The sequence below is a fragment of the Hoplias malabaricus genome, chromosome 18, assembly GCF_029633855.1.
Source record: "Hoplias malabaricus isolate fHopMal1 chromosome 18, fHopMal1.hap1, whole genome shotgun sequence".
In the NCBI taxonomy this organism is placed as follows: Eukaryota; Metazoa; Chordata; class Actinopteri; order Characiformes; family Erythrinidae; genus Hoplias; species Hoplias malabaricus.
The window spans coordinates 23,426,845-24,580,277 of NC_089817.1; the positions used below are offsets into that span (position 1 = coordinate 23,426,845).

A 1,153,433-nucleotide genomic window follows, 5' to 3' on the forward strand; every position below is an offset into this window, starting at 1 on the left:
TTTAGTATGTACATTAGTATTACCATACTGTAAAGTATGTGCCTCACCACAGCACTTCAGTGCATAAATGTCCTGACATCTTGTGCAAATGAAAAATAAACTTGAAACTTGAAACAATGTGAAATTGTCACATCATTTGTATGGGAAAATACTTTCTAAACCTCTAACCTTTGCTTCTAATCTGTCAGATGTGTTATTCCTGCATTGCCCAGCAGCTCCACTCATGACACATTTCCTTTCTGTACCGACAGATGACGCTGTCTCGTAAGTCTTTAGTTTTTCTGTTGTAGTTTACCTTGGAGAAAGCGTACACTTTGCAGGGCTATAAGACATTCATACTAGTGGGTTTTTTTCAGTCTTCAGGCGCTCGATAATGACAACAAATTCGTGCTAAACTCCTTGGGTAGCCCTTGTTTCCTGCCCAAAATAAAACTGCAGGAGGAAGCAGCACTTGCGTCACTTTCACTTTCACTTAACACAATATGGCGGCATTTTCATTCAGGTTTGTACTCTGCTTTCATAAAAACAACACATTACACGCTACATTAGACATACTTTATTCTTTGCCATACCTTTGTCGTTCATATAGTTTGGGCATGTGTTAAGTGTGAATGTATATAGACTTAGATAATGTTAAAGGTTATTTTAAGGCGTTTGTTCCTACTTTGTTTAAGTAATACAGGCTCTCATCTTCTAAGTCGGGTTCACAGTAGATTTTGGAACATGTTTTATAGGAGATTGATTGTATTAAGCCTCAGGAGTAATAGTGAAGTACAAACTCCACTCCAAATCATCTCATGTGTGTTGAATGGGTAACATCACTGTAGAGAACACTGCTCTAAATGCCAATATTGGAAAATTTACACACCTGTAGCTGACATTTTGTATTGGATATGGTGAACTTGTGCTCAGTAGCAGCTGCTCTAGAGTGAAACATTTTTTTTATTATTATTTAAATTAAACCATACAGTATGAGTGTGATCAAATTGAATGCTTTTGGCAGTAATATGTGTATGTTAAACTAGATAAAATTCACCTGTTATGCTGCTGTTAACATTAGAGTGTTATTGTCAAACACTTGTTTTTGAATATCTAGGGTGCCTGTAATTGATTTTAACCAATTTAACCATGAATTTTCCAGCAGATTGTAAGAGAAACAAGATACTGGTCCCCTGTTGGTCTGTACTCCTACTGAAAAGCATTTCTTCCACAATAAGGGGACAATGTTGAAGCTTGGCATCCTCCTTTTCTTTTCCTTCATCCCTTTACTTGAGGCCAAGGAACAGGGAAGCAATACTTCATCCAGTTTCCCATTCAAGATGAGACTACCAGAGAGTGTTAAGCCACTTCACTATGACCTCCTGATCCACCCTAACCTGACTTTACTCAGCTTTACTGGAACTGTAGACATCCAGGTAGAGGTCCAACATGAAACCCAGCACATTGTATTAAACAGCAAAAATCTCCACATCTCCAAAGCACTGCTTTTAGGGTCCAGTAGACACCATCTCCTTCACATCGAAGAGTCTGAACATTTTGAGCAGATTGCATTGTCTTCTGGTAACTCTACATTCAAAAAGGGACTGCAGGTTTTACAGCTGGATTTTTCCTCTAACCTGTCTGACAGTTTCCATGGCTTTTACAAGGGGACATACACTACACGGAGTGGTGAAGTCAGGTAAGAAAACATACTCTTTTCTCCAGTTCAGCTAAATCTACTACACTAAAAGAGGACATGTTTACATACACGGAATGATCACTGGAATAGAAACTACACACATTGTTCTTTTCTCAGCTTCATTTACCATACAGGAGCATTTTGTAGTCCTACAGTTACAGATTGTAGTCCACCTGTTTTTCTGCATATTTTCTCATCCCAATTTCACTCTTCTCTTCAATGGTCAGGACCCACATACGACCACCACAGAGAAGGTATAGGCCTGTGTTGTGGATGATTCTCAGCTGACACTGACTTGGTGGTGGTGTGTTAGTGTGTTGTACTATGAGTGTATTAAGACGATAACTCATCTATTCCTGCACAGTTGGTGTTAGTCATCTTCTAGCCTTTAATCATTGGATACAGGGATGCATGTGGCAATAGCACATGAGTCTAAGGTCAAAATGCTCTATGCCAAGTGTTAGCTACAAGGATGGAGTACAGCTCAGGCATTGGTCTGTGGAGCAGTGGAACTACAGTGATGGAGTCTTTTTGATCCTACACTAATCGTCTAACATCAAAACCTCACTTCACTAATGATCCTGAGGTTGAATGAAATCAGAAACGTACAACAGTGCTTCACCATCTTATGTAAAGCCTTCTCAGAATAGAGGCTGTTATTGCCACAAAGAAGAGGTTAATCTCTGTTCTATATGTTCAGCAAGCTTTTGGACATATGACCTAGTGTAATTTAACCTGCTTGGTCATGTAAGGTACACCAAACAAAGGATAAAGGTGCACTTCATAGGTGAACAATGAATGCAGAATTTGTCAGCCATCCTTTACCACTTTCTACCACAGGACAACATGTTGCATGTTACATGTTACATTGAACATCAAGATGTGAAAAAGACTAGTTTAGACTCTATTAACCACCTTACACCAAACATTTGAGATGACGGGAGGGTACTATCAAATTCCGATATTGAAAATATATCTGTGACAGTGAAATTGCTTGAAAAGTAATTTGGTGTAAGGCAGGAATTAGTGTAATTGCAAAACTAATGTTATTGTCATGTGCAATATTTGTGCTAGTCACCCTCAGTTTCAAAATCTTCAAATATGGCAGTGCCTAATAAACTCGTACTAGTGCAACACAATACATATAAATACCACTTTCATATTTTTATTATTCCTGTGTGGTCCATCACTCGAATATAGGGTTATGGGTATTGTGGTTCTATTCCAAGTGAAGGTGGACGACGAATTGTGCATCAGTGGTTGGAATTGGAATTGTAAATATAACAAAGACAAACTCTCATTGAGTTCCATGTCAGTTGCATGTGAGGTTTTGCATCTAAAACATGCATATCTATGGTAGTTAAAGTGTATGATAAGTGTAATAAAGAAACATCTCAGAGTGTATTTAAAGTAATTTCATTTAGATGTTTCAGTGTAAAATCCACTTAAAAATACCTCTTATGTCTATTTAAGTTTAGAACTCCAGTAAAACTGGATTTACTGGATTTGTCAGGGACACCAGTTTTGATTCTTTATACTCCTTGGCGTGACTTTGAAGCTTAACTAAAACATTGATTTATGTCCATTTCAGAGCATTGGCGTCCACCCAGTTTGAGCCCACACATGCTCGAGCTGCTTTCCCCTGCTTTGATGAACCAGCCTTCAAAGCCAACTTCTCTATCCGCATCCGCAGAGAGTCAAGACATATTTCCATTTCCAATATGCCCAAGGTAGTTTGGGATTGCATTTTTCCCCTTTTGGATTTCAATATCTATAGATTAAAAACACCTATAAGAATTATTTACAGAAGTTAATAATGAATTTTTTTGTCCCAACTTGTTTCTTGATATATATGTATGTGTGTGGTACTAAACACTTAAAGTTTCATGTGACACATATAATAATAAGACAGGGTTAAAAATGAAAGCACAAAAGACAGGTATTAAAGGCAATGTTCGTGATTTTAATCAGAAACAATTTTTATATATTTCTGAGGATATTTCATCAGCGTTTGCTAGCTTTCAGGTCTGTTTATGAAATGTTAGCATTAGAAAATGGTTAAAAACAACAAAGGGTCTCAGTGTGATATGCTAAGCTTCCTTTCTGCTCACGGCAGAGAAATGGCATCTAGAGTTAGTTTTACCTCCAAAAGCAAAAACCAAAATGAAGATATTGCTCTATTCCTGTTCCATAGGTGATAATACCAAATTATTATTGCTGTTTCAGGTTACTGAACTGGCTCTAAATTCAGGAGACCATTAATTGCATGAAAGTAAACACAGATCAAAAGTGCTACAAAACAAAAACAACTCGAGTTACAAATCAGCTTCTGGTTTAACTTAAATAGTGAATAAAAACTTACAGACAAGTTAAACTTCAGCCATGTACAGCCGGTATTTATCCTCAAATGTACCATTTTGTACCAAATTGCTTTAATTCGGACACATTGGAGAACTTCCTCCAATTTCATACTGTACAATAGGCCTACATTTTTTGTATCATGTTTATTTTTTAAGCTGAAGACTGTGGAGCTTGCAGGTGGCCTGCTGGAAGATCACTATGACATGACAGTGAAGATGAGCACTTATCTGGTGGCTTTCATTATCTGTGATTTCCTCTCCATCAGTAAGAGAAGCCAGCATGGAGTTGAGGTATGCTTAATTTCTCACATTTTATTCTGCTCCATTTGGCTACTGCTATCGTTTTTATTAATGAACATGTTCTTTGTGTAGATATCAGTGTACACAGTTCCAGAGAAGATCAGTCAGGCGGAATATGCCCTCAACACAGCCGTAACACTGCTTGACTTTTATGATGATTACTTTGACATCCCATATCCTCTTCCTAAACAAGGTGAGTAACAATATTCTGTTTCAGAGAAAATCAGTCAGGCACAATAGGCCCTCAGCAAGGCAATAGCACAGTTCAGATTATAAGAGGCAACTTGGGTGTCCCCTGTCTTCCCTGTTCACTTACTAAACAAAATGAGTTAAATAGTTATTGCACTGACAGGTGTAGACTTTATCTCACTTCATGTACTGTTTAACCAAAATATGTAAATGACCCCTTGTTTCTACATTCATTGTCCATTTTATCAGCTCCACTTTCCATATAGATTTACTTTGTAGTTTTACAGTTACAGACTGTAGTCTTACCTGTTGTTCTGCGTACATACAGTGTAGTTACATGCACTTAAAGGGAATGTCTGCAATTGTGGGAAATGCTCTTGTCTGCTTTGTTTATGTTCAGACTGTATGTCACTGAAGTTTATCTTGCCTGTACATTTTTATTCAATCTTTGAATTAGCACAGAAACTCGTTTGTTACTCGTGTTGTTTAGATTTGTAGCACTTTCTGTCTGTTTACTTTCATGCAGTTAGTGCTCTCGCGAATTTAGAGACACCTCCAAATGTTGAAAAGCATGAACCAAGATCATGATATTGCTCTATACCTGCTCCATAGGTGATAAAACCATCTACAGCAAAAATATATCAATTTTAACTACCAATGGAGTAGGAATAGAGTAATATCCTCAACTCAGTTTTGCTTTTCAACATTTGGAGGTCCCTTCATTGTCTTCCAAAACTTCCAAAATGGCGATTTGCTGCCGTGAGCAGAGAGAAAGCCTAGTATACCGGACCAAGACCGTGTGTTTTTTTAACCTTTTACAGACACTGGGGCATTGTAAACACGTTAGACTAGTTTCCAGCAAACAAAATGGAGAGATGGCAAATGATGAGAAAACATCCATAGAATTTGATTAAAAATGTTTTTTGATTAAAATGGTGAACCTTTAATAATCTGTTCTAAATCACATTTCTGCAGTCATTCCAATAGTCAAGTGGACATGTAAGCAGCATAATATGATTTCTGAAATCAGTGTAAGGTGTAGAAATCAGATTACGAAATCCATTTAAGAGAGCTGGATTTTAGCCTGATTTCTCAGTGCTCATAAACTCGTAATGCCATTTCATTCAGATTTCTCTGTCTGCACGTACCCTAACTAGACAAAGTCTAGAGATGTGTCCAAAAGCTATTCCAAAGCTCACTGTATCTGAATATTTATTAAGTACCACCTGTTCCCCACAGTCCGCACTGCCTACACGTTTCCAGCAGCTCAGTCGCTGTCTGTAACAGAGGGACACGCACTACGTTTAAACGAAGAGACCTTCCTTTAAAAAAGGCTTGTCTGTGTCCCAGCAGCAGTGTAGAGAAAGCTGTAAGAAGGAAAGCACTCTGTAATATTAGACATTATAAGAAAAGAAGGTCCATATTTGCAGGTAAATTGGGTCCAGGTTTACAAAAAGCAACAACAGGAATTTATGTCACAATTTTCTCTGATATTTCTGGCTGTTGCAAAGCAGAAATCAGATTATTGTTGGAATCATGTAAACTCTGAATTTTGTGTATGTAAATGTGTTAATCAGATTTCTCACAAAATCTGATTTGTTCAGTTATCTGATTATCTGATTATATAGTGCATGTCAACACACCCATGGTTCACCCTGTTCTTCAGTGATCAGGACTAGCACACAGCAGGAATGATTTGGGATGTGGATCATTCTCAGCACTGCAGTGACTCTGATGTGTTGGTGTTGTGTTAGTGTGCATTTTGGCTATGATAATTAGGTAAAAAATCAAAGCAGTGCGACCAGGGAAGCTCGGAGTAACACTGCTGCTCCTTATTGTCAATATGAGCCAAGTGAGTTGGTTCGACCCCCTGATCACCTTCTGTTGGAGGCCACAGCCCACTGAGAAGAGGCCCCAAGGCAGACACAGGACCTGCCCCTGCCTGTTGCCAGCCAACCCTGAAACTGGACTAAGCAAAAAAAGAGGATGGGATGAGATATTATGAAATCTGAATCTTAGGATTTTATATCAACTGATGTGTTAAATTATTATTCCCAGATCTTGCAGCAATCCCAGATTTTCAGTCAGGTGCCATGGAAAACTGGGGCCTGACCACGTACAGAGAATCAGGGTTGCTCTTTGATCCGGAGCGGTCTTCCACTTCCGTCAAACTGGGCATTACTAAAGTCATTGCTCATGAGCTTGCCCATCAGGTTGGTTACTGCAATCTATATGTCTTGATCTGGAGCACATTGTTCTGTTTTTTTATCTAGCACTTCTTTCTTGACCATTTTTCCTCACTCACTTTTCCCCAGTGGTTTGGTAACCTGGTGACCATGAAGTGGTGGAATGACCTATGGTTAAATGAGGGCTTTGCCAAGTTCATGGAATTTGTGTCTCTGAACATCACCCACCCTGAGCTACAAGTGGTGAGGCTAAACAAATTTTATCACCACATTATTAACAACTGACCGACTTAACATGCTTAAAACGCAACTCATTGATGTCTTGAGAGATTGTTTGACTTAAATAGTAAATTTTGTAAGCAAACATTGTCAGAGTTTCAAATTTTATGATTCAGATCCAGGCCGTAGGGCCCATATATGGAAATTAGGGCTGTTATGAATTTGATTAAGGCAAAATACTTGGCCAACAAAGCAAAGTTCATTTACATATACTATATGGCCGACAGTTTGTGGGGAAGTGCTTATTCTACATAACTTATAAAATGAATGGTATTAATAGGTAATTTCTCTTCCACCCTTGTTCTTCTGGGTAGGCTTTACACTAGATATTTAAACATTATTGTGGGGACTTTTTAAGAGATTTTGACTCGGCTGATCAGTTCTACATTAAAAAATATCACTCCAGCTTATACTGTATTGAAAATACACAATTTTACTACTCCACAGCATAGCGCTGGGAGACATGGGTGGCATACTGGGGGAACGATTATCTGGTTTTAGAGAGTAGCACTAATTTAAACGGATAGGAAATATTGAAATATTTTTCACAGCTCCTCTGCCTTGTGCTCGAGAGGGTCTCACAACACATAGAAGCCTGCCACCTCTTTGTGTTGATAAAAAAAACTGTTATAATTGGTTAGCCATATTAGCATTTTTGTGATGGGATCTAATGGAAAGCTGTTAGCACGTCTCTGCTCTTGTGACTGACTCTGAGTGAGTTATCAATAAACAGATCATATACAAGCTTTAGTAATTGTGTTATTTCACTCGTGTTGTTGCGTGAAAGAGACTACATATTATTTTGTCTCATTGCTTTCCCCCTGTTTACAGAGTAAATAATCAGATCCTGTTGTCCCTGCTTTTTGGGAGTGTATCAGACAGTTTGGACAGTCTTATTTCTCTGATTTGGCTTAAAGTTTAATAAAGTAGTTCTCCTTGTCTAAAAATATAACTGATACGTGAGTGATGTATCCAGGCTGCAGCAAAGCAGAGTCCAATGTATGACCACACAGTGTTCGTCGTAAAATAATGGTTTCAGTAACGGTAATAAAATATTTTTAGTGCACTATAAGGTTTATATTTCCCCTTTGAATTAGTTTCTAAATACTGTCTGGGTGCAGTATTATTAGTTTTTTTGTAAAAAAACAGATTTACAAATCTGTAAATTGCACTTTGTAGAGAATTGTATTGATGGAAACAATAAAACACTTTAAACATGAGTCTTTATTTTAGTATATATTTATGTGTTTGAGTAGGTAGGTACCCAGTATGGCGGCCAATATACACAGTGACGTCACCTGCAACCCATGGATCGGTCAAAACTTTTCTATGGTATATTGTTAGCTAAATGCCTGTGTCTGCAGTAGTTGCATATTAAAGTATGCAATCCATCATAAGATGAGATCAAGAAGAGAGCCACAAACATTTGACATGTAGTATACATTCCATGCAAGTATCTTTAAATACGAGTACCTTAAAGAAAGAAAACTAAAGTTTGGATATTTGGCATTTCAGTTGATATATCTTTCTTTTCTTTAGGGCGATTACTTCTTGGAGAAGTGCTTCACTGCCATGGGGGTCGATTCTTTAAGCTCATCCCATCCCATATCAACTCCTGTGGAGAATCCTGCTCAAATCAGGGAAATGTTTGATGATGTGTCCTATCAAAAGGTACAGAATCCATTGTTTTATTCCATGAGTGTTCAACTCTTCATTCTATGTTTGTAGTCAATTTTACATGTACTTTCTTAAGGGAGCTTGTGTTTTGAACATGCTGAGAGATTTCCTGACCCCAAAAGTATTTAAGATGGGCATTATACGCTACCTGAAGAACCACAGCTACCAGAACACTGTGAATACTGATCTGTGGGATAGTCTAACAAATGTAAGTTCATCTGCATTCAGGGATTTATAAATACATTTATGCCATTATGGCAGACACTTTTATCCAGGGGGACTTACAGTTCTAATCATAGGCTGTATTAATGTTGATCTATGTTATGTGAGCTGAAAAGCTTTTGTTTACATGTTTATACACCGATGAACCATAACATTGTGACCGCCTCCTTGTTGCTAAACTCACTGTGCATACTCTGTGTTCCACTGAACATGAAAGAGCATTTGTCGTATTTCAATTTCAGAATATAGTCAACAAGACCATCGCAGGGCAGGTATGATGTGGGTGGTGGATCAGTCACAGTGCTACAGTGACACTGATGTGGTAGTGTGTTAGTGTGTGTTGTGCTAGTACAAGTGGATCAGACACAGCATTGCTCCTGAAGTTTTTAAACACAATGTCCTCTCACTGTCCACTCTGTTAGACACACCTACCTCGTTGGTCCACCTTGTAGATGTAAAGTCAGACATTAGCTCATCTGTTGCTGCGTAGCTTGTGTTGGTTGTCTTCTGGTCCTTCATCAGTGGACACAGGACGCCACCCACAGGATGCTGTTGGCTGGCTATGTTTGGTTGTTAGACTATTCTCAGATCAGCAGGGACACAGAGGTGTTCAACAGCTCGAGCAGCACTGTTGTGTCTGATCCACTCCTACCTTCACAACACACAATAACACATCACCACCATGTCAGTGTCACAACAGTGCTGTGGTGGTCCTGACAACTGAAGCACAGGGTGAAAGAGCTCCTGTGGACAGTGGAGCTGAGAGAATGGACAGTGAGTGTAGAAACAAGGAGTTGGTCATAATGTTATGGTTGATTGGTGTAAGTCATCTGTCAAACATAACTTCATAAATAAATGTTTTGTGGGCTCTTTTCAGATCTGTGATTCAGACGATTTAGATCCCGTGAGAATGAAAGCGGATGGATTCTGCTCGGAGAGCAAGTCCAGAACCTCTGCCACTGTATGTCTATCAAATTATCAATTAGTTTGAACAGCTGTGTAATTTAAAGATGACAAAATAACCTTAAATAAAACAAAATTATACATGTTTTTTGTATAGAAAAAATCCTGTGTTTATTCTTGTATAAAATACTGTAATAATAACTACTCAGTAAACTGATATCATACCTTAAACCTTACTCAACTTTAAATCTGTATCAACAGAAGTGGCATATGAAAGATGACCTAGATGTGAAGGCTATCATGGACACCTGGACACTGCAGGAGGGTTTCCCTGTGATCAGTGTGACGGTTGAAGGTCGAAAGGTCTATCTGAATCAGGAGAGGTACCTCAAAGGGGCAGATCCTTCAGAGAATTCAAGGTGGGTTTATACACTGGGGTTTCTCTTTTTTTATATTTTTACTGTAACTAATAATGTTGTAGTTTTGTAATACATTTTTCCCTTGCACATGTTAAACAAAGCTTCATTTGGCAAGTGCCCTTGACCTACATCACCAGCAACTCCAGCTCTGTCCAGCGCTTTCTACTAAAAACTGGAAAAGGTTTGTGCAATGCCCCCTAAACCGTAATAGTCAATTATTTCTTTACCTTTTTTTTTTGTTTGTTTATTAATGTTTGTCATTGTTTCTGTCACCAGACGTGCTATACTTGCCACAGGAGGTGGAGTGGATCAAATTTAACGTGGACCTGCGAGGGTATTATTTGGTCCATTACGAGGCTGGAGGATGGGACAGTTTGATAAGGCAGCTCCAGCATAATCACACAGTTTTCAGCGGAAATGACAGGGCCAGTCTCATCCACAACATCTTCCAGCTTGTCAGGTGTGGACTGTTTTTACTAGAAGGACTCCTTTCTCTTTGACCAAAATTCTTCAGAGCCTCTCATTTGGTTTCATGCATTTTTGAGGACATTATACAAGCTGTATACAGACAAAAGCAGCCTTAATGGTACCTGACAGTAGTTGGAATATGCCCTAAAATAACTGTAGGTTTATGTGAGTTTTCATAAAAAGCATGAGAAGTTGTCCTGTGTAGACATAACAAGGCTATGAACTGTTACAGTTTTTGTAAGTCAGTATAATTTCAACTGACCAATAATATTTTGCTATAACCTGCCAATTTTAATATTAAGGACTTTTTGATATTCATGTCAGCAGTATCACTTGTCTACGTCTTCTACATATGACGCATTTTGGCTGAGTAGAAATAGTGTTTAATATCTTATACAGTTAAAGAAACACTAGGTGGTATTTTTATCTTAAAGTTACAGCTTCAGAATCATTGTGATGCTTTACTGACCTGTAATAAGGAGAATACAGCCTCTGTCCTTGCTGCTCTGGGCTCATCACTGCAGAAACCGCACTCTGTACAGTTAATTTCACACCAGATGCTGTACTGTGACACCTGTAGCTTTTCACACCATGTGTGGATGAAGTGCAAAAATACACATTGATGTGTGTCAAGTGTGGCTGTCTAGCAGTTTCTGTGATGAAAACAGTACAGAAGTCTGTAATCTTGCTGAATGTAAAATCTAGGCCAGTAAACATGTCAACAAACAGCTGTGTTTTAAACTGTAACAGCATTTCAAGAGTTCAATTTGCAATATGCAAATAATACAGACTTTGAAGTGTGTATATTTATGAGAAAATGCAGGGAATACTGAAACCGCTACATAGTGTTCGGTGTGGAATAACAAGTTGATTTCAGGACAGTGCTGTAAAAATAAATTACACTCTGCAACTGAAGGGGGAGCTCAGGAGCAAAAATACAAAATCATATCTAGTATCCCTTTAACATAACAGAAATTGGGCAATTAGCATTCTCCTTAAGCTGTCAGGTGGAGACACATTTAATATATTCTGTTAATAATATCTGACATACCAACCTGCATCTTTTTTTATCTCAGTATTGGAAAGGTACCTCTGGACAAAGCCTTGAACTTGAGCCTGTATCTGAGGTATGAGACTGAGATCATGCCAGTGACGCAGGGCTTCGGAGAGCTGGTGCCTCTCTACAAACTTATGGAGAAAAGAGACATGAAAACACTGGAGAACAAACTGAAGGTTTGTGGCTGGAGTAATTGCTTTCTTCATTGTTGTAATGCTTTATGTTATCATTAGTAAATGTCCAAAATCTACCAAAGAAATAACCCTCCATAAAATTTAAAACTCCTTAAGAAAGCCAATTTTATGAATTTACAAGGAATGAGGAATTACATCAAGGAAAACTGTAAATTCTTATTCTGATGTTTCTTTCTCTCTCTTAAAGGGTACAGCACAGGGACTATGTATAAAAGCCTTGCTATAGCCTTTCTTTACTCATGCTGAAGTCTGTAGCATTTAAGGTAGCCCCTCGCTGTAGTGTTTATCAACCTAACACTTTATCCTTTAGGCAGGAAACTCGCATATAATCTCACCTGTGACACACTCCAGTTACTTATTCGCCTTTCCTATTTCACTTTAAGTGGAGCAGCAGGTACACTCTGGTTCCTTATTTGAATATCCCCTTCTACATTTTGTGAAGCAGTTACATCCTGTCGCCTGGGTGTGTTGACATTTTAAAAGGCAGATACCATTATCTATGTTATTTAATAGCTATCTACATATCTAACTAGCTAACTTGGTTAAGATATCAGATATATATATATATATATATATATATATATAGATATATATATATATATATATATCACCACCTCCTTAATTCTACACTCACTCTCATTCTCTCAGCTAAACTGACCATTCAGGAGCACTTTGTAGATCTCACTTACTAAATGTAGTTCATCCATTGCATTGTTTTTCCCCATTCCCCCGTTCTTCTAGGGTAAGGACCCCCACAGGACGACTCCAGAGCAGTTATGTTTTGGGTGGTGGATCATTCACAGCGCTGCTGAGTGTGTATAATGCTAGAAAGTGTAACGTCGGGACCAGTGGGTCAGACACAGCAGTGATGCTGGAGTGTTGAAACACTGTGTCCACTCACTGTCCCCATTTTGAGTCTTGGTTCCACTCAAGGTTTCAATCTTATGCTCTGAGGGATTGGCTTTTTCACTTGGGGCTAAGGCCCAAAATTCTGTAAAGCTGCTGTCACACAACTTCAGGGTCTTTTTGGTGTTTGGTTTATTCATTCATTCATTATCACACCAGTTCAGGGTCACGGTGGGTTAGTATACCACTGGGAACACACTTGAGGGGGGAGCCAATCCTTCAAAGGTCGACACACACTCACACCTAGGGACACGTTTGAGTCCCCAAGCCACCTACTAACGTGTTTTTGGACAGTGGGAGGAAACCAGAGCACCCAGACAAAACCCACGCAGACACAGGGAGAACACACCAAACTCCTCACAGGCAGTCACCCAGAGCAGGACTTGAACCCACAAACTCCAGGAGCTATGTGATTGCGACACTACCTGCTGCGCCACTGTGCTGCCCTTGGTGTGTTCTCCTTGTGTGGGAAAAAAATAATAAAAAAAGAGTGACTTGCTTTATGATCATTGTACAATGTACAGTGAAATCTGACATCTGCATTTAACCTATCTGTGGCAGTGGATACACTCACATATTAGTGATTAGGGGCAGTGAAATTTAACACTGAGAAGGTATTTTGGGGATCAGGTGCCTTGCTCAATGGCACTTAGATGTTCCTGCCAGCTGTGGGGATCAAGCTGGTGACCTTCAAGTATCAAGCCCGCTCTTCTAAACATGAGGCCACAGCTGCCGCTAATCATTTCATTGGGTTTCTCTGGATGCTCCAGTTTCCTTCCACAGTCCAAAAACATACATTACTAGGTGGAATGGCCATGCAAATGTGTTCATAGCTGAGTGTGTGTGAGTGAATCTGTGGGTGTTTGATGATCTGTGATGGACTGGTGCCCCGTCCTGGCGCATTATTACACCACGCCCCTGAACAAGATAAAACAGCTCCAGAAAATGAATAGATGACTGAATTATATAATTAATTGAATTGGTAACAAGCACCAGGTTTAACTCTAATTGCAGGGCTATTTAGTGAACCTGTTCCAGAGTTTGATCGATGCTCAAACATGGACTGATGACGGCTCCGTTTCTGAAAGGATATTGCGAAACTATCTGCTCCTTTTTGCTTGTGTACGCCGCTATGAACCCTGTGTGCACAAGGCCCAGGAGCTCTTCAACAAGTGGAAGGAATCAGATGGCACCTTGAGGTCAGTCTTCACCCGTTAGTCCAGAGTTGATTTCTCTAGTGTTCCAGTTCTATTTCACTCTTTAACTTTATTCCCAGGACTCTGCCTACACCCCTTGTAATTACTGAACTGAGGTTCTCATATAATGTAATGTATAATATAGATACATAAATATAAATATATATAAATATAAATATATGAATTTAAATATATACATAACTATAATATAAATACATTGATTCTCAACTGGTGGGTCATGGACATCTTGTAAAAATTAAATACATTTAAAACATTTTTAAATTAAAAAAGTGAATGCTGATGTGATTTTGTACTTATATCTTGATAAAAAAAAGAGACAGAGCATTTATGTTGCCATGGTAACCACAATTTGTTTGCAGGTTACCCTTCTCTTTAAATTTGTGATGTTCAGGGTCGCAGTCTTGAAGACTCCATCCCTCCAGAAAAGAGAAAAGTGTTCAGGTGCTCCACAGACCAGTGACCATACTGTCACTGGGGTGGTACCCAAGGATACATATTCTGTCCAGTTATGATGAAAGTTTACAAATATTTACCTCTTTGTCTGGAGAGCAGAATGTAATATACCTTTAGGGAACAAAACTGGACTTTTAGCTACTGTTGTATCTTTAAAATTACATTTAGACTTTTGCTACCTTGGTATTAGTATTTGGTATTTTATGTACATCTACCATACCTTTTTTTCTGAGAGTGTACCATGCTTGGCATTAAGCATAGTGACAAAACAATGCAATGTCAGTGTCCACAATGGATGCACATCAAAGAAAGTGAATTCACTCATTCTAGGGACATCTACATCAAGTTTTGGAAAAGTGTAAGGGTCTTCTACATCACGTTCTAGTCTCACAAGCCAGACTTTTCACAGTCATGAGGGAGTCTAGTGTTTCACTGATCAATTTGGCCAATAAACCACATTCTCTATACATGGTCTATGTATGTTTGTGATTCGAGCAACTGAGGCTGAGACTAATGTGTGTGTGTATATATATATATTTTTTTCAGCTTGCCTGCAGATGTTCGTTTGGTGGTTTACACTGAGGGGGCAAGGACTGCAGAAGGCTGGGACTTCCTTTTGGAAAAGTATCGTCACACCATGTATCCTTCTGAGAAGAGTCAAATTAAAGGAGCGCTCTCCTATAGTCCACTGGCTGGCAAGCTAAAATGGTTTGTGCCTATAATCGGTATTCATGCTCAAAATTCTCAGCTGAGTTTTTTTTTAAATGTCTGAACGTTTTTGTCTTTGTCTCTGATTTCAGGCTGATGGAGAAAGGTCTAGAAGGAGACATCTTAAAGACACATGAGCTACCATCACTTGTCATAAGTGTCAGTAAAAACCCAAAGGCTTACACACTGGCCTGGGACTTCTTGAGGTCTAACTGGCAGAAACTGGTCAAAAAGTAAGTGTATATCACTGTGACAACTGTAAAAGCAAATTCTAAAGTACCTTAGGCTAATAGAGGCTATTTTTAATAAGAACTTTGGAACAACTGAGAATATGCAAGATGTTGCCCTGTTTTTTTGCCAGGCATTATGTTTAAGCCTCCCCAGGACTGGGCCATGGAGCAGTGGAATTGTATTCACTGCAGTGATGATTAGTTCTGATTAGAGCTCATCACTGCCGTTTGTGATGGTAAATTTTATTTTATTCTTTTTCTAGGTTTGATCTTGGTTCATCCGCTATCTCACGCATGGTTGTCGGGGTGACCAACCAGTACTCAACCAAGGAAATGCTAGTGGAGGTACATACATCTCCAAATATCACATAAGTCAGTTGCATAGTCTTAGACTGTTTGCCTCCAAAAAAAAATTCTTTAGTGCAATATGATTAAAGAAAATGCCCTGCGCAGCATAATCGATAAATCTATACAGATCACAGCATTGAAAGTGTCAATTTAACACTGCCGAATTAGCTGTGGGGGTGAGGTGACTGCATAATCGTCACGGTTCGGATTGAGTTCTTGTACGTGGAAGATAACCAAAGGAAATGAGCAATTGTAGGTTCTTTTTTGAGAATCAGATCTAGGTTCGGACTCAAGTATTCAGGACAAGTGTGAAAACGCTGAATAATGCAGTGTGACATCAGGCCAGTGTGGGAGGGGGGACAACTGTACTCAGACACGGTACTTTTCATCAGGGCCAAGAGTACACCCTAACTGGCCCTGCTCAGGTGCGATGCACAAGATTTTACAATGTGATCTCAGAATAACGATATTAATAACTGGCAACATGAAAAAAGCTGCTTTACACTGACATGCCAAAAGTCATGTTACATTCATTCATTCATTATCTGTAAGCGCTTATCCAGTTCAGGGTCGCGGTGGGTCCAGAGCCTACCTGGAATCATTGGGCGCAAGGCAGGAATACACCCTGGAGGGGGTGCCAGTCCTTCACAGGGCAAGTCATGGTACAGCAGTATGTAAATGAATTATGAAGTGGTGTTACCTTGGGATGGCCCACACCTGTGAGATACTTATATTATCAAAAGATAATCTTTTGAGTGAGGTTGATTAACTGGAGTTTGTATGAGACATGACAGTGGGTGACAAATGCAACTTTGCTATCCCGTGACTTTTGGATGCAAGTGTAAGCTTCTTTGACTCGTTAGCTCCATAAGCCTCATGACGTCTCTGTAAAAACCTACTACCTACATTAAACTGTGTGTAAACTAAACATTTTTATTTAAAAATGTCCCATATGTCCCTCAATCAATTCTGCAGGTGCAGTCATTCTTCCGTTCACTGGAACAGGACATGGGTGCAGGACTGCGCAGTGTCCAGCAGGCACTGGAGAATATTGAGGAGAATATCCGTTGGATGGATGAGAAGATTCCACTTCTCATGGACTGGCTCAACAGCCACACCTTCTGACTTAGGCACTAGATCCTTTGCTGATTCTGCAGATTGTTGAACCATGTTGTAGTGTTAGTGTGTGACCTCAAAAAAAAAAGAACCTAGAATTGCAACTTTGACATGATGCAATTGGAGAATACATCAGTTTTATATCGTCAGCAGATGAGAGTATAGATTAAATAAGCACCCCATGTTGTCGGTGTTAGATTATTCCTTTGGCTGAAAATGACACAATCTGATTCAGTGCCAAATTTAATGTAGTGGGACTGTTGTTGTCTACAAAGAAGAGGGTTATATTATACATTTGTATATAAAAGGTGATTTGTCAATATTGACATGAATTTCTAGACCCAGGGATTGCCAACAGAATTTTGCCCAGTAAATGCCATACCCTTCATAACACGTCCCTTGCTAATCCCTTGCTGTCTTATCAGACCCCGTGTCCATACTGAAAATTTCTGTTCTTAAGCTTGCATGCCCATCCTTTGTGATTTTGACATTAGACAGCAGTTTCATTGACACTGTTCTGCGTTTACACAGCCCTATATGAAGCAGGGTGTGATGCAGTGTAATGACCCATTCTTCCCATTGTCATTGTGTTGGTTTAAACCACACAATAGCCTCATTTGCCCTTATTGCCCAAGACACTGATCTCTCCATTTGCTGGGCATGGTATGTCCCTCCTCAGACTAAAGTCAGTAGGTACACATCACTGCTGACCATGGGGTCACGAGCCTTTTTGTTTACATCCAAATCATCTGGTGCTTCATGATGAAACCTTTTAATGTCATTGTACATTTTATATATACAACGAAATTGGGTAAAGGGTAAAGTCACAGAGGTTTTAATGTTTTGGTTACTCCGTTTTGCACACACTGAAATGAATATAGAGTTGGTAAAGTCTCCCTCAAAAAAGAGATTTTAAACTTAATTTAAACTAAATTAATAAAAAAAAAGTCCAGCTGCAGGAATATAGTCCTACAACCTGATTAACAGAGCAGTAATATATAGAACATTTAAATTAAAATTGTTCCACCAGCATAAGATTTTTTTCCAGTTTTTCTTGTGTGTAAAATATGAGACAGTTTGTTTTCCAGAATAAAAGAATTTTAACTTGTATTATGTAAAACATTTATTTAGATAATAAAAATGTTAAATGTTTCATCCATTTGAAATTTCAGAAATGAGATTTGCATATTTACAGGTACAAACATAAAAATTCTTAAAAACACCATCCTAAAAAAAAAAATCTCATTCTTTCATGTAATTCATTTACAAAAGTTAAGAAAAATTTTGGGCACCAAGTGTTGTACATGAAGTATGTGAAAGAATGTGACATTTTCAGGTTGCCTTTTCACCCATAAAACAGGAAGCTATTATGTATGAATAAATTAACAGAGAAATTTGGAACAAAGTTCCAAATTGAAAACATCAAGAACATACTATACTCTTTGAAAGAACCCTTAGAACCACAAAATGTAACAATAAAAGAAATTGGAGCAGCTTCTCCCAACACGCACATTACTCTCCAAGACTCAGACATAATCTCCTTGTGCTGTACTGACAAAAGCTGCTTTAACATTTATAAAACAATCCACAATGACCGCAAAGAATAAAATATGATCATGGCACAGTGAATGAGTAAATCTGCATCTGCCCTAATGCATCACTAATACCTGATTTTCATAAATGCTTTTAATTTGTTTGGTCAGATATAAGGCCTGAATTTTTCACGTTCTCATTCTCATACTCGATTGTCAAAATCACTGACCATCCTCTTGATGTGGTTCAGCTTGGCCTTGAGGTGCTTGCATTTTCTTTTCTTCATCTGGTAATCAGCACTCTTTAAAAGATATTTAAAAAAAAAATTAATCAATGCACATCACATAACTACAATTTCATACTTTAGACTTTGTACATATAGATGTGATCAAAAAAGTATACATAATGTCTTTAGAAAAAGACACTCTAATTAGTAAGCTACTGAACATCATAGTTATCCCACAGAAAGACCTCCGGGACCACATTTCATTCATTCACATATATATAAATATATATATATATATATATAACCTTTAAAATCTGTCAGTCAAAGTGGTTTGATTATATACAAATATGTTTCATAAGATTTCACACCCTTGTCAGATTAGGACTTTAACAGTGATGGCAGCAGCCCCTTGAAAAAGGTTGCAGGACGACCTTAAAGTCACAGATGAAACAGTTACAGAAGAATCAGCAATGACGTCCAAAACAATCTTCAGTTCTAAACCCTATTTGCTAAAACCAAAAAACATTCTAATCTCACACAAGGAACACCTCGTTACACTATACTGTGGTCAGATTAACCAAACAGAAAACTGGCAATAATTCAACTGATCACGTAACAAAGTAAAGGACATTTTTTGAAAAGAAATGAATATATTCAGCCAAAATAATATTGTTTATACAACAGAATGATAAAGGGGCTAGCATTGCCTAAATTGTAATTCCTTACTTGGGCAAGGGAAGGGAAAAAAGGAAATGGCAGTTCCATCATAAGGGTCACAATTAAAAAAGCCAAATTAAACCACAGTCTTGTGGTTAAAAACTAACATTGTCTTATAGGTGAGCTCTCGGGATTTTCATTACTAAGAACATTCATTAATTTATTGTCATTTATTCATTATCTGTAACTGTATATCCAGCTCAGGGTCACGGTACATTTACGTGGAATCACTGGGCGCAGGGCAGGAACACATCCTGGAGTGGGCACCATTGCCAATTAATGCAATAAAGTATTTCTTGTTGCATTTATAAATATACTTCTAGTCCGAAAAATGTGAAAAGGGTGAAGTGGAGGTGTGCACAAAATGGTATTACACTAAAATGAATATATGTTTATCCTTGCAGTATTATTTACATTTACATCAGCTGTAAAATTATTTACAGTAGACTTTTCTGTCTATGAATTGGAAAAAAGAACAAGTGACTGCATCAGCACTTTGCTGTTTACAAACCTTGGCGTGTACTTTTACACAAAACCATGAGAAACGTTCAGTGTAGTTTGTGCTTACCTTCTTCTTGTCCTTCAGTTCATTGTACTCATCCAAGGCATCCTGTTACAGGACAATTGTGGGTCAGCAAAAGTGTAAGACTTATTTCTAGATTATCATAAATGTGTTTCACATACAACAAAACGTAGAGCAGTTATGCCCCCAGTATGCCTTTATGGGTCAAAATATATGTAAACAAAGTAGTTCATGTCTTGATGGAAAACAAAAAATAGCAACAACAATAACAACTAAACCAAAACAGCTCAGATAATCATGCTTTCATACCAGGAACTGTGGAGTCCCTTCCTGGAGGTCATTCAGCTCACTATCCACCTCAGCCATGCGCTTGTTAATTTCATCCAGCTCTGCCTGGAGGTTCTTGTACTCCTGGTGCTCTCTGTCAAACTGGCGCTTATAACTCTCCCTCTCTTCTACATTGGCAACAGGTGGGTATTCGCTGTGAGAGAGTGAAGGGAATATATACACAGATGGAATATTGTGAAAAATAATTTTTTTTGTTCATGAACTAATTGACATATACTTTTGATCAGTATGGCTAACAGCTCAGGAAAATCAGAAGTCCAGTGTGTCAATTTATCTGAGTAACTTACTACTCAAACAGTATAATTCAAGGTATCTCTAGTTCAGCACACGCAGCCACTATCATGGGAAAGACTGCTTATTTGACAGTTGTCCAGAAGACCATCACTGACACCCTGCACAACGAGGGTAAGCCACAAAACACGGTAATGGAAAGTGGAGTGGAAGAAGAAAATGTGGTACAAAAAGGTACAAAGGAACAAGAAAAGTCGATTTAAGAACTTGAGGGCATCAGAAGACTTCAGCTTGTGTCAGTGCATCAACAACTACCACGCACAGACGTGTCTAGGTAAAGGGGCTACAACTGCTGCATTCCTAATATCAGGCGACTCCTAAACCAGAGACAATGTCAGAAGGGTTATAGCTGTCTTTTAAAATGGTTAGGACCCAGTAAAGCAGATATTTGGCTGATAGATCATTCTCAGCGCTGCAGAGAAAGTGTTGTGGTGGTGGTGTTAACGTGTGTTATGTTGGTATGAGAGGATCAGACACAGCAGTGCTTCTGGAGTTTTTAAACTCCCTTGGTCTCACTGCTAAACTGAGAATAGGTTTTTAGGGAAGGTTGGAGTTGTCTCTTCATTAGTGTCTTTCCATCAGTTTCACTTAAGCATGATTAGAATGTTTAATGCTGTAATGTAATTTGGCAAGTTTGACACTTCCTGTGGTTATGCTGCAATGCTCACAAGCTAAACCAAAATGTATCAAGACAGAGCATGCAGGCATCATATGAATATTGTATATAAATTATATTTGTCATAATATATAGTACAAAATTAATAATGCTTTTCTTTGGGTTATACAAGTAACGTAAGTGAAAAGTATTTTCATGACTTTGCAAGTGTAATTTTGACTGTTCCTATCAAAATTATTGCATATAGAGCTCAAGTCGTGCCTTGGTCTCCTCCGTCATGTTGAACTGACCTGTGGAATTGCTTTAGAGGCAGTTCAGAAAGAAGGCAGCAGATGTCTCAGAGGAAGCATGCGCTTACTTCAACTCAGGTTGGTAGTATGTATAACTGGGCAAGACCTATCTAGCTATCAGGTGGAACTGGCGACAAAATGTTTGGGGTAAAAATATTGGGATAAAATTTAGGAAAAATTGTTGCAGACTGAGTAATTCAACTGGTGACACAGAAGTGAGAAAAGTCTAAAGAGCATTTCTTAAACCTGCTAAAGGCTGCATTTGGAGTTACAGTGTTCTCTAAAATGGGCAGTACTGAGGAAGGTGGAACAGGATTAATGTCTCTCCACTCCCAACACAGCTGGTTCAACTCAAAGGCCCATTGTGAGTATAAAATGGGTGTGAGAAGGCAGTTCATGCAACAGCACTGAAGCACTTCAGTAAAAAGATTAAAAAACATTACAGTCCAGGTCATGCTTTAACTCTTCCTGTTTTCCCTGCGCTAACGGAACCAGTTCATCAGTTCATATTATATTTAAGTGTAATACCCAATTTTCTAGGCACCACACAAGCCACATGTTCCATTTAAATGTCAGTGAGTGCTGGCTAGGTATTTAATTCACCACACTCTTCGATTTAATTCTAAACTGATTCTAAAAATGTGTTCTTTAGATTATAAATGGAACTAGCTTGTAACTCGTTGACACATTCACTAATGCCCTTTTCACACATGAACTCCAGAGAATTTCTAGAGAAACTCCGGAGTATTGGGTCCGGAGATGTCCTGGAACGATTGTTTACACATGCAGCTCACAGTAGGAGATTTTCTGCCTCAGGCGGACTCCAGAACATTTCTGGATTACCATGTATGTGTGACAGGGGCATCAAAGTAATACTCACAGTTACCTACAAGAAAGTGAAGTCACTCATATTACAAAAGGGTATGTAATTCAGTGCTTTTCTACCAAGATATTTTTGTTCTTGTTTTGCATGAAAAAAAGATTTATAAAATGATTTAGCCATGCTAATGACTTTAGCACAATGGTACTGCCAATCCTATAGCATTAAATTTTCACTTACATTAATTTAAAAATTTAAATCTGTGTGTAAAAACATTTTATACATCTGACTTCAGGTGTGTGAGCTCACCTAAAGAAATCTTGGTCATCCAGCTCATCTCCAGATGATGCATAGTCTGTGTCATAATCCTTTCCATCAGTTCGGCGGGGGCGTCCAGCTCGCTTTTTCTTAGGCCGGCTTGCAGAGCTACCCGCTTCAGAACTGCTGTAGTAGGGAGCTGATTTCTGCACTGGAAGAATATGCTCTACCCCCCTAAATCACACAAAAACAGACACTATTGTAGCATGACCATCAACAAATATGCTCCAAAACTCTACACATCTACTTAAGGAAGCCCCAATTTTTACAAGGAACACATTTACTGCTGTAAAAGTGAATTACACTCTGCCAATGTAGGGGGAGCTCACGAGAAAATGACCAAATCTTACCTAGTGTTCCTTTTAAAGCTAAAGAACTGCCAGGCAATCAATACATTCTTATTTTTATACCTGATATTTTTAGATCGTCTAACAAGTTCTAGATCATTAGTTGCGGTTGAAAAGGATCTGGAAATGCATTGACTGGGAGCAGCTGAAAACATAAGGAAGTTATATGAATATTATGGTTAATTTCTCATTACAATTAACACATACTAGTGCGGCGAAAATTGCTAAAAGTTATTGCATGTTAGCACATGTGGGAATTTTACATGTTACTTTTCCTAAAAGTAATTTATCATTTTACCAAATCTGGCCACAACTTCCTCTTACATCTAGTGACATATTAGTGGTTTTATGTAGCAATGTAAATACCGCTACTGTTGACTTCAGAATGTAGGTAATTTATGCTGAAACATGTATCACACACACACACACACACACACACACACACACAAACACACACACAAACACACACACTTTGAATGTTTATTTTCTCTATAATAAACTTAGCACAAAGGAAGGAAATTTGTGTTTGGTAGATTTCTTTGTTGTAACAAGGCAATAAGAAGGATGGATGGAACGCCTGTTACATTTCCCTTTTAAATGGTGTCAGGTTTGTAAGGAACATGACTTTGTGGAATGAGCAGTAGAGCTGAGTATGTGGGTTGTGCCTATGAAAAATTAGCCAAATGTTCTCTGCCAATGCCAAACAGCATGTTTTGTGATGTGTGGGGTGGCATCTCCCTGACAGGAAAAACGAGGCTTGTCATCAGTGGAGGTAATCTCAATGCAGAGAGATATCAAGATGAAATTCTGCAAATGAAATCAGAGACTACCTCCAGAATTCGGGAGTGGAGAAGATGGAATGGCCTGCCAGTGTCCTGACCTCAACCCCATTGAACACTTGTGGGATCAGCTTGAGCATGCTGTTCGTGCGACAGTAACCAACACAACCACGGTGGCTGACTTACGACAAATGCTGGTTGAAGAATGGGATGCCATCACAGCAGAGTGTGATCAGGCTGGTGACCAGCATGAGGAAGAGGTGCCAGGACGTGTGGCTGTATATGGTTCTATCACACGCTACTAAGGCTCCTGTTTGTTAAATGAATAAATTGTTAAATTGCCAATACGTCTAGTTTCTTCAAACTTCAATCATCCAGTCCACCACACACCAAACGAGTCAATGGCAGAATAAGATGTGTGGCAATGGCAGAGAGGATTTGGCAAAATTTTCATGGGCGCAACCCACATACTCAGCTCTACTGCTCATCTCACAAACGTATGTTCCTTACAAATGTGGCCCCATTTAAAATTAACTGGCTTTGCAACTGTATAAGATTTATTGCCATGAAGCATTGTTACAACAAACAAATAATCTACCAAACACAAGTTTCCTTACATTTCGTGCTGTTTATTTTTTGTCTGATGCTAAAGCTCTCCCTGAAACTGTGATTCTTCAGAAAATTAGACTCTAATCTGATAATATAATTGATATATTTAATAAATAAATAAATATAATTCTATTGTGTTTATCTTGAAAGAGTCAGGAGCTTTTAAATGTCCAGTATTAAAAGCTTCAGTCTTAAGGGACAATGTGATTAATCGTTATTAATTTCAGAAAATGTTATGATTATTTTTAAACAATCAACAGCACTAATAAATACACCTGCATGCAAACCCAGAGTTTCCCTTTGTGTCACATAAGAGCTGGACTCACAGAAGGCTCTCCGGGGGTTTATCATAAACTGAGCTGTTGTCATCCAGGTAGTTCTGTGAGCCTCCAAACTTCTCAGGGTACTCGCTCAGCCCAGGCTCTGGGGCACCAGAAACATTATTCACCTACAATATAAAAATCAAAGAGACAAAATATTAATTTTCTATTCACTGCATCTAATAATTGCAAGAATGTAGTCTTACAATCAAACAACTAAATAATACCAGCCTGTGAATGCGGTTTTGCACATAGACTAATAAAATTAGACTCACTTTAGACTAGAGTGAGCTTGTTATTTTTTGCCTTTGGACTAATGCAAGTCAGAACATGTTTTCAAATGTGTACTTGCTAAAAGCAGCTGAACAAGCTACACATGCTGCTTGATGTCCTCAGACAAATCGACAGGAATATTTATATATATAAAAATCGAAAATATTTATTAAGCATTTTCCCTAGATGATATAAAAGCAGTCTTAAAATATACACAATCTAAATCTTAGACTTGGTAGGAGCAAGTTCTAGGTTACTGTCTTAGCTTCTGAGACTGGTTTGACCTGTGTGCCTGTAAAAAGTGTCAGTATTACTGAGTGAAACCCTTTTGGCGCACACATTCAATCTTCAAACATTTTATTTTGTAAAAATGTAATCATTTCAAAATATTTTAGCTCCTTTTTGTAATTAAAAAAAATACAACTAATGTAATAGAATCAAGGCTTCCAATTTGATGATGCTCAGGTCGCTTTAAATTCTATAAAATTTAGAATTTCTTCAAAGCAAGACATAGCAGGCTTAAGCTAGCTCCGAAAAACATCTGAGTGAAACTGTCACAACAAACCACTCCCTGAAACCAAGTATGTGACTTCCCCCTCCCCCACCTGCCACTGAGAGAAACTAGTCTTTCCACTTGTAATACTTCATGAACGATCAACTGACAACAAACTCCAGCAGAGAGTAAGGCTCATAGTCCAACAATTCAGGAAGTGACCAAGGTCCCTACTTTTGGACCTTTGTGTAATGATGTGTCACTACATCATCCAAATACATTCCTGTTCTGTTTTATCTAACTGTGCAGAAGACGAAGAATGCAGTTCCTTTTTCAAGTGTCCTCTTTCAAAACCCAGAAGATTTTATTATGATACTTGTTACTCCCTGTTCACTATCAATCCAGATAAACGTAACAAAAACTAGATAAAATACACACCCAGTCCTCCACATGTTGGGGAGGCTCAGGATCTTCGAACACTTTTTCTCGACGCCACAGAATATTTTCCTTCCCATACATGTTGATTTTCTGACGTGTCTTGATGGCAAACACCATGATTATGACGAGGCATATAGTGACCAGAAACCCAAAAACAACAGCCACTGCCTGTATGAGTAAAAGAGAAGGACAGGAGAGGTCACAGTTTTTCAGTGGATGACTGTTAGACTCACACATGATCACTTAGATAAGAAGTAACACTGATCAAATTGTATGATCTGAGGGATCCTGTAACAATCTTCTTCAATCATTTCTTATTAAATATTTTTCTTACTTAATTAACAGACAAGATAATCAGATTCTATTCCTAATATAATCAAAAAGGGACAATCCCATTTCATGATAAATTAAAATTTCCACATATCTGACAAAGAATTGCATAAAAATCTATTGTAACTTGCAAAGAAAACTGAATATGAAAAGCATAATAAATTACATAGATTCTAACAATTTGCGTTCCTTAAAAATGAAAAACAGATACTAAAACAAGCCACTGGAAACATTTTAAGAGTCAACGTGCAGGTGTAAGATAAGGAAATAAGGCTTCTTGGCAGAAACTCACCTCCTGTGGGTCCACCACACAGTAATGATACAAGTACTGGTTGACAAGCAATTGACTTGAGATCGAAGGGTCCTGGTACTGGGCACACAGGGCTATAACCTGATTATACTGCATCGAGCCTGAAGTTTGTGCCATGGGGTTAATTGCAACAAAGTAGACTATTGTGGCTATGAACATGAACAGGGCCAGGATGGCTGAGACAATAATGAGGATCAAAAAGAACTTTCTGGACTGTGCCCGATGGGAGAGGAGTGCAATGAACATGCCCAGGAGAACAGCAAAGGTGATGATGGCAATTGCAATTATGAAGCCCTTTGCCTTCCGGGGGTCATTCTGTGAGCCCAAAACACCATAGCCAAAGCCAGAATATCCTGAACCGAAGCCTCCATAGCTTCCACCATAGTTTGATCCAAAACCTCCTCCATAGCCTCCTCCATAGCCCCCTGCTCCATAGCCCCCTGCTCCATAGCCACCTGAAAACCCAGCTATCCCTCCACTAGTGTCCCATGCTAAAGTAGAGGCTACACAGGCGAAAATGCCCACACAGACGATGATGCTGATGACTGTCATGATTTTAATGATGCCCGGTGGAGATGACCAGCGGTAGAAATGTTGTAATTCATCTTCAGCAAAATAGGAGTATGCAGGTTGAGGTACCACATTGCTAGAAGAGGTTTTAAAAAAAGGACATGAACATTTGGTGAGCAACTTATGTCCTGTTTTAGAAGCAACAGTAAACTTAATACAAAACCAACCAGAATGTAGACATGTGACATACAAAAAAGTAGATACATCTGGGAGATATTTTGTTGATTTATTTGAAAATATGTGAACACATGCTCTATATGGGGGAAAAGACCTAAGGTATTCTCCTGAAGACTTTAGACCACAATTTAATTTGATACACTGAGGAAAATGAAACAGGAAATATAAAAAGGTGCAAAAGTCATCATTTGAATTAATTGTGCATTAATATTTACAGAAGTCTGCCCTATACAGAGAACCAATATATTAGTCTTTTTATATATACAGCAAACAGAAGAAAACATTCACTATATTGGATAGGATACAATTTGAACAGACCTATAAGAACTAAAGTAATGACACCGATTACACATAATTAAACAAGACCAAAGACTTACTATTCGCCTTCATACTCGTAGGGAGGTGGGCTTCCATTCGGCTTGGAAGACATTGTGTTCTTCGTTAGAAAAAAGAAGAAAATACGAAAAAACGAGGGTAAACAACATTTTAATATTCACAGAAATAACAACATTGAAATGTATATAACGCAAACATCAGTTTTTCATATTGCTTGGTTATTTTCATTTGGAGTGAAGGCCTCTCCTGAAAACTGGTGAAAGTAATGTTATGTGGTTCGAGATGAGCGTGAAGCCATTTTTGATTTTTGTAGAAAAAAACATATCATTTGACTAAATCTAAATTTGATGTAGTCGTCATTCTTGAGTACTGTAGTTTATCAAAGTGTGGTGTTATGATGTAAACTTAAAGAAACTCACCTGTTTGTGGACGGAGAGCTTCCTCCTCCAAGTCACTATACCCCTTCTCTGTCTATCTCTATGTTGTGCATTCTCCTTCTCAGGTGGTTTAGCGACGCCCAAACACGCCCCGCCCACAAACAGCTGACGTCAGCCACCCCACCGAAACCACCTGTTTTTTGCTCCTAAACTCGCCGCGAACTTTTCCGAAAAGCCCCACCCCCTGTGCTACAATTGGCTCTTGCTTCACACCCTCCTGCCCTAGCATTGGTTAGTAGGACCCGAGCGTTTAAAGGTTCTGCTGAATGTTGAGCCCTCAGCCAATCATGCCGCAGGAGAGCGGGGCTTGTCGGAAAACAGGCGGTATATACATACAAATACATTTGTATCTATGGAACCCTATTGGTGAGATCACTTTAAAATAGTAAATTTGACCGAGTGTTAGACATAAAAATGCATGGGAAGCATTGGGAGATATTATACATGTGGAATTTTAGTTAGGTGCTTATAATTATTACAATTACATTAAATATGCCGTTATTATTAAATAGTTACCGTGCATGATTATGGATTATTTCAGTGGAAGTGTATTTCACACTTTAAAACACTAGGTAAAATTTGGTATTTTGATCTTAGGATTCCACCTAGTGTAGTTTAGTTTTTCAGTGAGGAAGGGTTTGGTTTCATATACGAGTTCCTATACATAGGTTCTATTCTTCCTTTTACAAGTTTGTGGCGCATATTTTTTATAACACTCTATTTTTGAGGTATAAATATTATATACATACATTTTCTTTTCCACTTCTCCATTTCAGGGTCACGGTGAGGTATAAATATTGCAATGTTCTTTTTAGCATACAAGCTTATCACTATATGACCCACCAGGGTTCTTGTCAGACAAAGCAATCAAATCCTCATTGACATGTCAGAAATCACAGACATTTCAGAGATGACCTGATCTCACTTCTTGGGGTATGCAATTCTTGGTATTAAACCAGTGAGCACTGACCAGTTCTGATCCATTTCTTTTATTAACATATACTAAACTTTAAAATAAGAAATTATTAAATTAAATGCTCTACCTAACATATTTATGCCCAAATTACAAGTATAACCAACCTGGTAACTGATTTTTTCCTCTGGTCTGCAGTAAAGAACATTACATAGTTAGCATAAATGGGTCCACATCTTCAGCACCTTCAAGTACAGGATTAAATATAGACCTAAAATCCCATTACAGTGTGAGCCTGTGCTGTTTCAAGACAGGTTTGTAACAGAATTGTAACAGATTTTTTCCTTCTTCTATCACATTCTGATGGTGTTTTTATATAGATATTGACCTGCCATATGACAGACATCAACCCTATGTCATCTGTAGTGTCAAAACACAAACTTGAAATGTACCTGAATGCTATATGCTAATATAGCTAATGCTACAGTACACACAAAGAGAATTCAGCACAATGTGCACAGTACTCTAATTCTACTTGTAATACTTCAGTATTTTTGTAATAATACATATATATATACAAAATATAAAATGTTGTTACATATGGAAAGTAAAATAATCTTACAGAAATCCCCCTTACTCATGGTTCAATGACAGACCCTGTAGGTTAAGTGCCAGTCTCTGACCACTGTGCCTAATAAACTGGACAATGCAATTTAACACCATTAATAAGCAAGAATCTATCTGTTTTAAATGTCTGAGATATTTGGCATCAGTTTGAGAGCCTCTCAAATGGATTTTTGTCTTCAATTAAAACAGCTGATATCAAGATAAAGCATAGCATCTCTGAAATGTTAAGGGACGTTTAAAAGGATCACAGACAAATAGTGTTTAACTGTACATTAATTTAACAAGAGTTTATTCTGAGTTTTTTTCTTAAGAACAACAGAGTTAAAAGAAAAAAACAAGCAGCATTGTTTTACATGGTATAAAGGAAACAAAGACTGACAGTGATGTTATGCTTTTGATAAATGTAGACATTCTGACAAACCTTTCAGTAGAATTATTTAATTAATGAAAATACGAAGAAACACTGTTAATATTTTTCACACATGTGAGCTTGTTGTGCAGATAAGATTATTTTTGAACAAATAAAAGATGAGGAGAGCCAGGTATGCACTGTATATAAATCATTAAAATGAGATAACAGAACATCAGGCAGACAATATTCATGCTAATGCTTTTAAACCAAAGTGCAGTGCATTTGTCATGGCCAGCTGAAGTAGTGAAATATTTCTGGGATGAAACAGTGAAACATATACTCGAAAATCACAGTCATAAAGTAGTTTAAAAAGGTACAAAGAAATTCAACAGCAGTTCCGTGCAAGTGCATAAGTTAAAAAGAAAGTCAAACAAAACATAAAAAACACAAAAACAATCAGGCAGCATGATGTATCAAGTCATCCTGTTTGCAACAAGAGGATTGAAAAGGACAATACTATATTTCAGTCAGTGCTCCCATGTTATTGAGCATATAAGATAACTGTAAAATATTGTTCATGTTCCCCATTCTGTGAAGTCTTTCATGAACACCATCTCACATCCTTGTAGCTGCACTTATAATATAATGAGATGTTCCAGGCAGAATGAAAATAAAGGACCGTTGCAGAATGCGCTGTGATCAGCTTGATACATTTCAACCATAGCCATCATTCCATGTCATAACCTTGTCATATTCTTGAATCCGATGCTTGATGTGAGCAAGTTTGTTTTTCAGGTATTCACATCTCTCTTTCTTCTCAAGAAATGAAGGATCCTGTATGAAAAAAGAGAAAACATCTGGTTAAAATCTGTGTAAAGATTTAGCACTGATTAGGAGGACACAAATCCAGAGTGGCCAATGGAGTGGAAACGGAGTCAAGGAAGAGGAGTGCAAGGGCCTGAGTGAATACTGTCATTTCCTTAGTGGAATCACAAATGGCCCAGCCTCTTTCCCTCATTTTCATTCCACCCTTCCTCTTCCGGTCATTCAGAAAATTATGCAGCACAACGCACATCCAAGTGGAAAAAAGATCCGTTAAACTAGAGAGTGGGGGGGGGGGCAACCCACAAACTCAGCTCTACTGCTCATTCCACAAATGCATGTTGCTTACAAATGTGGCACCATTTAAAAGAGAACTTAACAGGCTTTCCAACAGTCAGATGTATTGACAAGAAGAATTGTTACAATAAAAAAATAATATAATTCCTTACTTTTTGTGCTATGTTTATGTAATGCTAGGCCGAAATTTGTTGAATCTGTAGAACTTGTTAATATTGTCACAACTGGCTAATTATAAAAGGCTTTAATAATTACATACAAATATTGAAGGGGAGATTTAAAAAATATATTTATAAAATAAAATAAATTAAAATTAAAAAAAAAATTAAAAAAAGCTTGGACCTGTTCAAGTGGACGGTTTTCCCTTTGATGTTGCCAGGATATTTGCAGAGTAAACACTTTCTACTAGATAATTTCGTTGACAGAAAGCAATTCAACTACACTGGTGTTGTAAACACACACACATTAATTTACATGTGTTTACAGTACAAACACTCAAAACACAAAATGCCAAGCCTGCCAGACATGCACATATTTGTTTAAAAACAATTATATTCAAAAACATAGCTTAATAATGTCACTGACCAACCAGCTGTAGAATATGTACCAACTATTTCTTTCAAACAAACACAGCATTTGTACTCGTGTAACATTTGAACTTGAGAATTCATGGCGTCTAGCACCTCTACTGCATTTGTATGAAGTTTCTCTATAGGTTGAATGTTCTTTAAAATGGACTTGTTACCTTGCTACAGTGGCTACAAATGAATCAGCATGGTTATATGTATATAAGTTAATAAAATACAGTCAAAACTTACATTTTTCTTGCGCTGATATTCCTGAAGGATTCTGTTTATGCGCTCAGATTCCTAAGAGAGTACAGAAAACTGTTAGAGATTCTCATCAGTGTACAAAATTAAGACTGTTTGTGTAATCTTGTTTAATTAATTATTTAATTTTCAAACCAGTTACATGATCTGTTCGGGCAATAAATGACAATAAGATGATGCAAGAAAATTCATTCATGATGTAATGTTGGTATCAGAGAACAACAGACCATTTGACTTGAAGGATGTTGAGGCAAGTTGCGCATCATGCTATCCATCTCGTCAAATTTTTTCTGTGTTGCATTAACTTCTGCGTGCAGTTCTTTATATTCAGAGTACTGATCATTGAATACCGCTTTGTACTGGTCCCGCTCCTCATCTGACCGAATGGCGGGGTATTTACTGCCAAAGAAAATTAAACAAACAGACAATAACATTGATATAGATACACTGATACTCAAATTAGTCAGAGAAATTAATTTCAATTAACTTCAGAAAAAAGGACTTACGATAAGTAGTCAGGCACAATCACAGGTTTTGGAATGTATCCAGAAGGAATTGGGCCTTTAACCTGTTTGGGCTTAGAGGATGTGGGGGCAAGTGTGTGCTGTTTCTCAGCTGGTGCTGCCGAGGAAACAAGGACTGGTTTAGGAATCATTTGTCCAGCCATTGTCTGAAAGAGGAGAGAACAAGAACAATAACAAAAAAAATTGGTGAATGTGTCATACATCCATTTTTTAGAGGAATTCATTATCTGTAACTGCTTATCCAGTTCAGGGTGTTGGTGGGTCCGGAGCCTACCCGGAATCATTGGGCGCAAAGCGGGAACACACCCTGAAGGGGGCACCAGTCCTTCACAGGGTGACGCACTCACACCTGCGAACACTTTTGAGTCACCAATCCACCTTCCATTGTGTGTTTTTGACCGTGGGAGGAAACCCGGAGGAAACCCACGCGGACAAGTCTTATTAGTATATATTTATTGTTTTTTAATGATTTTTGGATTTCAAATATAGTCAAACCAATATTCAAACCAATATTAAATGTAGCATGTGTTGCATTGCAGAAAAGTAATTTGCTGGGTTAGTTGACCCAGAAAAAGAATGCTATTAATCAAAATTTGGCATAAGTGTTAATAAAGGTTTCTTTAAAATACCGTAAATTTAAAGATTTAAACAACTTATATCTAAATATTTATCATTTTCAGTGTGAACTGTTTATTTCTCAGGACCTCAGAAGCACATGGCTTGTTAAGCACCCCTGAATAAGTCACTAAATACTGTCAAAGCAGAGAGCACTGCAGTAGTTACCAAAGACTGAACAGGAACTTCTGAGGTCTGCATCTGAAGGAGGAGAAACAGGTTATAATAATTAATGACTGAACACAAAATTCATTTTAACGCTTTAAAATGTATTTATCTTTCCATACTTTTAATTATAATTATTCAAATTTTAATTATACAGTCTCTAAACACTACAGCAATATATGGTAAGGTAATTTACCATAGGAATATTACATTTGTAGAAGAACATTTATATTTATTATTCTTTTTATTGTAATATTCATCTACTATATCATTATATTTATTATAATATTCATCTTCAGTAATCACTTTATCCTGTGCTGACTCACAGCAGGATTTAATGCTGCATTTACATTGGCAGCTACCTAATGCAACAAAGTAGCTGGGCATCTTTAATTTTCTAACAGAGCTGAAAACAATAAGAAGCAGTCGGAACATTGGCAAAATGAACTGGAGACAATTCAAAAAGTTGAGTAAAGTTTAACTTTATGCAGATTAAGGAAGCAATTACCAAAAGGAAGCAAGCAATGGTGATATGTGCTTCATCTCTGCTACTGTACAGTGTCACCTGGTGTTGGTGAAACCTTGTCAATTAAAGTTGATTTGAGTTAAGAAATGGCCAGAGGTGATGATCGATGCGCCGCATAGGCGACAAATATCATTTTACTTGCATGCAGTTTTGCCAGCAAAAGTAGCTACCCATTTTTTTCTCCATTCTTTCCATTCACACAAAATCAGGGCACTCCTGTCTATTGGTCTATACGGTCTATGCTCATTTTACCGTATTGTCACTTTAGTCTATTACAAATTATATGTGAAACAGAAATTAGTCGCATTATCAATTCCATATATTGTCATCATTTTTAGATACTGGTATCTTTTATTTCAGTGGCATATTTTTTATCTATTTGCTGCCCCAAGGGCACTAGTGTGTGTGTGTGTGTGTGTGTGTGTGTGTGTGTGTGTGTTCACTGCCACATTTTTTTTTTTAATCCCATGGACTGATTTCTTCTAATCAATGTTCATAGATATGTTCATTTTTCTATGAAAGTAAATTATATGCCATAAATCCAATGACATGAAACCTTTCTAGCACAAAACAAATAGGCAGGTCTTTCCAAAAGCTATTAAAGACAACTGATATTTCCAAACACAGATCCTCAACACTTGAGTCAGTAAACAGCCTCACCTCATGTCCATATTTCTCTCTGTAGCGCCGTGCTGCCTCATGCCTCCAAAGTTTCAGGCATACAATAGCTCCGATCAGGTACACCAGCATGGCCACAAAAAGGAAAATGATAGCCGCAGTCTGTCCAGCCTCTGTGCGACAGAAAGCTGCATAGATACCATTATTGAAGGTAGGATGATAGCAAAGTCCGCCTCTAGTCGTGTCCCTGACATACACGATGCCAGCAGCCATATAAAGTACAGCAAGTACCAGGTTGATAATAAATTCAGTTAGAGGCCACCAGTTTGAGTCTAAGAGGATAGCACGATAGTACATGGTCATGCCAAGCACTAGCATAATAACAGTGGATATCCATGCCAGACCAGCCACAACTAGAACAAACGGTGTCTTGGGCCCTGTGTAATAAGTGTCTCCAGCATAACCGCCAGTATATCCACCATACATTTGTGGCTGTGAGTATCCAAACATGTTATACCACTCATTGTCTTTGTGAACGTACGCACACACACAGGCAAAAATTGCTGCCCCTAGCAACAGCTCAATGCATCCGAGAATCCTCAGCAGCCCTGGCCAAGATTTCATGTAGGAGTAACGCTGGTGGTATTCCTCAACTCTCTCACTGTAAGTCATAGCAGTGTGTGCAGTGTGACCAGTCACTGACTCCAGATGGTCCCCTAATAGCATCGCCTCTCGTTCCTTGCGAGAGTTATAGCTGCCGCCAGAGCCTCCGTATTTATCCTGGTATGATCCAGGAACTGAAGGCGAGTGAGGAGGCGAGCACCGGACTCCCTCAGTGGTGGTGTTGTAATTATTGGAGGCAGGCATTGAACTCTTGCTGCTCCTGTTACTTCCACGAAAGAAGTTCTTCCATGAGTCTGGGATAAAGCGATGGACGGGTTTGATGTCGACAGCTGGTTCCTCGTCTTCACTCTCACTGGGGTCAAATTCAGGCCCAACAGGAGGTTGGAAAGGTAGAGGAGGAGGTGGGAGAGGGTCAGAGCTGAGAGCCAGGTCCGAAGACCTCTGCTGAGTTAAACTAGGGATGCTCTCGTTATTCTTTAAGGAGCCTGGGAGAAAATCATCATAATAGGCTGCATTTCCGACGCGCTCAAAGCGGCCGGGAGAATACCTTCCGGAGGACATGGGGAATTAAGTGTGCCCTGGATAGAAAAAAAATTAAATCATGAACAAAATGTAACCACACAAATTATTGCTTTAATATGAGGGAATGTGTGTAGATTTGTACAAGAATTTTATAAAGATGTGTTCAATGTTGATTAATAAATATTAAAATCCCAACACCAAAAAAGTTGGGACATTGGGCAATATGTAAATAAGATGCAATTACGTGCAAATGTGTAAAATCATTTAATCCTTTTATTTAATTTTAATATAAAAGGCTACATTTTATATCTATATTTTTTTTTATATTTGCCCATTTTTAAATTGATGCCATCAACATGTTCTAAAAAGGTTGGGACAGGGGGATGTTTACCACTGTGTTGCATCAACTTTTCTTTTAACAACAATCTATAAGTGTTTGGGAACTGAGGAGACCAGTCGGGGGTGTTTTGAAAGAGGACTGTCTTCCGATTCTTGCTTGTAATAGAATTTTAAATGTTAAAAGTCTCTGCATCTCCTTTATAGTGTTTTTTTTTGTTTAATAATATACCTGATGTTTTCGGGGGTTGACAGGTGTGGGCTATTTTCGCACCTGGACTTTGTTACTAAGAAGCCATGCTGTTGTAATCTATGCAGAAATGGGACTGCCCTTGTCTTACTGAAATAAACAAGGTCTTCCCTGAAAGTCCTGTATATATCGTTCAGCATTAATAGTGCCTTGACAAATGTGCAAGTCACCCATGACATTTTCAATAATGCCTCTCTGAGATGCTCTTTTTAAACCCAGTCATGTCACAACCCTGTTGCCAATTAACCTAATAATGTATTTTTGTAGGATTACACAACTTTACCAGTCTTGTGTTTTCTGTCCCAACTTATTTGGAAGGTGTTGTTGGTATCAAATTCCAAAATGGCAAGAATAATAATAATACATTTTCCAGTTTCAACTTTTGTCTTTGATTTTTAAAATTGTCTTTGATTTATCTTTAATTAAAGATGGGGTTTAAAATTATTTGCACATGCATTTAGCTTTTATTTACATTTTGCTCAGTGTCAGGACTGTATATTCCTTGAGAAGTGAAAAATCTTAGTTACACAAAGACAATAAATAAGTAGTAGACACCACCAGGAAGCAAGCAGAGATATTATTGTCAAATCAAAGTCCACCATGGAAGAGATAATGGATTAGTAAGCAATAAATACAGGCTAGGACAACAGCATATGTCTTCAAGAGCAATGGACTCAAATACTGCCTTCACAGGTTTTCAGAAATCGCCATTTCCCATTTGTCAAGCAGTAAACATATGTTAGGAAGTTATGCAAATCATTTTACACAAAGGTACTTCATGTTTGTATTGTGTTATCATTTATCTGGAATCCCCCTGTTAGAAGACGAAGGTTACGACACCACATAAAGGCAGTAAGGGAGAATTTAATTAGAGAAAAAAAAACACAAACATGAAATGAAATTCCTCATATGTTTTAAAAATCAGTGAATACCAAATGTAAATTAATGTAAAGGAATGAGGTCTAAGTATCAGCTGTAAGGCAATAGGCCTATATCAGACACAGTCCCTCTCCAGCACAGGCTGTCAAGTTCTGTAACATGAACAGACTTGTGATACTACCGTAACCAAACCCCACAGATCCCTTACAGAGAAAAAGGCTGTTGATTCAGCTTGTAGCAGAAAAGGCCACAACCAAAATATTTTCAGAGCAGACAGAATCTAGGAAAAATGTTCATCTGCTAAGACAGTGAGCAGAAAAACCCCATTCAAGTTCTATAGGATCTGATATCTGATTTACGTCTTCTCTTCAGCAGAAAGAGCTTAAAGACACGGGTTAACAACCATGCCTTCCTTAGTTAGGCAGAATTTGCCTGCTGAAATAAAGCAAACAAAATTATTTTCAAGCAAACCATGTTGCAGAATACCTCTTTCACACGCAGTCATTCAGCAAGACTTACATTGGCTTGCAGTTCATTGGGCATACCTTGCCTGGCCATTCATTAACGCAGTGACCTGCGGGAACAAAAAAGCTATAAAAGTATTACCTAAATGGCAATATCGTGAGTTCGTGAATGAAGACACACACTTGGTAGTCTACGGGGAAAATAATAATAACGTTAAACATGTCTGCATTTTTGTGCTTAGGCAAGTGAGAGCCCCCCTCCCCTCCCCTGGCATTCCACAAACACAACAGTAGGCTACTAAGGAGAATGGAAACAAAATGACAACATTTAAGAGGGTAATTTCAATAAGCACATAGAACGCAGAATGTGTGCTTCAATTTAAGATCTCAAAATAAAGAGTAAACCCCGTCTATATCGCCTGTATACATCAACAGAAGATAAAAAGCAGGAGGCAGCCAGAGCCATGCGAGACACGCTACATAAACAAGTTACTACTGGTAGCGCTGTATCGACTGAACGTAAAGTTATCACTTCGGTGTCTTGGAGAGTGAATAAAAAGGTGAACCTTCGCAAGAAAGTGCAGTTTAATGCCGTTAGTTTGTTGAGAAGGCGATACGAAGCTGGAAAGTGTAATTGACAAAGGTTTAGGTGGTCTTACCTTTGCTTTCTGAAGCGAAAATGTAGCGCTACGCCTCTGTTCATGTTTTTTCTCCAGAAGCCAGCGGTTTGGAAACTCGCGTCACGTGACCAGCCTATCCCTGAGCGTGACGTCAGAGAGTGAAACTCGGAGATGTACCTGAGCTCAGCGCTTTCAAAATCGCTCAAACTTGTGATTAAACACGGTGTATGTGGTGCTTATGTGTATTTACTGAGGTGTCATAATGACATTTGGGAGAACTCTGAGTCACAAAGGCAAACAGTTTTGTAAAACAAGTTTAAGCTTTTGACTGTTTTTTTTTATTACTGATGACAGGAAATTACATTAAAAGCAATTACCCAATGAACGAACTGCCACCAGAATAATATCTGTATTTTGCCTCATAGCAAAGAATATCTGGCCCATATATTGCCCAAATGTGGTACATCTGCAGTTCTCTTTTGGCCCAAATTTGGCCTTGAATGACAGTGTTGACTCAGGGTGAGTCTGGCTACCCTCTTATGGGCCAGATTTCGATATTTGGTCCACGTCTGGCCCACACGCCATGTGCCATAACCAAAGTGAAGCCCGGCTCATGACTTTTGGCCCAAGTCAGGCCCACACAACATTTGCCAGTGCCATAACTGAGGTGTAAGTACAAAAAAGGAGAACATTTTGGCCAAAATGAGTCTGCTATCTGGTACCATCTAGTTTTGAAACTGTAGTGAAAGGATGGAATTCAAAACATTGTGTATTTTCAGTTTACAACTCACATGGGCCCTGTTTGAATCCCATCCTAGCCCTATCACTAACTATATTCATCAAACAATAATTCAAAAAGCAGTAGTAGGATTCAAACTATGTTTTGAGGCTTAGACTTTATTGCCATCTATTACAACTTTGACATTCATTCATTCATTATCTGTAACCGCTTATCCAGTTCAGGGTCGCGGTGGGTCCAGAGCCTACCTGGAATTATTGGGCGTAAGGCAGGAATACACCTGGAGGGGGCGCCAGTCCTTCACAGGGCAACACTGACACACACATTCACTCACACCTACGGACACTTTTGAGTCGCCAATCCACCTACCAATGTGTGTTTTTGGGCTGTGGGAGGAAACCCACGCAGACAACGCACCAACTCCTCACAGACAGTCACCCGGAGTGGGAATTGAACCCACAACCTCCAGGTCCCTGGAGCTGTGTGACTGCGACACTACCTGCTGAGCCACCGTGCCGTATTTTAGGAAACTTATATATAGACATAATCTGATGAATAGTCAGGAATGAATGCTTTATCATATGCTTCATCATTACTTTCAGTGTTTAATTCAAAGCTTAATCAACTTAGCTTAATGTTTATTTGGGGATACAATATTGTGATATTGATAAATATCATACTAAAATATTTTTAACACAGAAGTACAGTAAAACAAATTTTAGGTGTTATTCCATTGCATGGTCCCCACTCAACTTGACTCAGCTCCATTGGGATGCAGAGCTGTGTTAATTCCATCCATCCATTATCTGTAACCGCTTATCCAATTTAGGGTCGCGGGGCGTCCAGAGCCTACCTGAAATCATCGGGCGCAAGGCGGGAATACACCCTGGAGGGGACGCCAGTCCTTCACAGGGCAACACAGACACACACACATTCACTCACACACTCACACCTACAGACACTTTTTGAGTCGCCAATCCACCTGCAACGTGTGTTTTTGGACTGTGGGAGGAAACCGGAGCACCCGGAGGAAACCCACGCGGACACGGGGAGAACACACCAACTCCTCACAGACAGTCACCCGGAGCGGGAATCGAACCCACAACCTCCAGGCCCCTGGAGCTGTGTGACTGCGCCACCGTGCCGCCCCTGTGTTAATTCCAATAAAAAAAATATATAAGCAACACATGAATACACAAGTAAACAGCACCTAACTTTAGATCCGCCATGGCTTCGGTTTTTAAAGCACATGGTTCCCATTAGAGACACGGTTTTGCAATGCCACCCTCTACATTTCGTGGAGGAGCTGCGGTAGTGGAAACCAACTGAGGAAAAGTGTGTCGAGCCAGGCTGAGCCAAGCTGAGCCAGTATTATTCAGACTGCTAGCAGTTTTACAACTAGTTTTATGATCTTCATCAATTTAATGCAAAGTCCTGTATGTCATAATCAAATTCTTATTTATTTACTCTCAGTACCATTGTCAGGACAGGTTTGTTCTTGATGGTGTGGACCAATCACCACATATTAAATAGTAGCACGTATCCAGCCATTATTTATTTTTTTTTTTTGTCTGATAATAGTAGAGCAATTGAGTTCAACCACATTGTGAAATTAAATGTCTTTACAGGGAAATGTATCAGGAATCACTGTCAAGAGAGCTGCCCATGGTTATACAGGGCACAGTTACACCCACATCCCTGCTATGTTTGATCTTTCAGCCACTTAGCAGACATTGGTGCTTCTATGATGGCCCACACAGGAACTAATGATGCACAGTTAATGAACATAAACAAACATACAAAAAAAAAAAAACATGCTTAACGTAAATCACAAACAGAAAAAAGTAGTGCTTAACATTAATCTTGGACAGTTTCTCTTTGAGGAAGTTTACTGTCATTTGTCTACATGGGAACAGTTTAATTGTTAGTTGTTTTACTTACCCTAGAGCCATATTTGTTTAAGGTGTGTTGTCAAGAGTAATTTACAGTCTCTTCGCTTTTGTCTTTTAAGTTTATAAGTCTATATTCTAAGTAGGTTACAGGTCTTTATTATTGCTTTTTAATCAGTTACATCTGTTACACAAATTTGTTGACATAGCTTTATTTCTCATAAGCCTTAGTGTCATGGTCAAGTGATTTTCATGGACAGCCATTTTGCTTTTTATTGCTCTTTCTGTATCATTACTGTAAAAAAAAATTCACATCAAAGCAGTCTGAATTCCCCTTGCTGCAGTACCAAAACTGGTCCACTAGAGCTAAAAAGAAACATGAACAGCTGCACTACATGAGCCCAGAATGCACCAGAATGTTAATGTTTGTTAACAGTTACATTTCAAGGACAGTTTTCAGTAATGTTCATCACATTCACTTTCAAAAGGAAAGCAGAGGAATCAACCAACTGAAATAACTGCAAAATCACTTACTGTTATGTATCAGAAAATACGGTAATGATATAGAAAATGTAGCAGGCCCACCTATGAAATTTCCCAGAACAAATACAATCACAATGGAAATCACAAAACAGCCCAAAGTTCAACCTAAAAGTGATGATGAGTCCCAATGACAGAAAGTTATTCCATAGTTGTACGGTTTTGTTTGTATGAGTCCATATAATTGAATTGAATATATATCTAGAAATAGTTGTGCACTATGTAAACTTAAAGTTTCATACCATTAACTCCATGTAAATACAGCCCCCATATGGAAAAATTCTTCAAAACTAGCAAGTTACTAGTTTGTGAAACTGTCATACTACCCTGATGGTCATAGCCACATGAGCTTGGGAGTGATTGGAAAATCATAGTCACATAACACATTCCACTGCTGCATCAAGAAATGCAACCTCATTATGCAAAGAGGAAGCTATAGATTTATTTTGCGCAGAATGCTGTGAACTTCTATGGGACTGAACCGAAAGACACTGGAAGTGTGTTCTGTGTTCAGAGTCAAAGTTTCAGCTTGTTTTGAGTAAAAATGAGCATTAAATTCTAGGTGCCAAACATGAATATGACTATCCAGACTGTTACAAATAAAAAGTGCAAAAATGCATCAGTGTCCATAGCATGGGCCATCTGCTAATATGTGAAGAACCCACTGATGTGAAGGCTTACACTGGTATTTTGAAGAGACATATATTGCCATCTTGTTTTTTCCCAGGACTTCCATGTCTATTTCAGCAGGATAATGCTAGGCTTCATTCTACACAAGTTACAACAGCATGGCTCAGCACTGCAGAAATTGCACTCTGTAACTTTTGGAGGAATGTAGGAAACCACCCACAATACCTCATCCTCTACTTGATTTCATGACCATCCACTGCAGGGGGAGCCTAAGAGCAAAAACACAATATCCTTACCTTATGTTCCTTTAAATTTGAAAAATTACTGAGTGAATACATAAATACATTGTCTTTCTGCTGCTGGGAGTCGCCCTGTAAAGCCTGAAATATTCATTCAAGATCAGTCATCTCAGGGTGGATTTGGCAGGACTTTTTGGATCCCGTCAGGCATCTTATAAATTAATGTCACATGCACATGTTTTTATTTATTTATTATTGACTTTTTATCATTTTTTAACAGGTTAGAATTTGCATGATGTATGAAAAGTATGGAAGTCTCAGTGTTAACGTATACAACATAATTTTGTTAAAATATGCATATATTTGGCATGGTAACATGTGATGAAACATGTTTAGACATAGGTATTTGGTTTGTTAAAATGTTAAGTTTGTGTATTTGGATTATATTTCTAATGTTTTCTCCCTCTAAACAGGATGCTGCCCTTATCATTTCCCCTGTCTGATGATATAAGCTCAGCGAGTCATATGTAAGTGCTCACATTCCAATGTTATGAATAATTCAGATTAAATAACGGGACTATATTCACATAGGCTAAAATTTAATTGTTTGCTGTAATGTGTGATGTAATAATTGAAGGCAATTCATGCAGGTAGGTATGTCTGGATCAGAGGCCTCCTATTGGCAGAGGTTTTATTATTATTATTATTTTATTTTATGTTAAGAACCCAAAGGCCTTACACAGAAATAAGCAGGCAACACCATGGCTGAATATTACTGTTTTGAAACCACAGCGTATTTGAAACCGCAGTGGCCAAAAAACCAAACACAAATGAGCGAATTCAGAGAGCCAGGGTTCCTTACGTCATAAAACTAAGGAACCAATCTTGTCTACTTGCAGGACTGGGTTTTCAAATTGTAGGTGAGTCTGTAGTGGTTGTAAGCCACTTTTCAGGTATAAAGCGATTTGTGGGGGGTGTCTACAGACAGCGAGCATATATCAGTCCACTGGCATAAAAAGGCTGGCACACCACTGACTGTAGACCACTGTTGGTCCACCATCAGACCACTCAGATTACTGTCTTGTACAGGATATAACTCATTTTTAATCTCCTCAAACTGATTTTACATTTACAGAGACTTCTATTCTGGAAAACACACTAATACAAATATTACCAACAACTCTGAGAGATATAATAATGAGTATAAACCTGATATAAAATGATTAAACGCTGAAAATGTTGACACTGTGCTGGATTCAAATTATTCACTAATCTTATTTATAAAGGAAAACAAAAGAACCTAATGAAGGAAAAAAATGTAAATTGGACTGTGAATGGAAAAGTGCTATAATGTGGCATTTTGTCTAAAATTCTGTTTAATCACCAGGGGTCCGCCCGGAAAACGCTGTGCAAAACACAAATGGACTCCAACTTTGCCCTCAGTGGGTCAACAGTGGTCCGCCGTCTCTTTGCTCTCAGGGGAACATATATAGCTAATGTAGATGAACGGATATAGTCCATATTTTACATGATATATTTTAGTCGTATTTTTAATACAGACTAATCAAATCAACAGTTGGAATGATTTGACGATGTTGTGTAATACTGCTTTTAACCCAGTTTAGTGACTGTGCTTTGTTAGCTGCGGTTAATGCCTCAGCGACGTGCAGTGATTTTTTCGAGGAGGAAATACAGTGCTGGGAGTTTTAGTCATGTTTCCGTTCTGTAAATAGTTTAGTGTCTGTGCTCATGTATTCACGACAACGGTTTTGTCGTTATGTGGTGAGTTTGTGGGGAATATAATGTAGGGCAATTAAAGACACTACGCCTTTAAGACAGAGCCTATACTTCTAAGGCGAACACACCGGCGCAAACAGCAGCAGAACTGAAACACTAGTGTAGATTTTATATGTGGATTAAATACAGCGTCAGCTTCAGTGACTCGCTTAGAAGAGGAACGACCGAGAAAGAGGCCACTAAACTATGAGGAATTTCACGGTATTCAGCTCACAAGTCATGACTTTTAATTTTACTGGGCTTTATGTTTATGTGTAAGCGGTCTGCTAACGTTAGCTGAACTGTAAGCGCATGAACAGCTAAGTTATCCTAGCTCGGCTAACGTTAGCTTTGTTAGCGAGACTCAGGAGTGTTTTACCCTAAAAGTAAAGTTAACCACTGGTCTAACAGCAGAAAAAAAGCCTTTACCCACTCAGAAAGCGCTTTTTCTTTAAGTCTCAGTAAAGGCTTGTTTTCTAAAGGTTACATATGCTGATAAAATGGCTAGTCGGCTCATCTGTTAACCAGTTAGTAGCAAACACTTGCTAGCGATTGAGGAGCTGACCGACATCAAATGTCTTAATGTTAGCAGTAATTGTTTTAACTCCTATGACACTATCTGATAGGTTAATTTTGCCAGGGATTGTATAGGTCTTATTCTGAAGCAAAGTTTGCAGTTTAGGTGCTCTGAGAATTCATATTCATACACTAATTGAGAGCAGAATACACTCAGCAGTTAAACTTTTAAGTAGAACTTTCTATATGTTATATGTTTTTATGAATTCTGAGGAGATTAAAATAGATTTTTGTTATTTGTAGTAGCACTACATGGTTAAATCAGCCTTTTTTCAGGCTTTAAGCTAACCTAAAATCACCTAACCCTAACACAAAAACTCACTAATTAAATTTTATGTCCCACAGGGTTAGGTGGATCAAGTTGTACCCCTAGGATGGACAGTTACTTCAAAGCTGCTGTGTGTGACTTGGACAAGCTTTTGGATGACTTTGAACTAAACTCAGGTTTGTAGATTTCTTTTGTGTAGTGTTATGAAACTTGGCCAAAGTTTATTTGCATCAATAACACCAAATGTAACAATTGTTGCAGCCATAAAGTTGTATTTTGATCAGTAATCACTGTCAAAAAAACTCATGTAGCTCTATTGTGTCACTATTAGTTTGCTATATATTTGAAACAGTAGCTGTCAATTTGTGTGAAAAGTTTGTGATGAATAGACCAATAGAAATATTCCAGAAACATCTAAATACTTGAAATAAAATCTTGACTTCAGTTGAAAATTTAAGAAGGTATTTTCTTTCTACTTTTAAGATACTATTTTTGAGATGGTTTTCTTTGGACAGCAACACCGTCAACAATTTTGTAATAGCTGATGAGGCCGGAGAGCATATAATACAGGGTCATAGATCATACCCCCAGGGATGCCAACGTTTAATTTAAGCTTGCGTGAAACATATTTCCAGTGGGGGTGTAATAGTGGAGCATGAATGGAGACAGGCTGGTGAAATGTATACTGTTAGAGAATTTGTCTTGTGTTACTCTGGTTCTGTCAGTGTAAAGTTACACAACTGGCATTTGTGTATAGCCATTTAATTTGAAACACATATGTACATGTGTGTGTTTATATTTGCATCAGTCTTCTATAACATTAAGATATCCTCTTTGTTCTAGACTCACTGTCCATATTATCAGCTTCATTACCATATAGGCACACTTTGTAGTTGTTCAATTACCAGCTGTAGCCCATCTATTTGTGTGTATTCGTTGTTAGCTCCCTTTTACATTCTTATTTTACATTCTTATCAAAGCAGATATCTTTTGGATGGTGGATTATTCTCAGCACTGCAGTGACCAGATGTGTTGTTGGTGGTTTTTTGTTTTAGTTTTTTTTGTGTGTATCTCATTTTCTATTCCTATTATGTTTGGTGTTGAATGGCTATTTATAGTGTGTTTTGTGAAACACTGACTGGTTTCAAAGCTGATTTTTAAAGATTTGCGCTTGTTGAGTGGTCTGTCAGCTTCAAAAGATGTCAAAAGACGCTTTGTCTTTATTTTTATTCTGTATGAAGCAGGAAATATTGGCCTTTTGGACAAGCCTTTAGAATTATAATAATGCATACATTTTAATGGGTGAAGTTTGTTTCACTTGCTAGTATATATAATGTAGCTATATGAAAGTCCCATAAAGTGATACAGCACTACTGCATCAGTATTTATAATGTAGAAAAAAATATATTTTTTGTTCATAATGTCTCTGTTCTATTCTTTTTGATCTCTTTCCAGAGGAGGCAGACAGCAAGCCTGCATTTGCAAATTCTGCATGCCAGGACACAAACATTTACCCTCGTCATTGTTTGAACACGCCATGCTTTAAACCAGAGCCATCCACAGTTTCACAACCTCTACCTGATGTCAATGCCCTACACTATGGTCCATCTGTACCTAGCAGTATCCAGAACCAAAAAGATCAAAATACAAAAGGGAGAGTGTTGACAGGTGTTGACCTTCTGTCCTCTGTGGACAACAGAGATTCCAAAAGTCAGATTCCTCCTTGTCCAGACAGATCTTTGAAACCTGTATGTGATCTTGTAAATGATACAGGATCTGCTAATCTCCCTCAGACAAACAGTCACGATGCCTTCAAACAACTGGAGGTTGCTGAAAAACAGCTTGAGGAGGAGCTATTGGTAGATTTTGACAGTCCTGTGGTATCATATCCAGAACATGGGTTTAAATCCAGTCATGATGAACTACAGGGTTTGGACACTGGTGGGCATCTGGGCTCTTCCAACACTCTTAGTTTGCTTGATGTTATATTACCTGCATCTGTGGAGAAGATTAGAGAACCTCAGAATACTATAGCTGATAACTTAAAACCTTTAGAGACCAGTGAAGCTGAGGTGCCTCAAAGTAGCTGTCCAGAGGCATCAGACTCTTCTGAACTTCACAGCAATTCCCAGTGCACATCGGAAGATGAAATGATCCCCAATAGTCCAAAATGTTTAAGTGATGTTACATCCAATGATGTCAGTACAAGCCTGTCTAACTCAACAGACGTGCAGCTCTCTGGAGACAACAGTGTCAGGGACAAAGAATGTTCTTCAGCTCCTCCTCCCAAAGAAAAGACATCTTCACTTTCCTGCCTCCCCATGGCTGTATCCATGTGTGGATCTCTTGTGGCCTCTTTAGAGCCCCAGGAGACAACGAAGAATGAAACCAAAGAAAAGACTGAAGTCCCTTCTCCTGACTGTGATGAGACACCAGCCACCGAAGAGGAAGAGAGATTTACTGTTCCTTCTGTGAATCTTGGGACTTCCATATGTCTTAGCCAGCCAGAATCATCCCCTGAGGATGATCCAGAACTGGTACAGATAATGGCAAATCCAGAAGGTGCTATTGCTCTAACATCTCCACTCCCTGACAGAAATTTTGATTGCACCTTATCTCTTCCAGAGAACCTTGAAACTGGTGAATATACAGAATGTAACCAGTCTCCTAGCTATACAGGAAGCCCAGACTACCCCTCAGAATTTGGCTTTACCAGTGATTATCTTCCAGAAAGTGAGCAAAATATGATGATGGTGACTGATGAAGAACTAGATGCTTATTTGATGGGGCAGGCACAGAGGAGCAACTCTGAAATGTCAGGAGAAAAATTTGTTGATGATGGCTTTTCTGAATTCAGTGTGGATTTAGAGGAGGAATTACAAAGCTGTCAAGTTACATTTGCTTCACCTGAAAGTGACAGGTCTCTTCAGTTAGAAGAGGGTGAAGGCTCTAATGTTTCTTCCTCATCTCAGGAAAGTAGCCCTTTAAAACTTGACACTACACAAACAGTTAATATACATGACATACCCTCTGAAATTCAGGCTGTCTGCAATGCAAGTCAACGACCATGTTATGGAGGAGCACGACCAAAACAGGTCTCTGGCCAAACAGCAAAATTAATAGCACCACAGGAAGGGCAGGGAGGTGGCTCTCCATCAGAGGAGAATGTGTTGAGTTCTGAGGAGGAGAACAGCACACAGTCTTCTGTCATTCCCACAGTGAGGCTTGCCCCCAGCCACAGTGAGGGTTGCATTGACTATCTTAGTCCTGAACCTTATGATGACAGTTATGGCCATGACGAGCTTTCAGAGCCGCCTCCATACCCAGGAGAAAGTTCTGGAGAAGGAGAATCTTCACTGGAGCTTGATCGATCGGAAACACAGAATGGTGGCCTGGGCTCCAGGCAGCCACCCTGGGTGCCTGATTCTGAGGCTCCTAACTGTATGAAATGTGGGCAAAAGTTCACCTTCACGAAGAGGAGACACCACTGCAGAGCTTGTGGCAAAGTGAGTCCGTTTCTGTGTTCACTGTGACCCTTTTGGGCTCTGCTATGTGGTTAATTTTTCATCTAATAGTGAAAGGTTACTTCATTACTAAGTTATGACCATGGGTCATGTTGCATTATTAACTCTGCTAGGTGGATTGCATAATGATATTGGCTTGAGTGTGACAATGCCAGGAAATATTATTGAGAGACTGAGCTTATATCAGCAAAAAAGTATAGAATCACTTGTTATACAGAATTCTGTAATGAATCATATTCATTCCAAGAACTGGCCTTGTCTAATGTCCATATGTGCTCTTCATTGATGTCACAATGTTATTCTGTTTTTCATGATGTATTTCTTTTTTTTTTTTGTGTAAGAGTGTAAGAGTAGTTTTTAAATTGTCTAATTTGGTCTGATTTGATGTTATGCATTCTGAATGAGCTGAGTCTCCCTGCTGTAGGCTGAAGGCAGGTATATGTAGAGGTCTTTGTGACTTCCAGGACAGTGATGTTAGCAGTGAAAGTCACAACAGGATAATTTTGCAGCTTAATTGGAATGACAGAACTGTGTAGATGAAGACGTGTTTATTATATTCTGATGTTTTATTTAAAAAAGAAATGAGAATATATTTTTCATGAGTGTATTTTAGTGTTGTATATAATAATAATAATAATTTGAAAAATTGCCTAGTTTGCTGAAAAAAATGCTGAATCAATAACAGCAAGTAATTAATGTATAATAAAAGGTAATGGTCTGTTAATAGCAGTATTTCCTCTAATGTTCTTCGTTTCGTCCACAGACTGGAGACTACTTATATATTTGTTAATTAGAAATCTACAGTTTGTTGTACCCTGCCAGAATTAAATACAGAGAAGGACACCTCTTGTTAAAAACAGAGTCAGCAGGTTTTATTTATAGAAGCATTTTATAGGTGCTCTTGACACTGCTCTTCTGCAAAGCTGTTCCACTTGAAATGGTTCTGTTCCAGTTTAAACCCTGTTATAGACAGCAAGTATGAATATAATTTATACACATTATTTAATCATTTTAACTATTTTGACTTTTTCAGGTGTACTGTGCAATTTGTTGCAACCGTAAATGCAGACTGAAATACTTGGAGAAAGAGGCCAGAGTTTGTGTGGTCTGCTATGATACCATACAAAGGGGTGAGTATACAAGATCTTCTGCATTTTTTTCCATTGTGTACTTTGTGGCTGCACACTTTGTCACTTGTTCAATGGTATTATAAATCACCTTTTTGTTTTGATGTTGTTGTCAAAGTATGCTGCACAATATAATTCAAGTATGACTTGTTTATCCCAGTATCGTTTTCAGACGTAGACATATTAGAATGTTAGATCGTTGTTTTATTTCCGTTTGTGGGTTGGTATGCACAAAAATTATTTTTATAATGATTTTTAGTTTAAACACACTATTGTGATCAGTTATAAATACAGTTATGCAGAATTGTTCACAAATAAGAGTTTTTTTTTTCCAATTTAGACTTTGAAATTTGAAATTGTGGAGATTTGTATAAAACAATTTAAATTATTTACTAAATATCATGTAAGCCTCAACTGATATCTTATGACTGACAAAATCTTGTTCACCAGTCTGATGGGAAGTTTATTGCACATTGTCAAAAATGTATTGCACCACTTCCTTTAGATTGTAACTTGTGCGCCATGAATTGTTGTCTTATCATTAATATGTAATAATTATACATTTACTAATGTACTGAGATGTATTACTACAGCTCCGTTTAGACATGCCCCATGGAGCTTCGTGTGTGAACACAAATATCAGAAGCTTTTTGTTTTAAACGGGACAGTACCCGGAGTTTATCCTGCCAGCCTCCTAGTACAAACACTGGGTAATATCTGAATGAGCACATGTGTGAATAAAACAGGTATTTGACCTGAGAATTCACAGTGATTAATTCTGTGCCTCCAGCACACATTACACAGGTGCTTCCACTTGCAAAAAATCACAAACAACTGCGGGAATGCAGCTGACACAGAACATCTTGGGTTGTATGCTTCATGTGTGAAAGGCTGCTCAGGAAAATGTCCAGCTCTGATTCTCCAGATATTTTCCATAGTTCATATATGGAAAGGCTTAATATCACACTCAGAATTTACTTGGTACTAACAATATGTCCCAATTCATGTTAGGAAACCTGAAGATTAAATATTTTAAAAATACAATTAATATTTTATAATTCTAATACTTACTTAGAAAAGGAAATACTGCTTCTGAAATCTTGATTAAGCCCAGCTTTCATTAATTAAATTATGTACAGTGGATTTAATGTTGTTAATTAGAGGATGACATTGATTTTATGCACCACACATGAAGGAAGAAGGAAGTGAATCTGGCCTTCTCGTTTCACTGTGGACGTTTTTCTTGACTGAACTCAATTGTGAGTCAGTTTTGTGCATATGGAAGCTGCACTTTCTGTGCTACCTTTGTTGTAAGGTTTTTGACACTTGGTCAGGTTAGTTTACCCATTGGTTTCTTTGTTTGTGTTTTTTATAAAGTTACAGGAGGTTAGAACTTGTGTTCTCCTTTGAAGTTACTGCAGTGTCATTTGAGTCACTGTAGCAGGTTATATCTGATGTGCAGGGTCATTGTTTATCATGGTTTATAAGGAGGTAATGGCTTCAAATGTTTCTCACAGTATTGTTGACTGAATAAACTAATTAATTAAATAATTACTTAATATTTTGGGATAAAAATGCAGATTTTTTTTTCCAGCATGTGAAATTAATTTACTAACAGGAAATTTTATCAAAATATATAGCGATAACTGGCAAATGTCACACACCTTATGTCAGAGCTTAAGCCAGTACTGATCTATAATAAGAGACGGCCTAATAATTAGTAGAACCTTCACAGGTTTGTAATTTTAGTGAGTCCAGCATTAAAACATTTAGTGCATTCATGCTAGAAGTTTCCCTTTTTATATCTAGGTAAAATAGCCATGCTTCATCTTCAATTGGTTTGTACTTCAGGAGCTGAGTTGAAGGCATAATGTGTTAGATTTACTAACAGCATAAAGAGAAAATGACTGTGGAATCAATTGATTGCATTTTAGTTTCTAAAACATAGTATCTGTTTTGAGAGGAAAAAAGCCATACGATGCTATTTACTCATCCATTTTTTTTTCTTCCCTCCCTCTCCCCCCCATTTAACCTTTATTTAACCAGGTTAGTCCCATCACAAGAGCTCTTTTACAAGGGAGACCTGGCCAAGTATGGAGGCAACACTGGGTAGCATGTAAATTCCTGTCAGATGGTTGCACTTTAAAACAATGGGGGCAGTTAGAGTCCAGGGTGCTTTACTATTTCTGCATATATTGTAAAAGATATGCTAATATGTTGGTTAGAAATTTAATGTAAAATGCATAAAATGTACAGGATTTTTGGCTTCACATGTCCAGGTTTAATGTAGAACAACCAAAATATGTTAATGTACATTGCATATAACATAATACTAGTATCCTAGCAGATACTGTGTTTCAAAGACCTTTTAGGGCCAAGGTTTAATTGTCATGGTTTGCCACTGCTTAATACCATAAACTAATTAGATTATATTGAATTTTATGTAATTCCCAGCTTGCTTTGCTTTGACCAAATAAATTTCAAGGTTGCAGAGAGAGTTCTTAAAAAGGGGTCGCTGATGTTTAGTCACGCTTGAAGTCCATTTGCACATTAAAAAGGACATTCATCACCAAAGTGTCAGAGTTCCTAAGGGCCACTTAGTTCTCTGAGGGAATGATGCAGAGGTGGGGAGAGAAACAGCAAGAGTGATTTACTTGGCAGTGTCTCTGAGCAGTGGTCTATGTCCTTGGCAATATTTGTGGTAAAAAACCCACCTGGTGCATTTGTGCACAATGCTCTGAGAGTCTGCTTCCCACTTTGGGCACAGATTCAGACACACTCTCACACACATACACACATACACATATGTATGCACACACACACGTTCACTCAACCACATACTCAGCGTCTCCCTTCAGGAAAGGGGAGGCATGCATCGCCTTCCCAGGCTCTGCTCAGTACTATTACAGACCGGGGCAGCCATTTAAGCCACACTCCATCTTAGCTGGCATAGAAAGAAATATAGCAAGAGGTTGGAGAGTGCTTGTTTTATTTCAGAGGTTAGAGCCAGGACAAGGCTGGAGGGGGCCCGGGGACAGACGGGACCTCAGCATGAGCAAATGAAAATGGGCCGCTCCCCGTCCTGAGCAAGAGTCCGGAGGCAAAAGGATGCGCGTCCTTCCTCTCTCTCCTATTTTTTTTTTCCTCTCCCCTCTCTCTCCTCATCTCACTCGCTCGTTCGTCAGCATGGGACATGCTCACCCCCTACTCAGTTCAGGCTGAAACACACCAGGGAGGCTACATCTAACACACACCACTGGGCTGAGATGAAAGGGAATTTGTGTACAAGTTACAGCGGAATGAGGTAAGGGATATTACTATTCAAAAGGAAAAAAGGCTGTCTTATGCGGATTAACACAGATATAGTGAAATGCAGACTTGCATTATTTGTTGTTGTTTTTGTTGTTGTTTTTCATGTTACATTTTAGGCAGCAGATCTAGGATTTGTAAAATACCTTCATTGAAGTCTCCTTTGTTGTAATGAAGTGTATACGGTCACTGTTTGTGCTCAGGACAAGGTTAAATTCAAAACGCGCCTGAAGGACACCTAGAGCCTTTCCTGTATACATCTTAGCTTGAAACTGTTTTGATTCATTTTGGTGGCTTTGTTTTTGTATGCTACTGTATGTGAAAATGTTTGTAGATTGTACGCATGGCATTACATGATCACTTGATCCAGTGCCGATGTAATCTGGTTGATGAGGTTGTATGATACTTAATCAATATACTGCAAGGCAAGGCTTACTCAGCACTTTGATAGGAGTCAGCAGCTATGAATGCCGTGGCTGGCACTGGACATTCTGTTTGAAAGCAACTTTTACTTACCTTAATGCACAGTATTGTGGCTAGGTCTGCACATGTTTTGCCGGACCATCGACTTGAATGACCTAGCTTTGTCATAAAGCTAATTGTTTTGCTGGTTTTAGATTAGTGCCTGTGGTTATTTCTGTATTTCACTGATTATTGGACCATTACTATCTGACAAGGGGCATCCTACTAAGTTGTGTTATAGATGTCTCATATTATTGAGGCAAAAACTATTATAAGGATCAACGTTTCTAAGGGTTCTGCACTCGTTTAAGCTTCCTCCTAATCTAGTCCGCTTAATGTCCGCTGTTCTTCAAAGAAAAAACTATAGTAAGAACTTGTATATGAAAATAATTCTCTTCATTGTTTGTTTGTATTTTGCAGCTCAGGCCATAGAGAGGATGATGAGTCCTACTGGACCTAGTCCCAACCCCAACATCCCGTCTGAGTACTGCTCCACTATCCCCCCTATGCAGCAGGCTCGAGCAGCCGGCACTCTTAACTCACCCCCACCCACGGTCATGGTGCCCGTTTCTGTCCTCAAGCATCCCGGCAATGACGGTACACATCCATATACACACACACACACACACACACACACACACACACATCTCTCACGCTTCATTGCGCCAAGCTTGAGTGTGTGTCGAGGACAACAGGCGCAGCTGTGCATCAGCCAGCTCTCTTAGCTTTGTGAGAGAAATTTTTTTGGATTGTTTAACATGTCTTAAACTTGGCTCAGATAAGGTGGTTGTTTAGGCAAATTTAGTTTGAAATGAGACAAATAGGCAAGTGTATGCTACCTTTTAAAAGAGACCTGTAATTTTTACCCAATGTGCACCGAAGAAACTGGTGGCACTGGGCACACATTAGCGTTCTGGAGGGGCTGTGGGTTTAATTCAGCTACACACTGACGATGGGAAGAACCTACCTCATGTACCCTGTGAAGAGCTGGTGATGCAGTGCGCATGAACTGAGCTTGTACAAAGTAACAGCAGCAAACATTTCTGAACTAAGGGTCTTACAGTGTTCTGCCGAGGGGTGGGGAAATAATTTTTCATCAACTCACTTTTTTATAAAATAATGAAAGACTGCCATGTTATACAGAGATCTTGCTTTCCTTCTGTCTGTGAATTCCTTCAGTGCTCCTCTCTTCCACCAGTCTTTATTGTGAAGGGGTTTTGAGTCGCTGAGGCGAAATTAAGCTTTATATCTCCAGATGAGGGTAAACTTTATTTTAAGGAAGAAGAAACACTCAACCTCTCACTGACTGCACGTGAAATCTCTCACTGCCTCTGTCGGCATGTCTTAAAGGGCCGGGTGCCCTGCAGGTCTGACTGTGTCCCTGTGTGAATTGGGTATGAGGACTGTAAACTCCAGTAATGTGCGTACTAAGTGGTACTCTGTACAAATGGAGGAATCTTTGCATGCAAATGTAGCCAATGAGTAGCCTTGGTCGTTTAGCCGGTTGCTAATCAGATCATAAACGGCCACAGCAACTGGTGGTTAAGTGTAGGATACTTATATATTCAACAACAGATGATTGCAGGAATGTGGTGGTTACTGGTAGGAAGAGAGTGAGCTGGCTGCTATGTGAATCTCTAATGGACAGGCATAGGATATTTTATATCTTATCCTGTGTATAATTACAATGATCAAGAAATTGGTCAGCCGAACCAGCCCTGGTATATATGTCTTGTCTTTATTTATTTCACATAGCATGTTAATTTTTTTGTGTTAGGTTTCCCAAGAGAACAGAAACATGTCTGGTTTGCTGATGGAATACTGCCTAATGGCGAAGTGGCAGATACAACCAAGCTCTCCTTAAGGCCCCGAAGAACCTCACAGGAGACCAGTCCAGTTACGCCTGATCCTCCAACGGCATGTGTATAGCTCTCTACTCATATTTTATGTTTGTGTACATTAAGCCAATTGAGACTACTGTATATATTCACATTTTGCACGGTCACTGACTGTTACAATAATAGTTTGTCATTAAATCATTTATCTGCATGACCCAGTATCCCTGACAGCAGTTACCCGCTTAGAATAGTCATGCCCTAGTCCCAGTCTTTCTGAAGAAACTATCCAAAAATCCAGTGAGGTAAATGATGACTAGTTAAATTCTCTTAAGCGTTTCTGTTATAAAAAATATTGATTGTCAAAGTGTATTGCTTTTATTTTTTTTTAAATTGAAGAATATGCTTTTTATTCTGTTAAATTGCAATTGTTCATTTTTAATGACTAATTTGTGTCTAATTTTTTTACATTTTGTTGGCAACGGCATCTGTGCTTAATTTTGGTTGATCAGACTTCTGACTTTGGAGCTTTAATATTTAAGACCAAAGTTATTCAAAAGGAAAACCAAACCAAAGAGATGAAGAGCATCTATTCCTCTGTTGATAGATGCAGGATGTATTAAGATAGTAGCTGTTTTGAGCTGTTGTGTTTTTGTTTTTTTTCTCCAAATTAATGCTGTTCTTTGGGAAGGAAATTTTTACTCGAGTCTATATTTTACTCAACTTACATCTCCTTTAATTGTCAGTGTATTTGAGGCTACTCTAGCTTCATTTGCATGAATGTAAATATAGTGGACAGTATGTACATTCTTCAGTGTAAGCTAGCAACTGAATTCAAAAGGAGAATTCAGTTATCTAATACTCTGTCTGACATGCAGTGTTTTCCTTTCTTTTAGCCGCCTTTCAAATTCCCAGAGGGCAGTGAAGGGTCTGTGGACAGTTCAGAGTGTGGTACAGAAGTGACCTGTAGGGCAGTCAGTGGTCCTTGGGACTATGCCCTGCTCTGTGGGCTTGGTGGCTGTGTGCAGAGGACGACCAGTCTAGTGCCTGAAGATGAAGAGGGGCTGCCACCACTGTTAATTTCCACAGGAGTGGAGGATGGAGGGGGTGAGAACGGTCTTGAGATATTCACAGGACATAGTTAATTTATTAAAGTATATTTATATTTAGGCTAATAGCAGTCAAGATGTAAGTAGAACTTTAGCATATATAGTATTTATAAAGATGACATTAACATTTCAAGATTTGTTTTTATATTTTATAGGCTGCCTATACATGATTCAATATGTAACTTTTCTCCATATTACAGATTTATTGGTAGAGGAGCGCCCTGCTGCCTGCCAAATAATGCTGCTGTTAGAGGAAGGAGGTCCAAGACCTTTGACATTTGTGTTGAATGTCAACCTTGTGGTTAATGTCAAGCTGGTCACATGTATGTTTTAAGCCCACAGAATAAAACTGATCTTTCACTAAATACACCATGTTTTTTTTATTATTTATGTATTTTTTATATTCAGTATGTATTTTTTGTTTAAATGTTATAGTCATTTAAAAAAAGTTTTCTAATGTCTTGTTTTATGTAAATTTAACATCATTGTCTTATGTAAAACACTGCACCTTTCACCAACTGTATTTACAATATATTTTATGAAGTTATAGGATCAATGGTTTTTTGTTGTTATTGTTGTTTTTGTTTTTCCTTTTTACAGAGAACTCTATATGTGTTTTGTGTTTTAGATTGTGGCCAGAAGTGTTGGTGTTTCAGCTCTAATGGTCTGCAGGGATTGGGCCAGAGAGAGCTGGTGTTTGTTATTGAGTGCCTCCCAGAGGAGAACAGGCTGCCTAGAGATATCTTCAATCTTTATATTAACATGTATCAAGATGCTCAGAAAGGTAAACTATAAGTACTTGTCAGAGCATGAGACTTAACCAATCATATAATTATATAATAACATACCTTACATTCAAGCTTCTGTATCTGGATGTTATTTGTATACACATTTTAAAGTAGGACACATTGGTTCAGATGTGTTCAGGTCTAGTTGTCCTGATCCTGAGGTAGTGGAGCTAGCTCTTGTGCTAGATCTGCATGTATGTATTAATGTCGTGAAACTTGTCTACATTCATGGCCTGAAACATTGTCTGTTTTATTACCACTCCTTCCGCTTTTGAATGGACGAGCATCTGGTGTGGAGCACAAAGTTTCATTTCAATATTGTGTAGGAAAAGTGATCCGATCAGTATCTGGATACAGAAGCTACATTTGATAAGCTCAAGTGTAAATGACCTTGATGGATGAGGATCAGATAGCGTGTTTAGATAGTAATGCAAAGTGTAAACAAGGCCTTGAAGTAATAAAGGTCAGATCTGATGTAGGACAAGATTTGCTTTCTTAGTTAGTATGATCTTCCTTAACAGAACAGATATAGGATACACACTTCTACCCAGAGAAGTGTGATCAGAGATTTACAGATCTGTTAAGAAACTGGTTTTGAGGACATTAAAATGTTGTTTCTTAAATTTTATACACTCAGATATTTTTAATTTCAGGAAAATTTACTGAAGAACTCGGGAATGTGACGTTTACAGACAGTTTTCTGGGCAGTAAGGACCATGGTGGCTTCCTTTTCTTCTCTCCAAGCTTTCAGCCTCTGGAAGGACTTGGGCTACCTCACAGCTCCTTCCTACATGGGGTTCTCATTCAGAAACTGGAGGTACCGTGGGCTAAAGTGTTCCCTCTCCGCCTGTTGCTCAGTTTGGGAGCAGAACACAAAGGTAAATTTTCAATGTTTTGCTGTAGCTAAAAAGATATTTGTGTTATTATTTACAATACATAAGATGAGAAGAAAATGGTAACTCTTTGCAATAAGGGTACATGGATTAATGTTACTTAAGACTGTATTAAGTAATAAGACAATATGAATTACTAAATTAATTTACAATTGCTCCTTGCTATGATAGATTAAATGATAGAAACAAAAACAAACTTTATTGTTGCATTTTATTAAATCCTAACAGAATGCTAGTTAATGCTACTTCTTGTTTCTAATCGTTACATAATGATTAATTTTGATTTTACCTTATCATTTAGTAACGGTAACAGTAATTACTGTTTAATGATAGGGAACTATGTACCCTTATTGTAAAGTGTTAACAAGAGAAATACAATTAGCCTTAAGTTAGAGTACTTTTCTCACAATTCACCGTCCAGTACACACTTCCTTAAAATGAATGCTGCTGTTTGGTAAAAGGGAAGTGAATACCATCAAAGACATTATAGAAGGTAAAATTGTAGAAAACTCATTCTGTGAGGTATGACAATTGATTATTGGTGAAATGGAGACACTGGTTGTGAATTAATAATCATGGTAACAGTGAAATGTTCACGTTTTGTTGCTTGGAAATGTGTGAATACTTCCCTATTCCCTACCATAATTAGTAATTCACCACCAAATAATTTTCAGATGGTGCCTCATCTTGTATATCGTTTAAATACTCAACATCCTAATTTTTACATCCAATGCACCGATATAGTAAAATTGATAATGTTGATTAAAAATACTTTGCAAGTGTAGTTATTTATCAGTGGCCTTGACCGTGCTTACGCGCCCTACTAACATTACGTCAGATGAAAATAATGCACAGGTTGTGGTCTGTGGTCATTCTAATTTATGACATATTTGTATTATATTGGCACATTGAATAAAAACTTTTTTAAAACCAATACAAACAATTTACAGAGAAACAGAGCGATTGTTAAATCCATGCCAGTTGTTGACAAATTCCTATTTTAAAAAAATATTGTTTAATTATATCTTTGTGTCCATTGGCAGTACAAGAATCAGTCTGTGCTTTATGTTACATGTGTGTACATTAATTTCTTGTGGCTGTGTAGTAATTTTAAAATCTCTGTTTATGCTTGTAACTACATGTATTTTCAGTGGTTCCTGAAACTGGTCTAAGTTTAACATATATTCTGGCCTGTTTTGTTTTGTACCTTTCAGTGTATCCTTGCCCACTGGTCAGTGTCAGGTTCCGTGAATCTGTCTTTAGGGAAACAGGACATACCATCATGAACTTGCTTACTGTAAGTATTCTCATCACTGAGCATCAAGATTTCAGCAGCATTATATATTAATTCTAAATGATGTGCTACATTCTAGGCAATATGTTGATTTGTAGAAATGTACTCTGTATTATTGGGCTTTCTGAGTAATTCTGTGGTCATGTACTTTTAAATAAATAAAACTATGTAAGTAAAATGTATTACTTAAGTTTAAAAATATACCAGATAATGTACATAATATCAGGTAACGTCGTATTTCTTTACTATTAGTTCTGAGGCATTGCAGAGCTATATACTTGAAATTGTCAAAATGTATGTTCTGCTTCTGCTGCAGTTCAGATTGACAGATTAAATGTCACACTTCCTTAAATTCTGGCAAAACCACTCCCAGCATGTTAACGACTATAAAGTTGGGTTATATTTTAAAATGATCTCGTAATGGGTTGTTTTGTGATGTAGGGCAGTTACGTCAGTGATTGAAAATAGCAAAGATTCCACAATGCAATAAGGTTTAAGCAGCTCCCCAAGTCAAGAAGAACTTTGCAAAGATAAAACAGAGGTTAGCTTACAAAGTATATTGAATGAACGTGTGGACTTTAGATGCATTAACAAACAACAGCTCTCTGACACCAAACAAGTAATGAGCAGAACAATCATGAGTTAGAAAAGGCAGAAGATCGAAACAATTGGGCAGATCCCAGGAGCAGCAAAGCTACTTTTTCAGCTGTCAGGTTTGTTTTTGTGATTAAATTGTGTCATTTTTGAGTATATATAAATAAATATGAGTCTAGTTCTATTTGGATATATCATATCTGCACTTTTCTGCGAGAAGTAGGTTTCCTTTGCACTATCACATTAAACCGCTATGTAGACGAACAAATTTTAGTGTATATGGCCTGACTACGTTTTTCCAAAGTGCAAATGGCATGGCCGGATGAATGCTGCTCAGTGTGTCTAATATTGGTTTTTGACAAGTGTGGGTTTACATGCTGAGAATGTGATGTATCGTCCTACCGCTTTTCATTATAAGACGCAATCATCTCCAAAATTGAAAATTCACTGGAGAAGGGAAAAAAAACCTACTTAACTTTCATTGGAAGTGAGTGTACAAATTATGTACTGGTAAATATGACACATGCTTTATGTTTTTATACAGGATCTGAGGAACTATCAGTATAGCGTGCCAGTGGTTGATGGTCTGCGGATCCACATGGAAGTGGGCAACAGCTACATTGACATTCCTAAGTCGAAATTTAATGAAGTAGGTGTCAGTTCTATTGAACTAGGGGTCTTGTCTTAAAAAAAATATTCTTTTAAAACAAGTTGAAACATTTCTGAATTGAGTTTGGGTTAAGTTTCAATGCTGTGTGCTTTTTGCAGATGCTGAAAGTGGTGAATTCCTCCAATGAGCATGTAATAAGTGTTGGTGCTTGTTTCAGTACTGAGGCAGATTCTCATTTGGTCTGCCTTCAGAATGAGGATGGAGTTTACCAGACACAAGCCAACAGCATTCAGGGAACGACCAGGAGAGGTCAGTTTTGTTATTTTATATACAGTAATAACATAACCAGTGTAGACTTCTGGTGCATTTTAAAAAACATTTTATTATTATCATTTATCATTTATTTTTTTTATTTTTGTCCTATTCCTGAGTTTTTCTCGCGTACTGACTGGCTTCATCAAGAATGCCAACAAAATAATTCTGACATTGCTGATCTAAAAACGATAGCTATGAAACTTTATCATGAAAAGGCAGCTATGACTTGTGATGTGGACAGAAATAAAATTGCAGCTCGGCCTGAACAGTTTCAGCTCCCCAGCATTTACTAGTGGCATATGAAAATGTGGCTGTCCAGTTTGTTGCCGGTGGTGGGCGGTTTACATTTGCTTTGTTGATCAGAGGTGACTTTACACTTTACGTGCTTCACAAAAACAAAGTGGCAGGGTCTTGTGCTCCCCTCACCTCACTCAGAATTAGATTGAATTAACAGTGGCTGACTGGACAGGCCTCTGTACTGTTTGGACCTCTTAGACCTGTGTCAGAAACCCCCAAGAGTAAAGTCAGAATATTTAGAGACATAAAATAGGAATATATAATTTATCAGTGGGAGAAATTTAGTACGTGTTTTCCATCTGAGCCTTTGTACACTGATAGTGGAGCTGGGCCATCGATGCAGAGGGTTTATATATATATATATACCCTCTTAATATATGTTTGTGGCTTCATATTTTGCAAACTTTCAAAGGGAGCTGTGATTGAAAGACACTGTCTTAATCTACAACATTTGTATAAAATAATTTTAATTTGGTTGTTTTGTTTTTGCAGTTACTGGAGCAAGCTTTGTTGTTTTTAATGGTGCCCTAAAAGCTTCTTCAGGATTTATTGCCAAATCTAGCATTGTTGAAGGTAACGTGATTCAATCTTCCTCAGGCTGTAGGAATTCTGAGCATTTTGCCACCAAGAATTATTTAGAGTGATTAACAACACCCTACCTGTATTTCTGTTATCAATGTTTGTGAGGGATCTACTAAAGAACAATACTTAAGTTTAAAAGTTTTTAACAACTTTGTGATCTCGTTTGAATAGCTAAATGTAGCTTAAATTTCGTTCTGTTACTGTTTAGATGGATTGATGGTGCAAATCCCTCCAGAGACCATGGAAGGTCTGCGGCAATCCCTGAGGGATCAGACAGACTTCCACATAACTTGCGGTAAAGCCAATTCCACAGAAGCTCGGGAAAATGTCAGCGTGCGCTGGGTAGACTGGACAGCCCCTGTGAATACTGGGTATGGAACAAATACATTCCTTTGTACATTCATTGAGTTCTTTTGTAGATCAGTGGCCACAATGAGAGTGTACAATTAAAGTAGTCAGTAAAAATGACCCTTTTAATTTGAAAAAGATAAAAGTGTGTGTGTGTGTGTGTGTGTGTATATATATATATATATATATATATATATATATATAAAATGTATGTATGTGTTATGTTCAGTGTCACCAGCCCCATTGATGGGAAGTCTCTGGAAGGTGTGGCCAGTATCCGGATCCAGCAGGACTCTGAGTTTGAGATGGATGGACGAGCAATCAGGTGTACAGAGGTGTGTCCTTCACACACACAACCAACAGTTAAAAAATATATATAAAATAAAAATAGAAAACAAACAAAAAATACAAAACACCAGCAGATTTGGGGTGTAAAATTGTTTATGAATGTGTTCACTCCATAAAATACATTTAAGTGATTGACAATGCTTTATTCATCCTGAAAAGTGAGATAATTATAAGTAATTTATACATAATGTATAAATAGATGTTTTTTGTCATTTCATAAAGTAAAGTAAATATGAAAAGAGATAAATCCTGTTTTATTTTACAAAGATATTCTACAATGGCCAGGACACATTTGTAATAAATATATTATTGTAATATTTCAGACACTTTTCACTTATTAATTCAAATAATTCATAAAAATAATATTAAATAATTCATGTATTTTCTCTATTATCTTAAACCAAATCTCAAATAAAATCAATTAAAAACTTTATTTATACTGCAAGTTTGTTTCCAGCCAACAACTTTAATTTCACTGAATCACTATAAACAATATTGATTAAAATACACATTTGTTAGCCTTTTTTGAGATGTGCCCTGCCCAGTTTCAACTGTTTGTACCCCTCTAAGACACCTGATCATACATGTGAAAGGCTTGGTATTAATCAGAGTTGTAGAAACAGTAAACAATTGAAGCTGTGCATCATGGTGTAATCCGAGGCCATCACTGCACCCTCATTTACCCCTCTTCTATTTCACCAGGTCTTTTACCTGCTGAAGAGCCCAGAAAGCTCTCTCTCTGTCATTCTCCCGTCCTGCAGTCAGTTCCAGAGAGAGATTGCCACTGCAAGCGGCGCAGCACTCTGTCCTCACCTCTCTGTCCTTGTTGGAAATGGAATAAACTCTCTTGCGCTAAGAGTTTCTACAGATACTGACATGGTAACCATTTTGTTGTTTGTTATTATTATTATCATTATATGAAGTAATGGCAGATATATATAAGTGGTGTTAATCTGAGTGCTTGTAAGTGATTTGGGTTTTTCCATGTGGAATATGAGTTTATTGTGTGATGATGAGAATGAAGAGGAAATATAACCACTATCAAGATAAATAATATAGTGATAATAAGTCACGCAGTATCACATGTGGGGATTACAGAGCTTTACCTTATAGTTTAGAGATTGCTTAGTTCCTGATCTCAGTATAATTGCCATCAGATATGAAAAGTAACAAATTACATTTACTCGTGTTACTGTTTTTAAAATCTGTAACTTTTACTTAAGTATATATAGCTTGAAATATTGTACTTCAGTACATTTTAAATCACATCTCTTAATGAGTAAAAATGTAAATAAAAATGCAAGAAAAACAAATGTGCACCGGAAACTACCAGATTGAACAAATGGCTGAAGGGCAGTCTACTGCTAAAATCACAAGAAATATGGAGATGGATAAGTTGGTCACCGGTGCAGACCCAGCTGAGTGCAAAACCCTGTTGAATTCTGAGTTGCTCTGGAAGGAAATTAACCCCTGGCCATGCTTAAGGGACCACTTCGGCTTCAAGTTCAAGAAAGGCCACATCTTTATAATTCTGTGTAAGAGAGAATTAATGGCTTATAAAAACCTAACATCAAACCTGCGCATGTAAAGGTAGTTTAAATAATAGTTGTACTGTTGCATTTTTGATTTAAAAATACGTTTTTAGTAAGAGGCTCAAATGAGCAAAAAATACATCAGTGTGTGTTGGTTGATATTGTTGAACTGTTACTTCTATTTGCCTTTGTTACGACTCGATCTACAACAGTTAATTTTATTTATCTCCTATACATTCATATTCTATGTGTGTATTATTCCATTCATTAAAACCATTAAATAATTATTCCTTCATTCATTCATTATCTGTAAGCGCTTATCCAGTTCAGGGTCACTTTGGGTCCAGAGCCTACCTGGAATCACTGGGCGCAAGGCGGGGACACACCCTGGAGGGGGCATTAAATAATTATTCCATTCATTTTATATCCCCTTGTCCTTTTTGTGCTACACAGGAGAGTCCACCCCTTAACAAACACATACACACACACACACACACACAAAGTAACTTTTACTCTGAGTGCATTTCAAATGCACTACTTTTTACGTTTACTTGAGTATGTTTTTATGCCAGTATTTTTACTTGTACTTCAGTAAAATTTCATCAAATTAACAGTACTTTTACTTGAGTAGAATATTTTAGTACTCTTTTCACCTAATTGCCTTCTGGGCTAACTTGTATAAGAACTTATTTATATTGTTCCTGTTGGAATAACAGCCAAAAGAATGCAAGGAATAATTGGATGTTAATTGCTGTTCACTCGAGCATAGTAAAACTCCTTGTCTTTTGTAGTGTATGTATTTTATTTATTTTTTTAATTATCCACAGATAAAAAAAATTATACACAGACAATGCAAATGTTGAGGGTGCATCAGCACTTACGTTTTTGCTGCATTGGCGCTTTTCCACCAACAAGGCAATTCTATTGACCTAAATTGGTTCGAGAATCAGATAAGTTCATCTGTGGGAGTGTCGAGCTTCAAATACAGCGTTATCAGTGAACCTGGACAGGGTTCATTTACAATGTTTCGTATATATTTAAAAAAAAAAAAAAAACAGGAACACACTTTGTTTGTGTGTTTCTGGGGCTGTGTTTGACGTGAACCCCATGTGTGTTGGTCAGGTTCCTCTGCTGTTCACATGCTCAGCAGGATGACTCAACTCTGCAACATGAAAACACGTATTATATGTCACTCTGATCTAACTCTAACTTTCCTTACTCTAACTAAGGATAAACAATGACCCTGTCATAACTCTGACAGTTTATCTGTGGCACTGGCGCTGCATTCAGCCACAGCAATGCCCCTCACTGATGACGTAAACTTGTAGAAATGCCGGCCAGTCCACTGGAAAGAACCAAGGTTCCGAGAATCAGGAACAGAACTTGTTTGAAGTACCTGAGTTCTTTTGGTAGAAAGAATAGCATTCATCCAATTTTAATATTACAAACTCTATTAAAATTAAATGGCCGCATGCTTCATTTCATTCAGTGTGCTGGTCTTTTTTCCACCTCTAGGTTGAGTACCAGGCGGGTTCAGGTGGGCGTCTCCTCCCTCAGAAATACATGAACGAGTTGGATGGAGCCCTCATCCCTGTCATTCATGGAGGAAGCTCTTGTGTGCCTCACCAAGCAATGGACATGGAGTTCTTCTTCTACATCACTCAGAGCTTTTAAACACACAGGGTGAGAACAGCACCCTCTAATGGAGATAGTAGCCCTCCTTCCAACCAATAAACAGCAGTGCTGAAGAGGCACAGAGCTGTATTTAATACGTGGAAGGTATGCAAAATATGACCTGTTTGTGAGGAAATGTCCAATGCACTTTACAGCAGTTGCTGTAATTAACAGTAGGCCTCATCAAATTTGTCGAGAATGACATAGGGATTTAATGTGTCTTTGTTGGATGCAGTTTGTTGGCATAAAAAGAATGAATTTATTATTATAATTCATATTATAATGAAGTCAGAGAGAACAGTGTTTGGTCCTGACTAAAGTGTCACAAAGCATTAGAAGCGCTGCTTGCATTAATGTGAAGGATTTTTTTTTGAGACCTTGAATCTTCATTCATAGCTCCTTCATTTATAGTCTTTGAAGTTGCTTCATCTGAATCTGTGATCCATCTGACCGTTTCAACCACCTGTTTTTAAGTATGATGTGTTGTGGCCAGTTATTCTTCTCTGGTATGTAAAGTACAGAGAGGGTTACTGTGCACTTCTTTATTTCAAATATATAGATGGAACCATCTCTTAATTCTGCAAAGCTAAAATACTATTTTTGGAATAGTCAAATAAAGGTGATATTTTTGATAGGCAAATTAGTCTCTTTGAAAAAGAGCTGATTTTGAACCACATTTTCACGGGGCTTATTATTTTCATCATATATAAATTAAAATATGTTGAAAAAAAAGTATTTGCAAAATGTACTCAGTGAAAATGGGTTTTTGTTTTTACTGCACTGCAGTGGACGAATAAATAAAAAAAATCTAATGAAAAATATTTTGAGGTATGTAAAATAACACTAGAAGGGAATGAAATGCTAATTTTGTTTCAAACACATTTTAAGCCAATTTGTTCCCTAATAATTTTCAGAAAGCCTGTTTTAATGTAAATGAATGCAATAAAATTAAGTATAACTTTGCCTAAAGCAAAGTGAGTTAATTTTAAAATAATGCATATAATGTAGCTCAAACATATTTAACTTTTCTTTCTTTCTTTATTGTTTTTTTCTGTCACAAATAGAGATTATACATTTGGTTGGGCTACTCTACCATGCCATGCTGGTGTAGCCTAAATTTAGTGTTCTTAAATGTAGCTGATAATATTTTGCGGAACTGAATCTCTAGAAGTTCCTCAAAAGTTCATAACTATATTTTCCACATATAGGATGCTGAATCTGAGGCGGCTTTGTGTTTTTGCACGTTCATGCACCTACTGCATGATTTGTCCATTAGATGGTGCTCATGAAGCTTTTAAGTCTCACTTTGAAACAACATTTTGCACCTTAGCTTATGGTGAATAAAGCTGGTCTATATGTAGTGCCATATGTGCTGCTGTCATGTTTCATGCTGTGTTGTTTGTGATGGTCAGACGTCAGTTTTACGCCAGATGTGAATCTGTGTGTGTTAGGAGAAAAGACGGTTGTCATATTGGAGCTAATTTGATGCAGCTGCATTCAGTGCAGAGAAAGAAGGCCCCGTAAGTAACATGTCAAAACCAGCAAAATTAAGTCCTTAGATGCCAATCATTAACAGGTTCTGAACTCTAGAATATGCACTTTTACAATGAGTTGTGAACTGACTAAGAAGTGATTGTACTTTCTTATTTTATTTCTTGTACCATGTGGACTGGGAATAGTATACTTTTTGTTAAAGTGTGATTTTATCTGAAGTCAGCCAAGTATGATAGATCATATATAATTCAATATACTTTTTAAGGACTGTGTGGGAGGGGAGGGTCATCTCGGGTTCCGCGAGTCTTCACCTACTTCAAAACAAATACTGCAAATGCTGTGTAAATAGAGACAATTGTTATGGAAGGTTTAAGATTAAATGTGATCATTTTGTAGACATCTTAGATAAATTTCTATTCCTTTATATGTGGAGTGAGTTGAATTTTTGGGGAATTTAAATTATTTTTCTCACCGTTATTGATTAATTAATAAATCATCACAAAGTATTTTATGCTTTACAACAAAGCTGTTAAACTGTACCATTTTGCATAATGTATATTTATTTATTCATGAAAACCAGCTTTATTTGGTGATACTGGTATCTGGGACCTAAGGATGTTCTTCAAACATTCATTTCTAATATGTATCACATGTACAATAAAATTTTGATATATATTCAAACATTTTTTGTTTCTTTATTTTAGTATAGTGTACTTAGCATAGCGTCTGCCACTTATAAACAGCACAAATAATAAGGAAATTTGTGTTAGGTAGATTATTTCTTTGTCGTAACATGCTTTCTCTTATACTGTTGGAAAGCATGTTAATTTCCCTTTTAAATGGTGCCACGTTTGTAAGGAACATGCATTTGTGGGATGAGCATTAGAGCTGAGTATGTGAGTTGCGCCCATGAAAAATTTGCCAAATCCCTCCTGGCAATGCTAACCAAACACAAATTTCCTTACTTTCTGTGCTTTGTAAAATTTGGATATGCACATAAACAGTTGGACTACAGTCTGCAATTGTAGAACTTCAAAGTGGTCAATGGAGCTTACACAATGAACAATGAGTGTAGATACAAGGTAGGTGTTCCTAATCTGTAATCGTTCAGTGTATATGTTTAAAGCAAATATAGTTAGTCGTTATGTGTATTATACAAAACCACTTTTGAACCTACAGGGGTTGGACAATGAAACTGAAACACCTGGTTTTAGACCACAATAATTTATTAGTATGGTGTAGGGCCTCCTTTTGCGGCCAATACAGCGTCAATTCGTCTTGGGAATGACATACACAAGTCCTGCACAGTGGTCAGAGGGATTTTAAGCCATTCTTCTTGCAGGATAGTCGCCAGGTCACTACGTGATGCTGGTGGAGGAAAACGTTTCCTGACTCGCTCCTCCAAAACACCCCAAAGTGGCTCAATAATATTTAGATCTGGTGACTGTGCAGGCCATGGGAGATGTTCAACTTCTCTTTCATGTTCATCATGTTTCCAAGATTTGTGTTCCTTGCACCATTGAAACTGACGTTTGGCATTGGCATGAGTGACCAAAGGTTTGGCTATAGCAGCCCGGCTGTGTATATTGACCCTGTGGAGCTCCCAATAGACATTTAATTCTGCCGTGCTTTGGGCAGCCGTGGTTTTATGTTTTGGATACAATCCGGGTCAGCACCCGAACATCCCTTTCAGACAGCTTCCTCTTACGTCCACAGTTAATCCTGTTGGATGTGTTTTGTCCTTCTTGGTGGTATGCTGACATTACCCAGGATACCGTGGCTCTTGATACATCACAAAGACTTGCTGTCTTGGTCACAGATGCGCCAGCAAGACGTGCACCAACAATTTGAACTCTGGTATGTCACCCATAATGTTGTGTGCATTGTAATATTTTGAGCAAAACTGTGCTCTTACCCTCTGCTAATTCAACCTTCACACTCTCCTGTTAATGTGCAAATAATGAAGATTGGCCACCAGGCTGGTCCAATTTAGCCATGAAACCTCCCACACTAAAATGATGGGTGTTTCAGTTTCATTGTCCAACCCCTGTACATGTCACAGATGATTTGGACAAATGGCCAACTGACTTGGGAAGTGTCCCTGTAACTGCACTTTTCACACGTTACGACTGAATTATTACAAATTTTTGAGGCATCAGTAGAATTGCTCTTTAAACTGGGTTAATCTTCTGACAGAATATTAATGCACCATGACAAATAATCATGCTCCAAAGCAGGTGGTTCCATCCCTGCCCTGGAGGACCTTGCTTGAGTATTTAGTCTTTCAGCTCATTTAAAACATTTTATTTAATTCCTAAACTAATCACAGAGGCCTTTATGGGTTGAATTAGCTGCTTCAGTCTAAAAGGTACCCAGACAACTACATACGTGACATAAACACGCAATGTTATCAACTTAGGAAAGTATTGTTAAAAGAATAGAATTCTAACAAATCAGGTGTGTGGAATGAGGACAAATGCTAAGTTTTTTAGTGTTGTGGCTTAATAAGAAGTCAGTTGAGCCACTGGAGTAAAAAATTGGGAGCAAAATTTCTGTAATATAGTGGGATTTATTCAATGCTACTTAGTATCACATGGTTTAGTAGCATCTATAGATGTCAGGGATTTAACAATGCAGTGACGCATCAGGAAATGGAATGAAAAAACATGCAACTAAATAATTGGCACAATAGATTTTTTTGGTCTATATTTGAATAATACCTCCTTTATTCACTTTGCTTCTCAGGTTATAACCAATCGTGACAAAAATGAATCTAATGAAATCTTGATGTAGAGATTAATATTCTGGAGACAGAGAGTGCACTGCTAAATTACATGCATCAACACATGACCGCACATAAATTCAGCTCGGGTGTTTTTTTAATTGAATGTAGAATAAAACTAAGCAGTGAAATATTTAACCATAGATATACATCAGTGTCCTTGCTAGCTCATTTTCACTCTATACATTGGCGATATTGATCTGTATATTAGACCTGGTGAGTAATCAATATTTTTCAGAAAGAATATTATTCATTCATTCATTATCTGTAAACGCTTATCCAGTTCAGGGTCACGGTGGGTCCAGAGCCTACCTGGAATCATTGGGCGCAAGGCGGGAATACACACTGGAGGAGGTGCCAGTCCCCCACAAGGAGACACACACTCACATTCACTTACACACTCAAACCTATGGACACTTTTGAGTCACCAATCCACCAATCAGTTGTTAAAGACAAAAACTGACTGATTAAACAAGTGGAATCAGGTGTGCGTTCCTTGTTTGGAGTGAAAACCTGCATTCACACAAAATCAAATTTAGGCTGTGGTGATGACGATGATGAAGTCATGTTATAGTGTACATTATCAACATAGATTTTTACCGGAGCCACTGTTCAAATTAAAAATATATTAAAAAAAAAAAAGACTGTGCCGTCTTAATGAAACGTTTGTCAGAGTACTAAGGTAAATCAGGAAATATTCCATGTTTGATGGTATTATTTCATATGTTAGTTCTTTATAGCTCTAAGGATGAAGCAAAAATGAACAAAGGATTTTTAAGGGTTTAAAACCTTCCCTAATGGTACCATTGTTGGACTTAGTATTAGAGTCTTGCACATAACACAATTCGATTTTTTTCACTGGTAAAAAGAAATGAGCAAAAAGAATATGCTCAGAATAATAGTTAATAGTTCCAGTACAGCCCTGGCCACTATTGATTGCCAAAATGGAGGCAACAACAAATTTCTTTGTTGTGATGTCATCTGTCAATGACTGATTGTAGTTTTTTCTTCATTTTTAGGTTGTGTTGATCTATTGATTTACACTAAATGCTTTAATTTTATCACATTAAATAGTGAAGTGCTGGACAAAAAGATCTGAATTCACCCCAAAATGTGTAGAAACGTGTATTTGTTGATTTTTGCAATCAGATTACAACATATTGCAACAGAAAAGCACAATAACTCTGCAAACTATTCATAAACATTGCATGGTCCTGCCACAACTGACCTTTTTTTGTAATCTAGCAGAAGCATAGTGATCTGTTTTCAGTTACCTTGCCAGAGGTTAGGTTCGCTTCCAACTCCCAACACAGCAAGACAATCGCATGTCTCAGGTGGAATAGGCCCTTTAATAGAGTTCAGATATGGAGTATCTGCAGAACCTTCAGGAATGTAGTGATTTGATTTAAAGTATATGTAGATGTGCTTTCAAATGTGAAATGTGACTTTCCACTACTTGGCACTTACTGTACTTGCCTTGGTTCTACACAGATCCTTTTTTTTTTTTTTTTTTTGCTTTTCCATTGGGCAAATTTGATACTTGGCAACAAGTAAAGTTGTTTTATTAATTTATTAAATGTATTATTTTATGGTTGATTTGACAAAGCTTTTTACAGAGTGCAAGTTTGCTGAAAGAGCAGTTTCACTTCATTTTACAACTCCCTGTTAATTTTTTATTTATTTTTTTGATGAATTTTTTTGAAGAAAAGTTGCAGGTTGAATCACTAGAGATCAAAGAGAGCACAGTTAAACTCACTCTATATGGATAAGTAGAATGGCCCTTCCTCTACCTTTAACTCAGGAAAATGCTAGTCATTTTGTAGCATGCTGGATGACAAAGAATTTGCACTCTCCTTCCAGCACTTTAAGCCCAAATGAAGTTATATTAGTGACAGTTCAAAAAGAAACTGGGGTTGTCATCACATGTCTTGGATAAAGCATGCGCAACACCATCCTGGTATCATATGGCATTTATCCACTGCATGGTACCTACTTAGCTCAGCTCTTCTCAGAGTTTTTAACTTTCTATTAGACAAATCTGGTCCTTGAAATTTGCAGAGTGCTGACTGGCCACAGAGGGCGGCATGGTGGTGCAGCAGTTAGTGTCGCTGTCACTCAGCTCCAGGATCCTGGGGTTGTGCGTTCAAGTCCTGCTCTGGGTGACTGTCTGTGAGGAGTTTGGTGTGTTCTCCCTGTGTCTGTGTGGGTTTCCTCCCACAGTCCAAAAAACACACTGATTGGTGACTCAAAAGTGTCCATAGTTGTGAAAATGTGTGATGCCCTGTGAAGAACTGGTGCCCCCTACAGTGTGTGTAATTTACAGCATTGATCAGATTGATTTCACATTAATTTTTCAGACTCACAACTGCAGCTTATAAAATTACACCATGGTTATTTAAAGGGGTTCAAATGCTCCTTGGATTGGTGGTTGATGAAAAACTCCAGCAAGAGTATGCAGCAAGGAATGAAAAAAAATTTATGGAAAACTACATCTGAATACACAACTAGTAAACAGCACTTAAAATAAATGCCATTGTGGTTTTCAAAAGCCTGCTGTTCTATTTATAGATGGGTTTTTAGTGACGTTCCAAGCTACAATTTGAAAGAAAGCTAAAGGCTAAAGGAAAAGCACCCAGGGCTGGCAAGCATGTTCAGCCGTGCCAAGCCAGGTCCAGTAGGTACCATGCAATGTAAAAGTGTCAATAGTGACATTTAAAAGGCTAGATCCAGCAAGTGGACTGTAACAGAAATGACTCATTATTGAGGAGAAATTTGGGTATAAAAAGCATAGAAAGAAAACGGTAATACTCATTTTGTCTTGTTTTGAATTGAGTTCATCTGTACATAAGCTACTACACAAAACAGCACAGGTTGTTGACTTCTAAAACAATATAGATATGCCTATTACTTTTAATGTTAAGACACATAAAGATAAAGACACACAGTATGACAGAAGGTAGTATGCTGTTCAGCAGTATCTTAAACAGGTACAGGGAATGTAGACCTTTTACCAAACCCTATCTTGTACATACAGTATATGTTATACAATATTTTCTCTTAATAATTTATGAAACATAAGAAAATTACATCTGCATTTTTACAATACTTCCAAACAATTCAACTGTGTGGTGTTACCATTTTGAAGATTTTGAGTAACTGGTTGTATTCTGATTCTTACATGCCGTCCTGTCACACTGTATTTCTTTTTTCATACAGATACATGACACGATCAGGACAAGTTACTGAAATCCAACTGCAGTTGCAATGTTACAAGCTGTTGCCATGTCTTAAAATAAAATGCTAGGTGCCATATATTGTTACATTGTTTCTGAATTATTATTATTTTTAATATTTGTATGTGTATTTTTAATGAATATATGAATTACAGTGTTATATGTATTTCAGTATTCAATGTCCTAAGATGTCCTTGAAATCACCTAGCTGTTTGATTTGCTCGGTCTGCATGGAGTGCCTTCTCATGAGCATTCTCCTGGTCTTGAGATCCTTTGGGAAGCCAGCAGGAGCTGAGGGGAGATAGGGCATTATTCCTGTCCCCAAACCACTCCCTGGCTTGTTGCTGGAAAAGAGAGCACTGGAGTTGCATGCTCCAGTAATCTGAGGGATTGGAGTGTACTGATTCAGTGGTGGCAGGAATCCTGGTCGAGGGTGGGAAATGGGATCTGTCAGAAGTGCACCAGATCCTCTATGCTCAAGATTAATTGGATGTCTCTTGTGTATATTGGCCAATGAGGCATTCTCAAGTGAATCTCGAGAGCTTATCAAAGTGGAGGAGCGTGAGGTCACAAGTTGTCTCCTCTCAAGCTGTCTCTTTCGTTCCTCTGGAGACTTGCCTGCCAATGACAGCTGGGAATCAGAACTATAGTGGTCCATTCCGAGTTTTCGGCGGTGGATGATGTTGCAGAGGCTGGACACTGCTAGGTTAGGGAGGGACTTTTCAGATTCCTTCTCTGTTGCCGAGACCTCAGCACTGCTTTTAGAGTGAAGGTTTGGGTGGGAGTGAGAGTGGAGTGAAGTTAACCCATCGAAAGACATGTTGCGAGTCAGTGCTTCCTCTGGTCTTAAACATCCACCAAGACTTCTGTTGGTTTCTTGATGCAAGGTCCGGCTCGAACTAGTTGCTTCTTTGAGGTCAACGCTGCAATGTCGTGAGAGAGGAGAGCCAAATGCTAGTCTGTTCGTTCTGAAAGAAAGTTCTTCCTCAGGAGTTATGTCAGGTAGGTCTTCCATGGGAGAGGAGCCTTTGACTTGCTGTTGGGCAAGAAAGGATTGTGGGATCTTAAGCCAAGGTTCTGAGTGTAGTCTCTGGAGATGATGGAGCTTGTTTATTCTCCCATGCACCAAATGTGGCTGGTGAGAAGGAGAAGTTGGCTGGGAATTGGCAATGCTTTGCAGGTCCTGGAATGAGAACATATGCTTTGTAGAACTAGATGAGTCTGTCCCTTGGGGGGATGTACTGAGATGTATCTCAGAAGGAGAAGCGCAAGGTAAAGAGGAGGTGTTCAGATTATCCCTCTGTTCTGTTGTTGCCAGTGGTGGAACCTTAAGACACTGTTTGGCCAACTGCCTTCTATAGGTAAGTCTGTCTGTAGTAATGATGATAACTTCTTTACCTCTGGCCTTACAGGCATCCATTAGCAACTTCAGCGTTTCATCATCACTGGCTTGGATAGCATGGATCAGAGCAGAAGAACCTGTGTGATCCTTCAGACAAGGGTCGGCTCCGCTAGCCAGAAGCAAGGACACTACTTCAGGTCCAGCTTGCTCTAAGCAGGCATGCATCAGGGCAGTCTTGCCACTCTTGTCCTGAATGTTTGGGTCAGCACCACTCTCCAATAGATATCCCACCATCTTGGCCTTTGGAACTCCCTGGTTGTCAGTGTGTCTGCTCTTGCAGGCGATCATTAAAGGTGTCTCCCCACGATCATTGCTCTCATTTATGTAAGCCCCACCCTCCAGGAGAAGGCGTGTCAGCCGAAGTCGGCTCAGGTAAACAGCTTTGAGCAGAGAGTTGCTGTCTGTGTGGACTACCTGTGCACCATTCATCTTCACTTCTTTTACTTTTTTCACACAGATGTTTCCATCACAGCCTGTGAAAATGAGTGAAAGATTTAGTATTGTCATTGTTCATTTATTCTTTTATCCATTTTATTTATTTATTTATTTTTCTTTTTGTTTCTCGATATTTAGTGGACTAGTTTAAAGACATAAATATACAGTCCTTCCTGGAACATGTCGAGACAAGAGCTAGAATCATTGTGAAATTTGAAAAAACAAACAAATAAATAAATAAATAAATGCATGTTTATAAAAGCAGCATCCATAAAAATACTTTCCCTTTCTGAAAAACCCCAGTCTGCCAAAAACCCAAACACCTGTCCTTCACAAGACAAAGCTCACACACTTTTGAGTCACCAATCATTGTTGGACCGTGGGAGGAAACCAGAGCACCCAGAGGAAATGCATGCTGACACAGGGAGAACACTCCAAACTCCTCACAGACAGTCACCCAGAGCAGGACTTGAACCCACAATCTCCAGGTCCCTGGAGCCATGTGACTGTAACACAACCTGCTGCACCACTGTGCCGCCAGTCTGTAAAGTGGCTTTGTGAAAACAGCAGTAAGTCTTTACAAGGTCTATCCACTTGGTGGCCATCTTGGCAACACACCCAGGCACACATAAAAGACCAGGCTCTTACCGCTAAGTCAACTGGCTGTTTTAATCTAAGGGCAAAATTTCATGTTGAGCATTTTGAGATTTTTCATTCATGTTTCAGCAAATGAACCGACCCCAGTTAGCTACAATAAAGATACATCATGTCAGTCAAGTCAATGTCTACGTGGACTGCATTTCCTTTGAGTCATTGATGCACAAGCAAATAAATAAAATGTGATTTTACATATTGATTTAATCCTTAGCTGTTTATTTTTAAAATATAATAAGAAAATAATTGTTTCAAATTTAGTAAACAAAAACAGTCACAATCTACTGCAGAAATGCTCCAGTAAGAGGTAGAAATTATTCACTCCTCTCCAGCCATTTGAAATAACACGGCCCCAAACTAAATCTATGTGTAAGGTACAGCACGTAGGCTGCATATTTATAATCATTGTTGTATTCTGCACAGTGAAATTGCTGCTTTTTGAAGCTGTCCTTGAGCGACAGTATCTGTCAGATAGCCTGTAATGACTGTCTATTTCCACACAGCAAACACGGCTCAGTGTATTAAGGCAATAGAAGAGATAGCACATGTACAGCCTTTGTTGGTTTTCCAGGAATTGGCCTTAATCCAAGTTGAAAGGATGTGCATAACAACAGACAATTTTACCAAAGTTATGTATTTCCCCTACTAAAAAATTTCCCCTCAAAATTTGCAATGGATTTTGTGGTATAAAAAATAATAATTATGTATAAAAATAAACTAATTAATCTGGTAATTTGTATTTAACTACACCATCACGCTTGTTGTCTTTAAAAACATATTGTATTAATTCACTTATTACATAGCACAGATTTTCTGGTAAATACCAAATAGGTTAAGATTTTGAATAACATCCAATTAAAAACAAAAAACTGCCATTCAGACATATTGCTTGTGTTATCTCAGTAGATACAGCCAAGCAATAGCCCAGATTGTTAGGCCTGGAACTGAACAGAATGCCTAAGATGCTGTTAACCACTACTACTCACATAAATATGAGCTTACAGTAAAATAAACCAATATTGTTTTGATATACCATTGCTTGCACCAAGTTTAACTGAAAAATGCTTTACTATTACTGTTGGAGGATATCACTTATTGCTAATACAATGGGTAGTGTGCAAGGACCCTTTGCTGAATTAAAACTGTTGCATACAAATATATGTTAATCTATGCTATAAGCTCCAAATATCTTGTAACTCTAGAATGGGCAAATATATTTAGCACTTAGTGCTAACATGCTAGCAGAAATCCATTTGAGAGACTAGCAGAAATTAGCCTTATAATAAATAGATGCTTTTCTGATTTTAATATGCAGCATAAATGGTAGTGTCACCATTACACAGCTCCAGTTGTGTTCTCCCTGTGTCTGTGTGGGTTCCCACGGTCCAAAAAACACAAACTGGTAGGTGGAGTGGCTATTCAGAAGTGTCCATAAGTGTGTGTGAGTAAATATGGGATTGTATCATGCCCAGTCCAAGGTGTGTTCCTCCAGTGTTTCTGGGAACCACCGCATCCCTGAACAGGATAAAGCTGTTACAGAACATGAATAAATGAAAATACATGCTAAAAAATACCTATAGCTTACGTGTATTTGAAAACTCAATCTCTGTATATGCTGACACTAGTACTGGCCCATATTCTGCTTTACAACAAAGTGCAAAACTGTGTGTGTGTGTGTTAGGGGGTGGGGGGGGTGGGGGGGGGGGGTTATTCATGATGGATATAGCAAGCTTAGAAAGCGTTGCTATTAGCAGTGCACAGCCAGTTTCCATGGAGCACCTGTGCATTACATGAGTGTGGCAGCAACTTATGCCCCTGTCAGCAGTGTTCTCCTGCTCTCAACCGGAAGAGTCTGTAAAGCTTCATTCGTGTAGGGCTTACAGAAGGAACAGCCTGCTCATCAAACCCAGAGTGGAGTGGCCCCTGGAACCTCCTTCTGCTGTTCCTCTACACCAAATCTTCAGATAGAAAGTAAATGATCCAGTGATCGTTCTTGTTTTGTAATGTGCCGGGAGTATGCACACATGTTAAAAGGCATACCGAATGTGCACTTCAGATTTTGAAGAGGTCGCGGAGTGTTTCTATTCTCATCAAGGCACAGCTATTCAAACCACTCTCAATGCTGTTCTCCAAAAACAGGTTTGTGCAAAATTACAGACATGTTTGGTTGCAGCTTTTACATCTGCAGGGATACTGAATAGTGCATAGTCCTATTTCTTCTTCTTCTCTCTTTTTTTGCACATTAAACCATCCTTACTTACAAGCAATATATATATATATATATATATATATATATAAAACAAAAAAAATGCATAATGCTAATAAATGAAGCACTTACCCAAAAAGCTAGTGAAGAGATATCAGGCGTGCTGGTGTCCTGTTGTTATGTTAATGCTGGTTTTGCTCAGCTGGTTTGTCCGAATGTGGAGTAAATGTGATAGTGTGTGTGTGCATAGCAGGTGTGACGTTGGTTAGCTCTGAGCGACAATGAGCAGAATTACTCACACGCAGGAGATCTGTACTGGGAGGGAGAGGCAGAGAGAGAGACTGAGAGAGAGCAAATCTCTAGTACAAATACAATTTCTTGATGTTCTAGTAAGAACCTGACATAAACATGAGATTTATATAACGTTTAGCAAGTTTTTTTTTATGGATCTAACTTTTTTGCCAATTCCACCCACTATCTAGATCTCCCCCCAGTCACATGGTGAAGCCAAGCTTCCTCGAGGATGAGAAGCCAGTGACAGCTTCTTTTTTGAACTGCCAGCTCACACAACAACATTGAAGAGCTCAACATGCTTGGAGGAGAATGCTAACGGTCAAAAACTGTTATGTTATTTTATGTTATCTAACAGACACCCACATTGGCTAGCATTAACGGAGACGGACAGCCATCCTACACCACCAGAGAGAGCGAGTCCATCTGTGGACTCCCGGCCACAGATGGCTAAATCAGCACTGGGAATGAAACTCCTAACATTTGGTATTTTGACAAGTCGCAGGATGACAAAATGGTTCATTTCTCTGTGTTCAATTAAAACCATGTTCATTACACTTTTGTAGTCCTTTGTCGTAGACTAAAAGACTGACCTATGTTGATTAAAGTTTGAAGAAGCCTATTCAGAGTGACTTTTGCTTTGCCCATTGCTGACACAGGGCATGCATAACATAAAACATAGAAATACACTGACCAATGGGAAAGGGACAACCTAAAGCATATATGATTTAAATATCAACATTCCCAGTACCAAGCATAGCCAGGAGTGGTATAAACCTCCATACACTGTGCTGTGGAACAGCACAAGTGTTCTCTGGAGTAATGAAGTAGATGTAAAATTTTTGCCAGAAAGTGTGTGTAATCTGTGCTCATTACACAGCACACAAAATAAGCCTCAATGCATTTATTGGGCACTATATCTCCTTTGAAGCTCTACTTTACTTTGCAGGTATACCGTCATATAAACACTGGTCTATCACAAGTCTTATGAAGACATATGATACATTTTGATACATTTCAACTAGTGAAATACCTTCTTTAAAATACAAAGGTGTGTAATATTTATTGGAGCTTGATATTTTTTTTTGTTGTTAGTTGGAGGTATTTACGATAGTGGGGAAACGCTGTTCCCTGGTTTGTTAACGTTCAGAAGCTCTGCATCAATTAATGTCAAACGTATGTTTAAGGGGAAAAATACACTGTTTGGCTGAAGTTAAAATTATCTGTAAGTTTTTTCACAGTTTGAATTACCACAGAAATTCATTTGTGACTCGAGTTGTTTAGTTTTGTAGCACTTTCAGTAATTCAGTTGCCACTGGAGACCAAGAGGGGGCTGGTTCTTGGGGCAGAATCTGTCAATCATTTTTTGAAATACTGCTATTGGCCATCTATCATATTTTGCATTGGCCAGTCGCACATTAGAATGAGCTGTCTGTCATTTTTTGTGTCAGCCAATCTGGTCAGATTTCAGTCCCCAATGTTTTTAAAGGTTTGTTGATCTGTTAGAATGGGAGGTGTAAGAGATGTTCTAATTAATGTAAAAAAAATGTATGATTAGCAATTAGTTTAGGTTAATGTCTCTGGTTAAGCATTCTGTTAATATGAGCTATAATACATTTAAAGACGTTTAACAAAGTACATTACAACACTTGTACCAACAAATAATCTGTTAAGAGAACCCCACTTTCCTTACACCTTAAAATGTACTTCTGGTGATTCATAATTATATGGACTTTCATGAGCCGGACAGTAACTTGTAGGTGGGGAAATAAGACAGACATTCTGTCATTTTTACTCTTTATTATATACTCTGAGAAGGGCATAGTAAACAAGAACAAGTTTTCAAACATGGGTTTGGTATGTGATGGACTAAAGCCATTATCCAATGTCACTTAAAACTTCCTAATGTTCTGCCCACACCAGCTGGCACACACCCAGCACAAAACAACTAAGATTGCCAGAACTGTCTGCCCCCAATTAATATCTGTTCGACAGTTTGAAATGAGCTAATAAAAAAGTGTTAAATACATGTGTTGACTTTTTTTATTTGTTTCACTCATTCATGCAACATTCATTCATTCATTCATTAGATCTGTAACATATCCAGTTCAGGGTCACGGTGGGTCCGGAGCCTACCCAGAATCACTGGGCGCAGGGCAACACACACTCATACATTCACTCATACACTCACACCTATGGACACGTTTGAGTCGCCAATCCACCTACCAATGTGTGTTTTTGGACCATGGGAGGAAACCCATGCAGACACAGGGAGAACACACCAAACTCCTCATGGACAGTCAGGACCCTGAAGCTGTGTGACAGTGACACTACCTGTTTAACCACCATGCCACCCCCATCCATGCAACATTAGTAATCAATATTTATAGAAATGTTGTAAACTTATTTGTAAACTTAATAGTATTAGTATCTGATTTGGGGTTAAATTATTTTTATGCACTCTGTAAACACTATCTGGCAAAGTATATCATAGTGACATGGTATTTACTTGACATTTTTGAAACCAAGGCAACTGAAGATTGATTTCAGTCATGTCCAGTGTTTTGGGCAATGTTGTAAATAGTTGTTGTTGGTGTGAACACACTGGATTGGGAACAGGGAGTGTGATCCGTTGAAGTAGTGACTGGCATCTGATGGATCAGAAGTTGCATGTGGTAGCCTTTGGCCTCCCAGATTTGCAGCATCACGTGAGTGGTGGAGTCCAGCAATTGGGAGGAACTGGCAATGTTTCACTCAGTGAATGAATGAATCCAATCCAATATAATATAATACAATACTTTACATCACTGCATCGATGGGTTTGTCTCAATGTACTAGTCTGTACGCCAAGTGTCTAAAATTTCCCACACAACCCAGATGACGCAGCTACCATGAATTTCAGAGGCTTTACTTAACAGGAAATGACTCTGAAAAGGAACCTTTCTTCTTTTCTTGAAATAATGAGCTTTGTATATCTACCTAGCAAGCTCTAAAATCAGAGGCAGTTTTTACCATCTACATTAACTGTCGCCAGGTTGAGTGGAAGGTGAGATGGCGTACTTTCTGTGCACTTGAGCAATGCCATCACCATGACAACCACTGAAAGGAACGACAGCCTCACATGTGCCTTGTTTAGTGGGAGTGTGCGCACAGAAAGCAAAGGAAGGGAGTCATTCAAGTCCACCTAACGACTACTTCCACTTTACAGCACGGCGTCAGCGTTCGGCTTTCAGGGTCATTTTCAAATGACAGAAGTCATCAGTGCTTGGCTGTGTTTTTCACTGCCTGTGTAATCTTCAGGAAGTACACGCATATGGTGGTCCTTGGTCTGGTTTGCATCACTACTCAACCTTTACCTTCCTTTACTTTACAGTAAAAATTGAATTTTCAGAAAAATTGCGGCAAAAAATACAGCTGTACAGCTCTAGCTAAAGAAGCTATACGTCTTAAATGGTAATTTGCTAAGATTTCTTTATCCCATGGAATTAATCAGGTTATTGTAATGCCATGGTGTAGCTGTACATGAACCTACATGAATGAATGAAAGCAGAAGAAAATGGTTTAGGACATGTATTCAAATATTTGGATGTTGGGTTTGTGTTCTGAATGTTGATGGTAATGGTTTTGTCATAAATACTGAGAGGGAGAGAGAGAGAGAGAGAGAGAGAGAGAGAGAGAGAGAGAGAGAGAGAGAGAGAGGCAGATGGTCACTTTGCATGGGACAATAAATGGAAAAAATATATACTTCAATGACAAAAGAACCTCTAATAAAGGCAGCCTTCACATGAACATCCAGCCACAATATTTCTTGTAGTTATTGCCATATGGTGCGTTGGAAAAATCAGTTGTTTTAAAAACTAAAAAAAATGTTCCAATACTTTTATTACGGTACTGCACACATTAACCATGCACCGTTAACCATAGAAAGAGATTAATAGTGAATGATGTGAACTACTAGACATGCCTATTTGGATCACTAGTGTTTTCTCACATTACTCACATTCTAGTTCAGGAGTGTCCAATCCTCTCTGCAAAGGGCCCTCATGGCTTAAGGCTTTCATTCCAAACAAGTAGGAGCTCATCTTATTCCATCTATTTATTTATCTGGTCTCAGTCAAACAACTGATGAAATGAAAACCTGCAGCCACACCAGCCCTTTATGGATAAGACTGGACAGAAAGGCTCACTCCTGGCTCCTCCAAAGGTTTTGTTGTGTATGAGAAGAACATCTCACTCCTGTTACTTGAGCATTCATTCATTCATTGTCATTATAACTGCTTATCCAGTTCAGGGTTGCAGTGGGTATGGAACTTATTCGGAACTACTGGCTGCAAGGCAGGAACACACCGTGGAGGGGGCCCAATCCTTCACTGGGCGACACACACTCACATATTCACTCAAACCTATAGTCAATTTTGAGTCACCAATTCACCTACAAACATGTGTTTTTGGACTGTGCGAGGAAGCCTGAGCACCCAGAGGAACCCACTCAGACACAGGGAGAACACACCAAACCCACAACCTCTAGGACCCTGCAGCTGTGTGACTGAGACACTACCTGCTGCGCCAGCGTGCCGCTCTGTTTTTTAAGCAGTTATTCTATAAAAGAGAAACATTTTGATTCAGTTATTTAGCAAATATATTTATATATAACTTACCTCTACTTTGCTTATTGTAGAGGGTGGAGCAACAGGTAGTTGGTGCTGTCACACAACTCCAGGTTCCTAGGGTTGTAGGTTCAAGCCCTGCCTCAGGTCACTGTCTTTGAGGACTTTGGTAGGTTTCTGGCAATGGGCTTATAAATATTGGATCTGGATAATGGAGCAATGGATGAAGGTCTAAAATTTAGTAATTTAATCAGTTTTCAACTTGCCACAAATCCATGAAGAAATGGCCGTTGCCATGACAACTGTCCATGGACACAGTTGAATTGATATTACACTGAAATGCTCTTCACAGAGACACTTTTGGCCAAATATTTCACCTCACTGCTTTTCTGTGAGGTGGTGTGAGGTTACTGTTTACTTGAAAATGGCCTTGGTGTCAATTTTTGAAGAGAGTTCTACAGAGCATCCACAAGATGGCACTGTATGAACGTTATTTAAATATTCAGACGTCTAAATGGAAAGGTGACTTAATTGGCTGGCTATTGTTTATTTATTTGTTTATTTATCCATGTATTTCCATATAAGCCTGTTTCATGTGACAACTGCTTCTTGTCATAAAGATAAAAAATAAAATTGTTGGCAGACCCAAGCATATAACTTTGTGGAGTTTAGGGCTGGAGAATTGGTCACTAGGGTCATAAGGAAAAATCAACCAAAGCAGGTACCTATTTGTCTTTTAGAAGGATGAATTTTCTTGCAGCTAAAAGTTTGTTGGACTCAACAAAATACTTTCAGGACAGCTTCTGTGACATGACCTGCTGGCATTGGCTTAGCTTAATGCCTTTTTCATCTTTTCTATTTGCATCTGTTTAAAAACAAAACATCTACAAAATGGATTGCCATACCAGCCCTATTTTACAGACTTATGAGCATGTAGCTATTTTTGGGATTGACAGACATATTAGTAATCCACCATAATCCCCCAGTATTTGCCTTCAGTGCAAGCACCAGCTAAAAGGGAGAGCTGCCACAGATTTAAGAGAGTATATTATCATTCTTGGAAACCGTACTATTATGTTATATGTTTACCTCTTATGTAATAGTATTAATGATCCTAAACTCACTGGAGTTCATTATTCCACTTTGTTTTTCATGAGAATATGCCTTGATAGTTGTGATCTAGCTGCACAAATTTGCTAATGAGAAACAGTGAAACTGCAGCTTGACTATATGAGTCAATGAAGAAGGCTTTGTACTCTTTGCTCACAGCTGCCACTCTCTAGCCTGCAGACAGGCTGTGCTAGTGTCCTGGTTTCGCCTTTGCTTCAGACAGTGTTCATATTTCTTGTTTATCCTATTCTTGCTTTTCATTTATAGGCAAGAATCACAATTGTAATCAAACACTTTTTATAAAATTCCATATAAATATTTCCTCACTATTTGCTAGCTCCCCAGCAATCCATACAAGCCCTAGTGCCAGTAATTGCGTAAAGAAAATAGTTGCTCTGTCACACATGCTAGGCTTTCTCTTTCTTTGCTGGTGAAGAGCCCTCCAAACGTTGAAAATCATAAAAAGAGACGATGATGTTGCTTTACTCCTGCTCCATAGGTGGGTAATATTGTCTTAATTTTGCTGTTTCAGATTATTTAGATCGGAACTGACTCTAAATTCAGGAGACCACTAACTGCATGAAAGTAAACACAGACCCAAAGTGCTATAAAATTAAATGCCTTGAGTTACAAATGATTTTCTGTAGTTATTCGAGCAGTGAATAAAAACTACCAAATAAGTTAAACTTCAGCCACGTACAAACAACCGTTGTTTTTATCCATATAATAGAAATAATATGAACATAATTATATACTGAACAACCATTGGATTAGGAACTCCAACTTTTTTTTCTACAGTCATTGTTTATTTTATCAATTCCACTGACTATACAGGAGTTCCAGACTATAGTTCATCTGTTTCTCTGCATACGTTCTTATCCCCATTTCATCCTCTACTTCAATGGCCAGGACTCCAACAGGACCACCAGAGAGCATGACTTGGGTGGTGGATCCTTCTCAGTGCTGTTGGAGTTTTTAAACACTGTCCACTCTCTGTTAGACACACCTACCTTGTTTTGTCTAGTTTGTAGATGTGAAGTCAGAGTCAGTAGCCCATCTGTTACTGCACAGTTTGTGTTTGTCGTCCTCAAGTCCTTCAACAGTGGACACAGGACACTGCTCACAGGAAGATATTTTTTGTCATTATAATTTTCTCAATCCAGCAGGGCTTTGAAAACTCTAGCAGCACTCTTTGGGCTAGGCCTGTTACTCCTGTGATTGGTAATGATAATGATACAGTACATAAGGCATTTCCGATTATTTAATCAGTATTATTTTTATATATATTATATATTTTTTTTATATATTTATATTATTATTTTTTAATGGGATATTTAACAGGCCCATATAGATGTGCTGGTCATATGTCTACATACTTTTGGCCATGTAATGTATGACTGATGCCCCAAAAACTCACACAGAAATATGCACATGGTTTGCGTATGTATGGCTTTGCCACACACTAACTGAGGTTTCTCTGGATTGATTGTACCTTTCACAGTATTATGTGTGGGTGATTCTGCGTGACCTAAATTCTTGCATTGAAAAGTGTTCATATTGAACTTTTTCACTATTCTCACAAAGCTTGTCAAAAAATTGTTATCCATGATCAATGTTTTCTTGCAATGAATAAACCTTTGGTAAATGCTTAAATTATACATTTTATATTCCCCTGATTTATAGTAGAATGTTGCAAAAGGGCTTAAGTATTCTAAAAATGTTCACTCTTCACCGGCACACCTGGAGGAAACCCACGTGGACATGGGGAGAACACACCAAACTCCTGACAATGACAGACAATGACCTGGAACAGGTTTCGGGCCCAAAATCCCAGGTCCCCGGAGCTGTGTGACAGCAACACTACCTGTTGCATTACGGTACCGCTCTTCTTAGAAGAATAAATTAATTCAATTTAAAATCTGCCATAATTCAGAATGTGAAGTTCAATACGGGAAAAGGGATGCAATAATAAATAAAATAATTCATTCGTTATCTGTAACCGCTTATCCAATTCAGGGTCGCGGTGGGTCCAGAGCCTACCTGGAATCATTGGGCGCAAGGTGGGGAATGCACCCTGGAGGGGGCGCCAGTCCTTCACAGGGCAACACAGACACACACATTCACTCACACCTACGGACACTTTTGGAGACACCAATCCACCTACCAACGTGTGTTTTTGGACCGTGGGAGGAAACCCACGCGGACACACCAACTCCTCACAGACAGTCACCCGGAGCAGGAATTGAACCCACAACCTCCAGGTCCCTGGAGCTGTATGTGACTGCGACACTACCTGCTGCGCCACCGTTCCGCCCATAAATAAATTAATAATAATAATAATAATAATAATAATAATAATAATAATAAACAGACTGGTAGTGTCAGTGTCACACCGCTTATCGGTCCTCGGGTTGTGTGGGTCAAACCACAACTCAGATAACTAATTGTATGTGAAAAATTTGGTGTCCTCCCAATGTTGGGTTTAATATGGATGTTTTCCCTCTGCCTGCATGGATTTCCTCCCACAATCCAAAAACACATATTGATAGGTGGATTGGCTCTTCAAAATGGTCCACGGGCCTAAGTGTGTGAGTGACTGGGTGACTGTGTGATGATGTCCAACGGCTCCAGGTAGGTTCTGGACCCACTGTCACTACGAACAGGATGTTTATAGACAATACATTAATGAGTGAGTGAATGAATGAATGAATGAAAGATTCCATGTCAAAATATAACTGACTTATCCTTTCATAACATTCTCGTATATAAAATGTTCTTTCTCATTATAATGGAATATTGGCAGATAAGTAATAATTATGACAAATGTCCTCATTATCATTATGATAAAATTGTAAGTTATAATTTATCCGATTTTTTATACTTTCAGGTTGTGGCAACAAAATTCCACAACTTACAAAATTGTCAAAAACTCAAAAAATGCATTATGTATACTTTGCATGACAAAAGAAAATTCAGAATATGACAGAGAGAAATGAAAAGGCAGGTTATCGTTTATTGCGCTGGTTTTATGGCTATAGCAACTGCAGGTTGTTTTCAGCGCTGTGTCTGTGGGGAAGCCGTTAGCTTAGCAATCCGACCCGCCCCTCAGCGCCCAGTAAACACAGTAAACAGAGCGGTCTCTTTAAGTTGGTGTCAAAGCCGATTAACGCTGATCTCCGTCGTGATTCTGTTTTTACCGTCTGTTCACTGGATCTGTGTTTTTCCTTTTTTTCCCTGTTATGTTATAGTTTTAATTTGTTTTTGTTTTACAGTTCTTTCTGAAAGGAAACTCGATATTTTAATTTGTCAAATGTGGTTGAATCTGTGGAGTTAACGGTTTATCTGAGCGCGAGCAACTTTCCCGAGCGTGTTTGGCTCATCTTTATACAGATAGATAACCAGGGACCATGGACACGAGTAAAGCGGCGTGAGAGAGAGGGAGAGGGAGAGAGAAAGAGAGACCTAGGCGGAAAATGCAGAAAAGTGTGCGTTACAATGAAGGGCACGCACTCTATCTGTCCGTGATCGCGCGCAAAGAAGGAGTGAAGCGCGGATATCTGAGCAAGAAAACCGCGGAGAACAGCCGTTGGAACGAGAAATACTTCGCTCTTTACCAGAATGTGCTGTTCTACTTCGAGAATGAGCAGAGCGCGAGACCCACGGGGATTTACCTGCTTGAGGGTTGCAGCTGCGAGCGCGTGCCTTCGCCCAAAGTGTCCGCCGTGGGGCGAGACACCACTGACAAGCAGCAGGTATGGAGGATTATTTTATCATAACATATTATTGACCACATTTAAGCAGAAAGCGGACTATTTTCCTGTTTCAAGTTGGACAGATAAGCGTGTACGCGCGCGAGGAGAGTGGAGTTGCAACCACGTGCGCGCGCCTCTCCACTGCCGCGAAAATCTGTGGGCGCGCGACGAGGGGTTCATTGTTGTACGTTAAAAAGGGCATACACAGAAAAAAACACCATCGGTTTAAGGGAAAAACACAACGACCATCACTCTGCGATTGAGTTGGTGCTATAGAGGACTGTGAGAGAACATTCTGGATTCTCACAGTAGTAGATAACTGTAGCACATATAGGTACAAGGACATTAGGGCCCACAATACAGCAGCCCCTTTGATTCTCATTTTCACCAACATTTACTAAAGTCCAGCGCACATTAGCTAAACATTTTTTTCTGTTTGGTAGACGTGCTTAGAACATTAGAGAGGGAAAATAAGAATTCTAAATGGCCGTTACCCTATTGGATTATACAGTTATTTGGAAGTTTGACTCAATCTTACCGTATATTGTCATTTTCTCAAATTTAGATTTCAGGCAGCTAGTGTGCTTCAGACCATAACTTCATTTTAAAAAATTTCTTTGCAGAAGCCTGCAGGTTTACATACACCATATACACCACATTATGATGAGGACCAACAGAAGACACTGAGGCTGGCAGCAGTCCTCAGTGTCAATGTATAGTTTGAGGGTCAGCTGCATTTAATAGCACTGACAACATGGCAGGCATAAACTAGCATAAACAAAGTTAATATTAAACATAGGCATTATGCTCAAACAACTGTAAACACATTGTTTGATTTATGTTTTACATTAATGTAGCACAAACCTAAACATATCTTTCATTCATTCCTTCAACTTCAGCTTCATCCTCTACAGAGTCATGGTTCCACTCGGGACGGGGCATCAGTCCATTGCAGCATGGCATATTTGCTACCAAAATTAAGATCGCTTCAAACACCATCAAACAGAAATAGCTTGGTGGTGTGCTATGCCTGTGTTTCACTACTAAGATTATATGTTCTCAGTTTTTATAGAAACATAGCAGTTTTATAGAAATTCATATTTAAATATAAATTGTAATTTGTTTATCCACAAGTTGTTTTTAATGATGTTTCTAGCCAGTTATTAGGCATCGCCAATCCCACTTGTCAGTGAATCCTCTCGGAACACACACAGTTTCACCAGCCTCAGGAGTGTGAGGGCGAGCAGGTGCGTCCTCTGGGAGAAACCCCACCATTTCTTTGATGCTATTGCAATACCATGAGCATCTTAATGCACTGGAGGATGATGCTAATTTTCCCATATCTGCCACACCAGACAACAGACTGGCTAGCATTAGTAGCATGAACAGATGGATGTGTGGAGAGGGGTCTATCCTAAACACCCTGAGAACAAGGCCAGTTTTGCTCTCTAGGATTCGCAGCCTCAAGAAGTTGAATCAGTTCAACCCTCTACCACACATTACTATTTTCCATTGAATGCAAATATTGTACTATTATGTAATATACACGTGACTTATGTCCCAAATAACAAGTCATTTTTAAGTTGAACAATTTGTGATATCAAGTATGAAGATTTGGCAATGACCCTCAACCTTAAAGCCACAGATCAACCCCAATTCGCCCTACTATCAGTAATTATTTCATATGACTTTTCCTGTGAGTGCTATTGATAAAATGTTGGCTTGAAACTTGCTGTAGAGAGAATAGGTTTCTATATTCATACTCACCTCTGTCAAGCTACTTAGCCTAGCCTAGTGTACTGTGAACGAGCAGATGTGTGTGCTGCCCTGCCCCCTCTTTCTCTCGTCCTGTGATAGCTCTGAGATTATCGGCCACAGCCTCTCTTTCGGTCTCGATACATTTAAAACCACTAAAGTCCATGTCAGCCTGTATGGTCCATATATTTTTATTTTATTATGTACATACGCCGCTATTCCTTTAAGAAAAGCTGTCTATGGACTTTAAATATCAAACAACAGTTTAATCTAATATGTCATGATACAGGATATTTAGATTTACGTACAGAGAGCACAAGACCTTGTGATTTGCTATGTGGGCTAAAATGGAGGTCTAGTAAGACAGGTAGACTTCAGAAGATAAGCTGAAATCATTATTGGATGAATTTTTCAAACAATATTCTTCCATTATTTTACATTTCCAGTAAAAACTACCATTAAATATGAGGTATTCATGTTTAGGAGATGTTTCTGAGGAGATTAGATAAAAATAATTGAAGTTTCCAAAACTTCAGGTAACATGAATAAACTCTGCCATATACAAGAGTTTAAACACATCAAGTCAGTGTACATGTTGGTTTTTCTAAATTCAAATAAGATAACGTATGCCCTTAAAGAGGAACATCTAGGGTTATGGGTAAACCTATTCCTCTCTGGTTGTTTGCATTCAGTAGCTCAGCGTACTTTACGGTGGAAAAGTGTGTTTGAGGGGAAAAAACGAGTTTGTATGTGGCTGAGGTTTAACCAATTTGTAAATTGAGTGGTTTAGTTTTATGTGGTTTTGAGTAGTTTTGAGTGGTTTTAGTTTAGGTTTAGCTCATTCAGTAATGCGGCTAGCCATCTCTGGAATTCTGAGACATTTAACCTCAACCAGACACCTTAAGTGATCCAAAAGAGCAAAAATAAGTCAATAGTACTCACCTCTGGAGCAGGAATTAAGCAAAATCCTCATGTCATTTTAAGCTTTTCAACATTTGGAGTTCTCTCCATTGTCTAAAAAATTCCCCAAATGCCTCTGCTATGAGCAGACAGACAGAGAGAGAGAGAGAGAGAGAGAGAGAGAGAGAGAGAGAGAGACAGAGAGACATAGTCTAGCATACCAGACCGAGACAGTTTGTTTTTTATTTATTTGCAGACACTGGGTATTTGTAAACACATTAGACAGGTTTCTAGAAAAGTGGGATTACAAACAATTTTGATTACAATTGTGAATGTTGCTTTAAGGAAAGATGTCATTATTTTGCATTGTAGTGATAGGTTTCTTAGTTTATAAATCAATCTCTCTGCAAATTGTGAAATATTGCTATTAGGGCTGGGCAGAGTGCCCCTAAAATAATATTGCATTATTTCCGGGTACTTTTCTGATAAAGGTATTCTTGTTGATATAACAAAACACTCAAAAATATTATGTTAATTTCATGAACATATTATTGAAACCAAATACAATTAATACAAAATACCTTTAAAGCTTATCAAACAGAACAGTCAATAACAAAACATACAAAATAGGTGCTCTGCTGAGTCAGTCTGCCTGCTTGGGTTAGGGCTAATTGGCTGTTCTCTTGCTCCTTGTGGCGTTTTTGATTTTCCTCGTACTCATCTGGGAGCTTCTGCTTGAGATGATGAAAGTTGTGTTTCTCCCTTGTTACAGTTTTCTTTAATATCTTACAGTTATAGTGGTTTGTTGTACATCTGATATTTTGTAGCAAAACCACCTCCACACGACTGACTGACTTGACTATATGGAACAAATGTTTACATCGCAGAGTCATTTTCTGCCATATCTTTGCTGTGCTTGAATGACTCACTTGAATGTATGCCGTCATTACATAGACAAGTCAGAATATTTCTACTATCACTGGATTTTTTAAATAATTATAAAATGATAATAATAATAGTAATGCGGATGATACAATATGGCATATTCCTAGTCCCCTCTTGCTTTATATATGACACATTTTTTGAATGCTCAGTTCTGTGGCTTTCATGGGATGTGTAGCTGCCAGGGAAACATTATTAAGAAATTGTTATATACCAAAAAAAAACTCTTATATAGCTGTCTTCAGTAAAATGGACCCACACCTAATTATAACTAAATCAATATAAAAAGCATAAACTACCAACAAACCAGGTTCTAGCACAGAACTTTGGAAATGTGAAGAAGTCTCTAAAAGCAAGCTGATGCTCATGTACTGGCTTACTGTAATACTGAGAACAAGGCATAAGTTTTAATGGTTGGAGTTCTGTTAATTGTAAAATATTCTGCAATTTTTACAAAAAAATAATGGACATTTCGTTTGGACATGAAATTAATTTAGAGTTTTCCATGACTTTTGAATAAAGCTACAAGTTAACTTGGTAAAACTTGTGCAAAAGATAACATTTATATGATCACACAAGTTAACACTTTTTTAAGGGGTCAATATTAAGTGCTTAATCAGAAGTTGTTTTTTTGCAAATTTATATGATATTTACATGGGCTTCAATGTGGAGCAACAGGTAGTGCCGCTGTCTCACAGCTCGTGGTGGTACCTTTTGCTGTCGCTGTGGTGGTACCCTTAAAGGTACATATTCAGGACCTTAAATTAGGGAACATAATTGTATTTTATTCTATTATAATTGTAGGTATTAAAATTGTATTGATGTAATATGATGTATTTCATCTCTAGGACTTGTATTACAATATTTTATTTTACACAGGGAACATATTTGCACCTTATTCTATTATAATTGGAGATTTTTACATTTTATTGATTTGATATGCCACAATTTATTTTACATAGTTCTTTAAAAAGCTCTTACAGATATTTCACTCTCCTTCTGAAAAAAAGAGAATGTAATGTATCTTTAGGAAACAGAGCTAGACTCTAAAACCACTTTTGTACCTTTAAAGTTACATTTACAATATTTGTACCTTTAGTGACCAATAATGAACCTCTACCGCACATTTTTTTCTGAGAGTGTACCTCTACTTAACAAAGGCCACACACTTTACCATAATGTGTCAGCAGCACAATAAAATTGCAAACAGACTAAGCATCAGATAGCTTTGATTGAATAGGTCTTTGTGATGTGTAAAGTATTATGCATATTGATTACACAGATGTTTAGGGATTAAGCCATTGTAAGATTAATTATAATATCCATCAAAGTACCTTCATTAGCTCAAAGTGCTAAAACAGATCGGCTTGTATTTGAAGCCTTTTGAATACATATATTCAACCATAACATTATGTTCACCTCCTTGTTTCTACATTCACTGTACATTCTCGCAGCTCTGTTGACCCTATGGGAGAACTGTGTTGTTCTACAATTACAAACTGAATGGTGTATTAGTATGTAGTGAATCAGACACAACATTGCCGCTGGACTATTAAACACCGAACAGTAACATTACACAGTGTTCAATCACTGTCCACTCTGTTAGACACACCTATGTCACTGGAATTCAGGTGAATATGATGTGAAAATAAACAAATATATATATAATCCTATGTATAAGTTCACATATATTATTCATATTCACCTGAATTCCAATCCCCATGACTATGAAGTTTTTACATTGGATAAAGAGTAGAGTCACATCGATTTGTTAGAGACAGTCCGTCTCTTTGATTGTACCTGCTAAAGATTCAGATGCAAATGAAATATACTTGACAGAACTGCCAGCAAGCAAATGACTTGGGTTACCATGGAAATCGGGGTTGATGTTATGCTGAAGTGGCACTGTATTATTATGCTTGAAGCACTTGCCACAAAATGTTACGCAAGATATCCCGCCACCCTCCTACCGAAATTAGTGAACTCTGGCCACAGATGCTAAATTGCCTCCTTTGTGGAGAGTTGTGTTAGATTCTGCATTTTATTTGTATCGTATCAGTTTGTGGGCTCCAGCTGAGCAGCCCACTGTAAGGATGGCTTCTTTGTGCACTGTTCCAGTTGACCAAGCTCTGCAGACCGCTAGTAGACTGCACAGGCGAGTATGTCTCTGCTGCACAATGCAATGCTGCCCTACTAAGAATAGCAGCCCTCTTGGTAGAGTATTGCCCCCGGACACCGCCATTTGAATAAAAAAAATGTCTAGTGTCTGTAAAAAACAGTCTGTGTGACAGAGCAAAGGACTAGGCTGTGGATGAGAGATGGAGATAGAACTTTATACACACAGAAGAAGACCTAAATGTGAATTTTACGCTTCAGTGAGTGTTCATGTCTTCCGAGAGGAGTGGTATAGATTTAGTTAGTAGTAGGGCCATTCTATGCAGCCCTGCAGGTGACATCCTTTCTTCATAGAAGTTATGCATGGCTGTAGCTCACTAAGGCATGGAATGGGATGCATGACAATTAAGTTGTTCCCATGGCCTACATCTTTATGGCCACAACTTTATACTTTTCCTCATGTCTCAGGGTTTTCATGCACAGAGAATACGAAAAAAGCTGAATGCCATCCTACATTTTCACGACGCCTCCAAAATACTCTGAAGAACTGGCTTTTTGCATGTAATTTTTCAGCATTCGCCTTTACCAGCATTTTCATTTCTGCTTACTAAATTCAAAATATGGTATTGAAAAGAAAGTGTGCAGATTAACACAATAAAATTAACTGGATTTCTCTGTAATTATTTAGAGTGCCACGAAAAGTGCCAGTTTTATATGCTAGCAGTTCTATGCGTGTTTTCTTTGAAGCAGAACCAACTAATTTATTATTAGCCAACTGCTAACTGGGTAGATTTGATGTACTAAAGAGCTAAAAATCTATTAATATTAGAATATTATTATTAGATTATTATTATTTTTATTTATTTATTATTTATTTTTAATTATCATTATTATTAGATTATTATTATTATAATATTATAATATTAGAATATATATATTCTACAGCAACAATCATGATTATTAAAAAAAAATTCACAAATGGCTGCAATTTATGGATATAACAAAAACACTTCCTATTCTCTTGCTAATGAGTCCAACCGTTCCAACTTCAAACTAAATTGAACCTCAGCAAGCTAACTTTAGCTAGTGTGACCAGACGTGCTCTTTTTGCCGTCCATAAAAATGCATCCGGCTGGGATTTTGCTCTCTGCAGGCTGTCCTCCATTCCAATCCTTGACATAAGCCCTAAACCCTTCTGTAAAGTGTGCACTTTATAGTTGTTTCATAACGTTGTTATAGGTGAGCAAAATGGGTCAGAGAGTTCAAGTGTTCTAGGGACCAGCGTGCTGAGAGCAGAACTGGGACACACTTCTCTTTGCTCATCTTCATGTTTATACAACGCTACGGTTCACTGCTATCAGCCAAGCTCCACTCAACATTAGTGATCCAAAAGAATACCCGTCCCTATAATGATACAAATACACAAACAAATCTGACCGTTACAGACTTCCTGACGAGTAAATCACATCTGTGCAGCTTTTTGTGTAATATTAACTTTGCAGTAAAATAGGTGAAATCCAAAACACCAGAGAGCGAGGAACAAGGCTGTGAAGCACTGTTTTATCAGCCAGATGTTTATATGAAATGTAGGAATTTCTACATAAATGTTTGGGTCCCAGCGATGCCCTCTTAATTGATCAAGTATATTTCTGGGAGATAAAATTATGTGCATCCTTTTAGTATTGTAAAAATATCACCAGTTTTCTGGTGTAAACGTGTCACTTGTATATCAATAGAGTGCTTTGGTTTTGTAGTTTGGTATGAACAGAAAAAACTCTCATAAAATGCTCATAAAGTGTCAGAAATCAGAAAAGAAATCAGGCCACAAATATTAATAATCTTGTTAAAGTATATATATATAGTTTTCCTATGGGGCGGCACGGTGGTGCAGCAGGTAGTGTCGCAGTCACACAGCTCCAGGGGTACCTGGAGGTTGTGGGTTCGATTCTCGCTCCAGGTGACTGTCTGTGAGGAGTTGGTGTGTTCTCCCTGTGTCTGCGTGGGTTTCCTCCGGGTGCTCCGGTTTCCTCCCACAGTCCAAAAACACACATTGGTAAGTGGGTTGGTGACTCAAAAGTGTCCGTAGGTGTGAGTGTGTAAGTGTGTGTTGCCCTGTAAAGGACGGGCGCCCCCTCCAGGGTGTATTCCTGCCTTGCGCCCAATGATTCCAGGTAGGCTCTGGACCCATCGTGACCCTGAACTGGATAAGTGCTTACAGATAATGGTTGGATGGTTTTCCTACTTTTGGAGACTTTAGCACAGAATATTATCACAAATAGATGTCTGTATTCATTATATAACTGTACATTTATGGTCATTAGATCTGCTAAGAGTTAAAAATGTTTTCGTGTGTTAAAATATTTGAGACATTTAATAACATAAATAAAGCTCTCCAATAAAGGCACCCAGGTTATTTTTTGTTTTTAAAAATACTCACTTTGCTTGAGCCTCAAGTAAACTTTGATTAGTGAGGGTCAGGATTTGTAGCAAAATGTCCCCAGTGTCTCATCATTATTACAAAAATGTTTATGGATGCTTTTACTTAATCTAATGAGATTTTAAAAAGTGTGTTAAAAGATCCATATAAGCTTTGACAATAGACAAAAGCCCTCTTGCTTTCAAAACTGACAAATTTATAAACAAAAAAACGGAAAAATAAATTACCCCAACAAAGTACGTATTTGTAGAAAACAGAGGAATTTGATTTAATCAAATTAGGCCTTTTTTCAAATATAAAATTATTAGAAATTTGAACATTGTTTTTAGAAATTGTTTACTTGAGCTGATTGAAGGCATGGCTATTGTACATGTGTATGTCCGTGAGCACACTGGTACCACCACTTCATTTTGAGCCAGGAATAATGTGTCTTACGTGGTCATAACTTCATTTTCATGGTGGAGGTGAGGCAGATTGAGAATTGTGTGTGTGTGTTTGTGTGTGTGTGGTGAAGCTGTGGCTCTATTGTTATCTCTCAGCTTAAACAAGGCCTGGGGCTGAGGACAGCGCATTAAAGGCATAGGAGAGAAGCACTGACTGTTACATAAGGGTGCACACACACACACACACACACACACCAGCCGATCTGCGGTGCAGCAGGAGAACATGAACAAGCCCTTAAGCCTACATCCTATAACGTGTATGCACACACACACACACACACAGACTCTCTCACACTCCTATTTTGTTGCATCAGCACACTTTTGGATATTGAAAAACTCACACCTCTATCCTTGCAAAAACCCCACTTGCTTCATATTATATATTTTGGAAATGATAAACATTGATGAACAGTTTTCCAGGCACCTATATGCTTAAAAATGTCTGAATTGAAGTCAGACTCTGCATAAACAAATAAATACTTATCTGCACTTATCTATGTAAACAAATAACCACACATGATTTACAATGTACATCTACTGACAACTTCTTTGTCTTTCCCTTATTAAGCACTATTTCCTGGTCATTTTTGGCCATGATGGACAGAAACCTCTGGAGCTGCGAACAGAAGAGGATGCAGACTGCAATGAGTGGGTGGAAGCCATTCAGCAGGCCAGGTAGAGCAAATGAAGGCCTTTTTTTCCTTCTGACAAAGAAACAGATTCAGCTTTAGTTTGCTAATATTCCACATGTAACATAGCTCCAGAAACATAACTCTAATAAGAGTATTTGAAACTGGTGTTTTATTTTCCTCATGCACAATATAAAAGACCTTCTAGGCAAAATGTACTGTTTTTAGAGGGCTTTACAGAGAGCAGATTCTGACTTGGACAGCACAGTCAAGAAATATCCGGACTGACAGTTTGATTATCCACCCAAATCCCTGTGTTTTCCCACACATTCACCATCTGTAATTTCCAGCACTCTGCATATAGTGGTTCAGTCTCAGGTCACCCAGTGGTGCTCTGTGATGATAATGTTTAAATATTACATCACAGTTTTGAGGGTGGCATATGCAGTTCATGACCTCTGCAATGCCATGCAGGCTTTTTGCCAAAAACTCCATTATAGGCTCATAAACATTTTTTCACATATTCTTCTATTCTCTTTTCTTTTTATTCAGCAATATCAGAAATGCTAAAATATAACTGCAAAAATAAGACATACATAAAATGTACTATGAGGCAATGGGCACCAAATAGACTAGCCTATATATCCAAAGGTAAACCATTTTCCAGAAAAGTTGGGACATTATGTAAAATGCAATAAAAACAAGTGTGATTTGTTCATTCTCTTTAATCATTGTTGAACTGACAAAAGTACAAAAAATATTACTTGACTGTAAATGAAGAATTTGTTGCTTACATCACACTCCACCAAAGAATGGACAAAGGCAAAACAAAGTTTAAAGAAGTTTTACCATTTTTGAAACAGTAAACTGTAAACACTTACATATACATATTTACTGTTACACTAATAAAGTGCCCCTCTAGATAGCCAAGGATGCTTTACAATCAACACAGAATGCCATTCCATTCAACATTCAGTCCACATACAGACTGGCGAGAAGCGGCAGGCAAATGCACACAGGAAACGCTCATCCAGGAAGGACCATCCACCAAAAATGCATTAACAATGTTAAAAATCAATAATTACCATGGTTAATTTGAGCCCCATATATTATTATCTAGTGAATGTACATTAGCCAGAATAATATTTGGAATTGTATCCATTTGCTTTTCATCAACGTTTGGTTGATATAATTCCGATATTGATATGAATAATATAAAAGCCACCCAAAAACCCAAAAGATCAAACAAGAAACGTGACATCATCATCAAGCATAAGCCTCTTGGCTTTGACAATACTAATATTTTTAAACTAAATTTGAAACTGAGTGAAATTAACTGAGGGCAGTCAATGACCAATGCTATAAACACACACCCCACAGACACACACCTATTGATCCATGTACAAGCTCCACTGGTATTTAAAAGGTCTTGGAGGACTAAATCCCATAAATCCCATCAACTACATGAAAAATTGAGCAAAGTCATGGAGTATGTGCTGAGATTATATTTGCCCTTATAATTTGGTCAGAAACTGATGGGGCATCTACAAAGATAGAAAACTAGACCAAACTGTGTTCAAGGAGAGAAATTTATGGAATTGTGCCCGTTCACTTAGTGAAAACGATTGGTTTGCATCTGTCTTTCTCTGTTTTACAATTCCTCTTTCAACGGCTTCACCCAGCTATTCTGATCTCATCATCGAGCGGGAGGTTCTCATGCAGAAGTACATTCACCTGGTGCAGATCTTGGAGACAGAGAAAGTGGCAGCCAATCAGCTTCGCACACAGCTGGAGGACCAGGACACAGAGATCGAAAGGCTTAAGGCAGAGGTCTAGATACTATATTGTGTTCAAACTTGTCCACGTAATGTTGGTCACTTTCTAATGCTCATATATTCCATATATAATGTGGTCAGAGCTTTTTTTTTCTTTTTAACAGATAATTGTCCTGAACAAAGCCAAGGAGAGAATGCTGCCATTTCAGACCAATCAAGATGAGGAAGACCCTGATATAAAGAAAATAAAAAAAGTATGTTCCATGAATATACTGTTAACATTTCTAAATTGTATTATATACATTGCTGATATGTTTTAAGTTTGCTATAAAATATTCCTCTTTCACCATGTCCATTGGCTATTTCTTTTAGGTGCAAAGCTTCATGCGTGGCTGGCTTTGTCGAAGAAAGTGGAAGATCATTGTGCAGGACTACATCTGCTCCCCCCATGCTGAAAGTATGAGGAAGAGGAATCAGATTGTCTTCAATATGGTGGAAGCAGAGACTGAATATGTGCTCCAACTCTCCATTCTGGTCAACTGCTTCTTGCGTCCGCTCAGAATGGCTGCAAGTTCCAAAAAACCTCCCATCAGTCATGATGATGTCAGCAGCATTTTCCTCAATAGGTGTGTTGATAATGTGCAGTAAACACAAGACACAAGGTTATTAAAGTGCTGTGCATCACGGTGGCTTAGTGGTTAGCACGTTTGCTTCTCAGCGCTGGGATCTTGGATTCAAGTCCCATCTCGGTGGAGTTTCCATGTTCTCCCTGTTTCTGCGTGGGTTTTCTCTGGGGTCTCCGGTTTCCTCCCACAGTCCAAAAACATGGAGGTTAGGTGAATTGGCTTCTCTAATAACTGTCCTGGTGTGTGAGTGAATGAGTGCGTATGTGAATAAATGTCTGTATGTGGGAGTGTGGGACTGCCTGATGCAGTCCTCCAGGTGGACGGTTGTTCCTGGTTGAGAGGACGCTGTGCCTGTTTGGCTGTTGCCTCTCGCCAGTGTGTGTGGATTGAATGTTGAGTGTTGATTGTAAAGTGTCCTTGGGTTTCTAGAAAGATGCTATATTAGTGTAACATTAAATAAATAAATAAATACGATTAAAAGAATGTGAGTGACTGATGATTAAGCTACAACCCATTTCCATCTAAAATTATGTAAAGTGATTTTTAAATTACTGTATTCAATCAACTCTTTTGTGTCTTTCTTCTAAGCGAGACTATAATGTTCCTTCATGAGATCTTTCACCAAGGCCTAAAAGCAAGAATTGCCAACTGGCCAACATTAGTTTTAGGTGAGTGCCTTTGTTTTCATATTTGTTTTTCAGCCAGAGAAAAAATAAATATTTAGTCTTATCTGTTGCCATTTTAATTACTTGGCTCCAGTGGAAGTTACCTCCAATTCAAGAGATGACATCAGACTGTATATATTTCTATATAAAAATCATCACTTTTTCAGCGGATCTCTTTGACATCTTGTTGCCAATGCTGAACATCTACCAGGAGTTTGTAAGGAACCACCAGTACAGCCTGCAGGTTCTAGCTAACTGTAAGCAGAACAGGGACTTTGACAAGCTGCTGAAACAGTATGAATCAAATGCTGCCTGCGAAGGCCGAATGCTGGAGACATTCCTGACCTACCCCATGTTTCAGGTGAGCGACGGGGGCTGAACGTGAGAATCTTTCACAGTCAGGCTGAGCAAAGCCTCAGCAGTCATTTCTCCTCAGCAGTCATTGATAAGAATTTGATTTGATATGAAAAATATCATATTTTAAACTAGTAACATTATTTCTATGCCAGATCCCTCGATACATCATTACACTGCATGAGCTGCTTGCACATACCCCCTATGAACATGTGGAGCGCAAGAGTTTGGAATTTGCTAAGTCAAAACTGGAGGAGCTCTCCAAGTAAGTGATGTGTTATTTTAAATTGTAGTATGACCAGTCAGTAGCCAATATGTTTATAATTCCTCTATGTTTTACATATAATTTGTAATGATTTAAGGAATTCAACTATTAAAATGTTAAAAAAAATCCTGTCCAGCTCAGTTTCAATGGACTACCATTTAACAAACCAGGGCAATAATGCTTTTTACTGAAATACCCTGCAAACCTTAGCAGAAGAAACCAGAACATACACCTATAAACGCTGTTCCTTATTTTTGGGCCTTGTTATAATGTATTATGCAAAGAAGCTACTTGAATGCTGATTCCATTAAAAAAAAAAACATTGACCACTGACTAACATCACTTGTTTATTTAGTGTTAAATTTATAATTATCAGTTTATAAAAAGAATAAAATTGTCTGCATGTGTTTTAGGCTTTTCAATAATGACTGTTTTTCTTTTTCTTTTAGAATGATGCATGATGAAGTGAGCGACACGGAAAACATCCGTAAGAATCTCGCTATTGAGCGCATGATAGTGGAGGGCTGTGATATCCTCCTCGATACTAGTCAGACCTTTGTACGGCAAGGTGAGCCATAGCTGTGCACAGTATTACTCCTTGCTAGTGTTTAAATCAGTTTAGGACCCTTTTTTAATCTACAATTTTATACGCCACATTAGTGAACATGTATCTCATTGTATCTGACACTACTTTGTGCCTCTAATGACAAAATGACAAGTGTCATTTGATATGACTTTCACTCACCATAAACACCTTCTTTACTGGCCACTATTATCAGATTATTGAGTTTAATATGAACATTTGTATTGTGTATATTATCTACAGTACAATAGTATACAGTATAAAGGCTGTGGTTTTAATCCCCACTACAGGTGGACAATATGGCCCTAAGATAATATCACAATATTTCAGGGTATTTTGCCGATAACGATATTCTTTGTGATATGAAAAAACAATTTCTTTTTATTAATTTCAAGAACACACTATTGCAACAAAATAAATGTTATATTAATGTTAATTATATTTAAATAATACAAAAACATTTGACTTTAGTAAAAATCTAACAATTTTAAACATTCAGAAGTAAAATAAATGTGTCAACATTTGCTTATTATGTAAACAACTGTAACTTATCAAGATTCTGACATTGTATAAAAAACATTTAGAATATTGATAATTTATATCCAACCCACCTCCACACGACTGGAGTAAATGAACTCAGCAAATTTCTACTGTACCCGTCACTGTGCCTAAATGACACACTATATAAACTAGTCAGAATATCACAATAATCGCAAAAATTGACCTGGAGGGATGAAATTAACCAACAGATGGAATCACTACCACACAGCTGCATGTCCCATGGGTTGTGCATTCACCTGTCTTGAGTCACTGTCTGAGAGGAGTTTGTGTCCCAAAATCATCTCTGTAAATGTACTATATACGCCATGTATCTTTGTGTAGGCCAGTCTCATCATGCTGATAACAGACTTTTACATCTAGGACTTTATTTTGACTGCTAATGTTTTTACAGATTGACGGTTATTATGATATTTGGGGCGTTGGAAAAAAAAATATGTACAATTGCATTAAACTGGATTTCACTCCTTTACAGTAGTATCCTCTGTCCCCTTGCAGGCTCTCTTATCCAACTGCCCTCTGCAGAGAAGGGAAAACTCAGCAAGGTACGCCTGGGTTCACTGTCTCTGCGGAAAGAGGGTGAGCGCCAGTGTTTCCTCTTCACCAAGCATCTTCTCATTTGCACTCGCACCTCTGGTGGCAAGCTGCATCTGCTCAAGGTGAGTCTGCTCACACAACTCTGCAGTTGGGATAGAATTATGTTGTATACAATTGTAAATATTTTAATAATAGTTTCGCATTCTGCAGTGTAATATACACTATTTTTACAAAATTTGTTAAATATATAGTAGAAAACAAACGGCTGGGTCACAGAAACATTCTCCAAACATAAAGAAGAGACTAGGATAAGTACTCCCTCAACAACGTTCAACACATTTCTGTTCGAGGCTCCAGTAAAACACTGAGCTGCTCTGCGGTGGATGGTGGACCTACAGCGCTGAAGCGGCACGAGCGTGTCCCAATTCAGCTTTTCACTCTCTCTTCGCGCATGCGTGTATCTACATTATGTGTCAGTCAGTCAGGAAGCTCATATGCCTTTTCTAGGCCGGCCCAGCAGGCGGTCTAAAATGACAAATACATTCAATTGCACATGAACTGGAATGTGTGTGTGTGTGTGTCTGTGTTGCCCTGTGAAGGACTGGCGCCCCCTCCAGTGTATATTCCCGCCTTGCGCCCAATGATTCCAGGTAGGCTCTGGACCCACTGCGACCCTGAATTGGATAAGCGGTTACAGATAATGAATGAATGAATGAATGAATGAATGCACATGAACTGTAAATTTTTTTATCTTACGGGTTTTTAAGAATATTGTTGCACAGCAAATTCTCCAGTGTTAAATCAACACTATTAGTGTTAACTTAACACTGAGAGTGTTAAATTATTACATGAACAATGTTAATTTAACACTAGTAGTGTTGACTTAAAACAATTTGCTGTGTGAGCATTTTCTGTATCAAACATTGGAAATCATATTGATTAATCAATCTAGGACTATACACATATAAAAAACTGAGGTCCTTTGCCGATATCTTATATATTTTATGTAAATACCTACTGATACGATACGTAAAAGTTAATACATATATTAGTATTAGTAAAATATTAGTCCATTTGAAACTTCATGTGTTATGTTGTCTGTACCCATACAGATATGTTTATTTTATCTCTGATACAATCTTTATATGATTCACAGTCAAAACACTGTGACATCTTATGAATATGCCCTTCGTAAAACTCCTAATGTAACTTATTATAAATCATCAAGTGATTATTTTTCTATATGTTCTCTTGCTGTGTTTTTTGCTCAAAGTGCACTGTGATTTGCAGTTGCTGGTTAATAAGTGTATAATGACGTAGTACTTGTTTTGTTTTGCAATTTACAGCAAGGAGGCACACTGTCATTAATAGAGTGCACTCTCATTGAAGAGCTAGATGCCAGTGATGAAGACTGTAAGTACTCTGTCAGTCTACACATTTAAGCAGGTGCTAACTTGTGCCAAGAGCATCTTAGAGCTCAGTTTTCTAGGGAAATGACAGATTTACTTTGAAACACCAGCTTAAAACAGCACTCCTCAGTCTTAAAGTAAATTAAAAATGTAGAATACACGTTTGTATAGTTACTCAAAAGGCTGTCAGGATATTTGTGCAGATTAGGTCGTGAACATTTTGTGACTTAAAAGTCATATTGTTATGAACTGGTTTATGCTGCGAAGAGAAGTTTAGTGTACTTTTTAACAGTTCCAACAGCATATAAAAAATTAAAACAAGCTCTGATCTACAAAATATATTTGGATTGGATATACGATTATATTTAGATGAATTGACTGCACTTGTTTATTACCTGGTAATCTCTATTGTAAACCATCTGTGGAGACTCAGGACCCAATGTACTTGTGCCAGTTTAAGATGCTAATAAAATACATTGCACTCAAGTGTCATACATGGAACAGGTTCATTGGCCATGAACATGGAAATACATACTCTGTGATCTATTTCACACACGCACACAGACATTTGAGGGAGGATCATGCAAAATGCCCAGAATATGTAGACTGAAGATACACTATATCCAAACATTTGAAGACTTTTATTCTCATTAGTAAATTCAGCTACTTAAACTTCATGATGTGGACAAAGACATGTAATATTCATAGAAAAACATTAAAGTAAATGGGATGCTGTTAAGCAGCTATACATGAGCTTAAGGTCACTATGCTCACTGTCAGTTATTGGCATGATGGAGCACCATCAAATACCTTTAAGATGAGGACAATTGTGAACAAGATCAACATCTGTACTGTAAATCCTTCACAGAAGAGTAAGGGATTTGGCTGAAACAAAATATACTTTTAACTCAGTTGTTTCTTCGCATGTTTCACAATTGCGCAGTAAGTACTAGTAAAAGCCACCTTTAGTTTTGTTTACCCTCAAATGTTTTGACATATTTTCTACCCTATGGTTTGTCTTTATCACTTCTACCCTTTTAGTAAGTCTCCTCCAATCACACACTGCCATAAGCATCAGGAGGGTTTGGGCATACATATGTTTCCTCTACGACATGTGTTAGCCAAGCCACTGTTTCTTTTCTAACTGCAAAGCTAATGCGACACCTGTAATCAGCTTAACACATTGGAGTAGAATGCAAACTGCCCAGACCTGCCACATCAGCTGACAAATGCCTGTGCTGGCTAGCACCACGATAAGGGAGATAGGGGAAGTGGAGTGAACATCCCATACACCGAGAGAGCCTCGACTGGCTGAGGCATCACTAGAGAAAGAAATTACTAATCTCCTAAAAAGAGTGCCAGTGCTTTGACTGCTGTCCTTTATGCGTATTGCTGTATCTTTAAGTCACAGTTGGTCCTGTAGCTGACCTGTTGTATTTATCAGGTCCCTGTTACAAAAAATTGTGTATAACCTCAAACCATAATCTAGTAAAGCATTGATATTACTTTTCCAATTTGTGCTCTGCAGATAATGCTGCAGGTCAAGGCTTTAGTCATCTGGAGTTTAAAGTGATGGTTGAGCCAGCAGATGGTCCTTCATTCTCAGTGGTCTTGCTGGCTCCATCTCGCCAGGAGAAGGCTGCGTGGACCAGCGATATCAGCCAGGTAGGCCTCATGAAGTTTGTGTTGGTTTGGTTTACTTAACACCGTCTGTCGCTACATCAAAATGCAACCTGTGAAAAATACTTAGTGGAACATCTCACAAGTAACTAAATTAAAACTTAATTAGCAACAGGTCAGTAACGTGATTTCGTTTACAATAGAGGATTCCAAAAGTAAAGATGGAGAGGGATTCACGCATAGCAGAGAAACTGAGGATTTAATCATTTGCAGTACATAGCCGTAGCATCATTAAAAGTTTGAAAGAATCCAGAGGATATGCAAAGGACAAGGCAGAAAACCAGTACCGGATGGCAATTTCAGTGGTATGATGGATGAAAATTTCAGCATCTAGCATCCATAATGGTATGTAGGAGCATTCGTGCACATGGCATGGTTGACTTGAACATCTGTCAAGGCACCGTTAATGCTGAATGATACAGGTTTTGGAGGAATATGCTGCCACAAAATATTTCATTTTTCAAAATACATCAGTTTTCTAACAGTTTTAAAAGAAGTGATAAAACATAAGAAATAAATTTCTTCCACATATTTTAAATGTGCATACATAACGTTAAAGATGGGCATGTAGTTTTCAAAAAATGATTAACATTTTAGATTTAACATGTTGTCTTTATACGGTTTTCATTTAAATATAGGGTTTAAATGAGTTGCTATCCTTACTTTTTTATCATCTTAAACTGTTTGTGTTGTGTTATTTCATGATAAACAGATCAACAGATATTTTCTTTTTCATATAAAAATGAGGATCCACAAAATTTTGTTCCAACAGCAGTGTTATATGAACTTAAAAGAGGATATTTAAAAATAAGTCTATATTATTTCTTTTACTTATTTCAGTATATTTTATTACAGAAAAAAACATTGTCAGTGGAACCTTATCTGTCATTATATATATATATATATATATATATATATATATATATAATATATATATAAGCTGATATTAAGACTTACCTGCCATTTTTAATCCTAAAATCTGTATAATTTTTCAGCCACAAGATTTTCATATTGTTTGGGCTGTAGTTAAACACTGCGTTCCTGTTTTAGAAACCTGACACAGGCTTAAGCTTCAGATTCAGATTGTCAGTACTCAGGACTCCAGAGTTGAACATATACTCTGTAATTCATAAGTTTCTAAATACAGAGGGACTGAGATATGTATTCACAGACTAACAGACACAAATGTATAGAGCAAATAGAGAGTCTAGTAAAACTGAGCACCAGGCCAAGCAGCAGGTCTGTCTCTGGAGTACTGCATGTTTTGCAGTGCAGGCAAGGTTGAAGCTCTGGGGACTTGGAGCTACTTGTTTTGTTGTGAAGAACAGGGTGTTTCCAGTCCCTCCCTCCACCTGCACCATTCCCACTGGGGCCATAACCCTCTGCGGTTTTACAGCTTGCTCAACCATACTCTCATATACTAATATATGAAATTGTTTCAAAGAAAAGTGTAAAGTGGTGCAGTTAGTCTGGTAAACCAGTGTTAAGGTTAAGAACATTAGTGCTTGTTTATCCAATCAGTGATTTGGAAACTGGATGGGGAATTAGTGATTGCTTACATTGAATGCCTTCAATTTCAGAGTTCAAATCCCACCAACACAATGATGTTGTATCAACATAATAAATATCTACTCAAGGACCGGGAGTGTAAGATGAAACCTCACAATTTGAAGTTTATTCAATTTTTTTGTCATTTCATGAGTGCATATAATTGTTTTAAAAACTAATTTCAAATGGCTTACAGGTTAATATGGTGAAAGGGAAGTGAAACATAAACAACTAAATATACCCTATTTTTCTTCCTTTTTATGGGCCATACTTGAAGTGCATTGACAACATCCGCTGCAATGGCCTTATGACCAGTGTGTTTGAGGAGAACTCCAAAGTCACTGTGCCTCACATGCTCAAGTAAGAAATTCAGCATGATATGCATTCATTTTAATTTTTAAAATCTATAACAATCATAGTTTAATTGATGGAGATCATGTTTCAATTAAATTATAGCAGAAAATCTGCACTGTTTTACATAAATTTACTTCAAATTAAAATTTTATGGGTTTTTTTTCCTTTGTACAGATATGTTTAAAATATCTTTAAAAATTAAGCCCTAAGTCATATGTAGATGGTATCAGTTTTTTGCTTTAAATTTTGATTTTAGTTCATCCCTAATATTATCCCTTTAATCCAAAACAAAATTTAACTTTTAGGTCTGATATACGGCTACACAAAGATGATGTGGATATTTGCTTCAGCAAGACACTCAACTCTTGCAAGGTGCCACAGATCCGTTACGCCAGCGTGGAGCGGCTTCTGGAGAGGCTGACTGACCTGCGCTTCCTTTCCATTGACTTCCTCAACACCTTCCTGCACACGTATCGCATCTTCACCACTGCTACTGTGGTCATGGACAAGCTAGCTGACATCTACAAAAAGCCTTTCACCTCCATCCCTGTCAGGTCAGGCCTGTTGGAATAATATCATATTAAAGAAATAGAAATTCTAAACTGCCATAACCAAGCCAACACATCTAGCCACCAGGTGATGTTGTTTATATGTTAGCAATATTAACAGACATTTTGTTTAAATATTCCTTTAATATATTCTTATATTCTCCATCTGTCATTGTGCCAACTTCAATTTTTACCTATTTAACGTCTTTTATCAACATCAGAAAAGACTTCATGTGCTGTTAATGTATAAATGGGTCTAACACAAAGATATGAGGAGTTCTTTTCTGAAGCAACAAATATTTCCCTCTGTACTTTGGGGGCACACTATGCTCTACACATTCATTGGAACAATTATTTATTACATTATTAATGTTTGTTCTGAGTCATCTGAATGATGTTATATATATATATATATATATATATATATATATATATATATATGTGTGTGTGTGTGTGTGTGTATGTGTGTGAGAGAGAGAGAGAGAGAGAGAGAGAGAGAGAGAGAGAGAGAGAGTGGAACAACCTCATTTACTGGAAATAACCTCAGCTGACTGCTCTTTATATATTTTGTTCAGCCAGGTGCTCCTTTCTGGCCCTTTCTTCTTCTTTACACATGTGTTTCAGTTCATATATATTTCTGGCGTGCTTTGCTTGAATAGCTTTACTTACCTTACACCAGTGTATTTCAGTGACACTGACATCAGCACTCTACCTTTCTTAAATTAGCACTCTACCTTTCTATTATTTGGATTATTAATATGATGCATGTCTCAAACACTCAGACTATGATTAACTAAAGCTTTGTGTATTTATAAAGTTAAGACAGCATATTTTAAAAGTAGAGGTTTTTCCCTTTTTTCTATGACCCCACATGTTCAAGGTTTTTCTTATGATTGCACACAGAGATTATCAGTTGTGATCCAGTGCAAACATGCTTACAGTTAAACAAATACATATATGTGAACAATAAATTAATTAAAATATGTTCTGTTCAGATACATAGATACATACATGTGTCTATTACATCATGTTTATACTGCCTGGCCAGAAAAAGTCACACACTAATATTCTACACTCATTGTCCATTTTATCAGCTAATCTTACCATATAGGTGCACTTTCTAGTTCAAAAATTACAGAATATTGTGGTCCGTTTGTTTGATCTACATACTTTTTTTTTGCCCAGTTTCACACTGTTCGTCAATGGTTAGGACTCCAGCAATCCACCACAGAGCGGGTATTTGGGTGGTGGAACATTCTCAGCACTGCAGTGACACCAAATACTACCTGTTTGGGGTGGTCCTGTGGTCCAGACTTTTGAACATTGTGAAAGGGTGTTAACAATGTATGCAGAGCAACAGGTGGACAACAATGTGCAATTTTAGAACTACAAAGTTCAGCTCTATAAAGCTGACAGTGGGCCTCATTGATGAAACGCGAGGAGTACTCAAAATGTTCGCAGGTACGAACAAAATTTACACCTGAAACTCGCGAAGTGTACATGATGTCTGAATGACACTGAAAGTATCATCTGAAATGTCTGAACAATCATTAAAAGTAAGCAGCTAGTGTCACAGTCACACAGCTCCAGGGGCCTGGAGGTTGTGGGTTTGATTCCCGTTCCGGGTGACTGTATGTGAGGAGTTGGTGTGTTCTCCCCGTGTTCATGTGGGTTTCCTCCGGGTGCTCCAGTTTCCTCCCACAGTCCAAAAAACACATGTTGGTAGGTGGATTGGCGACTCAAAAAGTGTCTGTAGGTGTGACTATGTGAGTGAATGTGTGTGTTTGTCTGTGTTGCCCTGTGAAGGACTGGCGCCCCCTCCAGGATGTATTCCTGCCTTGCGCCCATTGATTCCAGGTAGGCTCTGGACCCACCACGACCCTGAACTGGATAAGCGGTTACAGATAATGAATGAATGAATGAATAATAATTCTAATGACATTTCACAAAATACAACCTGTTTTTCAGAGCAAATTTCAATAGCTAATCACTGTAGGTCGATCCCTTATTTAATGTGGATTACCTCAATATAAAAGAGTTTAGGGTCTGTATACCCACATGTGTAAATATCTGATGTTGCGCCGCTGCTGGATTTAACAGACAGATGTCTACAGAGAACTTTAGCACTGTTACAGATGATACAGGTTTTGATCGTTTAGCTGTTAACGATCAAAATCCATTATTTCTTATTTGTGCAACTTTGTAGAGCCAGCTTTGAAAAGAGTGCACATTCCGAGACTGTAGTAGATTCCACGCTGTTCCCTAATCTGTGCAGGAGCTGTCCATGCATGGCTCCTTGGACACTGAAACGTTTAAGACAGGAATGTTTAAGCCCTCAATCATCCAAGCATCTTCCCAGGAATTTCAAGCTATGTTATACTTGACGTACTGATAACTTCATACAAGATAAACTCATTTGAAGGAGTTCTTGCGAAGCAGGTACAGATCCACAGGAATGTATCTCTCTATGAGAGTGTCTAGATCAGTGGTTTTGAAACCTTTTAGACCAAGTATCACCCATTATCAAACCAAAACCTCCAAGTATTACCTATGACTTTTACCACAGAAACATGTGGCCTCTGATTCTTCCTCTGTTCCGGGGGCATAAGGCAAAATCTCGCTTGAATTTTTGCCTTATTTATTTATTTATTTTTTGAAATTATGTAAATAATGACTAAAATTATAGAGAGAATACAAATAACTATAGGCCTAAACTGAATGTTTTAAACATTCATTCATTCATTCATTATCTGTAACCACTTATCCAATTCAGGGTCGCAGTGGGTCCAGAGCCTACCTGGAATCATTGGGCGCAAGGCGGGAATACACCCTGGAGGGGGCGCCAGTCCTTCACAGGGCAACACAGACACACACACACATTCACACCTATGGACACTTTTAAGTCGCCAATCCACCTATCAACGTGTGTTTTTGGACTGTGGGAGGAAACCGGAGCACCTGGAGGAAACCCACGCGGACACGGGGAGAACACACCAACTCCTCACAGACAGTCACCCGGAGCGGGAATCTAACACTCAACGTCCAGGTCCCTGGAGCTGTGTGACACTACCTGCTGCGCCACCGTGCCGCCCCATGTTTTAAACAGTATTATACAATTATGAGAACATATAAAATTTATGGGCAATAAGCGTTTTGAAAGAAATAAAAAATGAGAAGAGGGAAAAAAGCGCACAAACGCTGCCCCCCATCTACCTTTCCCTTACAGACGTAATCAACTACGGATTATGCATAGCACGTTACACTCAAATTATTTTTATTGGGGCGTAATGAAAACTGTGAAACATTATGTAATTTACACATAAAACCTTTAGATTTTCAGTTATGAATAAAATCCTTAATCAAGTAGTGAATTTTTCAAGGTCATTTGACCCACCACCTCTTGTAGCACAGTTTGAGGACCACTGGTCTAGAGAGAGGCAGATTGTGTCAAGAATAAACACAAATGTCGTAGGCCCCTAAAATTTTCATTATTTAAAATGTATCCGCAATAAGTGTGGTACATGTATAAAATTATATATAATTGTAAAAAAAAACATAAATACAGTTCAAGGGAATTTTTTTTTATAAATGTGTTGTGAGCAAGTAAAGAACAAAATTTGTTTCCAGATTCAATTGCTTTTCTGTAGAGATTTTAAAGGATTTTTGCTGTGTTTCCTCAGTCTGAGTGATTCCTTATATGGCGGTCATTTGAAATTCACAGTTGTGGATTATGGTAATATTATGTTAATTGCAAAGAAGTTGGCTAATATTTGATATTCACAAACATTCACATTTTCTACTTAGAAATCTGGTGTTTACACCGCGTTCATGAATCTGACGTTAAGTTTTCGGGAACATCCATTTTACTTGTAAATCACGTTTGCTTGTTTGCAAGGTTTCATAAATGAGTCCTAAAGAGTGTAATATTAGTGTGCACAACATTTTATTTTTGCTAGCCAGTGTATATGACAGTGGGCCCTAACCCAAGCCTCCCTTCCTTCCTCCCCACTCCACTCTCACTGTCACTCACAGGATTCAGTACCACTCATCTGACCGTTTGTCCATCTCCTCCATATGTCCAGACTACAGCCTGAAGATTACAAGGCTCGCCCTGGACCAGTCCAAGTAAACGCATTGTGTTTGTCTTTCTCTTCCATTCCTTCTGTGTGTGCTGTTTCAGAATTTCTATCCTTTTCTCTCCCTTTAACATAGCTCTTATTCTCTTGTTTTTACTCCTCCTGTAACTTCTGACAGCTCTACACAAACTTTTCTCTTTTTTTCATTCCACAAAGAGTATTGTGACAAGAGAAGAGAAAGATATATAAGATTATATTTTGTTCCAAATCATTTGAGCTGTTTCTGTTGATTCTTTCGTCGTAACATTTTGATGAAACGTCTTTTTTCAAATTACATTTAAAAAAATAATACATACAACCGATACAACAATAAACGTACAGGTTTTGTTGAGACAGTGACAGAATTCCTCAGTCCATCACAAAAAAATCATTCCTTCCACACCTGAGCCCCAGCACAGGATTTGAAAATCTTGTTTTGGAAAACTTTATTTGAAATGAATGTGCACTGGGCTGTGATATGTATTCATCTGCCTGCCTTTATTTTTCTTCTTTTCCCTCACTCTCTCCCTACCCGTGTATCTTTTCTTATTCCTCAGGTCTCTTGAGCTGTTCTTTGCCACTAACCAAGGTCCCTGGGGCAGTGAAAACCTGAACAACAAGTCCCCCCGACTGTCACGCAAGTTCTCATCACCTCCACCCCTCTCCATCTCCTCCCGCACCTCCTCACCTGTGCATTCCCGCAAGCTTTCACTCAGCTCTCCAGTCGGAGGTGGAAAGACCGGAGCTTTAGACCTTTCAACCACCACATTGTCCTCTGCTGCCAGTAGTCCCACCTCCACCTTTAATCCTGTGATCTCTTCCCCTCCACCCACCTGCACCAAGGCACCCTTGGACCTGAGCCGGGGTCCCACCTCACCTGAGCTGGCCCCCACTACAACGGAGGAGGGGGGCGAACTGCCACGCATTGATGCTCTATGCGGCAAGCTAAGGAGAAGCATTCGACGGGGTGGGTCTCATTCACATGTATGTACACTGAGTTGCCAGCGTATTATACGCCAGATATTTTATCAGGTACTCTTTACATGTAGGTGCATTTTTCAGGTTTACTATTACTGACTGCATCCCAAACACCGATACAGATACAGATACAGACTAACACGTCATTGCTGTGTTGAAAATCATCTACCATCCTCAATATGTTTGCCCTATGAAATTTTTTCTAAAGATAGACAGGGTAGCGGATAACTACACAGCAAGTTATAGTACGTTTTTGTTTTTGTTTTTTGTTTTTTGATGTTTTTTTAATTCTCAAATTTTGGCTGAATTTTTAGTCATCACCACTTCCACCCTTCAATTAGTGCTTTTCCACTAATTCCTCCCATTCATGACATAAATTCATTTGTGAACCAGAAAAGCTTCTTCCCAGCTGAAACCAAAGAAAAGTTAGTTCTTCAGTGTCATATCATCCCTGGGCGTGTTGAGCTAAAGAAGTTCCAGAAAGAGCTCAAAGCATTAATAAAGTGTTATCGCACAGTGGAGCTGGATGTGGTAAATTTACAGAATGTTATATACAAATTAATGAAAAATAAAACAGGAACATGCTCCATCTTTCTTAACAGAACCGTGTAAATAAATGAGTATAATAAGAGTCCTGGAGATGAAATGTGTATATAAACTCAACACAATTTTAAAATGAACAATCATAATAGAATAATGTACAATTATGTTCCCTAAAGTAAAGTACACTCTCAGTTTGTCTGGCACTAAATTCATCCATGTCGATGCTGGAACCGAGCAACTGCAACGCATCCCACTCATGATGTATCCCATCTAAACTGGTGAAAATGTGCTTCAGTTTGATGGAGTGCACAAAGGTTCCAAGAATCAGAACCGAACTACTTCGAGAACCAGAGTTCTTTTTGTTGAAAAACACCAAATTTGTCTTTGGAAAAATCACACAGCGCCACCATCCTCAGGATGGTGGCATCAAGCACATGATTTCCTCTGAGATTATGATGCCAATCTACTGCTTCTTTTTTGAACTGCACCTAATGCAACATCACTGAAAAGCTTAACGCGCCTAAGGACAATGCAGATAGTCCACATCTGTCACATGATAGTCACATATGCTACAGGAATTTGAAGTACCCTAAATGCTCAAATGCCTCAAAACCCAGGGGATGGCACTTTACCAACCAGGAAATTACTCGAGATATACTCCTTAAACCGCTATGGTGCTTTTTTGGGACCTGAAATTCACTACACATACCACATTACTAACTTGACAATGAACATCAGGAAATACACCCTGCGTCCGGTGTTATATATCACATGCTAAGCTGTCATCAGCTCCACAGTATGTGAAACTAAGCATTGTGTCTAACAAAGTAATGGCTAATTTCTGCATGGTTCATAATTTCTGTTTGGTTCATCCAGTATAAATGTATATTAAAGCTGAGATTCTGCAATGTAAAACCTTAAGCACCATTTCTGCTCTTTAGGCTGCTCTCCTCTGTTTAAAATATGATGATGTAATGCTGTTGTTGCTTTTGATATGTAAAGAATTTAATCTAACTGAGCCAGACAAAATCCTATTCATTTTAAATTATTAGATTTACAAACTTTGAAACCATATGAATAGGAATATATTTAACATTATAAGCCTTTCTTAAGTTTACTCTGATTAAACCAGTGAATTCTAAGCACTTACCAATCCTAATTCCATTCTCAATGTGCTTGTATGCTTGCTCAGAATCTATATCAGTTCATCCAACAACAAATATGTCATGGCGTTTCTTTATATAGTGAACATAGCAGCAAATCACTGGGCGCAAGGCAGGAACACACCCTGGAGGGTGCCTGAGTTCTTCACAGGGTGTCTTACACACACACACACACACACACACATTCACTTACACATCTGGACACTTTTGAGTCGCCAATCCACCTACCAACGTGGGTAGGTGGAAACCGGACCATGGGAGGAAACCCGGAGCACCCGGAGGAAACCCACGCGGACACAGGGAGAACACGCCACACTCCTCACAGACAGTCACCCGGAGGAAACCCATGCGGACACAGGGAGAACACACCACACTCCTCACAGCCCAGGAGTTGTGTGACTGCGACACTACCTGCCGAACCAATATTATTTTAGATTAACTTTAAACTATTATAAAATTAAAATGAATCAGATTTCTACTAAAATATCTAGAACAATTTTGATAATACATTTAAATGTATAAAGAACCTGAACATCAAATTATGGATTTTTAATCTTAAACACACTTGGTCATTTATGGAACTAAAAGTGCTTCTTCTATGGCATCTCTCAAAGAACCCTTTGTAGCACCTTTATTTTTGAGTGTAAATTGAAAAAAAATTTACAGTTATAAAAACTTGCAGCAATGTTGATGGAGTTATTATTCTTTGAGGTTGTGACTTGTTTATTATCTCTGTTTTTGCATAGTTTTTATTAGTACTCTTAATTCATTCATTCATTATCTGTAAGCGCTTATCCAGTTCAGGGTCGCAGTGGGTCCAGAATCATTGGGCGCAAGGCAGGAATACACCCTGGAGGGGGCGCCAGTTCTTCACAGGGCAACACAGACACACACACTCACACATTCAGACACTTTGGAGTTGCCAATCCACCTACCAACGTGTGTTTTTGGACTGTGGGAGGAAACTGAAACAGAGGAAGAACACACCAACTCCTCACAGACAGTCACCCAGAGCGGGAATCAAACCCGCAACCTCCAGGCCCCTGGAGCTGTGTGACTGCGACACTACCTGCTGCGCCACCGTGCCACCCTAGTACTCTTCCTTTTTTTTTTTATTCACTCATGCTAAAGTGTATGTTTTGATGCATATTACTTTTTTTTATTATTCTTTGATCAAGACCATGTTTTTTTATGTTCACATTCACTAGTATGCGTTTATAGAAAAAAATGGTTCACAAAAATGTCTCCCATATTTTCCCATGTTAATAAGAGACAGAATCCTGAATCCTTAATTTTGACACATCATTAATGGTATGTTTGAAGATGTACAGATATGAGTTGAACTTTAATCTTATCAATATGTTCTAATTAAATGCTAAGAGTTTTGTTTTTATGTGCATATCACACACAACCAAAAAAGGAACGAAATGGGGCTCTTAGGGACCCATATTAATCCTGACATTGCCAGAGAAGGGTAAATATCTTTGTGTCTGATGTATTCTTGGAGAGCAGCTCTTCAAGCAATGAGGAAATGTACAAACTCACACACACACATACACCCAGCACCTGTCATTACACACAGTTTTTTGTTGGATGGGGAGAGTAGCTCTTATGAGGACTAACATAACGTGAAGGCTCATGCACCCCTACGTCCTGAGAGGAAAATGACATCTAATTAAATGCAGAGGACCCTTACTGAGCTTTTCAGATCTGCAATGGCTGCCTGAGTGGCTTTCTTCATTCTGCTCTCACTGTTATGATTAAGAGGAAATGAGGACAGCAGTGCTACACCATGTGTGATGTTCTAATGTGATGTTTCCATTGATGTAAATAAGACAGTAGATATTAGCTAAAGGGAGTGGCAGGCACTGTCATTTTATTATTGTTATTCTAATTGATGTCTACATGCTTGTAATATATGTTTTTCCAAGCATAATGTGGTAATTGCCAGTTGTTCTAGAACATTTGAATATACAAAAATAACAGTAACTATAGTAATATTTGTTCTGATAAGCAATTGTCAAGTCACAAAAGGACACTTTAGAATAGAGATAAGAGGGAACGATTTGATTTAATCCATTTACTTTGTTTTCTAACAGCTGTCTTAGAGTCTGTGTCACTGGACAAGTTTATTCCAGAGACGCCCACTTCTGTTGAGGCCGGAGACATGTCCCCCTGCCGCTCGCCAACCACTCCCAGACATCTCCGCTACAGACCGCCAGGAGGTAGAGGATTTAATCATGTTGCTTCATATTTATATTAAATGTACATTTAGCATATACATTTGGGTAGAGTACCTCTTTGTGAAAGATCATTAACTGCTAGATATATCTCTACGACGCACTTAAAGACATTATCCAGCAGACAGACCTTGAGTGGGGGCAGGTTATTGGACTGAGAGATGCAAGGTGGTTGTTTTGATAAATTGCCCTATGTCTAGGCTGTCCCAACAAAGCTGTTCTGAGGTGTTGGGGGCTGTGGTGTCATGAATAAGAAACCTGGATTGGTACAGACTGGAACCACATCATCTTTAACGACAAATCCAGGTTCTGTTTTGGATTAGACGACAATCGGGTTCAATTGTGAAGGCCTCATGATGAGCACTTGATTCTTGCCTTTGCTGTGGGACAACACACTTCCCCAACTGCTGCTGTAATGATCTGGGGAGCCATTGCATACGATAGTCTATCGCCCCTAATAGAGATATAAAGGACACTAGCAGCTCAGTGATATGGGCAGGACATCATGTGGCCAAGATTTGCCACTCATAGCAGGGCTTCCAACTGACATTTTATCAGCTGGATAATAGCCAGGAATGTCTATGCCAGTTTGCAACACTTCCTTGGCCTGCTTGGTCTACCAGATTTTTTGCCAGTTGACGACAGTTTCAGCAACCTACCACTGTGCAGGATCTACAGGCCCAGCTGCAACATCTGTGGGCAAATGTGCCTCAAGATACCATATGTAATTTGTTTACCTCCATTCCTAACAGTATCTCGTCTTGTTTCCAGGCTAGAGCCTCCTTTCAATTGTACAGTTTTCCCTAATAAAAGTATGCTTTGACATCAATATCTTACATATATGATATAAACTCCTCAAATTTCTCTTTGGCTGCCCTTGATAACATCATGAACAGCCTTGGTGGTTTTATTTCTTTAAAAGTGCCCTGTTTAATGACACCCCTCTCCCCTACTGGGATCTGACAGGTCAGACTACAGAGAACTCACGTTGTGCCATGTCCCCCGCCTCCGCCTTTGCCATCGCCACAGCCGCAGCTGGACACAGCGGCCCGCAAGGTCAGACCTCACCAATACACTCAGATAACCTCCCACGGCTTCATTACAGTTCCCCCTGCTGGGTCATTGTCCAATATGACAAGACCTCGAAGGCTGGCTTTTATTGAAACATTTATAAATACAAAGTGTGAAGTACTAAAGTTAAAACTGCTGCATTGCTTGTTCTTGCTAGGTTTCATCAACCCAGAGAAGCTGTACGACAAGGAGTTCCTCATCCGCAGGGCAGCTACAAACAGGGTGCTCAATGTCCTGCGCCACTGGGTTTCCAAGCACTCACAGGTTTGATGCATTTGCTCCATCTTCACACCAAGCTTAGTAATAACACTATTTTATTTTGCTTATCAGTACTTTATGCCATTGAATTACATGACACAGAAACACAAAGTATCAACACTCAAAGCAGCCACCCAACACTTTCCAATATAGAGAATGAAACAGTTAAGTGAATATAGCTTTTTAAAAACTATTTCAAACAAGTACATACTGCCAAATATAAACAGTTAAACTACCCATATATCTAAAATAGCTCACAGTTGACTTCTGTAGAGTAAGGAAAGCAAAAGCTATGATGGGTGTGCTTTAAGATCAGTTTATGATTAAGGGATATATATATATGAAAATACTCATCATCACTGCCCTCCTGACTGCTCTTTGGTGCTGCTGCATTTCTTGAGTCCAAGTTGAAGGATCAAATACGAAAAATTGATCACATGATTTGAGGGATTCATATCTGCTTTCAAACTCTTGAATTAAACCTCTCTATACATCATTCTTGTCACTCCCTGTCAGCATCAGCATTTGAAACAGCCTCTTTCCTGTACTTGCCTTCATTTGTCAAGTAGTTGTGTCAGCTGGTCAATAGCCACCATGAGTTCATCTTTGCATTCACCAATAGTCAGTTTATCTTGCTGGAACCTGAGAGACTTTCAGTTCAAAATGTTTCCAGGGTTAAGCATGTTGGCTAGAAAACACTGTAAATGCTCTGTGCCTTTATGTTTTCTGTCACTGTCATCACATGTAGCCACTTTAATTTGAATAAAAGGTAATAGTCTCCATATTTTTGCCTTCATCTCTTGCCTCCAAGCAGACCATCCAATATTATTAAATTTTCTACTTTGACAAAGGCGGTACCATACTTAGCACATATGTTCTTCCGTTTATCTGTCCTTTTTGAAATCCCTTTCTGCAAATAGAAGCTTAACAACTTTCAAGTGGACTGTAAATATCTCACAATATATGCAAAAGTGAATCCCCAATCGCAAACATTTGATGCAAATTGGGAAGGAACCAGTTGGGTGGCTGAACTGTTTTGTTCCCATATATAAGGCGCTGCTTTTATCTGCGAGACTAGGATTTTCACAGCATAATTTGAACCACATTTCTTTGCAGGCATCATCTGCTTTGAGCCATGCTCCTGCAGCCATTTTTCCTCAAATACTTGTTTTTTACCTTCATTTTCAGTCTGCTGTTTCATTGGAGGTGGTGGAATGCCAAAGTAATTACTTAATGAAGCTTGTTTGTAAGCACTAAGCACTTTTGTAAATTGCTCTGGATAAGAGCGTCTGCTAAATGCTGTAAATGTAAATCTTTCTTGGACATGCTGATGAAAACATAAGCTAGTTATAAAATAACCTTCATATTGTAATGTAGGATATATCTCCTCTTTAAATAATTATATATATATAATAATTTTATATTGATGGGGCGGCACAATAGCGCAGCAGGTAGTGTCGCAGTCACGCAGCTCCAGGGACCTGGAGTTGTGAGTTCGAGCTACGCTCCGGGTGACTGTCTGTGAGGAGTGTGGTGTGTTCTCCCTGTGTCTGTGTGGGTTTCCTCCAGGTGCTCCAGTTTCCTCCCACTGTCCAAAAACACACTTTGGTAGGTAGATTGGTTACTCAAAAGTGTCAGTGAATGTGTGTGTGTGTCACCCTGTGAAGGACTGGCACCCCCTCCAGGGTGTGTTCCTGCCTCATAGCTACAGAATACTGGACAAATGACATATTAAACTCTTGTTTTAGGTGGGAAGACCTCATTACTCTATCCTGTTTGATTTCAAAATCATGTTATTGGCTGAGATGTAAAGTGATTTTGTGCTGGACAGGACTTTGAAATGAGCGATGAGCTGAAGACAGGGGTGATTACTCTGCTGGAAGAAGTCCTGAGAGATCCTGACCTGCTGCCTCAGGAGAGAAAAGCCATAGCCAACATTCTAAGGTAGGGTCATATGAGTTTTCACTCTTTTCATACACCTGCGCTCTAATATTCACCATGCGCTGATTTTATTGGGTACATGCATAGCTTGTACTTATACATATTGGCCATTTTATCAGAAAAACTTATTAGTTTTGAGTGATAGAATTTGTTGCTATGCTTTTTCCTACTGTAGGAGCCACATTATTTTTTACATGTTCCACATGTTCTGCAGCAGATAGTGTCGCTGTCACACAGCTCCTGGGTCCTGGGGTTGTGGGTTCGAGCCCTGCTGTCTGTGAGGAGTGACTGTCTACTCAATATTGTCCGTGTGTGAGTGAATGTGTCAGTGTGTGTCACCCTGTGACAGGCTAGCGCCCACTCTGGGGTGTGTTCTTGCCTTGCGCCCAGAATGAATGATATAAAAATTATGTTAACGAATTACATGTTTGTATAGAAAAAAGCTGCAGCTAATTGGAACACCTCCCAAATGCCATATAGATATTAGTTTATTGGATGCACATAAAGATCATTTCCCTCCACCTGAGCAGCAAGATTGTTATGCTGGTTCTAATTTTGCGGCACTGTGGTGCAGCAGGTAATGTTGCAGTCACACGGCTCCAGGGAACTGGAGGTTGTGAGTTCGATTCCCACTCTGGGTGACTGTGAGGTTTGGTGTGTTCTCCTAGTGTCTGTGTGGGTTTTCTCCGGGTGCTTCCGTTTCCTCCCACGGTCCAAAAACACACGTTGGTAGGTGGATTGATGACTTAAAAGTGTCTGTAGGTGTGAGTGACTGTGTATGTGTTGCCCTGTGAAGGACTAGCGCCCCCTCCAGGGTGTATTCCTACCCCAGTGTTTCCAGGTAGGCTCTAAACCCACCGCGACCCTGAACTGGATAAGCGGTTACACATAATGAAAGAATGGTTCCAATATTGCTGGTAAATAGTGAGTTGGAAACAAACCTAGTTTTTCCAAACATGACTGCTTTACCCTGGGCAAAACATTGTATTTCATAAAATCCATTTCATGTTCAGATCATTTTAAGGCAGTGAAGCCAGTAAGAATTATAGGACAAATTAATTAAATTGTTATGCACATCATTGGTAGGACTGGGTCCACTGCACAGACAAAAGAGGCTGGTTGTCACAATGGCTAAAGGACTTTTTTGAGCCACAGTTAGCAGTTATTTATAGTACTGAAAGAATAATTTCAGCCATCTTCTCTTTCTTCTTACACAGTGCACTTTCTCAAGAAGAACAAGATGACTCTCAGCTTAAAATTGAAGACATTCTCCAAATGGTGAGCACTGCTACCAAACATCAAAGTCTTGTGCTGGTCTATTTGAGGAGAATAGTAATGAGAATAAGGTATAATCCGTCTCTGTTTATTTGATTTGTCCTTGAACTTTGGAACAGAATACTTGTCCACTACGTCACTTCATCGTGGTAAGCCAAGCCATAGTGTCATGAAACATCAGAGCTTTAGATCCTACATTGATCTACCAGGATGTATTATCTCTGAAAATTAATTGTAAAATTTTGCTATTTCAGCTAGTATATTAACTGGCTTTATATACAAATAAAGTAGTACAATATTGCATCAAGTATTTAGGTCATTTAATCTCAGGCAGTACCCTTGTGTTTAATGTAGGGTAATGTGGGGGAAGGGCCCACCCAGGGTAAGATATCCTCCCTACTCATATTTTGTCTCTTGATCAGACTTTGGTGGCAACAAAACAATCTCAACACTGGCTCTGCTTTAATGTGGAGAATGGCATTCTCAAAACAAACAAATAAACAAATAAAATTAATTAATAATAACAACGATAATTTTCAGGTCACCTAATACTTTGCAATTAAATAATAAGGTTCTGTGTATTTAGGTCTGCATTGCCAAAAAAGGATTTTATGTTTTAATTGGGTCGTGGTTATACAGCTATACATTCAGGGGAGAGAAATATTTTACTTCAAAAATTCTGAAATTTGTGATGGTTGGGCCAGAAAGATACTAAAATGCCCTTATTAACATCTGAAAGTCAAATGATACTTTAAATATTTCTATTTTACAGTGAATTGTCTTTTGTCACAATTTAATAAAATGAAGTATTTCAGTTAGTTATTGGAATATTTTTGGAAAATATGTGTATATGCAAATGCACATATTACATTTTAAAATCAATTTTCTTAACACAATTTGTGGAAAATGCAAATATTTGAATTTATATTACCTGAATTCTTAATAAAAAATTATTAGGGGGGCTTCTTACTCTAAGGGGAGCTTCTTGCCCCGATAGTGCCCCTATAAATTTTTTATTTTTCCTTTGTTCTCTAAAATCTAAATTATCTTCAGTTCCATTTTCCTGTCGGTTCATGCCCTATTTTGTACATACTAAACTTATACACAGGACATAATTTTTCTTCACAAAAATTACCTCTGATTTGAATGTGTGCTTCTAGACTGAATTCCCCAAAACAGAGTATTTTGAATCTCTCTCTGCAATGGAGCTCGCTGAACAGATCACCTTACTCGACCATATTGTGTTCAGAAGTATTCCTTATGAGTGAGTATCAGTCATTAGATCTTGCTAAAGGCTGGTGCTATGGAAGCCTGTTTCCCTTGGAAGCCTATGAATAATATACAGGGGAAAAAGGCATTTAGCAGATCATAATAATGAGCTGGTTCCTGTCTTTTGAAATAGAAAGTCGTAATTCAGTTACAAACATACTATTGGGAAAAAGGTCATCATGATCATAAGATATTATTATCATGGTTTGTTTTATGGCTTCATTTTTGCAAGTTACAGAAACAGGCTTCTGTAAGATCCTGTAGTGAAAAATGATAAATAACTACAGTAATGTACAGTTTATTTGCTTGTTTGTATGTCTCCTTAACAAGTGAGGCCTTCCCAAAAGTTGAACTATCATTACTGACCTGTTGCTGTCAACAGGGAGTTTCTTGGTCAAGGCTGGATGAAAGTGGACAAAAATGAGAAGACTCCCTACATCATGAAGACTAGCCAACATTTTAATGATGTGAGCTAGAGTAAGACAGAAATGAAATAGCAAAAAAATTTTGAAACTAATTTAATCACTCACCAGCCTTCTTTCTATCTCACTCTCTAGATGAGTAATCTAGTAGCTTCTCAGATCATGACTCACACAGATGTTAGCTCCAGGGCCAGCTCTATAGAGAAATGGCTGGCAGTTGCTGATATCTGTCGCTGCCTCAACAACTACAATGGAGTTCTGGAGATTACCTCTGCTCTCAATCGCAGTGCCATCTACAGACTGAAAAAGACCTGGGCTAAAGTCTGCAAGCAGGTACATGTAGCTTCATTTATGTTGTGTCTAAGTAGGTTTTTTGCATATATTTATACTAGAGCACAATAAATAATATATTTTTAAAGCTCATAAGTCATTATTTGTATCTAACTGAATAACTATCTAAAATTAACAGAAAGGTTTTTAATTGCTTGAATAAAACCAAATATTTTGCCACTGTTAGACCAAAGCACTCATGGACAGGTTGCAGAAGACAGTATCGTCTGAAGGGAGATTTAAAAACTTGAGAGAAACTCTGAAAAAGTAAGTTACAAAATGAATCATTTATTTGGTTAAATTCATATTTAATTTATCAGTTATATATATATATATATATATATATATATATATATATATATATATATATAAATATCTGATTATTCTTCATTCACACAGCTGCAATCCACCATGTGTACCCTATCTGGGAATGTACTTAACAGACTTGGCATTTATTGAGGAGGGTACACCCAACTTCACAGAGGAGGGGCTTGTCAATTTTTCCAAAATGAGGATGGTAGGTCTAAAACATTTATTTTCAACGTAGAACTTTTTTTTTTACTATTTACTATTTATACTATTTAATATTGTGCCTGTATGGGGGCAGTAAAGTTGTCAAATGTCACATTTTATTAATTATTGGGCAGCACAGTCACTTGGTGGTTTGCACGTTCACCTCTCAGCGCTGGGATCTTGAGTTCATGGTTCATCTAAGTGGAGCTTCCATGTACTCCCCAGGTCTGCGTGGATTTCCTCTAGTGTTTCAGGTTTACTCCCACAGTCCAAAAACATGGAGTTTAAGTGAACTGGCTACTCTGTCTAATCTGTCCTGGTGTGAATGAGTGTTTAGTGTCTAGAAAGGTGCTATATAAGTGTATCTATAATAATTATGTACTTATACGCATGTGCGCATATAAGATCTGAAGATAAAGGGGTTATGGGAGTTATAGTTAAGTATGACACATCTTAGCTTTGCAAAATCTAAGGGTAGCTATGAAGGAGTTATCAGAAGTTAAAAGTTTACTCAGCGGAATAAAAGTGGAATAGCTGAGAAATGGAAATGGGTGAGATGGCAAAAAACTGCACTCACTCGTAATCCTTCAAACAGTTATTTTAACTGCTAATGATATGATGATAAGAAATTAATGAATGGGATATATATTCATAACCCATATGTAGGTTGCTACTGTGCACAAACTTATGAAAAAGTAATATATGAGATAATATAAACTGGGGTAATAGGTAAAAGGCTCTGGAATCCTTCTTGAATTGGTAGTATTCCGACGGGATTACAAAATTACTGAGATAATATAATTATATTACCCAATATCTACAGGTCACAGGTAAAACTAATCCCGCCCAAATAAGGCTTAATCTTGCCAACCTCTTTTTTCATGTTTGAGCTACTCCGCACTGGATTAATGCGCTATTTATATTAATAAAAGCAAGCAACACTTCTGCCATACCCACATGGGCTTATGCTGTGTGCACAAAATTCCAGTCAGTGGTGTATGTTGTGTCAAAATCATATTTTTGCGTTGCACAAAACTGTGACGTAATGAAGATCTCTTAACCACTTTTTTATTTCCTGCAGATTTCTCACATCATAAGAGAGATACGGCAGTTCCAGCAAGCTCCCTACAGGATAGAACACCAACCCAGGGTACCTTCATTTAGACAGTACTAGCTAATGTTTTATAGTTGATAGTGATATTTGCTTGCTCTGTTAGCCTTGTGACAGTTTAATGTAGTTTGGAATTTCTATTTTGAATGGCAAAAACTTTGATACATGACTTCAAAATTCATACCTGCAATTTATAAGCAATTAAAAAGAACAATTAAAAGAATATATATATATATATATATATATATATATATATATATATATATATATATATATATATATATATATATATATATATATAAAACATGCTGTTTCAGCATGTAGCAAGCATCAAAATACTAAAAGTGTTTACATACAAAACATACAATGGTAAATAAAAATATCAGAAATCTTTGTCATTTTTCAGAGGGGTTAAAAAAGAGAATGAAATCTCTTTATTAATTTATCAGATTAATAATTTATCAGATTATTTACATTTTACAAAATCTTCTAATTTAAATGTACTCCTAGATTAACATTTTAAACTATAACAGAAATTCTTCATATTGTCGTAATTTTGAATTTCACCATCATCCTCTTTTCCGAGCAGGTGACACAGTTCCTGTTGGACAAAACTTTTGTTATGGATGAGGACACACTATATGAATTGTCTCTAAAGATCGAACCAAGACTTTCCCCTGCAAACTGACAACTGATATGTCATAGAAATTCTGCTGCGCTGTGCCGGGAAACTATATACAAAGTATGATATTTTCCTGCATGTAAATGGCCTCAGTTTGACAGTTGCTCGTGAACACTTATGTAGGTGTGAGCATGAGCGTTGAATAAGGTAACTGTGGGACCGAGCACTTACAGAGAGCCATGTCTATCATTTCAGTTTGGGTTATGGAGCGTAGGACCATAAAACCATGCTATTCATTATTAAAGCAATATCATTTGCCACCATCTCTCAGCTTTCTTATATGTATCTGTTGATACAAGTTTTTAAAAAATAGATAAAGGAAAATAAACATTTAAATGATTTTTATCTGGTTGATATGGATGTGCAAGTTAAATTATTTTTAGGTTTAGTTGCAATACTCAGGTCATACTGTGCCTTTAACTGAATGCAATATGATCGGCCATATTAAGGATTTTATTTTTTACAGTTGAATAACTTTGTAGTGCTAAAATAAAGTCATGTGGTATGAATGGTCCAGCCTTTATGAAGATGGTCATAAATTAACATTGTTCTTGAGGCTGAAATATTTTATTTGTCAATTTGAAATCACCAAGCAAGTGTTGTGTATGGTGTAATATACTAATACTTGAGACGATCTTAACAAATTCTTTGTGAATACATCTAAAATTACACTACAGTTCAAAAGTTTGGATTGTATAAAATGGATCAAAAAGGTTAGTTTTGTGTTTTCGTAGATGTGGAATGATTCGGACACCAGAAAGCTGTCAATAAAAATTATGAAATTATTCTGAATGTTTTTAAGATCCAAAAATGATGAGCTGGGGGGATTGTAAAATTGCTGAAAAGGCTGTATAGCGCTGATATATTTTTATTATTTTAGCTGCACCACCTAGTAGGCTGGCAAAGAAGGAACAACATGAGCCTGACTGACTTGATTGAGCAAATTATTATTATTATTTTTTTTACTAATTATTGTATATTTACTTACTGTTTATTTCAATACATGGTCTGTGTTAGTCTTTCATCATTTATTAGTCAGAATCACATGAAAAGTTGCATGAAACCAGTTATATATAACATTTAATCTTATGGATTTCTTATAAGAAATATGTATATTGTCAAACCAAATGAACGATTGCCTCCCTGTTACTTAATTATCACTGACACTTGTTACAAATGCTTGCAGCTGATGGTAGTCCAGCAAAACTATGCTTGCCTTGTAGTGTTCTATCTGAGATATAATAATATAAAATTGGACATTAAATCTTGATAAAGATAACTTCAATACAGTATTTTTACTTCGTTAATGAAATGTATATTGCAGTACATCATCTTTACTGTTTAAAATGTTTTTGTTCACTGAAATAAAATATATATATATATTTTTTTTTTCCTTCAAATATTTAAAACCATATTTTTAATAAAATTTTGTTTCATATAAAATAACATGGCAAGTGATTCCAAACTTTTGAGCAGTAGTGTATATTTGTGTTTAAATCATATATTTTAAATATTTTGTATTGAATCATACGTTTGCCTAACTTCAGCAATGACCCTGAATTAATTTTGAATGAAAAAATATTGACTATTATGCAGAATCCTTGCTTTAATTTAGCATGTTTATTTATGTTTTTAGGAATATTACATTGTTTTTATGCATGTTGTTCTAAGACGTGTTTATTTTTCTGCATTCTTCTTTCTTGATTAAGTCACCAAATGCTCTTCCTAATGGATACAATATCTGCAACATACAACATTTGTACTAAAATATTTTAATAAAATTACTGTATCACCTGTGGAAAAAAGGAAGGAGGGAAAAGAAACCTTCAGCATTATTTTAGGTTTTTATAGAGTTTCAATGCTCAGAAATAATCTTTATATTTATGAATCATGTTTGACACTTTTTCACTGTAAAGCATTTTCTCTTTTTTCACACTGTTTAAAATAGATTTTCAATCATGCAAATAAGTGAACTAGTTGAACACAGGGTGTACATTAGTATATTCATTTTTTATTTATTTTACTTGTAAAGTATACAGAAAGCATATGGCGTATCTTGCATAATATAATTGCTTGTTTTTGTACATTGCTGCAGAGTTGTATGTGAGCAAATGCAGTCAGTCAAAGGAGGTGCCTAACAGACTTTTATACATGGTTTAGGCTTTTTATTATTAATATTTATTTATTTATTTTTCTCTCTTTAGGCATCTACTGAAATGTACACAAAACAAAATGTAGGCATTGTATGTGAAATAAATCTATTGTTACTGGTTTTTACGTTTGTTTGTTTTTTATTCATTTAGACATCAGTAATGTAAAGCAGTATCCTGAAGTCAGGTGAAATCAGGTTACATAGTGCAGTTCCTGCAGTGCTCAGCCTGGAGTAACAACAACAGAGGCTCTGTTCTCTCTATTACAGGTCAGTGAGGTATCATGATGATTTTGAAGCTGTAATTTTCAGGTAAAACTACTACCTAGTGTTTCTTTAAGGTGTGCATATTTTTTCTTATATACTCTTATATATTCTCATATACTCCCCTAGCACAATGTTACCTAATGTTACATGTCTATTTGTTACCATCTTCCATGATAGTGGTATCCTCCCAAGATTAATAATAATGCTATTAAAATTAATGGTTACTGGCTTCACAAATCTTGAAGGAGGCATGTGCTAGTCTTCATGCTTTCAGCTGGGAATTTGCAATGACATATATATGTTGGATATTTTGTAGTCATTTTCTATAAAATACTTTTTTAAACACATTAAAATGATTTGCCCTTAAAGGCTATTTTGACAGTACAAAAGATATAAAATATAAGTTGTATATAATATATAACCGTTGTGTGTGTGTGTGTATACTTAAGTATTTTACAGTATTATTTATTTGTAGTTTAGTATTTGTATTAGTTAAATCATCATGAAGGTTTTACACAATGTAAAGAGAAGCTGCTGTGTACAGATAACACTTTATTGATCCCGAAGGAAATTACAGCAATACGTAATGTAGCATTATTCATTCATTCATTAATTCATTATCTGTAACCGCTTATCCAGTTCAGGGTCACGGTGGGTCCAGAGCCTACCTGGAATCATTGGGCGCAAGGCAGGAATACACCCTGGAGGGGGCGCCAGTCCTTCACAGGGCAACACAGACACACAAACACACACACCTTCACTCACACCTACGGACACTTTTGAGTCGCCAATCCACGTACCAACATGTGTTTTTGGACTGTGGGAGGAAACCGGAGCATGTATCATTATTTGCAATTATATTATTATGGAAGTTCTGCTGGTTTCATAATGGTAAAGTGTCTACTGGACACACACACACACAAGTTAATTGCTTCTAACTGGTCTGCCCTTTAACCCTAGAGTGGCACGTTCATATTAATTAAGCCATTTGTCCTGACAGGCCTGGCTTAGACGTCCAGGCTAATAATCCCTGATTGCTGTCTGTTGTGGTTAAGTGGACAATCTCAGTGCCTTAAAGACTGGGGCTATGGAAGACTTCCAGATTGCAGCACATCAACTAGATGCACAACTAGCCACAAAAGGGGGAAAAACCATTAAATATATGTAAGGATCAAAGTTCACACGTATTGCTGTCAGTGAACGGAAGCATTCTCCATGTCCTTCATCTGCGTACAGCAGGAGTGATGCAAAAGTTCAGGGACAAGCTGGATGACAGACAGACACAGGTTATGACCTGGCACTAAGTTAGAAGAGGATTGACCAGCAGGGCAAGGTTTAATCCAATATCTAGGCTGGAGAGCTGGCTCTTTTACAGCCCTGTGCTTCCCCTGAGAGGTCACTGGAGCCAGAAGCGACAGCGACATCTCCACAGGTAACATTCTCCTTTATTATCTTAAATTCGGTTTCTAGAACTGAACTAATTCTGTATCTTGGTAAAAGCTTGTTTATGATGTTTCCTGACTACATTTAACACGACCTTACAATACCAAAAAGCATAAGCTGTCATAACTCTTTCTCAGGTTAAACTGACTAAATCTGCTTTAATGAAAACTAACACTTGTAGGGTTCCATATGAATGAAGACCTACAAGTGTTTTGAGTTATTTCTTCAGCTGAAGTCTTGGAAGGCCAGAGTTTAGCAGAGTTATGTGCTGAAACCAATTCTATTCTCATCTGTAATATCACCTACATAAAACTATTCATTTCCTGGTTTAGTAGATATATTGGTAGGAATCCAATTAAGAACAGCGCCACAAATATTGATATAAAGATGGCGACATTGCTAAGAGTAGCAGTGTTATAAATAGACACTAAAATATAATTGCACAAAAGACTGGTTAACAAAATGAATGACACATATTGCAATAAACCAGCAAAATATATTTTTCTATCAGTATTTTTAGCTTTCAGTTAGTATTTTTAGAACCAAGGACCATAGCTTTACAATGACTCTGTGTGGACCACATGGTAAAGTCATATAATCATCATTGTGCAATGAAAATGTGTATCTCCAAAAATAGCTTTAAAGGAGATGGAAAATCCATATTAACTTTCAATAGAAGTCAATGTAAAATGATTTTATTCCAAATAATTTTAGAGCATTTCTTTTGGTCCATTGATCCAATTCCCACACAATGTGAAACAGCTGCTAAAAATGGACAAAAATGGAGATGTTTATCATTGGACAGAAACAATATAAGGCTTAGCATTTCATATTTTGATCAGATCTGAATGTTGCTTTGGTTCCAGCAAATGTTCATAACTCACTTAAAATATTTTTCAGTACCAAGGGCATCAAAACAGACCTTAAGTGTGCAAGGTGTTGGCCACCTGTTGCATGCACCTTAATGAACGTATTAGAAATATACATACTTCTGGACATGCACTATATTACGCTTGGGTCTCAACAGTCCAAACACTCCTATAGGTCGACATGAAGGGTAATTAGTCAGGGGACATGATTCGAAAGACCATCCTCATTTACATTCATGAGAGATTATTGTTCCTGATGTCGATGGTGGCTATTTCTAACACGTCCTTTAATAGATCGATCAGTATGCTGTATTTGTGTGCTGGCAATGGCAATAAAATTCAGACAATCATTTGAATTCATTGTCACATTGGCCTTCATTCTCCCTCCTCTCCAGTTGATATCAGTCTGACTTGGATCTAGAGGCAGTTAAGATGGCCAGCTCCTTCACCAGGATGCTAACCGGCCGGAATACTGGATTGCTTTTGGCCAGTTTGGGTGCCGGTACCATTGCAGCCGGTTTCCTCATGCGTGAAAATGCCAAGATACGAGCTGCAGAGAAAAGGAGACTCTACCCTCCCAGGTACAAACACATGATCAACATAAGTGATGCGGATTGATGCGTGTCTTTTCTCTAATGTTATGAAAATTCTTCCCATAAAATTCAGCGGAATGCTTCTCAGATTGCTTCTTTCTAACATGTTTATGACTATAAACCATTTGGTGACAATTGGTTTGAGGGCTACTTGCCTTAACACATATTCATTAAGCAATATTTTTTATTAAGAAATTATGTCACTAATTGCAAGAAGATATTTTATCCAGTAACAATGTATTGGCATAATGGTTTTCAAATAAATTAATAGACATTGGTTCCATTGGTAACACCTTTAGAAGTATAGCATTACTCTTAGATAATGGATTTTATAAAGCACTCTTAACTAATATTGTTTTTGAAAAGAAATATGTTTCTACTAGAATATTATACAGAAAATATGCATGTTATTTCTGATGTATTATGTGTAGAAATATGTTTTAAAGCATTTTTTGTGAAACCTATAATTGTAATCCAAAATCGAAACTTTTTTTAGCTTTTTTCTGTCATTTTATTTGAAATGTTGAGTAATTTTTGAAAAGGCAATTGTCATTTTATTTAGAAAAAATATAACCCCTAAAAATCATGTATTAATGTGCTATTTCCATGATTTTGACCTTGATAGCAAGGAGAGGGCAAAGGTGGATGATCGCTGGCATATTGCACAGCGTTTTCTGGGCGGACCACTGGTGATTAAACAGAATTTCCGTTTCCATTCACAATATAATTTACTACTTTATCCTTCATTAGGTTCTTGTGTTATTCTTTATAAATTAGATTTAGTAAATAATTTTTATTATTTTATACCAGGCTTATATAATATATATTATTATTACATCTCTCAAAGTTATTGGAAATATTTGTATTAGTTTGTTTTCCAGAATAAAAATCATTGTGAATTTAAAATCTGTTTGAGGAGATATAAATGAGTTAGATCCTGTACAGGACAGTAATCTGAGTGGTCCGCTTTTTCCTTGATGGAACTCATCACAACAGTGACCACTATATACTTTGCTCTTGTCATTTCCAAACTACTTCATTTTTAGGGTTTTTGTTTTGTCTAATAAAATGACAATTGTCATTTTTAATACTATGCAACATAAAATTTTATCATCATAAAATACAAAAGAGAGGGAGAATGTAATTTTTTTATATTTATTTATGTTTAAAAAAAAACAAAAAAAAACACTTGTACAGCTAATAGTAGTCATGATCAGTGTGGTGTCACATAGGAACTGAGTGAAAGGCTAAAGGGTGAGACAGTTAAGTAGCTTATGTGCAGATTTGCCAGGCGCCTCTTTTCTTCACACGAGAAAGATCACCCGTCCAGACATAAGCTTCACCTCAGAGCCAAGTGTAGACGGGCTTCGTGTGTTTTATTTATTTTGAGATGTGTGAGAGCAATTTTCCTTGTGTCCTTAGTGAGCTTTGCCACTGTAACCCCAGCCTGCCACATGGGGCTAGAGCTGTTTTGTGGGAACACCTGGTTGTAAAATTGCTGAGTGAGTGAATCAATTAACGGGTTAGTGAGTGAATAATTGGAATGTACTTGTTTATTTATTAACATTTACATTTACAGCAGTCCACATAAGCCTTCCCTATAGTAAAATCAATGAAGACTAGCCATGTTTCATGTTGTTTCCCCAAACAGTGCTGACTTCCCCGATCTTCGGAAACACAACAATTGCATGGCCAATGCACTGACCCCGGCCATCTATGCTAAGCTGAGGGACAGGGTCACCCCAAACAATTGGACACTCGACCAGTGCATCCAGACGGGTGTAGACAACCCTGGCCACCCCTTCATTAAGACAGTGGGCATGGTTGCTGGTGACGAGGAAAGCTATGAGGTAAAATATGGAAGCTAAAACAAATAACCAGTTAAATATTTTTTAAAAATGTATAATCAGTTCTGAAAATAAGTTTTTCAACCAAGATGGATTTTCAGCCCACTCAACATTCTGTTTCCACTGCAGGTGTTTGCCGAGATATTCGATCCAGTGATCAAGGACAGACACAATGGCTATGACCCAAGAACTATGAAGCATCCCACTGACCTGGACGCCTCTAAGGTTTTTTGCCAGAGATGTTGTTAGTTATTTATGAGTAGGGGAGCTATAGGGGAGCAAGCTTGCTGGAACACTAAAGGCACAGTATAAATAGACAAACTGATATTAGCTATTAATCCTGGTATTACACTCATCTCATAAATTACATGCTATTTTATTTAAAAAATATTTAATGTTGTTTACTGAACTGTTCGACAAATGGTTTCTCTGGAGCTAAAATTACATACTTCTGTTAACTACCTACTTAAAGGAGCTCATATTGTCTTAAATGTTCCAATGCATCAGAAAAGGAAGAGCTGTTTGTTCTTTGTTGCTCTGGGACTGTGGCTGCTTCTAGAACAAACATTGCGCATTTTACAAGTTAGTTGCTGGTCTGAGGCTAACTTTACATTAGAGCTGCAGAAACACTGTCTGTTATACTAAAAAACGAGTACTGTACTGAATTAAAGTCCTGTGCTTCCATCTATCAGTGTCCTCTATATAGATGACCACAAATATAGCGGGTTAGCCATCTAGCTTTAATAAATACAATATATATATATACTGCTTGGGCCACTTCTAGCTTCCTTTTTCTCTGAGGGAAATGAGTCAGAAGTTGCCTGCTCTGTCTCTCTGTCTGTCTGTCTCTCTCTCTCTCTCTCTCTCTCTCTCTCTCACACTACAGAAATAAAATTTTAGACTTGCATGCACCATATTCAATGCAAAAGGGGATGGTGTGGGAAGAGGGTGGAGAACATAAAGAACACAACATACAGATAAACAGAACTTTGTCATAAAAGATGCAGTATGGTTATTTCTATAATAACAGAGTATAAAAATTAGAAACCATAATTTATTTCTGCGGCTGTTGGAAGCCCCAGGTAGATATATCCAGAACTATTCAGATGCCCCTAGGAGTGGCGACACCAACATGCATCAGCCACTATGACATGAGCATTGTTTCTGTCTCAAACAATCATCCGTCTTAATAGTCTACCATCAAAAATACGAAACAAATTGTGTCCGTTTGTGTTGGTTCAATACAGAACACATGTTTTAGTGTCCAAATACAGGGTGGAGGGCGGGGCAAAGAAATTATATAGTGGCAAAATGGTGCATGCAGTGCTGCTGGGCCTAGGGTTATGGGTTTAAAGTCTGTGAGGTAGGTGGATTGGCTATTTGAGTGTGTGAATGACTGGAAGTGTATGTGATCCCCTTTGATGGACTGTGTGTGTTTCTGCCATGTGTCTTAATCTTCAATTCTTTGTTTAAGTACAGGTTCATGAGTAAATGTAAATCATTACTGCCAATTCTACTTATCATAGAATAGCTCCTCTTAGTTCCACTGCTCTTTTAGGTTCACATGGTTCCCTCTGGTTCTTTCCAGATCTCCTCAGGCATGTTTGATGAGCGCTATGTGCTGTCGAGTCGTGTGCGTACAGGCCGCAGCATCAGGGGCTTGAGCCTGCCCCCTGCATGCAGCCGCGCTGAACGTCGTGAGGTGGAGAAGGTGGTGATTCAAGCCCTGTCGGGTCTGAAGGGAGACTTAACTGGACGCTACTACAGCTTGAGTGAAATGACTGACCTAGAACAGCAGAGACTCATTGATGTGAGTTGTATCTTTGAGACGATTTTTTTACACTCCTGCAGAGTTCTGCAGAGTTAATATATCACACCCGATTCAAGTAAAGAAGGTCTTCTGAGGCATCTGAATATCAGACATCATGTGTGTAAGATCTGAGCTTTCCAGGGTGGGGTAATAGTACTGCTTGAAGACCCTTGATTCCATTCATCAGCTCATTATCATAAATTTAACAAGTTGAATCAGGAGCTTTCCACATGAGCATTTTATTCAATTGCCTTTGCAAATCATTATATTTTACAGCATTATGAATTCAAATTGCTGCTGTGGACTTCAAACAAATTCAGATTTTCACTGATCAGAGATAATTTAACAAAAATTATGACAAAAAATATTTATTAACTATTTTTCACAACAGAAAATAGACGAGGCATCATCAATGTATAAAAACTAAATGATGGAGTGAAAAACTGAGGAATAACATTTTTGAATGACTAGAAAAGTCCAATTCACAGGAATAGTGAAGAGTATTCAATTCCCAAAGAATCGATCCTTCAAGCGTCTGGCAGTCACTCGTAGTGACTGTAATGATTAATAGAGTTGAACATTTTGGACCTGAATATCGGTTTGAAAGCCCCTCCTGCAGTGCACTTTGAACTTAAAATCCTAATGTAAAGTAAATGCAAAATGTATTTGAAGAAATAATGTGGCCGTACTGTTTCCATAAATTTGGATGATCACATTTTTAAATGTAACAATTTTTAAGCTGTTGTTAATGAAAGTTAGTAATAAAATGTATCTGTAAAATAGTAAAATCTTTAAAATATAATTAAAATGAGTTTTTTTTTGTTTTGTTTTGTTTTGTTTGTTAATGACTTAAACCTAGACCACTGTTAAATTCTTAGTACGTCTGATCTGACTTAGAACAAATTCAGATTTTATTAAGGTTGTTTATTCACAAAGTGATTAAAAACTTTCCTTTTCATGCTGCTGTGGTTCAGGAGCACTTTCTCTTTGATAAACCTGTCTCTCCACTGCTCACTGCAGCAGGAATGGCCAGGGACTGGCCTGATGCACGTGGTATCTGGTAAGCTGAACTGTAGAAGACTGAGATAGTACAACATCCTAAAAGATTTTTTTACATTCCAGCCTTCTCTAGATTTTTAACTCCATGGTAGTTTTCATGACATGTTGACTCTTGTCCTGTGCTTTCTTCCATCTTCCTTAGGACTACTTCTTGGTTTACAAAACCTCATTCCCCCTGTGTTGTTATGTGCATTCATAATCTGTGACTCACCTGATGTTAAGGGCACATGCTAGGGTTCCAGATGGTGCTAACACATGCTAACGCCTCAATAGCTATCGAAAATCACTGTGTTGTCAATCAATCCTGACTGCTAGCCTTAGTCCTGGTGTCCAGGTTAATAAAAATAACTAAAGTAGCAGTTTACTTTAAAACGTACTTCAGTATTTGAACAAGTTTCCTGGGAAAACAGCAATTTAATCTAGTTTCCATAACATCACAGACTGTAGGGAACATTTATTTTCCTTTCCACCACAGAATAGAAGCCATGTAGCTAATTTGCTAACACTTTAACATGTTGCCCTGCTCATCCAATGACATATTTCTTTCATTTGAGGTATTCATTGAAAGATGAATGATGATGAATGATGATATAAAAATAGTTTCACTGTTACAGTTACAATAAGATATTTTGCTTTCTGTGTTAGCTATCTCGCTTCCTTTTACATCAACTGACCAACAAATAGGAAAAAGGTTTCTTAGTCTTTTAACCCCAAACCTCATTATTGAGTAAGCTGTTGCCTCTCAGTAAGGTGCAAGTTTAAAACGTGCAAATTTAAGGGTGTAACATTTGTTCTTTTTTGTCAGAGATTATACCCATGATGCTCACAATCACTGATAATACCTAAAATGAACACAGCTTGAGGCCATTGCTGAATTATATAGTTAGTTAAAAACTACTCTCTTTGTTACTAATGTCCAAATTACAACTTTTCCAAAGGCACAACAATGATAAGAACTTCTTGATATGGGTCAACGAGGAGGACCACACGCGCATCATCTCCATGGAGAAGGGTGGCAACATGAAAAGGGTTTTTGAGAGGTTCTGCAGAGGCCTCAAACAGGTATCAAAACAGATTCAAGAGTCAAACAGACTCCAACACTGCCAGTGAAATAAGAATATTTATACATGACACATATGGCATGTTATATTTTCTTCACTGCTTCTCATCCAGGTTTGTCTTGACTCCTAGGTGGAGCACTTGATTCAAGAGCGAGGCTGGGAGTTCATGTGGAATGAACGCTTGGGTTACGTCCTCACTTGCCCGTCTAACCTGGGCACTGGCCTGAGGGCTGGAGTACACGTTCGTTTACCAAAGCTCAGCAAGGTGAACTGCAGCAACCACCAAAATTCTATACCACACATTCTCATTTGTAAAGCTTCTTTAAATTTGTAGTGAATATTAAGTTTCAATATTTGATCAGTATCGGTGAGAGATTTATTTGATATTGGCCCCCTCCAAGGTGTGTTCCCACCTTGCGGCCTGTGATTCCGGGTAGGCTCCATACCCACCGTAATTCACATTGTCTTGAATTCTAGGGGGAGGGGGGAAGGAGTAGTTTCCTCCCCTCTTCCGAAAGATACATAGTGCAGTTTCTGCACTGCTAAGCCCAGAGTAGCAATGACAGAGGCTTTTCTCACTATTACAGGTCAGTGAATCAAAAAAATGATTTTGAGTCTGTAATTTTAAGGTAAAAACACTACCTAGCGTTCTTTTAAACAAACATTTAATAGCTTTAAATACTTCCCCAAAATGTCATTCAAATTAAATTCACGTGTTCATTAAAATTCACTTTATCATTAGTGTCGACATAACTAAGGACAGCATTTCTTGCTGTGAACTTTAGAATTTAACAAAAATTCAACAATGTAGTCGACTACTGGGCAAAAAAATGCTATGTTAATCTTGTGTTTATTACCTACCTCAAGACTCAACATATCTAGGCTGATTGTGTACATCTGGGGTGTGTGGGTTTTTTTTTTTTGAAAAACCATTACTTCATGCTTTTAGGAGTCTGAGTTTAAGACATTTTCACAGTTGAGAACACATTGAGTTGAGTTGGGAATCATCAATCAGCACTGTTCACCTCTTCTGAGCCATTTTAATCCATACTATTTTTCTTCCTCCATCCATCCATTATCTGTAACCCTTATCCAGTTCAGGGTCACGGTGGGTCCAGAGCCTACCTGGAATCATTGGGCGCAAGGCAGTAATACACCCTGGAGGAGGCACCAGTCCTTCACAGGGCAACACAGACACACACCTACGGACACTTTTTGAGTCGCCAATCCACCTGCCAATGTGTGTTTTTGGACTGTGGGAGGAAACCCACACGGACACACTCCTCACAGACAGTCACCCGGAGCGGGAATCGAACCCACAACCTCCAGGCCCCTGGAGCTGTGTTACTGCAACACTACCTGCTGCGCCACCCTGCCACCTATTTTTCATCAGACATAACATCAATCCTAGTCCTACATGCATGTCTCATTGCAATCTACACTATCCAAAATACAAGCTTCTGTGTTACAGGATCCTCGCTTCAGCAAGATCCTGGAAAACTTGAGGCTGCAGAAACGCGGAACAGGTGGAGTAGACACTGCTGCTGTTGGCGACGTGTTTGACATCTCAAACAATGACCGTCTGGGCAGATCTGAGGTAAACTCATAAAGCTTCTAGAGCCATATCTACAGTGGCCTGGAAGAAATTGACACACGCACAAACTAAAATTAATTCTGCCTCTTGTTCTTAAAGGTGGAGCTGGTGCAGATGGTCATTGACGGTGTTAATTATCTCATCGAGTGTGAAAAGAGGCTGGAGAAGGGCCAGGACATCAAGATTCCTAATCCCCTCCCTCAGTTCAGGAAATGAGGCATTTGTCCCTCACTGCCTCCTCACTTCTTCAACCAATCCTACACAGAAGGTCTTATCCAAACCTCAATAAAAATGAACCTTAATGCTATGACTGTTTCATTTCATTTTAACCATAGAAGAACTAGAATGGAATTATTCCACATTTGAATCTGTCAATTACTTACACTACAGTCCAAAAGATTGTAGTTTTATAATTAATGATGATAATTACACTGAACGATCACTGGATCAGGAACACCTGCCATTTTATCAGGTGCATGGAACATTGCACGTTGTAGTTCTGCAATTACAGACTATAATCCACCTGCTTCTCTGCATACTTTATCCCCATTTCACCCTAATCTTAAATGCTCAAGACCACCAAAGAGCAGTGTGGGCAGTGGATCATTCTCAGTGCTGCGGTAACACTGACGTGATGGTGGTGTGTGTTGCACTGGTACAAGTGGATCAGACACAGCAGTGCCACTCAAATTTTTAAACTCTTACTGTCCACTCTATTAGACACACCCACCAATTTGATCCATCTTGTAGATGTTAAGTCAGAGACAGTAGCTCATGTTCTTGCAAAGATTTACTTGGTCATCTTCTAGTCCTTCGTCAGTGGACACTGGATGCTGTTAGCTATATATTTTTGGTTGTCGGACTGTTCTTAGTCCAGCTGACTGAACTAAGACTGAGTGCTTTAAAAACCCACCAGCCCTGCTGTGTCTGATCCGCTTATACCAGCACAAAGCACACAAACACATCACCACCACATCAGTGTCACTGCAGCTCTGAGAATGATCCACCACCCAAAACCATGCCTGCTCTGTGGCGGTCTTTTGGGGGTCCTGACCATTAAAGAGCAGGGTGAAGTGGGTGTAAGAAAGTATACAGAGAAACAGGTTGATTACAGTCTGTAATTGTAGAATGACATAAGGTCAGTGGAGCTGATAAAATGTACAATGAGTGTAGATACAAGGCAAGTGTTCCTAATCCAGTAATCATTCAATATATTTCAGCTACTGTAAGGATTGCAGCTGTGTACACAGCTTGTATCTCCCTAGAAAAGAATAAAACAAAATGGGATGGTCTGGAGCAGCTGCCAAATGTTGACCAGAGAGCATTGCAATTGCTGGTCTTTATTCAGTATTCAGTAAGTTTGGGATGAATTGAAGTGCATTTATTGATCTGGAGCCAATTGTCCAACATCAGTATGTGACATCACTAATATTCCTGTGGGTGAATGACGATAAAATTCTCATAGAAATGTGTCAATTTTTTTATTTTTTTATTTTTTTCTTCTTTTTTTGGCCATATGGGGTGTTGTGGTGCTTGTATCAGGGATCTGTACTTGGCTTTGTCACCAGGAAGCTCCTCCCTGCTGATCTCCCATTAGAGCCTTTAAAGGGTTTAGTGTAGTAACACTGATCAAAGCTCCTAAGACACAAGAGCCCTGACACATACGCTGTCATTGACTGAGACCTATGCTTTCCAAACTGTAAACATGTACTCTTCTGTACTAGGGAAAATTATTTCAATATTAAACCCTTGGGGTTGACTCAGCTGAAAAATTACCCATATTCGTATTCCACAAGGTGTTTAGTGCTTCTGTTTACCTTTAACACCTTTAAAGTCTACTACTATTTTTGAAGGCCTTCTTCTTTCCATCAGTGGGTGGTTTACCTTAACTACAGACTACAACCTCCCATCGTTAGACAGTCTAATCCCACGGGCCTAATTTCTTCCCCTAGAGCTGCTTAGTGACGTGTAACTAATAATGCTAATCTTTGTTCTATTCTTAAAGAAGTGTGTCAGGGTGGGGTCTATGGCCTCCAACATAGTGTCTGCCCAGCTCTGGGTACAGGTAAGTATTGGGAATATTTGAAATCTACCTTTTGAAGGAGCTGCAGAGGCCACTAAAATGTTTTAAAAAGTGTTCCTATATGCTATCTATTTACCTCCTATATCCAAGCAATAACTTAAAGAAATTTGACCAGTGTAACATAACATACAAAACCCCAGAATATTACATTTTAATAAAACACTGGGTTTATTTGTACTCATAAATGTATGCTTGTTTTATACCAAGCTTCCTGTACCATCCTTTCTCCAAACAGTGCATCACTATAATAAAAGAAGGCATTGGTCCCACTGCATTTCAAACACCTGAGTCATAAAGAAATGACAATGTCTAATAAGTATGAACGTACTTTTTGAGAAACTCAGAAATCACAGCTGTGCAAAATGTGAGATCATCAAGGAATGAGCTCTAATGTCAATAGTGGTTTTTGCTTGGTCACAATCACAATTCCCCCTAATGACATTGGTGCTCAAATAATTCCATGTTTTTAGAAAAAAGCTTCTTAATATTTTCCAAAATTAAAGACTACATCAGACTCTCAAGTTTATATATAATCTGGCTGTAAGGGAACAGTAAATAACAAAGACTCACAAAATACACTAAAACAGTCACAGAAAAATAATGCAAGAGGTCCACTAATGACACAACAGGTGTAAATATGTAAAGATGGACTTCCAAATTTGGGAGGAGTTAGTGACTTTTGGGATTCAAAATTAATTAAGCAACACCAGTACCTAACCTCCCTAATGTCCTCTTGACTGTGGCAACAAATCCACACCTTCCAACATCTAGGAGGACAAATTATTATATTAATACCCTTACTTGTAGAAGTAATGTTGTATTAGAATATGTCAGCAAATGTTTTGCAATGTATAGCTGTTGACAGCATCTAAAATAATGTTTTTAACATGAAATATGCATTCATTCATTCATGTCTGTGACTGCTTATGCACTTCAGGGTCATGGTGGGTCTGGAGCCTACCCAGAAACAGCTTTCCATTGCAGGGCGGCTCACAAACATGAAATAAGCTGATTTTATACATTATATATATATTTTTATTGTCATGTTTATCACACTAGTATTTAATTCAGATCTTTAAATTAAATTATGTAATAGACCAAGATAAACACAAACTGCTATCGATGATCTCATTTATTGATGGGAAAAGCTGTTAAATTCTACCTGGTACTACGTTGGGGGGGGGGGGGTGCTAATTTAAACAGAACCCATCTGGCACAATAAGAAAGACCTTGAGCAAAAGTGTTATCCATAGGAAAGCTATAAGGTGCAAACCACTGCTAACCAAACAGGCTCATCTCACTTCTGCAAAAGATCAAGATGACCCCCTAGATTTTGGGATAATATTCCTTGGAGTGACCAAACATGGAGAAGTCAAACATGGAATCTTCTGGAAGACATGCGTCCCTCTACACCTGGTATAAAGCTGACATAGCATTACACAATAAGGATGTCAAACATGGAGGTGGTTGTTTGAGGATCTTTAGCTGCTTTGCTTCTGCAGGATTTGGACAACTTCTCATAACTAATGGAACCATAGAACATATAAATGGGCAGTTCATGCCCAAAACCCTTCAATAAAGCCAAATTAAATCAAAAAAGAAAAGTGGACCAAAAAAAAAAAAAACCTCCACAATCCTAAAGGTTTGATTGCAGTAGTTATTGCCATAGATGGCAAAACCAGTTATTAGACATGAGTCTGAACAAATCATTATCTTCATTAAATGGTATTACCATTTAAAATCTGTATTTAATGTTGTGTTTATCTAATATAAAATTTAAATTAATATTTTAATCTAATAAATACACAAAAAGAGAAGAAAGGGATCCAATACTCCTAACATTTTACTATCACAATAAAGTCTACACAAATCAACTCCTGTGTGGTGTGTAATATTAATTATAAACACACACGTTTATTTAACTATATATGTAATTATTATAAACATCAGTAGATTTTTTTAATACATCCTTTGAAAGTCCCCTCTTGTACTGGTATTTCTTAAAATTTCACAGATACACTACAACACGGATTAATTTTAATTTCCAGAAATAGAATACTGACAAAAATTTTCCCGTTAATTAAATAGAGGACCATAAATCACACATGCAATGTTTTTTTATGAACTGACTATTATGCTGTTTGAGGACTCTTAATTTCTTTTAACGTACAAAATGAAGTTGAAGCGATTCTGACCTAAAGGACAGGGCCGCCATCTTCAGACAACGTGTGGTATTGCCGTTGTGTGTTTATGTGTGTATATATATATATATATATATATATATATATATATATATATATATATATATACACACACACACACACATTTAGAATCTCATATTTTAACTAGTTATTCTATTTAAGACGAACAGCGTATTAACGTAATTATGTGTTAAATGACTTAATCATTATCAGAAAAGCATTAAATAAAAATCACAGATGGAACACCGAGATCACCATTCCCAAAAGCAAGGGTCAGCTAGAGGGTATTAAGCACTGTTTACTTTAGAGTGATGCAAAATCTTCAAGCGAGTTTTGTGATCTATCATCTAAGAAAACATTATTCCATAATGTTTATGTAAATGACAAATTACTTATAAATACCCTGAATTTCAATGGTGATCACAAAGCTTAATATAGTGTAAATAACTACACACCATAAGTAATAAGTTCAGTCTTTTGAATGCTTGCATACAGTTTACAGTTAAGACATCTGACTATTAGTTTAGATATATATTACATGAATAAAAAACCTTAGGTGGTAGCTACATCCCAAAAATATATTGCAAACTTACCAGAATGCCTTCCAGTACTTTATCTGACTATAATTGCTGATCATCCCAGTTCCCCTGTTAACCTCCTCATTGTCAATTAGTAGTTAAACATACAAGTGGCATTTTTCTTGGTAATAAATTAAGTTTAAAAACATGAAGGCAACTAAACTATACTGTATAAATGTTAAGGCAATCTACTCCCCAATGCTTTTGGGAACATCTAGAAGAAGTATACTCCTAATTAAAAATAACTGTTAAAACAGACACAAGGTTTTTTTTTTTCTTTTTTTTTATAACATCATAAACATTATATTGGTAACAGTGACTAAGCTGCAATTTTGAATATTGGATGAGATACAAACAGAGGTTATGAAGAACATAACACCTTGTTCCACAGTATACAGTGCAACCTAAGCAAAAACAAAATAAAAAGAAATATAAAAGAAACGTCTGCCACACACCTTTAGAACATCAATGCATTAAGTGTTGCCTATCATTTAGTAACTGGATTTGGACATGTGTGGAAGGGAAAGACAGTGAAAGGACATATCATAATATAATCAAGTTCATCATAGTACTCTGCTTCGAAAACAGTCGAGATTCATTGCACAGCAAGTTGTGTGACCAGTGCACATCGCTGTGCAAATTAAGAACAAATTAAAAGGAAAAGCATTTCCCCACCAACACCAACACCCAACTGCTGCTATATATTTTTTAAAATCAAGTTTATAATTGTATTTGGATCACATTTCTTTATACATTATAGAAAAATCAGTCGTCCAGGTGGAACCCAGAGGGCAAGTTGACTGATTCAGATAAGTCCGGTAGCAAGGTTGAAACGCTTTTCAGGATGTTCAGCTCCAAGCTCTGAGAGGGTGCTGTGTTTGAGTGTGAGGGCAGTTGGAGGGTAGAGGCAGAGGTTTATAGATTTGGAGGGGTGGGCAAAGTAGAGTGTGGGAGTCACACTCCTGTTATTAGTCCACTGGCCGCTTTTCCCCATGTTTCTTTGTAAACTCTTCTGCATTCTTAAAGAACTTTTTACGGTCTTTTGAGTATTCCTCTGCTAAGTCAGCCCTTAGTGGGTGCTCTGGTTGAGGGTCGTTGACAAGGGCGATGAGAGATTGGATTACTAATTATGGGGAGGAAAAAAGAAAAAAGAACAATGTTTGTTGCATGAAAAAAACATGATATTCTTAATAAATCTACATTATATCCAAATGTTGTGGGGCTTTGGGGCTTGACACTGTACCTTGATCAGTTTTGGTTGCAGGTTTCCAGTTTTCAGCACTTATGACTGGCAGACAGACCTGGCCTTTCTCATCAATATTCGGGTGGTAGATCTTTGTTTTGAAAGTGATCTTGGGAGGTTTGAATGGATACTCAGCAGGGAATATGATCTCAATCCGGAACGCACCTTTATCGTACGGTGGGTTGTCCTGTAATACATTATCATGCATTTTTCAAAAAGAAGTGTTACTTGTTTATGACATAGAAAAAAAGAAATTAATATATAAATAAACAAACAAAAACAATACTCAAACCAATTTTAGTAGATAAAATAGTCCTGGAATATGCCAAATGTTAATCATCTTAATGATGAAGTTCAGTAATTTTCAAGGCCAGGCCTAGGCCCACCATCTACTCTAGCGCAAATTAAGCCCTTAAGCCTGGCCAGCCAGAGAGTACAGGGTAAAAACACATGTGTATCTTCAGGTCTGATGACTCAAAAGTAATTTTTTTAAAACAGTTGCACCAAGTGCTTTTTCAAAAGCCAAAATAAATTAATAAATAGTCCTTGAAAATGTAATTTGACATATGACACAAACACTCTCCAGTCAGCAATACCAAAATTAAACGTGGTGCTAGTGTCACCAAAAGCTGCTCAGATGTCAACACAGACGGGTAAGCTCTAAGTGAAAGTCTTCATTAAAGTTTCAGTTCCTGAATAACAGAATGAAATACACCATGGCCCTTTTATTTTTCCAAAGCTGATAGTTTTTTTTTTGATTATTTATTCATTCATTCATTCATTATCTCTAACTGACCCAAACTGTTCAGGGCCACGGTGAGTCCAGAGCCTACCTGGAATCATTGGGCGCAAGGCAGGAATACACCCTGGAGGGGGCGCCAGTCCTTCACAGGGCAACACACACACACACACACACACACCCCTACGAACACTTTTGAGTCGCCAATCCACCTACCAACGTGTGTTTTTTTGACTGTGGGAGGAAACCGGAGTACTCCCACACTCCCACTCCAACCGGAGCACCCGGAGGAAACCCAGGGACCCAGGGCGAACACACCAAACTCCTCACAGACAGTCACCCGGAGCGGGAATCGAACCCACAACCTCCAAGCCCCTGGAGCTGTGTGACTGCAACACTACCTGCTGTGCCACCCCAGGACTAAACATATTTTTGTAATTAAACGTGTTCTGCTTGTTTCAGATTCTTAAAAAAAAACACTTCCTCTCAGTAAACTCAGGAGTCAGATAGTTTTGATTCAGGAACTTCTGGCTGAGGCTTTAATCAAACATCAATGAGGACATAAACCTGAGTCAAAAGGTGGTCAAAGACCAGTTAGATTAAACTAAACTCCAATCCCATTTCATTATATACTGAAGGCTGACCAAAACTTTTAGTGTGTACATAACTATGTGGACCAGGCATAACAGCACTGCTGGAGTTTTTAAAAACTTCAGGGTCACTGCTGGACTGAAAGTAGTCCACAAAACAAAAACTAATTAGCAACAGATCAGCTACTGTCTCTGGCTTTACAGCTACAAGGCAGACCAAAAAAAATTTAGGTGTGTCTAATAGAGTGGACCAAGTACTTAAAAACTCCAGCATCCCTGCTGGGTCTGATCCACTCATACCAATGCAACACACAAAATCATACCTGCTCTGTAGTGGCCCTGAACTTTGAAGAACCAAGCGAAAGAGAGCCCAAGAAAAATACAGGTCAAAACATGGACTACAGTCTAATTGTAAAACTACAAAGGACTCCTGTCCAGTAGAGCCGAGAGAATGAAGAGTGAGTGGACAAACAAGGTGGCGATCATAGACTTTTTGCTGATCCATGTATGGGTCTATAATCTTCTCTAATATATAGTTCCGCTACTAGTGGCTTTATGCACTGCACCATACAAAAAATCTTCAGCAAAAAAAATGATGAAATGATAGTTGATAATACTCACAGGAACGATAAGCCCTTGCCAAGTCAAAATGTTTGACTCGTCGACCTGAATGTTACGGAAATTTTTCATTCCAGACTTGCGGATTTCATCAAGTTCCTGCAAAGCAAATTACACGAGAGATACAATTCTCTGCATTCTGACATATCCGTGTGCTTATCCCTGACCACCATCATTCTGAGACAACACAAACACTAATTAAATGGAGCATGTTTAACCAAGCAAATTCAGCTTAGGCAGGGTTCCTAACTGAGTTTCAATTTCATAAAATCTAAATAATGCAACTCTGGATAACTTGTTTTATTATAGTGGTTACTGAATTCAATTTGAAAATTAGTCCCTACACCTACACAAATAAAAGTGTGATGTTAATAATGCAAAACCATGCTGAAAATTTAGTTCCATTTAAAGGATTTAACAGTAAAGACCAATACTGCTGCAATTAGCAACATGTTAGAAGTTACTACCCAGTAAAATGTATATGTATGTATGCATAGCAAAAAATAAAAACAAAACAGAACAACAAGGAGAACTATTTGCATCAACTGGCCAAACACTTCTGGTTTCATTTTTAACTCACATGCTTGTTTCAAGTTGAACATAAATCACATGACACAGTTGTCAAAAATGCCTTCAGAACTGGCCAAAAATCACCTTCGAAATTTGTTGCACAATCAATAAATTACACTGTAATGAAAATGACACTAACGTTTAGAGGTTGGTAAAATATTTAGAGTTATTTTATTTATTACATATAACACTGCTTTGTGTATATTCTGTATCTTCCCACTTTAAAGAGCAATGATTTCATTAAACAGAAAGCATAACTAGTCCTGCTGAGCCACTGCACCACACAAGTGCAGTGTGAATAAAAATTTAATTATAACTGTTCTATGACTTTTTCATGGCAGTAAATGTGGCAGAACTAGGACACTGAGCAATATTCATCAAAATGAATAAATATGAACAGTGCTTTTACAGCACAGAATGATGTGTAATAGTTTATTTTCTGAATCAACAGAAAATCTCTGTATATCATGGAAACAAGAAGAGCACAGTTGGTAAATCAGTTGGTAACTTTGAAGAATGAGGTTCACTTTGTCTGTGTGTAGAAATATCATGATTCCTATAATCGCACACTGCCTTGTACCTCCAGTATCCTACCTGCAAATCAGGTTATTGTCTTCAGTCAGTGTCCCATTGTCTCATGTATGTCTATCAGTGAGCTGCTGGTATTGTATGTCCTGCGCTTGTCTTCTGCTTGTTCACTTTCATATATTTATATACGTAGCTTAGTTAAATTTAGTCTATTTTTTGTTATATGGTACTGCATCTTGAAGAGGAGAGTAACGTAATTTCAATCCTTTGTATGTCCTGTACATATGCAGAATTGACAAAAAAAATCTCTCTTGACTTGACTCTTGACAAAGAAATACATACCACCAAAAGACCAATTTTACAGAAGGAAAAAACCCTCTTTACTTTCAGTGGAAGTCAATATAAAAATAAAGATTTTATTGCAAGTCATTTTGGCACATTTGTATTGGTCCATTCGTCATGAAATTTTAAAACGATGTGAGACCTGGTGCTGTGTTCAAATCATGTATTAAACTACAAAACGACAAACATTGAGGCAATTGTTTTTCTTTGAGCACTGACGATAACCAGTATCATACAAATAAGCAATTTATATTGATATGATACTTTTGTCATATTAGCCAAGCGCTACAAACCATAATAAAGCAATTTACAGAAATGAAAGTGTCTAGGAGAGGACAGACTGACGAAATGTCACAATGCGTGTGTTGAATGTAAGGCAACTGACGCCTTCACAAATACCTGACAGCTGACTTCCTGTTACAAACCAACAGTTTGTAGATTTTAAAAACCAGTATAGACAAAACCAAACAACAAAAACTATAATATAAATGCATTTTGGAAATTTTAGTAGTGTATGTACCAAGCGGAATATAGCATTTTATGTTTAGCGTTAGTTTTGTTTTTCGATAAACTTGAAATTTTCTCTCAGGCCATCTGGGTCAGTAGCGAGCTAAGGCTAGCTGTATTAGCCAACATTACAGCATTTTCGTTCTCGGAAGTATTTATAACTGTTGACGTTAATCTGTTTAAAACGATTTCGTGTCCATTAGAGATTTAAGAGCTATAGAAATTTGGAATAAGCAAAAGCTTAACATATTAACGACTGGATCGGTCCTCTCCGGCACATTAGCCCTGTCGCCGGTGGCTGCTGCTAATGGTAACCGACTGAACAGAAACTAACGTTAGCCGGGCAACAATGTGAGCGCTAATATTTTACCAAAGCGAATGGACATATTTAAAATAATACGTAAAACCATACACCGAGTAATAAAATTCAGTACTGGAAATAAAACAACAAGCAACTTCCTTTTACTATTTCATTGTACATAAGTGTCCGACAGTTAATCCTAAAGCGAGTTGATGTAGGAAAAGGCAAATTAAGTAATTTTACTCTCCTGGGATAAATACTTTGAATGAACCAATGCTTAATTTAAAGTGTTTCTGTGCGCTGAACAAGTACACGAATTTTCTTTGTTTTTAATCACATTTTACCAGTATTTTATTTGTTTTAAATTTTAAAAAGGTCTATCAGACTTCCTATGCTAAGCTATTTTAAGGTGGCACGGAAAACTCGAATAAGACACCGAATCCTATAGTTTTATTTTTAAAATGACCTGAAATATATGACAGCAAAGAAAACGGTGAGCCACATCCGTAGAGTACCAGAGCCTGCTGTTGGATTCCTCTTTTTTTTTTTTTAACCGGGAAACCTTCCTCTGTTAACAGTGGTCATAGTGTTAACGGTGGGCGGCTGTTTAGCCGCTGCTAACATTAACCACCCTCCGCGTCCCGCTATGATGAAGCTCATCGCCTCCTCTTCTCCGATCAATCTGTTTGCGCCGTAGTACACAGTTGGTAAACCCCCGTCTTTTAAATCCACGGTGACTGTCTGTATGTGGGACTGAGAGACCTCTCGGTTTCTAAATGATTGGGATATTTACCTTATGCAGCCTCCTGCTTGCCGCCATCTTGGACTCACTGGCTGATTACCCACAATCCTGCGGTGGAGTTACTCATGAGCCTTCGAGAGAGAGAGAGAGAGAGAGAGATCTCTTAAAAAGGTTAAAATCAGAAAGTTTCTGCCGGTTCTAGATTGTCTTATAAAAGAGGGAGAGGGATATGTTTTTTGGGGGTAATTTTTAAAATAACAACTTTTTTAACACTATTCTCTTCGTTAATCGCTTTGTCAAAATTTTGATTTCAATTCATGCTCATAAAGCTGTTTTAAATTGAAAAATTAAAATATTAAATTAAGAGACAGAGTTATCTAAGTGTGTCTGTGAAAGTATTTTTTCTATTTTTAATTAAACTTTTATCATTATTATCTTTAATCGCTTAGGCAAAAAAAAAAACTTTTCAATGCAATTCATGCAAACATCAGGATGCCACTGAGCACGTCTTGTTAAAATGTCAGTATTTTAAGACACCCCTCTAACAAGTAAACAATAATTTAATAAAGCCTTAAATCATTCACATTGTAAAACAATTAAACACTGCTTCTTCTTCTTTTTTTTTTTTTTTAAATAAAATGGACACCCTGGGGTCACTGCTGGGTTTAAATTTGAAACAAAAGCAGTGGATCTTATCTCTATAAAATTAAAGCTTTAGTTGTCTTAATATTTTTAATTTCACATGTAAATTTGAACTTTCACATGTTTTTACATATTATGTTTTTATGTTATTTATCTTTAATACTCACAGAAAAATTTCTTGAGTTATTGGGCGAAACATGGGAATTATATATATATATATATATATATATATATACTAAGTTGTACTAAACAGCCATTTTCTGACTGGAAATTAAATAAATATAGGATGTTTAATAACTTATGGATTCTAAGGTATATAGAAGAAACTGTGAGGAAATGGCTGCTTTAAGAAGTGGCCATTTATTGAGAAGTTCATAAGCCTTTATGCAGTTAGAGCATTAAGTGTTAACTTCTTTTTATTTAAATATCCAAAACATCCATAAACTTGAAACTGAAAATAAATCTTGGTGTACAGGGAGGGGTTTATAGCCAGAGGCAGTTTTCAGACTACATGCGGAACCCGTCAGTCTTTTCCATCTTCCTGTTGGTCCTGTTAGCTTACATTTAGCATTAAAAAGTGAAGATACCTAACATTTGACATAAAAAAAATGTTCTTTATATTTCAACTGCTGTAGCTGTGCTGCTAGAGAATGTACAATTATCTCCTCATTCACTGGTCATTAAACCAGGTCTGAGAGCCCTTCCGAATCTTCACAGGTTTGTTCCCCCATATGTGGTGAATTTTTAGTTCTGTTAGCAAGTGTATGGATTATCCTTGTGATTATTCTGTACCAAAAGTGGGTACAGTAGTCTCACCTTTACACACTAATATGTTTGAGCAAAAATCAACGGATTATGACCTAAAAATACTTAGGAATCCATGATTTTTTATTGTTATTATATTAATATTCAGTTCGCTTTGATACTTAGATTAGATTAGATAATAGGACCAGTTTTCAGAACAGGAAGCAATATCATTTTCACTTTAACTGAGAATCAACATTTATAATCATATCATTTGCGTTCATAATAATGGCCAGAAGGTGGCAGTGGACTACACATTATTCAGGTTTGCCTCTAACAGCGCTAATTAACTAATAACAAGGATCAGAAAATAGTGGCAGTGCAAGCACTGATTTTTAAGTTTTCTCCTGTTCTTGTGAACCACCGCTGTTCTGGTGAATACGCTTGACTCTGCTTAGGAAGTAATAATCTATCTATCACGTAATAATATAATAATAAAGTAATAATATATCTATCACGTATGGTGAAGTTTCCTAAATCAGGGAAAATAACACTGTACTTAAACACCACCACAGGTAATAATGTACCTTAAATTGATTGTCCATTTAAATTGATTTTTTTATTTTTTTATTGATGCCATGTTTTCATTCATTTCTACATTGATATTTACTTCAGCTTCATTTTCAGTTTAACACTTCTGCCCAGGAAGCCTAATCTATGGATTATGTTATATCTAATGTAAAATTTCCAATAGCCATGATAATGATTATAAGCAAGCTTCCAAAGTTGTGGCACAATGTCTTGTGTGGCCATTGCAAAGTGCTGACATTAACACCACTGAACATTTTTGCTGAACTGAACAAGCATGTTGGAGCACGGAGACAAATAAACTTGACAGAACTGCATGAGAGTTACACTAGTTCTGAGGAAATGGATGAAATTCCAGGCCAGTAAAATGAGCTGCTTGTGCAAGCTATACGTTACATATTTGATCCGGGTAAGGCCAAGCCTCCAAATACGATCAAAGTTTATGTCATCTTTTTGTTCAAAGAAAATCTGAAATGGTAATTAAAACCTGAATAAACACTCTTAGTCTTTTAAAAAGTCTCTTAGTAGTTATTTTGAAATGACCAGTTTTAAATTAACAGTAGTGTGCACAATTTTAAATTTTTACACCAATAGTGTTCACTTCACACTTGTGAATTGGATATGTACAGCTTGTGGAAGTAACATAAAGTTTGTTGTTAAAATTGTTTTGGCAATGCATGCATTCAGGGATTCACAAGCATAACAAAATCTTTTTGCTAAAATAAAAGTAGAAAAAATATTTTGAAACCATTCTGGGAATATAGGCAGGGACAATCAGATTTGCGTATTATTGTTTAATATGATACCCGTAGTCAATTTTGGTTGTAAGGTGGATGCTTTACATGGATTGTTAGTTAAAAGGAGGGGTTTATGGCTGGTGGAAAGTTTCAGACACTATTCCTTGTGGAACCTGTCTGTCTCTACCACCACCAGTTCCACCACTAAAGGCCTATCATGAAGTGAATGTATAAAAAGTGCTGTAACATAACGAATATAGTTATAGACTAGCTACAATTATACAAATATATTTTTAGGGAACTTTAAGTAATACCTAGAATGTTACCTGTTTTATACCTCGTCCGAATAAACACATTATGGCTATATCAAATCAGAGTATTAAGTGTATATTTTATTGTACATTTTTGCTTTAAATATGTTCATACCCTGTTTAAAACATAACATCATTTTTACTATATGAAAGTGTTAATATCTTATCATATTGGTCGCCTAAGTGTTTTTTAATCAAATTAAATATTTAATAACGTTATTTTCCAGAAATCAGTGTCGGGTGGAAACAAACAGCTACTGGATTGTGACCGTTAAGCCAATTCCATGTGAAAGAAAAAAATTCTCAAAGTAAACCGGCCTCTCAATGCCCAACTGCTCAAAGCACTGGGTACTAAATATTCATATTATTGGCTCCTATTCAGTTTTTGTTGTATTATTTAACATCAGTGATATTGGGACCGACAACAGTCTGCATGGGAGTCTTGGCGAATACTCATCTAACCCAGAATAACCCGTGCACATTCGTGGCTTCTGGCTGGCAGTTTTTTTCTTTTCTCCCCTTTTCACCCCCTCTTTTACTGGCTTTTATTCAAATTTGGGTCAGGGGTGAGGGTTTTTCACGTCACAAGCTTGCAAGATGGCGCTCGGAGAGCTGTGAGATGAGAAAACAGGATGGCTGTTTGAAGAGCTTCGGTCGATTTTTGAAGGTATAAACGTGTTCTTTCTTCACTCGCGCTGTGGGTTATTTTAGTGAATTTGAGGCTGTACCGATGGGTCACACGTAGGTTTGTGATTTAATGTTTTTCGAGAGAGCTTTCTGGGACTGTTGGTTAAAAGAAAGCCAGGCTGGAATCGCCGTGTGCCCATAGGGGCTTCTTCTCTTGTTCAGGGCGCTGCTAACAGTGCTGCAGGAGCCTGGCAGCGGCGGTGTGCCACACACACACACGGGGCTTTTTACCTTGGAGATCAAATCACCGGTGCTCTGGACAGAAACTTACAAATAAAACCCATTATAATGTAGGGATGTTTTTTTTTATTTAGCGTTAAAAAAGCCAGAATATTGTCTAGGGGGCTAATATGCCTGGGCAGAGCTGGCGTTTGTCGCCCTTTATAGAGACGGTGGTCTGTGTTTACTGTGTGCTGTTTTCCTTCAATTTATTTTATCTCCTGGCATTTCTCTATATTTATTCGACGATATATTGCGGCAGTGCAACGTGGAGTATAGCGAAGGTTTTTTGACACACCAACTCTGTCAATCTGGCATGTGTTTTGTCCATTTTATAATTTAGACGCAAGGTGAAACAGAATTTTTAAAACGTAACGCCTTCGCCTTGTGTTTTTATCTTTTACATGTCTGTCCGCCTAATAAAGACATGCCAAACAATCTCAGCTGAAATTTATCTTGGTGCATTGAGGAGGAGGTATGCGTTTTTTGTGCACACGGGAAGCATTAACAACATGCCACTGCTGGGCATTTTTAGCAAGCTGCAGGAATATAATCAGCTTCACCTTGTTTTCTACCTTTTTCTGTTTTTTAGAGCTACACTTATTCACCTTTTAAGGCTATGTGTGGTTGATTTGTTTGTTTGTTTGTTTATTTTTGGGGAAGGTCAGTTGCCCCAAGAGAAAGTCCCCCAATGAGGTGCATCTTGGAGTTATTACTCTTGCCCTAATCTGCGTTTTCATTATTATTTTGTTCAGAACCTGATTGGATTGTTTGAATGTACCTTTTATCTCATCCATTTCAAAAGATGGGGGAGGGGGCTTGTTTTACAGTGGTCTCTGCCCAGATCTGCTCTCACATAGGTCAGGTAGTAGCTTGCAATGGGACTGTTTCCTTGAAGGAGAAGAAATGAAAAGGGGTTTATATTCCTCTTGGACATATTTCAATATGTGTGTCCTACTGAGAGGTGAATCATACATTGACCCACATTTGTAAAGCATCTAAGTGAAAGAGGTGATCTCTGTAGAATGTAATCACACCTTTCTTTGAGACGATTGATAAATTAATCAGCATGTGCATGCTGCTTGTGAAAGACCAAACCCAGACCAACTCTAGATCATGACCCAGTGTAGTGTGAATATTAGGACTGGTGCACATGCATAATTCTCTTGGCACCAACAGCTGCACCTAAAGACCCTCAGTGAATGTGATTACACATTAACATACGCATTTGAAGTCTGGACTAAAGGGTCAATCAGTGCCAGCTTGTGCAAGTCCTTCAATAAATTGTGGAATTAAAAATTCATCAGCTTGAAGTCATATGTAGTAGTGGTAGGAAAAATGGTTTGGGACAAGGTTCTTGTTTTTTTTGCACTTTTGCTTCATGAAGTAGTAAAAATACCAGTTCCAAGTTGCACCTCAGATTTAATTGGATTATGCAGCATTTAGATTTCCGCCAAAAAGGAGGAGGAACTAATAGTCAAATGCCTTGATTCACATTCCCGTTTTGTCAGTTCTATATTTGTAAATTCAGTTGCATGCATACATATTCTGTATATGCTAAGCTTGTGTTGCTTAAAGGCTTAGTGAAGATATTCAAAGAACCTCTCGTTTTGAGGATATGATCCTGTATTCTTTTGGTTGTTTCATGTGCCTTGAGTATCATATTAGAGTAGAGTGTATACACATAATAATACATGTGTTATAATTTAAAATAAACACCAGGAGGTGGTTTTAGAAGGATTTAAGTGAGATGTTATGAAAGTGTAAATGCATCCTGCTCTTTAATCCTCATTAGACAACCCAAACCACACCTAATAGAGTACGTCACAACACATGCAATTAATGACAGTGAGGTAGCTGAACATGGAGGATACACCAGTTGACCCTGAATTGTATAATACAGGCAACACCTGAGTTTTCTGAGGGGCTTAGTGGAAATGGCTTTGTAATTGCTTGTGTTTTAAAATCTTGTTTTGATACCATCTACAAACTAGTTTCATGGTACTACCTGGTTTAAGCAAGGTCCTTATTAAATTTCTGCCAACAGTATACATCATGCTTTAGTGTTGAAACATTGTGTCTGTGCATCCTATGTTCTTGTAAATCCTTGTATTATGAGCACATGGGCAGCAATATAGAGGTATGCATTTGCTGGGATCTGTATGGTTCCTTCATCTAGATTTCTATCGCAGACAAACCTTGTACACTCAGGCTTCTGTAGTGCATAGTAACTCCTGTCCCAGGTTGTTTAATGCTAGAGAAGAGAAATATTGATGGTTGTCTTAGTTTCATTGTATTCGGGACTCCTAAAATTTCATATTTTCAGTAACGAAACGTAAACAATAAACATGACAAAATTAAATTGATGCCAGCCTCACCTTATCTAAAATAAAACTGTATTAGTAAATCAATTACATCTTATGACCTTTCTTGCCATGAACGTGGCCCTATGGGCAGATATGACGTTAAATACAAACTTACTAACTAACCGACATTTTATTTGGGGGAAAAAACTTTAATCAATATGAGGATAGAGAGAAAACCTTATTTACCATGAAATGAATTTTTGCTTCACAAACATCAGCCGGTCTTATAAATGATGTGCATATTTGCAATTTTACTTTTCATTTTCCATATACCTCAGGTGCAGGGTTTGTTTCGTCATTCTCTTTTGTGTGTGGAACGTCTTAAAGTGAATGAAAATGGGGTTGGGCTGTGAAGGAGGGTTGTTACATTTTTGAGATATGGTATCTTTGGAATTGCACAGTTCTCAGTGGCATTTGATTAAAGTAATGTTCTTGATATTATTGAAATGGTTATTTGTGTGACATTGTGGCATGCTCAGTGTAATGATATCTGAATTTCAGCCTAATTTTGTTAAGCTGAGGCTGTTACTGCTAGAGATCGGTGCTGGAGTTTACACAGACAGGATAACTCATACGTTTCTGTTCCTTGCGTTGATATTCTGAGAGGGGAAAAAGACTTCCAAATTTGTAAAACTTTCCTACAATAGTCATGAACTGAGCCTCTAATTATTTTAATTATTTTTCTATTACATTTTAGTTTCCATTCTTGTTATTAATAACGCAACAGCCCAGCCTGCTGGTTATATTGCATTTGTTCTTGCTCAGAAAATATGCAAATGGGAATCAGTTTTGTCTTGTAAGAATACACTGTAAATTGTTGTTTTCATTTCTGTCTTAAGTGTCATCATTCATAAAAGGTGACAGTGATTTATAACTATAAGTAGTAAATTAAAATAATGCCATCAGAGCTATGTTGAAATGGATAAAGTTGTTTTCTAGCTAGTCACATTCATTGACAGTCTTGTTTACCAGTGTTGTTACTGCCCCCCTGTTCTGCACTTTGGCTTTTTCTTTTCAGGCAGCAATCTTTCTGATTAGGCCAGTTGTTTCATCTCTTTGCTGGTGCAGGCCTGTTCATTTTTGAGGAGGGTTAGGAATGTCTGCAGAGCAATAAAAAGGACCAGAAACACCTTATCATCCCCTGTGTAGAATTCAGATAAATGCTTTTCTTCAGCATTTTTTGCCTTTGGGTTTTCTTTAGTGGGCGGTGGGCTTGGTGTGATTATAAAGATTTGGTCAGACTGCTGTGGTTTGTTATCTGCGCAAACCTTAAACTTTTGTTGACTGTGCTCCAGGGCCAAAATACATCTTTTGAAAGATGGTATCATTTTAACTAGGTTTAGTGTCAGTGCTGGTGTCACGGGCCAGCTAATTGAAGACCTCCATGAAAACAGATTTCAAGAATGTCTTACTGCTGAATAATGTAATTTGGTTTGCCTTAAAGACTGATGATTTATTCAGACCTATGTTCCAAACCTTAAATTTTGCATGGGTTTTAATAATTTGTGGAGTTTATACAAGTACAATGACCCAGCAATGGGGATAAATGGTGAATTGTGACCTTAAATATTCTGATAGTAGTTGGAATAGGCTAGAATTTAGATATTTGATTATGAATATAAATTAGTACATCCCACAAGATCTCACTGGAACAGCTGACTGCCAGCACAACATATTACACACAAACAAGAGGGGCAGCTTAATGATGATAAGGAGCTCCATGTCAGCTTATATCTCCTCCCCCAACATATTTCTGCTATTTTTTATGATTCCTCTGGGTGCTTTTGATGGTTGCTTATATAGAATATGATGTATTTAGGCAGTAATTCCAGAAGACCTTGTTAGAATAAAGCCTAAATAAACCATATATTTAAAATACATTTGCACAATAGTAACATTGATTGCTGAAGAGTGGTCTTCTCTCTAATCAGGCAGTATAGTGCTTTTAGGTATTTTGTAAAGATTTCACCATCACTAATCACAATGACACTTGCTGAATGACAAAGCCTTTTATCTTGCGCATTGCAAGGATTCTGTTGCAAGCCAGGGCCTGCTTATCCAGTGGAAAGTCTGCTGGTTTACCTGTTCTCACCACACCCTTGGTGATCCCTCTGGCTCGAGTTTCATGTTGTCCTTCATGCAAGCCAGCCAGAAATATCCACTGCCCCCCAACCCCCACCTTGCAACAAAGGGTTGACCCTGGAGGTTGGCATTAATGGCTGGTGGCAAGAACGTTAAGAAGAAAAAGAAAATCACAGTTACTTCTGTAGCCTTTAATTTCCCTTTTGTGCTTGGACATTTGTCTGTTAAAATTAGTAATAGAATTATTCTCAAAAGTCCTAGTAACATAGTGTCAGCATGTATCTCCCCCCCCCCAGTTTAAAAGTGTGGCAGGGTCCTGTAGTTTTGTAATTGTTAGAGGGCTTTGTATTTTCATCACAGTTTAAGGGACATGGAATAAATTAAGGAATTATGTTTCATTTAAAATGTGCATTGAGTGCAACATGCTGTAAAGTGGAACATTTGTGTTTTTTGCTTGAAATAAACAGTATACTGAGTTTTCTTTCTTGTTATTTGTATCGTTTCAGGTTTGTAGGTGAAGAAAAAGAGGTTGGAAATGGAATTGCCAAATCATGCCAAACAATTGCTGCTGCAGCTGAACCAACAAAGAGCCAAAGGATATCTGTGTGATGTGATTATAGTTGTAGAAAATGCCCTCTTTCGGGCGCACAAAAACATCCTGGCAGCAAGCAGTATCTACTTCAAGTCCCTCATCCTACATGACAACTTAATTAACCTCGATACGGATATGGTCAACCCGTCAATTTTTCGGCAGGTATTGGACTTTATTTATACAGGCAAGCTTTTATCCTCTGATCAGGTTAGCGACCATAATTTTAATGCCCTCCTAACGGCAGCAAGCTACCTCCAACTCCATGACCTGGCTGCTCTCTGCAGGAAGAAGCTGAAGCGTAACGGAAGATCCCTCCACAACAAACCTACTACCCCTACAAGTGGAAGAACTTCCAGGAACCAAAGGCTGTCCTCTACACCTGTCACCCCAAGCCAAATTTCAGGGTTTAAAGACAGTGAAAAAACAAAGAGGCAAGAGGAACTACTCAAAGATGAGTTGTCAGAGGAGGAGGTTTTTGCTGGGAATGCCCATTGTGCAACGTCAGCCAATTCCCTCAGTCCCTCTACCAGTAAGAATGGGAGCAATGGACCAATTAACAGTGGTGGCCTCCTGGAGCTTGGGCTGGACCTCTCCAAGAAAAGCCCTTCAGGTAGTACAGCCACTGAAGAAGTAAGTCCTAGCAGCATCCCACAGGAATCACCTCAGTCTGCCTCAGAATCCACAGCCAACAGTGCCTCGTTCGATGAGATCACCACCAACTCGCAGAACCTCGTTGGGGGAGAGCCTATGGAATTAGGTGAAGGGGGAGAATGTGAAGAGAGTCAGCATCCTCCGGGCCATGAGCAACACAAAGGCTCCCGTCAGACGACGCGGGCCAGGCGGCAAACCAAGGGCGAGAACCACAAAGGTGAAGATGGAGAGCGAGCTGCTTTGCCCAACGGGGTTGCCAAAAGGCTCAAGATAGCGAGTGGAGGAAATTCAGACCTTTCGTTCCAGTGTAAGGACGAAGAAGAGGGCCTGGAGAACGGCCAGGAACAGAGCGAAGAAAGCGGACAAAGCGAGAGCGAAGGTGGCCGCAACAGCGCCAACTATGTGTACCGCCAGGAAGGCTTTGAGCCTGCCCTCGGTGACAACCTTTACGTTTGTATTCCTTGCGGTAAAGGCTTCCCCAGCTCAGAAGAACTGAATGCCCACGTGGAGACCCATACAGAAGAAGAGCTCTATATCAAAGAGGAAGAGGACGATGGATATCCAAAGGAAGACGAGGCAGAGGCGGAGGACCTTTCGTCCCAGACGGTGCAAGCGCATGGCACAGAGTCACGGCGCTTTAGCTGCACGGTGTGTAATAAGAGCTACAAGGATCCAGCCACACTACGGCAGCATGAGAAGACCCACTGGCTGACGCGACCCTTCCCCTGCAACATCTGTGGCAAGATGTTTACCCAGCGTGGAACCATGACACGCCACATGCGAAGCCACCTGGGCCTGAAGCCCTTTGCCTGTGAAGAGTGCGGCATGCGCTTTACACGGCAGTACCGCCTCACAGAGCACATGCGGGTCCACTCGGGGGAGAAGCCCTATGAATGTCAGCTCTGTGGTGGCAAGTTCACTCAGCAGCGCAACCTCATCAGCCACCTGCGAATGCATACCTCCCCAACATAAGCCAAAGACGCTCGGAACAGGAGAACCTTCTTCAGCAAAAAGATTCAATACAACGCACACCTCTATTCTGTGAAGATGATGGCTGTGAGTGGGTAACCCCAAAGGAAAATTTGCTCCTGACTTGAGTGACAGGAATAGCAGTTCAAAACAATGAAGCCCAAACAGTTAAAAGGGTAATATTCTGAATATTTTTTGTTTGTTTGTTTGTTTTTGATTCCTTTTCTTTTCTTTTATAAATTGCTGTGAATGTTAAATTGGGGTACGGATGCTTTCTCAATATTCTTTGGGATTACCAGACCACTACAAACCAGTCTATGCATTGGTTTCATGTCTTAGTCCACTTGGTCTGAATTGTTTTTGTCACTGAAGTATCCCAAGAACACACCACTTCTCTTCATTTGGTTCTGGAAATTTGGAGAGTTCAGAAGGTATGACGTTATTATACTTAAAATTATACTTAAAAAAATTAAGATAATATGACCATAATTTCTGAACTCTCAATGCTGTTGAGGTATGAAGTTGAGAGATAAGAAACTATGACCATATTGCCTTAAATGTGCATTTGACTGAGAATTATGGTTCTCAAAGTCTTCAAGTGCAAGGTACAAAGTCTCTTGTCTGATGTCTTTATAGTCGTGTTTTATAAAAGCTTTGTGCATTCAACCAAACCAGTTTGCAGGATTTACGCTCTGTAAGGTGTGCCCAGCGGCTGTTTCTAGTAGTAGATGCAGAACAGGGTCCAACGAAGCTTATACACTATAGAGTCTTGAGGTATTTTGGGACATGCACACGGACTCCTCATTTTGATACAGCTTCAGTTATAATTGCTGCATGAAACCAACAGATAAGTGGAGGCTTTTTAGTAGCCTTCATTATGAATTGTTGAGGAACGACAGGCTACTCACCGGTTTAAGCTTTTCACTGTATCTACTGTGCTCTGTTTGCACCTAAACTTGGGCAAGTGAGGGCATGGATGTGAGTGGTTGTAAGTGTCTGTTTAAGCTGTATCGTTTACTCATAGTATATAGATTTACTCTCAAAGAAAAGCCAAAATGAACGGTACTTGGTTATTTTTTGTTTTGTTTTTGTTTTTTCTAGATAACTTATTGTTATACTTCTGTGAATGTTTAAACTGGAAGTCTTTTTGATATTTCTTTGAGGTGAGAAAGAATGGCGGGTTTTTTTTTTTTTTTTTTTTTTTTTTTTTTTTTTGAGGCGGGTGTTGGGTAGTATTTGTTTTACTGAATGTTGATGTTCAAAATTCTGCTGGTACTGATGGTATTTTGTGTTTTTTTTTATTTCTCAGTCTTGTCTGTTTAAATTTGCCCTTCATCAAAAAGACAAGTCTATTTTTCTTGTCACATTTCTACCTCTTAATTCAAAAGAACAATACATTCATTGATGGAAATATGGGGGTTTCTGAATATAGATGTATAAGGTTTGCTGAGGCTTTTAAAATACTTCTGACCTGCCCATCTTTCAACAAAGGTTTTAGGTTTTACAAAGTTTTAAACATATTAAAGTAGAAGTTAGCTAGTTGGACGCATGTATTTAAGGTATTGAAAGATTTATGACAGTGAAAATCCAAAGAGAAAATTAATATTAAGGAGAAATAATGGCTTTCCAACAATTTTGTTTTCTTATGTAGTATATCCCTACCAAAGTTTTTAAAGTAAATATGGAGGAGTAACATTGCAGGCGAAAGGTATTATGAAACAATTACTTTTTTTTTTTTCTTTCTTCTTCTCTCGTTCTTAACAAAGAGCATTGTTGTGGGAATGTTAGCTTATTCTGGACATTTGTACGAGATACCAGTTAACCTCTTTTATGAAACTTCTGCTGATTAGTTGGGCCGGTGGCTTTCCATTTTTGAAGTTTACAGTAGTTGCTTTGTTGTTACTTTTGTCTTTAGAAGAACTTTTAAAGGACTTCAGAAAGACTAATTTATTTTAGTTCAGACCAAAACAAGAGGAAAAAAGAAAAAAAAAAAGAATAACTAAGAAGGAATAGTGTTGTAGATGTTTAACTTGACCACCATAGTTGGAAAGCTCATTCAGTGAGGAATCGATGCACTGGATTGCCTCTGCCTTCAGTAGACAAGCTCTTGGGTTTGTTTGCCCAGCTGAGTTGAGTGGATCACACAAGGACCGACTTAATTGAATCAGTTGACTAAGTATTGTATACATTCTTTGCATGGATCAGAGAATGCATAGAACTTATTCAGAGATACTGGTAGTCTTCTTAGGTTACTGATTTGGTATTAATGTTACGTTATCTTTACGGGCACTGAAAGAAGTACTCATAATTTACTAGTGATGTTTTTGATGCCACATATTCCATAACACATAGGTTAGATGATTTAAAGCCAATTCCAGTGTATCACATTCCATGTTTAACTCTTAAGCCTTTATAATGCAAGTCTTAATGGCATTCCTTTTTGGTTCAGTAATGGTTCTTACTCCAAGTGGTTACTGATGACTCTTGAGTATAGCTATAGTCATTTTCAAATATTGAATACTCTGTACTGGCTTTTCCCCTGGAAATCTGTTGTCTCTTACGTCCAGCAGTTCAGAGACTTGATCTGACCTTATTGATGTTTTTACACTGGAGACACTTTTTGGATCTTATTGTCAGAAAATGGAAGCGCCACTTTCCACACTGTATAGGTCGATATCTCTATGGGTTATTATTTTTTTGTTTTTTCCTTTCCTTTAAGAGATTAGCTTGTGATGTAAGGTTTCCTCACATGATGTTTCACAGACATTAGTGCTTTAAGAAAAAAAGACGTCCAAAATCGAAGTCCTTTTAATGGTTATGAAGCTCAACATGGAAATATCTCATGAAACTGAATGAATGTGTCTGGGTGCCCTCCAGTGTTGATGTACTTCTATCAGATAAGGGAGACAAAATGTTGTCTGTCCTCCTTTCCTCTTGGGTACACCACGCAGGATTCCAGGAAAAGTTTACCATCTATTTCTTGTGTATGTATCAGCACTTAACCAACACAACATCAGTGTCAGTGAAGAGACATGTTGCATGGTGAGGTGATTTTTTTTTTTCTTGATTTTTGCATTTGGAGCTATAGCTTAAAGAACATTGAAAGGATGACAAAGTTCAAACTGTGACAATAATGTTTCTACTTCAAACTTCAGGGACAGTTCTGCATATTTTGAAGTGCGGAACTTTCAACTACATTTGTAAGACTGTCAATACTGTGTCGATTTCTGTATTTTAATGACAAAAAGCAAAACACTAGTTTCCTATGAAATAGATTTTAAGAGTGTTCCCATTTCAATAGCCTTCAAAAATCTAGAGGGAAAAAAAAAATAAAGAAAAGCCAGAGATGTACATGAAGGTTCTACTTTCGAGTTCCAGAGTGTTTTAGAACAAAAAGGAAAAAGAATAGTAGTAAGCATTAAAGTGTATAAAAGAAATAAGATAAAGCTCATACCCAAAATTTCAGACTATTTTCTAAACCAAAGCACATTTTGAATGATTGACAGTTTGTCTGACATAAAGATACTTGTGTATATCTCATTGTTTACATAAACTCTTACAGTCTCAGACCTCAGGAGAGGAGAGGCCAGTGTGAGGGCACTTCTTTTCAAGTCTGTCTTAAGATAATAATAAGATTATAAAAAAAATGAAAAAGAAAAAAAAACAATAAAAAAAAAAAAAAAACCCAAAAAAACCCGAACAACGTCTTATTTTTATAAAAGTAGCTGCATGTTTCAGAAAGGTTTGGGAGATGTTTCTTAGAACTGTCTTAGCTGCTAGGTCTTCGTTTCATGGTCTGCCGTTGGCAAGAAGGGGCGATTAGGGTGAACGCGTTATGTTTTCAAATCATATCTTTGGATGTACTGGATGTATTGGTTAGTCTGCTGCTTCGTTTTTTCCGTTTTTTTATGGGTGTGTATAATTATGTATTAAAAACTACAGAAACATCATTTACCTCACAGTGAGCCATTTAGGAGTTTACATGTTGTTTAGTCATCTAACATTGTTGATTTTGTTTTCCTGTCCTGTCTGTGGTCTATGAAAAGAAGCATCTTAACTGGCCTCTCCTCCAGCTACATTGGTGCAAACACTTATTTACGGTGTTCACTTTTTTTATGAAATGTCTGTCAGTGATGAATGTATTTATTTTTGATCCTGTTTTCACTTTTGCTAGAGTTCACTTTGGGTGAGACGAGGTGTTTTCAGGGTCTTATTTTATTGTTTTTGAATACGCTGAGAATAAAAGAACACAAAGCAAATCTGTTGGTTTTTTTTTTTTTTTTTTAAACCTGTGAAGATGTTGGCGTGAGGAATGTAGTGGTCCCATGAAGTGTTCATATTAAAGTGTGGATGGGATGGGTTTTTTTTTTCTTTTTTTCTTTAATCCTTCTCTCACTCAAAGCGTGCATGTACTCTGGATTGTTAGTTTTGTCCTGTATTGAACACTTGAAGGCTGTTTTCTTTAAATTTGATTTTTTTTTCGTCTGTATGCTTCTGTCTGTCAATATAGTGTGGGACCTTTTTTTTTTTTTTTTAATTCTTTTTTTCTTCTCGAATTGTGTAACTGACACTCGAGTTGCGTTTGTGTTCTTACTGAAAGCAGAGGTGTTGTCATGCTATCATGGTTCAAGGCTCCTGGTTCCTTTTTTTTTTTTTTTTTTCCTTTTCTTTCTCGGGGGCGTTGTTGAGGTAGGGGCTCCTATATACAAATGACCACAAAGCCAAAGCTTTTGTAAGAATGAACTCTTCTATGCTTACCTTCACCTCCTCAGTCTGTAAAGGTGGTGTGCACATGTCACATCATTGGAGATGGAATAATTCTAAGCTTTACAAGATGCACTTTTTCACGTTGTTAGTGAGGTCCTTTTTTTCTTTATCTGTTGTCACTTCATAAACTCTGTGAAGCTTTAAGTAAATTCAAAGATTAGGGGCTGAAGAATGACCTTTCATTTGCTGCTATGACACGTAGCCTGTCAAAAGGGCTATGACAATTTCCTGTGTAGTTCTCATTGTGAATTTAGTGTCAGGTTACTAGGTTGTTAGCCCACCACTTGGACCTCAAGTTACCAAACCAAGCCCTAACTAAACCAAAGCCAGCTTCACAAGCATCTGCATAGCAGGTGGGCGTTTTCCATGTGTTTTTGCTCAAGGCCATATTGCACCTAATGCTGTATTCCTGCTGCCTTTTGCCTGTTCGTTCAGCCAAAATGCCCACCACCTTTCAGTGTCTTCTAGCCACATCCTGCCCATTCCAGTGTCTTTATCTGCCTCTGATTTTTCTGCTCATGGCTTTACGGACCTGAAGGAATGTATCCATCCATCTTGACTGGGAGGCATGTTATAAATTTGTTTAAACGTGCAGAATGTCAGTATTGTCCAGCTTCGTTGATGGAACAACCCAAAGAACAGTCCTGACCCGACCTCTCGCTTTTAAAGGTTTGCTTACCTCTAAATGTATGAACGCAACTTTTTAAAGTTCATATTCTAGTCTTTTTTAGCCTTGAACATGGCTTGCTGACAACACCATGGTTTCACATTTCAGTTCCTCAGAGAGCTTGTATTCAGGGCAGAGCTACACGAAGCTTGCAGCTCGAATTCTGTCATGTGAATAGAAATACGATGTACAGAGGTGATCTCATCTCAGCATTCACGGTCTTTACAGTCTTAATGTACAGCTACAAGAAGTCATTTTAGAAACTTTTCATTAAAATATTGATTAAATTGCTTGGCTTTTGTTGTCTTTTATGCCTCGGTTGACTGTTCCGTTTTGTTTTAAAGATATCCCTTTCCCAGAACTTTCAATTGTGTGGCACACTGAGAATTGAACAGATGTTTTGGACATATGTAGTGAAACTACAATGAAAATAGCTCAGACATTTATAAATAAGAAATTATGACAACACACAAAGCTGAGAGAATGGCTAGTTTACTTTAAATACAGTATTCAGACATGGTTTTAATGGACATTTTAATGTAGCATGATACAGAAATTGGTAGTCTGGTACATCTTAAATTTATTTAATTTTCCAATTCTCCAATGATTCCCATATATCATTTATAGGACTAAATTGTATTGTCTTTTATCAAATAACTTCTCATTTTTTTACCATTGTCAGAAAGCACTAATCAAATGGGGGAAAACATTAGCCAATATCATGGTTCACAACCACCTCCTACCACCCAAACCCACCACGCTACATGGTCAGAAACCTTACCCCTGTTCCACTCCGAAATGCCATGCTCAAAATAAGTTATGACTTAAGATTTACGGTTTTATTTGTAAAATATTGAACAGGACCGGGAATCTGGGCCAACGTGTAGACCTGCGTGTTTTCCTGCTCTTTGAACCACCATTTTAGTTGTGTGCCTTTTGCTAAGAGTATCATATCCAAAGGCTCAGACCTGAGTGGGTGGAATGGGTTGAAGTTTGTGAGGTCAGTGGTGATTGATGACAAGTGGGTGAGAGGGAAAGCACCCCGATCCGGGCCCCAACCAGCCGTGGCACACACACTGGCCTCCGTCTGCCATCTGGGAGCCCTTCTCTCTGCTTCACCAATAAGGGGGCCACCCTAGCTCTCTTCATTTTTCGTCCACTAACGCTCGCTCTCCTCCAACCTCGGCAGCCCATTTAGAACGGCCCTCCCTTTGTCTCCCCCGCCCCAGGCTTGCCAGTGTGTGTCAAGAGGCCAGCAAGCACCTCCCTACCCCAGGGGAATAGAGGGTTGGCATTTTTATGGCCCTTGTGTGCCTGATTCCACGGGGCCATTTAGCCCCGCCTCGAGTGGTGTCACATGCCAAATGACCCTGAATGGGGTCAGTTTCAGGCACAATGAGTTGTATGTTGATGCTGACTCCCCCCACTCTCCTCCCGTCTGCTAAGTATAGATTAACTATAATCACATCTGCGAGGGGGCCAAATCACATGCAGATCTTGCAGGAAGGCGCTGAATGTGTGAAAAGGCGATTCAATTGTCAGATGCCCACGATGCTGTAGCCCTTTTTTTTATTTGGCATCTGCTGCGTCATGCAAATTTCCACTTGAAATTTTAAAACGGGCAAGGCTTGCCAGGTGGTGCCACAGCTGATCACTTGATACATTTGAAAGTCCTTTTTCGCTTGCACTTTTAAAGAAAAAAAAAATCTCACTTTCTTTTTTTTTCCCCCCTTCTTGCCCCTCTGTCTTTCTCTCACTCTCTCTGAAGTCGGCTGTATCGTCCACACTACCCAACAATTCTTTGGCTTGCATGAAAATGTGATTTCTTTCTCTCCTCTTTAAACCAACACTGTTGCACCAGGTGTCTGCTGCATCAGTACAGCAGCTGCCTCTCAAACACTGGATTAATTCAAAAAAAGAGGGAGGGAGGGACGGGGGTGGGGGGGTGTTTTATAACATGCGGGCCCGTCCAGCGGCATTGAATCCATTCTTCTCTTTTCTTTCTTCCCTTCTGCACCGGGCTGAATGTAACGGCCCAGTCTGCCCATGCTGACGGCCAGAGGCCCAAAAGAAATGGCACTACAGGTGGCTGGCACAAGGAGGGCGAGCCTTTAACATATTGATCCTTTCACATAGAACAGTACAGCAAGCGTTTTTTTTTTGTTAGTTTTTTTTTTCCCCTCCTCTCACCCTGTCTTCCCTCTCAGCCCAAGAGGGGCCTGCAGTCCTCCCTCCTGCGTTTGCCCTGTGCCATGACACTATACAAAAACAGGCTTTGGAGCTAGGCATAATGGGCTCCTCAAGCTGAAGGGACCAAGCCACAAAAGACTGGACCATAACAACCAAAAAAAAAATTCAAAGTGAAATCTGACATCTGGGTTGTTGTTTTTTTCTTCTTCTTCTTCTTTTTCTCTCTTCGTCCACTCATTTCATTTCTCTTTGCCAAACAGGATTTAGCAGCGCTAAATTGTATATTAAAGCATCTGTCCAATATGAGCCGGTGTAGTTTAATTATGCCACGTAATTCACTATTTTGTGTGTTTTTGCCAAGTTCCTTGGCAAAAATGGTAAAATAAATCCATCTTCATTTTGTGGTAGAGCTATAAAGCTGTATCCAGTTTGCTCCAAATAAATCAGAGGTTGCTGCATGATATTTACACAGCCTTCCAGGCTTTTAACATGCAGCGAGGGTCTGTGCAGTTTAGTGGTAATAAGTGTACTCTCCTTATACAATATTTTTAATGAAAGCCTGTCAACTGCATTTTATTAACATTAATGGGTCATAGAAACCAAGTCTGTCCTCCCTTCTGCCGAGCGTATGCAGATTTAGAGTGGGTTCAACGGCAAAACGACCCTACGGTGTACCCACACACACACAAAAGCACTGCATCCAAATTCAGAAGCAGCTTTAGGCCCATTCATCACTGTCAGCTTGTATTAGCTGTGTGTGTGTGTGTGTGTTAGAGAGAGCGCAGAGTATGCAGTAAACCTAGTGTCACTACATGGCTCTTGTTTTCCTGCACTTGAGGCTGTTAGGAGAACAGCTGCCAATGGAGCTCCATAGATGCTTCCTTTAGTGATACTTCACCAAGCTGGGTTTTGTTTTTTTTTGACTGCTCTCACTTTTAACCGTAAGACTTAGTTTTGACAGCAGATTTAAATCCAGAGGAAGTTTCTGTCCAGTTCATGTGTAGCTTGATGCTCTGCAAACATATACATGCAGCACATGTGAAATTGACATGGCCCAGAACATCACACACCCTCCTTTGGCTTATTTCCCTCCCACAATGCTTCCTCACGCTGCACTGCACACATACCTAGTCATCCACGTGACGTAAAAGAAAACCGCTCTTAGTGGAAAAGGTGATTTTATTGGGTTGCATGCCAACAAAGGTGCCATAGTAGCACTTCTATCTGTTTGCACCAGGACTACACCTTCTGTTCCGTGGGAACTGATGAGCTTATTCACACATTGATTATTTGATCAGCTCCACCGATATCTGCATTTTGTACTTCTCTGTGCAGGTTTGGTTTGGGTGGTGGATCATTGTCAGCACTGCACTGATAGTGACGTGTCAGTGGGTATTGTGCTGGTATAAGTGGATCAGACACAGCAAGGTCACTGGAGTCTTTAAACCCCTCAGTGACACTGCCGGACTGAGAATAGTCCACTAACCACAAATCTTAAGTGAACAGTCCTGAGTCCACTGATGATTGACTAGAGCAGAGGCCTTTAATTTCGGACCTTGGTTCCAGGTTCCAGGCAGGGATTTTAAAGTGGTCGGCTGGTATGACCCTATAGCTGCAGCTGCTAATGCACCTGACTGGCCACGTATAGTAACCCTAACCCTGCCTGGAACCTAGATCAAATGTCCAGATTTGAAGACCTCTGGACTAGAGGGTGACCAACAAAAACTGTACAGCAACAACAATATTAGCTACTGACTTTAAATCTACAAGGTGAATCAACAAAGTAGATGTGTCTAGTAAGCAGACTGAGTGGACAGTGGAGGGACGCTGTTTGAAAACGCCAGCACCACTCTCCTCCTACATCAACATCAAACTATAAACTAATTGTAACTACACACTTCTAAACAAAAAGCTTATGACAAAATCCTTAATGGCAGGGCAAGAGGGGCAAGATGGCAGCTGATTTGCATAGCCCCACCCACCTCACGGCCCACCAAGGCATGGGGACTGTGGCAGATGCCACAGAACGTTTTTTCCCCCTCCATTCATGAAAGACTGTTGCAGGACATTGTGAGGCAGGATTTTCCCTAATTTACCCTTATTTTTACTTTGTCAACAATAAAGTCTCAGAGATTATTATTATTAGCAATGATCTCTCTACCATATCAGTCCACATCAAACCACTATTAATGACTGTTTACATCACAGATGGAAGTTATTAAGAATTTTATAAAGACTGTCCCTGTGACTAACAAGTGCGGGTGTTAGCTATGCTAAAGGAAACCATCATTATCAAGTTAATTTAGCAGGAGAAATTTCCCAATGTATTAAAACAATGATTCACACCATTCCACGAGCCTGACCAGAACTTCATCATGGTCAGAACAACACTCCACACTAAATTAAATATTTAAATATAGACAACATTAAAAAATTTTAATCAAAAAACACTTTTTATACAATTCTGAGGATGTTTCTTTACCATTTGCTAGCTCTGTTTGGGCACTTGAAACATGTTTATGAAGCCCCAGTGTTTTTAAATGGTTAAAATAACTAAGTGTGTTAGCCTAGCCTGCTATGCTATGCATTTTGGAGGTTTTCAGACAACAAAGAGACCCCCAAATGCTGAAAATCATGATCCAAGATGAAGGTATTGCTTTATTCCTGTTCCATACGTGTGTAATATTGAGTTATTTTTGCTGTAGATTAAAAAGACTGAATTCGGTACAGTGCTAAAAAGTATGAGAGTAAACAGAGCGAAAGAGCTACAAAACTATATAACTCGAGTTACAAATGAGTTTCTGTGGGAAATCAAACAGTGAATTAAAAACTTACAGACAAGTTCAATTTCAGACACATACAAACAACAGTCATTTATTTCTCCCTCAAAAGACATGGAGCTTATGAACTTAAACAAACCAAAGAAGAGTGTTTCCCCACAATTGTTGACGTTCCCTTTAAGGGACTGATGTCCTAGCTTTCCTCATTAAGGTGCTTGTCTATCTAATCTGATTTGACAGGGCCCTATGTACAATCGGCACTTTGGAAGCTTGGGTCTGGGGTAATCAGGTCTGTATTCGAATAACCTTGAAAAGGTGCAGAAAGCAGGCGTAGTCTTCTAGGAGGAGTGTGGACCTCTATGGGCTTGTAAACCAGGCCTATGCTCTAAGCCTAATAAAGCTTCCATGAACAATGTGTGGCCTAACAGCCCTCTCTGCATCCTCTCAAGATGAAACCGACCTCAAAGCTTATAAGCTGTAAGCTCATTAAAAATAGGGGGAACATGACTTGAGTGAGTGGTCTCCTGCTTGAAATCCCCAGCAGATGCACTGCGCTTGCTTTCTATAATCGTCCAAGGATATTATTACCCCAGGTTAAGTGAGCTCATGCTGTTTAATGCTCTGTTAGTTACAGTTCAGAAATACTTAAGTGCATCTGAATCGCAAATTTGTTTAAGGCACAAGAACAGTGGATGCCTAAAGGCAATTTGATAAAAGGAAAAAAGAAAAATTAGAAAATGCATTGGCAATGAGGAGGTTAAAATGGTCTGTCCCACAGAGCTGTAAAAGCATTTTTGTTCCTCTAACTGTGATGAGCTGAAATATCTCTGGGAGGACTGTCAAAGGTAGGCTAGAGTATGGGTGTTGGGGAAGGGGGAGGGGGTAGGCTTTTTGAAAATTGCCCTGTCGTGAATGAAAAGGCATGTTTGAGAAGAAAGGAGAAATCAGTTGCAACACCTTTTACAGCCCCCAACACACACACACACACCCACCCACCCACCCACACACACACACACACACCCACACACACACACCCACTCACTCACCCCCTCCTGGCTGTGCAGGGGGAACTGGTTGCCATGGCGATCCAGTATTTGGCCTAATGTATGGATGAAAGTGGAATTCCTGTAGACAGTGCAAGCTCTCAGAGAATAGCTTCTGCAGGAGGGTATACACACACACATACACACTCTCTCCCGTGCTGGAAGGACCCAAGAGCCAGCAGCTTTTCAGCACTCAAAGGCTCCCCTCTGACCACGGTACGTGTGCTGGTTCAAGGATGATGAACAGGGACAGGGGAGGATAGCGGAACAGAGAGCGAGAGCTAACCTTGGAGATGGGAAGAAATGTGTGTGTGGGGGGTTGGCTGCTGGAGGTGCATTAATGAGTTCTCTGGTGTTTAACACGGGAGCTCCATGGAGGACACTACTCACTACTCTCCCTCTCAGGGATTAGCTCAGCGTTTCTGTGCCACACTACATCCCCCCCAATTAAATATTAATGCAGGACACAGTGTTCAAGTAGACTTCTACACACACAGCCCATGAACAGCCATATATACATATTCATGCATACATACATGTGGGTGTCAATATATATATATATATTATATTGCGATATATATTGATATTGATTTATTGTCCAGCCCTAAGGGTACTACTACAGTGACAGCAAATGGTACCACCACAGTAGCTGTTTAAGTGTACGCACGCGCAAACACACACACAAATATTTTATATACTAATAAATGATTAGTATATAACCAATTTGTTAGAAATAATGACACAGATTTTATTGTATAGAACTTGTATTTGGATTGATGTACATGAATACATTGATTGGACTCTGACTGGGACTCAGTATCATTTCTACAGTAGGAGCACTGGACATGCCTAGTGGTCAGCAAATCCCTGCGTAAACCCAGTGAGGATTTCAACAAACGCTGGTCAGTGAGCTCACAAACAGTAGCAACCACCTCCCTGACCAGCATATAAACACTAGTCCAGAAACACAAGGAGAGTTATTGCACTGCTGAGTAAATACAACACCAAAGAAATGAATGAAACCTTTACTGACACATGCAATATGTGTCAGTAAACTTTTTATGTGATAATCAAGACATTAAGACTTTAAAATTCCACTACAATAAGCTACGAGACCATCCTTCAGCTACTGATCATTATCTCACACGTAAGACATTACAGTATATACACATCAAATTAACCTCACTTCTAGACTATGATACATATACTAAAATAGGTTCTTTTGATAGTCTCTAAATAATACATATAAAGTATCTGACAGACAAATGCTTTGATTAAGTCTGAACGGACCAGATATATGAATTTCTTTTATATCCTTTGAAGGGGAGTTCCAGAAATATTTTAAAAATGGTAGCACTTTAGAATAAGACAACACTTAAATAGGTTTATAAATGGTTTAAAATTAGTTAATAGTTATTAATTGTGTGGTTAATACATTGATAGTAATTAATAATCAGTTGTAACACATAAATAGAAAGGGCAAAAGTGACCTGTTGTTTGCCAAACAGTGAACCCACATCCATCTACAGTTAAACCTCAGATCTTGCGGAATACTGACCTTAAATAAGTCAACATTAACCCTGTCAACTTCATCACATATTTGTTAAGAAATTTAACCATTTAATGAATTAACCACCAACAGAGTGTCTTTTAAGACACTGATGATTACGTAGTGGACCTTAACATGTGAAATGACTACATTCACTTTCTCAGGTCTGAGCTTATTGTTTACCAATTTTCAGTTGGTTCTGACACTTTCAGTATTAGACAAAAAATAGGTCACTGTCACACTTCCTATTTCTGTGTTACAAATGAATATTAATGACCTTTAAAAGTATCTACAACCTAATTAATAACTATGAAATGAACAGGCTTTTAAACCATTTATAAACCATTGTAAGCGTAGTCTTATTTTAAAAAGGTATCAAAAACATTTTGCGTCATTCATTATTGGACACGTAAGCAAAGTATTTCAAAGTGGTTTGATGTGAAATTGATTAATCATGCAAAAGTAAAGGTATCTACATACTGTACTTATGTAATCTATATATAATTGTCAGTCGCCACCTCATGATTTAAAAAAATGGGCTTGGCACTGAAGATTGCCGGTTTGATCCCCACGACTGGCAGGAAAATTAGGAGCAATTGGAGTGAAGGAACAGCACTGTCTTCCTCCCTTAGTCCAAGGCTGATGTGCCCTTGAGCAAGGCACTTAACCCCAGACTGCTCCCTGGGTGCTGGGGATTGTTGCTTGCTGCCCCTGTGTGTGTTCAGTGCCCCTAGTACACTACAGTATGTGTGTGCTCACTGCCACAAATGGGTTAAATGTGGAAGACACGTTTTTTGTACATTGTAAATCACAAATAAATGTATATTTAATAAGTAATAATGCACTTTATATATCTCACTGTACATAAGGATTTTAAATTTCATCTTGAATCTATAGTAAAACAATGCTTAAGAGCATCAAGCAGCATATTTAGAAACATTGTACGCAACAGTTGACTTGTAGATAACTTTTATGCAAAACCACTCCTCATCAAAATTGCTATGAACAATTGAGATCTGCCAATTTTTCCAACATGTCATACACATAAAACCACTTTGAAAGGATTTGCTGATGTTTTGACATCTATTTTGCCAATTTTTGAAAAAGAGGAATTCTCCTTAAACTCATGACAGTACTCTTCTTGAAGCATTTGAACTGAGATGAAATAAACTGTTGGAGCTATGGGTTTAATGGGTTCGACTCTCCAGATCTTTAGCTAAAATTTAGCCTCAGATTTAGCTAAAGTTCTGGTTTAAAGGGAAATAAATATGGACCTCTCTGTTTGATAGCATCACGGCAAAGATGACAAAAGTGCAAAAATACTCCAAGTAAATGAATGTCTTTCAGAGAACGCTAGTTTGCAAAGCTAAATTAATAATAATAAAAAAAATTAAAGTGTTTCTTTTTGGTTGAACTTTTCCCTTTAGTATATCCTCCTATTACAAACGTAACACACGCACAGGCAGACATATTGCATAACGTCCGATTGTTGCAGGGGCACACCATTAAATACAGTACTATCTGTGCCATGGTCATAGAAATGGCTTTTTGGGTAATAAGAACATGCTAAAGTAAACAGCCCTGAAGTTCCAAGTATAGTTTAGAATGCATTAGAATAAGATCAGGAATGTTACCAAAGAGTACGATTAAGAAAGAACACAGAAGTATGTTCACACAGCACCATGTTGGGTGCGTACTTTAAAGGGAGATAAAACATACTCATTGCACATGCAGCGCTTTCTACAGCAGATGACTACGGAAGCCCCATGTCAGCTCTGGAGGATACGGCTTATGTGGACTTTTGCAATTACCTCTGCTGTGACGGGGTCCGTATTATTAATTATTAAAATCTATAAAGTGCTTGTCTTCACGGATGCTCGTCCACTGATATGGCCATTGATCTCGGAGGGAGGGCTACTGCTAATAGATAAAGATGTGAATGGGAACAAGGAGGAGCTGCATCAGTATGGGATCTGGTTTTGGTAATACTGAAGCATGTCATAGGTCTTGCTCCTGGAACACAGAAACAGAAACAGAGGGCAGTCAAGAAGAAGTTCTGCACTTAAAGTGTTGATATATATAATTCTTATTATCTCAAATGTAGTTTTTCAACCAAGATCCCAGATCATTGACACATTTCCTGGGCTGCACTGAAAGCTTCTGTAAAATACTCAATATACAAAAATCTATTACTTCTTTAGAGAACCGAGTTCCTTAAACTATTTTCCTTAAACTATTCATTACAACTAGACTTAGGCTGATCAACTCAACCTTTAATATTCAGTGTTATTCCAATTGAAGTTGAATGATTCAGTGACAAACAATGTACAAATGTGTTTCTAAATGCCAAAGTGTCTGAGTATTCAGTTAGATCTGTCTAAAAAAGTACTGAACCTAGTGAGGGAAGCTATTACAAGAAAATAAATATTGTTTTAGTGGTAATTAAGAAAAAGCTACTTTCTTCCTTAAATATAGCTATATTATAAAATATTTGAGTATATAAAAAAATTTACTTGAAAATGAAAAAAGAGACTGAAAGTCATTGTCCTCTTTGAATGGTCTGCTTTATTTTACATTACCCCTATATCTCCAAAGCCATAATAAAAAAGGTAATAGTGAACACTGACCTCATATTTGGTCAGTAAGTTGGGAAAACCTTAAAATGGAACAAAATAAAATTGGGGTGTACCTGCTGCTAAGGAAGCAACGTTCAATGACTTTGATCATGAAGGCTGCGGCCTCCTTTTCACTCATGTTGGGGTTGAACCTTTGCCTGGAAAAAAGCCAAAAAATGCCAATAAATAAATACATCAAAAATAATTAATTCCAGCATTAATGACGATTATCATCATCTGTGCCAGTAAGGTACATTTAAAACGTGCACACATACTTGAGCAATTTTATGGTCTGTCCTCTGAAGCATGGGAGACCAGTGTCCAACATCAAGGTCACCAATGACACCACAGCATCCATATAAGGCCTTGGAGGGCAGAAAGAAACAGCGAGTACCAAAAGTCATCAAAAGAGAATTAGTATACTCGAGTGGACTTTAAAAAAAAAAAAGCATATGCTGTACAGATTTCTCTCTCACTCACACATACACTGCCAAAAACATCACACTGGACTCTAACCCTCCCTGCTGCACTTACACCTTATCCTGTGTCCCAGAGGGTCACTGAAATATTTACAAGCAGCACATCTCACCTTACTGCGAGGTATCCACGCACGCACATCTCCATGAACCACTTAAAGGGAGTCGCTTCCATTTTGCCCCCCATGATCATCACCATTTCGTCGGTCAGCTTGATGTCTGGTTCCCAGCCCAGGTTACCACCCGGAGAACTTTCAAACATGAAGCCAAAATCTACACACACACACACACACACACACAAAAGTAAACACACAATATATTTGTCTCTGAAAAAGGCACGGTGCAGGTACATTAATTCATTAATTACGTAGTGACAGTGCTGGGTAAAAGTCTAACCACCTTTTTGTTTATTTAATTTGATGCCAGTGTAAGAAAAATAGATTGAATGCATTATTTAAGTAAGTATACTATCAAATCTGTCTTTGTTCACTTGTTTACCAAAATGTTCACCTTCGGATAAACAATAATTAAAGCTTCCTTTTTTGCAAGAGAAAAGCAAGCTTTGGAAATGCCTCTGAAAATTTGCAAAAGTGTTGCTGTCCATCCTTCCACCATAAAAAGACAAATAAATACTATGAATTTGAAAACCTGGACAGCTGTTCAGAAACTTTTACTAAGTAAATAAAAATAAATAAAAATAATGTAGTCTAAATTGGAAACCTTCAGAAGTAAAAGAAGGCAATAAACTTGTCATTGGTTGGAGAAATTAAAGACTGTTAAAACCACGTCTGAAACCATTAGTCAGTGCAAGTTTGGGAATGAGTCAGACAGACCAATGTGAATGAGGTGGCCCTTGCTGTCCAGCATGATGTTGCCATTGTGGCGGTCTTTGATCTGCAGCAGGAAGAGAAGCAGACTGTAGGAAGCCATGCTGCGAATGAAATTATACCGTGCCTGTAGAACACAAGCACAGATAAAAAATGAGGATGTGCGATTTAATCAACAGGACAACTCACACAACACTTTCAAATACAGCAAGCAGACAATAGATAAGAGTATGAACACATTGGTAATGTGTTGACATTGGTAAGCATTAATATCGATGATTTATAGATTTAGATTGTGCACCATATAAAATAAATATGTTAGAGTAATAAATATCCCTTTCTTTTTAATTTCACCTTAACTTAATCACTGCTAAGGGGGGCGGGGGGGTCTTGCCCCTCGCTGCCATTGTATGCTTAGCTGAACTTATGTGTGCTTTTAGGTCCTTTACACCTTTATTTGCTACACAAAACATGGGAATTTCTTTTTTAATTCATCCGAGAACTTACATTGACGTTTCTGCATAGCTGCTCGAGATGAGGGTAGGTACATGAGCTTTGCCTGACGTAAACAAGGAATACTGACTTGCAGACTGACCAATTAAATGTTTACAGTGGAGGTTATCGACCAATAACAGTAGCTCTACAGTCAGACCGTGCAATCAGAAGAGTTTAGGCTACTTCACCACGCCCCCTTCTCACTCAAGCGAACCAAACGGAGTAGGGGAGGGCGGGACTAGTTTGTGAACGAAACGCTTCTCGAAGTTCTATGTAAGGTCTAAAAAAGAGGACATGTCCAGGTAAAAGAGGAGGTCTGGTCACCCTATCTTACCTTTACAGTTAAAATCAGAAAAATAGATGGTCTAAAATGCTTTAAAAGAAAATCTTTTTACAGTATTGATACATTAAATGTAAGAATATTTTAAATATACTTAACATGATATCAAAGCCACCAGAATTTTGCTCTTGACAGATCTCTCTTTTGTTTACTGTAATTCACTTATCCAGTGTGGGTTAGACTTTTTCTTTTCTTTCTTTTGAGTCTTTCTTCCTTTAAATGTTTTCCCTCTTCCTCTAAAAAAGACACTATGGCTAGCCTAGGGCTAGGCTGTTAGAAATTTATTTACTAGCAGACTTGCAGTAATAATAACCATCTGGTTTCCTTCTACATCAGCCAGCTAGTGACAAAACCTAAAACTCATCCACAAAAAGTCCCCAAAGCAGCAGTAGTTATTTAAAACATTCACCTACAAGATACATCCCCAGACAAGGTTTTGGCCTAGTCTGGTCAGAGTGACCATTTAATGACTATTCCTTAAACAGACACCCTCAGGGTGACTTATAAGAGCCCTAGAAATGCAAAGGTGCTATTTCACAATGTTGTAAAAATGGCCAGCCGGATGAATCTGAACTGAACTCGTCTGGATTACACTGGGGTTTAATGGAAGTTTTGAACAGACCATTACCTTCTGGAAGGCTAGTGTAGACTCGTCCCCATACTGGTTCCTGAAGTAGTCATACATGCCAAAGTCTGTTTGTCTGCCCAGCTGGTCACGAGATTTACAGTCTGGAATACACTCAATTACACCACACTGGAAGATAAATAGACAATTTGATTTATTCTTGAATAATTTGAATTGCCCTGAGGTCAAAGCTTTTCCAGTTTATCTATTTCATTATTGTATAATTTACATTTCCCGACAATATATCAAAAGACATTAGTAAATCCTTGATGCACTGGCTGGCCTGCGTTTAATCAATACCGTCGTGACTGCCCAGAAAAATAAGAGGCTAATTATGTTCTTTTTTTAAACTTGCAGTAATGAGTGGTTGAGGCATTGCCAATGACTGACATTCATGACTGGCTAAATTCTCATTTGGACTGACTTCTGCAAGGTCACTTCTGCAAATTCAAATACTGTTATATTTTACAAACAATATCATTTGCAGCCCTATAACATTTGATGTGCTAGCAGAGATTCATATAAAGAGAACTCACCCCAGGGGCTGTGGCTACAACTCTATAGGGGAACACAAACAGATCCAATCCAACCAGCTGGAAGATGTTCTTAAAGAGACCAATGATCTGCAGTGCCAACATGTCCTATCACAAGACACCAAAAGTCAGCTGTGGCGCGAATGGGGAGATGCTTTGGAAACTCCTAAGTTGCTCTGAGGAAGACTAACCTGTCTGCAGTCATCTCCCACTTTAAAGATGGCTGCCTGCCAGCAGACCTTTAAACGGGCTTCTGAGTTTTCTTCACAGTCTTCTACACAGTCAGTGTCGCAGCGCAACCCTGGACAATGAAATACAGTTTCAACTTAATATAAGTTTTAAAATCCATTACAATGTTTATTTTGAACTAATATGACTAACACATTATGATACAACACAGATGAAAATAGAGAAAAAAGAATGGATAGATAGAGGAATTCCTTACAAACCTTCTTTTTCAAGTTCACTAACTCCACACCGCTTGACTTTGAACTTCGCCAGATAAGGAGCTTTGGCAGCACTGCACAAATGAAACAAATAAATAGCATGGAAAAAAGGTCTTCATGACATGTTAATATTGGCACATGAATTAGAGGTGCTTTCATAAAAATGATGCGCAACCACATTTGCATTGGTCATCTGTTTCAAATACAGCACCTCTGCATAGGAGTTCCTGACTTGTAATCAATATCCAGAACAATGGCTTCAGGATTGCTTGGTAAGTAGCAGCCTGGGAAAAGAAAGAAAACAAAATATATTGAGCTATGTCCAGAAAAAAGCCACCACTTCAGCCCTAGAATAAAAGAAACAAATGATAAACTATAAATGGTACCACTTTAGACTATGGCTGCTCTTATAACGCTTTACCATCAGTTTATTAATGGTTATTAATTAGGTTGTAAACACATTAAAAGTAAAACTGATAGAAGGTAACAGTGACCTGTTATTTGCCAAATAGTGAACCCACATCCATCTACACTGTTAAACCTGTCAGATTCTGACCTTACTCTGTGTTCTCCATTAGGCCAGCATTAGGCCTGTCAGCTTCAGCACATATTTGTTAATAAGTTTAACCATTTAACAATCAAGTTTAATCAATCAAGCACTAATAGAATGTATTTTTAGACATTTATGTGTATCTTACCATCACTAAATCACTAAATTCACATATTTTGGTCTTAGCTCATTGTTTACTTTGATGTTTTCAGTAAGTTCTCTGACAAAAAAAGGTTACTGTTGCCCTTTTTATATCTGTATTAAAAATTATTATTAATTGCTTTTAAGGTGTTTACAACCTAATTAAACAGGTTTTTAACTCTTTTATTAACCTTTGTAAGTGTAGTCATTATAAAGTGGTACCCAATAAAACAATGGATATTTTCTAACCTGGCTGAACTTTGATATCAGACAAAGCTTTTAGACAAGCCCTTTTTCTCTCCTCTCCTTTTGGGACAGGCCTGATAAAAGAAAACAATATTAATATAAAACTTGACTTGCATAAACAAAGATACCAAACAACATGGCATGAATGGAAAAGAAACAGAGAAGTTGAACACATGCTGTTGATTAACACTGGAAGAACATACTTTATGATGGCAGAGACATTGGTGATTTTGTTGAAGAAGTCAAACTCTCGCTGGTAGAAGTCTTTGGCTGGGCCTGACAGAGAGCTTATGATCTCTTCCATCATCTGCTCAAGCAGTTCTCCAATGTCCGCTGTGTACCAAATTGAAAGAAAGAAATGTATTATTTTTAAAATGAAGACTATGAATGTTCTATACCAGTGATCTGCAACATATTTATGTCACACAATGTCAGCTGCTAAACATGATAATTTCAAGCTTATTTTCATCAAACTCTAGATTTTCTGCTTCATGATGTTGGATCACTTTTAAAAGGCCAATACTGCCACGGAAGTATATAGAGTACATTTAAGCTGTTCTGGGATAGGTTAACATGGTGACTACAGATCCTAAACAGCACAACAATGATGCTTTAAGTGAATTTACTACATGATTTAGACCCCTTGGGTGAGATACAATGTTTACAGGAAAATCCCTTTACTATACTAGACTCTGGCCTTTTCAGTTGAGGAGTAGATTTACTTTAATAAATAAATAATATAAAAATTGTTTTTATTTAAAGTGGTAACTTTCTGAATTAAATAAACACATATTTATTTTTGTAAACAGGATTCTGTAGGGATGACAAACATTTGTCAAAAAATGCCTGCATTTCTGTAGCATTTTAGGACTTTTCATCATGTGCATTGGAGCCCAGCAGTAGATTTATAGACCTATAAATGTCCATGTCCAAAACAAAATTAAACTTGCACTGCAAAAAAAAAGGATCAAACACCAGCAGCTGCAATTTGTGTTGATATTGTGTTGGTTACAATCCCCTGAGATGCTTTTCCTCTACACTCACGGTCTTTCTGATGGCCTTCCTCATCCAGGTATATGTTGGTTTTCATGTTCCAGATGAACTGGTGGGCGAGAAGCTGGGACTTCTGTGCGGCCCACAGTATATACTCACGTACATATCCCATCTGTCACAGAGGAGAGGAAACCATGAGGTCATTGGAAAGCCCTGGCCCATGCTTTGTTAGGAAACGTGTGCGTGTCTGAACTCTCCTTACCTTGTCATACCGGAGAGCCTGCACAATTTGCGGAATGTAGAACAGAATTGCGTCCTGTCCAGAGGCAACAAAGCAGAGTTACACTCTTTTGCACCATGAGATTTCCACTCAGTGTTATTAGTTGTGGTTTTTAGAGATAAATATTCAACATTGTAATACATTTCTCATGCACTGAACTGCACATTTAAGCTTTGTATCTTAAATGGGCAACATACACTCAAAGAGAATCTAATACGACCACTTTTACTTTAGAGTATGTCATCTGATGTTTTTAGAATATGAAATCGATTGATTTTTAAATGCAACTTAATCAAACAATGTAATTTTTAATACGTTTCTTAATCAGACATATCCAATATATACCCATGAAACTGAAAAAATAAAATAAATAAAAAAATATTTTTTTACACTGTACAAAAAAAGGTCATCTTCTAATATTTATAATTATTCTTTAATAAAAATAATTCTTCTAGTATTCTGAATGTCATCCAAGTTTGATTCGTGACTAGTTTTCAGTCTTTTATTTTGACAGGACAGCTTACCACACTGCCAGTAGTTGCACAATAATCTCGGACACTTCACACTGTCAACATACCAACTAAATTAACACAGATTATTTAAAAAATGCCAAATATGCACTACTAGATAAAAAATGTCAGAAGCTGCCCATACATACGGGAGGGAAGGAGCGTAGCACTTTGACCCCATACTGTGCAGTGAGCGGGTGAGGGGGGTACATGCTGGAGAAGTAGGACAGGCCTGTGGGGGGGTCAGCAGGGGCCCAACAAAGGATGTGGCTCAGTTCAGGTGAGTCAGCGTCTATGGTGTGCCATGTCACAAGGAACTGTGTGTACAGAAACATATGAATGATTAAAAGGAGAACAAAAATAGTTCTGAAAGCTAGGTTATCTGCAAATAACAATATGTGATGCTGACTCATCATTTGATGTTCCCGAGTGATGCAACTGTGAGAGATTTCTTGTTTATCTCTGGTGATTCATTAGACATAAGAGGCCAGCATGCCCAGAGGCCTTGTCCCAACTGGCCTTGCTCTCTCTGGGTAGGTAGGACAACAAGCACAATGCATGCCAACATGGAAACTGTTAACTGATAAATCAGCACCGTGGGCTGTTTGTGATCTTCTCCAAGCAAATCAGCTGTCAAGTGTTGCTGTATTACTAGCATTTTAAAAACAAGCATTGACAGGTTTCACATGTTTTAGAGGATTTTGCCTTTACCCTCTCGGATTTTTAGCTCTGTGTATTTGGAGGAGACCTAACTAAAAGGTGCAATTAGCAATGACTAAATTAGTGAGGAAACTGCATTAACACTCGTGTGCTCTTTGTGTATTTGTTGCTTGCCTAATGTTCGCAGGAACTATTCCAAACATTATATGCAGAATATTTTGTGAACAGTTGGCATCTATTTCTGCAAAATCACACTAACGAATAAAAGATTTTTGCTCTTCAAAGAACATAAGCCAAGCCCAGTGAGTCTCAGTTTTAAAAAATGTATAATTTCTTTAACACAGGTCCCACAGATTTGAACACCAGTGTAAAAAGCAGAAATCATTATCATCTTTTCTGCTTAATGCATTTCATGGTTGTGGTAAACAGTTTAATGAAATTTAAATTTCAATCATTTTCCCCATTCTATAGTTTAATTTTTTTTCTGTATTTCACCAGTCCGAAGTCTGTAATGTTATCTCATAAAACTGGCTCATTTACACACTCACTCTCTCACAGTTAGGAGCTGTATTACAAGGGGCCCTTTCTCTCAATGTGCTTCACATCACTGACATTTTTTCCTTGTTTCTTCAGTTTCACTCTCTATAGACATCTGCTTTCTAGGTCTCCCCTAAATGGATGAACGAGTCTCATATGCATGCATGAGTGTTGGAAGCATCACTGAGAATCAAACATGTTTAGAACGCTATCTTTTTAGCCGGTTGTGCCACTTTTTGTCTTTACTATCATTTTAAAGTAGACTGAGAGGGGGAAAAAAAAAGAATACCATTAAGTCTTTTGTCTCACCTTCACAGCCTCTGGGACGTCACTAACAGCTCCGGGGTCCAGTCGGACCAGCCGGGTCACTTCAGCTACAATTGCCTCTGTGTTTTTAAACCTGTAAAACAGGCCCAAAACAGTAAAACCATCTCTCATCAACACTAGATTTGAGGGTACTGACACAAAGGTGACATCTCTAACATATTTGCCTTTATTTGAATATACCTGGCTGGTAGCTGCAAAGCAAGGTAGGGAGAGATGCTCCAGGCAAGGTTGACATGGTCTTTCCATTGTTTCTCACTAAGACTGATGTATTTGGACCTCCAGTTGGCAATACTGGTCTCCACAGACTGCTCAGTGAAAATGGCTAGCTCCTGTGCGGACAGTGGGTTGTACCAGGTAGTCAGCCGCTCAATTTCACTGGCCTAAATGAGACGGAGGATATCAGTGGCCAGCTTATTTGATCAATAACATAAATTGGCACAAATGGCATGTTTCTTTAAGCTTTTTAAGAAGAGCTTACACTTAAAAAGAGGCTAAAAAAGGGAATGCCTACCAGTAAAGCCAAGAGTAGTGTTCTGCGCTTCATGTAGTACTTGTGCAGCTGAGTGCCTCTGTTACTCTTTTTGGACATTCCTATGTGAAATAAAGAAAAAAAAAAAGGGGTATTCATGGTTTGCATAGATTCAAATAGCGTCTTTGATGAAGCTTTGCTTATGCAAACCTTTATTGTTTACTGAGTTAACAATAAATGAATGAATGAATTTATAAATTGATATAACAGACAAAACAGACACCCTCCAGGGAATATGATAAATTAACTGGCTTGTCATTACACATGACTTGGGCAAGCTAGCAAACTGTAAACATGTGTGAGGCTGCGTGTGTTTGTAGAATCCCTAATCATGTTAATAAAATCTGGGGCTCTTTTTCTGATCTAGCTAGACAGCTAAATGAATCTTCATGTTCTTATTCATGGCAATGAAGTAGATATCAGATGTTACAGTAATGAAATTAATTCATGGTTATTAGTAGAAGTAGAACAAGTTGTATCAGTAATGCTTGTAGTGTTGACAGAAAATATACATCTCCTTTAGCCACTTGAGAAGCACAAATACCATGCAGCCAACAGTAACCCAGCTCAAGCAGACTTGTCTAGTCTTGTCCATTATCACTTTAAACTATAGTTCAAATAAAGTATAACCACAACCACATATGCTAATAACGTACTCACTCCTTTACTACTGTCACTAACTAAGCACCCTGTCTCAGACAAGTCAAACAGTACGTCACATGCAAGCTGATACACAACATCCGTCTCAGACACTCTAGACTTCCCTGGTCAGCAGAGAGTTCAGAGCATTACCTGGAGTGCAAGGCTAATGCAATTATACAATTAAAATGAATCGGTTACGGAGCGGCCAGACCTGATTTCTTGGAAGTTGTGGACATGCCACTGGACAGCGGGTACGTGTTGATCCAGCCTTGGGCGCTCTGCTGGCGGGTGCCCACTGACATGTCCATGGTGTTCCTGGGGTCAGCCGCAGTCATCACAGATAGACTATTCAGTGACGGGTCCTGGTTGTCTGCCAAAGTCAAGCAAAATATTTTTTAGTAACTTTGCTGATGCTTTACTCAATTTAATCTAGGCCTATTTTGTATAATCATGACCCTAAAGACAAGCACTAGGTTCCTAAGTTTTATAAGATCTATCCTTCATTATTTTTCCATCGAAACCGTGGATGTTACTGACGATTCCATGTTGTAATCCAGCACTTTCTTTCTCCTCATTCTCATCAAAAGAATTAGTAGCACTTCCACTCAGTAAATTAGTAATAGCTGCACTACACAATGACAAATATTAAGTAAACAATATATTCAGCTTCTTTTCCTAGCAGACATCACATGTATGGAGAGGTCTTTGAGGGGCAGATGCAGCGAGAATTTGTCCTCGGATATTGAAATGACCATGCATTTTACATGAGTGGGCTAATTTATGGATGAGAGAATGTGGTCCACAATGAAGGTGGTGGTGGAGGGGTCAGTGAAGGTAGTGTCTGAGGGTGGAGGGGGCAGAGCCATTCCTCAATTTGTGCTCTGTGACAAATTGACAGACTGGGCGGCGTGATGACAGGCGTGCACTTTTTTTTCTGCATGCTTCAGATTTGCACAGTGGCAAATTTGAACTGCATCAACATGCTCCTGAGGCACTGTAGTATCCACAGCTGGAGCAAGGCAGGCTTACTTAAGATCGATATCGGAGAAGTGCTGGAAACGATAAGCGATCCGAAAATCCCAGCAGAAAGGGAGCTTTGAGGGGGATTGGCGCCAGGCTCACCCGGTGGCACAAGTTGGCTAGCAGCTAGGTACTTCTTGTCTGAGAGGATGCTGGCATAGAACTTGATCATGACGCAGATGTCCTCCCGCAACCGCTTGTCCCCTTGAGTGGGGAATTTGGACGCCGCACTGAGAATAGAAAAACATTAAAAAAAAAATTAAAATCACAAGCTATGTTACTTACTCATTTTTTCCCCCCAATTATTAGTTATTGCCAAATCCACATGCCAGCTAGTCTCTCCTAGCCACACAAATTTCCACAAACACCAGAAGAATGGAAGCTAGCGCATGTCCCGCCGAAACAAGTTGAGCCAACTGCCACCACTTTTGGAACTGTGGCTATTGCAACACCACTGGACAGATCTATTGCAAACTGCCCACATCTATTGCATTATCTGAGAGTCACTTGAGCTGATCAACACTCTTGCCTAAAATCATGTGGTGATTTGATTTTTATCTCTGCTTTTACACACTTAAAAAGTCTATCTTTCAACAGTGAAAAAAGCAATACCTGAAGTAATCGAAGGCAGTGGAGTAGATCTTCTCTCGGAGCACATTGCGAATTGTGGCATTGGTAACCACATCAGAATGGAGTAGGGCAAGGCCAAGGGTCAGCATCCTGCAAGCAGAGAAAAACTCTCACTTATTGTTTTTTCTGGGTCATGAATCTATGTATGAAACCAAAGCATAGGAAACTGGAGAGCTTAGAGCCTGAAGCCTGAACCTGAAGCGAGGTCCGATGGCTGCAACGTGACGGTTCAGGCCGCTTTTGGGGCCACCCACGTTAAGGGAGAGGGACCTCTGGAGAAGGCTGCTGAAAATTTCCACCTGGTCGGCACTGCAGTACTTTGCAATCTCAAAGCGCTGGACAAGGAACTGATAAAAAATAAACACATTTGAGAGATTAGGCAAAAGAGATTAGTCTTTAGATTGTCTACAATTACAGAAATAAATATATTTATGTTGGATTAAATATTTCCGCAGAGAATTAGATTTACACCACATTCCCTCCACACAAAATATAATTATATCTGACATGAATTAAAACTGTACATGGGTGTAGGAAAGTGCACCATGAAAAGCTCAGTACACACCTTTAACATTTGCTTAATAACTGTAGCATAACATTCCATTCTGTAACTCTGAAGACATGCATTATTTTATTAAAATCAGCCAGCACTAGGTTGAAACTCCATTTAAGCACCAGGCTGAGGTGTCATGAACCAATAACACAGAAGATCAACTTTTGGCTCTCTCAGGACCTTTCAATGAATGTCTTTCTTTAAAAAACATGTTGATAAATGACATTTCTTAAACTGTAACCCCAAGCGAAAATTACAATGTCGAATCCAATTTAGTACATTTTGATTATGCCATAATAAAAATGGTCAGTATTATTAATTATGTAGATATTTTCACATATCATGTATCAAACCTTATCACGTATGCATTTAATGGTGCCAGCATTAATGTCAACATTCAAAATTTAGGTAAAAAATAAAAGGTCATATGAAAAATGATGAATTTCCTTTCCATCTACAGAAATTTGAAACAAAAAGCAATCACAAAAATCTATTTTTATGCCAGTCATACTGTTAGACTCTCTTAAAAAGTAGGCATTATGGGTAATAATAAGGAATTGACCATCAACTTCATGAATAATATGTTGCATGAAAAGGCAGCAGAAGAACAAACAAGGGCTGTAGTCTGCTGAGTTGGAATCTTGAAGGACACTTGGGAAGACACGCTATTTCTGGTGTAGGTAATAAGGAGCTTTCAGACCATGCAAATCCAGCCGAGCCTCCAGGCTGGAAGCTATGGAAATGATCAGGAGCTTATGGGAGTGGATGAAGCGAGACCAGCACCACTGACCTCAATCCAGATGTAGTGAGGAGTGATGTCAGGGGGGCAGGGCACAGGCTGGCTCTCTTCAGATGCGGCCAGGGGGTCTGCTTCCACCTGAGCATCAGAGAACAGCCCCATCTTCAGCTCCACAGTCATCTGCCATGCACCCGCCATCTCACGCATGAACTGCAAACAGAGAGCAGTCAAAAACTCCCATGGTAATCCTTTTCAATGCAAATTTGAAAAGTGTATATATATATATATACACTTTTTTTATTTTTATATATACTTTTTTTTTGCATATACATACATATATATGGCATATGCAAAGTTAATTTTGCATGTTATTAGTCCCCAATATGTTAAACCTAGAAAAAACATCATATTAATATTATCTGAATAGTTTGTTGACACTTAAATTTCAATATTAACTTAAACCCAAAATAAGTGTTTAAACATTTCCATATAACCATATTTTGCAAGCCTGTAAATTCCCTGTAAGTAAATTGTGAAATATAACATACCGGGACCTCTACTCCATTTCTAGCTGCTAATAGCCATTCCCAGCAGGCTATAGCTGTCTCCATGCCATTCTCTGTAAACATCTTCAGTGGGGACCAGCACAAATGATGCAGAAGCTGTGGGTCGCAGTCTGCAGCACATTCAAGATTTACTATTACACAGTGAAAATTAAGTAAACTCTGTCTAAGTGCATCACACAGTCCCTACTTGACCTCAAGTTAATAATTCCTTCATTAGGATGCTTTTAAATCATAAAAATGTTATGTCGGAACAAATATGAAACAGTAAAAACTAGAGCGCTCTCAATTACTTGACGACACTTGATTGCAGTTATTTCACTCTGATGAATCAGAGCTGTGATTGCTTAGCAATCTGCATAATGAGAATGCTTATTTAAATTTCACCAGCTGATCCTTTTTACCGCTCTAAAAAATGAAAAAAGTAACCGTTGCCACATTAGTTATAATCAAACCACCCACAGTGGCACTAAAATTATGTTGAGTGAGATTTTCCATTTAAAGACTAGAAAACACCTTCATGTTTACCTTGATGGTGGGATAATTATCTGAAAAAACTACAAAGGCTTTAGGGCAGATTGAAGAGAATTTTAGCTAACGTGACAATTAGAAATCTAAAATAGTGTGTGTGCATATTTATTAGCCTCTACAAACGGAATAGTCTTAATGGTTGTAAATACTTGAGCAATGCATGATGCCCAATGTAATAAGAGAATATTTCTGTCTGAAATGTCCATTTAAGGCATTTCATCTAGAGAATTATAGGGTCTAGGAGTATGGGCAGTGCCTTTAGAGATGATGAGGAGCGCTGCCAATTTGAACATGGCTTCAGTGAATACTTCTGGTTGCCCTCCTTCCAGAGCTTCATTCAACTGACGAATCATCAGCTTATTCAGGTCCGAGGTGCTCCGCGTGGCCTCAGAGAAGTGGATCATCCCTGCCACCTACACGTAACAAAGACACACACAAACCGTTTTAGAACTGATGTGGGAGTTATTCTGCAGCTTACTGTGAACCCGATGCTGGTAAAGTAAAAGGTTAAGTATTGAGATGGAGAAATCGATAAGGGATTATCTGCACCTCTCCAGCGTAGCGATTCCTCAGGTTCAGGGAGGCCATGAAGTTGGAGTAATCTTTCTTAACGCAAGCTGGCCTCTCCGTGAGTTGAGTGGTCTGCAGTCAAAACACATTCCTTACTGTACACAAGATTCTGACATACCTTTACATTCACGTAAAAATCTAAATAATCTAAGAGATGTTGGAGCCTCAAAACCAGGAACCCACATATGTTGGCACCGAATACTGATCATAAAGTTATCATAAGACTTACCGTAAAAGGTATAATATCTGTATTACCGCATTAATACACAAGTATAGAGTTAATGTAAGATATCACCAGAGATGTTTAATAGTTAAATAATGTTTATGTTTGAAAAAACTAGTGCTGGTATGATTTGCATAAAATGAATAAATAAATATGAACAATGGTTTTGATTTCAATGGGGGCTGTTACCATAGTAACTTTGTTAACCATCACTGGCCACAGGCTGAAGTGAAAATTAGTCTCAGTTAAAGTTAGAGTATGTATGCTGCTGACTCACGCCCAGAGTGGTGCTCTGTCGGTTATAACCAGCGAAGTGCAGGATACTCTCTGTTGCCATGGCAAGACCAGTATGTTGGGATAGGCCTGACACCCAGTTCTGGTGCTTGTTAAGGTACTCCTGTGGCAGAGGCAAAGACGAATAGAGGCTGATGGTATGATGGTATATTAACACACTGAACAGAAGCGAAAATACAGATATTAACTACCTGTAGATGAGATTTGGTGACAGATGGTGCCCACTTCATGGCTTCTTTCAGGATCTCTCCACAACGTGCTGCAAAGTCCTTCACAATGCTCTACATTAGGACAGAAGCACTGTGCTGTCAGTATTCCATTCAGCTGGAGAAATATTTTATGACAGATGGGGCCGAACCGATATGAAATTTTGACAGCCTACTAGAGAATTTAAAGGAGCTGTATATGATTTCAATCCAGTGCACTGCGTATAATATTCTGAAAGTGTTTCTTCACAGTTTGCAAGCTCTTGCACAAAAAATCTGGTGTTCATACACAACCCTGGCTCTGCAAATGGGAAACTACGAGAACCACAACATGATTCCAGCCAATCAGCAACAGAGGGAGAGATGGCCACCCAACAGCGAAAAAGGAAAAGGTCTGACAAACAAATGCTGTATAAAAAGATCTCAGAACGGGCAGGTGCAAAGACATGTAAAATGGAGAAACCTCAGAAGATTGAAGACATGAAAGCGACGAGGATGTTGCTCTATTCCTACTCAATAGGTGGGTTAAACACTGACTAAATTTAGCTGTTTCAAAAAAATAGGTCGATAATGTTGAGTCTGTTTTCCAAATGGGTGTGATAATCATTACTGGTTTACTTGTCGTCCAGTTTGCCAACCTAGTGTTATTACATTATCCATTCTCGTACACAAATTTGGAGAGGGGCTTCTGATGGAGCACTCAAAGGAGGGGTGTGTATGTTTTGCTGTTGAATTTAAATATCAACAACCGTTCTTGAGAGTCAAATGTAGTGCCTTAAATGGCCTGAAATTATTAGGTGTTTTAGTTCGTTAAATTGTGTACTGGCTGACAAATAAACCATAAATATAGCCAGTGGCAAGTGTGTTTAATTTTTAACGTTATTTTCTGGAAACTGCTAGATTGGTGGGGAACCAGCTACTAATAACAACTGCAGGTTGTCGGTTAAAACTTAGTACCATAATTCATAATACTTCAACCATAATACATCAGGCTCTTATGCAAAATCACATTCTGAAAAAGGTGAATTCTGGTTTTGTATTGCTTACATTTTCCCCAGTGGTGGGCAAAATGACAACGTGTTATCATTTTTGCAGTAAATTACATCACAGTGTGCTTTCCAGAACACCCTGAAGATGAACTCAGGATTTCTAGAATGCACAATACCATGCTCGTTAAAAAAAGACCATCTGTAAAGATAATGTTGCATAATGCACAAGCTGCTTTTTTGCATAATGCCACTGTTTTTTTTGATTGTATGTTTTTACTTCTTATGTAATTTTGTTTTTGTTAAAATCACTGTATTTGTACATTTTCAGTTTGTAAATGTGTTGATTTTTTGTTTTTTTTACCAAACCAAATTGACTACAATGTTTATTAAAAAGATGTATTATGAACTTGACCATATTAAATTTTCTAATATGTCACCATCCATTAATCTTTCAATGAGAAAACTCAGCTCAGTGCTAAGTGAGGTTCTTGCCACAGCTTACCTCTCTAGCTTCGTAAGTGTCAGGAACAGTGATGCGGTATGGAGTGTCTGGGATGTCGTAATAAGGCTGATCTTTGTGGATGTCCTGAGGGTAGAGTGCAGAGTGAAACATGATATTTAGGATAATGACAGTCATTGAACATTGTATATTAAAGTAGGAGCTGTGTCATGAAGAGAGGCTTCAGACTTCAGATGAAGAGTAAACTCACTGCACTAAGTGACAATGAGAGTGTCTGTAAGATATCCAGCATGGTCTTCAACACACGGCCGCTCCACAACAGGTGTGGGAACCTGCAAAATATAACACATTCCTTTTATCCTCATATCTCAATACGTTGAGAAGAGCAAGAAAACCTTTATATTTTTGTATATGGTACAATGTGATTATATTATAGCACTGTAATGTTATAATATATCGCCGCTAGCAACGCTTAAATATAGCTTTCTTCTAAAGCCCTGTTCTTCAAAACATTTTATAACTGTCCAATGCTAAAACACAACAGTCACTCTTTCGGGCACATGAAAAAAGCAAAAAAGGTTTGCCATTGGAGCAAGAGAAGGAAAAAATAATTCTCTGTATGTTCAGGTTATAAATATAATGTGTAATAAAACTATGTTCTTACGTTTCAGCCAGGCCTGACAGGTATTTATCAGCCACTCGTCTGATCCTTTTGTGAATGTGATTGAAGTTGACCAAAAGGAACTGAGCGTGCCGTTCCAGCTCTTCTTCGTGGGCCTTTGTCTTGGGCTTGAACAGAAAATTAAACTGTGAGAGCTCAGTAGAGTGGCACTTATGAATAACCTTAACTCCATGCTTATGAGGTTACCTTGTCTGCCATCATTTGAAGAAAGACTTCAAAGACCTTGTCACCAACTGCAATCACACACTGCATCATCCCTGAAAAAGACAGGAGGAAACTCTCTACAAATATCTACAAATACTAATAGTTCAACTAATATAATGCTTAGTGTTTATCCTGATTCTAATATTTACAGTAATTTCAGTCTTTATCCTACCTGATTTGTCTTTCTGAATTGCCCGATCTTCAAAGTAACGGAACATCACCTGAAAACGGTCTGAATCTAGAGAGCGCAGCATTCTAAAATTCAAAGGAAGAGATTTTCAGTTATATGCTGCTATTAAAGTATCAAGTTGATGGCGAGGGTGGGATTATAGATTATATTTCGAAATGGGATGTTCAAAAAGTTAACAGGAGTGAGATGATCAGAGAGCCAGATAGCCCATTTTACTGGCATTTCTAAAGAATACTCAATAGCATAAAAACATTTAAAAAATACCTCATATATTCCAGCCGGTATACTGATAGCAGGTAGGTTGACATAGCAAAGTCCAGCTTATTAATGAGGGCTGCTACTTCAGGAGGAGGGTCCAGCAAGTTAATGATAGTGCTTCTCAAATCATTCAGTTCACCCTGCAAACAATCTCAGAGTTAACTCATCTCAACTCTCATTTGATGATACCCAATTAACACAATACATTTGTTAAAAACTACCTATTTTTGAATCTTCACATTTGGTTATTATATTATTGTGTATCATTGACATCTAACATCAACACAACATATATATATATGTATATACACTGTGTTAAATAATTTATTATATTTTATTCTTTTGGCTGAATATTTAATTCCATTGAATATTACTAAAAGCAGTTAAAATGTTCTAAATATTTATTGACTTGTATCAATATTTGAATCTGCAGTTATGTACATTAAAGGTATTGGGTATTTCAACAGCCCATCATTTCCATACGTGTCCTTTAACTAAAGTGCAATAATGATTCTTATTATTACAAAGCAAATGTCATACTGACACCTAGTGGCCTGGATATATCAGGCATTTTGTATTACACAGCTGATCCCATGCACTGGGTGACCCTACAGAATGGAAACTGGCTCATTTGGATACCACAAAGCAGTTTGAACCTTTGTTTAATGTGAGTTACACTTTACAAAAAAATTATTGGTTTGCTGTTTCTAAGCAGTAAAAACAACTTTAAGAATTTAGCTGCATTGAACCTTACTGGAGTAACAGTGTCGTTCTTCAGAGCGGAATTATATTGTAGCTCTGAACGCAGGGGCTCTCCGCTTGGGAACGTAAGCAGGGGGGATTTGGTGGCAATTTCACACACCCCCTCATACCACTCTTCTGGCCACAAACCTGGAAGAAGCAGCAGACAATCAGAGTAGTTTCAGAGCCATAGAATCACTGTCACCACTGATAAAAATGTGCAATCACATGGGTACTGTGAGACTACTCACCGGAGCCTTCCACAGCAAAGCCCATAACGACAGAATACAGCCAGAAGTCTCTAAAGAGTTTCTGCAGCCTGGGTTTAGCCTCTTTTATCGGTGGCAGACGTCTGGTCAGCTGGAGGTTAAATAAAATTAATAAAGTAAAGCAAGTTTACAACAGAAAATGCAGCATTTGTAAATGTGTGCTTGCTCTCTATTTGACATACTCTACAGTTCAATGTATAGAGTTATATATAAAATATATACAGAAAGACTTTGTACAGTGTTTCTCGAATGGTGGGTGGAGAGCCAAATCTGGGTCAGCGACTGGTAAAGTTGGGCCGTGAGATCAAAAAACTGGTGCTGTATTTATTTTGATAGCTCCAATGTGAGACCAGTCGAGAATCAGTGACTTAATAGATGAACTTAATATTATAAGGGATAACTATAGTTAATTTTCTGCAACTGCTTTATCCAGTTCAGGGTCATGGTGGGTCTGAAGCCTACCCTGAATCACTGTGCACAAGGCAGGAACAGACCCTAGACGGGCCACCAGTCCGCCACACCTAGGGAGTCTTTTGTATGGCCAATCTAACTACTTATGTGGGGTTTTGGACTGTAGGAGGAAACTGAAGCACCCTAAGAGTCTTTCCTCACAGAGAATCACCCAAGGTAGGGCTCAAACCCACCGCCCCAGGACATTGGAGCTCTGTTGGACACTATCTGCTGCGCCACCATGCCAAAATAAGGGACAAATTTCTCACCACAGCAATGACAGGAATGAGCACTCCCAAGTTACCAGCACTGCTTGAGGCCTGAAAGAAAATGGAAATAACATACATTAGGCCTTCTGCCCCAGCCATATTTGTATAAAAAAAAAGGCCTAGATAACAGGGCATGTTGCTTGATCAGGTGGTGTCTATAAAGGACAAATGACATTCATTCATTTTCTGTAATGGCTTATAAAGTTCGGTGTCACTGTGTGCCCAGTGCCCACCCACTATAATTGGGTGCAAGGCAAGAACACACAATGGACAGGGTGCAAGTCCATCACAGGGCATCACACACCACAGTGTGAGTGGCCAATCTACCTTCCAACATGTTTTTGTTCGGACTGTGGTAGGAAACTGGAGTACCTGGAGGGAACCCACAGAAACACTGGGAGATCACTCCAACATCCTCACAGAGAGACACCCCTTGGACCCACCTCAGGACCATGGAGCTATGTGACAGTGACACTACATGTTGCACCACCCTGCCGCCTTGGACATAGGACATTGTAGACATTGTTTTTATGGGTAAGTAAAACTTTGTTCTTACATTTCAGCCAGGCCTGACAGGTATTTATCAGCCACTCGTCTGTGCGTACTTTGACTGCAACAACCAATTTATCACATCCTATTATTGTATTCTGGACATTAAAACCCTTATATGTTACAATCTAGAATCTTTATTGCTGTTTCTGTTATTTAAGAATTGCACTAAATCCGATTATGCGGTCGTCTCTGCAGTTATCTAGTACAGATTAATGCGATTGCTATTCGCACCAGCTTAACCCTCTTTCAGCATGCTTTTACTGAGTTTCTGCTGAGAATCTTGTGTAGAACTGTGAGTACCCCTCCATAAGAGAACAACAGAAATCACTGACTTAATCAACTGCTACCAGAGCATTCAAGCTTCAAGTTGACAACAGCCCACTCACAAACCATCAGGACTTTTTTGGCCTGTTTTGAATTGTGCATGTTAGCTAATGCATATGTTGGTCTATGCACAAGAGATAGCAGTGTATAGGGGCACCTTGAGTGCAGGGCCCTTCTCACTGGCTCTTTCACTGGCCCGCTTGCCCTCAAGGCCCAGCTGCACAAAGAGTTCCAGGAGGTTCACCAGCAGCTCATCCACCATTTGCTCAGCCTGCAGGTTGGCTGCAATGTTGGCCAGAGCGTTGATCACTGCCAAGGAACAGTGTCTGTCCAAAACACAAACATACACCAATGTCAGGATATCAATTCTTTTATTTTCAACCTATTTCTACCATTTTTAATTCCACTTATTATCTAGAACTGTCGCCAACACCTTTCAGATGAGGACAATCATATGGAAGCCATTTTCTGCCTCTTGAAAAAAGTAGTCACATAGTAAGACATAGTTATGAGATGTTCATAATAATGGGTGATACTAAGCCTCAGTGTCCTAAAACTTGTCTTATCCGATAATTAATAACCTGATATTTATGAGTACCTGGTAATTTTGACTTACTATATGAATTTTCAAGTAGCACAACTAGCTTTTATACAATTGTACTCTGGGCATTTTTCCTTATATTTTAAGTCTCATTATATTTTATTGATATAAATAACAAAGTAGATAGAGTCTCAATTACTGTATCCACTAGAAATATTTCACAATAATTTAAAGGAGTTATGCTTTAAGTGTCTGAAGGTTGCTTTTTTCAGTTCTGCACTGGAGCAAGGGTGTCCAAAGCTGACAGTGAGAACCAGCGATTTCAAGAGAGGGAAGTATTTGCAGTAAACCGTTGGATTTTACACTCTTTTTATATCCTGCAGCAGTTAATGCTCTAAAATGAAATTCAGTGGTTAATAAATACAAACTGTTTTCTAAATTTGTGTTTTTTCATATTTTGAATACACTACAATAAATAATTTATGAATAATATATTAGGAAAGAAATACTGGCCCTTAAGAATTCTGATATGATCCAGTTCGGCCCCCTTTGAAAAAAGTTTGGACGCCCCTGCGCTGGAGAAATGTGGGAAATCTATCTTACAAGTAATGGGCCAAAAACTAGTGAACCAATTACTAAGAGTGCTAACTGCAAAGATACTTCAAGTATTTTAGGTACATTGCCCTTGTCATGTGTCATGAAGTACATTAGGGGTAAAGAGATAATTGTGGACATTTGATATCACTTTATAGGGTCATGACCAATAAGGGAGGATCAGCATTATGGAAAAACAGAACATTCTAACTTGCATCCATTTGCAGTTAGCGACGTTAGCTATGATGCTGAAATGACAGAAAGTGAAAGATTACCTATATCCATGGTCTTTGTAGTCTTTGGTGGAATATACCATTGAGCTGGCTTTCACACTGATTTGCTGGAACAAGTTCCAGACCTCCTGGTATATGTATTGCTAAAAAATGTTAAAACATATAATCAAAACAAAATAAATTGTAATGTTATAGTATGTTAAAAATATTACCTATTAAAGAAATATAGACAACTGTTTAAAAGTTAATGTTACTATAAAAGTTATAAACCATTAGCAAGGCAGCACTTTACGGACACAAATGCAAAGCAAATAGCAATATAATAATTTCTCACTCTATTACTGAACGCAGCTTGACACTGCTGTCAGCCAAAGCCTTTTTTCTGGTGAAAGGTAGCAATTATCCTCCACTCCTGTCATTTCTACAGTTAAATTACACACAGCATTTTGACATCCTTACTGAGCTTAAGACAGGTGGAATGACAGGTGGGACTTTTAAATATAGAATAAACACTCTGTGCAAAAGTTTCCAAGTTTTACAATTGTAAAGCTTACATACCCCAATTATGAAGAATATATATTTATTAGGCTTAATTTTGTTGCCTTTTTATTTGTCCAAATTTGATCCTACATAAAAATGTTACATTTTTAAACGCAATGCAAGTAATGCGAGTCTAAAAAATAATTTGAATGTATGCATTGTGTTCAGAAATCCAATAATAATCTGTTCACTCTGTGAATGTAGAGTTCACATGAAACTAGTCATGAATAACACAATTTCTGTGGAGTGAATTCAGTTTTCAATTTTCCTGATGTCCAGTGAAAGCAGGCTCTCAGTGGGAACTCTTGCTTCCTACTTTGTTTTTGCTTTTGTCAGTTTACTGCTCAACTTCCACAGCGCTATCATTTCTTGCATCAATGACACTGCCAGCTCCTACTCCCTATTTAGGACTAGCCATATTTTAATGATAGAATATTTGAAATTTGGAGCTAAATTTAACTCAATCCGACATTAATCTTGTTTTACAATTGTGCAATCTTAATTATTCACAGCAGTATGTTAGAAAAATATGTGACACAATCAATATGTATATAGCCATAAGCAGATGTTTGGACACCCTTGGTCAATTTGTGAAAACTAAATACTGTTTTTTTGTACATGTTGTGGCTGTATATTATTTATATGCTAGTTTTCCTTCGCTATATATCACGTACATAAAATACCGAATATTAAAATACAAATGTGACAACGTCTGATGTTGGAGTCATACATATGTCCCAAAATATAAGTCCTCATGTCCTTACACCGTGTGTGCATGTGGATGCAGACCTACATTTCCAGTGATGACCATACAGCCCAGCTGATCAATGATCAGCACGTCAAGTTGTGATGGAGGCTGGCAGAACTTCTGCTGCAAAATCTGCAGGATGGGCTCCATTACACGTGGGGTGTCCCTAAGTGCCACTGCAATGTGTCCTAAAGCTCTAATAGTGTGATCAGGAATGAGGTGAGCATCCCTGGAGAAAAACGATAACTGTCAGTGACCTTTCTCTCCATTCCACTGTGAATTACATCATTTTGTCAATAATTTTTTTCCCTTGAGTGACTGAGGAGAACCACAGAAGTAAAAATGGATCTGATCATTATTGGCTTTCGCTGGGGACATGTAATGCTGACACATAGTATAACATACTTGTCATTTTCCTGGGAGATGTAGAGACGGTTGGAGAGGCTGGCAAGAAATGCCTCCACAATGACCGCATCCATTGTAAGCCCTGCTTTCAAGCACCTAAAAACATCAGAGAAGTTTTGAGGAAATCAAGGCTATGAGGTTAAGTAAATAAAAACAATATCTACAGAAAAAAAACAAGATGGAAATTTGCTGTTATGCATCACAGTTTATTGGACTGAAACATTCTTAAACATCCTTATAGAAAAAAAATAAATTATTTTATGATCCTTTGAAAACTAGTTCCCTTTGGAAAGTACTTATTAAATGTTTTATATATCAGCTGTTCTGTTTCTTCCTTATAGTCAACCCCCAAACAAACCTCCTCAGCCCTAAATTATACTTTAAATATGGATGTGTTTAATATTTTAATGTCTGTAAAAGTGTGTTACATTCTGTGTGATGCCCAGAATATTGTTTTACAATAGTATTAGCAAAATATATAAAGAAATCAGAATATGTAGATTTCTCTGTAATGCAGCATTTCACATCAAAACACACTGAATGTATCTGATTACAAAAATTATGCTGAAAAAAAATATTAGTGTTAACAACAAAATTCATTATTGCTGTATTTAAGGAATGGTAAAATGCATAATTGTCGATATTGATGTATGCTGTATAGTAAAACTTTGCTGATTCCAACAGAGTGTGGCAACTGATATCTAAAAATCACCATGATGGATGGATTACATGGATGATGGTTAACAGACCACTACTTCCTCACCTGCAGATGTTGTCTATGGAGATATCGCGGAGTTGTTCATACATGGAGGGCTGGCTTTTCTTACTGGAATGAGAACTAAACGTGGACTGGGAATGCTCATTGGTTACATGGATCTTAATATCTCCGGTCCCTTTTCAGCAAAAAGAAAGCAATTCACACCCATTTATCTCATGTTTTGATGTTAGATTTGCATGGAATTTTAATCATAATGGGTCTAATACATTGAAATATTTTCGTGTAAAAATGAAGGCTCACCAGTGGTGTATTGGCTGTGATATTTGTAGAGCTTGACCAACACAGGAGATGGCACAACCAGAAAGTCTCTCAGTGACATAGTGACTGAATGAGCCACTACTGGAAAACGCTCACACAGCCGACCCAGACCCTAGAACCACAGAACACACATTTTCTATTAATCACATTTTGAGAAGGTGATATATTTACAAATATATACTTAATTAAATGGTATAGATGAACATCTAGGAAAATTATTTTATATAAAATGCCCCTGCCTAGAGAGAAAAGTCAAAATCTTCACAATGGTAGTCAAACAAAAATCACCGTTTAAAGCAACGGCCCTAAAATAATTTAATTGAACATTTATAAATTCTGAGATCAATAAACATTTTTAAAGCATCCATTGGGGAAGGAATTCCTAAAACATTCTAACGCAAAATATTATCCACAGAAAATACACTTTTCACTCTTATTTTACCACTGTCAGCATTTCATATTAGAACTCAGTGGACAGATTAGTTCATTGTTGATTTACGATAGTAAAATAGCTATTGGTGTTACCCCACAATTAACTAATAACACTACCTCAATACACATGGATGTTTCTTCTATGAGCATTTCCTTAATTTTCTCCTTATTCTCTCCCCAATATATCAGACTTTTTCAGTGCTACCCACTGTATTACTGAATGCCTAAAGGGTAAAAGCCTGCAGACACATCATCCAATAAATTTGAAGTCTACCAATAGCTGCTTTCAAACATTTCAAAGAAGCTTTGGTCATGCCCTGTCGAGCACATCAGCCAAGAATTCTATGGACAGCAATCAGATCTGACTTGCAGCTGTTGGGGATGCTTTAACAATGCATCTGATCATAGGCACCCTCAGGCAGTTGTATAAATTCATTCATCAACCTCTCTGGAACAGTGACAACAGCACATTATTCAACAGAGGAAACCGATCTGCAGTCGTTTTCAAGAATTCTCTCAATAATATAAAGTCAGCAAACTTTAAAAAACTATGTTTTTTAACTACATTTCTGGGCAAAAATAAAATGCTAATGCTATTTTTAAATGTATACCTTACACAAACAAGGGAAAAGATGTGTCTTTTGTCTGTATTCTAGACAGTCTAGCATACTTAGTCTTTTAACTGCCGTAAATGTATTCTATTACTGTTATAATCATTTTTCCATTAGTAATTTTTTTCTGAAAAATGATTCTGAGCTAAAGGAAACTTATCAGATTTTGGCATTTGAGACTTTATGCTATGAAAAACAATTACAATTATAATTGAGTTAAAGGACATTCCATTGCAAAGATATATTTTAGGAAATGTTGCAGGCATTTAATCATTACAGTTACACAAAGAATAAAGCATTCTATTCACTCCATTCTAGATAAACTTCACAAATTAGTTAATTTATTAGAGTTTAATTACTCTAAAAACTACCTCACACAAAGCTAATAAATAATAAATGTAATAATTAGTTTTTTTTACAAACATGAGAATGGATGCTTAGAACTAGTTGTGAAATATGTTTATAGCCTTAAAACCTGTTTTTAAAATATAAATTAATGGCAGAGAGGTTGTTACCTAATAATTATTTCACAAATTTCCCTCAATTACAATTTACAAAATAATATATATTTGACCTCAGAGGATACATCTAATATTACCAAGCATCTGGATAAAAGATAAAATGACTACAGTTACGTTACAGACACTTTAACCCAGTCCTATCACCATCACATTAATAAAACCAGAGCTGGTAAGTTTCTCAAAAATGAACCACGTCACATGGAAATGTTTTGTTTGAATGACTGTTTACTCATAACCAACTGAATTATGCAGGAACTCTGAAAACTGTAGATATTCTTGGAAAATCAGGAGATAAATATGATTCTTCTGTGGTTCCGTTCTTTCTTTCAGAGTGTGAGCACTAACCTGCAAACAGCAAATGAGGAGAGGCATGTGTGCAATGATGACTTTGCTGGATGTTTTGGACTGCAGCTTCTCTGACAGTTTGGTGCAAAGGTTTTCAGCTCCTAACAGTAACAGAGTGATTGTTTTGAAGTCAATTCCTATACCACAATACTATAAATTAATGAATAATGATAAAAAAATAATAGCATTTCATAAGAAATTATAAAAATAAGAGTGTCGTGGTCACACGGCTCCTGGGACCTGGAGGTGGTGGGTTCAAGTTCCGCTCCGGGTGACTGTCTGTGAGGAGTTTGGTGTGTTCTCCCTGTGTCTGCGTGGGTTTTCTCTGGGTGCTCCGATTTCCTCCCACAGTTCAAAAACACATGCTGGTAGGTGGATTGGCGACTCAAAAGTGTCTGAATGTGTGAGTGTGTGTCGCCCTGTGAAAGACTGATGCACTCTCCAGGGTGTGTTCCTGCCTTGCACCCAGTGATTGTGGGTAGGCTCCGGATCCACCGTGACCCTGAACTGTGTAAGCGGTCCGTAAGTGTATGTATATATATTTTTTTTTTATTTATTTACTTTACACTACTCATGTGATTGATGTTTGTAGTCACCTTTTATATCTAGTGAATTCAGCAACTTTAAGTTGCAGTGAACTGTATTCTCTTGCTATGCCTTGCATAGTGAGATGGAACACAATTCAACACCATTGGGATCAGCCAGAGTGATCATCCAACATCAGTGTCTGACCTCTCTAATGATGTCTTGGCTGTATGTAGATCAGATCTGTATCAGATCCTCAAAGTAAATGTTCCATCATCTTGTCTAAAACCTTTGCAGAAACAGAGACTGGTACAAACTATATATTGTATCGCTTTATAACTGATCAGTAGATCAAAGACAATTTAAATAACACAAAGATGTTCCAGCTGCTCTTCTTACCCTGTTCTTCCGTGACAGCCCACACCATGAGGTCCACACAAGCGGCATTCGCTTGGCAGCGGAGTTTAAGGGGGCTGAGCTCACTGTGCAGATATTCAACATCATGCAGAATGCGCTGAAGCTCTGACTGGCTGCTGCTGAACTGCTCCAACACAAAGTCGTGCACTTCCTTAACAAAGGATGTCTGCAGGTCTTCAAACAAATAAATACAGGGTCAAAACTGAGGTAATAGCAATGTAGTCTGTGCAGCACTGGTTTATGGGTCTATTCATTTAACTGGAGAATAAGAAAACAGAAGAATCTGAAGATGGTTTGTTTCTAAAGGAATGGAAACATTTTTCATTTTAAAATGTATAATCATTTAAACTGCCCAAAGAAAGTCAGAAAACAGTCATAATCCTTTCTGACCAGTTTAAGCTAAGACGTTGGGATCTGTGGAGAGTGGGTTGGAAAGAGAAAATGCTGCTATTCTCAAAAGATCTTCAACCAGCCTGCTATATAACGGGGCTTCTAGGAGCATGTGCATATGACTAGACTGAGATTGAACAAAAATAAACCCTGAATTGTAATCAAACCTTGAAACAGAGAGTTTACAAAATATTTAATAATCTAAAACAAAACATAACAATACACTTCCATATCTTTTTAAAAAATTGTAAATACTTTAACCCATTAGTATAGATTTATTGAAATAATAATGAACATTTACTATCACATGTACTCGCTTTAAATTATGAAAGTATAAATAACGGAATATTGTTTGCAATATATCAGGCATGAACTTGAAAAACCCATTTACCTTTCATATAATACAGGGTGTCCCTTAACATTTTAAATATGGCCACATACAGAGGGTCACTGAAGGTTTTGTAGAAGAGGTTAAGACTTGAATTGCTCTGCAACATAAAGCATAAATTGTAAATCTGAATAAGAATTATAATTCTTATTTTACCTGAAGCTAGGAGAAAAAAATAACTTAATGGGTAAAGGTTACCTCCAAAATTTCAGCCAGATTTTGATCCAAGGTCTTTAAAAATGATTCATTGACAATCTGCTCAACCTGGCCATAAAGAGAAATAGAAGATTATATCATCCATGGGAAGCAAGGACAGCTTCTGCTGAATATTACTGCTGTCAAAAAAACAAACATTATCTCAAGTGGTAATTTTACAAGAGAAGAAAAATAACATATTAGAAGAAAATGTGGTTTATCTAAAGAAATTCTAATCATAAGTCATTTTGGAGCACTTCTACTCTTCTATTCATTGTCTGTAACTCCTTATCCAGTTCAGGGTTGCGGTGGGCCCAGAGCCTGCCAGGAATCACTGGGCACAAGGCAGGAATACACCCTGGAGGTCCTTTACAGGGCGCCACACACTCACACATTCACTCACACACTCACACCCAGGGACACTTTTGAGTCACCAATCCAAAGAGTGTTTTTGGACCGTTGGAGGAAACCAGAGGTCCATGGAACTGTGTGACTGCAACACTACCTGCTGCACCACCGTGCCGCCCTCTACCCTTCCATTCTTCTTCAAAGTTTTTAATCACACTGAATTTAACCTGAATTTATATCATGTAAAAAATACAAAATGGAGAAACATATTTTTGAGCCCTGACCATTTGTAGGAGCTGCCTCAACACATCTAGCGGGACATCAAATTCCTTAGTGCTGCTGCCAGTGAAGAGAGGGGAGACAGAGAAACTGGAGCTGATGGTGGAGAAGTAGTAGTCTGGGTCCACAGTGCTGCCATCAGGCAAGTAAGATCCAGCTAAAACAAATGCATACACAGACTGTATTAAATGAGGTTTAAATGATGTTCCTTTCTTCCCAAATTCCTTGAATATCTTTTAATATCCATTCTTTCAAAAACAAAAATTTCAATATCTGCATGTTATGATTAGAAGAGATAAATCTACATAATAGTTGTAGCTGATAACGTGGAAAAATGTGACTGTGTGGCTAACAATGTAACAATGTGACTGTGTGAGTGTGTGGCTAACAATGTAACAATGTGACTGTGTGGCTAACAAACTAAGCAATTTGTATGCTGTGGAATTACAAATTCACATTTATAACTGTAACCTAAACGTTACCTTCAAAGTAATGTGCAGAAGGATCAGCAGGAGAGCTTGGAGGAAGCCCTGCACGCTCTGGACTGGCCTTATTAAAACATAAAGTAAAACACAGTGCATCAAGCATTAAAAGAAATTAAACAGCAAAGAAAAATTAAATTAAAGGTATAATAATAAAAAAAAAAAGAGTTCAAAGAAATAAATAATAGCTAAAGTAGTTTGTAGCTTAACAAAAATATCCAAATTTCAAAAAGAAGATAAAAAACTAAATAAAATTGTGCCTCTTTGTAAGGACTGTAATGCAAATTGTTAGTGCCTTATAATTGGCCAGGCATTTATCAGCCACAATATGTTCATACTGTCCAACATGTAACAGCAATGGTGTACAACACAAATATGTTCTATTATTTTGCACATCTGTAATTGTTTTTTTTAATGAACTACAGTTTGAAACAGTTAAACTCATTCTAATACACTGAGCGCCCACTGCTGGTGACCATAGGAACTTTGACCAAAAACCTGCTGTGAAATGCTGGATACGCTGCTGGTTTTGCGGCGTAGTGTGTCACTCTGGCAAACAGTGAGGAGAGAGCTGGGTAAGATAGAGCGGAAGTCGTTGAAGGAGCGTCTGCGAGCTGCCTCTGTCTCATCAGTACTGGCCAGGGGCTGCGGGATTGTCCGGGGAAAGAGTTTGGAGAGTAGTGGTTCTTCAGTGTTGCTGTAGCGTCCGAAGGCTCGCACCACACCAAGCAAACAGGGCACAGTGTAGCAGCACATATACTCTAGATGAAGAAATCAGAATACAAAGATTTTCAAGCAACCTAAGCGTGTTGGACAATGCACAATATTCCAGAGCATTTTTAAACTGCAATTTATGTGTTCGTAAAGTTAGTTCTCTGAGCTTTGGAAGGACTGATAGCAGATTTTTAAGCAGTACATGCAGATGTATGACACAATAGCATCTTATGCCAAAGCAATACGGAAAACATGAACAAAAATACATATACAAAATTATAAAATTACATATGTAATGTAAGATTTGGTTAAAATGTCCAATGTGGATTCCAAAACTTTAAACTACCTCAAATTTATAACCACATATGATTGAATTCAATCAGTTATTTTTATTTCATTTGGGTCACACATTAACTTTTTGGGTAAATAAATAAATAACCAAAAGAATGAGAATGTAGACGCCAGAGTAGTGTATTTTTCTTTTTAATCTAATGAAACAAATCACTGTAAATGCTAAGAGAGTAGTTAATTGTAGATACAGACCTTTGTCTTGGTCTTCAGTGTTCCGGCATGCCTCAAGGAGGATCTGCAAGAGTTCCATCACAGCCTCCAAAATCTGCAGAACACATAAAAATCCACAATTTAATGCGACTGTTAATTTTTTCTTCGTTTTTCTGATCCAGAACAAAAGACATCACAGCTTTAGAGGAAATAGAATACTGGTATTAGAAACAGTATTAGTTCACTGGAGTCCTTTAGAAATGTCTTAGAAAATAAACAGATTTGTTTAACCTTAAATTCAGCTGACTAATTGTTAGCACCACTAAAGAAACCTGATTATACTGCACCACAACACACACCTGGATTCGCAAGGACTCATCCCTCTGAGAGACATCAGAGAGCACCGTTACCAAAGAAAAACAGAAGTTCTCTGCGACAGGGAGCGTTTCTGCAAGAATTAAATGCAAATTAGCAAAAATGGTGTGAAAATAGTTTTAAGAAATTTGAGCTCAAAGATTCTGAATGATGAAAATTAAGTCAGTTTCCTCAGTTTATGCATTAGACGCATATTTTAAAACTTTACATTTTCATCTCATCTTCTTTTCCGCTTGTCAATTTAAGGGTTGTGGACTTGAAAACATATAATTCACTCATATATTTACAGTCATTAAGCAGCACATTTAAAATGCACCATTGTTGTGATGTCACAAACCCAACACATTTAGGTTTTTATTCTGTCCATTTGCAAATTTTTCGAGAGAACATTAAAGTCAGATATGGTGGCCTATCAAAACAAGTCATTGGCATTTGGTAGGTTGATCGTACAAAAATAATTCTGAGTGTTTTGTAAACAGTTCCAATTTGGAACCAATTGTGTAAAGCTAAAACGCAAGAAAAATATAGTAAATTCGCTGCTTAAATTATATATAAAAACAAGATCATTCAAGAATATTTTGATCTATCTACCTCTACCCTTCCTCTCTGAGCTCTCTTCAATCCATTGAACCCTTGGCAATCCCTTTAGCAAGCCCAGAAGGTATGGGACAATTGTATCTTTGTGCTGTAGAGAAACAAGCAAAACAGAACATAAAAACACAAATGTATCAATCAATTATAGAAATTATATAAGGTTTTAACCTCAGCTTACAATTTGATTTTTTTAAGAAATATTTTTAAAAAAACATATTCAGTTTCCTTTTCAATAGATCCTTAAAGTATTTGGAGACATTTGGAGAATTTAAACAGAACATTTAAAAAACATATGTTTCACTTTCTTTCAAAAGGCAGGCTGTGTGTTTCAGATACTTGTTTGATGAGATTCTTTGCAGACTTTTGGAATTTCTATCTAAAATGTCACATGTAGTTCATGATCCCAAAAATAAATACAAGCTCATTGGCTTCTTAAAAAAACAGCCTTTTATGTAGCCACCTCAGTGATTTACAGTAAGTTTTACTGCAGTCTAGTTTTAATTTCTCCGTTCTAAGCCTCTCTGAGCAGTCTGATGTTTTGCCAAATGTGCTTTTCTTACTATAAAGTATCCTAAAAAACTTCATCAAATTTTACCAATTGCTATAAAGTCAATATTTTGTGGCCACGTTTTTCCCCCGATATGAACAGGTATAAATATATTCAGACATTGTTGTGTACCTGAAGGTCAGATTCCACCAGAAAGATTCCCAGTGCTATCACAGCATCCCTTCTCCTTTCATCCAGCTGGAAGACACCACGGCAGTCGACCGGACACATGCATTGTAGCTTCTGAACCTAAAAACACAGAGATATTTTTCAATCTGTCAGGTAAAGAAACATTCTAAGGTTCTTCCTCAGAACTTGGGTGGGCCTGGGCATTTTACTAATCAGAATGATCAGATACCTGTATATCTTAAATTCCAGGTAAATCATCAGTGACATATGACTAATGAATATTATATTAAGGATATGTATGTCGTCCTGGCAACACGACTACTCAGAATGGCTTTAATCGGTCTGTAGATCTGAAATTAGAAGTTTATACTATTACAGCCTACATTACAGAAATGTTGATTTTGAGCGTTTCCTCGTAAAAACTTATCAGAGAACTTGAAGCGCTTGTGTCATTTAGGCTAAAACGGCTTGCCATTAATACGTTTTTATTATAGGGAACTGCAGGTCACATGCCGTTGTAATATGACTTATTCTGCCGGAAACGGGCGTCTATAGATATCGCTACGTGTCAACAGTACTTCATGTCATTACTACTATCATTACAATTATTTCCACGCTGTCTGCAGAAAAGGCGTCTTTTTCTGACAGTTTAATAACAGGACATTTAGCACTGAATATTTATAAGCATGGACTGCACACACATTGGACAACCCAAAAGGTTAGGGCTCGGTTACTTCCAATGGGAACTGAACGAAACATTGGCCGAGCTAATCAGTTCAGGCCTTTAAAATGAGCTGTTTTAAACAGGTCAGCTAATGTCCTTTTAATTTAGCGATGGGTTCCGTTCGTATAGAAGAAGGCCTCAGAAGTGCCTTGATTCTAGAGACTGAGTAAAGCACTAAAACGAGTGTAAAGCTGTTTGGGCTCCGTTGTTGTGGTAAGTTATACTGCAGTTCTGCTAACCGTCATCGGGATTAGTTAAAGGAAGCTGCTGTATTCTCGGACTATACTACGTTAACGTTACCTTGTCAATAGGCGCAGGCCGATGAGCTGCTAAAGACCGGGCCAAGGACAGAACCGTGTTAAAATAAAACCCCCTCGTCCCGCCTTTGGCCGACATTGTTGATTAAAAGTGAACAAATTTACAGTTCTGACATTTTCCAGCGAGTAAGGACAAACACAGCCGACTACGGAAAGCGAGGAAGGCCACTCTAATGTAAACGGAAAAAAGCGGTTCGGAAAAAAGTTTCAGTGACTGGCTGCACTGAGCAGATAAACGCAGTAGCGCTCATTTCTTAATACTGTATTTTGCCATGTAATTGAAATGTAAACAAGCCCCTTCAGATTGGTTTATGCCAAAAACTTAAACCAGGCCTGACCACCTTAAATGCTGCGATTTTATATATTTTAATCCAAAAGTTAATGCAATAATACACATGGTTGATGATTTTTTTATATATTTAAAGCTGATGAAATACAGGTTCAACAAATAGTAAGTTTACTTAGGGTACAATTATTTTTTATTCCTACTGGGCATAGTGAGCTTTTATTATGCAATGTTTGCTAGTGACGAATGCTATTTTTATATACTCCTGGGTAGCTCATGGACTGGGCATAGCCAGCTTTAATTATACACCAGCTTACCTCACGGAGTGGGCATTGCATGGTTTAATTGCACCAGGGTAGTTTTGCAGCTATATGGGGAAATGACTTGTAGTTGCATCAGGGCAGCTTACAGACCTAGTGAAGTAAGTTTTAAGAGCTTGCTTACCGTTTCACAACTCCATACCACTTTCACTTTACAAGAATTTTTGGCAGATTCATTCATTGTGTACTGTGTTATTTAAATTTTTAAAAACCATTATGATGAACATATAGCAGTTGTTTAAGTATTGTTTAAGTAAATTATTTTAAGACTTACATCTAAATGTTGGGAAAATATGCTGTGTGAAAACAGCCCTTTTTGAAAACTGATTTTAGGAAAATTGACCACTACATTTATAAATTTATACTTTTTTTTTTTTTTTTTTTTTTTGCATTGAGTCAGTCTAATTTATTTCAATCAATCAAGAATGTATAATCAAATATTTCTGTGGCATATTTCCATTGTGTACATGTGTTGAGTGATAACTAATAAAATGTGAATGACAAATCATAACGTTATTAATTACCATTTCAAATACTTATATTTTCTTCTGAGAATTTATGGCGGGCTTCAAAGAAATTAACCACAAAGGCTTACTAATAAACTTGTATATTTCAGACCCATAAAAATGTCGACCTCCACAATACATCAGAGACACTAGTGTGAGAAATGCTTTACACCCAATAGCAGACCAGTAAAACATGTACATTTCCAGCCACCATGATTTATTTGTTATTAACATAAAAGGCACATTGTGTAACTGATTAAAAATAAACATTGCAATACAAATTAATAGTTCAGCTGTACTGTCTTGGTTGAGCATCATAAATCTACTTTTGGTTGCAGTGGTAATTGAATCCCATTGTTATTATTGACCAGAAATACATTAATGAGACATTAATAATATTTAATTACATCCAATGTCAGACTTCAAATGAGTCATACTGTCTAAACCTAGATGTTGGAAAACCTCATGAAGCCAAAAAAATTGCCAAACACAACCAGTTTGTTTTTACATGTTTTAAAATTACTGTTTAATTCAAAGCTGTAAAGATTTCATGATCATGTAGAACTTGATATATTTGGCAAAAAAAAAGAATGAGCGCTCAAAAGATAGTCAACATCAAGGAGAACTCAATGTAAAGCAATTTTGTTTAAAGGCACAGACAACCATATATTAATTAGGCACAAATATTCTTTTTAACAAATGAACACAGAACACAAGTTTGGTTAATACTCCCAAATCAGACATAATATTTCTTAGCCACACAATTTCTGCATCCTCTCTTTGCATTTTGACTGAAAAATGCAAATCATTTGTATATTTGTCAGAGTATATTGTACTACTCTTCCTGTTTTAATGTAACAATTTATTGCAGGGCACTATTCATAAGGATTCATTGTGCCAATGTAAGCTTTTCATGACAACGGACATAAATATACATGAAAATATAGAAAGACTTATTCCAATAGATGTCAGAAAGAATAACAAAAGCAGACATTTAGAAACAGGTTGAATAAGTCTATATAAATTTGTGTGTGTTTATGTCAAATGACATGAAAAGGCTTATCGAAATGTCATGTATCCTCATGAATTCTGCTTTACAGTAAAGTGTTACTATAAAATGTCTGTAAGCCACGGAGACACTGTTAATCCCAGTATTTGTGAAACGTCTTGCTTTCATAGGCTTTCACCCTCAAATTTTTTGTGTGTGTATTATTTGGAATTTGAGGTAGAAAAAAAAGTTAAACAGTTATGAAATGCAATAATCACAAGCAGCATCCAAATTAAGGCCTATTTCTAGATCCATTAACACATTTTCAAACCTAGAGTTTAATTTGTTAATCTCTTCAGCATTCATAAATATTTGGTTTCTTGCTTATGCAACCGCAATCCCATTCTCTTTCAGGTAGAAGGTGAATAGTCCTCCAAGTTGTGGTTTGGTCTTTGTTAAAGTATAAGTACTATCAACCTACACAGTCTTTACACACAATATTTCACTGTTAGAACTACTTTGATTATGCCAGAGGTCACTGTTGGTAAATTTCTGGAAAGATACACGCAAAAAGCTACACACTAATTATAAGCAGTAGTAAGTACTGATCTAGGCACTTAAAAATAATTTCATTTTTCTCTTAAATTAGTACCATGTCTATTAATGTTCAAAAGTGCATATATTTACTGGAGGTACCAAGGAGAGAGTGTTTCTGGGAGTTAAAGGCTTTGGTGCTGTTTCAAGATGTTAAAATGTTTTGTGCGTCTTTGGAGGCCAGTTCTACAACATTGCAGCAAAATTGTCAAGTAATTACTTTAAAATGCAAAATAGCACAATAGCATAGTCTGGATAAAACAAACTGAAGATATAACTCCACTGAAAAATTTTATCCCTGGGTTTACCTAAGCAACTTAAAAGTTCTTGATCTTACTTTTCAATTTCTACATTTTGAAAGAATACTTAAAACTGCGACGAGTTTTAGGGCCACAGCGTTGAAAAAAAAAAATAAAAAATAAAAAAAAAAAAACAAGATTTCGAGATTAAAGTCAAAATTTCGAGAAAAAAACTCGGAATAATTCTGAGAAAAAATCTCTGAATAATGCCATGGGTTCGTGCCCCGATTCAGGGTTTAAACACTAATTGCACTGTGGCCCTGATGTGGAAGAGAAGAGCGTTTATTCCTGAAATCTATACCATAGCATGACTTAAGCAACACATTGCATTCCACAGTTACACTGTGTCTGCTCCATTATACGCAGCGAATTATTCTGAGTTTTTTTCTCGGAATTCTGACTTTAATCTCTGAAACTTTTTTTTTTTTTTTTAATGCTGTGGCCCTAAAACTCCGTCGTATAAAACTCCCACAGATTGATTAAGGAATAAAATGTAGTAGAGGCCAGTTAGCAAATTATGCTAAGACAGTGGTGCAAACTGGGATATATTCCAGGGCCATACAGTTAATAAGATTAGTATTTTCTCCACCTTCCACTACTCAAAGTGAACTCTAGAAGGCCTTGGCAGAGTAGTAAATGGCTGAATCATTCATTTTATTTAATGAGGCAGAACGCGAAATGGTCTGAAACAAACCTACTTTCACACACAACTTTAAGCTAACTGGCCCTCACTAGATTTACTCCTTAATAGGCCTCTTAGCATCCCTGTATTAAACTGTTCTTATGGAAGTCAAAGATAAGGAATTACGAGCATTTCTGTTATATATTAAAATTAATTGATTAGAAAATTACTATAATGGAAATTTAGAGAAAGAAAAAAAATATCCTTAGGTAAATTTAAAATTGGAAACAAGATTATGGCACTAAAAACAATGAGGCATTTTCTTGTTCTCCTCAATAATGAAGAACCTTATTAAACATATCAAAGTGTGTTACTATGGTATCACAGCAAGTTCACACGGCGTAAAAACACCTGGTGGAAAATATAAACCTGCAAGTTTAAATATTTTATGTAAATATGTAATAAAAAATGTAAATATCCCTCTAGTGAGTGCAAATGTGAAACTCACGAGCACAATTTGCAAGTACTGATCACAATCTTGCTCTCAAACTGTCTCAAATTTTTTCAATTCTTGTATGATTTTTATCATTTCGATTTTAAACTTTCCCTCATAGTCCAAACTCTTTCCCCTCTGCCTCATTCAGAGCTTGGGTTTTGACAGTTTGGGGGCGGTTAGGTGTCATTTCTTTCAGTGAATGCTATTGCCTGAAGTCTCCTTGTTCCGTGACTCCCCGCTTCATAGACTGTATATAACCTGACTACTGGGAGAAACCTTCTACAGAAAATCAAACATGGAGGTATCATGATCATTTGAGTTTCGTTTTGAAATGAGAGAAAACGAAAAAAATAGGAGATGATTCAATACCCAAAATTATTTTTCAGAGTATGGTTCTAAGGCCTCCCTGAAGCATCTCTGTACAGTGAGAGTGGGCGAAATACAAAGTAAATGTAACTAGTGAATAGGAGTCCACTCCCAAACGAATCGCTTCTTTAAGTGTCTGGAATAGTGATCAATTCTTGGCAAATGATTCTGAGAGTCAAACGTGGCATAGAAACTATTCTCAAGCATAGAAAGAAGACTGGGCACATAAGGTAAAGTTTAAAATTGATAGTGTAAAACTATTCAAGAATAAAATAGTAATAATAACAAATTGAAAGCGATATTTTGATCAGTGCATGTGCAGTTCCTCTGTTCTTGCTCTCGAGTTTCATATTTGTGCTTGCAAGTTGGATATTTACAGCTATGAAAAGTTAAAACCTGCAGGTATATATTTTCTCCTGGGTGTTTTGCGCCCCCTACTTTTGATATTGTTGTGACACCATAGTTTTCCTATCAGCTAATTTTCAAGTATTTTTTTGCCTCACATTATTTGGGGACATATTTCCTCTGTCTCGATTTAATTGTTGTACATTAGTAGCCACCTGGTTTTGACGCTCGTGAGCACATGCACTGCCTTAAGCACATATCTGGCCTACAGACGACATGTTCCCATTTGGTGGAGCATTGGGAGGCTGTGAAGGTCAGGCCATGCTCATTAAGCTGCGTTTGCATCACAAGGGCACTCTCTGTGTTAATCGGTCTTCCACGCCCAGTTAAGAACCTTCACCACCTCCTCGTAGATCACGAACACAATGGCCACATCCATGCAGACTCGGCCAAGCCTTGGAATAGTCCCTTTGTAGAACCTAGAGCATAAACATACAGTTATGATAGCATCGACTTGCCTATATAGTTAATAACTAGTTAGGTGTTACTGTATTGCAGCATGCACATGTTCACTTACGCTGCCGGTCCTTCATGTCTCATAATCTTCATAGCACAGTCTACAGTGTTCTTATATTTGTGGGCCTCAAGACCCTAAAAACAGACATGCAGTTACCCAAAAAGTAACCATTTAGAGCACCACAGACTTCCAAACTAATTTCGCCTCCACTCACCTGCATTCTAGTCTTAATCACATCAAGTGGAGTATTACCGAATACACTGGCAGCTCCAGCTATGGCTCCAAACATTCCAGTCACCAGAGGGTTTATGGACTTGTTGGGGTTATCACCTGGTTTTAAAAAGAAAAAAATGGTTTGTTCGGTTCTGCATATTTAAATTCTAGAAGTTTTTCCTGTTTTTTATGAAACAGTTGTTCTAGTCTGCCTTAATTGGCCTATTGTCAGGAAATTTAATCCTGTCAATGCCACAACAAAAACAGTATCAGTATAAATTACCCCCAAAAGAAGTCAATATCAGAAAATAACATCAGCCAACTGATACATAATTAAACAAGAAAACAACTCTTAATGAATTTCATTTCTGACACAGTAAAAAAATCTAATTAAATACAGACCTTTATACCAGTTTCTCAAGGAGGTCATAACATAAAAACGAATAGCTTGGTTTGATCCTTGCTTCAATACTGTTGCTGTCAATCCCTGATATGTTCCCTTAAAGCCTGAAAAGAACAGAACAGTTCATGTTAAACACATAAAAACACTTGATAATAATAGAGGCAGAGGTTAGGAAATGTAAGTACAAATTCTAGTCCTGTTAATTCATGTCCAACAGCTACCATAGGGTTTTATTTATTCATAAAGTAGATAGTATATAGTCCCTGAACATTGGGCTGTGGAGCAATGCAGCAACATTTGATTTGTTTGGGATGAGTTGGAGAGGTGTTTGTGAAACAAAACTAATGATCTAACGTCAGTACCTGACCTCACTAATGTTTTTGTTGTGGAATGTCATCAGGTTCTCAGAGCAAATTTCAAATATCTACTGGAAAGCCTTCTCAAAAGAGTAGAAGCTGTTAATGCTGCAAAGGGGTACAGACTATTTACTAATGTTTAATTAGTATCACTGATTTCAGAAGAAGTGTCAGATGATCAGTTGTCCATATAACACTGTATGTTATATCAAACATTCCTCAAGTGCCTAAGATTTTGCACAGCACTGTATAGCCATCTATCACTATAACTTTTCTGAACAGTACTATTAATATTACTAAGACTTTGTATAATATTCATACATTAAATCAATTATTCATTCATTCGTCACTCATTTTCTGTAGCCAGCTGCTTTTGGCCCAGACCATTAAAATGAAGTATACTTTGCATAAAAAACAGATTGTGACCAGCCCATTTAAGGTTATGACAAACAGTGGTTTATTAATCTTTGTTTTTAAAAAGGTGCACAAAATGACCCTTTGAATTAGCTCCAGATTTACTGAGATTCAAAAGACTTGAATATAAAAAATACATACAGTCTTGTATACATGAAGAACATTCTGAATTTAATGAATGAATGCAAGCTGCAATCTGTTTAAGCTCTGATAGGTGGCAGTGCAGTTAAACTTTACAAACCTTGTGTCCTGACTATTTCCCTTACACCATGGAAAAAGCCTCGATACTTGGGGTTCGCTGAGGTCTGGTCATGGATAAATTTTACCTGAAATTTGAGGAATATAATAATATTCAGTACTATAACTTGAAGGAAACCAGTTCAGAGTCATAATTTATCTGCTTTACATATATACATACATATGTTTACAGCATAAAAAGTATCACATAATTATTGCTTAATTCATCAAATAAGATGGCGACATTCTAGCCCAGCCACTAAAAACCACTCTTTAGATACATTAATGCAATTAATTCTAAATAATCTCTTATACCTTCATTCAGACCTAAAGCGCTTGTAAATGATGACTGTGACTAAAAGCTAAGTGAGAACTACTGCTGAATTAATGGCCCACGATTAATATCTGCACCTCCCGTACCTTTATTGTCTCCATAGGGCACACCACCACTATAGCCTCGGCCACACCCGCCCCCAGACCACAGATCAGCCCTCGCGTACTGTCCAGCTTCCCAGACTCATCCCTCATCTTATTACTGAGGAACTCGAACACTCCAAACCTAAGGAGAAAGAGGAAAACAAAGTGTTCTCAAAGTGTATATTTTTGAACTGGAGATAAAAGGCCATTGTAGCATGTTATGGCAGCATATGAACACCAATTTGCAGTGCAAGAACTATGCATTCTGATGTAGTTATCTATAATGATAAACATAATGTCTTTGACGTAAAACTTTGATTAGCATTTCTTGTGTACTTACGTTACAAGTACATTAAAAGCCAGTTAATTTGTTTTAAGCTAATTATACAATTAGGGGTGGCATGGTGGTGCAGCAGGTAGTGTCGCAGTCAAACAGCTCCAGGGACCTGGAGGTTGTGGGTTAGAGTCCCGCTCCAGGTGACTGTCTGTGAGGAGTTTGGTGTGTTCGCCCTGGGTCCGCGTGGGTTTCCTCTGGGTGCTCCGGTTTCCTCCCACAGTCCAAAAACACACGTTGCTAGGTGGATTGGCGACTCTAACGTGTCCGTAGGTGTGAGTGTGTAAGTGAATGTGTGAGTGTGTGTGTGTTGCCCTGTGAAGGACTGGCGCCCCCTCCAGGGTGTATTCCCGCCTTGCGCCCAATGTTTCCAGGTAGGCTCTGGACCTGAACTGGATAAGCGGTTATAGATGAATGAATGAATAATTATGCAATTAGCTAACTGATGTACATACAGTACTTATCAACTACTTTGTCTCCATAGTTCCAGTGCAAAACTAAATAAACAAACTTAAGTCACAAACCATAACTTGTATAATTGTTTCAAATTATTTTCTTACCATGCACTCAATTTAAAAGTTAATCGAAGGCTAAAATGTGACATTATGTAAATGTCCTCCAGCTGACTCAAAATTTAGAATCAAAATTCATGAACACAACCACCATCTTAATACAGTTACATTTACATGGCTGGTAATGAATAGCAGGATGAAGAATTTAACATGAGACAGTGTGTGTTTTACTGAACTATTACATGCTTACCTTACTGCTGCTTTGGGGATGGAACCATACAGCAGTGAGCTAAGACCCCGGTACAGGCCTTTCACCCCATGGCCCTGGACTGTTTGTTTCACACAGTCAACTGTGGAAAAAAAAAAGACAAAGTTTTTAAATTGTTATAAAAAAAATGTAATAATGAAATTAACTTTAGCTTTTTAATTTTGCTGTTTACAATCTCAACATTGAAGGATCCACTAAGAAACTTTGGGAGATTTAAATTCAAATTATAATCTTCTACAAATGTTTCAGCAACTTTTGAATGACATATGGGTTTTCCAATAATAATTTATTAAAGAAATAAATGGTGGCTGGAAGCACCTTTAAGGAATCTGCAGGAGTGGTAATGTGAAGAACCCCTAAAAGATATTCCAGATATGTTTTCTTTATAGAGTTTCTGTATTTCTTTCAAAAAAGACAACAACAGACAGTGGAGACAGCCAGCTAGACATAGCCAACGTGTCCTATGTAGATTTAAAACATGGAAAATCTTCTACCATACAAATGATCCCTGTGCAATCTGCTTAAAATCCAAATAAAGTTCTAACTCATCAGTTAGTATTATAGGCAGAATTACATTTATTATAAATGGTAAAATATAAATTGTACATAAGGTCATTTTTAAATGGCAACTATATGAGGCAAGTGTGTGATGACATAAAATGTCTTCAATAATAAAATTAATATGTAAAAAGTCAAGTTCTGGCTGACTGAATGCCATTAGACTTGTCAGAATTGTCAAATCTGATCTGACAATCAGGAGACTACTGGTCATCCTGAGGTTTCATTTTGTTTCATTAGAGTTTAACTGCTTGGCAAAAATCTGCAGCATAAGTGGTAAATCATTGATTAAGTCAAATGACCAGAGTGACCGCTGATCAAATGTGTCACAAGAACGTGACAAATCCATTGGCAATGGCACAGTAGCTGCTCAGTGGAACAATCAGTGCTGGCAAACATGTTGTGAAGAAAAAGGGGGCTACTTTCCAAAGTCCAGGGACTCTGGAACACTGATAAAGCTGTGATCAGTGCCGGAGATATCAGAAAGGGGCTCTTGCTAACAGCGCACTTTGTCCTACCAATTTAACATTGCTTCTTTTCTTCGAATGAACCCTGGTACTGTCCCCACCCAAACACATTTGTAGCATGTTCAAACATTTAAAACAAAGGTACAAGTAGTAAGATCTGAGGAAATATCAAGTACCTTACAGGACAAAACACAAAAGTCCAGTAACTGTTCAAGAACTGTACACTTTATACTCATCAGCACACAATGGACACAGAGTGACTCTGATTTTAACACTGTATAATATAAAGTTATTTATCACACTGGAAACAAAAACAAAATCCAGAGCACTATGATGGTGTTTAATCTATTTTTACAGATAACAGCAAGTCAAACAGTTACAAAAAGAACATATAAACCAATTATATATAAAATGTGTGACTAAATTTGAACAAAACTAATTGGGGGGCATAGGTTATGCTAAAATAGGTTTCCGTTACCTATTTTAGCATGAACAAGGAAAAGAACCAACCTCAGACACCAAAAACATCTTTGTTAATCACTATATGCCTCTGAATTTGTGTCACTCTGTAGTAGGCGTCATGACTTTAATGGGAACTCTGGGTTCAGGTAAACATTTTCTATGATAACAATAATTTTGCTGCCTTGTGGAAAGCTAAAATGCTACAAAGCCTAAGCTTTGTCCTGTCACTGGTTCCTCTGAATTACTATCTTTAGCAGTTGAAATACAAGTAATTCTAAATACACAGTACAGACTAGCTGAAATACCTTTTGGACGAGACATAAAATTACTTGTACGTACAATTCAGCATTATGCATTTTCAGCATTTTATGCTGAAAAACTGCCAGTCCCACTCTTGTCTACTACCTCCAAAACCACGTAAATACCACCTTTGACAAAGCTATTTGCTTTTTGTTTGGTATTTTGGTATTTTGTTGATGCTGCTAGTCAGTCCATTGACCTCGGTTCAGTGTGTAGCAGTGTCCACCTGCATGTATGAATAGTTGTAGCTTGGCATCCTAATTCAGAGGATTCTCATTCTGAAGGCAAACATGTATATGGCAAAACATATTACTTTGTAATACACTCATTCACCACAAAGAGATATTGTGGCAGAATATCCTTTTAAAAGCAACACTGTTTGATATGTCACCACAAACATTCATGTAAAACACTATACACACATGAAAAAGGGGTTTGAAATATGATACACACCGATGCCTTTGTAACGTGGGGGGTTTGCCTTCTCATCTAGTTGTAACTGTGTCTTCACATACTCTGTGGGGAAAGTGATGCAGATTTCTATCCCACCAGCAATTCCACCTGGAAAAACAGAGAGAGAGAGGATTCACTCACACCAGCCACTGTTAAAACAAACAATTACACCCTAAAACGTGGAAAATATCATTATTGTTGAAAATATGGAATTGCAGGTCATATCTAAATATAATTTAAAAAGGGTCCATAATCATAGAAAAATATATATATAGTTTTAAAACATACTGGTCGTCCCTCTTCAATATACGGACAATAAGCTGAAAATTTTTGAGTCACAATAAACCCAATGCATTTTAAAAGAATTGCATTTATGCTTATTCACATTTATCACTTTAAAAAGCACCATAACAAAACATAACAAGGGACACAGGTTGGAAAATGATGAAATACAAATTTGTGTTTTTATAAGAAATAAATAATGTAATATTGTATAAACTCGCATAAATTATCTATTTAGGGGAAATAATGCAAGAAATCTGTAGCATTAGTCATGTAAGTCTTTATTTTCATTATTAAAATACGCCTAAAAATGGGTAATATTAAGCTAACCATGCTACAAATGAATATATTTAAACTGAATGTTGGGAGTTTTTGAGAATTTGAAAAATGTAGTGCATAGTTTGAGGCTATTCAAAGGAGGTTCACAATATGCTTGGGCCTCCTTAAATTTTTTCAGCTTTGTGTGTCTGCAGTTAATCAGAAAACATCAAGGGGGCGGGTGCCAGGCTGCTATTGGCTCGGTGAGGTTCTGCCCACTGAAAACTCCCCTGGACTGCAAAGCCCAGGTCCTGCTGCTTAACAGGATATGTGTTTTTTCAAATATTACCACATGCTCTGTACACGTCTAAATTCCTGCTGCAGCTTAGCAGCTGTTAATTACATACCATTCACTGCAAACATTTAAAGAAGGATCTGATCAGGATAAAAGGATCATTGTGTGAATTCAGAGAGTTTTGATGGATTACAGTGACTTGTCTATCAACAAGTCTATCAACAGTCAGAGAGGATAATATCATACAAATGATTGCGTCTTAAATTTATAGTTCTTTACTATAACGTTATCAACCACAATGGGAATTAACTTTCCCTCTTCCTTATATGCATCCAGTGAACCACTCATATTCACAATTAGAAACCCATAAAACAAGACTACAGATTCGTTTCAGTGGAGCAGAATAAATTAAAACCTCTTAATCTTAAACCAGAGCTGCTGCTGAAACTAATGGCACAAGATGTGTAATGTACACAATTTTTCCACAAAAGCCAGAGACTATAAGGACAGAATGTTTTTTTTTAATACCAGAATGACATTTCAGCATCTGTTATCAATGTAAATGAAATAGAACATAAAGTAGATATTGAGCAGAAAACATATTCAGAAATTGCAACAATTAAATGTAAACATTATAATTTTCCACATTATGTATCCAGGCTTTGCTTTCACTACAGATTGATTGATTTTGAGTGACCCACTTTCATTTTTTCTGCAAGCAATATATTTCTAACCTTCAAAATTCAAGGTTCAAGTCTTGAAGATTAGTTGCATTTCAAGCTTCTCACAACCTCAAGCCCTGGGTCTGGTCTCTGGGGTTCCCATATTTCTGAGAACACTAAAACCCATAATATTGCATTTAAATTTAATCTCTCCTGGAGTCCAGTGGAGGCAATCAGCAGTGGGTGTACAGAAGAGATTTGGAAACAAGACAGCTATGGAAATGAGAAGCAAGTTTTGTCTGGTGACAGCTAATCAGATACTTAAGTGTACCACAGACAATGTAGTCAACCCCTGAGTTCTTTTTAAAAGAGCATGTTAACACCAGTGAGGGTTTTATTTAATAATGGCTCAAAAAAAAGTCATAGTCAGTTACTTTTAAGACATTAATAATTGTATATGTATTACTTTGTGATCAGTTATACCAATTATTTTATCCTTTTATTGTAGCCCAAGAAAGTATCAAAAGGATAACAATAGAACCATATAAACTTTAGTTGCTGGCTTGACATCATGAAAACTGGCCTGGCTACGATCCCATTCATTCATTCATTGTCTGTAACCGTGTATTCAGTTCAGGGCCGCGGTGGGTCTGGAGCCTACCCAGAATCACTGGGTGCAAGGCGGATCCAATCCATATCAATATTATCCTCATTCTTCACAATCTTTGTCATCATTCTGCTAGAATGAATATGCAGTTCTCTGACATGGACACACTCTTCTGGCCTCTCAATTTAAAAAGAAAACATTTTCACCCACACAACTGCCACTCATTAGATGTTTTTTATTTCACAACGCGTTCCCTGTAAACTCTAGAGACAATTACTTAACATCTCTGGATGGCAGTTGGAACCACCATGTCTGGCACAAACCATCACAGAATAGACAAATTTCCTAGCTCATCCTGCACTTTATTCATTCTAATGTAACATGTAATATGTATGTTCTCTTGAATATATTTGCATGCTTTATTTTCTGAACAGCAGAAGGACCCAAACTTCAGATGTAGAGAGTGTGGAGAAGCCAATGAACTGCCAGCAGAGAATGCTGTAAGCCCAGACGACAGCTTGTGGCACTCCGCTGCTGTTGCCAGGGGTCACCATCAGTTTCTTACCATGTGTTTAAACCTGGGTTACCTCTAATCTGAGGAAACCTGAGGGCACCTCTAATCATTCATATATATATATATATATATATATGTATAAAATCATTAAGCCGATGATGTTTGAATATGTTTGAAAGTCATAAGGCTGAATTTTGACTTCTTATTTTCCAGATTCTTACCACACAAATTGTCATTAGGTCTCAAATAGGCTTGAAATGATTTCTTATTCTTAAATTATGATATGAATAATCATTTATATGCACATGCCTTTGTGAGGCCTAATGATGATGTGTACATATTAAACAAAAAAAACAAAAAAAATCAAACATTAACAAGTCGTCTGCTTATGCTTTAAACAATATCCCACCTGGCTCTTCAAGACTATATCTGTCTAACAAAATCTGCAAACTTCATATTAATCTAACAGTGATGGAGTAGCTGTTTTACAAGTTTAAAAAACCCAAGTTCTGCAGGTACCAGTATACTTGTTTAACAGGTCTTTCACGGACAGCCTCTAACAGATTTTTGACCTGTTCAGCAGGTTTCTTTAGCAGAGCAGGCAAAGTGTTTTAGGAGGAATGATCTTGAAAGTTGGAATTTTGATTTATTTGTCGCAGTTTGCCTAGAGCATGTCGTGAGTTTTGTAAAGCATTGTGCTGAAATGCTAATGTTCATTAGAGTCAATCAAATCTCAGTATACAAATGCTCCTGGGTAGCACAGTGATTAGAAAATCAGCGGTATTCCCCTTGTGCATTATTCATTACCTAAAACCCTGCTGACTTCAGACTATCAGTATGAGAGCAAAGGTTATATGTTAGTTCTGTGCAACACAAGCAGAATAACCAGGAGAAGTGGCAAATGTAGCAACTTCAATGTTCAGTATATTAAGAAGAATGGAGTACATGCAGTATAACATTTAGTTTATTATTGTGCACGTTCACAGTAATGAACTAATAAAACCAAAGCTCCTGCAAAACTATAGGAAAAGTCCATAGTGTGTGTTAATCACAAATCGTGATGTCTTTTTTGGTGCTGAATCGTTTGATTCACTGAGCCAATGCTGACTGTTCATGTCGGTGTGCAAATGTCTTTACAAACTTTAAGAGTACATCTACTGTTATGTTATCTGAGAGATATCTCATAAGATGTGCCACTAGCACAATTTACAGTTAGTTAATGGAAATATGTATGAAAATAGGCATTTATTTTTTAAACTAAATGGTTCCCAGAAGGTTTAATTCAATATTAGGGATGTAGAAACAGGCAAGTTATATTGTTTTATTATTCAAAGGGGAGTCCGATAAATATTCTAAATTACTGTATCAACTTTGACAAAAAGAAATGACAGGCACAAGACGTCTGACGTGTTTGATGCCTTTGTAAATGCTTTACATACATTTATTATATGAAATAGTCATAAAACAAGAGCACAGAGAAACTAGGCAAGTCTAGTTTTGCCACCTCACCATTAGCCATATTCACCGAGGTGTTTCTGGCATTTCAAAAAGCCCAAAATACACACCCTTGGCATTAGAAGGTCTGGAGAAGCTTTGGTGCCTCATATCAATGTCTTTGTTTACATGTGGTTTTTATTATGTGATTGTGTTTTACAAAAAATATGGAAGGACGTTTTGTTCATAATATATAACTCCGGCATCAGTTTTTCATGTTAATTTTATTTAAAGATAAATACTAAATGATCTACCACCAAAGAACAAAGAAGACCAAGAATGTTTTGTTGATTTTAAGAGTTTAATGTGGCTGTGTGCAGCTATATGGAGTTCTCCCCACCACTTCCCTTTACAATATTTCAGGCAAATACGCACACTCACATGAAATAACACAAATGCATCAGTCCTCCACTCTCTGTGAGATATAACACGTGTGTAAATGTTGTGGAGTTCTAAGTTGTCCTGCTAAGCTTCTGAACTAACCAATGCCGAGCCAAGTCTCTGGCCAACGTAAATGGTGCCACGCCAAACACAACCCCAGAAACACACAAACAGAGCATGTTCCTGTGTTATTTGCTATCATTCAGCCACAGTTCATGCTGAAGAACCTACTGTTCTTTGGTTCCAGCTGGGAATTAATTTTTCTGGTTCGCGAACCAGTTAATGTCGGTGGAAACACGCTGAACGGTTCCAAATTTAGTTCACGAACTGGAATGTTAAATATGGCTGACCTAACAACAGACGGTGTAGTAGCACCACCTTAAGTTCATTCTGTGAAATATGGCTGATCTAACAGTTCCTACTCACTCATACCTGTTTCAACATTAGGAGACAGTCAGTCAGTCAGTCAGTAAGCGAAAATGCCTCTTCTAGGCTGGCCAATACCCAACAAAACTTTATAAGGTTTACATCATAATCATAGTTCATAATCACCATTATATTTTTAAAAAATCAAAAGGCAAGATTAAGTTCACTGGTTACTTTGGACCCTAAATAAAATGGCTATATTTGCATTGTCAAAATAATAAACCAATTTCCTGTGTTCCTTGTATTTGTTGGTAGGTATTGGTATTGTTTTTCCTGCTATGCCCAATTTGACATCAAATCAGCTTGAAAGACTTTAAATATCAGTGACTGAATTGTGTTTGATCAGACACCGCTATGTATCACTGATAGCAACCATTCAGGCTTCATGCATTTTCTTCCGTTTAGTAACTCACAAACCCCATTCCACTCAAAACATTTATGTTCTTCTATTTCTCAGCATCATGTCATTTGGTTGTTCATGCATCTAGAAAAGTCAAACACTTGAACTACAGAGGGGTTAGGAACAAGGCCATGCAGCACAATTGGGGCAGAAAGAACTGCCGTGAAAATGCATTTGGCTTCACACACATATGTCACAATACTAACACTAGGTTTAAAGAATTATCTGATGGACAACTAGAGCTTTGTGAGTATGTTGCATATTTAGAAAGACTAAATACACTGGGACATCAAATTTAGACAGGCACATTATTACTGCATTATTTACTTAAAACAAACAAAAAAAAGTGTTGTTAAAAAAAAAAACATTTCTTTTTAAAAATGAGATTTTAAGTAGCACTATGGTAATGGGTTCCATGCTGCAGACAGTAGTTCAATGCCTGGCCCAGGCAATCACTCCACGCTACAGGACTAAGACTCTTTGGAGAAGCCCAATAATGCTTCACTACATGTGACATGACATGACCTGGATAAGATCATCTGGATACGATCATCTGCCAAATGCATAAATGATTTAAAATACATTTTAAAAATGTCGTTTCAAGACACTGCATGTTCCCTTGAAATCATTTTTAATAGCCCCAAAATAGAGAATTCAGGCAACAAAGGTTTCTTATGTCATAAACCTAAGGAACCAATCATGTCAACTCGGAGGACAGTGCTTTAGAGTTTCAGGCAAGTGGTGGAAGGGTAAGAAGGAATAGCAGAAACGACTAATTCCATACTCATAGATATATACAAAATTTTAAAATGAAACTTTTATGCATTTGAGAGAATTTAGTTAGAGTCTAACGCCTAAAATGCTTTCTAGTGACAGAAAACAAAGTCAAACGTATATAAAACTAAAACTGTTCACGAGTAGGCCTACAAGAGGGACAAAATGACCTGTTACTAGTTTTGGAACCATTCATTTGCGTTCAGACCACAAGGGTATAATTCCACTGAACTTCAAACATCCAGGAAAGCACAGGACCAGGGGTGGGTTACTTCAGGAGAACCAAAACACACTCAGAAAACCACATGCCAGGACACACCATATACTTGCCTGTGTTGTGCTGCTGCCTTATTTGAGACTCTGAGTAGGTTTAAGGGTCCTGTGGAACTGTTGAGAGCACCAGCAGTGTTGCTATTTGCTATGAAATCTCTGGAGATTTCTAAAGCACGTAAAGAGTCAGAAGGCAAAGTAAACCGATAGGTGCAGTTCAGGTGCTGAGAAAATGTTTCCAATGTTTCACTTTACTTAAAAAAATAGGTCTCTGTTTTAAAAGTACAACTTGCAGAACGGCCTTAAGGAGCAAGAAATGTGAGGTGAACTTACCAGCTAAAATGGCTTTTCCAGGGTGCGTTAGTTTCGCCTTGCCCGCCGGCGCCGCTGCAGATAAACAGTGGGGTCTGTGGAAGGGGCTCACGAATTTCCCTAATTTCGGGTCTCCTGACATGTTTAGGTCTTTGTACGGAGATTTGTAAACTATGTCCGACCTCGGCTACCGGCTGACCTCTCAAAACCGTATATTACACACTGCTACCGCGGACATAAACTTCGGTACCGTCTCCACAGAGCAGATTTGGTGTTTTCTTGACAGCCCGAAGTTCACTGAGCGCCCTGTTCCTGTCAGTGTTGGGGCGAAGCGGTTGAACATCATTCTGAGGGCGGGGCGCTTGCTTTCTCTAGCTCCACGTAGCGCCATATTTTTCACAAACAAACAATTTTAAGGTGGACCGACCTCTTTGTCGTTGTCTCTTAAAGACCTCGCCACATCATGTCACATCAAAGGACGTAAATTAATACTTTAATTTTAAATACTTTAATTAATACTTTAATTATGGGTTACGTGTTAAAAAAATGTAACTGTAACTGGTCAGATAAGAGTTACGAATCCAAACAGTCGTGGGAACAAAGGCTAAATGTCAATAATTACAACAAGCAGAACAAACAGATACACGATTTTGCAATAACACAACTATAAAAACATAAATGTCCTTTTATAAAAGGGACTTGTTGCTTATCGACGTAACCTCTTGTTGGGGGGTCATTTTGATGGAAAGAGCGCACCCCCAGATGAAGCTTTCATAAAGTGCATTTTATGTTAGTTCCACCAGTTCTGTGACATTTCTGTGAGTTTAATAAGGTTTTAACCTATAACATGTCCGCATTTTGTTATATTTTGCTAGAATATCTTGCTCAAAAGGAAAAGTCACTGAGTTTCTAATGAAAATGCATTATTTCAAAGACATCAACAGGTGTATACAACCACTATACACCGGATTAAAAAATAATAATTACATTCTGAGTTTATGAAAACACCTTTTCAATATATATCCAATTCTTCTTTACTTAAATCAACTATATAATAGACGACAAAATTCTCTTCACACTCTTTAATATGAGTTTGATGTACATTGTAATTATTTTTGGGGAAAAATATTAATCGTTCACATACATTTTAAACTGAAAGCGTACATCAAACCTAAAACGAATCGATTGATTTCGATGCATCATTTCACATGAAATCACTGTAAATTTTATTAAATATATAAAAATTGCATTAAATAGAACTACAGTAGAAAAAAATATATACAAAGGACCAACATTATTTTATTTAATTAATGACTTTTACTTTGAAAAACCACATAGGGGTTGGATCCCAAATGGCTTCCTACCCCCTCGAGTAGTGTATTATATGAGTTACGAGACTCCGGCTTTTACGTGAATATTATACACAGTGTCTCCGACATGACCAACGTGACTGAAGCCCACAAATTACACATATCATGCAGTGTTAGGGTGCATGAATCATTCAATAAAGACCCACGCAGTGCACTAGCTAGGGAGTAGGGAGCCATTTGGGACTCAATCCAAAGTAACTGGCGTTACCGTTAACAGCTGCCCTGTCCCTGCCCTGTGCCACTGCGCATGCGTGGACCATGTTTATTCTCCTTCAGTGTCCTACAGTGTGTGCTATAAGGCAGTAAATCAGCGTTAATAGGTTTTCCACAGACGAGCAAGACCTTTTTGCGAGTTTCAGCCACTTTTGCAGCACTTTCACTGCAGTTCCCGGTATGCAATTCCCGTTGTTTACCACTAGGAACTTAGTGTTATGCTTTGTACTCACTGTAGCCGGGAATTAGGTTTAAAATGAGACCACTTATCACAGACGCATGGTAAAGTTAAGACGTAATGAAAGATGCGTAGTGAGCTAGCCGTTCGGTATGGAAAGCTTCTAGTCAGTATACGATTGCCATCCGATATTACATTTTGCAGCTTCTGCAAACCAAGTTAGCGTTAACGTATTCGTTGAACTCGTTTGTTTATCTGGAGCCTGTTATGTGTTTTATAATATACAGCTCTGGAGCTAAGGCTGCTAAGTTTGGATAGGCGAGGTATTTCATTACTATATGATAATATGTAGCAAGCAAGCAAACAAACAAATAAGCAAGTGTTCCAGTTTTGTAGCAATGACTGAACTGGAGAGCATGCTGTGTGACAGAGTGGTGGGTGTAACTGCTGTCAGGTTAATCCAGCTGAGCTGCATATGCCCAGCTTAAAGACAATTCAAAGTGGCATTGTTTTTACACTTGGGTTTAGACCAAACATTGGGGTCTGCAGCACATGGATAGACACTAGCTGAAATTTAGAGAATGTAGTTTTTCCTGCAGTAACAGGAAATTTTTTTTGGGAGTAAGGCTTTTCACTGGACGTTGGGATATTCCTGTGAGGATTTTATGGCATTCAGCCATGAGTATATTAATGGAAATGTAATATTCCCCTCTACTCCAGGCTACATAGCCTTTATGAGCTTTATATCAGTCCACAGTGGGTGCACCTTAAACCAGCTGAATTCACTGATTATAAGCAGTGTCTAGAAACCTTTGGACATAGTGTTTATGTAAACATCTAGGTATCATTGATATATAAAAAGAAAGAGTTTTACAGGATATGTACAGTATTTGGATGAAGTATTTTAAAGCATAAAACATATTTACATGCTTCTAAATATAGTTAAATTACCAGTCTCTTTGTTTCTTTTTCTATAATGTATCTCAAATGATGTCTACTTTGTTCGTACGCAGACTGGAAGCCTGTCCTGCAAAACAGGATTTATGAGTTAGCTAGAAAACTAAGGACTGAGGACTGTCCAACAGAAATGTCCCTCAGTTCTGTTCGTCTTTGTAAATTTGATGGCTGAACTGAGAAATCTGGTGATGTGGAATACCCCTCAGGACACGTTATGACAGTGGTTCATCCACCAACCCTCACTGCCATTCTCCAACTACACCTTGCCCCATTAGACTTCCAGCTCTCTGTTACTTTTTTAATTTAATGAACAAGGACCCTTCCTCATCTACTTTAGTGCCCTGTAAATTGTAAATGGTTTTTTATGCGTTTAATCAAACTGTTTTATTAACGTTTACAACTAACACATATACCATTTAAGCAAGGACTAAGTTTAAATATGGCTAAAGCAGGTTTAAACAGACAACTGTGTCTGCTAAGGCGTATTCAGCGCCCACTTGCGGCCGTCATTCGTATAAATGCTGCCTAATGACAAAGATTTACAGAATCGGAAACCTCAGAAAAACTACCAAAAGTACTGTAACGTATTGAAGTATTTTATATATTATATAATTAATAATAAAATAACATTATAGATTATATATATTTGTGTGTGTATAATATATAAATAGAATAACAATGTAGATTAAAAAGTACATATTTTTTAATAAATATATGGTTGGAATCCTGGTGTGCATCATTCGGTCAAAATGTATCTCAAATACTTAAATACACAAAATGCCTAAGTCGCTCACCTGAAACGTCTGGGATTGATTTGTGTGTTCTTAGCGCTTAAGAACAAATTTTGTGATTTATTGGTTCATTTGACTATCTAGTGTTAAGAGTAAGGCATAAGAAAATTTTCAGTGATCCTTATATTTAAGTCAGATCAAAAAAAAAAAAAGGTCTTGACCACAAATTTAATTTTCATTCATTTTTCACTTGGTTTATTTTGGATTATTTAAAGAACTTGTTGGTATTTATCCAGTGCTCCAAATGTTAGTGGAAAAGTCCTTTTCAGAGATGTCTCCTGATTTGCATGTAATATTCAAATGATTAATTCTCTGATGTCACTGCTTCCTTACTGGCTTTGTTGACAAATAAAGATCAAAGCTATGATGTATTTGTACTGCATTTGTTTTGGGTTTGACAGCGAGGAGATCTTTGGGCTTTCTCAGCCAATGTATTTGCAACCAGACCAATGTGATTTGAGGTTATGAACTTAGGAGTATAGTCTCTCAACCACAAAATGCAGGAAGAAGTAGTAATTAATCAAGAAATATTTCCTGAGTACTGTTGCTCTAATATAACTATCCAACAAATGTGAGAGAGCTTGTTTGACTGCTTGGTTTCGATATGCTTTAGTTAGAATTGCATCTCACACAGTCCTGTAAACTACACAGAAAAAAAAATCAAAAAAACTTGTAGAAACAAGTTTTAATGCTACTACTACTAATAATAATGCATTATATTTACAAAGCACTTTCAAGAATCCATAGATGCATACAATTTAGAGTACAACCGCAGGCCGACAACATAATAATACAAACATTTATGGCACTGAGAGGTTAAATGCCAGGGAAAAATAGGTGAATTTTAAGTTGAGATTTTAAAGAGGACAGAGAGTCTGTTTTGCTGATTTTGCACATCTATTCCCTAAGGCTTAGAATTTCTGCAGATTCAGTGATCACTCAAACAGTTACAGAAGGACATCTTTTAGTACAAAGTCAAATGTTTTGATGTAGACGAATGTAGTTGACAACATTTATTTTGTGCTAGATAAAATGGCTGTTCCTCCTTCATACTCTGACCTTGGCAAATCAGCAAAGGACATCTTCAGCAAAGGCTATGGTAGGTGAAATATAGAGCATGGATTTGAAATTTAGTCTGTATTTTACATTTGTGATTTTTTTTTAAACCTTGTGTCATATTTTTATTTGTTTTTAGGTTTTGGAATTGTTAAGTTGGACCTCAAGACCAAATCGCAAAATGGAGTGGTGAGTTAATGGATTCTGTTCCTCTATTATGTTTCTTAACTACTCTTCCTGTTGCTAGTGGTTCAATTTGTCTTGGGAGTTTCTGGTTTTCTGAAGCCCTGTCCAAACCTGATCTGGTTATTGAAAATATCTCCATCCACAAAAAACACAACAGCAATTTTAAAAATGCACACTTTGGGAAAAGAAAACGCATACCACCTGAGTGATGTCCTTAACACTAGAAAACACTTGCCATTAATCAGCAATATTGTTTTCTTATTCAAAATTGCCCTAAAAGTTGTTAGTCTGACCTGGCCTGGTCCAAAAATCACTGTTCACAGTAAGGATTGGATAAATGGATTCAAGAGTACTGTGCGCAGTGCATCTTGGCCCTGCTGCAATGCAGTGTGCAAGTAAAGCAAAATTCAGCTGTAAACATGTAATCAGTCCTACAACTGCAGCTCAAACAGATGCAACCTCGTGGTTCTTCTTGTTACTTTGGATGGAAGCTCTGTAAATAAAGACAAAAACATGAAGATGGAAGGCTTGGAAAATTTAAAAAACTGACATAAAAACACTGTTTTCGTGTGGCTGTGAGGCCAAGATACAGTATAAAATGAAATATATGTTTTGAGTGGATTGGGCCTGAGATGAGCTCACATAGACTGCAGTCTTCACGAATATTTAAAGACACGAATTGATCTGGGAAGCAACATTTGAATACATTTTTATGGGAAAGATACTTATTTTGATTTATAATCAATTATGGCTGGACGATATGGCCAAAATTCATATCACAATATATTTCTTAATTTGGCAAATACGATATAATTCCAATATCGATATGAAAAAAAAAAATCCACTGGAAAACTGCCAAGACATTCAAGAAAAATGACATCACCAACATAAACCTCTTGGTTTTGTCAATATTAATATTTTTTAACTATATTTTAAATTGAGTGCTGAACTCACGACAGTGCCCTATAATGACTGTCATTGAAATATTGAAAATGTGTTTAAAAATAATATCATTGTTTTTGGAACATTATATGTTGATATATATATAATATGATAAATATATATTGAATTATTGTCCAGTCCCATAATCAATAAAGGTAAAAACAAAAATAATGAAGATGATGATTGCAAGAATGGTTTGGATTAAGTTTGGTTTTGAAATCTAAAATGTCTTTAAATTTTTGCTGTTTTTTCCATGTGAAGGATTTGACCTGAATGGCCCACAGTACACATGCAATTAGGCACCTTGTTATGTTTTTTCCATAAAACCTCCACATGTAAGAGCAAGTGATGATGTTCAGTTAATTCTCCATTTTTTGTTTGTCTTGTTTTTTTTGGCGACTTGATGGCAAATTTTAGATGGTAAGGTCAATGTGTTACTGCATGCACGATGCACACAGACCATTTGTGGAGTCTTCTATGTTTATTCATGTAGTTTACCAAACATGTTCCAGTTTTGCCATAATTGGTGATTTTGTCACAGTTCTAAACTTAGCTTCATATTATTTTTATATCACATTTTTATCTCATGTGAATTGCTCCTCATCATCTTTTTGTAAAAGGTATTTGTTTTCTTAATCATCTCAGTAAAAATGCTCTGAATTTTTCTTATGACTGACTCCAGGAGTTCAACACCTCTGGTTCTACTAATACTGACACTGGCAAAGCTGGTGGGAGCTTGGAGACCAAATACAAGATGAAGGAGTTGGGTCTGAATCTCAGTCAGAAGTGGAACACTGACAACACTCTGGCTACAGAGCTTTCTGTAGAGGACCAAGTACGAACATTTCTTCTTCAAATCACCTTTTGTTATGTGATGCTTTATGAGCCCTTTAACCGTAAGTTGTAGTTATACTAGGGTGACGCACAAGACCTTGAGCAAGTTTTCTTTTCTCAACAGCTGGCAAAAGGGTTGAAAGTGTCTCTCGACACATCCTTTGTACCAAATACTGGGTAAGGTATTTATTTATTTTTATTTTATTTATTTTTTTTTTTTAAACTCCATCGTAAATATATTTTACAATTGTTTTTGTTCTGTACTGTACGTTCCTTCCTCCTCCTACTACAGCAAGAAGAGTGGAAAACTGAAGACTGGGTACAAGCGAGACTACATCAACCTGTCCTGTGATATTGACTTTGAAGGCCCAGTGGTGCACTCTGCGGCAGTTCTGGGCTATGAGGGTTGGCTGGCTGGATACCAGTTGGCATTTGATACAGCCAAATCCAAACTAGTGCAGAACAACTTTGCTCTTGGATACAAGGCTGGAGACTTCCAGCTTCACACCAATGTGTAGGTATCAAGAAGCTGGTTTTATAAATAAAATGGCCTCATGATGGAAGATAGTGTGGATATTCAACCACATTCTTCACCCCATTCGTACCTCACCCAAAATGATGATGATATGAATATTCTTGTTTGTTTGTCTCAGAAATGATGGGACTGAATTTGGAGGTTCTGTGTACCATAAGGTGAATGATCAGTTGGAGACAGCAGTCACTCTGGCCTGGACTGCTGGCAGCAACAATACACGCTTTGGCGTCGCTGCCAAGTACCAGCTAGACAGTGATGCCTCTTTGTCTGTGAGTGCACTTATCATATTCTGCTGTTTAACAAGACTTAATGACTAATACTTATTTGTAAAGAAATCCAGAATTTTTTATGGTAATGTTGTTTATTTTCCTCATGAAAAGATGCAACTGCAAATCCAGAAATCATCATAGTACATAGCAAGTAACACATTTGGTTCTTGTGAATGTAAACACGCCAACCTGCTGTTACTACAATATTTAAAGCCTTATGTTCAGCATGAAAAATCTTCCCTCTAGCGTCTCCTGTCTAGAATTATAAGAAAGTAATGTCATTGACTAATAGCTTGTCTCCAATTTTGCACTTGCAGGCCAAAGTGAATAATGCCAGTCTGATTGGAGTTGGCTACACACAGAGTCTGCGACCTGGTAAGCACTGCCTTTTGGTTTGTTTGACTCCTTTTTTGACATTTCTCATTAGTTTAAGTTGCCTTTTGCCCTGACACTTAAGTCTATGATCATATTAGAATCAGGTAACAAATCCAAACCCTAAAATCTAAAAGCTTTTAAACCCACTTAAGCACAAACCAGTAAAAATACAGTACAGGTCCAGCTGATATATTCTAATGTAAAATTTCAAGGGTTAATTTTTTCCACATATAATTTTCTTTGTACTATCTTACAATCTAAGAGTATTTTATAGTTTAAAATGCATGATCTCCCTGTTTCTACTTTCATTTTCCTTTTCATTAGTTCCAATTATCACATCAGTGCATTTTGTAGTTTGACAATTACCGTGTGTAGTCCTTGTGTTGCTCTGTATCATTAATAAATCCCTTTCAACACATTCTTCAATTGTTGTGACCCCACAGGCAGATTTGGGCAAAGTACAGAATGCCATGTAGACATAGATACTCCTGGTGAAATATTACTCCAGTACAATTTTATTTTTATTTTGGTATCATTGTTGCCACACAACTGATAGTGGTCATTGTAGGGAGCATCCCATCTGAACTGTGGAGTATCCTTGTAATATGTTTATTGCCTTAACAAATGGACTCATTGTGTTGGTTTAATTCACCAAAAAAAGGCAGTGACTGGACTATTATGCAGAAAACAAAACAAAAACATTTTCCAGATATTCTATAGAAGCACTGATTATTCAGGCATATTTAGTTATTTCTGGTCTGGATGTTATGTAGTTATTGCTTTTCTTTTGAGCAGATCATAACCTGTAATATTTTAGAGCTAGATTTAGCTGGATTACTGTTGTTCATTTTCAGTCACAGGGCTTAAATAGAAAAAGGTAATTTCTATGATTGAACTGAATGTATTAGTGCTAGGTCATGTAGCAGAAAGAGAACACACACCCAAACCAACATTTACAACTTACTACTATTAATGTGGAACATTGAGTGCAGCACAGACAGATCTCACAGCCCCTTTTCCTTGATCTTTAAGGTTTCTCACAATATGCGGCACAGCCAAATAGAAGAATTTCCATTTTGTTGCTTTATGTTTTACCTGTTGGAAGTTTACAGTGCTCGTCAACCACCTCTGCAGTAGTAGTGGACCTCACTTATTCCAAAGAACATGAAACTTAGCTTACCTTAAGGGCATCTTGTAGGCCTCTGTCCTATTAACTTTACTGGAATTCACAGTTAAAACCAACATTACCAATGAATTGGTGCTGAGGGCCATAATGTCTCCAAACTCCATTTCCGTTTCCTCATTATCAGACCAATCATCTTTATTTTCCTTTGGTCACCCCTTTCAGCAGTAACAACAACGTTTTACAAACAAAATGATTTTATCAGTTGCAGTTCTGACTGTTTTCGCAAGGATTTTGTACTTAAGTCATCGCACATGCCAAGACCTTTCAAAACTGCCTTTCTGATTTTGCAAGGCAGACAGAATAGCCCTTAAAACCACTGAGAACCAGCCAATGTACTGTAAATCTAATAAAACTTATTCTGCTTGTAGTCCATCATTCCGTTTGTGTGGCTGTGTATGCTACCTTCCTCGCTGCTCCCTGCTCCTGCATTACTGTTGCGGCATTATCAATATTATACCAGTATTATAAAGTTGGGTACTGTGGCACCAACCCACTTCTTTATTTCTTCAAGCTTCCTATATTTGAGTTTTGAGTAAGATTACCCAGATTTTAGGCATAAAAAAGTGTCTAAATTATAATGGCCCTATGTTCAGATTGGTGTTAAAAAGACCAACACCCATAATATTGCTGACTAGGTTGGTTTTACCTCTATTACATAATTTAACAATACTAAAACATATATCTTTGAAAAGAATTTAACATTTAACATTCATTCAGCTAATTATTAGTAAACGTATGGAGTGGATTCACAAAGTACCTGGCATCCGTTAAGTTACTTATGAGCAAATAAAACAATTTATCATATCTGACCCTAAATTATAGATGTTCTTGTCAAGACATGTAAACATTTAATTCCAGAAATAATTTTAAGGAAAGTTGTCCTAAGCAAAAAAAAAAAAAAAAAAAAAAAGTCTTAAACCATTTGGGACATCATACACTCATCCCACCACAGCACTTTCCCACAGTCCTTGGGATAATACCATAAACACTTCTGAACCAGGAGAAATATTGGATATTGTACCATTCGCTGATAAAAGTCTGGATGGTCCCTTTTGTAGTTGACACAGAGAACTTGATGTTAATTATTCCAGAGCACAAGCTGAAATATAAACTCCTGAAACTACAGCACACATTTTCATTCTTTTGGACCATCTGAGAGGCAAAATCCTTTTTTGCATAGTATTAAAGTATGGCTTGCATTTCTTAATGCAGTGGCAGGCTGTGATAAATGGCAAGATTTTTCTGAAGTATTCCTGAACATGTGGCTCTTCATTACAGCAGCATAGCAGTTTTTAATGCAGTGTCGCCTGAGGGCACAAAGGTCACACTGATTCAAAACAGTGTCCAGTCTGGCCTTAGACAGTTTGAGATTTCTGTCTAGATTATGGTGAGTGACAACACATCATTAAGTGCAAGACTGAGCCTTTGGTGACAACCCTTTTACCTTAGTATTTACCTGCTTATTGTGAAATGTTTTTAAATCGTGTTTCCAGAATATTCTATAAACATTTCACTCTGGTTTTGCCCATGTCTGATCTAGTTTGGAGTGTGCTGCAAGCATCAAATTCTAAAATTGTATATGTTTACAAAATATAGTCAAGCTGGTCAGTGAAAAATTTGACATATTTACTTTGTACATTTGTCTGTTAAATAAAAGTTCAAGAGAATTCACAAATCACGGGTTTCTTTTATTTCATTTTACAAAATATCCCATACTGATATAAAATGTATCAGCAATTGACATGTTAAATATAAATGCATCTACATATTAAATATAATTTTCCCTATTTGCAAATACATTCTAAGAAATATTTCATATTTGTTTGGACAGATTTTGCTCATTTTTACCTGGAATGTAACACAGTTCTAAGAGGTCTGTGCTTCAAGTCTTAACCTGTTCCTGTTTGCCTTTGTTTAGGAGTGAAGCTGACACTCTCAGCACTTGTTGATGGCAAAAACTTTCACACTGGAGGACACAAGGTTGGACTGGGTTTTGAACTTGAAGCGTAGATGGCCTCATCCATTGAAAATGAAAAAGAAGACCCCTCACAGCCTTCCCGCCACCCCAGTGGTATATTTCCTTGAATACTCCACTGCCCTGTGTATGCCAGCTAGTGTATGCACCTTCAAAAGTGTTGAAAAGTGAAGAAATGATTATTCTTCAATGGGATGCACTCTTTGTTACCTCAGCTGACCTTCTTCAGTAAATGTTCCATGGTGACAAATGGTCCAGAGATGGCAAGAATGTTTAGAGGCACATGTTTGTTTGTAAAACCTGCAAATACACTACTATAAAGAAACTTGATGTGGTGAGAAAGTGTAGCTGGAGCCTTTCTGCATCAGTTAATCTAATTAAAAAATATTTATGTATCCATGGTCTTTGATAAAACATCCAATAGGAAACTTGAAGTGGTCTACAATAAATAAAAAGTGGATCATTCTCTGGTAGCCAAAACACATTTTGGCGCGGCAGGTCAAACCCACATTGATCAGATTTACCCTCATTTATTTTCAAGAGGATGTTATCAAAATTCATCAAAGACACATGCTTTCTTCTGAAAAACCTTGATTATTTAAAGCACTGGAGAACAGATTCTGTTGTTTCATAACACTTTGTTTATATATTTTGACAGATGAAGATCAGCTCACATTTTCAGCCATTCATATCGAAATCCAAATCATTCTACAAATCTCGTAACTTTTCTCACAAGTATATGCATAAACCCTAAACATTTCCTGCTTTCTCTGTACACTGAAGGTCACACTCTAGAATTCATGATAACATACGTCTGTCTCTCTGTACGGGGTCTCTGTGGTGTAACTGCTGGGATGCGTAGGCCTAATTGTATGGGTAGGGGATTTTAGCATGAAAACCTGTTATGTAATCACGTAGGACGCTGCTAGAAAAGCACCTAAAGAGTAAATTATGCATTCTAGAGCTGGAGCACTGACTTATAAACACACCAGTGTGTAGCAAAAGAACACAGAATTCCTTAACCAGCATCCTGCAATAAATTTTTGCACTGTTCAAGAGAGCCGATGAACATCTTGGGTTCATTTTTGTTTGATGTAGTCAATGTGTTGTACAGATTCCTAATCTCTTTACTGTAATAAATTAGTCATTACTAAGCTAATTTTACTATGGGATAGAGAGGCTTTGTTGTTGTTGTTTGGAAATAGACAATTTTCCAATAGACTTGACAAATTATAATAAAATAATAATTAGAAAAAAGACAGTACAACATTCATTAGTAAGCTAACACAGAGATAACTGCAGAGCATATAAACATAATTTAACGCCAAATATTGACATGATGCAAAGATTCAAGTATGAATTGAGGGTAAAATTCAGGCAGGCAAATGACAATTGTCCAGGTAAGTATTCTGACAAACAGTGGGAACCCAATGCAAAAGGGGTTAGATACCTGACAACCCTAGAATTTACCAAAACAAAGATAACGCTGAATTTTTTCACCTCACTTTTTTTTTCAATATATTATTTATCTCCCGATATAGGCACAGATATCTCATCACAGACACTGACCCAAGTAAGAAGAATCTGTATTATGTTCATTTATTCATTCATTCTGTGTAACCTCTTCATCCTGATCAGGGCCCTGATGGGTCCAGAGCCTATGTGGGATCGCTGAGCTCAAGAAAGTAATTCATCCTGGACCAGCGGTGGCCAGTTCATCACAGGGCCTCACACATTCACTCATACACTCTCAAAATCTCTCACGCACATACCTGTGGGCAATTTTACACAGCCAATTGAAATCCCAACATGTGTTTATTTTGGATTTTGGGAGGAAACCCATGCACACTCTGGGAGAACTCTTCACAGAGAGTGACCGGAGTTGAGGAAATTAACCCAAGACCCCTGAGATCCTGGAGCTATGTTGCAGAAACACTACCTGTAGCGCCACCATGCCACCCCAGTAATACACTGATAAGTTAAAATATGCAGCTCCATCCTGTGAATGTTTAAGACAAACCAAAATCAAAGTAAACAAAACAAGTCTAACACTGTGTGTGAAATGAAGTTCAACATTTTCCACTTAAAAAGCTTAAAAAAAAGTATAACAGGAAAATGAAATGTTTCAACACATTTAACATTTGTAAGATTCCTATTCAGAGATGCAAAAGTAACAGGGTCATGTAAGAGTCTTCCTGCCACTTTCACCTAGTACTGGTCTCAATTTCAACATGTTCCTCAAGTAATGCATAAGCAACTGTCACTATCATGACTTCAATAAACTTGGATTTGGCTTCACAGAAGGTTCACTTTTGCCACCACCTGTTTACATCCAGTACGTGAAAACTCCAGTTCACTCACGGAATAGTAAGACAGCTCCTCAGCTAGTCTTTCTACATGGGAGCGTTCTGGGTAGAATCCCTCTCTGGACATCTCGTCTATGAAACATTCTATCACGTGAATTTTCTCCAGTAGTGAGAGAGGCAGCAACTCTCCCTCCAGCCACAGCAAGTGGTGCTTTTTCAGTTTGCTGAGTAACAAAGGTTTCAACTCCTTGCTCAAGCGTGGCCGGCCTGAAACAGCAATGCTAGAAGAGTTCTGCAGGACAAACTTTGTGATCTCCTCATGCTCTAGGTTACTGATGAGGATGTAGATGGCATTTAAGTATTCATTGTTGTCCCGTGTGTGGATAAGTGTGAGCACAGTGTCTAGCAGTTCCCTGGGCATGTGCTCCATTTCATCGAAGATGAAGATAGGGATCTTCTCCTCTTCTTCAGCTTGGGTGACCATCTCAGAAATATGAGAAGTTAGGGTTTTGCTGCAGTGCGGCAGGTCTCCTTCTGATGGACAGTGGTGAAGCACAAAGTACTGCAGGACCAACTGCTCTCCAACTACAGAACGAAAGTGCTGAGCGAGAAGCCTGCCAAGGTGACTCTTCCCAACACCGGTGGGACCAAGTAGAGACACCACCAGAGGTTTACTGTGGACATAGGTCGACAGATAATCTTTTAAATGTACCAAAAGCCCCTCGGTTACCTCTTGCTGTCCAAAAACTTCCCTTTTAAGGGTTTTCTCAAGTCCTTCCAAATCATACTTAAGCACATGGTCATCCAAGTTCTCAATGGCATTGTAAATCTGAAGGAAGACAATGACGCACAGCAGGACCAGGCAGTTCTTGGCCCGGCTGTGCTCCTTGTTTTGTGGGACACGCCGGTTGCAGTTGGGGAATAGGATGCGTCCCTTTTTCCTTTTCCTTTTCTTGCCTACTATCAAGGAATTGTTGCTTGCAACCCCATCAAATGTGAAGATCTTGGGGCTGGTAGAGCGTGGAGGAGGGAGCAAGGGTGTTCCACAAAGTGCAAGTTCCATTCGGCGCTTCTTCATTGCTTGGTACTTCTGACGAATCCTCACCACAGCTCGCACAGTTGAGGAGAACTGGTAAAATGTGAGTGGCTCCCGACTGCTCTTCTCCATTTCTCCGTCTGATAAAGTCTCCGTAAGGTCTTTGTCTCCCATCTGTGAACAGCAACAGTAAATGAATATGTCATGCAATGGCTAAAAAAGCAAACAGTATGGTGAACAAACTAAAAAGGTCCATTCTGAAAGAATATAGACATCTGTCAGCGGATATTAATAAAATAAGCTTCAAATGATAACCATAACATAATGAGTAGCTGTGAACTATTCCTTATGATAGCATATGGTTATCAGTATTTTACTTGTCTTTCTATTATTGTTTACACAGAACATTTCTGTGGTATTTTACACTTATTTTTTACAGAATAGAATAGGATTTCAGATGGTAAATCATATTGATTGATATCTGTATCAGCCAAATAGGTATCAGCAGAAAATATAGGGTTGGATATTAGTGGAGAACATCCAATACATTTATAATGTGCTCTGTAAGGGACTTGAATGCACATCTAATGACTTTGTGGGGTTGACCAATATCTGGTTTCTGCTGAAGCATTCAAAACGGAAGGGAAATTTAGACAACATTCAAATGAAGGGTGTCTCACAAATGCAAAATTCACACCTATTTTCTGACACTCACTCCACCTACTCTGTGGTATTCTCTTTCCCACGCCCCTTTCTAGGAAGATTTGCCTCAGGATCAATGACAGACTCTGACCTTTAGTAAAGACTAAAATGACTCATCCAAAATTAATTATATCAGTACTAAGGATTCAAGCTGTAATTAAAAAGTTTTAGTCATCTGAAATGGTTTTCTCACATAATCATCCAACAGCCTTAAGGAAAAGGTAAATGTATTTTCAAACTCCTGTAAAAGAGCAGCAGGCTCATGTGGGTTAGCACTGTGTCATTTTTATGTGGGTCCATGCAAATGATAGCTTTTCACATGAATAACATTTGCAGTAGTAAACAAAAGGCTCAAGGTCACAGAAATCCGTATCACATTCACATCACAACAAGGCCAGTTACGCAGGTTAACACAATGAAATGAATGGATTCAGATTGGGTTGCCATTTTGTGGCTTACTAATATTACATTTGCAAAAATAAATGTAAAGCAAAAATAAATGACAAAAAATTTAACAACAGGTTAAATGTACATCTGTTTCACAAAAATAACTTGAAACATTTCTGAAATCTACATAGAGCTGATCATAAACATCTTTCTTACAGGTACTATACCAATGTAGCTACAGTTTAACTAGAAATATTAATTAAAATGTTATTTTTAATGATATTGAGTGAATATGAAATTATTTAAAAATTAATTTACTTTTTGTAAATCATTAGAGTGTTCCGATGCCTTTAGCAAGGATGCTATTTTAATACATTTTTTGTCTGATAATAAACCTATTAGTAACCACTTTTTAGGTGGAAAACATTGTAAAAAAAAGGAAATAAACAGTAAAATAAAAAATGAAGATGAATTGAATGAAAATGAATTGAATTACCACAGATAATCATTTGAAACTTAAGTTGTTTAGATTTATAACAAATTCTGTAATGCAGTTCACCTTCTCACGAATTTGGAGACATTTTTACCTTTTTACCTAGTAGTAGGGGTAGTCATTAGCAATATCTTCATTTCGGTTCATGCTTTTCATCGTTTGGTGTTCTCTCCTTTGTCTGAAAAACTCCAGATGCCTCGGCCATGAGCGGAGACAGAGAGAAATCCTAGCATACCAGACCGAGACTGTTTGTTTTTTTTACTCATTTACAGACACTGGCGCTTTGTAAACAAATCAGATGTTTTCAACACACAAACAACCTGCAGAGCTAGCAAACAATAAGGAAACATCTAATGAATTTTATAAAAAGTGTTTTTTGACTACAATCATGAATGTCGCCTTTAATACGTGTGATTTCTTAGTTTAGTGGGTTTTTAATTTCTAAACATTTTTTTGTTTTTTGCAATTTTGTGGTAACCGGTAGAATGTATTTGTTTTTCGATACAGACATGTAGACAGTATACACTTAGATTTTGAAACATTCTGTGCCAACAGAGCAGGTATTATTTGGCTGGGGGAATCATCCTGAACACTGCAATGGCACTGATGTGGCGGTGGTGTGTTAGTGTGTACGGTGCAGGTATGAGTGGATCAGACACAGCAGTGCTGCTGGAGTTTTTTCTGTCAGACTGAAAATAGTCTACAAACCTGTAATACCCAGCCAAAAGTATTCTGTGACCACGGTAGAACGGTTAGAGGATGACCAACACAAACTGTGTAGCAACAGATGAGTTACTGTCTATGAATATGCATCTAAAAGTGGACCAATAAAGGGAACTGGAGTCAAGCTATCCGCACTTTGGAAACTGACGGTCAAGCCATCCGCACTTCAAATCCGAATGCACGTATAGGCGCGTCATTACGGTTTTTCATTGCGGAGAACACCACATCCGCTTTGGTACAGATAGAGAGTCTGAAACACGCGTTTGAGCAGCGATGTCTCTGTTACTAAATAAATGCATGCAATGCTAAAATGGACTAAATGGGCTAAAATTAACAAGCCATTAGGAATATATTTCGTTTTAAATCTCTTTAAAGGGGCAAAACACGCTTTGATTATTTCATACATTTACGTATTTTTTTTTACTTTTCTATAAACACTTAACTGGCTTTGAATAGTAATCCTGGTGGACATGTAGAAATACAGATTACATTTTACTGTCATTAAACAGAGGTAGCTCACTGTATAATATTCTCATGGATTTATACTGAATACCTACCAATATGGATTTCTCAAAAACTACCCATAATGCCTAAACCGTTCCACTGTCATTAAACAGAGGGACCTCTTGGTTATTACCTGTATGATTTTGGTAGAATTTCACTGTGTACTTTTCTCATAAACTCATACTGAATATTACCAATATGGATTTCTCAAAAATTACCCATAATGCCTAAACCATTCCACTGCCATTAAACAGAGGGACCTCTTGGCTATTACCTGTATGATTTTGGCAAAATTTCACTGTGTACTTTTCTCATAAAATCATACTGAATACATTCCAATATGGATTTCTCAAAAATTACCCATAATGCCTAAACCATTCCACTGCCATTAAACAGAGGGGCCTCCTGGCTATCGGCTGTATGATTTTGGTGTAATTTCACTGTGTACTTTTCTCATAAACTCATACTGAACATTTACCAATATGGATTTCTGAAAAATTACCCATAATGCCTAAACCATTCCACTGTCATTAAACAGAGGGACCTCTTGGCTATTACCTGTATGATTTTGGTAGAATTTCACTGTGTACTTTTCTCATAAACTCATACTGAACACTTACCGATATGGATTTCTCAAAAATTACCCATAATGCCTAAACCATTCCACTGTCATTAAACAGAGGGGCCTCTTGGCTATCAGCTGTATGATTTTGGTAGAATTTCACTGTGTACTTTTCTCATAAACACATATTACATAAGTATTGATATGGATTTCTCAAAAATTACCCATAATGCCTAAACCATTCCACTGTCATTAAACAGAGGGACCTCTTGGCTATCAGCTGTATGATTTTGGTAGAATTTCACTGTGTACTTTTCTCATAAACTCATACTGAACATTTACAGATATGGATTTCTCAAAAATTACCCATAATGCCTAAACCATTCCACTGTCATTTAACAGAGGGACCTCTTGGCTATCAGCTGTATGATTTTGGTAGAATTTCACTGTGTACTTCTTTCATAAACACATATTACATACGTATTGATATGGATTTCTCAAAAATTACCCATAATGCCTAAACCATTCCACTGTCATTAAACAGAGGGACCTCTTGGCTATCAACTGTATGATTTTGGTAGAATTTCACTGTGTACTTTTTTCATAAACTCATACTGAACATTTACAGATATGGATTTCTCAAAAATTACCCATAATGCCTAAACCATTCCACTGCCATTAAACAGAGGGACCTCTTGGCTATCAGCTGTATGATTTTGGTAGAATTTCACTGTGTACTTTTCTCATAAACACATACTGAATATTACCAATATGGATTTCTCAAAATTTTCCCATAATGCCTAAACCATTCTACTGTCATTAAACAGAGGGGCATCTTGTCTACCAACTGTATGATTTTGTTAAGATTTCACTGTATACTTTTCTCATAAAGTCATACTCAATATATACCGATATGGATTTCTCAAGAATTACCCATAATGCCTAAACCATTCTACTCTTATTAAACAGAGGGACCTCTTGGCTATCAGCTGTATGATTTTGGTAGAATTTCACTGTGTGCTTTTTTCATAAACTCATACTGAATACATTCCTATATGGATTTCTCAAAAATTACCCATAATGCCTAAACCATTCCACTGTCATTAAACAGAGGGACCTCTTGGCTATCAGCTGTATGATTTTGGTAGAATTTCACTGTGTGCTTTTTTCATAAACACATACTGAATATTACCAATATGGATTTCTCAAAAATTACCCATAATGCCTAAACCATTCCACTGTTATTAAACAGATGGACCTCTTGGCTATTACCTGTATGATTTTGGTAGAATTTCACTGTGTACTTTTCTCATAAACTCATACTGAACACTTACCGATATGGATTTCTCAAAAATTACCCATAATGCCTAAACCATTCTACTGTCATTAAAAATAAAATAAAATAAAATATCAAATAAAAAACTGAAAAGTGGGGCATGCAATATTATTCGGCCCTCTTAATAATATTGCATATTTTATTTTATTCACGATTGTGTCCCACTTGTTGTTGATTCTTCACAGAAAAATTCAAATTTCATATATTTATGTTTGAATCCTGAAATGTGGCAAAAGTTTGAAAAGTTCAAGGGGGCCAAATACTTTCGCAAGGCACTATATATTCTGCTGTTGCATCAGTGGTCTCTTCCCTACAGTTACATAAGTATGGCATGCTGTACTCTGGGTTGCTCTGTAGCGGATGGATGCTCTCATTTGATTGGTTGTCATGTAGGTTATGTTCAAAAACATAGACAGCTAGGGTTAGTTTCCAACCAATACCAAACCACCTCTAACGCCCCCAACTCCAACATCCTGACAACTTGAACGTTAATAATTATCAAAATTATGAAGAACTTGAATTACTGTGTATTTCCAGATTCTGTTTAAAAACAGCTGTGCAGTCTGCCTTCCAAGCATCACAGAAAAACAACTGTAACTCAAATGCTTTTGCCATATGATATGAAAATGCACAAGGTCCTTTCCCATGGGCTTCAGAAAATATCTTTCTTATCTATGCGAAGCATATACAGTGAAATTCTGTAAAAATCATACAGCTGATAGCCAAGAGGTCCCTCTGTTTAATAAGAGTAGAATGGTTTAGGCATTATGGGTAATTCTTGAGAAATCCATATCGGTATATATTGAGTATGACTTTATGAGAAAAGTATACAGTGAAATCTTAACAAAATCATACAGTTGGTAGCCAAGAGGTCCCTCTGTTTAATGACAGTGGAATGGTTTAGGCATTATGGGTAATTTTTGAGAAATCCATATCAATACTTATGTAATATGTGTTTATGAGAAAAGTACACAGTGAAATTCTACCAAAATCATACAGCTGATAGCCAAGAGGCCCCTCTGTTTAATGACAGTGGAATGGTTTAGGCATTATGGGTAATTTTTGAGAAATCCATATCGGTAAGTGTTCAGTATGAGTTTATGAGAAAAGTACACAGTGAAATTCTACCAAAATCATACGGCTGATAGCCAAGAGGTCCCTCTGTTAAATGACAGTGGAATGGTTTAGGCATTATGGGTAATTTTTGAGAAATCCATATCTGTAAATGTTCAGTATGAGTTTATGAGAAAAGTACACAGTGAAATTCTACCAAAATCATACAGCTGATAGCCAAGAGGTCCCTCTGTTTAATGACAGTGGAATGGTTTAGGCATTATGGGTAATTTTTGAGAAATCCATATCAATACTTATGTAATATGTGTTTATGAGAAAAGTACACAGTGAAATTCTACCAAAATCATACAGCTGATAGCCAAGAGGCCCCTCTGTTTAATGACAGTGGAATGGTTTAGGCATTATGGGTAATTTTTGAGAAATCCACATCAGTACGTATGTAATATGTGTTTATGAGAAAAGTACACAATGAAATTCTACCAAAATCATACAGCTGATAGCCAAGAGGCCCCTCTGTTTAATGACAGTAGAATGGTTTAGGCATTATGGGAAATTTTTGAGAAATCCATATCAGTACATATGTAATATGTGTTTATGAGAAAAGTACACAGTGAAATTCTACCAAAATCATACAGCTGATAGCCAAGAGGTCCCTCTGTTTAATGGCAGTGGAATGGTTTAGGCATTATGGGTAATTTTTGAGAAATCCACATTGGTAATATTCAGTATGTGTTTATGAGAAAAGTACACAGTAAAATTCTACCAAAATCATACAGTTAATAGCCAAGAGGCCCCTCTGTTTAATGACAGTAGAATGGTTTAGGCATTATGGGAAATTGAGAAATCCATATCAGTACATATGTAATATGTGTTTATGAGAAAAGTACACAGTGAAATTCTACCAAAATCATACAGCTGATAGCCAAGAGGCCCCTCTGTTTAATGACAGTGGAATGGTTTAGGCATTATGGGTAATTTTTCAGAAATCCATATTGGTAAATGTTCAGTATGAGTTTATGAGAAAAGTACACAGTGAAATTACACCAAAATCATACAGCCGATAGCCAGGAGGCCCCTCTGTTTAATGGCAGTGGAATGGTTTAGGCATTATGGGTAAATTTGGAGAAATCCATATCAGTACGTATGTAATATGTGTTTATGAGAAAAGTACACAGTGAAATTCTACCAAAATCAAACAGGTAATAGCCTCGAGGTCCCTCTGTTTAATGGCAGTGGAATGGTTTAGGCATTATGGGTAATTTTTGAGAAATCCACATTGGTAATATTCAGTATGTGTTTATGAGAAAAGTACACAGTGAAATTCTACCAAAATCATACAGCTGATAGCCAAGAGGTCCCTCTGTTTAATGGCAGTGGAATGGTTTAGGCATTATGGGTAATTTTTGAGAAATCCATGTTAGTAATATTCAGTATGAGTTTATGAGAAAAGTACACAGTGAAATTCTACCAAAATCATACAGGTAATAACCAAGAGGCCCCTCTGTTTAATGACAGTGGAATGGTTTAGGCATTATGGGTAAATTTTGAGAAATCCATATCAGTACGTATGTAATACGTGTTTATGAGAAAAGCACACAGTGAAATTCTACCAAAATCATTCAGCTGATAGCCAAGAGGTCCCTCTGTTTAATGACAGTGGAATGGTTTAGGCATTATGGGCAGTTTTTGAGAAATCCATATTGCTAAGTATTCAGTATAAATCCATGAGAATATTATAGTGAGCTCCCTCTGTTTAATGACAGTAAAATATAATCTGTATTTCTACATGTCCACCAGGATTACTATTCAAAGCCAGTTAAGTGTTTATAGAAAAGTAAAAAAATACGTAAATATATGAAATAATCAAAGCATGTTTTGCCTTTTTAAAGTGATTTAAAACGAAATATATTCCTAATGGCTTGTTAATTTTAGCCCATTTAGTCCATTTTAGCATTGCGTGCATTTATTTAGTAACAGAGACATCGCTGCTCAAACGCGGGTTTCAGACTCTCTATCTGTACCAAAGCGGACGTGGTGTTCTCCGCAATGAAAAACCGTAATGACGCGCCTATACGTGCATTCGGATTTGAAGTGCGGATGGCTTGACCGTCAGTTTCCAAAGTGCGGATAGCTTGACTCCAGTTAAAGGGAGGTGTTTCCTTTGTTTAACACAATGGAATACCACAAAAGAAGAACTCCAGCAGCACTTTTGTGCCTGATCCAGTGCAGCACTAACACAAAAGCCATGATAGTGTCACTGCTCTGGTAGTCCTTTGGGGATCGTGACCATTGAAGAACTGGTTGAAAGTGGGCCAACAATGAATGCAGATTAACAGATGAACTCATTTGTAATTGTAGAACTACAAAAGGGCCCTGCAGTGGAGCTGAGAAAATGGACGAGGAGTAGTACCTACAATTTGTGCGAGTATTAGGAAGTGAACTTGCATTTCCATAATAAAATGTAGTGTATTGTTAACAGGGATAAAAAGCACTTCGACCAATGTAAAATTAAAGCGGGGAAAGTGGTTTTGAGTCACGCTGAAACGTGTCTTCCCGAAACCTGTACAGTTTAACAGTGTCTCTCCTGAGCCGAGGGAATGTTAGCTACAGCTCAGTCTTTTTCCTCCATAAGCGCAGACAAGAATTCCACGCATTCTGTCTTTTTTTTTTCCTTTCTTCCCCCTCCCTCAAAAGCCCTCTGCCCATGAAAGATATGGTTTCCTTCCTGGATGTCCTGTGTTATGCAGTAAAGAGAAATTCACGCATAACACGTCCACTTTAAACGCGTCTGAACGGCTCAATTGGGAAAAAGTGGGGAAAACTTACGTGGAGGTGCTGCTGAGTTTTGCATTTGCTGTTTTCACTTGCTAATTTTTTATTTTTATTTTTTCTCCCTGAAGCTGACCTAAAAAGACGGTCTTCGCTGCTGCTGTGACCTACCGTGGCTACGTTTAAGCGCTCGGCTGCTCTAGATAAACCCCATGTGAAACGGGAAGTTGAGTTAGTGAGAGAGAAAGATGAAGACAAGATTGTGGCCACTGTAGCAGTGATGTGGTAACTGCTGGCGGGGAGAGAACAACTACACAGCACTTCCAACACATGCGAGCGCACGCAACGCTACGAGTAGAGATTTCACTTACCTTTAAGTAATCACTTCAGTCAAATGGCTTAGGTTTAGCCGAATCTCAAATTTCTCAGCCAGCGTGGACAATCGTGCAGAGCGGAGTAAACGCAGAGGAGGTACTTCAGACCAAATACTAGAAGATTCAGAGGCACTGAGCTCCTCCTATCTCTTCTAGCCCACCCAGCTGGCAGAGCTGTCAACCCTCCTTCCTCTATTCTAAAGCACCACACACTCACTCTGATGAGCATACTTAATATTATCTCTCTTTTGGCTGCAGGTGTTCAGTTAAAATCACTAAGAAAGTCTCAGACCGGTGAGAACTTCACTAAAACTGGATTGTTTTCTCATACAACCTAAAGCCATTTTGAAGAACATACCATACCTTGAATGTTTTCACGTGGCACAATTTGAAAGGTATGCATCCTAGGAGTACTTACAAGTCATGTGAGCTCAAAATACATCCCCGAGCAGTTCCATGGAAGGTGTAATGACACTTGAGTAGGTCTGAGAGCCTATATATTGAGGCCATATCAGTGCTGAGAGATCACCAGGGTGGAGCTTTGCCTGGTGGTTTAGAGTTTCAGGAAAAGGTGCTGTGAAAGAACTAGGCTGATCATGCAAATGCCCCTGATTATCCACATTTGAATATGTATGGTACGTCTACACACAGACAAAACTTGGTTTCTTGAGTGGTCTGAAATACCTGTAAAACTAGATGCTAAATAACTTTAGAAGAAGCAAAGAAATTGAAAAGGAATATATATATATATATATATAATTTTTTAATAAAAATCTGATAGGTCTGTGACATTTGTTGATTTAATTTTACACTGGAGCCACTATACACTTAAAGATGATAGATCTATATGGTTCTTTAATAAGGGAATGGTTTTAAATCTGAACCTTTTTCACATCACATGGTTCTAAATAGCAGCTTTTAGGAAAGGGTTGTACATTGCTCCAAAAATGGTTCCTCTGTTGTTAAAAGCAATAGAGGAACCATTTTGGTGCCGTATAGAACCCTTTTCTGAAAGGAGCTATATAGAACCATCTATAGGACATGCTCCATCAATCTTAAGAACACATTCATGATGCAAAGATCATGAAAAAGTTTCTTCAAGTGTTCAAAAAAAAATACTTGTAGTACCATCATTTATAAGTGAGTAGACTAACATACAATCCCCATTACTTGAAACATTGGCACATTTTATCAAATGTCATAAAGACAAGAATCGCTCATTTGTCAATTCTCTCGAAAATGTATTTAAGTGACAATTGTGCAAAGAAATTATTTCCAGAGTTTTCAGCAAATATAAAAAGAGATTTGATTGGGTGCCTGTAACACACTCTACATAGTTTTTTGAGTACTGGCATAGCTTTTACTTTTTACATTTTACAATATTACATTTTATAAATATTTGGGAAATAGGATACAAATTATTGTTGTTCGCATATGGAATTTTTGTATATTTTTGTTTAAACAAGACTTCAGCTGCTCAACATTCAGAAGCCAAGAGGCTCTATTTATCAAGGTAACATGACAAATGCAATGCAATCTGAGGTCTTGAAGGTTGCAATCATTCAACAGTAATGTTTTCAGTAGTGGACTGAGATTACTCTGTGAAACCTTTCATAATGTTATATAGATGATTAAAGAGCTAAATTCTTTGCAGTCATGCTTTGAGAATTTTTTAAAAACGGTTAACAGTTTTCTTAAAAAGTTTATAAAGAAATTGGTGAAGCACAAATCCTTTGCTTGCAAAACGGATGTGGTAGATGCTCCTCTTATACTTGATAAATTCACCTCAATATTTTATAATTTTTACATCCTTATTTTGTACCTTCTCAACAATAATTGATCGGTTGTGGAAGTGATATTATTTATATATATATATATATATATATATTAGGGTGACCAGACGTCCTCTTTTACCCGGACATGTCCTCTTTTTTAGACTTAAAAAAATGTCCGGGCGGAATTTCACAAACGTCCGGGATTTTGTTTTACTAGAGTTTATATAGAACTTCGAGAAGCGTTTCGTTCACAAACTAGTCCCGCCCTCCCCTACTCCGATTGGTTCGCTTGAGTGAGAAGGGGGCGTGGTGAAGTAGCCTAATATCTTTTGATTGCACGATCTGACTGTAGAGCTACCGTTATTGGTCGATAACCTTCTCTGTAAACCATTTAATTGGTCATTCTTCACGTCAGTAGTCGTCAGTAGTATATATATATATATATATATATATATATATATATATATATATATATATATATATATATATATTTATATTGGTGTAGCGATACAGATTGGAACTGATTACATATTAATAGATCCTAATTCTAATATTTTAATAACAGCAATTAGTTTTAGGGGCTCAATCGATCACCGGAGGGGTCTTTAATATAGTTTAATATGCTTTTATTTTGGCTTTATTATAGTTTAACATACTTTTATTTTGAAAGAAGTCTTTGGGGTCACGTGCCCCGACGAAGACGGTTTTATAGCTTCATTCTTAAACGTCACTTGTCTGTCGCGTATTATTTCTTTTAAAAACATGCACGAAATATCCTCGATATTAAAGTAGTGAAATTGGATATGGGCCGCTGAGCTCTAGTTTATTTAAAGGTGGTGTTAAAACCCCTGTCGTCGTTTTAATTCCCTTTGTTCAAAGCGCTAACATTAGCGTGGTTTTGTTTGTGTTTTTACTTTGCTCTTCGTGAGTCAGGAGAAAGTCTTACAGTTTAGGTCCCAGTTTAATAAACGAGTCATATTTCCTTGTCAGAAGAAAGGAATAAGTCTGCCGAAGAGTTAAACACGTGAATTAATCTCTGGATGTCAGTGTAAATTTGCTGTTTTACAGTTTGACACATGAGTCTCTCACTTGTTGTGGTTCGCCTGGAGCTCGCAGACCAGTCTCTTATGCCGCAAGGCTTTCAGTACTGCGCTGGTAAGATACACAGCTTTTAACCTCTGTAAACAGCTTCATGGATTTAAGAGCTTACATTTACATATGTTGCATACTCTAATGTATACATACAACAAAGACTACGTCGTACACATTTAAAATAATACATTAAATATTATATTTACACACACACAGACTTACTGACCCCCCCTCCCCCACCCCACCCCCCCCCATATTTTGCACTGCTGGATAGGAAATACTAGACAGAAATACTAGATGTTTCAAAGTTAAATAGTGTAGAGTGACACTATATTGAATTACGGATGGGCATATGAAAGTATTGTTTCATGTAATAATTATTACATAGAAAATGTAGGGAAAAGTTTACACACACTTGTGTACTACATCCAACAAAACAGGTCATATTTAATGGTACAATATTATCAGCAATTACATTGCTTATGATTGCAATAAAATATCTTAAAATTAGTAAACAAGGGTTAAAAAAAGCAGACCTAACAATCAGGAAGTAGGATCAAATCTGGCAGTCAGTTCAGTCAAACCTGTCAGCGTCTGTAGCAACACAGCACTGCATCTCAGCATCTGAGATCAGGTAATAATTAGTCTCCACTGCTATAAAAAGTTTAAAAACTTTTAAAAAGGCTTCCTAATGAAATTTGCTGTTTTGTTTTGCTGGTTACATGTGTTCTAAAGTTTGAGCTGCTGAGAAGCTGGTGTTTGTATTTCACTAAAGATGCCAAGTGGTGAAAGCTGACCCTGTCTTGTTCCCTGCAGATGAGGAGATGTCAGAAGAGGATATGAGAGAGAAAGCCCTGGGCTCTGCCAAGACTGCACTTGTGGGCAAGACGGAACTGGAGAAAACAGCCGTCCTCCATCAGCATATTGGAAGCAGGGTTATGTCTGACATGGTGATCGAAACCTTGAAGTCTGACCTAGGTTAGAGCTGTTTGTTGTTATTGGTAAACAATTTACTTGTATGTGTTTTCAGTAGTAGCAGCTGAAATACTTGTAATTCCACAAATATAATTTATCATGATTGCTGTCTAACATGTTTTGTTTTGTTGTGCTGCATGAGGGTAATGTATCTGAATGGCATTTGTATTGTTATCAGTTAGCACTGTAAAAACAGCACGACTGAATTATCACAAACTGCATAAGTCTGTTTAAGTGTACATTTTAAAAGCATTTAGAAATCAGTCACCAAACAGAAATTCCATTGTAGATTCGCCAGAAGAGAAGGAGGCTGATCAACCTGCTGAGGACAGTAGCTGCAATGAAATGGAACAGACTGATGGAGCTGCTGTCCCTGAGTCACCCTCCAAACAGCTTCCTGATCAAATCTCTTTTTATAGCGGAAATCCATCAGTGGAGATTGTCCATGGCATCATGCATCTCTACAAGACAAAGTAAGAAGACTGAATGGCACAAAGCCACCTTTCCGGATACAGTTATAAGAATTCACATTTAGTTGCAAAATGCACCACATCTTACAGTAAGCAGAAAGCTAGTTTGCTGTTTCACCCTCAACACTTCCTGTAGTGTAAGGTAAATCTGTCTAGACCATATGCATCGATTACAGATTTGTGTGTTCGGTATACCGTCCGTCCCAGAGATATAGTAAAAGTTTTAATATTATTAAAGCATTTGATAATTATATTTGGAATAATATTCTTTTACAATGTGTCCTCTAGATTTTATTTATTTGTTTTTTTCTTCTCGCAACGGTAGCAGTCACCCTCAACCTCCACATACCCCCACCCACAACCAGTGAAGTGCAAAAATTTGATTAAAAAGTGAAGATGAAAATATATACACAACAATAAATTTAACACACTATTTTCATAAATTCAGTGGCATAAACTGCAGCCTGGCGTAGAGCACTTCATTTTCCATGAATTCTTTAAAAAAACACTAAATATTCTGTGATAAACAAGTTAAAATACTAGTAATTATTTGTATGGGGAGAAATAAAACCAGTACATGCGTAAGTTAGTGTAGTAAACATGACAAACTGGATTGAGGGCATTTTTCTTTATTATCATTATCTCAGTGTAGTTTTGATTATTTCTAAATTTAAAAAATCTCTTAATTTACTAAATAAATATTGGGGTCAAACTTGGTCCTTTGATTAATCTTTGTTAAAAATGAACGTTAGTTATGATGGCACTATTTTAAAGCTTATATGTAGAATCTAAACAGGCTCAATTCATTAGGCCAAAGTAACATTCTAAACGTTTTCAACTGACCTATCAACTTAATGTAAGCTAGTTTAACCTTTCTTTCTTTCCTCTCTATATCTCTCTCACTCGCTTGCCAGGTGTCAGCGATCATTTTTCCACTTCCTGTAGTTCTCACTCCAAAATAAAAGCCCTCTGCTTTTGTAATTGCAGTTTTTTATAATTATTTAAATTCTGATGGAGTGGCAGCAATAAAATACACATAGAGGAAACACAGCTTTATGGTGGAAATAAAGAATCTGAATGAAACATAAACATTACCTTAGTTTATTATCATGGGGTGAATTAGTGAAATATGTGAGCCTCGGGGTTCTATTCATTCATCACATCATCAGTTCTGATGAGGATAGATCTAATGTCTCAAAATTTGACTTCCAACATAAACAGTGTAGCAGACATGTTATAATTATTGGCTGCTCTCAAGCTCCACAGCTCAATATTGGAAGCTTATCGCACTTGAGCAAAGTCCTTTATCTGCTCTCTCTTGGTTAATCTAATGCTTAATGGCTGGCCTTGTGCTCACAACGAGTGCTAACGGATGTACTGGCCTTCACACAGAGAGAGAGAGAGAGATGGAGAGATCTGTAGGGGTGACATCTGTTGTGACATCCACAGGGGTCAGTCACCTCCTAATATAGAGATTCCCCTGCTCATGATTCTATTGCAACACCTACAGTCAATCTTAGTTCTCTTGCTATATCTATTTATATGCATTATCTGATTAATCTAATTCTAATAATAAAGTCTAATTATAGTTTCCTGAAGTAAACACCGACTACAGTTTTTCTTATGTGGTGCAATCTTTATGTAATAATCAAATTTTTAAATGTAACGTCTACAATTCTGGGGAACTGCTGCTCTCTCTGTTTATGTTTAGAAGTTCCGTGTCTTTTGAACGTTATGTCTGAGGGAGATAAAAACGACAGTTGTTTGTACATGGCTGAAGTTTAACTTGTCTTTCATGTTTGAATTACCACAGAAACTCATTTGTAACCTGAATTGTTTAGTTTTGTAGCACTTTAAGTCTGTGTTTACTTTCATGTAGTTAGTTATTTAGAGTCAGTGCCACTTTAAGAAATCTTAAACAGTAGAAATAAATCAATATTACCTACCTATGGAGCAGGAATAAAGCAATATCCTCATCTCAGTTTGTGTTTTTCATGGTTTGGAGTTAGCTGTCTAAACACCTCCCAGATGCAGTTTCTGTTTAATGAGCAGAGAGAGAAAGCCTAACATAAAGGACTGAGACACTTAGAATTATTACCCAATTACGGACACTGGGGTTTAGTAAACACATTAGACCTGTTTTCAGAGACTTGAGAGTTAGCAGATGGTGAGGAAACCTCCTCATAATTTTATAAAATATGTTTTTAAAATCGTGAACCTTATCATTCATTTTAAATCAAACATGCTGGAGTACAGACCCAAAATAATAGCAATTGTCACTCTATAATTAAAGACTGACATGTATGGAAATGCCTTGCATAGCGGACAAAACAATGTGCTCTTTGTTCTAGTAGTTGTTTTTTAGAAGGTGACTCATGCAAATGCATTTTTAACCTTTGTTTACTTTGGGCCGACACCACAGTAAAATGACATCACTGAAGGAGGACGTGAGGCGGAGCGCCATGCTTTGCGTGCTCACTGTGCCCACAACCATGACCAGCCATGACCTCATGAAATTTGTGGCACCCTTCAATGATGTCATGGAGCACATGAAGATTATTCGAGATTCTACGCCCAACCAGTACATGGTGCTAATTAAGTTCAGCACCCAGGTGAGTTCCAATCCACAATACACCAAATCCTTTCACACAAAGTGGTATTTGGGTGTCACTGGCCTGTTGTTCTTTCCCTATAGAAATATTTGTTGATGCTGATTTGCCTAAAGCCATGTTTATGTTTATATGAAAATATATGCACTTTGTCTTTCTGCAGGCTGATGCAGACAGCTTCTACACAGCTTGTAATGGCCGACAGTTCAACTCCATTGAGGATGCTGTTTGCCAGCTTGTATATGTGGAGAGGGCTGAGGTGATAAAATCTGAAGAGGTATAGCTTTGCCAACTTCACCATTTTATTTGATGCATATTTATCAAGTGAATATCCAAGCCTTTCTTTTTGGTTGTTCAGGAACTCTAGGTCTGTATGACACAGTCTGAGATGTGAAGTGCTATTCTAGGGCCAGATTCCTCCACGTAGAAGTAGATTACAGTAACACAGATTTTGCGGTTCGATCACATCATTGAAGTATTACGTTTGGAAACTCTTATAAATGTAAGCAACTCTTAATCCTCTGCCATGGTGGGAGAGGATATGTCCTAGAAAACTTGTTGTGTTTCCTCTTTATTCAAATCGGAAGTGTCATTTTTCGCCCCTCGTCCCCCAAGCCACTGATTGCCTATTGTTTGTGGGTGTTTCTGAACCAGAGTTGATCTTTAATTGTCATGGTTTCATTGATGCACACTGCCATGGTGGTACACCATACTAGTGACTACAAGCATAGCCTCACTGTCCAAAATAAAAAAGGTATCTCCATATTTGTCAATTTGTAGTTCACTACATCATTTGAGGTTGCAGGACAGTATAATTTCTTGAAACTGACTTAGAATGAAATCCTTTTACATTGACTTCCATTGAAAGTAAGAAGGATGTTTTCTCACTGAATACAAAAATGCTGGAGGAAATTACATTCTTGCATAGTACATCACTGTCTGTGAAATCAGTAGAAATGAGAAGAAAATAGTGTTTGATTTTTGAGAAACTTCCATGTATTTATGGCCAAAGCATAAGGGGCATTCTGTATTGGGTGCATGAAAAATTTAGACCCTATTTAGCATTGCAGGCGTAAGTGTATTTGCAAAAATACATAAGAAGGAATGTCGGTTTGTCCTCCATTGATGTATCAGGGAAAGAAATGTAGGAACCAATAATGGGAATAACGTTTTTGGAGTAACCAAGATACCACCCAGGTAGAAAGGAAGATTACTCCATCTTACTCACCATTTAAACTTGTAAACATATAGACCTATCTTGGCAGACAGTAGGTCATCTGTTGGTTCATAGCTTGTGTTGGGCATCAGTGATTATGAGCACACTGATCATGGAAGAACAGGGTAGAAGTGGTGTAGAACAACTGCAGTCTGTATTTGTAGAAATTCAGAGTGCATCTGTGTGGTAAGTGGAATGGATAAAAAGGGACGATACGTGTGGAAACAATCTGTTTACGTGTAATGTTTGCAGTTAAAATATAAAATAATTTTAGGCCAAAGCATTTCACAATAAATCACTCTGAATAACTGTTGACATTTTAATAATTTAATTATGCACAAATTCTGAAAACGTGTTCCACCTTAATTAAAAATCCAGTTCGGTAAACTACACCTTGTTAAATATTTTCATGAATGTGAGCTGTCTTTCAGTTTCCAAATGATTATGCTCTTGGACAAAAACATACTGTTTATGTGTTGAGAGGCTTTTTATTTCATGCCGTCGTCAGATTCCGGATTGTTATTCATCAAAATGTTTTGAAAATTAAATTCTGGGAATTGTATTTGATTAAACATAAACCCCACAATTTATCCTTGTATACTGGACCTTGTGGAGCCTACGGATGTGATACTGACATTTTATGAAATGCCTTGTGGTTTTCATTTGAACATTTCCTTTGTCTCATCAGGGGGCCAGCTTACCAGTGATGGACCTGACTGAGCTTCCAAAGTGCACTGTGTGTCTGGAGCGTATGGACGAGTCTGTGAATGGTGTACTGACCACCCTCTGCAACCACAGCTTCCACAGCCAGTGTTTGCAGCGCTGGGAAGATGCCTCGTGAGTATAACTACTACTCGTTCTCCTGTAAGCTAGGCCGCGGTTTGTCTTTTGGCTTTCTTCAAAACTCAAATTATGTATTCTCTTGGAAAATTGAACTGCTGGATAATTTCAGCCCATTTGATTTAGTCACTTATAGCCAGTGAAGTCCTAGTCATTTCAGTGACTACTCTTTTCTGAACTTTAATAGTCTTTTATATATTCCAACTTGTACATTCCCCTTTCATGATGATGCACTGACATATGACGCACCGTTTACTGTTCTAACATCTGTTGTTTGTTTAAGCTTGTCCTGGTTGACATTTTCCTCCATATTCCTCATTGCTTTGTCATAAAGGCCTGCTAGGTAGTTCTCCATTATTCCTTGTTCTTTTGCCACTTTATTTTTTTTCTTTTGGCTGTTGTGCCATTGTAGTATGTGACCTTTGACATATCAGGTGAGCAATGTGACAATGACATTTCTAAGGGTGCACAATAGAATTGCTAACTGCCAGTGATGGTGCAGTGTTCTCTGGGTGTATTTAAGAGTGCCTATGGGTTGATCTTGCTCTTTAGGTGCCCGGTGTGCAGGTACTGTCAGACCCCTGAGCCAGTGGAGGAGAATAAATGCTTTGAGTGCGGAGTACAAGAGGTAATGAGGTTTGAATGCAGCACATGAAAATGTGACTTGAATCTTATCTTGGTACTTTATGCGCACCTGAGTGCATTTTATTTCTGTTGTTAGAATCTGTGGATCTGCCTGATCTGTGGCCACATTGGCTGCGGGCGCTACGTCAGCCGCCACGCCTACAAGCACTTTGAAGAAACACAGCACACTTATGCCATGCAGCTGACCAACCACCGTGTCTGGGACTACGCAGGGGGTATGCATATCTAGCGTCGGGGGACAATTCTACTTAATTTTCAATATGTTTACAGTTGTAAGCAGAATCATTCAGAGTGGTGAAATGCTTTGTTCTAGAGAAACTCACACAGTCAGGATTGTTCACAGTGGTGGAGATAGGAATCAGACATTTGAAGCTCTTAAAAGCTCAGTGACAAAATAAAAGCTGTTACATTTTATGTGAAATGGTTCTGAAACCCAATGAATCCAGGGAGGTCAAACATACATTCATGACAGAGGTCAGTTCATTATAAATTATTAAATATATTAATTGATATATTGACCATTTCACTCCTCAATTTCTAATCACTGAATTATTTCAAAAAGGATTCAGTGAGAAAATTTGATTTGTAAAATTTACAAAGCCTTTTTATGCTATATTTTTAATATAATTTAGACTTAATGTTTTGAAATGACCTGAGAACTGTTATTGTAATTATAGAATATTAGTAGAGCCAACGGTGATATTCCAAAATCAGTGCTGTTGTTGCTTTAGATCAATGCACGATGATGTATTGATGCACTACAGTGGGGTTTGCACATTTGTTGACTCCTGAGGTTCCTGTTTATTCACACAGTTGAGACATGAAATGAGCCACTTGTTGTTTATATGAGCAGATAACTACGTGCATCGGCTGGTTGCCAGCAAGACAGATGGGAAAATGGTGCAGTACGAGTGTGAAGGAGACACTTGCCAGGATGAGAAAATCGATGCATTACAGCTTGAGGTGTGTTGTACTGGGATAGCTGCAGACTGACACCTCCGTAATTGTTTGAAATGAAATTTGTTCTAATTTCTGGACTCGCTTTCACAGTACTCCTACTTACTGACCAGCCAGCTGGAGTCCCAACGCATTTACTGGGAAAATAAAATTGTCCATCTTGAAAAAGAAACAGCAGAAGAGGTAATATCTACATAGTGTTCAAAATATCTTACGAAGCAAAATAGTTTTATGGTGGTATGCGTTCACTGAAGTGTGAAAATGTGCTCTGTTTTGTTTCAGATTAATAATATGAAAGCCAAGTTCAAGGAGACCATTGAGAAATGTGACAACTTGGAGCTCAGACTGAATGAACTCACAAAAGAAAAGCAGTCCATGGAAAAGAAGTAAACTCATTATTATATTCACTGCCTGTACACTTTCTAGTGGCTATATATTTACACCTAGAAAAGCTAAACAGCCACCGCCAGCATACAGGACAAATGTATGTTTTTTTTATGTGTGTTGATGTGTTTAAAATGGATAACATTCAACAATTTAACATAGTTCTGGTGTCTTAAAAGTTACTAAAATTACTGGATTACTTGTAGCTCCACTGACCACACAGGAGCACTTTGTAGTTCTACAATTACAGACTAAAGTCCATCTGTTCTACACATTCTTTGCCCCCTTTTACTCTGATCTTCATTGGTCTGGACTCTCACAGGGTCACCACAGAGCAGGTATGATTTGGGTGTTGGATAATTCTCAGCGCTGCAGTGACACTAACATAAGTGTGTTGCACTGGTACTGGAGTGGATCCGACACAGCAGGGAGTCCACTCACAGAGAGAGTAGCTCATCTGTTGCTGCACAGTTAGTGTTCATACTCTAGTCCTTCAGTGGTGGACAAAGGATATTTTTGGTTGGTGGACAATTCTCAGTCCAGCAGTGACACTCAGGGCTTTAAAAACTCTAGCAACACTGCTGTGTCTGATCCACTCGCACCAGCACAACACACACTAACACATCGCTACCACGTTAGTGTCATTGTAGTATGGAGAAAGATTTACCACCCAGATCAAACCTGCTCAGTGTTGGTCCTGACCATTTGAAGAACAGGGTGAAATGGGGATAAGAAAGTAAGAGTAAAAAGTGGAAATAAATGAACACTAATCTATCTGCGTTCCATTCTGCAACAGATGCGTGCAGCTGAATAGCAAGTTGTCAAAGCTAGGCCAGGAGCTGAGGGAGGAGCAGGAGATGAACCGCTGCCTCAGAGCCAATCAGCAGCAACTCCAGGGACAGTTGCAGGAGGAGGAAAAGCGAGGCCATGAGGCCATGTCCCAGAAAGACGTCCAGATCGCTGAGCTGCAGGAGCAGCTGCGTGACATCATGTTCTACCTGGAGACGCAGCAGCAGATCAACCAGATGCCAGCTGATGCTCGCCAGGAGATTCAAGAGGGTCAGATAAACATCGCCTCAGCCCCGGCAGCCCCCCAGCCCGGTCCCTCTGCTTCAGGATCTGGAAAGCTGAGTGGCAGGAAGGGGCGGGCCAAGAGGGGAAAGTAGACTGCTATAAATGACAGACGTAGGGAGACTTTCTCTGCTGTAAGACTGAAGTCGCCTATAAAAACTGCTGGTTTGGTTACTTTAGTCAGTTCACTCATCTTCCCTATCAACCTTGTGCCTCTTGTTTCGGTAAGAGGTTGGAAAAGATGCTGGCTGTATGAATAATATTGCACATATCGCACTAATGAACCCTTCACATCAGAATGATATTTTCTGCACTCCTGACTCCTGAGGGTTCTCAACACTGTTTTATCGAGTGGCTTCTGTTTTATTTGAATGTAGTTTTCAGAGTTTTGTGTTCAAGCTGTTTGAGGTCTTTCATGTGGCGACAAATGAAGCCCAAATCTGACCTGCTTTTTCTGTTAAAGAACTTTGCACAGCAACACTAGGAGCAAAAACATGCAGGTATCCTTGTACCTGTTTGAGCGTAATTCTAAAGTTTACTTTATTTGTGCCTAGAGAAGACCGTTTTCATACTTTTCTAAAAGCCAAAAAAAAAAAAAAAAAAAATGAAGTATTATCAAATGCAATCTCAAGCTGACTGCATTAAAATAATATTACTTTTATTGAATGCAAAATGGCTTCTATTCTTGAATTGATTATGCCTGAAACCAAAAAGGAAGGCACCCCAGCAGTACCTCTGTTCATGTGTTTAACCAGTGTAGCATGGGGCACAATGCTACAGCATCACATTCTGTAGTTTTTCCGTTCCAGAACTCACAGCTCAGTAGCAGGAAAATTGAAAACCTGTGTTACAGTTAAACCTCATAAACATCGTTCCATAATTCTACTTAAGTATGTATTTATCCTATCAATGTTTATTCAAAAGCTACCATTATGTTTGATGCAAGAACATTATTTTCCTGTCATATAACTGAATTCATTAAAGAACATACTGGACACAACATGGGCTTCTCTTTATAAATAAGAGTGGAGTGAATACGGAAGTTGACAAATGCAGAACCGTCTACTCATGTTTAGAGTAGATTGTGGTGGATTGTATTATATGAACAATGCTTAAATACCATTCAATCTAATGCAATTTCACTATTTTTGGCTTATATAAGTTTATTAACCTCTAGGTCAGCTGTTAATAAATCGAAATAAATAAAAGAAATAAGTAGTCTCTAGACTAGCACTCTTGCTGTGCACCAGTGGGATCCTGAATCAGTGTGTTTAGTTTACACAGCATTAAGCCCACCTCTGCATGCATATCATGAATGCAATATTTAGTGATCCATGCAGTGCATGATGATTAGAGTAGGTAAAAATATTAAATATTAAATATATTTGGTCTGCTTTTTGTAAATAAAGTAAATTGAAAAATTAATTTGTTACAGACAGCACGGTAGCGCAGCAGGTAGTGTCGCAGTCTTACAGCTCCAGGAACCTGTGGGTTCGATTCCCGCTCTGTGAGGAGTTTGCTGTGTTCTCCCTGTGTCCACGAGGGTTTCCTCCGGGTGCTCCGGTTTCCTCCCACAGTCCAAAAACACACGTTGGTAGGTGGATTGGCGACTCAAAAGTGTCCGTGAGTGTGTGTGTGTGTTGCCCTGTGAAGGACTGGCACCCCCTCCAGGGTGTGTTCCCGCCTTGCGCCCAATGATTCCAGGTAGCCTCTGGACGCACCGCGACCCTGAACTGAATAAGTGCTTACAGATAATGAATGGATGGATGGATTCATTTGTTACAGTATCACACTGCTGCAGGTTAACAAGTCTCCATAATATGGTTTACAATTCAAATATTTAAAAAAAATTGCATTCTATGTCCATGCATATTATCCTAAAACTAAAAATCCTAAATAAATTCCAGAATTAACGCTCTGATGGATTTATAAAATGGGAATTTAGTTAAACCCAGCAATGTATTTTGAATGAAAATGAAAATGTATTTAGGATAACTGCTTCCAGACACACACGTCTGAAAATCAGAGAGCCTGAAGACTAACACTTGAATACCATGAAACTTAAGATGATTTATTTATTATAATGAAGGATTACATTCTAAAATGTACTGGCAAATCAACTGTACACAGATCTTTTTGGTACATTTACATTTTATTAAAAAACATCCTTTCACATTCCAGTGTTTTTATTTTGTTTTCAATTTTCCTAACAAATTGGGGGAGAACAAAAAAAAAAAAAAAAAAGATGACAGATTGTCAACCACTTTGCGCATCTCAAAACAAGCTCTTCAGTCCAGAAATGTTGTCAATAGAGTCCAGAGAGAGTTTGGAGGGCTCGGAGAGTTGAGCATCAGAACAAATCGTTCATTCACACAACCAGTTCTATATCTATTCTCATCAGGTTAAATTGAAAGAAATAAAAATAAAAAAAGAAGAAAAAGGAAAGCTTTGACCCCTCTACCCAAACATAACTCCAAGCAGAGCAAAGCTGAAGACGGCAGCACAACCTCCGACCCAAAGTCTATAAATATGAAATTCCTACTTTTAACCCTAATGCTGTATGTAAACAGTTGCATCTGTTGTTGCACTCCCCTTATTACACAACAAAAAATGAGTCCAAAAACATTAAAACAAGTAAATCTACTTCAGCTGCTTGCGTAACAGTTTATGCTAATTTGTTTTCTTTTATTTTTGGTATATGTTGATTATTTAAATAAAAAACTATCCTCACACTTCTAGGGACCTCAGTGCAATTTACATTTAGTTTCCAAAACAGTATAAACAGTAAACATAATTTGTCTTAAAAAAAAAGTGTTTGTCCCCCTTTTAACTGAAATCAATAATGCAATGCAATAGTTGGCCCCAGCAGAGCATAACAGGGGCCTTTCCTTTAACAAAGCAGATGTTAAATAATGTGAGCACAAGACCACCAACGGAGTAATGTGGAAGGTGTTTCTGGGATTACAGGCTCTGTTTGCACTTGGCATCAACATTCGATGACTCACTCTCATCAGATCAATACACACCACGTCTAACCTTCAGCTTTTCTAATGAAGCTTCAGCATCCAAATACGGATCAGACCTTGTCCTTCTGTTCTAAGTAAACTTTGTGCTCCACAGTTGATTGTCCTCCATCTTCTCCACAGCGAGAGCGCATGAACTGTACTGGAAGACGTCAAGACTATGCATTGGACAAGCCGCAGTGTTTACACAAACGCAGATCTGATCACAACATCTGAATCAGCAGCAAAATCTGAGCACTCGCTTTTAAATTTGTATACAGACGATATCTAGATGCAAGGTAGATTTTAATGGAAAGTGTAAACAGGGCCATAGAGACCAGCCACGTACTCGCAGCAGTCAGTGCTACTTCGTGTAGACGGTTCCTTCAGTTGGCAGGAAAGCTACATCTTGCAATACATAGATGGCCCTTGTTCTTAAAACAGGTTTTCTGTAAGGTCCACACAATGAATCAGTGCCCTACATAAGCTCACCATGTAGCGATACGATAAATAAAAGTGGAAGAGGAATAGTCTATTTTCACTGAAGCGACATTCACTCATTTCTCTTGCCCAAAGGCTGCTGTTAATGCTGTTTAATGCATATGCATGTCAAAACATCGCACAGACTTTTCCACCACACACTACAATGCCATTATTCTTAAGAAGGACTCAGAAAAACAATGTTTTAAACAATAAAATAACAATTGAAGCAATGTGTGGCTCAACAGCTGCCCTGGAAGCAGCACTGAGAACAGCTACATTATCGCCTTGCAATTTCTCACCAAAGGAGCTTCGGTGTCTAAGGCTTAGCAAGTAAAAATGGTGATCACCACTGCCACATGGAAATGCATTACACCCCAGAGAGTGGGAGCGGCAGTGTTGCTTCATTGGGAGCAACTCGGATGGGACAGTGGAGTAGAGGGGCATCTACAGCTAAGTAGTAAATAGTGAGACACTGACATCAGACCGCGACAAAAAGAACAAAGCAATTCACTTTAATTCTTGCAAGGAGTTTCAGGTGGATAATCTTGGATCTTCACACTATGTACAATAATTTATAGAGTCGTTCTTCTAAAATTGCTTATTTGTCTGTCTATCTAGTTCACAAGGAATATGAGGAGCTTCCGTATTCACTTGATCGGTGGCTCAAAGCGCCGCAGATAGTTGTGCTGAAGCAGTTGTGAGTTTTGTGCGTGCCAGCATGTGGATGAGGGGGTGGTGATGCTAGATACAGAAAAGAGAGGAAAGAGAAGTAAAGCACGATGACTGTCCTGAAGGATGGGAGGGTGAGGACGAGAGAGAGGTGTGTGAGAGATGGTGTAATGGACTGAGGAGTTGCAGGGATTGTGTGGGCCGTTGGGTGCGCTGGTCTGAAGACAATGGTTCAGATCTTTAGGGACTTGAATGTGTCAGCTCTTTTCCTCAGAAGATCCCCTACTTCCTGCAGTGACCGCAGATAGCTGCTCTGCACTTTGTCCATTACAGTCTTTGTGAAGTTCCCCTCCTCCTGCCCAAACAAAAGGGTTTCAAATTATCAGCAACATACACACATCTGCAAACACTTGACTAGGCCCATGATAATATATAAATTACAGTCTAAACAATGACTTATGCTTTTACAGTATTATAGCTAGACCTTAATGAGAAACACACACACACACACACACATATATATATCCTGCTGAGCCTGTGGACCAGGGCAGTAACTAAAAGTAAAAAGTGCTACACAGTGAAAATACACAAAGAGAACATTTTTAACCCCCTTGTAAATTTCTTTTAGTCTCTGTGTTCTTCCCGAGCTTCTCATCTCGACACAACAATGGACTTCATCATGGTTCCAGCCAGAAATAAACCTTTCGGCATTTGGAAGCTATTTATGTTGGTAGAAATTAGCTGAATCATTTTAAAATTAGGTTCTGACTGGGAAGTGAATCAGTTTCTTGTTAGTGGAAAAGCACTGTCAGACAAGCTCCTGCAGCCTTGTAAGTGCTGGATGTCACTGCTAGATTACAATGTTTGTAGAAGTGGTGTTCTTTCATGTCTTTATAATATCCATGTCTTTGTTTTCCCTATATTTAAAGACATTTGGCACTCAATGTTACAACAATTAAAAAAAAAAAAAAAAGCACTGCAACTTTTACCATTAGCTGTGAAGCACTCAAACCAATAAGGCACATAATGCACATCCTTCATGTGAGTGCAAATGGAAGGGCTCCAACTAGGCTCTCCTGATAGAACCCCTAGTACTGACCTCAGTTTGATTGACACCCTCCAGAGAAAGGCCTTCCAGCTTCAAGGCTGTCAGAGTGCTCTCCTGGCTCTTAATGTGTTCCAAAGCCTGTGTGAGAAGACTGTGCAGGCTACTTGTAAACTCCTGGAATCCAGAGAGCACCACAGGCTGCAGAAAGAATAGCAGAGAGAGACACCAGTGAAACCAACCTTAATCGAAAGGGAAGACCAATAATAAATATCTGAAATTTAAAATCTCTTACCGTTACTGCACTGGCATCCTTTTTCTTCTTCTTCTTCTTTTGTAAGCTAGACTTAAGCGGCCGGAGCGTACTTGCACAGTAATTGGACACCCATAGGACGACACAAATTGTCTGGGAGAGAACATTGCATCACTTGTTACCAATACTGAAATGAGTGGATTCTAAATGTAGAAGGATGCATTTGTGAAGCTTTTTATTACAAAATAAAATAATAATAAAAAAATTGGGGCTTCATAGAATGTTTTGAGGCAAACCACTCACCTCTATAAAGAAGACTAGATTTTCTAATAGAGAAGGCTGCGTCTTGCACCGGCTGTCTTTTGCTTCCAACAAGTCACCTTTACATTTATTCAGCATATCTAATGTATGAGGGAGACAGGTCTTAATAAACGTTGACTGCTTTTCTTTACTGATACAGTTATTAGGTATAAAATAAATAAGCAAATACCCACCTTGAAGTTGAACTGTTAATGATTTGAAAAGGTTTGATATTTGGGCCTGAAGCTCTGTTGACTGATCTAAAACAAAAGGAAGACAAACAAGGCTGGCACTGACACAGATGACCCCAAAACATACCATAGGCTGTGATAAATTAATTGATATTGTTGTAACAGCTTACCCAAACCAGCAGCCTCCAGCTCTTGAAGGTGGATGGGAAGCTGCAAAGCTGAGAGCTGGCAGTGACAGCTGCCACTGGCCAGAGCCTGGGCCATTCTTGTGGAGGGGGGACCCAAAATAGGGTACTGATGCTTCAAGAGGAATCAACACAATTAAACACAATGATGATGTACAGAATTTATTTCAGATTTAAAGCCCCTGGGAACCCATTTTGAAACTGTTTTTTGTATAATTCTAAACTTGGGTGTTATGTGAAAAGTTCAGCAAAATTTAAATAAAAACACAAAACAGAAATATGAGAAATCTCTTCTCAAAAGTAACCAATACTGCTCTCCTTTCTATGGAGAATGGGCAGTCCTAAAAGTGAAGCTTATGTCACTATTACCCTGACCAATCACAAGGCTACCATAGCCACGCCTCCTCTCTGAGACAAAGAGCCTGTTGAGCTAAAGCTTAGGAGCCATTAGTGAGTGAACTAGCTATCCAGCTATTCACCAAGCTACAGGGAAGGAGTGAAAGACATAAACCGAGCTAACAGAACACAAAACAACACAGAATGAACCTGGATGGATTAAGTCTGTGTACAGCAGAGACAGCAGCAACATTCCATCAGCGTGTTTTACGGCGTATCAGCAGAGACAGCAGCACTCGGCCAGGGCACAGCACAGAGTAGCAGCGGGGAACGCAGACCCACTCTGTCGGCAGTACATGGAGATAGCAGCCGTACTGGGCCAGCATGTACAGCAATGTAGCAGCAGGCATTACAGCCACACTCGGTCGACATGTTTAACGGCATATCAGCGGAGATAGCAGCCGCACTTGGCCAGGGCACAGAGCAGAGTAGCAGTGGGGAAGGCAGACCCACTCGGTCAGCAGTACAGCGGAGATTGAAGCCACACTAGGTGTGTACAGCAAAAAAGCACTAGTTGTGTATACTAGGTGTAGCAGCAGGGATAAAAGCTCCAGACATATAAAAGACATCTGTAGGTTCACACATGAACAGCTGTATAATGCCAATTTTACCCGCCTGTGCATCTTGTGTAGTATCACAACTGCAATTCAGAGTAAACCCCAGAAAAATAACTTGTTTTATTACTCTGTCAAACTAAGTAAGATGATAAGACTGTAACCAGAGGCATGTGCATCAGTGAGAGTAAGTGCATCAAGTAAACTCAATACTCTACCGGTCTTTTGGGTTCCAGCTGACAAAAACAGTGAGAAGCCACACTAGGTGTGTACAGCAAAAAAGCACTAGTTGTGTATACTAGGTGTAGCAGCAGGGATAAAAGCTCCAGACATATAAAAGACATCTGTAGGTTCACACATGAACAGCTGTATAATGCCAATTTTACCCGCCTGTGCCAGTGTATTGTGTATCTTGTGTAGTATCACAACTGCAATTCAGAGTAAACCCCAGAAAAATAACCCCACGACTGTGCTGTTTTGATGCTGTGTTGCCATGGTAACGTAAACAGCATTCTGTTTTTCAGTGATCGAGAGCTGTCAGTCTCGCACGTTAATTAGTATTAGGCCACGCCCACACCATTCTCAGGGAGCTTTGAGGAGCATATTTTGGTCATTTTTGAGGAGAGATCGATCATATTTCTGTTTTGTATTTTTTTATTTAAACTTTGCTGAACGTTTCACATGACACTGAAGTTTAGAATTATACAAAAAAACCCACAAAATTTCTAAATGGGTTCCCAGGGGCTTTAACTGATTTTAAATAGCTTTGCTAACAACTATGCAAAACAAATATAAACAATATTCCAGAGTATATGTTCAGGATAGAACACGAAATTATAAAATATAATATCTCATGTTGGTTTTGTGGTTGCTCACCTGCGAGTGCTTTTCAGTGAACTGCGTCGCATGGCTGAGTGTGCTTTCAAGCTGAGAGAGAAGAGGCTGTAGGGTTGAGGGCTTGGCTGCCACACCATTCTCTGTGGTCTTTTCAGAGTTGCGCACCGCTGGTGGATGACATAATCCAGACAGACTACCTACCAGCCTCAGAGTTAGAGAGCGTATCTTAAGCCACAAGACCTCCTCTTCAACAGAGCGCTGTTGGTGTTCTTCATTCAGTTGCCTGGATGAGGGAAAAAAAATATATGCGAAATAACTACAATATTAAAATCGTATGCGATTTAGACCTGAACAAATACAAACAAAGAGGGTGTGGTTTAAAAAAAACCCGCATCATTACAAATTTTTTTTTAAATCCTTGTTTTATTACTCTGTCAAACTAAGTAAGATGATAAGACTGTAACCAGAGGCATGTGCATCAGTGAGAGTAAGTGCATCAAGTAAACTCAATACTCTACCGGTCTTTTGGGTTCCAGCTGACAAAAACAGTGAGATCCCGGTTGTCCCTTATATTGTCCCAAGGGATGTCATCTTCTTCTGGACATAGAGACATGGCCTTCACACTTTCTTCTAAGGTGGATGATCTGAACATAAAAATAGAAGATGTATAGGTCAATACACTCGCAATAAATGTATTTTCTTGCTCTAAAATGTATCTTTGGGTAGAAATAAAAGAAGGTTGAGTGTCAAGTTTTAAAAAAAATAATTAGGATTATCCCTGTGTATTTTGTACCACACAATACTAAATAGCTTCCTTATTAGTGTCTATATAGCGTTAAACCCTGGACCGAAACTTTAGTGTTTATTATTAGCTTATTATAAGCTTATTATAGAGTTCGACAATTATTTTTTTATATTTTATGTTGTATTGGCATGTTGCTGAAAAGTAGGCTTGAATTTTTGTGGCCCTAGTTTAACAACATATAAGTGAAAGATGAGAATGCACTGCCCAACAGACAACGTCTTGCTGGACACATTGTATTTGTACATTGGAATCATTCATTCATTCACTGTCTGTTACCACTCATCCTGTACAGGGTTGCAGTGGGTCCGAAGCCTACCGGGAATCACTGTGCGCAAGGCAAGAACACCAGTCCTTCACAGGGTAACACTCACTACGGACACTTTTGAGTCGCCAATCCACCTACCAGCGTGTGTTTTTGGACCGTGGGAGGAAAACCACATGGACATGAGGAGAACACACCAAACTCCTCACGGAGGAGTGGGAGCAGGACTTGAACCCACAACCTCCAGGACCCTGGAGCTGTGTAACTGTGAGACTACCCGCTGTGCCACCGTGCCTCCCACATTGGTATCATGTACTGGACAATTGCATATGCAGAAACAAGGCTTGTTCTTGGATAATACTGTCAGCACTGAGTCTGTTTATCACTGAAAGCATGATTATCATATATCATTGGTCGTTAGTTCAATTTCCACAACCGTCAGGGTGACAGGAGGCGGTGGGATTGAAGTAACAGCACTGTCATCCTCCTTGAATGCACAGCTGAGGTGCCCTTGAGCAATTCATCTATCTCCTAATTGCCCATAGTGCACTAGTTTGTGTTCACTGCCACAGATGGTTTAAATGTGGGAGACACATTTCATTGCACGTTATACAATGACCAATAATGGCACATTTGCATTTAATGTTTGTATGAACTTTAACAACTTTATTTTCTCAATGAAACTGGTCAAAGGACAGTGATCTATACTTCTTGACTCTGTTGCTAAATCTACATTAGTCAGTTAACATTTAAGACTCACACTCACACTGTTTTCAGGTTCAGAGTGTGGTAGAATGTCATGTTGGTCTTTCTCAGTTTTACCCTACTCCAACTGCCTTCTGTAAACAAGAATTTCTTGTTGGTGTGTATATTGTAGAGGAGCCTTCATACATAAATTTCATGTTAACTTTTCAAAATGCATTTCTATGCTGCTATTTTTTTATTCTAGATTGTGGATCACAAATTATTTCATTTGCTACAATAAACTCACAAAGAATCAGGAAGTAGATCAGGCTTAAAACTAACTAATACCAGATCCTCCTGATCAAGACATTCCTAAGCTCAAATATGTCCCATTTTTTTACTCATATGACAACTGAGTAGATGTATACAGTAAGAGAAACATAATTCAGAAGATAAAGAAGTCTCACATGTCTGCTTCCAGGTATAGGTCCAACAACATCCTCTCAGTGCGCACCTGGGCAAAGTGCAATGAGTTGTTCAGGCGGTTCCTAAAGGCAATGAACTCTGGGATCTTCTCAAATGCACCGTACTTATATGCCTGAATGATGTATTCTGAGGTCTGAAATCAGAATAAGAGCCAAGCATAAACAACAAGCCCGGAAAACCGTGTCGAAGGATATAAAGATTTTCTGAGTGAAATGTGACATACATCTTTCTGGTTTGAATGAAAAAACCTGAGGGAGAAGTTACAGGACTGGGAAGCAGCAGCAAACTGGCCCAAGGACTCTGCATAGCGAGTCAGTAAGTATCTGTAAATGGACAGAGTTAATGAAAAACAGCTTGAACATCCTAGGATGTAATCTGAAGTAGAGCAGGACACACACCCTATAGTATCGTGCTGAACATGTTTGGCATCTAGACTGGAGTAGAGATCAACCACGGGCTCAAAGGCGCCCAGACGGCTGTACAGGAGCAGGAGCAGCAGCTTGAACTGGGCGTTGGAAGGGCTGTGGGACAGACCTTCCTCCAAGAGTCCTAAACACTGCCAAAACATTTGCTCATTGCCTGTACAACACAAAGAACATAGTAAGAGACGGGGCAAAAAAAGCAAAATTACAAACTTGAAACACATTATTAAAGCTTAACAAAGCTTACCGGCTTCCATCCACAGGTCTATATAGACATGAGCAGCCATAAGGCAATACATATCAGAGAACTGCAGCTCTGTCTTTAGACAGGACTTCCCTACAAACAGAAAATAAAGTGTGATTATTCTGAGAGGCAAATAGTGTTACCATGTAAAGTGGAATTCACTAAAAGACAGTAGAATGACACACAATTATAAAGGAACAGACACATTTGTTTTGTGCATTAGCACATTAATTTGGGCATTTGGAGTGCCTACCAACCCACTAATTGTAAAAAAAAAAAACACCTGTCAGTGGTCTGGCTAAATCAGTTAACATTCAGGTGAGAGTGCAAAAACGTGGATAAACGGAGAGGGGGAAGAGAGAAGGGGAATAAATAATTAAATAAACTTTTTGCAAGAAAAATTCATATTAATTGAAGGAACACAATGTAGTATTTGAACCTTAAAATTACAGCTTCTTATTGATTGTAATGTTCCACAGAGCTGTAATAGAAGAGAGCCTGTGTGGCTGCTACGCTGGGTCCTCTGCACTAAGCAGCTTCTGAATCACGGGGCAGAGGGCTCTTGCGAGAAATGTTTAACACTTTACAGAACAAATCTCACGGGTGGTTACCTAGCTACAAGGAGAATCTAGCTTCTATTCCCGGTATCAACATTACGGAAGAGAGCAAGGAGAATGAAAGAAAAAAAAGAAACAAAGAAAGAGAGAGATATATACACTGTGGTATTTTGACCAAAGTGTATTAAAGATGTTCCCGCTTATCCTGTTAGCGGCCGCAGTGGAGGGGGCACCAGTCCTTTGCAGGGCAACACACACACACACCTATGGACAGTTGAGTAGCCAATCCACCTTTCAATGTGTATTTCTGGAATGTGAGAGGAAGCCAGAGCACCCTGAGGAAACCCACATGGACACGGAGAACACACCAAAATCTTCAGTCACCCTGAATGGGGCTCGAACCCACAAACTCAGGGACCTGGAGCTGTGTTACAGTGACACTCGCTGTTGCACCATCGTGCCACACGTGGTATATTTCCATCGTTTAGAAAAACTGTGAATGCACTCTGGGGGGAACAGAAACTGAAGACTTTGACCCACAACTTTGCTTTTCTGTTAAATGTTAGTGAGACTGACCAGTTTTCGTTTAAGAAAATATAAATAAATAAAATTTAACATGGATGGCTCTAAATCTATATGAACAGTAGTTCAAATAATCCACTCCACTGTTTATGCCTCATTTCAGAGGATTACTGATTTTATGGTTTTGCTGTACTGTTATACACTTTTTCAGTTTTAGATAAGTGCAGAATGTTAATGATACGGGCATTTAAAAAAAAAAAAAGCATCAGTGCATTTGCCCTAATAACGGATTTGTCAATGTAGCTGTGTGGATTTTTTAAAATATATTTATGACACTCCCTTTTGAATTTCAAGTCAAATCATACCAAATTGTAAGCCATGATGGTAGTGGATCTTGAGTTCTCGGACGAGGGCCAATTTTCCATCAGTATCCAGCGCATGATGTAGTCCTAGGGAGCGACTGAGCTGAGCTACACACAGGTGTCTCTGCAGGGCACGAGTGTCTCCTGGCAAGGCCACATCACTCTCGCCTGCTGCTTCAAGAGGTACTACCTCCGTTAGCCTGTTAATGAACTGAATCATGCAGAGAGGAGTTAGAAAAGCAATTCCAGAGGGCCTCATTTACTGCTTCCAGCAAACCACTTGAATACTAAGGGACCTTATAGATCTGTAAATAGAATTTTACATCTGTTGACTGATTATGCTTTGCAGCTAAGCAACAGTGAGTAATATGTATGAAAAGGTAACCAAAAGGGACATTCAAGCCTAATATTATATTGTGATGTGTTCTTTGTTATGCCTGGTAGCATGGGTGAGTTCTATCAGATGGAGGCAAACCATATACAGAGATACACAATACACATTAGTATCGTGACATTCGGCACTCAGGATAAAGCACAGAGTGTTTGTTCATTTAAATTGCAGCATTATTTCCTAAACATTTTACTCTCTTTCACTACTACTTAAATTTCTGATGGACACAACATTTTCTGATGAAGATCACACGCTGCTTAATGCCATAAAGTGAACCTAGTTATTTTTTGTTTATTTCAGCATAAAGTTCCTATGACACAATGTTCTATGATGACCCTTCATGGCATGGCATTTAATAACACATGACTTCCCTGGAATTTACTCTGAATCTTGTCTCCTGAAAATATTCTCTTTTTGGAGTAAATTACTCATCGGTTTAGGGAGGGTTTTTGTGAAAATGTTATATAATTAAATGAATATATAATTAATAAAAAGGACAATTATTTAATTAATTAAACATTTAATTTGAATATTACATTTTGAAATAAAAGCTTACATAATTTGAGATTTAATCGATTGCTATTTAAATGTGCATTTTAAATATTTTATTAATTGTAGTATTTAAATAATGCAATTAATTATTTAACTATTTATATATTTCATGCACCTTGTAGCCTTGCGCTATAAAATAATTAAATCTGTCGACATCATCCATCAGTGGAAACATTTAATTAAATGATTTAATTAATAAAATTAATAAAATAACTTAAATTAAATTAACATTAAATAAATCACAATATTATTTAAGCTTTTATTTCAAAGTTTTATAATTAAATGAAACATTTAATTCATTCTCCTTTTAATGAATAAAAAATAAAAAATATGGGATTATGGCATTTCTCAGTCATTGTTTACCTGGACATATTGGTCTGGTGTGATGAGGTCCAAATAGACTTTCAAGTCTGTGATGCAACATGGCTTGTCTCCAAACTTTACAAAATACTGGAACATCAGCTCAAGAGGCTCACCTATAAGAGTGATACTTATATGAACTTATTTGAATATTGTGGTAAAAATGCATTTTGACTGGATGGTTTGTCAAACAACTGTGATCAAATGTGATCATTTTACACTCCAATTATTACTGTTACCACACCAACAATTTCCATATATCTATCTGTCCAACATGTGCAGCAATACTTTCATACCTAGCTGTTGTTCCTCAGAGCAATTTCTCTCCCGTAGGCGCCGGATGAGCTCCATACGGGCCAGGTACGGGCCTCGTAGTGGCCGTGAGTCCTTTGCGTCCTCTGCTGCTATCCGCTCCTCCACAAAACTGATGGCTTGCGACACAGAACATTGTACCTCACCTTCGGTAGAACTATGGCAGAGGGAGAATTAGTACACACTGTATGAGAGGACACTGCAAGATATATTTTTTGTACTATGTCTGAGCTGTATAGTCTATGCATGCATTTATAATCAATTATTTCTGCCAACACTTTCAGGTAAATAATAAATGTATCTGTGTGCAATGCAATACACTCCAGCAGAGGGGATACTCACTGGTCTCCCTCCTCTGGTGGTGTCCAGTTCTGGTCAATAAGGTGGAATAGGGAATCAAAATACGTTAAGTAGAACTGCCAGTCATCAGGGCTGAAGATGAAAAGAATGGAACAAAAGCTCATTAGTCAACACCTAATCTGAACACTCCTACCTTAGCTATGTATATTTTAGACTTGTTCATTTTGAAAATTTTGTATCCACAGAACAGCCATAACATTATAGCCACCTACATGTTTCTAAATTCACTGTCACTTCCTAGGCTCCACTTACAATACAGGCACAATTTCTACTTTTAAAATTACAGACTGTAGTCCATCTGTGGCTCTGCATATTTTATTAGCCCCAAATATGTTTTTCAAAGTCAGGATCCCCAAAAGAGCAGGTAGTATTTGGGAAGCGGATCATTCTCAGCAATGCAATAAAACTGAGTGTGTTTGTGTGTGTTGCACTGATTGTAGTGGATCAAATACAGCAGTGCTACTGGAGTTTTTAAACCCATCAGTGCTACTGCTTTACTGACAAAAATCCACCAACCAAAATTATCGTCATGTGAGCATTGCCCACTGATAAAGGAATACAGGATGACCAACACCGACTGTGCAGCATCAGACAACTTTTCATCTACAAACTGGACCAACAGTGTGTCTAATACCGTTGCAAGTGAGTGTGTTTTTACAACTCCTGCAGCACTGCTGTGTCTGATCCACTCGCACCAGTGCAAAACAATAACACACCACCACCAACTTATCAGTTTCACTTTAGCGCTGAGAATGACCCACCACCCAAACCAAACCTGCTCTTTTGTTGGCTCTCTGAAGAGCTAAAAATAACTAATTTTGCAGAGCAACAGATGGACCTCAGTAAGTAATAGTAGAAATACAAAAATTAGGACTACACTTTCTGCCAGAAAATGCACAGACATTGTGTTGATCAGGCTTACTTTTTGATGAGCAGCTTGCAGGACAGGGCATTGCATTCAGGCCATCGCTTCAGCTGGCGGTAAAGTAGCATGCACTTGTTTTCCCGGCTCTGCAACTCGCTGGTAAGCTTCTCTGAGGACCACAGGTACACAAAGAAACAACTTTTCAGTCTTAAAGTGATTCTCAAGCTATAAAACCTGTGGCCCAGAAGCAGTCACAATGAACACTCTGTTGTAGGATCTTTTGGGAGTTGAAAGAAACACTGGGGCTGTTTTACTCTCCGCCTTACCTCCGAGCTGCCCACGTACCACTTCTAGTGCCTCTACATACTTCCCAAGACGCTCCAAGATCATGAAATATAGCTGAACCTGGAAGAAACATGATAAAATCCATATTATTCCATGCTATTGCTGGAAACACAGAGAGAAGCTCAGTTGAAGCACATTTTGCTAATCATACTTCTGCTTCAGCCTCAATCTTCTCCTCTTTGACCATCTTCTCCACCATACGCTCAGCAAGAGGCAGGAACATGGTTTGAGAGAGTTTCTCATCTTGTGCTGAGATGGCCTGAACACAGACACAAAACATCAAAATTAGAACCATCTTTTGTATTAGTGGTAGCTTTTCACTGCTGCTGACTGAGGAACCCGTTATTATTATTAGGTTATCAATATTACACAGATGTAACTACACATACCTGCATCACTAAACTCATAACCGACCAGAAGTAATATGGGTTTTTGGGAACAATCTTATAAAGAGCCATTCCAGCCTGTTTCAGACAGAAAGAAAAGAGGAATACATTCACATTTCCTAGAATCTGCATGCAGTTTGCCGGTCACACTGATGTAATAAAACAGGCATTGAAGCATAAACAAGAATGAGAGAACGCAGAACCTGTTGCATTTTCTTGTACTCCCCCACACGTGCATATGCCATGAAGAGATGGGAGTGATAATCTTCACTGGTAGGAACCTTCCGAACTGCGGCTTCATACAGTTTGGTCACCAACTCCGCTGTAGACAGAAAGTGAAAAGACCTCTGGAATTTCAGCATAACACCCTTTAACATACTGAACACTTTCAAAAATCCCAGAGAAGCAATATCCATCACATGAACTATACACATTTTTAAAGAATGATGCAACTGCATGATTTACACTGTTGTTCAATACGTTTGCTGTACACCTGAATCATAATATATATATAAATAAATATTATTATGTTCCACTGTTCATGTAGCCCTAGAATGAAATAAACACTGAAAACTGCAGATTCCACTTACGCCTGTGCATCTCTCTGTAAAGGATAGTGAGGGCCTGGAGAGAGTTGTCATCAGTGGGCTCCAGGCTGGCTACCTCCTGGGCCAGACTGAAAGCTTCATCCTGCTTGCCTGTGCGCTGGAGACCGATGGCCTTGAGGACCTACAGCATCAGAGAAAACACCAAAAGGGTTCTGGCTAAAGACTCTGGTCAATATTTGATATAAACAGGTATCTTAGTTCTTAGAATGCTACCGACCTTAGCACAGTGAAGATCCCTGTGCTTTTTGAGCAGCTTATCCGCTTGCTGGATTGCCATCTTGTTATTGCCATTGTCAAGGTAATCTAGGAGAGAAACATATGTAAATTGTACAAAAGACTATAGTTATTTATATTATTATGCCTTTAATATTTTACATTTTTTTATTACAATAGTACATGGTACTTAAAATATTACAGATAAGTTAATCTGACATTTTATTAGCATTCTTTAATGGTCTGTGTATGATATCAGTTTTGCCTAGTCTGTTTACATTCATCTCATTTAGACATGGTAATTATTTGATGATCTGAATCTGATGATCATGGAAACATTAATCTGCGATGATGTTGTTAAGTTAGACAATCAAATCTGACCCCACCCCCACATATCTTATGCCTCCATAACATCGGCAATGTTTATATTCAGATTTATGACATATTTACTGATATTATAGTCAAAACCGCTGTACCACCCAACATAATATTCTTTAAACTCTACCACAATAATACAGACAGAACATAAAGGCAGTAATTAACATGTGAATATGAAACATGTTAAGTGTAACAAACATGTAAAATATTTGTAATAATAAAAACCAAAAGGGACCTATATTTTAATGATTAAATGCATATATAAAGAACAACTACTGTGATCCTACTGTTAAGTTAATGATATTACTATATAATATTTATATGGATGTCTCATATTCCAGGTTAGATAGCTTCAGAATAAGGGTGGTTGACATCATCAACAGTTTTGCAAAACATGACACTGATTTTTTAAAATCACCATTTTAAACTTTGAAATGATGGCAAATACATATATGATTCCTTTAGCTCCAGATTAAACAGAGATGGATGTGTACAGAGAAAACTGAAAAAATCAGCAGAGGGCAAAAACCAAGCAGAAAATATTTGCAGCTAGGTAACAGCATCAGAATACCACAGAGACTGCTTAAAAAAGCTCTTGTGCACAGGGTTTAACACTGATATGTTTTTGAGCCGAGAGATGAGTCTGTCACCAAACAACACATGATATCACAGTCTAAAATGTACTGTTTTCAAAGAAACCCTTGCTAAAATAATATTTCCTGAGTGACAGCACTACTGCTTTGCTTGTATGACAACAGAGCCCACTCCCTCTGCAAACACCCCCCCACCCCAACTACCAATGGCTACCCTGAGAGGCTTAAGCTGAAAGAATGTATAAGACCATTCTCCATGACAGCTGGCTGCCAAATTTAACTACACAGTGGACAAAGACAAATCACTTAAGTTATGTTATTCCCTTGGCCAGCCTAATAAGATAATACTCAAAATGTTAATCCTGCACCAGCCCACTATATATAGACTGAAGTGGGGCAAATTAACTACCCAAACAATTCAGTTCAATTCAATAAGCAGCACTTTATCACAAAACCTATTGAATAATTACCAAAATCCTGTATACTGGACTGGAGAAGTTTTTTTCTACTGCAACCTCTAAAATATCTAAAGCCACACATTATTCAACTTTTTACTTGTTCTACCAGTCTAAATTGGATTTTGAATTAAAGCCAGCCACATGTCCAAACCCATTAGTCTCCCCCATATCTAATACATCTAACCAGCTGTCATTCTTGTTTGATATTACTGACACTAACCAAGGCTACCAGTTCCTCATGTCACGTTATATCCACACTTCTGCAATTTACGTCTAGCCTTCTTGAAGCCCAAAACAGGTCCTGAATTATGTCCTGTACCTTGACCTTAAGTGCCTTCACTAAACTCTCTATGGCCCGTGTCTTTGGTATTACGGCCAGGCATGAAATTTTGATTAAGTAAATTGGGGAACCCTACGTCTTTCATGAATGTCAACAATTGGTGGACAATATACTTCAAATTGGGTGTTATATGGGGTTCTCAAACACTAATCAGCATGAAAATATCACGTGTGTAAATCTACACATTTTGAATTTTGCAGTCTTGCAAATCAGAACATATTCAGTGTCTGGAAAGATTTTATGTAATGTGTTCAAAAATCATCTTAAAACTAAAGGGCCACCTGACAAACATGCAAACAGACCAATCACAGACTACAATTTTAACACAAATTATCAGACAGACATATTTAAAAACAATGTCTGTGAGAACTGAAACCACGGAGGCCCAAAGTGAAGATGCAAAATTACTGAGCACTGGGGGGTGGGATCAATCCACTACTGCTCCCACTGCATTTGGCCTGAGCTATTTAAATAGAGTTCTGCTAGAGGAAACGCACTGTTCAGGGATTCAAGCTCATGAAATGGTTTATAGGTTGAAAGGCTTTCTGTAAAATGAATTTGTTTAATCACATTTAAGCTTTACTTGCAACTGGTAAATAACCAGTTGTCAAACAAACTTGTTCACGGAGCAAAAACATGAAGCACCATGGGCTTGCATCAGAATCCTCCAGACAGCATGTTACCCTGTAGCAGGTATCCGCTTTCAGAGACCCCTCCACAACAGGACTACTTTAGGAAAAGGTTGCTCCTCCTACCGAGTCCTCAAAAAGACATCCAGACAGATTTTCTGCAGTCCAAGCCACAAAATACGTGATGTAAATTATAACAATAATATATATAGCAAAAAAAAGCATCATGGTATCATTTTTGACATTGGCAGGTTTTTAAAATTGTATAATAATCATATTTAAAAATGCTAAAACAACAACAACAAAAATCACTGCATATTTACACTACTAACTTATTCAGTGCTCCTTTTCCAGTAAAATTGCATGTCCCTGCAAAGAGGTGCTGAGTACCTGTCTCAATTTCCCTTCAGGCCAAATCTCTCCAGACTAGGAATGCGACTGTCAAGCTAAGTGTCTGTTTGCTTCTGTTTATTGTCACACATGCCAGCTTGAGTAGTGCTTTGTCCACTATGGATACAGGACAGCTGTAAAATCAATAAATATCATGCTAGACTACCTGCTTCTTCCTCACTTAAGAGAACACGTACTGTTCTAGTATTTAGCTGTTGCCTAGGTTCAGCACAAGGGCGTGTTGCTCCCAAACCTCTCCCTACAGGACAGCTAAATTTTAAAATATTAACATGGCCTCTTCAGTGTCATCTGTGCAGCCATTCTACGCCCAGCCTTGCACAAACCTCTTCAGGCTGGTTCCCACTACTTTGTGATCTTGGTTTTGTATTTGGTTAGCTATGATAAACTGTGTTCACTCAGAAAATGAATGAAAGTGCAGTTAAATGCTGATTGGAGAGAACTCCAGTTAGTATATTAGGAAATGTGATGTGCCCTCAGACAATATTTTATTCACATGCCAAAGCATGGCACTTCATCACTATGTTGGTTTTGTATTTGTACACCTTTCAACCTCATTAAAAATTGAAGGGATCCCTGCCAATGTGAGGCAAATTTCTGCTTGGCCTATTCTGGCAATTCTCAAAAGCAACCACGAAGATCAACTTAACATTCATTCAATTTATCTCAGTGAGAATGCGGAATGAAGAAACACGGACGCCTTGTATATGAGTGCACTTGAAAGCATTCATTCAAAATGCCATCAGCCGAAAAGAGAACTTGTATAAGGATTTCACAAATAGCCGAAATATATCGACGTTATAATAAGAAATAGGACAGAGATGGTGTTTTTCATCTTGCTGAAAGACTGTCAGCTGTCACTTGCTAGATTTGACATCCACCGTTAGAGTACGACCAAATCGCTAGAATTTACAGTCAAGTACAACTGCATACTCCAAAATGAGTTTAAAATCCATGACCACTGGCGCAGACAGTGCAGCTTTGTTAAACAATTCGAAGTAAAAGCGTGTGTAAGATTAGAGCTCTCACTCTCTCTCTCTGAGATTATGAAAGGGTGCCAAAGCAAATTCCACGGACAGCAGGGATTTTTACTACAATTAAGATAAATAATTGGCCATTGGTAAATACACACAACCATGTCAAACTCATTTAACGATACACAGCACGAGGTTAAGCACAGAAAACCCGTATTGCTCTCCAGTTGAAAGAAGGTTAACGTTAGCTACGACGCTAATTTGACACCTAGCAGTCAGGTAATTAGCTACAAAGGTTCTTCTAGATATTTCAGTGGCTCTTTCAACGCGTAAAAGGCGTTTTTGATCAGTTTTTCAATATCCGCCTCCTAACGGTCACTTCAGCCCACGAAGAGCGGGTGACGGTGACGAGAGCACGGCCGCTCGAGCTCGATGTGTCTCGCGAGCCCCGACTAACCGAGTCCGAAGCTCGCGCTACTGCAGCTCGGAGCTCGCGGGCCTCGCCGGCAGCAAAATCGCCGTCTCCTGCTCCCTCAGACCGCCGCCGTTTTCCGCGTCTTTAACCGTATGAGAGGAAAGCAAGCGATGCGCAAACGACACTCGGTTCTTTACCGTAAATGGGTCTCAGTCTCCTGTCGTTAGGATCTTGCACATGGCCCCTGGCCGCCATGTTGGAGGTTACCGGGATTAATAACAGAGCATGCGCAGAACGGCCTGAGCGGACCTGCGCGTTTCGGTCTCCACAATATTGGCTAGGCACACCGACCAGCCTAACATTAAACTAACCTACATCTTGCTACAGTTATTGGCCATTTCTACAGCTCCACTGACCATACATGAGCACTTTGTAAATCTACATTTACAGACTTTAGTCTATCTATTGCTCTGCACACTGCCATCTTTCAAACTGTTCTTAAATGGTCAGGAACCCATAGGACTAGCACAGTCCAGATATGATTTAGATGGTGGCTCGTTCTCAATGCTGCAGTGACATTGATGCGGTGGTGCTGTGTTAATGTGTGTTGTGCTTGCACGAGTGGATCCGACGCAGCGGTGTTGCTGGGTTAGCGCCTAACAAATGTGGTCCAATGAAGGACAACCAGTGAGCAACTGACACAGTCACGAGTTCTCAAAGCTCATTGATGCATGAGGAATTGCTTGCCCATTTTAACTGCTTCCAACACATAAACCTCTGGCCAGACACAAGATGAAAACCACTGATAGCTGCCACACTAACAGCACAATGTATGATATTCACTTGACCTCTCAATGGTTTAAATTATGTGGATGTTCAGTGTACTGCCTGACTCCAGAAAGATTGTTTTATATTTTTAAGATTAACGTTTTTGGTCTCCTCAATGCAGAAAAGAAATATCAGCGAAATAATTCTTAGTCCATTTATTTTTTTAGCATTAAAACAGTTTACTTTGAATGTAGAGAGGAAAAAGTACAGAGAAACTGCATTACATTGTGAAAACCTTAATTACAATTTGTAAAAATATGAAACTAAATTTGCTTAAAAATAAGTTTGGTACCAAAAATACTTACATTTAAACATAGTAAGGTATTATTTAGTCAAATATAGTGAAATGAATGTTTTAAAAAACTAAATATGTGATGTAGGGAATTAGGCTTTGTACAGATTCTGGCAAAATGTTTGTCAATGTGAGTATTTTTTTTCTCCTAAATATTTATTGCCAGTTCTGCTCGCTAGCTAGAGCTCCACCAATTACAGGAGTCTAACAAACAAGCTTATAGTTATTACACACTTCTTCTAGGACATGTACAACCAGGGCCTGCTCCTTTCTGATCTGTTGCTACCATGTTATTGGACTGCTCTACACATTTGCAGGAGAACACCAACTGCTCTATTCTGTTCTGTTAGCTAACAGACCCAAACACTGGCTAGCATCTTGTGCTGTACTGGAAATGGAGGGTCATCTCACCCACTTCACTAGTTAGAATAATGCTAAATATACTCTGTTAGAGCTCCAGCCTCTGATGCCTGACGTATGACCAGGGATTGAACTTCCATATCCCAACATATTGAGGTTTTATTTATACTTAACTTAATTACAAGTATTAAACATGTTTAGGGAAGGTCTGAGACGGTAACTTGATTTTCCGTCCATACCAAAAATATCTCTACATTCACATTTTTACCATTTGCATATATTAATAAGCACACATGATATGGCCCCATAAAAAGTACACAAAAGCAACAATAACAGTCTATTCACCAACTTAATAATCCTTGTTGATTCGGGGTCTGTGCTGACACAGCATGTAGATGTAGATGCAGTAGAACGTTTATTAATAGCAGGGTCCTATACTGCGTCCCTCTTAGCTGGAATCATGAGAGGGTCCTGATTTTTTTTTTTGTTTCGAAGTCCCTCCAGTACTTATGTGCTTATCAAAGTCTTCCTCTGTAATTTTTCCCTTCTTGAGCTTTTTCAGTAGGCGAGTGTCACTCAAGAGCTCGTTCATGTCTTCATCGTCCACATCAGATCCCTGTTAATGAAACACACATGTTAAGGGTAAAGAAGCATGGGCTGTAACCACTAATGTGTACAGGGTGACCAGTCCTCTCTTCGGGACCTAAAAAATGCGTCTGGCCGGGATTTCTAAATCTCCAAAAACTGTCCGGGATTTTGTTTCCCCCCTGTCCCATTTCTTACAATACGCCACAATCCCTTGCTTGAAGTGTGCACTTCAATGACGTAAGATGACGTTGTTGTGGTGAGCCAAAGGCGCGCGCCGGGATCAAGTGTTCAAGGGGTCGGAGCTCAGGACAAAAATGGAACACGCTTCGCCGCGCGCGCCTCCTTGTGCTTACATCACTTTCAGCCGAGGTCCGCTCCACATCACAGTGTTTTACTGGAGCCGCAAACAGAAATGTGTTGAAAGTTGTTAAGGTAATTTATCATAGTCTCTTCTTCGTATTTGGAAGCTTCTGTGTCACACGAGCCTTTCTGCTCTATATTTTACAAAACTGAAAGTCGTCACTTCTGTCCCCATAACGACACAAATACACGGACAAACCTGACCGTTACTGACATTCTGAGTTAATCAAGTTACATTTGAGCAGTTTTTCTGTTTAACATTGACTTTAGAAGAAAACAGGCCAACTCTCTGGATCATTAAAACGGAACAGGGGAGATACTGAATTATAACTATCACATACAGCACGTTTCTATCAGCCAGACGTTTTAAAATATGAAATATAAGTATTTATACATAAATGTCAGGATCCCAGCAATACTCTGCTCATTTATCAAGTCTGTATTACTTCTGGTTGACAGAATGTGTTACTTGTTTTTAGTAACGTTTAAAAAACGGTTAAAAGATAAACTTTCTGTCATGATCATGAGTTTTCTGGTGTAAACAAGTCGCTTTAACACAGGGCTGCAATTCTGAAGTTTGGTATGAACAAAAAATAACAGGTTTCAATGATAATGAACTGTCAGAATTTTATTATTTTTGCTTAGGGCCAAATGTTGAATGGAAAGGAATCAGTCCAAAAAGGCATTTGTTATTTATCTTGTTAAAGTGTATCTGTTTATGTATTCAATTTCAGCAGCATATTTGCATGGTTATTGAAGCATTTGTGCTGCCAACCTGCCCCATGTGTTCTCTTTTTTGAAAACTCAAATACGGTCACCCTATAATGAAATGCAATGGTATAATTCCAAGCACCTAGGCATGCAGACGGCGTCTACAAACATTTGTGAAAGAATGGGTTGCTATCAGGAGCTCAATGAATTCCTGTGTGGTACCAATGTCATCTGTGCAACAAGTCCAATCATGAAATATTCTCGCTACTAAATATTCTACAGTCAACTGTCAGTGGTATAATAAAGTGAAAGTGATTGGGAACTACAGAAACTCAGCCACGAAGTGGTAGGCCATGTTAAATGACAGCGAAGAGTCAGCGTATGCTGAAGCACATAATGCGCAATCAATCGCTACACACCTCCAAGCTTCATGTGGCTTTCAGATTAGCTCAAGTTCAGTGCGTAGAGTGCTTCATGGAATGGGTTTCCATGGCCAAACAGCTGTATCCAAGACTTACGTCACCAAGCGCAATGCAAAGCATCTAGCAAACACTAGAGCAGTGGAGACATGTTCTCTGGAGTGACAAATCACGCTTCTCCATTTGGCAATCCAATAGATAATTGTGGGTTTGATGGTTGCCAGGAAACAGTACTTGTCTGACTGCATTGTGCCAAGTGTAAAATTGGGTGGAAGGGGGGTTGTAGTGCGAGATTGTTTTTTGTTGTCCAGTGCACAAAGGAAAACATGGATGAGTGAGTTTGGTGTGGAAGAAATTGACTGGCCTGTACAGAGTCCCGATCTCCACTCGATAGAACACAGATTAATTTAAGCAGAGACTGCGAGCCAGGTCTTGTCCAACAGTGTCTGATCTCACAAATGTGCTTCTGGAAGAATGGTCAAATGTCCAATAAACACACTCCTAAACCTTGTGGAATGCCTTCCCAAAAGAACTGAAGCTGGTCTTCTGCAGAAATCATATTAAACCCTAAGACCATACGACCATGGTATAGTTTTTGGTGCCAGGTTGGGTTGATTGATTATTCAAGAAAACTGCTAATCTCTGTTGATTTTGAAGGGTATAGTACAAAAAACAAGCAATTTGCAGATGCAGCAGTTCAGAAATTTGAAAGTACTTGTTTATGAAATTGTTAAGAAACTAGCCAGACTAGCTAGCATGGCACTAATTAATGGGTTGAGGAGGAGAGCCATCCTACCCATCCAGAGAAACCTAAGCCCATTGTGCTCTCCTGAACTCTCTGCCTCTGATGGCCGAGGCATCACCAGGGATCAAGTAGGTAATCTCCCGCTGACAGGGCAAATGCCTAGCTTTCAAGTCTTTGAGCTTTTAAGAGTTTGGGGAGTACAATAAAAAAAAAATAAAAGTCCAGACTAGACATCTAGACTCCTGTCAGCCAAGTACAAGTATCTGGAGCTAGAATGGGCACAGGCTGTTTGAAAAGTTTCAAACTGAGGCTAGAAAAAGTAATCTGGTCTGATTATCGTTGAGTACTGCTGCATGAAAATCATCTCAAACTGGTTCAACGAAGAAGTTCACAATCTTATACCACCTCTGTGGTAGCATGGGAGATTTTCAGCATGAAGGTGCAGCTGACAAATCTGCAGCAATTATATGATGCATAATTCCAGCACCTTGTTTAATTCATGTCATGATGTATTTGATGCAATTCTGACAGCAAAGGAGCCATTTAACCCAGTATTTGTGTTCCACGGATACCAAGACCCAAAGAAAGCTTAATGAACATACTAACCTCATCCACTTTTCTTTTAGCTGCTATCTTTTTCTTCTTGTCCTTTTTAGATTTCTGCTTGGACCAGGCTTTGTTCCTCTCAAAATTCTTCCTTTGTGGGGCTTCCTTTACTTTCTCCTTTTGTTCTTGTAGCATCTTTTGCCTCCGTTTCTCCCGGTTCTTGTCTTTGAAGCGGATGGAGTCTGTGTCTCTCACCTCTTCAAAGTCTGGGAACGTCTTCCCTCTCAACTCTGGCATTTTGGGCATACGAAGAAGAGCAAAGCCCCGAGCTAAAGATGCAAAGTCTAGATCTGACAGATACAAGCGAGAATGTTACAGAAAAACATACTTTTTCCACAAATGGCTTGTAGCATTATATGGTGCCTGTGGAATATATTAACGTGATTTGTCTGTTCAGATATAGTTAAGCTTTCAATTTTCAAATACTGATTAAACTATGCAAATGCAGATATATTCTGGGATTGGTGAATATTTCATAATCTGTTAAATCCCTTGTTTAGTTAAAATCTATATAGTTTTCTCCTTAATTAATTTGTCAACCCAGGCATTGTGTAATGTCCATTAAAAATATCTAAAAACATTTCAGGCACCAAAACAATTACTGTTTTTATTTTAAAGTATGCTAAAATCAAAATTGAACTTTATCTTATTGATGATGTATGATGATGTACTAAGTCATATTTAATAGCTTTAAAATATCAATATATACCAGCATCAAACATGCACTGGTATATTAATAACATTTGTGGTATGTGAAATGTATATATTGTTATATAACAACTGTACTGTTTGCAACAAACAGGTTTGAAGAGTACTTTATGTTCATGAAATGCAGATATCCATGAGCACTGACCTTTGATCCGGAATATAAGACTGCATTCATGCTTAGCATAAGCCTGGACATAAGAGACAAAAGCCCTCATGCCTCTCTCAAACACTGCCCTGTCCCTAAGAGCCAAAGCCTTCAGTTTGGGCAACACATCCACCACATCCTTCACAGTAGCATATGGCTGGAGAGGACACTGTTAGACAAGAGGAATTGTATATTAAATCTATATAATATCTGTGGTTTTCAATGTTGAAACAAACACACATGTCTTCATTTTGTTTGTGTAATTATTACCAGATGAACTTTACATTGTGTGAATATTTCATGATGAACGGACCAACAGAAATTATCTTAAAATATACTCCTGTTCAATTAACTTCCTGATCAAACTTAGGAATGTTTATTTCTTGTCTTGAAAAATTACATTTCGGGTGAAAATGTATTTAATCTGACACATATACAAAATATATTTATAGTAGCACCTGTAGTGGCAACTACTCATTTTCTCTGATTCTGTGTGTAAGTGAAACTTGTTTCTTACTTTTTGATTTATAGACAGGAAATTTACATAAGATTCCTCCATTGGTAGCAGAAAGACAAGTGCATTGCCATGGTTCCCGATACGAGCCGTTCTTCCACACCGATGCACAAAGGAGCTAAGGGACAAAAAAATAAAATAAACTGCAGTCATTCACTAAGCAAGTTGTGCATGACCACTCAAAAAGGTCAATTGTAGCTGCCTTACCTTGCACTGCTAGGTGGGTCATACTGGATCACCCAGTTAACATCAGGTATGTCAATGCCTCTAGCCATTACATCGGTGCACACAAGTATTCCACTGAAAATGATAAAAAAAAATATGTTTATATTCATAATTGGGTTTTGGAAAGCACACTTCTTTGTTGTTGCTGCACAATTTGTGTGTGACTATTTTGTGTAATAGCTATAAAGTTCTAAAGGAATACCTTTAATATACTGTGCTTACTTAGCTACTAATAAATAACAATACAACATAAGATATAAGCAAGGTTACTCTCTCTCCTATATATTTTAATAAACAGAAAACTACCCGTTACCTCTTCAGCTCCCGAAACTCAGAAAAGATTTTGTTTCTCTTGTCTTTCATCTTGCCATGGATACAATGAATGGTGACATTTTTTACTAAGACCTCAAGGGCTTTGCCAAAATATTCTACACAAGCACATGTGCTGTTGAAGCAAGGCAGAGAAGAAATTAAGACCTTCTAAACAAACAAACTAACAGATTTGGCAGCATTAGGATTTTTAATGTTTCACTTCAGTTCCGAGAGGTAAATACCTGAAAAAGACAAGCAGTTTCTCATGCTTGTGTTGTCTTAGGAAAGCCACCAATGTGTTAAACTTATCTTCTGTTCTACATATCTACAGATGTAGAGAAGAGAAAAAAATAAAAATTCATCAAGGCACTGAAATAAGGCACTATGCATGGAATCCGTTAATTCTGTGCGTTTGCATCAGTGTTCAGTGGAAATTGTGCAGGATCATAGTTGAAAAAGTTATTTGGATTTTGAATTTTTCAAAACCTTTGTAGAATTTCACACTGCCCAAGGTCATATGATTTTTGGCATTTAACATGTAGCTATGTTAAATCATTTGTCCATTTGAAATTTACAAATTGTATTATGACACAAATATAAACTAAAGGGTATGTATTCATAGCATAAACAAAACAAAATAACTGGGCAAAAAAGAAGCAAAAAATAAACAATATAATAACATTTATGCTTTGCAAAGCTACATTTGCCATATATAAGAAGTATTTTTTTCCAGTGTTATTGTTCAATTTTGGCTCATTAATCTGGGAAACTCTCTTCTCTTTCTTTTTGACTATGGTCACTCTCCTGAACTCACAACTTCAATATACTGAGACATTTCCAAAGGCATTCAAATCAGGAAATTGGATAGGCTTTAAAAACCTATTTACCTGTCCCCAGATTCATTTTCTTGGGACAATGACATTAGATTCTCCTCTGAATTCTCAGTGTATCATCTAATGTGAGTTTCTCTATTTATATTTCCTTTGATAACTTGTGATTCTCCATTATCGTTAGCAGAAAAGCAGCACATATCATGAGGATCCCACCTCTGTACTGTGAATTTCAGATACAGTACTTGCTACTGTTCTTTATTCAAATATGCTTCACTGAATTAATGCACAAATTTATGTTCTCAGTCCCCTCCAGGGTGTATTCCTGCCTTGCACCCAATGATTCCTGGTAGGCTCTGGACCCACCGTGACCCTGAATTGGATAAGCGGTTACAGATAATCAATGGATGGATTTATGTTCTCATACACTTCTTTATGCTTATGAATTTTTCTGTTCATATTAAACTACAAAGTCATGCACTTACATTAAATAACAGAAGCAGTGTCTCAAGAGCCTTTCCCTCTCTTTATATGAATTTGATAATACTGATATTTGACTCACTGTGTAGTAATTGCTCAACCTCGCTGGGGTCTTCTGAACACTAGTAGCTGCCACTCCTTTTTCTTTCACGGTGATGCGGACAGGGTTGCGGAGGCCAGCCCTCACCAGCTTCTCCAGCTCCTGAGTTTGTGTGGCTGAGAAAAGGCCTGTGCGCCTCTGCTTTGGCAGATACCCCAAGATGGAATTCAGGCTTAGAAGCAAAAGTGTGAGAAATGTTGTTAACCAAGTGGGGACTGATTTCTGAGGGCTGGGTCAATTTGCAGTAAAAGGGTACCTTGCTTCAAAGCCCATGTCCAGCAACCTGTCTGCCTCATCTAGAACGAGTACATCCAAAGACTTCACACAGCTGGCCAAGTCAAGCCCGTCAGCTTTCCTCCTAAACATGTCTTCCAGTCGCCCGGGTGTTCCAATCACAATGTTTGCGCTATGATGCAAAGGCATTTACTCAAATGAAATTAGATTAAGTGACTTTGGATTTATAACTGCCAATTAGTCACAGTCATTGCCGTCATTACTTACCCGTTAGTTTTGAACTTTTCTACATCTTCTATGGGGTTGCTTCCACCAATCAAAAGAATCTGTCTGTAGTGATAAGAACATGTTAGCTTTTCATTGTATTAGCTACAGTTCTTTTTATGGTACACAGTATACTGCAGAACTCTGTCATACCAACCTGAACTGGGGAAACTCTTCAAGAAATTGGCCCATGACTTCACTAATCTGCATTGCTAGCTCTCGTGTTGGTGTGATGATCAAAGCACCAACCTGCAATGATGATAAAGTATTTCAGCAAGCTCAACTTAGATAGGATAATGATATGTATGCATTTCTAAGAACAATTGCAACAATTACTTAAATGAAACAACACATCAGTATCTAAAATGCATTTTGGGTATAGGTAAAGAAGGTTTTGTCTTTGCCCAAACACTTACTTGCATCTTTTTGAGCTTCTCTTCACGTTTTAATAGAATTTCCAAAATAGGAATTACAAAAGCAAGAGTTTTCCCACTTCCAGTTACCTGCAAGATATTGGGTTGATTCTGGTGAAGCTGAACAGGGGCACACTCTATACTTTAGATATGTGTTCATGTTAGAAACATAAAGAAAAGAAAGAAGAAAGATGCTCTTACCGCTTCAGCAGCCACATCTTTATTGCTCATGAAGAGGGGGATACAGGCAGACTGCAATAAAAAAATCATTATAAAAAGTTTCCAAAAAAAAAAAAAAATCTGTTTAATACTAAGGGGGGAAAAAAGGTTTGGAGAAATAAAAACACTCACTGTCCATTCTCTCACATTGACTCACCATACAGGAGCACTATGTAGCTCTACAATTAGAGTGTAGTTTGTCTGTTGCTCTGGACACTTTGTTTTACCTCTCACCTTTTTCTTTAATGGTCAGGACCATTAAATGTATGATTTGGGTGGTGGATCATTCTTAGAGCTGAAGTGACACTGACATGGTGGTGGTGTGTTAGTGTGTGTTGTAATGCTATCAGTGGATCAGACACATCAGAGCTGCTGGATCTGTTAAATCAGAATTAGAATATTTAATTTAGGTCCTCCAGGACCATAGGGCACAATGTTACAGCAGTTGAGAACAGCAAAAAATACACTATGGCTAAGCTGAAACATCCCGAGTTCTAAAGACTGAGAAGGTGCTTGCAATAGCAGTTACTAAGCATTGCACTGTTTAGACACTTGGCATTCAAAGTCTCTCCTAAACCCCTCAGTGTCACTGCAAGAATGAGAATAGTCCACCAACTAAAAATATCCAGCCAATAGCGATAGATGAGCTACTGTCTCTGACTTTACATCTACAAGGTGGACCAACGATGTAGGTGTGTCTAATTGTGTGGACAGTGGGTGGACTCAGTATTTAAAAACTTGAGCAGCACTGCTGTGTCTGATCCACTCAACACACACAACGTCAGTGTCAGTGAGAATGATCCATCAACCATATACCTGCTCTGTGATGGTCCTGACAATTGAATAGCAGGGTTAATCTGGGCAAACAAGTGCAATACAGTCTGTAAACTACAAAGAGGAGCTAAGAGAATGGACAGTGGGTGTAGAAACAAAGAGGTGGTCATAATGTTATGGAGAGAGAGAGAGAGACAGACAGACAGAGACAGAGAGAGCCTGGTGGTTGAAAAAGAAAATGAAAAATTTAGGGACAAGTTATTGTCCCTTAAATATCATATCATATATTAAGTAGCAGAGAGAATGCACACTGAAGAACTGAGTTAGCTACAACATTCTCCAGCGAACATGAGTGTTTCTCGCAGCTCCGAACATGTGTTATCACCTGAACTGGAGTCATATATGTAAATCCCAGTTTCTTCAGTGTCGATAAAACGCCGGCCTGAAGCTTCGTAGGCAAACGCTCCCATGTTCCGTCGGTTATATTCTCCATGTTTACAGCGGGGTTTATTTCTGTCTCAAATAATTCTCATGCTGCAGATGTTGCTGTGCAACAAACTCCTCGGTCCGACTGGAAACCACTTCCAGTAAGAGTGTACCGTGCCCCCTATCGGCTGCGTCTCAAACAGAAGGCAGAAGCCTTGATGCCTTGCGGTCTTGCTGCCTATTTTTTAATGAATAAAAAAATGGTTCTTGTTGATGTTATAACGTTTAAGTCGTATTTTGTATTCATAATACAAAAAAGTATAAAATCTTTATACATTAAAATATATAGAAGGAATAATTGTTACTCCCAAAAACATATCATACATCATGAAAACAATGCTTTTAGGTGTTTAGAAATCAACCCATTCTACACCTGTCACAATAGCCATTTTTTGTGGTCAGTATTGTCCCAAAACAATATAGTGATAAACAATATTACTGTCATTTGAAGTTAATTTTATTACACTGATAAAATGGCATAATACCAATAGACCCTTGAATTTGAACCTTGAGCAATTTCTAGCAAAAATATTTTTATATTAAACATATTCAGACATTGAAACTGGAACAAATATATATCCTAAATAAATAAAACACACACACACATACTTTCAAAAACATCTAATATGACCCCAGAATATAGAGTAGAGAACACACAAGAACACATAAATGATTGGTGATTGATTCTTTTTACATTTATACATTACAAAACTTAAAATTTTTTGTACTCCGAATATATTTAATGATTCAAAAGCAGTTAAATCTCTTTCGCTAAAACGGATGTCTCAAAAGTATAGTGAAACAATGCTGAAAACTTCACGTGATTCTGAATATATTTACATCTCTGTGAATAAATTATGTGAACATATTGTAATACTTTGGGAAGGACTTTATAACTTTGTGTACACAGTGCTGACATGTTTACAAACGGCTTAAAATGTAAACTGCTCAAAAAATACAGAGAACACTAAAATAACACATCCTAGACCTCAATGAATGAAATATTCCAGTTGAAAATGTTTTATTCATTACAGAGTGGAATGCGTTGAGAACAAAATAACATAAAAATGATCAATGTAAATCATAATTATCCCATGGAGGTCTGGATTTGGAATCACACTAAAATTAAAAGTGAAAAATCAAATTACAGGCTGATCCAACTTCAGTGGAAATTCCTCAAGAGAAGTTACAATGAGGCTCAGTAGTGTGTGTGGCCTCCACGTTTCGTATCATCTCCCTACAACTCCTGGGCATGCTCCAGATGAGGCGGCAAATGTTCTCCTGAGGGATCTCCTCCCAGACCTGGATTAAACCATCAGTCAACTCCTGGACAGTCTGTGGTGCAACATGGCGTTGGGGGATGGAAGGAGACATGATGTCCCAGATGTGCTCAAATGGATTCAGGTCTGGGGAATGGGCAGGCCAGTCCATAGCATCAATGCCTTCATCATGCAGGAACTGCTAAAACAATTCAGCAACATGAGGACTGGCATTGTCATGCATCAAAAGGAACCCAGGGCCCACTACACCAGCATATGGTCTCTCAATGTGTCTGAGGATCTCATCCCGGTACCTAATGGCAGTCAGGGTACCTCTGGCTAGTACATGGAGGGCTGTGCTTCCCTCCAAAGAAATGCCTCCCCACACCATTACTGACTCACTGCCAAATCAGTCATGCTGGATGATGTTGCAGGCAGCAAAACGTTCTCCACAGCGTCTTCAGACTCTGTCATGTCTGTTACATGGGCTCAGTGTGAACCTGCTCTTATCTGTGAAGAGCACAGGGAGACAATGGCGAATCAGCCAGTCTTGGTGTTCTCTGGCAAATGCCTATCGCCCTGCACGGTATTGGTCTGTAAGCACAAGCCCACTTGTGGACATCGGCCCCTCATACCATCCTCATGGAGTCTATTTCTGACCGTTTGCGCAGAAACATGGATATTAGTGACCTGCTGGAGGTCATTTTGCAGGGCTCTGGCACTGTGCCTCCTGTTCCTCCTTGAACAAAGGAGGCGGTAGCAGTCTTACTGCTGGGTTGTTGCCCTCCTACAGCCCCCTCCACGTCTCCTGGTATCTCCTCTATGCTCTGGACACTGCTGATAGATGCAGCAAACTTTCTTGCCACAGCTCGCATTGATGTACCATCCTGGATGAGCCGCACTGAACAAATTCTGTGGGTTGTAGACACTGCCTCATGCGACCTCTAGGAGTGAGAGCACTGACAAAATGCAAGTGACCAGAACATCAGCCAGAAAGGATAAGAACAGAGAAATGGTCTGTGGTCACCACCTGCAGAACCACACATTTATAGGGGTTGTCTTGCTTATTCCCTCTCATTTCCACCTGTTGTATGTTCCGTTTGCACAAAAGCAGGTGAAATTGATTCACAATAAGTGTTGCTTCCTAACTGGGCAGGTTGATTTCACAGGAGTGTGACTGACTGGAGTTACATTGTGTTAAGTGTACCCTTTATTTTTTTTGGGCAGTGTACTTGAACAATGTAGAATAAATTATACACTCCTGTATTATATTAAGGGCGGCACAGTGGCGCAACAGGTAGCGTCGTAGTCACACAGCTCCAGGGACCTGGAGGTTGTGGGTTCGTTTCCCGCTCCAGGTGACTGTCTGTGAGGAGTTGTTGTGTTCTCCCTGTGTCCGCGTGGGTTTCCTCCAGGTGCTCCAGTTTCCTCCCATGGTCCAAAAACACACGTTGGTAGGTGACTCAAAAGTGTCCATAGGTCTGAGTGAATGCGTGACTGTGTGTGTCTGTGTTGCCCTGTGAAGTATTAGCACCCCCTTCAGGGTGTATTCCCACCTTGCGCCCAATCATTCCAGGTAGGCTCTGGACCCACCACGACCCTGAACTGGATAAGCGCTTATAGATAATGAATGAATGTATTATATTAGAACACCCAGAAAGATATGTAGATTCACTGGTTATTTTGCATATTAAATAAAATGGCTACATTTTACACCGAGGTTTATTACACAACGGATATTTTCTCAGTTAGTGAGAAAATTTAAGCCCAATGCTTAGAAACATCTTTCAGCTCTTTTTCTGTTGGACAGGCCTGACTATGGGCCATAGTTATCTGGCAAAAGTAAGAAATGCTGCTTTATGGAAATTAACTTGTTAACACATGAAATATAAATATATTTTAGGGATAATAATTTGAAACACCATCTCTGGTCCTTCTAGAATTTTTCTGTGAATTTTTGAACAGCACAATAATATCAATTTCAACTTCATGATAAAAAAATAAAGCTGAGACAAGTCACTGATTACATTTACAGTATTTCTAAGGTAAAGCAGGAAAATTACAAAAGATTTTTAAAAGAATGTTTTATTAAACCAGGTTCATATTTGACATATGAGCATTCTACTTTACATTTTGTACAGTTTTTACCATCAACTGTGCAGTAGTCTTAGCCAATTTTTCCCCTGTATAGCACACATGAGAATTGATGTCCATACAGACTTAGAATAGTACAAAAGTACATAAATTACTCCCTTGTCCTAGTTAACAAAAATGAACCAACTGACAAAATAGATATCCCAGCTACATGTTGGAAAATATAACAAAACCATTTTAATACATAAACGTGGGGTCACTGATGTTTGAAATGCTGTAGTTATGTGCCATTAGCTTAGGATTGCCCTTAAAAAAATTTCCATATTTACCACAAACTGTTTGCATTGGAAATCAACTGCCAAACCATTCAATATACACTTCATTTTCTTTTCAGCCCAGTGACTGAACTACTTTTTCCTCTGCTCCTAGATATCACTCAAAACTTGTGACAGATTTAAGTGAAATTTACACAATACAACCTTCTTTACATTCTCCAAGGAACAGCTTATATATTATCTTTGCCTATATTTTTGTGATACTTTAAGTGTGCGAGTTATGCTGGATAAGAAACAACAGAAGACAACAGGCCTACCAAATGAGAATGAAGAATCTGGGCCTAAAACAAAATATAAATTGTCATATAGGCTTCCCAAAACAAACATATGGGAACATGAAATAAGATAAAATTAGGAAATGTAGGAGTGAAAATGAGGGCACTTCTGAAATTTGCTGAGAGTTGATATCCAAAACTTTCAGAGTGTAAATGGCCATCTTGATGAAGGAGCACTGTGAGACATCAAAAGGAAGCATGGTTTACACGACTCTCCTTACTTCGAAAAATCTCTTCAGGTAGTAAATCTGTCCCAGGGTCATGGCGACAAGCACCAGAGCTTCAAAGAAGGACCAAAGCACCACTCTGCTGTTAGTGTTGTCATTGACTAGAGGAGGGAGACAAACAGAATGTTACCATTAAATGCAGCTGAGATGGAATGCAATTTTCCTATAATCTTCCTGGAAACATATAATCATCATCATCTTTGCCACTTAATCCATTTCAGAGTCCCTTTCTGGAAACGTGTATTAATATTTCAACTACAGGATCTGCCTAGATTAGTGCATTGATCAATTACAGTAATAATCCAGTAATATCAATAATCGTATAGTCAATAAATAGAGTAATATAATTTGAATTTATCAGAATTTCTACTACCAAATGTTTTTGTTTTGCAGTCTAAGAGGGGGTAAGTTAATTTTTACAGTTAAAACATGGCATCCTGTGTGATAAGCTGAATACAACGAAGAAAGCACACAAAGCCATCTATGCCCTCAGTCACTAATGACAGTGACAAACACACAAAACCCCTAGATATAAAATGTTCTTCTCTTTTTAATGCAAATTTATTTTTAAAACAGAACATAAATATTCGCTTATATATGGTATATCTTTTTAAGTTAAGCCAGCATAACGTATGTAGACTTACTTGCTCTGTGTATTCTTTCCCGGACCTCCATGTACTCCTGCTCATGCTTTACAGCTGTCATTGCTACCGCCAGTTCATTGATCATCTCTTCCAATTTGTTCTGGTGAGCTAAAAGAGAAGAGAACTACTTTAACTAATTATAATATACGTGGAGAGCAAAAAAACAAAACCCCCACACTATTACTAAAAGGGCACAATTACTTTTAAAGTTATATAGGTTAATAATTTAAAGTATGTTTATTCATGCAACACCAGTAACACCATTCACCAGAGTAAAGTGCATTTGTTCACACTGCTGTAAATGTGTCACTTATTTAAATATTTTGTACAAACAACATGCGCCAAACTCTTGCCAGGCAAAACACTGAATGTGATGCAGTACAAACAGATTTCCAATTTACTTTAAATATGGAAAGCTGAACTTAAAACAACTTTCTCTGCACTGTACTACTGTTAGATATCTTTGTTCTCTGTACAATGCATCAGGCAACATTGGCTTTCATTAAGAGATACAAACCAAACTGCAGCATAAGTTAGAGTTTAGCTAAGCTTTATGGGGCGGTTTCCCAGACAGGGACTAAGCCTAGTCCTGAACTATATTCTCCTTTCAATGGAGAGAAAAAAAAAATTCACAATTCAAAATGCTGTGCAGTCCAGGACTAAGCTTAATCCCTGTCTGGGAAACCATCCCAAAATGTTTTAAAATAAGCTTTATGCTGCCTATGCCTACCATCCCAGCTGTCACCACCACCTAGGAAGGGGAGGAAGCAATAGTCATGGCAATGTAAATAAAGTTAACAAAACCACATAATGAAAAATTAACTTGACGTATAAGTCGAAAAACAAAAGAAGATGAAAATGAATGAACAAAGATTTTTTTTTTTTTTAAATAAACATCCTATGCCTTTAAAAACAAACAAATAAAAACACACACAACTGTAAAAAAAAATATACACTGCAAAGTAGGGGTGGGTATGGCCCTAAATATGATATGGCCCTAAAATAATATCACAATATTTTAGGGTACTTTCCCGCTAACTATATCCATGGCAATATGAAATATACTTTTATTAATTTCAAGAACACACTATTGCAACAACAAAAAAAAAATTATTACAAATGTAATTTCATTCATTCAGAGCCACTTTCCACCGTACTTCACTGTGCCTAAACGACTCACGTAAAGAATGTATGTCATATTATAGCTAATTGCATGACGCTGTTAGGTAAACAAGATAGAATATCACGATATTGACTTTTTTTATTATTTTAAATATTATGCCGATATTATTGCAAACGATACGATATGGCACTGTCCTACTGTAAGGTTATCTGACTTGCATCCGTATGATGGAAAAACAAATTTCTCTTTTTAATATAATTATTCAAAGAGTGCAATGTGGTATGTAAAAACTGCTAAAGACTTAAACCATACCCTTCCATGCCTAGTCCACTGTCATACCTCTTTTTTCTTAAGGGGACTTAAAACAACCCACTGAAAGTACAACTCTTCTCTCTCCCAGATAGCCAGTCAGTTTCAGTGTATTTAGATGTACAACTTAAAAAGCACATTAAAAAAATGTTTTGTTTTTTTTAATTCTAAAAGGATGAAGGAAGAAAAGGATGAATGGTAACGTAAACGTCATTCTGACTACATTAGGTAGAAAAAAAAGAGGAAAGAGGTACCCACATACTATTCCACATAAATAAATAAATAAATAAAATAAATAAATAAATAACCAACCTTCTGTCTCCATGTCTTGACCCTTAGGAGCCTCGCCAATGTCGATGGTGAACATCACAATTTTGGGAGTCATGGTGGACATCTTGTTGCTGAAGCAAAACTTATAGGTTCCATCCATATGGGCCGCAACAGAGTACTTGCCACTGGACTCACGGTCTCCTTTATAAATTTGCTTTCCATCTGGACCAGTTATCTGCAAATGTGGAGTGAATATAATGATTAAGCCAGACATTCCACAGTAAGAAACATGCATGAAGAGGAGGAATAGGGGAAGGTTGGGTTGTTGAAGTGATTAACTTGCAAGCATGTCTCACACATACACCTGAGCATAAGTAAACGTGCGGGCAAATGAGTGAATGTGACTTCTATCCTGCAGTGTACACAACTGTCCTGGCCTATTAATCATGTGAAATAATTATTTATATATATACACACACACACACAATAGGGAAAATATGAAAAGAAGAGAAACCTTGAATAACAGGATACAACTGGTAATGTATTGTATAAGCAATAAACACAAGCCTTTATTCTTTCCTAGTAGTCTCCAAGGAAAGTAATCGAGACCACACAATTTTATGCGGCAAAAGTTAAAAACATTAACTATGTTAGCTATCAGTGAGATTTAATGAGACGGTGGAAAAAAAAACTTTATATCTCAGAAAACATTTACATTCAAATATAACGTCTTCATTTTTAATTCAAGATGTCTTTAATTTAGTCAGCACTGTAAAATGTTTAATACTTTTTTAATGCAAAAAAAAAGAAAGAAAAAAATAGGACCAACACTACAACCCAAACTGTCCTATTATACAGATATAATTTTTTTTCTAACAACATCTTGCTAGTATTTTGCATTCCATTTTCAAGTTTGAGTCCAGTCATTGATTTAACTACTACAATTAATCTCTTTTCATCAAAATTAAACACTTTTTCAAGGAAACAAATCCTTAGTACCTTAAAATAGTCTCAGTGTAACTGTACGCCTTCAGTTTGTAAACGTAGACTTATCAAAATACAATTAGTCCCTACTTATCTCCACTTACTCCTCCACTAAAGACTTGCAACGCAAAAGCCCCACCCTGCAGGTTGATAGAGTTGGTTGCTAATGTTTATAACGTAAGAAACCCTGGCTGTCTGGATCCGCCCGTTGGAGACTGTTTTTTAGTACACTGCAGAATCAAAGCTGAAATGCTCAGCTATAACGTTGACTGTTTATTTCATTCATGATCGAGTTCTAGCATTAAAAGTCACCATATTGGCAGGTAAGCATTGTTAAAGTGTTGATTTTCACAGGAGGGGTGATTATATGGGGCAGCAGTTACGAAATTAGGATACTGCTGCACATGAAGGAATGGGACTTTGGAAAACGGATTGATTCAGATTACTGGTTTGAATCATGCGAGATGAGAAAGTGCTGAATACGAAGCTAACGTCTGGTGGTAACTGTAAATATTTTCCTTTTATAAACATTTGTAAACCCCAGGTTCAAGCAACTAGCCGATATTTCTAGGTTAAAAAGCGTCGTGTTAAACTCGCTCACCTCCACGTCGATGTCCAAGAATCCCCCCTCCGCCACCTCGAACATGAGGCCCATTTTGGTGCCCGAGTTCACGCTCTCATAGAAGCACTCCTCCGCGTGCGCGTCTATACTGACGAAGTAACCGGAGACCGAGGCCACGAACACGGCGAGCACGAGCGCGATTTCCGAGCAGGTAAACATCCTCCCGGCGCCGCACACTCCACCACCGCGAAGAGAGACGCGGACAACAGGCTTCCGTCCGTAACGAGACCCGTCAAACTACGAGCTTCACCACTTCTGCCACGTAAAAGCTTCTGACGGCAAGCGGGGAGGTGCAAATGCTGCTGAGACGCGAAGGTGAAAATATACACCGTATCAGAGAAGAGCTCGATAGGGTAAAAAAAAAACAACCAAATAAGGATATATATTTTATAGACTCCTACAGGGCGCTTCATGGTAAAATTAAAGTGTGCAAATGTATTTGTTTCAAAAACGAAGTACAAAAATTAGGTGAAAATAGGGCTGGGCAATTAATCTAAAATTAATTCAAACTGATATTCAGCCCATATTGTTTTTTTAATTCTATACATACTTTATTATTATTATTATTATTATTATTATTATTATTATTATTAATGCGAGTTCATATATGCTATTCTTAAAAACACGAATAATCATTAGTAGGTCATCTCTGTTTCCATCAGTTATTTTAAAATTAAAGATATGCTTTACATTAGACAAAAATATCCTAGTTTAAGTAGGTGATTATATCTTCCGTACAAGCCGTGTCAAATATGAAGGCAAAAAATAAAATAAGTGTTAATTTTATTTGAGATATAAAGCTCAATTAACCGTGAATTTGAGGTGATCATATCTTACAACACTGGGTGAAACAGCTTTTTGACAGTACGCACTAGAACACTGCAGACACCCACGATTTACAGCTTCAAGAAGCAGCTAAATCATATATTTAGACTGACATTTTTATAGAAATGGTTAATTTATTTGAAATATATTTGGTCCTATTTCGTATACTATATTCATATTTGATGAATACAACAGTATTATTATTATTTTTGTTACTATTACCATATCCTCTTTTTATTTTATTGAATTTTACACTTGTTTGTTATTTTCTCTGTCGTGCTGTTTTATTGTTTTTTAATTGTTGTTTATTACCCATGCCATGAAGCAATTTGAGCTGCAGTTCATGTATATTTGTTGTGTAAATAAAGTGGTTATTATTATTATTATTGTTGTTGTTGTTGTTGTTGTTAAATGACTGATTATTATTATACGGTAATCTTGTTTGAGGTAGCTTATCAATATTTTCAAATGAATTCTGTTTCCAAAATTCCCCTCCTGTCATTCTTTAAACCCTTAAAAACTCATCTATGTTAATGACATTCACAGTCAAATACAACATTAAAAGTTATTTCCAAGACAAACTCCCCTAATTCCTTACAAGTGGAAGTAATATGTACACAATTTCCTTTCATAATCACCGTCTCCATTACCCCTCCACCACTTGCCTGTAGGTCAAATGCCCTGCCCCACAAGTTGAAGGGGAGTTGAAGTTGGTTGCTTATGTATAATGACGTAAGAAACACTGGCTGTCTGTATTTGTATTTTTGAGACTGTTGAAAACTACAGTTTCAAAGTGAAAAAGCTTACATATTACTTTGACTGTTTATTCTAATGCACAATAGAGCTTAGCATACAAACAACACTAGGACTGCCAGGTAAAAACACTTTCGCATGAGTTTCTTTAAAAGGAAATGTCACATTTTGCGCAGTACACCAAACCACTCCTTAATGTACGCTGGAAGCTCTAATAATTCCTAACCTATGTAGTGCACTATCCAGGGAGCAGGGAGCCACTTTGGGACCGAGCCCTGTAAGTGCACCGCTAGAGGCCGCGGCCGCTTCAGGCAGCTCAGCCTTGTCGCATGTTTGGTGACGTTCTCCAACTGAGTCGATGCCGAGGCCTAGCGAGTTTTGGAGTTATTCCTCTGACCAGTTTGGAGCAAATGTCGAGCTAAGCCCGTTTTGAGCGGGTTGTTTTCTTTATGAGGGAATTTTGGCGATCGTAAGAACCTACACGGGGCAGCGAGCTAGAAGTCGAAGCTCATATCTGGAGTGGAGGAATAGAGGCTTGGAAAGATGACATCTCGGAGGTAAGCGCTGTGGAGATGGAAAAACAAACGATACGTGGGGATGTCGCCTACCCAAAGATAAACTAATGTCATCCTTATTCGGACAGGAGTAGTTGTCCATGGGTGGGTTAAACACGGTTTAGGGGCGAATTAAATTCTAAACAGGAAAAGTTTAAATTGTTGTGAAAAAGCTAAGGCGGTATTTCAAACTTGGTCGCGTTCGCTAGCGAGCTCCAGTAACGATAACATTACTGTATTGTGCTACAGCTAACCAGCTAACGCTTTTAGCAGAGAAAGAGGGACATGCCGAATTGAGTGGCCAGCTGTCAGGCTACAAATACATCTTGTCAGAAACTTTTTAAGTAGCTAGACATTCAGGCATTAACGTTTCGAAGTTCCCCGACGGTGTTTATTTGTCAGCTTTAGCGCCTGCGGTAGTGGACACGTCACAGACCTCCGCTGTAAATGTATCGCCGGTTAAAACTTCGTTTGGCAAATTATTACCCGTTTAAAATGTGACCCGACGAAGCATTAGATGTGAGAAGTCTCGCAGTAGTCCCCGAAGAAGTACACAGCCTGAAGAACCCAAGCTTTATTTGCGTTCCCATGTGTTTCATTATCCACCTTCATACTCACTTTTCTCTTCCAGACAAGTCAGCAGTGATTGCATCTTCAGCGCCCAAATAAAGCTGAGGCTGAGTTGTGTTTTCCTTTAAAATTAAATTCATTTTGAGACATTGAAGTTCAATGTGTTCTCAATTAAAATAGCTCTCATGTAGTGCAGTAAAATAAACTTTCAAGACTTAAAAAAGTCGTTGTCTTGAGATATCTTTGACTGCAGAACATTACAGTCCCAGCACATTGGAAATAGCCTTTTCCAGAAAAATATCAGACTCAGTTAAATCTCTTATACTCTCTGAGGTCTATTTATGTTTATTTGTTAAAGTCTGCTAATGCACCTTTACACAAACTACAATGGAAACATCAATAAACTGTTCATGGTTTATACAGTTGTCATAAAAAATTAATGATATGTAAGAAAATAGCTTAACAAGGTTGCTTTGTCTGTGCAGTGTATTCATGTTTTAACTTAGAAATCCCATGTATTGGCAACTAAAGTGTTTAATGTAGTATACACTGTTAAAATTTCAGAGCGTACCCTCCTTATTCGCTGACCTGAAATTAAGGTTTGTTTTCAAGTGGTGCTATAATATTGCCCATATTTCTCCTGATGGCAAGCTAGCAGTGTTTACCAAATCAACATCATAATGAACAGGTTGTGTTTGACAGAAATGTGACACATCAGGCAGATTCTCACTTTGTATTTGCTAAACCTTCCATCCAGCTACATTTTGAATTATTTTTTTGTTCTTCAGTTATAGAATGACTGAAATATGACTAAAAGTAGCTACTACAAAATAGTTTGGGAGCAGGAAATAAAGAATCTGACCCTGAATTTCCTGTTAAACAGCAGTGGAACTTTACTATATCCAGGATCTCACATTGCAGGAACAGATGTCTGTTAGATGGTATTTTTGTGTTTTTTTTGTTCGACCTTGGATCTAAAATTAAATGATAAATCTTAGAACTGAGAAGTGTGAGATGCAGCAGTCTTGATGCTGTCACCAGCAGAACAAACAGTTTGTGCAATTGTACATTGTTGAGAAACTTACTGGCACAGATTTATTTCCTGTCCAGCGTGACCAGTGAACACATGGTCATTGGTGTCCAGTAAATTGTGTAGCTTTGTTTTTATGTCTGTCAAAGGGGAAAAGCTGGCCTCACACAGCTATGTGGATGGAAACGTCTTCAGGGCCTTTGTGGCAGATTCAGGGTTTTCTGTCTTCACTATAATTCAGAAAGACAGAGATGTGAAGAGGTAGAATGATTAAAATAATGGTCTATAAATTATCACATCAAATGTATTTTGAGTGACATACTACTACTACTACTACTACTACTAATAATAATAATAATAATAATAATAAGTCTAATGAAAAGATGTCATTAAAAATTAACAAAGGATTCTGTGGTTATGCTGCTACCTCCCTATGCAGTAGTTGCCTGTTTTTGTAGCCAAGTACATATGGCCCCCACATACAGGTCCACAGCCTAGTGGTTTTGAATGCTAATTTTCAGTTTTGTGGGTGTTTTTTTTTTTTGGCAGTAATAAAGATTAATGCCTAGTACTCTTACGTTATCTCTTTTCTAATAATAATTAAGCCATTGTCTTTGGAATTGATTTACTAGGTGGTTCCACCCCAATATCACTGGTGTGGAGGCTGAGAATCTTCTGCTTACCCGTGGAGTGGATGGGAGTTTCCTCGCTCGTCCCAGCAAGAGCAACCCTGGCGACTTTACCCTGTCTGTCAGGTGAGTAACGACTTCAAACATGTGCTGACAGACAGACAACAAACAGCACTGCACTGTTCATTGCAAGTAGAGTGCCCAATTATTAGGATCCAACTGAAGGTTGAATGATAAAGCTCTGTTCATGTCAAAAGCCACAAAAAAGGAAGGAGCCATTCAAATGAACTTCATACCCTCTTACTTCTGGTAAATCATTCCAGCAGACCACACACAAATTCCATACCTATAGCTGTACAGCTTCATTGAAAGAACCCACTGTGAAAAGCAGAATTTAAACATGTTCTTTAATAACTGTGTGGGTGTGAAATAGACAGTACTGGCATGTTACAGATTAACATTATTGCTATAGCACTGTTGGTGTACGTTCCATAATTGTAAGTAAAAAGAATGAATAAGAGTAAATCATGTGTAGTAATTGGTCTTGTATTCTGAATGTATGCAGAAGAACTGGTAACCAAGTATGGGAAATGTCGCTCCATGAATATGATCTGTATAATACTTGTTCCATTTCAAATTCCACTTCCCTTTTTACCCCTGTTTCTGCATAGACTAGTCATTAATGCATCCACCCAACATGGTTTTCCTTCACATGAAAGACAAACTGTTCCTTTATTTTTGGAGCAGTACTTGTAATGATTGTCACATGCTTTCACCGTTAGTGTAATTGTCTAAATAGATTTTGAACAGTTCTGTTTAATGTCAGTTTGTTGTCTACATGTTGAATGAGCTTGTTACTTATATTCATGTTTCCTTCATTAGTTTTCAGGCACCCTCAAGCAGATCACTTATTTTATTCCATCTTAACGTGCAGAATGTGTCTAAAGAAAAACATATGGACCATGAGATGATCTTTAAATTTGGGAATCACAACTTTAAAAGTTTACATTAAACCTCCACAATGTTTCTTTAAGATTGTTAATGTGTGTGCTGTTATGTAGTAGCTTCTGGATAGTACATAATAAAGGAAATATTTATCACTAAATATCTGCACACAATAATTGAAGATGTATTGTTTTCTGCTTAGGCGAAATGGGGCAGTCACACACATTAAGATCCAGAACACAGGGGACTACTATGACCTATATGGGGGAGAGAAGTTTGCCACGCTGGCTGAGCTTGTACAGTACTACATGGAGCACCATGGGCAGCTGAAGGAGAAGAATGGAGATGTGATAGAGCTGAAATACCCACTTAACTGTGCGGACCCAACTTCAGAGAGGTGACTCTTCAGCAAAATCCGCTGTCATTGTGCCCCAGTTTTGTGGTCAGGGACAGTCGGTAACAATATTTTATAACTGCTTTTATGGTGTCTGACAGAAATCCTCCTGACATTGTCTCGTTCTCCAAGGTGGTTTCACGGACACCTTTCGGGTCGGGAAGCGGAGAAGTTGCTGACGGAGAAAGGGAAGAATGGCAGCTTCCTGGTGAGAGAAAGCCAAAGTCATCCTGGGGATTTTGTGCTGTCTGTCCGAACCGGAGATGACAAGACAGACAGTAGTGACAGCAAACCCAAAGTCACCCATGTCATGATCCGCTGCCAGGTACATTTATATGGAGATGGGACCAGGAGTATCTTCATTGATTTAATATTTAAGCCTGCTTTGTTTGCACTGAAAGGTTTCAAATACATCTGTCTGAATATAAAACCACATTGCTCTGTTTGTTCTTTAGCACGACATGAAGTATGATGTTGGCGGGGGAGAGAAATTTGACTCCTTAACGGACCTTGTGGAACATTACAAGAAGAACCCTATGGTGGAAACACTGGGCACGGTGCTTCAGCTTAAACAGGTTTGCTGTATTCTCATTTATTCCCATCAGTGAGCATAACACCAGAGCATAACAAATGTCCACTAGGTATTATGTTAGAGTGCTATATTATAAATACAAGACCTAGCAGTTGCCAATATACACATTCGTATTAATCATGCCTGTGAGTGATGGTGGGCAACACTGCCATGTTAATTTAAGGGTCTGTTGAACAGTTTGAATTATGCTAAAGTTTAGACTAGGACTGGGTACAAATAATCAGTATTTCAATTATTTGATTTGGATAGTAGAGCATGTCAGAGCTTCAGGGGGTTGCAGAGGAGAATGAATGAATGTTTAAACTACTCCATTTCACACTTTGACTTGTTCTTGTTTTTCACAATCAGATATTTCAGTAACATTGGTGTGTTTATAATGAACAATCAAAATTAGTGTGACATGAAATTATTTAGCAGCATGGAATTCCAGCTGCATATGGACAAATGGATGTGGAGTGTATGTACCCAGAGCAAGAGCAGGTGTTATATTTATATGTAGTGATGCACAATATATTGGCGGCCGATGTATTATTTGCCGATATGAGGATATTTTTTAGTTTTTGTTATCGGCTAGATATTGGAATTTTAGCCGATATTACAACCAATAATTCTGTGCTTTTGTGCTTTCGGATATGAACTGAAACCTGTAAATACACACCTATGTCTGCCGTGTGGATGTTTTTCACAGTTTCTGCGGAGAACAGCTCCTGAGATTTTTTTTTCTTCGTTGTGAAAATTATTTTAAAATATCAGTGACTCTCAGTACATGCACACACAGACTGCGAAGTAAACACACAAATACATGCAGCAGGTTAAACAACAGAAAGATACATTTAACTACCACAGTGCAGGTGCCCTTCTTATATAATTCTTATATAAATAAATAAATCTTTCATGTTACAAAATAAAATGTTTTTTTTTTACATAAATATATTTTTATGTTTATATAAACATGCTGGTATTTAGCATATTGACAAGATTTATTGTTTGTGTGGGCTTGTTGTATTCTCAAAAGTCTGGCAATAGGTGCAAGGAAAGGTTACCACTGCTTGATGCTTAATGGCCTCAACCATACTGTAGTGATACCAAGATTGTTAGCATCTGCGAGTTTGTTTGTTCAGAATCTACACTGATGCATGAATAGATTACATATGGATATCAGGAAATATAACCACTTAAAACATCTCACATTTTTTTACACTAAGCCCCACCCACTTCTGGTTTGTAATAAAAAAAAGATATAATAAAGTCATTGTCGTAAATTTGTATAGAAATTTGCCTAGGCATCAAATATTCTTGATACCCAGCTTTTCATTAGACCAATGTTTAACTTAAAAATGGTTGATTGTTATATATATTTTAAGCTAAGTTAACTTAACATTAATGGAATATCACCAGTTAAAGAGTTGGCCAACTGTATAATGATTTTATGAGACTGTGTCAGAATGTTGTATTGATTTTCATGAATGCTGCATAACTATGCTATTGCAATATTCTTTTTAAAGCCTCTAAACACCACACGCATTAACGCAGCTGAGATTGAGAGCAGAGTGCGAGAGCTCAGCAAGCTTGCTGAAGCCACCGATAAGGTCAAGCAAGGCTTCTGGGAAGAGTTTGAGGTGAGAACCACCACCTGGATGGTCCACACTGATTGTTTTAATACATTATTGTTACTTTATTATTACACACTGTTATATTTGCTAGATTCTTGATCTTCATTCTCTTGATATTTATCTGAACACAGACACTTCAGCAGCAGGAGTGTAAGTTGCTCTACAGCCGCAAGGAGGGTCAACGTCCAGAAAACAAAAACAAGAACAGATACAAAAACATTCTACCCTGTAAGTATTCATAAATTGTTCTTTATTCTTTATTCCAATTGTCTTATATGTTAAGATTTCTAGAGAGGTAACAGTAGAGTAAGTATTGAGAGGAGCTTCATGTTTATTGAAGGCATTTATTAATTACTGTCTCTTTGTCTTCTTAGTTGATCACACACGAGTGGTTCTTAACGATGGTGACACAAATGAGCCAGGCTCTGACTACATCAACGCCAACATCATCATGGTACTTAATTTATTATATCAACTTTGATAGAGATGTGAAACTCTCGATGCTTGAGAAACTCTTTATAGTATTATAGGTTTGTTATGACATTAGCCTTTACACAACCGAATAAACTGTGAGGGAGAATAAATAAAATAATATAAAATAGACTGTGAACATAGATTGTCTGAGCTGGTCCTGTTTGTGTTCTTTGCAACAGTTCTGTTTTCAGTAAACAGCATGAATTGCACTTCTATCTTTTTTACAGCCAGAGTTGGAGGCGAAATGCAACAATGCCAGATTAAAGAAAAGCTATATTGCTACCCAGGGCTGCCTGCAGAATACAATAAGTGACTTTTGGAGGATGGTGTTTCAGGAAAACTCTCGAGTCATTGTTATGACAACTAAAGAGGTTGAAAGGGGCAAGGTAAGGTATTTTCCCTCTGAAGGCCACCAAAATATTATCTCTGCTTTGTTTACGGGTGTGGTTTGGTTTTTGTATTATTTTATGGAAACTGAATGTATGGGGTCACCTCAGATGTTTTGTTCTTTCTGGTGACCTGTCTGAAGTAGGTGTGGCTGAATGCTTAAACTGAATTTTTGTGTGGTATCAGCTGGTATATGTTATGATCTGATGAAACCGGTAACTAATCTTATTGTATGTCCTACAGAGTAAGTGTGTGAAATACTGGCCAGAAGTGTCAGCACTAAAGGAATACGGGGCCATGCGTGTGCGTAACGTTAAGGAGACCTCAGCTCACGATTACATCCTCAGAGAATTGAAGCTTTCTAAAGTTGGACAGGTAAAGATATCCGGCACAAATGGGATTCATTAATGTAAAACAGACAGTGAAAACAATTTATCATGCTTTAAGTCTTGCAGATTAAAGGGGTGGTCAGTTACCTGATCTCTAACTGTTTAAACGGGACTGAGTTACACTACACAATTACATTTTTATAGAAATGAAACTTCAGAACCCCCCTTTATTTTTGACGGGTCTATAGCTATTCATGTGTAGTATTTTTTGCTAATAAACATTCCAGAACTTAATTTTTTTATATAATAAATTATTTTATTATGTTAATTTAATATAATTCCCTTACAGAGCAAGTTCTGTCTATAACTGTCACTTATTGTTGACTAACTTAGTCAATGATATTGTGATTTTTTTTGTTGTACAGGGCAATACGGAGCGCACTGTGTGGCAGTACCATTTCCGTGCCTGGCCTGACCATGGTGTACCCACAGACCCTGGTGGTGTGCTGGACTTTCTGGAGGAGGTCAAGCTGAAGCAGGAGGGCATTCTGGAGGCTGGCCCCATTGTGGTCCACTGCAGGTAAGAGTGAAAACTTATTTGTCTCCTTTTTATTTCCGTGGTTATAATCCCTATCATGTGTTTTGTGAATAGATCACACATTAGTTGTGGTTTTGTGATTCATACACATATACAGTAACTGTCAGTAAAACCAACCAAGTAAACAATTAGTCATTGATTTGATGATCTTTTTAAATGTTGTTAATTTATTTTCTAATATTTGTTTTTCTTATCAGTGCTGGGATCGGACGAACAGGAACATTTATCGTGATTGACATCTTAATAGACATCATTAGAGAAAAAGGTAATACTGGTACCCCAAAACACTTGGCAGATAATGATGAAACTGGAAGATGTATCCTATAATTTATATTTTGATGACAATGCAACTGTTGATTGTATTTTAAAGGAGTGTAGTTCATTATTCTCCAATCCTGTTCGTTCTATGCCTCCAGGAGTAGACTGTGATATTGATGTTCCGAAGACTATACAGATGGTGCGTTCACAGCGATCAGGGATGGTGCAGACAGAGGCACAGTATCGCTTTATCTACATGGCAGTTCAGCATTACATAGAGACACTGCAGCGCCGGATTGAAGAAGAGCAAGTATGTGTGTGTTTGGCTGCAGAGTATATTGTTTGTTCACAGTTTTGATGTCACAGAAGGCAAATGAGACCTCAGTGACAATGTGCACTATTTGCAATTCCAGTTCCAGATAAACTTATAAGTATTATCATTAATGTAATCTGCGATTTTGGTCCCAGAAGGAATTACACATTACATTATTTATATTATTTTACACTCTCAGATCCCCTGATTATACTGTAGCACTTAGTAGCTCTACAACAGAATGTACTCCATCTGTTCCTCTGCACACTTTGTTTGCTTCCTTTTAAACTGTTCTTCAATTGTAAGGACCACCAAGGTGCAGGTATAGTTTGGTGATAGATCATTCTCAGTGCTGCAGTGACACTGGCATGGTGGTGGTGTGTGAGTTTATAGGTTGTGCTGGTACAACTGGATCAGACACAGCAGTGCAGCTAGAGTTTTTAAGAATAGCCATTCAATCAGAAATATCCAGCCAGATGTTTCCTGTCTGAAGGGCAGCCTCCAGTGACAACTGAAAAAATAGAAAATGACCAACATAAACTGTGTGACAACAGGTGAGTTACTGCCTCTGACTTTAAATCTACAAGGTGGACCAACAAGGTAGGAGTGTCTAATACAGTGGAGAGTGAGTGGACACAGTATATATAAACTCCAGCAGCACTGCTTTGTCTGATCCACTCGTACCAACCCACGACACCATCACCACATCAGTGTTAGTGCAGCACTGAGACCTGAGACACCACCCAAATGAGACCTGCACTGTGGTGGTCCTCTGGATACCTGGCCATTGATAAACTCTGTGAAAGGTGACAAAAAGAGTGTGTAGAGCAACAACTGGGCTACATTCTGTAATTGTGGAAAGTGCTCTTGTGTGGTCACAGAATGGACACTGAGATTAGAAAAAAGGAGATGGTCCTAATGTTCTTACATGTGTATAACTGTGTATAATTGATTCATAAACTAAATTTTCAATAACTGCACCACAAAAAACAAGCCATAAATGTATTATATGTTTTCTGTAAGAAAGTGTAAAACTAATCACTAATTACTTAAAAACCCCTGTGACTTCTCCTTTCAGAAAAGCAAAATCAAAGGGCGGGAGTACACAAACATCAAGTATTCTCTGTCAGATCTGACTGGAGGAGACCAGAGCCCACTGCCTCCCTGCACTCCTACGCCAACCTGTGCTGAGTGAGTAGCTGGAGATGAAACACAGAGGATGCATTTTCAGAGAAAATCACAAAACAATCTAACCTCTTAGGATGGGTGTTATATCCAAAGTTGATTTTTGAATTTGCTGAGCTTTAATTAAAAAAATGCCCTGTGAAGGACTGGCGCCCCCTCCAGGGTGTATTCCCGCCTTGCGCCCAATGATTCCAGGTAGGCTCTGGACCCACTGCGAACCTGAATTGGATAAGCGGTTACAGATAATGAATGAATGAATATATATCAACCTGCTCTGGGAAAGTGTAAGACTGACCTACGCAGAACTATCTTGATTTTCTTTACTTATAAGTATATATATTTGATCTCATTCAATTGAGCTCATTACGTTTCAGCTGGAAGTACAAACTATGTATTAATCTTTGAATTTAGGTGTTTCGTGCAGTCCCATTGCCACAGGTGTATAAAATTCAGTGTCTAACCGTGCAGTCTTCTATTACAAACAATTGTGAATGAATGGTTCGTCCTAAAGAGCTCACTGAATTCAAGTGATCCTGTAATAGGATGCCACCATTCACTAAAGTATTCCTCCAGTGGACTCTGGAACAGTGGAAATGTGTTCTGTGGAGTGACGATTCCCAGCACACATTGTGGATGATTCTATGTCTCACACTTTGTAGGAACAGTTTGGGAAAGTCCTTTTTCCTATTCTGACATTACTGCCCTACTTCACAATGCAAGGTCCATAAAGGCTTGCTTGAATGAGTTTGCTGGGAAGATCTTGAGTGGCCCACACTGAGTCCTGGCCTTCTTTCCAGCCAGGCCCTCTCATCCAAAATCAGTGTCTGACCTCATAAATGCTCTTCTGGATGAATGGGCAAAAACGTCAACAGACACACTGCAAAATCTTGTAGAAAACCTTCCCAGAATAGTGGAAGCTGTTAAAGCTGCAAGAGGATTACCAACTCCATATTACATCCTATGGATTTGGAATGTGATGTGATACGAGCATATTGTCAAATCAAATCTAATTTATTTGTATTGCGCGTTTTACAACTGATGTTTCCACAAAGCAGCTTCAGATCACTATACCTAGTGGCAAAGTTGAACTAGAAGGTGTGTGTGTGTGTGAGCCTATATCATCAATCCATTCAGATGCTGAATGACTATATCTGTTTTCATGTGATTTGCATCAGAAAGGCTCCTACACTGTGGTGGTTGAGAGTATCTTTCTGTCTTTTAACCTGCTGTATGTGTTGTGTATTTACACCAATGTGTGTGTACTGAGCATTGCTGAAATATTAAAATATTTTTCACCACAGAGAATTTTAATCACAGAAACTGTTCTCTGTAGAAACTGTGGAAAAACGTTCACACGGCAGAGATAGTTGTGTATTTACAGGTGTCAGTGCATATCTGCAAGCACAAAAAATGCGCCAATTTATCAGTTGTAATATCGGCTAAAATACCAATATCACACCAATAACAACAAATCCACATATCAGCTAATAGTACGTTGGCCGCCGATATTTTGTGCATTGCTATTGTTGAACGTATGAGCTGATTGTACACATCTTTCATTTTTACTGTGTGTATTTGTAGTATGCGGGACGACAACTCTAGAGTGTATGAAAACGTGGGTCTGATGCAGCAGCAGAAGAGTCACAGATGAGGCTTAAACTCCAGCACTGTCCAGCACACAGGTAACAATTCTTCATTATATGGCACATCACCTACAACAACGAGGAAAAGCTATCCTTACAAACAGTAATGTAAGTAATGTGTGATTGGTATTTATTAGGAAAAAGAGCAGCAAACCTCAAAATATTGCGCAGACGGTGAATGGCATTAATGGCCTTGAAGTTACTGTCCACATGCAACAGATTTTGTGGCTACAGTAGTATGGTTTTCAGTTACTGCCATATGAAATGCGGATTGGTTTTGTTTTCTCATTGTATTTGTCAGAAATGCTGAAGCTAATTACCTTCCCATCTAAATGCTGTTTTATATTTCAACAGGAACCATTTTTTGTTTTCGCCAACCGCACCTGAATGCCTGAAATGTGATCATTGCTACACAGAAAGGTAAAAAAACAAACAAAAAGAAACCATAAAAAAGGAGGAAGAACATGGAGACCAGTCTGTGAGGGCTCAAAAGACATGTGGATGGAGTTAACTTCATTTCTCCGACCTGCAACGCAGCCTTTTAAACCCCCAAGCTAAGAAACCACTGTGAACATCATGAAGCCTTATTCCTGAGTACGGAGACAAGCGAGCCCTTGCAAAACAAACTGCTACGGCTACCAAAGTCTCCACAATCAATTCAGGCTACAATTGGAAAAGTGTAGAGAAACAAAGGTTTAGTTGTTGTTCTCCTTTTTCTGTGTCTTTGCTTCTGTTTTGTTGTTTTTTTATTATTATTATATTTTTTTTTACCAAAGGAACATTGTTTGAATACAGGGCAGCAAGTATGATTTTTCTCAGAGGAAAAGAAAGGCCTGTGCCAAAAACACCCAGCCGCAGTAAGTCAACCCTAATAGTCTTTTCTCTTAGTGATATGGGAACAGGGCATAATGGACAGCTAAAGGGAAGTATTCATCACAAAAGCAGTATGTCTTTTTGCGTTTTGAATCCAGTGTTTGAATAGCCTAAACCTGTTACCGAAGGAGAATGTTTGCTGCCCGTCTGTGCCACCTTCATGATTTGACCGACTCAAACCAGGGATGCCTTTCAGTTGCTGACGTGACCAGTATGTGAGTGTGCTGTTATTGAGGGCCCACTTCAGTATGCCCTCCTATCCTAGTGCACAGCGCATACGGAGGAGACAATCCATCAGTTTGCCTTTTTTCGTCCCTTGTGAGAAGTTGAGAAATGTCCCAACAGAAGAAATCCTGGGACTTTTATTAAGGGAAGCCCTTTGTTTTCTTCTTCTTTTTTTTTTTTTCTTGCCAATTTTTATTCCCATTCCCATCCTGATTGTGTCAAACGTTACTGAAGCATTACTGTGCCCATACCATGCCACCTGACAGGCCTAGCTTTCACTGCTTGGCCGCTGTGACTTTTTAATGCTTTTTTTCTTTTGTTTTTGTTTTGTTTTTTTCTTTTAAATATACGCTGTTGCCTTTTTAAAAAAATAATAATAAAAAAAGAATAGTTTATGATGTATGTAAAAGCACCATGTGAGCTTATTTTCTGTTGAAGAAAGTGACTGCACATTAACATGTTGAGCTTCGAAGTGCTGTTGGGTCTTCTATGATGGAAAAACCTTGACTTTTGATTGGAACTTTTATACGCAGCCACCTGTCTATGGTATGTGTCCTTTTTGTTTTGTTTTTCGTTTCATTTCTAACACTAGTTTCACGGGCAGGTTCAGATCACTTGTTACTGTCTTTACTTGCTTAACTAAACCAAAATTTACTGTCTTTTTCCTTTATGGATTTAAGTGCTTAAAATTGTTAATGTTTTTTGTGTTTTTTTTTTTTTTCAATGAAATTCCCACTTTTGTTATTTAATGTATTTTTCACAATCTCTTGGACATTTATTTCCAGCCTCATCATTTCAAATGTGTATTGTTTTCCAGCCCCATTGCTTGCCTCATACACATTTGACAAGCTCAGACTCTGTATTAATAGCCAATAGCCTTATGAATGTAATTCTGCCCATTGAATTATATTCATAGTGTTGGAGATTGACCTTTTCTCTAAATACATTCGCCTTGGAAAAAATGGTCTTCGAGGATATCTAAGAAGCAAAGTGTTCTTTGATTCTATTTTCTGTTTTCTTACAGGTGAGGACTGCCAATTAGGTCAGGGGTCTCATCCAGTGTACTGTAATGTGTCCATTTATTGTACTGTAGCGTGTGCGAGTGTGACTGTGTCTTACTTGTGGAGTGGTTGTGCTCTCTATGTGGGTGTGTGATTGTAAGAATGTCTTCAGAAAACTGCTGATAAGCTGTAAGCTGTCAGCTTCTTGAGGCCTATTTTTTATTTTTGCTTTTGGCCATACATTTTGTCATCCACATGAATCCACTTTCCTGTACACAGACACCTGTCTTTGGCAAGCCCCTGCCTTTATTTCTTCATATGTCCAAATCCAGTACTCTTCAGAATTACTATAATTACATCTGAGATTTACAGCCCCAAGCAAACTAATGTGAATTTTGTCATCCTGAAGAGAATAAGTGGAAAATGAACTCAATGCAAACAAACTATATTTTTGAACTTGTATATTGTACATGAATATCTTGTAGATGAGAATGTACTTACTAAACATATCTAATTGCCAATAAGATATACTGTATGTTTAACCCAGCAACTTTCTCATGGCAGAATGTGAGCATTGCCGAAAGCTAATAAGGGTTTATTGTGTTGTTAGGCTAGCAATGCAATTAACCATTAATCAATTTGTCAATAACAATAAACAACAAGCTCACATCTTTAGTGTTGGCTTTTTATTTTTTAAAGTTCGAAATTCAGTACTGTGAAGAAGTCAGACCGGGTTTTGTTAATTGGGGTGTGGGGGGTAAATACTGATTTGATTACTGTTAATTTGTAGGGTCAAGTTAGGGTTCATTCTGTTCACCATATTATCTGTCGGGCGGCACAGTGGCTCCGGGTGACTTTGAGGATTTGGTGTGTTCTCCCTGTGTCTGCGTGGGTTTCCTCCGGGTGCACCGGTTTCCTCCCACAGTCCAAAAACACACGTTGGTAGGTGGATGGCGACTCAAGTGTCCGTAGGTGTGAGTGAATGTGTGTGTGTCTGTGTTGACCTGTGAAGGACTGGCGCCCCCTCCAGGGTGTATTCCCGCATTGCACCCAGTGATTCCAGGTAGGCTCTAGACCCACCGTGACCCTTTACTGGATTGTAGCGGTTACAGATAAAGAATGAATGAATATTATCTGTCACAAGTTGGGTCAAACAGGGACCTGTGTTGGACCTGTCTTATCACAAAGGCAAGTGCAAAAACATCAGCCTTGTGCCCAAACTCACATCAACTCATTTCAACCATGTGCCCAAAGACTCACTGGAATTTGACTGAACATTAACTAAAATATAGCTCTCAATTTTTAATTAAACACAACTGATTTAATTATTTTCTTTTGGAAACATTTCTTGATGTGACTCTTAAATGGGAGTTAAACATTTGGCATGTAAATTACATATGGATAATTCTATAATTCTAAGACTTTAAATTATTTGTCATGTCACAAATATGACAATTGTATTAACTTTAAACAACACAAAATTAATATATTTTAAATAATCAATTATTCTGTGTGAATGTGTGTGTGTGTGTGTTTGTGTTTTGCCCTGTGAAGGACTGGCGCCCCCTCCAGGGTGTATTCCCGCCTTGCGCCCAATGATTCCAGGTAGGCTCTGGACCCACCGCGACCCTGAACTGGATAAGGGTTACAGATAATGAATGAATGAATGAATTATTCTGTGTAAGGCAGCACGGTGGTGCAGCAGGTAGTGTCGCAGTCACACAGCTCCAGTGACCTGGAGGTTGTGTGTTTGATTCCCACGTGGGGTGACTGTCTGTGAGGTGTGTTTCCTCCGGGTGCTCCGGTTTCCTCTAACAGTCCAAAAACACACGTTGGTAGGTGGATTGGTGACTCAAAAGTGTCTGTAGGTGTGTGAGTGAGTGTGTGTTGCCCTGTGAAGGACTGGTGACCCCTCCAGGGTGTATTCCTGCCTTGTGCCCAATGATTCCATGTAGGCTCTGGAGCCACTGCAACCCTGAACTGGATAAGCGCTTACAGATAATGAATGAATGAATTATTCTATGTTAAATAGATGATTTGATTGGATACTTTCTTTTCCTTGGACCCTGGAAGCTGAAAAATGCCCCCATCTTCATAAAAGTAATGTAACTGATGTCCTGTTGAGCACCGTGACCTTGAGTACATGGGCAGGGGATCTAGTGCATCTTATTTCATTTAATGCTTTTATAAGGTTATATGAATTGTGCATACATGTTTAAAGCTGTCCACCACATGTGCACATTAATATAGCTAAATTCATTGAGTTTTTTTTTTTTTTTAATCTTTATTTCTTTGCACTATGGAAATATACTCAACTTGTACATCGACCCTGTGGTGTCATATGGTCTGTAAGCAGTTATGGAAGCCCTGGTGCTGCATGCTGCAGACTTCGCCAGCAGGCCACAGAGAATGATGGTGAATCGTGTTACAGACAACAAGGGAAAAACATCCTCACTCCAACCATGTCTGAGGTTTGTAGGCCATAGGTGGCGGTGTGGCCCTTGAAAGTCCCTATAATCCAGTTAAGGTTTCTGTGGGAAGTCAGTGGCATAGATATATTGAACACACACACACGCATCATTTTTGCCATCCACCTAGGCTGTACAAACCTTAGGTACTAAAATTCAATGAAGGGTCATTGCCTTAAAATGCTGTGAAATCGAACAAAGAGATATGGCCAGTGTGGTGCTCATGTGTGTCTTAACCTGTCATTATTCTGCCCTTTCCCATAATGGTGCCATATGGCTGTGTACTTCTTCAGATGATTTTAACCAATAGTATTCCATGACTAACAGAGCTAGACCTTAAATTTAATAAACTTGCTGTTAGGGCTATGGAAATAGTGCTCAAACTAATGTTATTCTATCATTTTTCCACTCAAATTTAGCTCAGTTGAGCATTAAATCATATTTGGTTTGTTCTGGCTACCTTCTGTGTAATTGCACGCACTTGCACTTTATCTTATTCATTTTAATGAAGAGATTCGCTATGTGACATGGTATATGATGATCCGTGGTGTGGTGAAATTAAATTTGGATTACATTTTATACTTGCACATTAATCATGTTTAGCCAATCAGATGCTAACAGACTGACCCTTATCTGGTTCTGATTTGTGTATATCATGCTTCTTTTCCTTTGCAACATAGAAATGCTTTTGTGACAAAGTGGAACACAGAAAGAAAATCTACAAGTGGACACGTATCATAATGCTTTCTGTTCAGCCCATGAAGGCCCTAATTAAGGGAGCTTACATTTGTTATCCAAATCTAGAAAATGGGTGTTCGCTGGATACATTTCTATTGGGAGTCATTTACTTTTCCCTTCAAATTTTGTATCCTGATAAATGAAAATACATGTACTACAATGCGCACAGATGGATATATCACATAAAAATAAACTAAAGATTAATACTATATATAATGTAGTTTCCAGAAGTAGAATTTATTCTTGTCCTGGAAATGTACCCTGTAAATTATAGATCCAAACCTAGCTTAACATGCCTCACCCGTAATAAAAGCCTCCAGCAGCTTCTTAATGTTACAAGCAGGTGTACAAAATCTGAGCTCTTTAGAATGGAAGATCTAGATTGGTAGGATTGGATATCCATTGCATAGTTGGACCTGTGATATAAGCCTCATCACTGTTTAGCTGGTCAAGTATGTACAGTAGTGTTGTATCATTTAGGATTTCAGTTGTATGTTTGTATTGTACAGGGTGGGCCATTTATATGGATACACCTTTATAAAATGGGAATGGTTGGCAATATTAACTTCCTGTTTGTGGCACATTAGTATATGGGAGGGGGAAATTTTTAAGATGGGTGGTGACCATGGTGGCCATTTTGAAGTCAGCCATTTTGGATCCAACTTTTGTTTTTTCAATGGGAAGAGGGTCATGTGACACATCAAACTTTTTGGGAATTTCACAAGAAAAACAATGGTGTGCTTAATAACTTCTTTCAAATTCTTTCATTAGTTATTTACAAGTTTCTGACCACTTATAAAATGTGTTCAAAGTGCTGCCCATTGTGTTGGATTGTCATGCAACCCTCTTCTCCCACTCTTCACACATTAATAGCAACACCACAGGAGAAATGCTAGCACAGGCTTCCAGTATCTGTAGTTTCAGGTGCTGCACATCTTGATGGTATGGTGTGGTATATGGGGTACAAAGATAGTGGGGCCATTCTTCATCAATGGAAACCTCAAGGCCACTGGATATGCTTCAAAATGGCCGCCATAGTCACCACCCATCTTGAAAAGTTTCCCCCCTCCCATATACTAATGTGCCACAAACAGGAAGTCACCAACGATTTCCATTTTAATAAGGTGTATCCATATAAATGGCCCACCCTGTACAACTTTCTAATTGTTACAAGTCTTTCTAATGGGGCTTATCCACTGCATGGAACCTACTTAGCTCGGCTTGGCACTTTTGGTTTTCCATTGGGTAAATTTGATATCTGATCGGGTACTTTTCCATTCTTACATGCACCCAGTTCGAGGCTAGCGAAGTAGGGACTAAACGTGAGCTGTAAACATTATGGAGTGCTGACTTGCCAGAGACGGTTATATACACAGTGTAAATATACCCTTGAAAGTACCACCATAGTGACACATTTTCTGGCAGTGTAGGTGGATTGGCTACACATGAAGTGTCCATAGGTGTGAATATGTGAGTGTGTGTTGCCCTGCGAAGGATTGGCACCCCCTCCAGGGTGTGTTCCCACCTTGCACCCTGTGATTCCGGGTAGGCTCAGACCCATCGCGACCCTGAACTGTATAAGCGGTTACAGACAATGAATGAATGAATGAATGAATGAATGTTTACAATATATTTAGATTCTTTATTTGAGATGCCATAAGGCTATGATGATGAAGTCCTCTCATTATCAGTAGCTTTACAGAAAATGCCTGGAAACCCAGCAGTGCTTGGACTGTGGTATATGGAAATGACACCACAAACCAAACAATTTCTTCAAGTTTTCAGTTAGCAATTAACAGATGACTAATGCTTGTGCTTGAGAACAAAAATCTTGAGATTAGTAAGCTAGTTCTGTTTTTTCTGTTATTCTGTGTTAAGTCGATGACTCCTTTTCCTTTTTGAGACATTTGTCACTGCCCTTTTGGAAAGTGTTTGAGAACTAACAGGCTCTTAAAAATCACACCAGGGGTACTGTTTCTGAACATGAGAAGACAAGGATCCCCGGAGAGCCATGAGATGTCATCGACCGCTATCTTGATGAAATGGAAAAGGTTAGTCTGTTTCATGTGTATCCTGCACAGATACTCAAGGTCCTTCTCAAAAAGTCTGATCCAACATAACAACTAAAATGATCTTATGATAATATTTGGCCTGTAATAATAGTCCTCAGAAATGACAGACATTTCTTTTTACTCAAATATGTCGCCAGTTTTATTATTACTAGTTCCACCCTTTAGCTAAACCCCCAGTCACAAAGTTGGGAAGGTGATGGTTAGCACATGCTTCTTTTGAGACGTGACACCAGCTACATTTTGTTTTACACTGCTACTAACATGCCACTGCACACTTGAAGTAGAACACTAACTGTAAGGGTCTGTTATGTCAGCTAACGAACACCTGCATCGTCTATCATCAGGCTGACTTTGTGTGTTTAAACATGAGTTAGCCTTTTCTCACTGTCCTTTACAGTTTTGCAGTGTGTTTATTTACAACTGACGATATTCGTGTTGTGGTAGTCTTCTGTTTAAACAAAACATGACGAATAACGATGCGGTAAACACATGACGTTCAACCAAAGAGGACAGTGTCTCTTTACAGTTATACTCAAAGAAGAAATTAGTAAAATGTCGGAACTATCTGTAAAGTGTACACAAGAATGGTGTTCTGCGCATGCGCCTCCTTAATCGGGTAGCAATAAGGGGGTTATCATGTGACCGCGATTGCTGTTTCAATTTTTAGACAACTTCATATTTTTAATTCTTACACACACACACACACACACACACACACACAGTAGGTTAGTAGGTACACCTACTTTGCGTCTACAATCAGTGCCCATCAGCTCCACTGACCATACAGGAGCACTTTATAATTACAACTACTTTGCATTTAATTCCACCATGGAAGACATCAGCAAGTGGGTTAGAAAACCTCCCTACACTGTGCCTTGGATCAGTAGAAACGTTCTCCTTAGCACTATTTAATGAATTCCACAGATTTGCCATCATCATCCAAAACTAATCATATTTTTTTTCCCGACCTCACCATGCTCTTGTGGCTGCATGCAATCAGATTCTCACAGAACTCTAGTTTAAAATATTCGCAAATAAAACCTACCATTATTTCTAGATGAGAGGTCAACAAAATTTTTACCATAGTGTAAATTATATTTGATCTTGTGGATAGTTTTAAAGTATCGCAAATAAGTTTGAGTGTTGATCGAACCACTACAGGTGAATTAAAAAATATATATACAAATGAATCAATTGTGGCTGCACGGTGGCGCAGTAGGTAGTGTCGCAGTCACACAGCTCCAGGGACCTGGAGGTTGTGGGTTTGATTCCCGCTACGCATGACTGTCTGTGAGGAGTTTATGTGTTCTCCCTGTGTCCTCATGGGTTTCCTCCCACAGTCCAAAAATACATAGGTGGATTGGTGACTCGTGAGTGTGTGTGTGTGTGTTGCCCTGTGAAGGACTGGCGCCCCCTCCAGTGTTTATTCCCAGCTTGAGCCCAATGATTCCAGGTAGGCACTCAACCCACCGCGACCCTGAACTGGATAAGGGTTACAGATAATGAATGAATGAATTGCACATACAAAATTCATCTTTTTAAATGGCTGCCATAAATGATGTTAGCTGGCCAACATACTTTTGCCCCTCTGTGTTATAACTGTGTCTGGAACTAATAAGCAAGTAGGTTTGGGATCACAGCACTGCAAAGTTTGAAGTACACATTTTATGATTAAGCTGGGCAGTTTGTACATTGCTAATGATATATAAGCTTTCAGTTCTTGTGAGCTTCTTTAGCCACGTAGCTGCAGTAACAGCAAACGTAAACAAATTTGGGATTAGTGGATCAAATATTTTGGGAATGAAGCTCTGCCAGCACCAGCAGGAGATTGACACAGTACTCCAGGGAAAATAACACGTCTTCTATGAGCACAGGCAGCAGATGCCCTTTGTGCAGGCTGTCGCTCACAACGTCCAGTGCTGCTGGGCTTCTATGACACTACGAGGAGCACCCAGTTAATGGGCTACAACATCCCTGAGGTACTGAAGTAATTAGCCAGTATTCTGTTTTATTTTTTCCACAAGTTTGCTTGGGCTTTTTGTAGGTGCAAAAGTAATCTAGATTGCTTTCCTTATCATGTTACCTAAGGCACTGTGGTCATTAGTCATCTAACAGCTGTTCTTTATGAGCTCAGTTAATGGGCATGACCCAATGACTTCCCTCATTTCCTGAATGAACAAGGTGATTTTTTATACAGGTGAGATGACATTGTACTTGTACCATAGCTTCGGGTTATATTGCTCTGTATCAAGTTTTAGTACATTAGATTGTATTTGGTTGTGATTAGCATGCTAGCGTGTGTCCATTGTTCGAATTAGATGTCATTAAACATACATTTTATTTAATTACTGTAAATTAATATTTTTGTATAGAGGTGTAATAAATGGAAATTGGAAGCATTAAAACATATTTAGTGAGCTGCTTTGTGTTAAAAAGTTTTGCTGCCATTGTGTTGCCCTGCTGAACCAATTCTATGATGGTGAAATGGGGATACAAAAGTGTGCAGAGACCGGTAGGCCAAGTGTAGATACAAGGTAGGCATTCCTACTCCAGTGGTCATTCAGTACACACATTTCACTGCACACCATTTTCCCCATTTACGAGAAACATGACAGATTATTGCAAACACATGCCGTGGTTAAAGTCTGCTCCTGTTGTGTTTGCGTAGTTACAGGTGGAGGTGGGAGTACAAGGTTAATTATGATTATTATTGGGCAATGAATGCTGTTTCCCAGCCTGCTGGTCCACAGTGATGTAAATTGAACAAGGTTTTTGAGGTGGGCATTTTAATGAAAGAATGCAGAATCATGAACAAAGACAAGAAATGAATATAAAGTGCACAGATTAATTTTGATTTCAGGTTGAAAATTGCCTGAGAGAGGTAAATGTCTGGCATTTCAAGCAACACTAGGTACGATTTGATGTTTTTGCTCCTGGGCTCCCCCTACAGCATTGTCCTGAAATCAAGGTTGAGGTGAGTGGGAGTGGTGGTTTCTTTCCCACCTCCAAAAGTTACATAATACTGTTACTGCAGTGCTGGAGCCAAGAGTAGCCTGTGTAGCGCCTCAATGATTTTTGAAGTGGTAATTTTAAAGTAAAACTTTACACTGTAAAAAAATTCTTGTACATTTTACTGTAAAATACTGGCAGCAGAGTTCCCAGCCATTTACTGTATTTTTACAGGAACACTACTGTACTTCAAATTTACAGCATATTACTGTAATTGAATAATACAATAATTTACTGTAAATACTGTGATTTACAGTAAAATACTGTAGCAGACTCGCTGAAAATTTACAGCATTTTTTTACAGTGTAGTGTTTTTTACACAATAGTATTCCTACTACAACTTTAAATATGCTTCCTTTTGTTCATAAAACATGTTTTGGGCGATAAATTACGCTTGATGGAACTGCATAAATATGATGTTTTTTGTGTGGTTGGGACTTCATTTTAAGGTCAATAGTGCTAATGTGACCTTTCACTGGGTTTCATAAATATCTCTTTATTTCTGTCTTTTACCATGTGGTGGTTGTGGCAGGTCCTCATGTGTGTCTGGGTGAATCTTTAGCTCGTCTAGAGCTCTTCATAATTCTGGTCACACTCCTCTGGCATTTTCATTTGTATGGCCTGGTGAGGGGTTCCTGACCTCTAGCCTGAATTTGAAGGGATACACGCTCCCAAGCCCTGACTGACCATCACACCAAGGAGAAACCAGGACAACTTCATGTGACATATTTTTATCCCATATTTCCTATAAAATTGAGGTTATTAATATGAAATATATATTTTTATTCACTCTTTGCTGCAGAAACGGCTTCTACTGTGTTGGGTAGGCTTTAGACTAGTGTTAGATACTGAATAGAGCACCGTTACCTCAGTATACTCTACAGAACAGAGCTACCGGGGATGTCTACAGTCATTTAAACTTACAGTGTATAATTAACTGATGTAGATAATCTGGCCTTATTAAAAAAAGATAGTACAGACAGATTCCCTTAAACAAAATAACAATATGTAACAATACTGGTTTAAATATTTCAGTATGATTATTATTCATATGTAGTTTCAGTATATTTGAGAAAACAGTGATATAATGAAAATCCCTAGTGTGATCTTAGAATGCTTTCTCTTTGTTGTGTTTTGACCTTGAGGGAAACCTTCGCCTTGATTTGCACCACTAAATTGCATCACAAGCTAAATGCATTTCAGGACAGCCTTTCAAAATCTGATATGACTGATCTGTGCCCCTGACTGGTCTGTATAATTGTGTATTCCAGATTTGTGTCAGTTCATTTCTGTGTAAGATCTACTGCCAACCATTCTTCATAGAAATAGCATGTGCCAGGTTTTATTGCTGTAATGTACAACTGCCACTAGGTGGCAATAAAGCTGTGATATATTGGGGCCCCCTGATTCGATTACTGAACAGCCTCAGAGAAGAATCCACAATGGTGCTGTGTGTATCTGTTAATATGCCCTGCTCATGTATTCTTATAAAATAATCAATATAACAGACAAAGCAACAATATCTGGCATGCAACGACTCCTGGACAAGAAAAGGAAGCACCTTTGGGTACAGCAATATGTAGACCGTCCTTTTAGTTTGGCAGGTCAGTCACTTAACGCTCACCCATTTCTGGCACATACAGTTTGTGTAATCTCCATAGATATCCATTGCCAATAGAATGGGATGATCAGAAGAAGCAGCAATTGTCTTTAAGGTCACCATGCCCAGTTCATTCATTATTCTATGTAACTTCATTCTGGTCGGTGTCATGGTGGGTCCAGATCAAGAGCCTACTTGGAATTACTGGGCAAAAAGCAGGAACACACTCTGGAAAGGGCAGCAGTCTATCACAGGGCATCACACCTACCAGGCACTGGCCTGAACTTGTGTCACTATGGCATACCACATTTAAAAAAAAATTAAATAAAAAATACTATGTAATTTTATAGGGCGGCATGGTGGCGCAGCATGTAGTGTCACAGTCACACAGCTCCAGGGACCTAGAGGTTGTGGGTTTGATTCCCGCTCCGGGTGACTGTCTGTGAGGAGTTTGGTGTGTTCTACCTGTGTCCGCGTGGGTTTCCTCCAGGTGCTCCGGATTCCTCCCACAATACAAAAACACCCGTTGGTAGGTGGATTGGCGACTCAAAAGTGTCCGTAGGTGTGTGTGTGTGTTGCCCTGTGAAGGACTGGCGCCCCCTCCAGGGTGTATTCCTGCCTTGCGCCCAATGATTCCAGGTAGGCTCTGGACCCACCGCGACCCTGAAATGGATAAGGGTTACAGATAATGAATGAATGAATGTAATTTTATCAAAATCTCAAGTGAGATTGGATTCACTTGCTATAATTTCTAAAAGCAAGAATAATAAAATCATATTTTGCAAGATATCCTGGTATTTATATTGTTATCTTGAAAAGCCAATGATACTAAACTAGCCATAGCAAAAATTTAATAGGATGTGTTGTGAAAATGACTTTGCATATTAAGAAAATTATTCTCCATTCTCAAAAAACTGTGCATTAGAACACAATCACCCGCAATCCACTAACATCCTTCCCATAAACCAATTAGAAAGATGGCTTGGAACTGGAGGAATAGAAAAACATTTTCTCTTTTGTTTGAAAACAACATTGAACAGATGTGTTTGTGAGGATCATGTACATGAAAATGAATAAGTTAAAATGAAGGGCTTAGACCCTTGTTCTCCCTTTAATTACAGCGTGAAAGCATGCGCTTCAAAAAGGGCCTATGGGGCTGGGGCAAGAACTGATGTAAGACCATATTTCCAAGTTTGTATCTTGACCATATGGAGGCTGTACATGAGGTTATTCTGAGGGCTGACACCAATGAGATTTTATTTTTTAATCAATATAATCTTCAGTTCAATCCTGTGCCGCTTATGCTGCCAAGGCTCTACTTTTCAGCTGAGTATTTCTGAATCCAATAATTAGATGGACCATGTAGGGTCACTTATTCTGCAGGAAGCAGAGTCTTCAGGAGCGGGGTTGGTGACCATTGTAAATCAAGTAGAACAATCCATTTGGCTTCCCTTCAGCCAACACCGCCAGATCAATTCAAGAAGTCTTTGCTGATTAGCCGATGAAGATGAAAGCCTGTTTCCTCCACTTGAAATAATAATAGGTCCCTTGTTATCTTTTAGAGTTCAGAGTATCTGATTGCAATCATATAGTCCTATCCCACAATTTAGAGTTAAAACCTGTTTTCCAAGGTCCTGTAACTTAGCATGTCATGATTATGACTTGCTAGCTCATATGAGAAGCTATCCTTTCTCATTAGTATTAAATGTTGGGGCATGATAATGAGATGCAAATTGAATATGAATGTGCTCTTTTATAAACTCTAAAAATGAATTTTGTTTATAATCTTAATTGAGACACAGTATATTCCAAACTATCTCACAAATTAGAAAAGTGCATTTTTGAACAAAGCACAGAATGGCAGTCTTCAGTTGTCCCTACGGCATTCCAGGTAGCTGCCAGGGCGCTCCTACATGGTCACTAGGGTGAAACTGTGTTTTGGTGGTTTCTGTGGTATGTTAGATGGTTGCTAACATGTTGCTAATTGGTTGCTCTGGTGTAGCTAATGTTTTTCTAGACAGTTTCTCAATAAACCGAGTGGTGGCTGAAGTGTCCTAAATCATTACTGTGGTGGTTGCTCTGATATGTTTTTTATGGTGGCTCATGCTGCTGTGAACTAATGTGGTTGTGAAATGGCTGCAATAGTGTTGGTAAAGTGTTTTTGGGTGGTCGTTACAATATTCCAGTTGCTATACATTGGTTGCTAGGCTGCCCCAGGTGGTTATTAAGATGATGCTAAGTTGGTGTAATAGTGTGTTGCTAATGTGGATTTCCGGTATTTTATTTATTTATTAATTTTTCCCAATATGTATTTTTCGTTGACAATGTTCCATATACTCCCGGGTGGTTGCTAAGAAGTTGCCAAGTGGTTGTATTAGCGTCTCATGTGCCTCAATCTTGACATACGTTATTCCTATTAAAAATGGCATACATCCAGTCAATACAATACGTAACCCGACAGACAGGGCATTCATAACAAGTACATCCAGGCACTTGTAGAAACTGGAAATCTGTCACAGTTGCAGTGTTTGATGCACCCTAGAGGTATTTTGCCCTGAAGTGTGCTTATTGACGTCACCACAGTGTAGACTTTAGGAGGACCACAGGGCTTAGGGCTCCATTTGGGAGTGGGCTACGTGTGTGCGCTCCACTGAGTGAGGGGGCGTGGTCTCGCCTCTGCTCAGACAGCAGTGTTAAAGCGTGGAGAGCTGTGAACTCCTCTTCTCTCTGCTGCTCGAATCAGCGACTTTCCTGAGTAATAACAGCTCCGGAAACAGCGGGTAAGTTCAGTAGGGGTCAGATTGTTATTCTTGTGCAGGTTTGAGCTGTAGAATAGAACAGAAATTAATAGTTCAGATTTCCTAGATGTATTCTTTGAGATGATGGTGACTAAAGCCACACGTGTGGCACTAGGCTGTATTGGATGTGTTACCCTGGATGTTTTAGTGCTTATTGGGAATATGTTATATCTCTGAATGGAATTAATATACGGTTTTGCTGAAAGCTGTTCTTAAATACAGATAGTGACAACTCAGCTGTCCACCACTTTCTGCTTTCAGCAATTCATTTTATTCTCGTGTTATTTCACTTTAGTGATAGCTTATAACTCATGAGTGCATTTATAACTTGGAAAAATAATCTATTTTTAATTTATTTAATTTTTTCAAAATATTGTTTTTTAAAAATATTTGTTTTTAAAATATTGTGTTTTGGAATCACTGCTGACTACAGTATAATGTGAAACCAAGTTTCTAAAGGGAACAGAACTGGAAGGGTTTGGATTAAGGATGTATTCATATGAGAACAGATGCCGATATTTGTTTTTCATGTGTATATATATCTGCAGATTACTATATGTAAACCTGAATTAAATTAAGTAAATTAAGTAATCAGAACAGCAACTACCTGGAAAATATATCATTTATTTCTATTAGTTTAAAAATGTTTACTATTTATTTATTTATTTTTTAAATTAATTTGTAAATGTACGTCTCTAACATTGTCTCAGATTTAGTAAAATGTTTTTTTCCTTGTCTGATATAATGTTATGGGTTTCCAGACAGGGATGAAGCCTAGTCCTGGACTAAATCCTCCTTTTATTGGAAAACCTCAATACAAAATGCTGTGTGGTCCAGGACTAGGCTTCATCCCTGTCTGGGAAACCACCCCATAAGGTTTTGTTCTAACAGTAATGAAATTCAGTGAATACGCTGAATGAATTGCAAACACTTTAGCATAATATAATAATGCACATATTTTGCTTTCAGTCACAGATTCTGTTAATCTGAGAAGACTCAAATACATTAATGAATGATTTATTAGTTCTTAATCTTATTCACAACGACCACTCAACTCAAACCCAAAGGCTTTAGATGTTGCACTGTTTGTCCAGAGAATGCAATTTCAGAATGCTCTACAGCACCATGCTGACAGGGCTATATACATCTCTGGCTTACACTGACCATTGGGCAGGGTGAGCGTAGGCACATATGCAGCTGCCTTGGAGCATTCCAGCTGTTCCATTCTATTGGAAATGCTTTTGTGTAGAAGTTACACAAGCTGTGTGTGTACCTACTTATGTCAGAAATATCTGCATCTTAAAATTGCTGTGTTCAGTGATTAGATGTCGTGTCCACAAACTTTTGGCCACCCAGTGTGTCTGCCAATACTAATATGACTCTGATGTTATTGTGGACCCATAGTATGTATGTCGTCTGGGGAGGTAAACAGGAAGATGTCTCATTCTTATTCATTGTTACTGAAATCACTGAGGATTTACAGGCGTGTTTCGGAGCAGATCTGCACAAGTAGTTTGGAGCAGCACTACTGGGATCTGCGCACATCTTTGAGAAGCTCATGATGGGTGTATTATATAAGGAGAGCCAACTCCTCTACAACTGCTTAGACCTGGAGCCTGACAGCATCAACAAAAGAGAAAAGAGCAATAAAAAAGCAATTGTTCTCTAACAGGCAAATCTTAAAATAAACCCAGTTATGTGAGTCATAAAGACGAATCATAGTTTGAAAGTCTTCTCTTTGATTTTATCTTTGTTATACATGAATGCCAGGCTTAAGAGAAGTGTTCCAGCATGGATAATAGGCCCCACGTGTCTGTGATGGCCTTGGAAGGCCATGGATGCTCTTCTATATCATGAAGAGCCATCCCTGGTTGAAAGCTTGCTATGTCTGGGTGCGAGAGAATGCAAGTTATCAGCTTCTACCTAGAGGCAAGGTGAACACTGATCTGCTCAGTGGTGGTCTGTGGCTGGTAGTTGGAAAAGACATAATAGTTTCATGCATAGTAATAGGATTTGATTGACTTTAATCACAAGAGCATTAGTCAGGTCAGGTACTGATGTGTAATGAATAGTTATGCATAATATATGGCACTCCATCTCACCCCAAATTAATGAGGCTCCTTCTTTCTGGGATACACAGTTCCACAATTAGCAGTTGAATGCTGGCAGGCTTTATGTCCCACTAGTCAATGATCCAGTGCTGGGAGCTGTATACCCCTCTAGCTGACACTTGACTTTGGATTTTATCCTGAGCTCAATGAAGAGTCTTTTCTAAGCATACCCTGCCAGTGCTTGTATCCTAGCCATGATATGTTGGGGTTCCAGGGAATGTAATTTTTCAGCTTCTTACTAGAGGCAAGGTGAACGCTGAGCTGCTCAGCAGTGGTCTGTGGCTGGTAGTTTGACAAGACAGTAACTTCATGCATAGTAATGACGGGCCTGTTGTGAAACACTGGGGAGATCTAAGACAGTGGAAGTCAGCTGAAAATTGGTAGTAAATAATTGAAAATGCAGCCAAACAAAGATAAAGAAACAGAAAAATACCATAGTCGTAGTGTAGTCATGCTCCCTGGAGCCTCTGTAGACCTTTGCAGATGTTTACAAACCCAGAACTAATTCGAGCAGGAGTGTCCCCAGAACAGGTCATAATTCTGCCCTGTGCAGGCTTTTCACACTTTCTTAAAATGCATCTCAGCATTCTCGTGATCACTTATGAAAGCTTGCATCTTGGATCACTTGGTATTTCACAGTGAATAAGCACATCTTGCTTTGGAACACTTGGTGTTATTGTTTGGCCTGACAGATATTTCAACAAGCCATTGTTAACAACGAAATTACATAATGGTACTAATTTTGAAAATGCTTGCATTTGATGTTTGGGATACAGGGGCAGAATCAGAGCAAGAGCGGATGCAGCTTTGCGACAGATTGAAAATTGGGCGATTAATGTGTTCTGTCTTGTAATGAGGAACCGAGACTGAACAGCTGCCATGATGTTTTGGCTTTTGAACTAACTGTAGGACTGGCCCACTTCAGATAAGAACAGACTCTTGTGTTCTCAGGGCAAACAATCATTTTTTTTTTTTGTTCTAAAGAATCAGAATATGTACTGTGGGGAGGAAGGGGCTTCTCTCTGCTGGTAGCCTAAAAGAGGCAGTGGTAACTTATCAAAGAGAGGGAAAGAAAAGAAAATAGATAAAGGCAGACACAAGGGTAGTGTGTCACTGGGCTTGGGGACAAAGTTGTTATTCTCTATGGTGCTCAACTGACACTTCCTGGAAAATCCTCAGTGGACACCCCTGCACCATTTGAGAGGCATGGCAGCAATGGCATTAATGAACCCAAAACAATCAGATGTGTGTATTCCCCTGCTTCAGACAGATGGTAAGGAACATGCCTCACTGGAGGATATGTCTCTTGTTTTGCTTCACCTGCACGAAGTGACTGGAAAATAGCCCTCACCCCTAAGTCAAATTTCCATTGACTTAAGAGTACACACAGAATGAAGGAGGGCCCAAAACTAAACCATGAGGAACGCCTAAAGGCATAGTCATTAACATTGAGCATATTACTGTTTAGTTAAGCTTTCATGATATAGAAACCTTGTTTGATTGCACGGCGTTGGAAGTGCATACTGGAGTGAATCCATGCTGTGAAATAGCTTTAGACTTAAAGCTCATTTTCATCTGTTGACTCATACAAGAGAGTGTCATTATAGTGCTGGTGAAGGGATGAACTAGTTGAGGTTCTTAGTAAGATGGTAAGCTTCTTCCTTGCAGTGAAGTGGAGCTTGGGTGGTTGATCTGCTCTGTGCTGATACAGATGTTGCATTAGCGAGTGTGAGTGTGTGTGTGTGTGTGTGTGTGGCAGGCACATAAATACCCTCTAGTAAGTATAAGACATTTGAGAAGTGAGGTGAGTTTTAAATTATTATGTATCCCAGGCTGAATCTATTTTTAGAATATATTGAAGGGCATATTTTGAAGTATTTGAAAACCCATGACAAATTCCTCCTCTTTGTTCTCCTTCTCCTACTTTGGGGACATATTCTGTGCCCATATGGATACACACATATTCAATACATACGTACAGAGCACAGTATGAATGCCCTAGAGCCCTTAGTCAGCCCACACAGTCCTGTGCAGCTAAAATGCTTTTTTTTCTTCACATCAATTTGCCATATCTTTCCCTGGGCTAGTGACAGTTTCCCTGTAACACAGTGAGCAGTGGATGCCAAATGACAGGGGCTTTCTCCTAGCAGTGCACTGGAGCAGACCTGGCATCACTGCGCTTTGAAGCTTTTTTTCATAGGAAAAAATTTTTCTTTGTATTACCCCCCTACAAACATTCTCACACACCCCCAAGTAACATCTGGCTCTCTCATTAGCTCCTCACAAAAAATACACTGAAACGCCTATTGTGTAATCCAGTATATATATATATTTTTTAATTCGCTTCTGGAGTTTCTTTGCCTTGAAGTTTCAGTGTTCTCAATGTGCTGTCATCATTTGTAAAGTCATAGTGTTTCTGCATTAGTCAGTTAATTTAATCTGCTATATTAGGTCAAAAAGTAGTAAATAATGCGATTGATTAAAAAAAAAATAGGTAGAACCCCTGAAGACACACACACCCCATAAAACATATCAGTAGGACCCTAACCCTGTCACTGTGGTGGTACCCTCAAGGATACATATTCTGTACCTGTAGTTAGGGAACATCATTGTACCTTATTCTATTAAAACTGTAGATGTTAAAACTGTGTTGATTTCATATGCTCCATTTCATCACCAGGACTTATATAATGTCCTTTATTGTACACAGTTCTAAAATGAAAATGTACAAATATTCACCTCTAATGTAATGTACGTTTTCGGGAACACAACTAGACTTTAAAACCACTATTCTATCCTTTAAAGGTACATTTACACTGTTTGTACCTTTAGGAACAATAATTTATCTGTACTGTAGCTTTTTTGCCTGACAAACCTACGGGGCCGGCCTATAAGAGACATTTTCCCTTACTGACTGACTGACTGACTGCTAATGTTGAAATGCTAATGTGTAAGTAGGAACTGTTAATTCAGCCATATTTCACAGAGAGAACTTGGCTGTCTGTTGTTAGTTCAGCCATATTTCACATTCCAACACATGAACTATATTTGGAACTGTTCTTCGTGTTTTCACCGACATAAACCAGCAAAGTTCCCAGCTGGAACCAAAGAACAGTAGGTTCTTCAGTGCGAACCGTGGCTGAAAAATAGGAAATCAGACAGGACCACGCTCCATTTGTGTGTGTTTCTGGGGCTGTGTTTAGCGTGACACTATGCACATTAGCAAGAGCCTCGGCTCGATGATGGTTAGTTCACAAGCTCAACCGGACGACTCGGAACTCGGCAATATTTACACATGTGTAATATCTCACAGAGAGAGGAGGACTGCTGAATTTGTCTTATTTCACGTGTGTGTATTTGTGGTGGGGAGACATTTTGTGGCATTAGCCTGTTTATAAAACTGCCCATAGCCACATTAAACTTTGTTTTATCTCTGACCACTTACATTGAATAAATAAATACTTGTAATTCTTAAAATCAACAAAATGTTCTTGTTCTTCATTGTTCTTTTATGGTAGGTCATCTAGTATTTATTTTTAAATTAAATGAACAAGAAAAACACTGATGCCGGTGTTATATTTTATGAACAGAACTTGACGTGCTCCTTTTTTCATTTCTACATTTATTAGTCCTCCCCTCCATATTTTCTGTAAAACACAATCACATAACAAAAAACAAATGTAAACAAATACATTGACATGAAGCACCAAAGGTTCACCAGACCTTTCAATGACAATGGGTATGTATTTTGAGCTTTCCTGTTTTTGAAATGCCAGAAACACCTTTGTGAATATGGTTATATGGCTAATGGCGGTCCGGCAAAACCTTGCCTAGGCTTGGCTAATTTCTCTTTGCTCTTGTTTTTCTAAGAGTGTACAGTTCATATCAGTGCTTAATCAATATTGCAGTGCTGCCATTTACATGTTACAAAAGGCTCTACCACTCAAATATTATACTGTATTGTATGTAGCATCCTCACCAACCATAGTTCCAGATACAGAATATTTATGTGAGTGAATGACACAATTAATAGAATTAATAGATTAATAGATTATGGTGCGGTTATGTTCCCTAAAAGTACAGAATATATATCCTTAGATCACCTCCACAGTGAGACCGAAAGGTACCATCACAGTGACAGTTTTTCAGAGAGTAATTAACTGACGATCTTCTGACGTTAGAGTAATGCTGAAACATTTCTGACACTCTGGATTCATTTTGGCAAATGATAAATCAATTTTAAAAAGTATCTCTGGCCGCACTGGCTCAATGTCCTAAGCTGCTCCTTATGAAAACCACCCTTCAAGCACCATGACCAAAAAAAAAAAAGCAAAAACAGTTTGTCCTAAAGGTGTTGTATGGTCTGCAGTTCTGATTGAAACAAATACTGCTGCTTCCAGCCACAGCTTGTATATAATAGTGTATCTCTGACAGTTGTGTACTGTTATTTGGAATGATTTCTCGTCACATCAGTAATAATGAGCTGTGCACCGCTGGCCTTCTCTCTGAGACTCGTTTTGCTCCACTGACTCCACTCTGATGCAATGGCACTCAGACATGTTTGTGTAGCACATTAATGAGTTTAGAATAGCCTTCATCTCGCCATGTTTCCCTCCCACTCACAGAATAACAGCTCAAATTAATCTCCATGCCTCCCTTTTGATCCGTGCATATTGTTAACCTATTTCGTGAGTGTTTTGCTTCAAGCAAAGTAGCATTGAAGTTAGCGGTGTTGGCTTGTGGCTTTAGAATTCCTCTATGTGTGCAAAAGTTGGGGGATCACAGGATGATTTTTCAGCTTTTAGCTAAGAAATAGATAATCAGTTAGTAAGTTTTTAGTAAGATATTGGGTAAATTGTCAGCTGTTTTTTTGTTTTAAAATAAAACTTAAAAGCCTAAATTTTGAGAGTTTGGACTTACATTTAATAGATTTTGAGACATTTTTTAAGTATATGCACCAATATTCAGACTTTGTATATTGTTTACCCATAAATTGAATTTTTTGCTGATGAGCAAGATGAAATTTAGTTGATTTGGCAATGTCAGTGTTAAAATGCTAACTTCCTTATTTCAAAATCCTTATGTCAAAACCAAACTAACCATGAGGCTAATGTTACTAGCATGTAAAATCTAGCCAGTTAGTTAGTGAGAACATGCCAAAATGATCACAGATTTACCTCAACCCTTGAGAGATACATTTGCAATGATTCTATCTAAAAATAATTGCTTCTCTGCTAGAAAAAAATGTATCTTGAAACTTTAGTGCAGATACTTTAAGGTGGAGTATGAGCTGTTTGAAGTGTTTTTTATTTTTATGTAGGAGCTAAAATTATAGCCAAGAAGCAGAATGTGTATTTAGCTTCAACAAGCGGATATATGTTGTGGTCTCAGTGGTTGTACTGATGTAAAATTCATCCTGGATATTGTAGGAAAACCACACTTAAGGACAAAATACAAAATCTTGAATTCTGTCTAATCATCAAGTAGCTGAACCGTTTAGGTTAAAATAAATAAATAAATTGCACTAATTCGGGTGAATATTATGATTTGTTATTTGAATGCAACAATTTTTTAAGCTACAGGTCATTTTTACTAGCCAGTATGACCAGTGTATCTAGGCTTAAAGCTGGTGTGCCCTTAGTGTGCCCGAATTCCCTTATAGGAATAGTGTTAAATGTGTTATAATGAAATAATATAATATTTGACTACATTTAAGGTAAAAAATAATTAATTGTTCTTTGCTACTGGTATATTTAATACCAGATTTAGCCTAGGCTTCCTTAAAAATAAGAAATAAATTGATTGTATATTAAAGACAACATGAACATCCATAAAGCATATACAATGTACTGTCTAAATAAAGTGTTCCAGGTTTTGGAGATGGGGGAATATGGTTGATTAAATGGAGGGAAGAGGAGAGCAGGTGTTGGAGGTAGAGCAGAACTAGACAGAATTTGGGATGCCCTCGGGATTGTTCATACACTGTGGAGTCGGAAAGCTCAATAAAGTCAAGGAATAATATCAGTCTCACTGGAGCAGCTGAGGATGGGGCACTTAGGTGGAGAGACAGAAATGCCGGGGTCATTCAGATGTGAACTCACACACACACACAATAACAATGACACTAGCAAAAAACAGATTGGCCAAATGCAGCTCAGGAGGCAGGAAACGTCAGGGATGACACCATGGTAGAGGTTTAGCATTAGGATGCCATATAATCAGCTGCGGCATTCAGAATGCCTTGTTTTGGCATTGGGGTCCTGCTGTGTGAAATCGTCTTGAAATGGGTACAGCCTTCTCTGGTCTCTGCCAGGGCTAATGGTGTGTAAATCAAACCCCTGTGGCGTAGGTCTGGGTGCTACACCAGAAATGTCCAGAGAAAAGGAACTGAAGCCAGTTTTTTTAGGAAAGTACCAGCATGTTCAGGGCGGTGTTACATTACCATCAAAATAACAGTATAATCTGCATTATTTACATTTGAGTTTACTTCTATTTTACAGAATTTCTACTACTGTTATGATATCTATTACTTTTACTGTTAATATTACTTACACTACGTTTTTCTATTAATAATACAACATATATTCTACTACAACTGAAATGTTATTTCTGCTTGTATTTCTTATGACGTTGCTAAATTTGTATAATTTCTTTAACTTTTACTACTACCACTACAATTAGTGCTACTTATACTGTTTTCATAGTACTTGTATTTTTACATCTGCCTCTTATACCATTTCTACAAATTATACTGCAGTACTTCATTAACCATCAATAAGAATAAATAAACAAATGCTCATAAGACAGTGTCAAATAATGAAATAATTACTTCATTAATTTATCACTGGGTGCAAGGCAGGAGCACATGCCAGACGTGGCACCAGTCCATCATGGGGAATAACACCCTCACACCGTCAACATTAAGGTCTTAAAATCAAGTCTAACCAAAAAACGAATGAACCATGATGTTTTTGTTGCCATATTTTGCAAATGTATTAATGTATTTTCCTCATGGCACGTGATCAGGACTTCAGTGGATAAACATCTTTTGCCTGGCCCACTCCTTCTGCTCCATGTCAAATATCGGTATGTGGAATTGGTGCATTTGACATTGAGGCCATTTTTGAGCCGTTATGAAGCTCATTCACAGATGAATAACCTTAACCTCACATTGCTTTGCATATAAAATAGTGGAGTTCATGCCTGGGTGTCAGTGAATTCAGCAGGGGCATTAAATCTGTAATCCAATCAGTGTCCTGAATGTCTTACGACAGCAAATGACATTTAGAAGAGCGATGTACTGCCCCTTTCACAGCTACAGCTGACCCTGCGGTAAGTGTGAGGACCCAGATCCAATTTATTATCATGTGTGACAATGGAGTCTAACTGGACAGGACTGCATATGACTGATGTGGGAGCCATCCTCCATAAATGCTGGCATTTCTGTAGGTGATGACCTCTAGCTTTCTTAGTATTGACACATATCTGTGCTATGGTGTAACACCCCTATAATTCTATGTACCATATATATACATTCATTAGTGGTCCGTTTATTAGAAACACCAAAAGTGCTGTGCAAAATGCTGATAATTCATACAAGATAATGCATGCACATAGAAAGGGGAAAATTAAATTATGTATGATAACAAAAATATTTTAAGATATAAGGAGATTCTGAGTCTTTCCAAGACTAAAAAAAAGATATTTCCAAACCAAATCAACAAGCTGCTGATATTCTCAGGAAAAACAAATGGCTGACTTCTCCAGAACCCAGACCTCAACAGCATTGTTTGTGATGTGCTTGGAATGACTTCATCATCATTAGGAACAGAAGACACAATCAATTTCTAAGACAGAATGATGGAGGAGTGGAAACAGATTTATTATTATTACTTTAAAAAACTAAAATCTCTTAAATGAATTCGAAGCATTAATAGAGTCACAGTGTGGGCACACTACACTAAGTACTGGAAAAATTATATTTCTTTCAGTTGTTGAAGCTTTTTGGTCATTTCATGTTAAATAAAATTTCCTTTTTTTTTTTAAACTAACTTGTATTTAACAGCTTTTTTAACAGTAATGATAAATTTGACCTTATTACACTGAATGGTCACTGGGTTAGGAACACCTACATTCTACACTCATTGTCCATTCTCTCAGCTTCACAGGAGCACTTTGTAGTTCTACAGTTCCAGAGTGAAGTCCAACTGTTTCACTGTAAACATTCTTATCCCTGTTTCACCCTGTACTTCAATGCTCAGGACCTCCACAGAGCAGGTATGATTTTGGTGGTGGATCATTCTCAGTGCTGCACTGACGTTGTGGTTATGTGACCTTGTTGGTCCACCTTGTAGAAGTAAAATCAGAGACAGTAGGGTTTAAGTCCTGCTCCGGGTGACTGTCTGTGAGGAGTTTGGTTTTTTCTCACTGTGTCCACATGGGTTTCCTCCGGGTGCTCTGGTTTCCTCCCACGGTCCAAAATCACACGTCAGTGACAGTAGTTCATCTGTTGCTGGAGGGTTTGTGTTGGTGATCCTCTTTCTTTTTCAGTAGACATAGGATGCCTTTGATAAGATGCTGTTGGCTGGATATTTTTGGTTTGTGGACTAGACTTGTCAGTTCAGTAGTGACACTAAGGTGTTAAAATATCTAGCAGCCCTGCTGTGTCTGATTCACTTATACCAGCACAACACACACTAACACATTACCACCACATCAGTGTTATTGCAGCACTGAAAAGGATCCACCACCCGAATCATACCTTCTCTTTGGTGGTCGGGAGCATTGATAAACAGGCATAAAGTATGCAGAGAAACAGTTGGACTGCAGTCTGCAATTGTAGAACTACGAAATGCTCCTGTATGGTCCATGGAGGTGATAAAATACAAGTGTAGATACAAGGTACGTGTTTCTAATCCAGTGACCATTCAGTGTAGAAACACCTACAAAAATAGTATGTTGAAGGTTTAGATGATCAAAAATATAGTTACAGCATAGCCTGTGTAAGGAATTCATATGATTTTATCAGGCATATTGAGTTTTTAAACACCTCAAATGTCACTGCTGTGCTTAGAATAATCTGCCAAAATGTCCAGCCAAGAGTCATGTGGTCAGCAACTGATCACTGCTGAAAGAGTAGAGGATGACCAATACAAATTTAGCCTGGAAAATACATGAGTTTTTGTCTCAAGCTGTACATTTACATGGTGTACCTAGAAAGTAAACATGTCTAATAGAGCGGGCAATAAATTTTCAGGTTATATCACGCAAAATGTACATACAAACTAACACCCCTATATACAGGGCTGGATTACAGACCAGCCATATGTACCAGGGGTTTTGATTGTCTGCAGGTGTCTTTGGTTACATTAGATTAATTAATAGATGATGTTTTCTTTTATCAACCTTCTTTATGTTATGAAACAGTCAGTATTTTGACACCTTGTGGTCCAGATGTATACAGATATTATGTATTCTGTATTTTAAACATGGCTGCCATAGACTGTAGACAACATAGACTGGTTCATTCAAAGACTACAAAGATATTGAATTCTTCATTGCTTGTGAGTTGCATGTTTTGTAAAAATGTGAAAGTAATCAATAACCTTTTTCCTATAGATACTGATGTGTTTTTGGGTGGTAATGACTGTATGGTCCTTTTACTAGCTCAGTCTCATACTGAAAATGTGGAAAAAAATCCAGCCTGTATCTACAGTAAAGTTAGTTTAAGATGTGCCCCCTGTATTTTATACTTCATGAAACCTCCCCTTGCCTGAATAACATGATGACTCATTTCTTATAATGAGTGTGCAGTATACAGCAAAGTCCTCTCTCTCCAAATTCTGGAGGGGGACACAAAAAATGATTGTGCCCAGGGGTTTCATAGTACAATGTGTTGTCTTTGCTATAGCAAGCCTGTCAATGTAAGTGCTGTGCTGAGAATGGACCATCATTTAATCATTTGTAGCCTTAGTGGTCTTTTAGGTTGATAAATGTAGGAAGTGGTGACTAATAAATTGCGCAGCAACTGAAACTGTAAACTTACTAGTGATGGGTGGTATCCACTTTTGTCATACTGTTATACCATCTCAAAATATGAAGACAGTATACATTATTACTGGGGTGGACGATGTGCAGTGTCTGGCTGTGCTAATCCTCATTTCTGTCAGCACAGTGTTGAGTGTTTTTGAAGTGCTTGCACACACTGACTCACATGCTGGCGATAAAAACCTGTGTTTAATAGAGAAAAGTCCAGCGACTTGTGTTGGAGGAACAGAAAAGTTAGCAAATAAACAAAATAAGGCAGGTCCTGGTCAAAATAAGCACCTGGCTAGCTAGGTTTAGATAAGTAAGCTAACAAGCTAACTCTGGCTTAAATCACACACATTTATAGGATTAAGTCTGTCAGCACAGTATTGAGTGAAGTGTATTCAGAGTGTTTTGTCTGATTTTAGCTTCCTTCCTCTCTCATTTAAGCCACAATTGGTGCTAAACCCACAAATATGGTGGGTTACTGGACTTGTGTTTTCTTTCACACTCGTTTTCAGAGCGTGATATCACCAGTCAGCGGACTCCCACAGAGCCCCCTACATGTGGCTTTTTTTTTAATGCATCTAAATTGCTTAATTTTGCCTTGGCTTTAACTTGATCAGACACAGAACAAACACACACCATGTCACAGATGTGAAATACCATCCTCATTTTGAGATACTGTCCATATTGATATTATGTAGCTGAAGTTGTGTGCCAGGGTCTGGGCACCGTTGGTCAAATTAAATCACACAAAACATGTAATGGAAACTAGGCATTCAACCTCTTACCTATGACCATATAAGAAAGGTGTTTCTAAATGGCCAATGAGTGTAGACATAAGGTGCTTTGGCCACTATGTGTATAACCCCAGAGCTGTTCCAATTATAACTAAATAGACAAAGACATGAAGACTCTTCATGTAGTAGTCTCATTTGTCCATGATACCTTGTATTTAGAACCTGTGGTTTGAAATTAATTTTAAATTATTTGTATACTTATTTTTGTATGTATTGCCAGCAAGCAACTTTAGATAAGCCAGCTCCAAACTTGTGCTAAAAAGATGAAATGACTCAGAGGCTTTTTTTGCGTCTGTGGTTTATATAACCCCATAGTGTCAGAGGGAAGCATCCAGCTCTATAAAAGGGCAGTGCACAACATGGAGATATTGTTTATGAAGTGACTGCCTTTATCTTCGAATCTTCATTTCTAGAAACCTTTATTTCCTCCAGCAGAAAGGCACACAGTCACACTTTTGGAAGACGAATGTTTCAAATGAACATTTAAAGCTGCAGAGCTCCATTAGCGAGAGCATGAATCTGCACTTGTTTTCTGATGCGCAGGCTTTTGAAAGGCGCTGATGAGATGAATAGTGGCAGTGATGGTGAGTGCGAGGCAGTTTCCGATCATGTGTTTGCCTCTTTCTCTCTCTCTCTCTCTCTCTCTCTCTCTCTCTATTCCTCTTCCTTCAGACAGCAATCAGTCACGTCTTCTGCCAGATCGCCTTCACTGTCAGTGCTCTCTCTCTCTCTCTCTCTCTCTCTCTCTCTCTCTCGACATTTCAATCACCTCTCAGGGCGTCTCTATCGGGGAAAAGGAAAAAAAAAGCAAAAAAGCATCTGACTAACACAAGCCCAGCTGGAAAGAGCAGCCCACTGACTCACTGATGATACGACACACTGTAATGTCAAAAAGCCAACACCACATTTCCATTCAGCTCATCACTGCAGCCACACAGTGCAGCCATGCAGGACCTCAGTCCCTGATTTATTTATTTTTTTAAGTGCATCTGAAAGGGTGTGGAATATTTTTGTAGGAAAACAAATTTAGTTCTAGCAAGGCCCAGGTAAAAGTTGTGAGCACAATGCTATCATGGGGCGGCACGGCGGTGCAGCAGTTAGTGTCACTGTCACACAGCTCCAGGGACCTGGAGGTTGTGGGTTCGAGCCCCACTCAGGTGACTGTCTGTGAGGGGTTTTGTGTGTTCTTGATTGTATCATGGGAGCAGATAATATCAAGTGAGCAGTCTCAATGTTCTTATGTGTTGTAACTAGTGTACAATGTTTTATTTAACTCAGAATAAGGTATTTTTATTTATTTATTTCTTTATTTATTTCTTTATTTGATGCTGGTGAGTTCCATGCTACTACGTGTGCACTAGATTCTACAAGGTGGACACCAGATACTACAACGTGTGTTGCACCTGATACTACCAAATGATACTGTCAAGTGAGCACCTGCACTCCAAAGTGAACATCAGATACTATCATGTAAGCAACCGATGCTAACGAGAGCACTATCCAGTATCCTGCGTATTAACCCAGTGTGTATATATACTGAACAGCAGTTACAATACATTCTATAGTACCTTTATAAGGTCATATATGCTGTCAGACCTCAGTAACACTAGCAGAATAGTCTGTAATATAGCATGCACCCAATCAGAGCTAATGGTGATGGATGTGTTGCAGTCCTATTAAATATGGTATCTGCGTGCATAAGCAGAACTGTCACCTGTGGCAAAACATGCATTGAATTCACATTTATAGGATTCCTGCCCAAAGCAAGAAAGTAAAATTGCCATTTTGTAATATGTAACAGAAACATATATAAAAGAGTGTTCACCACACATAATCTCTTATTTAAATATGTACTATCCTGCTAATCGTTAAACTAATCACTGCTGATTAGTCCAGAAATATTTGAATAAATGTAGTCTTTCTCTTGGACACGTCAACATGCTGAGAGGAGAACACTTGTGTCCCGATTCTGTTGTGTTAAACAGCCTTGTTGGCCGGAATCGTTTGAAGTGCCAGGGGCCGGGAAGGTCAGAGCAACAGTCTAACACAGAGCACCCCTCACATTCACCCACCCACACACACACACACACACACACACACACACCCCATATGGACACTTTTGAACAGCCTATCCATCTACCAACTATGTTGTTAGGCTGTGGGAAGGAACTGCAGCGCACATAGAAATCCCAAACAGACACAGAGAGAACACAGGAAATTTCTCACGCACAGTGACCCGAGGTGGGAATTGAACCCACAATACCATGACCCTAGGATCACTAAGGATTCATTTTCACAACATTAGACAACTGTTTCTTAGATATTTATGCTTTAAATGAATGTCTCTTCACAAGATCAAGCCACTAGAGTAAATCACTAGAGTGCTTTACCCACATTTTTGTTTCAGCTATATTTCATTTTCAAAGTTTCTAGTGCAGTTGCTAAAATTATATATAAGTGTTTGCTTCTCCATGTTGAATGGGTTTGGCATTCGGTGTTATCCACTGTATTCAGTAGGAATAATTCTACACAGAAACTAGCCACATCCAGTCAACAGCATTTCATTCTCAGTGAGATGGTAGCCTGCTAGCTAAAGTGTTGGCTGCTGTATTTAGCATAAATGTGCGTGTGTTTGTGTGTGACCCTTCTGCTCTCTCTTCATGGCTCTAGGACTGACTGTGGGATGTATGCTGGACAGATGGAATGCACTGGAGCTGAGGATCTGACCGATGAGGAGAAGGAAATGATCAACAGCGTGCTGGCCCGCGCTAAGATGATGGAGGCCATGGAGCAGGAGAGGATTGGGTGAGACCTGCTGAGTAGAAGCCTGACTCCTTTTTCTGCCAGTGGGGTACCAACTATCTCAATAAATTTTGGGGAACAACATAAATGTTTGGTGTTTGAAATGTGCTTCTAGCTAAAATGCAATTCATGCTTATATTAATGAGCTAAAAAAATTAACACCACCTGCTTAATACTAGTGAGTAGAGGGAGTCTGATGATCTTGGCAATGTTCTGAGAGGAAACCCTGGGTCTGGGAATGCATGCTGACGACAGATTGACACGTCACTTACCTAAGCATTATTGTAGATTAGCTACAACCCTTCGTAGCAATGGCATTCCCTGCTGGCAGTAGGAAAATGCACACTGTCATTCAGGACATATTTTTTTCTTAATGGTTTCAGAAAAATTTATGAGCTTAAGGAGTTGCCTCAGATTCCCCAGATCTCAGTCTAAATCTAGCATCTGTGTGCTGTCACCTCTAGTACAATCTGTGCTGGTTGCACCTGGCAAATTACAAGATTTAAGACAGGCTCTAATATTGTCTTTGTATCTTGCTAGATACCAGAGGGCTCTGTCTGTCTGTCTGTGTCTGTGTCTGTGTCTGTGTCTGTGTGTGTGTGTGTGTGTGTGTGTGTGTGTGAATGCATTGTGAATAGATCTGCATGTTTTACTTCCTTGTTGTTGATGAGAAAATGGAGGACAAACAGCTGTGAAATACAAGATTAATTTGGAATATTATGTGGAAAAGCAAGATGTTTATGACCACTGAAGCTACATCTGAAAAGGTGTCTTGATTGGATGTAAACATAGCAAAAAAATAAGGAAATTTGTGTTTGGTACATTATTTCTTTGTTTTAACAATGCTTTTTGGCTTTAAATCTTATACCATTGGAAATTCTGTTAATTTCTCTTTTAAATGGTGCCACATTCGTAAGGAACATGCATTTGTGGGATGAGCAGTAGAGCTGAGTATATGGGATGCACCAATGAAAAATTTGCCAAATCCCTCCTGCCAATACCAAACAGCTTGTTTTGTGTGATGGTGTGGGGCGGCATCTCCCTCACTGGAAAAACAAGGCTTGTCATCATTGGAGGTAATCTCAATGCAGAGAAATATCGAGATGAAATTCTGCAACCAGTGGCTCCATCAAACAATGGGATCCATCCCACAGCAGCGTGTGATCAGGCTGGTGACCAGCATGAGTGAGAGGTGCCAGGCTGTTGTGGTTGTGTATGGTTCTTCAACACGCTACTGAGGCTCCTGTTTGTTAAATTAATAATTGGTTAAATTGCCAATACGTCTAGTTTCTTCAAACTTCAATCATCCAGTCCACCACACACCAAACAAGTCAATGACAGAATAAGCTGTTTGGCTTTGGCAGAGAGGATTTGGCAAATATTTCATGGGCCAACCCACATCCTCACCTCTACTGCTCATCCCACAAATGTATATTTCTTACAAATGTGGCACCATTTAAAAGGGAAATTAACAAGCTTTCCAAAGGTATAAGATTTATTGCCAAGAAGCATTGTTACAACAAAGAAGTAATCTACCAAACACAAATTTCCTTACATTTGTGCTATGTTTATATAATATGGTCATGATATTTAGTCGACTGTGGACAAATGTATGTTGCACTGCTGATGTTATGACACAGAAATTCAGTTTGCACAATTCCAATTTGGGGATGTGAGCCATTACCTCACAGCTGATAAATATATGTGAAGCCGAAAACATGATCTGGCTCATTGTTTTAAGGTACGAAGCAATTGTGTATATTTTCAGCTTTTCCATTAAGCTATTAATTAATTAGTCCTTACTGCTAAGCTTGTGATGGAGAGAGAGAGAGAGAGAGAAAGTGAGAGCACAGATGGTAATAGGGCTTCTTTCACACCTCTGTTCTCAAGTGGCAGAGGCGGCAGTGAAAGGCTCTGTGGAGTGATTCAGCACAAGCACATATGTCTAAGTGCTTCAGCTTGCTCGTGCATTTACGCTCCATTACAGCCAATGAAGTGTCAGAGGTGGAATGCTTTGCAGGGCAATAACGGTGCAAATTAAACAACAGCTTTGCATCCATCTCTCTCCCTTGATTTCTGCCCCTACCCCCAGGTCCTCTTGCATCCCTGACCTCAACACTTAGCTGGCAAAATGTACAAATTCTCAGTTCCTTCTATCCAGACCCAGCCGTCCAGAAGTAATTCATGAGTGGTATGTCCGATAAACACAGAGGAGGGGAAGGTGATGTTGATGAGGTGCGCACACAGACAGCAAAAAAAAAACCAGCTACATAAGAAACTAAGCAAGTAATGTATTTAATCTTACAATCAGGAGAGAATCAAAAGGTTCATGAACAGAAAGGTACCTATTATTTATACCGTCATCCCACAATGTAGGTCCTGATAACACTTGACATTAACATTTAATCACTTTGATCTGATCATGGTGGTCTAATCATCATCCAGTCAAGACACCTTTTTAGATGTAGCTTCTGTGGTTTTACGAATCCTGCTTTTCCACATAAGATTCCAATTTAACCTTGTGCTTCACAGCTGATTGTCCTCCATTTTCTCAGCAACAACAAGGAGGTAAAACAATAGGAAGATTATGGTGAGACAGTAAATGTGATCACACTGCATTGTGTTTATACACACAAGCAGATCTGATCACAGTGCACAATGCATTTATACACACACACACACACACACACACACACACACACACACACACACACAGATCCGATTACAATGTGTTTGTGTGCACAGAAAGTTCCAGTCATAAGGTGTTTATATACAAATGCAGATCAGATCACAATGCATGCTGAACTACCTTGGGATGAAAAGCCACTGTAGGCCATAACATTCCAATCACAAACATGATTGAACTTATCTTAAATGATTATATAGGCAACATTCAGAAAGAGGGCTTTTCCACTGCATGGTACCTACTTGACTCAGCTCAAATCTGCTCAATTTTTTGCTTTTCCATTAGACAAATTTGATACCTAGTATATGGTACACTGTAGAGAACTGATTGGTCAGAGATGATTTTTGGTACTGCAGTTAGCCGTCTCTCAAGTTTAGAGACATTTCCACTGTAAGTGATTTGAAACAGCAAAAATACCCACCTGTGGGGCAGGAAAAGCACAATATCCTCATTTTAGTTTGTGCTTTTCAACTTTTGGAGTACTCTCTATAGTCTAAAAACTCCAGATGCTTTTGCTATGAGCAGAGAAAGAAAGCCTAGCATATCGGACTGAGATACTTTGTTTTTTACTCATGTACAGACACAGGGCTTCATACATACATCTAATGTGCATGCAAACGGACTAGAGAGCAAGCAAATCATCAGGAAACATCTTCTGAATTTTATAAAATGATTTTTTGATAACAATCGTGAACAACTTTTAATTTTACCACTGTTTCCATACACACGGTTCCTGTTAGAGATTGTGTTTTGTGATGTCACCCACTACATTTCAGGGGGTAGAGCCAATGTGGTGGAAAAGAAACCAGGTACCAAAAAGCGAGTAGAGTCGAGTAGGATAAATACCATGCAGTGGAAAAGCACCAATAGATATAAAAAAGGACACGAAGAATAATTGGAATGGCAATGCCCCAATAGATAACCCTTAAGCACTGTGCTAGTTCTAACTATTTTAACAAGAATGTTTACATTTCCAATTGGGAGAAGATGTCCTAAACCTGTCCTTTCTGTCAAATCCCACAGGCACCTGGTCAGTCGCCTGGACAGAATGAAACAGACGGCCTGTGGTGATGGCCATTTGCGCTGTCTGCTCTGTGGCCAACAGTTCGGTGTGATGGGCATCAACTCTGTCATGTGTGAGGAGTGCAAGAAGGTAGCCAATCTAGAAGCTTTAGGAGCCTTGCTAATGATTATGAAAAATGTGCATTTGGGGAACTGGAGCTCCCCCTAACTCACACATAGTGAAATATTAATTCAAAAGTCAATTTTTGTGGTATACCAAAAACATAAGTCTGAACAAATATGGTAAAATAACTCGTTCTGATCTTCTGCTCTGAATTCAGACACTTTGGAACTGTCCCATCTTCTTGTCTGAGTTTCTCTAGTCAACAACCTGGACTAGTGCTTATGTCAGAGGATGAAGATGGAAGGAGCAAAGCAAACAAAATGAGCACAGAAAAATAAGTGTACTGGTTAAATATAGTGAAAATGTCAACAAAGAACAAAGAGAACCAAGCGAAAAACCAGCGTTTCTGTTCTTCGCTCCTTACTCCTGGGCTCTCACGACTGAACCGAGCTGGGACTCCCCATGTCAGAGATGTTTCATTAAGACCCCAGAACTTTGTTCACTTGTGAGAAAAGGGGTAAAATATGTCCCATTTAAGTCTGAAAAACACTTTTTTTTGCTTGTTTAATAGGTACACTGCCACCATCACACACAAACTGGATAAGGCCATACATCATCTGACTGTGGTTATAACTTGCTGCCAAGCTCAAACTCGCATGGCTGCAGTTTGTCCACACTCTGATGGACATGATAATGCACCATGTCACGCCAAGTCATGAATCACTAAATGGTTCTGGGAATGTGACAGTAGTGTTGTGACTACTGTTAGTACACGCAGGCCCACAATATTAGGGTGACTAAGCCTATTTATAAGCTATTTTATGCAATTTTGGACTGTACATACTGATATTACAGGAACTGTCCAGTATGGTCATTTCTTCCTGGAACAATATCCTACAACATGTGTATTCTAGATCCATCCATGCATGCTTTTGTGTGTATTTTGGGGCACAGTAAACTATTAAGTATTGTCATAATCAGTATCAAATGTCATATGTGAGCCTCATGCTTCATAAATGACAACAGAAAGCGATTGTTCTGAACACCCCCTGATTTCATTAGGTTCTTCTAGATTTTGAACACATTTCCCCAAATATTGAGCTGTGTCTTCCGACCTCTGACCACGGGCATGCTGACATTCTGTCCCTAAACTTATGAATATAGGGAGTTGAGAATGTACAGTGAATTGGGATCTTATTATAGTAGAATCGTGTTTTATTAGATATTTCCATCTGTTGTAGGACCACAAGTTATGGTTTGCGTTCTGATCTGTGGCACAGAGATTTACAGAGCTACAATTATATAAAAATCTGAGGTTTTCAGGATCTGAGGTTGTTATTTGTGTTGAAATTTCATGATGAATGAAGCAATAGAAGCAGTCCAAAATAAATTCTAACAAAACCTCACTCTTTTAAAGTTTGCAAGTTGAGAATTTGAGCAAGTTGTTATTTTTGGTGAAGTTACTTTTTGGAGATAGAAGGTTAATGATAATTGATCAATGGCATTGCAACTTGAATGAGAATCCTCAGATCAAGCATCGTTTCCCCGTGACTGAATGCACATGCATGCATATGTGGGTCATTATCTCATGCGAATATGAGTCATGTCAGGGCACATTAATGTTCACACTGGATATAAAGATATAGGTCATTTAAACACACACTTATGAGAAGCACTGAGGTGGAAGAATTAAAGGACAAACACACACACACACACACAAAAACTGAATTTAATTAAACAAAATTTAGGATAAAACAGGATTTGAGCCACGTTACATCTGTAAGGTGAATGCACTGAATGCAATTAATTATAAACGTGGACAATTCAGTCGTATGAGATTTACTGTGTCAAGTGCTCCAACATGTGCTGTAGCCTCCGGGGTGCACACAGACTTAACAAAAACATTAAATTTACAAATCTAAAGATATTGCACATATCAGCTCTGCTGTATTGCTCTGTGGTGTGTTATGGAGAATGATGCCATCTGAACTGTGTGAGTAGATTTGCACCTGCACAGCCTCCTGAGGCCTGTGTTTGTGTGTCCTGATATGTGTGTCTTCTCCCTTCATTCCTGCAGCATATGTGCACCAAGTGTGGCATTCGCAGCTACGGTCGCTCCACTCCGGTTTGGCTTTGCAAGATCTGCAGCGAACACAAGGAGGTGAGGAAACTTTAAATAACATCAGCCTCGGACTGGTGGGGTCAGACAATAAGCACATATTTCAGCAGAAATAATGACACAAATACGTGTTGAGCTTTGGTTTGGTGTGAAGAAGTCCTGATTAAGCCATGATTATTTAGTGTGCAAATGGCAACTATGGATCTATCAGTTGTCCTTGAATATATGCTAACTAGGTCTTTGGTCTGTGTTTGATTAAAGCAAGGGACAGAAAATGAAACTTCACTCCACCATGTGGGCGCTGATAATAGACATCTTTAGTGAAAATTCCGTACATATACCTGATACTCAAAACATACCCTTTCAGTTACTGCCAAATGTGAAATAGTAAGTAGTTAGTTATTCAAAGGAGCAATCTGTAATTGAGGAAAGTTGGAATTACACGAATGAGCGCAAGACTCGTTTTTGGAACTTAATAGCTAAAGAAATGTGCCGTAATTAATATTTTTTCGCAGAAAAAGTTTACATAATTTCACTACACCATCCATCTACCTACCCTTGCAAAAGATAATCAAATATTTAAATAAGCCACTCCCATGTTGGACTTACCCTTTACACCATGATGTGTGACTAGAGAAAGGCTGATATTGTCATCCTTATCAATATTTCCCTTCCACATTAAATATCATTTTAAGAGGCAGATGTTTGCTTTTAATTACAAATTTTTTTTGTTCGGAGGAGTTGATGTGTTCTCCCTGTGTCCGCATGGGTTTCCTCCGGGTGCTCCGGTTTCCTCCCACAGTCCAAAAACACACGTTGGTAGGTGGATTGGTGACTCAAAACTGTCCGTAGGTGTGAATGTGTGAGTGTGTGTTGCCCTGTGAAGGACTGTCGCCCCCTCCAGGGTGTATTCCCACCTTGTGCCCAATGATTCCAGGTAGGTTGTAGACCCACTGCGACCCTGAACTGGATAAGGCTTACAGATAATGAATGAATGACTTTTAGTTCCATTTTAAATGGTTCAGTTGACAAGGATAATATTGCAGTTATTCAAAAGCTTCCCATCTGAATTTTCTGTCGCACCTTAAAAAGTGACTATGCAAGGCTGAAATTAGCTTTTGAAAACATTCTTCAGTATGGCATCAGATCCATGTCAAAACCCACCAGTGCGTAAAGGCACTTAATGCGAGGAAGAATCACCGCTCATGAGGAAAAAAACACTACTCGAGTGGAAGAAAAGACCTTGCACTAGGAGAAATACAATTGCGAGATTATAATATGATAATTACTCCCCCGTGGGAGAAAAATATTTATTTATTTATTTACTATTACACTTATTTAACACCTTGCTAGATACTCAAGGACACTTTTCAATCAACACTGCACAGAACACCATTCCATTCACTACTGAAATCAACACACAGTGGCAGAGAAATGGCAGCTAGATGTGTACAGCGCACTCTCAACCAGGAACAACAATCCACCTGGAGGACTGCATCAGACACTAGGGGATTTACCCAGGATAGAGTGACCCATATCTGGGCCTAAACACATACAGAGATTTACTGACATACACACTCATTCACACATACCAGGACAGAGTAGCCAACCTCCTAACCTCTAGTTTTTTGGACTCTTGGATGAAATTGGAGACCCCCGAGGAAAACCATGCAGACACAGGGAGGACATGGGAAAAAAATATAAAACCAACTGGCCCCTCGAGTAAAATATGTTTTGCTTCCTTAGATAACAGATCAAACAGTCAGATAAACTTAGATTATAACTGGAATTAATTAAAGGGGACATATCCTGAACACTTTTTTGTATATCTATAGTGTCAGATATATCACAAACTATAAAATAAAACAACACACACTGTTTTTTCATGGTCTGTCTGAGTCACAAAGCATGGGATCAAACAAGATGTTCCGATTTTACTCTACGTATTAATTAATAAGGGGAAACATTCCAAATAAACCCCCATTTCCTCTGAGTATCTCCACTCAGGCGGCTGGTCCAGTTTATATGAGCTTACAAATGTAGGGTTAAACCACATAAACTGACAGGATGAGATCAGAGAACTGAGACCTGAGCAGTAACAAGAACAAAGAGGAACGAACCCTGAGTAAAAGCTGGCAAAAAAGAGAGCTTTTGTAGTGTGCTTCTCAATGCTGTTCTAATAGGGCTCTGGTGAAATGCGTGGCTCATTACATTTGAAAAAACAGGTGCTGAAAACAGTCATTCAGAACATGGCTGGTTAGACAGGCTGAGAAGTGCGCCACTTTATTTCACCTTTGTGGTATTTTGACCAAAGCATGTCAACATATAAACATATAAAATGGCACCTTTAAAGTAGACGTCTCACTGAACTGAGCTGAGCACTATGCATCAAACAAAAAAAAAAAAAAAAAAAAAAAAAAGGAAAAATAAAAGAATTAGAAGCACTGAGAAAGAAAGTTACACAGTGTACCAGTCTGGAAAGAGTTACAAAGCCATTTCTATGGCTCTTGGACTCCAGTGAACCGTAGTGAGGGCCATTAAATCCAAATGGAGAAAGCATGAAACAGTGGTGAATTATCCCAGAAGTGGCTGGAGTACCAGAATTCCTCCAAGATCACAGTGATGATTCATTCAGTAAGTCACAAAAAAACCCCAGATGAACATCTAAGGAACTGTAGGCCTCACTGACCTCAGATCAGGTTAGCTTTCAAAGATACACCAGATTTGGTATTGTATACATGGGAGAGTTGCAAAGGAAAAAACCTCTGCAAATCAAGAGAACCATAAAAATGCATGTCATATTCCCCACATTGATGACACCAGGCTTTTTCGTAATAATATTCTGTAAATTGGTCACAAGTAGGACAAAGGGATCCCTATAAAGCTACAGCAGAAAGTGTACACAGCATCCCACAATAAAAACCTGCCAGCAAAATAAGGTGGCGGGTATGTGATACATTGGTGTTGGAATACTGTGATGCTTCAGTGACCGTAACTGAGATAACCATGAATTCTGCTCTCTACTAGAAAATCCTGTAGAACATCTAGCCCTCAGTCTGTGAACTGAAATTCAAGTGAATTTGATTCATGCAACAGGAACACGATCTGAAGCATAAGAGCAGATCTACCACTTAATTAAGGTTTTGGAGAGGCCTAGGCAAGGTAATAAGGAGACATATTATATCCCTTTTTCACAAAATAGCACAGTCCCATTGTGTCTTAAGGAAACATCAGTTACATTCTTTGGTCAAAATACCACAAGGCTCTAATTAGACCAATGATTCCAGGTAGGCTCTGGACCCACCGCGACCCTGAATTGGATAAGCGGTTACAGATAATGAATGAATGAATCTAATTAGACAGCACTATTTAAACGGCCCTCTTCAGAAGAGCCGATGTGAGCACCTTTAAATGAGAATGGGCCATAGCTCAAAATAAGCACAAGAGCCCAGGAGTGAGGAGCAGAAACTTATACAAGGTTTTTAGCCATTTTTGCTTGGTTTTCTTTCTTCTCCATTCTCGTTTTCACCATATTTAATCAGTACTTTTATTTTCTGCTCTTGTTTTCATGCTCTAACATAAACACTGGTCCAGTATTGATACTGCAAAGAGTCACACAAGAAGGCGGCACAATTCTAAAATATCGACACTCAATATAAGATGCAGAAGAAAATCAGGATGACTTGTTTTCTGATATAAGCAGATCACAACAAAATGACTGGGTTGTTTTTTTTCACAGTTTGTTGGTTGGTATTAGCTCCAGATCCCCAAATTAATGAGCAAATGCCCTGAAAATTCAAAATATGTCCCCCTTATAGCTATTTCAGCAGTGATGTGAAAGACTGTTCTCCAGTTATAGTTTGCATTTTCTTGCAGTTAAGGTTAAGTTAAAGGTGGCACAGCCAGTTATTAAATTTAGGAGATCAATTACGTTTTCATGTGGGTGATAGAGGTGTTAATATATGACCGTTTAAAATCCTTGGCGATCTCCTTGCCTTGTGTGGCATTTTCCAAGACAAGCTCTTACCCTGTAGTACAAGAAATACACAGAAATGGAGGAAATGATCCTGAACCATAAATAAATAAATAGATAAAATCATGGCATATGAGTTTCACAAGAATATCTCCCTTTAATTAAGACCTGGTCATTTTTAACAAGCTCATGATTCAAACATTTATTCATTTGTTTTCTTTAACTGCTTCATTCTATTCACATTTGGGGTGGGTCTGGATTGTACAGACTCATGGGTGCAAAACATAAACATACCAGTCAAAAACAGTGCAACTCACATATGCGCACATATTCACTCACACTTATGGACACTTTGGAATAGCCAGTCTACCTACCAACAGGGGTTTTTGGACTGTGGGAAGAAATGCACATAGACACAGGAAGAAAACACTAAACTCCTCACAGACAGTGACCCGAGGAAGAGTTTGAACCCACAGCCAAAGGACCCTGGAGCTGTGTGACAGCTACATTATCTGCAGTGCCACCCATGAGTCAAACACATGTCCACAAAATATATGTGGCATATGGAGGGGTTCGCGAAAACGCATGCTGTTTTTTTTCTAGAATTAGAGCAGTGTGCATGCTTGTCTGTTTGTGTATGATGGCGCGGTTCAGCACCTCTGACTTTATGAGGCACTTTTAATGTAATGAGATGATTCATACCTTTGATGATGTAACCCGCGGTTAGTCACTGTTGTCATAGAGCCGCCTGCAGACTGCCTCTTCTAATGCAGCCGGATCATAGAGCACACAGCTCCAGCATTACGTTTGCCTCTAATCCAGTGCATCCTCATCACTATGATGCCTGAGGAATTACAGTTTCATACTCTGGCTTTCAAAGATGGGCTTTAAACCCATTGCTGTTTTCAGTGTGGGTCAACATTACTTAAGAAATATTCATGCTTACATGTTGTAGTTTTGTAGTAGTGTCTCACTCAGGGGCGTCTCTACTAGATACAACAGGGTTGGGGCCTGTAGTACAGAGGGTCCATAGCTATAGCACTCCCAACACCTTTATTTTTAGTTGCTAATAAGAAGAATAGAACCTCTGTCATTGCTACTAAAGGCTCAGCAGACTATGTAACTTTTGGAGGAGGGTAAGGAAAGGAGGAGGTGTGGTTACCTATCCCAACCCTCACCTTAATTTCAGTACAGTGTTATAAAAGTGAATTACACTCTGCAACAGTAGGGGAAGCCCAGGAGCACATTTTAACTAGTGTTTCTTTAAAGGGACCATCTGGACTACTATTTAATATTATATTCATTGATATTGTATCTTTTTACATTCGCTTCCAGCAGTGTACACTTTCTGCATTGGTTACAGTGTAGTGGATAACTCTGCTGCCCTTCTCATGGCAGACTAGGGTTCAATTCTCAGTTCAGATAGGAACACCACACTATACCAGTAGTTCATATAAAGATATAATCTAATCGTGGACAAGACTCCTAACGCTACATTCACCTACATCTGAAATGTGATCAATAATTGTAAATAGCTCTGAATAATTGTGTCTTCCAAATGTTGAAAATGTAAATAGGGACATTGTTCCCATATTTTTTTATAATATTTGAGAGTTTGTTGCAGTTACAGCTTCTACTCTTCCAGGAAGGCTGTACATTAGATGATGGAACATTTCAGTGAGAATGTAATTACAATTAGCAAGAAAACATTAGCAAAGTCAGGTACAGATGTTGGATGTCCAGTTTTGGATCACAAATACCACACTAACTCATCCAAAACATATAGAGCTTAATTTATAGTGACTGCTGTTTCACTGATGCATTGTGGGTGTTTTAAACCCCTCTTAGCAATGCTTAGCATTAGACATGATCTTAAATTAATACGTATACAGCTAATTGCAAGGGGTATCTACAAACCATTGGATGGAAAATGAATGTCAAAACCCCATGGTGATAAAGAAATGCAGTGCAGTAGAGGATAATATATACAGACTTGCTATACATTGTCCAAACTGTGATGTTAGCTAATTTGCTTCCTTCTAAATTAGCCAGTTAGCAAAACAACCCACTTTTCCATCAGCCTACTCCCATGTGTCCACTTCAAAATGATTGTAGTGCATCCTGTCTTCAAAATACATAATCTGAACCAGGCTTTTCTTGTCACATTACTGTGGTGTGTGTAAATATAAATCATATATAAATATTTAATCATTGCTGAGCAAGTTAATCTTTTCATGGCTAAAGTTTACACTTGGATGGACGCTCGCAGCACGATAATGCACAATGTCACAAGACATGTATCATCACAGAATGGGTTCAGAAACATGACAGCGGTGATGTAACTACTGGCAGTAAAGATGGGCCCATATCATGGTGGGGCCTGTTGTCAGCAGACCACCGTAATGGCTTTGCTAGATGTTTTTCATTACAACTTATGCAGTTTTGCACTCATAAGTCATAGGTAGCTGTGGTAACTTACAAAGGGCTTTAAGCATTCAGTAGGGTAGTATGTCTCTAAGCAACAGCCCTTAACACTATAGCTCACCTCATTTCAAGTCTCTTTGTGTAGTACAGTGATTAGCCATCATTAGAGAGCAATCAGAGAAATATTGTCAGCGCTTTTCCTTAAAGGTTTTTGTATAGAGCAAGATTTTTAGGCCTATAATATATGCACCACTGGACTCACCAGTCTGCTTTGTTATGAAAATGCATACTGTGCAGTTACTCCCAAGGAGTTGCTAATATAAATCTCATACCCTCACGGGAAATGTAATTGTATCTGGAGATCATGTTTTACAGTTGTATTACATTACTGCAAATAAAATCTTTAAAGATGTGCCGGGGGGAAAGGCAACTGTGGAAAGAGAACAAATCAGATATTTGAGATAAAAACGAATAGTTTATAGTAGTACATCTTCCCTCAGGCTGTTGGTTGTTTGAAGTCTGGATCAGCCTGTTTCACTGATACCATCAACCAGACAATAACCGTTGTCTCTAATCGTCCATGGGCAAGATAGGGAATCAAAGACGTTCTGATACTTATCCTCTTTAATCTCTCTCTTTCGAGATGCTGAAGCGGTCGGGTGCGTGGTTCTTCAAGGGGCTGCCACAGCAGGTCTTGCCTGCTCCCTTGCCAATCTCCAAGCAGAAACACTTAAACACACCTGCTACTCCATACGTCAACACACAAAATGGAGGTTTGGAGGTTTTTCCTCTTAACATGGCTGACAGTATGTCTCGAAAATTCTCTTAGGTCTTGGAAACCGTCACAGATATCTAAAGAAAAAGTGAATATGCTGTAAAGGTACAGTTATTGTGTAATGCTGTAAATGTCCCTACAGAGGTACAACAACGGTCCTAATGTACAAGTGTGTACCTTAATCTTTCACACTATATCTTAGAGAAAATATGTGCATGTTTAAAAATAAAAACCTAGACATTTCTCATAGTTTTATCCTGTTTAACTTTGAGTCTAGCATGGCCCTCCCCTTCCCTTCATCACACAGCACAATGCTAGCCAAAGTGGTGGTTTGTTAACTGATCTAAAATATTAGGCAGTTATTGTTGTTCTCCTCCAAGTGTGTTAAAGTGTTCAGTGGGGAAAAAACATGTCTTGGAGGAAGCATATGCTAGTGTTTACATGCTTGGTAGCATTGTGTGATTAGGGGAAAATGAAGACCACCCCACTGACAGTTTTTCTGAGAGCGTAAAACTGACCATATTTACCCACTTGTCTTTTGTACATTTGTTCTGAATTTAGACAGTGCTCAGCTTCTCGACAGAGGGCAGCACTTTTCAGGTTAGTGCCTGTTTGAAAATATTTCAGTGAGACCTAATATCACATGAATAAACCTTGAAAAATGGCATATCATTTCCTGTTTGTTCCTACTCAGCAGAAGTGAAGCTTATTGAGCAGGAGGAACACTGTGTCATTGTCCAGAAGGAACAAGTAGTGCTTGGAGCAAGACTGACTGACAGGAGCTCAGATCAAATGCAAGTGGCTGCAGAGAGACAGATTAATCTAACGGCAGAAAAGAAAGAAGAACCTGTCCAGAGATTTAGACCATCACAGCCATCTTCAGCTACCACACTAACCCAAAAAGGTAAATAGATGTGAAGGTAAGAACAAATCCATTTTTGAAATAGTTAATTGACCTTGATTGTATTTCATACAAATAAATAAAGTCAAAAAGCTAAAAAAAAGAGCGTTTGTGTGTAAATGAGTGTGTAAATGTAAAGAATTTAGGTCTTTCACCTTCTACCATAGATAGAATTGATGCTACTGTGATACTGAAGAGTTCTATAGAAAATTATCACGTAACACAGGTTGCTACTGCATCAGGAAATGCAACCTGAAACTTTGTTATGCAAGAAGAAAGACATACATCAATTATATGCAGAAAGTCTGCTGAATTTTCTGAGTCCAGTCTCATCTTAAAAGGTACAATAGACAGTAAAAATGTGCGCAATGGTCAGAGGGGTCCAGCTTGTTTTCATGAAAAATAGACATCAAGTTCTCTGCGCCAAAGATGAAACGGATCATTCAGGTTATTATCAGCAATAAATGCAAAAGCCAATGGCTCTCATTGTATAGGGGTGCATCAGTGGCCATGGCGTGGGTGACTTGCACATGTAAGAAAGTACAAATGGGTTGTGGAGGGCTATATTGGGATTTTAGACACATGTTTTTTTTATGTCTCTTATGTCAGATTAATCTCAAATAGGAGAAAAAGGAAACAGAAATGGAAACCAATGACTGTTGAGCTGCTGAAATCTTGTATAAAGCCAGAATGGTCAAACAGTTGGTATCCACTGTTCTAAAATGATTTAACAGTGTAATTAAAAGCAAAGATGATGTAACAAATTTGGATTGGCAGTTTTAGCAAATGGTTTATACAGGAACGGTACAATACTGTGCAAAAATCAGAGATCACATTTACTTTAACTTAAGGAAAAATATGTCTTAAAATTAGCTTCATAAAATAGTCGTGATGACCCACTGACATGTAGTAGGGAGAATAGAGTTTCTGTCATTGCTACTCTGGACTCAACACTGCAGAAACTGCACTATGTACATGTACACTGAAACTATGCCCCCTCTCTTGATTTAAGGACATTTGTCCTATAAATGTTTATAATGCAGAATTACACTCTGCAACTATAGTTGGGATGTTCTCCCCATATCCGTGTGGGTTTCTTCCAAGTGTCCCAGTTTCCTCCGACGTTGGTGGGTGGATTGGCTACTCAAAAGTGTCCATAGGTGTGAATGTGTAAGTGTGTGTCGCCCTGCAAAAGACTGGCACCCCCTTCAGAGTGTGTTCCCTACTTGCGTCCAGTGATTCCGAGTAGGCTGCGGACCCACTGCGATACTGAAGGGGATAAGCGGTTACAGACAATTAATGAATGAAAGAACTGTAGGGGGAGCCCAGGAACAAAAATACCAAACCTTTCCTAGTGTTTCTTCAAATTAACTTGCAGTCAAAGGTACATTTAAACAAGTACGTATTTAACATTAAACCACACAAAGTTGTCAACATCTAATTAATTAAAGGTTTTTTTTCCAAAGACTGCAAGGACATTTTTCAACTATTACAAAGTTTAGTCTTAGAAGTTGGTTTCTGTGAGACACACATGCTGGGATTTGTTTCAGATGTGAAGCAAGAGTTGACCTTAATTTTGTCCGTTTGATGAAGTAGTGATAATGACTTACCAGGTTTTTTATGGTTGTTTGGAGTCGCATTTTTATTTAATTTTCCATCATTATCCAGTGAATTTTTTTTTTATTTTTTTTATCTTCATTATTTACCTCTTAAAAACGTTCAATATTTTTTTGCTGGGTGGAACAGTGCTGCTTCAGGTCATACTGCTGTGTCCTGGGTTTAAGCCCTGCACGTCTGTGAGGAGAAATATTTGGTAGGTGGATTTGTTATGCAAAAGTGTCCAGTCTGAGTGTGTGAGACACTGGGTGTATTTGTGATGCCCTGTGATGGAGGGTGTTCTGGACAAGCTGCGACCCTGAACAGGATTAAATCAGTTACGGTCACTTATTATTCTTTGACTTTCCCTGTCCTCAACAGAAATCATCTGATAATAAACTGAAATGAAAATGAAAAACTGTACTGAAGTTGTGCTTTGATTGGAAACAAGTCAATGACGCTGTCTTTTAAACAGTACTATGTGTTTAATGGAATGGATTATACACCTGAACCCAATAATGTCTGGTCAGGGGCAAAGACCTGAGGAAGGTGTAATGTGTTTCTATTGCAGTTGAAACTCTCAGTCTTGAGAAAGGAGTCCTGCCAATGGAGAACAAACCACAACTCACAACGCAGAAAGAGACACGACCCCCATTTATGAACAACACCCTGGCTGTGCGCCAGCCCCCTCCCCCCACCACTGAGGAGGAGGAGGATGCCAACAGCTACGACTCTGACGACGCCAGTAAGACACTAATCCACTCTGACACATGCTCGCGTTTCTCCCCTACAGGTTCTTCACTGGACTAAATTGTTTACCATGCAGCTCTGCCCTCCCTCAGAGAATCCTTGCATTCACACAGTGTATGCACCCTCTATGATCCAGCAGTGATTCTCTTTCATCTTGAATCATTTGAATCCTATACCCTGAACAAAGGTTCTTCAAGGACTCTGGCAAAAGCAGCAGTTCTGTATAGAACCAGGAACACAAAGGAGCATTGGGATGAATGGTTTTTGCGTGGTTAAATGTCTTTTCTCTACATTGGAAAAATATCCAGCAAACCCTAAAAAATGCTAATTGCTAACACTGCCATTTGTTCATGGGTTGCATAAATACCATATTGGGGACCGATGGTCTGGTCTCAGAGCGCAGCACTAATGTAAACAAATGGGAAAGATGAAAACGTTCATCTCATACACAGCTCCTCTCCCTGATCTGGAGAGGGTCTCACAACATTCAGAAGCACAGAAACCCACCGACTCTTTGTGTCAGAGGGGTAAACAATCCCACAGTGTTGCATAATGAGGAGAAACCAGGCCGCCCATGTATACCTCTGGTCATAATTTCTAGGCAAGATGGAGGAGAAATATGTGCTCAAATTCTTTTTCTCCTTCATTATTTTAAAAATAAAATCTAAATATATAATGGCAAATAACACAAATATCAATGGCCATTCCTCTTGTTACGGCTAATTACTATTACATAATAAATGATAACTGGACAGTTGTGGTATCCTCTAGGAAGCTATGAAAGTGCCATGCAAAACATACTTTTAAAAAACACAATCCTGTCACTATTATAGCAGTAGAGGTAACTGACCCCAAACAAGTGATTATATACATTTGAGCCCACTTCAAATGAGGGGTGGTAGCAATTTACTTTAGAAATTGTTTAAAAAAAATGGTAATAATATAGAAATTATAATGAGCACAAAGGTCATAACTACTAATCTGTAAAGTGCTACCAGTGTGTTGGACCAACCTTAGAAACATGCAATCACAGGTTAGAATTCTTGTATTGAGCTTAGATTATAGTTTTTTATTAATAAGAGCTGTTTAAACGGCTTCTGCCATCCCATGGTTGTATATATCCAGATGGTTGCAGGCCCTGTTCAACCCCTTCAATGTTACTGTTCAGCCCAAATTTATGCGCTTGCCTCTAGTGTGTAATTTTCATCAAATCTGGCCCATGTCCCTCTGCTGATGTGTTGTGTTGTGTCTCTACCAGCCACACTGGGAATTTTCGAGTTCAGTCTCCTGTATGAAGAAGAAAACAGTGCTCTGCACTGCAACATCATCAGAGCCAAGGTATTGTGTTTCTGTATCTGAGCAGCAGAAATTGCATTAAGTAAGCAGTTCTGTTGAAGTCTATTTCCGTACAAGACAAACTCTTCCTCCAGTCTTTTTGATGGATCGTGTCACATTGTATGTAACCGTAAACCGTACAGCTAAAGTGGCTCCTGAATCCGAGGTGTAGGACAATAAGTGGTGACTCTTTGCTGTTGTCTCTTCGGTTAAGGGCCTCAAACCAATGGACTCCAACGGACTGGCTGATCCATATGTCAAGCTGCATTTGCTGCCGGGAGCTAGCAAGGTAACACTAAGACACCTTCTGTTCTCCCTGCCAAAGCCAATACGAATTTTTCGACCTGAAGTGTGGGTACCACTGGGAGCTATTTCTTTACATTGTAACTAGATGCAGTAGACATTCAATAAGCTCCATAATAACTTTCAGAATTATTGATGAGTAAGAAAGATGAAATGAAAATATCTTGTGTTTAATTGACATCTGTCTTATTTACAGTAATTATAATTAATTAGAGGCGGCACGGTGGTGCAGCAGGTAGTGTCGCAGTCACACAGCTCCAGGGGCCTGGAGGTTGTGGGTTCAATTTCCGCTCCGGGTGACTGTCTGTGAGGAGTTGGTGTGTTCTCCCCATGTCCGCGTGGGTTTCCTCCGGGTGCTCCAGTTTCCACCCACAGTCCAAAAACACACGTTGGTAGGTGGATTGGCGACTCAAAAGTGTCCGTAGGTGTGAGTGAATGTGTGGGTGTGTGTGTGTGTGTGTGTGTATCTGTTGCCCTGTGAAGGACTGGTGCCCCCTCCAGGGTGTATTCCCGCCTTGCGCCCAATGATTCCAGGTAGGTTCTGGACCCACCGCCACCCTGAACTGGATAAGCAGTTACAGATAATGAATGAATGAATGAATAATTAATTTGATTTGTTGCCTTAAGAACATTGCTTTAGAATAACCAAAACAATACCAGGCATGCCTAGGTTTGCCAGACCGGCTGCAAAGCATCTGTCATAAAAGCATGTAGAAGCAGTCATTCATGTGGACCTAAAGCATACTTCCATCTAATTCCAAGCAGTCACCCTGTGAAAGACTGGCGCCCCCTTCATGGTGTTTTCCTGCCTTGTGCCCAGTGATTGCGGGTAGGCTCCGGACCCACCGAGACCCTGAGACTGCTGAACAAGGCTTCCACTTTGTTCCTATATGGGGATTTAGCTTGCAACATTTTATTTCATTAAGTAAATATTAAAAATATAATAAAATATTACTCCTAGGTCAAATCTCTTTACTGAGACTCTTTAGGGAACGTTCAGAACTGAAGACGTCAAAATCTTAAAAGGAAAATATTTCAGTTTTTGTCAAAATTTCAGAATCTGTCTAAAAAATTTTTTTCTATATACCAGTCTAACAAGCTACGCACAAAGACACTTTACAACACTTTGAATCCTGTTTGGAATGAGACTCTGGTCTACCATGGCATAACCAAGGAGGACATGCAGCGGAAGACACTAAGGTAAAAAAAAAAAAATTAAAATGGTTTGTGCTCCCGGTACTTCCTTGCATCAGCTTTGCTGACATGGTTGTTGAGCAACAGATCCAGTAGGGGGCAGTTCTTAGTAAAAATCAAACATGACGACTGCGGAGGAACTTGTTCTGTATTTACTTACAAAAATATGAAAAAGGCAACATTCTACACGGCAGTGGTCTATGAGACCATTAAATACTGCGCAACATTTGATAGGAGAATTTTATTCACTCTTCTTACCAATGAGGGAAATTAGAAAGCTTTCGGAAAACGTGCAAATTACGTACCAAATGAACACAGAGTACAGCCACGAGGTGTCAGTATAAAGACTGTTCCATAAAGCAAAGAAGAATCATTGGAGAATTTGGCTCACTCGATATTCTCTCGTATACAATGAATCTTATGCAATAAGTCTCTTATTCCAATTCTTCTGCATTATCTTGACACTTAGTGCCCAGGGTGAATCTGAGATTGAAAGAGATGAAGTAAACCTGTTTTAAACATGGATGCCCTCATATAGGGGACCCTCTCTGTGGAGTATAAAGTAGCTCATTCAGGGATTAAAGCAAGAAATGAATATTGTTTGGAACTAAAAATGGCTCAGTTCAGCTTTAGCCATAAAACTAAGCTGATGGTAATTGATCATATGCTGTTTGTTATCTTAATATAATTGATCAGTGAATTATTTTCAAACATTTCCAACAATCAAGACATAGGTGTAAACCACAGGATTTTAAATTAATCTGGCGGGCTGGATAAGAATGTTATTTGCACGCATGTTTGACACCCCTAATTTGCACAGTTGAGCTACTTCACAGCTTAATTAAAGGCTTGACATTTCTCAGAGTGCAAGGGGTTAGCAACTCAACCTTGTTCCCTGACAGACTGTCGGTGAGTGATGAGGACAAGTTCGGACATAACGAGTTCATTGGGGAGACGCGAGTGGTCCTGAAGAAGCTTAAGCTGAACGAGAAGAAGAACTACAGTGTGTGTTTGGAGAGAGTGGTGCCGGTAAGCCACATTATATTATTCCTACTATTAGGTTACACGTATTCTCGTAATGTATGTTCTTGAGTTTCACAGCTTGCCTTTGGCCCCCTCACTCCATGTAGGTGAAGCGAATTGCTGCTGGAGGTTCAATCCGTGGCATGGCCCTGTATGAGGAAGAGGTAATTAAATCTCACACAAACACACACAGACACACACAAATACAACCCCAATTCAAAAAAGCTGGGACACAGGATTAAATAAAATTTTCTGTGGATAAGAGTATCTGTTATAAATATAAACGTAATGGCTGACTGGTTCTTTGGGTGGGATTTTGAAGGTAAAAGAAGGAGATGATTCAGAGGAGCGAGGCCGTATCCTGGTGTCGCTCACCTACAACAGTCAGGAGGGCCGGCTCATTGTGGGAATCGTACGCTGTGCCCATCTGGCTGCTATGGACTCCAATGGCTACTCTGACCCATTTGTTAAGATGTGAGTTTGAAGTTTAAAAACTTCTTCAGCCAGAAAATTTTAAGCATGTGTGTCATTTTGTGTCTTGGAGCCATGTGTAGAAATGTATAGAATACTATGTGATACACACATTTTGACTACTACAATTTTAATTTGCTAAATTGATCATTTTTGAATATTTCAGAACATTCTCAAATACACTGTCAAAGGTTGTGAATAACTTGTCATACTTTGCGCTAGTTAAGGAAAAGTCAGATTTAGTTTTTGTTTTCAAAACCATACATAGCCCTACCCTGAAGCCATGCTGTATCTGTAGCCCTCTCATACAGCTCTCTTAATTTCCAACTACGGAAATGGCATGAGATTTTTACTGAACTACATGTCAGAAGCATTATATACTAGCTAAAACCATTCCATTCCATTGATTTGACACTAGAAAATGCTTAAGGGAGAACTACCAATAAATTAATGAGCAGCAAACTAACAAAAGCAATAGCAAAGTGGGATCTGATCCATATTAAATGTGATGAAATATGAATATAAATAATAAGTTATATACATTCATTCATTCATTCATTATCTGTAAGCACTTATCCAATTCAGGGTCGCAGTGTGTCCAGAGCCTGGAATCATTGGGCGCAAGACAGGAATACACCCTGGAGGGGGTGCCAGTCCTTCACAGGGCAACACAGACATACACACACATTCACTCACACACTCACACCTACGGACACTTTTTTTGAGTCGCCAATCCAAGTTATATACAGTACTGTTCAAAAGTTTTAGGTACCTGAAAATGAAATTTGAAAAGCTATTTATATGAACAGTCAGAATTTGATTTGCTTAAAACCATCAAACACACACACACACACACCCCATTTTAGAATAAAAACAAATAATTTTTTTACAGTAAGTAAATGTGTACAAAGTTGCAAAGTTAAATACAGTTATCTTTTGGAAGCATTTGTCCTCTTTATCACAGCTCTTGGGGTGGCTATTATTAGCTCATCATAGATCCTTTTTTGGGAAACTAATTGGACTTGAATGTAGCCCATAAATGGACTGCACGTTGTTGACTTTATTGTTGTCATGCTGTTCTGCAGTTGCCTGAAGCCAGACATGGGGAAGAAAGCTAAGAATAAGACGCAGATCAAGAAAAAGACCCTCAACCCGGAATTTAATGAGGTTTGTTCGTTCTGTCTTTCTCACTAAGACCCATCTGTCTTAATTTGAGGTGGAGCAAGTCCCTCTTCAAAATGCCGCTGACATGACACAAGAGCATTTACAAGCCCTGACACATCAGAATAAAAGAAGGCACCTTACATTCTTTTCATGTCACATAAAATGGGTTCTGCCATTGACATGATTCACACACTGACAGGCTTTTATCCTTGCAGGAGTTCAGTTACGAGATCAAGCATGGTGAACTTGCAAAGAAGACTTTGGATATTTCTGTCTGGGACTATGACATGGGAAAATCCAATGACTTCATAGGTACAGTAAGATTCTACAAAATGTATTGATAAATTTACATATTGATACAATTTGAAGGGCCAGCCAGTAGGTCAGTTGGAGTTAATATTAACTGATATTGAGGTCCCACTGATTTATCAGTATCAGTGGAAAAACATTAGATAGATATTGAAGGCCTTAAGAAAGCTATAGGAAATAGATGAAAGCAGATATACAAGTACACAAATCTTATTCACTGCATTAACTTGTCATTGTATAACATGCCGTGAAATGTGTCTTCCACATTTAACCCATCCATGACAGTAACCACACACACACACACACACACACATACATTAGTGACAGTGTGTGGACACAGTGTTTAAAAACTTAAGCGGCACTGATGTGTCTGATCCACTTTTATCAGCACTAACACACCACAACCACATTAGTGTCACTGAGTGATCTACCACTCAAATCAGACCTGCTCTGTGGTGGTCCTGTGGAATTCCTGACCATGGGTCAGGACAGGGTAGGACATGAACAGGGTAAAATGTGGGGAAAGAAAGTATGCAGAGAAACAGGTGACTACAGTTTGTAACTAAGGAAATGCAAAGTGCTCCTTTATTATCAGTGGAGCTGAGGGAATGGACAAGGTGGCGGTCATAATATTATGACTGGACAGTTTGTATGTGTGTGTGTGTGTGTGTGTGTGTGTGTGTGTGTGTAGTTGCTTAAATCTAAGTACTATATATTGGCCATTTTTACTCAAGCCAATAGAGAGGAGGGCCGTAACAGTGATGATAAAGATGTAGATAATGGTGATGATGATGATAACTGTGAGTAGAAGCAAAAAATAAACACACTGTCTGAAACACAGGTGGCTGCCAGCTGGGTATCACAGCAAAAGGAGAATGCCTGAAGCATTGGTACGAGTGCCTGAAGAACAAAGACAAGAAGATTGAACGCTGGCATGTGCTGTTCAACCAAAACAACGTTGACGCTGAGGAATGAGACCTGTCCATCTCCAGCTCGATCTGTGTGACTCTGTATGATCCTGTCTTCCACCATCTCCCTCCCTGCCCTAACCGTGCTAATAACCTGACTTTGTGCACCGCAGTGTTCTTCTTGCTTTGAATTCCTATGATAAGCTGTTACATAACTAGTGGTTTAGGTAACATGGAACTGAGTCACTTTTAATCCACTATTGTACAAGATGCAGCAGTGCATCATGGATCTTCAGGCAACAGGAAAGTGTCTAAGTTATGAGCATTCATTTAAATGTGACAAACACTATAATATAATCTGGGAATCAAATAAAAACCACTTAATGTAAAAATATGACTATGTTAAGGATTCATTTGCCTGGAAATCAACTCAGCACTATATGCTAGGGATTTGACTCTGAACTACATTTAGATTTTTGTATTTAAATTATACCAACACCAAAAATTAGATGTAACATCAAGGCAATTTAGACTAAATATAAAGATGTATTGACTGTCTTAATGAAGGGTACTGCTTAATCAAAATATATTCTATATAAGTGCTCACATATTTAATATTTAGAAAATGTTCTATGTGCATTTTCTTAAGCATTCTTGCCATTGTTACATTCCTACCAATGATGGAATCTTCAGTTTATTTGTTAAATGCTCGGTCACACTACTGTCTGTGCAATGGGTACAACTGTATTATCTAAATGTAGCCAATAAAATATACATGACACAAAATAACCTCTTAGCCATGTTGCAACGTGGTGAATTCAAATCACTCACAATAACTGGCTCCTTTCCTTGTGTTTGCAACGTACAAGGTCTGTGCTCACCTTCAGCCGTCTCAGAAGATCCAGCACAAAGGTCAGAAAGTGTTCAACAGTGACACCATATCATTTACCATTGTGGAGGGGAATTTTTGTCCGGTCTCCGTTGTCACTAGGATGGTTATTTTTGTGATCAGACATTCTCCAGGTTGTGGTTTTGTGATGTAGAGTTTGGATTTGACATGTTAATAAGACACAAAAGCATACAAAATTAAAATCTCCACAGACTTCTGTGACATCTTTGGAAACATCTATTTAGAGGATGATTGATTGTCATATAAGTACCTGTGTTTAGCACATTGTCTTTCTGTTACAGTTTGTGAGGTGGATCAATAGTGAATTGGATTGGTCTTGCTCTCTCAGAATGGGCTGGATTGCTCTCCTTCTCACCCAGTTAGCCTCAAACTAAACAATGGTTAATTAGTGTTCTCCTCCAAGCAGGTTGAGCTGCTCGATGATGTTTAAAAACAATGTTATTGCTGCAAAGGAAGCATATGCAAGTGTTCATCCAATATTCATCCAATGACTAAAATATAAGTAAGTACAATACTCCTTAGAATTTCTGAAAGAGAAAAAATAACTTAAAAAAACTAAACGTATCTAGTTATTTCACATATAATATATATAATGTATGTATGTGAAATAACTAGATTAACTCTAGTCGTTTAGTTTTGTAGCACCTTCAGTTTGTGTTTACTTTCATGCAGCTACCGATCTCCTGAATTTGGAGACATTTTCACTTTAAGTAATCTGAAACAGCAAAAATAAGGCAATATTACCAACATATGGCACAGGAAATTGTCGATTTCCTCATCTTGGTTCCTGCTTTTCAACCTTTGTAGTTCTCTCCATTGTCTAAAAAATCTCCAGATGCCTTTTCTCTGCTGTGAGTAGACAGAGAAAGCCTAGCATACCAACGTTTACTGACACTGGGGCTTCGTAACCAAATTAGATGCATTAGTATGCAAACAGACTGTTAGCAAATTGCAAGTAAACCTTAAATATTTGAAAAAAAATTTTTTTGATTGAAATCGTGAAGGCACACACAGCTTGTGTAAATGCAATGCCATGTGCAGTGCCAGGTGCTAGCTAGAAGGGAATAAAGCCTTGTTCCTACAGCAAAGCGTGTACACACTCCTTATTCATTCTTTCATTTCTGAATAAACCTTAGATGAGAAGTGACCACAAACATACAGTGCATGATATCATCTTTCTTTATTGACACTCACAGACCAAATGCCAAATATGGGAGTGTATACACAACCTAATTCTTTGACTTTCTGGAAAAAACACGAAATATTGATTAATATGTAGCTTATCCTCAGACATCGTGTTCACTTGTGTAACAAGCTGAGAGAGACGTCCTGCTACAGTTGTCCTTGCAATGTTTACTTTTACAACGTTTCCTAAAACCTGTTTCAGGGACTTTTATGATGCACTGTAAGTATCAAGGTAAGCAGGGTTACTGTAAGTGATATTATACTGCTACTTTATTCAATTTCAAGCAAAATGAAGGCAATTTGGAAAAAAACCCAAATTATACCAAGATCCACAATTTTGTAGGCACCTATTTGAACTAAAGTGCACCCATTGTAGAAACAGGTTTGTTTATGCAGACACACAACTTGTATAATCTGACTAGAAATGCATGAAATGAAATGGGATGCTCTGGAGACCCTGCACATAATTTTAGTTCACTAGGAGTGTATAAACCCCTCAGCATTGGGATGTGGAGCAGTGGAACTGTGTTCTCTGGAGTAATGGAATAAGCCTCCAATGAGCTGGACCAGTGTTTGTTATCCAAAAGTGATCATACAGCATTAGAACCTTTTTAATCCGAAATGTTTCAACATCCAGTTTAAAATCTAGGTCAGAGGTCATCAAGTTGTTGCATCCAGTTTCCAGGCCTGGATTGTACAATAGTTGCGACTAGAATGTCATACCAGGTGATCACTTCACAATCCAATTTATTTATTTATTTAACAAAGTTTATTTTTACTTTTTTTTTATACAACCATAAATATTGTAATACAAATAAACATTCAAGCTGTCAAATAGCCCTCCTCTTTCCTCCCTTCTCTATTTTGATGGCCTCAGACCTAGTAAGAAATATTATTTGAGCAGGTGATCACAATCAAAAACCATAAGTAGTAGTAGCATTGTACAACATTGAAGAAGCTGTTGGGTGCACCCTGCCCTTTTAAAATGCTAGACTTGAGCCCTGAAAACACAGATGGATCAATTACATAGAGAATAAAAGTTAAAAGCTCAGCAAGCTTGGTTTATGTTTACATTGTTTATGAAAACAACAACTCAATTATCTTGACCACTGTGTCCCAATATTGGGTAAAAAAGATGCCTTTGTAATGGAAAGGCATGCCACAAGCAGAATACGGCAGAATCAATAGAAATGTGTCCTAAATTTAGTCTTTTCCTGGAAAGGGAAATAACCTTTGATCTTTGGTTTTATGAGTGCAATGAAAAAATTATGGGCTAATTTATGTTTTTTTTAACCTCATATTTTCTTGAGATTAAGATCTGATTCACTGCACAAGGAAACTTATTTAATGATTAACGTGCCATGCCTCCTGTGGTGATAGGACAGAAAACTTTGGGCAAATCAGGCGAGAGCTCCACCAATCACTGCAGAGACACGCAAGAGAACCAGACTGACCTTTGCATTGCTATGTAAACACTGCAGCCTCTATTGGCTTATCACTGTGGTCATCTTTAAAAGGGAGTTTAACAGATTTTTACAAAATCTGTGTTAAAAATAGATGTCGTCATGGGTAGGTGTGTGTTAATATGTTAAGTTCGACCTTGTCGTTGTTTAAGCCTTGCAGTTACTTCTCGGTGGCTGCTGTAATCACACATTTATTTATCCTGGAATTTGAATCTTGTCTTGTTGTCACATCACGTCATATCATGCAGCAAGATAAGACCGTATTGTTGATATTGATAAATCATGATAAAGATAATGACTAATACATCAATAAACTTTTGATACATCGCCCTACCAGTCAGATTTGTGTCTGTTGGTACTTCTAAAGCTGAACCTACACAAATAAAAGTACTCCAAAAAGGCAGGCCCATGGCCTTCTCTTTCATTAAGTTGGCTGTAAATACTCAGGTTGACTCAGGGCCAAACTATATGGGAAGTCCCCCTTTGGGACTATGGTATAAAAGTGCCCAATGTGCACTGCTCTGTCTCATAGGTAGACCAGAAGTATTAAGACAGGTTTTATTCCTCACTTTACATTATTCATGCCTTCACTTTGCTTCTTCTGGAACTTTCTGAAGTGAAAAATCTCAAAAAGGGAGCATTTCATTCTCAAAAAGGATTCAACAAAGTTTGCTTTTGTGGATATATCTATATATTTTTTAATAAAATGAAAGCTCACTGCCTTTTTCAAGCGGTAGTGTGTCTCCTTTCATTTTTTCTAGATCTTTCTGCAGCTGGTAACTTTCAGACATTTGAAGGAGGTAGCAAATCTTTCTGCTTCTGGAGTAAATCAATCTCAAAACGACGCACACATTTTACGTTCCTTCACCAAACTGGGGAGGTCAACAAGACATCTCTGGTCCTGTTTGACAGTGTCTGGAGCAGGGAGAACAGCCTTTTGGACTGTATTACAAGCAATGATCAATCTGTTACAGAAAGCTATGTGTCGAAATGCTGGGAGGCTGGATCGAGGTCATTCTCAGAGACTCCAGATGGACGCTTTAACATCAGTGAACTGGTTGAACCCGCTGGCCCCTGCATGGCCGTGGGCCGTTTGGCAGGACTTAGGGGGAGGTCTGGGCGCAGGAGCAGGGACCTGGAGAGCATTGACCACAAGACGGCATCCATGCGGCAGACCAATGGAGAAACAGGACTGAAGCTGAGACGCTCAAAGAGAGCGTGGCTGATCCCGGGAACTCTGTGGTGTGGTGCTGGAAACAAGGCCCTCGACTTTGCAGACCTAGGTCAGCAGAACTTGTTGATTGTTCTGTTCGCTCTGTAAGCTACCGACAAACTCTGCTTTGCTTAGTATTTAGTGAGGACCTTTTGTGTTACAACTGTCCTCTCGTGTCATAGGTGTGTTTGAAGAGACTGATAAGTGCTGTAGGGAGCATGACCACTGTAAGGATGCCATCGACTCGTTTGGCTTCAACTATGGAATCTTCAACACCAACATCTTCACCTTATCCCATTGCGATTGTGACACCAAGTAAGTTTAACTTCTTTAAAACTGCCAGGTTCAGGTTCTTCCCTACTGGAAACCTGAGCTCTATTCATCTAAATGAATTTTTGCCCCAAAAATCTTTATACTTGATCCATGTTAGAGACTCTAAAAGACTCTGAAACGCCAGAGAACAATGCTTGTATGTATATGGTTAATATGAAGGATAATGCCAATTCCGACCACACTGGACTTGCCAACAAATCATTGACTGGTTACATAGCCTCCGGTAACCTGAGATGAAACATGGCTAGTTAGCTTGCGGTATCATTCTCTCAGAAGATCAACATGTTGGCGTCCGGTGTCATGTTGTCTTAATGTAATCTGTCTCTGCGCTATCGATTCAGGTTCCGCCGATGCCTTCATAAAGCCAACGATAGCATGTCCAATGTGGTGGGCTACGGCTACTTCAACGTCCTCAAGATGCGCTGCTTTGAATTCTCACATAGGATGCAGTGTGCAGAAAGAACCTGGTGGGGCATGTAAGTAACTCATTTAAAGACATATCTGTTTCATACTAAAAGTAAAAAACAGACACACTACACATGTAATGTTATCACGTCTATTAACCATGAGGTGTACAATGTCTGTATGCATTTTAGCAAATGTGAGCAATTTAACTTGATAAACTGTTAAAGTCACAGAACCGTGCCAAATATTTAGCAGCTCCAATTAAAAATTAATATATCTGCCATATATAACGTATATAGAGTAATTATGACCAGACAGTTCACAGACATGACTCTCTTTAACAGGTGTAAATTCCATCAGCTGACTAAATATGCTTTGGTGAAGGATGCAACATATTACAATTCCACATCCCCTGAGTTAGAAGATGAAATACGTGGTGCCTTTCATCAGATTTCTGCTGGAAACCATACCTTCACTACTGGATATGCAATGTCCTCAACTACTCTCACTGAAGATCCCAGGACAACCCGCGGAGAGCATGACACAGCGTCTGGAGCTCAAACAGCTTACAGCACAATAAACAGTCCGAAACTACACGAAGAAACGATAGACACGCCAGATTTAGAAACAACAGACTCACCACAGACTAAAAGAACAGAGTTATCCCAGACAAAGACTATAGACTCAAAAGAGACAAATACAACAGACTTAACACAGACAAAAACAACAGACTTAACACAGACAAAAACAACAGACTCAGCACAAACAAAAACAACGGACTCTGCACAGACAAAAACAACAGACTTAACACAGATAAAAACAACAGACTCAGCAGAGACAAATACAACAGACTCAGCACAAACAAAAACAACAGACTCAACACAAACAAAAACAACAGACTCAACACAAACAAAAACAACAGACTCAACACAAACAAAAACAACAGACTTAACACAGACAAAAACAACAGACTCAGCACAAACAAAAACAACAGACTCAGCACAAACAAAAACAACAGACTCAGCACAAACAAAAACAACAGACTTAACACAGATAAAAACAACAGACTCAGCAGAGACAAATACAACAGACTTAACAGAGACAAATACAACAGACTTAACACAGACAAAAACAACAGACTTAACACAGATAAAAACAACAGACTCAGCACAGACAAAAACAACAGACTTAACACAGACAAAATATACAGATCCAACACAGATAAAAACAACAGACTTAACACAAAGACCAAAAACAAATTCACCACTTTTACCAAGACCACCACCAACAATAACTGGACATTCACATCAAGCTCCAGCAACGGGGTCATCAAATACGCACCTCCGACCTGAGATACATACCAGACAAAAAGGTACGAAGTGTTTTACAAAGTTATTACTGGCTATCTATTTTCCCCATTGAGAGCAACTCACTGGAGATAAACAATCATACTGTATTCCCCTCCACCCCAAATTAATCACTTCAGTCTCTTAAGAATGGGTCTCATAGATGGTTGTAGCCATGTTTACAAAATGATTAATACAGCATCTCTCATGCACTCAGTCTTGGTGTCATTAAGCTTGCTGTTTCATACAATTTAAAAAACGCTCTTTAAATCATGCAGTACTATTTGAGTAAATTCAGGAAATGCTTATTAATGTGGAAATTTTATTTTATAGGTAAACTGGAAACATGTGCGAGTTACAAAGATCTGGATTCCTGTCGTCATCAGATACCAGGAATGCAGGAAAAATACGGTCTCCGCAACTCTGAATTTACCACTTTGTATCACTGCAACTGCACTGCCAGGTAGCAACATATTTTAACCCCATGTAACCAAACCATATAGGGACTTTTAATTTAAAAACACAGAAAAAGTACACTGTTCTGTTTGTGTCACAGACTTGCTACCGAATTCACTGGACAGGACCAGGCTGATGATGTTCATCTCTTACTGCTGGATTTTGTTTCCCAATTCTGTTTCCTTCTGCCTCAGAACTGCACACAGGAAAGGTTAGTTACACCATATTCCATATTTATACAATTTGTGTGAAACAAATATTTTACATAAAAAAAATAAAATAAATAATAATAATATATATATATAAAATTATGTTTATTTAAAGCTAACAATATATATTATTAAGTGATTTAGTTTTGTTTTACAATATATTTTTCATTTTTGTGACCCATATCCTATGTTTCATGATTGCATAGATACAGTTAAAGGGCAAAAATCATTAGCTGATTTAGAACTTAATACAACTTTTTATCATAAATAACCTCATTTGATATCTACTGTATGCTGTCAGTCTTACCATAAATACTGTAATTATACACATAAATGCCACTACAATATTTGATTTAATATTGGGAAACTCTGATTTTTCAGTGAGCTCTGGACATCTTTCTCAGTTGGGTGCCAAAACCCTGTAGACATGAATTTCAGAGGCCATGGTGTCTTACTGTAACTATAAAATGTGTCTGAATTGTTCCACACATATTTGAATGTAGCTGTAGCTCTCGTGAAAACATTATGTACTACACTACAAATAATTGCAAAGGTGGAAAAAGCCTGTTACTGTCAATAGATTAGCATACACACTCAACTGTTTAATTAGCCAAATACTTAGGCACTGAGACACACCCACTGTGCCATTTTGAAAAATAAAAATATTTTTAAAATCAAAAATAATTATTAAAAAAATAATAATAAAAATAAACATTTTGAAAGCATAAAGGAGATGGTTAAATAAAATAACATCAACACCAAGTCATCGTAAGTCATAACTCATGAAAATATACCATGTTTTTGTGTTTCATCAACTTTTATTTATAATATTATATTTTATTATCATAGGCCCCTTAGCTCATAACATATGAGCATAAGGAGAGACACCCACTTCTCTCCGTTGATTTACGGGTTTTATTGAGTCAATATTCTATTAAATCAGACCTAACTATAGAACACATCTTTCATTTTTCCACAGTTGCTTCGTCTCTTCCACAGAGGCGCCGGTCCTCAGACGCTGGAATAAAGGCGCGACTGAAGGGCGCCCCCTAGTGTCCTCCAAGCGTAAAATCAAGCGCTTCAACTCCAGAAGGTCCAAGAGGAAAGACTCTTCATTCAGGCTGTTCAAGAAGTGCCTCAGGATGCACTCCAAACTCCACAAACACAAAAAAGTGAAGAATAATATCCAGGACCATGGCTTTGTGGCACCACAGCGACAAACTCTAAAATAATGTACATTGAACACAAAGCATGAATATTAGGTGTAGTGAATGAGCTTAGACTATTCATTTCACGATAAGAATACCCCATAAAGTATTTATAATTTAGTCAATTCAGTTTACAGAGGGATTTTTACAACTCGTATTGTCACAAAAAGCTTTTTGGGCCCTCGCTCAAACACAACACACACAGAGATTACATCAATAACCATACACCCACACGGGCCTTCCTGGTGACTAAGCTTGTATCAAGCCCCACTGGCATCATTAGGCCAATAAGTTGAGTAACAATTACTTTATAAATTAATTATAAGCCGTTATAACATAAAAAGGTCACCGTTTCCTGTCAGGTATTGATCCCACATTCATCTACACTGTAAAAGTAAACATACACATATGTGGGTGTGTGTTTGCTTGTGTGTAAGGCTAGACTTATCGTAAAGTGATACTGTAACCTGTCTATGAAAGTCATGAATGTTGATGTTTGTAAATATAATTTAAATGTATTTCTACATGAAAATTCATTGTAAGTATTACTAACAGTGTGTGGTCCAGTCATTTACATTCATGGCCCAAAATAATTCATGGCGCACTCTTTACATTTGTGTTATGGATATTTTTTGCCCTAAAAGCCCTGGATATACCTATGCACCATCATCTCAGGGTTATTGTAAAACAATGTTTCAGACAATATTCATAAACACAGTGGGCTAATTTCCCAGACAGGGATTAACCCTAATCCTAGACTACAAAGTCCTTTCAATAAAGAACCTGTATTCAGAATGCTGTTCAGTCCAAGACTAGAATCCTTATACGGGAAACTGACCCTTCATGCAATACCTTTCTTTCTGTGAGGCAGCTTTTAGAGTCATTGAACTCTTTGGGCAAGTTCCTGTCATCACCACTGAGGACAAATCTGATTTACTTTGTTCACAAATTGAAAATTTCACTTTAAAGCAGCACAGAAAGAGACAATATGGTGGCCACTAGGCCTGTGCGTTCTGGGTAATGACTGTATAGCACTATCACCGGTTTTTAGGGTATTCAGAAGTTTTGCAGTGGAGACAGCAGAACAAAATTGGGATTTATGCAGGATACTCCACACACACATTTATTTCTGTGAATTGTGGGGACGGTATAAAGCCTCCCATTCATTTCGTGAAGACTTACCCTAAACCTAACCATAATTACGACTAGCCTTACCCTAAACCCAAAGCTTACCATAACTTTAACACACGTCTTCATTATAAATTGTAATGATATACAATATGGGGACACGTTTGTGGTCCACAATGGACTCCCAACTGACACACACGCGCGCGCACGGAGTAACTGTTGCTTCAGTAGGTAACTCAACTCCCTCCTGATGTCACGAAGAGTAACTGAGACCTTCAGTGCAACCATACAATTGTGAACCGCCTCTACCCGGAGAGAGAGAGAGAGAGAGAGAGAGAGAGAGAGAGAGAGGAGAGAGAGAGAGAGAGAGAGAGGGAGACCGCTACAAGAGGAAAAATTGCGAGAAAAGCGGATTTGACAACATGGCGTACTTTCCCCGGAATAACTTTTTTCTGAGGAGCTGCTGAGTGTTTCGGCACAGCTCTGAATGCCCTACTTTCCTCAGCTCGGCGCGGGCAGCCCAGTGCTCTGAGAGATTCAACTGGACGCTAACTTTAACAGCGGCCTGTGGCTCTTTTTCTCCTCGTTTCGGACGGACACTTTACCATGGGCTGAAAGTTTGGAGTGGTCATTGTCGGAAAACGGAGCGGGCCAGGATGGAGAAACAAGGGACGAGACGAGAAAAGGTAAAACGGTGTGCAGAAGAAGAGAGGGTCGTGTCTTGTGACTTCAGACTTTTAGCCATGCCCTGCATCTTTGCTTTGCTAACGGTTGTCAGCTCGAGCGCCTAAACTCTTTACCATAGTAACGGTTAAACCGTGCCGTGTTGTTGGGGCTCCATTTAGAGACCGTTATTTTTGCTTTTCTCCATCTTCTTTTTTGCTTTGTTGGTCAGTTATGGACTGTTACTACGCCACCGTCACTTTACACCGGTGCATGTCATAGTTTCTTTACTTGAAAACAGACTACAGTTAATAATACGTTCCATTCTGAAGGAGCAAAACGTAGTAAACAAAGAGTGAAACTTGCGAGGCTGAAGTCGAAACCGTTAGGAAGTTGGAAGCTGGCTCTGTTTAATTTTTTTTAACTGTTTCCTTGTCTTGCCTGAGACAAAATCGAATATGGGCCCTTTATACGCAAATTAATCAAAGCTGTTACCTCATTACACTCATTTACTCCACCCTCTGCTCCCTTCATTTCCCATAACATTAATTTTCTCCATCCTTTGCTCACTCTGTTCCCCATAACATTATTTGCCTCCATCTTCTGTTCACTACATTTACTCATAACATCCATTTACTCCTACCCCTACTTACTCCATTCCCACGTAACATTCAATTACTCCATAATCCACACTCTCCATTACCTCATAACAGTGTATATATGCTCTCTGCCCTCACAACATCCTTTCATGCCATTCACTGCATTCCCTCATAATTGTACTCGATATTCTATCCCCTCCATTCACACAGTGTCCATTTACTACTCACTCCAACCAAATTATTACCTTGTAACATCCATAGTCCATTTGGTCTATACTACATTCATTATATCCCTCATAACATCAATTTATTGCATAATTAATTCACTTCAATCCTTCATAATATACATTTATTGCATACTCCATTCCCTACATTCCCTCCTTTCCCTTATAACATACTTACTTCATACTCCATTGATGACACTCCCTCATAACATTAATTTATACTCGATTTCTTCACAACATCCATACATTCGTACTCCATATACTTCACTCCCTAATAACATCCATTATATTTTATTACATTATGGACAGGCATTTTAAAAAAGAGAAAGAAAAAGCGTCTAAGAGACAGGGTTGTCAAAGTGTGTGAGTCTGGCTCCTGTTTTGGCTGTTTGTCTAATGGTAAGCCTGGTCCCTGTGGAGGAAGCGCCTCAGTGGTCTGGCACCAGCACAGGAGCTGTTTAGCATGGAGTTGTCCTTGTAGCAGGTGCTGGATCTGGTGCAGGATTCTGACAAAGCTTCACCACAGAAGTGTCTGTGTGGCCCCTGCAGTGGTTACTGCAGACTGCCTACCAGGGACACGCTTCCATCTTCGCCAAAGAACAACAGTTGCACCTGTGTTTTCTTTTGCTCTCAGACAGGGGAGACTCCCAAAGGACATAGAACGGTCTCAAGAAATGTTCCTGGGCCAGCCTGGAACTCGTCAGGCATGGTGTTCTTTTAAACTGAAAGCTATTCGCATAGAGCCTCACATACATGTGAAGAACATGGCACATGGTAGAACACAGTTGCCATCAACTACCAGTAGTTGAATTATATTTTATATATATATATATATATATATATATATATATATATAGCCTATATATTAGTTTATTCATATGTCCTTTGGCCTGTTTGCGTCATGTACAGTTATACTAAATTAAGACTAAATTGTAGTTACTTATGTCTGACACGGAATGTGTTTTCAGAGGTGTTGCCTAAGCCTATTAACAATATAATGATATCTAATGCAGTACAAACAGACTCAGATTCGAATAAAATTAGCTACCAAACATACGTGTGTAAACCCAGTTACCCCATGTTGCATGTAAATGTCTTAATGGACCCAGCATTGCTCAGTATAAGAAATATAATATTTTTATTCACTGTAATCCATAAAGTTGGGATGGGATGAATGGGAGGATCCACCTGTTTATGTTTATGTGCTGTTTATGTGAACAAATGCAACCAAATCCTAAGAGCAATGTTCCAGTATCTAGTGTAAAGCCTTTATAGAAGAATGTTATTGTACCAAAGTGGAGACAAACACCTAATTAATCTCCTAATTTTCAAAGAAAGGCTGAGTGAGCATTTGACTGCCAACATTGGGCCTTATAGCATACTTAAGTAAACTGTGTGTCTTATCCTTTCCAAATTTTTTCCAAATATAGGCCTAGTAATGTATGCAGTACATTATTCTTTTAGGATGATCTGTCCACTGTTCTAAAGATGGATGACAAACATTGAATAGTGCTAGTTCAGTTTCTCATAAAGTAGGAATAATGGATATAAACCCTGAAAATAAAAATCAAGCAACTAGATTTTGACTAAATGACGACCAAATGAGGTCAGTCAAGTGAGTCAGCTGGAACTGTTCTGAAGCTTTGCTGAATCAGGATTTTCCTCGCAAATTCTGGACGGCTGGATCATTGCCGGTCATAGGGCTGAAATCAAAAGTATCCACAGCCTAACAACAGGAAGCAACCTCCACTGATCCAATGAAAGGTATTTTCCCACTGTAACTGCCTTAAGCCTTTCCATTCCTCTAGAGTGTGCAAATAATGAAGTAAGTAGTAGAATTTTTATATTAAATATATTAAAACACCAGTTCTCTTCAGAGAGTTAGGAGACTGAAGTAATACTTATTCTCCAGCTGAGATGCTTTTCTGTAGTCCATATTGCTAATAATTACAGAAATAAACAAGTCAATAATAAAATTAGCACTGTTATAATTAATTGATTAATCTTGATTTCTTAATCTACTGTAATCTATTGCAGTAATAATCCGGGTGGGCTTTTCATTTTAAAGATATAATGTTTTAATTTACCTTTGGCTAATGGTTAATTTTATTAACATTAATGCAGTAAAGTTTGTAGGAATCTTCAAAATTATACACATCATTTGATATCAGATTTTATTGTTTGACCTTACAAAAAAATCTAGTTACCTGATTTCTCATTAAAATATTCAGAGCGTTACTCGATTACGAATATAAATGACAGTAACAGCAAAAAAGCCTTATGACTTGGTATTCAGGATCTGATCTTTGTTGTTTCTGTGTGACCGTACTTAAGAGGGACCACTCCTGAGATCTGGGAACTGGTCGAAGAGCTTCCAGAAAGCAGCTGTTGCGCAGACACCACAACACCATGAAGGTCCACCCTAGGGCTTCTACTGAAGGGGCATCAACTTCTCCATCAGCCGCCTGACGCGTTCGTGTCCTGCCAAAGCAGAGGCTTGTTTTCATTTTCCCAGGAATGTGCCGTGGCCCCCTGACCCAAGTGAAGCCAAAGGGGGTAGGAGCAGGAAGGGAAGCCAAAAGCCCTGTGGTTGGGCCACGGAGGTGGAGGACCTGCCTACTTGCGCAAATGGAAATGAATGCTAGTTTCAGTGGGCACCAGGACACAATAGGTGTGGGCACTTTCCGTGTCAGCCAGGACCCTCTTTGTTTGTTCTGCTTGACCTGGCCCAAGAAGCAGGTTGAAAATTCCTTCTTTATGAGCTGAGGCCTGGAGTATTATTGGAAAGAGTCTGCAGTTTGACTTAGTGCCTCGCTCAGCTGTTTGAAGTGGAGGAGGACAGAGAGGGCAGCGATTAGACAGAAGAAGAAGAACAGTGCAGAATAGAACATCACCGCAAGCTAGACATCCAGATATTCTTTGGCTGACCTTATGCGGTTTGCGATAGGAAAAATATTCTAAATATGTTTTACAGCCGGATAGCTAACAGGTGTTTGACAAAGGAAGTAAAATATCTCTCTGTAAATGCATTACGGTCCAAGAATCTACAAGAGAGAGATTCGAATTAGCCTGTATTTCATCTGTTGCTTGTTGTGTCTGCGGGAAGTTTACAGCTGTTATATTTGGATCGTAGAAGGGGGTTTGTGTTCTACACGTGTGGTGCGTGTTTGTGCTTGTGGTGGGTCCATGCATACCCACTGTGATGTATTCTTATGTGCATCTGGGATGTGTGCGTGCCTGCTAGTGTGTTTGTGTGCTGCTGCAGCCTGAGGTTTGTGCTCTGTTGCCTCAGCTGAGGAGGGCTCCAGTCTCTCTCCCTGAACTGCTGTACCCAAATTTGTCTTTTCAGAACGACCTCCACCAAGACTCTCATTAAATCTCCCTGTGCGTCCCATGTGGTCAACAGCCAACAGAAACACACCCAACACTGTTATCTGTGCCTGCCCTGGGATAATAGTACATGCTACTTCAGAAAAGCTTTACAGATGGGTTCAAGCTTCACTGTGGAGTAATAAGACTCCATGATGAGAATGGCATTTTCACTTAAAGGTGCAGTAAACAATTTCAATCCGATATAATTTTACATAATTAATCAATGCGAAACAAATACAACACAAAAAAGAACTTCTAAAGCAAAACTCAAAGGAGAGGAATATCAATGGATGTAGACTGTCAACAAAGACATGTTTGATGCTCAAGTCTTGGTCGCTTGGTGTTGGAGCTGCAAATTTGCCAAACCCCACAATCAGTAGATTTTTAGAAGGAATTGATTTCATCAAACCAACTTCAAATACAGAATTTTATATTTTCTGTTTAAAACTGTTCTGTTAAGAAATCATGTGGATTTTCAACTTTCCCTCTGGAGAAGGGAACAACATGGACCTTCAAAATGGATAACTGGACTTCAAGAGCCCTGCTGGACCTCTGAAGGGACTTTTACACTGTCTGTATGTCAGTAACATTAGCGTCAATAGCATTATTATCTACCGGGCTAACATTGCTGACAAATACTATGTGGGTTGTTATTATTGGTATAGATACTGACTCAGACACATTGTGTTTGAATTGCAGTAGTCATTACTATTATTGGATCATTTGCACATTTTTGTGTCCTGCACACGGCCTGTCGTAATTCTTACAAATTATATGTGCTCTTTTAGTAAAACAAAAACACAAATCTGAGGAACTCTTTAAACCCTTGAACCCTAATGAGTTCAGATCCTCATCCTCAGTGTATATGACTGACTTTAATTTGATAGTTGAGTAAGCTGAGTAAGCAATGATTGTTACAGAAATTAGTGAATGGTACACAAAAATAGATCCTAATAACTGAATAATAAACTTAATGGTTAAGTGGATCTCTAGTTTGAAAACAAAATGAATACTTGACAGCAAAATAGGGGAAAAATGTACCAAGAAGTCTTCATCTCTACTTGTTATGATCTTTATTCTTTTTACTTTGATTGGGGCATATATGGCAGGGTTTGGGGTGATGCAATTAGTTACAAAACACTTGTGCTTTCTTCTGCCTCTTATCTCTCTGCCTGCCCTCAGTCTATGCGCTGCTGTCTCTCCTCCCTTCTTTCCTTCTTCTCTTGGCCCTGACAATCACTTTCATTTTTCAGCTCTTTCCTTTTATTCTCCATGCTGTCTGTTCTTCTTTCTTCCTCTTTGTTGTGTGCAGGAACCCAGATTCAGCTCTCAATCTGCTCTTTCCCTCTCTTTTCAGCTCCTAGAGGTGTTCTGATTCTAACTGTTAGAAGGTGCAGTTTTTGCCAGCAATTAAGGGAGGAAAAAAAAAACAGTTACAGCATTTGGCAGACACTCTTGCCCAGAGCAACTTACAGCTTTAATCTTGTTACAGCGGTAGGCTAATGTGGCATTTGGAGTCTTGCCAAAGGACTCTTATTAGTATAGAGCTGTTTGCTTACCTGGAAAGGGAATGGAACCCAAATTCATGACACAGAGGAGTGTTTGGTGAATTTTATTGTGATTTTTCTGTGTTTGATTTGAAACCCAGGGGTGTGCATAGTCTTAATTTGTTGGAAGAAGAAACATTCTTTAAATCTTTGCCTTATATGTCTCTTTATTTGACATGAAAACAAACATAAACATCTAGTGTGCACTCAGAACTGTTGGTTCAGAATGCAAATCAATTGGTCTTTTTTGCATAGCTCATTGTACTATAAATGGGTGATTACACACATATAGCAAAATGAAAGTAAAAAAAGCAAACAATTAACATTTAAGGGTTAACCAAGGTTCTCAAGCACTCCCCCTCCTTTCTTCGTTTCTGGGTTCCTCTTGGCCTCTTCTCTTTCACTCGTCCCTTAGCTGCAGCTCTAGCTCTCCTCCGTCCTTCCTTTCTTTCCCTCTCTGGAAGTAATTACCCTGCTGCGCTATCCCAGAGTTCCCTTGGAGGAGAGGTGTGGCCTGTGCCAGAGCTTACAGGAGAGCAGAGCTGGGGAGTGGCTCTTTGCTCCTGCCTTTTCTCTCTCTTTCTCTCTCTCTCTCTCTCTCTCTCTCTCTCTCTCTCTCTCTCTCTCTCTCTCTCTCTCTCACTCTCACTCACTCTTTCTCGTTCTTTCTCCATCCTCGTCCCTCCCTACTCTTGGGGATGCTCCAGATGTGAAGCTCTGAGGTGGCTACCCATAAATTTCCTGCATACTCCTAAGACAGCAGCAGCCACTGCTGTGTTCCTCCCTGAGGATTTGGCCTTCTGGCCAAAAAACAGAGCACAGTCTTGCAGCAGCATTGTCCTGACACTGAAGCTCTGTTTTTCTTTTTGTAAATGCCAGCTCCCCACCCCCACTCACTGCAGCTTCTCCCGTTTTCTTGTGTGGAAAAAAGCTTGTCACAGTACTCACCTGTTGAGATGCATTTCAATATTTCTTGCCATTAAAGGGCCTAATCTATCATTTTTGTGGTTCTTTCAGGAATGTTGAGCATTTTGATTCTATCGCGTGAATTAAGTTAATAGAAAAATAAAAGTCATAAATAATGTTTTTTGACAAATACTATTCCTACATTCAGGTGGTAAATATATATTGATTCCTCCCTTACATTTGTACGTACAGACTTATACACCAGACTTGTCTTAGGTAGTCAATGTGTATTTCTTCTCCTGTGTATTTTTTAATATGTTTTATGGTCTGATGAAATTCTGTGCTTGTTTCACAGTGCTGTATCTGAACTGTGCATAGACCTTATTAATGTGCTGTTGTTGTCTGGCATTGTGGTTCTGAATAACAACATGTGATTCCACCTTAAACAAGATATATTGATGTATGACGATGAAAAGGACTCTTGAGTTGATGCTTGACATGGCTCTCATCAAGCAGCAGACTTTAGACTGGAGAAATGTATACAAAGTAATATTTACAATGATAAAAAAAATAAACTACAATAAACTGCAAACTACAATAAAGGACCTGCTATCTGGTGTCCTGTGAGGGTCCTGACTATTGAAGGACAGTGTGAAAGGGGGCAAACAAAGTATGCAGAGCAACAGATGGACTACCGCCTGTAATTGTAGAACTAAAAAGTGCTCCCGTGTGGTCAGTGGAGCTGAGAGAATGAACAGTGAATGTAAAAAGGGGCTGGTCATAATGTAGTGTCTGATTGATTTATATTTCCTGTGCCACCTAATACTCATTGTCTGTCTTGTCTCTTTTGATCAGTTTTCACTGTTCGGGCCAAGGTCACTGGGCAGGGCTGTACATGCTGTGGCTGAGGGCCCTGGTCTGAGCAAGGCTGAGTTCATGGAGAAGGTCCGGCGAAGCAACGAGGCGTGCCAGCTGGGCGATTTCCAGACGGCAGTGAAGCTGTATGGAGAGGCTCTGCGTGCCGACCCACAAAACTGCATCCTCTACAGCAACCGCTCAGCTGCCCACCTCAAGCTGGGCCAATACCAGACCGCCCTGGACGACGCCGTCAAGGCACGCCTGCTTAACCCAAAGTGGCCTAAGGTAGGAGGGATTCTGTGGTTCTGTGGATTTGTGTGTTTACTTTTACTTTCTTAATTGTTGCATGCACACACACAGCCACACTTTTACTGCAGCATAACCCACATATTGTATTCATTTGCATAAATAACTGCCTCCCTGTCAAGGCATTTATGTTATAACATAGTCACCCCGGGTAAGAATACTTAAACCGCACCTAGGATTAATTCTGGGTTGGTAGCAGCAAGAATTATTATTACAGGAGCATTCATTCCAAACCATGGTTTGTCTGTGCAATTCTGCATTCCACTTTCATTTTAAATGCACTTTGTGCAACATTGGAACACCTACTTAATGTTCTCATTTATTACCCTAACCAGCACCATGATGTGCTTTTATTACTACATTCTACATTATACACACCTACGTTTGCTTGAAGTGCAGCCCAAACTGTGATCCAGAGATCGGTTTTATGGATGAACTCACCCAGGTTCAAAGAAACTCTTAACGGAAATGCTCTCAGATTTAATAAAACATAATAAATGTGAAAATTCTCTTAAATACTGCTTACGCATGTGCCCTGTTTTAGCTTGCCATTAACATCTGATCACCATGATGCGATTATGGCGACTGAGTCGTGTTTAAAAAGAGTTTTTCCTCTTTAAATATAGCTTTTACATCCAGATTTGGTTTGGATTTGATGCACAAATAATTTTTAAAGTGGTTAACCCTTATAACATAATTGCCATTAAAACTTCAATCATTCTCTCTCTCATTTGTCTTTTTATGGTGACTGTTGCATAGTATTAAATATGACAAATGATATTTTATTAACTACTAAATATTAAGTAGGAAAAAGGTAAACAAGAAGAATTTATTGTCACTACATTTGTTACAAGAGCCATCAAAAAAAAAATGCTGCAGAAGCATGTGTCTAGATTTGTTCTGTTCTTAGGAATAATAATGTTTCCAAAATATTATCAAAAATGTTAGTGGTTGGGAATGTAGCTAATTAGAATAATAACTAATTTATGTATATATAAATAGGCAACAGTTCCCATGAAAAGGCAAAAGAGTGGAAGAATGTTTGATTATTCAATTACAATTATTCGTTACAAAAAAACACTTTAAAACTTATTTGCACACCTACTATATATTTGCTGTCTTAATGCTGGTGTGGAGCTGAAGCAGAGAAAGCCATAGTTTATAAAAAATATTGCAGTCATGGTGCTGAGCATTCCACACATTTAAACATACAAGGAAAGAAAAGACAGCGGGTTATGTACTTTTGTGCATTGCCAATAGCAACTTCAAGAACACCAGCTGTCGTTGCAGCTGCTTCTTCTTTGACTTGTTAACCCTCTATTTTGCCTATTTCATTGTCATCAGTCAGCTCTGCGTCTTCGTAAGGGAGCATTGTCTGGTCTGGCTCAAAATGTGTACAGAGGATAAAACTATTGCTGCAGTGCGGAGAAAAACAAAGCTTTCAAGTTACAGGATTTACCAGGTTAATTTGAGGAAAAAAAAGATCTTTCTTTTCTCCACTTGCCCTCAGAGAATGGGCATACCAAAAGGATTGTGCCAACAATGAAACTCAAGGGTGCTTTATAAACTCCCCATGTTGAAGAAAAGAGCATTAATAATCACATGCTAAGACTAGATTAGCCTGCATAGAATTAAATGAGTTTGTGGTCTGTGGTGACTTAATGATACACAGCATCTGTCTCGGGAGGCTTCCTTCCAGCTCAGTGACAAATCTGATGTTGATTTAATATGTTGATTTAACAGTGTCTTAACATGAAAGGTCACGAGGTCCAAGCTTCCGAATTCGTTTGTGCATTTGCTGGTGTATTGACTTTCAAGCTCTGAGTAGGTCAGTGTTAAATAACTGACCCACTCTAGATCGCTGTCGAGCTTTGGTTTATGCTACTCTCAAATGCTTCAAGTGTGTACACTCGGATGTAGTGTAAATCTCTTCATCAGTTAAGCTGCTATTAACCCACTGCAATTCAAAGGTTTCCACATTGCTTGTTTAATTTCTCACTTTTCACCCCGCAAGCCTCAACAACCTGGGAGACTTGTACACTCCACCAAGACATTGAGCTGTACCTTACTTTGGTCTCTTTCTGACCACATGATCTTCTCCTCCCTGGCTCAGATCACATGTGGCTAAACCCAAATCCAGAAAGGAACGCTAAATGCCGGCCCATGCTGCTGCCAATCATCTTACTCCAGTGATTCCTATTGGCTGCAAAGGGAATAGAGGCAGGATCGGGCAACTGTTGGATAAAGGACGAGGCCAGAATCATTGGTTCCCTGCCAGCAAACTATAATGTTCTCTATACGCGCATTCTACTTCATTGACTCCTCAGGGAAATGAGGACTCTATGGAGTGAGCCGTAAGACAGAACCGTGGAAGAGGACGGAGTAGGGCTCAGTCTAAGGCAAAGGCACAGGAAGCTTTTGTAGGAGCAGAGCACTCTCGGAAAGAGCCAAGCTCTGCTTCCTTTTAGAGGAGAATAGGAGGAAGCAGTGGGTGTGGGGCAGCGCTGCTACTTTGTTGTGGAAGCCGAAGCCCTGGACGAGCTTACCAGCAAAAACTAGCACGGTGAGGACAATAACGGCAGTGGCAGCAACATTCCTCTGCTTTTTTACTGCCTTTAAAGCTGGATGGGGTTTGAGTTCTTGCTCAATACAACACACTCAGTGTTCATGTCCAAAAACATCAGAAGTCAAGATAGATTATGAAATACCTGACATATTTTACAATCATAAAGGGTGAAGGTCTCAATAACTTGTGTATTCCAGTTCACGTCCATCTGTAAAGCAATGTAACACTGAGGAGAATGGAAGAATTGAGAGAGAGAGCAGCATAGAAAGGCAGTGCCCTTGCTCTTGGTTAATAGATTTGTTTGTCTCCTCCCTGTCATTCATGCTGACACTTTTCAAACCATTGAGAGAAAGGTTATGTGGAGTGATGAATGTGAGGAGGGCGCAAATGAGCACAGACAAGCAGGACTTCATTGACATGCTGCAGGAGAATTGTGTATTTGTGGGAGTGTGTGGGGGCGTTTGTGAGTGTGTGTGTAGGCTGAGTGCATGTCTGTGTGGTCGAGTAAGGGGAGGGCTGGTTGATATGGCCAAATTATATCATGATTACAGCTGTTATCTAAGAATTATGTTTATCCTATCCTATTATGTTATCCTGTTTCAGTGAGAAGTAAATTATGCAAGATAAGTTTTATGCATATAATTTTACTAAAGTCTCCAAATAATGAATGAATTAACATTAAACGCCTTATTTTCTTTCCTTCTTTAGCATTTACTGGCTATTTTTGTTTTACAGTTCTGTATTTTAGGGTTTAGATTCTAATCATTTATTTGTTTGCGTTTGTTGTCATTGTTCATATTGTACTGAGTGAGAGTTATCATATTAAGTCTTAAAGGCTTTGTAGAGGAATCTGGAGAACTACAATTCTAGTAGAAATCAACTCCTCAGATTGAGTTAATTCATAAGCACTGCATATTTTTAATTTGCAACAGTATGTTTGAGTAAGACATCGACTGTAGCTTATTTGTGGCAAAGGTTAAATTGACAGTTTTTATTCATTGTTTGTATCCAGTTTTTTTAGTTTTGTAGCACTTTGGGTATGCATTTACTTTAATGCTGTTAGCGGTATCTCAAATTTGAAGTCGGTTCCACTTAAAGCAACCTGTAACATAAAAAATAAGTCATTATTACCCAGCTATGGAGGAGAAGTGCTTTTCAACGTTCAAGAGCTCTCTATTTTATTCTCCCTATTACAAGTCAAATTGAGTTTGAAGCTATGAATACACAAGTTATGAATACAACCTAGTGTGTTTACATAGATAAAAAATGTATTAATGTTTACTAGGGCGGCACGGTGGCGCAGCAGGTAGTGTCGCAGTCACACAGTTCCAGGGACCTGGAGGTTCTGGGTTTGATTCCTGCTCCGGGTGACTGTCTGTGAGGAGTTGGTGTGTTCTACCCGTGTCGGCGTGGGTTTCCTCCGGGTGCTCCGGTTTCCTCCCACAGTCCAAAAACACACGTTGGTAGGTGGATTGGTGACTCAAAGGTGTCCGTAGGTGTGAATGTGTGTGTTGCCCCCTCCAGGGTGTATTCCCGCCTTGTGCCCAATGATTCCAGGTAGGCTCTGGACCCACCACGACCCTGAACTGGATAAGCGCTTACATAATGAATGAATGAATAATGTTTACTAGATCTAACCAGATATTTGTAAAAAAGTTTTAATTTGATACAACAAATACGTTTTTGCCGAAATCATTAGTCTTCATGGATTCCACCCTCCCGCAATCTTGCACAATGCCACCCACCCTGTGCTTCATTTGACACATATGAAACCAGCCAGTGCCTTTTTTTTTTAAACTGCTGCAGATGTACTGCCCTGGAAGAGAGTGCCAACCACCCAAATCTGTCACATCAACTAACAGACACCCATGCTGGCTTGCACTGTGCAAACTGATGAAGGGAGATGAGGGGCCATCCTACTCACCCAGCGAGCGAATCTAATTGCCCTTTCTTGGACTCCTGGCCTCAGACGACTGAGGCATTAGCGTGTATTGAATTGCCAATCTCCTGATAATAGAGCCAACTTTTTGACTGCTGTAAGCCCCAGCAGTTTTTTGTTAATTTTCTAAAGCTTCGAATAGCTTTTTTGGCTAAAAGCACTGTTGTTTTGTTTAGGAAACACTGCAGAGATCGATGTAATGTTGACACCTGCAACATGCTCAGAAAAGTTTATTTAGACGTCATCTCTCGCATGAGATGCTAGTGCATTGTCACACTGCCCGATGTAAAAGCGACCCATGTGGTTAAAGCCACTCTGTTTACACCATGTTCCTGGTCTGCATGCATTTATTCTTAGCAACTTGCTCACACCACCGTGAGCCAGTTTCCATGAGGCCAATGAGCCAGAAGTTTTTCATTCTGTTGTTTCCAAAACAGATAATGTAAACAAGGCTATTAAAGTTTTGAAAACTCTTTCTTCATGTGGCTGACCATCGCATGCTTGCAAGGTTTTCTGTGAAGAAGAAGGCTGGAAGACAGCATACTTTCAACCAAGGGTCACTTTAGTGTCATTCAGAAGTCTCAGCATATATAAAAGTTTGTTTATTTGATCCCACCAATGATGCCTCTGTGAATTTGTTAGTAAAAGGACATAAAAGGATATGAAGGCCCACTAGAGTGCAATGGAGTGAGGCTACATAGACAAGACAGGCAAGGCGGTGTCATTGCAGTGGACCTGCTGCTTTATTACTGTGGGTTCACTGCCCCAGGTCAGTTTTAATTAAGTCCCACTGACCGGGGGCTCTCTGAGAAGGCCATTTACTACTGCCTTGGCTCTGTAGTTGGCCAGTGCAGCTCAGCGTCTGCTTTACTCTGTTGCCCACCACAGACTCCTGTGTTGGCACAACAGCTACTTCCAGAGCAGTTCCTTTGGAGGGTGAAAGGGGAGTGGGGAACGGTGGCCCAGGCTGCACAAAAGTCCCTATAATGCCCTGGACATTTTGCATGGGAAGTTGCTGTTGTGTTTTTAGTTTTTTCAGGCAAGAAGTTTTCACTCCTTATTCTTTTGATGCCAGTTTCTGTTAAGACAAAACATCTCTTTGTCATTCAGATTAAACGTTTCATGGGTGAAAGCATCTGCATCTAGTGGACATCTACATCCAGCCTGTTCTGTGGTCTCCTTCTTTTCTCCTTGCTTTCTTTGAATCTTAATTCTAAAGGGTAGCAGTGAGTATTTTGGCATTCTTGGGTCTTATACCACACGGTTGCTAGGTTATACTGGTCAGGCCAAATGACGTTGAGGTGGGATACGTGGAGATTGCAGAAATTCTGCCACCTTACTGCTCCTCTGAAGCACCACACTTCAAAGGGTTTCTCACGTCCATCATCAAACGTTTTTCTCAAATTCTAATACTTAGAATTTGCTATTCTGCCCACTTTCATTTGTAGCTTTTTCCTTGATCAAAGACGAGGGCTGTGGCCTGGGCCCGCGCTGTATTGTGAATGCAGGATTACGCGGGAAGCAAAGATAGAGATAGAAACGAGCATGGACTTGCAATTTCAAGATTAAACCAGCAAGGAGAGAAAGGTTGTGTATTGAGTCCTGTCCTGATTTTCAGTTGTGCCAATACTAATGTTGATACTGAGACATGAGGAGGATTAGAAAATGGTTGGGCATCAGTGCAGCATTCTCTGGAATTCCTGCATGTTTCCGTAGGCCAATTTATACTGCAAATGAGAGGGAGTAGTTCTGTGGGACATGATAAAACAACCGAGTCTATTTGTATTTAGGAAATCCCAGAACGAGCAGTGTATTATAGCCAGCAGTGCATATCTTATTGTTGTTAAAGAGCGCATTGTTCTTTAAGCAGTTGGAACATTCACTTCTGAGACTCTGAGACATATTTTATGGTCTCTGAAGCAACAGGAGTCTGGGAAGATCCTTTGTCAGACTACTCTCTGGACCTGATGCCAAGGCAGCAACCCACAAGGCCTGCTTCCCAGGATGCACTGGGGCCAAGGCCTGTTGCTTCTCGGTAACTCTGAGACACTTCTTTTATAGCAATAATGCAGCCACAACATATTTTGTCGGCACAATGAGGCATGCTGAGATGTGGTTTAGAATAAAAAATCTATGCACAGTTCACCATGCATGGAATTTAGGAATTCTGTTCGCTTTCAGAATCCTGGTATACGGTTTTACACTTAGAAAACTAAGGGTGACTCCCATTTTCATCGCGGCCCACTGAAATGACACCGCTTTGCCTGCCTTGTCTATGTAGCCTCACTACAACTTAGCCCTACCCCTCTGTTTTGCCTAGGGTTAGGGTGTTTAAATGACAGTCGTATTATCTTAGTTTAACATAGTATTACCCTTTTCTTCATAACAACCATAAACCATTACTAGAAGTATGCTGGTGTCTCTGTAGTTAACTGGTTAATTTCCAGTCCCACCATAAGTGGTGAAGCAGTTATATTCTGGCACTTGATGCTACTGCAACATTTACAACATTTAAGGTGGAACTGACAGAAGAAAAAGCTGCTGAATACGAAGCTGAATCCAGCTTTGTATCACAGAAGATTTAGGAATGGTTTCTGAAGGCAAATTGAATTGAATTGAATTGAATTTGTTATGTAACTTTCCAGCAGTGTTCCTCTGATATCACTGCAGCACCTAGATAGCACCTCTAGCCTTGCAATGAAGCAGACGTATCAGGCCCTTGAAGGGACGTCCTGTTTCATAGGGGGGAGATTTTAACCACTGCGCTGTACAACTATTAAAAGAGTGAAGATGACACTTGAAAACTAGGGGTAGAGGTTGAAATAAGAAATGGGTTTATATGGAATATAATGGACATTCAAGTATTTAACTTACTCATATCACTGGTGTTTTTGCTTCATTTATAATAAATCGATTAGTTGGGAACATTGTTAAATGTCTTCATTGATAAATGTATGGTTTGTCGGGCTATTGTCCAGTAACTGGATGATTTGTCTGAGACTGTCCTCATTGTTTCATGTGTGTTGTAATCTGATAAGTGGTTATTACAGATGGAAGTGGTAGTAGTTTTTCTATGGTCTCCTCACAGTATCAACATGCCTAGCTGTGTGTCTGAAGGCAACTTTGTGAGTTTCCAAGACTGTGGGTTCCTCCTCCTCCTGCTTTTCACCTTTTCACTCAGTTCACTCCAGTTCTTTTTAAGGGTTTTCAGTCACTGGGTCACTGCTGTACAAGGGTTTTAAGGACTGAACCAAAAGAGGGAAACTTGGAGAGAAGGTTCTGTTTGGCCTGTTGTAAGGCAAGCTTTATACCACATCCATATGGCTGTGTTAATAGGAGTTCACGGGCATTCTAATGTTAATCTGGCCTTTAAGGCCAGGAGAGTTCTAGACTCCAGGCAGTGCTGCACTGCAGACTTCCTCTCTGTCCCTCCCACACGTTGCTTTGTCTGCGTCTCTTGCTTTGGCTTTTAGTTGTTTTTAACATGCATGCCCACACCACAGAGCCAAACCCCTCCAGTCCTGGCACCCTGCTTGGTGCTTGACATTGTGCCCTTGCTGCGAATGGGTCGCCTGCTAAATCCCTATAGACTCATGGGAGAGAAGTTAGTCACACTTCCTGAAAGCTTTGGAGACAAAGTCAAGTTTTCTGCAGAGAATGTGTTAACTAATTCTCTTAGGAAAGTCAGGGTTTATATTTTGTGTTCGTACTGTTGTTCATAGGCTCAAAACGCTGATCCTGGGCTTAATATGGTGGTTCTTAAACTGTTCCCCAGCAACACAATGATAGGACAAAAATGTGCTTGATATGCTCAAAATATTTTTGACAATATAGACACTCAAGGTGCAGTACATTCCTTGGGAAAATAGGGAGTCCTTTCAATCACCACCATTGTGCAGCATCCCCCTGAATGATGCAACATCAGTCAGTTAAATCAGCTATTAGTGAGAGAGGTGATGAGAGGGTGTGGTAAAAAACCTGTAAAATTATTGCTCTAATAGCTGATATTTATATGAAATTTACATAATCCTCTTGTGTTCTTTTTGGTTAATTATGACAGATCTGGAAGGAGATCTGCATTTTTCCTGTTATTAGAAACTAAATTCAAATGTCTATCAGAAAACCCCAATGCAGCCGTAAAGAACATGGTTTCTGATCCACAGCGAATGACAGGCAAGTGTTTGTACTGTATGTACCTGGAGTCTACTACTTTACTAGTTTAATATTAAAATATTTTGGGTTGTTGTGCCTCTCAGCATCAGTAGAATGATCATCATGTATTCTGCTGATCGAATAAACAAAGAATGAAAACAAATATGGCTTTTTGGTCCCAAAGTACATGACAAGAATGCTGCTGATCATTTTAGCCCTCCTCTTTCTAAAACACCTTCTCACGCCTCAGGAAATGAATGTGCTATGCCTTCATTGATGTACTACACATGACCAACACCAGAGGGACCCATTGAACCACGATTTAACAGGGGTCGAGGGGGAAAGAGTAAGGCATGAGTAAAAAAAAAGTTCATAGAATATGAGAGGACAGACTGCAGTGTATGGGATCACATCAACAACATCGTTCTGTATCTCTAATTCTGATCTCACTGGGGCGTTGTCTTCTGACGCCAGTTTCAACATATACTTAGAAGCTCTTCTTCCCTCCACACAGAAATCATGTGCACACATGCATGTGCGCTTCTGTTAGACATTAAGTGCCTGGTTTGTTTACTGCCAGCTACTAATAAACTTGCACTTGTGTTGTGGAAGATTATATATAAAATGAAACCATGTAAACCGTTTGCTAATTGGATAATAAAGTCCCGGCCACAATGCAGACCGAGTCCTTTAATCATTTCAAACATTCAGTGTGTGTTTTTTTAATACATTTCATTACTTTTATTTTTTAAGGAATGTGTAAAAAAAGAGAAGAAATGTCAAACATCTTTGTCAGAGCTGATCCGTATTCTCCTGTTACTGAACAATGGCATTAATACTGAGGGAAAAAAATAAGGGTCTTAGGTCCGGTCACATGAAGATGAGAGGAAAGTGCTGTGCCACTTCAAGCATCACATGAGGATTTGTTTCGCTACTTTTCCCCAAATGAGATGGACGGCTGTAGCCAGGGCCCCGTTCTGAAACACACACACACACACACACACACACACACATACACACATACACACATATATATATATATATATATGTGTGTGTGTGTGTGTGTGTGTGTGTATATGTATATATACACACACACACAACACACACACACACACACACACACACCCCCGCTAGAGTAAGCTCTGCTAGTGGACCGCTCAAGCGTGCTAATTCCCAAAGGCGCAATCCTATGTTTCGCATCACAGGCACACAATGACCGCTTTCAGGAGGAAACAGAGCCTTTGCATTATGTCGAGCTAAACAGTGTGAAATCTGAAAGGTCACGATGTGCGCATTCAGGTTTAAAGACCTCGCATGCGGTCGCTAAAGCATCTTATTCCACAGCGCTCAGAAAACACAGTCATTCAGGAGGTGCAGAGAAGATTCGCCTCTGCTCAAGGTGAGCATGAGCGAAGGTGACGTGTGACGTGACTATGTTTTGATAATGAATGGAAAGCACTTCCAAAGCTTGTAGATTTCATCTGCCGCAGAATAGCTCAAACACCTTTGGAGTAAACCACTCAATTCCTCTCTGTCAGTTGGACACGAAATTGATGGGTTATCTTTGCACAGAATTGCTTCCTACTAGTTCCCTCTTTTGTGTGTTGACATGGATGTGGCATCAGATAGCGGTCTCTCTTTCTTAGGTTGAGAGGTCACTATGCAAATGCAGTTTTGACAGACAAGCGCAGATCTCATGTTTATTTTAAAGAATTGGACACAACTTGACAATCTCTCAAGTGCATCCATCTGGACTGCAACAGGACATTCTGCTTTATAGTGACACCTGACAATAATCTCTGGATTGTAAGAATGATACATCAAGCAGCTTATTATGCAACCCGTTAATTGTTTTTTTTTCATGTTTCTATAAAGCAGGTTACTTTTCCTTTGAATCCAGGCTGGGTTCACTGTACTTCCCTTGGAGTACACAGCCAATCAAGCATTGAGGGGGCTGAGAAGCTGTCAAAAAGGGCACGTTGGCATGATCTGCTTCCTCCAAACACACTCTCTCTGCTCCCTTCCTCTAATTGGCTCAGCTCTGGCTGGTGAAGGAGCAGTCCTAATTGGTTTGAAACGAGAGACGAGGTGTGTTAACTGCGGAGATGAGAGCAGTGCGTGTGTGGTGAGGTCATGCATGTGTATGTGTGTGTGTGTGTGTGTGTGTGTGTGTGTGTGTGTAGGTGGGTGGAAGTAGTGCAGCTGCGTACACTACACACTGGAACATCTGCTCTGGTTCCTCTGGAGCCAGATCTCTGTGCTGCCTCAGCATAGCAGCAGCAGGCGAGGGCTCAGTTCATTCTCCCTATGCGGTCGTTCCGCCTCTGCCTGCAGAGGTGACTAAAGGATTTCCACAACCTCACACACAACTCCTCTCTGCCATTATCAGATTTTAAATGACCATTAATGAGGGCTGGACTGATATTTTTTTGTCAGTGGAAACATTTGTCGAAGTGATGCGGTGGGAAAACATAAACAGTTCTTAGATGCATTGCAATTCTCTTTTGAAAGTTTCCTAATCGATTTCACAAAATAATTCCCGTGTCACATTTTTTATATATTTTTCTACTGCAACATTCATTACAACTGGCTTATAGACTAATTAAGTAATGTGCTTTTCCACTGCATGGTACCCACACTACTCGACTACACCTCCCCATAGAAATGTACCTGGTGATGTCACAAAATGCCACCTCTGATGGGAACATGGTGCTTTTGAAACCACAACAACAGCAGTAATATATAATAATAATATAATAATAATATTAAGCATGGTTTACTCACTGTGTACTGACATGTTGTTGTTGTTTAGGACTAAACACAACTTTGTGCCCAGTTTTTTAGTTGGCCACATATCAAAGGAAAGTTTGACCATGGTGCAATTTTACAAGCTGCCATTGTGAGTCGGATTAAAAACAAATGTGACATCTATTGTAGCATAGAACGTTTACAAATGGCTAGTTTGTACTGGATTTTAAGGACCCAGGTACCAAATTTGCCTAAAGGAAAAGCAGAATAGCAGATTTGAGTCAAGTTGAGTAGTGTTTATATCCTGTAGTGAGAGCCATAATATTTAAAGTTTTAACTTTAATGTCATGCCACTTAAAATTGATATTGATTAATTGCACCATATGTAATTATTTTAATAATATATTTAGATATTTGTTTTGTTTAGTCCTTGGAAATAAGGATTGTATATACAGCCGCACAATTCAGGACATTTTTTAATAATTTAGAAATATTAATATTAATAAAGAGCAGTTAGGTGTTAACAGTAAGTTTATCTAGAGCTAGAAATACTTCTGTTCATACAAATGATTCTACTACAGCAACAGTGGAGGTGTAGTAAGCTGCCCTAAGTATCATATTAATATGCAGCTATAAGTGAATGGCTAGACCTCTGATCCGTTACGGTAAGCAAAACGCTATGATTTGATAGTGATGCAGATGTATAATATCCTAGCCATCAAATGGAAGTCATTGAGTTTTCTCATAGTGTGTCTATTATGTGAGGTGTGAGGCAGTTGTGGTGTTGTGCTGGTGGTGGGGAGAGGAACTGTGGCTGCATCCAAGGCTGTGTGTGTGGTTGTGCCTCACCCCTCTGGCTCCTCTTTGAAGCCCTGGGTTGGGCTCCTGCATGTGGGTAAGGCTCAGAGCAGCAAGGGGTCATATGTATGATGCTTCAGAACACTGATCTAGGGACAGCTTCTCACCTCCACTTGTGCTGTGTTCATTGGTATATGAAAGTTGTAAACAGATCCCAGGTCAGAATAACTTTACTGTGATGGTTTATACACAAGGGTCTTGCTTGCTAACTCTCTCTCTCTCTCTGTCTCTCTCTCTCCCACACACATAGCCATGGCCTTGCCTTCTCTCTCTCTCAGTGAAGTGTCTCTAGATCTGCCAGAACCCGGCCCTATCTCTTTGTTCTTCCCCTTGAAACTAATGCCTTTCGACAGGGCTTCTATAACCAAGTTTGCAGGGAATTTCCCAGCACTTGGAAATGCTCTGTTGGGTTAAAGACATTCAAACGTCTCTTAATGTTGGTATAGCGAGTGCCAGTCTGTGGGAACGTCTCATATTTGTGTGTGTGTGTGGGGGGGGGAGGGGACTGGATATAGGAATAGCTGTAGAAATGGCTATTACCCATGAACAAGGTAAAATTATTGTAACACAGGCACACAGGGGTATTGGGGTTGTGGGGCCTAGCCCTGTGAGGAGTTAGATGTGTGATGGAAGGACTGGCCATGCTATATTTTCCATAGGTGTGAGTGATTTTGTGAGTGTGTGTTCCTGGTTCCTGGGTGTGTTCCTGCTCTGGGCCCACCGTGACCGTGAACTGGATAAGCAGTTACAGAAAATGAAAGAATGAATTATAATTAAATATGGGCCATGCTTTGACAGTACTGACATATTTTTCTTCTAAATGGAAATTTATCTGAGAGCCTCTGGTTTGGTTTGTACAAAGAGCTGACCAGTGTTTTGTGACCTAATTGGGTTCAGAAAGTTGCTGGTTTAATCCACAGGACCAGTAGGAAATATTAGGAGCTTATTTTAAGTTGATGCTGTCTCGAAACTTTGCTGACATAGACTATTTTTAAGGCAGGCATGCACTATACCACAATGCAGTGAGATGGAGTTTGATTCTAATTTTTTTCCACTTCGAATATGTGGCAGTTACAGTGTACAGCACAGAAAATTATTAGAAGTCTGAATATCAAACCAACTTCAGCTTCATTACTACCTGCTTCATATGACATGCAAGAAAAGATAAACTGGACTGGGCATGTCAGTATTGACCATACAGAAGAAGAGAAAAAAATGTAACTGAGAATTAATAAGTGTTTAAGAACTGCAGAAACCACAGTGAAATTTGGAGAAATATTTTGCTACAAACTGGCAGCTCAAACTTCCATTACTGAACCTCTGCTTCTGATTCTCACTGTACTCAGTTCCTGACCAGTTCTGCTTATGATACTGTTCTCAGTTCTTTGCTGGTTCTACCTCTGATACTCACTGAACTCAGCTGATTGATATGCTCCAGAGCATTGCATTATGTTAATGGTTTTAAGTCATTACTTTGCTTCCCCATGATAGTTTTACAAATTTGCTTTGGGTTAGTTAGAGATTGAAACGTTCCACCTGTGTTTGGCTCTGTTTTGTTCTCCGCATCTTCTGTTTTGACATGTTCCATCTGTTTTGTTTTGGTTGTTCCTCATCCTTCTTAATGTATTGTCTACCTCAGTTCTTTCAGCACCTGTGAATTGTTTTTGCAGGTGTTGCTGCTCAGTATTTGGGTTTAAAAGCTCTCTGTGTTATATTTTCTGGTGTTTGTCATTGTTTATATTAAAAGTTTACATCTTTCATGTTTTTCTGTACTTTCACTTTCCTTTTCTAGGTTTGGGCTCAGTGTTTGTTTCTTTGGTTTCAGTTATGTATCCACATGCTCGTATTTTGATGTGGTTTATTTATCATGCTCCGTTATTGTTTTACTTTGAGTTATTTGTTTATATTTAGTTTTGTTGACTTCCCTATGATTTCGTTTGTTTTCCCTTCTCGTTTTTTGTGTTTCTTGTTGTGTTCAGTAAACTTAACAAATGTCACAAATGCATCCAGCCCCTCACCTTGGTAAAAATAACAAATGCATAACAAAACCTTTTTTTTTGCCTCATGCATTATTGATGACCAATCTATCTACCCATTCTAGTTTGTACTGTTACAAGTCCACAATAACAAGTAAAAAGATACACTTTGGTATCTAGTTAGCTACTGGATATGAGCCTCTCTTAACACTTGAATAGGGAATGTCTGCCTGAATAGGGAATATCTCTGCATGTCTAAGCAACTTGCAATTTCAAATGGTTTTGGTTTGCAAACATAGATATAGAAGTGGCTTGCTGAAAAGTAAGAGAGAAAGAAAGCATTCGATACTGTTGTTTGCTGTTCTGACCCCATTTCTCTTATGGTCTCTCACAATGGAAATTTTCAGTTCAAGTTCAGAACAAGCTTATGTACCATTAGATCATGCTAATGAGGATTATAATTATGAAGAATAATACGGTCATAATAGAGGGCCTTGCTTTGCCTGTGCTGCCGTAATTTCCCTCCTGATAGGCACTAGGCTTCTTTCCGCCCCCTTTCCCCCCACCCCTTTCTTGCGCTACTGCCAGAACGACCATTAAAACAAGGTCTCTACCATCTCATGCTCTCTCATCATGTGGGCCGCCGTATTTTTGCAAAGGCACACGCCGAAGAAAGGAAAAACACACTCGCACGAGGAGAAATGTCTGGAACCACTAATAACGGGGTGCGAGTCGCAATTTCCAGGGGAGGGTTCAACTTAATGAACAATCAAATAAAAGATTTGTAATTACAGGCCGCCGGCAGGGAAGGAATCTGAGGTTGCCCTTGGTTGTGAGAAAAAAAAGCTATGGAATTATCTATCGTTTAGAGAGGTGGGCTGCCAGGCCTGGGGCCCTCATACAGGGAGGTGAGGAGTGTGTGTGAGTGTGAGTGTGGTTGCTCTCTTTTCTTTTTCTACATCTGTGAGTCCAGCCCTTTGGCCATCCCCATTCTGGGCTGTGAGCAGGAGAGAGAGAGCAGCTGCCATGGGCATTCCAGTTTTCTTTAAGTCAAATGCTTAATTTAAGTAATTAGTCTGGATTTCAGGCTCACTTAATCTCCAGCCTTTCGCTGTAAGTGGCTCAATAATTGATGACTTGAGGGGATTCCAGAAAGGAACTTTGAATTTAGGACTGAAAAAGGTTCAATTTAAACAAGCCTGGTTTGCTTTTTCTAGCTTAAAGGCAACGTAGACGATTCTGTGGAACTACTTTTCTGCCCCCTCCGTTTTGGTTAAGTTGAAAAAATATTCTTGAGTAAAAAGTAGCTTGTTTGTGGTTGAAGTTTAACTTGCTATTAGACATTTATTCACTGTTTGAATTACAACAGATTAGGTATGGGCAGTACATACAGTCTCAAAATATTAACACAGTATACGGTATACCATGGGGTGGGGGGTGGAGCCTCATATCTGTTAATGTGTGTCAAGTGAAGGGTTTTCGGCGCTGTGCAGTTCAGCTCAGCACAGCCCAACAGTGCACACCACCACACGTGTTGATGATAAAAACATGTTTTCTTCAAATTTCAGCAAACAGAGAAGTTTGAAAATGAACCAGATATAACAGGCTGTACACAGTTTAGAAGCACATGTGGTTTAGCACACCACAGCAGATTATTTTCCAGTGAACTGAGGCTCAAAACACATAATGATTAGATGATGAAGCCTATTTTGTCTGTTTTCAGCTACCTTCCTCTCTCTTAATACAAACAAAATGCTAAACTCACAGCTGAGTTTGGCTGCTGGGCTTGTGTTTTTTCTCCACCTGCTTTCAGTGTGACATCACCAGTCAGTGAGCTCTCACAGCGCCCCTTCCATGTGGCTTTCTTAAGTGCACATAAATGAACTCCTTGGCCTTGTACTGAATTATACAGAACAGAATTTTGACACATCAATAACACACATGCCCTCATTTTGAAATAGTGTCTACATTCTTAAATACTGTGGTATATGGTATTACCATTACACTGCCCAACCCTAACACAGATGCTCATTTGTGATGTGAGATGTTTAGTTTTGTAGCACTTTTGGTATGCATTTACTTTCATGCAAAATTAGCTATGATCTCTCAAATTTAGAGTAATACTCACCTATGGATCAGGAATAGAGCAACATCCTCATTCCCTTTTAAATTTTGCACTGTCTCTGCATCTTAAAAACACCTCCAGATGCTGTTTCTTCGATGTGCCTGAGTAGGCAATGGAGGGAGAGATCTCTTGAGCCAGTTTAGACCGAGACACTGAGGCCCTATACACATGTAACCAGAGATTTTTCTCCCTCCGTTTTTGCAAATACCCATATCCAAAAGAATATGAAAATGGTTGTATTATCACACCGGTCCAATAGGGGCATATTACCACTTAAAGAGATACATTAATATACCATGAAACAAATCACTCCATACTACCTATATAGTGCACTACACTAGAAATGAAATTACAGCATGATTTATATTTATACACTAATTTAGTGCTATCTGAAATAAAAAATGAAATGTGCAATTATTGGTCATTGTACAATATACAACTAAATTTGTTATCCTTATTTAACCCATCCTTGGCAGTGAACACACACACACACACACACATACACACACACACACATACATTCATTAATTCATTTATTCATTCATTGTCTGTTCCACTTATCCATTTCAGGGTTGCGGTGGGTCTGGAGCGTACCCGGAATCACTGGACGCAAGACTGCATGTGTACATTGTAGTTTTATATCTGATATAATTTGCTACACAGTAATCCCTCGCTACTTCGCGGTTCATCTTTCGCGGATTCGCTATTTTGTGGGTTTTTTCAGGGGGGCTTATGGCCGCTATATCGTGGATATTGAGGGAAAATCTAGGAAAAACGTAAGTATTTCTTACGTACCATACATGTATTGTTCATGTCCACATCCGAGTGAAATTTACTTACGCTAAATCACAGCTTAGGAATTACTCTATTAAAGAAACGGGTAGGATATCACATGTAGTTCCAGCTGAAAAACATTATAGAATGACTGTTTAATGCAAGGGCGGCACGGTGGCACAGCAGGTAGTGTCGCAGTTACACAGCTCCAGGGGCCTGGAGGTTGTGGCTTCGATTCCCGCTCCGGGTGACTGTGTGTGAGGAGTTGGTGTGTTCTCCCCGTGTCTGCGTGGGTTTCCTCCGGGTGCTCCATTTTCCTCCCACAGTCCAAAAACACACGTTGGTAGGTGGATTGGCGACTCAAAAAGTGTCCGTGAGTGTGTGTCTGTGTTGCCCTGTGAAGGACTGATGCCCCCTCCAGGGTGTATTCCCGCCTTGCGCCCAATGATTCCAGGTAGGCTCTGGACCCACTGCGACCCTGAATTGGATATGCGGTTACAGATAATGAATGTTTAATGCAAAGGGTGGGTTGCTAACAGTACAGGGAGGGTTTTAAAATCCCAAATACTTGTTAAATACATAAAAAATATCTTTCCTCTACTTCGCGGAAAATCATGTTTTCACGGGTGGTCTTGGAACGCATCCCCTGCGAAAAACAAGGGATCGCTTTATATACAATGATGAGCTATTTGAATCTCAGCCAGAAACAGCATCTTTGAAAAGCACAGTTTTTACAACAACACTGACAGTGCAGATTTCAAAAATCTTTACTTTTGAGAGCGTTTTTTCGAAAACCTCTGTGTGGAGGGGGTGTGGACGGGGTCTTAGTTTGTTACCCATTTACTGAGCCAGGGCTGCATAAAAACACTGGACCCTTTTCCACCACACAAACAGACTGGAGAGCTAAATTTCTTTAAATTTTATAAAAGTGTATTGCACTGAAGTTATAAAAATCATCTTTAAGGTTTATAAATATTAATGTAATCTTCAGAGTGTAGTCTTTACATGAGCATCTTTGACAATATGAACTTTTTATAATATCATGATCTTTCAGGATAAGATAAAAGGGTAAATGATTCTTACCACAGTCTAAGTCTATTTCTTAAGGAAGCTTTCCCATTTCCCACTGCAATGACTGATGCTTTGCAGAGTTTTTGATCCTGTGAACCCTTTGGTCTCTTTAGTTTTCAGAGGTTAAGCTTTTAAAGAAAAGCAGGCTTTTAAAATACCTAAGCTTTTTCATTTATGACACAGCAGTCAAAGCAGAAGTCAGTTCATGTTACATTTCGTCTCCCATACTTTTGTTCAGTATATGATTATGCTCATCACTGAGTCATTTGCCAGTCAGTCACTCGGTATCTGTCTGTGCTATTGGGGCAGCTGACCCTCTGGCCTCTCTGAGCTCGGATGAGTGTGAAAGCAGAAGTCATCTTGGCCCATGCAAAGACCCTTATCTCCTCATCGCTCCAGGGGCTGCCTTCTCTTCTTTCGCTGCCTCAGGGCCCTGGATATCCTCTCCTATTCTTGTCTGCTTTTCCACTCTCCCATCTTACTGATGACATTCACATGAGGCCATGCTGCAACTTTTTAAAGGCACTGGACGTTGCTGCCATTGGAAACAGTGTCCATTTTAAAGAGATAGCTCAACTGAGCAAGGTTAATGCTGGTGCCACTTTAGCAGAGTGTGATACAGTGTTATAGATTTTAGACTAAAATGTTTATTATTTTTAGACATGTCTTAGTCAATGAATTATTACAATTTTATTTGCCAAAATTATGGAAGGAAATTGTCCGTTGTTTTCTTCAGATTTATTTTGCATTTATTTGTCATTAACATTTTTTGTTCAATAGTGCTGCAGAATGTCCTTGCAAGTCAAATTCAAGAGTTTCAACTCTATGAATCATTGGCCACAGTTGATACTAGCAACACCTAGATGCTTGAAGAATTGATTCTTTGGGAGTCGACTCCTCTTCACTGTTCTGTTTGGCTGCTCTTGTTGCCCTGACAAAGCAAACAGCTGGAACATTTTGTTTTATTTCCTTGCGATTTTGTATTAAAAGAAGTCACAGCTCATTTATCAGTCTTTCACTTTCACTTAGTTTTTATTCAGTGACAAAACATTTTGTCAGAGTTCTTTTTTTCAGATGTTTATTTTTTGCTATAGTTTTTATGTTAAAATAGGTTGTTTTCCGTCATTGCTTTTCTTAACACTGGTGTATTTCTATTCCATAAAAACACTCGACTCTTTTCCCTGCCCCTCTTAGCCGCTTGTTATATGTGGGGAGATGAAGATACAGCGGTGCAATGTTTCTCTTCTTAAAAGCAGATATCAGGTTGTGGAGGTTTAACCTTGGGTCCTGCTGTCTGCCCTACGACTTCCAACCAAATCCTCCGGTAGGAATTGTATATGATATAGGATTGTATTTAAATATGTCCAGAGGGGACAAGAGAATGAGATGTGTGTTTTGGAATAGGAAGTGAGGGGTTATTTTGTCAGGGGATGAAGCATTCACATACTCCTTTAAAGGAAGAAATATGTCCATGGCTCAATATATTTTCATAAACAAAAAAATTCATTCATGCTTCCATCAAAAAGACATTGCTTTCTCAATTTATCTCTAAATCATAGGATTGTAAAGAAATGCTTTGACTTTCTCTGCTCAACTATAAGTGCACTTGTGTAAAGAATTGGTTTTTCAAGACAGCCAGCCATTATTTTAGCTCTCATCCTGGAAAACACAACTGTAATCCCATGTTCCATTGTAAGAAAACAATAACTTTACCTCTGAAGTAGCAAGAACCGTGCCAGCTGTTGATAACAATCATTCCGAAGGTGAGTGTTCAGAGCCACTCTGTTGTGTTTGAGTGTCTGAGTGAGATCGCTAAGACGGGGAGTGAAGCTTTGCTCTTTTGCTCTCACTAGCTTCACCTGTCACCTCCCAGTGATGAAAGCTGTGGTTCTGCTGCCCTTCACCCACAGCCTTCAGATCTAATATGAAGTCGAGAAGATTTATTGTGCCGCTTGCCGGCACTATTTTCCGGCGATCGATCAAAACCCTGTTTAACGACCAGGTGATTTTCACTAGAGCTTAAAAAAGAAAAAGAAAAAGAAAAAAAAAAGTTTTAGCCCTTTCTGTCAGACCTGACACTCTCATGAATTCAACAGTCCCCAAAGTGAAAAATAAGCCTTGCAACCAAGCTGTCAAAAGTATATTTAATACAGGCCTCACTGATGCTTGATTAATCTTCGTAGAATTGATCTTGCTGTCAGATTTGCCTTCTGTTGCAGGGGTGGAATGGTAGACCCTAAACAACAGGATTAATATGGAGTGCTGAATGAGAACATCTCTGTGTGTTTTTACAGCTGGCTCCTCAGCAGGCTGTCCTCTTATTGGAGTGTTATTGATTCAGGATACATTAGACGAGCAGACTAATTTTCTGCTTACTCATGCTCTGTTTCTTTTAATCTGCTTTCATCTGTCTGCAGAAGGCCTACCTTTGAGAGTTTTCTTTGTGACTGTTACTTTTTCATTATAACAGATTGATGACCTCAGTCATGGAATGCAACATCATTTGACCTGGATTCTGGAAAGGGGTTTTTTGTGGGTCAGGCAACAGTTATAGAGGGTATGCACATAAGGTCACAGCTGACAGGTGAGAGTCGCTGCTGTTATACGCACTGAGAGGCAGAAAGACTGAGTGGTAGAGCATACCCAGTCATTGTGAATGCAGCACAAAATTTAACAAACATCTAAAACAGAGCAGTTTGCGATTGTGTTTACAAATGGATTCAACAAGAATTTAGAGCAGTCTTTTTACATATGACCAAACGCTCACTCCGAACAAAACTACAGACTTAATGCTGCTCCACGCGAACACATCTCTCCGAGGCCTGCTGCACACGTGGCTGTCAGAACTGTCTCTGTCTTCTCTGTCTCTTTCCAAATTTTCAGTGGGGCTAATTCCTTCTGTGTTTTACCTGCACGGATATCTGAACTTACAGAGTAAGACAGTGTGGTGGATCACTGTCGGGTCTAACTGGTTTTAATCAGGTCGTGAGTTGTTTCAGTTCTAGTTTCATGCTGTTTGTTTTATTTTTGTTTATAAATGATGGATCTCCAAGGGTCTTTAAGTAATGACTGGTTCTATATAGAACCATTACCACTCAACCCTTCGTTTGCAGGACATACTGCATTGCAAAATGTCTCCTCGGACCGTTGGATGATGTACTGTAAATAGTTCTTTGTTGGATCGGTTTTATAATGGTACCAAATTTAATATAAAGTAGCATCAAAAAAGTGTTCTTCTACTTTTTTACAAGCTTTACATCAAATAATAACATCTCTGCTACATAATAGCAAACCTTTTTCTGTATAGTTTTCAAAAACGTGCAATATTGAACCTTATACATATACATTTTACATGAGTGACCTCTCTTTTCACAATGCACAGAAATCTTTTAGCATACAAATTAGTTTTGAGCGCTCGTGGAATGAAGAACCTGTAAAACACTATAGATATAGTAAATGTAGCTGGCGTGTCCTGGATGGAAAATGACGTTAGTACATACCCTCTATAAAAATAAGGTAAATGAATAAATAAATAAATAACAAAAAAGTAAAAACAAACAAAAAAAACCCCAACAAGCTGAAAAACAGCCCATTTGGGTCAATGGTGTGTGCTGCAGCTCACTCTCCTCAAGCAATGCATAAGAGCATCAGTTTAATACACACCCCCTTCTCCAGAGGCAGCTATTTTCAGCCTCCCATCAGTCCTGTGAATGGGTCCTGGGAGAGCCATACTGGGATCAATGTTGAGGGCTCTTGTCCAACTGTGGTCAATAGTCAGAAGAGCTTCTGACTCCTACCTCTCCCATACAGTCTTGTCAGTGCAGGCCATAAGGGTCACTGCCATTGACCTGTGGTCAAGGGGTCACGCTGAAATTAATCAGGAGAAACCACTCTGGCCATCTCTATTGTTTTCTGTTATCTATTTACCCATATGTGTTGGCTGGCGTCATCAGCTAACAAATACATAACATTTGACATTGACTGTTGCACGGCCTGAGGGTCATTGAGTTTTTGGTCAGTTATGTGGGTCGATAGATTAAGACAGTTCAGAGTAAAAGGCATGGGATATTCAGCTCAAGCTCTGAAAGAATGGAATGTGAATAGCCACGGCCCCAGGAGCAGGGTCTTAGGAATGTTTAGATTGAAGTGCCAAGAATTCGGCACCTCGGAAAGGAACGCAGGCTTTGGTCCAACTAATTACTTAAGCTACATTCAGATATTAGTCTCGGCTGTGACCTTGTTTCCTTGAAGATTTCGCGCTGAAAAAACAAACAGGTGGATGTTAGAGATTGCACAAAGTTGAGGGAAAATATTTGTTATTTTTTGTCATTTAAAGTTGATTTTAAAGAGTGGTATTTATATAGTGGTATATCATCATTTCACAAATAGCTCTGTAGTAAGTTATAGTTGTGATATGTCTAAAACTGCTAAACTGCACCGGTCAAGCCAAACAAAATACTATGAATGCAGTTATAGACATAGATGTTTTTATTTTATTTGATAAAACTGAGTAAATGATCATAAAATGGCCCTGAGTGTCATATATGATGCTGATGCAGATGCTTCTGTTTTGATCTGAAATTCATATTTGAGCTCTCACATCAAACAGTTCTGCTGAGTGATATTCCCACATCAAGAGGTGTTGCAGTATCTGTAGAGCAGGCTGCTGTTAGGACAGATGTGTTTGTGTATGTCATACTCCTGCAATAGCAGCTCTCACTTTTACGTCTGCTGTCGCTAACAGTTGGTGTGACTCTTCACATTTCTGGTCCCTATGTTGTATGCTTGATCTCAAAAGATATAAATGACCAAGTTGTTTATTATTTAATTTAAAGCATAAACACCTGTCACTACTGCTGTCAAAATATTATGATAATGCACGCTAACGCACACGTGAAATTCATTCATTATCTGTACCTGTTTATCCAGTTCAGGGTCTTGGTGGGTATGGAGCCTACCTAGAATCATTGGGATGCAAGGCAGGAATACACCCTGAAAGGGGCGCCAGTCCTTCACAGGACGACACACACACACACACACACACACACACATTCACTCACACCTACAGTCTCTTTTGCCAGTCCACCTACCAATGTATATTTTTGGACCGTGGGAGGAAACCGGACACAAGGAGAACACCCCAAACTCCTCACAGACAGTCACCTGGAGCAGAACTCGAACCCACAACCTCCAGGTCCCTAGAGCTGTGTGACTGCGACACTGCCTGCTGCACCACCATGTCGCCCAAGTACTAGCATTTTAACTTTAATTTTGGGATTACATTTTTAATCTATAAACACTACGAATATAAAATGTATTCATTGTGCTGATTTTACATTTATTCTTATAATTTACATCTAAGTATCCATTTATTAAAAGCTTCAGTCTTAAGGAGGGACAATGCGATCAATCCTGATTAATCACAGCACATTGTTTGATTAAATAGTTTTTTTAATTGAAATTAATTGAGAGCCTACCTTTTACATATTGATATGAATTTTATCAGAACAGAGAGGCAGGCGAAGTGAGCCAGGTGAACATGCTTGTAACTCGCTTTGTATGATTACTATAACCATTCACTTCTGGGCGTCATCATCATTATCGTCGTCATTATTACGATCATCACGGTTTCCATGAGCCCCATTGGAGTTATGTTCTTCATTACTGATAAAAACAATCATCATTGTGAAAGTGATTTTTATTTATTTATTTTTTTAATCACTTTAAGGTCATTGGCCTACTGGTGCGAGCATCCCCACTGAAGCAAAATCAATCCCTTCAGACCAATTCCTCTACTGCTGCCCCACTGACTTACCCTTCCCACCAGTTCAAACAAAAAAAGGGAGGGAGTGCATAATCCGCACAGGGCGATCCATCGCACAGGCAGATAGCAGAAGAAAGGAGAGCTGATGGTCTGTCCTGTCGCTGCTGAGATGACTGCACAAGCATATTTGTCTCCTTCAGAATTAATATACTGTTCAAACGCAAAACTCAGCTTGACGTGTGAAGGCTACGGAGCTCGTGTGAATCTCGGCTGAATTGTAGTTTTTCCACAAGGCAGGCATTATTCAGACTGCCACCGGTGCAGCAGCCTGACAGCCTTTTGCTCTGTCGCTCTTGAAAGACCTGCCAGATGGAACGGTGAGATATAGCTTTGCTAGTCAAAGTCACAAACAAGTAGCGCCAGGCTTTGCAGACTATTGCCTGAAAGATGCTTCCGAAGATAAGGATGTTCTTTATATTTGTTGCAGTCTTTCTGAGAACTGGCTTTTTCGGAAGCTCAAATTGCGAACCAAATATAGAGACAATGTTGTTTCTCTTTATAAACCCATTGTTGCGCCACAATCAAGTCAATCCTGAACTGGAATACTTTCAGGATACTGTTGTGTGTTGAAAGCTGAAATGCCAATCAGATTAGCTTTGCTTTAGCATTCTGTTCACCGATGTGTTTCATGTGGTTTTCTTACCACTCCCACAAGACTGTGCAAAATAACGTCTGTACACACTGTTAGGTAGAGGGAGAAAAAGGATAAGGGTCTGTGGGTGTGTGTGTAGGCCTACGTGTGTGTAAGATGAATTAAACTCGTCAGTGTTGTGGTTGAGCAGTGGGCGATAATCAGAAGTCAATGGCACCGTGTTATCAACCTCCAGCTGATATTGATTCCTCTCCCCCCAGGCGATCTACTGCTGTCTACAGTATCAAAGCCCATTGTCCATCTGTAGCACATCATTGGAAGCAAGCTGCTGCTGCTGGCTGATAATCCTTTTGGATATTAGGGGTGTGTGCCTAGAGCCATCCAGTCCCAACTCTCTCTTGACCCAGCATACTGGAAAGGACTAGTCTCTCAGCCTCTGCAGCTTTTGCCATTTTTTCCCACAGAATCTAGTTGCAGTATAAAAAACGATGCTGATACTACAGAATTCTGGTTAATTGTTTTGAATTTTGGAATTAAATCAAAAAGCCATGATTCATGAATTGAATCACTTCACTCTCCCCTCAATCATACACACATATATAGGAACATTTGGGGGCAGTAATGGTAAGAAAATTTCAAATGAATGAGAGGCTAGATCCGTTTAAACATAATCACATGATTACAGTTGCTAGACTAGGCTTGCTTTTTTGTTCAGATCAAATATGTGTTGAAAGCTCCAAAGCATCAAAATCGTATACTTATGACAACACATTTACTAATGGAGGCACTTGCAACAAGCACAGCCCCCACTCCATGGCACCCAATAATAAGGCACATATTCCAAAATAGGGCGGCACGGTGGCGCAGCAGGTAGTGTCGCAGTTACACAGCTCCAGGGACCTGGAGGTTGTGGGTTCGGTTCCCGGTCGAGGTGACTGTCTGTGAGGAGTTGGTGTGTTCTCTCTGTGTCTGCGTGGGTTTCCTCCGGGTGCTCTGGTTTCCTCCCACAATCCAAAAAAAACCACACGTTGGTAGGTGGATTGGCGACTCAAAAGTGTCCGTGTGTGTGTGTGTGTGTCTGTGTTGCCCTGTGAAGGACTGGCGCCCCCTCCAGGGTGTATTTCTTCCTTGCGCCCAATGATTCCAGGTAGGCTCTGGACCCACCGCGACCCTGAACTGGATAAGCAGCTACAGATAATGAATGAATGAATATTCCAAAATAAATATGATAAATTCAAATGGATAGTCTGAAGGAAACTAACAAAAATATTTATAAAATACACAGAATATTACAAAACAAAAAAGGGCACACCAGAGACCAAGTGCCAATGAAGCCTTGAGTCCTATATTGAAGTAGTCTAATGAATTATTAAAAATAACATTCATATCAGGGCAATAAGCAGTGACAGTAAAATTTTAACTGGTATTCCAGATGTACGATTGATCCAGATGTGTAAGAACCTGTAGTAAAAATTTTTGTTTAATATCTTAAATAAAGAGTTAAAAGTGCCATTCATTTTGTCCTCCACAGCAGAACAATCTGCCAAAATGGAGAGTTTAAGAAGACCTTAAAGTAATAGAAGAGTCTATAATAGCAATGCTGCATCCAAACACCCCATTCTCTGTGATGGTGATTTCAAACACACTTTCAAACACACCTTAAGTTCTCTCTGTGAAATATGACTGAACTAACATTTCCTAGTCACTCATACCTGTTTATACATTAGGAGTCAGTCAGTCAGTCAGTCAGTCAGTCAGTAAGCAAAAATGCCCCTGCTAGGCTGGCCCGGTAGGCGGTCTGGCAATAAAAGCCTCTGCCTTGCTCCGTGTTCAAAGGGCCAGCAAGAATGTTTTGTTCATTATGAATTAAACTTATGCTGTGATTCATTACAAAATTAGAAACCGACGAATTTTGATTTACCCCATTAAACAAGCAAGCTTATTTTAACTACTCTTGGATTCATTTTCCATTTGTAGCATTCATGACATTATTAGTAAATATGCAAATCCTCCTTCAGAGAAGGGCCAAGGGAACGTCTGAAGGTCGTATACAGCACATTCACACGCTGCTCTCTCTATTACAGCAAGGACCAGATGCTACACTGCTATTAGGTGAAAGCAGATCTCTAATACTGGAAGGTCATTGTGTTATGCAAACAGTGTTATGATAATTATGCTGCATTTAATGACATTTGTTAACATCTTCACAAGCAATGGAGTCGTCGATGAAGACATATTTGCCATGATGATTGTTTTGCTGGTGTTCATTTGCAGAGTGTGATCCTCTCTAATTGTAAATGACATGGTTTTCCATGGTGTGTTTTACAGGAGCATATTATATAATGATGCTCATTTAGAGACATGACTTGCTACATTTCCTTTTTTAAATAAGTAAGTTAATCTCTTATTTTTTAATTCTTGTTTCAACGTACATTTTTCATTTATTTTTCAAATCTTTACTTTTGATTTTGCTTTTGATGTTTTCTACACATTTTCAAGAGAGGAACTGTCAAGATTTTAATGCTATTTTGACTGAACCTCTCATGTCTCACACTTGCACACAAGCATCCAGTCTGAAATAGCCTTTACAAACATTAATAATTCACTGAACAGGTGTCAATATGATGCTCTGGCTTCAGTTTCCAGCACGGCAGCGTTCTTGGCCATGGATGCAGCCCCCATGGAAGCACCCGGAACAGATGCCTTCAGCAGGCCCACTCTTCCCCAGCAGCTGGCTCTGGGAGCTCCCGTCCGCTCACCAACTGTGCACGGCCTCACCACTCTCTCTTACACTCACAGACAGACAGACACACATACACACACACACCCTGCCGTCTGATAAACGAGGGGAGAATGCAGTGCTGGATCCTACTATGAAGGTCAGTTATTCAGGCGTGAGGTGCGTCAACTTGTCCTTGCTTGACAAGTTCTCATAAACACAAGCTTCCCCTTACTGTTCTTTTGCTAACTGCTTGAGTTTTCCCCTCAGTCTGGGATCTGTGGAGTGTGGCGGATCGGAGATCTGTTATGTCTTTGTGCTGAATCTGACAGATGTGAGGTGCTGACATTGCCTGCAAGAGTGGCATACCTCATGGGAACATGTTAGGGTACATGTCATTTCAAGGGAAAAACCTTTATCCAGCACATATCAGCCATCTTGCCAATTATGCTTGCCCTATAATTATGTGCTTGATTAGCATCAAAGTCATAACCGTTTTTTTTTTTAACATTCAGTTTGATGGGAACACATTTGTTGATGAGTGCCTATTAAACCACAGCATGCGGAGTGTCCGCCGGGACCGCACACCTCTTTGATAAATTCAAGAGCGTCACGTTATTTGTTTATCCCCGTCTCATTACTCACACTATGCAAATTACGAGCGTGGCAGATACATAAAAATATATTTAATGGACCTGTAGCGCCTCTCTGCTGTGACAGTGTAGTTAATCTTAATGACCTAATGACTATGACATTAGCATTTTGTTTCTCTGACTGCCGGCTGGATTGTGATTTGTGGCTATCTTCAGTTCTCTGGATGGATATGAACTCAAAGCTAGCCTTTTGTCAGAATGAAGTACGACCCCTCTATCATGTCGCATAGGTTCAAGAGGCATCAAGTGGTAGGCCCACCACACATCAATCTTCCCTAGAAATGTTGACAAGGTGGAAACCAGGATCACATATGTATAGGGCAGAAGACACAAGTGGCTCTGATCACCTGCTCCCTTTTTTTAAATTGCCATTATTTGTACATTTTTTTCTGCTTTCTTATTTGGTTCATATCTTGTGTGTGTAAAGATACGCTGTACATTAAAACCAGTAAAAACAAGGCAAAAAAATGTATTTTCAGTGGCTTGTCTTTCATTTAGTGTTGATTTGTATATATCCTGATTGTGGCTTCTGCTGTGCCGTTATAAATCCCGGGATGAAGGCTTTGTGTTGGTGTTCAGGTTTGTTTACCTCCGCCTCTGAGCTTCTCACTACAAATGAGATCATTCGTCTTGGCCACGATGCCTTAGCGCACACCCGATGGAAAATTAATTAACGCAGTTTGTCTCTTTCTCCTCTCTTTTGTTTCTAGACCCTTCCCCTCCCTCCCACTTTGACTCGGGGCCCATTGATTCGTTTCTGCTGGTATTGTCTTGGTTGACAGCTTTTAGTTGGTGGCACACAAAACCAGTGATTTTGTGAGGGTGTTTTCCGCGTGCTGAGGGCATGGGGAGACAGACCACTGCGGCAGGGGGCGAGTGGCTCTCTAACAGCCAGTGCTGCAGTGGGAAATAAACGACACTCTCCTAGGTGCATGTGCATTAGACATGCTGTGATGGAGTGCACTGGCAGAACTCAATGAGCGTTCTTTATATAAAGGGGAGGCTGAAGGCACTGTGAGGGTAATGGTAATGCGGTGCTACTGTTGTGCTAGCAACACATATAGGAAGTACAGCTGCATATCAGTGGAAAATTACCTAAGGAATGAAACGCAATGAAAATTGTTGTATTTAGTGTTTCACTGATACCGTAAACACAGTATCTGTATTGGCTACAGAGAGCATCAATACCACAGGTCTGCTGGAAATGGCCCTCTACTCACTATTCCCTACATGTAGTACACAGGGCACTTTTTCGGACACACCCCATGAAGCAGATATTGGCGCGCATGTACAGACTGGGTATTTCACACTGGGTTTTTGTCGATTTTTACAGAGACTGGAAAAATGTCACACACACTACACAACCCCAAACTCCCCAACCAAACATGCAACTTGCTTTTCCTTAGAGACACCGATAAATACGGACTTATAACTTGCTCCGGTTATTGTTTGCACTGCTATTTGTGTAGATCCACAAAACAAACCAAAAAAACACATAAAAATGTCTTTGGGTTGAAGATGGGAAAACATAGTCAGCACAGTCTCTACACACTGCAGCAAGAGCTGGGGAATAGTGAAATTGCACATAGTTGCAGTTACGTTCCACCTGAAATTGTTCAGAAAGTGCGGTAGCTATAGCGCGCACCACAGTGTTGCGTCATTTAAGGTGGAATGGAAAAGTAGAATACAGTTTAAATAAAGGCCGTAACAGCGTGTTTTGTGGTGCACTCATTATTTGAGGACATGTGCATCCAGCACTATGTCATATATTGTAGTTTTTCATAGTTTTACAGTTTAATCTGTCCTACACTGTACGGCTGTTGGAGGGACTCGTTCAGCCTTTTTGAGTTTATGGAGAGGTTGCACTACGCAACTATGTCCAACGTTGGGTTGAAAAAGTCAAACATTTGATATGCTGCAACTGGTCTGAAACGCAAATTTTCAGGCAAAAATATTTAGAATCGGACTAAAAGTCATGTAGTGTAACCCCTGCTTAAGGCATGCCAAAGAACACTGACTTCATTCAAGCTAACACAGGTCAGCAGCAGTCCTTAGAAAATGCATTTCACAGTCATGACAAATACTCTCATGACAGTGTAAAAAGCTATTCAGTCAGGATGGACTATGTCTTCCTACTTGTACTTGTTACTTGTTATTGTGGAAATATTCATATTTTAGTAGCTTTGAAACTTGTAGATAAATAAGTAAATGTCCATTCAAGCTTATTATGTCTTATTAGTGATACAGAACACTGCTTTAACAAAATAAAATCTGTAAGTATAGCAATATAAATATCTGGATTTATAGACACCTGTCTTGTAGTTATAATAAATAGAGTTGGTATCTGTACTCAGTATTGGTAGATACTTGAACATGAAATATCGGTATCACAAGGGAAAATGTGGTATTGGTGCATCGCTAGTTACATTCTATCAATACATTTTTTGACCAAATGAAGTCTTGTTTTGGTCTGGTTCCATTCAGGATTCCTAAACTTCAATGCTGTCCAGAGAACTTGTCCACTGGCGAAGGTTGTGTCCCTTCACAGAGCTGCTGTCTGTTTTAAACAGGACAGTGCCAGAGCCACAGATAGCTGGATAGAAACAGGAAAATGTAATGATTCCATTGATATCCATTGTTTACAGCAGGTTCAGATCATAGTGAAAGTGCCTTGAGTCTAACTGACAACAGCCCAGCAGACAAAACACACAGAGCAATTTCCTGTTTTTATTTCCTTGCAAAATTTATTTTCTGTTTTTAAATTAGAAAGTGGATAATAGGTCTGCCGTACCATCACTCTTTAGTCTCTGTGGAGCTTTAACTTGACATGTCCGTGGACATTGTCATGGTTCGCGCTCTGCTGTATGGTTCCTAGGTTATGTGTGTATGTGATAGAGTAGGCTAATATGAGAAGAGCTTCGGTCAGAATTAAAGTATTGGGGCTTCTAGAATCATTCTCTGTCAATCACATTGAGGACTAACAGTGGTAGGTATAAAATTATAGACATAAATAAATAATATAAAAATCATATATCATTATAAAATCATTTTGGCTGTTGTAAAATACTTGCTATGCTACCACTAATAGCAGGCGTGTTAAGTAACTTCTGTATTAATGCTCTGAGATATTAAAAAATTATTCCTTGTAGGACTAGGCATCACACATGTAAATGAAGAAAATGGCCTGAAGCATTTTAGAACATGGTTTTGTTTAATCCAACAGCCATGCAATAACAAGCAAACAATTAAGAACAAAACAAACAGCATACTACATTTTACATTTCTAAAGTTATCTAACACTCATCACCCATTAGGCCATACATGCCATTGCTTTGCCACAGTTTTGGCTTAATAGACGCTGTAGTGGCTCATGAAAGCTGTTGCTGTTCACCACATCCTTTACTATTTTGCATACCTCTGTGTGATATCACATTGGTGAACCCTTTCATTGTCATAATTATCATCTTAATCATTAAACATCAGATCAAAGGTCAGATTTGTGTGGATTGTGGGAACAGCAGTGGTGCAAACTACACAGTAAGAAATGAAACGTTTTCTTGTAAGTTGTGCAAATCTGCCATAAATGCTGCAGTGTTATGTCATATCTAATTATAAGAGTACACTCTGGCATCAGTGTTAATGAAACAAGATAAATATATTTACCTTTGTTTGTTTCTTTCTTTTGTGTTTAAAAGAGTTTTAAATCTTTTTGTGCCTGCACCTCAGCCTTGAACTCTACTTGAGCAGCTAAACTGGCTCAGTTTCTTTTAACCACACACCCACAAAGTGGCCACCTGTTAGTGAGGTAAGTGTTTTGCTTTGCTGCAATGTAAACATAACCTTGATGGTCAAGGTTTTCGTGGTGGAGCTACCTGATTTCATCCTCATATGTTAAAGTAAAAGAATAAAGCAGCTGCAAATTACTCTGCTTCCAACTGAAGTCAGATTGAGTGCAAACGTACAGTACACACCTCTGTGGTTTTTGAGCTTTGATATGTTTTAACAGTGTTTTTTCCAGCTTTCTTTCAGTATTCAGTAGTAATGTCCGTAAGTTAGTCAGTGACTCAGTGAAATTTGGTGACTCCTATATTCTGTCAAGCTGGCTTACATTTGTTTTTCTTTTTTCTCAAGGTTTGGCTTGTTTTGAAATCAACATATTGCCGCTGTCCAAAGAAAAATGTGTACCTCCATTTTTGTATGTTTTCATTTTCTCCATTGTTTAACCCTTCAGCTGCTCGTTACACTGTATACATACTTCAGAATGAATGGACCAACAGAACCGCTCCAAAACCACTTTAAATAAACTATTTTTACATTAACTTCCATTCAAAGTTAAGAATATGTACTCCTACTGTAAAGTTACCATTTTGGACAGCGATTATATGACGATGATGATTCTGGGCAGGTGCTGTTCTCTCTGGTTTATTTATGTTTATAAGCTATTCATCTTTTAAGGTTGAATGGTATGTTTGAAGGAAAAAACCTGTTTGTACATGGCATGAAGTGTAAATATCTGTAAGTCCTTACTCACTGTTTGGATTACCACAGAAACGTATTTGTAACTTGTGTTATTTAGTTTTGTAGCAGTTTCAGTCTGTGTTTACATTCATACATTTAGCAGTCAGTTCCGTCTTATGTAATCTGAAACAGCAAAAACTAATTCAATATTTCCCACCTATGGAGCAAGAATAGAGCAATATCCTCATCTTGGTTCATGATTTTCAACATTTGGAGGTCTCTTTGTTGTCTAAACACCCCCAGATGCTATTTCTCTGCCATGAGAAAGCCTAGCACTGGCCTGAGACTCTTTGTTTTCTTATCCACTTACTGATACTGGGGGTTTGTAAACATATTAGAATAGTTTCCATCACACAGACAGACTGGGAATCTAGCAAATGGGGAGGAAACTCCCTCGGAATTTTATAAATTTTTGATTAAAATTGTGAATGTTGCTTTTAAATTGGTTTATAGGTTTATATTGGTTTAAAGTTACCTTTTTTTGGGAGACTTTTGTACAGAATTAGAAACATGTATCCCTCTTTATAATTCATCTTGTAAATAATCAAGTGGTTAAGTAATAAAAATCAAATAGTAAAAATCAAAGGATTCTAAGAATTAAAAGAATAAGGAGTATTGAAATAGATTTATGAAATTGCAATTGGTAACTAGCCTTTAATGAATAAATCTTTAATAAAAGTGAGTTAAATATTTTTTGCTGTCCTCAAAGTCTTTTGTAAGACAGTTGTCTGTCTGTGAGCCACTTTGGAAAATTAGCACTCCATTGTCCTGGTTCATCTTGTAATATAATCAGACAGACCGATGACCTTCACTAACACATGGCAATGCAGACAGAACAGATGACCCTGTTTAATGGTCCCACCTGCACAAGATGGTCAGTCTGCGATGGGAAGGTAAATCCCAGAATTGGAGTCCATGGGCAGGGCTGGGATTTGGCTCCGGCGAGGGATAGTGTGTGGGTGGGGCAGCTGTCAAGATGGAGAGTGTTGCGCCCATCTGATGGGAGGATCCATCTGGTGTCAAGGCCACCCCCCAGGTGCTTTACAAATGGAAACCCAGATGGAGGTTTCCTCTCCATGTGTGTTCTCACTTCCTGGTCTAGTCGCCTCTTGTGTGACCTCTTGTTTGGCTCACCCCACATTTTATTGCTTTGTTTTTATAGTGATGACTGAATATGTGCCTTCTGTGTTTGATTGATAATGAAAGCTACTCATGGCATGTTATGAATGGAAGCCATTGGCAGCTGTGTAGATGTATTATTGCTGTGTCATTGTTCTAGGCAGAAAATATTTATAGCCCCTGCATATGGTGTATTGCCATATATCTGTATATAAATATACTTTATTGTGCTTGACTGTGCCTTTGCATTCATGACGTAGCCAGGCCTCTGTGATGGTGTGGCTGGGTTGGAGGTGTTGGAGTGTGATTTGTTGCTGCAGAAAGTAGCGAGCTGGCAATAAGGTGGCATTTCATCACGCCGCCCTGCAGGGCCACTGTCACAAATGTAGCGATACGTCAGCAAATATGACTACATTGGGGATTGGAAATAGCCCGGTGAGTATATCTCACTCTGGGAAGGCTGGGTGTGTGTTTTTTGCAACAAGTCTCTTTTTGCTGCTTAATTTGCCTCTTTATGTAAATCTGAAATCAAAATGGACAATTGTTACCTTGTTAAATTATTTCCCTGATCATACACTATATATGTTTGTAGAATTAGTTTGTATAATTCATCAAGGTTAAAACATACCAATTATGGAGCCACACGATCAGTTGTGCATACATACACCTTATATAATCTATCTAGAAATTAAGGAAAAGAAATGGGATGCTTAAACTTACTAGGGCTAAGCTCCTTCTAGAGGGACGTAAAGCTCCCCAAAACTGAGCTATGAAGCAGAGTTCTCAGGAGTTATGGAGCATTATCCAATGCTTTTGCGTTAATCTTGGGATTGTGATCCAAGATCAGTGGGCTCACTAATGGTTTTCCATGGTTGAATGCTATCAAATTCCTTTAGAATTATTGTTTATATTTAAAGTGTACAAGTAAATTTTAAATCATTTATTGTGAAACATATAATTGTAATTCAGAATTCAAATATTCTCCTGCCCTTTTGCCTTTTTATTTAACGAAAAATTAAGTTAAATTGAGTAGTTTGAAAATGACAGGAGAGAATTATTCCTTCGTCACTGTATTTGTTATGAGTTCAATAAAGGAAAAAGTGCTGCAAAAGCATGTGTATCAACCTGTACTTGGGGATAATATTGTATCCCAATGCGTGTGAGTTGTGGTTTAGATTATTTAAAGATGGTAATTTTGATGTTAGCTATCATGAATGTAGTATAAATACTACTAATAAACACTTTTGATTGTCATTTTACTACTACGCAACAGTCACCATAATGGGAGTATCTTGAATTTTAAATTACAATTAATGATAAAAATACTTTAAAGCATGTTTGTGCACCTACTACAATATTGTCATATTACGTCCTTGCTTCATTTTCCAAGTCAATTAGAAAACCCTCTACAGACAACACACACACATATACACACTGAACATTCACTGGATTGGTAACGCCTACACATCGTTCATTTTATCAGGTGCATTCACCATACAGAAGCACTTTGTAGTTCTACCATTACAGACTGTAGTCCACCTGTTTCTCTGTATTCTTCCTTATCCCCACAGGACCACCACAGGGCAGGTATGATCTGGGTGGTGGATCATTCTCAGCGCTGCACTGAAACTAACGCGGCAGCGTGTACACGTGGATTTGACCCTATATAGATGAAAGTAAACAGAATGTGTCCTATGCACAAACCATAGTTAATTTGCTCCCAAAATGTGTTGATTTACTGTCACTTAAAACATTAAGATCACACTTCATTTGGCTTTCAGTGTTCGTTGTTTACGTGACTCTTTAATGATTCTGTTCCCTGTTTATAGGAAACTGACTGAGATGGGAACCTCAGATAAACTAAGATATTCTTCTTGTAAAATATTTTCATATAATGAGTGAATAATATTTGGCCAACTCCATGCTAAATTGCTGTAATGTATATTAATGGGACACATTCTCTGTGTTATGTGCTTACACAGCCACTGAAATGTATGAGTACATTTATGAGAAGAGGCTCTTTTCATATAAATGAAATGCAGCATTTACATAGCATTTTTAAAGAATGGAAAAATGAGCCTATAAAACCTCATTTATTTTCAGCTGATCAGTAGATCATCAGAAAATCCTCATAGCATCTCTAATATGATTCCAGTTAATACTTCTTAAATCCGTGAGCTCGGTAAAGAGATTCTCAGCTTCATTCCTGAGGGCTGCAGGAAAGTAATCTACTGCTTTCATCTCATTAATAAGGACACGCATGCGATCACACATTCACACTGGAGCTGCCCGTTGATTTAGGGTGTTCAGATTGTGTGGCACCGCTCCTGGCTGCTGTATTAAATAACATGGAGAGCTCTTCTTTATGGAGGCGAACCCGAGAGACAGAGAGAGAGAGAGAGAGAGAGAGAGAGAGAGAGAGAGAGACTCATAAAGGAATGCAGTTAATAATTTAAACCAATATTGTAAGGAGACCAGGAGGTGGTTATAGCTGAACAACACTAGTGCTCTAAATGAAGAGGAACCCAACAAATTCCCACCATCATTTCCCTTCTATAGAGCAATATATTTGGACTTAATGCCGACCAGTAATGAGGTCATTGATTCAAGGGCTCACCGTTCCTCTTGCTCTTCCGCCGGTGTGTCGCCTAGACATGGTAGTCCTACACTGAGGCACTTTAATTTACCAATATACTGAGACTTGCTCGCTTTTATGGAGAGAGAGAGAGAGAGAGAGAGAGAGAGAGAGAGAGAGAGAGAAAAGAACCTCTCCTGAGCTTGCTTATTAAATTTCCAATCAGACTCTGGCAGTGTGATGGCAGGCATAAAACACAAATTCCCTCGGTGTAACAATCCAGGCGAAATAAGGGGTCGTTTGTGGAAATGGAGTATTACTTGGCGCTGATCGACACTGAGAATGGAAGAGAGGTAAGAAGGAAGGAAAAAAGCAGGGGGGGACGTGAAGTGTTAAATTCAGAGCTCCGGCTAAGACCAGGGAAAGCTCTCACCACTCGTCTTTGTGCTACAGACCTTTTCACGAGGCAGCGTGTGTGAAAAAGCGAGGCCTGTAATCGGAGCACAGAGGGGCATGCAGAGCCCAGTGTGCCACATCCTGTCTTCACTTTCCCCCATTTCCCCCCTGATTATACGCCTTAATTGCTCTAATCAAGCCACCAGATGGATTTTTAAAGGGCTTGATCAAAAAAAAAAAAAATAAAAAATTGAAACGGCTTGCTGTAGCTTTTATGGCCAAGACAGGACGTGTTTGAGAGCGTAACGCATCAATAGAGGACAGAGAAATGAACACATGGAGGACACAGTGTCTAACCAGTTTTCAAAAGGCAGTATTCATATTGAATGATGCAACTGTCTAAACCAGAGGTGGCCAACCCCCGTCTCTTTTCCTGTAGGAGTGCCTCTCTTCCATTTATGATAATAATAGAGCTGTGGGGTCTATGTACTTTTGGGCCGTTCAGTTTTCATTTTCCAGTCAGGAAATTGAGAATGCGGGCCTGTTTCTGATTCGTAAACAGAAAATCACAAGGAAATAAAACAGGAAACAGCTCCGTCTCTTTCTGGGGCTGTAGTCAAGGCGACTTGATCTGTGTTCACGTTCACCTTTTCCCACTGTTTTCTCAGTTCTGTTTCTCAGCAGGACAGCACTAGAATCGCATTCTGTAAACATTTTACACAAGCCTCTGCTGTATCTGCTGCTGTGTTGCAGGATTCTGGGGAAGAACAAGGGTTTTCTGTTAGAAGTGTGTGAGATTTTGTTCTAAAATGACACTCTGTTAACAGAGATAGTGAAGAGGAGTCGACTCCCAAAGATTCGCTTCTTTGAGCCTCTAGAATTGAAACTCTTGGAGTCGACTCAGTCTCGGTTTGCCATTGTCATAAAGAGCTGCGGTTGCTTGAGTTGTGTGTCTGCATATTTGTGTGGATCCTGGAAGTAATGTGTTGTTTATTCTGACCCTTTGTGTCTGAAAGTTGACCTTAGTCTCGAGACATTACAGACCTTTTCCCACATAACTGAAAATGTACTCAGAGAAAGGCACCAAGTAGTTGGTATACATGGCCAAGTTACCTCCGGTAATGTTACTATCCTAACCCAGTACCTTGTATCTTTCATCTCCAATATATTGGTGATAATATATGATGAACGATTAATTTTCATTTATTTGAGTAGAGTGTAAGAATTAACTTGAATCTGGGGTTTATCAGCTCTCCCTGCCTTTTCACATTCACTTTTGGGGGTGGAGGGAGTGTGGGGCTGCCGCCTCTGCTGAAAAAAATTCTAGAGGAAACACTGAGCTTTGTGGGATTGTGGGGGAGACTTAGCTAGTGGTTGAAATTGGCAGTGACTGAAGATTGGGTGAAATAAAAAGCCGAAGCGTTCGATTATGCACAGAGGTGATAGTCGTGTTTTCATGTTGTGCACAGGTTTCTCATTATGTTTGCTTGGTGTATCTAAATCGGTTTTGTAGATGTGATTACTTGCCACAGATTTTGGTCCTACCTCCATCTGAAGCTAGAACATGGAATGGCGTATGGTAAATCTTATCACCCTCTGCAGATTTCTGAGAGCATTTCCCAGCAGCATCACATGTAAATGTCACTTTAACTAGATGTTCCTGGCTGCCACAAACCTCTTCTCCAGTCTTAAAGCGCCAGCACCCTCAATAGGCTCATGTGTGTCTGCTCCAGGGTGTCCTGTTTTATATTGCCCCCAATATTCTAGATATCAGAGTGATAATGTTAAACCCATCTTCTTATTTCTACACTCATTATTTATTTTATCAGCTCCTCTCACCATACATGAGCACATTGTTGTTCTGAAATTAAAGACTGTAGTCTGTCAATTGCTCTGTATACATTGTTAGCTCCCTTTCATCCTGTCAGGACCCCCAGAGGACCACCACAGAGCAGATATGATTTGGCTGGTGGATCATACTCAGCACTGCAGTGACAGAGATATGGTGGGGGTGTGTTAGTTTGTGTTGAGCTGGTACGTGTAGATCAGACAGAGCAGTGCTGCTGTAGTTTGTAAAACACTGCATTCTCACTGGCATTCTCACTAGACACATGCACTTTGTTGGTTCATCTTGTAGTAAAAAACACAGTAGGTGATATATTTTTGCTAAACATCCTCTAGTCCAGGGGTCCATAGTTATTTCTCCTCAAGGGCCACATTTAGCCTACAATAAAGTCAGTGTCAGTCAGTCCAATGATTTGATTTTACTCTCCATTCAGTGAGAAACATGACAGTGGTGGGTTGAAAGGAGAGGCAGAATTAGGGTGGTGTTTTGTATTACTGTATCAAAAATGTTTTACTTATTTTATTGTTGGTTATACTGCTTCAATTTGTAAGCGTATGCACAGGTTCATTCAGAGCTTTGATTTATATTGGTTTAATTAATCAGAGTAATGATGCAATGCATCGGATATCACTTATATTCTTATTCATATCATTTCTTGCTCAAAAAAACCCAAAACTCTTCTACGAAAATCTATTTTTTGCTGCTTATGAATCAAACTAAAAACAGGTTAAGTAATTAGTGATCATAAAAACCACTCCGTCACTCTAGAGAACACTCTAGCTGATACTTGGAATTTAGCATGGTGGTCTTATGGTGCTTTTCCACTGCATGGTGCCTACTCGGCTTGGCTTGGGTCTGCTTTTTTGCTAGGCAAATCCGGTACCTGAAACTGGTTCTTTTTTAGTTCTTGCTCATGTGTGGTTTCAAGTGAGCTGATTAGGGACTAAGGGTTAACATGACGCGTTAACATTGTGTAGCACTGATTGGCCAGAGAGACTAGTCAATCACCATGAAATACAGATCTCAGAACAAACTAGTCATCTGTAAAACCTCCAAGCTACAGCAGAGATCACATTTGTTTTTATCCGACCCACAAGGGAAGCTCGTAAATTTATGCCATGGTCTTTTTGGAGTTTCAAATGCTCCTTGGATCAGTGGCTGACCAAAGACTTCAGCGAGAGGTGGACGTGCAACAAGGAATGAAAATACTCTACTGCTTTGTGAGAACTGGGGCATGGAGCAAAAAAACAAACAAACCAAAAAACAAAGCAAAAACAACACATGAATACAAAACCAGTAAACAGTGCTTAAACTTACTGCTGCTGTTGCTGTGTGAGGCATGCAGAACCAAGTTGAGTAAGTACTGTACCATGCAATGGAAAAACACTATTTGACTCAAGTATGGCTTCCTCAGAGTCCTTCATTATAATTTCTTTTTTTCTGCTGTGATTATACGAACTAGAATCATATTTAGGTGCTTCATTAAATAACTGCATTAATCTCTAATTTTAGTGGTGAGTACAAATGTATAAACTTATATTATACACAATACAGTAATGCTTTAAATTATTAGTTTAATTTGATCTGTGACTGAGCTCATAACTCAGTTTACTCGTATATCAAATTAAATTTCATCATTAAAATTAATTTAAATGCTATTCATATGTTCCTGCACCCCACCAAAACAAAAATACACAGAATTTTTTGTTACGTGATTTTAAATAAGAAAAATGTATTTTATAAATAGTAGATAACGTATATAAAAAACATAATTAATGAGAATGTAAAGAAATAAACAGGTTCTGTTAAGTTTATTTACCTTGAAGATCAGACAAAGATGATGGCAGAGGTGGAGGAGGTTGGAGGAGTTATTCTTTTCATTTAACTTACTCGCTACACAGCGATACGGCACAGATACTTGCACGGCAAGATAACCAACTGAACTGAATGCTCACTGGGCTACCTAGTGGCCGGTGGCGTAAGCTTGCACAGTTCGCTCGTAACTCAGACCTCGGCTTGCACCATAAAGCAAAAAATTAACCTAGCGACGGCTCGTACCTCTGAAACGTACGTTGATTCACTCAAGTCAAGGTTCCATGGCATCTCCAAAGTCTCTGAACAGTCAGTGTACTGCTTCATTGTACTAGACCAATTCCAGCAGACTTGCAGTTTTCCAGCTCCTCTGTCTATTATCTATTTCATTCTGTTTCCATTTGTTTGTGATAAAATAGACAAGGAAAATTTGTTACAAAACCATAAACCTCAGGTAAAGGCAGCAAGGCCACAGGGATCACCTCAGCACCTTCATTTTGTGGGATATTGATTTTCAGCAGAGGTATTAGGTCAGCACTTTGGGCAACATTCCAGGTAAAAGTCTTTATATTTGCCATCTGTAAGGAAACTTTAACAACACAGCAGAGGGACAAATGTATTTTCTCTGAAAGGGCTTCAACGGTGTCAGGGTGTTGGGGCCATATCGATCACAGTTAATTGCTTACGATGGAATGTGCCATAGGGACTGGCACAAGGATGCTCTTTCCCTGCTTGCTTTAGTATGCTTTTGGGGGCTTGGATATATGTTGATTTATAGTTATGTCTATATTAACTTAGCAATTTGAAAGCTGTGCATTGGTTTGCTAAGACAGGAGTAAAAAAAAACCCATTGTTTTCCAAAAGCATCTTTCTTGATCTTGATTTAAGAGCTTTTCAATTTACTCACAAAGCATTTGTTTTCATTGTTTCCTCTGTGGAGTTAGGGCTGGTGAGCATTTTACGCTGGGATGTGCTGGGGAAGTGTATTGCATGATATAAAGAGATGATGCAAGATGCTCCATGATGTATGAAGAAAATATTGCTGAGCTTCTTGTTCATAAAAGCTCTCCGGAGCAATGAAAATAAACATCTGTAAAATAGACTTCAAAGGAAATGCCCTGGAACTGTGTTGAAAACCTATGACCTTAGGAAAAAATTGCTACAAAAATGCATCTTTACATTTCCACCTACACACACACACACACACACACACACCTGCCACCAGGAATTCAATCCATCACTGTCTTTGTGTTAAACAACCTTGCTGCCAATAAGCGCTCAATCACAATGCATGTGATCCCTGATATGGCAAAATGGAGAGTAATGATGGCAGGCCACTGGCGGCAACAACCGGGCTGATGGGGAGTAAATGGAAACACGATCAGGGTGACCCTTAACTCCCTAAGACAAATGAGGTGTACATGTGGCACCATACAAGCTTTTCTCCAAGCTTAAAACATGCTGTTCTCCAGACAGAGATAACACTAGGTAATACTGGCTCCAGGGTTCAAATCTGGTCCTCTTACATTATTCTTATGCCTGTGATTGTTCAGTTAGCCACAAAATTGACTTTGAATCAGTAGAGCGATGCCCAAAAACTCTAGAGTCATACATCTTTTAAGACGTGTTTACGTTAACCGTCACTAAATGGAACACTGTCAAATATTAAAGCTGTTAAATACTAAAATTCTACAAGATAAACTTTCTTTGGATTAAATGAGATAAAATACCATTCAAGAACAGCCTAATTCAACTGAGTAAACTTGTATAATGCAGCAAGATCATAATGTTTCTAGGTCTGTGGCATGTCAAGGGGTTGAGAGACAAGGAGCAGGGCCTGTCATGAACAATAATTGATAAACAATGTCATTATTGTCATTTTTTATACCAATGATATAAAAAATAATACAATAGCATTGTAATGAAATCACATTACTTAAACAACAGTGAATTCGTGATAAAAACATTGTTATATTCAGAATATTCAGAAATTGCAAATGGAATATTGATAATCATTAAATATACTAAATAAATAATTAAATTAATTAAATAAAACTACTTAAAAATAATTCCATATAACAGCTCCAGTATAGACAACAGAAAAAAAACAGAAAGCAGGAGAGAGTGAATGGCTAAAATATTGGTGATTTTTATGTAAACTAGCATGGCAATATGCAATATACAGGTGAGAAAAAATTACTGAATTAATGTTCATATATGATTAGTGAGGGGCGTCACAGTGGTGCAGCGGATGGTGTCGCAGTCACAAAGCTCCAGGGACCTGAATGTTGTGGGTTTGATTCCCGCTCCGGGTGACTGTGAGGAGTTTGGTGTATCCATAGGTGTGTGTGTGTGTGTGTGTGTGTTTGTGTGTGTCACCCTGTGAAGGACTGGCGCGTCCTCCAGGGTGTGTTCCCACCTTGCGCCCAATGATCAAGGGTAGGCTCCGGACCCACCGCGACCCTGAACTGGATAAGACAGGTAATGCATGGACGATTAGTGCGTAATGTAAATTTATGTTAAAATAAAATAATGTAAATTGCAGCAGGCCTAAATATTACATAATATTCTATTGAACATGATTGCCGTCCTTCTGTCCAGCACTTCCAGACTGCTATGACTCTCATGTTGAATGTAACACAATGACTGAAATGCAGACATGGCCTTAGCTTCACTGTGGCATGAACTCATCACTCACTGATCATCGCTCACATTGTAAACAAGGAGAACTACTTTATTAAACATTAAGCCAAATCAAAGAAATAATTAAGGCAGACTGTCTCAATACACCACAATGCTCCGAAGATCTGTTACATTACGGACACTTTTACATGGTCAACCCACCCCGCAGTGTATGTTTTTGGACTGTGGGAGGAAACCTGAGCACCTGGAAGAAACCTATGCAGACAAAGGGAGAACACAGCAATCGTCTCACATACAGTCAGCTGAAACCCGCAACCCAAGGACTCTGTTTTGCCAATGTGCAACTCCGTTCCATTTGTGATCTATTATTTAATTGTATTGTTATATAAGATATCTTAACTTTGGGTGTAACCTCTGTGTTATCTGTAAAATGCACAGGGCTAACAGAATGTTCTTCACTTCTGTTAGGGTTTTAAACACCTAGGAATCAGTGTTCAGTCTTGTTCACCACCTCTGTCTTGCCTCTCGCTTATGATTGGAGTTGGATTACAAGGCATGTAAGCATTCTCCCCACTGCCCCATTGTTTACCTCAGGCTAACCTCCTGACCCTTTGAAGCACTGCAGTCTGCTTTTCCTGTTTTTTGTGTAACCTGAAAGCACAGATGTGGGAGTAGGGAACACTCAATTTTTTCTTAACGTGAGAAAAAAGAGAATCTATTACTTTTTAGAGTGGAATGGTGTGAATTGTCGATCAGACATTCAGCTCATGCTGTCACCTCTGGCTGGTTGCCTCTTGGATTCTGAGGTGCTGATAGTATTTATCTCTCATGAACTCTCTTTCTCTCTCCCATATTTCTCTTTGCCTGGGCTTCAGTTCCTCGCTCTTCTGGTTCACAACATCCACCCGCCTCCATTTGCATGCCTCCATGTCGGCGGCGCTCTTACTTGCAATAAATATGCGGTTAACAGCCTTCATGAAAAAACAATGAGGCGGCAGCCACGAGCATAAACAAATAACCCAGCTTCTGCATCATTAATGGACGTCAGGCCATACGCAGTTTCAGCTAGAAGCTAGCCCTCCTGCATCAGCTCTCTGCCAAGGTGGCCATATAGTGTAGTCTGAAGGCACTTTGCAAATGCAGTGGGCATATAGTGGGCAAGCTTTGCAACAGACCAGGACCATACCCTAGGTTTTTCTTGCTTATAGATGTAGTCTCAGTAACCCAGCACAGTCATACACCTAACAGACTATTGCATCAAGCAAAAAGATCTTGTTTAACTTCCCTAATTGCTAGTCATTCTACAGCTTCCTACTTCCCATTCGAAAAATGGGGCAATCTCAAAACGGCAAAACAGTAAGTTTCTAATTTGCAAGTAAGTAGCTTAGTAATGAAAACGTCTTCACTTTAAATACTTTAAATGTTGAAGAATTGCAAAAGGAAGAGCCAGTATTGATTTACTCAGCAAGTTCTATTAGTTCATGGTTTAAAGATGATTCAAGAAAGGATGTGTTTAATGTAATATTATATATTCACTTTAGGACTCCAACCAGGCCAGAACATGGATCTGACTTGTTCTCAGGCCACTTTTTGTGGTTCTAATCTTGTTGAAAAATAACATCACATAAACCTTCATTAATGACATGTACGCTTTTTCTGTATAATTCGTTTATATTCATTCATTGTCTGTAAGAGCTTATCCAATTCAGGGTCACGGTGGGTCTGGAGCCTACCTGGAATCATTGGGCGCAAGGCAGGGACAAACTCTGGAGGAGGTGTCAGTCCTTCACAGGGCGACACACACACACACACACACACACACACACACACACACACACACACACAATTCTATTAAATATTTAATCAATAAAACACTCAAGGTTTGTGCTATAAAGTGAGATATTGGCATTGGTGTGCTGCGATTTTAGGAAGATATGTTCACGCCAATGCTAATATCTCATGTTACAGCACAAACCTCGAGAGTATTTTTGCGAGTATACCACAATTTTAGCATCGTTTATTGTTAGGTATAAGATAAAGATCATGATTCTACATTCTTTATTGTATTAATTTCTTTATTCTAAAATAATTCTATTCCTTCAAACATTCCTTCCATCCATTTTTGACCACACTGTTGAACTGGTTCAGTTTAGGAATTTTGAATCTGGTACTTTTAAGTGAACCATTGTGCATTCTCACATAACACGAACAGTGTCAGACCCATAGATAAAGGAATAGAGTCAGAATGTAATCACGGTTATTCCATAGAGTTGTTTCAGATCATAGTGATGCACATGTGTAAATAATGCAGAGTTTGTTCTGTTTAATTTTAGTATGGCTCAAATGCCGTCCAGCTGAGCTTGTGAAAGAGAACAGTGTAGAAAAGTATGAAAAAACCCGTGCTGGCCCCAGCTACTGAAAACACAAATGGAGCATTTTCATGTTTTAATTTCCTTGCAGTTTTATTTTATTTTTAAAATAGAACGAGGATAAAGGGTCCACTGCCTTTAGTTGCTCTCTTTAGTTGATGTGTTCTTTCTTGAGCGTCTTTAGCTCTACATGCCAACAGACATTCCAACTGCGAATGAACCTTTTGCTTAATTAACCTATTTATGTTGGTGGAAATGTGCTGAACCATTTAAAATTAGTCAAATTAATGAGAACTGAACCAGTTACATATTGTTGGAAAAGCGCTATCAGGCACCCCATGCTCCGTCTTGTAAGCACAGGTGACATTGCGTGTATACAAGTGTATATTGTGGAGTAATACTTGAAGAGCTTTGTTAATTGCGAATACTAGCACCCCTGAAACATTTCTCGGCTGATCATGTTCGGGGGTTGGAACTAACGGTGGTATAATTGTTGTTAGAACCAATAAAATCTTTTTTTTATTCTAAGAAAAACATGGTAGCTCAGTTACATACTGAGGTTGGAAAATCCATTCTGAGAATCAGAACTCAAAGCAATACTTTATACCATAATGCTAACACTAAGAATAAAATAAAACTACCCAGATAGCTTTTGAAAACAAGTGTGAAAATTAGTTGTGAAGCAAAAAAATCACAACGAGCATGGATAAATAAGAGTACTGATTAAATTTGTTGAAAACCGTATTTCTGCTCCATGTGCCTCAGTGCTGAACACTCGGAGTGAACAGGGGCTAATGCTAAAGGAAAGGGCTGTTTAGACAGGGTAGGCAATGTTCAGCATTGTTTGATCCTTGTGGTATTTTGACCAAAGCTTGTCACAGACCTTTTAACCGTGTTAACTTGTGGGAAAGAAGTATAATATATACCTTTAAAGTAGTAGGGTGGGAGAAAGATTCCTGTATAAAGATAATGTGAACTTTTTTGTGTTTTTTGGTTTTGACAGGAATTTTGCTGTATACCCTGTGTCTTGACAGTTGACTCCTCACAAACTGTGACTGCAACATAATAATTTGTCAAGGGCTCAGAACCTTTAAAGCACCGTGACTGAAAAATGGAAGTCTCACCTGGTTCGATGCTTATCTTACTTACCAAGTTGTACTTGTCTCCTTTCTCCTATAGCCACTTAATGATCTTCTTGCTTCTTTGATCGATTCACCCTTTCCAGTCATCCCTCAGTTTCTTCATTGTTCTGGGGGTGAAATGTCTGCCCCTGCTGACATGCCAGTCAAAGAGCACTATCATTTATCCAGAACATAACAGCAGGAGTTTTTTAAGCTTTTTATAGCTTTGCCATTGCAATGCTGTACTGGGTCCTGTCATATCCCCACGGAACAAAAAAAGCTATGACTTATTATGTGTAAGTTTAAGTGCTGTTTTATTATCAAACTGTGATGACATGTATTCAAAAATTCAGTGTAATTCAAGGAAGTAGGGAAACACTTATCAGAGAACAGGATCCCATTTCCAAAAAAAGTAGTGATTTTTTTCAAAACTTAAATAAGAACAAGAAAGTCTGATTGGTTAATTCTCTTTTAGTTCTGTAACATTTATTTAACTGATGAATCTACAAAGAAAATATTTTCAGTACGTTCAGTAACCAGGGACAGAGGCATGTTTTCCACTGTGTTACACCACCTTTGCTGTTAATTCCACTCTTTAAGATTTTTGGGAAGTGAAGATAGCACTTTTGCATGTGATTTTTTTGCACATATTGCTTGAGAAGACTTGGCCGTAATCATCTGATCTTTCTCTTATCAATGCGTCATAGAAGACAGATCTGAACTGCTGGCAGACCTGCCACCTGTCTGTGTCTGTGTCTGTGAAGCTGGTTCCAGCACACGCAGGATGAAATCTGGAGCTATCTTGCTGAAATAACCATGGATTTTTTTGTGAAAAGCATCACTTTGATGGCAGCATGTGTCTCTCTACAATCCTAATATACGTCTCTACATCAGTACTACCTTCACACTTATACCAGTCATCTGTACTGTTGGCATTGACCCACTGCATAGTTGGTGGACTTTGTGAATGCAGATGATCTAAATGACTTTATGGTCTCTGGATTTGTCTGACATGGAAAATTTTTCAAATGTCTTTTGACCCATATATGATGAGCTTGTGCCCAAAGAACTCGGTGGTATTTCTGTACAGAATTGATATACGGATTTGCCCTTTCCATATACAGTATTATCAAACCAAATCATATCAGATTTATTTGTATAGCGCTTTTTACAACTGATGTTGTCACAAAGCAGCTTCACAGAAATCCAGCAAAGACAGAAATTTCAGCATAAAACCCCTAAGTGAGCAAGCCAGAGGTGACAAAGGCAAGGAAAGGTTTCTTTGGGAGAAACCAAGCCTCACAGGGGATTTACATATCCTTCTCTGGTCAAACTATCTACAAATTATTGACAGAAGGTCACTGTGCAACCACATAATTCTGCTTTTATGTTCATGTGCACTGATATAATCAAAGTAGTGATAGTAAATAATGAAAGTAATTATGCTGATGGTCGTAGTAGTAATAGTAATAATAATAATAATAATAATAATAATAGTAGTAGTAGTAGTAGTAGTAGTAGTAATAGTAACTTCAGTGGATGGTAGAGTACTATGTTACATACTTTGATGCATTGACATATATATATATATATATATATAATTACACTACTGAGCAGATGCTCTAATCAAAACTTACACTAATGGAGTGGTAAACTGTGTTAAGTGACAATGGTTTTCTGAAATAAAAAGATCCCATGCGGTTGTATTTATCACAGTAGTGTGACGGTTTCTCTTGTAGTGCCGTCTGAGGGTTTGAATGTCAACCACATTCATCTGTGATTTCTTGCATTGCCCCACATGAAGATGTCTGAGATGTCTCTGGAGTTCCGGAATCTTTTCTTAATATTATTTAGTGCAGATGTTCATTCATTCATTCATTGTCTGTAACCACTTATCCAGTTCAGTGTCGCAATCGGTCCTGAGCCTACCCGGAATCACTAGGCAAAAGGCAGGTACACACCCTGGAGGGGGTGACACACACACACACTTTTTTGAGTAACCAATCCACCTACAAACGTGTGTTTTTGGACTGTGGGAGGAAACTCTTGCGGACAAGTAGAACACACCAAACTCCTCATAGACAGTCACCCGGAGCGGGGCTTGAACCCACTGTCACACTATGGTCCTCTCATGTGTCTGTTTTCCCCACTATGTGCTCTTGTACATGGTTCTGTTTATTATTGTTCCTGTCTCCACCCTAGTCCCACCTTAGCTCCGCCCTCTCGTCAGTGTCTCCTTTGTTGTCCTGCCCCCTCGTTATCAGTCCCAGGTGTTCCTTGTCCAAGCTCTGTGTGTGTATATATAGTCCCTTTGTTTCAGCGCTCCCTTGTTGGTTCTTGTGTGTGTAGATGTGTGTTTCTCTGTCTCTCCCATGTCTACCCCGTTCACAGTTGTCTGTCAAAGTCTTCCTGTCTGTTCCTGTTTCGTTCATGTGGTTAGTATGTGAACCTCCTTGCTAATGTTTTGTTTTTGGTCCTGTTAAAATAAAGTATTCCTTGCATCTCCCTCATCTGTTCTGGAGCTGTGTGACTGCGACGCTACCTGCTGCCCCACCATATCGGAATTTAGTGCAGATGTTGTAAGATTTAAATTCTCATTTTTGCATCGAGAAATGTTATTTTGTATGGTCTGAAAATTCATCAAATTAGACAGAGTTGAACAAGGATCCAGCTTTGGTGGATTCACCATCTATAATTTTTACATTTACCTGATCATCAAGGAATTTTCCACAAAGGTGTAAATTGAATATTCTGTTTTGGTTTCTCTAATATTTCACATTCCTAGGATGAAGTGGCACAAATATAAAGTGATATATATGTGGTCAATGATCAGCTACATATCCAATACATGATCGTACAAGTTGGGTTTAGACTGGTCACATCAAAATTCATGTGGGTTTTCCCACCGCATTTCATACATTGATATAATCGTCCATGAACTCTTCTTGGGTGTCATCATCCACAAACTTCCCAAATGTCATTATTCACAAACTGTTCCTTAGTGTCATCATCTATGGACTGTTCCCCACCGAGCCTTTTCTCATCTCCCCCTTACTCATTTATCTCTAGGTGCAGCTGGAGTATGCAATAGCTGCAACAGCTAACAATCTGGCTTTTTTTTTGGTCTTCTCACCCTGATCTGATCTGATCTGAACTGTTTGCTGACCTCCAGAGAAAATTACAGTGCACACTTGGGCACACCTGTTGTTCATTTTGTTGCTTCCACTATATCTGACATTTGTTGCTTGCTGTGGATTATACAAAGAAGATTAAAATGTGTATGATCAGTTTGTAAACATAAATGGAAACATCAAGGCAGGTCTGATCTGAGGAAAAATGAATTCAGTAATGAAGCTTGTATTGTAAATGTAATCTAATATGAATGAATCATTTAAATGGTCAGATATGTCATCCAAATATGCTTTACTATTATGTATACAAATACATTTTTAGTGTACTGTATAATTTTCATTTAAAATTCAGACATTGTCCCACTTTTTTGCCATTTTATTGTAACAATAGAGTAACACTGCCACAGTACCTCATGGATCTGCGCTGATTCACTGCAAGAGTTCCAACATCCAGGATTCCCTGAGGAGTCACAAGACTCAAGCACCAATCAGAGACAAGGGAGGTGGTGTCCTTAGCTTGGGTACAGATTAGTTTAACTTGTCATATCAAATGAGGGTTCGGTTGAGTTCAGTGAGAATATTGCTATGTGCTTCTCACTGCTTTCCTGAGTGTTCACATTTATATTTCATGTGCATCAACTTCTTTGCTACTGCTTTTGGTTTTCTCTTTCGTCTAACCCTCGGTTGAGTTTGCTTGTTTGATTGCTCTCTGGTATTATAAAGATAATATAAAAGCAGAACCACGCAACTGCAGTGCTTTAAAGAGCAATGAACTTTTAGCAAAAACATAGTTGTTAAGAATATTCAGACGTTGGAATTGAATACAAAAAAATATTTAAATATCTGTAACTGCGGCAGAACAGAGAGACCAGCGAAAACCAGAGAACAGAACAGAGTGAGTGGCTAAAATATTGATGACATACATTATTATGTAAACTAACATGGCAGTAAACACAATGGTCAATCCTGAGGTCAGTAAAAATTGTTGAAGCAATGTCCATATATTGTACAATAAGTCAATAATGTAATTATTGTGACAGCCCTAATTGTGATTGAACTTGTTCCTTAGTATGCATACATCTGTGACTTTCCCTTGTCCCAATTGTCATTTTACTCAACAGAAAAGAACTTATAAAGGCAATCGTCTTCGGGGTAACATTGATTGTTTTGTTTGAATGATTTAAAAATGGTGATTTTGGTGTTAACGATCAAAATCTTATTAATACTTAACTTATATTTATTTATTTTTGAATAAAAACGAAATTATCCAACAGTTTCCATAAAATGACAAAAGATGTTTGACGTTTGAATTATAATTATTTGCTATAGAAAAATGCTTTTAAAGTTATTTGTACACATAATACAAACGTAACCGTCTAATGAACATTTAAATGCATAAGGTTTTGATTATTGCATATGAACCTCGGTATTCATGCTTGTTCAGCTGTCCACAGCCAGGCAGCAGTGTGTTAGCCTGATGAGTCTACTGGGAGGCATTTCAGTTTAGATATTGACATTTAGAGGAAGCATTGCCTATAAATGGTATCATAACTATTACAGGTAACATATTGACACAGTCTGATATACATTATATGGCCAAATGTTTGTGGGCACCTGTTTTTATTCTGAATTTCTTTTGAAATCAAGGATATTAGTTGGTAGTTTGTTCTCATTTGCTGCTGTAACAGCCTCTTGTCTTCTGGGAAAGCTTTACAGAAGATGTTGGAACACTACTTGGAGGATTTGATGGCGTTCAACCACAAGGACATTAATAAAGTCAGGTAGTGATATTGGATGATTAGTTCTGGGTCATAAAATGCCACACTAACTCATCCCAAAGGTATTGGATTTTGGACTGGAGCTCCATCAATAAACACACCAATGCTGGGGGGCTTTAAACCTCTCTAGCTGGGACTTGACATTGAGTATGAAGACTTTATGATCATGGCCAGCTGCTCCAGAGCTTCCTATTTTATTTCTTTGTTTTTCTTTGGAGGTTATACAAGGAGAACATGCACTCAGCAATGGGTGCACTTTTAAGCTGAAAAGGGGTCAAAAACGGGTCTCGTCTAACCTTTGGACATGTGTGTTGTGCGTGTGTGTGTTTGTGCATGTACTTTGTGTGAGTTGATTTGTATTCTGTACTTGTGCCTGAGCAATTAATTATGCTTCCTCCTTTGCTGCACTGTCATCTCACACCTTTTCTACTTGTGTTTTTGCTTTATTAGTTTTATATTAAATAATGTATTTTATACGTTTGCGGATCATGTGTCATTTTTAAAGCTATGAAAATATGCTCTACTTTCAGCTCTATCTGGATATATCCATAAATCACATACTTATATCGACAGATGCTTATTTTACTCATTTCATATTTCAAGTATCACCAATAGCTCTTAAAAATACAAGCAGGGATTGCAGACGTCCTCATATCTGCCTGTTGTATCTAGGTCTCAATTACACTCCACGAAATTCTGGGAACTGGTCTGTTTCAAAGTGATGTTATTGAAAATGTCACGTTTATCCTTTGATCAGTGAGATGTGAGAAACTCTAATGGTCTGAAACATCTTTGTTTGAGCCATTTCCTTATAAAATATTTTTTTCCTCCCTAAAATGGTCTCACCCTACAGATCAAATTTAATCCTCATGTGCTTTCATAAACATAACTGAGTTATGTGGTTTTAATTTTTTTATTAAAGACCAAACAACTGAACACATCTGTCATTTTATTGTTATTCCTTTGTAGTATATATATTAACATGGCAGAAAATACACAAACCCTATAAATACACAATTCATCTGTAACCCTTATCCAGTTCAGGGTCGTGGTGGGTCCACACCCTGGAGGGGGCTAAATACACAATGAAAAGCATAAATATGGACCCGAATGATCAGCTGTTCGGATATTTATTTGTTGGGTAGGTATTCGGGTTTTAATTTTCATATTTAATTTTGATAAAAGCAATGTTCCACCTCGTCCATTCTTCAGTCGTTTAAAACACAAATAAACAAACAAACAAAGAAATGATCTGCTCCCCCAGCTGTCCACCTGTATTCAGTGTATGAACATAAAGGTCTAAAGCCTAAAGACTAAAACAACCTAACACTTCAATAGCCTCTGGATTTTAAAGCAGGTGTCAGATGCATTCATCCATCCATTATCTGTAACCGCTTATCCAATTTTAGGGTCGCGGGGGGTCCAGAGCCTACCTGGAATCATCGGGCGCAAGGCGGGAATACACCATGGAGGGGATGCCAGTCCTTCACAGGGAAACACAGACACACACACATTCACTCACACCTACGGACACTTTCGAGTCACCAATCCACCTGCAACGTGTGTTTTTGGACTGTGGGAGGAAACCGGAGCACCTGGAGGAAACCCACACGGACACGGGGAGAACACACCAACTCCTCACAGACAGTCACCCGGAGCGGGAATCGAACCCACAACCTCCAGGCCCCTGGAGCTGTGTTACTGCAACACTACCTGCTGCGCCACCGTGCCGCCCGTGTCAGATGCAGATTTTCTGAATAATGGCATTATGTACAGTCTTAATATGAGGATATCTTCAAGTATCATCAAATTTAGAACATTTTAGGTTTAAGTTCTTTTGAGAAATCAGTAGTTCCTCAGTTCCCTGGAGGAAGTGTCAGTTCATCATAGGGCACGACACACTCACACCTACAGACATTTTTTGAGTCGCCAATCCACCTACAAACATGTGTTTTTGGACTGTGGGAGGAAACCGGAGCACCCGGAGGAAACCCACGCAGACACAGGGAGAACACACCACACTCCTCACAGAGAGTCACCCGGAGCGGGAATTGAACCCACAACCTCCAGGCCCCTGGAGCTGTGTTACTGCAACACTACCTGCTGCGCCACCGTGCCGCTGTGAATTACATATTATAAAACTGCCAAAATGCTACGACAGCAATGACATACATTCACTTTTTTGACAATTCAGTCTACTCAAGACATCTATTCAATGATAATCAATTGGTAAAACATAGCTAACCTAGTTATTTTTTTATGCTGAGCATTTCAACCTAGGCCTGATTAAATCAAATATTTTAATTCATATACATTATGACAAACATTTACATTTTCTTAATACAATACATCACTGTATGGGATAGCTGTGGCCTAAAGCATAGAGAAGCAGGCTTGGGACCAAAAAGTTGCTGGGTTCTACCCTGTAGTGTGGCAGGAAAAAACTGGGGTGGGGGTGTCATGAAGCTTTGTCCACTAACATCAACATCCATGGCTGAATTGCCCTTGAGCATGTAACCTAACGCCAACTGCTTTCCCGCTGCCCTGAGTGTGTATGTGTTTGCTGAAATGGGTGGGTTAAACATGGAATACAAATTTTGTTGTGAAATGATGAAAACATTATATACTATATATATTTAATAAGTGTGATACTCATTTTATTTATTTATTTTTACAGTAACATTAAATCATTAGCAGCTATCTGCCTCATGTTTACATTTCCTGATGAATGGACTAGTAGAAATGCTAGTTAGGATATTTTCCTTCTCCTGTGAAGTTGCTGTTTTGAAAATGCAAGATGCAATTGGTAACTACAAGTATAAATGCATTGGTGAGATCCAGATGGTGTGGATTTTCTATATTTCAGTGATTCACACAGAAGCAACTTGCTTATAGCTCCTAAACTTGACTTTATAATGGCCTATGTATATGCAGTTTGTCATTCAGATTGCAAACGAATCACTAAGCTGACTCTACCAGAATGGAAATTTGAATTGATTCTGTAAGATTGATTTTAAATGAGTAATCATGACAGCCCTAGTCTGGTTGGTGTGTTTTATTTTTTATCTTTGAGGTTTGTGGCTACTGCTGTTGTTGGCCATTGTAGTCGCTTTTAAATCTGCTTCACAGAGAGAAAGAGATAGAGAGAGAGAAAGCGAACTTCTCTGCTCAATAAAAACAGGGTGCTTGGCTATTAAACTATGACATTCCGTTTGAGAAATGGGTGTCATGTAAAGTTAGAAGGTAGCAAAACTCAGTTGTTTTCTTGTTCCAAAAATGCCTATGACCTTTTAGAGTTCTTGCAACTGTTTGCAGTCGCTAAATGTTTATAGCTTTTTTCCAGGGTTTTCCACCGCAGAAATGATAAATATTGTCCTTTAGAGGAATTATCAAAAGTTGTGCACAGCTGGATAAGTGGGGGCCATAAGTGAGACCACAAAACAGACTTTTATGAGACACCAGCTCCAGTTGGCAACTGTTGTTGTGAATGCATTGTAATAGCCAACAAAACATTTATTGCCAGATACATTAGTATAAACACGAGAACATTGATTTTTATACTAATGTCAACAGTCTGTGCATTAAAGCAAGTAAACATTCTCTCTCTCTCTCTCTCTCTCTCTCTCTCTCTCTCTCTCTCTCTCTCTCTCTCACTCTCTCTTTCTCTCTCTCTCTCTTTCTCTCTCTCTCTCTCTCTCTCTCTCTCTCTCTCTCTTTCTCTCTCTCTCTCTCTCTCTCTCACACACACACACACACCCAAACACACACTACCAAGTCTGTCAATATTGCAACATTCAGCTGTTGAATAAAAAGAGAGGTAACTCGATGTAAACAGTTTAAATTGACATCTGGGTATGGACAGTTTTCCATTTCCATGTATGGCACTTGACAGATTCTCCTATTGCTAGGGGATGATCTCATAAACGAGTCTTGGAGTCTTGCCCAAGGATGTATTATTGGTATAGTGTGGTGTTCGTCTCCAAGCTGGGGCTGAACCATTCAACCACACTCTTGGATATGGAGGACACACCATAGCTAACCACTACATTACAGCAACTTGTTTCTACTTTGCAGTGATTGCCTTGTAACTGACACATAAGGAAATGTGTGAGCCCCCTTTTTAATATTATGGTCATAGCAATATAAGCTGCTTTATGTTACAGTCCCATACTGAATACAGCAGTGGTTTCCAAAGTAGGGGGGCAGAGCTATTGTGGGGGTAACAAGGCAAATGAAAGAAATACATAACACATGTCACTTGTGAAACTTACACAGTGAAGTTGATTTATCAATAAGAACTTGCAGTTTTGAACACAATGTTTAAAATAAATTCCAGTGGTGTCTGGAAGCAGAGGACGTGAGTTGGGCGCTTGAAAATATCCTTATCTACAAAACGGGGGCACTGCAGAAAAGATTTGGGAACCATTGGAATAGTGACACCACAAAATAAAACTCAGTATACCACAGTAAAAAACAGTATAAAGTTCAGTTCCAGTCATCAGTGAAAGTAAAAGGTTCCCTGCTACAAACGCCCCACCAGGCCTTCATTAAGGCAACACATGCAGTATGTGTTTGGTAACTTGCTAGTTTCTAAAGGCCAAGCTGGAGGGTATTTTTTTAAATAAGAAAACGAGATGTTCAATGCCAATGCAAAATGTACAAGGTACAAATATATATATTTTTGTATGTTTTAAAACTACTGAAACCATAATTACATTGGTCACTACTGTTAGGGGGTGGCATGGTGGTGCTAAAGGTTGTGTCACTATACCCCACAATTCTGGGATTCTGGATTTTTGGGTTTAATTCCTGCACTGTCTGTGAGGTGTTTGCTCATCACGTCTGTGGGGGTTTTCTTTGGGTGCTCAATAACTCATGATGGTAGGTAGATTGGCTATTCAAAATTGTCCATACATGTGAGTGTGTGATGAACTGATGCCCTGTCCAGTGTGTGCTCTGGAGAGGATGAAGCAATTACAGAAAAGGAGTAAATTAATGTTATGAAATTAAAATATACTATCACCCTATGTCTAGCTGATATTGTGGGTATTTTATACTCTTTAAAATACTTTAATACATGTTGTTTATTGGCGGCACGGTGGCGCAGCAGGTAGTGTCGCAGTCACACAGCTCCAGGTACCTGGAGGTTGTGGGTTAGATTCCCGCTCCGGGTGACTGTCTGTGAGGAGTTGGTGTGTTCTTCCCGTGTCCGTGTGGGTTTCCTCCGGGTGCTCCGGTTTCCTCCCACACACATTAGTAGGCGGATTGGTGACTCAAAAGTGTCTGTAGGTGTGAGTGAATGTGTGAGTCTGTGTGTTGCCCTGTGAAGGACTGGCACCCCCTCCAGGGCGTATTCCTGCCTTGCGCCCAATGATCCCAGGTAGGCTCTGGACCCACCGCGACCCTGAACTGGATAAGGTTACAGATAATGAATGAATGAATGTTGTTTATTTAAAACCAACAAAGGCAACCTTTTTTTTTTACACAATACGAAAAAAGTCGAGAAGCAATATCTCAGTCATGAATAATTACAGTTCAGATGAAATTAAGGGTGGCGGGGAGGACTAGAGAGTGTCTGGCTCAATGTACGATCAGAAATCATGTCGTGATATTTAACAGTAAAGTAAAATGATAATAAGAGAGAGAGAAAGTGAGGGAGAGAGAGAGAAAGAGAGAGGGAGAGCCTTTTCCAGCCCCGTTCTCTTGTCGCAGGCGCCGCGGGCGACGGGCCTGACTGTTGCCATGGTGACGTGATCGTATTTTTTTTTTTTGTCCCCACCCCTCCCTCTTCCTGTAATGTGATATGTCTTATCGGGTTCGGTTAGAAAAATTTCGCCTCTGCTATTTTATTTCATGCATCGTTAACCATTTTTGATTCCCGCCCCCCTGTCTTTTGCACAAAGGCTCATTCGGGTTTCCCCACAAACATACCTCATACTTGCATCAAAGAAAGAGGGAACAGATGTGTGCATGGATTTAATAAAGACCTTTTTCTGTTCTTCTGTTTTCTTTTTCTTTTTCATCTCAACAGTTTAATCTGGGCCTTAATTTTCAGAAACTAAAAAACACCCACAACTCAAATGCAAGACCCTCAAACCTATCAAATGTGCTTACTGTGGCTAGTTTGATCCTATGATCCTATGAGCCTATGTACACTAGATTAAAAGAAAGTTTCTCAAAAGCTGCGGTGCTGTCACTGAACCTTGACCTGATGTACGTCACATACCTTTAAATCCAGCAAGTAGCAACAGTAGGATTCCATGCTCTGTCTTTGATAGACAGTTCGGTTTCGGGCCCATCATGGCTAGACAGATTGATTTAACCCTATATTGCTGCCCCTTGGCTTCTGTGCCTCTACACCCAACCCTGAAAGGCACCTGTTGAGGCCTGTCTTTGTGGTTAATGGTGGTTGTACAGGTGAGGTTTGTATCCAGGCAGAGGATTTCATCTTTATTTTTTTTACTAGGTTAGTAGGGGGCAGAGCTGTCCTTCCAGCTCTTCTGTCAAACAGAAAACCTTGTGCCCAGAGCCGCTGAGGCCAAACAGACCCAGGATCAATACTGGCATTGACGACCCCTGTGCAAAGCCAAACGCTGTGCTGTAAGCTTAGCTGTAAGAGGCCTTAGCTTCTTGAGGGGCAGCCAGTTCTGCCCAATTAAGGCACAGTGGTTGGGATCGACTCTGGCAAGTGATGGAGCTACTGGAAGGCCAGATGTCAAGCCCACGAGCTCCATCCATAAAGGAACTTACCAACATCGATGGGCGGCCTTCTCTGTCCAATTAGTGCCCAGTTGTCAAACCATAGTTTCTGCTGTGAGTCCTTTACTCTCGTCAATGAGCTGCGATTAAAATGACCGTGGGGGAGAAGATTACATGGAGGTCTGTTATGGCTTCCTCTCGTCTGCCATTTAACAGGTATGGAGGCATAGCTCTGCGTACGAGTGTAAGTATGAATGTGAGTGAGTAGGAGGGTACAGTCTGCCACACGGGGTGTTGTTAAGCTTGCAAAAGCTGATGCAAACTTGCTACATATCTCTCGTCATCTGAGGGGGAGATGGGCTTGATTGTGGAGCTGAATTCTGTGGGTTAGTCCATTCCTCTTGAGGTACTTTTATGGTTTTGTCTCTCTCACTCTTATTCTCTCTCTCACTCTCTCTCACACATTTACCCACCACGTCCTATCTCTTGGCGCTTTTCCACTGCATGGTCCCCACTCTACTCGACTTGGCTCTACTTGACTCTTCTGCGTTTCCATTAGGCAAATCTGGGACCTGTTTTTTGGTGTGGGGTACCGTTTTAATCCCTGCTCACTTCTGGTTCCAGACGAGTCGAGTAGGGAATAAGCATGATGGTTACACATTGCAGAGCACTCATTTGTCAGAGAGACTTGTCTGCAGGACAAAATGCAGACATCCAACACAAAACAGGCGTTTGTAACTCTACAGCTACAAAGCTACAGTAGAGATCACAGTTGTTTTTATCTGACTCATAACACAAGCTCGTAAAATAACACCGTGGACGTTTGAAAAGGTTTAAACTCTCCTTGGATTGGTGACTGACTAAAGGCTCCAGTGAGTGTTGGAGAGAGCAAAATGGAATTAAAAATATTCAGATCTGTCTGAACTGATGAGTGGAGATGCTTTCAGACCCAAACAACAACAACTTGTTACTACACAATGAGTAAACAATGGTTAATGTTACTGACAGCATTGTTTTGGTTTCCAGAGCCTGCAGTTCCCATTAGAGACAATGGTTTTTGATGTCACTGGGGGTGGGGTTTTGGGGTGGAGTTTATTGTGGAAACCAACCAGGTACCAAGCGAGTAGAGCAGAGTACTGAATAGAGCCCTGTAGTAAAGTCATGTAGAGTAGGTAAGATACAGCGGAAAAGCAGCATCTGTTTTACTTTGTTTCACATGTCTATGGCACATCAGGCTTATTTGCCGTGTCAGGGTGTGGAATAGATTGTTTTCAGTCACAGGATTCCAACAATGCTTAATCTAAATAGAGGGACGTAGGGGAAATCAGAATAGAGGAGACTGGGGAGAGGAGCCTATATTGTGTTATATTATTATATATTATGTGATATTAACAGAGAAGTATAAAAAAATATATGCACAACATATGTTGGAAGTAATATTTATTTTATGGAGAACGATGTTTAACTGAGCTGAGCTGATATCAAGGCAGAATAAGAAATCTCAGACGTCCTTTAACTCAAGAACACTAATGAAAGCTCATGAAAGGATTGAGGACATACAAATTGTTTTCTTACCATCCTCCACAAGTTACATAGTGCAGTTTCTGCAGTGCTGAACTCAGTGAAGTATCACAATGATTTTGAAGCGGTGATTTTACGGTAAAAATATTATGTAGTGTTCCTAATGTTCCTAAAACTAACGTTTTAACGTTAGTTTTTAAGTTAATCACCAGTGAACACGCACAGCACTCAAATAAATAAGCAATTTTACCTGCTGTTTTTCAGTCAAATTCTTGCATTATTCTCCCTCATGAACAACAACTTTTGGTACTTGATTCAAGCTTATTGGAAGTGGTTGTAGAAGACCAGAGCAGGAGCTGGGCACAGTCAGGCACTAGATTACTTTCTCCACTCGTGCTGCTTGTGGAATTGAAGAAAAGTGAGACTGTTATTATTCACAGCACAACTGCTTACCTGACCTGGGTCAAATCCATATTTCAGGGACTTTTGGAGAGGAGTGAACTATCTGCATTAGGGAAGCCATTACATCTCTGCAACTTTCTGGATTTTGCTGTTTCATTCCTTGCACTTCAAAGGAGATGCTGCAGGTTCAGTCTCTTTCAGGGATGCGTCCTTATGGTTCAGGGGGATGAAAATGAAGAACTATGAACAGGTTGCGGGTTGTGGAACCAGGGGACAAGAAGAAAGCAGAGTCGAGAGATTTTTTTTTTTGTTCACTCTCCCAGAAGAGTCAGAGAGTGCTTGGCTTCACAGATGGCCCTAATCCGTCAGCAGAGCCTCTGGAGAATTGTACAGGGTGTAAGAGAAAAAGAAAGATCGGCGTAACTCTCTTTAATTCGTCCTAAATCCTGGCACCTCGAGAGACATAATGTGCCTTGCCCCAGCGTGACAGCTAGGGAGAGTGATATCTGAAGGCGTACAATACCTTTATCAGATGCCTAATGCTGCTTTTGTGAAGTGAAGTGCTGTCACTCTCTTTCTTTTTGTATTAAAAATGTAGGAGGCTATGCTGTCATTAAAGCTTTTCCAAGAACCTCTCGTTTACTCTGAAGTACACTAGCTTCTAGACTCTTATAGAGTGCTACATATTTAGGGCTGAAAACAAGTTTTATAATAGTTTCATTGCTAGGGTTGGGTCCGGTACACATTTGAATTGATACAAATACTGGTACCTGTAATTTGGTACTGGTACCCAAAGGTACTTTTTATGGCACTTAATTCTTAATTAAATATTGTGTTTCAAAAGGTGTTGCAGACTATTTAAGTATTTTAGTCATGTGTCACTGAACGACCACTGGATTACGACCTACTTTGAATCTGCACCCACTGTCAATTTTATCAACTCCAGTGACCATATTGGAGCATTTTGTAGTTCTACAACCCTGTGGTGTTCCTGTGTGGGCCCTGACTATAGAAGAGCAGGGTGAAATGGGATAAGAAAATATGCAGAGAAACAGGTAAACTACAGTCTGTAGTTGTAGAAATACAAAATGCTCCTGTATTGTCAGTGGAGCTGATAAAATGGACAACGAGCAGAGATATCCTAAACCAGTGGTCGTTCTGTGTGTATTTGACAACAACTTTAATATTGTGTATAATCTTATTGAGGAGCAGTGGCATTGTCATAGACATTAATAATGATTTTGTGATGGTTTAATTTAGAATATACATGTAGGTGACACAGTTAAACCTGAATTGTTAACATACAAACCATAGACTTGGCAAGCCTGTCTGTACAGTTAAATATATGTTTGTAATATTTTGTGGGTACTGTCACTTTACGACCATTCAGCTTTGGGTTATGCTTTCATTGAGTGTGGCTTTAAGGAGTCAGTGGGGAGCTTTATCTTCTGAGAGCCATATTGTATTTTGCATTAGAAATAACTTTGGACAAAGGGGTGTTTGTTTGGACATATTTGAACCTACATGAGTCAGAATACAATGTCAAAAGTCGCAGGACATCGTTTTATTTCAGAAACTAAATGACATATCTGAATATCCCAGCAAGGGGTCCAGTCTTTTAGGCTATGTCCAGAACATGGCCGCCATCTTGAAATCCACCATATGTCTTAGAAATCGATAGCCGCTGTCAGATTTGTAATATCTCTCGTGGTTCAAAAGTTATCAACCCTGAAATTTCAAAAGGTTTGTTGTTGGTTATAGGCATATTACATGCTCTTTACAGGCTCAACCAGACCTGAATGCTCAGCAGCGCCATCTTTGTTCAGAATGGATCGAAACACTGTAGCATTTTCATTTATCACTTAGCATTTAGGGTGTGGGTGAGCCTGTAACCAACAATAAAATTTTGAACTTCTTGCAAATCTGACTGCGGCAATGGATTTCTGAGACAGTTCTGGTCTTCTTTGATATGCTACATGGCCACCATCCCATTGGAAAAACTTGCCCTTGATCCAAAAGGCCAGCTTTCAAGATGGCAGCCATGTTCTGGACATAGCCCCCTCACCCATTTCTTCCTGGGGTATTCAGATATGTCATTTCCCAGTTCCCTGACACTGTTATTCAGGAACATAAAGTTTGCACTGTGTGATTAGATGTGAGTCGGTTCTCAGCAGTACCGACATAACTCTTCGGTACCCAACCCTTTTGATGGCTGCTTTCCGCCTTGTTTTTCTGTGGGAGAAATGGATTATCCAAATTCTCCAACACCAGAGGATTATTAATGAAGAGTCTGCAGATAGTTTTACAGTGGATCTCATTTGGAAAATATATGGCATACAACTATAAGCTTGTTTTTGAGTTTTTTTTAAACAATACACTGTGGAGCAGTTACTTGGCAACCCATTCAGACAACATATTCAGTACAGCAAAGTAAAAAAGCAGCTGTTTGAAACACAGCACAAATCATAAATGGGTGTGATTGGTTAGATTTAAAATATGTGAACACAATGTTGTTTGTCAGCGGCGTGAGCAGTTCCTGGTCGATCCAGCCGTTTGAATAGAGCCCCATAAATTAATCAGAGCTGTCACCTTTTATTACACTGTAGTTCTATAGAACATGTGCTCTTTTATGTGTGTCTGTGTGTGTATTGTTGCGTGATTATCTCAGTGTGTTTGAAGTTGCAGTGAGATAATATGTATGTGTGTGTTTTCTGGGCATGTTTGATGAAAGCGTAGAGGAGCAGGTCTGATTGATGCTGATCATCGAAGTCACATCTGCGCTTCCTCCTGGGTGCCTGAGGAGAAGCAGGAGTGTGTGTGTGTTCATGTGTGTGTGTGTGTGTTAGTGTGCATGCCATTTGAGGGCATAGAGCAGGGGTGGGATGCACACTCTCATCTCCAAGCTTGGTAGATCTTCCTTTCATCCCAGCTCTCCCTCTGCTCCACTCCTTGCTTTACACCACAGTTACATCACTTCAAGCCTCCTTATCCTGCATTTGAACGTGTACAAAGCTCCAGTACACTGGCCTTTCTCTCAACACCACAAATCCTCACGCTCCAGTCTGACTCTGAATACGTTCCCTCCCCCCTAGTCAAACTCAGGGAACTCTGACAGAAACACACTATGCGCCTTTCATAGCATGGAGGGGCCAGTACACCACTTTGCCAAGGAACTACTTCAACCATGGATGCTGCTGAGGGTGGATCAGGATGAACACGTCATCCAGACGAACAGTGAAGACAGATCGGATGCATGGCAGCCACGATTGGCTAGCAGGCCTTTCCATGCAGCTGTCAGGCCTGGCACTGGAAAACCTAGAGCAGAGTGGTGCGGGGTGGGGCCTGCAGTGATTGATGGTTAGAGAGCGGGTGGAGAGCGGGGCGTGAAATGCACTGTGTGGAGGAGAGCAGGCAGAATTGGCAGGAGCTGAGAGAGCGAGATGGGAAAGCTGGGGGGATGTGTTGACAACGCAGCACCTTTCTGCTGTTTACAGTGGCCTTTATTTCTAGAGAAGTGTATGTGAAGCATGCTCAAGGAAGAGATTGCATATCAGATGCAAGAGAAAAATAATCCTGTCAGGCTTGATGCCTGCTTGGTTGTGTAGATGCTTTTAGATATTAGGTGTAAAGATACGTTTTAAAGTGGTGTGTATGTAACGTAGAATTCGAATTGAAATTTCTCGTCATTTTACAGTAAATTCTCTGTGGTTTTAAAAATGACCGTTGTCATTTTCATTCATTCATTCATTGTCCGCAACTGCCCATCCAGCTCAGGGGCACGGTGGGTACAGAGCCTACTCGGAATCACCGGGCGCAAGGCAGGAGCACACCCTGGAGATCGACACACATCCCCCACAGGGCAACACACACCCACACGTTAACTCACACTTTTGAGTCGCCAATTCACATATCAATGTGTGGTTTCGGCTCGTGGGAGGACACCGGAGCACACGGACATGGGAAGAACACACCAGACTTTTCACAGACAGTCACCGGGAGCGGGGATTGAACCCACAACCCCAGCATGCTGGAGCTGTGTGACAGCGACACTAACTGCTGCGCCAATGTGCCGCCCCAATTGTCATTTTATTATTTGCTCTCTGGTCTGTTTTCCTGCTGGTGTTTATACACAGTCCTGACTCAAAAGGGAAACAGAAACTCTCTTAGAAAAGGTGAGGTATATGGGTTTTTAATTCAACAATGATATTGGATCAGTATGCAGACTGATACACAAAGTTTATATATCGTATCGGAACTGAAAAAATCGGATCGGTGCATCTCTACAGGAGTATGTTTGAATTTTAAATAGAAAATGATATGTTCATTCATTCATTCATTATCTGTAACCGCTTATCCAATTCAGGGTCGCGGTGGGTCCAGAGCCTACCTGGAATCACCGGGCGCAAGGTGGGAATACACCCTGGAGGGGGCGCCAGTCCTCCGAAAATGATATGTTACAAAACATAAAATAAAATAAATGTAATAAATAAATAAAATTTAAAAGATTGAGCTGCTGTATCGATGCATTAACACAGATGCTTATGCTCAACCCTAATTGACTGACTGAGATTACTGATCTCCCATGTAGACTGACAGATCCTGGGTAAGGTGCTTGGGTTATATTTGATCATAACACGACAAAGTAAAACACATATGATGGGGAGTTTCCATTTCTTCCATTTCTTTGCAGCCAAACCAAAGCCTATTCATTCTTGATTCTTGATCATTTTCAAGGCCTAATTCCCACATTTGGACGTCTTTGTCTTTGCTGTACAGTTTACATCAATATTATCCAGCAGTCCTCCCACCACATGGATGCCTCAGAGTCCTGCTTGTGGTTTTTGGGGCTGAGTGCTGTCATGTTCACTCCTGTCCAACCAGGGCATCGCTTCATGCTCCGACAGCTCTGATAAGAGCTCCTCGTGTTCCCTAATCAGGCCCCTTTTCCTCCAGGAGTAGGAGAACCTAGTGAAGGGCAGGCAGAAAAGAGTCCTGCCAGGTAGCACTGGGAGCTTCGACCTCTGCTGAAGCGCTGTCATCATTGTCTGTTCTGGATGCCCCTGGCTGCACCTGACGAGAGAGAACAGGTGATGTTACAAGCAGAAGAGAATGTGATCCAGTGATTCACAGACTGGATTCACTGCCATACAGTCGTAAGCTGCTGAATAATTAGCATGTGATCAACATTTCCCTTTTTTCTTTGGAACAAATGCATTATTAATCCGCGGAGTGGAGCTTGAGCTTTGTTTTGAGAGCCTGTCAGCCTGCATTTGTGGGAGTAAACCCTTCAGGTTGGTATGGATGCAGAAGCGTGTGACACAGAAGGAAGTTGCTACGCAACACATTGCCACACGTGTGGACAACTCAGCGGCTCTCAGCAACACAGGTTAGAGGCTTGAGGGAGCAAAAGAATGAGCCAAGGACCCATGCGGGGCACATGAAGGATCTGCGGCCATTTAGCTCTCAGTGAGCCTCCAGCCTTTGGTTAATGGCCGTCTCCAGGAGTCTCTGGTAATGGCCCTTTCTGGCCATTGAAGCCACTGAAGACATAACGGGTAATTCTGTTTTGACCAAGCACCTCATCAACCACACAGGGCAGCCACAGTGGCCTGAATAAGCTCGTCCTTTCAGTGCTCCTCCAGTCAGCGTGACTCCTTCTCACTTTTTCGACAGCTCTACTGTTTTGCTTTAGTGATAAGGACACTGTTGAAATCACTTTTCCAAAACCGACCGTCTGTTTGGACCGAAAAGGAGAGGCCTCTCTCCAACTGCCAAATCCTGAAAGAAAAATCAGCGGATGGATTAATTTCAGAGGATGATAGAGGAGAGGGAGCCTGAGTCAGCCTCTGGTCGTAATGAGTATGTGTTCCTTTCACGCTGGCGCTGAAGAATCAGTGTGCGCCTCTCCCTAATAAGCGCCTTTCAAGATGCTCTCACTCACAGAGCCATCACTTAGTCATGAAATATGCATAGCGCGATGCCTCTGTTCAGCTCCCACCGGACCAGTGCGAGATAACTCCTTCCACCTGATCAATGCTCATGCAGTTGTAATACGCCTGTTTTGGTGGAGAGAGGGAAAGCAATTAGATTATGGGGCTAGATGTGATCTTTTCCCCAGCTACGCCTTTAGCGGCAAGGCTATTTGTTTAATAAATGTCCTCGTGTAGTCTAGGGCCTCCCGATCATCCTGCTCCCTTTGTATAACTATTTTAGTTAAAGCAGTAAATTAACTACTTGAACTCAAAGACGGATTCGCCTCTGCTTAAAAAGTTTCCATTATTCTGCTTGAGTTATTGTACTGTATTATGTTATTTGTTTTATATGCTCTGTAACAGCTTCATACGTTGTTTATGGCCGACCAATTGTCTTCATCTGTCCTCAGACACAGTACTTTTGTCATTTTAGGTGTACAAGTAAGTTTTAGCGCGACATGGTGGCGCAGCAGATAGTGTTGCAGTCACACAGCTCCAGGAACCTGCAGGTTATGGCTTCAAGTCCAGACATTGGTAGGTGGATTGGCGACTCACAAGTGTCCCTAGGTTTGAGTGTGTGTCGCCCTGTGAAAGACTGGCACCCCCTTCAGGGTGTGTTCCTGCCTTGCGCCCAATGATTTCGAGTTGGCTCTGGACCCACTGCGACCCTGAACTGGATAAGCGGTTACAGACAATGGATGAATGAGTGAATTAATTGGTTTTATTGAGGTAGTAAGTAAGAAAGTAGAGATAAGAAGTTGTTCTGTTTAAGGCAAGCAAGATGGATTTATCTGACGCTGCATTTGTTCTTAGTTTCATCATGGAAAAAGTGAATGTAGCACATAATTCATGCCACCGTGATCAAACCTCATGACAGGTGCAAGACAAAATGCATCAGATGTCTCACCAGTTTCAGTTCAAAGTACATTTGCTTTGATACCCTCCGCATTTTCCATCTTGCAAAGAAACAAAGAACGCTGGATTTTTTTAAACTTTTTTCTACTCTGGGTGACTTTCTGTGAGGAGTTTGCTGTGCTCTCTCCTTCTCTGCAGGTGCTCCGGTTTTCTCCCAAAGTCCAAAAACCCACACTGGCGACTCAAAAGTGTCCATAAGTGCGAGTGTGAGTGTGTGTTGCCCAGCGAAGGACTGATGCCCCCTCCAGGGTGTGTTCCAGCCTTGCGCCCAGTGATTTGTGTGAAAGGGACACGGGCGATACTTGATATTGTTGTTCCTCCGATGTTGTGGCGCCCCCTGCAGATGCAGAGTGTAATTTACATTTAAAGCACTGTCCTGAAATCAAAGAGTAGGGGGCGGTGTTCTCCTCAAGCTCCTCCAAAATTGACATAGTACAGTTTCTGCAGTGCTGATCCTGGAGTAGCAAAGGCAGAGGCTGCATTCTTTCTATTACAAGTCAGCGAAGCATCATAATGATTTTGAAGCTGTATTTTTAAGGTAAAAAGACGACCTAATGTTCCTTTAATCTCTCTTTCTCCAACCCATCAATTAACACATCTTAGTCTAAAGCCTTTCTTTCTGAGAATTTCCATCTTAAGGATCTGCACCTTCTCTTTATCTCTATGTTATTTTTTTTCACATACACTTCTATCATGTTTTTTTAAAGACAGGGAAGGTTATGGCACACTGAAAAACTTTTTGGTTTTCTTTTCCTCCCCTCCACTTATCTTTTCTCTTCTGTCTTGCCAAACATAAATAAGCTCAGACTTTTGTGCTGCCACCCTCCCTCCGTCTTTGAACTCCAGAGCTGTTTTGTCAATGAGACCCGCTTCTACCTTAGAGCACATGTTCTTTTATGTAAGACCTAATACGCATCAAGTGTGTCTTTTCTCTGCAGAGGTTTAAGAACGCAGGCAGAGAGAACAGTAATGGACTTAAATAAGGCTTGAGGCCCTTATTAAAGTCTTCAACCTGATAATAAGTTAAAATCCTGCTTTTGTGGCTTGAAGAGAGATGACTCTTGGACTTAACAGGCATGAAATGTTTCAGCTCACTACGGCAGGCTTATTTGTCACGCTTGTTTGTATGATTGTAGCGCATGAACTTTTCCTTGCAGTTCAGTCCATTTTTCCTTTTTGCAGTGTGCTACAGCAGGATATAAAGCCACTCTGCTGGAGCTCACCTTCTGTTGCCTGTCGTTAATGGCCCTGAAATGAAATCCAAAGTTAAACAGTGTGTAAATATCTACCAGCCTCGTTAATTTTAACTGCAACCTGTTTTGGAGGAACTTACTCATTAGCTGGGTGTACCTGAGTATGCATCTCTATTTGTGTAGCAGATAGTTTCAGTAAAAATAAAAAACAGCTTTTGGAATTCTGTTAAAAATTACACACCCGTGAAAAGTTCAACCTTTTAGACTTGTCCTGAATACACACTTGTCCACACCTAGGACTGATTCTGGGCTGGTTTGCTTCCACACATAAGAGCTTCATCCAAACATCACTTTTCTGTGTGTAGATTTGGAAATTGATAAGAAGAAGCTTCACCATTTTCATGATTTTGCCTGCAGCACTAGTGATAGAGCCACAGTATTTTGCCCAATCTAACTTCCCTGTCCTGATTTCACTCCCAGAGGACCCTTGAGACCGGGGAGGTTAAATCAGGATAAAGAGGTGAGATTGGACACCACACCGGAGCTTGTGAAGACTATCTGATGCTGATTCGCTTGTAGACACATACATGACTGTAGAAAAGTGCTGGTTAATTAATTTTGTTTCATTTTTAACATCCAAAAATAGTACACATTCTATATAGAATTATAGGTGCAGCATCCCGTACCACTGTAAATGGCATTATTAATACATTTGAGTGCTTTTTTCGCCATTTTAAATTGTGAAGAAGTTAGTTCTCCCTTAAACAAAGCTTCATAACATTCTACCACCAACATTATCTTTGAGGTCCACCTTAAATAGTTTAATGTTATATTCAAATGCTTTTTTCTTTGTGCTCTAGTAGCTATTTAAAATAAACATGGCTCTTAAAAAGGGACCTCAATACTGTGTATGCAGCAAATATTTTCACAAAAAGAACAAAATTGAGGGTTATAAATTTATAAAAACCTAAAGCAATCTTAATCTCACATGACTTGTATGTGTGATATGTAAGGCCAACGGGGACAAAAAACATTATTTATTGTTCATTTTTGTTTAAATTTTACTTAAATGCATATATAGTGCTGCTCTAAAACGTGCTGAAATGATTTCAGTTTGTTTATGTGTAATATTTAAACTTTCAGCACATTTAAAAAATATTGTGATAATACCGATAACCATGATTATTTTGGCCACTACAATCGTGATATTAAATTTTCATACTGTTTTTTGCCTAGGCAGGGGAAAGGGAAGTAACGCAATTGAAGCAGCCACATTACAAAATGAACCAATCGCACATCCCCACATTCGGCCCCGAGGGAGGGGAGCTTCTAAACCAGCAGCGGACTGTACCAGAGTCCAGCAGAAGCGAACCCCAGAACCCCAATTTCAGAAAGACCAGGGATCAGTGTTTTGGACTGTGCCCGGGCCTGATAACTGCTTTTGCACTTGACCAAATGTACTGAACCCAAAGAGTAAGCGAACCCCGGGTCAGTAAATAAGCTCTAGTGTAAAAAACTCTCTGTGACAGCTGCTGAAAGTGCCTGTCTCTACTGTCTCAGCCACTTAATGGTATATAGTCGTACCACACATTTTTATTTATTTACTTTTTTGTTAAGCTGGTCTGTTTTACCCAAGGGCATCACATACAGTGCTGTCTAAACCTCAGGATGATAAATGTACATACTAACTTAAACACTCATCTAATCCCCTTCTGATTCTAAATGAGAAAGGCGCTCTTTACCCATGGACACATGCTGTGAGCACTGGCCATAGAGCCATTTCCAGTGTCACATCGGCCAGCTGGAGATAGAGCCAGTTCCAGAGAGCCTGCGTTTGCGCTGCTCCTGCTGTGAGGAGTTATATATTTCACCACTGTATTAATTTTGTGTTGGTACCAGGAACAGACTTAGCCGCACATCATTAGGCTGAATTTTTAACCCGAAATGAGTTGAGAACTTGAGCAAGTGTTTCTGTGTGGCTTGGAAGGACCAATATTCACCTCTCAGCTGTCTTTTTATACTTTATAGCAGTTTCATTTCAGCGCTGGCTTTCTCTATCTTAACGCTAATACACAGACCATATACATCATTATATGCTCATGCACACATACTCACCACAAAGCTGAAACAGTCATTATCTCTGCCAACACCAGGGGACCACACAGGCCCTCTCTCTCTCTCTCTCTCTCTCTCCCTCATTTTCTTTTTCTCTCCCCTTGCGTCTGCGGATCGTGCTATGGCTCCTCTGTGCTATGCTATTATTGATCTGGGTATAGATGAAACCCAACTGCTTTTTAACAGCCATGTTGATTTAAACAGCATGTTGGACTCTGTTTCATCAATATCCAGCGCAGATGAATTATTAAACACAGCTTTAGAGGGCCCGGCGTCTTCTCGCGTAAAGCGTTTTTATAGAAGCGTCCCTTTGTAGATAAACAGAGCCATGTTCATCATAGTAATTGGGACCACTGCTTGTTAGGAGAGGCGATTTAATCAAACGTCTCTATCGCGACTGCTGGGATTGGGGAGGGGACCCAAAATGGTTGGCGTTAAGTGGCGCCAGGAATCTTGTTTCAGTTGCGGAATCTTACTTTAACAGCGGAAGATGCCATGCTCATATCGTTATCCTGTTCCTTCCCACGTAAAGGATTATTAATTCATTTTATTTATTTATTTTCTTAACCTGGTGAAATCACCGTTTGATAGGAGTCAGATTGAAACCCGCCAGAGTCAAACTATTTCAGCGTGTGTTAGAAGAGAAAAGGCCCAATATTCATCAAAGACATTCAGTCTGTTTGTCGTTTCATGAATTTTTGATTAAACTGTTGAATTTAAAATGAGCTGTTGTGCCATGTTTATAGCATACAACTTTCATCAATGCGCCTCATTATGCAAATGAAGCCAAATAGAGGGATATGAATTGAGCATAAGGCTTTAATATCAAAGTAATGAGAGAATTTGCTGAATATAATATAGATTTATTGTAATATAACGCATTATCAACTACCTGCTGCAAACAATATGCTGTCTTTATTCTGTAAATCTCTTTGCCAAGATTTAACTTTTTCCTTTTTTTGACTGTGATAAGTCTCCAGAAAGCTATGTGTCAGTAGAAGTTCATTGTCCTGTTTGCAATGCAGCGATGAGGCCAGTTAGATGGTCTCAGCCTGCCAGCTAAAATCAGCCTGGGTGACAAAGCGGAATTCAGACTTGAGCAGCTCTTATTGAGTTAGCTGGATATTCAGAGGGTAAAGGCACCATTGAACAAAGGCTAATGCTTTGCTAAATCCAATTGCCTGGAGGTCATTTGTGGGCCCTGGGGCTGCTACGGGTGATCTCTGTGTAAGGTCAGCGTACATCTAATATTGGGAGACAGTTGAGTAGTGCTATGAGAGACATAGTCCATCCCCTGAGGCTCATTCTGCTGAGAGTATATCTTCTTTTGGTCGAGCAGACCTGCAGACCCAGGCATGAAACCTCTCCCCTTCAGGACTGCCCCAAAGGGCCTTCCTGACCCTCAGCTGTCCCCCATCCGGACCTTACAGCCCACAGTGACCCATCTGACCCACCCATTCTCCAGGGGGAATTTAACAATGACACAGTGGGGCACCCAAAAACTCTCTGTCTTCATTTATCTTCATCAGAAAGAAGGAGTTCAATAGTAAACCATTACAGAGACACAGAGAGAAAGGTGATGCCAGTGTTTCACCTGAGAAAGGTCTGTTGAACCTTTTATGTGAAGAGCAGAGGTGGCAGTCACTGCTGTGGTGAGCGAGGCAAGAGAAGCTGGAACTGCTCCCTGTAGATAGAGCCTCTGTGGTTTTGAGATAGGCACTGCAACATTAATTAGCAACTGTGATTGTAGCCCATGGGGTCCCATCACTTTGTACGGCAGTATGGCACAGGGTAAAAAACAGACATGTAATGAGTTGTATAATTATTATGATACTAAATGCACAGAGATTTTCTCTGAGAACCAATCACAATCAGTTCTTTTCAGTGGATGTCTTTTTCACCAAATCCATTGAACAACTCCTATCTTTATTTTTCTTGAATAAAAATCTGTGTTAACTCTTTCTATGAAGCCTGTATTTCTCTGTATTTTTATGCCTCATAAGACTCTAATAATGAGCTATAATTTTAAAAACATACAGCAACACACATGCCACTATTCATTATAATGTCTTTTAAATGGATAATGACCAAAATATGAAGTACATATAATACATATTAACAATTTTAATCACATTATTCATGTAAAAAATGACATTATTGTGTGCTTTAAGTAAAGTTATTCATCGTTTTTTAATAATAAACAAAGAAGGTCAACCATCAATCACTTTATTGAAGCACATTATAACATTAATAATGTATTTTTAATTTTTAATATATTATTATAGAGGTTTTATAATTATGTAAGTCATTATTAGTTTAAAAGGCATTATAATAAATTGTGACACTTGTAAGAGTCTTATGAGGCATTATTCGAGTTAAAATGTGGGCTTACGCAGCATTGTTACCAAATTACAAGAGTTATTACCACATTGATAAAGGCTTATAAATATCAGGCTTCATAGAAAGTATTAAAAAAATGTTATTGAAAAAATATTACTGAGCCTGTCTACTGTAATTGCTCTACCATTCCCTCATGGCATAGCTCTCCTATTTTAGTACGCCACAGGTTTCATCTGCCTCGCCTCGCTGTGTTGTCTGCTCTCTCAAACATCACCTCTTCAATGATGAAGATGCCGTTCATGCTTTCATAGACTTGGCCAAAAAAAAAAGAAATGCAGATGCAGTGTGAGACTGGTAAATCAACGGAGAAGCTAAAAAAAGCCCTCTGCCTTGATTTCCTGTGCGAGCCTGATTGCGAAAGCAGACTTAAGACAGACCTGAGCTTCTGGCTGCTACTGAGGAAGAAGCTGTGTTGTTCTTTGATGAAGGCTTGCAGCAGGCTATTTTTTGCATTCTATGTAAAGTGGTCATTCTAATAAAGGCAAAAGTGTCAGGACAGTGTGAATTCCATTGACTGATCAAAGGGGATTGAATAGACAATTTGACTGTGATGCGACTGTAGAAATAACTAAATCAGAAATCCATATCTAGCTCCCGAGTGGAGGAAATAAGTGTTGGTGTTACGATTGGGAGATTGGAGTTCTATCCATAACAAGGGAGTCCAAGAGTGTGAAGTAAGCCTCCTTCTCCCCTCTCCAAATCACACAGTATGATGCTGAGTAACAGGGGTTGGAATCAGAGTGTTAATTTTTCCTTTCAAGCATGTTGAGATGTTCCTAGCAGTTCCAAAAATTGCAACGCTTCTTGTTTAATCACAGCGTTCTAGTTAATTGGAGTATTTGCCACATAATTAACTTGGGAGAAAATTGCTTAAAGGAACACTATGTAATATTTTTATCTTACAATAACAGCCTCAAAATCAGTGTGATGCTTTACTGGCCTGTATTAGGGAGAATAGAACCTGTGCCATTGCTACTTCAGGTTCAGCACTGCAGAAACAACACTGTGTATCTTTTGGAGGAGGGCAGGAAACCACCCTCTCCCTCCTAATTTCAGGAACATGTTGCCAAAGTTAATAACGCTCTGAAAGGAACCAGGAGCTAAAATTCCATATCTTACCTTGTGTTCCTTTAAATATGAATCTTAGCGGTCTACTTACCAGATTTCCACAGAGCTGAAGGTCAAGAGAGGTCAGATGACAGAGACAAATGAACAGATATTTTTCATTCTTAAAGGCGCGGTCTTCATGGTGGACTTTCTCATTACAGAGCAATTTTAAAAACACCATTTTAGTTTTTGGATGCATTATTAACCTACATTTGCTGATTTGCTAAGCAGCTTTGACATGTACATGTCGATGTGCTAACTGCCTGCTGAGAGATGTCTACATTGACATGGACATTTTTTTTACCACCGCTGCGATTGGACCACAAGAAATGAAAGGAGCTTGTGGACATTTTTTTAACCGATTTCAAGGAGAGTTGTTCTGTTGGTCTCTAGCAAATTACATTTAGGTCCGGATCCGGAACAGAGTCCGCCTTTTGAATACAACTGATGTAATTGGTGTTTTTAGAACTGTATATTTCCCCACCACACACACACACACACACACACACACACACACACACACACACACACACACCAGCCTGATTTATTAAGCTTTTACAACACAAAAACTATTAATAGAGTATAAATGATTAGATTACATGCTCACTAATACCTCCCTATAGAGTCTCATTTAGGTTTTCTCTACTGGGGAAACACACACACACAAATACATCTGCTTATAATATAAGCAACAGACTGTTTATCATAATAGCATACTATATCTGGAAGGCAAGCTATTGTTGCAGTGAATTAAAAGGCTGTTTCTGCTGTTATGTGAGCTCTTTGGATTAAATATAAAAACCTTGCTATACCTAACACTTGCGCTTTATATACTTAATATATTTAGTAACCTAATATTCACTCTGTTAAATCATACAAAATCCATTTCTAGAAAATATAAGACAAATGCAATAAAAACAAAAGGCTACAAGCTGCTCCACAGTCTGCTGTCTGATTCTGCCCTTCATGATCGGCCATATTAGGACTGCAGGTGGGCCTGTCAAGCAGACACAATCTGTGTCTATGAAACCACAGTGTTGTAACCTGTACAGAATAAGGCCTGCACACCTAATTCACCAGTCACCTATGAGAGCATTGGCGAGTGTTAAAGCTTTACACCCATGAACACAGAAAACATTTCCACTGTCTTTTGGACCGTCTGAGATGAACTTGGGCCCAGAGAACTCATTAGAGTTTCCTCACTGAATTAATGTGTGACTTTATGTTTGTATAACAGAATTTCAAATGGCATTTCTTCATGAAATGCTGGACGTTATGTGACAAGGGTTTGCCAAAGTGTTCCCAAGCCCACATGGCTATAGTTATTACTGTAGCATGACAGTTTCTCATGCCATGCCATCTGAGGGCTCAAAGGTCATGCAACAGTATCGCCCTACATTTTCAGAAAAACCGTGTCGCTGTTGCGGTACCTTTTGCTGTCTCTGTGGCGGTACACCCAAGGGCACATATTTATTATCTTTAGTAGGGAACATTACAAATATTCACTTCTCCTTCTGGAGAAGAGAGTATAATGTACCTTTAGGGAACAAAACTGGACTTTAAAACCACTATTGTACCATAAAACCACTTGCTCTACCGTACGTTTTTTCTGAGAGATTTCTCCATATTACCTCAGTCTTTTTACTGTTTTATGTACACTTGATGGTGAAATGTATTGAAATCTTGCATTGAACTGTTGAAATATTGTTCTGGAACTGTTTGAAAATTCTCTCACAAAGTTTGCTACAAAGTAGTGAGCCACAAACCCTCGTACTTGCAAAGAGTGAGCCTTTTGTGGAAGCTCGTTTTTACCTAATCATGATCCCATTACATGTTACCTGAGTGACCAGTTCACCTGCTTCTCGTGAAATATTTTAAGATTTAAACGTACCTGGAATCTCCTAAAAACTGAACAATTCATTCATCGTCTGAAACCACTTGTCCAATTCAGGGTCGCGGTGAGTGCAGAGCCTGCCTGGTATCACTGGGCACAAGGCAGGAACACACACTGGAGGGAGCGCCAGTCCTTCACAGGGTGACACACACTCACACATTCACGCACACATACCTACGGCCACTTTTGAGTCACCAATCCACCTACCAACATGTGTTTTTAGACCGTGGGATGAAACTAGAGCACCCGGAGGAAAACCACAGGGACAACACACCAACTCCTCACAGACAGTCACCTGGAGCGGGACTCAAACCCACAACCTCCAGGTCCCTGGAGCTGTGTGACTGCGACACTACCTGTTGCGCCACCATGCCGACCTCTGACCAATCCATTATATATATTTACACAATACAATTCAGTTGTTCAGTATAAACACTGGACAAATTTTCTTTATGATTTGGTCGGTGAAATAACACTTCAAAAGAATGAAAACGTTTTTAGCACATTTTACAAAATTTCCAATTGGTGATAAATCTTTCGCTTTCTTTTTCAATACAAGACTTGATCTTATAAGAGTGTTTGCCGTGTGAGCACAAATGCTGTTGAACTTTTGACACTGGGACCAGACAGACACTGTTAAAACCAGGTCAGGATTAATTCAGTAGTAAATTAGATATTACAATCTGTAGCCGTTTACTGTCTCATAATACGAAAATTAAATTAATGCCTTGGACAAAAGGTGAAGCACAACATCTGCGTTTGCACTGCAGATGATCACCAATTCAGGGTCATTTATATGAATTGCATCTGTTAATGTCATGAGGTTTGACACCTGAGTAATATTACTTACAGGGTTAGTGGTGTCCTGTCCCTGGGTTGACTTGACCTGCCAGATCTTCCACCCACTGCAAGCACTAGCAGCTGTCTGTGTGTGTTTGTGTCTTTCTGTATATGTCTAATTGTGTCCATGCTTTAAAGAATCTGTATATGCACAGATGAAGGAATGGTCTTTTACGACTCTTTTCTTATAAACACTTTAAAAACACTTAGTAAATTACTGATTAGATTACACAAATACAGAAGGATGTCAGTATACAGTAAGACATTCCACAAAATCTGTGCATATGCGCTGAAGCTAGCAGGCTGCTCAGAGAGGGTAATATACACCCTCTGTCCATCTATGACAACTTAGGGTGGCATTTGCGTCTTTTGAAATAAGAGCTGAAGATAATTTTATTGAGGGATCAAGGCAATTTGCCAAGCGTAGACACAGGGACTCCTCCAAATCTCTTAAGCACCATAAAACCTAAGTAAACAGCCAAGGAGATCAATCTTTAAAGGCAACTCGTGATAAAACAAAGCCTACAAAACCAGTGTCATATAACTCGTGCCTATTATCGACAGAGATTGAGGACACCAGTATTTGTTGTGCCCTTTTAAACACACACACACACACATACACACACACACACACACACATTGGCACTGTATGAAAAAGGGATTCCAAAAGAAGCCCACAAACACATGTCAAGTTGAGTCTAACAATTACAGAGATGTAAAATTACTGGAATTCTTCTGAAGTGGATGTAAACAATGGCTGGGCTTTTTTTTTTTGAAATGTCATTGTTTGTTGCCATGTCACCCCTCTTTATAGACAATATATTATGAAAAAAGTACACTTTTTTCAGTGCATCAGCAGATTTATTTTGGTATCTGGAGTGACCTCCAACCAATGTGACAATGCAGTCAGTTTTTTCTGCGTATTTCTGATTATGTGCTGCTTCTACAGTAGAGTTCAGAGAGTTTGTAATGGTCCTGCCTCCTTTTTGAATCTCTCCAATCACAGAGAAAAGTTAATTGGAGAAAAAAAACCTAATGAGTGTGGAGAAATGTGTGTGTTTATTAAATATGGTGAAACGAGAATGTAGAAGAAAGAACACCATAGACTGAAAAACAGCGTTTCTGCTCCTTGAACCTCCTGGGTGGTGTCAGCTGTGATTGAAACCAATTGTGGCTCATTCTCATTTAAAGGAACAGGAACTGAATCCCGTTGTTCTGAAGAGGGTTGTTTAGGCAAAGTAGGAATGGTGGTGTGTTTGGTCCTTGTGGCATTTTGATCCAAGCATGTCAACAAGGTTTCATAAAGACTTGTCACTTGTGGAAAAATGTCAACTATTTCTATTTGCTAGTTTTCTCTTTCCAGATACACTAGATGTGCAGTCCTATCACCCCAGTACTTCCCTGTAAAGTGGAGTAACCATTTATCACAAGACATGAAGTTAACATATTGTATTGTACAATAAAAGTCAACAGTTTTTATTGTAAACACAATACAAACCTATTTTATGTCCATAAATTCACATTTATATCCATATTACATACACAATATGTTACATGGCTGCAGTTCAGTAGATTATCTGTTTATTCAGTAAGCAAAGGAGTGTTCAACTAAATGGATTAAAATGCCTAATGTTAGATGTACTAAACACCACCGCAGTACTTAGAAGTTTAGCTAATTGTGCTGATTTATTTGTACTTTTTCTTGTTTTTAATTTACTTTTTTACTGAAATCCTATTGTTTTTCACAAGTAGTTTACAAATATTACTTTTTTTTATTTTTAATAGAATACTTATGCTATATGCTATTATATATATATATATATATATATATATAGTAAAAAACTTCTTTGCATTGGCTACATGGCTTTTTTTCCATATTCTGCTGCCTTCTAACCTATTGGTGGCTGTGGTAAATTGTGAAAGTAGCTCACTACACCATCAGTTACTATAATTGTCATCCCTGGCTTCATTTTCACTAGCTTATTTTGGTGGAAAAACTGTGAACCTGCCAACTCTGGTAAAGCTGTTTGTCAAAAGAAAACCTGGGACATGCCTAGACAAAGTCTGCATGTGCATTTGTGGATTGTGTGTTCATTGTTTGCTATGTTACCTAGTCTTTTTAACCATCGGTTGATTACATATAGGCAATTACACATTCCTTAAACATGTCTGGAAAAAAAGAGCTAATCACTATGTTTAAATGGAATTCCATTGGTTTCTGTATTTTTCAATCATTAATATGTAGAAAATGTATCAGTCTGACAGGGTTAATTGTAGATAAACATGTCTACCTGCATAATACAGCTTCATGTTAAGCATTTGTTTTTGTTGTTGTTGGTGTTATGAGCTTTTAGAGCAGGACTGACACTCGAGGACCTGGGGCCGGTGTTCTCTTGGAACCAGTCACAGTTTTTAATTTTTTTTGCTGTTCAGTGCAAAGTTATTTCTTTAATTATTTCTGATTGGCTCATTGAGTCATGTGCTCTACTGATTAATAATTATTTCAAAGTGAATTAATATTTTCAACTTTAACTTTGCTACATTTATAAACTTGTTTTATTAGCATTCAACCATTAGCTTTTGGCAACAATTTACATTTTTTTTTTACATTAACATGTTGTTAAGAAAATGTATAACACATTTTTAATGGATTAAATAAATAACTACCACTACCAATGATTTCCTATGTTATCTAGTGCATTTTCTGCAGTGCTAACTTGAGCCTGGAATTGCAATGACAGAGGCTCTAGTCTCAGGTCAGTGAAGCTTCACAATGGCTTTGAAACTATAATTTTAAGGTACATATATTACCTAGTATTCTTTTAACCTGAATAGTATGTAATTTTATCTGTCTTAATCTGACTAAAGGCATGTCCATCAACTACATTTAGCTGCCCCCACAGTTAAAGAAGCCTAGAAGCATTGCTTTTTTAGAGGCCGACATCTGGTTCCCATCACCATTGTTTTATTCATTTCTGACTCATCCAGTTTCACATCAGACCAGTCGAAAAGACTTTGATTTACAGAACGCTAATCTCAACAATTGAGCTCTTCTTAAATAAAAAAATAGTGAAATACCCTTTTAAAGTTTGGAGGAATTGCTCTTTAACATCATTTGGAGCACTACGCATTATGACGGGTTATATTGGATTATTTAGGTTAATATCGTGGTATATACTGCTTTATCGTCTGGTCATTGGTCACAGCAATGAGGGAAAGTGTTTTCTTGTCTGAAATGGTAAACGAAAGCGGCGGCGTTAGGACCCGGCGGACTTCTGCTCCTGCTCCGCTAGTGGATCTCGGCAAGGCACGAAGGAGCGGGGAAGGAAGTCATTAGTGTACTCAAGTCCACTTCGTAGCTGTTGCAGGATATCCTCCGACTCGGCGTACACAAATTCCAAGGATTTTTTTCTTTTCCTTTTGTTTTCCCACTCTTTTCTTTCTCTCCCCGTGTCTAACCTCTGACACGGTCATTTTATACCCCCCCCCCTCTCTCACTCTCTCTCTCTCTCTTTCTGATTCTCCTTCTGCTTCTGCTCTTCGGGATTTTATGGAGTTACGCATCTTCTCTGGAATCCGTGTTTAAGAAGGACTTGGCGATATTTTCGCTTATCTTCGAAGGAACACAGTAGCCTACACGAACTGCTTCACAAGCCAAAAAGTCAACTTTTTCTCCTCACCTCAGCTGACCAGCCGTCATCTATATGACGTTATAGCGAGGCACTGTTTTTCCGAAGCGACCGTTAGGCAAATGTGTAAATATCATAACGGACGCGGTGAGGAAATTTTCAAAACCCGCTGAGCGCTAACGGTAAACTCTCGGAGCGGTGCACCGAGCAGGGACAGGACGTGAAAAAACGGTCGACTGGACGCTGACACATTACAGAGAGCTGCTCTCTCCTTCTCCATGGTCGAGGAGGACAACTCCAGACTCACGGTTTCTCCCATTTTACTGCAGCTCGCTTTCGCACCGCCGTTTCCAGCGCCTGTGGAAAAAAGGACGGAAAAAAAGTTACCGACGTCTCCTCCACATCCCTCCAGACCCGGATTAAAGGGGGCTCCGTGCGGAGAGCGAAAAATGCTGCAGCTGTGCTGAGAGTCAGGCAACATGACTCCGCACAACTCCCCTGAATGCCCCTTCTCTGCTCTTGTCATGTTTTGATGCTGTACATTTTTCGTTACAAATATGATGAAATGGCAGCCCCGAAAGAAGGTAAGGCATAGCCTATATAAACTGGTGTACTTTTTTTCTTCTCGCCGTTCAGACTCCCTTTGATTTGCAGACCCTAGTTTAAGACCTCATTCAATCTGTGCCTATTCCACCCCAGCTACCTATTCAGCTGTATTTGAATAGCTCCATTTACGTGAAAAAGTGATCCAAGCACCTACAAATATTATTCAGTATACGCACTGTTGAAACGTGTTTGTTTATTATTATTATTTTTATTCTTTGCTAAACCGCTGTTTAAAGTTTGCTATTTGCCAGCACTGAAAACTGTTGCTTTGAATTTTCTGGACTCGTACTGTATGTGCACATTAGTGCCCCATGGATAAAATCTGGCATACCCAGTATTGGCATTCACCCCCCACCCCCAACCCCAAAAAACCCCTCAAAAACAGTTAAAGGTAATCACATTCACTTGACCTGGGACCAGTGTACACATCACCATCAAGTAAAGTCCAAGTACTCCCTTTTACAACGCACTCTTAGTATCCTGTGTTTCTGCCTCAGCCTAGGACAGGACTAGCACATGTGTTTGGACTGGAGCAGATTGATCAGATTAACATTAAAAGCTGCTGAACATTCACCGTTCTCCCGTTTGTCAGCTCTTTATGCTGTGGTCATGCAGTGGCCACTTCCAGCCACATGCAGCCTTAGGAGTGTAGGAGTCTTCCCTCTGGAATGTTAATCTTGTGTTAACGTCGTACCAGCCTCATTGTACTCCATGCCGCCTTTGCAGCATGCTGGTGAAACTTGAACGCCTGTTCACAAATCCCGCAGGAGCAGATGGCTGAGGTCAGAAAGGAGAGCGCAGACTGGGTGATGCTGTTTCTTTCAGCAGTCGCCAGATAAGAAAAGTCTCTGATATGTGAGGATGCTTGATCTTTTATGGCTTACAATTGCAATGGAATCACCACTTTCATGCAGCACTATGCAAAATATCATGATCAGGTAATGCCTATTGGTCCCTGTCATTATTGTGGTTGATGTGATGATTGTAAAATTATTCAGTTCTGCAAATGTATGGCCTGGCTATAACATGCCATGACGATAAGTACTGGTGAGGAACGGCCCTGTTTACTCTGTGCAGTGTCTGATCTGATTTCCTTGGACACTGAGCATACCTTTGCCTGTAGGCTGGTGTATTGAATCCAGAACTTGCAGTTGTTCTGTTCGTCCACTAGGGGGCAAGCAGCTGTAGATCAAAGGAATTCTGTTTCTACTTTACAAATAATAAGCAGTAGTATCTTGACAGTATTCCTCTTGTTTTTGAATAAGATTTGATTAGTTTGCTTTGTGCTTTTAACTGGAGTGCACATTCCTTTGAATGAAAAATCCCAGGATTATTTAAGATTCGATCATGAAAATGAGGGGTTTGTAAATAAAAGATCTTGGCAAATGGTGAGTGAGTCATCTATGCAGCTGTAGCACACCTCTTTAAGTGTCTGTAAATAGACCTCCCTGGAGGATTACAGAACCCAAACGCAGCTAGAGGAGCAAAGGCACAATCAGAGAACACACAATCCTGCGTCACTACACAGAAGTGTTCGTCACTGTGATTCTGCATGCCACCGCCTTTGAGTGATGCAACAAAAGAGCAGCAAATGATAACTATTCCTAACAACAGACAACCTCTGTTAAAACTGGGCTCGGCAGGTGTCAGATTGTGCTCTTCAGCAGACTTTCTCGATTACGATTTTCAGGCTTTCTTCCTTGCGAGGCCTGTTGTTTAGGCTTCTCTAGCTGATGAAAGCACTGCAGGTCTCACTCGACTGTGAATGTTTCCCCCCTGCAGCAGTCGCAGGGAACACCTGCTCCTTGGCAGGAGAGGATGCTCTCCAAACTGCCTACAATCAACAAGAGACTTCAGGTGACTTAAAACACAGATGCTGTCGTAAAGTCTAAACAATTATTTTGAGAGTACTGATAATATTTGTCTGCTGCATGGTGCTAAAGCCCTGGTCTCTGAGTGTCTGAGTGAGAAAGGCAGAGAAACACTAAGGTGGAGAGGCCCAAAGCAGGGCCAGTGGGGCCAGGGTTTGGCGCAGCTCTGCATGGTCTGGGCCAGCAGCACACATTCCTTACAGAGTTGTCCCAGCATATTTCCTACAGGGTTTAGTGTTTCCACAATCTCCCCTCTTCAGAGCCAGTCAGTTAGAGAGGCCGCAGTGCTCACTGCCACATCCTTACTTTAGCTGCGAAGGTATTTTAGGAGTAAACATAGCTATAATTTAAAACCTCAATTAGGAATTTTGACGTTTGCAGGCCAGAATTTTTTTTGCAACAACGGGATGAAAAATGTGCAGAAAAGGTTTCATCTAGCCTAGTTTTACAGGGCTATCTGGTAGCAAGCCAGAGGTAGTGCTGGGCTGGCTATGTTGCTGTTCCAGCAATGTCTGATTGGGGCTTTAAGGACAAATCTTACTTGATCCAAGCCTGAAGACGTTATTTGAAAAGCATTATGAAGCCACTGGCCTTCATCCCTTGGTGAAATGGTATCACCAAACAATTTATTTGTTGGAGCAGCTTTCTCCTCAGTGTGACCCAAATGTGTCCCGATGGTCTCTCAGAATAACCACAAACTTCAAACACGACCAAAGTCTAGCTCCCAGCACCATGCAGAAACACATCAGTGTAAGATCTCCAAGTGTTGAAAGCATCTCAGAGTGTGTCGTGATTCGTTACTGCGACTCCTCAGGCTCAACACTCAATAAAAGCCACAACCCTACTTTGATCCAGCTCTCTTTTGTGTGGTTTTCAACTTGTCTCTTCATTTTTATGAGCATTCAGTCAACTCCTCTCTCAGTTCTAAAAAGTTGAAAGTGCAGTGGGGCCATATGTACCAGATTTTTAAGAATGGAAATGCAGGTTGAGGATAGACTCTTTTGTTAATAATGCCACTGATGTGAAAGGATGTGAAAAGGAAAACTGATTGTTGAACGTTTTCTATACTTCTCTATATAGTACACATTTTTAATCTCCATCCTGGGCAGGGTTGTCTTCTTCAGTGTGTCTCTGGATATTTTGTTAGTGCTTAATTGTAAATGGACATTGTAGTTTACAGAGTTTCTTTTCTTTACAAGCTATAAAGATTCTCTCCAATCCTTAGCTCTGTACTGCATCCTCTCCATGCTCTCAGCAGAGATCAATAGAAGCAGCAATAAACACATTGGGTGTTTGCCTGAGACCACGGCAGACTCCTCTGCTTCTGATTGGATTACACTAATATGTTCAAAGGCACTTCATATTTCTCCATGCAGCTGGTTCAAGCGTGCTGATAGCGTTCCAGGGTAAGGCGATTTTGTTTACTGCGGATTATGAGGATTACCAGGCTCTTTCCTAGCCCTACCACCTCAGCAGATCAGCCTCCCCTATCCATTGCTCACTTTTTTCAGTGACTTGGAGGAAGCCCATGCCCTAGAGGTTATCTATTACAGTGGAGGGAGGTGGCGATGGAGACGTAGTTATTTATCATGTCAGGGCCACTGGATCGGGGCTGTAAAGGCAAATCTGAGAAGAGTTTTGGTCCAAGACAGAGAATTGAAATTCTTTAACTACAGCTTTCTGCTTAATGATTTAAGGATGAATAAATCTAGGATGATGAAAGTTGCTGAAAGACAAAAAGCATTTTTTTTCCTGGTTTCTGGGGCAGCATCGGATATATTGTGTCCTTGACTTGAAGACTTGAATAAACTTGAGTTTTAATGCTTTTTGTGAAATGCCATGCAGTGAATGAGACAGATAGTTACATTTTAATAGCCATTTTCTAGACAGCCAAATTTTTCAGGACATTTGGAAGTTGCATATAACACAGCCAAACCTAGATAATGCAGAAACAGGTGAGTCCCACCGGTACACTCACCACACCTCAGCTATAAAGTAGAGGGCAGAGGTGTGAGCATGACTGATCCATTTTAGTGAAGAATGGGGCAATTAGAAGGCCAGAAATGGCCACAGTGACAGATTTAGCCGGGACATTGGTGTAACCATGTGTGATTTGTTTGTCAGGGCAATTGTGCAATGTACCACCAAAAATGGAAAAGTGAAGAAATTGTTCTGTTACATTTCTACCACAGTATTAGACTAGCTGTGTCTGTAGATGGTTTCTTCTGCCTGTCAATGTTAAGGTCTGAAAAAGAAAAAAAATTCTCTTGGACTATATTTATGCTTTTCTTTAACCATGGAATCTGCAGTAGAATCTCTATGAGATCCAGTAGGAATAGCCCTAACATGGTTTCGTTATACACAACCTGAAGTGTTTGAAATGGCCCCTTCTCACTATTCCCTACATTACTCACTATATAGTGCACTATTATAGGGAACTGTACTGGAAGGGGTGTGAATGCCTTTTTGTGACCAGTAAAAAATGTTCAGCTTTATGTGGCAGTATGAGGTTGTCAGGTTTGTTGTCAGGTAGTTTTGTGTAAAATTTGTGAATCCATTGAAGAAGTCACCTTAGCCATCATTGCAACTATTTTCCCCCTGAGAAATTTGACAGGAGTGTATCACCCCGGCTTTTCTTGAGGAAATTTCCAGGGACCTTTTATATGACCTCAGAGAGCCAGAGCCTCAGTTTTATATCTCATTTGAAGGGCAGCACTGTTTATTTAGTACATTGTCCCTGTCACTGCCCTCAGGCACTGGGATCTACATAGACCATAGGGACAGCAACCCCTGTTCATGCCTAAAGCTGCTTAGTTTCAGTGCATTTGCATGTTTTGAAGTTTAAGTGCTATGCTTTATAAAGATTTTAAACGCTCTTGTTTTAGATCACATGTAATGAGCATGCAGTTTTGTTGCTGATGATTTAGAGATGCTATAGGGGAATAATAACTAATTTAATGTTCCTACAGAGAGGAGGAAAGTTATTTAATTATTTTGTCTTATAATTTATATTGCAGTATGACATGATTTAGTGGGGACTTCAGTAGAGTGGGCTTAACCCTTATCTGTGGTGATATTCCTTCTGTGCTAACCTAATTTGGTAGCTCTTAACCTCCTGAGTAGCTTCAGGACCTTATCTCCATTTGATTCCTGCTTTATTTATTCGATCTATGAGAGGAGGCTATCTCTCTTCTGACATTTTATCCATCACCGGAATCACTCATGACTGCTGGCTTGAAAACAAACCTTTATGGGGGAACAGCTCGCTGAATCCATGATGAGGAAGAGACTTCCTATCTACACACTGCAAAGAACAATGGCCGGGCAAAATTCTATTCAGATCCCTGACCTCCGGTCTCATATCTCTAAGAAACGAAGGGACAAATAGGCACAAATAGTGAGGGGAAGATGAAGTGCTTCATGGCCCATAAGGCACTAATGCTGGTGTATGGTGCAAAAAGGTGTTCTGTTGTGCCTGCTGAAATGGAAGAGAGAGAGTGTAGGGAGCCAGTGGATGATTAACTGTAAGGAGTAGGTGCACCTGCTGGGATTTGTGACAGGCCAGCATATTTACAGCCTACCAGTTTGTGCGGAAGCATGCTGAATCAAGCTCACAAGGCAAACAGCCAGGACTGCAGCGGGTACTCCTGGCTCACCCTTTTGTGAGTGTGGTCGAGGAAAGAGTGGATAGAATTTATTAAGAATATCTTGTGGTGGTGCCTTCAGATTCACTTTTCACACCAGAAAAATGAGAACCTGCCCCCTCCCCCTACCCTCCAGTTTCCATAATGTAGATCAGCCAGTTAGATAGCCGCATGTTCTTCTCGTGAAAAATTGGACAGTATATGCATTTACTGAACTGTAAGCCTTTCACGTAATACATAATTAATCTATAAAAATAAAGATATAAAGATATGAGGATTTCTCTGTACCTCTAGTGCTCTACAGAAGGTAAGGGCACATATTGACTAAGGATTATTGTGGAAGCTATATTTTGGGGCATGTGGAATTTTTAAAAAATGTCATCTACTTTATGAAATGTAGATACTGGGTATAAAATCTTCCTTGAGTAGTATTACAGAAACATCTGACATTTATTTGTGGAGTATTACAAATGCAGTGAAATGAATAAGATCCTGATATTTCCACACAGTAACCTTGTATCGCATTAAGGTCTGTGTTTCTGGAGCACTGTGAAGCCATGATCAAATATAAGTATGATGCATTCATAAAACCTAAACATGTTTCTGGCGGAAATGTTTTTTAAATCAAATATTTTTCTTTTTATTACAGTATCCTTGTGCATCTCTTAGGAATATACAATATATTTTTATTTCCTCTGATTGTCATTGTTATTATTATGTTTCTAAGAAGAGAAGACATAAAGTAGTTCAAAAAACTGTGAGCAGATTATTAGCACATGGTTTTACCAAATATATATTCACATTTTGGTATTTGCTAAGTGTGAATATGTATTCTTTTCCTCTAACATTTCCTTGCAGCGCAGGTTGTTATCATTCCTGATGTCTTGTGGTTTACTGCAGCAACAAATCATATCAGCCAAGCACCGAACCATCCAATACGGCCAATAATGCTTTTGATTGAAACCAATTTACACAATTTTGCCTTTACCCCAGGCGAGTGAATGAGTTAATTAGCTGGATATAGTAGTATGCTGGTTTGTGTATGTGCATATGTGTGTGTGTACCTTCACTGTGATGGAATCTCCTGTTGTAGAGCCACATATGTCAAAAGAACTGTAGTGTCTAGCTGCAGTTTTGGAGCTTGGATTTTTCATCACGTAACAGTTGTACTGATTGGTATGATTAGGCCCTGTGTATGTGCGCGAGCCAGGGTACTGACTGCGGCTGTTTCTTGGGCCCCCAGGCAGCAGCGCTACTAGGAAAAGCAGTCGGATGAATAAACATGCAGGCCCAATCCGCAGCATATTTCCCTGTGTGATGAGGTGGAAAAACACCTCAAACACGGCAGCCCAGGAGGACTCAGCACTCAGACCTGCTCCAGAGCCCGTGTTCCCCCCTCTCCAAAGGAAACAAAGCAAAGACAGGCAGGGAAACAAAAGTGAGGAAACCTCGTGTTGAATACAGAGGCCGCCCTAGACGCTTTTGATGAGGACTCTCACCTACTGTTTCACTGCTTAATGGGCTGATTTCTCTGCCTAGATTATGTCTGATGCTGAGTATTTGCCAGCATGTGTCTTTTAGCTGTTTCACTTTCATCAGGATGTATGAATAATGAGGTTCATCTCTAGCTGTGAGGCGGATGTGCCGCATGAAATTTCACAGGTCTGATGAAAACGCTTGTTCTTATAATGGAGGTTGCGGCTTCGGCATGACAGGTATTTATTAGCATCCTTCATCCTCGTTGGATGCTTGTGAGTTCTGCTCTTTTGCAGTCAAAACCTGCAGAGTCAGGAGCCTGGTAAAACATTATACGGCCAAATGTTTGTAGACACCTTGCCCAATATTTCGTTTGACATCAGGAGTATCAGAAGTGTTTTGCTCCCATTTTTGCAGAAGTAGCAACTTCTACTCTTTGAGAAAGGCTTTATTCCAAAGCCATATTCGCAAGTTTGGATACTGATATTGGATGATTACTTCTGGACCACCAATGCCATTCCAATGCTTTTCAAAGTTACTGAGCCTAGCATCACTGTCCAAAAAAGACATTTATGTCCAAAATGGTAGCTTTGAAGGAGACGGTAAATTTTAACGGAAAGTAAAACTTTTTTTACTCAAATCAGTTTTGGAGCATTTCTGTTGGAACCATTCATTCCAAACTACACATAGAGGGTAAAGAGCAGCTGAAGGGTTAAAACAAAGTGGAAAAGTACTAACAGACGAAATGTAGATACATGTATGGCGATGATGTGCTAATACATCATGTTGTACCCTTGTGTTGGCAATGCTTTTTCATGAAGCTTGTATAAAATGAGTGCACTGTCGAATGCCTGTATCAACAATGAGTGCACCTTAAAATAACTGAGATCATTCATTAGGAGAGATTTCTACAAATCTTTGAATTTTGGAGTCAGATCTCCTCATGAATCACATATGTTCTTTCAAGTCGTGCTCAAGATTTAAATGAGGCGATTTATGGAGCTCAAGTGACTTAGTGTATTCTAAGTAGTTTGGCTATTCTCTTTTTACTCTTTAGTAGTTTCATTTTTTACAGTATAAATGTAATGTTTTTTTTTGTTTTGTTTGTGTGTGTGTGTATTATGTGTGTGTGTTTGTAAAGGCATGTACTGCACCAGTGGCTTTTGCCACAGAGATTGAGCAGTGAACTCCACAGAACAGTATTTCACACAGTGATTCATCAGACACGTCGTTTTTGACAGATTTAAGGCTGTATGGCGAGGAAGTTGGTCTTTTGTCTTTAGCACTTATCTGTCAGGGTACACTGGTGGCTGGTTTCCTGCCCTGCCCGTGCTTTGCAGGCCAGTACAGCTGTTCTATAAATGGACACAGGCTTGGAGACACTGTGGCACAGTTATAAACCTGCTGTTGTGTCTACAGTCATTTGATAGCATGTCTGCTTGCTGACTCTTTGACCCAAACATCATTGTGTGCATGTTACAGGCCGTGTTTTTTGTGGTCATGAAATATGCAGTCAGCCGGCACTTAGCAGTTGTCATGTTGAGTGAAAATGAAAGACCTAGACTTAGACATGGTCGCGATATAGTGATGTCAGGTAGCCCATAGATTTATATGTAGAATTTGACTTTCCAAACTATGTTTGTCAATTAGTATTTGTGAAGTTGAGATGTTGTGTTTGAGTAAGACAGTAAAATATTTATAAGATATAATTACAGCATCATGATATCCAGCCTGTTTATAATTCATACTATGTTTAAATATAAATTTTTTGTTTACAATTTATTAAAGTGGGCAGCTCGGTGGCACAGCAGGTGGTGTCCCAGTCACACAGCTCCAGGGACCTGGAGGTTGTGAGTTCAAGTCCCGTTCTGGATGACTGTCAGTGAGGAGTTTGGTGTGTTCTCCCTGTGTCTGCGTGGGTTTCCTCTGGGTGCTCCGGTTTCCTCCCACTGTCCAACAAACACACATTGGTAGGTAGATTGGCGACTCAAAAAGTGTCCATAGGTATAAATGTGTGAGTGTGTGTTGCCCTGTGAAGGACTGGCTGCCTCTCCAGCGTGTGTTCCTGCTTTGCGCCCAGTGATTCTGAACGACCCTGAACTGGATAAGCGGCTACAAACAATGATTGAATGACTTTATTAAAGTTTTCCAAATTACATTTACAATATTGGATTTTTTGAAGTTGTTTAGTCATCAGTTAATATGTTAGTCCTAAGATAATATCATAGCTGAGGGCTAACATGCTAGAAACAATACTATAAGTGTGATACTGTTTAATGCAATGTGATAGGGTTACCTTTGCTGTTACATTGCTATTACATGTGTTAATTGTTACTGCTTTCAAAATTTCATTGTGACTAACGCATTTCTGTTTTGCACCATAATGATTTTGGCCACAATTTCTACAGCAGTGCTACTGCAACCACAGCATATTCATTGAAGAGAGGAGGGTAGAGGGCTCTTGAAGGAGTGAAGAGAATGAATGAGGAAATAGAGTTCTCTACTCACAGACCTGTGCCTGTAAAGCCTGTGGTTTCACCTTGAAGCAGCCTGCAGGCATCTGAGGAAGTGAGAGGAGAGAGGGGAGTGACGCTGAGGACAGTAAAGGGCGAGTTGGGATAGTCTGCCCACTTCCTCGACTGTGATGAATGGCTACTTTGCCACTTAAGGACAGCCAAATCTTGTGAATGGCCTGTTCAGTTTGGGCCTGTGTGGGGATAGAGCAAATAAGAATGGAGGGAGCTTTTTTGTTTACTGTGAGAAATTGTAAGAAGAACCAATGAAAGTAGGGTTACAGTAAACCAAACCCCTGATAGCTCAAGCTCAAGACAGCACAATATCATGTAGGCCTAATGTATCAAGCCATAGAATTGCTTGTATGGTTTGGGATATAGGATATTATGTCATGGCTGGGGTAATAAGATGATGCTAATATATTATTCAGTACCAGACATTTTTGTGTATATCTTGAGAATTTCTGTAGGTTTAGAATAACACACAAGTGAATGTGTCACTGAGATATTTACTTTACACGACATACTTAGTCCAGCCATTCTCATAAGTCCAAGGTCATAAATGCTAGAGTAGTTGTGTAGCTAAGCTCCGGTTTCCTCCCACTGTCCAAAAACACGTTGGTAGGTGGATTGGCGACTCAAAAATATCTCTGGGTGTGAATGAATATGTGTGTGTGTGTGTGTTGCCCTGTGAAGGACTGGCGCCTTACACCCACCGTTAACCTGAACTGGATAAGTGATTACAGACAATGAATGAATGAATGTTTTAAATTTTTAGGGCACCCACTATTTATAGCATTCTTTGACATTTGTCATAAGGATATTGTGAGTAAGACATTCTCTAAGAATGTCACAAGACTGTGTACCTTTTTTGCTAAGTTATATCCATTTTTCTCATGCCGAAGTTCCAATAAATATCTGGCATTTAGTGAAGTTATGTACTGAGAATATTTTGTTTAAAAAAAACAACATTATTTTATATTTTACTATTATAAAGTATTTAAAACATGTTTAATCCCATCGGCACTAATTTTAGTTGTTATAAACACCATTTTTATTTCCTGTAGCCCTTCGGTTGTCATTTCATAGAAAATCTTTCTATAATAAACAGCTTGTTTGAATATGAAGCCATATTTAACCTGACATTGCTGCAGGCTGCAAGAGAATGTCTTTGCAATAAATTACTGTCCGTGAAATTAGCAGAATTGACATGTAATTTGGCTCATGTACGCTTGGAATATTTTATACATATACTTATAAAGATGTTAAAGATGAAAGTTCTGGTTTAAATATTTTTGTTTGTATTGCTTTTCTCAGACCTACATTTCATGACGCTGTATTCTATATTTAGTTAAGGACTAGTCTGTGCCATGTCACCAATTAGTTAACGTGCAAATGAAATGCAAGATGAAGGTGTGGTATTAACTTCTGTGGTCTGTGATTTGTCAAACTAATAGGTGAACTGAGCATTCTTTTAGTTAGGTGGGAGGCGATGATGCATCATTTTCCTCACTCTCTAAGCTGGGCTACAGCCTTCAGTATCTACAAAACTGCAGCTTATCTGCATACTTTATGGCTGACTAAATTAAAGGGACTACCACTAATGGCATACATCCCCCACCCCAACTCTGGTTTGCATTGCCCAATGCCAAACCTCTTGATCCACTGGAAACCCTGTAGGGCCATGTTGCGTTTTTTTCCAAAAAGATTCATTCCCTGCTGTCGTATTTCATTAGATTTGAACACACCAAAGAATGAAATGTCTTGAAACACTATACTGCTACATGTTATAATTATTTTTCTCCAAGCAAAAACAAAAAATGTATCATTATACTCCTAGATTTACGTGGGACAAATAGGTTACTAGAAAGTACATTCCTCCTGCCGTAGATTGCAGTCAGATATTCATCAGCAGAATCAGGAAGTTTGAAAACAAGAATAAACTACTATTTAATTCTCTGTGGCTGCTGGTTCCAAAGTGATGATGTCCATTAGTTAGAACTTAAATGCAATATTTCATTGGGTTTAATTAGCTGAAATATTTTAAAAAGCTAGTGTAGCCAATTAAATACGGATATTTAGGTGAAAAAAAATCAGTGTTTGATTTTACTCCTAAAGTCCTTAGATTCTAACATGTTTTACCAAATTTGTCTATGAAAATTAGTAAGTCTTTACTGATCATTTGAACATAACTTGCGCAGTGAGGTTACTGGCAACCTCAGTGTTTGAAGCATTAAGCGAGGAAACTGCTACTTATATGAATGGATTCTGGCTCCACTGAAGGTCAGATATATACCCTTTCCTTTGTGGATCACTGAGATTAGCGATACAGGTCATTTAACCTCACTGCCACAATGCATACCCTCACCTTCGTAAAATGATTTATAGGGGTAGGAGTTTTTTGTCATGTTAAAGGTGGGTGTTTTTTTCCCATGGCAGAGGGTGGAACATTGGAGAGTACCACAAATGTGTTAAATCTTTCCTGATTTACACAGTCCAGGTAGAAATACTGTTTATACAGATAACCATTTTCATTTTGTGTGTGTGTGTGTGCATGTGTGTGTGTGCTTGTGTGTGCATGCATGTATGTGTATTTGAACTACTGTGAAATACTGCAAGCAGCCAAGCAGAGCAAGGCTCAAGACCTCTCACACACTTAGCCAGTAACTCACACTGAAACTGTGCTATGATGACATTCCCCCTCTCTCTCTCTCTCTCTCTCTCTCTCTCTCTCTCTCTCTCTCTCTCTCTCTCTCTTTCTCTCTCTCTCTCTCACTCACACACACACACCCACACACACCACTCTCACTTTTTATCAAAGGACTCCTGCCCCTCTGAGCTAAAACCAGTTTCCTCCCTTTTGAGATGTGAAAGGATGAAATAATAAGAGGCCATAGGGGCTTTCCTCTCCCAGACTTCACAGTGGACTTTAATGCAATTTATTTCAATTCCCACCACTTCTTCTACACCCATTTTAGCCACCAACTCCCTCTTCACACCTAGAGGTGATGCCATATGTCTCTTGCTATTTTGCGAGTATGTGGATGCATATACGTGTGTGCGTGTACATTAGTGCACATTTGTGAACACTTGGGAATGAGCTCTGAATAGAGGCATTCCAGTCCCCTATGTCAAGGAGGTGTGAAATACTCAATCTCCATGTGTCGTATGGCGACTAGGCACAGAAAAATATTCATGATTCAGAGAGGCTTCCCACTGAGGGGTGTGCTGGCTTGCTGCGATTTACCTGTTGGCCACACAGAGGAGAGGATGCAAGAGTTTTTCACTCAGATTTCGAGTTCCCAATCTTTCAGGCTCCATGTTTTTGTTTTTCCACACAGCAGGATACATATGACTTTCCACATGTTTGTCAAAATGTATTCTCCATTCCCTTTGTACAGACTGTGCAGAGATCCTGAATCTTCCCTCAAGGCACAATTTAGATGCTTGAACTATTTCATCTCACACACCACGAAAACAAAAACACTAGGGACATCTCAATCCAAGTTTTTTTGTTCAGATTTATATACTTTAATACTTAGTATCACTCTATACCAATTCTAAATTAATATTTGTGTTTTCAGCAGTGCTGTCATGTAATTTAGATGCAGTAGCTCTTATGCTTCCCATTGTTGCATTTTTTCTTTTACTATTTATATGAATGAATCATTTTTCCGCCTGGTTATTAGACAGTGAACTCAAATAGCTGGAACATTTGCAAGAACATGCTCACCGTGTTACACCACGATGACTCAATAAAAAACATTGTAGAGGTTGTTTTATATGTTTGTGGTAGCATGACACTCAGTGGGCAACAACAGTGGGTTGGTTATCATTCAATATCTACGCTAATACTAATTAATAATGTCTTGGGGTTTTGCCATTTTGAAGTAGTGTCTGAAAACAGCGAACAATTTTCTGTTGTTCAATTTGCACTTAAAAATTGACACAACCCATGTACACTAGCTGACATTATTGTATATCGGATACCCATAATGCACTGCGTTGTGTATGCATGATGAAATGCCTGGAATCGTTCACTACTCTTCTGAATTAATTTACCTATAGTACACTATATAATGTGTAATGTAGGGAATAGTGACTAGGCAGACTTTTTTGAATACAAAGATATTTTCTATTCCCTTTGGGGAAATTGAGTCTCCACATTTAACCCATTCTTGGAAGTAAAAACACGTGCATACACACACACACACACGCACACACACACACACACACACACACACATCTGGAGCGGCAGGCAGCCAGGCACTGCACCAGGGGAGCATTTGGGATTTAGGTATTTTGCTCAAGGGCACTACAGCTGTGGATATTGAGGTAGGAGAAGGCGCTGTTTCTTTACTTCCTCATCCCCATTTTTCCTGTTGTATCAGGGCCCAGTTTACAGACTAATCACTGTTAATGACATGCATATGCATAGCACCATCCCATCACCAGTCTAGATTTGGAACATGTATGCTTATTGGTTCATGGATCCTAAATGAATACTGAGGTATTGATATTTGTTGTTGAATGATGTAGTATTGAAATAATTATGTGTGTAAACAAGGGTATTTATTTTTGACAACCAGCTGCACACTCTATTATTGCCTCAGTTTTGCAGGCTGTAATGTAAATTTAAAAACACAGCGCTGCACAGTGATTAAAACGGTAGATACATCTGTATGGTATATGTCAGAGAAGTGCCACAGTTTCAATAGTAGCCCAGGGCTTCTGTGATTGAGCACTTGATTAATATTAAAAATGTGATTGCTTGGTTATTGATTGAATTGATGTTGCAATGAATTGACAGGGTATTTGGAGTTTTACATGGCAAAAATTTGTATTTACTTACCCAAAACATAAATATATGCACATCTTTGCTGCTTAGTGTTTTATTTCTTCTGAACGAAGGCTTTATGTAGAGTTTCTTGTTATATCGTTCTCCTGTAAATTGCTTTGGAATCATTGGAAAGACTCCAATGTGTAAGTATAAGTAATCCTCACAAACTTTTTCTTTTTTCTTTTTTTTTTGTTTAGCAAGCAGAGATCACAGTTTTTGTGATCATTCCCTTTGACGTTGTTCTCCACACTGTGGTTTCCCTTAAACTGGCTTTCTGCGGTTTTACTGGTGCTGAAGAATAAACTTTCACTGAAACTGAAGGGTAGCTGTACAGAGGAAGTAGCCTCTAACACAAGGGTATAGGAATGGGCGAAGGGTGGGTGAGTTTTAATTGGAAAGCTTCAGAGGGCAAGTACTCCTGCAGTATGTACGCACAGCCATGTCCCACCCAACTCTCCCATCCCCCTCTTTTCAGCTTTTTTTAATCTCACACACACATGCACACACAAACTGCAGTGTACACACACATAAGCATGTTTCATCAACCCTCTGTTTTTTCCTTTTCTTTTTTTTTATACACAAATTCACTCAGTTCCCCTCTCTCTCTTTAGCTCTCTCCCACTCCACTTCTTGTGCTCTCTCCCTCGCTCTTTCCTGGCAGTACGAATAAAACCTGCTCTCAGAGGACCCATGAAAAACGACAGGATTGGAAAGAGAAGGGGAGAGCGATGGAGGGTAGAAAAAAAATGTTTGTGTGCTGCCTGTCCAGGCATTCGAGCGTGGCTTGTCCCAATAGGCAAGGTCCTAATATTACATGCCCTATTCTAGAACATTCCATTTTTGAAGCAGGCAGAAATTCCTGCCTATATCCACCCAGTACAACCCATTCAGTCGTCCATCCTTGCCATAGTCGCCTCCACTATTTTGGTGGGTCATATGTCAGATTAACTTTACAGGCCAGGTGGAAAATAATAGCCACAGACTGCTGCGCTTAGCATTTCCTCATCCTGGCACCTTATACAGCATTCTTTTTCAAATAGCTCTGGCCTTGAACAGGCAAACCCTGGACTCGTTTTTTCCTCCCTGTCTGAGATGCCCTTTGAACGAATGTCTTCTAATAAATTAGTTGGCATTAAGGCCGGCAATACGTGACGATTGTTTGTTCTTTTGTGTTTTGAGGTTTAGGCACTTCTTCTTATGGCACTTTCCCCAGTTCAGCTGCCCAGTGTCTCTGGGGCAGCTGCAGTGGAGGGCCTCTCATTTTCTGCATTTTTTTGTCTGAGTGGTGGTAGCAGACTGCTCTATTTGCAAGACAAGGTGGCTGGGATAAAGCTGCATTGCTCTGATGAAAATGCTTTATTTTTTGGTTTGTACATTCTTATAATCTCATTTTTGTTGTTCCTTCAATAGATTTGCCTTTTATTATTTTAGGGCTGGACTTTGTCACGGATCACGGAGCGGACCGACTGAGGGCGGACGCACACGCTAAAACACAGTAAATGTTTATTAACTGAAAATAACAAAACAGACTTTAAACATAAGGAAAACAGGCTAAACTAGACACTAAGACATAAGCAGGGTAAACGGGGACAGACGGAAAACAAAGCGAAACGACGAAAGAGGAAACTACGGAGATAGACAGATAACATGACCCACAGGACTGAAGACAACGGAGGAATGAGAAATGTTCGACAAACAGGACGTGAGACAAGAGGGCTTAAATACTGACACAAACGAGACACACATGGACAGATAACAAGGAGGACGGGTTAACATAGGACACGGACGAGGAGGCGGAACAAAGGCGGGACGAGGGCGGAGACAAGGACATAAACAAAACATAGCCATGTGCAAATAAAGCACATGGCAGGGACAACAGACTTGACAGGACGAAGGCGTGACAGACTTGAATATTTGACGGTTTGGATATTCGTTTTTTATTTTTATTTTTTCGTATGAATTAAAAATTTGTGATTAACCCATGCATACACTGTACTTTTGGTGGTACAGCATGCAAGACTGTGAGCTACGGCCCTATGCTGCTACCAAATATATGAATATTTACAGAATTTTATGGCTTAAATTCCAAAGCCCCTCTGGGACATTAGATAATTAGGTAGTTCATTACATAGCATTTACCAGTTTGATCCTTTAGACCATCCATGGTAAACCATCCGTAGTACTGCCGGCTGAATGGCGCTTGTGGTGTATGTTGCTCTGCAGCTGAAACATATTAATACTTAATTTTTGTTAAGTGTTTTTCTCACACTTTATAACACAAAGACAGATACCGCCAGAAGCCTTAAGAAAATTACCACTGAGAGTTGTATGAATATGAATGAGAGGGTTCTGTTGCAGAAGAGAATCAGAGACTGATATATAGACTTGTTGTTATTGAGTTGAGTAATAATAGATGTATACTCGTTAATCTTCCTTTTGGCCTATCTAAATTTTCTGCTTTTTAAATGGCAAATATTCATTCATTCATTGTCTGTAACCACTTATCCAGTTCAGGGTTGCGGTGGGTCTGGAGCCTACTCAGAATGAGTGGGCGCCAGGCATGAACACACCCTGGAGGGCGCGCCAGTCCTCCAAATGGCAAATATATTTTCTTAAAACAATATTTAGGACAGCTGTGGATAATTCAGATTAGGTGAAATTAATTACTCTAAAAGTTTGACAGTCTTAGGTATAACCCATTTTGCTATTCCCCTGTCGTCCTCTCCTCAGCTCTCTGAAATCAAATATCACACATCTCTTGTCTCGCCCTTCTCTCTCTGTCTCAAACAAGAGTGTCTGACTCCTCCAGACTCCGATAAGGAATCGGAGGCAAACGTGGCTGGTGGATGACACTTGTTTTTGCACGCTGTCTGCCGACAGCCTTATCACAAAATTTCCCCCTCCTCCAGACAGATCCCAATTTGCCTCTTCATATCCAGCCTCTGTTACAGATGGCATTGTTTCCCAAACAGATACCCGCTCGAGCTTTGCAAAAGTATGTCTTCCACCGCTGTTAATTGCCTGTTTGATGTAGCTCGTTGCTTATTGATATGCCCCTGTTCGTTGCTGTGTATCGGTGGATGTCTTAAGTTGGTTCCTGTTTGGCGAATTAGTGTCAGAATGATCTCATTTGAGAGCTCAGGCCCTCTCTCATTAATATGATCCCTCACCCCTCTGGGGGGTTACAGACAGAGACAGGATTGGCTTCTCCCAGAAACCTGATTAGAATGCTGTTTCAGTTAATCAAGCCTGAGCTACGTTTTTATGCTCTTCTTTTAAAAATCACATTTGTGTAATGTAATTATGCCATGTCTTTTTTTTTCCCTTTCCCCTACCAGCACTATGAAATTTAATTTCAACCACCCCATCAAGGAACTGGGGAAAGCCAGTATGTTTGGGGCAATGAGCTTTGTTTTTGCTTGGTCCCAGAGTTGCAGTGTGGAATGTGTGGGAACACACTAAGCTGATATAGCCTTTATATGTTACATGTCTCTGGAAAAAAAAAGTAAATGTTGTAAGATGCGCATATGGAAGCGTGGATGGGTCGATGGTTGTGCCCATATGCAATCTTAGGTTTCAAATGTCCTTGTGCTTAGCAAACACGGCTTCAAATGGTGTGATATTTCTATGGTTCTGGCACAGAATCCCAATTTCCCCAGCTATCTCAGCGGAGACGGAGAGATGAGGTTAGAACGGGGCCATGCAGGCTGACCTCATTTCATGGAACTCTATTTGTAAAGGGGGGTTTGGGTATTGCCTTATATTGCTTGCTGTATAATGGCTCTATGTAGCTTAGTAAATGGTATTAATTTCGAAAGTGCTTTGCCAGAATTTATTTTGGCCAGAAAGAAATAACGTTTAAAGTGACAGAGAAGAAATGTAATTCTAGCACCTTTTTATATCATTTTCTCACATCGATTGTCGGCTGTTACGTCTCTCTCTCATACCAGTGGATGACACTCTATGGTTAGTAAAGTGGATTCTTATCTGGGGGTTGCTCCTAAAATTGGTTTATTCTTTCATTTAACAATAAATGTTTAGAGTGCAGGCACTTCTGCTGTGAGGAATATAGGCCTAGCTAGAAAAACCACTTAGAGGTTTGGCTCTGAAACTCCAGCAGAATGGAAGAGCCACAAGTCCTGTCTCATGCTTCTGACACTCAGACCTTTGTGCTATTATCTCTGAAATTGTAATGTATAGCCTCTGACGCTTTGTTTCATTTTGATGTGTGCTTTATCTCTGTCTGGGTTTGTGTCTAGGTTCTCATGTGCCCTCTAACCAAGGTCTGTTTTGCTAGTGCGGTAGGTGTCCCAGATTCTTCCTCCCTTAAATTTAGAGCACTGCTTAACTTCTGTAGGGAGGCAGCTGGAACACACTTAAAATGGGAGTGATGCTAAGGTGCCTCGGCGCTGTTTGGAAGTTTATCAAGCGCTTAAACGCTCATCTTGGTTTCGTCAGGTTCAGTCCCCGAGAGCGGAAAGAAGCATTAAGCGGGTGACCGTAGAGGAAGCTCTTGATTCAAGCTATGATGTTATGAATTTGGATGAATCAAAATGGCAGCTGTGATGCATAATTGTTCAGTGGGATTTGAAGTTTTCAGAAAGACGAGTTCATCCTGCATCTGTGGGTGCCTCTTGTCATTTCAATTGGATCCAGTTCAGCAGTGTGAGAGAGGAAGGAGTTGTTTTAAGTCTATGCTAGCCTGGAGATATATTCCCCACCATCTGCTTATTAATTTCATGCACATCTCTGTGTGGATTTTTAGAAAGATACCATCTGCGGTAGGCTTGTAAGTCCCAATTTAGTCCAAAGATTATTCAGTTCTTTTTATTCGCTCCTCTGTGAGAGCTCTTTTTCTGTCACTTCCCTGTCTTTCGCACACTCTCTCTCTCACACCTCACACCGCCCCCTCAGTATAGGCTGCTTAAATCTACAAAAGATCAAGCTCCCCAGGTGGCTGGAGTTGCATGGCTGTTGTCTCCATTGGCCTTCAATATACAGAGCTCTGAGTGGCATTGAAGTTCAGACATCTTTGGGTTCCACAAGCTGAAGCCACATGAGGGTGTCTGTCCAGCTGGGGCCACATTTGGTACATTTCTCAACATCTGCTCTGCACTTTCCCTGCTCTGTCCAAACTGTGGGAAAAGTATAGAGGTTTACTGGTGCAAAGCGACCAAGTGACCAGATTTTCCCATAGACTTCTGCTGGAATGATGCTCTAGTAGGTCTTCCAGCAGTAGGACTTTCTGAAATTGTGTCTTGTTTATGTGTTTTCACATATGCTCTTTTTTGCACTCGTTAACTGATTAAGAAACCTGAAAGCATAAAGCCAGGTAAACAGTGTTAAATATCCCCATAGTAACTAAACTTGCAACAGACAGCCTGTCTCCCTGCTATGTCCAATCTTTGGTGGAAATTTCAATCTGAACCACAAAAAAGGCAGCATTAAAAGCTTGGTGGTGACCACATCGACGGTGCTGTCTTTCAAGCGGGGCCTGCTGGGAAAGAGGTGGGCATGTAATTAAGGCGCGGGTGGATGGTTTTAGGAGATGCAAAGCAGCGATATTTACTTGCTCCGTTTGTGGCCTTGGGTGGAGCTCCCCTTGTGGCTCAGGACTCAGCAGCTGGGCTGTGGTAGAAAACGGCAATAGGAAATGTGCTGTGGCTCTACTAGCCAGAGAAGTACAAGCCAGAGCTGATATTTTTCTATGAGCATTTTAGTGCTGCCATCTGTTTACACTATTAGAAAGTTTCTTAGTCTTGTACCAACAATCTGCACATGAGACTCCAGGTTATAGAATATAACTGGGGTGATATTTGACAGAGATTCCCTTGGCTCCACACAACATGGGGTAGTTGTTGTCTAAATGTTAGAGAAAGGGGCTTGAGACCAAAAGGTTGCCAGTTCAGTCTCTTAGATAAGCAGGAAAAATTAGGGGTTGGAGGGTGAAAGGAACAGCATCTTATCTTACCTCAACATTTATGGTTGAAGTGCCCTTGAGAAAGGAAACTAAGACCCCAACTACTCCCTGGGTGCTGTGACTGAAGTGGCTGCTTACGGCTCTGGGTGTGTGTTTGCTCACTAGCATGTGCGTGCGAGTGTGTGTATGTATGTGTGTGTGTGTGTGTGTGTGTGTGTGTGTGTGCGTGTGTGTGTGTGTGTGTATGTGCTTGCTCTGTCATGGATAGGTTAAATTCTGAGCCTATATTGCCTCAAGAGGATTAATAAAAAGTTAATTGAGTAGACTTTTTTGGAAAATCAAAATGGGTTGGATTTTCACCTCTCGATTTCCTGTTGGTTATCCTTAGCACAGTTTGGATGCTAGCACAGCATGTGACATTGCTGAGGGCATTCTAAGTTTCTGATGTTGCTGGAATACAGTTACATTGCTTGTCAAAATGCCAGGGCCTTAGTCAGCTATGATTCATTGACAGACTTAATGTTCCTTCTGAATGTTTGAAACATTTGAGGGTGAATAAAATAATCTTATGTGCAACAGATGATGCAACACTTGTTGATGTCCATAATGTTACTAAGCAGAGCTTAGAAAAGGTGCTAGAAAAGAACATGGAGACGTTAGTGTTACTGGAGAATGGCGCTTCATATACAGTAAATTTCAAAAGTTTGGAATCACTTCTCTTATTAGTAATTGCTGTTATTTTATACTTTCATACTAAAACTACTACTGTTACTTTCATTCATTCATTCATTATCTGTAACCGCTTATCCAATTCAGGGTCGCGGTGGGTCCAGAGCCTACCTGGAATCATTGGGCGCAAGGCGGGAATACACCCTGGAGGGGGCGCCAGTCCTTCACAGAGCAACTCACACACTCACACCTACGGACACTTTTGAGTCGCCAATCCACCCACCAACATGTGTTTTTTGTACTGTGGGAGGAAACCGGAGCACCCAGAGGAAACCCACGCGGACACGGGGAGAACACACCAACTGCTCACAGACTACTGTTACTTGCACATTTAATTTATATAGTGCTTTATAATGATGCTTGAAATGTAGTTAATTTGGACAACATAAAATGTGTACCGTAGCGTTATTATTTAGTGTTGCTTTGTGTTTAGTAATTTTTGTTTTAAATTTTTTGCAAAGCTATGGATTCCTTGGTGATCAAGGCTCTAGAGTTTGTGATTGATGTTGGAAATTCACATCCAAATGGGAGTCTCTCTGTCACTCTCTGCTCTCCTCCACACGCACTTGGCTGGCTTTGACCCTGATTGATTGTGATGAAGCCCTCTAATTCAGGGCTCGACCGCCGGCTCCCCTTCCTTGGGATTGAATGTTTAATTATGGTGAATATAGGAAATTGGCTGTGACTTGAAATATTTATGGATCTGACAGTGGAACCGTTGGATGGGACTTAGTCTGTGCCACTCTCCTGTCGTTCTCTCTCCAGGGAAGAGGGAAACAGTGCCAAGCGTGAACACACCATACAGATTGAATCTGGCCATCACACAGAATAGCATAGGCATGATCACAGTCCATTGCTATGTTTGAAACCATGCCATGATATGCGTGACCAGACTTTAGACAGAGGTGTTCAGATGCATTAAGATGCATTCTAGGATTGAGGGCATGCTCATCACGTGCCCATGGAAACACAGCATGTTTAGCGGTTCCCCAGATGTGCAGAAGAGCCTGGAGGGCCTGTTGTATTCTGTTTCTCCAGGTACAACAGTATGCATAGCTCCCACCTCCAAACGTGAGAAAAAAAGAGAAAGAAAACTGGCCTCGAGCAGTAATGAGAATAACAGAGAAAGAGGAGGAGGAAGAAAAGGACGGGTTCGGAGGCTATATTTAGACATGCGGCTAAACCAGTGCCAAATCTCTGGAGGACTGACCCAAACGAATGCTCTGGAAGTTGGCTCCCTTCATCCAGTGTGTTTGCAGGGTCTGCACGACAGGGTTGCTGGGAAGGACTTACCATTGCACAGAGGGTGCAGGCTAAAGATGGCGTTCTCACCAGGTCTTTGGAGGGAGAGGAAATAATTATTTTCTGGCAACAGAGACAGACTTAACACAGTACTGTGTAAAGATCACAGACTCCAGTCAACATGGATATATAATACAAGTTAGTATGTTTTATTAATCATTGTTTCTGCAGATTTTAGGCAAAGGATAATGTGCCAAACCTGTCTACAATTAATGAAAATTAATGACTGTCTGGAAATAAAATAAGTGAAAAGTAGATTCTGAATTCTACACAGTACTGAAGGTTAGCTGAATTGTGATTACGTTGTGTCCTGGGTGTGTGTGTGTGTGAGAGAGAGAGCGAGAGAGAGAGATGAAAATAAGCAAAGAGGAATGTAGCTAGACAGGTCACAGATGGGGACACATAAGAGAACGTTTAGAGAAGGAGAGAGAGAGAGAGAGAGAGAGAGAGAGAGAGAGAGAGAGAGAGAGAGTAAGCCAGTGAAGTCTAGCAGGCCTCCTTTGTTGTGTTTTGATCCTGCTGCCTGTAACAAGCCTCATTTGGGGATGAGGCCAGGATTAGGCTCTCTGGGAGGGCATAGAATTGGCCCTGTCATGGCTAAACGCTCTCCTCAGCAGGGGTATAGTGAGCGGGGAGTACGTTGAGAACTGTTGTAAAGCTATGAAACCCCCCCCCCCACCCCACCCATCCACCCCGCTCCTGCTTTTGTTCTCTTTAGAGGTGATGTTATATACCTCTTTTCCACAAGTTAAAACAGTTCCAAGGGGTCTTAATTAAATATCTGTGACATGCTTTGGTCAAAATAAACCAATGAGTCAAACACCACTGCCCCTTACTCACCTCGTATAAACAGAATGACAAGTTTATGCGCTTGTTCTTGTAAATTATTCGGAGCCACTGCTCACCCCACACTGAGTGTGCAGCAGTGCGAAGTGAGGTGCAGGAGCTTTTTTTCCTCACTATTTATGCTCATTTCTCTTATTCTTCTGTTGCCAAGTATGTCTGTTTTTTGCAGATTAAAAACCAGCATAAAAAAATCACAATAATGTATTATCACCCACCCCTAAATGTGGTACAATTATGTTCGCTAACTAAATGTAGTAAATATGTACTCTTGAGGGTACCACCACAGTGACAGCAAAAGGAGTCACTGTGAGTGATATTACCTACTGATATAAGAAAATTAGCTGAAACTGAACAATGCGTTAAATGCTGTTTTCAACCCAGGCAAACAATCTGCTTAGGTAGTTAAAGTTTTTGGGTTGGTAGACACCTCAGTTCTCTTCAGTTAATGTACACAAGCACTGAAAAAAGTGAGATTAAAATCCCATGAGAAAACACCCACAGAGCTGTACACAGAAGGCATACAGAATTTTTTTTGCCCCTCACTGAGCTACAGTTGAGCGGCACGGGGGGCGCAGCAGGTAGTGTCGCAGTCACACAGCCCCAGGGACCTGGAGGTTGTGGGTTCGATTCCCGCTCCAGGAGACTGTCTGTGAGGAGTTTGGTGTGTTCTCCCTGTGTCTGCGTGGGTTTCCTCCAGGTGCTTCGGTTTCCTCCCACAGTCTAAAAACACACGTTGGTAGGTGGATTGGTGACTTATTGGTGTCCATAAGTGTAACTGTGTGTGTGTGTGTATATGTTGCCCTGTGAAGGACTGGCGCCCCCTCCAGGTTGTATTCCTGCCTTGCGACCAATGATTCCAGGTAGGCTTTGGGCCCACCGCGACCCTGAACTGGATAAGAGGTTACAGATAATGAATGAATGAATGAGCTACAGTTGCCATGTGAGTTTGTGGCTGTGAGTTTGTGTGTTTTTCTCTCACTGTTCGTATGTGTACAAGCGTTGTAATCTTTGTGAAGTTTGCTACTTTGCTTTTTCATTTTACTGCACGTCATGAAGAGTGGATAAAAATCTATTTTCCTTTATGACAGCAGGCAGCCATTAGAAGCAAAAGAGCAGCAGTTAATGGAAAGGCCCAGGGATCAATGCGAGAGGCCACAACACAAGAAAACTGGGAACTATAAACTCACTCTTGATGTGAGAGAAAAAGTAGCAGAAAGATGGAGGGTCTAATGTGCTGAGCTTTTAGCAGCAATTTCAGTTGAAAGTTTGTCGACACTCACTCTCTCAGTATTTCAGATGCATGTTTGTTCCTACTTTCATGCTGTAATACCTTGTACTCATATTTTGGAGCAATGCTGTGAGGACCTTATTGTATTCAGCCACATCTGATGTTTTATTTATTAGTTCTGGATCAGAAATGTCACTTCAGCTCATTCAAAATGTGTTGGATTGAGCCCTTTCACTCCTGTAGATAATGTTCCTCTGCTCTATAGCTGTCAGGACACCTATAATCCACACTTGGAACAGAGCTGCACATGAGCCTAAGGTCACCATGCTGTATGGTGAGCATGCACAATGCTCTATGGAGATTGTGTAAACTGCTGTTGATTATTTATATTATTTGGGGCACTAAAGCTTACAATGACAATAAAGAGGTATATGTTCTGCTTTTAGTTTCTATAATGTGCAAGATTTAAATTGTGCATTTCAGAATTTATTGTATATTGCACGGAATGATCACTGAATTAGGAACACCTACCTTGTATCTACAGTCATCGTCCACTTATATCAGTATGTAGTCCACCTGTTCTTATGCATATTTTCTTATGCCCACTTCACACTGCTCTTCAATAATTAAGACCCCCAGAGGACCATCAAAGAGCAGGTAGGATTTTGGAGGTGGATCATTCTCAGAGCTTCATTGACACTGACGTTTTGGTGGGGTGATAGTGTATGTTGTGGTGGGAAGTGGATCAGACACAGCAGCTGTGCTGGTGTTTTTAAAGCTCTCAGTGTCATCACTGGACTGAGAATAGTCAACTAACCCAAAATATCCAGCCAACATCGTCCTGTGTCTACTGATAAACTAGAGGACGGCCAACACTAGCTGTGCAGCAACAGATGTCTTAGACTTTACATCTACAAGGTGGCTCTGATGCTCTGTGAATGGTCCACCACACAAATCATACCTGCTCTGTGGTGGTCCTGACATTAAAGTTTGCTATTTATAATGGAGACCGATGTAGTCTTGCTTATTTATAAATGCAGTGCAGCAGCTGGTATCGTTTGCACAAAATAGAAATCCACTGACATTTGTAGTTTCATAGTGAAGCATATATATATATATATATATATATTTGCCATTACCAATTCACGCATTAAATTCAGCTCACATTTAAGGCACATGTTGTAGCATGAAGAACATCAAATGCACATCTGACCTAGAGCTTGGATCCAGAATAAGAGCTCAAGGCTCATGCAAGTTGCTCATGCTGTAGTGAGATCTGTCTCATCAACCTGACTCAAACAATAGTGGGTTCAGTCACGGTGTTCAAATCAATCTTCTTCATAATAACACCAGGCGAGGGGAGCAGACAACAGGCCGGCTTGGCGGTCCTCTTCATAAACTCTCCTCTCCCCACCTTTCTTTTAATATATATTAATACACTCTGCACATTAAATTCGGCTCTCCACTTTGGGTTTAATTTAGATGTTGAATTCCATGTGATCTCTCCTGCAAATTGTGATGCCACGGTCATTGTCTGGCAATTAGAATTCAATTTGGGGAGTAGAGATGGCTTGAAATGTGATTATGTGGGGGGAAAATTAAAACTAACATGGTAGCTTAGTGCTGGATATTACAGGAGCGAGGATTTTTTTCTCTACACGACTCTGCGCAGTGATTTTTTTTCTGCAGCCCCACCTGAAATGATGGAAGGTGGAGGCCTTTATGGAAGATGAAAAAAAGGGTTGAAAAAATGGATGCAACCTTTTTTTTAAAAAAAATTTTTAATAAAGCAAGCTTGCTAGCTTCTGCTGGGGGCATTATTTGTGCGTGTGTGTGTGTTTTTGTGTGGGTTTGTGTGAAGGGCAACCACCCATGGGTCGGAGAGTGTAATCAGCCATCGAGCCAGTCTCTTAACCACTGAAGTGGCGTGTGTATGTTTGTGTGTGTGTGTGTGTGTGTGTGTGTGTGGCAAGAGGTTAGAGGACCTCCTGGAGTTGGCCTGAGCCTTGTCATGTCAGCTGAAATTAGCTGGAGCAGCCTGTGCCAGGCCAAATAATAAGCTCTGCTGGCTCGGAGGCATCCACCCAAGACCTCTGCTGCTACTGGTTCAGCTACTGTTGTTTTTACCTTCTGCTTTTAAAAGCCTCTTGTTTTGTTCTCATTTTCCACTATCACTCAGGGAACCATGGTAGGAGTGAGCGATATGGCAACAATATAATACAGTGAACTGGGCTAACCTGGGAAAACAATACAATTTTATGAAGTTTCTGGTACTCCTGGGTGTTTCTGGAGGAGTACTCAAATATTCATTCTCATAAAAACAACCATATTTACATTCCACATTTAAGAGTATTCCAGTTTTCAGTGTGTCAAATATAGTTTACAGGTTTATGCATGCCATTTTGTGATGGATGATACACAACTGCCAATAAGAAGGGTGCACTTAAATGTAATGTCAGAAATGGATGAATTTAAATTGATTTATTCATATTTAGATAGCAGTGAGGGCATAAAATTAAGTTCAGGATGTAAACATTTTTAATAAAACGTGTGTTTTTATAGTGAGATTAACTGGTTTCTAAATGGAAAATCTAAACTCTCAAGATCAAAGTCTCAATATATTTCATACAGTATCAGTGGCTCAAGTTATTCTTTTTTGTATTTAACTCTTAAATCATGTATTTGTGACTTTTCACGTCTTCATTTCTTAAAATTAACTGCACATTAAAAAGAACAAACCAAAAAATCAGCATGTCATGTAATAGCTTTCTGTGATTTAGCATTTAGAGGCAATACATTCTTATATTAGGATATGCAGAAATGGCAAAAATGGGAAAAAATGTATTGAGCTTGGAGTTTGTTTATACCAGTGCATGTCTGTGGTTAACGGAATGGACTTGGAGTGATTTGGAAAGGATGAGTGACTCAGGTGTATTCAGGCAAGGAGTAGAAGTCCTAGTTGGGTCATGTCAATTTTGTACTTCAGATTAAATTGTGTAGATTTAGTAGTAGTGTCAAACATAATACATTTAAAATGCATTAACCCAATAATGTTTTAATGCAGTCAGTGCATTCCTTAGTTTGTCCCTGTGAACCCCTAAGTTTGGGAAATTGATTCATGTACACTTACCTTTTCACCACATTGCATGGCTTTGCTTACTTGGTTTCTTGGTGGTTATGGGACTGAAGCAAATGAGGCAAAACAGACGTCACTGCTAAAAGTTGTCATCAAGATGGAATTCACCTTTGCAAATAGTCAAATGTGTTCACAAATATTTTTTTTCTAAGTGGCCTGTAAGGTAACTGCTCAGTGTTATGCTTCCAAAACATGAGACGAGTTGAAAATATGTTTATGAACTTTTTAAGTAATAAATGCCATCTGATTATGTTAATTTTCTTTCCTCTTTTAAATACACTTATTTTGAACAAAAATCTGTACTTTAAGGTCAAAGACGATCAGATGAATTGCTTGTGATTAATGGCGATTAACCACACAAATGGTATGATTAATCTGGTATTAATTAACTTTGATACCGCTAGGAATTAATAAGGTTTTAAGGCAAGATTTTTTTCTAGACAAACGCATAGCACTTTCCAAGATTTGGAGTTAGTGACTCTTGATACGATCATTGTATAATTATATAGATGATATAAATGTTTAAAGTGCTTTCTAAATCTATTATCAAAGTATTAATCTTCATAATTCATGTAAGACTTTATCTAGCAGGTGTTGCTATTGATTTACTGTAGAAATATTAGAGGTGGCAGTGTTTAGACTCCATGTGCATAATGCGCACTCCAAAATTAAAACACAATCCATTTGTTCATTTAAATACAAGTGTGAATCATTCCAAACGGTCTCTTTGCCAGAGCTTTAATCACCCAGTGCTTTGTTCTTCCAGCATAGGCACATTAAAATTTCATGCTGTCAATACGGCAGCCTCGCGACTACATGTGCATCTGAGTGAGCTTCTAACATGGCTATATGAATTATTAAGCAGAACAAATGACTTGTCACAGCATGTGTAATGGCGTCCAGCTATTTACATATTGCACTTTTGTGTTCACGGTCACCATGACTCATGTCGGCCCCAGTACCAACGAGCACAGCAGGAGGATGTGAGCTATTCTATTGGCATTACTAGCATCCGTAATAGTAGTGGTCAAGTTGAACGTCATGCAACGTGAGGAGAGAATTATGTTAATATATACCATGTGAAATATGACACCACGGAAAGCCAATAGAATAGGACGCTCCGGGGTAGCTGCACATCTGCCTGAGATCACCATGTCCAATGTCAGCTAGAATGGTTTGAAACCCCCAGGACTGGGTTGTGGAGCAGTGGAAATGTGTTCTCTTGAGTGACAGAGCTCCCTCCAGTACCTACATGAAGAGTTGGAGTGGCATATCTGATCTAGAACTGCTCATCCAGTAGGTACCTGTAGTAGCTAATATTCACATGGTTTGATAACATAACGTAGTGTAAAGGCTATATATACATTACCAGACTCAAATGACTGAAATGTAAGCTTATTTGTGTTAATGTGGCTTGGATCTGCTATTTTCAGGGCTCTATGGACATGTCAAATCTGATTTGAGTCACTTTACTATATGATCTTAAATCTGATTCGTATAAAATTTGTGGGCATGCAACATGGATGTGAACATTCAGATCTGATTTTATGCATCTTTTTTGTATGTACACATACATTTATTGATTTTTCTTTTATGTCTTTTCACCCTTTTTGTTAATTCTGTTAATATGTCCCCCACCGTATGTCCAAGCACTGTCCCCTTGTGATTCTGCCCCATCCATTCTGCCATATGAAAACAACAGAGGCCAGTTGAGCAACGTGTGCAGCTTGTGCCAATAAAAAAACAGCTGTCTATCATTTTATACACTACACTGTGCACTACATAATGTGGAGGGATACATTTGAGCTATTGCAGATCCTTTGGTGCAGCAGCAAAAGCAAGCTGTTTTTTTTTTCACCTTCTTGTCCTAATGATATACAAACGACAAGAGAGCAAAATGTGAGGCACGTTTGTTTAATCTCCCTTTTTTTATCACGATTTGAATTATTTTTGCTCAGAGAGAACAGTGAAATGGATGGGGGTTGTTCTGCAGTTACATCCTGGGATTGCATTAATGGGTAAGGAAGGGTTCAAAGCTGCCTTAAAATTTGGCCAAATTAAGCTATCTTTGTAGACAGCATAATGAGATATCTAAGAACAGCCTACATGAGGCAAAATGCTGTCTATGTAGACAGCTCACTGGGTTTTGGGACAGACCCAATATATCAATCCCTGTGTCCGAAATGGCTCCCTATTCACTATTCCCTATTTTATACACTATGTAGTGCACAATTAACGGAAACTGAATTCAGGAGAGTAGTAAACAATTTTTAATTTTTTTACCATACTACACAGTGGATTATGGGTAATCTACTAGTGTAGATAAGTAGTACACATTTGTTTTTTACATTTTGTGGTGTATCGTGTGTGCACTGTAAAGTGTTCACTATGATTTTGGGCACCGATACAAAATGGTGGAACTCCAAAATAGTGCACTATATCGTGACATTACAGAGAGATACAGGTTTCCATTTGTGAATGTGAATCTTCAAAATAGCCAAGTCTGATACATATATGTACGTTTGTGCAGCTCTCTCCTTGGCTCTAAACTAACTGCTGGACTTTAACAATCGTTGACAAACTGCTTTTCCAAAGAAAATCGCCAGTGAGATACCTTTGAATAATTAAACCAAAACTCTCTGAAGTGCCCTCAGAAATAGCCCTTCTGACACACTCACTGCAATGGTAGATCTTAAGATTCTTTGCTTCAGCTCTGAAAAAAAAGGCTTGTAAGGTAGGATTAAAGAACTTTGGTGGGAGGGGGGTGTTTGAGCGTTTGATGTCTCTAGTACAGATGGCGGTGAGCATGTAGTGGAATAATGGCACTCGCTCCTTGAGTGCATCATTAGGCAGGGTGCTCTTTACATAGGCTTATTTTGTGGGAGAGGTGAAGGAATGGAAATTGTAAAACATAGTTCTTTTTTATCACAGCAGGTACATGCCACCATCTGCACATTAAAGACAAAGCTGTAGTCATGCTCTTTGTTCATTCAACCCCAGAACCTAGGCTCCTTGGAAGGAAGCTCTTCATGATCCAATCATGATTGGAGCCTAACAATTATAAACATGCGGCCCAATATTGCTGTCACACCTAATTAAATTTGGGTGGCCTTATCACTCGACTCACAGCCCAAGACGAATCAGGACTTGAGGTTCACGGTGTAGGCTAATTACTATCTTCAGAGATCAGAGATTTCCACCGCATTGGGTTCTGTCTATGTTTGGAGAGCGCCACATATGAGGATGTGTTAGAGGCCTTAAGATAACAAAAGTGAGAGCTGTGTGTGTTGGATTTTCTCAGAGGGCAGATCAAGCGCTGGATCAAATATGTGGGAGGAGAGCGCGTGGCAAGTGTCATTATTGCCTGCGGGCTGGCTTTAGGACTCTGCTTTATAAGGGAAGAAGAAAGTGCCTGCTTTTGAGACTAGAAATGATATGCCTTCTCTGTAAAGACTACTCGGGTCCCCTTATCATTTCTGTGTGAATGATAAGGCAAGTGTGTTTTTAAGACTGAGGGAAGTCTCACTTTAATCTTAAGATCCTAAAATCTTGTTTGAAAAATTGTAAAAAGAAAAATCGATTCATGGCGTTTAATGTTTTGAATAGTGCAAATCAAAAAGGATATCCCTTTGTTTCTAGTACAAAAATGTCTGCTTGGTGTATACATGCATTAACATGAACAATGCTGTGTAAGTTGATTTGTCCTTCAGCACCTTTTGAGCTGTGAAGAGTGATGGGCTATTGTTGTGAGTGGCCCTGGGCAATGACAGAAAGAGAGACAGCCAGAGAGAGAGGGGGAAAAAAGGGGAGAGCGGCAAACAGAATCATTCAGCCCTCACAAGCCTGCATTCATTTATCCAGCTAAGCACTGAAAGCAGATTAGTGGTATTAATCTCTTGTAACCAAAATAAAGTGTGCCGGAGTGGTTTCCATGGGTGCACGGATAAAGCCAAGGACTTTTGTCCTTTCTGTGGGGCAGTACTGAGATTGTTGCCCCCTCCAGGCCCTTCAACTTTCACTGGAGCTCAGCCGTCGTCCCTGTTCTGCAATTCTCCCGGGCTCTCTTTAGCTTATCATATGAAAGCAGATGCATCGTGACAGTGGGTATTTTCCATATGTACCTTTTGGATATGAGAGAGCAAAAGGCTATTTGATTCTGAGCTGGTCCCTGTCTGCATGATGTTCCAGCAGAAAATAGATGTTTTGGCCAGCCATTTTAGAAATTCATCCATAACGTACATCACATATTCCCCACTAGCTGCTTGCTGTCTCGAGTTTTGGAGTGCTGAGTTTTCAGAAGTGATGGGCCACATTTTTCTGTTCTGATTCGTTTCAGATGCTCAACTGTGTATATGGATACAGATTCAGATTCAAGAGGTAGCTTTCCTTAAATATTATCTTTATTTTACATCCTGAGGCTGAAATAGACAGCCCAACACCTATTAAAACAGCAAGAAAAATATGACCTACACAAATGTGGAGTTTTAAAAAATCTGTTTTAATTTCTCTTAATTTTCTCTATTGCTTTTTCTCTCTTTTTGTTTCATTCTCTCTCTCTCTCTTTCTCTCTATCTCTCTCTCTCTGTCTCTCTCTCTCTCTGTCTCTCTCTCTCTCTCTCTCTCTCTCTCTGTCTCTCTCTCTCTCTCTCATGCACACACACAAAAATGGTAAGATGAGGAACGGAATGTGGATCAGTGACATGTCTCTTTACATGATGTAAAGCCAGTTCAAGGTAACGCAAGCTCCGAACTGGAATGTGGATGGATATATGTATCAGCCCTGTCCGTCCAATATCCAATAAGTAAATGATGTCAGTATCTGACCAGATACAGATATAGGATCAGATTGGCCTCGTCTCTAGTCCTTGGATTAATGTGCCGTGTTGCTTGTTTTTATCTCCGCATCCAAGTGTTTTTAAATAGGGTGCATTGGGACAAAACTAGACACTGTGGATCACCAGAAAGTTACATCACTGGGGCTTCTAACAAGAACTGCCTGGATGAACCGGGCACAGACAGCAACTGTCTTTGAAAAGTATGCGTCTTATCTTCTGTTTTGAGTTTGGCTCTCAATAAAGTTTATCCGCTTGCACAACACCATGAACTTGGGCAGCATCTTACTCCCCTCACAGGCAAAGAGCAGGGATCATTCTTTGAATGATAATTGCTCAGTGGAACCGATTCAATTAATATAGGCCAGGGGCGAACACTGGAAAGATGGAAAGAAATTAAATCATAATTATCGGCTACTTAGGAGGGGCTCCCACACCTGAGTGATTTCAAATTACGATAAGCTTAGGTAAGTGACGGGCTGCTTCACCAAAAACAGACGGCGCTGAAATAATTAACTGGCCACTTTTAATGACAGTGTGAATCGCTCAGGTTCACTTACATTTACAGTTACACCGAACTTCAGTGTGGAATATTGAGCACAGAGAGACTGCAATAACATTTTGTTACAGTCATATTGGGTGGCACAGTGTTGCCGTACGCCCAGTGATTCAAAGTAGCCACTGTGGCCCTGAACTGGTAGAGAAAATGAATAAATAAATGAATCAGTCAGTCTTAGTGATATGATGCAGACTGTGCATGTAATAAATGTATGGTTTATTCCTGAGGGTCTGGTGAAAATATTGAGAATATTTGAACCTAGGAACATTTTAGTTTCAACACTGCATTTGTTTGATTTGTTTGAGGTAGATATGTACCCACTGAGTTGGCTGGACAATTAATTGAAAACTACATTCGGATATATTCTTTCATGTCCCCTAATGTGTGTTCATGTACTGTCCCCTTAAAACCATACTACCACAGATGTAGTCACTTTATTCTGCCCTGTTCAGTCTACCACATGGAAGCAACATTGAGAAGAACCTGAACTCAGAGGCCAACCAAACATCTCCAGCAGCTTGCACCAAATCCCATCACCAAATATAAACAGGGCACAGCCCAAAAAATAGACTGACAAGCTCCCAGCATCATAAGAATAAATTATAATTGTAATCGAGATATTGATTTGTGGACATATCGCTCAGCACTGAACACTGAGTAAATGTGTCTCAAATTATGCAGTCTTATAAAAAAAAAAATATATATATATATATATATATATATATATAACCCTGTAAAAGTATTTCATGTAAACACATAGATATTTGGATAGTACAGTTCAAGTGTAGGCCTGAATTTTTCAAAGAATATTTTGATCTCACTTTCTCTCTCTTTATTTCTCTTTCGTTCTTTATCTCTTGCGGCTGTTGCACCTGTATTCCAGCACCAAAGCAGGAGAGGAGAAATGGCCTGCAGTGCAATTAAGAACATAGAGTAAGAGGCTCTGAGATAATTGAAAGGCAACGGGGCGAGCCATTATTCCCTGTCCTTCTGTCTACCAGCCACCATTTCAAGTTGTTAAACAACATTGTTGTCAATTAAAAATTCTTGGCATGTGGTCCTGAGCCAGAAGGAGAGGTGGCAGATAACAGATTTCAAAGTTAAGGCTACTGTTGTATGACACCTGCTGGAATCTTCACACATCCTCCCACAATCAATGTGAACAACATAAATAAAACGGAGGCTTTGACAAGCTAGTGTTTTGGGTGTGGAGTGCAAACAGATGTTTTTAACTTTAAGTCTGTTCTTTCTAAAAAGGATTTCAAGGGTCTGGCCCATGTCCTGCCTGGCGTGAGTCCTGATTTACCTTTCGTACTCTTCTCACAGCACTCAAGCATTCTTCCCTGCATTCTTGTAGCAGCCTTGCCCTTGTAAGTAATAATGTCTCATTGGGTTTTAAAGAAGCTATTTCCCCCCACCTCACTGCAATAATGGAGGTTTAGTGGTATTTTCCTCTTCTCCCCAGCCATGCTATTTCTTTAGAGCACTCTACTCTTGGCAAGGAAGCAAGAATGAGAAGTTGACTGTGACTTGTCAAGTGGTCAAAGGCACAAAGAAGTCAGCAGAGTAGTTTGTGAGAATGCTAGGTAAAATGACCTTGTAGAGGTAAGAATGGGGGAGGGACTTGCTTTAAGAGAGCAGTAGGCAAAGAGAGAAAGTGCAGAACAGGAGCATACGCTAGGAAAGGAAGCATCCCTGGATTTGTGTCATATTCCTGTCTCAATGCAGCTAGAGAGCTAAATAATGCTGCTGGGTATGCAGTAGGCCACTGAATGGGGACCTGATTGAAATGCGCAGTTCAAGAGCTGCGCAGAGAATGCTACTTTTTATCCTCGCACACACATGCACGCTTCCTGGTGTGTTTCCCCGTAAATCTCTCTCACATTGCGGCTGAATATAATCCTCTAAAATGATTCAGAGGTTCCTCTCCTGTGGAGGAACGACTGGCTTTTTGTGTCCCCACACTGCTTGCCCACTCCTGTGAGTGCTGACAATGTCACCGCAGTGCTTTTTAACAGGCGCTCTGTGTGTGCCGATTCAATCCAGCGGTGGGATCCTCCTCTATGGTGCTATTAAAACTCGTAAGACTTCTGCCTTTGTACGACTTGCTCTAGTTTTTGTATAGACTTGGCCAGGCACATTGTTGTGCATTGACCTGCTTTGAGGTCCATTGTATTTAAAAAAAAAAAAAAAAAATCTTTTCTTGAGCTTTGCTTCTACAGCAACTTTGGAACATCGCATGCTAGTGTACTGTATGTGTGCCCAGTGGCCCGTGGGGAAGATTAACTTTTCAGCTGAGGAATTAAGGATCTCTCATCCGTGCCGCTATATTCTTAAGGTCTTCTGGAGGAGGTCCATTATTTCTAGATCCATGTTTTTGCAGTTTAGCACATGGACTTTCCAAATACAGGTTCTAGACCATCATGCGACCCCAATGCTGCAGTAAAGAGAACGCCATATGGAAGTGGAAGAACAATAGTCCGCTGGAATGCTGCATTCCTTCTCCTCTTTCTTGCCATACGTCAGCCATGAGGTCAAACAGAGAGACTTAAAAGAGGAGGGTGAGACTCTTGGGGTTTACAGAGGCAAGAGTGGGCCGAAAATTGCATGCTTTCCATTCATCTTATTTCGGGGACCTAGGACAGTTAAGCTGCTGGAAAAATGAGTTGCTTTTGCTGGTTTGTTCTTAAAGGCAACATCTACGATACAGGGGAACTTCTGCTCTTACTGCTTTGTTTACGTTCAGAAGCCCTGCGTCTTTTAAAGTGGAACGGTATGTTTGAGGAAAAAAAGACTGTTGTTTGTACGTGGCTGAAGTTGAACTTTTCTGTACATTTATATTCACTGTTTGAATTTACCAAACTCAAGTTGTTTAGTTTTGTAGCCCTTTCGGTCTGTGTTTACTTTTATGCAGTTAGTGCTCTCCCATAGGTGATCTGAAACATCAAAAATAAGTTAATATTACCCACCTATTGAGCAGGAATAGAGCATTATCTTCATATTGTTTCATGCGTTTCAAAATTTGGAGGTCTCTTTGTTGTCTAAACACTTCCAGATGCTGTTTCTCTGCTGTGAGCAGAGAGGGAAGGCCTAGGATATCACAGCATGACCCTTTGTTTTTTTACCCATTCACTGACATTGAGTCTTTGTAAACGCATTAGACCTATTTCCAGCATGCAGACAGACTGGAGAGCAGCAAATGGTGAGGAACCTTAGACTTTTTTTAAAGTGTTTTTTGATTAAAATCGTGAACATCACCTTTAAGTGGCTGTCTCAAACTGAACTGTCAAGAAAAAAGTTCATAATGAACAGTTCTTCAGTTTCACAGTAGTCTCCAGCGACTCAGTGTGTCTTTGTGCTGTGTTTTGTCTTATTTAACATATAACAGGCAGCAATCCACACCTGCACATTAAATGTGTCGAAAGATTTGTGAGAAATTGTTCTTTATCCAAATGCAGTCAATTTCACAGTGAGAAAGTGCAGAGGGAGTGGCTTTGAGGGCCATTTTTATGGATAATAGTTCTATAAATGTTTCAGCTTCTTTTCCAAATGCACAGTAATATTAAACATAATTTTGACTAGGCCAGCACGGTGTACAGTCATCTCAAGTTGTTCCCTTTGATCATTAATGTGCAATCCAAAGCATTTAATTAAAAGAAAAGAAATAAATAAAAAAAACGGAAAAAAATGCTCTAAGCTTATTCACAGCACTGGAAACTGATGTCAGTGAGGATGCTGCTGAACGGTATGCAGCCATGGTAGACATTCCAGAATCATTAATTAGTGGCTGCATGCTAATAGGCCGCGCTGTCAATGAATCAGCCATCAGTGGCTTTTTTTCCTTTTTTAAAGTGACAGAAAACAAAACACTTCATTACAACAGAGAACAGCATGTCACACAGCAGAATACTTAACACTTATCTGTAATTACATTATTTTTGTGGTTGCTAGAGCGTGGATTTTACACCTTAAAATATGCAATAGAAATATAAAGCAGTTAATTTGAATGGGACGGACATATGTATCAGCCCATGGGCTGGCGGTGTGGAATGGGGGCTCCCTCCCTGGGGAGCGGATGGGCCTAGATCTTTCAGTTACTCTCAGTAAGTGGATAATTTCGATCTCATTAAGTGCTCCTCATCTGAGGAGATAGGGCAAAGTAGGACTGCAGAGAAGGCATTGGCCTTCAGCAGCCCAGGAGTGGCGGTGTGAGGAAAGGGGCCGGCCGCTCTCGATGCTTTGAGAAGGGACATGAAAAGAAAAGTGGGGAAGATGACAGGGCGTTTGAATCTCTGGCCTCACTCTGTCCTTAGGGACATCCCTCATTAGCACCTGACTTCTAAGCGGCCCACTGCTCCCCTTTCCCCTCCTTAGATATGGATGGGTGGGGGGTTAGAACGGTGGACCAAGGGGCTGCTGCTGCTTTCTTCTTCTCTTTTCTTCCATCTCTCTCTCTCACTCTCTCTCCCCCTCTTTCTCTCTCTCTCTCTCTTTCTCTCTCTCTCTCTCTCTAGTGTCTGCCCTCTCTGTGTTTGTGCTGTTTGATTGATGCCTGGCTGAAGTTCAAGGCATCAGGGATATTTTTTTTATTCAGTTGCTGTGGTGAATGATGGACAGAGCCACTGGAACGGAGCAAACCTTAAAAGAACTTGAAGAAATGGATGAGCGAGGGACCTTTTACCACCACCAGTTTATTCTTCATAGTGTCCCAGATAATCAAATCTTATTGAATCGATCAAGTAGCAGCACTGAGGAAAGGTGTGTGTGTGTGTGTGTGCAATGCGCAGTATATATTTAAATGTACACCTTCAACGTTGTTCCTAAAGTCCACATATAATGTTTATGTATTTTGATGTATCAAAACAGTGTTTATTCAGATTTGGACAGATATTTGCTTTAAAATATTGTCATCAGAAAGGCATTTCTGTACTCAGAAAAGCAAAATATTTTCATTTTATTCATTTAATGCATTGTAGTCATCTACAAATAAACACTACATTTCTCTGTTATGCTACATTGTAAAATGCATATTTTTTTATATATATATTAATGCTTATTTGTCCGTATTACTATTGACATCAACAGATTAGATTCCCAAGTTTCCTTCATATGGGGCCTTTAAAGAAAGGGATGAGTTATTTGTGAAGTTTTAAGGTTTGGAAGATCCTATTCTTGTTCTGTGTGTGTGTGTGTGTGTGTGTGTGTGTGTGTGTGTGTGTGTGTGTGTGTGTGTGTGTGTGTGTGTGTGTGTGTGTGTGTGTGTGTAAAAGAGAGGGTAGGAGTTAGGCAGCCAGAGTAGGCTTTAATTGCCCCCTTATGAAGGCAAGTGCTGTAGAAGATTCACCATGAGCAGTCTCATGCAGAGTGGGGGAGGCCAAGATTTTATGCTCCACATTATGCTTAGACTTAGTGTATACACTTCCTCTGAAATAGTGCTGGTCAGTGTACTGGTTCATTTGGTTTAACTTCGGTATATCGGTTTAAACTTTGTCCTGCGGTTTGCGTTTCTTACATTCTGTAATATCGTGATATACAACAAAAAAATGGAAAGCGTAATTTAGTGCTGTGTAATACACACACAGCGCAAATGATTAGCACTCCTGTGGCTAGTGGCTATAGGCTAGCATATAACTCTCTAATTAGCCCTGGGCAGTTTCTCTCTCTCTCTCTCTCTCTCTCTATCTCTCTCTCCCCCCCCACATACATACACACCTTGGACTATTTTCCATCAGGCTGCTGCAAATTTTTCAGTAGTTTCTGCTCTTCAACACCTTTTTTGTAGTAAAACTAAGCCTGTTTTATTCCCTCATATATTGTCATTTTGTGCAGCCAATCAAAACCTTCAGTACTTAAACTCTTCATTATATAAGTGATTGCGATGTTTGTTTTTTTGTGTAGTCTTGACACAAGAATAAGAGGCAACTCTATTATTAACTCTAGATCCCGGTCATGCCAAAAACAAACAAACAAGCAAATAAATAATAATAATAATAAAATCCATGACATTCTGTGAAACAGCCAGAAACATTTTTCGCCATATCGCCCAGCCCTACTCTGTAAGGTATTTTTATACTTCAAAATATTTCAGTTGAAAAGATTGTGATGCTTAATTTCAGCTTATTCCTCAGTTTCGTTTGAGCTGTGCTTATAGACTTGTTCCATGCGTCTATTTATTTTTTTCATCCTGCTCTACAAGTTTAATGTTTAATGCCTTTGAACAAAGCAGCTGTCCTTCATGTTTTTTGAAAATATCCTGATGAATGGACTGATAGAAATGCTCCAAAATGACTTGGAATCTAGTACATAGACTGCTATTGAAAGTTAAGGTTTTTTCCTTATATAAATGTACTAGTTTGGTGATGGAGTTTTTTTCTGTGGACAGCTATGATATCATTGGACAACTGTAAGCTGGTTAATATAAATGAAGATAAATACTCTACTTCCTCTATCACGGTCAATCTTTAATCAGGACATCTGAACATAGCACAGGTCACATACTACAGAAAAACCTCTCAATGCATACCCCTCTCTTAACCCAAAGGTCATTCATGCGAGCTTTGATTGACAATCTAATTACCCAGTACAACAATGCCAGACCTCTGCTGTAGCTGCAACTAACAGGATTGTAGGAGACGGGAGCAGGACGTTTGTCCTTTCTGCGTCCATCTGCAGCGCCATGGGACCTCCGGCAGACGTGTTTGCACCTTCAAAATGCCCAGCAAATGGGCCAGCCAATCAAGAGCATAGATAAAATGATGGAAACAAATAACAAGGCCAGAGGAGAGAATAGCTCCCTTCCACAGGGGATGAAAAAGACAAATACAGGGTTGTGATTGTCTTGTGTGTCAGTACTGGCTGCCTCAGTTTTTCCTCATTCAGGAGCTGATGGTCAGGCTCCTGGAGGTAAGCTGCCGCCAGCTGTGGAGAGGAGGCATTGTGTTCTCTGTGTGGCACAGGCTACATCAGCCGTCCTTGTTCAAAGGCAGAAAGAGGTCAATGTCCACAAGGACGCTGCAAGAGCGTTCTGCCTCAGGATATTGTTTAAGCCTGGCAGCTCTAGGACAACAACGTCAAAGCCAAAGCTGCATCCTCAAGCACCCGGATTATGATTTAGTGCTGATGTGTGATAATTAAATATGGATGCTGTAATTAAGTAGCAAGTCTTGATTGTTGAAAGGCCTGAAATTGCAGGAAACATCCAAACTGCTATTTTTTAATGAATAAGAATGGGTGAGTAGTAGAGATCTGATGGTGGTTCTGATATTAACAAAATTAGCTTGATCAGATAATTAGGTTAATCCATGGGACAGATGCGTGTACAAAATGTCGCCAAAAGGGTCCTGGGTTTGTGGGTTCGTGTCCTGCTCTGGATGACTGTCTGTGACTAGTTTGGTGTGTTCTCCCTGTGTCCGCATAGGATCCCTCCAGGTGCTCCAGTTTGCTCCCAGGGTCCAAAAACAAATGTAAGTAGGTGGATTGGCTACTCAAAGTGTCCATAGGTGTGTGTGAGTGAATATGAGAGTGTGCGTCACCCTGCAATGGACTGGTGCCACCTTCAGGGTGTGTTCCCACCTTGCGCTCAATGATTCCGGGTAGGCTCCGGACTCAGCCATGACCCTGACCTGGATAAGCAGTTGACAGTAAAACAATGAATGAATGAATGGTTTGAAACAACAGATACAGCAAAATATGATGGTCCGCTGAGTCACATGACAACAACATGTACAAAGCATGCAATTCATTTTAGAAATGCTGTGCTTGAGGAATATGCTTCAACTGGAACAGCGCCATGGTCACATGACCGGCTTTTAGCGCTTCTATCTTATTTATTCACAGGTTCAGCTGCTAGACTTTATTGTTTACTCTAAATATTTAAAAAATAAGATTAATTTCTGTTTGTTTGATGAAGTGAAGCTGTATATTTTCAGATTCACCTGATATATGTTTATTCGTTTTTTTGTTTTGAATTTGAATGCTGTGCCAAAGTCCTGCACAATTGTTAATAATAGTAAATCAATACATTTCTATCCTTTTGAATTTGTTATATTTTCTTCTGCAAAGTTATGAAATAATGTTTAAGTCAATCCAGATGATTTAAGTCTCTCCCATATATCGACTTATGCAGTTTATTTAGTCAATAATAGTATCGGGTTGGTATGCAGTATTGGGTGTAAATTTATGTATCAGTATCGGAATTGAAAAAGTCAGACTGGTGCTTTCATAGTGTGTAGTGATAGGCCTATATCTTCCCAGATTTTGTAGCATAAATCCTGCAAAAGTGATGTCAGTCCACTTGATCACTTTGGCTTTTCTGGCCATGGGAGTGCCCCACAGTTCAAAACTCAAGAGTCCAAAAATAATCATGAGAACCGCCACATCAAACGACTTTGAACATAAACACTGCAGTGTGGCTATAATTAGAGGGGTTAGTCTGGGTGTTCCTCACCGCTTAAAGATAAATACACTATCAGGTATCGTTTAATCTTGTTGCGTCTCCCGCTTCTATTGATTGAAGTTTCTTGAAGGGAATTCCAGTGGGCTGTCAGATGGAGGTGAATTCCTTATCTCAAATACATGTCATCTCTCTCTTGGTTCAATCAATTGTGAAAGCTAAAACATCTTTTTTCTCTGGCTTGCTCTCCCTCTCCTTCTCTCTCCTCTGCTCAATCAGAGGGTCAGAGCTTAGGTGGAGATGTCAGGCAGAAGGAACAGGCACCTGCCTGTTCTGCTGGAGCAGCGCTCTTTGTTTGTCTGAGCTTAGCAGCGATACATTCGTTCTGTTCCGCCAGCCTCAGAGCAGTTCACCTCTCTTGGATGAGCCACTGTGTGACAACAAGATAAAGCCTTTGATGTCTCATATGGAGGAGGGCTAGGGTGTAAATGCCATTTGGTGGTATTACTGCTGGACAGAGATCAAACCCCCAGAATCTGTTGGTAAATCTATCCTGGAGAAGGAAAGAGATTCATGGAAACTAATTACCTTACTTCTTGACATTTTGTGAAATGCAGTGAAAAAAGAAGAATATCTGTGATTTGTTAATTATCTTGAGCCTTTATTTAACTGACTAAAGTGCAAAGTAATGACATTTAATGTTTTGGCTGCCCAGGTAGATTTAGCATTATATTTAGTATATTTATTTATACATTGCAACCCTGAAATGGATCATGAGGGTATGAATAATTGTATATATTTTTAATTTATTCCACCAGAAGTAAGTTAATAGTTTATATGTGAAAGCATCCTGGCTGGGTATTAAAGGAAAAATGGGATGTGGCACACGACTTTGTGCCAAATTTTGTGTGGTACATAAAATCAAAATAATTGTAAAGAGATTCAGACAATCTGGAGCAATGTCAGATTATAGAGGGTAAGGCTGGAAACCACTGTTAAATGTGCATGACCTTCAAACCCTCAGATGACCTTGCATGAGAAATAGTGATATTACTATGATTAAATATAGCCGCAAGGGCTCAGTAGTACTTTGCTGCCTCAAGAAATCCTGCCTGAATCTCAAGGAAACACAAGAAGAAATCCATGAATCGTCTATGCAGAAAAGCCATTGAGATCTCTGGGCTGGAGCTCATCTCATATGGTCTGAAAGACAGCAGAAATGAGTGTTGTGGTTGGATGAGTCAGTGTTTTAACTTGTTTTCAGAAAAAAAAACAGGCATTTAACTCTACAAAGATGAATTGGAGCATCCATTTAACATGTCTCGCTGTGTGGGAGTGCTTTAGTGCCCGCAGCATGGTTGACTTGCATTTGTTTGAAGATGCCAGCAAAGGTACATTGGAATTTCAGAGAAACGTAGCACATGGTTAACTGACAGTCCGCTGCCAAGATGCCTCTAGTTCAAAATGTAGGGTGCAACATGAAGAGAAGAATTAGACAACAGCAACCATGGACTGCACAGATAATGCAACAATTAGTATCCTCAGTTCCCAATTGATTAGAAAGTGTAATTAAAAGTAAATTTGGTATAACACTGCAAGCATGTGTCCCAGCAGTTTCATTGAATTTTAAAAAATTCCCAACTTTTTGCGAAATGGTGATTCAATTTGCACAAGAATTTGTATGTTTGTTATACCTTTTTTATGGAAAAAGTGCCTTAATGTTATCCTTAGAAGTCCATAAAGCTTCAGCACTCAAGGTTAGATCTAGTTAAACATATTAGCTCAACTGAGCATTCAGCCTCTGACTTCTGGATTAACTAATGCAGTGTTTTCCTAAGTAAGCATAATGTGAATTTGGCCACAGTCAATCACCCTCACCCTGATTGTTGTATTTCCTTCCCAGTGGTTCTCTTACACATACACTGGGCAGCGGTGGCCTAATGGTTAGAGAAGCAGGCTTGGGACTGGCTCAATTCCCATGACTGGCAGGAAAATTGGGGGCAGTTGGAGGGAAGGAACAGCACTGCCCACTTCCCTCAATCCACAACTGAGGTGCCTTTGAGCAAGGCACCTAACTCCGAATGGCTCCCCGGGTGTGTAGAATGTTCACTGCCATGGGGGAGTTATGATATATGCAGGATTTCTTGCTTTATATCAGTTGCACTCACAGGAATAAATATACTTTGTTGGAATAATTTTAAACAATATGGCAGCATAATAATAGTATCATGAGCACAGATATTTTCCTGGAAATATGTTATAAAACAGAACCAAAACATTTAAAAAAACAAAATGTTATTTTTATTTATGTTGTTATGTCAGTAGCTTCATTCTTTGTGTCAGAAGCATATCCCCTTGGCAGTTTCGAAGATGAGGTGCGACGGCAAACTCTACCTGCTACAACTTACTCCCATCTCATCGCTCTCTATTTAGCTTAATCTGCTGACTTTTTAGTCAGAGTCAGCAGACACTCGCACCGAGCAAATGATCCTCTTAAATGCTCAATAGAATCAGTCACATTATCTCTGCCGCTGTGAACCTCATCTAGTCAACTCAGCCATCTCTGAATTTCCATAGATAAAACCGAGCCATTTTCACAACAATATAGAGAGGAGCCTCCATCTTTCAGTGTGTAAGCCTTAGAGAAATGTAAATACACTGGATGCAATTAGCATGTGGCTGTAGATGTTTGGAAATGTATGTTGTGTTTTAGTTGGAGGTATCTCAGCTATATTATATATTCTGTTTTTCCTCTCGATGCTAGTGGGATAAAAAAAAATGTCTGAGAGCAAATTTGTGTAATTGCGACTGGAAATATATGACATTTCAAGCAGCCTTAGATGTGTTCACAAGTCCAAAGGCCCCGCTAAAGGTTGCCTCTAATTGCCATAAATTCCTACATTTCTGGATTAAGTAGAGGCTACAAACTAGGTGGAAACAGTAGGCTATGGAGGATGTTGTTTTGGTATTTTAATTTGCTGAGGCTTTTATTTTTTTAGCATTGTGTGTGTGTGAGAGAGAGAGGTGTGGCTGACATGACTCCAGAGAAAGTTTTAGTTTCATGTTTAATTATAATTAATGAGCACGCAAATTCAAAGTGAGGAAAAAAGAAAAAGGCTGAATGTACTTGGCATTTCTTGTGTGCCTTTAGGAATGAGCTTACTTACAATTAAAGGGAACAGTGCGACTCTTAGCTTGTGCTTTTTAATAGCTGGTCTTCCTTTGCATTTCCCATTTGAAAGACACTGAGTTTATTTCATTTTATAAGGGAAGCATAGGCGTTTTGTGGTGCAGTTGAGGACAGCAATGAACTTCTACTCTGCAGTCCAGATATACATATAATGAGCCAATTGTCACATGGACTGCTGGCTCAGTGGACCTTTGCCTTGTGGAATTGTCTTTGAGAAAATATGTGTCATTTCTGGACTAGTTAAAGGTCACCCATTACACTCTGTCAATAACTGCGACACATGTAGGTGAACCTGACTGGAACAAAGAGCTTTGTCTCATCTGTCTGTTGTAGAAATTCATCCTGTATTTTTCTGTAATGTCATATCTGTTTGGAATAGCAAGATGAAGGTAATCTAGTCTTCCATAGTTCCATTATCTGCAAATGCTCATTTACTGTTGACATTTTTGTACATAATATAATGGTCTGTTTGACATAAAAATGGTTATCGGTTTCACACTAAACCACAGTAAACATTCCTGACAGTTTGTGAACCCGTTTTAATGTTAATTATTGTGGTTTAAAACCTCATGTGAGTTAGTGTCAAAATTAGGAACAGTCTCAGAGACGAGGCTCTGCCAGCCCAGCAAATGACATGGGTTTGTGTCTGGGAAATATGGCGCAGTCTCACCTCCTCGTCCTGATCTCACTCCCCAAAACCAACTAATGGTTAATGCTCTTGTAGACACATGTGGCTGTAGAAATCTGTTGGTTTAGTCATTTTGTTTCATTTTTATCACAAACAAGAAGTCTCAGGCAAGAAAATAATGCATTTTAGCCAGAGTTATAAACACGCCACCTGTCCCACCTTAAATGGTGCCACGCTCTGTTCCGCCCTAAATACCACTATAATTGTATTTGAGTACTTTTTTCCCCATCTTAAATTGAGAGTGAAGTTCTGAGATCCTTTCTGCCTTAAATGGTGCTTGATAACAGCTGCCAACATTAACTTCCACCTTAAATTGTGCAAGCGCATTTTCCTTTATGCACTACAAGCTGTTTGAAATAAACATGGCTCTTAAAACAGGACTTGAGTTTCCTCTCTGTAGCAGACACATTTTCACAATAAAATTGAGGTATTATGCAATAAAATTATTGTCTCCATCTTTGTAATGACTTTAACAGCTTTACATATAGAGTCTCGTATGAGGAGGCGGGACAATTCTGAAGTACGTAAGACACAGCTCATACAGTTTAAGAGTTTGTGGGAGCCCTCTTTAAGACATTAATGAAATATTTGGTAAAATCTTATCTTAATATATTTCAATACCAATTTCTCAGGTCAGATTGGGACATTTCAATATATTTATGTAAATTAAATTACATTTTTCCATGCAGTGTGGCTTTCTATTTTACCTACATTGCAGTTTTAGTCTGTATAACAAGACAAAGAATTATCATCCAGAGCATCTGCATACTCTGTCCTCCAGATGAGAGTTTTTATGTCCGATGCAGCGTCTAGTCAGCCCCAAAGGTGACGACCAATGGGCTACATGACCGACTGCTTGTTTGAATTACACTAAAAGCTTAGGAGGCACCCTTACGTCGTTGTTTGCCGGCGCCAACTAGATTATGAGTTCAGTAGTGGGAATGCTCTTAAATCATCAAGTGAGCCTTTTGGCAGGGAACTGTCAGTTTGTCGCCTGTGTAGTGGAGTCATGACTCTGCTACGGATCTTTATCAAACACTTTTCTCAGCTGTAGTGGATTACTCGCCTGGCCAGGGCCACAGAATACCATTTGTATAATATCTGCCGCGTGGCACTACCTGGAAATTAATGGCAAGTTCAAAGAGAGCTGGAGACATAGGAGCCACACATAGACATGACTTCATCACATTGCATCATAACAGTTCTCGGAGTTCCACAGAGCCCCGTTAGTTAAACGCTGAAACTGCTCATGATCAAAAGGCTTGTGCAGGAACAGAGACGCAGACCACCCTCAAGACAATAAGCGCATAATTGCCTCCACTCATCCAAGTTTCACTCTGTGATGTTATTGTCCTATTTCAGCCTGTTTTATCCCGAGCAGTTCAATCAGTAGACACTTTTCACCCCTGTGCAACACATTCTCCGGTGCTTGACTCTGTTAATGGAGTTAATCTCCCAACATGAATTTCCTCCCTGTGACGACTCCAGCTATTTCAAGCAGGCAACGGATGGCTCTCGCAAATCCACTGAAATGTCATTGCTCACCGATGGAAGCGTGGTTTGATTTCAATTACAGTAGGAGTCGTTCCACAGCTCCACCTGGCTGCAACTGCAGATCAGAGATGGAACAGTATTGGGTGTGCCGCTCAAAGACTCCTGCTTCATTAGTGTCAAAGGAATGGGGGTTGCCGTGCCGAACCTCACCGCTGACATCAGCACAGCAGCCTGTGGGGGTGTCAGCAACAGCCGTGCGCTCTCTATGTTCGGCTCTCTTCTGTGCCGCAGCCATAAAGAGGCTTTGAACGCAAACTCTTGTCAGGCCCAGAGGCCCCTTAGTCTGATTCATGCAGTCCGATCCACACGTTAATGGACTCCTCCGATCTCTGCTTTTCATTACTTGTCATCCGCCTACGAATGGGAGGCTGCGCTTCCATGCCAGTTTGAGAGGAAGAACGGCATTGGGGAAAGATTTTGCAGACGTGTTGAGTTCTTGTCTGGATGAGAGGAAAATCATGTTAAATCAGAGGCTGTTTTAGCCACGGGTGCATTGTTTCAAGTGTAACTCAAGGCTGACTGGATTTTTTTCAGCTTTGGCCTAGAGATTGGAGCGTTGCTTTGATTGGTGCCTTTATAAGCAAGAATTCAAGACTAGGCAGAATGCAGTGTCTCTACATTTAACAAGGACTTTTTTTTTTACATTGCCTTGTAATTACATGCTGTCTGTTCGGTTTTTAGCTGCAGAACAATGGACTTAAAATGCGTTGCCAAAGGACTGCAATGTGTACTGAAGCGCTCTAGTTAGACCCAATTGACCAGCGTGCAGTCATAATGGACAAACAAAACAGTTGCACATTTGCTGCCAGTGGTAAATTGAGTGTTTGGCTGGTGTGCAAGGGGTCCTCTATAGACTTTATACACTAACTAACACATTTACAAACCACAGTAGCATGCTTTTTGAATGATTATAGCAGTGAAATAAAATTAAACTCACAAACAGACTAATATAAATACAAATATATGACACAGTGGCCCAGGTGTTGACTTGTATTTGTGTAGTGTTTTTAAATGAATGATTTAAAAATCATTTTCCAGAGTATTTTCGCTCTTTTTCATGTATTTGTATATTGTAAAATAAAATTAGATACGGCAATCAAAAACTGAAAGAAAAACACAAATTGCACGTTATTGTACATAAAAATACAAAACATCTGTTTTTTTATATATTATATTTGAATATATCGGAAGGGATGGGAAATACACTGAGTTCTGTCTGAGCAATGCCAAGTTGAGTTGTACTTGTTCTGCTTTATCTGGGATGGGGAGGGCCACATCTGGATCATGCTGGTTCTGATTTTAGTTGGTTTGCCTACCACAGCTGGGCAACAACGACCTTCATCTGTAATAAGCAGCACTAGGCTGAATCTCAGGCATCCCCAGCTGGGCTTTACTTATGCATCTCACTGCCCAATTATGTATGTACCTGTCAGTTCTGTGTTTTGACCTACCCAACACCTCTGTCTCTCTCTTACTCTTGCTCTCTTTTACGCTGTATTTTCTGTCCTTCAACTGAATGCTGGAGTCGGCAGCTTGGCAGGCTGTCCTCCAGCAAGGTGATGCTGCACTTGTGGGTTCTGTTGGACTTACCAGTGCCTTAGTCACTTTGAAAAAATGTTTGTAGTAACCATAGATTTTCTTGATTTTCCAAAAAGATGCCCTATGCTGGGAATCTCCCGTGTATCATACAGAGAGAAATACTTTGTCTGGTTTGAATATAATTTTATAATCTGTGCACTATGTAGGAAGTAGAACACTATTTGGCACAGAACCAGATTCCTCCCTTTCCATTTCCTGTTGCATTGGCTCTAAGTTCACTCTGAGGATTTTTAGTATACTCAACTTACCATGCTCACTACAAACACAAATGCTAGTTAGAATTAGTATTAAATACACAATTGGGACACATCCTTAGCAAGTTGGACACATCCGTAGTTAAGTGGTCCTGGGATGCAGGGTGGGAAAGTGAGGTCATCCAGTAATTTTTTTTTTGTTGTAGTGCACTTCAGTAGTTTTCTTTTAACATCCACCAGAGCTTGATACATGTGCTAATGTATTGTTTCTTTCTTGGTGTCCCTACTCGTCCTCTTCCTCCCACACACACACACACACACACACACACACACACACACACATAAACTGCCTCTCCTATCCCACCATACTCTCAGCGCCATTACACCCAAGCACAGTGATGAATGACTTTTAATAAAGCAAACAGAGTTCTTGCTTGTCTGGATCAATCTTTCCCTTGGTTGCCATGCCAGCCATTGTCACAAGTAATTGCCTAAACCCCTTGTTGTATGAAATGAGGCTCTTTTGGGGGGAGAAAAAAACAGCTGAACTTGTGGCAGCTTCAATTTCCTACTTCAGTGCTCTCTGTGCTGCAAACCCTGAGCCGCTGGGGACAGCTTGGCTGGATGCTAGCACACTCAATGCCGACACATCGGCAAGGGCCAGGGACCCCTGCAGTTCTGCAAATACCTTCTCACATTGCTAAGGTGATGTTCCCTAGTAGGTCCCTTTTGACATATGGTGAAATTCCACCAGGCCCATTTAGAGTTCTCCAACATGGGAAACTGACCCCATTCGACGCATCCTATTGCAAGGACTGTGTGGTTGTATCGTGATATTCCGCCCTGTTGTTATTGTATTAAGGCTGGTCATGATGTGTTGGCAGAAGAACACAGAGTTTTGGTGAGCAGATCGGCTTTCAAGCCGAAATAGAAATTGATTCCCACTGCGCTGATATTTGTGTATACATGTATGGCTTTGATTTACTGGAATCTGTCATCATTTTACAGCTTGTTTGTGTGTTAGACCACGGCCTCAGACCATTAGGTCATTGGGGTCATACGCCTTGTTGGCTCCATCTGGCATTGGGACGCATTTGTTTGTCCCTCTTGGAACAGTCACAAAGACGAGTGCAACCAGATTAATGACATTTGATTAGCTTCCCACAGCAACAAAGATTAATATTCATGCAGATTAGCCCTGTTATTTTGGGCCCAGCTTTCCTGCTAGGAACAGTTGGCGACCGCGGTTTCAATTAAGGTTTGTTGTTTGCCTTTTAACGCCTTAATCTCGCCGCAGGTGGACACTGAAAGCTGGCTACCTTTAACTGGATCAGTTTGGACAAGACCGCTGAGTGAACCCTGTGGCCAGTGCTCTTAAAACTCTGCTGACGTATAGCGAGAGGTGCTTTATCTGTGAACTGAGTTACAAAAGACATGACTTATACCTCAAGAAACATGCTGAACATACGTGGTTTTGAAGCACCCAAGGATGGCCTCAGCAGGCATTACAAAGGCCCTTTTCGCAGGAGTTGATCAAACACGGAGCCTAGTGAGGAGAACTGTGAGGAATTAGTAAGTCTATATTTGGGCCGGCTGCATGTGTTGTGAATTAGAGTGCGTTTATCTGGTAATCGCCTGGGAGATCTAAGCATCTGCATTCCAGGCAACCTGGAAACAGAGCTGCTGGACAATGACCAGCCATGAGGAGAGCTTATAAAACCCAGCCTTACTTCTCACAGCTCTCACCATCTGTCCATTCTGCCTCCTTTTCTCTCTGTATCTCGCTCCGACTCTCTCTCATGCGTGCTCTCAATTGACACATTGCTTGTTTACTCGTTACTAGACACGAAGGGCTAAACAGTTGCTATTTTAGCATCTTTGTGGGTTTTCTGTTTCTTGGTGTTACTAGGAGTTCTTTTTAGCACTGTGTTTTCCATTATCTTTCAGTCAGTCCTTCTTGTCCTCCTCTCTTGGCTGCAAACACAGCCTTCTCCCTGTGCCTGGGAACAAACAAAGCACTCAAGTCTAATTACATTTGTAAAAGCTCTAGCCTTCACAGTCACCTAGGTTGAGGGCATCATTTTTGGCAACCAAATGCGGTAATAAAATGAAGTCAGAGTCGCTGTTTCACAGGACTCATTTTCCATCTTCTTTTCTCGTGGTGTCCGTTGAGCCAACTTGCTGTCCCTGGTAATTGGTTCAAAGGCCTGCTGTTCAGCTTCGCAAGCAGTTCTTTGAAATGTGCTGTGTATGTACTGACGGTCATTGCACACATTGGCCATTGTTGCTACAAATGCTGATTAAAAGCTAATTTGATGTATGATTATGGAGAGTTTGGGCCATGGGGTAGACATTTGCAGTGAGCCAGTGAACAGAAACTATCCCGTATTAAAGGGAAGAGTGTTGCTGGCAAGAGCGCCCGCTTGTATCTAGTTTTTTGGATCAGGACTTTTTTGTAGTAATATGCTAAAGATGAGAGGGGATCGCAATCCTCAGCCCATCTGTATCCTGCTGTCTTTCCAGATCTGCTGACGATGCTGTCTTGACTCTCAAAAGTGTTTTTTAATACTCCAATTTATGTTTGATACAGCATTTAAATTTAATCAGAACTGCTGATGCACACTTTTCTAAGGATTCTGTAGAAAAGGACTTGTGTAAAAAAAAAATACAAAAAGAATCACTCAACTTTTCCTTTGACATCCTAGTGTTGAAATGATTATGTGCGATTTTTTTGTGAGAGATTAGCATTAGTCTCTCACATATGAAAACGTCCTTATTATGCACCTATAATGGGCTGTACTGTGCTTTGAGTGTGGCAGGGAATCTATGGCAGATAATTCCACACTGCAGGAACATGCATGAAAGTGAATGGTCCTAAAAGGTAACATGGGGAAGGTCGAAGACTTTTTTCCGATCAGCCTGCAGGGACTCGGGCAAAAAGGTTAACATCCTCTTTGAGTTCTCTGCTGACGTGCCTCTGGAAGGCTCTTGCCTGTGATGAGCTGGAGCCCAGAATAAAGGATATTCCTACTCTTCCTGGCACGGGACCCACAAGGTGTGTGCGTGCTTCTGTAGAGTGAGTGCGTTGTGAGGAATTAGCTGGAGTTATTCATGCTAGAATTTAAACAAAAAAAAGAAAATCTCTTCTACCAGATGTACTACCCTTGAGTTGTACATCTGGTAATACTTAAACTCCTCGGATACATACTAATACTTCTTATACACACAGAAACACTCATGTTTTTCCGCCTTGGGTCACCAATGTGTTTGACTGCAGAGTGGTTTGCTTGTCTAGCACTCAAGTCAGAGATGTCTTTGAATAGTTCCCACCTGGCCTTAGTTATTGGAGGTAATGATCAGTAATTGAAGTGTCTGCTAATGTAGCATAGCTTTTATGTCAGTGTATCTGGTCCTGAACTACTTTTTGCAAGTACATTTTATGGCAGTTTTCCACTGCATGATACTTACCCTACTAGACTCGACTGTACTAGGTATTTTGCTTCTCCTTTAATACCTCAAACTGGGTATTTTATTTAGTACCTCATGGTCCCAAGCGAGCTGAGTAGAGACTAAACCGTGAAGTGTGCACTGATTGGCCAGAGAGACTTGTTTAGACAGTGAAATGCAGACCTCCAGAACAAACTAGCCTAGCTACAATATAAATCGAATTTGTTTTTATCCAACTCCCAACAGGAGCTCATAAAATTGCAGTTTGCTTTTGAAGAGGTACAAAGGTTTCTTGGATTGTTGGCTGACTAAGGAATCCAGGAGGAGCTGGATAGTGCAACAAGGAATAAAAAATCAGGTACTGAGCTGTCTGATTTATTGTGTTCAGTCCCAAAACACAACAACACGCGAATACACGATGAGTAAACAGTGCTTAACATTACTGGCACCTAGGGCTGCACAATACTTCAATGTCAGTATATATTTCAATATGAAATGTTTCAATAACAATAATATGATTTTTATACACATTTTCAATATTTTAATATATATTTTATACAGCACCAGTCACTGACTGACGGTTAAAAAAAAAAAAAAGTTAGTTTACAAATATAAATATTGACAAAGCCAAAAGGTATATGTTTGATGGTGATGTCATGTTGCTTTCAGTTCTTGGCAGATATTTTGTGGCTTTTTTTATTGTTCATATTAATATTGGAGATATATTATATTGACCGGAATTAAGAAATATATTGTGATATAAATTTTGGCCATATGGTCCACCTCTACTACCCACAGGCTTGTGGTGCATATTAGAGACAGTGTTTTAAGACATCACTGGCTACATTGCTGGAGGGATGAGACATTACAGTGGAAAATGTACCAGATACCAGGGACCATAAAGCGAGTAGCGTGAAGTACTGTAGGTTTAATGCAGTGGAAAAATGCCATTATTGTGGTCTCTGCTCCAACACACCAAATTCAACTTAAAAGCTGAAAAACAAGCCTTTCCTGAGTGGACCTGGGTTTCCTGGAGCAAGGAAGATGATAAGCTATGCATGGCAGAGGTATTCAGGAATCAGAATTGAGAACTACTGCCTTATTGTGATCCTTTATGGCAGGCAATCAGTAGACAGAAATCAGCCTTGAGGAGCTGGAACGAGCAGAAACTGCAGGATGTTCACTTGATTAGCATTAAAACTTTAGAGCTGCCAGGACGTGTGTATCTTTACAGCGTGTCTTTTCCAGCCAGCCCTCATCAACTTTAAGGACACAATTTCTGGGCTACAAAGAGGCAGCGTAATGACAACAAGATAATTACAGCCAGTGTTTCATCTGGAACTCTACACACCATCTTGTCCTCTGATTTCAAAGCTAGGTGAGGAGCTGATGTCTCGATTGTGCCATTACTACTGAGTGTAACAGTCATGACAGACTGTGAATTCACAATGCGTGTATTGATTATGCTTCTGAAGTATGACCTTTTCCACACACTTCTCCACAGTTTGATGTAGGCCGCCAATCGATTGTGCTTGACAGTCAAGGAAAGAGCTCTCGTTCTGCTTGCACAACAAGTACCTTTTAGTCATCAACTAAGGCATAATTTGTCCAGGTGTGTCCAATTTTATTTTCCTACAAATAAGCACGTTTCATCGTTTATCACAAATCCATTGTGCCCTAAAAAAAATTGACAGTCAGGACATGACCGACGCAGACCAACTGGAAGGTCTTCAGATACCTCTGCAAATTTACGGCAGCTGAGAATTTCATTAATGAGCTAATCGTAATCTCTCCATCTGTATGCTTTAAGTGAAGTGATAATGGAGGTGGCACGGTGAGGCTTGAGGGACTAATTGGACGTGAGTAACCCTGTTGTTCATGGTTCTGTCTGAACGCAGAGATGTCTACCGGCTCAACTGCAAGCCCAGCAGGTGAGCTGCACCAGGGGGAGGCAGGCGTTGCCTGGCGAACGTTGCTAGGCAGCCCACAACTTTAAGAGGTGGACCTGCTTGATGGAGAAGCATGTGCACATAACAACGAGGTGTGGTGTTCACTGATCAGCCATCACTTTAAAATGACCTCTTTGTTCGCTTCACTCATCCATTTTTATCAGCTCCATATATCATTTAGTTTTACAACTACAGACTGTAGTCCATCTGCTGCGCTGCATACTTTGTTAGCCATTCTTCACTGTGTGGTCAGGACGCCCACAGGACCACCAAAGACGAGGTATGTTTTTGGGTGGTAGTGCTTTCTCGGCACAGCTGTGACATTGACGCATGTGTGGGATGTTAGTTTGTGTTGTGCTGTCATGAGTGGATCAGACACACCAGTTTTTAAACACTGTGCCCACTCACTTGCCACTCAACTAGACACACCTACCTTGTTGGTCCACCTTATAGATGTAATTCCAAGACAACAGCTCATGAGTTGCTGCTGCACTGTTTTTTAGTCATTTTGTAGTCTTTCATAAAAACGTATGTTTATATTTCTTGAGATGTGACAGTCTCTTATCTGCACTGCTAGCAGTTATGACTGCCATGTCTAACAGCTGTTTCCTAGCTAAGTTAAAGCTTCAGCCTCAGGTACGACAGTGGTTTTAAGCCCAGAAGAGGGGTAAAGAGTGTAAAAATATAAAATTGGACAATTGTTTTTGCTTTATTACATGTGTTTCAACCAGGCAAATTCAAATAAACAGTGCAAAGACATTACAGTGTGCAAAAGTGTGCTCCCTGTAGAGGATGTGTGCCCACCTGCTTCTGAAGACATACATGCGGACACTGACATATAGATTTGTATGTGTCCGTGCGATCTGTGTTGTACAACCAGTCGGCTGATCCCTCACCAGGCCAAGCCAAGCGGGCTAATGGATCAGTCTAGTGCTACTTAAGTTGTCACTGCTGTACAGTTGTTTGCTCTCACTGTTGAGTGGATTCTCAACAGTGCTGTTACTGCGGAATCATTTTAATCCCAGCTGGAAAGCCCAAGGAAAGTGATTGCCGTTCAAGTGCTGAATTCAAACGTCTAGAAAGCATCTGAACCGAGACGAGCAGTTTGGATGCCGTTGCAGGGAGTCTGGTGTATCTTGTTTGTGTGTTTGTTTGTGTGTTTGTTTACTAGAAACCTGCAATAAACAGTGTCTGCAATATCCTGTAAGATGGGGTACTCCACACGAAGGCGGCTTTAAAAAACCATTAGTGTTTTTCATTGAATATAGCACTTTAGATGTAAGCTTTTGGATGAAAGGAAGAATCCCTGAGTTGTTCAGAGTAGTATCTCTGGAAAGAAGAAAATAGCCAAGAGCTTTCCTTGGCGCACATTGTCCACGTCCACCTTGCTTCATCTTGCTTTTCTGTGCCATCCATACACAACAGTGAAGGAGATGTTTGATTTGATGGTGGAACCACAACTAAGGACTGTGACCTCATTCATTTTTGACGCAATATGTCTATCCATGAGTTCAAGTGACATCACTGTGTATAGTAGCCGCCATATTGAGTGCTTACTCATAATCCATAATTGCTCACAAACCCACAACTTAAATAAATACTGTGATGTTTAAAATGTAACACTGTTATCCTCATTTAGATGTAAAAATTAAGAAATATAACAATGGACCCCTGACTCATTTATTTTCATAACGTTTGTAAACAGAGCTTTGTTCGCCTGTGTCAGTCAGTAGAGTAGCTCAGGCTGCATGCCAAATAGTGTCATACTTTCTGCATAGTGCATATCACAAATAATATAAGTAAAATAAGGCACCCAGACACACTTTGTGAGTCCCGAAATCTTTATTTTATGACCTACCCTGTGCCCTACAGAGGGTGTTGAGAGACATTTGGGATTTTGCCTTGGCTTTGCTGCAATGTGGAAACATCACTCACTGATAATCTCACAATTACAGACAGGGATAAATTATTTATTAAGCAATTTAGGCAGATAGTATTGATCAAACATTATCTTCCAAGAATCTTTTACACTTTCAGAGTGCAGATTACTCACTCAGATTAGGTTACAAAAGCAAAGAAATGCACTAACATTTTTCCATTAGATCCTATGACTAAAATGCTAATATGGCTAAAAGTGCATATCTCTCTTTTTCTCCTTATTACGAAACACTGGGATCCTTTACCCTCCTGATGCATAAGGCAGTGGGGGTCTGTGCTTCTTAGTAATAAAAATGCAATCTAAAAATGATGTACAAATGTATCATACATGAACAAAAGCAGTATATTACCTAAATGCCACAATGCAATTCAGTTGAAGCTTCATTCACATGAAACACCAATAGCTGAAATACTTGAGTATCAGTAATTCCAGTAATATCCAGAGCAGTGTTACTGGAACACAGACCTAACCCAACCATTTCAGCCTTTTAGCTATTCCCCTAACATACCTTCTTCACATCATTAGCTTTTATCATTCTCTTGGGGGCTGAGGCATTGTGTTAACAGTGAGTAAGTGAGCAAATGACTTAGTTAGTTACTCACTGATTCGGTGAGTGAATTGGTTAGTTAGTTACAAACCAATTCCATGATTTGCTACGCATCTAAATACACTTCACATTAACTCCTGTGCTGTTCCACATTTAGCAGTAAATTATAACTAATGGAAGGCAGACAATGATTCTAGAAGAGGTGAAAAAGGAATGACTGTTGTCTGAGTGTCAAGAGGATGAGTCTTTGGTGAGAATTCACTAATAGACCAATTGCAGTTTCTAGTTAAGGGCAAATTGAGATTGGGATTACTATGTTCATCAATAAGCTGTCTAATTTAAAACCAGTGCACTCGGAACTGGAGAAGTATGCGCACTCAGTGTGCATGCCTGCGTGATGTTTTCCAGATTCACTTAATCAAGCAGCAGCAGGAGAAACATTTGCCTAAAATCGTTTTGGAGAAAAGGGACATGAATGGCATGGAAGGCAAGCTGTGTCCTTTTTGTAACATTTCTGACAACAATTTGTCTAAAAGTTCACCCATACAGAAAGGTTATTCAAAGGGGCTGAATACATGTGTGTATTAAACAAGCACAGTCACATAAAATCACATACTACAACAGCAAAATTCATTCATTATCTGTAACCGCTTATCCAGTCCAGGGTCGCGGTGGGTCCAGAGCCTACCTGGAATCATTGGGCGCAAGGCGGGAATATACCCTGGAGGGGGCGCCAGTCCTCCACAGGGCAACACAGACACACACACGGACACTTTTGAGTCGCCAATCCACCTACCAATGTGTGTTTTTGGACTGTGGGAGGAAACCGGAGCACCCGGAGGAAACCCATGTGGACACAGGGAGAACACACCAACTCACAGACAGTCACCCGGAGCGGGAATCGAACCCACAACCTCCAGGTCCCTGGAGCTGTGTGACTGCAACACTACCTGCTTAATTTAATTAATTTTATTAATTAATATAATTTATTTAGATATATTTTGTATTTAGGTCACTGTATGTCATTTAAAATGCAATTAATCTCATGAGCTCGTTTGTCTAAACACAGCTATGGTAAGAACTGACTTGCCTTTTCATTTTCATCATAGGTTCATCAACTATCCAGAGTAAATGTGTGTGGAGAGCTGTAGGTCTGAGAGCTGTTGGTGATGACATTATCTCACACTCTCATGTGTTTGAAACAGTGCAGTGTATTGATATTTTTTAACAACTGTTTTATCATATAATTTTCATTTTAGTTTGAGTTTTATGTAAGACATAGGCCTACTCAGTGATGAAAAATGCCTTCCACACCACATTTCCAACAACCTTATTGAGCTCTTTCCCTCACCAACCCACCATGGTGGTATTGCATATCATGGCTGTTAGTCACCCAGACATTGCTGTGTTTGCCACCACACCAGCCCTAGACCCACACTCTTGTAATACAATCTTTTAGATCAGCCCTTTAGTTTATAAAACTGTGACTTTTCTGTAAATACATGCTACTATGTGTAAACCTAAACTTTGGGAAAGGAAAAGGAAATCTTTATGCTAAGTAAACAACTTTCGACCACCCTCATATCCCAAAAAAAAAAAGGAAAGGAAAATTTGAATGTCTCTGTAATGTGACATTTGATGACGTTAAGTCCCGTAAAGAGAGTATGCAATATGGCAAATAGTTTGTAGACACAGACTCACCACTTACGTCCTCTTGAGTTACAGATTCTACTCGTCTGAGGTTTTTATTACTGGATATTGGACCATTTCTGCATTTCTGTTTGGATTTGAAGGCAGTAAGTTAGTAGTAAGACTAGATACTGTTGTTGGACAATTAGATCTGGATCACACGCACTCCATTACCGCATACGACATCACTACAAAGACCAGTCTTGCTACGCCTCAGGCCTAGAGATTAGGGATAGAACAGTATAATTTGAATATTCAGGAAAGTTTATATATATATATTATACATCTGTATTTAAATTTTATGTAAGATTTAATACATAATAGTGCATGCCTGGGTGGCACGATGGTGCAGCAGGTAGTGTCGTAGTCACACAGCTCCAGGGACCTGGAGGTTGTGGGTTCGATTCCCGCTCCGGGTGACTGTCTGTGAGGAGTTGGTGTGTTCTCCCCGTATCCATGTGGGTTTCCTCCGGGTGCTCCGGTTTCCTCCCACAAGTCCAAAGAACACACGTTGGTAGGTGGATTGGCGACTCAAAAGTGTGAGTGAATGTGTGAGTGTGTGTTGCCCTGTGGAGGGCTGGCGTCCAATGATTCCAGGTAGGCTCTGGACCCACCATGACCCTGATCTGGATAAGCGATTACAGATAATGGATGGATGCATAGTGCTTGCCTATAGTAAATAAAATTTACTATACTACTATAATTTACAAAAAAAAAAAAAAAATATATATATATATATATAATAGAGACCCCACAAAGTAGCACCCACACCAAAGTAATTAAGAGTGAAGTGAACACAGTGGCCGGCAAGTCTCTACAATAACATGGTTAGATGAAAGGTTAATGTGTTGAATTCAATTTGCCTCTTGGTTCGGTTTCAGTGAAGCAGTCTGAAAAGAGAAGATGTCTCTGTAATCAAAAGGGTTGCCCTCCCGTGCGAAGTGAAATTAATTACAGCTGGTCTTCATAAATTCTTTTTTTTTTCCCAGTGCTCTTCTCTCCCTTGTTATCTGGGTGCTGTTGAATAAAGACAGGAGACGGAGGGAGAGAAATGTGTGTAAGATGTGAATAAGCTGCCGTCAGTGGTGTCCCAGGCTGAGCACAGTGTATGTGGCTAGAGACAGAGAGCCCTCTACTCAAACATTAACAGCATAATGTAACATCTCTGAGTGGAAATGAAGTTATTATGAGTAACTCCATCTCTTCCTTGACCTCGGAGACAGAACCACATGCAGAGAGCCTGTTAGCACTCGTGGTAGTTAAAGGGATAGTTCAATCAAGAGAATGTATGCCAACTGGGACCAATAACCTTCATTCATTTGTAGCCATGTTAGCACTGTTTGCACATGTTAGAACTTAGGTTGTATTTCACATGCTTTAATAAGATGGATGCATTTAGTTCTTTTTTTATATAATTGGCTTCTGAGCTCATCATGAATATATATTGTGATTATACACTGAATGGTCACTGAGCTAGGAACACCTACCTCGTATCTACATTCATGATCCATGTTATCAACTCCACTGACCAGAAACCGCTTGGTAGTTCTACAATTACAGACTGTAGTCCACGTTTTTTTCTCCTCATACTTTTATCCCATTTCACCCTGCTCTTAAATAGTCCCCACAGGACCACAACAGAGCAGGTCTGATTTGGGTGGTGGATCATTCTCAGTACCACAGTGATGTGGTGGTGTGTTAGAGTGTTTTGCTCTTTTACGAGTGGATCAGCCACAGCAGTGCTGCCAGAGTTTTTGAACCCTGTGTCCACTTACTGTCCACTTTTTTAGACACACCTACTTCCTTGTTCCAACTTGTAGATGTAAAGTCAGAGAGTAGATCATGTGTTGCTGCACTTTTGTGCTGATGATCCTCTAGTCCTTCAGTGGATACAGGACACCGCCCACAAGACACTGCTGGCTGCCAGTTTTTGGTTGGTCGGCTATTCTCTGTCTAGCAGTGACACTGAAGGCTTTAAAAACATGAAACTCACTGCTGTGTCTGATCCACTCAACCACCATGTCAGTGACACTACAGCATTGAGAATAAACCACCACCCAAATCATACCAGCTCTGTGGTGGTTCTGTGTGGGTCCTGACCACTGAAGAACAGGGTGAACTGGGGATAAAGATGTATGTAGAGAAACAGGTGGACTACTCTCTGTAATTGTAGAACTGCAAAGCTTTTCAGCAAAACCATACATTGTTGACGGTTGATTGCTGATTAAATGGAGAACACCTGCCTTGTATATGTGCTCATTGGCTGTTCTATCAAGTACACTTATTGCCTAGATACATTTTACAGAGTGCTATTTTTCAGTGTTTACAGCCAAGAATTCCACATCTAAAATCTCATTGCATCTCCAGCCATTATTGACTACAGCCCATCTGTTTGTATTCACTTTTCTTTTCTGTTTAACTCTTTTTTTGCAGGCATACTTCCGACAGGGTGTTGCCCTTCAGTACCTGGGCAGACATGCAGACGCTCTGGCTGCATTCGCCTCCGGCCTGGCCCAGGACCCGAAGAGCCTGCAGCTGCTGGTCGGCATGGTGGAGGCCGCCATGAAGTCACCTCTACGAGGTGTGTGCATATGTGTAGGGGCGTGTGTGTGTGTTTTGAGTGCATGATGTCTCTTATATAAAGGATGAATGATGTTTTCCACACATTTTTACACTTCCATTCACTTACTAGGTCTCCTACAGTCACATTGTGTTACCAAGCTCCGAGCATGAAAGCTAGCAGATGCTTCCTCTGAGAGTCTGTGAAGTGCTGCTAAAACAACATTATTGGAAAGCTCAGTACGCTTGTAGGAGAATGCTAACTGCCCAATTCTGTTGTTACCTAGCCAGCATTGTCCAGCATCATAATGACTGATGTGGGAAATGTAAGGGCCACCTTGCCCACCTAGAGATTGCAAAGTCAGCTAGGCTCTGTTAGGCTTCTGGCCATAGACAGCATCACCGCGGATTGAGCTTATGTGATTACATGATTGTGTTTTATCTTTTGGAAAAATGTTAAAAACATTAATGCACATTTTTACATACATGTAAATAAATTACATGCAAGCTTTTTAAATTTAGTAGGCTATATCTGGGTGCTGTGAGACAAAATGGTGGCTGCTCTACAGAGTGGATAGAATTCATACATTATTTCTCAGTACACATTTAGATACTCGGCTTCAACTGCACAACGGAAGGTTCAAGCTTTTTAATAAAGTGGCAAGGGAATGGTTGTACACTATTCAGACATTAGCTGCCACTGCCTATGTATAAATGAGGATTCTGTGGATGTTAGTTCATCTCATTAGCTTAGCTAGAGCAGAGTTTGCTCTTCTGAACTCATAGACGAGCAAAATAGCAGAGGCAGTGTCTGTGTTTACTGCAGATGAGGCCTGCTCACAGGAGAGCTGTCCACTAAAGATATGTTTCTGCAGCTGCCTGTGGCTGGATGAGATCTGGTTTGTTTGTGTGTATCACATTTCCTGTCTGCCTGCCTGTTTCTTGTAGGTTGTGTGTGTGTGTGTTTGTGTGTGTGTGTGTGTGTGTGAGAGAGAGAGAGAGAGAGAGAGAGAGAGAGAGAGAGAGAGAGTAAGATGACTATGTACGCACAAAGGCTGAGGCAAAATATAAATATATAAATCTGTGGCTCTCTGTATAAACAGCCAGATTTATTTGTAGGTAAGTCTGTGACACACACACAGTCTTGGCCCTGGGAGTGTGTCCAAACTGAGGCTGTTTTATCTCTTAATGATGTCCTTTATTTCCGTTTTACACACACACACACACACACACACACCATGCACTGCGAGGACATTATTTTGACTTACATTTACTTTCTGGAGACTTACCCCTAACCTAATACTAAAACGTTGGCCTAACTTTAAAACACGTCTTCTCTGACTTACATGGAACCAGCTTGTGGTCCCCACGAGGAAGAGAAGTCTCCATAATGTGAGTGGGTTTACAGAGTTTGGTCCCCACAGCGTGAGTGAAACCTGTTACACACATGTACACAGAGGCATGAATGCTGTGGAGGAGATTATGTAGAACAGCCCCTTCTAATCAGCCCCAGAGCGAGAGATGATCTGAACCACTGAGCTCACACACTCACCCAGTCTCTCTCACTCTGTGTGTGTGTGTGTGTGTGTGTGTGTGTGTGTGTGTGCATTTCTTTCTGTCAGTCTGCCTCAGTCAGCCTTTCTTTCTTTTGGTATTGGTAAATCTCTCTCTCTTTCTCAATCTCTCTCTCTCTCTTTTATTCATTTATTCTTTTCTTTCTTTTTGTTCCTTCCTTCACCTCATTATATGCCTAATTTGTTTGTCTCGCTCTCTTTCAATCTTTTTCAGTTCCTGCATTTCATCCTGTTGCTTTTTTCTGCCTGTTTTTTTGTTTCTCTCTCTCTCTCTCTCTCTCTCTCTCTCTCTCTCTCTCTCTCTCTTGCTGTCTGTCTCTCACACACACCTTTTTTCACACACCCCATATTATTATTTCTTCTTTCTTTCTTTCTTAATTTCTTTCTTTCTCTTTCTTTATTTCTCTATTTTCTTGTCTTATTCTGTTTCTCTCTCTCTCTCTCTCTCTCTCTCTCTCTCTCTCTCTCTCTTTTTCAGCTCAGTGTCAGTCTGAGTCATCTCATTGCCAGGGATTTGATCCCCTAGTCATTCTTTATCAGTTTGAGCGGAGCTATCATTTTGAGGATTTGCATGCAGGGGGATTACCTCTCTCTAATTTAATTGTCCCCCTCTCTATTGGCTCCGTGGCATCGGCTGTGCCATCCAAACCCTCTCTTTGCACTGCCAAGCCAGAGACAGGAACAGCGCTAAATGCTAAGCAGGCTGTCTGACTGCTCATTGAGGACAGCATTCGAATGCCTTTCCTCACAGAGTTTATGTTCGGTCCCAGACAGAGGATAAACACTTATTTGGTAACGTTTAGGGTTCATGCAAGCAGAATGACAAACTAAAGAGTCTGACGCTCTAGGAATTCAGCAGTTTCTTACAACATACTTATGTCAGAGGATCTGTATCACACACAACTTTCTTGTTCATCCCAGTGATCTTGGGTGGAGCAGTGGACCTCCATCTCTCTGGAAGTGGAGAGTCAGTGGTGGGTTTATTACCACTCTAGTCCATGCTTTGCACTGGGCATGGTGACCTAAAATTCATGTATGCTTTTCATGAGTGTCCCACTCATTCAAACACTTTGTAATCTCAGTAGGAAGTGGATGCTGTGAGGTGCAAAGCTATGGGTGTGATTTTGAAGGCCTGGTTCAGCAATGGGTCCATCTTAAAGTTGAGCTCAGTAATTTGAAATTCATTACGAATTACATCTGACAAATGAAATACAGATTCTTTAATTGACAGTAGTGTATTGTTTTGCTGTCTCCTAGGGTTAGGTGCTGTACACATTTGAAACGGGATCAGTACTACTACAGTAACCAGTAATAGTGCCAGTAACCAGTGATACCTTTTTCGTTTAAGTTTAACTTTATTCTCTCTGTTATAAAATAAAAATTAAATAAATATAACTAATAAAATGGGCGGCACGGTGGCGCAGCAGGTAGTGTTGCAGTCACACAGCTCCAGGGGCCTGGAGGTTGTGGGTTTGATTCCCTCTCTGGGTGACTGTCTGTGAGGAGTTGGTGTGTCCACGTGGGTTTCCTCCAGGTGCTCCGGTTTCCTCCCACAGTCCAAAAACACACGTTGGTAGGTGGATTGGCGACTCAAAAGTGTCCGTAGGTGTGAGTGTGTGAGTAAATGTCTGTGTTGTCCTGTGAAGGACTGGCGCCCCCTCCAGGTTGTATACCCGCCTTGCGCCCAATGATTCCAGGTAGGCTCTGGACCCCCGCGACCCTGAACTGGATAAGCGGTTACAGATAATGAATGAATGAATGAACTAATAAAATGTTTTTTAAGTACACTGAATATTTTTTATCAGGTGCTTATAAAGAGTCTTTTCACAAAAGATGAAGTTAGTTGTTGTTCCTTTAGAATATGCTCTTATCCAGAGTGACTTACAAAAGTGCTTTGTGTCCAGGAATAATACATTCCAGCTACTACAAATAGGTTAGAGTCCAAACTCCCCTTGAGTTCAGATGCTGCCTGAACAAGGGCCAATGCTGATACATAGAAAAACAAAACATAGTGTGTGTGCTATACACAGCATCTGGTCAGTGCTCATACCTAAAAGAAAAGGAGGTAAGCGCAGTATAAGTGCAATGCAGTGTTCTCCTTGCATCCGCGGGGTTTTTCTCAGGGCGCTTGGGTTTCCTCCCACTGTCCAACAAACACACGTTGGTAGGTGGATTGGCTACTTAAAAGTGTCCAAAGGTGTGAGTGAATGTGTATGTGTGTGTTGCCCTGCAAAGGAACTGGTTCAACCCCTCCACCCCCGAGCTGTTTTCCCACCTTGCACCCAGTGATTCCGGATAGGCTCGGGACCCACTATGACCCTGAACTGGATAAGCGGTTACACACAATGTATGAATAAGTTCAGTGCACTATATTTTGGTGTGCACCTAGAATAGTGCTCTTTTAAGTGGGTAACAAAGAGATGGGTCTTCAGTCTGCGCATGAAAACCGCAAGTGAGTCTGCTCTTCGGACAGTCAGCGGAAGTTCGGTCCACCATCTTGGCTCCAGGACTGAGAAGAGTCTTGACCCCCATGTGTCTTGAAACCAATATATGTAAAATGCTAACAAATAGTAAATGACAAAATACTTCACAAATAAAGCCTATAAAATACATAGAAATATAAAAAACACTATCAGAGAAATCTATTTTGTTTTCTTTCTTGGAAGTTCAAGCTTTTTTTTGCTTAATGTTTGGTGATTTTTTTTTTTAGTGAATCACAGTGAACCAGTAAGTGCATAAATTGTGTTGTTTTTCCAAACTTGAAGATACCTGAAGATATCTATGTATTTGTCAATTCCGCCAACTATGAAGCTGTATGTTTTCAACATCGTTCAGCCTTTTTTTGCAGTGGCAGCTGTTGCAGTGTATTAAATATGGTGATCTCTTCAGCTTTTAGATTTATTTGCACATTACAAATACAGCAGAGAGCATTGTCTGTGTCAAGTTTAGAAAAATATAACAACCCTTAAGACCTCTTTCAGCTCACCATTGCCCTGAACTGAAATTAGGCGCTGACTGATTTGACGTAACTCGTCACACCGCTTATTGAATCTCATGAAATATAATGGGATGCTTTGAAGCAGTTATACATGAGCTTAAGATCACCATGCCTAGTGCCAAGCGTGAACTTGCAAATAAAGCCTTGTGGGGCATTGGAACTGTGTTCTCTAGAGAAAAGGAGCAAATTCCAGTAACACTGGATCAAATAAGCAATGACCTCACATGACCTCACTAATGTTTATGTAGATGAAAACCATCAGATCCTCACCGCAATGTTTTAGCATTAGAACTAATGTTTCTTTTAGAAGAGTTTATCCTGTTACAACAGTAAAAGAGGACAAACCCACTGTTATAACCCTGTTTTCAGAAGGTATGTTACTAATACGTGACAGTGTACTGCACTCTTTAAAAGAAATGTAAACCATGAAATCATGCTTCAGGATCTGCCAAGAAATGCTCCGACTGACAGTAGTTTAGGATAAGGAAAAAGGAAATATTCAGCCATTTTTTCCCCAGTTAATCCTTTAAGAAACAAGCCCTGTGTTGTATGAGGATTGGATAGGGTTGGAATGATGAGAACTCTTCACATGACGCGCACGTCCGTGTCGCAGATAAGCAAAGCCCTTCAGATGTGTTGAATGGGAATGTAAATAGCATGAGCAGAAATAAAGCGAGCTCGGTGCAGGTGGGCGTCAGCGTTGTCACTTGCTGTTATTACGGTTTTATTTAGCAGCCCTCCCACGGGAGGCCAGACAGCCACAGCGAAGCGTCCTTTCTGACAGGGCTTCAGCAGTAGGAAGGAGGGAAGCAGAACAGCACGAGGGAGAGAAGGAGAAGAGGGAGAAGAGGAGAAAAGAAAAAAGGCACCCAGAGGCTCATCATTAAATCCTTGCTGTGTCGTCGCTACACTGTGCTGGGCCACTTAAACGATTCTCCTCTCTCGTTCATCATCCTGCGCGCCATCATTAAAGAAGTGCTCCAGATTTTTGTGAACATAATCTGAAAATAATTTAGATGCGTTTTGTCTGTGTTTGGTAAAAGAACAGAACATTCATTGAATAGAAACACATTTTGCTTCTCTTAAGACAAGAACAAAAAGCAGTTTTGGACATTCAGTATATAGAGGCATGTGTTTATTTACGTATTTACATACTTTTTCATTCATTCATTCATTATCTGTAACCGCTTATCCAATTCAGGGTCGCGGTGGGTCCAGAGCCTACCTGGAATCATTGGGCGCAAGGCGGGAATACACCCTGGAGGGGGCACCAGTCCTTCACAGGGTGACACACACATTCACTCACACCTTCGGATACTTTTGAGTCGCCAATCCACCTCTCAACGTGTGTTTTTGGACTGTGGGAGGAAACCCACGCGGACACGGGGAGAACACACCAAACTCCTCACATACAATCACCCAGAGCGGGAATCGAACCCACAACCTCCAGGCCCCTGAAACTGTGTGACTGCGACACTACCTGCTGCGCCACTGTGCCGCACTAATTTACATACTTACTCAAATTTAAAGTTTGGCTGTTATTTAAGATAATAACACCAGCCCTAGCCTCTCTTCGATGTGTGTTGGAAGTCAGCTGGATTTCTGTATTTTGTGACAAATATTTAGTGAGTGATAACTGACCATATAATACAAATAATGAGTGCAAATTGTGGACTATGCCTTTAACCAAATTTATAAAATACCCCCCTCCCCAATATCCCCTTTAAAAAATACAGTAACTACAACAAGCCACATGTAGGATGTCCCCTTCCCAAAGCGTTCTTTCACTATTTATTTTATGTGATTTATAGGATGATTGAGCGCTTCTTCTGCAAAACCCACTGGAGGATTCCTGGCCCCTTTTAGACTTAGAGCTTCCTTTACTTACTTAAAAGGGAAGGATGGATGGATCATCTTTTGGCCTTTGGAAGATCCCAAATAAGCCAATATTGATTTGCAAAAAAGATTTCCAGGATGTGTTTGGTTGTATAATGTGTTTTAATGCTACATTGTTCAGGTATGTTTTCACACATTACACTCTCTGCTCAGCCTCTAGTGCAGTGTGTGTGTTTGTGTGTATGTGTGTGTGGATTACAGGTGTGTAATGGTGTGTGTAACGCGTTTGACAGCCATGGATGGACAGGTTTCCTCTCGCTATAGAAGAGCTATTGTTGTTTTAATGGAGCAGACAAATGCATCTGAGCACTCATGCAGACAAACACACACACATACACACACACACATGCCTCCTTGTATTGCTATCTTTGTAGAAATCTTTCTTTTATAATCCTATTCTAGCTGCCTAGTACAGTCTTTATTTATTATATGAGTCATGCAATCATTGAAACCACAATACATGGGGAGGGTTGCATCAGGAAGGGCACCTGGCATAAAGAACTGTGCCAGATCGATGGTGTGGATCGTGGTTGATCCACTGTGGCGACCCCTGACGGGAGCAGCCGAAAAATGAAGATGAAAAAGATTAAAGTAGCGCACAATAGTTAGACACTTCCCATCACATGTTTAATATCCAGTCAAGACTAATATTAAGTACAGTTTATTCAATGGCATCCAAGGAATACCAAAATACCTAGTGATAAAGGGGACATATGATGAAAAATCAGTTAATTATTTAGTGCTTGAGTACATATAATTGGATGTCTAGAGTGCCGACCAACTCACATACTGTGAAATAAGACAACCTAGTCAGTTTTTAAAACTTCTTAAATCAGTAAATCATTCTGATTTTGTTCTGCTCTTTACGTCAACCGCAGCCACATTAGAATTACCCTCCCTCTCCACAGTGCAAATAAATCCCTATATAGATCGGGTGAATATGTGTGAAGTAGGAAGAGAACCATGTAAAAAAAAAAAAAAAAAAAAACACGAGCAGAGAAGGAAGGAAGAGCTACTGTCTGCCTTGCTCCTCATTGCTTCGCATTGTGTTTGAGCTGAGGGTGAGCTATGTGTGGTTCGTTTTTTTTCAATGGAACAGGCACTGATACCGGTCATTCTGAACAGGTTTGTTTAAACATGAAATTGTGACAAGAACTGTGCTGCATTGTTTGACACTTGTGGTATTTCGACAAAAGTAAATCTTTCATGGAGTCCCCAGGAAACTATGATAACGTGTGGTAAAGGGGTGTAATTTATCATCTTTAATTAGAGAAGTACACAAAAACCTTAGAAGCTTAATATTATATAGAATATTTCAGTATATTATTTTCACTTTCACTTTTAAAATGACGTGATCTTTATTGTTGTGACATAGTGACAGACTCATTTGTAACTCAAGTTACCAAGTATTGTAGCTCATTCAGTTTGTGTTTACTTTCATGCAGTTAGCTGTCTTGTGCATTTAGAGGCAGTTCCCCTTTAAGTGATCTGACACAGCAAAAATAAGTCAATATTATCCACCTATGGAGCAGGAATAGAACAATATTTTCAACTCGGTTCATACTTCTCAAAGTCTGGAGCCCTCTATATTTAAAAAAAATAAATAAAAAAAATCCAGATGCCTTTATCTCTGCTGTGAGCAGAGAGTAAGTATACACACACACACACGTGCATAAATACACATTTATAATGCTGCCTCAAAGCACATACAAATAGTTGTAAAACCTCTTGCCCCAGCACACATGCATGCACACGTTGGTATTGCCTTCCAGTACACACACAGACACATTTGTAATACCTTTATCCCCTAGCGTACACGCACATACACACACACACACATACACATAAAGCATAGGACATTAGTGTATCCCTTCCCAGATAGAATGTATAGAAAGTGCATGAAGGGCAGCTAAAACAGTGTCGTCCATCCCAGCGGGCAGTGAGGGGGACTTTCAGCTGTGGCCTGTGCTGATTTATGACAGTATTTGCACTTTCACTCTTTACCTGTGTCTCTGCCCCTCCTGTGGAGGTCACCTCTACACATATGTTGTCCTTCTTTCCTTGCGCTACCTTCCACTGTCAAGCATGCGCTGAATGCCTGAGTGTGTATCACATCCACACTGTGAAAATAAACACTTTGAAGATATCAGAAGACATGGAAAAATGTAACAAAGACGTGATATATTGAATCTAGTAGGACGCAGAAAGAAATTGAAAAGTTTACTACCCTTGAAAGAACAATGAAAATCTAAGTCAAATAGGTAGCCTTCAATTCCACTCTGATCTGTGAACACAAAAGGATTTAACTAAACTATATTCTCAGCTGTGACTCTTATTCTGTAGTTCCTCCGTGCTGTTGTTTATTAATTGTAAGTTTTAAAAAATATTAAGGGTTTAAAATCGAGGTGTCAAATTATTTCATTATATATCATGATTAATTGTGTAATTTTGTGCACTTAACAGTGGTTAATCAAAAATTGATTTATTTGCTCATATTTGGACCTAAAGTGTAGATTTCCTGTTCTAAATATGTACCTCTTATTATAGACAAAAATGGACAATAGAAAGCCTTAAAACTGTCTTTCCAGAGCCATGCGATGTGGATTTTGTATCGTGGACCATTCTCAGTCTATCATTTCTGTTGCAATATTATGATTATTTGTTGTTTGTGCTCTTGTTATGACTTTCTACATTGAGTTTATTATTAGCAACTTCAATGCAAGAACAATACCCTTATCCTGGTTTACTCTCTATCTTCATGGACAGAGTCATTGGAACCCACATATCAGCAGTTGCAGAAGATGAAGTTGGACAAGAGCCCGTTCGTGGTGGTGTCCGTTATTGGCCAGGAGCTACTGACCGCTGCCCACCATGGTGCCTCTGTGGTGGTCTTGGAGGCAGCGCTAAAGATTGGCACCTGCAGCCTCAAGCTGCGTGGCTCTGTTTTCTCGGCTCTCAGCAGCGCCTACTGGTCACTGGGCAACACGGAGAAGAGTACTGCCTACATGCAGCAAGATCTGGAAGTGGCCAAAACTTTAGGTGAGTGCACATCAAAAAGCATGTCTCCGAAATAGTGATATATTGTTAGAGCTAGTGTATTATTGTTATTATAATTGAGATAGAGTGCATTATTGTATAGAGCTGTATTGTAAACTGCAAATACCACAGAACACCTGAAAATTGCAATTAAACATTTTGGGTTCTCTGCCGAAGCCACTTCATCAGTCTTCACCACAAAGTATGAAATGGAGGAACGCTGGCTCGAAGATAATACGCCTGTATTAAAAAGCTTGTCGCTGTCTCTGCATCAATTAAATTTAGAGAACGGAGACAACAGAGAATGCAAATCTGTATTTGCATGTAACAAAAAAAATAAAATAAAATTCATTATTTATTAATTCATTATCTGTAACTGCTTATCCAGTTCACAGACACACACACACTTTCGAATACTTTTGAGTCGCCAATCCACCTAGCAACGTGTGTTTTTGGACTGTGGGAGGAAACCGGAGCACCCGGAGGAAACCCACGCGGACACAGGGAAAACACATCAACTCCTCACAGACAATCACCCGGAGCAGGAATCGAACCCACAACCTCCAGGCCCCTGGAGCTCTGTGACTGCAACACTACCTGCTGCACCACCGTGCCGCCCCTAAAAATAAGATCTATAATAAAAATATAAATACAGCAGACATTTGCAATTTATGTCATATCTTCTGTATCTTTACTGGTGAGCTACAATGCAGAAATCTGATTACTACCTGACTTATTTAGACCTGGAGTTTAACCATTACAGGGTTCCAGCAGGTCCTTTAAAAGTCTTAAAATTTCTTTAATTAAAACCCTCGTAATTACTGTCTTAAATTTATCGTAAATTTGCTGTAGGTATTACATTTTCAGACGGTGCGTTTAATGCCAATGGGGAAGCACATTGGTCCACCGTAAAACATCTAACATGTATTTGTTTGATGAACTTAGCACAAAGACCGTGTAACAAATGAGAGCCGTATAATATTCGTATTTTCGGCCGTGGCTGACATTGGTCGGCGTGTCGCATTTTGCAGTTGTCGAGGTGAGCGGTAATACATGTTGGGAAAGATGGGAAAGTGCAAATTTAACAATAAATGAATGGAAGAAGATGTATTTAGGAGGTGGTTGGTGCCAACTGAAAACAAAAGTTAGGCAATGTGCAAATTTTGCAAAAATACTTTTTCGTTAAGGACCATGGGGGTTAAAGCCATAAAGTCGCATATGAAAAGAGGAAAGCACCAGCGGTAAATGGCAGCAACTAGCCATAGCAACCCCAGGCTAATTCCTGCATTGTTTGCAACACGACTCAACGTCACAAATTCAGATGCCACCTCTCAGTCGGCTATGAAAAGCTTCACATTAGCTCAGAGTTTAAGGGATGTAACTATTGGTAGTTGTAGTTGATTTTGTTTAAATATGTCGATTTGTGATTTTATGGGTTGTTGTTCGGACAGTTGTACAAGTTTAGCAAACAAACTAGCCATAGCAACAGTAAAAATTCATGTAAGGGCTAATGAGCTGTAAATAGAGATGCAGAATCAAGCTATGTTGTAAATATAAATTAGATATGTTGTATTTTAGCACAGAATACAATGATTTTGTATCTGTATGTGTGTATGTGTATATATAAGCAAGAAATCATTAAAATAACAAATAATAACAAAAGAATAATTGCGTTTTTTCACAATTAGGTGGTCAGGGGGTTTGATAAATGTTATTGATCGATCTCCCTCACCGCTATATAAGCACAACTATTATTATTATTATTATTAGTAGTAGTAGTAGTAGTAGTAGTAGTAGTTCTGTTCTTGTATTATTAGTAGTATTGTTCTGCATCACAATGAAACAGAATTGAAATGATTATTGATAACAAATGGGAAACGTTAAGGTTTGATTTCCAATGCAGGAGAAAATAAATTTGGTATTTTCTACCAAAGAAATTGTCATGACATTTTTGGGTCTTAAATTATATTTACTGAGGTCTTAAAAAGCATTAAATTTGACTTTTAAAATGGTGCAAGAACCCTGCATTATCTGATTACAGACATGCATGTAAATGAAACCATTCTGACAAAACTGACCCATTTGATGATCATGCAGTTATCAGATTATTAAGTACACATTAACATTCTCACTGACAATAATTCTGATTGTTTAAGTTCGTTTAAACTCTGTTTACCAATTTTGTTTACGTCTTTATGATTTAATTATTCATTTATTCTCAGATAGTATGAATCCCATTTCTTATTTGTACTCTAAAATCTTCCCCTGTGAAATAGGACAACTGTTCAACAGTGTGATACATCATCCGAACACCAATTTAAAATAAGCGTGCTTCATTCACAAGCTACTAGCGGTGTCCTGTAGGGAGCTCTGTGAAATTTAGGGCATCATGCCTTAAAGATGTTCAATAATCCTTTTATATCACCCACTTCTAACTTGTCTGTAATATGAAAGTGAATGTATTCCCCTGTTTGGCAGCTTTTTGTTGGAAGCTTCCAGTGCCACATTAAATGTTGCAGTGCGGTTGTAGGGTCGGGTGCCCGAATGTAATTGCTTCACCATTTAAGGTAGTTACTGAAAATTCACTAGATACCTACTGAGATATCAGCATATTATCAGTGATGTTTTATGCAGTAAAGGGTCATAATATATTAAAATGCATAAAAGGAGATAATACAATGGTTATCATAGGTTTTAAAACACAAAATAAGGACATTTGTTTGTTTATTTATTCATAACACTCTGAAAAAATCCCTGTTTCAAGGGCTATATTGCCCTAACCCTTCACCCTTGCACTCAGTCCCGACCAGAATTGAGACCCACTACCCCTAGGCAAAACATGGGGTAAGGCTAAGTGGTAGGGCCAAGGGGCAAAATAGGATTCACCCTTAATCATGTATATGTGGTTTCTGACACTGTATTTCCAGTATACATTCAAAGAATGAGTTACCCAAATACATAAAAACAGCAGTATTCACCATCTTTTGGTATTTGAGGAAATGTAAACTAGATTTTCCAAGGAACTTTTCTCTAACTGAGGAGGAGGGAATGTGGCTTAGTTTGTTCAGTGAGGCTTGACTGGAGAGGATAATGCCTGCCCTTGAGAGATACAGCGCAGGCCGTTGATGGAAAGGCTGAACTGATGAATTAATGTACTTTTGCGCCAGCCCTTGCGTTAGCATGAGGATGATGGACACAGTTCTGACCTTGAGCGCACAGAAATAGTTTGCCATTTCTCCTCAGTGTGAGTCGTTCAGTCGTTTTTCTGTGAGCTAATTAATGTGACCTGAATCAGCCCATTTTAATTATGTTCCACCTTAATTAAGGTAAATGGTACTCATGTTTAATTAAAGTTGGTTATTTGGTTAAGTTTTTATTTTCTTCACATGAATATATTGCAGGTAGATAAGATAACACCAGTAACATTTCTGACCTTGGTCCCCAGGAGGTATTGCATCTCATAAAGTATACATTTAACATAGTGCACGCTTCCACCAGGAGTACAACACCATAAATATTCACCAGGCTCCCCGGATGTCTGTCTTATAGGCCGGCTTTGTTGAGACATGAAAGGTTTTCACAGTTTGAGCATGCCACTCTCCAGTGCTTGCCTCCTGCCTTTGCACATTCGGCGACTGCTGATCCGTGCAAACATGAGTTTGTGTGTTTGTGTGTATGTGTGTGTGTGAATGAAAGAGCTGTGGTTCAACTCACGCATTTAACACATTAGAGTACAGCTCTGGAGATCGAAAGAGGGGCTGCTCTCTGAGTGAGCAGTCAGTGTGAAGGAATTGTGTGTGTGTGTGTGTTTGTGTGTGTGTGTGTGTGTTTACACGGCACACAAAAGCTACTGATATTAGTACTAGGGGTTAGGTTTAAGCACAGTTTGCCACTGATCACATGAAGAGCACACATACAGATAGCTGACAAGGGCAGATTCTTCTAGTGGTAGATGGTATATCATAGAGCAGTGGTTCTCAAACTTTGTAGACCATGTACCACTCATTATAATGATAAATATCAAATCAAAACCTCAAAATACTACCTATCCACCACAGAACTTCTACACAGAAGGCATACAAATGCATTTACCAGTCTCTACGTTGAAGTGAAAGGGCTGAGCTTAGCCATGCAGTGGAAGGGATTAGATCAGCAAGATTTAAACGCAAATCTGGCTCAGCATCCATTTTGTTACAGTACTTGGTCTTGTCATCTCTTTCTTAAGCGGTAAACAAAGTTCTTCACCAGTTTTGTGTGGCTTACATTCTTCTGCAATCCAGACACTAGCATTGTAAGGTGATTTAGAAAGTGGTGTGGCAATATTCTTTATTGTGGATGTGCACTGCTTTGCCCATGTTTTGTTTTTTAATGCAAAACACAAATTAGTTTTATTTCATTACGTGGATTCTGAAACAGACTGTAATTTACGCATGAAAACTGTAGATTTACATTTATTTGATAATAGTTTTTTCAGTGAATGCAGTCAATTTTCAGATGTCATCTGGCTTACCACGTCAGGATGCTTTACATATTTTTCTCTGCAATCTATTTTTTTTCAAAGCCCTAATCTAAGAGATTTTGAAAAAAATGTCCATTACTGGGGACATGAATAGCAAGAGCTTCGGTTACGAAAAACAGTGTCTAGATCTTTAGGGATCTATGTGGGGAGGCACATCAGTAAAAAGGCTTAGACATCATGGTTGCGCATTGGTGTACACATTCAATGACTGGGGTAGTGCACTGTATTAATATGTAAGGAAAAACAGAAGAGTACCTCTCCTCAGGTGATTGAAAATGTAAGTGCAGGATGTGACCAGACTCAGCAAGAAAGGTCCATTTACATCTACCCAGAGAGGGGTTTTATAGTAGGGTTGCGGTGCACCAACCCCTCTATTACGACAAATGCACATTTATGAGTTTAGTGCTGCATAGATCATAGGTCGTGGTCTAAAGAACAGTGGAAATATGCGATCTGGTCATATGATTCTTTGGGAGGATGTGTGAGTAAATCAGGATATTCCTTTAGTAATGGGTTTTGATTCTCGGTTGAAGTTTTGATATATTTTCAAACATATCACAATCATCTTACTTAGTTATGTATTGGCAGTGCTAGGATTCTGATTAAGGGTTGATAAACTAATTTTGAGTTTATGCTTTGTGTCAGATTTGAAGAAGAGCATCTGCAGATTTCGATGGAGCTGGAAATCCTTGCTTGAACTCTGTGATGTCATTGTTGTGTTATCTTCTAACGGAGGGCCCCTGGACAGCTATGTTCACTTTTTCATACGCAGCACAACTTAACGTGAAGACCTAGGGCAAGATTCCTCACATCCAGTCCCTGAAGCAGCTCAGCACTTAAAATGTTTTGTGTTTTCCTGTGCAGAAACAGCTGACTCAGCTCAGCAGCCGGTTGCCAGACCTTTTTATAAAGCATGACAGATCTGAGAAACACTCAAATTTATAAGGTATTGGGGTCCACAAGACTGGGATTGGAAAGCAGTGATCTACAGCCAGTACTCCACATCAGACTGCTAAAGGAAATGCCTTATCCATCAAACTAATCTTGAGAATTATGTGAAAAACTGGGGATAAGCCCTTATGGGGAGTCGGGGCTCATGCCAAAATGTGATATTATGTGTGTATATATTTGTTATAATTATACAGATGCTGATAAGTAAATATTTATAAAAAGTACAATTTGGAACTTGATCAACTAGGATTAGCATACAGAGAACTGTAGTATGTGTTGGTAGAGGTTTAAAAAATATATATAATGCAATGAACATTCTATTTTTTTGGATTAAAAAATACAAGTTCACATGTCAGTTTAAAATATTGATCCAGCATTTTATATCAGCAAATTTTTGCTTTACCTACTAAAATATGGTGGCGCAGCAGGTAGTGTCGCAGTCACACAGCTCCAGGGACCTGGAGGTTGTGGGTTCAGTTCCCGCTCCGGGTGACTGTCTGTGAGGAGTCTGGTGTGTTCTCCCTGTGTCCGCGTGGGTTTCTTTTGGGTGCTCCGGTTTCCTCCCACAGTCCAAAAACACACATTGGTAGGTGGATTGGAGACTCAAAAAAATGTGTCCATAGGTGTGAGAGAATGTGTGAGTGCGTGTCACTCTGTGAAGGACTGGCGCCCCCTCCAGGGTGTGTTTCTACCTTGCACCCAGTGATTCTGGGTAGGCTCCAGACCCACCGCGACCCTGAACTGGATAAGTGGTTACAGACAATGAATGAATGAATAGCAAATGATGTCTCGATTATTTAGCCAAAATTAGTTTTTAATGGGGTAAGTTCTTAAAATATGTGCTGTCTATGTATTTACACACACATGGTACAATTATTATTAGAATTAGAATCACTTTATTGGCCACAGTGCTTGCACTTTGTTCTTCGCATTTAACTGAAACACATTAACTGAAACACACGTGAAGTGAAACACATTTACACACACACTAGTGAACACTAGGGGGCAGTGAGCACACATGCCTGGAGCAGAGGGCAACCCTAGCTACGGCGCCCGGGGAGCAGTTAGGGGGTAGGTGCCTTGCTCAAGGTTACTTCAGTCATAACCTGCTGGCTCTGGGGATCAAACCAGCAACCTTCTGGTTACAAGCCCAGTTCCCTAATCACCAGACCATATGCATTTAGTGCATTTAAAAAAAAAAAAAATTTTGTTGGTAGGTGGTGCAGCAGGTAGTGTAGCAGTTACACAGCTCCAGGGACCTGGAGGTTGTGGGTTCGATTCCTGCTCCGGGTGACTGTCTGTGAGGAGTTCGTGTGTTCTCCCTGTGTCTGCGTGGGTTTCCTCCGGGTGCTCCGGTTTCCTCCCACAGTCCAAAAAAAAACACACGTTGATAGGTGGATTGGCGACTCAAAAGTGTCTGAAGGTGTGAATGTGTCTGTGTTGCCCTGTGAAGGACTGGCGCCCCCTCCAGGGTGTATTCCTGTCTTGCGCCCAATGATTCCAGGTAGGCTCTGGACTCCTGGATTGGATAAGTGGTTACAGATAATGAATGAATTAATGTTTGTTGGTTTGTATTTAATCTTGTTTAATGGTTATTTTTATTTATATATTTATGGTACTCTAGGATTCAACAATGTGAATAGAAATCACTTAGAACTGTCATGAAAGAAGAGCGTTTGAGTTGATTCATGTGACTTCAGAAAGTACACCCCTAGTTTTTAATATTTTTTGGTTTGTAGATCATAAAAAATACACTGACATATGACAGTTGCAAAAGTGTGAGAATGGATCCAGGCCTGTGTGTGTGTGTGTGTGTGTGTATGCGTGTGAACTGACACCACCTCATTGACTCTTCCAGGTGACCAGACGGGTGAGTGCAGGGCTCATGGGAACCTGGGGTCAGCCTTCTTCTCCAAGGGCAATTACCGTGAGGCTCTGACCAACCACAGAAACCAGCTCGTCCTGGCCATGAAACTCAAGGACAGAGAGGTAAACCACGCTGCGTTTGTGTGTGTGGGTGTTTGTTTGTGTAAGTGTCTTTTTGTCGGTTCCTCTGTAAAACAAGTCCTTGCCATAATGTTTTATCAGCGGACGGCAGTTTGTACTGTGGGAGTGATAAATGTCATTGTCAGATCTTTTGTCCGGTCCAGTGGCCATCATGTTTTTTGGCCTCACACTCAGTCTGGCTTGTGTTTCTATATGTTTTTCTTTGCTGCACAAGCTTATATAAAGTTCAGTTATGAAAAAAATATATTAATATTATTGAGTTGTCTTTTAGTATAAAATAAAGCACTTCATAATATTATGGCTTCCATTATTTGGAGCATTGTTATTGGATAAGTTGAATTTCTTTGTTGTTATTGATATTGTTGTTGTTTATCCACTATATGGTAAAATCATTTTTTCCTTTACTGTAGTATCAATTTCTATTGATCTAGCAAAGCTTTACAGTAGATTCTGGAACATTGCTGTGAACAGTTTGATTGCATTCTGCCAGAAAACATAAGTGAGGACTGTTACTGGTGTTGGATGATTATTCTTGATCACAATCGGCACTCTGGCTCATCACTAAGGTAGTATATGTAGCTCTGTCTTGCCAGAGTACACAGTTGCCCAGTGCTGGCAGGTTTTTACTTCTCTAACTGACACTTGGATTTGAGCATGCTCATGTGCAGCTGTTCCACTTGTCTTTTCCATAGAGATTATAAATGCTGTGCATGCTCAAATGAATGTCTGCTCACAGGGGGTGCACCGTAAAAAGCAGCTGAATTCATTAATTGTAAGTAGTGCCTACAGACATGTAGCTTATTAATGTCTCTAGCGCTGTGTAGTCACGGTCATTGGCTGTTTTACTGTTAAAGAAAAGATAAATACTACAGATGTTCTAAAATGTTAGTCTATGAAAATATGTTCGTCCACTCCAGGGTGTATTCCCGCCTTGCGCCCAATGATTCCAGGTAGGCTCTGGACCCACCGCGACCCTAAATTGGATAAGCGGTTACAGATAATGTATGGATGGATGAATATGTTCATAAGTTTAAAGGGTTCTCCAATTATCAGTTTGAAAAATCCTCCTCAGCTCATTCTGTCCAAATGCTCAAGCGTGGGACAAAACAATCCAAAAATGGTGTTGAAATATGTCCTTCCACTATTTTTCAGCTGTAATTTGAAAAAAAAAAAGTTCTTAAGGTGTAACTATGATTTAAAGACATAAGAAACTGTGTTATGTGGAAAGAAGGGCTATGTCTAGTTGGGAGACCCCTCCTCTTCCAGTTTTCAAGAGGTCTGAGCTGTGGCCGATTCTTGGAGGTTTCTTGAACACCAGGCCCCATTCACACATGGTAGCACACACTGGCACCAATTAATGCTTCCCCCATCACACCGCTGCCTCTCCACAGCAGACACCCAGCGCAACCTGCCAGCGCTGCTGCAGCACATGCTGGGAAACGAGGGGTGTCAGATCTGTGGTGCTATACTCAAGCTTCGTAGTAGGAGAATGGATGGAGCAAATGAGATAGATATAGCTTGTGTGGCAGGATGTGTTTGTGTATGTGTGTGTGAGTGTGTATGTGTGTTTTTTGTGTTGAGAAATAGATAAACTACAGCCCTCATCTGCTCCAGTTCATCATTAGTCACTGCTGCCTTTAGAAGGTCACGGTGATGCTTAATGTGACTTTTGTTTCCTCCAGCTCTGCTTTTTGTCTTTTGTCTTTTATCACTGTGCACTCTAAGCACCTCTCAGTGTACACGTGAACAAGGGTGTTTTGATGCAGTTAAATTCTTTTTTTTTTTGTGAAAAGCAAATTGAAATTTAGAACACAATTCATATTCTAATAAAAAAGCTGATAATACATAAACGCAGACAATGAAATGAAATAGATTTGTAAAATGATTACAGGACAGTGTGGGCAACAGTGCATTCCATTAAATCCACTGTCCTCGACAAGAGACAACATTCACTATAAATAACCCAAGCTTCTTAATAAAATAATACATTCCACATTAAACTGCACAGCAGCTATCTTTTGTCACTTAAGCTTCATAATTGAATTTTCTAGTTTCCAGGTTCAGAGGTTACATACTTTCTCAATTCCACCTTAAATGATGCAGCATGTGGCACCTCTTCATCAAAGGAAGGAAACAAACTTCTTTTTTTATCTACACTTTACGATATTTGATCATGATTACTGGGCTAAATAGATGTGTTAAGGTGCACGCATTGCCTACACAGGTTTTCAATTACTTAGAGAAGTAGTGTTAATAGAATGGTGGCTCAGATTACTGTAACCCGTGCGAAAAGTCAGCTGGAGGTGTATAAAGGTCTCCCAACATTAGACTGGTGCACAGGTCAAAATTAAATTCTTAAATGACCACTTAAAATGTTCAGAGAGTTGATGACCTTTGTCAGTGATGTATCAGATCAGTCATGAAAGTAGGTAAATGATTAAACGTGTGGTACATTTGAGGCCAAAATGTCTGCGTTCACACAACAGGGAAAAGTGACACAAATCCAGTCTTTTTCTTCATATGTGACACAGAGGTGCCATTGGTGAGACTGTGTGCACAGCAACGAAGAAGGCATTGCATCTGACATTTACGCCAGTCTGCCTGGACCCTCTGCATATTTTCGCACTGCCAGGAGGCTTTGAGAAATGGTCTATGTATGTTCCTCTGACGCATTTTTGCTGTAATTTAAGGAATTTAGGGAATAGACCCAGACAAAGTCAAAGCATTTTCATGTCCTAAAATAATATTGGGAAATGTGAAAAACATGACATTTCTTAATCCAGGTACCTATCACTACTTTATGAGTAAGTCAACCTCACATTGCACAGTGCACATTGGTATTAAACTTGTTTAAAGAAATGAAAATGTGAAGAAGTGTTGTAATTTTCATGTCTGTTTGAAGCTCATTCTGTTGGCTCTTTTGTCCTCTCTCTTTGGAGAGCCCATGATTGCAAGAAATCTTTTGGAGGTTCATACATCCAGCCTTTGGATATTTACTGACATTTGGAATCAGTTCATGTGCTAATATTCTAGTATGTCTTTATATTAAGTTATGTTTCTCATAGACTATCATTTAGATAAAAGTAAACAGGTCGTTTTTGGATAGAGCACCACACAGTGAAAGAACATTCAATTTCCATTCCTTCATTCAAAACAGAAGCGCTTCAGACGAAACGTATGTACCTTTATCTCAGTGGTCAGTGGGTGAAGCAATGCCTTTTGCACGGTTTAGGAGCATGATATGATCAGACTAATGTTGGATGTAGGTCATATATGTCAAGGTAGTGTGAACAGGGTGACACAAAACTGTGGCGTTCACTCTTTGCGGGGATGTCTTAGCAACGTGCTGCTGCGAGTAGAAGGGAGCACAATTGGATTTGCTTTCTCAGAGTTGGAACATAGGCCCTGAAATTAAGATATTTTTTATTTATTGTGTCAACTCTTAGTTGAATAGTAAATAAATAAAAGTAAATGCAATAGATATGGAAATCCTGATAATGGTGATACAGATATCACTGACTTAAAAATAATCATTAGATTAGTAGATTGATTGGGAAAAATGTCAATAGATAAACCTATTATCGAAGTAATCAATAGATGCAACCTTTGTGTAAGTGTGTGACAGTGATGAAGTGTGTGTGTGTGTCTGTGTCTGTGTATGCAGTGGTGTATGCCTCCTGTTGTTGTGTACTGCTGTGAGCTGTGCTATTTAATGGTATCATCTGCTCGGCAGCACCTGCTCTCATTTCAGAAACACTCTAACCCCATGTCTCTCTAATTACAGCAGTGTTTTCTTCCTTCATCACTGCACAACAAAACTGCAACTGCCTGCACACACCTGCAGCACACATAATACACACACACCTACAGCAGCGCTTTAACACTGCAACAAACCCTATTATTACAGAGTCTGAAGACATTTCATATCTCACTAAAATTGTATGCACGTTTGAAAAAATCTGCTCAACCTTGCTATAGCAATGTATCAGTTAAGAAACCCAAAACGTTCTTTGCTGAACTAGAATGGGTAAAATATATTAGCAATAAGGAAGATGTTAATAAAGCTGATGGCAAAGAGTGAATAATGGAGGTGTTGACATCAAATAAATCCTGAAAATAAATGTAGAGTGTGTGTGTGTGTGTGTGTGTGTGTGGATATAGAATAAGTTCCATCACGCCGTGGTGTTATATTCATGCATCCAGATATTTTTTGAGCATTTTAGTTTTTCTGTCTCCCATCTACTTGAAATTGTGTCATAGGTCACCGAAAACAGAAGCTTTGAAATGGTCCCCAGTGTGGAGATTAGTGGGTTTATTGTGGGCATGTAAACACACAGTGATATTTTTTTTAAATCCTGACATTATGCCATGAACTTGCATGTTGTTTAATGATATTTCATTTATTGAACATACAGAATTCTGTTTAAAATATGGCTTATCACTGGTTTGGGGGTTGACAGCATTTGCGGGTTAATAACGCGTGTAACTGACTTCTCATTTGGCTTTTCATTAAATGCTAGTGCGTAGACATCAGAATAAGCTATATAAATGTGTTTTGAACTTGACTGCGAATATTTAAAAAATCTTAGTGATTATAAGGTTGTGACTTGACAATCATCAACCAAAGTAAAGATGTTAAAAGCAAATCCTAACTTCATTAAGGGAGAAAAAATAACAAATAAACACCCACTTTGATTTCTATGGATGATGAGGATGATATGGACATTTCAGACGTAGCAATGTATCCATGGTAACGTAAACAACTCCATGGGAACTTTCTTTCTATGAAAAATTACTATGAACTATGTGTGACACATTGAACTTTGGGGCTTGGAGGGATTTTCAGGAAAGCATTTATTTTTTACAAATATAATATTAGCCAAGGCCTCTTATACCAATAGCCGAAGTTTGTCACATGCAACCCCTGTTACAGTTTAAACATAAACACACAATAAAATATGCATACCCTTACATACTTAAGTAATCCCAATGTATGTCCTCTCCAGTTCTTTCTTAAATATTCCATCCTTTGGCTTCTAGTCTAACCAAGAAGCACTCTGAAAAGAAAACTTTAAAATTAAAAAACATAGATATAGATCTGCTCCTGAGGGCGAAAAGCTAGATGTGAAACTATTCAGATAAGATTATTTTGGCCCAGCAAAATGAATGTAGGCCTAGTCCAGTTGGGAAAAATTTCCAGTAAAGTTTTTAAAGTGAAAACATTTAACACGGTAAACTTCAACAAAGCATAAAAACATTTGTTACTCATATTTTTTCAGGCGTTTTAGTCGTACAGCATGGGCTCTATCAGTGCCCAGTGCCCAGTGCCCATATTTGAGCCAGCCCAGGCTGCGAGGGAGTGCATGAAAACACATTTAACCTCACTCTTTCTTGGAGGGCAGGATGTATGTGTCTGTTAGTTAACATAAAACAACTGTGCAGTTAACATTTTCCTTCAAGAATATTAAGCCATTCACTGTTGTGTTTGAGAATGCAAAAATTACATCTTAACTGACTTCACATGTCCCAGAGGAAACGTACTAGCCATGAACATTTCTATCAAATTTGATTATTGGTCTTTCATGGCATTAGCCAATTAATAATCAAATTGATTAGTCATTCCCATTTACACTAGTCTTCCTCAATAATCGTTTGGTAGCACTTGCTAATTGCTAATTGCTAGAGTCTTATCTAATGCATAGAGACTTGTTTAAAAAAAAGAAATTAGTTTAAAAAATATATAGAATAATCTCTCTTTTTTGTTTGTTTGTTTATTTTTTTCCCTCATTATCTTTCCCCAAAGTAGTGTAGCTGAAATGACAATAAATTTAATCAGCAAAGACCGTTCATATACATTAAATGTTGAAAATGTTATAATGTACTGTTTTCCATGTGGCCACTGACTCCAAATTGGATACCTTAGAAATAACATTGGGGAGCACATTTAGTAATCAGTTCGTAAGGAAATCATTCTTTGCAAAATTTATGGAATGAGGTAAAAAAGATATTTGATGTGTATCTGAAATATGCGTATTATATGAGTATTATGATGCTTATCTGACCATGGGTAGGCTACATGCCATGCGCCATGGATGTGTTCACTGTATTTCTGCTCTGACCTTTGTGCAGTATTAATGCATTATTGGATTTATTTTAAACTACAGCAACAAACATGTTTAAAATGAAGAGTAATTAAGAAACAGATATTACCGTCTGTGTTAAAGGCCCCAACGAGTATTTGGATATTTGTTTGGAAACTGTTTTGCCTCGCCATACATAATTCATGAATTATCTACCTGTGTCTATGTTCCTTTATGACACTTTCTGTTTATTTATATAACAGCATTAAACAATGCTTTTCTTATTTATTAAAAGTTAATACAAAGGCCATATCAGACAACAATATAAAATATTTTCAAATATTCATTAAAAAAAAACACAGTTTAGGGTTGCAACCATTGTCGTTACTAAGCAACTAGTTCTGAGCTGACTGTGCTGTGTGTGTGTGCGTGTGTGTGTGTGTTCATTCTGAAGGCTTGTAGACACAAATGTTAATTGGTGAGTTCACATATTTCAAGGAGCCAGCTTTCCTGAAACGTTTGTTTAATTACAGTTAGTGTGATCTCCATAAAAATGCATGAAATTAAATGTGATGCATTGGATCATCTGCACATGAGTTAAGGTCAAAATGCCCAAGTGTTCACTTGTAGGATATACAGCTTCTTATGATTGGATTGAGCATTTGAACTGGAAAGATGGATCTTTATCCAATACCTTTAGGGTGAGTTGGAGTGGATTTATGATCGTGGAGATTCAATATTCAAGAATTTTATTGTCGTAAGCACAGGGAAACAGTTTGAATGCTGTGCACAGTAAAGTTCTTACTCTGCACTCCCGACCAGATTAAACATTCACTAAGGACATATTCACACCTGGCGTTAACGTGCATCTTGCCTGAGCCATTCACAAGGGACTGCAAAAACACATAGCTGTTTACACCTGCCATTTTTAATGCATATAGGTGACCACTTTTCACCGGATTTCTAACATTTCTTCCTACCACTGAAGGAAGTACCACACACATTTACTACTTAACTCTACAGCTGAATTTTACAGATTGGTTGGAAGGTGTCACAGATGAGCAGTGGTTCACAAATTTATGTATGTTATTGTCACCATTTGATCAGTGAAGCGGCTGATCTAATGGTAGTTTGTTGCTGTTGAGGGCCTATCAGTACGCATTACCATCTGCACTACGGATGTGATGTGGCCTGATGCCTCCCAGACCACCTCTGTGGGTGATTTGAGTGATAGTATTAAATTGGTTCTTCAAGATGCATTTAACCCCATTCACACTTGTACTTAGTGTTAGGCAATTATGTTCTGATCACACAGGATACATGTTAATGCCAGGTGTGAACTGGCGCTGTAAAAAGAGGAAGGTATAGGACTAAAAGAATAAAGATAAATATTAGTGCTGTCAAAATGAATGCATCAATGCTTGTTAACATGTGGGAATTTAACACATTGACTTTATTTTAAAGGCAATTAATAATTTATCAAGCATCCTCCCATAATTCACTCTTTTTCCCGGGAGCCTAGAGATGTATTAGCGGTTTTATTTTGTGATGTAAACGCTACTGTTGAGTTTTGAATGGTAATTACATTTTATTTATGCTAACTAACTGTCACACTTATACTCTCTGTTTCTCGTTCGCTCTCACACACAACCATACACACACACACACACACACACACACACTCCCTCAAACCCATACATGGAGCTGCAATGTAGCATTTATATATTCCTTTTACTGTTCTATAAATCTATAATCCTTAAATCATGCTAAAACTCACCCTTAAACATATATTAAGCACATTTAGTCTTTAATTAAAGAATGTTTTACACTACGTTGAGATATTTTAATGATATAATTAAAAAAGAATGGACAATGCATTTAATCTCAGTTAATCACAGCATTAGTTAATTGTTATCTATAGACAACCCTATTAAATATGTGTAAAATTAAAACTGTTATTTAAATACATGTATGTAAATGTATATTACATACATGTCATAAATGTATATTACATATTAACATGTAATGTGTATGTAGTGAGTAGTAGCCTGTGCATGAGCTGATCAGTTGTATCAGACATAAATGATAAGTAAACTACAATCGACAAAAATGGAGATACATGTTTTAGTTTGAAGCCCAGTAAACAAGGAATGTCCCTGGATGTTCAAAATAGGTCTAAAATTAGTCTGTCCGTCAAGGACATATTTTAAACATCAATGGGTTTCCAAAATCCATCTTAATAAGTTAGTTAAGTGGTGACCAATCGATAACGTCAGTGGACGTCCAAAATGCGTTTTATACATGTAATTTATTTCGGGACCAATTAATAACGTCAATGGACGTCCAAAATACGTCAAATAGTCGTCTTTTCAATGTCTGTGTTTGGACGTCTTTTCAACTTTCATTTTCAACCTTAAGAGAACATTGATTAGACGGCAGTCATGACGTTTAATCAACGGCTAAATGTTTACTGGGAGGCAATGAATAACAGCTGCTGTACTTTACTATAGCAGCATCTTTTTGTGTAAGGACAGGGCAAAATTGTGTTTATGTTTGGCAACACTTACCATGCTTGAGTATTTTTTGTCTTTTTTCAGCCCCCCCCCCCCCCCCCCTCTCTCTCTCTCTCTCTCTCTCTCTCTATCCCTTCCACCAAGTTTGCCCCTCCCCCACCCCACGTTGCTGTATTAAGCTTGTAGTAAAACGTCAGTAGATTCTTTATAAGAACAATGCCAAAGATTAAAAAAAATGCAGTGCCTGTTCCATCCCATTTTACTATTTTAATATGAACATGATTTTTTAAAATCACATTAAAATTACGTCTGCTTCTACTTTGTCTGTCCTAATAAAACAAAAGTGAACATAGAGCACAAATCCTTTTTTCACTGATATTAGCGGCAGTGCTCTGCGTGACTTCATATTCATGTGTCTTGTCTTGAACTGGTCCACAGGTTTGATCACCACAGCGTGATTAGCGACTCCTGCAGGTTAAGGTCCTAGAAGCCATGTTGTGGCAAGGGGGTGAGTGTCAGGAACCCCATCGCTATCTAAATGCTTGAGGATATGGAGAGAGGGCCATTGAATGTGATTCGTTAACAGTTTTGAACCATCGCAGAGCACTAATACTTGTGGCTTAATTAAGTCAGATCCTCATAGCAGTGTTGTGACATCTAATATAAAGCCTTCCCAGATGAGTAGAGGCATTTGCTGCAGCAAAATTTGGGACAAAGACACAATTACTACTTTTTATTTCAGAAGAAACGTCATGTCAGAGATTGTAGAACTGTATGGAAATCTTAAGCAGGGCCCTGATGCTGCATTACAGTGGAGCAGGGATTTCAGGCAGAGGGATGGGCTTGGTCATGTGGAGGAGCAGCGAGAGCGAGGGTTCATTGTAATAATGTGATGGATTGCATAATTCTCCTCCCTTGTTGAGCGCTTTGTCTCAGTTTAGCCGTGATTTAAAGCAGGTATGAAAGTGCGTGAAATAAGGCTGAGCATCTCATAGCCAGCTTTCTGTCCTGCCTCCATTCCAAAGCTGAGGCAGATGAATGTGGCCAGGACTGAAATAACATCTTCACACACCATGCTCAGTTTGTTCCCCTGCGGCCCACGGAAACCTGTCACGCAGACGCCCGGCAATTTGTGTGATGGCCAACACATTTGAATCTTGTGCCAGTGACATTTTATTTATTTATTTCTTAAGGTATTCATTAGATACATTGCTTTTGAGTGTGACAACAGTCATCACTGGTTTGGTTTCATCTGACTGAGCCCCCCCTTGGCTAAGCCTTCACTGACTACAGCTTCATCTCATGATTTCTGGCCACTGCAGTCAACCTAATTAAACAAAATACTGGAAAGCCATGCTCTGTTTGGGCCCACTTCAGAAGTCTCATCTTGATGTGAGGTAGGCAGCTGAATGAGTTGTGGAGTGTGTTTGTGCGTGCGTGCATGTGTGTGTGTGCGTGTGTGTGTGTGTGTGTGTGTGTGTGTGTGTGTGTGTGTACCCACCTGTGCACTCAGTCATCATTGCTTTCTTGGTTCAGTGTTTAAATTTGCCTCAAGCACCTTCTGCTTGCATCTCACTTGAGACATGTCAAAGTCTGCTTTTCTTATGTGTGTGTGTTTGCATGGGTTCCAGAGGTCATTAGTAGCTGTGATTCTGTGTGTGTGCCTGAGGCAATAGTCCTGGAGGGCAGGAGGAGCTCTTCATTAGGAATCGAACACTTCCTCTGGAGACACGCCTGCTATTACTGACACAAATCAAGAACTGACTCTGTGTGTGTGTGTGTGTGTGTGTGTGTGTGTGAGTGTGTGTGTGTGTTTGTGTTTGTGTGTGGGTTCAGGTTTGCTCTCTCTGTAGGGACCAGATCTTCCAACAAAGAATGTTCAAAATGCTCCTCTTTCATTTGAAACCTTAAAAGGACCAAAGTAGTGCTGGGCGACATGAGCACAAATCAATATCACGATTAATTGTGCATTTTACCACGATTAGGATTAATGAACGAATATTTTGTTTTTGTATTTTTGACCCTCATTGTTCAGTAAAATATGCTCCAGTATTAAATATGGAATATTTTTTTTGATGTTGCTGGAAGCTTGTTCCTCTGTTGTTTTCTGAGCACTGTTTATATTAGGTGTGTGATTGTGCTTTGGTCGCTGAAACCGTTTTTTCTCAGTGTTTATATTTGACTTAATTAAAGTCAAAGCAAAACACATTCAAACCACATTCAAAGAAATTTTTTTTTCTTTGGTACGAGCTGTTTTTCTTTGGTACGAACTGCTCAGACGCTTGGTCAGCCTCGGCATTTAGGTTGCTTCCATGTGGCAGATCGGGGCAGAATCACGTGACTACAGCTTGGTAGCGTGGTTTTAAAGGGGCAGTACATGAACATACAGTGGGGACATAACAGAATAAAAATAATCAATATAATCTTTATAGACAAGATTATGTTGATTAGAAGTTAAGTGCCCAGCCCTAGACCAAAGTATTTTTGTTTCTTTATTGATTTTAATATTACAGTTTGGTTGAGTTGTCATCCCACGTGGCCAGCTTTAGTATTTTAGCTAAAAAAATCATCTTCAATCTTCAAAAATCATTCCTTTTCTCAGTGATATCTTCTAGACAGCTGCAAATTCTTTGAAATCCACATTGAGCTGTGGTTTTACAGTGAACGGATGAACAGGATTTTATTTTTTTATTTTTTTGCATGGTTGTTACTTTTAATATTTCTTCTACATGTTTTAATTCTATTTTAAATTCAGTATTTTTACTTACTTGGTCCCGTTTTATGAAAGTGGTTTGTTTACTGTCACTTCTTAGCACATAAGAGAGAAATTAATAAGGCAGGTAAGGTGTGTTTGTGTCTTTCTGTTTTCTCTAGGGGTGAGGTATCCCAGTTCATGTTGTGAAAGAAGGATAGGGCTATATAACCATGGAAACTGATTTTTCTACATGTACACTTCAAATGGAGCGTTATGAATCAAACAAATCCACAAATATCAGCATTTTCTCCTTAAAATATGTGATGATCACCACATTATCTTAATGTAGTGTTAATGTATTACAACACTTTACTTCATAACAAGCATAAAACATTGTCTCTCTAGGTAGCTAGTAAATTTCCAGTTCCACCTTAAATGGTGAAGCAGTTACATTCGGCCACCCGATGCTACTGCAATGTTTAAGGTGGAAGGTTTGTCCCATTTGATAGGGGAAGATTTTAACCACAACATATTGTAACTCATTTCCAAGGGTCAAGATGATGTTGGAAAACAAGGGGTAGGGTTATAAAAGAAGAAAGAGGTTTTACGCTAACTCAAGTGGAGCTGTAACCCATTGGTTTTAAAATTGTAAGGAAGGAGACAGCAGTGAAGGGACGACAAATGAAATACTGATAGATTTAACATAGCTAGTTGATGCTGGAGACTTTTGTGTATTTTTTTTGGAGCTTGTATTTTTTGGAAATAAATGGAATACAATTTTGCACGGTCCTGCACTTTAGTAGAACCACTCGGAATGGTAGTAGTAATAGTGTGTGTGTGTGTGTGTGTGTGTGTGTGTGTGTATTTATGTGCATATTGCTGTCTTTATGGCATTTTTATGCATATCTGCCTGAGTCTGGCTCTCTACAGCGTATTTGTTTACAGTGTGTGATGCAGGACAGCCAAAAGCCAGAGATTATGGCCCCAACACAGGAATGAATGTGCTGTTGTCAGTTAGATTAATGGTTACTGGTGTATTGACTGCTTGCTGCTTCTCTTTCCTCCAGCCCTTTAACGAAGTTGCTTTCCTGCCTTTATCTCTCCCTTGTTCCCTCGCTCAGCGCGGACACAGGGCCGAGCTGCTGAAACAAAATATTGCTGTTCACAAGAAACCGACCTGCAACATGATAGTGATAGGGAAGCCTTTAGATAATTATTTTCACACATTAAAGCCACCTACTGATCTGTTTTCTTGCCATAAACACATTTTAAGATGACAGACCACTAACGCAGCTCATACTATAAAAGAGAACAAAGTGTTTGTAATTTAATGCAATATAAAATCATTTATTATATCCAGCAGTGCAATACATCTGAAAAATCAATAGCATGGCTCTATACACATGACTCAACTCCACCGGTAGTAGAGCTGTTCCTGTGGTAAGCTTGCTATGAGCTGGCCGGTCCTCCTTGAACACGGGCGGCCAGGGCAGCAGCCAGCCCCCAGCTGCACTGGAGTGGCCAGACGTGGAGTCATTTAAAGGCTTGGAATTGCATCCCTCGCCCTGTGCCGATCGATGCCATGCCTGTCAGAAAGATGAATGGGGGGCTTTGGGAAGTCCATTTCAATGAAGGCAGAGAGGGAGAGAGCATGAGAGCTTGTGTGTGTGTGTGTGTGTGTGCCTGATGTGAGTATATGGTCATGTTTATATATGTGTGTGGAGTGGACACTCTGTTATAGACTCCTGGCCTATGAGGCAGGCAGTTAGAGCTTAATGCGTTGGCTACAGGAGAGTTTGTTTCACAGCTGAGCTAATTTAAAACAAACTACCCGCTGTACACAGTCCCCATGAAACAAAGTCTCTTCTGCTTTTGAGTTGAATTTGAACGTTATTGGTCAGGACTTTTCTACACTTATTAACCTTTGAATTCAGCACCATAATCAGAAGTCATTGAAACTAGAAGAAACAACTCCATGTTCTCTCTCCATGTCATACTTGATACTCTCAAACCACTGGGTAACTTTCAGGCCCCGTCCACATGGATCCAGATATTTTAAAAAAGGGTTTTGTCTGTGTTTTGGCCTCTTGTCCACATGAAAACAGTGCTTAAGATCACTGAAACCTCTCAGAACTCTGTTCTCTCTGGTGTCGTGTGTACGGGCAAAACGCAGCTTTTTGAAAAAACGCTGACGTCACATAGCACGGCTGTCTCTGGCTGAAATTCAAAAAGCTCCTCATTCCATGTATAGTAAATTATGTAGGTCATTCATCTACAATGTATACATGAACATAGCACTAGATTTCAGAATCCCATACATTCATTCATTCATTATCTGTAACCGCTTATCCAGTTCAGGGTCGCGGTGGGTCCAGAGCCTACCTGGAATCATTGGGCACAAGGCGGGAATACACCCTGGAGGGGGCGCCAGTCCTTCACAGGGCAACACAGACACACTCACACACATTCACTCACACACTCACACCTACGGACACTTTTGAGTCGCCAATACACCTACCAATGTGTGATTTTGGACTGTGGGAGGAAACCGGAGCACCCGGAGGAAACCCACGCGGACATGGGGAGAACACACCAACTCCTCACAGACAGTCAGCCGGAGCGGGATTCGAACCCACAACCTCCAGGCCATCCCATACATTAATAAAGAGTAATTATGTTGTATTAGCCCCCTCCAGGGTGTGTTCCTGCCTTGCACCCAGTGATTCCATGTAGGCTCTGGACCCACCGTGATCCTGAATTGAATAAGCGGTTACTGACAATGAATGACAAAATGAATGAATATTGTATTAAAAATACATAATGTAATATTAAGATTCAATTTCATGACTTGCGTAGTGCACCTCATTGGAAACATGGAGTGGCTTGGGATTAAACCACTGTGTTTCTTTCATGCATCATGGTGTTTTGATGCTGGACTGGCACGATAATGGAACTCTTTTCCTATTCGTCTACATGGGGATATTTTCTATAACGGAGGGAGGAAAATAACTTTTATAAAATATATCCAAATACGTATGGACTGGTCCTCACTGTGCACATCCATGCCTGACTGTGGAAGTAGAGCCTATTCTCTGGTCAGTTTGCATTCCTCAGTCTGCTGTAAATAATAGTGTCAGTCTTGTTATTTACAACTGCCTCACCTTCTGACATTAAAACCCCATTATGAGCTTATGTGGACGCTGTCAGTATGGGCGCAGGTTTCGAGAATGTTCTTTATGAAGGACCCAGGCACTGGCAGGAACTGTAATTATCCTGTCAATGTGTTTGTTTCCCCCACTGGTTCCAACAAGAGCGAGAATTGGGATGTCAGAGATTGCAAAGGTTGCCTTTTTCCCTGGAATTCAGCCACTGCTCAGGCTACCACACTGCCCTGAGGGTCCTCCAGAGCTCCTGGATTAATGGAACTTGGGCCATGGTGGGATTGACTCATCAGTCAGTCAGCGTTTAGATGTTTGTGAGGCTGTTTCAATGTCCTGTGAGTTGGGGTGAGACCCTGGGCTGAGAACAATGGTGATGGATGGTTATTGAGTAACTGTAGTGGGGTCAGCACCATGACTTCACTGCCAGTGGGTTGTTGGGAGAGTCACATCAATAGAAATCAATAGCTTAGTCTTCAGTGTGTTTGGTGTAGAATTGGATGTGCTTATATTTTGGCTACATTCACGTGGCACGTAAAAGTGGCCCAAATCTAATTTGTGATCAAATCTGATGTATTTTTGTTCTCCTGTTTATACTATCTATATAATACGACCTATATCTGACATCACTCTGAACAGATCACACACCTAAACATATGCAAAAAGACAAAGCTTCAGGCTCTGACCAGAAGAAATAGTCTCTCTCTTCCATAAAAGGCACTTTCGTAAGGTAGAAGTGGAATGGCACTGGTGTTTCACTGTATCGCATAATGACCCTTTTCTTTATTCCAGATAATTTCAATGTTACAAATAGAGAATAAATTAAAGACTTTAGAGGATATTAAAACATAAACTGATGTTCCTTCCAACATGAGTAATATAAATTGATAAAAAACTACTAAGAAATAAGTTCTTCTCGTGTTTATTTGGTAAAACACAATACCAGTTTCCACAAGAGTTATTTTCTCCTAAATAAGTGACAGGAAACTGTATCAAGAAAATTCACGCCTTTTTTTGTTTCCCAGTCTACGTCCATCTCCTAAAGACCTCAAATTAAAATGAAATTTTATCGGATATGGATTTCAATACGACGTACCAGTTTCAGTTAAGCAAATAATAGTTAGAAAAGACCACCAATCACCAATAAACCCTCATTTTATTGAAACCTTCTTTATCTCTAAGTTTGTGCCAAATTTTCTACCAAATATTTAGTAATTTGCTAATTTAACCTTTCACTGATTGTGGCGAGCAAGTGCTTCCTCCGAGACATGAGGCCAACCACCTGCTTCTTTTCGAGCTGCTGCTAATGCATCACCATTGACCAGCTTACTGTGCCAGAGGAGAACACAAACCCAGATCAGTCACATTAACTGACAGACCCCCATGGTAGCTAACACCATGAGCAGAAACATAGCAGGACAGATGGGCCATCCCACCCACTCAGGCAGCGAGGCCATTTGTAATCTCTAGATCTCCCTCTGAGGCATCACCAGGAATCGAATTCGCAATCTCCAGATGATAGGGACAGCGGCATTTAGACCAGGGGTCTCTCCCGCCCGTGTTGCGTTTTTTTTTTCCATTAAAATACCAGAGACAAGTTGTTTTGTTTTCTAAGTCTATTGAAGTAAAATGAAATGAATCAACACCTAGATATGCCATTCTGAATGTGTGAATGGTTAAAAGGAATGTCTTTGTGTTTATCTCCTCTTCCAAGTTTACACAATATAATAAACATGATTGAAAAATCAAGTGGAGTTCTATTCCATTTACAAAACTCTGCGTATCAAAGCCTGCATGCCCAGATGAGCCCTGTCTGTGCAGCAAGCCACTGTAAAAGCTGTCATGCGTCACTAACTCACAGTAAAGACTGCATCAGTACCTAGTGTCACGTGGCACTGTGAAACTGTCTCTAGCCACGGGTCCGTGCCACTCCATGGCACTGTGCCATTATGTAGCATCGTGGCTCGAGACATATTTACTGCGGCACACATGGCACACTCTCTGCTGTGGGTTAGTGTACAGCGTGTACCCCTTTACAGCGAGCTTTGCACTAAAATAATTCAGAATCATTTTTTTGCCACACGCTTCAACCAATCTATTTTCAGTTTTAGAGCTTTTTTCATTTGTGAGCCACCAATCCAGTTTTTAAACTGTGAGCTGGATAAAAGAGCACATAGTCACATATGCTACAAGCTGAAGTACCAGTGGGTAGGGTATATGTCAATCATTTTCAACTGTAGCCAATCAGATACTAGATTTTCATGGTCAAGCACGTTCTGTCTTAACTGTTCTTCCAAATGAAGGCATGGGTCAGAGTCTAGTGGGTAAAAAATGAATTGCTAAGAACGGTCAGAACAGGAACATCACAGTAGTTGTCTATATGTATTTCTGTGGAGTGTTTGAAGGGTAAAATCTCATAACCCCATGTCCCTTAAGACCAGGGAGTAATGTGCCCCACAGCTTAAAAACCCTTGGCTTAGACCCCTTCACCACTCGTGAGCCCAGAGCCAGATCTATGTCCTTGAAATTTTTCTGAACAAATTCATCAGTGGGTGATGCGCTTAATAAACGTAGTCCTCCTTCTCTGTGTATGTTAAAGGTCTTGATGCTTCTGCCTTTTGAGAGGACCCTTCATCACTTACTTTTTTCTTTTCTATTTCAGAGCCAGCAGTCAGTGCTCTGACCTTCATGAAGTTCAATCATTGCTAATTTGTAGGATGAAGGGGCTTGGCTCTGCGAGCTCTGCCATGAATAAGCTAATTTTGAGCAGACTGAGGGGGTTTGGAGAGAGACTGTTTTCAGCAGGTAGCTGCAGACCATAGCAGCCTGGCTTTCTGAAGAAAAGGTCAGTCAGTGTAGCGTTAGGGTTGGACTTATGCTCTATAAAACGTGAGGCTCCATCCCAGAGGAGGATTTGCATTCTTGCAGGCTGAGGGAATGCTGTTACGCAAGGCTCCTGCTGCTTACATGCCGCCAAAGAACACAGCGGTTGGGGGTCTGCTCCTCTTTTGCCAAACTCTCGCTGCAAACTTTGCCCCCTCCCTTACTCTGTCTCATTTTTGCTCTCTTTTTTGAAGTGTGTCTTCAGTGGTCTTTTTGAAGTCTATCTTCACAGAATTCTCTTTTTTTTGTTTGTTTTTCCTATTCTCTCTCTCTCTCTCTCTCTCTCCCTCTCTCCTGTCACATTTGTGTATTTAAAAATCTTAAATATCCTTCTTCACTGCCCCTATGTAATAGAGGCCATAGAATGATATGCTTCTCCTTATCCCCCTTTCTTCTACACGATAGAGTCATTGGGTGGTAAATGACGCGGAGAGAATTCATCCGTCCTTACCATGTGTAAGAATAAGAAGCGGTGTTATGACCCACTAGCTAGCCTCTGCTTTGCCACCATCCAAATTGATAAAATGGGAACAGGGAATGGAAAGAGAAATGGATTTCTCAAGGCCCGGTGTGTGTCTCTGTAAGCAGACATCCACACAAAGATGAGCAAACCGGATTAGCACCCCACCCCCCCAAACACCCCTCCGATTTGGGTGGGGATAAGCTCTTGAGTGGTTCGTCACGCGGCAGCCGGGTACCCCCACTATCCCGGGCCTCTTTTGGGAAATCAAACACTTGTCAGCGCAGCTGGCCCTGCGCTCCATGTCGTTTTTCCTTCTTCTTCTCTCTCTCACGCGCTCATTTTCCTCTGTTTACATGAGGGGCTTGTGGGAGGGCTACCCCCCCACTTCCCCTTCCCCTCTTTCCCCGCCCCGTCGTGCCAGAATTACTCCAGAGGAATTGCTTTGCACAAGGCAAAAGGGGGGAAAAAAAAATGTCAACAAGATTTTATGTTTTACAGCCGCCTGTCTGAGCACATTACAACAGCCCGCCGTCTGCTGTTCGATTCATTACAGGCCCGCTTAAGCAATTTGTTCCTCTCTGGCGTTTTAAGGAAATGCGATTAGGTGTTCGCTTCCTTCCGACTTCTCGCTGAGGTCAGGATGGAAGTGATATTGTAGATCTGAAATTGTTTTGTTGCGTGTGGGCAGCCCTAAATGAGACTGCTATAGAGAAGTGACGAGTGCTAGCAAGGCTGTTCTAAGCTAGCACAGGGAGGGCTAGCTTTATAGCATTAGCTATAGCTCTCAGCATCAGTTTCAAAGACACTTAAGAAGCTCCCATTAAAGATAGGCAACACCTAGCAGCCAGTCTTCGAGTGATTTTTTTACAATGTGTCCTGCACCATTCCCCCTCTCTTCTCTCACCATTCAGAGTTGATGAATCTAGGCACTTTGTGGTGGCCAGACAGGACCTTCCAGAAAAGCCTATGAAAGAGGACAAGTACAAATACTTGCACATAAAAAGGAAGTGCTGAGGTCAACACTAGCCTTCAGGTGCATTCAGCTGTGAACATGTACACAAAAGGCTGCAGTTTAGTCTGGTGAGGCTGCAAAATGGAGTACTGTTATTCTCAAAGTGGAACTAAGAGGGCATATCTAAGGTATGTGTTCAGATTTGTTGTTTGGTTCACTTGGTCTAGACCAAATAAGAAAATGAAACATTGGGACATTTTAGTACTAGTTTGATTCAGGTTCACGCTGATACTTTTCCAGTCGAACCATAGCAAGTACAAAAGGGACATATGATGCACATATGACTTTAGCAAGGGGTGATAAAATGTATACAAAAGAGCATCAGCAATACCAGTGTTTTCCTGCTGCGCGATTATTGTTGCATCTTGTGATTTTATGTCCTGGGTTTGGTTTATTTCAATGCCTTTGGTTCTTATTGGGTTTGTACATGAACTGAAACGCACCAAAGTTCATTTAGAAACAGAGTGAGACACACCTTCTCAGATGGTCTCAGTCTGCTAGGGCAAACCAGTTTGAAGCCGAGCGTTCACATTTGCTCTAACAAACCACACGAGCAGGCCAGTTGCACCCAGGTTAATTTAATTCGAAACTGAGAAATCTGAACACATCCTAAGCCTGCAGTGCAGGGAGACAGGGCGAGCTTTGAGCAGGCTTGCAATACTCTAAACAGGCTCTGGTTCTGGCAGCGCTGGCACAGTGTCCTGAATGGCTGACCGCCCGGCACCCTCATCTCATCAGGACTGGGCAATTATGAGCGCCATGAGACCACCGTTCTTTCACTCTCCACTCAAACAGCCATTATGTGCTGTAAATTTTGACTAGCCAAGCACTCGGACCAAGGCCCACGTTTATCAAGGAGGATGAGTGTTGATTAAGGCCAGCTCCCACCTGTCTAGGCAGACGTGTTCATGAGGAGACATCATAAAATGATCATAAATCAAATCGAGGTTGATAAATACGCCTGTAAGAGACTAAAGTAATGTTGGTAGAGAGACTAGCATTTAATTTACATATTACAGATGATTTCATCTCTATAGCTCTTTACTATCCCCATGTCCAGAAATGTTTGTATGTTGTGCAAAATATAAGTAAACACAGACCTTGTATTTAATGAAAAAAATATAAAGATATTACTTTAAATGCTGAAACTGATTCAAAATGCTAATTTTGAACTTGATGCCAGCAAGTCGTTCCATAAAAAGTGAAAAAGTATGGTAAAGTTGTAAAATGCTACACACTATCATTTAAAGATTCGCCTAGTCCAGACAATTCTCTCTGTGCAACGAACAAGACCCAAAACCAACATTGAAACTGAATAAATACAGACACGTTTCTGTAGTGGAGATCACTACATGGGCTCAGAAACACTTTCCAAATCCACTGTCTGTTAACACAGTGCATTGCTGCATCCACAAATGCACTTTAAATCTCAAAAATGCAAAGAAGAAACCAGCTACCAGAAATTCTGCCACCTTCTGTAGGCCTGAGCTTATTTAGGATGGACTTACGTAAAGTGGAAACGTGTCCTGTGGTTTGAATCAAAATTTGAAATACTTCTTGGGAAATCATGGATGATGCATCTGAGCTAAAGTGGAGAGGAACCATTCAGATTGTTGTAAGAACACAGTTTGAAAACCAGCATCCTTGTTGGTATGGGGGAGCAACCTGTCCACATTCTACATGTATTACAACAGCATGGCTTCTTAGTAACAGAGTCCAGGTGCTAAACTAGACCAGACCTGACACTCACTAAAAAAAGCAACAAGCTCATTATGAAACAAATACACTATAGCAGAGACCCAAGCTGCTGAGTTTACTATAACATTGAGCAGCGGAAATCCTATATCAAGCAAGAATGAGAATACGTTTCACTTTCACAAATATAGCAAATGTTCTCCTCTGTTCCCAAAGGTTTACAGAGTGTTGTTAAAAGAAGAGGTGATGTAACACAGGTAAACCTGTGTTACATCATTTTCTTACATTTAACAAAACGTCCCAACTTTCTGGAAATGAGGTTTGTTTGTATGTTAGTGTTGTTAATGAGAAATTGTAAAAGCAGTAAGAGGCAGCTTTCCAGAAAAAGTAGGTCCAACCTTTTAATGACATAAATATGTGACTAGAAAAGTATCATTACTAAGAGATTACTACAAAGAAACACCTGAGGAAACCAAACTCATAAAGTGAACCCTGGCTCATGCAGTATCATTCGTTATTATGATGTATTTCCAGTATTTGGGAATCACACCACAGTCACAAGATTTTAGTACTACACTCCAAATCTCATCTGTACATTTCTCCATTAAATGTCTAAAAATGTCCATTTGGTAACTTTTTCATTTTTGTGCTGCCTCTTTTTTTTCAACAGAGTATGAACAGTTTTGTGAAACAAAGGATTTGCATTTTGCATTCATCAATGTCGTGATGGCAAAGCTGCACATTCACACTCATCCCAGCTGAGCCCCTGGGCAGAGGAAAAACTCTGGTTGATTCGTTACCTTTCACTGAAAATCAAATCACACCCATTGATCTAATTACAGGCAAGCTATGCACACTGATGCTAATTGCAAGCTCTGAATGCTTCAAAAGGTCACCTATTCCCCAGTGATCTTACCCTGTGTTAGAACAGTGGGAAAGAAGCTCTAATCTATTACTTGTCTGAGTTTCATGGCTTTGATTTGAGTTCAGCCTCCAGTGGTGCTAAGTAAGGAAACTACTCATCTGCTACTTTCTGAGCAATGGTTAGTTACAGTATACTCACCAGCGCTATTATTGCGCACGATACGATATCGCACAGCCGTACTACTGATCTGCACAAACCAAAAAACATAAGTCAGACAATGAGTGCAGATAAAAAGTAGGTCCAAATCCAGTGATCTTTTTTTTTAACATATATTGTAATCTTAGATTTATAGTACGTCTGTAATCTGCTCTTCTTATTTATGACTAATAAATGTCTGCTCTAGTGCAGTATGTATGCTACTTTCTTACTCGTAACTACAGCAGTATTTTAGGCACATGCTGAACTTCCAAAGCTAGAAAAGGCTGGACCTGAGCTATCCCTGCCTGGCATCCCACTGCCGTCTATCCCCTTCCTCATGCCTAAGCGGGTGTATGCATGTGCGCCTCAGGAAAATGCAGATGCACCATACCTGGTGAGGGGTTAATGAATTGCTAATGAAACAGCTAATTAGCTTTGCCCTTCCCCCGCCCCCTGTCGATTCGTTGAACTTTTGACATCCAGTGTGCTAATCTACTTCTAGTTTTGTTAAGGTGTTTGTTTTGGCTTATCTTACCTTGATACATTGTGTAATTGCTCACCCACCACATCCCGTATAAAATTATTAATATTTACAAATCAGTGGATATTGTGTGTTCATATCGACCAAAATTAAGACATAAATTGTGATAGAATTTTTATTATTTTTTTAATTTCTAGGATAAGATCTGATAAGCTAAGCTAAGTTAATCTCTAAATAGTCTCAAAGCCAGGACATTTACAGTGTTACAGCAGTATACCTATAGCAAGGCACGCAATAAATATAGGTAGCAGAAAAAAACCCTAAATATTATATTAATAGAAATATGATCAGCAATACTCTGAAGTATATTTACATTCAGACATTGCACATAAAACATGTAAACTTGTATGGCATGTATATAACACGTTGGTGTGAAATACAAATGATACTCAAGCACTCTTTGCATTTCACTGGGAAAGTATAATGCACGATTGGTATTAAATGATAAAAACGAGAATAGTTACAAAGAAAAGATGCATAAAAACACTTCTATTTCTTGATTCATATAGAACTTCAAAATGTATATCACACTAGTTTTGTAACGAGAGAGCTGAAAATAAATAACTCATTTGGACTTAAAAAAAAACATTGTGTTGATTCTTAAGTCATAGGGTTGGTTACTAGATATCAGCCCACTCTCGTTTTCCTATTTTTGGGGACACGTGTTCCATCATTATCAGAAAGAGTGTATGTTGTATGCTGTTTGTTAATTTCAAGGTGGATCAGTTTCAGATAGTTCTTTGAAAATCCCAGCTTGCAGAGATGCAATTTATTTTGTTATTGAAAACCACATTCTCAGCTTCTACTGTAGCCTTAACCTTAAGGAAATTAACATGACAACAAAACCAAAATGTTTTATGAAACATGGCCTACTTTCAAGGCCTTCTCTTCTTTTAGCTGTTTTGAAGGTTGAACTAAATGGGCTTGTGCATTGTTCTCTTAGGACTAAAAAGTAATTTTTCTGTCCAACCACAATCTTTTTTTTATTAACCTAAAATCCTGGCTATCGCAGGAGTGAAGAAATGATAAAATGAATGCTGACAGTTCTGACACAGGTCGTTTTCAAAAGTTGGTTCATTTTGAAGTAACCACACCTTTATCTCTCGCTTTTTTTTATTGTTATTATTATTCGGAAAACATCACCCATCTTGCCTCAGATCTGCTTGATGCTCATCAGAAAGGATGTCAATGTCATGTTTCATCTTGAACAGCTGTTATACAAGTGCCCTTGCTCTTCACTGTTACCTCTGAACAAGGCAACTCTCTTGAGTATTTTAGAATTTTTTATTTTAATCAAAAAATAAACACATTCAAATATGTCTAGCATGGAGCTCTAGTCAGTATTTGTTTGGTGTTGCATCAAGAATTGGTGTAGTGCTCCCATGTGGTACAACAATTTAAAGATTGGCCGGCTCATTGGGAAATAATTGAAATGCTATCCAGTATGGATGGTTGGTTGGTTGATTGTTTGGATGGATAGATGAATGGATGGATGGATGGATTAATAGCTAGTGAGCAAGCAACAGACTGCAGTTTGAATCTACTACCAGAAGCACATAATTGTAGCTTTAGTGCAAAGACACAAATGTGCATGATGTATAATATATTTAAGATAATATATGCATTAATAATTTATACACAGTATACAATGTGTGCAAAATGGAAGAGTGCATATATCCCTGAGGTATAATATACCTATGATCATCGCCATCAGTACGGTCACACAGCTCTGGGGACCTGGAGGTTGTGGGTTCAATTCCCTCTCCGGGTGACTGTCTGTGAGGAGTTTGATGTGTTCTCCCTGTGTCTGCGTGGGGTTCCTCCGGGTGACTGTCTGTGAGGAGTGTGGTGTGTTCTCCCTGTGTCTGCGTGGGTTTCCTCCGGGTGACTGTCTGTGAGGAATGTGGTGTGTTCTCCCTGTGTCTGCGTGGGGTTCCTCCGGGTGACTTTCTGTGAGGAGTGTGGTGTGTTCTCCCTGTGTCTGCATGGGGTTCCTCCGGGTGCTCCGGTTTCCTCCCACAGTCCAAAAACACATGTTGGTAGGTGGATTGGTGACTCAAAAGTGTCCGTAGGTGTGAGTGTGTGTGTGTGTGTGTGTGTGTAAAATTTAAATATTTCAAGTAATTTTGCAGCAATAATTGTTACATATTGATACACAGTTTTTTGGACAAAGATGAAATACAAGCAATATAAGAGGATATATTCATTTATTTCTCATTTAATTTATGTGATTAAGTAATAAAGGTTGTGTCAGTGGACAATGATCTGACTGTAGTACAGGAATTAAGCAGATGTTAACAGGATCAGCATTTAGTGTTTTCCTCCAAAGTTTTTCAGTGTTGCTGCGTTAGTGGCAGTTTGGAAAATTCAGTAGTGCTTCGTGTGCCTCAGGGGAAGAATGTGGGATATCAAGCTCATGGGTGCAATTAAATAACGTTTGATTCTGTACTTGTACAGTTCTCTTGCACTTTTTAATGTTTTTAGCCCACCAGCTAATTAACAAACCCTTCTTGGGTTGAACTCAGGTCAGGGAAGGGGCTGAATTATGCAGGACGGCAGTACTCCAGATCATGTGCATGATCATGTTCAACATATTCCACTGACCTGCACTGTGTGTCACTGCCTATTGTGGCAGGATACGTAGAGCCAGAGCATCCTACATTGGGGGGTGGGGGGAGATTGGAGAGAATGAGCAGAGGACACTACTACAGCCATTATATGTGCTCATCGATCCGCTGTCATGTCCTGCTGTGCTTGGACCATCACAGGGACAGGTGTGATGGACAGCATCAGAAGAGTGCACCAGCAGGGGACTGAGTAGCCAGAGGGGGACCATAGTGCATACTGAACAGACTGGAGCAAGAGGAGTAGGCATGCAGGGATTTCTCCATACAACACGAAGGACTTCTTCATATAATGGGCATCCACACACCAGGGACGGGCATTGGAGGCAGATTTGTTATTCGAATTTTCAAGACATTATTCAAAACATATTCAGCGAGATTCCATTTGCACATTCGTGTATACACAGTCATATCAAAATATAATGATGACCTCCTTGTTTTCTACACTCACTGTTCATTCTCTCAGCTCGACTGACCATACAGGAGCACTTTGAAGTTCTGCAATTACAGATTGTACTCTACCTGTTTCTTTGCATACTTGCTTATCACGTTTAAGGGTGGGCGATATGGCCCTAAAATAATATCACAAAATGTCAGGGTATTTTGGCGATAACGATATATAAGGTGATATAAAAAACAATGAAAAATACTTTTATTAATTTCAAATGTTATAATAATATTAATTATATTCAATAGACAATATTTAATTATATTTAATCTTATTTAAATTATTCATTCATTCATTATCTGTAAGCGCTTATCCAGTTCAGGGTCACGGTGGGTCCAGAGCCTACCTGAAATCATTGGGCGCAAGGCGGGAATACACCCTGGAGGTGGCGCCAGTCCTTCACAGGGCAACACAGACACACACACATTCACTCACACAGTCACACCTACGGACACTTTTGAGTCGCCAATCCACCTACCAACATGTGTTTTTGGACTGTGGGAGGAAACCCACGCGGACACAAGGAGAACACACCAACTCCTCACAGACAGTCACCCGGAGCGGGAAACGAACCCACAACCTCCAGGTCCCTGGAGCTGTGTGACTGCGACACTACCTGCTGCGCCACCGTGCCGCCCTATTTAAATTATTTTTAATACAATTTTATTTTAGTACAATCTAATAATTTCATACATTCAAATTAATGTGTAAACATTTGCTTATTTTGTAAACAACCGTACCAAGATTACCAAGATTCTGACATTGAATAAAATAAATACAGAATAGTCCATGTGGTCTGTCTGCCGGGGTCAGAGCTCACATTTCCTATTAAACTCTCCTCGTGGCGTTTTCCACGTACTCGATTGTGTGCCTCTGCTCGAGGTTGTGAAATAGATTAGTTGTGTTTTCTGTTTTGTTGTTACAGGCTTCTTTCATATCTTATAATTACAGTGTTGTGTTGTACATTTGATATTTTATTTCCAAACCACTTCCACACAACTGAAGTCACGCCTCTTGCTGGAGCAAATTAGGGACCATTCTTCACTGTCTAAACGACTCATGTAATGAATGTACACCATTTTACATGTAACTGCATGGCGTCATTATGTAAACAAGTCAGAATATCACAATTTAGATATTTGTTTTCATTTAAAAAATTTCTTTGCTATTATTGTACACGATACGATATCGCACAGCCCTACTACTGATCTGCTGCTGTCTGAGCGATGATGCGTTACAGTATACATCACCATGTTTATTTATATGCAGTGAATATCTATGCACTAATATGAAAAGCAGCGTTACTGATCATGATGCTGTTATGACACTTACACTTTAACCCTGCACTCTAGATTGAATATGTGATCATTGCAACTCTTGCCTAGTGCTATACTTTACATATCTGTACTAGTGCCATATTTACTAGTGCTACTTATGTAATTATCATGCATATGCATTATATCTGTATATAGATATGCATTAAACAGGCACTGCATTAGAAACACCTACCTTGTATTTACACTCATTGTTCATTTTTTCAGCTCCACTCACCATACCAGAGCACTTTGTAGTGCAGACTGGTCCCTCTGCTTACTTTATTTTGTTATTATTACAAATTCACCTTGCTCTTCAATGGTTAGGACCACTACAGAGATCAGGTATGATTTGGGTGGTGGTAACACTGACGTGGTGGTGTGTTAGTGTGTGTTGTGGTTATATGAGTGGATCTGGTACAGCAGTGCTGCTTGAGATTTTAGACACTGTGTCCACTCACTGTCCACTCTGTTAGACACACCTACCTCATTGGTCCACCTTGTAGATGTAAAGTCAGAGATATTAGCTCATCTGTTGCTGCACTTTTTGTGTTGGTCGTTCTCTAGTCCTTCATCAGTGGACACGGGGCGCTGCCCACAGGATGGTGTTGGCTGGATATCTTTGGTTGGTGGACTGTTCTCAGCCCAGCAGTGACACTAAAGGGATCATTTATGATTGTGGGGAAATGCACTTTTAAGCTCCACTTTTATTAATGTAGAATGGTGTGTTTGAACGGACAGTTTTTATGTGGATGACCAGAAAAACCCAGCTGCAGTTAGCCGTGTCCCGAATTTGGAGACATTTCCATTTCAAAGTGATCTGAAACAACAAATATGAGTCAGTATTACCCACCTATGGAGCAGGAATAGAGCAATCCTCATTTCAGCTCAGACTTTTCATCAATGTTTGGAGTTCTCTCTGTTGTCTAAAAAAATAAACTCCAGATGCCTCTTCTATTAACAGAGAGAAATCCTAGCAAAGCGGACCTTGGGACTTCGTAAACACATTAGGCGGGTAACTAGCAGGCAAACGTCACCTGAGTTTTTTAAAAAGTGTTTATTTCAATTGTGAAATGTGCCTTGAGGGCTTTGAACAGTCAAGTAACACTGATGTTTCTAATCTATGAAGGAACACATATGGACTTGTGTAGTAAACAAAAAAGTGATAAACAAGCCAGAATGTGTTTTATACTTAATAATCTTCAAAGTAGCCAAAGTAGCCACCTTCTCTTTTCTTCAGTCTTTATCACATGCTTACATTAGTATTTACCTGAAGTGTCACTTAATATTCATTCATTCATTCATTATCTGTAAGCGCTTATCCAGTTCAGGGTCGCGGTGGGCCCAGAGCCTACCTGGAATCATTGGGCGCAAGGCAGGAATACACCCTGGAGGGGGCGCCAGTCCGTCACAGGGCAACACAGACACAAACACACACATTCACTCACACACACACTCACACCTACAGACACTTTTGAGTCGCCAATCCACCTAACAGTGTGTGTTTTTGGACTGTGGGAGGAAACTGGAGCACCCGGAGGAAACCCACGCGGACACAGGGAGAACACGCCAACTCCTCACAGACAGTCACCTGGAGCGGGAATTGAACCCCAACCTCCAGGTCTCTAGAGCTGTGTGACTGTGACACTACCTGCTGCACCACCGTGCCGCCTCTCACTTATTATCACTTTTTGAATTATACACAAATTTGGACACACACTAGAAACCAGTGTTGATTACTCTTCTCAATCTTTATGCTTGGCATTCGTGTTAATAGGAAGCTGACAGTAATTAACACCTGTGGTCGTGTTACCTGAGGAAAATCCTCAAGTGTCTTCATGGCTGTTATTGACAGTGGCACGTCATGAAGGGACCCCGCAGACACTTGTCTGAGCCTCTCCTCACATGTTTAGCTTCATTTCCAGGGGTTCGTTAGTGTGAGGAGAATGGCAGAGGGGGCCCTATAGCGATGCCGAATGTGAGTTGCAGTTGTTTTTTTTTCTGCTTCAGAGCACATTCCCTCTCTGCGGCCCCCCCAAGGAGAGAGCGTAGAGCACAAACCCACACAACCAGCCAGAGAAATCACTAAAGAACATGCTAATAAAGCCGTTTAAATAATTCATTTCTCCATTCTGCGTCCCCTGACTCCACAAACCTGCTACTGCCACTGCGGCCCCTTGGGCTGGAGCACAGATACTCATCATTCTCTCTGACTTCCTCTTCCTCTCTTTTTCTCTCTCTCTTTCTCTCTCTCTCTCATCCTTTTTTTCTCCCTGTCCCTCAGACTCATCTCCGTCTCTCTCTCTCTCTTTCTCTCTCTCTCTCTCTCTCTCTCTCTCTCTCTCACTCTCTCTCTCACTGTGTGTGTCCCCAGCTCTTCCGTCTTCACCTCTGTGTCTTCTTCCTATTTATTGTGCTGGAGATGTTTTATTTACTGTCAGAATAATTTCCTGGAGGTAAATTCAGATCTGAGGGTAGTTTTCCCCCTGGAGTGTCTAGAGAGTGTGAGTTGTGCCACCGAGCGCAGCAGCAAGCCACGTGATACGCATCACTCATTTGTATTTCTCTCTCTCTCTCTCTCTCTCTCTCTCTCTCTCTCTCTCTCTCTCTCTCCTTCTCTCTCTCTCTCTACCCCTGATGCTCTCAGCCTCGCTCATATTCCTCAGTTTACATCTATCACACCGACTCGCATTATGTTCATTATCAAACTGTAATTATAAACATTATCGTATTTCACATGCTCGCACACCCATCTCTGCAAAACCAGCTTTGTTCCAGAGCTACAGCACTCACTACATAGTGCATAGTGAAATAGCTCATTTGAGTGAGCTCTCCAGCTTCTCATCAGTTTGATCTGTGGCTTTCTCACACACAGCAGAGAGCATTCTGGATTTTAATGAGCTCGTCGTCCTCTCTCTGTCGGGGTTCCTGTCTTTTTCAACTAATGCACTTTATGTAGCCTTCCCACTATAGATCTCCAATGGAGATGTTCTATTGATCTGCTTTAAGTCTCTATTGAACAGGCCATTAATTGTTGCCCTCCCTTTCCCATACAGAAAGCTGTCTCTTCCCGATAATAACACGGTATGGTTCATTCATTTGGTAAAGTAATTATCAGTTAAAGTGAGTAATTCGTTAGGTGCCCCCCACCCATAAACGAAAAACCTAATGAGCTGCGAATGTTCTGTGCTTAAATGCCGTCTTCATTTGTCCTTCTAATTTGGAGCACCTACCCTCCGCTTCCTCCTACTCCCGCTCTATGGATTTCCCCACCCTCGTTCTGATGGCTTCCCGATCAATAGCAATAACCCCAGAATTAATCATGCAATGAACAGACGGTGCTGCAATTACCGGCAGCCTCTTGTAAAGATCACAGGTAGTTGCATGCAAGTAGTTTTGTTCTGTTTCAGTAACATTTCACTTCAGGGTTTATAGTTAGAAAACAGTAGAAACCTGTGTTGTAGCCCTGAAATGTAAAAGCAATAGTTGATTGAAAAATATAAAATATATGATATTTTTTATTTTTAAATGATATTGAAATGGCAGATAATTACTACATTTTGTGATCATTTTACATTTTTTTATATTGCATGCAGGTTGTTTGAAAATATGTATTTAAAAGAACATTGATTCTTTTATTTGTTTGTTTTGTGGACTCATCAGTGGCCTCTTCTGGCCATTATGGGTTTATCTGTACTAGCCTATAATGGTTTAAAGTGTAATGCTGATACAGCAGGAAGTTCACATTGAACTGATAGCACTGAGCATGCCGGTAGAGCTTGTTACAGCCTTAGTCACCAGTGAGGACAGTGTGGAGCAACGGTTGTTGAAGAAGGGGAGGGCTGTTAAGCTAGCTTGGAGGAGTTTGGGTCTGAAACGCCAGACTTCACTGTTAAGCCTTCTGGACATGTTGAGGGCTTAAGCTAGCGATGCAGTGTACACAAGGGCTAGACCCAGTGATTAAGCTTTGGTGTTAGGTTGTTGATCAGATCATAAGCGGCTACAGCCATCCTATTGGTTTGGGTTAGGACTTAAATGGCCAAAGAATACGGGAATGTTATAGTTGCAGGTAGGAAGAGAGAAGCTCTTATGGATTGGAGAGAAGCTCTTATGGATAATTTATATATATATATACACAACTCTCCTATATATATATTTACTCTGTGAAGGACTGGCGCCCCCTCCAGTGTATATTCCCGCCTTGCTTTATATATGTATTTATTTATGTAGACTTAACATTTGTAGTGTCCTGTAATGGTTCAAACTATCATTTTACTTTTCTTCAGTGAGTTTACAAGCAATTTTATGGAAGAAGCAAAGTTATAAAAGATGCCTTTAGCTGTGGTCACACTGGGTTTGTGTCTGTGAATTCATGCACGCAAAACATTCCACTCATTTCCATTCATTTGACCTTGCGACTTTTTCCATTGAGTTAAATTTGGGTAAAATTAGACACGCAAACTTGTGTTCCCAACAATTTGCCGCACTGCTATGTGACCGGGAGTGAACTTGGAGAAATAGCTGAATGTTTCACAACTGGAGATATTAGACAGCTCTTTGCAGATTACACAATACGACACAAGTGACAGTAAAGTTAGAGCCAACAAAACTCTTTTCTGGGGGCTTCTCATTGCCACTGCTGTTACAAAACTAGCGTTCTACAAATGTGATCCTGCTGACAATAAATGGAGGACTGTTTACTGTGATGATTCCTGGTTCTGCTCGCAGCCACGCCCATTTCGACAGGCAAAGAGAAATTCAAAAATTCTAATGTGACTGGGGCTTGAAGTTGGTAAAATAAAAGTGAATAAATTAATGAATTATTTTTTAAATTCAATAATAATGACAAACCATTTTTTTTATCGTGACAAAGACATTTAGTCCTTTACACTGTTAAAAGGTAGAATGTGTGGTTGTGAGTGAATATTAATTAAAAAAAATTGCAAAACTCACTCATTAGAAAACCCAATTTAGCAAAAGCCTCTCAAATCCAGCCCAAAGCCCTGACGGTCTGTCAGGCTTTGAGTACCCTCTGCAGAGGGGGGCAGACATCAACATTGCTGCTTTTTCGAAGACCTCCCTCTGTCTGTGACTATTCCATATATCACTTAGTTGCATATGTGAAATGTGAAAGAGAAGGGAACATACAAAGTTCCTTTTTAAATGTGAAGCACCTGGAACCGGCTTCTATATATATACATATATTTTCCTCAGCAGACACACAACATTTGGACTAAAGAGACATTTCAGTAAATCTGATTTGTCTCTAAACTATCTCTTTAACAGTGCTTAAAGCAAAGGGCGAAATCTGAAATGACTGTTATGTCATGATTTTCTGTTTTCCTTGGCAATGGCCGTTATGGACTTCATCAAGCCGAGCTGTTGGAGATGGGAACAGTAGTGTAATTATAGGTGTCCTCTCCAGACTCAACTTTCCTTCTCCCTGTTCGTTCGCAGATGACTTTGCCATTGGTGTGTGATGGGATGTGAGTGGAGATGGTGATTCATGCTCTCCCAAGAAAAACAAGAGGGTCTGCCAATGGGCCAGAGGACACCAGTGTCCCGCCAGGGAACAAACTCTGTTTACTCAAAGAGTCTTTTGACCGGACTCTGAACACGGACAGTTTGTCTGTGTGTGACTGTTTGTATAGAGAGTATAATGGGAAAAAGGGAGGAAGGACGGAAGGAAGGAAGGATGGAAAGAGAGATAAAGATAGTCTCAGGAAGGAGAGTGAGGAATCAAAGCAAGGAAGAGAAAGTTGTATATCCTTGCTTCTCTGGCACCGTGACTTTTTTGTCTGTATTGCTTTTTTGTTTTGTTGCACCACTATTACCACCACATCAGCGTCACTGCAGAACTGAGAATGACCTACCGCCGAGGTCATACCTGCTCTGTGGTGATCCTGTGAGGGTCCTGACCTTTGAAGAACAAGGTGAAAGGGAGCAAACAAAGTGTGCAGAGCAAAGGGTGCACTACACTCTGTAATAGCCATATACTTTTTTTCATTTTCTGGAATAGTGTTAAAATATCAGCTAGTGTTACTACTTCATGATGAACAGACCATTTTAAATTTATATTCAGTATAGTTTAGTTTCAATTAATACAATATAAATGCGAACTAAGGACAATATCATTTGCACTCCCATGTATGGAAACTTTGAGGGTCAGCTGCTTGGTCTAAAGCCGACCTTCTATTTCTTCCCCATGAGGCAAATCTAAAGAACGACTATGTGAGCTGGTCATCTTTTTCCATACTCTCAACTACAACAACAAGACTTGCTTTTAGTGGCTGTTCCTGCCCGGCACTCTGATATGACTGAGTTGTTTCTTGATGGTCTGTGTCGCCGTGAAGTTTTGTGAGGGAGGATATAAAGGCCAGCCATGTGAATATTGACCTTACCGTGCTGTGAGAGCCTTTATCTGTGTGGCCCACGAGAGTAGATAAAATATTGACACATGTAAAAGCCTTCTATACAATAGATACAATGTTCATATGCACATTTAGCATCTGAACAATTGGGGAGAGTGTCTACAGCAGAAATATGGCTATTTTATTTACTTTCAATAAAAGCAGAAAACCAGAAGTTGAATTAAAAGCAATATTCTCAAAATTAATAATAATTATAATAATAAAAGAAAACATGTTTTTATGAAGTTCTAAAAATGTTTCCTTACCATTTGCTGCTCTTCAGTCTGTTTGTGTATTGGAAACCGGTCTAATGTGTTTACAAAGCCCCAGTGTTTGGAACTGGATTTAAAAACATGCTGGGTTTTCTCTCTCTCTCTGCTAATGGCAGATATATGGCATCTGTGAGTTGTTCAGACAGTGAAGAGATCCCCGAACACGTAAAAAGCTTGGAGTAGGTGTGTAATATTGGCTCATTTTTGCTTGTTTAAGATTGTTTAAGGTGGAACTGGCTCTAAATCTGGGCGGAGCTTCTGAATGTAAACAAACCAGAGAGAACAGGACTTCTCCAGAATCATCGACATTACCTTTAATGAAAGTGAGTTCACCGGCATCTATCACTCTTATTTGTCTCGGTTCAGTTTGAGGTGGGTTACTTCTTAACTTGGCTGATAGCTATGTGCTTACCCTCAGCAGTATCATTTCAAAGAGATTGGTGACCACTATCAGGACTTATCCATGACCCCAGAAGTGGACCCACTGTGAGAGCTGAACAAAGCTTTTTGCCACGATCAAAAAATTGTCCATCCGAGCCTTTCTCAGCAGGGAGAGAGAGAGAGAGAGAGAGAGAGAGAGAGAGAGAGAGAGAGAGAGAGAGAGAGAGCGAGAGCCTTCACACATGTGCATGCTTATACACACCCACACGCTCCCTCACAAACACACACACACACACACACACACACACACAGATGAGCCGCTGACTTAGGGAAACAGGGAAAGAGGGTGTTAAATCCGCCTTTATCGAAAATTGGCTCTCCCAGTTAACAGCCCCTAACAGAAATCCAGTCGGGTTTCCAAGGTAACCACTCCACAGATCTCTGATTGTGGGCCTGGTTGGAGATGAATAGTTTATTGTTGTGAGACACACCACAGCATATGGGGTCTCAATATTAGCCCAAATCCTGTTGTTGTTGTTTTTTTTTTTAATTATCATTAATTAATAATTTTTTTTAATTTGTATCCTGAGTTGAAGAGAATTTTGTGTTCAGGATTGTAGTGTCCAGTTTGTATCGATATAGTCCTGATCAATAGAGGAAAATGTTTTATATAAAATAATTTTAATTATTGTATTAAATAACAATGTATTGAAAATACTGAAATGATTACAGTGTTTAGTCTACAGTATCTCCTGCCAAATACAGCATCTTCAAAAACAGTATGATAGTTCATTCAAGGATATCAATTATATAAATTTTTAGTTATTCTTTGCACTGTAGTACTGTTGTTTGAGATTTTGGCTTTTCAAAATGCACATATTTTTCTTCAGAGCTGACAGGGATCTGCCTCTGTTGTTTTGCTGTATTCTGTGCATTGACTGGGGTGATGTTTGAAGTGGTATCCAGCCTGAAATCATGAAGTTATTGGATATTGTACCTCCTCTGGATATTAGAATCAGAGGTGTAGTGCCTGTGTAATGTCCCTTGTAGAAATTGGTTGCAGATAAATGTTCAACAGACTCATAAAGTGATAGTAATTTTACTTCATCTCAAATCATATGTTGTTGCTGCCCAAAGAAAAACATTTATCTACAATATAGTAATTTTACATGTATAAAAAACCTTAACTTTCAATGGAAGTCAGTGTAAAAAAATTTATTTATATACATTTGTATAGGGCGGCACGGTGGCGCAGTAGTTAGTGTCGCAGTCACACAGCTCCAGGGACCTGGAGGTTGTGGGTTCAATTCCCGCTCTGGGTGACTGTCTGTGAGGAGTTGGTGTGTTCTCCCCGTGTCTGCGTGGGTTTCCTCCGGGTGCTCCGGTTTCCTCCCACAGTCCAAATACACACGTTGGTAGGTGGATTGGCGACTCAAAAGTGTCCGTATGTGTGAATGCGTGTGTGTGTCTGTGTTGCCCTGTGAAGGACTGGCGCCCCCCAGGGTGTATTAATGCCTTGCGCCCAATGATTCCAGGTAGGCTCTGGACCCACCGTGACCCTGAATTGGATAAGCGGTTACAGATAATGAATGAATGTATTTGTATATATATAAAACACTTATCCAGATCAGGGTCGTAGTGTGTCCGGAGCACACCCAGTGATTCTGAATGAATATATATTTCTAAGAACCTATTGAGTGGAGGTATACTTTCATTATAATACAAAGCAACTTCAAAGCAACATAAGTCCTCTATCCATGATATAGATGCATTCCTGGAATTTTATTAACAGTCGGTTTTATTGACCTGCATTTACACTTCAGTAAAGAAGCAGATTTTCAAAGAAAGTATCTTCAGATATTTGGTTCACTTTAGTCTGTAAAGCCAGTAACATGAGCGAAGAAAGTCGGGCAGGATTTTTGTTCTTTTATCATGTTGAGAGATGAACCAAGCAGGTATGCAGCAGTGAGGAATCAAATGGTGCCTGTGAACTCGCACTGGCCCTGATAGGCTATCTGCGACCAGGACGAGCCCAGGCTCCTGATGGAGGGTAATTGCCTCTGCGTATCCCCCTGCGTCAAATCTCGCCGGCGCTCTAAACTGGGGCCGACTGCTGGAAGCCCTTATGTCTGCAGGTAATTGGTTCCAGGCAGTGCCCAGAGATTGGGAGTGAGTGGAGCTAAGGCTGGCCTAGCACTCAGCACCAGGATTAGCTTGAGCTTTAGCGCTCAAACCAAACCTCTTTACCTTTTGTTCTCCAGAGGTAGTGTTTCCAGTGACTCCCATCTGGGGCCACTTGAAGTCCTGCTGGACAGTGGCATAACTGGAATGTAAAAGGCCATATGTCCTTAATGAATATGAATTATACATCATAAATGCCTAGTGCAACATGCTAAGATTATCCTATTGAAGTCCCTTGATCACCACCCATTTTTAGTCATAGTCTAAGGTAGTTCATAGATTGGGCACCCACCTCTTGCTGCTCTTTCATTCCTCTACTTCCTTGGTCAGATGTATCAGATATTAAAGGGGACATATTACACCTCTGTTTAAACAAGTTAGAATAGGTCTATGTGCTAAAACAAAACATGTTCATGAAGTTCCTTGCACAAAATCACTCTCACATAAAGAGATATCACCAGCTGTGTTCTTGCCAGTTTCACTCCCTTTCAAAATGCGCTGTTTAGTAGCTCTGTCACTTTTATGCAAATAAGCTGTTGCTGGCCACGCCCCACCAAGCCCATGCATTTGTCTGATTCGGTAACAGCTGCAGTCTAATCCCAGGTGGAACAGAAGAAAAAGAAGCAAACGTGGCTGTTTATTTTCCAGCTTACAGCATGTATTGTAATAAATTTACTTGTTTTGATTTAATCTAAAAAGATTTCTGTATTTTTACTAATTTGTACCATAAAATGAATAGGTAATTATCAAATAGACAAAAGTCCTCCTACAGCTTGTATGTGGAATTTTTGCAAACAAACTCAATCCAGGAAAACTGAGTGTTGTGTAAAATATAAATGCCCTTCCTACCCTTTAACATCTCCAACCGCTCTTTTTACTCCCATCCTCCAATCCCCAGCAGCACTTGTGGTCCCCTGGGTTCGATCATGTGATCCTTAAGAGAAGCCCCACTCAGGGCTTTTAGCACATTCAGTGTGTGAGAGAGTGTGTGAGTGTGTTTGTGTGTGTGTGTGTGCCTGCCTAACAATCCTCTTAACCCTTGAGAATCCTGATTCAATTAAAGGCTTTACACTGTGTGAAGCACAACTTGGTGTGAAGACACTGTGCATGCTACAGGAGAGCCAGGGTATGTTGCAGGCCACTGGAGAGGGGTTTGTTTGCACCTTGCACAGAAATCGAATGGGCTTCCACTGAATGTGGGTCTCTGGGAGCTAAACGGGGTCTTTTCGGTTTTGTAGGACACATGCCTGCTTCATTCAGCGTACTCGGAGCGGTCAAGAGGATTTGTAAAAGGGACAGTGGTTTATGCCTGATTTTATTCCTTCACCAGTGTCCTATTTTAGCCTGAAATCATGCCCTTAGTCCTTGTTAATACATGTTTATATTCAATTGTTTAAAAATATATTATAGACTTTTGAAAACATCTTAGATCCTGATTAATAAGATCTCCATGCTCCAGCAGGCAGAGAATAATGATAATATTAAATAGTTTTATCCTGCCATTCAATCAGCTTTATTAGACGTCTATCTACCTTTTATTCCTATATATTTAACAACACAGAAGAAATTACCGCTGATAATTGTTCATGTTTACTTTAGTATTTCTGATTTTAAAGGAATATTTCACCCATAGTACTCGTTTGCTTTGAAGTGAATAGAAGACCATTTGGGGTGAGCAGTATTTTCGGACACAACAGCCTCTTTGTTCTCTTGCCAAATCAACAACACTAACAATCAAATCTTATGTGTGTTCCCTCGTAGGCAGCGTCCTCAGCCCTCAGCAGCTTGGGCCATGTCTACACAGCCATCGGCGACTACCCCAACGCCCTGGCCAGCCACAAGCAGTGCGTCCTACTTGCCAAGCAGTCCAAAGACCAGCTGGCAGAGGCTCGAGAGCTGGGCAACATGGGTGCTGTCTACATCGCCATGGGAGATTTTGACAATGCCGTGCAGTGCCACGAGCAGCACCTGGGCATCGCCAAGGCTCTGGGAGATAAGCGTGAGGAGGCGCGTGCCTACAGTAACTTGGGCAGTGCCTACCACTACCGCCGCAACTTCGACAAGGCCATGTCCTACCACACACACGTGCTGGAGCTAGCTCAGGAGTTGGAGGAGAAGGCCATCGAGATGCGGGCCTATGCTGGCCTGGGCCATGCTGCCCGCTGCATGCAGGACCTGGAGCGGGCCAAGCAGTACCACGAACAGCAGCTCAGCATCGCAGAGGGCCTGAAGGACCGAGCCGCAGAAGGCCGCGCCTCCTCTAACCTGGGTGAGCACTTTTATTACACTGAGGCGTAACTGAATCTGTCTTACACATGCAGTACCTAGTCACTGTGTAGTTTTGTTTGCATAAAAGTAAAATAAAGAGTATGTTTATAGGAAAACGAACAAGTAAGTAATTCCAAGCAGGACTAAAGGATCCAAGAACTATAATTATTACACTTTCCTTCAGTACCAGTCATTTATATTTTATTGTGAAGTTGAAAATGTTAGTAAGTTTTAAATATATAAAATAGTTTCACTGGAAAGTATAGGAATAACAAACAGCAAAACTTGAAAGGACACAAAAGGACACACTAGTGTATAGCTGAAGGTTATCTTGTGCGATACAGAAAAAAAATGTTGAATAAATCAAGAACAGCACCAATGATATAGGCAGATGTGTTGACAGCTGTGCCAGTCTGTCAAAGAACAGAGTATTCCATCATGACCTTAGAGGGCCTAGCGAAAAAAAAAAAGTAAACTACTAGAAGACTACAGAAAAGAAAGCCCACACAAAGACTTGTGAGAATGTGAATGAAAGATTAACCCATACCAGAGGAATGGACAAAGTTAAATGTGAATAATAAAAAAGTTAACTATTCGTGGTTCAAAGCCGAGCTCCTCATCCATGACACATGACGGCGTGGACATGTATGCTTGGCAGTGCCGGGACTTCACTTGTCTTTATTGCTGATGGGATGGCTCATGGCAGCTGTGGGATGGATTCTGAAGTTCAGAAAGTACAGTTTCAAATCTTAGTTGATGGTGCTTTCTGCTCAATGGCAACAAGAAATAGCATTTTTTGTTTTCTTGACGATAAAGCCAGTCAACTAACCTGAACAAAACACAGCAAAAACAACTTCTGAATAAAGAGAAAATGTAAACAACTGCATCAGCCTTGACAGTATGTTATGCCTGTGCAGTGTTACAGAATTTTGTACATTTTTGGATTTGTCCAAATACTACATTGTGAACTGTGATGGGAAGGGAGTATGATGAGAAATTGTATGTTTCACATTACATGTTGGTACATATACTTCAAGCAATTAAATATACTGTAGACACTCACTCACTGTCTGTAACTGCTTATCCAGGTGGGTCCGGAGCCTACCCGGAATCACTGGGTGCAAAGTGGGAACACACCCTGGAGGAGGACCTTCACAGGGCAACACATACTCACATTCACACTCACACATTCACTCATACACTCACACTTATGGCCCCTTTTGAGTCGCTAGTCCACCTACCACTGTGTGCTTTTGGACCGTGGGAGGAAACCAGAGCGCCCAAAGGAAACCCGCGTGGACACGGGGAGAACACACCAAACTCCTCACAGACAGTCACCCGGAGCAGGAGTTGAACACACAACTGCAACACTGTCTGCTGCACCACCGTGCTGCCCATACTGTAGACAGACTTGCCAAATTCATAATATGTATTTGAGAATATGGAACAGACAAATAAAAAAAAAACAATAAAACAGTAGCACACATAAAAATATTTTCAAAGCTGTTCAGTTTCAAGATTTTATATTTTTTAAAGACTACTCATTTTAGTTTTTCTTTTTTAAATAATTACCATTTTTCTAATTATGCATTCATGAAATTTAACGTGTAGACACAAGTGTTGAGCTCAACTCATTTGTGTAATCTCCATGGAAAAGCATTGCTAACAGCATTGAATTCTCGGGAGATGCTTCAGGAGACTGATGTCACCATGCTCAGTCCCAAGCATGAGCAAGAAGTATAAAGTCCCCACTGCACTGGGCTGTAGAGCAGTGGAACTATATTAAAATTCCTATAAATAGCCTTGCTTTCAGATGAATTACTGGGTTGAGTGGGTTTCTGAGAAATTTTGACCAAATTTTTAAAAATCTTTATTACATTTCTACAGAACACACAAAGGGTTAAATGCGTAACTTAAGAATAAGATCTGCAAAAGCATTAAATTATGTAGTGCCTGGAGGTGTGTGAAACACGGAATGAATTTATTAATGTTGTTAACCTGGTAATAATGACCTGTTGTACACTAGTGACCTTGAGGACGCGTAGTTCTGATGAATACCCACCCAGTGCACACACTTTAGCTCTTCTCTGCTCCTCCTAGCGCTCCCAATGTCAGACGTTGCATCTCTTTAGATTGTACAAGTGTGTGTGCAATGTAAGTGCAGGACAAATGGAGCCCATCAAAACCGAGTGTTTCCAAGCTCCTCCAATCCTTCACTTTGACTTCTAGTGCTTCACTAATACTTTCTCCCAGCCTGACACTAGCTCCATCAATTTGATCCGAGGCGTGTGCACTCTCCCAAATGAATAGATCAACTCTCGAAAGAAAAATGTTGCCATTGAAAAAAAAATAAAGAGTAGGTGCACCAGATTACAGGAAGCAAAGACAGCTACATCTGGAATGACTGCAGGTCAATTGTTATGTAAATAAGAGCTTTTCAGAACGAGGAAAAATGCCCAGTGCACATCTCTGACTTGATAGTCTTTAGTGCAATTCCTGAGTTTGTTTTCCTTTTGTAGTTGCATTTTCTGAACACTCATTCAGTCCAAAATTCCTGGAACATTTTAATCAGAAGAAAAAGATTAATTGATTTCTTTGAGTTGTTTTGAAAACACTGTTGTGTTTTGTGAAAACACAATTGCTCAAGTGCCCTCCAAGGTTATAGGCGTCCTTGACAAAGATGAGCGGTTAAAGGGTTTGTTGTTGATCATCTGGAGGGTTTTCTAAAAATACAAGAGACATCCAACCATACTCTGTGGTAAAAATAGCTGTAGAAAATGTAAAATAACAAAAAAAAAAACACACACTAAAAAATACACTTCCTTCAAAGTACACACCAATTACTAGCAGCCCTGTAGTTTTTATTTTGTATGCACTGTTTTGGCCAAACTAACAGCTCTGAATCTTCACAAGATAACAGCCATGAATCTGTTGTTGGATTTGATGAGTGTATCAAGGGATTTGAAAAAGGAAAAAAACCTACATCTAAAATCTCTTCCTATATCGTCAGAGTCTTTGGTTCTCACATATAGCTTCTTCACTTCAGTTGATCCCACAGGTTTTCCATAGGGTATATGCCATGGCTGGGGTATTATCAGTGCCAGAGACGGACAGGTTTTGATCTAAAACGTTTAGTACACGTACACTATACCGCAAAAATATTTGACACCTGCCTGGCCACTTTAACTACAGCAAAAATGCATTTTCTCTGGACATTTTACATCTTTGAACTAACAGTACTAACATTAATTATGTGGAGTGGAAAAAAAAACAAAACCCTGTCCACTGGGTTTGACAGCACTTTAGGGACACTTGAATCCATCTGTTTTTGGAGATTCAGTATCTGTGCCTTTCAGCAAGAAGTATGTTTCCCTGCACCTCACACACATTTTTTCGTAAAAACACGATGTATTTCCACAAGTGAAACGAAATTCTGTCCGGTACTTCACAGTGACATTCTTGAAATATTCAAAATATTCAAAGGGGCCTGGAGGCTGTGGGTTCGATTCCTGCTCCGGGTGACTGTCTGTCTGTTGGTGTGTTCTCCCTGTGTCTGCGTGGGTTTCCTCCAGGTGACTGTCTGTGAGGAGTTGGTGTGTTCTCCCTGTGTCTGCATGGGTTTCCTCCGGGTACTCCAGTTTCCTCCCACAGTCCAAAAACACACGTTGGTAGGTGGATTGGCAACTCAAAAGTGTCCGTAGGTGTGAGTGAATGTGTGAGTGTGTGTTACCCTGTGAAGGACTGGCACCCCCTCCAGGGTGTATTCTCGCCTTGCGCCTTGATTCCAGGTAGGCTCTGGACCCACCGTGACCCTGAACTGGATAAGCGCTTAAAGATAATGAATGAATGAATGAATGAATGAATGAATAATTATGACTTTATGACATGATAAACCGTTTTTCTCTGTTTTCTTATTCTGCCTCAGTCCAGCCCCCTGAAAGACTGAAAAACAGTGAGCTGGCCCTTTGGTTAAAATGCTTGAAGACCCCTGTTTTACACCATTGCTGTGAGGATTTGTTCGCATTCAGGGACAGGAATATTAGTGACTAAACTAAAGTCTAAAGGGAAAATGTGTTTTACCTGCAGTTTTTCATGGTCTTTGTATGGGCTTAATCCCATTACAGTGACTATAGGGATAAGTCCTTGTAATTTACAGTGGATTCAAGTGTAAAGCTAGAGATGAGATGGCTTGCCCACTGCTCTCCCTGCTCTCTCACTGAGCAGGCTCTCTGTCGGTTCACACTGTGTGAGCCTGAAACTCTATTGATCAGAATGGTCAATAGCAGGGTGCTGGGAAAGAATGGCAGCACTTATAAAATTAATGATTGCACACTGTGCCTACAACACAGCTGCTTGGCAACAGTAATGAACAAATTGATTGCAGCATCAAAGGGGGGATTGAAGGAAAAAAATAGAAGCAAATATTTATCGATGGAACAGCAAGAGTTGACTGAACAGAGGCTTTACCCTCTAGCTGTTGTTATCACTTGTGTATATAATTTCTGTTCATTTACATATGTGCATATGTGCAAAATGTAATACATAAACAGTTTTCATGTGTCAGGCCACCCATTATGAGTGGAAAACCACTTCAGCTGCATGCAGCTCTGTTAATCCTCAAGCTGAAACAAACACTAGCCCCAGAGACGGTGATAAAGATTTATCGGTGAGCTCAGATTTGATCCTACCTTTCTCTGAGTCTCAGGTAGGAAACATAAGAGAACCGTCTCCCCCCCAGCTCCATAACCGCTCATGTTTTATTCACAGGCGTTTTGGGTTCAGTGGGACGGGCGATATTCGAGCCCTGAGTGTGGCGAATTGGATCTCTGGATGTTATTGCTGAGTGGACGGTAACAGGAGGCACTGCTGTCCAGACTGAGAGCCTGTAGGAGCCGTCCACAATCATTACGCTGCTTCACACTCTCCAGTCTGTTTTTGTCTAGCTCTTCCACAAGAGAACACACAAATACTTTCTGTTTACCTGGCACTTGATACACAACATAATACGAAGAGTGTCGTAACATCCCTCCCACTCAAACAGGCCACAGAAGGACATGGTTATTCCCTCTTTGATACGACATTATATACTCATTAGCTCTGTTTTGTCCCACAACCGCTTTTCGGATGCTTTGACAAGCTAGCCACAGAATTCCACTTGGATCCAGTGAGAGTGTTTGAGGCGCTGCTTCTGTGGATTTTGGATTTAGTGCAGTCTCCAGCTCACTGCAGCAATGTAAGTGCAGCACCAGGCCAAAGTAAAATAGCGCAAATTCTGGCATCTTCTGAAATGGTTCACCGTTTAAGGAGATAATATTGTTAAATGGAGGTTTGCTGGGAGCTATTCTATGTGATTTCTAGCATGACATTTTTTTTTATGTGGAGCAGATTGGCAGTAACATAAATGGTATATATTTCAACCCAGATTGAAGAGTTTGCAGGTTCTGTTGTGCTGACGATATATAGGAAATACCAAGCCCTATGAAGCTGGGAAGGGTTAGGCTCGGTTTGATCTATCTAGCAAGGAGACACAGCTGTCAATCAAAATGCAATTTACCTTACCATTCTCTTGAAGCCAAACAAAGCCCAGACTTTTCAAGGATTTCAATGTAAACAAGTCTGCCATTTGTTTGTCTTTATTTCTCCCCCAAGCTTTGCGGAGTGCTATAAATCACATGATGGAATATAGCGTCTTGTTTAATGTCTGAGTTGTCAGGCTTTTCAATAGAATGAGCCAAGGCAGGAAGCGCTGGAGAAAGGCAGGAGTCATAACAGAGGAAAACAGCTTTTGTGTTGACACCTTCTAAGATGGATGTCTTCTCTCTTCTATCCCTCACCTTTTCCTGAAACATCGTGGTGATCAGCTGCTGCCCGATGGTTAGTATAAATGATGAGGTGGAATGATATGAGAAGGAACGTCCAGAGGTAGCAGAGCATTGATCGAGAATTTTTGTGGCAGATGTGAGGAAATGAAAACACACAGAAGCTGTTTTGTTGTATGTCTGGATTGAATCTGGATATTTTGTCCAGGTTCCTTTTGTTTTGTTTTTGACGTCCGTAATGTGATCAGATCACATTTTACTTTCCCACTTAAAAATCACCTCTACGTGTATATTGTTGATGTTTTATTTCCACTAACCCAAACTACTCTAAACACAGGTGTAATTTGTTGCTTAGAAGGAATTAAAGTTCTCAGTTGCTATGACAAATTTCCATTAACCGGTCAATTCCGTTATGCGGTTGTTGACTCATGAGGTACTGATATGTTGTGGTGTGTGTTTAAAATCTTAATGATGTGTCTGAATAACAGAGGATTAGAAAGAGTGACAGAAAACAGAATTACTGCTTTGAATTGCAAAAAAATTGTAATCTAAAATCATAATAGTAACTTTACAAGAGAAAAAAAAACTTCGGAACTTGCAATGGAAGTCAATGTAAAAAGATTTTATTCCAAGCCACTTTTAGTTCACAGATTAAAAACAGCATTAAAATCATATATAGCATATAATATCAAATCTCTTCCAAAGTATATTTTTCCTTTAAAAAATGATTTCTTAAAAACTTAAAAGTTAAAGCCCTTTTACAATTGGTTGCTGCCTTGGAGAAGAACAGAAATGGTTGCATGTAGCCTGGTGTGGTTGTCATAATCTGACTTGTTTATTAGGTGTTGAGGGCTCAGGATATGCACACACTGCCTACACATTTTTTTTAACCTGAAAACATAAAGGAATTCACACAAAACAACTTTTTTTGTGCTTTAATCAGTGTGTTAGCAATGCTTTAGTCCGTATTAAATATAGTAATTTACTCATTAAAACTCCATCAGTGGAGAGGTCTTTGTGATGCAGCTGCAGTAATTGCTTGCTAGCTGATGTATTTCTGTTTACACTGTACATGTATCTCATCACCAGAAACACATTCTAAAACAACACTTATATTTGGACTGCTCACAGTATTCATGTCAGAAAATTTGAAGTATGTGAATATCTGTGATCTTCAGACGTGGTGAGTTCTGATCATGCACCGCTGTTTGGAGAGCCTAACTTAGATCTCTTTGATCACAGGATCTAATCAGTAGGAACCGAATACTTTCATGCCCCTAGCTTATCTTAAGCTATGTTGATGCCACTAACTCCACTTTGTTGCGCAACTGAGTCTATTACTATGCATTCTTGTGTTGGGAATCCGTTCAGTTCTGCTTGGCAGTGGACCCAAGCAGTTCATAAAGCAACAGCACTAGGCTTCATACACAGAAGAGAAGAGTGCAGACTCGAAGAACAGTCTTTGACTTTGTTTCAAGGAATAAGAACCAATAAGTTTCAATAAAATGGTTTCGAAATGTTCACCCTCACAATTCAAAGAAACACACAGGCATTGCGTTGATGTTAATAATGGAAATGCTTTTCATTATTAAAGGTGCAATGTTAAGAATTTAACACATGTCGCAAATATAATGAGTTTTGGTTTGATCTATTTTCATAAAGTTGTCAAATACATGTCGAGGGAGCCCTAAAGCTTTGATGAGGAGTCAACTCTCCAGCTAATTAATTCAGAACATGGCCCTTTTTTTAATGGAGGGATAATGCTTCAAATACGACAGCTATGTAATGAGTTCAAGTAGGACGTTTGCTTAGGAAATGAGAGAAGTTATAGTCATCCGGGATGGGGAGTAGCCCATTTGAAGCTTAAATTACTAGATTTCGTGTGATATCAAATGGCTCTGGTGCCTGGGGAAGGCAATATTTTTAATTTTTGTTTGAAGGACTGCCCTATTCCAGGTCCACATAGCAGAGCATCAAAGCTGAGTTGCCAATATCTGCTTTTGCAAAAGGAGTCAGGGTTTTATGAAGCCTCCTTCCTGCAGCTTCAGGCCAAAAAAAATGTGTATATATATATATCATATTTTTTTATATTTTTATATTTCATTCATATTCTCCACATGGCGAAAGCACCACCTTGTTCAGACAATTTTAACCTTCTTACTAACCTCTGGCGAGCATCCCAACCTGCTCCGCCTGTGTGCTGTCACCTAGATCTCTGGGGATTTATCCCCACGGATGGGAATTGGAGCATTTCTGCTGTGTCCACAGGTGGCCTAGTAATCCTCATACTCCAACTATGAAAAGGCAGACTCTGCTTTCCAGACATCCCCTTCCCCCTGAAGGAGCTGTATTATGGCATTGAAGTGATATGAACCAATGATATTTGAAAAGCATTCATATAGCTTGTCTTTGTGTTCTTAATAGTGTTTAAATGCATCAACAGAGGAATAGTGGTCAAAGTCCATACTGACAGAATGAATCCAACCCTCTTCACAAGCTTTACTCTAGAATTATTTTCTCTGTTTTTCAAGGCCTTAAACAAATAATGTGCAATTCATCAGGTGAATCAATACTTTAATATACACAAAACTGTATAGGGACTAGAACTGAACATTACTGCAATCTCAGAGAGAGCAACAACACCCCATTTTTTAAATAAGTTCACGTATAGTTCATCTTTGGGGGAAAAAATTGCATGTCACCATGAATCACACATTTTGTGATTAGAATAATAAATAAACCCACACAAACATGCCTTGTCTTTTTAATAGTCTTAGACAGAGAGAAGAGAGTTGATTTGTAGTTAATATAACACTGAACAAATGTAAACAGATTTTTTTTCCAGATGTGTTTTGCTGGCAGATCTACTTATGCATCATATTATGTAGTAGAGTGACAAGATTTTGGTTAATGTACAACTCTGTCTTTTTCTCATATTTAAAACTCAGTGCCGTGTGAGATGGGTGTTGTGATTAGTGGCAGTAATGTTTGTTGTCTTGTTTGCATAGTTTTGGCAGCTGATTTTTGTTCAGTTTTCATCTCATTTTAGTCATTTAATTATCATTAGATTTAGCCTAATTTTAGTCAACAAAAACTTCTAACATCTTAGTCTTGTTTTGGCCATTAAATAATTAAAAAAAATATTTAAGTCTAATTTTAGTAATGTATATTTAAAGGTTTTACTATTTTAGAGGTATGTTAACTAACTTTCATAAGACTCGATTCCCAGGGTTTCAACTCAATGAATCATTGGCCGACAGTCAGTACAAATCAACTCCATTTCATTATTCTGCCTGGTCGCCCTGCTGTTTTATGTTATATTTCCTTTCTCGTTTTTGTTTCGTTTCTAATGTTTGACGAAAAGTGCAAAACATTTCCTTATAATTCTTAGTATTGTTTTTGTCTAGTATCATGTATTTATCTAAGTGACGAAATGGAACTGTCCAAACACACCATGATTGAACCTGCAGGATGACGGTGCTAATTTAAAATGTGATTTGGCCGTGTCCACTGTGCCTTAGACAACATGCTGTGGTCATAGTATTTGTAAATGTAGAGCCAAGAGTAGCCAGTAGAGTAGAAACTGATCCTCAGGGGAGCTTGGGTTTCACTCTACAGAGCTTTTACCACAGATACACAATTATGAGTGTCTGCCATGTTTCACTGAGCAAACTGCCATGGGAATCCCCCTCAAACAAGCTTCAAAACAAGCCTTATCTTTCAAACACTGTTCACTGATAAATGAGGAATCACTAGGTTAAGTATTGATAATTAGTCACACAAGATTGGGGCCATTTAAAAGAAAACATTTGAAAATGAAGAGGAGCTCTAATGGCCCTTTGGTGTGTCTGGGCTCCAGGCTGGCATTGGCCCTAATTGGATTTTCCACATGCTGCTAATCTTGCCTTGGCATGCTCTGATTGACAGTGAGCAGATGGGCATCCCCTGTCTCAAGCTGATGGTCTCTTCTACCTCCTGTTCACGTACACTCATGTTAATGCACACACTAAGGAACATACTCCTTGTCCCATGGCTCTCCCAGTCCACTGTTGTCCCCCTTCAATACCACACCACTCTGTCAAAAATGGCTCCACTGCCCCCACAAGAACCCTTTCATCTCATGTGTATACTTATTCCTGCCGGTATTCCCCTCACCCCCTCCCCGCCCATTTGCAGAGCTCATTTTTGGTCAGCACAGCTTCTTTACCAATTACGTGAGCGTCGCCACCAGTTACCCACTATTGGTCGCACTCACACGTCTTGTTTTCCGCTCATCCCAGCACTTTCCCTGATCCACAGGCACTTAGTAGACAGCGCTCTGGTTTGCGGAGAAAAGGAACCGATTAGCACATGCTGCGATGTGGAAGCCAGATCACATGGACTCAAGATTAATGTCTCCCACCACTCTTGCCCTAAACTTATTTTCCATCATAAGTATTCATTAATCTCCCCCTTGCACACCCCCCTAGCCCTTAGCTTTACTACTCTATCTCCCAGATCCGTTCATGCACTAGGAGCAAAGGGGTGGTACTTTAGTCCCACGATGGTAATGATTATTTTATGGAAAATGCAGAGACAACAGTAGGGAACCCCAAAAGTTGCCAAGAGTTCTCCCAGGACAGACCAGAGCTGGATGTTTTGGACTTTTTCATTTGAAGTTCTTCCGTCCTCTGGGTAAGAAGAGCTTTGGCTTGAAAAGCAATGAGGCTGAGGATAGCAGAGCTAGAGTATTTTTTCATTATTCCAACATATTTTACAAACTCAACCTTTAAATTATTAAACAATCTTTGCTCGAATCTTGTTTTCAGGCTTTTGAGCACTGCTGCATGTTGAGCCTCACTTGTATCCCTTCCCTTTGGAGACTGTGTCTTGTTTGTACATTCTAATTTCCAGCATAGAGACTGTTTTAAAAAATGTGCAACTAATCTCGAGCCTCTTTACAGATAATCCAGTTTCCCCATCAGAGGTTTCTTTGTTATTGTTTTCTTGTTAAGAACGACAGCACTGGTAATCAAACACAATGTCAGTGTTAATTCTCACAGCTTTGAAAATAATGCAGAGCATGTGTTCAGGAAGAGAACTATTTCAAGCCGTTTCTGTTGTTCTTTCAGACTGGAAACTGAGCTGAGTCTTTCTTCTCTTTTCACAGGAATCATCCACCAGATGAAAGGAGATTATGAAACAGCTTTGAAGCTGCACAAAGCTCACCTCTCCATTGCCCAGGAGCTGAATGACTACGCTGCCCAAGGCAGGGCCTACGGCAACATGGGCAATGCTTACAATGCCCTTGGTGCCTTTGACCAAGCTGTGCGCTACCACCGGCAGGAACTGCAGATCTCCATGGAGGTCAATGATCGTGCCTCTCAGGCCTCCACCCACGGCAATCTGGCTGTAGCCTACCAGGCCCTGGGAGCACATGACAGAGCCCTGCAGCACTACCAGAACCATTTGAACATTGCCCGTGAGTTGCGTGATATTCAGAGCGAGGCTCGTGCCCTGGGAAACCTGGGGAACTTCCACTGCTCACGGGGGGAGTTTCCTCAAGCTGTGCCCTACTACGAGCAGTACTTGCGGCTCTCGCCTGACCTGCAGGACATGGAGAGTGAGGGCAAGATTTGTCACAACCTGGGCTATGCACATTATTGCCTAGGCAATTTCCAAGAAGCGGTCAAGTACTATGAGCAGGACCTGGCTCTGGCCAAAGATCTACATGATAAGTTGAGTCAAGCCAAGGCCTACTGCAACCTAGGTCTGGCATTCAAAGCTCTGGGTGATTATAACAAAGCTGAAGAGTGTCAGAAGTACCTTTTGTCTTTGGCCCAATCGCTGAACAACCCCCAGGCCAGGTTCCGGGCTCTGGGAAACCTTGGTGACATCTTTCTGTGCAAGAAAGATGTGCCTGGCGCTGTGAAGTTTTATGAGCAACAGTTGGCGCTGGCACATCAGGTCAAAGAACGTAAGATGGAGGCCAATGCTTATGCCGCTTTAGGTGCAGCATACCGGATGCTGCAGAAATACGACAAGGCACTTGGATATCACACACAGGAGCTCGAAGTCTATCAGGAACTGGGGGACATCCAAGGTGAATGCCAGGCCCATGGTCATCTCGCGGCTGTCTACATGTCCCTAGGCAAGTACAGTATGGCCTTTAAATGCTACGAAGAGCAACTGGAGCTGGGACAACGATTAAAGGATCCAAGCGTGGAGGCCCAGGTGTATGGGAACATGGGCATCACTAAGATGAATATGGGTGTTATGGAGGATGCTATTGGCTACTTTGAGCAGCAGCTGGCTATGCTGCAGCAGCTGAGCGGGAATGAGGCGGTGCTGGATCGTGGCCGTGCTTATGGCAATCTAGGAGACTGCTATGATTCGCTAGGCGACTACGAGGAAGCCATCAAGTACTACGACCAGTATCTCTCAGTGGCACAGAGCCTTAACCACATGCAGGATCAGGAGAAAGCCTACAGGGGATTGGGAAATGGACACAGGTAAAATGGCCCGTTTGTTAGATGTGTTAATGTGCCTTAGCGAATAGCCACCATTTAATTGGAATCATGTGTTTGAGTTGCAAACTGTCCCATAGAGGGCAATTAAATCAGTCAATATGTCAATCCCTTTTCCTCCAATTGCTGTCCTGCATTAATTTAAATAATATTAGCTTGATTTCAGTACTAATCTACAAAGATTTTATTTCTGATACCAGGATGGTTGGTGTGCAGACACATGGTTTTCAGTAATAGCATGTTCTTGAACTCAGGCGATTACACATTTGTTTAAAAGACACTGAACCATCACTGGATTACCTTGTATCTTCACTCTTGTTCATTTTATCAGCTCCATTGACCAACCATACAGGAGCACTACAATTACATCCATCTCTTCATACTTTTGTATCCCCATTTCACCCTGCTCTTCAATAGTCAGGACCCCAACAGAACCACCACAGAGCAGGTATGATTTTGGTAGTGGATCGTTCTCAGTGCTGCAGTGACACTGTTCTAGCCGTGAAGTGTTGTGCTGGTACGAGCTGATCAGACACAGCAGTGCTTGAGGTTTTAAAGCATTCAGTGTCACTGCTGGACTGAAAATAGCCTACCAACCAAAATATCCAGCCAACAGTGTCCTGCGTGCTCTGTCCACTAAAGGACTAGAGGACGATCAACACAATCTGTGCAGCAACAGATGAGCTACTGTCTCTGACTTTACATCTACAAGGTTACCAATGAGGTAGATGTGTGTAACAGAGTGGACAGTGAGTGGACGTAATGTTTAAAAATCGAGCAACACTGCTGTGTCTGATCCACTCATATCAGCGCTGAAAATGATCCACCAGCCAAATCATAACTGCTTTGGGTGGGATCCCGATCATTGAAGATCAAGGTGAAATGGGCATAAGAAAGTCTGTAATTGTAGAAATACAAAGTGCACCTGTATGGTTAGTGGAGCTGCAGTGTAGATACAAGGTAGGTGTTCCTAATCCAGTGGTCATTCAGTGTAATAAAGCATCTACTATATTGGTACCTACTACTATATCACACACACAAACACACCCACCCACCCACACACACACACACATTATTCCATTTACATGCAAATGCTTGCCTACAATGTTTAGAAAGTCTTAATACTTGAATTATATCTGTGAATTTATTAACAAACTTGGTAGCAGTGCTAGAATAGCAATCTGTGCACAGCTGTGCATATCTCATGCAGCCTCTGCATCACACACCACCCATCGACTTTAATTAACATCCAGTCAGCTGCTTAAATGCTCAGACAACATCCCAGAGCCCTCTGTCCATTCTGCTTACCCCCTCCACTCTCCTGTGTAAGTGCATTGGCATCAGGATTTGATGAATGACCTAGTGCAATGACTGTCAAGGAAGAAGCTACCAGTTAGGGGGTTGGGATGTTTGGAAGAGCCCCCACTGAGCCTACAGTATACCAATCCCATCCATGCTATCATCCATCAGACATCCTCTAACCCCCCCCCGTCATCCTGCTGCAGTCCTACAGGAAGCTAAATTACGTTGTCAGCAGAGACAATAAGCCTGGTTTCCCTTTACTAGAGAAACAGCTTTCTCTCCTTGATTCTGGGGAATCAACCAACAAGAGACTCATTAAGGCCCTGCATTAAAAGCTGTTTGTTTCATTTACATTAGACAGAACTAATAGCAGTGTAATTTCAAATGACTGCGCCACAAGGCGCAATGATACATGGTTTCTTAAATAGCAAATGCTTCCTGGCAGCCTAGCGTGAACACAGTCAGGTTTTCTAATTCCTCGCCAAGACAGTTTCCCACTTAGACCTGCTACGATACCTTTCTCCCGCAGGACTTGAGATTATGTGATGATGTGCTGCATTTCTCATTCTAAATTAGGCTACGGGTATTGTATCATGTCCCCCCTACCTTTTACTTTTTCAAATGGTTCACATTGGATATGTATACTCTGGGGTCCCCTGAGATGCCGTCTCTTAGTTCTGCAAAACTGGAGCATTATCACTGCTATATTTTAAGAACCTGTTTTTCCTCTAGTTTATTAAAAGGGTTCAATAAAAACATTCCTTGACATTCCTTTATTCTTTTAGCCCACTTGTTAGTGATACTCCATTAGGTATGTAGAGATTTGTTGCAGAGACCTATAATAACATAATATCACATTGAAAAAATTCAATTGGACCACATTTTTCCAGCATGTTTTCATTCCTAGAGTGAAACAGATCTTTCCAGTCCCTGACCAGTAGGGTGGTCTACAGTTATTAATTTTACGAGTTGGAGTGGTGATTTAATACACTCAGCATACAGTGGTAGGCATAATTTAAATATTGGCATTGGTAATTTTGCAAGTGAAAATAAGTACATTCCATACAGGGTACAAACTTAAATGTGCCACTTTCCTGTGCAATTTCTAATTATTTGCAAAGAGGAAACATTTTAAAATTTGTTATAAATTTTCATTCCTTCATTCACTAATCGTCTTTAACTGCTTATCCAGTTCAGGGTCCATGCTACTAAATCTAAAGCTGTTTTCCACTGATTAATGAGTTGATCAGTTATGAAAATAAATGTCACATTCTCTTTCCACCTACAGGGCTATGGGCAACCTGCAGCAGTCTCTGGTGTGCTTTGAGAAGCGCCTGGTGGTGGCCCATGAGTTGGGAGAGTGCGGCGGGAAGGCACAGGCCTACGGAGAGCTAGGAAGCCTGCACAGCCAGCTCGGCAATTATGAGCAGGCCATCTCCTGCCTGGAGCGGCAGCTTGCTATCGCCCGTGACACTGCTGACCAGCTGCTGGAGGGCCAGGCTAGCTGTGGCCTGGGGGCTGTCTACCAGCTCATGGGTGAATACGACACAGCACTGCAGTTCCACCAACGCGACCTACAGATCGCAGAAGAGACAGGAAGTGCCAGCTGCCAGGGTCGGGCTTATGGCAACTTGGGCCTCACTTACGAGTCGCTGGGCAACTTTGAGCGCGCAGTGGTGTACCAGGAGCAGCACCTGAGCATTGCTGCACAGACCAACGACCTGGTGGCCAAGACCCAGGCCTACAGCAGTCTGGGCCGCACCCACCACGCACTCCAGAATTACTCTCAGGCTGTCATGTACTTGCAGGAAGGTGAGAATGCCAGCTGTTTTCCTAAATTCTGCATCAGCGTTTTTTTTTTTTCTTTAGACAGTTTTTTTATGACGGGTTTTTTTATTTGATTTGTCTACCATTCAATGGCAAAAATGCAAAGTGTGTTTTTATTGAATTGTCACCCCCCCAAAAAAAATATGTTATAATCACAGATCAGCTATAATATTAAGACCACCCCCTTGTTTCTACACTCACTATCCAATGACTGTATATGTACAGTTTGTACTTCTACAATGACAGACTGTAGCCTTTCTGTTACTCCACCCCTATGAACCACCACCCAAATCATGCCTGCTCTGTGTGGGTCCTGTGGGTGTCCTGACCATTGCATAGCCCTTCTGGGATGGGCCCCAAGAAGCTAGCCCTCCCTTGGGCACCTATGGCCCTGTTGCCCATTCAGCAGTTTGCAGGTACTAACCACTGCATGCAGAAAACACCCTGCATGACCTGCGATTTTGGAAATGCTCTGACCCAGTCGTGTATCAGTAACAATTTGTCTCTTGTCAGAGAGGCTCAGATCCTTATGCTTTTTCATTTTCCCTGTTTCCAACACATTAGCTTTGAGAGCTTCCTGATATATCCCATCCCCTGTGAAATGCCACTGTATAATTGATAATCAATGTTATTCCCTTCACCTGTCAGTGGTTTTAATGTTGTGGCTTATCACTCTATACAGATAATTGTTTTCTTACTTCATATGTTTTTCTTTTGTTTTCCTGTAGAGAACTATTACACTTTATATGAAGATGAGTGGAATCTCATTATCTTAAGTGTAGCTTAAAAAACAAAACATTGCTGCAGGCCAAGTTGTCATGAGCTTGTTTAAAGAAGCAAGTGTCAAATTCTGGTTTGACTTTGATATGCTTACCCTCTGCTTTTCACATGCAGTTATCATTTAGATTTTCTAAATGTACCCGACACATTCACTCCTTGTACTGGAAAAACATATTAGGTCTGTCCCAAAAACTAGTGATCTGCCTAAGTAGGCACAGACTATGTAGACAGTTGTTTTAGTAGGCAGCATTCTAACAGACCTCTCTCCCCATGAGGCAGATTGAGACGCTATAGTTAAAGAGTGATTGCATCACGGCTTGTTCTAGCCCACTGCATGCAACTTGAGTTTACTTAGCGTTATTTACTATACTGTTTACTGTTAGTGTTATTTTATATATTTATTATTTTAATAATTTTTGCTCTAGAAGAATTGCAAAATAAACAGGAGTTCTGCTTGCATAGCATCATGGGATTGCCTTTACAGCTGAGGAAGGGTTTGATGCGGCCTTAAAATTCTGCCAGATTAAGGTATCTCTGTAGGCAGCATAATGAAGTATCTAAGAATTGGGACAGCCTATGTTTTGGGAGCACTCACTCTATGACGTACAATGCTCTCTATGTAGGCAAGTTTGGTCGAGCCTTTATTTCAACAGTTCACCCTTCTCAGACCGGTGATTTGCCAGAGTGACTAAACTCCTCATTGTCTTAATATATATATATATATATATATATATATATATATATATATATATATATGAGTGAAAGGCATTTTTTCTGATAGAACTAGCTTCAGTTTCTTATTGTGGGCCATTACTTTTCATTATCAATCTTAATGTTTAGAAAAAAAATTTGTCCTCCCTGGTGCATTGCTTACTCTATGGTTTTTCTACATAGATCAGTTTACTTCTACCCTCTTGGTTTGTGTTGATTGACTGTTTAGACACATTTTGGTAGGTGGTTCATGTACTAGTACTGTATATAGTGTTGATACTGTCACATAGTGTTGATAAATGAATAAACGAGATAATTTCCTAATCAAAACTGACCACAGCACTACCATCCTGTCACCTTGTTCTTAAAGAAGGAGAAATTTACACAAAATATCAGTCATTGCAAGTTGGGTGTGTCCCTGCCTTGCACCCAGTGATTGCGGGTAGGCTCTGGACACACTGTGACCCTGAACTGGATAAACAATAACAGACAGTGAATGAATGAATGTTCCTGAGCGAGCCTTCATTAAATAGTTATTTTTTTCTCTGTAGTGTTCTTCTTTGTGTACTAAATGTCACCAGTAAAGCCCTTCATATGCTATGAAAATTATTTTTTATTATATTTATTTTCAGTGTAAAAATAACATTGCAATACCGCCATAATTCCTGACAACCGCTGACAACCTGGGAGGATGAAGACTAGCATGAGCTTACTTTCCTATGCTGAGGACATATCAAGTGCCACTATGTCTTTACAGACTATTTCTAACACTGTGGCCAGCTTAACACGCTTAGAGGAGACCACTTCAGTCTGCTTTATAGGGAGGGCCATTCTACGCACACATAAAGAGAACGAGACAAATTGTTCAGTCTTGTATTCCCAGTCCTGGAAGGCTAGTAATCACTTTGGATTGAACTTGTAACCTCCCAATAAATGGTGGGAAGCTAGAGATTAGTTTTTAAAGAGACATATATTGCTTATTGTTTCAGCATTTGTATCAGTATCAGAAAAGAAAAAGTTGTGCCATCTCCAGTTGGTCATTTTCTAACAGTTTGTTTCTCTGTCTGACAAACACAGTGTTTGTGTTGTCAGACTGAAAACGATGTGGAACTAGTCTGCACTCTTTAATAATTCTGTAGTCATCTTCAGCCAGAGTCCTGGCCATTACTTGCAGTGGAGGGGATAGTAAAGACTTGTTCACACCTTACAACACACACACACACAGAGCTCCTGTCTCACACCTGCCATACAAGCACTGCATTCCTCTGCCTGACAGCCAATTAGCTGAATATGGCCTCTACACACGTGTAGTCAGAATGTGTCTGCATGTGTGTGTCTATGTGTATGTGCATGCACACCTGTGAAAGACAGCTGTAATTAACACTGTACAGTAGACGGAGCTCTGTTTCACCATTGAAAAGTGTGAGAATTGATTTACAATAAAAATGGCCACCTTCATTTCGACATAATGTGTAAACTGCATTACAGCGTCATTGGCTGCTTGGCATTGCTTGTGCAATTTTAAAGATGGAGCAGTATTAGTCCTCCCAGTGTTGGGCTGTGGAGCAGTGGAACTGTGTTTTCTGGCAGGATAGAGCATCATCTAATACCTTTGGCATGACTTGGGAGTGACTTTTGTGAAACAAAACAAGGCCCTCAATTGGTATTTTGGTAGCCCTTGGCATTGGTGGGGACCTATGAATCTACCACCACAACCACCCCTCGAATCCCCCGCCCACCCCACCATTTTTTTTTTTTTGGCTTCGTGATAAAACGACAATGTAAGAGAACTGACAATTGGCAGTTTGTCATGTAGTTAATTTCCAAAACATGTTATCCATAGTTACAGACAATTTTAGCCTGCTGTTTTTATGATGGACTCATTTCATTGGTGAACTTGGCTTTAAGTGACTTTTGCTTGACTTTAAGTCACTTTAAGTGACACGTTTCTTTAAAAAATAGCTCCTTATGTCCACCTTCTTCTTTTTTGCTGCCATCCTTACTCGCCAATGTGTCAGTAATACTCGCTTGTGACTGGAAAGTTTTCCTTCCAGTTTTAACACTGATAACAAGCAAAATAAAGAGATTCACATGACAGCAGGAAAAGGCACAGCCAATCACACCAGTCATATGCGTTACGGGGTGGTAAGAAGTTTTTTTTTTTTTTTTGAGAGCGTGTCAGAATATTGGTGGGGATAATTGAGTAATCGTTGGATATTGGTGGGGACACGTCACCTCCATCCATGATAATTCTATGCCCTTGCAGTATTTTACTTAACTAATGCTCTTCTGGCTGATTGCTATTAACTCCTCACAGAAATATTTCAACACGGATATAAAAATAGTTGTCTAATTTTAGACACAAGATGTGAGGGAAGAGCAAAACCTTGCCCAACAACTTGTTTCTAAAATTGGATGATCATTTTCAATATGTGTTTCCTTTCGCTTCTGTCTCCTTACATTAGGGACACCCTGTAGAGTTAAAAAAAAACATTTCATTCATGTTAATCACATGGGTTGAAACCTGTGCTTTATCCTGATATAGGTCTATATGCTGGTATTTTTGGATACATGCATATTTGTGTGTGCTTTAGAACAGCTGTGTTCTCTGTGTGAGTAGATACAGAGGCATGTTTGTGTCTAAGGCACCTAAGGGCTCTTCAGAATACAATTCAGAGGTAGAATGAAGAAGAAAATGCTTCTAGCTTCCTACAAGCAATCATTTTTACTCTACTTAGAAACACTGCTTGTAAAAAGGGCATCCAGATAAAGAGGCAGAACAGGCCTTTCAAGCTTGTCTATGTCTTATACACAACTTCTGATAGTTATTTAGCAATGAATAATCAATATAAATCTTCTCAATTAATCAGCATGGAGTATTTGCCTGTTTCAAAGATGATCTCATTTCATTGTAATTCTATTACTGACTATTCTTACAGTACAAAGCAGCTTAATGGAATATTTTTATACTATTTGTACACAACAATATTTTAAAGCTATATAAGATACAGGCATATAAGCGCTCCTATGTGGACGCAGTCACATATATATTTGCTCTTATATTTAACGAATCTAACAGTGACTCTCATCCAGAGAGACATACACTATATTACCAAAAGTATTCACTTACACATTCAAATCATTTAATTCAGGTATTCCAATCATTCAATGGCCACGGGTTTATAAAACTAAGCACCTAGGCATGCAGACTGCTTCTACAAACATTTGTCAAAGAATAGGTCTCTCTCAGGAGCTCAGTGAATTCCAGCGTGGCACTGTGAATAGAATGCCATATGTGGAACAAGTACAATCGTGATGTTTTCTTGCAAGTAATATTCCACAGTGAACTGTCAGGGGTATTATAACAAGGTGGAAGCAATTAGGAACCACAGCAACTCAGCCACAAAGTAGTGGGCCACGTTAAGTGACAGAGTGGGCTCAGTTGATGCTAAGGCACATAGTGCGTACAGGTCGCCAACTTTCAGTCAGTCGCTACAGACCTCCAAACTTCATATGGCCTTCAGATTAGCTCAATTAGAGAATAGGAATCATGGAATAGGTTTCCATGGCCGAGCAGCTGCATCCAAGGCTTACATCACCTAGCACAATGCAAAGTGTCAGATGCAGTGGTGTACAACACGCCAATACTGGACTCTAGAGCAATGGAGACCTATTCTCTGGAGTGTCGCTTCGTGCTTCTCTGTCTGGCAATCCAGTGGATAAGTCTAGGCTTGGCGGTTGCCAGGAGAACAGTACTTATCTGACTGCACTGTGCCAAATGAAATGTTTGGTGGAGGGGGGATTACGGTGTGGGGTTGTTTTTCAGGAGTTAGGCACATTACATGCAGTGATACCAGCTTTAGCATACCAGGATATTTTGGACAAGTTCATGCTCTGAGAGAGCATAGATGTCAGATTAATCAGTAGACACATTTGAATACATGTAAATACAATGATGCTGCTTGTTTCACCATTCTGGAACGTGTTCCACCCTTTGTGACAAAGCAAAGAAGATTCTTGACTTGAGCACTAATAGGTCAAGTGGAGTCACATTGTAAGCTCAAAGGGGCCATTATCATCAGGTAGATAGGGGGCCATTTTTCTTTTGGCTTCACAAGCATCAGTGTTTTAGATTGTATGTGGATAGCTACAGGAAGCAAGTGCAACAATTAGGAATGTTTGATGAACCAAAAATGAATGTTTGTTTTAAAGTTATTCTTCAGAGAGTCAAGCTATGTGTAATCACACATTTGTGTACAAGTACATACAAACCAAATCTATTAAATGAAACAAAATGAGTGTTTAAGAGCCGTCTGCCTGTCTGTCTCAGGTCTACGTCTGGCAGAGCAGCTGGGACGGCGCGAGGATGAGGCCAAAATCCGCCACCGTCTGGGGCTCTCATTGTGGGCCAGCGGCAACCTGGAGGAAGCCCAGCACCAGGTACACACACAGACACGGGCACACACACATGCAAACACACAGCTTCATGATCTACTTTTCTCCACAGCTCTTGTGACAACTGACTACACTGAAGTTGTTATAACTACACTCATACACTCAAGTAGATTTTCCCAAGCTGGTTTAATGATTGGCCCGTAGGCGGTTTGCCTGTGTGTGTGTGTGTGTGTGTGTGTGTGTGTGTGTGTGTGTGTGTGTGTGTGTGTTGTGTCTGTTTTGAATCTTTGTGGGATTGTCATCTCCAGCAGGCCCATCATTCTGAAAGGCACACAAAGAACTGGAGTTTGATGAAGAGGAATGCAATGTTCCCCACCCTTTTGCTCCATTTTAGCCCCTAATAGATTTAGTGTTGTCAGAACAGCAAACATAACCCATGGCTCTCCATCAGTTTGTCTTCTGAAAAACTCCTGCTCAGATCAATCCTAACATTTAAACACACACTTGTACTGTAAATGTTGAGAACTACGACTGTTTAAAATTCTGGTTTCAATTCCAGTTGTTTTTGTGATTTTACACACATTAATCACTGGTATTATTTTACAGTACATGTTTCAAATTCATATGCATTTCAACTCCTTTGTTCAGTAAATTTAGTGCACATTATTTAAACAGTTGTGAATGCCGCCATCCAAACCATAGTTGTCGACCAAAACAACAAATTTCCTGAGACCTGATGTGAAGGATGCTATTGATGTTTTTCCACTGATTGGTCCCTACTCTGCTTGTCTTGGTTCTACTGGACTCTTCTGCTTTATTACTAGGCAAATCTGGTGCCTGGTATTAGGAACTTAGTTCCTGCTCCCTTTTGGTTCCAAGCAAGCAGAGTGATGTTTAAAGATTGCAGAGCACTGACTGGACAGAGGGACTTTGTCTACAAGATGAAATGCAGACATCCTGCACAAACTAAGAGTCATATTTTTTTATCTGACTCACAACATCAGCTTGTAAAATTTTGCAGTGGTCTTTTGAAGAGTTTCAAACATTCCTTGGATTGGTGATTGACAGAATAATCCAGAGAGAGCTGGATATACAGCAAGGAGAGAAAAATACACTGATTTGTATGCGCTGGGTTGTGGAGCTGTATTGAGTCCCAGACAACAATAACAACTTTTTATCAACTTTTCAGGAGTCAGTTCTAGGGTGAATAGTTTTGAATAGTGATTTTAAATGGGTCTGTGTTTATCGTATGGCACAGAAACCACCAGCATCATGTCATGGAAAAACCTGAAAACATCCTGTTTCACACTGATTATTGCTCTGGAACATCAAGACACATAAAACAAAGCAGAGATAAATCACAAGCTCATTTCGAGTAATGTACAACATGCTTCAGAAAATTCGGTGGATGTTGTCAGAGTTACTGCCTCCAAAGCCGCATCAAAATATGTATTCAGTCTGCTTTTTATTATTAATTTGACAATAATTTTTATTATTATCTGACATTCACTCACAGCTTTTGCTCTCAGTGACTAATGTGTAATGGGCCAAAAGAGTTGAAATACAAGTATAAACTTAGAATCATTTTACAGATTTAAATGTAATCAAGTAGGTTTTTTTATGTAAAAAAATTTCTTAACTTTTTAAAAAAGGAAGCACACGCTGCTTTTTAGAACAGCTTCTTGGCGCTTTATTATGGATGTTATTGGGTCGTACGAGCTCTGTGGCTTTCGAGATTGCTTTCGGGCCTCCAGCATTTTTGGGCTGCTTTGGTTTTGACTTTCTGAGAAGCCAGATGGAGGAGCTGATTTCAGAGTGCTGGCTCTGCAATCATCTACTCGTGCCTAGCACTGTGAGATAGAGCTCCTTAGGGAGAAAGGCTGAAGATTGGACTTCCTGCTTTTGCATTTTGGCTATGATAACAGGCTTTTTTTTCACAGTGTCTGTGTGTAGACAGTGGATATCTGTGCGATTACTTATGTACCAAGTGTCTTCAGGGAAAGGCGCTAGATGAGACGATAATGTCTCTATATCATCATGCAGTCAGCCTGGTCAATTAGACAGTTGTGCCGGAGGGGAGGGACGTCCTGTAGCTGAGGGAGAGAGGGGGTGGTGTCTTCAGTCTGTTCTCCTCAGCCATCTGTGAAAGTAGCAGTCAATCACAGAGGTGTGCCATACAGCAGGTCCTATAAAGACATCCACATGCTACTGATAGCGTCTTGCTATGATCACTCACTTAAGTTCTACTCTAAAAAGCAAGTACCCATTACTTATTTTTCAGGTAATATTTCTTAGGCGGAGTGGCACCGTGGTGCAGCAGGTAGCGTTACACTCTCACAGCTCCAGGGACCTGGAGGTTGTGGTTTCGAGTCCAAAACTCCCGTTGGTAGATGGATTGTGAAGGTGTGAGTGACTGTGTGTGTGTGTGTCACCCTGTGAAGGATTGGTGCCCCCTCCAGGGTGTATTCCTGCCTTGCACCCAATGATTCCAGGTAGGCTCTGGACTCACCGTGACCCTGAACCGGATAAGTGGTTACAGAAAATGAATGAATGAATTTATGAAGAGATTAGATATGGCATAATCTGCACAAGAACAGTGACTGTGAAGAACAGTGAAAAATAAACAAATATTAATTCAAATGTTTGGGAAAAATGGCATGTGTAAGTGTAACATAGGATATAGCATAACACATATATGGACCCCCAGCAGAAGAGAATGTTTGATTTGGGTTATGGTGTATCCTTAGTGCTGCAGTGGTGGTGTCATCAGTGGTACGAGTGGATCAGACACAGCAGTGCTGCTTGAGTTTTTAAACCCTGTGTCCACTCACTGTAAACACTGTTAGACGCACCTACCTCAATGGCCCACCTTGTAGATGTAAAGTCAGAGACAGTATCTCATCTGTAGCTACAAAGTTTGTGTTGGTCGTCCTCTAGTCCTTCATCAGTGGACACAGGACGCTGTTGGCTGGATATTTTTGGTTGATGGGTTATTCTCAGTCCACTCTGAGAAGAAAGTTCAGTGTTATGATCTGAAACGCTGCGTATCTGGCTATAGGTTAATGCTGAGAACAGGTAAAAATAATAATTTGCAAATCAAAGCAGCTGCTGGTGTTCTCAGAAGAATGAGCTGAACATCACCCAGCCCAGACCTTGAAGATTAACCTCAACACTGAATGTGTCTTGAGAAGTTAAATTATTATAAACATTTTATTTTATTTCATAGGAAATAAAGGACATGAAGGGTGGGCTATAACACAGGACCTTTTATGGTAAAAAATAAAATGAGCATATCTCTGAAATGGATACTTTATTGGCAAGAGAAACGAACGCTGTTTAATGTTCAACAGTTCATTTTGAGTAATTTCTGTTGGTCTATTCTGTGGTGTTTATTGAAAAGGAAGCGGATGTTCGAATAACAGTAAAGAAACTGAAGAAACACACGAAAGGTGTGAGTGTGTTGCTGTATATGGATGTTCTGAATGGGTGGAAAAACGAAAGAGAAATCTAGTGTCTGTGTGTGTGTGTGTGTAAGTGTTTGTTCCTGAAGAATGCTATAAGTATAGCTGTTCATGCCCCTCCTCCTGTATGACTCAGTATAATGTTTGTGTGCACATGTGTGTGTGTGTGTGTTTGAGAAGGATAGATGACGTTGAAGTGGTCTGCTGCAGATCACAAGCTGTGTTTGTGTGTGTGTTGTGTGTGTGTGTGTGTGTGTGTGTGTGTGCTGCCAATGCATTCCACTCTTAATTGATTGCAGGCTGGCCTTGGCGGATGCTGACGAAAGGAACACTGCATTCCACTGCCGCAGCCTTTCTAGCCAACAGCAAACACACACACACACACACACACACACACACACACACACACAAACACACATCTCCTGTGCTAAAAATGAAACACATACACACACAAAGGTATAAATACAGTTGCATATTTCAGATACACATTACCAATTAATACACAAACAGGTTGAGTCACATGAAAACTAAAGCTTTATATGAGTAATACTCTTTCCCAAGAACACACACGGACACACACGTCTGCTAGTTTGACTCACACTGCTGCTCCAACAATGGAAGTTTTTCCAATACGCAGTCGAATACAAGAACTGTCCCAAACAGGAACCGGCAGTTCAAGACCTAGTTTTATTTTTCACCTGCTTTAAAAAAAGAGCTGGAAACATCATAACCACTTCAAAGCATCTAGTTTGGCTTATTATCTAGTTTTTACTAGTTCACCTAGGAGCTGATATGGACCCAGGTCCAAGCAAGTTACCACGGTAACAACCCCATGGATGGTAAAACTTATTCATCTCATGCACACCATAGGAAGAAAGCATTACTCCTACAGATGAGCATAACTGAACCATTAAACAAACATAAATTACATGTTTAATTATGAAAATACTTACATTAAACATAAATCAGATTTTTCAAGAAATGCGACAGAGCTGCACTCTTTGAACGTACTCAATGACATTCATGTAGATAAAGCTGGGTTTATGATAGTGCTGATGTCTTCAGACCACAGCATCAGCTTTCAGGCATCAGGCAAACAGTTTCAGGTCTTGAGAAAAACACTTGAGAAAAATGATGGCTCTCATACATCAGGTGACGTGTTTCCTGAGATGACTACATCAAGCTAAACTTAGCAGCCTTCCCTTAGATGGTAATATTTGTGTAATATGTACAGTCCCATTCTTATTTACTAGATTAATTATGGCATTGTGGATGAACTGGAGTTGTATTATTTTGTTTACATCTGTAGCTTCTACTGAACTCTATTGTGCCCTTTTATTTGGCAAAAATATTACGTTTTTTTATATATTTATATTATATATATATATTATTTATAATATTACCACTTCACTGCTAGGGATTGTCTCTAAATTCCTGTATTCATTCATTTAGTGTCTATTAACTGCTTCATCTTGATCTGGGTCGGAGTTGGCTCTGAGTCTACCTGGAATAATCTAGTGCAAGGAAAGTACACGTCCTGGTCAGGGTGCCAGTTTGAACCCCATGCGTCCAACACTCACATAGTCACACTCACATCAATAGAGAACTTCACACAGCTAGTCAACCTACCAACTTGTTTTTAGAAATCCATAAGGACACAGGAATCCACACCAAACCCCTCACAAACATAAGGCGAGGATCAAACAGTCATTATGTTTTTTATTGAGATTGAACTGATTTATATATTATCATGCACTAACATTCTTGAGGAACAAATATTATAGTGCACTCCACTGCACTCACACAAATGTCTACAGTTACAGATGAGTCATCTGTAGTAATATTTTTTCCTAGATGGTGTCAAAATATGAACATAAAAACTGATTCTGTGACCACTAGCATAAAAGATCAACCATTAAAAAACAAAAAACTGAAACGTTCGGTCCTGGATCAAAGGCAAATATAAAAGCACAATTCAAGTTTTCTTCTACCAAATGTTCTGGTGCTTTACACACACACAAAGTAGAAAACCCCTCAATGAATAGGGGCGGGTGTGTCTGCATATATATATATATATTTGTGTGTGTGTGTGTGTGTGTGTGTGCATAAGTGTGTGTGCGATGCTGGCAGACAGACAACTGTGGCTCCATCTCTCTGTCTGTCCGACCGAAGGGAGGGAGTCGTTAGTGAGAAAAAGCATGCCATTCACGCCGTTCAAACCTTATTTATTCATGGAGCTAAATGAGAAACAGACTGGTGTGAGAAAGCTGCAACTCTGTGTCTCTGGCTCCATTTGATCTGAGACTCTTCCCCTTCACTGTTATGCAAACATGCTTCTTTCACCTTACTCCTTTTTTTAAAAAAAACTCTCATTAACCAGTTCGCATTACTGCCTGAATTGACATTCAGCGCCTGTTTTATGCCTGAGGAACTCTTGTGAGACAGAGGAGAACTGTGCTTCGTATCTTATCTCTGATGAAAGGAGACCAAGAGACAGGGGGAAGGATGTTCCCTCGCTGCATGGGCTTTTTTTTTTTTTTTTAAAGACATAGAGCCCTGCTGCCACCTGCTGTTTTTGGCAGAAAACTACACAGTTCATAGTAGCAGTAACATGCAATTTCCATATAGAATGTAGTTTTACCATGGCACTCGTTTTTGGAGATGTGTAAATGGTATTCACATTTCTACATGTTATTTCACCCCAGCATCTCAACACTCAACAAAGAGTTGCAACATTTCACACTCAGAGTGGCTACAGTGTCCTAGTCTGATTACATATCCCATTTCCATTAGAAAAACAGTAGAATTGTTTCTAAGCTTATCTGTGTGCTGCTGCACTGATTCTGTGTTTAATTTGTCATGTACTTGATTTAATTTTGTGCATCTAAGAATATTTTTGAGGTTGTTGTTGTTGTTGTTTAATTTTTTTTTTCCCCCCCACAGTTGTACCGTGCCTCAGCTCTGTTTGAAACAATTCGCCATGAAGCTCAGCACAGCACTGACTACAAGCTCTCCCTGTTCGACCTCCAGACATCCTCATACCAGGCTCTCCAGAGGGTCCTTGTCAGCCTCGGTAGGCACCATGTCTCTGCTTCTCTCTGTATAGGCTACATTACAGTAGAACTATATAAATGGGTTTATCTGCTTTCATACCCTAATAACTGGTTGATTACTTGCATCACTACACTAGTGCATTAATGAACTGTGACATCTGCAAAAAATGGTCACAATTACACATTTCTTTCCTTTTCCCCAGATGTAGTCAGTCAGCCAAGACAAGTTTGCTTGTCCAAAGTTTGCTTCTTTTCGTTTGGAACTGGAGCTACAACACTAATGTGATGCACATGCACCACACATTAGCAGTGTACAAAATGAATGTCTAAATTAGAATATAACAAATTGAGTTAAATAAACTCAAATCCACTTGATTGTGTGGTTTCTGCTTTTGTTAGAAATATGACTGCATTTCTAGGATTGTAGGTCTAAGTTAAAGTATGCATTAATTTACACACACACACACACACACACACACAGAGACACAAAATAAAGAAATGAATATTGATTGAAAGTGTGCTGTTTGTTTACTATCATTGGCTGTTCATTCCCTGGGTAGATTTTATTGTGTTCATTTACATATCCTGAATTATACATTAGAAATCATGGATTGTTTTTGCACCATTATATTCTCATTGCTTAATAATGAATGAATGTAATACTTTGCTAGGACTTTGTATTTGTAATGTATTGTTAGCATACCAATCATATGTGAAATTAAGGTATATGTGAATGTAGAGTAAAGTGATACTGAAAATTCTGTGAATTAGATTTTTTAATTTAGTATTTATAAATCATTTAATTATTTCGGTAATATCTTATGTATAATTACATAAATTATATTTTATAAAACAAGAGTTTTCTTATTATGATCCAGTAATAATTCTGTCCTTATATATATATATATAGTGAAATGGGTTGAAAGTGTGTGATATTATATATGGTTAGGCAGTATGGGGCACTGTGTTGATGTGGTTTGTTTCCTGGTCTCAGGGCACCATGATGAGGCGCTTGCAGTGGCAGAAAGGGGACGCACACGAGCCTTCGCTGACCTTCTAGTGGAGAGGCAGACAGGCCAGCAGGACTCAGACCCCTACACACCTGTCACGGTGGAGCACATCCTGGACACGGTCAACAGCCAGCGGGCCTTGGTGCTCTACTTCTCGCTGGCGGCTGGTTATCTGTACAGCTGGCTACTGGCCCCAGGATCAGGTAGGACAACACACAGAAGCACTGAACACACATGGTCATACAGTACTCAGATGCCCATTTGACCACAGTTAAATTATATTGTGAAGCATGTGGAATAAAAATGTTTCCACTGCAACAAGGACAGGACTCCTTTCCTGAATCACAGTGTGATTACATGAAACAACAACATTGAGGCTTTACAGAGAGAAGAAAATGGCGGAAATGTTATATTTTGGATCAGACGTAAGAGGTAATTGAGATTTTTAGGTGCTCTGACACAGAAGAAATGGATGGATGGATGGATGGATGGATGGGTGGATGGATGGATGATCTCTGTGGGGAGAAAGAGGTGTGAGACAGACACAGCTCCCACATTGACATGAAGGCAAGGCTTAATCTGTATCCATGCTGGGACCCTGTCTGGCTATCAGAACTGTGCCTGAAAACACAACAAACACACACACACACACACACACCAAAAAAAATTGCATTTGAATTTTTCATCAACAATAATATATATATATATATATATAGTTATACTAAGTATCACTAAGCCACGGGCAGCGAAGTCCTTGACAGGGCAACATACACTCACACATTCACTCACACACTCACACCTACGGACACATTTGAGTCGCCAATCCACCTACTGACATGTGTTTTTGGACTATGGGAGGAAACCAGAGTACCCGGAGGAAACACATGTGGACACAGGGAAAACACACCACACTCCTCACTGACAGTCACTGGGACTCGATGCCCCAACCTCAGATCCCTGGAGATGTGTGACAGAAACATTATTTATCAATCAGTAAATACATAAAGTGTTCATTTAAGATGCAAGATTTGATTTGGAATAATTTTGGACCATTTGTGTTGGTCTAATCATTTTGAAACCATTAAAAAACCCACAAGTGTTGAATAATTCCAGACATGGTATGATAACATAAGTATAATAAAAACATGTAGGTTTTATTGCTGCCTTTTTTGATGAATTAGTTTAACCTGAAATTTGTCTAGCTTCAGCTTATGTATGTCACATATGCACACACACACACTCACACACACACACAAACACACACACACACACACACAGATCATCAATTTGTTTCAAGAAGCCATATCCCTCACACCTTCTGTTCCCTGCAGCTCTGTGTCGACTGCCTGCTGCTTGGGGGAGCTGGTAAAAAGCTGTGAATTAACGCAAAGCGGCAGTACCACCTGCCTCCCTGTTCTTCTTTCTGCGTTTCTCTCACACTCTCTCTCCCTCTCTCTCTCACACACACACACACACACACGCACACATACTAAGCATTGAGACCAATAAAGCATCTCACTATTAGACACACGTACAGTTAAACAAACACATACTCCAGAGACGCAGCTCTATTGGATTATTTATTTACACTGACCCCATTCTGCTTCCACTCAGGCAGCTTCTAAAAGGATGTGTCTTTGTACGAGATATTGACCCAGCTCAACGCAGTAGGATAGCAGTATGTGTAGCTGTAAATGTCATATGTGACCCTTGCATGTTCGCCATGTCTGTTTAATGTTGTGTTCTTTAACTGAGGAAACAAAAGGAATTGTAAATCGATTGCCGCTCTGCAACATCTATCCATCCTATTTAGACCTTTCATATATTTGTATATAAATACATGACCTTTAAAATAAAGAGCATTTCAATCCACTGCACTAGAAAATTTACCATTACCACTAGTGTTGTGAGTTAGCCCAGATCCACATTAGCATCATTAGTTGTGCGCTAGATGTTCAAATCCAGTGTCACTACCATTACAGTATTAAAACAGAATCTTATTTATATGGTTTCTGAGACCTTGTCTGTGTGCGGTGGTTGGTACACCATGATGGAAAATGTAGGGTTCAATTCCCAGCTTAGGAATCCTAAACTCCCTATATACACAATGTCATTTGGACATTACAGAATGCCCTTGCCCCATGTCTCAGCGTAATGTTATCTATGTTAGCTAGCATAATAGAACCAGGCCGTTAGTGTTCTCCTTCAAGCGCACTGAGCTGTCAAGTGTTGTTTTTAGCAGCAGTTCAAACAGAAGCTCTGATTGGCTTCACATGTCACAGTTGAAGCATGTGCTAAAAAGCTGAAATAGATAGTAGCAATCATTATAAATCCTGAATATTGTCTGTATTTATGTCCATAAAATAAGCAATTTTGAGATTTATAATTTTCACACAATTGTATACTGCTACCTGAAATATAAGCTTAAATTTGTAAAAACCAAAAGACAAGCTTCAGAAATTAAAAATAAATGTCTTGGCTGATCAGCTAGTTTGGTATAAGTTATTTTAAATTATTATTTGGTATAAATTATTATTTTCGAATTTTCAGTTTGAGTATATCGCTGTGTCCTGCTCTGCTCCTCAGGTATCCTAAAGTTCCATGAAGTGTATTTGGGTGAAGGGGCCACTGAGAGCGGGACGTCTGACTTCCAGGAGGCGGGAGGTGGTTCTCTGCAGGGTGGAGGCGGAGGTGGATCTTCATTGGAGCAGCACATTGCTAATGCCCGTGAAGCCTTGGGAGTGGATTCCTACTACAGCAGGTGACCACATATGTTTGATTAGCTTTCAAAAGGTGCAGAATATAGGCTTCAAGGTAGGCCTGGCAATGGTGGGGTCCATTTCCCACAAGCAGGGGAGGAGGAGGTTATGGTGATTTTGCAGTTAATGTGAATCAAAGAGATAAAGACATCTTAAAAGGTTCCCATTCCTGTCGCTATGGTATAAATTGAATGGCTCAATATGTGTAATAAGCCCAGCTGATGACTCTGACAGCTGGTTTGGAAAATAAAAGACATACGTGTGTTATGTGTCCTTTTTTACGTACTTTGGTTTGAATTTAATATGTCACTAGGAACTCAAATCAAACCAAGACTAAAATGTAACAATGTTTGATGCAGACTAGGGATGGGTAGTATCCACATTTTTTATAATGTCTCAAAACGTGTTGATGATAAAAACCTTTTTCTGAGAGAGTAAATTTCAGCAATTGGTGCTGGAAGAACAGAAATGTTAGAAAATAGGCGAAATAAGACAGGTTCTACACTGTTTAGAAGCATAGATAACAGTTTTGGTTTCAAATCTTATCTTAAAGCATATCTTTTCACACTTGAATATAATCTGCCTCAAGCCTAATCTGTTCTGCCACTATGTCCTGTCCTGCTATATCTAGTTCTGTCTAAGAGTATGTATCATGGTGTTCTTATTATGTATTACAAATTGTAAGCATCTTTGGGTTCCTGAAAAGCGCTATATAAAGACAAAATAATAATATTATTATTATTAATATTGTTATTATTATGTTTAGCAGACAACAGCAGATGATTTTCCATTGAACTGAGGCTCAAATCGTACATTTAGAGGATGTAGCCTCATACCTGAGAGCACAAATTCGAGTGAAAAGTCTTTGGGGTATTTAGTATGTTTTTAGCTTTGTTTCTCTCTCTATTAATCCAAACTCAGCGCTAAACTCACAACTGCAGTGGGCTACTGGGCTTGTTTTTTTTTTCCCTACCCATTTTCAGAGTGTGACATCAGCATTCAGTAAGCATCAGTCCTACAGCGCCCCCTGTGACTCTCTTTAATGCACATCCACATGAGTAAAGGGATGTTTTCATAAGAAATATAAAGATTTTCCAATATTGGATTTAAGATTTTCAGGGTTAGAGAAAGATTATCCCTTCATAAAATGCTCTAGGTCACATGGGCCTCTCTTAGCGAGAGAGCTGAGATTGTTCTGAACATTTTGATATAAAACAGGTGGGCACTATATTATAATACAAGGACTTTAAAGACGAATTTCAGAAAATTGAGATAATGTCCCAAAGGGTTAATAGAAGGATGGATGAGGCAGGAGAGATGGTGGACACCTAAAGCTGCTCTAGTTTTATAACAGTCTCTGAGCATTTAAATTGATCTTGATGGATGCAGTCACATCAGTTGGTTGTAGCAAGCACAGCGGGATTGATCAGGGTTTGTTTCGCAGAGTGTGGGTGTGTGGTGGAAGTTAGAAGGCCCTGTAGGGAACACATTTCACCACCCACACTGTGAAACAAGCAGTGGCAGCTGCACAGGAGGGACATACTGACCGCACATTGTGCCAGCTCCAGCTGTAGAGTTCATGGCCTTGAGTATGTAAGGTTAGTTTAAATGCCACTTTGAAGAATAACAGATAAGACTTTTGTAAGTTTTTCATTCTAAATATATATATGTCCAAGTACTGAAATCATAAAGAAAATAATCAGTGTGTTTATATGCACTTAAATAGTAGTATCTTCATTATCTGATGTTTTTAATCAAAAAAGCGATAATTTAAGCCGAGTAGCGCCATGTTATATATTAAATTGCAGCATTTTTATATCAGCATCAGATTTCAGTGGATTTCAAGAGTCAGATGTCAGGTGTTTCACTTTTCCAAACGGAATAACCCCATGTTCACATAACCCCAGCTTCATTCTGACCCCAACTTCCTCGGTCTATCCATTCTATCTGTGTTTGCATGCTGATGTCATATTGAGGCGGCACGGTGGCGCAGCAGGTAGTGTCGCAGTCACACAGCTCCAGGGACCTGGAGGTTGTGGGTTCGATTCCCACTCGGGGTGACTGTCTGTGAGGAGTTGGTGTGTTCTCCCCCTGTCCGCGTGGGTTTCCTCTGGGTGCTCCGGTTTCCACCCATGGTCCAAAAACACACGTTCGTAGGTGGATTGACAACTCAAAAGTGTCCGAATGTGTGAGTGTGTGTGTGTTGCCCTGTGAAGGACTGGCCCCCTCCAGGGTGTATTCCCACATTGTGCCCAATGATTCCCACCGTGACCCTTAAATGGATAAGCGGTTACAGATAATGGATGGATGGATGTCATATTGAGTAATTGTCATATTGAGCGTTATCCTGAAGTAATTACTTAGGTGTGGGAGTTCATTATCAAACTACACTCTCAGAAATGATTGAGCATCACGTCAATGCAAATGTGATTTGTAGAAATGGAGAATTTTGCAGAATGCACATAAAATTTTAGGTGCTCTCTTACAAAACCAGACACCCCATGTTTTAACGATGCTAACACCAAATCACTGGACACCTCAATATGTTTGGAGGAGAACACTAACTGAGCCACTCAGAAAAGTGTGTTAACTAGCAGAAACATGAATTGTAGCATCATAATACTTCTGACATTTCCACAATACACAATGTACATCAGAATGTTTTGTTTCTTAAGTCAGAACTGATGAAAAAGCTTAAGAAGTGCAATTTTAAAATGTAATATGGGGTTCAGAGGCCAGAGGTCCATACAAGAAGGGCTGGCCTTGTTCTCTCTGGCTGGGTAGGATGGCCTCGCCCAATCAGTGTTGTGCTAGGCAGTATGGGTGTCTGTCAGCTAATGTACATAAGGACTGTTACTGTTCTCCTCCAAGCTTATTCAGCTTTTCAGTGGCATAGTTCGTATCAGTGTGGTAAACGTGTGTAATGATTGGAACAGGTGATTGGGAGGAAATTTGTAAAAAAAAGTCTCTTTGCTGTAAAGCTCTGAAGTAGTCCATAAATCAGAGCTTATGACAAATAGTGCTTTTTTTGTCTACAAATAAAATGTATTTGTAATATTTTTAATTAAATATAGGGTTCAAATTATTTGCCAATCAATGCATTCTGTTTTTATTTAATTTTTGCACAGTGTCTCAACTATTCTAGTAATGGGATTCATATGTGAGGAAGTGATGTTCATGTCATTTCCATGAGATACATCTATGAAAACAAATAAACATAATATAAAACTAAAAGTTTACTTGTCAGTTCATGTGTCATAAGGCAGTGGACGCTTGCATCTTTGTGAGCAGCGCACATTTTCTGCCCTATTAGAGCATTGTGTAGTGCTTGAGTGAGGGGCTGCGGGCAGTCATTTCCACTCCACTGGGTGCAAAACCCCTTTGAATAGCTAAACTGTTCTCCAGAGAGTAATGAGCTGGAGCAAACTGCACCTGTGTGTTACAATACCTGCATTTCCATTTAAATAGTTTTGTAGGCTCTGAACTAATCAGTTTATGCTTCAAAAAGTGGGCCTCTCTCATCATGTTTATAATAAATGCTGTATTACTGTATATCTGGTACGTGGATCAAAGAAATCAGACAATTATAGAAATAAAATAGTTTCTGTTAATTGTTATCAGCATCAGTGTTGTAGTTCTAGTGCAAGTATTAAACTTCAGATGCCAAATGTGTCTTGGCTGATTAAGTACGTTTGGGACAGTGGGAAATGATTTTTATATATATATATATGTTTTTCTTTTAACTGAACCACTTCTTTAGAATTAATGAGCAAAGCAGATTTTGTGGACAGAGACTTGTCCTAATACAAAACTAAAAAGGGATTCCAATGGAACATTTCCAAGGCCATGCTTGATCTGGGTCTGGAAAGCTGGCAGTAATACAGGTCTGTGTGATGCAGATCCAGTGCTCTGCTATTAGTTATAATTAGTTTGGCTAATCAGTGCTTTATAATGTTCGCTGCAGATAGAACTTAACAGATCTATACAGTGGTTGGTGGTGTTGAGTAGAAGTCAGTAACGAACATTGTTCTTTTAACTCGCTCACAAGATACGGACTACCTTTTTAATTTTTGTTCTTTTTCATTTGCATCCTAGAACATTTTATTTTTTCCATCATATCATGTGGTACACATGGAAGCGTCCTCACTTGTTATGGTTGTGTATTGCTTGTTACTGTATATTTCTTCACCCAGAATAAATAAATAATACTTTAGTAGGCCACCTATCAGTATGTACGCTACATTGTCTAAACATTGTAGGCACCTACTCATACAGTGTTTCAGTATCAGTATATTTGTTGTAAGTGTAGCCCATTTGCTGGAGTAAAAGCCTCTGTTTTCTAAGAAGGCTTTCTTTATACTGGATGTGAGGATTTCATTGCATTTAGCCTCAAGAGCATTAGTGAGGTGAGGTACTGATGTTAGACAACGCATCCCAAATATATTGAATTCTGTTTCATCAACCCAGAAATTTCTGTTTCACTGTGCAACAGCCCAGAGCCTATGGGACTCTATATCCCCCTAATTGACAATTCATATTGGCCGTAACTTAGGCTCATGTACACAATCCAGTCCTCTTGGCAATGCTTTTCTATGATGATTACAGAAGCTTGTGTGTGTGCGCTTTTGAAGTATGTAAGGGTGTTTTGTGTGCACTTTTATATCCATTTTAAGCATCATAGTAATGAAGTTAGACTAATCCCAGTGTATAGTCTCATAGAATGGAGATGATGTAACATGGTGGGAACAATTTTCAGCTTTTATTTTTATTAACATTAAAATTTTGGTTCAAGTACTAATTTAATAAGGAAAGCATGGCAAAAAGAGAACTTTTACACTCTCTTTTTCCCCTGCATTCTATATTTGTCATTAACAGACAAGTGTTATGCTTTACTTGTAAGCAAATACATTCAAACCATAAAAATGTTTTTAATGCATTTACAAATCAGAATATTGCACCAGTTCTATATAATTGCTTATTTAATGCATGGATTAGTTACATCTTTGACGCTATTGTTGGCATTGACATGCAACGTGAGCAGATAATTCCAACTCAGCAATCTGCAAACATCTGCAATTGTTATTGACGTTTATAAGTTGCAAATGAAGTGGATTTTGCGTGAGGTAATTGAGGCAGATAAGACCCAGTTAAGCCAGCACAACATGGAATACTCCACAGATCTGCTTTAATCAGGAATCAAAGTCTTTTCCTTTTTTCATTACAGCCAATCAGGCAAATTTGTTGCCATGTTCCCTTGTCGCTGAATGATTCGTTTGTAATTATCTACTATGGCGCAAGTCGTAGTTTGATCATTTGTGAAATTGTTTTTGCATTTTCTCGCTGCATGCTAATGGACACTGTGCATAACAAGATGGCATGTTTAGTTGCTGAATGTATTTCCCAGATGCTCTGTGTGTTTATGAGAGTGTGAGTTTATAATGTCATCAACGTAGTGTTTGGTACCCTGTAAATATCTGAGGGTCTGCTGCACTTTTTTATTTTCTACTCAAAATACTCATTATTGTCATGCGCAAGTGCAGGGAGAGACGAGGCAGGTGTAAGTGCTGAAATGTTATTAGACACCGAAATGAAAGGAAAGGCACAAATCTATAACCACAGGATAACTATAACGCACCGACAGGAAGGTCACAAAACAAATGACTTCTATAAAGCAATTTTAGGAACATCCGAGAAGCAACTACAATAACAAATGTGGCCGAGACCACATTAACAATATGCACCTGGGGCTTGAGACAAGCAAAATAACCTAGTCAAAAAAGGAACCTAACGAACATAAATTGAGGTCTCGAGATGAACATAGAGAGGACTACTAAACAAAGACCAAAGTAGCACAGGAAACTGGGAAATACATTAAACTAACACTGTAGACAGAAACAAACGTTAACCAGATTAAAAGGGATACCTAGAACAACAAAGACACATGACACCATACTACAACTAGAACATCAGACTAGACCCTACAATACAAGTAAACAAAGAGCAAGGAAGAAACCATAACAATGGGAATAACAACCTAACAAGGATCACAGAACTGATAATGGACTAAGAATGAATTACAAGAGCAAGACAACAGTAGAAATACGACCGACAACCATAAAAACATTAGAAACCATTTAAATACACAGAGACCAACAAGAAACACCTGCGAACAGAACGTGTGACCAAAAGGGGCATGGAAGTAGTAACACAGAACAACGTGTGAGGGGAAATGACTAAACAAGGAACTTGTTACAAGGAAGTTAAACAAGGAAGACTAAAAACCAGGAAACAAGACAAAAATCATAAGAGGACGGGGAATATCCGACAATTATCATTACATTTCGTTATATTCTATGCTTTTCTGATTGTTGTTCCACAGTGTGAAATCAACTCAAGTCTGAAAAGATATGCAGGTGTCAAAATGTGCATAGTGAGTAAATACACAGAAAAAAAATAAAAAAGCTTAGAAGAATCACAGTGTCATTTATTGTGATTGGAACATAAAAACAAAACCTAATTTTAAGACTGAACTTTTAAGACTTGGAATACTATCCCTGAAGAGTTCTATAAACTGAAAGAAAGACTCCCTTGAAAAAAAAATGGAAGCTTTAATAAACACAAAGAGTGGACTCCCTGCATTACTGAAAAAAATGTGAAATTATATTCAATTTGTTGAGGAATCTTTGTATTTTCTGTTAAATATTGTTTCTGATTCTTTGGCAGATACATAGCTTCAACATAAGGATTTTTGGGCTGGAAAGGATGTTTTCACATATATGCACTCTACTGTATTTATTTGCATATGTCTGTAGTCTAGATCATATCTGTGTATGTGTGTGTGTGGTGAGCTTGTGTTTGAAAGTACACAGGGATCAGTTGGAATGCGCTGTGGTGTTGTGGCTGATCCTACAGGCCTAAAGAAGGATGTTTTTCTCTTGAAGGCCTGCTGCAACCACACACACACACACACACACACACACAAACACACACACTCACACTCAGAGAGAAACAGGAGCCGCATGCATTTCTCTCCAGTACAGTCATCTTTTCCTGACTCCTCTATTCCCTCTTTCTAGCTTATGTTGGCGCCTGGGTACTTTAGGAGCAATCACCATGTGCCGTGTCAGCACACTGTCCCCATCTCTCCTCCAGCAGTCATTAGCCTGAGGTGGCTACATTGCACTCACTCACGTTCCCTACTGAGCCATTACACAGATTAGCACATTAGAGGGTAACTATTAGAAGACACATTACTACTAACACATTACTGCTAGCCTTAAAGTTTATTAGATAAATATTAAGGCTACTGTATCAGTATCATTTTTTTTTAATGTGATTTATAGCTAGCTTTGACTGGACGGATAAATTATTAATATTTACCCCTATCAAGTGAATGTTTACAAAATATCTAAAACTGTTTCAATGTTTCTTCTGAAAAAAAGGTTTTCTTACCTGTGACACCTTTAGATTTGTTTACAGAAAGCTGCAGTGAGGATTTTATTGTACTCATTCAAATTAACAAGTTTCTAAATCTAACAAGTTATCAAGTTATTCTTTAGATCACAAACATCACCCCAAACATGTCTGGAGAAGCAGCCTGTCTTTCAGAGAACTGCTCCACAGTCCATTGCCTGGGTGTGGATGTGTTATGTTATAGTTAGGACAGCACTGTGGCTCACCAGGTAGTGTCACTGTCACACAGCTTCAGGATCCTGAGGTTATGACTTCAAAATCTGCCTCTGCTCACTGTCTGTGAGTAAATATTTACTTATGTAACTTAGCTTTAGTAAATAAGTACACATTTTATTATGGATTTTGCCTGTAAAATTTATCTCCTTTAGTAAAAGTATTAATTGACTAGGTTGGTGTGTTCTCTCTGTGTCCGCGTGGGTTTCCTCCAGGTGCTCCGGTTTATTCCCACAGTCCAAATTAGTGACTCAAAAGTGTCCGTAGGTGTGAGTGAATGTGTGTGTGAGTGAGTCACCCTGTGAAGGACTGCCACCCCCTCTAGGGTGTGTTCTCAGTGCAAACCCACTGCAACCCTGAACTGGATAAGAGGTTACAGATAATGAATGAATGAATGAATGAAGCAGCTATATATGCAATGGACATTTTTTATTTTTTATATTATTTTGTTCATTATTTTATAGTGGGAAGACTCTGGAATAATTCATAAAATGGAACACTAGCTTCATCTATTTTATATCATTACACCTTTCAGCCCTTGGCTCTAAATGTGTGCATTTAGAGCTTAAAAGAGAATGGGACAATGAGGCAGTGACTCAGCTATGCCTATCTTTCTCTCTTTTTGCCCTCACACTAATATCTATTCTGCTCAGGCTGCAGCCAGCTGTCTAATTGACATGCAGCCATTCTTAGTGGGGCGTGGGACATTAAGGCCCTTCTTCAGCTGTTTTGACAGGAGTTGGATCACAGCGGAACAAGGACACAATACAAGAATGATTAACCTTAAAAGGACTCCAAGCCAAAAGTATAATATATTTTCACCCCAAAAAACTAAAAGGAACTGAGTTGTGTGCAAGAGCATCATAGTGATGAATTAATGTGATGTTTTTGTCTGTGGTAGAGCTTGCTCCAGCAGTGAGACAGAAAGTGAGGCCGGAGATCTCCTGGACCAGCAGTTCGAGGAGCTCAACAACAAGCTCAACTCAGTCACAGACCCCACAGGCTTCCTCCGAATGGTGTCAAGGAACAACCTCTTCAACAGGTCAGAGAGCACACTCTGTTCAACATCAATAGCCAAACTTTAAACTTGCAAACATCCCATTCAGATTAATGAGAAATGAAAGCATACAACTCATGAATTATATTAAGATATTTTAGTATTCTATACAAAAGTATGGGTGAAATATATGGGCGAATATATTGGGACACCCCATCTAATCATTAAATTCAGGTGTTTTTTCCATCCCATTGCCACAGGTGTTCAAAATCAAGCGTCTAACCATGCAGTCTGCCATTACATACAAATGTGAATGTATGGTTCTTTCTAAAAGGCTCATTGAATACAAGCATGGAGGTGTAATGGGATGTCATCATTGCAACAAGTCAATGTGTGAAATTTCTTCCCACGTAGATGTTCCACGATCAACTGTGAGTGGTATTACTGAAAAGTGGAAGCATTTAGGAATCACAGAAACTCAGCCAAGGTGGCAGGCCATGTAAAGAAACAGAGCTGGCTCACAGCATGCTGAGGCACACAGTGCGTAGAAGTTACTTATGCTCTGGTGACGCAATAACTGCAGAGAAACCACCTCTGGCATTAAAATCAGCACAAAACCTTTTATCACCGAGCACAATGCCAAGTGTTGGATGGAGTGGTGTAAAGCTACTGGATTCTGGAGAAGTGGTAGCATTCCATGGAGTGACAAATTACAGTGCTGTATCTGGCAGTCTGATGGAAGAGCCTAGGATTAGTGAATGCCAGGAGAACATTGCCTGACTGCACTGTACCAGCCATAAAGTTTGGTGGAGAAGGGCTAATGTTATGGGGTTGTTTTCAGGGGTTTAACTAGGCCCCTTAGTTCCAGTGAAGGGAAAAATGAATCCTTCAGTAAACCAAAACTTGGGAAGACTGTAGGCATTCAACTTTGAGGGAAAAGTTTGGGGAAGGCCCATTTTGTTTCAGCAGGACTGCGCCCCAGTGCACAAAGCAAGGTTCATAAAGGCATGGTGGGCTTTGTTTGGTGTGGAAGAACTTGACTGGCCCCTTACCTTAACCCCATCAAACTAAGATTAACAAGAACAGTGTCTGTGAACAAAAGTCCCACAGACACCGTCCAAATTATTGTAGAGAGCCTTCCCAGAAGAATCAAAGCGGACTTTGCTGCACAGGGGGACTGACTCCATATTAATGCCTATGGATTTAGAATAGGATGTCATAAAAGCTCCTGTAGGTGTAATGATAGGTGTCCCACTACTTTTTGGCTTGTTAAGCAGTGGGACTCTACTTTTTTGTTGTCATTAAGAAACTGTGATGAGTTGGAGTTTCATTTGTGAACCACAAATGCTTAAACAATTACCCTATTCATACCTGACTTCATTAATGTTTCAGTGACTGTATGCAGTGAGATCTTTACAGAGATCTTCACATAAAATTCTAATATTTAGTAGAAACAAGGAACGTCTGGCTTTACAGTTTATATAAAATATTTTGTAGAACTTCTTAGAATATTTCTAATATGGACTAAAGATTTACCTTAATTTAACTGTAAATAATAGAGGGGAGGGGCAACACGGTGGTGCAGCAGGTAGTGTCACACAGTTCCAGGGACCTGGAAGTTGTGGGTTTGATTCCCGCTCCGGGTGACTGCCTGTGAGGAGTGTGGTGTGTTCTCCCCGTGTCCGCGTGGGTTTCCTCCAGGTGCTCCGGTTTCCTCCCACAGTCCAAAAACACACGATTGGCGACTCCAAAGTGTCCGTAGGTGTGAGTGTGTCTGTGTTGCCCTGTGAAGGACTGGCGCCCCCTCCAGGGTGTATTCCTGCCTTGCGCCCAATGATTCCAGGTAGGCTCTGGACCCACCGCGACCCTGAATTGGATAAGCGCTTACAGATAATGAATGAATGAAGGATAATAGAGGGGAAAACAGTAGTATTAAGTATTGATATTTCGTTTTTTGTAAATGTAAAATATTTAAACTACAACCAGCTAGTACTGTTTTTATCAAACCTTTGTGCTACAGCTTCAAAATCATTTTAAGTACATCATAATTATTGTTCTTTTTCAGATATCGCACTAACCTCACTGAACAAAAGATTTTTCACCTTAAAATGGTAACACTCAATGAGAATTGTCAGAGAATGCTTAGTAAAGATTGGAGAGTGGGAAAACAGTGAAGCGATCAATCTGCAAATCATTAAACAATTAGTAAACATTTACACACTAGATGTAGAATGGTCTGCTGATGAGGGCTGCTGATCATTAGGGAGTCAGTGTGGAGGTAAAGTTTGGCATTCAGCTGGATCTTGAGGTTGCTGATTAATTTAGAGACGGAGAGAAACAGAAAAATACCAGTAAAGGTCTCATCAGCGGGGAGAGAGAGAGAAAGAGAAAGAGGGAAAGAGAATTTGAGTACGTGCGGCGAGACACAGCCTATAACATCTTTTAATGAGAGAATCACTCCAGACGTAATCAGGTCTGCGCCGCTCATTACGAGCTCAGAGGAGCTCCCAACTCTCCAGCTTCATTAGCACTGGGTGCCTCTTCACATGCAAAACCACTCCATCCTCAATCAATGCCTCTACTTCTTTCTCTTACACCACCAGCCACTGCAAACAATCCATCCATAGCCATGCTTTGATAGCGACTGTAACTTGTCACAGCTCAACAATCCACTGTCCTGTCTGTGGCTTTCTGTTGGCAGTCAGCTATAGAAAGTTCAGCATGTCCATTAAGGGTTGTTTTGGGTGCTTGAAAATGTGAGCACTGTCTGACCAAAGCTTTCTAACTCCTGAAAAACTTTTTGGATGGAGAAAGAAACATTTCTAACATTAATGGATTCTAATGGAACAGGGTTTTTTTCTCCCTTGTGAAGTTTCTTTTCATCTATTCATCGTTAAAATTTAATGCAGTGTAAAATGCAAATTACTAAAACTATAAAATGAAGATACATTATTCCAATCTCAGTTGACCTATCTTAGCATTCAAACAAACTATGTATTTTACAATGGAAAGTCAAATTATGTACTCTGTTTTGCAAAATTGCTCATAGAAACATCATAGCAACATCAGATGGAACTTACTCAATGTGATTAAAAAACTCATTCATCCCTAATGAGCCATTGTGGCACTCAACTCCAGTTAAACGAATTGAAAGTGTGTTGTTAACGTTGCTGACATTAAAGAATGCTGGTGGCACATTTGCTTTCCGCACACCAATAAGGTTTTGTAGATTTTTCCTAAAGTTGAATAGGGATTTGGCAAAGCTTTGATAATTTCTAAAATGAAAGGTTTCAGTGAAGCGTTTGTTTTTACTGTGGAATCAGGAACGCTATCCTCCTGGGAAGGCTTTACTGAGCAATTTTGTGTTCAGGCCGTAAGGTCAGGTATTGATGTATATTTAGTTACACATACCCCTCTAGCTGACAATTGGCCTTAGGCATTGTGACCTTCAGCTCATGTGTAGCCACTCCAGAGCATCCTATTTCATTTCTTGCTTTCCTGTGGAGATTATATAAGCTGTGAATGCTCAAAAGAAATGTGGTGTCCACAGTAGACACATCTTACATTTTTTTTCACTAATTTTAAGGGGAGTCTATTAGAGTTTATTATGACTCTGATGAAATGCCTGTTGAACAGTTGGAGAACACAGGTGTTTCTCACTACTGCTCAGTTACCATAGTGATTTCACCTTGAGCCTGGGAGCTGCTTGGGTTCTCAACATATTAATGGCTGAATCACAAATTGTTGTTTTATTATTTATTTAATTATTTACACACACACACACACACACACACACACACACACACACACACACACACACACACACACACCCCATTGCCGGGAGCCAAAGCTACTTTGTGTGTGTGTGTGTGTGTGTGTGTGTGTGTGTGTGTGTGTCTGGGTGGTTTCAGCCTTTCATCTCCCTCCACAAAATCAGTTGTGAGGAGAATAAAAAAACAAATAGAAACAAATAGCCTTGCATAAGGCTATCCATGGCCACTGAATCACTCCAAACGTATTATCTGCCCTAGATGATAGAAAATAACCCTCACTGTGCTCTGTTCAGAGTTCGCTGACCTGGCACTGTGACCCCTCTCACTGTTCAAAGCTCATAATTGAAGCTGACACTGATCTAAAATGATGAGCCTTCTGTTGATGCTTACATGGATACACAGTGCCACCTAGTGGGGTTTCTGCAAAGTGTGGAAACCATCAGGGGGTCTCATTAATAAAATATGTATATACATATTAATTTGCTTGTAAAGGGATCATTAGTGGTGCCTGTTTAATTAGTGATTTATAAAGTGTGAATTTGATGTACAATGTGGGTAGGTTGACATAAGTATCCAGTGTGACACTAATAGCAGCTGGCGTCATAGAAGGAAAACAGCGAATGTTGACTTTTTTTAATTCCTTGTACTACTGAGAACAGACCTTAATTACATTTTATAAATGAGGCCCCTGTTGCAGTGGATTCTTATAGTGATCCTGCGCAGCCTTGTGCTGTATATCACCCTGCTATCTTTCCATCTTATGTCCAAACCCCTTTGTACTTGTTTAGAGTTTTTGAGAGATTTCAGAGTTTAAAAGAAAAGAAGGTGTTCACAAATTTGAAAATGCAAATGAAGTTGATAAAGGTGGGCTATTTGTTTATTATTTGAGTTTATATCTGATATATCATGAATTACAACATTCTCTGATACTGTTCTCTGATTGAAAACAACCTATTCTTTGACTGTGCTGTTAGTGGTAAATAATAAGAATAAGAAAAAATATTTGGCAGTGAACAGTGTAACTGCTTCATCCCCAAGCCTTGATTCTGTGATGTATCAGGTGTTTTGACTGTAGTAGGAATAGATTATTACAGCAGGGAAATACTATATTGTGCAAATGATGTGTATTCTGGGATAAGGATTGGGAACCACTGCTGCCCTCCTGGTGGATACTCCTGCTGTGTTGCAGCCGTCCTTAATGACTGTGCACTCCATGTTCTTTGTGTGTGTATTTGACACAGGAGCTGTCAGAGTATGACTAGTCTCTTCAGTAACACAGTTTCTCCAGTGAAAGAAGGAAGCTCCTCTCTGTCCCGCCGTTCCAGTGCCCTCAGTAAACCTCCACTCCGCGCCCTCTACGACCTCCTCATTGCTCCTATGGAAGGGGTGAGACACTTGCCGTCTGTTAAATACATTAAAAGCATTCAGCACATAGGGGGGCACGGGATTTAAGATAAAGTACTGTCCCATTCAAAAACTTGCAGTCAGTTTTTTTGAACATAAAAAGCAACATTACTGAAGAGTTGAGCATCTGTGCTGCTTTGTGATTGGCCACACCCCTGACTTTGAGCTTGAGCATTTGTGTATATATATATATATATATATATATATATATATATATATATATATCACAAAATGAAGGACAGAGCCTAATAAACTTCAATTCCTGGTACTGAGTGTTGCTTAAGGTACTAAAAGTTGCTGTCACCATTCCATAAAGTAGTTTTTTTTTAAGATTCAAGTTTTGTACAGTATTAATCGAAATCAAAAAATCTTATTTAAGGGTTTCCAGAATTTTCTCTCTTTCTCTCTCTCTCTTTCTCGCTCTCTCCCTCTCTCTCTCTCTCTCTCTCTCTCTCTCTCTCTCTCTCTCACTCTCTCTCCCTCCCTCTCTCCCTCTCTCTCTCTCTGCTTAATGTACAATTAAACAAGCAGGTCAATATTTGCTTATATTGCTAGTTTTGTCTGCTATTAAATATTTGCTTTTTCTGTCTGTCCTTGTCCACCCGCAGGGCCTGATGCACTCCAGTGGTCCAGTGGGCAGGCACAGGCAGCTGGTGCTGGTTTTAGAGGGGGAGCTCTATCTGATCCCCTTCGCTTTGCTGAAGGGCAGCTCCTCCAACGAGTATCTGTACGAGCGCTTCAGTCTCATAGCCGTGCCTTCTCTCGGCAGTCTAGGGGCCACAGCCAAGGTCAGCAGCATGCTTTCACATGCACATGGCATAGATCGAGGACAACACTAATAGGACTAATACAATAAAACATTTCTGAACTGGACACATGTAATATATAAAAAGGATAATTGACAAATCTCATGTTTAATATTTCATGTGTGTGTGTGTGTGTGTGTGTGTGTGTGCTGCCCTGAGAAGGAGTGGTGCCCCCTCCAGGGTGTGTTCCTGCCTTGCGCCCAGTGATTCCGGGTAGGCTGCGGTCCCACCTGAACTCGATAAGCGGTTACGTTCAATGAATGAATGTGTGTGTGTCAGCAAAAAGTGTACACACATTCATTCAGTCCTTCATTTTCTGTAACTGCTTCATCTTCATCTGCGTGGTTTTGGGTTGCAGTGAGCCTGCTTGGAATCACAGGGACACACATTCACTCACATATGCACAGGCAGACTTCAGAATAATGTGAATCACTCTAGAAGAGGTGTCTGCAAACTCTTGGGCATTACATTTATTGTATATGTTTATGTTTACATTATGTAAAACTCAGCAAATAAGTCGAAACTGTAAAGTTGTATTTACTAAAATTTTTTCCATGTAAATGACGCATTAACTGAGAAAATAATGGCTTGATATATGTATAATAACGATCTCTTTCTTGCTCACTCTCTTTCCCCATTAGGTTCATCCCAGGCGTGCCGGCCCGGCTCTGTGCAGTGGTGGAAGCTCTATGGCAGCAGTGGTGGGGAACCCCCGTCTCCCGGCCTCTGTGATGGACCGCTGGCTGTGGGGTCCGATGCCCTCAGCCGAAGAGGAGGCCAACATGGTGGCAGAGCTGCTGGGCTGCCAGCCCCTGGCTGGTCCGGCCGCTACAAAGGAGCGAGTGATGAGCGCTCTGAGCCAAGCAGAGTGTGCTCACTTCGCCACACACATCTCCTGGAAGCTTGCTGCTCTAGTGCTAACCCCTAGTCAGGATGTGGGCTCTGGCCCTGGGGCCTCTGCATCCTGTGGAGCATCTGGGAGTGCGGAAGGTGCTGGGAAATCCAGCTACACCATCCCAGAAAGCCTGAGAGTACCGGACGATGCCAGCGACGCCGAGAGCATCTGCGACAGCCCACCACTGCAGGAATTCCTGCTCACGGCCGCAGACATACTGGACCTCAGACTGCCCATTAAACTGGTGGTGCTTGGGTCAGTTAAGCTCAGTTTTGAATTTCTCAGTGTAATGTCATGAGGGCGGCACGGTGGCGCAGCAGGTAGTGTTGCAGTCACACAGCTCCAGGGGCCTGGAGGTTGTGGGTTCGATTCCCGCTCCGGGTGACTGTCTGTGAGGAGTTGGTGTGTTCTCCCTGTGTCCGCATGGGTTTCCTCCGGGTGCTCCGGTTTCCTCCCACAGTCCAAAAACACACATTGGTAGGTGTATTGGCGACTCAAAAGTGTCCGTAGGTGTGAATGTGTGTGTGTGTGTGTGTGTGCGTCTCTGTTGCCCTGTGAAGGACTGGCGCCCACCGCGACCCTGAACTGGATAAGTGGTTACAGATAATGAATGAATGAATGTAATATGATGGCAAAGTGAGGCGACAAGTAGTGTCACTGCCATGCAGATCCCGGGTCCTAGGGTTGCTTGTTCAAGCCTCAGTTGTGTGACTGTATGGAGTTTGGTGTGTTCTCTCTGCGGGTCCTCCCACAGTCACATATCACTAGGTTGATTGGCTACTCAAATGTATCCATGGATTTTAGCCTGGGAGTGAACGTGTGAGCATGGGGTGCCCTGCCTTGAACCTAATGATACTGGGTAGGCTCCAGGCCCTCTGCAACTCTGCACAGGATGAAGCGGTTACAGACGACGAACGAACGAATTAATTCATGTTTATCTGTGTTTATCTGGCTGAAAACACTCTCAAATGGATACTGGGTTCTTTTCATTTTCCATTTTAAAATAGTTCCCCTCTACATTAAATATTTAAAACAGTTTTGAAAGGGAGACTCTAGACAGCGTTAAACACAACAAGCTCTATATGCTGTAAAATATTTACTTGTGTCCTATGGTACAATATTAGTCCCTAGAGTAAGACTGTCTTGTTTACTGGCTACAGACTACTGCATGATATGATAAATATTACACTCTAGTTTAAGTCAGGATCCTCTTTTAACTTCTGAAAGTGCGCTCCAGTACCACAGATGGCTAATTATGTTCATGATGTAACCAGAGCACAGTGTGGTACAACAGCTCTATACAAAAATAAGTAATTATTTAAAAACGTCCCTTAATGCTCTTCCAGATCTGATAGACATCCCTAGTGACCCGAGTGCATCAGCAATGTCATACGTAACTTAAATTCAACAAACCATGCTCTAAGTGCTGCCATGTTTTACACTCTATTTAGGGTAATTGCCTTCAGCTGTTTTAGCAAATTTCCTGAGCTTTTTTGCTAATGTGTTTGTTTTGGTGGCTGTACAGGTCGTACCAGGAGTCAGACAGTAAGGTGACAGCAGACGGGGTGGTTGGACTGACCAGGGCTTTCCTGGCCGCAGGGGCTCAGTGTGTGCTGGTGTCTCTCTGGCCTGTGCCTGTTGCTGCTTCCAAGATATTTGTCCATGCCTTTTACACAGCTCTGCTCAACGGCACGAAAGCCAGCGCTGCCCTCGCAGACGCCATGAAGACGGTTCAGAGCAGCAAGCAGTTCTCTCACCCGTCAAACTGGGCAGGTCAGTGTGTGTTTATACCACGTGGATTAATTAGATAGAGCTGTCGCGATATGGGGGTTTCTTGCATTTATTTCACACGGTGAAACAAAGCCAACAAAATAATATTTGTATTTTTTCCCTCACACTTTACATTTTGGAAGCAACCAAAAACACGATATAAATCACATATCGGCCACGTTTTCTCTTGTGATTCAGCAAATGTGACGGAACATTATGGAACGCACTTTTATTTTGTTGTTTATTTGTTTGTTTTTTGTTTGTTCAGAAGCTGAAAGCTTTCTTAGTTAATTTTTTAAGTCTAACCCTCTGAAAAATAATGTAATAAATCATTATATCTCATTTTTAAAACTGAATCTTTATACTTTTATTGTAATCAATTCTCTATAGGGTTTATGCTGATTGGCAGTGATGTGAAACTGAACAGCCCCTCATCCCTGATTGGCCAGGCTCTAGCTGAGATCCTGCAGTATCCGGACAAAGCCAGAGATGCCCTGAGAGTTTTGTTGCATCTGGTGAGAATCACACGCTTTTGTCACAGATGTAGGTTCTCACTACACTGCGAATAAAGCCGGTATCACACTCCCAGGTTCAGGCCTTGTGAAAATCTAATAAGGATATCACACCTCAAAGTGACAATGTTTATTTTAAACATTTATCTTTCACTAGTTGAAATCATGAATAATTCACTAGTTTAATCAGGAGAAAGGTTTTGATTCTCTTGGTGATACTTCAAACCTTCTAGGTGAAAATAAGTGAACTCACAATTCATTTCCTCCAGAGAATACAATTCAGCAAATGATAGAGTTATTTCTCCTTCTGAAGGGAGTATATGTAGTTTATAAACGTTCATTTGTTATAATATGTGAATTGTTTATATAATATTGATGTTTAAACATTTTGAAACATTATACTACAAACGGTGTTTATAAAATGTAAAAGGGGTGTTCAACAAACGCTTAGTCTTTGAATGTAAAGATGAGATGTTCACTTTCTGTCACTCAAGCAAATGAAAAAAAGAACATTCCTCAATTCAGATTTGCCTTAGAATTCCTTCTTTCACAGTCTAACATACAGCATATTGTGAAAGGTTCAAAGGAATTTTGAGAAGTCATAGTCCGTGTAGGGCAAGGCCTGTGTTCATGGCACTGAGATTAAATATAACCTCATGGTGTATGGAGTACTTCAGAAATCTTTTATCATTTAACACATGGTGCTGCTTCATCTAAAAATGCAACCAGATACAACCCTAGTTCATAAACAGTAAGGCACACATCAGTTTATGATGCAGAGTTCTGCAGAATTGCAGTCAATTTCTCTCTGCCAAAGCTAGGGCAATGGTCTGAAAGACAGTGGAAACGTGCTGTGATCAGACGAGTCCATGTTTCAGCTTGTTTTACAGAAGAACTAACAATAGGTTCTTTGTGTCAAATACAAAAAAGGAGCATCCTAAAGCCAACATCTGTCATGGTATGTTTCTATGATGATTTGCAGGTGTCTAATTTGAATTTTTCTTTATATATTTGTCAGTATTTGTTTTAATTTAATTAACAAATATTCCAGAAGCATGGTTTGTCTTTACATTCGGACCTGGGACACCTGGGACTGGAACTTGACAGCTCAATGTTTGCTCGAGACATGGATGAAACATTTCAGACTTATACATTCAAACACATCTCTCTCCAAACACCAGGTGGAAAAGTCTCTGCAGCGCATTCAGAATGGTCAGCGCAACTCCATGTACACGTCCCAGCAGAGCGTAGAGAACAAGGTGGGAGGTGTCCCGGGCTGGCAGGCTCTGCTCACTGCTGTGGGCTTCAGACTGGACTCTGCTGGCACTGGCCTCCCTGCAGCAGTCTTCTTCCCCACAGCAGACCCTGGAGACCGGCTCCAACAGTGCAGCACCACTCTGCAGTCTCTACTAGGTATGTACTGACCCACACAGGGCCTTAATGGTGTTGTTCTGATGCTTCCAGGGCACAAATTCAGCTTGATCTACACTTAAGACAGGAATATAGCGTCAGAAATTTTGCCCTGAATGTGAGTAGCATTATAGATTTAGTGTCCATTATACCACAGTGAGTTCAGACCACGCAATGTGATTGGCTGATAGAAGTTCCGGGAGCGCCAAAATTGCACGATAATGTCATTCTGGCCAAAGCTCTTCAAGTATTACTTCACAGTTTACATGTAAACTAGCAATGACACCATCACTTATAAGACGTGGGTGTTGGTGTGTGTGTGTGTGTGTGTGTGTTTTTGTGTGTGTGTGTTTTTGTGTGTGTGTGTGTGTGTGTGTGTGTCTGGTCGTCATTTCCACTAACATAGTAATAGTTTGATTTCCATTCCCGCACCTAATTTTAAATGGTTTGGCACATTTCCACCAACACAGGAACCGAAAAGGTTTGCTCCCAGCTGGAACCAAAGTAGGCTCTTCAGCATGAACCATGTGGACGTTATGGCTCAGTGGAGCCATTCAAATCAAAAGAACATTCCAAGCGACTAAATTAAAACTCAGACTCTGTGTTTTCTGCAAGTTGAGTCATGGCTATTTACTGCTCTTTTTCACAAGCTCAGCAGTACGACTCTAGAGCCATACTCCACAATACTCACTTTGAACTGTGGATTAACTTTACATTATCTGTGGCTATGGTGCCGTTTTGGTTAAACGCACAAAAACCACACAGCCATGTTTCCCATGAAAACTGGTGCAAATGTGGACGGGTTCAAAAATCCTACATGAAACCAGTTTGAGAGTGTGATCAAAAGCGCTCGAAACAATGTGCAAGTGTGTGTTGTCCTGCGAAGGACGGGTGCCCACTCCAGGGAGTAATCCTGCCTAGTGATTCCAGGTGGACTCCAGATCCACCTCAAACTGGAAAACCAGTTAGTGACAATGAGTGTCATTGTCTATTTCAAGATAACAGGGCCAATATCTCATGTTAAATCACTCCTTCTCGTGAATTATTGCTTAATTGTTAAATCCTGGAATGGATATTGGGTTGAAAAAAAAATCCAGTTCTGTCTTTCCACTCTTGTCCACTACAGAGAAGTTTGCATTTAAGGTGCCACTCGTGTGGTGCAGTCATTGCTGGAGTGAATTAAAGCTGTAACTTTGTAAATTTGCACATGAGGAAGGGCAGAAAGTGTCTGAATGAACTGAAATCACAGTGTTACTTTGCTTTTCTGTGTCTATAGGACTGCCCCCTCCTGCTCTTCAAGCCCTGTGTAAACTCATCACTGCGTCAGAGACTGGAGAGCAGCTTATCAGCAGGGTGAGGCTTCAAAACGCACCAAAGAGCATTAGTAAATGTTTTAATAAAGCTGGGATATGGTCATAAGGAACGGTACAAAACAGTTTAGATCAAATCTAATTCAATTTCTCCCTACATTCACAGTCTTATAATGGCATTATGCTGTATTTGAAGAGCTGTTTTTGTGGCAAATAAAGGCAACATTAATGTGATAATCATCAGAGGATATGCATCAGTATTTTCATCATGCTGCACGCATCGTGTACTGTTACTAATGCATGCTTTCTGTGGCACTAAATCCTGTTTTCCTCTCTTTTCTTTAACCTGCTGTTTGAAGGCTGTTAAAAATGTAGTGGGAATGGTAAGTGCTACAGCAGTTTCACTCAACTAACATGCTTTTCTAAACATAAATCTTAATAATAACACACTGATAATAATACGGCTCAGTTCAGCCGTGATAACATCCTCTACTCTTTTCCAGTCAATGTTGGAAATGCCTAGAAAAGGCTATTTGTAGGAATTAATATCTTTTTTTTATTGTTTTTCTCGTTCTCTTTCTTTCTATCTTTCTTTTTTCCCTTTCTCTTTCTCTGCAGCTTCATCAGGTGCTGGTCCAACTGCAGTCTGGAGAGAAGGAGCAGGACTTTTCACTGGCCCCTATCCAGGTGTCCATCAGTGTGCAGCTCTGGAGGCTGCCGGGCTGCCATGAGTTTCTAGCTGCTCTGGGTAAGTGCTGCAGCGTGTTTACCCTGCTGTGGAGGTGCTAAATGACGTAATGTGGCTGCAGATATATTGTATAATGCACTGCATGTATCCCCGAGCAACCAAGTATGTCAATTTTGAAAAATATTGTCCAAATGAAATGGACGTAATAAAGTAATGACTGAGGGAAACAGCAAGTAAATACTATACATATAAAATACATATAATGACAGTCAAACACAGTACAATGCAATAATTATATAAGAAATCTAGGGCTGATATTATTACCTCGTATTGTTTTATGATACAGATTATTTTGAAAACATATGGGTTTTGTTGTAGTGATCAGTCACAATCATTTTAACACAGTACAGACATGTGACCTGCGTAACAGTAACTTCTCAAATGAGCCCCTTAGAGGCTCCCATTTAAAAGCTGTATTTGAAGGAGAGTATTATTGTCACAGATGTAGATACAGCATGAGAACGGCTGAAAAGGCTTTCACCACTTAACGTGGTCAAGAACCGCCTACACACACAAAGTCAGCTATTGAGGAAGATGTTTAGAAGAAGTCAATCTTTATGAATCACACCAGACCAGAGCCAGTACAAAATGATACACAGAAGAGCGTATACGTGGATGTATAGATAGCCAATCAGAATAAAGCAGGCAGAATCATGAATGTGAGGCCAGTTTAATGCACTGAAGGTATGTGACTCTCAGGCAACTTGTGGGTGGAGCATCTGTGGCTAATAATCTTGTGTGTTAATATGTATGTATGTATAATTATTTATAATATGCTGGGTTGATGTTATGAAAACACTAAACAAAACAAAGTATAAATAAGCATCTCTTTGTCTATTTCTCTTTCTCACACACACACAGGGTTTGACTTATGTGAGGTTGGTCAGGAGGAAGTGGTGCTGAAGACCGGCAAACAAGCAAACCGCCGCATCATGCACTTTGCCCTACAGTCTCTGTTGGCCCTGTTTGGTAAGACTCATCATAAGCCGTACTGTATTTTGCAGTTACCCTTCACGGATAGGTATTTTGAATATTTATTGCTGATATTCTTCGGTTAAAACGATAATATTATTGTATTTAATTTTTTTCAAATTAAGATATATGTCTGGAACTACACTGCACTGGTTTTAGTGAAAGCACAAGACCAGGAATACAAATATAGGCTTACTCTCTGTATAAGAACTATATAAACTGGGAATGAGTGCTATATTTTGAAACTATGTGCGTGCACATTGCATCAAACTCAAATTTTTTTTTCCATGATATGATCATTTCAAAAACTTTGTCCACAAATTTATAACGGTGCTGTACCTCATGCATTTCACAGAATATTCACCCAGAGCAGATAACTAACACCTCCTCATTGATGCCTCTTATTTCAGACTCCACAGAGCTTCCCAAGCGCCTAAGTCTGGACAGCTCTTCCTCCCTGGAGTCTTTGGCTTCTGCTCAGTCTGTATCCCACCAGCTGCCCCTGGGTTACCCCAATCCCCCCTTCTCCCCACCCTGCCCTGACAACCTGGCTTCAGATGCCATTTCTGTGTATAGCCTGAGCTCCATTGCCTCCTCCATGAGCTTCCTGTCACGTCCAGAAGGTGGTTCAGACATCGCCGGTCACCGTGGTCTCTTTGCCCCCCAGCGCCATGCAGCCGTCCCCCGCAGCCGCTCTTCCCCCCATGGTGCTGCTGCTGGAGGACACGACGACGAAGAGTACGAAGGTTACAGCATCATCAGCAGCGAGCCTCTTGGCAGCCATTGTGACACACTGCCCAGGCCAGCAGGGGCCAGGCACCAACGTGGAGTGACCCGGGGAGGAGCAGGCAGGGGCTATGGGGCATCAGTGTCCTCCAGGGGCAGCGTCAGCACCCCAACCTCGCCAGTAAAGGCCAACCTTGTGCCCAGCCCAAACTCCCCCTTCCAGAAGGTTGGTAAAGTCAGCAGCTCGGACACAGGTGAGTCGGACCAGTCCAGCACAGAAACAGACAGCACTGTGAAATCACAGGAAGAGCGTCCACCCGGTGCCCCTCTGGATCCGCAGGAGCTGGCACAGAAGATCCTGGAGGAGACCCAGAGTCACATGCGAGCCGTGGAGACCCTACACAGGAGCACCAGGCATGCAGCTGCTGGCGATGGGACAAGGGTTGGAGATGCCCCAACTCCAACTGGAGGTTCTGCGTTCCGTTCCTCAGAGACCAGTGCTTTCACAAGGCCCAACAGCAGAGCCAGCATCAAAGCCCAGTCTTCACCCGTCACTCGCCCCAAACCGCCCTCCCGCACCTCCTCCCTCCAGAAGATCAGCTCCGGCTACAACAGTCCAGCCACCTCAGACACATCGCTGAAGGATGGCAGCCAGCCCTCGCCAACCTCTGATGGCCACAGCCAGTTCAAGCTCAAGTACCCAAGTTCGCCATACAGTGGCCACATCTCCCGTTCCCCCAGCAACGTCTCGCCCAGCTCAGGCCATCAGTCTCCCGCAGGCAGTGCCCCTTCACCTGCGCTGTCCTACTCGTCCACCGGCTCCACTCGCTCCAGCCCAGCTGACGCTCCTGATCTTGACCGCCTCAGACTGGCCGCAATTGATGAGAAAGTACAAGCCATTCACAATCTAAAGACCTTCTGGGCCAGTGCTGCTCAGCAGCAGCACTCTGGACCAATGAGGGCCCTGCGGGGCGGAGCCAAAATGAGTCCCGCTCAAAGGGACGTCCTTGGCCTGCTCAACCTGTCCCCCCGTCACGGCACAGGTCAGGACCTGCCCGGACATGAACTGCAGGACATGGGGCTTCAGTCTCTGGAGCGCAGGAACCCACCTAACGGCCATCGGAAAATTGACCCAAAAAGAGTCATCCCCTCGCCCACCACGTCCACTGGGAGCAGCCCTGGCTCCCACCCGATCAGACTGCCCACAGGGAATGGGTATAAATTCCTGTCCCCGGGAAGGTTCTTTCCCTCCTCTAAATGCTGAAAAGACATCTCCCTATCCTTTTCAGATTTTACAAAAAGGGGTCAGAGGTGGAATTTTCTGGTGTTCTCCAATCCTTTGGAGACAGTGGCTAGGACAGACCAGGCTGGACATAGATATCAGAGCCTGGTTCTGTCCATCATTTCAGACTGACCAGAGAGCATATAATCCTTATGCTTCCACCTACACTGTAAAGAACCATTGATATATGCAGACTGACCTTGAGAACTGACCTGTGTCAGGAAAAAATAAAAAATTATACCAAAATGGTATTCCTACAAAAGACGCTCGCTGTTTGTGTTAGTGAAGACCACATGGCTTTGTCTGGTTTGTTTAATTTGATTTTGGTTTTCATTTTTAATATAATTATTGTTATTGTTATAATTATGGATTGTTATTGTTATTACAGTTATTTGTTTTGTAAATTAAATCAAGTGTTTTGCAATCAGTATTATACGTTTTTATATTATTAAAGAGGCAAACCATGCACAAAAACGTTGAAGAAACATTTTCATATTTTTATTGAAATGGTGAAAAAAATGCATCTGACCCAACTTCTATGTGAACTGAGTGTCAGTATTAAAGCATGGGGTTCTCTTGCTATTCAGTGATTCAGTGTCTTTTTAACAGAGATTTTGCATATGTTCTCATCCAGAAATATCTCAGTCATTTCTCAGTAAAATGTCTCAATAAAAGAATTTAATTTACTCTTTAGTTTTCTGGTTTTTCCTTCATGTGTTCTTGCCTCATTAATGAATAACATATAAACCTTTGACATGCTACAGCAGAAACAAATAATGATAAAGTGTTCAAACCCCTAAAGTCCAGTGATGTTTAAGTCAAGAAAATGTTGGGGGGGTGCATACGTATTCAAACATGGGAACGTTAGAGATTGAAACCTCAAATGACAATAGAATATAATGGAACATAAAAACAAAAATATTTTCATCCATATTTACAATAGTGGCGCAGCAGGTAGTGTCGCAGTCACACAGCTCCAGGGACCTGGAGGTTGTGGGTTCGAGTCCCACTCCGGGTGACTGTGAGGAGTTTGGTGTGTTCTCTGTGTCCGCGTGGGGTTCCTCCAGGTGCTTGGGTTTCTTCTCACGGTCCAAAAACACACGTTGGTAGGTGGATTGGCGACTCAAAAGTGTCCGTAGGTGTGAGTGAATGTGTGAGTGTGTGTTGCCCTGTGAAGGACTGGCACCCCCTTCAGGGTGTGTTCCCCGTCTTGCGCCCAGTGTTTCCAGGTAGGCTCTGGACCCACCGCGACCCTGAACTAGAGAAGCGGTTACAGACGATGGATGGATATTAACGATAGTAGTTTACTATTAGTAGTATATTTATTAACAGCAGAAATTATTACATGAGTATAACAAACTCTATTACGATGTTAAATATGTGTGTGGCTTACATTTAGATCCTCCACATTTCCCCTCGAAATTACACCAGTGTTTCAAAGTAATAGATCTGCAGATGTTAGTATAGATGCTGGAGACATAAGAAGACAGTGCACCTATATTATAAATAGCAAAGGCTGAAGTAGTAGCATAAGGATAAGATTTTAATGAGAAAAGCAATGATATAATTGTGTCTTTATAGGCCTCAGGAACAGAAAACCCCTAACCATCACCATACAGCACTGGTGGGGATTAAGGGTGGATGGGCTTTGTGTAGGTAATTTAACAAGGGAAAAATATATGGAACTGAATTTATACCAAGCCATTATAATCATCATTATTAATATCAGATAGCCACTGAAAATCTGGATTGTATATTTGAAGGAAAAATATATTGATCTGATACAAATCTAACAGGAAATGGCATAAATCAAAGAGCTTGCTTTGACATATGTATCTAAATACAGGTATCCCCTTCCAATAATTCACAATACTTAAGTAATAATGTAATGGTTAGGTAATGGAAACATTCAGTAATCATAAGAAATGAGTTAAAATTCACTAACATTTTTTTAAATATTTAAATAATGTTTGTTCTTGTTTCTGTCATTAATTAATGATTAATTGTGACGTTACCTAATCAGTCGCTGTTGTGAGAGTGATGCTGTTTTCACTTGCACAGGTTCAACACGGAAGGGTTAATTGGGGTTAATACTCACGAGACAGCGACCTCTTTTGGAGGGGCAGCACTTTGTGTGTATATAATAGTTGACGTAACATTATTCATTGTATTTACTCTGTGGCCATTTGTGCTGTTTATCCTCGTCAGAGGAATTAATGACATTCTATTAAAAGAGTGAAACTTTTCACATACAATGTATTAAGCATGAGGCTTGTTACAAAAATTGTAATAGGACATTAGAGCTTTAATACTTAATGGTACATAAGTATATTTAAAGGAAAATACCTCTGTAATTTTACTTAAGTGGAGCTCTACAACGAGGACTTCTACTTTCACTGGAGTACAGTGATGTGCGGATCGATACTGAAATATTCATACCTCTGATACCAGACCTTTATTCTCTGAAATTGATTCTCAAATCAAAATATCGATACTTTTGACACTTCAGTCATTTGAGGGTAATGTGTCATTAACAGGAACACGGTGGAGAGTAACTGAACTATTGAGATCTTGTCTGAATTATACGCCGTTTCTGGGAACTACTTTTATGTACGGAGTCCTTCGGTGCTGCAGACAGGCACTATCCAGGTACAGAGGGAGAAAATGTGGAGCGTTAAGCGACACTAAGCACTGTTGCTGTTGGAGTTGTTCAAAATAATAAATATGGTTATGGAAATAAGAAATGAAATAAATCTATGCTTCAACAGATAGCTGCATGAGTTCAGCTCGGAGTAATAATGTGTGTCACTGAGATAATCTCACATGGGCAAAAAGCCTAGATTTAATCAGGTAAGGTTTCTTAAATAATTCATCACTTAAAGAGGATTATAGAGACTAGGTGTAATTAAATTATACAGAGCAACTGAGATAAAACATAGTGAACTTTGAAAAATATATAAAAGAAAGATGGATACAAAATATTTTATCTATAAAATATATTTATTATTTACAATTAGACTAACTTGCTTTAACTGTTAAATATATATATATTCATTATCTGTAACCCTTATCCAGTTCAGGGTCGCGGTGGGTCCAGAGCCTACCTGGAATCATTGGGTGCAAGGGAATACACCCTGGAGGGGGCGCCAGTCCTTCACAGGGCAACACAGACACACACACACATTCACTCACACACTTTTGAGTCGCCAATCCACCTACCAATGTGTGTTCTTGGACTGTGGGAGGAAACCGGAGCACCTGGAGAAAACCCAGGTGGACACGGGGAGAATACACCAACTCATCACAGACAGTCACCCGGAGCCGGAATAAAACCCACAACCTCAAGGCCCCTGGAGCTGTGTGACACTACCTGCTGCGCCACCGTGCCGCCACCCCCCCTTGCTCGCTCGCTTGCTCTCTCTATATATATATCTATATAATTATAATTTATAACATGTATATAAACAAATTACTCTGATGTCTTGAATCATTATGAAGCTATGACACTATTGTTTTGTAGATTTACCAGACACATTAGAAGTATTTGCACAAAGTATCGGTATCGTCGATACCAGCCTGAATATTACTCAGTATCAGATCGGAAAGTAAATCGGTGGCATCGAACATCACTGGAGTAATATTTTACACTGTGCATCTGGACTTTTACTCAAGTACATGGTTGTGCATTTTGTCCAGCACTGGTCTAGAGAGAGGAACTGTCTTTCAGAGAAGACCGTGATTGGCGGAGGGAGTGTCAGTCATATCTTCACCGCCGGTCGGTTCATTCATCCGCGGGCACCGTTTGAAGGTGTGCCCGTTCTGACCAATGTTGTGTCGCCGTGGACGGAGCCTGCGAAGACTGTCGGTAACCGAGGTGACGTCAACGCCCCTGCGCAGCCGCAGCCGCACGGAGAGAAGATGGTGATCATCAAGGAGTAGTGAGTTCGGCTTTTTGAATCTAACCCGCTTTACTCCGCGCCGAGAGTCCGCATCGCTCCGCTGCGGTGAGGGACGGGGTCGGTTCAGGCGGCCGCTCGTGTGCCGCTGGTGCCGGGAGGGACGGGGGCGGTTGTGTGGAGTGAAGTGGAGACCGGCTTCGCTCAGGCCCGGCTTCGCAACATTAGCCTGCTAACGTTAACACCAGCTAACGCGCTAACTTCACCTATCTTGGGCTCGGGAACAGATTAAACAGGAGTAAACGGCGGCTCTGAAAACAGAGAAACCTCGCCAGACTTCATTCTCTGTAATAAGTCTAAATTCAGATGTCGGTTCATTATTCAAAGTGTTCTGCCCCACATTAAATTGTGCAATAAATTACTTTCCGCCGCCCACAGTGTAACGTTAGGACTTCAGAATGAGACGGTTATTGACTTCTAATTAGTAATGTTTGGTTCCACCTTAAACCGAGCAGTAATTTCTTTGAGGCGTGTGGTGTTTTCGTTCTACATTAAATGACGTTACTGCAGCAGTTTGCTTCTGCCGCCTACAAAGTTCAACTTATTCGTGGGTTTCAGTTCCACCTTAAATGCTGCAACAGTTGGGCACTGCCGCCTACACAGTGCAAGGAGGCTTCGTGTTCTAAAGGTGCTGCATCATTTAAGGTGGACCGTTATAAATAATTAGGATAAGAAGCTTCATAACTCCATACTTTCTTAGCTCCGTAAAGTTCATGATTTTAAAAAGCGTACAAACAGGGGAGAGTGGCAGCTGCAATGTTATTGTCATTAAGATAATTACTTACATTGAGTTTGTTTGACAAGTTAGCTGTACTTTTTTCCAAATTTGTTGTTGTGTTTTGAGGAACCGTTAGCTAACGCCACAGCGGATCACTGAAACCGCTTCTTGTGGCGGTTTCTGAAAGAGATGTAGCCGCCTGTAGGAGCAGTTTTGTGTGTGTGTTTTGGGCTACTGGGTTAATGTAGTGAATTATTTCTTACTTTGCCTCCTCCTGCTGCTTTTATGTGCTGCGAACCTTTAAGCTAATTATATTCACTTCAGTCTCTTTAGGAAGTCGGTTATTTTTAGGGCATTGCAGGGCATGGCGCACCTGTCATAGTTTCTGTATTGTAACAAATCATGCATTTTGTCGTCGTCTGAGTTGTGGTTTAACTTTCTGAAACTGCTGATGTTGTGTTCTGCTTCCTTCAATGTATGTTGCAGTAGATAATGTTATTTCCTCAAAGTGATTCTGAGGGAGTGCATGTTTTAACCTCTCTGAAAGCTTAAAGAAAGTTGAGTCATTTAAGTTAATGTATTCAGTCACTCGACTTCTGTAACCACTTCATCCTGATAGCAGTGGGTCTGGAGCCTACATGAAATCATTGGCACACCCCCTGGACAGGTCCCCAGTCCATCACAGGCCACCACACCTTTACCCAGTCCCTCACACCTGTGGATAATTTCACACAGACAATCCACCTACCAACATGTTTTTATGATTGTGGAACGTGAAGATTAAACACAGGAGCTGTGTGGCAACATCAGCAGCAAACTGCTTTTGTCCCAAAGCAAGTCTTCATAGGCCTCAGGAAGGAAATACACAAAGCCTTTCTGAACCACAATAAAGGATTGGTGTGGGATTAATGGTGGGATTGATGGGGTTTTCAGTGATCACAGAGCAAGGGTTTGATATTAGCCTAGTTTTGTTTTTGAAGTTCAGGACAAGTAGAAAATAGAAAGACCCAGAAACAAGCAACAAGCTCTCTGTACCAGTCCAATATCAGCAGAAAATGTCTGGTCCTATCCAGTGAAAAATCTAGCCCATAGTAGGACACACTCAGACTGTGGGGGTTACATTGATGGCCTACTTTTCAATGGCTTTTCATATAAACACATTTTACAACATTTGAAATCTTGATTTTAACACGGAAGACATTATTAAGTATAAATATTGGCATCAGATAGATTCAAGGTTTCAACATTGAGTCAATGTGGAAGAGAACGTGTAGATGATGTCATCTCTAGTGGAGATTCCTTTAAGAATATTGCAGCTTTTATTATTTTTTTTTATTTATGATTTGCATCTGTTTTTATTGCTAAATATAGAGCGCTGTTTTGAAATTCTCATGTACTGTCATTGCTGGATGATCAGGACACCATTTCAACATGTTTTTTTGAATGTCAATATTCTTTCTCTCTCCCATCCTCACTCTTTTTCTTTCTATCGCTTTTATACAGCCGTGTGGTCTTGCCTTGCTCGGTAGAAGAGGTGAGTGCTTCCTTCTCTTGTTTTATGTTTTATATTCTACACTGATCTCAGAAGAATCTGAAATAACGATGGTCAGGTTTTTACATGCACACTTCTTTTTAACTGTCCAGAAGATATATGATTTCCTTTATTTATTTGTTTCACTTAAAGCTTTAAATCACAATTTTTTATAGACTTGGGTCTTTAAAATTTGCTAAAAATCAGACACAAAAAAGTATGATGTCTGCATAAAGGGTAAAAAATACATATATTTCTAGTGTCTTTAATATTATAGAATGTGTAAGAAATCAGTTGTACACAAGGTGACCCAACATCACAATGTTGTTTATTGAATTCAATAATTATATTGAAGCAGTGGCCTAAAATTGTGCTTAATACCTTTTACCTTACACACTGAGCATTATCACCTAAAATGTGTTTTGTATGAGATAATGTCTGACACATACTAAATAGAAATTCTTGAGACCAATTACGCAATATAATGTGGCTCTATGGTTTTTGTGCTGAAATTGTCTTGAACTGCTATTGCATTCGGTGGATTGTTTATAATTTTATATATTTCAAAAATTTCTTAATTTCATAAAATAAAAATTTATTCTCCTCAGTTCATTAAATGCTTTACCAAACCAGAGGCTGATTTATTACTCTCTCCCATTAGAAACTGCATGTGTTGTATGGTTTCATACCTATGAGGAGCAACAGTTAGTCACGTCCTAAAATCTGACTGGCTCTTACAGGAAAACCAACTGGCCTGAATGAAACAAACAAAACATTGTTTTCATGGAGAGAAGGGCATCCCATGTCAGTGATCTGTTTAAATTCTGACCTGATTATTGCACTGTAGCCTCTTCTTTTATTTGTTTGCCATTCTGTTTATTTATGATCATTGATTTTCTTGGGTAACTTGATGGTTGGATGACTAGATGAACACAGGAGCTAGAGCACTGGTGAGAATAACATGCTAATAATTTAGCTTCCTTCCTTTCTTTTCCTTCCCCCTATTGCAGTACCAAGTCGGGCAGCTTTTCTCTGTGGCTGAGGCCAGCAAAAATGAGACAGGCGGTGGGGAGGGAATTGAAGTGCTTACAAATGAACCATACGAAAAAGAAGGAGAAAAAGGACAATACACACACAAAATCTACCACTTAAAGAGGTGAGTAAACCCTGTGTCAAAATAGTGATCTGTCACAATGCTGTCTTTTCTTCTGTGTCAAATTTTTGATGTGGAAATTATGCAAAGCCGTGTTGTTGTTCTTACTTGTACTTGTACATTTTCAAATTTTAGTCTAAAATTCCTTGAGTTCATGGGTGAGGCATGGCTAGAAGTTTGTGTAAATTTGTTTTTGTTTTGCATAAGGCTCTATGGGTTTTGTTTAGTTTGTTTAGAGTACTGCTTTCATTTTCCTGAATCATTAAAAGGTCTATTGTGTTTCTTTGTGCTCTTCACACAGCAAAGTGCCCGGATTTGTGAAGATGATTGCACCAGAAGGGGCTCTAGTATTCCATGAAAAAGCCTGGAATGCCTACCCATACTGTCGTACAAGTAGGTTTGCCCTTATCGTGACCATATATGTTTGTATCAGTTACATAAGTCAAACACTTGGTTTTAAAAGAAACAGACAATGTAGACTAGTTTTTATTAAAAGCTTAGTAATATACATAGAAGGAGTTCTAAATTAAATGATGTTGTTTATGTTCTTTGTATTGATATATGTGTGTATGATATAATCTAGTAAAATCCAGCATATGTCATTATTGTTTTTGTTTTGTTTTGTCCCATTTCTTGTTGCTGCTTGCATTTTCTTCAGTTGTGACGGTAAGAATTTAAAAATCTTAATCTGATTTTAATCAACCCTTTAGTAGTGGTGCATAATGTGTCACTTGCAGTTTGTATACAATCAAATGATGTTGTTTCATCCCATAGGTGTAGTTATGTAATAGAACTTGTTACATGATCTGAGCAGAAGAAAATGTTATATGAGTTGTTATTGGCTCACAGCTTGCAGTGTACATGCAATTGTACATAAAATTCCCAAAACACATCTCAAAGAGTGAGCGCTCCACGGCAGGGAGAGCTTTATTGAATTACAGAAGTCCAGTAGTCTGTAGCCTTGAAATAACAGAATTCAGCTACTTTAGGCTACATGCTATTCATTGCCAAGCATGGGCTGGAGTGCTATAAAGCCTCCCAGGCTGTGGAGTGCATTCTCTGGAGTGATACAGATTAAAGCCATCCCAGAAGAGTCCACACTTTTACTGGAGCAAATGGGGGCAAACATTTCACATTCTTTCTTTATTGTTTTGCTCTGGTGCTGACCAAAGAATGGTTTCCCATGTTGAGTCTTGGCTTCTCTCAAGATTTTTTCCAGGTGTTATTAGGGATTATTTTTGCTCACTTGGTGCTTGGACCATTTCAGTAACACTGCTTAGTGGCAACACTTTCTAAAAAGTGCTCCATAATTTAAACTGAAATAATAATAAATAATGAATAGCCTTGTATTTTTAGACATGTTGGGTGTGTCCAGTTTGACCGTGTAGTGAATCATTTCTTTTAAATTTGAAACTTTTTCTTTTGATTAATTCTCTTCTTTTTTTTGCCTCTGTATATTTTTGCATCAAACATTTTTTTTGTCTCGTTTTGAAGATTGTTCAATATCTTTACAGAACGAATACATGAAAGATGATTTTATGATCAAAATAGAAACGTGGCACAAACCAGACCTGGGCTGTATGGAAAATGTGAGTCCTGACATACTGATTCAAACATTACACCTCTTACCTCCTATATTCTTCTTACCCCATTCTCTGTCGTTTTTGTTTGGATTTGGGAACTATCTTTTCTGTCACACATCAGGTACATGATTTGGATCCAGAGACGTGGAAGACAGTTGAGGTGGTGCCTATCGACATAGCAGACAAATCACAAGTGGAACCTGGAGTGAGTACAGTCTTTAAACAGCAGGCTCAGTATACTCCCCCCACTTTTTACTTTAACCCATATAAAGTGTATTTGGACATTATCTGCCTGATTGGAATATTATTCTTTTTTTGAAAGCCTTCTGACATCTCAATAGCTGTCATTTTCTTGGAAATTAATAGGACGGTATACGGTTTGCTTATTAATCTGCACTCTCATAGAGGATTTTCCAGGTCTGTATTTGAATATCCTGGTCATATGCTATGTATTAGTTTGCTCCTTGGTTGCCAGTCCAAAGGTCTTCTTCTGTGATGTGATGGCAGAGATTAGTGTGCGTGGTGAACACAGACCAGTTCATGCCCTCCCACCTCATATGGATTTGGGTGCACCAGTTTACTTAGGACTCCTCTAATCTTTAAGTCATTGGCATAAAGCCAAGCACTGCTTCAGAGGTGAGATGCTTCACATCTCCCAACAGTAGAAGATTTGAGTTGCTTCTGTTCTCTTTTCAGTTGTCTAAGTTGTTGAGGCATATTCCCTAATATGTTTTATATGCTGTTTTAAAATTTAATTGTGATGGCCATAGTTAATCGAACAACCTGCAGTATACAGGAATTGTTGTGGTTAAGAGTACACAGGAAGCAGTATAGCTTCTGCTGTTTCAGTGCACAAAACAAAAAAAATCTTGTCACTCAGGAGTCAATCACTCCAGTAATAGTAGATTAACTGATAGAACGTATCACTAGCAGCAGCCTTACACAGCATGCAATATGTAAGTCAAACAAAAGAACTCAAATGGCTTTTGTCCTTTCTTGTGTCTTATGTATCTTGCAAACCCAGATCTAAGCACTGTGAACTGAGCCTGTTATAGGGATGAGCTGGTGACTTAGTCAGTCAGTAACATCCTCAGCCCCCTCTGCCACCCACCTCCCTTTGACCCCTCTCTTTGTAAAGGGGAAATAAATGTCTAGTGCTCTGAGGACTACAGTATCTTCTTGCTTTGTACCTTTAATGACTTAAGTGGATCAGTCTTGTGACAGGGTTAATCCTAGTTACCATCTGCACAAGGTGTTCAGTGTATAGGTTTTTAAAATGTAGGGTGTGTTAGCTGTGTATGTGAGGGAGAATCTGGGCTGTATGTGTGTGTCAAGAATGCTAGAATATGATTTTCCTACAGTACATGACATTATTACATTTCAAAAGATGGCACAAGGTGTGAAATAGAGCAACACTTTAGCTGACATTAATTAAATGCAGGTTAGACACACAGTCTACTTGATCCCTCCAGCATACATATCATTTTTATAAAAATTCTTTAATAGAATGTTTGTAATTGCTTCTTAAACGCAAAGTAAATATTTTGAGGTTCACAAATCTGTTCTGAAAACTAGGGGGAAAACTTTGGCATTTTGTTATTATCAGTTTTCTGCATGGTTTCTCTTTTCTGTCCTACAGGACTATAAACCTGAAGAGGACCCTGCGCTATTTCAATCAGAGAAAACCGGTCGAGGTCCTCTAGGCCCAGATTGGAAAGTGTGTCTCCCCCCCCCACCCCCCCCCCCCCCCCCCCCCGTACATCTTTCTACTTTTTTTCTAATTAAGTTTTCTGTATGTGTAATTATTCTGTTTGCTTCTCAACAGTCAGAGCTTACTGAAAAGGAAGATGCTCCACGAATGTGCGCCTACAAACTCGTCACTGTGAAGTTCAAGTGGTGGGGACTTCAAGGCAAAATAGAGCAGTTCATTCATAAAGTAAATGTGTACTTGTATATAAATTTCTATAGTACAACATAAGTAGGTGTGCATAGTATATTAAATGATTTAAGAATTATAGCTAAGTAGTGTTGATTTAAAAGAAGTTATTTACATCGTAACATACTTAAATCCTTACATTCATGGGGTCCAATACTAAAATAGTCTGCTACTCCATCTGCAGCAAGAGAAAAGAATCTTTACAAATTTCCACCGCCAACTGTTCTGCTGGATCGACAATTGGGTAGAGCTCACCATGGAGGACATCCGGCGGATGGAGGCTGAGACACAGAAAGAGCTAGAAGAGGTATGGCTTATGTGATACTTTTAGCTAAGAGCCGACATATTGCATTACCAGAGGTGGAAAGAGTACTAAAATATTCTACTTAAGTACAGGTACTATTACTTTGATGAAATTTTACTCAAGCACAAGTAAAATTACCGGTCAAAAAATGTACGAATGAACTAATTAAATAGTTACCAGCAGGTTGCTAGATGTATAGATCACTTTATGAATCGCTATTAAATTGTTATAGCAGCCATAATACCTCAAATAAGGTAATGTGCAAAATGTTCAGTGAAGTATGTAAATACACTTAGAATACTTAAGTATGGAAGTTAAGTAAAAGAAATCGGTGCAGATCGAGTCGTAAAACAAAGGCCAGTAGAGGTACCAGTTCAATAATACCAACCAACACACTGATGTATTTTTGGTTAAATCGAGCCTCTTACTAAAGTAGAAAAACTTATATTTAACTTTACGACTATTATTTAACGTACTTGTACACGCTCTCCTTGCACAGGTTTGATGGTGGGTTTTTATAAGCTGCTATTTCTCTCTTGGCAAACACAGCTTACACTGAATTATAAAGATGTGGCCTTTCGTGCACTTGAAGACGAAGTGGTGCCTTAAATATGGACAGGGGATAATTTCCATCCAGAGCAACTCCGAGTTCTATGAGTTTTTACACTCCTGGGTCTTTCTTGTGATTTTAGCACTAGCTTGCTCTCACAGATTTTCTTTCTTGCATTTTTATCTACATTTTCACTCAGTAACAGATGTGATTTAAAATTTAGTGAAGTACAATACCTCAAACAAATTATAATTAATTTACAGATTTTAAAAATGACTTAATTTTTAAACTACTCAATTACAGTAACGTGAGTAAATTTAATTAGTTACTTTCCACCTCTGTGCATTACTTTGGTAGTACAAAGCCATTTTATGTTACAACTGAAATGAAAGGCTAATCCCAACAATGTCTGATACATTTTTCTTCAAATATTATATCCATAAATAAAACTATGGTTAAGAAAATATATTTGGTGTGAACAGCATTTACATTTTTTCTTTATGGCCACTGCAAACTTGCTTATATTTGTCGTATGTGTTTTTTTTAAATAAAAAATTTAAATAGCATTCAGGAGCAAAGTGCTAATGCTTGATGGCGTTTATCTAGTGCATAATTCTGTACTTTATCACAAGGATACCAAATACAAGTCTTCAGTTACCTACCTGTATAAAACTAAATCTACACTTAAAATAAAAATTTGTGTAGACATTGTTTTTGTAATGGCACCATTCAGCTGGCTTTTGAGTTAACAAACTGTTGTTACTAATGAATTCCAGATCTAGTCTTTGCTCAGTTGTTTATTGTACTTTTTAGATTGAATCTATTGTGTGGACACCTTGCCTGTCCCAGCATAAAATTTCATGGACTGTAATTGTATTTATTTATCACAAAGTAAACTTGGCACATGTTGTACTTTTCTATACAGTAGAGACAATTTGTAAATGTTATAATCAAGAATGGAGCAAAGTTGAAGCCTTTCAGCCAATGAGCACTAAAGAATGTTTAGAAGTTTCAGGAACCACATTTAGGCACAGTGAAGACTTTAAGTTTGAATCAGATTATCTTATGTACTTTTATCATATCTATCAGCACATTTGTGTTCTAACATTCTACTCTTTATTAACTTTATTCTAGTTTTGTAATAAAAGGAGTATTAAAGAAAGACGTTTTTGTGCAATAAATGACTTACAGATATGGTCAGTATTGTTTTTCCCTTCTGGTTGCCACTAGCCACTCTGTAATATTCTCTATTTTCAGTGTGTTTATGTTGAACATGGCCCAACTCGAAGAGGGCTGGTAGTTGGCTCGGCTTCCTCCTTTCAGCCTGTTAGAAATGCGATCCAACCATGTGGCCCCTCCAAAGCTTGACGCGCTCTATGATCATTTTCAGCATGCAGCCAAGGAAAACCACAGACTTTCCATTCCTTGGGAAATATTGATCGATACTTTCTCTTCCAAGTGCCCAAGGCTTTGCCTGGTATTAGTTAAACTCTTAGCTATAGTTTGCCAAAGCTAATAGACTATATTGATTCTTATATCATCAACTTTCAGTCTCATTACAACTAATGGTCTGACCCCTGTAATTTGTCTTTTCATTAGCCCTATTCTGTTATTATCTCAGTTTAAAGGTTGGACAGTGTGTCATTTTGCAAATGTGGCAAAAGTGATGGAAATGGAATCGTGTTATTAAGTCCTATAGTAAATAATTAAAATTTGCTAGCATTACTCTGCCAAGAATAAAATATGCTTTTGGCCTGATTTTTGATTTGATGGTTTACTTTGATTCAGACCCAATCCTTCCAAGATCTACTTCTTTAAAGTCGGTTTGAGAATATTTTTGATGCTGATATTAAACTGTACTCCCTTTTTTAAAGCCTTCATGAGAATAATTAACCTGCTCTGGATCACTCTTTATGTTGTATTAACCCTTTGCTATTTCTCTCCACAGGAATGAGTGTTTGGACTGCACAGTCTATCATAACTTGTTCTGTTTTTTGTTTAGATGCGTTACAAGGGCACAGTAAGAGGCACAACAGCGACAGAAGAGTAGCCATGTGTCTAGTAGTGAAAGAGGTGGAGTGATATCCGTAAGTCCTGCAGGAGTCAGCTCTGATGGGGGACTGCTGTTGTGTTCTCGAGCCTCACATTAACTCAGTCCTGAATTTTTTGCTTCGCAGCACTGTTCTCATTAAGGTTCACAGCCAACAAACGTTAAGAATAGACAAGGATACCCTCTGACAAAAAGGTGTTGTAAATAGGCTTTAGAATTAGTCGTTTTCTTGCATTCCATAGAGAACTCAGGCCTGCTTGACTGTGTTTGGCCCAAAGAAAATATACCACACAACAGGTTAAATCAGAAACAGAACACTGACATCATATACTGTTCATGACTTAAAACACTCACGTGAGAGACAGCTCTTATTGGCCTGCTCCAGCATTTATTTGAGTGTTTTTTTATTTCAGCTGTAAGTTCTTACTACAGGCATGTGGACCAAATGGAGACAGTTTGTCCTGTACACCACAGGTGCTGCTGATGCATGATGTCAAGCGAGTAAACTAACAACCATGTCATCTTCTGGCTTTTATCTTTCATCGTTGCCTAGTTTACCTCAGCTTTTTTTCTTCAAATGCTTTGCTCATTTTTCATCTTTCTTTTCAAGCATGTTTTCAAGTTGGACAGATTATGTTGAGCTTTAGCGCTGCCCTCTTATCTTTAGACTCCCTGATCTCTTAATAGAATCCTTCTTTCTCAGAAAGGAGTAAAATGTTTGGGTGGACTACACTGGTTTCATATTTGACCTATTATTCCTCCTCCCCTGTTTGGCTCTGCACTAAACTCTTTCCAGACTTTTCCAAATGTCTTGTCTGTATTTGTTCACTGTGTGCTAACCATTCCATTTCTCCCTTTACCTTTTTTCCTTTTGACTTGAAATTTTTCTGCATGAGATCTGAAATGTTTATATTCAGGCAATGGATGCATTTGTTGTTTTTGAGTGCACTTGCGTTACTGTAAATACAGAAGAGTTTGCTTTTGCTTATTTTGTGCATCATCATATAGCCTAAGTCTTAAAAAGCAAAACTATTGGAGTTCTGAAATAATGCAGAAATGCCCAATAATAATGACAACTTCCTCATACAGAGCTTTCCTTTTTGCTTTCATGTGATTCTCTATTTATTTCTTTTTTTAAACTACTTTCTCGTTTCTTTCAGCTTCGTAAAACTGGTCAGGTTCGAGGAACCAGTGCTGCGCACGAACAATGACACAAAACTAAAGGATCCTACTGTAATGCTCTGGCAAATGAAACAAGCAACACAAACAAAGCTGATCAGTGATGTGCAGTGCGGTCCTGTCCTCCACCTGCCTGAAGGAATGTCCTATCAATCAGTAGTACTGTACCCAGCTCAGCGTTACACCCAGCCACCCTTCAGCACAGACAACGGCCTCACACTGACACGGAGAGACTCTTGCCTCTATATATAATTTGCCTACAGTGACATTAGTGGAGAATTTTAGGAAATGGTGCTTTTTTAGGAGAGAATTTGCAGCCTTTTAGGAAAAACTGAATAACTTCTTTGGCAGGCATTGGACCAATTTTAATGTCCTGGCTTAGTAAGTTCATAAATTTGAAATGGGGATGTTTCTTTATCTGGGTAATCTCACCAGTTAAAGTGCAAGTCTTCTAGTACTGTACCATTTTACACCCCCAGAATTAGCACTTATCAATTGAACTGAAATGTTCATATCTTTAAATTATTGTTGTAATCTTTATTATATTTCAGCTTATCCATTTAATTGTATTAGTTTTGCCTTTATTGTCTTATTGGATCTAGAACATGTTACGCTACTGCATGGAGGTAATATTCTTAACTGCAAAAGCAAGCACATCAGCCACCCAATCAGACATTGATCACATTATCCAATGGGTGAATGGGTGAATGGTTTTGCATGAGCTCAGCTATACCAAGACAAAGTGTGTGTTTTTACTGTTTTTAAGTAACATGGAGGTCTGACTTCTCAGGGAGGCCTCTGTGCTCAGTGCTGTGCTGGGTTAGAAACAGAAAGGTACTGATACTTTCTGAGATTTAAACTAGCTAGCAATACAATCACTGCTGCTTCTCTAGAGTTTATAGAGCCAATGCTGCTAGATCTCAGCTGTACCTGTATGCCAACATGCATGAATAAAAGACAAGCCCGTTTATAGTTTTATAGAATCATGAGAGAGGGCTATGATAATGTAGTCCAAGGAAAAAAAGAGACCTTTTTCAAGATATGAAGCTGCAAGAGTGTACATTCATACTCCAGACCAAGTTAGAGATACATGAGGACGTTAAGGACTGGGGGGAAGCAGATACTATGTTCCTCTTGTACTCTCAGTTCTACATTCAGGTATCCTCAACTCTACCTGCACGCACCAGCCTTTCATCAGCCAGCCTAGCAAAAACCTAGACTCATGCTTATTTGCACTGGTCACATGAGACTAAACCCAAATTATAGGGCTGAGAAACATGTAGTTATGTTAAAATAGCATAGCATGCATTTATTTCTTTTGTATTAAACATCCATCCCTACATCAAATATGTGAGACTTGTACATTTGTTTTTATAAACGGCTTCAAATCAAATCAAATTTTGCAACCACTGGGATGCATTTAGATGATGTAATCTAAAGGGTTTCTCAGACAGCTGAAGGCTTGTTTTTGAGGTTACAAAGTGTGCCTGATGTTGTGTAAAACCCTGTACACTTGCCCTTATCTGTAGGAATGAGACGTTTTATTTTTAAAGCAAATCTTCAGAATGGCAAAGCAAAATTGGTGCATTATTTTTAGCAACTTGTATATTTTTTAAATTGTCATAGGAATGATATCCTCTCACATTTCGAACTTTGTGAATGTTGAATCAGTCACTGCAGATGGTGACATCTGTTCAGGTTCAATCACTAGTAGAGTGCCTGCCATTTCATCAAATGCAGTGCTTGCAAGAAGAAACGTCATGTTTTCGTCCTGACTAACCTGCCTGTGTTTACTTATTGTCTTAGATACCTCTGTTGTAGTTTACCGGTGGGGGGTCTATGAAATTAATTTTGTTCCAGTAGGACTTGGAAAAGGCTTTGTAAAATTCCAAAGGTTTTGTCATATATTCAGTGATGAGTCAGAGTTTATTTGATACCTCAGTGTGTAAGGTTTTGGAAGTGAATTAATGCCTACCCGTTTTCTGTAAAGTTATATTATCAAGGCTTAGACTAATTCACATTATGGAAGAATAAAAAGTCCTTTTGGCACAAAAGTCACTTCATAGTTCCTCTTCGTCAAGTCTGAATCTCTTACTGAAACCTAGAATAACACATGGCTGAAAAATGCTAAAATGCTCTCTTAGTTGATTGGGTCTACTTTTGTACACTGAAGTTGCTCTTGGATTATCAGGGGAGGGTGGGTAGGTAGGGGTCAGGTTTAAGAAAGAATGTATAAATCAGAAATACTGTAATTATCTAACCACAAAGATGAACTTGCAAAATATATTGTTTTATTTGAAAACCTGCATTTTTTTTTTGTTTGTTTGACATTTAAAATTCAGGGGAAATTGTGAATGTACAATAAGATTGTTTTGTTTGTTCCATTTTCTGTTTTTACAGCTTTGGACAAAAAATCCTGACAGTTGATAACAGAACATCTAATAAATTTCAACATGAAACTTTTAAGTGCTTGACTGGATTGCATCGTCTGTGTCCATCTGTAAAATTTGGGGTGTGTGTGAAACCACACGCACCTGTATTTTATAAACACACAATATATGGCACCACTAGATGGCAGTATTTGGCTTTGTGAAACCGTATTACCTATTTTTTTTTTTTTTTAGTGAAGTAATCTTACAGCGTACAGCTGCAGGGATAAGTTATTTATAGCTATTAAATCTGCTATGATTAAAAGATGTATTTCAAGAAATAACTGCAACGTCACCTTAAATGTATAAAAATCAGAAAAAAATCTTAAATATTAATATGTATATATAACTGAAAATTATTAGTAGAAAAAAGAATTAATACTTAAATCCCACTTGAGTCACGAGTCACAGTAAGGAACAAACTTCAAGTTTCCGAGTACGAGTAAAATAGCTATAGTTTCTTGCGTACACAATTACAACTCATTTATTTATTTAAAATAGTTTAAAGTCCCCGTCTTTCCCTCCTGGTCTGTGGGCGTGGCTGCGTCAGGCCCCGCCCCCTGTGCTCCGTGGCTGTGTTAGTGAGCGCTGGGCGCTGGTGGAGATGAGTGAATGTCAAACTTGTTGCCGAGTGGCGAGGGGTAGGCGTCTAGTCTGGAGATAAGCGGCACAAACTCACGGAGCCACTCGTTTTTCTAAAATACGGCGAATTGTCCGCGGCCAAGTAAACGGACCTCCCGCAGCCGGTTTGATGTATTTCACCCAGTGAGGAGAGCCTGGGACGTTCAGTCCATTCAGAGCGGGGACCCACAGAGTGCTCGACTTTGACGAGTTGATCCTCTGTCGGATCTGGAATGAACTCTTACAGCGGAGCGCGTGTGGAGTTTGATATTTGTGCATTTCGTCTGATTTCTCCAGAATGGGACTCGGTTCTAGCTCCACGTCTTGTTCTCTGCAACGCGCGAGACACGCCGCCGCTCCCGGGAACGACCCGCCTCGCAATATGAGCGTTAACTGAGCGTTTATGAAGATGTGCGATTATCAGGATCAGCGGCTTGATGCCACTTTCTTGTCCTCGTCTTCTGAAAAGGGACCAAAGTTTTTTGCACTTGGTGGACATTACGCTGACTGTCCTCCTCATGCTTCGTCTCTGGATGTTTTGCCAATTAACGTCATGTCTTCCCATTTGTTCAGCATATATCTGTGATATAAATAAGACGGCCATTTTGATGATTAATATTTGGATTTTTTTTTAAACGAGATTTTTTTTTAAATGTTAGACAAAGTGACTTTATTTTGTTTTCATTTTTCATAGTATGGATACTGATGGAAAGGCAGAAAGTAAGAAAAAACATCTGCAATTACAGGAAATATTACTGACCATCAGTTTGGACTATTTGCTTTGATAAAATAAAGACACTTGTATGGACAAAAGAATTGCACAAGCCTTTGTGCAGAGTAACAATGAACACTAACTATAACACTTCTGGATTTCACATGAAAGCGCCATCAGTAGCTGTAGAGCCAGTCTTGGGTCCTTTGAATGAACCCCCCATGCAGGGTCTCAACTTCATGCCGGGCAGAGAGCAGTATGGATTCCAGCCTCACAGCCATGGGGATATGCTCACTACAGGACTACAGCAGCAACATCAGCTCCATATGCCGCTGCCTTTCAACAACCAACAGCTTAATCCTGAGCAGCCTTCACACCCCTACCAGGACGGGGTCGCTTCGTGTTTGCATGGGGACAGACAGGTTGGCTTCAGTGGCAGCAGTACAGGCCAACAGCACATGTTAGAGTCTGAATTTGGTCAGCTCGCAGAAGTCCAGACACGAGAATGCCTCTCACAGCAGCAGCAGCAGCAACGGTTGGCCAGTATGCCTGATTATCACCTCCACGGACATCCTAACAATAACCATGCCGTGCCAGCCCCATGTCTGCCTCTGGACCAGTCTCCCAATCGGGCTGCGTCTTTCCATGGCCTCCCGTCATCTTCTCCCGAAACCAACAGACTGGAGCACTATAGGCTTTTCCCACAGGGACGGGTGGGTGGGTCACAGTACTGTTTCCCATGTGATCCTCTTTCTGGCCATTTGGATATGGCTGGATTTTCTACTCCTGATTCCACAGAGGCCCGATTCTCCTATTGTGAAGCAGGAAGCCAGATGGCCGGCAGCAATTTTTTCAACCATGGCGGCTCCAGAGCTATGATCGGTGGTTCTAAAGTGGACCAGCATCTACCTCAACATAACATATATTCAGAGAGATTTGGAAACAGGGGGGAATTTGAACCGGGAGTCTCTTCCAGACACCACCTTATGGCTCAGCAGAGAGGACCCATGGCTAGACAAAACCCTGCATCACCTGTCCTTCCTCGGTTGTACCATCCGCAAAATTTTGTCCCAAACAGTCCAGACCTGCAAAACAGCAGTGCTGGGGTCCAAGCTCAGCATGGCCAGATGGATCATCCCATGCACAGATTAAGTAACCACAACATGCATGCTTTTGGGGAGCCTATGTTTAATGTTCCCCAGCATGGACCTCAACCACCCCATCAGCAGCACCTCAACTCCTTCCAATATTTGAATGTGGCCAAGAGGCCAAGGTTTGATCTCCCAAATGGATCTGGTGAAGAGGGCTACAGCCCCCTGAGCAGTGGCTTACATAATCGGCAAGGCCTTGAGAACCACCTCTCACCCTCTGCCTTCCCCTCTCCCATGGGGGACTTCCCAACTCACGTGATTGATGGTTTTCCATCAGGACCCCTGCCATTGAACTGCGGCCCACATCAACAGCAGCCACTGCCTCAGCGGCAAAACGCAGCCATGATGATCAAACAAATGGCATCCAGGAATCAGCAACAGAGAATGAGGCAAGCAGAGCTGCAGACATTAAGTAACCCCAGGGACATTACACCAAATGGCATTGTTCAGAGAGGGCCACTAAGTAGTATGTCGCAACTAAATTTTGACAGGAAGCATAGTTTTCATGGCAACATTGAGCCTCAGAGTCCCCACCTACCTCACGAAAACCCCTGGTTTTCTGAATCACACCAACAGTGTAAGGAAACTAGTATTCACACAATAGAGCAGACACAAAATGGACATAATCTTATGCTTAGAACTGGCACAGTCACAACAGGGGTTATGCAGTCTTTAAATTCCCCTGGGCCACACAATCAGTTTGAAAATGGGATTAATAATCCTCTGCAGGTACAACTACCCAGTGATAGAACAGTGCAGTCAAATGCACCCCTGGACAGGAGGCAGAGTGAATTCAGAGGAGCTGATGTGAGACGGCAGCACAGCTTCCCTCCTGGGGGGCCAAGTCAGCAGGGAACCCCCCAAAGTAATCCTCCTGGCTTCAACTCCTCACCAGGGAACTATCAATCTCATACTGAGTACCTCTCCAGCCAGCACCTGTCAGTCAATAAGCTTGGGGCCCTCTCTTTAGGGAATTTAAACAAAGCAAGTACAAAAGACAGTGTGTTTGGTCAAAGCTGTCTTGCAGCTCTCTCCACTGCCTGCCAGAATATGATTGCCAGTCTAGGGGCCCCAAACCTCAATGTGACTTTTAATAAGAAGAGCCAAAATGAGGCCAAACGCAAACCAGGTCAGGTGGAGCAGGACGTAAATAGCAGTGGTGGTGGCGGGGCTTGTGGCCCAGGGGCAGAGTATTTTCAGAGCAGTACTTCTCAGAATAGTCAGACGCCCTGCTCTGGGAATAACAACAATATGACAACAGGTCAAAGTGCTTCTGGCCCCATGGTGAAAAGGGAAACTAGCACCCTCTCACCACACAACAATATGGATTCTGGGAATGAAGGAAAAGCAACAGGCAATGTCAGAGGGAAGGCAAAGCGAAGACGAGACAGTGGGCACATAAGTCCAGGAAACTTCTCCCCCTCGTGCAGTAATAACCCTGTGGTTAGTCCAGGACAACAAGCATCTTCTTTGAGCTTTGAGGGCCGAGGCAGGACACCTGATGGCTCCCTTGTCTCCCCTTCCTTTGGAAAACCTGATCTTGCAACGTCTATGGACAGTGGTATTCAAAGCGTGGGAAAATCTGATGGTGTTTCACCTTGTATGGATTATCTGGATGATGCTAGCCCTAACTACAGCAATGAGGATTTGAGGACCAACAGAACAAGCATGAAATTCAATTCAGATAACAGAACTGGCTACCCTGACGCACCCTGCATGGAACAGGTGAGGACGCCTTTAGGTAGCTCAGGCCAAGACGAGGTGCATCCCCTGGAGATTCTCCAGGCTCAAATCCAGCTGCAGAGGCAGCAGTTCAGCATCTCGGAGGACCAGCCACTCGGAGGGAAGACTAGCAAAAAGCCGGACTGCCAATCTGGACTCAATGGAGACTGTACTCTGGCAACCTTCAGCCCAGAGTCAGGAAAGGGCTGTGTGAATACTATTGACCTTGACTCTCTCATGACAGAGCAACATGCCACTTGGTATGGCCCTAGCAGCAAGGCACTGACAGAGGATCCTGGGAATGGCAAGTGCATGGGGTTCTGGGACAGGACAAGAGGCCAGGGTGACAACAAAGAAGGTAAATACAATCCCCTCGTAGTGAGAGCATGATGAATTGGTGGTTTTATGGACTGTTGAGTTTACTGTGATGACTTAATGGCTGGATAATGAACAACTTTAGGTAGCTTAACCTTTGGGGGCTTTACAGCTAATCTTTCTCTTAGAAATTAGCTTTAATTAGCACACTTTCCTACACCCTGTCTGGAGCTGACAGAGGAATGTAAAATGGAGAAAAATGTGGTGCTCCTTTTGCTGTTATGCAACAATGTGCACCATATTCTGATCTGGTTTTAAATCAGAAAATGTCCAAGGCCATTAAAAATTTAAGGAGCTTTTTAAAGATAAGATAGATGACAACAAAAGAGAAACTTCTCTTTGAAAAATAATTTTTGAAGCCGCTTGTATGTTTTGCATTATAAATTACAAAACAAACAAACAAACAAAAAACACTAAAAGGTATGATGCGTTTTAAAAAAATATTGTTCACATAGTATGTAAATGCAAATGAAAACTCATTGTAGAATATTTCACACAAATGTGGATAATTAAGAATTCAAGTCTATAGATATGAAATCATTAGTTTATTATTTAACTGTTATTATTATTTGTAGATATAGTTTGCTATTAATATTTACCTTGGTATTAAGTACGGCCCTATTTTAGATGAGAACACTGCGGAATTCGGCGAGGACGACTGCAAAGACCCTCTTAATCAATTATTATATTATTAATATATATTTTAAGTAATTCTGTTACTGTTTAGAAGTATTTTTATACCATGTCTGTGTGAAAATGAAGTAGCGTTTCAAAATGGCAGGAAACTTAACCGTTAACTTTAAAGTGTACACAGAAATTAGACACTGAGGTAACCTACCTCTGTGCGCTGGCTAAATTGGTCCGTGTCTTGAGAAAGCTTTTAAATAAAACACACTGTTTCTGGGGAGTGTTTTGGTTTTTATAGGGCTGTTTTAGAGAATGTTTAAGTGACTGGTGAATCAATTTCAGCCATAAATCTCCTGAAATGTTTCTCCGTACTCTGCTGATGTTCATTTCTCTCTTTGTCTCGTTCTCAAAGCCCGCGAAATTCAGAGTAACGGACAAATCGCGGGTGCATGTAACGTGTGTGTACCTTTTTCCAGCAATTTTCCAGGGACACATTTGAATAGCTTTCAGTCGATGAATACACGCTGCACGTCATATTAAATGTTCACCTGATATTTTGATAACTAGCGAAGTAGTTTGACATCAGATAGACGAAATAATGTAACACAGGTTTAAATATGTATGACTTCAGCCGTTATATCACCACTGTGGTAAATGAAGTGATTAGTTAAGACTAATATTCAGCTGATTTAAGAATGTCTGTCTTACCTCTGGGTCTTTAAATCATTTATTCCTGGGCTCTTAGTCTCTGAAACAGTTTTGAAGCTAGTTTTGTTAGTGGAAGTATTCATTTGCTTTGTGACATTTTAGGGAAGATTTTGAATCTGCCATTTAAGTGTCCACAATTTCTTGGTAGGCTAATTAAAGAGTAATTCCATATTTTGAAAATGTTCGTCATCCTTAAATCTAAGATGCAAAAGGCATTCAGAGAGGTTTGATGGTTTTAGTATTGTTCATAATAATAGTCATAGAAACCATCTAATGTGTCTTGTACGTGTACTTATAAGGTTTAGTTTTATTTTTTTTTTAAATCTGATAATCGTGGAGAGGTACATGTGTGGTGCTTGAAGGGGAAAAAAAAGCCTAAACGACATATGCCTCCTAATCTGTATATGCAATGCAATAACTTCATAGAAGTTAAAAAATAATAAAATTATTAATATTATTTAAAATAAAAATAATGTAATAGAAATCATTGGAGTTATAGGTAAACAATGAATCAACACTGATATATGAGTTTTGTTTCTGACAATATGAAAACCTAGAAAACATGCAGGTTCTCTTTGTTTTGAATGAAAACAAATGGCTGAATTTGCATTGTAGACATCACAACATCTGGTTCCTATAAACACCACTGTGAAATAGCTATTTCAAATGCACTATTTCTCATCAAACCATTCTGAATGACTGCATTTATATCTTTACAATTGAATTATGTAGAATGTTTAAGAAATTGGTAGGATTTCATTTGTATTGCATTCATCAGGTAAAATCATCTGTGTAACAAAGCAAATTACAACAGTGCAAATGGAATTAGGCTTCCAAAAGCCTGAGTGTGTCTGTGTGTGAGGGAGAGAATGACAAATGCTCAGCTGTAATGTTATGCGCGCTTTCAGAGTTTTGCCTAATCAATGGAGAAGGTTGTCAAGAGCAGTACTTCCAACAGTAGCTGTCGGATATTCTGACAACATTGAAGCTCAGAGAATAAACACTAAGGTCCAAGATTGGAACCATACAATGCAGTCTCAGCTCTCCCTGGGGAACGCAAAACATCGCTGACTGGAAATGCTAGGACAAATTTAGTCAAGCAGGGTTTTGTGGTGTAAGAAAATAATTAATGCTCACTACTAATCTTGCATTTACTTGAATTATGCATTATTGAGTCAAACCGACAACATGGACAGTTGGCACAAATCTGTTTGGCTAGAGTAGACAATTCTAATACACTGATATTATATTGCTTAAAATATTTTGCTTGTTTATTATTTAAGATTCAAAAGGGTTTATTGTCATTTCAGCTATATACAGAGTAAACAACATTCCTCCTGGAGCATAGTGCAACACAAAACATGAGTGCACGCAGAAACACAATACAAGATTTGAATGATATCTGCAAGATAAGTCCAAGAATAGCCTGATGTTAGTATGTAAAATATATGTGAAAAAATATATAGAAGTTTCTTATAATTAGAACTTTCAGCTATTTTAAAATGGACTTATTTCAGACACATTTAATTTTGAATACAGAGCATTTAAAATCTCCATGGAAAAGCAAAAATTAGAAATACACATGAGCTTAAGGTAACCATGTTTAATGCAAAAGAGATATAAGCCCTTTAGCATTAGGCTGCAGAGCAGTTGAACTAGGTTCTCTGCCGTGAACTTGATGGAGTGGCCTTACTATTCTTTTCAGAGCTAACAGTTATCAAATCTTGACAGAAATGTTCCAACGTCTAACCTAAAGCCTTTCCAATAGAGTAAAAGCTATTATTAGCTCTTATTAGCACCTTCAATTTCAGAAGAAATGCTGGATTAGCAGGTTTCACAAACTTTTGAACATGTTGGGTGTTTCACTGTTTCAGTTTCTCCACCTAAGCGACATCTGATTTGGTTTCTGAAGCCTGGGCCATTTTCATTTTCTTCTTTGCGCTGGTCAAAAAACTTCCTTAAGCACCTTCAGCCAGAGTGATGTTTTCTGGACTTCACTGTAATGTACATGAGCATACCTTTTATGGGAGTGTTTGTCTATCAGAGAGAATTAAGGTGTCTGACGTGGTCTGCCAGGTCTCCTCCTGTATGGGGTACGTTTTTCCATTAGGAACGTAAGGAGAAATGATGATCTTGTTTTGGCATTTCCCGCTCGGTTGTTGCCAAAAGGGAGGCCTGTGCTGTTGAAGATGCATCAGAGAACTCAAAGTCTTTGCTTTGATTTATACATCTTCCCTTTCTGCAACACCCTCTTACTTATAAACCAGAGCTGTAACTGCTTCAGTCCTCTAGTGTGCTCTTGTATGTCTTGAATAAACAGCATGGTAGAATAATACAGTGGAAAGATGAGTGAGTTTAAAACCATAGTATTCTTCCAACCAGTAAATGTTCAGAGAAAAGACTGTTTGTATAACTACTAACACACTCTTTGAACTTCAAAATTCCAACTGGTTCCAAATTTAATTAAAATGGGATAGATCTGTGGCTCCTTGACCCACAAATATTTATATAAAAAAAGCACCTTCTGACTCGGGAGATCATTTTGAGTTTTGAATGGAAGTTCTTCAGAACTTTAAGTGTTTCTTCTAGCGCAATGTTTCTGAAACGCGTCCTCGGGGACAACCAGAGGGTCCACATTATCTTTGGATATCAGCACATAGGTATAAAAAGGGATGTTTTAGGGGGCCCCGAGTACCTATTTGACAAGCACTATGCTTGTAGAGGTCCAGTTGTATATTTTGTAATTACTCTTGAGACACTACAAGACCAATCAGTTGCATTAACATTTTAGTTGACTACCTGTGATTATAAAATCCACAATTGGAAAATAGATTAGAATAGTGTAGCCCTCAAATTAACTATTTAAATTCACTGTATCTTTTTCATCCAAAGGCAAAGTTAAAAGTTTAGAGACTTTGTGAATGTGTAAACCCATTAGTAGCAAAGTGTCACAAAAGGTAGTGTTGCTGTTACACACTTCCAGGGTTCTGGGGTTAGGGGGTTCAAACCCCATCCCGGGGCCTGGAGTTTGGTATGTTGTACCTGTGTCTTTGTGGGTTTTCTCCGGGTGCTCTGGTATCTTCCCACATATGAAAAACACATGCTAAAGGGTGGATTGGCTATGCAAAAATGTCCATATATGTGAATATGGGAGTGTGTGAGTGCCCTGTGATGGACTTGTGCCTTGTTCAGGGTGTGGTCTTTCCTTGTGCCCAGTGACTCTGGGTAGACTCCAGACACATCACAGCCCTGAACATGATAAAACAGTTGGAGAAAATGAACAAATGAAAAAAAAAAGCCATATAGTGTCATCATCAGTCCACAAAGTTCCGCCGTCACTTAAATGCTGAATGTAGTAAGCAGGTGAACAACACAGTACTGCAAACATTTGCATGGTACATAGTGTTTTATTGCAACTTCCATGCAGATCTTTGTAAGTTAGCCCAAATTGTTGTCATTTCTTCCATTTCACCTGTCAGCCTTTTTATCATAGGCATGTTTGAAATCACAGAAGAAGGCTGCACTCTTGAAGTTAAAGAATAGTGTATGAGAGTGTAAGTTCTGAAGTTCCCTTCACGAATGGAGTTACTGGTCCATGTGTGGAGGTTTTAGTGCCTGTAGAGTGCTGGCCAAAGGGAGTGTTTGAGAGCCAGACGGAGCAAGTCAACCATCCAGACAGCAGTGAGCCATCCGCACTGGGCCCCACAGCTGGCCTGAGTTCCCAACCCTTCCTCTCCCTCCATCCGTTCGTGCTTTAGCCCCTAAGCTCATGAAGGCAGGCCCTGTATGTCGCAGTGGCTGCAGAGTGTTGGGTGGGGGGGTGTAGTGGTTGTGGGGGCTGAAAAGGCCCCAGGGCTCAGATGTGAGACTCCCTCAGTGCTTTTCGGGCCTCCGAAAAAACTGTGAAAAAGCCCTTTCATAGCCCTCAGCCTTGCTCCCCGCTCACTCTTTAGAATATTTTAGGATAATTTCATTCGAATTTGTCAATGGAAATTCGAACCATATAACAGCATATAAAAAGGGCTCCAAGAGGGACGTATTTATGTATAAAGTGAGTGCAAGTGCCAAACTGTTTCTGAGCTTTTGCTCTTGTATGGGGAGGCGCCCTCCCCGCAGCTCTGTTGGCAGGTGCTTAGAGGTTTGGAACAAAACTACGCAACAATGTCAAATAGACACTCCAAGGCTTGAGTAATGAAATCATGCCCTGCTGCGATGATTTGCAAGATTGCGCTCAAATAGCTGGAATGTTCTAATCCTAATAGGTTTGCTGTTTAACCCTATGATATGATCCTAATATCCACTCTCTCTCATATTTTCAAAGGGCATGGGTAGCAGTGCTTTTTTGGATGTCCCTCAAAGGCTTCTCAATGTATCACTCAAAAGGTAAAGGCATTTTGAATTGCTTTTCTTTTTTTAATTGCCTTTTATTTTGAATGGTTGAAGGTATTTGAAGTGTCATTTAAACTGCAATATACTTTTATATCCAGAGGAATAACTGGTTGCATTTACTGAATTATGATTTTCAAGAGACACTCCAGACAAAAGCCCTCTTCAGAAGGGATTAATTTTACATGGGGAGCTGGAGTAATATCATTTTAATATCATTTGTCACTACTGTTCTGAAACCAGCCCACCCACCAAAATATACAGCCCTTAGTGACCTTATCTTCTAATAGATAAGAATGAGATGGCAAAACCTACCTCTAGCTACCAGACATTTCTCTCCACTGAGTGATTCTTTTGGTTGTTTTGTGTATTCACGCGTGGTCTGTGGTTGAAGTAGGTAAATGGAAATATGACTGAAATGGTTTGTCAATACGGGATTAAGACTACTCAAATACTGCGGTAATAATTACATTATCCCATGTCCACAGGTAAGACTAATCCTCTCTGAATGGGGCTTAAGGCTATCATTTATTGTCTACATTTTTGTGGTGGAAACATTGTGTCCCTCACACATTGTTTTGACAGAATTCAGAATATATTATCCTTCGGAATCTGTGGTGATCAACAAATTCAATCAGCTTGCTAATAAATAACTTACAATAGTGATACGAAACTAACCTCGGTGTCTTGACAATAGAGTTTTACTTTTATATTAAAAAAATAATAATGATTTAGCTATCTAGACATGACATAATTTCAAACAGGCAGCTCCCAAGTAACTGCCCAAAAGCACTTCCAAAATGTACTTACACTTTCAAGCTACATCATTAGAAAGGGTTTTCCGCCTATAAGGAGGCAGTAGGCATGTAATTCAATTGATGTGGCAACAGTTACATTTTTCATGTTGGCTGGTGTGTTACTTTAAGTCAGCTTTGGGTGGGTTTCCACCTATAAAATCAATTTATTCTGTGAAACCAGCTCTTTGGCAGAATGACTGACACATGTCTGTTCTTCAGGTGCTGCTGAAGCTCAGTGTGGGAATGGGGGAGGACCGAAAGGAGGACACCCACAGTGCCTGTTTCCTCACTGCACAAGAGGGGGGCTGGGGGGATGAAGGAGTCCCTCAAAGCTCCATCCCTGTCCTGGGGCACCTCAAACTCAGAAACACCCAAGACCCGTTCCAAGCATTGGGAGGGGGTTGGGGGAAAGAACCCCTGCCTGCTCCCACCTGATGGGTGATGGTTACAGCCCCAGTACATTTTTTGCTGGTAATTGGATACCGCCTTCATCAGGAACAGTGAGGCCACCATCTCTCTGTGTGCGTTCAGTGCTGCTAAGAGGCCACACACTCAAACCTCGATAGGAAACTCCACCAGTGGACAGCTTGAGGACTATGGGATTTGGAAAACATACACACACAAGCACACCAGATTGGAATGTTGGACAGCATGGTTGAATTGCTTTGAGCAAATATTTTTTTTAATCCTTTTTCACCATTTGCCCTTTTTTCTAGTTTTGTTTTACCTCACTTTTAAGATGGTGAAGTGAGCATCAGAATAATTTGAGACCTTTTTGCGGTATGTCTTTCTTGAATGTAGAGGAAATGGTGAAGAGCTGAGCATATTTCTCCTCACTGAGGGCCAGAAGTACTCAGTTTTTATGGCAATTTCAGATGCAAAACAGACAATTTCTGACTATATTTTATGCACAGAATTTGGGTTTGGGCTTAAATACACAGTTGAGCCATAACTGTACACATGGGAGATTTATGCAGAATGTGTGGCTGAATTTATGTTCAATTTACTAAAATTTTGCAGGTTGTGGTGATATGTTTTCCATTAAATTTACTGTATTTTAAAATCTGGTTATATGTAAAATTGCATTAGAGTTCTCAGAAACCTTGCTGTAAAGACAATTCATTTAACAGTGACGACAGAGAACGCACATAGCCAGAGGCACAAGTTTTGAACACAGACTGAATCAATGTTTCCCTTCAGAATAACACAGTTTAAACTCTTAGGATCATATGTACATTTGTAAGAAGACACGCTGCAAAATTTGTCATGATGTTTCCACAATTTGGCCGTATTATTGTTTCACAAACTCTGTTTTCTTAGCTGGAGTAAAATGACACCGCTGTAGACTGTGGAAAAGAACTTAATTTATTAACACTGCTATCTCTTCGACAATGTATTTTGAGTATTTTCTTCAGTTTGTAGATGACTCTTTTATGTGCAGTCTCACTGTACCACACTCATTGCATACTGTGGTCTTAGTAAATTGAACAATAATTGCCCACGTAGTGTGGACACACTTTGTACACCCATTAAAATGTCTGTGTTTGTAGGTACATCTGATTTTCAACATTCAGCAAAGGTCTGTTCTTGGTTTCTGATAACGTCAGATCAAAAAAAATGTCTGGGTCAGTATTATGTTCCTCAAGATATTTCATCTGTTAAATCACAGTGACTGTCATAGAGGTTTCCATGTTTACATATCCTATATCCAAGTCCCGTTTATTCCCAAAGAGGACTGCTTTTGCATTAAGAGAGAGACTATTCACACCCGAAGAACCACTTTGAGTACTGTGTGTTTTAAAAAAAAAAAACTCCTGGCAGTTCACTTTGGTCCTCCACACTAGGATTCTCTGACTGTGGTGGGTCAACCTTTTGACTTTGAAAGGCCAGTGGGGGTTCTCTCCTCTCCCTACAGCTTTTGGAAATCTGATATGTAGGCTGAGCTCATCCCTTTGTGGCCTGCCTGGCCAGCGTCGGAATGCCATTGTTTCAAGCCGATACTCTTCTCTATTTGGGTTTTCCCCTTCACTCGGCCTTCATTGACACGCTGAGCTTCTCCCTGCTTTTAAACTAACTAGTCCTGAATATGTTTGGCCAGAATTGGCAGCCCATTCAAGAGGGGACAATAGCCACTGACAAAAGACCTTTCCTTTTAAGAAAATGGCTTTCCTTCTGGCGATTAAAAAGGTCTTTGACCAGTTTATTGGTGTTTGACACTTCAGTGTTTCCATGCTCTACCTCTTCCTCTGTTTGAAGATGCTTTTATTATTATTATTATTATTTTTTGTTCAAATTTACTTGACATCAGGACACCTTGTTTGCTTCTTACAACAGCCCTTTCGCTCGTCAGTTTTCACCGTGTGAATCTTTTTGATTGGACTTTCTACATGTGGAAGTGGCTTTTAAAGCCGAGAGCTTTCACTGCAATATGTACACAGATAAGGATGGTTTTCTTCTAGAATTTGCTGGTAATGTAAATAAACTGTATAGCGAATGTATATTATGGATTAATTAATGAAAAATATGTTGTAAAGCATTTTTTTCTGCAACATACACTCATCAATATAAAAAGAAAAAAACATTGAGTTAATTTTTGTATTTTCTCAATCCATCTCTCTGCCAAATGCTTTAACGGCAAAAAAAAAAGACTGAAGTTTCTTATTTGGGTTTAATACAAGTCTATTTGATTAGGGCACTATGAGGATCAGATATAGCCTGAGAAATCCTGGGTCCATGCTTCCCCTGGACTAAACTTATACAGTGGGAAAATAGTTTGAGAGAGATTGTGTTGTTCTGTGAGACTTTGAAAGATGCCTGTGAGTCTGTGAGAGTGCTATATATAGCTATATATAATTGTCATTTAAAAGATTTACTCCCATTTCTGCAAAGATCAGCTCTGTTTTCCTAATTATGGAAAATCTACAGCAGTGACAAAGCTAAAAGGAGCATGTAGGGCCTTCTATACGCAGTTTAATGGAACAGCTAAATGTCTGCAAAATTAAGTGGCAAAGAGCTGGTCATTCAGAGAGGGTATGATTATGATGGGTATGATTATTGATATGAAATGCCCTGTCCTATCAAAATGGTTCAGAGTGTAGGTGATAGGAACCAGACGTTTTATTGTTAAGCATCTGAAGTTTAAATGCTTCTCGAAAGCTGCCGCACAGAAAATTATTACATAAAATATCGTAATGTAATTGTGAGCAAAGGCTTTGTCCTTATTTACTTTTCATAGTTTCATAATAAAACATCATATTTGTTTTGTACTTATTACGACCGATGGTTCTTATCATCAGCACTGTACAGAATCCATTAAGTTTCTTTACACACACACACACACACACACACACACACACACACAACTATTTGAAACACTACCACACACTTAATTGTACAGTATGAAGTCATAGGAAAATGTAATTGATCTACTAACTTTATTAAATTAGAATTCACATTATTTCTAAAATTTACATTTGTAGACCGTTACTTATGTGTTGGGTCTTCCTTGACAGGGGCTTGCGCTACATCAGAACTTGGTGCAGTGCAGAAAGGGTTAACGCTGCGGTGTCCTGAGGCTCCCAAGGGTGACGCACAGTCTAAGAGACGGAATCTTTAACAGGAAAAGCAGTCTGAAAAATGTTCTAGCACAGCTAGGCCGAAGGTGCATTTTCCTTGGCTGCCGCCAGACATTCTTGCACTTGTTTTTCCAATTTGCCGAGCTGCAGCGAGACACTTTTCCCATTTGGAGATGGCTGCAGGTTTCTCTTTTTTCACTCATTCATATTGTCATCGAGGGACTAATTTTCAGCTCTCTATAATTCTGTTTGCTCTCAGCCGTGCCCAAAAATCAAGAAGTTTCTCAACCCCTTTGGACATAGAAACTTACATTTTATTTTATTTTATTGCACCATTACACACTATATTATTTATAATGACTCCCAGCATATGAGGAATTAATGTGTTTATATATTTGCCCAGTCCTAGCAGGCCTAAGTCATTTATTTTTAATGCATTACTTAAAAAAAAAAGTTCATATTTACAGTATTAGCTGTATTAGCATCATCTCATTTAGCTGCTCTGTTTGTCTTTGCTGGGGCTGTTTGAGTTCCAATATTTAGACAAACCGGTTTGTTGGAACACAAATATATTGCAGAGGAGTTCTGGGCCTTCCCTCCTGCCTTTAAGCCCGTAATATTCGTGTGTTTGTTTTAGGCCTGAGGATCGCTTTTCCATTCTTCCGTGTGTGTGTGTGTGTGTGTGTGTGTGTGTTTGCCAAAGTGGGGCCGCATGGTTTGCTCCTTACATACATGTTAATATGCAGGCCGAGTGGCTTGGACATTACGGGCTTTTGAGAGCCCCTGACAGTCTGCCCATTCACTCGGCCCCCAGAGCAGGCTCCTCTATTCATGTCTAGAAGAGCCACGCAGGGATGGCAGAAGGGGGTGGTGGTGGTGGAAGTAGGGCCAATTCAGCCCCTCCTCACCATCCAGAATGGGATTGGGGCAATTGGTGTGCAAATGCCACTGGCTGCCCAAAGCCCAGCCATCCCCGATAGAGCTGGAGCCTTCCGAATGTCCCCTGAATTTTTCATAGGTCAGCCTGCACAATGCACTCTTAAATAGCTGGGACGTACCAATGGAAATCAGCTCTGGGAGTGGGGGTTAAAAAAAAAGATGTGTGGGGGCGGAGACCCAAAATCCACCCTCTGCACAATAAGAGTAAAACAAAGATTTTAGTATCTTTTTAAATAGGCCTCAATCTGCTCGTCCAAAGGGAAGCTCTTTTTTGGATTCTTATAAAGAAAGAACGAGGACTAGCAGGAGTAGGGCTGGGGGTCTGGGGGTGCTCTTGGCGCTTGGGAAAGCCTGCTGCATCTTTTTTGGCCCTTGCGGAGGGGGAGGGATGCTTGCCTGGGTTTGAAATACTTCTCTTTGTACAACTTGTATGGAGCAGGCAAGGGAGAGCTGTGGGTCAGTTCAGGAGGTTGGGATACATTTAATGATTCTTTTATCACTTTGAAAATAAAACCAGGGCTTACCATATGAATGCTCTCAGCAGAGCAACTGAAAGAAGTGTGTCTGGAGGACACAGTATTTGGCAGATACGAAGTATGACAAACAACAAATACATTTACAACAATAAATCCTTTCCTAAAAAATATGAATTTTCTGAAATGTTCACTACTCTCTCAGAAAAACCGTCACCTTTTGCTGTCACAGTTGTGGCACCCCCAAGGTTACCATCTTCTAAAATGAATCTATTCATTGTAGATTTTAAAACTATGTTGATTTCATAGGCCCCTTCTTTTACAGTTTTATAACAAAAGCTTACAAATATTCACCTGTCCTTGGGTAGAATAGGAATTTGGGAACACACCTGGTCTTTAAAACCACTGTTGTACCTTTAAAAGTACTTTTACACTCTTTGTCCTGAAGTGACTATAATGTATCTGTATTGTATTTTTATTTATTTATTTATTTATTTATTTCTGAGAGTGTAGGTCGGACAGGTTGAGAACATTTAAAACTTTTTATTTCATTACATATAAAAACTTGATATTTACATAAAAAATGTAAAACCTTTTTAAATCGTTCCTCGTTTAAGTTGTTTTTCTAGTATGACGTTAGAATTACTTTTCAGAAATTAACCGAGCAAGTACGTTATATTTTGTGTTATATTAGCACTACTGCATTATATTGCTCAGCTTTGTTGTCTCATACTTTAATTTATTTTTCAAGAGTACATTCCCCAAATGTACTACATTACCCATGAACAAACACATCATACAACAACTGGGAATCCATGTTGAATCAACCAACCCTGACTGCTCACTTTGTCACTGATCTGCAATGCTTATTAATACACAGCCTATTCAGTATTGTGTTACTTGTAGCTCGATTTAATGAAATTTAAACAAACATCTTCAATCAGGACAAAGTTGATGCCAGAAATTCATACAGAGTTAAGGTATCTTCTTAAATACTGGTTGCTTTACATGTCCCGGTTTTACTTTTGAAATATATTTTGAATAATGTGGTATTGAGCATGCCAGAGCTAAAGGGGAAGATTTCAGCTCATGCAAATGAAATAGACAGTGAAATACTATAAATGTAGAAAATACTCTTACTCTTTAAAGTTAGCATTTAGTTTGTTTTCATCACCATTTAACAGGTTCTTTTCGTTGTATAAGTGAACTGTTCTTCTCACTGTAAGGTCAGTTTGGACAATTTGAAGAATGCTAGCATGGTTTGCTGCAATAAGATACTGAGATATTGTTGTTGTTTTTTGGGGGGGGGGGTAACATTAGCTATCTAGCCGCTAACGGGGAAAAAAGTCTTTTCACAACATCCTGTCTCCAAAATTTGACCCAAATCAACTACATTTTAATAAAACCTCCCGGCTTCCAAATATAATCTCACTCTAGAGACAAATCTGTGAATGGTTATATCTTTCATGTTGGATTTTGGTTGAAGTGTACCTTAAACAGTGTAAAATCTAACAGCTGTACCAAATATGAACATAGATGACATACAAAATGTAGCAAACATGAAATAGGAGTTTCCTAAATACAGTAAAAGGTGGCTTTATGCACACAAATTAAACCTTGTCCTAGACTAGACTCAACAATCTCAGCCGTTTTGACCTCTAGAGTGATATTTGGATGGGGTGCTCTTTCCCTGTGGAGTGAATTTGACTGTGTATATTGCAAATGTGCGACGGAAGAAGGCAGTAAATCCTGCCGTGTCACATCTGTGTGTGGATATCTGATCCGAAGAAAACCACAAACTTGCATTTGACACAAAGCTCCTCTTTGCCAAAAGGGAGGGCTTCTTCCATTACAGCAGTGCTACTTGTCTAGGCAATGCTGTTGCCTACAAAGTGAGGCGAGTACTAAACTAATAAGTCCTTGTTGACAGGATAACTTAATCCAACAACTGGGCTTAATCTGCGTCCAGGAAAACAGACTCAAATGATTCACATCGACCTATACTCCAAGCCCTTATTGCCTTTGGTCTGCCGCACTACCTATGACTCAACGTGGATAGGGAGTTGGAAACCACAGCCTCTCTTTCTTTCTTTTTTTTCTTACTTTCTCCCAGTTTCCCTTTTTCCCTTTCCAATTCCTCAAACCCCCCTCCGCCAGCTGCTGGCTGGCCTCTGCGGGTCTTCCTGAGAGGACTTCATGAGGTCATCACAAGGGGAGCTGGCTATGATTGACTGAACTGAGCAGCAGCATTTCTACAGTAAGAACCCAAAGACCCAGCACTCTCTACAAGCATCCCCCCTACTTCTCCCTTGTAGTCCTATCCCAAAGCAGCTCACTGTAACCAGACACTAACCAGAGCTCTCTGAGCCTTGATTAGCAGTGGAAAACTAGGCTGTTATCTAAAGTGTATCAAGTATTTGGTTTTTCTTTTTTTTTTTCTTTGGTTATTCTCATGTGATGTTTTTGAATCCACATCATGAATCAGGTGAGCAGTTGTGTGCTTTGAAGAAAAGAAACTAAGCTAAAATATCTGTATTATACATTTCCAACTGAAATAAATGCTGTATTTCTCTGAAGCAGGAATTCAGCTAGAGTTCCATGCAAACTAAAGGACCATGCTTGTTTTATTTACTGGCAGTCAACATATTTATTTTCAGGATAATGAACTGAAAATGCAGAAAACAATGTTTAACCGATGGTTTACACAGTTCCCAGTGATCAGTGTCACTCATTTCTGCATTTTTTCCAGCCTCTATACTTTTTTCTAAAGAAATCTTTCTCCAAACTTTCAAAATTCAGTCTCAAGCTCAGGCACAGTAACCCAGAAATGTTAAGGAGTTTATCCGGAGGAGCTGTATTGTGGGAACACAAACACCCACAACATTTATCCTGGATTTACATGGATTTTATTCCCGCTACTGCCCTAGTAAAAGGGAAAGTCAAAGTCCCCAGAGAACTCGCTGTATCTCCTCCAGCACATGTGCAGCATCACACCTGAAGGAAGCAGAGCATTTCCCACTGTGAGAATGCATCTGATACAAACAAATCTCTCTGTACCTATTTGAAAGGACCACTCTTGGACATCTCTGGACCTGAAACTCTAGAGTTTCTCAAATTGTTTTGACTCAAGATTCTTTGAATGTGGGATGTTATTTGATGATTGTACTGTAGGTGTGGACATAATCTCTATATTTTATAAATGCTTATATATCATCAGTATTCTTCAAGCCAAGAAGCATTTAGGAACATTAATGTTTAACATGGTACTTTCCTTTGTCACGATGATTGATGTTCATTTTTCTAGGGTCTTCTTCATAATGTTCTCTCACACTTTTCGATCTCAAAATCAATGTAAAAGAAGTGAAGCATTTAAGCCGAATGGTTACACACTCGGGTATGGCACCAAACTCTTGGGTTGATTAAAACTTTGAGTGAGCAGCACTCAGAGAGACAGGCGAATGCAAACAGTTCATTTGTCTGGCTCTCGCATAACCCCCAGTGGAGAGGTGCTTGATGATTAATTAATTAGCAAGCTGGCAGTCTTGACTGAATAATTCATCCCGAGTCCTGTCTGTAATTTCTGCATCTCCATATTAGATTCCTGCTCCAGCGCTGTGCCCTCGGCTTGGCGATGAGGTTACCCGATCCGTGGCCCTCCATCATTTAGATGGCCAAAACGAGGGAGGAAAATGAACGGTGTCTTCTTTCTCACTTTCTAAAAAGAATCCGCTCCAACCGTTTTCGTTTATTCCATCTGTTGAGGGAATACTTCAGTGGAACATTTTAACACAACTAATGACGAATTAAAATGGGGGTGTTTGTTGTGTAAATGAGTCATGCTGACTTGTTCACATTTACTTTCCACATAGGATGATGTATCCTTTATGTAGGTGGTGGAAGTAGAGTATGAGACTCCAAGCCAGAATTACACTACATACTAACACCTGCTCACCCAATGTTTCTTCTAAAATCAAGGGTGTCAATTAGCTATTCTTCTGAAAGGGCTTTAGACTAGATGCTGGAACACTGATGTGCGCATTTGATTGCCACATGAACGTCAGTGTGGTCTGGTACATATGTTGGATGATTATGGAATAAGAACGCCTGCAGATTTATGCAGTTACACAGCCCAGTTCTGCTGGATTGTGTCACCTTTACCAAAACTTTACACAATGTTTGGTATTGGGCATAGTGACATATGGCTGTTTTACATCCATTCCAAGCACCCTCCTGTGAATGGCATTTCATGTTTTTCCACTTGTCTTAGCAATGGGTGCACCAGAAGTGTCCAGAAACTTTGGACATATAGTGTAACATTGTCCAAGATTTCTGCTACAAAAAAGATGTCATTCTTCTCATTTTTACCATCCATTTGTATGTATTGAATAGGAATACTATATGGTAAAGTCACTTGATAAGGAAGCTTGAGATGGAGATATGGAACTGATACAGGAGCTGAAGCAGAAAGAGAAACCTATCCCTAACTGGGTGCTTGAACTTGTGGCATGAGATGGAGGCCATTAGCAGCTCAAGGAAAATCATAACAGAACATAATGCGATGGACATATATATTGTTTGGGAAGAGATAAGCTGTTGGTTCCTACATCTTCTCAAGGGTCTTGTTTAAACCCTCACAGGGGCGTTGTGTGTGGAAAGAGCTTAACGTTCTATCAAGTGTAAAGCACTCATGCGGGAGAAGTACAGTAGGATTAGTGTTAGGTTTCCTTTTTCCTCCCCTCTTGCCCCATCCCCCCTCTTTCTGATGAGAGTGGTGGCATTTGCAATGTGTGCACTCTTGAGGAGACTCATGTAATTAGACTATTAGCAGTGCTCGTCTTTCAGGGTCAGGCCTAGCTGAAGAGCAAACCCATCATCTTGATCTTGCCTACTGTTGGAGCTGAGCCAGGGGAAGGTCTGGAAAACACCCTTGTGTGTCGGCTACGCCATTTAGCAATCTGTTTAAACAGGCTGAAAGGTAAATCTGCCACCTCAGACACAACTGTCTCAAGTTTGCCCTGCAACATCTCACCGTTTAGAAATTTCTCCAAGACACTTTTACACTTAGTATTGCCCTCGTAGTAATTTTGTTCTCGCCCAATCAGTAGGTATCTCCCTGAACTTGCCAACCTCTCTGAAATAATTCAAGCAGTACAATTACCATCTCGAGATTACTTCCTCCAAAATAGCAGCTTGATACCATTTAGCGGGATTCTCAGTGGGACGCTAATGAGCTCCAATCTGGAGTAATCCCAGACGGCCAGACGGCTGACAGCCAGCGCTGAGGCTCTGCCGTGGCTCGCTGTGCTGTTCCTCTCCCTTTATTTTTTTTCCCTCCACACATATTCTGACAATTCAGTTCTATTTATAGAGCGCTTTTACAACTGTCGTTATCACAAAGAAGCTTTATAGTATTCTGGATCTTAGCCCCAAGTAAGCAAGCTGAGGTGACAATGAAACTCCTTAAGGACTAAGAAAAAACTGAGAAGAACCAAGACTCAAAAGTGGAACCCATTCTCCTCTGTTCAACACTGGAGCAAAACTGTCAATAAAAGCAATATGATTGAAAAATGATATGGACAGTAAGTACAAAAAATCTATAATGTCATATTAGGAGATATTAAGAAATTAAGTATTCTGTGAGGCTGGTAGAAAATGACCAATGACTAAAGACCTTATCTCATCATCAGTTGGTGGCTGTGACATTGACACATTCTGGCACATGCAGGTGGCTCCACTGGAAGTGAGCAGGAATTCTCAAAACCTTGAGGCTTATTCTGGAACGTGGGTGGAGTGTGTAAGTGCTGCTTCATGGTCAGGGACACCCCAGTCCAGAATATCTTTAAACTGCATCAGGTCAAACACGATGGGAATACATTCTGCACATTTTATCTTAACAGGAGACAGTGACTGAGTCCCAGACATTTACTAGTAGGTTATCCTAAAGCTTGGGGGCTTTAAATAAAAAGGTTAAACTTCTTTCAGTAGAATTAATAAACAAGCAGACTGCATATTGTTGAGCAGGCGCGATGGTCCATAATACAAAATAAGTTCACTCAGGTGCTGAGGGGTGAGATCTTACATATGCAAATAGCAGCATTTTATAATCTATTTGGGATATGACTAGCAGCTAATGTGTTGATAATACTGAAGCACAAGGGTCAAACTCAGTCATGTTCAATCCTGTCTGTTCAAACCTAGAAATAACACCTTGTATTAGTAATGCTTTTCTTAACTTAGAAATGTCAAAAATGAGAGAAAATAGGGACAAAGCTGTTTATTAATTTTACTTATATTTCAATCAAGGACACATCAGATTTAATTTTAATGCCAGGATTATTCATGGATGTGCCTCATAGATCTGGGAATCTATTGAAATTTAGGATCCAATTAGTTTAATTTTAGCATCCCAGAGGGAGAAACATTTGGGTTGTGTGACTTGAGAAGTACGAAGACATCCAGTCTTAAACACTGTCCTCCATATTAATGAATTTGGTTTTATCATTTGGTTTAGCTACTATATATTTGTGTGCCACTGGTGTAATCACTTAAAGATAATGCAAATTTTACAGATTTACCATTCTCTAGTGGTAGTATAAATGTGAATATTGGAGGAGCCAATCATTTAGAATGTCGTTATATCTCATTTGAATAAAGTTGAGAAAATTTGTCGCTCTGTCACTGTATTGTTTGCTGCTTGCCACTTAATTCTGGCTACAAATCTCGTTCTTCCATGGCAAATGACTGGACACTTGTCGCTTTGTTGCCCTCAAAGTGTGACCTTTGTGTGACCTCAGAAATACAGACCAAAATGCACCACATATCAGTTCAAAATGAAACGCACCTTTTAGTGTCCACATACAAGACAAATCCATATAGTACGAGATGGTTGGCGACACTATTCACCATCAATCAACAAATAAGCTGCTGTTCTTCTCCCTGATGCAATATCTTTCCTGAGTGTTAGACTCTCCTCTTTTCCTGCTTCTCTTTATAATGGTGGATTTATATAGAAAGTGGGGTGCATTGAAACTTTTTGTGATACATAGCACCAACTACTGCACAGTAGGGACCTAGTGGTCAATAGACATTACCCATTACAAAATGCAACAGGCATATTTAACAAGACGTTTGGTGTCGTGACATGTCACTCCTCTGGGGTGGTAAGGGGGGGGGGGGGGGGGTCCAGTGCTACCCCAGCCCCTGCTTTGGCTTCACCCATGGCACTGGGATGAGACTTCTTTAGAATTGAGAGAGTCAGATATTTCAGAATGTATTTCGCACCAACCCCAGCGCGATGGCTTTTACCCTGCCACTTAGACGGTGACTCATCAAGTTCCAAATACAGAAAGAAAAAACGGCATCCTCCCATCCTCAGAAATTTGTACTCGCGAGTCAAACTCACCAAGTTTGTACAACCAAGTACGGCAGTTTGAACTTGAAGTACTTTGTGTTGAGAAATAGCCTAAGTGAAATGTAAAAACCCAGTGTGATTGGGGCTTAACGCTACTGGTGCCAAAAAGAAAACTAGCAAACCAATCAATGAGCACTGCCCCAATTTCAGGTCTGTTAAGAGGTCTCAATTGTTTCAACCCACTGCTGTCACTTCTCTCATTGAATGGTGAGTAAAATCAAATAACGGTAGTTAGTTAGCTATTTACATAGACTTAATAACAATCATAATCATCGTCATAATAATATGACTACCGAAATAGTACTGTATGAAATAGTATGAGAATGACACACTGGCCCTTGACTTTGTGATGTAGGTTGAATGTGGCCCTTAAGGAAAAGTAATTTGGGACCCCTGATGTAGGATACAAAAACACAATTTAAATCCTGCCTCTTTCAATATTGGTTTGGTGGTTGCCTTGTGAGCCTAGCATTTAATTAGCATCACAACTGACCCATTTTTAAAAGAGTCTTGCCTCTCTGTTATTTTCCTACAAGTTGTTAGGTCAGGCTACCTGGTAGCACCTGTAACACTACATCAAAAGCTAACTGTCTGAGTACTGGCAAAATGTGGATGTAGGACATTTTAATGCAGAAAAAAAAGCATTAGATTTTCATACATAAGGGCTTTGACAGGACTATTGCTAAAGCTAACAATGGAGCTAGTCAGAGCACAAACTCACCTTTTACACCAGGGCATTCAGCAAACATAAACAAAGCAATACCAAGTATGACACCTGTTTAATTCAAAACCTTTACAGCGTCTGGAATGAAATAAAAACATCAACACCCTCCAGAGGATCAGGATAGTGTGTATTTAGCATTGTTCACACAGTAACACTTTTCAACTTACTTTTTTTTTGCCTAATATTTCTGACTAATCAGGGCTGCTGTTCTAACTGTAGTTTTATCTTTCGTTTCACTAAAGAAGGAATGTTAGAGACTATAAAACATAATTTTCCCAATGTAAATTAGCTAACAGCAGATAATAGCATGATTGTACAGTTTAGTAACCAAGAGATTTTATGATTGGGGTTCAAATATGAGTTAGAATGTAACCCATATTTAGATCATATTTATGCATTGAATCTTATACATACATTTAACCACTGAAAAAAAACCCTATCTCTGATTTTTACAAAGTGTGTGCATGACATCTGCAAAATGTTCATATGCAACATAGCCTCCTTAACACAAATACTTGATCTTTGACCTTTCCTGCCTATGGTGACCATTCTGGACTGCCCTCCTAATAATATATCTCTCCTGGGTGATTGAACCAGTGGAGGAAACTACACGCCTGTGGCAGAAAAACAGCTCTAATTGGACTATTTATAGGCAGGCCAGTAGAACCTATAATGGGGCAGACTGGCAGAACCCCCATCTGCAGGATACACAAATTGAGCTGGCAACCTACACAGTGTGATGTGCAAGTACATTGAACAGTAACATGTATTCCATCAACTAGTCCTGATTGGTTGCCCTTATTTTCATAACTCTGCTACTGTAAAATCATAGCTGAAAACCACAGTATTCCACACTGATCTCTGCGGTTTTAAGCAGGTTTTATGCTGGTGATCAAGAATGATGATGCTGTTTCACCAGCGCACCTGCGGCCTAAACACAGCATAATTAACAATAATTAAACAGCATAAATAAACAATCAGCATAAGAAATTCCAAGTATATTCAAGTATGCTTCCTTTTGGGACAAAATCTAAAATTTCCAAAATGTTGATTTTAAAGCATGTACATTTTTTAGATGGTTTCCCAGAAAAGCATTAAGCCTATTTATGAAATACCCAGCATTTTGAGTTGGGATTTTCCATTGAAAGGAAGATATAGTTCAGGACTATTGGTATTGGTAATTTTCAAAATTTGTCCATTTTTATTAATTTTGGAGCATTTCTATAGGTTTCTTCACCATGAAATTTAAACATGGCGTCAACATTTTCAAATGGTAACTGAGATAATTGTGAAATGAGTTTCTGTTCAGACATGCTGGTTTTCAGAGATACCAGGGATTGTGAGATTGATGATAATGATGTCAGATCCAATTTAGCAGAACAGAGGAAGAGCATCAAGCTTTATAAATGGGCTTTACATTAACCGACAGATAACATACCGCAAGTATCACATTCACGGCAGGACTATAGTGTGTAGTTATGAGAGGCAGACTGAAAATCCGCACAATGGGAGTCAGGTGTCCTCCTCTCCTGTGTCCACTGCTCAGGGGCTTAGCTTCTCCATTTCATTAGCTGTGAGCGTCACAGGAGGATTGTACATTAGGTCTTTAATTTAGAATTTAGCCAGGGGCTGTGTGCGAGCGTGTGTGTGTGTGTGTGAGAGAGAGAGAGAATGTGTGAGTATGTGAGACTCCTTGACAAGCTGTGAGTGTATGCTGGGAAGGAGCTGTAGCAAACGCTTGAATCTTAACAAGGATCACCACAATACTCCTTGATTGAGTTCAGTGTTCAGTAGTGAATGCTGGACAAGCTGCTGTGTTAGCAACAGGGGTCACTGAGGTGGTCCTTTTCTGTATTTTTTCTTTATTGTATATTCTCTCACTGAGTCCAAATATTGTAATCCTTGCATTGCAGGAGAATTCTTAGGGAAACTAATCCATGACCTGCCCACTAATCTATTCTTTACTGTCTTGGCAAAATGTTAGAAAAATATCCATTCAAACTTATGCAGAAATACTATGGCTGTTTTTGAATGTTTTGGTGCGCTATGTGGCACCCCCTTTGGCATGTTTGATGTAGGGTTGCCAACCATCTGGAAAGGAACTGGACACTAAAGACATGTGCTCTTGTTTCGTGTTTCTGAGGTTAGACTGTTAAGACAGATGATTTGTTTGAGACAGACAGAAACACTGCTGCTTTCCAACAGCTGGAGGGAGGAGGAGATATTCCATGACACTGTACATGGGTCATGTATGAGTTGAAATAACTGCCCAGGTGGGTTACCCACATGCTTAAAGAGTGGACAGATGTTTCTATTAGGACTTAAATATATTCATTTATTCATTCATTTTCTGTAAGCGCTTATCCAATTCAGGGTCGCTGTGGGTCTGGAGCATACCCAGAATTATTGGGCGCATGGCAGGAACACATACTGGAGGGGACGCCAGTCCTTTCCAGGGTGACAAATACTCACACATTCACTCACACCTACAGACACTTTTGTGTTGCCAATCCACCTATAAATATATGTTTTTGGACCATGGGAGGAAACCGGAGCACCCGGAGGAAACCCACACAGACACAGGGAGAACACACCAAACTCCTCACAGACAGTCACCCGGAGGAAACCCACGCAGACACAGGGAGAACACATCACACTCCTCACAGACAGTCACCCGGAGGAAACCCGTGCAGACACAGGGAGAACACACCACACTCCTCACAGACAGTCACCCAGAGGAAACCCACACAGACACAGGGAGAACACATCACACTCCTCACAGACAGTCACCCGGAGGAAACCCACACAGACACAGGGAGAACACATCACACTCCTCACAGACAGTCACTCAGAGGAAACCCACGCAGACACAAGGAGAACACACCACACTCCTCACAGACAGTCACCCGGAGGAAACCCGTGCAGACACGGAGAACACACCACACTCCTCACAGACAGTCACCCGGAGGAAACCCACGCAGACACTGAGAACACACCACACTCCTCACAGACAGTCACCCGGAGGAAACCCACACAGACACAGGGAGAACACATCACACTCCTCACAGACAGTCACCCGGAGGAAACCCACGCGGACACAGGGAGAACACACCACACTCCTCACAGACAGTCATCTGGAGCGGGACTTGACCCCACAATCTCCAGGTCCCTGGAGCTGTGTGACTGTGACACTATCTATTATTATTATTTTTATTATTATTATTATTATTATTATTATTATTATAACTGCCATTAGTATTATAAACAAAAACAATAATAGCTTTTATATTTGTTTGACTACAACTATCATCCCTATGAGTTTACTAACAATAATTATGCAATATATTATTAGTAGTAGTTATAGAAGCTTTAGGGATAGTAGTTCTTGGCACAAATATTGTTTTTTGTTTTAGTTGTTTTTTGTAAATTAGCTCTGTAAACCCACAAAATTCATGGACATCTGCAGAAAAAGCCAGTAGATCATTAGTGAGGTAGAAGTACTCATATTTTGTGATTTGTTTGCCCTTCCACTTCATCCCCAATGTATTGAATAGGGATTTATTGGTCTAGAGAATGTACTTCCACTGCTCTACAATTTATATGAAGCACCTTGTGCACCTGGATACGTGTATAAGTAGAAGGGGCATATAAGGGGCATGTGGATACTTATATAGTGTAGTTCAGCTCAGTAGTGTAGTATTTTCAACTTGCACCAGTGTTGTTACCATTGTCCTGCAGAACCTGTGCAGCCTCACAACAGTTGCTATGAAAGTGTGCATTGGTGGGTGGAACCTGCAGGTTAATTATAGAGTCAGACGACGTAATGACTTTAAAATAATCAGCTACAGTGTGGATGATATATAGTATGTTTTGCAGTGCCCATGATGGTGAGGTCATGCTTAGAGCTCTGAAGTCCTGGCTGTGTTGTGTGACCCTGACGGTGTTTTGCAGCAGTCATGAGACCCAGCAGTGGCGTCTCCTGGCTCAGAATAGCGCCGGTTCACCGGGTGCTCCAGTTGGCATGCGGTGATGCAATGGAGAAGGATTAATCTCAAACAGCCTTACTCCTTAGCCACTTCTCCCTCCCTCTCTCTCTCTCTCTCCCCCACTGCAGCTATCTTCAGCTATCACCCTTCTTGAGTATTCCCATTCCTTCAGATTATATCCCCCACTGCTACACTGCATCACAGAAAATGAAGACAACTTAAATAACTCAGATAGCTCTTAGAAATGCTAGTTTTATTATTATATAATTATTCTGCAAATTTATTTGGCTTGTTTATTATGTTGGAAAGTAGACTGAAACAACTATCATCATCTGCTAATTGAATAAGACATTCTCATAATATAAACTGAGTTAAAGCATGCAAAAATGGTCTAGAAATAAGCAGAATGCCCTCAAAGCAGTTGTATATTGAGAAATGTTTAGTACTGCGACAAGATTTAAGATGATTTCACTTGCTGGGATATCATTTCTCTCTCTCTCTACCTCCCTCTCTCCCACTGAAGCTACCTTCAGCTATCTAACTTTTTAAGTATTCCCATTACACTAGATTATACCTCCCCTTTATACCCCTGAAAGGAGCACCTTGGTCTCCTCCCTTCTTCTCACACGCACCCAAAAATACTCAGGGCACATCATGCTCATAAATACACCCTCTCCACACCCCTCTTTCACCCCCAGCAGTGAGGCAAATGCCTGACATTTCTTCCACTGGGACTAAAGGTACTGAAATAAAGCTGACCCATGGGCTCCAGCTAGTTCAGGCCATCTAGCTCACTCTGGAAAGGAGTGGCCAAGGCTTACTTTACTGCTGTGTGTGTGTGTGGACCTCCTGGCTCTGAATCAACAATAATAAGAGCTCCAGTCATGTAATAAGTCATGTTGCAGTTAAAATAAAATGTATACAAGACTATTTACAGCTGCCCATGGTTAGATACTAAGATGATGGGGGAGTTGGACCGGACCATAAAAATGCAATCTTGTTAGTGTGTATAAATTAATATGCTTAGGAGTCAGCAGTTATGGCAGAATAATTACACACAGTATATTCTGTGTATAAAGCAGACAGATTTTAAGCTTGTGAGCATATTCCTTCCCATTACCTCATGTCTGGATTTGCACCCAGACACATTCAAGGTTGCAGATTTGCAATGGTGAGTTCTTTAGCATTTTTGGATATGTTTTAATGCTGCACTATATTCCACAACATTTGTACAACATTCATCTGTTTTAAGGGGCATCCACTGTGGGCACAGGTTTGCAGACCTACAGTCATAATATTAAAGCTAGCTCTTTGTTTCTACACTCATTGTTCATTTTATCAGCTACATTTACCAAAGTTTACTGGACTACAGTCCATCTGCTGCTTTGTGTACTATGTTAGCCCCCTTTTAAACTCTGTTCTTCAAAGCTCAGGACCACCCCAGAGCAGGTATGATTTGGATGGTGGATCATTCTCAGCGCTTCAGTGACACTGACATGGTGGTGGTGTTTTAGTGTGTGTTGTGCTGGTACAAGTGGATCAGACACAGTGCTGCTCAAGTTTTTAAAGACTATGCACTCCCTGTCCACATTGTCTTTAACTGGTTTAACAGTGTTACGTGACATTGTAGCTCATCTACAGGCTACTTCAGAAGCTCCACCTTCATCTGTGTGTTTTTAGTGATGACCACAGCATGGAGAAATGTGAAGAAATGTCTCGAGGTTGATAGTGTGTAGATATGGACCTCAACTTTCTGGCTAATAGAAAACTTTGGATTTTGAATAGTTTGTTTTATAGGGTTCTTGATTTCAGCTGAATACAATAAATGTTCTGATTATTAAAAGTGCATTATATTAAAATGCTAATAACTGAAACTGCTGGGTAATATTTCTATTAATTACCCTTCACTAGTCCCCACAAGACTGGGAGCAACAAAAAGGGCCAATTACCACGGAACCATGTACCATAAAGCCTAAACTAAAACAAATTTCCAATGAGAATTCACCACTGAGACTAATGTTTAGTCCAAGAATAGACTAAGCCAAGCCTGGAGAGAGCTGGAAAATCATTTTCAGAATTAAGGGGCATATGTCTTTAATGCAGTGGTTTAGTTTGACACACTGGGAATACACATGAATAAACACCCACAGGTGTAGACAGAATGGCAGGGTGATATGGCAGATATTGCATTGCCTAATAACAAATCTTGATTTGCTTCCAAGTGTTCCCAAAGAAAATGTACGTCGACTACATTAACAGCTTTATCTTGTGCTTACAGACCATGGTCTCGACTGTGATTATTTTATGGGACCATATCATCATTTATGGACAAAATGACCTTAATAAATCCATGTATACAGTACATACCACAGCAAATATATTTACAGTCTGCTTTACACATCATAAAGGATGATTAGACCTTTTTTGGTGATCGAATAATGGTCAAACCATGTTCGAAGTTGGAAGTGGACACAGAGAGAGATCTTGACCATAATTAACATAAGTGCAAATTATCCTCCACGTCTACAGAATGTTCACTTAAATGGAACATCCACAACTGTGGGGAAATGCAATTCTCTCTCGTTTGTTTATGTTCAGAAACACCAAGTCTTTTAGGGTGGAATAGTGTGTTTAAGAAGAAAAATGACTGTTGTTTGTACATGGCTGAAGTTTAACTTGTAGCATAAAGCCTAGCATACAGGACTGAGATGATTTTTTTTTTTACTATTTATTGACACAGGGGCTTCAAAAACTCCTTAGACAGGTTTCGAGCACGTATATAGACTGGAAAGTAGCAAATGGTGAGGAAACATCCTTAGAATTTTATAAAACATGTTTTATGATTACACTCATGAACATCACCTTTATATGATAAACTAAGAGTTGATGTGCTATTAATTCTGGGAAGTAAAATAAGGTCTCCTATTAGTGGGGGCAGTTTGTATGATCCTAGCATGATTCACAGGTTGATGTAAACTTAGTGTAAGCAAAAACACTAAGACAATGTTGATCCCAGAGATTTCTTACTTAGCCATTTTCTACAAAATTAACTCTGGTTCTTGAACCCTTTCCATTCAGGATTCTTAGAACCTTGGTGCTCTCCAGTGAACCGGACTGCGTTTAGACCAGTTTTAAAGTGAACGGAATAATATGTCATTAACATATGAGCAAGGGCTGAACACAGCCCCACAAAACAGACGCAGTGTTTTCCTGCTTTTATATCCCACTTTTCTTTCCAAATCAGAAATCAGATAATGGGTCATGTTCCATTCTCCAATTTTAAGACAAAAACATGCACAGACCCATCTGGTTTACTAGTCTTTTACTCAGCACACCACTGAGGACACACTGCAAATGACTCCATCCAGCTGAACTATGTGATTACACTTTATTTGAGGCTCTGTGCTCTTTTTGGAGCTTCTTTAGTCTAACGCACCCATTGACATCATCATGGTTTCTGCTGAAATACCTACTACTCTTTGGTTCCAGCTTGGGAACAATATTTTCTTGTTTGCAAACCAATTTATGTTGGTGGAAACATGCCTAATGACTCCAAATTTGGTTTATAAACACAGAACAGGTTCCAAACTGGTGGAACAGGACTAACTATGGGTTTATGTCCATTTTCTTACAAAACTGTAATATGTGTTTTAACATGGATGTAGATGAGGTTTCACAGTGTCCAAGAGTTTCATATGAACCAGGTTCGAGTTCCCACAGTGGAGATGAAGAAAGGGGAGTCCTGTCTCCCTGAGTTACAGAGGGGAGGGGAGCGTGTTTTCATTGCAGTTAGACAACCTGTTTGCGTTAGCTGTCCAAGAGCGTAACATGATGATGATGGGCAACTTGAAGGCACAGACTGTGTGTGTGTTAGTGTGTGTATCATGGTGGCTGCAGTGAAGTGCACATAATTCACTTTTTATATGCTTCTGGTCCATAGGGACGGGGTGACCAGGGACACTGTACTGCGTTATTTCGGGCATGAAAGGAATGTGCTAAAAAATGCATGTTGTCACAGGAGACTCTTCTCCAAACATCAAGTGTGTAAGTTGGTGTACATTCCCACATGCTGAGTAGTGAGGTCCAGCCATCTCTGATTTACTGCAGGATGCCATCAGTCAAATCACCAATCTGGACATTTTTTGGGACAGCAGGAGTGACATCTATAATATATTTCCATCCAAGCGGCATCGAAGCTAGCATGCATTTTAGACTCTTTTTGAATTGTTAATACAAGGAACAGACCTACAGAGGGAGACCCAAGGCAGACAGCTAGATGTATTTATATAGACTGTTGTTTGTGTGTGTGTGTGACCATTAAGACTCCAGTCCATATATGATGACCCCCTCCAGTAACATACTCCACCAAACAGATGCGAGAAACCCAATACGGGGCCCCTGAAGGCTGTGTGCATGTGTGTGTGTGCGTGTGTGTGTGTGTGTGTGTGTGTGTGTTCAAGCTTCCATTTCAGCTAGTTTGCCTCTCACCTGAGTCAACAAATCCAACCATTACATTAACTAACATAATTACTGCAGTTCATTGAAATTGTCACAGGAAACTATACCTTTATCATCAAAAAAAAAAACAAAAAAAAAAAACTGACTCTCACACTGAAATTCCAGAAGTGTGGGCATCACCAAATGGCAGACCTCCATCCAGAACCAGATAGAGTGACATTGTCTCCAGATCAATTAACAATTTGTAATAAATTAATGAGAAATAATATGAACATTTTTGGTAATATACGACAGACACAGGTAATCCAGTTCATACACTAATAGCTTCACTCACTTGAGAAACTGATTGTTTGGGTGCCACGGTGGCACTACAGGCAGTCTCACTGCCAAACTGCTCCAGGGTCCTTGGGTTGTGGGTTCAACCTTGCCTCGGGTCACTGTCTGTGAGCAGGTCGGTGTGTTCTTCAAGTTTTGGCGTGGGTTTCCTCCAGGTTCTCCTGTTTGCTCCCCTAGTCAAAATAAATAAATAAATAAATAAATGTTGGTAGGTGGACTTGACAGTGGTGTGAGTGTGTAAGTGAATAGGTGTGTGTGAGTGTCTGTCTGCACTGTGAAGGACAGGTGTTCTCTCCAGGATGTGTTCCTTTTACCCAGTGATTCCGGGTTGGCTCTGGACCCACAGTGACCCTGATCAAGATGAATGAATGAAACTGATTGTCTATCCTGCATGGCAACTTCACTAGAGAGAGCAAGAATGACATGAGTGTGAGGACAATGCAGTTCCAATATTCCTGTAGCCAGCTCTAAACCCGTGGGATAGTGGGGGATGTTGTAGTGGACAAAATCCAAAATTCATTAATGATGCAGATAAACTATTGCATTTCTTCTGCTTATTTTGAGGGGGGTCCATGTGGTAGCTGGCATTACCTGTGGCAATTACCAAACAACTCAGTCAACAGCCCAGTCAATGGGAATCTCTACTGTACATTAACGACTTGGGAAGCCCACTATTTCAAGCTGTGTGGGCTTTAATTTGGTAACCCTTGTTGTGGCCCTGTGATCAGTCAATGGCTGAGCTTCTTTAAGGTAACCCAGAGAGAGCGCTAACACCTCACTAGCGGTTGTGTTTCACATGCTGTTAAATTGACAGTAATTGGCAACAGCTGGGAGGAGGCTGGAGGCAGAGAAGCCATATTTGTTTTTTTATTCCACCTGTATTCAGACTATTCTCCCCCCTGAATGACTGGACAGTGGTGTTCTGCTTTGAATGCCAGGATTGGCAGTGAGTTCATACTCTTAGTCTGCCATTTTACTCCAAATATTTGCCCACTACTACTACAGTAGGTGAGGATTTGTCTGAAAATAGGTGGAAAATATAAACACGCTGGGGTCTGGTTGTGTATGTGCTCTGCCAGAAAATCACCAACACCTCCCAGAGGACCAATTGCTCTCAGAGATACAGAGCGCATTTATGAGTGTCTGTCTGGACCGAGGTCGAGACCTCTCTCTGTTTCTCTCTCGCGCTCTCCTTCTATCTATTTCTATGAAACAGCATGTGGTCACTTATTCTAGTGAGCAAAGTACTTGCATTATCATTTTTTAATAAATGTTTGAAAGAGTAAATACTTTGAGGAGTTATAAGGCAGTTGATATGTCATTTCAGTAACTGCACTGTACTGCAAATATACTCAGGGACCACTTTTAATTTTTTACGTACTAGTGTCATTTACCTGAGGGGATTAGATACAAGATTCCCTTCTGTAAGGAACAAAAACTTCAGAACACAATAGGGGTTTGAATATTATTCATGCTTTACTGGGACTCCAAAAGACTATGCAAGGCCCAGTAGACCACCAAAATTGAAGTCTGAAAGGATTTGTAGCTGTAGTCCAGCAAAGTATAGCAGAATGTACAAGTCAAATGAAGGAGCTACTTGGCTGAGTTTGAGATTACAATGACTGGTGAGGAACAATAAACTGCAACTAACTTTCAAAACTGAAATTATAACCACTTATTTCCATATTTTTCTTTGTAAGCTGTATGGAATTCTTTAATTGTTGTTTTAAATGTAAAGTGGGTGCTATCTGAATTTTGGACTGTACTATTCATGCTGTCACACAGCTCCAGGGACCTGGAGGTTGTGGTTTCAAGTCCTGCTTCAGGTGACTGTCTGGGAGGAGTTTGGTGTGTTCTCCCTGTGTCTGCGTGGGTATCCTCTGTGTGCTCCAGTTTCCTCACACGGTCCAAAAACACACACTGGTAGGTGGACTGGCGACTCAGAAGTGTCCATAGATTTGTGTGTGTGTGACCTGTGAAGGACTGGCGCCCCTTTCAGGGTGTGTTTCAGGTGGCCTTGCGCCCAGTGATTCCAGGTAGGCTCTGGATCCACCGCGGCCCTGAACTGGATAAGCGCTTACAGACAATGAATGAATGAATGCTACATGCTGTTAAAGGAACACAAGGCAAGATTTGGGTTTTTTGTTCCTAATTCACTTTTACATCACTAAACTGAAATCAATGGGGCAGACTGCCCTTCTTCAAAAGTTACATAGTGCGCTTTCTGTAGTGCTGAGTGCAGAGTAGCACAGACAGAGGCTCTGTTCTCCCTTTTACAGCTCAGTGGAGCATCACAATTATTTTGAAGCTGTAATTTCAGTGTAAAATATTAAATAGTTTTTCTTTAATGTAAAGTGAAAATAACTCGACACAAACTTGACAATAACTTGACACAAAAACACACAAAATAATACCAAACTCCTTCACTCCTTGTGTGCATAACTTTTGTAGTTTATTGTGATTTAATGATGTGAGGTGATGTTATCTTAAAAACGAATCAAATTCAAAGGTCTTGTATTTTTTCTCTTACTGCTGTATATTTTCACAATGGAAACACAGATCGTACCAGTGTCAGGTGATGAGAGGTGTCATAGCGACCTGTCTTTACCTTCCCAGTGGAACAAAGCCACCAGGGTTGCACTGTCAGTTGTGTGTGTGTGTGTGTTTGTGTCAGAGAGTGAGAGCAGACTGGTGGTGCAGAACAACATTCCTCATGAAAGAGAAAGTACATGTTGGATGAGCGCTTAGCAACAGGCCCCAGCGGTCCACCCAAACCCCCCAAGAGCATGGAGCTCCAGCACAGACGCATTCATTAGCCAGGAGGGAATCTCAGGCTGCCTTAAATATTCATGCTGTTTACAAGAACAAAAGCCATCATTAATGAATAAAGGCTCACAGGAGCATTGTCTGTTTCACTGGCCCTGTTAGATATGGGAGCCAGTTCAAGCAGCAAGAGATTGCTCATGTGTAATAATCACCTCAAAACAGGAGGAGCTAGCTGTGAACTCAACCGTATAGTCCAACAGTTTGTGGACACACTTGATTATTTACAAAGTCAATGCAGCTACTTTAATGTGCACTCACTGTGGACACAGACACTCATTTGTCCATGCACAGCTTTCCACAGCAAGTCTGACATCACCGATCTCAGTGCCAGACATCAGGTAGAGAGGTTAATAAGCCCCCTGGAACTGGGCTGAGGAGCTGTGAAACTATGTTTATTCTGGATTGATGGAGCAGCATCCAGTAATTTTTGACATGAGTTTATTGCGATTGTGATTGAGAACCAATCATCTAATATTAGTCGCTGACATCTCTAATGATCTTGATTTTATTCAAAAAACACTTTTTTTAATAAAATTCTGAGGATGTTTCCTCACCATTCTGATGCTCTGTTGCATGCTCGAAACCAAAGTAGTAAACACAAAGTAGTAAACACATTACATTACCATTTTACAGCAGTAAAATTGAATTTTAGAGACCTCCAAACTTTTAAAAGCATGAACTGAGATGAGGATATTGCTCTATTCTTGCTCCATATATTGGTAATATTGACTTATTTTGTTGGAGCTGGAAATAACACTAAATTTAGAAGAAAGCTAACTGCATGCAAGTAAACACAGAGGGAAAGTGCTACAAAACTAAACAACTCAAGATTCAAATGAGTTTTTGTGGTAATACAAACAACTTGCAGACAAGTTAAATGTCAGCTACATTTAAACAACAATCGTTTTTCTCCTCAAACATGACATTACACCTTAAAACATGCAATATTTCAGATTTCAAATGAGAGAACAATGTTTCCCCACAATCGTAGATGTTGCCTTTAAGTTGGATTGCTAATGTTCCAAATTTTAGCCCAACGCGTTCCCAGAAGAGTCAGTGCTGTTAGTACAGCAAACAAACCTCCAAATACTCCAGTGCAGTTTATAACCTAGGAGTTATACTTGATTCCACGCTTAAACAGTTTTCTTGTTAAAACTTAATTCTTCCACTTACAAAACATAGCAAAAAACTGATTATCTCTTTCTGTGTGCTGCTGAAAAACCCATTCACGCATTAATCTCAAAGCGCCTTGGTTACTGTAACTCTCTCTGGCATTAATTCCTCTTCCCACCATAAGCTCCTGATAGATCAAGATTCGGCAGCCCACCACAGAACACCTGTCCTTTATAATCGTCATTGCCTCCCTAATTAATACCACATTCAGTTTAAAATCCTGTTCCTCACATTCAACCTCGCAGTACCATAAATAATTTTCCTATTTTCTTTTTTATGTTGTCTGTTTGGGTCCTTGAGAATTACTATAAATGTAATGTGTTGTTATTATGACAATTAAAGGCAACATCTACAGCTGTGGGGAACTGCAGTTTTCTCTGGTTTGTTTATGTTCAGAAGCCCTGCATCTATTAAGCTGGAATGGTATGTTTGAAGAGAGAAACGACTGTTGTTTGTATGTGACTGAAGTTTAAATTGTTTAGCTTTGTATCTCTTTCGTTCTGTGTTTACTTTCATGCAGTGAGTGCTCTCCTAAAATTAGAATTGTTTCCCACCTAAATAATCTGAAACAGCAAAAACAAGTCAATATTTCCTATATCACATATGGACCAGGGATAGACCAATATCTTCAATGTTTTCCAAGTTTGGAGCACTCTGCGCTTATTCTCTGCCATGAAAAGAGAGAGAAGAAGCCTAGCCTGTCTGACTGAGCCACTTTGTTTATTTATTACTTTGTTAACTGACACTGGGTGTAAACACATTAGATCAGTTTCCTGCACACAGACTGGAGAGCAGCAAATGGTGAGGAAATTTGTTTTTTGATTAAAATAGTAAAAGTTGCCTTTAATTTCCTTGAGTTGGACATGACGGACAAACATGTCTCCACTTACTTCATACTGTGAATGTTTATATTGATGGTGTATTGATGTACTTAAGTTGACAAATATCCAGTCATTGGAGTTTTCCTGTCGCTGATGATGCTGATGATAAATGTAAAAACAGTGGATCTTCTAAATCGACTAAACAGATTAGCTCACACCCAGTGGAAACAGACCCAAGCAAACAGAATCTAACTCTCTCCCTCTTCACACACACACACACACACACACACACACACACACTCTCTCTCTCTCACTCTCTCTGTGCCTCTCATCTACTCTTTCCACTTCTCTCTCTCGCTCTCTCACTTACACAGACAAGTACACAAATGTTGTTTACCTCACTTTTCCTTTTTGTTGCTTTTCTCATTCCTTGACACACTGCATGCAAATGGGACAGGTCATGAGAAGAGAGAGGGGGAGAGAGAGAGGGAGAGAAAAGGCAAATGATATACAGGGAAGGGCAAAATATATAGGGAAGCAATAAAGAGAACTAAAGAAAATAGAATATGAGACATACAGGAGAGAGAGAGAAAAAAAGGATGGGTGGAGAGATGCAAGGGATGTACAGAGAGTGAGAGAACCAGAGATGACAATGGAGAAAGTGTGAAAGAAAGAAGGGTAAGGAGGAGATGGTGAAGGAGAAAAGAGAGCGAGGAGGGGAGAAGGGTAAGGAGAAAAAGACAAACGAATGTGTGAGCGAGAGGGTGTGTGAGAGAGCGGGTGAGCAAGTGAGAGAGAAAGTGTGTGTGTGTAAGAGAAAGAGAGAGAGAGGGAGTTTGGTAAAGGCTGGCTGTTCTTTGTTCTCCCACCTGTGTGTGTTGGAGCATGGCGGGCCGAGGCGCTGCTGTCATGTGAGTGACAGATATTGAGGATAATTGTTCTCTCTCTCTCTCTCTCTCTCTCTCATTGCCAGGGTTGTGCTGTGAGACTGGAGCTGAGTTAAGCAGCAGTCAGGCACGAGAGAGAGGTGCTGAGGTGAAGAGAGTGAGAGAAAGAGAAGGCGGAAGAACGCTTGTGGAAAATGAGGGGGAAAAATCTCAGCAGCGATTGCCTCACATTGTCTTTCTTTGCAGAGATGGACACAAGAAACCAGGAGGAATGTTCTTGTGTGCGTACATGTGTGAAATGCAAGAAAATAATACATGACAAAGCTATATATATATATATAGTTTCAACATAATGGTTCATACATACACAAGGCATAAGTGTACATACAATTCAACAATGTTTCTTCTGGGTTTCCTCCCACAGTCCAAAAAACACACGTTGGTAGGTGGATTGGTGACTCAAAAGTGTCCGTAGGTGTGAGTGGGTGAGTGAATGTGTGAGTGTGTATTGCCTTGCGATGGAGGGTGTGTTCCCACCATTTGCCCAGTGATTCCGGGTAGGCTTTGGACCCTCCACGACCCTGACTTAATTACAGTTTTACATATTTTCAGTAGACTTTCAGCTTTCCAAAAAAAAAAAAAAAAAATCAAAAGGGCAGAAGGCTAAAAGGAAAAAGTAGATTTTTAATATAGTTTTAAAAACAGGAATAGAAGGGTGGAGTTTCTTAAAGCCTATCTTTTAAAGCTGGAAGCATTTAGTACTGTTTATCTGAGTGGGACAGATTTGGTGGTCTGCCAGGTCTTGCATTGTTTTAATTTTTTGAGTTTTGGAAACTCCTGTTTGTTTGTTTTATTTTGTTTCGGTTTGTTTTTTTTCTTCTTTCCTTGATAAATAGGAAGGATCTTATCTTAGATATGTGATAGAACTCCTTAGTCCTTATGAAAGATATGTGTAGGGCAGCTGAGGTATGTGTGGGTAGTTGCTTGTTTGGACGTTAGCATCTCTTGGAAGGAAGATATGTCAGTAACACATTTTAGAAAGGATTAAAATATTAAACTGGACATGCGGTGTTAAAAAGTAGCATGGACAAGTAGTTTCCAGTCATTTTCCAGACTCTAAAAAATGAACACGTTTAACTAAATATCTGCTTTGAATATAAGTTGAATACTTGGAAAGCTGGTCTCTGACATTTGCACAGTACTGTATTTAAAGAAGGAAAAATCAGTGAATCATTGTTTCCAACCTAGGCATGTTATTCAGTTCATATTTTTAAGGAGCAACTCCAACATCCATTTAGCTTCGACTCCCTTCTACACACTCCTTCAGGCTTCTGGCAAGACAATGGTAAGTTTTGCTTTTTTTTGCCATGCCTGTAGGTCCTGCTGACATTATGGGACTGGATTAAATCATAAAACCTTGGTCACACTAGACTTTATTCAGTGAAATTTCACTGTCAAAAAAACCCCATTAATTTTAATGGAGTTTGTAGTGATGAGAGATTTTGCACCACAGACATCTGGGGCTTATATATTTTGCAATAAACTGTTGAGTTTAAATTTTGTGAACTATGACATGTGAATGCGTGTCTTTGACCAGTAGTGCTGCTTCTTTGGCTTCTGTGAGCAGTACTGTAGATACATAACAGAGCAAAAGCTAATATTAGCCATTTTGCATACTTTTTTTCAAGCCGATTATAAAATGGCACATAAGCATGAGGTGGCCTGGTACACAGTCAGTATTAGAGGGTATATATTAGGGTGACCAGATCTGAGATGGTGAAAAAGAGGACATGTCTCAGGGGGGAGTGGAAACATGGGAATTTCTTTTTTAATTCATCCGAGAACTTACTTTTACGTTTCGACATAGCTGCTCGAGATGAGGGTAGGTACATGAGCTTTACCTGACGTACACAAAGACTACTGACGTGCAGACTGACCAATTAAATGTTTACAGAGAAGGTTATCGACCAATAACGGTAGCTCTACACTCAGACCGTCCAATCAGAAGATTTTAGGCTACTTCACCACGCCCCCTCCTCACTCAAGCGAACCAATCGGAGTAGGGGAGGGCGGGACTAGTTTGTGAGCGAAACGCTTCTCGAAGTTCTATGTAAGCTCTAGAAAAACAAAATCCCGGACGTTTGTGAAATTTCGCCCGGACATTTTTTTAAGTCTAAAAAGAGGACATGTCCGGGTAAAAGAGGACGTCTGGTCACCCTAATATATATCTTTGCTGTTTATGGTCGCTGGGTCAGCTGGTTTGTTAGGTAATTTCAACACGTTTGACTGTTTGTGTCACCATTCCTCTGGCCCCACATTGGCCTGCATATTTAACAATTGCAGTCACAATGCAAATGTCTAGTGTGACAACAATGCTCAGTCAAAAATCACATGATCAACCATCATCATATTTATGTTTTTTTTTTTTATTTCACCAAAATTGCTTTTTTAAAATATTTTTTATTTATGATCCTGAATCTAAAGGGTAAGCAGGGTTTATACAGCGATGAGAATGAGAACTAAATAAAGGCCCTTAGGGTTTAAGAGGCTAATTCATTGTAACGCACCATTTGAATCAAACAATTGTATGCTTGAATCCAGCCGGAATTTTTGTTCCTTCAGAACGCAGATGCAATTTGGAATTGGCAGTTTTTTACGCATACATATGCTGATGCTTTTTTTTCTGGGTGGAATAAAAACATATGGAGTTGAGTAGTCTCAGCCATTAATCCTCTGAGAGCAGGTCTGGGTTTAAGGCTGCTCACCTTGAGGACTGGAGAGCTGGGTTTTCCAAAAAATCCAGGAAAGGAATGGGTAGAAAAGCAGAGCGACCCTTTCGTCCCCCTCCCTGGGTCAAGAGACCATTCCCCCATCCCCCATATCTCTCTCTCTCTCTCTTTCTCTCTCTCTCTCTCTCTCTCTCTCTCTCTCTCTCTCTCTTTATCTCTGGGAATAAAACAAAAAAATACTCCTCTGCTGCCAAAGGAAACAGTGTGATTTTTTTTTCTTTTCTTCAGCACTCTGCAGAGTCTAGAGAAACTTGAGCGAGCTCCAGCTCCCTTCCTTGGTAACACTGTTGTGCTCTGAGGCCCAGCCTGGAATAGGTCCTTCTCTCTCTCTACCCCCAACACCCCCCCCCTCCCCATCAAGTCTCATGGGATCAACAGGATAGAAGATGAGAAAATCGTTCCAATAGCACAAGAAAGCTCGCTCTATCTATCTATCTCTCCTTTCTCTCTCTCTCTCTCTCTCTCTCTCTCTCTCTCTCTTTGTGAAAGTTTCTGTGAGGAGGTGAAAACACTTGCAGTATTTTAGATATTTACAGTCATATGCAAATGTTTGAGCACCACTGTTTATGTATGTGTTGGTTTTCTAAGTTAAAAAAAACAGCATAACTCAGCGTCTGCAGGGATACACTTTGACTGCAAGATTTCTATTTGTGTGTGAGGGGGGAAAAGCATTGATTAGAAAAGGTGGCAAAACTTTTGTCCATAATTTATATTGCGTATTTTCCCAATGTATTCAATTCAACCAAATATGTGGCAGCACTCTAAGCCTTAGCTTTATCACTGAGAGTTTCTGGGTTTGGTTCCTAGTGATGTCCTAGGTCTGAGGCCAGGAGTCCGAGAGAGCACACCTCTCCTTGATTTCAGAGCTTGGGTACAATAGCCCTCTTCTGCCCCACAAGCAGTGTCACGCTAGGCAATGTGTGTGTGTGTGTGAGTGTTAGCTGCCATTACAGATCTTGGCAGTAAGCACTTTCTTCTAAGTAAGAAGTTGAGCTTTTCAGTTGTGAGTTGCAGCTGGTTAATGGGTAGGACTGGTAATGACAAAATTGGGTCAAAATGAAAAATAAATAAATAAATTATAAGGGTAGCGTGGTTCTCTGTAAAGAATGTGGATTCATTTTCACCTGAAAACTTTGAACATGAGTGATGAACATTTTGCAAACTACTTTTGTATCATGTTCTATCAGTGGATACTTTGAGACGTAGTTTATGATTGTAGTCAAAAAACACTTTTAATAAAATTCAGAAGATGTCTCCTCACCATTTGCTAGCTCTCCCCGCTACGTGTAAATATATTATGTAGAGCTCTAAGATTCATATTTAAGTATCCCTGTTCTTGCTCTAGATTAATTCCCATGATTCCCATTCCCATTTTATAACAGGGATGTAACCCCTTATCCTCTTCATTTCCTCACTCTCATAACTGCATGAATTATATTAGTTTTATAGCTGTCACTATATAATAAATCTTATGATTAATAACTGAATAATAGGCCCTGGGTTGAAGGAGTTAACTGCTATTGCTATTGTGTTCAAGATGATTCCGTTTGGCTGGTTACGTCTCGTCTAGTCGATCTGCCAAGGTCACACACTAATTGAAGACACGTCGTTTTTCTTCTCCGTTCAGCATTCATCAGTTTGGCTACAGACTACAAGCCTGTATGTTCAGTGAATGAACTGAACTTCATATAAAATATACAGCATGGCACCAACGTTATAGACTCCCCTTCATTTATTTAAAGGACTAAATACATTTTACCAACATTAGCAAACAACATTTATAAGTATAATTCTTTATTATTATTTTTTAAGTACATCACACATATGAAGAAAGAAATTCATTTGAACGCCTGAATGAACAAGTTAAAAAAATAATTGGCTCTTTCTCTGCCAACTCTCTTTACAGATGCATTTAGTTGAACATGTATCATGTGCCAGATACAGGCTCCACTGCCCCTCCTCTTCCCATGCTGTGCACAAGCATGAATGCCCCTGTTACTGATTGGCTGGAATAGTGCTGTGATTCTTGATTATAGCCACGTTATTTGTTTCCCATTTACAGAGTCAGGGCTGAGTAGGAACATGTTTCTTTTTTCTTCCAGTGCAGAAAAAGGCAGAAGAGGTAGCGAACCATGAGGAAACAGACCTTTAATTCTCCATAGTGTAGGTCTCCCACATGTGGGCAGCCATGTTTAAAACAGGTTAAGAATAGAATCTCTGATACACCCAGGCAATTAGGTGACAATATAATGGCTGTTTCATTATGTAACCTTATGAAACAGTTTTATAGACTCCTCTTTTCCCTTTTAACTTACCCCTTACGTATTAATAGGATTACCTTGTATTTTAAATAATTGAGAAAAAAATGCTTTTCAGATCTATTTTCACTGGAAATGAAAGTAATGAAAAATGTTTTTTGACTTTTGCTCCTTGGTGTGGCTATTTTTTTTTTTTTGGTTTCCTGTCAGTTTAGAACAGCATATAAGTGAGAGTGGGTTTTTTTTCAGAATATGAAAGATTTGCAAAAATAGACATATTTAACAGGAAATGCACAGGAAGGGCAATACGCGAAGGAAAGATATGAAGGGCCGGGCTTCCTTCATGCTGGCCAACGGGCTTCATCCACTGGTCCCTTGCTGGCCCCTGTGACCGGATGCTGGGACGAGGAAAGACCAGCCCTTCCCAATAACAATTCATCTTCTCCTCCTCCTTGAAATGAATGGGCTCCAGCTTCTCTGGGCTGTCTAGTAACCTCCTATAAATGTCTGCTTCTGGGTTTTTTTTCTTACCTTTTTTTAGCCAGAATATGGGATTAAAATGAAGACATCAGATGAGGAGAATGTCTGGGGGCAGGTTTGAGTTCTGACTGAGGGTGTTGGGGGGTGGGAGACAGTTAAAGGGAGAAAATCAGGTGACAAAATGGATCTGGAACAGCGCCTCTGTGTGCCTCAGATAAGAGGCCGGCTCTATAATAGAATGGAGAGGGCCTTGTCTATCAGCCCATTTGAGCCCCATTCCTACAAGCCTCTGCCTTTCATTAGTGTGCCCCGTGAATGGTGGTGCTGAATGAAAATTGCTACTTACCCTGTGATTACAGGATTGAAAGGTAGCTGTCAAAATAAGGCGAGCTATAACAAGGGCAAGAGAAGCGGGGGGCTGTAGACCTGCCACCATGATGGGGAGTGTGTTTCTCCAAGATTACCATTGTGTGTGTTTTATTAAAGGGAGAGAAAAAGGGTGGGGGAATGTGATGGATAAAAAGAGCAAGGAGGGCAATCCCTGAATAAAATGGAATGGACTTGATCTAGCTCAGTGATTAGCACTATTTTTACTATTCTTCCGATTGTCCTCCAAGTCCATATCTCTTCTGTGAAAATATTTCTTTGCCTTTTTGCGAGCCCATATCATAGTAGGCCATATTTTGTATAAAATAATTTAATGCATTATAGAAATGCTTGTAATATTTCAAAATGTACCAATAAATTGGGACTTTCTGGAACACTTTCTGGAAATAAGCCTAAACTCACCATGCCCTGTACCAAGAGTTGGTTAGATGTGTATAAAGCCCCTGGGATTGCACTGTGGAACAGTGGAACTGCCTTCTTAGGAGTGGTGGAGCCCCATCTAATACTTCTGGAATTAGATGAGTCAGGGTTTGTGATCCAGAACTAATCACACAACATCAGTACCTGACTTCACTCATTTTTAAATCAAATCCTCACAACAAGCCTACCCTCAAGAATAGAGGCTGTTACTGTAGCAAAGAGCGACAAGCTATCTATTAACACCCTTGGTTTCAGAACCAAGCAGGTGGTTATGACCTTTTGGCCATATACACAATTAAAAATGGTGGTTCTACAAGGGTTCTGTAGTAAAGAAAATGGTTCTACAAAGAACCCTGAACACTCTAACAAACTTTTGAATGATTAAAGGGTTTCTTGCATTGTGAAAGTGTTCTTCAGATTGATGCAGAATGTGCTGTAGATGGTTCTATATATCACCCCTTAGGAAAGGGATCTATATGGCACCAATAACAGTTCTTCTATTATGACAAGCTTGACATTGTAAGTATTGAAGAACCCTTATTGGTGCCGTATAGAATACTTTTCTAAAAGGTGCTAAATAGAACTTAGCGCATATCAAGCTGAAGAACATTTTCACAATGCAAACAACACTATAATCATGTAAACGGCACTTTAAATACTCTTGGTATTATTTCCTTTAATAAAGAACCTTGAAGAACCTTCATTTTTAAGAGTTAAGCTTGGGGACATCACAACTACCAACACAGATGTTGTACAAGCATGTGTGCAAAAGCACTACTCAAAACGGTTCTGGAAGCAGAGGGAACGTAATTGGTTACCAGCCAACAGGCGGGGATGAATCTGATTGGTTCAAACTAGTAAAGCTCTGCCTAGACCCTTGTTTGCCTGCTCTGACTGTCTGCAATATAATATATTTCAATATAACTTTCTTTTTCGCTACTGTACACTTAGTTCCGTTTTAATAATTTGTTGGAGGTGCTGCAAAAATCTCTGTTGCCTCTGAGGCAGATTCTGAAGAAGTATTTTCTGCACATTTGAGATATGCTGCCTCTGAAGGACCTACAGAATGTTATACTGTTATAAGTGGGTACCATGCAATGGAAAAGCACATAGTGAGTGTTGTTAATGCATGTGCACACCACAAATGATGACCATGATAAAGCCACAGGAAGACATTTGTTTTCAGTTGTAAGCTGTAGATGTGGAGTGAGGCAAAAGGTGAGAAAATGAACTTAAGCAATGCAGTCAAGTTCAAACTGTTTAAATTTATGTGTTTGATAATGTCTCAGTTGTTTCTCAATTCCAGTGGAACATGATGTGTGGAGCTGGGTTACTGTCAAATATTTATCTGTACAGTCCTCCACTTTTTAAAAATGATCTGATTAACTGAAAAAATTCTGCTTTTATCCAATGTCCCTCAAGATGTGTTCCAAACTTTACACAACAGTACACTGTCTTTATGTGAAGTTTAAAGGGGACATAGTGTATCACTTTTTCCACTAATGAAGCACCAATGAGGCGGGATGATTATAAAGTCTGCATTCTACATCACAACATTACAACAGCTTGCTTGTTTTCTCACAAAAACCTGACTGGGTGCTAAGGCACTGAGAAAGTGATTGTATAATACTGCACTTTTAAGTATGGAACTCTGAATGGTGCTAGATGACTTACAGCAGTATAGACTGTATGGGATACTGTATGAGAAATGTTGCCTGAGCTCTGTGTATGCTACATCTACAGCAAAGAAGCATTCATACAGTGGAAGAGGTCGCTGGTGCTCTCTACGATGAGATGAAGAATACCTCTGTCCGAGTGTCTTCCATGCACTTCTGTTCATGACTGGCTGGGTCTGAGCTCTCAGCCGGTGGAGACCGGATCAATAGTACTGCAGAAGGAGAGAGAGGAAGAACACAATGGGGTTCTGCACAAAGAAGAAAATGCTTTAGAGGAAGAAGGACATGTTATTATAAGCCATGACTGTGGTTGAACCACTTAGAATAAAAGGAATTAGCACCAGCAGTGTTAACAAAATTCACTCAGACATCTGTGCTACACACATCCAACATTTCCAAACATTTGTAGACACACTTGATTAAAAAGTGACTACGGCTACTTTAAGGAATATGCAGTCCACACTAGTGATGGGCGGTATCCACATTTCTTCACATTTTCCTCATATCTGTGAGCACAAAGTTGAGTGAAGGGTATTTGCACTGTACTGTTCAACTCAGCACACCCTCACAGTACAGACAGATAAAGGTGTTGAAGATAAAAACCCATTTCTGAGAGAGGGTTTAGTAGCATAGCTGGCTAACAGGCCTTTAGCACACCACTAGTGATGTGCGGATCCATACTGAAGTATCCATACCTCCGATACTAGAGCTTTATTCTCAAATCAAAATATCGATACTTTTGATACTTCAGTCATTTGAAGGTAATGTATCATTAACAGGAACACGGTGGAAAGTAACTAAACTATTGAGATCTTGTCTGAATTATACGCGGTTACTGGGAACTAGAGCGTGACATTACTGGTCAGCGAGCTCCCACAGCGCCCCCTCCCTGTGGTTCTCTTAAATGTACATGAATGAACTCTTTGGCCTTGCATTTAGGGAAAAGAGACTTGACACACCACATATTTCATAATTTGAAAATACTGCCTTCATTTTGACATACTTTCCATGTTTTTTATATACAGCTGTATTTGGGGTTACTGTTATACCACCCAACCCTAGTACACACCTTAGCCTTAACCTCCTGCTGCTCGCCTGCAGCTTGAAGCACCACATCACAAGTATATGGGATTGGTTCCTTACGATTTTGACGTAAGTATCCCAGGCTGTCTGAATGCGCTCATAGCCCTGATGGTTGAATATGACCTCTAGACAAAGTGCCTTAGTAGCTGCTCTTCACATGGGAAAAGAAAGACAGACCGCCCTCTAAGGTGCGCCTTCTGGTAATAAACTGTTTTGATATGTCCTCTAGAGCAGAAAATTTGATAATGCGTCTTACTTAATGAGTGCCCTGCTATGGGTGCCCTTCCATCGGAATATGAAGTGCCTAGTTAGGTGCAGTTCTAATGGAGAAGTGCTGTAAAATGTGATGCAGTGCTGTAAATGTGATATCTACATGTGTAGATACACCTGCAGGTATTTTTTCTTATATATTTATTAATTAATAATAATAATAAAAAACTCACACAGCCCATAAATGGCCCATAAATGATTTTTTTTGTTCTGCTGTTCACACTGTAAAGTGACATAGAGTATATCTGACATCAGTCTGAACAGAGATCAAGTGCATGATTCATTGTTTAAATGAAGGACTGGGACCTTCATTTAGGAAAAGGCACCATTCTCAACAGCCATGGTGTGACATAGAAGTCACATGAATTCCGATCCGGCAGTTCACACAGAGTCACAGTGCCACAGTTCGGATAAAGATTTCCATACATTTGAAAGTGGCCCAAATCTGATTTTAAAAAGTCAGATTCAGTGTGATTTTTACTGTTCACATAGACACACAAACGAGACACCTGTGTCAAATGTGAAGAAACAGATCGCATTTGGGCCACTTTTGCCTGCTGTGTGAACAAGAATTACAATCACTTAATTGGCCACTGTTCTCTGTATTTAACCCAATCCGTGCAGTGAAACACACATTTACACGCACATTAGTGAACACTAGGTGGCAGTGAGCACACATGCCTGGAGCAGAGGGCAGCCCTAGCCATGGCACCTGTGGAGCAGCTTATACTGGGTTTAAGGGTCTTGCCACATACTACTGATAACATTCAAAATAGACTGTATGGCGGCCCACAATTTTTCTGCAGGTTGCAAGGGGTCAGTCTGACTGCCTTAAACATAATATTAATCTTTATGAAGGATAACATACATGGTGTGCATCAGAGATTTTTGCGCACTGTCATGCAGTAGGTGCACTTTTTTATATTTTCGCTCCTGCCCTTGGAAATGCAGGAGATTGCTAGTGCTCATGATAAGTCTAGTTGCACATAAAACACACGTTAGCATGATTAAAAATATGATTTTCTCTGGATATAAACAATATTCAAAACATAGATTTTAGTGACATGCTAAAGACATCTGGGTCCTACCACCACCAGTGAGTCAATTTATTTCTATAGAATGGATATACTTGTATTTCAATGGATAATTACAGAATTGTGTTACAGTGTACAAGATGTGAACATTTTTCATGAATATCAATCTGCACTTAGTATATCCCTGTGAAAAGGCAGTGTCAGGTTTAGTCAGTAGCCACAGTGCATTGGAAATCATTAGCTTTAAAAGAGTATTTAACCTCTTTGCTCTGCTAGCTGTGTTCAAATGTCCCATATTGAATTTCACAAGATTAAAAGCACTTTTCCGCTTCTTCAGTTTTGAGTCGGTGTGGTGGGGGAGAGAAAAGGGGGAAAAAATAAGAGGCCTGTTTAGGGCATAATCCTGTTTCAAAGAGGAGATGGGCTGGAGGACAGGCCCGGGGATTGATTATAGCCAAATGGTTCCTGTAAAACGGCTGATTGCTCGGGAAGTTAAGATGGTGAATCCGAGGCAGGGAGGAATTTCGTCAACTTAGTGCAAGCTTTTTGATCCGGTGGGATTTTGCTGCCTCTAATGTCTCCCGCTTTTTGAAACAATACTCCTGTGTCTGATCGCGTTGATCTCCCCACAGTGACCCCTGACCCCTCAAGATGCAGTGAAGAGGGGAGCAGAGGAATGTTGGCGGGTGTGTGTGTGTGTGTTGGGGGGGACGACTCTCTCTCCCTTTCTGTCTTTTCCAAGCTGTGATTTCATCTCGGCCGTTGGAAGTGGCCCACATGTGCAAGCAATTATACCTCGCAATGTAATCATGAGAGAGAAGCGTTTCTAAAAGTTAAACAGGCTCACACACACTCGATGTATACACCCAGTCCTGCAAATCCATGGTTTATAATTTCAGTGTAAAAACATGTCTTTTTATCTTTGCAATGTGAATGTTTCCGTGGGCTAGCAAAATCTACAGGAGACTACAGGAGGTATGGAATAGTTAAATGCTAATCAGGCACAACCTACTCTAATATACTCTTAAAAATATAGGTACAAAATAAAGATGCTTGGATTTTTAAACCTTAAAAAGGCTCTTCACACTCACACATCTCCTAAACAAACACAGTTCTTCATGGAATCAAAAGTGGTTCTCCTATGGTAGCATTCAAAGAACCATTTGTAGCACTTTGTCCCTCTTACCACAGTTGTAACAAAAAAAGAAAACAAGACATAGTTTGTGTCTTAAGTATGCTTTTACAATTAAAGAAACTAAAGGAATTAAGGTAGTATTTTCTACCTTAAAATGACAATTTCAGAGTCATCCTGAAGTTCACTGACCTGCGATAATTAGAATAGAGCCTCTGTGTGTGCTGCTCTGGACTTAGCACTGCAGATACTGCACTGTGTAACTTCTGGAGGAGAGTACGAATACTCCCACTTGATTTCCGGAAAGTGCTGTAAAAGTGAATTACACTCTGCATTTCTAGGGGGAGCCCAGGAGCAAAAATACCAAACCTTACTTAAAGGTTGTTCTGTACAACCTTTTTTCCCAACCATAATTTCTTCTGAAACAAGTGTTTTAATGCTTGTTCCTCTTGCAATAACAGCCTCTAGTCTTTTTGGGAAATTTCCATTTCCGGTTTATTAGCCAGATCAGGTACTGATGTTGGAATCACAATTCACAAATTAAGGTTACCCTTTACGACTGGTCCACACTAGTGATTTTGAGGTGATTGTAAGCGATTACCTTCCCAGAACATCCTGTAGTGTGGCGTGGACACTGACTCTTGGGTGTGAAACGCCACATTATTTTCAGGCCATCGGCAGTGTCTGTTTATATCTACAACAACCTGACTGCAACTTGACTTCATTTGTGGTCTGTAAGCACTTATCCAGTTCAGGGTCGAGTTGGGTCCGGAGCCTACCTGGAATCACTGGGCGCAAGGCGGGAATACACCCTGGAGGGGGCGCCAGTCCTTCACAGGGCAACACACACACATATTCACTCACACCTACAGACACTTTTTGAGTCGTCAATCCACCTACCAACGTCTGTGGGAGTAAACCGGAGCACCTGGAGGAAACCCACGCGGACACGGGGAGAACACACCAACTCCTCACAGACAGTCACCCGGAGCGGGAATCGAACCCACAACCTCCAGGTCCCTGGAACTGTGTGACTGCGACACTACCTGCTGCGCCACTCTGTCTGTTTTGTTTGGATGAGGAAACATTAGTGTACAGAAGTCCTGGCAAGTTGTTGAAATATTGCTGCACTCTCTCTAATGTGACTCAAAAATGTTACAAACACCTTCATTTCAAAATGCTGCATTATAAGACAGCAAGGTATCTGCTTGCAAGAAGCTCCTGCCTGCTCTCATGATGAAGCAGTTTGCGAGAAACTCCCACAAGATTTTGAGGAGCAAAGCTGCCTGTGTGTGTGTGTAATCAGAAAGTGTGTAGTGTTCCTTTCATGGCAACTAGTGTAGTGTGTTGATTCTGAGGATTAACAACAGTCAAACACAGAAAAATCTGTGAAAAATGTTTTTATGTGTAGGGTGTCTCAATTTTTATCATCGGTTAGAGTTTTTAAAATCCTGTGGTGTGCGCCAGGCATTACAGGTATGAGGGGCCTGGCCCCAAATCTTGAACAATAGCCTAAGATTATTATCCCTCACCAACGAACGTCTCGGCTGGGACTATGCATTCTAGTAAGTGGCCTTCTTCCTTCAGAATTCCAGATAGTGAAGCGTAATTAATCACTCCAGAGAACGTGTTCCCTCTGCTCCAGAGTCCAATAGTGCCATGCTTTACATTACTCTAGCCAATGTTTGGCATTCAGCATAGTGACCTTTGCGTGAAGTTCCTTGGCCATGGAAACCCATTTCATGCAGCTCCTGGTATACAGTTGATGTTGCTTTTAGTGTTTGGAACTCGATAGCCATAGATGCATCAGAAGGTTTTACACCCTGTGCATTGCACTACTTCTGTGACTGAGCAGTTGGAGCATATACACATTTCTTATTTCACAATAATACGACTTACAGTTGACTGGGGTAGACATAGGCAAATGGACATTTTCTTAAATTGTGGCAAAAATGGCATCAAATGCATTATTTTTCAAGACACTGGCCACTTTGTTACAAATTATTGTAATTGTAATGTTTGGTTGTGGAGGTTGCAGTATAGTGGGCTTGATTGTAGGAGGGTATGAACAAAGGCAAAGCAATGATGCATATTAAAGATGCATTTTGATTTACTTAAAATGTGAGGAAAATATATTTCTTGCCAAAAGAAATAAATAATTTGATAAAAACAGATTATGAAAGCATTTGAACTACAGTGGGTTTTAATAAGGATGGGTACACACAAAATGTATTATAAATTCTAAGGTACTTCCTTTCTATAATGGTAATGTTCCATTCTAATACATGACACATGCAGCCCATAAATATATTCTATTTCAATCAATAATTGATCATATTTAAAATAAAAATTAACCTGTTATATTTCTTTTGTCACTTCTGGCATCGAATGGTAAGTTCATACATTACAGTTGGGCCCACACTTCCTCTAAACCACCACTGACTCATGCTTCAGTGACAGACCCTGGGAAGCAGATGAAGGAGACAACAGAAATGTTAATTTGATAAAATATTAATAGAAATTGAGAGCTAAACTGTACTGCATTAGACTCTTCTTTACTAGGGGGCACTTCTAACTTTAAAAAGTATTTTTCAAAGTACTTTTAACTTTTGAAAAGTACATATATGTTTTATTGAGATATTATGTGGTCATTATTTTAGTCACACAGCTCCAGGGTCCTGGGATTGAAGGTTTGAGCCCCACTCCTGGGGACTGTCTGTGAGAAGTTTGGTGTGTTCTCCCTGTGTCCACGTGGGTTTCCTCCAGGTGCTCCAACTTCCTACGGTCCTGCGAAGGACTGGTGCCCCCTCCGGGTTGTGTTCCCACCTTGCATCCAGTGATTGAGGGTAGGCTCCAGAACCACCTTGAATTGGTGATGCTAATTCATAAGCATTGTAGGACCCCAGGCATCCTCCAACCTATATTTATGTGCTGGTGCTCCATCATCAGAGAGCTTAGATATGGGAGTGGCTGATACTTGAATTGATGAAATAATGAAGGGAGTCCATAAAAATATCAAAGATATAAACAATAAAACAGCCACAGTATTGTTCATAGATTAGTCCTTTTTTTAAACCACATTAGCATATCCGTTAACAGGGGATTTTTTAAATAACTCAATACAATATGCTAATCTGTAATTAGTTTGAACACCAGTTCAAAACTAGCTGAAAGTTCAGGCACAAACATGTTGGCTGATTGACAAGATTGAGGCTTGGGAAAATGGTGTAAATGAGATTTTTTCACAGAGCTGTTGCTTTACACTCTGAGCAACAAAACTGTGACCCTGACACTTGATTTGCTGTGGTGCGGTTTTAATAAGCCAAAGCTGGAAGAGAGCCCATTAAACAAGGCACTGTCAACCTTGTATAAATTGGGAAGCACTTCTGCTTTTTGCAAACTTGTGTCTGGTCCAAGCAGCCGAGCGCTCAGACGCACCTAGCCAAGAACCTTCATCATTTTTGGAGAAGAGGAGCCAGACGGCTTTGCTTTGCCTGAGGAGCAAGCTGCTGGAGCTTGAGGCCTTTCTCTTCCTCTCTCTGATAATTGCCACAGTGACACAAGCTGCCCACAGACTGCCCTGAGATGTTTATGGAAGCGGCACACTTTCAGAATTCTAGGTTAGGTAAACAAACCCATTAACTGCTTTAAGAGCCTATATTCTCAATTATGAGTTTGACCCATGATGCACTGTAGGACCAAAAGTTATAATGAGTGAATTCAACTACTTTGAGGTGCATACATTGAGGACAATTGTGTGTACACAGCTTATGTGATCTCCACTCAAAAGCATGCAATGGAATGTGATATTATGGGGTGGTGGCACATGAGCCAAAAGTCAAAATCCCAAATGCCAAACATAGGCTAGTGTGTTATAACTCACCCAATTCAAGCACTGGTCAGTTGAGGCAGGGGAGAAGTATACAATACAGCGGTGGTGAAATCAATACTCCAGCATTAGTATCTGAAGCTAAAAAGTTACAATGCAAAGATTGGAATATCACAAATGTAAGCCCTATATACTTTTGGCTCACCAGAATAATTTAACAAGTTACCAGCCTGCGGTCATAAAAACTTTGTAAGCGAGGGTGGGTCTTGGTCCATCACTTTGTGCCAAAATTTGTGAGAGAATTGTCGGCTGGTTCAAAGACATTTTTGTTAAGTTTGCAAAGAATTTTGGTTCATAACCTCATGAGAATATTCAGAGAGTCAGAGGAAAACTCAGTGCATAAGGCCAAGGCCAGAAACCGCTGTTGATTGTGTTTGACCACATAGCCACATGGGCTCGGAAGTACTTGGGAAAATCATTGTTACATTGTTACGCCGCTGCATCAAGAAATGCAACATGAAACTGTATTAACGCAAGAAAAAGCCATATATTAATTTTGCACACAAATGCTGGCAAGTTCTCTGGGCCAGACATCATCTGAGATGGAGTGAGAAAGAGTGGAAACCTGTTTCAGCTTGTTTTTAGGAAAAACTGATGTTGGATTCCAGGTGCCAAAGATGAAAAAGACCGTCCAGGTTTTTACCAATAGAAATTATTATTTATCTTTTTTTATTTTTTAATGTGTTATACTTTTTTTATGTTTTAAACAGTAAAAGTACAAATTGAAGTTGAAGTATTAGTAGAATTACACATAATTTAATCTCCATAGAAAAGCTTTGCCAGCTGAATGAGACAATTTTGAACCTAAGGTCACTAGGCCCAATGCCAAGTATTGGTTAACAAGGTATAGACGCCCCCAATACACACACACACACACACACACGAAAATTGGCCTGTGGAGCAGTGGATCTCTTTTCTCTTGAGTAATGTGCTTCAGTTCTGTAATGACAATAGCTGTAATTCACTATATTTCTCTTCGGGAGCTGACCTCATTGGCAGTTGCAGCCAAAAAGCTGTTATAGCAACAGGTGATTCAAAGTTCTCAAATGTGCTCATGTTTGGTGTTTGCTCTCAGAGTGGCAAATGTACAGATATTAAAATGTGTCTTGCGGCATCACTGGTACTGCAACTGTATACACATTTTGTAAAAAAAACACCTTTCTTTCTTGCTGTGTTTAAGTGTTAGCTTCTGGAAGAGAGAGAGAGAGAGAGAGAGAGAGAGAGAGAGAGAGAGAGAGAGTGTATGGATATATCACAGTATGGATATAATGACTAGATTTAATATGATTCCTTCTTATAAATAAATCCACTCTCTCATAAACCCCACATGGTGATGGCACATGGAGTGTTGCTGCCAAAAGCTTGATCCTTTCCTTGGGTCACTGTCTGTGAAAAGTGTTCTCCCTGTTTCTGCATGGGTTTCCTACATATACTATAGTTTCCTCCAACAGTAGACAAGTGGAGTGATGGTGCAACATTATATGCTGGAGTGTGTGTGTGTGTGTGTGTGTGTGTGTGTGTGTGAGTGAGAATGTTTGAAACTGATGCCTTGTGATGGACTGGCACCCTGTTCATAGTGTGTTACTGTTCCTGTCACCTGCCTTGCACATAGTCCTTGTAGGCTCTGGACTCAGCACAGCCCTAATGAATGTATTTTACACGAAATATAGACAACATTTGAAATTTGAAGTAGAAAGGCAAATTAGATGATCTGCTAATAAACTCGTTGCATAACATTATATATGTAAATTTCAGTGTATGAATATACAAGAGTTCTGCCAAAGCTATGGCATTGCACTTTTGTTCCAATTTAGTAAAGAACACTGTTCCTTTTTCCCCCATTGTTTGCTGAGTGAGGAGCACTTGCATATAAATAAAGCCACTCTCTCATAAACAAACTTACATCATGTCCTGCCCGCTACTTATGCAATGGAGTCTGGAGGGTGGCCAGCATGCGGCGAGCCAGACGTGCCCACAATCTGACAACACCCTCCCCAGCCCTCCTGAAATCTTTATTTACAGCACCCTGCCTCCTCCTCCCTCCTCACCACCAGGCCAACAGCACACTTACTCACTGTCCAAGCAATTACACTACCACACTGCATCTTAAACCCTGGAGGTTCCCCTCAGCAGGATTGTCTCTGGTTGATTCTGTGATATATGTTTTGTTTTTTTAACTTATACTAATAATTATATATTTTGCCAATTTACATCTAAATATTTGTAGCGCTGGTCCCAAAGTCCGAATAAATTGGGAGGGTTACCTCAGGAAGGGCATCTGGCGTGAAAAATGTGCCAGATCAATGGTGTGGATTGCGGTTGATTGTGGTGACCCCTGACGGCAGGGAGCAGCCAATGGAAAAATAAGATAAATATCTAAAGCTATTTTATAAAAAGTTTTATTAATTTATTTGATTAGGGCGGCACGGTGGCGCAGCAGGTAGTGTCGCAGTCACACAGCTCCAGGGACCTGGAGTTTGTGGGTTCAAGTCCCGCTCCGGGTGACTGTCTGTGAGGAGTTGGTGTGTTCTCCATGTGTCCGCATGGGTTTCCTCCCACAGTCCAAAAACACATGTTGGTAGGTGGATTGGAGACTTGAAAGTGTCCATAGGTGTGTGTGTGGGTGAGTGTGTGAGTGTGTGTCACCCTGTAAAGGACTGGCGCCCCCTCCAGGGTGTGTTCCTTGCCCCCCAATGATTCCGGGTAGGCTCTGGACCCACAGCGACCCTGAACTGGATAAGCGGTTTCAGACAATGAATGAATGAGTAGTACTACATGTGGTTCCATATCTCCATTAAAAAGCTCTTCCAAACTCCTTTATATAAAAGCATGAAACAAAGTGGGATGCTTTAAACAGACCCCATATGAGTCTAAAGTCATCATGTCCAATGCTAAGTGTCAGATAATGGGAAAATAAGCTCAACCCAGTATCTTTTAATAGGAGTTGGAACAGTGTTTGTGATACAGAACTAATCATCCTGATTGGTACCTTACCAATCAAATCTTCACATCAATGTTCCAACATTTAGCGTAAATGCTGAAGAAGAAAGTGTCTCCAAATATTTATACAGACAAACTTCATTTCCAGAAAAGTTGGGATGCTAGAAAAACTGAAAATAAAGTCAAAATGCAATGGTTTGCAATATTTCTAAGCTCTGTAAGTCATATAATGCAACAATTCAAGAATTAAGTTTCTCAATGTGAAATAGCAAAGACCTTGGGGATTTCATCATCTACAGTACACCATTAAATGATTCTGAGTATCCACAGAAACAAGGCCCAAAACCAGTATTTTTATAATCTGGCTGTGGTCTTCCGGCACTGGGGTGGCACTGAATTAAACATGGTAGAAGCCTCGATGGTATGAGGGGGCATTAGTGGCACTGTCAATGATGAGTAGCAATGTATACCTGATTGGAGCATCATGCTATAATCCAGTCAATGTCTTTATTGGAGGACTTGCTTATTTCATAAGACAAGGCTAATTAACATTCTGCATGGAATACAACAGCATGGCTCCTTTGTCTGGACTAAACTAGTCACCCACTAAAAACAACAGATACGAACTCAATAATAAATGTGACCCAGCCTGTGCAGGTGAAATCTTATACCAAGCAAAAATAGGACAAATTTTACGGTCAAAACTACAGCAATTGGGGCGGCACGGTGGTGCAGCAGGTAGTGTCGCAGTTACATAGCTCCAGGGACCTGGAGGTTGTGGTTTCGAGTCCTGCTCCAGGTGACTGTCTGGGAAGAGTTGGTGTGTTCTCCCTGTGTCTGCGTGGGTTTCCTCCGGGTGCTCCGGTTTCCTCCCACAGTCCACAAACACACGTTGGTAGGTGGATTGGCGACTCAAAAAAAAAAAGTATCCATAGGTGTGAGTGAATGTGTCTGTGTGGCAATGTGAAGGACTGGCGCCTGCCGTATTCCTGCCTTGCGCTCAATGATTCCGGGTAGGCTCCGGACCCATCACGATTCTGAACTGGATAAGCGGTTACAGACAGTAAGTGAATGAATGAAGCTACAGCAATTGGTCTCCTTGCATCCTAAATGATTACAGAGTTGTTAAAAAAAAATGAGGTGATGTAACACACTGGTAAACTCACCCCTGTCCCAACTTTTCTGGAACATGTTGCTGTAATCAAACTCTGTAATCAAAGATTTTTTTTGGGCAAAGATTTTTCTTTCTCTCTTTCAACATAAATATTTTGTGACAATGTGTAACTTGTATTTGTGTGTGTGTGTGTTTTCATTTTAATGATAAAAAAGAAAGCGATTACATTTCTGGACATTTTACAGCTCATGTGCTGAAATCATTTTTTTTTATTGTTAAACTTTAATATACAATGAACGATCACTGCATCAAAACCTGCCTTGTATCTACACTCACTGACTATTTTGTCAGCTTCGCTGACCATACAGGAACACTTCATAGTTCTACAATTCCAAAATAATCCACTGTGATTTCTCTGCATACCTTCTTATACTCAGTTTACCCTACTGTTGAATGGTGTACCACCACAGAGCAGGTATGGTTTTGGTGGTGGATCACTGTCAGAGCTGCAGTGACACTGACATGGTGGTGGTGTGTTAGTGTGTGTGGTGCTGTTAGGAGTGGATCAGACACAGCAGTGCTGCTTGAGTTTTAAACTCAGCATAATCCACCAATCAAAAATATCCAGCCAACAGTGTCCTGTAGGTGGCATCCTGAGTCCACTGATGAAGGACTTGAGGACCACCGACACAAACTGTACAGCGAAAAGATGAGCTACTGTGTCTGACATCTACAAGTTGGCCCAAGAGGTAGGTGTGTCTAACAGAGTGAAGAGTGAATGAACACAGTGTTTAAAAACTCCAGCAGCACTGCTGTGTCTGATCCACTCATATCAGTGCAACACAGGCTATCACACTACTGTCGTGCTGAGAATAATCCACCTCCCAAATCATACCTGCTCTGTGGTTGTCCTGAGCATTGAAGTACAGGGTGAAATGAGGATAAGAATGATTGCAGTGAAACAGTTGGAATATGATCCTCCTGTACGGTCAGTGGAGCTGATAAAATGGACAGTAAATGTACATAAAAGGTTTCTAATCCAGTGATCTTTCAGTGTAGATTTTAGTTTCTGTGATGCTCTGCAGCTCATATGCGGATCCAGATGTTGACAGAATTGTGTCTAAGCTCCTTCACACATTTTCACAGATGAGCTGAGGATGTGTTACCATGGTGATCATGGTTAAGTGTGTAGGTGATTAAAACACTAATATCAGATCGGCTGAACTCGGTAGCGACATAGCCAAGCAGGATGGCATAAATCCACCGCCCTTGATCATAAATTAATCATCTTTATTTATGGATGGGAAAATGTCATATGTACAATAGAGATAAAAAATGACACACACAGGGTTGACCAGAACAGATTCCCCACTAAGAGCCTTTGTATCATCCTGTTCTCTCACGCATTTGTTTTATGTGTACAGATTTTACTTGGAACTTGAGTAAATTTGTGACAATGTGAAGCTCATTATTTTAGGAATCACACTCCTGGAATAACCAGAGCATTTCTCCTGTGATGTCTGGAATGGTCATCCATTACAAACACCTGGACTTTTCAGATAAGTAGGGTTTGTAAATAAGGAAATTAGCACCAGGCATCAGGTTAGCACCAGTAACTGAAGTACCTCAACTGTCTGTGTACCCTGGGTGCCGGGTGACTGTCCATGAGGAGTTGGTGTGTTCTCCCTGTGTCTGTGTGGGTTTCCTCCGGGTGCTCCGGTTTCCTCCCACGGTCTATAAAACACATGTTGGTAGGTGGATTGGTGACTCAAAAAGTGTCTATAGGTGAGTGAATGTGTGTGTGTGTCTGTGTTGCCTTATGAAGGACTGGCGCCCCCTCCAGGGTGTATTCCCGCCTTGTGCCCAATGATTTCAGGTAGGCTCTGGACCCACCGCGACCCTGAATTGGATAAGCGATTAAAGACAATGAATGACCAAGTTATTACTTCATTAATTTATTGCTTGAACTGTATATATATTCCAAATTTGATGCCTACAAATATAACCAGAATGCCAGAACAAAAACATGTTTACCAATTAATAATTTGTTTTGAGAAACATAAAGAGGAATTTCACCATTTGTCACGTTTGTAATGACATGTTTCTATTCTAAAATTCTTCTAAATGCAGTAAAGCTTTATCAGATTAACTGGTTTTGCATGCTTGTAATTATACAAATGTATTTATTCATCTACCACATTAAGGACTCTTCCTGAATGTGTGTTGACGCTTGCGTTGCTACACGCAAAGCCAAAAAATGATGGATATTCTGATGCAGGAGTTCTTTGTCCAACCTTTTTGGAAAGAGCTTTGCATTATTGTTGCGATACCATTTGCTGTCGTGTTGGGTCAGTCCGCTACAGAAGAGGAGAAATGAATGGGAGTTTAGTCCAGAAAAATTGATTTGTTGGCTGGTGTTGATTTTGGCGCCTATTCCAGCCACATGACTCTGTCCTCCTTCTGGAGTTCCACAGGCCAAATGTGTTCTCCATAGTCTCTGTTTTTATGAATGCCATTGTATGAGAAGTAACGATTTGCGGCTTAAATAAATGATGGATAATTCAGTCCAGGATTTTGTTTTCTTGGAATGAAGTAGGAAAATCTGAATGTCAAGTTCCTTGCCTTGTCTTTTACAATTTAACATCATTTAAGTCGTAGAATCATTACGACTATTCTATCAACTATTCTATTTTTAATGTATATTTAAAATTTTATGAAAATGTATAATTTTCTCATTTTTTTACAGAAAAAAAAGGATAAATGCAAACTATTCCCAAATATTTAATGTAAGAACGTCATGTGGTGTAGCTTCTAGAGGCAGTAAACATTTAATTATACATTTTGCAGAACTTGTAAAAATCTGTGCAATACCAGAGATGTTTTAGAGCAGGTATTAGAGGAATCTGTAGGACCTGGAGATTTACAATCTTGATATTTGACTTTGGCTGCAAAATATCCAACTATTCCCAATGCATTTTGTGAATTACAAAACAATACCTAGACATTCCACACCTGCTCAACTACTAGGAAAGTTTGCTTCCAAATTTCTCACAGTGTACACATGTCCTTCTTGGTGCTTGTACTGAATGTTTACCCACATTCAGCTGAAGATTATCAGGAATCTTCTCAGCCTTACCACCCACCTCCCCCATGCTGAGGGTTCTTAAGGTTTCTCTGAGCTCTGAGTGGAACATTCATCCAGCTCCGTTGTCCCTGTGTGTTGGAGACCCCATCAAATCTGCAGTAAAACCTCTCAAACCTCTCTTACAGCAGTACACTGTCACACCTACGCCCCCTGTTGTTGCCAAAAGTGTCTCCACTTAACACTCTGTGTGTGTGTGTGTGTGTGTGTGTGTGTGAGAGAGAGAGAGAGAGAGAGAGAGAGAGAGTGTTCTGACGCTGTCAGAAGAACCAGAGAAAAACAAAATGTTCCTGTGTCAAAAAGAGCAAAGCAATTTCTTGTTTATTCTGAGATCAAAAGCAGATTTAGATTTAGGGTTAAATTTAGAAACTCTTTAGGTCTGAAACGATGTGTAGCTGTTAATTATTTGTTTCTGAGAAAAAGAAATAGACAAAAATAATATAATGTGCTCTAGATAATTTACTTCTGAAACGTGGAGTAGATTTGTGAGTCTTATTTATTTATTTGTTTTATTTTATTGTATTTAGTCGATTTTTGACAAAAAGAAAAGCTTCCAAAAAGTACCAGTTTCTAAGACGGTACTTTGGAGATAAAATAAAGCGTCCAAAAATATCCCTTTATATGTCTTTGCAAAACTGAAAGCAATGACCCTGAACAGAATGGAAGCAGTAAAAAATGAAAGTTAGAACACACTAATCTTTAAAATATGTTAACGTTCACTTAGTGATGAATTTAATAATAAAAATAATGTATAGATCATACACAGCAAATTCTCCAGTGTTAAATCAACGCTATTAGTGATAAATTATTACACTAACAGTGTTAATGTAACATTAGTAGTGTTTATTTAACACTGGTGAATTTGCTGTGTATGCTTAGATACATATTATATACAATTTTGTTTTGTTCATGTTCATGTTTCATCTTTTAACAAAATTCACACATTGTAAATGAACATATTGGGTGTAATTAAAAATTCAAACATTTTACCACCATTTTGTTATTTTATAGTAACTATTGTTTTATTCAACACAATAAAATGCTGAGTTTTCTCAGAGGAAATGTGCTGCCAAAGAATGTGCATTGATTTGTTCGGTTCTTGGGGATAATTTTTATATTTTCAGAAGTGCATGTGAGTTTTGGTTTAAACGACTTAAAGAGGGTCAGTTTGATGTCAGCGATCGTGAGCACAGGGTAATAATACTATTTTTAGGTTCGTTTTAAAAAACTAAAATGGCAGTTGTCGCACTCAATAGAACAGAATCAGAGGTCCTAATACTGAAATATTGGTAGTGTTCATAGGGTGAATTCACATAAATATGTTTAATATATTAAGCATATTGGCATAACATGAATATACTACTGTTTTTGAGTGTTTGAGAGAGAGAGTCCACGTGAGTGAGGCTGATGTGTGTGTGTGTGTGTGTGTGTGTGTGTGTAGCTTTACCCTGCTGTGTCACAGGAGCTGTTAGAGAGGATGATGATGAAATGTGAGTCTGGTGTCCTGGCTGTGTTGGACACAGTGATCATATTAGGAGCTGCTTGCATCGATCCGTTCTAGCACTTAAATTTCCAGCGTGACAAAACTGGGCCAAATTAATTGTTCTCTAGAATATTAGGCATCAGAGTACATTAATCCTTTCCCGAGCCTCTCACACACCATGTGAATACTAATGGAGACTCCATGCGCCTCCTCCCCTCCCCTCCCTCCCTCTTTCCCTTCATCCCTCTATCACTCTCCTTTTTCTTTCAGCGTGATGCTGTCTTTTTATTTTCCGTCCATGCTGTTGTTCTCACTTCCTTTGTCTTCCAGTGGAAAAGTGACATGAACAAGGCAGTGGAGCACATTAATATTCATGTTCCCCTCATTTTCCCTCTGTTTACCTACTCAGCTTGGAATTTGTACACACTGCAAAAACTGTCTAGTCATTTAAGTGAAGATGACTTAAAAACCCTCCAACAGTGGTTTACAGGGACCTGAAATGACCAGCAAATTTATATCTGACCTGGAACAATGACTTGGGATTGTGAGGATTGAATAACAAAATAGTCAATTCCAGCTTAGCCGCTGGCTGGAATATGACCAGATAAAATAGTCCTTATAGTTGGTTTTCTAATGAAAATAATGTGCGGCAATAATGCCCCAAGATTTCTGCAAATCTCAGCATGCAGAAACGTCTCAGGCAGATATGTAATGATCATAGGTGTGATTAGACACAGGGTCTTGTCTTAAGAGTGCGTAAAAGTGTTTCCCCTTTAAAAAAAGGTCCTCAGAGACTACTATTTGGTAGCATACACCGTGGTGTGAGATTTTTGTCTTACCATCTAGTCTGTTCTGGGAGCTGTGGTGTTGTGAATGAGAAACCCGGACTGCTACATCTTTAGCAAAGAATTCATGTTCAGTCAGTCACAGCAGGCAAACCACGAGGGTCTAGGCGGAGCTTAACTGAGCTACAGAATATTATACAATATTGCTCTACTGCCTCTGAGGCCGGTACTGAAACAAAGTGCAATAGCACTTGATTGCTGCCTCTGAGGAAGCAGAGCATTATTGTATGTCATTCTACAGCCTCTTCAGAGGTATAGGAATAAATTATCCTCTATATCAACAACAACAAAAGAAAAACCTGAAATTTTGCAGCAATTCTAGCAAATTATGAAACAGAGCTAAGTATATAGTAAATTGCACAATTACTGTTCCAGAGTCATTTGAAACAGAGCAGGGAAACACGAGGGTTTAGGCAGAGCTTTACCAGTTTATGGAGCAGTATTTGAGAATCTCTGCTCAGTGTTGTCACGATACCAAAATGATGACTTTCGATACAATGCCTGCCTAAATATCTCAATACCGATACTGAAACGATACCATGGTAACAACCTAAAACATCTGGGAAAGTAATGTACTTTCTCTACAAGCTGAGAGGAGTCGGCAAAATCGCTGGTATCTGTTTGTGAAGTGTAAGGCCACACGTGAGGTTTCGCCATTTCTGGGTCCAGGCGCACCTTCGGACCCATGTCATACATTCATAAGACTTGTTTACTGTTTGAATAAAGCTGAATGCCTCAATCAATTATGTGATCTCAGTTTAGGAATTCAGAAAAAGGAATTCATTCAACAGAAAAAGAGGCAAACCTGTGTCTTTGGCAGCACTTTTTGCACATTCCAAGTTCAGATCTGTGTGAGCTGCTGTGAGGACCGACTGTGCTGCTCCGTCTCTGGAACAGATGAGCTACATAGAGAGAGCTGTCTCTCCAGCTCAGGGTCAGTCCTGGTGTTCTAACGAGTTGTGCTACCAGCAGTTCTCTTCTATACTATAAAGTTGCTGTGACTTGTTGAGAAAGTCGCTGGTGCTAGTCTGGTTTTTGTTTTTTAAATAATTTGCTAGAAGCTCTGAAAAGAGAAGGAGAGGAGGCAAAGTGTTGCGGACATACACTGCCCCCCCTGTGGCACTCATTGGAAATACCGCTCTTATTTTAAAACACTCCTTCTTAAAGTATCGGTACTCAAGATATTGCGTATTGTACAGTTTTTAATGACAAAATATCGAGATGCTTCCAGATCCAGTAGTAGTGATTCTGAACTCGGGCTCCCCATTTCCCCCGGGAGGAGGATGGTGGAGGCAGGACAACTTTGGTTTTCTGGCTTTTACTTTACACTCAGAATAGTTTAAACTCACTCCTAAAATAAAGTTTCAGTTACATATTTAAAAATGATGGTTCTACAAAGCATCTTTTTTAAAGAAAATGATTCTATATAGATCCCTAAACTTGTGCATGATTAAAGGGTTCTTGCATTGTGAATATGTTCTTCAGACTGATGGAGAATGTTCTATAGATGGTTCTATATGGCATCTTTTAGAAAAGGGTTCTGTATGGCACTAAAAACTAGACATCGTTAAAGCCTTTTCTGAAAGGTGCCAGCTTTATTTCAACAGCATCTGAAGAAGGCCTTCACAATGCAAAGAACAAAATAAAAAACCTTTTAATCATGCAAAATGGTCTTCAAATGTGCATGGTTCAATATAGAACCTTTTCCTTCAAACCCTTGTAGAACCATGATTCTAATTGTGTAGTTCAACATAACCAAGTCTCTATTCCTTGTCTCTCGTCTTCCCCTCCCCTCTCTGTCTGCCTCTCTTTATATACTTGTCAGCACACCCTAGGCAAGTGCTTTGCATTAGGAGAACGCTGACAGGTAATGAGCCAGACTGAGTGAGACAAGTTATAAAGTCATAGTCTGGCCTTCTTCTGCATGGTTTAGGGCCCTGGCTTCGAAACCTGCCTCTTGGGTCGAAGTTGTCTCTTCTCCCCAAGCTCGTTTCTTTGCCAGGGAAGTGGGCCTATCCAGCAGTGAATCCTCCATGGGCTCAGGCCAAGGTCCACTTGGTTTATTCTCACAAACGTTCCGATGACAGTGTTTACAGTTCTTTGAATGAACCGCACAAACCAAGCAACAGCAACAGGGTTTGTTTTAATTGAACCAAACCTGTCAGTTGTGGCCACACTATAAGAGGCAAATATAGTAGAGGGCAGAAATAGGTTCCCTGGACCAAACTTTTCCTGTTTGTCTTGCTTGACGTTAAGTTTGCACTAAAACTTATTTCTGCTGAAGCTTGTTCATGAGCAGTTTTCCTTCCTTTTGCTGCAATAACAGCTTCTAGTGTTCTGGGAAAGCTTCTAAACATTTCTGTGAGGATTGGATCACAATTTGGGCATAAGGAGCAAAGGGTTTAGGTTTGGATCACAAAATCCACTCCAGCTCAATCCAAAATATTAGATACACCCACCTTGTCAAAGACAAATGCAGAGTTGTATATATATATATGTACACACACACATTCACTCACACACTCACACCTACAGACACTTTTGAGTAGCTAATCCACCTACCAACCAGAGGACCCGGAGGAAACCCATGCGGACACAGGGAGTACACACCAAACTCTTCACTATATATTTATAATATATGTGTGAATGTGTGTGTGTGTGAGTGAATGTGTGTGTGTGTATATATATATATTCTCTTTGTTTTTCCTTTCACCTGGGCCAGACACAGGCGAGTCCCAACACCACAGCCTTTCTCGGATTTCAGACCTCCACTCCCAAAAAAATGTACACATGGCTAATTCCAGTTTTAAAATCTCAGAATAAACCAGAAAGGATTGAATTAAAATTCCAGGACGAGTGGGGGGTGTGGAGGGGGATAGATTTTCGGGGGGTTTGAAAGTGGCCCCTTCTTCCTTAAGCTGGATTTTAAGTGATCAAAGTGCCATATGAGGCAGCCATCGATGGTATAGAGTTTCTCTAATGGTTGCCATGTGCTTCTTCTGTGGGTCAGCTCCAGGAAGGGCCAGGGAGTGTCAGGCGCAGGCGGTAAAGCAAAAAAGAGAAGCATTTTTGAAATAGGCTTCACTTCAGAGATGATCTGAGATCACAGCAGATGCTGCTTAGCACACAGGCCCAACTCCAAGTCTTTTGGGGGCCATGAGCAGGGGGCCGCATCTGCCTAGTCACTAACATAGAACTGCATAATATACGTGGAGAGAACTTAAATTAAATTTATGCAAGGTATTGTACAAGCACAGTATAAGAAAAATAAACAAAAGTAAAGAATACATAAATAAACAAGACTATTTTTTGTAATTAAGGCCATTAGTAAGTTATTAATTCCTCTTTGCTGCAGCAACAGCCTCTGTCCTTAGAAGGCTTCAGATTGGCGGTTGGAACACTGCTGTCTGAATTTGATTGGATTCAGTTACAAGAGAATTATTTGTGGATGTTGGATGATAAGTGCCACTTCAACTAATCCCAGAAGTATTGGACTGAGCTCAAACTCTCCAGTGATTGTAGTTCCACTGCTCCACAGCTCAATACTGTGGGGCTTAATACCCCTCTAACTGATGCTAGGCACTGAGCATTACATTTTTGTGCTTGTATATGGAGCATGTACAGAGTCCACTAATAAATAGAAGGTGGTATATGCAGCATGTACTGTCACAAGACTGTGGAAATAGTCAACTATGTGCTGGGGACTGTGTGCTTCCTTGAAACTGGTCTCTGATAGTGTGGTTCTTAACAAATACTCCAGCTGTTTCTTGGCTTATGGCTGGAATTTTACCAATGCTCTTGAACCATTTCCCATATTTGTGAATTTTACTCTTACATCTCATGCTTTCAGACAATTCCTTTCAATATGGAGCCATGCTGGACACCATACTCTGCTTAAAAGGCCAAAGCACAGAAATATTCTAGTATTCGCAGGTGTTCTTGACTTGTGGAGATTTAAAGGCAATGTTGGTGATTTTATTATACTTTTTACAAAACTCAGAGAATCTTTCCTCACCATTTGCCAGCTCAGCTCAGGTCTCTATGTCCACTTGTGCAGGTCCACTTCAAAGGAGAATTCAGGTTGCTGTATTTAGGTTGATACAGAGAAAAGAACTCATAATCTGACAATTGCTAGGTGTTAATTAACAGCAAACTGAAATAAGAGCTACAGACACTAAAACATAAAGCCCTGATCTTGCCCTCAGGCAGCCACTTATGCTGCTTACTAGGTAGAGCCGGCACTGTTAACACACTCCCAGCACACAGGATGCAGAAATGTGTGCTTTTATCTGAAGATACCAGGTTTCTCAGGAGCATCCATGCCTCCATGCTGGGCTTTATTTCAGCTCCAGACACGCGGCAGCTCCAAACAGTTAATTACTGATGCATGGCGTCTCTGTTCCCAGAGAAACTGCAGGAGGTGCAAGTAACAATAAAAGTCAAACACTCAACGGTTGCTGGAGCCCTGGTTGGTTATTAGTATGGAAATGAAATCATCACAGCTGCTACGTTCGCACTCGTCTACAGAGGGGGACAGGGTAACCGGGTTCTGATGGAGTTTCTGGGGCAATCGGCGGGGAACCTGCCCACCTCCAGGGCAGAGGCCACACGCCAGAATGTTCACGAACAGCCTGGCCCTGAAAAGATGAAAATGTTGTGTGTTCATGTGTAAGACGGTTAGCTGAATGGCCTGAATGGACCTGGGCCAAGTGGTTTTTGCATGAGTAGTTCAATTCAGTTTGATTTTCTATACTTATGACTTCATAAAATAGACATTGTCATCAAACAGCTTGAACTAAATCTGAGCCCAAATTCCTAATGACCAACTGAGAGAGAAAAAAAAAACCCTGACAGCATGAGAGCAAACAAAACACAAATGTCATCAGGGGTGGAAGCATTTGCAGCTATGAGTTATGTTTAATTTGTACAATGGAGAACAAATATATCATTGCTGTTCAAGGAAAACCATGTAACTTTACAGAAGAAGGAAAAAAACCTTGTTAACCTTTGATGGAAGTCTATGTAAAAAAGATTGGATTCCAAATAATTTTTGAGCATTTCCATTGGTTCATTCATCATGAAATATTCACACAATGTGAAGGATAACCCTGTGTTCAAATGATTTAGTAAACAAAAAATCCACAAAAATGGAGACACTTGTTTTTATTTACACAGTGACAATATACAAAGAATGAAGTTGCAAAGCACGAAGGGAAAAATGAAGCATAAAACAAAACAACAAAAGACACAAAATGGATGACAAACTCATGCTGTGTCCAAAATGGCTCCCTATTTACTATACAGTGTACTATAATATGGAACTGAATTCAGGAGGCCCACGACCCTGAAAAGGATTACACAGCAAAGAAGAAGATGATGATGAACTCAGGAAGGTAGTAAACACTTTTAGAAGCTAATTTAATTTCTCTTTTTTTAAACCCAACAACACAATGCATTATGGTAATCCTCTATCTGCTAGTGTTCATGGGTTGTATACTACTTTTGCGGTGCATTGTGGGATTGTTTGAGTGCACTGAATATTGCCCAATATGTTTTTGGACACAATTACAAAATGGCAGAACCCCAAAATAGTGCACTATATAATACATAGGGCAGACTTTCCGACACAGCAACAGACTCCAAGGACAGGGCTTATATAATGAGACAAGAAGATACACCTGTAAGCTTAGTCACATGACTAATAGTGAACAGGTGTGGGGTGTGGCTAAGGGAAACTTCATGTGACAGGGGCAGGTCCAAAACAACATGGTGGAATCCTGACACCCAAAACAAGAACTCTATACTAAAATCATTTTAATTTCTGCTAGAGGTCCTGTGGTATTTTAGTGCTAAGATAACTACAGTTAACATCTTTTGAAGAAGGGAGACTCTGCAGAACCAGAAATTCTGGATGCGATCCTGCTAAAACTAAAACGGACTCCTCCCTGTAGGAGGTACTACCTAACGCTAAATCTAAACCCAAATTACAATGCAAAGCTTTTGGGTGCTCAACGGAACCTTGTATAAACCAGATGACTTCACTGCATTTGGGTGCTTGGCTGAAGATCCACCCACTGTATACAACCGGTCCCCATAAAGTGATCATAATATTTGATTTTAACTACAAAAACATACATAATGAGACAATTGAAATGAATATTTGCCATTTTCTCCAGTGGAAGAGGTAAAATTTTGATATACCTTACGTCTCGTAAACTCATGTATCATCTAGAATCCCGAAATTACCAGCGGAAAATATAACTTTGTCCTCCGTTCGAGTGCAATTTACAAGTGGGAAAATTGGTGTTTCTCAGTTTCCGACAGCACTCGAATGCAACACAACTATGACCTCCCACATGGGCAGAGTTGGATTCTATATGGCACCAATAAGGTTCTTAATTAGGATGTCAGGCTTGTTACAATACAAGAACACTTTTTGGTGCCAGATAGTATCCTTTTTCAAAGGTGCTATATAGAACATAGTACATTCTCATAGTACATATAGTACATTCTCCATCAATCTGAAGACCCCCTTCACAAAGAACTCTTTATGTATAAGTGCATATATGCATAAGTGTTCTGGATTATATAGAGAGCCATCATTATTTTTAAGTATGTATGTAGTTATGTATATAGTATGTTAAGTTATATAGTGATTCTTTCAGATTCCTGATTTATATATACAAGTGTACAAGTGCAACTATTATATAATGTAGAACATTAAACTAAAAAAAACCATAGAGTTAGGGTTAACCCTGAAAATGTACCTAAAAATAAGAAAATATATATTTTAACTAATATGTTTAGAAAGTTTATAAAGACCCAGGAGACCCTGAATATTCTGATAAAAATAATAAAAATAAGGAAAAGTTTTATAGACACATTTAGCTCATACAAACAACCATGATTGACTTGAGGATCTAGCTACGGAAAATTGTGGCCATGTTATTAAATATGAGCACAAAGAAGAGATTCAGCTTCCTGAAAGGTTAGATAAACTAAAGGCTTAACATTTTAATTTGCAGAGATATTTGTTCAGTTTTCCTGCTTCATCTACTTTTCTCTTTCAATAATGTGAGGTGTCACGGATGTTGTGCATGTACACATGCCTAACAAAGCTAAATCTAAAGCTAAAGGCCTAGATGTTCCGTTTTTGTTGGTGAACAACATGAAACGTGAGTATATACTGATTAAATAAAACAGGAATAAGCTCTGACTAATTCAAACACAACTTTGAATAAGCTCTGGTGCCCACTCAGAAAGCCTTGTGCATTATTTATGTAATGATAGGAGACATGGTAGTACACTGAAGGCTCTGGCAATTTATTTCCACCTGCACAGCATTAATATGCACATACTGTGACTCCTCTATCTGCAGATTTAAACCAAGTAAATAAAAGTTTTTTGTGCTCTTAGGGGACCTGCAGAACCCGATCAAAAATGTTGAATCTCAATGAAATAAAATCCGAATTCCTCAAACATCAGCAAAACAAAAAGACATTTATTCTGTGGTACAAGTAAGAAAACCTCATGGGACCTCATGAGGTCATGTGGTACTTTAACAAATACAAAATATAAAATAAAACAGGTTTAGTTTGCCATGTAAGGTGTTACAAGCCTAAGAAATGAAGAAAGGTGTATGCAGGTGTTCTTACAAGTATTCAAAACAAACGCTAGTTTACAGAGGTTTTAATAGTGGCAGAAATACATTACATACAATGTTTGGGCACTAAAATGAATAAAGCTTTGAAATAACTATGATCACATTAGAAAAGGTTACAGAAATGATCATTTTGTCAGTGAACCAAACTAAGTGTGTGAGGTTAAGGATGTTTTTAAACTTTAAAGTACCTCCACATATGGTGCAACACCAGTGAATGTTTTTTCTAGGAACCAACATCTAAGTGTATAGCTGCAATTATGCAACTGTAAGTTTGTGCTGGATAATCACTGTGCGTGAGACATATGGTCATTTCAGTTTTAGTTTAGAGGAGAAAAGAGAGAATGGTGATTTATATCTGAGATTCCATGCCTCTGTGTTCTCCAACAGAGCCTAAATCAGCCTATCAAAGACCATGAGAGCGCATGCAAAAAGCTCACGTTTACTTTTCCCAAGGTCAGGATTATGAGAAAATTGATTATTTTCCTGGAGCAATAAATAAACACATTCCCTGCAAAGAAGCGAATGATTTTTGCCGTTAAGCAAAACATAGGCGCGAGTTGAACGCTGCCAAATTTCAGATTGAAAATTGTTTCCATATCTGCTCCCTGTATGCTGTGCCCATCTGCTCTTCACTTTGGAGAGTGTGTACCGCGCTCAGCCAGCAATAACACATGAGTAATTCTGTCCTAACATGGCAATAAAACTTGTTTTTTTTTTTTCTCCTTCAATTCCATCAGGGTTACATGCAAAGATTTCAGTGATATGTTGATAGAGTGAAAATATCTTGTTTTGGATTGTCCACTTGAGAATACTAATTAGGCTCTCAAAACACTTTCAGACGCTGGAAAATGTTACAGATGGAAGAAGAGGGCTTTGCGTTAATCAGACATCAGAGGGAAGCGATGGTGTGGAGTGGCTTTGTGTGAGGTGGAATAGCTGCAGTTTATTGTCTGTTTATGCAGAGAAAGCTGTCTGTCGAACAGTCTGGCAAGGCCATCTCTGCCTGTTAAATAAGTAATACACTATAGTATCGAGAAGCAAGTGTCAAATTGTCTGCTGTTTAAATGCATTGAGAGCTTCTGGCAAGAACTTAGGCTTGTCAGAGACCTGAGAGTATATGCACCATTTATGTCAAGGCCAGTATTGATATATAGATTCGTGGCATTTCCTATTTTTGACAGCCTGAAATAATTCTCACTAAAATTGCAAATGGCTTCAAACTCACTTTTTCTAAATATATTCATAAAAAAAAAAAGAACCAGGTCTTGGTTCTGTGGTGACCAGTCATTTGTTTTGAGAAAATGAGCAGCTTCTACACTGAGCGACCACTGTCACTGTCCATTTTATCAGCTCCAATGACCATACAGTAGCACTTTGTAGTTTTACAATTATAGACTTTAGTCTATCTGTTACTCTGCATACTTTCTTATTCCCATTTTCTCCTACAGGACCACCACAGAGCAGTGTGATTTGGGTGGTGGATCTTTCTCAACGCTGCAGTGACACTGATGTGGTTTTGGTGTGGCACTGTGTGTTGTGCTGGTGAGAGTGGATAAGACACAGCAGTGCTGCTCAAGTTTTTAAAGCCCTTAGTGTCACTGCCACCACTGTCCACCAACCATAAACATTCAGCCAACAGTGTTATGTGTCCACTGAAGGACTAGAGGGCGATCAACACAAATTGTGCAGCAACAGATGAGCTACTGGCTCTGAATTTACATCTACGAGGTGGATCAGTAATACAGGTGTGTCTAATAGAGTGGACAGTGAACTCAAGTTGCACTGCTGTTCTGATCCACTCATACCAGAACAACACACACTAACACACCACATGTCTGATGTGTAGATTTTCTTCTTTTGTGTCTATTTCTTTTCGTATTAACAATTTTATTCAGATCCATAGCACTGAGGTTTTTTCTCACAGTGGAACTATGACCAGAAACGTTTTTTTTTTTTTATGTGAAGCAAGATTGGGGTTTCATTTTCTTCTATCTCTCAAAGACGAAAGCTTTAGGTACTGTTTATCTGATGGTGTGTTTGGTGGTGAACTAGGTCTTGCACAGATATTAGGATTCCAGGTTTGTACTGAATTTCAAACTTAAACAAAGCGTAGATTTTGAATTAATCCATGAAATCAATGCTATGCAACTACGGGATTATTGCATTCTAATGACAGCCATCTGCCACATATCATATGCCATTCTGGAGTTTTTTAAACTGTATATTCATTTACTTTATAAGATACATGTTTGCATTGCACACTTTACGTACATGACATGGATGAATGTGTGTGGATAACTGTTCATTTAACATTTCTTCAATAGTCTGTCCCTCCTTCAGTGCAGTGAAAGCTTCTACTTTTCTGGGAAGGATTTACACTAGATATTAAAACATTTCTGTAAGGAATTTATGGCGTACAGCATTAAGAACACTAGTCAGGTCTGGTACTGATGGTGTACTGTAGGTTTAGTTCTTGACAAATTAAGTTTTATCAAATCCATTTTTAAATCTTGACCCCAAGTTTGGGGACAGTTGCTTTTATCATTTAATTATACAGATGTGTACAGAAATTGGTTGAATTAACCTTTGATGCACCTTTATTTAAACCTGAATTCAATTTAAGTGGCGCTATCATAAATGGCAGCATTAATTTTTTTTTTCATTCATCTTTGTAACCTGATTTCTGAATCCTGTTCAGGGTCGCAGTGGGTCCAGAGTCTATCCATTATCAACAATCTGGAAACAAATCAGGATCAAACCCTGGACAGGGTGGTAGCCCCAGAACAGGGCAGCATACAGTCACACCTTGACACACACACACGCGCGCGCGCGCACACACACACGTACACATGTACACATGCAGACACACAGATTCACGCCGGTCCACCTATTAATGTGTGTTTTTGGACTGTGGGAGAAAACAGGAACACCTGGAGGAAATCCATGCAGACACGAAAAAAAAAAACCCACACCGATCTCTTCACAGACAGGACTGAGGATCAAAGCTAATACCCTGTACATACTTTATGTTGATTTCATCTGTTTTGTGCACATCCTTGAAATGCTAACGGAGACATACAGAACAGAGCAGTACCACTGGAACACTGCAGTGCAGCTGATCATTTAAGCAAAACACAACCTCTGATAAAATAAGGGAAAATAATTCTCTGTTAAGAAGTATTTAATGGCCTCACAGACCACTATCATTTAAAAGTAGTAAGTAATGTTACATTATCAGCACTTTCTCCACTGTCGCCATGTTTGTTGTTGTCGTCAGAAACCTTTGACTCTAAATGAGGCACAGACGTCTGAGGCTAATGATGGTTACAAAGGTAGAAATGTATGCATTCACTTACATATGTTTTTATACAGTTCGGAAAATGTTACCTCACCATTTGCTGCTATTCAGTCTGTGTGCTTAAAACCAATGTAATGTGTTTACAGTATCCCAGTGTCTGTAAAGAGAGAGAGAGGGAAAAAAAACAAAGGGTCTCAGCCAGTTAGGCAAGGTTTTCACTCTCTTTCTCCCTGCTCATGGCACAGAAATGGTAATTTGGAGGTTTTAAGACAATGGAGAGAACTCCAAACGTTAAAAAGCATGAACTGAGATGAGGATATAGCTTTATTTCTGCTTCACAGATGTATAATATTTACGTATTTTTGCTAGGTTAGGGTTAAACTAAACAACTCGAGTTACAAATGAGTTTCTGTGGTAATTCTATCAGTGAATAAAAAACATACAGACAATTTAAACTTCAGCCATGTACAAACAATGTTTATTTTTCCTTCTCCAACATATCTTTCTTTCTTCTGAATGTAAACAAACCAGAAAGAAAAGCATTTCCCCACGATCGTATACGTTCCCATTAGGACCCTGGGTACCTCACTGGTGCTGCATCATTATATATTAATTTATAAATTCCAAAAATGTTTTTAAAAAACTGAGAAACAATATTTTATTAATTATGATGGAATATGGAAATAGAAGAGAAGTAAATCTTAGCTGTAGAATGAACAAACAGCTGGTTTATTATGACTGTGAATTGTTTGATTGTGCAAGGTTACACACACACACACACACACACTCTATTTCTCTCTCTCTCTCTCTCTCTCTCTCTCTCCCCATGATTAAAAAACATAATCAGCATCTCATTATATCTGATTTGCATGGTAACAGCATGAATATTATGATGCTGTTTTCTGGGGGAAGGGGTAACTTAATGAATGCAACAGCCTCTTCTGTTTAACTAATTTTTTTTTGCCTCATCCATATTCACATGGCTCTCAGGGACAGGCAGCAGTTAAAGTTTCCAAAAGCTAAAATGATACAAAAGATTGAGCCAAAGAGCCTGATTCCCTCGTTAAAGACCAGCTAAGAGGGTTACAGATGCTTTTGGCTTAGGGAAGGTGTACTTGGGTTAAGCCATATTTAAAGAACTAACCATGAAATCTGCTGTGAAAAGTTTGTGGCCTTCTTTTTTTGTTTGTTTGTTTTTAGCCTGGGCTGGGGTTCCAGTCGCTCTGGTGCCAGTAATATACTTTAAATTACAGCAACCGGTAGGAAATTTTTGATTACAGAATTATGTTCTAATTATGGATTTTGTGCCAGTAATCTGGACTGGATTTGCTCGGTGTTGTTTCTATAAACAGAACCTTGGCCTCTCTTGTGCTTTGCCGCTACTTGACATCTATCAGTTATGGGAACAGACTGCGACTTTACTGTACATATTCACAGATCATGAAACCTTATCAGTTCTGATTGTTCAGCATGAGTCTGGTTTTACTGAGTCACAGTTATTTCCACTTAATTGTGTCCCATGGCAGCAGGAGCCAGAGAATGAAGGGCTTAAAGAATACTGAGTATTTTTCAAGCTGATCCCTATCTGCTGCATCTGTGTTCAATTTTTGATTAGAGGACTGTTCTCCTCCAAGTGTGTTGAACCGTCCAGTGATGTTGTGTTGGCAGTTAGACCGAAAAGAAGTTGTGGCCAGCTTCACATGTCTCAGAGGATGCATTGTCTAGCCTTCACCCTTCCAGATTAGTAGCACTGTGTGATTGGGGGAGACCTTGTAAACTGGTGGAATTCATTCATTGTCTGTAACTCATTCATTCATTCATTATCTGTAACCCTTATCCAGTTCAGGGTCGCGGTGGGTCCAGAGCCTACCTGGAATCATTGGGCGCCAGTCCTTCACAGGGCAACACGCACACACACCACTATGGACACTTTAAAGTCGCCAATCCACCTACCAACGTGTGTTTTTGGACCGTGGGAGAAAACCGGAAGAAATCCAAGTAGACACGGGGAGAAGACACCAAACTCCTCACAGACAGTCACCCGGAGCAGGACCAGAGAATCTTTATTTAATTTTATTTTGTAAATAAATAAAAAATTTGACTTTGCAGGCGACGTGAACAAAATATATTTATTTATACATCCATAGAGGCCTGCAACATGTTAAAAAGAGGGCATGGCAATTTAGGGCAAGTTATGAGATCAAAAAATTAAATAAATATGTGACTTGAGACAGGAGATATCAACAGATAATTGCAGCCAAAATTTGGTATGAAAGCAGTGTTCAGGAAAGGCCTAGTCTTTAAGGAATGAAAGAATCTCCCATTGCCAAGAAATACATGAGAAAATTATTGAGATGTTTAAAAACAATGTTCCTAAAAGATATTTCAGCATCTGCAATGCATAATGTAATCAAAAGTTTCAAGGAATCAAATAATCTGGAGGAATTTCAGTATGTAAAGGACAAGGGTGCAAGCCTAAGCCGAATGACGATGATCTCTGATCCCTCATATGGCACTGCATCAAGACCCATCATTCATTTTTAGTCAATACAGCAAACATGGGCTCGGGATTACTTTGGCAATTTTTGTCAGACACTACAGTATATGTACAGCCATAAATGGCAGTTAAAAGAAGGCCTTGTGTTATGTTAGTCCAGAAGTATTGTCACTATGGTGGTACCCTGAAGAAAACATATTCAGTACTTTTACTATTATTATGTTTATATTATATTCTTTTTCTGGAGAAGTGAATGTAATGATTAAATAATTGCATGATTAAAGGGTTCTTTGCACTGTGAAGAGGTTCTTCAGATTAATGGAGAATGTGCTATAGAAATAAAGAGTTCTGCAGGGTGAGTCAATTGTCGTGGGACACCCTTTTATCTGAGTACATGGAACGTGGGCGCCATCTTGAAAGCCACCATATTGTTTAAAGGCCATGTTTTTCCAGTGGGAAGGTGATCATGTAGCATATCAGAAATAAAAGTGTGTCCTACAACTTTTTAACTCCCCCTGTATATGGCACCAAAAATGGTTCTTATACTGTAACAAGCTTGACATTGTAACAGTAGAAGAACACTTTTTTGTGCCATATGCGAGTCTTTTCTGAAAGGTGCTAAATACAACTATTCATTCATTGTCTATAATCGCTTATCCAGTTCAGGGTCGCAGGGGGTCTGGTGCCTAATGGGAATCACTGCGTGCAAGGCAGGAACACAGCCCGGAGGGGGCGCCAGTCCTTCACAGGGCGACATACACTCACACATTCACTCACACATATGGACATTTTTGAGTCGCCAACCCACCTACGAATGTGTGTTTTTGGACCATGGGAGCACCCAGAAGAAACCCACACGGACACAGGGAGAACACACCAAACTCCTCACAGACAGTCACCCAGAGGAAACCCACGCGGACACAGGGAGAACACTCCAAACTCCTCACAGACAGTCACCCAGAGGAAACCCACACGGACACAGGGAGAACACTCTAAACTCCTCACAGACAGTCACCCGGAGGAAACCCACGCCGACACAGGGAGAACACTCTAAACTCCTCACAGACAGTCACACGGAGGAAACCCACGCCGACACAGGGAGAACACACCGAACTCCTCACAGACAGTCACATGGAGGAAACCCACACGGACACAGGGAGAACACACCAAACAGTCACCAGGAGGAAACCTACATGGACACAGGGAGAACACACCAAACTCCTCACAGACAGTCACACGGAGGAAACCCACACGGACACAGGGAGAACACACCAAACTCCTCACAGACAGTCACACGGAGGAAACCCACACGGACACAGAGAGAACACACCACACTCCTCACAGACAGTCACCCGGAGGAAACCCACGCAGACACAGGGAGAACACACCAAACTCCTCACAGACAGTCACCCGGAGGAAACCCACAAGGACACAGGGAGAACACACCACACTCCTCACAGACAATCACCCGGAGGAAACCCGCACAGACACAGGGAGAACACACCAAACTCCTTACAGACAGTCACCCGGAGGAAACCCACACGGACACAGGGAGAACCCATAAAAAATGCCGCCCCTAAATAAAAGAACCCATAGATCAAGCAAAGGCTTTTTTAAATGCTCAAATATATACTCAATATATACTTGAAGAACTCTAATTTTTAATTGTGTATCTTGAGGAATCAAACCTGGACTTTAAACCACTTTTGTACCTTTAAAGTTACATTTAAACTCTTTGTAGCTTAAATGACAGTAACATACACATACAGTAACTTTGTGTCTGGGAGTGTACAGATCCCAAGACCCTCCAAGAGCCTGGAGCTCACAGAGGAAAATATTTATTGCTCATAAGTTGCTCTGTAATGTCTCAGGAGACAAAACTATGATTCTCCTAAAATTCCTTAGGTGATGAAAATGTGACGAGTCATTAGTGAGATAAAGGAGAGAGAGAATGTAGGGGTTATTTCATCTGGCACAGTTTGTGACTTTACTGAGATCTCTATTAAAAGTTAAGAGGAGACACGTGTGTCCTTTATCTTAGGAGACAAATTTGAGCAGCAGGAGACTTTTGCTAAAATCCTTTGTTATTCCATCTGATCTCATTGTTGTCTGAGAAACTATAGAGACATTAAGGAGATAACCTAAGACTGGAATAGTCAAGTGTTTTGACACTGATATATCAGCAACAACCCAGTGGCTTTTGTCATAAACACAGAGAAATTTATATAAAATAATTGAATTTATTTAGAATCAGTCTATGGTTTCCACCTTTATCTAAATATGCAGCTTGAAAATCAGAACAATATTTCGTTATTAGCCATGTACTGTATGTATGCTGCCAGCTTTGTGAGTAGCAACCAGCTTGTGTTGGCATCTTTTGGCTGGCGAGATGGTTCCCAGCCCCAGTGTCCATGATGAGAAGCACCAGATGGATCTCTGTCACATCCAGACCACTGCCATTAAACGCCACCTCAACACTGATGTCCTACCTGTACATAAAATAGTGCCTGACTGGGCAATTTGTGCTTTTTTTTTTTTCGTTCTCCCCCCACTTTTCTCCCTAAAATGAGAATTACTACTGGGAGGCTCAGGACAATTTTATGTAGGAGCGGAGAACAAAAATCAATATTTAATTATCTGTGAGCTTTCTGTGTCACTACATCTTTAGATCTGTAGGGTTGCGAGGACAGGGTCACCAGGCCTGTAAGCGAGTCCGTCACTGACAGGCTGTCTCTTCCCAAGGCTCCCATTGGCTGCCTTTAAATCACCACAGGAGTGATGACCGACAAGCTGCTTACACCTCACCTTGTCCAGCAGGCCTTCCGAAAAATGTTGCTTAGGAGAAGGAGCGTCGTCTATGCAGAGTTCTATAGATAAGATCTACATTCAAATGACCCTAACCCTAACCATAGCTCACAAATATGGTTTCAATGCCCCATCTAGAGGCAGGAAGGGATCTGTATTTGAGTTTCTGTTATTTGTTATGAACAAAGGTCTGTAGACTCCTATTCATTCAATTTTTTGTTCTGAAGAGTATGACTACTGAGATAGCTTCATGTTCACTGCAGTAACAGCCTCTGATCTTATGTATAAGCTTTGTTATAGCATTACTGTTGGGTTTTGAACATAAGTGAGGTCATGGACTGATGTAGACTGATTTGTTCTGGATCACAAACAACACTCCAACTCATTCCAAATGTATTGGATGATGCTCCATCGCTCCAGGGAACATAGATCCACTGCCCCAGAGCCAAATGCTTGTGGGCTAGAGCGGTGTCTGTGATCAAAATCTAATCGTACAACATCAGTACCTGACCTTGCAAATGTTCCTGTAGCAGAAGGCAGATTCTCACAGCAGTGTCCCTGATGAGCTGAAGAATTAAAGTAACACTAGGTAGTATTTTGACCTTAAATTAACAGCTTCAAAATCATTGTGATGCTTCACCGACCTGTAATATGGAGAAAAGAGTGCCTGTTGTTGCTAATCTGGGCTGAGCACTGCAAAAAACATACTATGTAAGTTTGGGAGGAGGGTAGGAATCTACCCCTCTTGATTTTTTTAGGACAGTGCTATAAGAGTTAATTACTCCCTGCAGCTGTAGGGGAACCCTATAAGCAAGATTTTCAAATCCTACCTAGTGTTGCTTTAACGGGGAAAGCTACCTGTTAATTTCAGAAAACATGATGGATGAGCATGTGTCCACAAACTTATGTCCATGAGTTTCCCAGTTGTAAATGAACCCAAAGGGAACAAGAGGTCGGAGAAGGCCAGGAAAGCAGCTGACCACAGGAGGTGTGATCATCAATGATACCCATTGATTACTTAGTGATGGAGTCCCTGTCACATGGCACATGAAGCACCTGACCTGCAGTAATTAACTCTTCTTGATTTCTCTTTTCCTTTTTTTAAAATCTCCCCTCCATCTATAGCTCTGTCTTTCTTTTCCGCTCTCCCTCCCCCAGCCTTTGTGATGTGTTGGAGACAGGGGACAGAGATTATTCCCTGAGCTGACCGGCAAGCCCCTAAGCTGATGAGAGAGTGAGTGAGAGAGAGAGAGAGAGAGAGAGAGAGAGACTTCTGGATGTCCTCTAGGTTAGGAGTTAGAGGACGCACAAGTAGATCCTCCAAGGTGCCTCTGTGTGAGTTTAATGCTGGCATACGGCCGATCGATACACTTCAACAACAAAGGAACAGAGTTAAGGCACCAAAGGCGCAAACACATTAGCTGTGGTCAAGGCCAATAGTGGTCTGACAGGGGAGCTTTAAAAAAAAATAATAAATAAATAAATAAATACACCATGGGAAAGTAGCTATTCTCCACTTTTCTGCCGGACCTCTCAGGTCGGCCAGTCCATTCCTGTTCCTGCTCTGGAATGGTGGGAGTCACAGTTTGGAATTGCATCTCTGTAATTAAAAAGAACATTTTAGCACATTTTGCTGTGGATCTCTGTTTGCACTACTTCATGACACCTCTATAAGGCCTTCAAGACAACTGATGTATATTTTTGCTCTGGAGCAGCTGCACATGAGCCTAAAATCACCATGCACCAATGCCAGATGTGGGCTAAAGGGGCATTATTAGAACTATTGATCCAAAACTAATACGTGACCCGGCTAATGTTCTTGGGGCTGAATGGCATCAAATCATAGCAATGTTCCAGCATCAAGTGTAAATTGCCAAAAGAATAGAAAGGATAGCTGTTTGCTGCAGAAATGTGGGACATGAATGAATGAAGAAAAAATAATGTTCTTCAAGGGTTCTTTAGTAGATGCAGTGGTTAGAACCAAGAATAAGAACCAACAGTTAGTGATGTGCGGATCGATACTGAAATATCGATAACGCCGATACCAGACCTTTATGCTCTAAAATTGATTCTCAAATCAATATATCGATACTTTTGATACTTCAGTCATTTGAGGGTAATGTATATCATTAACGGGAACACGGTGGAAAGTAACTAAACTATTGAAACCTTGTCTAAATGATACGCGGTTTGTGGGAACTACTTTTTCTACCGCCTGTGTATGTGCGTAATGTACAGCGGCACGCTGCTCAGTCAGTCACTCGGTCTGTAGACCTCAGTGCTGCAGACAGGCACTATCCAGGTACAGAGGGAGAAAATGTGGAACGTTAAGCGACGCTAAGCACTGTTGCTGTTGGAGTTGTTCAAATGAAATATGGTTAAATAAGTAACAAAATAAATACATGTTTCAACAAATACCTGCTTGAGTTCAGCTGGGAGTAATAATATGTGTATCACTGAGATAATCTCGGGCGGCATGGTGGCGCAGCAGGGAGTGTCGCAGTCACACAGGAGTTTGGTGTGTTCTCCCAGTGTCTGTGTGGGTTTCCTCCGGGTGCTCCGGTTTCCTCCCACAGTCCAAAAAGACACGTTGGTAGGTGGATTGGCGACTCAAAAGTGGAGTGACTGACTGTGTGTGTTGCCCTGTGAAGGACTGGCGCCCCCTCCAGGGTGTGTTCCCACCTTGCGCCCAATGATTCCAGTTAGGCTCTGGACCCACCGCGACCCTGAACTGGATCCAAGGCAAAAAGCCTAGATTTATTCAGGTAAGGTTTCCTAAATAATTGATCATTTAAAGTGAATTAAATAGACTAGGTGTCATTAAATTATAGCTCGGCTGTGTTGATTATGAAGCCACTAACTCAATATACTTCAGAGTTTAAAATAAATAAATAAAATGTTGTCTTGTATACTTTATGAAGCTATGATTTGAAATTTGAGATTTACCAGACACATTAGGTGTATTTGCACAAAGTATCCGTATCGGATCGTTATCGCAGATACCAGCCTGAACTTTACTCAGTATCGGACTGGAAAGGAAATTGGTGATATCAAACATCACTACCAACATTTCTATATAGAACAATCTGGCCATATTCAAAAAGGTGCTATGCAGAACACGTTCTCCATTAATCTGAGGAACAATTTCATTGTGCAGAACTTTGTTCTAACTAGAGCCATTGACTTTACTAAAGAACCATAGAAGAACTCTTTTTTAAGAGGGTCCCTATTAATACCCTGTCCATTTTTGGCCATCCGGAATACTTCAGATAGCAGACATGTTTCAGTAAAAGGGGAAAACTGATTACTCCTTTAACCAGAGAAGTGAGGCTGAGGACACAGCGTATAAAGGCAGTGCACTGAGCCTTGTTATTTCTTCCAGCGTTGCTCCCATATGCAATGTGCAGCCTTCTCAGTTAATGCTTACTCTTGCAAGTTCATGTTAAATTAAGTGCCTCATCTTCATTGCCGGCTGTAAGGCAATTGATTTGGTCCTTTTAATCAATTTATTTAATTAGTCATACATTCGTCTCTTTACACGCGCTGCCGTTCTCCTTGTCTCTCCTTGTGGGTCTCCAGAGATTAGTGAGGAAATCATCTAACCCCTGCTGTGAGAGATGGGAATGATAAACAAAAGTCTATTAACTCCAGACTGCTAGTGAGAGATCATATGGAAATGAATAGTTGGAACGCTCCTGTGGCAGTTCTGTGGAACATAGAGTTGTAAATGACATTAAACATGTTTGTGTACAGTATATATATCAGTATAATATGAAGACAATACAACACATCAGTGTAGCTCAAGATATTTACGCTCACTATCAAACCTAACTGGATGGTAGAACAGCTAATGGAGGCACAGACCAATACTAAGAGTTTGAGACAAGACTAATTTGCCTGGAATTAAATCAGGATTTATTATTTCAAGTCTCAGAATGATTAATGAGTTGCTGTAGCGTTAATGGCTTGTGTCAGATATCTGCATTACTTTCCATTTATTTCTAGAACTGAGGTTCTATGAGTAATTTAATTTACTAAAGTCATCTAGCTGTAAAATGTGTGTACATACAATGTAGACCCTTCAGCTGCCAGAACTGTGACATATATAGTGCCAGCTAACATGTAGGGCCAGAATATTATCATTATGCCAATATTCGTTTATCCTATTTACCCCTCAATTTAGTCAATGCCAGTTCTATCCATTATCTAACAAGACTCCCCAACTCACAGAATACTTCCATGATGGGAGGATGAAAGCTGGAACATAGCACCTGCATATTTTTTGTGCACACTTGTAGGAGAACACAAACTGTCCACATTCACAAAGCTTGTTTCCACCCTCATACCTATTATTCCACCCATGTTTACAGTTTTTTTAAATGGTTGTCCATGTGCACTGTTACCCCAGCAAACAATCTGTAGGACCATCAGTGGTAACAAGATACAGGACCAATAGTTGAAAACCTACTAAGGTTAACCTCTCTTCTCTCTGGTTTGGGCTATACCCATATGTCACAGTATGAGCATGAGACACTCCAAGAAAACTCAAGCTCTCTGTCTCTATATTACGCTATGAAATGTTACTGTATTGTTACAGTGCTGTTTACACAGTGTTGGGTCAGTCATCCGTTGCCGTAGTTCCCACTTTTTACCTCATAAGGCACATTTTCACTGCATGATATTGGCTTTACAGATGGCGAGTGTGTGCTGGAGCTCTAAGCACTCTAAAAATTTACACATCATGTTTTGTACCTTCGATCCAGTATCGAGCAGGGACAGCTTTAAGGGACTAGGTACCAGATTTGCCTAGTGGAAAAACAAAAAAGCAGAGCTCAGTATGTTCCAAGCTTTGGAAAAATGCCAATAGTTGATTGTGAATTGCAGAGTATAACAGAAAGGGCGGCTGTGGTACAGATTCAGTGTGAGGTTTCTAAATTGCTTTGATACAAGGTTTACTCAGATATGTACATATAAAAATGTTAATTTGGGGTGTATTTTATCACTGAACCATCAAAGTAGAGTTTAGCTTAGCTAACTAGCTCACTTGCAAAGCTAAAGTAATAAATGTAATATAATTGTAAGTGAGGGCAGTGGGGGTGAAAACCACTTAAAAGAGTAGTTCACGATTGTAATCAAAAAATGTTTTTCTATAAAATTCAATTGTTTCCTCACCATCCGCTAGCTGGAAAGCAGTCAGATGTTTTACGAAGCCCTGGGGTCTGTACATTACTGAAAAGGCTAAACTGGCTCAGTCCATTATACTAGTCTTTTGTTCTCTGCTCATGGCAGAGGCATTTGGAATACTTTTAAGACAACAGGGAGAAGTGAATAGCATGAACAAAAATTAGGATATTTCTCATGACTGCTCCATAAGTGGTAGACATATTTTTGCTGTTTCAGGTCACTTAAGGTGGAACTGTCTCCAAATTCATAAGACGGCTAACTGATTTAATGAAAGAGCTACAAAACTAAATAATTTGTGTTAGAAATTAGTTTCTGTGGTAATTCAAACAGTGACTATAAACTCCCCTTAGCTTAAGAATGTAAACAACCAGAGGGAACTGTGATTGCCCACAGTCATAGACATTCCCTTTTTTATTCAATTAAATAGGCTATGTTTTGTTTGATTGTGTTGCTAAAGGTTAATCCATTAGCCACAAGTAGACCTTGGTCGGCTGATTGTAGTTTGACTGACCTGTGTCATTAATTAAACAGGTCAGAAAACCTACAGTGGGCTGCTTTAGTGAGCTAAACTATCACAGTCTTTTCCTCTGGGGGCTAGATAGCAGGCCTGTAGCATGTTGTTATTGGGGACTTTTCAAATAATATACACAAAAATAATGGTGCTACAAAATTTTTTTTGAGAGATGCCATAAAATAACCACATTTTCGCTAATATGTTAAATAGGTAAATAACCTTAAGATCAAGTAATGGATTTTAAAATCTTTAAAAGGTTCTTCACTTCACACATCTGTTAAGCAAATATGGTTCTTTATGGAACTAAAAATGGTGTGTCTACCCTCTTTATATTCTATGGTTCTCTAGTTAATGTGATTTTCTAGTTAGAACCATGTGTTCTATATAAAACTACTTCCATTCTGAAATGGTTCTTCCCTGATGAAATAGTTCTTCAGACTGATGAAAAAAGTGTTAATATGACTGTTCTGAATAAAATCAAAAATGGGTCTGTTTTTAAAAAATTCCAGATACAGAACCATATACAGCACATTCTCCATGAATCTGATGAAGTATTTCACCATGAAGCTGGGTCTACACAGTATTCATTGTTCTAAGTAAAACCATCACCTTAACTTTTGAAGAATCCTCTTTTTGAAGGGTGTATGTCATCACTTAATAACCCTTTGTAGCACCATTATTTTTAAGAGTGTATTTATTAATATAAGGGTAGGGTAATACTGTGGTACACTTAAAAATTAAGCTGCCAAGAAGTGAGCTATGGCATGTTAGGCTGAAGGGATTTTGAAGATGCGCCACATGATTGGGTCTATACTAATTAAAGGTTTTCCTGATAACCATATGCAAAAGCCACGATCCACTGAGGAGCCTTTTTGTGTACCCCTGTATGTGTATATAAGGGAAGGTTGCACATTAGGTATTCAGCCAGCATATCTGAAGCCCATTTAATCAAGCTGTGATGAGGAAAGATGCAGAAAGGATGAGATTGCCCTTCACACTGATAGGGTCTGGCCAGGGCAAGCGCTGAGCCACCCGAGGTCTAAGCAGGCAGACAGGAACGGCAGAAATTATGGAAATATATTCTGCTCTCCTCCTCTCGCTTACTCCCGTCCCTCTGGTGGAATGTACAATGACGGCCTGTTGTTTTAATCTTGGGGTGGGGGGGTGGCAAGGGGGGGTTGCAGAGTACACCATCCAGGATCTGAATGTATATGAGATCTACCCAACATATGAAAGATTTCAGAGTTATATTAAATGCCCTTGGCTTCTCAGTTCATACTGGCACCAGAGTCTGCCATTAGGGAAGATACCATCCTTAATGCATCAGCCTACGTGTTGCTTATGCAATGATATTGATCGGGTCCAAGGCAGCTGTACAGTCAGTGACAGAGGTGTAAAGCTATTAGAGGTTTATGAAATATACAGTACTGCCTGTCAATACTGTTAGGACCCCGAGCTTTAATACAAAATGAGCAAGGATTCGTTTTCTTGTCTGCAGTCATCCTTTGCCCAGACTTATATGGACCATCTGATTGTATTCAAAGCAGAATACAACCAGAGAAGATCAATGAAGATCTATATTATATACTCTAAGGCCAATAGTTTGTGGTCGCCTGCTCAACCAACATTTTCTGAAAGGTGTTAAACAGAGCACCACTCTCCATGGAAATATATATATATATATTCTTTATTAAATAATCATTTCTATAAAATCATTAACAACTTATGCAACTTCTTATAACAGATTTGTGATTCAGTATGTTACAAATGTAAAAGTATATGTAGGATATAAACTATATTGAGAAAAGTTATGTTGCTATGAGGCAGTGTTTTCATTGACTGCTCCTGCTTGCAGAGGGTGAAATTTTAGGCGCCCACTCTGCAGCTGAGGGAGAATAGGCACGTAGCGACATAAATTTAACCAATCAACCTCTTCGAATCGGACCTCTCTGAGGCAATGCATTGTCTTGCCCCAAACGGTTCACAGTGGAGTAAATATCTGACAGTTATTGATGATTAATCAGGGCACAGGTTTCCTGCAGCCTCCATATTCAACAAGATCTCTCTCTTCTCCAAAATCCATCTGAGAGGAGGAAATTGGTTAAGAAAGTTCAGGTTAAATAACTAGGTTAAATTCACACCAACATGTGCGTATACCAGACAGACACACACACACACACACACTTTTATACAGGTACATCCAGCAATATACAGCACCATAGAAATTCCTAATATTTTCTTATTAATGTTTCTGATATTATATATCTATGTTTCTGAACCGATCTGTAATGTATGATATTATTTTTAATACTCATTCATTCATTAGCATTGGTGTTATGCAATATGTTTAAATTTTGCAGCATTTCTTGGCATTAAAGAAACCCTAGGTGAGTTTTGGTATTTTTGCTCCTGGGCTCCCCCTACAGTTACAGAGTGTAATTCACTTTTACAGCACTGTCCTGAAATCAAAGGGGTGTGTAGAGGGATGTGGGAGTACTTACCTACCCTCCTCCGACAGTTACATAGTGCAGTTCCTGCAGTGCTGAACCCAGAAAACATTCATTCATTCATTATCTGTAACCGCTTATCCAGTTCAAGGTTGCGGTGGGTCCAGAGCCTACCTGGAATCATTGGGCGCAAGGCGGGAATACACCCTGGAGGGGGCGCCAGTCCTTCACAGGGCAACACAGACACACACACACACACACACACCTACGGACACTTTGGAGTCGCCAGTCCACCTACCAACGTGTGTTTTTGGACTGTGGGAGGAAACCGGAGCACCGGGAGGAAACCCACGCAGACACAGGGAGAACACACCACACTCCTCACAGACAGTCACCCGGAGGAAACCCACGCAGACATAGGGAGAACACACCACACTCCTCACAGACAGTCACCCGGAGGAAACCCACGCAGACACAGGGAGAATACACCACACTCCTCACAGACAGTCACCCGGAGCGGGAATCGAATCCACAACCTGCAGGTCCCTGGAGCTGTGTGACAGCGACATTACCTGCTGCACCACCGTGCAACAGAGTGTTCCTTCAAACTAAATGTCATTAAAACAAGATGAACGTTTCTACGATATTTTGATGGCATCCTGGCACTCATGTTGAGCTGTTCCAAAATATCAAATTTCATTTCATGCTTTTCTATGAAGATGATACTCTTCGTGTTTGAAGACTGCATCTAGAAAATGTTGGACATGTATTGTGTATTTGCATAACAGTATGTTTCTGTATGGCAACTAGTGACTGTCAGTCCTTTATCATTTAGGTGCACTTGTTTCTGTCATGTGAATTATAAATGCTCCTGAACAGCCTTCATAAATTTTGTTGTCCTGTGAGATATGAAAATTAATTTAGTATCCATCAGCTCATATCAGACCGTTTTATGGAGTGTAGGAAGATGATCAGTGTTTACAGTACATAGCAATTCCTGTCTCAATATAAATGCTGTCTTCCCTCATCCTTTAATCTGCTTCTGATGATAGTAAATCAAATCAGTTTTGATGAAGGAAATAAGCATATAGAGGCAAATGGTCTCTCTTGTAAGGTTTCATATTTCTGAAATGATATCCTCAGATATACCACTATGAAGAGATTCAATCCCCTGTGATTTCTGTTGATCTGTGTTTTCACATGACCTAAATACAGGTGTTGTTATCAAATTAAATGAGGACCTGACAATGATATCAATGAAATATCTTAATCAATTCGAGTCATCTTCTTGTCGCATTTTAAACACGAAGGACTAATTATTTTGAACAAATCTGACACATTTGTAATTTCCTGACTAAGCTCAAATGATAATACATTTAGCTATTGTTCCTATTACCTCTTAATATTCATCATGGGTCATTAGAAACAGCATTTGTACTGCTTTGATTGGTCACCCAACTGATTTTATTAACGTTTATTATATAATTTTGGACCAAAACTTTGTCAAAAAGAGAAGACCCTATCAAATGGCAGTCCAAATGCTGATTTTTTAGTGAACTATAAAGTTCACTGAAGCTAAATATATTTCCCCCCAAATATGTATATTTCTTTAACCTAAAATATTATTTGTTTTCACTAAGAAAATGTTTTGGCTATTTTTAAATACACAGTAGTTTCTTCACATCCAGTGTAAGTGTAAATGCAGAACTTATGCTGCAGTAACACCCTCTACTCTTGTAGAGTCTTTACACTAGATGTGTGGATCTGATGGCATAAAGCCGTAGTTAAATTCACGCTGTAAGTCTGGTGCTTTCTGGTCTAGACTGCACTGCTGTTCATTATTTGCTAATATCCACATTTTACCATAATGTGTTCCCCAGCAGTGTTTAATGTAGTTTATTGGGTTTCGTGTTAGCATGGTCGTAGTTAGCATAGTACCCACGAAAGCAGTAATTAGCAATGCGAAAGGTAAACACCTCTCTCGCTGTAGCAGCTTCATTCCATTCAATTAGAACGACGGTTACTAAGCTATTTGCATTTTATTTATCTTCCTTTACTCCGCATCATCGAAAATGAAATCTAGCTTCGACTCCATTTCCCTTTTTCTAATGCAGTCAAATAAATGTAACAGTTAATAATTGGGTGAAGAAGATGGAATGACCTGGCCTCAGAGACTTTGAAGGGCAGAGAGAAAAAAAAAAAGAGCGAGCGAGAGAGAGAGAGAGAGAGAGAGAGAGACTCCTCCATTATTCATTAGGACTTGTTAAGCGTCTCAGGCGGCAGAGGTGGATCTCTGCATTATTATGATTCTGCTTTGCCGGCTCCAATAGGACCTCGAACTCCTGCGAGCAGAAGGCCTGACATCCCCCGTTGACTTTAATTATAATTTCTATTCCCCGAGCTTTCTCCTGCTCTGTGCTTTTCAATCATCACACACACACACACACACACACACTGTCGCTCCAGTCCACCACAGAGATAACAGAGAAATGATGCACTCTAGACTCAAACTCAAGTTAATTACACACACTCCATTAATAACAGCTCCTCATGATAGCTTTATGTTCTCCTAACCCTAATACACACACAAAGGTAAAGACTTCCTAGTCCTCTATGTGTCACAACCTGCAGTTAAAGCTAAACTCCGTGAGGCAGTAACTATATTTAATATGAACTCACAGTAATAAAGCAATAACGTTTGACTCTGGTGTAAATGTAGTTTGAGATGGACATGTAGCGTCTTTCAAAGGACAGCACCACCCTCTGGTGGTCAAGATTTGTTCTTACAAGTTTTCGACAAATGTAGAAGTTTATAGGCCTTCAATAATTCTACGGGGATTTATTGTAAACATTTTCCAGAAGTTAATACATTTCACAAGGGTCTTAATAAAAGGTGACATAATTTCACAAAGTTCGAAATAACACAGCAGTGTGTTTTCCCTGTCTCGCCAGCCTGGTTCAGAATGTCTGGTTTCAACAAACACACACCGATATGGACACTTTAGAGTTGCCAGTCCACCCATGGTGGAGTGGGACTCGAACCCACAACCTCCAGGTCCCTGGTGCTGTGTGACTGTGACACTACCTGCTGCTCCACCACGCCGAGAGATATTTTTGATGCTCAAATGATTATGCAAATGCACTGAAAATTTGATGATTTTATGTTTCATAATAAATCTCCTTAAAGCTGCACCCACCGTGGACACAGATGTTCAGTTATGCACACACAGCTTGTATAATCTCCAGAGAAAAGCGTGCAATGAAATTGGACACACCAGAGCAGCCACACAAAGGCCTAAGGTCACCATATTCATTACCACTTGTCATGTGGGAAGGATAGAGGTCAAATTGTGTACCATACATGTGCATGAGCTTTTATTCTGAGCCATGGACAGAGTACAGTGTCTCTAATTCTCTAAAGGGCATTGTTTGCTAAATAGTACCTAGACCATAATTTTGCCTTTAAATTAACTGGTGAGCTGATGTGTTCCATATAATAAAAATATATATCTTTAGAATAATATTACACTATTTTGCCAGAAGTATTCACTCACTCATCCAAATCATTGAATTCAGGTGTTCTAATCACTACAAACATTTGTGAAAGAATCACTCTCAGGAGGCGCAGTGAGTTCCAGCCGTGATAGGATGCCACCTGTGCAACAAGTCCAGTCATGAAATTTCCTTACTACTAAACATTCCACAGTCAACTGTCAGTGGTATTATAACAAAGTGGTGTGATTGGGAACAACAGCAACTCGGCCACAAAGTGGTATAAGCCACGTAAAGTATAAACTATGTGAGTGGTGTCAGCAGATGCTGAGGTGCATAGTGCACAGAGGTTGCCAACTCTCTGCAGTCTCTAAAGACTAAATCGCTACAGACCTCTAAACCTCATGTGGTCTTCAGATTACCCCAAGAACAGTGCACAGAGAGAGATTTTTAAAAAAGGGTTTCCATGGCCGAGCAGCTGCATACAAACCTTTCATCACCAAACGCAATGCAAAGAGTCAGATGCATTGGTGTAAAGCATGCTGCCATGGACCCTAGAGCAGTGCAGATGTGTTTCTCTGGTGTGACAAATCACACTTCTCCATCTGGCAATCCAATGGGCAAATCTGGGTTTGGCGGTTGCCAGGAGAACAGTACTTATCTCACTGCATTGTGCCAAGTGTAAAGTTTGTTGGAGGGGGGGGGGGTTATGGTGTGGGTTGTTTTTCAGGAGTTGGGCTTGGTCCCTTAGTTCCATTGAAAGGAACACTTAATATTTCATCATACCAAGAGATTTTGGGCATTTCCATGCTCTCAAATGTGTGGGAAGAGTTTGGGGACGCCCCCTTCCTGTTTACAACATGGCTGTGCACCAGTGCATAAAGCAAGGTCCACAAAGACATGGATGAACAAATTTGGTGTGGAAGCATTTGACATCATATTAAACCCTATGGATTAAGAATAGAATGTCAGTCAGGTTCATATGCACGTGAAGGCATACTATCGAATACCTTTGGTAATGTAGAGTATCTGTGGGTTTTGTCAAGATTTTTCAATGTTTAAAAGGGAATTTGATAGTAAAAAGTAAAAGTTAAAATTAAAGGCTTCATATAGAAAAACTCATTCCAAGAGGTCTGATATCAAATTCTCTTTTTTGCAAAACTTGTTTCAGAGGTATTCAAAGCAGTGGTGATGAGAACCAGATGCCCTTTTTTTACTTAAGCGATTATATCATCAATCTCAGCAGTAAATAATAATAATAAAATATTTATTTTCATATTGAAACTATTTGAAGAGCACGTAGCCGTCATTTTAATTGTTTATAACTGTAATTTGTATTGTAGATAGTGACACTTGTGTCCTATCATCACCAATGTAAAGATATCTGAGTGAATAAGCCACAACGAACCATCAAATCTGACTACTCTGAATTACCGTGTTTACTTTATAACCAAACGTTTAGAAAATTGAAAAACAGAAGATGTGTATTAACATGCTCCATTTTGGGGTCACAGGAAAAGGACGGATCTTTCATTTAAACGTTGAGAAACCTTGACTTGGAGCATAGTTCCACAGCTTCTGTGTTTCTCCGTCCACTAGGGGGAGCTAAAGACCATTTGACAATATAGTGTGCTTTGTTTAGGACTTTATCGCAAAGTCTTACAATTCAGCTGGCCACAAAAAATAAATATATGAATAAAATAAAAAATACTAATGCATATATATTATGATGGTCCACTGACCACATTTGGATCTGTTAGATAGTAGGTTTCATGTGTGTTTGAGAAGCTAAATCATCAGAATGTGCTGAACTGTGGCCAAACCTGAAGACCCCTACCAATGTTATAAGATCAGAAAGCACTGTATTATCAATGTTCACAGCACTTCACTTAAGTGTAGGGTAACATAGGGTTGCATTTAACCATAAAAATAAATGGCAGTTCCTTAGTTGATGCTAAATAAATTAGACTTGTGCCTTTAAAAGGTTTTGTAATATTATATGTAATATGCGATAATTAGCCCAAAAACTACTAGCTCTGCTGAAGTTATGTGATGTGTAATTATGTGGTACAGTACAATGCACTAGGGTTTCTAGTAAAATTATAGTGAAAATATGTGATAATAAAGCAGAAATTTACATTTTCAGGAAAAAAAAAATACTCTTATTGGTACGTTTCTAAAAGTACAAGCAGTGTAAATGTAATTTTAAATGTACAACAGTGGTGTTAAATCCACTGTGCATTATATTCTCTTCTCCAGAAGGACAGGTGAATATTTGTAATATGTGGCGTATGAAATCAATGCAACTTAAAAATCTACAATTAATATAGATTTTAAACTAATATCTAACGTACTAACATTTCTTTCCTCATTTTTTATTACTGCATCCCACACCACACTGTAGTAATTGCTGTAGTGTTTGGTTTGTCTAGTGGGTTAAACCACTGCCTCCTGAGCAGAAGACGGGTTTGATTCCCTGCTCAGGTAAAGCACTGATCATTAGGAACTGTAATAACATTGCACAAACAATCACAAGTTTCAGAGTAGACGTTCTCTTGACAAAAGCCAGATATTTTTGGTTCAAGACACTTAAGCTAAATGACATGTCAAGCTTAAAGTTCTTTCCTGGCTTAGCTTTTCCTGCCGTCCTCTCTGTCAGCAGCAGTGAAGTTCTCAAGTACCAATAAGACATAATCCTCCTTCTGAGAAAGCTGGAAATAATCAAAGTGACTGCGTCACAGTTTGAACACAGTCATTGTTTCTGGGGTTTTTTTTTCTGTCACTCCTGGAAGTGCATCTTGTGTGTATATAGTAGTGTGTCATGTTTTAAGTCTCCCTCATACATTTGCACTCTCACAACTTCCAGCAAAGCTTTCCATCTGACCTGAAGTGCACTCAAGTCCAAACAGAATGGAGCTTAGTCACTGCTTCTCTAAATGTTTGCATCTTCAAACAAGCAGCACTAATGCTGACACTGCGACTTAATATAAACAGGAAATGTGTACTCGAGAATAAGCCCAGGCCTTCCTCTAAAACCAGGGGGACATTTCACAAAACAGGATTCATCACTGGGCACATAAATACACTGAAATGAGTGTGAAGTCCAAAAGTAGAAGACATTTCTGTTGGAGTGTTTGGGAAGTTTGGCTTAAAAAATCTTCCTATAATTAAAAAATAATCAGTAAGTTCTGTCATCTTTATTTAACAGGATAATTGTTATGCTGTATTTACACTTCTAAAAGGCAACATGCATGATTTTGGACTAATGTTCTCACAGCTAAAAAACCCTGCCCACACCCTCTTGTTTTCCATTCAGAATCTCTGCGTCTTTAAAAGTTTATGGTTTCGTTTTGTAAAGCTTTCTGTATGTATATAGTTTTAATGCAAACTAGCTTTCTGCTGAATTTGGAGTAAGTTTGACCTTAAGTAATGCATCTGAAACAGTGAATATGTCAGTGTTACCCACTTATGGAGCAGGACCAGAGCAACATCCTCATCTCTTTCCATGCTTTTCAACAAGGTCTCCACCATCCAAACGCCTCCAGATGCTGTTTCTCTGCCATGGTCTGTGCAAAAAGACACAAGAGCTAGCGATGGTGAGGAAACATTTTCTGAGTTTCAAAAGAGGGGTATTAAAACCATGATCATTGCCTTCGCGTACAGCAAGTGCCCCAGGCACAAAGGTGTGTATTTTCACAGGTCCTAATCACTTGTGTATGTGTGTGTTCATTTAAAACTACCAAGCCTTTTATGTTTTATAAATATAATGATGTTATGAAATAATACTTGCTTATGTACATAATTAGCAAAGTTAGCAGGGCTAACTGGCCCTCGTTCATAAGTAACTCTCAAAAACCTGATTCTAATACTTTGTTGTCAACAAAACTTGGATTCCCCAGACACAAAGTTTAATTCTGGTCATTATAACCACACAGCAACCAGAGAACAGCACTTATTACCAAAATTGATGTGTAATGCTAAAAAGAAAGCTAATCTTGCTAAAGCTAGGTGCAAACCCTGGCTTATTGCTCAGGAATGCTCAAAAATCTGTTATAATATCTTTGTCAACAAAACGTATCACTAACACCGCACAACATAAAGGAAGGGCAACAATATACTGTTTTTATGTCTGTTTCAGCTCATTGTACTAAGTATAGTCAGTCCGATATTAACTCTTGAAGAGCCGCTCTCAGTCTCTCGCTCCTTCTTGCTCTCTCTGGCATAATGTCCGTACCCAAAATACTGAGCTAGATCCTTCTTGTAGGTAAACACCAGTGAGCTATGTGCCATAAAGTGTTGCGCATTTCTTTCAAGAGACATCTGCCCTGTTGTTCTGAAGTTAAATAGCTAATTGTAGAGGATGAGCCTCAGGAGCAGTGAGAGAGGCACTAGTGTTCCTACTGCAGGTGGGACAAGCCTCACAATCTTTATGAAATTGTCATATTTATGTAAAAATACTACATAGTATTCCTTTAATATTCTATATTTCCAAATAATTTCCTTTAAGTTCAGCACATGTCTTAAAATAAAATAAGTAAAAAAAAAAAAAGAAACATAAAAGTTAGCACCATTTACATAAAATGTACTGTTACTATTATGTTAATGCCAAAGAAACATTAATGATGTTAATTAATGTATCAATAAAATAAAACATTTATGTATAGTAAAATTGATTTGTGTTTATTAACATTTGTGATTAGGAACTTTTAGGCTGTGTGGGACACACTTCGACCAATGGTTAATGTAGAGGCAGGTACCTGTAGCCCAGTAGAGGCAGAATGTTTTTTTTTTTGTTTTTTTTACCACAGTGCACAATGGCTGTTAGTTTTGACAAAGCCATTTTTTTTTTTTTTGTAGAGAAATCTCTTTAGACACAAATTTTCTAATAAGAGCATGATGCTGGCTACAGAATTAGGATACAACTTCACACGTCTGTTGTCTGGCTGTATGCTACAAAGATAGGGTTAAAAAAATAATGGATTTTTTCTTCTGTAACACTCGAGAGAGCTTTGAACCTCCCTGTTTGGATGTGCAAGTGTTGTTTGTTCACAGAGTGACGCACTGCAAAACTCACAGCCCCAAGGCAACGCTCTCATCCTCTATGACCAAACCCATCAGTCTTCACTCCCAGCCATCTGAGACCAACACCTGCGTGCTCTGTCATCGTTTATCAACACAGTTGGCTCTATATGGCCTTGATTTTCCTTCAGAGTGACACGGCAGAGGGCAGGAGAGTTCATAGCAAGGGCTTAACTTTGTTTTCTGGTCACAGTGATACAGCCAACTGTCCTATTGATGAATATAAGGAAAGCTTACACAAACACACTCATCTAATCTGATCTGTGAATCCTCTGAAGTTATAAAAAGAAATATTGAATGAGAAAACCCTGTTTTTTTAAATGGCTGCCTCTATGTCGATGTGCCACTCTATGGAGAATAAACTGGTTCATTCAGGGACATCAAGCAACATCATCGAAAAAATAATGAATATAAATTAAATAATTAAAACATAAATAATAACTCAGGCAGCACACTTCAAAAGAGGACAAATTTGTCCGTTGGTGCACGTCTTGCTGGTGCACCTGTGACCAAGACAGCAAGTCTTTGTGATTTATCGAGACCCACGGTATCCGGGGTAATGTCAGCGTACCACCAAGAAGGACGAAATACATCCAACAGGATTAACAGTGGACACAAGAGGAAGCTGTCTGAAAGGGATGTTCGGGTGCTAACCCAGATTGTATCCAAAAAACATAAAACTACGGCTGTCCAAATCACGGCAGAATTAAATGTGCACCTCAACTCTCCTGTTTCCACCAGAACGGTCCATCGGGAGCTCCACAGCGTCAATATACACGGCCGGGCTGCTATAGCCAAACCTTTGGTCACTCATGTCATTTCAATGGTGCAAGGAGCACAATGGGCTTGGGCTGTGGACAATGTGAAACGTATTATTCTCTGATGAGTCCACCTTTACTGTTTTCCCCACATCCAGAGAGTTATGGTGTGGAGAAGCCCCAAAGAAGTGTACCACCCAGACTGTTGCATGCCCGGAGTGAAGCATGGGGGTGGATCAGTGATGGTTTGGGCTGCCATATCATGACATTCCCTTGGCCCAATACTTGTCTAGATGGGCGCGTCACTGCCAAGGACTACCGAACCATTCTGGAGGACCATGTGCATCCAATGGTTCAAACATTGTATCGTGAAGGCGGTGCCGTGTATCAGGACGACAATGCACCAATACACACAGCAAGACTGGTGAAAGATTGGTTTGAAGAACATGAAAGAGAAGTTGAACATCTCCCATGGCCTGCACAGTGACCAGATCTAAATATTATTGAGCCACTTTGGGGTGTTTTGGAGGAGCGAGTCAGGAAACGTTTTCCTCCACCAGCATCACGTAGTGACCTGCCCACTATCCTGCAAGAAGAATGGCTTAAAGTCCCTCTGACCACTGTGCAGGACTTGTATATGTCATTCCCAAGACGAATTGACGCTGTATTGGCCGCAAAAGGAGGCCCTACACCATACTAATAAATTATTGTGGTCTAAAACCAGGTGTTTCAGTTTCATTGCCCAACCCCTGTAATGTTGTTGTAGAAGTGCTATCAATCCGTCACATACATTTTTCAGCAGCAATTGTAAAGCCTGTAAGGACAAAACCAAAATGAACATGCTTTATGTTGGATGTTTTGGATCTAGAGTGTAAGTCACCCTAGACTTCTAAGGGTTAACTTGTGGTTGAGATGTGTAATAACCCTGAAGTAGCCTTTCTCAGGGGGCTGGAGGTCTGAGAATATTGTTTTCTCTAGTTGAGCTTATGTTTACTACGCTAAATGTTTTGGGGTTTTTTTTTGTTGACATAAAATGATAATGACTCAAAAGTGTTAGTCATCAGTATTTATAAATCATGCCTTATGTAACACTGTAAAACAAACTGGTTTTATATAACAGAGGGTGTCAGGAAAATTAAACTCATTGGAAATAATAGTGTTGCCATTTCTCTTTTATGATTAAAGAGAAAGTAGCGATGAATAGTGTCACTTTTTAATAATTATGATTAGAGAAATGATTAATGAAAATTAATTAATCAAAAAGTGTAAATGATATAAAGAAGTAAATTTACAAATAATGATGTCATTGTTTATACAAAACCTTTTTCGACAGATTGTTGTGAAATGCAATAAAAACTAAAATCTGATTAGTTCATTCTTTTGAACATTTATTTAACTGTCAAATGAACATAGGTAAGATTTCCAAAGTTTTCAGTGACCAAGTTGACAACAAATTTAATGTTATGCCTACAACACACTCCAAAAAATTTATAGCCAATGATATACAGGCAAAATATGAAAGTAAAAAATTGATTGAATATTCAAGTTATACCTTTTGAAACATTCCACTATAAGCAGGTAAGTATAAAAACAGCATCCACCAAATGCTCGGTCTTAAACAATCTTTCATTTCTTTTACCATTAACCACACGTAACACTATGTAAACATTCAGGATATTGGGAGAAATCTCACTCTGTGTAGCTAAAGGCTGGAAAACACTGTTGAATGTGTGCTACCTGAGCCCTCAGACAGCTTTGCAAGAGAAACCAGAATGCTAATGTGTGGAATATACCCACATCTGCTCAGGAATATTTTGGAAAATCGTAGTCATGTAACACAGTCTGCAACAAGAAAGGCAACTTTGCCTGTAAGTTTAGATTCATTGTGTGAATTACCAGAGAAACTCATTTGTGAATTTAGAGTCAGTTACATCTACAGCAAGAAATAAGTCAATATTCCCCACCTAGGGAATAGGAATATAGCAATATCCTCATCTCAGTTTATGATTTTCAACATTAGGAGGTCTTTTCCTTGTGTTTTCTTGCTGCTGTAAGCACAGAGAGAGAGAGAGAGAGAGAGAGAGAGAGAGAGAGAGATTAGCCTTCCCAGACTGAGACCTTTTTTTTTTTTTTACAGTAGAGACTGTAGAGCTAACAAATGGCGAGAAACATCCTGGGAATTTATAAAAAGTGTTTGTTTGTTTGTTTTTTTATTAAAAAGTTAAAGTCGACTTTTATTTCTAAATAAAAACAAATTGTACTTCTGGTTTCTCAATTAAAGCTTGTGTCTGTGCTTGACATGATGTTAAATGAGCCATTCTTAATTTTAATAATTTTGTATAACGTTCTGAAAATCTCCAGTCTGTTTGCAGAATGGAAATAGGTCTGATGTGTTTTTTAAAGCCCTAGTGTCACTAAAACCTTGTGGAAAATATGTGTAATTCAAAATTTAAAGTTATTTTGGAATCACTAATATAACATCACTAATTATACATATTTTAAATGATATTAAGTTATACTTAAAATATACTGAGCATACTTATCACGTTATAATACCCTTCTAATACATTCATTCATTGTCTGTAAGCTCTTATCCAATATGGGGGCCAGAGCAAACAGTGGGCGCAAGGCAGGAACACACCCTGGAGGGGGCGCTAGTTCTTCATATTGTGACACACTCACACATTCATTTACTGACACCTATGGACACATTTTAGTCACTAGTCCTTCTACCAAAATATGTTTTTGAACTGTGGGAGGAAACCGGAGCACCTGGAGGAAACCCACACAGACACTGGGAGAACGCACCAAACTCCTCACAGACAGTCACCCAGAGCGGGACACGAACCCACAACCTTCAGGTCCCTGGAGCTGTGTGACTGGGACACTTCCTGCTGCAACACCGCGCCGCCCCGAAGAAATTTCCTCTAACCAGTTTTTGTGCATTCCACTTTACAAATGTATTGGTTTTATCTCCCTTCCAAAATGTTTTAATTGATTGACATCACTAGGTTAAATCCATCCCAGAAGAGTAGAAGAAGAAATGTTGTATGAGCAGGGGTTCAAACACTATAATATTATATTATAATTCATGTCTTGCAAACCTTAATGTCTGTAGAGTGTGCTTGAAGTCCCAAGATGCTGTGACGACTTAAAAGCATCGTACGTTGTACATTTTCATCCGCTTTAAAATTGAGCTGTGGTTAGTCTCATTGCTTTCCACAAGTTTTAATCAAATCCTAATGATAGCCATACGATACACATTGCTGCTGTGCTCGCTCTAATTGGAGAACTGTATCAAGAGCCTGAGCTGTGTTTTTTTCCCGTGCCTTCGCTCAAGGTTACACGTGTTTAATTACACTGTTCATTAAACTCAATCTCCAGCCTAATTGCCCTGCCGCCTTGTACGGCCTTTCACTGCACAATAATGTGCAACCTATTTAGATCCAGACGATAAAGAACCTTCAAAGTTTAGAGGTTTGAGGCCTGAGAAGAGTGAACACCGGTTTCCTTTCTGGTGTGTGCCTTTAGAGCCATATATACAGCCATCTGTTTTGAACAGTAAACCTTTACACAACGCTTCATTATTCACAGCACAGTGTGTTTAAATGGTGAGTAATAGAGGCAGAGGAGCTTTATTGCGTCTCAGTGTGGTGTTCAAGAGAGTTCTTAAAAGCTGCTGTGGAAGGATGTGGTTGAACACAACATTCAGACTCTCCTTTGTAGCGTATTAACAGAAAGAAATTTCGTCTATTCATGGTCATGTGCAAAGCACCACAGACACTGAGCAGCGAAGTGAGCTGCAAATGTGGAGTAGTGAGGTTCACTAGCATTCATTGTTTTAGCATTCATTACAGAATGCAATCCATATGTTGCTATGCATACTTTGCTGGCCCTCTTTCACCCTGTTCTTTAATGCTTATGTGATGCTGTTAGTTTGTGTTGTGCTTGTATGAGTCTATCAGACACGGCAGTGCTTCTCCAGATCCAAGAGCTCTGTGCAGGGGCTTCGCTAGTGATTTTAGGCCCCAGTAAAGGATATCACAAGGGTCCCTCTGTCAATCGTCCAAACATGGACGACAGACCGGTGGGGGCAATGGAGTAAGCAGGGGAAGTGTGTGCTGCAGGGCAGGAGTGTGTGTTAATGCAGCTCATGTTCAGCACTTCACTGTAAGCCACAGGCCCTTACTATTAGTGTTGACTGGTGAATTAACTGTGTAGTAGAATATTTGTAAGCTTTTATTATAGAACCGTGCAATAATTATAATAAGGGTTTATTAAATATCCTGGACATGGAATGAGGCATAAGAATTCAACACAGAAATCTGCAATTAATATAAAATATGGTACAAATGTGATCCCTAACTGAAAGTACTGAAAATGTACCTTGAGAGTTTTCTGAGAGTGTAGCAGCTCATCATTTTCAGCTACATATCCATTCAAAGCCATTTCATTAATTTTGAATTTTTTTCTCCTCCTAAAACTTGCAAATTATGTTTATCTGATGCTGACAGTGTTTGAGTTCTATCAGATCTCAGCCAGTTGCTAGGAGTCCTGTATTGTTTTTATACAATTTTGAAACCTTCACTGCACCTTTGCTCCATAGCTGGTGGCTTTACATGCATCTACCTGACATTTGAGCTTAAGCATGTAATTGCTCCCTCCTCCCTCATAATTCTCTATAGTGTGTGCACCCAGCTGAACATCTGTTTGCACAGTTGGTGCACTTTAAGGAGACGGAATTCAAAAACATTAGGCCTCTTTCACTTTAATACGACCCTTGTTTTGTGGTGTATAAGTATTATTTCTAACTACATTGCATTCAAATTTGTAAGTGGGATGAATGTTGGGGGAAGGGTTCTGTAACTTTCCGCTTGTGTTTCTCTGGTAAATGTCAGGGGCCTGGTCCTCAGCGTGGGTGATGTTTTCAGAAAATCTCCTCTATAGCTGAAGCCAAGCTGATGAGCCACTTTAGTGTTTACTATTGTTTACAGTGGAGTGTTTATGAAATGTGCTCTCCTCCCATTTCTGCACTCTGGCTTTTTGAAAGCAAACTGATCTAAGAAAGTGACCTAAATGGACTCCACTAGATGGCAACAGAGTTACGTAATATTTTTTTCTTGAAGCTCACACTCACTGACCTTAACCGAAAGCAGGTGGAGCTGGAAAACATCTCCAAGTGCTTTGAATGTGCTCTGGTGCATCAAAACTTGATTATTCAGTTGTTTAGACAAGTCCTCAAACAGGCAGCTGGTAGTTATTGTAGGTCATGTATTGGTGTCAATTTGGAAGCATCACTTTATTTATTCATTCTATCATTCCATGCCAGACAATGTAAACCCACCACCCATCCATTTACATCCCTTTAGATTTGAAATTTGATTTTGGACAAACCCTCTAGCACTGCTGGGAATGGCCTGAACATATGCCATGCACACACTCTAAAACAGCTGTGGACTTGGTTCATGTTTATCCTCCCTTTAATAAGCAATGGCTTTATTTGGGTACAAATAAAAAAACAAGGTGTATGGGCCCTTTAACTACAAAGCAGATTCACTCTTATTGGTTTAAATGAGATAACACATAAATACATATATACATAAAATACATAAAACCCCATGTAAGTGTAAAGTGTAGGTGTCTCAGTACTTTTGACCTTGTAGCATACAGGGTAGTTTATAAGAACAGGGGTCATTTACAGAGAGCACATTAATAACAGAATGCCAGTAATGGTCTTGTAGAAATAAATGGTGGCTGATTTTAAAACATAAACCAAAACATTATCATTAATTCGGTGGGATATTACCATTAAGGTAAGGTTAGTCTGAAATCTATAAAACATATGTATGCAAATATAACCTATGATGAATTACTTATTTATTTCATAATAGTCAATGTGAAAACCATTTTGCAACTCTAGGCCATTATTTACCTGAATTAGCCTCTATTATGGCTAATTCTAACTAGCGTCATATATGCTAACAAATTCTCACACTCCAGGGAAACTGATTAAAGCAGGATTTATGATATTTCATGCTTTTTGGAATTAACCTAAACAGATAGATATTTAGAGATTCCCTCTGTCTCTGTAACATTCATAGGGATGGCCTAAACATGTACCAAACACACCCTTTAAAAGCACTGTAAGAATGACTCATGTTTAGCTTCTCCTTTCATGTACTGTATGATTTCTTCAGAAACACAGGAACGTGGCCTGAGGTGTTGACCAATACAAAGTATTTCAGGCTAATTTACAGCTGCGCCTTTTCAGAAGCAGCTTTTTGTTGATTAAATGGCCTTATTCAAAAGGTCAGATGGTCAGTAGGCCTACTTTTATTTTGAAGCTTAATGGCCAGCTTTAAATAAATAAATAAATAAATGCTTCTTGGCTGATTTCTGGGGCAGCACTTAGTCACGAAGATATGAATTACCGGATTAAACCCATTTTCATTGGGACTGTTTTTTTTGTTTGGACCGGATTAGTAGCTAGCATTCCTGTTTAGGCTTCAAGAAAAAACAATGCAGGCTCTGCACTGAAAGAGTACTGAGAAGACCAGAAGGTGGCCTCTGTGTACGGGAGCACATTTTTATACATAGTCTTTCAAACACTAGATTTTCTGTAAGAGCTCTGGTGATACTGCTTTGTTCTGTGTGCATCTCAGGTTTTAAAGATGCGCTGACAGCAGGGACGTTACTAAAGATGAATGATTAGCGGAGATAAGATTTAACCAGGGGGCTCTGATGTAGTGCCTCATAGCAGTAAATTTCTTTGACGAGGTACAGATTAAGCAAAGCCACAAGGAGCGAAGATAACATTAGCTCTATCAAAAGCAGAGCTGTAGTTCCCTGTGTTTCAGCTCTGACCTGCTTCTATCAGCTCTGACGCAAAACAAACCGCTGTAGGAGGGACTGCGATTCCATTGGCTGGAAACTGAATGATGGACAGATAACTCAAGCTGCTGATTGGCTAAATAAAGGTGATGACCATTGAAAAACATGTTCTCTGTTTCTGAGCTGTACTGCCCCTCACTCCAGCTTCGACAGAGCTGCGTGTTTCAGTCTCAAATATAAACGTGTGACCTCAAAAGAAAAAAAAAAAAAAAGGAACAAAATGCATCCTGTATTGGTTCAAAACAGAACTCATAAAAGTTACATAGTGCTGTTTCTGTAATGCAGAGCCCAGAGTAGAGATGACACAGGCCCTATTACAGGTCTATGGAACATTACAATGATTCTGAACCTGTAATTTTAATGTAAATATACTACTGAGTGTTGCTTTAAATGTCTTGAATATTTGCTCACTTATTGTTCACCCTGCAATGACATCACAAAAGTGTCCACTTCATATAGGCCCCTAAGGTACAAAGCAAAAACTGGGACAGGCCCAGAGAAGAATAATAAGGATAGCATTTGAGAGATCAGAGAGGTCTGTGGGGCTAGCAACAGAGCTGTGTCCAGTGCGGTGCAGAAAAAGCTGGAAGTGACACTCAGCAATGATGTCAGGATAAATGAAATCAGCTCCACTGATCTGGATTTTGCTCCGGGAAACAATGCCTAGTGTCTCCTTGGCTTATGTAAGGCTTTTAAAAACTGATCGATCTTATGCAATTAATATTCATCAGAGGTCAATTGCTGTCCAAACTGATGGTGGACCCCTATATCTAGCCCACATAGTCTTTACCTGAACCATAGGAGAAGATTAATCAGGGAAGAGGGTTTGATTAAATGTCATGACGTACTACACTGGACTGTACTCATTCACAAAAACATACGCATCTGTGGGTGTATTGATTGCATGGAAACTACCAGAGACAGCTGCAGTGTGTGTGTGTTGAGTAGGGGGGGTAATTAGAGAGAGATAGTGGAGAAGGGGAAGAAGAGTAATGATTAGAGAGTGAGTGTGGGAGAGAGCAAAGAGAAAAGAGGAAAGAGTGTATGTGGTGGAAAGACAAAAGGGATGAGAGAGAGAATGTGTGTGTGTGTGTGTTGAGAGAGATAGAGAGGGAGAAGGAGGGGCTGGAGGGTGGTGTTTGGACAGAGATCCAGAGAGGAGAGGAGATGGAGAGCAGAGTCAGAAAGAGGGAAAGGAGAAGATGGGGTGGGGAGAAGGAGGAGAAAAAGGAGGGAGTGGAAGAACAGAGAGGGACAGAAAGGGATGGTTGAGGAGAGAAAGGAAAAGAGTGAGAAGGAAAGATGGAAGTAAGAAGAATGCATGAGATTAATGTTGGCAAAAGTTGTAACGAGGGAAAACAAAGGAAAAAAGATTGAATGAGACAAAGGGGAGTGAGTGAGGGAGATTAGGGAGATGAGATGGTGACAGAAAAAGATAGGAGAGACAAAGCCAAAGAGTGTGTTCAAAGACAAGGTGAGGGAGGGAGAAAGAGAGTTTTTTTTAAAGTAGTTTTGACAGAGGACAGACATTGCTCAAACACACACAATCTTGTATCTGTGAATTGTGGGGACATTTAAATAAACTTCCATCCGCTTTGTGGAGACTTACCATTAACCTTTACCTGTAAATACTACCAGGCTAAACCTACCCCTGAACCTAAGCCTAACCCTAAACATAAACCTAAGCATGTATTTAAACCTTAAAATATAATGATATACACTTTGGGAACCAGGTGGTGTCCCTCAAAAGGAGTACACAAAAAGTCACCACAATGTAAAATATTCCTGGTAAACTCACACACACACAGCCTTGTATTTGTGAATTGTGGGGGCATTTCATAAACTTCCATTCACTTTGTGGATATTCATATATTTTTAACTTCTCCATAACTACATTTTCACCTAATAATATGGTCCCCACAATGTAATAGAATCCTGGCACACACACACACACACAGCCCTATCTGTCAGTGACAGGCAGTGTTCACTATGTGTTTTGGGCACATATCAAAAAGCATTGTCCAGACAGACGGCAAAGATGTCTGGCCACAGCAGACTAAACCTGATATGATCATGATTCAGCCACGATACACAGTTCTGAGGCCTCATATAAGCCCCATAGACAGGCATGAAGTGAAATGGGACAGTGTGGAGCAGCTGCCCATGAGTCAAATGCCACCATGCTCAATGCCACACACTGCTATAATGGTACACCTCTATATAAAGTGTGTTGAAGCTCCAATACATTCGATACGTTGTGTCTGTTTATGATTCAGAACTAATCTAACCTGATCTTGCTAAAATATATGCCATCAAATCCTCACACCAATGTTCCGGAATTAAGTTTAACGACTTCCTAGAAGATTAGAAGCTGTTACTGAAGTAAAGGCAGGGGATAGACTCACTATCCGTACACATAACTTCAAAGAAAGCATGGGAAACGTTTGTCCAACAACATCAAACATCTATTAACTGCATACAATTAAAAGCAGCGGAAATGCCATTTTGAGTTAATCCGGAGGAACTCCCAGAGCGAGGTTTCATCGCTGCTCAGTCGCCGGCTGTTGATTTGGACAACACTGAAGTGATTAACGCCAGGGATGAAGGTCAGGCCGGCTGGCAGAAGAACAGAGGCCTTAATCAATTAAAGCCCCCTCTCTCACCCTCCTCCACCCACCACCCACCACCCCATCCCACTCCCATCTTCTCAGAAAGCTCCAGTTGTTCAGAGGCATCATCCTGCTCCATACTAACCATGGATGAAACTGAGCCAAGAATGGATCCTGCTGCTTGCACAAAGCCCCCTTAGAGCTGTGGGCCTCAAATAGGACCCCCCTCTTCTGAATGTGCACCATTGCTAACCCAGAGAGAGAGAGAGAGAGAGAGAGAGAGAGAGAGAGAGAGAGAGAGAGAGAGAGAGAAAATAGTCACAAGTGTAGCTTCTTTGGTTTGTAGAGCTTTTTGAAAGTCTTTCTCCAAAATGGTGGCTAAGTTGCTATAGAAACTGTACAAAAGCCCCATTCCAGTTTGGTCTGCTCTTTTCACACAGTAAACAGCAGAATGCAAATGGAAAGCTCAGGAGGCATGTACAGTATCAAAGTTTGGGACTAAACATACTCAGAATCTCTCCCCTCTTGGGTTTTGTCTAAAGCTGCTGCTACAATCTAAAGAGTCGTCTCCCTCCCAGAGTAAACACCAATGCATTTCAAAACATAAATAAAGAAATTCACATAGACTGACTATGCTCATTCATGAAAGGAACACTAAGTAAGCTTATGTTTACAGCTTCAAAATCATTGTGATGCTCCACAGACCTGTAATAGGGAGAATAGAGCCTCTGTCATTACTACTCTGGGCTCAGCACTGCAGAAAGCGCACTATGTAACTTTTGGAGAAGGGTAGGAAAACATTTGATTTCAGGACAGTGCTGTAAAAGTGAATTACAATTTGCAACTGTAGGGGGAGCCCAAAAAAATAGCAAGTCTTATCTAGTGTTTCTTTTAAAGCAAGTGAAGAAGAAGAAGATAATCACTTGAATGGTGTGTTGGTCTAAGCAGCTTTTCATGTCTTGGAGGACGCATGTGCTTGCCTACACTCTCCCAGTTTTGTGGCATTGTTTGTGATTGGGGGGATTCTGGTTTCTTGTTTTTTATTCATACATACATTTTTCTAACTGGTTCACATATGAAACTTTGCAGAATCGCAGTGAATTGTGGGTAATAGCCTCCACCAACGTGTGGTCTGATGTGCACTTGTGAGATCTTTAAGTGCTTATAGGGAGTAATAGACCATGCTTCTAAATGCACTTTAAAAGTGCACTTCCTCACTGTCCATTTAGGTAGCACTCTAATACACACGTCCTGTTTATCCAGACACTGGGTTTGTCTCTTAAATCATTTATTCCTCCATCATCCCCCAGGGCACCTGCACAGATCAGGTCCACTCAGTGTTCTCCTGGATTCTGCACCATTTCAGTTCTCCAAAATACAAGAAAGAAGGTGATTTTATACAACCACATTTACAAATCAATGGCATTGTACAAAATGTAATTGAAAACAAAATGAAATTATGTGGAAATTATTTAAGCCTTCTATAAATAGTACAAAGACAACATTTATACATTGAAATTAAAAAAGTTTATTGTTTAAAAAACAAACAAACAAAAACATTTGCCCATTATGGTCATCACCTCTTTTTTTAGCAACACTCTATACGCATTTGGGAACTGAGGAGACAAGTTGCTGTATTTTTGAAAGCAAACTGTTTTCCAATTCTTTCTTGTAATAGCATTTCAGCTGCTCAACACCTTGGGTCTCTGTTATAGTGTTTTTCATTTTATAATGCACCAGCTGGAGTCAGGTCTTGATTGGTTTAGCATCTGGACTTATTTACTAAGGAGCCATGATGTTGTAATCCATGCAGAATGTGAATTGGCCTCAGCTTACTGAAATAAACAAGGCCTTTCCTGAAAAAGACATCTGGATGGCAACATGTTGCTTCAAAACCTGTATATATCATTCAACATTAATGGTAACTGATGTTTTCAAAAACAATAAATTCCCCAGTTTCCATTCTGAAATATTGTCTTTGTTCTATTTTCTGGTATATGTATATATATACCAGTATATATACATATACAAATATATGGTTTACACTATTCACACATCATTGCATTTGGCTTTTATTTGACATTTCGCTCAGCGTCCCAACTTTTCCGGAAATGAATGGGGTTGTATAAGTAAAGTTTTACTTGAAACAACTCTATAATCTCTGTTTAAATAAGCAGTGACCAGTATAATAGGATGCTGGAAACAGATGAAGCAACTGCACATGGGACTAAGGTCACCATGGCCAATGGAGGTCATCGGAAATTGAGGACAGACTATCTCATAACGACAAGAGGCTACAACTTAGCAAGCCTTGGAAATGAAGCTGTGATAAATATGTTTTTGTTTGTTTGTGGAAATAAGATTTAATAATTGGCCATGCATTGGGAACTTATCTCACTGTTTCTCAAGAGGAGGCCTTGCATTTTTATTGTAATGATGAAAATTATATATGTAATTATAAATAAATAAAATCTATAATACATTTATGTAATATTTAACAAAAGATTAGTATTATTATTCATTTGTGCAGTCATTTACCTGTAACTGCATCAGCCTGCTCAATGAGCCTACCCAGAATCATTGGGCACAAGAGACACCAATCCATCACAGGCATCACACACTCACCCAGTCACTCACACACACTCCTCCTAGACACTCCTCACAGACAGTGACCCAAGGCAAGTATTTATACCCAAGGCTCTGTAGCTGTGTGGGACCATGCCTCCAACTGACATTATTATTATTATTATTATTATTATTATTATTATTATTATTATTCCTCTGTATGTCACTAAGCAAATGTCAGCTCTGGCTGATTTCTTTGGCAATGTGCCGTTGAGGGTGGTAACATGCCTCAAAGCTGCATGCTCAGCTGGTAGAACTTAGAGGAGAGCGTGTGAAAACATGCTTTTTCTTATTCCAGAATATTCTGCCTGAGTCACAAGTAAACCTGAATATTTAATTTAACTGTGGGATGTATTGGTAGGATTGTGTTTGATGAGGAGGAGGCAGGAGCGAGGAAGGAATGCAACTTTTGCAGTTGAGCCAAAGCTGTAGAAATATAATGACATGATACGACTTGACTTATTTCACTTACTGCTGTTTATGACTGTGTTCGAGGGCGGCACGGTGGAGCAGCAGGTAGTGTCACAGTCACACAGCTCCAGGGACCTGGAGGTTGTGTCCCGCTCTGAGTGACTGTCTGTGAGGAGTTTGGTGTGTTCTCCCCGTGTCTCAGTGGGTTTCCTCCGGGTGCTCTGGTTTCTTCCCACGGTCCAAAAACACACGTTGATAGATTCAGGTAGGTAGGTAGATTCAAAAACGCCCATAGGTGTGAGTGTGTGTTGTCCTGTGAAGGACTTGGAGATTGTCTCCAACCATTTAGCAATATAAGGTATAAGGGTAAGGTCAGGTAAAGTAGAATTACACACAGTCAATATTGTGACCTTTGTCTAATAATAGGCTGTGATATGTAAATTAGAGCCCTAACCAGTCACATTGTTTATTTCTGTTTGCTGTGACCAATCACAGTGTTTATGTCTGCCTTTAAATTAATCAAAATAATCAAAAGAAGGACATTAGTTTGGTCAAAACAAATTTTTTTCTTAAATGCAAGTCAGTCTTGGAACAAGCCACATTTGTATTACATTACAAGGAATATCACACAGTGTATACAAATATTAGGTTTAAAGCTTTTTTTGTGTATGTGTGTGTATATGTGTGTGTGTGTGTGTGTGTGTGTGTGTGTGTATTGTATAACTGTAATAAAAATTCTCAAGCTCTTTTGTCATTTTAAAGATAACTGTTGCATGCTACTAAAAATCACAATTGTCATTTTATTTAACAAATAACCTAAAAATGAAGTAGCTTGAAAATGGCAAGCGAGAGAGATTCATTTGTCACTAAATTTGTTATGTGTTCCATGAAGGAAAAAGCTCTGTAAAATCATGTGCATTGATTTGCTCTGTTGGACAATATTGTATCCAAAAGAATGTGTGAGTTTTGGTTGAGATGATTTAAAATGTGTGATTTTGAAGTTAGCAATTGTGAACATAGCAAATTTATTTTAATATAATTTGCAGGTTATCTTTTAAAAAATAAATTGATAATTGTAATTTGTAATACTATGCAACAGTTGCCATAAATAACTATAATGACAGTTACCATAATGACCATAATGAGCGGGACAATGCTTGAATTTTAAATGACAATCTAATTTCACATAAACGTTTTAAAACTTATTTGTTCACCTAATATAATTACAATATTAATATTCTGTGTATATTTTCAAATAATTATAATAATGATATAAAGGCAGTAAAATGAAGAAGCAGGCCCAAAAGGTCTCCAGCCTGATCCTTTGGACCAGCAGGAAAAACGGGGGCCAGGGGAGGTAGGGAAATGTGAGTTCATCTCCCTCACCATCCACCTCTAAAGTGAGGCACCTACTCCACCCCCACCCCCCAGCAACCTTTATAGGAGTAAGGATTGATCTTCACTATTAAAGCAAGGCCATGTCTGGTTTTTCAGCAGACAGACAGCAGATCATTGCAATCCACACATTCAGTTTGGCATAGAATTGACACAGAATGCCCTGCTCTCCAATTTACCCAGGTTTTCGATTGGCACTACAAGCACATGGCACATGTGCCCCCAATGGCTGGGACACTCACACTGTCACACTTGTGGCTAACTTTACATGGCTAATCAACTTAACGTTTTGTCTTTGGGAGGAAGCCAAAGCACTGTGACAAACACACCAAGCCCTCAGGTACAGTTACAGAAAGTGGGGACCCAGGGTGCCGGGGTCCTGTGTTCTGGACAGTTTTTTTTTTTTTTTTTTTGTCTATTTTTTACAGCAACAGTGTGTATCTTGCTGGAAGCTGGAGGTCAGATTAAACTGCAGTCAACTGCCCATGTCTCAAGGCTATTTCCAAACCACATCGACCCAGCGGCTGGATCAATGGCACAGGACAGCTGTATTGAATGTAACTGGGAGAGTTCTAACCTACAGCCGGGCGCTGTTAAAAAACGTGTTAAAAAAAAATAAAAAGGACACTTTTTACATTTCAGAAGCATTCCTCTGAGGTTGCAAATCTTTGACCTCGCAAGTGGTGAATTCCTTTACTGTTCTGATGAAAATTCACCACGGTTTTTTACAAGACATATGTAAACACACATTACTGGAGCTATTACATTAGCTGCAGTGAAAAAAAAGATGCAACAGTCAGTATATTTAGCTTCACAGTTTAACTAACATTTTACCTGAAGGCTACCTGTTTAACTACTTAAAGAATACACACATTAGCATTGAATAACACGTTTGCAGAGCAATTCTTCATGAGTCACGAATGAGCAGCTTATGCAAGTGATCCAAACATAAGGTGTTCTACAGATGTTTATAAAGGGGTACCACTTAAAGTTGACTAATGGAGAAGATAAAGTATCTGGCAAAATCTGAGGTATAAAAGGAACATTAGATGTATTTACCTTTAAATTACAGATTCAAAATCAATGTGATGCTTTTTCTAACCAGTTTGTTGTGCACATAAATCTACACATGGGTCTTATCTCAATTCCAAAACCCAAGGGAATATTAGCATTTTCACTTGCATTTAATCATAATTAATCACAGAATGTGATTCAAATTTTTAATCAATTGATTAAATCCACTAGTTTTAAAGTGTTTACCCCCTAATTAATAGTATTGGAAACCTGATGTTAAACCATTTATAAACTGAGGATCCATGCTTTACACTGCCCCAGTAAACCTAATGCTTCACCTGACACCCTGTTTGCACATTACTGTGTATCTTTATAGTTATAGACATTTCCATAATGTGTTCAGCAGGTAATTGGCTATTTCTTTCAGAGACTATGTTGAATATTAATGTTAGAACTAATTCTGTATGCAGTCTGAACTTAAAACTTGCTACATAGGCTTACAGCATGACTCATCACACATTTCTTCCTTTGCATTTGAAACGACAGTCTGCTGTACTGGTGTTACACTGCGCACATTTCCAGTGCATAAATGTTAGTGTTCATTTTCAAAGTTGATCATTTGCAAACTCTATTCCCTCTTTGTTGCTATAGCCACTAACTTTATATTCCAACATCCACAGCCAGATTCTGCCTGCAGCCCTGGCATTTGTGGGATTGAAATGTAAATTGTAGGTTTCATCTGCGTATAAAACTCTTCATAACTGCTCTGGCACTGGTCTTGATTTCTCTCTGTAATTTCTCTGTGTTCTGAAAGATATATTGTGTTCATGTAAGGGCTAATATAAGTTTTATGGCTTGGTGTCATGGGAACATAAGACAGAGTGAAAAAAAAACAAATGATCTGCAGTAATAAGTGTAGAAACTTTTGGATTCAACTCTACTCACGGATGCCAAAACAACAACTCAACACATCCCACATTCCCTCAGTCGGACTGGGATGTTGGGAATTTGGAGGCCAAGTGAACACCTTGAACTCATTTGTCTTGCTCCTCAGACCATTCCTGAACCATTTTTGCAGTGTGGCAGGGGGCATTACCCTGTGGAAAGAGGTCACTGTCATTGGTGGATATGTTGCTGTTTAATATTGTACTTGTTCCGCGTCAATGCATAGGTAAGTAGTATGTGTCAAACAGTGGCGGATGCTGGTCTTTTGAGGAGGGGAAGCTCAATTTCGGCCTACATCATAAAATGTGTCGGTTTATTTATACGTAAATTCTACTTAAACGGCCTTGGCCCATGTGAAGTGTGTCCGCCTGTGTTCCCACGGATCTCTACACCAAAGGATCACTGATTCGCTCACTGTCAATTAAAAAGGGATTCAGCCTCAGACAGATCATCCAATCATCATGCAGAAGCTGAGCGTCCGGGCCAGCCGAGGCCAGCCCACTGCCCCATAGACCCCCAGAGACGCTGAGCGTCCGATGGGCGGGACAAAGTCCAGCATTTATCCAATGACTCGTCTCGTTTCGCTGCACTTCGCTGCTTCGCAATTGAACTCTGTGGACGCTCAGCATCCTCACTGTTTAAAGCACCACGAAGGGAATGATTGAGAGGAAAGCCACGTCTTTACTAGTGATAAGAAGCTGATTTTGAACAAAAGTTGAGCGCGTTGTAGTGCATATTTATTCAGTGACATGTACACACAACAGTATATATTTGATCACTTATTTTTTGACATTTTAGGGGAAGCTGAGCTTCCCTTGCAGTCTTAGAGCAATCGGCTCTGGTGTCAAAGTAACATCCATATGAATGTCAGGGTTCACTACCCAGAGAAACACACTGCACCGACTGCTAACCTTCTTCCTGTATTGCATCCTGGTGCCATTTATCCCCCAGGGAAGCCGCCAAATTTGCACCCAGCCGTCCACACAATGACAAAGCAAATGTTTCATCAGACCAGGCCACCATCTCTGATTGTTCATTGATCCAGTTCTGATGCTCACATGCCCAATTTAGGCATTTTTGAAGCTGGATAGGAGTCAGCATTGGGACTGTCAGTGGTCTGCACATACACAGCAAGGTGGGATACACAGTGTGATCTGACACCTTTCAATCAGAGCCAGTATCAGCTTTTTTTTTGGAGTTTATGCTGCTCTTCTGTCTCCACACACATCACTGAGCTTTGGCCATGACTATGAGCTGTGTATGGACTAGCACCCTGTCCAGAGTGTGTTCTTGCCTTGGCCCAATGATTCCATGTTGGTAACGGAGCAGAGATGGGCACTTGAGTTAACGACTCGAGTCGCATACAGAGAGACTTCAGACTCATCCCTAATGACTCCCAACTGGACACTGACTCGAAGAATAACACATGAAAATAAGTGTCTTGCTCTAAGCAAAGTGATATCACATTTTATTTTATCATTATCAGCTGAAGGCAAATAATGATTAAAAAGATGAAACAGATACTATCATGTTTTGATTGAGGTAAAGTGCATGATTTAAACAAAGTAAATAGCATTAGATTGCAGTATTTTATATATTTCCTTGTCCTCTAAAGGTACAAATTTGGAGAAACAAGCTTTCATCTGAGCAGAGATTTAAAGGACGACATGGACAAGCAGTTGTGAGGAGAACATGGAAGAGAATTCCAAATTTGGGGCCAGCAGCACTGAAAGCTCTGCCTCTCAAAGTAGAGAGTAGTTGAAGAAACAGTAAGAAGACCACAGTTATAGGATCTGTGGGTACATGAGGAATGATACAGAGAAATGAGATCAGAGAGATACACAGGAGCCAGACCATAAAGAGCCTTGATGGTTTGAAGAAAAATTTGTGACTTGTATTTTGACTTGGACTCTAGACTAAAGACTTGTGAACCTCTCTGCTCCGGGCCCACCCTATCCATGAGGTGGCTACAGGAGGTGAATGAATTCAATCTTTAGCATACCATAAAAATTTGCCATAGATTTTTTGTTACATTACAGTGCACCAGGGGGTGGATAACAATATCCATATCATATAATAGCCAATCCATATCTGGGCACACACACATTCACTCACACATACACACTCATTCACTCACACAGCAGGACAGTTATTAGACAGAAGCCAATTCACCTATCCTCCATGTTTCTGGACTGTGGGAGGAAACTGGAGACCCTGGAGGAAACCCACGCAGACACGGGGAGAACATGAAAACTCCACCCAGATGGGACTTGAACCCAAGATCCCAGCGCTGGGAGGCGAACGTGCCAACCACTAAGCCACCATACCGCCCACATTTCTTGCATTACAAATCTAAGCAACTAATACTGTTAACTGGATGGACGGGGTTTTGAGATGAAAGCAGGCAGCCGATGGATAAGTAGATACAGAAACATGGACTAATTGCATATTCATAGATGTACTGAATGTGTACTGAATGAATACAATAGTGTAGTGTTACATCTGAACATAATTTAAAGCATAAGGGGACTTTCTTTTGGAAATAACTTATACATATATAATTGAATGCATACAACTGCATTTTAGTTATATGTTATACTGAAAATATGAGCAGTGTTTTATCACCATTGCTGGAATATATCCTGCTGTCGGCAGCACGGTGAGTACAAAGCCTATTCTTCCCTCTGAACCCGCATTGTTTGCAGAGCTGGAAGCTGTAGAGTGTCAGTTTTCCAGGAACGGTTTGGTTTTTCCCTGATGTACAACATGACGCTGTGAAATGCAGGAACTTTTGTTCGGTGCTCTTTCATGTCCACAGTGGGCTGGAGCTAGGCAGCCATTAGCACATGTTTACACTCATTGTAGAGCCACTCCTGTACTGTGTGCCATGTGGGAAAGTGTCAGGAAAAAGTATAGCCTGTCAATGGCTTTTAAAGCCTCTCAACACTTAGCATTCATCTGTTTAATGCAGTGCAATGCAGGGCATGTGCATACAAGCTCCACGTGCCCAATTATACCAACAGGGGCCCAAACAAATCATTGCTGTTGTGACAAAACTTTGGGTAACATTTCACAAGGCTATGTGACACCTACATAAGCCTTTCTTATCAGCAAATGTAAGCTATTTTATGGGACATCTATGATTTTATGGAAACGATGTTCGCTCTGGTTTGTTTACAGTCAGATACTCAACGGAAAAACAACAGTTTTTTGTATGTGGCTGAAAATTGAACTTTTGAATTACCACAGATACTCATTTATAACTTGTAGCACTCTGCTGTAATGCAGTTGGAGACATTTCCAACTTAAGCAAAACAAAATGATCATAAATAAGTCAATAATATCCACCTATGGAGCCGGGATAGAGCATTATCCTCATCTCGGTTTGTGCTTTTCAATATCTGGAGTTCTCTTCTTTGTCTGAACAACTCCAGATGCCTCTGCCATGAGCAGAGAGAGAGAGAGAGAGAGAGAGAGAGAGAGAGAGAGAGAGAGAGAGAAAGAGAGAGAGAGAGAGAGGCCTAGCATACCGGATTGAGACACTATGTCTATTTACCCATCTACCCAATAGTGAGGAAACATCCTCAGAAATTTATAAAAATAATTTTTCTTTTATTAAAATCATGAACGTCGCTTTTATTCATCCCCTGCCATGTGCACATCTATATTTATTGCAGGTCATTATCTGCTCTCTGATGTCTTGCCTAGTTTTTTACTGCTTTGTGTTAGAATTTATCCTCTATCTGAGCTTGGAATTATATTTGGATCAGATGCTGATGGCCGGCAGCCTCAGAGTGTTCTCCCATGATTCCTCACTTCCTAACCAGTGCACCCCCCAGTTTGTTTACTTTTTCCTAAACAATCTCATTTACCAGCACTTTGTGGGATAATGGCCAGCACTTCTCTTCATAGAGGAAGTGGGGGGAAAGAGAGTGTGTGTGTGTGTGTGTGTGTGTGTGTGTGTGTGTGTGTGTGTGTGTGTGTGTGTATGTGTGTGTGTGTGTGTATGTGTGTTTTGGAAGGGGAGATATGGACAGGGACAGGTTTTTACCATATTCAACCACATACATTATTAAGGAAGAGACAAAGCACTTATTAAATAATAGTAACCCCATGTTTCTCAGTGCTTCTCTCTGTTTTTAAAGCAGCTCTGGACTGGATTTGGTCCTTCTTCCTTGTGTATAGACGTTTCTCTGGATTCTCAGAAACTTTTAATGATATGATGTGTGGTACATGAAGAAATCCCCAGGTTCTTTGGTATTTTACGTTGAGAAACATGATTCATCAGTTGTTTCAACATTTGATAGCTGTCTTTCACAGAGTGGTGAACCCCTTCGCATCTTTACTTCTGAAGGACTTTATTATTAATATTATTTAGTTTTTTTATTATTATTATTATTATTATTATTTATTTATTTATTTTTGAACGTTACATAACTTTACCTGTCTTACAATTACAATTTACAATTTCTCAGTTTTGACATTTGAAATATTGTTGTTGTACTATATTAAATTAAATATATGGTTTAATGATTTGCATGTTATTCGATTCCAGCTCCGGGTGACTGTCTGTGAGGAGTTGGTGTGTTCTCCCCGTGTCCGCGTGGGTTTCCTCCGGGTGCTCCGGTTTCCTCCCACAGTCCAAAAGTCCACAGTCCACTGGCGTCCCCTCCAGGGTGTATTCCCGCCTTGCGCCCAATGATTCCAGGTAGGCTCTGGACCCCCCGTGACCCTAAATTGGATAAGCGGTTACAGATAATGGATGGATGGATGGATTTGCATGTTATTGCATTCAGGTTTTATTCACATTTTGCACAGTGTCCCTACTTTTCTGGAAATGGGGTAAATACAACCAATCTGAAACTGCTGTAACGCCTACCACATTGTCCATAACCTGGATAGAAACCCAGCCAATACACAAACGCAAATGAGCAGCCCAGTTGTGTAACATTCAGTTGTGTAGCATTAATTGCTTTTCCATTATTTTAAATGGGGAAAATTGACTCAAGAAACGAACTTTTCTACTTATGAACCTGGTCACGGAACAGATCAAGTTCGTAGGTAGAGGTTCTGTACATAGATACATAAAATCTATGTAAACTTCAATAACTTGACTCCACCCCTTTCCTGCTTGCCTTGTTTATATTTGGTTTGTGTGGAGCATGGACGTTGTTAGATCTGTTTTAGAGGGACTCTAGCATTATATGTTTTCAACAACGGTTCTCTGTCTCCAGATAGCTGTTGGCTATCCGTCTGTGTTGCTTTCTTCTACAAACACATAGTGTTGGCAACCGTCCGGACACTAAAAGATGCGTTCCGTTTTGAACCGATACAGGGGATGCGTTTTGTTCCATATTTTTGAGGTCACACTTTTATATTTGAGACTGAAACATGCAGCTCTGTCTAAACCGGAGTGAGGGGCAGATGTTCCACGGCTCAGAAACAGAGAACACGATTTTCATTGGCCGTCACCTTTATTTAGCCAATCAGCAGCCTGAATTATCTGTCCATCATTCAGTTTCCAGCCAATGGAATCGCAGTCCCTCCTACAGCGGTTTGTTTTGCGTCAGAGCTGAGAGAAGCAGGTCAGAGCTGAAACACAGGGAACTACAGCTCTGCTTTAGATAGAGCTAATGTTATCTTCGCTCCTTGTGGCTTTGCTTAATCTGTACCTCGTCAAAGAAATTTGCTGCTATGAGGCACTACATAAGAGCCCCCTGGTTAAATCTTAGCCTCGCAAATCATTCATCTCTAGTGAAGGCCCTGGTGTGTATTGCAGGTTTGTTGAGTCATGTTTAGACATTGAAGACCCTGTCTGCATTATGAGATCCTTTACGTTTAACACAGCCCACTTTGAACACAGATCCAAGGGTTGATTTTTAAGAAACCTATCCACTGCAAGACTGGAGGCTTTGGTCTCATATAATAAGTTGGACACAATGGTATCATCACCTCGGAAGACATCAAAACACTTTTGTCCACTGCCTTATTTTTCCGTAGGCCTGATCAAACAAGATAAAGATCACAAATCCTTGAAAAGAATTTCCCCTGGCTGTGTTGTCAGCCTGGATTTCACTTTCATCCGGTCATCTCCATTTATGGGGAACAAAGGTGCGTCTGGAATTCAATGCCTTGCACCATGTAGCTCTTATGGTCTTTTATTTTGCCACTGAGATGAAACACATTTTGTTTTTGTAAAAGGCTTTTAAGTGGTTGATCTCAAACTTCTTAAGGGGTGTGTCCTGAAATGGCCAGTGTCATCTCTTCTGTGGCTTTTATGTTTTAATTGTCAGTTCTCATCAAAGACAACAAGGTATAAGGGTTATCACTGAACAATATTTGGGAAAAAAATATTATTCATTATTTTTATATTACTGGTGGCATCTGTGGTCTAAAGGTTAGAGAAATAGACCTGCCTCAGGGAAATTTCCCTCCTTCTCTCTCTCTCTCTCTCTCTCTCTTTCTCTCTCTCTCTCTCTCTCTCTCTCTCTCTCTCTCTCTCTCTCTCTCTCTCTCTCTCTGTTCTGGAATCTAACTGGAATTATTGGGTCAAGGCAAGAACTCACTCTGGGCAGGGTTCCAGTGGGAGAGAACCGGAGCACCCAGAGAAAACCCAATCAGACACAAAGAGAACACACCTTGTCCTCACAGTTTTCCCTTAAAATATATTTATGGACTAGATACATATACAATACATTTGTATTGTATTGATTACAAGGATTTCAATCAGTACATTTGTATTTTATTGATTGAAAGCCTATGATTGAGAGGTTAGACTTATATTTTCTGTGAGTTACACCAACAAAAAAAAAACTATATTTTTGTTAGCACTTTAGACACATTTGGTATTATGATGTTAGAATGTACATTCTAATGTTCATGTTGTTAATCGAATGTGTGTGTCAGTGAATGTGTGAGTGTGTGTTGCACTGCGAAGCTTGTGTAATCTCTGGTTGTGAGAAATGGACTGAATTTAAATATTTCTCCAAAGAAAATAAATTCCCCATTCACGGACTGTGGTGTAGAACTGTCCTGATAATAAGCTCTGTTTTCTCAAACTGAGTCTCACTGCACCCTGAAATCCTTGTGAGGAATTAAAGTCCTTTACCTTGGGTGAAGGGGTTGTGTTTGACGTCATTGCTTAGCTGTGTTGCTGCGCAGACTAGCAGATGTGAATCGATTGCTGAAATAGCTTTCTCTAGCCACCCCCCAGTCCCCCTACCCCACCACCACGCTGCCAGCCAATCAGGCAAAGTGTCACTCTCCTGGGAGGCTGGCTTATGGGATGATAGGCGCGTGAAAGGAATAGTAAACAGTCAGCCATTGACACAGAAGGTATGAATGGCGGGTTAGTGTCAATCATTGTCGTCCCACTGTTCCCTCCATTCAATTCTGTGGTTAATGAAGTGCCCTTCAGAGTTATCACTTTTATTCCAGCATGACGATGAAGGGAGGGTGTCATCACACCTATGCACCATTCCTATGATTGCCTAAATCGCCTGAGCATGTAGGAAAAAAATGTCCAAAGAGATGATCTCCTTAATGTCTCCATATTTTCTTTGAAATGGAAAAACCAAGGAGACTTTTTAATAAGCATTATTAGTAAGCAATTCTACTCCACTGATTTGTCTTCATGTTATGAAACAGACAGTACGCTGACACCTATAGGCCTGGATGTGTCAGAGGTTCTGCAGTACAATTTTGTTCATAATATATAACACCGGCATCAGTGTTTTACTTGTTCATTTAATTTAAAAATAAATACTAGATGATATACCAAAGAACAAAGAAGACCAAGAATGTTTTGTTGATTTTAAGAATGACAGTTACTGATTGGCGGCACTGTGGCGCAGCAGGTTGTGTTACAGCCACACAGCTCCAGGGACCTGGAGGTTGTGCGTTCAGGTCCCACTATGGTTGATTGTCTGTGGGGAGTTTGTGTGCTCTCCCCGTGTCTGCTCCTGTGTGTGAATGTGTGTGTGTAGCTCTGTGAAGAACTGGCGCCCCCTCCAGGATGTGTTCCCGCCTTGCGCTCAATGATTCTGGGTAGGCTCCGGACCCACCGCGACCCTGAACTGGATAAGGGTTACAGACAATGAATGAGTGAACACTTATTAATCCAAACATGTGAAGTTAAATGTGGCTGTGTGCAGCTTTATGAACTTTTATAAACAGACTAATGCCACAAAATGTCTCCCCACCACAAATACACACACTCACCCGAAATAAGACAAATTCAGCAGTCCTCCTCTCGCTGTGAGATATAATATGTGTGTAAATGTTCCAGAGTTCCGAGCCGTCCTGCTGAGCTTGTGAACTAACCAATGCTGAGCAGGGGCTCTGGCCAATACGCATGGTGTCACACCAAACACAGCCCCAGAAACACACAAACAGAGCGTGTTCCTGTGTTATTTCCTATTATTCAGCCACAGTTCATGCTGAAGAACCTACTGTTCTTTAGTTCCAGATGGGAATGAATTTTTCCAGTTCGTGATCCAGTTAATGTCAGTGGAAACGTGTCGAACGGTTCCAAATTTTTTTTCTTCTGTGGCTTTTATGTTTTAATTGTCAGTTCTCATCAAAGACAACAAGGTATAAGGGTTATCACTGAACAATATTTGGGAAAAAAATATTAATTATTATTTTTATATTACTGGTGGCATCTGTGGTCTAAAGGTTAGAGAAATAGACCTGCCTCAGGGAAATTTCCCTCCTTCTCTCTCTCTCTCTCTCTCTCTCTCTCTCTCTCTGTTCTGGAATCTAACTGGAATTATTGGGTCAAGGCAAGAACTCACTCTGGGCAGGGTTCCAGTGGGAGAGAACCGGAGCACCCAGAGAAAACCCAATCAGACACAAAGAGAACACACCTTGTCCTCACAGTTTTCCCTTAAAATATATTTATGGACTAGATACATATACAATACATTTGTATTGTATTGATTACAAGGATTTCAATCAGTACATTTGTATTTTATTGATTGAAAGCCTATGATTGAGAGGTTAGACTTATATTTTCTGTGAGTTACACCAACAAAAAAAAAACCTATATTTTTGTTAGCACTTTAGACACATTTGGTATTATGATGTTAGAATGTACATTCTAATGTTCATGTTGTTAATCGAATGTGTGTGTCAGTGAATGTGTGAGTGTGTGTTGCACTGCGAAGCTTGTGTAATCTCTGGTTGTGAGAAATGGACTGAATTTAAATATTTCTCCAAAGAAAATAAATTCCCCATTCACGGACTGTGGTGTAGAACTGTCCTGATAATAAGCTCTGTTTTCTCAAACTGAGTCTCACTGCACCCTGAAATCCTTGTGAGGAATTAAAGTCCTTTACCTTGGGGTAGGCTCCGGACCCACCGCGACCCTGAACTGGATAAGGGTTACAGACAATGAATGAGTGAACACTTATTAATCCAAACATGTGAAGTTAAATGTGGCTGTGTGCAGCTTTATGAACTTTTATAAACAGACTAATGCCACAAAATGTCTCCCCACCACAAATACACACACTCACCCGAAATAAGACAAATTCAGCAGTCCTCCTCTCGCTGTGAGATATAATATGTGTGTAAATGTTCCAGAGTTCCGAGCCGTCCTGCTGAGCTTGTGAACTAACCAATGCTGAGCAGGGGCTCTGGCCAATACGCATGGTGTCGCACCAAACACAGCCCCAGAAACACACAAACAGAGCGTGTTCCTGTGTTATTTCCTATTATTCAGCCACAGTTCATGCTGAAGAACCTACTGTTCTTTAGTTCCAGATGGGAATGAATTTTTCCAGTTCGTGATCCAGTTAATGTCAGTGGAAACGTGTCGAACGGTTCCAAATTTTTTTCACGAACTGGAATGTTAAATATGGCTGAACTAACAACAGACGGTGTAGTAGCACCACCTTAAGTTCATTCTGTGAAATATGGCTGAACTAACAGTTCCTACTCACTCATACCTGTTTCAACATTAGGAGACAGTCAGTCAGTCAGTAAGTGAAAATGCCTCTTCTAGGCCGGCCCCGTAGGCAGTCCGGCAAAAATGTCCATCCCTATGTGTGGATGGAGCATAAACTGGGTTGATTATTCAGGGGCTGCTGTCAGTTAGATTTCTTATTCCATGTAAAGTTTACATAAAAATGTACAAATACTAGTGCTGTCAACATGAACATATTACCACACCTTAAAGCATGCAGGGATTTCTTAATGCTAATAATTTTAGCCAATTTGGCCACAACTACCTCCCATTATTCACTCTTGAAACATAATCTAGTGACACAGCTATATCTAGTGATGTAAACACAGTATTCTTGTTATTGCTGAAATATATTAATTATCTTAACTTACTCTTACTCTCTCTCTCTTACACACACACACACACGCACACAAACACACGCACACGCGCACACACACACACGCACACGCGCGCACACACACACACACACACACACACACACACACACACACACACACACACACAAAGACAGAGCTCTTGTTTCCAGGTTTTCTCCATTAAAGTGTCTATGTCCAAGACTAAAGTGCTCCTTAAAACCTTTACTCAGTAAATTAAGAGATTCTAATTAAAAAATCATCAAAACTACACTGAGATATATGTAATGAAAAATAATGGTTTCCTCCAGGCAGATTTTCATGAATATTGCACTACTACACATTTATCTCCCTCCAAAAAATAATAAAAATGTTTTACTTTATGGTTGTTATTAAATTTTTTTAGACACTACTAATATAAATGTAATTGCACTGTACTGATCTTAACATTGATTAATTTATTTTACATATAAATGTCCATTATTTAGAAGACTTAGACTTTAGAAAAGACCTTGTGATTAATTGCAGTGTGATTATTTATTTATTTATTTATTAATCAATTGACAGCACTACAAATAGTAAATAATTTAGTTTATAAATATTGTTTCAAAGGGCTGGATCTCTGTAGGTCAGTAGGTATCCCTGCTGCTACTTCTCCTAAGGACTTTCTTGAGATCTCTTGAGAGATCGCTGAGCATCTTTGAACAAAATGTTCCTCTGGTAGAAGGCCAGGCAGAAGAAGGGATATTTGATCTGACATTTTTTTGCTGCAATACTGATGGTGTTTCATTGGAAACTCTCCAGTAGATTAGAAAGTGTAGAGGAGACAGAAATAGAGGAGGACAGCATGATTAGCCCGCTGCCAAAGCAAAGGTCTGGCTTAATCTTCTACAGAGGGCAGGCGTAGCACTTATGAATGCAGAGCATGAGGACAGCTCAATTAATTTTACATTACAGACTGGATAACTCTCTGCCTTGTCTGAGGGGCGGCTGACCTGCGGAACCTGGAACCTGGGAAAGACTGGAGCATCAGACATGGGTCAAATTACAGAATCATTACGGGTGATGAAGAACGAATATTTGCCATATAAGACAATGACACACGTCTGAATGATGTCAAGCCTTCTTTGAGTCTCTGTTGCCCCTCGTTTTTGTGCCACTCTTTGGCCATTCGGTTAGCATTGCAGGTAGCATCAGATGATCTGTGTCAAATGGGAAACATGACATGTTTCCAGTGAGCCTGATAAGGCTGGACATTTCTGAGCAGGGATTGTAACTGCTCCATTTGTCTTTTCACATGGACATTGTTTGGCATGGTCACTTACCAACCATACTCAGGCAAGCAAGCAAGCACTCTGAAGAGGATTATCTTTTGATAATCATTTTACCAGACCGTGTTCACTCACATTATTCCAGTTCCAAGGAAAGCATGACCTTAAGCTCACTCCAGAACATCCCAGTTCATTTAATGCTATTCTATGGTGATTGAACATGCGATAAATTTGTATTTAACATGCTTGCCCAATGGATGCAACATAGTGGGTGACTTAACTAATCACAAACGTGTACATATAAGATGAAAGGAGCAGCTCAGGTATACATGACATTTGTATATTACGATTATTAATCATTGTTAGCTATATTAAGAAACAGAAACAGTGCTGTAAACTGTTGTGGGAGAATGTTACACAGGAGGATGGCCAAACTTAAGGTTATTTAGGGTTAGATTTATGCTTAGGGTTTAAGTTGATGGTTATGGGTGAAAAGGAGGATTTGGGGCAGGGTTAAGGTTCATTTTTTCATGCTGGGTGTGCGTCAGAATTTGACATGTACATCCAAGAAAGGGTGAACTATATGTAGTACACATTGTTCGAATCCTGGGAATAGGCTTTTAGTTAAATATTTAAAAATTCCCATTGAGATCATGCTTTGCATGTTACGTCCATCAGCTGTAGTCTGTAGTAGAGAGTCCAAATGTCCACATTTGGCAGTTGAGGGTTAATGGAAGAGGACTACTGTTCAGCCTTGTATGAAAGCCAGTTTTTTTTTTTTTTAAACATCACTGCTGTTCAGGACACTGGGGATTTTCTAATTAGAAAATGTGTTTCTTCCCATTGCTGTAAAAACACGTCAGGTGTGCAACAATCCAGTCAACTCTGTTGGAACGCACTCTGATGGCTTTGCTTCATGTAGCCTGTCTGATGGATGGTGAATGTCTATTATTATGGCATCAGACCAAAGAATGTAATTTTAACAAGCAAGAAAATCAGCAGGAGAAAGCAGAGTGGCATTACACTTCCTACAAGTGCTCTCTCTTTCTCTCCATTATTGGTGTGTTTACAGTTCTTGTTGACAACTGTTTGGATGTAACGTGTTGCATTTGTGTTTTATTAAGTGTGCTAATGTCAGTGGTGTAACCGCAGTTACACATTAAAGAGCCAGTGCAATGTAAACCTGGCCCAGTGTCTTCTGTGGGACTGTTACAACATTTAGGACTGAGCCTACTCTTCCATTGCTACAGTGGATGCAGTGGCTAGAAATTATAAGTTTATATATCATAAGTTTATATATCAGATTATATATCACTTTCAGTTATTTCTCAGAGGTAGCAGTAAATTATTGGGAAAACGAAACCCACTGCCTGAGATTCTGTCCCAGATTTCTGGAGCGATAAAAGGTGTTCCACCACATCCTGCCTCAGTTGTCGGTTGTTTTTATCACTTGAACAATTAATGAGGAAGGGTTTCTTTTCTGTTTCACTATGGTTTACTTGTGTTCAGAGGTGGAAAGAGTACTAAAATATTCTACCCAAGTAAAAGTACTGTTAGTTTGATTAAATTTTACTCAAGTACCAGTAAAATTACAGATATAAAAATGTACCAATGTAAAAGTAAAAAGTAATGAATTTGAAATGTACTCAGAGTAAAAGTTACTTAGTTTTCTTTATTAATAGTTTGTGTGTGTGTGTGTGTGTGTGTGTGTATGTGTGGGGTGGGGGGTCTCTCCTGTGTAGCGGAAAAAGGACAAGGGGATATAAATTTCAAACCAGTGGGTTTTATTTCAAGTGATAATTTTAAACATTAAATAAACTGCTCATGGAGATGCCTGAAGTGGGTTTGCATGACTAATAAAATAGTTGAAAGTATGTCTATGCTACATTCAACATCATATTCCTATTAAAGGGATATTTCTGTTTTGAAGTGGGTATGTATGAGGTACTTAGGCCTTGTCAGTGTATTACCTGTAATAGACAGCGTTCAGCTATCTTCTTGATCATAGTCTTTTTCCTGTCTGCTCCTGCGAATTGAAAGACTTCTGAGTGCTGTGTACTATGGGTAATACATCTACATATCATATGTACCTCATACAGACCCACTTCAAGACAACAGAAATATATATATATATATATATATATTAATGTAAGGTACAACTATTATTTACCCTACCTCTACATTTTCCACATAATGTTGGGTTTTTATAAGCCGTTAATTCTCTCTTGGCAAACACAGCTTACACTGCATTATAAAGATGTGGCCTTTCGTGCACTTGAAGCCGAAGTGGTCCCTTAAATATGGCCAGGGGTTAATTCCCTTCCAGAGAAACTCAGAATTTGATGGGGTTTCGCACACAGCTGGGTCTGCACCGGTGACTGACTTGTCTCCATATTTCTTGTGATTTTAGCACTAGATTCTCTCCAGCCCATCATTCACTCTGGTGGTTTCCGGTGTGCAATTTCTTTCTTGAATTTTTATTTATATTTTAACAAATTTAATGAACTACAATAATTCAAGCAGAATGAACTTAAGTAAAAGTAAAGTTAAAAGTAAGTTTAAACTACTTTAAAAAGTGCAAGTACACAAAAAAAAAAAAAAACAATACACAAATAAGTGTAATATGTTGCTTTCCACTGATGCTTGTGTTAAATAAAAACTTCTTCTGCCATCCCCCTCCTGTACAGAGCTGTTGAATGATGGAGCACCATTTACCTTTTGAAAGAGTCAGAGTGGCTTTTGTGATGGAGAACACAAAAGCAGTAGTTGTCCTAACTAATGAACTAAAGACTTAATGTCAGACGAGTATAAAGGGTTTCTGCAGTACAGTGAGGACTAACGACCTATTAATATGCTTATTTTCTAAGGAAAGTATTCTTTAAAAACCTTTTATCCATGTATCTGTGTCTGTCTGACTGCTGAGAACAATAGCAGAAGAGGAATGGGTAAATGAGGAGACCAGAAGTATGTTTAACATGAAATTTGAACAATGTGGTGTTTTCTCCCACGCTTCTAAACGTACCTATTGTCTACATGCTGTATATTTTGTCTTAAGGATACTATCAAGTAATACTACTAGAAAAGCTGAAAATGATGTGGAGACGTGTCCATCCTCATGTAGTATCCATGTATACGTGTATTTTGGTAAGAATCATACGAACGTGACCGGTGGCGCACACTGAATGAGATACGCATTCCATTCACCGAGTCACTGCATCCTTCCCTGGAGAACCAGTGTAAAGGACAATACGAAGACTGTGTGACCTGCCTGGTCTAAATATAAACGCCTGCGTGTGACAAGGAAAGCTTTGGAGGAAGTTGTTCTCATTGTACACATCCCATTCTGTTTGTGCAATATGAGAATCTCCAAGAAAGGAAAGTGGATAAGCTTGCTTTAAATAAACCAGGAGTCGTTGCCTAGGTCCATCTGTAGGCCAGCTACAGCAAATTCAAGTATTTCAAGCGGCACCCATTGAGGACAGCTTTTTTCTTTGTAGAGAAAAGCTTGGAGTGAACTGGGAAGTACTGGAACACCACATGATCACCCTGCTTAGTCCCAATGGTCAGTGTAAACCTCCTGGCACTGAGGTATCAAATTCCATGAAATTCCCACAACAATGTTCCAGCTTACCGCAACCCTGAAATGGATTAAGCCACAAAGAAGAAGATGATGATGATGATGATGATGATGATGATGATGATGATGACGTTCCAGCTTCTAGTGAAAAGCTTTCCCAAAATAGTAAAAGCTGGTAATGGAGCAGGTTGGAGGTTGGAGGAACATGTGTCCACAATATCATCTACATTTTAACGTACAGTTAATCATTCATTCATTCAATGACCGTAACTGTGTATCCAGTTCATGGTCATGGTGGGTCCGGAGCCTACCCGGAATCATTAGGCACCAACTTGGAACACACACTGGAGGGGGCGCCAGGCCTTCATAGGGCAACAAACTCACACCTGTGGACACTTGAGTCGCCAATCCACCTACCAACCTGTGTTTATGAACTGTGGGAGGAAACCAAAGCACCCAAGGAAACCTACACAGACACAGGGAGAACACACCAATCTCCTCACAGACAGTCACCTGCAGTGGGACTCAAACACACAGCCAGATTCAGTGCTTGTTCCTTTAAACGAGAATAAGTCAGAGAGCCCAGCAGTGAGGCACAACGAGCAGAAACTCTAGTTTTTAGCCATTTTCATTTGGTTTGCTTTCTTCTGTTTTTTGTTTTCGCCATATTCATTTCTCTACACTGATCAAATTAGTTTTGCTCCATTTAATTTTCTTTTTTGTGCTCTCATATAAACTCAGTTCCAATTAAGTAATTGTGGAGACCCAGAAGAGGAGGTGGGACATTCATTCATTCATTCATTCATTATCTGTAACCGCTTATCCAGTTCAGGGTCGCGGTGGGTCCAGAGCCTACCTGGAATCATTGGGCGCAAGGCGGGAATACACTCTGGAGGGGGCGCCAGTCCTTCACAGGGCAACACAGACACACACACACACATTCACTCACTCACTCACACCTACGGACACTTTTGAGTCGCCAATCCACCTACCAACGTGTGTTTTTGGACTGTGGGAGGAAACCGGAGCACCCGGAGGAAACCCACAAAGACACGGGGAGAACACACCAACTCCTCACAGGGAGGTGGGACAGTTCTTTTCTATTTATTTAAGATGCAGTACAAAATGAGAACTTCTGGATTTATCCCATGAATCCCATCTCAATTCATATTTAGACAGACCACAGAAATTGACTGAGCAAGAGAAATTGAATTATTTCACAGCTTGAGAGTTGGAGGGCTCCAGATTCACAAATTAATTAGGTGATTTTAATCATATTATGTCCTATTTAAGAAAATATAGTATGCTATGTACTGAACATGTGCAATGAAAGAGTGTGTTTTCCTCTACTTTCATATTACACTGGAGAAAACCTGGGCACGTACTCATCCCTTGAGCCTGTTGACAGTGATTTGTTTGGGTTATGAGGAAACAACAAATTTCAATTGTCGTCACCTGCACTCTAGAGACAAAAGCAGCCGAGCGGAAATACAAATTAGCCGAGCTTAGAGTGGAAAGATATGAATAAGTTCACGCAACTGCTTGGGGCATGGAAACTGTGTTAAGTTGAAAGAGACCCATGAGCTTAGCCTCCATTTGCCTCCTCATACTTCTGTTATTTGCATGTGCATAAACCTCTCGGAAACCATTTATTATGCAGGTCACGATAATGTCTTCTCATTTGCAGTGTGGTGCAGTGGTAGTCCACTAACTGTGTGGCACTTACTTATTCCTTCATTAATAAAAAGGATATAAAAAAAGGAATACACTGCCCAGAATGCTAAATCTGAGAATAATGAAAGAAAGCAGGAAGGGCTATTATGCAAATGAGATGCTAAGGAATCTACATTAGTATTCTTTCACAGACACTTTAACATAATTTATCCTAGCACTTCTTTTAAACTAATTTTCTCTCCAATTTGTAGTTATTGCCAATTCCACACACTAGTTCTCCCAAGCTGACAGGAATGAAGGCTACAACTTACACAACATACCTGGATAGCTGAACATGCTTGGATGAGACCGCTAACTGGCAGATCTCTGCATTAGCTAACAGCTGACTACACTGGCTAGCAAAGGATAAAGAAGTGTTAGCACCTACCCATCCACCCAGAAAAGTAGAGGGCAATTATGTTCCGGAACTTACCACAAGAAACTCTATGTATTAATATGAACACAAACACCTGTAACATTAGTACCTGCCTTTTCACAGACTTTATTCTCTTAGTGTTTACCTCCTAGTAATGGTCCTGGGTAAAGTCAGAGTCAGTGCATGTGTGAATTGAGCCTTTAAAGTTCTGGAGAACCGCACTGTATCTCCTGCATGCACTGCACAGGTGCTGTCCCGTGCCTAAAGCACAGCATTTCCTGCTGCAAGAATGTGTGTGACACAGAAAATATCCCGCCGTGTGCTACATGTGTGAAAGGACCACTAAAGGAAATCTCTGGACTTCAAAGTCTTGAGTTTCATGTGTGAAAGCTGCTTTAGAGAACTGACACATACCAGTTACGGCTGCAGTAGGACTTTTTTAAAGGGTGAATCTAGTCTTAAATGTAAAGGTAATGCTGTGTTATCATCCATTTAAAATTAGTTCTATGGATTAATCGCACACAGGATGTTGGTGTGAACCAACCCTGACTCCTGGTCTGCTCACTGATGTCTAAGCTAATAAATATAATCAAGTTAGCAGAAGAAAATCTTTAACCTCTGAGCAACACACAGATCCAGAGATCTCACCTGTATTCACGTAAAATTACAATGAAAAGCCGTGCAGAGGAACTGGTCGGAAAGGCAGATAGTGTCCAGTGTGTTAGTGTGGGTTATAGAGACAGATTCAATATATAGAGACTTTCAGTTTTGTAAAATATATATAAAAAGTCTCATGGTTCAGCTCTACTCTCAGCTCTCCAAACCTTTAAACACTCCTTCAGCTCTGCCTTATACAGTGTAATTAAACAGCACAATTCAAGGAATGCTTTAGGGCTCAGGGCAGGAATTGGGACTGAGGTGAAACAGCTCTGTGATTGATGGCTGTGAAAAGAGGGCGTTGTGATTGGTTAATGTTATGTTCAGTCACTCTGTGGAAGTTTACTTTTCCTGAGAAGCCAAGACGGATGACCTCTGACCTAGATTTGTATCTAATTTTTTTGTTTATCTAAAAATCTCACCTTTTCACAAGTTCACAACCATACAACCATGCACTGTTACAATTCAAATGTGTTAATTATGCCGTCAGTTTATTAAATGCCATATGAATGATAAGTATATAAATAATATAAAAAATAATATATGAGAAATATATTAAAATACAAATAAATAATATTCAAATATTAAAAAATGTAGATTCATATATTTATGGCATGTATTTAGTTCCATAGATTTTTTTTACATATTTAACGTCTGATTCTAGTGACTACTGCAGCAAAGCAGTATAATGCAAGTACTACTGTTTACAACAGACCTGGTGAAGATTATAGTTTTCTTTCTTCCTGACTGTATAATAACACGAAAACATGGCACATTTATCAATTCAATCATTATACTGTATGCTAGACATTATTTACAATCAGACTTTAATGTAGCACCTTGTGCCTATCACATTTGCTGTATATGCATAACAGGGTGAGGTTTCCTGCTTGTGGTGTCAGGCTTTTCCTCACACTTATCATACGTGTTTAATTAGAGGTGGTGGAGTTGGTTCACACCCTCTGAAAAACTTAACAGCCAAGAACTGCCTGTGAATTCTTTCAACCCCCTGTAGGCCAAACTGCTTCTACATCAGCACAGAAAGTATTTCACTGGGTTTTTGGTGTGGTCCTGCTAGATGCGCTGTCCCACATTTCTGTTGATAGATAGAGGCTGCTCCAGCGGGACCTGCTGTGGGTTTTGGCAGCGTTTCACATCATTGTTCTCCACACTCCACTCTCTCCGGTAGGAAGCCCCCGCCACACTTTTTCCAGCACCCTCCTTGGCCCGCTCACAGCACTCAGCTGCCCTTTCAGGAAACAAGCCCCCTCAACCCCAGTCCCACCCACCCCCTCTACCCAGCCCTCGACATTCCCCTCCCCTCCTTTCACAGGACTTCCTCTGCAGCAGCCAAGTGGCCAAGCTCAACCCTGTCAAGACCCCAGCTGTTTCATTGACTTTCCATTGCAAGAACACTTTTAAAGCGTTCTCTTAATTTTTCTTTTAAATCTAGTGTATAACTGAGCACTATAAGCTCTGCCCACAAATGTGCTCCTTTGTTTGTGTCAGCCCTTGCCAGGTGGAACAAAAAATTGGAAATAAAAGCTACTCAAACTGTAGCCAAATACTGCCAAAGCAAATATCACATTTGACAAAGCGTGTACATTTTTATACCAGCCTTATGACATCAGTAATGTAGTATTTTATTCACTCATTTTCTATAATCTGTAGTCACTGGGCACAATAGATAGATTCATCTTTATTGTCATTTCTCAGGCTTGTACAAGGCCTAGGAACTCAAGAACATGGAGCAGCGTGGCAATACTTGTATGCAACCTGTCATACCTTTTAGCATTTTTTCATTCAGAAAAAAGTGAAATATTATGTATCAGCTTTGGTGAAACAGTAACAGATTGCATGATATTTTTTCTGTCTACTATATATTATATTAGTACTCAAAATTTCCTATGGGCATGAGTGCCAGCTGTACAGGCCCACTAGATGAGGCAAGGTCTGGTTGCAATATGCTGCAGTTTTTACTTATTCCAGCAGATGAATGGAAAGTTTCCACTTTTAATTAGAGTATAACATGTCTAAACACTCCTTGAGAACAAATCAAATGACCATTTTTCAAAAGCACATGATGCACATGAATATGTTCTTAGTAGTTTAAAGCATGTACAACTAATGGCTGCTATAGAGTAATAATTAGCCTGTGAAATGGAACATTTCATCCTGAGCCTAGAATGCAGCAATGGTTTGAAGAGTGAATAACAACATTTTTAAGGTGGATATATAAGAAAACAAGAGTTCAGTGCTAGAAAAAAAACAAGTTTAAAAAGCAGAATGTTCATCTAAAACTTAAAAAAAATAGAAAAGCAAAATTGCTGTATTTTGGGTTAAAAACAGAAAAACCTGGCCAAAATTATAAACTGTGAATGAACAACTGCCATTTAAACTTATGCTTATAGCCTCAAGCTAGTGAGTAGCTACTGTTATCCATTTAGCTTCTATATGACTATACATAGCCAAAAGTTTGTGAACATCTGCTTGACCTACATTTAGTGAAACCGATCAAAATTTGGAGCATTGCTTTGAGGATTTGATATTGTTCAGTCATCAGAGCATTATTTAGGTCATGTACTGATATTAGATGATTAGTTCTGGAGCACAAAACCGTTCCAGCCTTTGTCAAAGCTATTGGACATTGAAGTGAACATTGATGCCCCAGTGCCTGGGGCTTTAAATCCACATAAACAATGTTTGACATTGAACATGATAACTATGATGATATGCCTTCTGCTGACATACAAGATTTGCTTTTGTGCAATTGAATGTCCACAATGGGTGCAATTTAAATAGCTGAATTATCTCGTTATATTATACATAGTATATTAAGATTAACAAAACTATTGTGTATATGTAGATGCTAACAAGTAATGACTAGGTAGCTTATGTATACAAGCAGTGTTATCAGGAGTAACAGTATGCAAAGGGCACCTGGTATGCTGTTTGCCATTTCCTGTTTCTAGCTCAGTCAGGGAATGGAGGCTCCTTGGGAAAACACACCTCCTTAAGTGCAAGGCTCTCAGTGACGTCTTTAAACAGAAAGAGAGGGCTGAGGCCTGGCATTCAAAAGATAAGACAGGAAAAGGTTAAATACCGTAAATGGCAAAGTGTCACGAGATTTAGGGCTAAGTTCAAGCATTTACGTATTGAATCACATGTATTTATTTTGTTAGGATTGGGAACTCCCATTAGTAAACCTCCTTCATAGACCCCTAGAACCCACTTCATAAACATGGCAATTACTATGATGTCAGAGTACAACCACAGTTTGTTACTGATGTTGAGTTTTTTTAAAGACATCTGTTGGTGTTCTAATTAGAGTAAAGTGCTAGAAGTTAGGGTTGAATGAAAGGAAGAAAACATCGATTTGTGATTTTGCAGGCCAAATCTTGCAACCATAATTACACATACAATAATTTCCTATGTGTCATAGTAGGACTCCCTGCAATAACAGGGAGTTCACAATTGGTGCATTAGTGGGTTAATTGCCCAGGCTAAAACTTAAGGTATCTATGTTGTTGATGATGGTAGGTTATTATAACATTAGCTCTTGCAAATTTGATTGTGTTTCTTTCAGCTTTACTAGCACCTAGCAAAAACCCTTTGTCTTATGTATGTTAGCTAACATCTTAAGTTAGCAGACCAAATAGCTACCTAGATTGTTACTGAATCATCAGTACTTGCTTCTTCTTGTAGCAGTGTATCCACAGCTGTGTCCTCTTTTCTAAAATGTCCTCCATAATTGTGGTAGACTTTATTTTGAGGATGGCAGCATACAATTTTGTAGCTGTAGGCTAGCGTCACTGCAAAATCTGAAAAATCAACAGTAGGTGTTATCAAAATACTGTACGGTATAAACAACTTTTGGTAGATGATTGTAATACAAATTAAGCCATGCCTTATAAGGATCAAATTTACACATTTTTAGACAGTGTCTGTATATAGTTATTGATTTAGCCTTAGTCAACAAATGTCTTCCCTTACTGTTGTAGTCTTAATGTCCTGATATCTTTGCATAGCCTGAATCTGGGGTGCATCTGGGGCAAACTGTAGTCTTGAAGGTCCAGAATCCAGCAGTGTTTTCACACACAGACACACAAACACACAAACACACACACACATACACACACACACAAATATATTTCCATAACAGCTAGCAGACTTAAACCTAATGTCTCATTTTTCAACTGTTTTGTTACACTCACCCTCTAGGCCTGCAATATGCATCTACTGCCCAATAAGATCATAATTAACTAAAAATCATTCAGTTGTACAACATTTACTATGTTAATGGTGCAGTACAAATCTGCACATTTATAATGCTGAGCCCTCAGGGTGGAAATTATGTCATTCATATTAATATTTTATATGAATTCATACATTTTACCAATTGTAATGTGGATAGTGTAAGGTTTTACTGTGGATAAAATGTTCTAATACCAAAGGATGTGATTTACACCTGAAGTGTGATTAATTTCTTTCAAAGTCACAGCACGAACCCGAGACTTGGCCATGACTCAGAAGATCAAACACTTTCTGTTAGTTTCCACACATCTGCAAGCCCATGCAGAATGGTGTTAAAGAATTCATGGGAGCACACTTCTTGCTTTCCCATTCTTTTTATCTGTTAATTTTCACAGCACTTAAGCCTAACGTACACCTCGTCTCTTCCTGCCGTCTTCAAACCCATTATTCAGAGACATAAGAGGAGCTGACAGAACATGTGTGAAAAAAAAAAAATTACATTCTCACATTACCTTACCTTCATGACAAAAATGGCACCTAGCCTAGGCTGTGTGTGAACTTTTACAAGCATACAGAATAAATATAATAACATTTTTTTTGTACAGGCCTGTAGCTTGTATTTATTCTTCATCAAGTGTTTTACTCTGTGTAGAGCTGCTAGGGAGCAATGTGGAAATATAAGTGGAAAGGGAGAATGCCCTGCTGTGAAATCAAGACAGACGGAGATGAACAGACATTACATATTTGGGTTTTTTATATTAATGACTTTATACAACAAAAAAAACAAACAAACATTTAAACACAAGAGAAGCATTTGATGTTCGCTTCTATTCATTGAAATAAACCCTTAAAACTTTGATTAAAAAAGTGTAATCAGAAAAATAAAGCTATGTTTACGTCGCCAGGTAAAGCTGCTATAATATGTAAAATGTAAAGTACTTCTCAATGAGATGAATATTTCTTAATTATGTAAAAGGACACATTTGTGGGCAGCATTTGCTTAGGTCAGATGTGTCAGTCTTATCAGAAGACCTGGATTGAATGTTGGAATGGTGAAGGGAGTTCACCACTTGGCCTGGGTTCAAGCATTGCACACAGGACAGGGTTTCTTTATTTTAATTGGCTCGTGTGGATGAGAGAGCGGATAGCTCGGTTGGATGTTATACAGCTGAAAAAGCCATTTAGCTCTAAGCTACCATTTCCTCTTGGACACCTGCTCCCCACAAGCCTCTTATCTCCAAAGAAAACGAGGCCTGAGGAACGACCCGAGGCCTGACCCATAAGGTGCTGGCAGGGGGAGATGTGTGGATAGGGTCCATCGTTTGTTGTGGGATTGGACTTCCTTCATATAGGAATTCACAAAGGCATTTTTCTGCTCCTTTCTTCTTGTCTTCATCTACTCACTGTGAGGAAAGGCACGCCTCGCTCTGGTATCCCACTGTAATATGTCAAACGGGTGTGAGGTGAGAAAATGAGACGGCCAACAACATCCCAGGAAGCCACAACTGACATCCACCCAGCAGATAACACCCACACCTCATCCTCCTCTGGTTTGTTTATTTTGCCAAAGGTTTTTGGACACGAAATTATTGTTAGGGATCTTATTCCCATAGCTGCATGGGCACTGGGAGGTTTACTTGGATATACATGATACATCATTTAGAGAAAATAATATCACATAACTTATAGTATTGTGTCATTTATCACAATACATCAAGTGTTTTCCAAGTTCAGAACAGCAGCATTCTTTCATAAACCTTTTACTCTCCTTCATTGGAATCCGAATTAATGGTGGGTCATTTCTGTGTCAATTCTGGAGTCGACTTAGACAATTGACTCCTTGACTTCACTTGATTTTATCCAAGAGTGTATCACAGCTAAAATAAACAGGAAAACCGTTCTGAATACTGTTTACACACTTTGAATATTTTGATCCTCAGGGTGAATCCCATTTCTTAATGTTACACCTACACCTTGTATTAGAGAGTTATCTTGCCCCTGTGGAACTGAGTTACAAATTGTAGTGTTTAAAATCTTCCCCATGCAATGGAACAACCCTTCAAGAGCTGAATACGTCATCAGAACACACACACACACACACTCACAGAAAAACAGTGCTTCAATGGTCCTCTGCTGTTGTTCTGCAGAGAAGGGCTGTTGGATTATAACATAGTTAATTTTAAGGAATCATATGCCTTTAAAAGTGTTCAACAATTCTACATTATCACCCACTCCTAACTCTCTGTGATATGAAGCTGAATTCAGAGGATATTTGTTTGACGCATCCAGTTCCTCCTTAAGCTACAGGTGCTAGGATATAATTGATTCACCATTTAAGGTGGAACTGGAAATTCAGCGACTTCGGCAAACTACTAGTTATGTTTTCTGCTTGTTATGGAGTAAGGGGATGTAATGCATTGAAACTACAGGGGACTAAGATAATAGAGTGTTAATCACAGTTTTAAAGGAGAAAATGCTGACATTTGTGGCATTCTTTGGTCATTTGCACAGCCACTTTGCCGGTGATTCATAAGGCATTCAGAACCCTTCATTTGAAGTGTGCCCCAGTACAAATCTCAGTTTCAAGACTGAGACCCTACCCCTCTGTCTCATCAAGAATTGAGACACCCCTACCGCTACCCATAGGCAAAACAGAGGGGTAGGGTTGGTGGGAGAAATGGGATTTAACTGGAGGCGACTCTGACTTCCAGACTCTCCAGAATTAAAGAATTAAAATGTTAACAGTTGACTCCTCATTGCTACTTTTATTTGGGAGAGATGTGAGACCAGCAGTCAGTGTTTAAATAAAAGCTGCACTTAGTAATAACAAAAAACAGGAAAACCACTCATAATTAAAAATAGTCTACATGGAAGGGGGCATTTGCACCTCTTGCCTCCCACAAATGTCAATGACTGCAGACTCTTTTTCTTCTAGATTGCTTTTGGAAAATTTGCAGTGAGGATATGATGGCATTCCAGTATTAGTAAGGTCAAGTACTGCTCCATAGCCCAACCCTGGGGGGCTTTTTACCCCTTAGCCAACACTTAGCATTGAACATGCTGACATTAAGCTCATGTTCAGTTGCTCCAGTGGGCCATTTTGTTTCATGTTGTACACAATGAGAGAATGTACTAATTATAAGGTCTGTCTACAACATTCTTGACACGTAGGAAAGGTTTTCCTAAAAATATTATTTTTAAATATAATTTCCAAAAGTCCATTAAAGTTTCCATAGCAACAACGCTGACCACACTGCACCACATTATGATAAGTCTAATGGAAGTGTTTCACAGCTTTGTAGAAAGGGGTAAATATTTGAAAAGGTTACCGGATGACTGAGGCTATTAGGCTTTATTATGTCTGGCCAGCAATGCCCGTCTGGAAATAAGGGAATATATGTTTCTTTAATGTATATTAAAGATATTCAGGGCCTGATAAACTTTAAAAACTATTTCATGAGTAGCTTTGAAGATTAATCCCTGCATAATTCAAGTTAATGCATTAATCACCAGCTTTATGTTGATATAGAAGCGTTTAAACATCAGGAATGTTTTGGTACATGTGGTCAGCTTGAAAATTTGTTAGGGTTCCTGGACACACAATCATCCAATTTCTTGCTGTAAAGTCAAGGGTAGTATACAGAATCTGTTCCCATTTGAGAGTAACAGCTTCTCATCTGGCAAGGCTTAACACTTGATGTACTTTAATGACTTTTGCACCATCAGGAAGACAAAAATAATATTAACTCATTTTTTCAGATTCGCCTCCCTCTCCTACCCCCCATTTTCTCATAGAACTGAAATATTCAGCCAGCTCCAAACTCCACTTCTAATCATGTTTACCTCAAAAATGGAAAAGAAATTGCTATGCTATGCCTCTGATTCAATTTGATGGCTTTTCAGTTTTCTCAAACTTCAGACAAGATTTAAAGGGGTATTCCAGTGTCTCTCAACCAAATCTCCACCTGCTGCCTTTGCATTACGTGGTCAGTTAATAGAGATAATAATTCGCAACTGTCAAGATCATAACTGCTCTGCAAATTTAAATGAAATGGAAAGTTTGAAAGTTTGGGTAAGAATCTTGGGTGCCAGAAGATGACTGCTACATTATTTAAGGTGAAATGGGCAGTTTTATTAAGACGACTGTGCATATGAATGTATTTTATGTACTTAAACATTTTCAGGCTTTTTTCCTCAGAAAACCTGATTTTGAAGTCAGAATTAGTTGTAGCTAAAAAACTTCATTTCACTCCATCCCTGAAAAACTTCACTCACTTATAAAAGAATCCCTTGAACAGGTGCTGGAGCAGCTGCCCACTGGCTTTGTTTGTAAACTTGTAAAAGAGGTCCATTGTGTGTTTGCTGTACCTATTAGAGTTGGTGTCATGTTTTAATAGATGGGCAAACTTTCTCCCACATGCATGTAGTTACTTTGCAACAGCTGTGTGTGTTTGTGAGGGAATTATGGAGGGTGCAGCAGAGCGTGGCTCCAGAAACATCCATCAAATCTGGTCTGGCTGCAGTAACGAGCGTGGATAACAAGATTCACGTTCCGTCTCCATGCGGCTTGATGAAATCAATAACGTCAGAATAAACTCCGATAAACAGAGATGAAATTTCTGAAGAAAACAACCCCCCACCACCCCACCCAAAGAAAAACATTCTCTTCAGCTATTCACTGCATACTGTAAGGCTTTTGTTCTTTAATAGCCTGTTTGCATGGCAATGATCTGTGCTCTGAATAGTTCACGAGGACTCGGGAATGAGGTATACACGTGCCTCGTGTCTCCTCGAATAACAGAGCAGAACTAATAGCCAAAAAAAAAAAAAAAAAAACCCAAGGCCGCACTCAACTGTTAAGACGCATCTCTGTTCACTTCACAACCTTCAATGCCTCAATTATCACATTTTAGATTTTCAGAGGAAGGGTGCAGTGCATAATAATAGAGTTTTATTTCTTTTCTTTTTGAGTAAATGGCTCTAATCGCAGAAACGTGAATCATTAGGTAATTTATTTATACTTACAAAATGCAATCAATATGGCAAGTGCAAATACTGAAAGTCTTTTCTTTTTATTGTTATCAATAAATTATATATAAATGTTTAAAACTTGGGGCGGCACAGTGGCGCAGCAGGTAGTGTCTCAGTCACACAGCTCCAGGGAGTCCTGCTCCGGGTGACTGTCTGTGAGGAGTGTGGTGTGTTCTCCCTGTGTCTGTGTGGGTTTCCTCCAGGTGACTGTCTGTGAGGAGTTGTTGTGTTCTCCCTGTGTCTGCGTGGGTTTCCTCCGGGTGACTGTCTGTGAGGAGTGTGGTGTGTTCTCCCTGTGTCTGCGTGGGTTTCCTCTGGGTGACTGTCTGTGAGGAGTTGGTGTGTTCTCCCTGTGTCTGTGTGGGTTTCCTCCGGGTGACTGCCTGTGAGGAGTGTGGTGTGTTCTCCCTGTGTCTGTGTGGGTTTCCTCCGGGTGACTGTCTGTGAGGAGTGTGGTGTGTTCTCCCTGTGTCTGTGTGGGTTTCCTCCGGGTGACTGTCTGTGAGGAGTTGTTGTGTTCTCCCTGTGTCTGCGTGGGTTTCCTCCGGGTGACTGTCTGTGAGGAGTGTGGTGTGTTCTCCCTGTGTCTGTGTGGGTTTCCTCCGGGTGACTGTCTGTGAGGAGTTGTTGTGTTCTCCCTGTGTCTGCGTGGGTTTCCTCCGGGTGACTGTCTGTGAGGAGTGTGGTGTGTTCTCCCTGTGTCTGCGTGGGTTTCCTCTGGGTGACTGTCTGTGAGGAGTTGGTGTGTTCTCCCTGTGTCTGTGTGGGTTTCCTCCGGGTGACTGCCTGTGAGGAGTTGGTGTGTTCTCCCTGTGTCTGTGTGGGTTTCCTCCGGGTGACTGTCTGTGAGGAGTTGGTGTGTTCTCCCTGTGTCTGTGTGGGTTTCCTCCGGGTGACTGTCTGTGAGGAGTTGGTGTGTTCTCCCTGTGTCTGTGTGGGTTTCCTCTGGGTGGTCCAGTTTCCAAAAACAGTCCAAAAACACACGTTGGTAGGTGGATTGGCGACTCAAAAGTGTCCGTAGGTGTGAGTGAATGTGTGTGTGTATGTGTGTGTGTGTGTGTCTGTGTTGCCCTGTGAAGGACTGGCGGCCCCTCCAGGGTGTATTCCCGCCTTGCGCCCAATGATTCCAGGTAGGCTCTGGACCCACCGCGACCCTGAACTGTATAAGGGTTACTGATAATGAATGAATGAATGTTTAAAACTTCTATCAAGAAGGACTTACAGTTCTAACCATACTACAGAGGTAGGCAGTTGTAGTGTTAGGAGACTTGCCGAAGGATTATTTTTGGTGTAGCATTGTGTGCTTTCCCAGACGGGGAATCGCACCCTTGTCTGCTGTGGTGAATTCAGTTGTGTTACACACTAGACTACACCAACCACATCTAATACATACATACATACATACATTTTCTTTTCCACTTCTTCATTTCAGGGTCGTGGTCCACATCTAATAATACGTACTTAATATAACATATCTCGTGGGAATGGTCACTGTGCACATTTTGAACTGACTATGAAGTAAAAATCTTTGTCATATCTATTGCATCTAAAGCATCATCATCACATCGATTCCTAAACAAACTGTAGTTTAGATTTAATCTTTAATGTGTTTCCTAAGTAAAATGGCAAACCTCTGCCAGGGTTTTTGCTTGGGGGAAGAAAAAAAAACACGAGAAAGCATTCTGTTTACAGTTCGCTTACTGATATGTTGCAGACTAATTGGAGGCTGTTTATAGAATCTGTGTGGTTTAAAAGCTTTGCTCCAAATTACACACTGGCATGAAAACCCATTCCCATCACTGTGCCCATGAACTCTGGAAATAAACAAGATAAGATACAGTGATGGGAAAACTTTCTTTGGAACAATTTCTCTTCATCATATCGTTTTATCTCTGTGAAAGCCCATAGATTCGATAATTTTTTTTTTCTCTTTCGCATTACATTTTTTGCAGCAGTGCATTTGCAGGAATCAAGTATTCACTTATCAGTCAAATCATTAAAACAGCCTCCTTGTTTCAGCACACGCTGAAACTCGTATATATGCACTTTGCAGTTCTACACTTATAGACAGTAGCTCTGCATACTTTGTTAGAACAGGTATTATTTGAGTAGTGGATCATTCTGAGCTCTGCTTGTAAAGTGCAATTAATAAGTAAATTCACTAATTCTGTGATACTTTTTTTCTTATAATTAATAAAATATATTTCAATCATTTTTAATCATTATTAAGTTAATTGCTTTTTCCCCAACACACTCAACAGGAGAAATATGTGATAATTAAGCTACAATAAATCTTTTATTTATAGCTTTTACTGGCTGGCTCTGCTCTGTAGAGTCTCCACCAAGGCCACCAGAGCGAGTAGGGTTTTTTTTTTATCTTATTGACATTGAATTTCCATTTTTGTGTCTGCTGTAGAGCTGAGTATTGACTCGGATCACGAGTGTTGTTTCATGTCGTAAGAGCGTATTAGCAATGCAGAGCAAATAAGCTTTTCAGCAGCCATCATATTGTATTGATGGCAAAGGAAAGCTGATTCGGCACAGCGTAGAACTCATTATTTTGATTTCTCCATCCCACAAAGCCTTGCCACAGGTGAGAAATAGCATTGCATCCTATTAAGCCCGCAAGGATGAGCTGAAAGAATGGTTGACTGCCTTTTCCAGCCTGGAGTAGTGGCTTCTATTTGTGGGCCTTTTTTTTTCTGTCAACTTTCCCGCTTTCCCACTGCTTTCCACTGACTCATTGTCTGTGCCTCCCGCTAGGCATCTGAGGAGTATCTGAGTAGAGGTGGCAGTTCAACTGCATCCATTTTAGAATCAGCGAGGATCAGTTTGAATAATTAAACATTATCACACTAGAGGGAGAGCTGCTATATTGAATATTAGCAAGGGGCCTTGTGCTTATGACCGAACAGCAGCTGTTCTGATATTCAATATAACAGCACTCCTTCTTGTGATACTGCTTTCATACAAGTGCCATTTATTAACTGTAATATGTGAGGACAGATTATGATGTTTATTTAATTAAAGCAGATGCAGTATACCCCTTTTCCACAAGTAAACACAGTTCCCTGGGGTATTAATGAGATGTCTATGGCATGCACTGAGCACCACCGCAGTATTCTTGCCCTGTCAGCCGTGTAACATTTTTAGACAAAGCCAGTAGAGAGTGGGAATGCAAAGATGTCCCACAACTGTAACTTTGACCATGTAGTTGGGTCCTTGAACCACTGACCCAACACTGAATACGGGTCAGAGAAAATCACCCCATCGCTAAGAGCTAGCTTAAGAGTGTAGCACAACATGTCTTTTGTTGGCAAGCTGTTAAGTTAACTGGAGAATGTGTCCATATTCCAATTTTCTGCCACCACCTCTGCCCACAAAACATATGATGTCATCTCTGTTTACAAACACAAATATTCTATTAAACAACCCTGAAGGCAAAGAGCTGGCGGACCACGGTTGGCCCACTGAGTGCAAAATTGGTGGTCCACTAGTGTTTTACACAGGTGGACCTCTGGTGATTAAATAGAATTTTAGACAAAATGCCACATTTTAGCACTTTTCCATTCACAGTCCAATTTACATTTTTTTCCTTCATTTGGTTCTTTTGTTATCCTTTATAAATAAGATTAGTGAATAATTTGAATCCAGCACAGTGTCAATATTTTCAGCGTTTAATCATTTTATTTCAGGCTTATACTCATTATTATATCTCTCAGAGTTGTTGGTAATATTTGTATTAGTTTACTTTCCAGAATAGAAGTCTATGTGAATGTAAAATCAGTTTGAGGAGATTATAAATGAGTTATATCCTGTACAGGACAGTAATCTGAGTGGTCTGATGGTGGACCAACAGTGGTCTACAGTCAGTGGTGTGCCAGTCTTTTTATGCCAGTGGACCGATATATGCTCACTGTCTGGGAATTTTAAATTTGTTTATTAATTGGCTGAAATACAATGAGTGGAACAGGGTATCTGATCTGTTTTTGTATGCTATACCTACACAAGTGCAGTAGCAAGAACAAGACTAAAAGTCATGTTTTATTGAGCATTATTGTGTCACAAGGCATAATATTCGTGCGATTTTATCAGTGATTTAAAAGATCCTCGTGTAAATTTAGGGAGATCAGAAGACGAAGCTAAACTATCCTTCAGGATAAGAAATGAGGACACAATAGACTCGAGACTGAGCTGCGGGAACAACAGTGAGGTAAACTGTGACTGTTCTTCTCGAAGTTGGGTTGTTAATAATAAATAGTCTACGGACCTAGCCGCGGGAATATATTTAGAGGTGGAGTGCACTGCGCAGCTGCTCTACAGAACCTGTCTAGTACTCGTTTAAACATCCTCAGACACACCAGTACTAGGGTGACCAGATCTGAGATGGTTAAAAAGAGGGCACGTCGCGGGGGGTGGGTGATGAGGTCACGCCCCTCGCTGCCGTTGTATTCTTAGCTGAACCTATGTGTGCTTTTAGGTCCTTTACACCTTTATTTGCTACACAAAACATTGGAATTTCTTTTTTAATTCATCCGAGAACTTACATTTACGTTTCGGCATAGCTGCTCGAGCTGAGGGTAGGTACATGAGCTTTGCCTGACGTAAACAAGGACTACTGACGTGCAGACTGACCAATTAAATGTTTACAGAGAAGGTTATCGACCAATAACGGTAGCTCTACAGTCAGACCGTCCAATCAGAAGATTTTAGGCTACTTCACCACGCCCCCTTCTCACTCAAGCGAACCAAACGGAGTAGGGGAGGGCGGGACTAGTTTGTGAATGAAATGCTTCTCGAAGTTCTATGTAAGCTCTAGAAAAACAAAATCCCGGACGTTTGTGAAATTCCGCCCGGACATTCTTTTAAGTCTAAAAAAAAGAGGACATTTCCGGGTAAAAGAGGACGTCTGGTCACCCTAACTAAGTTGAGTTCTTTGAAGTTTCAGTTCCACCTTAAATGCTGCCGCGATATTCAGTCACACTACCACCGGCATATTTGACGTTACACCTTAAACAGTTAAGCAGTTACAGGCGACTGGACAAAACTACTGCATCATTTAAGGTAATATAAAGCTGCATATATTTATAGTTTTTTAGTAAATGTCGTTTGTTTACACCTTATTTGGGTCTGTTTATGGCTCTTTAATAATAATAAAGAGAAAGAGACAGTATAATAGTGGAGAGTCAGGTGCAACTGTCAAAAATTGTCACATTTTGGAGTTCAGGTAAGAGGACCTCTTATCAAAATTTTGCTTAGGGCCCCAGCAAAATCTGGACCGGTTCTGAATATACCATTGAAATTTTTTTTTACAAAAGTTGTGCAACTGTTCCTATGTATTTTTATGTTCATTTTGAATGTAGTGAAGACATTTTAAATGAACTGTGATGAAGAATCATAGTTGAACTGAGTCATTGTGAGGTCAAAAATTTACACTTCTTTGCCCACTACACTGAACTGCTTCTCTCTGGCTTTTACCATTAGCAGTTTGTGATGCAATTTCACTGCCCAGAGCTGTGAGCTGCCCACACAACAGATCCTACCCTTTCAACCCTTGTCATGAAATAGGCCCAAAATGTCTGGCTGGAGAGTGAGAGCGTGATATGCCAATATTGAGGCAACATTTTCTGCAAGACCTCAGTTCTGGAGTTTTGAACTGGGGCTATACATTTTGATAGCAGGTCATTTGGGGTCTCCATAAAAGAGATTTCTTTTGGAGCGTAACGACCCTTTAACCCTCAGGCCAACATCATAGCCTTGCTTTGCTTATCTATCTCTTCCTGTTTAACCCAAAGCATAGATGTAATTTTCTGATTGCTGCCCAAGCATAAAAGCAACTCGGCTGAAAAAAATCCTCAGTTGAAGTCAAAATCAGCTGAAACTGATTGGACCTGCTATTTTAAGCAGAAGCCCTAATACTCATATGTTCCAAAATAAGCCGGCACTAAAGACATCCTACAAAGCAGTGCTGGGCTTGATCAAACTGTCAGCAGCTAGATACGCCCAAAGACATTTCAAAGGACAAGATACTAATTGTAGCCCTGGTTTTAGGCCTATCATTAGTCAAACAAAACCCAATAATCACAAGCCTTTGTGTCACTGGACTTCCTGAAATGCAGCCCACATTTTCGGGCCAAAAGCAACATTAATCTGGGAGCTTAGCGATAACGTCCACATGTCTCTGCAATATTTCTGCATAGTTAATTATGCATCATTCTGATTTAACAGCAATTTTCTTACAGCACACTTCCGCATGGAATGAATGAGATCCCAGCTGTTCCATGAACACTTTCTCCATCTGCAGGATTTTAATACTGAACATGGCCAAGATTGCAGTGCTTTGATCTAAACTAGCCTGAAACGCATTATTGTCAGGTGGAGCATCTGCCTCTAAGAGCCAGTTAATCAGCCTACAGGTTTTGGACTAAATGAAGTAATTTCAGCAGCTGCTGTTGTGATCTGGTTTATTCTGAGGTGTGATAAGACTGTGGTTAGAACTGTGACAAATATAAGAGAGCCCATAAGAGGCCATGGTGACATGTGCCACAGTTAAGGTCTGGTAAGTTCCCTACACAGTGTTATCCTTCACTTAAATCATGATGTGATTTAGTGAACATCCTAGATGCAGTCACATTACAGTTTGTGTATTTTTGTATGTGTGACCTCTTATAAAGGATGACGTGTGCTAGCTGAGTACATAGAGACCATAGAAGTGCTCATTTTTAATAACACAAATGCATTACTAACTTATCCTATGTTACACACCGATCCCATTTCATGAACAAATATTTAAGTACAATTTACAAAATTGCTGTTGTTATGTTTGCTACATTTGGATTTGAACCCCAAAAATCATTACAAAATAAGGAAATGTTCCATGTTTTTTCTTTGATCGGTTTTATACTTTGAATGTGGGCGGCACAGTGGTGCAGCAGGTAGTGTTGCAGTCACACAGCTCCAGGGACCTGGAGGTTGTGGGTTCGATTGCCACTCCTGGTGACTGTCTGTGAGGAGTTTGGTGTGTTCTCCCTGTGTCCGTGTGGGTTTCCTCAGGGTGCTCCACTTAAACCTCTCACGGTCCAAAAACACACATTGGTAGGTGGATTGGCGACTTAAAAATGTGTCCCTATGTATGTATGTGCGTGTCGCCCTGTGAAGGACTGGCGCCCCCTCCAGGGTGTGTTCCTGCCTTGTGCCCAATGATTCTGGGTAGGCTCCGGACACACCGCGACCCTGAACTGGATGAGCGCTTACATTCAATGAATGAATGGCAATTTGAATGAAATATGGGCTCCTAAATATTTTTTTTCTCTAGTTTTGAAAGCCAGAAAATAATTGGTTTGGGAAAAAAAAACACAGACTGTTTTTGGTGATATTTAGGCAGATTATTAGCAAAACAGTGCTACCAAAGGTATCCCAGTTGGTAATCTCACAATCTCAGACTCAGACACTTATAAGCACCTGAACCTGGGCCTAAAGTGTTGGATAGAGCGCTTGAAAATCCTCCAAACATTATGCTAGGGAGCAGCTAAATTGCATTATATCGAATGATAGATCTCTATCAGATTATTTTGGGATGTGCTGGAGAGGTATTTTTGTTTATCCAACATCAGCACCTAACCTTGATAATGTTATTATGTCAAAATGCTGTCAAATCCTCAACAAAAATGCTTCAACTTCAAATGTAAAGCTTTTAAAGTGTAGAAACTGCTATACAAATGGGCCAAACCTCTTATTGACCCACTATATTTTAGAATAAATGTTGGGTGTCACCGCAACCCTGAAATGGAAAAGCGGAAAAGATGATGATGATGATGATGATGTTGGGTGTGCAGGTGTCAGCAAACATATGTCCACAATGTTACAACTGCCTGGTGGTTTAAAGGAAAACAAAGTAGATTTTGTACCTTTTAAATTGCAGTTTCAAAATCACTGTAGAATAACAGTGTCACTGTCATTGCTACTTGGGGCTCAGCACTGCAGAAATTGCACTATGTAATGTTTGGAGGACAGTAGGAAAACACCCTCACCAATTTCAGGACAATGCTGTAAATGTGAATTACAGCCCAAGAGCAAAAGTACAGAATCTTACCTAGTGTTCATTAAAAGCAGTGCTCATCAGATCCGGATTTTGGATCCAGGTTCCAGGCTCGGACTTACTAATGGCAAGTCTGTATGATATTATACTTGGCCAGCCAGGTGCTAGTTTTTGAATTTGTATTTCCAGGCATGGCATGTAAACTACACTCTGTCCCAATTAGCGCCCTACTCCCTAAATAGTGCACTTTAAAGATTTTTAAAGCTAATAATACTGCACCATTACATTGTGTCATACATAGGTTTGAGGCTCTGTGTTGAGTCAATGCAGAAGCATAAATCACTCAATAGTGTCATACCAGCTGGCCATTTTAAAACCCCAGCCTGAAACCTGGATTCGGATTTGATGACCTCTCCTTTAAAGCAACAGTAGGTAAGGTCTGGTAGTTTTTGCTTCTGGGCTCCCTTTACTATAAAACTACCTAGCAGTGCTTTAAAGTTGAATTGTATTTCTGTATATTGACTTCACAAATATTGCCTGTTTATAACATTTAAATATTTTAAACATAATTTACCTGAAAGTTAAAAATGTACGGTTTGAAAACAATAGTGGTAGAGGAATGAAGACAGTGGAGAGTGTGGAATGATATAAAGTGATGGTTTTACTGCTGATGAATGTTTTGCTGCAGGAGGTGTCGGTTGACTGGGTGATTTCAAAGGAGGAATGCAAGCAAGAACGCATTGTTTCTTTTCAGTCTCCCAAGCCCTGTGTTTACACCATTCAAGTTTCGCCTTTGATCGCATGCTTAAAGAAAGCACTTACTGCACTAATATCGGCTTGTTGCTGCATGTCAAGGGACAATGCAATCTTGGAACTCTTGGCTACTGAAGAATAAGAGTCATGAGCCTTGCTTTCACCCAGCACACAGAGCCCTGTATTTTAATGCAGGACATTTTGACACATTGGAAAGCATTTAGCATGGCCAAGCTCCTCCTGAGGTGCAATCTAAGGGTGCGAAGCAGAGGAAGGCTGTTGCGCAAATGCTGCTTCCCAACATCAAGGCTCGGTTTCCTCTGGATGCTCCTAGAACGCAGATGGCTGTGGCTTCCTCCTGGCACACCCACATCCCACTTCCTCATGTTTATCATCAGCCATTTGGAGGAAGGATGCTACACATATCCTTATCCTCCACAGCTGCCTCTAAACGGCCTCTTACTCCAGGCTTTTCTACAAGGCTGATGGGGCCTGACAAGTAGGTGGAACTGACCTGTGAGGAAAGGTCATGGGCTAGAACTCTGTTCCAGAGCTACTGACGTGTTTGAGTGCATGGTTTCTTGGTAGCCCTTGGCCAGTGGAGATGAAATTATCCCTTCTTTCTTAGCTAATGTCACACATTTTAGACACTGGGAAAAAGATTGTCAGGCATGAGGGCAAGGCCTCGGTTTACAAGTTGTTACGTGTCTAAATTCATTTATTTTTATTTAGCATTTTGCATTTCATTGTTCTTAAACATGAGACACAGTTGCTGTATATAAGTATCCTCAGTATGCTGTAAATTAACTCACCTCAGATCTATGAGTTTGGCGTAGTCTCCCTGTGTCTGCATGGGTTTCCTCCAGGGGCTCCTACCTGTGCCCTCCCACAGTTCCAGAACATGTTTTGGTTGGTGGATTGGGTGTGTGAAATTGTCCATAGGTGTGAGTGTGTGGCTGAATGTGTGCTTGTATGATTTCATATGATAGATTGGAGCCCTGTCTGAGGTGTGTTCTTGCCTTGTTCCCAATAGTCCCGGGTGGGCTCTGGACCCATTTCAACTCTGATCATGATTATAGAAATTGAATGGATGAATGCATGAATGTGAACGGTCTCCCTATTTTAGTGTAGTTCATAAATACAATGTGTTACTGAAAACCTGTGGAATTATTAAGACACTTTAATAATACAAAATGTCACAAAGTAGTAATTATTTCCATTTAGTATGTTGGGATTCACAGATCTGAGTGTGTATGTTATGGTCCTCCTTGCTGAAATGTGTGAAGGCTCTTAATTTGCTTAAGCCAAAATAGCTTTCCTTACAGTAACATACATGCCTTCGCCAGGACCCTGATGTCATCCAATACCACATGGCCACACGTTCTATCAGATGTCGAAACAAACACATCTTGCATTTCTGTCCTTGCCTCAGGGCTCAATAGGGGGCAGTGTTAGTTTAAGCCAAACCTGCTGACTCACAAAGGTGTGGAGAGCTCTGAGCAAGCCGAGACTGGAGAACAAAAGAACAAAGAAGCCGTCATCTCTGCTCAAATGTAAAAAGGCTGTTGTCACGGCAAAACTCATGAATACAGTTCCTAGAGAAACAGGAGGGAAAGGTTGCTGAGGACACTTGAAGGCAAGAGGGACACACTTCTGAGAAGTATTTCTAAGGCATGACAAAACAAGTATTTTAATCCAGCTGAATCCATGGAGTTTTGGCAATCAGGGAATTATGCCTGCTTTTTCGCCCCCTTAAAAATGCATGATTGCTCTCAATAAAAAGCACATTGCAGAGTTTAACTGTTTACTTCAATTACCTTGCATACTTTCTGTGGGAAACATTCCTCCCACCTCATCACTCAGTTAAGTAAGGAATATTGTTGGTATGTTGTGGTCATGCCTCAAAACTAAAGTATGATAATTCTCCATGGAATGGTTTCAAGATTACTGAAGACTTCTTACTTCATTCCTTATTCATGATCCCTTATCATTTAGATGCCTTTCGAATACCAGCAGTTGTTACTGTTCACACACTGTCTGCTTTTTGGTTACGTTGGTCATGCTTGGTCATCTCTGACCCCACTGCATCTGAGACCAGAAGTCAGAGAAAACATTGCCACATTGCCTGGTTTCCTGTGGGTGGGTGTGTTGTGGGGGGAAAAATGTTTATACATAATGACTTAAAATTTTAATCATGGCACTTAGGCTTGTGAGTCTTACCCAATGACTCTTACTTGTATAATCTATTGTTCCTGCCCAAGCTAGGACTTGAGCTCAGTTTGCCATGGAGGGGGCAGTGGTGTAACCCACTATGCTTTGCAATTAGTACAGGTCTCTACAAATATTTTGACATATTGAGATGGTTTCCCAGACAGGGATTACATCTAGTTCCTCAATGGAAAATAACAATTCAAAATGTTGTGTAGTATAGGCTTAATCAATTTCAGGGTAGTTTGAGTGTGAAATAATGCAAATGTTAGAATGTAGATTAGTTGATTGTTTGTAGCTGAACTAGATTTCATTTTATTACAGCACAGTCCAACTCAGTGGTGTACAATTTTAAACTCCAAAGTCAGTTGGTTTTGCCATGCATACTTTAAATCTGGTTAAACCTTATTATGAAAGCTTTCATTGGCTAGGCAAACATGGGTCAGTTATTCTTATGCTGCTGCAACAGCTCCAATTTTCCAACCTATGACTGGGACAAATCAAAGGAAAAGCCCTCAACTGGGAATTCCTGTTTGGAAAGTATGGGTGGGACTCTTAATGTTAAATCCACATGTTTCTCATACTCAATCAGGTACCATTTCTCTTAGGTATGTTAATATTTAATCACAGTAGTTGGGTAAATCTATATTTTATTAATTCTATATTTGTTTTTTAAAGGTTTAAACATTCAAATATACCAGGCAGTGCTAATGTTAGCTTTCTAGCCTGTTGCTAACACTCTCCTCTGGAGGCTTCCATTACATTATATTTACAACATTTGGCAGAGAATGGTATCCAGAGGGACTTGCATTTCTAGTCATCACAGAGTTAGAATAATGTAGTGTTGGGAATGTTGGCCAAGGAATTTTATTGTAGTAGCATGGTGTGCCAATCCAAGCAGTGAATCAAGCCTTAGTCCTTTGCACAGTATGCAGCTCTGTTACACTGGAGTTTTTTATTTTGTTTTCTCCAGTATATAACTTGGACATGGAGGTCAAAAATGATGTAATCCCAAAAGTCTCTCCTTCCACTTTTGAAATAAGCTGAATGCAGTGTTAATGTTTGTGTACTTGGGCCAAAGGGCTATCAGTGTTTATCTGTATGGAAGCCCACAGACAGCTAGCTAACAGTGGGAGAGTTTATGTACACACACACACAAACACAATCCTGGGAACCTGTGCTGAGGGAAGCAGAAAGGATGAGTGTTCACTTCCTCTGCTCGCTGGTGTGCGGGTCTGTGCTGCAACAGAGAACAAATTTAAATGCATTAAGTAGATACATGAATAACTAGCTTCAGGGCTATACTGAAATATGTCAGGTTTCTAATGCTTCTGTATTACACCACGCAGCGAATCCATGACTGAATCCCAAATGTCTACCTACACCCTCTGTAGGGCACAATCGATCATAAAATAATGATACGTGCACTTACTTAATATTAAATTTTAGTGCCCTACAAGGTTCAAGTTTCCCTTTCAAATTAGCATCTAATTATGATCTGTATTATTAGTTTTATTATCTGTGATGTGCAATTTGTAGGGAGTATGGCGCTACTTTGGGATGCCGCCTGAGCTCCTCTACTGACTGACACAAACAGAGCTCTGTTTACCACTGTGATGTGGATGAATGGGTCAGGTATCCATACTTATAGTACTTTCATTTTAACATCTAAATGAGAACAAAAGTGTTGACAGTTTTGTTTGAGTAATGAGTAGGTTCCCAATATGGCGGCTACTCTGTACTGTGACATCAGCTGCAAACCATGAATCGCTAACTCTTTTGCATGTAAACAATAGTGTGTCCAAAAGTGAACTGTGAATTTAACCACTTTAAGCTGCACCCATCAGAGACATGATGTTCATTTTTGCACGCAAAGCTGTTCTTCAAAGAAAAGGTAGAAATAAAATGCTCTGGAGCAGCTGCGCATAAACGGACTGTTGTTGAATGCCAACAGTCAAAAAGAGGGGTATAACCCCAGTTCCCTATCAATGATTAGGTAGAAATGCTAGTATATTTGTCTGCTTTGAGAAAAATGATTTTGTCTGAAACATGATGACACAGTATTTAAAGCTGAGTGTCTATAATATCTTCTGAATTAAAATTTATTTGTCTTTGAATTTCAAGGTTGCCCTTTCCTCCTTTGAGGCCCTGCTTCCTAAAATGTCTCTACACAATTTTCTACCCTCAGCACCAGATTCATCGTCACATTCTTTGACTCGTCTTCAACTGCAGCCAAAAGGTACAGTAACCCACTATAGTAAATATCTTTGAAATTCAAATGTGGTAGAAACTGCATGTTGGCACTTCCTTGCAGCAAAGTTTTAAAATGACCTATAAAATGACCTCATCTTCTGCCGTTCTAGTGCACTCTTCAATTATTCATTAAACATTTGTGAACAGATACTGCAGTCTTCGAGCCAGTGGTTTGCCTGTTTTAGTCCTGATGCTGAGCTGTGAATGTATTGTACGTTGCAATGAGCAGATATGCACCTCTAATCTCAGGTAAACTGAGGAGTTGAGTGGCTGAGAAGGGTTAGTAGTAATCAGTCAGTGATTGAAGAGACAACAAGACGGCAGCACTTCACTCTCTAATGGGTTCAATTCATTTTTTAACTGTTGTGTGAGTTGTGTAACTGTTTTCTAAGTTATTTTTCTTTCTCGCTTGCTCTCTCTCTCTCTCTCTTTCCAGACCAGATGGCACACTGGACCAATTATTGTCCTGTTTAGAGACTTCTGTCTGTGTCGCTGTGTCTGGCATCTGTCTGTCACCTCACACTCACATTACACAACCTTTTGTGGCTGACACACATTGTGTTCAAAGGATTTAACAAACCTCACACTTCTAAAAGGTGATATTTCCTGAGATGATGTGCCTGAAGAGATTGTCTGAACTCTTGTTTTTCAGGTTACTACTATACTAAATGGTCAAATGTTTATTATACACTTCAGTAAGTTAACAAAGAGCCAAAGACACTATGAAGCAGGTCATTGGTTGAACATTAAATAGAAAATGTCATGATACTAAACATGGTGTCTGTTTACAGGGAAGTCCTGCTCTGCAATAAAAACTGCCACTCAGGTCAGTAGTAAAACCCCAAGAGGGAAAGAAAGCTCAGTCATTGCATGCTCAATATTCAGAACTAGCTTTATTTGTTTAAATCAGTATATGTAGTTTAGCCTGATTTTTCCAGATATTTCAAATATGTTTTTGAAACATTACAGTGACTTTGTGAACAGTGAAATGTACACAGATGGTGTAAAATGGCTGCCTAGTTGGCAGACTTTCCTATTACTTGGTGCAGTGTGGCTCAAATAATCACTGTATTACAGAAATAATAAAATAAATGTTAAATAAGCCTGTGATTTTAAGGGATTACATTAGTCACTTCAAAGAGAGTCTAGAAAATGTAATTATTGAGTGTATCTATATGTTATATATGCTATATGCTATATCTCTATATGTTTTAATACACCAAAAATGTATCCCGACATAACAAGCAAGTTATAACTTAATCAGCATAGTGCTTTGAGTCCCTGAGCATTATTACTGATAATATTGATTCCAGACATTTGAACAGTGACCTCACACTTTTAACAATGGTGGTTGGAGGAGGCGTATCAAATAAATTTCATTCTTCAGAGCTCATGAGAAAAATCAGTAAACAGCTATTTCCATTGTGTTTTTGAGTCATCTTTCCCAGCCTCTCTTCACTGGTCGTGTGCCCTGAAGTGGCTTCTTGTGGAAGTCCTATGCAAATTCTCTGCATACATTTGAAATTAAAACTCTCACTTCAGCTGAGTTTGCATATACCTCTGTTTTGGATGTTCTCATGGCAGGAGACTTAAATGCTGAGAAAAAGTCGAGGGCAGGAACTAGTATTGTGGACGCACCCAGGCTGGGAAAAATGAAAACAATGGTGTGAACTGGATAAGCTCCGCCTTGTAAAGGCTTGGGTGGGTGGGGGCAAAGGCCAGTGTGTCCCAGGAATTGTCCATTAACCTTTGCAGGAAATTACACTATTGCTTTAGCAGAACCAAGGCACAAGGACCATGTGCTCAGCATAGGTATACATGTCTAAACATAGACTATACACTAATTATTTGTAGCTATCACTTATAATTAGTTAACTCTACTACTAAATGTTCACCCATTATGAACACAGATGACCAATACTGCACATACAGCATGCACTATATTAGTCATAGAATAGCATTAAAGACAGCTGGATGCTTTGGAGCAGTTGTACATTATGCCAAGGTCAACATTGCCCAGTGCCAGATGATAGAAGCAATTCAAACTATTCACTGCTGAGTTCCCCTTGCCAGGTTTTTAACAACTTATGTCGCTTTTCCACGTCATGGCCCCACATTATTCTACTCGGCTCAGCTCAAAACATTACAATGGCTCCCCCATGAAATGCAGTTTGTGGCATTGCAAAAAGCGTCTTTTACTCATCATGAATATTATTGAAACATGACTTTTTTAACATGTTTTTGTATTCGTTTCTTGTTGCAATGTCCAGCCCTCATTGGAGTCTTTAATCAGCCACAACCCCAAGAAGCGTTTGAACCCATTCAAAAAACAGCTTAATTTTACAAGCCTCTGTTGTGTGTCTCTACTGTAGCTTGCAGATTTTACAGACATGTAGTTTGTGATGGAGTTCTGTGTTTTTTCATGATGGACAAGTCTCTTTGGCCACTCAGCGCTCTGCAAGCTGCACATGTCATGTTTAGTTTCTACTCGACTCCCTTGGAACCACGAGTGAGCAGGAACTAAAAAAAGGACCCTATTCAAGGTATCAGTTTAGCCTAGTGGAAAAGCAAATATCAGACATGATCCCGGAAGAGCACCATTTTAGGCCTAAACTACTGGAAATATATATAAAATTCAAAAATTGTCCAGCATTTTTGTGTATTTTTAACTGGCTAATGAATGAAAATAAAGAAAAAGCAGCACCTTTTGTGAACATAACACATGCTCATTCTCTCATTAATAATGAGTCCATATGCAGCCTAAATTCCATGATGCTAAAGTTCTCACCTGACAGTAATTATGACATTTATAATTATATATTTCTATGATGATATATAATTTATATGTTCAAAAATAAGCCTCCTCCAGGGTGTGTTCCCATCTTAAATATTGAATATTTAAAATAAATCATTCTTTCATTTATTTATTTATTTTTTTGTAAACACTTCATCCTGTTTAGGGCTGTGGGGGGTTAAACACAGGGCACCACATACTCCCAAAGTCACAACCACACTTATGGACACTTTTGAATGGCCAGTCCGCCTACCAGTATTTTTATTTTTTTTATTTTTTTGGGGTGGTGATGGGACACTTAGACCAGAGCACCAGGAAGAATCCAATTCAGACACAGGGAGAACACACACAGACAGTGACTTTGAACCAATGTTACTAAATTACAATTACATTGTAAATAATAAGAAAATGCCAGAGTATGAAAATTAAAAAAAAAAAAAAATAAAGCAACTTTAGGATGGAGTTGTTCATATATTTATTTTTTACTCTCTCCCCCTCTGCAGTCTTTTCACACCACTCTTTAAACTTGAGTATGTCAGGGTTAGAGCTACAGAGCACTGTCTATTCCTGATGGAGCTCCATCCAGTACTTTTTTGTATGAGTTGAAATGACTTTAGTGATCCAAGTGTAGCAGGCTGAATGTCAAATTATAGTTCCAACCAACACCTAGTGTATAGACCAAGCTCCCGATAAATTCACTGGATTTTGTAAAAACAAAAAATGAGATGAGCATGTGTCCACTGTTGGCCTGAGACTTTTTATAGCACCTCTTTGTAATCTCCTAATGTCTAGCAAGTGGTCACACAATAAAATAGTACACAAACCCGGCAGACATTAGAATGAACTTTTATGGCATAAACAAAGTAAATGGTTCTTCAGATTGGTAGAGCCGGTTTGTATCTTTGGTGGAAATGGTTCCTTTAGGTAGAGGATATAGATTTCTAGATTTACTGATTCACTTCTTGCCATTAAAAGGCTGTTTGTAAGTTGTTTCCAGGAGAAGGGACATTTTGAGCTGGAGCACAGCAATAGCCCTTTTGAGTATATGGCTTAATTATGCTCCATGGAGGCACTGTCTCTCTCTCGCTCTCGCTTTTTTTCCCTCTCAATTATTTTTTTAAAACACAAAGTGCATATGACAGCTGTTCTTTTCCAGCTAAGAAAAACAAATCACTTGGAACATAAATGTAAAAATGAATATGAAAAACTCATATTGCAAAGTACACTATATTTGAAGGGCCTTTTATTTGTCAAATGCAAAATGATGTAATTCGTAAACAAAATAAATAATTATTTATGTCAATGTCACTGCCATCACAATGCCAAGCCCATGTTTTTTTGTATACAAACAAGAACGTGAAAATTCTTAGCTATGTTTTGATGACTGACCATGCACAAGGCTGAACTTTTTCTCTGGCATACATCAGGTCCTGCCACTCTGGGTTCAATCCCCACCTTGTGTTTGGTGTGTTCTCTCTGTGTCTGTGTGGGTTTCTTCCAGCACTTGGTAGGTGGCTTGGCTGTGTGACCACAGGTTTGAAATGAATATGTGTGTGTGTGTGTGTGTGTGTGTAGCACCCTGTAATGGACTGGTGACCTGCCCAGTGTGTTTCTTCCTAATGGGCAATAATGTTAAGTCCCTGTTGGCCTGGCACATACACAGTAGCTCGGTGCCTTCTGCCATTTGTCAAGGTGGAACCAGCCTTGTCCATTTATATGAAATTGTGAGGTGGTTCACTTGATAGATGGTTCCCAGAAGATACATTAGGAAGGTATAGTTACATATTACATAAAGCGATCATAGAACTGGTAGAACTGAGAATGCATTAACAGTGCCAGTAGGGCTTGGTATGGCCTTAGTCACCAGGGAGGCCAGTGTGGAGTTATGGTTAATAGGATTGTAAAACTAGCTTCACTGTTGACTCTTCCGGACATATTGTGGGCTTAATTCAGTGAAACACTGATGAGGGAAGGTACCTACCTGATGACATCTGTGAAGAACTAGCGATGTAGTGGATGAGGATTGGTGATTGACAACATAGTCCATAGCTATGTCCCTTATTTCATCAGGAATGTGTCTATATATATATATATTTGGTCTCTTCTGCCTCTTTCTCTGTTTTGCCTTCCAGTTATTTTCCTACTATTCTACCATTTTAAAACATGTAAAGTCAATTGCTTGCTAACTGAAGGTTGGAAAATTATTTCTGGTTCACAATTCTGGAGAGCCACAGTACAGTGCTGGGATGTTGACACCCCTTTAGCTTATACCTGACATTGAACCAGAGCATGACTTTTCATCTCATGCTTAAGACATCTTGGATGATCACTAGAAATTTGCCCAAGAGCTGAAGTTAACTATAAATGCCATTTTTAGGACTCCCAATCATTAGTAGAGTATGTACTTCACAAGTTTGGATTTTTTAAAAATATTTTTCATCTTTACCAAATGTGGCAATAATTAACAGACCGCATTGTGGCTGTCATAATAAAATACGTTGAAAATGATCAGTCAAACACCATTCCTATTGGTTCTTTTAGCAAAGGATATTCACGCTGTGAAGTGGCAGCGATGATCTTGAAACATTGAAGACAAAAATAGAAAATTATTTTGAAGTTTATATGAGAAATTACAGTTGATAATAAAAAAACAGTTTGCAGAAGGGAATTTGTATCTGACCAGTGACAAGAGCATCCTTTCAGAAATGTGTATGTGCCCAAGACTGCAGGAGTCACAAGGAACAGGGCAGGGGAATTAAACCAACCTTACACTACACACACCCACACACACACAGAGCTCAGCTCAGCAGTTCGCAGCTCTAACACATCTCCCCACCTTATCAGCCACACTCACATGATTCAAACCTCCATTCTCCCCTGACAGACCACTGATAGAAGCAATTGGATGAATCAAGTGTGTGTGTCAGAGAGAGAGGTAGTGAGAGAAAGTGAAAGAGACACATTATCAGTGACCAGGTAATTGAGGTGAGTATGAGTTTGAGCTTTCAGAAGGCCTGAATCTTGATATACACTAGTATAAAGCTTCAGTACATTGTGCCCCAAAACCCAGCATAAATCTCTCCAAAGCTCAGAGTAGCCTGACAAAATTCTGCCTAAATCTCGTTTGAGCCTAATAAATACCTCTTCCAAAATAAATCTAACAACTTTCTGTGACAACGTATTACACCACACCAGCAAAATTTTGTATTAGGAATCCGAAACACTTTCTTGGGCAGCCCAAGACTGCATGTCATAAGTAAAGCCTCACATATATCCAATATACAGCATCACATTAATAACACACACAAAATAAATAAATAATAATAACATACACACGGCTCACTTAACACAAAATAGGCACAAAAATGTCTAAATTCTAAATCTCCTACCTCAAGGGAGAAGGCTATACACAGAAAAAACAAACCTGATCCAGAGCAGAAACTATTTTTCCCGCTAACATAACAACCAGCTGCTAATGGATTTCATTAAGAGATGCGTGCTGACTACCTCAGATAATTTTCCAAGCAGTTTTAGCGACTGCAAATAAACTGAATAGTTCAGGGCAGTTGGAAAGTTACTCAACCAATCAACAAAATGTGATTTCACCTGGTCAGATCTTTGCTTATGACTACTCTCACTTTAACACAGAGCATATTAAACTAGCTGTGGCTTTACTCTTCTTCATTGTTCATAGACCTCCTCAAGGTGAATATGAGGCCATGGAGGATGGGTAGAAATCACAAGTGTCTTCACAGCTCTCGCACCATTCAAGAGAACACGTTAAACTCTTGCAAATTTATGGACTAGTGCATTTGGTTCTGAATGAGGTAACAAGCAGGCTCTTGTGTGCGGTCAGTTCTCTGACCTGTTTGCTCATTGTTAATCAGCAGCAATCTGGCTTCATTTGATTGAGTGGCCCTTGAACACATCCTGTATCAACACGGGTCCAAAACAGGAATTGTGTCAATGGGATTTGAACAGTTTGATTAGGCTGATGAATCATAGCAAACATGCAGAGCAGCCCTCGGACGGCAGACTCGAAACATGCACTATAGATAGCCTTTAAAGTGAGTGAATTCTTTGTGCACTCATTGTGGGCACAGATATTTAATTGTGCAATCACAGCTTGAATAATGTCCACAGAAAAGCTCGAAATAAAATGGGGATGCTCTGGAACTGCTGTAAATAAGCCTACGTTCATCACGCTCAGAGTAAGTATGGCTTTGATTGGTATTTAAAGTCTCACAGCATTGGGCTGTGGAAAAGTGGAACTGGAGTGGTGGAGCACCAATCAATGTACCTTTGGGATGTATTGCAGTGGCCTCTGGGATCCAGAAAGTAGTCGTCCAACATCAGTATTCACTAATGCTCTTGTGGCTGAATGCCATCAAATGTTACAGCAGTGTCTCCAGAAGAGTAGACTGTTACAATCTTCCTATGAATGTGCTTGTAACTCTGTGCTTTCTAAGGAAGCTGCAGAATGTTCTAATGCTCTGTTGCCTCTAAGGCAGATTCTGGAGAAGTACTTTCCGGCACACTTTATAATCATTGCGTCTGAAGGAGCTACAGAATGTTATACAGTTATACTCTGCTGCCTCTGAGGAAGCAGAGCATTATTGTATAACATTCTGTAGCCCCTTCAGAGGCAGCAGTCACAACTCTAATGTGCAGTAATGTACTGCCTCAGAGGCAGCAGAGCATTAGAACATTCTGCAGTTTCCTTAGAAAGCATTATGAAACAAAATTAAGTGTACAGTAGCAAAAAAAGTAAGTTGTATTGCACATTCACTTCTTCCAGAGTCATTTCTGACAGTCAGAGCAGGGAAATGTGAGGGTCTCTACAGAGCTTTACTGGTTTATGGCGCTGTATTTGACACTCTCAGCCCAATCTGTTTCAACCAATCACATTCATGCCCGTGTGTTGGCTGGTAACCAAGTACTTTCCTTCTGCCTTGAGTAGTGCTTTTGCACATGTGCTATTTTGTGACATTTTCCACTCAAACACGTCTCATCCATTAGTAAGGCCTTCTGTCCACCTCCTGAAGGCATAAATCATGGGAGAGCTAACTTGGCTAAAATCCTAAGGCCTGTTCTGTAGGTGTAGGTGGCCCAGAGGGTCGCCCACTGTCCATATATGGTGCAATGTTATATTTTTAGCAGGTTGCGCCTCCAAGAAACTGTCCAAAACCTGACCTAGTTCCAATACTAAAGTGTCCCTGATGGCTGTTCAGTTATTGTTAGCTTGAATATGTGAAAACACACTGGACATTTTTATTCCTCAGTAGGAAAATGAAGTTTTTTAACAACCAGATATTGGTAAAAATCAGTGTGAACTGCCGTGTGTGAGGTAATTGTGGAGTGAAGCTTTCGCTTCTTCGGGAGGAGAATCTCTGAACCTTTGTGAAAACCTCTCATCTTTGTGAGACTTTGGAGTTTGTTGCCATGGCAATGGAGGAAGAGACAGAATGAGAGAGCGAGAGAGAGATGCACACACACAGAGAGAGAGAAAGAGGTGCACTGAAGTGTGATAATAAGTGCAGCTGTGCCACATGACGCCACAACTGTCTCCACAGCAACATTTTTGGTCAACATTTCCATATGAAAGAACTGTAATAGACTTCAGGCACGGCGCGCACACTTTGAATATTGATTACACCGGAAATGCTCGCAATTGATATGGAAATTTGTTTGGATTCTCCTCTCTTATTTTTAAACAGCCTTTCTACCTCAGATCTTCTGGTGAGCATCGCCATCGATGGCCTGTTAATCTCCATTAGCTCTTTACTGCATTAAAGTTGTAGTTTGCCACAATGCCTTGTATTCATCCCCATGTCGTGGGGGCCGACGGCATTCCCAAATTCCCTCATATATTTCAATGCTGCTTTGTTCCTTTTTGAATTGCTGTTCTGTCCTTGTCCCCCTTTTTTCCCTCACCCACCAGATAATGCATGGAATTACAGACATGACCACTGTCGGCAGACAGTTATGAAACAGCAGGCCTTCTTTACCTCCCCAATAAATGCCTTGAGAGGAGAGTGTCTCTGAAGTTCATTGAATGTCGTAAAAATGGGCCTCCGAAGGCCAGCACAAGGGTCGAGTAATAAACTGTACATGAAGGTGCAGGCCTTTGAAATTCTGTCTTAATCCAAATGAGCATTTTATCCTTTGGAAGCCCCTTAGAGTTTACTTTCCACTTTGCTGTGCTATTCAGACATAATTAGGGTAGTGCTACCAAACAATGGAAACGACTAATCAGGCTTCATTTACAGTTCTTTGATGAGTTAATTTTTTAATATATGGCCACAGTCTATACACCCTTTTTCATTCTGAAATTCTAAAATCAAGAATATTCATACGTTGTTCTCTTTCACTGAAGCTACTGCCTCTGCTCTTCTGGGGAAGTTTTTTACTGGATGTTGAAACATTTCGGTGAGGTTTCAGCCACAGAAGCATTTGTTTGGTCCAGTAATGATGTTGGTGAAACAGTCCTCCAGCTCATCTCAAAGGTATTAAATGGTGCTCAGTCATTTTAAACAACACAGCTCCACTGTTCCACAGCCCAAAGTCGAGGAGCTTTGTTGGGAATGTATTGCAATATGGACGATAGTTAGATATTGATTATTGAGAGTGTAAATACCCGGTTAAGCATGTGTAAAGAGAGGCTTACCAACTAGGGTTGGGCTTTCCAAAGAAATGCTTGCTGAAATATTAACTGTAAAGTGCTACAGACTATCTGAGGAAGTCTCAGTCTCATTTGAACTTCCTCCATGTCCCTGCGGTGTCCCTTTAGTCCAGTGTCTCAGTGGTTCAGGTGAGTTTTGCAAAATGTTACAAATATAAATTCCAGCATCTCTAGCTGAATTCCAGAGTGCTATCACTGTAAGAGAAAACAACTGTTTTTGTGTAAAGCACATTCAATCCGTTTATCAGGCTACTTACACATCTGTATGCACATGACTCACAAAGTCCATTTTTTAACAGCATACCTCACCATTAAGCTTTCATCAACACCCACAAAAGCAGTCTTGACATCTATTTATCTTCGTCTATTCATAATGCATCTCATGGTACCCATATTCAGATTGATCCTTCACCACCTGCAGTATGATATCTTGATATTTATCAGGCTCAAATCTTACCTAGCAGAACACATGAAAGCATTGTTCATTTTTATAGTTTACATTAACCGTCAGGTCTGAGGGACATTAATGGAGACCTGTGTGTATATGTATATATACTGTAGGTTGATTACGAGCGGAGCAGAAAATGTTCCTTCAGCTTTGGTTAAGGTGGCACTGTGGTGAAATGAATCCAATCCCCAACTCAGTGTGGCGTGTTCTCTCTGTGTCTGTTTGGGTTTCCTCCGGGTACTCCGGTTTCTTCCCAAAAACATATGCTGGTATGTGGATTGATTGTGTGGAGTAGCCCATAGGTATGAGTTTGTGAGTGTGTGGTGCCAGGTGATGGAATGGTGCCCAGTCCAGGGTGTGTTCCTGCCTGGTGCTCAGTGATTCCTTGTCCCAGCATGAACTTGAAATGAATAAATGAATGAATAAAACTTGGTTAACATTATATGTAGGTTTTCACAAATTTTAGCAAACATTTGTTCTAATAATATCACATGCATTTGATAACAGTGGCCTCAATGTTAGTATAAAACATCCTGGAATCCCTGAGTCATGATCAGTATGAGGTCCCATTCCAGCTTCATGACTTTCATTAACTCAATCAAATTTAATGAATAAATGTGTTTAATTCAGAAGAATATTTAGGATGTTTGTTGTCCTGCAGTATCTGAGTTGGTAAGAAGCAACATGAAGAGTTAATGACAAAGTACCCTTGCTACACTTTCCCATGTAAAAATAATGCTGACACTTCACTTACGCTTGGAATATGAAAAAACTGAAGCAACAGGAAACTGGACCGGTTTTACAGAGCAGCATGCCTGTACTAATCCACACTTATCTAAAATCACGCATTAACATTGGTATCCTGAGGAAAGAAAACCCTCAACACAGGACGGGTTAAAGCTTAATTACAAGAGGACCTAAAGAAGGGGAAATTTTAGAAGAGTAAGTTACTTTAAGTAAAGCTGGGTTGGGACAGTTTCAGGTGAAACTGCCCTGAGACTCAGTGCTTTGTAATACTGCAGTGGTGTAACTTTACCATGTTTTACCCTTCTATACTGCTCTGCCTCTGGTGAGATATTTCAATTGCTGTGTTTGTGCCACAGCTTTTGCTTCTAAATAATGTGTGAGAATCAGGCCTCTGGGCCCAGGATCCCCTTCACTACATGTATTATAGTATATGTAACTCTAGAAGACAACAGTATCCATCATCAATATCAAAACTTCTTGGACAGATTTCAGGAAATAAGGAAAAAAAAAAAATGGAACCCACTCTGGAACTAGTCTAGACCAGGGGGTCACAAATAGGCGACCCGCGGTCCAAACCCGGACTCAGACGCTGTCCTATACGGACCTGGACCTGTAACTGACAAACTATTAAGAGATGTTTCATTTTGAACAGAGTTCTTGTTTTAAATGTTGTGACTCTTCTAGTCATTACAGTTCAGGTTTAGAACTCCAGGAAATAACCAGACTATTCACATGCGTTTCTGCATATCACACATGAGGCTAATCAGATTTGTGTATTATGATGAGCGCTGTGAGACACACAGGGCAGCACTCCAGACTCAGCTGTCCTGTGGCCAGTAAAAGTAGCCCAAGGGATGTGATAAAATGATGACAGGGTCGTGTGAGTTAAAACCAGAAACTTTAAAAATAAGGGAAAGATAATGGGTTGGAATTCTCTTAACGCTGAACATGGATTTCTGGCCTTCAGTATAAAGGGCCAATCAGCTTGCTGTTAACGGATAAAGTCCCGTGCTCCAGCAATAAGAACCAATCAGATTACTGGTTATGTAAAGCAGTAAAGTCAGTTGCCACTACAAGTCATTAGGGACTTTATGTACATATGCCTTTTATGTTTTCTCAAAATCATTGTTTTAATTGTAAATTCTACTTAAAATAAAAAAAGGAAATTTTATTTAAAGTATTTGCTTTTTAAAATATTTATAAATCTTGTTGTATATGGAAATGTAATTTAAAGGATAATTTTATTCAAAATTTCTTTGTTAACTGCATAAAATGTTGCTATAACTACAAGGATACTTCAATGTACAGGACATAGCAGGTTATACATTATGTTCTGGACCTTGGCTTGAGAAGATTTTCTCTAACTGGACCTTAATGAATTTTAATATTAATGAATTACCCCTGGTCTAGACTCAGGAATCTATATAACATAGAATCTGTGTAGTGTAAACTTTGTAAAGTTTGGATTAGTTTGGATACATTTTATATAGGAATTAATACTTCACCCTGTGCCCAAAAGCTTGTAAAATTGACAACTAGAAAGGGCACCCATCATGGACACAGATATACAGTTGTTAACAGCTTGCATATTCTCCACAGGAAAAGCATGACATGAAATTATGGCACTTTGGAGCAGCTGCACGTGAGCTTAATGACAAATGACATACTGTAGCCGTTTTCTACAATGCTTAATGAAACATCCATGACATGCTTTGGTCAAAATACAACACAAATTAAACCATTCTCAACTTGTTTAAACCGCTCTGTCAGAATGAGAGGTCTGAGCTCCTGTTCCTTTAAATGACAATGAGCTACTGTTGAGCCCAGACCCAAGTGCACAGCAGTGAAAAGTGAGGAGAAGCAGCTCTCACTCTTAGCCACTATTTTAACTGAGGTATGTGCTCTCATTTTATGGTAGAATACCTGATAACTCATGGCAATTTTGTAAATCACATTTTTCTTCGTGCTGTTGCAGTTTAATGTGCTCTATTACCGTTACTATTCAAATTTACTGCTTAATCAAAATTCTTTGAGGAGTCATGCTTGCAGACTCACTGAACCAAACCAAATGACACTCGTCATCTCATGTTTTATACACTACTCACTGGATTCTCACATGTGTACTTTACCATTCAGAAACTCAGATAAGAGTTTAGTTTAATAAAAATGTAAACACTTTACCTCTCAGTTTAAATGCAGTCAGTCAGCCAGGACATGTCTGGTCTCCCAGGTTTTTCATGGGAAATTCAAGGCCAATGTAACTATCAATGGAAGCCCAGTTAGCATTGTTCAAACTGCATGCTTCTAGATGATCACACATTTGCCTTAAGCCACACTGGGTTAAGTAATCTCAGACAGACTTATGAGATTTCTGACACTGGCTGTGATACACAGTTCTGAATATCACGCGGTTTTCACAATATAATTTATCTGGTAATCATTGGGTTTAATTAATTCATTGTTAACGCTATTGACTGCTGTTAAAAACTAATGAAGAACACTTGGGAAATGCAATGTCTTCACTCATCAGCTACAAGTAAGAAGATCTTTGTTTTGTAGTACATCACTGTAAAACATTAAGCAGATAAAATATTCAAAATATTTGGAACTTTATTTTAATACCTCATCTGTGACACTGTGAAGCCTTATGTTAGTAACATTTAGAACATAGTGCTGTTCATTTATGCACAAACAGCTTATACAATCTTCATAGAAATGCATAGACCAAAATAATGGGTAACTGCATGTGTCTAAGGTCATCATTCCCAGTGTCACGTGTCAGCATAAGGGGTATAAAGCCCTGCCTCCTCGCACTGTTTTTTTTTTTCTTCAAGGATAGTTGTTTGCCTTCAGAAATAATTTCACAGAGCAGTGGAATGTGTTGATTAAAGTAATGGAGTGACTTTCTCGATTCAGAAAATATAATGTAACCTTATCTCACTGCTACTGTGGCTGAATCCAGTGAAACTGTCGTAACCTCACAGCAATATTTTGAAGCGATTACTGTAACAAACAGAAGGCAATCTCCTTACTATAATTTATTTATTTATTGATTTATTGGTGGTTGAAATGTGGGGACATGTGTATAAGTGTACATTGCTAGGTGAGTGCTTGGATTTGACATAAGTAAACAATGAGGTCATTCCCGCTGATAAAATCTCTGGTGACACACAGTCTAAGTCCGTCTCAGGTGAGTTATAGCATCGCACGACATGACCATACAGGTCATCTTCAGGTCACCACTGTTAGTCATAAGCCGAGAGAGACTGCAGTCTACAGAAAAAACTACAGTAATGGCACTGTAAACCCTTGTTGTTAACAAAGCCTATTCATTTCTGGCTGCTTCTCTGGCACTCTACAGCATGAACGAAAAAGATCTAATCATATATCACTACGTGAGGAGACGCCAGAACGCATGATCTGGCAAATGATTAGACCTGGCTGAGCTAGACTTAAATTCCCTTATCATTATCTGTGTGGTCATTATCTGGTTAACTGCCCTCATTCCTGTTTGATGATTTATTCATTCTAAGCCTGAGTTGAGAGGTTTCAGATATTATGGCTGTACAACTAAAATGACTAAGAATAAAGTCTCTTTATAGTAAAAGAGCATATGTTTACCTTCAATAATAACATACATAATTTATGGAACTGATTACTGATTATTGTTTTTACATTACTCTGTCAAATCTAACTCACATGAGTTGATTAATATCAAATTGGTTTGTAGTATTTGAATGAACCAGGACCATAGTGTGAATCTCATACATGGGGCAGCCATATATACAATAGTTTAGAGGAACACTAGGCTGGATTTTACCCTTAAAATTACAGTTTCAAAATGATCATGATGTTTCACTGATCTGTAATTTAGAGAATAGAGCCTCTGTCATTGCAACTCTGGGCACTGTGTCATTTTTGGAGGATGATAGGAAAACACACCTCTCTCTTCCCCCTCCCCTTTAATTTCAGGACACTGATGTAAATGTTAATTACACTCTGCAACTGTAGGAGCAAAAATATCCAATTTTACCTAGTGTTCCTTTAAGTTCAGAATCACTGATACTTCCAAGAAACTTGGTGGCCTTACAATTACAGGTAACTTGCATTAAATTAAAAAAGACCAATTCATTTCAAGTTGCCATTTTGCAGATACCTGGGGTTTTTATTATTTTGGGCTGCAATGGTATACTAATTAAGATACACTGAAGCCAACTCACCATTTATTTTAAGGCGGAACTCTCTTTGAACACAGCTGATCTTGACCTCTGAGTGCCTCCCACTAAGAAAACCACAACCATACTTTTCTTGCTCAGTAGTGTCTGTAGTCTCTTGTAAGGTCTAAATACAACTAGAGGCAAAGGCTCATGTCAGACTTTATGAGCTCAGGTATCAGCCTTTTGTCTGCTGCTGTTAAGGGTTTTCTCATTATTTCTCATGGGAGACTATGGGCCGCTGTGTTCCACCTGAGGCCACGTGCAGTGAAGCCAAGTGGAACTTCCAGAGCTACCCTGAGGGTGGAAAGATGGTGTTTGGAGATGAGAATACAAATGAAAATGCACCTTACCTTCTTTACTCTTACCGTTTTTGTAGTGCTTATTTTTCACTGCCACATTTTATTTGTTGTTTTTGCATCCCTTAATATTTATCTGAGTCATATAATATAGCAAATCATTTTATTTATCATTTCTAATTTATAGTGATTTTTAAAAACTGATATGATATCTGCTTCATTTCTGCACAGTCAGTTATTTCATTCATTCATTATCTGTAACCACTTATCCGATTCAGGGTCACGGTGGGTCCAGAGCCTACCTGGAATCATTGGGCGCAACCCTGGAGGGGGCACAGGGCAACACAGACACACACACATTCACTCACACACTCACACCTACGGACACTTTTGAGTCGCCAATCCACCTACCATTGTGTGTTTTTGGACTGTGGGAGGAAACCGGAGCACCCGGAGGAAACCCACACGGACACGGGGAGAACACACCAACTCCTCACAGACAGTCACCCGGAGCAGGAATCGAACCCACAACCTCCAGGCCCCTGGAGCTGTGTGACTGCAACACTACCTGCTGCGCCACCGTGCCGCTTTACAGTCAGTTAATGTAAAAAATAATTTATCCTTTAAAAATAGAAACATTTAAATTTTTGATGGCCAGTACAAGAAAGGAGGTTTCCTCATCTTTAAAGGGAATGTCTACGATGGTGGGCAATCGCAGCTCTCTCTGGTTGTTTACATTTTGAAGCTAAGCGTTCTTTAATGTGGACCAGTGTGTTTAAGGGGAAAAACCAACTGATGTTTGTACAGGGATGAAGTTTAAATTGTAAGTTTTTATTTACTGTTTAAATCACAGCAGAAACTCATTTGCATCTCAAGTTGAGACATTTCCACTTTAAGTGATCCATGACAGCAAAAATAAGTATATAATTCCTAATTATGGAGCAGTCATGAGCAGTATTCTCATTTCGGTTTATGCTTTTCATCGCTTGGAGTTCTCTCCATTGTCTAAAAATACTATAAATGCCTCTGCCATTAGCAGAGGGACAGAGAGAGAGAAAGACCTGACCAAGCCAGTTTGTCTTTTCACTAATTTACAGACACTGGGGCTTTGTATACATATTACACAGTTTTCCAGCACACAAACAGATTGGAGAGCTAGCAAATGGTGAGGAAAAATATTCTGAATTGTATAAATTATTATTATTGTTATTATTATTATTTTTTAAATCATGAACTACACATTTAAACTAAAAACTCTTACTGATGTGGCATTGCTCCAGGAGGCAGGAAGACGTGTTTACAATCGAGTAGTTATGTTTTAATTTGAACAAAAATAGCACTTACAGTTATGAAAATGTGATATATTTAGTAAAATTAGTCAGTGCTCCAGTTCAACAATAATTGTTAGCTTTGATTAAGGACCATAACCTGATGCTCCGGTGGGCAGGAACTGAGTCTTGACAACAATGCTAATGCTTCAAGTCACGCAGTAGCTTGTTACACAATGCACTTTTTCATTCAGCAGCTTGTGATTATAAACCATGCACAACAACTGCTTCTGTGTTTTGATGTGTACTTGACCTCATTTTTTTCCTCTTTGTGTTGGATGATTTTTCCAATCTCTTTTGACTAATAGCTTTTGCAATGTGGGAGACTTGGGCACATCCTCACTTTTATAGTCCTTTTATAATTTCCAAAGTTCTAACCCATATTTAAGGTCAGAGGAAAATACAATTAGCATGGAAGCACAATGTACAAATGAGCTACATGTAATTGAATGTTAGCATGGTGTTGCCTAAGTGCAGTGTCAGTCCTAATGAGAAAAAGTATTAACCCCCTTTAATGTTTATTCTATTGGTTGTTTTACTATTACTTTAAAAATATTCTAAATTATTTTATATCTGACTAAAACTTCATGCTAACCCATCGAGTCAACATTGTTTACAATTTGCCATCCTGCTTATAACAGTGTGCCTGTTTAGCATTATATCCAGTGTCAGTAAACATTGACTTATGATTTGCAGGTCTTGTTTGTAGGCCCTTCACTGGTAATATGAAAATGGGTACATCCTCAGGTTATGACCCAATGTATTTTATAAAGGTTGGAACTATTTAAACAAACAAAAAAAGGATAATGTTACTATGGCAACACCATGGACAATTAGCAGTTCTGCTTCAAACAGAATGTTAGCGTGCCTGTTTAGCATGTTGTAGCCTAAGGACAGAGTCAATCCCAATGAGAAAAATGCTCGTAGTTAATTTAAACCAAATTATATCAGTAAAGTGTTTACCAGAAGAGCACTGGTCATGAGATTAATTAGTGCTACTTTTTCCAAACAGAGGGAGAACTGCCTCAGTGCTGACTGCAGACTGAAGTGACATTTACTTTTTTCCCCTCCTACATCCTGTGCCCTTGTGTTGCTCGTCTTATCTGCTCAGCCGTGTTTGTTTCTGGTAAGCAATTTGCTAAAAATGGCCCCAGTTCACTTGATGTGTGCAGGCCCACCCATCCACTGATTAGATTTTGCTCTCCTCAGCGTTTGGAGATCAGACGCATGCGCAGGTTTTCTCTTTGCCAAAGACGTACAGTCTGATAAGCTTCAAACTGATTTTACAGAGCCCCTGATCTTTTTGTGATTTATATTCTTAAAGGATCACTTCAACCTTCAAAGATAACATAGTTAACATTGAACAGAAGCAAGTTAGCATAATCATATTTGCTTTTGCAAGTTTGCATTGTTAGCAATGTTAGCTCATTTGTGTGTACTCAAGATGAATTTCTGTCAATTTGGATTGTGAGTTCTATTTATAAAGGCAGACTTGTGTACAGGGTTATAAAGGACATGCTTCATGCTAATACACTCCACACACCCCTCAATTTATCCTGACAGTTAGCCACTAATCAAGAGGTTAATTGATACTTCTATGGTGCTAGCTGACAATAGGACTACTCAATAGCACTAACCTCATGACCTATCTGATCTTTTCACTTAAACAAAGTATCCAGAGCACCTTGCACTATGCTACAGTGGTAGGCTAATGCGATATTTACCATACATCTTCTGCATTACTCCTCTTTTGTAGATAAGAATATTTGTGAGCCACCCACTTTAACACACACAGACACATCTGTTGCTCCCAAACTGTACTGGAATTTATTTTCAACATATAACGCACATGTAACTCGTTACCAACTGTAATTTTTTATTGAACAAAACAAAATAAAGTGATAAATCACAGTGGGATTATATAACATACCTTATGTACCTCATTCTCGTGCCCTCTTCCCCCCACCCCACTGCAATAATAATTGCAATTTCCCACTGGGATCAATAAAGTATTTCTGATTCTGATTCACCCGATTAGACCTACTCCCCCATTTTTTTTGAAGGACCTTGTTTATTGAGAATTATGTCCAAGAACTCATATTACCATAATATTTTAATCTGGTCTGGGCTTGGAGTCAAACCTTGATCTGTCACATAGAGGGCAGTACTATCATCCATTACACTATACCAAGTGGCCATAGATATATGATCAAGGTCAGTAGAAGGTGTGTGAATGCCATACTGTATATTTAATAGTGTATTTAATTACAATAACATACACTTCCAGCAGCCAGGGAACTGGACCTGTTAACTGAGCTGACATGCTTCCTCACAGTGACTCGCTGCTCTCATCTGGGTTAAAATGAAACCACTAACCAGAAGGAAGCATCTAACGTATATAAAAAGCAGAACTTTCTAGGAGCTAGGACGTGACTTGAATGCTTATAGCCTCTGCAGCTGAGCCGGCCCACAAGGGAGATGCACCTGCACCGGACCAGAGGAAGCCAACACAATGGAGTTTGTGTCATTTGGCTCAAAGCTTCCTACACTCTTCCTGTTTGTCAGGAAGTCAGCACTCTCCTGGACCCCTGTAAGCCACAGCTCCATGCACAGTCTCACATTGGCATTTACTCTCAAAACTAAAGTTAAGTAAGCTAGGTTTGGTGAGTTGGTCATTTCTGTAATTTAAGCACATTGTGAAACCCAGCATGGAAATATTATGAATCGATGTCAGTTCATAGAGAGCTGACAAAGTGAAGGGCTGCCTGCAGTTAAACAGATATTGATTCTGTCTGCCATTTAAACACCAGTCAGATAACAGAGACGTCAAGGGTTTAATGGAAGGATGCCTCTTTCCAAGTGCTAATATACCATTTGTAACAGCTTAGAACATCAGGAAGTGGACGTTGGTTTGCAATCAGCCACTGAGTGAATAGGAAAAGGCTTTCAGGGAACAATGTGATGACGGGACTTTACCTTATGTCCTCTGGTAATGAAATTGCAAACATGCATACAAGCACTGCAGTAGCTTAATGGCTTATGTAACAAGCACAGACTCCAAAAAAGTAGCTTATACTAAATGTCAATATACTTTGACACTTTGATGCTGTACGGTGTTGGTCATTTTAATATTCTGTTGAATAATAGCTTATGAAATGTGTGTGAAATTGGTACATGCACATTTTCCAGCATAATGTCAAACCGTCAAATGCTAGCGCTAACCCAGAAAAGAGGACACTGCCATGGCAACAATGTGTACAGTTCCCTGGTGTTAAGCATGTCTGCTTAGCCATGAAGTAGTAGAGATAAAAGTAGCTAATATTAAACAACACGTATTAAATATCTGGGTTAAGAGCATACCAGTGCTTCAAACACAACATTAAATGGGACAAATTACATTATATCACTTTTTCCTTAGTCTTTCATTGGAGAGTCTGGTACATTTCGACACATATTGTAGCCAAGAATCCCCTTCAACTGCAGGAAAAGAAACTTGAAGGTCCAAACATAAGTCTGGCATAAATTTTACAAGTAGGCAGTCTTTGATTGATGTTGGACCAGAGCCAGTACAAAACGATACACGGAAGTATGTATGGGCTGAGATACAGAGGGTCAATCAGAATGCAATGGGCAAAATCCTGAGAGTGAGGCCAGATTAATGCACTGAAAGTATCAAACTCCCTGTCTACTTTTGTGGAGCATTTGTATCTAAGATTACCATGCCATTTTCCAAGTGTTAGCTCAGGATTTAAACCCCCCTTGTATTATTCAGTGGCACAGAGCTGGAGTTCTATTTAATTTCTTTGGGATGAACAGAAATGGCATTTGCAATCCAAGGCTGATTATTAAACATCAGTACCTGACTTTACTAATGTTCTCATGGTATATACCTTTTAATTTTCACAGCAATGTTCCAACACCTAGACCTCTCACAATGTAAGGACTTCAACTGTAAGGTCTTCAAACAAGGGGCTATTTGCTGACCCTTAAACTCACCTGAAATCACAGGGGGACAAAAACTGTGCAACAATCTTCTTACTGACATCAGACACTCCAAAATGTGTTCCAAAATTGTATTGTTATTTTCATGTTTTTAGTAGTTCTTAAATTATTTAAGTGTAGGTTTTATTGTGTGTCTCTGTTTAGTATTTGTTTTGTTTTGAATATTTTTGACTGTATTGAATTAGAATTGTACTGTAAATTATTTTTATACTTGCTCTAGCAAAGTGCTACGTATGTAAATAAGGATGTACTTACTTACTGGCGGTTGTCAATGCATCGTGTGACAAACCTACTGATAGCCTTATTTTCAGAAGAAATATTGGCTGTCCACAAAACATATAGTGTTTGTTACAGATGATCAGCAAAATATGTTTCCTAACAGCACAGTTTTCATCTTGCACAGGGCTTAGGAAAGTCTTACAATTGAGTTCATCCACACTCGCTGGCCTAATTTCAATTGCTGTAACCTATATTTAACAAAGGTTGACACTTTCCCATATTAGCAGTTCTGCATGTAACTGAATGTAAGCATGTCTGTTTACCCTGAGGCCCAGTTAAGTACTTAATATGATGGTCATTGCTAACAGTCCAGTCAAGTTCCCTATTAATGTAAAATATAACAAGTGAAAGGATTATGTATGATGTAATAGGTCACTGCTCTCAGAGATTCATCTGGTACATGGTGCTACAAGCACTCAACTCTGTGTTAATTTGGTATTTCAGCCTGAAGAGCAATTTTATTGTGATAAATTAAAAATGGGTCCCTATGTAAATAACATAAGCCTTATATAAGACCTCTGATTAAACACAGCTGCAGATCAGTTACATGAGATGTTCACCAATTTTTCTACTGTTATGCATAATTTAAACATTAAGGTGCATCGTAGTAGATCTAAAGACATGCAGTATGCTGTTATTTAGGAGAATTGTGCTGTTATTAAAATTTAATTCAGTGTGGCTTGATGCTAAATGTGTTGTTCTAGACCAACATACGGAATAATTCATGGAAGTAGCTGTGTGATGTGTGCACCTTAGGTGAATTAGGTGAATTCATGTATCATAAGGAGAGATGATTTTTGGACATTTAGTGTCACGGGCGGCACGGTGGCGCAGCAGGTAGTGTCGCAGTCACACAGCTGCAGGGACCTGGAGGTTGTGGGTCCAATTCCTGCTCCAAGTGACTGTCTGTGAGGAGTTGGTGTGTTCTCCCTGTGTCTGCGTGGGTTTCCTCTGGGTGCTCCGGTTTCCTCCCTCAGTCCAAAAACACACGTTGGTAGGTGGATTGGCGACTCAAAAGTGTCCATAGGTGTGAGTGTGTGTTTTGCCCTGTGAAGGACTGGCGCCCCCTCCAGGGTCTATTCCCGCCTTGCGCCCAATGATTCCTGGTAGGCACTGGACCCACCGCGACCCTGAACTGGATAAGGGTTACAGATAATGAATGAATGGGAAAAAAAATTACAATTATGTTTAATTATGTTTAGGACTAGGCTCAATCCCTGTCTGGGAAATCATCCCATAGTGTGGTACCCAAAGAAAGGTATTTATTTTCCATTATAATATCATGTAAAAACTTGTATAAATAAATAAATTTAAATTTAAAGAATAAATTTGTGAGTTTTTATTAACAGTAAATAAAATACCTTTTGTATTGTACATATACTTTGATTACTAGCACCACCACTGTAAAATAAATAATAATAATAATAATAATAATAATAATAAAGTTGAGCCATCAGAATGATTTTGTTTACATCTGAAAAGCTGAGATATACAGAAATGTTAGTATCTCTACTGTGCTAAAGTGGCCTAAAGTCGATGAAAACCTGACAGAGCTGGCTACAAAGGCACCATTTGGCAGCACCAAAACAAGCAATGTATTTTAATTCAATTCTGGCCAATCTGCCTTCTCAATGCTGAGGGGAAAATCTTTTTCAGCATGATAGCACAGAAGCTATCCACTTACCTAGAGAAGAACAAGTATGTTGATACATCCATACAGAAGGCTGGCATTACTGGATTCACTAGTTGCATGGAGCGTACCTGTATGATCTGGCACCAGATCCAAGCTGTGAAGAAAGACATAAGAGACATCCATGTTATCTTCCTTGACCTGCCCAATGCCTTTGGAACGGTTTCCCATAACCTCCTCTGGGAATCCTTCAACTCCTTCTCTGTTCCACCATCCGTTACTAGTCTAGTAAAAGCCTACTTTGAAGACCTGCAACTGTGCTATGCAACAGTCGACTTTACAACATCATGACAGCGCGTAGAAGTAGGCATCATGGCAGACGGTTCAATTTCACCCCTGGCCTTCACGGAGGCCATGGAGGTCATCGGGGCCTCAAGATGGGTAGTGGGGGGGTAAGCGAGCTAAGAACGGGATCCACCTTCCACCTATCCAATCATTTGAGAACCCACATCACAATCCTCCAGGAGGAGGCTGAACACAGTATGCGGTCAGCTCTAGGCTTGACGCAGGGAAGAGGATGCCCCCTGCATTGCGTAGTCTTGTGAGCGATGCCATTTAAATAACCAGACAATTCTCAGGATTGGAAAGGGGACACAAGGGCGGCACGGTGGCGCAGCAGGTAGTGTCGCAGTCACACAGCTCCAGGAACCTGGAGGTTGTGGGTTCGATTCCCGCTCCGGGTGACTGCTGTCTGTGAGGAGTTGGTGTGTTCTCCCCGTGTCTGCGTGGGTTTCCTCCGGGTGCTCCGGTTTCCTACCACAGTCCAAAAACACACGTTGCAGGTGGATTGGCGACTCGAAAGTGTCAGAGTGAATGTGTGTGTGTCTGTGTTGCCCTGTGAAGGACTGGCGTCCCCTCCAGGGTGTATTCCGGTGTATGCAGGTAGGCTCTGGACCCCCCGCGACCCTAAATTGGATAAGCGGTTACAGATAATGGATGGATGGATGGACAGGGGACACAAGCTCAGTTTTTATCATCCTGTATTTGGCCACCTTTGATGAGCGTGTCTAGTGTTGAAAGGCTGAAACACCCCCAGATTCCAAGGTACACTACTGATGATGTGTCCCAAAATGTGCAGCTTTCCACGTCTGAGATACAGCTCTCATGCCACACTCAACACCAAGGCAAACCTCATGTTCATACCATCTACTGGCGCAATGGACAGTTTACCATGATTCTGGGTTTGTGTTTTTTTTGGCCATTGTTGTTAGGTATATGTAGGACTGTAGGATATTAGGTTTGTAGGACATTTGTAGACTAGCAGGCTAGCTAGCTCTGCAGTCCCAAGCTTTTGTTTCAAGTAGCTTACAATATTTGTTAACTTTTACTGGTAAAATTGATTTTGTTTATAATTAGTTCTTGTTAAATATAAATCAGATGCATTGGTGATATATTCATGGGCTAGTGAAAAGTATTCCTAAACCTAGCAGATTGTAGTTCTTATACTTATACTGAGATTCTTAGAATATTTTAGGATTTATCTTAGGATCATCTTATCCATATTCATTGGTCATTCCCATTCAGTTTAAGGTTGAAAGTTAGCTCCTGAGAAAGAGCTAACTTGGTTTACCCACCAAATATACTGCCTTATTTGGGACATCCTTAAAACATACATTTAAGAGAATGTTGCTGGTAAGCTCAGTCAGACTCAGTCTAATGGAAAACCTGCCCACTGGGTTTTCTGTGAAAATGCTACAAAATCAAAACATGCTTTATTATCAAGTGTCATCCAGAGTGTCTGCTCTCTGGTGGTTTCCTCACCAGTTTTGCTTTCTACTGCCGCATTGTTGATGCTCGCCTGGGGTTATGGCCTAGACTTGTGTATAACCGCAGTTGTAAACAACAGTACACCAATTAAAACAAATTTAAATTCTAGCTAATATATTCATACATATTTCTGGTGGAGGACCTCCCATTTAGTACAAAACTGAGGCTATCACTGGAAGATTGGTGGTTTAAATTAAGGTTTCTCCCCTAACAGTTATCATCATGGTAACCAATGGGGGCATCTATTAGTTCGCATAACAGATCTGGGCATTTGGCATTCTCCTCCAAACGTGTTGAATTATTCAGTGGCTTTCTTTTAGCAGTGTATATTTTTTGGTGTTGAGATGTTTTCTCCTAAGCTTGTTCTACAGCTGTGCTTTGTGAGGAGGTCGCAGAGTTCACCTACATCCCAGGACTTTGCACAGTGAGGCAGCAGAAGAACACACTGGTAGGTTTGATTAAGGGCTTGATTCAGTGTTCAGCCAGGGCAGAAGAGAGCAGACTCTAGGGAACATAATGCTCAAGTGATTTGGAGCTTGGCTGAAACCCACGAAGCCGACTTTTTCTCACACCCACTTCATTAATGGACCCTTGTGTGAAGCGCTGCTAATGAGAGACGCTTTCTCTCACAGAGAGAGTGGGAGAACATTATATTCTGGCTGAGCTTTTGTGCCACAGGCTTCATTACAGAGCTACGAGAGACAATCAGAGCACAGCCATTTGTCTTTTGCACTGAGCTTTCAAATGAGATTATTTTTTTATTTTTTATTATTAATATTGGACAAAAAATATTTCAGCAGTGTTGCTCTGCACTGGCGTGGGAATTCCCATTATGTTGTGACCTCCTGGTGAAGCTAGGGATGCAGTTATATAGAATTCCTGGCTAGAAGATAAACAGTACTTTTCTGTGGTAGATACCACAAACCTGACTAGAAGATAAACAATACTTTTTTTTTTTTTTTTGTAGTAGATACCAATGCTAATAAAACTACTACCTAGTGTTACTATAAGCTAGATATACAAATACAAATGGTGTGAGAATTTGATTGCATTCAGCCTCACAAGCTGGTCTGGTACTGGTACTGATTACTTTGGCATCATAAACACTAGTCAAACTCATCCCAAGAGAATTAGATGGTGTTTTATTGTTCCAGAGAGCACAGAACATTCTTCTTCACAGCATAATGCTGCTGACTTTATTGTCCTCTAGTAAACCATTGGAGTCAGGCATGGTGATGTTAGGCTCATATTCAGGTGCTCCATATAGTCCCACTTTATGGTAAATGTGTTAATAATCTGAGATTATTCAAACTATGTTTATAGGACTATGGCTGTAGTTTGTGGCTGTTTTAAATGATAATTACAGTTGTATGGACCTACAGTGGATATTGTGTTATCTGTTTAGGAGACATGTTAAAATTTGAAACGAAAGTGATCAGCATTTGAGGCATATGTTTCCTCCTCCTTCAAACTGAAAGATTTCCATGTACTGCTGTTTTGGAAATCAAGGCCACATGCCAAAAAGGAAGAAAACATATTTTTATGATAAGCGCGGAAAGATGAAAGGTGCTTTACTTTCATTTCGTTTAAACAAATACAAATATGAGCTGCTGTCCACATTCAGCTCCAGGCTTTTGCAGATGATTGATGAACAGCTGTTGGGCGCAGGTCCCATGGGGTTGACACATTGATGGTATGGTTAAAGTTTATAAGGATATTTCCCTGGGGGGGTATGCAAACTTTCCGATGTACTGTTTTTCTACAGTCATAAAAAGCCTTTCCTGGCTTTGTCAGGACTACTTCTGTCTTACAAATAAAGAAAGAACTGGCTCTGTCAGGTGTTCTGTCACATAGCTCCAAAGTCCTGGGGTTGTGGGTTCAATCTCTGCCTCAGGTCACTGTCTGTTAAAAATGTGTGTCTGTGTGGATTTCTTCTGTTTTCAGCTCTTTTAATGTGCATCCGTGGTGGATAAAGATGTCGGACTGTGTATAAACAGCTTGTTAAAACTCCACAGGAAAGGAGTGGGATATTTTTTTGGAATTGAATGGGATACTCTGGAGTAGCTGCATGTAAGCCTTAGAATCCTAAGCCAAGCTCAATGCGGGTGGTTCTCAAACTTTGTAGGCCACTTACCACTCAAAACCAAAACCTCCAAGTACCACCCTTGAGTTTTATCACATTTTGCAAAACAAAATGAGGGATGGATCGTTTTCCCTCCCTTAAAAGAAAAAAGCAGGGGAACGCTGCCCCACCCCTTTCCTTACAGACGTAATGAACCACAGTTAATGCATGGCCTATGTTGTATTTTTTAACACACAAATTTCATCACAGCATAATAATGAAAACCTGTTGTAGTACTATTTATGATCCTGAACTTATCAACCAACGTCATCCTCTGATACAGTATCTCTAATGTCTCTTCTTAGAGAAAGGCCATCTACTAATACCTTAGTAGAAGAAATTAATGCAAATGAATGAATTAATAAATTTCCCCTATCCCATTGAAGGCCATGATTATTCACTTAGATTTTGAATCAGTTTCATGCCTATAAGCTTGTTGACATACATGTTTAACAGCCTCCTTTGTGCTTTATCACCACTGGAATGTGCCATGTTGCTCTCAGTGAGCTATTACTTTGTTGCTTATTGCTGGTCATGTTTGGGCATGTCTGGAGAAGGTGTTTTCCCTGTGCTCTAAGGTAACCCCTTACCTGCTGTCCTTTGGTTTCTAGATGACTCTTTGTGTTGCAAACTTTGTTTTTCTCGCGTCCTCAGCTTTTCCAAAGCTTGCATCAGTTTCGCCTAGAATACTCAGGTGCCAGGAATGTGAATCCCTAAGGTGTGTCTCAGGGAGTAACTCTACAGTGTGGATTCAAAGCCTTGAAAGCCACTGTGTTATTTGTTGTCACGTTTGTATGGCACTCAGTGCATGGGGTTCCCTGTGTTATTTGTCCAGAATGTCAATAAACCTTTGGCCTAGTGCCTGCTACATCTGGGGGAAGTTCAATATCAGGGCCCTCGGGCAAAATTGGAAAACAAAGAGACTGACGCAAAACATGGACCAGAGTGCATTGGTGTTAGATGCTCACTTGGACTGTGAACTAGTTCATGTTCACTGACATTTCATTTGCGTATTCTAATGCGGACAGATAGAGTAGATAATCAGTAAAAAAAAAAAAAAAAAAAAGAAGCCTATTTTACATTTCTCAACCAGTCTGGAAAACTGCTGCTCTCACAGTAAAACAAACTAACCCAGTGTTTGTGTTCATTCTGAAGCTCTGCATCTTTTAAGGTTGAAAGGTATGTTTGTGTAAGAAACCAACTTTATCTTGTAGGTGACTTAAGTTCAGCATTGAATTACTACAGAAACTCATTTGTAACTTGAGCTCTTTCTCTTTGTCTCCTGAATTTGAATTCAGTTCCACGTTAAATAGTTTGTAACTGCAAAAATAAGTCGATAAGGAATAGAACTGCATGTTCTAAAGTCTCTTCAACATCCAAACACTTCCAGATGCCTTCACCCAGCGATGCAGAGAGAAAGCCTGGGCAAGTTCTGACATCGACCCTATGTTATTTCCCTATTTACTGAGTTAAAGTTGTGTACAAGCACTTGAGATTTATCCAGTATGCAAAAGGACAGGGGAGGTAGCAAATTTTGAGGAAACATAAAATTCTTCGAATGTGCTACAGAATTATTAGCTCTGGATCCCAAACCCACTCTTACTCATCCCAAACGTTTTGGATGGGGGTTCGTCACTCCAGAGCAGATTTGCTACAGCCCAGCTGTGTTCATACATGTTGGCACATGGTTGACATTGAGCATGCCCTTTAACTTAAAGTAGATATGTCACTAAAGGCTAAAGCTGTATACAAACATTTAGACAAATAAATTATTTTAAGGTTGACTCATTGTAAACAAAGATATTTATTTAGTTGTGTACACACCACTTCTTTAATATCCTCAGAAAGGCCTGAAATGAAATGGTATGCTCTAGAGAAGCTAGGCATGAGCTTAATTTCACCATGCATATAAGCAATGGGTTATAGACCAATGCATTTGAAGTGATGGAGCACCTTCCTTCCTTCCTGAAGTAGCATTTTTGATCCACAACTAATCATCCTTTACCTTCATTGATACCATTGAGGCTGAATGCAGTCAAATCCACACAATGTCACTACAGCAAAATGAGGATAAATTATCTATTAATACCTTTGAATTCAAATAATATTTTTGTCTTATAGTGTGTGTAAGTTTGGCCTTGAATTTATAATCACAGTAATGTAAAAATGACTGCTCAGTTTGTACAGCAGTTGTCTGATTGTGTGCCTGTTTTAGTTTCTCGCCTAACGCTCAATCATATTGAAGCTCTCTCTTCTAATTCATTCCAGGGTTAATCATTATTCCACATACAAGAGATGATCAGACCAAAATAATCAGTAAATCATAATTACATAATATCAGTGCTCATCTCACTCTGTTCTGAGCGTGGTTTGTCCACCTTGATTAATTATGCTGCCTATTCATAGAAGACACATCACTCTCCCACTATGACTGAAAATAAAGATACTTTTTTCTTATGTAACACTGGATAGAAACTTGTATGAAGACACTTGTCTTGACATTAACAGATATGACTATGCCTTCAGCCATGTAATTTCAAATGCATTATTGGGCAATGTGGTTCATATCATTCTTCCTCTTTCCTGCTTCCGTAATCACTTGAGACTAATTAATGAATCATATACATTCAAATTGTTTCCCTACGTTTTTGGAACAGTGGTATAAAATGAAGGATATTATTCTACAACAGTTTCAAAAATGCAGGGAAATGATTTGAATGTAAATAGAAACATGCAATAAAATAATAAGTTTGCTTTGACCTGTATGAAAGCCAACTTGGAACAAGTGCAGTTTAGGACTAGGAACCGTCCAGACCGATACAATGGAGGAGAACCTATAAAAGGCCTAGTTGTAGGTCAAGGCTCACAATTTTAATAACAAATGCATCAGTAATGAATGCAAAATATAAGATCACAAGTGTCTTACAGATTTCATTCAGTTGAGCTTGGTCCGGAGAACACTTTTGAGTAGCCAATCCAGAGAACACTTTGAGAAACCCACACTGTCACGGGGGGAACACACCAAACTCCTCACAGAGAGTCAACCGGAGCAGGGCTCAATCCAACAACCCCAAGACCCTGGAGGTGTGTGACAGCAACTCTATCTGTTGTGCCAACGTTCTGCCCTGGATTTCATTCTCAGCATAGCGGAATGCCATTTAAAAGAGTCAAGGAACCTCTGTGTGTAAAGGGCAACCACAGGATGAATGCCAGTGACCTTCAATCCCATTGCATGGGATGCATTAAAAAACAGATCGCATATGTGATAGATATCACCACATGGGCTCAGGAATATTTGTTTAGTTTTGTGTTTTTGCATCGACAAATACAATTTAATATTTTACTGTGCATGTTCTATGCACACCAAATGTCAGCCACATCCAAAAACAACTTTTCTGGCCTCAAGGTAATCTAAAGTGAACTGACACACCTGTTCTATGATCTGAAGAATCAGCCTGCATATCAAGCAAAGGACCATTCGATGGCAAAGTGTAAATTTTACAAGACATTTTTTACGATTTTCATTATAATATTGTTTTAATAATGCCCTAATAATTGTTTTCAAGTTTGATTGCCATTTAAAATAGTGAATTGGATTTGATGGTTGTGCAATCCCCAAGAAGGAACGACACTGTTCAATTTCAGTTCAGCTGAAGTCCTGTCTAAGACCTGTGATTTTTGAGTTTTTGACTATAGGGTAAACACAATATAACAGCCCCTTTGAAAGGAACAACATAATAGTGCACTTTTCATTGTGAAGTGCATACCATTGATTCAGAACCTTTTAAAGGAGCAAAATATAAATTTTTGCTTTGCTTCTTGGAATTGCCTTTGTCAGCCATAAGAGACAATAAAGAAAATATATTGTTGTTTTGAGCACAGTATTGTGCATTACCTCTGTCCCATTTGCAGTAAAGATAACCTTTTGGCTGAAGGACTGTACAAAGCCACCTCATTCTCCAAACAGTACAGCCACTTTGAAAATGGCATTTTCTCATTTTCACCTCTGTAAAACATCCCCTCTCTTGGCCCACAGTTACATCATGCTCTTTAGACTGAAGTGAAGCTCTCTGCCTGCATGCCAGAGCTGAAATCAGCCAACCACCCTGTTTCCTTGCCAACTGTGTACATTTCCAGGAATTTTTTCAAGTCTAGTTTTCACAGCCCTGTCTCCTTACCCTAAACAATGCTGATTCGCTCTCACCAATTGTGCCCCTATTTATTCTGGCATAGCAAAACCGTTAGATTGTTTTATGATATCCTCTGGAATGGACAAAATGGAGGTAAATGGAATGTGGACAGTGAAAGAATTTCACTAAACATTGATCTCAGACTCGATTGCAATAAAGTAAAAATGTAATATTATTTTACTGTGGAACTTGTGCACTAAATCTGACCACTACACTTTTGTGGACATGTCTGTGGAATAAGATTTATACTTTACCAACCCATTTCCAAGTTCTCCTATTCACCCACTGCTACCAAGAAAAGGTTGCTTCCAGCCACAAAATCTTTTCTAATTGCCACTAACATAGTGTCACAGCTCACCACAGTTGATGAAATATTCTAGCTATCCAGTTCTGTAATGTTAGCTGATAGTTGTCCACCATGCATCATGCTGAGTGATGGAAAAGAGAGTGGGCAACAGATGCAGAGGCCAGCCAAATATGCGCTATTAGTCTTCTTTGTCAATTTTACCACCAAAGAGCCAAATAAACAAGTAAATAAAACGATTATATTTTTAAAAGTAAGGATTTATTTTAGCATCAATATCTCCTGTTTTAATTTAGGACCTCGTTTCATTAAATATGGCAACCTACAGTAGATTATTTTACAGTGATAAAAATGTGTTTAATTTCTGCCTCAATTTGTTATGTAGATCAAGCAAGATTAGTGTTTGTATAAACTGCTTAATTTTCTTTGCACAAAAGAAATTAGAATATATATATATAAAATTCTGAGGATGTCTCCTCACCATTTGCTGCTCTCCACTCTCTTTGAATGTTCAAAACCAGTCTAATGTGTCTGTGAAGCACCAGTGGGTTTGGATGGCAGGGGGAAAAGGGTTTTACCAAAAACAAAGAACAGACCTCTAAACTTTGAAAAGCACCAAAATGAGGATATTACTCTATTCCTGCTCCATATGTGTGTCCATATATGTGACCCTAAATTCAGGAGAGTGCTAACTGCATGAAAGTAAACAGAGCAAGGTGCTACAAAACTAAACAGCTCAGGTTACAAATGAATCTTTGTTAATTGAAATTTGGTATTTAAAAATGTACAGTCAAGTTCAGCTTTAGCCACATACAAACAACATTTTTTCCCCCTCAAACATATTCTTCTACCTTAAAATACAGAGAACTTGTGAATGTAAACAAACCAGAAAACAGAATTTCTCCACAATTGTACGTGTTGCCTTTAAAAATTATAATTAAACTATTAGTCCTTGATATTCCACTTGCTACATGCCAACACTAAGCAAATATACACCCTGCTATGCTATGTATGCCTCACTGGCCAGACAGACCATTTTTCCCACCAAAATTAAACAATGATTATGTCATAACAGTGCAAACTTTCATAGTTCTTGATAGCCTTCACTTCCTTAACAGAATATTTTTCTCCTCTTGTCCCTCACAACACCTCTTCCTCACAATGCCTTTTATTCTAATGATATAAAGCTTTCTTGTGAGTCACAGGAATCCATTTTGAGTCACCTCATACTGAGTTTTCTCACCATCGTAATAGCAGTAACTGTACGACATTAGCTGAGGTAATGCTAGTTTGATAACAATGATGTTAGCTTGCTAACTTTATCTTTAAAATTACAAAATTACAAAAATAAAACTGTTTTATTTCTACAGCAACACAATAACTGGAAAGATGTTATCCAACTATGTACTTCACTAACTTTGTTACTTTCAGTCAATGTACAGTCAGAGATGTTGCCCACTTCACAATATTATTGCAACAGTAAATTCAATAAGAGTATTTTACACCGGACTCTATCAGCAGATGTAAACGATTAGAAAAAAAATGCCAGTCAGTTTCCATCCCGCTACAAGGAAAGCCACCAGGGGGTTGCTGAAAGAGGCTACAACCCACAATTCTCACAGATACAACAGTGTTTAGAGGGCACACATTATACACAAGATATTATTGCCATTACATGCACTTAGGCCTACAAAGCTTGCAGTATTCCAATGACTGTTTTAATGTGACACTACAAGATAAACTGGCTAAATAAAACACAAACCACCAGCATGGGGAAAGGACCTGCAGACAAAGAAATAAATGCTTCTTAAAACATAATAACTAAAAAAGGACACTACACTTGTACTCTTCTGAGAAGGTTTAATAGTAGATGTTAGAGCATGTCCCTCAGAATTTGATGGCATTCAGAAATGAAAATATTATTAAGGTTAGAAAATTATATGGTTTCATTTCATTATTGGATTACGTGTGCCAATTCATTCCATTGCAGAACTGAGCTCCATCACTCCAGAGAATGCAGTTTCACTGTTTTATAGCACAATGCTGGAAAGCTTAATTACCATCTATCTGACATTGTTCTGATTACTGGTTAAGCTGTATGAGCACCACTAATGCATGTGTCCAGAATGGGTGCACCGTAAAGTAAAGTAATGGACCAATTAGATGGAGTGTGTCCAAATATTTTGACATAAACTGTACTGAGATTTCATTAATTCATCTTCTATAAGTTCTCCATCCTCATTAGGGTCACAATGGGTCTTCATTGACAACTCTCTATATACTTTTAGGTCTCAGTTTAAAACTCATCTTTTCTCCTTTGCATTCAACTTCCCAGTACCATATGTTTGTTAAATTTAGTTTGTCTTTTTGTTGTTACATTGTGTATATGTAAGCAACTTGGTTTCTTGAAAATCACTTAGTAAATGTAATGTATTTTTTGTTATTAATATTATTGAGCACAAGGATTGAACACTCCCTGGACAGGGCACCCGTCCACCATGTGACATCACACTCATGGGACATCACCCAGTCACACATGCACTCACACATGTGGACAATTTCATACAGACAATCCGATATGGAGGAAACTAGAAAACCCAAAGGAAATCCATGTAAACACAGTGAGAACACACCAAACTCCTTAAAATGACCTGAGGCAGGGAATGAGCTCACAAAGCCCAGACCTTGGAGCTGTATGGTAGTGTTTATGAAACTCCATATAACTGCACACAGTTACATAAAACTTCAACTTTACTCTAACCAGTAACCAGTGAATTGTAATTCTTAAAATATTTTCTCGGTTTTCTTTGTTCTTTTGATTTATATTCATATATATATATATATATATATATATATATATATATATGTACAAAACTCTTTTTATAAAATTCAGAAATTCAAAATTGTTTACTGACGAATTCGGTCAGACACGCTAGGTTTCCTCCCTCTCAGCTCACTGCAGAAGAACAGCAAATAGAAAACCATGAAAAGAGATGAGGATATTGTTTTAATCTTGTTCCATAGGTGGGTTATATTGACTTATCTTTGCTTTTCAGATGATTTATGTAGGATCACACTATAAATTTGGGAGACTGATAAAAGCATGAAAATAAACAAAGCGAAAGTGCTTCAAAACTAAACAACTTGTTACAAATTAGTTTCTGTGGTAATTTAAAATGTGAATAAAATTTTACAGACAATTTATACTTCAGCCACGTACAAACAACAAAAAATTATTCTCCTCAAACATAACTAATCATATTATAAGGCACAGAGCTTCTGAACGCAACCAAACCAGAGACAACTGCAGTTCCCCACAATCATAGATATTTCTTTAAGGACATAAGTAGACTACTTTAGGATGTCTGCTCTAAATTTGCAGCAATTATTTTTTTAGAGTGAATTACGGTAACTATTCCAGTGCTGGCTTTGGATCACTGCTGTATTTTTGTCACGGGTGCTCCTGGTCACAAGGGCATTCCAAGAATAATAACTTAACTCCATGGAATGTTCATACAGTAAAGTGGAAGCTTCTCTATTGAGTGATATTCCCCCAGGGCCAGTGGGTACAGTCCACTGGAAAATCCCTCTGCTTTATAATTAGTAGTGGTCTTTAAACCAGGCACAAGCCAATGAGCATTCATTTTATGACTTTCCAATATGGCTGGAACATAAATGATTCTGATGTACAAATGACAGAGGGTACCATGTAATTTCGCTGTATTTTTCCAGTCATTTCTATCAGGATGTCTGATGGATGGTCTGCCATTTCTGTGTCTTTTCAAATCTCAAGATTAAAAGCAAGTCACCTCTTGTGCCATTGACTGAGCATGTTATTTGGAGAATATTTCACTAGACTGAAGGCTTGGAGAAAAAAGTAAATCCCTTTCTTAGAAAATAAGCCCAGAATTAAGCTTGGTTTGGCAGGGTTTTTAAGATACTGGGATCTTAACTCCCTGCCCTGAAGGGCCTTAGTGCTACTCAGTTTATTATTCCTCCTGATCTAACATCCTTGGTTGAAATCATTGGCTAATTACCAAGTGGAATCAAGGGTGTTAGAGCAGGGAAATTGCTAATGGCAGATTGAAAAGTATCTCTTTAATTCACTCAGAGATTCAGCCGTATAGCTACAGCATATGTCCAAATGTTTACAGACACTTCTTCGGAGTGATTTTCACTGCTTTAAAGTGCACTGACTGCTGACAGGGTTTTCAACTGTGCAGTCCCAGCTTGTATATCCTCCATATGTTCCTCCCTTTTCTATAGAGGTTATACAAACTGGGATTGTACGGTTGAAAACCATGTCAGAAACGAGTGCAATTTACAACAATATTAATCACAAAATTAATAATAATAATACATTATATATATAGCGCTTTTCAAGAACTCAAAGACACTTACAATATTCAATACATAGGACACTGAAAGTCATGCAAATACAGCATACAAAGTATTTACAAACAGTACAGGACAAGCATGAATAGATTAAGTTCAAAGATTATTATAAGCAAGGGAGAAAAGATATTTTTTGAGGTTTTATTTGAATATAGAGAGAGTTGGAGAATGTTGGACTAAAGAGGGAAGAGAGTTCCAGAGTCGCAGAGCAGATCTAGAGAAAGCGTGATCACCATAGCTGTGAAAGCTGAAGGAGGGACAGTGAGCAGCCCGGCTGAGGAAGACCTGAGAATGCGAATGGGTTTGTAAGGATGGAGAAGAGCAGAGAGGTTTGAAGGAGCAAGGTTATTTAGAGCATTGTAAGTGAGAAGAAGTATTTTTAATTGAATCTGGTACTTTATGGGATGCCAGAACAGACGTGATGTGTTGGTGAGAGCAAGTGCGAGTGAGAAGGCGGGCAGCAGAGTTCTGAACAATTGGAAGTCTGTGGACAGAGGAAGAGCTGGTGCCAAAGAGAAGAGAGTTGCAGTAGTCGAAATGGGTGGAGATGAAGGCATGAATAAGGATTTCAGTGGCAGATTGAGAAAGAGTGGAAATCACTCCGAAGATTACTATTAAATTAATAATAGTAGGCAGAATAACTAAGCTATCAGAGAATTGGGATGGTATACGTGTCAGGAGCATGCACACTATGACATACAATGGTCTCTATATAGACAGATTTGAGACAGACCTATAGAATAGGAAGACCTGTAGTAGCTGTACATGGGTCTGAAGGTCACCATGTCCTACGCCAAGCATCAGCTAGAAATTGCTGTGGAGCAGTTGAACTGATGGAGTACCATCTAGTACCTTTAGGGCTGGAATGGTAATACTTCTTCCAAACTCCAATGTAAAGTTTTCCCCAAAAAACTAGAGGCTGTTACTACAAAAAAATAAAAATAAAAAATACAATTGAGTAATGAAAAATAATTTTTTGCAATACTGTATCAATTCTAAAACACAGTATCAATTTTAATTAACGGGTACATGCAAAGATTGGGGGCAGATAGTGGTTCGTTTTCTATTATGTTTAAACTCCTGACGATAATCTTCAGGAATTTAAGGGCGCAATGATAACGTTAGCATTAGCACACTTATCCACCGATATTGCCTATGTATGGCTGAATCTGAAAACCAAGACCGGCTCCTCCAATATACAGAACTGAAGTGTGGGGTTATTATTGATTCCACAACAACAAAAAAGGCAATAAAAAATACATACATGTTCACTTGTTTTTCACTTTTGTTTTAAGAATCCTGCAAGAGATTTTATATGACATATAAAATTCTGATTCAATTTTAACTTTTAATTCCTTCCTTCATATTGCATAAGGATTAGGGTTATGTTGGATGTTGCAGCAGCTATGCGTTTTCTTTTATTAACTTGAGAAAATAAACAGTGGTGCACAATCTACAGCAAAATGTGAACCTTTACAGCAGGATCCAAATGAGCCTACTGTTTTTTTTACTGTGTATACTTTTCTTTTAATCAGAACAGTGATATCTGCATGTGCCTTTTTCACAGTCCCTGTAACATCCAGCATCATGTCATTAATTTTTCTGCAGTCTGAACAAACTAACAGTTGCAATATATTGGTTAAAAAAACAAAATAAATAAATTAAGAACAAATAAAAAATTGCTTGCAGGATTTTTTAAATAAACACATTCAGAAAGTAGTAATCAGTGTTGCTCATGCAGATCCCACTGTTCTGCTTAAAAGAAAAGTGTATCATTATGCACACAGCTTTTATGCTTAGAGGTTTGTTCCTTATACAATGGCACTTTTCCTAAAAATTCGCCTTACATACAGTATATTGATTCATAACCTCTGTATTGTGTTATGTATCATGTCTTCAGGTTATTGCCAATACACAGCCCTCAAATTAATGCAACTTATATTCAAACAAATCCTTAAATTCTAGAACACATTGAACAGGGTGCAGATCATCATAAAGGATATGTTACAAATGCGTTGTTATCTAATCTCACTCCACAACCAACAGTGGCCATCACACAGCTGGAAATAGAAAAACAATACAGTTGGCAGGCTCTCCGAAATTATTGATGAGATTTGCTAATGGTGTCAGCCATGACGTATAATGAGGGTCTTTGGCAGGATGACACCTATTGGGAGTCCAGAACTCCCTCTCCTGCTGATAGTGCTGCTGCTGCTTTTCTACACAGGCCTGCTTTTACCTTTGATTGGCACTGCACTCACAGTTTTGGACTGTGGTGCTAGATACTAATAGTCTGTGGAGTATTTTATAAACCCCCATTTCCAAAGCTCAGCAAGGTTGCTAGTGACCAAGTGATGCAAAGAATGAAGAGACCAAGCTGTGCTGGTTCGAGTTGACTGTTGAGACTGGAGAAAACTGGAGGCAATGAAAAGAGAAGGGTAAAAAAAATAGTGGTTACGTAACTTGTGAAGATAGGTGGAAACCAGTGATCAAAGTCTTCTTGTATAGCACACACTGTGAAGTGGTGTGAAGACTAGGGCATGCGTACAATACGAGAGAAACAGAGGAAGCACAGCTGAAAAACAGCTTTCAAAAAAGCTAAAGGAGAGGAGGAGGAGGAGGAGGAGAAGAGATATCAACAATGGGAGATGAAGGATTGGGACGGGGCTCTTGGCAAAGGAGGCTTACTCTGGAGAGTTTGCACAATTTGTGATAAAGGCATTAAACCAGAGACAATACAACAAGAAAAACGGAAGCTTCTAAAATCTAGGTTCCAAATAGAATAAGCAAATGACTGCTGACATTAGTGGACACTTTATACCATTACTTATACCATGTACTATACACCAGGAGAGAACCAATCCAAAAAATATATAATAATAATAGAAATCCTGATTCTGTTCATTGCTTCTCACCCCTGGGTTCCACACTGAATTCATCGGTGGCTCATTCTCATTTAAAGAAACAGCCTATGAAACCAAGAATGTTTAAACAGGCCGATAATGGTGTGACAGTGTTTAATTCTTTTGGTCCTTTGAACAAAGCATGTCACAGATGTTGTATTAAGTCCAAAGGGAACTGTTGTAACTTGCGGATAATAGTATAATATACCCTTACACCGTCAGAAAAACTGTCACTGTGGTGGTACCATCAATGGTACGTATTCCCTAACTTTAATTAGGCAACATAATTGCACCATATTCTATTAGAACTGTAGATTTTAGAATTGTGTTGATTTCATACGCCCGATTACATCTCCAGGCCTTGCATTATGTTCTGTTATTTTACACAGTTCTATAATGAAATATTACAAATATTCACCTCTCTTTCTGGAGAAGAGAATGTAATGTACCTTTAGGGAACACAACTGGACATTAAAGGGACTGTCTACAGTTGTGGGGCTCCTTCAAAAGAATGTGTTTGAACATGGCTGAATATTAACTTGTCTGCTTTTCTGAACTCTTTCAATTAACACAGACAATCAATTTTTTTGTTTGTCGCACTTTCAGTGATGCAGTTAGCTATCTCCTGAGTTTGGACACATTTCAACATGATCCGAAACAGCAAAAACAAGTCAATATTACCCCCCTAAAGAGCAGGAATAAAGCAATATCCTCATTTCAGTTCATGCTTTTCAACGTTTGGAGTTATCTTTGTTGTGTAAAAACTCCAGATTCGTCTGCCATGAGCAGAGAGATAGAGAGAGAAAGCCTATCATACCGGACCGAGACACCAGGATTTTGTAAACACATGAGACTGGTTTCGAGCACACAAACAGACTGGAGAGCTAGCAGATAGTGAGGAAACTTCTTCTGAATTTTAGCAAAATGTGTTTTTGGTTACAATAATGAATTTCACCTTAAAACCTCTTGTACCTTTAAAGGTACATTTACACTGTTTGTACCTTTGTGACCAATAATGCACTTCTACAAGAGTGTGAGATGAGAAAGTTTCATCACAGCTTCTTAACAGCTCAACATTCTTTCACACCCATGGTGTTGACTGAAAGAATCAAGAGTAACACCTGTGTATTTGAACTTCTTTTGTTTCTCTTAAATATTAAATATAATGGTGGTAGTTTTGGTGGTTTATTAAGTTTTGGTAACTCATTTTATTTTAGTTTCCCCATTGCATATTCTTATATCTAATCTCCCAATTTTACATGCATAGCCATCTTTGTAGATGCTTGTGTGAATGGTAATGTTTAAAGAGTGACTAAGAATAAAGTAATTGATATTGGATTTAATGGTTCAGTACGCTTGCTGATTTCATTCCGAGGTTGAAAATGAATGACCTTTATTTAATCCCCAGCGAACAAATGAAGAATGCTCTGATTTGTGCACAGTCCAGTACTTCAGCAATTAGCTTTTCGTCATTTGTATTGAGATATAGCAAAAGCCAGTAAACAAGAAATATAACCATATTCACAAGTATAATGTTTAAATAGGGGGGCCTTTCTTGTTTTATTTAACTGAGGCTCATAATGTTACACCACCAATAGTTACACCACTGGCTAGGAATGTGTGTGTCCACAGTCCGGATTTGAGCTTGGGAGTTCCTTGTGGCTGGGCAGTTTTGCTAATAACAGTGCTAATAACCGCATTTCCCTTCTGTACATATCATTCTCTCTGCCTAACAATGCACTTCCTATGCCAACACACTGGCCTGCTCTATTAAAAGGAGAACAGGATTAAAGACAGGGTCCACTGAAAGTCTCAAGTTGTAGGCATGTGTAGAGCCTTCTGTACAAAAGCAAACAAGGGATTTATCCATAGAACTGTTACTGTCTGTGTTTTCAGTCCTATCTTGGTCCATGGTTCAATGATTGATCTGTTATCTCTGTCGTTTACCTTGAATTAGCATTCGCAACTTTGAACACGAGATAATGATTACACAATGTTGCTATTTTTAGTTGTTTTCTGAGGTTTCCATTTATAGATGCAATATAACGATTGCCACATTGGTAACAGCAACAACAATGAGGGCATGAACGTGGAGAGCTGTTGAAACTATGGCTGATGTCATATGATCATATACAAATTAATCCTGAAGGTTTTTAGCTTGTGCTTTAGATAAGAGAGTGACAGTTGAATCTTTAGTACATATTCGTACATGCCTTGGATCCAGCATGAATTGTTTAAGTCTGTGCAAAAATGGTGGACATGCCTTATTTTATGAATTTCACTGTTTTTCAGTTAAACACACAGCTGGTATAATATGAAATAATTAAATTATGTACAATGTTCTGAGAGATGAAACATAATCCAGCAGCATTTGGATGAGTTGGAGTAGTGTTTTGATCCAGAACTTATCATTCATTCATTCATTAATTCATTTTCTGTAACCGCTTATCCAGTTCAGTATCGCGGTGGGTCCAGAGCCTACCCGGAAACACTGGGCGCAAGGCAGGAATCACACTGTGGAGGGGGAAAAAAAACGAATTGTGCTATCAGGAAAAATCAGTGAAACTCAATCCTTAACTAGCAAGAAATATTATCACAGAAAAGTCAACCTTATTATTAAGATGTTATGCTGAATTAGCTAGGGATGCCCTGACAAAAAAAGTTTATTTAATCATATTCTTAATTAAATTTTATGTACTCATCAGTGATGTATTAAACACATTTATAGTGTAATTATATGTAATCAAAAAACACTTTCTGAAGATGTTTTTTCACCATTTGCTAGCTCACTGGAAATGTGTTTACGAAGCCCCAGTGTCTGTAAAAGTGTCTGTAAAAAAAAAAAGAAAAAAAAGTGGCTCGGTCAGACATGTAAGGCTTACTCTCTCTCTCTCTCTCTCTCTCAGCTCATGGCTCATCAACACCAAAGAGACTGTTAAAGATTATGGAAAACAGATAATGATGTTGCTTTTTTCATGCTCCATAGGTGGATAATATTGACTTATTTTTGTTGTTTCAGGAACCCACTCTAACACCCAGGCTGCTAACTCCATGAAAGTAAAGTCTGAACATAAACCAACCAGAGAGATCCCTTTAGGTATATTTGGAATATACTTAATCTTTTGCCCAAGATTCTGACCAATATAATGAAGATTTTTGACTCATGCATATGTTTAAGTATAATTGGCTTGTAGTTTGTGGTGGTATAGCTTACAGTACACAGTACAGGCGTGGAACTGTGCACAGTGTTAACCAATTTACACAGAAACAGATAAACAGTTGGCTGATTTTATAGACAATATTCTTCCAAGGACTAAGCAAAATGATTTCAAAATGTAAATAAAATACTAAAAGACCATTAAATGTTGTCATTTGTCCATTGCTAACATTTTGCTTCATCATAACTTGAAGTTATTGTAGTGAGTTCCTATCCATTGGTGGCGCTGTTTCACTATACTCTTACCCAAAGAATGGCTATGATAAACATATCACACAATGCTGTTCTAAGTTTCTGGATTCTCTGGTCAAATGTGCCGGTTAAGTTTAGAATTAGGGTTAGAGAAAGTTTTAAGGCTGTTTTTTCAGCCTTTTGGGGCTGATTTTTTGGGATTTCCAGATATTCATTGTACACAATTTAGGAATACTGTCTTAATATGTATTATGATTCAATTATGAATCCAATTACTAAACTAAATTATACTTATATATTATTTAATTAGTTGTAGTACAAAATAAATCATAGATGTAAACTTGCAGTGTACCCAAGGTTTACTACTCTTACATTTAATGTACACAATAACTATGGGGCCAATTTAGTCCTAAGAAATGTTTCAAACGTACACCTAAAAATGTACTACTAGTACACTGATATAAATGTAGTTACTATATACTTGAGAAACAGACTTTACTGAAGTTTATTTAATAAAATTAAATATAAGTATAACTTTGGGTAAGGTATGAGTCATGAGTGAATAGGATGCTATAACAAGCTAACAGTGCTTCACTTGGTAACTCAATATAAACACTTGGTAACTCAGTGATGTCATATACCCCTCATGCGCACTACAGTCACATGCAATCTTTGGGTTTCCCTGCTCAAATCACATGCTTTGTTGAACATACGTAAATGAAAGAAAGTAAATACTTTTCCTCTACAGAGAACGCACTTAAGAACATTTTAATGCTTCATCACTGTTTATTCTTTGCTGAATTGAACATATTTGGAAACCACAAACCAGTAACCCTTTGCATGATTCTTTAGACAGATGGAGAATGCCTTTAGATGGTTCATTTTAGAAAAGTGTAATGGTGACAAAAATAGGGTTTGTCAATTAATACTTGACATCATAACTATAGAAGAATCATTTTTGGTGCTATATAGAACAATTTCCTTTATAGAGCCATCCGCAGCATATCCATTAATCTGAAGAACCATTTCAAAATGCAAAGAAACTTTAAATCATGTGAAGGTTTTTTTGAGTTTTCAGGGCTCTATACTGAACCATTTTCCATCACTAAAAAAACTCATGATTGTGTTGACGCACAAAGGTGAATTAAAATACATTTAAAAATGTTTTCTATATTATATTTATTATATTAAATGAAATTGTCCTATATTTAGAGCATGTTTACAATGCATTATCTAGATGTTTTGATGTAATTATAAATGTATTTTGTATATTTCATTAGTATATTATGTGACGGGTGGATTCAAATGTACTGAATGTATTCAAATGTAGTTGAAACAAAAACAATAGTAGAAAATATGCACTTGATTATATTTAACTGCATTTTAATTGTATCTCAATATAGAAGTTGTATGTGAGTATATTTTGAATAGCACTTCCTATAGATAATCAGCATATTAAGTACTTAGTACACCGAAAAGAGCACACTTTTAGTACAAAACTCTATGAATTGTTCATTCATTCATTGTTCTGTAACTGCTCATCCAGTTCAGGGTTGTGGTGTGTCCGGAGTCTACACAGAATACTTAACAAATTGAGAAATTCTAATTCATAAAACTATCCTGAAATGTTGTAATTACGTAAAAATGACCTGTCCCGCTCCGGGTGACTGTCTGAGAGGAGTTTGGTGTGTTCTCCCTGTGTCCGCGTGGTTTTCCTCCAGGTGTCCAAAAACACACACTGGTAGGTGGATTGGTGACTCAAAAAGTGTCCATAGGTGTGAGTGTGTGAGTGAATGTGTGTATGTGTGTGTCGCCCCCCTTAAGGCCTTGTGACCAATGATTTCAGATAGGCTAAACCCAGCACGACCCTGAACTGGATAAGCAATTACAGACAATGAATGATATAATTAAATAGTTAATCACGGAGTATCATTGTGATTAACTCCATTCAATTATTTAATCGATTGACACCACTATTATATACCCATCAGCCAAATCAAAATCTGTCAATTAGTTTATATTATGTTAGTTTCAAGTATTCACATATACCCTGCACTGCCGGTATTTTCCCATTTCTCTAATAAATCAATCAGTCACTCACTCACATGCTGCTAGAGTCAGGAGGAATTTAAAAAAGGATTCTATGTTCATGTGACTGCCAGTGTACGTCCATGTGACATGCTCTCAATCTCTCTCTCTATCTCTCTCTCTGTCTGTCTGTCTGTCTCTCTCTTTATCTCTCTGTTTGTCTGTCTCTCTCTCTCTCTGTCTGTCTCTCTCTCTCGCTCTGTCTCTGTCCGTCTGTCTGTCTGTCTCTCTCTCTATATCTCTCTCTGTCTGTCTGTCTGTCTGTCTGTCTCTCTCTCTCTCTCTGTCCATCTGTCTGTCTCTCTCTCTATCTCTCTCTGTGTCTGTCTGTCTGTCTGTCTCTCTCTCTCTCTCTCTCTCTCTCTCTCACTGTTATTCAGCAGAAGAGCAGGCATTAAGAGGGCAGATCCAGACTGCCAGCTCATGCTCTGTCACTGTGCTTCACACTCTCTCATTCTCTCTTTTTCTCATCTCTCATGGCACCTGTGATCTCGCTGCATGTAGGAAAGAGACCTCTTAAACATTTACTATATGCTACAAACAATAAAAGCTTTCATTATTCTAGGCCAGGGTCGTCTGCCATGTCCAGCTACATTTTTCAATATTCACCATGCTGTGTTATGCTAATCCTCAGAGACCATTCTTGCCTTATTCCTACAGTTTATTGACCTAACTGGAGGGCGTACATATGAAACAATGGCATAGCTACTCATGAGTCATTGTGTTTGAAAATGTTAAGGCGTGTGCCTTGATAATGATTAATACATTAAGTCAACATTAGCACCGGAAGAGAAGTCAGTGCTAACGACCCACTGACAGTTTGAAAGGGTCCATGCCCTTTTCTTGGGTTTTATTCCTTTAAGATAAATCATGTGGTGCTGTTTATATGCAAAAAGATGTGTCATGAGCAAAATAAGTAGAGAACCTCATGTCTGAACTGAAACTGCAGTGTTGCAAAGACAGACACAAATGTGCAATTTCAGACTAAAAGTATTTCTTACATCATCCTCTTAAGCAACCAATTCCATCAACTTGTATTGTAGCTTATCAGCATATCATTAGCATAAAACAATGGTGTAGAAGCCAGAGGAGAGGATTTATATCTTCCGCATTTGTCAGTGGCAGTGAACACAACCACAACCACACACACTAGTGCCCTAGGGAGAGGGAGCACACACACACACACACACACCCAGAGCTGTGGGCTGCCATCTCCGGCTCCAGGGGAGCAGTTGGAGGTGCGGTTTCTTGCTTAAGCCATGGATTCAGAGAGGAGGACAGCACTGTTTCTTCACTCCCACTCTCACCCCCAGTTGTCTGCAGGTCTTGGGGATTGAATTAGTGACCTTTCGGATCCAAGCCCACTTCTCTTACCTGTCTTAGGCTTTATTGTCTACTATCCCTCTGTTTCAAGCTAAGGGTATTCACAGCTTTAGAGTAATGTGAATACTGAACTTATCTATGTGTTTATACCCAATCTTAAGAATCATTTCTCGGTTGCAGTTATGAATACTTCAACTACCAGCTACTATAAAAGAAATATGGGAGTTATGTAATCTGTGGTTTTTTAGAGTTCCTTGTAGGGATTGGTGTTTATTCATGTGCACTGAGGCTAATACACAGTAATTGCTCATTTCCACCACTGCCACAACTACAGGGTGAAAGCATATGGAAGAAAAGGGTTCCGGGTTTGAAACTGTCATTGAGCTGGTGTAGTATCAACAGAATGAAAGCCTCAGTTCAGCGCTGTCTGCTTCAGTGTAACTGCTGCAGCATACGGTAGTCTCTCACTGTAAGATTGATGATGTTTACAGGAAGCATTGACATTCCCCCAGCACATGTTCTACCAAGTCAGTGGATTAAAGAAAAAGCTTTTAAGGAGCTATCAGTCATTTTCTCTAGTGTTTTTTAAACCATATTAATCAGCCATTATACTGATACCTAGTGACCTCGATGTAATAGAGATTCTGTATTCAACATGGCTGCCTCTATGAGTCGGTTCTTTCAGAAACTACAAATTAGTTACTTTATAAACAATATAGTTCTGTCAAAATTAAAGTCTTAATATATTAATGGACACAGAGAATTTAAAGCAAAAACCTTTTGAACACTTATGAATCATTTTACCAAACTTCCTTCCCATAATTCACTCTTATGATCAGTGATGTATTAACAGTGTTGTCAACACAGTGTCGCTATAGGTCAGAAGTTCAGACGGTAGATTACATTTTACTTTACTGAAATATGTATTAAATAACATAACTAAGTCTCTTGCTCTCTCTAATTAAAAAAAGTGGTTTCCTAAGCCAATTTGTCATGCATATCACACTACATATTTATCTCTCTCTCAAAAATACAAGCAAGGATTAGCATTTTAACTTTATTTATTTATTTATTTATTTATTTTTAATCAATAGACTCTGCTAATATAAATAGAATTCCATTGTGTCGATCTTACATTGATTATTTATTTTACATTTAAATATCCATCAGTAAAACTTTTAAGTGCGGACAGCAAATTGTATGATTTTTTTTATCAGGAGCCTTAACAAAATCTATAAAATACTAGAACAAAAACTAATAATAATAATAATAATAATAATAATAACTTTAAAACAATGTGGTAAAAAATATCTTGCTCCTTTAAGAAATGCTTTTATGGTCTTGCCCATAGCAATAGATCCAGCTATGCACACGCACACACACACACACACACACACACAGAAATAGGCCGCTCTCTCATGGCCTGCCAGCAATTACTCAATCTGTCAATCAGATTGCAAGAAAAATGTAAAGATTTTATTATGCATAAACAGATCTGTCTTAACTTGAAAATATGAAAGCCTTGCTTAACCACCATTCAAAACCTTAATTATACAACTTCAATTAAAGCATTAAAGCATTGTGTGTACAGAACGTATCCCATTTCTTTCAGCTGCTGCTGCTAGCAAGAAGTAGATTAGATCCGTAATTTGGATCATGATATAGCACTCTCTCACTGATGTCACTATTCACTGAAGTCGATTTCCTGGTTCCTTTTTTGCTCTGCAATATGTAAGACTAGCTCTATTACCCTAAACCACAGAGGACATGTGTGTGTGTGTGCGTGTGCGTGTGTGATAGACAAGGAACTGGATAAAACTAGCCATGCTTCCTTCAAGGCTTTTTCTGCTTGTAGAAGGAGTCAACAGAAGTAAGAGAACTAATCGATAACTCATAGTAAGCAAGATGTCCAAAATTTTCCATATAATATGTTCAAAAGTTTCAGGCCCATCTGTTCCCAAATAGCTTGTTCAAACTCCATACAAAATATTGCCCTAGAGCACCTTCAAATGAGCAAAAGGGCACCATGATTAATGCCAAGTGACAGCCAGAGGGTCATAAAGCCTCCCTGTATTGGACTGTGAAACAGTGGAACTGCATTTCCTGATGGAGCACTGTCAACATTCGGGATGCTTATGATTGGTATTTGTGATCCAAAGCTGAACAGTCTACATCAGTACCTGATCTTACTAATGTAGATGTTGAGGTCGCGTGGGAAGCAGTTGGAGCAAAGAAACCCAGACCTCCCTCACCCAAGTCACCGCCTCCAGCTCCTCCGGGGGTATACCGAGGCGTTCCCAGGCCAGTCGAAACCTGTAGTCTCTCCAGCGTGTTCTTGGTCGGCCCCGGGGGCCTCCTCCCTGTTGGACATGCCCGGAACACCTCACCAGGAAGGCGTCCAGAAGGCATCCGAACTACCTCAACTGGCTCCTCTCGACGTGGAGGAGCAGTGGCTCCACTCGGATGTCCGAGCAAGCGGATGTCCGAGCTCCTAACCCTGTCTCTAAGGGAGAGTCCAGACACCCTGCGGAGAAAACTCATTTCAGCCGCTTGTACCCGCAATCTCGTTCTTTCGGTCACTACCCAATGCTCGTGACCATAGGTGAGCGTTGGGACGTAGATTGAACTGATCCTCGGTTACTGAAACTGGCTTTTGGAATACACAGACACTCACACATTAATATCTGTGAACAATTTTATACACTCACCTTGTCACACACACACACCTACACATGCCCACACCTAATCACACACACATCTGTGGACTATTCCTTACCCAGTCACTCACACATTCACATATGAACAATTTCACACACTCAACCAATCTAGTCATCTGTATCAATCAGTCTGGATTGCATACCACCCAGAACCCCAGGACACTGAAGATTTTTAAAGACCCATAGATCTGGACCTACTACAACCCTGATCAGGAAGACAGATATTTGAACAAACATCATGTATGTTTTAAAAAAATTGGGTGGTGTGCATTGGAATGATATATTCATAAATCTTTATTCTGAAAATGTTATGTTTATGCAGTGTAAAGCTATGTATTATTTATCATTGTTTGGGCAGTGTATTCAGTATTCAGCCATCACTAGTTTATCAAAGTGTTCTGCCCGGCTCTGTGGGTGCCTACAGTATGACTCGGCTAGAAATCAATGCGCTGTTTTTGGGAGAAAAAACCTGCAGTGTGCCCTGATGTGTCCCATAAATGCGTGAGTGGAAACCATAGCTGAGATGCTTTTTCTGCCTGCTGTGGGTTTGTTTTGCCCTGGACTGGATTTTGTTTTGGCATTGGTTTTGCTACTGCATGGATTTCAGTGTAAAATGAGAAGTAATTCAAGAAAGGTTAAAACACCTTAGTCAGTGGCATGAATATGGCATTCTAGGTGGCAAGAATTATACTGTGACTTTGCTAATGAGTGATTTTTGCTACATTATGGTGCACCCATTTCTGGAACAGCCACACATGAGTCTAATTTCACCATGTTTAGTGCAGTGTTAATTAGTGGAGTGATGGATTTCCATCCATCGTAAGTGGCATTGGTGATCAATAACTAATCATTCAACATCAGTAGCTGACCTCACTAATGTTTAAATGGCTGAACAGTCACATCCTCAAAACAATGTTCCAATATCCAGGGTAAACAAATAAATAAATAAATATATATATATATATATATATATATATATGGGGCGGCACGGTGGCGCAGCAGGTAGTGTCGCAGTCACACAGCTCCAGGAACCTGGAGGTTGTGGGTTCGATTCCCGCTCCGGGTGACTGTCTGTGAGGAGTTGGTGTGTTCTCCCCGTGTCCGCGTGGGTTTCCTCCGGGTGCTCCGGTTTCCTCCCACAGTCCAAAAACACACGTTGCAGCTGGATTGGTGACTCGAAAGTGTCCGTAGGTGTGAGTGTGTGAGTGAATGTGTGTGTGTCAGTGTTGCCCTGTGAAGGACTGGCGTCCCCTCCAGGGTGTATTCCCGCCTTGCGCCCGATGATTCCAGGTAGGCTCTGGACCCCCCGCGATCCTAAAATTGGATAAGCGGTTACAGATAATGGATGGATGGATGGATATATATATATATATATAAGCCGTTATGGTCTTGTCTTCAAAGCTCTACACAGCTCATCTTTTCTGAAGACTGGTGGAACATAATCTGGTTTCATCTGCTCTTTCATCCTCCAGAGTGAACCTCAGGTTCATGGCTGTGTTATTACAAAGTCTGAAATTTCACATGGCTGTCTCATATAAGGGGTGCTCTGCTCCCCTTGGCCTTGCCTTGGTGCTCCTCCAGCTGTATAAATAACCCCAAGTTTTAAACTACTTTCCCATTCAAAGGCTCTCTCTGATCCATGGCTGAACCAAATTAAAAGCAAACCCACTGCAAAACAGCCCAGACTCCCTTGGTATACATGACTTAAAGGAATCCCCCTAACATGACACACATCTTCAGAAGCTCCACGACATGTCTGCCTTTTAATAGACAGAGCAGCTGGTAGCTAAGTCTCAGTTAGAACATGATATGCTATGGGGAAATTACTTTCTTTTTTCTCCTTATGCTTGGAGTTTACCTAATTTTCTAGTCATAGCCAATTTTACCCACTAGCTAGGACTTCTTATATTGATTTTTTTTTTATCTTTTCTTGCATATAGGTAGATACAGCCAAGCTAGGACTTTCATTGGTTAAGATCTTAGGAGCTAGCTGAAAGTGTACATGTCAGAATACTAGAACTCACATTGGAATCAACCAATCCAGTTGAGATAAACTCCTGAACTTAGTGAAGATTTATTAATAAATAGACAAATTACATGTGAATAGCTGTTAGCTTAGGCCAACATATTACATTCGATCTGAACCTGCATGTAGGACTTTCAGTGTTCAAGAAAAGCCAAATGGAATGCCTTCAAAAATCAGACTTCCTACTTAGACAGTTGAGGGAACTTCACCAACCCCAATTCAAGATGGCTGCCGCAGTGTGTAAAAGCGGTGGTACCATACAGTTAATTAGCGCCTATATCTATTTGTATCTCATTAAATCATTAAATGTTTGAATGCATTAAATATCATACAATGCACTGTTATCAACTGGTATTGTATACAACACTAACCAGGAACAAACTAACGATAAAAACCTAAAGCATAGGTTTTTCTGAATGTTTACTGGAATGTGGTCAGCTCAGATGTGATGTCATTCCCAGCTCTGACATGAATAGAATGCCATAGGTGAACAAGCCATAATATTAACATTATTTTAATGATATTGAAATTGTTTCAAAATATTTTGGTCAAAATTTACAGCCTAGCTCAAAAAGTTATGGCTTGTTCCTATATTTTATAAAGGATCTACTAATAGATTTATAGTTTAGGTAAGAATCTAAAGTTATTTTGCTTCATCTAATGATTAATATTTATAGTAATATTTAACAAAGAGTCTCTTCAAGCCTTTGCAATGCCACCAAAAGCAGTGTTACATATACAATTGTTTTATATTGTGTGGAAACATATTTTAAAACATGATGCTACCATGCTAGAATGCTTCTTTAATGCATTTGCTTCTTCTGAAAAATGCCACGCCAGTGTTTTTTCAGACTGCCACTAACAGGATTTCACTGGACAGTCCATCATGATTGGAGGAGAATACTAGTAGCCCCAGTTACAGCCGCCATTTCAGCTATCATTAATGGGGGCAGAAGGAGGGCCATCCTACTGACCCAGAGAGAGCTAGACCAATAGTATTATTTTTAATTCCTGGCCATGGATGTCTGTGGTATCACCAGAAGGAGGGTTTCTGTGGAGAAAATCCTTTAAGAACAGTTTTATGAGTCTGCATGGCAGACATGTTTGCAACAGTGTGTAAGCAGATGACAATCTTTGTAAAAAATGCACCACTTAGTAGACTCCCCTTCTGGGACCCTCTAGTTTATAGGGTTCATATCATATATTTTCCCTGAGCTCCAAGCATTTGTGTGATTTTGTGAACTAAATCCTATCTGTATTTCAACCTCTCCTTTTTCTTTATTATTAAAGAGGCTGTCTTTATTACTGTACCTTAAAGACAATTTATGTAAATGACATCTGTTCTGATTAGTTGCCCTGTATTGTGTCTGACTGTGAGCTATTGTAGGGTGCACTCACTGTGGACTCAAATTCAACTGTCAAATCGGACATTGTGGAGCAGCTGCGCATGAGCATGTGGAGGATGTGGAGCTGTGTAAGTGCAATATCTCTGGGGTGATGGAATATAATTCAGTATTTTTGTTATGAGTTGGAGTGTGATCTGGCAGAAAACATTCAACACCAGTAGCATGACCTCACTGGTGTTTATGTGATTTGAATGCTTTCCAATGCTCACAGAAAATGATCTATTTTAAAAAATTCGCCCATTGGTTATTTAATCTTGTAGCTTCAGGACAAAAGTAAAGCACCACAGCTAAGAAGGAAGATCAGTTTGTAGTGAAGTGCAGCATTTTCATTGTTGAATTGAGTGCGTATAGAGGACACTCATGGTATCCCAAAATCATAAAATGATTTCCATCCCTCATGCAAGGGGTGAAGCTCCCTCTGTGCTGCTGCCTACATTTACATACCATAGCATTATAACAGAGCAACAATAATAATTGCCATTCTAAGTTCTGCAATCTCACAGCAAGCTGAGTGTTATTGCTAGATAATAGGCTGGAATGGTTGGAGGAGCGGTGAGATATTGTTTAATGTTATATTTTTTTTAATCTGCTGGTTCACTGTAATATAATCAAAAATCCTAAAAGGCACTGCTGTTGTATGATTAGTTCTGTGTCGCAAAAGCCATTCCAGTTCATTCCAAAAATGAGAACACAGTTCTGCTGCTCCACAGGCCAGTGCTGGGGGTCTTCATGCCACTTGGCATTAAGAATGGCGATGTTACGTGCTTGTGCAGCGGCTTCAGAGCATCGCCTCTCATTTCATGACTTTATAAGGACATTATACAAGTTGTAGGTGCACAACTAGACAATGGGTGCACTTTAAAAAAAAAACATTAGATAATGTTTCCTCCAACCCTCCTCCAAATTTTACATAGAGCAGTTTCTGCAGTGCTGAGCCCAGAGTAACAACAACATAGGCCATATTCTGCGTATGTTACATGGCAGTGGAGTATCACAATGATTTTGAAACTGCAATTTAAAGGATAAAATATATTGCTTAGTGTTCCATTAAAGACACAGAAGTCATGCATTATAAGTATTTACAGACTTCAGTTACTCGGTTGAAATGATTCTACTGAACGTGTCTAATTTAATGCATTGAATGATTAGTTTGGTGTACAGTTGAAAAGCAGAAAGACCCTTTTTTGGCTCTGCATTAAACTGTTAGACATGAGACGGTAGCCTCGGTAGATATAGGGTTTAATTGTACTGGCTCTAATGCAGGTGTGTGAGTTATTAAAATGATTGTTTTGTAGTTTGGCTCCACTGTGGAATGCTCAGTGGTGTGTGGGAGGGTAAAGCCATGTGAAAAAGTGTGCAGGTGTGTGGAAGAATGCATAGGTGTGGTTGTTTTCTGAGGAAGGCGGCAGCGTGTTGACGTCCTGTGGTGTGCTGCATGGCATGAATGAACTAGTCACAGAGCCCACAAAAATGCAACTCACAGCTCAGCACAAGCCTCCAATCCTAAGTTACTACAATAGTTATCACTATATGAGCATTTTGCAATGAGATAATATTGAGAAATAAGTGTTAAAATGATGAAGAAGCCACGGTTACTGTAAGTGTTAGGTTCAATCTTGCAATTATTTGCAAACTTCCGCCAAGGGTTGTCATATAGATTTAATCTGCAGGCATGCATGTCCCCTTTTACCCAGTTTTTCTTCCATATGTAATCACTACCAATTCCACCCTCTTACTCAATCTTAAAATTCAACCAAGCTGGGAGGGTGAAGTCAAGGAGGTGCTTTTTTCTAGACAAGCATAGCCCACAGTGTTATTCAACACAGGTCAACACTAACCAGTTCTGTTATATACTGGTGCTTTTCCACGACATGGTACCTACACTACTCTACTTAACAGTACCTGGCTTTTTTGCTCTTTCATTAGGTGGCTTTGGTACCTGGAACAGGGTACTTTTTTAGTCCCTGCTCACTCGAAGTCCCAAGTGAATCAAGTAGGGACTAAATGTGAAGCGTAAACCTTGCAGAGCTGTGATTGGCCAGAAAGACTTGTCAATGATGACAAAATACAGACACACTGCACAAATTAGCCATTTGTAAAATCTCCTGGCTACAGAAGAGGTCACATTTGTTTTTATCTGACTCACAACAGCAGCTTGTAAAATTGCACCATAATCCTTTGAAGTGGTAGAAACGCTCCTTGGATCGGTGACTAATGATCCCATTGAGAGCTGGACCGTGCAACAAAGAATAAAAAAAAAACTTCACTGATTTATATGAACTGACGCATGGCTAAGCCTTATTCAGTCCCAAAAAACAACACCACGTGAATGCTGCTGTTGTTGACATCACCGACTACATTTCTGTGGAGAGCTAATGTAATGGAAAATGAACCGGTTACCAGGTACCCAAAAGCCAATTAGAGTCAAGTAGTGTTGAGTAGCGCCTTAAGCTAACTGATGCCAAAATTAGCTAGCATCATACAAAGTGACGGTGCGGGGTGATGCTGGGCTGACTTCCAGCCTTAGATGGTCAAGGCATGTACAGAGATACAACTTGGGAGTCCCATTACTGTATACATCATATTTGATTATGTCATAAAAAAAAGCCCACTACCATTTTTGTAGGTGTGCTGCAACTCAAGCAAAACCCTCACATTTCATATTTCACCTACAGCTTGGTCAAGAAACAAAGCCAAAAATAGCTGACAATAAATTCAACTGTAAATTACATGCAATTTGTTTAGGCACCAAGACCAGAATGTAAATTGCACCATTTAACAAAAGACCAAACATAAATGAAAGACCGAACATAAATTTAATATTAGTGGTCTGGAAGACAGGTTGTTTATCTATTCTATTAAGGGCCCATGTATTGCTTCCTTGTATTTTCCCCCACGTACTCCATTTATTTCTGTACAGAAATAGACCCCACTTATCTTGTCCCAACCTGTCTTTATCCCTTAGAGTAAAGCAGGGTGTTTTTACATAGTGTGCTGCCTTGAATATATACATCCATCAACCGTCATTGTGTCTACATTCAGTGTTGATTCTCTCAGCTCCACTGACCATACAGTTGTACAATTATAGGTTGTAGTCATCTGTTGCACCGCATACTTTGTTTGCCCCTTTGACTCTGCTCTTCAATGGTCAGAACACAAGACCACCACAGAACAGATATGATTTGGGTGATGCCCCAAAATATTGTGTACTTTAAGCCAGATTTAGCTATACAGAAAATCTAATGATGTAATCAAAAAAATATGTTCCATATGAAGCAGTGCACATTGATTTGGACAGACAACACATTGGAACACAGGAAGGAAAGAAAAGCAGGAAATTAGGGCAAATATGTGATGCATGCTTCAAATGTAGGACACTTGGACATGATGGACCTTGAAGTGAGTGGCAGATGCCCATTATGCAAGTGTGTGTGAATCACTGTCTTCAGATGGTGTTTTCTAGTTCTTGATGTGTACATGCAAGGGTCATATCCTCATGATCAGACTCGATTATATGGATGAACACTGTTTTGTGTGTTTCTTCACATAGTGTATCATTCTCCACAGAGGGTACAAAGACAAGGTGATCCTGAGAATGTATAAAGCTGTTAAAGCTTAAAGGTGTTGCTAAGACTTAACCACTGTAAACACAGAAAACAGTGCAGACTTAAAGGAAAACCTTCAATATAGAAGCTAAGAAACATAACATTAAAATGATTATATATGTGTATATATGTATATGTTGCTCTGCACACCCTATTCTTCACTGATCAAGAGCCCTGCAGGATTGCCACATTACTGCAGTGACACTAACGTGGTGGTGTATGTCACTGTCCATAGAAAACTAGTGTTTATGTGTGCTCACTGCCAGAGATGTGTTACATGTGGAAGACACATTTTGTTGTACATTGTACAATGACAAATATTGGCACAAACTTCTTTACTTAGACACACCTAACTTGCTGGCCTGCCTTGTACTTGTAAAGTCACAGATAGGGACCTCATATGCTGGATAGTATGTGTTGGTCATCCTTCAGTGGTCGCAGGTGACATTCATCAATAGACACAGCACACTGTTTGTTATTGGATATTTTTGATTGTTGAGCTATTCTCAATCCAGAGGTAACACTGATGGGTTTAAATCTCCATCAGCACTGCTGTCTGATCCACTCTTATCTGAGCAACACACACTTACACGTCAGTGTCGCTGCAGTGCTCAGAATGACCCACCACTCAAATGATAGGATCTATGTGAAATACATTGAAATACATCGGTAAATATGGTTGAAAACTGGTATCATCTAAAGAGACATTCATTTGTGCATGCACAGCTTGCGTAATCTCCAAAGAAAGTCAATGTGGAGGAGCTCCACATTAAGATAAGGTCACTGCTGAATGCCAAGCATTGCTTGAAGGGGTATAAATACCACTAGCATTGGTTAGTGAATTAAAGTACTGCATTCTATGATCCTATAAACCAGCATAACTACCTGAACCAAGGGCGTAGAATTAGCATGGACAGTGGTGGCATGTCCCCACCAAAATCCAGCGATTATTGAATTGTCCCCACCAATAATCGGATCCCTTCCAAAAAATAAAATAAAATAAATAAATAAAAACAATCTGTCAACGTCTCATTAATCTAGAGGTGCAGAAAGGGTTAAATCATGTTCTCTACTCGAGTCCTACCTCCTCTTAACACAATTGGCCCGTGTGATTGGCTGTTCCTTGCCCTGCTGTCACGTGAGTCTCTTTATTTGGTTGTTAGCAGCGCCAAAACTGGAAGGAAAACTTTCCAGTCATAAGCGAGTATTACTGTGCAAGGCTCAGGTGCATCGTGGGTGATACATTGGTGTCAAAAGCGAGTGAGGATGACAACAAAAAAGAAGGTGGATATAAGGAGCTGTTTTTCAAAGAAACATGAAAGTCACTTAAAGTCAAGTTTGCTAATAAAATGAGTCCATCAAAATAACAGCCGGCTAAAATCGTGTGAGGGCGGCACGGTGGCACAGCAGGTAGTGTCGCAGTCACGCAGCTCCAGGGGCCTGGAGGTTGTGGGTTCGATTCCCGCTCCGGGTGACTGTCTGTGAGGAGTTGGTGTGTTCTCCCCGTGTCCGCGTGGGTTTCCTCCGGGTGCTCCGGTTTCCTCCCACAGTCCAAAAACACACGTTGCAGGTGGATTGGCGACTCGAAAGTGTCCGTAGGTGTGAGTGAATGTGTGTGTGTCTGTGTGTTTTGCCCTGTGAAGGACTGGCGTCCCCTCCAGGGTGTATTCCTGCCTTGCGCCCAATGATTCCAGGTAGGCTCTGGACCCCCCGCGACCCTAAATTGGATAAGCGGTTACAGATAATGGATGGATGGATAAAATCGTGTGTAGCTATGGATAACATGGTTTTGGAAATTAACTGCACAACAACTACCAATTGTCAGTTCTCTTAAAATGTTGTTTTATCATGAAGCAAAGGAAAATAAAGGAAATAGGGGTGTGGAGTGGTAGATTCATAGGTCCGTAACAATGTCGAGCAGATCTACGTCATTGACCTGAGCACACCAAGGTTGTGGCTGCCATCAGATTATCTTAGAAGTGTTCCACCAATCATTGCAAGGAAAGTAGAGATCGTTGTGGAAGCAAAGAGGGACTCTTGATTTCAAAGTAACCCAAAAAAGGCTGCAGTACACTTGGCATAAAGTTTGTAACGCATCATCTAAGACACACCTCACTCTACAGACACAAAAATATTTCTTATGCTTTCATTATGAAAAATGTTCCAGTGATAACATTTCTGTCCTGTGAAAGAAACTGCATTGATAACAAGTCTAGTCTTACAGATAGTATAAGATTATTGTGTCTAAGTAGAAACATCAAAGTCTGACTCTTCCAAAATTAGCCCACTGTACACTGTGTGTATTTTCTCATTATGCAGAAGCTAAATGGCAGAAAACCTTGTAACAGATTTAAGGCATAAGAGTCATGTCATGGGAGAACTCACCTAACCTGAAGTCATAGGCAAAAAGTGATTTATATAATCTAATGTGTTTTGAGTAGTATTTAGGGTAACCAAAATGCTTCCTACACAAAACACAGAGATTTTATCCCTAGTCTGGGTAAACATAATATAGCTACAACTAAGAGTAGTTGGGCAAGATTTTTAAGTTCATCAACCTACCCTTAATTGTTTAGAATTGTAAGTCGCCTTGTATAAAAGCCTTCAAAAACTCTAAGAAGCATACCACTGTATAGGGCTGTTTTCTAGCATTCATGTACTATCAAAGGTAACCTGATGTGACTCTTAGATGATAGTAGCTATTTTTAATGTGTTTTTTTTTAAGCTCCGAGCAAGCAGCACAAGGTGTCTTCATACAAGGCATAAGAATTATTAGCTACAGTGCTAACAGTGAGAAACACATCACTGCTTACTGCTTAATGATAATGTAAATTGCTTACAACATTACTCACTTGCCCTATAAATTAACAATAAAATGCATAGCCACACAAAGTGTTTCTGAAAATGTTTGACATCTATGAAAGAGATGAACAGCAGTAACATCTCAAACCTTGAATTATGTAAATATGTAGAGATATGGAGATCATATACTATTGGAATTACCTTTAGCTGAAGTGCAAAACTAGAAAAAGGAGAAAACTTAAGACAGACATATCTTGGGTGATAAAGTATGAATAACTTAATGAATATCTTTTGAACCAATATTAATACCATGATAAATTGGTGCTAGCAAGCAGAAAATTGCTAACAATCAAAGCAATTGCTGCCCACAGAAGTATAATGTGATTATGTCCTTTTCAAAAATAGCCAAGAGGAAATCTTTTGGTCAGTGACAGAGGCTGACTTGAATAAGCTAACAGGCTAACATGAGCTAACCAGTGAAGCATTTTCTGTGGACTTCTTCTCAAAGTTTTTTCTTCAGTGGATGATGTTAGTCAAGGTAGCATTGAAAGACAAATTTTGGCTTTCATTATATTTTGTTCTTTGTTTCTCCGCTAGAGAAGTTAGTCTAGTTACAATGCCACTTGCAACAGATACTTAGCTATGCCACCTCATCGTACATTAATTAGGGTGACCAGACGTCCTCTTTTACCCGGACATGTCCTTTTTTAGATTTAAAAAAATGTCCGGGCGGAATTTCACAAACGACCGGGATTTTGTTTTTCTAGAGCTTACATAGAACTTCGAGAAGCACTTCGTTCACAAACTATTCCCGCCCTCCCCTACTCCGATTGGTTCACTTGAGTGAGAAGGGGGCGTGGTGTCCTCTTTTTCACCATCTCAGATCTGGTCACCCTAGTTTAATCTGCTGAGATTTGGAGAGTATTCCCTCTGATATTCTTCATGCTGTCCTGAGCAAAATGTTATTTCAGAATTTGAATAATGACAATTAGAAATTCAGCACATGCTAGATAGAAATACATAGTCCTAAATACGACTATAGGCCCTGAGGTTAAACAAGTTTCCAAGCCAGGGGTGGTTTGTTAGTTAGGGTGATGGGGTGACACCACCAAAACGAAAAGCGAGGATTTTTTTTTTCTTTCATACTGCTACACTAAAAAGCCATTGCTCTGTATTAATCAAGTCCTGCCTCTAAGTATCACAGTCCAATCAGCGTTAGGTTTTGCTCCGTATAAACCCGCCTCTTTTTTGGCCAATTTCAAGATGGTGGAAAGTTGCCCCAGACTCCTCTTTTAAACTCTCATGTTAAGACTCTTTTTTCAAGCTGCAGAGCCTTCAGTACATTCTCAGTGGGTTCTGGGAGGGCTCACCCCAACGTACTTTCGTCATATACAAGGTGAGGTGTGTTCCAATTGGCCCCCCACTCTGTTCCCTACATTGATCACTATGTAGTGAAGTATATAGTAAATATGGCACTGATTAATTTTGACCAGAGACCTATATGGATACCCAGAGCAGCCAGAGCTGTGTAGAGAGCAGCTAGCAATCTGGTCAGTACGACTTCCGTAAACTTCACAATACTCTTTATTCTGGAATGCATGCACCTAAAATAAAATATCTGAAAAGTGAAGAGTGAAAATTGTATAGAAGTTTATATGAGTAGCAATAAATATGGACTCTCTTCAAAATATCTGTGAGCCCATGGCAATTTATTTGTTTATGACCACAGTTCATTGTTGATTCGCTGTAGAGGCAAAGTAACATTATTAAAGAAGACCTTTATAATAAACTCCTGGATAAAGTTCTCCACAAATACCGTACAGTATGTAGATAAAGAGAAAGCTAGTGGTTACCGGTTTTCTCTTTTACAAGGGAGACCTGGCCAAAAATAGATTACAACAAAGTTAACAAAGTTAACATACCTCAGGAACTCAACCCCTGTTATTCTGAGCCATTTTGGAACGCACAGAACATTCTTGAAGAACATGGCTGATGTCATACTGAACGGTTGAAGAGGTATTTAAAAGCAGTTGTAGTCATGTAGCCAAGCCTGTCTGAAAAGACACTTAAATAAGACTCAGTTTATGTTGTGGAGGCATTGTCATTTACATCATAAACCTAACTTGGTTTTAATGTTTTTTTTTTATTATTATTATTTTTGCTGTTCTGATATTGTGTGGAATTTTCATGAATGCAGCAATAGAAATGGTCAACAATTCCAAACTTAAGACTTTAAATATCTTAGCATTTTGTGGATACATATGTTGTTGTGGCAACAATGAAATATAATTGTTTTCCTTTGTGGATTGCTAAGAATTCATTGGGAGCTTCTTGGTTTGAATCCAGTGAATTGGTGCTAGACTGTATTTTGCACTTGCTCATCCAGCAGTTCTTCTGAAATTAAGGGTATGAATACGTAACATGTCCTTAAAATGTTGGAAAATTTAGGGTAGGTTTTGATTGCATTCAGCCACAAGAATGTTAGTGGTCAGTTACATATGTTCAATGATTTGGATTACTCTGGATCACAAGCACCACTCCTACGTATAGCAAAGGTATTGGTTGGAGCCCCATCTCTCACAGTTCCACAGCTCAGCTGGTGCTTGGCATTGGGCACGATGACCTCATCTGCTTCAGAGCAACCCAATTCAAGTTGTTTTTTTTCAACAGACGATAAACAACCTGTGTGCATAATTGAATGTTGAATGTCTGTGACCCTAATGGGTGTACCTTTTGACATATTAATGCTCCCTAGCAGAGAACATGGAGGTTGTTTTTCTTTTTCATGCTTTCATGAATATTGCTTCCCAGCAGGACAAGAAAATTATATAACTGCTAAACTGTGAACCTCTTATTTGGTGAATTCACACTATTAAGTAATCCAGCCTTGACTCATCAGAGACGAATTGGCCTATATTTTGTAGCTCCAGATGGCATGAGTAGGAACTCCAGTGCGCCAGCTCTAGGGCTATTCTGTTGGACTTTGGCTTACTGACCAAACTTTGCATTCTGGCACCAAAAACTTTCCGCCTCATAGCCAAATGAGAAGGTGCCAGTTGGACGGATACTACAAGGGAGAGTATTTCGGAAGTGACTATGTTCACAGGGTAATTGAGTGACATGATGTAACATCTTTTTATATATGTGAATATCTACTCATTATATGCCTTGTTGGCCCATACTTGGAACTGGAATTTTGGCTCATGTGCAGCTGCCTCAGTGTGTCCCTTTTTTTTTATGCTTTTCTCTGGGAGATTGGTCAAGCCATGTGTACACAAAGTGTAACTTACTGCAGCTCAAGGCTGAAAGTAGCTCAGCATTGGTGACCTTAACATATGCCGTATGCATAGAGAGCATTGAGGTACCAGACCATAGGTTACTAAAGTTCACATAATGCACTTTTGACTGAGCCAATTAACAGTGTAGGACAGATTGAGAATAGACCAGATACAAATAATGTAATCAAAAACACCTCAGGTTTGTCTCAGTAAGCTGTTATCTCACATGAATGGGATTGTTATCTAAAAAGATAAAGGTGTGCTTGAAGAAATATAGCCTCGTTCAGTACAGCAGTGGAGGGAGGGTACTCCTTTGAGACATATTTTAGAGTATGACTCAGCTTGAACCATAACATGAGGAGAGAGTAGGCAAAAAAAATGATATTTATTCATTGCATTTTCTTCCTATCTGAATATATTTATAAAATATGTCCGTCTGCCAGTATTGGCAACAAAAGCTAGGCAATTTTAGCTTTTTTGCAGTGATAAGTGCAATTCAAATGCCTCCATCTCCCCATTTTTTGTTCATTTGTGTGTTTATGCAGCTACTTCTGTAGGCCCCCCCAAGAGATTCATCTGTGTCAGCTGCAATGGCTGGCATTTAGCTAGAAGAGACAGCAGCAGAGAAATATCTCCCTGATTCTGCACAGCCACAACAGCCAGGGCCGTTTGTTCTGGTTGAATGCACTAGAGAATACATCTGCTGTTGTCGCTCTAAGGACTGCATGTTCATACAGCTGTCAGAACTTCAGTCAAAGCCGTTAATCATTGGTAAAGATTAACTGTCACCTGAAAGGACAATTCCAAAAAGCCACTTGTAAATTCAAGGTTATCTTTATTAAATAAATAAATACTGGGTTCCTGTCAAATAAGTTACATCCATGGCACGCTAGCGTTGTAGGTCTCTCCAGTCAACATTAAAGGAAGTGGTCTGGATACTTATCCTTGCACCAAACAGTGATTACTTTTAGGGAAGGGGTGAGCACTATGGCACTGGGGTACACATCACCGTTGAGCCCACTTCATGTTGTGGAATGTATTCACAGTTTTACAGTGGTCTGCTCTACAGAGAGCTACAGATCACCCTGCCCAACTGAAGCCTTTTCCACATCCAACATCCCAGTTAAGCTTCAGCATAGCAAGATTGCCCCAATTTTATACATGGAAAGAGACACTAATGCGTTATTTATATTTCAAGTCCATTTAAGTCCATCTGGTTCCAGCCCAGCTCTCTTGATCTGTTCAAGTCCATGGTCGTAGTCTCCCGTTCCTTTGGGAGCAGACAAATGTTTGTACCTCAAAGCCATCACCACACTCAAGTAGGTTCATAGCCCTAAACAGAAGTTCCAGTGAAGTGTGGTCAGTGGAGCTCCATTAAGTCTGTCAGTAGTTGACAAGCCCATGAATTAGCCCTTCAGCTTGTTCAGTTGCATCTCTGCAGCAGCATGTTGAGGGCGTACTCCATTCGGCTGCGCAAATCTGAAGAGCAACCAGAGCGAAGTAGTGTGCTGAGGCGTAATGTGGTGGACACGCGATCCTCATTGATGTATGTCAGCAGATACTCCTCACTCTGGCTACACAGGATGATCTTGGTGTGGTCGTGGTAGAAGTTCACCTGTGAAGGAAGAGAGGGATTCATTAGAAACCAGAGAATGAGGAATGTGGTGAAATCACAAGATCAGAAGAGGCTTGGGGCCACAAGGTCTATGCCTGGTAGGTTGCTTGCTCATACTAAATTGGCACGTTTCAACTGGGAAAATAAAATGACCTGAGCATGACTCCTAGCATACCTCAGGGCAGATTCCTTCAACTCCACTCCTGGCTTTTGTAGTCACCAGTAGGTATGATACTATTGGGCCAATCAGTGATATCAATATGCCAGTTTCCCTGACAGATTAAGCCTAGTGTATTATATAATCAGTGCCAATGGACAGTTGTGTACAAAATATTTACGTTAGGCTTAAAAATGGCCACAACACTCGATAGCACAAGCAGAACTCTACCTGAAAAGTGCCATCATTGAAGAGCATCATGAGTGCACGGTCAGACTTGAGCCACTGCAGGAGATATAACCTGGGTTTGCTGATGTCCATCACATTAGGTAAGTCACCACCCTGAGAAGAAAACATGATCATTAGCATTTTCATAAACAAGAAAAATGTAGGTTACACTAGATAAACACAAGCTGAGACTTGGTTTCAGTCATGTGAAGATACTCACATCCATAAGGTTTTCCTCCATGTAATGTGCAAAGTACTTGAGGATGGTGACCTGGCCAACAAACTGCTCTGGGGCCTCACTGGTGGAGAAGACTGTGCACTGGCCCAGTTCTGCATAGTAATGCACTGTCCTGAAAGTCAAATGAAAGTGCATTAGTCTCAAAGCTGACTAACAAAACAGATGCTGTTTAATGCACTTGAGGATGTGACGAGGGCACTTAAACTCCTTGAACAAACAGCTGAATGAAAAAGTTTCTTGGCTACTCACTTCTTATCAGACAGCAGGCTCATATGGGTGCCGTTATTAAAAAGGACGCCGACTGTGTGGTCCGATAGCTGGTAGCCAAATCCGTACTTGTTAGAGTAGTCCACCCACTTAGTCACCCACTGGAAACTGCAGCTCAGGCTCTCTTTTGGAATGTCATTAGCTGTGGGGGAAGAAAGAAATAGAAAGTAAACATCAGATGTCAGCAATGAGGCGACACGTTTACCTTTGGGATGACATCAAAATACATACGCTGTTCAAACAGCAGAAAATAGCTTCATGCTTTTGCAAGGAGTAATTGCATACCTTCTGGCATATTCTCCAGGCAGCCTCCGAGTACTCTAGCAACAGAGTCTGCTACAGTCCCCATTGTGCTGTCCTCCAGGCCTGCCATCAAGACAAAGCACAGAAACCCATTAGCCACCACATTACAGCATCCATTAATGTCTAACTCACAAATACATCAGCCTCTTCCACAATCTAGATGCAGAAGACAAGGGGGGTTGCTCAAATGAACACGTACATTCACTGCTGCTGCTACAGCTTCCCAGCGTGCCTCGCACAATCATGCGGATGGTGTCACGGATTTGCTGTTTGTTGCCTCCGTCTTTGGCAGCTACAATTGGCTTTCCAGTAGGTGGGACTGGAGGTTTGTCCTGTGGGGGGAGATTGGAGAAAAGCAGCATTAGAACACAGATCAGAGAACGAAGGCATGCTCTTGTTCATGCAGGCAGCCCTACAATGAGAATAAGTAGCTGCAACCAACCTCAGGAACTTGTCTGCAGGGCTGATTACTGATTGAGGCCTTCATAAAGTCATGTCGCAGCCTTTGGATGTCCTCTTCCTCTTTTGCTAGTTTATCTGGAAAAGGAATTAAAATAATCAATTGGCATGATCCAATACTAAGACATTAGGAAGAATTGGCCACAATAGCAAAGATATTAGTGAACTTACTTAACGATTCAAGGTACTTGGCTTTGTCCTTCTTGCCACCAAATAGAGCAGCGGCAGCTTTCTTGAAGAAACTCTTGGCAGGGCTAGTGTGCTGTAGGTCCGGGGCAGTGTGGCAGCAGCTGGAAGACAGCCTATCTGGAGTGAAACCCTGGAATAAGAAAGAACACGATGACTACAAAGCTTGGTGTGTAAGGAAACAATATAAAAACAAATACTAGCTTGACACCATGTGCAATCTAATTCAGTTAGGATATTAGAACTGTTCCAAAACGTTAGTAATTACATTATATATTTCTGACATAAAATTAAACTGTACTGGCCATCTATACATGGTCTATGATATTTTGCAAGTCATGTTTGTAAAACACACCTGGCTGAAGAAGTCATGTCTGAGTATATCATCTAGTCTTGGTCTATCCTCGGGGCATTTGGCCAGCATGCTGCTAATAAGATGCTTTGCCTGGGGCGTCAATGTGGAGGGCATTGAATAGCGCGCCTCCCGAATACACCGATACGTCTCCTTCAGATTGGTGGTTTCAAACGGAGGCCTGCCCAAGAGCATAGTGTACCTGCAAGGTAAGCCAAGGAGAATTCCAGTCAAGGACAAATTCACATGCTTCTCATTCCAATTCCAGCAGTTAAGTGAAGGTTTAACTCACATGACACAGCCGAGAGCCCAGATGTCTGATTCACAGCCATGGCCTTGCTTGTTAAGGACTTCTGGAGACAGGTAGTTTGGGGTGCCACATATGGTTCTTCTCCGATTCTCAACGGGTTCTAGCTTGGCTGCCAGACCAAAATCTCCTATTTTCAGCTCCATTGCTTCATTAATGAAAAAGTTGCCTGTGAAGAAGGAAAAAACCAGGAGTTAGAAAATTAAGTTTGAAATTGCATATATGAAAACATAGTGCAACCTTATTGGTGGAAACCTTTGCCTACCTAATTTAAGGTCTCTATGGAGGATTTCCTGTTCGTGTAGGTACTTCAGTCCGCTCACAATCTGTCTTAAATAGTACCTGACCTCTGGTTCTGTGAGCACCTTGCGAGCTTTCAGAATGTGTGCCAACGACTGGAGGGAAATGAAGAGACATAAATTAGATAAGAATCTGAAATCATTTGCTCTAGGGCATGCAGTGTCGTTGTCTGTACTGATAATACTCACTCGTCTACTACAGTACTCGAGAAGAATGTAGATATTGTCTTTGTCTTCAAAATGGTGGTAGAACTGGACAATGTGTTTGTGATATAGGGTTCTGTGCAGTTCAATTTCTCTGTCAATCTGTAAAATATTTCCAAGATAAAAGAAGAAGCAGAAATTAAATAAAGTGGTTGGTATATCACAAACACTGCTGGCTTAGATTGCCTGCTCAGACAATTGCACTACAGCATTGAATCAACTTCTAACACTACTTCGTCTTATTATTAAAAATGCCATTCAGGATAATGCCCTAAAACCAAGATAAATATATACGCTCATACCTTTTCCCTTTGGTGAGGTTTGGAGACACGTGTGTGTGGAATGATTTTCACAGCATAGACTTTGCCTGAGGTCAGGTCTGTAAACTCATAGCACTTGGCAAAACCACCCTGTGGACAGAAGTCAAACATTTAGAAGGAGGCTATGAGAAACTTAAAAATAATAATAATAATTGTCACAATGACTAAAACACTTATAAGGGAGAAGATGTATAAGACGTGTAGCCTCTTAGCTCTGCCATGTGAATAACTCCTCTACAATCTACATGTCTAACTTCTCCTGAACATATCTACATACCTTGCCAAGAACTTTTCCTCTGCAGTAGCATTTCCCAGTAGTGGAATCTGATATAATCCGAGACATCTCCTGTGTGGCATGTGAGCTTTCCTCCAGTTTCCCGCGTCTCGTCTCAGAAGCTCTGCTGTGGGTATGTTCACACATTTTGCTGTTATTTCCAGGCTGCTGGGTGATAGTCCTGAGTATATCCATGCTCTGATTTTTCTCTCTCCCGCTCTATCCCGCTTTCTTTCTCTCTGACTACCCTTCTCTCTGAGAGGGAGTAGCGCTGCGCTCCGGGTCTTATACACAAAGCCCCGCCCCTTTATTTTCACTTCCTACGTCACGCCTGTGCACGAGCGGAATGCAAATTTCCTCTCAACTAGAGCTCAGAGTAGACTGTTAGCATTCATGTAGCAGCAAAGCAATAAAAACATGTTTAATTCAAAAAAGCGTGTATAAAGTCTTCATATTTAGCCTCCCCAATAACCCCTCAAAAGGGCGTATTATAATTATTCACTGCATTTTCCCTCAGAATTATTTATATATAAATATATGTTATGTTAATGCTATACCAAAGTACAATGAAATTCGCCTCATATTTTATATCTTTACACATTTTCAAAAGCATTTGCTAGTCTTATATTCCACTTCTCTTTAATATTGTAAAACATTAAGATTTTACCATACCACTTTTCCTCAGAATTTCTTTTTTTTTTTTTTTTAACAACTTAATGCCTTCCACCCACCCATCGATTAAAAGCTCAACTCTGTTCATCAAAATGACATGCTGAGACAAAACAAAATTCCTAATTTGGGAAACCAGAGGACAGCTCGCATATTGTTCAGTATGCATGGAACTCTAGAAATGCAGTCACCTCCTATGTCCATTTACTCCTACGCTGCTCACCTGCAGCTCAGAAGCCTTGCTCCACAAGCTGCCTGGATTGTTTTCCTTAAGTTTATAATGTAAGAGACCTTAGACATAACCACTGCAATTTCAAAACAGAAATGCTCAGCTGTTCATTGTCTGTAAACACTTTTCCAGCTCAAGGTGGCGGTGTGTCTGGAGCCTACCCAGAATTACTGGACAAAAGGTGGGAACACATCCTGGAAGGGCCCCAAGTCCTTTGCAGGGAGACACACACTCATACCCAAGCACACCTACCAGTGTGTGTTTTAAACCGTGGGTGGAAACCCATGCGGACACAGGGAGAATACACAAAACACCTCACAGGCAGTCACCCCAAGTAGGGCTTGAACCCACAACCCCAGGACCCTGGAGCTGTGTAACAGCAACACTACCAGCTGCACCACAGTGCCTCCATGTTGAGGAATTATTTCTAAGATAAAACCAAATTCCTAATTTGGGAAACCAGCACACATAAATCGTTCAGAATGCATGGAACTCTAGAAATGCAGTCACTCACCTGCAGCTCAGAAGCCCTGCTCCACAAGTTCACTGGATTGTTTCTTTAAGGGGGGTGGGGTACGTGAAAGTCTGGCTAAAATCAGAATTTTTACACCCACGAAAAAAAAATGTGCTCAAACCTGAATGGAAGTTTTGTAACTAGTACTGAAACCTATATTTCCAGACCATCAAGCAATTGTCACATAAAGAGCAGCTCATATTTTCATATTATGTAAAAAAATGGAATTAGAGATTTCCAGAGGCACACATTAAAATATATGTTTTAATCTCCATAAATGGGTATAATATTTTATGTGAGATCTCAATCTTGTAACAAGCAGCCACTGACTACAGTAAAACTTGAATCAACCAATGGCAATAAGCCATAGTCATGTGTAAAGTTCATTGGTTAAAAATGTCTTCACAGTGAATAAGGAACTTCAGTAAGTCACTGAAATGTGGTTTCAGTCACCATCCAGCTACTGTGCTGAGACCACATGCTTGACTGTTTAACTCAGCATTCTACATCTTGAACTCAAGGAGACCACAGTGCTCATCACTGTAAACTAAGGTAAGGTCTTTCTTTAACTTTACAGTAAATGTGCAAGGATTAGTCATGAAAAATCTTACACTGAATGGTTTATTTATTTATTAGAAAACACTGAAGCATTTTAATGTGGAGCACATGTAATGCACAATGTTTAAGTCTCTTGGAATATGTTAAAATTCTCCAATATAGTCTCAGCCATCTGTGAATAGGAATGTAAAAGGAAACAACTGGCCTCCATCCCTGTGAAGGTTGAACAGCTGTCTTTCCCCCCCCCATTACTCAGCAACATGCTACCCAGTTTGACTGTCTGATAGATGACATAACAGACCTGGGCAGTTATTGTTCTACTCTTTACACGTTTAATTGTCTAATGATGTTGCACTGGCTGCAGTTTTAAAAGCTCTGCCGACTGGCTTCACATGTCCCTGATGCTAGATTTCACCCATCCAGAGTGCAACTGGGGGAGACCTAGAAGTCACTAAATTTTGTAATCACCAAAACTGAAGAGAATTGGAGGGAAAAAGTAAAACTCAAAGAACGCTTATTGTAGCATCTGGAAAAGTTAAAAATGAAAACACCTGCTTACATATTCTCTTCTCTCTCAATTTGTTCATCTTCAGTCAAAGACACCTACCAGTTTATCAGCCATGAATAACACCAATGGAGGCAAAGGAACCCCGGATGGATTCTGGATTATCTGGATTATCAGTTTACCTGTAGCAGGAGCAGTGGTGTTGGGCCTGGGTATTGGATTTATGGTTTGGTGTTGGAGGCACAAAAAGAGAACCTTTGTTATCCCAACTTCATTTCCCAACACGCCACATGGAAACAGAGAGCTGGAGCATGACTATGAAACTCGAGAGGACTTTCAACAAGCAGATTCTCAGCAAAACTACCATGAAAGACACTATGAACATGAATATGACTCTCAGGATGATGACCAAGAATCTGATGAAGAATCTGAACATGACTACGTGAATGTGTCTGTTCAGCATCACAGGATGCATGAGACCCCTGATAGGAAAAGCACCGTGGGGGGAATTTACCTGTCATACAGTTCGTTGGATGTCAACAATATTTATGTTAATTATGATCCTCAAGAGCATGAGAACTGAATGGCTATCGACCAAGCTTAGATAAAACATCTTGTTGTTCTCCATAAACACCTGCTCTGTTGAAATGGCAACTTTACAGGAGAATGAATGTGCATTTGAAACTGTGAATGGAATATAAATATATATTTTATTCCAACACATGATGTAGAACATTGTAAATCAAGTAATGAAAATAGTTTTTTAAAGCAACAAATTACTTGCTTTGGCTTGAAATGTTCCAAAGCCATTCATTCATACTTTCATGAGAAGCTGAACCATATAATCTAATAGCATAACATAATTTTTCTGAATGTTATGAGCTTGCTTGGAAAACACACTGTGCTCTTTGCAGTTGTGGGTGAGCACATTTCACTTCCATGCAACACATTGTTTTATTGAGCAATGTCCGATTTAGGGCTGAGGTTTCAGAGAGGAAGTGTCTGTTCTTCCCCGCGCAGTGTAGACATCGTAGGCCCACGCTTGATCTAGTCCAGTGCCCTTAGTGCAGCTTTGAGACCAAGAAGGTAAAGGAAAGCGGCACACTACGACTCGGGCATCGCTGGGAAGCTCCTTCAGCAACTTCTCTTCCAGATCCTGCATCTGATGAGACAAAATACAACGTGTTCAATTCAAATTTATTTGTATAGAAGCTTCACAGAAATGCAAATACTATCACCAAGAGGGCAGACCTAGGAGAAAAGTAGTAACTCCTTCAGAGCAAGAGGAAGAAACCCTGAGTGGAACCAAGACTAAAAGGGGAACATATCCTTGTCTGGTCCACACTAGAAACCGAAACATAACACAGCAGAGCATCATGTATAAACAATGATGGACTGACATGAATATTCAAAGCTAAACATTCAATAAAGAAAGCAAATGTGGCCAGATTTTTGATAAGAGTATGTGGCCTGTCCAATGAAAACCAATAAGGACTGAAGAAAGCATGCTTGACTTCAACATAATATAGTACAATATTTCTAAGACCCTGGTTTCTTCTATGACATTAACCACAAAAAAAGTAATCTTGATCTAACATCGTCCAATAGGTTGGTCAAGCATCTTTGCTCATACAACAAACTCAACAAGGAAATGTTCAGTGGCAGAAGTTTGCTCTTTTAGGTTTGCACTGAAGTTAAGGGCTAGTGCCACTGTATTATCTCTGATTAACACAGTGCAAATGGCATGGCTTGATCATCATGTGGTTTTGCCTTTGACTGTGGCAAATTGTTAAGTAATGTCAAATAAACATCTGCAAAGTTGGACAATAAATACGTTGCAACTAAATGTCATTCAACAGGTTGCGAGTAGTTAGATATCACGAATACTTTGCACTGCTCATCTCTTGTACATTGCAAAAAATGTCTTAGCAAGTACACCCTCTTAAATCTAGTCAATGTATGTAATGTTTCTCATCATGAGACTGTTGTGAGAAAATTATAAGGTTATTCAGCCTATTTCCAGAAACTGCTTGTAAAATCGTATTATACAGTGAAAGTATCTTATTCAAATTCTCTAGAAATAAAGGAACTTATAATAAAAAGCTGTCTGGAAGTTGACTGGATAATGTTGTAATGTTCTTTTAACTCACAATTTAAGCAGATCCTATAGTAAAAAATGGAGACTAACTGAAATAAATAAAAAGACAAAATAATGTTTTCCATTTCCAACTGTTAGACACAAATGCTCTGTCATGATTTTCTATTTTATTCTATTTTATTTCATCTACGTATTTATTTGTTTATTTTTTTGGGTGGTAAGTGACCTCCACATGCATGTATGTCTGAAAACAGTAGTAGTGAATTTTGTCCAAACTTTTATATTCTAATAAATAACTACATCGTGCTGTGCACAATTCACAAACACCTCAGTGTATTTAAACACGTGTTATAATAAGGTTAACACTTTGCTAACCTTGTGTCTATATGAAACTAAGTAAGAAACTTGTGTAACCAAAAATGTGTCGGTTGACATTACATTTAGGGGACTGCATAAAATCACAAAAATGTGATTTTGATATCATTTTAATACATTAATAATTAAAAAAATATTTTTGCTATATATACGATTTTTTAAAAATATGGTAACCACTAAAATTTGTAGGTTTCCTTAGTTGAAGGTTGACCTTAGTCTGAAATATGCAGGGTTGAGCATGCTTGTTAACACGGTTATGTAGTGCCCCCACGTGGAAAGAAAGGTTTATTCATCTAACACCTCCCTTTAGAATTGACTTACCACAGCAGGTCCCAGGAACGCGATCACGTTTGTATACTTCGACAGGTCAGTCTGCACGAAAACAAAGCCTGCTGTCATAAAAGCTTAACATTCAATCCACATTTCATACACTAAAAGGACAAACATTTTGTGGACACAATTCACACTTTCTTCTGAAATTTAAAGTACTGATAGTGTACATATCCTTTTTTACCTCAGTAAAAAAATTCTACTCTTCTGGGAAAGCTTTATACTAGACCTTGGAACATTACTCTTATGTTTTAATTGTATTCAGCCATAAGATAATTATAATGGACCACAAACCTTATTACCACTCCTCCTAAAGGCACTGGATGGAGTTGCATCAGTCCAGAAAAGGGGGCTTTATAGCTCATGCTTGGCATTGTTTATTGTGAATAAACATTTAATGGTTTTCTGTGGAGATTAGTTAACGTGCACAACTGAAAGCTGTATTAGCATGGGATGCCCCTTAAAGTGGCGGAATTCACTGTTTGTAACACGTGTCTATAGATGGACATAATGAATACCTTCCAGAAATCCTGGTTAACGAAAGTGGCTTTAGTGTGTGGTATCCCCTTCCACCAAGCTCTTCCTCGAGAGTAGGCCAACAGCATCGGGTTGATCTCAAATCCTGTGCACTGAAATCCAGCAGAACATGCTGCAAACACCTAGAACCAGAAGATCCTTAATGCTGTAATGACTAACCATAATGAGCTGTAAATCAGTTTTAAATGGCCCATATCCTACAAATTTCTTGTATTTTATTTTTCCCCTGAGATCTACTATTTGTGTGGGTTTTGTGTGGGTTTGTGAACCAAAGCAATAATAATAACAAGCGATATTTCATGATGTTTTCCAACATTTTATTACCCCTTAGGATTAAAAAGTTACTCAGTTACTGTGGTTTAATGGTGATGTTCACGATTGTAATCGAAAAACTCGGAAAACCATTTCTGCTCTGGTCGGTTTGCATGCTTGAAATCGGTCAAATTAGTTTACGAAGCCCCAATGTAAGTTAATTAGTAAAAACAAACTGTCTCGGTCTGGTATGCTAGGGTTTCTCTCTCTCTCTCTCTCTCTCTCTCTCACTCACTCTCTCTGCTTATGGCAGAGGTATCTGTAGTTTTCTAGACAATGGAGAGAACTTCAAACATTGACTTATTTTTGCTGTTTCGAATCACTTAACTAAACAAGTAAAAAACTAAACAGTGTTTCAAAAGTTACAAATGAGTTTCTGTGTCATTCAAACAGTGAATAAACATACAAACAACACCTTAAACACAAACACACCATTCAACTTTAAAAGATTTTTAAATGTAAACAGCCAGAGAGAACTGCGCTTCCCCACAACTGTAGACATCCCCTTTAAGGCTGATATATAGAAATGATATCTGGTCAGATTCGCTGATGATTTGTGTGAATTGAAATTTTTAACAATGGCAAAATATTTTACTAGAAAAATTAAAAACAATATTACATTTCATACATATGATATTAATCTCTTGTGTGATTTTCAGTTTATGCGCTGTGCTGGATTCCTGGGGTTTAGGGAGTAGTTTCATTCCAAATAGAACACTGATGGGTTGCAGGTTTGCACTAAGTACAAATGATCATTTGGTATAGGTCATTAAATCACACTCATATGTCTATATTATTAAGTGTACTTGCAGTTCTTTGACCCTTATGTTCACATGCTAGTTTAGACCTCAGTGCTTTAAGGTTAATTTCTAATGTCAACATTCAGAGGGGAACTTGTGTGCTCTCTGTGCACCCTTGCTGTGGTCTTTACCCAAACTTGCTTAACATACAGGCCAGCATTTGCTAAAAAAGCATTTGCTTATTAATTCTCCGGGTCACTGAGTTGCATTATGCATGTAATCTATACTAAGCTACAACAGATAATCAAGTTAAATCACTCAATTTATTTACAACTAAATGTTTTGCATAATTCAATTTGTATATAGGTTTTGATCATGAATCCAGTGCATACTTTTAAGCCAGGCACCAGTGTAGTATCAAAGACTAACATTTAAAGAATACAGTAAGTTTATGCCAAATGTTTCCTATCAAATTTTGAGCATATAGAGTGAAGCAGAAGATGTACTTTTGTGCTGGTATAAAAGCACTTTGGGTGATATTTAATATTATGAGACACAGCATTTGTGATTTCTGTGGGACATTTGTTTGATTTGAAAAAATATTATCCTCCCACAATAGTGCCAATGATGAATGGACCATTCAAAATATAAAAATATAGTAGCTCTAATAAATAAAATAAAATGAAGCACAGAACATCAAACATACTGTGTTTCAACACAGTATGTTTGATGTTCTGTGCTTCATTACTTTCAAGAATTCTACTGTGGCTGAATAATTCAGAGAAAATATTTTAGATTTTTCGGACCAATATTGCAATTGCAGATCCTACTGTAAATATTTTCTGTAAATTAATATCTGAGGGCTGTTCGATAAAATAGGATTCATGAGTTAGCTAGATAAACTAATCCCAGATTTGTAGACTATCATTAAAAAAGAGGATTAAAAAATGCAGACCTTTATATTTTAAAATTTAACTCATACATTTCTAATCGAAATATTAAAATATTTATCTATCAGTAACTAACTATTAGTACGTCACCCAGGTATTAAAAGTGAAATAACTATTTGTTCTTTGTCTGGCTTCAAGATGTAAACAAAGAAATCCAGAGTGGTTTAATGTGATCTACATAAACATACATTGTCAATACAAACTCATGGCAGAGCAGTACATGCATGGTGTTATTAGGCAAAAATATATATATATATTTTTAATTAAACATATTGTACAATTATTAATAGTTCGCATAAAAGTCACATAGCACTTTACCACGAACCCTCTTGATTTTTAACACTCTGAATTACTGTGTTTACATCTTAATTTAACTTTAATAAGACACTATATCCCAGTGCATTTCCAAGAAATTCAAGAAGTAAATGAGACATACTAGTCTTCCATCTCCTGAGCCTAGGTCAGCCAGCTGGCCTCGCCTTCCACTCAGCAGCTTCATGACATTCTGTGTTTGTGCACTTGTGGAGGGCAAAAAGGGCACCTTTAACCGCAACGGCACTTTTAGCCCAGGCATGCAGAACATGGCCCAGAGTCCGTACACAATGGAGAAAACTGCTCCGGTTGCCAAGGTGAAGACGTGGTTATCCTGGTATTGGCGGAGTAATCTTGAGTTCCTGTCCTGGAGGATGACCTCGATAGAGTCCTCCATAGCAGCTGTATACATGGAGTTGGGAAGAGTTACCCACTCTTCCTCTATTTCTAGGAGATAAATGCAAGCTGGTATGAGTATACGCAAACACACACACACACACACACACACAAAACACACACAAACACAAAAAACACAGAATTAAACAGAACAGAAAACGCCTTAATCATTCACAGCTGACCACTTGGAAAATTCTCTGAAAAGTCACAACTCCCATTAATTACTGTTGCTACATGTTTCAGTTCATTCACTCTTCATTTATAAATGCTTCATCACCATCAGGTTTATACAAGTTTAGAGCCTGTTCAGAATCATTGGGCACCAGGTAGAAACACACCCTGGACCAAGATCTCACACACACCCTGGTCCCTCACACACTGTCACAGGAGATTTAAAATATTTTAGACCAGAGTGAGAGTAGGGTTGGGAAATATGGGCAAAATTTATATCACAATATATTTCTTAACTTTGATTGACACAATATAATTCTGATATCTATATGATATCAAAGAGATTTGTATGCTGATAGACTCTAGATGTTTAATGATGTTGTCATAAATTTCTAGAAGATTCTCCGTTTGTTTGTTTGTTTTGTACTCAACGTTAAGAATCAACACTCCTTTTATGTACGGCTTTATGACCTTCTATCCATCGTTGGGAGAAAAAAAGAAATGTGTTACAGGCTATTTTCCCTGTAGTATAAACCCAAACCTCCAGCAGAGGTCGCACAGCAGCAGCGGTAAAGGCGATTTCCAAAGAGGGTTGTTTTAGATATCTGTAGCTTGAAGTGTCAGACGCGCATTTTTAATTCACCAATACCTTAAATCCAAAGTTCTTTAAATGATGCCCATATTACCAGTTCATGGGCCAGAATGCTGCAACTTTAAGGCGGAAATGTAAACGCGAACTTCAAACCTCGTATGAAACGTGCATAAAGTGAAGCGATATAGTTTCACTGAAGAGTGGGATATGACAGCTCCTCTTCTCGGTTTCTATGCGAATGGCATTCATTTAAAACGGATTTATATAAATCACAGAGACGACAACAAGCCTCATGAGTTTCCTCGCCTTATTGTCCACCATGACATAAAAAGCAAGGCTGTTGACATATGCTTAACATTAACCGCTTAATGTTCGTCCATGAGTTTAATCAGAATAACAGTCTGTGAGTAAAACCAATAAAATAAATGAATAATAAGTCCACCTGTGCTTCAACCCCTGTTGCTAATGTTCTTGACGTACTTGGAACAGCTGAACAAATCCGATATTGAGCAATGACAGCACTGACCGTTTAGCAGAGCAAGGTGTCGATTCCTAAAATGAACAGATTCTCCGAATCTGGGCATTGAGGATTTGGGAGTCGATTCCTATATTTTTTCCCATACCAAGCGTCACTCAATTATTTGGATTTTGCTGAGAGTGCGTTTGAAAACCTTTTTGAGAAGGAGTGAAGCTCTTTCTGGCCTTCAATTTAAACTCCAAACACTTCATCAGAGTGAGATATTTGGAAGTTATGTACATGAAGAAAAAAAACCCTAATAATTTTAATGTAATTCTAGAGCGTTGTATTATTTTTGTATGCCCTGATCTATGACTGTGCAATTAGATTTGCATGAAGGGGTATATTAACATGATTAAAAATATGATTTTCATGGTGGGTTTTTTTCATCATACATTGTGTGCTAGGTAGGTCTTTTGACCTGCACATTTGTAGCCAATCAATACTATGTGGGGCACTATGTAGTCACTTGAAATTTAGCCTGAACTGTTTTAAGGTCTTTTTAAGGTAAATTGTTACATTGCTAAATTAATTTAATACACTATTACTGTATTCACATTCTTAAATAGTTTTGTTGTTTGGAACCAACTGTTTGAATCGATTCCTTAGAATCACTTGAAGCGGAGTATAGTATATGTAGTCCTCAAACAAAAAAAAAACTACAAATCCCAGCAGGTGCTAGTGACGAAGACGGTAGGAGCTGTCACGTGACGCTGTAGCTTTGAAAGAGGAGGACGGAGCCGCTGCTCCTCAGAGGGCGCGGAGTAGCCGGAGCATCACACGCTCATTAACGACTTTAGTGCCAAATTAACCGGGCTTCGTAGCATGAGGCAGGACGCTTCAATGCAGGTAAGTGTATTTTTATATTCCTCTAATTTTTTTTTGCTGAAATTCTGTCTGAATTACCGATTATACGGAATATATATATATTTGCTCAATTCTTACGAGGGACCGTATTATATTATTATGTAGTTTCAGTGACCGTTATAAGCGTTATAACGGTCGGGTGGCGTCCTCAACGTTTTAACGCGACATTCATATGTTTACTCTTGAACGTCGCGCGATAATTACACGCCTGAACACCGTTAAATGTTGGTAGAAAAAAACCCTATGCGAGTGGGGGTTGGGGAGCAACGTTATTCCTGTCAGCGCTTTACGGCTGAGGTAAAAGGTTCCTTTAACGTCGTTTCGACGTTACGTTACACAATATTTTCCTGAAATGAAGGGCACATGCATTTCATTATTCTTTTACTTTATGTTATGATTATGAGTAGACAACATGGCAGGATATAACATCAAACATATCTAGGTGTTTGATATGTTACTGTCAGCAATGCCCCATTAACAATGCCTCTGTGGAGTGATTTCTGCAATCATTTAGCTAAATTCACTTAATTTAACACTGCAATAAATTCATTTAATTAGGACTAACTGTGCTCTCTTTGTGAATTATTAAGCAGTCAGTGGCCTTTAAACAACCCCTCCAGTGAAAATCATCTTTTATCTTGTTACCATATATCTATGGTGTTGATTATACAGTATAAGATAAATCATGTGTTAATCCAAATACAGTCTTTAACGGTCACCATCAGACCATTTATGATAAAAAAAAAATTCATAAACATGAGGAACCAATCCATCTTTGGAGCTGCAGGTGTAGATAAAGGTTTGGATCACTTAAATTAGACCTAAGTGCACTGAGTATATGCAGATGTGTAGAGTTATATATGAGCCACTTTTAAAGCATAATATATACATTTGTTATCTGTTTATTTTTTGGAAATAACTGATGAAAAGGTGTGAGATGTTAGGGATTTTATCGATGACCAGCAGGAGACCTGAAATGTTGACCATGTCCATAATGTGCTCATATAAGCATTTTCTAATCAGTGATAATGGTGTAATATAATTATACTGCATTCTTTGAACTGATATTCTTTTCTGACACTTGTGTTGTGTTGTCATCCTTAGTTTTTACATGAACATTTTCAAGTCACTGATTTCGTCGTCAATAAATATAATAGACCTCTGTTCTGATTGGCTGCTTTGTATTCTTATTCAAAAAGTAACCTAAGCCTTGTGATTTAAGTGTAAATGAGCAGGATACGCTGATGCAGGCTGAATATGTGACTTTATGTAAATTCATTAGCTTCTGTTACATCAAAACAGTTCATGGTTTTGCAGCTTAGCTTCTATTTGTGGACTGGAGGTAGAAAACGGGCAGTTACATTTACCACAGTATAATCCCTTTATTTACTGCATTTGATCTGTGACATATTACTGGGCTGAGGCATAAAATACCAAGATATATAGTAAAATACACACTTAAGAATGTTCTACAGGGGTTCTTTATTAAAGGAAATGATTCTATATAGAACCCTGACCACCTGAAAAACCGTTTGCACGATTAAAGGGTCCTTTGCATAATGAAAGGGTTATTTAGAACGATACGACTGTACTATAGATAGTTCTTTACAGCACTGTTTTTGATGTTGTATAGAACCCTTTGCTTAAAGGTGCTATGTAGAACCATCTATAGCACATTTTCCATCAATCTGAAGAACCCCTTCATGATGCAAAGATCTCTTTAAATATGCAAAAGGTTCTTCAAGTGTTTAGGGTTCTATATAGAATCATTTATTTTCATAAAGAACCCTTGTAGAACCCCCATTTTTAAGTGTGTGTGTATATATAGTGACTTAGGCAGGTGTGGACATATCATACACTGTATTACATAATACATACAGACCTGTGTAGTGTACTGTGTAGGAAGTAGGGAGAAAATGGACATTGTTGAGGTGTGCAAAGTTCTGAATGTGTTTCTTAATCAGTAGACAACTGAAACAAATTGTACTACTATAACCCAATATTGATTTGAGTTACATTAGAGCAATAAAGTGTTAAACTGTGTATGCACAATACATTTGTGATATCCTTCAATCCTTTTAAAATGGAGAGTATTATTAGGTAGTTTGTTTTCTTTTTGCTGCAGTAACATCTTCTAGTCTTCTGGGACTAGATGTTGAATCATCTTTCTAGTAATTCGATGGCCTACAGCCATAAAACATTAGTAGGGTCTGATAGTGATGCTGGAGGACTTGTTCTGCATAACAAATGCCACTCCAACTCATCCAGAATGTATTACATGTATCTCAATTGCTTGACAGAACAATGCAGGTGGGCTTTATATTCCTCTAGTCCATGTTGGATATTGAGAATAGTGACCTTCAGCTCATGTACATGATTTGCCCATAATCTTTGGAGATTATACCCTGTCTGTGTCAGCATAGTTTGAAAAGAAATTCACTCATCAAGAGGTGGCTGTGCACTACCCTATGGAAATATTGTGTATTTCTGTCACATGTTCTGAGATCGTTTAGGCTAAGGTTATCTGACTAACATTGTGGAAATGGGTCAACAGACTTTATTGATGTTATGTCATCATTGCTGTGACTGCAGTAGACTGACTGCAACATGCATTCACCCATTGCTAGGAACTGCAGCTCATTTAATATTAGATGCAAATGAAATGGTGCAAATGTAATCTCACATTTGAAATGCTAAACAGTTAATTTGAAAGTGCCTCTCGTATCGTCCTTCTCTTGATGCAGATGGCGGCGACGCAGAAAGAGAGCTCTGACCAGAACTTTGATTACATGTTTAAACTGCTGATCATCGGGAACAGCAGCGTAGGGAAAACTTCGTTCCTCTTCCGATACGCTGACGACTCTTTCACGTCAGCTTTCGTCAGCACAGTGGGCATCGATTTCAAAGTCAAAACCGTGTACAAGAATGACAAGAGGATCAAGCTGCAGATCTGGGTGAGTGGCTTTTATAACAGGACTTCATGATACTTTGACATTTTCTGGGCTATTTTGCATATTGTGTGTGGGTATAGTTAGGGTATAGAAGACATTTAAAAGCACCTGCAAATGAACAAGACTGCAGTTTACCCTTGTAGTTTGCTTACAGCTTAATCTCTGTTCATTTTCATCTCATCTCACCTGACCTCTCACCTCATCTGAATGTGCAATGAGCAATCAAGCAATCATGTATAGCAAAGTCGAAATTGTCATGTTTTATTATCCAGTTGATGGAAATAAGGTCTCATATTTAAATGCTCGCGAGTATGAAAGCCATCATGAATCATGCTTGATGTTTCAAGTGCACAATGAATCCAGATGGCATCATTCAACTCCTTTTGGCTTCACTTGCATACTTTTTGGAACATATGTCTGTATAGCTGATTGTAGATATTTTTAGGATGGTTTTGTGCTTAGTCCTGGATTACACAGCATTTTGATTTGTAATTTTTTCATTGAAAGGAGGGAAGAGTCCAGTAGTGTAGGCTTAATTCCTGTCTGGGAAACCACCCCTTTATATAATATAATGCAAAGTCACATATTAGTACAGTTATCTTTGAAGAATCCAGTAAAAACAGAAATCTAAAAGAATTAGAACTCAGACATGCAGTTATTTTTATGTATGTAATGTGATGTAGATGTTTTGTTCATCAGTTTCTGCTTAAAAAATGAGTCGTATTTGTAAAGCATGCAAAAAGGTGGTCACTGAGGGTATTTGCACACTTGGCCTAGTTGCCAGAGAACAGTTGTCTCCACTCTGAACCCCCCGCCCCCACACTGTGCTCGCACTACGTTTTACCTGTTATCTCAGCAAACACTTCCAGCAAAACCAAGGGATCACTTTGCTGCTGTGTGTTTACAGTGAGTATCACAGCATTGACATTACATTCCGATTATGTGTTGGCCACTGTTAGCTCTCACACTGACGCATAATAAACAGTGCCTGGGCCCCACCTCCTCAAGCTGGCTCTGGCACAGGTTAGCATACGGAGCACTGGCACTAGTCAAACAAATTGGACTTTGGGGGTCCAACGCGTCCAGGCACAGTACAGATTTCCTAGTGTGAGCCCACCCTGAGTATGAACGAAATAGGTTTAAATGTTAATTAAGGGTCACAGTGACACAGTTTCAGACCAGATCATTCCAGTTTACACATCGTAAGTTATAGTATCAAAGCAATACATGAATGTTAGAAGGCTGCACTGAAATGTAAATACAAGAGACTGTACATTGATTTACAACATGGCTCTCATTTATTTCTTTATTATTTTTATTATTTCTCCTTGTTTCTGTCATTCTGCTTTTCTCAGAGTCCAGTCTGAAATTGTAGAGCTCCTATGGGGTCTGTGCCACCTGCCTTTTAAAGACATATGGAAAGTTGCCTGGAGCAAGTACAAAGCCATGGTTTTGATGCAGAGTTGCACTCAGAGCTCAGCTGGACCCACCAGAATTGATTCTGGGAAGTGGACAGCCAATATTAATAGAGACATGACACTAATTGACTGGGTGTTTTAAACACAATGGTTTTAATGAAGCCAGGGCCATCCTTGAGGTTTTTGTTATAATTGATTTCCCATTCATTTCCTTTCCAGTCTTCCTGTTGTCTGCCACAGAGTTCATTATTGTCTATAAATGCACTAAAAAAAGAAGCAGCAGTTTCTGAAATGCTCCTCTAATGGTGCTTTTCCACTGCATGGGATCAGCTCGGCTAGACTCGACATTACGGTGACATTACGAGCTGCCATTGTGAGTCGGATAAAAACAAATGTGGAAGCTGCTGTAGCATTTTTACAAACGGATAGTTCATGCTGGAGCTCTGCATTTCTTGGTGATTGACAACAGGGCCTAAAAAAAGTATCCAGTTCCAGTGACTAGGTACCAGATTTGGCTAGTGGAACAGCAAATAGATGAACCGAACAGAACCAAGACATGTAGGTTCCATGCAGTGGAAAAGCACATAAGTAATCCCTGTGATGTCAAACTAAATGTAAATGTTTAGATTACAAAATTCAAGAAGAAGTTACAAGAGGCATCGCAATGTGATAAAACAACACTATTTAATTGTATTTAATTTTTCATTTCATTTGATTTGTACACATTTAACAAACTGGGGTTGTGGTATCAGTTTTTACTCATATTTAAGATTAATAATGTTTATATTATTCTTTGCTGCCACAAAACAGACCGGCTTTAAATTGATCACATTGTGACTGAAGGATTGAAGGATGTGAATTGTAACTAGGCTATAACTTCATCTTGTTGTCAGATGATCAGCTCCATCTGTTAGCTCTAGTGTTAACCTTAACTCATTCGTTCATCATCTGTAACTGCTTATCCGGTTCAGGGTTGCGGTGGGTTTGGAGCCTACACCAAATCACTGGGCGCAAGGCAGGAACACACCCTGGAGGAGGTGACAGTTCTTCACACGGGGTGACACACACACACACAAACACCCCTACGGACAAACTTGAGTCACTAGTCCACCTACCAACGTGTGTTTATGGGGCGTGGGAGGAAACAGGGGCACCCGGAGGAAACCCACACGGTTTAATTTATACACGATGTAATTCATTTTCACAGCACTGTCCTAAAAATCAAGGGAGGTGTTTTCCAACCCTTTTCCTAAAGATACATAGTGCAGGTTTTGCAGTGCTGAACTTGGAGCAGCAAGTTCTATTCTCCCTGTTATAGGTCGGTGTAACATCACAGCGATATTTTGTAATTTTAAGCTAAAATACCACTCAAATGCAGATAATCAAGTAATAAAATGTGATCACTAGATGTAGCAATATGATTTCTGTGGTACTCATGTTTCTTTTTCTAAGATCTTAAATGATGTAGTTATATAGTATTACAGTATGTGTTCTGCCGAGCATTTGATTTCAATTATTTAACTGTTCAAAAATAAGCACCTGTCACTGCAAGCTATGTGTTATGGTTGGTAGTTGTGGTAGAACAGCCTCATGTACAGTATGTTATGAGGCCATCTTATCTCTCATCATTCAGCACATGCAATGCTGCTTTCCATCGGAGAGAAACAGCTGCCCACTGTCTTTTGTTCCAGCCAGCCGAGCATGCGTCAGACTTGATTCATGAGCTACGTTTGGGGACAGTGGTCCGTTGAGCTTAGTGGTCCACGTCTGCTATGTGTGGCTCGGCTTCTCCGCTTGGAAAAATGGGCATCCGTCTCTTTTAATGGGGTTCCATTCGCAGGACATCTGTCTGGCTCTGACATTTAACAGCAAGGCTTTTAACTGTAGCACAACCCCTAAATGTCTCATTATAACTGCTATAGACTGCATGTTCATCACGGAATGGGAGATGAACCTGGCTTGCAGATTTACCTGAATGAATATAAAATCCCCAGCTGTATGTGACAAAGGTATAAACAAAAAAGAAGAAAAATGTATATGTATGTTGGGCTTATTTGTCTCTATTGTTTATATTATAGTCAAAAAACAAATTATACATGTTATAGTTCGTCTAGTGGTTGAATACCTTCCATAATAGGTAGGACTTCAAAATTGTATCTTGCTGGAAAAACAAAACAAATCAAAAAAATAACAATAATTAGTTAAAACTTTGTTCAAAAATAAATACACAGTGAAAAATAAAACTTTGTTGATTTCCTATTAAAATGGTGCCACATTTTTAAGAAACATACATTTGTGGGATGAGCAGTAGAGCCGAGTACGTGGATTGCACCCATGAAAAAATTCTCCCTTCCAAATCCTCTCTTCCAATGGCAAACAGCTTAATCTGTCATTGACTCGTTTGGTGTGTGGTGGACTGGATGATTGAAGTTTGAAGAAACTAGACGTATTGGCAATTTAACAATTTATTAATTTAACAAACAGGAGCCTCAGTAGCCATACACAGCCACAACAGCCTGGCACCTCCTCCTCATGCTGGTCACGAGCCTGGTCACACACTGCTGTGGGATGGCATCCCATTCTTCAACCAGCAATTGTCGCAAGTCAACCAACGTGGTGGTGAAGGGCACTCTGGCACGAACAGCACTCCCAAGATCTGACAAGTGTTCAATGGGGTTGAGGTCAAGACGCTGGCAGGCTGTTCCATCCTCTCCACTCCCAAATTCTGGAGGTAGTCTCTGATAAACCCTGCTCTGTGGGGGCGAGCGTTATCATCTTTGAGGATAGCGAATGGGTCCCAGACTGTGGAGATATGGGATTGCCACTAGTAGCACAATTTCATCTCGATATCTCTCTGCATTGAGATTGCCTCCAATGATGACAAGCCTTGTTTTTCCAGTGAGAGAGATGCCGCCCCACACACCATCATTTTTTTTATAAATACAAACTGTGATTGGTTGAATCTGCAGATGTGGTGGGTCAATAATGCTCCACTGCTAGCTGTAATGAAAATTAATACATGAATAAATTGTATGCCAGTTACATGCTAATGACTGCTAATTTGAAAAGGACTAATCAAGAGATTGCTTTGTAGAGTTTTTCAGTGTACAAACTATTTATTAATGTCTGTAGGACATGTGCCTTTTATAGGGCTTTATATAAGTGTGTAATAACAATGTGCTGCAGCCCTCCTTATGTAGCACAGTATTTGAATATCTGCTCAAGGCTTCATGTTGAGATGCCGAGTGTTGTACATAATCAAGTTAGAAAATGGCTTGTCTTATTCATATTCTAAAAATGCCTCTTATAATATTTTGTGTTTAAATTCCACTGTATATATCAAGCCCTAAACACTTTCTAGTTTGTCCCCTGTGCTTGATATTGTCATGATACTGTTCAGGACAGAGTTGTTATTTGTCAGCATGATGCATTCTAACCATTCTCTTCACTGCTCAAAAATGTATTCAGCAGCCGTGTGTTTTGTGGCTCGACACGCCACCACGACCAATGACATGACTATTCATCTAGAGCTATTTTTACCCTGCCGTGCTCAACCACAAGGCCTGTTGGGAGAAATCTTCAAGGTAGAGCAAGGGAGGGCAGAAATGGGAAACAGCTGATCTTGGCTTTTTTTTTTCACTTCTTTTCCCCCCTCTCTGTCATATCTGCATCCTTTCATTCAGCATGATTTTAATCTGGTTCTTTATTTCTCTTTTTGTTCTATAATTTACTCTCTAAAATGAGCCAAGTGAATCTGGGCACAGATTTGATGCTGAGAACACTTTTGGAAACCGGTTCCTGCCTTCGAGTGCCAGTTTAAATAGCTGTGAGCCATGTGATAATAAATGTGTAGATGTACCATTCAGCTGATCACTTTTTCTTGCTCCTGATGTGGCTGTAAGTGCTCATGAACTGAATCAGAAACATTCCTTAATATGGGTGTAGTGCCGGGAGATTTTCACAATTAATTTGGTTAAATCAAAGAACGATTTTCAAGCGATGTTCGACATGTAGTAATCGAGATTGTTTTAAGGTAATCATCCATATATGCTATTCAAATTTTCACGCATTTCCTGAATATAATTGTATAATTTTTCATTTAATAAAAAGATTAAGCTTGCTATTTATTATTGTTAAATGGAAATAGTTATTTATTTATTTTTTACAAATTTGTTTAGGTCCTTTGAAAATAAATGTAAAAGTAAACATTATTTGTAAATGTCGATATGTTATAGAGGGCGGCACGGTGGCGCAGCAGGTAGTGTCGCAGTCACACAGCTCCAGGAACCTGGAGGTTGTGGGTTCGATTCCCGCTCCGGGTGACTGTCTGTGAGGAGTTGGTGTGTTCTCCCTGTGTCTGTGTGGGTTTCCTCCGGGTGGTCTGGTTTCCTCCCACAGTCCAAAAACACACGTTGGTAGGTGGATTGGCGACTCAAAGTGAGTGAATGTGTGTGTGTGTCTGTGTTGCCTTGTGAAGGACAGGCACCCCCTCCAGGGTGTATTCCCGCCTTGCGCCCAATGATTCCAGGTAGGCTCTGGACCCACCGCGACCCTGAACTGGATAAGCTCTTACAGATAATGAATGAATGAAGGATATGTTATAGATGTGCTGTTTTAATTATGCAACTCTACTGTCCCTTCTAATAAAGAAATTGAATTAAATTGTGATTTTTTTTCTTGCATTATGTAAGAACAAAAAAAATCAAAATCATTATTAAAAAAATTGAACAAAATCAAGACTTTTTTGTAATATCACCCAGCCCTATGTGGGTGATATACATAAATATCTCTATAATGATGGTACATGACTGATAGCAGCTGCAAATGCTGGATTGGTTATTGATTGGGGGTGGGGTCTAATCAAATTAAATATTTTTTTCTGGGGACATAGTATACCCCTTGTTCCCTGGGGTCTTAATGAATGACTGTAACATGCTTTTGTCCACATACCACAAAGATCAAACAACACAGCACTTTTATTACCCTGCCTAAACAGCCCTGTTCAGAATGGTTGCAGCTCCTGTTGCAAATGAGCCTCTGTTTAAACCAAGCATGAGGCACCCAGCAGTGAGGTGCAAGGAGCAGAAACATTGGTTTTGTGATGGCAGCATCTTTCAAAATCTTTGTTTAGCCTATAAACACGTGTAGTTGTAGTAACCTATGACTTTGCTCTAATTAACTACAACGATTCACAAGTACAAACCGCTCACTAGTGGGCATTGTAACTGTGTTGCAGAGCTTGTTTTAGGCTTTGGTCCAATGTAAATGAGGTTAGTCGAAGGTTTCAGGATAATAAACTTTGAATAAGAATCATTCTACGGACCTTTTAAGAGCACAAAGGCGAATAACTTAAAAGCCTAGTCCTGGAACAGATCTACAGAATGTAAACAAACCACCCTGGAAGTCTAGAGATTGTCACAGGACGTGGTTCTATTTTTGGTGCAGACTATGAGCCTCTGATGTTCAAGCCTTTTGATGTACAGAAAAAGCACCTGAAAAGTTGTCTTTCCAGTGTGGTGTTTTAGGCCCCGTCCACACTTTATCTGTTCATCACTCCGTTTTTGAAAATATCCCCATCAAGACATATAAAAAATGGCTGTATCATCATGCCAGTCCATTAGGAGGCCATAGCACCTCTGAAAGAGAGGCATCAAAACATCAAAATGCATGAGAGAAACACAGAGGTGTTAAACAAATAATCACTCCATACCAGTGGCGGATGCTGGTCTTTCAAGGAGGGAAAGCTCAATTTCGGCCTACATCATAAAATGTTTCGGTTTATTTATACATAAATTCTACCCTCCGTTCCTTTTCAAGAAAATGATCTGTGACCCTGTCGTACCAACAAGGCGTCTTTTCCAGGGACTTGACTAGTGTCCTCTCAATGGCCAGCAGAGCTAGGCTGCTTAAACGGCCTTGGCCCATGTGAAGTGTGTCCGCCTGTGCTCCCACGGGTCTTTACACCAAAAGATCGCTGATTCGCTCATTTCACTGTCAATCAAAAAGGGATTCAGCCTCAGACAGATCATCCAATCATCATGCAGACGCTGAGCGTCTGGGCCAGCCGAGGCCAGCCCACTGCCCCATAGACCCCCAGAGACGCTGAGCGTCCGATGGGCGGGACAAAGCCCAGCATTTATCCAATGACTCGTCTCGTTTCGCTGCTTCGCTATTGAACTGTTTAAATCACTGTGAAGCTGTGGGAATGATTGAGAGGAAAGCTGCGTCTTTACCAGTGATAAGAAGCTGATTCTGAACAAAAGTTGAGCGCGTTGTAGTGCACATTTATTCAATGACATGTACACAACAGTATATATTTGATCAGTTATTTTTTACATTTTAGGGGAAGCTGAGCTTCCCTTGCAGTCTTAGAGCAATCGCCACTGCTCCATACTCATCGTGTACTGTGCAAGTCATGAAATTACTGAATCTAGATCTTAGTAGTGCAGTATATATTTCTAATGCAGCATCATTTATATTTATTCATGTGGGAATCTGAAACTAAGTGCTAGCTGTACATTGTAGTTTAATGACAACTTCATTATATAGTGAGTGAGGAGGTATTTGAAATTCAGCCAGAGACAGACACGCTGTGTGACATCAGCATTTCAGAAAATATCAGTGACTTAAAACACAGTTTTCGTGTGGACAGGAGGCCAAAATGCAGACAGTTTTTAAAAATAAACAGATCAGTGTGGATGGGGCTTTAATCATGTTGTGATTTTCCTGTTATAGGTGTACTAGCGTCAAAAGCCAAACAGCTGTCAACAATTTCATCATTTATCACGTCATGATACAGTTCTGCTGCCTGTGCCTTCGACTTCCGACTTCTGATGGGTATTTTAGCTGCGTTGAATCTTTTTTTTTTCCTTTCATTCAACTTTTACTTTTCATCCAGCAGCTTTAAACTCTCCTTTTATGTTTTTCCCCCATTGATATGATATATTCAGATGGCAGTCCTCTTATTTTTCCATATTCATTAGTCTGAAGAGCTGTCCATGGTGCTACTCCATTTGTCCTCTTTGTGCCTTGCACTTGAGTGATTCATAAAAGGTTGTATTCTTTCATCGTATTCATTTCTTATTCACAGAATGTTCTCTCCATTAATGGTGTGTCTTATGGCTGTTTTATTATTACTTATATTTTCACATTTTTAATGATGTTTTTACCCCATATTCCTTACCAAAATTAAATATCAAATAATGACAACTAGTTTTATAGCTTAGTTTAATTTTAAACTTTGAGCATGGTTAAATGGTCAATTTATTGTTACTGTGTGCTACAATAATTCAAACCAGTGCTAAAAATCAGTTCAACAATATTATTATATTTACATTTTATTATATATATTACATATTACATACATATTGTATGTAGCTACACAATCAATGTATCGTAGTATTCTCTCCATATCGTGCAGTCATTCTCTCTCTCTTCTCAGGTCTACTTGGCACACCTTGGCAAGGGCATAGAGGCTAGGGAGGTTTCAGCCTGTCGAAATGACGAGCACTTACATTGTCAGACAGAAATTTATCAGCCCTGTGAAAGGATAAAGGGTCGTTCTCCACACGGAAGGGATCAATAAAGCTGCTTGGGGACGGGGGTTGATCTGTAGGCTCGGGCAAGCACCGGGCACATGAATCTTGTGGATGGAGCAGAAGCTGATTGGCCTATCTGGCTAAGGGCTGTACATTAACTAACGCAGCTTTCACCTTAATTATTGCATTGCCATATAGGAAATGAATAACATGTCATTCTTCCTTTCCTTCTATGCACATTATAAAACCAGGAGAACTTCCCTTCTGCCACAGATGATTAATACGGATGATTTTTTTTCCTTGTACAATTGAAAACTGCTGATTTAAAGAGAGCCTAATTTATGAGCACATCTGTATTTTACACAGTATTTTAGCAAACATTGTTACTTGTCAATGTCATCCATACAAAGGAAACCGTTTAATTGTGGCACTCTCTTTAACCTGGCCTTTGGAATGTATGCTCTGTTATTTGAGTCTCTATTGGAGAGGCTCTATTAACATTACCAGACATTTTCAAGAACAGCCTTTCAGTGATGTCTGGAGGCATGAAAGTCAATATTGAATGAACAAATGAACAAAGAAAGAAACAATGGGTGTCTTTGGGTGGCTCTTGAGAGACCTTACATCAGAAGGATGGTATGGTAGACCAACTGTGGGGCAGTCAGCTATTGTTTCCACCCGTCTGCACGCAGACAGGGGCAGTGTGTGCCTGAGTGAAGAATAACATTAGGTTAAGGACAAGGGAACATCCCGCACCAGTCACACAGATAACGGACAAGAGTGATTAGGACTTGCTAGGATAGGGTGAGTGAACTCTTCTGATTGCATACTGCCTTTGGATTTGATAGGACAATCTTAAATGAAGGGTTGAGATCGGTCACTCGTTGACTTTGTAAATGTGATATTAGGACCATACGATATCACTTCTTTTAAGCATGCTGGCCTCTGCTATATGAATGCCTAGGAAATCATAGCATTAACATAACATCTTTTTCAGTTAACTGTGAGCTTTGATCATGCGTTCCAGCATGAGCCGTGTTCTGTGGGTTTAATGAAGAATCATTTAAAAGGGGACATATTATACTTTTCCCACATATTAACTTATTTCCCAGGGGTCTTAATGAAAAATCTGTGTCATGTTTTGTCAAAATACCACAAGGACCAAGCACCACATCTTTACCATCCTCATGTCTCAGCATTCATTCATTCATTCATTACCTGTAAGCGCTTATCCAGTTCAGGGTCACAGTGGGTCCCAGAGCTGACCTGGAATCATTGGGCGCAAGGCGGGAATACACCCAGTCCTTCACAGGGCTCATGTCTCAGCAGCCATGGTTAAAATGAACAGTTTCAAGCCTGTTCCTTTAAGTGATAATGAGCCAATTTTTACCTCAGGCCAAATGCACAGCAGTGACAAACGAGTGAGCAGAAACTCTTGTTTTTTCTTGCTTCTCTTCTTTTCCTTTTCACCAATTTTGCTCAGTACTTTTATTTCTCAGTGCTCATTGCTTTTTTATTATTATTATTTGTTTTCTGAATCTTTAATATGCTAATTGTTTATTTGCTCATATTAATTCATAAACAGCCTATCAGAGTCAATGTATTTAAATATTTCAGGATTAAGCAGTTACAGAAAACGAATGAACCAGTTATTGAATGTATGTTGTCTACATTAAACTTAAAGATGATGAACTCTATCTTAATATCCCATACTGAAACAAGTGTATTCATTTATCTGAAACAGTATTATTCTACTGAAATAACTGTTTATAGACATTTGAACAGCCACGAAACAGTACAGCAGCAATGATTTTTCTTTTGCTGGATATTTAGGAGGAGGGCTCGTCTGATAATGCAAGAGATATTGCAATCAATATGTAATCTATTATCTGGGTCCTGAATTATTTTTAAAATGTGTTTTATTTCACTGGTGTCAGCCACAGGAATCTATTTTAAATTCCTGTTTTCACTGCTGTCCTTAAAGGGATGTGTTAAATTCCTGTTTTCACTGCTATCCTTAAAGGGATGTGTTAAATTCCTGTTTTCACTGCTATCCTTAAATTCAATTGTTTTTAATGACAGCAGAATTACAGATACTGGACAAAAATATCCGTAATCAAATCAGCTTCTTAATTTAGCTGCTATTTCATGGCTTGATTGCTGTCCTTTGTGGACCATGAAACTGCCCTTTGTAAACCTTGAATAATTTTGTAGAAACCCACACATTCGCTGATAAAAATTAATGAATAACAATTTCCTTTCAGTCTTTCCTTTAGTGATTGCAGTTACAGTATTGCAGCTATAACAAGAAAGCTCATTCTTGCCCAGTAACCCAGCACCGGGCCTTAATGAATCATCGCTTACTCACTGCCACATTCTTTTATTTATTTATATAGTCTCTTAAAGTCATTGAAGCGTTTCCTTGGAGCACATATTAAGCTCAGATGAAACCAGAGGTTGTGTTATCTTTAGGGAATTTCTGAGCTGAGCCTCTTAATTTGGCTGGGTATGATGTATAGCTAGATATAGGCAACGGTAGCCGCTTATTAAATTTAGGTTGAAAAGTAAACCCTAACGGAAGATAGATTCCCAGTGGGGGGTTTGTGACCACCACTTCAAGCTGAGGATAGCACTGGAATTATCAGTAATCAGCTGAATACTGTATGCCATACATCAGCTGAACACAACTGTGTTGTCCTGTTTTTAAACATACAATAACATACCTATATAAGAGTAGGTGTGTGTCTAAGCTAAATAAACAGCATTAGATTAGGTTTTAATCAGTTTAAGAGGCTTTAATGTCATTTCGTTTGTATGTACACGTCCTCAGTGGAACAAAACCACAAGGACCATGCTTTGTCACGGAACATGATCAATTTGCCAGTTAATAACGATTTGCATTTACCATTTTTGGCTGTTAATATTCGCCTGCTGATACATTATTTTTAGTACTGAATAATTTGAGTAGGCAATTTGTGTAAATATTTCTTCAACATAGTGTTGTATTGACTGCAGATATGTTCCTTAAAATACATTCTCAGGCCTTTTATAGTTTGAAAATGAGCATATTCACACTTTGATATTGACAGCAATTTGCCAAATTGACATAGCAGCTCCTGTAAACTCAAATCTGTGCACTTTCAGTATGATTTTGATGTTTGAATCATCCTTTCAGCCCCATTTCTTCATTATAATGGATTGGATTAATCCATAACCAAGCCTTGTACTTTAGAAATGTGGTTGAGAACCCAGAGGCAAAACCCAACAGCAACTCGTCTGATTTCTCACATGCTTGGCCTTTTGCTGTCAGCCTTCTTATTAAAAAGCAAAAGCAAAAGCTTCTGGAAGCAGCGAAGCGATATGTTTTGTCTTTTATGGCGATGATGGTATCGAAGCAGCTTTGTGCCTCCTTCCCAGAGGAGCAGTTTACCAGGCCGGAGGAGGGGGAAGGTGGAGGATCGTACACAGCCTTATCAGCAGCTCTGTTTGCAGTAATTAGAGCTGTCCACTCCAGCCCTGTGTGTGCAAACAACGGTCTTTCATTGAGCAGTAAAAAAAAAAAAATAATAATATAAATTCATAATAAAAAAAAGAAGATGCTTGAGTCGTAATTATCGGGGCATAAAGAAGCACAAATGAATACTGCTAATGGAGCTGGGATCAGGTAGTGTGTGTGTGTGTGTGTGTGTGGGCTTGTGTTGCCTCTGCGTGTGTGCTGGCTTCAGCGTGTTCGTGTGTGCGTGCTCAGAGAATGTGTGGCCTGTCCGAGCTGGCAGTGTCAGATAAGGAGGCCGTCCTCCGCAGGCTGAGTTCCACTGTGGCTTAGTGATGGCAGGGAAAATTGCCACTTTGTCATGGTCCATTGCACACTAGAGGGCAGTGTTAGTAGTCTGGTGGCACAGGAAAGCTGATTTCAAGCACTCTCAGCGATGTGCTGTCAGCTGATAGAGGAAGTCTACCCCCCATTATTTGTTTATTTTAAACAGAATCTTCTCTTTTTAATGACTGAAGCATTTAAAAAATTGTTTGCAGTTGAATAATTCACTCCTTTTTTTCTGACTGTTGAAGGCATTCTTTGACATCTGCAGTAAATTTCCAGGATTTTCGTCGAGCAGAGACAAGAAATAAATAAAGAAAATAACTGAGGCAATTTTCTTAAATTCCAGTGTGACATAAGAGGCTGACAGCAGGTGTCCTTGTAAATTTAGCTTCAGTAAGCAGTGAGGCAGGGAAACAACGTATTAAAGGTATACGTCACTTATAAATTGCTTAGACAGCAGTGAATAAAATGTACAGGTATGAGCGTTCTGTTTTAGGAAAAGTCTATCGCTTTTAACTGTATTATTTAAAAAAAAAAAAAGGTACATTTGTAGTGATAATACAGTACTGGACAAAATCAGAGACCGCCCTTCATCAAAACAGCTTTTAGTTAAAAGTTATTAATTTTTCAAAATACCATTTGCCTTTAATACATCTTTCACTTTACTCAGGAGACTTGCTTTCAGTTTTTAAAGAAATCCCAAGTAGTTCAGTGATGTTAAGGTCTGAGCACTTAGGAGTGATCTGTTTATTGTTCTGCGAGTACCAACTCTGTTTGATTTGCAGATTTTCTTATTTCCTATTTTTGGTAACAGCTTCTTAAAGGCTACACTGACACATTATACGTTCTCTACAATTTAGTTACTCAGTTGCATCTAGCAGGTGGATACCACACCTAAATCTAAACAGACATTCAGGCACAGTGCATGCTACTCATTTACATTCGCAGTGAAAAAGGCAGCCATGAACACTGAAAACTTTCAAACTACATTTAAATGTTGGGACACTTTCTAAAAATGCTGTAAAAACTTAAATCTGTAATTTGTTAATTCACTTGAAACTGTCCAAAATGATGTTTGGTGTTTTCCATAGTGAACTTTATTATATTTGTTAAATATACCAAATGTAGGGTCTGATGCCTGCAACACACACAGTCTGGGACAGAGGAATTGTGGAAACAGTTAGTAATACTAACCAATTATACAGGAAATAATTCACACACATTTTGCAAATTGGCTCAAAATTGGTGCTTGGACCCCTAACTATTGCAGCTGACTTGCTCAACAATCTGTGGAGATAGATCTAGACCGCAGACAGGTCAGTCAGGATGTGGTTAACACGTTAACAGAGAAATAGGAGTGTTGAATAAAAAACCTCACATACACTGAATATGCACCACAAGTGTCTGTGATACTTTAGCACTATCACTCTTTACGTTGTGCTGCTGCAGTATATTACATAAGGTAAATATTTATATATTAATGTTTATTTTAGTTATCTTAGTTTATTGTAATTTTATTTGATGTGATGCTTATGTCACGTAACTTGAATGACAATAAAGCTGAGTCTGAGTGTGCATTTAATATAACAGCTCTCTCTCTAAACAAATAAGTGCATTGTCTACAAGGATGTAAAATGAATTAGTGCAGTGAGGAAAGGGTTTTAGTTTAGATGAATGATTAGGAGCCCGAACATCTTGTGTGTTTATTTGACATCTTTTTACCATAGCCACACAATTTCTGCCTCTTTTGGATGGGCCCTGTGTCAAACTGTTTAAACAATTTTTTTTCTCCAATAAAAGTGATTGAAAATATTTTGGTGTAGGAATGTTTACAAACCACAGGGTAACTGCATTTTTATCTTTGAAGATGAGCAAATAAATTACTTTTTAAGTGTTTTTACATACTACTTTTTATTCTGAGAGTTAAAAATCAAGATCGCCTCCCTTGTGCTCCCTGTTTTTATTTTTGTCAGGTGTCTTTTTGGAAAGGTGTGAAAGGTTTTCACAGCAGGGGCTTCTCATCCTTCTGTTTTCACCACTCTTTGCTTATTAACAGTGCAACACAATCACAGCATTCCACAACATCATGTAGTAGCACAAGAATAAAAGCCTGGGATACAAATGTATATTGTTAAACACGGTTGTAAATTAGGTGGAAGTATGTTTTAGAATCATTAGTCATAGATAATACAGTACACTAAGGATTAATTAAAACCTTTGCTACAAATGTGAAATAATTTGTGTGCTTTTGTGAATGCAGGATACAGCAGGACAGGAGCGTTACAGAACTATCACAACCGCCTACTACCGTGGTGCCATGGGTTTCATCCTCATGTATGACATTACTAATGAGGAGTCATTTGGAGCAGTACAGGATTGGTGAGTGGGCATTGGATCATCACTCAGGACAGCACAGGAAATTGTACACATTACCCACACACCACATCTCCCACAAAACGTCCACACTTTTTCGCCTGCCCACTGATTAATGACAGGATTGAAGTTTTTTTGAACAATGGAAGATATTTTTCTGTAAACAGACTGTGTGTGTGTGTGTGTGTGTGTGTTAGTGTTAATGTTAGTGGACTTGCCTGGTTTTATGGAGTAAGTGAGTCATCGTCCATTGAGAGCAAACCTTTCTTTTAATACAAATGTCAGGAGTGAAACTGCGCTGAGAAAGACGAAAACACACTGGGCTCTGTTTCATCACGTCGGGAGAAAAACTTATTTTCATACATGTTGAAAGCTATTGCTATTAATTGTAAATTTTTGAAGGAAAGGGAGATATTAATTAAATGATCCATAAAGATATGAATCCAGCATTCAAACAGTTGAGATCAGCACTCAGTTCAGGATGATGATGAACATGGTGGCCTTGCATGTTCGTTGCGTTGCAATTGTACTTTATTTTAATGAGACAGTTTGTGCAAATCACGTAGTCTTTGTCTATCTCATTTAACCCTTCTGTTTTGTAAAAGCCAAAGTGGGCCGACACTTTTGACTTGACAGAGGATGGTACCTGGCTAACCCTATTGTCTGACATTTGTCCACTGAGTTTTTTTCTTCACATGTTTACCCTATTCATTTATTTAGTGCCACCACGTGAAGAAGTAATGAAGCAGTGACTTTAGTAAGTCTTACTTTAGAGTGCCTATGTTTAAATGAAAATATAGATATTTGATGCCACATATCGATAAAATATGGCAAACGAAAGTGATACAATATATTGCTTTATCGATATTTTGTCCCACCCCTATTCTTTAGTGATGGGGCATCTTTTTATTGCTGATGGATATGACATTTAACCAAACTGAAGGGAAAATGACAGGAGGTAAAGGGTTTTGAAAGGCTGCTAGGATGTTAATATTTAATAGAATGGATTTAAATTTCCCAAGAGTCAGGAACTGCAAACCAGGCAGCAAGGAATCAGCTCCTGTGCCCAGTTGGACCAAGACAGTCCCAGTCAGACACTTCATTCCGAACTGAGGTGGACGAGGCTTTATTGATCCGCGCAGTGGGATGTTTAGCTGAGCTTGGTGTGCAGAAGTTGATTTAATTAGGCTGCAAAGAGGCTAATGAGAGGTCTGACAATACACTGAGGAAGTGGCCAGTCAGAGTCAGAGAGTGAAGCAGAATGGCTGACCCAGAGACACACTGGAGCAAGGTGACCTAGCACAGCAGCAATACGCTTCTGTGAAGCTATATTAAGTGGCATTATATAAAATTATATTCAATCTGCACGACCGCTGACATGTTAGTCTGCTCTTTCTTTATGGTTGGGAATGGAAAGTGCAGAGAATATTAGCTAAGGTTGACCGAGTAAATAAAACAAAGGACTCTGTGACCTGTGTACATGCAGAGATGCAGAAATTAGCCTAGAGTGTGGCTGTAGAGTTCACTGACTGCTTTTGGCCATACAGTGGTCACCCACATTGCTGCAAAATCTATGCTGAATGGCCAACTTGCACTGATTCCTGTGTAAAACCACGTTGAAAATCCTGCAGATAAAGCACACATGGGCTCAGTTTTAAAATAGTCAGATTATGTAAAGGTCAGTGGTCTTTTGTTAGGAGATGATAGGATGAATTTTCTATTAAAGCATACCAATTAAAAAAAAACTTTCCTATATGAGGGAGCAGAAAATCATGCACCATATTTGCTTCAGATTTTTCAAGTGTGAGGAGCCAGTTGAGCCGATAGGGGACAGTGAAGCAGTCAAGAAACAAAGTAAAAAAGATGTAAATTAATCCAAGAAGTTTATGATGTTCTCACAAGCAAGGGCTTGACTTCCACCTCACTGAATGTTACCCAGTTTTTTAGCTTGAGATCTACTTTTTCCAGGGGACGTGTCATTGTGATCTACCTTAACAGTTTATATTTCATTGGACCATTTTTCAAGCAGCCTTCAGTAATCGTCAGTGAGGGCAGACTAATATTTGTGCTAAATTATATTCATGTAGGGAAAGAAATAATGTGATTCACATTATTTAAATGAGGTGCAATCTACCAAGATGCACTTTGTTATTGATTGGTTGACTGCGAGGATTTGGCGCCCCTATGTTTGGGATTGCTTGGAGTGTTAGAAGTAGAAACTACAACCAGCTTCTAAATTTGAAGGTGTAGAAAATTTTTTTGAAAGATTTTTCAGAATAATTACTTACTGGGATCTTGAATGACATAGTGGTTCGACCCTATTAGTGACCGATCACTGATGCCTACCTAACCCATTTGAGGACTTAAGTCCAAGAGAGCACATCTAGCCTTGCTCTCTCTTGGTGGGTAGGATGCTCCACTCTCTCTCAGCCAATACAAATGATGCAATCAAAGTTGGTGCAATGATGCAACCCACAAAACAACTGTGTATAGGACTTCACCCTACAAGGATGGTGGCAATTTTTTCTAATAGCTAATAAAGAGGAGACAACTAAAAATTTTCTATTATATCTATGATATTTATTTATTTTTAAATACAAAATTAAAAGAGTCAGATAACAATCAATGTTTGGCCCAAATATGGCCCATATCTGCAGTTTTCTTATGGTCCACATTTGGCCTTCAGTGATGCCACATGAGCCTAGTTTGCCTCAACTTAATCACAGATCCACGTTATATGGGCAAGATGTCAGGTGTGTTGTGGACCAAACCTGGGCCCAATCAACATTTTAACACACACAACACATGTAACCCAAGTTAAGCCTGTCTCATAATATTTGGCCCATACAACTCTCGTCTATACCATAACTGAGATGTAAGTGCCAATAGTGACACAAATTAATACAAAGTGTGCTTTCTGTCTCTGTAGATTCGGTCAGCTGTCCCTGCTCAAATGTAGGGCATACTTCAATTTTGAACATATAAATTTATATTGGGGAGTTTTCAAATTTTTACCTCCTTAAAATTGCTAGTAGTATCATATCGCTTGGACCCTTACCAAAGGCCTGAGTCAGTCTGACATGTCGTGTAAGTTCAGTCTGGTGTACTGTATGGTTTATAGAGAAGGGGCTAGGCTCCCATCACACCCACACCAGCTGTCTGCACTCTGCCAGCTCTGCTGTTGCTATGGCACCAATTATTGGAGCGAACAGCCTTTTTAAAGCAAGACCCAAAGAAGCTGTGTGCATTATGTTGTGTATTAGCATCTATATTCAGCCTGTTATTTGAATAAAGTCCTTCATAGAGTGTGTCTACTTGTGTGCAAATTTCCCAGGTTTGACATTAGCATTATTTAGGTTACAATGCATAATATAGGGCATCACGTGAGTAGAATTTCAAAGCACAGACACTGTTGTTTTTGTATTCAGGTCGACCCAGATAAAGACGTACTCCTGGGACAACGCGCAAGTCATCCTGGCCGGAAATAAGTGTGATATGGAGGAGGAGAGGGTTGTGTCTGTGGAGAGTGGCAGACTACTGGCTGAACAGCTGGGTGAGTTCTTTCCCACCACCGCAGCTGTGCTTCTTTCTCCAGGGCACCAATCAGCTGCATCCATCTGACACAGGGAGTGAGTCATTAGGGTCGCTCTGAGCCAATCAGCTGCAACACTCTGACCTGGAGCATACTCTATTCCCTGTGCTCTGGAGTGTAATGAATCCAAACTAATATTCAGTAGTAATAACGCACTTCAAGATTTGGCATGTTTTACACACAATTCCTTTCATGAGAGAGGAAAATGTTGGAACATATAAGTTCACCACCCCTAAATTGTACACCATAGACTATACAATTTTAATTTTTGGCAGTAAAAGTGCCTTTGGTTGCATACCTTCACCATAAATAAACTACAGCACATGGAGCATGCACTTGGAGTTAACTGCTCAGGTGATAATGAAACACATCTAATTAGATGGCACTAAGCACTGGAAAACTGCACTTCTTTTAGCCCAGACTGCACGTGAGGGGAAAACAAGTGTACTTCCTGCAGGGGGAAAGATGGATGGCTCATAAATTATATGTTAGGGCAGAACAATGCTTTGTTAATTAATGCTTCATTAATTAATGTGATATTTACCTTGAATATACTGATATTGAAGACTGCAGTATGCAGTTGTTTAGCAGATAATTAAACTACTGCCTTAATGGTCAATATCCATGATTTCTTCCAGTTATTATGAATTAAACAGCTGTTATTTTGCAGATGTACAGATAGGCGTCAGATTCAAGGAAAGTTATGTGCATTGCCACAGAATATCTCTACAGTGCCTTGTTGATAACATATCCCTCAGTTGATGTTTTGATGATGGTGATGGAGAATACCGTTCACCCTGATCCTTCAGGGTTTTTAACTTAATGCTTTGGGACATTATCCTGAAAGAGACTGTTCCCCTAAGGATAGATACGTTCACATGGTAAAGTTAAATATGCTTTACAAAATAACTTTACATTGATTTACAGTGACCCTTTTCAACCAGTTTTCTGTTGTTGTTTTCCATAGATGTAAATCCAGATGTCTGTGACTGAAGCTGTTTATCTGTGTCTCAGTAATAAACACGCATTCAAAGTCACTTACTTAGATTTATTCTTGTTGCCATTTTGACCCAAAATCAATGTCATCTGAAATTTGACTGTTACATAAGAGGCGACACGGTGGTAAAGCAGGGGTAGTGTCGCCATCACACAGCTCCAGGGACCTGGAGGTTGTGGGTTCGAGTCCCGCTCCAGGTGACTGTCTGTGAGGAGTTGGTGTGTTGTCCGCGTGGGTTTCTCCCACAGTCCAAAAACACACGTTGGTAGGTGGATTGGCGACTCAAAAGTGACCGTAGGTGTGAGTGAATGTGTGTGTTGCCCTGTGAAGGACTAGCGGCCCCTCCAGGGTGTATTCCTGCTTTGTGCCCAGTGATTCCAGGTAGGCTGTGGACCCACCACAACCCTGAACTGGAAAAAGCGGTAACAGATAATGAATGTTACATAAGAATCTTCATGACACAAACCACTCTTTATTTTTCTTGTCTCCTAGGTTTCGAGTTCTTTGAGACCAGCGCTAAGGACAACATCAACGTGAAGCAAACCTTTGAGCGCCTGGTAGATATCATCTGTGACAAAATGTCTGAGAGTTTAGAGACTGACCCCGCTGTTACCACGGGAACCCAGGGCAATGCCAGACTAACAGACAACCCACCTCCCTTACAGCAGCCTAACTGTGCATGTTAGTGTTCGGCCAAATGCATCAAAACCCGGCGAGTGTGTGTTTTGTGGAATATTTAGCTCCTTTAAGTTGAAGCATTCAACCTTTAACCATGTGGGTGACAGGTGCCAGAACAAGCCAGTTCTTCACCCAGCCCAAAAATTGTCGTCATGGTAGCCGTCAGGTATGACATGGTCTACTCGTTTTTTTTTTTTGTTTTTTTTTTGTTTTTTTTTGAGAAAAGATAAAGAGGCTTCAAAAACGCCAAATAGCTTTTGTTTTGTGTAAATATGAACAAGTAGATGCCAATTTAGCATTAGGTTCATTTTTATAGCATAGTAACTCTCTATTGTGGCACCTCTCTACCACACCTTTATCTGACTCTCTGATGTTCAGTGCCTGTTTAATTTTATTTTAACACTTTTTGTTTGTAGTGTGGATCAGATCTGCTGTGATTTAACACTGTTCAATCCGTCCCACGTGCATGTGTCAGACCGTTTTAGTTTGAGCATGTGGTTAGTTTTTGTCTGCAACCCTTAGACCTCTTCATGAATAGACGTAGATGTAGCTCTTCCAAAGCAGGAGCAGTTTATTTCCTCTGGATTTTTGACTCTAGCTGCTTTTCTGTAAGCCTTTAAACACCCTGCACTAGCCGTGAGGAGGTTGGCAGTGTGAGTCATTTAGAAATATCTTAAATATGTAATTGTATATACCTCAGCAGTTTGGATTCAGAGATAATGAGTGAATTAGCCATACAGGGACATATATACACTACACAAATTTCTATTATAGTAGTTTTTCAGGGAAAAAAAAATCCTTGAAGACATTTTATGTGAGTTAACATATAATTAATCTATTTATTTAAAGGAAAACTACTCAGAAGGTATGAAGAAAAGATTTAAATATCAGACATTTGATTATATAAAATGTGTGCGTAGTAGTGACCACAGTGTTTCATGTCATTTCTGTGTTTATCACTGTGGCTTCTTTATCTCTGCTGGCAAAAAAGCTACTTTGTGGAGAAAGCAGAGCCTTTCAGCAGCCCCTGCCTCAGTTGGTGTCTTGATTTGTCCTCTTTAGTGTACGAGAGTCTTATGAGGATCTGTCCTGTTTTCCTACTAAAAGTGAAGTGTGAGTGAGCTGTCTGGAGAGAGAAACACTGCAATACTCAAGGAAAAGTCCCAGGCAACTATTACTGCAGCGTGAGTCAGTCCATCAATATTTAAAAAGGGAAAACCTGATATGACTTTTCCGATTATAAATAACCCGTATGTTTATTCTTCCTGTTGTGAATCTCCACTGCTGCAGCACCTGTCTGCAAGCAGAATATTCTGTTCTCCAACAGTTCGGCGTTTTCTGTGATTTCCCACCATTAGGCTGGTAACATTCATGCTTCTCCTACAGATGCATACTTTAATGGAGGTGAAAGTTAGGACAAGCTGCCGTTAGCGCTGAAAATACCTGAATCAATACCAAAATACAGCGTAAAAAATCTTCACGATTTAGTGTGTGTGCGCACGCACGAACAAAACATGTCATTTTATGAAAACATGTAAAAATCTATATCAACAAAAAGTTAATTTGTATGAGTCACAAACATTGACAGAACTATGTTTACGCTACAATTTCCCATCCGGCCGAAGGGGAATATTATTTATCTTGTCCAACCTCACTACAAGTGATTAAGAGTTGTGTTTGTGGGTGGAGCACGAATAAGCCATTTCTCTTTATAGAGGTCTATTATAATCATAAAATGTAGCCCTTAAAAATGTGCTGAATGTGGTGTTGATCACACGTTCCATGGTATTTTAAGTGTATTTTGTGTAAAGAGCTCTGAAATGGTAGGTAGTTTACTTGACATAAGCAAAAATACAGTCTAATTTATTGTGTCAGAAGCAAGTAGGCCAGTGTGTGTGATGCCAAATGATCCTTACACATCTCTGATGTGTGGTCAGTGTGTAGAAAATTGGTGAAAAAGGAATTTTCTGCAACCACAACATTTAGCATTACACTTGCATGACGTTGTGAGGCATCTATATTTAGAGACCTGTATCTATATAGTTGTTTTATTTCTGCATCCCACAGTCTGTGGGGTGTGATGGGCCAATAAGTGCAATATTTTGAATCCCTGTCTCTTGTATATACTGTAGATGTATAATAAGGGAGTGTGTGTGTGTGTGTGTTTGAGAGAGAGAGAAAGAGAGAAAGGAATAAATTATGCTGTTAGTGAATGAGAGTTTGTAAGTCAGTAGTTGACTACTGTGTGTGTATTAGTAGAAGTCATGTATCCTGTAAATGGCAATGCTGTTTTTGCACATTCCATTCCAATGTTAAGAAAACTCCTACTCCTGCTGTGTTGATACTGATGTGTTGATTCTTTGTGGTAAAGATTAAATCTAAAGTACTGTGTGGCAAGTATTACAGTGCTGTTTAAACATCAGAGATCATACTCTATTTATTCAGTGCTATTTATCTGATGGTGACTGTTTTAGTGGATCACCAGGTGGTTTTGAGTCCCATTTTCTGTCATAATATTATTTTAATTACATTTAAAGAAATGTAATGGTTAGTTCCTCTGTAACTGATTACACTTATATAGAATAATATAACTAATAGAGACAGCCCTGAATACTAAGACACGTGATTGGTGTATTCTGAGCTTGAACCAATCAGAGTCCAGTATTTTCAAATTCTAATGAATATTACAGCTAATTTAAATAACTGCCGACAGGCCGTTTCGATTGAGAAGAGTCGTTCGATCAAACACAGAACTCATTTTGGTGTTTAAAATGATAAATGTCAGTTTTAAATTTCATATCTAAACTACTCTTCATATAACGTTCTTGCTGCTCTATTAAAGTGGGATGGACAACTAAAATGATAAATCAAATAACAGAGTGTTACAACGTTTTGGCTGCAGTCCAGCTTCTCTGAGCATTGTTTGGTTTTTAACAGCAACTTCATCACGTTTCCATTTAAAGTGGAGCGGGAAAACAATTTCGTCCGTAAGGTCGTCTGAACAGAGTGGAACAAGCTTCAGAACCCTGAGGAAAAACCTTAACTGACCTCTAGTGCCCATTTAACGTGGACTTTAAGCTAATCTCAGCCTTTTAAAAAGTCCATATTTCACACGGGACGGACATTTCCAAACTTTCTTGCTTTATTTTCCTGACGAGTGTTCATTTGGGGTGTGCTCTCAATCCATTTTAGACAAAATCTTTCACAACTATTTAATGTAGCGAGATTATTTCCTCTGGGTTTAAATGTGAATTCAGAGGAGCCTTCAAATAAATAAAGGATGGTCTCTGATTTCACACAGTACTGTTTGTGTGGCTGTGTCTTTGTATGTTTGACTGGGATTAAAAACAAGCTTCTTGCCTGTAAACAAACGTTTGGTGTGTGTGAATTCTTTACAGAACTGGAGTGTGTACGTGCGTCACTGTAGAGACCATCCATTAGAAAGTAGGAGCATGGAGTGTGAACCTGGAGCTCCATGACATTTATTGCCAAGTGACATGCCGCTGCAATGATTAAACCTCACTGTTTACAACCAAACTGTTAATGATATTTTTTCCTCAGTTGAATGTTTCAGATTGAGACGTCTGTGTAGTTTTAAGAGCAGAAATGTAAACTGAGGCGTTCCGTGAGGTTAAATAGAAAATCTTCCTTCCTAAAAACTTAACGACTTACTGATTTTACCAGTGAATTACCAGGAATTCGAGGTGTGGGGGACAGGAGCGGCCTAAAGAGGAAGAAGTGTTGGGAATTAGAGGACACAACGCCTATTGTGCTAATAAGTTTTTCAGTTCTTCTAAAAAAAAAAAAAACAGTGAACGTACACATCTGTGTTTGTACCCTGTAACACTTTAAACATAAAGGTACTTACATTCTGAAAAAGGTGTGTATATATATATATATATATATATATATATATATATATATATATATATATATATATATATATATATATATATATATACACACACACACACACAGTGTGTGTGTTTTAGATTTATTTATATATTATATTCTAAATTGTAGTTTATTTAATTTTCTACTGTAGGGAAATACTTCCCCCTGCTGGTTGTTTAAAATTCTCCCTGGAATGACGACGCATATATTCCCCTCAGATCTCAGGCCACAGCGCGAACACAGACAGGCCTCCAGAAGAAGATCTTTTCACGGTGACCGCTGCATTTAAGTGTTTAATCTCATCTGGTAACTGCTGAAACACAAATAACAACTTAATCTGCTATAAAACAGTCATAAAATAATCTAATAGTCATGTCTTGTGTGGCCACCAGGTGGCAGCATTGGTTTTCTTTGAATTCCCATTTGTTTTAAAGGAGACATATATTTTAACTTTCCCACAAGTTAACACAGTTCTCAGGGGTTCAAATGAACGTCAGAGACATGCAACCCAGATCAAACAACTTAGGGATACCGTATCAAAAAATCCATGTTCACAACGGCCGACTTCAACACCTGTTGGGAACAAACCTCTGGGGGTTTTTCCAGCAGAAGTTTAGTGAGGGAGGGGGGCGTATTTGCTGAGTCAAAGCCCACCCCATTCCCAAAATATTAGACAGCTATAAGCTGATAATCCTATGTAGATAAGGCAGTAAAAACTGCATTTATAAAGATGTGGAACAGCATTTGATTAACATTAACGTGAGAGAGAGGCTGTGTCCCAAACAACACACTGTGGACGTTTACATACTACACTACAGAAACACTGCTAAGGATGGTGTGTGTGTCTAATTGTGTGTCCATTGTCTAATAGAAAGAAAGAGAGAGAGAGAGAGAGACGAACAAATAAAAAGACACATACATACATATGCACACACACTATTCAGTGCAGTTTGGGACACAGCCAGAGACTAACGTTAACTCGCTGCATGTTTGGAGCTCTTTCTCACGACCTGAACACAGCTCATTAACGTCAACTAACTCCGATCCCTAACAGTTAGATACACGCTGCTTTTATAACCGTAATTAACCGTCGTCGTTTGTTTTGCTCTTGTTACTTACCTCAAGCCCAAAGCTGATGAAAACTAACTTTATAAACCAGACTCGAGGAATCGGCGGCCAGTAAACTTCTGATTGGAGCAGATTTATATTCGAACAGGCGCCTTAACGAAGACTGAAAGAAGTGTCCGACTCGCAGCTAAGACGCGTTAATCTCAACGGCGAATTTTCAAAATAAAAGTTTGTGAATAAAAGCATATTTTGGTTCCAGACAAGCTACGTTCTTCTAATGCTCGCGGATTATGTTTAAAGGCTAAAGAATCCATTGTGAGTGGGTGCTTTTTACTGAGAAATCATTTTTTAGGCGCCCCACACATTTGAGAAACGCTGGACTTGACGTTGAATCATTTGTGTAGAGATTTGATGGTGTTCAGCCACAAAAGCATTTGTGAGGTCAGCTACTGATGATTGGTTTGGTTCTAACGTACATGTTTATTAATTCAGTGTCCTCAGAAATCCTTTGAAGGGTTTATCATAGTGTAACCAGACGTCCTCTTTTACCCGGACATGTCCTCTTTTTTTAGACTTAAAAAAATGTCCGGGCGGAATTTCACAAATGTCCGGGATTTTGTTTTTCTACAGTTTACATAGAACTTCGAGAAGCGTTCAGTTCATAAACTAGTCCCTCCCTCCCCTACTCCGATTGGTTCGCTTGAGTGAGAAGGGGCGTGGTGAAGTAGCCTAAAATCTTCTGATTGGACGGTCTGACTGTAGAGCTACCGTTATTGGTCGATAACCTTCTCTGTAAACATTTAATTGGTCAGTCTGCACGTCAGTAGTCCTTGTTTACGTCAGGCAAAGCTCATGTACCTACCCTCATCTCGAGCAGCTATGCCGAGACTTAAATGTAAGTTCTCGGATGAATTAAAAAAGAAATTCCCATGTTTATGTAACGGCAGACATTTGTAAGTATGAAGTATTTAGTTAATGTACGAACGAATAAATTAATTATTATTATTATTTTTTTTTTTAGTAAACAACACGTTTTCCCCCAAACAACACATGAAGGCAGTGAGAGTGAGACGCAGCCACTGTAGGAAGGCTTTAAAAAGAGATATGTATATAATCTCTTTGGTTCATGACCTAGTGTGACTTGCCAATTGAGGAAACATAAATGTAAACAATAATGAGGGCTGGAATTCTTAATCGCTGTCATTTCTACAAACACACACATATCACACAAAAGCAGAATCAACCCATGCTTTTTATTTTATCCATTGCATATAAAAATGTTTTCTTTAGTCTTCAAACTGATTGGAGCAGGATCTACAGTACTGTCAAAAGACTGTAAGAGACAAAGTATCCAGTGAAAGAAGTGTAAAAAGTTTAAGGTCATTGAAAGATGTAACCTAATGAATCAAATATTGAAGTATCAGTCTATGTATCACTTTAATGACACTGAAAAAATACTACTACTACTACTAATAATAATAATAATAATAATAGCCACCATTGGCTTTGGTCCAGGGCTGCTAAAATCTACAGTATGCGTGTCAGAAAATAGGCTCTCTTAACATACAAACTATATTTTTGTATAGTGCAGAAGCACATCTACAAGGCTGGATGAGACAAAGGTAGCAGACAGTACCTGAACACAGTTGGGAACAGCATGAACATAAGTTAGATCAATATATTCAGCCAGCAAGCACCTAAGGGCCAACCGTTCTCCTGCATGGAACTGGTGAAGGTCTATTGCACTCAGCTGCATTACGTGTGGCATTCCACTCTTATTTAGAAACGGCAGCAGCATACATACAGTAATATAATGTGTTCTAAGCTTTAGTTTCACAATGTAGCACTTAAGTCCTAATATTCAGGCAGCGAAATGGGTCGGATTTTCCCAGTGCACACAACCATTGTCTAATAGAGAGAGAGAGAGAGGACACGGACAGACAGACGAACAAATAAAAAGACATTGTTTTAAGTTAAGGCACAGCCCTGGGGCCAAACACCAGTGGTGTCTTTTCATATTGTTTGGCTTTCCCCTGGTTCTCCATAAACAAGCTCAAAGGTGACTGCTTTTCAAATGTCATTTTTTCTTTTTTTACACTGTATAATATCTATAATAAACATTCTCTCAACAAGAGTTTACCAAATACAGCAACACCATCGCCATTAGGGATGATAGAGTAAGAACTGATTATCGTTTTTACAACAAATATTACAATATATACAACATAATAAATACATGTCTGTAAACAGAGACGAACGAAATCCAGAACAGGTAAGGTCATTTGGTGAGGAAAAAAAAAGAAATAAAATGGCACAAAACTTAAATAATATCAATAAAAAGTCTAACTAAATCAGTACTACCTTAAAAGCCAGATTCAAGTTTCAGTGAAGCAGGATGTTTACGCTCTTAAAAATGTTCGTACTATGTACATATATATAGATATATTTTTTTATTATTTCATATTTTTTTTATAAAACAAACCAAAAAAGTAACTTGCAAGTAACATGCCGTCTATGCTACAGTTTGTGTTCTACAGTAACGCTTCATATTTACAGCAATGCCACACATACGGACCAATAAATAAACCCATGTACATACAGAAATGATCTGAAATGAACAGCCCCATGGCTAAGTGCTGCGAGTCCTATAGTGCAAGTCCAGTGAGGGAGGAGTGTGGTTTTGGCATGAGAATGGAGATCGTCTGGTAGTCGGATGTTTGTCTGTGTCTAGCCCTAAGAAAGCGGTCAGTCAGACCTGTCTGTAAATGTACCAAGTGCCCTGTACTGAAATCATATTCATTTAAGCAGTTTACATAACTGTATCTATAAAGATGTTACACAACATGCTCCGTTTAGGAATCTCTGGGGCATGTAACTTTACAATCTAAGAACTGATCCACTACTGCTTTAATCTAGATGCTGTGACAGAAAACTGGAGAACTGTCAGATGTATGTTTATGTTGAGCTTTATATGAGATCCACTGAAGAGAAAAGAAGAAAAGGCAGTTGAGAATAAGAACTGCTCACTTAGAAGCTTCAAATATCTCAAATGTAAAGTCGTCTGAATGTTATAAACGCTACTTTAAAGTAAATATAAATAAGATGCGTCATTACAAACGGAGAACAGGATGTTGTCATTCGTTTAATGGTAAAAAGTGAGTGGAAACAATGTTTGATCTGAAAAAGCCTGGTAGCGTGAATGAGGCTACTTTAAAGAACGCGGTGTATTTAAACCTTAACTCTATCTGCATCTAGATTTTATCTAGAATCTTTTTTACTATGACGATAGAGACTATCTTTTACTATGGTTTTTTACATGACACAGTTGTGTACTGAAAGATTACAAACATGTACCTCTCCCTCTGGAGAAGAGAATGTAATGTACATTTACACCGTTTGTACCTTCAGTGACCAACAATGTGCCTCTACCGTAGCTTTTTTTCTGAGAGTGTAGAATGTGGTTGATTACCACCAGCAATAAACTTAGTGTAAGAAAATTTGATGCGCATTAGAAACGCACACAACAGAAGCCAAGGCACCTGCCCAGTTGGCATCTCATACCGTTTTGAATGTACAAACAGGGAAATACTGTCCATGTTAACTGGTGATGCTACAGACAGATTAAAAATGCTTTAAACAGAGGTCAAATGACCGGTTTGACGGCTCTTTCAGATAATTAGTAACCAAACAATGTCTGCAATTCACCGAATGTACAGAAACATTTCTTTGTGAGGCATTTGTGAGGCTAAGCGTGTATTCGAACTCTATTAAGAGGCTCACTGGAGGTAAGGGTTTCAGAGTGTTGTCAGTAAAGTCAACAGAGAGATTTAACTGGACTAGTTGTGCGATAAACAAACAAACAAAAAAAAAGGATACAGCAGTGTGGAGCGGCATTGTGAACGAACTGGAATCGGGAAAAACACGCAATGCATAAGAACGAAATAAATTAAAACACATTTAAACTCAGACGACTACCACGAACTCATACTTGCAAGTTACTCTTTGCAAGAAGATCACTTGAAAAGATTTCTTTGCTGTTGGTGTTTCTGTAAGAAAAGTAACCTCTGTGTAAAAATCTCCATTTGAATGCCGTACAAAAAGATCAGAGGCCACAGCACTAAGCTGCGTGGTTTTATTTTTTCAGTCAGGTTTTCAGGAAGACTTAAACTGTAGAAAAAAAGGTCTCTTTGAAAGCCAAAAAAATGCATTCCTATGAGTTTCCCATTACCCCCGATGGCCATGGCTTACGCAGTCTGGTTAAAAGCTGGAGATTGCTGCAGTTAACTGCAGTGTTGCTGCTCGTTTGCTTAGTGACCTTCGAGATCTCTCTCACCCTCAGTGCGGAGGAGGAACAATAGGAGGTAATGGGGACAAAAGCACAGTGGGTTTAGCTCCAGCGGTGTCCAACCATGCGCAGGGGAAAATAAAAGTAGTGAAGATAGGGGAAAAAAAAGGACTAAAAGTTATTCCTGAGTGCAAAATAAGGACAATCTACCAGAGTCTCCTGGTCTTCCCCAACTCTGCAGGAGGAGACAGGAGTCGGCCGAGGTTTGAGGAGTGCAAGGTGCGCTTTGGGACTAAATGTTTGCTGTCCGTCATTAATACTCGCTCTGCAGCGCTGCTACGTCCCTGCAGGCTGCTCTTCATCCTCCTCTTCTTCCTCCTCGGCCATGCTAGGTTCTGTCGAGGCTCCTTCTCCGGCGTGCTCCTCCTCCTCCCCCTCCTCTCCTTCGTTCTGCTCGTCCAGGGGGATTTCTGTGGATTCAGAGTCCTGCGTGCAGAGGGTTTTAGAGTCACTGCAGCTGTTGTCCTCTTCCTCCTCCTCCTCCTCCTCGTCCTCCTCCTCTGCTTGGCTGCCGCTGTCCTTCTCTGTGTCCGACTCGCCGTCCTCCTCCAGTGTGAGCTCGAACTGGAACTTCTCCGACCCAGCGGTCGGCCGCGTCCCCTCCTCTGCAGATTCTGGGGCGGGGGAGGGACTCTGTGGGATGGTGCTCTGGTACCACTCTCTGTTGTCCTCCAGTGTGTCCAGGATATCCTGGGCGTCCGGGTGGACCAGGTCAGCCCACGTCTCCCACAGAGGGTGCACTATGTAGTCTATGAAGCCCACCTAAAACACAGTGGACATGACGTTCAGAGAAAGCTTTCCACTACAAATCTGCATGCAGGTATATGCAAGCGTACGGGGGCTTTAGCGTGAATTACAAGATGTGGTATGTTCAATTCTGCAAATAAACTGCTATTGTACATTAAAATGTAATATGTCTAGAGCATGTGGGCTTTCAAAATATCAACATAAAATTGTCCCTCATATTTTTGCAGACATCAAACCTGTATCCTCATTTCCAGATGCTGGGACATTTTTTAGAAATGCAAGAAAAACTGAAGCTGTAATTTACTAATTCACATGAGCCTTTATTTAACAGCAAACTTTATAAAGAACATATTTTGAGTTGTTTTTCTTCATGATGAACATAATTTTGTTAAATATAAACAAATTCAGAAATTGATGCCTGAAACACACACAAACAACACAGAGACAGACCCCAGTGGATCATACTCCTATTCTCCTAATTTTACCTTTAAAATGTTTGAGAATTATAGATATTAATTGTTGCAGTTTTGCGAGTGAAACATTTGCCCATTGTTGCTGTTTGCAAGAGCTGCTCAAACATTCTGTGGTCACCTCGAGGTAATGCTACGACCTGTCGTGAGTTGGATAAAAACAAATATGAAAGCTGCTGTAACGTGACAAACATTACAAGCGGCGAGTTTGTGCCTGAGCTCTGCATTTCTTGGTGACTGACATAACAGTTCTATAAGGTTTTCATTCATTCATTCATTCATTCATTATCTGTAACCCTTATCCATTTCAGTGTCACGGTGGGTCCAGAGCCTACCTGGAATCATTGGGCGCAAGGCGGGAATACACCCTGGAGGGCGCGTCAGTCCTTCACAGGGCAACACAGACACACACCTACGGACACTTTTGAGTCGCCAATTCACCAACTAACGTGTGTATTTGGACTGTGGGAGGAAACCAGAGCACCCAGAGGAAACCCACGCCGACACAGGGAGAACACACCACACTCCTCACAGACAGTCACCCGGAGTGGGAATCGAACCCACAACCTCCAGGTCCCTGAAGCTGTGTGACATACTCTATGAAGACACACTATTGTAGCTCATGCAGAATGAGACCTGGCCTTGTCCTAAAATAAAGTGGAGTCCCTGGGAAAAGACAACATTCTTCTGTTTGGTGTTGCACTGAAAAATATTAGTTTAGAGTTTTAACTGGTTGAAAATTCTCTCACAAATGTTGGCATAAAGACAGGGCATTTGGTGAATGCTTGTTTTATATAATTTATATTCACCCACTTATAGTGTAATGCTTCAGAACAGACCTTTATTTTCTGTACGTGTTTAATGCTTATTTCGCCCATGTGCTGAGTTGGAGTGGACTGCAACATTAAACTTTTATTTAAAACGTGCAGTTATTTATCCTTAGATTATATTTAGAATCTGTATTTGTTCTGTTCACAAACCACAATCAAGTTCGTCAGTGAAAAAAAATGTATATTTTCTTTGTTCGAGAGAATCTGTTTTTATTGCTTTTTCCAAAATGTCCCAAATTTTCTGGAAATGGTGTTTGTACTTTATAAACACGTACATACAACTTATCATTACTTAAATATTTCTCAGGTTCATGTGAAGAGTATAAAACAAAATCAGGAACGAGTGGCTAAATGTCTACTGCTATATCAGTAGTTACAATATTGTAACTACAGGTACCTGAGATTTCTCCACAGATGCATTGTGCTTGTCACACATTGGGCTGATCTCCATTCCCCTTTCCCTCTCCCTGTCTCCCTGACTGAAGAACTCCTCCATGATGCGGTCCGTCCACTGGCGGTAGAGCTGAAGGGGTTTGGTGGGGTTACTGAGGTCCGCACAATGTACCATGTTCTGTAGCACCTGAGAAGCACATAACCCCAACAGATAAAGCTACATCTGAACATCACCTGAATGCTTCTTAGAAACCTTATGTAGAGGACTAATTTTTTCTGATTGTTTAAATCTTTCAATACAATAAACAATAACTTTGAATTGTTTCATTGCTTACTTGTATTCGGTCTGAATAATTATCCAAGAGCAGGACTCCAGAACTTGTCACTTTCTTAGTCTCAACCATTGTTTTCAGGTCAGCCAGTAGGTTCATGTGTTTAGACATATCAGTGGCTAATACCTAAGACAAAATAAACACAGAGATGCAGTAACTCTGAAACACTGTACATAGGCAATGAGCAAACTGAGTATAAATAATTATGTAATCCTTTAGTAATAACTATTTTTAGAGCAGAATTTGAAGCCTTGTGCATCTGCGTATGGTCTAGTCCACTTACGATGTCGATAACCATCTTCCTTAAGGATTGTCTCTGTTTTTTGGTCAGGTTCTGGAAGATGTCACAGTTCTCCTCCTGGAGCAGCTTAAAGCCCACTGCCAGGTGATGGTTCTCCAGCACCGATGAGTCATTGTACATGAGAGCCAACTCTGAGTCTGTGCACACACACACACACACAATCAGGGCCTTGCGCTAGTCAGGTGGTGCATGCAGTTAAGCCCAGTATTATTCACACCCATGCCAAATTTATAGTGGATTTAAGCAATATTCAATCAATAGCTTTCTTCTGGCTGGAAATGAAATATACAAGAATCAAAAGTCGGCAAGACACTGTGCTAGATATGTAAATAATTAGTTTTTAATTTAATGTTACAGTTCGGCAAAATCACAATTAATGGCAATCTGCCTTTTGCACGATTCTTATAATTATTAAGAAGCTTTTGTATGTCTACACAGAGATCATCAAACCACTTCTCTATTGCTAGGAGATGGGAAGGCTGCCTTGCCATTACTATTTTATTTTCATTTTCTAAATAGTCTTGATGAGATTGAAATGTCTGGACAGGTCTAGACTGGACCATTCGTTCATTCATTGTCTGTAAGCGCTTATCTAGCTCAGAGTCATGGTGGGTCTGGAGCCTACACGGAATCATTGGGCGCAAGGTGGAAATACACCCTGGAGGGGGCGCCAGTCCTGCACAGGGCAACACATTCACACTCACACCTGCGGACACTTTTGAGTCGCCAATCCACCTTCCAACGTGTGTTTTTGGACTGTGGGAGGAAACCGGAGCACCCGGAGGAAACCCACGCAGACACAGGGAGAACACACCACACACCTCACAGACAGTCACCCGGAGGAAACCCACGCAGACACAGGGAGAACACACCACACACCTCACAGACAGTCACCTGGAGGAAACCCACGCAGACACAGGGAGAACACACCACACTCCTCACAGACAGTCACCCGGAGGAAACCCACGCAGACACAGGGAGAACATACCAACTCCTCACAGACAGTCACCCGGAGGAAACCCACGCAGACACAGGGAGAACACACCAACTCCTCACAGACAGTCACCCGGAGCAGGACTTGAACCCCCAAACCTTTTTCTATCTCATGAACATCCACAGTGTGCAACCTGACAGTTCACACTTTTGGATTTAGATATATTCTAATAACTGGTTAGAGAACATCTGTAGCAGTTCTCCTCTGATTGTAGTTAGTTTTAATGCTCAACAACATGGCTTAAAATACATAACCCATTGGTATTGGCACAAAACAATGAGATAGTTCAAATTCATCATTGACTTATACAGCACAATATAGCTTCCTGCCAAACAAAGCATGGGTATGTATACTTTAGGGCTTAGCTATATGTTTAGAACTGGGATATATTACTGCGAATAACAGCAGCCTCTATGACGACATCCCACCTGCTGTTAGGTGTAAACAGTTGTGTAAGTGTCAGAGCTCTGTCATTCTGGTGAGAGATTAGAGGATGTGGTGTGGGGGGATTCTGCTCTATGTATCACCCTCTGCCACTTTCAGACAGACAGTCTCAATCTCATTTATCTGCAATAGCTGGGCACACCGCTGCTTATGTCATACTGTTATGTAAGCAGGGGTAAATGCTTAGTGCGAGGTCATTTGGCTTGGGAGCTCATCATGTTTGTGTGCGACTGGATCCACATTCAGTGTTACAGACTCTTATTCCACACGATAGAGAATCCTTTGTTTTTCTCATGAGAGCTGTGTGTCAGAATGCTGGCACGGAAGCCGAGAAGCCCTGGGGGGGTCTGGTTTACAATGCTGACCTCGATAAAATACTTATTTTCTATGACTTTCACCTGGCTCACCCAACTGGATTACCTTAAATCTCCAGAGGAATATTTTCAGAAAAATAAATAACCTGAATATAATTTTGGTATTAGTAATTAAAAATGAGCTCTTACAAACTAGCATCTGTTTAAAGGGTAATTCCATTAAATAAAAAATGGAGGTCTGTGGTGATTTTTTTCATTAAAGAGTTACTCACAGTTATAATAATAATAGTGATAAAAAAAACAACAACACAGTGATGAACCAGACTCCGGATGGAGTGGGCCTTAAACGATGTTATTTTTTTGTGCTCCACCAGTCTCTCTGTCTTACACTTGTTCTAAATGTGAAGTGCTGCTTGATAGGTGAGGAGTGGGAACATGAGGTGTGATGGACTCAAGCCGTGAAAATAGAGAAGGCAGCAAACACATAGCTTTTTCCTCAATGAAACAAAGGAGGGTGTGGGAAGGAACCTATTTGCATCCCCAAAATGAAGGAAAATACTCACTGGTGTTAATGAGGAACTGGTTGGAGACACCCGGGTGGTCGACGTCGTGAATCGCACTAGCGAAAATGGCAGCGAGAATTTCAAGGTCTGTGAAAACGGCCTGCGAATAGACGACCAATGCAAAGCACACAATTAGCAACACCACTTTCCCACATCTACCATAATAACTTCTGCATTTATATCAGTGCTAAAAACAGCAGATGGAGGACTAACAGCTACTGTGTGAAATGAGTTCCAGACCGTATGAGCAATGATTTTTCACATAATCACTCTATATTTCAGCCGACATATTGAGAAGAATTCCTCTCCAAAGGAATGAAATGGAGCATCACTGGATCTCACCTCTAAAGCGGGTGTGGAGAGCAGCACATGTGTCGACTGGGTGACATCAGCAGCATGAATGTTGTTGTGATATGCCACATCTGCATGGTAATGGTCTTCTAAGGTCATCAGGTATGTTATAAAAGTGTCTAATGGAATTTTAAACGTTTTTAGCAAGTCTCTTTCCTAGGAGAAAAAAAGACAACAAGCAAAGCTCTTTATATATTAAAAAACAAAACAAAAGGCAATGCTCATCTTCAAATTAGAAGTGTGTATGCTGTTCAGAAAATAAGTTCTCACCTGAAATATTGTGTACATCATCACTGTTAAAGGCCTATTCCCCGAAAACTCGGTGACTTTGAAAACATTAAGGCCCCATTTGTTAATATCTTCTAGTTCCTGTGACGACAAATAGATGACAATAGAGTCAGTCACAGATTGTTTTCAATGCATGCATTTTCCAGAGTATTCCACATTGTCATACTGGATCGATACGTTCATGTGAAAGAACACTGACCTTCGAACAAGGTCTAATATCCGATCCAATCAGAACTCAATTACAGGGACTGAAGCCCCCATCTGGGGTTGAAAGTGTATGAGAGGTTGTAGAAGCACTCCAAAACTAATGAATCATCTGCATTTTCACAGCTCACCTTGGCTAAGGACTCCTCTGTTTCCGTCTTGACCCCGAAGCGAGGGATGTTAGAATTGGTGAGGCTGGTGCTGTGCATCAGCTTCTTTACGCCACTTATTTGAGACATGGGCTTTTTCTTCTTCTCCTTCTCCTTATGAGCGTGAGGGGAGGGCATCTCCACGTCATTCTGCTTGTCTGTGGAGAAGCCAGTGCAATCAGTGCCCCACTAAAGCATTTTCCAACATAGACTGTGTCTGTGTGCTAATGAAACGCACAGCCTCTTGAGAAAAGAATATTGTTTACACACCGATGTCAGTCTGTTCTCAGAATTTGATGGGTGTGATTACCTAAGAAGGTGTTGGAGATGTACTCAGAGACTTGGTTCCCAGAGCGACTCATCTCAGACAGGTGGGTCAGCTCCCGGTTCAGCATTCTCTTGAACTGGAATGTAAATATGCAGAAGAGCAGTGTTAAATTTGCTCAAAAAAAAATTCAGTTGTATAAATGTCATGAATTTCTCTGCATAATATTTGAAGACAGACATTGCACCTTTGCAACTGTTAAATTAACTTCATTGGACAGCTGAACACACTTGGAGGAGAATGCTAACTTCTATGTTTTATTACGTTAGCTAACAAAAACCCCATGTTGGTTAGCATCAGTCTGAGTGTGGGAGTTCCGTTCCACCTCGAGAGTGCAAAGCCAACTGTACTGTCTTAGACTCCTGGACATGGATTGCGGTGAAAAAGTAATAATGCAAAATTAAGAGACCACCTCTCTTGTATTATTTCCAGTCAAAACAGCATTTATGTCATTTAATTTTCTTGTTTATTACTGTTTTTCAGAAGACAGGAGGGAAAATTATCGACTTGTAAAATGAAGAGGAAAAGGCACAAAAGAAAAAAAGGTCAGTTTCCAAAACAGATCTAAAATCCATGCGTAATTTAAACTGATATAACTTTACGTCTGTCACTCTCAGAGAAGCAGCATTTTTAAACAACAAAATATTACAGGAGTTTCAATGCATCAACTGAGGAATTGTGAGAAAACAACACTGAGGGTCTGACAAGGTGTGTAGCTGTTAAAATGCTGGTAAAAACTGGACATCTATGATGTGGAGTATGGTTTTCTGGATTGATGTTTACATTTGAATATAAAAAGCTTTACATATCATTTTTCCTTAGGACTCTGTATAACCCCTAATGTTTCTATATAAAAAAGGATTGCCACGCTCTGTAGCCTAGTTATTACTGGGTCAGCTGTGGCCACAGAGATGTCAGAGCACAGAAAATCAATACTTTTGATATTAGCTGCACCAATACGTTGACACCTGACAGCACACAAATAGATCTCCCCCCCTTTTCAGACCAAAGAAGAAAGCAGCCAATTAGAACCAAAGAGCTAGAAATAAAGCAGCCCAACACCCTCTCAATATAGAAATTCAAACAATATTCCTCTGAAACACCAGGTTTTCACACAGCAAGGATTTCACATGTCCTTGACACCTTTGGCCATGATTTCCAGCTTTTCACTTTCTCTCATTTTCATACCTTTGCATTTCTAATACCACAAAACATGCTCGGACACGTCCCTGAAACCAACAAACAAAACGTGATAAAACCATTGTTTTAATAGCAGCAACATCTCAGAGCTGGGCTTCTCCTCTCATGATTGTTAAGTGCCAAAATATGGCCCCTAGACATCATCCTCGTAACATATCAGAACTCGTAACCACAGCCCTGTAGAAGATGGAAGAACCCGGACAGCATACCTTTATATATCCCCAAGACACAGATCGTAAATAATTAGCTTCAGGCATTTTCTCAGAAGCGACCACTTCCAACATATATGAAAAAAATAAAATAAAATAAAATAAAAATCCTCCTATCCGTCAGACAGTCTGATAGAGAATCTGCATTTTATCATTATCTCAGCCAAAAATGGAAGGGCGTGAAGCGACATCAGCTGACTGAAGATCAGACGGAGGCTTCAGAGAGATGCTGGGTCTGTGGGATGCATGTTCGCCCTCCTGTTCGCAGAGAAAAAATGGCAGTGGACGGAGGATGGTGAGCTTCTGGAAAAGGATCAGTCCCGTCAACACCTTCCAAATAAGGGCTTGCGCTCATAATCCATGCAGCCCAAGCCCACTGGGCGGCCAATCAGCGCTGATTACGGACGGAGGAGAGAGGGATGGGGTGGCCGAGGCATGCCTACCGTCTGTTGATGAGGGTGGGGGGTGGAGGGTGTGAAGGCCTTGGGGACTGCTGTTCTCATTCTCCCCCAGCCCACCTCTTAGCTCACACATTCATACAGCAGCCCGGTTACTCAGACAGATACAGTTAAAGTCCCAGCCCATCTGAACATTTTGTTTTTTTAGTAGTAATATTAGACATCAAAAAATATTTATAATTTGAATGATGTCCACTCAACTCACAAACAAAATGAATATTATAACACGCGGGTCAGAGCTTTCCATACGTCTTTATTGCTATGTTGTTTTTGAATGATTAGCTATTATTTTTCTGTGGTACATTTAAAAGTAGGGTGTTACACTTTGTAAAAAATGAGTACTTTATGGCTCTCCTCTTATTAAATGTACAGAAAGATAGTAATCATCCTTTAACTTCCAATCAAAATAGTTTAGAAATGACTGATTTTTTTGGGGGGAGACATATGGGAAAGGATTAGATACAAAGTCAGTTCACTTTCACAAGTAAGGGGGAAATAAGTGCAAAAACAAAAGGGACTCCATGCAGACCACCAAAACTTCCCATTAGATAAACACCTGCTCATATGGCGCTACAACCTGGAACTGTGCAAAGCTTCTTGGCAGCACTTCAATAAATAGCACTTAAAGCTTTCATTTTTGAGAGAAAAGAGAACTTAAAAAGATGCCGTTATTATTATTATTATTATTATTATTATTATTATTATTATTATTATTATTATTATTATTTTGACAATCCTTCCAAGTGTGCGAGGACAGCCCAGTGCTATGTCTCTGGAAGAATATGTAGCTGTCAAGACTGAGTCACTGAGAAAATAAAGTAATAAATATAAATATAATGGTAATAAAGACAATTTAAAACCCCAAAGTGAACATCTAAAACACCTGGGGCAGGGGGACATATGTGGAACCTGGTTTTATGGACTGATTAAATCCTAAAGTTGTGGACCATTTTGAAGGAGTTAAAAAAAGAATAAAAGAACTGTTCTATACGTTTGTTACAAAAAATCCACACACCAAGATCTGCATTTCTTTGGTGAAAATTGTACTGGTAAATGGTAAACCCATTTAAACTGATAATCAAGGTACCAGTAAACCAGTTTTCAAGTTAAATCAGTTGTCCTCCTGGTAAAACTTTACTAATCCATGCAATGCCTGCAGTAGTTTTAAGGAAATGAGCGAATAAACAAATAAATAAAATCAACATATCATTTGTTTATAGCACAAGACATTCTAGTTTTCATGTCTGTATTCTAATGCTGCACAAACACTACCTGGACATACAAATGGTTTTAACCAATTTTCTGCATGCAAAACAATATTGTTGATGCAGTCCCTATTCTCTTCAATGTCCTTCGTATTAAAATGACATGTTTATATGTTTTACTGTTAGAGCAGCCTGCACAGAGCAGAACTCATAGTTAATGTCTGGATCTGCTCTCCTTAGTGAAATCCTAGTGTTTATCTTGGTTCTAAATTCTAAATGGCAGCTGAAATTCCACTCTCACACCAAAGATGAATTTAAAGGCGTGCGACTTTGATAACGCTTCCTCTTGTTCGCCGACAGGGGCCAGCGTTATAAAAGCAGAGCTTCAGACACAACACCGAAGCATTCATATGGAGATAGCAACCACCACCTGGAATCCATCGAACCTGACCACAGGCCTTTCATGTGGTCAGCCCAGATGACTTAATTTGAAAAACAAATGAAACCAACAAATGAGACAGGGCCCCTCATTAAAGCATGCGAATGTGGGCCAGTATTATTGTGCCGCATTTTACCTATTTGAATATAAGCCTGTTGCCCTGTGTGGTATAGCGTGGTTACTGCTTCACTGGTAAGAATAACAGACCTCTTCTGTTACCTCCTGCGTCACAGTAAGTCATTTATGCAAAGTGAAGAAGCATGATACGCTTGAAAGTGGAGACTGTGAAACCATGGAGGTATATAAATATTGAACATCAATCACTGAGAGGTGTCAGTGAGAGGAGTCGCAAACAAACAGGGCTGACACTGACTGACCCTAGCACTAGAATTTTATCCCAGCACATTAGGCCAAGGTTGTTGGGCAATTCTCCTCCAGGTTACTGGAGAACATTTACAGATGCAGGCTAAATAATTAGCAAAAAGGCTTGATTTATCATTGAAATAACACCACTGTTAACAATTAACAGCCCAATACCTTATAACACCAAAAAGTCCACTGTTATCACTTTGTGTAATCTCCTCACCGATGAGCACATGAATACTACAATTGTTATATTTTCAAAACACTGTGTACACCACTGCTTCTGTTTAAAGGTGCACTCACTGCTGACAAAGACTTCTGACTGAAAGTGTATTCAGTTTGTACAATTTAAATAAAAGCTCTAGAGCAACAGCACGAGTCCAAAGACACCAAGGTTAATACTAGGGGATATAGGGGAATACAGCCCCCTGCATTGGGCTGTGGAGCAGTAGAACTGCGTTCTCGATTGATGGAGCTGTGTCCAATGCGTTTGGGATTAGAGCTGGAGTGGTGTTTGTGATGTAGAACTAAACAGCCAGCCTTAATACCTGACCTCAGTAACGCTGTTGTGCAGTGTCTCCCAATGCTCAGCCACATTTCCTCTCCCTGTTCAACTTTTTTTTTTCCTTCTTTAAATTCATGCAGGCACAATTTCATGCAGCGATACAAACCACTAAGAGTGGCATTTCACAGATTAAGTGGAATATTTCTCCCTCACTAAACTAAATAAAAAACATCTTTCAAAATAAACATTAAATGATTCATTTTAGGGGCGGCACGGTGGTGCAGCAGGTAGTGTTGAAGTCACACAGCTCCAGGGACCTGGAGGTTGTGGGTTCAAGTCCCGCTCTGGGTGAGGAGTGTGGTGTGTTTTCCCATGTGTCTGCGTGGGTTTCCTCCAGGTGACTGTCTGTGAGGAGTGTGGTGTGTTCTCCCTGTGTCTGTGTGGGTTTCCTCCGGGTGACTGTCTGTGAGGAGTGTGGTGTGTTCTCTCTGTGTCTACATGGGTTTCCTCCGGGTGACTGTCTGTGAGGAGTGTGGTGTGTTCTCCCTGTGTCTGCATGGGTTTCCTCCGGGTGACTGTCTGTGGGGAGTGTGGTGTGTTCTCCCTGTGTCTGTGTGGGTTTCCTCCGGGTGACTGTCTGTGAGGAGTGTGGTGTGTTCTCCCTGTGTCTGTGTGGGTTTCCTCCGGGTGACTGTCTGTGAGGAGTGTGGTGTGTTCTCTCTGTGTCTGCATGGGTTTCCTCCGGGTGACTGTCTGTGGGGAGTGTGGTGTGTTCTCCCTGTGTGTGTGTGGGTTTCCTCCGGGTGACTGTCTGTGAGGAGTGTGGTGTGTTCTCCCTGTGTCTGTGTGGGTTTCCTCCGGGTGACTGTCTGTGAGGAGTGTGGTGTGTTCTCTCTGTGTCTGCATGGGTTTCCTCCGGGTGACTGTCTGTGAGGAGTGTGGTGTGTTCTCTCTGTGTCTACATGGGTTTCCTCCGGGTGACTGTCTGTGGGGAGTGTGGTGTGTTCTCTCTGTGTCTGCATGGGTTTCCTCCGGGTGACTGTCTGTGGGGAGTGTGGTGTGTTCTCCCTGTGTCTGTGTGGGTTTCCTCCGGGTGACTGTCTGTGAGGAGTGTGGTGTGTTCTCCCTGTGTCTGTGTGGGTTTCCTCCGGGTGACTGTCTGTGAGGAGTGTGGTGTGTTCTCTCTGTGTCTGCATGGGTTTCCTCCGGGTGACTGTCTGTGAGGAGTGTGGTGTGTTCTCCCTGTGTCTGTGTGGGTTTCCTCCGGGTGACTGTCTGTGAGGAGTGTGGTGTGTTCTCCCTGTGTCTGTGTGGGTTTCCTCCGGGTGACTGTCTGTGAGGAGTGTGGTGTGTTCTCCCTGTGTCTGTGTGGGTTTCCTCCGGGTGACTGTCTGTGAGGAGTGTGGTGTGTTCTCCCTGTGTCTGTGTGGGTTTCCTCTGGGTGACTGTCTGTGAGGAGTGTGGTGTGTTCTCCCTGTGTCTGTGTGGGTTTCCTCCGGGTGACTGTCTGTGGGGAGTGTGGTGTGTTCTCCCTGTGTCCACGTGGGTTTTCTCCGGGTGACTGTCTGTGAGGAGTGTGGAGTGTTCTCCCTGTGTCCGTGTGGGTTTTCTCCGGGTGACTGTCTGTGAGTGGTGTGGTTTCCTCCAGGTGCTCCAGTTTCCACCCACAGTCAAAAAATAAATAATTGAAAAAATTATGAATAATAAAAAAAAAAACACGTTGGTGAGTGAATGTGTCGCCCTGTGAGGGACTGGCGCATCCTTGAGGTGTGGTCCCGCCTTACACCCAGTGGTTCCGGGTGGGCTCCAGACCCGCCGCGACCCTGAACTGGATGGGCAGTTACAGACAATGAATGGTTAATTTTAACAATGCAGCAAAATAAAAATTCTTGGCTGAAAATGAAACTAAAGTTCAGGAAGTCAACTGACCAAAAAAATAAAACCTTAAAAAGGCTGACAATATATAAAAGGTTTGTCTGAAACAAGTTTATCAAAATGATTATACTATGTAGGCTACAGCACAGACACAAAATCCAACATCGTCAAGATCAGAAAAATAAAATTATTTTGAATTTTGAAAACTGTGGCTACAGGTGGCGTTCGTCTGCTAACAGGGATTTCTATTCTGTACTCTGCACTTTGAGTTCTTGGGCAGAATCGAGTATTATTTAATCTGTAATTAAACATATTCTTGGTGTTTTATCCCCTTGATATTTGGCAGTGATGTTCCACAACAGGAAAAAAGGTTGAGTTTACATATTTTAGGTTTTTCTCTTGCTTTATTTAAAACCATGTCACTGGCTAATACATAAACATGCTAAATGAAGAGTGAGGAGAAAGATTAAATCGGGAAAAGTACAAAGACCTGACACACACAGCAGGTACACAGCTGCTACTGTGTGTCATTCAGAACTTCCAGTGCTTCAGAGCTGGTGTGTTTTTGTTGTGAAAAGCTGAGGGGAAGATATGACCTCAGATGTTTATCAGGTATCTTTACTGGCAGGGGCGTGCTCGTGGAGGCCCTACAGCCCTGATGTCGACTGAATCAATAAACTGAGAAATGAGGGTAATCCTCTTCCGGTGGTCCACACACGTCTCACCACTGAGTCACACACCCACTGAATCATCACATGCCCCAGCACTCAAGCGCTGCCGCTATCAATGTGAGAAATCAACAGCAGTTTCACACTTTTGTAAATCTAAATGAATAAAAGTTCCCACGTCTGAAAGAAACTGAACGCTAGTCATAGCCCAGGCTTTGTGTTAGAAACAAACTTCATGAACCTTCAAGTAAACAGATGCATATGTTTTAGCACCCCTTGTCAAATGATATTTTTGGGACTTTTGAAATAAAAGACACAAAGAACACATCTTCAACTTTTAATGCATAATTACTGTTTATTCACTGAATCTTAAAGGGGGCATTTGAGAAAATGACTTTTTCAGGGCTTTTACCAAATTTTTTTTGCCATTCTGGAGCCCGTAACAGCCCACAAACTGAAACTAGTCTGCCCTGTCACAAAACATGGGGAAAAATGAGCTTTTCTCATCATGAAAATGAGCACAGAAAAAAATACTCACTCCTGTGGTTTCAAGTTGAAGCAAGCTGTTGATCATTCTCGTTTAAAGGAACAGACCCCTGAACTGTTCATTCTGAAACTGGCTATTTAGACGGGGGAAGGATGGTGTTGTTTTTCCCTTTGTGGTATTTTGAACAAAGCATATCACATATGTTTAAAGGCTAAGCACCACTTAATGGACCTCCATGAATATTTCACATTATTTTAGTTACTGACATATATAAGTATGAATTAAAATGAAAATAGCAGCTTAATTTGCTTTAAAACTGACAATTTTATTAAATTGACGGAAAAACCCGAGCTTGCTACGGAAATTCTTGAACGCAACCGTGACGTCACTGAACAACGCCGCGGTAAAACACCGTTATGACTGACGGTTATGACAGTATCTAGCTAAATAACCAACATTATTCATTACAATAGCCTAGCGATAAGCTAAACTCAAATTTAGAGGTACCGTTATTCTTGTAAATGTGATCGAAGTCGAACTCGAATTCATCCGACACTATAAACCTCCGTAATGCAGCTACGTAGCCGAGTATAATCTGAGACACCGAGTTTAGCGAGTCAAGCTAACGTTAACTAACACCAACTAAAACAGGCGAAGTGAGTGTCCTTACCCTGTTTACCTCCATGTTACAGAGGCTCTTGAACACCTTTCGTTGGTTTCCTTACATGCCCATATTGTTGGAAAAGCGCCAGTGAAATGAGCTACAGATAACGGAGTGAGCGGATGGTCCTTTCCAAAGTGCCCGTTTAAAGTTGACAAATCTAGTCCATTTTCTGGATATTTTGGGATCTTTGGGCCATTTGTGCACAGATGTCCCACTGTACATTGAATTATTGCAGCCAAAAACAACACACCTTTTCGTCATTTTGCATTAAATTAAGTGCAGCTTCTAGAGTTGTTGTCCACCATCTACGTCACAGGCAAGACGCCTATTAGAGTTTCCGAACACCGTTTGGGGGGGGGGCTTTTAAACCTTATTCCTTGAATTAGTAAGAAATAACATGTTTTCTGACTCTCAATAAACACAAGTCAGGAACTCTAATTCCACTGTATTTGTTTGTTTGACACTTTCATATCGCTGGTGCTTAGCCTTTAAATAAAAATTTGATGTGGTCATCCACATATCGTCGTTCTCCAACATGCATCTCCCAAAATAGTAATTTTACAGGAGAAGGAAAAAAACCTTGTTAATTTAAAAAGTATATGTTAAAAGATATTATTCCAAGTAATTTTGGAGCATTTCTACTAGTCCATTCTTAATTAAATATTTAATTCACTGTGTTCAGATCATCGACAAAAATGGAAATACATGTTTTTAATTGGACAGAGACGATATATAACGTACGTTACTTCTCTTTAGTGAATGTGTTATTTCCACTTTCACTTTTCACAGAAAAACAAAACATGGAATTTGACCAGGGGTGTTCCAACTTTTGCATACAACTATATATCAGGTCGGCTTTTGTGTTTCTCTTTCTCTTTTTCTGTCTTTCTCAGACCTCTGCAGGGCTCCATTTGTTGCGTTTCCATGGCAACCAGGAGCATGTGGGAGCCCGCTTGTCTGCTCAGTGACAGAAGGGTGTGTTTGTTGCCATGCGTGTGTGTGTGTGTGTGTGTGTGTGTTGGTATTCCATTTATCAGCATGCAGCATGGCGGTTCGCTGCTTCTGGAGCATGCTCAGTGCGCTTTAACAACAAACATGAAAGAGCAGGAGAGGAAGAGGGGCTGTGGAGCAGCAGTATGTCTGATTGGTCAAAGGCAGACACTCTGCAGTTACACTGCAAAATCACTGCTGCTCCACAATAATATACCGCCCTAATAATATCTGTTCAGTGGTGGTCCTATGGCTGTCTGTGACAGATGGGATAGAAGGGGGTAACAAACTGGCTACAATTAATATGTTTGTCACCAAAGTGAAACTATTTATTATTTACATCTTGCTTTCCTAGTCAGGCAGCGTGGTGGCATCACAGGAAATAACAGTGCCACATAGCTCCAGGGTCTTGGAGTCCTGGGTTTGATTGTTAACCCAGATTGCTGTGTGGTGGCTTTCCTCTGGGTGCTTCACTTTCCCTCACACTCCAGGGTGTGTGTGTGTGTGAGACCCTGCAACGTACCGTCACCCAGTCCAGTTTTCCTACCTTTGGCCCAATGATACCAGGTGGGCTCCCAACATAAAGAGGCCATGACTAGGATGGTTATAGAAAATTAATGAATACTAAATGTATTTCTTGATGATTGTAACTCATCTAAAACTCACAAAAGCAGATTTATAGAATTGAAGGTTCGGGTTTTAAGACAAAAATGGTGGTGGAAGGAAAAGTCCACAAGAGAATGAGAACAAACACTGCAAAAATACTTCCTTGTTACAATGTTACTCTTGTCCTCAGTGTTTAGTGGAATTATGACACAAGTAGGACAGTTTTACAAAGAAGACAAGTAAAAATGCATGAGATAACCCAGTGACTGGTGCTGATGGACAGACTGCTGACTTCATTTAGATTCATGCTGGACATTATAACAGAAAAAAATACAGAAACTGGCAAAAATTAAAGCTGGATAAATGTATTTGTTCAAAAACACTAACATTAAAATAAACATGTTTTAACAAACAATATATTGTGATTTTACGTGCTAGCTTTAACCATTTCCAAACATCTCCTAGAGCAGGGGCTCCCAATTACTTTTCCTCAAGGGCCACATCCATGTATTTGTACATGGCTAGATGTGGACCTTTAAACAGAACAGGACTTGGGCTGCGATTATTGACGTTTCCCAAGAACATGAGAACGAAAAAATACACAAGAACGCATACCGAGAAACAGCTGTAGCCTGGTGAAGTGGGTGTGGCTGAGTGTGAGGCCAGCAATCAGCTGTAAACCCTCCTAATTTTGTCTCAGCAGTGTCACATCTGAAGTAGCGGCAAAAAATTTGGAATTTCACGTGCAAACATTCGAGGACACAAACCCATTGTGACTGTGGCTGTGTTGGTGGCGGGCCAAAGGTTTATTTCTGTCCTAGAGGAAGCCCAGTTATTACTTACCATCAATATGATGTGCCTAAAACTTCCTGTTCGTACCTTTATATTTAGTTCTACTAATCAATACATTCATATCATATTTATGTCTACTATTGCTATCCTCAGTGATCTTTCCACTAACTAAAGCACTGCAAACATTAACAGGTAACAAACCATTTCCTCAGTTGCCTGGGACGTTTACACGCTGCCTAATTAAGCGGGGTGTACTGAAAACATCAGCATAATCCAAAACACATACAAGAGCCTTAGTCAGTATGTATTTAGTAACAGTAAACGATGCTCATGATGTCATTATTACATTTTATAGACTCTTAATAATCTCTATGGAATCCCAAATGCTCTGCATATGCTGTCCTCAAACTGAGTCAATAAATCAGCCTTAATCCAAATGACCTGACTCCCAGGCCACACTGCAGCTTTACAGCGGGTGAACACTCAATATGTGGGACAATAGTGTTCACTAGTGGATGCCTAGAGAAGTAAATAAAACATGGGGAAAATTTGTAGAGGGAGAAGGGGCTTGCAACCATTTCAAATAATGACATAGAGACATACCCCTCATGATTCATTTTGGCATGTATGAAATAGTTTAAAATATAATAGATTCTACTGTAAATACATACTGATAAGAAGTTAAGTCATTAAACTATCAATATACCCAACCTATAAAAATCAAAATTAAAAAATCAATACAAATAATAATTGTTAAACACAAAGTATAGGTCCAAACGTCTGTAGACCTTTAGTGTATGTAAACATTATAGATATGAGAAGTCAGTACAGTTACTAAATTAAAGCACTAAAGTAAAGCAAACAAAAAAATCAACATAAAAAAAGCATTGCTCTATTCTCTGGAGCGATGAAGTAAAATCCAATAACTTTGGGAAATCTCACTAATGCTTTCATGGCAGAATGTATTGGATGTGTGCATCATTTGAGAAGAAAATGATCTTGACTGGTTTTTGACCAACCGTTAAAACCTGAAGTGAAATCGTTTGTGATAAAAGATAAAGGTGAGCATGGCTGAAGTGTTTCTGTATGCATGCCAGCACCAGAGGCCACAAGCTTCAGGGCCTCAGTGCCTGTGCCAGATAATGACACATTCATGACTTTACTGTTGCTTCCAGACAGAAGCAGAGCATTTGGGACGTAACCCAGCTTGTTGGTTCCTAGAAAGCACTCGTCTGTTAGTTTGTTTCTGTTTGTTAGTTAAGGGTAATTGTATTAAAAGCTGTGTTGCATAATCGAGCCCTGAGTAAACACAGTTTGCATGTTTGGATAGGGCAGCGCAGCCACTGTCTGCTATCTATCGCAGTGATATTGGTGTGTGACCACAAGTTGGCTGAGTGATGACGAAGGCTGTTAAGATAGGAAGGGTTAAAGTAATGCTGACATCGACTTTTCAGTTGATGAGATATGATCAGCAGAAAAGAGCACATCACAAGTGCACTCTTGATTATATTTGTTTAAAAAAAAATCTGCATTTGTTTTTTCGTCATTCAGTAAGTGATGTTCATTATTTTATTAATATCATGTTTATTATTATTTATGCTGTTTATTATCACTACTAAAAACCATCTACTTTTAGAATGTGTCAGTGGTACATACAGAACTACACGGCAATTCAGTCTCAAGTAGTAATTCTAAGTCTTATTTTAAATGGGACATATTCATTCATTCATTGTCTGTAAGCACTTATCCAGTTCAGGGTCGCGGTGGGTCCAGAGCCTACTTGGATTCATTGGGCGCAAGGCAGGAATACACCCTGGAGGGGGTGCCAGTCCTACACAGGGTGTCACACACTCACAAATTCACTCACACACCTACGGACACTTTTGAGTCACCAATCCACCTACCAACGTGTGTTTTTGGACTGTGGGAGGAAACCGGAGCACCCGGAGGAAACCCACGCAGACACAGGGAGAACACACCACACTCCTCACAGACAGTCACCCGGCGGAAACCCAAGCAGACACAGGGAGAACACACCACACTCCTCACAGACAGTCACCCGGAGGAAACCCAAGCAGACACAGGGAGAACACACCGCACTCCTCACAGACAGTCACCCGGAGCAGGACTCAAACCCACAACCTCCAGGTCCCTGCAGCTGTGTGACTGCGACACTACCTGCATACCGACATCACTTTCAGTTCATTAAGACATTAATTTTGAGTTTGGGGGGTTCTACCAGAAACTGAGAAATAAAACCAACCAGTCTATTTTTTATGGTTTGCGTATGTCTGAAAACATTTGATCAAATATAATGTACTGATATAATGTTGCTTCTTAAATAGAGTTCAGAGTACTGCTTCCTCATTTGAGTATATCCAATCACAGTTCTGGACCCAGAGAGAGCACCGATACGAGGTGAAAAAACAGAATAAATCAGAGTGGAGTACTGATTAAATATAGCGAAAACAAGAACAGAGAAAAAAGCCACAAACGAAAAGATTCAGCTCCTTGATTCTCACTCCTGTGCCCCCATGTTGTGGGGTGAACAGTGGCTTAATCATTCTAAACAGGGTTGTTTAGACTTTAATGTTGCCGTGTTGTTTATACCTTGTGGTATTTTGACCAAAGCATGTCACAGATGTTTTATTAAAACTCCAGCGTACTCTGTTAACTTAGGGGACGAGTATGTCCCTTTGTAAAGATTCTGTTCCACATTCAACTAAAGAACAAAAAAAATCCAAATGCACTTAATAATTATTTTTAGAATTCATCTTTCACTACAGCAACAGCTAAATGCTGAAGAGTGCTAACTACGACACTAGAGTGGTACTGTTTATGGTGCTGGTGCTAGCTTAGTTCACTTTAAGGCACATCCACTGCTGATTGAAGTTGTTCCACTGGTATCCAGGGTGGACTAGAGGGGCATAAAGCCACCCAGCAAGGACTATGGAACTATGTTTTCTGAAGTGAGGAGGCTCCACTCAATACCAGATCCTGAACTAATTACCTACTATGGCTGAGAGCAGTCAGATCCTCAGAGCAATGTTCCAATATTTAATATAAAGCTTTCCCAGCCTGCCTGGTAATCTACTGAGCATCTACAAATTTAGAGATTAAAGAGAAAGCCTGGAAAAAAAAGTCAAATAAGTAAACTATCCCTGCACTTTGTGAACAAAAATTGGAACGACTTCCAATCCCAGATATAAACTTCCTCCTCATCTTTTCTCCCGAACCATGTCTACCCCCCCCCCCCACCCCAGGTTTGCCAACCTGCACCAACCACAGTAAACAAAACAGGCACTGAGCACAATGCTACATTCATCTATAGTAAAACCAAGTCAAACAAGAGAGCCATGTCAAAGCTCATAAATAATAAACATTCAGCATGACACACTGTTCGCTGAAATCTAACTTCTACAGAAGCCACTATTGAGTAGGTGTCAGTGAATAATGCAAATTTTGCTGAAGACAATGCTTCATTCAAATAAGATCAAACTTTTCAGGTCAACGTCCAGGACAATTTCCTTGACTTGTCACACCAGCGCCAGTACCAGTGTCATCTCTGACACGAAGTTAACTGTAACTTGGCCTTTTATAACAAACTTCCACTGGCATGACTGGACACTCCATATTTTGCAGATACAAATACACAGGAAAGACTACTGGTGCTCTTGGAAAAAGGCCATTCTATATCTTATATTTCATATTTGTAATGGTAAAGTGATATAATTAAATACATAAGGCCACAACATGCCACATTCTAATTCTAATCTAATACAAGCAAGGTATGTTTATATACTACTATATATACAAAGTGTATATAAAAACATGAGTAACACACTGATCGTTGTATTGGGGCTTTCCAAATGTTGGTTAATTTATAAGCTTTATTATGTTTATATGACAACCACATGCCTCCTCACATTAAAGCTTCTACTCCTGCGAAGTCAGTGCTGTTCACATACACCATGTCCTCTCTGAATGATTATTTCCATGCCACACTAGTCCATTTTGGCGTCTATAGGATTAACACTATTACTGCCGACCAGGGCACGGCAGGTAGAAATCTGTGTCTGTGGTGGACAGCTGGCTAGCTGAGACTTATCTGGGAGACCCAAGATGGCCACTCTAGGGATGCTGTGTCAGGCAAATGCATACAAACAACACGTAACTCACAGGAGGTGAGTCAGGCCTGCTCCAGTACAGCCTCAGGGGTCATCCTCAGTGTCTGAGACCATGCTGTCCTACAACAGCTTCTGTACTATAAACCTTCTGGCGTCAAGATGATGTAATCTTGAATGAGTAACTGCTGAACAACCATGGCCTGCGTACATAACTGCATAAGCGCTTGTTTGTGTGTGTTACGTGTGGTTTGTATGCATTTGCCTGACACAGCATCCCTAGAGTGGCCATCTTGGTTCTCCCAGATAAGTCTCAGCTAGCCAGCTGTCCACCACAGACACAGATTTCACCTGCCGTGCCCTGGTCGGCAGTAATAGTGTTAATCCTATAGACGCCAAAATGGACTAGTGTGGCATGGAAATAATCATCCAGAGAAGATATAGTGTTTGTGAACAGCACTGACTTTGCAGGAGTAGAAGCTTTAATGTGAGGAGGCATGTGGTTGTCATATAAACATAATAAAGCTTATAAATTAACCAACATTTGGAAAGCCCCAATACCACGGTCAGTGTGTTACTCATGTTTGTATATACACATTGTATATATAGTAGCATATATACATGCCTTGCTTGTATTAGAATAGAACTAGAATGTGGCATGTTGTGGCCTTATTTATTTATTTATTTATTAATGTATAATGTATGAGGAGCCTGTCGTAATATTTGGCCACAACATGCCACATTCTAAGTCTAATCTAATAAAAGCAAAATCTTAATGACAAAGAGTCCCCTTCAAATAAACATCACTCTTTAATATGTAGAAAGGAAATGGAATCTGAATCCAAATCTGAAAAAGCTTACCCAACATGAACATGAATATGTATTAGAAATCAGAGTCCTCCAAAGCCAATCTAGGCTCTCTCAAATAATAGTCACTCCGTCAACAACAATTAAGCTTATCCTCCATGTTCAATAATATGTAGTAGCAACATGTAGTGATATTTGACCATGACATGTCACACTACGGCAAAACACGCCACATTTCGTGACACAGCCTGTACAACTCACATCCATATAATGCACCTTTAATGAAAACTGCGAAGATGTAGGGCTGCTTTTCTTGACTATGATTAAGCCTAGTGTGACTAAACTACCCAGGCTGAAGATAGAAGATGTACAAGCTGAAGGTTTGGCCACAACCATTCAGCTCCATCAATGAAAACAGAAGGAAGGAAGGAGACCCAGTGTGTGTGTGTGTGTGTGTGTGTGTGTGTGTCTGACACGGACCCTTAAAGGAGCAGAAGATTAGAGGTAGACTTACCTTGTTGGAGGCCATCTCACTGACAGAGTGCCTGGTCTGCAGGGTCTCCAGCTGGTCCAGGCACCAGTCCAGCTCCTCCAGCGTCTCGGTGGCCAGCTTCTGGTAGGCCTCCTCTGGGGGGAGACAGGGGAGGGGATGGTCAGTTTTGAGGCGTTTGATGGGGCTAGCTGAGGCTTCCCGAGCATCGTCCTCCTCCTCGTATACGGCCATGTCGGAGCGTCCAGAGTGCACACATGGGTGACTTTTCATTGCTGGGAATAGATAAACTCCCCTATGAGGAAGAGAATTGACTGAAGGATCAAATGATGCTGCTGCTCCAGGCCCTGGGGAGGAAAAAACAAAAGCAACTCCTGCCTCCTTTACACTCCTGGCTTATAGTCTACAGGAGTGCAGGAGTGTCCAGGGGAGAGGGCAAAAAAATAAATAAATAAATAAAAAGGGAGCTACGCCGGTGAAGGTCCAGCAGCGTAGGGCTCCTGGTCTACAGAGCGATGGAGTGCCATGCTCTTAACTATACATAAACTATGCGCAAAATCCTTTCGGAAATCCTCTCTGGCTGATCCCGAGCCAGATGTGTCCCTGCCTGGCATAGCAAATCCACGTCCCGGCGCAGGATTAGCTCCAGCAGGGCTCCATCACAACTTCAAGTGAAGGAACGGCTCTCGCCTTCCAGCCATGCGCTCCTGCTTCAACAAAAGCAGCAGAACCCCCTCCTCCTCCTCCTCCTCCTACCCTCCCCAGTCTCCAGCCAAAGACCCACACCCCCCCATATGAAGCAGTGGCAGCAGACTGATGAGCTTCCCTTCAGATATCCAAGCTATTATTACATAAAATGCCCCTCCAAAAAACCACCAACTGAAGTGATGGTGAGAGGAGTTAGAGCCTGACGGCACCTTAGCTACAGCAACATGACTTAGGAAAGCATTGCTTTACACAAACATAAGCGGCTTCCTGTGAAACCACAAACCCTAAAAGAACTGGAGAGCACGACGCAGGGAGAGCGAGAAAACATGGGCTGGATTTCATGGACTGGAGCCCAGCAGTCAGCAGAAAAGGAGCCTCCTCTGTTACAAAGCTGCTTAATAATGGAAGCATGACACCAAAGTATGTGTTCAAGATATATATATATATATATCATATCATCATTTTACAGTGTAACAGTAGAATTTCACTGCTGACTGCCATGCAATCAATGGCTGAAAGATTAACATAGATAGATAAATAGAAAGTCATGTCCTTTTTTAAATAAATAAAACTATAAAAGCATCATAAAATTCAAATTAAAATGAATGCAGCATAAAATTTTTCAACACTTGTAACCTTCAAAAATGTATCACTGTTTCAGAGGTAGTGACATTTACAGTTGTATGTCAATATCTAACGAGATGCTTTACCCCATCGCTGTAAATGCTTTTGCTGAGTCAAAGCAGAACATTAACCAAAAAGCAAAAAAGACTGTGGTAATTTTAGAAATAAACTAATTGTTAATTTTATCTTCTAATAATAAAATAACAGAAGAACAGGTGTCTCACGCTTATGATTTAATGTTCATATCATTTAAAGGAAGCGTGGTTTTAAGTCATAACACCCAGTCTGTTTTACAGTGTATGGTTAGAATCATTAAAGCAATTCATTTCAATAAAGTAAAAAAAGAGTTCTGAAATAAAAGCAACTATGTATCAAAATAAGGCACTCATCAGATTTAAACCATAGCCTGAGATAGAAGAGTTATCCAGCAGGGTAATGTACACATTCTCTTGATGTAACACAAACTGCAAGACAACAAAATGGCTGAAATTAAAATATAATAATGACAATAATAATAATAATAATACATTTATAAATAATAAATAAATAAAACCTAGCAACTCCTCATAAAGCCCTGTGAAGGACTGGCGTCCCCTTCAGGGTGTATTCCCGCCTTGCGCCCGATGATTCCAGGTAGGCTCTGGACCCCCCGCGACCCTAAAAATTGGATAAGCGGTTACAGTTAATGGATGGATGGATGGATCTCCTCATAAACGCACAAATTAGATTTATTAGATTTGATGTTAAGTCTGTGCAATATTAATCACTTGATATTAAATACTGTAGTAATTACCTGATGTGTTTAGCGCCATATTATAAGGTTAAAATACATTGGATAAAGACTACAGTATTTAAACATAATATTATGATGGAGGGCATAAGCAATACAAAACCTAATTAGTTTTATTTTTTATTTTTCCACTTTTCAGAGAAACTACTAGAGTTTGTTGCTAAGCAGTGACTGATTGGGGGTAGTGTTTATTATTCTTCTTAAGGCCAAGTACCAGCCTTAAGATTCTAAATTCACTTCTTGGGATCCATAAGGACCATCTCACTGCATCGTGTCTTTAACGAACTGTATGCAAATGAGCTTATCTTCGTCTAATAAAATTGCAGATACGTGACGTAGTACGTATGTCTGCAGATACATTTCATCCTGAATAGAAGAGATCATAACAATGCCTGAAAAAAATAAGGAACAGTTTTGAAAAAGTTTAAGTTTGAGAAAACATCCACATTAGGTCAAAAATTTAGTCTTTAACTATTGCAGTAACCGTTCAGGTGGAGCTTCATGAAATTGCATTTACAGGGGGTCCTCGACTTACGACGTTGATCCATTCCTACATCGCGTCGTAAACCGATGTTCGGTGTAAGTCGGAACATACGTACATACTGTACGTAAATAACATACTGTAAGCACTTATCCTATCCTAACACTTATCCTCCTCGGTCCCCAGCCGCGTAACCGTGTATTCTTCCGCCGCACACACCACACACGAAGTTCGCGTTACGACGTTTAAGACACAAAACCACTTAAGTCGAAACAAGGCTTTATACAGTAAATGGGAGATGTGTCGTAACCACGAAACATCGTAACTCAGGAATGACGTAACCCGAGGACCTCCTGTACTCTATATAATTCAGTAACATTGTTTGAACGTGTTTCCCTAAAGCAACACAGTTCATCGCTGATCAGGTTGCAGGTTTCAACTACTGAGTGCACATGTTATACATATACCATAGAGTTAGTGGTTCCATCTTCTCTGTGATTATGGCCTTTCTCTCTTACAGTCTGTGGATTCTTGTTACAGTGGAAACTCTCTGTAACTCTGAAAGAACATGTGAGCTATTGGGGTTCTGCCTATACTATTATTAACAGACAAACTAGGAAAATGTGTTAAAAGCAACGGAAAAAAGACAGCCGTTTATAATTTACCGCACTATTAATATTCTAACTTGGACAGCCCTTAATTTATTTACAGTGAAAATATTTTTCTTTTGCTGCAGAATCGTACATGTGCATGAACGAGTTCCCAGAACCTGATGCCACGTAATGGGCTCAAACGCAAGAAGATAATTGTCAAATTGCTGCTGATGACAGATTGCTTTGCACAAGCCTAATGAACATGCGATTTACAGTAAAGCTTCAGATAAGTTCTGATAGCTTTGCTCCTTCATGTCCCAGCAGGACAAAGTGGAAAGGGCTGAGGATGTTTACTTCAGACTGCTCTGTGACGCCTGTGAATCAGAATCGCGGAATGATTAGTTCCCAGAGATGCACTCGCAGATTAAGAATGAGCGAATCCTTTCAGATTGGTCTGGAAAATCATTAAGAAATGATGCAGTTGAGAGTCCATTCAGGCCTGGCCTTCTCTCCTCATCGCTTTTTTTTTTTTTTTTTTGTAGTAATCCTGGATTATGGCAGGACATTTACAAGCCTACATCACGGCCCGTCGTGCCGATGTACAGTACGCAGTGTTAAGCTGACGCTTGCATTGTAAATAAACCTCTTGAAAACGCAGAGCTGTGTGTAAAATGGAAAAGTGTTAAAATACAAGAGAAGTTAGTTTGTATTTAATGCCACATCTGTCCATAGGGCCACGTTCATGGCAAGAAATGTAGCAAGATGTAAATGATTTACTAATACAGTCCTGACAGGAAATTTAGGAGTGCTGATGCTTTCGTGTTATTGAATGAGGGACTTTGCAGCTCGGATCTTTTGTCTCTCGTGGCCCAAATCAATACAGTCCAACATTAAATGTTTTATTGTGAGCTGAGTTTAAAATACAAGAGTAAATCATTCAACAGGTCGCCATGCATGCGTGCGTGACTGCTAAAGGATCGGGTGCTATTGTCTCACACTAGCCTTTTAACACACACTGTCAATTTGGACATGTGTATGTATGGAGGGTTTGGTTTACCAGGAATAACAGAGAGAAATACACAAAGAGACAAAGACATAAAGACACATTACGTGTCACTTTCTCTCCTCTTTTCTGTCCCCCCCTCCTTCTTTACAAAAGGCTGTGCAATTGCTCAGGGGAGATTTCAAGAGCAGGGGTCCGCTGTCCTTGCTGACAACATCTCCTCTGACGTCAATGGCATTCTTCTCGTGTTTAGTGCGACACCAGAGGCCAGCCCCTCTGAGGCTGCTTGGGCTGAGCACAGGGCCGGCTGCACATAAACTCTGGACTGGACTACGGGAGAAAGAGAGTGAGAGAGAGAGAGCCTCCGGAACTGGAGCATCACCACTGCTGCAATTAAAATAAAGAATACAGTTCATACAGTTTTCCCGCTTGCCACAAATGTAATTGGTCAGGTCAGGACATGTTTGTGTACGAAGACCAGTGCAGATAAGTATCAGAAGCCTTTGTACACTGGTTAGTATGAGGCAAGCTGTATGCTTCCATTATCACTCTCTCCTCAGACCACTGATGTGTGTTTTAACAAGTCAAATTAATTATTATTATTTTTATTATTATTTAAGTGGACTGAACTTTACTGCATTGTTATTTAAGCTTGGTTTAGTTAAAAACTTAACTTTGAGCATTTAAAAATGCTTTGAAATGCGAAATGACTATGATCAACAGGATAAAAGGATACTTTAAGCATATGCTATCTTAAACAATTATGTACGCAGTCCTAATATTGTGGTGGATTAAGGATTAATATGATGTAATAGTAATCTATATAAGTAAATAATCTTTCACCAAATGAGCTGTGACAGTTCCTCAACCTCAGCAGTTGCAGTGATCTGGACAAATTTTATTTTTAATTGTGTTATTAAATTATTTCATTAGTTACAATTATTAGCATTATTCTCATTAAGCAAATAAAGTAACAAACAAAAACCTCTAAATTAATTTCTTAACCTTAAAATATGTTTAAAATACCTCAGCGTGTTTTTTGTTTGTGTGTTTTTTTTAATTAGATTTTTATTTTTAGACTTTCTTTCAAGTACAGTGGAACCTCTACCTACGAACTTGATCCGTTCCGTGACCCGGTGCGTAAGTGGAAAAGTTCGTATCTCGAGTCAATTTTTGCCATTTAAAATAATGGAAAAGCAATTAGCGTTCCAGCCCCCACCCTGAAAGTCACTGTTTTTGCACTGATATATGTTTACAACACTCTCAAATTAGTAAAAATATACATGTAGCATTACTACAAATAAAAAAGAAATACAGTGGTAACAGTAATAAAAAAGAAATAAAGTTTTAAGTGGTTACACATCGCTACCTTGAAGACGTGACGACTGGCTGGAGGAGTAACACAGGCACTGGCTGTATGACGGGAGGTGGGGGTGGGTGGAATAACGGAGAGTAGGAGGGTGAATGTGGGGAGACGAAGCGTAGATACGGCTTAACTTAGCACGAATTTCGATATCTGCTATTTATACTAATGCTAAATTGCTAAAGCTACAATTTGCTAATCTTTAAAGGTCACTCCAGTCTGGGCGCGCTGGGAGACTCGCCTATTGGGGTCAGTGGCCATTTCCAGTCGCCGGCTCAGCGGAGGCTCGGGTTCGTTTCTAGAGTCGTGGTTTGTTGGTGGAGGCAAAAAATATTCAAATGTTTCGTATCTTGGAAAGTTCGTTAGTATAGGCGTTCGTTAATAGAGGTTCCACTGTATATTTTTGTCAAGATTATGGAATAGAAAGAACAGAGAAATTAAGTATTACTTAGAATAAATTATTTTTATACTTCTGCACAGTCAAAAACCACAAAGCCTGTTGGTGGTCATTTTTGAACTATAGTTCGAGGCAAGTATGATTTCAGCATGGTCTTTAAATCATGTATAACATAATTTATACACAGTGCTTATTGGTGCTTAGTTTTCTTATTTGTTAGTCTCACCATGTAAATCATCACACGAGTACACTACATGTTTTTTCTGTTGTGGGCCTGCCTGAGGAGCTGTGAGTGAGTCGAAAATATTTGACTCGCCACTAACAATGAAAGGTGAAATATACTTTATGGGTCCCAGCTATTTCTCAAAATACCAGTCACCACAGGGTTGCAGTGGTACTCACTGAGTGGATTCCATATCCTCACCCCTACCCACAGTAAATCAACACAATGAGAGACACTTCTAATATGCGAGTTGCCATAACCTCTGGAGCAGCATAAGACTAAAGTCAGCCTGCCCAATGCCAAAGGTTGACAAGAGTAGTAAAAAGTCACCCTGCAGTGGATTGTGGGATCGGTTTAATCTAAACCCTTCTCTACAGAGTAGACGCTGTTACTACAGCAAACTGGGGGACACGCATTTTGACCCTTGATTTTAGAAGAAACACTGTATGAGCAGGTGTCTACAAATATTTGGCCACATAGTGACAAAAACCGCAGAGCTCACACCTTAAGCCAAAGCTCTATTCCTGAAACTGGCTTCTCTGCATCCCTGGAGGACGCTTATGACGTCATCCTCCAAAGTCTAATCTCTCGCCCTTCCCTTCTCCTCTCCTTCTCTCCTGCCGTCCCCACATCTCACCAGATGCTTATTCCGGCCGCCATTCCCAACTCTGGGTTGCCTGGCAACCGGGTCTGGTTGGAAAGCGAGGGGGCAGAAAAGCTGCCTATTTTTAGCAGTTGCTATTTATGGCAAGGCCAAGAATAAAACCAATCAATGTGTATTGGCAGGTGTCACTGAGAAATGCTCAGCAGCGACTGAGCAATGGGGGGAACTGGTGTGAACGGCACCATTTTTCAAACGTCTGCCATTACTTTTGCTATATATGGAACCAGGCATAAGGGCGACCCACTACTGAGCAGCGCTGGTCCCATCAGTGCATTCTTTTTGGAGTTTTGCATGAATCCTCAAGAACACTCAGCAAGAAGGTAACATGCTGTGGCCTCTTTTTCACAAACTGGCCGTGGAAGAATAGAACACTTTGACGGGCTCATCTCATGAGTAGTGGTGAGGTGCTGACATATCCTTTAGTGCACTGATACCATCTACCAGTCTCTGACAGTCATTCTTCCAGGCTGAATTCTTTCAGCTGTGTGATATTTGAGGGGTTTCTTGAATGCACAGATCACCACATAGCATCTCAGTAGGATTAAGATCCTGGCTCTGATTTGGCCATTTCAGAACTCTCCATTTCTTACTTTTGAGCCATTCCTTGTGAATTTACTGGTATGTTTTGGCTCATGCTCATGTTGCATGGTCCACATCCACTTCAGCTTCAGTTTTTGGAGAGATAGTCTAACATTTTCCTCAAGCACACTCTGATACAGTGAAGAATTCATAGAAGATTCGATGATGGAGAGCTTGCCAGGCCCCGCTTCAGCAAAGCAGCCCCAAACCATGGCACTTCCACTTCCCTGCTTCATGGTAGGTAAGGGGTTCTTGTGCTCATATGCTGTGCTGGTCGTGTTCTGTTACTGTGCCCAAATAATTCAGCTTTGGATTCATCTGTCCAAAGCACATTGTTCTAGAAGTCTTGGTCTTTTTCTATGTGCTTTCTGGCAAACTTTAGTCTTGCCCTGATGTCTCATTTTCTGATGGTAGATGCATGTACCTTGACATCAACTTTGGCCAGAGCCACTTGTAGGTCCCGTGATGACATTTTAGGATTGTTGGAGACTTCTTTATGCATCTTGCTGTCTTCTCTTGGACTGAACTTGTAAGGACGGCCATGTTGGGAGGTGGTATTAATGTTCTCCACTTAGAAATCAGCCATTCTACTGTCCGAAAAATAATTTACAATTGTTTTGAGATCTTTTTCCATCCATTCCCAGACTCATACACATCTATAACCTTAGCCTCAGAGATCTCTTTAGATCTTAGCCTGGTGATACCACTCACTTCAGCCACCAAGGGCAAATCAAACTAATGTCTGAGGTTTAAATAAGAGTCTCTTCCAATGTCCTCTTTAATGATGGTTTAATCATTTGCAGCTGATGAGATGCATCTGAGTCTAAATATAGATATTTTAAACAGTAATAAATATAGGGGTGTCCTAACATTTTCCTCACAAGAAATGTACATTTTTGTTCATTTTGTTTGTGTTTATAAGTAATTTCTTCAGTTTTATTTGTTAAGTGATATAAGCTCCATCTGTTACTTCACTTGTTTTTGTTGTTGAAATTATTTAGCACTTTTGGATAAAGCAAACCCCTTTATATATTCTGTGATTTATTATAGGGCTCAGCTGCATATCGAGGACTATTTCAATACCAGTTTAATCTCCTGTGATCTTTTAATATTTATTTATTTGCCTGGGAACTAAGTGTCCCAATCCCAATCCAGTACTTTGTAAAAGTAAAGTCAGCACTTGTCCAATGGTCAAGGTCTCTCCAGACTGATCCTGGGGACCCAATACCCTGGAAATGTTAGTGTTTTCTTTGCTCTCAACAGAATCGATCACCTCTCTAACATTCTCTTACTGAGTAGCAGTTGGTATAGCATACTGAGTAACACTGCTGCTCTGTTAAAGACAGGTTCATATTCCCAGTCTTGGCAAAACTCCACACTGCACCAATAAGAGTCTATGGTCAGGACTTCGTTCTCTGTATTTGCTTGCATCTGTAACATGGTTCAAGACAACTTCAGGAGTGTTTTGTTTTCCAAATACAAAGCAAAAATATAAGAGAAGATGTACAATATTTGTTTTGATGGATATTGGCTCAATAAAGTACTGTATTGACTGAATAAAGCTGAATAACTTTGGATAAAACAAACCAAGATAAATTGTGTGCAGCTGGCAAGGTTTAGTGATGACCCAAAAGGATCCTCATTTGCGACTTTATGAGAAAATCTGAATACTGAAGTCTGTCTCTGTCTAGAGGTGCGCAATTTAAATAAACGGAGCACTGAGAAGTAGGACGTCACCTTCCAAAAAATTGTGATGAAGTTGGCAGCATTACACACAAAGATAAAGTTAATATGTGAATTATATATGTACAGTACTTCCTGAAAAGAAACGAGGATTTGAATGACACTGTTTCTACCTCAGGCTATTACCTAGACATACTCATTCAAGCATCAACAGTGGAAGGGTAAACAAAGAGAAACAGAATGTGTCTCACCTGTGAAGGAGGCTTTTGTGAGAGCTGGCTGGTTACACATTGGGGACCGTCTGCAAAATGACCATAATATAAGAGGAGAAGTGTTTTCATATACATTTATATACATAGAGCTTTGCATTTAAATATGTTTTAAAAAGTCTACAAACTACAAACTAATGTACTAGCTCAAGTTCTCTCCCTTTGTTTTGAATTCCAGCACTGCACTGCCCTAGTAAGAGTCCTTGGGCTAGATTCCTTACCCTACTCCTGCGACTTAGACATTGGTATTGGCTCTTGATTCGAGTGTATACCAAATAAACAGTGTCGTAATTGCACTTACTTATTTGAGGTTCTGTCTTGTTGCAGGTTAGTCAATGCTGCAAAGTTATTCCGTACTGTTCTCAAACTGGCCAGTACCTAGAAGAAAAATAATCAGAATCAGAAACAATCTGTATGTGGACTTCTTCATTTGGACTTCTTCAATCTCCAATTTCAGCAAATTGTCTTTTTCTAAAGTGGATCATAAAACTCAACAAAGCCCTCATTCACAATCAATGTATCTATTTATCTATTAATCTATTAATTCTATTCATATTCACAAACTGGGGCAACATTCATTATCCATTTTAATATTGGCTGAAAATATCAAGCTGAAAAGAGTATTAAAGCAATTAAGGTCACTAACCTGGGCAAACGGCGTGACAATCAGGTCGTCCCCATGACTGGAAGAGAACGGACACATGCAGTGAATCAGCAGCTGTGCTGAACGGACAGTTTCATCTATGCTATGCTGCTCTGTGAGGACTATGGGATGCTCCTCACGTGCATTAATAGCTACATGTCTGAGATGTTGCATGCATTTTGTCTCCACAAAAGAACCATATCATAAAAGGGTAAAAAATAAAAAAGGTTTTCCACCATGCGAAAAAGAAATCAGAGCAAGGGAGAAGAAACATGAAGTAACGTGTTGTTTAACTTCTCCAGTGGGTCGTGATATGGTTTGTCTGTGTGACAAGGGTCAGCAAAGGCAGGTGGGGCATGGCACGCTGGTCAAGCATTTCAGAATACTAATGCTTATAATGCTGGTGAATGTTAACTAGTAGGATGCAGAGGCAGGTCGTCTGCACCGAAGCTGATAATGAGTACTTTCAATGCTGACATTTAACAGATCATGACAGTAAGGAGTTGGGTTACAATTCTTTAGGAAAATAAAAATTAAGCATTAGAAAAGCATGATTTAGAAGTATTTTAAACCACACACCAAATGCACAAATGTGACGTGAGAAACTGCAGTGCTGTGCAAAAGTCAGAGACCATCTTTTAAACATTTAATTTCCAGGTAAACTTCATTTGGAATTGGGGGAAAAAAGTTGAAAATATAGATGTATCTTGTTTAGCTATTACTGTGTTGACAACTCTGCTCTAATTCAGTTTCTGTTTCTTTTGGAATATTTGATTTCATTCATTGATTGTCTGTAAGCGTTTATCCAGTTCAGGGTCGCGGTGGGTCCAGAGCATACTTGGAATCATTGGGCGCAAGGCAGGAACACACCCTGCAGGGGGCGACAGTCCTTCACAGGGCAACACACACTCACACACCTTTTGACACTTTTGAGTCGCCAATCCACCTACCAACGTGTGTTTTTGGACTGTGGGAGGAAACTAGAGCACCCGGAGGAAACCCACGCAGACACAGGGAGAACACACCAAACTCCTCACAGACAGTCACCCGGAGGAAACCCACGCAGACACAGGGAGAACACACCAAACTCCTCACAGACAGTCACCCGGAGCAGGACTCGAACCCACAACCTCCAGGTTCCTGGAGCTGTGTGACTGTGACACTACCTGCTGCGCCACCCCTATTCGATTTCAGTGTTTAGAATAAAATCTGCTCGCTCCCACACTTCAAACTTACAAGCTGCTGCCATTTTCTGCTTCTCCCAATCTAAGCAAACATAACCCATTAAGTGATGATCAGCACTGGGCTCTGTGATGCCCAGACTAGCGTATAGACTGAAAACATCAGCAGCTACTTTCATTTTCAAATTTGATCATTTAATTCCCAACAGCTTCTTGAAAGCTACACATTTTCCCAGACCCATTTCCACTGATTTCGTAATTGGAAATTAAATAAACAGTGCTCTCTGAATTTTGCCCAGTAAGGTTTATACACAATAATTACAATATATACATCAAACAAATACACAAACCAAAGGTTTTTCTTTGGCCAAAAAAAACAGGATTTACAATTAAGCCTGGATTGAGATACAAACTAAACATCCAAAATATCACCTTCAGACTGAACAGCATGCATTTTTTTCTTGTAGTCAGATTGCAAATTAAAGTCTGTGTTGATCGGAGCAGCATGTACTTTGCCTCAGTGGTCCTCGGCCCTGGCACAGCTCAGAGCGTTCCTAACACACACCCATGCCAGACAGGTTTACACCCGCAAAGGTCAGGGCTAAATCCATCTGCTAACAAGTCCTCAAAGAACAACGTATCCCCTGCTGCCTTCTGCCCCTTCATTCTCTTACCACGTCCTCTCCTTCTCTTTCTTCCCCATGTCCCACTCACTTCGCCTGCTGCTTGACTTGAAGAAGCACTAGGTTTATCACTAGGTTGAAGGGATTTAAATATACAGTGAATATACTATGAATACTATTCATAACTGTGACTAAATGCATCTCAGAATGAACATAAAGCAAAATGTTGTAGTATGAAATCTGACCATGCATTTCTCACAAAAGAAGACTCTCTCTACACCATGAATGAACACGTGTTTCTTGTCTGGATTGTATCTGTGTAAACTTCAGCCAGATGCTCAGTGTGACCAGATGTGATCTGATTTGATTCACGAAACATGCCTGTTTTATTTCTATTTTCTTTTCCCTCTGCTTACCCCTTACCTTTAGCCCAAAGAGCAACACAGCGGTTAACACAATATTTATTTATTTATCCCCTGAAATAAAGGACATTCACTTAAAACTAGTTTTCCTCGTTGCTGCAGTGACACCCCCTGCTCTTTTTGGAAGGCTTTTCCCTTGTTGTTAGAGCATTGATGTAAGTGTTTGATTGAATTCAGCCACTGAATGATTACTGATATTTGACCCTTCTGGACAACTCCATAACAGCCTAATGGAAAGTAGACGGCACTCCATCACCCCAAGGGTTACGCTGATGCACTCAATGCAGGGGGGGTGGGGGTGCTCTAGCCCTGTAGCTGACCTGTGGCACTGCAGTTATATATGGACGTGTCAAACGCATTCATTGTACACTTGTGTTGAACGTGGTTACGATCTGTGTCTGACCACCTCTGAGTGAGATATCAGCAATACGATTATAATGCACCAGCCCTCTCAAAATATTTTAGAACAAATGGAGCCAAGTCAGGAAGCATGCACTGGAGCGCAAAGTGAGGAAAGAGCCGGTCATCTGCACGACTAGAGAAGGGGGGAGCGGATAGTCAACAGCTGTTGTTAGTAGAGGGTGCAAGGGATGAGGTGTAGGGCATTTGTTGGGATTTAGCATTAGGCAGGAGGTCTCTGAACGTCCCTCAAGGGAACTAGTCATAGCCTACCCTCTCCGCAGGTCATTGGGCTCGCTGAAGAAACGGTTTACAACACGCATGGCCGATTTCTGTGGTCAGTCGTCAGAGAAGAGCTTGTTACAAGTCCTGGGGATTGACTCAGCCAAGTGTGGCCGGCTTTGCACCGTGTGTGTGTGTGTGTGTGTGTGTGTGTGTTGACTGCTTCACTCTGCACCATATCTTTTGGCTACGGAGGCAAAAGGTCGTCAGAGGGAGCGTGCAGCGTATCACGCGCTCCGGCAACACTCTGTGGCTAAGGAATGTGTCGCAAATAAACTACACTAAACTTAGCTCAAGGCAAATACGTAATCACATATGAACGATTCGGTGCTGTCGAAGAAGAAACAGCGCTATGTTATGAACATGAGAGCTGCTCAATGCCCAAAATCCATAGACCTCCCTATATTTATTCATATTATATTAGTCAAAAACTTGTTTTCAGTTGTTTGTTTCACATTTACCGTATTTTCCGCACTATAAGGCGCACCGGATTATAAGGCGCACCTTCATTGAATGACCCATTTTAAAACTTTGTCCATATATAAGGCGCACCGGATTATAAGGCGCATACAATAGACGCTACAGTAGAGGCTGGGGGTTACGTTATGCATCAATTAGATGGAGCTGCGCTAAAGGGAATGTCAACAAAACAGTCAGATAGGTCAGTTCAACTTTATTAATAGATTACAACCCAGCGTAGTTTAAGGTAAAACGTGTAGTGCAATGTTAATATACCCCACATAGTGGGGGGAGGGGAACTTCTCCTCGATTCAATAATAATAATAATCACAATATAGTAACACTCGAAATAGTGCAAAGCGATAACAATATATCAATAACTCAACGTTGCTCAAACGTTAAAATCACACAACACACAAAATAAACACGTAAAGCTCACTTTACTAAGTTATTCCTCTATTCCCGTGTTCTTCTGCGTGACTGATCGCCTTGAGTTTAAACTCTGCGTCATATGCGTGTCTCTTAATAGGAGCCATTTTGGGGTCTTTACATAAAAAACAAATGGAAATGAAATATATATACCGGTATATATCCAGCATGCACCGCGCGCGGAAGAAAATGAAGTAGGCGGCTGCTTACCGTAGTTGCGAGACCTGGTGTGGCTCAATATTGTTCCATATATAAGGCGCACCGGATTATAAGGCGCACTGTCGACTTTTGAGATAATTTGAGTTTTTTAGGTGCGCCTTATAGTGCGGAAAATACGGTACTCTTCTTCATTCTTCTTGACAACTACACATCCTTTCAGACCCACAGTGCTGGGATATCTTCTCACAGTGGAAGGATGGAAAAATTGCAGCTTTAATGTTAGCTTTATTCATTCATTCATTCATTGTCTGTAACCGCTTATCCAGTTCAGGGTCGCGGTGGGTCCGTAGCCTACCCAGAATCACTGGGCGCAAGGTGAGAACACACCCTGGAGTGGGCGCCAGTCCTTCACAGGGCGACACACATTCACTCACACCTACAGACACTTTTGAGTCACCAATCCACCTACCAACGTGTGTTTTTGGACTGTGGGAGGAAACCGGAGCACCCAGAGGAAACCCACGCAGACACAGGGAGAACACACCAACTCCTCACAGACAGTCACCCGGAGCGGGCATTGAACCCACAAAGTTTGAAAGGCAGTGTTAAGTGTTGCAATTTGTATGTGATTTACTTGCTGTATTTATTTGTAAAACACACTTCACACACTTTAATAGAGCTGCTGGAAAGGAGACCAGGACAGACCATCCTGTTATGGGACGTGCTGACTATTCAAGGCCTTAGGGATGGTTCTGACCATTTTCTAGAGAGCTGCTAACTAAGCCAAGTATTGAGAGTGGGCCATTTATCAGCACTTTGTCTGATATGCTGAGACTGCCTGGACCTTCAGAATGGCTCAGATGAGGGAAGCTATTATTCCACTGTTGTTGTGGTAACCTTGAGGTTAGTTCCTCAGTACTTTTAGTTAGGGAACTTAATTGTAATATATTCTATATCAATAGTAGATTTGAAAGCTGTGTTGATTCCATACGCTCCATTTCATCACCAGGATCCATATTTTAGTATTTTATTTTACACAGTTCTATAACGAAGGCCTCTCTTTGTGTCGAAGGGAATGTAATGTATCTTTAGGGAACGGAGCTGGATGGTTAAACCCTGTCGTACCTTAAGTGACATTTACCTTTCCTGACTGACTGTCCACTCTACTGGTCAATGCTAGCCTTTATTTTTGAATGTCCAAAAGCATTTGCTGCAGATATCTAGAGAAAGGCTGTGTGATTTTTCCTGCAGTTGCTGAGGTCTATGTGATGGAATTAAATGCAAAATGTGTGTGTGTACGTGTGTGTGGGTGTGTGGTCTCATGGGGAGATGGATTATGCAGATGCTGGTGCAAAGTTACAGCTAAAGAGACACTGAAGCTGCAGAATTAAAGAGAAGAGACGGAAGCTCACACTTCACTGCAACCTCATCCAACAGAGCACCTCAGCTTTGTCTGTGCTCCTGCCAAGGCCTACTCAGCTGAGGCCTCAGTTAAACCCACTTAAACTTCCCTCGGCAGTTAATTCACAACGAGTAGGCTGGTATAGAGTGGTGACAAAAAGATTTCTTCATTCATAGCATACACCGTGGGCTTTAAGGTGTTAAATGGCGCCATCTACTGTTGGAGAAGTGGTACTGCACTTCCGTATGTCGACAAGAGAATGGAAAGTAATTTCTATAGCAGCACTAGCACTCGAGCAGTGGTTCTCAAACCTTTTAGACCAAGTACCACCCTCTAAACCAAAACCTCCAAGTATTACCTATGATTTTTACCACAGAAACATGTGGACCCTGGTTCTCCCTCTGTTCCAGGGTCATAAGGCAAATTCTTGCTTGAATTTGGGCACGTTTTTGTTGCTTTTTATTTACTCGAAATTTGAGTGTAACACAAAATTATCTAAAATAATTACTAAATGATTGAGAAAATACAAATAACTATAGGCCTAAACTGAATGTTTTAAACACAGTTGTACATTTATTTTAACATATAACATTTATGGGCAATAATCGTTTTGAAAGTTTACTATCAGTTAAGTGCTTTAACGGTCTACAGGTGAAAACAGCGCGAGGCTTGGGGCAGGAGCTCACAGCGGCTCTGCGCTTGTAGCAGTAAGTGAAGGAGGGGCGGCGCTGTGTTAAACCTTGTTTTAGGGCTGTAATTATAGCGTTTTCCTTCAGCTGAGTGTTTTCTTCGATTTCGTCTTCACATGTACAGAATTCTCACTTAGTTTTTGTCTATTTTTGCCTCTGGATTTAGTCCTTCTGGGCTCCAGAGAATTTCTGGTTTCTGCTTTGCCCTTTTTATAATAAAATCCAAATTGCTCGCGTCTGTCTCAAGCCTTTGCTTACGTCCAGTCAGCAGCTGTAACTGGGCTTTCTTTACACGGATGTCTTAAAAACCTGGGGGATCACATTCCTTTTCTTCCCCTCCCCGGAAAAAAAAAGCGGGAGAACGCTATGTCCCCAATCACCCGCCGTACTTTACAGACGTAATCAAGTACGGTGTATGCGTAGCAATTTGTATTTTTCTACAACACAAAAGAATTTAAATGGGGCATGAATATGAAAACTGTGAAACATTATGTAATTTACACATAAAAAAAAATTCACTAGATATTCAGTTATGAATAAATTATTTAATTAATTAATACATTTTGATTAGGCGTACCACCTCTTGCTGCTTCCAAAGTTTGAGAAACATTGTTCTAGAGCAATATTGGAAATGATTAAAGCAATAGTTTGAAAGATCACACCTAGGCCTACATAGTTTCACCCCATATCTATAAATTCAATGACTAAAATATCTGAAGAAGCATTGAAAGTATATATTAGACTGCTAACTACACTCAAACCGACTTGTGTACACAGCTAGTTTTTATTTACTCTTATATTGGGCTTATTTTAATGCACTGAACAAAGCAAATATCAAATAAAATCACCAAAACTGAAATAAACATTTGTATGCAGGAGGTCAGCCTTTTTTTTTTTTTTGCCAATAAAAATGTCATTAAAGGAACACTAGGTAGTACTTCTACCTTAACATTACAGCTTAAAAATCACTGTGATGCTTCACAGACCTGTTATAGGAAGAACATAGCCTCTGTAGCTGTAACTCCAGGCTCAGAGATGCAGAAACTGCATCGTATAACTTTTGAAGGAGGGTACGAAACCACCCCCACCTCCCTACTCTCTCCACTTTGATTTCAGGACATTGTCGTAAAAGTGAATTGCACTCAAAAAACTGTAGGGGGAGCCCAGAAGCAAAAATATAAAAATCATACCTAGGGTTCCTTTAATTACAATGGATACACTTTTCCCTGATAAACAGCGTAAATGTGGAAAAACAAGGATCACAGGACTGACTACTGAGGTGTGATTACAGTTTTTCTCTAGCATTTGCTTAGATGGAAATAAGCATGTACCAGTGAAAAAAGAAACAAAACAGCAACACGAAGCTGATCTTTGCTAAATAATTCTTAACAGACTAATTCCACAGTTCTCAGACATGACTCGAGATTTACTCTCTGCTGTGGAGCTGATGAAAACATTCCTAACATTCCTCTTAAAAATAACTTTTATTGATTCGTTCACATTTGTTTTCTTGAATTTCTCACAGTTGGCTGTAGTTTGATCTTAAAGTGAATTCGGTTTGTCATTTAATGCTGCAAACTAAAACGGTGCGTTATTATTTCCCCAGACTTTTACCGTAGATTAGATAATAGTTGAATTGTTTAGTTGCCAGAGTAACTTCAACAGCTGCTAATCAACAACTGCAGGCCTGAGTATCCAATGTTAACCAGTCAGAAACAGTCATGGTGGACTGGGGAGTTTATGAAGGGTTTTGTGAAATTCTCTACTCTCTACAGCCGGGGTGTCACATGCAATGCGTGGTTGATGCGAAGATGGATACTGACACATACATACACACACTGACAAAAAAAAAATAATAAAAAATGCACCAACTTCCATGCCATGAGTAAGAATTTAAGGCTTGATCACACGCTCGCACAAACTGTCTCCTCCATGCGGATTGTCCCTCATGTCCTGCCCAATTCCAGTTCAGCAAACAGACGTTTTAATGCCCAGAAGTTAGAGAGGGACACTACTGTTTTGAGACAGTTTCAGGCTAGTGTGAATGGGCCAGGCTGATTCAGTAGCCATTCTGTGTATTAAAAAACAGGTGAGGGGTGGGGAGGAGAGCGAGGGGGGGAGGGGGTTCTCGATGCATGTGAGAGATCATGATGCTCAATGTCTAAGAAGTGAAGCAAGCCGAGGCAGATCAAGCAGAGCATTCCTTGTTTTTAGCTTTCAGTGGCTGGGAGCTTCATTTCCACTTTCGACTTACTTTCCACTAATAACTGGCTCAGAGCGCCGAGAGACAAGGCCTGGCCTCTGCAGGTGGTTATTCCTATCGATAAGGACACAGTTCAGTCAGACACAAACACATACAAACACACACACACACAGGTGACAGACACTTTGTATTCACTTTGTAGCTTTGTTCGCTTGTGCAGTGTCACTTTTATTGTCCTTTCTCTAAAGACGAGGTCAACAAACCGCCACAGATTCATTGGCGTGCTGTCAGCATAGGAGAGGCACAGCTGGAGCGGTAAACTGAAACGACAAGCAAACACGAGAAGGGCCGACCTTGTTGTGGAAAAAGAAAAAAAAAACAACCTCCTAACGTATGTGCCTTACAAGCGTACTGTATATGCGTTATCTTATATTTCATTCAAAACAGCAAACGTGAGCTCCAAATCTCTTATTTCACTTTGAAACAAAGCCTGAGGAAGATGTGCTCCCAAACATGACTGAAAGGACTTATAAATAATTAAACATTGTTTTTACAAAATTTAAAATACAAATGTAGCAATGCTAATACAGTGGAACCTCTACTAACAAACTTTCCAAGATATGAACCGGGCATTTGAATATTTTTTGCCTCCACCAACGAATCACGACTCTAGAAACGAACCCGAGCCTCCGCCGAGCCGGCGGCTGGAAATGGCCACTGACCCCAATAGGCGAGTCTCCCAGCGCCCAGACTGGAGTGAGCTTAGCAAATTAAGATTAGCAAATTGTAGCTTTAGCAATTTAGCATTAGTGTAAATAGCAGATATCGAAATTCGTGCTAAGTTAAGCCGTATCTAAGCTTCGTCTCCCCACATTCACCCTCCTACTCTCCGTTATTCCACCCACCCCCACCTCCCGTTATACAGCCAGTGCCTGTGTTACTCCTCCAGCCAGTCGTCACGTCTTCAACGTAGCGATGTGTAACCACTTAAAACTTTTTTTATTTCTTTTTTATTACTGTTACCACTGTGTTTCTTTTTTATTTTTAGTAACGCTACATGTATTTTTTTTTACTAATTTGAGAGTGTTGTAAACATATATCAGTGCAAAAAGGGTGACTTTCGGGGTGGGGGCTGGAACGCATTAATTGCTTTTCCATTATTTTAAATGGGGAAAATTGACTCGAAAAACGAACTTTTCCACTAACGAACCGTGTCACGGAACGGATCAAGTTCGTAGGTAGAGGTTCCATTGTATCTATAAACACAGAATATGTGATATTCTTTACAGGTATTGTTTAATACTATTAGCCCCATCCATCTACCATGATTATAATTTGAGTAGATTTTACCCTCTGTCAAACAAACTGGCCGTAAAACAATTAGATGCTATAGTGCGTGAAAATCGATTGAACTTTTTTAAATGTTTGGACAGATATACGTAAACCTATGCTATGAGATTTCTAATCTCATGTGAATCAGACGTCCAGTGGTAAAAGTATACCACCAAGCTCTCATTCAAATAGATCTAAAGGACAAAATAATCTGGGATTTCTGCCTGACAACCAGCTTCAGTACTGAATACTGCAAATAAATCTGAAAAAAGACTATATTTTAAGTGCCCACATTCAGGAGTCAGGAGACTGTAGAAGTGCACACAACATTATATTTACACTACTATTATTTTCGCTTGAATGCAAATACATGGCCATGTTACTCCTCAAGGCTTTTCATCTCTCTGCTGGATGTGACTCACGCGTCTTTGTTTGTTCTGGATCTGCTGTCTAAATTTGAGACACTGTTCTAGCCCGTGCGAGCTGTGAATGCAGCAAAACTGACACATCCAGTTACGCTCATCAGCAAACATGAGACTACAGGGCATTTGTACTTAGAAAACCTGACATAATGCGATATAAATGTAATTGCTGCCATTTTGTAAATGTAGAATTACTTACTTTTAAAACATTGACTTAGTCGTAACCTAAAGCTCTGTGGCTAGGTAGGGCTCCCCTCAACTCATCACATGATGGAAGGGTAAAGGCTCACACGAGTCCTCTGAGTAATAGGACGTGCCACCGGCATTCCGATACGAATTGACGATTAATTAGAGACCTCAAGCTGCTTGGAGGAGAACACTAACGGCATTTGGGATTGTTGCAAAGATTTCCAGCAGTAGGAGAGGTATTTTATTCTGAGGTAATACACCTATAGTGAGTATATTTAGCAGTATATCACAGTGAAAGCAGCAACTCTTGACTTTTATAGGTTAATGCATCTCATCGCTATCCATTGGACAAAAAAAAAATGTCCTCCAGTGGCAGAGAGGTCATTTGTCTCTGAGACAATTAGAGAGAAAAGCCCCTACAGCGGAGTGGCAGAAAAAATATATGAAAGGCCCACCTTCTCGTGTGTGTCATCGTGTGTGAGTGTGGGTGTGTTTGTTTGAGGGAGAGAAAGCGTAACAGAGAAGGACGTAAACACAGAGAAATATGTGACAGTTCATGTATAGTTCTTAGGGCTAAGGGGCAGACAACAGCTTACAAGTGAACACACACACACACACTCTGTAGAACGGCATGAATCATTCTAATGGAATAGTTCCTCTAAGCTATAGCTGTACGCTACATCAGTGTAAATAACTGTGCCTCTATAACTCTTCTTAATCTCAGCCTCTACTACATTAGGGTTATTCCACACTGTGATCCATTACACTGAAAGAAGTATGTCCTACTTCCACATATAAATACCTTGTGTCCAAAAGTTTGTAGACACCCCATCAGCTACTCATTGATAAGATGATCTCATTGCTGACACAGGTGTTTGTACAATCTCCAGACAAATGCCTTGACCAACACAATGGGGTGCTCTGCAGCACCATGCCCAATGCCAAGAGTCTGCTAAAGGGGTATAAAGCCCAGCAGCTATGGGCTGTGTAGTAATGGAACTGCGTTCTCAGGAACGATGGAGTTCCTTCCAATACCTTTGGGATGAGTTTGTGTGGCATGACCCTGAGCAACTCTTTTTTTAAGAATATCAAAAAGATTGGATCTGGAAGATCTTTTTGGCTACTGTTTTATCAAAATGGAAAAGCCAGATGAGCGATCTCTGCTCAAAGGTCAGAGCTGAGCAAGAAAAGTGTTTTTTTTTTCATGGGAAACTATTTACAACTTTGAAAGTTGGGTTTTTAAAATTGACATCTCTCTGGAGACTTTTCCATTCTATTTGTAATTAAAAAAACAACTTTAAAATGTATATTGTATTTAATGAGATTTGGTACACTGGGGTCAACGACTAAAACGGCTCTGAATATTCAGTGAAAACTTTCATGAGCTTTTTACTTCTGTTATTGGCAAAAGTAGTCCTGGGACACTTATATTTTTAAGGATTTAAGCTGTGAATCTAATATGGAAAATGTGCTTTGCCAATTGAAAATTATATATTGACTATATTATATATTTAAAAAAATAATAATAAAAATAAATTGTGGGGCAGCAGTCCAAAGGCAGATACCTCATCTTCAAACCACTCTAAATCTAATAAGGAGCTTTTGAAAAAACAAAAATATCTAAAAAAGAGTAGAACAGGACTGTATAAATGTAATTTCCTATGCTAATACACTCTGATATATTTAGACTTAACTAAGCAGTTTTGGGAAGCTGCGGTATATGGCCAAATGTCTGGGGACATCCACTCACCCAGGGTGCTATTATGTAGTTTATTTCTGCGGTAACAGTCTCAACTTTCTGGATCTGCTTTACGTTACAAACTGAACACGCTGAGAAAGTTCTGTGAGTGGCATTCAGCCACAAGAATACTAGCGAGCGCAGGTGCTGATGTTGGATGATTCATTCTGGATGATAAACACCACTCCTAACTCATCCCAAAGATCCTGGATGGTGCTCCATCACAATAGGGGGCGCTGTCTCCTCCCTCGACATTCACAGCTGAGGTGCCCTTGAGCAAGGCACCTTACCCCAACTGCTCTGTGAGTGCTGCAGGTGTGTGTGCTTCCTGCCCCGAGTGCATTATACAAACGACTGTGTCTGAAATGGGTCTGCATTTAAGTAGAAAACACATTCACTCCAGACTACAAACTTTTGGGCAAACTTTATAGTGTATTTCTATGTTTGTTTGACTCATTACTTTACTCACATAAGAATACCTTCATATGTGTAAGGATATATGGCTGGCCAGAATGAATTGGACCAGACTGACCAAGTATAGTGTTATACTGGACTACACAACTCACTTCTGCCATTAATTATTGGGATTATGTTAAGTTTCAGTTAGCGAACCTGAATATGGATGGCTATAGCTTGGTAATCAATAAATAAACCAAACATAAATTGTATTCAGAGTGTTCCAAGAGCTACGTAAATTCAAAGAACGCTCTGATTCTTTTATATTCCCTGTATATGGATTATTAAATAGACAATCATGATTTATGGGTCCAAAGACTGCAAACTAAGAACACACACACTTCCTCCTTAGGACAGAGCTTTAAGGACACAGGAAATGCCTAGTTTTCATGCTGAATGAGACAGGAAAGTACATAAAAAGGTCCCATTAGGAGACATGGTCTACTACCAGCAGTCAGGAGTTGGGGCTGAAGGGAAAAGCAGTGTTCTTCTCTTTCACATAGTGCTATACTCACATGTCGCTGGCGATGGAGGAGTTGCGAGACATGGACTTAGGCGACAGGTCATAGTCGCTGTCAGAGCGGTAGAGGAAGGATTCCCTCCTCTGGCTGTGGACAAAGTTGGCCTGGAGGATGAGGCCCGAGCCTGGGCTGGTCATGGGGTCCAGGGGGCTCCTTCCTGACGACGTGCCATTGTCCACGTCGAAGCTGCACACAGAGAGCAAGCGAGAGATATGAATAATTAGCCACAGATACAATCTACTTAGTCAAACAGGGAGCAGGAGAAATACCCAAAGTGCTTTGTGGAGTTACAGATCAGATTCAGGCCCGAATGATGCATGGGTTGGTTGATGAATACAATCCTATAGGTCCTTTTCAACACTCATAAACACTCATCACTGATAAAACACTGGTGTTACAAAGGTATAATGCAATAAATTATTACATCAGAATGGTTAATGGTAATCTGTAGGTATAGCAAGGTTTCCTGACACAATGGCTAAGTTTGTGGGGGAGGGGGCTCATATCAAATGCACAATATGAACTCATCTAAGGTCAGGACTCTTAATCAGAACAAAAAAAAAACGAAATTTTACTAATTTATGGGATTAGTTAGTTTAAATACTTTTCTAAAGTTACTAATCCCTGTCGGAGGGTCAAATCTAGAAGGCTTAGACATGGGGCTTCCTTTCTTGAAAACATACACAGTCCTCAAGAGAGCTAAAACATGAGTGGATCTTTCCTTTAGAATCCAACGTCATGATGCACTCTAAGAAGCTACCTGGAAGCTAAATATGTGGCCTTCGTCACGTCACTGGTTAATGACGCTTCAGAGATTTGACTCGAGGAAGAATTGTCCCCTCCTGGCACTTTAGGCCACAACTAAAAACAGACGAATCCCCAGTGACATAATGAGTTCCTTTTTGGTTTGAGAAAAAGAGGCTGTACTTTTTAGCCCAAGTATTTCCACCCAGAAAACCAGAACTCTGAGCACTGTGAAGAATTGCTACCATATCTGGAATATCATAAGACCAAAGACGCTACATTAAAAAACCACAGTGTATTATCTGGAAAGTATTAAACAGACACACAAACACACACACAACAGTTTGCATTCTTATCTTTATGAGATAACACTGCTTTCTCTACTGCTGTACCTACACAGTGCTGTGCATCTAATATATAACCCAGCTGTTTCACCTAGATAACTGAGGGTAGAGTAGATAGAACTAAATATATACTAGGCATTACATTTACTAAAACATTTACATTATCTGTACATTTATAGATTACCTTCAGTTGTATTAATAAGAGTATAGTTCTCTAGTTATTTAATGTATATCTAAAGAATTCATAAGGGACTGCAAATTGTCTGTTTCATACATTGTCATAAATTGTCAAGTCATGTAACCGCTTATCCAGTTCAGGGTCACAGTGGGTCCAGAGTCTACCTGGGAATACACCCTGGAGGGGGCGCCAGTCCTTCACAGGGCAACACACACTCACACATTCACATCTACCACTTTTGAGTCGCCAATCCACCTACCAACGTGTGTTTTTGGACTGTGGGAGGAAACCGGAGCACCCGGAGGAAACCCACGCAGACACAGGGAGAACACACCACAACCACACTCCTCACAGACAGTCACCCGGAGGAAACCCACACAGACACAGACAGTCGGGAATCGAACCCACAACCTCCAGGTCCCTGGAGCTGTGTGACTGCGACACTACCTGATGCTTATTAAACCTACAGATACTGTAGGTATAATGTATATAAAATAACTAAGAAGAAACAAAAAATATGTTTTAACATAATATTCCAGTAAAATCATTCCAAGCCATCCTTCAGTTTCTTCGTGTTTGCCAGTTTTGCAGATCCTTATTAGTCTCAAGCCTATAACGTATGTAAAAAACTGAAGCCAAGTCTGGGAAACTGGACAAATAAAGACTACAGAGACGTTTGCTCTTCCGGCACAAACCAGCTCTGCTCTGCCTCACGCTGCTGTATTGAAGACGGGATCGACGTTTGGACATGGGATCTGCGTTCAGTTCATCTTCACATGTGAAAACTGATTGAGGAATCACACCACAGAAAACTAGTGTCTCTAACCACACATTAGCCTGACAGTACTGGACGTCATCCAAGCCAGGCATAGCTAGTTAGAGAGAAATGACACAACCCTGAACTTAAAATCTCTTTTACTTCATCAAATAAATAAACATAGATTTCCTCGTGGTGATGAACTAAATGTCCCCGTCACCATGGACTGGTCCATCACACACACACACACTCGTAACCAATTCTATATCCGTCTGAAGATACTTTCCAGAAGAAGATATGAGCTAAGATAGATGTACATAGTGCTCTGGATAAAGTGTTCAGACACAGACAAGATGCAATCTCTCATCATAGAAAACACAGGGGCTCACAGATTCCTCTCCTAAAAAGGCTAACAGCAGTCGGCTTAGTGACAGGACACACCTCAGTGAAAATTTTATAATCCAGAGGGGCATATTTCCCTTACTGCTATTTAAGGTATGGAAAAGCATAATAGGGTGGACCCAACATTAAAGAACCCTTTAAAAAAATCAATTTTGTATTTATGTTTTTAAAAATAGCTTTTCAGAAAGGGTATATACTAGAACACGTCACAAAAAATACACAATGGGACTCTTGTATTTGGAACTCCAGGTCTAAGCTTGTTTCTCTGTGGAAAAAATGAATATGTTATAAAATAAATTGTCCAGGTCTTTGTACAGTTTTCTCTGGTATATCCCTGGATTACATGATCATTAAAGAGTTCAAATATGAATACAGCTACAAACCAGTTAATGCTCAAAAATGTATCATTCTGGACCATTTTTACTGATCACTGTATGTGATAGATCCTTTTAGATCAGGGTCTGACACAAACAAAAGACGGATTTTGGCTGCAGGCGATCTGTGAAAGAGGATGAGATTAATTGTACACTCATAGATCTGCGTGTACTGAATGAAGGTGAAGGTGCTAAGTTACAGCTAGCTTCTGGATTTTCTTTGGAAATATATTATAAATATGTAGTTATATGTAGAGCAAATGAAATTAAGGAAACTTACTGCCTCAGAGCTTGTCTGTGTTAAAGTAGTTAAGATTTGTGTTGTTTAAATAATGCAGTTTTGTCTGTAAGATTACGGTTTTGTTTAGCAACACAGAATGGAATCCAGTTTCTCTTGTAATTTTTTTAAATGCTGAATCCTTGAATATCTGTGTTTTTGGGGAGTTCTCAACACTCAATGGTGGGGAGCTCTAACATGTTATGACTCCTGAAAAATATCTTTCCAAACACGTCTATAAGCAAGGTCCAAATTCCTTACTCGTTTGAGTGTGGAATTTAAAAATGAAAAAATGGGTTCCTTATGGACTTACTGACACTTTTGGTGGCAGGGGTGTAGCACTAAATTCTGGGCCCTATGCTCATTATATTAAAGGCTATAACAGTAAATGCCACCAAAAGTAGCCTAACATCATAGGCCTGCATGAAAATTGAGCACTTTTGTTTAAACAAAAACTTATTTCGAGATTACCTCAGATTACAGACAAGACAGGGATGAGGCCTGTCCCCAGACACTACATGAAGGCTAGAACACACACTTCAATCCATCAATCAACTGATTCATTTATCCAAAACATTACATTTACATTAGTTATCAACATCTACTGTGACCTTTACATGATATAAATATTTAAAGGAAAATCATCAAGGTCCCTCCCTTCAGAGGGGGCCCTGGTAAGTGGTATCCCACTCACAACCCCCCTGCCCCCACCCCACCCCCAATTAAAACGCCCATGTGTGGTGGTGAGCATTATATTGTTAAAACATATCATATGGTTGCTCATCTTTTTTTTTTTAACTGAGGAATATAACTTTAATACAACGGAATTTTTTAATTTTGAAAAAAAAAAAAGATTCTGAGAATAAAGTCAGAATTCTGAGAATATTCTTTGAATAATTCTGAGAAAAAAATCTCGGAATAATTGAGTAAAAAGGTCTGTATAATTTAGAGAATATAATCAGAATATGTAGAGAAACACTGTTTGGGTTATTATTCTCTATAATATGTAGACAGACAGACTAACAGTCTGTGTGCCATGAGTGAGTTGTGAAAGAAGCAGTCAGTGAACAGAATTATTTATTAAACGCATACACACGACATGACGACCCCGTCAGTGCAGCCCCTGACTGCGATACATAAGGCTTTAGTTTATTGTACGAGTCCGAGCCGTAACCCAATGGGGCCTCGTGGACACGCCGCAGTTCCACTCGCTCTGGATCTGTCATTTTGTTGTGATCATTAATTGTATCATGTGCAACTACATGCCATGGGTTCACACTGATTCAGGGTTTAAATACTAATCACACTGTGGTCCTGATGTGGAAGAGAACTGAGTGTTTATTGCTGAAATCTATACCATAGTATGACTTAAGCAACACACTGCATTCCACAGTTACACCATGTCTGCTCCATTACACACAGTGAATTATTCAGAGAATATTCTCAGAATTCTGACTTCATTCTCGGAATCTTGTTTTTTTTTTCCAATGGTCCTAAAACTCCGTCGTACTCTAATGTACTGTGGTACTGAGCTGTCAGCATGTTGGCTAAGCTAACGTTAGCATTCTGTTGACTTATTTAGCACAAGTTGTTAGTGAGCTAATATCTTCACCCATTACTAAGCAAATTCAACTCTTACTGCACCATTAATAATAATAATAATAATAATAATAATAATAATAATAAAGAGCCTGACTGAGTGAAGACGTTTTTGTGTCACAGAATATATCCATATGCTACATTGAGCTGTAGCCTACTAGCTTGCAAATAACAATATTTTATCTTAGTGAGTACTGCATGTTATTTAGTATTTAATACATTTTCATATATTTTGATCAATTAAATATCTCCCTTTTTTGTGCTGTTTAATTAATTACATTTGGAGCTTATACATGTTCTTCTCTGCTTTATCTCACCTGTTTACCCTGTTCAATCTTACTGTGGTTCTGGTTGTATTACCTCCAGCCATTTTGTTAAAGCTAGGGGGGAGGGGCTGGGGTTTTGGAAAGTGGGTGGCCACAAGGTTCTTTCTATTTTACGTAGTGATAACTATGCACAGGGCAGCACGGTGGTGCAGCAGGTAATGTTGCAGTCACACAGCTCCAGGGACCTGGAGGTTGTGAGTTCAAGTCTCCGGTTTCCTCCGGCTGCTCCGGTTTCCTCCCATGGTCCAAAAACACACATTGGAAGTGGACTGGCAACTCAAAGGTGTCCATAGGTGTGAGTGAATGTGTGGGTGTGTGTCGCCCTGTGTAAGATTGGCGCCCCCTCCAGGGTGTGTTCCCGCCTTGCGCCCAGTGATTCCAGGTAGGCTCTGGACCCACCACGACCCTGAACTGGGTTACATACAAATGTCCAGATACTGACAACAGTTCTAGTCAATTAAAAGTACCTTATGATATACCTTCCAGTATTTTAAAGCATGCTAAGGAAACATCAAAGGAACACTTCATATTTTTTTAATTTCAAATTACATCTTTAAAATAAGCATGAATCCTCACATACATATTGTATTTCGCTTTAGGGAGAACAGATCTTCTGTCCTTGCTTCTCTGGGTTCAGCACTGCAGAATCCGCACTGTGTAACTTATGGAGTAGGGTAGAAACACCACCGCAACCAACCACTGATTTCAGGACAGTGTTGTAAACGTGAATTACACCCTGCACCTGCACCTATGGATGATGGAGCACCATTCATTACCTTTGGGGGAGTACGAGCAATGTTAATGATCCAGAACTACTTTTTTCCAATATCTGACCTCACTAATCTTTTCTTTATTCATTTAAAATGAACAAAAAGTGGCCAAAACCTAAACCGAAATTAAGCCAAACACTTTCTTGTTTACAAAGAAATTAACATTAAAAGCAGGCGGGCACTGTCTCGTTTGGAGCCCCACTAGTTTTGCACAGCTGTGTGAACTTTTCCAAGTTTCATATCCTCTACCTAAATCCACACTCTGAGGCTGAATGGTATGTGGCTTGACTTTTGCAAGCTGGAGACAAAGGCAAGCCCTGGCCCCTGTCTTGCTGGTGGCTGTGGAGTGCCAGTGCCTTTTATGTGCAGGACTGGGACGTGTTAAATTGCTCTTTACTGAGACACTCCCTGGTGGAGACTTAGGCCCAAATGCTCAGCTATAGAATTTCAAGCCAAGCAGCTTTGCCCCAAACCTCCCCACCTCGTAGGTCAGCCAAAAACGAGCCATCCGTCTCTGCCCAGCTCCTGATGGCACCACGTTTGACGCCATCAGTCTTAACACACAGCTTGCATGCTGCTGGAAATAGCCCGATCGTTGCAGAAACTAAAATAAAGGGATGGAGGACGGGCACACGAGTTAACACACAATGAGAGATACGTCCAATACCAAGTTCCAAAACAGCATTTGTGTACAAACAGATTCTGCTGCAACTTTATACTTTTGGACAAGATTGGAGAATGTGATTTAACCCTTTCTTCACGTTTAGGTTAATGAGATGTTGATAGGATTTTTTTTTCAAATTATTGGTGGGGACAATTCAATAATCGCTGGATGTTGGTGGGGACACGTCACCTCCGTCCATGCTAATTCTACGCCCTTGAATCAGTGTGTTCTACTTATCTACTCTTCTGTGTTCATCAACAAAAGTGAAGCTAAGGTCAAATAAGCCACTGAGTTTTGTCTGACTGTTGGTATCTGCTTACTTCACTGTAAACCCTCAAAACACCAACTAAAAGAATTTCTAAAATTTTGTGTTAACACAAAGTGAGGGTTCAGGGACAGATTTGAATGTTTATTTTTTCTAAATGTCTTTTGAAGGTTTTTAAGAAGGCTGGTTTCTTCCTTAGGTAAGAAACAGTATCAGTGGTCTGATACCAATGGTCATGAGAGTGGTCTGATATCAGTTCCCTTTTTCATTGTATGGCCATGGAATTTACTGGAAAACTCATATATATTGTAATATTGTTTGTTACCGACGCTGATGTTAACATCACACATCTTTTTGTAAACTACTGCATTTATTATTGATTCATTCATTGTCTGTAACCACTTATCCAGTTCAGGGTCTTGGTGGGTCCGGAGCCCACCCCATATCACTGGGTGCAAGGCAGGAACACACCCTAGAGCGCCAGTCCCCCACAGGGCGACACACACTCACACCTATGGACACTTTTGGGTTGCCAGTCCAACGTGTTTTTGGACCATGGGAGGAAACCGGAGCACTCGGAGGAAACCCATGCGAACACGTGGAGAACACACTATTATTATTACTATTTTTTGGACATATATGTATATATGTATGTATGTATTTATGTATGTATAACGCCAGTTCGTGTGTGATGTTTGGTTTAAAACACAATAAAAACAAGTAAGTAAAAAGAAACAGAAAGCTACTGTAAACATACTTCACTGTAAACATGGACACCTATATAATGCATCCGAATATTTGTAAACAAACTTTCAAATTAGTGAATTCAGTTAAAAAAATCAGTAGAAATGCATTAAAAATGGGATGGTTTGGAGTAACCGCCCATGTACCCAAGGTCATGATTTGGTGTTTGGGATCCAGAATCCAACATTAATATCAGACCACATCCTTGAGGCTGATTGCTGTTTGTTAAACAAAACTCATTCTAAACCCATTCCAGAAAAGTAAATACAGACAAGAGAATTTGATGAGCTGTATGACCATATAGTGAATGTACTGACCTACAAATGTAGTTTTATCTTAAAGTGTCCAATGGCCTGTCCTTGTGAGAATTGTGAAAAGAACTCTAGACAGCTTTATTTATTTATTTATTTATTTATTTTTAAATAATATGTTTTTTTGTTGTTTTTTTTTACTGCAAGTATTCAATGCAGAACTAGAGGATGTAGACATACTCATACGTCATCTGTACTGGCTATGTAACAACACTGCATTTCTGCTGATTTACTTCCACTCTCCTCTGTCTAACTGCTCTGCAGATGTATCACAATACATTATGGCAAACAGTATTGAGTAAAGCTCAGGTGTCCACATGCAGTAAGGGTTTTGCACACTTATGCAAAACTCTGCTTGAGTGCCCTTGCACATAAAAATCTTCTTGGAAGCCTCGAAGTGGAACTAGTTTTATTGATTACACAATATAATTACAACTAATAATGGATTCATTAACAATGGATTAACTAATGGATTACTCCAATATAACTGGTATATAACACTGAAGATAATTAATACTAACCCCATATCAAGAAACTTGGGACCATCTCTAAAAATGCAGTGGAAACAAAAATATCTGATTTGGTAATTTTCTTGTACTGTTAAAAGTACAAAGAGACTATTTCCAGTTTTCCAAGGACACACACAAACAATCTTTAACACGTGCTACATCACCGTTCCATTAACTGCATGTTTTAACCATTTGGGAACTGAGGATACAAATTGCTGCAGTAGAACAAGTGGAAATTTACATTACATTTACATTTTTCATGATGCACCAATGAAGACAGATCTGAACTAGGGCCTACAAGTAATTTACATTAGTTTTTCTCTTTTTCCCCTCAGCAAACTGCAAAATACAAGCATTCCCACACCCTTGCAGAAAAAGGCAACCTAAGATTCCATCATCTGACAGGCAAGACCTGACACATCTGATCTGCCTCTTCAGACGTCATGCTTAACGTCACACACATGTGACCAGCGTCTATAGGCCTCATGTGATCCCCCACGAGACCGGCAGAGCTTGTGCTTCTGGGGCCCGAAGAAACAGGCAAGGGATTTGGGCAGGTACATCCCTGCAGAGAGTGTGCAGTCAAAACTCAAGGCTGAGGCACTAATTGGCCAGCGGGTGGCCCAGGCCCTCAGCTGCTGGCACACGCATGACAAAAGCGTTTATTTATAAAGGCGCCAAAGACGTGCTGAGAGGAGAAAGGGATAGAGAGTTAGGCATGAGGGGAGCCAGAGGGAAGGAGAGAATTAGAGAGAGCCAGAGAGAGAGAGAGAGGGAGGGAGGTGTGGGGGTGCCCTTGGCACATTTTTGGCAGAGGTCGTCCCCAGACAGATCCTTGCATGGCGAGCTGAGTGAGAAAGACAGAGAGCAGGCTTTTGGATATCATTTCATTGTCATATGTGAAGTTGCATATTGAGACAGAAGTGTCTGTTCCATTAATGTAACTTTTTCATTGTTAAAATACTAAATAACCGTTTATATCAGGGAATTGACACTATTTATTCATCATCTTTAACAGCTTATCCAGTTCAGGATCATGGTGAGTCCAGAGCCTACCTGGAATCACCGGGTGCAAGGCAGGAACACACCCTGGAGGGGGCGCCAGTCCTTCACAGGGCGACATACACACACACATTCACTCACACACTCACATCTATGGACACTTTTGAGTCACCAATCCACCTACTGTGTTTTTGGACTGTGGGAGGAAACCGGAGCACCCAGAGGAAACCCATACTGATACTGGGAGAACACGGAATTGAATTAATAATAGTATTATTATATTTTGCCTTATAATTAGTTAATTTAGTTAACTGTTGTGCATGCACAGCTAATATAATCTTAAAAATAAAAATAAATGGGACAGCCTGAAGCAGCCACACATGAGCTTAAGGTCATGCTCAATGTCAAGTGTTGGATAAAGATGTTTTTGGAGTGATGAAGCTTTATTTGATACATTTAGGATAAGTTGGAGTGGCTTTTGAAATCCAAAACTGATCTTCCAACCGAATGCTATTAAATTCACACAGTATTCTTCCTACATCTTTTGTAAAATCATCCCAGAAGAACAGAAGCTACGAAGACTATTAATAACATGAATTTTCAATGTGTGTGTGTCCAAAAAGTTTCTTTCACAGTTAAAAGTGAGTCTAAAAAAGTAGTGATTTAAATTAATGGTACATTCTAGTAAACTGATCTTCCACTGTCCATGATGTGTTTCAATTCGCCACAACTTGCCTCACACACATGGTGGCTCTGGGTCGAGGCCATGAGCATAAAACACACACACATGCGTGAGATTCTGAGAGTGCTGAAGCATGCAGCAGCATCTGTTTTAGAGCATGCTTCTCAAAAGCATGTGGGAAAGCAGCTAATAACTGCCCAGCTGGCACAGGTCCTTCAGGACTACATGCTGTATGCAATAACCCCTTAAAGAGTAGCACAAAAGAAGGTAGAGAAAAACGATGGCTAAAAACAGCCTCCATAGTAGAGTAGATACACATTAGCTTAAGGTCTCCATTCCCAATGCCAATAGATATCTAGATGTTCTAATATTCCTCAGCATCAGGTAGTGAAGCAAACAAACCATTCCCCACTCTAGCATTTAGCTTAAATAATACCGACTGCGGTCCTCACAGACATGTTCTAACATCTAGTTTATATCCACCCCAGAAGAGTTAAAACCATAACTGAAGCAACCCCCATATTGATACAGTGGATTTCAAAAGAAACCTTACACAAGTGGGTGTCTACACACCTTTGCCATATAGTGTAAATAGGCTAAGTCTAAGTTTGTCTACGCTTATTTTAAGACACGGAGCAATGTTGTGCAAGTGCAATAAGCACACACCAAGCTAGCTACTGTAAACAGAGAGTTGCCTCATAGTACACTGTAGGAAATCTGACTCCGGGTCTTTCACAGGAGAACTGAAAGGAAAGAAGATCTTTGGCCAAGCTAGCAAAGAGACCCATGTCTCCTCATTGTCAAAAATACCAAGAATCATACAATGGCACAATCCGAACAGCATAACCTAATATCTTAATTAGACTAGTGTAAAACAGCATTTACAATTGTTTGAATTGCAGCAGAATATCAAATTAGCCATTGTGCTGCTAACATTCCATTAGTCCCTGTTCTAGGGTAAACCCATAGAAGTCACCGTTATCGTTGTTCTTTAAATTTACACGGTATTTATAGTTGATGAGATGCTTTAGTATATTCTGTGTGTGTTCTCAAACATTCTTCCCCTTGCCTTGTTTTTGCCAGTTTAAAGACTGAAAACGATGTCAGCTGCAGATATAAATTGTAATTAACTTCTTTACTTTAGATTTCGTGGTATATTTAAGCATTTTGATGCATTTCTCTGTAACTACTACAAAATATATATAATACATATCACTGCTGTCCATTGAAAAACATTGATTTTAAATAGACGCCATGTTTTTTAACACAGCAGCTGTCCTTCTCATTGTGAAAATGTCATGATGAACGGACCAATAGGAATGTGCCACAATTATGTATAAGAAATTTTTGTTAGTATAGCTACCATTTTGGGAAGTACATGTTCTTCACTGGACAATGGCAATACATTAATTAACATAAATTACATACATATTCGAAAAAATAAAAAATTCAAGCACATATTTTATACATCTCTATGATCAAAAATTGGAACAAATTCGTTCAGATCAATTTTTTGTTTGATGTGAAAATGCCGCATTCTAGAGAATCTAGAGTCAGTGGTGGTGATAGTAACTAGACGTCTGAAAAGGTGACTGTTTGTTAAACTGCATAATGAGAATTTATTAAATGAAATGGTTAAGAATGATGCCTAATGCTTCAGTCATTGTTACATGATAGTACTGCAATGCTGCCTGTGGCAAAACCTATACAATCACCGCACTAAGAACGTTCACCCAGCGTTTTTTCTTTGCATCAAATAAACTATTTACAGATATGACACAAACAGAGGGAAAAATGTATGCAGCTTTCTCAAACAGCAGGTGAAGAGTTTTAAAGGATGGAGCCTCATCATAGACCAAGGCTTTTTATTATTTCCATCGTCAATTTTAAGACAATTCAAGTGGGAAAGTGTCCAAAATTACACTGTTCACCTGTGCACTGACTGTGGAGGTAATGATTGCAACCTTCTCTGCTCCTGTACATGACATGCAGCCCCTATCCTGAATGAGGGCGGATATTTTACTGAAGTCCAAATGCTGGGTGAACACGCTCCTATAGTGGTCCATTCAGTCATTTTTGCCAGGTGCAGTAAACTTGCCTTTTGAATTGTTTTCTTTAACTCATCCACCAAATACTGTTTATACTGTTTCTCTGATTGTCACGGCTCACATTTACTGTTTTAAATCAAACCTGATTCACTATGTTTACATCGTAATGATAGAATGAAGTACACAGAAAACTCTGCGATTCCTCTTCAAAGAAATAAGGAAAAGAGAGAGAGGAAACTTTACCAGATGCCCTCTATGTTCCCTCTGAGAGAGCTGGTGGAGCGGGAGCGGGGTTTCATTACAATGCTCATGGTTTCGCACGTCCAGATGTTTAGTCTTCGCCACCTTTCTTTTGGGTTTTTGGTTCAGTTCCTATTCCACAACTCTGAACATTCTCCTGCTGTGGTTCACCCTTAATCCGCCTCTGTGATTGGACTCTCTTCCTCTTTCTCTCTCTCTCTCTCTCTCTCTCGTGCTTTCTGCTTCACTTCTTCCTCGTGCTCTTGCTTTCTCTCAGACTCTCCCTCCTTCCCTCCCTCTCTCTCTTTCTCTCTCTCTCTCTCTCTCTCTCTCTCTTTCTCTCTCTGCAGGATGAATAAAGTGCTGGCTGTGATCTCGTGTTCCACTCTCTCTCTCTCTCTCTCTCTCTCTCTTTCTCTTTCTCTCTCTCTCCCTCTCTCTCTCTGGGTAACAGTGACCTGGGAGGGGGTGGCGCTGTCCTAGGGGGTGACGTGTGTGTGTGTGTGTGTGTGTGTGTGTGTATGTTTGTGTTTGTGCTGTATCTCAAGTCAGGGTAGCTTCGGGAAGTACAGCAGAGTGAAGGGAGGGTGTAAGGGGGCTGCAGCTGGTGACACTATCAGAGCCTGTTTCTCAGAGAAGCCTGAAAGGCTAACTCACGTGCACACTAGAGCTGTCATGATCAACTGGATAAGCCGTAAAAAAAGGGTCTTGTATCATAAGCATATTGCCATTTTATGCATTCTTTCATTAACCTGTAATTAACCTTTTTAAAGATTATCTACATCACATTTGTTCACAAGAGGGGATGCTACACAATAGTAGACATGGCCCTGTCACAAGTTTTTTGAGATGTGTTGCTGCCATCAATTTCTAAATGAGTTGCAATAAGCCATGAGAGGACGTGTGTTGCCATTTTAAAAAGTGGCTTATTGCTTTTTATAAAACAATGGCCAATATAAAACATTGTAAAATATTGATTAATCCTTTTCATTCATGTCTGTAACTGATATCCAGTTCAGGGTCGCGGTGGATTCGGAGCTTACCCGGAATCATTGGGTGCAAGCCAGGAACACAACCTGGAAGGGGCGCCAGTCTTTTACAGGGCAACACACACTCACACATTCACACCTATGATGAGGTGGTCATAGGTGTGCGTATAACATGCATTTTACCACGGCTTCAAACGCAGCTCAGCCAATCAGGTTTCAGGATCGGAACTCTCTGATTATTAATAGTTTTTATTATATTTTTGCAATGGTAAAATGTCTCAATTTAAACATGTAATGTTTTCAATGCTCTATTGTGCACAAAATACAGATCTGTGACATAAGCAAATCATTGGGTTCTGTATTTATTTACATCTATTTACATTTTACACAACATGCTGATATTTTTTGGAACTGGTGTTGTATTTTCCCTCTTGAAAAACATACTTTTGGTTGCCATCTGACTCACATCCAACATACAATTATATATAAATATATTTGTAAAAGCTCTAAAGCTAACAGCCAAATAGGTTAAAGAGAAAGTATCTCAGAAACCAAAGGGCAAAACAATTTCCTTTCATTTACCGAGGCATGGGTTATGTTCAGGTTGTAACCTCATGCCCTAATACTGCGTAAAAACAAACCTGTGGTTGGCAGGGACAGGGGGTGGGGTGTGGGGATGTGTACAGTTATCAGACAGTGACATCTAACGAGAGAATGCATAGATGAAATGGATGAAAAGGGTAAGAAGACAACTAGCACTGGCCAAACCGGTCCTTATCTTTACCCAAAAAATTACCACCACATGTAGCCCTGATGTTAAACTGAGCTCTGAACTTATTAGGAACAGGAACAGAATTCCTTCACAGTCACACAGACAGGACTGAATGTGTGTGTGTGTGTGTGTGTGTGTGTGTGTGTGTGTGTGTGTGTGTGTATGTGTTGAACTGTTCAGCAGACCGTATCTGATTTAATAACAAGGACTTGGAGATCTAAAAAGGCAGCTAGTAACGTCACAGGCTTTCAGCAATGGCATCCCTCCCCATCACCCCCTCCAACTCGACACTCTTCGACCCTTATCAGAGCATTGGCTGGCCTCGGGCTGGAACCATCAACAACCCCCCCCCCCCACCTCTTTCACATACAGTGCATTCTAACCTGCCCTTCATTATCCTGTGTTACTCAGCCATTCCACAGTCAGCAGAGGCACAGACTGCTTGAAGAAATTAGTGAGGAAGAGACGTGATGCCTCTTCTGAAGACACAGAAGACATGATTATTTCATTACAATGTCACCTGCCATGGGGTGGGATAAGTTAAACAGTAAGTGAAAACAAGCCAGTTTTTGAAGCTGAGGCTTTGGAAACAGGAAAAACATCATTGAGCCAGGGCTAGATTGTGATGTTCCTATTGTATTGGTCAGAGCATCTCCAAAACAGCAGGTCCTATGTTCCATGTATGCAGTGGTCTGCACCTACTAAAATGGTCCAAGAAAGGAGGAAAGACAAGTAGTGAACTAGAAGTGAAGTAGAGTCCTGAGTGCTCAAGACTCACTGATGTGAGAGGGGAGTAGAGAGGTCAGCAAGGGCATACAGCCCAATAAACACGCTGTGATGCACTGGGTTCTAACATTTTTTCATCATTACCCTCATCGACTCTTTAAGAATGTGTGCTACAGTAGCTCTTTGGTGGGATTGGACCAGAGGGGCTAGCTTTCGTTCCTTTCGCTCGTCATGCTCACGCTCGTCCACTTTTCATGCTTCTAACAGTATATTTACTGCCATATATTTGCCGGACCGCCTACCGGGTCGGCCTAGAAGAGGCATTTTCGCTTACTGACTGACTGACACCTTGTGTGAGTAGGAACTGTTAGTTCACTCGTATTTTACAGAGAGAACTTAAGGTGGCGCCACTACACCACTAAACCGCCTGTTCAGCCATATTTCACACTGCATTTCGTGAACAAAATTTGGAACTGTTCGACGGTGACCATAAGTCCTCTTTTCCCTGGACGAGAACTTTTTTTGAGACCTAAAAATGCGTGTTCAAGTGTTGAATTGGGACACGGTTGCCCGCGGAGCAGCTCACTGTTTTACTGGAGCCTCGGACAGAAATGTGTTGAACGTTATTTATCATAGTCTCTTCTTTATGTTTGGAGGATGTTTCTGTGACACAGCCATTTGTTTTCTACTAAATATTTAACAAACAAAGTCAGTCATTTTTCAGTGTGCACTCCTGTTTCAGGGAAGATTTGAGACACTTCACTTACTATAAAACAAGCAGTTAAAAAAACAGTGAGTAAAGTATTTTTTTCATTATCTGTTACAAAACAAATGAAAATGAGCTTGTTGAGGTCTGGATATTTTTAGTTGGTGAGCTATTCTCAGAAAAGCTGTGACAGTCTATAAACTCCAGTAGCACAGCTGTGTCTGATCCACACTGTGCAAAAACATGCACATAGACATTCCACTGTTAATGTGTGAATCGAGCAGCCACTTCCATCACTGTTATTTACACCAAGATCTTATCCTGTGTGAATCTTTCATAAATATTACAGCAGTCCTGTGATACAATGACATTACCCCAGCTCCCCACATAAAACTAATCCCGTTCAAACAGGGCTTTACACTGTAAAAACCCAGAATAGAAACTGATATGAAGGGTTTTTAAGTTTTAAACTGGTGTAAAATATTGTATTTGTATATCATTCAAACCTATTTACTTCACTTATTAGTGTTAATGCCTTTACGTGAGCTGAATTAAAAAAGGTTGATGAGGATGGGAATAACTAAGGGATAGAGTTAAGTAGGTATAGGTCATAGTGCAAAGTCTTCAGCTAGGCAGAGGTCTCCTCTTTCTAAGAAAAGCTGTAAAGCCTAATGAATGATTAGCATTTCCAATTAACATTTACAATCCACTACCTAGTACTTCATTCAACGAAGCTACACCCATGTTTAAGTGCAGAATCACAGGGCAATGGATTGTAGCTCAATTGTTGACGCGCAGTTGGTCAACCCACCTCTATCCCATTCATTATTGATCCATTTCTGACCACAAAACCACATTCAACCAGATATTATTTGGGTGGCAAATGGTTAGACGTTTATGGATGTAGTAAAGATATTTTTCATCCAACATTTCTGTGGAAATGGAAAATTTCAGTGAGAATTTGATGGCATTCAACAACAAGAGCATCTGTCAGTTCAGGTGCGGACGTTTGGGTGATTAACACCACTCCAGCTCATGCCGAAAGTACTGAATGGAGCTCCACTAGTCCAGAGAATTCAGGTTCACTGCTTCACAGCTCAATGCTGTAGTGCTTACAAAACTCTGCATTGAATATGTTGAGTTTAAGCTCTCATGAAGGTTCTCCAGAGTGCCCTTTTTATTTCATATTTAATATGGAAATTACACAGACTAGTATCTGCATGCACAACTGACCATCATTAATACACTCTAAGGAGTGGTAACAAAAATGACACAGATTATACATGTATAGAGTGAATACTGTCAGTATACTTCCTACTACAGACTTATACTTCCTATACTTCCTTTTTCTTTCTTAAAGGTATTTATTCTCGTTCCCTTACATTAAAAGAACACTATGTAGTAATTTTACCAAAAAATGACAGCTTCAAAATGATTGTGAGGCTCCTCTGTCCTGTAACAGGGAGAATATTGTCTCTCCCACCGCTCCCGAGGCTCCTCCTATAAAAGATTTGGCCATGTAACTTCAGAACCATGGGCCGGAGATCTCTCACGAGAAATGTGTAAAGCTTTACGACACATAGCTCACGGGTATTTACCTTGCTACAAGAAGGATATAGCTCAGTTTTTCGGGTACTGACATTATAGCAGAGAGAGCAAGGAAGTGAGAGAATGTGAGAGCGACTGTTGAGGAGTTAATATCGGACTTACTTTACTGAGTACAATGAGCTGAAACAGAAATGAAGTAGGAATAGTAAGTATCTTGCTGCACGTTTTCATTTGTTGTGTTAGTGATACGTTTTGTTGACAAAAGTGTTGTAATCAGGTTTTTGAGTATTACTGAACAGTGGGCCAGGGTTTGCGGCTGCTAACTTTAGCTGGATTAGTTTATTTTTTAGCGTAAGACATCAATTCTTGTAATAAGTGCTGTTCTCTGGTTGCTGTGGGGCTATAATGACTAAAGATACACTTTGTGTCAGTGGAACACAATCTTTGTTGATGACAAATTGTCAGAATCATGTTTCTGAGAGTTACTGATGAACTAGGGCCAGTGGTAACGCCTGCTAACTTTAGCTGGATTAGCGCATTTTTAGCATTGGACATAATTTCTTGTAATAAGTGCTTTTCTGACAGTTGCTGTGTGACTATAATGACCAGAGTAATGCTAAAGGTACACTTTATGGTTGTAATAACACTCTCCAGTGTATATAATTATTGATTTATGGGTTTTTCATGTAGTAACAAATTTTTTTCGATTACACACAATCACCAAGATCAACCCCGAGGAAGTGTGTGAGGAAGCCCTTACTGTGTTTATCACTTAAAGCACCGAGAGACGGTCATGACCGATGATAATATTCCTCGGCTCAGAAGGTTTGTGTGTGTGTGCTTGTCTGTGAGAGAGGATTGTGTGTGAGAGAGACTTGTTTCCACGACAGCACTGTAAACATGACGTACACTCAGCAACAGGTAGGCGGAACCCAGAAGACCAAAAAAGCCACTTCATACATAGTATTCCTTTAACTCCACCCCAAAATTGAACCAATCACATCACCTGAAATCTAAAATACATTTTATTGCTTTTGCTGCCACAAACACTCAACTATTACTTTAAGTCACTCAAGAAAGCCATGATCACTAGGTCAGAAACAGCTGCCTTTTGCAAAGACCTGTTATGGGGTGTCATCCCTCTCCAGTTAAAGCTCGGAGACAAACAACAGTGGCATTAGCCATCATGGCTGCAGTGATTGAGCAGTGGCTATTGATAGCAGAGCGCTTCCAAAACACAGCGAGTGAGAGCAGCTGCTCTACTCTGACATATATGGAAGTGTGGATACTGTTTCAAAGCAGTGGCTTAAGATCTGAAAATCTGAGCTGGAGCAGAGGGAGGTTTTAGGAGGGACAATGGGAACATTTGCTAGTAGTCATCAGTAAACAGGAGTTATTTCTGTTCGCATGTAGGTAAACAGTGTCTAGAGAAATTATACTACTACTACTACTAACACTATATTTAAAATAATGTCTTCCCTATATAACTGATTTAAAATATGATAAACGTTTAACAATGGTTAAAGTTACTGAAATGTCCATGCAACATAAAATTTTTAAAAAATTTAAAATATTACACATGTGCATACCCATCCCTGACTAATTAAAGCCACCTCCTTGTCTATTTTATGGCTTTAAAGGAACACTATGTAATATGTCTAGTTTAAAATTACAGCTTCATAATCATTGTGATGCTTCACTGACCTGTAATAGGAGAACAGAGCCTCTGTCATTGCTACTTTGGGCTCAGCACTGCAAAAACTGCACTATGTGCACTATCTACCCTTCCCCACTGATTCAGTACAGTGCTGTAAAAATGAATTACACTAGGGGGAGTCTCAGGGGCAAGAATAAATAAAAATAATAGTTTTAAAAAGTCTTACCTAATGTTCCTTTAAATATTATGGCTGATTTGTGAATATGTTTAATACAGTAGAAAGACTAAATTAAGAAGTCCACAACGGTGTTTCTCATGGTGCTACAGAGATCATTACAGAGTGTGAGAGATAAACACAACTGATTTCCAAAGAAGATTTCATGCTTCTGAGAAACGTGGGCTGTTGTGAAGCGTGAACCAAACTAATGTTTTCTCAATGACAGGAGCACGGCTGGGGAGGGAGTTTGTGTCCCATTGTCACGTGACAAATAATAGAGTTCACTGTCAAAGAACTTCTACTGCATGTGCTGTAGCTTCAGTCTACACGACCTCTGACACTGAGCATGCTCTCGTTCAACACCACAGCAGCTGCCCAGCACAGTATGTCAGGGAGAGCTGCTGTAAACACAGTCGTATGCAGGCATTTTGTTTATCATCTGCGTAATCACCTCCACCACAGGGAACAGAAACATGGCATTTTATTGTACAGCATGTGTTAAATGAGTTTAACAGTCTGAAAAAAGTTATAACACTGTTCATTTGCATTTAAAAATCTGTAACAGATCATATTATATCCCTTTAACTGACATTTGCCATTGGTCATGGGGATCTTAAGCTCAGAGTGTCCCATTGTATTTCCTATGGAGTACTCTGTGGAACATCTGTTTCAGTGAAAGGTCCTTTTTACAGTGGCACAAATCGCTCATCAAGAGAGGGGTCTCAAAATGCTTGGAGACACACTGTATTTTCACCACAAACCATGCCATCGGATGAAACTTTAGCACTCAACCGCGTAGACGGGAGGCAGTGCAAACACACACATTAAGAAAGCACGAACAGTCACACTGACTTTTATAAATTAAAACCTAAGTTTGTTAACTGAAGCTACAGTGCCCTCTAACGGACAGGACAGAAACAGCTGGGCATTTAATGGAAGTTTAATGGAACATATTTATTTTATTCTGTAAACAGCCATCCAAGAAGCTTTGTTACAAAACAAATCACACTACAGGCTGTATACAATTCTGAACAGAAAAATGGGCTGTGCCATATCGTATCGTTAGTGATAATATCGTGATATTTGTTTAAATGATAAAAAAATCAATATAATCTGATTTGTTTGTATAATGTCATAACGCACAGTATATTAATAAGCACCGGTCTGCTGTGTTTTTGTTGCTGTACATTTTCACTTTCATTCTGCATTACAGATTGAATACCGTGATTATTGCAGCTCTTTATCATAAATAATCTAGTTGACTACATCATTTCAACTACTGCCATAGTGACTGATGCTGGTCATGGGAATAGGTATCTCAAATGTATATAGGTATATTTCTCTTTGGTAATCTTCTTTTTAAAACTACCTCAGTGACCCTCGGCATGTTTGACTGATTAAAGTCTGTTCTTGTGCAGTGTGTATGCTTCTGTAACTGCAATTTCCTTTGGAAAAAAAGAATAAAGTTATATATTATCTTACATTACACAACTCAGGTCCGCCATAACATTAGGAACACCTGTTTCACCCTTTTCTTGAAAAGTCAGGGCCACCACAGAGCAGGTGCGAATTTGGTGGTGGAACATGTTGGTGGTGTGTTAGCGTGCGTTGTATTGGTATGAGTGGATCAGTCACAGCGCTGCTCCTGGAGTTTTTACAGTACTGCAATCGTGTTATGTAAATAATATCCATAGGGGGCATTTAACCATTATTTTAATTTGCACACAGTTGTACTGGGCTTTTATTTATTTATGTCTGTTTGTCTGTCTCTCTTTAACAATACTGTACACCGTTTAAACACTGAAGTGTGATTACTAGGTAGTTTCACAGCTTATATTACAGGGTTTACTATCTCTATATCAAATATGGTGTGAGAGTTGTGGTCAGACTTCAGCTCACACTTTAGCTTGAGCATTACTCAGTATAAGCCAAGTTCAACATCCTCTTTCAAAATGAACAACGTATTGCAACATATTTGAAGACTATTTAGCCCAGGCAACACTGATTATATTAGTGTTTTATTAGTAGATTATATTAGTTTTTGCTTTCAGTAGCACAGTAAACACAAAAGAGTGCAATAAAACGCAATAAAAAGTATAAAATTCCATGCCCATGTAGAATCATCCCTGCACAAAAGACTGAAAAGAAATACACTGGTGATCCACTGTAGGGGATGCTCACAAGCCTAAGATTAGTATGCTCAATGCCAGCTGTTGGTCAGAGGTTATAAAGAGGAGGGCATCCCAATATCTTTGGGATGAGCAAGGGTAGTGTTTGTGATCCAGAACTAATCCTCCAGTGATCCGGTACCTGACCTCACTAATGATTGTGTGAGGATGAGCAGGTATTCACAAACCTTTGCCATACATGTAAGCTGTACTCTAACGGAAAGCTGCCTCTACCGCCTTCCTGAGCGTCTGAAATACTTCCCCATTTCTCGAGGCGCTGAGTGTTTCACCACTGTTGCAACTCGTACTTCAACAAACTAACAGACACCAGGACCACAACCTAAAGGGTCTGGGCAGTTTCTGGAAAACGTCATAGATTTAAGATCATCGTAAACGCTAGAGGGAGTGTTTAATTTAATGCTCATTTGACATTTTAAGGCAAGTTTATTTATAAAGCAACACTCATACAAAAAAAAACTCTATAGGAACCCACCTCTATTCTCACACTCACCCTTGATTTCAGGACAGTGCTGTGAAGTGAATTACAATCTGCAACCGTAGGGGGAGCCCAGGAACTTGTTTTCAGCCTTTTTTTCTCAGTAATGCAAGGTGACATTATATATATATATATATTCACTGGCACTTACTGAATATTTGCCTGTTCATTTCCACATGCTAAGCCCTAATTTTTACAGCACTGTCCTGAAATCAAGGGAGTGGGATAGAGGCTTTATTTTCCTACCCTCCTTCAAAAATTACATAGTATAGCTTCAGCAGTGCTGAGCCTAGTGTGGCAACAACAGAGGCTCTATTCTCATTAAAGGTCAGCGGAGCATCACAATTATTCAGAAGCTGTAATTTTATGGTAACATTCTATCGAGTGTCTCTTTAAAATGGGTTAAATTCTGATTTCAAATCCTCAAAAATCAATTTTGCTTTAGAAGACAGGTCTCAGGTCAGAATCTACTGATTCTAAACTTATTGTACTAGCAAGACAGGCACTACACAAATGTCAGTGTCTGAACAAGGTTTCAGATATCTCTGATTTTGTGGACATTATATAACCAGAGCTGTGCTTCAGATTGTGTGGAAATTTCATGAATAACAGCAACAGTTATTTGCTTGGAATGCAAGCTTTTTTAAATATAATAACTTCAATTAAAATAATGTCTTTAATTAAATTGTAAAGGTAATAAAATATTTCTGACCAACAGCTGTGATACGCATCTATACGTCTTAAAAAATATCCACTAATGCCCATACGATGTCCATAAATTCATGTCTAATAACCTGCTGCTGGCTTCCAATCCCACTCAGAATAAGGCAGAACTAGGCAGGCACATGTGAGAAGTGAATAACAGTAGAGTAACTGCAGTTGCCTGTTGTGGGGTGTGTACGGTACCTGTAAGATCGAAGCAGGCGTTTTCTCTTCATGCCTTTAGAGAAAATGTGGCTGGGGGCTATAAAGTTGCCTCTGGGGTCCCTGTACCCATCCATGGTCGGCGCGGCTGTTTATTTCCTGTGACAGAACTAAAGTCTCGAGAGGTCGAGCCTCGCACTGCGCAGACTGCTTCCTGGACTCTGCCAAGCTTGAACCCTCCCCACTCCCCCTCTGCACAGAGTAACGGCTCACACCGCTCCCTCTGGCCTCCATCTACCTACCCTGCTTTTCTGCCACTTAATCTTATTAGGCCTTGAGGACACCGAGTTCAGCCTTGGGCTTCTCAAAGCTCAGGGCCTCCCTAGCCCTCCCTCCACTGCTTCTGAGTCAGCCTCTCTAGCCTTCCTCAAATAGAAAAATGAGCAAAGCCATTTTTCTCAGGATAGCCTGGCTAACAGTGCTCTAGGACGGACATTTTGTTTACGAATGTGGTGGCATTCAAGCACATAGTGATCAAACATGCACAAATTGCATCTATAGTTAAGCACCAGAGATACAAGGCTTAAGATGCAAGAAGCAGTTGGGGCTTTTGAACCATGGATGCTGAGGGAGGAGACAGTGCTGTTTCTCTCCCCCCAGTGTGTTTATTTATTTATCATGCCTCTTACATGCATTGGACATCTTAAATTCACAGTAAAAAATAAACATGGTCCTGTTAGCCTTAAGATGCGTCTTAATAGAACCTCTACAGAGAGGTGTGGAAGCAGGTGGAGCTTTAGATTTGACATCAAAGGCCTCAAAGGGCTCTCTTAGGTGAGAAAACACCCTGTGGATTCTATCCCATTTCCCTTATGCTCCTTAGATGCTAGGCTGCTGCTTGCGTATGATTTGACAACTAGCGCTTCCCCTGTGGCTAAATGCTCCGTGTTCTAAGTCCCATGTTTTGCCTAAGACGTTAAGTTGCGCTGCGGGTGGGGGTTGGCTTGGGTAATTCCTTTTGATGGAGCTTGCGTAGATCACTAAGTGAACAGGCAGTGGCCAGAGACCCACAAGATCTTGGTTAATCCTTATGGTCTCTCCTCTTATGCAGGCGGATAAAGCTTCCAGCTCAAGGCCATTCACCTACATTCAGCACCACAAACTGCCCTAAAAAAAGCAGCCCTGGGGTGAAGTTTATACTGGCACAAGACAATACAGCACAAGAATGCATACTGTGTATAATTACCATGTATTATTGTTATTATTGGAGGAAACGGCCCTTTTTTACTTCAATATAACAGTTCAGAATAGCATTTATAATATTTGAATTGGAATCTCTTAATTTGCTGAGTGAATAAAATGGCTGGTGTATGACATAAGCTACAACATGTAAAAGATGGAAGGTTTTGCATAAATGTCCACAATATACATCACATGTTTTTGTTGTTCTCAGGCAGCCGCTGATATAAGAGGCTGAACCAGCTACCTCACCAATCTTAAGCAGCTTTACAGCGAACACAATGGAGCAGAGAGATTACGCATGGCATTTGCAAATGTTTCTTGACAACACTTTTCTGCAGGTGCTTCCAGTGTATTTTGACCTCTCAGATCATATGGAATAATGAAATAAAGCATCTAGACATGTTTGTCCATTCCTTTTGCAGTAACAATCTCTACTCTTCTGAGAAGGCTTAAGACTGGACATCTCTGGTGATTTGACAACACTGGGACATGAGAACATTAGTAAGACAAGGTATGATTAGTTCAGGATTACAAACACCACTCCAGCTCATCCAAAAGATATTGGCCGGAGCTCCATCACTGCATAGAAAACAAATCTAGTGCTCCACAGCCCAATACTGCACAGTTTTATACCACTGAAGCACATGTTTAACATCTCAGTTAGGCTGAAATACAGCTGTACGGACATTGTGTTTTTTAAAAAGCATATGTACAGTGTTGCTTCAGCAAGTTAAAACAAATAAATCATTAAATGTAATAGGTTAAATACACAAGTCCCTGTATTTCCTCATATTTCTCATATAGGTTCTCCTGCCTTGAATGATTCTATCCTTTGCAGATGAGCTGGCGCTGGAATACTCCACTACAGATACAGATCTATTACATCCATTAAAGCCAATCAGATTAGCTGATGAGTTAAAACAATTACATTCCTGCCTTCACTGCACTGAGCCTGAGCTATAAGGCCCTCTGCTTTCATGCAGCAGTGATGTCTTGCTCTATATCAGAAGACAAAGAGACTGATAAAAGGCATTTGGTTATGATATCAAATATTGTGTAAAAGCCAGAGACAATTACTAACGCAAGACTTGGCGGACCACTAAACTGATATTATATTAAGAAGCTGTGTAAGTTTGTCCTAAATATGTGTAAAATATTCGTGCTAATGTAATAAGGATATCTTTGGTTTCTAGTTATCACCTTACATTATTTACATATACATAGTGCAGTTTCTGTAGTGCTGAGCCCAGAGTAGCAACAATAGAGGATCTATTCTCCCTGTTACAGCTCAGTGGAGCTTCAAATGTAAATGAATGAATGACTTTTACCCGTTTTGAGAAACATAAAATAAATGGCTTATAATTAGCTATATATGCTAAGCACTATAATTACCACAAAAATGCAAAACAACATGGTTGTTGTCTTCTTGCTGGTCTATTTTCACCATTTCTCCAGTAAACAACTAGACAAAGCCAAATATAACCAATGAGAAAATAATGCATAACCAATAAAACACCCAGGTCTTACCATCTCCTCCTGATTTTTATGTCGATAGGTTTATTGGTTGCAAATGGCCAGCCCCTGGTGGAAATGTATCCAAGTCGAGTGGCCATCTCCAGAGAGAGAAGCTCAGTACTAGCGGGCAGACTCATCTTCAACCTCAACTCATAATCTCTGGCTTTACCCAGTCTTTAAATACTGTCACCAGGGCAATGTGACACTGCGTTCTCGCTAACACTAACACAGGGCATGAATAAACAGTCCCATGCATATCACTGAAATGGTGTGGCTAGGGCTAGACAACACACCTGTTTCTACATGCTAATGAGCAGGGAAAGCTATAGTAAAGGAGCCAGAGTGGGCCATGTCCGTAAGCTAACAACTCTGGAGTTAGTATTTTTACATATTATATGCTATCTTAGATTTTTCAGAAGGTACACCTAGGACAAAAGTGTAAAAATTGGTTCAGTCATTTGTAAACGATGCTAGCCAATGCAGGTAACTTTTAGCTAATGTAACCGAACTGTGAAATTAGCATTCTCAAACAAGTGTTTTTAGCTGTGTTGGGGGAACTAAAATTAGGGAGAAAACTGGTTAAAAACAATGAAATTTAGAAGAGCAGACAATGAAATTGTGGTTTATGTGCTTCAACAAGCACTAAGCATCTAAGCACTGCTTAGATTCATAAAAGCTTGCTCAGTGCTAACAATGTAATGCTAATGAAAACTGGGATACAGCAGCAGTCGGGGCAGATGTTTACGGGAATCATGAAACTGCTTCATCTGACTATTCATCTAAAAAAAAAACCAAAAAAAAAAAACCCGATGACTAATTCAGATAACTGACTGGGTAACAAGATAGCGCTTTGCTAATCCCATCTGGCTCCGCAGCAATCAGGAGGTTAAAAAGTGGTTGATGCGATGGGGATGGTTTAGGAGCTCAAAATGCTAGCAGAGTGAGTCAAAGTGTAACATTTCCATATATACCACACTATAAGGCCATTTTTGAACACCTGTTGTTGAAATGTTTCACCAGAAATAAAGCATATTAATAAGGACTTTGAACCTGTTTACTGCATTAAAGGCCCCTGCTCTTCTGGAAGACTACACTAGGGGTGGATATCAAAACTTCAGCCAATCACTTTTATGAACATAGCTTTAATTGCACTCAGAGAAGTCTAGGAGAGTGGAAGCTTACAGAACAAGAACACAATTCTGCATCCACAGCTGTGGAGATGAGCTAAGTTGCATATATAACAGGCAATGATATGAAATGAGGATGTATATTCTTAGCACTGCAGTGTGGTGAGAATGAACACTTGTACCAGAGTGTGTGCTGCGCTGGTAGAAGAGGATCAGACACAGCATTGCTATTAGAGTTTTTAAACAATGTGTCCAATCACAGTCCGATCTATTAGAGACACCTACCTAGCTCGTTTGAGGTAGACGTCTTCTAGTCCATCATTACTGGACGCTGTTGGCTGGATATTTTTAGCTGGTGGACATTTCTAAGGCCAGTAGTGACATTGATCCACTCATCAGTGCAACATACTCTAACACAGCACCCTGAATCAGTGTCACTGCAGAGCTGTGAATGATACACTACCTGCTCTGTGGAGGTCCTGTGAGGGTCCTAGCCAATCAGATGCTAGCACAATATGCAGAGCAACCGGTGTACTACAGTCTACCGGTCAGTGGAGCTGATAAATAGGGCAGTAACTGCAGAAACAATGAGTTGGTTTTAATGTTATGGCTGACTGGTGTGTAAAGTAGGCAGAAAAGTGCTGAGTTTGGTCAGGTCTGAATTTCAATTTCTCTGATGACGCACTGCTGACTGTGCTTTAAAACAGGGCATCTGCTGACACAGCATTTTTACCATGAGTCAAATTGGCAAAGTTTAAAGACTGAAGAAAGCAGATTCCAAACATAGACAGGTTTGGTAAAGTCTGGCAAAGCTGTCTCATGAACCTACGAACTGTGGAGCAGCAGAGCCCCATCTGTGTGCATGTAACATAAGAATGCAGTTTCCTTCCAAACTGCTCGCCTAAGCAGAGTGCTCTAAATGGCGTTTTAAAAAATGCATTTTTCATCAGCTCTGCTGCAGAGGTCCCAAAGCAGCAGATGATACGCCGCCACAGGTGCGGCCTTGTTGCTGTGTGCCTCACGCAAACTACTGGTCACAAACTCGCTGCTGTTTGCCAGTTGACCAAAACAGAGACCATGATAGGCCCATCCTGCTTTGTGGTGACCAATCAGAGAAGGGCAAAGCTAATAAGGGAACATTGGCCCATGGTACATAATACATTTTTCATAAGGACAATGCTGTATTAAGTGCTTTAAACTCCTAGCAAAGCCACTGTCAACACTGACACACTCAGAACAGCACAGCACACTACCACATCACTACCGTATCGGCTAGAAGAAGACTAACGGTGGTTCTTTTGATGAGAAATAGGCAGAGAAGAGACAAACCACTCTGAAAGAGTTCAGAGTGATCAAAAATATATAACAGAATCAGAATGAAACCTAGAATTAATATAAAATTGATCCCTTTCCAACAAACAGTACAGAGACTGTCTGATACACAGATGTGCCCTAAAACCGCCCCATAAGGCCAGCTCTGTACACTTGGGAGAGGGTAAATGACATCCTATTTGGAAACAACACTAGCTGATGTTTCTGAATGTCTTGATTTCTAAAGATATTTTGGTCACATGAATATAATCAAAATTCTGGATATACAGTGGCCATTCATTCATTATCTGTAAGCGCTTATCCAATTCAGGGTCACGGTGGGTCCAGAGCCTACCTGGAATCATTGGGCGCAAGGCAGGAATACACCCTGGAGGGGGCGCCAGTCCTTCACAGGGCAACACAGACACACACACACATTCATTCACACCTACGGACACTTTTGAGTCGCCAATCCACCTACCAATGTGTGTTTTTGGACTGTGGGAGGAAACTGGAGCACCCGGAGAAAACCCACACGGACACGGGAAGAACACACCAAACTCCTCACAGACAGTCACCTGGAGCAGGAATCGAACCCACAACCTCCAGGCCCCTGGAGCTGTGTGACTGCGACACTACCTGCTGCACCACCGTTTCTATTATGTTTTTGTATAATGTATAATTGTAAAAATCCAAACATTCTCTAGTAACTGTTGCATTTTATTAAGTATGATAATTGTAAATATATTAAAAAAGAAAAAAGAAAACTTCTACAGAACTCATAACAAATGAACTGGTGAATCAATTCTTCTCACTTGCCATTTTCAAACTACTTAATTTATAGGTTATTTCTTCTAAAATAATGTGAGGTCAATTTTATTACTACACAACAGTTACCTTAAAATTACAATTACCAAGAATTACAATTATGTTACACAACATACAATTTAAAACGTACCTTTACATCTAACACATCAGAGTTAATTTAAATAAGTTATTTATGGCTTATATTTCCTTTTAGAGAAAGTGAGTAACAATAAGCCATTTTCACAAATGCAAATAGTTTAAAACACACTCAATTACTGAACCAGCCAAACCCAAAACATGAGCTATTTTCCGCTTTTGTTTTTTAAGAAACTGTCAATACAACAGCCATCACATTTCTCACAGTCTTACAGTTGTCCCCCCAGCTTCCACTAGAGGACAGTATGATCTCATTTGTCCTCTTTACGGTTTCAGAGCACGAGCACAGCATTTTCCTTTGCTCAGGATGAGCAGCACATGTGACATGCCACAGCAAATGTATTTGCATCACTGTGAAAAATGATTTGCTAGGTGTGAAATGTGATCTGCCTCAGTCGTCAGATGGCTTTCGAAACCGTCAGCATGATGATTTCAATGCTGACACAACAGAGATTTTATAAGAGGTTAGCGTGCTATGCATGTTTTTAGTTGTTTTGGAACACCTGAAATAAATGTTAAAAAAAGACAAAGAAAAATAAAGCTGTTTCAGGGCAAACACATTGACAAAAGCCACTTTAGGATCGCATTGATTCTCATGGACTCTGCATTGAAACGTCAAACAGTTCGACAGTGCCTTCATTGACCAGCAACTGAAAAGATCAAGACCGCTAAAATTAGACGGTGACATTTTTACGACTGTAAACTTTCCCCTGCATGAAACGTGGAAGGGCAGGATATTTTGAGGGGTGGGAACAATTAAAAGTAGGGTATTTTTAGGAGACTAGAACTTTAATGCCCTTCAGGCCTTTCCCAGGACACTGTTCACTGACCTTCTGCCATGCAGGAATCAACCATGGACTAACGGGGGAAAAAAAGGGCAAGACCGACCATACTGTTCACTGCACCACGACATCCTCCACCCATTCACAAGACACTGATTACTTAAGAACTGAGTAAGCAGACACCTCTTGTATTTAGTGAATTCAGCTCTGAACTTTACAATGCAGCCATTTTGGACACGGGTTTTCAACTGAACATGCACAGCTTGTATACTTTCCATAGAAATGAATGACACTGGTACACTCGGGAGCAGTCGCACCTAAGGTAACCATGCCCAATGTCAAGCGTGGGCTAGAGAGGGATAAAGCCCTCAGGCAGTGGAATTGTTCTCCAAAGTGATGGTACTTAATATTTTTACCTTCAAATTACAGCTTCAAAATTATTGGGATGCTTCACTGACCTGTAACAGAGAATAGGTCCTCTGTCGCTACTACTCCAGGATTAGCACTGCGGAAACTGCACTATGTAAATTTGGAGGAAGGCAGGGACCTACCCTCATTGCTCCACCCCCTTCCCCTTGATTTCAGTGTAAAAGTAAATTACTCTCTACAACTGTAGGAAGAGCCCAGGAGCAAAAAAACTCAATCTAATCTAGTGTTCCCTTAAAGGAGACGTTCATCAAAAAACACTTTTTTAAATAAAATTCAGAGGATGTTCCCTCACTATTTGCTAGCTCTCCAGTCCGTTTGTGTGCTCGACCCGGTCTAATGTGTTTGCAAACCCCAGTGTCTGTAAATGGGTAAAAAGCCAGTATGCTAGGCTTTCTCAAACTCTCTCTGCTCATGGCAGAAAAATGGCCTCCAAACGTTGAAAAGCACGAACCAAGATGAGAATATTGCTCTATTCCTGTCCCATATGTGGGTAATATTGACATATTTTGTAGGTGGAACTGACCATTAACTCGAGAGGCCGCTAACTGCATGTAAAACAGTCAATAAAAACTTAGACATGTTAAACTTCAGCCACGTACAAAAAACCAGTCGTTTATTTCTCCTCAGAAAGGTTTTTTTTAATGTAGTTTAAATACTATGTTTCTGAATAGCCTTAATGTAATATGTCTCAGCTGGTCCTGTGCTGTTTATCTCTAGCCTGATGCTGTTAACCTGTTCAGCTGTTTTGTAGTATGTTTCCATCATATCCTCTATTTTGTTTTAGTTTTATTATGTGAGGCACCGCCCTCCCAGCTGCCAAAGCCATGAGTGGATGAGAAAAGGGATGTGGCCACTCTATTGATTACTTTAATTCAATATCTACAGTGAAGGCCTGGGGCCAGCCGTACAATCGCCTCTCCTGCCGCCTTTTATTTAGCCCCTGCACTGCGCTGACATGCCACACCACCTGTGCCCCATCACGTTGCCATGGAGCTTGCATTCTTCTGCCCGCCCTGCTGCAGAAAAAAAAAAAAAAAAAAAAAACCAGCAGCTTGTCACATACTTCAAAACAGAAAATGGGTTTCAACTGGAGTTGACTGAGAAATAGAAAGAGTCTAGGGTTGGATGTGTTTCAATAATCAATGGTGAAAGAAAATGTGGAGAGTAAAGAGAAACAAAGCATTTATTTTTGCATCATAACGGCATATTAATGTCCCGAGATCATAAGGCTGAGAAATAAATGTCTCAAACCTGAGGCTAGTGTTTGAAACTAGGGGACATATTATACCCCTTTAGCACAAGTTAACACAATTCTCTGGGGTTTGAATGAAAGGTCTGTGCATGCTTTAGTCAAAACACCACAAGGATTAAACATCACAGAAGCGTTATATATATATATATATATATATATATATATATATATAAACTAATGTCATCGTGGTGCTTGTATAAAATTATATATAATCACAGTGAATACAAATAAAACAAATAAGAAATATAAGACCATTTTGTTCTACAAAGTAGTAGGTGTGTGTGAGTTTTGTTCAAATTCTACTTGATCACATGAATGTGTTAAATCAACAGCACACATTATTTAAAATCATTATTTATTAAACAGTAAAACTATTTGTACTGTATGATAACCTCAATAATACGCACACAGAATATCACACTCACTGGAATAATGTTATTTGGTTTTATTCTAATGTTGGGAATTATTTGTTGTTTGTTTATTTGTTTTTGGCTAATTAACACTTACTGCTCAGATAAATAGCTTTTTAAATCCCATAATCTCTGGTGCCTAAAACATTTGCATCGTACTGTATGTATTTAATCAGTAATATTTTGATTAATATTGTGATTAATACTGTTCTATTAGTAATAGGTGTCTTTTTAAGTCAGTAACTATAATGTGATCAATTTGTTATTCACATTATATTATTGTATCACTCTTGTCACTAACAATTACACGTTGCTTTGGTTAGCAGTGGCCATAACTGCAACATCCAAGTGTTGCATAATTTAGTAAGTTGCTTTAAAAGCACTGCAGTGTTTGCGACACTGGTGTAAGAAGTGTGTGTATTTCTGATTTTCATCATCTGCCCCCTCTGAAATGTGCAAGTCCTCCAGCAGCATTTCATCTAGACTCACATCGGGGCCTGGCCTTGGTCAGTGCAGAACAAACTTCTACAACTCCATTAATTTTGTGTTTCTGCTCAAATGTTTTGAATCACTGTCCTGGAGGCAAGGTCTATTTTTGGTGCGGCTTCGCTCTTCCACAGCTGACCTCATGTTCTGTGTTCTCTGGTACATTGTAGGAACACAGCAGATAGCAAGCTGCTTTTACCTTGAACTACAACGAATGAATGCCACGGGACCAAAGGCGCGATTGGACCCAGAAACGGCGAAACCTCACTTGTGGCGTCACACTTCACAAGCAGATACCAGCGATTTTGCCGACAGCTCTCAGCTTGTAGAGGAAGTACATTACTTCGACCGATGTTTTAGGTTTTTGCCATGGTACAGTCTCAGTATCGGTAGTGGGATATTTAGGCAGGTATCATATCGAAGGTCATAATTTTGGTATCGTGTCAATATTACAATGCTCCCACCACCATGCTTTTCTGATACTTTAAGGTTCTTTAATTCACAGGATATTTTTTGGTTGTGCAAAAGTTAATATACAACTTCCCCCCCAATTTTCCTACTGAAATGAACAAAGAGTTTGCTGCATTAACAACCTCTATTTTTCTCAGAAGGCTTTTGCACTAGATGTTGGAACACTGTAGTAATAATCTGATTCCATTCAGCCATGTAAACTGTAGTAAGTGATTACTACGGATGTTGGAGGGTTAGTTTTGGATCACAGATGCCAATCATTTTTATCCTATTTTGATTTTGGATCATATTCCTTCCTTCCAGGCAGTCAAAATAAGGTGCACAAATACATTTTAAAGTCGTTTGTGTGTGTATGTGTGAGTGTGCGTGTGACGTATAATTCAAAATTCTAACACTCTCCCACACTTTTGTTATTAATGATAACTGTTGTGTAGTATTGTCTTTTATATTAAAAATCCCTAAAAATGAAGTAATAATATGCTACGCACATGAAAGCTAACATCGAAATCACCATTTAATTTTGATACAATATTTTATTCCAAAGAACAGACCACATCTCTGCACATGTTTTTGCAGCATTTTTACCTTGAACTCATAGTGAATACAGAGAAAAAAATTCTTCTCACTTGCCTTTTTCTAAAATCTTAATTTTTAGGATTTTCTTTTAAATAAAATGACTATACATTACACAAATAAATCTTATTTGTACACCTAATATATACATAAATAGCAGGGGATCTCTACAAATGTTTAGACACAACACCGCTGAGGTCCAATTCAAGAATTCAAGATTCAACTATCAAATCTAAATCAAGTATATACTCTGTTTTTATTTCCAAGTGTGAAAATGCCAAACGTTCAGCCCACTCCAGCTCAGCTGTTCCTGAAACACCAGGGGTCTTACGTCTGTTGACCCAAGCTGCTTGGGAGCTGGATTCAGCTGGGTGCTGGAATGTTTTGTCAGGATCATGTTTAATGCTGGAATGCTTATTGTCTTCTCAGTTCCCCCTTTTCAAGCTTTTTTACTGCAGTCTAAACATCCTAATAAGGAAGAGCACTTCTCCAATTATGCAGTGTTTTTCCTGATCTCTCACAGTGGGCGGCTAAAGCAACCGACCGGGTGATGTGGCAGGTACACTTACTGCCTCAAAAGAATCCGAAAGCCTATGTCCCCAGACAGTTTAACCTGAGCATCCACAGCACTGGCGTCACCCACCACATGATATGTGCTTTTAACTTAATAAGCTGATTAACCTTTAATGATTTCCATCTGTCATAACTGTGAGGCTCCTAAGCTCAGAAGCGACACAATTACATTACAGAAAATCCTATACGGGCTCCTTAAAGGGCAATGCTCCATCACAATTCCATAACTGTGTTATTACTAAAGATGCAACAGTGAGCAGAGCACTCTAAATGATGTACTATATAAAAAATGTAACTCAAAAAGTGACCTCTGTTATAACATTTCGAGTAAAAAAGGTGAGTAAAGTGAGATCTCCAGAGTTAGGGCTAACTAGAGAAAGCAAGGCCAACAGCCAACGTTACTGGCCTCCTGGCCACTGAGGGCTAAGGCATCACTGGGGTCAAACTCGAGAAGTGTGGATGATAGGGTCAGTCCCCACAGAATCAAAGAAGGCTAAAGTGAATGTAAAGAAAATGCATTGTGCAGTAATGTAGGAAAACAGTTATGACTGTACACTTTTAGAGCCCAGCTGCAGCTGCTGGGTGTTACTCTAAAGGGTTGTGTATTCCCAGACACAGAAGTGGGAAGTTGTAAATTTGCAAGAACAAGTGCGGAAAAAATCCACTACATATTCTCAGGGCATTTGGTAGTGCTCTTCAGTGGGCACATGATTCTGTTGTTGCTAGGGAAAAAGAAGAAGAAGAAGAAAAAAGAACAACACGGAGATAAACAAGAGGTCGGAGAGATCCACTCCCTCATTATGTCTTACATATTCCGCCAGTCTGAGATGCTTCATTTGTTGCTAAAAGCTGTCACTTTGTCTCGCCACTTACCTAAACATTGCTCATTACAACTGCAGCAAGCGGAAAGACAGAGTGCTGGAGGTGGGCTGGCTGTGTGGTATAATGAGAGGATGAATTCCCCTCCAGCTGCAGGTTTAATTAGTGACTGCCGTCTGGGAGCACCTTGATGGGCGGAATAAGCTGCGCCAGCCTCAGCGCCCAGGCCTCTGTGCCAGTCTGTCTCGCAGTAATGATCACCAGCGCTTCAGCCTCGAGTCACACTCCCTTGCTCCTCCATGCCTGCTGACTTAGCACTCACACAGCTCAAAGCTTCTCCTTCTAACCGGGGGCTTCACTAGATTGTAAATGTTGCCTTACCCCACTAAAATCACAGAGGTAAAAAGTCAGAACATGGCATGCAAATTAACTACAAGCGCTACATGTCCCATAATGCCCCAGGATCTGCATGAGCCGTTTATATTGGTATAACCCACAAAAAACAAATATTACGGCACTAAAGCAGTGTGACATTCCCTGATTAGAGCATGTAACACCAACCCAACTTCGCATGAGAATGTTTATGTTGAAGACAAAGTTCAATTCTAGACAAAGTCAAGAAAAATTTGGGACTGAAGAATGTCAATACAGATGTCAAATACAGAAATCTATCACACTTTCAGTGAATACCATGTGTAAGTGGAAGAGATATGGACGCATTTTTGGCAAATGGCTCAAAACTGTGGAGATTTTTAGCTTACGTTGTTTCTGTTTTTTACATTTTTAAGAAGGCAAACATAAAATGAATGAAATTAATAACATTTATTCATTGTTAATTTCTTCTATTTAGTGTGTGCCAACTTTTTACTAGATATTTACAGCTGATTACAGCCCCCCAGTTCAAAACCCCTGCCTCTAACCATCACCTGCAACTTAGTGGATTTTCCCATTAGTGAAGGTTAAGATGATAAGAGGCAGGGGCAGTGTGGAAACAGTTAAAATTACTAAAATGAAAAACATGAGATTATTCAGATGTGAAAAAAGCACATCTAAAAACCCTTTAACTACTTTTAATAGAACACGTTATCGTTTTTGACTATTTTTTGTTTTTGAATTGTATATTTAATAAAGGAGACTCATGTAACAGTGCTTTCTCCTCCCTCCACATCCACAGCTAAAGTGCCTTTGAGAAAGTCATGCAGCTCCCAATTACTCTCTGGGCACCAAGGTGGCTGCCTCAGCACTCAGCACTCTGGATGTGTGTTTTTAATTTACCCTAATCACTAGTGTGTTCACTGCCACGGATGAGTAAAATGCAGAGTTAACACAGTTTTACTATACTGTTGTGTAACGACGCTAAAAGAATTAAACATTAAACAACAACAACAAAACCATTATATATGGAATTATCAGGAGTTACAATCAACAAGAACATCTCAATAACTGCTGTACAATTCCAAAAAAATAGGTCTGAAGTCCAAAGGTTGGCGTTAAAGTGCAAAATAAAATAAAAGATAAATTAAACCATTTTAGGATGTTTTATGAGGATTTATAGTCACCACATCATTATTGGTACCACCTTAAATGGTACAGGTACTAGAATCACTGTTGCAATATGTACTGCAAGATGGATTGGTTAAATCTATTAAGGAGCTAAGACACCACGATGCAATGGCTGCACCATTTAAGGTGGAATGGACAGTTTTATAAATGTCCTGTTTTGTTTTGTTTTTTTTGTTTTTTTTTTTTACAACACATTATGTTCTAAATTTCAGATTTTTCCTGAGAACTATTTAAAAAATCTATTTTTTCTATCTATATGATTTCACTTGCTGTTAAACAAACAGAAGTTGATTATTATTATTATTGTGGACTATCTATTAGCACGTTTATGGGATTTGCAGCATTAGTTCCATAATTACACTAGCACTACAGCAACATAGTAATAATCTGGGCTTAACTCTCTTCATCAGTTCATGTCGTAGTTGATAAATGTGTAAGAATGCTAGGACACAAAGTGATTGTTCTGTTAGCTTGCTTTAGCCATTACATACACATCAACACAAATATTTTACAAGACCAATAGCTTGACAACTCATTTTCATTGTTTCATTGCTGGGTTTTCCAGTGAAATGCTAATGTGTGTGAACTATTAAGAGATGTTATTTTTTGTAGCCGAGTCCTTCACTGATGTTGACTTTACCCTTCCTAGGTTGCCCCCCCCGCCCCCCGCCACCTGTCAGATCAAATTTGTACCCCTGGATCTTCAGCTGGTAAAGCAGTAAGTCTGATTTTACAGTTCAACAGACTATCTCATTTAGAAAATTTCCCTCTTTGGCTGTATGATTTCAAATCAAGCTTACTGCAAGCCTTTCCAACTGGAATCAGTGAACAACCGAGCATGCAAATTGGGTTATTTTTGCCAGAAGACCGTAATGCACACTTTTCAAGTGAATTTCCTTGGTTTAAATGAGATGAGGTCTTGACTAGAAGCACAAACTTCTTCTGCTTCTTCTTCTTGAGGAGATCTGGAGATAACTGGCACCTGGACAAGGATTAAGACTGCATAAGAGCAAAAGGTTAAGTCACCTCGCCACCAGAAATATCCCTTCTGCGTCACACAAAATGCTGAAAAATAAACTATGGCTACAATCAAACGCCTTCTGCCAGTGCTAATTAGTAGGTGCTGTCAAGGGAACAATATCCCAACACAATGTGATGGCTGAAAACAGCCAGAATGACCTAACCAAGGTTGCTTTCACAGGCTCGGCTGTGGTTTTTTGGACTGCCATTATCACATTCTTCTCTATATCTCCAAGACCATAATCAAGAGCTAAAGTTAGCAAGGTTGTGCCACCTTCGGATTTACACTCTAAGGCCGAAATGTTCATACCATCTTGCCCAACGTTTTTTTTTTTCCTTCAGAATAGGTATTAATAGAAGGAACAACCTCTATTATTCTAAAAGGATTTGCTGTAAAAATTTGTTTGCATGCAGCCACATAAACCTCAACCTTGTGTTGGACGGTTCTGACTTATTAAGGCTCATGCTTATTCCAAAATGTGGAAAGAGCAGCATCTCTCTGGAGAAAAACAGCCCATTGCTGGGGGGCTTTACACCTCTCTAACCAACTCTTGTCATTGGGCCTGGTGACCTTAGACTCATGTGCTGTTGCTCCCTCTATTGGCAGGGCTTTTTAATGAAGGCACACAACTGAAAGCCCATATAAGTAATGAATTCAATCATTAGAAGAGGTATCTTCTAACATTGTGGAGGTCTTAAGGGACCTTAAGCACCACTGAGCCAAACCCTGCCTGGCCAAACACAGGGCAGGAGGCACCCCAGCAACCACCATCATTTCCTGTGACCCCATCTGCATCTGGGAATATGTTTCTTTAAAACAACATTCCCAGACGGAAAATTCTGCACAGTTCCCCCAGGGGCTCATCATCGTCTCACTAATGAATGTGTGCTGAATCCACGGAGAAACAATGGCCTTATTCTAAGAACAAAATAAGGTAATAATGGACTTTTGAGAAAATGTAAACAGCCTGAGTACATCATCCTCTGGCATATGGGGACAGTTTGTTCTTCTGATGAGTTAGTTACTAGAACTCCCTGCAGTCTTAGAAATGCAGCGTCCCTAACCTGGCCCACAGTGTGACGAAAGAAGCTGCTATTATAATTGGGAACTTTAAACACGGTTCTTTATAGTTCCATAACTCATTTATAAAAACGGGTGTTTAATACTTTAATTTTAACCGTTTAACCATTTAGTGAACACACACACACTAGTGATTAGGGACAATGCACAAATGGTGCTTTTCCACTGTATAGTACCTACTCGACTCAGCTAGGCTCTATTCTGCTTCATTTGTTTTTCCGTTTGGAAAAGAAAAAGATTCCTGGTACATGGAACGTGGTACTTTTATACTACCTGTGAGTTTAAGGTACATGGCTAAACTGTGTTCAGTCTCAAAACACAGCAACAACATGTGAATATACATTAAGTAAACAATTGTCATTGTTGTGGAATCCAAAGTTCGCAGTTCCTGTTAGAGAAGTGATTTATGTCGTCACAAGCTACATTTTGGGTGGGGAGGTGGTGGGGGGGTTGAAATGCTACCAGGTACCAGGTCCCAAAAAGCAGGTGGAGCCAAGTAGGGTCAATTATAGTAGGTATGGCTCTTTGCCATTGCATGATACCTACTCTGCTCTCCTCCCCTAACTAGTTTCCACTACCACAGCTCCCCACCTGAAATGTAGTTGGTGTTGTCGCAAAGTACCATCTCTAGTGAGAAGAATGGGCTTTGGAAACCATGTCAACATTCAAGTTAACGTTAAAGATACACTACATATGATTCTGTATATTCTCCTGAGCTACAGTTACATTAATTCACTTTTACAGCACTGTCCTAAAATCAAGGAGACTGAGAAGGGGGAAGGAGGTAGTTTCCTACCCTCCTCCAAAAGTTACACAGTGCAGATTCTGCAGTGATGAGTGGGAGACTCTCCTTATTACAAATCAGTGAAGCATCACTATGGTTTTGAAGCTGTGATTATAAAGTAAAAATGACATAGTGTTGCTTTAAAAGTGTAGCAGTCTTACTTTGCTTAGCCCTACAAAATCATCCTAACAAGGAAGCCAGTAAACAGAACTGGTATTTATATGACATAATGCACTGAATATTGTTTGGATCATATTTATAATTTATAACATCTACAAAACAGCTATAATCACTAGTCTCCTTTGTGGTGAGGAGAGTTATTCATTGCACAATGCAGTGATACAAAGCCCCTCTATATATTTAGGCAGGCTCTCATGCTGCATGAGGATTGCAGCCTCATTTGCATTGTGGATTTGAGCGCTGTCGTGGCACGAAAGCCCGGGAGGGAGTTTCCATCAGCGTTGTAGTGACTAATCCGCACATTACTTACAGTGCAAGGAGTGGCCCCGATTACGGCACAGTGGCGTGAACATCCTTAGTGCGAGGAGCTCTGCGCATGGCTGCGGTAATGGATTTAGACGTTTTTGGCAGGAAGAAGTGCGTCGCGCTGCTGCTAACCCTAATCCAATCAAACTCTCCCCCTGTGACATCACTGCACTGAGTTTGGAGGGGTGACTGGGAGGAAGATCTGAGTCTATGAGGATCCAGCATATGGGATACTGCAAGAGAATCTCAGGGGATGTCCATGACTCACAGTTAATTCTACAAGGATCCCCCCATCACACTCACGTACAGGACAAACACAAACATCACAGAGCCTTTCAACCAACACGGTGCTTCATAAACATAGGAGAGGGTATCAAGGCAGTTATGAGTTCACGGGTTACAACATGCCTGAGAATTTGACTTCAGTTAGAAGTTCCATTACGTTTTATTTAAGGCATATTTTTAAAGATCTGTAGGGTGATTGGGAAATAGATACATTCAGATGAAACACTGAGAAGGGTTCAGTCTAGGAGACATAGCTATAAGACTACGTTTGTCCTTCATTAGATGAAATTCCAAGGACACGCCAATGCATCCAATAAGCCAGTGATATTCATAATTTGTCGGTTGATGATTATGTGCTACACAGATCATTTTCGTTAACAATTTATTGTAATTATTTCTCTGGAGCTGGTTAATCTTTTAAATGGAGAGTAAAAGGTGAAAAAAATGGATGGAGGAGACTGAGGCGAAGAGCCTGTATTGTGTTAGTTTACACGATGTTACGTGAAAAACGAACAAACAGAAAGTCACAACATATGCTGTAAGTGATGCTAATGTTACGCAGAGCAAAACTGAACTGAACTGTAAGATTAGCTCCTATCGAGGCAGTAACAGAACTGTTTTTCGACCTCGATACCAAGGTGCTGTACGACAGCCGTCGTGTTGTTTTCTTTCACCAATGTCGCCTGTCGACATTAATGTTTCAGTTGTTTATTTAAGGTAACTGTTGTGGACACCCACAGAACGAAGCAAATACAATACTCACGCCTCAGACCGCACCGACAAGGCGAGCAGAACGGTACAAATGAAGAATAAAAAGCTGATTTCAGCCTCATGCGGTTGTGAGAAGTGAGTGTTGTGTTTCAGACAGTTCTGCTGGTGCTGTGGCTGTGCGGTGGTGATAGATATAAAACATCATCTACAAATCTTCTGAAAAGGAAGCTCCTGAACAATAGCTTTTTGGATCTTGATACGGCTGAATTTTGAGCGACCTTAAACGTCGCCAATCACTGGCCTTATGAGAGCGTGTGATAAACTCCCTATGTATAAATTCACTTCCTGCCCTGTATCTCCTGTTCACACAGTGATGTGACGTCATTTGCAAGCAACCTATCAGTGATGGACACCGCTTGAGCTCAAATAAACAAACATTAAACATAAAATCATGATAGAAATACCTGATCATCTTTATTTGGGGTGATGCAGGTTATTTACCCTGCAACAAACCAAACATCAACTGGGTAACAACTTCAGGGGCAGCGTTGAGTTATGTTTGTTTATTTGAGGTCAAATGATTTCTGTGAACAACTTGGTGCCACTCTGTTCTGAAGTTACCCAGAATTCTAGGCTTGTGCTCTAATAGTTGCATAAAACTGAACAAAAAGGACGATAAAATCTTTAATCATATTTATCAACAATATTATGTGAAAATATGTGTCAAAGGAAACAAAATTTTCCAGAAACACGCAGAACTGGAAACAACGATCATTCTATGGGATTTCAGTACGAAAATAAACTCTGAATTGCAAAGCTGTGCCTCAAGGATATGAAAAAAAAAAGAATACAGTAATAAAGACTGTAACTGAACACAACGTTGACTAAAACGCCCTTCAGAAACATAAAAGGGAAGGGCATGTCTCCTGTTAAATGAACCGAGTGTATTCCCAGGGAAAAAAAAAAGCTTGGCACAGCAAAAACTGTGTGTTTTGTGGAGGAGGAAAGGAACCTCTTTGCTTGGGCAGAGAGGCAGGGGCACGGAGGATATTTCCGACTGGCTGGACAGTCTGTGTCAGGATGTCAGACTTCGGCCATTTCTCTTCTCCCTGCTCTCACACTCTGTCTCACTACAACAGACTTGAGTCACATCTCTAAAAGCAGAGACATTTCCTGGAGAGACTGTGAGCAGGAGGTGAGCACTCATTCAGACTCGGTCGGTGATCACGAGTAGGCCACGAACCTGGTGGTCCTCTGGCCTACACCGAGGGGAGTAATTTCGAAATATATGGCGCTATTAGCATTAAAAACTTCCAGTTCTGGCAAAAATACGCAGCCCAATCCATAATCAGCTACAAGCAGGAATGAAAAAAAAATATTTTAATGAATATTTGATCAAGGGCAGCACGGTGGCGCAGTCACACAGTTCCAGGGACCTGGAAGTTGTGGGTTTGATTCCCGCTCCGGGTGACTGTCTGTGAGGAGTTTGATGTGTTCTCCCTGTGTCCGCGTGGGTTTCCTCCAGGTGACTGTCTGTGAGGAGTGTGGTGTGTTCTCCCTGTGTCCGCGAGTGTTTCCTCCGGGTGACTGTCTGTGAGGAGTGTGGTGTGTTCTCCCTGTGTCCGCGTGGGTTTCCTCTGAGTGACTGTCTGTGAGGAGTGTGGTGTGTTCTCCCTGTGTCCGCGAGTGTGTCCTCTGGGTGACTGTCTGTGAGGAGTGTGGTGTGTTCTCCCTGTGTCCGCGAGTGTTTTCTCCGGGTGACTGTCTGAGAGGAGTTTGGTGTGTTCTCCCTGTGTCCGTGTGGGTTTCCTCCCACGGTCCAAAAACACACGTTGCTAGGTGGATTGGCGACTCAAAAGTGTCCGTAGGTGTGAGTGTGTGAGTGTGTGTTCCCCTGTAAAGGACTGGCGCCCCCTCCAGGGTGTATTCCTGCGTTGCGCCCAATGACTCCAGGTAGGCTCTAGACCCACCGCGACCCTGAAATGGATAAGTGCTTACAAATAATGAATGAATGAATCTATGAATGAATGAATATTTGTTTATATTCATTTTTCTTCTTTTGTTGTGTTTAGTTTCATTATGTTGGAGAAAACAGTTTGTTTTGCTTAAATCAATATTTGTATCGTTCAAAATAGAGAAATGGGTCGTTCCCGTTTTTCTATTGCAGGATTAGAAATGGAAAACCAATTAATGAAAGGTACACCGACCAGAAAAACACAGCAACTCCAAACTAAAATCCAAATCTGAAGGAGATTTGATTTATTTATTTAACATTACACTTATATAGAACCTTTTTAGAAACCCAAGGGCACTTTACAATCAACACTCACACTGGTGAGAAGTGGCAGCCAAATGGCCAATCAGGACCATCCACCTGGGGGACTGTACCAGGCACTAGGCTTTGACCCAGAATAGAGCGTCAATCCACTCACGCACATACACACTCATTCGCTCACACACCAGGACAGTTATTAGAGCCAATTCACCTAATCTCCATGTTTTAGAACTGTGGGAGGAAACCGGAGACCACGAAGGAAACCCACGCAGACACCAGCCAGATGGGACTCCACCCACACGGGACTTGAACCCAAGATCCCAGTGCTGGGAGGCGAACGTGTTAACCACTAAAGCCACCGTACCGCCCAGGACTAAAGAAAAAAAATCACCAGCTCTGTCAGCATCTTAAAGCTTTAAATATGCAGTTCTTTTTTGGAGAGAATCCTGGATTTCACAGCTGAACAACAAATGTTCATGTTATTTGTGATATTTCGGTTCCTTTACAATTCATTTTGGCACTCCCTGAATCTATTGCGTGCAAAAGTTATTTAATGCCTTCTTATGAGCTCCCGCAGACTGCCACATGCGTAAAACAGCCTAAAAGAATCATTCAAGCTGTGAGAATGGTATTCACGGTTGTGAGGCCACAACAAAAGCAACAGACCGTGATACTTTGTTTCAAAACACAAGATCTGATAGCGAGAGTGTGTTTTCCATGGCTGCCAGCAAATCTGTCGTGTCTGCTGATAACGTGGACAAAGTGATTTCTTAAGAAAGTAGCAAAAATAGCCTACACAGCATAAATACTAACCAGGTTGAGGACTCTGAATACTGTGCTTTTTTGGCGCTGGAAGGCTTTGTTTATTGACTTCTGTTGGTTCACCTTACAGTCTATATTTTAATCACTTTTAAATTGTATGCTTTTATTATGAGCCAAAATAACACAAGGCACATTGGGTAATAATTCTTCTCAGGTATTTTTTATTATTATTTATACTAGAACTACAAGTACAAAATATCACTGTTACAAAAGGTCCACCGTAAGTAACCTGTAACAGCATAAATAAGTCAATATTACCCACCTATGGAGCTGGAATACAGCAATATCCTCATCTTTGTTCATGCTTTTTAATGTCTGGAGGTCTCTTCGTCGATCTGAAGGCCTCCCTTTCATCAAATCGATAAGAAAAACAGTTTCTAGCACACAAACAGACTAGAGAACTGGCAAATGGTGAGGACATATCTTCTGAATCTTTTTATTAAACCCGTGAACATTGCCTTGAATTATTTCCACACGTTTACTTATGAAAGTCCAGAATTTACAGTTACACTCAAGTACCAGGTGAATGCAAGGATGGGTGTACAATGAGAAATCAAGAACCAAAACTGTGTTTGTTCTGTATTCCTCTTTTCACATTGCACTGTAGGAATTTAAATGTTAGCTCATGTTTAATATCCATATTAATAACATTTCGATTGTAGCCACACCTCCCAGCTTGACAGTCCTGAGAGACACGCAGCAGGTAGGAACTGGCAACACCTCCATCTCAATGGAAGGAAAGAGTAGAGAAATGAGAGGTAGGGTGCAGATTTCTTGCTGTTTATCTTCTTTATTAGTCACCTATTAGAACACCATGTCTCTGGTCTTCGAGGCAGTCCATGCTGACATTTTGTATCAGTGATGCATTGAAATGCAGTGCCTCCAAACAGCCCGAGCTCCACGGACGGGCCCAGGCTTCAGGATTTGCTGATTCAGGTTGTGTCTGCACTCTAATTAAATAAGAGGCGACACCACCACGGACTTCGATCTCATTCCGGAGCGGCAGAGCGCAGTGCAGCGAGGCAGGAGGCACTGCAGTGATGTGGCACTAACAACCACAGCACCCTCCTCTCCTCAATGCTCTCTCCCACCCTAAACCCAAACACTAAAACTACCCAAAGGCCAGCGGTGACGCAAAAAAGGCCCAACACAAACCACAGCGCAACCTGTGTCCAGGCCCACAAGCAATCTGCACTGCCATCGGTCTGGAGACTTGTTTTGGAAATAACAACATAGTGTGGTTCAGTGGTTTTACAAGGGCCAGTGTTGACGGTTGAACATTTTCAGTGGCCCAGAATGGAAAAGTGTATCTTTTGAGGTTGAGGAAAATGTGGTCATGTTGTTTCTATCCAAAGATTTGAACAACAAAATGCAATTAAGAATTGGGGGGGGGGGGGGGGGGGGGGGCAGTTTGTGCAAGTTTTGTGTAATTCAGCTGCTGTAGACAATGCTAATTAAACTGTACATAATATTTTTACCTTCAAGTTACAGCTTCAAAATCATGGTGATGCTTTCCTGACTTGTAATAGGGAGCATAGAGCCTCTGACATTATTAATCTAGGCTCAGCACTGCAGAAACTGCACTATGTAACTTTTGGAGCAGGGTAGGAGAGCACCATCAAGTACCTTTGTGATTGCTTTTGTGCTCTAGATCTAATCGTCCAGTATCATCAGACTGCAGTTATATCCTCACAACAGTGTTCTTACTTTCAGTGTAAAGCCTTTTCAGAAGCGCAGAACCTCCTCTGTGGAGAAATGACCAATTAATAACTTCACTATTAGAACAAATATTGGGTGTCCTTTTGTCCAAATAGTGCACAAATAAGAGTTAGCTCCAGCACCAGTTATTATCCTAGCTCCTCATTCAGACGAAGGTCCTGCTGATGAAAAACTGCTCCTGTTTCCCTCACAATTGCAGACTGAAGGTGTGGCCACTCTGATGTCAATGAGGGAAGACTTATCTAAACATATTCCGCATCATGTGTTCATGGTTTGGTTACTCAGAGAATGAAATGTATGGATCCTTTCTCATAGGCCAAGGTTAGAAGAGGACAGTGTAATATTTTAGCCATTTCCTATTGATGTTCATCTAATATCAAATACTGTTACTGAATATTTCTAACAAAGCTGCAGAGTCATGATGTGGTTGTTTTTTTACTGTTTGAATTGACCTTAATATAAATAGCTCTAGGACTAGTTTATTGTACTGGTTATTTGTTATGCTACTGTACAAAACACAGGGACCACTTATATATATATAAAAAAAATATATACTTATATCACAAACCAGCACAAAACATGTAGAATGTAAAATAAATAAATAAATAAATAAATACCCTCTTCCAGGAGTTACACTTTGTCGTTTCTGCCGTGTCGAGCACAGAGTAGCAATGACAGAGACTGTTCTCAGGTCAATGAAACATCACGATGATTTTTAAGCTGTAATTTATAAGGTGAAAAAGCGACATTGTTTCATATCGCGTGGGCGGCCCACCGCTGCTTTGGAATTTTATGAAACATCATAAAATCCCAGTAAAAAAATTGCAGAGGGGAGGGATTTTAATGAAAATGAAATGATGGATACAGGGAGAAGTAGATTGAAGTAGCTGTTAAGTAGATTGAAGTAGGGTTAAGTGTAGGGTGCAGGGTTAAGTGTAGGGTGCAGGGTTAAGTGTAGGGTGCAGGGTTAAGTGTAGGGTGCAGGGTTAAGTGTTGGGTGCAGGGTTAAGAGTTGGCTGTAAGGTTAAGTGTAGGGTGCAGGGTTAAGGGTTGGGTGCAGGGTTAAGTGTAGAGTGTAGGGTTAAGGGTTGGGTGCAGGGTTAAGTGTAGGGTGCAGGGTTAAGTGTAGGGTGCAGGGTTAAGTGTAGGGTGCAGGGTTAAGGATTGGGTGCAGGGTTAAGTGTAAGGTGCAGGGTTAAGTGTAAGGTGCAGGGTTAAGTGTAGGGTGCAGGGTTAAGTGTAGGGTTAAGGGTTAAGGGTTGGGTGCATGGTTAAGTGTAGGGTGCAGGGTTAAGAGTTGGGTGCATGGTTAAGTATAGGGTGCAGGGTTAAGAGTTGGGTGCATGGTTAAGTGTAGGGTGCAGGGTTAAGGATTGGGTGCAGGCTTAAGTGTAGGGGGTAGGGTTAAGTGTAGGGTGCAGGGTTAAGTGTGGGGTGCAGGGTTAAGTGTAGGGTGCAGGGTTAAGGATTGGGTGCAGGGTTAAGTGTAGGGTGCAGGGTTAAGGGTTGGGTGCATGGTTAAGTGTAGGGTGCAGGGTTAAGGGTTGGGTGCATGGTTAAGTATAGGGTGCAGGGTTAAGAGTTGGGTGCATGGTTAAGTGTAGGGTGCAGGGTTAAGTGTAGGGTGCAGGGTTAAGTGTAGGGTGCAGGGTTAAGTGTAGGGTGCAGGGTTAAGGGTTGGGTGCATGGTTAAGTGTAGGGTACAGGGTTAAGTGTAGCGTGCAGGGTTAAGCGTAGGGTGCAGGGTTAAGCGTAGGGTGCAGGGTTAAGGGTTGAGTTGCTGCCGCTGTTGCTACCTACTGCTAGAGGTAACAATGTACAACCTAACATTCCTTTTAAATATAATTGTTATTTTTGCACTTTTTTTGGTATAATATCTATTTATTAACAGATCTGAAAAAGGATAATATATTCATTTGCTGTAGATTGAGCACAGGCCACTACACAACTGTGAAGCAGAGGTCTTCTCGGTTGACCAGGTTTTCCTTTGGAAAATCCCCTGAACCTATTATTTGATCAGGGGTGCCCATATGTAATCATATGAATATACAGCTGAGGAGCAGCTACAACGTCTCCCACTGAAGCCCTTCAGAGTTCTTTATTGAAAGCAGAGTGTGTATCCATCTCAGTAAAATGAAGGTTTAGTGATGAGGGGACGGTGCACAGCTGGAGCAGACGGTGCACAATTGAGCAGGGGTGTTGTGTGGGAGGGGCATAAAGCTGCTACTCGCTGCAGATTGGAATGATTTGTTGTGTGGATAACCTCACTCCCTAACGAGAAGAAGAACAACCAAGCATGCGGGACTATAACAGGACTACACACATGCAATAAAATTGCTGAAATGAGAGTCTAGTGAACTGTAAAATGAATCTAGCTCTTAATTAAATGGTTGGAAATGAAGTGATGAAACATAAAGAAGTTACTTAATTATGTGACAATATACACATCTTCTTAACATCTCACTTAAGCAAGTTATTAAAATTTTAATATCAATTCGTAGAAAGATATTGCTTTTGTTTTGGTGCATTACGCAAATGTAATGATGCAATTTTACAGATTTAATTACACAAAAATACACAATCGAACACATTTACATTCAATCTACCCCCTGTATAATCAGCACAAAGCCTGCACTTCTGAATGTTCTATTTGTTTCCATGTACAAGATGTTTTCCTTATCCAGTCAATATGTCCATTAAACACCATTTGGCCATTTTTCAGGAGACCATTATTCAAAGGTCCAAATAAATATGTACGACTTGGCACACCTTCAAATCCTTCAAATAAGCAGCCCTTACGTTTCCATCTTTAAAAGTACACTAGGTAGTAGTTTTACATTAAAAATTACAGCTTCAAAATTACTGTGATGCTTCACTGACCTGGAAAAGGGAGAACAGACCCTTTGAAGAAACTGCACTATGTATCCTCTGAAGAAGGGTAGGAAACCACCCTCACGCCTTTCCTTCCCTTCCCCTGGATTTCACAACAGTGCTGTAAAAGTGATTTACGATCTGCAACTTGCCCAGGAGCAAACATAACTAACCCTACCTAGTGTTCCTTTAAGAGGTGAGAAAGAAGTTTCCTTGTGGTTTCAGTTCGAAAATCATCGTCTCTTTCCAGTCTTTAAATGTTGGAAAAAATTGCAACAAACTTCTCAGAATGAACTTGGGTGTTTAATAAAAACTCTAATGTATATCTAATGTAACTCAAAATAATGGAAGCTGAAATAATGGCGAGACAGAAACACAAAACGCTGATAACAGGGTTAAATTGAGTTGTATAGCACTGAACTAACAAATAAACCCTTGCTTCTGTAATCACAGTGATAACATGTTTGTTTCACATAGAACAATACATTAATATTGAAATCTGCCATTGACAAAAAAACTTTTCCGCAGTGTGTAAGTCAGACTGGCATGTTAACGTGGCCCTGTTGCCCTGTACACACACAAAAACACTGCCAAAAATACAGACTCACACACCTGTCTCGGCTCCCTTCAGACCTAGCAACACTAGTTTTTACATGCTGTGTTTTGGAGCACAGCCTAAAGCCCCTGGAGCCTCAGCACAGGGTTTAAATTTATTTGTCACAAACACTGATGAGGAATATAAATATAATCATACACAGCACTACAAACAACCACACACAAAGTGCCAGTTAAGCAGTGTCCGCTCCAAACTGACCAATTTAGAGTGTTCTGACCAATTCTTAGCTATTCTTCCAGAAACCTTGGTTGCTGACATTAACTGGACTCCTCAACAGCATACAGAGAAACCTGAAGGTTAACAGCACGGCTGTAACTCCTGATATTAATAATCAGATTCTCTGTTAGATATATGTTTTCGACAAAGGCAAAGAAAAACAGGATGAAACTAAACAACAATAATCCATTTACAGCCTTTATAAAAGACTCAAAAATACCCGTTAAAACAAAAATGCAAAGTGAGAAGAACAGCTATATTTCCAAAGTGATTTCAGATGTTGAAAGATTGCTGTAAAGATTAGATGGCATTCAGCCATGAGGGCAGGTTCAGAGGTCAGATGATTAGTACTGGAACACTAAAGCCACTAGCTCTGTATTGTGCTGCATCACTCCAAGGAACACAGCTCCAACGCTCTAAGGTCAAATGCTTGGCATTGAGCATGAACCTCAGCTCATGTGCAGCTGAACATCTGTGTCCACACTGTGTGCACCTTAAAACAGGAATGAATTCACCACAGCATTTCCTCCAGCAGTCGCAGTCACACAGCTCCAGGGACCTGGAGGTTGTGGGTTCGATTCCCGCTCCGGGTGACTGTCTGTGAGGAGTTGGTGTGTTCTCCTTGTGTCAGCGTGGGTTTCCTCTGGGTGCTCCGGTTTCCTCCCACAGTCCAAAAACACAAAAAGTGTCCGTAAGTGTGAGTGTGTGAGTGAATGTGTGAGTGTGTGTTGCCCTGTGAAGGACTGGCGCCCCCTCCAGGGTGTCTTCCCGCCTTGCGCCCAGTGATTCCAGGTAGGCTCTGGACCCACCACGACCCTGAACTGGATAAGCGCTTACAGATAATGAATGAATGAATGAATGAATGAATGAATTTCCCCCAGCATGTGCATTTACTGTGCGTTCAACTAGGGCTGTGCCCTATTTTTGTGCCCGTTCGCGATAATATCGTCATATTTTTAAAAATGATTAAAAAAATCAATGTCGTGATAATTGTGATATTTTGAATAACTGTTTCCTTTACTGTTTATACGTAAACACTACTTTTTCCTGCACTTTGATTGTGTGTTAAATATTTATGTTACATTAATGCAGAATCTTGGTAAATTACTGTTGTTTAAAAAAAAAACAAATGTTTACTCATTTCTTTTGTCACTTCTTTATATTTAAATATTTGAAACTGTTACCTTTGTAGTGAAATAAAACGTTTAAATAAATAAAACCAGTTAATGTTGTAAATATATATTAAATATATTTAATACAATTAATATTAATCTTTATTTTGTTTCATTAGTGTGTTCTTGAAATTAATAAAAGTATTTTTCAGTGTTTTGTTCATTTCGCCAAAAATATCGTTATCGCCAAAACACCCTGAAATATCATGATATTATTTTAGGGCCATATCGCCCACCCCTACTTTCAACACACAATTATTGTCCAGATAAATTGTTTTACACAGTGTGCTAGGGTATCTAAGACTTTTAAGCAGTATTTTATGTTGTTTAAGAAAAGAAAGAAAAGTGTGTATATATGGCCTATTCATTTGTGTTTTAAAGATATAAGGAATTATATTTATTTTTCAAGATTTGCCAAACGAAGATTTCTCAGTTTTTGGGCTCCCCCTACAGTTGCAGAGTGTAATACACTTTTACAGGACAGTCCTAACATAAAGGGGATGGTGAAGGGAAGGGGGTGGGGGTAGCAACGAAAGAGGCTCTATTCTCTCCATTACAGGTCAATGAACTGATTTTGACAGGTAGTGTTACAGTCACACAGCTCCAAGGGCCTGGAGGTTGTGGGTTCGAGTCCTGCTCCGGGTGACTGTCTGTGAGGAGTGTGGTGTGTTTTCCCTGTGTTCACATGGGTTTCCTCCGGGTGCTCCGGTTTCCTCCCACGGTTCAAAAACAAGCGTTGGTAGGTGGATTGGCGACTCAAATAAGTGTCCGTAGGTGTGTGAGTGAATGTGTGAGTGTGTGTCGCCCTGTGAAGGACTAGCACCCCCTCCAGGGTGTGTTCCTGCCTTGGGCCCAGTGATTCTGGGTAGGCTCCGGACCCACCGTGACCCTGAACCGGATAAGTGCTTACAGACAATGAATGAATGAATGAATGAACAAACATTTACTGGCCTTACTTTTGCTATCAATAGTAAATTCCCTGCTTAGGTGCAGCTTTACTTAGACATACAGAAAGGAAAGAAAAAGCTCCATAATTCCACTTCAAACACAGTGGAACAGAGATGTGCATTTGGGACCTGAAATCAGAGCCCCCTTGGTCAGATCCTGTATGAGATTGCTGAGGATTATTCTGACCTATTTGTGGACAGTCACTTTTCAGATGAAAGAGCGAGGATTCTTGGACCTTGCTGAGCGCTGGACTGCCATGTGTCCTCAATTATTCAGTGAGACAATCCCATTAAAATTCTTCTCTGTCCAGTCTGACTAATAATTTGACATGAGGCACTGCAGGTTTTTTTTCTTTTAGAGATAACCACACACCCATGATCATTTTGGTGTTGTAAAATATTCAGATTTTCAGTACGGTACAATTAAGACCCAATGGTCTGTTATTAGAACAGTTAGCTACTTTAAGGGGTACTGATTGTGCGCTCACAGCCAATAAAATCTCCACAGAAATGGAACACTGGAGCAGACACTAGTGAATTAAAGGCCACCATGCTCAATGCAAAACAAAAAGGTTACAAAGACCCCCACATTGTTCTCCTCTGAAAGTTACATAGCACAGTTTCTGCAGTGCTGAGCCCAAATTAGCAGAGTCTGTCTTCTCTATTACAGGTCAATAAAGTATCTCAATGATTTCAATGCTGTAATTTTAAAGGAACATGGGGTAATATTTTTACCTCAAAATTACAGCTTCAAAATCATTGTGATGCTCCACTGACCTGTAATAGAGAGGACAGAGCCTGGTAATATGAGCTCAGCACTGCAGAAACTGCACTATGTAACTTTTGGAGGTGGGTAGGAAAACAACCCTCTCCCTCCACCATCCCACCTGATTTCTGGACAGTGCTGTAAAAGTGAATTGCACTCTGCAACTGTAGGTGGAACTCAGGAGTAACAAAACTAAATCTTACTCAGTGCTACTTTAAACTAAAATAATTACAGCTTTAAAATTACCTAGTGTTCCTTTAATACAAATAAATTTTACTAAGTAATGCTGGATAAAATTTTGCCAATATTACCTGTGTAAACTGGTTCTAGGCAAATATGAACTTATAATGTTTGTTATCACCGGAAAGTTAGGAAGAAAAAAAAAAAGATGCGCTGCTGTCTTTGAAAATGTCAGGCATCATGTGCTTGTCTCAGCTCTGAACTCATGACTCCAGCGCCATTTGAGAAAGCGGCTCTAAAGTGAAATGTCTGTTTTGCAAACAGCGATGCGGCTTGTTTTCACTGGCCTTTCAGTTCCCACCAGCCGATAAGGGTCCGAGGGAATGGAATTGTTCCTGGACTGCTCCAGAGGAAGAGATTTATTCAAAATGTCTGGAACATTTCTGTGAGGATTTCATGGAATTTAATCTCATTTAGTGAAGAGAGAAAATTATGCTGCAGGATTAGTAATGTATCACAAACACAACTCCAATTTATCTAAGAGCTATTGGATAGAGATACACCACTTCAGAGAAAGCAGCTCTACATCCCAGTGCTGGGGGTTGGTTAAAAAGCTGATGTTGTTTCACATTTCCGTTTTAAAGCCAAGTCTTTCTGTACTTCAAGATACTTTAAGCTAAGTGCTGTTATTTTTTAATTTGACCTGTTGATCCTGGCCCCCTTTTCACATGAAACTTCAGACCCACACTGACACAGCAGAGTTATTTGATCACGTCCTCTCAGCCTGGAGGAAGGGGGTAAAGATGAGAACTGTGTCCTAGGGCTGTGGCATACATCAGTGCAGCCGGATGTGGATGTGCCCATCTGAAGGAGGTAAACTCCACCCTGAACAGTGCAAATAGAGGGCACAGGAGTAGCATTTTCAGTCAACGTCAAATGCACACTTGCTTGGGCCCTGTACGTTGTCTGAAATAAATAAATAAATAAATAATAAATATATATATAAGTTGGATCCAAAATGGCCGACTTCAAAATGGTCACCACTCATCTTGAAAAGTTTCCCCCCTCCCACATACTAAGGGGCCACAAACAGGAAGTTAATATTACCAACCATTCCCATTTTATTAAGGTGTATCCATATAAATTGGCCACCCTGTATATATATAAGAACACTGAATTGCAAGAACTGCAAGAACACTGTTTGTTGCCTAACATGGTTTTGACTCAAACTAAATTATTTTCTAATTATTTATTGGTTAGTTCAAGTATGTATCGGTACTGACAAGTACAAAAATACACATACTCTGTATATAATACATGTACTCTGTTGGGAAAAAAAACTGTATTTATGTATCTCAGGGTTATATATATATATATCAGGGTTGCTATCGCACTTTTATATTGTTTTAAACTTTAACTTACAGATTGCGTAACTGCATGTTGTATGTCAATGTTGTGGAACTTTTCATTTTACTTCTGTAGAGGATTCTGGGATAGTTACTTTTAGAGGAACTTACTAGATGCCAATTCCTAGAATTCCCAGGAAAATAAAATAAAATATACTGTAATTTTAGGAAACTGTTATTGCACAAAAACATGTAATGTTTCATATTACAGAAAAGGTTAGGAGTATATTAAACATTGTATTTGTTAAAAAAGTAAATGGAATTTAAAGCATTTAAAGTGCGTCACAGCACATTTAGGTCACTTTTCTAACATGTAATTCAGCTGTATCAAACCACAGGGGCCTGCAATCCTGCACACAACTATACAGTAAACATCAGGGGTAGTGTACTATGAAATCATTGACTAAGCATGGTTAATCTTCTGTTAACATCTTACTAACTGCGCATTCTTTGCAGATAATTTATACATCCTGCACAAACAGCTCCACCTTATGCAACTCTAGTCATCTGAGCGAAAAAAAAAAAAAAATGCAAACGTCCCGTGTGTTTGCTTCTCAAGTTCTTGGCAGGGACTATAGGTATGGGTGGAAATGTATGGCTTGCACACTGAGTGTTTAAGGTCATGTGTCATGTGGCGAGTACTGGTGTGCCTCTCTTACTTTATGACGTCTCTGTTTGTCTAGACAGTTTCAAAGAAACTGAACCCAACACCATTCAAACTAAATACCCCAATGCAAACCACAGTCCGCCGGCACACAGTCACAATCCAAACCAATGAGTGTTAAGAAATGATCACCTTGTTGAACTGTGCTCAGCATGTTGCCTTTGTGTAATTGCATGGCCCCGCTGGCTATGTTGACAGCCTGTCAATCTCACTGCTTCAATTACGTCAAAGAGGAAGAGACAGAAAGACCAGAAAGTCGACAAGCACACCTGTCATGCCTGATTCATAGCCCTTCTGTTTTCTTTACCGCAGCTTTCACGCCACAGTGACGACACGAGCGCCTGCTGTTCGTACTCAGGTGTTAAAGGCATTTCTGAGCAAGTGGTCTTACAAAATCACAAAGAGCAAACAAAGCCACACCCTCGACTGGCTAGACCATCAGTCACCACAGAGCAACTCAAAACACACAGCAAGAAGTGTGGAGGGAGCCAAAAGCAAGGATTCACTGGAGCCAGTGTCTTTGTGGTGGGGCTCTGAGAGGTTCTGTAGGATCGTGCAGGGCTAGAGAATTATATTTCAGTTGGGGGGTGGTCAGATATGGACCTCATATGCCCTTCACCACGAGTAAGACCTAGACAACAATAAACTAATAATCACATTGCTGTGTGATCTCCTCCATGTTGGAAAACAGACATTATACTGACACCTATTGGCCTGGAAGTTTCAGAGATTCTATACTTATTCCAATTCAAATATAACATGGCTCCCTCCATGTAGCGGGACCTGCTCTATGGAGCATAAAGCAATTCAGGAAACGGCTTTTTCTCAGTGTGGCTTTGTGTGACTTTACGTTCTCGTGTTCTTGCTTTACGTTCCAAAACTCCAGGATACATACAATTGGTTAAAATGCTCAACCAAGGATTCATGACTTGCCACCAAGAACCACCCAAAAGTCCCATCATTCACAGTGGCATCACAAATATGCTCTTCTCAGAAACTATCTTCTACAGAACAAGTCTGTTCTTTGTGTTATTGGTTTTGGGAAACAGCCAGTGTTTACAAAGTAGTGTTTCGTCATCACAATGCTGTTGCACTTCATAGAAAACAAAAAATAATAAACAATCCCTGTCAAAAATGTCAATTTATGCACTTTTCAATGGTGAAAAAGTCCTGACTGCTTTTTTATGGCCTTTTCACACACAGACTCCTCGATTTTTGATTATAAACCCATGAATATTAATTCCATAGTTCACACTCAATCCAAAGTTCAAGGCTGTGATGCGTTAATCAGAGGTTGTTCAAAACCATGCTGACCAATCCGGACTCTGTTGTCATGGTTGCAGCTCAAACAAATGTCAGTAGAACAGCTGATCTTCCTTATTTTAGAAAACAAAAAAAACTTATGTAAGCAGTGAATATAAATGGAGAAGTAAGACAGTGAGCGCCATGGTGTAACACGGCAACTGGGTTTAGCTTGTTTGGATATCCATGTGGGGGGAGCCCTAATCTGTCTGTGCTTGGTCTTGGTGGAGAATATTTTGTTACTTCAAATCGTACAAATCGTACTGCAGGAGATAGTTTCATAATTGTTTATGCTGTAGTTGATTTTGGGGCACTTTAAAAATAGCAAGACAGCTTCAAGAGAAGTGAAATTTTCTCTACTTTATTTTCTGTACTTTATTTAATATTCCCTAATTTATCTGCCAGAGAATGGACTGTAAATGAGCAAAAGAGTCTCAAAATTCTTTTCAGTATTTATTCTGACCATATATTAAAAGGTTAAATGATGTAGTGTTTGTTTGTTTTTAGTTTTTTTAAATATGTATATTTTTAATATGCTTTTTCAGTTCGTAAATGTGTTTGAGCGCTGTAGGAAGCAAGTACATTCTACAACACTCTTACCTCACTGTTGTGAATATTTCAGCAATATTTAATGGAGAATTCAGGTCGGTGGGCCTTTAAGTTCCAGGGGCTCTGAAGCGCATTGAGCTGACAAAGCCATGGCCCTTTGGCGAAGGCCTGCCGACTGATAGGAAGCGACACAAAGGCCTCAACCTCATATACTCTCTTTCCAAATCAGCACAGCCGACAAACCTTTGCTTTCATGAAGCGGACGTCTGCTTCAGGATTAATACAAATCTCCAGGCTCATCCCTCTATAAGCTCGGTCTATAAATAATATTGACCCCACACAGGGGATATCATGATGTTATGATCCAAAACAACAAGCTCACTCACAATACTCTTGTGTTACAGTGTGTAATCCGCAGCAGCATACCATACACTCACCATATCCAGGAATGCCTCCTGAAGGGGAAATTATTGACTTGCATCATTTTTTGGTCCCTTCCTGTGTAAGTGCGACCAGTCTTCATTTAAGCAAAGGTGAGGTCTCTGTGGCTCCTCTTTCATAAATAAATGGCCCTCACACAGGGGCTGAAGAATGCCATTATTTCCACACCTTTACATACATCCTCGAAAGTCCTTTCAAAGCTTCTCAAAGGCATGGAGGCTGGGAGCAAACATACAGAGCACATTGTCCTCTGTGACATTCTACTCCATGCCAAAGTTCTGGAGAAAGCTCATGGTTCAGTTCGAAGGCAACAAAACAAGCATGTCAATGCTAAAGAATGTAAGGCTCATCTGATATCAAAGGAAAACAGAAGCTGGAATACAGAGGGAAAACAGTCAGGGCATGCTCGCCAGAGCAGTTCTGTAGTAGTAGAGCAGAAACAAAAAGCAAAGAGTGGCGTGGCAGTCGTCACTTTCCTGCCTTTTCCGCGGAATCCTCCCGGCTAAGATGTCGAATTCATTCTGGCACATCCTCATCGTGAAGTCATATTATTGTCTTCCACAGGGGGAGAAGGCTCCGTCTCTCCCTCCCTCTCACTTTCTTCCTTTCGTTCCTTCCTTCGTTCTTTCCACAAATCATTCAAAGGCAAGCTTTTATTTCAGAGATCCCGTTGTATGCCCGTGCCTCCAGCAAGCCCGGCGAGGCACAGAGTCGTCCCTTTTAAGTTGTTCTGCCATCCGTCTGGATGCCATGGAAAAGTATAACGAGGCAGGACCAACCGGTGGGACACCCCCCTGAGTCCAGAAAGAGCACTGTGAACACACTTCACGAGTAAAGAGGTGTTTGCCGGCTTCACCGGTTGTATGGAACAATGTAAGCTATTGATCCTCTTAGCGCAGACACCTCTGATTAATTCAGCCCTGCTTGCTGAAGGATGTCGGGGGGAGCAGCAGCCTTAGGGAAGACAGAGAGCTGACAGAGAAGAGACAGCTGTGGCAGGACGGAAGAAAGGAAGGAGCGCAGAGTGTCATCTCAGGTCCGCTTGCATCACCTTGCCCTGGTGGCTGTCGTCACCCTCGGGACGTCCGGATGCCTCGACTGTAGCCAGGGTGCTTACCTCTTAGCACGTGCTAATCCAACAGTCACTCCCACCCCTTCCACCTCCTCCTACTTGCTCGCTCTTTCCAAACCTGTGTGGCTTTCTTTCCTCTTGCTTTTTCCACTGGAAGCTTACTTTTCTTGCACCAGGTTCTTCTCGTAACTCCACTCACTTACTAACTCACTCACACACACACACACTAACTCGCACTCTGCTGAGCTGTGCTGCAGAGCCAGCTCTGGGCTGCAGTGGGTGTGTGTGTGTGTATTGCGTGTGTCTCTGCTAGAGACTGTGTGACTGGATGTCTGAGTGCAAGCGTCAAGGGCCCCCACAAGGGAGGCTCTGGCCGGCCAACGTTATGGAGCACTAAATAAGGACGCAGAGTTTAACAGCTGGAGATGCCTGTTTCTGCCACTGCCAGTAACTTTGAGTAAAGAATAAAGAAAAGGGCTATGCTGATGTTTACAAATAATTTTAAGCAGTTATATCATTTAAATTTAATATTCAAATATTGTCCCGCTCGTCATATTGTAGTAACTGTTGTGGAATATTCAAAATCACACTTGTCATTTTATTCAATAAAAACAAGTACCTAAAAATGAAGGTGTTTGAAAACGGCAAATGAAAATGATATTTCACCATTGCATTCATTAAGAGTTTCATCAAGGAAAAAAGTGCTGCAAAAGCATGCGCCTCGATTTGCTCCGTTCTTGCGGATAATATTGTATCCAAAGTATGTATGAGTTTTGGTTTAGAAAATCTAAAGATGTTGATAAAGATTCTTATGAAATGCAAAAAAGGACTTGCTGAACAACGTGGAGTAACTCAACAAATGGTTCCCAATCATTTACACACAATGTAAACGAAGGAAAATTTGTGCGACATGAATCGAGTCCGAAGAATAAAGATGGCCGCGTAAGAGAGTGTTTGAATCTGTACAACAAACAACGGACAAAGTAGTTCCTGTGGAAAATCGTGACTGGCAATGAAAAGTGGATCCATTACAACAATCCCAAATGAAAAACATTGGGTAGGTCCTGGGATACGAAGGATGTGCTGTACTTCTGAATCAGACGAGACTGTTACTCATTGACTGTTGATGCTCATCGCTACAAACAACAAACGCTGCGACTGAACCAAGAAATCAGAGAGGATCATCCATTTACGGCAAAGGATCCCGTCCCGCGAAATTGCTTCATGACATGTTCCATTGTTGGTGAATGAAACGTTATTGATGCTTGGTGGGGAAGTTCTGGAGAAAAAATCGGGAGTACAGTGTTCCGATTGCTGCAAAGATATTTGTCGCATTTACCCTTCCAAACATTTGAAGACATGCGAAAATGGTTTGATGACTTAATCACGTCAGACAACTGAAACTTCTGGAATTCAAAAGCTGCCTAAAAGTTGCCGTAAGGTGATAGATAATACAGAATATTTTGAATATTACATTATATTGTTGTTTCCTCACTTACAAAGGGTATAATTTCTGAAAAGCAATGCTTCAGAACTGACTGTACACCTAAAAATACAAATATTCACCATGACCGCACTGACAATGTCTGAATAGCATTTATGTTTCGTCCACAGTAGCGTGCGTAAAACCTATGATCTTGTATGTCCTTTCAGGACATGGATGTGAGCTTATATTTCTGACAAACGTGTGTCATGTACAATTACGATCATTAACTGTCAAAGCAGAAAGATCATATCTGAGCTTCTCAGAATTTCAAAAAAGGATTAAAAGCATGAGCCCAAAGTCATGTGACACACAGGCTAAAGCATTAAAAACGGCCAGGAACAGATCACAAAACAACTACACCCTGCCCCACCCCCCACCTCTAAACCTTATATCCATATTCATGTGACCGTTTTTCCATTGTATCCCAGGCTCTTCAGCATCGACATAACCAGCAGACCCTCAAGGAGCCCTGACATGCCTGGCTCCTGCCATTTTAGGACAAAGAGAAGAGTGTAAACAGACAACTTTGCACTGGAGCTTGTGTTAAAGAATTAGGTCTGCTGTCTGCTGTCCACACTCAGAGCTTATTTGTGGTTTTCTCTGCAGTGTTTGGACAAATCCTAAATGAATGCATCTCATTGCAATGAGGTTTCCAAGTCTGACCAAACCTGATGAATCTAATGCCAGTGCAAATATCATATATCAAACACATCTCTCTGACAAAAATATAAATGACGTTCAGTGAGAGTTTCATTAATTACAGCTAAATATAAGCAGACAGAGTCATGCGTCATAAAGCCGGCTCGCTGACCCCAGGCTATTGAAAAGGCATTATATCAAATCCTTTGGCTGCAGTGAAAGAATAAGTTTGGCTCAAGTACCAAATTCATATTAGCGCATATCGTGTTTGTTAACCCTTTCAAATCTAAACGGAGGCCTTTCTGCTTTAGTCATGCTGTCAGTTTTGAAAGCAACATCATTGTTCGCATCTTAGCAAATAGGGTATACCGCCCAAAAACAACACTATAATAGGAACTACAAACTTTTACCACAAATGTAGCTGTCCCTACAAACAAACATGCAATGTAACTATGTGCAAAAGCCTTCCTGATGTGCTTCAGTACTGTGCAAAATGTACAGGCACCTACGATTATCAGTGTTATTTAAAACAATTCTATATGTTCAGCTTCAAAAATAATTATATATAATTACAATTACAAATACAATAAAATTAAAAGAACAATTGACTTCTAAAAAGTAGTAGACGTGGGAGTGAGTGAACAAAGGTTGTTTGAAGTATTTACTAACATGATAACATGCACGATGACCTCAAACTGCCACGAGGAGAGATTTGGAAAGGGTTAAACCAACACATTCACACACAGAACATCACAACTCACTCTTATAATGCTATTTGTTTATATTTAGATTTTTTTTTTTCATTATTTAGAGGGGCGGTGTGGGGGGTAGATCTCAAGGTCATTGTAATGTATCTATTCTTCTTTATTTGGGAATCATTAATGAAATTATCATTAATACAAATATATTTATCTTGTTTATTATTTATACATATTTACATATTTATACATATTTTTAAAAGCTAAATTTTCTCACAAATCTTATCTTTGTACTTTCTGTTTTGTAAAGCGTTTTGATGAAAGTTGTGAAATAAATAAACTCGTCTTGCCTTGAATTTGTATTATCTCTTTGGAAAACTTAAAATAAAATGGGACGCTCCGAGGCAACAGCACATGAGCCTAATGTCAACATGCACAATGTCAAGTGTGGGCTAGAAGTGTATAACGAAGAAAGCAAATCCACATACAAACAATAGAGGAAAAATGCATTATTCTATATTTCTGTACAAATTCATGAGGCATCCTGATTATGGAAGAAAACATTCCACTTTGGGATTTAGTCCAAATATCCATTCGCAAGTATCTGCAGCTTTTACTGTAAACTCGAATGAAGAACTAAACTCAGCTGTGTGTCTGTTCGTTTAGCTCCAGTGTTAAATGGGAATCAGAAACAGCATCCAATCATCTGAAAAACATTTAAATGTAAACCTTGGGCTTTTCGACCTCCGGCTTGATGCAGCACCTCCTTGAAAAACAACCAAACGTGACTGTTCCTCTTTAAGTGTTGGAGCGTCTCATTTTTGAACGTCCTTAACGCCCATGTGTACCAACGGGACTCTGTTTACTTATTAAAAGCCCTGTGTTGTTCGGCACTGGGCGTAAATGTCACATTGCGTTTGCTGCAGTCAAGAGAGCGCCTGATGCCCAGAGTCACTTCAGATCACCGTGAACCACAAGCAGAACAGCCTGCAGAACAACGCTGATTCAGAGCACCCGGAACCGCCATCTCTCTCCATAGCGCCACAACCAGTGCCTTGTTCAACAGCCAAGATGAGAGCCTTGAGGTCCATGACATAATTGGACAGTTCTGCTTTGGTTGTTTGTCCTTGGTTTGAAATGTGAAGGGGTTACACAGGGAGAATCACTACAGCGTTTCAAAGGAAAATTATCAGCCAGCGTGAAAAATGGTTCTTAACCCTTGTAGAAGCTTGAAGGACAGAGAAAAACACAACAAGTACCAGATTAAAAAGGGCACACCCCTTTTTCACACTACATCCATAACTGGGTTTGAAACAAGTATAGTTCCAAAGCAAGGAATGCAGAAGGTTGGCTGAATTCCTCCAAACTGCCTTAGCAGGAAGTGTAATTTCGATTTTGGACTTCCGTATGGAATGCTGCGTTAAAGAGGCCGCAGTTTTCACTGCTGAGAGACAGTGAGTGGGCTGGCTGTCTCTACTGGGTGCAGCCATCACTCCTTTTCAGCTTCAAGACTGGTCTGCAAAATGAGGCAGGGGTTAAAAAAAAAACAGAAAGTTAATCCAAGCAAAATCCCAGCATATAACTTCAGTCAGAATGCATCTACTCAAAACTCCAAAATCCCCAATTGCATCAGCACTATCCCTAGACATAAATGTTTGAACTAGAAATCCTTTTCAGTTTTGCCTCTGAAAACCCTGTTTGACAAATGAGGGCTTCATTAGGGAATTTCTATGAATGCACTGTTACAGGAATGCACTGAGGCCTTCCAGCACAAGAGCACATGCCAGAATTTGGGTGGCCACAAGTAGTTTGGTGCTATTTGCACTATGAGAACACTACTGTCTTGCCTGGAGTAAAGTGAGAACACAACACAGGCCACTTCTCCTGAGATTGCAGAGGCAAAAGGGGAAGAAATGTGGTTGAAGGTTATATGTATTGCAGTTTGACACTGACTTAGGAATGTAATCAAAAACCTAGTTAAGGCTTTAACCCATTGAACTGCCTCCCCTTAGGTAACTCTAAAGGAGAGTGGACCAGTAAGGTAGGTGTGTCTAACAGAGTGGACAGTGAATAGATACAGTAAAACTCCAGCAGCACTGCTGTGTCTGATCCACAATAGAAACACTGCCCGGTAGCAACAGAAACAAAAAAGAAGCTCCCTTTTCTCAACATGTATATTATATATTACACCTTATTTTACATTTGTAACACCTCAGATAATTAATGAAAATTATTGTTTTCTGAAATAAAATTGAAAAAAAAAAATAATTCCACCAGGAAGAAGCAGTGCTCCAGCACCCTCTATTGACCAGATACTCCTGGTCCTGTAAATGAGCTTACAGACATCAGAGCATGTTCCTGTTTTATTTCCATATGTTTGTATATTATATAACACTTTATTTGAGGCTCTGTGTCCTTTCTAGAGTTCCATCATGGCACCGTGATAGGACGACACCTGTGCAACAAGTCCAGTTGTGAAATATTCTGGCTACTAAATATTCCACACTCAACTCAACTAATAACAAAGTAAAATCAACTGGCCTCATAAAATGACAGACCAGGGTCAGTGGATGCTGAAGTTCAGCGGAATCCAACACTACAGACCTCCAAAGTTCATGTGGCCTTCAGATTAGCTCAAGAACACTACGTAGAGAGCTTCATGGAGTGGGTTTCCATGGCCAAGCAGCTGAATCCAAGCCTTGCATCATTAAGCGCTGAAGTTTAAAGTTTGGTGGAGGGGGTGGAGTATGGTGTGGGGTTGTTTTTCAATTGGGTCCAGCCTCTTAGTTCCAGTGAAGGGATCCAATGCTTCAGCATACGAAAAGATTTCAGACAATTTCACGCTTCCAAATTTGTGGGAACTGTTTGTGAATGGCCTCTTCCCGTTTCAAAATGACTGTGCACCAGTGCACAAAGCAAGGTATATAAAGACATGGATGAGTGAGTTTGGTGTGGAACTTGACTGGCCTGCAGAGTCCTGACCTCAATCCGACAGAACAGCTTTGGGATGAGTCAGAGTGGAGACTGTGAGCCAGGCCTTCTCGTCCAACCTCAGTGTCTGACCTCATGAATGTGCTGCTGGAAGAATGGTCAAAAATTCCCATAAACTCACTCCTAAACCTTGTGGAAAGCCTTACCAGAAGAGTTGAAGCTATTATAGCTGCAAAGGGTGAGCCAACATCATACTAAATGTTTAAAAACATCATACTATGGTTTAAAAATGGGATGCCACTCTCAAGTTCGTATGCGTGTGCATACCAATAATGCTTCACCATATCGTGCCTTTCTACTAGCACTGCTTTTCTGTGGAGATTAAAAAACCTTTAAACAATACCTTGTGTTAATACTGATTGTCCCTCCAGAAATCCGAGACAGAAAACGAGTGCTTGCACGCTTTCTGAGTTACACTCCATTGTGTGCCCTGACATTTCAGCTGTAACATTAGCATAATGTGGCAGGGCCAGCGCGCTCTCAGTGACACGGCACTGTATCTGACCCCGGTCAAAAATTCAGTTGGGGAAGACGTTATCTGATGCTCCTGCCCTTCACACACTGTCCCCTCTGCAGCGTAAAGGGCTGAGATAACAAGGAGAGCATTTCCTCCTGAAGGTCCATAGGGCTCTATCTCCTCTTCAGCTGGGCCCTGCACGACTTCAGTATGGCCTCCCTACCACTGTAGCCCTGACTCTAAGCAACCTCGATGATGAGATGCTGTTACCCTGCACAAATAAACACACCTAATGCCTGCCTATCACTCATATATGTTTATAAATAATGTATCATTTATAAAATAGTGTCTAAAATAAAAACAGTGTCTAGTATTAAATAAAGTATTGAGTTATTTTTCAAATTCTCAATTTATCATAACGGCAGAATGCTTACACACAAAGTGCAAAATACAGGGGGTCCCACAAATCCACAAAATCATTTGGGGGTCCCTAAAAAAGCCTAATAGAACACGAAACAGTATTAAGGTATCTATTAACCCTACTGAGTTTGTGACCAACATAAACGCTTAAATGTGAACTAAAAATATATATATATACATTGTATTCTAGCCTGGTCATTCATTCATTCATTATCTGTAAGCGCTTATCCAGTTCAGGGTCGCGGTGGGTCCAGAGCCTACCATCATTGGGTGCAAGTGGGAATACACCCTTGAGGGGGCGCCAGTCCTTCACAGGGCAACACATACACACACCTACAGACACTTTTCGCCAATTCACCTACCAACGTGTGTTTTTGGACTGTGGGAGGAAACCGGAGCACCCGGAGGAAACCCACATGGACAGAACACACCAACTCCTCACAGACAGTCACCCGGAGCGGGAATTGAACCCACAACCTCCAGGCCCCTGGAGCTGTGTGACTGCGACACTACCTGCTGTGCCACCGTGCCACCCCATTCTAGCCTGGTTTGCTTTTGAAATAGAGAAATTCTGCTTTTATTTTTCTTAACTAACCAGCGAGGGGGCACTGGTCTATTACAGGGTGACGCTGTCACAAATTGGTCAGTTATCTCGCCCCTGTTTGCTCTGCTGGGGAAAACAGCAACAATGTTTCTCACTCTGAGCTGCTTTAGCTCCCCTCCAAAAGGTGGCATATCTGTCAACACAACACAAATGTAACACATGCCTCATGGCCAGTGGTTCTTATGTGTGATGCTGAGGTGGCGGTGTGGTTTTTGTTTGAAGGTTTGAGAGGCATATACGTGTATGATCTAGTTATGCCATGATTAGAGCATGCAGTAGCTATCTGAGTTTATATACCTACAGTTATATAACTAGATTTGTTAATCCCGAAATAAGACTCGGGTGCTGAGCTCATGTAGAACACAGGGAACCCCAATTACAAGGTGGTATTTTGCACACTGCTCAAACACTAGCTAGGTGTTCTCCACTTACACACTACTACCAGCCTGTGAGGTTGAAGTCTCTCCAAAATTTGTAAAGCCAGCGATCGCTTCTACTAATTCTTGGACTAATTCTTTTTATCTATTTCTGTGTAAACAATATCAATCCACAATAATCATTATGTGTAGACAATATAAAGGACAGCTGATTTATAAAGTGTTAACTGAAAAATAAATGTGAAGTTTTATATGATAACAACCAAATAAAAAAAAAAAGATTATAAATAAAAACCACAGCTGCCAAAGAGTTATATAATGGAAGGGTGGTTGGGGGCAGAGCAAGCACAGTTTGTGAGTGTCTGTGTGTGCACTCATATGTGTGTGTGCGTGTGTGTGTGTGTGTTTGTTGCTGTCACAGACTGTTCTAGCTGGCTGAAATGGGAAATGTCAAATGCTGCTGGTTCAGGTACACAGTGAAGCAGGGATAGAGGTCACATTCCGGCTCCTGCTGAGCGATCAAATCCCAAATGCAGCCTCTTGCAGAGCTGTACACAGACCACTGTGTAGACCACCGTGACATGAGAATGAATACAGCACAGCAGGCGAAGGGCATGGACTGTTCTAGCCTTAAGAGCAAAACTTGTGGTGAAGTCACAGACTCTTAAATAACATGTTCTCCATTAGGGCAGTGTTTTCCCGACCATTTCCCTTGCCTAGCCACCCAGTAATCTCTGTCACCCACCCACTAATCCAGTACTGAGACTTCTTCCTATACACATCAAAAAGAAAGAACCCTGTGGGCTAGATGTACTAAGAATTTTGCTGCAATTTTAGCCAAAGATCAAACACATATTTTGACTGTGTGCTGTGTACAAAAACAGTGTGAGAACCTAGACAGATGGACCATGGAAGAATGCTTTTCTCTTATTCATGCATATGCATTTCATGGAAGCCATGCAAAATGTAAAATTCACAGAAAATGGGTGAAAAAAGGAATAAAAAATGGCGCTGTTTAGCAATAGCATCAAAAATAGCAGCTAAATGGAGGCCCCCTTCTGAACATGTGCTTAAAAGGCAAACCTGTATCTAAACAGATGTTTAGTGGGATGCTAAACATGTTTGAGTGAGTTCTAAGCCATGTGCATATGCAAAACTGGACTTTAACGCCAAAATTTACATCACGATATATGTCTTCATTTTGGTCGATACAATATTCCAATATTGATACGAACAGTATAAAATCCACTGAAAAACAATGAACAGTATAAAAATCCAAGAACAAACAGGAAACATGACATCACCATCAAACATAAACCTGCTGGCTTTGTTGGAGGTCGACCATAAAACTCGGAACCTGACCTGACCCGACCCACGCGACTTTTGTAAACAAACAGCGCTCGTGTTGAGCTTAACTGACGTTACTTGGCGTCAGTTTACTGACTTTTTTTTAGCTAAAAAACAATAACAAAGATGGGTCCCAAGAAAGATACATCAGAAATATACAGTATTCCTTACCTTACCTGTTATTGTTGATCATGTTTGTAGGGAAATAGGGAAATTTAAGGTAAAAAATTGATGGTCGAGTATAGGGTGACCAGACATCTGCAAACGTCACAAATGTCCGGGATTTTTTTTTTCTAGAGCTTACATAGAATTTCGAGACGCGCTTCATTCACAAACTAGTCCAGCCCTCCCCTACTCCGATTGGTTCACTTAAGTGAGAAAGGGGCGTGGTGAAGTAGCCTAAAATCTTCTGATTGGACGGTCTGACTGTAGAGAGTTATTGTTATTGGTCGATAACCTTCTCTGTAAACATTTAATTGGTCAGTCTGCACTTCAGTAGTCCTTGTTTACGTCAGGCAAAGATCATTTACCTACCCTCATCTCGAGCAGCTATGCAGAAATGTAATTGTAAGTTCTCGGATGAATTAAAAAAGAAACTCCCATGTTTTGTGTAGCAAATAAAGGTGTAAAGGACCTAAAAGCACACATAGGTTCAGCTAAGCATACAACGGCAGCGAGGGGCGACGTGTCCTCGAGACGTGTCCTCTTTTTCACCATCTCATATATTGTCGCCCTAGTCGAGAACAAATTAATCGGTTTTCAGTTATTTCTTATGGGGAATCGACCGCATCAGTTGTCGACGCGAGTTCCGGAACGGATTACCGTCGACTTCCGGGTTCTACTGTATCTCACATTTTCATAATTCTAGGCCTCATTAAGGAACACTACATTTAGATCCATCAAATTTTCCACAGAATGTATGCTGTCATCTGGGAAACAAAAAGCAGTGGAAAATCTTGCTAAGGTCTTGTCGTAATCGTTTAACCAACTAAAGGAATTAAACATTTATACATCATTTAATAACAGAAAACAATGTGTAAGACAGAGTTAGGTCTTGAGTTCTTTCTCAGCAGGGTGATTTATCTCTTTTGATACAATATAAAGAAAAAAGCAGTGTTACTTTAGTAAGCCCCTTGGGGAAACTGAGTCAACAGGAGTAAAAACAGACACACACACACACACACACACTACCGAGCCACCCAGAGCAGCTAAAGCACCCAGTGGGTTAGAAGACGTGCTCAAGGGCAATTCAGTAGTGGATGTTGATGGAGTAGACAGCACATTTCCTTAGTTCCCCTCTTCACTTATCCGCATTTTTGTGCCGGTCCTGAGGATAGAACCAGGGACCTTTTGGTCACAATCCTGTCTCTTGAACCTTAAAGCCACAACTGCCCACAGGATAATACAGGATTGTGAAGGATAAGAATTTGTCCACAATACACCATCACTCCGCTGCAGTTCTTATAAGTTGTTTACATACTGTGTACATATTACACCAGTCGAATGGGCAGACTCAGGACACTGATAATATAAGTCAGTACCTTAAAATGTAGGACTGCTGAATTAGAACTGAAATAATTTGTTATTCCAGACATAAGCCCTCTTCCTCCCAAAAAAAAAACAAAACAAAAAAAAAACTGTGGCGCCTCAAAACCTGGAGAGCCCACAAACACACACAAAGGACACCAGCGCTTACATAAATTGTCCCCTTCAAAACAAGATCAAATTTGAGTCTTTCCGTCAATCCACTCGTTAGTAATCCTCATGTTTATGCAGAGTACTTGCAAAAAGAAAATCAAGCAACAGTTAAAAAAATAGTAGTAAAAAAATATGGCTGTGTCGCTTGGGCTCTCAGTTTTAACGACACGTCAATCAAGTCTCTAGATCAGTTAGGGGCAGTGTTCAACCAAAGAGGTGGGGAAGCAACCAGCAAAACAGACGTGCACCGTGAGTTTTATATGGCAACAACAATCAAAATAAACAGCAATCAAAACGACAAATATGTTTTCAAAGCTTAGATGCCTTTCACTGCCTGCCCTTTCCCTACTGAGGCCATGTAAACACAGGAGGGGCGTGAGGGAGGCGGCCTCAGTCTACAGCCAATGGGGGAATGCTCCCTCCTCCCAACACGTCTGGCCTGAAAGTGGAAGAGTACTGGGTTAGAAACAAGACTTTTTTTCCTGTTTGGTGAGGAGAAAAAAGCCATTTGGAGAGGTGTAAGAGATTAGTTTGTGAAGGAAGGTAAAATATAATGTTGCCATTAAGCTTAGATGATACAATTTTGGTTTCTGCAGTAAAATTAATCATTTTCCTCATGGAGAGGTTGGGGTCTTTGAAGATTCCAAAGGAAGATTTCAAAGAAGAAAATTGAATTTAAAAAAGTGCCTAAAATGTTTTTTATTTATACTCATTACCAAATAAATCTATTTGTATCTATTGTATACGTTCATAAGCCTAACAAAATGGCTACAACACTTTACGCAAGCAGAACATTCTAGAAAGGCAGTCATCATAACACTAAACATCCCATTAAAGAGATTTCATTATGGAAAAATGATGGAGAGAAGTAGAAGCAGTAACAGCAAGTGGAAATGAATGATCGGAAAAGACGAAAGGCTTCATTACCCCGGTCTGACAACAGATGGAGCAATTACCGATACATTTGTACGCAACTGCAGGCAAAGACTGATGCCATCTGTCAAAATCAGGTCCAACTGGACTTTCTGCTTCAGATTCAGTTCTCGCTGAACTGAGAGGCTGTGTGTGTTCGTGAGTGTGGCATGAGTGTGTGTGGCTGCCAGTAACCGCTCAGCACAGCTCACACAGAATGTAACTAGCACTTTCAAAAAACTGAAGTTTAAAGGAGCATTCAGGCAGCGTTGGGTATTAAGTTGATTATTTAACTTTAGAGTTGTTCTATACATTGCAGCAAACATAAGCTGAAGGACTAAAGTGCTTTGTAGTGCATGAATGGACCAGTTTACACTGCCATAAAAATCTCTCTCCTGTTTTAGTATGGTATGTTTAAGAAGTACAAGGCTTAGTACAAAATCGCTGAAACGTTCTGGTCACTGGATGTCAGTATAACAGCAGTTTCATAACATGAAGAAGAACCACTGAGAAAATGACAGAGTGGTAACTGCTTGAGGAAAAAACAACCCAGTTTTTTTAAGGTTTATAAAAAGGAATCATCATCACATTAGTCACAGAACTCTGAAAACTAAACTGATTCATGAAGAACTAACAGAGGCAGAGTTGCTGTTTGACAAAAATAATAAAGTTTCAGCTTGAGTGATGAGCAGGAAGAGCAGCAGCCAATCAGGGCGTGAGAAAACTCTCAGGGAGCGAACCCCATGAAACCAACACAAAAACAAACCTAATGAAGGGGTTACTAGAGAAATAATCCATGGCCTCTTTTCCACTGCAACAGCACATTGTTCTAAGGGCCGTTCTGTGCCATTGTGGACTGTTAGCCCAGTTACCGTTTCTTTTTCCATGGCCGAACCAGGAGCAGAAGTGCACCGGCAGATGCTTGCAGGATATGTACCCAACAGGAGGACTCGGTATGTTATAGCTACTAACACCTCATTTTATTCAAATGTAACAGAACGGTTGCCTTTCTCAGGACCATCCGGCCCTGCAGTGGAAAAAAGTCCCAGGAGTATTCATCAAGGCTGCTGCTCTCTGCGCTGTTCTGGAGAGGTTAAGAGAGGGATAGTAGTCGTTCTGCATGGACTCAGGAGAAGGATGTGGCTGTACAGCTCTGGTAAATGCAAGTTTAAAACGTCCAATCAGACTTCAGTACTCGTCCTTCCTTTTATTTTTATTTATTCATTTTTATTATATATTTATTTTCCCTTTTGTGCAGAAACAGCTCATTTCCCAGTCTCCATTTTGGAATGCAGTGGACACTTTTCACATTTAGTTCTATGAGTTGGTGGGACTTGAGGTTTGGGATTGTGTACAGAACACTACAACGGCAAAGAGCTGCTGAATCAATGTTTTTTAAGCAGTACATTGATTCAAAGTCATCTAGTGCCTACTTGGCATTAGCCGACCAAACTGGGCAGTTAGTGTTCTCCTACAAGTGCGTTGAGAAGTTTTCTACCCTCCTCTAAAAGATACATAGTGCAGTTTCTGCAGTTCTGAGCCCGAAATAGCCATGATACAGACTCTATTCTGCCTATAACAGGTCAGTGAATCATCTCAATGATTTTGAAGCTGTAATTTTAAGGTAAAAATATGACCTAATGTTGCTTTAACACTATGTAAAATAAAACTAATGCATTGTCTGAGCCAATGAGCTATTAAAAGAAACTGGTCAGTATAATGTCTTAATGAAGCATTGCACTTTAAAACCTTCACCAACGCTGTCCTCTCTTACACCCTGCATTCACTACACTAGTTCAGCCCTGATGTGTTCTCATGTTCCCTATGTATTTAGCTGTACTTTGTGTCTGAGGCACAGTGTGGTATTCCAGAATGTAACATCATCCCTGAACGGGCGGGCTACAATCCTGCTGCGTGTAGGTACACGCTATGACATGCATGCTTAATGTGTGTACAGAAGGCAGCAGGCAGCAGCGGACCAGGCTTCACCTGTACATGACGTCAGAGGAGCAGCTTTGCGTGCCATCGCTGTAGTGACATTTGCGTACGCTGATTGCCCCTCAATGACTCATTATCATGCATCACGGACCTCCGCAAAGACCGGCAACCTGCTCGTCCTGCCACCTAGCGCTTCTTGCTTTGAGCTCCTGAACTTCTCCGAGACCTTTCAGCAATTAAGATGGTCTCAGTGCATTCCTCGCCCTCCAGAACCTTTCTGTTATGGCTAATGAGCCCATCAGGAATCAAAGGCACCTTCTACTAAAGCCATCGCCATATGACAATGATTTGGGGCAGAATTCAAATCACAGAAGTCAACAGCAGCAGAACACAAGAGATTGTCTTCATGGAAATATGGAAATGTCTTATATGCCCAAACGTTTTTGGACACCTCCTCATCAGGGCATTAACAGGCAGTTTGTCCTTCTTTCCATCAGCTTCTGCTCTTCTAGGACGGCCTTATTTTTGATATAAGAACAGATTCACTACCCACAGCCCATGGTTGGGCAGGGTTTTATGGCCAGCCTATGTTTGGCACTTAGCATGGTGACCTTAAGCTCATGTGCACTACGAGGTTTCACACACTTTTGAACTTGTGCACTGTCAGAAAATATCTGGATACAGGTGCATTACTGTTACTAAAGTTACAGGCTGTGTAAACAGTGGTTTTAAAGTCTGGTATTGTTCCTACGGGAGCTGAATGACTGCGACACTAACCTGCTGCACCACCGTGCTGCCCTACACATTTACAATATACATTGTTTACAGCATCTGTCACTGACTGATGTTCATTACAGGACGCTGCCATCAGTTCACTGCCCTCAATTTAGTTTAAAAATATTAATACTGACAAAGCCAAGAGGATGTTGTCTGCTGGTGATGTCATATTGCTTCCAGTTCTTGGCAGAGTTTCTTTTTTATTGTTTATGTCAAGACTGGAATCACATCATATTGATGGAAATGAATGAATAGACTGTGATATAAATTTGACTAAAAAGTACTCTATATGAAGCCTTGAGGGTATCACCACAGTGACAGCAAAAGTTACCAACACAGTGTGTATGAGCACAATTTCCCTGCTCCACAGACCAGTGTTGGGCAGATTTCTACCATTTCTACCCTTCCTGCTCTATCTGCTCCTGAGTTTAAGATTCAATTAACAATGTTTTTTCTATTGAGATTATAAAAGCCTTGTGAAATGTAACACCTCTGTCTGCAGTGGGTAAACCTTAAAGCAGATACATGTAATAATTAAAAGTCTGGATATTTTTGATCAGAAAAATACAGCAGTTTGGTTGATAGTTTTGTAGAGCTTTTTTTGTGTTTCGTGTGAAGTGTCTTCCAGCTAATCCTGCGACGGCTGTACCGCTGTTTTGGTAATTCCCATATGCAGCTTTACGGCAGTCTTTGGAGGCAGGTGTGTTTATTAAAGCTTGAGTAGGCTTTATTCGCTTAAGTAAGTGGGGGCTTTTCTTAAGGCTAATGTCCTTTCAGGGTGAAGACCATTTAGGAACACATCTGGCTCAATGGCTTTCAGAGGCAACCCCCCCCCCCCCAAAAAAAACCTAGCATTTCTTAACAATGTTTGATGTTGGAACAAAGATACTGGAAGGAGCTGTATCACTCCAGAGAACCACTGCACTATTTATTTTGGCTTTATACCAGTCTAGCTGATGCCTGGCATTGACATGGGGACCTTAAACTCATAAACAATCACTCCAGAGCATCTTATTCTTCACATTATTTCCAAGAATTATAAGATGCAAAACCCTAAGAGCTTAAATTAGGAATAGAATTTGAATTCACTCTATACTAGTATGAAAATCATAATTCAGCAGAAGGCTGTGATTCAGAACAAGGACATCTGACTAGTTGGTCTCAAGAAAGCTCAGAGTTAGAGTTAGGCCTCATTGTTCATGTTATTTAACAGAACCCAGTAGCACACGTCAAGTTGGCATCATATTGAGCTCAGCCCAGTTAAACAAGACACTGAGTCTCTTTCACTGAAATAATAAATTAATATCAGTGCAACACACTCACAAATATTTTTATTGTGCCATAACCCAGGTAGTGTCACAGTCACACAGCTCCAGGGACCTGGAGGTTGTGGGTTCGATTCCCGCTCCGGGTGACTGCCTGTGAGGAGTTGGTGTGTTCTCTCTGTGTCTGTGTGGGTTTCCTCCGGGTGCTCCGGTTTCCTCCCACAGTCCAATAACACACGTTGGTAGGTGGATTGGCGACTCAAAAAGTGTCCGTAGGTGTGTGTGTGTGTTGCCCTGTGGTGCCCTTTCAAGGGTGTGTTCCTGCCTTGCGCCCAATGATTTAGGGTAGGCTCTGGACCCACCACGACCCTGAACTGGATAAGGGTTACAGATAATGAATGAATATTGAGATTCATTTTCTATAAATAAAAGGTCAAGGCTTTAAAGGAACTGTAGGTAGTGTCACTGTGATGCTACACTGACCTGTAATAGTGCGAACAGAGCTTCTGTCTTTGCTACTCTGTGCTCAGCATTGTAGAAACCACAGTATGTAACTCAGTAAAAGGTTTCCCGCTCCCTCCCCCTTAGTTTCAGGACAGTGCTGCAAAAGTGAATTACACCCTGCCACTGTAGGGGAAGCTCAGGAGCAAACAATACCAAATCTTACCTAGTGTTCCTTTAAGACTTTCCAATAAGACTCCTTTGAAAACTGAACATCAGGCTGTCGTATAGTTGTGGGTGTTGTCAATTATACAGCTCATTGTTTGGCTGCCTCTGACAGCTCTGTGTTATATAGAATCTAAATGTCCTCACAGAGTCCGGAGTAACAGAAATCTGTAAATGGACTGCCATGGAGAGATGGTTTGAAAAGGTTAAAATATTACCATAACAGTAAGAGTTAACAAGATCGTTTACAAGCCTTCTCTTAAATATGGCTAGTTTTATCTCACAAAGCTCAGAAGGTGGCACGCCTTGAATGGCATTGTTATTATCAGCCACCTGACACTTGACAACATGCAAAAACATCTTAAGGCCAACCACAACAAATTCAAAACATGATTCATATCACCTGATGTCAAATGGAAGTTCTTTTGTGTTGGAAGAACACTATCCACATGTTGGAAGTTAGGAGTTGTCACAGATACAGTGTAACAGATGTAGGACATACATTTGAGGCTGAAAGTTTAGACACACCTAGACTAAAGTTTTTGCCCCATGGTAAAAGTTTACATACATTTTGTTAATATTTGCTGGCTCTGACTTTTAATTGTCCGACTTTAAACCAAAAGCTTAGCCTTGAACCAGCTTCTCACAACACTTTCCAGGAATTTAATCCCATTCCTTCTGACAACACTGTTGTAATTCAATCAGTTGTTCTGGCACAACATGCTCAAACTCACCTCGTCATTTCATCCTACAAAATGTCTCTGCTATTCAGGATTTAGCGATGGCAACTTTGATGTCTTTAAGCCATTATTTCACTTTGGAGGAATGTGCTTAGGGTCACTTTCCCGCTGGAGGCCAACTTGTAAAGTTTCCTGGCTGATGTTTTGAGGTACTGCTAAAGTTTTTGAAAATGATCCTCATTCCTCATTCATGCTGCCATTTACTTTCTGAAGGGCACCAGTTTCTTTCCCAGCAAAACAGCCAAACAACATGGTGCTACCACCCCCATGCTTCACAGATGGCATGGTGTTCTTTGGATTAAAAGTCTCACCCTTTTTCCTCCATATGTAGCGTTGATCATTATGAACAAACTGTACATTGCTTGGACTTGTCCTGAGTATCATGTATAAACTTCTGTCTTGATGAAGGGCTGGGTCTTGTCTTGCACAGCAGTCTTTATCAGTCTGACAGAGTAGCACTCTCTTAGTGGTGAATGTAGACACTTAAATTTTAAAGTTGTGGTGTATGTAAACTTCTAGCCTTAACTGTGACTCTTCAAATTGTGACCATTCACTTACTGCAAAGTTGTCCTAAGTTCAAGGGGTGGCTTGTGGGCAGCAGTTTGCAGGCAGCTGACCTCTGGGCAGTCCTGGGTCAAGAGCATGTGGCCAGTCACAGCCTGACCAGCTAACCTTAAACATCTGCCCTCCACCATAGTCTCATCGCCACAAAAAGAAAACAGCACTCTGTCCTCATCAATCATTTAGAGCAAACCCACACGGTGTGACTTACAGTCGCTGCCTGAAAATGGCAGACATCCACTCGCTCATTTACAGCCCATATCGCACTACGGGGAGGATTAATTTGGCCTATGTCACACTGAGTAATCCATAATGAAGGATTTCTAAATACCCAAACTGGCTCAGATAAAACTCAGGCTACACCTGTTTTTCCATAAAGCAATAATACACGAGAGGAATGCTATGACATTAGATATTCATACAGGTCTAGAACAACAGTGCCAATAGCTCACGTTATGGCATGAATTTCGAGAGTATTATTGTGATTATACCACAGTTCCATTATCTCCTTTTATTGTTACATTGAAATATAAAAAAAAACATCTGGATATTGTTCACTGCTGGTGCTAATGCCTATTTTTAAGTGATTCATCCATAGTCATGACATATATTAATGTTTCTTCCTCTATAGCTAGAGCTGGACGATACAGCCAAAATTCATATCACAATATATTTCCTAAAGGCTAAGCACCACTTAATGGACCTCCATGAATATTTCACATTATTTAAGTTATTGACATATATAAGTATGAATTAAAATGAAAATAGCAGCTTAATTTGCTTTAAAACTGACAATTTTATTAAATTGATGGAAAAACGCGAGCTCGCTACGGAAATTCTTGAACGCGACCGTGACGTCACTGGTGGACAACAGCTGAACAACGCCGCGGTGAAACACCGTTATGACTGACTGTTATGACAGTATCTAGCTAGCTAAATAACCAACATTATTCATGACAATAGCCTAGCAATAAGCTAAACTCAAATTTAGAGGTACCGTTATTCTTGTAAATGTGATCGAAGTCGAACTCGAATTCATCCGACACTATAAACCTCCGTAATGCAACTCCGTAGCCGAGTATAATCTGAGCCACCGAGTTTAGCGAGTCAAGCTAACGTTAACTAACACCAACTAAAACAGGCGAAGTTTACCTCCATGTTACAGAGGCTCTTGAACAGCTTTCGTTGGTGTCCTTACATGCCCATATTGTTGGAAAAGTGCCAGTGAAATGAGCTACAGATAACGGAGTGAGCGGATGGTCCTTTCCAAAGTGCCCGTTTAAAGTTGACAAATTTAGTCCATTTTCTGGATATTTTGGGATCTTTGGGCCATTTGTGCACAGATGTCCCACTGTACATTGAATGATTGCAGCCAAAAACAACACACCTTTTTGTCATTTTGCATTAAATTAAGTGCAGCTTCTAGAGTTTTTATCCACCATCTACGTCACAGGCAAGACGTCTATTAGAGTTTCTGAACACCTTTGGGGGGGGGGGGGACCAACGGTCTTTTAAACCTTATTCCTTGAATTAGTAAGAAATAACATGTTTTCTGACTATCAATAAACACAAGTTAGGAACTCAAATTCCACTGTATTTATTTGTTTGACACTTTCATATCGCTGGTGCTTAGCCTTTAAATTCAGTCAATACGATATAATTCCGCTATCGATATGAACAATAAATTAGCCACGAAAAACGGAAAAGAACTAAAAGCAATGTGACATCACCATCAAACAACAACCTCTTGGCTTTGTCAATATTAATATTTTTTAAACTAATATTAAAATTGAGTTCAATGAACCGATGGAAGTGTTACAGATGCTGTAAACATAATGTATACTGAAATATTGAAAAAGTGTATTAAAATCATATAACTGCTATTGAAACACCAGCATGTTCTGGTTGATCAGCAACATTTGTGGGAATTTTGCATACTTTTTCCTATAAACTTCATGTGGAGTATGGGTAGACTAAAGATTCTGTCATCATCATAGACGCACAAACTTGGAAAACGTTGCCAAAAGCAGTGCTTCTGCGTGTTTATTTATGAACACTCTTACCACTCGAGTGTGGGTGGAGGAACAACCACAGTTTTTGCTGTGGTCATGTTTGTTCCATGGGAATGGTTTTGAAAATGTGAAGCTTGGAAGAAGTTCCTACTCACAGCTAAAGAAGAACCCACTTCCCACACACAAACTACGTGATTTCAAGCAGATACTATGCTGACAAGTCTAATTCCCAAACCCAGAAAACAGCTCTGAGCGAGATCAGACAGCGTGAGAGATGAGGGCCCTGCCAGGGGCAAGGGAGGGGCCTTGATGGAGAACTTCATTACTATTAAAAGGCCTCCCTCCAAAATTAGGCCATGGCACCCCCCAGTCACACCAAATGACTCATCCACATAATTTCACATTAGGGGAATATTAATGGAGATAGAAATAGAGCGAATTCACACGTGCTGAGTCTGAGCGATTACAATGCTCATCATGGGAAAGTGACCCTGATTTTGGGAAACCTATAGTTTTAACACCCATGGTCCAATGGCATGTGTTGATTTCCCAATGATTGTCTTTTGCACGTTTTCCCACCACTGAACTCCAGTAACACTGCTGGGTCTGATCTCCTCCTACCAGCACTACCAGTCAGTGTCACTGTGCTGAGAATTATCCACCGCCCAAAGCATACTTGCTCTGTGGTAGCCCTGTGGGATCCTTATCTTTGGGCAGAAAAACAAGAGTGAAATGGACATAAGAATGTATTCCAAGTCTATGTTTCCAATAATAATATTAGATCATAATCTTCCATTATGACTCCATAAAGCCCTTCCCTTCTTTTGCACTGGCCCTTTCAATAAGGACACAGAGAAAACTGAAATTAAAGACTGTTAACTTACATTAAATGAGACATAACAGAACATAGCCTCATGTTTGCTGCAAACTGAGGCCATGTGCATTCATCTAAATAGATTGGAATTTTTTAACACAGAAACGACACAGAACATTTTCTCACCACTCTTATAACTCTTTCTTGCTCTAAACCATCCCACCAGCTGCTGGTAATCACAGTTCACAGTAAGGTTTGAAACTTTGGGAAGCTGGATTTAAAAGTACTGAGCACAGTGCATTCTGGCACCCCCTGAACCGCAGTGCAATGTGCAAACACAAGTCAAACTCAGCCGTAAACATGCAATCAATTCTCAGATGGCGGTGCAAACAGAAGCAACTCAGTGGCATATTTGCATTTGCTAGTCTGGAAGCATGCACAGTTATTAAAGACAGAAGCATGAAGGTGGCTGCGCTTCTCCTGTCCACAAAACCGCAATAAAAACTGAGGTTAAAAAAAAAAAACCAAAACAACCTGGAAGGCATCTTTGGAAAAGGTTATTGGTGTCCTAAAGTGCACTTTTCGTGTGGATTGGAGGCCAAAATGCAGCCTAAAACCCATGGAGTCTGGGTTTTGAAAGCACAGTCCCAAGACAGATCTTCATAATCGGTACTGGCCTGTCTCTCTGATGCATTGTAGACATTCTTAGTATAGTCTTTCAGAATTCATTTTACAAACAGCTTTGGTGTAAACACCATCCTGTAAAACCAATGTCACAGAGATAGAACTAATTTAAAGAATTTAATTGATCACACCGAAACATCTGTTCTATGGTATGTTAGTAATGTTAGTAAAGCAATTTGGGTTAACTAATTACATTTCCATATTTTTTATTCTTTTCAAATTTTTCTAACACTTTTCAGACATAACTTTTTATGGTTTTTCCATTTGACTTCATTAGAATTAGACAAAAATTCCAGTACAGATAAACTGATAAAAATGACTCCCAGATTCCATAGCAACCTACAATAATTTACTCCAATTTAAGAAAACAAATACATTGCATGATGCAGGGCCAAGACCATATTTACATTGATTTAAATAAATGTGTTTTACTCTGGTTTTTTTTGTATGTTTGTTGTTTCGTTTTTAAAAAAGCAGCGCTTTTTGTTTCCTGCATCAAAAGTAAACAGGACCCATGAATTCTGATGTGTACTAAGACACGTACTAACCCTTAGTCAATAATTCAGACCTTTCCCTTTTCTGCTTTTCATTATGTACTTTTTAAAGACATGAAGCAGATGAATGGGAAGACACTGCTATTCACATGTAGTCACCCTACTTTCATTGAGAAACAAAGCCATACATCACCAAGACCCCATTCCAACACAGAAGAGTTGCTTACCTAAAAGAAAGAGAAAGAGAGAAAAGAAAACATGAGTGACATCATAGTTGGGGTCTGTTTTATGCAGTAAGTCACACAGGTGGTGGGCTCTTAGCTAAAAAGCCCCCATTAGCAGATGTGAATGCGAAATCTGAAGTCTGAAATGGCTCGACTAATGTGTTGCATTAGAGAGAGGAGTGTGTTAACTCTGAAGTCTCTCACACCCCCATCGTGGGGAGAATTCTTAAAAGGAAAAAAAAACATCTTCACTCAGCGCCTCCTAATGAGGAGTTGTAACTCCTCTTCTCACTCTACTCCTCAGATGAGTCTGTTTATAAAGTGCAACTATCAGCACTTGGCATTTCATCTAAAATTCACACACACACACAGCCGGTAGTGGGCCAATTTGGGTAAACAGAAATAATTGATACTATGAGAGTGAGAGGTTCCCAGAATAAATACAGAGCAATGTGTGTAGTACCGCAAACCAGGCACCACCAAAACATCTCTCAACCCAATCAAACCTCATCCAGCTCTTCATTAAGGTCCTGCAGACCTGAGACTTGGTTTAGAACAAGGGTTCTAATCCACATCACTGTGGACTAGGGGTGGGCGATATGACCCTAAAATAAAATCACAATATTTCAAGATATTTTTTAAATCACGATATTCTGGCGCTATGACAAAACACTGAAAAATATTTGATTAATTTCAAGAACATTAGTTAATGTATGGCGGCACGGTGGCGCAGCAGGTAGTGTCGCAGTCACACAGCTCCAGGGGCCTGGAGGTTGTGGGTTAGATTCCCGCTCTGGGTGACTTGTCTGTGAGGAGTTGGTGTGTTCTCCCCATGTCCGCGTGGGTTTCCTCCGGGTGCTCCGGTTTCCTCCCACAGTCCAAAAACACACGTTGGTAGGTGGATTGGATACTCGAAAGTGTCCGTAGGTGTGAGTGTGTGAGTGAATGTGTGTGTGTGTCTGTGTTGCCCTGTGAAGGACTGGCGTCCCCTCCAGGGTGTATTCCCGCCTTGCGCCCAATGATTCCAGGAAGGCTCTGGACCCCCCGCGACCCTAAAATTGGATAAGCGGTTACAGATAATGGATGGCTGGATAATTAATGTATAAATGTAACTTTTTTTTTATTACTTTAGTATAAATTCTTCAAACATTCAGTAGAACAAAACAAAAATTTAATATTTGGTTACTTTATAAACAAACAGTAACTTAACACAATTCCGATCTTCATTCATTCATTAATTATCTGTAAGTGCTTATCACAGAGGGACACAGGGAGAACACACCACACTCCTCACAGACAGTCACCCGGAGGAAACCCATGCAGACACAGGGAGAACACACCACACTCCTCACAGACAGTCACCCGGAGGAAACCCACACAGTCACAGGGAGAACACACCAATTCCGATCTTCATTCATTCATTAATTATCTGTAAGTGCTTATCACAGAGGGACACAGGGAGAACACACCACACTCCTCACAGACAGTCACCCGGAGGAAACCCATGCAGACACAGGGAGAACACACCACACTCCTCACAGACAGTCACCCGGAGGAAACCCACACAGACACAGGGAGAACACACCACACTCCTCACAGACAGTCACCCGGAGGAAACCCACGCAGACACAGGGAGAACACACCACACTCCTCACAGACAGTCACCCGGAGGAAACCCACACAGTCACAGGGAGAACACACCACACTCCTCACAGACAGTCACCTGGAGGAAACCCACGCGGACACAGGGAGAACACACCAACCCCTCACAGACAGTCACCCAGAGGAAACCCACGCGGACACAGGGAGAACACACCACACTACTCACAGACTGTCACCTGGAGGAAACCCACACAGACACAGGGAGAACACACCAACCCCTCACAGACAGTCACCCGGAGAAAACCCACGCAGACACAGGGAGAACACACCACACTCCTCACAGACAGTCACCTGGAGGAAACCCACACAGACACAGGGAGAACACACCAACCCCTCACAGACAGTCACCCGGAGAAAACCCACGCAGACACAGGGAGAACACACCACACTCCTCACAGACAGTCACCCGGAGGAAACCCACACAGACACAGGGAGAACACACCAACCCCTCACAGACAGTCACCCGGAGAAAACCCACGTAGACACAGGGAGAACACACCAACTCCTCACAGACAGTCACCCGGAGGAAACCCACACAGACACAGAGAGAACACACCAACTCTTCACAGACAGTCACCCGGAGCGGGAATCGAACCCACAACCTCCAGGTCCCTGGAGCTGTGTGACTGTGACACTACCTATTAACTACAATGTCAGTTTATTTATGAAGCCTATTTAAAAACAACATGAGATTACTACATTTCTGTACATAATAACAATAAATAATAAAAAGAATAACAATACTACAAAACCACACAAGACGAGCCCAAATAATGGAAAGTAAGCTAAAGAGTTTATAAAATCTAAAATAAACAATATAACGATTAACAAACTAAACTGCTGATAATTTAATGCATGCAAAAAGCAGCAAACACAAAAATTATACACAATAGATGCTCTACTGAGTCCGTGTAGTTTGCCTGCTTGTGCCAGAGCTCGTATTGTCTATAAGCAGTGGTTCTCAAACTGTGGTATGTGAAGCGAGCAAGACGTGGTATGCCAAATGACCTCGGGAAATGTACTACTTAATTAAGGAATTTATTCAGAACTGAAAATCTAAAGCTTTTATGTTTACATTACAAAATATTTCAGTTTTCATAATTACGCCCCAATGAAATTCATTTGTGTTGTAGAAAAATACAACGTGCTACGCATACACTGTAGTTGCTCATGTCTGTAAGGGAATGGCGGGTGGGGGCAGCATTCCTCAGCTTTTTTTCCCAGGGAGGGAACACGATCCCCCATATTTTTTTGAGAAATCCGGGTACAGAAAGCCCAGTTTCAGCTGCTGGACATAAGCAAAGGCTAGAGACGGACGTGAGCAATTCGGATTTTATTATGAAAAGGGCAAAGCAAAAACAAGAAATACAAGCCGAGACCAAACCCGAGAAATACTCCGGAGTGCAACCCTAAAATCAGAGGTCAAAATACATCTGTGATTAACTGAGATATTCATAACAAACATTCGCTCATTGCCAGAGGCTCCACTTCTGCAGTATCAGCACTTTCAGCTGCATTCTCAGTGTCGGTGCTGCTGCTGAGTCACAACTTCAAAACCTTCTACCTGAAATGTTCCAACCCTCCTCTGTGCTTGCCATCCTTTTATTGCTTACACTGGAGTGCTATGTTCCAGGAAAAGCACACAAGATGCACCCGCTAAATAATGTATGGCAGGTGGCGCAGTAAGAGATCTTACATTAAAGACAGAGGACTGGGAACTCTCTGAACTGACAGAAAAAGGCCCTCCTGGATGTCGAAGCTTGGCACTGGAATTAATTACTCCTTCCCATGTGTTCATAGTGAATTTACAAAAGCTGCTTTGCTCCAATGAGAGGCACATGCAAACATCAAAGGTTAGGGAACGGGTGCCGGGCAAAGCTTGTCCTAATCAAATCACACATTTCATCGGAGAGAGTCTTCTCCAGTGTGCGTCCGCTAGCTCTGTTCTGATGTGAATCAGGATGGTGTTGTATAATTTCAGCCAAAGTGACAGATTTGTGTTTCAGCCCACCGTTCCTCCGCTTAAGCTTCTATTCTGATTATGTAACGACACCCAATCTCAAAAAACCTCACTTTGTGCTGGACGGGAGTGAAATCTAATTACAAGGAACACAGAGGTCTGCTTTTACTGATGATTTTTTTTAGAGCTTTCTAGGAACAGACAGCATCTTTCCGTGAACTATATTGTTTTAATAATCAGATTACTTCTGCTGTCTGGCCCTAGTCACTGCAGTGTTGAGTTCATACACAAAAAGCCAGTAATTGAGGGTAGTGTGAAACTCCTGGGTTGGCACTGGATTGCATGTATGGATCTCGACAAAATGCTTTCACTGTTCTAGAAGCGGAGCCATTTTTGGAGGTTCTTTAAATGAAGGATTTAATAAACGTTCTTCTCACAAGCACAGGTCATTTATGAAAAGGATCCTTTAAAAAAGCTTGAAAGGTTCAGAAGTAGTGGAATGCGAGTGAAATGTGAACCTTTGTGCAGGTAGGAGGAATCATAACCTCAGCTGATAACTGAGAATATTTATATTCACAAAGGTCTAAGCAGGTTGTAATGCTCTGTGGAACAAGGAAGCTAATATAAAGAGAATAGACAAGAGAGTAGACAAGAATTAAAAGCAAGTAAAAGAATGAAACAATTATTAATTCATTGTATGTAAACAGGGCGGCACAGTGGCGCAGCAGATTAATGTCGCAGTCACACAACTCCAGGGACTCCAGTTTGGTGTGTTCTCCCCGTGTCTGTGTGGGTTTCCTCCGGGTGACTGTCTGTGAGGAGTTTGTTGTGTTCTCCCTGTGTCTGCGTGGGTTTCCTCCAGTTGACTGTCTGTGAGGAGTGTGGTGTGTTCTCCCTGTGTCTGCGTGGGTTTCTTCCGGGTGACTGTCTGTGAGGAGTGTGGTGTGTTCTCCCTGTGTCTGCGTGGGTTTCCTCCGGGTGACTGTCTGTGAGGAGTGTGGTGTTTTCTCCCTGTGTCTGCGTGGGTTTCCTCTGGGTGACTATGAAGAGTTTGGTGTGTTCTCCCTGTGTCTGCGTGGGTTTCTTCCGGGTGACTGTCTGTGAGGAGTGTGGTGTGTTCTCCCTGTGTCTGTGTGGGTTTCCTCCGGGTGACTGTCTGTGAGGAGTGTGGTGTTTTCTCCCTGTGTCTGCGTGGGTTTCCTCCGGGTGACTGTCTGTGAGGAGTGTGGTGCGTTCTCCCTGTGTCTGTGTGGGTTTCCTACAGGTGACTGTCTGTGAGGAGTGTGGTGTGTTCTCTGTGTGTGTTTGGGGGGTTTCCTCTGGGTGACTGTCAGTGAGGAGTGTGGTGCGTTCTCCCTGTGTCTGCGTGGGTTTCCTCCGGGTGACTGTCTGTGAGGAGTGTGGTGTGTTCTCCCTGTGTCTGCGTGGGTTTCCTCCAGGTGACTGTCTGTGAGGAGTGTGGTGTGTTCTCTGTGTGTGTTTGGGGGGTTTCCTCTGGGTGACTGTCAGTGAGGAGTGTGGTGTGTTCTCCCTGTGTCTGCGTGGGTTTCCTCCGGGTGACTATGAAGAGTTTGGTGTGTTCTCCCTGTGTCTGCGTGGGTTTCCTTCGGGTGACTGTCTGTGAGGAGTGTGGTGTGTTCTCCCTGTGTCTGCGTGGGTTTCCTCCGGGTGACTGTGAAGAGTGTGGTGTGTTCTCCCTGTGTCTGCGTGGGTTTCCTCCGGGTGACTGTCTGTGAGGAGTTGGTGTGTTCTCCCCGTGTCCGCGTGGGTTTCCTCCGGGTGCTCCGGTTTCCTCCCACAGTCCAAAAACACACGTTGGTAGGTGAATTGGCGACTCAAAAGTGTCCGTAGGTGTGAGTGAGTGTATCTGAGTTTCTTTCCCATGTTCGAGCTAGCAAGTATGCTAAATATTTAAGCTCCATTAAATAATGTCATTCTAATCTATGTTTAGATCTATGTCTTATAGAATACAAGCTAATGTTAGGCCATACAAAATATCACCAACTAATTAACTACACACAAACACATATGACTGATCTGCAGAGTATATTTTCATTAACGTCAGAGCTAAGCAGGTCTCTTCTAGACCAGGGTTCTAAACTCCTCTAAGTCCTGGAAACCCCCTGGCACCACTTGGTTGCTACTATTCCACTTTCTCCCATCTGGATCTCAGAAGCATTGCTAGTTCTAGATGGACAACAGCTCCGTCTCCTCCCCGCCAAGCTTTGTTTTTACAGTTTAGCTCTGTGCTTCTGCATATTCCTGGCAAATTTTTTGCTTGAGTTCTTTGCCATTACAAAACTGTACTGCCTCTAGTTTTGTTCCAAATTTTCAGCCCAGTGTCTGAGCCTCTCTCCTGCTTCATATTTATGAATATACCCCATACCTCTCAGTCTGCCTTCTTTGTTTTTTTTCTATTCTGCCTGCGATGACACTGCTCTGTGGAAATGGCCCATTAAAGCGCACTTGCACTCACAGATAGCTGCCTCAGGCTCCACTTTGTTTCAAAGACAGACTGCAGAAACCCTGCCAAATTACAAAGCATGTCAACACAGCCACGATGAAAAATCTCTCATCTCCAAAACCACAACTTCTCTGCCCCATATGAGAGTTTTGGCAAAATTATCCTGAAAGCCCAGGGGGCTTAGTCCTGACTGTTTACTTTCACTGCTGTAAAATGATTAAAGGGCATAAAGAAAAAAGGGCTTTCAAATTCGACAAGTATACGCATCTATATTAGTTTTATTATAAAAGCAGGTTTTCAGAAAGGCTTTCCCTAACATGCAAAGACTCTGAGAAATGCATGAATTTCCACAGCTAACACAGAAAGACGGAACAGGCGTGCGTAAAAGATAAGGTGAGCTGACGTCAATGGTCTGGATTGTATTTTACCTAAGATTCTTAACAGCGGATTAATCCGTTCTGGTCTCTCTTTTGCACATGCTGTCGTTCCAAATGCTGTTTTCCCTGTCAATTCCAAATCTGATTTATGCATTATGGCCATGTGAGACCAACGAGCACTTTTCCCAGTAAAATTACAAAGTTAGCAGTTTGCAGATCTCCTTTTCTGTGTTTGTGCTGCTTATCAGAGTACGGTCCAATATTATAAGTGCAAATACAAGAGCAGAATTCATAACCAAGTAGTCAAAAATTGTAAACATATCACTCATTTAAGTCCCAGGTTTCAAAAACAATAAACAGAATATTTCTTTATTTAGGGACCTGGAGGTTGTGGGTTTGATTCCTGCTCCGGGTGACTGTATGTGAGGAGTGTGGTGTGTTCTCCCTGAGTCTGCGTGGGTTTCCTCCGGGTGACTGTCTGTGAGGAGTGTGGTGTGTTCTCCCTGTTTCCATGTGGGTTTCCTCCGGGTGCCTGTCTGTGAGGAGTGTGGTGTGTTCTCCCTGTGTCCACGTGGGTTTCTTCCGGGTGACTGCCTGTGAGGAGTGTGGTGTGTTCTCCCTGTTTCCACGTGGGTTTCCTCCAGGTGATTGCCTGTGAGGAGTGTGGTGTGTTCTCCCTGTGTCTGCGTGGGTTTCCTCCGGGTGACTGCCTGTGAGGAGCGTGGTGTGTTCTCCCTGTGTCTGCATGGGTTTCCTCCGGGTGACTGTCTGTAAGGAGTGTGGCGTGTTCCCCCTGTGTCCACGTGGGTTTCCTCCGGGTGAATGCCTGTGAGGAGTGTGGTGTGTTTTCCCTGTGTCCACGTGGGTTTCCTCCGGGTGAATGCCTGCGAGGAGTGTGGTGTGTTCTCCCTGTGTCTGCGTGGGTTTCCTCCGGGTGACTGTCTGTGAGGAGTGTGGTGTGTTCTCCCTGTGTCTGCGTGGGTTTCCTCCGGGTGACTGTCTGTGAGGAGTGTGGTGTGTTCTCCCTGTGTCTGCGTGGGTTTCCTCCGGGTGCCCCGGTTTCCTCCCACGGTCCAAAAACTACTGTCCATAGATGTGAAAGTGTGAGTGTGTAGCCCGGCAATGGACAGGCACCCCAGGGTGGGTTCCCACTCCCACCCTGCACCTGGTGATTCTTGGTAGACTCCAGACCTACACAAGTGTTTACACACAATGAATGAATCTTCTACTCTGTATTTTTAACAAAAAAACAATTTTAATCTAAAAACGTCTAATACTTATTCATAAATAACCAAAATTTCACTAAATGTTCCTGTTACATGTCTCTCAGTCTACTTTTCAGTGCCAAATGTTTTGGACCTTATTTGACATGAGGGCGAGATGTAATCAACCACTGGCTACTGAAAAAATTACTGGCACATGGCCAGCAAAAGAAGACTTCCTAACCTAAATTTTTTAATTTAGTTTTTAACAATACAAAATGATAGTGTAGCATTAAAGGCTGATAAACACTCTGCATCCAGAAGGCAGAACAGCCATGTTAGAAACTTTGGCAAGAACAAAAACCATTGAAACACATTTGTTCTGTTTCATCTGAAAGATAAATACAATTTTAACAAAAATAAAAATTATTACATTCCCCCTCTGGTCACTGATATCCTTAATATTTCATCTCTGTCTGGAAGCACAAAGGTAGAACTTCATCCACCCACCCATTATCCGCCGCTTATCCTTAAACATTCTTAAATATTTCCCTTCATTCAGTGTTCAGATCGATGAAAATGCAAGCGGTCTCCACCTCTATCTGCCCCTCAGCTTGGTTCTTCTGCCCTCGGAGCTGAGGGGGTGGGTTCCTTAGATTTATGAGAAACTTGTTTGAGACTCTTCAGTAAATACTCAGCCAGGGCACTAATTCTTTAAGTATGACTAAACCCTGATTATAAAGAGTGTTCTCACGCAGCAAGTGCAGACAACAGCACAGTGAGCAGAGCCAAGAGGAAATTTCACTATTATCAATATGACAAACAGATTATAATCCCTATTTATGGAATTTTACATATTGTTACAGTGGCAAAGAACGTCTCACAAACTGCTGTACAATCACAAGAGATTATAAACGTCTGAGCCAAAGTAAAAATGAATGAAGCTGTAGTTTAATTTGAGGCTTTGTTTGCCCCACCTTAAATGGCCTGGGTGCTGGAATGGCTGGAATGTTTTAAGGTGGAATGTTTAAATCTATTAAGAAGCTAAGGCACCACAGTTAGCTGCAATACAATACTTACAGTAAATTTTTCACAAGTCTCAGTAAATTGCTCAGGCTTTGGGGAAGGGGCTTAAGAGGATTCAGCCTGATGGACACCCACTGAGACACCAGAGAGCTAGAGACCCCACTGCATTCATGACAGCTGTGTGTGTGTGTGTGTGTGTGTGTGTGTGTGTGTGCGCGCGCACTAAGATCAGTGAAGTGTGTGAGGGGGTTCTTTTGGGGTCTGTCTGCAAATCCAACCTCTCACACAGTCACACATTCACACACAATGCAACCTGGATCTGCCAGTCATGCAACAAAGCTTCCGTCATCCGTCTTATTGACGGCTCCCTGAGGGATTCCTCACTGTTTCGAGACCTGCTCTGCCGTGTTAAAATTCTCTCAACTCCTCTTAGCTTCTGAACTGCTGTAAAAAAAATCCTTCAAGGAATTATCACTGTCCTAAAGCTAAACAAAAGGCATCAAGCTCAGCTTTCGTTTAACCTCCCCCTTAGGTAGCATATGTTTGTGAAGTCGAGCCAGAACAGGTTCCTGCCAACGATTCCAGCGCAGATATCTAACATTCGTAACAGTCTTCTTAAGTATACAGTCCAAAACTTACAGATGTGTTGTATGAGAAATGCAATAGCCTGTCAGGCCCAACCGTTTACCACAGGAATTCTTAAATATTGCAGATCCAGTACAAACACTGTCAGGTTTTTTTGTGTCTGAAAGGATCAGGAAATAGGTCATGTTTATAACAGTAAAGGTGATGTTTATGAATTATATTCTGTTAGTTTGTTTGTGTGCTGAAGCCCAGTCTAATGTGTTTTCGAAACCCCAGTGTCCTGGTTGGACATGCAGCTCACGGCTGAGAAAACACATCTGGAGTTGATGAATAGACCTCGAATGAATAGACCTCGAAACACTGAAAAGCATGAACCAAGACGAGGATATTTCTCATCGCTATTTCACTGGAGATTGCTGTCGGCCACTGACCCAAGGACCATTTAAACCTCTTGAACACACCTCGGGGTAATGTTACGACCTGTCGTTGTGTGTTGGATAAAAACAAACGTGAAAGCTTCTGTAACGTCACAAAGCGGCGAGTTTGTGCTGGAGCTCTGCATTTCTTCGTGACTGAGAGGACTCGTGTTCTGCAATGTTTGCATTCATTCATTATCCGTAACCGCTCATTCAGGTCAGGGTCACTGTGGTTCCGGAGCGTATCCGGAATCACTGGGCGCAAGGCAGGAACACACCCTGTAGGGTGTACCAGTCTTTCAGAGTGACACAAACACACAGATTCACTCACATCTACGGACACTTCTGAGTCGCCAGTTCACCTACCAATGTGTGTTTTTGGGCCATGGGAGGAAACCCATGCGTTCAGTCACAGTGCTCAGAGCCAAGCGTGGTATAAGAAACAAGACATTATCATCTATTAGCAATACCAGCGTCATGCTCAGCTCTTTTGCTTTTCCACTGGCCAAATGTGGCACATGGTCTCCGGAACCAGGTATTTCTTTGGTCCCTACTCGCATACAGTTCCAACTGAGCCGAGTAAGTACTAAATTGTGATGTGTAAACCTTGCAGTACAAGGTGCGCCGGGTAGTGTTGCAGTCACACAGCTCCAGGGACTTAGAGGTTGGTGTTTCTAGTCCCGCTCCGGGTGACTGTCTGTGAGGAGTGTGGTGTGTTCTCCCTGTGTCTGTGTGGTTTTCCTCCGGGTGACTGTCTGTGAGGAGTGTGGTGTGTTCTCCCCGTGTCCACGTGGGTTTCCTCTGGGTGACTGTCTGTGAGGAGTGTGGTGTGTTCTCCCTGTGTTTGCGTGGGTTTCCTCCGGGTGACTGTGAGGAGTTTGGTGTGTTCTCCCTGCTTCCGTGTGGGTTTCCTCCGGGTGCTCCGGTTTCCTCCCACAGTCCAAAAACACACGTTGGTAGGTGGATTGGCGACTCAAAAGTGTCCGTAGGTGTGAGTGAATGTGTGAGTGTGTGTCGTCATTTAGAGGACTGGTGTGTTCATGCCTTTCACCCAGTGATTCCGGGTAGGCTCCAGACCCACCGCGACCCTGAACTGAATAAGTGCTTACAGGCAATGAATGAATATATTAATTAATGTATCAATAGATGAACATGCTTTGGCAGATCGTTTTCCTTGATGTAACTTATAACGAATGCAGTGACCAATAAAACCTTCTCACGATTTTTTAAAACTACTTACAGTTTTTTATGTTGTTTTTTTTGTTGAATAAAATGACAGTTAAAAGCACCATAAACTGACAAAAGAGCAGGAGCAGGTTTGAATTAGAATTACAAATACATGTCACAAAAATAAAATAAAATCACCCCTGTCGATTAGTCTGCTGCTTGCATTTACATCAGACTGCTTGGAATGATGCTGTCCACATTTTAATCAGTGAATTACGCAGGAATTTTGAATCATTGTCCAATGCCAGTCTAAAGGTATGCGATTTGGAGACTGACGTGAGCGATAAGGCTGGCATTTCTCGGCCTCGTGACACCGTTAGGAGGGGGAGGATTTAAAAATGGTGATGTAAAAGTGGAAGCAGATGTAGCATGTGTTGCTAACGTTTGAAAGCAGAGCGCTACGGCTCAGCCATGTGCAAGTCCCTCTCCCTCCCCACGTCATCAGTTTGCTCGCCTGCGTCAGCACCCACCAGCCGTCCTGAGAGGCCCCCTCCTCCTCCTCTCTCCGTGCCTCCTTCACCTGCCCCTCTGCTCAGAGCCCTCCTGGGGGACCGCAGCCCCTCCCTGAGTGATAACAGAAACAAAGGGCTGTGGGAATCCATTCAAATGACTTTACCGACACGGAATGGTGCGTTTTAATGGCCCTTTCATGCTCTGCCAGAGCCAATTAAGGAAATCTGATTTTCGCACTAAGCGCGTAATAATCTGTCCAGGGCGATCCGCGAACACCGTAATGGGCTTAAAATGCTGGGCTATGAGGAAAGTGCCAAGCACAGCAGAACAGGGCTTTCCACAGCAGCCAAACCAGCAGAGTACTGATATAATGATATGACTATAAAAACACCCACTGGATAAGATCAGTCTTTCTAAGCTCATGTTTAACACTAAAGCTCATTCTCCAGCTGCGATGAATTCAATCGAGAGATTTCATTAAAAACACCATAATATTGGGGCTCCCAAATGGTGCAAGGTTCTAAGCAGCAGCCCTGTCTCTCGAGGCGAAGCCTCAGTTGTCCAAGACTGGGAGTTCTAGAGCAGCGTGTCTCGAACTTTTTTCGATCACGACATTCCACACTAATTTCATAAAATCATCCCAATTTATCATCATTATCATTATCTGTAAGCACTTATCCAGTTCTGGGTCGCGGTGGGTCCAGAGCCTACATGGAATCATTGAGCGCAAGGCGGGAATACACCCTAGAGGGGGCGCCAGTCCTTCACAGGGCAACATACACACTCACACATTCACTCACACGGACACTTTTGAGTCGCCAATCCACCTACAATCGTGTGTTTTTGGACTGTGGGAGGAAACCGGAGCACCTGGAGGAAACCCACGCAGACACAGGGAGAACACACCACACTCCTCACAGACAGTCACCCGGAGGACACTACATGATGCACCCCAATTTATATTAAATTTAAAAAATGATAAAAAAAACACTTTGCTTCCCTAACAGCCTAAACACACACACACACACACAAAAGGGTGGAATATTGGAACTAGAGGAGGAAATTCGCAGCACAATGCTAGCCAACCTGGGCATGCAGTACATTAAGCTCCCTAGTAAAATATATGTACACCCTCAATTTGCACTGGGACTGACCCTGAGAGTTTGAAAAATGCTTGACGTTTAAAGGTGGAGCACAAGCTCATTTTTGGGGGAGGTGGGGCAACTGTAATAAATGGAGATGAAGGAAGGTCCGTCAGTACTAGCCCTCACACTTATTAGTCTAATGCTAAGCATGGAGAGCTGCGGTTAAACGAGGAGTGCCAGGGCCCAGGGAACCACTCTGAGAAATTCCGAAGCACAAGCCCCACGTCCCGTAGCTACTCCTACAATTCCAGACACGGAGCACACGACTACGGCTCCAGCGCAGACAGCGGGTAGAAGCTAAGTAGCAGTGGACGGAGAGCCCCTGCTTATCACACTCTCCACTGACTGCAATCTTCATCCAGAGAGTCCAAGGGAATGATGTATGTGGGATTTGCTCGTATATTTGTATCTCCTAACTTATACTGCATCGATTTAAAACAAATTGAAAGACAAATAGATCCCTTTTTTAAACGTATGAAATCATCCGATATCTCATAAAGAGTAAAGAGTTAACAATGTGCTATTAAACCTGATGATACTTTCAGTATTTCAGTGTATTCAAACATCTGCCATGCTCTGCTGTCTTCTTTCAGGCAGACAGATGGTGCTTGGTGTACACTGCTCCCTACTTACGTCAGTGTGCAGATAGTTAAAAAAGCCATTATAACTTTATAGGGCAAAAGCAAATGTGAGATGGGTTTGTCCAAACACTATTTACAGCTGCGATCAAAGCAAAGTTACACAACGTGAGCTCCGTTTATTCGCCCCATTTTATTCCAACCGTAAACCTCATGCCAAACTCTTGTAGTGGTAAATCTTTTGAAGCTTAATGAAGAGTCTATTCCGAATGTGTCTAATAATAAAAGTCAGGACGTTGTGCTGTGAGGATTTGATTCGGCTAGAGTTAGTGAGGTAAGGTACTGATGTTGGAAGATTAGTTTGGGATCACGGAAGCCGCCCCACCTCGTCCCACACATGGCCGCTGTTCAATTAAAAACGTGTATCTCACAAAATAGTAGTAGTAACAGTAACAGGAGAAGGAAAAATCTTATTCCAAGTCATTTTGGAGCAATTCTACTGGTGAGAGGGAAAGCTGCTGTGTAGTAAACTAAAAATCCACAAAAATGGAGATGCATGATATTTACCGGAGAGCGACGATATATTAGAGGAATACGCTTATCCAGTTCAGGGTCGCGGTGGGTCCGGAGCCTACCTAGGACACCTACCAACGTGTGTTTTTGTACTGTGGGACGAAACCGGAGCACCCGGAGGAAACCCACGCGGACACGGGGAGAACACACCAACTCCTCACAGACAGTCACCTGGAGAAAACCCATGCAGACACAGGGAGAACACACCAACTCCTCACAGACAGTCACCCGGAGGAAACCCACGGAGACACAGGAAGAACACACCACACTCCTCACAGACAGTCACCCGGAAGAAACCCACACAGACACAGGGAGAATACACCACACTCTTCACAGACAGTCACCCGAAGGAAACCCACGCAGACACAGGAAGAACACACCAACTCCTCACAGACAGTTACCCGGAGGAAACCCACGCAGACACGGGGAGAACACACCAACTCCTCACAGACAGTCACCCGGAGGAAACCCACACAGACACAGGGAGAATACACCACACTCTTCACAGACAGTCCCCCGAAGGAAACCCACGCAGACACAGGAAGAACACACCAACTCCTCACAGACAGTCACCCGGTGGAAACCCACGCAGACACAGGAAGAACACACCACACTCCTCACAGACAGTCACCCGGAGGAAACCCATGCAGACACAGGGAGAACACACCAACTCCTCACCGTCAGTCACCCGGTGCGGGAACCCACAACCTCCAGGTCCCTGGAACTGTGTGACTGTGACACTACCTGCTGCGCCACCGTGACGCCCTAATTGTAATCCTAAATTCAAAAATAAACAAATAAATAAATGTAATATGTAAAGTAATGTAATGTCGTTTAATTCTTTTGTAGAATTAAAACAACAAATGTCATATTATTCCACAAAAATAACCCACAAATAATGTAGCTTGCAAATGGCAAGTGAGAAAAATGTATTCCTAACTGCATTCATTATGCAAAAGCATGTGCATCAACTTCTGGTTCTGGTTTCTGGGAATAGTATTGTATCGAAAGGTACGTTTAGACAATTTAGATGATGATTTTCCTGTTAGCGATTTTTTTAAATAAAAAGACAAGTGTAATTTTTAATACTGAGCAACCTTATTTTAAATCAAAACTGGATCCGTTCCAGCCAGATACTGCATGAGCTTATCACCCCAGTCCATGGAAAAACAAAGTGGTGCATGCCATCTCTGCTAATAAGGCGACCCTGTCAGCGGTGTGACATTTCTAAGCAGTTTACGTCAATGAGTGGTAATGGGTAATTCTGCTCATGTCCCCATTAATTTCTTCCCAAGTTCATTTTTAATCAGAGCCTTCCTGTCCAGTCTACTTTTACCAGGGCTCTTTAGCCAGAGAGCAACTCCACGCATGACTTCACCTCTCACTGATGCATACAAATTCACTTTCATGTCCTAATAACTTTTCTCTGGGATGGTGCAGAAAGTCTTTGTGTTGTTGTGGTCAGTGCTCCACAGTGACCCCTCAGTTTTGGTGGGAGAACATTTCAGTACTGACTTATTATCTTATAAGTAGTGAATGTCTGATTATCTGATTTACATCTGAAATTAAGGGTATTAATAACTGAAACATTTCTGTGAGGATCTGATTATATTCAGCCAGGGGTCCAGTAGTTATGTTGGATGATAAAAGCCATTTCAACTTAACCCAATTTCACTGAATAGAGCTCCATCACAACAGAGCACAGTTCTACTGCCTCATGGTCAAACACAGACTGAGTGGTATTAAGCTCATTTGCTACTGGTCCAGAGCGTCTCATTCCACTGAGTGCTTTTCTGTGGAGATCATTTAGTGTCTGTGTCTGCTGTGTCTGCTTGATGGTTTACAAAGTTCTGGATGCGTATAATGGTTAAAAAAAACACTGACCCTGTACATCACCGTCCACACAGCACTGAACAGTGAAAACTCTTCTGCTGTTGCTATGGACTGAGGCCCTCTAGTGGTCACAAGCTGAACATTTCCACACTAATTGCATTGAGGTTTGACCTTGTCTCATTTAATCAACCACTCAGACGCTTGATTTCCAGACAAACTAGTCAATAAGTGCTAGGCTTTCATTTTAGATGCATCAGAATGCACTCGTTAAAAACAAAACAAAAAAAAAAACAGTCTGTCCCTGAAGCTTCTCTCCTGTCCCTCAAAGAGACAAGCTTTAGAACTGTTTTCTGTCCATCTTTCCACCACAGGATGATACTTCAGTGATTTTAGACCCAGATTCCGGGGAGGTTCTGGACCCACCGTGACCCTGAACTGGATAAGCGGTTACAGACTATGAATGCATGGGTGTTAGACCCAAATAAGCTGTTACTGAGAAAAGAAAACAGACCAAACAAAAAATGTTTTATATCAAATAAAAAGCTCAGAACCATGACTGACCACCCCAGAGTCCAGATCAGCATCCCTGAATGTGTTTGGATTACTTGGACTGGAAGAAGAAGAACATGAAATCAGTGCAATCAGCATCCAAGTCTGAACTTGTGGAGGTGTGGTCATATAATCACTGAAGCGCCTGAAAGCAAGTCTCCTAAACCGAATGAAAGTTATATTAAGTAACATTTTATAAACCGCAAAAGGAAGAATAAAGGAATAAAGGGTCTTTGTTAAATGGCAATTCTTTATATAGCCATTATGTTACAGGATTTTGGCAAAGTATGAATATAAAAACAGAAAAAGAATATGTACATATACAGTCAAAACCTTTACTTGAAAGTGAATCAACTAACAAATTTTCCGCGATATGAGTCTTATGATGCGAGCCGAGTTCTGAGTTACGAGTGAACGAGCTAACACCTCCCGCCAGTAGGAGGCCCAGCGAGTGTTCAGTTCACTTGGTTATCGGGTTGCGCATCTCTGTCGTATCACTGTTTTTTGTACCATTGTAGCATTAAGTGTGTGTAGCGAGTAAGTTATGCGATAAAGCACGAAAAAATATATAATAATAATAAATAAATAAATCTCCTACACCTCCCCCATCATCTTCGTCTGATCTTCAAGGTAAACGCATTAAATATAACCAGTTTATTTCTTTACACTCTTTTATTATGAATTATTACTTTTATCCATTATTTGTCATAATGTAGTTTTATTTTTTTGGGGGGGTCTGGAATTACTTAATAGAATTTAAATTGTAGCCTTGGGTAGAAAATGGGTAAGAAGCTGCTCTGACTGAATGTGGTTCCACACATTTAGACCGTCCAAAGTTTCTCTATCGGGTTCTCGTCAGGATTTTGGGCTGAGCATTTTATTATTTCAATGTTTAAACAGCTTGACAAAGCACTTCACTGGTTTTGCAGTGTGACAAAGGTAGGGTGACCAGATCTGAGATGGTGAAAAAGAGGACATGTCTCCGGCAGAGACGACTACTGACGTGCAGACTGACCAATTAAATGTTTACAGAGAAGTTTATCGACAAATAACGGTAGCTCTACAGTCAGACCATCCAATCAGAAGATTTTAGGCTACTTCACCACGCCCCCTTCTCACTCAAGCGAACCAATCGGAGTAGGGGAGGGCGGGACTAGTTTATGAATGAAACGCTTCTCGAAGTTCTATGTAAGCTCTAGAAAAACAAAATCCCGGACGTTTGTGAAATTCCGCCCAGACTTTTTTTTAAGTCTAAAAAAGAGGACATGTCCGGGTAAAAGAGGACGTCTGGTCACCGTAGACAAAGGGCACTGTTGTGTATAATGTCCTTCATGACTGGAAGTTTTGCCAAATGTTCTTATTTCAAGGAATTTTCATTTCTCACTGCATTATTTAAATAATATTTGAACTTCTCTTGTGATGGATGAATGGATGAATGGGTTAACCCATCCAAGGGTTCCTGTCAGCTGTCACATCCTGGCACTTTCTTGTTTGTCTTCCCTTTCTATGTGGCTCTTTCTGTCTATCATTGTTCACATATCCGCCCTCGCTCCACCTTGTTTCCGCCTCCGTGTCATTGTCTTTCGTTATCTGTGTCAGGTGTTTCTTATTAGTTCGTATATTTAAGTCCTCTTCCCTCACTTCCTGGTATCGGTCATTGTCGTTTGTTATGTCATTTGTAGTTCAACTCAACTCATCTCATGTCATGTCGTTTGTTGTGTTTGTGTTGTGTTTTCGTCCTCGCTCTTACCCGTCTCTCTTGCCTGTTTCATGCCAGTCCTATAGTGTTGTTTCGTGGTCTTTTTCTATTTTATTTCATGTTTCTCGTTAAGTTCGTTTATTGTGTTATCTATATAATAAATCATCTGTGTTGTAGCGAGTGTGTCCGCCTCCGTAAGTTCACCCTTCACGTCCCCGAGGCATCAGCAGTTAGAGTGAGCACTGATAACTGAAGTATCCCAAAGCGTTCACTAATTTTGATCACAGCTCACAGTTGTTTATATTTCGATAAAATGTATTTTTAAATGATGAAACCCATTTTACCTAGCAGTTGTCCTTTAGTTTTGTTCTCTGCTCTCTCTATACACCTTGGATCCTGAGCTAAAGATGAACTCATGTTAAGTTAAACACACTCACTGATGATATCTTTCCACTATTAAAAGCGATTATTTTTTAAGCTGAAGGGTTTTATCATGTCATCTTTTCCAAAGCAATGTTTGGCTAGGCATAAATTAAGTCATGAAAGTTTACACAACCCACACACATGCAATTACGCTATGTGTGCTCTTAGGCTCAGAAGGGAACAAACCCAAACTGTGTGTATTGTCCATGGGGGCTGGGTTTGACAATTAGGTTGAAGCCTTTAACGGTACAGCAATAAAATGATGTTTACTTAAATGAAATTGTAATGAAAGCAGCAATGGATTCTGCTGTGAGCGCTGGGAACATGTTTAAAAGAAGATATGAAATAGTTACTGGTTTCACAGTAAAAGTCCTGATGGTTAATATTATGGTTTTGATGTAAACAACCCTGATTACTGCAGTCTTACGTTGCACTGTCAACCAAACTTAGGAGTGGTCTCCCAGTGGCCACGTCACATCACTGGATTGTTATATGTCAGGGAAAACTTGGCACAGTGAGAGAGCAAATGGGTGGTGCCCAGTCTCATCTCCCTGTCCTGATTTCACTCCCCAAGGACCCGCAAAACAAGCGTGATACTTATGCAAACACACACACGTGGAGAAATGTGCTGGTTTACTCATTTCATTTCATTTTTTAATGTCCAACAAGGTGTTGCATGCAAAAAAGAATGCATTACACATTCTGTATAAAATCTTGCAGTGATCCGTTCCCCGCCCTGTGAAGGACTGGCGTCCCCTCCAGGGTGTATTCCCGCCTTGCGCCTGATGATTCCAGGTAGGCTCTGGACCCCCCGCGACCCTAAAATTGGATAAGCGGTTACAGATAATGGATGGATGGATGATCCGTTCCTCCTTAAATGGCTCTATAATTATATTTAAGTGTATTTCTACCCCACCTTATTGTTTATACCTTAAACACAGCTTGGTAACTGTCTGCCACCAACATAAACACTAAGGTCTAACTTAAATATTTTAATGTTATATTCAAACGCATTTTTTCCTTAATAAAATATAAACCTGCCTCATAAAAAATTGAGCTCAATTTTCTCTATGCAGCAAATATAAAAATGATAATAACCGATAATCTGTCAAACAAATACTAATGAAGGTGAATTAATTTCAATGAAATGAATTTCACAGTCATTTTATTTATACATTCACTTTTTTGGACAAGTTGTTACATGACGGAGGATGATGCAATGTGGCAGCACCCAGCCCCGGCACACACGACATGTGCGGTCACATGGAACATGCCGTTCAGATTGCAGGGAGGCTGATATTACCATACTGGCACAGTCTCTAGCCACCAGTCTTTCACTCACTGCGGGGTGAGGTAACAGTCACTTGTTTGAATAGGTGAGCCAATCCATAGCTGTCGCCGGGCAAATCTGATTCTCTCTGATTCAATGACCGACGCCTGACCTGAAAGACACCATGCATCGGTGACAGGGGCGATGGAGTAAATGAAAAAAGGCTCCATGAAGTTGAAATCAACCAAGAACCATTAGAAACCAATTTGAGTTAAAGCTACATGAATCTGGGTGGATGGATGGGAGGATGGATGAAAGGAACTTTAGTGATCCTGAGGGAAATTCCAGTGTTAAAGCAGCAGGGCTGTAGAAGACAGCGGCCGTCAGTACGCAAGTTAAATACATTCAAATTTACAAAGACATAAACAACATAATAAAATTTAGAATAACGGTAAAAGTAATAATATAAAGCACTGACGGATTTTAATGTACAATAAATAAAGCTTATTATTATTATTATTATTCAAAATTATTGGTGCAGAACATGTACAATTATGTAGTCATTCATTCATTCATTCATTGTCTGTAACCGTTTATCCAGTTCAGGGTCACGGTGGGTCCGGAGCCTACCCGGAACCAACAGGCAAAAGGTGGTAACACACCCAAGAGGGGGCCCCAGTCCTTCACAGTGCGATAGACACACACACATTGACCTATGCACACTTTTGAGTCACCAATCCACCTACCAGCGTGTGTTTTTGGGCCGTGGGAGGAAACATGAGCACCTGGAGGAAACCCACACAGACACAGGGAGAACACATATGTATATATATATTAATACATATGGTAATAAACCTAGCAGGCTAATGAAATCTAATGCCTGCATATTGAGCTCATCAATTGTATATTCTAATCTTAATTATTAGAACACACCACTTTTATTATTTATTTAATTGCTTACTTTTTAACAGGGACCATGCACAACTACATCAATCTCAGAAGAGAAATTATGCTTAGCTAGTTAGCTACTTAGCTAGTTTCAATCTGCAGCCCCTGAGTATGTAGAAATTCATCTACCCTTTGCTCCGTGTGCTCTGATTTCCTCCCATGTTCCTTATACACATGTTGGTAGGTGGATTGGCTACTCAAACACCATAGGTGTGAGTGTGTGAGTGAATATGTGAGCACTGGTGCCCCCTCCAGGGTGTGTTCCGACCTTGTACCCAGTAATTCAGGGTATGCTCCGGAGCCACCACGACGCTGAACTGGATAAGTGGCTACAGACAATAAATGAATGAATGAATGAATAACAGCTTAATTACATTAATGCAAACATAATTTATATTTTACAATCCCTTTCTATGTTTTAAAACCCACTTACTGTTCAAAAGACAAAGGGGATTCTTTTCAGAGAACATGGGAGCCATTTACAGACGTCTGACCACCAGCTCAGACCAGACTATCTGCTCTGAATAGGTAGAAAAATAAATGTAGGGCAACCATAAAATTTCACTTTGAATCCAAACTACTTTTTATAAAATTCAGTTGAGGTTTCCTCATCATTTGCTAGCTCTCTGTTCTGTTTAGGCACTTGTTTACAAAGCCCTAGTGTGTGTGTGTGTAAGAAAGAAAGAAAGAAAGAAAGAAAGAAAGTCCGAGCGAGCCTCTGGAGTACACACCGGAGAAACCTCCAAACTTTGAAAAGCATGAAAAGAGATGAGGTTATTGCTCTATTCCTCCACCGTAGATGGATAATATTAAATTATTTTTGCTATTTCATATTACTTCAGGTGGTACTGATTTCGTGAGATCATCTGCGTAAACAAATCTGGTTACAAATGAGGTTCTGTGGTAATTCCAGCAGTGAATAAAAACTTAAAGACAAGTTCAACTTCAGCCATGTACAAACAACAGTCATTTTTTTTCCTCAAACACACCGTTCCATCTTAAAAGATGCAGGGCTTCTAAACATAAACAAACGAGAGAACAGCAGCTACCCACAACTGTCGATTGTCACGATTCACGGGGCGGACTGACGGAGGCAGACGCACTTGCTAGAACACAGATACTTTAATATAATAAAACAAAGAAACAAAACAAACACAAACGGACTCGAGGGCAAATACGAAGTGAGGAAACAACAAGACTAGAAATTTAAACAAAACGACTTGACTTAGAGAGGGAAAGAAACAACACGACATGACTATGAACGAGAAAGAAGCAACACGACAGGACTAAGAAAGAGAAAGACACAACACGACTTGGACTTAAAACTTAGCAAAACAACACAACATGACTTTTGGAAACAAAACGAATGACCGATACCAGGAAGTGACACAAGGGAACTTAAATACTACATACAAACGAGACACACCTGAGACTGATAACGAGGACAGCGGACAAGGAGGCGGGACATGGGCGGAGACAAGGACAACAACAGACAGAGCCATGTGCAGAGAGAGCACATGGCGAGGAAAACAGGCATGACAGGACGAGGGCGTGACATCGACATTGCCTTTAATTCTGTATTTTGTTATTGATGAAATATGAAAACAATAAAAAAACAATTAAAAGAAAAAGAAAAAAAGAAAGAAACATAATCGCAGTGTCGTTTTTGTGAACTGCACAGGCCCTAGCTGAAATGAATCAAGGCTTGCCCACTGTGTGTTCTGTGGAGATGGCAAGCAGTACTTAGAAAGTGCACTTACTTAGCAACAAACAAGGTTCTCTCTCATGCCCATCGCTCCAATCCAGTGTTTTTAGAACACGACATTGATGACATTTTTGGCTCTCGGAGGCTGATCAATTCACGATTGCTTTTACAATCGCCCCCTTCAGCAGCCGAGGCCAGGCCATTAAACTGCACAGAGTGGGACGGGCTATTAGGACCTCCAGCAAAAAAAATACCACAGTGAGGAGGGTTTCCTGGAAAAACTCAGTTGCCTTGGAAATAAATGTCGCTAAGATGTCATCTGCAGCTTGCTTGAAGGGAAAAAAAAGGTTACGAGTGGTAACATTGGGGGCATATCTCAAGACACACATTAAAGGCCAACTAATAGCAAATAAAGAGCCTGGCCATACGCAACGGACGGAGCTTGTAGAATCTTAATGAGCCGGACTATTGAGAGAGAGAGAGAGAGAGAGCACCTGAGAGACAGATGAATGATGCGATGCATACTGAAGGGAAGGCTCCATTCAGTGTGAGATGGGAGATGGAATATTGCTCAGGCTGCAGCTGGCCACTTTCATATTGAAATGAACCTGACTGGAGCATGTTGCCACAAAAGAGAGCCTTTCACACTCCTCCCTTGGCCATTTAAAAACAGATAAGATACCCCTCCTGGTATGCCATCTCACTATCACTCCCCAAGCCCACCTTTACAGCAGCTGGGGCAATTAATTCCTCAGAGCTTCATTATATTTCTGATTTTAATAAGATCCACAGACAATCAAAGGCCTACTCCCATCTTATTTAAGATGCTGTTATTAAGATCAGAGAGCCAATAAGCCAGGCTCTGAATTTTATAATCAGTATTTTAAACACCAAATTCCGAAGACAGAAATCAGCCTTGCAGTTAAAATACACTGGGATATGTATGGATTATGAGCTGAAATGAACTGACATGCGACTGAGAGCCAGGTGACTTCAGGGTCACCTAAAGAGTCAGGGGTTGCTGTTTTGTGCACTGAAGTCTAAGGGTGGGACAATGTATCAATGCTGTGATATATTGTATCGATTCCTTTTGCAAAGAATTATCGATACATATTTTTTTTACTAGAACATCCAGGTGCTCTACAGAGAATCCCCCTCCAGTTTGAATTACCACAGTTACTACTCTATGACTGCTACACAACAAACATGCATAGCCACCACAGACCTGTTTTCTAGCAGTTTCTGGCACTTTTACCTTGGAATGTGGAACCACTTTGTCATGGGCAAGCAGTGGTATCGCGTCCTGTGATTCTCACTCCTATTGAAGACTGTTAAAAAAGCTGGACAAATCAAGGGTTATGGGCTCAAGCTTGGCAGAAAAACAGGTAAGAACTTTAGAGAATGTCCAGAAATTCAAGTAAGTGGACAGGCGTTCTGTCTTCACTAAAGATAGGACAGACATGAACGACGATGGCGTCACTGAAGAGGATGCTGTTGATGAGAGGATGCTTCTAACATCAGCCACTCCTACAACCAAAGGTAAGGCATATAGTGAAATACAACTTGCTTTCATAGCAGACTCTGAACTGGTGGCAGAAGTCAGTTGATAAGGGGAAGAACTTTAAAAGCAAACACAATACGAGCTTGAGTTTACCAGACATCAGTCCAGCCAACTAAAATGGTGGTGATGGCGTTAGATGGTGGCAAACTGGAGATAAGGGCTGGGAAGGGCACAAGACAGTTGATGGACAGGAAAGGTGGAACTGTGGGTTGCAGACAGTAAATGATTACTGTTTTTGCCCGGGTACGTGCAGGTGGCAATGTCATTGATGTTATAACTGTGGGTGGGTATGGGAAGGGGGGACATCAGGGTGACTCCAGAAAAACGCACATACCCTTTACCTAAAGGGGAACCAAGGTAGAAAGCTGTGCTAAGTTGGTAGAGATGTAAAAAGGGATGTGCCCTTCCTTCAGAAACATGGCAGTGGTCCTTCAACTAGAGGATATTTCTTGTGTGTTTATACGACTGTAAATTAACTTCAAAATCATCAACAAAACCACCCACACTTTCTCCTCTCAGACCACTCTCGACATCAGAATGAAACGTCAGAACATATTCTAAGTCAGTCGGAGTCCCGACAAATTTTCTGGGCCACGAAGAGCATCAAGCCGTTCAGGAAGAGCTGTCAATGTGATTTATTGGGTACTTCTCAGAGCCTGAGAAATCACACGCTCCAACAAGCTGTTATTAAAACTCCAACAAAAGCAGCTCTACCTACAACCTACACTAGCATCAGCAGCTGTCCTGTACCTTCTACTAGAGTCTGAAGCATTTCAGCGACGTGGAAATGTAAATGCAATTACTTTTTATCAACTCCGTGGCAGGCCTTTGGTTTCATTTTTATTAAAAAAAAAAAGTCATATCATAAATTATCATAAATTCTGAGGGCTAATGTTATGACTCTGAATGCAATGTGCCAGTTAGGAGGTGGGCGATAGGGCAACAATATACAACACATGTAGAATTTGTAAGATACACATCACATATTTGAACACAGTGCCAGGCTGAAAACAATGGATTTAAGACACAAGAGATATCTGTCTTATTGCACTGCAACGATTAGTCGGCATATTCATTCATTCATTCATTCATTTACTGTCTGTAACCAGTTCAGGGTCATGGTGGGTTCGGAGCCTAACCAGAATTACTGGCAGGAACACACCCTGGAGGGGGTGCCAGATCATCGCAAGGCGACACACACTCACACATACACACACCTATCCGCTTGTTAGGTCGTGACATTTCGACTTTGGGAAACATCATATCCGGGTCCAAGCTGCTGCTCAGTGTGGCCAACTTTAGTGATTTTGCCACTAGAATTTGCAGCTTTTTGACTTTCTTTACAAATCTGACCAATTTCTTATAGTAGACTGTTGCCAGTAGCACAAATCGTTCCAAAACACCTGTTCTGACCATCAGCAGGTGACACAGGTCTCTCCACGGCTCCTATGCTCCCAGAGACAGAGCAGCTCAGTCAGTCCACACGGTAGTTCACACACCTCAGAATGAGCTATGAATGTACAAATTGTGCAGCCAAAGACACACATTTGCTTGTGTTTACCTTTAATTTATGTCTTTTTCTGAAAGTCATGAACAGAGATCACAGAATTGATTGAGATATTCAGCTTTATTCAGACAGTAAACACACGTCTTATGAATGTATGATAAAGGACCTTAGGTGTGATTGGACCCCGAAACAGCGAAACGTCACGTGTGGCATCACACTTAAGAAGGGGATGGACACTTTTGAGTCGCCAGTCCACCTACCAATGTTTGTCTTTGGACAGTAGGAGGAAACCGGAGCACCCGGAGGAAACCCATGCAGACACGGGGAGAACACACCTCACAGACAGTCACCCAGAGGAGGGTTTTAACCCACAACTTCAAGAACCTGGAGCTGGGTGACAGCGACGCTACCTGCTGTGCCACCGTGCCATGGCCAATCGACATATTCAATAACATCAGTTATAATTAGTAATTTATTTCTAACTGCAATGTAATACAGGAAGTGTTAGCAACAGTCTCCCAGATGCATCTACGCATGTGCAGCATGCAACGTAAACACATTTTTAAAGCCAAAAACACATCGCATTCAAAACAGAACACATTATTGCCAGAACTACAATACCACCGTACCGTTCCACTATAAATATTGCAGCAGCTTACAAGTTGGCACTCGGTTCCACCTTAACATGTGCAAAAGCTCGGCACTCCAGTTCTGCTTTAAATGGAGTGGTAATTATACCTTTTCTAATAAACTCTGCTGCTCCTACATTCCACCTTAAATGGTTTACATTCGAACACATTTCCCTTTGTGCTGTAAGAGCTGCTTGATATAAACATGCCTCTAAAAGGGCTTTACTTTGGTCTATGCAGCAAATATCTCCACAAAAACAACAACATTCAGGTTTATACAGTTAACAGTTTAGTGTTAAACGTAAAACCTAAAACAATGATTACTATTTTAATTTCCCATGATGTCTTTTACTGCTTAAGTCAAACAGAAGAGAACAAGAATGTTTATTGTATATTTTATGTTGTTTAACCTTTAACAATCAACTTATTAAAAAAAATAAAATTACAGATGAATCAACTACTAAAATAATCGTTAGTTGCAGCTTTAATCTCTTCGATGTCATTACACATCACAAAAACGTGACAGGTCAGTGGAGACTAAGTGTTTATATTTATAAATCTATTTGGATTTGGCCAGATCTGTCACACTACACTCGTGTATGTGATGACAGTTTACTTATCTGCTTTCACACCTAGTTCACACACTAAACATAAAAAAAGTGTTTGTTGATTAGTCAGATTATTGACAGGGTCCCAGGTGGAAATGAAAATTTCAGGTGAATATTTCATGTACTGTTCCCCCTTAAAACCATACTACCACATGTCATAGGGCACGTGATTCTGCCCATTCCAATCTACCATGAGGAAAATCTCAAAGCCGAGCAACTCAAGCATCTTGTACCAAAGATAAAAAATAAATAAATAAATATACCACAAAAATGACATCTTCTGAAGCAGCTGCACATGAGCTTAAGTTCCCAATGCTTAATGCAAAGTGTTATCTAAAGGCTTATACTGTGAAGCAGAGTAACTGTATTCACATTATGGAGTGACATAGTTGGGATGAGTTGGAGTGGCTTTTGTCAACAAGACCTAATCAACCCCACGTACGTACCTATCCTCATTAAAGTTCTCGTGGTTGAATGCCATCAAATCTTCTTAGAAACAGCTAAAAGTCCAGTATAAATTATTCCCAGACGCAAAGATGTGAATATAGCTGGGAAGGTGGACAACATCCAAATGTATACCCTTCATTTCAGAACGTAAAATGTTGGTACTACAGCACAGTTCCAGTTTGTTTGTGAGCTATTAACTTGTATGAAATGTTGAAGTGTTTGAGGTCGTTTTTTCTGATTACTGGTTAATGAATTTAGTTCTTTAAAGCGCTGTTTTGAAAGCAGGTTTCATGAGCTGGATGAAAAGCACCAGCTGCCTCATGCGATGACTACACACCATGTGTCAAGCCTGTCTCAGTACAGGCCTGAGTCACCCGGACTAAGCCAACCAAATGGCTTACCCAAGCGCAGATACGCTTCTCCAAGGTTTTCTGGGCAAAATACGGACAAACTGTAGCAACCCATCCACGATTTACAGCACAAGGACACATCTCTGTCCTGTGAGTGTAACTGGAGAGAGGCACAGTTTGAACAGAGTGGAGCTTCATAAAGCAAGGTTGAGGACAGTGAGAGAGGATTTTTATGACAGATCAGGACTGATAAGACCAGTGGGCGGTTGTCAAACAGTGGAAGCGAGCCTCTCCCACCAGCTGGCAGCACTGTTTGTTTCTCATTACTGCTGTTTACTTAGACAGGACAAGTCAGTCACCTTTATTCACAACTGGCACTAAATTCTACAACCTGCTGCTCACGAGTTAATACGTTAACACCAACAGCAACAAAAAATATAACTGAAAAAATTATATATATATATACATGTATCCCATTGTCCCTTCTACAAATTAAAGCTTTTAATAATGGGTATTTAACTGGAAAACAAAAGAATCAATGTAAGCTAAACACAAAGGAATTATATTTATTTTAGCAGTGTCCATCGATATCGATTAAAAATAATCATCACAAACAAAGTTAAAATGCTAGTTATAATTTTTCCTAAGGAAATAACTGTGTAGTTCCTTTATTATAATGTTTCAATGAAGGTTTGATGCCTTTTGAATTAGAATCTCTTAATTTGCTGAGTACAACTTTCAGGAAGAGCTTTAGAATTAGACCCAGAAGCTTTAATAGAGAAAATTAAAGCTAGAGTGATGCTACATGTTCCAGCATTAACACAGTTTTAAGAGCTGAATGGAGGGATTAAGTGAGGTAGGAGATGAAACAGGAGCTCTGTCTGAGTGAGAGAGAGAGAGAGTGAGAGTTAGAGACAGAGAGTGGAGGGTGGGTAAGAGCAAGAGTGATATTTCAGACATATCAGCACAATGTAATCTACCTTCTGCACTCAACAGTAGCGACGCTGCGTTTACAATGCTAGATAAAACCACAAACACAACACTAAACTCTAAAGATGTCCCAAACCAACCTTAAAGAACATTATCGGGCCGATCACAGCATTACTTTACTTATCTGTATCTGCTTTATTGAGCTTTATTGGTCTCGAGCCGGTAGTGACCAATGTGAATATTCCCTCCAGCACCAGTGTTTCTAAAATGTAATTCACTTAGTAAATGTTGTTGTGATCTGACTCTGCTGGCCACTGTAGTTGGGCATCATCAGGTCTCCATTATTTCAAATTAAAAGCCCTCAGCAGAGTTTACACTAAAGTCTGAACCTGCAGCAGGACTAAGCTGAACTGTGGTTTTTATTTGTTGTGAGAGTGAATATTAAACTTCAAGCTCTAACACTTCAAAATGGTATTGTGATTATATTACACATTTTGAAATTTTACAAATTCTAATTTGCACTAGGAAATTATTAGTAACAAAACGGGACTGTGTCAAACAGATGCTAATTATTAAAAGACTTGGATCGGGATCAGGGAAAAAAGACTTGATTTGATCGGGGCATCACTACTAGACTCAATGACAAATTAGCTTAAAAAATGGACAGGTTAAAATCCCACATGCATTAACATGTTAATATTGACAGCACAATCAAAGTATTAACAGGTGGTTTGTCCTCCATTGCTGCTGTAACCACTTCTCTAAGGCTCTAAGGCTATTCCTAAGCCATTACTGAAGGAAGATACTGATAAAGTATGATTAATACCCAACTCGTTCCAAAGTAGGGCTGGACAGTATAGAAAAACTTTATATCACAATATATTTCTTATCTTTGATTGACACAATATAATTCTGATATCTATATGAAGAGTATAAAATCCACTGAAAAACAGTCAACAACAAACAAGAAACATGACATCACCATCAAACATAAACATCCTGGCTTTGTCAATATTGTTATTTTTAAACTACATTTTAAACAGTGTGCACTTAACTGACAACGGCACCCTGTAACGAATGTCAATCAGTGACAGATGTTGTAAATAATGTATATTGAAATATTGAAAATAAGTGTTTAAAAACATATTGCTATGGAAACTTTTTATATTGTGATATATTTTGATATTGAATTATTGTCCAGCCCTATTCCAAAGGTATTAGATGGTGCTCCATCACTCCACAGAAACAGCTGCTCTCACAGACTTTGGTCATACAGTACTGATGCAGATTTCCCACAGCTAGTTCCAGTTAAGACAACTATAATATTAATTTTTTTATCGTATACATCTAACTGGAGGTAACTAAAATTCAACATGCCTTTAAATCATTTTCAGTCAAGTGCTGGACTACTCAGAACAGATGTTAACATCTGATTCCCATTTTACTGCTCAGGAGCCACACTGTGTACCTGTAAGACACGCTCTGGGAGTCTGAGTGTAGTAAGAAGCCTAATTTGAGCTCATCAGTGACGTCAACTGTCATCTGAGCATTGAAGTGTGGTGAAAAGAGAAAAGGATGGAGTGAAGCAGGTGCACTGGGGAGCAGATGTAACAGACACTAGGAGACGTTTTGTACTTTAATAAGTGGTGTGTATCGACCTAAAATATAGCGCAATTGAGGGATCTGTGATGTCGGAACGTTTTTCCCTCTTAACCAAGAGAAGCAGATGCTCAAAGGCTTGTTCCACACTGTACCATCAGTGTAACATCAAACACTACAGGTTCGAAAAAAAGAAGCATTGAAGTTTCAAAGGGTCTTCACAGCGGGAAGGGAAAATATGACTGAGATTCTCTGATCTTCTGCTCATCGCCAGATGCAGCGTCAAGATAGAACAAAGTCTTCGTCTCATTCTTTCACTCTGTGCAAACCGCCGCTCCGGTTCTTGTTTAAAGGTGAGCTTCCATGCGCTTCTATTCCAAAGCACCGCTGAGGATACACGAGCTGCAGAGGTATCATCTGCATATCAAACAACAACTTCCACTCAGCAAACAAAAAGAGCATAAGAACATAACCCTCATCCCCAGCCATGCACACACACACACACACACTCTCACTCTCTTTTCTTGAGAGCACAGAGGAGTTATGAGTCAGTTTAGGCCTCCTTATTTACATTGAGGTTTCTCATTATGGGTCTGGAATGAGCTCTTCATTAAACAGTAGCAGTAATGAACAGGGCCGGCCATGCCTGGATGTAAAATAAATGAGTAAACACAGGAAGTGTGTTAAATCAGCTGATAAACAGCATGGCTGCCTGAAAAAACAAATAATAATTAGGATGTGATAAATACGTAGTGAATAATGTTGTTGTAGTAACTCATTTTTTCATGAAGGTTACATTTTAATTAATTGCAAATTAAATTACTGGAGTATGTCACTGATTTTAATCCCGACTGAATACACCATATCAGTCATTTTTAGGGACTGTGGATTTAAAAAACAAAACAAACAATAAATCAGTTTTTTTATATGAAGTGGGCGGCACGGTGGCACAGCTCCAAGGACCTGGAGTTTGTGGGTTCAAGTCCTGCTCCAGGTGATTGTGAGGAGTTTGGTGTGTGCTCCCCTTGTCCGCAACACTCTAAAAACACACGTTGGTAGGTGGATTGGTGACTCAAAAGTGTCCATAGGTGTGAGTCTGTGAGTGAATGTGTGAGTGTGTGTCACCCTGCGAAGGACTGGCGCCCCCTATGGGGTGTGTTCCCAACTCGCGCCCAGTGATTGCGGGTAGGCTCCGGACTCACTGTGACCCTGAACTGGATAATCGGTTTCAGACAATGACTGAATGAATGTTGTATCAAATGATTCAATAAATTTTAAAACGTTTTTGTGTAACGCATAATTGAAATTCAAAATTCAAACATTCTCCTGCTCTTTTGTCATTTTATGTTGTTGTTTTATTCAACAAAAATACATTAACAATGCAGCATTAATACACTACCTTCATCATCATCTTTAAATTGTGTAAACCAAAATTTACATTTGGATATAATATTATCCCCGAAAACAGAACATTTGATGCACATGCTTTTTGTTTTCTTTCAAGGAACTTGATTGAATTCTTCTCACTTGCCATTTTCAAATTCCTTAATTTGTAAGTTACTGTGTCGAATAAAACTGAACATGACAATTGTCATTTTTAAAACTATGTAACAGTTACCATAAAATGACTAAAGAGGAGGAGAATGTTTGAATTTTTAATTACAGTTTTATGTTACACAAAAGAAAAACAAAAACACTTTAAAACTTGTTCTTACACCTAATATTAACCCTGTATTATACACCTGGTCTGTAAATGTCCCTCCATTTCTTCTGAAAAATGCTCTCAATGTAGAAAACAATAAAACACAATACACAATAATTAAATAACAGAGATTTGGATGTATTGCATATGCTCAACTAGAGTAACGAATTTAAGAATTTTAAGTTCAGTGGTGCACACACAGCTTGAATACTTCCCACATGAAGTTGCAAATTCTGGAACAGCTACAAATAACTCATAATGCTCAATGCCAAGCATTGGCTAGAGAGGTATAAAACGCGTAACATTTGGCTGTGACGTAGTGTAATTATGTCCTGTGTGGGGCATCATCCTACCTTTGGAATGAATTTGAGTGTTTGTTTTTTTTTTGACCCAGAACCAACAGCAGTGCCTGACCTCAGTAATGTCATCATGGCTGACAGCCATCAGATTAGAATCTGTTACGGCAGAAAGGGAGACTAACTACCTATTTCTCAGCTTGTTTTTAGAAGAAATGTAGGCTGTCCAAAAACATCTGGTAATAGAGTGTAAGATTATACTGTGCAAATCAGCCTCAAACACTGCAGATGTACTGTGTAGATGTAAAATCACTTTACTCCACTTCTCAAAGTACAACTAATCATACCAAATGATGCCTTAAACATCAGCACAGCATTGCTGCCAAGCTTCCCAACCAATCACAAAAACATGGCTGCTAGAGATTAGAGGGCATTATGTCAGCAGTATCAGAGTGTTAGAGCAAGTCACTAGTCAGGCATCCAAGTTATTTCCTATCCATTCAGCTAACAAAAACACAAAGGCACCAAAAAAAAAAAACATGGCCAGGCAACAGAATGAGCACTTGCTCCAAATTAGAAATCAATTATTTGGGCTCTTATGAAAGAATCAATAATCGCTACTTTGTGGTAGAGCCTGAGTGAGACAGCACCTAATGCGAGATGAAAGACAGTGGTAACTATGGTGATGAAAAGAGGAAAAACGGAGAGATGACAGCAAAGCTCTGGTTTGCACTTATTTAGATTAATATGTTCTGCTGTAACACACATCTCTACGCTTCCTCAATCTTGTGGAATGTGAAAGGTCTCTGATTCCTGACAAAGAATTATATCCAAACAGCCTTGACACACAGTGAGACGGACGGGTCAGAAATGAAGCAGCACAAACCAGGCTCCCTCTGAACAAACAGGCGTGTGAGCGCATCCCACTTATTCCTTACCAAGTGTGGGCCACGGTGAAGCGGCGCTGTTTGTGGATGTTATTGTTAAGAAGCATGCGGCGCAGCAGCCGGGGCGAGTTGCGAGGAGACAGCGTGGTGGGGGACAGTCGGGGGGACACGGACGAGGGAGACTTCCTTCCCCGAGGACGGCGTGGACGCTCCTGCTGGAGCAAGTTCTCCCTTAGTATCCGCACCAGGTCCTCGTTCAGCCCCACATGGTCCCCGTGATGGAGCTGCTTGGCTGGGACTGTCAGGGTATCCTGGCTCCCTCCTTGTTGAGCCATTGTGGAGATCAGTGGGGAGCGGGGTGGTGGTCGAAAGCACCACAGAGGGCTGAAATGAAGACAGCCAAACAGGTAAAAGAAGCAGAGATCTGGCAACTACCCTTAAACTCCAGAGAAATGTTGATCTGGGAGGGTCCTGGAGTGGAAACAAGGCAAGAAACCACGTCTTATCTTTAGCCTTCCGTGGAGTCAGCCTGGTATTCTTTGTTCCGTCGTCGTCTTCTTCTTCTCAGCATCTCTTCTTGAGCGTGCAGGCGCAGTCCTAGTACCGGCAAAGAAACTGGAGCGCTGGGGTGAATGTGAGCTGGAAGGGAGGGAGGGAAGGAGGAGGGGACTTTGGGCAGGAGAGTGGGCTGTGTGTAAAAGGAGAGGAGGGAGCTAGAGGGAATCACTTGTCAGCTGTAACAACAACAACAACAACAACAACAACACTGAGGGCTTATTACTCAGACTCTTTAGTAAACCAGGCTCTACAAGCAGTGGCCAAAGACTTACGCTTGTGCATTGAAGGGCAAAAATCCATGAATTCATCCGTTCACTCTTACCCTCTCTGGACTACAAATATCCACAGCAAACAAAAACAGAGATGCCCACAAATAAAGCGGATAAACAGCTGGCCTCTTCTGCTGACAGCTGCTGTCCACAGTCACTTGTTCCACAAACCGAACATAATAGACAGACATAATAGATAAGGTTATTTGCTCAGGAGAGCGGCATTTTAACATCAACAGGATAATGGTTACCGACACCACTGTTATCATGTGGCAAATAAACTAATACACTCCTTAACTACACATTAATCAACAAGGTATTTTTTTATTAAATACGATTTACCAAATGTAAACTACACAGAGCCTGTATGTGCTCATATCATAAATCTATAATTTAATAACCACTATTTTCTCCACTCACGAACTGCTCTCATTAAACGCAGATTTTAAGGAAACTCTGCATTTATCCCTGGTTATGTTCATGGCTTTAATCCAATACAATTTTATAAAATTCACAGAATACCTCCTCATAATTTGCTAGCTCTCAGGTCTGTTGTCATGCTGGAAATATTTCTGGTGTTTGCACGAAGCACTGACCCATGAAACGGGAAACAAATAAAGTGTCGGAACTGGCTCGGGTGTCGTTGGTTGAGCCACGGCCAAGAAATGGCATCTGGAAACATCTGGACTGTGGGGAGACCTCAGAATGTTGAAAAGCATGAAAAGGGTCGAGGATTTTGATCTATTCCTGCTCCATAGGGGGGTAATATTGAATTACTTTTGCTGTTTAAGATGCACTCTTTAACTCCTAATTCAGGGGACTTCTAACTGTGTGTGAAAGTAAACACACACGGAAAGTGCTAAAAAGGTAAACAGCTTGAATTATGAATGAGTTTCTGTGGTAATTCAAACAGTAATTTAAAACTCACTCAAACATACAGTTCCACCTTAAAATATGTTCATCATTTAAATGAACACAAATGGGACTGGGGTGGGAGGTGGTGGGTAGTTTGTTTTGCTGTGAAAACAGTAGTTGTCCAGAATTGTCTGTCGTCTTTAAGCAGTATCAGTGCTGTTACGCTGAATATCACCATGGCTGAGATACAGTCATACACACTGATGACAATGTGCTGAAGACAATCAACACTGATGAATAAGGGCCATTATGTTTGTAAATTTTAAGCGCATAATAAATATCAGCACAATTGATGAACACAATACATATCTGGTCAGGAGAAATCATTCATTCATTATCTGTAACCCTTATCCAATTCAGGGTCATGGTGGGTCCAGAGCCTACCTGGAATCATTGGGCGCAAGGCGGGAATACACCCTGGAGGGGGCGCCAGTCCTTCACAGGGCAACACACACAGTCACACATTCATTCACACACTCACACCTACGGACACTTTTGACCTACATGGAAACCGGAGCACCCGGAGGAAACCCACACAGAAACAGGGAGAACACACCAACTCCTCACAGACAGTCACCCACAACCTCCAGGTCTCTGGAGCCGTGTGACTGCGACACTACCTGCTGCGCCACCGTGCCTCTAGGAGAAATCAAATACTATTTAAACCGAGTTCGACAAATCCCACAGAAGAACCCTGACATTGCAATGCCTTTTGATCTCCTCCAACATACCTGGAGCTTCTAGACATTCTGTTTCCCATGTTTGATATTTAAACACATTTTTAAATCACTTAAATATATAAATAAATAAACAAACAAATAATTTCTTCACTGTAAATCCACTCTTTAATGGTTTCCATTCATTTCTATTCCATTAACAGCACCAACTGAGTTCAAGGTTGTCAAAATGGAAAAATTTTAATTGGAGAAATTTTACAAAAAATCTTTTTTGAGTTCATTAGCACATTAATGTCAGGATCGTGAGACCACCAACCCGCAAACTGTGAGATAAAACAACCTACAGCTTTTTGGGGGCTGCCTAAGTCTGAAAGCATGGAATAAAACTAGCCGTTCTGATTATTTGCTGCTTTTTATGTAGAATGCTGCGTGCAGAGGCTTCAGCATTGTTCTGCCTGAGGAGAAAGACAAGGCTAAAGAGAGCAGAACAGGAAATAAAAGGACTGATTATTTACAGCGAAAATGAGAATGGAGAAGAAAGAGAACCAAGCGAGAACAGCTAACAGTCAGCACTGATGTTTAAAGGGCTGTTTACATGTGGAAAGGACCGTGCTGTAAAGGGTCCATCAAAATGCAAAGCTGTATACAGTCATTCATTAGGTTGCTACATTCTGCAGTAAAAAAGGATTTCTACATAGAATAGGAATAAAATGATAAATTCTTAGATTTGTAACATTTCACTGGTGAAGTTCTGACTTCTGCCATAATCAGATATTTACATTGATTTCTGTTTCTGTTGTTGTTATTGTTATTCTGTTTTCTGTATTTAATTATTTATCTTTTTAATCTTGGGTTTCCTCCCATGGTCCAAAAACAGATGTTTGTTAGGTGAATTGTCTACTTACATTTGTTAGGTTTCTTAGGTGAATTGTCTAATTAAATTGTTCTACTTGTCCGGAGAAGTGAATGTGTGAGTGTAAGTCGCCCTGTGAAAGACTCCAGGGTGCCCCCTCCAGGGTGTGTTCCCACACTGCGCCCAGTCATTCTGGGTAGGCTTCGGACCCACCGCGACCCTGAACTGGATAAGTGTCTGAAGCTTGTAAAAACTTATTCCAGGTTTTATGTGTTTTACACTGGCAATAAAGAACCGTGGCAAATAGCACTAATTCTGCTGATCTCTGCTGCAATCAACTCACTGAAGTTATCGGCTTTACTTGCTATTTTGGTTGACAAAAGATTTTTAAAAGATTTTTAATTAATAGTATGAATATATACGTCATATTGTGTTATTCAATCAAAGCACCACTCTTGCTTGAAAACAACTTTCCCACTCTCCCACATATATACTCACTCACTCAGGGTTAGAAAGTGTATTTCTCACATACTCACTCTCATTTGGAGACCGTTCCACAAGAGGGTGCTATTCAGAGCTTCACGTCACAGACAGGTTTTGTCCTTGTTCAGATGAGAACTGTTTCAATTTTGAATTTGTGGTGAGCACTATATGCTTTTATTCATATTTTATTGAATATTTTTAATGTGAATATTTAAACCTCACATAAGCCCTATTCAGACGGGATTAGTTTTACCTGTGGATGTGGGGGTTAAGTAATTATTACCTGAGTATCTCAGTAGTTTTAAACCGGCTTTTGTTACAGAAAAGATTCCAGAGTCCCTTACCTACTGTAAAACGAGCAGTAAAATTGACCCCAGGTTATATTCATCCGGTCCGAACTGAAAGGTGGTGTTATACTGCGTCACATCCCAGAGAATATCCCAGAGTTTTTCACAGGTTTTCTGGAGAACGGAGGAGCTGAAGGAGACGCTCAAATCCACACAACAACCTGTATGATTTGTCCACACGGTTATAATAACTATGTGAAAGATTAGTGCAGTTTTTTGCCACCTTCTGTTTTTGGTGGAAGATCTGATCTCAGAACAGTTGTGACAGTCTAAAAACTCCAGTAGCTCTGCTGTGTCTGATCCACTCTGTGTGATGGCAGTGCCTGAATTGAGTAGCCCCTCCCATCTCTGTTACATCCACCGCAGTTCCTTATCCAGTGCGAATCCGCCACAAACGTTACTAGTGAAGATTCTTGTTAGCAATGCGGCACTCACACAAGCTTGTTGTTCAATGACATTCTCTGAAATTGTATGTTTAATATGTCTTCAGACTGTTTAATAATAATAATAATAACAATAAAATAAAATAAAATAAATAATGTCCCTGTCTTTACTACATTCATTTATGTTTTTGAGATACAGCAAAGTAATGAACTGATGTAAATAAATACATACATAATAAACAGGTCCTTCATACTCCTACTTCTGTTGGCCCCTTTAATATCTATATCCAGCTAAGAACCCTGCCATAAACAAGCACACAAAAGGTCCTGGGAAGTTTGTTAATTAAAAGTAAAGGTAATTAAAGTCACCTAATTGACCTTAACATTAATAAATGGCTGTCTGACGTCATCAGCCCTGCTTTAAAGGCACATCCTCACCCAGAGACTGATACTAGTTTAGATCTCACCAAGAGTAAGGCTCAGATGCACAGGAGGTGATTTAAAGCTTACTTGGACTGAAAATGAGCTTGCCTTCACCTTCCAGAAGTAGGTCTTTGTCTCCCCCTAGTGTCTCCAACAAAAACTAGCTCCATAAACTCAAAATGCCCAAATGATTTTGTGAGGACATGAGCGGCGGAGCCAGACATGTTCAAAAACACACAATCAAAAGTAAAGTCTTTTAGGACAACATCTCTCTTATGTACATCACGGTTTTTCTCTCTGCCTGATCACACACGTTGCTCAACATCCATCGCTGCAGTTCTCTTGATGGCCAATAGAGCACACAATACTATCACAAACCAGTGTTCTCCTACATGGACCACACTTATGTAAGACACTATACCTGATGCAACAGTGTTCAAAGAGCGCAGATGACACTTCCAGTACAGTAACTGGGGTCCTGGTGGATGGTTCTTTTGATTAACTCTGACAACAGAACCACACCAGGCTCGTGCAGGCTTTGCTCTGTGTGTGTGTGTGTGTGTGTGTGTGTGTGGCGAGAGAGTGTCCAAGTACAGGGAAATGTTTAGAGATGACTGATCACTTGGTTTTAAAGGTAAATTCATACTGTACCAACTGTAAAAATGGAACTTTGTCTATTTTACGCTCGTTTTAGCTTCCTTCAAAACAAATCACTATAAATAAAAAAGAAGTATCTTCTGCCTGTGGGAAAAGTCTGTATATAGGACATATAGGTGGTGCAAATATTAACCATCCTTCTAAGCGTACCCCCCCCCCCTTAAATCCATACTTAAGATACAAAAATCAATCCCATTCTTTTTTAAATGCAGAAATCAATAAAGTCACTGTTCAGTGGGGTACGGCATTAAAACACTGCTAGAGCCAGCGACCCTTTCTCTTTATCTGTAAAGAGCTATTGATGCGGATGACTCACATCCTAGATTCCAGAAATTGCTGTGCATTTCGAAAGCAATGGGTTGCTTATTGAAAGGGGACTGATTGAATCTCAGAAGACATAAAAGCCACGGCAGATTATTCATAATTATTAAATACAATGCTGGGAGAAGCTTTTGTGCTCGGGCTCTACGGCGAGTGTGCGTTTTAGACTGTGCCTTCCACTAGGACGTATAAGCAGCTCTCCATTTCAAATAGTGTGTCTGAGATGTCCATGACAGTAACATGCTTTCAAAGGAAATTGCAGTAAATGTAAAGTAAAACACCACTCAGTCCAATTACCAGCCATGGTAAATGTGTGGTCGTCATCCACGGTGAAAGCCAGCCCGTCTTTGGGAGGATGAGGGGTCTCTGCAAAAGAGCCCACTTTCAAAAATGGTGTTTAGTTAATGGCTGCAAATTTTACATTTAGTTTAAATATTCTCAGCTACAAAAACTAAAGAATTCAGCTTTATAGGGACACATAATGTACCATTTATTTTACCAAATATCTGTGGTAAGCTTTGTTTAAAATACCACAAGGATCAAAAACACACAGCACTCTGTTCCCCGATCTAAAGAACCCTGTTCTGAACAAAGGGTTTCAGCACCTAAAGAGAATGAGGCTGTTTACGCCAAACACAAGAGCCCAGAGCTGAGGCGCATTTTATCCATTTCGGTTGGTTGACTTTCTTCTTTCTCCTCGTTTTTACTGTATGTGATCAATACACTTACTATTCAGCGCTGTTTGTGTTTGCTTTGCTCTGTTTAACCTCATCCTGAATCCAGCGCTGTGATTTGAGAGACTCAGTAGAGTCCAGTGCTTATATTTTTGAAAAACTCAGATGAGGAGTCAGGATAATTATGAAGTGCCTGCTATCAACGTAAGACAAAAAGAAAAAAAAACCTCTCTGGATTGTTTTATTTCACAGTTTGTGAGTTGGTAGGAGGTCTACACCCCAGAATAATGTGCTAACGTGTTTAAAAGTGATTTATTTTATTTTCCATATGTCCCCTTTAACGCTCAGGAGTTGCTGATCACTTCGACGTGTTCAAACCTCGAGACGAAGCCATGCTGAGCTTTGCCACCACTTTCTGTCAAAAGTATCCTTCGTGCTCTATGTTCATTTTTGTTATATGAGGATAAACAGTAGAACCAGAGACATCATAATGCTCCCACATGAGTAAACGTGTGAGAAATAGGATGGGACATGTGCAGCTTTTATTCTATTTTCTTCGTTATTTTTGTCTTATAAAGAAAGTGGAAAAGCCTTGAATCTACTGACACTTTACTGCAAGTTTAATACAGTAAGTGGGTGGGGGAAGAGAGTGAGGGAGAGAGATGAAAATGGCCAAAATAAGCCATGTCTCCTAAGTGCTACGGTGCACACAGACCTTTAGTTGTGTACACACACTGTGTAATCTCCATAGAAAAGCACTATCAATAGAATGGGATTCTCCACAGCAGCTGAACATGCTCGTAAGGACACCATGCCAATTTGTCAACTTGAGGAGCATAAAGCCCCCCAGCATTGGGCTTTGTATCAGTGGAAATGAGTTCTCTAGAGAGATGCAGCAACACAGAATACCTCTGTTACATGAGCACGGCCCAGTAAACCGTTGGCACTGTGGTGTTTATACACAGTGGAGTGGCACTTTAGTTAGTCGTTGTTCACCTCTGATTACAGTTTCCATGATGTCATTATATATTCATTCTCAATGCATCACTACTTTTTTAGCCTTCATGTTATTTCACTCCTGTTAGAGACTACAGACACAAGCCGTGCAGCCTTTTGTCTCATCCTTTTCCCCTGGTAAATAATATCATTCTGTTTTCTCTGCTCTCCGAGAGAGTAACAGATCATTGGAGGAAATTTATTTATTTATTTATTTATTTGTTGGCTGTCTGCCTAAATTATTTATCTTATTTGGCCTTTACTTTATTAAAATGTATTTTCTGAACAGTGCAGCAGAGGCCATATCTCAAATGACTACACACACCCTATGCAGGGCACAGTGTAGGTCACACAGTGTGTTGTATGTACCTCTCTCTGTCAAATTAGTGCACTGTATGTTTAGTTTAATAATGTGATGTGCACTACGTAGGGAGTATGGTGCTATGTGGGATGCCACCCGAGCTCCTCTACTGACTGCCACAGATGAAGAGAGCTGTATTTACAAATGTGATGCAGACAAATGAGTCAAGAATCTTTACCTTAAACATTTAAATAAAGAGTGAAAGATACGATAAAACCATTTACATGTCACACTTCTTATCTGAGGTGGGGGTTTATGTGAAAGCACTTGAACCGATAGCAGTCGATAAACAGTGATGTCTCCTGCAACCTCTGAAAAAAAATGGTTAATATATATTTATCCCAATTTTTAAGAATAAATAAAATGTTTTAAAACAGAGATGCATGTGAGATATATATAATATTCGCGTAATTCAGTCCTTGGCAGTTTTATCTGTTAGATAGGCGTTTGATTTTGTGTGCGTGTGGGTGCATATAATAAATCAGTGATTAGTTTTACGCTCATTTGCCTGTTTCAGTATATCAATGAAGTGAAAGGTGTTATCGTAATATGATTAACACATGATTAATTGTGCACACTTACATTTAAATTGCGCACAAATGCAAGTGACCGAAAACGAAGTCCCCAAACCACCCTGAAGACCAGAAGAAAAATGTTCAGGGGCCGCAGCTTTCCATTATTCATTCTAAGCAGCCACTCTGACATTCTATTAGCACATCAAAATGAAATATAGCTCAGTAAAGGTCTTCGCAATGTTCGTTATTAACAGAGACACTGTCAGCTGTGAAGGGCTCCCATGTTTACAAGCAGGTACTGCTCATAGAGGAATAAGCTTCATTTACTGACAGCATTTCACAAGGACGAGCAATAGCTTGTCAACAGAAGACTATTCACACATTCCTGTTATAACAGCCGCCAGGATGAAGAACAGTTAAACACATGGTAGAATGTGGCTTATTTTACCAGTTTAATAAGTTGAGGATTTAATAAATAAATAAATAAAAGAATAATACTCTCCAAAACCTTTGGTTTATAAACTACGGATACATTTCTCCTGCGGTGTTGCTATCAGTGTGTGAAGAGTGGGAAAAGAGGGAAGCATTGACAATCCAACACAATGGGCAGCACTTTGAACACATTTTATAAGTGGTAAGAGACTTGTAAATAACTCATGAAAGAATAAAGTCACGTTAAAACCAAGCACACCATTGTTTTTCTTGTGAAATTCCCCAAAAGTCTGATGTGTCACATGACCCACTTCCCATTGAAAAAACAAAAAGTTGGATCCAAAATTGCCGACTTCAAAATGGCCACCACGGTCACCACCCATCTTGAAAAGTTTCCCCCCCTCTTCCCATATACTAATGTGCCACAAACAGGAAGTTAGTATCACCAACCATTCCCATTTTATTAAGGTGTATCCATATAAATGGCCCACCCTGTATAATGGGAAATACACTATGGGCCCAATGTGCTAGCACTATAGTAGCCCACTCAGACTTACACTGAATGCAGTGTACCACGTAGGGAACTGGTGCAAATGTATGGGTAGAGTGCATGAAAATTCAAAACTGCGCATCTCTTTTTGGGCATATACATTTTAGAGACAATTATGCGTGGCAATACTTCACGTGAAGCGGTTTACGAATTCAGTTCACTAACTTTTAAGTGTCTTGCCGCTGCAGAATATGTAATATATGTGTTACTGTGACACAAACTCTTTGCTCAGAGTTACAATACACTATAGAATATCATGTCACACTGCACAGAGATGCAGCAGCTGAAATCTCACAAGTGCTAAAGTCAGATTCTAAAATAAAGTTGTCGTTTTTTCAAGGAATAAATATGACACAGTTTTCTTTACATCATCTACATCATTACCTACATGCATTGCTGACAGGTTGCTTTTAGATGCATGTCTTAGTAATGATCGCACTGGGACACATTTTCAGACACTGGCAGACTGCTATCCTTGGCTGTGTTTGGGTACCAAGGCATCAGAGGTGTTACCATTGTCCGTGACACATCACACGCTGAAGACCAACACTTCCAACTCACAAAGAATTTTGTAATGAACTGCCATTTCTGTCTGCAATAACACAGAGTCTAATAACTTCACTGTATGATCACTATATTATCTCTGTATCTTTTCATCACTGTACTGTTTTGACTGGAATATATACACTGAACAATTACTGGATTTGGAACACATACCTTTCATATCTACACTCATTGTCCATTTCATCAGCTCCACTGATCTATACAGGAGCACTTTGTAGCTCTACATTTACAGACCGTAGTCCACCTGTTCCTCTGCATACTTTATCCCTTTCACCCTGCCCTGCCAGGACCAGCAGGTATGAGTTGGGTGACGTAGTGATGACATGTTAGTGTGTGCTGTGTTGGTACTCATGGATTAGACACAGCAGTACTGCCCGACATTTTAAACCCCTCAGTGTCACTGTGGACTGAGAATAGTCCACTAAGCAAAAATACCTAGCCAACAGTGTCCCGTGTCCTTTGCTGAAGGACTAGAGGGTGACCAACACAAACTGTGCAGCAACAGATGAGCTCCTGACTTTACATCCACACTCACGGACTGGGTGTGTCTAACAGAATGGACAGTGATTTAGAAAACAGTGTTTTAAAAAATTCAAGCAGCACTGCTGTGCCTGATCCACTCGTGCCTGATCCAATACACACTAACACACCACCACCAGGTTAGTGTCTATCCACCCCCCTCCTAAATCATACCTGCTCTGTCCTGTGGGTGTCCTGGGGTGAAAGTATGCAGAGGAATAGTTGGACTGTGTGAAATTGTAGAATTACAAAGTGCTCCGTTATGGTCAGTGGAGCTGATAAAACAAGTTTAAAATAATACAGTTTAGACACAAAGAAGGTGCTGCTAATCCTGCAGTCGTTCAGTGTATAAACACTTGTACGTACATCTGGCTTTTAAATGTCCAGACAGACTTCATAATACATTCTGCTCCACCAGTTCAGGGTTGCGGTATGTCCAGAGTCTACCCAGAATCACTGAGCACAGGGCAGGGACACACCTTGGATGGGGCACCAGTCCATCTCAGGGTACCACCCACTTCACACCTATGGACACTTTGCGTGGCCAATCCACCTACAAACCATGGGAGGAAACCAGATCATCTAGAGGAAACCCACGCAGACATGGGAAGAACTAAAAACCTACAGGACCCTGGAGCTGTGTGATAGCGACACTACCTGTTGTACACACACAGAGTGCTGTCTCCCCCCTTAACATCCCTTGAGCAAAACATCTAATCCCAAATTGCTCCCCGGGTGCTGGGATGACTGCCTTGTGAATGTGAGCGTGCATGTGTGTGTGTGTGTGTGTGTGTGTATTCACTGCCTCAAATAAGTTAAATGCAGAGGCACTATATCATTCCACACTGTGCAATGACAATAAAAGCACATTCGCTTTCAACAGAAAGGTATACTTCCCAGTCCAATAACAAGTATCCACTAAAGGACTATAAAGCCCTCCAGCACTGGGCTGTGGAGCAGTGGAACTACAATCTTAGGAGTGATTATAAAGCTCCATCAAACACCTTTGGGATGAGTTGTGGCATTTGTAATCCAGAACTAATCATCCAACATACTAGTGCTGGGCGATGTGAGCGCAAATCAATATCACGATTAATGATACGGGTTCTTTTTGAGCACTGTTTATGTTTGGTGTGTGATTGTGATTTGGACTTTTATTTTCAGTGTCGTATTAATTTTAGTCAAAACTCAGTACATCCAAACTACAGTTTTTCTTTGGTACTAGCTGCTCGAGTCGCTTGGTCTGCTTTGCTGTTTAGGTTGCTTCCATGTGGCAGATAGGGGCAGAATAACATGACTACAGCTTTGTAGCGTGGTTTTAAAGTGACAGTACATGAACACACAGTGGGGACAAGACAGAATATTAAAAAAATAATAATAATAATTGATATAATCGATATAGGGCGGCACGGTGGTGCAGCAGGTAGTGTTGCAGTCACACAGCTCCAGGGACCTGGAGGTTGTGGGTTCGATTCCCGCTCCGGGTGACTGTCTGTGAGGAGTTGGTGTGTTCTCCCTGTGTCTGCGTGGGTTTCCTCCGGGTGCTCCGCTTTCCTCCCACAGTCCAAAAATACACATTGGTAGGTGGATTGGCGACTCAAAAGTGTCCATAGGTGTGAGTGAATGTGTGTGTCTGTGTTGCCCTGTGAAGGACTGGCGCCCCCTCCAGGGTGTGTTCCCGCCTTGTGCCCAATGATTCAAGGTAGGCTCTAGACCCACCGCAACCCTGAATTGGATAAGCGGTTACAGATAATGATATGATGATGATGATGGTATGTCGATTAGAATTTCTGAATGACTATTTTGATTAATTTTTGATCAATTGCCCAGCCCTACAACATACTACATCTTGCATGGCTTAAAGCAGTGGTTCTTGGTGGTGGTACGTGAAGCATCCTGAGGTGGTAGGTCAGATGACATTGGAAAATGTATTACGTTCACTGAAAAAGGAATTCTTAAATAAATGAACATCTAAAGTTGTGTACTTTGTACTACATTGTACTTTCAGTTTCAATGTTTTCATAATTTTGTTTAAATAAAATTCATTTCACGTAAAAAAAAATAGGGAAATATCACTTTACATAAAGCATAAAGAATACTGCCACCCCAGTTTCCAGACCCCAAGAAGCATTTTACAATGCTAGCATGTGTATAGTGTAAGCATGTAAGTGAAATGTCGGTGAAAAAATTGTTTACCACAAAGTGATGACAAGACCAAGACCTAGGAACCTAACAAATTGGGTACAAAGCAATGTAGTGCAAGTTGTTGCTGCAGCAAACTCCATTAAAGCTCTTGATTTTGGAAGAACTCAGCAGACCATTAGGAACATAATGTAAATCGACACTCAAAAAATGTATATTGAGTTAATAATTGGCTGTATTCTTCAGAACTGACATCACCCCCACCCCATTTGTTTAACTCATCCAGAAATAATGAACCTGCCTATGTGCCACATGTTGAGCATGAATCAGGCGTGATAACTCATTAAAAATACTTCCACTTCTGTTTCATAACACGTCACCCTAACTCTATATATCTATCTCTTTCTGGCATATTAATGCGAGAGTCAGATTCACTGCCTCTACTACTCTCAGAAAAGGGGCCCTGCTTTGTCACATTGCTCATGCATGGAAGTAAAATCCAGATCAAAAGCCCACATGGTTAAAAAAATAGCCAAGATAATATTTAAAAGTGCCTATCTCATTAGAAGTATCTGTTTGAATTTTAAAGCACACGGAGGACAGAACGCAATTCGGTGACCTTGACAGGTACTCCACACTCCAATCCACTTGATTCTCTATTACATATTCAGACGCTTTGTCTTTGTTCCCTTTAATTCATGTCCTTGCATGTTCATACTGACCATACGCAAATCAGTGGGACCCTATGAAATCTCTCAAATTCCCCTTTATTTCCCAATGCCCCTGAAACTGTTCGTAAAAAATTACAAAACACTGCACTTATATAATTTACTCACTGCACTCTTTAATATTGGAACTGTTGAAATAACTTGTTTGATAAGAAAATGAAATGTTTAGGACAAATTTATTTCAACACCCTCACTCACATTTAGCAGGCTACCTATCCTCCACAAGAGGGCGCTCTTAGCATTCAAATGGTTTCTTTCTGCAGAGAAAACTAGCTTGAACCCAAACCAACAGGACATCATGAATCCATGTGTTTTCACCCAGTTTCACTTTTAGTTTGTGATTGTATTAATCCTGAAATCTAACCTACTTAAGTACACAAACACAGATGGTTTTGTTGACACTGCTGCAATCACAGTACGACTGCTTGCTGATATGTTCAATCCATTATTGACACAATGATTCAAACAGACTCTGGAAAGGCAATAAAGAAACAATAATGTTTGACATCAGTGACACTGTGTGTTCTTGTTTTAATATTACTTGTTAATTAACTAGCTAATCTGTCTGTGATGTACATAGGAGCATGGCAGAACATAACTGTGTTAAGAAATGGTAACATATGCAATCAAAACCTATGGTTACAGAAAAAAGTATATTAAAAGTTCTGGCCTCTGCATTAAAAGGTTTTCTGTTTTATTCCATTGGGTTTATTTCACACATACAAGCCTTTGGAATAAAGTGACTATGAGCATCTGCTCAAATCTCTCTCTCTCTCTCTTCAATGAAGGCAGCTTGATGGTGTCAGATGAATCCTGGGGATGTGGTGGCTGACCTTCAGCTCGGAGAAAAGAGCACCCCGGGCCTTTATTAGGCTGAGAGGACAGTGCTGCTGCAGCTGGAGACATTGACTTCCTCTCAGCATGCCCTCCCCCGAGAGTAAAGCCAGCCAACAGACTGCCACGTAGCACGCCGCCTTCCAGCTACCGTCCACCTTTTCCTCCAGCTCTGACTCAATTAACCAGATCCTCTAGCTACCGCTCAGCCACACAAACAAGTGGAGAGGCAGTGAAAATAGTGACCAATCAGGGAGACGTCTAACGTCTGAAACTGTCTTTCCTTCACTCGGACTGGCAAAGCGTGTCAGACGTCACATGTCCACTGCAGAGTCCATTGATTTTCTGTTTACATGTCAAGGCCTTTTTTAACCTGCACCTAGGGAATTGCATCATTTTGTGGTGACCTCAGATTGTTTCTGACCTCAGGCTACAAGGCTGTTAAAGGCTCTCACATTTGTAAGCCCAAAAACAGTTCCATCAGTCTAGATTAACTTTATTTTGCTGATTTTTTTCTGTTTTTCTTTTACTAATATTGGGGACCTCGCAATGTCTCTGCAGAGTTACACAATGTACAGGTGAAATCTGCACCACGATGATGACACATCTTACATCACATGGGCAGTATGAGCAGTGAAATGGGCTTTGGAATGGATGCAATGTGTAATAAATTGACGCAACATCAAAGTTGTACTCTAGAACCCTTTAGTCCAATCCTGTCTTAATATTAGGTGAACAAATATTAAATACAAATAAATACAAATAATATTAGATATTTAATTTTGTACAAAAAATTAAGTACAAATAATAAATACAAGTATAATTGAAAAATAAGAATCAAACATTCTCCCGCTCTTTTGTAATTGTTGGTCACCATCCATCCATCCATTATCTGTAAGCGCTTATCCATTTCAGAGTCATAGTGGGTCAAGAGCCTACCTGGAATCATTGGGCGAAATGCGGGAATACACCCTGGAGGGGGCGCCAGTCCTTTACAGGACAACACACACACTCACACATTCACTCACACACTCACACCAACGTGTTTTTTTGGACTGTGGGAGGAAACCGGAGCACCCGGAGGAAACCCACACAGACACAGGGAGAACACACCAAACTCCTCACAGACAGTCACCCGGAGGAAACCCACGCAGACACAGGGAGAACACACTACACTCCTCACAGACAGTTACCTGGAGGAAACCCACACAGACACAGGGAGAACACACCACACTCCTCACAGACAGTCACCCGGAGGAAACCCACGCAGACACAGGGAGAACACACCAAACTCCTCACAGACAGTCACCCGGAGGAAACCCACGCAGACACAGGGAGAACACACCAAACTCCTCACAGACAGTCACCTGGAGGAAACTCACGCAGACACAGGGAGAACACACCACACTCCTCACAGACAGTCACCCGGAGGAAACCCACGCAGACACAGGGAGAACACACCACACTCCTCACAGACAGTTACCTGGAGGAAACCCACGCAGACACAGGGAGAACACACCACACTCCTCACAGACAGTTACCTGGAGGAAACCCACGCAGACACAGGGAGAACACACCACACTCCTCACAGACAGTCACCCGGAGGAAACCCACACAGACACAGGGAGAACACACCAAACTCCTCACAGACAGTCACCCGGAGGAAACCCACACAGACACAGGGAGAACACACCACACTCCTCACAGACAGTCACCCGGAGGAAACCCACGCAGACACAGGGAGAACACACCACACTCCTCACAGACAGTTACCTGGAGGAAACCCACGCAGACACAGGGAGAACACATCACACTCCTCACAGACAGTTACCTGGAGGAAACCCACGCAGACACAGGAAGAACACACCACACTCCTCACAGACAGTCACCCGGAGGAAACCCACGCAGACACAGGGAGAACACACCACACTCCTCACAGACAGTCACCCGGAGGAAACCCACACAGACACAGGGAGAACACACCACACTCCTCACAGACAGTCACCCGGAGGGAATCAAACCCACAACCTCCAGGTCCCTGGAGCTGTGTGACTGCGACACCTACCTGCTGCACCACCCTTAATTAAAATTTTATTCAACATAAAACCCTAAATATTAGGTATTAATATGCTACTTCCACAAATGCTAACACTGAAATTGCCATCTTTAATAAATCTAAACAAGAACTCACATGTACTTTTGGAAACAATATTATCCTCAAGAACTGAACAATTTGATGCATGTTTTTTTTCCATGATGGAGCTCATAATGACTACACTAAAGAATAAATTGTTCTCCCTTGTCATTTTCTAATTACTTTATTTTTATGTTACTTCTTGTCAAACATCATTTTAATACTATGACACAGTTACCTTAAAATGACAAAAAAAGAGGGGGAAGATGTTTGAATTTTGATTTATAAATATATTTTACTTACACTCTGTCACGCCCTTGTCCTGTCGTGTCTGTTTTCCCTCTGTTTGTTATTGTTCATGTCTCCACCCTAGTCCCGCCTTAGTCCTGCCTCTGTCCCGTTATTGTCTCCAGGTGTTCCTCCTTTGTCTTGTCCTGATATACCCCTGTAGTTTGAGCGCTCCTTTGTCTGGTGTTGTGTGTGTAGATGTATGCTTCTCAGTCCTTCTGTTTACATGTGTCTACCCCAGTCCACGGCTCTTCTCTGTCTGCACTAGTTTAACTATGTTTAGTTTAGTCTTGCCTTTATTACCGTCTGTATTTATTACCTGTGTTTATTTTGATTCTGTCTTTGTTTAAATAAAATTCCTTGCGTTTACGTCCGTCTCCTCATCCTCCCTGCGCAGCTGGGACAGAGACTGGACGTGATTAGAAACTGGGGACAAGGGTGGAGACATGAACAATAACAAACAGAGCCATGTGCTAAGTGAGCATATGGCAGGGAAAACAGACACGACAGGACAAGGGCGTGACACACACACACCCCTTTATACACACTATAAAGTTTGTCCTACATTCTACTGACTTTATATTATATACAACTAGGAATTGCTGTGAGAATTTGATTGCATTCATCAACATAAAAACTACTGTGGTCAGGTGCTGATGGTGTATGAGTCCAAAAAAAATATTGCATTGTGCTCCATCCTTCCAGATGTGCTATTGTTCAGTAGTATTTTTACATTTAGAATATATTTTAATACTTTGGTCTTTTTTTTTAAACTGCAATTACTTGTCACCTCACCCTTCCCCCGATTTGTAACTCATTTGAGAAAAAGCCTGAGCCAATTCTGACCGAGCCCCTTAGTTTCTTTCCCATTTACAGAGCCAGTGATGCCTATAATCACTGGAGGTTTTTCCAGCTCACAACCAGACCAGCTAACAAGTAAATAGTGAGTCAACATTCTCTGAATATTATTAAATGTTTATTGGATTAAAATCCCAAACATTGTTTTTAACTGTTAAAATAATACACAGGTTACTTTTCCTATTATCAGCAGTGGTAGTCCTAATTTGGACAGCCTTTGCAGATTGAAGTGAAGGTAAAATGACAACAAGCAAAGCAAGCCTGAATACGTCCTTTGAGTTTAGATTAATAAAATACCCCACTGGCTCAGCCACAGCTCTAATGGACATTGGGAAAGAGAGAGAAATGTTGTCAGAGTTTGAAATGTCACAGATGTGTGACAGTGTAGATAGCCGCTGGAGTTTAAATGCAGTATTGGCTCACACACATAATGTGAGCCAAATGGGGATGAGCTTCTGAAACCCATCACAAAGTTACCCGAGGCCGGCAGAGTGCTCAGAGCTATCAGCTAAGCATGAGATAATGGCTCCCATTTTTCAGTGTGGAAAAGATTTTACCTCCATTTCCTCCTTCAAAATCAATCACCTGTATTAAAGTCTTGACACACCTTGACTAAAGTGAATAAACGGTTAATCACATACTGCAACGCACTTTGGCGTTAATTTCCATTTAACCATCACTGTTACCAAGAAATTGATCGCAAACCTTAGATGGCCATTATTAACCAACATATTTCACCGTCACTCAGTAGAATGAGGCCAGCTGCCATTTCATCTCTCGCTGGAACCGGCTTTTCAAAAAGTTAAATGGAGCTACGAGGAAGCTTTTAATTTCATTTTCATTTAATGAAGCCTCGGAGGCATACATTTACCAACATACATCACTCTAGACCTAATCTACTTGATTCTAAAATGGTAATGGTTGTCTATTTTAAAACTAAAGGAAAAAATAGCTGGACTAAATGTCATGCCAATTCATCAACTACAGCAAATGTGGTCATGCTTTTCTTGCAAACTCCATGAGCGAACAGACCAAATGGAAAAGACACATGTCCCAATTAGCACCATATTGTGTCATATGTGTGGATGAAGCACGTGAGAATAGATTCTTTGTAAATACAACACCCTAGAAGCATGCCAATGTGTTAATGAGAACGCACACAAGATGTTTCTCTACCTACAGCAGTTGCGTTTATTGTGGATCTCAGATACTATTAATGCAGAATGTAAACAATAAAGAGTAAGCAGTGACTGAAAAGTGATCACACATTAATATTGACCACATTTAGAGCGAGACTATACAGTGTGTACACTGCACGTCTACAGATAATCATTCTACTTTCTATTGACTAACTGTATGTCCAGGAATGTGCACATGCTCCACATAATTAATGAACTTAGCTTCTTTAAGGTGTATCCATTGTGGACACAGATGTTCCATTGTGCACACACAGCTTGTGTAAATTTCAAAGAGCGTGAAATGAGGCACGGATGCATAAAATAATTATGTAATATGGCTCAGGAACAGCTGAAAATCAGCCTAAGATAACTGTGCCTAATGCAATGCAAAGATTAATCGAAATCAAAGAGAACTTTGAATTGACATTTTAATTATGTTGTTGGTAATTCTTTTCATTAATTGTTAACTAATTTCTAGAAGAGAACCTAAACACAGAGGCCAACCTAGCAACTTGAGCAGCTTGTACCAAAAAAAAGAGAAAGAATTGCTATGTTTGGACATGTTTTAACTGAATACAACACTAACCAAGTAAGTCAAATGTAAACATTTACAAAAACTGTTTCAGCAAGCACAATCACATCACCAAATATGCAGAGCATGCCTCAAAAAAAGAGACTAACAAGCTCTCAGCATCATTCGAAAAGATATTGCAGTTGTAGTACAAGCCTTGCCAGTGAACTATGAAAAAAAAATCTAACTAATCATTCATTAATCAAGGTAAACTGTTCCATTAATCCTAATATTGATTTACTGTCATATCGCCCAGCATTAAGATAATGATTATGTGTAGGTCTGGCGCAATAACTGCAACATGGTAATACCGCTATTGACCAGCCAACCGCAAAAAATGGCAAGCAACAGTCACCACCATGACGTAGATGTTTTCACTTTTGTTACACTTTGGTGTGTGTGCAATGAATGTTAAATAAATTCCCTTTGAAATCATTAATAAAATGCTGACTGTGATTTTTCCGAACTGTTAGCATCTGAACTGCTGCAGCTGAGTGCCAGTCTTCATTTTATAAAATGGACACAACGGCAGCAAACCTAGTCGCAAAACTAAACGCAGCTTTGCCAATTTGGGAGCATTTCGGCTTTCAACCAAATGAGAAGGGAGAGCCAGCCAATTTAGACGAGGCAATATGCAAAATCTGTGCCAGAAATGTCGCTGTAAAACAGGGAAATGCTAATTTGAGATTTCATCTAGCTTCCTATCAACCAACTATCAAATCCCATCTGCCTCCACCATCACCAAGTCATAGAGCAGTCTTAAAATAAACAGTTCAGGCTGGTTCCAGGTCATAGCTAGAGGCATAGCACTAGAATCAGGATACATTAAGTAATTTCGGGCAAATCACAATGTTGAGTCCTGTTAAAACACAGCATGGGAAATTCTTTCACCAAAACAGCCGTAACTATATGTGAATACACAGTACTGTGCAAACGTTTTAGGCACCAGAGATTATGAGATTTAAAAAGCTATTTATCTAAGCAGTAACTGTTTATTTGTTAACTACTACTACTACTTTATAAAAAAAAAATTTGTATTTGTTTCATATTTTTTTATGTGTTTACTGTGATTACATATAACTTTATACAAGCATCACGCTTACTGAGAAGGCATTAGTTTAGAACACACCCTGGAGGAGATTGGGAGGGCGACACACACCCACACATTCACTCACACTCACACCTATGGACAATTATGAATAACCAATCAAATAGAGTCACACATCGACACATGCTGACATAGTAGTAAATAAATTAACCACAATAAACAATAGTGTAGCTATAGTAGTAGCTATTAAACTACAACTTGTCTACAGCAAAACAATGTAGATACATAAGTTAGTTAATTACATTTACACTTAATTACACTTAACAATTACACTGTTAAGTTTGTTGTTTTCCCTGGTCAAACAAACCCAACAATCCTGTTAGGGCTGTGCCATATCGTATTGTTTGTGATAATATTGTCATAATTTTTAAAACGATTTAAAAAATCGCTATCGTGATAATTGTGATAGTTGTCTGACTTGTTTACGTGATCTCTAAGCACAGCTACTAATCTGTGTTTGTTTTGTTAGTTACTATGAAGATTTAAGGTTACTTTTTGTACAGTTGTTTACGTTTGCTGTTTATATGCACACACAATTTTCTGCACTTTGGTTGTGTGGTAGATTTATACGCTACATTATTGTTTTAAACAAAATCAGAATCTTGGTCAGTTACAGTTTACAAAATAAGCAAATATTTACAGAATTTTTTTTTTAATGTTTGTTAATGTGTGTAAAACTTTTTAATAAATATAACACTATTGATATATATTAATTATAGTAAATTAAATATATTTAATATTAGTGTAACATTGTGTAACAGTGTTTTCTCATATTGCCAAGAATATCATGATATTATTTTAGGGCCATATCGCCCACCCCTAAATCCTGTTTGTGTTACAGGCTGGAGCGAGAGAGAGGCCAGTTAATCCAGGTAAGCTCCAGACCCACCACAACACACGCACTATACAAACAATGGTCACTGGGAAAGACCACAATATTATATTCACCTACCAGTGAAAAATTATTATAAATTGTATGTTCTCTGGATCTGACAATTCCAATAAATATATACTAAAACTAAGATTTAGAATCAACAGTCAAATTTTGTTTCCCGACTTTGTTTCACCACCCAAACCCCTTCAGTTCCAAGAGAACAAGAAACTCCTTTGTTTTGTTTTCTGCTTTCACTGTTTAAATCCTATTAATTGAATTTGGAAAAAAAAGTATTGTAGGCAGTTATAGACTACTGCAAGAAATGTTGCCAAGGAGTCCTCATGAATCTCATTATCACACCAAACTGTTCAATGAGCAGAGTCCAAACAAACAAGCAAAAAAAACCCTACTAAATAAATAGTGTATCTACTGCTGACCACAGCAAAAAAATAAAAAGCACCTCACTAGTGTGAGCTGCAAATGTATCCTCCATTAGCTTCTGTAAAGCTCCACATGCCCTTGATACCTAATTTACTGTGTAGTGTGTACTACAGGGCTGTCACACAGGAGAACATAATAAATCAAAATGATTCACAAATGAGGAGCCTGTAAGGTAACTGTAAACACTGGAGCTCATCAAACTGCCATTAGAATGTCTCTGTGGAGAACGAGCTTTGAGAATCTGCATTTTAGAGCAGCTGACAGGCATTTACGCAAGGTCTCAGGAGATCTAATGCTGAACAAGCTGGAAAATGAAGGATACAGTGCCATTGTGCCATTGTAGAAAATTTAGAGAACACTGCTGAGCTACAAAAAAAACAGTCTGAAAATTCAGGAAATATTTATGGTGGAAAGATGTTTGAATTCATCGGAAGTCTCACACAGGGACGACCAGAACATGAATAAATCAGAATGTGAGGAGTCGAACGAAAAACCATCACCTTGTTTCTGAGCCTTAATTTCAAGTAAGCACCAAATGAGGAAGCCGACTGTTGAACTATAGAATGGCTGAAGCTAGACTTCTCATAAAGAACAGATGAAGGGAAGGATCTATGGCAAAAAGACTGCCAAGACATTTGGATGTGTTTTTCTTATGAGGTAACACCGAGAGCTGGCAACCGCACTTACTCAGAGATGAAGAAATTATATAGCCTACCCACACAATCTGTGCTGAGGGAGGAACATTGCTGGGGGGTGCACATTTCTCTAGGATTGTACAGTGAAACATTGTGCTCATAACACTGGGGAAAGATGACCATGGTGAAGAAGGAATCGGCCTTCATTCCATACAAATTTTATTAATTGTTTTCTCTGCCTCTATGATGACAAATGTGCATTCGGAAAAGACTCTGTGACCATTCAGTTGTTCTGTGAAAATCTTCCACTCAATTAATTAATTAAATTAATTAATTTATTGTCTGTAACCAGTGGGTCAGGTTGGGTCCAGAGCCTATCTGGAATCGCTATGCACAAGGTGGGAACACACCCTGGAGTGGGCGCCAGTTCTTCACAGGGTGACACACACACACACACACATTCACTCACACCTATGGAGTCGCCAAACCACCTACCAAAGTGTGTTTTTGGACCGTCTGTCTGTCTGTCGTTACACTTATATAGCGCCTTTCTAGATACCCAAGGACGCTTTACAATCCACACTGCTCAGAATGCTCAGAACACTCAATCCACAAACACACTGGCGAGAAGTGGCAGCCAGACGCGCACAGCGTACTCTTGACCAGGAACAACCTTCCACCTGGAGGACTGCATCGGGCACTAGGATTTCACCCAGGACAGGGTGCCAATCCATATCTGGGCGCATATCGGCGTGGGAAGAAAACCGGAGCACCCGGAGGAAACCCACGCAGACAAAGAGAGAATACACCACACTCCTCACAGACAGTCACCTGGAGGAAACCCACGCAGACACAGGGAGAACACACCACACTCCTCACAGACAGTCACCCGGAGGAAACACACGCAGACACAGAGAGAATACACCACACTCCTCACAGACAGTCACCTGGAGGAAACCCACGCAGACACAGAGAGAATACACCACACTCCTCACAGACAGTCACCCGGAGGAAACACACGCAGACACAGGGAGAACACACACCACACTCCTCACAGACAGACACCCGGAACAGGACTTGATCCACACAGCTCCGTACTTTCCAATATCTTCAAAAAAATAAATAATTTACTACATATGTCCCTATGTAACTAGCCCCTCTAATTAGTGAAGGAGACCTTCGAAGTTCAGTCTTGTAATCACAGTTTGCATAATCAAGCTTTGTTCAGTAGAATGGGATACAAACTCTAGGTGTGGATGATAGAGGTATAAAGCCACCCAGCACGCTCCAACATCTAGTGTAAAGTCTAAAAGAGAAGAAAGTGGGGACAAAATAAACTTGAGTGATAACTGATACATGATTGACACAGGGGGGCACGGTGGAGCAGCAGGTAGTGTCGCAGTCACACAGCTCCAGGGACCTGGAGGTTGTGGGTTTGATTCCCTCTCTGGGTGACTGTCTGTGAGGAGTTGGTGTGTTCTCCCCGTGTCCGCGTGGGTTTCCTCCGGGTGCTCCGGTTTCCTCCCACAGTCCAAAAACACACATTGCAGGTGGATTGGCGACTCAAAAGTGTCCGTAGGAGTGAATGTGTGTGTGTCTGTGTTGCCCTGTGAAGGACTGGCGTCCCCTCCAGGGTGTATTCCCGCCTTGCGCCCGATGATTCCAGGTAGGCTCTGGACCCCCCGCGACCCTAAATTGGATAAGCGGTTACAGATAATGAATGAATGAATGAAAAGAAATGGGATTTCATTAATTTTTCTAGTTTTCCAATTTTCCTCCCAACAATCTGAATTTCAGGAAAACATGAAAAATTTATTTATTTTTTTCTTTTTTGCAACGTAACAATTGTGTTAATTGTGCTTAACCCCAGGCTGTGCCATAGAAATCAATATTGTGATAATAGTGATGTTCAGAGTTGTTTATGTAATGGTGTCATGCGTTTACCCATAATATGGCATACGCTCATTACATGAGTCATTTAGGCGCAGTGAGGTACGATGGAAAGTGTCCCTGAGATGGAGGATTTTCTCCAATAAAGGGGGAGTAGTGACTTCAGTCATGTGGAGTTGGTTTGGCTACAAAATATCAGATGTACAATAAACCTCGGTATTATGTAATAAATGAAAGAAGCCTATAAAAACAGAAGGGGGAAACTAATCTGTTTCACCACCTCAAGCAGAAACACCTGGTTGAGGACAAGGAAAATCAAAAATGTCATTAGAAGAGTTCAGCAGCCAGTGAGCTCTAACCCAGACAGGTAAACTACACTGACCTAATGCAGCAACTATTCTGGTTTTGTTTGAAGTATCTAGCATACCCTAAATCTTCATTGAACATGCCACAACATACGTGATGCACAGTATATCGTCTGCCGATATATTATTTGTCGATATGTGGAATTTTAGCTGATATTACAGCAGTTAATTTGGCGTCTTATTTGTGCTTGTGCATATGCACTGAAGCCTGTAAATACACTGTGTCTGCCGGGCCGACGTTTTTTCACAGTTTCTGCAGTGAACAGCTTCTGGGATAAAATTTTTCAGACGCTCAGTAAATATATGCGACACTCAGTACACGCACACACAGATAGCACTGTAAACACACAAACACACACACACACACACACACACAGCAGGTTAAACGACAGATAGATACTCTCAACCACCACAGTGCAGCAGCCCTTATATAAAACACATAAAAATACGTACAGAGTCATTCAGCGTCTGAATTTATTACTGGAACACGATGATAAACGATTACAAACACTCGCTCAAACACTCTCTCTCCCTGGTTCGCTCCCCTGGAGCCACTTTATGTCGCTCTCTCCCTCGCTCTCCAAAACAAACGCAGTGCTGCACTAATTAACGCCTCTCTAGAAACCATTCAGTTGACCCAGTGACCAACAACAGCTTCAAAATAATGTATCATTTAAGAAAACATTGTCTCTACATCAACTCAAGCCTCGTCAACAAACTGCAGGATATTTTTGACATATTATTCCTTGACAACATATTATTCCTCCATTTACTAGAAAAAAAAATACATTTACACCAGCAGCATTTTAAAGAATCAACTAGAAAACCCTCCGTGTTGCAGGGGGCCGTCATCACGGTGTGAGGGGTTTTTTGTGCATTAGTCTTTACTTGTCCTGGGTGATTACATCTTTGAGTGTAATCTTTTATATAAAAAAAGGTAAACTGTGATCGAGGCCCTGTGAAGGACTGGCGCCCCCTCCAGGGTGTGTTCCTGCCTTGCGCCCAAATTAAAATTAAAGATAAAATTGGCGCATCCCTAAAAATATAACATAATATGGGTCAATGCCACTGGATATTGTGTCAATCATCCATCCATTATCTGTAACCGCTTATCCAATTTAGGGTTGCGGTGGGTCCAGAGCCTACCTGGAATCATTGGGCGCAAGGCGGGAATACACCCTGGAGGGGGCGCCAGTCCTTCACAGGGCAACACAGACACACACACACATTCACTCACACACTCACACCTACGGACACTTTTGAGTCGCCAATCCACCTGCAACGTGTGTTTTTGGACTGTGGGAGGAAACCGGAGCACCCGGAGGAAACCCACATGGACACAGGGAGAACACACCAACTCCTCACAGACAGTCACCCGGAGCGGGAATTGAACCCACAACCTCCAGGTCCCTGGAGCTGTGTGACTGCGACACTACCTGCTGCACCACCGTGCCACCCCATTTCTTTTCATATACTAAATAAAAAATAGATTAATGAAAAGTTTACATCCGATTTTCTATATTCGGATATAGCCTCACAGTCAGAAACGTAACTGATAAACGTTAACCCAGTGACCAACAACAGCTTCAAAACAATGTATCATTTAAGAAAACAGTGTCTCTACATCAACTCAAGCCTCGTCAACAAACTGCAGGATATTTTTGAAAACATATTATTCCTCCATTTTCTAGAAAGAAAATAAAATACATTTACACCAGCAGTATTTTCAAGAATCAACTACAAAATGCTCCGTGTAGGAGCCGCCATTACAGTGTGAGGGTTTTTTTGTGCTTGTCCTGGGTGATTAAATCTTTGATTTTAATCTTTTATATAAAAAAAGGTAAACTGTGATCGAGGCCCTTCAGGGTGTGTTCCTGCCTTGCACCCAATGATTCCAGGTACCGCGACCCTGAACTGGATAAGCGGTTACAGATAATGAACGAAAAAAAAAATGAATGAATAAACTGTGATCGGAGTAAATTAATATTTCCCAAACTACCAGTAAACAGCCTACCTCAGATTCCAGAAGAAATGTTGATGAGGGGCTATGTACATATGTTAATGTATACAAGCGAAATAATAATACTACATCTCTTATTACATAACTATCTAAAAAAGCAATACACACAATGATACAATGTTACAAACTGACAAATTAAACATCAATCACCCACAGTAACCTTAATATCCACAATAATGCATTGTGATGTTTTACAGTAACAATAACATACCATCAATCTCTTATTCTGACCTCACCAATGACAAGTCTTATACAGAAACACACGTATGCAATTCTATTTCTAATGTGCACATCCGATTTTTCCATAGCATCCAATGCACCGAGAGCTGCCACAGTAATTGGGCCCCAAGGGCATTGAACAAACAGAGGTCTGCTTGTCTGCCTGCTGTACTGAGAAAACCTCTTTGTAACATTCTCAGTGCTCTATACAATTAGTGAGTCAGGGAAAGCCTAGGCATCATAGCTATTACCACACGCTACATAGCTTTCGACTCCCTGGAGCTTACCTTCATATTTTAAAGCAACCAAAAGATCAGCGCCTTTCTTGCTTTTGATTTCTCACCATGGCTTCTTTACCAAGGTCCAACACACTGGAAAAAACGGGCCTGAGGTTCTGCTTCAGTGATGCAGGAAATTCATTCAGCTTATCAAATCAAACATTCAGGGAGCAAGACACATTTGCACTATTATTGTTCAAATGACCGCAAAGAGCAAAGGTCTGTTTGATGATATATGGCACATTTTCCCATTAAGCATTTGTATTAGGCAATTGAATATCAAATAGCTCCCAAACCACTGACCAATTACACATGACTGTGAGATCCAGGTCTGTCGTGGGCTGGAAGCTTTTGGGATTTCTGCTTAAAAGGCTGCACCCTATACTTTTAAAATGCAGCTGAATTCTACATTCTGAAGCTGGATAAAAAGGTCTTCAAGCTTTGCAAAGCATCAGGTCAGATCAGAGTTCTGTCATGAAGCTGAACATTGTGATACATTATTCAGTTGAGGCCAAAATTTTAAATACACTTTGGCTCTAGAACAGGGGCTATGTCCTTCAAATTCATGTCCAAGTAGAGAACATTTCCTCATGCCAAGGTCCAGAATAGGGCTGGACAATAAATCAATATCAATATATATCGCAATATATTTAGTTTCAACAATAATTACATGAATTTTAAACACATTTTCAATATTTCAGTAAACATTATTTACAGCATTTTTTTACTGACTGGCGTTCATTACAGCACACTGCTGACAGTTAAATGCACTGTTAAAAAGTTAATTTAAAAATAGTAATATTGACAAAGCCAAGAGGTTTATGTTTGATGGTGATGTCATGTTTCTTGTGTTTTTTTTGGTAATTAAATATACAGAGATTAAATTGTTTTTCTACACACAATGTCTAACTTTCATTAAGATCAGTGCTATCTCCTGTATATTGAAGTAGTCTAGAATTTATATCAACAATTTATCATTTTTCTGTTTCCACAAGCAATTGGATTACAAATAACAAAAACCCTAAATAATTTTTCCCTCATTTCAAGTACAATTTAAAAACAAAACAATGTGTTAGAAATAATGTGAAATAATATTAAAATATAAATTGAAATAATATTAAAATAAAGTGCTTAATGACTTGTCTTATACTTGCTGTGGACCCACTAGCACCACCATATCGTCACCCTGCCTCTACTCACATAACCAGCAAACTGATTGGCCCTGATTTGCTGGAGGATGAGTATTTATCTGTAAGCAACAAGCTGATTGGCTCATTAAACTAAAGGCTGGGGCTTTATCTGTAAACAGACTGCTGAGTGTTATCCAAATTCCAATTCAAGCAGTGATCAGTTTCCTTATTTATAAAGTTTCTAGTTTTACCGAAACAAGAGCAAAGAGAAACTAGGCAAGCCCAATTTTGCTGGACCACCATTAGCCATAAAGCCATTGTTACAGAGGTTTTTCTGGCATTTCAGTAACAGGAAAGCCCAAAATACACACCCTTGTCTTTGGAAGGTCTGGAGAAGCTTTGGTGTTTCATATCAATGTCTTTGTTTACAATAATAACAAGTAATAAACTATAAAATCAGTTTATTACTTGTTTTTGAACATTTCTAAAACCAAGCACTCTGCAACCAAGTAATCTATAATTGATAAAGGAACAGGGCATCGCTGGGAAATAGATATTTATTGCTGACTTACATTTCTATAAAGGTCTGACTGACAAAACGGTGCTGTAAGTAATTCACAGCCTCGTTTATTTTGAGTTTTAATAATCCAGAGATTTTCACCGTTTTTGTGTAAAATTAAACAAAAAACTGTGCAGATGTAATTCACTCGTCAGAAAGTCAGTAACGGTGAGATGTGTCCGTGTATTTGGGTCGTTATAGGGACTGACAAGATGACGTTGTTTGTTAAATATTTAGTAGAAAACAAACGGCTGTGTCACAGAAACATTCTCCAAACATAAAGAAGAGACTATGATAAATATTACCTCAGCAACGTTCAACACATTTCTGTTCGAGGCTCCAGTAAAACACTGGAGGCTGATGGTGGACCTACAGCGCTGAAGCGGCGCAACCGTGTCTCAATTCAGCTCTCAACTCTCTGACCCCTTGAACACGCATTTTTAGGTCTCAAAAAAAGTACTCGTCCAGAAAAAAGAGGCCTTCTGGTCACCGTCGAACAGTTCCAAATTTAGTTCACGAACTGCAATGTGAAATATGGCTGAACAGGCGGTTTAGTGGTGTAGTGGTGCCACCTTAAGTTCTCTCTGTGAAATACGACTGAATTAACAGTTCCTACTCACGCAAGGTGTCAGTCAGTCAGTAAGCGCAAATGCCTCTTCTAGGCCGACCCGGTAGGCGATCCGGCAAAACACAGTGTCCGCCCCAAAATCTTTTATCTCATCCTGTGAGCTATTTTTATTAGCCCCAGGACAGCGATGTCTAGAGCTCTGCCCTGTGTGTCATTCAATAGATTTGCAGCGCTCATCATAACACATAAACCGGATTGGCTGACACAATTTCTTTAATGCAAAGCAATGAACAGCACCCCCTTGAGAACAGTTTCTAAATGGGAGTAAGAACGTCTGAGTTATGAGCCAGTTCCATGAGGTTCTTCAAATTAATAAAGTGTCGTAAATATTAACAAGTGCATTCATTTCAACAGATTGTAATGCATTCTTCAAATATGGGGCCAACATGGTCTCTGCTGTCTGCAGACTTCTGAACAATGCTGGCAGCAATAAGCTCAAGAAAACAAGACCAACAGAAGCCACAGCAGGGTGCAATGCACAAAACACAAAGCAGGAGGTAGAATATCACAGCAGCACGATGATGCCTAAAGGAAATGAAGCTTGAAGCCTAAAATGAAGATTTTTTTTACTACAATCAATAGTGGGAAAGTGCTTAAGTAATTAGCTAAAGTGGCTTATGTCAACCCAGTAAAGGGAATAGCAGATTTATATTGGAAAACTGAATGTCTCCTGGAACAGACCCAACATTTCAGTGATGATTAAGACAAAATATACCATTCTCAAGAATGACTAATCTCACAGCAAAACAATCTCAACCCTTCTTCAGAAGCTCTACTTCTACAGGGACCACTTTGACCATCCTGTACATGAGCAGGAGCACCCCCTGTTGTTGACTGCCTTGAGTGGTATTATGGTGTTAGGTCAGAGTCACTTGTTTGTCTCCTGTTTAAGTTGCATACAAACACTGGATCATTTTCCAGCGCACATACAGACCAGACAGCTAGTGAGCAGTGAGGAAACATTCGCTGAACTTTATAAAATTTAATTGGACTGAATTGTATTTAGCACCTTTAAGCGCACTGCAATTAAATTAATGATCTACTGGGTTATTAATTCAACCAAGGGGCTCACACTGTTCAGCCTTTTCAGACAGGACAAAGTGCTTAGAGGCTGGAAAAGTTGTGCTAGTTACTGCTCAAAATCCTAAATGGGTCATTAATGCCATCCACAGACACAGTAATGTTTAAAGCAGAAATTAATGATGTATCAGATGTAGACTAGCTGCACTCAGAAGAATATAAACTGGGATAAAATTAAGAAACATATGGAAGAACTGGGAAAATAATAAAGTTAAAAATAGCAACTAAATAATAAAGTTGAAATAGATAAAATGTATATATTTTTTTTTAAAGTTTGGAGACTTTGGAGAATTTTTTCTGCCTATAATTCCTTTAATAAGCAATGTATGTGTTATTTAAAGGCAATGTTCAGAATTGTAATCAAAAAACACTTTGTATAAAATTGAATTAATGTTTCCTCACCATTTGCTGTTCAGCAGTCTGTTCGTGTGCTGGAAATGTATGTATTTACGAAGCCCCAGTGTCTGTAAATTTGTAAAAAAAACAAACTGTCTTGGTCCAGTATGCTAGGCTCCATCCATCCATCCCTACCTCCCTCACAGCCATATAATGTCCGTACCAGGAATACTGAGCTAGATTCTTCTTTCTGCTCACAGGTGGATGGCTGCCTATGTTACATTAAGCGTTAGTCATTTCTTGTGAGAGTCCTCCACCCCGTGTTTCAGAAGTTGCTTAGTGCAGTAAACCAGAAGAGGACCCAGCATAGCTACAACAGAGACTCTATTCTCCCTATTACAGCTCCGTGAAACATTACAATCATTTAGAAGGTGTAATTTTAAGGTAGAAATACTACATGATGTTCCTTTAAGGTGGAAATGTCTCCAAACTCAGAAGGCAGCTAACTGCATATTAAACAGCTCGAGTTACAAATGAGTTTCTGTGATAATTCAAACAGTGAATAAAAACTTACAGACAAGCTAAATTTCAGCTGTGTACAAACAATAGTTAAGTTTTCTTCTCAAACACACCGTTCAACCTTAAAAGACGTAGAGCTTCTAAACATGAACAAAGCAGAGAGAGCGCCATTTCCCCACAATCTTAGATATATCCTTTAACACAACAACATTGGCCCAAACTGAAATACATTAATAGCGAGATTGCTTTGATCTGGGGTACTGTGGTGAGACTGACCTTCCTCTCAGAATCCTCGTTTACAGGCCTGGGAGGGAGCTGGCATTTCAGGAATCCCTCAGGACCCACACACACACAGTTCAATGCAGAGTATTTGTGACCCCAAAAAAAGTTCAAGTGAAAGTACAGATGGCTGGAGAGGAGGAATCCTTTAAATATTGATGTCATTTAGCTGGCACCCCACCTCCCTCCCTGCATCCTCCACCCCATTTTGTCCTCTTCTGTTCCCCGGCCTGTCTGACGGAGGGTTTGCATCACTTAAACGGATCTCCATCACTCTCCTGTCACCCAATTCAATTTCCTACCAAACCTTTCACACACTTTTCATCTCCCCCTGGCAGGGGCAATGTGATGTGGGGAGAGCAATGCGATACGTACTGCTCATCTGAAACTAAAATAAAACTTCCCTCTCCCACAGCTGAGGCGCACGCTGAAACATTTTGAAGACTTCAGCGTCTCATTAACTACTGGGCACTGGAATGTGACCATCCATCTTAATAATCTCCAGCATTTCTCCAGACTTTATTTTCTGGCTTGGAGGCTTTTGAATACTCTGGCACACGGCAGAGCTCATTTATCTCAGGTTCTATTTGCCCACTGTGAACCGTGAGAGAGATCTTATTTGCTGTTTTTGGTGCCATTTCTCAGCACATTGCTTTGAAATGAAATGACTATGAGGTCAAAGTGCAGAATGTCAGCTTTAATTTAAAGGCATTTACATCTAGATTGGGCGACCCATATAGAAATCACAGGCTTTTTATTCTCGGTCCAGAGGCTGGGCAATGACCATGAATTATTCTGAAAAGCATATTGGGAGATAATTCATTCCAGTAACGATGCCATTTCATATTGTCCAGCCCCAGGATGAAAAAGATCATGAGTCCATCTGTCCACCTGAACGACTGCAGGATAATAGTACTACATCTGGAACTACAGAGTAACAAATAACTGATTCCATGTTGATGCACTACGCCACTGTACTACACAATCAATACTTCAGATATATTAAACTCTTTAGTTTTCCTCCTGTTTTTGTAGGTAAATTATGAGTTGCAAAAGTACATTTTAAAACGTTTTTGTGTAACATATAGGCAAACTGTAATTGAAATGTTTTTCTGGTAAATGATGCAAAGAGTTAAATAAGAAAATTGTCATTTTATCAACAAAACAATTAAGCAGTCTATAAACAGCGAGCGAGAAGAATTTATTCGTTACTGCATTCGGAAAAGGTGCTGCAAAAACATGTGCATCGATCTGGGGATAATATTGTATGCTGAAGTATGTGTGAGTTGTGGTTTAGACAATTTAAAGGTCATTTCAATGTTAGCAACTGTGAATACGACATTTTAATACTTGATTTTTTCATTCATTATCTGTAAGCGCTTATCCAGTTCAGGGTCACGGTGGGTCCAGTGCCTACCATGAATCATTGGGCGCAAGGCGGGAATACACCCTGCAGGGGGAGCCAGTCCTTCAGAGGGCATACTTGATTTTGGTTTAAATAAATAAATAAATATAAATAAATAGAAGCACAATAAAAAAAATACATGGGTACTTCTTTTTTTATCTATTTTAAAACATTGTCCCTTTTTTTGGTCCAAATTTGATACCAATTCCTAAGCTATAATTTTATAACATAACTTTTTTGTGGTGGTGCAGCAGGTAGTTTCACAGTCACACAGCTCCAGGGACCTGGAGGTTGTGGGTTCAAGTCCCGCTCCGGGTGACTGTCTGTGAGGAGTGTGGTGTTTTCTCCCTGTGTCTGCGTGGGTTTCCTCTGGGTGACTGTCTGTGAGGAGTGTGGTGTGTTCTCCCTGTGTCTGCGTGGGTTTCCTCTGGGTGACTGTCTGTGAGGAGTGTGGTGTTTTATCCCTGTGTCCGCGTGGGTTTCCTCTGGGTGACTGTCTGTGAGGAGTGTGGTGTTTTCTCCCTGTGTCTGCGTGGGTTTCCTCTGGGTGACTGTCTGTGAGGAGTGTGGTGTGTTCTCCCTGTGTCTGCGTGGGTTTCCTCCGGGTGACTGTCTGTGAGGAGTGTGGTGTGTTCTCCCTGTGTCCGCGTGGGTTTCCTCCGGGTGACTGTCTGTGAGGAGTGTGGTGTGTTCTCCCTGTGTCTGCGTGGGTTTCCTCCGGGTGACTGTCTGTGAGGAGTGTGGTGTGTTCTCCCTGTGTCCGCGTGGGTTTCCTCCGGGTAACTGTCTGTGAGGAGTGTGGTGTGTTCTCCCTGTGTCCGCGTGGGTTTTCTCCGGGTGCTCAGTTTTCTGCCCACGGTCCAAAAACACATGTTGGTAGGTGGATTGGTGACTCAAAAGTGTCCATAGGTTTGAATGCGTGTGTGTATTTTTGTGTGTGGTGCACTGTGAACAACTGTCGCATCCTCCAGAGTGTTCCTGCCTTGTGCCCAATGATTCTGTGTAGGCTCTGGACCCACAGCAGCCCTGAACTGCATAATCGGTTACAAACAATGAAGGAATGAATTAATGAATGAACTAGAAAGCCATGCATTGCTTTGAGATAAATATTGTTTATCAACAACAGGAGAAATCATAACTTTTTTATTACTTTTCTTTCTCTTTTTTTCTCCTTAAAATGAATCTGAAACTTTTAACTTTGTGTGTACTCTAGATGTCAACATACATTATCCCATCCCTTATCTGCATCTAAAATGGCTGAGATCCATCAGATTCTAGAACTGCAGCAGATTCCTATGAAATCCAGTGCAGAACAGAACACACTACACCACTACACCTTACTTCAGCACTGCACCTTGTCCGATTACGCTTTTTTCAACTGCTGAATGATTTAGATCTGTTAAGTTAAAGTCATTAAAAAAAAACTTGCTGTTAATAACTGGGCAGAACTACACTCTAAATTTATGTTAAATAGCTTCTTAAGAGGGATGTATTTACTTAAGTGTACCTCACAGAGAACACTTTCACCAGAGAGAGAAGGAAAACAAAATGCATACTTTTGATTCTAATTGCCTTTCGGCTTACATGTGACAAAATGAATAATTTCAAACACTCTGGCAAGAGGACGAAAAGCTCTTTGTCAAATTAGAGGCATGATTCATCCAATGTAGTGACCTTAGAAGACATTTATCAGATGCCGGAATGAATTCAGAAAGGTCACCCAGTTGCTTCTGAGAAATGTAGCACTTCACAGCACTTAATTTGACTCTGTAATTGACTTAGGGACAGTTACAGCTTATATGAATGCAGGCAGTTTGTAAGAGCTCTGAACAGGGAACAACAGAGTAAGGGATAACCAAACATTTTGGTGCCGCTATGCCATAGTGGCCCCACGTCCGTTTCCTCTGTATATTTTCTGCATTTGTTTGTATTCTATGGTCATTGTAAAGAGCTTTCGTTGTGTAGAAGAGTGCTTTTTCATGGGCATTGAGCCGGTGTGACTCATTAGCAGTGGGTATATTGTGACATTTGCCGTCCGAGGCAGCGGCAGAGGGACAGGGACAGGGACAGGAATAGCTCAAAGAAAGCACCACGTCTTGTGGAACCCAGTCGGCCGATCCAGCTCAGTGAAGGAGAACATACAAAGTAATTCTGCTTGTCACCAGGGAGGAATACAGCTCCACCAGAAAGTGAATCACAACTCCAACATATATCTGTGTAGTCTTCGCATGTAAAACAAGAAACAGTGTAGCAAAACAGACACAGGTAACAAGCAGGGTCATTTGGAACAGAAATTTATATCACATCATTGGCTTTGTCAATATTAATATTTTTTATCTTAATTTAAAATTCATGTATAATTCAAGCATTTGTGTATGCATTAAATATATGTAAATTAAATATGATGTAGTGTCCTGTTCTCTCTGCGTTTGGAGTGTGTTTTGTCTGTACGTTAATTTACGGTAATAGCACGCATATATGCTCTTGATGGTGTGCTCAGGCATGTTGAGCTCTGTCAGAACTTGAGCGCAGCATCATTTGTGGTGAGGTGGGTTTTCTTTGTGTAAAATGTTTTTACCCCTTCACAAGAGCACTTTGTACTGCAACAAGCAAGCTGCTTTTCCCACTGTTACAAGGATTCTAATGGGAATCCAATTAATAAAATAAACCCAATACGTTTACAGTCCAGAATTTTGTATTGGGAGAGTACAGTTGATATAAAAATGTACACACCCCTGTTAAAATGCCAGGTTTAGTGATATAAAAAAAAGAGACCAAGACAAATCATTTAAGAATTTTTTCCACCTTTATTGAGACTTATAACTTGTACATCTCAATTAAAAAATTAAAAATAAACTGAAATCTTTAGAGGGAAGAAGTAAAAAATAAATTGCATAATTGTGCATACCCTTAAACTAATACTTTGTTTTAGTTACTTTTGATGTTATTACAGCACTCAGTCTTTTTGGGTAGGAGCCTATCAGCATGGCACATTTTGACTTTGCCCACTCTTCTTTGCAAAAATGCTCCAAATCTGTCATATTGTGGGGGCCTCTCCTGTGTACAGCCCTCTTCAGATCACCCCACAGATTTTCAATTGGATTCAGACCTGGGCTCTGGCTGGGCCATTCCAACACTGTAATCTTCTTCTGGTGAAGCCATTCTTTGGTTGATTTGGATGTATGCTTTGGGTCGTTGTCGTGCTGAAAGATGAAGTTCCTCTTCAGCTTCAGCTTTCTAGCAGAAACCAGGTTTTGTGCCAGAATCGACTGGTATTTGTAACTGTTCATAATTCCTTCCACCTTGATTAAGGCCCCAGTACCAGATGAAGAAAAACAGCCCCACAGCATGATGCTTCCCACCACCATGCTTCACTGTGGGTATGGTGTTCTTTTGGTGATGTGCATTGTTTTTTTTTGTTTGTTTTTCGCGACAAATATACCTTTTGGAATTATGGCCGAAAAGTTCAACCTTGGTTTCATTGGACCATAGCACGTTTTCCCATATGTTTTTGCAAAATTTAGCCGGGCTTGGATGTTTTCCTTCGTAAGATTAGGCTTCCGTCTTGCCACCCAACCCGGTAGCCCAGACATATGAAGAATACGGGATATTGTTGTCACATGTAGTACACAACCAGTATGTGCCAGAAATTCCTGCAACTCCTTTAATGTTGCTGTAGGCCTCTTGGTAGAATCCCTGACCAATTTTCTTCTTGTCTTTTCATCAATTTTGGAGGGACGTCCTGTTCTTTGCAATGTCACTGTTGTCCTGTATTTTCTCCACTTGATGATATACTATCAGTGTGTTCCATGGTAAATTTAATGCCTTGGAAATTATTTTGTAGCCTTCTCCAGACTGATGTTTTTGGATAATGAAATCCGTCTGATGCTTTGGGAGCTCTCTGCGGACTATGGCTTTTTCTATAAGACGCAACTAAGAAAATGTCAGGAAAAGCCGACCAGAACAACTGAACTTATTTGGGGTTAATCAGAGGCACTTTAAATGATGGCAGTTGTCTGCTGATTTAACATGAGTTTGAATGTGATTGGTTCATTCTGAACACAGTCACAACCCCATAAGAGGTATAAGAGGGTATGCACACTTATGCAACCACATTTTTTTTTTTTTTTTTTTTTTTTCTTCCCCCTAAAGATTTCAGTTTTTTTTAATTGAGATGTACAGGTTATATGTCTCATTAAAGGTGGAAAAAGTTCTGAAATTATTTGTCTTGGATTCATTTTTTTCTATCACTAAACCTGGCATTTTAACAGGGTTATGTACACTTTTCATATCCACTGTATATTCTTATCCTTAATTCATTATTACTCTCTCTACTTCTTTAATTACTTGAGGTGGTAATACCCTAAGAATGTTTTCATGACACAAGACATGGATTATAATATAATTATCACGGTCACATATATAAATAACTTTATTATAACTTGTAACAAAATAATAACTTTATAGGAGAACTTTCAAAAGAAATCAACGTAAAATAGATTTTATTCCAAGACATTTTGGAGCATTTCTATTGGTCAATTTAGCTTTATTTCATGCTAAATATCAAGATTTAATGTTATAACATTTTTGGCAATATCATCCAGTAGGTAGGATATGTCCCTTTCTGCAGTAACAATATCTGCTCTACTAGTTTGGAACTTTTCTTTCAGGGTTTAACTTCATTCAGCCAAGAGAACAGTAAAGATGTTATAAACTGAAGCTGCATCATTAGTTCCCAAAGAACTGGGATCTGCGGTAGAGTTTTTTACCTCTCCAGCCGATGCTTGGCATTGTGTATGGTGACTCTATGTAAATGTGCAGAAGATCCTGAGCATTCCATGCCATCAGCAAAGTTTTCCTTTAAATATTGTTCAATCTGTGCATGTACGTTTGAATATCTGAATTCAAACATCTGTCTGCAAACTCTTGGACATGTGTGTACATAGCGCAAATTAAAACAATATTTATTATGATGAATCATGAGCAATGATAAAAATCAGGTAATAAGAAACCCATGTATAATGTCAAGTCAAAGACAATATCATCCCACTAGAATATACAAAATATATAAAAAAGACAATGGCATATCTGTCTGTTATGTCTCCACAAATATGGAATTAATGGGTTTTGTTAGGTTTTTTTGGGTTTTGTTTATTTCCTGATTAAAAAGCAATGTTCCTTCCAGGTGCAGATACAACAAACCTGCCTCTTATCTGAGCTTCTCAGAAAAATACACACCATTTCACAGTTTGTCATCTCCAATCAACTGATCAGCCATAACATTTTGACCACCTCCTTGTTTCTATACTTATTGTTCATTCTCCCACTCCCAAAGACTTTTGTAACCACAGAGTAACTATTATTTTGGTGGTGGATAATTCTGGAACTCTGTGGTAAGTAACAGTCAGTGTAGAAACAAGATCATTTTAAAGTTTTGGCTGATCTGTGTATAAAAGCAGACTGTATTCCTTTGGGAGAATTTATTACTGGCATCTTCTTACCATTCACCTCTAGAATCTAGGAGGCGGCTGTTTAGGTTGCTCCCAGAGGGAATTCCAAATCCTGCTTGTGAAGCCAGTGGTGAAAGGCACAGTAAGGATGTGAACCGTAACGTCCATCACAAAGACGACACAGAGCTGTACTCAAGCACATGAGGTACTGATGAACAAAAGATTGGAAAAATAAATAAATAAATTATTCAGGTTTGAGCAGGACTGAAATGAATGATGATTAAAAATTCAAAATGAAATTCCAGTGCCACTTCATCTCTATGGGACAGTGTTTGCGTAAAGCAAACTGAGTCTCTGCAGAAGGAAAGCAGACTGTCCACCAATCTCCACAAACTCCATAATAGATCACCACGGCAAACACCTACTGCTCACTAGAGCAGTGATTTCAAGCAGCAGACTAATGGCTAATCCTGCTTCCCACTCACTCACACACACAGATTTACCAGCAAAGAGGACTTTCTATCAAGGCCAGACTTAATGGACTTCCCACAAACTGTGATTAATAGCAGCACCCAAAAAACTGAGCACAAACCACTCAAGGTGAGTTGAGGCTAATTCCTCGTTGAGATGCAAAGAGGAACACTGAACAAATCCTCTGATCCCCACTTTAGTTCCATTGCTTCTTGTAATGATCCTCTCCATCTACCGTAGCAGTGTAAATTTGCGTGATTGCAGTGTGAGTCTGAGAGTAGTACCTCAACTGCGAATCTGAAAGAATGAATAATAATTAATGATACTATTCATTATAGTAAGCACGCGCTTATACATATACGGCAATCCCAATTCTTCAAGGGCTCTTACAGGTGTTGCATGGAACTCCTTTGAATCAAACCCTATCAACCATCAACCAATATATTTCACAAAAGCTTGCATTATTTTTAGGGATGCACCAATATGACATTTTCAGTTTTGATATGATACATAAACTGTGCGCACTGGTCTATACCTAATACCGGTCCGATACCATTGATGGCAGAGCAGTCTTGGAAAACTACAAGGTGGGCCATTTATATGGATGCACCTTAATAAAATGGGAATGGTTGGTGAAATTAACTTCCTGTTTGTGGCACATTAGTGTATTTGGGGGGGGGGGGCATTTCAAGATGGGTGGTGACCATGGTGGCCATTTTGAAGTCGGCCATTTTGGATCCAACTTTTGTTTTCTCAATTGGAAGAGGGTCATGTGACACATCAAATTTTTGGGGAATTTCACAAGAAAAACACTGGACTTCAAATTGGCCACCATGGTCACCACCCATCTTGAAATGCCCCCCCATATACTAATGTGCCACAAACAGGAAGTTAATATCACCAACCATTCCCATTTTATTAAGGTGTATTAATATAAATGGCCCACCCTGTATTTTCCTGAAATGGGGCACACATAGGACACCTCTCGGACATTGGGAAAATACAACAAACCCCTCACATACAGTTACATTCAAGGCTGGGATCACACACAGGACCACAGGACCCTGAATGTGTGTGGCAGTTACAAAAAAAAAAATCACCAAAAAAAAGTGTGTATGTTCCATAAAAAAAGCTCTAGTCACGTTTCTGCATTCCGTGTATTTTTTTATCAATTCGGAAATGTAAAAGAAATTGGAGATTTCATGACACACTGAATTAGGGCTTGGGTGCTGCATGCTAAATGAGTAAAAAGCTTTCAAGCCTCTTAACTGTCAGAGTGTCTCTGCTGAAATAAAGCCCTCAAACAGATTGTAGAAATGGTCATGCTTTGGCTAAAAACCACAAGGCATACCGCTGCTCTTTACTCCTGACAAAAGTAATGAAAAGTTATGAAGAACTTATTCTTCTTTCAGGGGAGCTTCCTGCAATAGTATGCCACTGGAACTGTTTGTATCTATTTCTAAGCACAGTGAAGTTAGATGCAGGAAACACTGTTACATAAGTGTGTTACATGGAGTGTTCAATTCTGCAGCAAAAACTACGCAGGGTAAATGTAGGCCATAAGCATGGACACTTCTGATCCCAATTCAGCACAATACACCAGCCATCTTTTTATCAAGGTAATATTCCATGTGTAACATGTTATATCATATACATACGTAATATATAGGGCACGTGTGGGGGGGAAGCAGGCGTGGGACTGTAAGATCACCAGTTCAATCCCCACAACTGGTCGGAAAATCCACTGCTTAAGTGCCATAGAGCAACATAACCCTATCCCAAAACGCTCCCCTGGCATCAAGGGTGACTTCCCACTGACTCGGGTGCACTGGTTCACTGCCCCTTATCACTAGTCTCTGTGTGTTTGTGTATATGTGTGTGTGTCTATTTACTAAATGCTTAAATGCAGAGGTCAAATTATGTTGTACTGTTGTACAGTGACCTTACTGAAGCCCTACTCAAGATTAGTTTTACATGGGCATGTGATGAAATTTTTTTTATTACTATTATATTTACTACAGAACATCGGTAATGTTTATGACATTTTATCCAAACAGAAATCTATAAAATAAACAACAAAAAAAGGGGGAACTGGTAAAACCTTTAATTTAATTTGTCACCATGACCATACCATGCTCCCTTGCATGAAAAGAATGCCTAATCAGTGAACACTATATGTCAATAGATTGAGTGGTTCTTCATGTTTTACCATTCAGAGTAGAATAAGATATTACACCCCTCTCCAGACTCACGCATCAAAATTTATGTTGTGTTACGGCAATCCTCACTTCACTACATTACTTCTGCTTTATCTCACACCTCACACTAGCACACTATATAGGGACGGACGGACGGACGGACGGATAGATAGATAGATAGATAGATAGATAGATAGATAGATAGATAGATAGATAGATAGATAGACAGATAGACAGACAGATAGATAGATAGACAGATAGACAGACAGATAGATAGATAGACAGACAGACAGACAGACAGACAGACAGACAGACAGATAACATTATTATCAGAAGGGCACTGAGTAGTAAAGTGCTGTGTGTGTGGTTTGGGACACAGCATTAAGCAGACATTGCAACACATTCAACCATTTAAGGTGGAACTGAAAATTTGAATAAGGGCAGTACGGTGGTGCAGCAGGTAGTGTCGGAGTCACACAGCTCCAGGGACTTGGAGGTTGTGGATTCAATTCCCGCTCCGGGTGACTGTCTGTGAGGAGTGTTCTCCCAGTGTCCGCATGGGTTTCCTCCAGGTGATCTGGTTTCCTCCAACGGTCCAAAAACACACGTTGGTAGGTGGATTGGCGTAGGTGTCCGTAGGTGTGAGTGTGTGAGTGAATGTGTGAGTGTGTGTGTGTGTTGCCCTGTGAAGGACTGGCGCCCCCTCCAGGGTGTATTCCCACCTTGCACCCAATGATTCCAGGTAGGCTCTGGACCCACAGCGACCCTCAATTGGATAAGGGTTACAGACAATCAATGAATGAAAATTTGAATAAGGAACTGGCCAATAACAAAGAAATGCATATGTAAGCAATGTATATGATGATTGAAACTGGTGCTCGAAGGTGAAACACTGGTTGAAATGCCATTATATTAACAGTGCAGAAGCAACCAAATACCATATTAGATTAATATACATTTGTGCAATTTAGGTGGAAATGTTCTTCAGAGGATTTGACTTTTGATTGTTATTACTATAATGTATATATTGCTAATATTTCGTTTACCTTTCCTACTGTTGAGTGCCTTCCCCTATCCCCTCTGTTGCTGTATCACTGCGTAATACGCCCACTGTGGGACTATTAAAGGATAATCCTTTCTTCTGCAGCTAAGTGCCAAATTGACCACACAGACATCAGATGCACACGCCTCTACAAACTAATCGATGTAAAGTAAGGGAAGACACAGCCCATATAGGCATTGGAAACAGAACGTATGTAAGTCATGGACAGTTCATTAATGTGCTCGCTAAATCGCAGTGTGAAACCAACATCGAAACAAATGTATACCATGTAACAAAATTAAATCATTTGTTCTGAACAGGACTGTTTAGACTTCAAAGGCAGCTCAAATGTGATATATCCTTTTTCCTTCCTACTCAATTTAAGCAGGATTTTCTGTACTATAAACACCAAAAATCCACAAGAAATCTTTAACAGATTGAAGTCACTGTTAATTGAAATCATTCCGATTGAAACTCTGAACATGGTTAGACCAATCAGTTCGGACTGGTTCAGTGATTTTTTTTTTTTGTCATCTTTGCACAGTGGGGATCCCTGCCTTCCAAACCTCAGCATGTTCACATCTGTATTGTTATTTCGATAAATGATGTGGCAACATCAGCAATTACTACTATTTGAGTCTGTAACTTGAAATATGCTTCTTGTTTTAAACAGTTCATTCCAATGTTTCACAGTGTATATTACACTGAGAATGACTAGTATGAGGATTTTGACAGAGATCTCTTTTTGGCAAACTAAAATCACACACATTTAGTCAAACTGAGGACTAGGGCTGTGAAATATCGTACCGTTCACGATTATATCATCATCATTTTTAAAACGGTATAAAAAATCACTATCGTGATAATTGTGATAGTTGTCTGACTTGTTTACGTAATCTCTCAGCACAGCTACTATTCTGTGTTTGTTTTGTTAGTTACTATGAAGTTTTAAGGTTACTTTTTGTACAATTGTTTACGTTTGCTGTTTATATGCACACACACAATTTTCTGCACTTTGGTTGTGTGGTAGATTTATACGCTACATTATTGTTTTAAACAAAATCAGAATCTTGGCAAGTTACAGTTTACAAAATAAGCAAATGTTTACAGATTTTTTTGGAATGTTTGTTAAATTTATAATAAAATCAAACTTTTTAATAAATATAACAATGTAATACTATTGATATATATTATATATATATTTAATTTACTATTTTTAATATTAGTATAACATTGATTTAGTTTCAATAGTGTGTTCTTGAAATTAATAAAATTATTTTTCAGTGTTTTTTAATATCGCCAATAATACCCTAAAATATCATGATATTATTTTAGGGCCATATCGCCCACCCCTCCTGAGGACACATTTTATGGACAAGTGGTAAAATCCAGCTAAAGATATCCAGATTTGGAACACATCACAGTAAAATAGTAAAAATATATCTGTATTTATTAAAAATATATATTATTCAAACTGGTATTGCACATATGTTTATGCATACTGATATGTAAGGCAAATATAACAAGAAGAGATGCAAGTAGATGAATAGATAGATGTATCTAAGTTCAATATTAAACAAATGCATTTATATTCACATATTCATAACTTTTACTCCAGCTTATTGTTCACACAGCCATAAACACAACTTTTTATTCTGACTGGTCCTCTTCCGTATTCTGGGTAACTGAGCCCTGAACTCCCACTAAAGACTACAGTAAGGACGCATAGTTCATGAGCACCCAAGAAAAAGAGAAATGGGACACTCTACAGAGTCCTAGTGTCCAGGCACGGTGGTGGAGTGCTGCACCGTGAAGGCACCATTTGGGACCGAGATAAAGAGAAGGATTATAAATACGCAGGGAGGAAACAAAACACCTGGGAAAAATCAGGAGTGCTCTGTTACCATGGTTACAGAGCACTCCCAGGTGCCCGATATGACAAAAGCAGGACCAGGGAGGAGCAAAGATGAAGAATCAAAACCAGAAAAAACAAAAGCACATGGACAGGGGAGGAACAGAGCAAGGCAGGGCAGGATGTTACAAATTCCAAATATAAGAGTTATAATAAAGATAAGTTAGGTACGGTGTGTGTTTTTTTAAACAGGTGTATCATATTTTCAGAATGTGTAAAAAAAATCATTTGGTTACGTCTTATCACCAGTTCAAAGATTTTTGCCGCACAAAATGTCCTTTCACCGGAGTTATATACATGCAGTATAGAATAGAGAATGGGTATCTACAACCATTCCCAGCAAGCAGATGAATTATGAAAGAAAAATTGATCGTATCCAGCAAAATCTTTAACGTAAACAGCCATTTCCCTGTTACCTTGATCAAAGCATTCATGAAGCCTTAAAAGAGAAATTCACTACAGCTGTAGGCCTGAATGCATTCTGGTTTTATCCGGTCTGAATATAAGATTTTCTCAAAGAGCTGTCAGAGAATATTATACCACTTTATTAACTCTGTAATCATTTTCAAACAGCAATTTTCTACTTTATTGTAGGCCCTGCTCAAGACGGTGTGATTTATTCAGCATATTAAACTTGGCTTTTCTCCTGGAAACGTATGAGGAATAATGCATTGGTTTAAACCTCAAATCCTTGAACAATTGAGGCTTCTGTTGATTTTCCAAAGTAAAATAAAGTCTTATCTTCAACACAAGACAACCTGTAAATATCTGTTTGATCTGTCTATTGGAAGCATTTATATATTTGTAAACATTTGTGAGTTTAAATTCATTCAAAACAATTAATTGGTCCAATCTAAAATGTTTCTGAAAATGATTCCAGGTAAAGTACAAAACATGTTTCATACACAACATAACTAAGTGTATTTGACAATACAGGAGGTCCTCGGGTTACGTCAGTCCCAAGTTACGATGTTTCGTGGTTACGAAACATCTCCCATTTGCTGTATAAAGCCTTGTTTCGACTTAAGTGGTTTTGCGTCGTAAATGTCGTAAGTGTTAGGATAGGATAAGTGCTTACAGTACGTTATTTACGTACAGTATGTATGTATGTTCCGACTTACACCGAAAATTGGTTTACGACGCGACGTAGGAACAGATCAACGTCGTAAGTCGAGGACCCCCTGTGTACTGAAAGTGGAACCCAATGTGTAATTCCATAGAGTGTGCAGTGACAAATTCAATAACTGGCCTTTGGAATGAGCTGGTTTGGTGTTTGTGATCCAGAACTAATTATCCAACACCAATAGACCTCACAAATGTTTTTCACAGCTGAACGCCACCTTACCTTTTTACAAACTTAAGTGTGTGCATAGATTTATAGACTGGTATAGATGAGCATGAGTGCATGTGTGAAATCTCTGAATGAAGAAAAACATTTTTGTTGATTTTTAGTTTCCTACATCATTTGAACCCAGCAGCTGTCCTTCACATTGTGTGAAAATTTCATGAGGAATAGACCAATAGAAATGCTCCAAATTTATTTAGAATTAAATCTTTTTACACATATTTACATTGAAAATTATGAAGGTTTGTTTTTCCCCTTCGACTGTAAAGTTACTATTTCTAACTCAAAATGTGGACTATGCTGAGGGTGCTGCAGAAAAAGTGATTTTATTAGAAGAGGGTTTTTTTTCTGCAAGAGTGCTTAGGAGGATCCCTGGAGAGGATGAGGCTTTGGCTGAAAGCAGTTCAGATTTCCTTGCTTTACCCAATCCAACAAAATGTAATCATCAATTAGAGAAGCTGAAAAACAACCCAGCCGCCGTCACCTTTAATTGTGTGAAAGAACAGTGATACATTATATGCATGAAAGTTTTTAGACACCCGCTCGCCCAAGGTTTCTTCATAATCATTTTATATAAGGACAGTGATGTTATTTCAGGAAACTGTCTGTTTTTAAGGCAAATGCTTTGTTGTGTAAGCACTTTAATTTGGCCTGTTAAAGAGCAAATACGTTAATTTATATTGCACCTTTATAGTGAAAATCAAATGTTCAACCTTGTTAACGTAATTAATGGAGTGTTTTATAAGCTATAAGATGGATCATGCATGAAATAAGCAGTTAATGCCACTGATGTGCATTTGTGCTTAGAAACTGCAGGGTTACAATGACAGTATCAAACGGAGGAATTCCGACAACAGGTGTTTCTTACATCATAAAACAATTCAAAATCCAATCAACTTGCAGTGTGGGGCTTTCAAACTAGAACTGAAACATTAGAGAATTGGAGAAAGAGATGGGGACTAAATGAATATTTACAGGTCCATGCTGACTGAATGAAGGCAGATGCAACTTTTAATGTATTGGGATTTGTTTATTTATTTATTTTTTCTAGTAAATTATATGTAAACATATAATTGGCTTCAACTGACAACTGGAGGTGTACAGATTAAACATATTCATTCATTATCTGTAACTGCTTATCTAGTTCAGGGTCGCGGTGGGTCCAGAGCCTACCTGGAATCATTGGGCGCAAGGGGAACACACCCTGGAGGGGGCACCAGTCCCTCACAGGGCAACACACACACACACACACACACACACACACACCTATATGTTTGAGTCGCCAATTCACCTACCAACGTGTGTTTTTTTGTTTTTGGACTGTGGGAGGAAACCAGAGCACCCGGAGGAAACCCACGCAGACACAGGGAGAACACACCACACTCCTCACAGACAGTCACCCGGAGCGGGAATCGAACCCACAACCTCCAGGTCCCTGGAGCTGTGTGACTGTGACACTACCTGCTGCACCCCCGTTGCCACCCCAGATTAAACATATGATAAAATATAAATATGAGATGTTATGCTTCAGAGATTTACACAAAAAAGGTTTATAAAACTAAATCAAAACATTGTCATTTTTTATTGTAAAGAGACTGAATTCTGCTATAAAAGTCACATGCTAGCTATTGGTGAGGAGGAACAGTTGTGCTAGCCATATGCTTGTGTGGGAGGACTCACAGGTGGAACGACTGTGAGGAGGAGACACAAACTACTAATGAAATATGTGCCGTCATCATGTGGTACCATTCTGGCTGTACTATTATTACAGCCTATTAGGCCAACTCTATCAACACAAATGAGCCTCTTTATAACTTCCTTAAGCTGGTTCCATCCTATTGCACAGGTCACACAGAACGATGAGGAGGACCTTTGTGCCCAAACGTTTTTCCGCTCTTCAGTAAGCCTTGTTTGAGACGCTCTGTACTTTGTTATACGATTGTGTTACAATTACTCTTATTCCCGAAATAATTTGAGTGATTCTAATGCCGTCTCAAGTGTCATTCGAATTTGATTAAGCAGTGGGAGAAGAAAAGGAGGGGTCTTTTAAATGTGCTCGACTCCTGCAATCATGACTGGCAAAGCCATTAGGAACATAATGATGCGAGATTCATTTAAAACTGTAATGCCTGGAAGGCCAAAGTGTGGGGCTTGGGAGAAAAATAAAAAATGTGACCAAAAACATCATCCATTTCATACGTATCTATTGATTTCTTTTGAATTTCTGTTACTGCGCAGCAGGTAGTGTCGCAGTCACACAGCTCCAGGGACCTGGAGGTTGTGGGTTCAATTCCCGCTCCGGGTGACTGTCTGTGAGTTGGTGTGTTCTCTCTGTGTCTGCGTGGGTTTCCTCCGGGTGCTCCGGTTTCCTCCCACAGTCCAAAAACACACGTTGGTAGGTGGATTGGCGACTCAAAAGTGTCCGTAGGTGTGACGGTGTGAGTGAATGTGTGTGTGTCTGTGTTGCCCTCTGAAGGACTGGCGCCCCCTCCAGGGTGTATTCCCGCCTTGTGCCCAATGATTCCAGGTAGGCTCTGGACCCACCGCGACCCTGAACTGGATAAGGGTTACAGATAATGAATGAATGAATGAACAATCTTTAGCCTCTTCTTCTATTTAATTCAGGCAAATCTCAGGTCAATCTCAGCATCTTGTGTAATAACAACGAGAGCCTTGGTATGTCATTTCTGTGCTTTTGTCCTAGCCCGCCCTATGTTTATATTACTTATGAAAAACCTCGTACACAACACAAACTGCCCCTAACAGATACAGCACTCATTTTCAAAAGACAGAAGATGCTTAAAAGCTACGTCTGCTTTATATCTGAGAAAAAAAAATCCTGAGGTGTATCTGTAAATGTTCTTTGAATATGTCTGGGATTATTTGAAACCAATGCAATGAACGTCTAAGACTAAGCTTTGGCAGTGTGGAATAATATCCCCTGAGATTTTTGCGAAAACTTGAAAGCAGTTCTTCCAAGAAGAATGGAAGCTGTAAAAAGGCAAAGTGTGGACACATTAAATAATGAAAAATGTGATTATATGTATCTGCTTGGGCTTCTGCAAAATCAATTAAGGAAAGAATGTCACACAGTACTTCATGTGAATAGCCTCTAGCACAATGTGAGTGGATGTGGCCACAATATTGCTCTCAATGACTCTGAGAATAGCATGTCAGTTTATCAGTTTACTACTGATCACAAACTCCACCTGTGACCGCCTACAAAATGCAGTATGCTTATGAAGAGTTGGAGGGATTCATTCTGATGCCAAATCAAAGCTTCCAGGCCTCACTCCTATAAGACAACGTTTGTAGACACCCAATTCAGCTACTTTAAGGTGCACCGATTGTGGACCGACTTTCAATTGTGCACAAACAGCTTGTATTACCACAACAGAAAAGCATGAAATGAAATTGGATGCTCTGGAGCCATTGTATATGAGCTTAAGGTCACCATGCACAGCGTCACTATGCAGCAAGAGCTATATTACACAATCCCCTCCCCCCCTACACTGAGCTGTGGAACATTGGAACTGTATTCTCCACAGTGGCAGGGCTCCATCCAATACATTTGGGGTGAGCTGAGGTGGCGTTTGAGATCCAAGACTAATCATCCAACATCAGCACCTGACCACACTAATATTCCAGTGGCTAGTGTCCTTATGTCTATGAGAAATAATCACAGGAAAAATCAAAGCTAAGCCACTAGTCACTAGTTTTATTCTGTTGGTAAATACACAATCTAGCTGCTATTGTTACAGGAATTTACCCACCAATGCTTCTTTGTGACTCCTGGTAGTTTGTGCTTGATTCTGAAAGGAGAATCACAGCAGACTACTCAGAATGCTACTACAAAATAGGGCCCTACTTTAGTGGAATAAATACGAGCCTTTTTCAAGTCAAGTGTCACGAGGAGTTTATCATCATTTTAGTAACAATTGAGTGGTCAAGTACAAAGTGACAAACGGTATTCTTCCAGCACCATGGTGCAACTCAAGGCAATGCACATACAATAAAATATAAATGAAGGATGTACAGTTAGCACAAAAATATGAAGGACAGAAACAACAGACACTATCAGACAGTCCAGCACTGACAGGTAAACAATACTGGAGTAAGTGACTCTCTGCAAAACATGTCTTATGATATATGACAGATGACAGGTTGTGCATATATCATGAAAGGTTATGCAGAAAGAGATGATGTAATATACACAAACACAGTAGTCACTGGGCATCATCTAGTGCATGGTGAGGAATAGAAATGTTTAATCACAGCATTCTTGCAGGAGACATTTTAGAATGTGCAAAACTGAATATGAATATAATGTAATTATATAAAATAGACTAGAATATATGATGGATCTGCAGAAAGGAAATAGTGTGATGGAGTCAGCTTATTGTGTGTGTGCGTGTGTGTGTTTGTGTGTGGGTGTCAGTCAGTCAGTCAATTCAGACCCAGAATGATGAGGAGTATGAAGGCTTGGGGGGAAATAACTCTTCCATAGGCTCAAATGCTACAGTACCTCCTTTTCTACAGCAGGAGGGAGAAGAGTTTGTGTGAGTGTGGGTCATCCACAATGCTAGAGGCTTTACGGATGCAGCGTGTGGTGTTCATAATAAATTCCCATAATAGAGGTCAGAGAGAGACCCATATGATATCCTCTATTTTTCCCACCATACACTACAGTGTCTTGTGGTCTGAAAATGCTGCCGTTACCAAACCAGACAGTCAGGAAGCCACTGTGGATGCTTTCTATATTGATGGTGGGGAGAGAGATGAGCTTTCCCCATCTTCTACATAAAGCAGAGATGTGGCTGGTGTTGAAGGTCCAGGTTCTCAAGTATGCGCTTGTGACGAGTGGAGAGTAACTCATTATCACTACTGATGGTACCCACCACAGTTGTGTCATCAGCAAATTTAATGATGTGGTTCGCAGTGTGTGTTGCAGCACAGTGGTGATAAAGTAGAGTGCACAGCACTAGACAGAGTACATTGCCCTGAGGGCCGCAGTGCTCAATGTTGTGATGCCGGAGTTGCAGCTCCTGATCCGGACTCTCCCTGTCAAGGAAGTCTAGGATCACATAGCAGAGGCCCAGCAGGCTTCCAGTCATATGCTTAGGAATAATAGTACTGAATGTCTATTAACATCATTTTAAAGCATGCATCGTTTTTGTTCATGTGGATGAGAGCCAAGAGCTGCACATGTGCCTAGGGCCAATGTTCACTATCAGAATTAGGCTCAGGAGAAGAGCTGTGCATTCTCTGGAGAGAGGGAGTTGGCACAGCACCTGGGAGAACTAATCATCCTTTATCATTACCTGACCTTACAAATGTTCTGTTAACGAAATGAAATAAAATAATCACAGCAATGTTTCAAAGTCTAGTGCAGAGGTCATCAAAACCAGATCTTTGAACCAGACTTGGAATTTAAAATGTCAGACCGGTATTACCCTATAGCGGCAACTGCTAATGTACCTGACTAGCCAGGTATGGTCTCATAAAAGCAATGCCTTTTTAAAATCCTGGCCTGGAACCTGGATCCAAGGTCCAGTTTTGAAGACCTATAGTTTAAGTGTAAAGCCTCCTTAGAAAAGTAGAGGCTGTTTTTGCAAACTCCAAATCAATACCCTTGATTTTGGGGGGTGGGCGGGTGCCTGTGGTCATTTATATTTGAGCCTATCTTTAGATTTAGTCAGACAAATTACAACAAATCTTAAAGTTGCTGTGCATTTCATGACGACACGTATTGCAGGAACTACCACAGAGTGGTCAGCATCCTGTTTTACGCATTCCACTCTCTATGGAACCAGACAGTGTGCCTCTTAAATCTTTGATGAGCTCCGAGCCACTAGGAGTGGCAGAGCACTCAATCTAACTTGACAACTCTCTAAAACATGTTTCCCCTGAGCACAGGGTGGAATCACAAGCTCGGGTTAAGAGACAGGGAGGCGCTGCGGGTCACAAATCAACTCAGCCGTTACTTTTATATTCCCCGCTACTACAATGCTGAATGACAATTTTCCCAAACCTCTACTGGGGTGACCACTAATAGCACGCCCTGAAGCAGGAGCTAAGACACAGAATATTAAGTTGAACAGGTTTCCTAATGAATAGCATCACTGACAACTGTAACAGAGCCCATCTTTATGCAGGATATTCCCAACGTAGGAGCCTCCTCTTTCAGCAGTATAGCGAATTCAAACTAATTACAAATGTGCAGACGTGCCAAGCAAAACCGGGGCATCCCTAAACATGCATAAACACACAGTTAATTACATTAATATGGGAAATGGTATTTCTGGCAGAACTGAAGTCATCCTATTCAGGGGGAAAAAATGTCTAGTACAGTAATTCCAATCTTGTGCCAATGCCAAAAAACAGTAATTCTTAATCTTCCAGACGTTCCATTAGAAGTCCCCAGTATAGAATGGCATTAATAATCCGTTTTAAGTTTAAAGGGTGCAATTTTAATCCAATAATGTTTAAAGTAGGGATTTGCACAGGTACCTGATGGTTAACCATTTAGGGCTCCGTATTCGAATACTGAAATCACTATTCAAGTAAACTTGCCTACAAAAATGTGATGAATTCTATGCTCAGTCACTAAAAACTAAAACATCCTGTGCAGGTGAAAGTAGAGCTGATCATATGTCGCTGATAACATTTACTTGCAGAACATCCAAATGTGATTCCTTCACTCTGAAATTAAACTATAAACTTATGCAATATCACGTATTGTAAAAATGGCCGTGAGATATGCTGCCTGTAAAGTTTTGTTTTGCAGTCTCTGTGTCTGGGAAATGGACAATGTACAGGACGTACACTGCTCCACGGTGATCCACACTGATCTTATTACTAGGGAGTTAAACAGCATTTGCTGCAATAAAATGTTTTGGGGTAGCTTTATATTCGATGTTGGAACATTTCTGTGAAGATAGCATTCAGGCATTCAATAGCACCTTAGTGAGGTAAGTTACTAGTGTTAGAAATTGGTTCTGGATAACAAACACCACTCCAGCTCAACTCAAAGATATTGCATGGGGTTTCATCTCTTCAGAGAATGCTGTTCCACTTCTCTGCAGCCCAGTGCTGGAAGAGTTATAGCCTATACTTGGCATTGGACATGGTGATTTTAGGCTTACGTGCATCTGCTCCAGAACATCCCATTCTATTGGCAGTTGTGTGTCCGCAATTGGGTACGCCTTAAATTAGATTCATTCAAAGAGGTGATTTCAGACCTTTAAAATATGGAAAGTATTTGTATTTTTAAAACTGTGTATAAAACAGTGGAATCTGAAATAGTAGAAAAAGCTAATTAGAAGCATAATGGAAACATCCAGAAGGGTCACAGAAAAGTGCTGAAAATGAACAGAATGTGAATACAATGGGGGTGGGGGGTGTATTTCAGGCAGCTGATGGGTCAAATCTGTTGTAAGTATGCACTTTTTGTAGGACATCACTCCTGTACTGGTTCATATGAAAAAGTTTCAGGACCCTTGAAATCCTCAAAATCCACATTCAAGAACAGTTCCACAATGTAATAGCTTCCATTAGATAGAAATTCAAATCTGAAGTGCTTTACCCTCACTATGTCAGTAGAAACTGTAGTTTATATTTGTGAAGGATCTTACTTTTCAGAACCCACCGATCCACAACGTGATGTATTCAGGGTTTAGCCGAATGACGGTTTGGATTTATCTGATATGGAACATCCTGACACCACAGGGTTTATTCTAACGCAGTAACCCATAGTTCTCCTTGAGATTACAATCATTGGTTTAAATTATAGGATCCCACATTCTGCCATTTTCAGCCTTTTCAGATGAGGGAACATCACATCATTACAAGTGTAATTATTATTATGAGGCAATGTAATATATAAGATAATGGTGAAAAGCAGTTACAATCAATATCTGCATCCATCATTGAGCAGGATCGCTTGTAAATAACATTATAAAATACACATTACTTGCAACAAGTTACTCCAGCAAATCCTGCCTGCATACTGGTATCAACAGTGTGATATTAAGGAGCACAGTCTCTGCACTATTATACAGGTTGGCTTTCAACAGCAATCAGATTGAGCACTTTACCCCAGCAGCCTCACACACCCACAGCTTCACAGCTCCACATTCATTCTGAACAAGAGCCAGTATATCACTCGCAATCAGCTGGTCAATCACAACTCGGACACACTGTTAAAGCATATAATCTACTCTTTAAAGTTTACAGAAGAAACATGCTTTCTATGAATATATATTTATATAAATAAGAGGGTGGCACGGTGACGCAGCAGATTCTGTCCCACTCAGTGTGACTGTTCTCCCAGTGTCCGTGTGGGTTTCCTCCGGGTGCTCAGGTTTCCTCTCATGGTCAAAAAACACAAGTTCGTAGGTGGATTGGTGACTCAAAAGTGTGCCTAGGTGTGAGTGAATGTGTGTGTGTTGCCCTGTGTAGGACTGGCGCCCCCTCCAGGGTGTATTCCCACATTGCACCCAGTGATTCCAGGTAGGCTCTGGACCCACCGCGACCCTGAACTGGATAAGCGCTTACAGATAATGAATGAATATATATATATATATATATATATATATATATATATATATATATATATATATATATATATATTGCCCCATTTCACCCAGTTCTTCAGTGGCTAGGACCCCCACAAACCTTTTGTCTCTAAACAGTAACATAACATTTTTTATTGAAAAGTGTAAAAACCACTATATTCTGGGTAATTTGGTGATAGTGCACTGACCCTGACAATATTTTCCCTGGGCACTGGGTTAAAATCACCTTTTCGTTCATTCATTTCAGTAACCACCGCATGCTGTTCAGAGTCTCAATGGGTCTGGAGCCTAACTGGAATCATTGGGTGCAAGGCAGGAACAAACCCTGGCCAGGGAGTATGGGTTACATGCAGAGGTCAAATTACGTTATACGAGTGGAAAAATGGCAATAACAGCATTTTCAGTTATCTATTTGTTTTCTAGTTGTATTCATATTCATTCCTAAGTTTGCCTTGTTAAAACAACACCCAAAATGAGACCTCACTTAATCAAAATAAACAGAGTCTCATGAGCAGTGGGATGTGACTTAAATTCTCTGAAGAAAAACAGCCGTTTCCTGTTGACTTGCATTCTGAGAGGGTCTCATTCAAGCCCACTCGTGATTACTATTAACGCTTCAGCAAGGAGTAGCACTCAAAGTGAAGAAGCTTTAATGCTGTGAAGCATCAAGTAACTCCCACTTGAACAAAAGCTGGTGCATGTTATTACGAGACACTCAGAGCTCACTGAGATAGATGCCTTTTCCTCTCAGCTTCACTTGGGCTCCTCATTACAAACGCCATCAAAGTGATTGACTCTGACCTACACAAACAGGATGAGGACAATAAAGTCTACAGAGCTATCTTCTGGCCATTAGTCTTCCTAATTGAGGCAGAATCAGGCAAACACCACTTCCAGAACTAATGCAGTACTACCATCAAGGACCTTATAGACTCCTACAGAATACTGATTGGTATTAAACAGTGATCATTCACTGAGATTGTCACAGGTAGCATAGCATTGTTCAATCAAAATGTCAAAAGTGTGGAACCAAAGGTGTCAATAAATTGTCATTTCTATTTCAGAGCTGCAGGAACAATGTAGTTTCAAGACAAGGTTAGAAACCGTGACACTGAATCTACTCCCACAATAATTACGAAATGGGGAGTTAGTTGTTTAAGGATTTATGGCCTCTTGCTCCATGCAGGGTAGGTATAACTAATTCACTGCACTCATTTTGTAAGCAGACAGAACCTCATCTCGACATGGTGGCTCAAACTCAAAAGCTTAATACATCACACAGTATGAACTACATATTGTTTTAGTATTGAAACAATATTTTCATCATTCATTCATTCATTCATTATCTGTAACGACTCGGAATCATTGGGCACAAGGCGGGAACACACCCTGGAGGGGGCGCCAGTCCTTCATAGGGCGACACACATCCACTCACGCCTATGGACACTTTTGAGTCACCAATCCACCTACCAACATGTGTTTTTGGACCATGGGAGGAAACCCTCGCGGACACATGGAGAACACACCAAACTCCTCACAGACAGTCACCAGTCAGGACTCAAATCCCCAGGTCTGCAACACTTCCTGCTGAATATATTCAGAACTACTTTAATAAAGGTAAAACCAATACATACCATACATACAATGCCCAGAGTGTATTCACATAAGAGAAGTAAATGGGTCAAACACCCACTCACTGTAAAATATAAGTTCAAACAAAATTATTCATATTCAAACTTAATAGAAAAAAGTGCATTTTAAATTTAATTAATTTTTACTCATTTCTTTCAGTTCTTCAAAAAGGAGACATTTTTTGAGTAGTTCACTTAGAGGTGGACAACCTTAATAAAAAAATAAATAATAAAATAAAATACTGGCATTTTTATTGCATTTTCACATTCCTTTCGGTATCTGCAATTCTTTCCAACCCACAAACTATGAAACAAGTCATTTCATGTGACCAAACAAGCTGTTCTTATTTTGTTCCCGTTCTGACTTAATAAAGGGAATTATTCCAAATGCATCCCCCCATGTCTGAGTATCTCCAATAAGAGAGTTCGACCTGCTTTTATGTTAGAGCACAAATATGGGGTTAAACTGCATAATACAGACGTAAAGAGGCTAAAGAAATAAGTTGTGCACTCAGGGTTGGAATGGCCTGTGTGTTCATTATCATTTAAAGGAACAGGCACTAAAACTAGGCGTTCAGAAAAGGGTTTTTAAGACCGGGAGAGAATGGTGCAGTGAGGCTTGAGCCATGAGGGGGTTTTGACCAAAGCATGTCACAGATGTTTAATTAAGACTCCAAGGAACCATGATAACTGGTGAAAGAGGGGTATAATATGTCGTGTTTCAGTAGAGGGAGCCAACCTGAACAAACACTAGCAATATCTGATGAATATACGTTTCACAAAATAATATCACAAAAATATTTTAAACAATAAAAAATTAATATTGTGATACTCTTGACTTGTTTATGTAATGACGTCATGCAGTTACACATAATATGGCGTACACTCATTACGCTAGTCATTTAGGCACAGAGACAGGTACGGTGGAAATTTGCGTTCAAAAATTTGCTCCATAAGATGAGTGACTTCAGTTGTGTGGAGGTGGTTTGGAAATAAAATATCAACATTCTGACTGTTTTTATACAATGTCAGAATCTTGGTAAGTTACAGTTGTTTACAAAATAAGCAAATGTTTACACATTTGTTGTTTCTTCTGAATGTTTGAAATGGTTAGATTTGTACTAAAATAAAATGTAATTAATTAAACAAACATAATTTAAATAGGAAATGTTATAATAATGTTGTAATATTAATATAATATATATTTATGAAATAGTGTGTCCTTACAACTATTTTCAGTGTTTTTTTTTATATCGCCAAGAATATCGTTATAGCCAAAATACCCTGAAATACCATGATATTATTTTGTGGCCATATCGCCCACCCCCACGTGAGGTGAGGAGATTCTATTTTTATAAATGTTAAACTCATAAGATGTTTTTACTTATAAATATTACACTTACACTGTTCCACATTTATTATTTACTACTAATAAAAAAGATCAAATGCCAAGTATACGCTTTACAATTATGATAACATAAAAAGAACTAATAACAAGCTGCTAAAGCTGTGGGAAAAAAATGTTGTCAGTTAGACAACTGAACTATTACCTGTGCTTGATTGGAACCATATTTTAATTGAACACATTCATTAGGCTATCATTAATTAAAGGATTAAGGGTGTGTTTTTGTTTGGTAATAAGTCCAACCAATTTCTAAACAACAAGAACTCCCTATACACCAGTATGAGTGGTAGCTATGGTTTTGTTATTTTAAGAAGTAAAACACAGAAATGCTTCTTAGAGCCAGTAAAATAACTCGTCTTTGTACTCTTGGGTAAAACTATTCTAGCTCCAGATGTCTGTGAGAATCATTGATCTCAGACATGATCTAATGGTATTGTTGGAAACCTTATATAAACTCACTGGCCTCGCTCCAGAGGACAAATACAGAGGTGTGTGTGTATGTGTGTGGTTGTGGTACAGAGCTTGAGAAACCACAGCCAAAATGTTGGCACATATGAATGCAATTGACAGTTAACTCCATAACACTGATCTTGTAACTAGACATGCCCTTGACCCGTGTGAAATTCTTAGGGAGGAGGTACAGAGGTGGCAGATTCAGGTCCAGAAATTAAAAAATCCTTCCCAGAATTTAGTTTAAAGTCCCAGACGCCTCTGAGTCTGGTTTGAGATTATTAGAGATGCCAGGGTCAGAATGAAATCCTGGGCTCTGCAGAAGGGTGATGTATGTTAGAGGGAGACCATGGTAACAAGGCTCCCTAATGTCTTAATTGGACCTATTAAGGCCCTGCTTATGTAATTTCACACTCATGATTAATGGTTATCCACGATAACATAATAACACACTACAACCCGTGGAAATAGAGAAATAACAATGGCAAGTAAACAAAAAAATACTGTCATTTATCAACTAACAAGTATAATCATGTAATCTACAAGCCTTAATAATGCCCCAATTCCTTAAAGGATTGCTGAATTATCATAAATACCGCACCAGTCAAAAGTCTTGATACACCTAATCTATGTTTTTCATAATCACAAGCACACCAACTACCAACCCAAGTGTACCAAGTGTAAAGTGTAAGACCAACTGGCCAGTTAATTGTTCACTACCCAAGTCAGAAAACCTGGAATAAACCCAGCCATTCTGATTTTGTGCTGCTTGTTACATCAAATGTAAATTTTCAAATTAGATTCATCTCACTTTCTATGGTCCAAGACTGAATACATATCCAATGTGTAGGCCTGTGACATGAATATGAAAAATCAGATGGGATGTCATGGGTCTTCCTGCCTGTACGCATGCGATTAGTGCTGACGACATCAGCCAGCACTAGCTGCGACATGTAAACTGTGTTTCAAACAGCTCCATGCTTCCTACATAGTGCACGGCACATGTGACGGAACTACAGCTCCTGCATCAAAACAATGCACCGAATGTTAGAAAAGGAGCCTCATATGCAGGTCATAGCTGAATATCAATGGATTTGTGTTAGACATATTGTGGAGTACTTGGGTTTAGAGGCCATTATTTAAGGACCTACATTGTGCAATTCACAGGGTTTTGTGGCCAATCTGGGCCTCAACATTTAATTGTACTGTTATACAATGATCGTAAATGCAAGTTTTCAATTTCACTTCAAAAATGGGAATTGATTAATGAGGAGTGCAATCGGAACCTAGCCAAAAACGACAATATAAGGAAATTTTGTCATTAATTTAAAAAAAATTAAGTTTTATAAATATGTTTCTGGAATGCCTCTCTGCAGTTAGTGTGTAGCAATGAGAAAAATGAAAAATGAATCTGCTTCAGGTTGTTGGAAAACCCCCTCATGAAGTTGCTTGAGAGAATGGCAAAAGTGTACGAAGCCACATCATGTCAAAGACTGTTTTGAAGAAACGAAAATAAGAGATTTATTTGTTTAACACTTTATTAGTCATGGTATAATGTGATGTGTTATTTCATGGGTGTTGATGTCTGCACTTTGGATCTTTGGACTGTGGAGTGGTCAGACTGCATTCTCTAGAGTAACTGAGCTAATCGCCCAACAGCAGTACCTACTTTACTACCGCTCTTATGACAGTGCAGTGTAGTGATGTTCCTTCATTTAATGACAAGCCTTCCCAGGTGACAGATGGGGGTAAAAAAACTCTTAACTTCACGTCCAAATTTTGCTATTTCCAATCCAGAATTTTAACTAGCCATCACAGTGATGGACTAATTTCAGAAAAGGGTGGTGCTCGTGGCTGTCACGATTTCATATCTTTTTTCTGCACAGAGCTAGACTTCCGCAGCTTTAACAATGCCTAGGAGGGCTGCTTTAAGAAGATAAAGCAAAACACAGCCATAACTATCCGTCCCTAAAAGTAATATACGGCAGCTAAGACATCAAACCAAGAAACGTGAGAAACGAACACGTTGCAAAATGACCCGGTAGTTTGGCTCTATTCTTTTCACTTTATCTGGGCTTTTGAACGAGCTGTGCCATTAAATAAACACAGGAACTGTAACTGCCTACAATTTAATTGGTAATGGAGCTACGCAGAAGTAATAAATGAGGATAAACAAGGGATTCTCAGGAGAGAAACTGTGCTGGAATGCCATCCATGCACGGAAATGAGTGAAGGCCGCATACCAGAGTGAGAGGGACACCCTGTATCGTTAATTATGTTTCCAAGCGGCAAGCTTTGTCCCACTGAGGACAACTCAAGGTGGATAAACAAGGTCCGAATTATGATCAACAGGCAGAGAACTTGTGCCAGTGTATATCATATATAAACATATTAGTCATATAGTGTACACGTTCATTCAGAGTGCTTTAATATAAAATGCTCCACTCAAAATTGTTCACAGTGGTTGTGGAACCAGACATCTGAAGATATCAAGGTCACTAAAAGCTCTCTCATAAAAGTTAATATTTAAAAAAGGTTATGAATTTATTATTCAAAGCTTGGGATATTAATTTAGAGCGGCACGGTTTCGGCTTAAATCATTCATTCAGTCATTCATTCATTTATTCAATGTTTATAACCACTTAATGCTATTCAGGGTCATAGTGAGTCCGGGGGTCCTACCTGGAATCAGACACTCGCACATACACATACACACCCTTGGATATATTTGCACAGCCAATCCACCTACCAATGTGTTTTTGAGTATGGGTGGAGACCAGAGTATTGCGTCAAAATAGGCTCCAAAGTCATGAGAACCAAAAAACAGAATCCATAACCAATAAATGTCATTTTATAATTGAGAAAACTCTCATTAATATTGAGAGTTATACAAATATGTTGGTAAACAGAATATTTCTGTTTATAATCACTTTCATTCCATCTTTTCTCGGTTGTGCTTCTCTCGCTTTCGCCTTTCCCTTTTCTCTTTTGATGGTCATTGGCTGATGAAGTTAAGCCCCGCCCACCCAGCCGATTCTGCACACTCCACTACGTCAGCGAGAGCGTGCCAATCTTACCCTGATCGGAAAATGCCAGACCGGCAAACACAGGTAAGCCATATCAACTATTGTTAACGATAATGTATTTTACATAATGTCTTTCACAGTCCGTCATAGAAGCTTAGAATCATTTTCCAATCAGGGTTAGGGTGTGCAGAATGAACTGGGGGGCGGGGCTTACCTTCAACAGCCAATGACTGTCTAGATCCTGACACCATCAAAAGTCAAAAGCGAGAAACTTCTGGATGAAAGCGAGACTGGGAGAAGCACAACTGAGAAAAGGAGAAATTCTTCAAGAATACTGAACTTAAAATAGACGATTATATACAGAAATATACTCGTTACAAACCTGTTTCTATAACTCTCGATATTAATGAGCGTTTTCTTAATTACAAAATGTAATTCATTGGTAATGGATTCTGTTTTTTGGTTCTGAGAACTTTAGATCTCATTTTGATGCCATAACAGAGGAAATCCATGGAGAAACACTAATCAAACCGTGACCTGAAGCAGGGATTTCCCCCGTGGAGCTTTCTCCAAAAGTTACATATTACAGTTTCTGCAGGGCTGAGCCCAGAATAGCAATAACAGAGGCTCTATTCTCACTAATACAGGACAGTGAAGCATCACAGTGATTTTCAAGCTGTAATTTTCAGGTAAAATTACTACCTAATGTTCCTTTAATCCCCAGCTATACCCTAAGGGGTATACGGCAATTTCTCTAACAATACACATCCAATTTCTATTTGAAGAGCTTGCATCAATAAACAGGCTCTATATCCTGCAAAATCAGTTTAATACGTCAGATACCAACAATGCACGTCGTCCGCTAAAATAAAGAAATCCGAAGCAGCCACAGTCTTAACTGCAGTAAGAACGCAATGTTCCAGAGTTGCGTGAAATCTCATGACGCGCTGCAGAATGCCAGCTCTTCTATCGCTCTCCAGTGACAGGTTCAACAAGGGAGCTTACATCATATTCTGATGTTGTGATAAGGCACACAGCTAGCCATCTGACTAGCAGACAATCACAACCTGTAATCTAAGTGCTACTTTTTGCACCCTTAAAGTAGTTTACTTCTTCTTGATCTGCTCCTGACCGCTGTGACCGCAGGGGGCACTCTGGCCAAATCCCGTGGAACTGCGACAAGCTGCACAAGATCAAGGAGGATGCAGCCAGCATCGTATTCCCTTTCAAAACCTGCGGCTTTAGAAGACACAAGAACACACTAGCATGTGCTGATGAAACATTCATGAGAAGCCTGAAGAGTAAACCTCAACAGCCTGCTTGTATACCCAGGGCAACTTCAATGCAAATGGACATGAAAAAAAAAAAGCTTTTTAGCTTTTTAGAAATAAAGCTACACTGCAGAGTGTCTGCATGATTGTGATGTCTTTTTTTTTTTTTTGCATTTTTCAATGTTCAATCTAAGTATAACATTAAATATGTTATAAAAAAAGAACATTAAATTTATTAAAAAAAAACAACAACAACAACATAAAATAAAAATCACTCATCTCTGGAACAATCTCATTTTTTCCCTCAGGGATTATCCCTTGAATGTGTAACACTGCTAAAAGGGTTGAAAAATACTATTAGTAAGAAAATCAGGTTAACTGGCTTCTGTGCTAATTTTAGTATTAAAGAAGCAAGGATGAACTCTGTGACCTTGTCAGACTTTACCACAATTCTATTACCAGTAAAATACTATTAAAATTATTAAAAAATAATAATATTAAGCTTCAGGACACAGATGATGTGAATCCCTATTGAAGCTAAGACTTGGGAAATATTCCAGATACCCTACATGGCCAAAAGTGTGCGGACACATGCTAATCCTAGATGAGATTCGTTCATAGGTGGTCTGTCTACAGTTTTGCTTATATAATTCTGGGAAGGTTTAAGACTAGATGTTGGAACATTGCTGATAGGAGTTGATGGCATTTGGCCATATGAGATCTGGATCACAGACATCACTTCAACTCATCCAAAGATGTTGAATAATGTTCACTAACTCCAGGAAGCGGTTTTACTGCTCCACAGCTCAGTGCCAGTGGGGTTTTAGCTTATATCTTATAGTCTGTTGAGCCGTGTGACCTTAAGCTCATGTACAGCTGCTCTATAGTGTCCTATTTTTCATTTCATGCTGTTCTCTGTGGAGGTTGTACAAGCTGTGCACAATTAAGATAAGATAAGACAAGATAACACTATAACATCTGTGTTTACAATGGTGCCCCTTAAAGTAGATTAAATTATGTATTATAACGGGTGCCTACACACTTTTGGACATTGTTTTTTTTTCATGTAAAATGTACATTTGTCATAAAATACTGCATAATATGATTTTTTTTATTACAATGATTCAAGGTAAGGTAAATTCTGAGTGTTGTGGGTAGGTTGAAGCTATGGGAAAGACACTATACAATGTCTTTTACTGTACTTAACAAATACAATGAGGAACAATGGGGCACAAACAGCACTCCATTCGTGCAATAACCCTCTTAAGTACCAGGAAACGTCCTTGTGGATGTGTACTGTATGAGAAATGAGGCTTGTGAACCTCTACTGTCAGAACTGTGTGAAAACACTAGGGTAAAGCCTGTCGTCCTATTAAAACGTCCCAAGCTTAACAGCTAAAAGAGGGATTATAAAGTAATACTATTAAACACTACTACACCCCGCTCCAACTACAGCCAAAACAGACTTTAACTTTAAGTGATGCTTCTTAAAAACGGAGATAAGACCACCTTTGGCCGGTAAAACAACCTGCACCGCGACAGTCTTCCGCAGGAGAGATAAACTCGAGCCCTTACCGTCTGAATCCCTGAAAAGAGGACGGCCAGGACATCCGCGATTTCTTGAGACCCGGCCGGTGACCTGTATCCACGGCGTACGTTCGGTCCATTTTGGCTCGCTTTTCTGGGCTTTCGGCTGTGTTTCTGAGCGTGTGAGGGTTTGTTTGAACGTGTTAATGAAGGAGAGCAGCCCCCACTCTGTGTATGGCTGTGTATGTGTTTGTGTGTGTGTTTTACTCGTTGTGTTGTAGTGGGCGAGGCGCTTGCCGGAGCTGACAGAAGGCTGCTCGGTGAACGCTGAGGAGCGCGCACATTTTCCGCCTAGTGTGGCCGGAGCTGCCGCCAGCGCGGGTGGCGCTGTTTCCCTTTCCCACCCGTATTCAGGACAAGCCCCGCCCCCCGCGCTGGGATTTGGCACTGGGTTCCCGCCTCGCGCGCCACAATTGGCTTAGAGATCCTACACACAATGCAGCCTTCAAATCAGGGGACTGTTTGTGATATTTAACTTGCAGCCAATCATAGTGCAGTGTGCTAATCAGGAGAATACAGTGCTGAACTGTCTACTGACCTTTCAGCGCAGTGTGTTGTGTTCAAATTAAATATGCAAATTAGTGAAGTGATTGTAAGAAGTGTGCTGTCCGACACTGTACCCTACTCACTATATAGTACAGGATTTTGGACTGCCGCCATTTTGTAGTGGTGTCCGAAAACATATTCTGTGTTAGCAAGCGTTCAGGGGTATACTCATTCACATTTGCAAAATAGTGAACTGACTGGAGTACAGCCAAAAGATTTCTGGAGATTTACATTTGTAGGTTTACAAATGCCATCTTGACTAGAATAATTACAACTCTAAAGCATTTCGTACAAGCATTAATTTCTGCCATGACTTGGCACCTTCCTCCCTGCCTTAGTAGACTGCATTCAGCTCAATTCAGGCTTCTACTTTGTTGCTAATAAGACATCACCGCATTGAATTATTGTATACATTGGAAATGCTAGCAAACGTTGTCTGTACACTACATTTTGCGATTCATTTTTTGTATTTGATAATGAGCAATATAGGGAGTGAAATGTTTAGTTGAGATTTTGAACACTACAAAATGCCACACACAATCTAGTGCTCTATTTCTGTAATAGGGAACGATTCTAAACACAACTCTAGCAAACAATTTATATTGCACTCCACCTATCCCACAATGCACATCTATGAGGAGGGTGCAAACAATAGCTGTGTTTCTTTGGCTACATTACCATTATTCCATACTTTACACACTATAGAGTGCACTATTATAGGGAACTGAATTATGGCTATTCACCATTCGCTAGGGTACATTGGTTGTACACAACTTATTGCTGTGCATTATGGGATTAGGGGTGGCACGGTGGTGCAGCAGGTAGTGTCGCAGTCACACAGCTCCAGGGACTTGGAGGTTGTTGGTTTGAGTCCCGCTCTGGGTGACTGTCTGTGAGGAGTTGGTGTGTTCTCCCTGTGTCTGCGTGGGTTTTCTCCGGGTGCTCCGGTTTCCTCCCACAGTCCAAAAACACATGTTGGTAGGTGGATTGGCGACTCAAAAGTGTCCGTAGGTGTGAATGTGTGTGTTGCCCTGTGAAGGACTGGCGCCCCCTCCAGGGTGTATTCCCGCCTTGCGCCCAATGATTCCAGGTAGGCTCTGGAATCCCTGAACTGGATAAGCGGTTACAGATAATGAATGAGTGCAATGAATATGGTGCATTATGTAGAGATACATCTACATTCGCAGTGGAATAACAGGTCCCTTTAAACGGAAGATCAATTCATTCAGGAAGCACGTAATTAATGAAAAATAATTAAGTACTAGCATAAAAAAAGCTGTCCAGTAGGAAAGGTACAAATTAGCCTGGATAAATAACATTTAATAACATGTGTCAGAGAAAGCATGGACTACCTTTCATGTTCCCAGCTTGGTACCACCAATCATATCATTAGGCAGGTCTTGGCTAAAAGGTGGTCCTGGCATTGACTAATCTGGGGAGAACATTACGTAATGATCCAAACAAAATTTAAAATCAAATTACATAGTCCGTCCCCACCCAAGCAAGTCTACACTCCACCAACAAAGGAATGATTTCTTATTGTTGTTTCCAGATGTTCTTTTTAAAATAACACATCACGCTCAGTAAGACTAGCCATCAGCCTGATTTAAAAGATCAAGAGAGAAGTCACAGTCACTTCCCTTACATAGTCTAGTGTAACGAGTGGAAGCAGTCTATTGATTCTTGGTAATTTGGTATTCCAGGCTGGAAGTATAGGAGTAAGACATCTACCAAAGGTCAGCTGTAATGACGCTGATTGAGTGGATTGATTATATAGTGCCATGCAAAAAAAACACAAAGTGCTAGGATGAGCAACACTGATCTGAAAGCAGCCCAGAGCCCTGACGGCAGTCTTCACCAGCTGGGAGATCAGTGGACCAGAATAAGCCAAGTCTTTAATGAAGTCAGCGATTTGTGTAAGATAAATGTGTCATCTCTCTTGAAGAATTCAGTAAGAGTTAAGCCCCCCCACTGACCGAATAATAAATAAGTCAAGTTTATCGGCTCTAAAGTTGAAGTATGCTGTGAGACCATGCTGGAAGCCTCACAAATTTTATTCAGCTTTCAGCTTAGTTCAGATGGAGCGAGAAGATAGATTCCGCATATACCCACAGCTGAGGCAGAGGAAAGGCTCTTCATTTAGTTTGCTTTTCTAAGATCCTGATTTATGATATTTTCAAGACATTATATCTGTCAAAAAAGAAGAAAAATACCCCCTCAGAATTGCAGTTTTCTGAAGGTCTTGTCTTCAACAATTCTCAACAATATGAGTGCTAATACAAGGTCAGAGGTTAGCTAAACATCTTTTCATATACTGAGATGGCACTTTACAGACAATGTAAATAACGCAGGTCCACTGCTCCACAAGCCAATGTCTTGGGGGCTTTATAACCCTCTGATCAACACTGGAGATTGGGCTCATGTACAGCTGCTTCAGAGCACCTTATTCATTAGTTGTTACAAGTTACACCACGATAGTCTGGGAGAAGTGAAGTTAGTCACTGCCACTTTTCAAACTGTGGCACAATGCAACTGGATATCTCCTCGCTCTGGAGATGTACGCTAATGACACATACCTGCTATGCCAGGAAACAAAAGCCTATGTTAGATAACACTGTGCTTGTGTGATGGAGGGATAGAGTGTGAGGCCATCCTGCCCACCAAAAGAGCAAGGACAACTGTCCTCACTTGGACACCTGGCTTTAAGGGCTCAGGCAACACCGGAAATCATATCTGGGATTGAAGTTGGCTGATGATGTGGCATTTCAGATTTTCTCATGGATTTTTTCAGGGATCTATGGGTGAGTCCCATTTCTTGATTTTAACCCTATCCTATGTTTTCGAGTGTTATCTTGCCGATTAAAAACGAGGTACAGGGTGTAGTGTTAAAAATCTTCCCCTATGAAATGGGACAAACATTCAGGAGCCTGATACGTCATCAGACCACAAATAAAAAACGAGCTATGCTTCAGTTTGTTCTGCAGCTTTGTGTTAGAAAATTCCAGTTCCACCTTAAAAGTTGCAGTAGCCACAGGCGCTAGAAAGTAATTGCTTCATAATTGAATGTGGAACTGAAAATTTACTAATGATGTTCATATCTACTAGTGAGATAGTAAAGTGGCTTTTTTTTGGTTGCTTGCGTGGCCGTCTTGTCAGTGATTCCGACAAGGCATTCGTAACCCACCCTTTCAAGTGTTTTAAGGGGTTTATAGCCCTACTGCTCTTTCCAAACAAGAATTGAGACACCTCACCCCTAGGTAAAATGGAGGGGTATGGCTAAGTAATAAGGACAAGGGGAGAAAGGGGATTAAGCGTCCAGCATCAGAATTCATTATTTATAAAGGGTGTCAAAGTGTATAATGTAGTATACAGTGTTATTATGCCTAGTAAACTGGCAACTCACTCTCCAGTGCTTGGAAAACTGAACACATCCAGAAATGGTGCTCACATGTTATCAGATACACTGCTCTATTCAATGCTAAGAACACAGTAGCAGTGCTATATTTGTTTCAAAATAACAGGAATCATTTCTTGGTTACCTCAAGTTTGGTTTAAAAAACAGCTCAATTCAGAAAAAGCTTTGGTAGGCATTTGAAATTTAATGGAAGGAGGCATTCTTACGAAAAAAAATATGGCTTGACTCTATGACTCTAATCAGCTGTTAGAAAAGGACGTCTAAAACACAATATGGCAGACTGGCCTAAAAATACATTTTAGGGCGGGTATGAAGCAGTTTTTCAGAGAATAGCTGCTGGAGGACATTGATTGTGAGCAGCGGGGAGCGTCTGATTTTTTTCCCCAATCTTTTTATTCTGTATAAAAGAGCACATTCAACAAAAGAGGAAAATGGAGAGAGTGTGTCATTCTGTATTTGTTCAGGACTGCAATATATTACCATGAAGGTGCAGACATGGAAACAAATAATGTAGAATATCACTCTCAGTTTTCCAAGGCAATTAAAGCTTAATAAAGCCATAAGGTCACATTTTCGCGAAACCATTACACGGTTATGATCTTCTCAACTATCAGAAGCTGTGTTCAAAGAGAATATTCCAGAAAAAACAAGTGATTTGTTCCATTGTATAGAGTTTAAATAACATGGTAAGTTTGCTATTACCTTTTTGTCATTAATACACTCAGGCTACAAAGCTTCAGCAGGGTCGTGTCAACCTTAAAGAGGTGCTCCTATTATCAGACATTATTTTAGACATGTGTACAAAATAGCTGCATGTAAAAATAGGACAATAATCTTAGGAAATGTGCTTATGCCAGAAAGATTACTGAGGATTATTGAGAGGTGTAACATATAGCATTGTACAAATAATAGAGACCACCTTTTCATTTGTTCATTTTCCACTCAGAATCAACATTAATTTACTGTTTGTTGAGTGTGTGTGGTGTTAAAACAGGAAAAGCTGTATTTTACAAAGACAGAATGGCCAAATATCTACATTCACTAAATGGTCACTGGATTAGGAACACCTACCTTGCATCTACACTCATCTACACTGTATTTACACTGACCATAGGGGTGCATTTCAATGGTCAGGACCCCCACAGAGCAGGTATGATTTGGGTGATGGATCATTCTCAGCGCTGCAGTGACCAATGACATGGTGGCGGTGGGTTAGTGTGTGTTGGGCTGATACAAGTGGGTCAGATACAGCAGTGATACTCGAGTTTTTAAACATTGTGTCCATTCAGTATCCACTCTGCAAGACATACCTCGTCGTCCTCTAGTCCTTCATCAGTGGACACAGGGTGCTGTTGGCTGGATATATTTAGATGGTGGTCCAGCAGTGAAATTGAGGGCTTTAAATCAGCACTTCTGTGTCTGATCCACCCGTACTAGCACAACACACTCTAACACATCGCCACCACAACAGTGTCATTAAAGCGCTGAGAATGATCCACCAACCAAATGCTACCTGCCGTGTTTTTGCTCCTGTGGGGGTCCTGACCATTGAATAAATAGATATATTTTTACCACAACTTGTCCAGTTTCAAATTTGGAGCTTGATTTCCTTGGAAATCACTCTTTAGAAGATTTGTCTAAAAACAATATCACATTTTTAAGAACCCTTTCTTTATATTGTCCTTATTAGTCATTATATACACATACCACCTGAGTGAATGTAAATGCAAATGTAATTTGACCCCACGTAAAGGAAGAAATTCTTATTCATCTTCCCCTCTTCCATTCAAGAAGGGCCTCATCCAGCCATAGGAACCATCTGTCCTTAAAAGCTCAGTCCACGTCCTCAGCTGCTCCACTGCTCAGGGTCACATAGGGAGAGCAAGGACAACAAAACAGCCCGCTGTTTCTATAGTGACCTTACTGACCGCTTCACTTGGTCGATTTCCACTTAATACAATTCAAAGCTATTTGAAAAGGAGACAACTTCACTAAGTGATATAGAGCCTACTCGAACCGACAAACTGATAATGTAATCCTGCTACAGCAAATGATGCACAGTACACACTGAACCCTGAGGACACTTGCACTGATATCAAATCCTCACCATAGAGTCATACAAGGGCATAGAATTATCATGGACGGGGTGACATGTCCCCACCAATACCCAGCGATTATTGAATTGTCTCCACCAATAATTTGATTCCCTCCAAAAAAAAAACCCAATCTGTCAATGTCTCATTAACCTAGAGGTGCAGAAAGGGTTAAATCACATTCTGTACTCGAGTCCTACCTCCTCTTAACACATATGATTACTGTGATTGGCTGTTCCTTGCCCTGCTGTCACGTTAGTCTCTTTATTTTGGTTGCTAGCAGCGCCAAAACTGGAAGGAAAACTTTCCAGCCATAAGCGAGTATTACTGACACATTGGTGTCAAAAGCGAGTGAGGATGGCAGCAAAAAAGTAGAAGGTGGATGTAAGAAGTTGTCACTTAAAGTCAAGTTTGCTAATGAAATGAGTCCATCATAATAACAGCCGGCTAAAATCGTGTGTAGCTATGAATAACGTGGTTTTGAAATTAACTGCACAATAACTGCCAATTGTTAGTTCTCTTACGTGGTCATTTTATAATGGAGAACACTCAATAATGCTCTAAAAAGTAAACATGATGTTATTTGCCCCTGTATAATGAAAACAAGGACACATTGTCACTGATGTGAGGCACTGAATAGCACCACATTTTGCTAATAGAAAAGCATTCTGAGTGGAAAATTGCCTGATTTCCAGTGTTTGCCTCTCAGTTAAGTGATCTTCAGTATCTCAGTGGTCTTCCGGTTGTATTTTTACAGACAAATGACCGATATTTTCCACATCAGTCCTCCACTATTCCTGCACTACTTCACAGTAAGAACCTACAGCCCCAGTGAATCTGTAAAGTGATACTTAGTGCTCACCCGCTGGTGTCTGCTGAGGTGATAGCGATGAGTGGTGGGATGCGAATTGCCAGAGTGGTGGGCCGCGGGATAGACTCTCCATCTTTGCGCTCCCAGTCATTCTGCTCAGCCTGTCTGAAGACCAGTGGGGGTAGCTGCAGGCTTCTGGAGGACAATCTGCGTACTTGAATAGACTCAGTGTTTGAAGGAGAAACGACCTCTGCTTCCAGGGTCTCCTGAGAGCTGTAACATTCCTGCAACAATAGCGACACAAATACAGTGTTTGATATGACTTCGTTGTGTCAAAGCACCATTTAGAATGATAAAGGAAATGAAACAAGGTCTAACAATGTTACTGAAGTAAAGCCCTGCATTTATGAATCATCAAAAAGATGAGCTGTGGAAGATGCCCTCTTGTGGAGAGATGTCAGCCTGCTAAAGATGAGTGAGTGAGTGATTGAAGTGAGTGAGCTGAGTTTTCAGCCAAGGCTGCGAGATGTTTTATTAGCCTTCATACCAGCTCTATATGCAACACAGTTCTTTTCCATCTCCTTACCTTCAGCTTAATCTGGTTTGTTGTAGTAGTTACTATACACATGATTTATTGACATACAATACTGTGCAAAAGTTTTAGTCATCAGAGATTGCGAGATTAAAAAGCTATTTATCTGAGCAGTATGTGTGTTATTTGCTAAAAAAAAAAACACATAACGCCCAATAACATTGGAATAAAAACAAATAACATTATTTCAGTAAGTGTGATATTGTGTGTGTAAATGTGTTGGTTTTAACTATTTCCAAATCTCTCTCTTTGTGGCATTCCTTATTATTTGAGGTTATCATCCAATGCCTAGTTTTGCCAGTTAATAAATAATGATTTAAATGTGTGCTATTGATTCAACATTTGATTGTTACTCTTTATCAGCTGGAGAAGAAATGTTTATACACTGTAAAAAATCTCTGTGAATTTTACGGTGGAAAACTGTAAAACCGTGACAGTAAATGACTGTAAACTCTAAAAAGGTTCAAAACAGTGAAATACCTTAAATACTTTTATCAGCCAAAATACAATTTTTTACATCTCTTTACTGTAAAAAATACATTATTTCACTGTTAAACACACAAACCATTAGGGGGCGGTACAAGTGTCCAAGGCCTGGGAGGAGCTGAGACTCATTAGGGAGCTCCCAGCATGCTTTGCTTCTCCATATTTTCTGTGCTTTTCAGAGTTTCTTTGTTTTTTTCTGTCTTTGAGACTTACTGATTTTGGGTTGCATTGTGGTGATTACTGTGTGTGTTTGTGTTTCTGTGCATATTATGTTGAGACATGTGTTGGTCAGGAAAGTTCACCATCAGCCTGTGTTCCGCGTGTGGCACCCAGATACCGAACATTCAGCAATATCTCCTTTTAAGGGCTTAATACAGGATGCAGTTTGGCTATATCTAAATATGGCTATATCTCAGTCTCCTTTCTCTAATTTGTCACAAAATTTACACGTTAATTTTATAGCAAAACAATGGTTCTTTGTTATTTTTATGTAAATACCATGTTTTTTACAGTGTATATTTTTAACACAAATGTACTGTAAACAAAACAGTCCTTAAATGTAAAATTTAAAATCAGGGCTGCGGTGAGTCCGGAGTCTACCTGGAATCACTGGGTGCAAGGCGGGAACACACCCTGGAAGGGGCTATTAGAAAATACATTTGAGCAAAAATGTTTGGAAACAAACAATGAACCATGAATCAAAGGCCAGAAATAATTATGAAAGAATGAAAAATAGACCATTTTAAATAGCAGTCTCAGCCTTTCAGACCCCACTGTAAGAGAGTAGAAGGTGTATTCCCTGCTGAAGAGTGATCGTTTTATGTTACTGACACCACAAACATCACTTGGGGGGACAAATGGTTCTAAAAACGACGGGAGGGGTTCACTTCTGTCAGAAGGCTGTCCCAGTATGGTCTAAAGCTCAATAAGAGCTGTTCATGATCAGAAACCTCAAACCTAATCTGCCTTGGAGCAAGTTAACCGTGCAGCATAAGTTGCCATGGTGATGTATCCTGGTAAAAAGTGAACCAAGGTTGTGAGACAAAAAAAATAAAATAAAATAAAAAGTCAAGGATAACATCAAACCAAGCTCAAAGCCAGATGGCTAGGCAAGAGACCCAGGCCCCTGAGACATAGCACAGTAATATAACACTATGACCCCCACAGGACCACCACAGAGCAGGTATGATTTGGTTGCTGGATCATTCTCAGCGATGCACTGAATCTGATGTGGTGGTGTGTTAGTGTGTGTTGTACTGGAACCAGTGGAACAGACACAGCAGTGCTGCTGTAGTTACTGATAGTGTTGGTGATACAGAACTAATCATCCAGCAACACGTAAGGTTCCTTTAGAGGACTTCCATCAAATCCTGACAGGAATGTTCCAAGATTTAGTCTAAAGCTTCCTAGAAGAGTAGACGCTGCTACTGCAACAGAGATAGATACACTGACCATTACTGGCCTTGAAATATTGGACGAGCAGGTGTCCACTGTTTATGTAATTTGCTCAGACTTTAGTAAACTGTGCAGAGTGTAATATTATCAGCCAGTCATGGCATATCTACACTGGAAAAAATGTACAGTGGTTCACTGGCTGCACTTTAGCCAGTATTGTGCTGATTTTACAGTACTTATACTATAATAAAAATACAGTACACTGCTGTAATATAAATATACTAGCTAATAATGTAATATTAACTCTTTTAACTTTGAGCAAAAAATAAATTAGGAAGCAAACTCAAGTCAAACTCTTCAAGTTCCAAGTGTCTCCCAGCATCCTTTGGTATTAGCAGTAAGCTACCGTACTTAGAAAATGGGGCGATATAATTCCAGGAAAGTTACCCATAATGCTTTTCAGTCCACAACAATGTTCTGTATTTAAATGAAATGTATACTGTAAGAGTTTCCCTGGAAAATGACATGTTATTTTTTTACAGTGTAGACCTGCTGGGCGGCACAATGGTGCAGCAGGTAGTGTCATAGACACATGGGTCCAGGGACCTGGAGGTTGTGAGTTCTCCCTGTGTCCGCGTGGGTTTCCTCCGGGTGCTCCGGTTTCTTCCCACAATCCAAGAACACATGTTGGTAGCTGGATTGGTGACTCAAAAGTGTCCACAGGTGTGAGTGAATGTGAGCGTGTGTGTCGCCCTATAAAGGACTGGCGCCCCCTCGAGGGTGTGCTCCTGCCTTGTGCCCAGTGATTCCGGGTGGGCTCCAGACCCACCGCGACCCTGAATGTTTTGCATAAACATTCCTCTCATGCACATGCAAGAGAATGCGAAGAGTTTGTTTGTTTTACAAAAAAAAAAGCACAAATTCCCAGCTTGTCCTTTATGTTCAAAAGTGTTTTTTGGGGTTTTTATTTTGTGTGTGTGATTGTACTTGGTGTGTACTGAGATGTGTTCATGGTGTTGTAGAGAGGTGTGGGTGCTGGCATGTACTGCCTCTGAATCTCGCTACAGAGTGAGCCCAAACACTGCTTTGGACACTTGTTCTATTCCCTATGCCTACCCTATGTTAGGGTATAATTAATAAAGAACATAAAAAGGCAGTATGGCTGTGTCCCAATTCCCCATCTCCAGTCACGTCACAGTATGTTACACATGCGCAGAATCCAGCTTCTTCAAAAGGCTTTATTGCATCACTACTGGGAAACACTGACTGGGAATGTGGGACTAGCGAGGAGACAGGGTGGAGAGTGAGGTGAAGACAAAGCGGCAGTGGACTGAGAGAAATACAAAGGCAACCAGACAGATAAGATGCCGAGGGAGGCGGAGTCTGACAGTAGGAATCATTTCAGAGTGTTGAATATATGACCTGACTTAAATATGGTACAGTTAAAAGATAGATAAAAATGTCAAAGGTATTTATGGCATCTTGACCAGGATCTGGGTTGAGTATGATCCATTTTTAAGGGGCTATATGAGTCTCATCATGACTGACAGCTGATAATAAAAGCATGATCAAAAGCAAAGGCATGATCCCTAGCTCAAGTCCCAGTATAAGTCAATTAATTCCCTTCATGACAGAAAGGATACCTCAAGAGATAATACATGGGATTCAGTTTCAGTTTAGGAGCCCAAAACGGCAAGACACACAATGGAATGCTTTAGAGCAGCTGCCCATGACCCACAGCTAAACTACAGCCCAATTATTGTGGTTTGCATTTCAACTTGAATGGAATGATGGAATTGAGGATTAAATATAATTTAGAAATAAAGAGGGAACCGGGTAGAATTTGAGGGTAACAAGTAATGCAGAGCAAATCATTGACTACATTGGTATTGTGCTCCTGTACTGACACTTTCTGGTTTGTTTTCCCCTTTCTATTGGGCTCTCTCTTTGTTGTTTTCCTATCCCTGCACATGGCTTTGTTTATGTTCATTCCTAGCTCCGCCTTCGTTCCGCCTCTTTGTCATTGTCTCTCGTTATCCGTGTCAGGTGTGTCTAGTTAGTTCATGTATTTAAGCCCTCTTTCCTCACTTCCTGGGATCGGTCATTTTGAGTTTTTGTTTCTTTGTGGATCCTGTTGTTTCTCTTGCTCGTTTCGTTTCTTTGTGTGTTGGGTTTCATGTTTCTCGTGCCTCGTTCGTTGTTTCCTGCCTGTTTCCTGCCCCAGTCCATTTTAGTGTTATTCCGTGTTTTCGTGTTTAACTTAAGGTCCGTTTGTTTTGTTATTCCCCTTTATTAAACCTTCCGTGTTATAGCGAGTGTGTCCGCCTCCCTGAATCTCCTCATCACACCACCCTGACATGTACGGACAGTGGAGCTGAGAGAAAGGACCATGAGCGTAGAAGTGGTAATAATAATATATAAATATATATTAAATATAAAATATTAAAAAACGGGGGGTCCCGGTGTCCGGAGCCTACATGGAATCACTGGGTGCAAGGCGGGAACACAACCTGGAGGGGGCGCTAGTCCTTCACAGGGCGACATACACACACATTCACTCACACTTACGGACACTTTGGAGTCACCAATCCACCTACCAGCGTGTGTTTTTGGACTGTCGGAGGAACCCGGAGCACCCGGAGGAAACCCACAAGGACACAGGGAGAAAACTCCTCACTGACAGTCACCCGGAGCAGGGCTCGAACACACAAACCCAGGCCCCTTGTGATTACTTTTTATTACTTTAATAAACTTTAAAAGTTCATTTTCAATAAATACAAAAACAAGGCAAGGTAAACATGCTCCATTGCAAGCTTTGCCTAGAGGGGTATAAAGCCCCCCAGTGTGGGAGTTTGAAGCAGTGGAACTGCATGTTCTTGAGAGATGAAGCTTGTTCCGATATTTATCAATATAATATTAATTAGAGTGAGAGCTGTCTTTGTAATCCAGAAGTAAACATCCAACATCAGCAAATGTTTCCCGACATCAACTTAAAAGCTTTCCTTCAAGGCGACTCTATTTTAATCAAAAATTCTCAATTCTCCAGCTCTTTTGTCCTTTCATGGAACTGCATTGTAGTATTAAAAATGACAATTTGAATTTATTGACCAAAAAATAACCTAAAACATCAAGTTGTTTAAAAATAGCGAGTGAGAAGGATTTATTTGTCACTGCATTCATTATGAGTTCCATCCAGGAACCAGTGCTGCAAAAGCACGCTTCAATTTGTTCTGTTCTTGGGGATAATATCGGATCAAAAGTACCTGAGTTTTGGTTTAAATCATTAAATCATTCAGATTTTAGGAATCGTGAGCATAGCGTATTCATGCTTAATTGTGTGTGTGTGTGTGTGTGTGCTTTCATTATTCTCATGAGATGCGCCGCACGTTTAAAGTTCAGTAAAAGTTTGTAATGTTCATTCATCGTCTGTAACTGTCTATCAGTTCAGGGTCACGGTGGGTCCAGAGACTAACCAGAATCACTGGGTACATCACAGGAACGCAGCCTGGAGGGCGTCACAGGGCCGGAGTCCTTCACAGGGCGACACACACTCACAGACACTTTTGAGTTGCCAATCCACCTACTAAACTGTGTTTTTGGACCGCCGGAGGAAACCCACACAGACACAGGGAGAACACACCAAACTCCTCACAGACAGTCACCCAGAGGAAACCCACGCAGACACAGGGAGAACACACCAAACTCCTCACAGACAGTCACCCGGAGCGGGACTCGAACCCCCAACCTACAGGTCCCTGGAGGTACCTGCTGCGCCACCGTGCCGCCCGGAAGTTTTAGAGATATGCAGTTTTATTGAAGCTCAGGCTGAAGCCTACAGCCAAGACTTAATGTAGAAATTTAGCCTCCTGTGTGTTAACTCTTTGTAGAACTTGTGCCATAAGGGACGCATGTTTGAGAAGCACATCTCTTTACACTTTTTCCGACAGGGGAACTTCAGTGCTACAGAGAGATGTGGAAAAGCCACGTGGAAGAAAGCAGGGGACTATCGCACCAACCAAATCTGTCATTTCATTCTGATAACCAGTCAATCAAGAGAAACTCACACCTGCCACTCCCCCCAAAAAAGTCCATCACACAGCTATTATATCTCTTTCCTGTTTGCCATGTTGCAATGAGGCTCTAATGCACAATTCATTATTTATATGATTAGCCTGAGTCATCCAGTGAAAGCTTGGGGACATGCTGAAAGCAGAGTCCCCAACATAATGCACTAAGGAGGTCATTTATAGTCAGAGCACACTCGCACATCCAGGGAACATAGAATATGGCTATGTGGATACACAGGCAAGGAAATTAGAGATGGGAGCGCGGTGGGCCGGCTGCAGCTTCAATGAACTAGTACAGTATTATACAAACACTTACACGATGACCGCACCAAAGCTTTGATTAGTCCAGAGAGAGGGCTACATGGAGGGCTGTATATTGGAAACCATATTGGTGTCTGTAAAATGTTTTTGCTTTATTTTTCCCCTACAAGGATTCTCTACAAAACAAAAAGCACATAAGCGTAATGACGTAAACTAACCGTAGTTACCAATTTCAGCATCCCATTCTGGCAAACCAGCCCTACATAATGTGCTGATTTTGGGTCATCATGCTGCACATATTGGCCAAAAAAAATAAATAAATATTTTAAAAAATATATTTAAAAGCCTCCAATTCAATGGCTTTGATCTACAGCACCATCTACAGGATAATACCTCATCTGGGCAGCACCTTCACAATCTCATTCCATGTTCCATTTCTACATAATTAAATGGTTAAGAGATAAACAATGTAATTTAAAATTATTTACTGGCGAATTCTCGATTCCAGAGACAGTTCCTAACTCACAGCGGTGATGACCAGAGCCATACCTGTTTTTAAAATCTCTAAAAGCTATATTCACCTAAAAATGGAGAGTCAATGGCAAAAGAGCTGGAGATGACTCTAGAACAGCTCTTAGAAATAAAATGTAAAAAGTGATTCAACTCTATTTAGCACTGTTTCATGTCGCTCTGTCTATAGTAGTGGTGCCACTTTGTTTAAAATCAAATGCTATCAAAGATTCGATTCCAGCTGTAGTTGAGAATCAAAGCAGTGTGTCACCTAACCCTAACAATAACCTCCCACTTGCTTGTATCCACCTACTTACTGCGTATGTCTCTGCCAGTTGCTGGTCTCTAGCCTACAGAGATATTCATTCATTCATTCATTCATAACTGCTCATCCAGTTCAGGGTCGCGGTGGGTCCAGAGCCTACCCGGAATCTCTGGACGCAAGGCAGGAACACACCCTGGAGGGGGCGCCAGTCCTTCACAGGTTGGCACACACACACTCACACCTACGGACACTTTTTGAGTCACCAATCCAGCTAACAACGGGGTCACACAGCTCCAGGGGCCTGGAGGTTGTGGGTTCAAGTCCAGCTCCGGGTGACTGTCTGTGAGGAGTTGGTGTGTTCTTCCTGAGTTTGCGTGGGTTTCCTCCAGGTGCTCCGGTTTCATCCCACAGTCCAAAAACACACGTTGGTTGGTGGATTGGTGACTCAGAAGTGTACGTAGGTGTGAGTGAGTGTTGCCCTGTGAAGGACAGATGCCCCCTCCATGGTGTGTTCCTGCTTTGCGCCCATAATGAAAGATAATGAATATATATATATATGCCCAAGTACACTGTTTGCTGAGATGTC

At 39.7% G+C, this 1,153,433-nt stretch overlaps 26 protein-coding genes and 1 long non-coding RNA gene across 46 annotated transcripts in view; 14 read left to right on the forward strand and 13 right to left on the reverse strand.

The window, feature by feature from the left end:
- The first annotated feature begins 397 nt into the window (after positions 1-397).
- erap1a (endoplasmic reticulum aminopeptidase 1a) lies at positions 398-17,769 on the forward strand. Of its 2 annotated transcripts, none has more exons than XM_066651546.1 (19): positions 398-502; positions 1,142-1,678; positions 3,270-3,408; positions 4,195-4,329; positions 4,411-4,531; positions 6,586-6,740; positions 6,843-6,956; positions 8,532-8,663; positions 8,746-8,877; positions 9,769-9,852; positions 10,056-10,213; positions 10,315-10,394; positions 10,490-10,673; positions 11,758-11,914; positions 13,853-14,037; positions 15,055-15,216; positions 15,309-15,449; positions 15,710-15,791; positions 16,770-17,769. In XM_066651546.1, the coding sequence occupies exons 2-19, from the start codon at positions 1,224-1,226 to the stop codon at positions 16,917-16,919; spliced, it is 2,766 nt and encodes a 921-aa protein (XP_066507643.1). In that variant the 5' UTR covers positions 398-502; positions 1,142-1,223; the 3' UTR covers positions 16,920-17,769. The 2 variants fall into 2 exon arrangements, with proteins under 2 accessions (XP_066507643.1, XP_066507642.1); XM_066651545.1 differs by having other exon boundaries at positions 460-502; positions 1,145-1,678.
- A 156-nt stretch (positions 17,770-17,925) lies between these two features.
- LOC136674407 (uncharacterized) lies at positions 17,926-38,095 on the reverse strand. Its single transcript, XM_066650417.1, has 18 exons — positions 38,035-38,095; positions 37,431-37,502; positions 34,343-35,502; positions 33,160-33,192; positions 32,359-32,522; positions 32,080-32,251; positions 31,841-31,891; positions 30,623-30,737; positions 29,377-29,405; positions 27,994-28,116; positions 27,616-27,674; positions 26,474-27,137; positions 25,852-26,019; positions 24,654-24,775; positions 22,584-22,766; positions 20,219-20,390; positions 19,955-19,996; positions 17,926-18,744 (listed from the first exon to the last, which is right to left on the reverse strand). The coding sequence occupies exons 3-18, from the start codon at positions 35,483-35,485 to the stop codon at positions 18,646-18,648; spliced, it is 3,339 nt and encodes a 1,112-aa protein (XP_066506514.1). The 5' UTR covers positions 35,486-35,502; positions 37,431-37,502; positions 38,035-38,095; the 3' UTR covers positions 17,926-18,645.
- A 5,478-nt stretch (positions 38,096-43,573) lies between these two features.
- zfyve16 (zinc finger, FYVE domain containing 16) lies at positions 43,574-67,435 on the forward strand. Of its 2 annotated transcripts, none has more exons than XM_066650780.1 (18): positions 43,574-44,030; positions 44,730-44,828; positions 46,108-48,158; positions 49,210-49,306; positions 53,495-53,671; positions 54,852-54,997; positions 55,806-56,016; positions 56,219-56,341; positions 56,647-56,802; positions 57,460-57,684; positions 58,914-58,996; positions 60,132-60,236; positions 60,356-60,506; positions 61,302-61,382; positions 61,600-61,762; positions 61,969-62,074; positions 62,790-62,966; positions 65,135-67,435. In XM_066650780.1, exons 2-18 carry the CDS (start codon positions 44,759-44,761, stop codon positions 65,291-65,293), a joined length of 4,281 nt encoding a protein of 1,426 aa, XP_066506877.1. In that variant the 5' UTR covers positions 43,574-44,030; positions 44,730-44,758; the 3' UTR covers positions 65,294-67,435. The 2 variants fall into 2 exon arrangements, with proteins under 2 accessions (XP_066506877.1, XP_066506878.1); XM_066650781.1 differs by having other exon boundaries at positions 54,852-54,991.
- Positions 67,436-72,937: 5,502 nt separating this feature from the next.
- On the reverse strand, positions 72,938-82,578 carry ankrd34ba (ankyrin repeat domain 34Ba). 2 transcript variants are annotated; one of them, XM_066651774.1, is made up of 2 exons: positions 82,449-82,578; positions 72,938-74,677 (listed from the first exon to the last, which is right to left on the reverse strand). In XM_066651774.1, the coding sequence occupies exon 2, from the start codon at positions 74,631-74,633 to the stop codon at positions 72,978-72,980; it is 1,656 nt and encodes a 551-aa protein (XP_066507871.1). In that variant the 5' UTR covers positions 74,634-74,677; positions 82,449-82,578; the 3' UTR covers positions 72,938-72,977. The 2 variants fall into 2 exon arrangements, with proteins under 2 accessions (XP_066507871.1, XP_066507870.1); XM_066651773.1 differs by lacking the exon at positions 82,449-82,578 and adding an exon at positions 77,632-77,663.
- A 4,290-nt stretch (positions 82,579-86,868) lies between these two features.
- On the forward strand, positions 86,869-127,533 carry rasgrf2a (Ras protein-specific guanine nucleotide-releasing factor 2a). The gene is made up of 28 exons (XM_066650221.1): positions 86,869-87,259; positions 96,420-96,526; positions 98,163-98,310; positions 98,420-98,509; positions 98,628-98,881; positions 99,470-99,549; positions 99,714-99,907; positions 100,056-100,165; positions 100,615-100,733; positions 101,805-101,965; positions 103,190-103,256; positions 104,781-104,917; positions 106,758-106,840; positions 107,140-107,388; positions 111,415-111,507; positions 112,055-112,464; positions 116,281-116,406; positions 117,388-117,477; positions 117,650-117,756; positions 119,582-119,694; positions 120,909-120,969; positions 122,127-122,230; positions 122,618-122,702; positions 122,793-122,990; positions 123,175-123,254; positions 123,387-123,504; positions 124,582-124,650; positions 125,201-127,533. The coding sequence occupies exons 1-28, from the start codon at positions 86,981-86,983 to the stop codon at positions 125,297-125,299; spliced, it is 3,831 nt and encodes a 1,276-aa protein (XP_066506318.1). The 5' UTR covers positions 86,869-86,980; the 3' UTR covers positions 125,300-127,533.
- ckmt2a (creatine kinase, mitochondrial 2a (sarcomeric)) lies at positions 125,300-138,272 on the forward strand. 2 transcript variants are annotated; one of them, XM_066650219.1, is made up of 12 exons: positions 125,300-125,353; positions 127,597-127,712; positions 128,946-129,141; positions 130,417-130,602; positions 132,266-132,464; positions 132,591-132,686; positions 134,050-134,271; positions 135,246-135,331; positions 136,269-136,392; positions 136,522-136,656; positions 137,863-137,988; positions 138,085-138,272. In XM_066650219.1, exons 4-12 carry the CDS (start codon positions 130,454-130,456, stop codon positions 138,199-138,201), a joined length of 1,254 nt encoding a protein of 417 aa, XP_066506316.1. In that variant the 5' UTR covers positions 125,300-125,353; positions 127,597-127,712; positions 128,946-129,141; positions 130,417-130,453; the 3' UTR covers positions 138,202-138,272. The 2 variants fall into 2 exon arrangements, with proteins under 2 accessions (XP_066506316.1, XP_066506317.1); XM_066650220.1 differs by lacking the exons at positions 125,300-125,353; positions 127,597-127,712; positions 128,946-129,141 and having other exon boundaries at positions 130,432-130,602; positions 132,238-132,464.
- Positions 138,273-143,146: 4,874 nt separating this feature from the next.
- On the reverse strand, positions 143,147-149,192 carry ube2l3a (ubiquitin-conjugating enzyme E2L 3a). The gene is made up of 4 exons (XM_066651207.1): positions 149,079-149,192; positions 146,041-146,136; positions 144,091-144,277; positions 143,147-143,970 (listed from the first exon to the last, which is right to left on the reverse strand). Exons 1-4 carry the CDS (start codon positions 149,103-149,105, stop codon positions 143,816-143,818), a joined length of 465 nt encoding a protein of 154 aa, XP_066507304.1. The 5' UTR covers positions 149,106-149,192; the 3' UTR covers positions 143,147-143,815.
- A 3,452-nt stretch (positions 149,193-152,644) lies between these two features.
- hic2 (hypermethylated in cancer 2) lies at positions 152,645-160,034 on the forward strand. Its single transcript, XM_066651492.1, has 2 exons — positions 152,645-152,716; positions 157,910-160,034. The coding sequence occupies exon 2, from the start codon at positions 157,939-157,941 to the stop codon at positions 159,616-159,618; it is 1,680 nt and encodes a 559-aa protein (XP_066507589.1). The 5' UTR covers positions 152,645-152,716; positions 157,910-157,938; the 3' UTR covers positions 159,619-160,034.
- An 11,775-nt stretch (positions 160,035-171,809) lies between these two features.
- Positions 171,810-208,162, reverse strand: pi4kaa (phosphatidylinositol 4-kinase, catalytic, alpha a). Of its 2 annotated transcripts, none has more exons than XM_066650609.1 (55): positions 208,014-208,162; positions 206,993-207,109; positions 206,311-206,404; positions 205,704-205,792; positions 205,387-205,459; positions 204,628-204,890; positions 204,130-204,196; positions 203,653-203,804; positions 203,024-203,089; positions 202,829-202,925; positions 202,030-202,221; positions 201,106-201,206; positions 199,179-199,308; positions 198,924-199,053; positions 198,161-198,256; positions 197,801-197,984; positions 196,510-196,610; positions 195,257-195,425; positions 194,224-194,274; positions 193,487-193,595; positions 193,249-193,385; positions 192,501-192,634; positions 192,219-192,301; positions 192,029-192,099; positions 191,825-191,949; positions 191,411-191,492; positions 191,203-191,286; positions 189,697-189,786; positions 189,489-189,608; positions 188,968-189,060; positions 188,675-188,831; positions 187,873-188,000; positions 187,376-187,534; positions 186,228-186,379; positions 186,015-186,122; positions 185,505-185,632; positions 184,594-184,752; positions 183,723-183,802; positions 183,392-183,591; positions 183,194-183,284; positions 181,837-182,004; positions 181,161-181,214; positions 180,950-181,070; positions 180,109-180,238; positions 179,909-179,979; positions 179,180-179,252; positions 178,972-179,042; positions 178,714-178,823; positions 178,526-178,630; positions 177,993-178,118; positions 176,536-176,656; positions 175,816-175,975; positions 175,502-175,591; positions 175,301-175,384; positions 171,810-174,624 (listed from the first exon to the last, which is right to left on the reverse strand). In XM_066650609.1, the coding sequence occupies exons 1-55, from the start codon at positions 208,107-208,109 to the stop codon at positions 174,573-174,575; spliced, it is 6,294 nt and encodes a 2,097-aa protein (XP_066506706.1). In that variant the 5' UTR covers positions 208,110-208,162; the 3' UTR covers positions 171,810-174,572. The 2 variants fall into 2 exon arrangements, with proteins under 2 accessions (XP_066506706.1, XP_066506705.1); XM_066650608.1 differs by having other exon boundaries at positions 185,412-185,632.
- A 1,097-nt stretch (positions 208,163-209,259) lies between these two features.
- slc25a1b (slc25a1 solute carrier family 25 member 1b) lies at positions 209,260-225,781 on the reverse strand. Its single transcript, XM_066651418.1, has 9 exons — positions 225,460-225,781; positions 218,764-218,871; positions 216,506-216,605; positions 215,413-215,551; positions 214,997-215,081; positions 213,985-214,089; positions 213,584-213,699; positions 213,430-213,503; positions 209,260-213,331 (listed from the first exon to the last, which is right to left on the reverse strand). Exons 1-9 carry the CDS (start codon positions 225,578-225,580, stop codon positions 213,217-213,219), a joined length of 963 nt encoding a protein of 320 aa, XP_066507515.1. The 5' UTR covers positions 225,581-225,781; the 3' UTR covers positions 209,260-213,216.
- Positions 225,782-227,062: 1,281 nt separating this feature from the next.
- Positions 227,063-237,391, forward strand: zgc:56235 (Voltage-dependent anion-selective channel protein 2-like). Its single transcript, XM_066650693.1, has 9 exons — positions 227,063-227,199; positions 229,975-230,046; positions 230,143-230,192; positions 231,814-231,966; positions 232,090-232,142; positions 232,258-232,479; positions 232,619-232,769; positions 233,087-233,144; positions 236,249-237,391. The coding sequence occupies exons 2-9, from the start codon at positions 229,980-229,982 to the stop codon at positions 236,338-236,340; spliced, it is 846 nt and encodes a 281-aa protein (XP_066506790.1). The 5' UTR covers positions 227,063-227,199; positions 229,975-229,979; the 3' UTR covers positions 236,341-237,391.
- Positions 237,392-237,439: 48 nt separating this feature from the next.
- Positions 237,440-249,025, reverse strand: tor4aa (torsin family 4, member Aa). 2 transcript variants are annotated; one of them, XM_066650692.1, is made up of 2 exons: positions 248,990-249,025; positions 237,440-239,821 (listed from the first exon to the last, which is right to left on the reverse strand). In XM_066650692.1, exon 2 carries the CDS (start codon positions 239,819-239,821, stop codon positions 238,601-238,603), a length of 1,221 nt encoding a protein of 406 aa, XP_066506789.1. In that variant the 5' UTR covers positions 248,990-249,025; the 3' UTR covers positions 237,440-238,600. The 2 variants fall into 2 exon arrangements, with proteins under 2 accessions (XP_066506789.1, XP_066506788.1); XM_066650691.1 differs by lacking the exon at positions 248,990-249,025 and adding an exon at positions 248,569-248,749.
- A 2,012-nt stretch (positions 249,026-251,037) lies between these two features.
- Positions 251,038-261,595, forward strand: brap (BRCA1 associated protein). Its single transcript, XM_066650908.1, has 12 exons — positions 251,038-251,501; positions 252,255-252,416; positions 252,703-252,886; positions 255,306-255,495; positions 255,656-255,769; positions 257,397-257,545; positions 258,101-258,176; positions 258,270-258,408; positions 259,047-259,156; positions 259,244-259,333; positions 259,433-259,536; positions 260,331-261,595. The coding sequence occupies exons 1-12, from the start codon at positions 251,423-251,425 to the stop codon at positions 260,698-260,700; spliced, it is 1,767 nt and encodes a 588-aa protein (XP_066507005.1). The 5' UTR covers positions 251,038-251,422; the 3' UTR covers positions 260,701-261,595.
- A 1,100-nt stretch (positions 261,596-262,695) lies between these two features.
- naa25 (N-alpha-acetyltransferase 25, NatB auxiliary subunit) lies at positions 262,696-281,767 on the reverse strand. The gene is made up of 24 exons (XM_066651191.1): positions 281,649-281,767; positions 277,261-277,346; positions 277,026-277,164; positions 276,639-276,757; positions 276,439-276,513; positions 276,201-276,308; positions 276,031-276,109; positions 275,762-275,873; positions 274,822-274,911; positions 274,464-274,636; positions 274,171-274,283; positions 272,868-273,075; positions 271,427-271,516; positions 271,156-271,336; positions 270,981-271,080; positions 270,739-270,890; positions 269,039-269,164; positions 268,560-268,803; positions 266,719-266,848; positions 266,552-266,617; positions 266,361-266,458; positions 266,100-266,210; positions 265,859-266,005; positions 262,696-265,114 (listed from the first exon to the last, which is right to left on the reverse strand). Exons 1-24 carry the CDS (start codon positions 281,704-281,706, stop codon positions 264,992-264,994), a joined length of 2,928 nt encoding a protein of 975 aa, XP_066507288.1. The 5' UTR covers positions 281,707-281,767; the 3' UTR covers positions 262,696-264,991.
- Positions 281,768-282,487: 720 nt separating this feature from the next.
- Positions 282,488-292,160, reverse strand: ddx55 (DEAD (Asp-Glu-Ala-Asp) box polypeptide 55). Its single transcript, XM_066651042.1, has 14 exons — positions 291,964-292,160; positions 290,787-290,837; positions 290,589-290,675; positions 290,330-290,421; positions 290,176-290,238; positions 289,931-290,080; positions 289,657-289,846; positions 288,507-288,589; positions 288,266-288,397; positions 287,935-288,027; positions 287,731-287,845; positions 287,214-287,382; positions 286,361-286,650; positions 282,488-283,547 (listed from the first exon to the last, which is right to left on the reverse strand). The coding sequence occupies exons 1-14, from the start codon at positions 292,069-292,071 to the stop codon at positions 283,380-283,382; spliced, it is 1,791 nt and encodes a 596-aa protein (XP_066507139.1). The 5' UTR covers positions 292,072-292,160; the 3' UTR covers positions 282,488-283,379.
- Positions 292,161-295,411: 3,251 nt separating this feature from the next.
- On the reverse strand, positions 295,412-300,506 carry tmed2 (transmembrane p24 trafficking protein 2). The gene is made up of 4 exons (XM_066651005.1): positions 300,186-300,506; positions 298,643-298,835; positions 296,899-297,006; positions 295,412-296,355 (listed from the first exon to the last, which is right to left on the reverse strand). The coding sequence occupies exons 1-4, from the start codon at positions 300,363-300,365 to the stop codon at positions 296,231-296,233; spliced, it is 606 nt and encodes a 201-aa protein (XP_066507102.1). The 5' UTR covers positions 300,366-300,506; the 3' UTR covers positions 295,412-296,230.
- A 1,644-nt stretch (positions 300,507-302,150) lies between these two features.
- ptpn11a (protein tyrosine phosphatase non-receptor type 11a) lies at positions 302,151-316,059 on the forward strand. 2 transcript variants are annotated; one of them, XR_010796105.1, is made up of 17 exons: positions 302,151-302,341; positions 304,571-304,693; positions 305,715-305,909; positions 306,039-306,231; positions 306,362-306,481; positions 308,004-308,117; positions 308,243-308,339; positions 308,486-308,565; positions 308,813-308,971; positions 309,216-309,347; positions 309,727-309,881; positions 310,097-310,164; positions 310,316-310,467; positions 311,549-311,661; positions 313,237-313,337; positions 313,653-313,991; positions 314,075-316,059. XR_010796105.1 is itself a non-coding variant. In XM_066651146.1 (16 exons), exons 1-15 carry the CDS (start codon positions 302,328-302,330, stop codon positions 313,304-313,306), a joined length of 1,785 nt encoding a protein of 594 aa, XP_066507243.1. In that variant the 5' UTR covers positions 302,151-302,327; the 3' UTR covers positions 313,307-313,337; positions 313,653-316,059. The 2 variants fall into 2 exon arrangements, 1 of the variants encoding a protein (XP_066507243.1); XM_066651146.1 differs by having other exon boundaries at positions 313,653-316,059.
- A 4,510-nt stretch (positions 316,060-320,569) lies between these two features.
- rph3aa (rabphilin 3A homolog (mouse), a) lies at positions 320,570-367,655 on the forward strand. 3 transcript variants are annotated; one of them, XM_066650849.1, is made up of 17 exons: positions 320,570-320,654; positions 343,693-343,827; positions 347,534-347,663; positions 349,714-349,797; positions 356,796-356,925; positions 357,489-357,527; positions 357,622-357,831; positions 359,996-360,169; positions 361,433-361,512; positions 361,724-361,798; positions 362,903-363,012; positions 363,909-364,035; positions 364,137-364,193; positions 364,352-364,503; positions 365,586-365,667; positions 365,880-365,976; positions 366,815-367,655. In XM_066650849.1, exons 1-17 carry the CDS (start codon positions 320,587-320,589, stop codon positions 366,946-366,948), a joined length of 1,884 nt encoding a protein of 627 aa, XP_066506946.1. In that variant the 5' UTR covers positions 320,570-320,586; the 3' UTR covers positions 366,949-367,655. The 3 variants fall into 3 exon arrangements, with proteins under 3 accessions (XP_066506946.1, XP_066506947.1, XP_066506948.1); XM_066650850.1 differs by having other exon boundaries at positions 357,625-357,831; XM_066650851.1 differs by lacking the exon at positions 320,570-320,654 and adding an exon at positions 327,922-328,064.
- Positions 367,656-370,541: 2,886 nt separating this feature from the next.
- On the forward strand, positions 370,542-376,285 carry pla2g3 (phospholipase A2 group III). The gene is made up of 9 exons (XM_066650418.1): positions 370,542-370,545; positions 371,201-371,722; positions 371,835-371,967; positions 372,327-372,461; positions 372,735-372,938; positions 373,668-373,762; positions 374,070-374,199; positions 374,293-374,403; positions 375,381-376,285. The coding sequence occupies exons 1-9, from the start codon at positions 370,542-370,544 to the stop codon at positions 375,631-375,633; spliced, it is 1,587 nt and encodes a 528-aa protein (XP_066506515.1). The 3' UTR covers positions 375,634-376,285.
- Positions 376,286-377,122: 837 nt separating this feature from the next.
- On the forward strand, positions 377,123-638,009 carry ttc28 (tetratricopeptide repeat domain 28). 3 transcript variants are annotated; one of them, XM_066650646.1, is made up of 24 exons: positions 377,123-377,423; positions 384,904-385,191; positions 526,328-526,475; positions 535,688-535,960; positions 543,286-543,416; positions 580,928-581,435; positions 592,403-593,744; positions 596,350-596,873; positions 602,710-602,819; positions 609,179-609,308; positions 610,283-610,501; positions 612,885-613,059; positions 621,645-621,785; positions 626,755-626,899; positions 627,526-627,705; positions 628,365-628,873; positions 630,144-630,391; positions 630,779-630,903; positions 632,082-632,313; positions 633,587-633,663; positions 633,980-634,003; positions 634,239-634,368; positions 635,230-635,337; positions 635,751-638,009. In XM_066650646.1, exons 1-24 carry the CDS (start codon positions 377,394-377,396, stop codon positions 637,328-637,330), a joined length of 7,377 nt encoding a protein of 2,458 aa, XP_066506743.1. In that variant the 5' UTR covers positions 377,123-377,393; the 3' UTR covers positions 637,331-638,009. The 3 variants fall into 3 exon arrangements, with proteins under 3 accessions (XP_066506743.1, XP_066506744.1, XP_066506745.1); XM_066650647.1 differs by lacking the exon at positions 633,980-634,003; XM_066650648.1 differs by lacking the exons at positions 377,123-377,423; positions 384,904-385,191 and adding an exon at positions 464,474-465,788.
- LOC136674586 (uncharacterized) lies at positions 626,796-660,331 on the reverse strand. Of its 2 annotated transcripts, none has more exons than XR_010796069.1 (3): positions 660,157-660,331; positions 646,354-646,456; positions 626,796-626,888 (listed from the first exon to the last, which is right to left on the reverse strand). It is a non-coding gene; the product is annotated as an uncharacterized lncRNA (long non-coding RNA). The 2 variants fall into 2 exon arrangements; XR_010796068.1 differs by lacking the exon at positions 626,796-626,888 and adding an exon at positions 644,018-644,307.
- Positions 641,113-654,752, forward strand: pitpnb (phosphatidylinositol transfer protein, beta). Its single transcript, XM_066650650.1, has 12 exons — positions 641,113-641,286; positions 643,526-643,556; positions 644,564-644,709; positions 645,008-645,099; positions 645,365-645,372; positions 646,221-646,295; positions 646,411-646,494; positions 647,929-648,006; positions 648,115-648,225; positions 648,410-648,532; positions 651,082-651,166; positions 652,290-654,752. The coding sequence occupies exons 1-11, from the start codon at positions 641,267-641,269 to the stop codon at positions 651,127-651,129; spliced, it is 816 nt and encodes a 271-aa protein (XP_066506747.1). The 5' UTR covers positions 641,113-641,266; the 3' UTR covers positions 651,130-651,166; positions 652,290-654,752.
- On the forward strand, positions 655,359-668,386 carry mn1a (meningioma 1a). The gene is made up of 3 exons (XM_066650649.1): positions 655,359-659,301; positions 664,975-665,036; positions 666,056-668,386. Exons 1-2 carry the CDS (start codon positions 656,202-656,204, stop codon positions 664,983-664,985), a joined length of 3,111 nt encoding a protein of 1,036 aa, XP_066506746.1. The 5' UTR covers positions 655,359-656,201; the 3' UTR covers positions 664,986-665,036; positions 666,056-668,386.
- A 201,721-nt stretch (positions 668,387-870,107) lies between these two features.
- Positions 870,108-874,743, reverse strand: plk2a (polo-like kinase 2a (Drosophila)). The gene is made up of 14 exons (XM_066651526.1): positions 874,496-874,743; positions 874,201-874,308; positions 873,884-874,000; positions 873,661-873,790; positions 873,381-873,564; positions 873,092-873,290; positions 872,722-872,869; positions 872,534-872,628; positions 872,291-872,423; positions 872,074-872,154; positions 871,771-871,930; positions 871,504-871,633; positions 871,287-871,397; positions 870,108-870,898 (listed from the first exon to the last, which is right to left on the reverse strand). Exons 1-14 carry the CDS (start codon positions 874,685-874,687, stop codon positions 870,707-870,709), a joined length of 1,980 nt encoding a protein of 659 aa, XP_066507623.1. The 5' UTR covers positions 874,688-874,743; the 3' UTR covers positions 870,108-870,706.
- A 2,911-nt stretch (positions 874,744-877,654) lies between these two features.
- Positions 877,655-884,398, reverse strand: LOC136674977 (ATP synthase subunit C lysine N-methyltransferase-like). Of its 5 annotated transcripts, none has more exons than XM_066651330.1 (5): positions 884,307-884,398; positions 882,746-883,068; positions 880,289-880,429; positions 879,762-879,812; positions 877,655-878,129 (listed from the first exon to the last, which is right to left on the reverse strand). In XM_066651330.1, exons 1-5 carry the CDS (start codon positions 884,362-884,364, stop codon positions 877,941-877,943), a joined length of 762 nt encoding a protein of 253 aa, XP_066507427.1. In that variant the 5' UTR covers positions 884,365-884,398; the 3' UTR covers positions 877,655-877,940. The 5 variants fall into 5 exon arrangements, with proteins under 5 accessions (XP_066507427.1, XP_066507428.1, XP_066507429.1 ...); XM_066651331.1 differs by lacking the exon at positions 884,307-884,398 and adding an exon at positions 884,223-884,303; XM_066651332.1 differs by lacking the exon at positions 884,307-884,398 and adding an exon at positions 884,261-884,292.
- A 613-nt stretch (positions 884,399-885,011) lies between these two features.
- On the forward strand, positions 885,012-911,888 carry LOC136674600 (ras-related protein Rab-3C-like). The gene is made up of 5 exons (XM_066650673.1): positions 885,012-885,146; positions 887,909-888,118; positions 903,152-903,270; positions 906,693-906,817; positions 908,346-911,888. Exons 1-5 carry the CDS (start codon positions 885,123-885,125, stop codon positions 908,537-908,539), a joined length of 672 nt encoding a protein of 223 aa, XP_066506770.1. The 5' UTR covers positions 885,012-885,122; the 3' UTR covers positions 908,540-911,888.
- A 2,851-nt stretch (positions 911,889-914,739) lies between these two features.
- LOC136674370 (3',5'-cyclic-AMP phosphodiesterase 4D-like) overlaps positions 914,740-1,153,433 on the reverse strand; it is a 280,825-nt gene continuing 42,131 nt past the window's right edge. Inside the window, exons 3-17 of one of the 4 annotated variants that reach the window (XM_066650364.1) lie at positions 1,145,323-1,145,555; positions 963,346-963,537; positions 950,449-950,485; positions 950,104-950,180; positions 949,785-949,834; positions 940,450-940,562; positions 924,529-924,622; positions 924,201-924,376; positions 923,848-923,946; positions 923,569-923,733; positions 923,227-923,326; positions 920,894-921,048; positions 920,614-920,736; positions 920,283-920,465; positions 914,740-918,600 (exon numbers count right to left, since the gene is read on the reverse strand). In XM_066650364.1, coding sequence (XP_066506461.1) covers positions 918,115-918,600; positions 920,283-920,465; positions 920,614-920,736; positions 920,894-921,048; positions 923,227-923,326; positions 923,569-923,733; positions 923,848-923,946; positions 924,201-924,376; positions 924,529-924,622; positions 940,450-940,562; positions 949,785-949,834; positions 950,104-950,180; positions 950,449-950,485; positions 963,346-963,537; positions 1,145,323-1,145,555 — 2,283 coding nt within the window. In that variant the 3' untranslated portion in view covers positions 914,740-918,114. Of the gene's footprint in view, positions 918,601-920,282; positions 920,466-920,613; positions 920,737-920,893; positions 921,049-923,226; positions 923,327-923,568; positions 923,734-923,847; positions 923,947-924,200; positions 924,377-924,528; positions 924,623-940,449; positions 940,563-949,784; positions 949,835-950,103; positions 950,181-950,448; positions 950,486-963,345; positions 963,538-985,772; positions 985,913-1,019,555; positions 1,020,696-1,138,394; positions 1,138,691-1,145,322; positions 1,145,556-1,153,433 lie in introns of those variants that run through there. The other 3 variants (XM_066650366.1, XM_066650367.1, XM_066650365.1) reach the window with 3 other exon arrangements.

What these genes read in the sequence shown, in the direction of transcription:
- erap1a (XM_066651546.1), top strand. Translation starts at nt 1,224, where the DNA reads ATGTTGAAGCTTGGCATCCTCCTTTTCTTTTCCTTCATCCCTTTACTT. An exon ending in GAAGCCAGCATGGAGTTGAG is followed by an intron (nt 4,330 to 4,410) that starts GTATGCTTAATT and finishes TTCTTTGTGTAG; the next exon opens with ATATCAGTGTACACAGTTCC. An exon ending in ATATCCTCTTCCTAAACAAG is followed by an intron (nt 4,532 to 6,585) that starts GTGAGTAACAAT and finishes TATTATTCCCAG; the next exon opens with ATCTTGCAGCAATCCCAGAT.
- LOC136674407 (XM_066650417.1), bottom strand. Translation starts at nt 35,485, where the DNA reads ATGTCCTCCGGAAGGTATTCTCCCGGCCGCTTTGAGCGCGTCGGAAAT. An exon ending in AAGTTCCTGTTCAGTCTTTG is followed by an intron (nt 32,523 to 33,159) that starts GTAACTACTGCA and finishes CTCCTCTTTCAG; the next exon opens with ACAATGGCTGGACAAATGAT. An exon ending in AATATCAGCGCAAGAAAAAT is followed by an intron (nt 30,738 to 31,840) that starts GTAAGTTTTGAC and finishes TTTTTCATACAG; the next exon opens with GATCCTTCATTTCTTGAGAA.
- zfyve16 (XM_066650780.1), top strand. Translation starts at nt 44,759, where the DNA reads ATGGACAGTTACTTCAAAGCTGCTGTGTGTGACTTGGACAAGCTTTTG. An exon ending in ACTGCAGAGCTTGTGGCAAA is followed by an intron (nt 48,159 to 49,209) that starts GTGAGTCCGTTT and finishes TGACTTTTTCAG; the next exon opens with GTGTACTGTGCAATTTGTTG. An exon ending in GTATCAAGATGCTCAGAAAG is followed by an intron (nt 56,803 to 57,459) that starts GTAAACTATAAG and finishes TTTTAATTTCAG; the next exon opens with GAAAATTTACTGAAGAACTC.
- ankrd34ba (XM_066651774.1), bottom strand. Translation starts at nt 74,633, where the DNA reads ATGAATGGTGCACAGGTAGTCCACACAGACAGCAACTCTCTGCTCAAA.
- rasgrf2a (XM_066650221.1), top strand. Translation starts at nt 86,981, where the DNA reads ATGCAGAAAAGTGTGCGTTACAATGAAGGGCACGCACTCTATCTGTCC. An exon ending in TTCAGAAGTATTCCTTATGA is followed by an intron (nt 122,231 to 122,617) that starts GTGAGTATCAGT and finishes TGCTGTCAACAG; the next exon opens with GGAGTTTCTTGGTCAAGGCT. An exon ending in GGGCTAAAGTCTGCAAGCAG is followed by an intron (nt 122,991 to 123,174) that starts GTACATGTAGCT and finishes TGCCACTGTTAG; the next exon opens with ACCAAAGCACTCATGGACAG.
- ckmt2a (XM_066650219.1), top strand. Translation starts at nt 130,454, where the DNA reads ATGGCCAGCTCCTTCACCAGGATGCTAACCGGCCGGAATACTGGATTG. An exon ending in CTGACCTGGACGCCTCTAAG is followed by an intron (nt 132,687 to 134,049) that starts GTTTTTTGCCAG and finishes GGTTCTTTCCAG; the next exon opens with ATCTCCTCAGGCATGTTTGA. An exon ending in ACCGTCTGGGCAGATCTGAG is followed by an intron (nt 137,989 to 138,084) that starts GTAAACTCATAA and finishes TTGTTCTTAAAG; the next exon opens with GTGGAGCTGGTGCAGATGGT.
- ube2l3a (XM_066651207.1), bottom strand. Translation starts at nt 149,105, where the DNA reads ATGGCGGCAAGCAGGAGGCTGCATAAG. An exon ending in GGCAAGGGCTTATCGTTCCT is followed by an intron (nt 144,278 to 146,040) that starts GTGAGTATTATC and finishes AATGTATTACAG; the next exon opens with GACAACCCACCGTACGATAA. An exon ending in TGCAACCAAAACTGATCAAG is followed by an intron (nt 143,971 to 144,090) that starts GTACAGTGTCAA and finishes CCCCATAATTAG; the next exon opens with TAATCCAATCTCTCATCGCC.
- hic2 (XM_066651492.1), top strand. Translation starts at nt 157,939, where the DNA reads ATGGAATTGCCAAATCATGCCAAACAATTGCTGCTGCAGCTGAACCAA.
- pi4kaa (XM_066650608.1), bottom strand. Translation starts at nt 208,109, where the DNA reads ATGTCGGCCAAAGGCGGGACGAGGGGGTTTTATTTTAACACGGTTCTG. An exon ending in CACCCTGTATTATATGAAAG is followed by an intron (nt 202,222 to 202,828) that starts GTAAATGGGTTT and finishes ATTTGTTTGAAG; the next exon opens with ACCTGCAGACATCCTTTGTT. An exon ending in GGAAGGCCATCAGAAAGACC is followed by an intron (nt 180,239 to 180,949) that starts GTGAGTGTAGAG and finishes TTTGGTACACAG; the next exon opens with CGGACATTGGAGAACTGCTT.
- slc25a1b (XM_066651418.1), bottom strand. Translation starts at nt 225,580, where the DNA reads ATGTCAGGAGACCCGAAATTAGGGAAATTCGTGAGCCCCTTCCACAGA. An exon ending in ATCCCCAAAGCAGCAGTAAG is followed by an intron (nt 215,552 to 216,505) that starts GTAAGCATGTAA and finishes CTTTCTCCTTAG; the next exon opens with GTTTGGAGTGTTCGAGTTCC. An exon ending in CTTGAGAAACTGGTATAAAG is followed by an intron (nt 213,700 to 213,984) that starts GTCTGTATTTAA and finishes TTTTAAAACCAG; the next exon opens with GTGATAACCCCAACAAGTCC.
- zgc:56235 (XM_066650693.1), top strand. Translation starts at nt 229,980, where the DNA reads ATGGCTGTTCCTCCTTCATACTCTGACCTTGGCAAATCAGCAAAGGAC. An exon ending in CATCTTCAGCAAAGGCTATG is followed by an intron (nt 230,047 to 230,142) that starts GTAGGTGAAATA and finishes ATTTGTTTTTAG; the next exon opens with GTTTTGGAATTGTTAAGTTG. An exon ending in CCAAATCGCAAAATGGAGTG is followed by an intron (nt 230,193 to 231,813) that starts GTGAGTTAATGG and finishes GACTGACTCCAG; the next exon opens with GAGTTCAACACCTCTGGTTC.
- tor4aa (XM_066650692.1), bottom strand. Translation starts at nt 239,821, where the DNA reads ATGGGAGACAAAGACCTTACGGAGACTTTATCAGACGGAGAAATGGAG.
- brap (XM_066650908.1), top strand. Translation starts at nt 251,423, where the DNA reads ATGAGTCTCTCACTTGTTGTGGTTCGCCTGGAGCTCGCAGACCAGTCT. An exon ending in TCGATGCATTACAGCTTGAG is followed by an intron (nt 259,157 to 259,243) that starts GTGTGTTGTACT and finishes TCGCTTTCACAG; the next exon opens with TACTCCTACTTACTGACCAG. An exon ending in AAGCAGTCCATGGAAAAGAA is followed by an intron (nt 259,537 to 260,330) that starts GTAAACTCATTA and finishes ATTCTGCAACAG; the next exon opens with ATGCGTGCAGCTGAATAGCA.
- naa25 (XM_066651191.1), bottom strand. Translation starts at nt 281,706, where the DNA reads ATGGCGGCCAGGGGCCATGTGCAAGATCCTAACGACAGGAGACTGAGA. An exon ending in CACCAGACCAATATGTCCAG is followed by an intron (nt 273,076 to 274,170) that starts GTAAACAATGAC and finishes TGCATGATTCAG; the next exon opens with TTCATTAACAGGCTAACGGA. An exon ending in TCACTGAAAAGCACTCGCAG is followed by an intron (nt 266,849 to 268,559) that starts GTGAGCAACCAC and finishes TTCCTCTTGAAG; the next exon opens with CATCAGTACCCTATTTTGGG.
- ddx55 (XM_066651042.1), bottom strand. Translation starts at nt 292,071, where the DNA reads ATGGAGAATATAACCGACGGAACATGGGAGCGTTTGCCTACGAAGCTT. An exon ending in GAAGAGTTTCCCCAGTTCAG is followed by an intron (nt 290,239 to 290,329) that starts GTTGGTATGACA and finishes TTATCACTACAG; the next exon opens with ACAGATTCTTTTGATTGGTG. An exon ending in GACATGGGCTTTGAAGCAAG is followed by an intron (nt 289,847 to 289,930) that starts GTACCCTTTTAC and finishes TTTGCTTCTAAG; the next exon opens with CCTGAATTCCATCTTGGGGT.
- tmed2 (XM_066651005.1), bottom strand. Translation starts at nt 300,365, where the DNA reads ATGTTTACCTGCTCGGAAATCGCGCTCGTGCTCGCCGTGTTCGTGGCC. An exon ending in TCAAGACATGGAGACAGAAG is followed by an intron (nt 297,007 to 298,642) that starts GTTGGTTATTTA and finishes CTTCTCTTTTAG; the next exon opens with CTCACCAGAACAAATTGGAA. An exon ending in GGAAAGAATACACAGAGCAA is followed by an intron (nt 296,356 to 296,898) that starts GTAAGTCTACAT and finishes TCCCTCCTCTAG; the next exon opens with TCAATGACAACACTAACAGC.
- ptpn11a (XM_066651146.1), top strand. An exon ending in GCCGGATTGAAGAAGAGCAA is followed by an intron (nt 310,468 to 311,548) that starts GTATGTGTGTGT and finishes TTCTCCTTTCAG; the next exon opens with AAAAGCAAAATCAAAGGGCG. An exon ending in CCTACGCCAACCTGTGCTGA is followed by an intron (nt 311,662 to 313,236) that starts GTGAGTAGCTGG and finishes GTGTATTTGTAG; the next exon opens with TATGCGGGACGACAACTCTA.
- rph3aa (XM_066650849.1), top strand. Translation starts at nt 320,587, where the DNA reads ATGAGAAGACAAGGATCCCCGGAGAGCCATGAGATGTCATCGACCGCT. An exon ending in CTACGACTCTGACGACGCCA is followed by an intron (nt 360,170 to 361,432) that starts GTAAGACACTAA and finishes TGTCTCTACCAG; the next exon opens with CCACACTGGGAATTTTCGAG. An exon ending in TGGCCCTGTATGAGGAAGAG is followed by an intron (nt 364,194 to 364,351) that starts GTAATTAAATCT and finishes GGGATTTTGAAG; the next exon opens with GTAAAAGAAGGAGATGATTC.
- pla2g3 (XM_066650418.1), top strand. An exon ending in CGCGGAGAGCATGACACAGC is followed by an intron (nt 372,939 to 373,667) that starts GTCTGGAGCTCA and finishes ACTTTTACCAAG; the next exon opens with ACCACCACCAACAATAACTG. An exon ending in CAGAACTGCACACAGGAAAG is followed by an intron (nt 374,404 to 375,380) that starts GTTAGTTACACC and finishes ATTTTTCCACAG; the next exon opens with TTGCTTCGTCTCTTCCACAG.
- ttc28 (XM_066650646.1), top strand. Translation starts at nt 377,394, where the DNA reads ATGGAGAAACAAGGGACGAGACGAGAAAAG. An exon ending in GGAAGTGGCCAAAACTTTAG is followed by an intron (nt 535,961 to 543,285) that starts GTGAGTGCACAT and finishes TGACTCTTCCAG; the next exon opens with GTGACCAGACGGGTGAGTGC. An exon ending in GAGAGCAGCTTATCAGCAGG is followed by an intron (nt 633,664 to 633,979) that starts GTGAGGCTTCAA and finishes TGCTGTTTGAAG; the next exon opens with GCTGTTAAAAATGTAGTGGG.
- pitpnb (XM_066650650.1), top strand. Translation starts at nt 641,267, where the DNA reads ATGGTGATCATCAAGGAGTA. An exon ending in ACCTGGGCTGTATGGAAAAT is followed by an intron (nt 646,296 to 646,410) that starts GTGAGTCCTGAC and finishes GTCACACATCAG; the next exon opens with GTACATGATTTGGATCCAGA. An exon ending in CACAGAAAGAGCTAGAAGAG is followed by an intron (nt 648,533 to 651,081) that starts GTATGGCTTATG and finishes TTTTTTGTTTAG; the next exon opens with ATGCGTTACAAGGGCACAGT.
- mn1a (XM_066650649.1), top strand. Translation starts at nt 656,202, where the DNA reads ATGAACACTAACTATAACACTTCTGGATTTCACATGAAAGCGCCATCA.
- plk2a (XM_066651526.1), bottom strand. Translation starts at nt 874,687, where the DNA reads ATGGATATACTCAGGACTATCACCCAGCAGCCTGGAAATAACAGCAAA. An exon ending in AACCTCACCAAAGGGAAAAG is followed by an intron (nt 874,001 to 874,200) that starts GTATGAGCGTAT and finishes AATATTTTACAG; the next exon opens with ATTGACAGAGAAATTGAACT. An exon ending in CAAGTACCTTGAATCGTTAA is followed by an intron (nt 872,629 to 872,721) that starts GTAAGTTCACTA and finishes TTCCTTTTCCAG; the next exon opens with ATAAACTAGCAAAAGAGGAA.
- LOC136674977 (XM_066651330.1), bottom strand. Translation starts at nt 884,364, where the DNA reads ATGCCCAGATTCGGAGAATCTGTTCATTTTAGGAATCGACACCTTGCT. An exon ending in ACACCTTGCTCTGCTAAACG is followed by an intron (nt 883,069 to 884,306) that starts GTCAGTGCTGTC and finishes TTTATCTCCTAG; the next exon opens with AAATAGAGGAAGAGTGGGTA. An exon ending in GCTCAGGAGATGGAAGACTA is followed by an intron (nt 880,430 to 882,745) that starts GTATGTCTCATT and finishes TTCTGGTTCTAG; the next exon opens with GTGTTTGCAGCATGTTCTGC.
- LOC136674600 (XM_066650673.1), top strand. Translation starts at nt 885,123, where the DNA reads ATGAGGCAGGACGCTTCAATGCAG. An exon ending in GGCAGGACGCTTCAATGCAG is followed by an intron (nt 885,147 to 887,908) that starts GTAAGTGTATTT and finishes CTCTTGATGCAG; the next exon opens with ATGGCGGCGACGCAGAAAGA. An exon ending in GGATCAAGCTGCAGATCTGG is followed by an intron (nt 888,119 to 903,151) that starts GTGAGTGGCTTT and finishes TTGTGAATGCAG; the next exon opens with GATACAGCAGGACAGGAGCG.